This window comes from Tachyglossus aculeatus, chromosome 7 (genome assembly GCF_015852505.1).
Source record: "Tachyglossus aculeatus isolate mTacAcu1 chromosome 7, mTacAcu1.pri, whole genome shotgun sequence".
NCBI lineage: Eukaryota > Metazoa > Chordata > Mammalia > Monotremata > Tachyglossidae > Tachyglossus > Tachyglossus aculeatus.
Window position 1 is genome coordinate 56165747 of NC_052072.1, and position 1153433 is coordinate 57319179.

At 42.3% G+C, this 1153433-nt stretch overlaps 3 protein-coding genes and 8 non-coding genes across 16 annotated transcripts; 8 read left to right on the top strand and 3 right to left on the bottom strand.

Annotated features, from left to right (window-relative positions):
* The first annotated feature begins 6002 nt into the window (after positions 1-6002).
* Positions 6003-48101, top strand: ASB18 (ankyrin repeat and SOCS box containing 18). The gene is made up of 5 exons (XM_038749462.1): positions 6003-6256; positions 16783-17050; positions 36548-37052; positions 44090-44203; positions 46656-48101. Exons 1-5 carry the CDS (start codon positions 6016-6018, stop codon positions 46839-46841), a joined length of 1314 nt encoding a protein of 437 aa, XP_038605390.1. The 5' UTR covers positions 6003-6015; the 3' UTR covers positions 46842-48101.
* Positions 48102-81779: 33678 nt separating this feature from the next.
* Positions 81780-85289, top strand: GBX2 (gastrulation brain homeobox 2). Its single transcript, XM_038749515.1, has 2 exons — positions 81780-82375; positions 83999-85289. The coding sequence occupies exons 1-2, from the start codon at positions 81865-81867 to the stop codon at positions 84520-84522; spliced, it is 1035 nt and encodes a 344-aa protein (XP_038605443.1). The 5' UTR covers positions 81780-81864; the 3' UTR covers positions 84523-85289.
* A 24566-nt stretch (positions 85290-109855) lies between these two features.
* LOC119931009 lies at positions 109856-109993 on the bottom strand. The gene has a single exon (XR_005451879.1). It is a non-coding gene; the product is annotated as a small nucleolar RNA SNORA7 (small nucleolar RNA).
* Positions 109994-126403: 16410 nt separating this feature from the next.
* AGAP1 (ArfGAP with GTPase domain, ankyrin repeat and PH domain 1) lies at positions 126404-904059 on the bottom strand. Of its 6 annotated transcripts, XM_038749184.1 has the most exons (20): positions 903880-904059; positions 608752-608810; positions 591040-591127; positions 590378-590389; positions 556084-556169; positions 555319-555460; positions 546830-546964; positions 485249-485376; positions 481423-481578; positions 470220-470312; positions 382343-382447; positions 357900-358068; positions 327659-327820; positions 280470-280631; positions 240087-240164; positions 224432-224586; positions 221473-221563; positions 215639-215861; positions 135839-136094; positions 126404-131578 (listed from the first exon to the last, which is right to left on the bottom strand). In XM_038749184.1, exons 1-20 carry the CDS (start codon positions 904040-904042, stop codon positions 131375-131377), a joined length of 2667 nt encoding a protein of 888 aa, XP_038605112.1. In that variant the 5' UTR covers positions 904043-904059; the 3' UTR covers positions 126404-131374. The 6 variants fall into 6 exon arrangements, with proteins under 6 accessions (XP_038605112.1, XP_038605113.1, XP_038605117.1 ...); XM_038749185.1 differs by lacking the exon at positions 590378-590389; XM_038749189.1 differs by lacking the exon at positions 327659-327820.
* LOC119931070 lies at positions 425063-425200 on the top strand. The gene has a single exon (XR_005451936.1). It is a non-coding gene; the product is annotated as a small nucleolar RNA SNORA7 (small nucleolar RNA).
* Positions 604304-604441, top strand: LOC119931178. Its single transcript, XR_005452035.1, has one exon. It is a non-coding gene; the product is annotated as a small nucleolar RNA SNORA7 (small nucleolar RNA).
* LOC119931154 lies at positions 646953-647090 on the top strand. The gene has a single exon (XR_005452011.1). It is a non-coding gene; the product is annotated as a small nucleolar RNA SNORA7 (small nucleolar RNA).
* Positions 714373-714479, bottom strand: LOC119931204. The gene has a single exon (XR_005452060.1). It is a non-coding gene; the product is annotated as a U6 spliceosomal RNA (small nuclear RNA).
* On the top strand, positions 785926-786063 carry LOC119931122. Its single transcript, XR_005451983.1, has one exon. It is a non-coding gene; the product is annotated as a small nucleolar RNA SNORA7 (small nucleolar RNA).
* An 86468-nt stretch (positions 904060-990527) lies between the features above and the next one.
* LOC119931049 lies at positions 990528-990665 on the top strand. The gene has a single exon (XR_005451917.1). It is a non-coding gene; the product is annotated as a small nucleolar RNA SNORA7 (small nucleolar RNA).
* Positions 990666-1135050: 144385 nt separating this feature from the next.
* LOC119931029 lies at positions 1135051-1135189 on the top strand. The gene has a single exon (XR_005451898.1). It is a non-coding gene; the product is annotated as a small nucleolar RNA SNORA7 (small nucleolar RNA).
* The last annotated feature ends 18244 nt before the right edge of the window (positions 1135190-1153433 follow it).

Sequence of the window (1153433 nt, forward strand, 5' to 3'; positions counted from 1 at the left end):
CAATGCCTGGCACATTTTAAGCACTTAAATACCATTTAAAAAATCCATGAAATTCCTCTGGAGTGGCCATGTCTTTCCTCCAGTTTTCCCAGTTACAATAGGTACATTTACAATAGAAAATGCCACACTAGTTCTAATCCTGCCCGGATTGAGTCTAACATTAAGGTCTTAATTAATGTTAGTGGGGTTTGACCCAGGTAAGAGAGATCTGCCCAGGCAAAATGTTTAACATTACCCTGACCTGGCCCAAGAGCCTGACTGATCATGAAGAAATGGTGGTCCAAATCCCAATTAGAAAAATAAAAATATCAAGCTAGATTTAATGGTTGCTCTAACCCACCCAAACCTGACAGCCTGGGCTCATTTTATAACTTTCAGACAAGGTTTCCATGAAGCATCCTAAGAAAGAACAGTTGCAACAGAACCTGTAGAAAGATCTGTTTTAGGTCAGGAAAGAACCACTTCAAGCTTACATACTTTGGAAGTAGACAGACTAGTTTTGCTACATGTGCCACTTGTGCATACACGGCCATCTGCCAGAAGCTATTTTTACAAGCACAAAAGACACCGTTGATTTTCCCAGGAGTACCTGCCGCTGGCACTGTGACTGAGGACTGTTTACAAATAGCACTGAAAGTTAAAATTAGTGTTGACCAAGACACAAAACAGCTCCTCAACAGCCTCCCTTCTCTGAGCTAGGGCTTGCTTCACTTATCAAGATTCTCAGAATTTCCCAACAGACAGGCACACAGATAGGCTTCCCTTCAGGGGATCATCATCCCAAGATATATTCTAAAAGGCTGAAAAACTACAAGTGATCCCCCATCCAAACAATTCAACAGGGTACTGGGGTCCCTAGAGTGTCTTCCCGGAAGTGTCCCTTTATTACTCTTCCCGTCTCTTCCTCTCTCCCCTTCTCTCTCTCTCTCATACATACACACACACACACTCTCTCTCTCTCTCTCTCCCCCCAACCCCCCACCCCCATCCCCAGTAATCACCTGGCTCCCCTGCAGTCAGATGCCATTAAGGGGAATAGGCACCCTAACATTTCTTGCACTGTTTATGGCCCAAATCCCCAATCTGAGGAGTTGTCTTCTGTCTTTTGAGTGGTAATGTTTCTCCCCTTCTAGCAAGCCCAGCAGTTCTGCCAACTGGAAATGATTGAAAACAAGCCTCCCGCCAAGTCAAATTATTACCTGAGGTCTCCTGCTAAGAGAGATGGCTAACAAAGTTCACAGAAAAGTTGAACTTGCCTGTATTTGGCTTTAAGGCAGAACTTGGATGGGGATAAAGGGAAGGAAGAGTCAATCTCAAGAGCATTATTTACTATCTAAAATTCAACTCAACTGATCTGCCCTTGCTGTACTGAACCTTAGCAGCCAGACTGTTGAAGGTCCAGTGTTCCTGGGGCTAAAAATAAATAGGCAATTTCCTTTAAAAATAACAAGAACAGCTCAACCATTTAGCATTTGCAGACTCTGGTATTCCCCCACTCACTCCACCTGAGGGGATAAACTTCAGGGTTCAAGACAACAATCATGTTCAATTTGTAGAAATGCCTCTGCTTACTTCTTTACCCAGGGTTCCAGGTTTTTGGTCAAGCGAACTGAGACTTAGTTCTCTCAGGTCTTCTATGCTTCTTTTCATGACTAATCCTTGGAACAGGGGCTGAGGAAGAGGGAGAATGTGAGAGACAAAAGTCCTTTTGAGACTAAAGGCTAAGCAGGGAGGTGACACTGCTTTGATGTCAGATTAAGTGTGGTCAGGATGACAGTATCACCATATACCCCAAGCTCTGGAGTTGGGTAAATCCAGAGTTATAAGCTCCTTGAGGGCATGGGCCAGATCCTTTTTTAAAATGGCATTTGTTAAGTGCTTACAATGGACCAGACACTGTACTAAGCTCTGGGGTAGATATAAACTAATCTGGTTGGACACAGTCCATATCCCACACTGGGCTCACACTAGTAATCCCCATTTTACAGATGAGGTAACTGAGGCATAGAGAAATAAAGTGACTCATCCAAGGTCACAGAGCAGACAAGCGGTGGAGTCAGTATTAGAACCCAGATCCTTGATTCCCAGGTCTGTTTTCTATCCACTAGACCAACCTGCTTCTATTGTACTCTCATCCAAGTATCTGTCTAATGCCTGTCAGTCTCCCCTCTGGTCTGTAAATTCGGTGTGAGCAGGGAGCATGTCTGCCAATTCTGTTATAGCATATTATCCCAAGGCCTTAATACAATACTCTGCACATGGTAAGTTCTCAGTAAATGTGACTGATTTCCAGGTTCTGTGTATGATGCTCATAATAGTTGCTCAGTAAGTATTACTGACTGACTGAACACAGGGTCCAGTAAAAGAGGGAGAGGTGGGGCCAAGATAAGAATGGGGGCTCTAAGAACGGAAGTAGTCAACAGCAAAAAGCGCATGTTGACTGATGGGTTCACATTTCTGTTCATTCTTTAAGTTACCTTTACTATGCAAGAGGAGGTAGGATCAGAAATCAGAAATTACAAACAGTAGTCCTTCAAACGCAGTCATAATATACCATTCATTAGGAAGAACATCAAAATAACGGGGAAAAAAATCCTCCTAAATGCTTCTCATATAAATCCTCCTCAGTATTTGTGACTTTTTTGATGTAAAAAGAGTTGAATAATTTGAGTGAAAAAACAGAGAGCAACATGTTTTGTAAAGGATGTGCTGCATCAACAAAGTTATTCTGAGAAGGAGTTGGTTTTCTTTCCACTGGGGCGAAGGGAGAAGTCCTTAAAGTATGTTTAAGTAGTAGTAAAGGTATTTATAGAGCACCCACTGGGTGCAGTGCTCTTTTCTAAGCACTTGGGCAAGGAGATTCCTGCCATCAAGGGACTTACATTTTAGTGGATAGACAAATAAAAATATTTACAAATGAGATAATCAGGATAAATTATCTGTACAACTATCATGCATTCAAAAGTGCCACCAAAAGGTAAAAAAAATAAGTACTAGAAATGTGGTTACCCATCCACCTGCATATCAAATATAAACTCCTTTCCACTGACTTTGAAGCATTCAATCACCTTGCCCCGTCCTATCTTATGTCACTCACTTCCTATTACCATCCAGCACTTTTACTTCACTTCTAACACCAACCTGCTCTCTGTATCTCAATCTCAACTATCTAGCTGCCAATCCTTTGTCCACATCCTACCCTTGGCCTGGAACTCCCTCCCCGTTCATATTCATTCATATTTATTGAGCACTCACTATGTTCAAAGCACTGTACTAAGCTCTTTGGAGAGTACAGTACAACAATAATCAGACATATTCCCTGCCCACAATAGGCTTACAGGTGAGGGGGAGGCAGACAAAATAAATAAATTAGATAATAATGTGCCAGGCACTGTAATAAATGCTGGGGTGGACACAAGCAAATTGGGTTGGACATAGTCCCTATCCCATATAGGGCTCACAGTCTTAATCCTCATTTTACAGATGATGTAACAAGGCCCAGAGAAGTAAGGTGACATGCCCAAGGCCACACAGCAGATAATTGGCAGAGCCAGAATTAGAACCCCTGACCTTCTGACTCCCAGGCCCGTGCTCTATCCACTATACCATACTGCTTCTCCATATGTACATTAGTGCTGTAGCACTGGGAAGGGGAAAGAACAAAGGGAGAAAGTCAGGGCAACACAGAAGGGATTAGGGGGCTCAGTCAGGGAAGGTCTCTTGATGAAGCTTTCAATAACACTTTGAAAAGGGGGAGAGAAATTGTCCGTCAGATTTGAGAAGGGAGGGTGTCCCAGGCCAGAGGCAGGATGTGGGCCAGGGATTGGCAGTGAGATAGATGAGACTGAGGCACAGTGAGAAGGTTAGCATTAGGAGTGAAATGTGCGGGCTGGGTTGTAATAGAAGAGTAGCAAGGTGAGGTAGGAGGGGACGAAGTGATTGAGAGCTTTAAAGCCAATGTGAGGCCTTTTTGTTTGATGAAGAGGTGGATGGGCAACCACTGGAGTTTTGGATTTTGTTTTTTTTTTGAGGAGTGGGGTGACTTATCCTAAACATTTTTATAGAAAAATGATCCGGGCAGCAGAGTGAAGTAAGGACTGGAGTGGGGAGAGGCAGGAAGCTGGGAGGTCAGCAAGGAGGATGATGCAGTAATCCAGGTGGGACAGAAAGAGTGATTGTATATTAATACAAACTGCGGTAGCAGTTTGGATGGAGTGGAAAGGGTGGATTTTAGTAATGTTTTGAAGGTGGGACCGAAAGCATTAAGTGATGGGTTGAATATGTGTGCTGAAAGAGAGAGGAGTCAAGGATAATGCCAAGATTATAGGCTTGTGAGACAGGAAGGATGGTGCTGCTGTCTACAGTGATGGGAAAATCATATCAGACTTTCACTCTTCCCAACTTCAGAGCCTTATTAAAAAATCACATTTCCTCCAAGAGATCTTCCCCAACTAAGCCCTCACTTCTCATTAAGAGAAGCAGCATGGCTCAGTGGAAAGAGCATGGGCTTTGGAATCAGAGGTCCTGGGTTCAAATCCCTGCTCTGCAAATTATCAGAGGTGTGACTTTGAACAAGTCACTTCACTTCTCTGTGCCTCAGTTCCCTCATCTGTAAAATGGGGATTAAGACTGTGAGCCCCCCGTGGGACAACCTGATCACCTTGTAACCTCCCAATGCTTAGAACAGTGCTTTGCACATAGTAAGTGCTTAATAAATGCCATCATTATTTCCCCTTAATCCCTCTCCCTAATAATAATAACAAAAAATGGTATTTGTTATAAATCAATAAATACAATTGATTGTTCCTAGTTTCTCAACCTCCCCTAAATGCAGAGTAGCAAGCTCTCGGTCTACCTCCCACTGGCCTTGTACAGGACCCTTGGAGACTACTGTAGTCCTTAGTGAGAAATGTTGTTTTTAGCTCCCCTTTAAGGAAGACCCAAAATAAGAAAGCAAATACATGTCTCATCAAGATGAAGAACTGAACACAATATAGGTAGGCCCTGGTTCTGCACCAGTCTTGTGCAAATTCTACTCAGACAAAAGATCAGAGTTCAACTAAAAACACCTTTAGGTGGAAAGAGTTTAAAGTACTTAGAAGGTTAACTGCTTCTGCAGCATGGCCTAGCAGATAGAGCTCGGGTTGGGGAGTCAGAAGGTCATGGGTTCTAATCCCAGCTCCGCCACTTTTCTGCTGTGTGACCTTAGGCAAGACATTTCACTTCTCTTTGCCTCAGTTACCTCATCTGTAAAATGGGGATTAAGACTGAGCCTGTTGTGGGAAAGGGACTGTGTCCAATCCAATTTGCTTGTATTCCCCGCCCAGCAGTTAATACAGTGCCTGGTGCACAGTAAGCAATTCACAAATACCACAATCATCATCATCATATTTTCCATATTTATTTTTTTAGTGGTATTTGTGAAGCACTTACTATGTGCCAGGCACTGTTCTAAGCCCTGGAGTAGATACAAATTAATCATGTTGGACGCAGTCCATATCCCATATGGATCTCAGTTTTAATCTCCATTTTATGGATGAGGTAACTGAGGCACAGAGAAATGAAGTGACTTGCCCAAGGTTCCACGGCATACAAGTGGTGGACTGGGATTAGAACTCAGGTCCTTCTAACTCCCAGGCCCGTGCTCTATCCACTAGGCCACACCAAAGTCAAATAAAACCATAATTATTCATTCCTAAACTGTCCATCTGATCAGGGGTGACAGTTAATACTAATGTCTGGGCACAGTTAGCATTTAAATACATGAATAGGAGTGGATAGTTATTGTATATGTGTAGGCACATGTTTGCAGGGTAGTGGCTAATCTTTCTGAAACTGAATCCAGACCTCCACATGACCCAATCATATCAGGGAACTATTATCATCATCTGACCCCAGTGGAGTTATAAATATCAGCACAATAGAGCCCTAACTGTGAGGTGACAGTAGGAGCAATTCAGCATCAGACCTCCTTTCCCTCCCAGAATGATCTTTCCCTGAAAGATACTGGAGCCAATGGACCGGCTGCTGGAGCCAGCAAAAGGGAAGCTTAAGATCTCCCAGAAGATGGAAGAAGGGAACACATTAACAGCGTGGGCTCCAGCAGACAAGTACTACACTGCTTTGGTTACCGGGGACCTGGGTCAGCTTCAAGCTCTGACTGCCAAATATTATGAAGATGTCAATGTGGTTTTTGAGATCAATAAGAATGAGATGGAATGGCAGGTGAAATCCTCAGTCACTTTTGGACTGTCAGGTACTTTTGCTTTTAAAGACCCAGTTAGTGATGAGCTACTAATACAATTTACAGTAAAGCTGTGTAACAGCACTTTATTTACTAGAAATCTATAGCCACTGCCATTTCTGATATTCCCCAACCAAGAGCAATTTTTGTTGATTGATCCCTTGTGAGGAGATACTATCCAATTATCTCCTCAAAAATCTCCAGTGGCTACCAATCAATCTGCGCATCAGGCAGAAACTCCTCACCCTGGGCTTCAAGGCTCTCCATCTCCTCGCCCCCTCCTACCTCACCTCCCTTCTCTCCTTCTACTGCCCAGCCTGCAACCTCCGCTCCTCCACCGCTAATCTCCTCACTTCACCTCGTTCTCGCCTATCCCGCCGTCGACCCCCGGCCCACGTCATCCCCCGGGCCTGGAATGCCCTCCCTCTGCCCATCCGCCAAGCTAGCTCTCTTCCTCCCTTCAAGGCCCTGCTGAGAGCTCACCTCCTCCAGGAGGCCTTCCCAGACTGAGCCCCTTCCTTCCTCTCCCCCTCGTCCCCCTCTCCATCCCCCCATCTTACCTCCTTCCCTTCCCCACAGCACCTGTATATATGTATATATGGTTGTACATATTTATTACTCTATTTATTTATTTATTTATTTATTTTACTTGTACATTTCTATCCTATTTATTTTATTTTGTTGGTATGTTTGGTTCGGTTCTCTGTCTCCCCCTTTTAGACTGTGAGCCCACTGTTGGGTAGGGACTGTCTCTATGTGTTGCCAATTTGTACTTCCCAAGTGCTTAGTACAGTGCTCTGCACATAGTAAGCGCTCAATAAATACGATTGATTGATTGATAGGAGCAGTTTAAAACAATCAGACTGTGGTCAGAGAACATGTCTACCAACTCTCTAGCATTGTACTCTCAAGTGCTTGGTGGAGTGTTCTGCACACAGTAAGTACTGAATAACTACCACTGACTGACATGTCAGAGTTCTCCCATTGGCAAGGAGAGATGTGATTCCCCAGGGACATTTAGAATAACAGTTCCCTCTAGAATCTCAGTAGGGCTGCCCAGAACAAGAAATCCAATAGCAAGATGATGTCCTACTCTGACTAGCAGATGAGTCTCCTTCTAACAACAGCTCCAGCATTGGTGATGGGTTGGGATTTCCAATCAATGGTATTCACTGAGGACTTACTATGTGTACTGCACTGTTCTAAGGGCTTAGCACTGTGGGGCTACATCCCGCTAAATGCCTGAAATTATGCATGGCCAGAATTCAACCAATCATTGCATTCCTTCTCAATCACTGCATTCCTTCTCCCCACCAAATGGTGTCCTTGGGCTAACAGACGTCTGTAAGGACTGCATTTTTCATTTTGGTAGCCCTATGTGATTACGCAAAAACCCCTGAGAAGCCCTTACTAAAGGTATCTGAAATTTTGAGTCAAATGGCAGCTCTTACACCTAGATAATTTAATTTTTACTGTAAAGGACATAGGGAAGCTCTGAAACATAGAAAAGGATCCCCCAAAAAGATGCATTTGCTTGCTGTGCATGCCTATTGAAATGCAAATATTCCTTGCAAGAAATCAATCATTTATTGAGCATCTACTGTCTGCAGAGCACTTTACTAAGTGCTTGGAAGAGTAAAATACAACAGAGTTGGTAGAGTCATTCTCTGTCCATAAGGAACTTACAGGCTAGAGGGGAAGACAGACATTAATATAAATAAATTTCAGATATGTACCTGTTTGGGGTCTGAGGGTGGGATGGATAAGAGGAAACAAATCCAAGTGCAAGAAAATGACTAGATGGAGCAAAAATACAGTTTGTATTTTTTTTAAGTGAAGGTATAGCTGCTGGGTTTTATTCTCTTAAAGAGTAAAAATGTTAAATCCCTATTAGGGTTATACCAGACCCCCAACAAACTCATGAACTCTTGATGTCATGATAATCTAGGATTATCAAGGGGTTTACTTAGGAACCCAACCACCAAAGCAGGCACTCATGATTCCACCCAAAGCAAATCTGCTAAGTAGCATCAGGAAAGAGACACACTGAAACCAGATGGAAGGCAAAGGGAAACAGAAAGGACCATTTTAAAATGTTGGCTTCAGTCTGGAGTATGTTTCAGTACCATCTCACTGCCAGACTCCCAGAACCAAAAGATCCATGAAAGGCAGCATGTTGCAGGCACAGTTGTATGTTAATTTAAAGTAAGAGCCCAATGTATTTCCCTGTTACTATGTCTCATGTCATGTAAGCTAACAATGCAAGCCGATGACTAGGGAGTCATAAACAAGCTAGGACATGTTGCTCTGTATGGATGACCATGGTCTAAGAAATTATTTTGTTTGTATATGCTGGCCACAGCAGGTTGTGGGTGCTGAACAAGTTTAAAAACCCTATGTATTAAACATATAGGCTTCAAATCAATAGCCTTTATTGAGTACCAACAGTATCCAGAGCACTTTAAGTGTTTGGCAAGGTACAAAAGTTAGAAGACATATACCCTGCCCTCAAGGAGCTCTAGCAGGGGAGACAGACATTTAAATTACAAACTGGAGGAAGTGATGAAGATTTTAAGGTATGGGCCCAAGGACTACAGGGGTTGTGGTAACAATGTTTAGGTGGTGTGAAAGGACTGAAGTGACTCCTGGAAAATGAAAACAGAAGAGAGATTGTAGATTATTTGGATTAGGCTTTCTGAAGAAGATGTGGCCTGCTGAAGATGAATGAAGGAGGCATAGAAATTTGGTTGACTTTAGAGGAATGAAGTCTGCAAGCTAGAGTGTAGTGGGAGAAGAGTGGATAAGTAGTAGAGTGGATTCCCTGCCCACTAGGCTATAAACTTGTTGTGGGCAGGGAATGTACCTGTTATTTTGCACTTTCCCAAGCACTTAGTACAGCTCACTATTATTGACTGACTAGGAGACAACTGACTGAGTACTATGAAGCCATTAGTCCGGAGTTTCCACTTGAGGAGAGGGATGGGCAAGCCTTGGGGATTTTGAGTGGAGAGTCATTGCAGTCATTGCATTTTTTGAGGAAAAAATGATCTGGGCCTCCAAGTGAAGTCTAGACTGGAAAGGGGAGACAATAATAATAATAATGAGGGTATTTGTTAAGTACTCACTATGTGCCAAGCACTGTTCTAAGCGCTGGGGTACACACAAGGTAATCAGGTTGTCCCATGTGGGGCTCACAGTCTTAATTCCCATTTTACAGATGAGGTAACTGAGGCACAGAGAAGTTAAGTGGCTTGCCCAAAGTCACACAGCTGACAAGTGGCAGAGTCAGGATTGGAACCCACGACCTCTGACTCCCAAGCCCAGGCTCTTGTCACTAAGCCACGCTGCTTCTCACTGAAAGCTGAGATACCAGTGGGGAAGCTGATGCAGTAATCAAGACATGATACTACTAGTACCTGTACCACCATGAACTCCTCTCAGGGTTGTACCTGGAGAGTCTCCAGTACTCTACTAATCTCAGTTACAGGAGTGAGAGTCAAGCAGAGGCCTACCCATTCCATTCCTAGCCTAGGCAGTGACTAGTTAGTGGAAGGCAATCTGGTACAAGTCAAAACTCATCCACACTGAGCAGCAGCAGCAGCATGGGAGAGGGTCAAGGGCAGGGACTCGAGTTCACTGCATGGAAGGTGGCAATGGTAAACCACTTCCGTATTTTTACCAAGAAAATTCTATGGGTAAACTACCAGAGTGATTGCAGATGGAGAGAGGGGCATTCTGGGAGAGATGTGTCCATGATGTTGCTAAGGGTCGGAAATGACTCGATGGCATAAGACAAGACAAGGACCACCATGATGTCCATTTGGATGGAAAGAAAGATAGATTCTGGAAATGTTATGGAGGAATAACCTATAGGGTTTGGTAACAGACTGAATATGGAGAGGAGTGGGGAGATAAATTTGAAGGAGAAGTAGGAGTCAATCAATCAGTGGTATTTAATGAATGCTTACTGTGTGCAGAGCACTGTACTAAGCCCTTGGGAAAGTACCCTTTAAGCACTTGATATTCACCCCAACCTCATCCCCACAGCACTTATGTACATATCCATAAATTATTTTGCCTGTCTCCCCACTAGGCTGTAAAGCTTCTTGTGAGCAAGGAACCTGACTACCAACTGTTATACTGTACTCTCCCAAATGCTTAGTACAGTTCTCCGCACACAGTAAGCACTCACATATCACTGCTTGATACAATACAGCAGAGTTGGAAAACAAGATCTCTGACCACAAGAAGCTTACAGGATAATACAATTGTTGGTTTAGGAGACAAGGGGACACTGGTGGTGGTGTCAATTGTAATGGGAGAAGAATATTTGAAATGGAAGAGGAGAAATTGGGGGTTCATTTATTGAGTTTGAAATGCCAGTGGGACCTCCAGGTAGAGATATCCTGGAAGAAAGGGGAAATGTAAGATTTTATGGGAGGAGGGTGGTCAGGGCCACAGGGAAGTACCAGGGTTATCTACATAGAGTAGTAGTTTGAAGTCATAGGTGTGGATGAGCTCCCTAGGAAGTGAGTGCAAATTTAGTAGAGAAGGGGACACAAAACAGAACCTGGAGGGACCACCCTGTCCCAATATACATTACAAACACACACACACAGGCAGAGGAAGAGGTAACAAAAGAGAGTGAAACAAATGGGCCAGAGAAGTAAGAGGAGAATGAGAAGAGCACTGGGTCTGAAGAACTGTTAAGGGAGTGGTCCACAGTGTTGAAGGCAGCCAGGAGCTTAAGAAGAATGAGGACAAAACAGTGTCCATTAGATCTGGCAAAAAGGATCATTGGTAACCTTGGAAGAAGAGGTCTCTGGAATTAAAGAGGTGAAAATTGGATTGAAGGAGTTGGGAGGGATCAGTAAGGGAGTTTGAGAGGAATCAGTGGCAGTGGGTTTAAACAACCCTATTTAGGAGTTAGGAAAAGAAAGGAAAGGAAAAAGGAAATGGGAGGGAAAGAGAGAGAGAGTGAGAGAGACACACACACACACACACACACACACACACACACACACACACACACACACACACACCTGGATTGTGCCGAGCAGTCCAGAGAATGTCTTTATGTCTTTCTCGTCTTTTCTTATGCTGTCATCTCGGACCTATAGTGACACCATGGACACAACTCTTTCAGGACACCCCACCTCCACCTGCAATTGTTCTGTAGCGTAACCCAGTTTTATTGGTAAAAATACAGAAGTGGTTTACCATTGCCTCCTTCCCTGCAGTAAACTTAAGTCTCCACCCTCAACTCTTTCCCATCCCGCTGCTGCTCAGCACAGGTGAGTTTTGACTTGTAGCAGATTACCTTCCATTTGCTAGCCACTGACCAAGCCAGGAATGGAATGGGAATAATAATAATAGTAATAATAATAGCATTTATTAAGTGTTTTCTATGTGCAAAGCACTGTTCTAAGCGCTGGGGAAGTTACAAGGTGATCAGGTTGTCCCACTGGGGGCTCACAGTCCTAATCCCCATTTTACAGATGAGGCAACTGAGGCACAGAGAAGTTAAGCGACTTGCCCAAAGTCACACAGCTGACAAGTGGCGGAGCTGGAATTTGAACCCATGACCTCTGACTCCAAAGCCTGTGCTCTTTCCACAGAGCCACACTGCTTCTCATAAGTACTGTGGGACTGAGGGAAAGGCGAATAAAGGGGGCAAAAGTCAATGCAAAGGTGATGCAGAAGTGAGTAGGAGAAGAGGAAATGAGGGCTCAGTCAAGGAAGACTTCTTGGAAGAGATGTGCTTTTAATAAGGTTTGGAAAGGGGTTTCGAAAGTGGGGAGAGTGATCTTCTGTTGAGTATAAAGAGGGAGGGAGTTCCAGGCCAGAGATGGACCATGGGTAAGACGTCGACGGCGAGATAGATGAGTTGGAAATACAAGGAGTAGGTTGGAAATAAAGGAGGGAAGTGTGCAGACTGGGTTGTAGTGGGAAATCATGTAGGTGAAGTAGGAAGGGGCAAGGGATTAAATGCTTTAAAGCTAATGGCAAGGAGATTCTATCTAATGTGGAGGTGATGGGCACTCACTGGAGGTTCTTGAGGAATGGGGAAACGTGGACTGAAAGTTTTGGTAGAAAAATGATTTGGGCATGGAGTGAAGCATGGACTGGAGTGGGGAGAGACAGGCAGCACTGTAACAGGGTAAACCCTCCAACTAATGGGTGGGAAGCCTGTTCAAAGCAGTAGCAGTAGAGAAGCAGCATGGCCTAGTGGTCAGAGCACGGGCCTGGGAGTCAGAAGGACCTGGCAAATAGTAAGCACTTAAATACATTATGATTAACAACTTGCTAGCAGTGGGCGGGCGAGTGCCAGGAGCCACAGTCCATGGCTTCACTGATCCCCACCCCCACCCCACCAGTCCTGTTCCAAAAGGTTTGGGTGAGTGATCCAAGGTCGACCCCCCCACCCCGCAAGGAGCCTACAGCAGAATGGCACTCTAAATCAGTTCCAGGAAGTTCGATCCACACTGGTCTTCCCAGGCCTAAGCCACCACCCTCCCAGTGCCCTGCACAAATTGCCTCAGAGTCCGGTGCCAGGCTCTCTCCCCATTGTCCTTGTAATGTAGCCCCCTCACCCACTTAAATAATAAGAATTATGGGATATGTTAAGCACTTACTATGTGCCAGGCACTGTACTAAGCACTGGGGTGGATAAAGCAAATCGAGTTGGACAGTGTCTGTCCCTCATGGGGCTCAGTCATAATCCCCATTTCACAGATGAGACAACTTGAGGCCCAAGTGAAGTGACTTGTCCAGGGTCACGCAGTAGACATGTAGGAGAGTCAGGATTAGAACCCATGACCTACTGATTCCCAGGCCCAGGCTCTGTCCACTATGTCTTGCTGCTTTAGCCCTGGCCGCTGAGGGGGGAGCCACTCAAAGCCAGCCCCCCATCCCTAGGGGCTCCAATCCATTCTTCCTGTTAAAACATTCTGTCCCACAGCTCCTACCCTCACCCCACCCCTCCCTGCCATAAGTCTCCCTGCGAGAAGACCTGTCTTTTGCCATTTTTCACTTGCGCAGTGATGCAGGGGGTCAGAGAGCCATATATTTTTAGCTGTGCTTATACAGTAGCTCAGAATTAATGATCCTCCCACAAACACTGCTCTAACTCAAGTCTACAGAAGCCTTTTCCATTATCTCCTTGCAACAAATAGACGAAAAAAGGAAGTTGAGTTTGAAATCTACATGTTTTATGGGTGGAGAGCATGAGGGGAAGAGAGACAGAAAAGCAGAGAGACAGATGGAGAGAGACTGAGAAACAGGCAGGGAGAGAAAGACGACAAAAGAGGAGGCAGGAGCTGACGTTAGGGTTTCGTTCAAGACTATCATGTTGGTTGGGGCTGTGTTTCTGGGACGTGACTTTAGGGATGGCCTGCTCTCAGGGCCAGTTCCTATGTAGCTTCTGAGTAAAGTGGCCATCAACAGCCCTCATGGCTACCAGGCAGTTGCATGTCCCTCAAGGGAAATCCAGAACTCTCTCAGACATAAAGTCTTTCCCCTTGTAATAATGGGAGTTTCTCCCATGCCTCTTCTCCCTCCTTTTCTTCCCCCATCTCCTTTTCCCCCTCCTCACTCTCTCTCTTCTTCCTACTTTTGCTATCATATAATAGTGATGATGTTGAGGAGCAAAAGAAATGTAACGGGAAGAGGAAGCAAGGGAGGAAGGAGAGAGGAAAGAGGAAGGAGAGAGAGGGAGGAGGAGGAAAAACGGGAGAGGGAGAAGAGATGGGAGAAAAAAGAGGGAGAGAAGGAAGATGGAGAGGTAGGAGAAAAAGGAAGGAGAGAGGGAAAGGGGGAGAGAGGGAGAGAGGGAGTATGTCTGCTTGACTCTCCATCCTGTAGTCGAGGCTGGTGGAGTACTGGACACTCTCCAGGTGCGAATCTGAGAGGGGTATGTCTTTCTTAGGATAGTGGAAACAAGCGTTTCAATCAATCGTATTTATTGAGTGCTTACTTAGCACTTAGCACTGTACTAAGCGCTTGGGAAGTACAAGTTGGCAACATACAGAGACAGTCCCTACCCAACAGTGGGCTCACAGTCTAGAAGGTGGGCGGGGGGGGGGGGAGGGGGGGAGTCTTGAAGGGGGTTTGTATGAAAACAGAACAAGAAGCCTATATCCACATGACCTTAAGAAACTGACAGTTTAATGACAGTACTGGAGATCAAGTGAACTGAATGGAGTTTGCACATTACATGCATGACTCATCTCCCTGTCCACTCCTAACATACACATTTGTGATGTGAAGGGGGGAAAAATGCTAAAATTAACCTACCTTAGTGTAAAGAACCAGCTGCTAAAGTATGAACAAAATCCCTTAGTCCAAAGGCTGATTTTTTTCCTTTCTGCTTTGCCTTCTCCACTTTTCTCCTTTTCTAAAGTAGACCTGGATTTCAGATGGTTTAGGACTTTTGATAACCTAAGATACTTTAACCCAAAAGCAGAAATTATATTGGGAAAGCTCTTATTTAAGGGCAGATAGGTAGCACTCTACCACCAAGTATTTTTAGCCTATTAGACATTAAAGATATAACTGCCAGTTAAAAAAAAAACCAAAAAATCACATATCTTGGGAAGAAAATAGTTATAGGGGAGGGGCTTCAGGAGGCAAAAGGGACTACTGGGGAGATAATGAAATTTGATCTCAAAATGTATGGAGAGGAAAGTGGGAAAAGTTCAATGATACATCCCCTCCTGTCTCCTACATTCATATAAATATAAACATACATACATAAACACACATTTACCCCCAACCATCACTAGCACAGGGCGGTTTTGAGTCACTTAGCATCTGACTCCTTTTGGTGAACTGAGGGCAGCTTGGCCTAGAGAAAAGAGCAAGGGACAGGGAGGCACAAGACTTGGGTTCTAACCCCAGTTAAGCCAACGGTCTGCTGAGTGTGATCTTGGACAAGTAAGTCACTTAGTGTCTCTGGGCCTCCATTTCCTCATCTGTAAAATGGAGATAAGATACCTTCTCTCTCTACATCTTTAATCGTGAGCTCAATGCTGGACAGAAACTGCTTCTCATCTGATAATCTTGTATTTATCCCAGAGCTTGCTCCATAGAAAGCACTTAAATACCATAACTGATGCCAGGATGTACTTCTGGAAAAAATGAGGCTTATTGATCTCAATTCAACCAATCCCTTGCATCAGCGCTTAGTACAGTGCTCTGCACACAGTAAGTGCTCAATAGACTGATCATAGACTCCTAATGGAAGAACAGAGTACAGCAGGTGCTGTAAACATTACCAATTAGGCAAAATGATGAAGTCCTCGGAATACCAATTCTCTTTCCAAATAAACAAACACCCTGAAATCCCAACACCAACCCAACTGACTCAACAGAAGACTTTCCCCAGATATACCTCTCTTAGCCATCCACTGTAACAGTATCTTTCATGGCCTTGTAGTCTAAGGCTCTCCTAAAGATGCATGTGTGATGTCCTAAGGCCTGGAATGGTTCTCAACAGGTTAGGAACCAGTGGCTCATGCAGGTGGGTAATTAATGAGGGGCTTTTCAAAAGTCTCAGCATGGGCTCTGGGAAAGAAGGTGTCCTGTGAATAGAGAATCCTTTACAGCTCATTACAGCCAAGAAATCGATTCTTCCATCATTATAAGAAGGCATTCCTGCCATGTGAAATCCTGCCTCTTGATGTGTATTCACTAGGGAATTTCTCCCCCCTGTTTCCACCATTGCACGGAGCTGCTAACAACCTTCAACAGGCCTTTTGAAACCTCCAAAGTTTTCAGAGAGGTAAAAATGTATAGCACCTGCTCCATTTTATTCAGTGAAAGAGCAACCCTACACATACAAAAAAAAAAAAAAACCCTAAAAGGGTAGAGAAATAAACCAGAATTGTGTTAAATGTGGAACACACATCAAAGCTTTTTTTAAGACTCAGATATTTTCTGTAAGACTCAACTTTCTCTAAACCCTTCCCCTCCTCCCCCCACAAACACCTTAAAAATGTTGGGTCACTTGGTTTTGTTTTCTATTGTGTTCTCTCCTCCTGTGGCTGGATGGAGCTCGAAAGGGCAAGGCTTACTGTGGGGTTTCAAGGCAGTGTGCCCATAGCCCACTGCAGGTTTTGTTCTCCTCTTGCCATCTAAGCCAACCACTTACTTCAGGCCTGTGGTAGTGCTTCCCCGCACCCTGCCCCTCACTTAGCTTTCTGCACCAGGGCCTTACTTATCCCTGCTCGATTTACAATGCCTTGCTGCCTTCACACTTTCCCTCACCCCTCTTATCTAAACTCTTCATCCCTCCCTACAGCCCAATCTGTCCTGAGCCCCTCTCTACCACTGCCCCGAGAGCATTATCCCAAAGCTTTCTCTTTCCCTCATTCATTCATTCAATCGTATTTATTGAGTGCTTACTGTGTGCAGAGCACTGTACTAAATGCTTGGGAAGTACAAGTCATATAGAAACCCCTCGACAATTCCCCTCATGATCATCCTCTCCTTCCCACACATCAGGCCTCAATATATCCTCTTCACGTTCTCCCCCTCAGGCCTGTGGTCCCTGGAGTACAAGAGGGAGCTCACGAATCCCCTGTGCATCGCTGCGAGCCACGGTCATACGGATTGCGTGAGGCACCTGCTCCATGAGCATGCCGACGCTGACGCCACCCCAGGCGGTACGAGCGCCCTGCACGAGGCCTGCCAGGCAGGTCACACAGACTGCACTCAGCTGCTGCTGGACCACCAGGCCAATCCCAGCCTGCTGAGCTACGAGGGCTTCGCGCCCCTGCATCTATGCCGCTCCCACAACACCCTTGGGTAAGGAGGAGGCTGCTGCCAACTGACAGCCCCACTAGGCCAGAGGCCACTGAGAGAATCCAGGAGCCCCTTGTGTTGAGTTTAAGATGAGCTTTCTGTTGGCCTACCTCGTCATCCCTGCCAATTATAACAACAATAGGAGTGGTATTTGTTAAAATGCTCACTATGTGCCAAGCACTGCACTAAGCCCTGTGGTAAATTCAAGATAATCAGGTCCAAAAGTCCCTATCTCACAAGGTGCTCACAGTCGAAGTAGGAGGGAAGCAGCTCTGAAACTCCATTTCACAGATAAGGAAACTCACTTATAAAGGGAGTTCATTGTGGGCAGGGAATGTGTCTGATGTTATACTGTACTGTCACGAGCGCTTAGTACAGTGGTTTACACACAGTAAGTATTCAATAAATATGATTATTAATAATAATAATAATAATAGTATATGGGCCATTTTACTCACCTTAGAGGAGGACCTGTCCTGGGGGAGATTTTTCTCTCCCTGACAAATTAGCAAAATATGTCACAATAAACCTTCCACTGTTTCATAAAATCAACCTGCCTGTGAACAGCACGCACCTACCCCTGCCCAAGCCACCTCATCCATCCTCTGCTTCTGGCTGAGTTTAATTAGAGCTTGATTGCGAGAGAAGGGGGGAAAGAAAGAAGCCAAACTGAGGTAATGAGCTGAATGATCACAGGCCTAAATAAAACAATGTTTGAATAATGCTAAAAGGCCACTGACAAGGGTTGAGGCTTAAAAATTAGGATTTTTAATGGTAATTTTATGCAAAATAATTGTCACAGTGGGATATAAATGGTTAGCTCCTTGGGGCAGGGGCAGGAGTTTCTATCTCTCTTCAGGCTTTCCCTACTTCTTTCCAGTCCCCACAAGCAATATGCAAAGAGTGTCAGTGCAAGTGTAACAATGGCCCAAAGGCTTTCTCAGTGCCAGGGTTAAGCCTAGAGATTTCTTCAGGTAAAGATCTGTTGGCCAGATCCAAAAATTGCAGCAAATAAAAGGGCAGAACGCGTTCATTCACTCACTAGTATTTGAACCCTGTAGTAAGGGCTTAAGAGTCTGCAGAGTGATAAATATGGACCCTGTCAATCAGTGGCATTTATTGAGCACTTACTCTATGCAGAGCACTGTACTAAGCACAGCCCAGTAGAGTTGGTAGACTTGATTCCTGATTAAAAGGAGCTTACAGTCTACAAGGGGAGACAGATATTAAATTACATTCCAGACAGGGAATGTAGTAGAGTATAAAGACGTGTACAATGAGTGCTGTGAAGCTGAGGAACCAAAACTGTTAAGGAGTACCCAACCAAGTGCATAGTCGATGCAGAGGGGAGGACAGATGGGTGAAAATGATAGTGATAGTGAAAATGATAAATAGTGAAAATCCAAAATATCCCAGCTCTCTGAAATGCAGTTATTAATAGGCTCAGCCAAATAAAATTACCAAAGAATTAATAAAATGAACGATGTTATTTTTCCTGTTTCCACTTGCCCTCACTTGAATTAAATGGAGTTCTTCAGGGAGCTGTGATCAGTAAAATGAGTGGATTTTTATCCCAAAATAAAAGCAGCATGGCCTAGCAGAAAGAGCCCAGGCCTGAGAGTCAGAGGAACTGGGTTCTAATCCCAGCACCACCACTTGTCTGCTCTGTGACCTTCGGCAAGTCACTTCACTTATTTATGCTTCAATTACCTTATCTGCAAATGGGGATTAAATCCTACTCCCTCAGTCTGTTACTTCTATATGGGACAGTGATTGTGTCCAACTTGATTAACTTGTATCTATGCCAGAGCTTAGTATAGTGCTTGCATGTAAATGCTTAACAAGTACCATTAAAAATAAAGCTCTAAGCTCAATGTGGGCAGGAAACATGTCTACCTACTCAATTATATTGTACTCTTCCAAGCGCTTAGTTCAGTACTGAGTGTAGAAGCAGCATGGCTTAGTGGAAAGAGCACGGGCTTGGGAGTCAGAGGTTGTGGGTTCTAATCCCAGCTCTGCCACTTGTCAGCTGTGTGACTTTGGGCAAGTCACGTAACTTCTCTGGGCCTCAGTTTACCCCATATGTAAAATGGGGAATAAGACTGTGAGCCCCATGTGGGACAACCTGATGACCTTGTATCTACCCTAGGGCTTAGAACAGTGCTTGGCACATAGTAAGTGCTTAGTACCAACATTATTATTATTATCGCTCTGTGCACAGTAAGCACTTGATAAGCAATTGATAGATAAAACTCCTTTCATCCTCTTGTCATTACAATTCTCCATCCCCCTCCCCACCTGCATACACACGTTCAATGTATTGCAATAATAGCAAACATATGCAAAAAATTCATATGCCTTTTCTTCCTCTGGTCCCAGCCTTGGCCCATCTCCTCAGTCTAGCTTATCCGACCTTCCCAGCATTCCCTGCCCACCATGTGTTTCTAGAGGACCCTGCCAACTTTATCTTCCCTGATGGCATTGGCTCAACCTCAATCAGCCCAGCCTACACCTTCTCCTCAGCAGCCCCGGCCTGCTTCTATTTCCACACCCACTAACAATAACAACCTTAGTTTATGTGGAGGGCTTTTATTCCTAAAGCATTCTCATGTTACTTATCTGATTTTTGCGCTCATAGCAACCTGTGAAGTAATGTGAATGGAGCACTGGACTGAGTGCCTGTTGACTAAAAGCAGTGTCCTGGGCACTTGGGGAATACACAATAGACGAGCCACAGATCCTACCCACAAGGAGGTTTGATGGCATCCGGCCCCAGCACTGCCTCAACCCACCCAACCAACTTTGAGCCATCCCCATTCTGCTGCCTTCCTGCTCACACCCAGAGTAATATGTTTTATATCTTTTTAACTAATCAGGACCCACATCACTTCAATAGAGGGGCTGATTGAGTACATAATAATAATAATAATAATGATGGCATTTATTAAGAGCTTACACTGTTCTAAGCGCTGGGGAGGTTACAAGGTGATCAGGTTGTCCCACCTGGGGCACAGAGAAATTAAATGACTTGCCCAAAGTTACACAGCTGACAATTGGCAGAGCTAGCATTTGAACCCATGACCTCTGACTCCAAAGCCCATGTTCTTTCCACTAAGCCATGCTGCTTCTCTGACATGAGACATGAGTTTTGAGAATAATAATAATAATACTAATAATAATGGTATCTGTTAAGCATTACTAAGTGCCAAGCACTGAACTAAGTGCTGGGGAGGATACAAGCAAATCAGGTTGGACACAGTCCCTGTCCCATGTGGGGCTCACAGTCTCAACCCCCATTTTACAGATGAGGTAACAGGCACAAAGAAGTGAAGTGACTTGCCCAAAGTCACAGAGCAGACAAGTGGTGAAGCTGGAATTAGAACCCATAACCTTCTGACTCCCAGGCTCATGCTCTCTCCACTACACCAGGTTGCTTCCCAGCCCTGCCAATTGCCTATATGTGATCTTAGGCAAGTTCCTTAACTTTTGTGCCTCAGTTTCCTCATCTGCAAAATGGGGATTAAATACCTGTTCTCCCTCCCCTGTAGAACATGTACCCCATGTGAGAAAAAGGACTGTAACATAATTATCTCATCTCTACCTCAGCTCTTAGTACAGTGTTTAGCACATTGTAAACACTTATAATTATTAATCAGTGAGATGAAAGTAGCTGTCTCCAACAACCTCCTGAGATAAATTTTGAACTCATTCATTTACTCAAGCATAAAATTTAGTTTAGAAATATTCATTTTCCTTATTTCTCATACTGGTCCTGAGGACATACAACAGGAATTGAAAATGAAGAGAAAAATGGTTCTGGACCTTCTATTCCAACCCAACTGCCTCCCTCCTCCCACATCTAGCTAGGCGACGATTCACACGTTTTCTTCATTTATTCAATCGTATTTGAGCGCTTACTGTGTGCACAGCACTGTACTAAGCGCTTGGGAAGTACAAGTTGGCAACATATAGAGACGGTCCCTACCCAACAGTGGGCTCACAGTCTAGAAGCGGGAGACAGGGAATAAAACCAAACATATTAACAAAATAAAATAAATAGAATAAACATGTACAAATAAAATAGAGTAATAAATGCATACAAACATATATACATACATACAGGTGCTGTGGGGAGGGGAAGGAGGTAAGGCAGGTGGATGGAGAGGGGAAGGAGGGGGAGAGGAAGGAGGGGGCTCAGTCTGGGAAGGCCTCCTGGAGGAGGTGACCTCTCAGTAGGGCTTTGAAGGGAGGAAGAGAACTAGCTTGGCGGATGTGCGTAGGGAGGGAATTCCAGGCCAGGGGGATGACGTGGGCCAGGGGTCGACGGCGGGACAGGCGAGAACGAGGCACAGTGAGGAGATTAGCGGCAGAGGAGCGGAGGGTGCAGGCTGGGCTGTAGAAGGAGAGAAGGGAGGTGAGGTAGGAGGGGGCGAGATGATGGAGAGCCTTGAAGCCGAGGGTGAGGAGTTTTTGCCTGATAATTTAAGACACTAAGAAGAAGCTGTAGGGAGCAATTCACCACCATACCAAATTTGAACTTTGTATTAGTCACCACTAAATTTCCCTCATCTGATTAATTCAAAGCATCTTTCCAACCACTCACCTTGAATTGATATCTATAATGCTCCTGTAAGGAGGCCTTAGCATGCTCATTTTGCAAATAGAAGAAATGAAGCCAAATCAAACTAAGAGGCTCTGGGAAAGCATCTTTTGCCCTGCTCATCAGACCATATCCATCCTTAAGGACAGTATTTACAAATCTGTATTAAGATAAAAACCACTTGCCTTTAACATCACAAAATAAGATGAGCAAGTTTGTCATTGATAGATGGTCACCACACATAGAAAATAAAATCAAAGACAAAAACTATTACTCAGCACAGATAACCACGTTTTTCCTGCACACTAAAGAACAAATGGGCTTCAGCTGAAGGGTGCACAAACAGCAAAGGATTTATTGAGAGAATCCATATTTCTTTCACAGTTGGTGTCACCATATTGAGCTGACCCTAAAACACTCTCCACAGAGATGACCGGATACATTAGTAGGGCTAATTCTAGATCCATGAACATGTTACTTCCAAGTGTTCAGACCCATTAAGTCTATTTCCTCCTTGACGCAGAGGGCAGGACTTGTGGACCAGTTCCACACAGCCAGCCTACAATTACCACAGGAGTCCAGAAAATGGGCTGAAACTGCCCTGTGCTGCCACCTCCTGGTCACTTCCCAGAGTGACCAAAACAGAAATGACCCTTACAATTCACTGGCTCAAGAAGACCACTTACATTTTTGGTAATCTCTCAGTGTGTCTACATTTAGTCATAGGGAAGGCCTGTGCTCATGCGAAAACATGTCAAATCATTAATTATTAGCACCCCAAATTAGGTAAATAAACCAAATAGTTGAAGCAGAGGCTGCAAGTCCCATTCAGTGACCAATAATAATGATATGCATCAAGCATTGTGCTAAGTGTTGGGTGAATACAAAATAATCTAAAACAGTTCTTGTCCTACATGGAGTTCTGAATCTAAGACTTGGGAAGAGCAGGTACCTTATCCTATATTTTACAGATGGGTAAACAAGGGCAGAGAGAGGTTGTCACTTGTCCAAAGTTGCACCCATCCAGTAGGCCAGTGGCAGAACTGAGATTAGAATCCAGGTCTCAAATTCCCACTGTTATATTCCTTCCTCCCCATACTGCGTCCCCATTAACCCCAAAGTCAACCAAAAGGAAGCAGAGAGCCTTCAAAAGGGGCAGATTGGCATATATTGGTGATGGGTTCTAACCCTGGCTCCACCATTTGTCTGCTGTGTGACCTTGGGCAAGTAGCTTCACTTCTCTGGGCCTCAGTTACCTAATCTGTAAAATGTGGGTTGAGACTGAGTCCCACATGGGACAGGGACTGAGTCCAACATGATTTGCTTGTATCCACCCAGAGCTTAGTACAGTGTCTGGCATATAGTAAGCGCTTAACAAATGCCATAATTATTATTATTGTATACATGAAGCACTGCAAATAGATATTAAAAGAGTTGTGATGGACAACCTAATTTTAAAGACATAGTTTCATTTGGGTTCTGCAGTAATACAGGAATGACTCCAAAGAAAGAAGACTTAGGGTCATGTGAGGCTGAATCTAATAATGACCTTTTGCCATCATCAAGGCCAGAACCAAGAAATCTATTAGTCTGGGTTTATGATAGTAGCAGAGAAACAGCATGGCCTAGTGGCTAGATCATGGGCCTGGGAGTCAATAGGACCTGGGTTTTAATCCCAGCTCTGCCACTTGTCTGCTGTGTGACCTTGGGCAAGTCACTTCACTTCTCTGTGCCTCAGTTCCCTCATCTGTAAAATTGGGGATTAAGACTTGAGCACTATGCTGGACAGGGACTGTGTCCAACCTGATTAGCTTGTATCTACAGTGTCTGGCACATAGTAAATGCTTCAAAATTACCACAAATTAATATTAGCCAGTCAACAGGGAGCTCCGCTGAAATGAGCACCATGGCAAGAAGCAAACTATCTGAAAAACAAGGGGAGGAGTGGTTGGCGGAGAAAAAAAAAAAAAATCAAGCAGCTTGTGTCATCAGATCAGTTTGCCAAGACTTATACATAGAATCACTAAACTTCAATCTCCATGTCTGACTGAAGTCACAGAACACAAACTTGAGCAAAGCTTACTGCAATGAAACTAGCTCTACCTACTCAAGGAATTGCAAAGCACACGTTTCAGAAACTTGGAAAGGCCTTCCACCTCCAGTTAATCATTCTTTTGACAGGAACAGCCCTGGACTTTCTCTAGTAAGAAGAGGGGAAGTGCTAACTGACATCTCCCTATGCAATTTTTCTTCCCATTTGAAGTTTCATGATCATCGAGATTTACAATAATTTTCATTAGAGTTGGTAGTGACTTGGGAGGAAGGTGAATATGCTTAAGCTTATTTTACTGATCCAAAAACTGACACCCAGCGACCACAAATTATTTCTTTCTGGATTGGTAATGGGACCAAAAATCAGGGAAGCAGCATGGCCTAATGGAAAGAGCCCTGGCTTGGAAATTAGAGGACCTGGGTTCTAATCCTGACTCTACCACTTGCCTGCTGTAACAACTTGGGCCAGTCACTTTACTTCTCTGTGCCTCAATTCCCTCATCTGTAGAATGGGATTAAGACTGTGAGCCCCATGTGGGAAATGGACTGTGTCTGACCTGTGTTCAAACTTTAGGATGAAAGAACTGGCATGAGCCCAGTGCACTCCTTATCCATGAGCAGAGAGCTTGGAGCCAACTGCCACTGCTGCTAAACTAAAGCTTCTCATCATCATCATCATCATCATCAATCGTATTTATTGAGCGCTTACTATGTGCAGAGCACTGTACTAAGCGCTTGGGAAGTACAAATTGGCAACATATAGACAGTCCCTACCCAACAGTGGGTTCACAGTCTAAAAGGGGGAGACAGAGAACAAAACCAAACATACTAACAAAATAAAATAGGATAGATATGTACAAGTAAAATAAATAGAGTAATATGTACAAACATATATACATATATACAGGTGCTGTGGGGAAGGGAAGGAGGTAAAATGGGGGGGATGGAGAGGGGGTTGAGGGGGAGAGGAAGGAAGGGGCTCAGTCTGGGAAGGCCTCCTGGAGGAGGTGAGCTCTCAGCAGGGCCTTGAAGGGAGGAAGAGAGCTAGCTTGGCAGATGGGCAGAGGGAGGGCATTCCAGGCCAGGGGGATGACGTGGGCCGGGGGTCAATGGCGGGACAGGCGAGAACGAGGTACGGTGAGGAGATTAGCGGCGGAGGAGCGGAGGGTGCGGGCTGGGCTGTAGAAGGAGAGAAGGGTGGTGAGGTAGGAGGGGGCGAGGTGATGGAGAGCCTTGAAGCCCAGGGTGAGGAGTTTCTGATGCGCAGATTGATTGGTAGCCACTGGAGATTTTTGAGAAGGGGAGTAATATGCCCAGAGCGTTTCTGGACAAAGATAATCCGGGCAGCAGCATGAAGTATGGATTGAAGTGGAGAGAGACACGAGGATGAGAGATCAGAGAGAAGGCTGGTGCAGTAGTCCAGACGGGATAGGATGAGAGCTTGAATGAGCAGGGTAGCAGTTTGGATGGAGAGGAAAGGGCGGATCTTGGCAATGTTGCGGAGCTGAGACCGGCAGGTTTTGGTGACGGCTTGGATGTGAGGGGTGAATGAGAGAGCGGAGTCGAGGATGACACCAAGGTTGCGGGCTTGTGAGACGGGAAGGATGGTAGTGCCATCAACAGAGATGGGAAAGTCAGGGAGAGGACAAGGTTTGGGAGGGAAGACAAGGAGTTCAGTCTTCGACATGTTGAGCTTTAGGTGGCGGGCAGACATCCAGATGGAGATGTCCTGAAGGCAGGAGGAGATGCGAGCCCGGAGGGAGGGGGAGAGAGCAGGGGCAGAGATGTAGATCTGGGTGTCATCAGCGTAGAGATGATAGTTGAAGCCGTTCATCAAGTTCATCAAGTCTGAACTTCGCTCAGTTACCTCATCTGCAAAATGTAAAATGGGGATGAAGACTGTGTGCCCCCTGTGGGATAGGGACTATGTCCAGGCTCAGTAGAAAGAGCACTGGCTTTGGAGTCAGAGGTCATGGGTTCAAATCCCAGCTCAGCCAATTTTCAGCTGTGTGACTTTGGGCAAGTCTCTTAATTTCTCTGTACCTCAGTTACGTCATCTGTAAAATGGGGATTAAGACTGTGAGCCCCCCATGGGACAACCTGATCACCTTGTAACCTCCCCAGTGCTTAGAACAGTGCTTTGCACATAGTAAGTGCTTAATGAATGCCATCATTATTATTATTATTGTATTCCCTCACCACTGCTTAGTACAGTGCCTGGCACATAGTAAGCACTTAAATACCACAATTATCCCTCTAGATTGTATGCTCGTTGTGTCAGGGAGCATGTTTACCAACTCTGTTCTATTACATTCACCCAAGTGTTTAGTACACTGTTCTGCACAGTAAGCACTCAAATATCATTCATGATGACCCAATAACTAGCTTTACATCCCATTCAAGTGTTCCCAAAACCCACCCCAAAGGTACACAAATACCAGCTACTGGTGCTCCCCTCACCAATTCCAGTACCCTCCACTACATGTAACTTTTCCATCCTTAGTTAATTCCTTCATTTATTTTGGCACCTCCTCTCATTGTGAGGGGCTAGCTACCAAGAAGCCTAAATTGAAATGAATGCAAAAATAGGATTGAAACGTATCTCCCTCAAAAGCAGATTGATACGATTATCAGACCTTTGGGGAAAAGGGGCATCCAGTCTCCCCCTCACTGCAGTAGTGGGGAGGTACTTAAATGTCTGTCAATTGATTTTAAAATTATCATACTAAAAGGGCAAACACAAACAGGCCCAGTAAGGCTTTGAAAGGCACTTTTTAAAATGTCCTGTCTACTCTGTTTTTGAGCCCAGGTAGGAATAGTTTGTGTGTGGCCCCTGCCTTCGTACCTTCTTCTGACAGATCTCGCTGCTCTAACACCAATCTACCATCCCAGCTAGCTCTTCTGGACTTCCTCTCCAGACCCCCAGAGGCCCACTGAATTGCCCCTGCCCTCAAGATGCTCTCATTAGCTAGAGACGTGGTCTGGGATAAGATTAGAAAGCTGACTGGACCCGAGTTATCTTGAGGACCATATTGCTTTCTTATTACCAACCTAGGGCAAAGGTGAGGGGGATGGCAACTATATATGTCAAATAGATTCTCATTAGTCCAGGAGAATAAGGTCATGGGTTCTAATCCCAGCTCCACCATTTGTCTGCTGTGTGGCCTTGGGCAAGTCACTTCACTTCTCTATGCTTCAGTTACCTCACCTGCAAAATGGGAATCGAGACTGTGAACCTCACATGGGACAGGGACTGTATTCACCCCAATTTACGTGTATACAACCCAGCACTTAATACAGTTCCTGGCAGATAGTAAGTGCTTAACAAATACTACAATTAATACTGTTATATGTATGCCCTCATTCAATTTCTCTACCTTGCAGCCTGCCATTTGTTTCTCATTAGCACCTTCACCAGATTGGGGAGTAGGGAGGAGAGGAAAAGGCAAAAGAGAAAACACCCCAGTCACGTAAATCATCTTAAATATATAGCTATATGGCATGTAGGCATAGGTATGAGATCTCACTGAAGCTTGCCTTAACTTATTTGCATCCCTGACAAGTTAAAACAGAAAAAGATTTCCAGCCTGTGGTTCCAAATTTCAGTCAGAAGCTAACTGTTCAGCGGCTAAGTTCCAAGCCCTTGAATATCAGCATCTATAATGGAAAATGCTGACAGACGCTTAACTCCAGCAACACCACTGGGCACCGCTACAATAACTTAGCCAACTACCTTGAAGGATCAAAAATTAATAGACATGTCAGGCAGGGTGTAAGGCTTCGACCACTGCTTTTCAACTGTAAAGACTTTAGAAAAGTTAGACACTGAGGAGGTCAAGCTTTTGGTAACATAAACATAACCCTTTGATTAGGAAAGACTACTTTCCTCCTGCATTTTTTTTAAGTACAAGTAGTAGATTTTAGGTCATCCTTAATTTTTCCCTGACAATAGAGAGTGGGTCATTGACCTACATACAGCTCTATTTTATTTTTCTAACTCTTGATAACAATGGCCTGAACACCTATCTGCCACGTTCTTCTATATCCCCATATAGTCGGCAATTCACCATGGGGGCAGGACTTAAAACCTTTGAGCCTCTGAGTGACTAGGATAAAAAAAATTATCTGGGCTTCCTTCCAACCATTGAGCTTCAGAATTCAGGAGAATTCAACACACACAAAAAAAGGGATATCAGAGCTTTAATCTAGAAGCTTTTTGAAGAGATTTAAAAAAAAAAAAGTTCCAGTAAAGTTCAGTCTTACCTTCTTCACTTTAGGAGCCACGCATGCCAACTTCGTCCTATTTAGTGGAGAGTTCCTCTCCTTGACCTCTTTTTTTTACAGCAGAGATAATTAACATGGTGAGGTGAGAGGAGTCTAAATTCACTACACTTTTTCTTTTCCACTAAGGCTCGTGTGATTAGAATAAAGATGGGGTGATGTCACTTTTCCAGTTATTCTAATAAACATTATCTTTGTGTCTCTTCTTAACAGTGTCAACAGTACTAGCAGCCATAGCTCAGGTTATGAAAGTACTACAGTTATCTTTTCAAAATTATAAGCAATTCCTTCCTAGTCCAGATCCAGTTGGAAAAAATTTGGGGTAGCATTTAACCATGAATTGATTCTATGGGACTAAGGAGGTGAATTATAGTTTATGAAAGTACAGATGTAGCCTAGTCTTAACCTGGGCAGAGACAAGATAAATCAGTATTTCCCAGCCCTAACTCTTTAGGTCTGAGCTTCCACATTAGTGAAATAAAGTAACTACTTATCAAACTGACTTGGGGCAGGGAGAAATATTTGCTAAATGGAGGGTGTGTCAAATATAAATCAATGCTAAGGAGATTCCTGAAAAAGTAAATGACTTTGCATTTAAACAGTAAATGAACATGTCCCCATTAGATTCCATCCTGCTCTATTTCCAAAGGATATTTTGGGGTAAAAGGGATGTTAAAAAAAAAAAACAGGATCGGGGTGGTAAGAAGAGGGAAGGAGTGACTTTGTGAAGCTCTAAGTGCATTTTTTTCTTTCTTCATCTTCTAAGAAAAAATAAAGCAGTCAGGAAATTTTAGAATGAGGTGACTGCCACTACAGAAGAGGAATAAAGGTCAAAGGGAGAGGAGCTCTTAAAAATGGGTTCCTGCTTTCATTTAAATGCCATCTGCAAATTTTTAGGGGAGTTACCAAGCCCAGTGGCTAGCAACAACATGAGAACACAAGCAAGGCCATTACTGGGCCAGGTTAATGGTCTGTGCAGCCTGAGGTCCTATCTGACAGGGGCTTTGAAAGATATTTGGAGGAACAGGGATGAAGAATGTTGTCAGACACCCACCTTCATGTTTTGGAATGGATTATCTCATGTTTGTCATTTTTCCCCCCACCTTCAATAAACTAGCAACTGATATAAAAATATTTCCCCATCTTGGAACCACAAACTAGCTTAAACTTTAACTATGCTGGGCTTGATGCATATCCTGCTAGGATTTTTCCTAAAACAGTAAAAATGCTGAACCACAGCATAATATTTAATTTAAAGGTCAATGTATTTGTAGTTTCTTATACCTTTCCAAATCTATTCCTGCCCTCACCACCCTATCATGCCAATCATAGGTTATCTGTTCTTTCACATCAACAATTTCAGATAACTTTTTTCATGTTTTAATTCAAATCCTTTCCAAGTGAAAGAAAAATTACACACATTTGTGTAATTAAAAGGTAGGGAGGGGTAACAAGAAAAAAAGAAAAAAAAAATGTGAGGGAATCCAACCTGAAGAGCAAACCGAAAGTGTAATTTATCCTACCAAATATCCATGGGGTTATCATAAACCATTCCTCTCCACCTTCAAACCCAACTCCGGGAACAAAGGGCTAAGGGAGGACTACATAGCTTAAAAAATAAATAAATAAATACTCCCCCATAGGGAGACATAGAAAGACATCTAGAATTACGCCCAGGCAAGGTCCCATTATCCAAAACCCTGCAGTTAACCCAAAACTTTCCACATTTCACTTGAAACTCTCCCAATCTTTATCGCACACACTCTAAAATCTTTCAGCAAGTCACTGGAAGCCAGACAGTTGTACTCCCCTTTTCATGAACTACAAAATATGACATTGTTTTGTCACCATATCACTTCTGCAACTGTAACAACTTCAAGGATAAAAAGTAGCAGTAATATTGATTCAATTAGACTGGCTTATCACATTCATTTACTTACACTGAAAAATACTGATGAGACCTGTTTATCTTTAATGCCCTTCTGTTTGTCAAAAGAGATTTGGAGCTGCAAACATCATACTGGGAAGACAGAAGACATCATCCTTGCTGTCCAAGGATTTGACACAGTGTTTTGTTCGGCACTTCTTGCTTAAAATATTTCCAGGATATTCCAACAGTGGGACTGGTAAACTGAATTGCTTTCTGGAAGGACTTATTACAATGTGCCTCCTGACATATGAGAAGCATTAGAGAAGCAGCGTGGCTTAGTGGAAAGAACATGAGCTTGGGAGTTGGAGGTCATGGGTTCTAATCCCAGCTCTGCCACTTGTCAGCTGTGTGACCTTGGGCAAGTCACTTAACTTCTCTGTGCCTTAGTTAACTCATCTGTAAAATGGGGATGAAGACTGTGAGCCCCACGTGGGACAACCTGATGACCTTCTATCTACACCAGCACTTAGAACAGTGCTTGGCACATAGTAAACACTTAAATACTAACATTATTATTATGAGTTTTTGCCACCTCCAGGAATAGAGTCAAGTTGGTAAAGATGGTCATCTAGAAGGGCCCCATAATGGCAGCTATCCACCCCTCAAGTCTCTGTTCTGAATCCCCTTCTTATCTAAATTTAAGCTCACTCCCTGGAGAGATCATCCACATGATTGATTCAGCTACCACCTGTATGTGGATGACTCCCAAATCTACCTTGCTAGCTCTGACCTCTCTCCTCCTCTACAATCTCACATCTTCTCCTGACTCTTAACATCTCCAAAGGATTGTCTCACCAATACCTCAATATGTCTAAAAAGAAACTCATCTACACTCTCGAGTCATCTCCTCCACTTCACTTTCCCACCACTTAACGTCATCTTCCCTGCCGCTGAAACCCTTAGCTTTGGCATTATCCTTGTCTCCCTCCTTTCTTTTAACTCTCATATTCGTTCTATCACCAAATCCCCTCAAGTTATTCTACATTGCCAGAATCCATCCAAATGGCCACCATGCTGGTCCAACCACTTATATGCCAGTTTGACTGGTGCCTAAGCCTCTTCACTGAACTCCCTACTTCTGATCTCTCCTCTCTCCAGTCCATTCTCCATGCTGTTTCCCATATCATTTTTCCTCTCTGTATACACCTCCACATGTCTCAAAAACTGCCAGTGATTACTCATTCCTCTCTGAATTAAAGTAGAAACTCCTGACCACTGGCTCCAAGTACTCCATCAGTTTTTTCCCCTCCTGCTTATCCATTCTTCTCCCACTACACTTCAGTTCACTCTTCTGTTCCTCTCAAGCTAACCTACTCATTGCAGTTCATTCTTGTCTCTCCCACCACTTGCTGCTTGCTCATGCCCACCCCTTGCCTGGAACTCCCTCTCCCTTCATATTTGATAAACCACATCTCTGACCAACTCTGGCACTCCATTTCCTGCTAATAATAGGACTACCAAAACTATAATACTGTACTCTGCTAAGCTTTTAGTGCAGTGCTCAATAAATACCACTGATGATAAAATCACATCTACTCCACGAGGTCTTCCATGCCTAATATCTCACCTGCCACCCTATATCTCCTCTTCAAATATCAACTGCCATTTTTATGGTATTTGTTAATTACTTACTATGTGTCAAGAACTGTTCTAAGCACTGGCGCAGATACAAGTTAATCAGGTTGAATACAGTCCCTGTCACTCATGAGATTCACAGTCTAAGTAGAAGGAACATCAGATTTTGAATCTCTGTTTTAAAAGTTGAGGAAACTAAGGCACAAAGAAGTTAAGTGACTTTCCCAAGGACACACAGCAGATAGTTGGCAGAGCTGGGACTAGAACCTAGGACCTCTGACTCCCAGGGCCATGGTCTTTCCAAAAGGCCAAGCTTCACCTCTGAGTGTAATGTCCTTGAGGGAAGGGATCATATCTATTAATGCTGTTGTACTTTGCCAAATGCTTAGAACAGTACTCTGCACACAGGCAAGCACTGATTCCTCCAAGCATTCAATTGCCCCATGGGAGACTGAACACTGGAATGAATGGCAACTTGTCTAATGATGCTTCTTACACTCAACCCCAGTTCTTTCCTTAAAGGTCTTATTTATGCAATTTATTTTCACCTTTGAAACCATTACATATCCAGCTCCAGCAGTTCGTGTACTTCAGAGGAGGACATAGTCTTAAGGCTATATCAAGTCTATGGCAATTTCCAGCAACCTCTGTAAGTGGCAATCATAGGTGTTACTGTCATTCTCTCACACTATGGCTGCCTCAGTCACATTACACTATCTTGACCATAGTCTTGCAGGAAGGAAGTGGAAAAGAATGGGCATGTAGACTGGAAAAAGAGTAGGGTACATGGGGATGCACGTGGGCTCTGCCCACAAAGAAGCATGTGACTTTTGCTGAGCCTCTAGGAAGGGCCATATGGTCCTACATTTCAATCACCTCTCTATACGAAAAGCAGCATGGCTCAGTGGAAAGAACATGGGCTTTGGAGTCAGAGTTTATGGGTTCAAATCCCAGCTCCACCAATTGTCAGCTGTGTGACTTTGGGCAAGTCACTTAACTTCTCTGTGCCTCAGTTACCTCATCTGTAAAATGAGGATTAAGACTGTGAGTCCCCCGTGGGACACCCTGATTACCTTGTAACCTCCCCAGCGCTTAGAACAGTGCTTTGCACATAGCAAGCACTTAATAAATGCGATTATTATTATATATCAAAGTGGCCTCCTTATTTTTGTAAACATAGGACCACACTGCTGACATTCAGACCCAATAAACTCTTTCAAGCATCTTTGCCTTTAGTTCCCCAGATTGTATCTGTGTAATTTAGTATTTTCTTCACCAGATAAATCTTCCTGCACAGTATGAAAAACTAGATCCTTTTGACCCTCCCAAATCCCATCATCTTGGCCCAGACAAGTGGTCCATAAATCCTAAAAAAGCCTAAAATTAGTCAGAGAGTTGAGCAGCTATAGTACCTTGCCCAATTTGGCAAGTTACGTTAACTGTCCCTCACCACCTTTCTAGGTCTTTTTCACCCATGAGGTTTAAACAAACAAACAAACAAAAAAAAAAAAACACACCCAACAATCCCTTTCTCCCTGTAGAAAACCCCTAAGACCACCAGAGGGTAAGGGAAGCAGCATAGCTTAGTGGATAAAGCAAAGGCATGGGAGTCAGAGGGACCTGGGTTCTAATCCTGACTCTGCCACATGTCTGTGTGACCTTGGGCAAAGCACTTCACTTCTCTGGGCCTAATTTGCCTCATCTGTGAAATTGGGATTAAGAGTGAAAGCCCCATGTGGGACAGGGACTGTATCCAGCCTAATTAGCTTGAATCTCCCCCAGTGCTTGGCACATAGTAAATGCTTAATAAGTACCATAATAATTACTATTGTTAGGTAGCCTGAAACCAGAACAGAGATTAAGTACTGCTGGTATTATGAATGTCGGTTAACCTCATAATTTTTCCATGCCTAGTAGTGAATCCAAAATTGCTATAAGAGGTCTTCTTCCAAGGTGGTATAATTGCCTTTACTTGGCCTGAATAAGGAAAAAAGGAATGGCAGGCAGAGAGGTTGAAAAGCAATGAAGTAATTTGTCATGTTGTTTCCAAACAAAGCCAGCTAAACCAATATGGTATCTACTTAATCCTAGATTTTACGGGCTGGACAAATAGTCACTTTGACATTTTCAGATGGGAGAGATAGCCTCAGTTCCCAACAGCTTCAGCTTATACGTAGGCTGGACTTCACTGCCTTCTGCCTGTCTCATAGGATAGCATGAAGCCTGCTCACAGGCCCTTGCCCCAAGGCAGAGGTGCCAAGAAGAAGCTGGGTCACCCAGACGGTAGGCCACAGACATCAGGTGACATCTTCCCCAAAGGAAGTCCTCCACCATGTCAACTCTGCCACATATACTCCCCGACACTTGTTCTTATTGCTAACATGCTAATCAGGTTAATGGAAGGCAACAGAGAGGCTTCAGACTTCAGTGGGGGAGGGGAAACCTTGAAGCTTAACTACCACTCTTCTATTTTATATTTTTTTAATTCAGGGGAAACACCCTGATTGGACAAACTTCGATGTTTTGGATTATCGTGTCTTGATGAGAAATAGAAGGCACTTCCAGGCAGTGAAATCAGTAGTTTAGTCTGATCACACTCCAGCAAGATATCAGCATTCTTTATGCCTGTGCACTTTCCAAAGAGGTTGAGGTGTAGTTTTTTAAAATAATAATAATAATAAATGTTGAGGACTGGTAACTTTCTCTTGTTGCAAGGCAGCTGCAAAAGCACCATTCTTCCCTACTGAAAGGAACACTGGGGTTTATTGATAGTACAAAACACAGTGACAGATCTCCAGCAGATAAGGAAAAAAAAAATCTAAATCCAGATCTTTAATTCCCTCTCTTCTTTAAAAGAAGCAAACCAAAAACTCTATGGCTAAGATTTGCATTCTCTTCCTGGCTAATGATTGCCCTGAGAACCAGTACCATAGACTTCAAACAACATCAATATTTGCAAGGATCTTTTAGCTACTATGACTGACTTTCCCAGTCAGAATAACATTGAAAAATAAATGTATGGTCCCACTTTGAAAAACAAAATTAAAGCATTTTAAAGTAAATATATTGTAAGCTCACTGTGGGTAGAAAATGTATCTACCAACTCAGTTGTGTTGTACTCCCCCAAGTGCTTAATATAGTGCTCTGTCCACAGTAAGTACAATTGATTTTTTTTGGCCTCAATCATTGAGACCCAGTTGAGCTAAGAATAAAAAGGAACAGAGGAAAAACTGAAACAAGCATCAGCATCCAGGTTAAAACATCCTCTAGGCTGTAAGCTCATTGTGGGCAGGGAATGTGTCTGTTTATTGTTATGTTGACTCTCTCAAGCACTTAGTACAGTGTTTTGCACACAGTAAGTGCTCAATGGATTAAATGAATTTTAGGTAGCACAGACATACTTAAATTGTGAAAAATGGTATTTTATAAACAACCTAAAACCCAGTCTGTGAAAAGTTTTTTTTAAAACCAATTTTTCCAATAAAATTAAATAGTTAAAACTTCATTTCAAAGTATCTCCAAGTCAGTGTCACCATGCTTATAGCTACAACCTCGCTTCAAATGCTATGCCCCTTCCCCCACCCAAAAAACACATTATGTAGTAAACTTAAAAGTAGCAGTCAGTGGAAAACTTGTGATTACAACCAAATTTTTCAGGTCTCTCCTACAAGTAGAGAACTAAAGCTTTCTTTCAAAAGTGTCAGACTATGTGGGTACAGCTTCACCTCAAAATGACAGATAACCCTGAGGCTAAGAGGCCTATATATAGGTCACCAGCATTAAATGGCCATATAGTAGTCTTGTTAGGAGCCTAGTGTGGCCTTACCTAATCAAGGACTCTGTGCCTTTATCCCTAAAGCAAATTGGCAGCCACCATGATGCCGGATGGCCTTTGAGGACATCTCCCAGTGAGTCCATGTCAGTTCAAATGAGCAATGAACAAAGTCCATCTAAAATAACCCAAAATTGTGACTGAACAAGGACAGTGGTTGTTCGTCCCCTCCCCGGGTAGCAACTTGTTAAATTCGATGTTATCCCAAGAATATCAGAAGCGTCTGCAAATGAGAAGCTTGGAAGTCAGGATAATCCATGCCAAAACCCTCAAGAAATCCCAAGGAGACTTCTGGTTAGCACTGGAGGTTTTGAAACATAATCCAAATCATAGCATTTTGGTCATTCAACTCCTGTAGCTATTTAAAAAAAAAAATGTTCAAATGTCAATTCTTAACTTCATTGCCACCTTATTTCTTATTCCAGTTCTTATTTCCAGTCCTCTCTAAATACCATAGTATATATTTCTGGTATAAATTTTAAATCCAGAAGTATTAGTAATGTCTTCCCATATATTGACTTTTGAGCTTAGAAAATGATTTAATAGTAAGTCATAGTCCTAATCTCATTTATTTTTTAAATCAACTTAAAATAGTGATATTTGTTAAGTGCTTACTATTAATAGTATTTATTAAATGCTTACTGTGTGCAGAACACTGTTCTGTTTGGATGAGTACAATATAACAGACATAATATGCACCAACCACTATACTGAGCAGTGCAATAAGGGTACAGGTTCCATCCCAAATGGGGCCCAGATTCTAAGTGGGAAAGGGAGTAAATATTTAATTCTCTGTATCAACAGATGTAGAAACTGAGGTAGAGAGAAGTTGTGACTTTTTAATGGTATTTATTAAGTGCTTACTATGTGCCAAGATAATCAGGTTAGATAGCCCCTGTCCCCAGTAGAAAGTGCTCAGTCTGAGAAATTTGCTCAATGTCACACAACAGGGAAGTGGTGGAGACAGGATTAGAATCCAGGTGCCCTGACTCCCAGGCCTGTGCTCTTTCCACTAGGCCACACTGCTTGTATTATACAGGTGACATGTTAGTCTTCACCATTGTTTTTAAGTGTGTGTGCTCTTCCAGGATGAGGGCTACAGGTAAGAAGTGAAGGCAGGGAGTTGTGAAGAATAAGTAGTGGGCCAACCTCTACAAGGAAAATCTCACACACACACACACACACACACACTCACTCACTCTAGATGATGTCCCTATTTTTCCTTCACAGATGTGCCAGGATCCTGGTGAAATATGGTGCTTTAGTAGACCAACCAAGCGAGGAGTCTCAGGAAACACCACTCCACACAGCAGCTGAGCATGGCCTCCCTGATCATGTGCACCTGTACCTGAAGAATGGGGCAAGTGTGGACCCCAAGAATAGTCATAAAGAGACACCACTCAGTGTGGCCTGTGGGCAAGCCAAAAAGCTGGAGGACCAAGCTCGCTATTTACAGGTGTGCAAGTTACTGCTGCTCTATGGGGCAGATGTAAATAGCAGGGATGAAGAGGAGAAGAGCCCACTCCACAAGGCCAGCAAAAATGCCAACCATGGCTTGGTACAACTCCTGCTTAGGAACAAAGCTGACATCAATGCCATAGACTACAACGGAGCCTCCCCCATGGCTTGTGTCTTACAGAGCGCCTCCTTCAAGAGAGAGCTCAAGCCCCATCAGACAGTACAAATGCTCCTCAACTATGGTTCCCAGAAGATCTGGCCTGCAGCTTTTGAGAAGGTACAACAGGGGAAGTCTTTGAGGTGGATTAACTTTTATTTTAGCTGTGCTTGGTAGCTAGAAAATGAACAGAGCACCCGAGGAGAATTTAAGGGAGTACTGAGCCATGTTAGATTCATTTCATTTGATCAAACTGTTTCAACTGCAGAACTAGGGGACCAGGTCTTTGCTAACAAAAATTGGACTAGTAAGCTCCTTGTGAGCAGGGAATGTGTCTACCAACTCTGTTGTACCCTCCCGCATGCTTAATACAGTGTGCTCTATAAACAGGATTAACTGATGACTTATGATAGCCCAAGAAACATAAAACACATTCTCTTTTCAGATCCAGTCGAATTGGGCTGGTACCCTATTGTGAGGTTATTAAATTTCTCAGATGTAAAAACTTCACTTTCCTTGTAGACAATTACAATCTTCAGGCAAGTCTTGCACTTGGGTTCTTTGGATAGTATACGTTGGTTAAGTGGCTTTAACTAAGGAGGGAATTATTGGCCCAGGACAAATCCTGAACCAAGTTAGAAATCTCAAGTCTCTTGCGTAGCTCTGCCATTTTATACCCCTCATCACTTCATCTTCTGAGACTGGAAAATGGACCCATGGCTCACTTGATCTTCCTCATGGGGATTTGAGATCCCCATGAATTGAGCCAAATCCCTTCATGCAATGTTCTCTGAAGGTCCTAGAGGTAGACATATCTATAGCAAGAAGAGACACAGGTAGATGATAGCTGATCTATGACAAGGATGCAATTTCTAAAAATGAAAAAAGTGGGGAAGTTTCCCAGTTATGATAGCTTTGATTTCCACTTTTACCTGTGTATATAACCGTCATGAATGCAAGGGAATTGGCATTCTCTCTAGTAACGTTGTGAAGCAATATGATCTCCAAATTTTAGGAGGCATGTGACCATTACCCGGGCCCTTCTGTAAATTAAGACTGGTGGGACACCAGCATTTCACTCGGTATAGTCTGAGTCTGCAGCCAGACAAGAATATAAAAGCTCAATTGGGGCATCAGCACAAAGCATCGCTCACCAAGACATACCACGCTTCACTTAGCCTCCACAGGTCTCCTTTGCTTTAGCCCAGCCTCAAAGTCAGTCAGTCGTATTCACTGAGCACTTAGTGTGCAGAGCACTGTACTTGGGAGAGTACAATAGAACAACATAAGACATTCCCTGCCCACAATAAGCGTACACTCTAGCGAGGAGAGAGACAATAAAAAGTTACAGGTTATGTACGGAAGTGCTGTGGGGCTGGAGGGGGGGGATGAGTAAAGGCAGCAAGTCAGAGTGACACATAAGGGAGTGGGAAAAGAGGAAAAGAGGACTTAGGGAAGGCCCCTTGGAGGAGGTGTGCCTTCAATAAGGCTTTGAAGGGGGACAGAAGAGGGAGTCAATTACTGTCTCAGGGGGGTGGATTTCTGACCCTTGGCCTCGACTCTTCATCTCAAGCATGGGTTGTGTGATAATCCAGTTCAGGCAGAGATGCAGGTGTCATTGCAACAGGGCCTCCCAACTCTCTGACTCAGATTTGAACACTGTCCCAGTGGCAGTGAGGGTGTGAATATCACTTCAGTCCCATGGGGGCTGAGAAGCAGCTCGACCTAATGGAAAAAGCACAGGCCTGGGAGTCAGTGCACCTGGGTCTGTTCTTGAAAGAACCAGAGACAGAGGCCATGGGGACCACAATCCCCTGGTTTGCCCTGACCAAACGCAAAGACCTGAGTTTAGTGGCCAGTGTAATAGCAACTGGCAATTTTGAATACTCTAAACCACCGTGCACAGCCCCAGATGATGCAATATGCTTGAGCTGCATTCCACCCCTCCCAGGATCCCTGACAGGATTCCAAGAAGTCAGGACTCACCAGGTCAAAAAATAAATAAAAGGCATAGTAGCAGCCAGTTTCCATAGCCCTTCCAGACATGACACCACAGCACACTAAAGAATCCCCATGTCGCTCATGCCACAAAGGATACACCGTGAACAGGATTCAGGCTCCGTAGCAGGGCATGCACAGAGGAACAATAGAACATGCTGTCCGTGGGCAACAACCATACTTTAAATAGATTTAAAGAGACACCCACAGCGCTCAGAATTACCGAGGCAAAGGTTTCACAGCCAGCTTTTGACATAAATCACAGCCTCCCCATCCCCAGACAAAGGCGAGATCACTGTGGCATGAGGACATTAAACAACCATTGGAGCAACTCGTAGTGTTCTACTGGCAAAAATCAAAGTGGTGTCACCAATTCTGCAGACGAGCACGTCAATGGTGCCAGGTCTCTCTGCCTGGGTGACCACTTACTAGTTAATTCTAGATGCCAGGGTGGAGCTGCAGAAGGTGCAGGTGGCACACCACTGCAGCAGGGCTGGTGCAGGCCCCTCAGAGGCATGGGATATTGCACTAGTCACAGAAAATTCGCCAGGTCCCAAAGTGTGTGGGGGGAGAATAAAAACAGGGTTACCACTGAAAAGGGGCTACCCCTGTTTATACCAAGAGGAGTATTGAACTTAGGAGACAGTTACAAAGTTTCCTTATATATTTTGAGTCTCGGCTTTCATTCCTCTTAGCTGGAGTGGTAGGACAGAACTGGACCCACAGACAGACACACACTTGCATCTTTGAGCCTTTTCCATCGGGAGCTACTTGGAATCAAATGCATAGGTCTCCTGGATTTTTTTATGGTATTTGTTAAGCACTTATTATGGGTCAAGAACTGGGTTGCATTGCTCCCCATGATCTAACATCACCCACTTTGACTCCAAAATCACTTCCCAGTTGCAGTCAACTTCTCATTCAGGATGCAACTGCCATTTCCCTTTGGTTCTTTTTCCCCCTCCCACTTTAAGTCATCACAGAGAGGGAACAGGTGTGAGGTTATTTCTGTAGATCAGTTTACCAGGAAAAAATAAAAACTTTGGGGAATTCCAACCACCTGGAGCATGGAAGCAGTGGAGACTCTTAAGGTCTATCCAAATCCTTGACCTAAACTCACATTTTATATCCTGGGTGGGGTCTGAAAAAAAATGTGAATTAAAAAAAAAGTGATCTTCAAAGTAGAATCGGATGCCTAAAAGGGAGGGTGAGACTAGGAAAAGGTTAAGTGGGCTATAGCAAAGATGAAGTTGTGGTTATCAGGATGCCCTGATTCTCTCGGATGTGTGAGGAAGAGGAGAAGTGTGCAAACCACAAACATCAAGCTCCTGTTTTTCTTGTTTTATTCCTCCATCCACATACAAAGCAATGTGCCTGTGTGATTTTTTCCCCTTAATTTTCTTTCCACCGCCTCATTAGCCGATGAGAGTGTGTGTGGACGCTAATGACATCAGCGTGTCAGAATAATGTGGCAGCAGCTTCTCAGCAGCTAGCAACGAGGCAGTGAAAATTTTAAAACTATGTCGGCATAAAAATAATGAAGGCAGCCAGCTGCCTGGAAAATATAAGGGGTTCAGTGCTGCAGGATCGGGAGTGGGGGAAAGTGTGTGTGTGAGATATGGATAGAGGTAGGGTGTGTTTGTGCTGTGTAGAGGTAGGGTGCCCCAGGCGGGTGGGGGGGGGGGAGGGGGGGAGAGAGAGGGCGAGGGAGAGGGATAGAGGTAGGGTGCCCCAGAGAGGTGAAACAGTGGAGACAGAAAATGAATTCCTGAAGACAGGCAATAAGACGTCATAGTCAGCAGAACCAGAAAAAAGAAAAGCCAAAGTATGTTTTGCTTCATATGGATTTATTGTCATCGGGGAACACAACTGTTCAATAGGAATTCTGAACAGCATGAGGTCATTTAGAAATATTTAGGGTTTTTTTTTGAGAGAGAGCAAGAGGATCAGTATGGGAGATGGAGAGGTCCTTTGGGCAAGGGACAGAACACAGCTCATGGGGTCTGAGAAGGCTCAGTGCCTCCTACAAAGCATTGACTGTTTCAGCGCTAGTTTCCACAGATGTTCCAATATAAAAGAAAAAAAACTCATGTTGCCTGGTATATTACCTGAAGATGAAGATATTGTTTCTTACAATGTTGACCTCTCCTCTTTAGAGAAAAAGACAGCTTTGCCAGGTTCCCTTTGCTAATGTATGGATGAAATTTTAAGTTGTCAACGATATGAATGCTGTTGGTGGGGTGGTGAGTTCTGAAAACTCGGCCATGACCCTGCTCTATAGCTGTGGACCCGGAATTCCATAAACATCTGGTAATGAGAGGGCCAAAATGTGTTCTTTTTTGTCCTCAAAAGCAAAGGCCATGTACCTTGCAATTCTGAGAAGAATGGGGCAATTTGATTAGGGAAGTTATGATCCTTTCTTTCAAATGATCTCCAAATAACTTGGCTGAGAAGGTTGATGACGAAAGAAAAAAAGCTGCAGAAATGGGAGTTTGAACTCAGTCCCTCTAGTGATGTGTCAATTGTTTAATTCACCAAATTAGATAGAAAGCTCAAATGCTTAGCACCCATTAGACCTCAGAGTATAGAGGTTTCAGCAATGTTTAGTTGCTGGATGTAAGTCACACACATTTATTTATCCAGAGAAGTAACATGGCCTAGCAAAAGGAGCATGAGCTTGGGAGTCAAGAGACCTGGGTTCTGAACTCAGCTCTGCCACTTGCCTGCTGTGTGACCTCAGGCAAGTCACTCAGATGAAAGAACAGGCACAGAGAAATTAAATGGGGATTAAATACAGTTCTCCTTCCTCCTTAGACTGTCAGCCCTATACAGGACAAGGATTGTGTTTGACCTAATTTTCTTATATCTACCCAAGGATTTGGCACATAGTAAGGGATTAACAAATACCAAAGTTGTTATTATAAACAGAAAGTGCCTTCCAGTGCTTACTGTGGGCAATGTAAACCAAATGTAAAGGTTAAATTACATTTATTTACCAAATGCCTAGAAAATTGAAACAAACAAATCACCCAATAAGTTGTCCCTTTCATTGCTTTGTTAAAAATTCACTGGACAAGGATGGGTCTTCCCAATCTTTTAAAAGGCACCAAACCTACCATAGGCGTTCCGATACATTAAGTGATGTAAACGATTCCAGAGAGATCTTTTTAAGGCACCAATCAATAATATTAACTGAATGTCTATGTGCACATAACAATAAGTACAACTATTAATAATATTTGTGTGTCAAGAACTATACTAAACATTGGGGCAGGTGTAATATAAGGTCAGACAGTACCTATCCTATATGGGGCAAGAGGGAACAGATATTCAAACCCCATTTTAGAGATGAGGAAACAGACACAGAGAAGTCAAGGGACTTGCCTAAGGTTACACAGCATCTAAGTGTCATTCATTCAGTCATATTTATTGAGCACTTACTGTATGCAGAGCAATGTATTAAGCGCTTGGGAAGTACAAGTTGGCAACATATAGAGACAGTCCCTACGCAACAACGGGCTCACAGTCTAGAAGGGGGAGACAGAAAACAAAACATGTGGACAGGCGTCATCAGAATAAATAGAAATAAAGCTAGATGCACATCATTAACAAAATAAATAGAATAGTAAATATGTACAAGTAAAATAGAGTAATAAATCTGTACAAACATATATACAGGTGCTGTGGGAATGGGGAGGAGGAGAGGAGTGGCAGAGCAGGGTTTAGAAACCAAGTCCTCTGACTCCCAAGCCTGTGCTCTGGATCTTACTCCCTAGTGGAGAACATTACAATACATTATAGATAGAAGTAATAGAGAGTATAAAGATATGTACATAAGTGTTAAAGGACAGGGAATGAGGTGGCAAGTACCCAAGTTCTTAGGTGATATTGAAGTGTCAGTTGGCAGGGACAAAGTGTGGAAGGGTAAGTTTAATCAGGGAAGGTCTTTTGGAGGAAATGTGATTTCAGAAGGGTCTTGAAAAATGGAGACCAAGAGTGGTGTGCCAGATGTGAAGGGGGAAGAGAGTTACAGGCAGAGGGAGAGAGGATTAAGAAATAAGTTGGTGCCCATCCACCCCTGTAGAAAAAAAAAAAAACAAAACTCTTTACCATCAGCTTCAAAGCAGTCGGTTTGCCCCCTCCTACTGTACCTCACTGATCTACTACAACCCAGGCTGCATACTTTGATCCTCTAATGCCAACCCACTCACTGTAGCTCAATCTCATCTATCTTGCCACTGACCTCTCACCCATGTCCTGCCTCTGTCCTGGAAAGCCCTCCTTCTTCACAGCCAATTACTCTCCCCACTTTCAAAGCCTTATTGAAGGCACATCTCCCCCAAGAGGCCTTTCCTAATTAAGCCCTTATTTCCTCTTCTCCCATTCCCTTCTGTGCCACCCGGATTTGCTCCCTTTATTCACCCTTCCCTTAGGCCCAAAGCACTTGTGTACATATCCATAATTTAAATTGTCTGTCTCCCTCTCTAGACTGTAAGCTTGTTTTGGGAAGAAAATGTGTGTGTTATATTGTTGCATTGTACCCCCAAGCACTTAGTACAATGCTCTACAAAGTAAGTGCTCAATAAAAGAGATTGATTGGCATGACATGAAACAGTGAGTAGATTAGTTTGAGGGGGACTGACCATGCAAGCTGGAGTATAGTGCAAGAGGCACAAGGATAAGTGGGGGGGGGGGGGGGGGGGGGGAAGAGAGAGAGAGAGAGAGAGAGAGAGAGAATGAGAATTAAAAAGTCTAGAGTTTCTGCTCCAGAGAGGAATGAGCAACCATGGAAAGCTTTTAAAGAATGGGCAGATATGAACAAAGTGACTTAGAAAAAGTGTTCCAGAAAACAGAAGTGAAGAGGTTGGAGATTAGCAAGGAGGCAGATGTAATAAATATTCAAACCAGGAGATAAGTGCCCTGACAACAGTGGCAACTGTTTGGATGGAGAGCAAAGGGTGGACTCCAGAAATACCATGGAGAAAGAACCAACAGGATTTGTCAACAAGCTGAATACAAAGGGAGTAAATGTTACAAGCTCGAAGGATACTGGTGGTATTAACCATGATGGGAAATGTTGGATGGAGGAGAGGATTCAAAAGGACTGGTCCCCCAATACAGTCCAGTTAAACCAGACTCTTGAATTCTTTCACAACTAGGTGCTGAAGTTGTGTGCCTCTACACCAGAGGTCATTGAAATCCTATTCAATTCCTACTCTCAAAACTGTGTGTCAGAGAAATGGAGAGAGGCCATTCCTAAAGAAATATTTCAGGTAAGCTGAGCCAGGACCCTCCACAATCTATTTAACAGTCTCCTCTGTCCCCTGCCATCCAGCCCAGTTTTTACCTCTGCGCATAACTGTTCTGGGGTAAAATTATCCCAGCAATGAAGGTATTTCAGAAAAATGGGGCACACATGATTCAGAGCCCATTGACTGCCATTGTCCAAAGCCCACTGAGTTGCCAGCTGGACTTGAATCTTCATGAAACATTTTACAGGATATAAATTCCAAAAAATGAAATAAGATATGAATAATCCTATGAGAATGGAAGGGGAGGAGGGATGTGTGTTATATGCTTTTCCTTTCTCACCTTCTTCAACCAGTTTACCAGAAATTCTTCTTCAGGCTCGTAACATTGTCAAAGTAAATGAAGGTCAGATAATCTTATTTCATCAATGAAGAAATAAAGTCACAGAGAAGTAGTGACTTTACTCCGTGTCCTACAGTAAATTATGCAGAGAGCCTGTTCATTACTCTGGGGCAGAAAATGCTACCTGGCAGCATTTAATAAAACAGTGCACAGCTTATAAATGGGGTGATTTCACTCCTTCAATGTGTAACCCTTCGAAAGCTTAAAATTTACATGACATTGGTGGGAAAAGATTCACTCTTTCCCTCCTGCTAGTTCACCATCTTATCCATCTCCACTTGTAAGCTTGTTGTGGGCAGGGAATGTGTTTGCTTATTGTTATATCATACTCTCCCAAGTGCTTAGTACAGTGCTCTGCACCCAGTAAGCACTTCATAAATACGACTGAATAAATGAAATGCATGTTGTAGTGACAGGGAGTAGCCTCTTGCAAGCTGAGATGGAATACAGTGCCTGGCACATAGTAAAAACTTAACTTGTACCATTAAAAAAAAAAAAACCCAAGTCCCTTAAACAGACTCAGAAGACCATCATTGCAACAGGCTCCAGGGTAGAGGTTATCATGAGGTGAAGAGAACTGTTCACTTTGGCTTACCTCTCTATTTCAGCAGTCTCCTCAGAAACTTCCTCTGCACTACACCACAGAGAAGGAAACCAATATTCTTCCATGAGCTTTATTTGTATAAAGAATTCCATGGTCAAAATGCAATTAGATCTGGTCATTAAAATGTGAACTTGTCCTCTACAGATAAGACTGTCCCCCCAACCTCCCCATTCCTCACCCCTAATAATCAGACTACCTACTTTAAGAAAAGTGAAGCTATCAGACATGATTGCCCTAAAATCTCCCCTGCTCCACTTCAGTCCCTCCCTCCTTCTACCTCTTCAAGTCTCCCACTCTTCCCAGCAGTATCTCAAAGAGACCTCCTGCCTTCTCTCAAAAATCACCCCTCTCCACCTATGCATCTGATCCCATCCCTTCACACATTATTAAAATACTTACCCTCTCCTTTCTTCCATCACTGACCACCATCTTCAACTGTTCACTTTCCAATGGCTTCTTCCCACCCAAGCCCTGACCTCCTCCTGACTTTCCCATCACCGTAGACAGCACTACAGTTCTTCCAGTCTCACAAGCCTGTGACCTTGGCATTATCCTTGACTCTTCTTTCTCATTCAACCCACATATTCATCACTAAATTCTGTCAGTTCAACCTTCAAAACCTTACTAAAATCCTCCCTTTCCTCTGTATCCAAACTACTGCCATATTAATCCAAACACTTATCCTATCCCACCTTGATTTTTGCATCAGCCTCCTTCCTGACCTCCCTGCTTCTCCCCACTCTGGCCCATACTTCACTCTGTTTCCCAGATGATTTTTCTATATAAACATTAAGGACATGTTTCTCCACTCCTCAAGAACCTCCAGTTATTGCCCATTCACATCTGCTTTTAAGCACAATCACTTTGCCCCCTTATATTTCATCTCATTACTCTCCTACTACAATCCAGTCTGCACACTTCACTCCTCCAATGCTAACTTATTCACTGTACCTCGACCTCATGTCTCTTGCCTACATCCTGCCTCTAGCCTGGAATGCCCTCCTTTTCACATCCAATAGACAATTACTTTCCCTACCTTATTGAAGGCACATCTCCTCCAAGAGGCCTTCCCTGACTAAACCGTCACTCCCTCTTTTCACCACCCCTTTATGTCACCCTGACTTGCTCCCTTTATTCACCACCCACACCCCACAGCACTTATGTACATTACCATAATTTATTTATATCAATGTCTGCCTCCCCCCTCTAGACAGTAAGTTCATTTTGAGCAAGAACTGTGTCTATCATATTGTTGTACTCTTCCAGGCACTTAGTACAATGCCCTGTGCACTGTAAATGCTTAATAAATACAATTGAATGCTTAGAATTTATACCATCACTTTGATACAGCTGCACCCCCAGTACCAATTTGTCAGTGTCAGGGAAGAAAGTTGTCATTATTGAAGTCATTCTGCTCTCATGAATACTGTTTGCTAAGTGTGCTTAGATAAATTTACTCTTCTTTTCAGATGCACCTGTCTTTTTACCAGTCATTGTTTATGCTGTCCTGTACCACGCGAGGTCTACAACATTTATGCCGATGTGCCATTCGGAAACAGCTTGGTAGTAAATGCTACGATCTGATCCCTCTGTTACCAGTGCCTAAGTCTCTCCAAAGCTTCCTGCTATTGGAGCCAAAGGGGATAGTGTTTTGAAGAGTCACCAGAAATGAGTATATTTAACACTTTCCAAATAGAGCTAAAAAGCATGCCTTAGTCTTCATGGCTAAGACTTTATTCCCCCTATTCCTTAGATTTTGTATATTGTGGTGTCTCCCAAACCAAAGTTAGCAGATGAAGCAGTAAGGAAACACTACACCAGTTGTCATTCAGAAAAAACCTAATCTAAAAACCCTAAAGACAGTGTGATTCCTGGATGGATCAGACTTCAACAGTAAAGGAACTTCCAAGAACAAAACAAACACAATCCCTTAAAGTGATCCCAATATTAAAGCTAGGTTCTAAAACACTCAACTCACCCAATTATCACTGAAGCCGATCCAAGACTCAGTTCCAAGAACATGAAGACACACTGCTGGGTCCTACAGTGGCTGATCTCAGCCCACTACTGAGACCTCCACCTTATTGACTGTTTCTCCTTTTCTAGCCAAGCATTTACACCCACCTCATTCTACCACACTACTCTTAACAAAAAAATCTTGAATGTCTGCTGACTCCTTAGTGCCCCCAGCTGCTCATTAAATTCTCAATAGAATCAAGACTTTCATTAAGAACACCTGATTACTCTGCCTGCAGCAAGATTAGAACCACATGCTTCAAATTTCCCCTGAACAAGCCAGGTCTAGAAGACCTGAGACCTGTTTTAACTTCCCACCACCCAATTTCTGAGAGACTTCGGATTCTTCCAAATGTGTTTCAGCTTCTTCACTCTGGGTTGGTTGTCAGTGTTAAAGACAAGTGGACCTTCTCCAATGTCAGTATGGCATCAGACCAATGTCTCATCCAACACAGGATTCAATCTCCAACAAGGGCACTGTTTGGTGCCAGCGCATGGCTTATTCCTAGGGAGTCACAGATCAAAGAGGCCCTCCCAGGGTTACATTGTTTCCACCAATTGGTGTTTCCAGGCTGAGGCTTGTCCCTGGCTTATATTCCTGAATTCCAGGGGTGTTCAAGAGACAAAAACTGCCCTAAAGTAAAGCAGGGCTGGAGCAAGTCAGTCAGGGTAAGGCTCAGTCTAGAGGAATGAGCCATCATTCAAGCAATCAATCAATCAATCAGTGGTAATCACTGTACTTCATGCCCCTGTAGGAAGGGAAGAAAGAATATGAGTAGTGCTGCACAAGCCATTAGCACTCCAATCAATTCCTTTGCAGAGATTCTCACTGAAGCTCATCAGTCAATCAATCAATAGCCCTTATTGAGGTCTTACTATATGCAGAGTACTGTACTAAGTGCTTGGGAAAATAAAATAGAGTTGGTAGATGTGATCCCTGCCCATAAGGAGTTTACAGTCTACAGAACTCCGCACTACTGTCCCCTCTTCACTCTTCCCCATCTGAAACAGAGGAGCTGTTTGGTCCCTCTCTGTTGGGTTTCCCCAGATAGGCAATTCCACCCCTGGTGCAAGGAGGCAGTGTGGCCTAAAGGAAAGAGTACAGGTCTTAGAGTCAGAGGACCTTGATTCTAATCTCTGCTCTGCCAATTGCTTGCTGTGTGACCTTGGGCAGTTCAGTTGACCTCCCTGTGCCTCAGTTTCCTCACTAAAAAATGGGGATTCAATAGCTGTTCTCCTTCCTACTTAAACTGCAAGCCTCATGCAGGATAGGGACTATGTCTGACCTAATTGACCTGTACCTACCCCAGCACTTAGAACAGTGTTTTCTAACACATAACACATAATTAGTACTTAACAAATACCACTGAAAAGAAAAAGGAGGAGGAGAGAGGCCCTAAAGTGAGGACCTAGGCCAGGGGCTCTCAGTCCCCCTGTGGAAGGGACAGCCCTATTTTTTTATTATTATTATTAGTATTATTACTAATCATATTTATTGAGCTCTTACTGTGTGTAAAGCACTGTACTAAGTGCTTGGGAGAGTACAATATAACATCAAACTGAGCCCGTTGTTGGGTAGGGACCGTCTCTATATGTTGCCAACTTGTACTTCCCAAGTGCTTAGTACAGTGCTCTGCACACAGTAAGCGCTCAATAAATAAGATTGAATGAATTCCCTGCCCACAACAAGCTCACAGTCTAGAGGGGGAGACAGACACTAATATAAATAAATAAATACATAAATACATAAATAAATAAATACATAAATACATAAATAAATAAATAAATAAATAACAGATATACACATATATGCCCTGGGGAAGGGAGAGAGAATGACTGAAGGAGCAAGTATGAGTGGCACAGAAGGGAATGGGAGAAGAGAAGAGGGCTCACTTAGCGCTTCCTGGAGGAAATGTGGCTTCAATAAGGCTTTGAAGTGGCCCAGGATCAGGACACTGCTGTGTTCTCCTTGGCCAAAAATGAGTCCTTTACGTAAAAAATGTCCCTCCTTGTCGATCACATCAGCCTCCTCACTGACCTTCCTGCCTTCTATGTCTCCCCACTCCATTCCGAACTTCACACCACTGACCAGTTCAGTTTTCTAAAAAATGTGCTGTCCTTGTCTCTCCACGCTTCAATATGCTACTTCTCTACCCATCTAGAGAAGCAGTGTGGCTCAGTGGAAAGAGCACGGGCTTGGGAGACAGAGGTCATGGGTTCTAATCCCAGCTCCGCCACTTGTCAGCTGTGTGACTTTGGGCAAGTCACTTAACTTCTCTGTGCCTCAATTCCCTCATCTGTAAAATGGGGATTAAGATTGTGAGCCCCATGTGGGACAACCTGATCACCTTGTATCCACCCAACGCTTAGAACAGTGCTTTGCACACAGTACGCGCTTAACAAATACCATCATCATTATTATTATTACTCATTTGATGCACATGATTGGCATGGATGAGGGAGTGTATGTGACTATGCAAACCACTTCCTCTTTCAAAACAAGAAAATATCATTCATTCATTCATTCAATCGTATTTATTGAGCACTTATTGTGTGCAGAGCACTGTACTAAGTGCTTGGGAAGTACAAGTCGGCAACATATAGAGACAGTTCCTACCCAACAACGGGCTCACAGTCTAGAAGGGGGAGACAGACAACAAAACAAAAGATGTAGACAGGTGTCAAAATCATCAGAATAAATAGAATTATAGCTAAATGCACATCATTAACAAAATAAATAGAATAATAAATATGTACAAGTAAAATAGAGTAATAAATCTGTACAAATATATACAAGTTCTGTAGGTAGGGGGAGGAGGTAGGACGGGGGGATGGGGAGGAGGGGAAAAAGGGGGCTCAGTCTGGGAAGGCCCCCTGGAGGAGGTGAGCTCTCAGTAGGGCTTTGAAGGGAGGAAGAGAACTAGTTCGGCAGATGTGTGGAAGGAGGGCATTCCAGGCCAGGGGAAGGGCATGGGCTGGGGGTCGACGGCGGGACAGGCAACAACAAGGTACATTGAGGAGGTTAGCGGCAGAGGAGCGGAGGGTGCGGGCTGGGCTGTAGAAGGAGAGAAGGGAGGTGAGGTAGGAGGGAGTGAGGTGATGGAGAGCCTTGAAGCCGAGAGTGAGGAGTTTTTGCTTGATTCATAGGTTGACAGGCAACCACTGGAGATTTTTGAGGAGGGGAGTGACGTGCCCAGAGCATTTCTGTACAAAGATAATCTGGGCAGCAGAGTGAAATATAGACTGAAGCGGGGAGAGACAAGAGGATGGGAGATCAGAGAGGAGACTGATGCAGTAATCCAGTCGGGATACGATGAGAGATTGAACCAGCAAGGTAGCGGTTTGGATGGAGAGGAAAGGGTGGATCTTGGTGATGCTGTGGAGGTGAGACTGGCAGGTTTTGGTGATAGATTGGATGTGTGGGGTGAATGAGAGAGCGGAGTCGAGGATGACACCAAAGTTGCAGGCTTGTGAGACGGGAAGGATGTTAGTGCCGTCTACAATGACAGGAAAGTCAGAGAGGGGACAAGGTTTGGGAGGGAAGATAAGGAGTTCAGTCTTGGACATACTGAGTTTTAAATGGAGCTGTCCTTAAGGCAGGAGGAGATACAAGCTTGGAGGGAGGGAGGGAGAGAGCAGGGGAGGAGATGTAGATTTGGGTGTCATCAGCGTAGAGATGATAGTTGAAGCTGTGGGAGCGAATGAGTTCACCAAGGGAGTGCATGTAGATAGAGAGCAGAAAGGGACCACGAACTGACCCTTGAGGAACCCCTAAAGTAAGGGGATGGGAAGGGGAGGAGGAGCCCGCAAAGGAGACTGAGAATGAATGGCCGAAGAGATAAGAAGAGAACCAGGAGAGGATGGAGTCTATGAAGCCAAGTTTGGATAGCATGTTGAGGAGAAGGGGGTGATCCACAGTGTCAAAGGCAGCTGAGAGGTCGAGGAGGATTAGGATAAACTTCCTTTCTTTTTATGAGGTAGCCTTTAGCAGTCTTTAGATTGGAAGGGCCCAGAAACCCAATTTATTCAGAGTATTTTGAGTCAGAATTGTAGACCATCTGTGTTGGCCTTTATGGACAATTCGCATGTTGGCATCTAACACTGAAGCAGAAGCATACTAAAGTATCAATGTGAACTGGAGATGGGAATTGGGAAATTTTGCTATCTGCAACCAGCTGAGCTTCAAGGAAGATGTAGACTCCATTCTCCCACATTCTAGTCCCAACTTCCCCCAGTTCTCTCCACAGTCATTTCAGTCTATTCACCTTGTTCCATCGGAGCCATTTTCCCTTCACCATTTTTGGTTTCTTCAGTGAGACTGGGGGAGGGGGGTAGAGAGCTGACGGACCCCTCCAGCCTCTGGCAGGGTGTCTCCACTGACCACTCTGGAAACAGCAGTGTGGCTTCTTCTGAAAGCTCACATATCTAGAAACCACCACAAAAATCAAATGTATATTCTCACATGATGCAAAAGCTGGAGATACAGAAGAAAGTTGTCACTTCTATTCTAAGATCCAGCTACTTGTAAGTATACCCACCCTCTTTCTAGGTCTTAAGAATCAGGACACATAGAATAAAGCACCTGTACAGCTTTCTGGTGGCCTTAATTTCTGCTGAATGCCTAGGCTACCACATTTTTGGCATTCATGATATGGTGAACAGCAATCTTCCTGATTAAATAACAAATTTTACAAAAATAGCTTGAGAAGACTTACCTCCCCATCAACTGACCACCTGGAGCAATAGGCAAAAAAAAAAGGAACAAATCAGGAGAAATAATTAGGTCTTAATCTTATAACTGTTGATTGTTGAAATATGCTAGATGATGGTTTGAGGGAGTGACTACTATTTGAAATGGGAAATTCTGCAGTTAAGGTATCATATACTCCTTCCTTTTGTCATTAATTCATATGCACCTGAGAGTCTTTCTTTGGCTAAGACTGCCCTTGCTTAAAGGTCCCTTTTGTTTTTTGGTTTAATTCATACTGGAATATCTAAATAAATTATGTCCTATTGCTTCTGAATTTGAATTGAAAGACTGAAGGTATCCACTCAAATGTAATTTGTTGATCATGAAACTAATTCATGGATGCCTAAAAATGTAAACAAGGAAACTTTCTATTTTGTGTGTCTTTATCAATGATGGAATGTCTTGGGAAAAACAGCTGCACTTGACTGGAAAAGGGTCTATATGAGATGGCAATTGTAAAATTCCCATTATGTTAACATTTCACTATTTTACCTTTTCTGGTAAAGTTTGCCAAATTGTTTTGCTAAAACTGTATATTGTCATCTCTCATTTCCCCACATTTTCCTACCCTCTTTCTGATTAAAGGAATATTGTCCAAAAACAAATAATTAAAGGTTTGGAAAATGGATCGATGATTTAAAGATGGAAAAGTCAAGAAGCACCACAATTCTCGACTTGCTTTCAAAAGGATTCATTCTCAGCATGCAACTGCTCAATTGAAAGCCTTTAAAAACATTCTCAGCCCAGGGGAGGGGTCATGTACCAGCAACAGGGGACTAAATACAGGGGGTTCAGAAAAGATCTGCCACAGGCCCTAGAATACAGTACAGCCCAGCTCCTCCCTGTGAACGTTTGATCCTTCTGAAATGCAAGATCAAAGGTGATTTGATGTGGCAAGGAGAATTCAGACTTTTTTGTGTTTAAAATTATAACCTCAACGTTGCTTGTGTGGTTTCTTTTTGTAAGGGAAGCTTGCTTTGAGATACATTGTAAACCCTATGCCACTTGGTTGAATATGGTATTGAGGTGCTCACTGTCTGCTGAGTAATGTGCTAAGCTCTAGAATAGATAAAAAATAAACAATTCAGATACAGCCCCTGTCTCCCAAGAGACTCAAAATCTAAATTTAGGTCTACTTCAGTATATATCATTGATTGACTGATTGACGGCAGGCATAAATAGGAATGGTCATCAGAGGGAGCTACTGAAAGCACAAAATTCAGAAATATGGAAAATTGCTTGGGAAAAGTGTTCTTGGAGGTGGGAAGCCTTAGTAGCCTGGCTGCTTCAGGCCATGATCCTGCAAAAAGAAACTTCATTCAAGGTTGCACATTTTTAAGATTGTCACAGGTACGTGAATCTAAGCAGCCTGGCTCAGTGGAAAAATCACGGGCTTTGGAGTCAGAGGTCATGGGTTCAAGTCCTGACTCCGCCAACTGTCAACTGTGTGACTTTGGGCAAGTCACTTAACTTCTCTGTGCCTCAATTCCCTCATCTGTAAAATGGGGATTAAGACTGTGAGCTCCACGTGGGACAACCTGATCACCTTGGATCCCCCCAGGGCTTAGAACAGTGCTTTGCACATAGTAAGCACTTAACAAATACCATCATCATTATTATTAAACGTCCCACATTCACAGAATAAGTAAATCCATAAATGGGGACAATCCCAAGATGAATGCCCTACTGTTAAAGTTTTTACAAGAAACATATGCTTACAATTAGACTAGGTACCATATATTGGCCTTCTACAATTTTTAAAAAATGAAAATTGGGCCACCACAACGTGTGTGTTATGAGAAGAAATAATAACAACAATTAATAATACTCAACATGTTCTTCATCTTTTAAGTGCTTTCCAAGGATTAACTGATAAAAGTCATGTACAGTTTATGTTTACTCACACTGGTTTCAAGGACATATTATTCCACAGACAAATTTAAGCAAAACTATAACGATATCGTGGACCGAAGAAGCCGATTCCACTCAATATACTTCATTGTCTGTTCTGGGTTCATCTGGTTGTCTTTATCATTAGATTTAAGTGTATTTTGTGGATTCCTAGAGACATTGACAAAAAAATCTAGGATTTGTCTTGTGTGAAAATATATATATTTTTAATCTTCCTATAAATTGATTCAGATGAATTTTTTTCTTCCGGATGGCAGGAGGAGTTAATTTCATTTTCCCTGTGTCCTGAAGGTGGCGCCATATACACAACAGTCTTTCCCTTGCCGACTGTATCACCTGCTTCTACCCAGAGTTAAAGGAGTGCGGGAGGAAAGAGATTTTTTTTCTCTGTAAATACGGAATATATGTATGTATATATATAACCCGAGGAATCATATCTTGCTAAATTGGGATATAATTGTTGTGCCGCCAATAAGGAACGATTCAGTATGTAAAATATTGATTTTCGGATTGTGTTTTCCTTTCTTTGTATCAATCATACACTTTTATAGGTTATGGGTTTATAAATAAATGTAATTTTAAGTTACCACTTTTTGTTATGATGCCATAATGATAGCAGAGTTGGCAGTCAGTTGTTAAAAGTGCTCTTTAACAAAATTATCCATTTCACACTGGAGTGTAACTACATAGGTTCCCAGTAGCATCTTATCTACAAGAGTAGCATTGCAATGTTTCTGCAGTCTTAACAGGCTTTCCTTAATCACTCCAATAAAAAGGAGACTTCTTTGTAATGTAATTTGTAAGCAATAAACATGATTGAAAACGCAGTATTTGCTGTCGCCTATGTTTAATGCGGGGCTTTAATTCGGTGTGTAATTATTCACTTGGTCGGCTGTTTTCCTTCTAGATTTTGTTTCCCCTGTTCTGAACAAACTAAGTTTCCAGAATCCTGGGGAATGAACAATTCGATATCTCTATCCAAGCTGCGGGTTCTATTGCAGATATGGGGGGGGGGGGGGTTATCAGCTAAAGACAGGAGGTCACATTAACTCATAATACAGAGACACATAAAAAAGCGATTATGACTACTAAACAGAACACAGTAGGCTCCTAGTTAACACAATGAGATTTCTAGGAAGTGATGCATAAATTCTTCCAAAATGACACATTTTTCACGTTTCATTCCAATTAAATTACTGAGGCAGCTAACACAGACACGAACACAAAATATATTGGGCAAAATGAGGATTTTCTCGCTTTAACTATATCGTGGTGCAAGTGGGATTTTTTTATGGGAGGCTGTTAATATTAAGCTATTATTTTTTGGCCCTTCTGGAGAAAACGTCTTAAACCTTTGGAAGCTCTAGCACATCCCCGGGAAGGCTAATCCCTTCATTTTATTTGTGTTTGTTCATAACACACATTATCCTCCCGGTTTCCTTGGCTTTAGATGTTTGGGGGAAACAGCTCCAAAGGGCGGGACGAGAGGGACCCAAAACGCCTCGTTCACAAAGACTCCGATAATATTTATACTTTTTTTGTGGCCATGAATTCAAAGGGAAACCCCGCGTTATTTTTTACCCCCCGCCCCCCGTAACTGAAGCAAGTCGATGAACTGGGAAGCTGCGACAGCTGCAGGGCAACCCCGGGCATAAAAGGCGAGAAGAGGGCACCTCGGTCCCTGGGGTTCAGGCCGCTGGCCACTCCAAACGAAGGCCCTTTGGGTCTGTAAGCAGTGCTGGGGTAGCAGCATGGGGATCGCAGAGAATTGGTGCAGGAGAGGGTGGGAGGGAGATGGATTCGCACAATAGCCTCCCCCCTTCCCCATCCCACCCCCATCTGACATCCTTCCTCCCCCGGGGGCCTTTGCTTGGGGCCTGGACAGAGACACATAACGAGGCGGTGCAAGTCCTGGATTTCCACTTGGCTGCCCTCTCTAGTCCGGATCTGGGTGGTTTAGGAAACCTCTTGGTTTTGGAAATGGCCCCTGGGGTGATACGGTCAGGGTGAGGACCCCCCTCCCCCCCCAAAAAAAATCAGCCTGGACGATAGAGAGAACGGGGGTAGTCATGGCTCGTTCATCAGCAGCCCCTGCAGCGGTGACCCTCCCGTTAGCCCAGATCGGATTTCCAGAACGACACCGGGTCCGGGGGGTGGAATTAGCTCTCCGTCAAGATTTGGGGGAGTAGGGGGAGAAGAGTGTCTTAAAAATCAAATTATTTGAGGAGTTTCCTTTCAACAAAAAAGCAGCCACCTCACGTAGTCGGTTCAAAAAGCACTGGGTTTGTCGCAAACAGGACGGAGGCAACTGCTCTCAAAAGCAATACAAATCAGAAATGAGATTTTGAAGCCCTAATGAACCTGATTGCAGGAACATTTATAATCCCCCATGGCTTTCAAAGAAATCAGATCGAATCAGAAGATACGGGGAAAGGGAGTGTTTACAGGCTGGAGATTGGGGAGTGCTGCAGTATTAGTAAAGATGCTGTTCTTGTATTGATGTCTAAAATGATGGATAATGGGAGAATGGCAAATATACTATTTGTCTAATGGCTCTGCAATTAAATTCCCCTGTAAATGACCCATGCCTCATTTCATCCTAATCTATGGAATTTTGATTGAATTCGTCAGCTCTAATTGAAAAATACTGCACTTTAATGTCTGCATTGCAGATTCAGGACTATAGTGGTTTTAATGAGACACTGCCCCTCTGACCTGGGAGAATTTTAGACTTTTATTCGGGATTTAAAGCCGGTAGATTTCTCATCTGAACTCGGTGATTCTCTATCGAATATGCATGTATGTGCATACGCCCTCCCAGGAATATTCACACAGACGTAGATCTGAGCGCTTACTCTCCATGCACATAAATGCAGGCCCCCCAAAATGCACATTTTTTGATGGGGTGGGGGCTCGAGGTACAGGCCCGAATGGGTCCCTGAATGCGCTGAATTCTGCTTTACTTTACTTCCTCTGGGAAAGGAATCGTCACGGGCAATCAGAAATGCGAATTCTTGGATATTTCCGGGTGTGATCTCAGTTGAGTACGCACACCAGGGTTTTGAGATCGCCTCTCATTTCTCCACCACCTTCGTCCCGATTCCAACTGCTTTTTGTTTTTTGTTTTTTTTTTCTCCTTGACATAAGCAAAACCCTAGACTTACAAGGGAGCAGGCTGAATAAAGCCAAGCCCAAAACCTCGGACACAATAGGTGGGGGTTGTGGGAAAGGAAGACCAACCCACTGAAAATAGGTGCACTAAACACAACGTATTCTATATGCAAATACGCCGGCGAAGCAATCTCTGAGAAATTAGCTACTTGCTGAAGCATATTTACTAGATTGAAATGAGTTAAAGAGAAACATTCTAAGTACGTGCAAACGAGTTAATTGGGCCACATGAACTGAGGATGTTTGCTCCTTTACACACACACACACACACACACACACACGCACGCCCACCCCTCCCCTCCCCGTTCCAACAGAGCAAACATTCCATTCTAAGGGGTCCAAACCAACGTTTAGGAAAAGAGGAGTTCCCAGATTCATCTGAATGTGGAATTGGCGACTGCAGGCGGGAGTCTCGGGTGTGACAGGAAGGTGCCTTTGGCCCAATATGTTAGTTTTTTGGAAGCCCGAAAGCAGCTGGGGATAAAGCTCCGGGCGGGCACGGCTAGGAGGAGGAGAAGCTCGTCCCTCCCACATCCCCATCCTTCCCTCCTCTTCCGGGCTCCCGCTGTAGCTCGCCCTTTACGGGCACTGCAATCAGATGCCCCTTCTTTACAACCAGACCACCACCACCCTCCAAGTGGGCTAGGAAAATAACGGCAGGCCCAACTACAAGGAAGTGCACCGCGATTTGGGGAGACAGAAGGCCGCAAACGTTTGCTTTCAACCCAACTTTTTTTTTTAAAAGGAGGGGAATGGGGGAATGTGGTTTCCAGCCCTAGCAGACATTTCTTGTCCCCATTCTCTCTCAGATCCAAGAACTCTGCACTGGCTTGTCATGGCCTAAGTAGGAAATATGCTGAAATGCAGTGCAAATATTTCACGGTAAGAGTGTTGTTCCCAACTGGATTTTGCAGCAGAAGCTTCACCTTCAGAGATTATTCTACATGGGGTAAATCTGACACCAGCACCAACATCCAGTCTTTGGGAGGCTATCCACAAACTGTCGGTGGACCCACAACTCTGGCTTGCCAGCAACCTCCAAATCCACAAATCCCCCTGACTGGCCATGGGCCCTGGTGCTCTTCCACCTACCTGTTCTGTGCTTTTGGCCCACTGATGTGGGACCTCAAAATCATTCTCAGGGTCCAGGCTACCTGTGGATGACCAACAGATTGGGAGGAAAGAGGGAGAGGAAGGAGGAAGGGACATGGTCACCAACACTAGAGGGGCAGTGTGGCCTTGCTGAGAGAGCACAGGCCTGGGAGTCAGAAGGACCTGGGTTCTAATCCCACCGCTACCATTTGTCTGCTGCTGTGTCCCTGGAAAAGTCACTTAACTTCTCTGAACCTCAGTGACCTCATCTGTAAAATGAGGATTAAGACTGTGGGCCCCATGTGGGACAGGGACTGTGTCCAACTGATTACTTTGCATCTACCCCAGACTTTAGAACAGTGCCTAGCACATAATAGGTGCTTAACAAATACCATAAAAAATTGTGACAATGTCATTATAAAGACTTTCTGCCAATCAAAGTATACACACACACACAATATATATATATATATATATATATATATATATATATATATATATATATATATATATTTACCATGGAGTGACTGCTTTGTGAATTTGACTGGAAGATCCTCACAGGTCCTTCACCTCCTCCATTGCACTCTCCCAAATTATTTACCTGGACAGTGAATGAAAAGACCAAAGTTTGAGTGACATATCTTGCAGATCCTGCAATATAAAAACTGCCCCTTGCTGCATTGGTTGCCCACAGTCCCCAGGACCATATCTTATTTTCCTTCATTAATTCCTGATTTGTCTTCTGCTGCCATCTCCCAACTGTGCACTGCTTTCCTATGGTATTTGAGGTGTAACTCTGGTGTATATTTAAAGCATTTCTTCTACCCACCTTGTTGGTAATTTCTCCTTTTCAGTTCACTGTAGAGCACCTGTACAAAGCCTTCATCCAGTCTCCTCCAGTGTTTCATCTAGGAAAGGTATGATACCAAAATCATGTGAGCAAAGGGAATATTTAGTTTTAGAATCAATTTTTAAATTACTAGGACCAGCAAGCTGCCAAGTGAAGGCAGAGCTTTATGTGCTTTTTAATTAGCCTTTTGTCTTAAGACCAATAAGAGTTTAGTATGAGGAAGTATTAGAGAAGCAGGACTTAATGCTGCTAAAATGCTCTATAATTCATTCATTTATTCAACACCATTTAATTTTAAAAATCTCAGAATTCCCAGTAGTCTAATACAAATCCTAACAATAAAATATTTACTCTCATTATATATTTTACTCGGGGATCCAAAATACTTTAAAAGCATTGCAGTTCATTCCCCCATCGCTCCCTTCTTTTGAGGTAGAAATCCAACCTCTCTCTCCCTTCTCGCCACCCCACCCCTCCCTATCTTGCTGATGGGGAAACTGAGGTTTACCAAAATCAATCATATTTATTGAGCACTTACTGTGTGCAGAGCACTATACTAAGCACTTGGTAGAGTTCAATATAACGGAGTTCATAGCCACATTCCCTGCCCACAATGGTGATGTGACTTGAGAAAGGTGACCACATTATTCTGCAGGCCCAAGAATTAATGTCAGGCCTTCTGAAAGCCTACACAGTGCTCTAGGCAATTAAAAATGAAATGAAATGAAAACTGGTGAAAAAAATCCTCAAAGGAATGTGAGGCAAGTTGTTATACATAATGAGTGCACTCCTCCCATTACTGGGTTTAAGGCCTGATTGGAATTGAAATGGGAATCCCAGCTCCAATATCTTCTTTAAAAAAAAAAGAAATAGAAGGAAGGCAGAGATCTGGGTACCAGCGACTGTACGCAAGGGGAGGAGAATGCTTCCTAAATGGATCTCCCAACAGTGAGGTTGGAGGTGAGGAGAGGGAAAGGGAATCATTGCTGAGGATGAAGAAACTGGAGGTGTTAAACCTCTCAGGGTGGGAAGTGCGAACACAAACAAAAGTATTAAAAAAGGTTAACACTTCTGAAGGCATAATTAATCTTAATGTTAGCGGCTCATTAAGGTAAATGGGAAATTTTCACACCTTCATATATTCTTATTTGGGTTCAGGACTAAACTGCTTGCTTCAGATTCTGCTAGAGAAATATTGCCCTTTGGATCAACAGTACATATTATGCGCAGAACATGCATTAAGGAACACACAAAACAGTAAAAGTCTTAAAGGGGTTTACAATCTAATGGAAAAGGTAGTAGACACAAACTAGCATAATAAACATGTTAAATGGGACAGAATAGAGATAAATTATAGGCCGAAAGAAAAAACTAACTAGTTAACATATAAAATAACATGCTGAAATGGAGGGGAAAGGGAAGGTGAACCAGGGACTGCTTTCTGGAGGAATTTGTCTTTTTGGGACATTAAAAGCAGAGAAGGACATAGTTTGGTGACGGTGAGGGGTGAGGATGAATATATTATAATCTGAAAACTGAAAGAGCTGGAAAAAAGGTGCCAGGTTTTTCCAGTGGAGACTGGAAAATCCACATGTGACATGTCATCAAGAGGCAAAGAGAATAGTCAAGTGGACAAAAACCTTATTTGCATGGATGCCTGCCACTGATTTCAGACTGTTGATTAAATATAACAACTTTGGGCATTTTGCAAATAACCAAAGGCTGTGCAAAATCCTGGGATACTAGAGTCCTAGATTACACTTTCAGGGACTGGGTTTCTGGATTAATCATCTCTCATTGGTGATGGTCTTTGTGTTATCACTAGAGGGTAGAGTTGGGGCAGGATCAGAGGTGATGCTTGTCCCCAATCTCCTCTGGCTATGGAAAAGTGGAGAAAGTAGAGCTTCCAAGTCTCCCAGCCTAGGGGTAGTTCTGCCATGCCTGTGACTTCCGGGATGAAGCAGTTTGGGAATAAATCAAAAGAATCAGGTCCTCATCCCAACTCTTCCACTGAATTGTTATATGGCCTTGGGCAAAGCACTTAACCTCTTGGTTCCTCAATCCACTGATTAGTAAACTCCTAGAGGACAGGGATTGTTTCCCAACTCTATTGTATAGTATACTCCCAAGCATTTAGTACAGTGCTCTACATAGAATAAGCAAGCACTCGATAAATACCACTGATTGATTGATTGATTCCTCCAACTGTAAAGTAGCAATAAGATACCTGTTCTCCCTACCCCTAAGACTAAGAGCCTCGTGTGAGACAGGAATTGTTTGATCTGTTAATTTTATTTATATCCCAGTGATTTAGCACCTGACAAGTACCTAATAAATATCATCAATAATTATGAGAAGGGAGCAAGACTTATTTTGACTCATGCAATGTAAAACTGATCATGACAATAATTAGGTCTAAAACATATCATACTCCATCTGTAGGAATAGGTGGCTGGTATCCCTCGTTAATTTACACCAAATTCTGCACAGATTAGACTCACCTCCTTGTATTCAGGGGTGTTTTTTTGTTTCGTTATTGTTATTTTTTACAATTGGGCAAGTTGAGCAATCACCCCATGCCTGCCTCCTCAAGAGGGGCTCTTTCCGGTCAGGGGACTCCTTCCTGAAAGGGCCCCCCTAATCTCACTCTGTCCCTAATTTAACGGTCAATAAATAACAAGCCCAACAATGAAAAGATCTTGTCTCTGAAGAGCTATGGATTAGCATATTTTGACCTGGGTGGGACCTCCTGAGTTTCATCTGAACCTTTAACGATCTGAGTGCACATCTATTCTACTAGACTATGCTTAACCCGTACTGCCTTCAATACTTGGATGTTTAGCATTTGCTGCATCGGGAAGACATGGTTTCCAATTACCATCAATAGGAATGCTTCTATTTTGTCCTATACTAGGACAAAATAATTTTGATAAGGGTAGGGAGGTGAGGGAAGTGGAGGAAAGTGATATAAAACCCAAATGGAATCCAGTTTCCCTAAAAGTCATAAAGGTCACAAGGATTCTGTTTTATGGTATTTCTAAAAACAGTGAAGACATGCAACACATGCAAGCACTCCTACTTCTAGATTAGGCAGTATCTTAATTTTACACATTTCTCCACACAGGCATATAACTATCATGGAGCCAACTATGGTATAGCTAAAACAGGACCTTGAGGTATGAGAGGCCTCATTTTTTAAGATAGGGATTCAACTACAGTAGCAGTCTTCGATCCTTAAAAGGCTCTGGGTGGACATTTTTATGGCATTTGTTAAGTACTTACTATGTGCCAGGCACTGTACTATGCGCAGGGGTAAATACAAGCTAGTCATGTTGCACATGTCCCACCTGGGGTTCCCAGTCTTAATCCACATTCTATGGATGAGGTGACAGACAAGTGGCAGTGTTGGGATTAGAACCCATGTCCTTCTGACTCACAGGCCTGTGCTTTATCCACTAGGCTTTGATGCTTCTTCTTTTTCAGAAGGAAATTCTCCAGCATGGTTCTAAAAGCTCCCAGACTCCCAGGCTTGCAGGTTGGAGCATCACTTTGGGAGGTCTTAACTTTCCCTGCCCATGCTTGTACCCCAAGATTTAAAGTCTCTCTGTAGCTGTAGGTTTGCCTCCCTTCCTACCCCCTCACTCTTTTGTGCAGGGTGCTGGCGGGGAGAGTGTCTCAATGCAGAACTTTGCCCTGGGGCCCATGCAGAAGAGAGAGCTCATTAAGTTTAAAACATAAATCATAAGGGTGTTCACCTTTCATGCAGATGGCAGGATTTTCATCATCATTTTTCTAATTACAAAAGGTTAGAGAAAATTAAGACTTCTTTCTGTCCCAGGGTTTGATCCTCTAAGGAAGTCATAAGGCTACATTTGTGGTACCCAATCATTTCTGGGGCCGCTCACTACAAACACGAGGTGCAATGGGAGCAAACAGAAAGGCAAAGGAGCTTTTAGCCTACGCTGTGATTTTCAGCCATTGCAGGGAATACCAGAAAATGAATGGGGCTTAGTTTCTTCTATTCAGCAAGGAGCAAACTTTAGTTTTAGCAAATGTGTCTACCGGAAAATCTCCCAGCAGGCCAGTCAGCCATCTATCTCATCAAGAAGGAGTAAAATGAGAAAAAGAAAAAAAAGTTAGGTTACCTTACCATGCACTGGGGATTAAACTATGCTACTTTCTGAGGGAAGGAGAAGTGATCACTTTGCCAGCATGTAAACTGCTAAGTTCCTCCTGGAGACTTCAAACAGGGAGTTGGGTGGTGGTGAGTGCTCTCTCCAGTCAGACCTCACCATCTGTCTCTTTGGATAGATTTCACTCGGTTGAGTCCCAGATTCCCACTGTCCATCTAAAATCAGGAGTCTTTCTCTGCATTTTTATCTAAGTGGAAACGGAGACGATTTGCAGTCCTTCCTATTTCCTTCTGGTTTCCGCCTAAGACTTATCTTTTCCCCGACTTTGAGGGTTGTTTGTTATTTTTGCTGCTCCTGAGATCGGGTTTTTTGTTTTGTTTTTTGAGGGGAGTCGGAGGGAGGCGGCTAAGGCTAAGAGGTTTTCTAAATTTACCTTTTAATTAGTGGGTTTGGGGAATGGGGCGGTGTTTAACCCCTTCAGGAGCATCTGCTTCCCCTATCTGGGTTACGAGAAAGACGATTAACTCGAAGGCCTTCTAAATGTCTCCGATAGTCAAAAATGCAAGATGGTCCCTGGAGAAATCATCCCTTGATGTGCGGACCAAAGTGGTTGACGTTCTCATTGGATATGGCAGAAATAGCGCCACTTCTGTCTTACAGATGAAGTCTCCAGTGAGCCGGATTTTAAAAAGCCCGAGCCATTCTTTCCCAAAATACCCGGGAGTTTTCGTTCACAGGATGGGCCCTCCTGGTTCTGCTCAGCTCCGGGGCATCCTTTGCTGGGGGGCCTCGTCCTCCTGAGAAGCTGCATGGCACAGTGGATAGAGCTCGGACCTGGGAGGCAGAAGGTCATGGGTTCTAATCCAGACTCCACCACTTACTTGCTGTGCGACCTTGGACACGTCACTTCACTTGGTTTCAGTTCCCTCCTGTGGAAAATGGGGATTGAGACTGTGAGCCCCACGTGGGACAGGAACTATGTCCAACCTGATTGGCTTAGATCTACCCCAGCGCTTAGAACAGTGCTTGGCACATAATAAGCGCTTAACAACTACCATTGTGGAAAGAGCACGGGCTTGAGAGGCAGAGGTCATGGGTTCTAATCTCAGTTCTGCCACTTGTCTGCTATGTGAGCTCGGGCAAGTCACTTAACTTCTCCGGGCCTCAGTTACCTCTACTGTAAAATGGGGTTTAAGACTGTGAGCCCCATGTGGGACAACCTGATCACCTTGTAACCTCCCCACCGCTTAGAGCAGTTCTTTGCACATATAGTAAGCACTTAATAAATGCCATCATCATTATTATTATGTGGGACAACCTGATTACCTTGAATCTACCCCAGTGCTTAGAATAGTGCTTGGCACATAGTAAGCGCTTAACAAATGCCATTATTATTATTAGTATCATTATTATTATTCCTGTGTCCATTCCCTCTCTGCTGCCTCCCTCGGTGTTTCTCTGTAGATTATCCCGGCCGTTCGGTCCCGGTTTGGGGCTTCTGCTGGTCCTTGGGCGTCCCGGCCTCTGCTCCCTTGCCCCTGGCTCTTGCAGCCTGGTCCCTTCCTCCTGGCTCCCGGGCCTGGCCCTGGGCGAGGAGAGCCTGGGGTTGGCACGGCCGGGCTGGGAGCCAAAATTGGAGTCGGTCCGGAGCCCGTGAGGTGGCAGCGGGTCACCAGGGCCAAGTGGTTTCGTGGGGTGGGGAGGCGCAGGTCTTCTGTGCCGGGAAAATCCTCCCGTGGGAAAAGCGTGCTTTCTAATAATAATGATAGCACTTGTTAAGCGCTTACTATGTGCGAAGCACTGTTCTAAACGCTGATGGGAAACAAGGTGATAAGGTCCCACGTGGGCTCACAGTCTTAATCCCCATTTTACAGATGAGGTAACTGAGGCCCAAAGAAGTGAAGTGACTTGCCCAAAGTCACACAGCTGACAGGTGGTGGAGCCGGGATTAGAACCCATGACCTCTGCCTCCCAAACCCGTGCTCTTTCCACTGAGCCACGCTGCTTCTAAACGGGTGGAGCCGGGGGCGCTGGTTTGAGAGGCGGAGACCCTTCCACCACGCCCCCTCCCGCAGCCTCGGGCGGCCCGGCTAATCTGGCCGGAGGCCACGGGGGAAGGAACATCTTCCCGCCCTGAAGAGCCCTCGCAAAGGCGCTTCTCCTCGCCCGGGCGCGCTGCGGGGCCGGACTGTGCGCGCACGATGCGCGCCCGGCTTGGGTTCAGGAACCCGAACTCCAATGTGAGCTGGCTCTGCAAAGGAAGCGGCTGCCCGAGGCCCGAAATGCCCTCCCCGCAAGGCCCTCCCCACAATACCCTCCCTCCCTGCAATCCCCTCCCTCCTTGCAATGCCCTCCCTGTAGTGCCTTCCTCCTTAGTCCGTGCCCCTGCACCTCCACCGCCCCTCCCCGCTGCCTGTGCCCGCACCTCCACCTTCCCCTACCGCTCAGTTCATGCCGGGCACCTTCTCCCACCCCCCGCAGCCCATGCCACAGTAGCTCTAACACCTCCCCCCACGCCCGACCAGCTCGCAGCAAGCAGCCCCTGGCCCCACTGACGCCCGCCGCGCCCCCCCAGCTCCTCCCCCTTCCCCAGATCTCACCCTTTCAGCCCCGCTGACGGCCCAGGACCTGATTTCAGGGCCCTGGAAGTGATTAGCATCTCTATGATCTCCACACACAATGCGCTGGGAGAGGCAGATAAAAGTGAAGCTACTGTTTTTTAGGCTCTTTTAAATTCCGCGTTAGATCGGGGGCTGGGAGGGGTGGCAGCCTCGGAGAACGGATTTGGGTGACCCTTCGGGGCCGGGAGATAAGGCCCTGCCCGGAGAAGCCATCTCGGGCCTGCCCACCTCCCAATCCTCGGGGCTCTCAGTTTCCTCATCGGTAAAATGGAGATCAACACTGTGAGCCCCTTGCGGGACAGGGACTTTATCCAATCCAATTATCTTGTAGTAAAACCTTAACAAATACCATAATTATTATTATTAGTCCCCAAAGCACTTAATGTACATATCTATAATTGTATGTATCCCTTTGCTCTCCCCCACCTCACCCCAAAGCAATTATGTACATATCTGTAATTTTATTTATTTGTATCGATGTTTGTCTCCCCCCCTCTAGACTATGAGCTCGTTATGGGCAGGGAATGTCACTGTTTATTGCTATATTGTACTTTCCCAAGCGGTTAGTACAGTGCTCTGCACACAGTAAGTGCTCAATAAACACGATTGAATGACTACCTGGACACTAGGACAAGGGCAGGTGAGTTTAGTTTGCAGGTCATTCTCTGCAAAGTCCCCCCTCACCCCACCCAGGCTGTATCTGCCCAACCCAGCTGGGACAGTTTCCCTCCTCAGTGGTTGGAGTTTGATAGTATCCTTGTTCCTCAACTCTGGAGTGGAACAATGTACCTGAAGGCTGGACCTCTGACCTACTCCTGATGGGCCTCGAGGAGATGGAGATCAGCTCTAGCCCCTGAGCCTCGGTGCCCGATGGGCCAGCCAATATGATTTGCATATGGCCCACACAGGCTGTTTGGCCGGGATAGTAGGCACAGGATTCTGGGGGCAGGATGCTAGGAACAGATTGCTTTCAAACACACCCATGTATCCCCTATTCGAAATTTTTTTTTAAAATCCCTTGACCCACACAGGACTCTTAAGTTATTGTCACGTCAATCTTGGACCTTCACTTTAAACTGCTTAAACTAGTTATTTACACCTACTGTCTCCACTTTCTCTCCTCTGATTCTCTCCTTGACTCCCTGAAACCCACTTCCACCCACTCCACTCCATGAAAACTGGCTGACCTCTCTTGACGAATCAAATGGCTCAAATAGCCTCTACTCAATCCTTATCCTTCTTCACCTCTCAGCTGCCTTTGACACTGAGCACTATACCCTCTTCCCCTGGAAACACCTTCTAACCTAGGCTTCGCTGACCCTGTCCTCTCCTGGTTCCCCTCCTATCTGACTGGAGGCTCCTTCTTAGGTTATTTGCAGGTTCCTCCCCTTCCTCCCATCACCTAACTATGAGAATCTCTCAAGTCTCAGTTCTGGGACCCCTTCTATTCTCCTTCTACACCCACTCCCTTGGAGAACTCATTTATTCCCATGACTTCAACTACCATCTCTAAGCAGTTGATTTCTAAATCGATCTCCCCAGCCATTACTTTCTTTCTTTTCTGCAGTTTCACATATCTTTCTATTTTAAGGTATTTCCACCTGGATGTCCTGCCATGACCTCAAAATTAACATGTCCAAAACAGAACTCTTCATCTTCCCATCCAAATTCCGTCATCCCCAAAACTTTCCCATCACATCATCTTACAAGCCTCTAATATTGTCATTATCCTCAACTCATCTTTCATGCAACCCACACGTTCAGTCTCTCACCAAATCCTTTAAGTTCTATCTTCACAACATCTCTAGAATCCACCCCTTCCTCTCCACCCAAACTACTACCATGCTGATCCGAGCAATTGTCCTGTCCTGTCTTGACTAAATACATCAGCCTCTCATTCGCCTCCCTGCTTCCTGTCACTCCCCTCTCTATTTCCACACTTTGTTCTGCTGTCTGAATCATTTTTCTAAAATCAGTCATCTACCCACTTCTCAAATACCACCAATAGTTGCCCATTCATCAGTTTTAAGGCCACTCAATTGTCAACCAATCAATAAATGGTATTTATTGAGCACTTACTGTGTACAGAGCACTGTACTTACCATTTAGGAAAGTACAATGCAACAGAGTTAGTAGACACTACCCCTGCCCACAAGGAGTTTACAGTCTATAGGAGGAAACAGACAATGAAGTAGATTAGGGATAGAGGGGAATAGTGGAGTATAAAAACATCATCAGGCAGGGGTGAGTATCCAAGTGCTTTAGGGATACATAGCTGAATTCCTATCACAGAGGTGAGGGCAAATAGGGGAAATAAAGGGCTTAGTCTGGAAAGGTCTTTTGGAGGAGATGTGATTTTAGGAGGATCTTAAAGGTGATGATAGTGGAGGCTGTAGAATATGAAGGAGGGGGAAGTTCAAGGCTCAAGGGAGAATGTGAGCAAGGATGGCAAGATAGATGAGATTTAGAAATGGAGAGTAGGTTGGTGTTAGAGTAGAGGAGTGTGTAGATTGGATTATAGTAGATCAATGAGGTTAGGTAGGAGGGATTAAGTTGATTGAATGCACTGAAGCCAATGATAAGGAGTTTCTGTTTGATGCAGAGATGGATGGGCAAACAATGGAGGTATTTGAGAAATGGGATGATATGGACTGAATGGTTTTTCAGAAAAATGATCCGGGCTGTGTAGTGAAGAATAAACTGGAGAGGGGAGAGAAAGGATGCAGGGAGATAAGTTCAGGTTAGGAAATGTGTGACTGTAGAGGTTAGGGCTGGAGGGGAATATTTGGGAATCACATATGTAGAGATGGTATTTAAAGCCACAGGAGCAGATGAATTCTCCAAAAGAGTGGGTGTAGATCAAGAATAAAAGGGAACCCAGAACTGAACCCTGAGGGACTCCCACAGTTAGGGCAGGGTGACAGGAGGAGAGGCAGAGGGGGAACCTGTGAAAGATTCTGAGAAGGAGAGGTCAGGGAGATAGAAGAAGAACAAGGAGAGGATAGTGTCGGTGAAGCCAACGTGGGATGATGTTTCCAGGAGAAGGAGGTGGTCCACAGTGTCAAAGGCAGCAGAAAGGTCGAGAAGGATTAGGATGGAATAGAGGTCATTGGATTTGGCAAGAAGGTCATTGGTGACCTTAAGGAAGAATGATTCTATGGAGTGGAGGAGTCAGAAGCTAGTTTGCAGGTGGAGAAGGAGAGAGTTGGAGGAAAGGAAATGAAGGCAATGAGTGTAGAGAACTCTCAAGGAGTTTAGAGAGGTTTGGTAGGTGAGAGATGGGGCAATAACTTGAAGGTCAATTGAGGATCTTTTTTTGGAATGGGGGATACATGAGCCTGGTAATAATAATAATAATGATAATAATAATAATGGCATTTATTAAGCACTTACTATGTGCAAAGCACTGTTCTAAGCACTGGGGAGGTTACAAGGTGATCAGATTGCCCCACAGGAGGCTCACAGTCTTAATCCCCATTTTACAGATGAGGTAACTGAGGCACAGAGAAATTAAGTGACTTGCCCAAAGTCACACAGCTGACAGTTGGCGGAGCAGGGATTTGAACCCGTGACCTCTGACTCCAAAGCCCGGGCTCTTTCCACTGAGCCACGCTGTGGGGAAGAAGCCATTGGAGAGTAAGAGGTTGAAGATGGAGGTTAAGGAGGGAAAATGAGAGTAGACAGTTGCTTTGATGAGATGGAAAGGGATAGAATCAGATGCAGAGGAGGAGGGTATAGAATTTGAGAGAGGCAGGACATCTCTTGAAATACTATTTGGAAAGATGGGAGAGTCAAAGAGGGGGAAGGGGGAGAAAGGGCCTGGAGAGGAGCAGGAGAGATTTTAGGGAGACTAAGCCTAATGGTTTCAATTTTATTGATGAAGTGTGTGGCCAGGTTATTAGGAGCAAGAGATTCATTCATTCAATCATATTTATTGAGTGCTTACTGTGTGCAGAGCACTGTACTAAGCGCTTGGGAAGTACAAATAGGCAACATGTAGAGATGATCCCTACCCAATAATGGGCTCACAGTCCAGAAGGGGAAAACAGACAACAAAACAAAACAAGTTGACAGGTGTCAATGCCATCATAATAAATATCATTATAGCTATATACACATCATTAATAAAATAGAGTAATAAATCTGTACAAATATATACAAGTGCTGTGGGGAAGGGAAGGGGGTAGGGCAGAGGAAGGGGCGGATGATGGGGAGGAGGAGGAGAGGAAAAAGGGGGGGGCTCATTCTGGGAAGGCTTCCTGGAGGAGGTGGCTTTGAAGGGAGAAAGAGAGCTAGCTTGGCGGATGTATGGAGGGAGGGCATTCCAGGCCAGAGTTAGGATGTGGGCCAGGGGTTGACAGTGGGACAGGCGGGAACAAGGCACAGTGAGGTTAGCGGCAGAGGAGCAGAGTGTGTGTGCTGGGCTGTAGGAGAGAAGGGAGGTGAGGTGGCAGGGGGCGAGGTGATGGAGAGCCTTGAAGCTGAGAGTGAGGAGTTTTTGCTTGATTCGAAGGTTGACAGGCAACCACTGGAGATTTTTGAGGAAAGGAGTGACATGTCCAGAGCATTTCTGTACAAAGATAATCTGGGCAGCAGAGTGAAGTATAGATTGAAGCGGGGAGAAACAGGAGGATGGGAGACCAGAGAGGAAGCTGATCAATCAATCAATGAATCGTATTTATTGAGCGCTTACTGTGTGCAGAGCACTGTACTAAGCACTTGGGAAGTACAAGTTGGCAACATGTAGAGACAGTCCCTACCCAACAGTGGGCTCACAGTCTAGAAGGGGTAGACAGAGAACAAAACCAAACATATTAACAAAATAAAATAAATAGAACAGATATGTACAAGTAAAATAAATAGAGTAATGAATATGTACAAACATATATACATATATACAGGTGCTGTGGGGAAGGGAAGGAGGTAAAGCAGAGGATTGGAGAGGGGGACAAGGGGGAGAGAAAGGAGGGGTCTCAGTCTGGGAAGGCCTCCTGGAGGAGGTGAGCTCTCAATAGGGCCTTGAAGGGAGGAAGAGAGATAGCTTGGTGGATGGGCAGAGGGAGGGCATTCCAGGCCAGGGGGATGACGTGGGCCGGGGGTCGACGCAGGACAGGCGAGAACGAGGCACGGTGAGGAGATTAGCGGCAGAGGAGTGGAGGGTGCGGGCTGGGCTGTAGAAGGAGAGAAGGGAGGTGAGGTAGGAGGGGGCGAGGTGATGGAGAGCCTTGAAGCCGAGGGTGAGGAGTTTCTGCCTGATGCACAGATTGATTGGTAGCCACTGGAGATTTTTGAGGAGGGGAGTAATATGCCCAGAGTGTTTCTGGACAAAGACAATCCGGGCAGCAGCATGAAGTATGGATTGAAGTGGGGAGAGACACGAGTTTGGGAGATCAGAGAGAAGGCTGATGCAGTAGTCCAGACGGGATAGGATGAGAGCTTGAACGAACAGGGTAGCGGTTTGGATGGAGAGGAAAGGGCGGATCTTGGCAATGTTGCAGAGCTGAGACCGGCAGGTTTTGGTGACGGCTTGGATGTGAAGGGTGAATGAGAGAGCGGAGTCGAGGCTGACACCAAGGTTGCGGGCTTGTGAGACGGTAAAGATGGTAGTGCCGTCAACAGTGATGGGAAAGTCAGGGAGAGGACAGGGTTTGGGAGGGAAGACAAGGAGTTCAGTCTTGGACATGTTGAGTTTTAGGTGGCGGGCAGACATCCAGATGGAGATGTCCTGAAGGCAGGAGGAGATGTGAGCCTGGAGAGACGGGGAGAGAGCCGGGGCAGAGATGTAGATTTGGGTGTCATCAGCGTAGAGATGATAATTGAAGCCCTGGGAGCGAATGAGGTCACCAAGGGAGTGAGTGTAGATCGAGAACAGAGGGGGACCAAGAACCAAACCTTGATGAACCCCTACAGTAAGGGGATGAGAGGGGGAGGAGGAGCCTGCAAAAGGGACTGAGAATGAACGACCAGAGAGATAAGAGGAGAACCAGGATAGGACGGAGTCGATGAAGCCAAGGTTGGATAACATGTTGAGGAGAAGGGGGTGGTCCACAGTGTCGAAGGCAGCTGAGAGGTCGAGGAGGATTAGGATAGAGTATGAGCCATTGGATTTGGCAAGCAGGAGGTCATTGGTGACCTTTGAGAGGGCAGTTTCCGTGGAATGTAGGGGACGGAAGCCAGACTGGAGGGGGTCAAGGAGAGAGTAGGTGTTGAGGAATTCGAGGCAGCGCGTGTAGACGACTCATTCAAGGAGTTTGGAAAGGAATGGTAGGAGGGATATGGTGCGATAACTAGAAGGTGAGGTGGGGTCAAGAGAGGTTTTTTTAGGATGGGAGAGACATGGACATGTTTAAAGGCAGAGGGGAAGGAACCAGTGGAGAGTGAGTGGTTGAAGATGGAAGTTCAGGAGGGGAGAAGGGATGGAATAATCCTGATGCAGTAATCCAATTGGGATAGGATGAGAGATTGAACCAGCAAGGTAGCGGTTTGGAGGGATAGGAAAGGGCGGATCTTGGTGATGTTGTGGAGGTGAGACCAGCAGGTTTTGGTGATGGATTGGATGTGTGGGGTGAATGAAAGAGCTGAGTCAAGGATAACATCAAGGTTGCGGGCTTGTGAGATAGGAAGGATGGTAGTGCCATCCACAGTGACGGGAAACTCAGTGATAGGACAGGGTTTGGGAGGGAAGATAAGGAGTTCTGTTTTGGACATGTTAAGCTTGAGGTGACTGGAGGACATCCAGATGGAGATGTCCTGAAGGCAGGAGGAGATACTAGCCTGGACAAAGGGAGAGAAAACAGGGGTGGAGATGTAGATTTGGATGTCATCAGTGTAGAGATGATAGTTGAAACTGTGGGAGCGAAGGAGTTCACCAGGGGAGTGAGTATAGATGGAGAATAGAAGAGGACCAAGAACTGACCCTTGAGGAACCCCTACAGTAAGGGGATGGGAGGGGGAGGAGGAGCCCGTGAAGGAGACTGAGAATGAACGGCCAGAGAGATAAGAGGAGAACCAGGAGAGGATTGAGTCTGTGAAGCCAAGGTTGGATAGCGTGTTGAGGAGAAGGGGGTGGACCACAGTGTCGAAGGCAGCTGAGAGGTCGAGGAAGATTAGGATAGATCGAGGAGGATTAGGACAGGAAGAGATGGAGGGTTTGAAGAGGGAGTTGAAAGTCTGAAACAGCTGTCCTGACCAATGAACATTGGAGTCAATCAAGAAGCAGCATAGCCTAATGGAAAGATCACAGGCCTAGGAGTCAGAAGGACCTATGTCCTAATCCCGACTCCACTTTCTATGTGACTTTGGGCAAGTCACTTAACTTCTCTGTGCCTCAGTTTCCCCAACTATCAAATGAGGATTCAATATCTATTGTCCTTCCTACTTCAACTGTGAGCCCCATGTGGACAGGAGCTGTGTCCAACCTTATTATCTTGTATCCATCCCAGCACTTTTTACAATGCTGGGCACACAGTAAATGCGAACCAAATACCATCATTGTTATTGTGTATTACCTTACCTAGCTAATCTGCTACTATAACCCAACCCACATACTTTGCTCCTCTAATGACAACCTAATCTCTGTATCTTGCTCTCATCTGTCCAACAGCTGAGCATTTGCCTATGTCCTCCATCTTTCTTGGAACTCCCTTTCCCATAATTTCCTTTCATTGACAGACCAATCAATCAATCAACAAAATTTATTGAGAACTTACTATGTGCCAAGCACTGAACTAAGGGCTTGGGAGAACACAATACAAGAGAATTAGCAGACACGTTCCCTTCCCACAATAAGCTTACAGTCTAGAGGGACAGTCCATCTTCAAATTCCTATGAAAATCATAACTCCACCAAGAGACTTTCCCTGACCAATCCCTTATTTTCCCACTGTATTTTCTGCACCCTCTGCATCACTTTGACACTCACAACAGCCTCAGCACCACAGCACATGATAATAATAACAGTAATAATAATAACAATAATGGTATTTGTTAAGCACTTACATTGTGTCAACCTAATGTAAGGGTAGATACAAGTGTAGAAACAAGCTAATCGGGTTGGACACAGTCCCTGCCCCGTATAGGGTTCACAGTCTTAATCCCCATTTTACAGATGAGGTAACTGAGGCATAAAGAAGTTAAATGACTAACCCAAGGTCATTCAGCAGGCCAATGGCAGAGCTGGGATTTGACCCCAGGTCCTTCTGAATCCCAGCCCATTCTCTATCCATTAGGCCATGCTGCTTTCTTATATTCATTCATTCATTCAATCATATTTATTGAGTGCTTACTGTGTGCAGAGCACTGTCCTAAGGGCTTGGAAAGTACAAGTTGGCAACATATAGAGACGGTCCCTACCCAACAGCGGGTTTACCGTCTAGAAGGGGGAGACAGACAACAAAACAAAACATATTAACAAAATAAAATAAATAGAATAAATATGTACAAGTAAAAGTAATAGAGTAATAAATATATACAAACATATATACATATATATAGGTGCTGTGGGGACAGGAAGAAGGTAAGGTGGGGGGATGGGGAGGGGGAAAAGGGGGAGAGAAAGGAGGGGGCTCAGTCTGGGAAGGCCTCCTGGAGGAGGTGAGCTCTCAGTAGGGCTTTGAAGGGAGTAAGAGAGCTAGCCTGGCGGATGTGCTGGGGGAGGGCATTCCAGGCCGGGGGAGGACGTGGGCCGGGGGTTGACGGTGGGACAGGCAAAAACAAGGCACAGTGAGGAGGTTAGCGGCCAAGGAGCAGAGGGTGCAGGCTGGGCTGTAGAAGGACAGAAGGGAGGTGAGGTTGGGGGGGCAAGGTGATGGAGAGCCTTGAAGCCGAGAGTGAGGAGTTTTTGCCTGATGCGTAGGTTGATTGGTAGTCACTGGAGATTTTTCAGAAAATCACCTCCGTATTTTTACCAAGAAAACTCTAGGGATACACTATCAGAATGATTGTAGATGGAGGTGGGGTGTTGTGGGAGAGATGTATCCATGGTGTCGCTGTGGGTGGGAGATGAATCGACAACTTAAGACAAGATGAGTAGAAAGAACATGGGACTGCAAGTTAGGTGATGTCTCCAGGTTGTACTCCCAGTTCCATCTCTGGCCTACTGTGTGACCTCGGGCAAGTCACTTTAGCTCTCTGGGCTTCAGTTCCTCATCTTGGAACAAGTGGAAAACCCTCTTCCAGGGGACCATTTGGCTGATGGCTGCCTCTCAACCATTCTGCCACTGTGGTCTGATGTTGAGTTTGAGGAAGGAAAGTTGAAGACAGGAGCTAGGATGCTATTGGGTCCCAGTAGCAGCTCAGCATCTCTTCCTCCTCCTCTACCCATCACTGTGGGGTTTTCCAACTGAGAGCTTTTTTCCATATTTTTAAGGTTGATGATTTTTGTGTTGACAGAACTGCATCATGAAGGTCTTATATGTACACAAATCCTTCTAGTACTCCATTTCCCCTATCTGCAATTTATTTCAGTATGTCTTTCCAACTAGACTGTAGCTCCTTGTGGGTAGGGATTGTGTCTACCTACCCTATTGTATTGTACTCTTCTGAGTGTTTAGTATAGTGCTCTGCACACAATAAATGTTCAATACATACCATTGACTGATTGATGCATTGATGAAGGTTGGAATGGTAGACGCAGGCTGCTGTGGCTGGAATGGTAGTCACAGACTGCTGAGGTCAGGATGGTAGACACAGGCTGCTGGGTAAGGGTGGTAGTAGACATAGGCTACTGGGCCCTGATGCTGCTGAGATCAAGATAGTAGAGATGGGCTGCTGGTCTGGGATGGAAGATACAGGCTGCTTGATCCAGATGGAAGCCACAGGCTGCTGGGCTGGGATGGTAGGCACAGGGAGCTGGGCCAGGATGGTGTACAAAGGACACTGGGCCGGATTTGGTAGACATAGGCTTCAGGTGCTGGAATGGTAAGTAAAGGCTGAGAAGGCTGGGATGGGTAGACATAAGCTGTTGAGGCTGGGATTGGTAGACTCAGGTTGCTGGACCAAGATGGAAGACACAGGTTGCAGAGATAAGCATGGTAGACAGAGGCTGCTGGGCCTGGGGGGTCGCTCTGGGTTGGCTTCAGGGTTCACAGCCTGAACTCTCCCCAAGTCCTCTCCCTGCATCCTCTTTGCCTGCTCAAAATAGCACCACTGCACAGAGAAGTTTCTGCCTCATGTTCCAATGAACCCGAAGATCTGGGAGGGATCGAAGGCCTGTACTGATCAATCAATCGATTGATTGATTGATTTTCCCCTTCAAGTATCACAGCAATATAGTTCTTTTCATGCTTCCCTCTGGAGCAGCATGGAGACAGCACAGCAGAAGGGCAAAAGAGAAGCAGCATGACGTAGTGGCCAGAGCACGGTCCTGGGAGTCAGAAGGTTGTGGGTTCTAATCTCAATTCTGCCGCTTGTCTGCTGTGTGGCCTTTGGCAAGTCACTTCACTTCTCTGGGCCTGTTAACTCATCTGTAAAATGGGGATTGAGACTGTGAGCCCCACGTAGGACAGGGACTGTGACCAACCCAATTTGCTTGTAGCCACCCCAGCGCTTAATACAGTGCCTGGCACAAGATAGGCCATGATTATTATTATTACCCCTCCGCCCCCTGACCTCCCTTTCCGTCATCAGCCCCGTAGGCTGCAGCTCACAACTCCACCCCAACCATTAGGGACAAAGCAAGGCAGAGCAATCCGGGCTGCAAAGTGAGGGATGACGGTGGTCCTCTCCCCTCCTCACACCAGGAAAGGCGGGTCGGTCACGGCCTAAACGGGAGCTGAGAACCCGCCCCGGGAAAAGCAATCTCTCCGGAAAGCGGAGCTGGGAGAAAGAGTGGGCCTAGCTGCTGGGGACGTCCGGCAACCCCCAGAGCCCCCAGCCTTGGGCAAGCCATCCAAGTCTTGGGACCTTCTGGGGAGGGGCAGCCCAGCCGGGACAGGCTTCCACCGGCGGGCAGAGGATGGGCTGGGGTGGGCTTGAGCTTGGGCTGGGAGCCTGGGAAGCCAGCCTCGTTTTGAAGGATCATATCACATGGACCTGGCGGGGGGTTTAAACTCCCTAAAGGAAACGCCCCTGGAACCTCTCTTGCTCCTCCCCCCTCCCTCCCCCTTCAAAAAACCAGCAAAGCAAAACTTTCTGCACAGAGGTTTCATTCCCCCCTCCCCACCTCCCCCCAAGAGTATTTATTTTCCAGGCTCTTAAGAAGAATTGCTGCCTGCTTTTTCCCTGCCCTAGTAGCAGCATAAAGGAAGGAAGACTTTTATTTTATCAACCACTTGATCTTTGCTTGGGAAACTCTATTAATTGAATGGGTTTGCCTTTTTTTTTTGGCCAGTCCCCTTTATCATTATTTATGGACTTTAAATTGTTTAAAGTTCCCTTGACGTTCAATTTACAAGTTTGGGGACTTTTTTTTGTTCTGCCTTTTGTCCTGGAGAAAGACATCGTGTTGGAAGTGCTTTGAAAAGCCAAACATGAGAGGCTGGCAGTGAAAGGGGAGCAGTCGAGAACCCTTTTAATTCGGCCCTGTTAGTGAATGGCTCTTTTACATAATTGCAGGAGCTATTTCAAAGCCAAGCCAGGGGCTGACTTCACTTAGAACCACATGGAGTCTATTTTGGGCTTTCAGATAAAAAAAAAGAGGCCTGAATATAATAGTTTAAAAAGCGAAGGCTTCAATGCTTTTGCTACTTGCAAATTGGTGTGTCTGATGGGGAATTTTACACAAGCACCCCTTTGTGGGTCCATTTTGGACTCGGGAGGGACTGTTCTAGGTTAGCTGGATGTGAATGGCAATTACCCTTCCATAAATAAAACCCATCCCAAGCTATTTCCCAAACTATTGCCAGTAGCAAGAGCTGCGGTAATGACCGAGTGATCGGACCACTAAAAAGCACTATAAGTAAAAAAAGGGAGGCGTTTTCCGAAAAACCAACCTGTCCCAGGACCGACCTGCAGCGCCAGAGGGACAGCCGAGATTCAGGCCGGGGCAATCCAGGGAGCAAGAGGCCCAGAAAGTTTTCCAAGCACCGATTCGAGGTAGCAGCAGCAACCTGGAGGGGCGTTCAATCCGGGAGCTCCCTGAATCCCGGTGAAATACAGAAGCACATTAGACAAGGGACGAATCCGTACATCTTACTGTTTTGCGTGCACTCGGTCTTAACGGCAATAGATGACGTTAAAGGCAACTTTAACGTGAATATGTTTTCTGCCTGTAAGGGCTAACTTACCTCATAGTCCTTACACCGGAATGCAAATACAGGCTGTAACCTCTAAGCAGTCAAACGGCGTGGAGACAACTTAATTACCATTAGTTTTCCAGGCGCTTGAGCTGCTGAATGGGACTGGATACGATGTGGAGGTCAGAAACGTCACCAAGACCTTATTCCCGATAAACTTGGGCCAGTTAGTTCGCTGACCAGATTAACCTCTTTAGAATGTGAATCCGAGAGTATTTTTTGAAGTGGTCGCCAGTTTTCCTGCGCTGATTTTTCTCCCTCCTCTTCTTCCAGACTTTCTGAGTATGACGGAGAAGGGGTGTGAACTGAGGAATTAAATTACTAGAGGAATTATCAAAGACCTCTTGATTTGAATTAATACAACTAGGTAGGTAGGTAAGTGCAGACAGGTAGGTAGGTGTGTTAAAAGAAATGAGAGAGAGAGGAGGGAGGGCGAGAGATAGATGATAGATTGATAAAAAGATAAGCAATGCACCTGTCGCACACTCTCCATAAATCTCTTCAAGGAGCAGAATAAAAATTGTAAAGGTTTTTATTGCAGACCCCACGCTTTAAACACATTGCAGCTGGATTAAGGTGTCTAGAATCTATCTTGTTAATCACCGCAAAAACACAAGGATACTTTTATGGCATGTACAGTCGTTTTCTAAGCAGTTAAACATTAGATGAAAAATATTACTCTTGCACTCAAGAAAAAGCACACTAGTAAATAAAATTCATATTGATGAGACCACTCTGAACTCACTAATAAAAGAAGATTAGTGCTATAACCCCTGCAGTCAATACTTTCAATGGCAATTTATAGATGTAAATAATGTACCATCAAATTATTTCAAGGGTAGACATAATTCAATAGACCCAGATCTTCCTCGTGGAGTCGAAATGTAGAATTTATACCAAAATTATCATGGACATTCCGATCTCTTCAAGAGCTATCTCGTTTTGCAAATTCCAAGAACAATCTTTTTTTTTGCCGGGAATCAGCAAATTGCAAAAGGCTCTCTCTCTCTCTCTCTCTCTCTCTCTCTCTCTCTCTCTCTCTCTGTGTGTGTGTGTACGCGTGCGTGTGTGTCTATGTGTGTGTGCGCGCACGTTTGTGTGTGAGTGTATGTATGTATGCACACAATAGCTATGTGCAATCTCAGGAAAATTAGTAGGAAACGGAATGATCGCAAGTGGTAAAAGGAAAAAGAGGCCAAGATTCAGAAACAGAAATCAAATAAGGTGAGCAGAAAGTCCACGACTCCAAAAAAATTCTATACAACAACAAGACTTTGAATGAATGGATTTCGGTCACAATCTCCTGATGGGCTGGGATGATTGAGTTGTTTCTGATTCAGTTAGTGTTTTTTCTTGTGTATCGAACACATTTATATTTTGGAGAGAGCGGGTGGAAGTCAGAGATGACATCCATCTGCCTCTTTTTTCCCCCTTCTGGCACCTAGGGGAGCACCTCCCTCTGATTCTGTCCCCACAAAGACTGAAGCTGCAGTCAGCAACCTTAATGGCTTCCCTCCAGATATCCTGGTCCGTACGCTGAGGAAACGTTTTTATTCCTAGGGGATGCTGGTGATGAGGGGAGGGGAAGGGGCTGAGAATGGTGACATCAAGTTTTCTAAACGCTCTAAGGCACTAAAGACAGATCAGACCTTCGACTTTGTCCACATGATCTCGTTTGATGTGAAGTGTTTCTCCTGGACGGCTTCTCCATATGGACGACTAAAATATTCCCCATTGTGCCTTAGGGTTTCGACAGAACGAGCAGGAAGAAGGGTTTCCAAAGTATTGTGTTCATGAATTCATAAATATCGATTTGTCTTTATTTTCCAATTAAACGTGCTTTGAAGGAGAGCCATCCACCATTTCCTGATCTCGTTTGTGAGCCTCTTTTATTTTAAAAGAGATTGCCCTGCGCTTTGTAACTAACTTCCCGGGGATTTTGTTCACACGAAACAGTTGAAATAAGTTAAAGTCGGTCCCCAGGAGATGTTTGAATGGCTATGTATGGACTCGCGTCTCTTCCCCGCTTCACAATCTAATGGAATTGTTCTAGTCTTTACAATGACTTTTTAAAAAAATAAATAAATCGGGTGGGGGAGAGATATTTCGGATGTCTTCGCGCTTTCAGACCAAAAACGCAAGGCGAACTCGCTCAACTTTATTCTTTTCAGGCAGCCAACCTGGTCTGCTGAAACCTCAAAATAGTTCTTGGTGTCTTCACCAAGTGGCTTCGCTGTAGCCAGAGCTTCGTCTACGTTAGGAGCGTGCAGAATTAGCGCCTGTTTACAAAACGGAATTTTCCTCTAAACCTCTCCAAGGCGCGCTCCAACACCACAGCAATGTAGCGCCGGATAATCCGGAGGCACTGCACCTCGCGGCTTGGTGCCGAGGATGAAGCAAAGGTAAAGACCCACTTTATTTATTATTCAGAACGATCGTGGAGGCCTCTCTTCGGGGTGCGGGGGCGAAGAGGGCACGGAAGGGTTAGGGTGAACAACGTCAGAAGGGAAAATGAAAATCACTCCCATAAGTGTGTGACTCGGGAAGAAAGACCCACAGTTCCTCTCCCCATCGACAGAAAAGGAACCCATCAGCCAACAGCGCCTTTGCCCATGCCGAAACACGCTGCTTCCCCTCATAGGGTTGACCAACGCACGGGGGGGGGGGGCGGGGAGTGGGGGGGAGAAACACCTAGAGAAAAATACCTCCGAATCCGATTCCGAGCACGTGAATCCTCCAATCTGTCACAGCGGGGACAGGCTAATTAAGAAATCATCCCGATACTGGATCTGCCTATCTGTGGAGACCGCGGGAAGTCTTTGAGGGCCGGGGGGAGGGGAGAGAAGAAAGCTCGCCCCGGGATTGCATGCTAAGGGAGCTGCTTTTTGATGTGCTTTTCCTCCCGAATGGAATGAAGTGCATCTGTGTGTCCCCCACCCCCTTTTCCCTTTCAGCCCCACCCCCCGCCTAAAGCTGGCGGGGAAGAGCCGGCCCTTGGAAGTGCTAATGGGGGTTTCACAAGTTCTCGGCGGCCCGGGCTGCGGGAGCTGTTTTGTCTCCCCCCCCCCCCTCCCCGCCTTCGGGATTCCTCCCGGGCGCTCTCTGGGCTCCCGGGTCGGTGCGGGCGGCCCGCTCGGCGAAGGGGCCGGGGGGGGGGCGGGGCGGGGCCCCGAGCGGCCGGCCGGCCGGCCGGCCGGCCTCCCTCCCTCCCGCCGGCCAATGGGGAGAGGCGCGGGCTGCCACGTGACCCGGGCGAGGTTCGGGAGCTGGCAAAATGTGAATGAGAACGAAGAGCGCGATTTAAAGGGGCTGGCGGCACCCGGGAGAGCGAGCCTCGGCCAGCCCAGCGCGGGAGCCCCGACCGCTCCGGGACCTTACAGCGGCGGGGGGCTCCGGGACCCCGGCTCTGGCCGCCGTGCTGCTGCAGGACGAGGAGGAGGAGGAGGAGGAGAAACGGGGGAAGCCGGCCGGAGGAGCGGATCCCTGCTGACCCTTGGCGCTTCTGACCCCCTTCCTCTCCCCCGGCCCCTCCCCGCAGACGAAGGCCCGGCCGGAATCGGGAGACCTTGAGGGGCGGCCGGGGGACTCTTTTCGATGCCTCTTCGCAGCCCCACCAAATCCCCGTGGCTTTAACCCTCGCCTCACCTCTGGCCTCCCGGACCCCCGCCTCCCCCCCATCAATGGACAAGCCGCAGGATTGAAGGGTGGTGGTGATTTGGGGTCGACACCCCCACCCCTCCCGCCCCGGACTTCATTCTCTCTTTCTCTCTGTCTCTCTCCTTTTCTTCTCCTCCTCCCCAGCAGGAAGGGCTTTCGCCGCCTTGGGCCAGAATTTAATTTTGTTTTGTGGGTTTCTTTCCTTTTTTTTTTTTTTCCTGGCATTTACACCACCAAGAGCTTATATGAGTGCAGCCTTTCAGTCATCCCTAATGATGATGCAGCGCCCCTTGGGAAGCAGCACCGCCTTCAGCATAGACTCTCTGATAGGCAGCCCTCCCCAGCCCAGCCCGGGCCACTTCGTCTACACCGGCTACCCCATGTTCATGCCTTACCGGCCGGTGGTCTTACCCCCTCCTCCCCCTCCCCCGCCCACGCTCCCGCAGGCCTCCCTGCAACCGGCCCTGCCCCCGTCCCACCCCCACCACCAGATCCCCAGCCTGCCCACCGGCTTCTGCTCCAGCCTGGCTCAAGGCATGGCCCTCACCTCCACCCTAATGGCCACCCTGCCCAGCAGCTTCTCAGCTTCCCCCCAGCACCAGGAGACGGCACGGAAGTTTGCGCCTCAAGCCCTGCAGGGAAACTTCGACAAGGCGGAGGGGATCCAGCCGGAGACCGAGGACGGGAAGTCCTTCCTGGGCAAGGAGAGCTCCCTGCTGTCCTTCTCGGCCTCCGAGGCCATGCAAGCCTCCCTCGGTGAGTCCGGCCAGGGGGGCCGCCGCCCTCGCCCCCTTCCGAAATGCGGGCCCGGGCCCGGGCCCGGGAAGGGGAGGGCTGCGGAAGCAAGGGGACAGCAGGGCAGGGAGACAAGGGGACGGCAGGGCAGGGGGGGGCAAGGAGACAGCAGGGCAGGGGGCCAAGGAGACAGGAGGGCAGGGGGGCAAGGGGAGGAGGAAGTGATGTGTACGCCTTGACCCTACAGGGATGGCCCCAGTAAGCTTTCTCTGATGCTAACTGCCCTGCGGATGTCGCTGCCCCGGGGGGGCAAGAGTCGCTGGAACTGAGGTCAAAGAGGCTCCAGCCTCCCCAGCGCTGACAGTCCTCCCCAGCTCATCCTGTGATGTCTGTCCTCCTCAGTTCTGCCAGTCCTCCTCGGCTCCCCCACTCCTCCCTGGCTCTGCCACTCCTCTCCGGGCCTCCCGCGGCTCTGCCACTCCTCTCCGGGCCTCCCCCGACTCTGTCACTTCTCCCCTGGCTCTGCCAGTCCTCCTCGGGCCTCCCCCGGCTCTGCCACTCCTCCCCCAGCTCTGCCAGCCCTCCTCAGCTCTGCAACTTCTCTCCGGGCCTCCCTCAGCTCTGTCCGTCCTCCCCCTCGCCCAGCAACCCTGCCCACCCACCCTCCCGGCCCCGTCTGGCGCTCCCCCTGAGGTGGAACCGGCGGGCAGACGAGCCCGGGCCGGAAAGGGCAGCCGGGCTCCCAGCGGGGCATTTAAACCGGTGCAGCGCGCCGAGGGAGGTCATTGCGCGCCCGGCTGCGGACAGCTGAATTGGGCCATATATCTGTCACCGCCGGCTGGGGCTGGGGCTGGGGGCCGCTGGCCGCGGGAAACTGGGCTTCCCATTTCGTTCCGGAGGGGCCGAGGGTAGATTAACCCAAAGGAGGAGGGGGAGGGAGAGAGAGCCCGCGGGCAGGCTCCCAGCTTGGCCCAACATCCTTACCAGCGCCCAAGAGCAATTACCCCCTTGAACATCTGGAGACTGGGCAGGCCTTGATCGAAGGAGGGAGAGTTTCCTACGTTTTCCCAAGAAAACGGAAATGCCCTCCTTTGGACCGTTAGACCAAATAACCTTAGTGGGCAGGAAAAGCCCATCACTCGCGCTTTCGGGCTCCCCCTTCCTCCCCCCCCCCCCCCGGCCCTCTCACCCCGACCCCTTTCATCTGGAAAGGAATAACGTCAGGCTGCCCTCGGAGAGGCCGGTCCGGGGGCAGATGGTCAGCCAGAGAGAGCAGGGAGTTCTTCCTCCATCCCAACCTCTTCACCTCCCGCCCCGTGCCATCCCTCCGGTCCCTTCTGTCGCCGGAGGCTCCTGGAGCCGGGATCGGGAGATGGGAGAAGGGGCCGGAGCGTTTGGGAGGAGGAGAGAACCTCACCGAGGAAGCCGGTCCTTCCAGGGTCCCCTTCCCGTCATATAGTGCTACCTATCTGCTGGTGGGCGCTCCTGGGGCAGGTCGATACCAGAGGGTTCGTCCGATCAATCGATCGATCAATCAATCACCTAAACGAAAAATCAACGTGGGAAAGTCGAATGGGGAAAGGGCACTGGTCCCTCGTGGGCGGACCGTAATCCAATAACGCCCGTTTGGTTTGGCTTTTCCAGTCGGGGCTGTCAGGGTCCCCGGGAAAGACGATGCCAAAGGGGAAGACGACTCGAAGGGCAAAGAGGAAAGCTTCTCCATGGACAGCGACCTCGACTACAGCTCGGACGACAACATCCCGGGCCCAGCCGGCCACAAGGAGGAAGACCCGGGCGCCGCGCTGGAGGAGAGCGCCCAGAGCGTGCCCAGCGCCGGGGCCACCACGTCCACCGGCAAGAACCGGCGGCGGCGGACGGCCTTCACCAGCGAGCAGCTGCTCGAGCTGGAAAAGGAGTTTCACTGCAAAAAGTACCTGTCCTTGACGGAGCGGTCCCAGATCGCCCACGCCCTCAAACTCAGCGAAGTGCAGGTTAAAATCTGGTTCCAGAACCGCAGGGCCAAGTGGAAACGCGTGAAGGCCGGCAACGCCAACTCCAAGACAGGGGAGCCCTCCAGGAACCCCAAGATCGTCGTGCCCATCCCAGTCCACGTCAGCAGATTTGCCATCAGAAGTCAACACCAGCAGCTGGAGCAAGCGAGACCCTGAGTGGCCTCCGGGCGCTCAAGACCCAGACACCTTCACCGACACAAAGATTAAGTAGAGAGACAAGGAAAAAGAAGGTCTACGGCCTTTCTCCGAATCAAGTGTGAAAAATTAAAGAAACTGAAACCTGAACTTTGACATTTCAAGTAAACCGAGAATACAGTCCTTGAAAAAAAAAACTACTTTTGAAGGGGGAAAAAAATCAAACCTGAAGAGAGACACTAAAATATTTATTATACTATCTTACTTTGTATATATATAGCTATATATACTGGATCTCAGCTGCAGTATTTTGACTGTTGGGGGACCAAATACCCAATGACATGAACGTCTGACATTCCAGAAGGGAAAAAAGAACCACACACACACACACACACACACACACACACACACACGAACACAGCAAAAACCTGAAATGCATAATAACCACCTTCCAATTTTTGTTTCTTACTCTTTCCAAAGGTAAAATGAAACAAAAAAGTGAACGTTTGACTTTTTTTGTGGTTTTGTTTTGTTTGTTTTCTTTTGCCTTCTTTGGGTTGGCTGAGAGGCAAGACATCTGAGAGCCCTCCTTGGTAACTGGGTTCGTGCTTGGCTTTCTCTCCGTTGGGTGGCTTCTTCTGAACAAGCCGTGTCTAAAGCTCCGTCTCTGTCTATGGTGTTTTAATTTATTTCAATGTAGCTTTTCGCCTCTATAAGTTATGAAGTTGAAAACGAACTCAGTCTTGTGAATAATAAAAAGAAAAGAAAAGAAAAAGGACAACAGACCTGCTAAATCTGTACAGAATCTGAATCTTCTTGTGGGATGGCGGGTTTGTAGCTGTGGGTTCCTCCTTGAAATGGTTAGAAAAATATATTCTAGGTATGTGACCTGTAGCTCTTTAAGGCAGGTTGTTGGTGGAAGTGGGACACTTCAGAGTCTTTCAAAGTTGATCTGGAGGGAAAGAGTTTCTCTCCGCCAGAAGGGTGATTTTCGGAAATAGATTCTAATCACAAAACCTTCCAGCCACCACCCGATCCTTGATGAAGGGGGAGGGAAGGAGGACATGGTGGGGGATGGTGGGAGGGTGAAGAGAGAAGAGTAAAAGGTTCAGCGAGGCAATGGTTGTCCGAGAAAATTGGGGGTTTAATGGAGCTACATCCAATTGAGAAATTTCAAGGCGAAACACCCTCATAAAACACATCCTACCACACGCGTCCGCGCACCCCCAACCCTCAACCCGAGTAGGCCTTTCAAAGCAGCCAGGGCTGAAAAGTCCATAAATTATCGGCTCGGATTTAACTTCCGACAGAAGCATAAATGAAACAGCCTGAGTCTGTCTGTACTAAGGGCTGCAAATAGTTTCTAACCGAAGGCAATTCGGCCCCTGGGCCCCCCGGATGGAGCGTTATAAAGGAGATTCCAGCCAAACTACCCTACCTTCTCTCCCCTACCTCCTGGAGCGCTCCCCCACCCCCCGCCCCACAATTCGTTTGCTGTGGCCTCCTTTTTACCTTTGGGAAAAATCAGGGTTATGGATCCAGAAAAGTTATACCAAAAAACCCTGACTGTTTACGTGTTTGTTTGTTTTGGAGGGTTTTGTTGTTGCTGTTGTTTTGTTTTTAAGGGGAGCCCTTCAGTTGTTTTCTAAACTTCCAATTCATGCCTCCCTTCCCACCTTCCCCTTTCCCCCGTATTCTCTTTTGGAGAAGTCGGGGTTTGCCAGTTGAGAGTTTGCGGCAAAAGATAAAGGGCTGAGTTCCTCCCGCAACTGGTTAGAGACATTCGGTCTCGTGAAATGGGAGGGCCGGTTTTTATCCCCAGATCTTGGTCTACATCTCTGCTTCTGCCTTGCTCCACGCCCATCTGAACGACTTCTTGGGATGATGTGGCTTCTTCCCCATCCTCGCCCCCTCCCCGCGCCCTGCCACGCCGGCCAGCTTGTTAGCTAAGAATCAGTACCGGACAAGCAACATTATTCAGTTAGTGCAAGGCGCAGGGATCTCTCAACTTGAGAACATTAAACAGTTCAACGCAAGCCAAAGTCCGGCCCTTTGCCCAGTGCACCGGGGATGGGGAACGGGAGAGAGACGACGATTTTAAAATGTATGTTTGCACCTGAACAGAGCTAGGAGATGAGATATATCTATCTCTGTAGATATATCTACTATATATAGCTATATGTATATAATACAGTTGATGTGTTCATATCTATCTATATGTATATCAAATCAGCAATTTTTAAGGAAAAAATCTAGATAATAATAGAAATCTGATTTTTTAAAGAGAAAAAATATGCATAAGGGATTAGGAATCGAAACAATTAAGAAGAGGTGTAAGTAGTAGTTTCGAAGGCAGCTAAAGTGTTTCCAAGTTTAAGCTCTAGACCGTGAATGAAGTGTTGCAGGTCAATACCAATATGGACATAATTTATATCAGTTATACTTCATCTTTTTATTTAATATTGGAGCTGACTTGCATGAGAATCAGGTGAAAAAGAGGTTTTGTGGTGAGACTAGTTACCAGGTTTTCACTTCTAGACTACTCTAAAAGCTAAATGTCACAAGTAAGTAGCCTGATCAAAATTGATCTTTTTTAGACCACGGGCTTTATAATTTATAATGATTGATAAGCGACCTAGGCATATTAAAAAGGATTTATAAAATGCAACAGGACATTTTCACATGCACCGTTAATCTAATCAGGGTAATGAGGAGAAATCTTTTTTTTTTGTTGTTTATTTTTTTTATTTTTTATTTTTGCAGAACTACCGAGCCTATGGCATTATCATCAACTTGCAGTGCCCATATATCTACATAGATGTTTAGTTTATGAGGCTATAGATACAATTTCGTTCCCTCTTTATGTTTTCAGAATTGTGTTGTTACTGATTTGATAAACGTTCTAATCACTGTCTCTATCCGCATAAAGATATTGAGAGAATAAACTGCTTATGATTTTGGCTTATTACATAGGTTCGTGCATTTATTTAGCAGTTTAGGCTAAATCGTGGTGGATTTTAATTATAAATTCACTGAGTTAGTACACTTATCTGTGCATGATAGTGTCAATCTAGGTAGGTGGATAGATGTAAATGGTTCAGGAAGAAACATGTTCATTTGTGGGGAAATGGTAGGGAAATTTAGCACATGGATTATATATTCATTTTAGCTTTAGACAGGTTCTTGCCACCCAAACATGGCTACGTTTATGTAATACTCACTCTTCGATTTTGTAACGTGCCTAGAGCTCTTCGGAGGGAAAGGGCCATAAACATGCAAAATGCATAATAGTAATGCATACTAAATACTGAACCAAGAGCTGGCTTTGCTTGACTTCAGAGGACCCCTCCTCCCCTCCCCTTTTCCCCATCTCCCCCTCCCCCAAACTCTCTCTCTCTCTCTCTCTCTCACACACACACACACACACTTCATTGTAACAAGTGTAAAAACACTAACGAGGATAAGCACCTCGGACTGACCCGTGATTCAGAAAGTTTAAGAATGAGAATATATTTAGAGCGTTTTGAGAATTTTCACAACAGAAACTTGGTTTTCATATTTTTTGTTTTTTAGTGGATGACCTTTAATACTCAGATGAAGTTTTCGATCCTTTTTTTTTTTTTTTTTTTTTTTTTGCTTTCTCTTAGGTTTCCGAGGAACCCGACTGACAGGTACATCCGTAAGTGTCTGAGGAAAAGGCCAAATCACTTAGAGCTTTGCTCTGATCAGATTTCTTAGAGGCGGCCTTGAGTTGGAGGACTCTCTACCTTGACCTCCCCAGGATCACAAACCCAGCTCTCTCTTTAAGCTCCAGGAAAGTCCATAGACGAGAGCCCCCCCCCCCCACACTTTTTTTTTAAATTTTAAGCAAAGAATAGCTTCTGCTCGACCTATACCTTTCCCGACAGGAGTGAAGTGAGGAAAGCATAGCATAGAAAGGGGATGAATGGGAAGAATATGAGATGCACAGTAGAACAGAATAGCTAGCAGAATGGTATTTATTAGATAGAGAAGGGGAGAGAGGGAGAGTGGAAGAGAGAGACAGACAGAGAAAGAAAGACTTGAAGTGCCCTGAAGTGGAGGCCACAGAGACAGGGAGAGGAGAAAGATAGAAGATAAACAAGTGAGGGAGTTTGATGGCTGTCATCATCACCATCATCATGGCTTTCATTTGGCTGCCTAATGAGTCAGATCACAGGCAGAGAGAAAAATTGTCAATCGCCTAGGCTCTAATGAATTTTTTTGCAAATTGTAATCAAGCCAGGCCGTCTCAGCTGGCTGATTAATGAGACCCACGAGGCCTGGCCAGCACCTCAGCTTTTTATTCCATCCCGTCCTCCCTGCACTAAATTAACAGCAACTTGTCTGAGCTTCAAATTAACTCCCAATGATTAATTCTGATGGGGGACTGAAGAATAGCTCGTTCTAATAGGCACTGGCCTGTGATGCTGTTGGAAATTAATACACTTCCCCTTTGGCTGCCGGCTTTAATCCAAGGTTGGGTTTTGACATCACTATATTTGTTGTTACAATAAATTCCACTTACATCTGCAGATCAAATAATTACAATGACTCGGTAACAACACAAATCTGGACCCAAGCTTCCAACTTGGGCTGTGAATCCGCAGACCTGGGCTCTCACCATCTTCTTAGTATCTGTCTGGCCCACAACAAGAAGACAGAAAGGGACAAGGAAAGCTATCAAAGCTATTACCTGGACTACTGCCCTTTCTAACAAGGGCTTCGGAACGGAAGCCGTTTTTCTCCCAGGTACAAGTGTGCTAGGAGAAACACAAGGGATGGGAGAGACCGTGCAAACTAAAGCTAGTAAATAGGGGATCCGATTTTCTTTGCAAAACATTAACCCCTCAGGGACCCAAACCCCTAAGGATCGTGAATACATCCACTACGACCTCGATCTCCTTTCTGACCATGATTTTCCTTTTTCCTGCTTGCGTACTTCTAAAAAAGGTAGCTACTTCCATAAAGGAAAATAATATTCGACTTGAGGGTCGAGGGAATGGCGAGCAGTATTTCCTCGTGGGAAATGGAGTTGAATGGATCCACCCTACTGCAAAGATTGTGGTTTGTTTCGAAATAGCTTGGATCTGAACCGTACAAACATCCTCATTCCCCGTTCTCACTTTCTGCTTCCATCGCTTTCTGCCGCTGGTGGTGCTGAAACTCGTGTTTCACAGACACTATGTGTTATGTGTTTACCGGGAGAGACACATAACCATTTTCTTGCCCCTCCAAACACATTTTTCAATGACCGCTTCTCCTCCAGAATCGGGGGGGGGGGGGGCCGCAGTAGGGGGTGGAGTGTGTGTGTGTCTATAGGGGGTGGGGGTCACCTATAGATTTCCCACTGGCATGTGTTACCCCGTTGTTTTTATGGCAGGGACGATCATTATTACGTTTGTATTATTGTAAACTCATCACGCTATTCCTGCCTTGCACGTAATTTACCAGCACACATATGTCTCTGGGGTAAACACATCTGTTCCAAGGAGCTCGGCTGCTTTCCTTGTCAGAGGGTCAGACCTCTCTCCCACCTTGTTTCTGTTTGTATTGACTTAATTGGTTTAATTATTTCAGCTGTGACTGGCAATCCTCGGCGTCGTGTCTCCTTAACCGCCACCCCACACACTCACCCTCCCGTCCCAGGGGTCTCTGCCGGGATCTCTTGCGGGGAGGGGGGCGGCCGAGCAGCCAGAAAGATACAAGGGGCTCTTTGTGCTCCAGGATGGAGGAGATGAAAGGCGGCTCGGTTCGTTTTCCACCACGATGGGACCCTCCCCTCTCCTCCTTCTCTTTCGCTTCCTCCAAGAGGGTTTTTTTTTTTCTTACTCCGGAGGGATTGTCCTCGCAGGCCCGAGGAGAAGGACGAGCCCGGCACTATGGAGAGGAGAAGCCAGGGCCGGGTGCGCATCTCTCTGAGATGGGATCTGGATAATAATAATAATAATCATGTTGGTATTTGTTAAGCGCTTACTATGAGCCAAGCACTGTTCTAAGCGCTGAGGTAGATACAAGGTAAACAGGTTGTCCCACGTAGGACTCATAGTCTTCATCCCCATTTTACAGAGGAGGTAACTGAGGCACAGAGAAGTTAAGTGACTTGCCCAAGGTCAGTGGGCTCGGGCCAGTCAGGGTGACACCTGTCTACATGTTTTGTTCTGTTGTCTGTCTCCCCCTTCTAGACTGTGAGCCCGTTGTTGGGTAGGGACCGTCTCTAATATTGCCGACTTGTATTTCCCAAGCGCTTAGTACAGTGCTCTGCACACAGAAAGCGCTCAATAAATACTATTGAATGAATGAATGAATGAATGGACCAGAAGGACCACACTCTCCATCGCCTACAACCGGGATGAGAGCAGGGACTTTGCTTCTCATTTCCGTGCCCGGCCAGCTCAATCTTCCAGCCCCTTCGCTGGACCGGGCATCTTGCCCTGCCAGCACCCTGGAGAGAAGGGGAAAATTCCCTGGCCCCGCCCTCCCCACAGCCCCCAACCCCGAAACCCGATCCAGCAGGAATAATTAATTACAGCCATCTCGACTATTACAACGCTGTCATTTGTTGAAAACCCTTTCAACACATTCCTGTGAAGTGGGCAGGGAGGGCAGGGGTTATTATGCCCCTTTCATAAATGAGGAAACTGAAGCAACAGAGAGGTTAAGTGACTGGGTTGAAGTGGCACAGCTAGTCAAAGCCAGAATCTGGGTCTCCTGGCTCTCGGACCCATGCTCTTCCCATTAGCTGGGGGGCGGGAAGGATGTTGGAACGGATGGATTGGGTTCAGTACAAGCAGCATTTTGCAAATCTTTTGGCAAAGAAGAAACCCCAAATAGTATCTTTTTGTACACTGGAAAGACACCTACTTAATCTGAAGCAATGCAGCACACAGCACTCTTCCTTCCGTCTTCCCCTTGCCACCACACCCCCCCGCCCCGCCACCTTATATTTTCTATATGACAAGACGTGTAGGAAGCAGAAACAAGAAGTATTAATCTTCATATTAAGCCCTTATGGTGTAAACAAGAGAAATCGAGCGGGGTAACTGAACATGAATGCAAATCACACTGTCACAGTAATAAAGCACCTGAAACCCTGACACACAAAAGCAACACCATATGTATGAAGACAACCTGTATGAATTATAAATTACATCATAAAAATTGATGGCCTTATTTTAACCGTTCAGAAATAAGGAATCTACCTCGATAGTCACCTTCATTGGCTTGGTTAAAGGTCACCCTGTTTTCAAGGTTTGCTACAGATTATACCAAAAAAAGCCTTCTAAAACTTTCAATTTGGGGTTCTGCCCGCTTCAAGAAAAAAGACCTGCCGCCTCTGTCCAGCACGAGATACTCGAATGGGGCGTTCATCACAGTGTGATGATGAAGGATCTAGACCTCTATCGCAATGAGACCTGACTTTGGCCTATTAACTGTTGAAGCCTCATAGGCCCAGTCGGGTTTTCGGGCCCCCTAGTGGTTTTAGCAGGAGGTGGTGTTCGTCCACGAATGAATTCAGGTTTCCCGGGCTTCGGGATGCACCAACAGGTTTCAACTCCCACGGATGCAGGGGAAGGGCCATCTCTGACGGGACGGCGGCCAGCGACAATCTCCTGGCCCTGCTGTCCGCCAACGAAGGTCTGCCATCGACTAGGATGGGGGCGGAGGGAAGAGAGGGAAGCTTATCCATGGCCAGGTAGTCTAAAGACCGACAAGCTGAGCAACCGAACCCGAGTGTAGGGTTAAAAAGGGACAGGGAGTGAGCAAAGCAGCGTTGCCTGGTGGAACTAGCACCAGCCTGGGCATCAGAGGACCTGGGTTCTACTCTCAACTCTGTCACTTACTGGCTGTGTGACCTTGGGCGAGTCATTTCATTTCTCTGGGCCTCAGTTTTCCTTTCCGGTAAAATGGAGGTTAAGTACCTGTTCCTCCCCTCCTTAATCAATTGTATTTATTGAGAACTTGCTGTATGCTGAGCACTGTCCTTAGAGCGTGAGTCCCTTATGGGACTGCGATTGCGCTCAGCCACATTATCTTGAATCTATACCCATGCTTAATACAGAGCTTGATACATACTAAGAAGTTCAATCAATACCTCAATTATTATTACCCCTAATTCTGGCTTGACCAAGCCGGTATGTTCAAGACCAGAAAGCAAGCATGTAAGTCCCCGCTTGGCCATCACAGACACCCTGTCCCCACTTGGGCCAAAGGAGACTATTAATGAGAAGCAGCATGGCCTAGTGGATAAAGCATGGACCTAGGAGTCAGAAGGACCTGGGCTCTAATCCTAACTCTGTCACTTGCCTGCTGTGTGACCTTGGGCAAGTCACTTCACTTCTCTGGTCCTCAGTGGTCTCAGCTGTATAATGGGGATTAATTCCATAAGCCCCATGTGGGATAGGGACTGTGTCCAATCTGATTAGTTTGTATCTACCCCAGTGCTAGTATGATGCCTGATAATAAGTCCTTAACAAATGTCATTAAGGAAAAAAGACAAAGAATTGCTCTATGATTTGCCTTTCCTGTTCCACAGAAAGGGCCTGCAAGGAGATAGTGGCCAGGGGAATCCTGCTGCTACTTTAGTCCCCCTGCCCCCCACAAACCAAGTCTCCCTTCCATGCCCGACCCACTGGGGTGGGTGATGGAGGGGGGGGCAGTGAGGAATAGGAGAAGCAGTGTGGCCTAGTGGAAAGGGCACGGATCTGGGAGTCAGAGGCCCTGGGTTCCACTTCCAACTCCACCACCTGTCTGCTGTGTGACCTAGAGCAAGTCACTTAACTTCTCTGTACCTCAGTTACCTCATCTGTAAAATGGAGATTAAATCCTACTCCCTCCTACTTTGACTGTGAGCCCCACATGGGTCAGGGATCATGTCCAACCTGAATACCTTCTATCTAGCCCAGAGATTAGTACAAGTGCTTGGCAAATGGTAAGAACTTATCAAAGACCATAATTTTATAGGGGATGAGCGGGGGAGGGCCCACTTGGGTTTTCCAAGGGGATGGTACCCCGACTCTTCCTGGACTTTGGGCTGCCGAGGCCCGTTATCACTGCGCACATGTGCATCCTACTGCACGACTTTTTGTTTTTTAAACGACCTCTGGCTGTTGAGTTGTGATTGGATGGCTCATGGTGTCTTGAGTGGGAACCTCGGCCTGGCCAAGGATAAAATGTTCCCACACGCATTGCACAGGGTCTGAACGCCCCCGAAAAGGCCGCCTGGCCGGAGCGAAGAGTCGAGGAAGAGGAGAGGGGGGAGGAGGAGAAAGTGTAGAGGGGGAGAGACGAGGGAGCCTTCTAAATCTCCAAACATTGCCTACTTGGGATTTTCATATGGCCACTGAGGGAGACTCTCTCTTATGTTAAACAGCTCTCTTCGAGTTAAAATGTATTTGCTTTGCAAATCCGGACTATGACGATACCGGGCTCAGGAAGGAGGAAGAAGGGGCGGGGGCAAATTCCTCCTCTTCCCCGCCCCAGTGCTGCGCTTTGAAAAAGTGCAATTCGGCCCTGGAAGCTGGGAAGCCTCACGCAAAGGCAAACGGGGCATCAGAAAAAGCCTCCAGGTCCGCGGTTTCTCTTTTTCCCCGCTGTGTCTCGGCCATAGAGAACTCTAATCTATTTATTTCAAGCCACTTTATCTCCTTTCCCGCCTTTGTCATGCCCCTAGCCCCGGCTTTGTGGTATGGCCGCTCAGCTCTTTAAAAGCCCCTTCCCCTCTAGTTTGGGGTCTCCTTGGCTGCCTGAATGACAATGGATAAAACAGGATTACACTGACCTGATCCTATTAAACTCTTCTAATCGATCTGCTGTTGACCTCCCTCCAGCTCGTTCTGCAAATTTACTTAACACACTCCCCCTCGGCCTATCCTCCTCCTCCTCTTCTTCATCCTTCTTCTCTTCCTCCTCCTCCTTCTCCTTTTCCTTCTCTTCCTCCTCCTCCTCATTCTCCTCCTTTTCCTCCTTTTCTTCTTCTTCCTTCTCCTTCTTTCTCTCTTCCCCTCCCTTTCCTTTCTTCTCCACTCTCGCTGGACTGCCCCCATGGGGCCAGTGTGAAGGACTCGGAATGTCCACAGAACCATCAATCCAAGAAGACCTTCTTAATTCAGAAGGGGAGCATCAAACTTTCTGATGGACGTAGAGTGATTAGGCCTCAGGAGGCTATCTCTCTCTTTCTCTCTTTCTTGCTCTCTATTGCCTTCAGTAATGGATGCGTTCCAAAGTCAATTTCAGAGACAGCAGATGGACAAGTCCATCTAGAGCAGGTTGAAGGAATCTGATAGTCTTAGTCTTTTAAAGTCAGCAACAGTCTTCACTTAAGAAATCACCTCAACCTACTGTTCTCACTGAAGTGATTAGGCCAGTACCAGGGTACAACAATAATTGCAAAGCGCATTGCAGTATTCCCCCTTTCAATATGCCTTTTAAAATCCACCTGAATTGCCACCAATGAGATTGGTTCAATTGAATATAAGGCAATGGATTATGGTAATGGATTTACCCCTTTTTGATATGACCAGGCATTCTTGCATCATATGATGGAATTTAGTTATCTCCTTAGTTATTCCCAGAAGCCTCCACAGTCATAAATCAATCCATCAATCAGTGGAATTTCTTGAGTACTTACAGTGTGCAGAGCACTGTACTTGGCACTTGGGAGAGTACAATACAGCAGAGTTGATAGAAATGTTCCCTGTCCACAAGGCGCCCACTGTCTAGAGGGGGAGACAGACATTAAAATTAATTACAGATATGAATGATCAATGAATGGTATTTATTTAACCCTTACTGTGATAAGGGCTTGGGAAAGTACAGTACAACAAAGTTAGAAGTAATCCCTGCCCACAAGAAGCTTACAGTCAAAGGAATATGTACATTAGTAATGTGGGGCTGAGGGTGGGGTGAATATCAAGAGTAGAGGTTTGAGTGCCTAGGTGACACAGAAAGGAGAGGAAGTCGGGGAAATAAGGGTTTAGTTCATTCATTCGTTCATTCAATCCTATTTATTGAGTGCTTACTATGTGCAGAGCATTGTACTAAGTGCTTGGGAGAGTACAATATAACAATAGACAGACACATTCCCTGTCCACAATAAGCTTACAGTCTAGAGGGGGAGACAGACATTAATATAAATAAATAAATTACAGCTATATACATAAATACTGTGGGGCTGGGAGGGGGGATGAATAAAAGGAGCAAGTCAGGGCGATGTAGAAGGGAGTGGGAGAAGAGGAAAGGAGGACCTCTCAGAGGAGCTGTGCCTTCAATAAGGTTTTGAAGGGGAGGAGAGTAATTGTAGGATTTGAGGAGGGAGGGTGTTCCAGGTCAAAGGCAGGATGTAGGCTAGGGGTCGGTAGTGATTGAAAGAATGAATTAATGAATTAGGCGAGATTGAGGTACAGTGAGAAGGTTGGCATTAGAAGAATGAAGTGTGCAGTCTGGCTTGTAGAAGGAGAACAGCAAGGTGAGGTCGGAGGGAGAAAGGTGATTGAGTGCTTTAAAGCCAACCATGAGGAGTTTTTGTTTGATGTGGATGTGGATGGGCAATCACTGGAGTTTCTTGTGGTGGTGGGGAAACATGTCCTGAACATTTTTGTAGAATAATGATCTGGGCAGCAGTTTAGTTGAGGAAGTTCTCTTGGAGGAGACATGAAGTCTTTCATTTGTTCCACCAAATGATCATTTATGCTCAGGGAGATATGGCATTGTTACAACACAGGTCCATACTAATTACTAAATGTTTCTTCTGTTTGTTCATTTCTTGCAGTGTGTGCTCATCCATGTCTGGATTGCAGATAAGTTTCAAGCCATTTGGCTGGGTTTTGCAGTGTACTCTCTGGGTCACATGAAATTGCAACCTCATACAGGGATGCTGCCAGCCACTGCAGCCTTCAAGTTGGATTCCAGTTAGGAGTACCCAATCAGTAATCAATCAATCAGATTTATAGAGTGCTTACTGTGTGCAGGGCACTGTACTAAGCACTTGGGAGTACAATCAAACAGTATAACAGACACATTCCATGCCTAAAATGAGCTTACAGTATGGGTGGTAACACATCTGGAAGCCTCAGAATATTATTCAAGTTTGCAAAGTACTGGCTGCTTTGGGGCTTAGGTGGGGTAACTTTCCCAAATCTCACCTCCAGGACTGAGTTTTGGAGCCGTTGTTTCCAGATGTTCTGCACCAGACTCGATGACTTGGGGTTTCTGCTCACTTCATCTGCCTCTAAAACCAGCTCTTCCTTACATTCTGCAGAGGAAGAAAAATATGGCCTTAGTCTGTCAATAACATTTATTGAGCGCTTATTGTGTGCAGAGCACTGTACTAAGTACTTGGGAGAGTACAATAGAGCAATATAACAGGCACATTCCCTGCCCACAATGAGCTTACAGATTAGAGGGGGAGAAAAACAAATACAAATAAATGAATTATAGATATGTACATAGGTGCTGTGGGGCTGGAAGGGGAATGAATAAAGGGAGCAAGTCAGGGTGACTCAAAGGGACTGGGAGAAAAAGAGTGGAGGACTTCATCAGGGAAGTCTTAGCTCTCTCCAATCAGCCCAGCCTATTTCTCTCAACACTTTCTCTATTTCATTCATTCATTCATTTCATTCAATCATTTACTGAGCGCTTACTGTGTGTGCAGAGCACTGTACTAAGCACTTGGGACGTAAAAGTTGGCAACGTATAGAGACGGTCCCTACCCAACAGCGGGCTCACAGTCTAGAAGGGGGAGACAGACAACAAAACAAAGCATATTAAGAAAATAAAATAAATAGAATAAATATGTACAAGTAAAATAGAGTAATAAATATGTACAAACATATATACATATATACAGGTGCTGTGGGGAGGGGAAGAAGGTAAGGTGGAGGGATGGGGAGGGGGAGGAGGGGGAGAGGAAGGAGGGGTCTCAGTCTGGGAAGGCCTCCTGGAGGAGGTGAGCTCTCAGTAAGGCTTTGAAGGGAGGAAGAGAGCTAGCTTGGCGGATGTGCAGAGGGAGGGCATTCCAGGCCAAGGGGAGGACCTGGGCTGGGGGTCGACGGTGGGACAGGCGAGAACGAGGCACAGTGAGGAGATTAGTGGCAGAAGAGCAGAGGGTGTGGGCTGGGCTGTAGAAGGAAAGAAGGGAGGTGAGGTAGGAGGGGGCGAAGTGATGGAGAGCCTTGAAGCCGAGAGTGAGGAGTTTTTGCCTGATGCGTAGGTTTATTGGTAGCCACTGGCGATTTTTGTGGCTAACAGTACATAAAGCTTCTGCGAAGAGGCTTCACCAGTAGCGTGTAAGCTTCTTGTGTACAGGAAATGTGTTTCAGGCTACTGAGGTTCCCTCTGCAGATACCATTACTACTACTACTACTACTACTACTACTGTGGAGAATGTCCCAATGGCCCCTGTAGACCCTGATCTAGAACATCAAAATGTGGGGGAAGCAATTTTTCAGAAGAAGCCAAAGAAGTAGTCAAGTCAGCTAAGTAATTCTAAAGCCTAGGAAACCTCATAGGCTAGAGAAGCAGAATGGCTTAGTGGCAAGAGCCTGGGCTTGGGAGTCAGAGGACTTGGGTTCTAATCCCAGCTCTGCCACTTGTCTACTGTGTGACCTTGGGCAAGCCACTTAACTTCTCTGTGCCTCAGTTAACATCTGTAAAATGGGGATAAAGACTGTGAGCCCTACATGGGACAACCCGATTACCTTATATCTACCCCAGTGCTTAGAACAGTGCTTGGCACATAGTAAACGCTTAACAAATACCATAATAATAATTATTATTATTACTAGACCGTGAGCTGAAAGGAATTTCTTGTGACTTGAATACCCCTTCACCCCTCCTTTCTCCTAATGGTGTCTTCAAGAGGGTGTGCTTCCAGGAGGTGGGAGGCACCATACGGTCAGAGAAAGGGATCCTGGGGAGATGGCTTGCCAGCCAAGGTTTCTGGGCAGAATAGTAAGGTCTGGAAGGAGCATTAAAGGGGCTGGAGTTGTTTACCCAGGAGAAGTAAAGTTTTTCTTTATTTGATGTTAAGGCTGAACAGAAACTTTCCCTTGCTACATCTCCCTGGAAATGAGATGAAGCCTCAGTGTGAGGGATGGGAGTCAGACTTAGAGGGTGGGGTGTGTACTGCCTGACCCTGAAGTGTGGGGGAAATTCTGGGGCAGGTATGGAGGCTCCTTTTGAGAAAAACCAACCCCTGGAGAGAGAGTTGCTTGGCTGGGACCCGCCAGGAGGCAGGGTGGATGAAATGACCTTTGGAGCTACTTGAGGGGTCAGAAATAGTGATCTCCTGACTCCAGTTCTCAATCGACCCCCTTCCTGCCCCTTCTCCCCATCAGCCCTGTATACTGAGGAGTGAAGAGAAGAGGTAATAGAAGGGAAGAGGTAGCCTTCACTTCTGGGGACTGCAGAAATTCATGGGGGAAGGTTTATGCTAAGCCATTACATAGGAATACTGTCCTTTCCTCTTCTGGTGGCAAGACCTGCCATCATAGGGGACTTGGGGGAGAGCCAGTTGGACACTGTCCTTGCCACATCCTTGATTGAAAGGTTGCAAAACTTACTCTCTTGATGCACAAATGCTCCCTCTCCATCAAACTCAAGATCATAACTTTGGCATTATCCTTGACTTTTTCCTCTCTTCCAACCCCCATAGTCAGTGTGCTAATTCTTCATCCACATCTCCACAATTCACCCCTTCCTCCTCATCTAAACTGCCATCATGCTGGTCCAGGCACTTGTCATGTTCCTACTTGATTACAGCATCAGCCTCCTCACAGGTCATCCTGCCTCTAGCCTCTCCCCTCTCCAATCCTTACTTTATTGTTCAGATCATTTCTGGATGATTGTATTCTCTCCTGCCCTATATCCTGAAGTTTTGGAGGACTTTTTCTCCCCAGGATTCTGTGATTCTGTCCTTGTTTTGTTGAACTGTTGATGTTTAATATTTAATTTATCTTAATATTCTTTCCCTGAGACCCTGTCTTCCATTCCCTCTCCCCTTAGACTGTGAGCCCCCTGGATCTTTTTTCTGTACTTAATATAGAGTACCCTGAACACTGTAAGTGCTTAACAACTGTCACAGCACACAAGCAAGAAACAATACAAAGTAGTTATATATATTTTTTACCTTGCAATTTGTTCCCTACAAACTATACTGGCATATACAGTAGCAATAGGACAGGATTCCCTGTATGACCGCAGGGGCCTGGAAACGATCTTGCCTCTGGAGTGTGCAGTAGTGTATGTGAGAAAAAGCAACACTTAAAAAAAAAAAAAAAGATTGATGGGCGAAAGATGTTGAGTGAACCTCAGTATAAAAAACTAGCTAAAGAAAAAAGGGATAAAGATGCTATAATTTAAAAACTAAGAGGCAACAATAGGCTTAAGGCGTATATTTGACAAACTGCTAAATTCACTCCAGTTTAGAGTGGAATGGGAGGGTGGAAAGCTGAAAGAGGTTTAGGTAACATCCCTCTCAATTCCCAGTGCTGAAAATGCAGACAGTATTTCTTGAATATTAGGAAGAGTGTGGAGACAAATGAATAGAAAAAGAAAAATGTTGCACTGTGGAGTAGATGTAGCTCTTTAACCTCAACTATAGGCTACTCTCTCTCTCTCTCTCTCTCTCTCTCTCTTCCCCTCCGCCCCCCCCACTCCTTTCAGATTTTCAGTGGGAGCTACCTCCACACTCAGGGCTGGCTTCAGGCATTAAGCAAGGGAGGTACCACCTTAGGATGAGCCATCAGAGAAGGTTGAGGGAAGATAAGTGCTCATTCATTCGTTTGTATTTATTGAGTGCTTACAATGTGCACAGCACTGTACTAAGCACTTGGAAAGTACAATTACTCAGCTTCTCTTCACCTACTGCAAGCAACTCCTGTATTAGTAAGGACCTGGGAAGGCAACCCAGGTCCTCCTCGCTGGCAGGGATTGTCTACTAACTGTTGCATTGTACTTTCCCAAGTGCTTAGTACTGTGTTCTGCCCACAGTAAGCACGCATCTCCTCCTGCCTTCAGGACATCTCCATCTGGATGTCCGCCCGCCACCTAAAGCTCAACATGTCGAAGACTGAGCTCCTTGTCTTCCCTCCCAAACCTTGTCCTCTCCCTGACTTTCCCATCTCTGTTGATGGCACTACCATCCTTCCCGTCTCACAAGCCCGCAACCTTGATGTCATCCTCGACTCCGCTCTCTCATTCACCCCTCACATCCAAGCCGTCACCAAAACCTGCCGGTCTCAGCTCCGCAACATTGCCAAGATCCGCCCTTTCCTCTCCATCCAAACTGCTACCCTGCTCATTCAAGCTCTCATCCTATCCCGTCTGGACTACTGCACCAGCCTTCTCTCTGATCTCCCATCCTCGTGTCTCTCTCCACTTCAATCCATACTTCATGCTGCTGCCCGGATTATCTTTGTCCAGAAACGCTCTGGGCATATTACTCCCCTCCTCAAAAATCTCCAGTGGCTACCAATCAATCTGCGCATCAGGCAGAAACTCCTCACCCTGGGCTTCAAGGCTCTCCATCACCTCGCCCCCTCCTACCTCACCTCCCTTCTCTCCTTCTACTGCCCAGCCCGCAACCTCCGCTCCTCCACCGCTAATCTCCTCACTGTACCTCGTTCTTGCCTGTCCCGCCGTCGACCCCTGGCCCACGTCATCCCCCGGGCCTGGAATGCCCTCCCTCTGCCCCTCCGCCAAGCTAGCTCTCTTCCTCCCTTCAAGGCCCTATTGAGAGCTCACCTCCTCCAGGAGGCCTTCCCAGACTGAGCCCCTTCCTTCCTCTCCCCCTCGTCCCCCTCTCCATCCCCCCATCTTACCTCCTTCCCTTCCCCACAGCACCTGGATATATGTATATATGGTTGTACATATTTATTACTCTATTTTTATTTATTTATTTTACTTGTACATTTCTATCCTATTTATTTTATTTTGTTGGTATGTTTGGTTCTGTTCTCTGTCTCCCCCTTTTAGACTGTGAGCCCACTGTTGGGTAGGGACTGTCTCTATGTGTTGCCAATTTGTACTTCCCAAGCGCTTAGTACAGTGCTCTGCACATAGTAAGTGCTCAATAAATACGATTGATTGATTGATTGATTGATTGATTGGTTGCTTGATCTAGAACAAGGGGGAACTCCCCTTTAAGGATGCCTCGGAAAATCAAATTATTAATCGTATTTACTGAGCACTTACTAGGTGCACAGCACTGTACTAAGCACTTAGAACTATACTGAGTGCTTGCACTATACTTGCACTGAAAATCACTCTAGTGGACTCAGATGTGTTTTCCCAGAATGGTGCATAGTGACATCATACGGATGTGGAAAGGGAATTGGATTTGCTGCTTCTTATTGTGCTGTTTAGGCTAATCTAATTCATCTCGAGTGTGACTGAACTAGATAACACCACCCAGTTATTTATCAGGGAATCAGCAGTGCTCCTGGAAGACAGAGACTGAACATAGAACCCCAAACCCAGGAGACTTGGGTGCTAGTCTTAGCTCTGCCTCTGAACTGCTTTGTGGACCTGAGCAAGTCAACCTTTCTGCATCTCATTTTACTCACTTGTGCCTTTCTCTACCTCACAGGGATGTGGTAAGGATGAAAGGAGATAATGGATATGGAACCTGGGTGAAGTAGTTTAACAGCCATCTGCATACAGCACAGTGTTCACAGGGACTTGGTAGCTCTAGAGCAGGATTGGGTGCAGGGGCCCTCCAGAGAATCACCCTAGGTTTAGGAGGGCTCAGATGAAGTTCCACAAAATGGTGCATATGACATGATAGGGAATGGGAGGGAGTAGTGAATTCCTCGGGGAAGCTAAATGTTTGAAACCAACCTTGGTGTGGAATGAGTTTGATTATGTCTCTCAGTCCAATGCTTGTGTTGAAGGGCCCCAAGCAAACGAGCATTTCACAGCCCTGGGCCAAGAGAGGTAAAGGTGAAGGTAGAACTCCCTGCCTCTCCGTAAACCACCCCCTACCAAAACTGGATGTGGGACTCAGCATCTTACATCGCCCTGGTCTGGAGCTGGGGATGACGTTCTTTAGAGTAGAACTAGTGGGATGGAAAACACTTTTGTATTTTAGGGTTTTGAAATATTTCACACACATTCACCACCAGTGCCCCCTCCATACCACAAGGCCCAGGAAATTACATCTGGTCCATTTTACAGTGGGGAAAGAGAAGCAAGAGCTTGTCCACATTCACAGTGGAAGGCAGGGGGCAGGGTAGGATTAGAATTTAAGCCTCTGCTCACCCCCCACCCCACCCAACCTCCCCCACTAAACTCACATTTACCTTGGAAGTTTAACATCTCAGCTGGCCAATGGCAAAATTTCTCCTTCAACAGCAGCTTCCTTTGTGTTAGCAAAAAGATGAATGACAGCAGAGGAATCTGGGCAAGGAGATTTTAGTCCCTTCAGTAATAATAATAATAATAATATTGGTATTTGTTAAGCGCTTACTATGTGCCAAGCACTGTTCTAAGCACTGGGGTAGATACAAGGTCATCAGTTTGTCCCATGAGGGGCTCACAGTCTTCATCCCCATTTTACAGATGAGGTAACTGAGGCCCAGAGAAGTGAAGTGACTTGCCCAAGGTCTCACAACTGACAAGTGGTGGAGCCAGGATTAGAACCCACGACCTCTGATTCCTAAACCCGGGCTCTTTCCTCTAAGCCACGTTGCTTCTCAAATATAACAACGATGGCATTCATTGAGCATTTACTACGTGCCCAGCACTGTTCTTAAGCACTAGGGTAGATACAGGGTCATCAGGTTGTTCCCCATGGGGCTCACAGTCTTCATCCCCATTTTACTGACAATGTCACTGAGGCCCAGAGAAGCGACATGACTTGCACAAGGTCACATAGCAGATAAGTGGCAAAGCCAGGATTAGAACCCACAACCTTTGACTCCTTAGCCCGGGCTATTTCCACTGATCCATGCTGCTTCAGTAGTGATCAAGCCGTAGGATCAATAAATTGATCAATGATACTGCTTAAGTGCTTTGCACAGAGCACTCTACTAAGCACTTGGGAGAGTACAGCATAGTTGATAGGATCCCCATCCTATTTTTGAGAGTATAATAAGACCATCTATTTGTTTTTTTTATAGCACCTTATCAGGTTTAAGTATCTTAAGCTACAAGAGGCCCGATATCCCCCTAAGATCCTTTTCTTGGTTTCTATCTACTTTCCAGCTGTGACAGTTTGTCTCCCTTCTAGACTGTAAGTGCATTGTGGGCAGGGAATGTGTCTGTTTATTGTTATATTTTACTCTCCCAAGCATTTAGTACAATGCTCTGCACACAGTAAACACTCAATAAATATGATTGAATATGATCAAATGAATGTATTACTTGGATTTCCATAAGCCAAGAGCAGGATAGATTCTTGTGACTACTTTTCTGGGATGGTATCCTTAGCCTCTGGATGACAGAATCCTATATGCTTTCCCTTCTTCATTTGAGTTCAAACCTTGGAAGCATTTAAGTATTCACTTCTCTTTCCCCTTCCATCATACTTATGGTGCCTATCTTTAGTCTCAATTGCTTCCCCTTCCTGTAATTTATTTTAATGACTGTCTCCTTTGCTAGACTGTAAACTCTTGGAGGGCAGGAATCCTGTCCACTTTACTGTACTCTCCTAAGCACTTAGTTCAGTGCTTTGCACACAGTATGTGTTCAATAAATATGATTGATTGATTGAAAGGCATGTAAAAAGAGACCATTTAGCCCTTTCCCTCCTGCTGACCAAGAAAGATGGTCATTTACCCTATTCCTAAAGATTGCAGTTGCTTATTTGGGTTTAATCACCTATATTGTCAGGAAGTTGTTTCTTATGCCTATACTATCTCTTGCTGCACTTTAATACTCTGATTCTGATTCTGCTCTTGCGGACACAGAGAATAGAGGGGCTTTGTTCTTGCCAAATTAGCCTTTCAAATATACAATGGAAGTGATCAATACACCCACCCCTCAACCTCAACCTCCTTTATTCTAAGCAGTTTTAACTCCTGATATGATTGCATTGTAGCAGTTTTGCTGCATATTTTCTTTTATTTCATGATTCCCTGATCATTACACGGTTTCTTCTCCATATAATAATAATGATGGTATTTGTTAAGCGCTTACTATGTGCCAAGCACTGTTCTAAGCGCCAGTAGATATAAGGTTATCAGGTTGTCCCACATGGGGCTCACAGTCTTAAATCCCCATTTTACAGATGAGGTAACTGAGGCACAGAAAAGTTAAATGACTTGTTCAAAGTCACACAGCTGGTAAGTGGCAGAGCTGGGATTAGAACCCACGACCTCTGACTCCCAAGCTTGTGCTCTTTCCACTAAGCCACGCCGCTTCTCCAATTAAGTAAGCAATGCAAAGATGCTTTGGGGGTAATTGTAATATATATATATATATATATATACATGTAATATATATGAATAATGAATATAACACTATTCAACAACCTAGCTTCAGAGATAAGTGGTAAAGTTATTTATAGATCAATGTGAACCTTTTGCATATTATAAGAAAAAATGGATATTCAAAATATTGTCTTTTCTCCTAAAAATATTTGGTACCTGATAAGATCCAGCTGGAAAAATCATTAGTGATTTTACTTTAATGCAGTAAAGTACTCATTTACAAATGATGCGTAAATTCTTAATGCCACCATTCATGTCATTAATATTATCAAAGTCATAATTTTAAAAAAATATATGTAATCATTGACTTTTTTAGCCCCATCTTATTGATCATTTTTAACAGGCATTTCAATAGTTCCATGACGACCGCTAGTATTTTTTTCCAATAATTTTCATATTTCAACATTTCCAAAGCTATGATAAGTTACTGTGAAAGAATGATAATAGCCCATCTTTAAAAGGGAAATTGTTAATTTGGGATTTATAAAGGACTTTCCTTAATGAATAATAGTTGAGACCAATCTGTCTTCCCGCCTCATTTTGCAAAGTAACATTTGTAAAGTAAGGCGATTCCAATTACTCCCTCTAATTACTCTCTCCATTCAAAAGACAGTTTCATGGCTAATCGGGATAGAAATGGGTATACTTTCTCTCCAAAATCCAAATTTTTGCTTTTTAGCATTTGGTAGAAAAATAGAAAACAGAAATAGAACCCACTTCCTGGTCCCTCCCCTCTCCTCCCAAATTTCAGGCCTAAATGGAAAGGTGAGTTAAGAGTTCTAGCTATAAACTCTAGCAAAGCATTCATCACCTGGGATTAATGATATATTATATCAATTAATGTTAGGCGGCAAGTATTATAATCATCAATTTTATAGGTAAGGAATACCATAAGGCTGAGAAAACAGAAATATCTTATACCAAGGCTTGAAGACCATCAAATTTGGGTACTGTTGGTGCACTGTGGATACTTCCCACAGGACACCTTACCCAGGCCTCTTCTGAGGACCAGGTCCCCTCAATTTATCTAATTTATTATATCTTTTCTTTGAGCAGGGCTTGGAGGAGAGGATAGAAAAAGGGAAAAGTGCAGCTTGATTGTAAGCTCTTCAGTGGCAGAGATCATGTCTACCAACTCTATTGTACTGTACTCTCCCAAATGCTTAGTACAGTGCATGGCAGTCACTAAGTACTTAATAAATACCATGGATTGATTAATCCAAGCAAATCATTTCAATTGGAGCAATTCGGCAGTAGGCACTGAATGACCTAAGTGGGAGTAGGGTTGTGTCAGGCCTCTCTGTACTGTAAACAAGTGGGATTAGAACTGCTTAATACTACTAAAAAATTGCTTAATACTACTAAAAAATCCTTGCCAAGAGGTACATTGCCACTACTGCATCCCTTGGAGAACTCCAGAGTCTCTTGCAAGTAAAATAAGAGTTAGAGTTGGACTGGCTTCAAAATTCTTCCTGGAAATTTCTGGGAAGAGTGTTTGACGAGTGGCAGTTCCTTTACTTTTGTCTGCAATACCATTAACTTAATCAATCAATGGTATTTATTGAGAACTTACTGTGTGCAGACCACTGTACTAAGTGCTTGGGAGAATATGATACAAGAGAGTAGCAGCATGACTTGTTGGATAGACCATGGGCCTGGGAGTCAGAAGGTCATGGGTTCTAATCCTGGCTCTGCCATATTCATTCATTCATTCAATTGTATTTATTAAGCACTTACTATGTGCAAAGCATTGTACTAAGTGCTTGGAAAAGTATAATACAACAATAAACAGTGACATTCCCTGACCACAGTCTAGATTAGGGGAGACAGACATCAATACACATAAATAAAATTACAGCTATATACAAAAGTACTGTGGGGCTGGCAAGAGGGGGGAAGAGCAAAAGAAGCAAGTCAGGGTGATGCAGAAAGGAGTGGGAGATGAGGAAAAGTGGGGCTTAATCTGGACAGGCCCTTTGGAGGAGATGTGTCTTCAATACTGCTTTGTAGTCGGGGAGAGTAATTGTCTGTTGGATTTGAAGAGGGAGGGCATTCCAGGCCAGAGGCAGGACATGGGCAGGGGTCGGCGGCAAGACAGGCAAGATCAAGGCACAGTGAGAAGGTTAGCACCAGAGGAGCGAAGTATGCGGACTGGGTTGTAGAATGAGAGAAGTGAGGTGAGGTAGGAGGGGGCAAGGTGAAGGACTGCTTTAAAACCAATGGTGAGAACTTTTTATTTGATATGGAGGTAGATCAGCAACCACTGGAGGTTTTTGAGGAGTGGGGTGACATGTTCCGAACGTTTTTGTAGAAAGATGATTCAGGCAGTGGAGTGAAGTATGGACTGTAGTGGGGAGAGACAGGAGGTTGGGAAGTCAGAAAGGAGGCTGATGCAGTAATCTAGGTGGGATAGGTTGAGTTATTATATTAACATGGTAGCAGTTTGGATGGAGAGGAAAGGGTGCACTTGTCTGTTGTGTGATCTTTGGCAAATCACTTCACTTCTCTGTGCCTCAGTTACCTCATCTGTAAAATGGGGATTGAGATTGTGAGCTGCACATGGGACAGGGACTGTGTCCAACCCAATTTGCTTGTATCCACCGCAGCGTCTAGTACAGTGCCTGGCACATAGTAAGTGCTTAACCAATACAAAAATTATCATTATTATTATTGTTATTATGAGCTTACAGTTTAGTGGGGGAGACAGACATTAAAATAAATCACAGGTAGAAGAAGCAGCATACTATAAGGATAGAGAGATGTGTTGTGGATCTAGGGTGGGGTGCATATCGAAGTCCTTAAGGGGTACAGAGCCAAGTACATAGGTAACATAGAACCAAGGGTGAATAAGGTGGGGAAATAAGGGTTAGTCAGGGAAGTAATCTTGGATGAGATGTGATTTTAGCAAGGCTTTGAGGATGGGGCAGGTGGTCTGTCGGATATGAAGGGGGAGTCAGAATATTAGGAATTCTAGATATTTCCATGAGGCTCTAGGAACCAAAAGCTGCCCACCCAAGCCCAGTCTGGAGCTGGCCTACCAGGATTTTCTCAGCAACTCCGTAGGTCAGTTCAGTCCTAGCTGGAGTTTCTAAGGGCTCAATTCTTCAGACCTTTGTCTCTGCTATGCAATGGGTGAGGCCAAGAGCCCAGCAATCATCTTGCCTCAGTAACAGAAAGCTGGACTTGGAATTCTTATCTCAAAATCCCATCTGACATAGGAATTTATGCTGCACTCTCCCACACTTTCCCTCTTGTGTCTTTACTAAACTGGAAACCAGGATTGAAACAGCAGGATCAGGAAGCCAATTGCCAAATCTCCTGGATGGCCTGTTGAAGGCCCTTAAGGACTCCAGTATTCTCAGGTTACCTGACCAGAGGGTGGGACAGAGAGAGAGGAGAGAGAGAGGAGAGAGAGAGAGAGAATGAGAAAATAGAGGGACAGGAGAGAAAGGGAAAAAGAAAAAAGACAGTGCTAGTGGTGAGTAGTGGTTATTGCTGGCTGTTGGTGATTTCTCTCTGAGGAATTCCTCCAGACAAGTCCCACACTGAGCCTTTTCTTTAAACTGAGTTCTCTACTGCATTTTTCAAGAGAAGCACTGAAGCTCCTGGAAAATAAGCAAGAGAAATTTCACTTACTGAATGAGCTTCAGCAGGAGCACAGGTTTCAGGTTTCTACGCTGGGATCCAAAGAGGGAACTCTTCATTATACTGTAAACACCTGATCATCTGTAGTCTCCTTAGCACTCAGTACTGTGGCAGCCACATAGTGGATTCTCAAATCTGTTTGTGGGATGTTGGCGTAGTGTCTTCTAGTTTCACCCACAAGAAACATCTCCCCCTTGCTGTCCTGGCAACGGGCCTGCTTCTCTTCAGCTTTCCTGGATTCTGTATCTTGTCTTTTCCAGGTCAAATTCTGAAATCTGAGACATTTGCCAAGTCAGTGGCTATTGCAATGCACCACTCAAGCAGCTAGTGAGCAAAACTATGAAGGTCGCTCCTTCAAACTCTTTGTGGGCAGGGATTGTGTCTAGCAACTCTACTCTCATTCATTCATTCAATTGTATTTATTGAGTGCTTACTATGTGCAAAGCACTGTTCTTAGCACTGGGGAGAGTGTAATATAACAACAGACATATTCCTGCCTACAATGAGCTCACAGTCTGGACGGGGAGAGGGACATTAATATAAATAAATAAATAAATTACAGATATATACATATGTGCTGGGGGGATGGGAGGGAGGATGAATGAAGGAACAAATAAGAGTGGTGCAGAAGGGAGTGGGAGAAGAGGAGAGGAGGGCTTAGTCAGGGAAGGTTTCTTGGAGGAGATGTGCCTTCAATGAGGCTTTGAAGTGGGGGAGAGAAATTATCTGTCTGATATGAGAAGGGGGCATGTTCCAGGCCAGAGGTAGAATGTGGGTGAGGGGGTCAGCAGCACACTTAGTGCACTACTCTGTACACAGAAAATGCTCAATAAATACCACTGATTGATTGAATGATTAGATTCCTGATCAAACCCATCCTCCATCCCTCTTTGGCAAGAGACTTCCGTCCATCAATCATATTTATTGAGCACTTACTGTGTGCAGAGCACTGTACTAAGCATTTGAAGAGTATAATATAACAATAAAACAGATACATTCCCTGTTCACAACTAGCTTACAGTCTAGAGGGGGTCTTGTTTTGTCTTATGCCGTCGAGTCGTCTCTGACCCATAGAGACATCATGGACACATCTCTCCCAGAACACCCCACCTTTATCTGCAATCTTTCTGGTTGTGGATCCATAGAGTTTTCTGGGTAAAAATACAGAAGTGGTTTACCTTTCTCTCCTTCTGCGCAGTCAACTTGAGTTTCCACACTTGACTCTCTCCCATGCTGCTGCTGCTCAGCACAGTTGAGTTTTAACTTGTAGCAGAATGCCTTCCACTCGCTAGCCATGGCCCAAGCTAGGAATGGAATAGGTAGGCCTCTGCTTGATTGTCCCTCCCATAGTCGATACTGGTAGAGTACTGGAAACTCTCCAGGTGCAACCCTGAGAGGGGATCTAGATGAGGAGACAGACAGTCATATAAATAAATTAAATTACAGATATGTACATAAGTGCTTTGGGGTTGGGAGGGAGGATGAATAAAGAGAGCAAGTCAGGGTGGATAAGAAGGCAGTTGAAAAGAAAAAGAGGGCTTAATCAGGGAAGGTCTCTTGGAGGAGATGTGCCTTCAATAAGGCTTTGAACGGTGGGGAGAGGAGTCGGGGAGAGTAATTGCCTGTTGAATATGAGGAGGAAGGGCATTCCAGGCCAGAGGCAGGATGTGGGAACTCCAGGGCCAATAGCCAGGACAATGGCCAATACAGTCCATCGTGGGGCCTGGTCATAAAGGAAATAAGGTTAGAGTCATCATGGAGCTGAGACAATTGGGTGCATTAAGATCAGTGACAAGGAATCAGTAGCATGTCCACACCTGCAAGAAATGGAGATTTGAAGGAGCAGTAGAGTTTTTCCTTCCTGGCTGCTTGAGAGCTAGGAGAAGTTTATGTTCTCTAATTTCTATTTTCCTGAACAAAATTAGCATGTCACAACTGCTCCCATTCTACTTCCAGTTGATACCTACAACACTCTCATATGGCAATGAAAATCCTATCTGTGTTTTAGGCTCTTGGATCCAATAATAATAATAATAATTATGATGGCATTTGTTAAGTGCTTACTATGTGCAAAACACTGTTCTAAGCGCTGGGGGGGATACAAGGTGATCAGGTTGTCCAACGTTGGGCTCACACTCTTAATCCCCATTTTACAGATGAGGTAACTGAGGCACAGAGAAGTTAAGTGACTTGCCCAAGGTTACACAGCTGACATTTGGTGGAGCCGGGATTTGAACCCACGACCTCTGACTCCCAAGCCCGTGCTCTTTCCACTGAGCCATGCTGCTTCTCCAAGAACTGGTATCACCAAGGATTTAGCAAGCCCAGCAGAATGGAGACTTCATTTTTCTCTATATGGTTTGGCACTTTCTTACTGGGCTACAACATCAATATATTCTGCCAAATTTTCTCTCTCTGCCCCTAATTTAAAGCTTTTTTGGCACTTTGTGCACTGTGTGGCAGCTGCTGGTAAAGGCAAAAGCTATACGTTTGTCTGGACAGCACCATATTTTGTCTGGACTCATCATGGCTTGATCGAGCCTCTCTTCAGAGAGACTTGGAAGGACAAAACCTCCAGTTATGGAAAAACCCAAGACAGAGATGAAATGGCTGCAAATGTAGGCACAATCTTGTGGAAATCCTGTTGTTGGAAACCTGTAGATTGTTTTGTTTATTCCCCCTGCTTTCGACTTTCTCATTTATTCATTCAATCATATTTATTGAGTGCCTACTGTGTGCTGAGCACTGTACTAAATGCTTGGAAGAGTACAACAATAAACAAATTCCCAGCCCACAACAAGCTTAAAGTCTAGGGGCTTGGGGGTTTCTCCTCTCCCACATCCTGCCTCTAGCCTGGAATGCCCTACCTCTTCATATCCAATGGACAATTTTACTCTCCCCTTATTTTACTCTTACTGAAGGAACAGCTCCTTGGAGAGGCCTTCTCTGACTAAACCCTTCTTTCCTCTTCTCCCACTCCCTTCTGCATCGCCCTGACTCGCTCTTATTCATCCCCCTCCCAGTCCTGTAGCAACTATGTACGTATCTGTAATATTATTTATCTATATTAATGTCTGTCTCCTCCTCTAGACTGTAAGCTTATTGTGGGCACAGAATGTGTCTTGTTATATTGTTCTATTGTACTCTCCCAAGTGCTTAGTATAGCGCTCTGCAAACAGTAAGTGCTTAATAAATACAATTGACTGACTGACTGACAAACTGACTCTCCATAGGTGCCTCCCACCCCTGGGGTTGCTTCAGGGTTTTTAGAGGATCTCTGTCTGCTGAGTCCATATTGAGGACCCTTGACATTACCTCTCTGTGTCCTCTATGGGGTCTGCCATCGCCAGGTGAGATGTCATCTGGGGAATGGGAAAGGTCTGGAGGTGGAGACGGCGTGCCCTCCCTCCACCCTCAATCCCACTGTCTATTTTGCAGAGGAGTAGTAGTTGTACTAATAGTATTTACTAAGCACTTAACATGAGCAAAACACTGTACTAAGCCCTCAGAAAGAGGTACCCAGATGAGATATGGAGACAGTCCCTGACCTCGATGGAGCTCACAGTCTAAGAATAACTTTGGGAGGAAGCTCGTGACAGATATGTAAGGAAAGACGAACAAAAATATAAACGGCAAGGATGATGATAAACACGAAAGGAGCAGCAGGATTTCAGGCTCTTTACGGCTATTAAGGCAGTGACCTCAATGTTCTAAAGGTTGAGAAGGGCTCAGGCTGTCGGTGTCAGAGTCCTTCCTGGGCTGGAGCAGGGGTCCTGGTGGAACTGAGGCACAGAGAAGTAAAGTGACTTGCCCAAGGTCATACATAAGACATATGGCGGAGCTGGAATTAGAACCCAGGTCCTTCTGACTCTCAGGCCCATGCTTTATACACTAGGCCACATGGCTTATTTCTTAATGATGTTCATCCTGTTCTTAGCTGAGCCAGGGACTAATTTTCCAGATATCCTGGAAGTCCAGATCCCAGAAAGAGGCACCAGTCCTTCCATTCTATCTGAATGCAAGGTCTTACTCTCCGGAATTATTAAAAAAACCCAACTTTACAAAATTTAGATCGATCAATAAATCAATGGTATTTATTGAGTGCTTACTATGTGCAGAGCACTTTACTAAAGTGCTTGGGAGAGTACAACACAAAAGAATTAGCTATGTTCCCTGCCCACAATGAGTTTAAAGTCCAGATGGTCACATCCCCTTCTCACACATATACTATTTTAGGTAGCAATACCAAGAAATATTTCAAAAACAGAATTTTAAAACCTGGGAGAGTTGACATGAGTTTCATCCAGACCAGCTCATGGCTCAGGTACCTGAGCAATGCAGAAAGCTCTCCAGACAGTTGGTTGAATTGCAAATTTAGCCTTCACATCTGGCAGACTACTCTCCCCATTCATTCATTCATTCATTCATATTTATTGAGCGCTTACTGTGTGCAGAGCACTGTACTAAGCACTTGGGAAGTCCAAGTCGGCAACATCTAGAGACGGTCCCTACCCAACAATGGGCTCACAGTCTAGAAGGGGGAGACAGACAATAAAACATGTGGACAACGTGTCACATGTCAACAGGTGCAAGTTGTCCGAATAAATAGAACGGACATGTGGCAGAGGCGGGATTAGAACCCAGCTCCTTCCGACTCCCAGTCCTGAGCTCTATCCACTAAGCTGCCCTGCTCCTCTGCAAAGGGGCCCTCTCTTGTGACCCTGCCCTCCAACTCATCCGGAATCTGGCTCCCACGATCCCCTCCACCTCCGCCCACCCCTCGCAGTCTTTTGCAGCTGTTCCTCTCCTCCGTCTTGCCCTCCTCGCGGGGAGTCCGGCTTCAGTGGTACATGGAATTGAGGTGAGGGGGAGCTTCTCTGGGGCCGGGAAGGGGCATGGCCGGGCATCTACAGGACTCCGTCCGCCGACTGCAGCAGTCCTGAACTCGGGAATGTCCTTGGATTTATGGCGTGGAGCGTCAGCCAACCCCAGAGAGGAACCAGAAATGACGGACACACCGCCTCTGATAGCGGGGCTCTGACCGCCAGCCTCCTGGGCGCTGGGGTCTAAATAATAACAATAATGATTGTGCTACTTGTTAAGCTCTCACTGCGTGCCAGGCACTGTAATAACAATAATAATAATAATGATGGCATTTATTAAGCGCTTACTTTGTGCAAAGCACCAAGTGCTGGGGAGGTTACAAGGTGATCAGGTTGTCCCACGGGGGGCTCACAGTCTTCATCCCCATTCTGTTCTAAGCACTGGGGTAGACACAAGATGGGGATCACGGTTTTAATCCCCACTTTAACGATAACTGCAGTATTTGCTAAGTGCTTATAATATGTCAGGCACTGTAATGAGTGCTGGGGTGGATACAAGCAACTCAGGTTGGACACAGTCCCTGTCCCACAATAATAATAATAATAATAATAATAATAATAATAATAATAATAATAATAATAATAATAACGGCATTTGTTAAGTGCTTACTATGTGCAAAGCACTGTTTTAAGCACTGGGGAGGATACAAGGTGATCAGGTCGTCCCACGTAGGGCTCACAGTCTTGATCCCCATTTTACAGATGAGGAAACTGAGGCCCAGAGGTGTGAAGTGACTTACCCAAGGCCGCACAGCAGACAAGCGGCAGAGATTAGAACCCCGGTCCTCGGACTCCCGGGCCTGTGCTCTTTCATTTATTCAATCAATCGTATTTATTGAGCGCTTACTGTGTGCAGAGCACTGTACTAAGTGCTTGGGAAGTACAAGTTGGCAACATGAAGAGATGGTCCCTACCCAACAACAGGCTCACAGTCTAGAAGGGGGAGACGGACAACAAAACAAAACATGTGGACAGGTGTCAAATCGTCAGAACAACTTTCCACCAGACTACGTCTGTCCCGAAGCTACTGTGGGAGAATGGGGTGTGCGCTCCAGTAGGAGCGGAGTGGGGGCTTTCAGCAAAGCGCGCCGAGACCCCCTCCCCAGCCTCTAGCTGCCTGATGCCCCTGTAGCTGGTCCCGGGCCTGCTCAAGGAAAAGATGGCGGGGCGGGCAAACCTCTCGTCACACGAGCAAGAGGCTCGGGGGGAAAACCACAGCCCCTCTCCGGCCCAAATGCCCCCTCGCCAGCCCCCAGCGAGCTCCTCACAATATTCAAAAACCTTCTGAAATCACATCTCCTCCAGGAGGCCTTCCATGATTAATCTCTCATCATCTCACCTTATTTCCCTCTCTACTCCCAGCCCAGCACTTTCATGTGTGACCCCCATACTTCCTCCAGTGGCACTTACATATGTATCTTTAAACTCTGTTGCTTCCCCCCTCCTTGTAATTTATTTTTGTGTGTCTCTTTCCCCACTAGATTCCTTGAAGGCAGGAAGTGTGTTTATTAGCTCGATCATACTCTCCCAACTGTTTAGTACAGTGCTCTGCACAAAGAAAGCACTCTATAAATATCAACAATTGATTGACTGGACCAGAAGTGCAAAAATCTCAGTGGCTGTTCAGTTCTAGAGGAGTACCAGGCCATGAGCTTGGAGAGGTCACACTAAATAGACAATGTGGGTGGTACTGAAACAAAACTTACCAAAGGCACATCTCCTCCAAGCAGCCTTCCCCGACTAAGCCCCACCTTTCCTTTTCTCCAACTCCCTTCTGCGTCACCCTGACTTGCTCCCCTTGCTTTTCTCCCCTCCCAGCCCCACACCACTTATGTACATATCCGTAATTTATTTGTTTTGTTGTCTGTCTCTCCCACTTAGTACAGTGCTCTACACACAGTAAGCACTCAATGAATATGATCAAATGAATGATTGTAAGCTCGTTGTGGGAAGGGAATGTGTTTGTTTACTGTTGTATTCTACTCTCCCAAGAGTTTACCACAGTGCTCTACACACAGCAAGCGCTAAATAAATACGATTGAATGAATGAATCAATGAACTTTCCTCCTTGACCAACCTGTCCTGAAATAGGGTCAATCATTCTTCAGGGGGTGTGAACCTGTGAAGGTTCTTAGGTGAGATTTTAGAAATCTAAGATACTGTGGTCAGCTAGGACATTTCCTCCAATCTACTTGTACTAGACCTACCTTCCCTTGTTATCAGATATTTATGCTACATTATCCACATACCTGCAAATACTTGTGATGGTTATTGGTGGGTTTAAATCTAAACACAGGGTTAATTGGGTCATGGGGATAGTTTGATGGCCAGCCGGTCTAGGTAATGGAGTAGGTGTCTCTCTTTTTTTTTTTTTACCAGAAAAGCCGTGGTTAGCTAATTCAATCCCATTTTTAGAGCATTTACTGTGTGTAAAGCACTGTACTAAGCACTTTGAAAGTACAATGCAGCAATAAAGAGAGACAACCCCTGCCCACAATGTGATAAGGCTTATGTTGTGGCTTTCCACTTATCCAATTCCCTTCTATGTAGCCTTTGCACCCTTTGCACCTTTTACTCACCCCTCCCTTAGTTCCATAGCACTCACATACATATCCACAATTATTTTGTTATTTATTTATATTAATGTCCGTAGCCCGCTCTAAACTGTAAGCTTGGAAATGTGTCTACCAACTCTGTTATGCTGTACTCTCCCAAGCACGTAGTGCAGTGCACCGTACAGAGTAAATGCTCAATAAATACAATTGATTGATAAGATGCAACAGTTCCTTTACCCAAAAGATCTTTCTTGAAATCTGCCATAGAGACTGTTTTTGGGTCTTCCTGAAGGGGCTCATTGGATCCTGAATAAATTTGTGGCATCTAAAGCCTTATGAAATGATTTTTTAAGGCAAGAAGTCACTTCTGTACCATCTGTGAAGTGAAGCAATTAAACATACATCAGTGGGATGAATAAAGAAGCAGCATAGCCTAGTGGATAAAGCATAGGCCTGGGAGTCAGAAAGACCTGGGTTCTAATTCCGGCTCCACCACGTGTATGTTGTGTGACCTTGGGCAAGTCGCTCAACTTCTTTGTGCCTCAGCTACCACACGGGTAAACCGGGGATTAAGACTGTGAGTCCCATGTGGGACAGGGACTGTGTCCAACCGGATTTGCTTCTACCTCCTCCGGCACTTAGTACAGTGCCTGGCACATAGTAAGTACTTAACAAGCACTACAATTATTATTATTATTGGGCTATTTCATTCCATTACTTTTTTCTTTTCCTGGAGATGCTTGGAGATAAATCCACTGCTGCTGAAGAATGATACAATGGCTGCCTCTGCACTCCGAACTTCTTCAGGTGGCAGAGCTCTTTGTTGACAGGGAAAGTGTCTGTTTATCATTATAGTGCACTCCTCCAAGCGCTAGTACTGTGCTTTGCACACAATGAACACTTAATAAATACGATTGAATGAATGAATGATGAATGAATGAAAGCAACTGAGCATGAGGTGATGATTTGGTGCATGTTTTGCAAACTGGTGCCACATGAAGAATCTCCAGGACGCACAGCCAGTAGCTCTGCAAGCAACTGTTCCCTTGTTGTTACTGCCAGGGCTTCCGTCTTGTGTTCTTTCCGTTCTTCCGCTCCTGGGTGTTTCCTTCCTGCTGTGGTTCACGGGACCAATTCTGGTTTAAAATATAAACACATCTTGAAAACCCAGAGGGCTGGAGATTGGTCAATATCACACACAAATAAATACGCAGTAATTGTCAGCCGGGTCTTTGTGTGTCAGGTGCAGTTATTGTGGCCACATTTATTGGCCAGTTAACAGCATTACTTGACTTTAGTAGTGGTAAATTGCCGCTGAATAGGTAATCACAATGTGTCACTGTGAAAATGTGATTTGAACTTTTATTACTTTACATTTAGTGAATTCCTCAGAAGGAAATGCACTAGCCAAATCAATCCCACACTACTCGAAAGGTTTAGGGCCCGTCTCTGGTTGAATAGCATTGCTTTTCTTGATCCCACTAGGATTTTAAAGTTCCCACTTCCTGATAAATCAAAACAGCCAAAGAAAAATGTGCCAGAAATGGAAGGGTCAAACTCAAATCCTCCCTGGGGGGCACTCACTATTTCCTGGGTCTGAGTTTCCTTGACAGCCTGGAGGCATGTGTTAAACTCGGAATTTTAGTTTTAATTCCTAGAGCCTGAGGGAAGGGAATTATTCCCTTTCCATACCCTTAGCCTCGCTTAGCTTTCACTTGTCATCTTTGTTTTTTCCCTCCTTCACATCAGGAATGTGGTTTATTTTAGCAGAAGGGGTTCACTACAAAGGCAGAGGGGCAAGCAGACAGAAAGACAAGGAAGCTGGACACAAAACCCCATTTTCCCATTGAGACACTATTTTGGAAAACTAGGTTTTTCAATCAGTTGGAACTAAGTCAATAGGCTCTTAAACTACAGGTTATTCAGCCAACAACAAATTGTCCCAGTACACAAATCCCAGGGTTCCACTGGAAACAAGACAGTTGAAGTCCAAATAACAATTCCATATTTACATCTGTATGTCAGCTGTTGGATGCCAGTCCTCTAGACTGTAAGCTCATCCTCTAGACTGTACACTCATCATCTAGATTCTATGATGGTCCTCTAGACTGTAAACTCATTTTGGGCAGGGAACATGTCCACCAAATCTGTTTTATTGTACTCTCCCAAAGTGTTTAGTACAGTGCCTTGCACCAGTAAAAGCTAATAAATATGACTGATTGATCCTTCCATATTGCCACCTCATTGTGTGTAGGGAACTTGTCTACCAACTCTGTTTTATGTATGCTCTCAAGAACGTAGTACAGTGCTCTGCATATAGTAAATGCTCAATAAATATGATTGATTGATTGATTGAATGGTGGTTCCATGGATGACCACGAAATCCTAAGTAACTTTACCAAAAGGAACAATATTAATCACACCTGGTACATAATAATAATGATAATTATAATAAATATGGTATTTGTTAAGCACTTACTATGTGCCAGGCACTGTACTACGTGCTGGAGTGGATACAGCAAATTGGGTTGGAGGGCTCATAGTCTTAATCCCCATTTTACAGTTGAGGTAACTGAGGCACAGAGAAGTCAAGTGACATACCCAAGGCCACACAGCAGGCCAGTGGAGGAGCCGGGATTAGGACTCATGACCTTCTGACTGCCAGGCCCATTCTCCATCTACTACACCATTCCTCAGGAAGTGCAAAGCAATTTAAAGAGAACTGATTTGATTATTTTAACCTGTTTGCCAGAAAGGTGGCAGTGATGGAGTCTCCCATTGGGAACAGTGGATGAGCGGGATGCACCCACCTACCCAACAGTATCTCAAGGAATCTCTTGCCTTCTCAATATCTATCCCCTCCACCTGTACCTCCAACCCCATCATTCCCACCTTGATAAAACTTCCCCTTCCCCTCCTCCCTCCCCGATGGCCATCTTTAACCATTCACTTTCCAATGTCTCCTTCCACACTGCTTTCAAATCTGCCTGTGTATCGCTTATTACAATATCCCCCACTTGACCCCAAGGTGCCCTGCAGTTATCGTTCCATCTCCCCCTACCATTTCTCTTCAAATTCCCTGAGTAAATTGTCTACACTTGCTTCTTCCACTTCCTTTCCTCAAACTCTCTTCTTGAACCCCTGCAATCCAGCTCCCCCCCCTTCCATGGAAATGGCCCTAAGATCACCCATGACCTCCTTCTTGCCGAATCCAATGGGCTCTACTCCATCCTAATCTCCCTTGACCTCTAAACTGCCTTTGACACTGTGGACCACTCCCTTCTCCTGGAAACACCATCTAACATTGGCTTCACTGACACTGTCCTCTCCTGGTTCTCCTCCTACCACTCTGGTCACTTCTCGGTTTCATTCATTGGTTCCTCCTTTGCCACCCACCCTCTAACTATGGAGGTCTCTCAAGGCTTAGGTCTGGGTCTCCTCTTGTTCTCCATCAGCATACTCTTCCTTGAAGAACTCATTCACACCCACAGCTTCCACTACCTTCTATACACAAATGATTCCCGAATCTACACTGATCCAAGCACTTATATCAAGCCTTGATTACTGCATCGGCCTCCTTGCTGATCTCCCTATCCAGTTCACTATTCTGCCCAGATCATTTTCTAAAAAATAATTCAGTCCACATCTCCCCACTCCTCAAGAATCTCTGGTGGTTGCCCATCTATCTACACATTAAATAGAACCTCCTTACCATTGGCTATAAAGCACATTTACTGTGTGCAGAGAACTACACTAAGTGCTTGGGAGAGTATATTAGGAGCTAAAGATATGATCATTGCCCTCAAGGGTCTTGCAGTATCATGGGAGGAGACCTGTTGATTTCCTACCAAATGATGGTAAAATCCATTCTCTAAAAAGAAAAAAAAATTCTCGAGGACAAAAATAATGGTCAGAGAAGGTAATCCTTTTGTAAGAAACAGTGTCACTAATGGGCAACTATTGCCCCAACAAACACTGGATGTAGAATAATCCAGTTTGTTGGGAGTCCTAAGTAATTATATAAAAAATGGATACTATCAGAGTATTACAGATTCCCTATGACTTAGGACATCAGACCAACAATTTGAGACCTATGATCCTTGATGATGTCACAATACCTTCAAGTTATTTTAAGGACTTTTATCTTTCACTTGAGAATTTGCAAATATTTCAAATATGCACAATTGTGAAAGGAATATAAAAAAAGGAAATCATGTCTGCAGCCTTCAAAGAGGGAGAACTTCCACTGAACTTCAGCAGCATTCTTAAATTCAGCAAGAGGATTTAGAGCAGAGGCCAAGAAAAGGGTAAGATTTTTCTGAGGAAAGGAAGTGGAAGAAGACTGGGGGTCATGGTGGACTAGAAGCCGAATCTGAGTTGGCAGTATAGTTTTAGTATTAAAGAACCGACTTGGTACAGGAATTCAGCAACTAGGAAAGAGCTGAGAGCAATCTATCTGCTAGACTCTTCCCTTATCACACTTTCAGCTTAGTTCTGGTTCCAAACTTAAAAATAATGTAGAGGAACAAGCGGCCTCTGGTAAAATGGATAAAAATGAATAAATGAGACCAATATGTTTTTGTTCAACCAGGAGAAAAAAAGGCTGAGGTGAATTCATAAATTCTTCAAGTCTCCAAAAGGGTTTGTTTGTGGGGAAGATGGATACCAGTTCTTCCAAAAGGAAGTGTTTGCTTCTTGTTTTCTTTGTGACTTTCGGCAAGTCACTTAGCTTCTTTATGCCTCAGCTTCCTCATCTGAAAAATTGGGATTCAATACCAACTTTCCTCTGCCCTTAGACTATTAGCCCAATGTAGGACAGAGACTGTGTCCAATCATCAGTACTTAGTACAGTGTTTGACAAATAGTAAACACTTAAATGCCACAGTTACTAACAAAGATTTCGGCTGACATGAGGGAGGACTTTATGACCACCTGGGTGGTAAAACCAGGCCAGATATTTGGGTCTCCACCCTTGGAAGGCTTTCAGACATCCTCGTGTCCTGGATGGTTATCATTCACCAAGGCAGGGGCAGGATCAGATTGTTCCCTAGCGCACTCTTTTTTTGTCTGGTTGTTTTTATTATATTTGTTAAGCACTTACTATGTGCCAGGCATTGTACTAAATGCTGGGGTAGATACAAGCTAATCAGGTTGGGCAGTCTTAATCCCAACTTTACAGGTGAGGTAACTGAAGCACAGAGAGGTTTGGTGACTTGCCCAAGGTCACACAGTAGACAAGTGGCAGAGGCCAGATTAGAATCCAGGTCCTTCTGACTCTTAGGCCTGTGCACTTTCCACTGGACCACACTGCTTCTCTTCTAGCTCCTTGATCCTGTGATCCCAGCTCTATATGTCTGCGAACAATAAAACTCCTCTCCCTTCCCCAGAATTAGTCTCCCATTCTAAGGCTGAGGTATATGGATCCAGGTGTATCTCATCTTATCCTGTGATGCTTTGTACTGTTGGTCTGGGCCACAGTTTACAGGTACAGAAATTGAGCTGGAAGTGCAAGATCTGGAATCTGATGCTTAAGAGGGCTTTGGCAGAGCATGGCCTCCAATGACTGAATTTAGTAAGCCAAACCCATGCCTACCCAACCCGGAGAGTGATATTCAAAGATCATTGGCCTTTTCTTGCCTCTTCCAGCCACATCGGGGAACATGTAAAGACCGGTATAATATTAGCACAAAGTTTAAAAGACTGCAAGTAATTTTATTAAGAAAATTTTTATGCTCATAAAATGTTTTAGAAAATATTTCTCTTCCAACAATCTGAAGCTCTAAAGCTGGAATACTGGATTGCAGTGGATGTGGAAGATTTGTTTTTTCCTATGACAGCAGTAACTTCCTGAAGCTGGAAATGTTTTCCAGATAAGGCAGTGTCTCTCTGCCATAGCTGTGGAAGTGGTTACTGATCAAAATAATTCATTTCCAGGAGTGTACTAAGGTGGCAAGTTCCAAAATTAGAACCCTCTCTCTGTCCCTTATGAATATAACTTCTCTGGTGAAAAGGAAACAAAGGATCCTATATTAAAACATTTTAGAGTGTGTCTGTGTGTGAGAAAGAAAGATAAGGAAACCCATCTACCACCTCTGTTGTACTGCACTCTCCCAAGCACTTAGTACAGTTCTCTGCACCCAGTAAAGGTTCAATAAATACCACTGATGACAGGAAAAGAGAGTGGGAGAGAGAAGGAGATAAAAGACAGATGTGGGTCCATCATTTGCCCTGTGTTGCTTTCTTTTCCCAGGACCCAAATGATTCTGCACACAAGACTCCTGGCTGTCACACCCAGAAAGTGTGAAATCATCCTGAAATTTACTTTCCAGCCTAATGCAAACTGCCCAATGCTCATGAGGTGAAATGTTAGGGCTCCAAATCATTTGGGCATGGGAGTCCAAGACCTTTCAGAGATACATCCAACTCCCTCCAGTGTGGGAACATAAGGGAAAGCAGCTCTCACCTATGTCCTTTCAATTGATCATATTTTTCAATCCATCAGTTGTATTATTGAGTCCTTTCTGGTCTGTTCCCTGCTGGAAAATATTATTATTATTATTATAATCATTAATATTACCACGAAATATCAACACCAGCAATTATTACCACCAATATTATTATTAATAACACCAATATTATTATTAATAACAACAGCAGTAACAATTTTTAGCACTATGTGCCAAGCACTGTGCTAAGCACTGGGGTAGATACAAAATGATCAAATTGGGCACAGTCCCTGTCCCACACTGGGTTTCCAGTCTAAGGGGGAGGGAGAACAGACATTCAATCCTCACTTCAGAGATGAGGCACAGAGAAGTTAAGTGATTTGCCCAAGGTCACACAGCAGGCCAACAGTGAAATCAGGATTAGACTCTGGTTCTCCTCCCTCTCAGTCCCACACTCTTTCCACTAGGCTATGAATACCATCAAGCGCTTCTCCATTTCTGTCCCCGGTAAGAAACTCCCCAATCTGCCATCCCCCAAAAACCCCACAGAGGCAGGACAGATATATTTTCTTTTCTTTATTAGAAAGAGACTTATACAATATAGCAGTCTCTCTCTCTGCATTACTTTACAACTTTTTCTTTCTTTTCTTGCTCAGAATACTGTACAGCTGACACACACACACAAAAAAAAACCCAAGGGAAGAAAAACATAATACAAACTGGCATACTGAATCAAAACAAGATCATAGGAAATAACAAGCAGAGTGAAATGTCTGTCAATGGTTTTAATTACATACAAACAATATAAATAAAGCATCATTAAGTCATTGTAAAACATAAACTTGCTGAATGAGGTAACAGAAAAACAACCAAAAAACAATTTTTTTTAATAATTTCCACATTGCTTTTTCATCATTTATACATTACTATTTACAGAAACTGAAAATCTTGCTATAAAGTCTGTTGTGTGCTAGGCAATTCCTGCCACAGCCCAAGAATACATCTCAGGCATCATCATTCACCCACTCCCTTTCCTCCCTTAAGAAATGTCCCATTGCTACAACATACAAATGAATGAGATCAGCAGAATGGGAACAAACAAATGAAAAAGTGGAGTTGGATGGTGGATGGGTATGAAACTACAAATTCAGAATGGATGTTCTAGAGACCGATGGTCTTTACAACGGAAAGGCTCTTCTTCCCCAGGCTGGTTGCGCTCAGTGATACCATCCCTCTGAAATGCCCCTGGAATGGGTGCTAGGGTGAAAGCAGTAAGTGGTTCAGATCCCATTTGGTTTTTCGGGCTCGTGGGCTCCACACCAAACTGGGGAACAGGGGAGACTGGACCGGTTCAACCCTGGTGCAATGGAACAACTGCCCTGGGCTCTGTGGGTACTGGTGTTGGGCTGAGCAGCTCCTGGAAGTTCCTCTATTTCCATCTCTTTATTCTAATTGGTTAATAGCCAAAAAGCCACTTGGAGACAGAGAAGAGAGCGACTCTTTAGCATGGATCCAATTAGAGTGAGGAGATGGAAAGCAACTTCTGCTCCCTCAAACCTCCTTGCCACTTCCCCTCTCAAGTTAGCTCCTGAGGGGCCTTAGGGTGGGCCCTGCCTGGTCCTCCGACACTTCTCAATCCGGAATTTGGGAAGGGAGGTGATCATGACTCTCTGCAAGTGAGTATGTAAAACAGAGGGCACTTCCTGGGATTATAACAAGGGAACTGCTCTCTTACAACTTACCAGAAAGCTGCAGTCCACCCTGTTCCCTCCTGAGTTGCCACCCTCCATAATCAGTGGAGAACCAGCCGCCTCTCCAGTAAGGATGGACCCTCAGAGCCCCAGTGGCTTTTCTCACCTTCATACAATAACACAAGTCTCTCTAAGCCTCTCCAGGTGTCAGACAAAATCATGGGGAAACAAAAATCCCTGCACATTCATGCTAACATCCCAGTACATTCAATCTATGTTAACACTCAAAAAATAACAATTTACCAGTTTTTATCCACTATTCAATTAATCAGAGGTCCTTCCACTTCCACAAAAGAGATGGCTGTGCTTTAAGAGGACTTTAATTGCTTCTCCCTGTGGGTTAGTATCGGACACACTGATGGCTGTTTTCTGAAGGCCTGAAATCATTCAGATCACCAAACATATAGGGCGAGAGGGAACACTAGTGATGCTTTTCATATCTTTGAGGAAGTATGTCTTTTCAGCTCAAGGTGCAGATTCAAAAAACCCCAAACCTCAAGCAGTTTCTCTCTGTGCCTTTCATATCCAATGAGTAGCTAGTGCCCTTCACCTCATCAGCTTGGTTTTCATGCCCCTCCACCAGTTTTGATAAAAACTGATGCCAATAAACATGGATTAGGGTAAGCAAGGCAGGAGAGTTAATTTTCCTAGACTAACCGCTATTACTCAGGGTCTTTTTGCACCCTTAGTCTACACCTCAGTCCCCTCCTCTTCCCTCCCCCGCACCCCAAATAACCCCCAACACACACACACACACACACACACACACACACACACAAAAAAAAAAAAAAAAAAAAACCAAAAACAAACAAACAAAAAAAACACTCTCTCTTCCACAATTCACTGACCGGAATGTAAGAAGGAAGACAGGGAAGGACCGACTGAATGCACTACTAGCCTGGCCACCACTTGAGAATTTTTATACACCTTCCACTAAGGGTATTTCTGAACATTTCTATGTACAAACATTAAACAAGAGGCAGTAGGACCTAACATTTTCTTCATTATCCAGAAAACATGACCACTAAACCTTATCAAGGCAATCAGGTTCTCTCAGAATCAGCTTCTAATTGTGCCATTTCTTTTCCTTTCCCATGGATTTCCTATTTGTTCTTGAACTGCTAAGCTTCCCATCCTTCCAAGTTCTTGACAATATATGATTCGGCTCTGTATAACCCTAAAACCGGTTTATGCTGGGCTCTGCCCAACCAATGGCCTAATATTGAAACCTGGGTGGTTTGCTTACGGGATTTTAAATAAAGGGACCCTAAAGATTTTTTATACTTTCGCCTCCTACTCCAATATCTTGCTCATCTGCATCTCCCAGACCACATATAATTATGGGATTGTTCTAAGTAGAATATGAATATTTTTAGTTCATGTCTCATTTGATTCAGCCCTCAAATTATTGGCTACCACCAGGTTAGGCCAAGATTGAGAAAACTAATTGTGGACAGTATTACGAATGCTCTTATCAATGGACCTTGATCGATACCTTGCAAGTTTGATTCCAATTCTGGTACAATATAGTCTTTAGTCCCAGAGAAGCCCTGATCAGTGTTTAGAGTTTTTCTAAACAAGCTGCAAAACTGCCCCAAAAGTACCTTAAAATACTGAACCTTCAATCTTCATTGCTTGCCTGTCTGTTCACACAACTGCACCTGCTGGGTTTATTCATTTAAGCTCATTTTCCATGAATGGGACCGACAGAAAATAAAAGAGAATGGGCCCTCACAAACTCAGGTCAATGTTATCACCTGAGAGAAAAGTTTCTATTATTTCAATGACTTTTTTGGTTTTTAATGAATTCTGCTGTAGAAATGTTTAAAATTTAAACAATTTTACTTTCTTTCTCCTGGGGAGGTAGGGTATAAAAGGAGCCTACAAAACACACTTTCAAAGTCAAAATTGGTCATGGAAATTAAGAGCTAGGGTTCCTATGGTTTTTGGGCAAAAAGAACTGTAACCTGAAAGTCTTTCCAGAAGAGCCTACAGAAACAAATTCTCACTAACCTAAGGATCTGAACTTTGGTTACAAACAAAAGAATAAAGCGATGGCCTAGGGAAATTTAGAGGCCTGACAAAAATTAAGGCATCCAAAGGCTCACAAGTCAATCAATCAATCAATCAATCGTATTTATTGAGTGCTTACTGTGTGCAGAGCACTGTACTAAGTGCTTGGGAAGTACAAGTTGGCAACATATAGAGACACTCCCTACCCAACAGTGGGCTCACAGTCTAAAAGTCCCCATATTTCAAGGACAAACTTTACTCTATTGTGAGGTGAAAATGTTTTGTTCCAAAGATGATCTAGATGATCATCAGAAATTTTATTCTTTTTATTTTTCCCCTGGAGACAGAGATGCAACTAAGTTTGGTAGGAGGTTTTCAAGTTGTTTCTTTCTCTCATCTCTCAGAAGATAAAAGTGGCAGATGATACTTTTCTGGCCCTGATGAAAATGATCTCAGTACACTGCATTCTTTCTTTGGGGACCACATTGATTATATCTGTCTAAAACCTGGTCTCACATTTCCACCAAGTCTCCTGCAACTGAAACTCTGCCTTCCTAGAAAGCAGCATCATTTGGGTAATAGGCAGCAAGGGAGGAAAACCACATCCAACTGGGAAAAAACAAATCATGGGTCAATTACCGGAGCTGCAGAGCTCACCTTTCTCTACCTCGACTCTTTCTGTTCAGTAGTTAACCTGCTCCCTCCTGAAAAAAAAACTAGCTACTGAATTGATGGCTCTGGGTTTGAAACTTACTAAGGGATCCTGTAATGGCTTCCCAAAGAAAGAAAAGTGCCAAATTCCAATTTGAAAAGTAAATACTGGCCTAGATCACTCAATGAGGAAAAAGCAAATGCACAAGATCTTTTACCTTTTCAACCTTAATTTGTGGGAAAGGTAAGAAATCAGAGAGGGTAGAGACCAGTTACATTAGAGTTGGCTAGAAGAAACAGATATAGAAATCATATATATATACATACATATATACTATATACTATATGTATATAGTATTTGGGGATAGGAGGAAAGCTGGAGATTTATGTCTTCTCTACATTTCTCCTGGTATTTCTTATTAACTTCTTTTCAATTTTTTAATTTGCTCATAACATGCTTGATAGGTGTAAACACAAAGGCAGGTGGGCTCTGGAGAAACTCACTTCAAGAGGAGCTAACAGCAACAGCGAGGAATCGAGAGAGGCACAAAGCTGAATTAGTTGTAAGCTATTGCGCATATCAACCATACCCACAAAGTCTGGGTTTCAAATGCATTCTTACTCCTTTGGAGACCCTGCAGTCAGAATGACAAAGTTTTCTCTTACACAATTACCGCCAGCTTCTTTCACTTAGCAAGATCTCCTCTTCCCTACCAGAGAGGTGGTGGGTTTGTCCTTTCCTTTTTAGATATAACTAAGATGGTTCTCAGGACGTGGACTCCTGCAACAAATCCAACACTCACATCTCTGAGGTGAAATGAAAACTTGTCAGCTCCTCCTCTACTTCCACATCCAGCAATCTCCCTATCCTCTCAAATAACTACCGACTCTGGTGAATTTACTGGAATCAAATGACTAAACTAGCAACGGGTCAAGATTGTTCAGTACATTTCCTCCCATGGCTCAATTCTTTCAGGACATCATTTTAAACGGATATGACCTCTGCATTGTCTTTCTACAGCATGTGAATGTTGAAATGGGTGTTTTACTGGGAGATGGAATACTAGATCTATTCACAAGAGAGTCATTAGAAACAAAACTCAACTCCTGGCACCAAAAGAGAGGGACAGAGAAAGGCAGAGTATTGTTAGGTCTCTCTAAACCTATTGGAGTTTCCTACTCATTAGTTTTGTAATCTATCCATTCCAAGATTCCACTTTTTTCTCTGTTTACCCTCCTTCAGAGGGTAATAAAGACACAACAATTTCTGGGTCAAGGAGGCTAGGAACTAGCGGCAAGGCCAGACCACCGGTTTTCTCTCTACTTGCAGATAAAACCTGCTGTCTGCAAAAATCCATTCAATTAACCATTAACATGACCAAGGTCAAATAACACTTGCCTAAGCATAACTACCACTGTTCTGCAGATTTCAAGATCAAATTCAGGAAGCGGGTCTTTTTTTTTGGCGGGGGGGGGGGGGATTCTTTTTCAGAAAATTCTGTTTCATGTTTTTCTGTTTGCTCCTTGTTGAATCTTTCCTAGAGTAGGCTGTGCTAGATCATGACACCCCAAGTTGTAGCTGGTTGCCCCATCTCCTTACTCTTAAACAACACAGATCAGCCATGAAATTACCATTTAAAATCCGTCTCATCCACCGCCAAACACTGAATATTTCCATGCCTGAGCCAGATACGCATGTCTCTTGCTGCTTTTGTGCTACACAACATTAAAATAGGAATGGTCAGCTCTGGGAATAAAGACACTCCGATTTTGTAAGTGCCAACATACAGCTGCTTAGAATTGACATAGCCTTTTAAAGAGAGACTCTTTGAAACAGACTCATGGACTGAAGTTATTTGAGAGATGTGAGCTCAGGAATCCAGGCTTCCTCTCTGTGTACATCAGCAAATTTAATGCAGCATAAAGTGTACATCTCCTGGCCTTAGTCAAAGGGAGTATGGTGGCTTATGGTTTTGGTAGAAGAAATGTGGAACTCAGTCTGTGGTCTTGGCAGGCTAAATGAAAAAAGAAACCCTTTTGGAAAATTATGCAACACACATTAATATATTCATACTCCCAGAAATGCTCAACGCAACCCTAATAAGGAATGACTCTTTCTTCACAGGGACGATTTTGCGTTAAGTAGACTAATGGGACAAAAAATAATTTAGGATTTTTCATTTTACCATTTCAGAGTACACTTTACAAAGGCTACTTTAGGAGTGTGTGGAAGCATAAATGACAGTTACTGGATTGGATCTTAAAATAATTTAAAAAAATACAATGAAAGTCTTTTCCATTCATATTTAAAGTAAGTGTCCCACAACAAATCCTGGACCTAGGCTACTAGTGGAAGAAGAATGCAAAGCCTCATCAGGGTGCTCAAAATTGCATACTTCACACATTTTCCCTGGATTGCTTGGAATTTTGATAATTTCTCTGGACCACCCACCCACCTCCCTTTATTATTTAAAGGTGAAGATTTTATTTGAAATGGTGGTCCACTTAAAATTCCATTCCATCTTCTCTTTATTCCTTTTATATTTTATTTAATTAAAAAAAGGAAAGGGAGAAAAAATAGCCGCAGTTCTGCAACACCGAAATCCTGTGAAATATAGGAATGTGAGCAAACAATTTTTTAAAATTACATGCCAAATGCACCTAATTTTGCATAATTGTTTTTGTTCTCTAATAAAGACAAGGAGCCCATGACCCCAACTTGTTCTATGCTTCATACAAACAATCTCCTCTTATGGTTGAAGCCCTGATGATATGTTTTGCTGAGCTGGATTTCCCACTTTATGAAAGATGACAGAAGACATCATCAGCTGAATAGTTTTGAATGTCAAACCACATATTGAAATGGGCAACATATTGGCCACCATCCTCATTCTTTCCACCAGGCAGTTGGATCTGCAGAATAGCCAGTGAGGCAGTGCAATCATGGCCTATCTTTGCAAAGCACATAGGGTTAGTTTTAGGTTCATTTTTTGTTCACCTTGTGGCCCTTTGTGTGTAGCATCTAAAATATGCTTGCACTGCCTAAAGAAACACATCTTCCCCTTTCCTTTTCTAACATGCCTCAGTACCCTTTTTTTGGAATCGAAGTGTGTCACCATCTTATTCTGATATGTTTTTTCAAGATGTACCTCAAATAATGTGGAAAGTGTTTGCCGCTGGGAAGCTTTTCCATGTACAAAGATCTGTAACCTTCTGATCCCAACTTCTTTGACATTATTAGTCCACAACCAATGCAGTTTATAAATTAACAAAGGTGTCATTTGTCTGTACAAAAGTCAATGCATATTTATGAACTTTTAAAAATTCAAACAGATTTTACACATATCTCATCTAAAGACACAATACAAAATCTGTATAACTTAGGCAATGCAGCACAAAAATGACCAAAAATTCAACACATTCACCTTGGCAAAATGACAGAACATATCTCTTGTGGCTGAAAAAAGGAGCCTTTTATTCATTTATTTACTTTACTAAATGTACTTGAAATGTTATTGTTAGCAGTATTCATTATTCCTTTTCTGTAGTTCATAGTTACTCTTATTTATTTTTTCCATTTTGTTGTTACACCAAGGAGACTGCAGTCAAATAACACTCAGCAACTGGTTTTCCCTCTTTGGACTGAAAAATTAAACAGATACTAAATTATGACAGTGAATTTAGAAAGGAGGCTCCAAGGGCTCGAAAGAACATGTCTGAGATAATATGATGCTTCTAAGAATATTGCAATCACATCCAAGCAATCACCGAAGCGTGCCGCGTAACTACCTCCTCAGCTAATATGCTTTTTTCTCCGTGATGACTAATCATGTTCTATTAAACAGCGGTAATGCTGGAAGAACTCAACTATACAAGTGTAATGAAGCCAGTATTCTCCCTGGACAGATTAGCTACAACTGATTTGACACATACCATCATAGGAGCTTCAAACCTGACAAACTCTGTGCTTGCTTCTGATTTATGCCGTCAAGCTCTTCGGAGAAGAGAATGAAGCCAAAGTGTTCTGTTTGGTAGAGGTGAAATGTACTGATGTGCTTAACTGCCAGTTAAGGAAAGTTACCATTTCTCTTTCTTCTCCTCTACCCGCATCCCCCCGTCCCTCCCCCGACACTTGTAGAGCTCCCAGCTCCAGGTGACCAGGCAAATGGTCCCATATGTGCGAAAATCAGAATGTGGGACCTCTCCATTCCCCCCACCTCCCCACCCCCTTTCAGTGTTAATCATACGGGATCTTTAGAAAGATGAAGGGATTCTGCAACTCTATCTCCTCCGCTTCCTCATCTCTTCACAATTGTCCATAGTGGCGACTCTATTCTGCTTGGTGGGGAGGGCTGAGGGGAGAGAGAGGTGGGGAGGGAGGCCAGGGAGGTGACATGAGACTCACAAGTTGCAACAGCAAAGAGAAATGGAGCAATGCGGCCGCCGATTTTATTTGCGTCAGCCAGTCGGTGATCCCACTGCTCAGATGATGGTGGGCATCCGTCCACTGCTGTTGTTTCTGTTATTGTTCTTCCTGGACAGGTTGGGAGTTGCCATGAGGGCAAAACGCTCATCAGGACAGCCATATTGCAGGAGAATGTCAATGCACTCTTGACTTGTGGCTTGCCTGGCGTAGGCCAGAGCTGTGTTTCCGTGGGCATCGCGGGCCATGACGTCGACACCATACTGTGGAGACAACACACTCCTTTTACAAAGAATGGAATCAAAAACGCTAGAGACCTGGCAGAGCTGGAGTGAGGGTAAGGAACTAAACTTTAAAATAATAATAATAGTGATAATAATGATATTTGTTAAGTGCTTACTATGTGCCAAGCACTGTTTTAAGCACCAGGGCAGATACAAGGTAATCAGGTTGGACACAGTCCCTGTCCCACATGGGGCTCACAGTCTTAATCCCCAATTTACAGATGAGGTAACTGAGGCACAGAGAAGTGAAGTGACTTGCCCAAGGTCACACAACAGACAGGTGGCAAAGCTGAGACTAGAACTCATGCCCTCTGATTCCCAGGCCTGTGCTCTTCCTATTAGGCAAGTGGGCAGGGAACCTGTCTATCAACTCTGCTATATTTACTCCAAGCGCTTAGTACAGTGCTCTGCACATAGTAAACACTCAATAAATATGATTGATGGCAGTTAGCTCCATGACCACACCTAGGTCAAGAATGTAAAACTCTCTCCCAATGACCCTAGTCAATGGCCACTAGATTGTTAGCTTCTTGAGGACTGGGATCATGCCTACCAACTCTTTTGCACTGAACTCTCCCAAGTGCTCTGCATATAATAAGTGCTGGTATTTGTTAACTGATTACTATGTGCCAGACACTGTACTAAGTGCTGGGGTAGATACAAGCTAATCAGGTTGGACACAGTCCATTTCCCAAGTGGGGTCCACAGTCTTAATTCCCATTTTCCAGATGAGGTTACTGAGGTACAGAGAAGTTAAATGACTTGCCTGAAGTCACACAGCAGACAAGTGGTAGATCTGAAATTAGAACCCAGGTCCTTCTGACTCTGGTGCTCTATCCATGATGCTTCTCAGTACCACTGATTGGAATTGGGAGATGTCAGGAATCCAGGTTCTTGAATAAAGGAAGCTTGAACACACCGTACAGTTTTTCCATATCAGCAAAGAGCATTTCACATAGTAATTCTAGAATTAGGTTCCTAATTTTTAAAATGGAAAAAAAAATCTTTCCATTCCTCAGGCTCTGCCTAAACAGATCTCCTGGGGAGGTGAGCTCCTTGAGGGCAGGGATCTTGTCTTTAATTTCCAGAGTACTCACCCAAGCACCTTATATGGTGCATCCAATAGGTACATAGTCAGTTTGATTTAATCAAATTGAGTATCTGCTGGATGGAAAAATGGTGGCTGATGCGAGACCCCAAGGGGCAGTGTTTGGGCACTGTTACACTGGGAACCACAGCTGATCTTTCTGGTGAAATCATGCCATGGATCCCGCAGCTGGAGAACTGATTTGCTGCACTCAGGCCAATTAGTTTGGAGTGATTTTCTCCAGGCCCCAGTTTTTAGGGCCCAAAATGGGCTGGGGTGAGCTGCCTTGAGTCAGGTAGGAGACTGTGAGATGCATGAAATGGCACTGCTGCATCTTCTCCTTCCCTCCAGCTCTCTCAATCTGAATCCCCAGAGCGCACCCAATCCAGTCCTGCTCTGGGACACTGGCATTCTTGTTCTGGTGATGATAGTGGGCCAACCTCAACTGCTGCTGTTGGAGATTAGTGGCAACCACTCGGGACTGAAACCTTCTAGCTAAACAGGAATGCTATTCCTTTTTTTTTTTAATGGTATATGTTAAGTGCTTATTATGTGCTAGGTACTGTTACTAAGCACTGGGGTAGACAAAAGCTAATCAGGTTGGACAAAATAATGGTATATGTTAAGTGCTTATTATGTGCTAGGCACTGTTACTAAGCACTGGGGTAGACAAAAGCTAATCAGGTTGGACAAAATCCATGTCCCACATGGGGCTCACACTCTTAATCCCCATTTTACAGATGAGGTAACTGAAGCACAGAGAAGTCAAGTGACTTGCCCAAGGTTACAAAACAGATAAGTGGCAGATCTGGGATTAGAACCCAGGTCCTTCTGACTCCCAGGCTTGTGCTCTATCCCCTAAGCCACACTGCTTCTCAGTTATTCAGTCAGTAGGGCAATGAGTCTTGTCAAAGCTGCTCTCAGGCATCACACCGGGAACTCTTTTTTATGGTATTTATTAAGCATGTACTATGTGCCAGGAACTCTACTAAGCGCTGAGGCACTGTACTAAGCACTATTCCTTCTGGACCACTGGATTTGGGTAGCATGGTCTGATTCCTGGCATATTCTCCTGATGCTTGTCCTGGAACGTGTCAATATGGACTTGAAAATAATAACAATTGGCTAAATCACAAACTCTTGACTAAACCAAGCCAAGCCAGAAAGATCATTTCTGAAATTTCAGAGATGGATTAATGATTATACTTAGTACAGTGCTCTGCACACAGTAAGCGCTCAATAAATACAATTGAATGAATGAATGAATGAGTAATAATTATGGCATTTGTTAAGTATTTACTATGTGCTACTCACTGGATTATTTCTGACTTCTCTGAATGACAAAAAAGGCCTAGATATTTTGATTATGGGAAGCTTGGCCTACATTTTTGTCATTATTCTCATGAGTCAAAAAAAAATTAATGATGGAATTTTTTAAAAAAACAAAATAAGAGAAATTGGATTGGGACCTGAAATGCATCTTTGTCAGACAGCCCGGGAGAGAAAAGGTTTGGCTCCAGAGATGAAGTTTTAGGAAGCTGATAGCAGTAAAAACTGGCATTAACGAAAACTGCTTTTCAACTTTTAACTTGAGCACGCCTCATTAGCTGCCTCTTCCCCTTTAACATTCCTCTTTTAGTGTCCGGCACTTTCGAGCCAGAGGCTCCAGGATTCATTAGGAAGGCAGGGCTAGCATTTAAAGTAGACTACGAATTTCAGATTTCATATTGGTTAGAAGAGGGGAGGGCAATGGGTGTTTAGCTACCCACAAAAATGTGGCTGATGGATTTTTACCATTTTATAGGAAAGAAACAATAATTTTTGGGGAGCTGAAGATTTTAGGTATCTCCTCGTCTCTCTAGCCCCCCCATTACATATCTCTCTGTCATCTGTCTATCTTCAGCTTTCTTCCCCCTTCTAGCTGTATGAAAGTTTAGGCAGATGGAAAGGGGCAGGGAAAAGGTTGAGGAGCAGGAGAGGGGAAGGGCAGAAAAGGAAGAATAATAATAACTGTGTTATTTGTTAAGTGTTTACTATGTACCAAGCACTGTTCTTAGCGCTGGAGTAGATACAAGGTAATCAGTTTGGACATAGTCTCTTGTCCCACATGGGGCTCACAATCTTGATCCCCATTTTACAGATGCTCAGGCATCAGAGTGGCTCAGAGAAATTAAGTGACTTGCCCAAAGTCACAAGCAGAAATGTGGCAGATTCTGGATTAGAACCCATGTCCTGTGACTCCCAGGCCTGTGCTCTTTCCACTAGGCCATGGTGCTTCTCAAGGTCAGGGGGCAGAGAGGTGTAAGGTGGGAAAAGGTGAAAGGGGCGGGGGGAAAGGCAAAGTGGGGAAAGGGGAGTAAGGAGAGAGAAGTGTGGCAAAAGAGCAAAAGGCACAAGTCACTTTTCTTTGCTTCTGCATTGGCCCGGTTGTGACCCAGCTCAGGATGGTATTTGTTAATGATGGTATTTGTTAAGTGCTTACTATGTGCCAGGCAGTGTACTAAGCACTGGGGTGGATACAAGCAAATCAAATTGGACACAGTTTCGGTCCCATGTGGGGTTCACAGTCTCAATCCCCACTTAACAGATGAGGTAACTGAGGCCCAGAGAAGTGAAGTGACTTTTCCAAGGTCACAGAGCAGCCAAGTGGCAGAGTTAGGATTAGAACCCATTACCTTCTGAATCCCAGGCCCGTGCTCTATTCACTATGCCATGTTGCTTCTCAGGGCTGCTTGTATCTTTATTACCTCCAGTGGAATCCTTGGGTGAACTGCCACATCCAGGGCTGAATTGTTGTCAGAGACACCAGGCGGTAACAGTGGCAACCTGGCCCCAAAAGGGCCACTTCACCCAGGTATATGGTGGCAATCTGGTCACTGCCCAACCAGCATCGGTTATCGCTGGGACTGTGAATTCTAGACACTGTTTTTCAGAACCTTCTAGGCTTCTCTGAGCCTTCAGCAGGTCACACCCTCTCTCCCCATGAGCTCTGTTCACTTTGTTCTCAGCTCTGGGTTCAGGCCACCTCTGCTGCTCAGTTCAGGTTTCTTGCTTCGCTTCTCTCCCTCTTCCTGCCACCAGTCAGGAGTGTGGTGGAGGGTTGTCAATTACACGTGTGGTGCTTCCCAAAGTCACCTCCAAGGGGCACTTACCCAAATTAAGAGTTGAACTAAGACAACGTTCCCCTTTCGGCAGGCCAAATGGAGAGCGGTACGCCCGTCCGCCTCTCCGCAGGTCTCGTTCACTTCTTCCCGGGAGCCGTGGGCGAGGAGCAGGATGACCGTCCGTAAATCTTCATCGGCAGTGGCTCTCAGCAGGTGCTGGCCCAGGGACAGGTCCATGCAGGGCAGTGGGGCGAGGAAGAGCTTCTGTTCATACTTTGCCCGGATCCAACGTTCTTTTTCTTCCCTGAAAAAAAAATCAGAAATGGCTCATTCAAAATGGTCTCAGTATCTCAGAGGAAGTGCCATAAAAGTTAATGTTGATAAATCTCAACTCATGGGTGACAGGGGGTCCTTTGCTGATGAGGAGATCAGGGTTCAAATGGCATCCATGTTCTACACCAGGATTAAAGGGCATTAAATGGAGGTAATTCATTTGGATTCATCATCTGGGTGGGCTCACCCAATGCAATGCTTCATGCTACTTCCGAGGATTCACCATGGGACTGGGAGGCAGAGGACCTGGATTCTAATCCTGGCTCTGCCACTTGTTTGCTGTGTTGGCTTTTCTGTACCTTAGTTTCCTCATCTGCAAAATGCTGTTCTCCCTCCCAATTAATCTGTAAGCTCCATGTGGGACCTGATTAGCTTGTATCTACCCTAGCACTCAGTACAGTGCTTGGCACGTAGTAGGTGCTGAATATATACCACAATTATTATTATTATTATTGTTATTGCTGCATTAGTGACACCAAAATATACCTTGTAAGAGAAGCAATAGAGGATTTTGGGCCAACTCAGAAATGCCCAATGTGGTGGCTGGGCATAGTTTTCTCTGAGTGCTCAGAGTTCCCTAGGATTATAGCCTTTATGAGACCAAGAGCAATACACAGTCCTCGAACTGCTCTCATTAGGTCCAATAGAGGAGTATCTTATACTGCCCAAAGGGTTGTGGAATCCTTACTGAGTGCTCCAGGCTGCGAAACAGCTCAGATGTTGGGCATGCTACTCCCCTCCTCAAAAATCTCCAGTGGCTACCAGTCAACCTATGCATCAAGCAAAAACTCCTCACTCTTGGCTTCAAGGCTGTCCATCACCTCGCCCCCTCCTACCTCACCTCCCTTCTCTCCTTCTTCAGCCCAGCCTGCACCCTCTGCTCCTCTGCCTCTAACCTCCTCACTGTGCCTCGTTCTTGCCTGTCCTGCCATCGACCCCTGGCCCACGTCCTCCCCCTAGCCTGGAATGCCCTCCCTCCGCACATCCGCAAAGCTGGCTCTCTTCCTCCCTTCAAAGCCCTACTGAGAGCTCACCTCCTCCAGGAGGCCTTCCCAGACTGAGCCCCCTCCTTCCTCTCCTCCTCCCCATCCCCCCAGTCCTACCTCCTTTCCCTCCCCACAGCACCTGTATATATGTTTGTACAGATTTATTAATTTATTTTACTTGTATATATTTACTATTTTATTTATTTTGTTAATGATGTGCATCTAGCTTTACTTCTATTTATTCTGATGACTTGACACCTGTCCACATGTTTTGTTTTGTTGTCTGTCTCCCCCTTCTAGACTGTGAGCCCGTTGTTGAGTAGGGACCGTCTCCATATGTTGCCAACTTGTACTTCCCAAGCGCTTAGTACAGTGCTCTGCACACAGTAAGCATTCAATAAATACGACTGAATGAATGAATGGGAAATCCAAGCACTGCAGGACCACATTCATGCCTGTGATCTCAGACCACTACAGGGTTTCAGGACGGGCCACGCAGAGATGCATGGTTCCCACTAATACTAGTGAGGCAGTCATGACCTGTCTAGGCCCCTCTAGGCTTAGTTTACTGCATCAACTACACTTGGGGACTACAATTCTTTGAACCCACCATAATAATTCATTCATTCATTCATCCGTATTTATTGAGCGATTAACAAATCATTCATTCATTCAATCGTATTTATTTGAGCGCTGTGTGCAGAGCACTGTACTAAGTGTTTGGGAAGTACAAGTTGGCAACACATAGAGATGGTCCCTACCCAACAGCAGGCTCACAATCTAGAAGGGGGAGACAGCCAACAAAACAAAACATATTATCAAAGTAAATAGAATAGTAAATATGTACAAGTAAAGTAGAGTAATAAATCTGTACAAACATATATACAGGTGCTGTGGAGAGGGGAAGGAGGTAGGGCGGAGGGGTGGGGGGAGAGGAAGGAGGGGGCTCAGTCTGGGAAGGCGTCCTGGAGGAGGTGAACTCTCAGTAGGGCCTTGAAGGGAGGAAGAGAGCTAGCTTGGCAGATGTGCAGAGGGAGGGTGCTCCAGGCCAAGGGGAGGACGTGGGCCAGGGGTCGATCGCGGGACAGGTGAGAACGAGGCACAGTGAGGAGCTTAGCGGCCTAGGAGCACAGGGCGTGGGCTGGGCTGTAGAAGGAAAGAAGGGAGGTGAGGTAGGAGGGGGCGAGGTGATGGAGAGCCTTGAGTGAGGAGTTTTTGCCTGATGTGTAGGTTGACTGGTAGCCACTGGAGATTTTTGAGGAGGGGAGTAACGTGCCCAGAACGTTTCTGCACAAAGATGATCTGGGCAGCAGCGTGAAGTATAGATTGAAGTGGGGAGAGACAGGAGGATGGGAGATCAGAGAGGAGGCTGATGCAGTAATCCAGTCGGGATAGGATGAGAGATTGAACCAGCAAGGTAGCGGTTTGGATGGAGAGGAAAGGGCGAACCTTGATGATGTTGCGGAGGTGAGACCTGCAGTTTTTGGTGATGGATTGGATGTGAGGGGTGAACAAGAGAGCAGAGTCGAGAATGAAAATACACTGCATTATATGCCTTTGTGTGGGCAGTTGCATATTGTCACTGTGGGTATACTTTAGTTAAATGCCCTTCAAAAGCTTACAATCTAAAAGATATAAAGCTGTTGGTAAAAATCCTGGTTCTGTTCACCAGAATTATACCCCAAATCTGTGGAGTGCTTTCATTTTTCCAAAGTACTTTCACCCAAGTCATTTGATTTTAGCCTCACCAGAGCCCAGTGAGGAAGGGAGAGACAGGTGGTATTCACCCCATTTTACAGATGAAGAAATCGAGGCATAAGGAGGTTAAATGACTTGCCTTGAGATCACTCAACAGGCCAAGGGCAGATGTGGGACTAGAACCCACATCTTCTAACTCCCAGATCCAGGCCTTCCTGTCTCTTATGGGAGTGAGAGTGGCCATTTCTTTGCTACATCTCTAGCTGGGCGGTGACATCGTTGTTTCACCTCCCACAACATTTTGGGCCACTCCCAGCCTGCCGATCCCAGGTCTCTGACAAGACCTGGAGCTTCTGAGCCCTGTTAGCCTTCAAAGCCCTCTCGAACTCCATTCCACTTGCTCCCCCTGACCAAATGAATCATTCCTATTTGCCCCCGGGCTTGCATTGAAAATGGTGCCCTCTGTGTTTGCGACCAATGAGATCCCAGAAAATTCCTGTTGGGGCCCCCGGGGTGAAGAGGTGGCAGGGGCTGAACAGCAGGGGATAAAAATGTTTTTAGTTGTGGCATTAGAGAAGGCCAGGTGTCCGTTGAGGAAGTCTGCCCTTTCTGAGATCCATCAAAGGAGAAAGGTGCTTTGGGTGACTGAATGAAACCTGTTTCCTCCTTGCCAAAATGCATTGTACAAGCACCACTCAATTTCTCCAGGCTCAACTTCCCCACCGAGTGGCCCCAGAGACCCTGACTTCCTTCCCCTGAAGAATAAAACAGAATGAGGTCCACATTTTCTGAAGAACAATGGCAGATCTTACAAGAAGTCCTTCCTCTTGAGGATGTCCACCAACTACAAAGTGGCACTGGAGGTATGGATCACTCAAATTCATAACTTCCCTTTAGGTCAGGAGTGTTTCTTGGGAGATCAGAGTATTGGATGCAAATCATATCCAGGATTTGGGAAGAAAACTCATTAGTGATGACATTTTTTTTTCCTCTGGAGTACAAAAAGAAGGACTCTGTTTACACCTTTTAGCCATGTTTACACTACCCCTAGTAATCTAGTGTCAGGTTAGCCCTAATCTGTTTTCAAATACTTAGGTAAACAACTTCTTCCAAGAGTAAATCTGGATTAGTTTTGCATCACTTCCTGGTACATGCAGTGTGACCCTATGGTAACCTCTCTGACCCCTTTCGCACAAAGATTTCCAGGTCAAATGTTTCACTACACTGAGGAATGACATTTTAGAAGAGGCAGTAGACAATGTGCAAATGCAAGTAATTTTTCACACTAAACACAAACCAGAAGTAGCAAGCATCAAGAAAATCCCTCTGGCCACTTGAGCCAGAAACTGCCTTTAAAAACAATGAACATGGTGCAATTAAAACATTTGATTTATATGATCGTAAAGCTTCAATTAAAATGAAGCACATCACAAGAAAATTCAAAGTTCAAATTATGAAAATTACAAGTTTAAATTACTGTTGCATCTTTTAAGGACAGGAAAACAAAAACCCAAACAGAACAAATGGGAAATTAATCAATGGACTGTAAACCCTTGAGTCTTATTTCTCTATGTCCTAGTTGATGGTTACTTGTTACTGCAAAAAAAAAAAATGAGCAAGTCAAAATTTACAAACAGGGACTACGTTTCCTATCAAGGCTGAATTTACTTACAACATTTCTAGATCCCTGAGCAAGATTACAATGATAAGAACAGACCCATTCAGAGCTCTTTTATGTATCCATACAAGTGCATCCACAGGGATGGTGAACCTTTAGAGTTCAGTATCTGGAGGTCAGTCAGTGTCTCCCCGCCCCCGCCATCATTTACTCAAATATAAGACAAAAATGACTCTCAGACTGGAAGCCCAAACACACTCCAACTGCTGACATGTTTGGACATTTGATAAACACTGTGTGGGGTTTTCTATGTTTTTTTTTTTTCCAAAAAGGGAGTATTCTTTGTATTTTTTTACAGCAGGAGTTCTGGCAGTAAATACTCATTATTCAATACTCACTATTAAAAGGACTTGGTAAGTGCCCAGATTATTTGAAAAGGGGTCCACCACATTGTACTTTTGTAGAACAAAAACTGTGCTAAATGCCCTTGGGATGCACACTAAGCTGAAAGATAAAAAAACAAAACTTCTCTACAAATATCTTGTCCAAAGCTTTGGCAAAAAGGCAGCAGTGGAAGCATGAAATACCATTTCTTTCCTTCTTCCTCTCCAAACACCAACTTGGTTCCTTCCCTGCAGACTCCATCGACTCAAAGTTGCTCTGGCAGTTCTATTCAAGCAGGGACATCTATTATCTTAGGTAACCATGGTTCTGACTGAAGTTGTTTGTGGTTCAGAGAAACCAGAAGCTTTAAATAAACATTTCTATTTTATTCACAACCCAGCAATGGGTAGAGTTTTTTTCAGTTGGGTTTCTAGGAGATGAGATCAGCTTCTGTCAGCTGTAGCTCCTTCAAACAATTGATGCCCAGTTGAAAATTTTTCACAATAGCTCTAAGCTTTTAATGAATTCCCTCACTGCTGATCCAGCAACTATGTTCATTGATTATATTGAAGTGCAAACAAATTTCTCAAACTTCTGGTTGAAATAAATTAAAAATAGAGTATTTTCTATGGAAAATTAAAATGTATTAGTAAATCATGTACTTTTTCCACAAATAGGAAGTATATTTTCACCATCATTCAATGTAGAAATATTAAAGGATAATTGACTGCTTGCATTTAATTCAAAATACCAATCTCAGGGGAGATAAGGAAAAAAGGCTTGTTTGCCATTACAACTATAGTGGGAGGTAAGATTCTCCCTCCTCCTCTTTCTGGTAATCATGTACCACCAACCCCCATCCTTGGATCACCTCCACAGTCTGCTTTTCTAGATTACTGCCACAGAATGTTGTTGGACGAAATCCAGACTGACTTCGGCCACTTTAAATTCATCCTAGCTTGCTACAATTCAGACTTCTCTTCTGCTCAGCAACACTCACTTTCCTCTCTCACTGACTCCCAAGCCCACAGCATGAAGTACCTTTTCACACCTTCCTGAAGTTCTCAGTTCCCTCACCTCCCCATCTGTAACCCCTGATGACCTTACCAACCACTTTGTATGCAAAATAAGACCCCATTAATGTGAACTCCTCCAAGCCCTACCCTTGCCTGTCTCTATTTTTTCCATGCCAACCTACGAACTGAACCTTATTCTTGACTTCTTCCTCTATCCCACTGCTCACACTGTTTCCCTGATTTGGAACTCTTCCCCTCCCTACATAAGAGAGACCATAGCTCTCCCCATTTCCAAATCCCTCTAAAAATTCCATCTTCCCCAATAAGCTCTCCCAGTTTCAGTTTCCAGCTGCCGTAGCTGCATCATCCCTCTGGCACTTATGAACTTTTTTAGACCCTCCTTATCATACACATATATGAGTAGGTGTGTGTGCTCTCTTTATTTTGACTACATTAGTAGTAAATAGTTTTATGTTTGGCTCCTCTAGTAGATTACAAGCTCCTATTTTGGCAGGGAATGTGTCACTTCATTATTCTGTACTTCCCAAATGCCTGGCACAGTGCACCTCACCTACTTCCACATTCTCTTTTTCCTCCTTCCCTGCTGCTTCTCCAGAAGTTTCCTGAATGTTCTTAAAATCTACCCCATCCACCTCCGACCAGGATCCCATCACCTTTAATGTCTAAAAACTCTCGCTGTCACCTTCCTTTCCTCCCCTACTACCACCTTCTTCCTCTCACTCTCCATTGGCTATTCCCCTAAGCTTTCATATATGCTCAAGTTCTTCCTATACATGCACGCTCTATGATCCAACATGGTTACATTACTTGTAAATATGGCTGCATTGAGGGGTAAATTTGTCCAAAGACTTGTATGCAATTTGTTCTATTCTGGTGCAGAATCAGTCCTTATGTGATGGGAGAAGACTACACAAATATAAACTGTGATCCCATTGTACCCCTTCCTCCCTTCATCTCACTCCACCTTATTATTTTATCTGTTGTTTGACTTACTAGATTGTACACTCCTAAAGGGCAGGAAATGCATCTTCTATTATATACTATCCTTTGATTCTCCTGAATGAAATATTCTTGCCACCATCACTGAATCAAAGGGTTCTTCTGCTTGGATCTTCCACAGGCACCCAATATGTCCCATATATAGTTCCCAAATTCTGCCATTTTCCCCTTCACAGCATCTTCAAAGTCTGCCTATTCCTCTCCAAAATACCACCATACGGGTCCAAGTACTACAAATACTAATCATATAGTAATAATAATAATGATGGCATTTATTAAGTGCTTACTATTTACAAAGCACTGTTCTAAACGCTGGGGAGGTTACAAGGTGATCAGGTTGTCCCACGGGGAGCTCACTGTCTTAATCCCCATTTTACAGATGAGGTAACCGAGGCACAGAGAAGTTAAGTGACTTGCCCGAAGTCACACAGCTCACAATTGGACATATCCTGTCTTGACACCTGCATCTGCCTCCTTATATCAGGCTGCTTCCAATCTCTTAAATCCAAACTCTGCTGCCCAGATCATTTTTCTAAACTATTGTTTTGTGGATGTCTTCTCCACTCCTCAAAATCATCCATTGGTTGCTCATTCCTCTTTTGTACTGAGCAGAAACTCCTGATCATTAGCTTTATGGCACTGAAAAAGCATATGTATTTTTCCTGGCATAAGCATTTAATAAATTTAATAAATATTCTTCTTCTTCCTCCTCCTCCTATTAATTTAAATATTAAGGTTCCATGGCTTGAAGTATAGAAACTTCGCTGGAGTGACTTCTTGATACTACATTTGGAAAGATGGCTGTTCCCAAAGGAGTATTGGTCTCTAAGACACTTTTGGACAGCCATCTCTGATTTGGCAAAGGATGCTGGAGCTGATATGACTTGTGTGAGCAGAAGTCCCTTGGTACACTCTGATCATATTTACTGAGTGCTCACTGGGTGCAGAGGACTGTATTAAATTCTTGGGAGAGTACAATATAATAGATTTGGTAGATGGGCTCCCTGCTTAATGGGATTGTGTTGGCAGCATGTTCTGTTTGCTCAGTTCCCAAGCACTTAGTACAGTGTTCTGCACATCGTTGATGCTCAACAAATACTACTGATTCTCATGAAAGAAAAATAAAATATCAAGTGTAGTTTTCAGACCTTACACTGCTCTGTAAACAACAACAGTAATAATAATAATGGCCTTTTTAAGCACTTACTATATGCAAAACACTGTACTAAGCACTGGGGTATATATAATACATGCAGATAAGACACAATGCCTATGTTCTGGCCACTCAAGTCTTTGTCACTTTGCCAAGATGTTGCCAATGCAAATCCAGCCTCCTGACCCAATCTCTTTTCTGGGTGAATAATTCAAAAGGAAATTATTAAAATTAAACTATTAAAACTCTCAAAACTCTATAAAGGGGCACTTTTTTCTTTCTGTCTGAGAGACTGTTTGGCTAAATCTGCTTCATTCTGGAAGTCATGAGACTGTGACATAAATATGATCATTGTTACTTTGATGCCCCAATTTGACTTCTGGGAGCCACAGCTTGTCTTCTTTGGGCCTTTCATTTTCCCCAAGGAAAGCCTGCCCAAGAGCAGAGTTGTCAGCAGTAGATCACTTAACCTCATTCCAATCCCCTGGAGGACCACTGTTCACATCCCCTGTTAGCTAATGAGCTAAAAAATGAATTATTGGAGCGGTCAGCAATAAGCAGAAAGAGGAGGCACAGCGCTTCATTTCAGCCCTGTGCTGACATACCTTTAAATAAATCAAGTGAATAAGAGTCAGAGGAAATGAGAGAGTGAGCAACTAATCAGGAGAAAGACACTGAACCAATCCCTAAAAATAAAAGAAAATGGAACAATTGTAGAACTGCTAGTAAATATTGCTTTTCTCTTCTTGTTGAGCAGCATTAAACCTTTCCAGGGACAACCTCTTTCTAGATTTGAAAAAGGACAAAGGAATTTTCATAATATGCCCCTGCAAATGCTGCTTGCAAGTGTAGTCAATGTGTTTACTCTGTCAGCCAGATATATTAGCATACTTTTTTCTGGTTCAGAAAACAGGCTAAAACCAGCCTCCTGGAGATGTTACACACGATACGGTTGGAGCTTAGGTAATTCACCAGACCTGGGAAAACTAACTTTCTTCCAAAGCACAATTGATTGAGAAGGACAAAACCATCCTGCTTCACCTGACCTTGATGGCTAGTAATATGGTACTCCAAAATCGACTCCCAGGGTGACATTTTATTTAAAACTCATGGACTCAGTGAATGCCCAATTGTGCCCTAACAGACCTACAGAAAATTGGATCAGATAAGCACCAATTTGTTTTGGTTTATGATGATGAAAATAATTCTAATGCCAATTAATAATACGAATCCCATGGTGCTTAAACTACTTCCTTTCCCTCAGGTTACTTCCACATATATTACTGCATGATTCCTTGCATATTTTTAATTTTAAAATTTAGGAACACAATATTCAAATAAGATAGGTAGATTCAGATACTGTCATCTCCATTTTAGCCTGAGAAGCAGTGTGGCCCAGTGGAAAGAGCACAAGCCTGGGAGTCAGGGGACCTGGGTTCTTATCCAGGCTCTGCCACTTGCCTGCTGTGTGACCTTAGGCAAGTCACATAACTTCTCTATGCCTCAATTTCCTCATCTGTAAACCGGGGATTAAATACCTGTTCTCCCGCTGACTTAGACTGTGAAACCCCTGTGGGTTTTGCCCAACTTGTTTATCTTTAACCTACCCCAGTACTTAGTACAGTGCTTAGCATATACCACAATTATTATTATTACCTGTGACAAAACTAAAACCTAGAAAAGCTCAGGGTCAAATCAATAAAGTATTTATTGAGGGCCTACTGTGTGCACAGCAATGTACTTGGGAGACTACAAAAGAATTAGCAAACAAGGAGCTTAAAATCTAGTTGGATAGGCAGACTAAAATAAACTACAGGATAGTGTTTAAGTTGTAGGTTAAATGGTTATAACTTTGGTACGATAAACATTTACTATGTGACATATTCTGTGCTAAGTACTGGGGTAGATACAGGATAATCAGTTTGGATACTGTGACTGGGCTCACTTAGACTGTGATAGGGCTCACAGTCTAAGGGGGAGGGAGCACAGGTACCTACCCCCATTTTACAGATGAGGAAACTGAGGCACAGAAAAATTAAGTGATTTACTCAAGGTTACACAGCAGGCAAGTGGCAGGACTGGGATGACAACCCAGGTCTCCTGACCCTCAGTCGTGTTCTTTTTCACCTACATCATGATATGTAAGACCTGCACATACGGACTGTGGGCACTGTGAGTTCATAAATGCTTAGATGGCACAGAAGAGTTGAAGTAGCAGTTGTGGGAGGATACAAATCTGAGAAGATTAGATATTAATTAGGAAAGGTCTTCTGGAGAAAACACGATTTCAGGACAGTTCTGAAGATGGGGAGAGTTGTGGGGTGTTATACTGAAGGGAAAGGGAGTCCCAGGCAGGAAGAAAGGCATGGGAAAGAGGCCAGAGGTGAGAGAGACAAGAATAAGGCACACTGCATAGACAAGCTTGAGAGGGTTGAAGAGCATGAGCTAGAGTGAAGTGGGAGATGACAGTGGATTATTTAGCCTTCAATTTACTTTTTCTTGGAATTAGTACTTTGAATTGTGAAAAAGTTAGATATTTTAGATCTTTTGTTTCCATCCTTTCCCAGAAAGGAAGCCTAGACTTTGAACACTGTTGACTTACAAGAAAGGTATTACTGGTGTTTAGAATAAGGAAGGTAAGCAGAACCCTCAACAAGTATTAGGTAAAGCGTTTCACTTCATTTTGAGTGTCTTTTTCCAGTGCTGAAACTCCCAAACTTTTCAGTTTGAGGAAACATGCAGGGGGCGAAGACCCCACTGGGCTGCCTATTTTTGACCACCCCTCTCTTCTTGTCTCACTTTCGTCTTGCTTAGGGGAAGCAGCATGGTGTAGTGGATAGAGCATGGGCCTGGGAATCAGAGGTCATGGGTTCTAATCCTGGCTCCACCAATTGTCCGCTGTGTGGCCCAGGGCAAGTCACTTGACTTCTCTGTTCCTCAGTTACTTCATCTGTAAAATGGGGATTGAGACTGTGAGCCCCATGCAGGACAGGGACTGTGTTCCATCCAATTTGCTTGTATCCTTTCCAGTGTTTAGTACACTGCCTGGCACATAGTAAGTGCTTATCAAATACCAAAATTATTAAACATGCCACTTTTAGCATGGAACATGTGAGAGCTACCCCCTTCTCTCCCACCCCAAATAATGTCGAACTAGCCTCAGGGTTTGTATTCTTGGCTGAGGTTGAATTGTATGTGCCATCCTTTTCTATGTTCCTGGAGGCTAGCCTTAATGATAAAATGTCAGTCAAATAAAGTGGCTATTGCATTTTAGAATTCTCCCAGTCCTCTGCTGTAAATTTAGGGCACATTTTACGGGGACATCTGATTGGGTGAACAAAATCATTTTTTGTAAGAAAATAATCAGCCCCACTGTCCGCCTCCTTTGCTCTTAAGCTCGAGCTGCCGAATGCTGCTGGCGAAAGTCTAAACACCATGCCAACCTCGTTCACTTCAAGTTTATCCTTTCCTGCCTTAACTCAGCCCTCTCCTCTGCCAGACAAAACTATTTCTCCTCCCTTATTGACACCCATGCCCATCATCCCCATCAGCTCATCCGTACATTCAACTCCCTTCTCAGGCCACCGGTTTCTCCCCCTCCTCCTTCCCTCACCCCCAACGATCTGGCCTCCTACTTCATTAATAAAATTAAATCCATCAGGTCTGACCTCCCCAAAGTCACTCCCCCGCCTTCTCCAACCCCCCAGCTCTCAACACTCTCAGCTACTCTCCCATCCTTCCCAGCAGTATCCTCAGAGGAGCTCTCCTCCATCCTCTCAAGTGCTACTCTGGCCACCTGTTCTTCTGACCCCATTCACTCTCATCTCATGAAATCTCTCGCTCCATCCCTTCTCCCTTCCTTAACTTCCATCTTCAACCTCTCACTCTCCACTGGTTCCTTCCCCTCTGCCTTCAAACATGCCCATGTCTCTCCCATCCTAAAGAAACCCTCTCTTGACCCCACCTCACCTTCTAGTTATTGCCCATCTCCCTCCTACCATTCCTTTCCAAACTCCTTGAACAAGTCGTCTACACGCGCTGCCTCGAATTCCTCAACACCAACTCTCTCCTCAACCCCCTCCAGTCTGGCTTCCGTCCCCTACATTCCACGGAAACTGCCCTCTCAAAGGTCACCAATGACCTCCTGCTAGCCAAATGCAAGGGCTCATACTCTATCCTAATCCTCCTCGACCTCTCAGCTGCCTTCGACACTGTGGACCACCCCCTTCTCCTCAACACGCTATCCAACCTTGGCTTCACAGACTCCGTCCTCTCCTGGTTCTCCTCTTATCTCTCCGGTCGTTCATTCTCAGTCTCTTTTGCAGGCTCCTCCTCCTCCTCCCATCCCCTTACTGTAGGAGTTTATCAAGGTTCGGTTCTTGGTCCCCTTCAGTTCTCGATCTACACTCACTCCCTTGGTGACCTCATTTGCTCTCACAGCTTCAACTATCATCTCTACGCTGATGACACCCAAATCTACATCTCTGCCCCTGCTCTCTCCCCCTCCCTCCAGGCTCGCATCTCCTCCTGCCTTCAGGACATCTCCATCTGGATGTCTGCCCGCCACCTAAAACTCAACATGTCCAAGACTGAACTCCTTGTCTTCCCTCCCAAACCCTGCCCTCTCCCTGACTTTCCCATCACTGTTGACGGCACTACCATCCTTCCCGTCTCACAAGCCCGCAACCTTGGTGTCATCTTCGACTCCGCTCTCTCCTTCACCTCTCACATCCAAGCCATCACCAAAACCTGCCGGTCTCAGCTCCGCAACATTGCCAAGATCCGCCCTTTCCTCTCCATCCAAACACTACCCTGCTAGTTCAAGCTCTCATCCTATCCTGTCTGGACTACTGCATCAGCCTTCTCTCTGATCTCACATCCTCGTGTCTTTCCCCACTTCAATCCATACTTCATGCTGCTGCCTGGATTGTCTTTGTCCAGAAACGCTCTGGGCATGTTACTCCCCTCCTCAAAAATCTCCAGTGGCTACCAGTTAATCTGCACATCAGGCAGAAACTCCTCACCCTCGGCTTCAAGGCTGTCCATCACCTCGCTCTCTCCTACCTCACCTCCCTTCTCTCCTTCTACAGCCCAGCCCACACCCTCCACTCCTCTGCTGCTAATCTCCTCACCGTGCCTCGTTTTCGCCTGTGTCCCGCCGTCGACCCCTGGCCCACATCATCCCCCTGGCCTGGAATGCCCTCCCTCTGCCCATCCGCCAAGCTAGCTCTCTTCCTCCCTTCAAGGCCCTACTGAGAGCTCATCTCCTCCAGGAGGCCTTCCCAGACTGAGCCCCCTCCTTCCTCTCCCCCTCTTCACCCTCTCCATCCCCCCCGTGTTACCTCCTTCCTTTCCCCACAGCACTTGTATATATGTATATATGTTTGTACATATTTATTACTCTATTTATTTATTTATTTTACTTGTACATATCTATTCTATTTATTTTACTTTGTTAATATGTTTGGTTTTGTTCTCTGTCTCCCCCTTCTAGACTGTGAGCCCACTGTTGGGTAGGGACTGTCTCTATATGTTGCCAACTTGTACTTCCCAAGTGCTTAGTACAGTGCTCTGCACACAGTAAGCGCTCAATAAATATGATTGATTGATTGATTGATTGAGGTTAAAGGAGGGGAGGGCAATCTGGCTGTCAACCAGAACAGTGTGGGGGAATCCCTGTCCGAGGGGGTCCCCAGCTGAGACCAGCACTAACTGCTGCTGAGATTTCGATGAAGGGGGAGACAGCCCCTCATTGCCGCTACATCTGTGTAGTGGAAGGTGGGCCATGATCAACAAAGCACCAGACGTGAGAGAGCAGCTGGCTTTTTGTGTAGGAATCGATCACTACTAATCGGGAGAGGAAAAATGGGATTCACCATCAAAGCTGATCTGAGTTTTGTTCTCTTATAACTGGTGTGATCGAGTGAAGTTTACAGAATCCCACAGAGTCACTTTTGCACATAACTGCCTCTTTCCCCATTTACAGCAATATGGCCTAGTGGAAAGCACATGAGACTGGGAGTCAGAGAACACAGGTTCTAATTCTGGCTCTGCCAGTGGCTGCTCTGTGACCTCGGGGGAGTTGCTTTGCTTCTCTATACCTCAGTTTCCTCATCTGTAAAACCGGAATTTAATGCCCGTTCTCCCTCCCTTACTCCCTTACATGTGGGACAGGGATTGTATTTGACCTGATTAACTTGTACCTATCCCAGTACTTAGAATGGTACTTGATACTTAGGAAGCACTTAAATATGATAACAGTAATAATAATAATATTAGCAATAATAAGAAGGAGGGAGAGAGAACAAATTGAGTGTCTTAAAGCCAATGGTCTGGAGTTTCTGCTTGATGAGGAGGGAAACGGGTAACCATTTCAGGTCAAAGTCTTCACAAAGAAAGGACAGACACACTAGGGTATTTGTTCATTCACACATTCATTTGTTCATTCAGTAATATTTGAGTACCTACTGTTTGCTGAGCATTGTACTCAGTTCTAAGGGAATACAATATTCAATATCAAGGCTCCCACATGAGGTTAAGGAAATTAACAAATAATTTACTTGACAAAACACCATCATTTTCTTGACTTCTGGACCAAGAGGATCACCTTCCTATGTGTAAATTGTGAAAATTGGGCACTTTGGGACCAAAAAAAAAAAAAACCCACAGAAAAAAGTATAGCTCTTCATTTTCACCTAATTATGTTTGCTTTATATGGCAGCCTAATTACTTTATTCAAATTACTTCATCCTACATAAATACATTGCATAATCAACCTAAGTCAATCATTATGTTGATCTGGAAATTTAAATATTGAAAGAGAATGGTGATAAAGAGGGATTATAGTTATTTTAAAAATAGCCAACTTTGCTTTAGACAATTACTCTGTGTCAAAATTGCAACCACGATTGGCTTGTTTTCAATTCTGAAATATGGAAGGCAGTCAAATTCTCTGCTCTGTGGCACCCTGTTAATTCCCATAGACTAATCACTGGATTGGGCTCTACTTTTCCTTTTCTTTATGGTATTTCTTAAGTGCCGACAATGTGCTAGGCACGGTTCTCAGCGCTGGTATAGACACAAGCTAATCTAGCTAACACAGGCTTTCCATCCTAATCTTCTTTTTTACAAGGTAACCAGGGTACATAAAAGCTCAGGTGAAAAAAGTAAAATTAAATGGTATGACTGAGATGCATGAATTTGATTTGAAAAATCAATCAGTAAATAACATTTATTGAGTACTTATGCACTTACTTCGCGCAGAGCACTGTACAAACCAGGCACCAGGGCCATGGCAGTCAGCCTCCTAAATTGAACCAGTGTGGCCTAATGGAAAGAGCACTGGCCTGGCAGTCAGAGGACCTGGGTTCATTCATTCATTCATTCAATAGTATTTATTGAGCGCTTACTGTGTGCAAAGCACAGTACCAAACGCTTGGGAAAGTGCAATACAACATTAAACACTGACATTCCCTGCCCACAGCAAGCTCACAGCCTAGAGTGGGGGAGACAGACATCAATATAAATAAATAAAATTACAGTTATGTACATAATAGTAATAACAATAATGATGGCATTTGTTAAGCACTTACTATGTGCAAAGCACTGTTCTAAGCACTGGGGAGGATAAAAGGTGATCAGTTGTCCCACCTGGGGCTCACTGTCTTCATCCCCATTTTACAGATGAGGTAACTGAGCCACAGAGAAGTTAAGTGACTTGCCCAAAGTTACACAGCTGACAAATGGCGGAGCAGGGATTTGAACTCATGACCTCTGACTCCCAAGCCTGTGCTCTTTCCACTGAGCCATACATAAGTGCTTTGGAGCTGGGAGGGAGAAAGGGCAAAGAGATAAATAAAATTACAGATATGTACATAAGTGGTTTGGAGTTCTAATCCTGGTTCTGTCACGTCTGCTGTGTGACCTTGGGCAAGGCACTTAACTTCACTATGCCTCAGTTACCTCATTTGTAAAATAGGGATTAAACTGTGAGCCCCAAATGGGAGATGGATTGTGTCCAATCTGATTAGCTTGTAACACCCCAATGCTTAGTACAGTGTCTAGTATATAGTAAATGCTAACAAATACCATAAAAAGAAGAGAACCAGAGATAAAGTGAATTGGTCTAGGTGGGGTGAGGGTGGTAGGTGAGGGTCTCCTCTGCTACCGGTGGACAGAAAGTAAGTAGTGTCCATTTAAGATTCATGGCTATTTGTTGGAATTTCATATAGTCCTCTAGACTGCAAATTCAATATAGGCAGGGATAGTGTGTGTTAATTCTACTGTACTCTCCCAAGCATTTAGTACAGTGCTCTGCAAATAGTAAGTGCTTAATAAATACCACTGATTGATTGAATGTCTAAGGTTTACTAGATGAATGGGCAACTTCCTTTATTGCCAAGGCATTTCATAGAGAGGAGAGTAGATATCCTGTTCTCCAGTAGTTGCCACCATTCTGTCACTGCCAGGACTTGTCCAGGGCCACTTGTCTGCCCATCCTGCAGTCTTGCGTTGGTCCTTTTGAGCCACATGCCATCCCCTCCCCACCATCCCCTACCAGTGTGCCTCTAACTTAAGCAGGGTATAGTTGTAGTGGCAGGGAGTGGGGAGAACAGACCTACAACAAAGGTGGGGGCCAAGAAGTAGTGCAGTAATAAGGTAGAAGAGGCATGGATAGTGATGGAGTACCTGAATTGCTACCCAGAGGTGAGTGTGTTAGTCATAATCACTGGGAAGAGCATGCTTTGGCACATGGAGTGCTGTAACTCCACATGCCTGCTAAGGGTCACGTCTTGGAAAAGACAGGGCAGAGTTGAAACAGAGGTGGGCAGCCATGATCAGGTGGTTGGAGCAACTTCTGAATAAGGGAAGGCCCAAAAGATTAGGAATCATGCTAAATCTCTTTCTTGCCAAATCCAACGCCCTCTATTCCACCACCTTTGAAACAGTTGACCAATTCCTACTGGAAAAATAATCCATCCCTGGCTTCACTGACACTGTCCTCCCCTGGTTCTCCTCTCTCTTTCTGGCAGCTCATTCTCAGTCCCTTTCACAGGCTCCTCCTCTCTCTCCCCCCTCTGCCCCCCAAACTACGGGAGTTCCGCAAGTCTCAAGTTAGGGTCCCCTTCTATTCTCTGTCTACACCCACTCCCTAGGAGAACTCATTCACTGGCTTCAATGCAGATGATTCCCAAATCTACATTACCAGCCCTGATCTTTCTCCTCTGCAGTACCACATTTCCTCCTGCCTCCAGGAAATCTTTACTTGGATGTCCCACTGACATCTCAAACTTAATATATCCAAAAACAGGACTCTTCACCTTTCCACCAAAATCCTGTCCTCTTCCTGACATCCCCATCACTGTAGAGAGCACCACTATCCTACCTGTCTCACAAGCTCGTAACCATAGCATTATTCTTAACTCATCTCTGTCATTCAATACACAAATTCAATGTCACCAAATTCTGTCGGTTCAACCTTCACAACATCACTAAAATATGCCCTTTCCTCTCCATCTAATTGCTACCATGTCAATACAAGTACCTACCCTATCCTTGATTTGACTTCTGCATCAGCCTCCTTGCTGACCTCTCTGCCTCCTGTCTCCCTACTTCAGTTCATACTTCACTCTGCTGCTTGGACTGTTTTTCTACAAAACCATTCAGTCCATGTTTCCCCACTCCTTAAAAAGCTCCATTGGTTGCCCATCTATCTCCCCATCAAAACATAAATTCCTTACCATTGGCATTAAAGCTCTCAATCACTTTGCCCCCTCATACTTTACCTCTCTGACACTACTAAAACACAGCCCATATACATCACTCCTCTAATGCCTATCTACTCACTGTACCTCGAGCTTATCTATCTTGCCATCAACCCCTTGTCCACACCCTCCCTCTGGCCTGTAACACCCTCCCCCATCATATCCAACATATCATATCCAACATCTGATCACTCTCCCCACCTTCGAAACCTTATTTACAGCACATCTCCTCCAGGAGGCCTCCCCCAACTAAGCTCTCATTTGGTCTTCTCCCACTCTCTTCAGTGTCACCTTTGCACTTGCACTTTATTCACCCCAATCTTAATCCCAAAGTGTTTATGTAAATATCCATAATTTATCTATGTTAATGTCTGTCTCCCCCCTCAAGACTGTAAGCTAGTTTTGGGCAGGGAACGTATCTACCAACTCTGTTATATTAGAGTACTTAGTACTCTAAGCACTTGGTAGAGTGTTCTACACACAGTTAAGTACTCAATAAATATGTTTGAATGATTGATCTTCAATCTGGAAAGATGCAGACAGAATGGACATGATTGAAATCTACAGAATCTTGAAAGGTGTGGGCACGATGACGTGTGGACACAAGATTATTGCTCACCAGATCCTACACCACCAGGATACGAGGCAGTCAATGAACCCAGGAAGTGATAGGTTCAGAACAAACACATGCAAATGCTACTCACAGTGGCTGGGGTGCATTTGGAAATTGCTAATCCAGGAAGTAGTACGATTCAAAAATACCAGCAAGTTATCATTCTTTCATTTATTCAATCGTATTCATTGAGCACTTACTATGTGCAGAGCACTGTACTAAGTGCTTGGGAGAGTACGATACAACAATAAACAGACACATTCCCTGCCCACAACGAGCTTACAGTCTAGAGGTGGGGAGATAGAAGTTAATATAAATAAGTATAGTACAAATATGTAAATAAGTGCTATGGGGCTGGGAGGGAGGAAGAACAAAGGGAGCAAGTCAGGGCAATACAGAAGGAAGTGGGAAAAGAAGAAAGGGGGGCTTAGTCAGGGAAGGCCTCCTGAAGGAGATATGCCTTCAATAAGGCTTGGCGTTGGGGGGGGTTGAGAGGTCCATTTCATATGACAAACAGGAAAATTAGGGATGTAGAGAGAAAAGTGATAGGAATTTTAGACAGTTTGGATGCCAAAGGTGGCAACCATCACATGGGTAGTGCCACCACTGAGGGTGATGGAGCACTGGGCTGGATGGTCCACTGGTTTGACCTAGGAATGGTGATGCTTATTGATACCTGGCATACTATGTTAATTTTGGGGACAAATGTGTCATGCCACTGCAAAGGAGCTTTGGGCTGGGGGAACAGCAGATTTAAGCACAGCAGAGCAATCAGTGCTAACCTTCACATGCACAGTCTGTTTTGGCTGTGTGCCTCACACCATGGCCTGAAGCGCCTCTCAAAGAAACTGAAAGGAAACAACCCAAGGCTCATTTGGCATTTTCAAATGACTCTGTCATTGCAATTTCAATTAACCATTTGCAAACCTTTTTCAGTTGACGGGCAATAAGATGTTGAGTGAATTGCCAACTTGTACTTCCTAATCAATCAATCAATCGTATTTATTGAGCGCTTACTGTGTGCAGAGCACTGTACTAAGCGCTTGGGAAGTACAAGTTGGCAACATTTAGAGACGGTCCCTACCCAACAGTGGGCTCACAGTCTAGAAGGGGGAGACAGAGAACAAAACAGAACATATTAACAAAATAAAATAAATAGAATAGATATGTACAAGTAAAATAAATAAATAAATAGAGTAATAAATACGTACAAACATATGTGCTGTGGGGAAGGGAAGGAGGTAAGGCAGGGCGGATGGAGAGGGTGAGGAGGGGGAGAGGAAGGAGGGGGCTCCATCTGGGAAGGCCTCCTGGAGGAGGTGAGCTCTCAGTAGGGCCTTGAAGGGAGGAAGAGAGCTAGCTTGGCGGATGTGGGGAGGGAGGGCATTCCAGGACAGGGGGATGATGTGGGCCGGGGGTCGACGGCGGGACAGGCGAGAATGAGGCACGGTGAGGAGATCAGCGGCAGAGGAGTGGAGGGTGCGGGCTGGGCTGTAGAAGGAGAGAAGGGAGGTGAGGTAGGAGGGGGCGAGGTGATGGAAAGCCTTGAAGCCGAGGGTGAGGAATTTCTGCCTGATGCATAGGTTGATTGGTAGCCACTGGAGATTTTTGAGGAGGGGAGTAACATGCCCAGAGCCTTTCTGGACAAAGACAATCCGGGCAGCGGTGTGAAGTATGGATTGAAGTGGGGAGAGACAAGAGGATGGGAGATCAGAGAGGAGGCTGATACAGTAGTCCAGACGGGATAGGATGAGAGCTTGAACGAGCAGGGTAGCGGTTTGGATGGAGAGGAAAGGGCGGATCTTGGCAATGTTGGCAATTCCAAGCACTTAGTACAGTGCTCTGCACACAGTAAGCCCTCAATAAATACAATTGAATGAATGAATGAATTTGATAATCTATTTCCTCAAAACCAGATCTCTGCAAGAAGAGAACAAGTGATCTTAGAGTGATTTAAGCGCTTAGTACAGTGCTCTGCACATAGTAAGCGCTCAATAAATACAATTGAATGAATGAATGATTTTTGTCTTTGCATCTCTGTGATTTGACAGAATACTATTTACCCTGATAGCATCAGAGGCAAATTTCTGATTTTGTTGGGTTCAGGAAGAAATTTTTTAGGAAAAGGCTGAGGATATTAATAATTTGGTTCCCCAAAAGGAAGTTATTTACAAGTATCAAAAGCTACTAAAACCTGACTTTCTAATGTATCTCCCTAGGAGTTCCAGGATTCAAGTCACCAGTTCTATTTAGCTTAGCCTCAACAAGACTGCAACTGAATTTCAACTAAAAGCCAACCACTCATCCTTACTGCCCTTCCTGATTTGCTGAAGGCCAGAGACTCATGTCTTTATGCTTACCCATGTATTTCTTTTCCAGGGCTTAGTATGGTGTTTTGCACATAGTAAGCCCTTACTAAATACTATTAGTACTACTAACACTACTATTGCTATACTTACGCTGATGAGAATGGAAGTTTGTATCCCTTTCCCTCTCCCATGCATGCATCATCTGCTATTCTGTGGACCATCCCATTCCTTTCTGCTGCCACGTCAACTCAGAGGTGAGGCAGTAGTAATAATAGTTTTTAATTGTTTATTACCATGTGCACCATCATACCCTTCAGATCTTCTTTGCCTGGTCTGTGTCATGTAAGTGCCACCTGGTAAGATTATCACCCCATTTAAGTTTGACCACACTAGGCTTTCATTTAAAGGCTTGGCCAAAAGACCTTGAAGAAGTATTGCTACCATATAAACTAGACTAGACTGTAAGCTTCTTGTGGAGGGGGAAATGTATCCACCAACTCTGTTGTGCTTAGTGCTGTGCAATGCACATAGTAAGCATGCATACCACTGATTGATTGATATAAACACATAATCACTTATGATGTTCAAAGAGATCACTCTGCCAAACAATATTTTAAAGGAAAAACAAACTTTTCTTTCATCCCATTTTGAAATACCTTGTTTCCACAGAGTAATACAGACTTAATTTTTTCCCTTATATTTTGAATTTCCTGGCAGAGAGGGAAGATGAGAGAAAAAGAGGCAGAGAGAGAGAGTGACCGAGAGAGGGAGAGGGAGATATAAAATGAGGCAGAATGAGAGAGAGAGAGAGTGAGAGTGATATTAGTCGAGGAGGAAGTTGGGGAAGATGCACCCGGTTTTAATTGTAATTGGAGAGGACGGAGAAAGACAGAAAGAGAGGGAGAAGGAGAGAGAAGAAAAGGCTAGCAGCAAGGAATTTCCAAAGTGTCTTCCTGAGGCAAGCAAAGCAGGAACTGGGAGGGGAGGCATGGAAGAGGAGCCTGGAACAATGTGCTGAGAAAACAGAAGAGGCTTCCTCTCTCTGCAGGAGAAGACCAACTCTATTGCAAAGTAAGTGCTTAGCAGTTGACTGCTTTCTCACATGCATGCCTTCTCTCTAAGGCTGCGTTGCTAAGGGGGCAGGAGTGTAGTTCTACTGGGGTGCGGGCTCCTGGCAAACAAGGGGACCACGGACAGCAAACAAAGACTGATGGGTATTTATTCCTTAATTACTGAAAGCTTTCAGGAAATGGCCACTGTTAGTCCCGCATGCCGAGCAAAGGAGTTGAGGCACAAGGATTTATGCTCACCGGGGCAAAGAAGAAATAAATATCCCAGTGGCTTCTGATCAATATTATTTGTGTTTTGCCAACCTGCAGGGTGTTTTATGAGCCTTAAAGAACAGAAAAGAATCATTATCAATTAAATAAAGTCAACTTATTAGGCTGATTATCACTCCCATGTTATAGTTGAACACCCCAGGCAGACAGAGTGGGGAAATTCAGCAAATCTGTGGGCAGGACAGCAACTAAGTGAACAGCTTTAACTGCCGCTGCAACAAGAGCCATGAGCTCAGGTACTCCTTGTTGCAAGAAACATTGCTAAGAAGAGCTTTTAGTCATATTTGCACTGCTCAGTGCAAACACGCTAAGGGTTTGGCTCTAGGGAAGAGATTTGAATAAGGATGGAGCTCAATTATGTGGTGATCTGCAGCTTGGTTCAATTCTAATGCTTCTATTATAGATGGGTCCTCAGGTTTGAGACCTCCGCTGCCCTTTGCAGTTTTTCTACTCTTTGCTCTAATAGCCGCTAGCATATGCATTAGAGAGCATATGATACCTGCCAGTTCAAAATGTTCTTCTACAGATAGTTCTTGTCTATTCAGAGTGCTCTGATTAATGCGTGACAATAAAAGTCAAAATGTGCTTTAAACTTTCAGGACCTTTCCTTTAAATACTACTCCAGTAGTAGTAGTAGTAGCCATCATCGAGATAGTGACAGTAATACTCTCCACAATATCACTGTGAGTTTGATAAGGGCAGCATTTCTATGGGAAACTGAGGTAAAGAGGTCAAACATCAAAGCTGTAGTTTGAGTCAGGGGTCAACCCAGGCATGGAATACAAGAAGTTCAATTTCCAGTTCGATACCGCTTGACAAACACATTACAGTCTTTTTCGCCTTTCACCTTGAAAGTTTTCAAATCTGTTTCTGATTTTGATGAATGGCTCTCGAACAACAAAACCATTTTGGAAGGACTGCTGACTCAGTATCCTTTTGGATTTGGGAAAGCTCCTCCAATCAGCCTAGCTGGACGTCACTTAGGCTTACAATCTCTGCACTGCTCACACTCATCATGATTCAGTCTGTAACTGAGCCTCCACGCCCATGGCAACCTGAAGGCTCAATGCAGAGGTCAGTCAGTCAATCAATCAGTCGTATTTATTGAGCACTTACTGTGTTCAGAGCACTGTACTATGTGCTTGGTTGAGTATCCTATAACAATATAACAGATACATTCCCCGCCTACAATGGGCTTACAGTCTAGAGAACTACAGTCTTCAGTCTAGAGGGCAAGTCCCTTCAGCCTCTTGGAGGAATCATGCCTGTGGTATCCCCCTCAAGACGGTAAGCTCGTCAAGGGCCGAGAATGTGTCCACCAACTCTGTTATATTGTACTCTTCTAAGTGCTAAGTACAGTGCTCTGCACACGATAAGCACTCAATAAATACCATTGACTGATTGATCCTGTCCCCCCAACTGTAAAGTGAGAGCACAGTGCAGCTGCCTATCCAATTATCAATTTCATATGTCCTTTAACTAGGATGAAAAAGCTACCATTACTAACAGGGGCTGTTTTTCCAGGCACAGAAATGTTATTCATCTTGCCAAGAGACAAACAGTTAAGGAAACACAACTGTTTAAACCTGGTACCTGACTGGTTAACTATTGCTGTAGCAGTATGATGTCATCCTGGTATTCTAGCACCTAGTACAGTGCTTGGCACACAGTAAGTGCTTAATGAATACCATTATTATTCCCAGGGGTCGTTGTGTCCCTTGTTTCCTTTGGCTTGGGCCTTGGTGATTGGTGAACTTAGCTAGAAAGTCTACAGTCTCCTACACCCAGCTTTTTATTTAGCTAACCTTCTTTTCTATCTTAAATCATAGGTTTCTTGAGAGGGCCTTTATCAGTTGATTCTGTGGGTTCCCCAAGGGCTTAGGGCAGAAGTCCGCAAACTCTAGATACTCAATAAATACCAAGGTCCTACTTCCAGAGGCCTATTCAGTAGTGGCCCAGTCTCCTCACTGCCTCTCTTCCCCTGGGGATGGAGGAGGAAGGGTAATAATAATAATTTGGTAATTACTTATTATTATTATTATTATTATGGCACTTGTTAAGTGCTTATTATGTGCCAAGCACTGCTCTAAGCATTGGGGCAGATACAAGTTAATTAGGTTCAGACACAATCCCTGTCCCACATGGGGCTCACACTCTTTATCCCCATTTTACAGATGAGGTAACTGAGGCCCAGAGAAGTGAAGTGACTTGATCAAGGTCACACGGCAGACAAGTGGTAGAGCCAGGATTAGAACCCATGTCCTTCTGGCTCCCAGGCCTGTGTTCTATCCCTTAAGCCACACTACTGCTTGGGCCCAGTCCTGTCCTGATATAGAGCTGGAAAAGAGCATCTCTGAGAGTGGGGGGTGGTGATAGGGCTTGAGTCCACTCTCCAGCAGTCCTGAGGGGCCCCCGAGGTCAAAATGAATCAAACTGAACCTTCAAGCCCACACCAGAGCAGACTCAAACCACACCTGATCAGGAACCTCTGGGTTGGGGATGGTCTGGGACCAGATCAATACCTTCAGGGCTGGGCAGACGATGAAGGAAAGGATAGGGAAAGGATGGCTGTGACTCTGTCTGACCTATCTTGTATCTGCCCCAGTGCTTGTAAAATGCTCGGCACCTAGCAAGTGCTTAACAAATACCATAATTATTATGATTTGAACTTTTCATAGGTGCCATTGCAATAGGAGCAATTCTCCCCTGGGACACCAGCCCTACCTTTCTTGCCCTGGTTTATTTGCATCTTGCTGGGGGTGCTGCCCTTGTTGGGCCTCTGAAATATGGTCGGAAGGAGAGTCACTGACTACCGACAATCCCATGGAGGCTAGAAGGACCAAATGCTTTTTGCTTCTCAGAGTCACTTGCTACCTTGAAATGACTTGAATTTTCCAGTTAATCTTTTGAAAACATCATGATAAGATCAGAAGCAGTGTGGCTTAGTGGATAGGGCATGGGCCTGCAAGTCAGAAGGATAAAATGCTTTTTGCTTCTCAGAGTCATTTGCTACCTTGAAATGACTTGAATTTTCCAGTTAATCTTTTGAAAACATCATGATAAGATCAGAAGCAGTGTGGCTTAGTGGATAGGGCATGGGCCTGCAAGTCAGAAGGACCTGGGTTCCGGCTCCACCACCTGTCTGCTGTGTGACCTTGGGCACGTCACAACTTCTCTGGGGCTCAGTTACCTCATCTATAGAATGGGGATTAAGACTGTGAGCCACATGTGGACCAGGGTCTGTGTCCAACCTGATTAACTTGTATCTACCCCATTGCTTAGAACAGTACTTGCCACATAGTAAGCACTTAACAAGTACCATAATTATTATTGCTATTATTATTATGATATTTTGTAATAGTGAGGTATCACTGTTCACCACCTCATCAGGTCAGAACTGCTATTGGATCCATGATGGTGGGATTTCAAACCATCAATCAATCAATGATATTCATGGAGTGCTTACTGTGCACCGAGCAACTGTAGTACTAAGAGTTTGGCAAAGTACAATACAATAGAGTTGGAATCTCCAGAGTTGAGTCATATTAATAAGGTGTCTGGTGACTTATATGTCTACATACTGGGGATCAGCAGCATGGCCTTGTGGTAAGAGCACAGGATTGGCAGTCAGAGAATGCGGGTTCTAATCCCAGCTCCGCCACTTGCCTGCTATGTGACCTTGGGCAAGTCACTTAACGTCTCTGTGCCTCAGTTACCTCATCTGTAAAATGGGGATTAAGAGTGTGAGCCCCACGTGGGATAACCTGATACTCTGTATCTACCCCAATGCTTAGAACAGTGCTTGGCATGTAGTAAGCGTTTAACAAATGCCATAGTAATAATAATAATAATTATTATTACCTAGAGAAAGTAGAGTCTGCTGTATGTCAAGGCTGGGAGAGAAATTGAAAGATTTCAAGGTTCATTTTGAATAAACAGCATGATAAGGAAATCAATCACCCTAGTTAAGCTCTACATTTGTTACAGAAGACATAGCATTACCCCCATAGATTAGCCCCAGGGCCTCAATATATGAATCCAGTGAATTTTAGGATAAATGGTACTATGCATGTATAACTTTACTTATCAAGATACATCTATTATGCAAATCACAAATTGCATTGAGTTATTTCTTAAATGCACACCAATTCAAATTTAAAATTTAACATAAATTATTTAGTGGTCCTTCACTCCATTTATTTTTTCGGCAAAGAGCTGCTTTTCTCATCAAGACCTTCAGAATGACCAAAAATGTGGAAATGCTGCTGACAGAATCATAACTAATAACATTTATAAGGATTTTATTAATTTTAGCTTGCAAACTTTCTCCCTTCTACCACAGATAATGAAAAACTAAGAATCTCTTTGGAGGGGTATGTTTCTCTCCAAATGATTTCCTGGCAACTCAATGTGGGAACAAAGTTAAGCTTAGGAAGACTGCACTTGACTCTCCCTTACTTTAAGAAGGTATTAAGTTAATCACTGAGTAGCTGCAAGAGGTCCATATGTGTGTCAAAACATTTAAATCACCACCATGTACATGCGTACATGGCAGAAACATATGAAGAAAAAAATCAAGCTCATTACCTGTTGAAAATAGCCTTCCTTTTCCCAATCCAAATCACAAGGAAGTTCACCTAGACATGCCTATCTATACTTTACATGTGGAAAGAATATGAAAAAAGAATTGAGAGCATAACTCTCAATAAATCTCTGCCAGGTGAGAGAGACAGAGAGGTAGTCAAGTGAGGTCCACATAGATTCAGTGTAATGTGGCATATAACAGGGATGTACATCAGTGAAGGGCTCCACAGCAGTCTCTACAGCAGTGCGACTATCACACTGCATTAAGGCTACCATAACAGTTGCTGATGTGATCTGCTTTGGAACATATTGCATCATAAACAGATGAGGGAAGAGAAATGGACCTTTTCCTCTGCTTGTAATACTGTAAAATGGATAAAGATACTCGCTGTAAGTGCATCAATGCTGCCTAAGTAACTGCGAACACCAGCCACGAACAATGAATCTTCTGAGGAACGAGGGTAGAGGAACTGAAAGGAGGCAGTCAGCTTCTCTGTAGTTGTGAACTCAGAGGGCAAGGTTAGAAAAAGCAGGAAGCTACTGAGTGGACAGCTTCAATGAGACGGTAGGGGTGAGGGGAGAGTGGGTATATGTAGAAAAAACAAAAACCCTTCAAATTTCTTGAGAAAGTTAAATTCTTATTAATGTTAACTTTTCACACAATATGCTCTAAAACCAAATTGCTGGTGCCAGTGACAAATTTATTCTGCTTTGATTCATGGACTTCTTAAGTTTCCTTTTCATTAATTTTGCTGGTGGAAAAGTCAGATCAGTATTCATTCATTCATTCAATCATATTTATTGAGTGCTTACTGTGTGCAGAGCAGTTGTTCTAGTTTGGTAAAACTCAAGATTTTTTTTCTTTTTAAAGAAAATCAAACTACCCAAGAAATAGTATCCAGTCTGACTAGTTAGCATTCAAAGATTTCCATCTGTTTTAGAACACAGAATCTTCTGTTATATTTTGGGTCTTTACAAAAACTATACCTGTTTTCTTTGAGACCTGAATTTGACTTTGCTGCTGTCAACTTAAGGATCTGAAATGTGCATATTTCTAGTGGGTTTTGGAGGTCCTGTGTTCCCAGGTTTGTTCTATTTAAATGGAAAAGTGGAATGCAAGGTGACCCTAGGTCAAACATCACCTTTGACTCAGCTCACTGAGGTTGGGGCAGGGGTAGCAGAGGGGGGAGGGGAAGAAGGGATCCTTGAGCATATATTTGAGCACAGCAACAATATGGCTCTGGAAAAAATATGCCGACACAAATATGGGACATAATTATGGATGTGTAACATTACACAAAAATTAGTTTAGGGCTTGCTACTGTTCAGTAAGACATGAAAAACAATCCACTATAAAGTTCAAAAGAAGACAAGCACCTGATTAATGGTGAGAGATGAATGAGTGAGAAACGGTTATTTTAGAAGAACTAGATAATAATAGATGGGAATGTGAGACTCCTGTCAAAACTGGATGGCGGTTTTCCATTCAGATAAAGTAATGTTTGTTTATAACACATTTTAGCCTTCTCTCTGCAGCTTCTCCATGGCACATTTGGAAATTATTTAAAAAGATAAAATGCCTCTAATCTGTTACCAATTAGAAGAAACATGTGAATATTATTTTCTAATTTGTGACTCTTGAGTGTGTGTCTCAAAACCAAAGAGAAGTAATTGAAATAATTATGTCTGCTCCTGAATATTTCTATTATGCTCTTGAAATAAGAGGGTGGGTACATCCTCTTTGCATGATCTGCCCGAGGGCTGAATGTATCAATAAGTACATCAAAGCCCTGAACATGAACTGCCACAAAATTGTAATTTCTACAAAGTGCAGACATTGGCTCCTGGCATCTGGAGCCCAGAGGCTGCCAAACTGATTAGTGAGCTCCTAATGGTCTTTGTGAAGAACTTGAGAACGGTGGGAGGGAGGAGAGAGTGTAAGGAAGAATAGAAAGTTTCACCATAAACACATACTCTTTCCCTCAACAACTCCTGCCAGAGTCCCTTATTTTCAACAGAACTATTGATGTACATGGCATAATCTTGATTTATACTAGAAGCAATGGAGATTAAAAAAATCCAGATAGAGTATGACTTGAGTGACTAACTCCTGAAAATTGGTAATTTCGTGGTGGTTAACAGTAGAACATCCACCAATGAGAATGGAAGGCACATTAATAAATTTATAGTGCGTTATATGCCAATTAGACCCCTTCAGCCATTCAAAATGTGGAGTCCCTCTCAGGTTATCATTCCATGAATGTTCTCGTTAGCGCCGTTAGCTCTGTGATTCAATTTTACATTTCTATTTGTGAAAAATAGCATTCTAATATTGTGCTGGAATCAATTTGTGCAATAGTGAAATAATGGGGACTTTTTCATTCAGGTGGCCTTTTCTCACATCTTCTACATGACTCCTTTTGTACTTCTATGTAAATAATAATTTCTGAATACAGCATTAATTCTGCACAGAACAGATTTATTACAGGCTTCATAACTGGGTGTTTCACCACCACTCACAAACCATCCATGAATCTCTTGGCTAAATGACATCAGTCTACTTAATCATGCACCACACAATATTCTATCAATACAAAGAATACCATTAGTACTGCCTTTCCTTATCATATGCCTGTCACAGAGTACCACTCTCTTCATAACTCCTTGCTTGGCACTAAGTACCAGTGTAAACACAATTAAAATTAAACTTGTAATTTCCGATGTAATCCACAACTCTAGCTATGGCAACCAATTTATCTAGTCAACTTGAAATCTACTGTACCTAAGTCTAAACAAATTCTGTTCTTCTATCCTGTGATTTTTATGTTGGTACTTGGTCCTTGCTTTTAGTACTTATTCACTGAAGCAATTTAACCTACTTCTCATCAGGATAAATTAACCCTATTTGGGGGCTTCTTTCCCCATCCCTGGCCCCCTTCCACCACCTCACAAAGAATGGGTCTCTAAAAGCTTTTGGGGTCCTGAGGCAGCTTAGCAAACTCCTGCCTCAAATGATATGCAAGTGCCCTTAGACATGAATATAACTGTGGTAGGTACTACATAGTTTCAACCTGAATACATTTGGTCCCTGCCTCCAAGAAGTTGACTAATAATCAATCAATCAATCAATGGCATTTATTGAGAGCTTGTAGTGAGCAGAGCTCTGTACTAAGCGGTTGGGAAAATTAATGACAATAGAGTTGCTAGACACAATACCTGCCCCAAAGGAGTTTACAGGGGGATACAGACACTGAAAAAGATATGGATAATGGAAATGGTAGAGTATGAGAATATTACATTAGTACTGTGAGGCTGAAGGCACCAAAGTGCTTAAGGAGTAAGCAAACAAGTACATAGGTGATGCAGAGGAGAGAGCAGATGGGGAAACGAAGGGCTTAATCAGGGAAGACTTATAGGAGGAGATGAGATTCAACAAAGGTTTTGAATAACAACAACTACAATAATGATAATGATTTGTGTCCAATACCCACTATGGGTCAGCCACTGTATTAAGCACTGAGGTCAGATACAAGATAATCAGGTCAGATGCAGTCCCTGTCCCACATGGGGCTCACAGTATTTAATCCCCATTAAACAGATGAGGAAACTATGGCAGAGAAAAGTTAAGGGATTTGCCCAAGGTCACACAGCAGGCAAGTGGCAGAGCCAGGATCACAATCCAGGTCCTCTGACTCCCCGCTCCACCTCACCCTCCCCGACCCTTTCCGCTAATCCAAACAGACAACAGCACTGGGTCACGGACAAGTGGAGAGATGTAATTATAAGGACTGATTAATTTTTGAAAGATAACATTTAGAGTAGTGCAAACAAATAACATGGTCAATAGTAATAAATTGTAAATAATCTAAGTCAGATTTTTGTACCATATCCAGGTACAAGTTAAAGGTAGATATTCTTTACACTCTGTGAAATACCACATGGAGGCCATGTACAGTTTGAGGTCTTCAATTCCAGAGGCATTAAAATGGTTTCAGGGGAAATGGAATTAGTATTTGGTGAGGCCAATATTTATGCGCTTCCTTTTTTTTTTCTTCATGAGCCTTTCTAATTTCCATCATAAAATCAAGTTCCAAATTCAAATGTCTTGTGAATTTGCCTTTCAAAATGACATGGCTGCTGGCACTGAAATATTCCTCCAATCTCGTATGTTCTTGTTGGTGACACTAGGACTTGTTCACATGTTCATATGTTCTAGCAGGAATCCTGAAAATTTCTACCAAATTTTGCTTGCCAAAATTTAAATTTGGTCTATTTTTTTTTTTCTTTGATTGTAACATATGCAAGTCCAAAGATCTCTGTAGGTCTTCACAAAAGTGATTATCATTTTTGTAAAGGATAGAAACTTCATTCAACCACCGGATGGGACTCGTCTCTCTCCCCTGGGGTCGGTCCTGTCAGTTTCACTGTGGGGAACTTTGCCCAGCCAATTTTTATGGTGAACCTACTCTGTGGCTAAATAGAAGAAGTTCTCCCAAATGATTAACATTGGAGAGTTCGTACGAATAAACCAGTGTGATTAGAGCTTATAGGTATCTTAATACGTACATGCACAGTTATTCATTTAGTTAATATTTATTGGTGCTCACTGAACAACCACAGCACAGTTGCCCAGTCTGCAGGGATGACCTACTGTGCTAGGGGTATAGACCATATCACATATCACTTATCTGCCTGTGATTTCAGAGACCAAAGGTGGCCAAAACACAAGTCTTCCCTTCATGCAAAATCTGGCTACCTTCCTTCTACCTTTAAGAAAACGACATTGCCTTGAGGACTGAAATCGTTGCTAATAATAATAGTAATGGTGGCATTTATTAAGCACTTACTATGTGCAAAGCACTGTTCTAAGTGCTGGGGAGGTTACAAGGTGATCAGATTGTCCCATGTGGGCTCACAGTCTTAATTCCTATTTTACAGATGAGGTAAATGAGGCATAGAGAAGTTAAGTGACTTGCCCAAAGTCACACAGCTGACAATTGGCAAAGTGGGATTTGAACCCATGACCTCTGACTCCAAAGTCCATGCTCTTTTCACTGAGCCATGCAGCTAGGACTCAGAATCTTCCACTCTGAAGGTAACAGACAAAAGTTTTCATAAATCACTGATGACTAGCACATATTCTCAATGAGTAGGCTGTAAGATAATTTCTAGACTGTAAACTCGTTGTGGGCAGGGACTGTATCTACTAACTCTGTTGAGTATTTAGTACCGTGTTTTGCACAGAGTACACTCTCACTAAAAACCATTGACTGATAGAGGTTTTGCAAACCTCAGGAAAATTTTCCATTCTGCTGGAATTCTTGGCATAAAAGGGAAATGAGATTGGATTAGTGTCTCACCCACGGAGTCCAGTCTTGCCAATACAACTCTGGGAGAACGTTTCCTGGTCAATTACTATGGTGAACCTTTTCTTATAGATAAATGGAAGAGGGTCTTTCTTAAACGGTCACCCATAAAAAGCACCAAATTAAATAAATAAAAAACCCCAACATGGCTTGAACCAATAAGCACATCATATTATTATTTAGTTATTATTTAATAAGTGCTTCCAGTAATTGGGATGGCTGGTGAGGGTAGGGGTACATAGAAGGAGGGGATGCGAATGATTAAACCTCATAAAACTATGAAAATTACTACAGAATGATTTATGTGAAAACATACACATAATAAATCTAAAATGAGACTTGACTTTTTCCTTTCTGTTGCTTAGGTGTTCCAGATTTTTTAAGCAGCTTTGGATTTTTTCCCCCTCTCTTTGGGAAACAAACAAAAAAGCCCCTTTATTTTGCCAGATATCCTCCACGTAAACAGAGGTCACAGAACGTCTCAAACTGAGGTTGCCACCTCTCCATCTTATTCCCATGTAACCTTCTAAATAACGTTGGAATGTACCCTGTCCCCTGATGGGCTCCGTAATGAGAACCAACTGTCAATCACAGCTCCATTAGTGTGGACCGACTTTCACTTCCTGAAACAATTTATTGGATTCCCAGAAGCAAATGGGCCTTCTTCCTTTTCAGCTCTGTTTTTAGGGAGCTATTCAGAAGGAGTGTGTGTCCCTTCTGTTCCTGCTGAGCCGCCTTTGTTTCCTTCGTTTACTCATGAAAACAGTTTCCTGAGTTTACCCACTTCTTCTGTCCTGGGCCTGCCGAGTGTTTGCTAAAACTTTTTTTTCCCTCCTCCACTGTTCAGTTCACCGGTGCTATACAAAACTCACCAGCTGTTTCCAGCTATTGAACCAAGGAGAAGTGAATTTTATTGTTAACCCCTTATAGACAGAGTTACTGGCTGGGGAAGGAAGAAGGGAAGATTAAATTCAGGAAAAGAACTAAAAAAAAATGTTTGGTATGATCATGCAGAAGACACCCATCGCAGCTCTCCTCAGCTAAAAACCCAACCAGACTGAATGATGTGTTCCCACTTTGCTTCTCCAATATCTTTTACTTTCCTTGTCTTTAATTTTAAAATTTCATCCAGCACTACATAAAAGTTTACCAACTTGGCACCTGAAACATTTTTGCAATCTGAAATATACTGTTCTTATAGGATTTGTTTTACAATTCATGCTTTATTATAAAAGAGACATTAATATGATTAAAAATGAGCCCGTATCAAATTCAGCTCCAAAGGAATTGGAATGGTCAGTGCATCCTTCTGCTTCAGAACAACCCACTGAATAAAGAAGGGCTCAATATTTTATGAAACAATATTTCATCTTTTAGCACGGGGTCTGAAGGAATAAAATACACAGCCCAAGGGCCCCTGTGCATGAACAGAATGCACTTTGAGTATAAATCAGTTTAACTTTTAGCCTGGGAAAAAAGAATGAAACAAGACGATAGTCATGTCTATCCTTCTGTAAGTCTCAAGTCAATAGTAAATTGGGGGACTCGTTAGTGCTGCTGCAGAGATCCAATCAGGATGAAATTATGCAGTCATGTAAGAAATAATATCTATTAGGCTAATTTAATCAAGGAATACTTTACAGATGAATTAGAATGCAGAATCCAATTATTTCAAACATTCGGACTGTCAGCGCCTGTGTTTTTTAAGCACGGGGAGGAGAAGAGAGGGAAGATTAGGGAACCTTTTTAAAATGCAGTGAATGTAGTGTACTCATATCAGATAACAGTGACTGTAACAGCAGAGAACTGACAACTGCAATCAGGGCTTTACCTTGATCACATTCAGACTGGCCTAATCACCTACCCATTCTGCTCAGTCATAGTGTATGTTGGTCCAGACTTGGATTTACTATTCAGGGACTAGAGACTGTCATCTCCACTTGGGAGCCTCTACAATCTTCCCTAAGTGACTCTTAGACACCTTTTAAAATTCCTAGCCCTCTTTCCTAATGTGGTTCTTGATACATTTCTTTTCACTTGGAACTTCAATAGTACAAAATGGGTCCTGCGTGGACGACTGGGAAAAATTCAGAAAAGGAAAAAAGACAATATAATAACCCCTTTCTTTGCTTCAGTGGCTTTTCTGCCTGGCTCACTGGACATCCTCCAAGTAGAGCTGATGTTTGGTTGGGTTGCTGGCTTGGAAGGTGACAATGGTATTAAAGCAATAAGAATTGAATAGGGAAAGCCAGGTGATTGAGACTTTTGTCCAGGGCAAGATGTGAGAGTTAAGTATCAATCCAGCAAATAGCAATCATCTGAAAAACCCTACTAGAAATTATGTTACATTGACAGTAATTCAACTTTAATAATCATACATTAAGTAGATGCTGAGCGGGAGACAGAACATTTTCCTAAAACTGATTCTAAATATCCTAAATTCTGATCCAGACTCTGCCCCTTGACTGCTGTGGGGCCTTGGACAGGTCACTTGGCTTCTCTGTGCCTCCATTTTCTCACCTGCAAAATGGGGATTAACTTCCTTTTCTCCCTCCTACTTAGACTGTGGGCCCCATGAGGGACAAGGACTGTGCCCGACATGATTGACTTGTATTTGCACCATTACTTAATATAGTGCTGGGAACACGGTAAGGGTTTAACAAATGTCACATTTACTACCAGTGTAACTTAGTGCCCTGGGCTGGCAACCAGACATATGCCCACTCATAAAGGGACTAGCAAGAGCATAGCCCAGAAGCTGGGTACACAGCCCTAATGATTCCAAGGGAGGCAGCATGCTGTTTCCTGCAGGCAGATGGGAGGCATCTACACCCTGGGCTCATTTTCTCCTCTTGCCCTAACATCTCTGCCCCAAAGAGACTCCCTATACTTTCCCTCAGGACTGGTTCCCTTCAGCCTATTAACTGCTAAGCCCTCAATCTTTCCTCATGGGGCATGTCAGGGACAGGCAGTTATGTGCCAACTCGTGGGTGGTGACTCAGTTTATCAGTGGTCCATCCGGATCAGCATTCTGCCTCTGATAGAGGCAACAGGATGCTCAATCTAACAGATGGACCATTATTCTAGGGCAGTACTGGTATCTCTCACTGTCTCCTAAGTGGTCTAAAAAAATCTACAGTACGATTTTGAAATGTTTAGAAGCCCCCCCAGAATACCTTTCTCCCTTTCCTTCTGTGGAATGGGGGCAGTGTGGTCCCAGCCAATGGGGATGGATTTGAGTAAACTACTTCTTCTGGGAATAAGACTGTATTTTGGTTTTATGGTATTTCAGTGCAATTTCATTTCTGGGAAAGAGCCAGGACATCCAGGCCAGAAATCTGCCTCTGTCGGGGACCTAAGATGCTTGCAGGAAGCATAAGTTGGCTGCCCTCTGGGACAGGGATCCTGGAAGACACTTCAGTCTGGATTCTGTTTATTTCCTAGTTTCTCTAGATTGTGAGCTCTTTAATAATGATAATAATGGTGATGATGGTATTTGTTAAGCATTTACTATGTGTCAAGCACTGTTCTAAGTGCTGGGATAGATACAAGATAATCAGGTTGGACACAGTCCCTGTCCCACAGTAGGGGTCACAGTCTTAATCCCTATTTTACAGATGAGGTAATTGAGGCAGAGAGAAGTTAAATGACTTGCCCAAGGTCATACAGCAGACAGCAGAGCCAGGATTAGAACCCAGGTCCTTCTGACTCCGGGGCCCATGCTCTATCCACAAGGACATGCTGCTCCTTGTGGGCAGGGAATGTGCATACCAACTCTACTGCACTGCATTCTACCAAGTGCTTAGTTCTGTACTCTGAACACAGTAAGCACTCAATAAATACCACTGATTGAATGATAAACCTGACAATGCATGTTGTATAGCTAATTTTGTGATTCAAAGATCCAGAGACAAAATCTGTGTATTATCTAGGCAGAAGACAAGCCATTTAGAAAACTCTGGGTTAAGGAAAAATCTTTGCAGTTCATATTCAGTCTGCTCAAGGAAGGATATGTCTGCATCAATTGGGTGAATTTTTAATCCACTTTTTAAATATGGCTTTACTGCAAAAAGGAAATGAGTAGAGCGGCCTGTTTTTGTGAATATTGTTTTTTCAATCCAATGAAGACTGGACATTCCCTTAGGTGAGAACTTGAAATTACCCTCTTCCCCCTTCCCCAATCTGGTGGTTTCCTTCATTTCGCCGGGTACCTTGTTCTCCCTTGGGAAGCCCCAGGGGATGTGCCATGTGTTTGGGTGATGCTATAGTAACCATTGGGCTCCTTCACACTGAACAAACCACCTCCATTCCAGGAAGCCAACCGCTAAGGCTGACAATGCACTAGGAGTCATTAAGCAATTTCTCAATACCAGTTACACCCTTACAGGAACTTAGGGGGCTTTTCAGACTTTATGAATTTTATGGTAGGGTGGGTACTTCCTGCCTAGCTGCAAACACATCAGATACTGCAACATCCTTCCCTGTACCCTTCTTCCTGCAAACTCTTTTCCCATCTGGCACAACCCTTTCCAGCTCCAACTTCTATCCCCATTTAACCCCTTCCTTTCAATCATCTCCCATGGTGAAGTCCTTTTCCCACTCACACCTATCTCCAGTTAGTTGAGATGAAACGTGGTCTAGAAGCCATGAGAGGACATTATACTGGAAGTTTGATGATCTCCTAAAAAGCATCTGGACATCTGTTTTTCCACAGGTACATATTTTTTTTTTTTTTGGAAACTAGATCTTTCTTAAGTGCCATACAGTTTTTCAATGAAAAAGTTCAACTTGAATAAATTGGATTATTTTTAGAACAGAAACTACAGTTTAACTGAATTATGTTTCCACATAGATTAAGGCAAACCACCCCAAATTTTAGTTGCTTATTTTTATAGTGGTCTCAGATAAAATTAGCTGTCATGTTCAATTTCTGAACTTTAGATCCCCTCTCCTGCTACCTGCAAAATGAAACATTAAAGGCCTATCTACAGCCTAAATAAGCTTCTTTTTTCTGAGCTATGGAATATGACATGCGTTTTGACAAGAAATATGATGCATTTAACTTCCTGAAAGTAGACGGGTTCCTCTAAACAAAGATAGCTGTAGAAGGTCTTTTAGTTCTTAGGTTCTAAAAATGAGATAAACACTCCAATCTTTTCCCATGGTACCTTTGAAGCCACACCAGTAATGTGAGATACACACATACATATATATATATATATATGTATATAATTATATCTGCATATCAACAAACACACATAAACACACCCTGTAATACTGAATTATTAAATTTTTCAATTAATTCCAAATTACTGAATTTCCCCTTCTAGACTATAAGCTCATTCTGGGAAGGGAATATAATTGTTATATTGTTATAATATACTCTCCCAAGTGCTTAGTACAGTGCTCTGCACATAATAAGCTCTAAATAAATACAATTGACTGACTGAATTCTACATTAGCTACAAACATCATTTGGAAGCACAAAGTCAGGCTAGTTTGGAAAATTAGCAAACATAGCTGAACAATATATTCCTCTTGTAAATTCTTCAATCTAATAGAGTGAATACAAGGTAGTCTAATACAAGGTAAATCCGCAACTTCCTTAGTATATGAGTACAATGAATGGGTGTCACCACAGATAAGTTGTTTGGTCCTGATGTGTCTTTTGGGAATAGCCTTCCTTTCTAGAGGGACTATCGTAATGTATCACTACCTCTAATCTGGCCTGGATGCTTAGGAAAAGCCAGCCCTCCCTTAGAGATCAAGTGGGCAGCAGCCGCTTAACAGGAACTGGTCTGTGAGCTACCGCCACATGCCTAATTAATGACCCTGCTGGTCGCAGCTGGAAGAGCTGAGCTGGGGGTGATTAATTAAATTAGCTGGCAGAGGAAATTACAGTGGAAAAGCCAAAGTTTGATTGCTCCATAATTAACCGCAGTGCAAATAATATCTGCATCTATAACTTCCAGCGATGAGATCAGAAGCCAATTGAATTTGGCACTGATTGAAGCTGTAAATATCCTGTGGTGAAGAATGATAGGTTTGTTCTGAAGGGAAAACTTGCAGAAATGGACATCTAGTCGATGGGATCAGGGGAGAAAGGACACAAGAGAAAAACAGCTTGAAAGCTCTCTTCTACTTTATTGGTATATTTTTCCACCGGTTAACTGCAGTCCTTTCCCCCTCCCCATTTCCTTGCTTTGCTTTTTGATTTACGGTAACGGTTAAAAGGAAAATCAGAAAGGCAGAATTGAAGCCAACGGTTGCTTTGTTGTGATGAATGTTCAGCCCCTTAATTTAACTTTATTTTTTCTCTGGGAGTTGGTCATCCCCACTTTCCAAACTCACAACTGTGATTTAGGGTCCTGCTCCCTTCTAATCCAGCAGTAAAATTTATACTTGATATGACTTCAGATCAATCACCTCAATTGTAAGATGGCTTAGAACATCCTAAATTACGGGGACTCAGTGTACTTTTTTATGACTAATAATATAATTTTTTCCTTTGCCTGTTAGGTTCTATCATTTCTTCAAATATGGTCTTTATAAAAAAAATACATAATTGCCCTACCAGCAATATAGCAGGCTTAAAGTTGAGGGTAAGAAAAAGTTTTTCTGACCGCATTAAGTACAACTATCTCACAACTAGTGACTCCAGATGGGACTCAATAAATCCAATGGAAATAGCGATGCATACTTAGCCAAGTGTTGACCAAAAATTATAGTACTTGTGCTTAATAAAGCTTTTACACCCAAAATCAAAACACGATTGAATGAATGAAGGGCTTTCAAGATGGGTAGAGCTGTGCTTTGACAGATATGAATGAGGAGGAGGGAGTTCTGGCAGAATCAAGACCTATTCTAAAATACTGGGAAATACTTGGGTAGTTAGGGGAGAAATAGTATATCAAAGTGTACTGACAAAGGTATACGATGATGAAACTATACTTTTATTTTTAAAGATCCTTTATAAATTAGCTCAAGCTCCAAAAACATCCCAATGAAAAGATCCTTTGGAAACTAATTTTATCATAGGATTTAAAATTATTCATAATAAATGTCATTACTAGGCCAAAGGAATGGACCCTCTTTCCCAGTCCACTGTCTCTGACAAAGGCAGCAGGGTTATCAACATCAACAGTGTTTACTGAGCATCTATTTCGTGCAGAAAACTATATTAAGCACTTGGGAGAGTACAAAAGAGTTAGACAACATAATCTCTGCCCTCAGGGAATTTACAGCATATCAGGGGAAAATGTATACAAGATTCCAGATACGGGGAGTAATAGACTATATATGATTGTACATGTTCCACAAGAGGTGTGTAATGTGCAAAAGTGTCATGGGAAGTATGAGGTACTAGTTAGGGGATACAAGGTGCGAAGATTAGAAATTTCCTGGAGAAGGCTACCTGGAGGAGATGAAATCTCTGGAGAAGAAAGACATTAATACAAATAAGCATTTATCGACACTAAAACTCTAAGTTTCAAGAAACTCATAAGGTGATTGTTTTGAAATGAGAAATGAGAAACCAGTGGATGGAGCAGAATAGTCAACCATGCATTGGATAAAGAGGTAAAAGGTACACCGGTCAGGGGGACGAAATTACAGTAATCTGGACATGAGATGAATGGAGTTTCAACTAGGCATGGTGGTGGGAGTACATCCTTGAGATGCTCTAGAGGGGGGAAAACAGAGATATTTGACTAAGAGAGGATATTCAGAAAGTCTGCATTAAAGATTCTCCAGAGTGTAAATTCGTAACTGCCAACTTTGTTATATTGTACTATTCCAAGCACTTAATACAGTTTTCTGTACATAGTAAATGCTCAGTCAATAAGATTGATAGGCAAAATATTTCATATGCAATTTTGTGGCTAAGAGTAACTTTCAAAGCAAAATATTTTTATTTTGTGGAATTCCTCCTAAGTGGTCTATTGCTATTCTACATGTTCAAAGCTTATACTACCCTATTCGCGTATGGCACAGTGGATAGAGCATGGGCCGGGGAGTCAGAGGTCTTGAGTTCTGATACTGGCTCCGCCGCTTGTCTACTCTGTGACCTTGGGCAAGTCACTTTGCTTCTCTGGGCCTCAGTTCCCTCATCTGTTAAGTAGGGATTCAGACTGTGAGCCCCACATAGGACAGGGACTATGTCCAACCTGATTTGCTTGTAACTACCCCAGCGCTTAGTACAGTGCCTGGGACATAGCAAGTGCTTAACAAATGCCATAATTATTCCCCCTCTAAACTGTGAGCCCATTGTGAGCGGGGATTGTCTCTGTTGATGAACTGTACTTTCCAAGTGCTTAGTACAGTGCTCTGCACACAGTACGTGCTCAATAAATATGATTGAATGAATGAATGAATGAATGAAGGACTTAGTACAGTGCTCTGCACACAGTACGTGCTCAATAAATATGATCGAATGAATGAATGAAGGGCTTCCAAGATGGGTAGAGCTTTGCTTTGTCAGGTATTAAAGAGGAGGAGGGAGTTCTGGGCATAGGAAAAGGTGTGAACAAGAAATACGGGGCAGGAGGGGTGAGAATAAAACAGTCGGTTAGTTTAAGAGGGATGGAACTTGAGACTTGGGGGGGGTAAATAAATTATAATAAGGATGGCGTCTGTCAAGTGCTTACTATGTTTCAAGCACTGTTCTAAGTGTTGGGGTAGATACAGGCTAATCAGGTTGGACACAGTCCTTGTTTCACATAGGGCACGCAGTCTTAATCCCCATTTTTCAGATTACATAATTGAGGCACAGAGAAGTTAAGTGACTTGCCTAAGGTCACACAGCAGACAAGTGGCAGAGCTGGTATTAGAACCCAGGTCTTTCTGACTCCCAGGCCTATGTCCTATCCACTACACCATGCTGAGAGTGTAAGGTGGATAAGGAGTTAGGAGAGGGCTAATTTAATGCTTTGAAGTCCACATTCAGGAGTTTCGTCTTGGGCTGTAAGCTCCTTGTAAGTAGGGAATGTGTCTTCCTAGGACTTAATACAATGCTCTGCACAAAGTAAGTACTCAACCACGGATTGAATGATTGACTGATTTCTGTTTGATAATGGAGACAAAAGGCCACCATTGGAGGTTTTAAAGAATGAGGAAACATATGGAGTATGATGTTTTAGGAAGAAATGGTCCAGGCAGCAGAGTGAAGTATGGTCAGGAGAGGAAGTCAGGGAGATCAACAAGGAGGCTGATACAGTAGTCAAGTCAGGATATTATAAATGTCTGGATTAGCATGGTGGGTATTTGGATGGAGAGGAAGGGGACTTGGAATATTGTTGCCAATAGGATTTGGCAACATTCTCTATATGGGAGTTGAAAGAGAGGGAGGTGTTAAGGATAATGCCAAGGTGGCAGATTTGAGAAGGAAAGGATGGTGTGGTGGTGACTGTGATGGGAAAATGGGTAGGAAGGGACTAGTAGTAGTAGTAATAGTAGCAACAGCAGCAGCATCATTTAATGAGTGCCCATTTGGTGTGATGCACTGTACTAGGTTGCTTGGGAAGGTCAGAATAAAGAAGTGAATTGAGGGAGACAACATAAAAGGAGCGGATTTGTTAGGGAATCCATTAATCAATCAGTGGTGTTTTTTATGCACTTACTGTACTAAATGCTTGGGAGAGCACGATACAACAGAGTTAGTAGACACGTTCCTTTGCTCACAAGGAGCTTACAGCCAAGAGGGAGAGACACACATTAAAATAAATTATGGGTATGTACATAAGTGCTGTGGAGAAATGAGAAGTTCAGGTTTGGACATACTGAGTATGTGGTACTGGCAGATGTAGATTTGTTCTGGAGGCTGAAGGAAACATGAGACTGCTGAGAAGGAAAGAAATTAGGGCTTTAGAAGTGGTAGTTGAAGCCATGGGAGCAGATAAGATACCCAAGGAAATAAGTGTAAATTGAGAAGAGGACCCAGATAACTACCTACAGGGACACCCATAAACAGAGGGTCGGAGGCACAGATAAAGAGCCAGTGAAAGAGACTGAGACACAGTAGCCAGAGAGGTAAAAGGAAAAGCAGGAAAAAACGATGAAAAACCAGGTTTAGACCATCTTTCCAGAAGAAGAGAGTAGTCCACGGTATCAAAGGCAGCCTAGTATCTACATGGATTAGATCCTAATTTTGTCCATCTCATTTGGCAAGAAGGTGGTCATTGATACCCTGGGAGAGAGCAGTCTTGATGGAGTGAAGGGGGTGGAAGTTAAATTGTGGAGGTTCGTAAAGTCAGTTGGAGGAGAGGAAGTAGAGGCAGTGAGTGTTGGGCAGGAATGGGAGAAAAGGGATGGGGCAATAGCTGGATAGGGCAGTGGCATCCAGAGAAGGTTTTTTAGGAGAGGGGAGACATGGGCATGTATGAAAGCAGAGGGGAAGTAGGTAAGTGAATATGGTTGCCAGGAAGGGAAAAGAGTGGGCAGAAGTGTTTTTAGAAGGGAGAATGAGTTGAAAGAGGAGGTGGAGGGGGTCAATTTTGAAAGCAGATGGAAGTTTTCCTCCTAAAAGAGTTAAAATGGATCAGAGAATGGATGTGGAGGGAAGGGGGAGCTGGTTGATAAGGAGAAATTTGGGGGTTTCATGCCTGATGGCATGAAAATTCCTACTGGGATTCAAGATGCTTGAAGATCCACGTGATGGTTGCTCCCTCAACATCCACTCTAATACTTAGAAACTTATCAACTAACATCCCTAACTTTTCCCTTTACACTGTAAATTTTGCATCTAGCAACCCAGTGTAGATACACAGTCCATGAATTTATCCAAACTCTGCTGAATATTTTTGGCTTGCACAACTTCTTGTAATAATGAGCCCCACATGCTTATCACCTGTTGGGCAAAGAAGTGTTTTCTTGTACCTTCTTGCTTCACTGAGTGTGTCTTTTCCCTGGTGTTGGGAAATATGATGAATGACAGTTTGTTCTGTCCACAACTATCACAGTTTTTGGCTACTGCCACACTAGCCCAGTGATTTAAGAGAATGGTTAACTGTGACTCCAGTATCTAAGATCTCTGGCCTAAATCATGATTGATGGTTCAGAGCCCATCATTACGTAGTTGTAATTTGGGTTATTTCTCTCTAAGTACATTACTTTGCACTAATGCATATTGGAGCTCATCTGCCATTTTAAAACTTTATGAAGTCTTCTTTCAATTTATCCCCATCTGCATGGCATTTCACTAGCCAGAAGGGTTTAGGACATCTGCAAAATAGGAGATTTCACTTCACACCTGCTCTTTCAGAATACTGGTGAAGATGTCACACAAAATCCATCCTAGCCCTGGTACCTGAGGGGCCAATTAATCAATCTTACTAATTGGTAGGCTGTGCAGGGCATTGTACTAAGCACTTGGGAGAGTAAAGTAGCATTAATAGACATGATCCCTGCCCTCAGGTGTTTACAATGTAGCAGAAATCCAAGTGGTTGTATAACGCCATCCAACATTTCTTATCACTGTCCTATTCATTCATTCATTCAATCATATTTACTGAGCGCTTACTATGTGCCGAGCACTGTACCAAGTGCTTGGAAAGTACAATTTGGCAACAGATGGAGACAATCCCTACCCAACAACGGGCTCACAGTTTAGAAGGGAGAGACAGACAACAAAACAAAACAAGGAGACAGGCATCCTGTTTCTTACTCTTGGGCCAGTTTTCTTTTTTTAAAATCCACCACAAAACATCACTCCTATGTATTTAGTTTTTGAAAAAGCTTTTTTGGGGAATTTATCAAAGGCGTTTTGAAAATCTAAATGCATATCTATTGGTTTCCCTCAATCTACATTTTGTTGACTTCTTCAAAGAACTTCAAAGACATCATTTTCCTTTACAGATACATGCTTTCCATAAGAGGTTGGGTTTTTTAATGGGTTCACTAGTCCTAAGCTTAATTATAGATTCTTCTATTTTGCCAGATATACAAATGTGATTCACCAGTCAAAATTTTTTATGGTATTTCTTAAGCGCTTACTATGTGCCAGGCACTGTACTACATGCTGGGGTGGACACAAGCAAATCGGGTTGCACACAGTCCCTGTCCCACATGGTGCTCACAATCGTAATCCCCATTTTACATATGAAGGAACTGAGGCCCAGAAAAGTAAAGTGACTTGCCTAAGTTCACACAACAGACAAGTAAATACGATTGAATGAATGAATGAAGTGGCACAGCTGCGATGAGAACCCAGGTCCTCCCGATTCTCAGGTTCATACTCTATCCACTAGGTTATGCTGCTTCTCCCAGGATCAGCTTTGTAAACCTTTTTGTAGTTTTTCAGGCTGCCTAATTTCTTGTTTGCCCCTTACCTGCCAATCTTTATCGAATTACCTGTTCTCTTTCAGGTGAACTTCCTACTTTTGAAAAAATGAGCTTTCACCCTCTGATCTTCTTTAAAGCTTTAACTCTGCTAGTCAAGTCATGTTGTGTCTGTTTAGTTGCCTGGTTTCTGGGTTTTGTTCTGTGGCACACTTTTTACTAGGGCTTCTGAAATGGCACTTTTACCAGCCTCCAGGTTTCATGGATCTTATTTTTTAAGCTATACCAGCATTCCAATCAATCAATAAATGGTATTTATTGAGTGCTTACTATGTGCAGAGCACTGTACTAAATGCTTGGGAGAGTACAACAGAATTTTCAGACAAGTTCCCTGCCATTACGAGCTCACAGTCTAGATGGAGAGACAGACATTAATATGAATAAGTCATTTATAAGATGTAATTTGAAGGTGTGTACCTAAGTGCTGTGGGATTGGGGGTGGGTAGAATATCAAATGTGCACAGGTCACAGATCCAAGCACATAGACAACATGGAACGAAGAGCTAGCCAGGCAAAAGAGGGCTTAATTGGGGAAGGCATCTTGGAGGAGATGCAACCTCAGGAGGACTTGCTTTTCAAGTTCTAGCATTATCTTTGAGCTGTCAATCATTACAAGTTTAATTATTAAAGGTAAAAGGTAGGGATATTAGATGGCATAAGTATAGATGTCGTCATTGTTAGAAATAGAATGTTGGTGTGCCTGGATTCAGGATTGGTAGCACTAGTGTTCTTAAGTTTCTACCACTGGAAGAGGGAAATGTAAATATAAAGAAAATGATGAATAAGTGAGGAGAGGAAGAGTAAGAAAAACAGAGTTAACAATTGTTATTATACATTCTCATTTTCTTGTCAGTGCCATTTTCTAACCCATTTATGTAATTTACTAAAAAAGGTCCATTCAGAGAAAAAGAGATTAAAGATTAGTCCCTGGAAATAATTTCAGAAATGGTAAGAAATTAAATTCTGTGCAGACTTACAGTTTAGTCTAATTGGGCTAGGAATGGGAAATAACTTAAATTATCACTTTAACAATCTACCAATCAATCAATCAATCAATCATATTTATTGAGCACTTACTGTGTGCAGAGCACTGTACTAAGCACTTGGGAAGTACAAGTTGGCAACATATAGAGACAGTCCCTACCCAACAGTGGGCTCACAGTCTAAACAGGGGAGACAGAGAACAAAATGTACAGGTAAAATAAATAAATAAATAAATAGAGTAATAAATATGTACAAACATATTTACATATATACACCCTACCAAGGGTGTGGGACCTGCCTATCCCTGTCCCTTTAAGAAGCAGTATGGCCTAGTGGTAGAGCACGAGTCTGGAAGTCAGAAGGCCTGAATTCTAATCCCAGAACCACCACTTGTCCACTGTGTGACCTCGGACAAGTCAATTATCTTCTCTGTGCCTCAGTTTCCTCACCTGTAAAATGGGAATTCAATCCTACTCCCTCCTACCTAGTCTGTGAGTCCCAGATCGGAAAAGGAGTGTGTGCAAATGGAAAACCTTATATCTACCACAGTGCTTAGAACAGTGCTGGGCACATAATAAGCACTTAAATGCCATAATTATTATTATTGATTATTAAGGATTCCTGTGCTCTGTGTGGGGTGTGAGAAAAAGTACAGAACATGAATGGTAGGGAACCAGGGGCGTGTTGGCACTGTCTGTGCTGGCAGGCCTTGTTTTCTTGGTTTCATTTTTCCCTTCAATCCTGACTCTGCAATTCTGGGAAGTGAGTCAGTCAGTCAATCATATTTATTGAGCACTTACTGTGTACAGAATACTCTACTATGCGCTTGGGAGAGTACAAAATGACAATATAACACACATATTCCCTTCCACAACAAGCTTAGAGCCTAGAGGGGAGGACAGAGAGGGGCCTGTTGAGTTCTATGTATCTATGTAAGAGAAGGTGGTGGCGAAGAGAAACTTGTAGCCTAGGCTGCTTCTGTTTCCATAGCTCTGGTGAGAAACACAGAAGAGATGGCTTAAATTGTCAGGTGTGGCAGGGAACTGCAGGGAAATTGTAGATGTTTAGGTCTATCTCCACCTCTTCTGTCTGCACCTATTGTTTGAGGTGATTGGCTGAGGGGTGAGAAGGTCTCTGTGAAGATTGTGGAGCGAACTGGATTGTACTGGGAGTAGAAGAGCATGCTCAGATGAAATATAATCTCTGAGTCAGTCTAGTGGCAGCCAAATATTCTCTAATTGGCTTTGTTAACACTCAGCCAATCTAACAAATGATGCTTAGTCTAGTTTCTGAGCGAGGAGAAGAACATGCTTCCATATAAGAATAATAGTACTTTGCCTTGGGGACGTTCTCTCCAGTGTGTTGATTCAATCCTGGGATACATCAGTTAAACCTGGCTTAAGAACAAGAGCAACTTTATAAATCTAATTAAATATTTTGTAACAAAATATTTCAAAATGACAGGTGCCTTTTTGTGGGACCTAATTTTTGATACCTAATATGTAGGCTATAGCAGGGATTGCTTAAGTAATGCAATTAACTATTGTTACAGCTATTGTAATGCCCTGTAGGTTCATCCTTGGCTTAATTTTTGGCACAACATTTGCTATTTGGAATGAGATGATCCTACATTACAAAGGAACTTAGGCTAGTAGACTTTGAAATTTCTTCAGCCCTAATCTTTTTCTGGCTTGTCTTTAAGTTCAGTGGGTAGGAAGCATTGTCTGAATTGGGGTCTTCTATAGCACCGAGCAGATGAGAGTGAAATAAATAAAGTATTATAAGGAAGTTCATGGATATCCTGCCCATCTCCCATATAACATGTGTTTCAGTTTGATGCCGCATGATAAGATCATTTCCCTATAATTTTCCTGGAAATTGTAATGACACACAGTTCAAGCCTTAAAGACCCACCACTGCTGGTTGTGGAAATCAAACAAGTGTTTCTTGTTGTTTTTTTAAAAAAAGGGTTTCCACATCCATTTTAGGCTTTGGCTGTGTGCCATCATAACAACAAAAAGAATTATACGAAAATTATTCCATTCCTTGATACTGAAAAAGACACATTTTATTTTTAAGAGTTCTTTCTGACTACCATCTGAGATGATTTCAAAGCCCTACTGAGAGCTCACCTCCTCCAGGAGGCCTTCCCAGACTGAGCCCCCTTTTTCCTCTCCCCCTCTCCCCCTCCCCATTCCCCAGGCCCTACCTTCTTCCCCTCCCACAGCACCTGTATATACGTTTGTACAGATTTATTACTCTATTTATTTTACTTGTACATATTTACTATTCTATTTATTTTGTTAAAGATGTGCATCTAGATTCTTGTAGCCATCATCTACCGCTCCCCGGCCCCACCTCCAACTTCTTTAAAGATTTTGACCCCTTCCTCACCTTCCTTCTCTCCTTTTCCATGCCCACTCTGATCCTCAGAGACTTCAACATCCACATGGATATCCCTGGTGACTCCTCTGCTGCCCGCCTTCTATCTCTCCTTGACGCAGCCAACCTCTTGCTCTACCCCACCTCGCCCACTCACCAACTTGGTCATACCCTCGACCTCATCATCTCCTACCGCTGCAATGTGTCCACCCTCACCAACTCTGAAATCCCTCTCTCTGATCATAATCTTCTCACCTGCCTCCTCACTCACACTCCTTTCCCCTGTAAATCCATATTACTCCCTCACAGAGATCTCTGCTCTCTTGACCCCATCCATCTTTCTGAGCACCTCACACCCCACCTCGCCTCCCTCTCCTCTCTACCCAATCTTGATGATCAGATTACTGCTCTCAACTCTGCCCTTTCTACTCAGCTAGATTCACTTGCTCCCCTTTCCCTTCGCCGCTCTCGTACCCCTAACCCACAGCCTTGGATCACTGCCACTGTCCGCCTCCTTTGCTCTTATGCTCGAGCTGCCGAACGCTGCTGGCGAAAGTCTAAACACCATGCCAACCTCGTTCACTTGAAGTTTATCCTTTCCTGCCTTAACTCAGCCCTCTCCTCCGCCAGACAAAACTATTTCTCCTCCCTTATTGACACCCATGCCCTTCCTCCCCTCAGCTCTTCCGTACATTCAACTCCCTTCTCAGGCCCCCAGTTCCTCCCCCTCCTCCTTCCCTCCCCGCAACGATCTGGCCTCCTACTTCATTAATAAAATTAAATCCATCAGGTCTGACCTCCCCAAAGTCACTCCCCCACCTTCTCCAACCCCCCGGCTCTCAACACTCTCTGCTACTCTCCCATCCTTCCCAGCAGTATCCTCAGAGGAGCTCTCCTCCCTCCTCTCAAGTGCTACTCCGGCCACCTGTTCTTCTGACCCCATTCCCTCTCATCTCATGAAATCTCTCACTCCGTCCCTTCTCCCCTCCTTAACTTCCATCTTCAACCTCTCACTCTCCATTGGTTCCTTCCCCTCTGCCTTCAAACATGCCCATGTCTCCCCCATCCTAAAAAAACCCTCTCTTGACCCCACCTCACCTTCTAGTTATTGCCCCATCTCCCTCCTACCATTCCTTTCCAAACACCTTGAACGAGTCGTCTACATGCGCTGCCTCGGATTCCTCAACACCAACTCTCTCCTCGATCCCCTCCAGTCTGGCTTCCGTCCCCTACATTCCACGGAAACTGCCCTCTCAAAGGTCACCAATTACCTCCTGCTTGCCAAATCCAACGGCTCATACTCTATCCTAATCCTCCTCGATCTCTCAGCTGCCTTCGACACTGTGGACCACCCCCTTCTACTCAACACGCTATCTGACCTTGGCTTCACAGACTCCGGCCTCTCCTGCTTCTCCTCTTATCTCTCTGGTCGTTCATTCTCAGTCTCTTTTGCAGGCTCCTCCTCCCCTTCCCATCCCCTTACTGTAGGGGTTCATCAAGGTTCGGTTCTTGGTCCCCTTCTGTTCTCGATCTACACTCACTCCCTTGGTGACCTCATTCGCTCCCACGGTTTCAACTATCATCTCTACGCTGATGACACTCAAATCTACATCTCTGCCCCTGCTCTCTCCCCCTCCCTCCAGGCTCGCATCTCCTCCTGCCTTCAGGACATCTCCATCTGGATGTCTGCCCGCCACCTAAAACTCAACATGTCCAAGACTGAACTCCTTGTCTTCCCTCCCAAACCCTGCCCTCTCCCTGACTTTCCCATCACTGTTGACGGCACTACCATCCTTCCCGTCTCACAAGCCTGCAACCTTGGTGTCATCCTCGACTCCGCTCTCTCATTCACCCCTCACATCCAAGCCTCACATCCAAGCCGTCACCAAAACCTGCCGGTCTCAGCTCCACAACATTGCCAAGATCTGCCCTTTCCTTTCCATCCAAACCGCTACCCTGCTCGTTCAAGCTCTTATCCTATCCCATCTGGACTACTGTATCAGCCTCCTCTCCGATCTCCCATCCTCTTGTCTCTCCCCACTTCAATCCATACTTCACGCCGCTGCCCGGATTGTCTTTGTCCAGAAATGCTCTGGGCATGTTACTCCCCTCCTCAAAAATCTCCAGTGGCTACCAATCAACCTATGCATCAGGCAGAAACTCCTCACCCTCGGCTTCAAGGCTGTCCATCACTTCGCCCCCGCCTACCTCACCTCCCTTCTCTCCTTCTACAGCCCACCCTCCGCTCCTCTGCCACTAATCTCCTCACTGTGCCTCGTTCTCGCCTGTCCCGCTATCGACCCCCAGCCCACATCATCCCCCTGGCCTGGAATGTCCTCTCTCACCACATCTGCCAAGCTAGCTCTCTTCCTCCCTTCAAGGCCCTACTGACAGCTCACGTCCTCCAGGAGGTCTTCCCAGACTGAGCCCCCTCCTTCCTCTCCCCCTCTTCACCCTCTCCATCCCCCCCGCCTTACCTCCTTCCCTTCCCCACAGCACCTGTATATATGTATACATGTTTGTACGTATTTATTACTCTATTTATTTATTTATTTTACTTGTACATATCTATTCTATTTATTTTATTTAGTTACTATGTTCTGTTTTGTTCTCTGTCTCCCCCTTCTAGACTGTGAGCCCACTGTTGAGTAAGGACCATCTCTGTATTTTGCCAACTTGTACTTCCCAAGCGTTTAGTACAGTGCTCTGCACACAGTAAGCACCCAATAAATACGATTGATTGATTGATTGACTTATTGATCTAGCTTTACTTCTATTTATTCTGACAACGACACATGTCCACATGTTTTGTTTTGTTGTCTGTCATCCCCTTCTAGACTGTGAGCCCGTTGTTGGGTAGGGACCACCTAAAATGGCACAGATGGACTCTGTGCTCTGCACACAGTAAGCGTTCAATAAATACTATTGAATGAATGAATGAATTTCAGTTATTTTCTCGCATTTTCCTTTGTCTTTTTTTAAAAAAAGAGTCCATCTGTGCCATTTTAGGTGGTAGCAGCCATAACTTGTTGATTTGAGTAAGCGCTCAATAAATACTATTGAATGAATGAATGAATAACATGTCAAATATCTAGGTGCCCAGTTAGGGAATGCTCCTTTTCCCCCAATGAAAAGCTTCTTTTATTCATGGAACTCTCATTTCATATTACTGCAGTCCTTTCCCCTTTCTTACGGCTGAGGGCTTTTAATGGTGGTTATAAGGAGAAAAAAAACACATGAAAAGACTTGCAAGTAGTCTAGAGGGGAGAGGTTGTGTGTGGAGCAAAAGCAAATAAAGATCTGTCGCCCCATACCTCAATCAACTGTGCTCTTGGTGGTTTAGTTTGAAAAATGCAGCGCTGACCACTCAGAGAGGACCCTGCTAGGGGTACTGTGGAGAGTCATGGAGAAAAATGGGGAAGGGGTAGAGGTGGAAGGGAAGCGAGGTGGGAGGAAATTAGGGATGGTCCCAGGGAAGGAGAAATGGAAAAGATGTCACCTGGGAGGAATAGGAGACGAAGCTCTCCTTTAAGAACTTTGACTCTCGTATTGGGAATATCTGAGTTGGGGATGGGCCAAGAGGGCAGTGATGGAGCACAGGAGGAATGCACTGATTCAACATACTCCAGGGATGCCCATTCTCCGGTGGAGGGGTGGGGAGGGCAGAAACATTTATCATTTAACTCCTGGATCTGGATCTTTAGATCGGGATCCAGGAGAGGAAAGAGCTTTCTCTCACTGTATTATATGATTCCATACAACAGAATCACTGACAATGAACTTCATTTATCCCCCAAAAAACCATGCAGGTTAATTTCCTACTAACTTTGGTAGGAAAGTAATTAAATACCTCAGGTTGAAAATTCAGTTCTGATTATGATAATGTACTGGCAATTGTCTATCTCAACATTCTGCTGTACTGAGTACATTAAGTGGCAAAAAAAAGCTACACCACTACTACCTTCGAGGACTACTACCTGCTCACATTCTAGTGGGCAGGGGACCAGTCTACCCATTCTGTTATACTGTACTCTCCCAAGGACATAGTACAGTGCTCTGCACACAATAAGCGCTCAATAAATATGATTGATTGATTGGTAAGTACATCCTCATGGGCTTGGTGATTCTTGGTGTTACTGTGGGAAAAGGCCCTGAGAAACTAGAAGTAGCTGGGGACTTAAAGGTCCCGGGTCCTGCTCAAATGTAACAGAAATAAGGGTGTTAATGCAGAATGCCAGCTTCACCGAAGGATGTAAGGCTTCACCTAAAGCCAGGTTTGCCAAGAAAAATGTAAGGTGAAAAACCAGAACTGCAAAGAGGATGTACAGCAGAGGTCCAGATATAAGATGAAAACTTGGCTTCTAGACTTTAAGCTTGTAGTGGGCAGGGTGTATGTCTACCAACTCTGCCATGTTGTTCTCTTCCACGCACTTAGTACAATGTTCTGCACACAGTAAGCATCAATAAATACGACTGATCGATAAGCCAGGGTTGTGAAATAGGTGAAAGGTCAGCTGCTGTGGAACAGATATTGACCATCAGAAGAAAGCAAGTCGCTGAGTCAGGAGGCATAGGAGTAAGGGTGCATTGCAAATCTCCAGTTGAAACCAGTTGATGGGGATCCCATGGAGAGGCTAAGAATCAATGAAGTGGGGTGGCGACTAACTACACTTGAAGCTTCCTGCTTCTCCATGTCTTTGGGAAGAACAGGAGAAACTTCTTGGAAAAATCCACATGAACTACACTGCTGTGGAAGAGGTGACCGAGGGTTAGGTGCATATAAATGATAAAATCATTTAACCTGCATTGTCTTCTTATCTGTTGGGGGTCAGGTTTAGAAGCTCCCTGAGGAGTCCAAAGTTGGGGACCACAGCAATAAAGCCTATATTTGCTTAAAATAGTGTGGCCCTGGCTTTGGGGGTGACATGGTGGGGGGAGGGATAGTTTGGAAGGGTGGGGAGGATGCAGTGGATGAGATATCATGGGAGTGGGGGTTACCAGGCCAGGAGGAGGGGAGGTTTTCCATAATACTTGGAGTCCTAACGCAATTTCAGATTCCAAGTTCCTTGAGGGGAAGGGTCATATCTACCAGTGCTATGTATTGTACTCTCCCAAGCAATAGTACAATGCTCTTCACACAGTAAGCACTCAATAAATAACACTGATTGATGGTTGAAAATCTCCTTTATCTTTATTCTGTTTAACCTCCCAGGAACTAAAAGTAACACTTTTATTCCTTTCATCCTAAGTGGATATTCTTTAGGTCATAAAGCTGTTAACAACCACTTAGGTTTGGCCAATCTTCAGACAGTGCAGCACACTCTATGGCCCAGTTCTCTGTCCTTTTAGTTATTTTTAAATATATACGCTTGGAAATAAGAACCAATTTGAGACAGCTTTTGGTACTAAAGTTATCGTTGCCTTCCTATTCAAACACAGCAATGCTTATGACTTAACTGCTTTTGTATTTTTTTTAAGTGAGAATGAAAAGACAAATGCAGATAAAAATTATGATACCCAGGTATGTGTCTTAATTTTCCTACAGTGAAATTTTATTTAGGCTATTACTCAGTAAAATGAAATGGATTCTTCTAGTATTTAACAATGAGCTTGAGATAGCTGAGTTTATTAACTTTTGAAAATCAACTGCACCTAAGACCCTGTAAAAAATGATCATTAACTTCCTTACATGCATAATCTGTATTAACATTGCAGGGTCTCTATATTACAGACTGACACAATGATAAACCCTAATAACTCTGAAAAAACCATTAGGATGCACTAAGTAGATAAAGTATTTTTCATTCATATAGTATCGTCTACCCACATGGATTCCCACAAACCATATATGGGAGGAAATGTGTCTGTTCAGTGTTATACTGCTCGACCAAGCGCTTCGTACAGTGCTTTGCACACAGTAAGCACTCAATAAATAAGACTAAATGAATGAATGAATGAGCAATGCCACAGAGTTACAGAACTTTAAAGTGTGGGAAGCAGCATAGCGTAGTGGATAGATCATGGGCCTGGGAGTGAGAAGGTCATGGGTTCTAAATCCTGACTCATCCACTTTTCTGTTGTGTGACCTTGGGCAAGTCACTTTACTTCTCTGAGCTTCAGTTTCCTCATCTGTAAAATAGGGATTGAGACTGTGAGCCCCATGTGGGACAGGGACTGTGCACAACCCAATTTGCTTGTATCCACCCCAGCACTTAGTGCCTGGCACACAGTAAGCACTTAACAAATACCAGAATTGTATATAGACCACTGGGACCAAAAAGTGGAAGTATGGCAAACTTCTAATGAAAGATGTCTCAGGCTTTTAATGAGAGAGGACTGTGTAAAAAATTGCCTTTAGTTCAGAATCACATATTTTCTGTCCCTGATCCTATTTCTAGGATTTCTAGATGAGTCTCAGACTACAGCAGAAACATTTTCATGTAGTTGGAAAATCACTTCAATCTAACAATATTCTTTCCATGGAGATGGTAGCGAATTTTGCTTCATTACAACTTTTGAAAATAAAGTGTTTAAATCTGGCAGTGTTGATGGCACAGAAATGTTACAGTAATTTTTCACAACCTGCAAAACTCAGTCAGTTGGGATGTTTAAAGGTGGCAAATGTAGAAATAATCTTGAATTCTCCAACCTACTGTACCTCTTGTATTAAACAGATACTACCTACTACATGCGTTTGCAAAGTATGCTGAGATTCAGTACAAAACAGAAATATGTTTTCCCCAGTTAGACTGTAAGTTCCCCATGGACAGAGGAATATGTCTCTTCTATTCCTTTTCATTTCCCCAAACACTTCACAGTGAATTGCAACCAGTGGGTGCTCATTAAATACTCTTCTACTGCTACTGCTGTTCAGTTTGGTTAATACTCACAAGATACGCAGCAGTGAATTTTGTTGTTTTTTTAAATAATATTTGTGAAGTGCTATATGCCAGGCACTATATTAAGCACAGTGGTAGATACAAGTTGATCGGGTTTGACACAGTCCTGGTCCAAAATAGGGATCACACTCTTAGTAGATGAGATAACCGAGGCACAGAGAAGTTAAGTGACTTGCCCAAGGCTACATGGCAGACAAGTGGCAGAGCTGAGATTAGAACCTAGGTCCTTCTGATTCTCAGATCTGTGCTCTATCCATTAGGCCCTGCTGCTTCTCATCAGGTTCAACTAAGAACATGGCTTGAACTTAGAAACTGCCTTTATTCAAAATAACTCTAAGACAATTGCAAACATTACCCAAATAAAATTTTCATCTAGGTTATGACAGGTACAGAAAATTTCTAAGCTAAAACTCCTGTTAAGATTCAGCTATGCCTTTGCCAAATTCACACACTTTAGGACTAACATCATCATCATCATCATCAATCGTATTTATTGAGCGCTTACTATGTGCAGAGCACTGTACTAAGCGCTTGGGAAGTACAAATTGGCAACATATAGAGACAGTCCCTACCCAACAGTGGGCTCACAGCCTAAAAGGGGGAGACAGAGAACAAAACCAAACATACTAACAAAATAAAATAGAATAGATATGTACAAGTAAAATAAATAAATAAATAAATAAATAGAGTAATAAATATGTACAAACATATATACATATATACAGGTGCTGTGGGGAAGGGAAGGAGGTAAGATGGGGGGGATGGAGAGGGGGACGGCGGGGAGAGGAAGGAAGGGGCTCAGTCTGGGAAGGCCTCCTGGAGGAGGTGAGCTCTCAGCAGGGCCTTGAAGGGAGGAAGAGAGCTAGCTTGGCGGATGGGCAGAGGGAGGGCATTCCAGGCCCGGGGGATGACATGGGCCGGGGGTCAATGGCGGGACAGGCGAGAACGAGGTACGGTGAGGAGATTAGCGGCGGAGGAGCGGAGGGTGCGGGCTGGGCTGTAGAAGGAGAGAAGGGAGGTGAGGTAGGAGGGGGCGAGGTGATGGAGAGCCTTGAAGCCCAGGGTGAGGAGTTTCTGCCTGATATCCCATTCCTCTTTCCCTGTATCTCCACACATCCTATCTTCAGTTTTTGAAAGTCAGTCTCCCAAACCTGGCCATTATTATAGAATAGTTCACAGTTGGAGCACCCCAAAATTACCAAGATTTTACTGTCACCATCCAATGGGTGAAAACTCTTCAAATCAACCTTGTTTTAAAGATGATATTTATCAAACCAAAATGAAATATTTATTTAAAACAGTTTTTGTTTCCTTAAATAGCATGAAAGTAAACTGCATTTATATTCTCTTGGTTGTGAAAGATTTTATTCCTCTGAATGCACAAGGGAGTCTTTGTTTCAAAGGACTGAAACCACACGCCATTGACTTTTCTCATTTTATTATTTTTGAAAGAATAGGAATATTCTCCCACCACTCTGGTCCTCTGACTCCCATCAAGATGCCTTTCAGACATGCAGTTTTGTAAGTGAAAATCATTATGAAGATGAAAATTTTGTATACAAAATCAAGAATGTTGACTTAAGATCTTTTCCAAAAGGCCTGGCCCAGTACAGTTAAAGCTCAATCATCTAAACTGTTTGGATCTGAAGCTAGTCCAGATATTAGAACAGCCAGATACGTTAATGTAGTTTTTTTTAACTCTACTCTTCCTTTTCAAAGAACTCTGAGTCCAGTCCAGCATCATGTGGGGGACCCAGAAATCTGGGCAGGTTTGATATAACATATGTCAGGAGTCATTTTCTGATACTGGGTTTTCACGGACGTTGTCATTCACGGACACTGAGATCAGTGCTTATCTTTTATTAGGGATTCCATCAGTAATGACAACAATAATGATAACAGTATTTGTTAAGCACTTACTATGCGCCAGATACTGTATTAAATGTTGGAATAGATATTCTCTGTTACACGTGAAGCTCACACACTAAGTAGAGAAGCAACAAGATGTATGGGATAGAGCACGGGCCTGGGAGTCAGAAAGTCATGGGTTCTAGTCCTGAATCTGCCTAATAATAATCAATAATAATAATAATAATAATAATAATAATAACAGTGGTATTTGTTAATTGCTTAGTATGTGCCAGGAACTGTACTAAGCACTGCAGTAGATACCAGCAAATCGGGTTGGACACAGTCCCTGTCCCACATAAGGCTCACAGCCTCAATCCCCATTTTACAGATGAAGTAACTGAGGCACAGAGGAGTGAAGTGACTTGCCAAAGATCACATGGCAGAGATATGGCGGAGTCAGGATTAGAACCCATAACCTTCTGACTCCCAGGCCCATGCTCTATCCACTATGCCATGACTTGTTTGCTGGGTGACTCTGAGCAAGTCACTTCACTTCTCTGGGCAACAGTTACCTCATATGTAAAATGAGGACTGAGACTCTGAGCCCCATGTGGGACAGGGACTACTGTGTTGAACACAATTTGCTTGCAGCCACCCCAGCTCTTAGTACAGTGATGGCACATAGTAAGTGCTTAACAAATGCTACAATTCTTATTAGTATGTAGGAAGGAAAACTGGTATTGAACCCCAATTTAGAGATGAGGAAACTGAGGCACAAAGGAGTTAAGTCAGTTGCCCAAAGGTACATAGCAGGTGAGTGGCAGAGCTGGGACTGAAACCTAGGTTCTCTGCCTCCCAGGAATGTACCTTTTCTCAGTAGGTCACACTACTTCTCAGGCATAGTTTAGTTCACGTATTCTTCCAATATCACACATTTTATCTTTGCTTCCTAAGTCTAGGTAACTGAGATTTCTAGGAATAGGGAGTCCTGATGTGGGACTTAATGGTAATTTGCAGTGGAATCATTCTGAAGGGTAAAACTGTTTGCTGGAAGGGTAAAACTGTTTGCTGGAATTTGAACCTAGAGTTCAGGAAATCAGAAACACTCCAATTAGCAGCTAAAGCTTAGTTCCTTGCCACCTCTATCGTAAAAGTTCAAAAAAGAGGGTGGACTCTGTGCCATCTCCCAAGAAATCAAGATTGATTGAGAGGGAAGTTTGGGAGATTTTAATTTATCCTAATGATTGGTAGAGACCATTTTTCTCTACTTTGAAGGGTTATTTTGTTCTATAAGTGATCAGAGAACAGACAGATTGCTTATTATGAGGAAGTACTATTACCATGATTATTCTTGGTAACTACTGACATTTCTCCATTTCCTTCAACTAAGTACAGTGCTTTGCACACAATAAGTGCTCAATAAATACAAATGAATGAATACGCTGATGTTAAGTCTGGCATGGTAAAAGAAAATAAATCCAGAAGACCCCAATCTATCAATCATTGGTACTTACTGAGTACTCACTGAATGCAGAGAACTGTACTAGGCATTTGGGAGAGGAGACTAGAAGCTAAATATACAATACCCTGCTCTCAGGGATCTTACAAACTAATGGGGGAGACAGGAAGATGTAAACTGTGTACAACAGTAAAAATATGAGGATTATCAAGGGTATAATATAATGGTAATAACACAAATATGCCTGGATGAAAGAGCTAAATACATATACCAGGGGTTGAGGTGGGAAAATCAAGAGGGAGGCAAAATTAGCTGGAACCTAGATTAGTGGGTGAAAAGAGCAGCTATGTACTAAAGGAGAAGCTGTAGAAGAGTTCTGAAGCTAGTGATAGGGAGATTTTACTTCAGCTGAAAGGTAACGGACAGTCATTTGAGATTTTTGACCATTCGAAAGACATGTGCCAATACAGCTCTAATGAGTTGATCCATTTGAATAAGATGCTGGGAGAAAATTTTATGCTTAAAATAGAATAAAGTGTGAGAAGGCAGTAGCATGTGGCTTCAACTCTGAAACAAAGACTCCTTTGTGTACTGAGGAATAAAATATTTTACAATAAAGAGAATACAATTGACGTTTATTTTTCATGCCACTTGAAACAAAAACTGTTTCAAATAAATATTTTATTTTTAAAAAATCATTGGTTTGATAATATAGGTAATTCTGAAGGGGATTGAATGTAAAATTCCATGGAATTATACTTTTTCCCCATCTGGTTCCTTACTTCTCTCTCCTTTCAAAAATCTCCACTTATTTTAATTGAAACTTTGGACTTATTGTCCCAAGAAGAGTTAAAGAGATCTCAGATAAGAAATCATACTGCCCACCCTTACAGCCACCACCCTGATCTCAGGCCCCTTACATCTCGGCTAGACCGCTACCATATCAACCTCCTTTCTGGTCTCTCTGGTCTTTCTGGTCTCCTCCCTCTCCAGTCCATACTTCATTCTGCTACCCATATCACTTCTGTAAAATGCTGTTCTGCACACGTCCCTCCACTTCCTCAAAACTTCCAATTCTGTCTACTCTGCTCCATATCAAGCAGAAATTCTCGACCATTGGTTTGAAGGTATTGCTACTGGCACTCTCCTTCTTACTTGTTAATCAATCAATGGCATTTATTGAATGCTTAGTGTGGGAAGAGCACTATACTAAGCACTTGGAAAAGTAATGATAATAATGACGGTATTTGTTAAGTGCTTACTATGTGCCAAGCACTGTTCTATGTGCTAGAAGTACAATTACTCTCTTTCTTGCACTATAACCCACAGTTGATACTGTTGTCTCCAGATAACTTTCGCACTTTGCCTCCTTCTAGACTCTCCGGCTCTGCCTCCCTGCTCACTCCCTTCCCCCTACCTGGAATGCCCTCTCCTTTCAAATCTGCCAGACAACAGCTTTCACTATCTTCACAGCCCTGCTGGAAACTCATTTCCTCCAGCAGGCAATCCCCGAAAATGTTCCATCTCCCCAGATCATATACCTCTATCAGGTGCCCTTTGCACTTATGTATATTCCTATCTTAGATAAACTTACACATATCTTTCCACACTTTTGCTAGGAAAAGCAGCATCCTTTATGAATGGCTCAAGTCTGTCAGTCATTTCCCCACCCATTAGACTTCCCCAAGGGGCTTAAGGGATGGGTCTCGTGATCCCAGTAAATATGGGACTACATACATAGGCTGCTGATACAAACTGGTGTAGCCAGGTGAATTCCAGATTTTGCGGGTTGTCCCAGATAGTTGGAAATAAGCCATGCTTACAGGCCTCCTGCCTCTGTGTATCAGATGGCCCCCTCTTCTGCTTGCATCCAATTAAGTGGGACAGATGACTGAACTGATTATTGTTCTTATTATTATGGTATTTGTTAAGCACTTACTATGTGCCAAGCACTGTTCTAAGCTCTGGGGAAGATACAAGGTAGTCAGGTTGTCTCAGGTGGGGCTTAAACTCCATTATCCAGATGAGGTAACTGAGGCCCACAGAAGTGAAGTGACTTGGCCAGGGTCACACAGCAGATGGAGTCGGAATTAGAACCCATAACATCTGACTCCCAGGCCTGTGCTCTATCTACTATGCCATGCTGCTTCCTGGGGGAAAATATTTTCACTTTCATTTCTTGGAGTTGCCAGGTGGTTCAGGGTACCTTCACCTTATGCATTTGCAGTCTCCCAAATCAAAGGACCGGGGGCCTCGCCAACTACAGAAAAGGTTGGATTTCTCACTCCAAACCTCCTATCTGCTCTCTTCCCCTTCTACTCCCCACCCACTTCTCTCTTCGTTCTCCCCAGGATAATTTTCTAACTGTACTCCCTTCTCAATTTTCCTGCCTTCATCCTCTCCTCACACTCCCCCCCCACCAGCCCCTGGCTTACATTCAGAATGGCTAGAGAAATACCAAAGCACTGATATTTATCTGGATTAATTTAACACAAATGGACACAGTGAGATAGAAAGGTTTTTACTCAATCTTAGAAATGGCTTCTTTTCCAACTATTGTATAGAATAATGAGAATTCCATTGTATTTCCATATAAAAAATATTGAATATGGATCCCACTGGCCCCTCTTCCAGGTCAGGTATTTATAATGCACTCAGAGAAAATGATCTTTCTCCCTCTATTTCTCTTTGCTCTTCCCCATTCATGACTCACCCTTTCCCCTCTTCTGTGAAATATTCACTGTAACTTGGCATCAAAAAAGAACAACTCCAAACCCCCTACTCCTGCAATAAAGCTTCTTGGTTTGCAAATAGGCAGTCAACTCGGTGATAATATGTACAGCATTCCAACTAGCAGCTTCGGGGAAGGCTAAAGAAAGTTTGTGGTGTAAGAGAGATGACTTTTTATTTTATTTTCCCGCAGGCTTTTTTTTTTAAACCGATACACTCCAGACAAAACTTAGTCAGCCAGGGATTTACAGTGAACCATCTAATAATTCTTTTATATCCACCTCAGGCACATTTGTTTCTCATGAAAACACTTTAACCAGAAACTTGGCCGGCCATTCATTCATTCATTCATTCAATTGTATTTATTGAGCGCTTACTGTGAGCACTGTACTAAGCGCTTGGGAAGTACAAGTCAGCAACATATAGAGACGATCCCTACCCAACAATGAGCTCCAGCCCCAGGAGGTGAAGGGTGGAAGGCTAGTCCCTGAGTGATCCCCTTGCTTTTGGGGAGAAGCCTGAGCTTAAGACAAGGGGTGGTGCAGGGGTTTGGGATGCATTAGATAAGGATAACTGAGATTTCTGACAAAGGAAGAAATGGAGGGCTTTAGAACCTGGAGGATGCTTAATGGGGGTCTGGGCACTCCTAAAGTGACTCTGGGTGTTATTTTGGCCAGGATTTGGGCTGAGAGTCCCTGGACATGTGCCAGGGACACAGCACATCTGCTTCTCCTCCCTACATACCTTCTCCCAATCTTTGTTTCCTGGCAAATGGGGCAAACTTGCTCCTGGTGTCATTCCCTTGGCACACAAAGAAAAAAAGGCTGGAACCTCAGGTTGTTGAATGGGTAAAGGCAGTGAAAGGGGAGGGGAGAGAATTTCCCTGCAGTGACTCACTGTAATGTTGGGTGGGGCTTACAAACTTCAGACTAAGTCAATTAGCGAATGATGAATCTCCAGATTTTAGATACTGTGGACATCTGGAAACAGAGACTCACCAATATCCAGTTTAAGCCACAGTTGTATCTTTTAAGAACATAAGACTTCTGGAAACACTTTACCTTGTAGTCTTCCCTGGCATGAGCTCCACGAAACTCTTTGCGAGCTTCAGCACCATAAATAGTTTGCAGACCACAAAGCATGATACGCTGCAGTTCTAGCATCTCCACCAAATTCGTATTCCACACCATTTCTGAACACCACAACAAAAATGTTCAAAAAGGTAGTCTATATCCAGAGAAACTCCCTGGAAATGGATTCTTGAGGACCAATTAAGAGGCAAAGGTAATCAAAACAAAATAATAATAATAATAATGATGGTATTTGTTAAGCGCTTACTATGTGCCAAGCACTTTTCCAAGCACTGGAGGGAATAAAAGGTAATCAGGTTGTCCCACATGGGGCTAACAGTCTTAATCCCCATTTTACAGATGAGTACCTCACACGCAGAGAAGTTAAGTGCCTTGCCCATAGTCTCAAAGCAGACAAGCGGCGGAGTTGGGATTAGAACCCATGACCTCTGATTCCTAAACCCGTACTCTTTCCATTAAGCCACACTGCCTCTCAAAAGAATACTAAGTGTGCACTAACTATTCTGGAGCTTTGGAGTCCTTCTCCAAAACTTCTGAAAAGCAAGTGAGGACAACAATAATAATTATTATTATTGATAATTACGGTATTTGTTAAGCACTTACTATGTGACAAGCCCTGATCTAAGCACTGGGGGAAGATACAGGTTAATCAGGTCTGACATAGTCCCTGTCCCACAAGAAGCTCGCAGTCTAAGTAGGAGGGATAACAGTTAATGAAGCCTCATTTTACAGTTGAGGAAACTGAGGCACAGAGAGTTGCCCAAGATCACAAAGAACAATAAGTTACAGAGCCTGGATTAGAACCCAGGTCCTCTGATTTCCAGGCCCAGGCTTTTTCTACTAGGATATGCTGCTTCTCGCCATGTGATACACTCCAGCAAAGCACCCAGTCAGTCCCTGATTAAAGGAAATTATTTCAAATGGAAATAAGAGAAACAATGATAGCAAATGGTTAACTAGGGAAATGGTCACTCTTTCTAATTTTGGAGCCAGTGGACAGGGCATCATGGGTCAAAGTAGGAGTTGGGATACAATGACAGTGGAGGAAAGCAGAATGGAATTTCAGTTTAAGGGTGCAAGCACAGGGTTTTCCACCATGAACACGAGCATCCTTAGATACATGCCCAGTTATGCTACAATGTGGAGGTTGCAGTCTTACAGAACTCTGGGCTAAAGAAAGAATACAGTCTGGTATTCTTGACATCCAACTCCATATATAGGTACACAAACATTTCTTTTGACCCTGCATCACATTGTAACTAAACTGGTTCACACTGTCAGACAAGTATTTCCTAATTCCCTCATGGTGGAGACAAAACATGTGCTATGACACAGCAGTAGTACTTGGAGAGGACTAGGGTGGGAATGGCAACAAAGGTTTTGGCAATGGCAGCAGCAGCAACTGCTCTTAAAAATGTGCAAACTTCAGAGAACCCAGAAAGAAATGGAACAGAGGCACCTGGGGTTGGTAAGAAGATAAACCACTCCTCTTGCAACTAACTCCGCGGAGTTTATGTTTCAAGGGCTGTGGGACCAAGTGTTGTGTTCCTGGCAGAGATATGAATTCTGGGAGTGGCAGCGGGATCAATTTCTCTTTTCACCTGTTTCAACTGCTGCCCCTCCACTCCTTGACTCTAGCTCTGGAGTGTAATCCTTGGTGTGTAGTAAGGGGAGGAAGGTAGGTGCAGGTGATGGGGAGGTTTTTAAAGCGGGGAGCCATGGGAACATGGACACAGTCAAAGATGGATTAATGTAATTTATTATTATTGTATTATTTCATATAATAACATATGTCTCCTCCTCTAGACTGGGTAAGGAATGTGTCTATTTATTGTTATATTGTACTTTTCCCAGCACTTAGCACGGTACTCTGCACACAGTAAGTGCTCAATAAATACGAGTGATTGACTGACTAACTGCAGGGGCTCTAGGGGCTCAAGCCCAAGGCCACAGGTTCAAAAGAGCCCACTGGGATTCAGGAGCCCTGCCTTTGACATTACATTACTGCTAGGGGGAAATCGTGAGCTGCCACAACTGGGCATGTTTCCACCATTACCTTCCACCTTCAATTACCATCTAGAACCACGGTCGGCTGCTGTTACCATCTTCTACACCCATGATGCTTCTGCAACCCTGAGCACCCATATTGCCACCCATGCTATGACTCAGAGTGCCACTTCCTCCCTTCCCTCTCCCTTATCTCACTGATTTCCTACTACTACCCAGCCCACACACTTCACTTCTCTAATGTCAGCCTTCTCACTGTGCCTTGATCACATCTATCTCTCTGCCAACCTCTCGCCCAGGTCCTGCCTCTGGCCTGGAACACCCTCCCTCTTCATATCTGACAATGACTCTTCCCATCTTCAAAGCCTTATTGAAGGTACATGTCCTCCAAGAGGTCTTCCCCGACCAAGCCCTCGTTTCTTCTTCTCCCACTTCCCTCTGGACTGCCCCATTGCTAACCTTTTCACTGTACCTGGATCTCATTTATCTTGCCATCAATCTCTCACCCACGTCCTCCCTCTGGCCTGGAATTCCCTTCCTCTACAAATCTGTCAGACAATTACTTCCCCCCACTTCAATGTCTTATTGAAAGCACATCTCCTCCAAGAGGTCTTCCCTAAGTCCCCTTTTCCTCTTCTCCCACTCCCTTCTGCATCACCCTGACGTGCTCCCTTTATTCATCCCCTCCCAGCCCCACAGCACTTATGTACACATCTGTAATTTAGTTATTCACATTTATGTCTGTCTGCCCCTCTAGACTGTAAGTTCACTGTGGGTAGGGAATGTGACTGTTCATTGTTATATTGTACTCTCCCAAGTGCTCAGTACAGTGCTCTACATGCAGTAAGCACTCAGTAAATATGATTGAAGTTGCCCTTGCATTTGAATTTGCTACCTTTATTCACTCCTCCCTCAGCCCTACTTTTAAATAATTTAAATTTATTTAAATTAATGCCTTTCTCCCTCTCTAGACCATAAGCTTGTTGTGGTCAGGGAACCTGTCTACCTACTCTGTTAGACTGTACTTGCCCAAACACTTAATACAGGCCTTCCCAGAATGAGCCCCCCTCTTTTTTCCCCTGCTCCACCCCCCATCGCCCCCACTCCCTCCCTCTGCCCTACCCTTTTCCCCAACCCACAACACTTGTGTGTATTTGTACATATTTATTACTCTATTTTATTAATGATGTGCATATAATTCTATTTATCTATTCTGATGGTACTGACACTTGTCTACTTGTTTTGTTTTATTGTGTGTCTCCCCCTTCTAGACTGTGAGCCTGTTGTTGGGTAGGGACTGTCTCTATCTGTTGCCAAATTGTACTTTCCAAGAGCTTAGTACAGTGCTCTGCACATAGTAAGCGCTCAATAAATACGATTGAATGAATGACTGAAGTACAGTGCTCTGCACACAGTAAGTGCTCAAAAAATGTGACTGATTGACTGATTCCCTCCCCTGTCCCTATCACAGCTCATTCTACTGCGGTTAAAGTAGTTGGAGCCTTGGAGGAGGGCGTCTGTGCTCTTCAGAAAGGCTCTGTAGCTGGGGAGATCTGGAGTCTGGAGGAGCTGAAGTGAGGAGGAGTTACAGTGTGGATAGAGAGGTATGTGGTGTGAACACACGCATCATGCAGTGGTGTGTAGTGGGTCACATGGGGGCCTCTCGTGACAGTTGAGTCCTGAGCTCAAACGTACATAAACATGGCTCTGGGCAGGGTTTCTAAAGAAGTTTAAAAAACCTCTGGCACAAGGGATAAAGATGCTCCCTGTTCCTATTGAAAGAAAATGCTTTTGTCATATCAGGATACTGCAGACTAATTGTGCCAACTTCAAAAGACTTGGTCTCATTTACTCTTCTTTCAGTGGAAAGAGGATGGTGCGAAGCTCACATACATTCAAGGACACAACTTTCCTAAGTTTCAGCAACCAGAACTTCAAAGAGTTTTGCAGGTACAGGAATACCATGGTTTTGATTAGGTACCAACTATGCCACTTTGGTTTTGTTGTCTATCCCTTTCCTGATGCTGCCTTTTTGACTGCTGCTAAACAGTGAATAGACGATACAAAAGACCAACAGTGACTCAGATTTATTTCCTGAGGTGTGATTAATAGCTCAGAGCCTATCAACCTGCTCATTTTTCTTGAGACCATGGTCACACCTAGGAATTTAAGGCTAAGAGTTTTCAGTTTAGCTCAAAGACACCAATTTCCTGGGGTTAAAATGGAAGATGACTGGGACAAAGCCATTCAAACCTCAGAGCTTTTTTTGATCCATTCTCTACTTGGATGTGCTGAAACCTGAGGGTTTTTGAATAGGGTCTGAACACATCCAAGTATCATGTCAGAGCTGGAGCAGGGTGGGCTCAGAAAGACTTGAGTTCCAGTTCTTCAGGTCTCAGCTTACATTCTCTGGGGTCTGCTTGTCTCTTCTAAGCCTCATATTGTGGGTTCAACTTTTACTGGACAAAAATATCATGAAAATTTATGGTTGTCTAGGCAGCCTCAGCCTGTCAGGGGACTTGATGTTAGGATCTGATCATGCTGAGGCTTATTCTCCTGAAACATTTGACTGTTAAATTGGTAAAGCAAAAAAACCTTTGAACCTGACAGTTGTTCATCAGGCTTTCAGCTAATCTTTTCATAGTTCTGCTCTAGATTACTTTCTCTGTATTTCTCGCCTTCTCTGGTTTGTACTTTAACATTTCTGCTCAAGATAGGAAGTTTTCTGGCATGAAACACCAGTTGTTGAGGAGCAAAATTAGACTAGTACGGGATGTTGGCCTGGGGAAAATCAATAATCCTCAGAAATGCCACAAAAGGTTCAATTCCTATACTCCCTTGTTTTGTGAAATGTTAAAAATGCAAAAAACCCCACCTAAACTCCAAAATTTTGTAGCTGATGCTGTATACATGACTACAAAGAGTTACAAACCAAATCAAAACAAAGCTTTATCTAGCACACAGTAAATGCTCAAAAAATACCATTGCTTGACTGACTGATATCTATTAGAGATGGAAGAAGGGGCAAAATGACATGAGTTTGAACAGAGAAAAATAGTTTTGCATTCATTTATGAGTATGAGAGAGAATTGATAAACAAATCAATTAATCAATAGTATTTATTGAGTGCCTTACATAATTGTGTGGGGCTGGGATGAGTATCAAAGTGCTTAAGGAGTACACAGCCAAATGCTTAGCTGATGCAGAGGGGAGGGCAGAGAGGGGAAATAAGAGCTTAGTCAGGGAAGGCCTCTTGGAAGAGATGAAAATTTAGGAGGATTTGTAGATATGAAGGGGGAGAGTTCCAGGCTAGAAGGAGGCAAGGGGGTGGTTGTGAGATAGATGCGATCGAGGTACAGTGAGTAGATTGGCAGTAGAGGAGCAGATTGTGCGTGCTGGGTTATAGTAAATCAGAGAGTTAGGAGGGGAAGATCTGACTGAGTGCCTTAAAGCTGATGTTACAGTTCACTAGTTGTTTCAGGTGTTTAACTCCTTCCTCAAATCCCCTGTACCCCTGCCCATATCCATCTCTTGCTCCCAGTGACCTGGCCATGTAGCTTATTGATAAAATTAAAGCCGTCAAGTGTTACTTTCCTAAAACCTTCCCTGCTCCTCTCCAGTCCTTCCCAACTCCTGCCCCTTCTTCAAATCTCCTATCTTTCCCAGCAGTACCTCAAGAGGAGATCTCACACATCCTCTCAAAATCTACTCCTTTAACCTACTCCTCCAAATTCATCCCTTCACATCTTATCAAAACACTTGCCCCCACCCTTATTCCCTTCATAATCAACTTCTACTGTTCATCCTCCAATGGCTTCTTCCCTACTGCTTTCAAACATGGACACCTCTCCCCTATCTTGAAAAAAATCCCTCCCTTGACTTCTTGGCTCCCTCCAGTTATTTCCCCATCTCCAACTTCGACCCCCTTCTAGTTTGGCTTCCCCCTCCCTTTACTCCACAGAAACTACCCTCTCAAAGGTCACCAATGATCTACTTCCTGCCATATAACACAGCTTTGACGCCATCCTAACCCTCGACTTTTCAGCTGCCTTCAACACTGTGGACCACCCCCTTTTCCCGTAAACATTATCTAACCTTGACTTCACTGACACCATCCTCTCCTGGTTCTCCTGCTATCTCCCTGCTATTCTCAGTCTCATGGAGTCTCCCGCTGCCTCTCACCCTCTAACTGTGGGAGTCCCTCATGGTTCAGTTCTGGGTCTATACCTATTCCTTTGGAGAACTCATTCACTGCCATGACTTCAACTACCATCACTACACAGATAATTCCCTAATCTATTTCTCAAATCCTGATTTCTCTCCTTTTCTGCATTCTTATATTTTCTCCTGCCTTCAGGGCATTTCTACTTCAAATTACACACATCCAAAACATAAGTCCTCATATTCCCACCAAAACCTGTCTTCCCCCTGCCTTTCTCATCATTGCAGACAGGACCACCATCCTTGACTCACAAGCCCATAATCATGGCATCATCTTCAGTTTACCTTTCAACCACATATTCAATCTGTCACCAAATCCTGTTAGTTCTGCCTTCACTACACCTGTCCTTTACTCTCCATCCAAACTGCTACCATGTTAATTCAAACACTTGTCCTCTCCTGCTTTGATTACTTCCCACCTCCTGTCTCTCCCAACACCAGTCATTCTTCACTGGGCTGCCTGGATCATTTTTCAAAAAAAAAAAAAGTTCAGTCCAAGTTTCCCCACCTCAAGAACTTCCAGTGGTTGCCCACTGACCTTCACATGAAACAAAAACTCCTCATTGGCTTTAAAACACTCAATCACCTTCACCCCACTAATCTTATCTTGTTGATTTCCTATAATTCAGCACACTCACTTCACTCCTCTAACACAAACCAACTCACTGTTTCTCAGTCTCATTTATCTCACTGTTGAGGATTTGCTCACATCCTGCCTCTGGCCTGAAACTCCCTCCACCTTCCCATCTAATAGATGATCACTCTCCCCACCTTAGAAGACTTATTAAAATCACATCTTCCTTCAAGAGCCTTCCCTGACTAAGCCCTCATTTCCCCTACTTCCTCTCTCTTCTGCATCACCCTTGTACTTAGATTTGTACTCTTTATTCATCCCACCCTCAGCTCCATAGCACTTATGTACATATCTGTAATTCATTTTAATATCCCCCAGACCGTAAGCTCATTATGGGCAGGGAACGTGTCTACTAATTCTGTTGTATTGTACTCTCCCAAGCACTTAGTTCAGTGCTCTGCACATAGTAAGGACTCAATAAATACCACTGATTGATGTCTGTCTACCCCTTTAAACTGAGAGCTCGTTGTGGGCAAGAAGCATGTCTACCAAATCTGTTACCATCTCTGTTCTGCTCTATTATTACAACTCAGTACAGGATAAATGTTTCACCTGATACTGACAGTGGGAATCAGAAGACCTGGGTTCTAATCCCGGTTCTGCCACCTGTGTGCTCTATGACCTTGAGAAAGTCACTTAACTGCTCCTTGCTTCAGTTTCCTTATCTGTAAAATGGGGTTTAAATTCCCACTCTCTGCTACTCAGACTTTGAGCCCCTTGTGGGAAAAAAATGATGGCATTTGTTAAGCGCTTACTATGCGCCAAGCACTGTTCTAAACACTGTGGGGGGATACAAGGTTATCAGATTGTCCCACGTGGGGCTCACAGTCTTTATTCCCATTTTCCAGATGAGGTAACTGAGGCCCAGAGAAGTGAAGTGAGTTGTCCAAAGTCACACAGCTGACAAGTGGCGGAGTCAGAATTAGAACCCATGATCTCTGACTCCCAAGCCCATGCTCTTTCCACTGAACCATGCTGCTTCTCTGTGAGCCACGCTGCTCTTTATTATCTTGTATCTACCCCAGGGCTAGTTCAGTGCTTGGAACAGAGTAAGAGCGTAACAAGTACTGCAATGATTATTATTGCTAGTACTACTGATAATGGAACCCCTCTCTGAACTCCTTGAAAAAAATAGCAATATTTAACATGTGGCCTAAGTAAATCTTAATGTTTCCCTTAGTAAATACAGCCTCTATAAATTGTTGGAGAGGTAGTGTTGGAGCTGTTTGGAATCTGAATGGCCCCTGTTATCTATTTTTCTAGTCCAGAACATTTTCCTTTCTTTTATATTTTTTTCTGACTCCACGACACTCCTACCTGGATGTCCCAATCAATCAATCATATTTATTAAGTGCTAATTGTGTACTGAGGACTGCATTAAGCCCTTGGGAGAGTACAATATAACAGAGTACGTAGACACATTCCCAGCCCACAAGGAGCTTACTAGCATATTCAGCCTGTCACCAAATCCTCCCGGTTCTATGTTCACAATATCTCTAAGATCTCTAGACTCCCTTCCTCTTCATTCATTCATTCATTCATATTTATTGAGCGCTTACTGTGTGCAGAGCACTGTATTAAGCACTTTGGAAGTACAAGTTTGCAACATATAGAGACGGTCCCTACCCAACAGCGGGTTCACATGCAACCTGTTACGATGCTTGTCCAAGTGCTTATCATAAGCTGTCTCAATTACTGCATCAGTCTTCTCACTGACTTCCCTGCCTCCCATTCCCCATTTGAATCCACACTGCTAGTTTGTCTGAATCATCTTTCAAAAAAACTGTACTGTGCACATCATTTCACTCCTCAAAAGCCTCCAATAGTTGCCCATCTGTCCCTGCATCAAACGGAAACTCCTTACTCTCAGCTTTAGGGCACTTAATCAGCTTTCCCCCTGCTACCAGACCTTGCTAATTTCCTACTACAACCCAATCCACACACTTCATTCCTCTAATGCCAACCTGTTCACTGTACCTCAATATTGTCGGCTCTCCAAAGATTCCTTGACCACATCCTTTCATTGGCCTTTCAGACCCCATTCCCTCTCATCTCATGAAATCTCTCGCTCCATCCCTTCTCCCCTCCTTAACTTCCACCTTCAACCGCTCACTCTCCATTGGGTCCTTCCCCTCTGCCTTCAAACATGCCCATGTCTCTCCCATCCTAAAAAAACCCTCTCCTGACCCCACCTCACCTTCTAGTTATCGTTCCATATCCCTCCTACCATTCCTTTCCAAACTCCTTGAACGAGTTGTCTACACACGCTGCCTCGAATTCCTCAACACCAACTCTCTCCTCGACCCCCTCCAGTTTGGCTTCCGTCCACTACATTCCATGGAAACTGCCCTCTCAAAGGTCACCAATGACCTCCTGCTTGCTAAATCCAACGGCTCCTACTCTATCCTAATCCTCCTCGACCTCTCAGCTGCCATCGACACTGTGGACCACCCCCTTCTCCTTAACACACTATCTGACCTTGGCTTCACAGACTCTGTCCTCTCCTGGTTCTCCTCTTATCTCTCCGATAGTTCATTCTCAGTCTCTTTTGCAGGCTCCTCCTCCCCCCTCCCATCCCCTTACTGTGGGGGCTCCCCAAGGTTCAGTGCTTGGTCCCCTTCTGTTCTCGATCTACACTCACTCCCTTGGTGACCTCATTCGCTCTCACAGCTTCAACTATCATCTCTACACTGATGACACCCAGATCTACATCTCTGCCCCTGCTCTCTCCCCCTCTCTCCAGGCTCGCATCTCCTCCTGCCTTCAGGACATCTCCATCTGGATGTCTGCCCGCCACCTAAAACTCAATATGTCCAAGACTGAACTCCTTGTCTTCCCTCCTAAACCCTGCCCTCTCCATAACTTTCCCATCTCTGTTGACAGCACTACCATCCTTCCCGTCTCACAAGCCCGCAACCTTGGTGTCATCCTCGACTCCGCTCTCTCATTCACCCCTCACATCCAAGCCATCACCAAAACCTGCCGGTCTCAGCTCTGCAACATTGCCAAGATCTGCCCTTTCCTCTCCATCCAAACCGCTACCCTGCTCGTTCAAGCTCTCATCCTATCCCGTCTGGACTACTGCATCAGCCTTCTCTCTGATCTCCCATCCTCGTGTCTCTCCCCACTTCAACCCATACTTCATGCTGCTGCCTGGATTGTCTTTGTCCAGAAACGCTCTGGGCATGTTACTCCCCTCCTCAAAAATCTCCAGTGGCTACCAATCAATCTGCGCATCAGGCAGAAACTCCTCAACCTCGGCTTCAAGGCTCTCCATCACCTTGCCCCCTCCTACCTCACCTCCCTTCTCTCCTTCTACAGCCCAGCCCGCACCCTCCGCTCCTCTGCCGCTAATCTCCTCACCGTGCCTCGTTCTCGCCTGTCCCGCCATCGACCCCCAGCCCACGTCATCCCCCGGGCCTGGAATGCCCTCCCTCTGCCCATCCGCCAAGCTAGCTCTCTTCCTCCCTTCAAGGCCCTACTGAGAGCTCACCTCCTCCAGGAGGCCTTCCCAGACTGAGCCCCTTCCTTCCTCTCCCCCTCATCCCCCTCTCCAGCCTCCCCATCTTACCTCCTTCCCTTCCCCACAGCACCTGTATATATGTATGTATGTTTGTACATATTTACTACTCTATTTATTTATCTTACTTGTACATATCTATTTTATTTATTTTATTTTGTTAGTATGTTTGGTTTTGTTCTCTGTCTCCCCCTTCTAGACTGTGAGCCCGCTATTGGGTAGGGACTGTCTCTATATGTTGCCGACTTGTACTTCCCAAGCGCTTAGTACAGTGCTCTGCACACAGTAAGCGCTCAATAAATACGATTGATTGATTGATTGGCCTGGAATTCCCTCCCTCTTCATATCTGACAGACTACCACTCTTCCCTCTTTAAAATCCTACTAGACTCATACCTCTTCCAAGAAGACTTCCCTAACTCATTTCCCCATTCTATTAGCTCTTCACTGTCCAAGCATTTAGTTCGGTACCCCTTAAGTACTTTGATACTCACCACACCCCCACAGCCCTTAAGTACATATCCCTATACTCTGTTGCTTCTCCCAATTGTAATTTATTTTAATGTCTGTCACTCCCACTAGATTGTAAATTCCTTGAGGGCAGGCATCATGTCTACCAATTCTAATGTATCTTACTCTCCCAAGAGCTTAGAAGAGTGCTCTTCACGCAGTTAAAGCTCAATACAGACCATGGATTGATTGATGTTGTGCCAACTATCAACTGTTAACTGTAGTATTCTTTTTAAGACGATGTAAATGTACTTCAAATTTGTACATTACACTAATTGGCTTACTGTTTAGAGTGGAATACTTCTGATCCAGGCACCCAGTAAGGGCAATCACATTTAGTGATGTGTTAATGAGGATGGTTCAGTCAGAAAGTGGCACTAAGTGAGTTATGACTCTCACAGTTTGATTCAAAGTCTCCCCGCGAAGAGAAGTTGCTAAAATAGCTTAAGTAAAATCTGAAGTCCCCTAGCAGCTGTTTGGTTTGCATAACCACAGATGTATAAACTTTATTGGTAGTAAATGTCATCCCTGCACACAAACCGCATGTCTACAAACCCCACAGGCACATCTTAGTTTGTTACTGCTATCACAGAGGATCACATTTCCCGACGAGACGTGAAAACTGAAATAGAAAACGTCAACAAACTCTGGCTGCAGTGAGACGGAGGCATGCCCGCTGACAAGCGTGCCACAATGACAGAAATTTACTTTGAGGTCTAATTAGTGGCACTGTCATTTTCGGGCGCTCCTGCCAATTAATTAAGTCTGTCAAATAGAAAAACAGCAGCATTCACATGATAATTTATATAGGGAGAGACGAGCACATCACAGCCACTGCTGCGGCCAACAAAATCCCCCCTTGGAGCATTTAATAGAGAAAGGACGAAAAAGGAAAAAAAAAGAGGAGCGAAAGAAAATAAAATAAAAGGAAAGTAGAAAGGCAAAGGGAAGAGACAGAAAGTTAAACTGTCCTTGTTATAATTGTTAACTCTGATCGCTCTAGTAGAAGATGGTCTGATTAAAACTCCAACCGAGCCCCTAGCTCGCTTAAATCTCAGAGTCCGGAATGATAGAATCAGAGGAGTTTATTCATACCATTAAGCCCCAGAGAACTTAATTGAAAGAAGAGCATAGCCCGGACCTTGACAAGCGGGAGGTCACAGTAATTGCTGCCGGACATATTTAACATTAAGATAATCAGGCCATTAATTACCCTTTGGATCATTAAATCAGCCAGTTGCAAAATGAAATTTCTGCCTCTATTACTCACTTGAGAGACCACAGGGGTGGCTTTTAATTTATCAGTGAGCTGGAGATACAAAGGACCAGGATGGGGGAGGGAGGAAAAAGATGGGTGGGGGCTGCTTCGGCAGAGGCAGGGATATCAATCCGCCATGCTTGGTGATCGTGGCAAATTAACAAGGTAAGATAACCTCGGCTTCTAAAGGCAGAAGCTGGGGGTATGTAAATAGATGAGGGCAGACAGGGAGATCAGAGCCTGCACACCACTTAGCAGGATAATAAAGGAAATCATCCTTGATTATCAGTGCTAATTTGGACACTGCCGGTAGCTTGTTATGCGTGTTCTGAGTAGCATTTAATTAATTCAATTGCTTGTTAATGAGGGAAGTGACATGTGGGGAGCAGATGCCACCCAACTGCAGATGGGCTCTGGCCAGCCCATCACAGCAAAGCCTTTTTTTTTTTTTAAAAAAAGAAAAAAACCCCGACGGATCCTTCCCCCTGCAACACACACTCAAAAAAAAAATTATAAAAAAGAAAAGGTGTCAAGCTTGGAAGAATATTCAAAAGGGACAAAACACTGACCTCACCAGGCCAAGAATTGGTACGAAATAATAAGACCGGACAATTCTGTGGCTTTAGAATTGCCAATGTTCCCTGAGGTCACGTTTGTCACAGTGCATCCTTATGCCAGAAATTTGAGACTAAGATTACTATACCATCATTTTATGATCAAACTGAACAAGACAAAGAAATGTTGAAGTGACACTGCTTTTAATATTTCAGAGTAAACTGTAGGGATCCAATTATTTCCAGTTTTGATACATTTCCCCTTTATCAATATCTCCATGTGCATAAATAAGATGAAAGTAGTGTTCAGAAATCAAAAGAGACTGAACTAACATCATTGGAACAAACCTATTTCATCTGGAAGTCAGCTGACGGCTTTCCCCACACAGATTCTTGGTACCAGGGGACCAAATCATCCTATCTGGAGCGACACATTCTTTACAGGCTACAGAGAAGTAGGGAGTTTAGACAGTAGGGGGAATGTAACATTATAAAAAAGGGAGAAAATGCTAAAAATGGAAAAGAAGTCTATTACCTGTATTGAGCCACATAGTGTTGTCCTGAAATCGGCAAACTCAGATCACTCAGGAGATCAAAGGGGCTGCCAATTGCCTTCAAAGCCTCCTGAGAAGATCCTTGGACAAAATTTCAAAATTTCAAGTATTGTACAGTCCTTGCCTGCCATGTTTTCCTTGATTTCTTCTACGAACCTATTCAGACCACCTGGACTGAAATGCAGATTGGAACAATGGCCCCGGACCATGTAACCAAAAAATTCCTTTGGATTCGGATTCAGGGCCATAGCTGAGGGTGCAACGTAGACAAGTGTGCGTCTAGTCCAAAATGTAAAGAAAACCTTTGAAACTTGAATAGAAGCTTCCTCCTGATATGTTGAGAAACCTTTTACATATGAGCAATGAAAAAAAAAAACCAAAATCTGACAAATGTTTGGCAGCAACAGCCACTACACCAACTCTGACCAGACGGCTGTTGGTGTGACCTCCAATGCAACAATCCAAGCTAGCATATGGCACTAGGGGGCGATGCAGAAAATACGCATAGTATTTGGCAGAAGGAGAAATCAGACATGGCAGGAATTTACTGAATTACTTCAAACCAGCTGTGGAAAATCCCAAACCACGACCAACACTTTTCACAAAGGCACTAAAAATGAAAACCAGTTTACTCGTATAACTTTTCCTTATTCTATACACAGCCTCTCTGATTCCCAAACTGGTAAACTGCCTTCCAAAACACCAAAGTTTTAGACCTCAGTAATTCAGTTTTTCTTTCCGTGCTACTATTCATTCATTCATTCAATCGTATTTATTGAGAGCTTACTGTGTGCAGAGCACTGTACTAAGCTCTTGGGAAGTACAAGTTGGCAACATATAGAGACGGTCCCTACCCAACAACGGGTATCTCAGCCCCACTTCAGTATTACCATTTAAAATCAATATTTTAAATGTGTGCTTAAATGGTATCAATAGCAATTAGAGAGGAAAATTCTGATTTCACCCCAGATGCAGTTAATTGTTGTAACATTGATCTACTCTAATTTGACTTCTCACTCCAAATTAAACCTACATTACTGAGGGAAGGAGGCAAAGTATACCCCTCCAACAATAAATTTAATATTGAATACCTTGAAAAAAATGGCAGTTCCTGCAGGATCCATACTAAAAGATTTTTTTCTTTTTTTTTCTTCCTGAGAGTAATTAAAAGATGCTTTTCTTGACTAATGATTCTCCAGTTTAGAAATGGAAAGTCAATACTCCTTCAGCTGCAGTCAGCTTCAATTTGTCACAATAGAAGTTTGAACGGCAGTTTTCAGGGCTGTTGGTAATTGCTGGAACCAATTAGAAGTCTCTAAAGTTGACCACAAGCCAGCTGGTCAGAATTTTCAGTTTTTCTGATCCTTTCAACTTTCTGCTGGGGTTGAACTGACTGGTGTTTATCTGACATGACTGTTTCTTGTTTCTCCCTCTGGAAGAGAGAAGCTTTTCCCCTCCATGTTTTTCTGTGGAACCCAAATCCCTTCTGGAGTGTTAGTCCTGCTTTGGAAATTATTGCTTCAGTCTCTTTATTTGGAATGCTTTGGGGAGGCAACGCGTGGTTTCTTAACTTCTCAGAAGAATACAAAATGTCTCGGGCTTTCCATGCCAGGGAGTAAAAGACAAAGCAGAAAGACTGAGATATTTTAGGCTTCACTTCATTTAGACTGTAAGCTCATTGTGAGCAGGGAATGAACATGTCTACCAACTCTGCTATACTGTTACATTGTACTCTCCCAAGCTCTAAGTATAGTGCTCTGCACACAGTAAGCACTCAATATGACTTGACTGAAGAACAATTTCATCCTTCAACAATGTGCTATTAGGGCACAGTCAAGAAAGTTCTCTAAACTTTCCCTCTTGATTGCTTTAGAGCTTTTATTATCTAGATCCCTCTCCCTACACGGGGAGCTATCAAAACCTAAACCAACTCTCATCAAATTATTCTAAAACTATAGCCAGGGCTTTCTGATATATTTTTGCTTGAGGCCACTGAGGTCAACCAGGATAGAGCATGGGCCTGGATGTCAGAAGGACCTGGGTTCTAATCCCAGCTCTACCACTTGTCTGCTGTGTAACTTTGGCCAAGCCACTTAACTTCTCTGGCATCAGTTACCCCATCTGTAATATAGGGATTAAGATTGTGAGCCCTTTGTTGGACAGGGACTGTGTTCAAACTGATTAGTTTGTATCTACCTCAGCGCAGTGCTTAGTGCAATGCTTGGCAAACAGTAATCACAAAGCAAATATCATTAAAAATATAATAATGACATTTATTTATTCATTCATTCAATTGTATTTATTGAGTGCTTACTGTGTACAGAGCACTGTACTAAGCGCTTGGGAAAATACAGAACAACAATAAACAGTGACATTTCCTGCCCAGAACAAGCTCACAGTCTAGATTCCTGAGTGCTGTATGCAGAACAGTATACACAGCTCTTGGGAGGGTGCAATAAAGTTTAAGAGAAACAATCCCTACTCTCAAAAAGCTTGTCATCTGGTAGATGAAGTACACACTACAATAAATTACAGGTAAGAGGAAGCAAAAGAGTTTAAAGATAGGTACCTAAGTGCTTTGGGTGGAAGGGAAAGGGTGAGTACCTAATTGCTTACGGTGTGAAAAATGGGGGAGCTCATTAGCACATTATTATTCTGAATGACTCCTTAAAATAATGATAATGATAATAATAGTGATAATAATAATAATAATTGTGGTAATTGTTACTATGTGCCAAGCAGTGTACTAAGCACTGAGGTAGATACAAGGTCATCAGGTCCCACATGGGGCTCACAGTCTAAGAAGGAAGAAGCACAGATATTGAATCCCCATTTGCAGATGAGGGAAACTGAGGCACAGAGAAGGTGCAGACAAGTGGCCAAACCGGGATTAGAACCCAGGTCCTACCGACTCCCAGGCCCATTTTCTATGCATTAGGCAGCACTGCTTTCCTAAAATTTGTAAGGCTTTATGTAGGAACTTATTTTACTAAATACTACCACAGTAAAACCTTAAGGAAATTAATTTAAAAACACAAATATTCCTATAAATATTAGCACAAAACCACAATGAAGCTATGAATACCAAATATACAGTGGAACCTAATCTGTGATCACATCAGCATCCTTGAAGAAAAATAATATTTGGAAGTTTACATATTTAAATGTTTTTACATAATTATACACAAGGGAAGTATTTCTGTAGTCACATTTGATGAAGGTTCAGGACAGTATAGATGATGGTGTAATCATACACACACAGGAAATTTATGTAACAAATAGAATATGGGTGAAGAGGATACATTTGAAAATAAATCATAGTTGGGATATTAATATCCCATCTATAGGATATGAATTTAAATAGTTCACGCCTTAATTAAAACAGAGTAATTTTTATTTTCTAATAAGTATAGAAAGACTAATTGTGCAAAATAAGTCAATTATTTAAAAAGTTTTACCGTCATAAATTACATTTGCTAATAAAACAATTTGTTTCCTATTTCAAACCTATATACATATATATGCATGTTTACACACACATATAAAATCCCTAGACTGTGCAGCATTCCTTATGAAATTAAAATCTGTGTTAAAATATGAATTGATGTCTTAAAATCAGAAAGTTGGTTTCTCCTCTTTACCCTTGACACTACATTTACATATGTATAACTATATTATAAAAGTGAGCATATGGAAATGACATTTAAAAAAAACATCAAAGTTTGCTTTATGGACAATCATCATTTCTCTTGCTCTTTCTCTCTTTTCTCCCTCATCAATTCCCCTTTCTTGGCCCCCTCTGCTATTCCCCCTTTCCCTTCGCTCTTCCTTTCCCCCTCTTTTTCCTCTCTCCCTTCGCTTGCCTAGCCTCCTTTTCCCCGCCCTCCAGGGGAGGATTCACCCTAGTGCAATGAAGGAACTGCTTTGCCACCCCATTTATCCAGGTTGTTGATTTTGCTGTTGGGTTGGGCTCACAAGTTCTTTTCCACCCTGAGGCCGTTCTCCTACTTTGTTCTCAGTTCATGCTGTGTTCCAGTGCTCTGAAGGCTCTGGAGTGCAGCTCTGCCTCAAAACCTGGTAGGAGAACTGTGGTATGGTGGAAGCATAGGAACTGTTGCTCTTCAGATATATCCTTTTCATCTCCTTTCCTTCCCTAGTGCTCTAGTCTGGCCTTAATCTGGCCCTGCCCTATTTGCTTTGACACATACTCATTGCAAAAGGTATAATTTATACATAACTTCACTCTTTAAATTGAACAGTAGGTGCTACCACAAATTGATCTTTGTGGTAAAAAAACAAAGGCAATAAATCGCATTGCACTATTCCAGTCGACAACAGAAACTTAATGTTTCCTTTTCATAAGGTCCTGACATTAACTACATGCTCCTATATATCGTATCAGGAAATCCGATTCTCACATCAGGAACCCATAGTTAATTACAATAATCTATTGAGAAGTTTAGTGATTGGCCAATTCATCAAAAGAAAAACAATGAAAAAAATAAAAAAGGTAAAAACCCAAGGAGGCTTGAATCAGAGCATAAACTGAGAGAGATTTGAATTCTCAGTTTTTTGGATAGAAAACAGGGACCCAGATCTACCAAACTGTAGTATTTAAACGAAGAATTCTAAGTTGCCAAAACAAATCAGAGCCCATGTGCATTCCAAAATTATCTACCTTGTGGAGTCCAAAGAAGGTTTCATTCTTCCCTGGATGCTCTCTTCCCAGATGCTGTTTGCTAACTCATTTCCAATGGACGACATCACCTTGATGAGCTCAATGGGCCAGTCATCTAGGTCAAGCGACCGGACGCGAGAAAGGTGGGTGCCGAGGTTCCGGTGTATCCCTGAGCATTCAATACACATAAGGGCTCCCAGGTTCAAACTTGCCCAGTTGGGGTCTGAGAAAGAAAAACACAGGAATAAAACTGTTGAACTGACATGTGGCTAGTGTCATGTGGTTTTCCTCCCTAGAAATAAACACTACAAAGTAAATTCTGAACACAATGAGATTTCTCTTTCAGGATCTATTGCCTACTAAACAGGCTGGAAATATTCTAGCATTATTTAATTGAAAAGAGAACAAGGTTTAGTTATAATGTTACGGAATTTTGTTCCTTCCAAGACAGCATGCTGTGAGGCACCACATGAGTTTCCTTGAATTTTAAGCATGCTTGTTTGAATAATAAATTTCCTTTATTTCTCTCATACCATTTAAGATTCAACGAATAATGGGGGTTGTTTGAAAGTAACTGTACATCCCAATTCTCCCCCTCACAGTGAAATGATTTAATAGGAAGTTCTTGAGTAACTCCCAAGGACTATTCATTGTGTATTATGTACACATCAGTAAATTATTTATTTATATTAATGTCTGTCTCTCTCTCTCTCTCTCTCTCTCTCTCTCTCTCGACTGTAAGCTCATTGTGGGCAGGGAACATGTCTACCGAATCTGTTGTACTTTACTCTCCCAAGCTGTTGGTATAGTGCTTTGCATATAGTAAGTGCTCAATAAATACCACGGATTGATTGATTGATCTGGGCTAATATTTTTCTTACACATTTTATCAGAGAAAGCATGTAAGATCATTATGGGCAGGGAACATGCCTGCTAATTCTGTTGCATTGTACTTTCCCAAGCAACTAGTACAGTGCTTTGAGCACAGTAAGTGCTCAGTGGATACGATCGATTGATTAGCTTTAAAGTACTTCTGTGATAAAAATCATGAATGAAAGCCAACTATGTATCTCCTACACATCAAAATCAGGACCATCAAAACTCTTGTGTTTCCACTTCCTGTTAAAAATCAACTAGGCAACAATGAACATTTTTTTTTTGATTCAGCATTCAAAGCAATGAAGCTCCATAAAGACCAGCCAATCAAGAAGCTTTGGGTATGAGTAAATGCTTCAGTGCTGCTGGGATTGTAGGTAATTTGGGTGTCTGAGATTACACTTCCTAATTCCTCAGTAGCCAAAAGGCCATGGAAATGTCACCCAATTCCTTCTGTTGTTAAAGTATTACAAATGGCTTATTTGAGTCTCAGAGTCAGTCTCTGAACGGGATATATCCTCTGACAATCTCTGTTCAACTAGCTAGGGCAGATGCCACCTCTATGGTTTAAACTGGTAAGAAATAGAGAAAAAAAAACATCTCCAGTGAAGAGTTCAAGATGTCAAACTGTGACTTCCCTACAAAAAACAATTTAGGCTTAATAATTGGGAGAATATTCAGAAGGAAATGTCCAAACAAATCTAAGTCCATTTTTCTACCCATGCCAGGGTAAAAAAGCCTGAAGTTGGACATAATTTGTGCACTCACTGAAAAAAAAAAAGTATGCTCCTTTTGACTTTTAGGCTAACATCTGTTTCATAGGGGAAAAAAATATCTCTTGGTGTCTTCCACACCAGCGGATAGCTTCTGAAGCTCAACCCACTTTACAGACTGTTTTGACACTGACACATGTCCACCATTCAAATCTCTGAAACCTTCATCATTACCCCTTATTTCCTCTTCTCCTACTCCCCACTGCATCACTCGCACTTAGATCTGCAATCTTTATGCACCCCTCCTTCAGCCCCACAGCACTTATGTACATTTCCATAATTTATTAATTTATATTAATGTCTATATCCCCCTATAGACTTTAAACTTGTTGGGGTCAAGGAATGTGTTTACTAACTGTTAGACTGTACGCTCCCAAGAGCTTAGTACAGTGCTCTGCACACCGTAAGTGCTCAATAAATACGATGGATTGATTGAGGGCCAGCAAACATATACAAAGTCGCTTGTACAATGTAATGACTATGAACTACTGGCAGGAACACAGCAGTGCTGCCCAATTAAAATAAATCTACAGAAAATACAGCTATTAATTACTTGTAATGGGAGAAAGATAAAATATAACCAATGATTTTCTTTGGTAATGCAGATATCAGGGATGTTATTCAATCCTCCTAGGGAGAAGTATCTGCCAATGATGCCCTGATGGAGAAAAGTTACAAAAATATCAGGGACTTAACAGTCAGAATGCATTGGCAAAGACACATCAGATTATGGCCCAAATTAGAGTTCAATAGAATTGAAGAAGTGTCCAGTTGTCTACAGAGCTATATGACTGTAGCTCCTTACACAGTCATGCTTAAAATTAAGTTCCAAGACAGTACTGAAAAAAACTTTTACTTCTGAGCAAAGAAAGCCTGGTGTACCACACTGAAGTCATCACCCTTACTACACACTTTCCCCCCCCGATTTCTGCTGGTCTACCCTCTCAATTCCCCCTACTGCTTTCAAGCTTTTTTCCCCCCATTTTCCTACAGCTCCCATGTATATCCCACTGTGATCCCTGCTCCACTTTCCTCCTCCTCCTCATCAATGGTATTTATTGAGTGCTTACAATGTGCAGAGCACCCTATTAAGCACTTGGGAGAGTACAATACAATGAGTTGGCAGACACATTCTCTTCCCACAACAAATTTACAATCTAGAGGAAGCTCATGGTCCCTCCCTGCCAGACATTTTTTAAACCATGTTTTGTAGTTGCCTGCTGTTGCCTTGTCTTGCGGTTCCTATTTCAGAGACCCTCACAGCCCCAGGAATGGGGATAGCTGGCTTGGGGGGAGGAGGGGGGGAAGAGTCTGAGAGGGAACTGCTGCTGCTCTTCCCTTTCTTTACCTTGACCAGTCCTTGTCTCCATGGCTTTGGGGATACCAGAAAAAGGAGCATGAAACAAAGTTTTAAAAAACAAAATCAAGGTAAAAAGCTATGCGAGATGATTTTAGCCTGGTGCAAGAAAATGGTAGGGAAACAGACTGTGATCTCCACGTGGGACAGGGACCATGTCCAATCCTATTTGCTTGTATCCACCCCAATCAATCAATCAATCGTATTTATTGAGCGCTTACTATGTGCAGAGCACTGTACTAAGCGCTTGGGAAGTACAAATTGGCAACACATAGAGACAGTCCCTACCCAACAGTGGGCTCACAGTCTAAAAGGGGGAGACAGAGAACAGAACCAAACATACCAACAAAATAAAATAAATAGGATAGAAATGTACAAGTAAAATAAATAAATAAATAAATAAATAGAGTAATAAATATGTACAACCATATATACATATATATGTATATATAATGTATATATATATACACATATATATATATATGTATATATATACTAAGCACCCCAGTGCTTAGTACAGTGCCTGGCACACAGTAAGTGCTTAAAAAATACCACAGTTATTATTATTGTTAGTGGAAATGCATGGGTGTTAAGGGGGAAGGTGAATGGGACCTGTACGGTAATAAGGAAAAAAGTGACAGAGAGTTTGGAATTATATGGTTGTCACCTGGGGACAACTGCATGGGATGACAGGACAAATTTACTTCATCTAGAAGTACAAGTTGCTACGCTTTCTTGCAACCTGAAAACAATGATGTCTTAGGAGGCAGTAAGCCATCCAGCTACAAAATGATGGTAATGTGATACAACTTTGCTAAGTGGTCCAAATGAGACTGATGCTGCTGAAAAGGAACTGAAGGTGGGGCAATCACAGCCCACATGGTAGAAAAAATATTTTGAAGATATACATTTAGTAGTAACTCAAATAGTGCAACAGAACATTGATTCCTAGGCTGACAGCCCTGCATGGATGAAATAACCAGAAATGGGCTTATGTTTTAAGAAGTCAACGGGGGTATCAAATTTTCATTTTGAGTGTGGGATCACACTTGGGAGGAACTCCCAGGGGACAGGGGTTCTGGTGGGTTGGAAATGGGGAAAACTGAGAGACACACAGGGCTGGAGAGGTAGTCATACAGATAAGCACAAAATCCAGGGCCTAGGAGGAGGGCATGAGGAGAAACATATGCCTACACACACACGGTTCAGATTGCCCATTCCCTACTGAGGCTGGGGGAAGGGGAGTATACCCTTTTCTGCAAAGGCTGGGGCCAGCATGTCCCAGAGTTCCTGCACCTCGTTCTGGCCCTAGACAGGAGAGAACCAAGGTCCACACAGTTCTGTCATGGTTCCAGCTTTGGGTTGGTCCCTCCATTTCAACTCAATGAGAGTACTGGCTTCCACTACCCTCTGACCTCAGTACCCCCGAGATCATGATACTCAGTGACACCAGCTGGTGTAAAATATCTAAGAAAAGATTTATTTGTGCTCATTTTGAAATGTGCTGGTTGTTACACTATCATCTTTGAAGTCTCACCTTCACCCCTAGTTAAAGTTTCACAATCAACAGGGGTATCTTTGACCATAGAGGAGAACTATTTATATTTTTTGTGGTGACTGGAAACTCAAGAAAAAATGAGAGGATTAATGATTTCCAGTTTTAGAAGGGGCCCTCCTTGCAACAGAAAGAACAAAATGACAGTGTGCCAAGAAAAAAGGTTTTTTTTCCCCCAGTGGCAGTGGAGAAACAATTATGGATGTTCCCCCCAGGGTATGTACCTGCTTTAGATTTTATGGGTCTAAAAATGCATGCTCTCTAAAAAGAATATTTGCTCTTTTAGAAAAACATCTGAACCGTATTCATTCTTTTTTATATTCTTTCACTTCCCGAAGATCTTCTTAAACTATTTTAAAAAAATTTATATAAAAAAATCTTAAGGAAAATCTAGAAATGTTCAAGTTCTGAATTTTTGTACTTTGCTCTCAAATGATTAGAGATGAAATAAGTGGTAAAGCCTAAAATCAGCAGGCTCTTGTACTGTGATGACAATTTACTAAGTTGGAGAGCTAGCTCTCTGATGCCTACGAAAGCAAAATAATAATAATAAAAATAATAGTTTTGGTATTTGTTAAGCACTTACTATGTGTCAGGTATTGTACCAAGCACTGGGGTAATGACAAGGTAATCAGGTTTCTGTCCCTCACAGGGCTCACATTTTTAATCAATCCCCATTTTACAGATAAGGTAACTGAGGCATAGGAAAGTTAGGTGACTTACCCAAGAATACACAAGAGACAAGTAGCAGATCCAGCACTAGAACCCAGGTCCTGTGACTCCTTGGTCCACGCTCTATCCAGTAGGCCACTTATCAATGAAAGTGACCCTAAAATTTATTTTGTGCACTTCCAACAACACTAGATATTTTATTTTTTATTTTTTCATTAATTAACTTTTTCATTAACTTTTCTGACAACATTGGGAACCCACTTTTAGGATGACAACTATTTGTTTCGAAGGAAGAAATGAACCACAAAACAATCTTCTTAAGTCTCTATCAAAAGGAAAAAAAATGTGATTTTTCATTCCACATGAGAAGTGGAAGAAAAAAAACAACAGGATTAATGCCATCTAATATACAGTACCACTGAATTGCAAAAAATCTATCCAGACAAATTCCTTGAAGAAGAATGAACTTGAAAAGGGTGGGAAATACAGCAGGAAGGTGAGAATTATTACAGATGATCACATACCCTTGAACCAAAAAGCACATGGGACATTTTACAAACCCAAGTAGAACACGCCTCCTGGAGAAATTGACTAAACTTACTTTGTGTCTCACAATCCACACAGTGAGAATTTCCTCTGATGTTTCTTATTGACTGTAGGGCCACGGCTTCATTCTGGCTTGTCAGTCGGGACTGCGTATTACACATACACATATACACATAAAAAACGAAAAACAACCTGTAAGATTTAAGATCCCCCAAAATGTCTTATAACACAACAGATAACACAAGTGTCAGCTATTTGAGTGGGAAGGAGGGGCGGGGAAGTCACACTTGGGGAATGAACACAAACAAGGAATTTGATGTGGTTGTTGTGTCTTGGGTAAACAATCCCTTGGTATCTTAAAGACTATCCACAGTGCACTTGACAACAGTACACCCCATTCCATCTACATTGTTGACTTCTTTTCTACAGCTTCTAGCATAAAATATAGACATATTGTACACTGAAAAATGCTGATTTTCACTGCAGGTTGAACCCCAGCTTTGCTCTGATGATGTCACTGCCTATCCAGAAGTACTTGGTGACTCCTAATTGATATTCATATCAAATTAAAACTTCTAGCTTTGGGCCTTCAGCAAGTTGGCCTCTCCCTGCTTTCAGCTCTTATTAATTACATTCTTTCTGGTGATCATGAATATCGCCACCTTAAAATCTCTGCTAAAGATCAATTCCTCCATGAAGACTTCTTAGACTAAACACATTATTCTGGTAACAATTTTGCTGTTGGGAGGTACTCTGTAAAATATGTTTGTGAATTCTGTCATGTGTGTTCTCATGGTAATTCTCTGAATAGTGTATTACCAGCTGTATATGGTAGTCTACTTGTGTTCAGTCGGCTTCCATTAATAGGTTGTAAACTCTCCATGATCAAGACTGTGCCTTTCACTTCCTTTAAATTGCCTTCAGTTCCAACATAGCACTAAGCACACCATGAACATTCAGCTGATATTGTAGAGGGGGTGACTTTGTAATTTTCCAAAATTATATTATTTTCTGTATATAGGACTTGTGATGAGGAAGAGGAAGGGTTGCCTACTGAATACAGCATGGGCCTGGGAGTCAGAAGACCTGGTTTCTAATCCCCATCCTTGCCTGCTTGCCCGCTGTTTGATCCTGGGTAAATCATTTAACATCTCTGTGCCTGTTACCTAATCTATAAAATTGGGACAAAAATACCTGTTTTCTCTATTTCCTTGACACTGAATCTCATGTGGAACAGGGCCTTTATCTGATCTGCTTGTATTATATGCACCCCAGTGCTTAGCACAGTATTGTGCATATATTAAGTGCTTAACAAATTATCACTGTTATTTAGAATGAGAAGAAAATGAAGTCATTTCTCTTTTAATCCATAGATCAGGGTTGAATCAGGTGGCTACAGTGATAATCCCTTCATCATGCCCTGCCATTTGACTCCAATTTTCACTCTGAAATCCACCCCTTTGAGACTCCATAATTCATTTTAGGTTTAACTCCTGTAGTCCAGAAGTGTTTCCTCAGCAAATACTATAAAATAATTGGAAATAGATACAAAGACGGTTTGAGTATCTGACTGTTAGATCTTTTTGCAGTAATTTGAACACCTTTCAGGTAATCTTCGATCCAACTGCAAGAACCCGTCACATGAAAGTAGCCATCTGATAAGTACTCTGAAGAAATCTGAATTCTTACATGAGTCTTTTCAACATTAATTCCTGTTCTACCAATGCAGTATTTTTCCCCCTTTTTTAAAAATGAAAAGTCCTTAAGTCAACCTTATTTATCCTTGTGTTTTAAATTTCTACCCTGGCAGCTGATGTACCTGGGTTTTCTTCCCCCCCTTTGGTCTGAGTGCACCGAAGTATGTGATTTACTTAAATCAAATTCCATAGAAATAAAGGGTAGTGATTTTTTCCACCTTGGGTATGAAATGTCTTTAAAAAGGAGAAGCAAATTACATTATGATAATAATTACTGTAGTCTGGTTTACCCAGGATAAAGAGGTAATAAAATAAGACACTCTGTCTTTCTGAAAGATAGGTTCCCTTCTTAATGACAAAGCAGAACATAAATCATAGTACACGCTTCTTTAAATAAGTGCAAAATGAATCCACAGGTCTATGGGCAATATCTTTCCTCTTAGTTTCAAATTAATATCTGTTTGGAAATCCAAGAGTTCAATGAAGTGATGGGACAGACTTTAAAAGGCACGTGCTGAGGGTTGAAAGAATTGGAGCAATTTGATTTACATGATTTTTTTTGTCATTCCGAGGAGCCATTACCTCCAACTGCAAATGAGGGAGGAAAATCTAGAATATGTCATAGAAGCATCGTTCAGGGAAATGGGTTAGCTTACACTAGTTGAAAAACTGCAAAATGATTAGAGCTAATTGATGGAATAGAAACTACCCCAAGCTTCACAAAACACCTTTTTAGAATGAACAATAATTGGTCTTTTAAAAATTAGTTTGTGCCACATGTGTGAACCTGATTTTTTATTATGCAACAGGAATGTTTTAATTAAACATACTACATTATGGAATTCTGAGTATGTGACTACATAACCTATTAATAGTAAAAGAGAAAACAATTGGGCATTGATTTTCTGTATATCTGTATAGTCTCTTGACTTTTCCCTGACTACATTCTGTCCACAAGAGTGAAATTATTTGCCAAAGAAATATGAGACAGCAGAAGTCACAGTGTCAAAGAAACTGGCTCTCCATTCTCAAAGATCAATTTCTTGTGTCCAAAATTTGAAGATTAAAAATGTTCCAAATTGCCAACTTCAACATTACAGAAACCCAAGATGCAGACTAGAATATACACGATTCACAGAAAACTATTGGAGATATCATGTTTTCAAGGCTTTCAATTATTTGGCTGCTTGTCCTGAAAGAATAATTGGGCCCAGCCATCAATATGAATTTTTTTTTCTGTGCATTACTCTGGATTTTGATTTTGCTTTAATGATCAACAGCCCTTGATTTCCTTTAACCACATGCTGGGGGTCTTACCTTATTCTTGCTGCTCTCACATGACTGTAAACTGGCCAGGATCTGACTTTCTATGGCTTGTACCCATGCATCTCTCTCTTCATATGTGGTAGCTTCAAAGTGCCATGTCTGGCCAGTGAGGGACACAATGATAAACTCAAAGTTTTCTTCTTGTTCTGAAACATAGAGTGGTGGGGATGAAGAGTTTAGCTTTAATGAAACAGCAACCCCCTCTGCCAGTCCTCTAGCATAAAAGTGCCTTTCACTTCAATAGAATCTGCATGGTGCTACAGGCAAACATAAGACTGACAACTGCAGTAGCTGAGATCTAAATCCAAATACCTCCAAATACTCAAGATTTGGTTCCTCAAATCAGCATGTTTTTGCTGTATTTCAGTAAATGCTCAAAAAAAAACAAAAAGAAAAAGAAAAGAATCTTGTGATTTAACTGTATCAAAACCTGCTGACGCACCTAGGAAAATAACATGTATTGCTTGGCATCCATTTTTGTGGAAGTAAAATTAAAATTAATGATGCAAAATCTCATGAATAGTTTTAATTATTCTATAAGTACCTATATTCACACATACAGGCAAATATACACATGTATATATAGACACACTAGTAAATGTCTACATGAATCATGATGCTTGATAAAAATATGAACAATGCTATTATTTTCACAGATTCTGAAAAACATTCATTCATTCAATCATATTTAATGAGTGCTTACTGTGTGCAGAGCACTGTACTAAGTACTTGGGAAGTACAAGTTGGCAACATATAGAGACGGCCCCTACCCAACAGCGGGCTCACAGTCTCGAAGGGGGAAACAGAGAACAAAACAAAACATATTAACAAAATAAAATAAATAGAATAAATATGTACAAATAAATAAATAAATAAATAAATAGAGTAATAAATACGTACAAACATATATAAATATATACAGGTGCTGTGGGGAGGGGAAGGAGGTAAGGCGGGGGGGTGGGGAGGGGGAGGAGAGGGAGAGGAAGGAGGGCGCTCAGTCTGGGAAGGCCTCCTGGAGGAGGTGAGCTCTCAGCAGGGCCTTGAAGGGAGGAAGAGAGCTAGCTAGGCGGATGTGCGGAGGGAGGGCATTCCAGGCCAGGGGGATGATGTGAGCCGGGGGTCGACGGCGGGACAGGCGAAAACGAGGCACGGTGAGGAGATTAGCGGCAGAGGAGCGGAGGGTGCGGGCTGGGCTGTAGAAGGAGAGAAGGGAGGTGAGGTAGGAGGGGGTGAGGTGATGGAGAGCCTTGAAGCCGAGGGTGAGGAGTTTTTGCCTGATGCGTAGGTTGATTGGTAGCCACTGGAGATTTTTGAGGAGGGGAGTAACAAGCCCAGAGTATTTCTGGACAAAGACAATCCGGGCAGCGGTGTTAAGTATGGATTGAAGTGGGGAGAGACAGGAGGATGGGAGATCGGAGAGGAGGCTGATACAGTAATCCAGACAGGATAGGATGAGAGCTTGAACGAGCAGGGTAGCGGTTTGGATGGAGAGGAAAGGGCGGCTCTTGGCAATGTTGCTGAGGTGAGTATGTAGTATAAGCTAATGCATATTTTCTTTACCAGTGAGTCATTTTTGTGATGGTAAAGCACTGTTTTAGCAGTAATAACTACTTGGTCACAGTTCACTACATAGTACTCAACTGAAGCCAGTACATAATCCTATAGTGTAGGAGAGTATGCAGGCAATCTGTTTTCTTAAGCTAGCAGTTCTCCTCCTTAATATGTATATTATTAAAGTTTCCTTTCTCCCAGTGTTATTTTATTTCTCCATTCTGAACCTATCATCTGTTCTCCCACTGATTATCTACTGGCATAGGACATGAGCCAAGAACTCTTTGCATGGTACTCTTTTAAAACAAAGAAACAACCTTGAGTGAAAGAACAGAGTTATATGGAATTAACAGAGAATAAAATAAGCTGATATGATAGAAGAAACATTTTCCGGACATCAACATTAGCGTGTAAAGGGATTTGAAATGAGAAAGGTTCCAAATATACTTGGTTAAGCCCATGTGGAAAGTGGGGTCTCATGGAACTATCTCTGGAATTTTAGAAATGTCACTTTCAGCTTCTGCATGCAATTTTGAAACATAAACTCTTTATGGGCAGGGAATGTGTTTGCTGATTCTGATGTATTGTAGTCTCCCAAGAGGTTAGTACAGTACTTTAGACATAGTCGAAGTGCTCAATAGATACCACGGATTGATATTCAAATAACTGATCTTCAGATACCAGCCTATATTAAAGTAAGAATGATGGTGCCCTTCAATTTTATGTCCCTATAAACTTCACACTGCACTTGGAATGCTTATCCTCTATTGAGAGATCCAAAGAGAAGAGTTTTCACTGTTAAACCACTTGAATGCAACCTCTTTGCCTTTTTGGCTAGATTTGTGTGAGGAGAAGGAAGACCATTCTACACCATACCATCCTTTACCATGAAGGAAAATGCCTCACTGAATGACTCCATGACTCCCTGGGAGACTGGCACTACCATCCTTCCAATCTCACAAGCCCGCAACCTTGGTGTCATCCTTGACTCCGCTCTCTCATTGACCCCACACATCCAATCCATCACCAAAACCTGCCAGTCTCACCTTCACAACATCGCCAAGATCTGCCCTTTCCTCTCCATCCAAACTGCTACCTTGTTGGTTCAATCTCTCATCCTATCCCGACTGGATTACTGCATCAGCCTCCTTTCTGATCTCCCATCTTCCTGTCTCTCCCCACTTCAGTCTATACTTCACTTCACAAATTATCTTTCTACAGAAACACTCTGGGCATGTCACTCCCCTCCTCAAAAATCTCCAGTGGTTGCCTATCAACCTTCGCATGAAACAAAAACTCCTCACTATTGGCTTCAAAGCTCTCCATCACCTTGTCCCCTCCTACCTCACCTCCCTTCTCTCCTTCTACAGCCCAGCCTGCACACTCTGCTCCTCTGCTGCTAACCTCTTCACTGTGCCTCATTCTTGCCTGTCCCACCATCAACCCCTGGCCTATGTCCTATCTCTGGCCTGGAATGCCCTCCCTCCACACATCTGCCAAACTAGCTCTCTTCTTCCCTTCAAAGCCCTACTGAGAGCTCACCTCCTCCAGGAGGCCTTCCCAGACTGAGCCCCCCCTTTTCCTCTGCTCCTCCTCCCCTCCCCATCACCCTCACTCCCTCCCTCTGCCCTACTCCCTTCCCCTCCCCATAACACTTGTGTATATTTGTACACAGTTATTATCCTATTTTATTAATGATGTGTACACATCTATAATTCTATTTATCTATTTTGATAGTTTTGATGCCTGTCTACTTGTTTTGTTTTGTTGTCTGTCTCCCCCTTCTAGACTGTGAGCCCACTGTTGGGTAGGGATTGTCTCTGTTGCCGAACTGTACTTTCCAAGTGCTTAGTATAGTGCTCTGCACACAGTAAGTGCTCAATAAATACGATTGAATGAATGAGCATAAAATGACTTCAGTTTACCAATACAGTACCACACCTCTAGCTCTCCTCCTCATCTAAGAATAAGTGCTTTCTATGTGACAGAAACTGCACTTCAGTGCTGGAGCAGATCAAGTCCCACATGGGGCTCACTGTCTAAGTAGGAGGGAGAACAGAGAGTGAATCCCCATTTTGCAGATGAGGGAACTGAGGCACAGAGATATTAAGCAACTTGTTGTAGGTTTCACAGCATGTAAATGGCACAGCTGTAATTGAACCTAGATCCTCTGACATCCAGGACCATGCTCTTTCCACTAGGCCACGCTGCTTCACAGAGTGTCAATAACAACCCAAGTCATGATACAAGTGGATTATTAGGAAAAATAATAATAATTGTGGTATTTGTTAAGCACTTACTATATGCCAGGCACTATGCTCAGCACTGGGATAGATACAAGATAATTAGGTTGGACACAGTCCCTCTCCCACATGGCACTCACAGTCTTTATCAAACCTTGCCCCATGACTTCAGTTAAGCCTTTCAACCAGGATGCAACAGTAGTTTTCTAACTTCCTCCAAGAGTTTTTAGGATTTGGGGTTTCACAAACTCTCCTGCAGGGCTCATAAATAAAGTCAGGTCTCCAAAATCCAGATATGTTACACAGCATGGAATGAAAAGACAAAAAGGTTTCTGTAAGGCAATTTGGGTGAGAAATCATTCACCATAATGATGAATATTCAGGTTATAAGTGGATATATACTAAATCTGCAGGAATCAGAACACACTGAGCCTTTTTTAATGGTATTTGTTAAGCACTTACTATGTGCCATGCACTGTACTGAAAGCTGGGGTGGGTACAAGATAAGCAGCTTGGACACAGTCCATGTCCCATAAGGGATTCACAGTCTTCACCCCCAGTTTACAGATGAGGTAACTGAAACAGAGAGGTTAAGTGACTTGATCAAGATCACAGGGCAGACAAGTGGTGGAGCTGGGATTAGAACCCAGACCCTTTGACTCTGAGGCCCGAGATCTATCCACTGTGCCATGCTGCTTCTCACAGAGTTTTTCTGTGGAAAAGTGAAAGTGGCAATTGAGCTTGGCCCCCCAGTAATTGCTTCTTGTATGTGGGATCTGCATATCAGCAATCAGCTGTGATCTTTAAATGGTTTTTCTGGGGCTGGGCAGTAATCTGTATTTTACATTGCAATTATTGACTGGGATGTCATAATGTGTGCATTTTAAATGGTAGAACTGTGTAATTTATGGCCTGGATGCCCCAGTTCTGGGCATTCCAACTTTGAAAAACTCCAGTTCTTGTGATGTCCAGCTCCAATCCATGTATTTCATGCAAAAGTAAATTATCTTAGTTAACTAAAAGGTAACGTAGGAAAGAACTAGATAATTCATTGTTAAGGCACAAGGACAACTCAATAATTTATGGACAGAACGTCACAACTGTGGAGTAAGACTTCTAATGGACAAGTTCACACTGTGTGAAGTGTGTGAAAGTCAACCATGCACATAACCTCTCCCTCTGATCAGAATTTAATAAGAATTCTTGTGAAAATTTTTTTTACAACCATCAGTCTCTCAGTTAGGTGTCCTCAAAACCTACCTAACCCCACATCTTTTTGAGAATCATTTGAGTCAGAATTCTGCACTGCCCAACATTCAGGTTAAAACAAAAGAAACACTGCAATTGCTTCTCAGGCACAAATCACTCAAGTTCCACTCCTAAGAACACTGAAATTCCTTTTTTTCCCCATTTGCTGGAATAGTCTTCAAATATTCAGAGCTTCCATTAACTTCCAGCTAAAGACAAAGCATTTCAAAAGCAAAAGACATTACTTCTCCAACCTTTCTTTTGTGGATTTTATCTACTTAGGGCATAAGATAATCATTTCAATGAAGAAAGCATAGATTGATTGCTTCCCTTACCCCCTTATCCTTGTACCTCAAAAAGCAAAACTCAGTGTTAACAACTCAAGAAGTAAAGTTTCCAAATTTAAAGAATAATTATTAACTTTATTATGACTGACACATTATTATCAGCCTATCCCCTCAAATATATCTCAACAAAATGTTTTAAGATGAAATCATCAGCTGTTAAAAATATTCCATTACTTTTTCATAAGCTCTCAGCTGTTGGTGGAGGAAATGGTCTTCTTTAGTAATATGTGAAGATATGATTTTTGAAAGAAGCAAGCAGCCTGTAGAACAATGCAGACTTCATTATATACTGGCACTCACCAAAACCACAGCACTCAAGTTGCTACCTCGAGGAAATCTGAACTCTCTGGCATCACTAGAGTAGTATAGATTTGGAGCACTGAATGAGAATAGTTCTAAATAAGGTAAAAACATCGAGGCTAAATTTTTCTTGGGCACTCATTTGTGTGGGTTGTGTTGAGAACCTATACATTTTTCTAGACTGGTAGTCTGACACAATATAGCCTAAGAATTGGAAACAAAAAGTTTTGAGAAATTTATTATTACTAATATGTAATAAGTACTAATAAGTAGTAAGACAAACATATGGGTAGTAATAGAGGGGTGGTCAGTAATTTCTGAATCATATACTATATTTTGGAGAAATCTCTAAAAATCCAAAGGATTCAATCAATCAAACAATGGTATTTATTGAGCACTTGGTAGAGTACAATACCACTGAGTAAGTAAACAATCCCTGCCCTCAAAAGGCTTAAAATCTAATGCTGGGGGTAGAGGGAGGCAGTGGGGAAAGGGAGGCGGAGATTAAAATAAATTACATGTAGGAGAAACAACCAGATATAAGGATAAGTGTTCATACGGGATGTGGGGACAGGGTAGGAGTGAGTATCTAAATGCTTAGGGGATGAGGACTCAAGTGTGCAGGTGATTCAGTAGGGAAGGAATATAAAAGGCTTGTCCTAAGACTAAAAAAACCAGAAGAGGTGGTCCCTTCACTACATAAGGTAGATATTAATGTCTGAAGTTGGATATAACTTTAACCAGCTGTTGCTACATCAGCCAGTGGATGAGTAGACTATTTATTACTGTGGTTGGAGATTCTAAGATTGAGGACAATATTTTTCTAAGTGGCAAGTTTCTACATCTGGGGAAGGAAAACAATCCAATTTATGTCTGGTTAGAAGTTATCCTGGGGTACTGTTTTGGGATCTCTGTGTGGACCTTTGAATACTTTTGAATTAAATGTTAAAATGTTTTAGTTAAAAAAAAATTCCCTCTGTCCACCTCATCCTTGTCTACTCTTTCAAGACCGCAAGGAAATCTCATCAAACTCTCAGATAAGCCATATCTATTTCTGGCTCAAAATCCTTGTTACCGGAACTAATCAGCATATTATAAATTTATTTATCAATACATTTTGAATCCAGGTAATGACTGTAAAATAGATTTTTCATTAGTTTTATTTGTGATACTATATTTGAACTATATTTGAACAAACTATTTGAGAGCAAACAAATGTATTTATTTAGGTACTTACTTTAGCAAAGTCTGCAGGTGCTCACAGCTGAAAATAATCAGTAATAAATTAAAGTGTCAGTTAATCCCCCTTGGTTCCCTACTAATTTCTTCGATCCTGTGTGCAAAACAGTATATGTCTGGGGTCAGGAACCTATGGCTCATGACCCACATCTGGCTCTTCTTGGCATCAAATGTGGCTCTGAGCAAAGGCAGCCTCCACCCCTACCCTTCCCAGACACGACATCATGAGGGTCATGCCATTAGCTTTGTCTGCATGGAAAGAAACTATGCAGAAAGCTGGGCAAGACGTTACAAGGGCCACATGCCCCTTTGAGCTTATAAAGGACTGAGGTGGAACCAAGATCGTGGCTCCATGCCTTGCTAGATTGCACAGTGAATTCGTGGCTCAGTGGAAACAGCACGGGCTTTGGAGTCAGAGGTCAGGGGTTCAAATCCTGGCTCCACCAATTGTCAGCTGTGTGACTTTGGGCAAGTCACTTAACTTCTCTGTGCCTCAGTTACCTCATCTGCAAAATGGGGATTAAGACTGTGAGCCCCCCATGGGACAACCTGATCACCTTGTAACCTCCCCAGTGCTTAGAAGAGTGCTTTGCACATAGTAAGCACTTAACAAATGCCATCATTATTATTATCACTATTATTATTATTATTATTAACTCTTGGCCCTTCCAACCCCACACTCGTGGCACGTGGTGGGGGCACTGAGTTGGGCCAGCTTAGGTGGGCAGGGAAGGAGACTGCTCACCCCTTGATGTGGATGGGGGCTAACAGCAGCCTCATGCTGGGTATTGGGTACCATGCAGGCCAACAGCAGTCACAGAAGGGCTGCATGTTGGGCAGGAAAGTAATACTAATAATAATTGTGGTATTTGCTAAATGCTTACTATGTTCCACGCACTGTTCTAAGCACTGGGGTAGATACAATATAATCAGGTTGGACACAGCCTCTGTCCAACATAGGGCTTACTGTCTCAATCCTCATTTTACAGATGAGGAAATTGAGAGCTAGAGAAGTCAAGTGACTTGCCCAAAGTCACGCAGAAGACAAGTGGTGGAGCTGGAATTAGAACCCAGGTCCTTCTGACTCCCAGGCTTGTGCTCTATCCACTAAGCCATGCTGCTTCGCATAAAGTGAAGGGTAAGAGGAGGGTTTTGCTCCTGTACCAGGTGCCATGAGAACTTACTGCAGGCTCCCATGTGTGTCAAGTCTCAGGGCAGTTGGGCAGTAGTGAGGAAAGAAAAAAAAAACTCTGTCTGCCTGTCTGTCTCTCCCCTGCCAATCTTACCAAGTCCTCTCACCCCTAGCTTCTGGTGGCACTAATGTTAATGGAGAATAAACTATCCCACAGGTTGAGCAGGAGAAGTGGCAGGAGCAGGGCCAAAGCTGCAGACTGCCACCTCTCGCCTCTGCTCCCAGCTTTGGCATGTTCAGGCAGCAGTGTGATCAGAACTGACCCACAAATGTCCACCTCCCTTCTTCCCTCCCACCTCTGTAGAACTGTGGGCAAGGGCTAGCCTGCAGTATCCCTGGCCCTCTCTCCCACACCAATCTTTCTTTTTCCCTCCTCATCCTCTCTCTTCTTCTCCTTCCACTCCTCTGTCCCATATCTGTTGGCAGCCGTGACCGTTGCAAACATGACGCAACCATGTGGCACAATGATTTCATCACACAGCGTAGTGTATTATATTATGCATCATGTTGGGGGCCATAAATTGTATAGTTTTCCATGCATCAACTGCTCAAAGGTTTTCATTAGTTTTGGCTCTTCTGTTCCAAAAGGCTGCTGACCCCAGCTCTGGGTGAGTGCTGGATATGTAGAATTTAGAAAGTATTTCACTGTTGCACCACTATTTTCAGAAAGTCTTGAATTCTCTACAAATATTCATTGAAAGAAAATACTTTCATTTTCAAATACGTGTGACTGAAGGACTTCATGTGTACATTTCTATAGGTTACTCAGCACCCACACAATACATTCTCCCCATTAGACCCGTTTTTGGATTATGGTCCTGCCATTCAGAATGTGTTCCTCAACCACAGTAACACTCCACAGAACTGTTTGTTTTGTTTGGAGGTAGGGAGGACAGAGAAGAAAGACTTGGATGCTTACTAGCCTCAAAAAGCTCTTCTGAGAATATTCTAGAGATAAAATTTAGTTTTTCACCCTATGACAATTTAACCCAGATTGCTTTTAGATGAGTAGGTTCCATCATATTTTATAGTGGCAACACAATGGCTTTTTGGTGTTCAGTAATGAGATGAAAAGTGATCATGATATGCACAATTATTGGCGAGCGAAACCGATTAGTCAGAGAGGTGGAGCTGAAATTTCTCCTTCAATGGCTTCTTTTCTTAAAATAAAATGAAAGAAGTATTGAATGGAGATTATGGGTGATAACTAATAAAAAATACAACTGTGGACAAATGCTAGGATGTTATTATCTTACTATTATCTTCTAATTTAAAAACCAGAAGCCAAAATATATTACATATTATCCTGTCCTTTTCATGTGACACCTAAATGCCTGAAAAATGCCCATTTTTAACCTTAAAAATCCTTTAAAAAAGTCTAACCTAATAATGTGCACGGATCTTAAATACCCATCACATACCCACACAGCAAAATATCACACAAAAAACCCTAAATTGCTCATTGTTTCACAGGGCAATACTATAGGCTAAGCTGTTTAATAAAATTTTGTGATTGGGCTCACAGGGATTTGAACAGTTTTCTATGTTTAACAGTTATTCATAGAAAGGTCCACTATAATAGCATTTTAGCACCATGAACCTGTCGAAATCAACCTGCCCAATTACTCCAAACTACATTAATAACACCGGATATTACACTAATTGTGTCCAGTTTCTATGCAGACGAGGTCCCAAGGGGCCAATTTTGCATCCTCAGGGGCAAGAAACTCAGCCATCAAACTGATTTCACAAGGAATCCCTTCTCATTACACAAGTCCGGGCTGTCAAACTTTTTTTTTTTAAAGGTTAATGGGCCAATCAGTCATCAATTATTTCTATGGAAACTAGCAGGCAAAGGGTTAAAGTGCTAAAAAGCAGCTGCAACCATATAACATTTGGAAGTTACCATCAACAGAAGACATCTGAAGAAAATGCACTTCTGGGGGTGGGGAACGCTGGGAAAAAGAGACCTCCACGTACACTCATGACCCAATGGAACTAGCCCAGGCCAGACTCCAAGCGTGGGATATTTTTTCAAAGGTCAAACATCATCCAGGTTCCTCCCTCTAAACAATCATGCAATGCTGCTAGACCCTGGGATGAAAATGCTTGTGTAACCTGTGTGATTATGTAATATATTCATCAACCCATTTGACTCACTGAATATTTCAGTGCTTAGAACAGTGCTTGGCACACAGTAGGCACTTAATATATACCATTATTATTATTATTACTGACACTGTGTTCAACTGGACTTTCTCCAGTTGAACACAGGACTTTCTCCTTTCAGCTCCGTTTAAGCACATCAGGTAAATTCAGTAAAAGAAAATGACTCATCTGGCGGTGGCGTTAGAAAACTCAAAAGGCAAAAGTCAGATCAACGTATTTATCACCAGCAAAGAGGAGGTCAGGTGGAGATGCTCAATATATAACCCTTCCCCTACCATCCCTTAGTCATTGTGAAAAAGATCCCCACAGATCCAGGACTTCAAGCCCACCAGCACCCAAATCATTTAGCAGCCCAGATATAATGGAAAAGTGAAATTATCAGGGTTCCTGGTGAAAGAAATGACCAATTTGTGCAATCTCTTTAAGTGTCATAAAAGAAGGATTTGAGTTTAGGAGCTCTTGTAAGAGAATCTTTCAGGTTTCCTCTTGGCTCCTTAGTAAACTAACCCAGTACCGTGACTGTTCTGATATACCATCTCAAGAAATATAGTGCCCCTTGATATTCCTTCACCATAAGCATATTTTGGAAATAGGTAATGTAGATACATGGCTCAAATATTTCACCAAAATTTACAAGTGAGTCTCAGTAGGATGAAAACCTCAGGTGTGCATTACGCATTCAAAAATGGTTCTAAATCTAAACCTGTGTAATGGATTGTTAGTAAACCTCTTTTATTACATAGTCTGTTCCACCCTTTTTCATAAAACTATCCACCTGAAGGTCAACATGCTGAAATAGTTTCCAGGAGACAGTACACTTCTCACAAAACTAGACCAATTTTCATAACAGTGTTCAGGTGAGATTGCAAAAGTTACTATCACTACAAAAAAGGAAACATCCTTCATGGTTACACACACAAACACTTATGTCCTTACATGCTGAAAATTACTAATTTTGGACAATGCTAGTAGTTTATCATAGTAATCACAACACCACTTTGATAAGGCCTCAAGCATTGTGGGCAGGGAACATGTCTTTTGTTTTACTGTACTCTCTCAAGTGCTTAGTGCAGTGCTTTGCACAAGGTAATGCTCAATAAATATGAATGAGTGAATGATAGTGCCTAGAAAAGGGGACATATTAGGAATTTTCACTATTAAATATTGTACTAATGTGAGTGGATCCTGTAGTGGGAGAGAGTCACAAATGTGGCTTATATTTACCAAAATGTGCTCTCAATTGCTGGCTCATTAGTTTGAATGCCTTGTTTTTAGAAACTGCATTTGGAAGTTTTACTTTCTAAACAGTGGGGTGCCACACATTCCTAAACCAAGTAAAGCCTCCAAAATAAACTCTCCAAAAAACCTAAATGATTGGATTCTGACATTACGAACACCTCAGAAGGGTAGAAGACAAATGTGTGTGTATCTTCACATTATGCTGTTTCTGTCCTCTACCTCCTCATTAAAGCTTAAATTCTCCTGAAGTTGCTCAGGCAGAAGGGGGTGTAAGATCAAGCCCTCGCTTGTGAAGGGTGAGAGAAAAATCACAAAGATCTGTTATAATTTGTTTAGGTAATAGATAATCCTCGGTATCATAACTATTTGTCACAGTGTAATTTATCTTCATAATTTTCAAGATAAGTATGTTTATTAGCTGTCCCTATTAAGGAAATATATTTGTGCCACGTCCCACTGGGAAACTCTCTCCTAATACTTCTCTCTTTTCTAAACCGAATGTGTAAAACTAATTAGTCTGGAAATTCAACATCAACAGGACAATGCAGCTTTGCACATTGGTTGTAATGTAGTTGCCCACAGATTTTTTTTTTCTCCTAAAGAGCCCACCAATTGACAATAGTGACCGAAGAAATCTTGTTAGGCCATTTTACTCCTTAAAGAAAAAGAATAAAGGAAAAATTTAACCAATAACCTTATTTCCATTAATGAATCTGACTGAGTTTGTAAGTCCCTTATTCGGCAAGAACCGGTGCCAAAATGATTTGAAATTACTTGATATTCACTCTCAGTTCCCCCATCACAAGATACTCATCTTATCTTTGCCCTCTTGATGCTTTAAAAGAACATTAAATAGGATCATGTAACTTTTCACAGTTCTAAAGTTTGAGAGAGATGTGGAAGGTAAAATGAAAGCTCATTTAAATACATATGTGTATATGTAGGGATATAATATGCGATTAGATGCATAGACAGAGATAAGGCATTTTCATTCCACAGCCCTATTTTCAAATTTTTATAATTTCAAGCACCTTTAGGAATGAAATTGATCTCACTTGGGTTAAGAACTAGATTTTCAAAGTTTGCCTAAAAACTTAAGCCTCTTTAGATTTTAGAAGGAAGAAAAAAAGATCATGCATGGGTTAACAGATATATTTGCAACTAAATGTTTACAATAAAGATATTTTAGAGTTGGTTTATATTTACTCAATATCACTTGGTTTTAGTTGATGATATTTCAAAAGAAATAGATTGTTGAAGTTTGAATTACAACATCCTGAAAACATAAAGCAAGTTAATTTAGCTCTAGGGCATAAAATCTAACGCAGGTGCTCAAAACATTCACCCAGGCATATTTGCTCGAAACAGCTGCATTTGAGATCAACTTAATACACACATTAGAGAAGAGAAGCATTAAACCTTCCAGTTCAAACTGAAACACCATGGAGAAAACAATATGCACCTCAGTAAGAATATTATTTGAACCGGGGCTATTTTCTAAAGGGAATATTTCTCAAGAACAATCCATCTGTCAATTGACCATTCGAACAATCCAGTTCAACTGGCTCAAGGTGGGTGGTTAGATTGGCGTAGTATGTCCAGGTCTTGGCTTCAGGGTCTCTGTGGTCCCTTGGGGGGTGTCCGAGGTGGGAGTCCCTGCCTGTGCCTTCTCAGGGGACTTTGGTCTGTTGGTTCCTGACTGCCTCCTCTGCCTTTTCTTATTTCTCTTCCTCTCTCCAGTTTGCTTCCCTCTCTCCTCTTTCCCTACTTTCCTTTCTCACTTTCCTTCTTCTTTCCTTTCCCCTCCCTCTTTTTCCTTCCTTCTTTTCTTTCCCTTCCCCTCCCCCTCTTTTCCTTCCTTTCTTTCCCATTCCCATTGGCAGAAGCAGTTATTTGAAGCTGCTTTGAAGCAGCCACATGACACGATAACATCACTATATTGGGCTGGTTGCATAGTGAAGTAATGATGTCATGTGGGGATGCCATAAAATCCAGAGCTCTTCAGTGTAAGTTTAAGATCAGGATTAGTTTAATTAATTCATTCACTGACAAACTGGTTTAAATTTCATAGACTACAACACAGATCTGATGGAATAACTACTACAAGAGTTATCTCTACGGTCTTTAAGGAACACTATTTTTGATTAGCTAACTTCTATAAATGATAATTTCTGCTGCAAATCTCAAATTCTAGAAGGAGCAGGCTAGAGAGCCATGTGTTATTCCATGCTTAACGAATCTAGAACTTCCAGAAAGACTTTCCATATAGAACATTCAAATTTCAAAAACAACTACTATCATGGTGTAAAAGGTCAATTATTTGATTTTTCTATTTTCCTATATCTGGGTCTCTGTACTTGACCTCTGAAAACAATGTTTTGACTTTTTTTTGAGAATAAATTCAAACTTGCATTTTATAATTCATGAGTTCCAAATGAACAGAGGTATGAATATCATTCAGGCAATCAATTAAAGGTATTTATTGAGCACTTGCTATGTGCAGTGCTATGTACTAAGCTATGTGCTTGCTATGTGCTATTTACTAAGCACTTGGGAGAGTACAAAACAACAGAATTAGCGGGCACACTCTCTGCCCGCAGCAAGCTTCCTTATATACAGGTAACAAGAAGAAAAAAGGGGGAAGGTAGGACGGTTTTGGTCAGGATACAGGCAAGGGGAGTCATTCACTAATCATATTTGAAAAACTGTTCAATGTATTTAAATGGTTTTGGCAATGCAACTACTTGATATTTAACCAAACTATTGCATTCTGCCTTATTTTCCATTTTATCCTTAAATAAATATTTTGGGAAATGAACTTAAGAGGTTTCGAGTTTGGTTGTTACTTTTAAAAGGTGACAATTTCACAAGAAGGACCTATTCAAGATTAGAATAAAAAATGGCTCCTTAACAAGACACAGTAAAAATGCACTTTTGTTTCCCAAATGCATTTTATCTGGCACGGAGAGTGGGCGTTCGGTGGCAATACAGTAATAACTGTGTTAAAAAAAAGATGGTGATATAAATCACCAAAGGTTAATGATCAGGATGTGAACAGAGGGACTTGTTTACAGAAATAGCATGCAATTTAAAATTTACAAGAGATTTAATGCCACTGCTTGGCAATCGCTAAAATCAACAGCCCAGAAAACAGTGACATTAAGAAAAATATTACAGTTATAATCACTCCAAAATAAGTCAATTAGTGTTAGGGCATGCGCTCGCGATTACTTGACCCATTTGGTTTGCACTTAAGTGAAAAAAATTTCTCCCTATTATACCAAGATCATTGGATTGTGACCTATTTTGCATTCCATATTTTGTACACTATCCCCTCATACATGCTGTGTGAGTTGGTGGTGGCGTTTTTTCCTTGCCTGGCATCCAAGTAATTCTGACCCTTGACATTTGTAATAATAAAAAAAAGCACTTTATAATTGTGTTGTTCAAATGAAGGTGGGGGAAAAATTCAATCTGCTATTATACAAAAGCCATGATGGCTGTCTTCAGTGAAAAAAGCAATGTAAGTCAATTTGTGAACTTTGGCACCGGGTGACCTTTAGAAACACAACAATATACAGAATTTACAAGCAAGAGTAGCACATGCAAATGACCCAACTCTGTCTCGCCTTTGGATTAGAGCTGCAAAGAGCATTATGAAGAACGCTTTCACAAAACAAATTAAGACTGTTACTTAAATGTCACGGCACACTATTGTATTTGGCTACAGATCATTACACCTGATACTAACACTTTTAAAAACTGTAATAACTTGGGAAATATTACATTGAGTGCCCACATGTATAAAGGGAAGGGTGGGGGGGAGAGAGGGGAGAGAGAGAGAGATGAAAATAGGTTTCTGAAGTAATTTAAACATCACCACTCTACGACCAGAGGGAAAGGTCAAAATTTAAGTAAGCTGAAAGGAACATGAATGGCAAAACAAAATGCACAAACAAAAAGATGAAAAGACCACAAGAATGACTCTGCAAACACAAGATGAAAGCATGCAAGCTTTGGGCAAATCTGATTTCCATGTCTGCATTGGAAAGAAATAGGAGGCAAAAGCGACAGTGCTGGAAAAGGCAGGTAAAAGGGTGGAGGTATTTATTTGTTACCTTCGGTGTTGGTACTGCTGCTGCTGTATATATTTCGCAGGCTACCAACACGGTTTAGTTTCCAAGCTTTGCGTTTGGCTGCATCCCGAGAGCAGAAGGGGAAGAGAAAAAAAAAAAGACAAAAGGAAAAAAAAAGGAAAGAAAAAAATGAAAAGGGGAGAAAAATGTCAACGTAGCATGTGAAGTAATATTCAAGCATAAGGCTGTAGTATTGTGAAGCAGCTATGAACAAAAGTAGTCACTCCACTCTGAAAAACAGAGCACCTCAAATTATCCTGCGCAACTGAACTCCTCTCTTTCATTTTCAATTTCAAAGGACACATTTAAGTATTTAGCATATAAGATGGGCCAAGAGAAATGTGTTTAAAAATCAGAATCACACACACTGGAAAAGCTAGAAAAGGAACAAAGAATTTGCATGCACTAGTCTTCTTGTTCTTTTGATGTACTATTCCATGACATTGCAACCACTGCTCTGAAGCCCTATTCCATGAGCTCTCTGGACCAAAAGATCTCCACTGGCGGAAGAGTTAGCCATAACCATAAACATCAAAACACGACAAGACCTTTAATTTGGCAAATGATACAATTAGTTCCAGATAACCTAAAGAGCCTTCACAGTACTTCAAGTTTACAACACGCAGCAAAGTGAGTACTTGGCCTTCTAAGTGCTACTCCTGCACAAACATTATTTTTCATACTGGTCAGTGGGAAAACTGAGATTCCTGTTGGGAAACAAACATTTTTCTGGTTTATAGCAAAGGTCCCAGTGTCACTTGACTACAACTGCAATGAACCTTTAGGGTTCTATTTTCTTTCGCATTCCCAAGGGATTTATGCTCTTAAAATCCTGTTAGCATTAATAGCAAATAGCCACTTAAATCCCCGCTTGCAGAACACTTGGAAAATGAATCACTATCTTTTTCCCCCTGGTAGAGTAGTTAACACAAGAGTAAAATATCAACTCAAGGATAATGGAAAGGGAAATGTTCTATTTAACCAAACAATATCCACTGCCTGGACAGCAGCAGTTAAATGCCGCTTTCATAGTATTTCAATATTTCCCAACTGTCACCTAAAAGGATCACTTTTGGGATGAGGTATTCACCAAATAAATAACTACTTCCAGATTAGCCATTCAAATGGGGCAAAAAGAATAGACTTCTAACACCTATGGCCAAGGCAAATTTAACTTTAAGGTCACTCTTCCCTTCAGATGTCATAAGAAGGTGAGATGATTCTAGATGGTAAACTTTTTCTCTGGACTGTAAGCTCCCAAGGGGCAGGGAAAACTTGTCTTCCAACTCTGTTGTATAGTACTCTCCCAAGTGCTCAGTACACTGCTCCCCGCTTCAGTCTATACTTCACTCGGCTTCCCGGATTATCTTTCTATAGAAATGATCTGGGCATGTCACCCCCCCACCACCAAAAACCTCCAGTGGTTGCCTATCAACCTCTGCATGAAGCAAAAACTCCTCACTATTGGCTTCAAAGCTCTCCAACACCTTGCCCCCTCCTACCACACCTCCCTTCTCTCTTTTTACAGCCGAGCCCGCACACTCCGCTCCTCTGCGGCTAACCTCCTCACTGTGCCTCGTTCTTGCCTGTCCTACCTCTGGCCTGGAATGCCCTCCCTCCACAAATCCGCCAAACTAGCTCTCTTCCCCCCTTCAAAGCCCTACTGAGGGCTCACCTCCTCCAGGAGGCTTTCCCAGACTGAGCTCCCCTTTTCCTCTGCTCCTCCTCCCCTCCCCACTGCCCCTTCTCCCTCCCTCTGCTCTATCCCCTTCCCTGCCCCACAGCACTTGTGTATATTTGTACATATTTATTCTATTTATTTTATTAATGATGTGTATGTATCTATAATTCTATTTATTTTGAGGCTATTGATGCTTGTTTTGTTTTGTTGTCTGTCACCCCCTTCTAGACTGTGAGCTTGTTGTGGGGTAGGGATTGTCTCTACCTGTTGCCGAATTGTACTTTCCAAGTGCTTAATACAGTACTCTGCACACAGTAAGTGCTCAATAAATATGAATGAATGAATGCTCTACACACAGTAAGTGCTCAATAAATATGACTGGTGATTGATTAGATGAGATTTCTCAAAAACTTGAAAGAGTGTAGTATACTATTTAGCCAAGAGAGGACAAGAGAGAACAGAACAGTTCTATAAAAATAAATGCTAAAATATGGAAGAGCAGGCTCCATCTGCCTTTATTATTGGGCCTGTCCTGTATGAAACAGGTATTACCATTAACTCACTTGATACAGGCTAATTTGTGTCCTTGGATAATATATTTTAGTTGCTGAATGGAATTTTAAATATTTCTGCACACCTGGCAGCCTTTGAATTTGGAAAAATCCATTAGCTAAATGGATACAATAAATAAATGAAATATACAATATATCATACCCACAACAGTCTATTATGTGATTACAGGTTGTTCATTTTATATTACTAAGGAAAGGCAAATCTCTATAATCTGTTCATTCACTGAAGTTTTCCTATTACCAACCAACAATTATATTCTGGAAAATAAAATCAATTGTATTTACTGGGCGCTAATTATGTGCAGAGTATTGTTCAAAGCACTTGGCAGAGTACAATATAACCGAGTTGGCAGACACATTCCCTGTCCACAACAAACTAAATGACCTAATTAGAATTTGGAAATTTATTCTAATAGATGTGTGCGGTGACAATCAAAATTCCTTCATCCACACCCGCTGCATATTTTTCTTGGATTTAATTTTAATTTAATTTCTAGAACCAGTAACACAACTCTCTCTCCAACACACACACACACAACACAAACGTGCCCTACTCTCTTTGAAACACACATCATGCCCTACTTGAGCTCCTTATCTAATAGAAGTAATTTAAGTTACTGCTTATTCAGTAAAAACATAAGCCCATCCTATAGCTTCCAAACGAACTCCCAAGTGAAAGTATGTCCCGATGCAAAAACACCATCATACTGAGAGGACACAAGCATGTTTTTATTTGTCAACTATATTTTGCTAAGTTTCAAATCATGGCTTCACCTTGATAAATAAAAAATAGTACCAGTTTCTACCTGTGATTAAAAATGCAAAGAAAATAGGCTTTCCATATACATTTGGGCCTGAGCTCTGTGCCATTTTCAGAAAACTCAAAAGAAAAGAAAAGAAAAATTGGACCCTCTCTATTAAGATCCAGTAAAATCTGTTTTAGAAATAGTAAATGAAAATTTATATCACCAAAATCATTTCAGTTTGCAGCTCTCAGCATGCTAATTTACTGTATTTTTAACACTATTGTATTTTTGACGCATTTTACAAGTCCTAAAAAGTAACAAAACCTAAGGAGGCTCAATTCCCTGGCTTAAAACTTACCTGTTTGGAGAACATTTACATATAAATAGGCAAAGTCTAAGCTTAGTACCCCTGTGAAGGGGAGGAAATCTCCAGTATGCAAAGCCTCTTTCCCACTCTGTTTTATGTCTTTCATTTTTCATACTCCAATCTCACATTAGAGTATGGATGTATAAGCAGGAAGTGAACTTGCAGCCTGGTTTTCTATTAACCTATTGATGAAATAATCAATTTTAATGTGTAAAATGTCAAGCCTTTTTCTTCTTTTTAAACAAATGGATGCTCCCTGGCTGATACTCAGGTCCTGATACATGTGTTGTCTCCTACAGCATCGATTGGTCTAAACCCACTTTTTTAGGGGCTACTCTATTCAAAAAAACAACATTATCACCTACAAGTTTTGGATTTTACCAAATGTGGCAGCCTCAGTTTGACTGACAGGGTCATACGACCTGTACCACTTCAAAATTGATATAATTATTAAAGGCGGTGGCCAGGATTAGGTTTAATTACTAATGCAGGTTTGCTATTGTTGTACTCAGACAGCTAATTCAGTTGAGGGTATGGGCTCAGATATGCTTCCTCTTACACTTCAATGTTTGCTACCTTAATTTGGAAGGAAAACTCAGTTTTTTTCCACTCAAGGTTACGTTTTGTTCCAAACACAGGGAACATATTTTTGGCATGTATTTCCTAAAAAGTTAGATGATTCCCTTTATAGAAATTCATTTTATTTCAAACTCATAATGAAGACAAAATTAATTTTTTATTCACCTCAACTGAACTACTCTCTCATATTGATATACATTAATCTTTATTATTGGGTTTTCATAAAGCTACATGTTTTTCCATGGAAACAACTCCAATTAAAAAGCGTATATGAATCGACCCCTATAAAGCCAATATACATATTCACATCCATGTAATGAATAATTTTATACCTGATACAAACTAATTAACAGTCAGAATTAAATGGCTAGTATTACACTCCTATCATTTAGACTGCAAATTAAATGGTGCTTTCTGAATCCCAATCATAAGTCATCTTTTGTACTGTAGCTTGGCGATGCTACACTACTGTGTGCTATTAACAACACAGCATTATCCCAGTTAATGGCTTCATAATATGAGCCAACACTACATTATCTCTACATCTTTAGTTGAACACAAGTTATATTTCACCTTTTTTCAAATGAGTATATAATGAGAGAACACTTACTTGAATTTCAAAGCTTTTTTATAAAAAAACCCCCCAAATTTCGAACCTTTATTATACCACTGGGGCATGCTTTCTAAGAAGGGATTACTTGTTTTATTTTGTTGTCTATTTGTTTTATTTTGTTGTCTATCTCCCCCTTCTAGACTGTGAGCCTGTTGTTGCGTAGGGACTGTCTCTATATGTTGCCAACTTGTACTTCCCAAGCGCTTAGTGCAGTGCTCTGCACAGAGTAAGCACTCAATAAATACGATTGAGTGAATGAATGAATGATTAAAAGGTTCTTAAAATGACAAAGTTATCAATGCAGTTCTTTTTTTAAAAAATTTCCTTTACTACTGGATTGCCTTTGAGTGGGTCAAAGCTAAATACTTTACAATCAATCCATCATCAATGATATTCATAGAAATTCATTACTCCAGGCAAGTGAATCCAGCATACTGACTAATCTATATGGAGGATGACAATTAAGCTTACCAACAGTATTTAGGATACTTAATGTTACAATGATCTATGTTATCGATTGTCTTTGGTCTTTCGGGGAGAGAAAAAATTGTTTGACATCAATAGAGAGGCCAAAATGTACGTGACCTAAGCTTTGACATCATTTAACAGATTTCTGTCAGATTTTTCTAAAGTGCAAAGACACAAACCCATATTTTGCAAGTCATTAAAATGTTTCAACCTTCCATGTAGACTGTTTTAAGACACTAATTTAGAGTTCATTGTGCCAGAAAATAGGTAGATGCTATTTTCACCCTTCCCCAAGAGACTTCTATTACTGTAAATTCATTCTCCGAGATCAACTACCTACTCTTCAATGGGAAGATACCTAATTTGCAGGTAAGTGTGAGGGATCTGACACACTGTCACTGTTCCATTTCTAACCAATCAACTCTGAAATCCCACTTTCTGACCACAGCCTCTTAACCTGCCTTTTCACACTCCTGAAGATATTTCCTCTCTCTAGACCCAATCCATTTATCCCAGTCCAGGGGGACTGGGAACCTATGGATCATGATCTAGTATGGCTCCTGCTGATTCCAGATGCAACTTTCCAGCATAGGTGCTCACTCTGGGACTGGATTCAGCACCATGAGGACAACATCATCAACTCTCTTTTACTTCTTTCAGGGTGGAATGAGATAGCCCTCTCCACTCCTCTGAACTGGAAGGAGGCCAAGAGTAAAGATGGTGGCGCCACTCCTTGGCTCCTGCTATCGGTCTGTGGTCCTGGCCTGGGCAGTGGTGGGATCCCAACATCCACTTCAGATGGCAGAGCAAGCAGAAGTTGCTCTTGTCTTCCCATCCTCACTGCCGGCCCCCTTGCAAACATCAGCTGGGCTGAGACAGGCTAGTCAAACTGGGAGAGGAATGCCCTCTGGGCACTGGAGGGTTCCGCACATAGGTGGTGGCAGTGGATAGTGGCACACTGGACAGGAAGCAAGAAGAATGCCCTGCTTTGGTGCAAACGCAGTGAGCTTCCTTCTCTGCAGGGACAGGAAGGGTTCCTGTGACAACTGGTCTATGTGCTAGAGGAGGAGATTCAAACCCCTTCCCCACACTGAGCTCCTCATCTTCCCTCCCAAATCCTCTTCTCCAACAAACTTTTCCATCACAGTTGACACCCACAGTCTTCAAGTCCCCAAGGACTGCAACTTTGGCATTATCCTTCAATCCTTCCTCTATTTTATTATTACTACTACTAACAATGGTATTTGTTAAATACCTCAAAAATCTCCAGTGGCTACCAATCAATCTGCGCATCAGGCAGAAACTCCTCACCCTTGGCTTCAAGGCTCTCCATCACATTGTCCCCTCCTACCTCACCTCCCTTCTCTCCTTCTACAGCCCAGCCCACACCCTCCACTCCTCTGCCGCTAATCTCCTCACCGTGCCTCGTTCTCGCCTGTCCCGCTGTCAACCCCTGGCCCACGTCATCCCCCTGGCCTGGAATGCCCTCCCTCCCAACATCCGCCAAGCTAGCTCTCTTCCTCCCTTCAAGGCCCTACTGAGAGCTCACCTCCTCCAGGAGGCCTTCCCAGACCGAGCCCCCTTCTTCCTCTCCCCCTCGTCCCCTTCTCCATCCCCCCCATCTTACCTCTTTCCCTTCCCCACAGCACCTGTATATATGTATGTACATATTTATTACTCTATTTATTTATTTATTTATTTTACTTGTACAGCTCTATTCTATTTATTTTATTTTGTTAATATGTTTGGTTTTGTTCTCTGTCTCCCCCTTCTAGACTGTGAGCCCACTGTTGGGTAGGGATTGTCTCTATATGCTGCCAACTTGTACTTCCCAAGTGCTTAGTACAGTGCTCTGCATACGGTAAACACTCAATAAATACGATTGATTGATTGATTGTTAAGCGCTTACTATGTGCCAAGCACTCTTCTAAGTGCTGCAGTAGATACAAGATTATCAGGTTGTCCCACGTGGGGCTCACAATCTCAATCCCCATTTTACAGATGAGATAACTGAGGCACAGAGAAGTTAAATAACTTGCCCAAAGTCACACAGCTGACAAGTGGCGGAGCCGGGATTAGAGCCTATGACCTCTGACTTCCAAGCCCGTGCCCTTTTCACTAGGCCATGCTGCTTCTCTATTTAGTACCATATTTCATTTGTTGGCAAATCATGTGAGTTTATCCTCCCAACACTTCCAGGATTGGGTCTGTCCCCTCTCTCCAAATGACTACCACATAGGTCCAGGAACTTGCCATATCCTGACTTGACTACAGCATCAGCACCCTCTGGTCTTCCCGCCTCCACATGCCCCTCTCCAATCCATATTTCACTCGGTTGCCCCATCATTTTTCTTAAGCACTGTTCTTCCCAGTCTTTAAAGCCACTAATGGTTTCCCATTCCTTCTGCATCAAGCAGGAACTCCTGACCAAAAGCTTTAAGGAACTCAATCATCTCTCTCCTTCCAGCTTATTCATGCTCTTCTCCTGCTCACACTCTTCATTCCGCTCATTAACCTACTTACTTGTTGTGGGTCACGTTCACCTTTCCTACCTTTAGCCACTTACTCACACCTTTCCCACTTCCTGGAATTCTCTCCCACTTCAAATTTGACAGACCTCAGCTCTCCTCTTCAAAGTCTGTTTGAATCAATCAATCGTGTTTATTGAGCATTAACTGTATGATGAGCACTACACTAGGTGGTTGAGAGAAAATAATACAGTAGAGTTGGTAAACACACTCCCTGCCCACAGAGAGCTAGCTCACAGTCTAGAGTGGAAGACATACATCAAAATGAATCACATCAGTCTTTGCTGCTTAATATCTAAATCTCCTTAGTTTATATCCATCCAATTGCCACTTCAGCACTCCTCTAGACTGTTAGGTCATTGTGGGCAAGGAATGTGTCTACCAACTCTGTTATATTGCATTCTCCAGAGCGCGTAGTACAGTGCTGTACATCCAGGAGATGCTCAAAAAATACAATAGATTGATTCTGTGCCACCTATGCACTGGTGTCATCACAACCACTCAGAGCCCTTATGTGCATACCTTGCATATACTACTTAAGCATTAATTCAAGCAGAAGTTCCAACTTTTCATTCTGAGGACAGGGGTGAAAATGTGGCAGTGATAGAGAAGGGATATGGACTGGAAGGGGACAGGCATCAAAGAGCTGATAAGGTGAAAAGTCACCATTTTGGACTTTTCATCCTTGACTGGAAACTCTCAGAGCTGAGATAAGCAAGTCTGGATGTCTACCTCAAAAACTGAGGGGATGACAATCCCAATATACCCATGGAGTGGTCATGTACAATTTTTTGTCCATATCCCCTTGTATTTTTTTCCTGCTATCTATAAATTACTTTAGTGTCTGCCACCTCTGATTAGACTGTAAACTCCTTAAGGCAGAAGCAATGCCTATTTATACTATTATACTTCCCCATGTACAAAGTACAGTGCTCTACACTCAGTCAGTGCTCAAGAAATACTATTGATGGACTGATGTTTCTTTCTTGGGTTACCTTCCTTAGCAATAATTTTAAAGTAAAACAAGTTGAAATAAATATTTATTTACAAGCATGATTTTAAGAGATTGCTATTGCTTGGCATTTAATGATGAATTCACCATCCACATTAACGCACTATGAACAATATTTTCAACTCCTCATAATTATTAACAGAAAATCTCCCTTAAAAGAAAGGGAAAGAAAGAGAGTGTGTGTATACATGTGTGTACGTCTGTGTGCACATGCACAAACAAAATAAAGGTCTTTTGCAAAATTAGAGTAACTGGAAATCTTTTAAACTTAATGGCTCTCAATTATGGTCATCACCTTATTTTTTCAGGCTACATCTGTGACCATTCTACTACGAAAAGCTTTTAGATTTGATTGTTAAATAGGAATTTCAGGTATCGTACTTGTCCTAAATTCATTTTTAGGTGGATATTGTTTCATTTGAAAGCCTGAAAACTATTCCCAGAAAGCACATCTCCCATAGTTAGAGCTTGCTGATGAAATTTTGATATGTAAAATATAAATGTACATTAGTCTTTTATAGTTTCAAAAACACTTCGGTAAGGTCCTAAAAACACTTCGGTAAGGTCCTAAAATCTTCTTCCCTCACAGTACCAAGAAACTACAGACTTATTAACATCACCTCTGGTTGCCATCTGACGGAGTTCTTTGTTGATTAGATAAATAGTCCTCAGATAGCTGATTAAAAAATGATGTAGCCGTTAGGTTGTGTGTCCAAGCCTTGTCAGCCATGTTGGATGTTAAAGTGTGCATGAATTACATCCCTGGAGTGTGCTGAACAGTGCTGATTAAATGAGGCACGCCACAGCCCTCAGCATCAATTATCAGAAATAATAGGATCTTTTCACCTATACTGGAGGAAGGGGGTTGGGTTGAAGATAGTGTGCCACTCATTTCTAAGAATGTCTAATCTCCAACACAAAATAAATAACCCTGTCCTTTCACAGAAGGGAATTCAAACTTGTGCTTCTTAAAACAAAAAGAAAAAAAATTAGGATGATAACCTTGATAATATGATATAAAAAGATGAGAATGCACCCAGTCCATAACACTTATGTATTTTAAAAATAGAAAACTCCTTTGAAAAACCCATGAAGGCACCAATTTTACAGAGATGCAAGCCTGTATGTTACAGGAATATTTTAAGATGACCCATGCTCTGCGACATTTCACATAAAGACAATCCCACAGACACCTCTATAGGAGGCGATGGATTCCACTGTTGTTTTGTGTCACTTCCACTGTAGAATGCTCTGCATCCCATGATCTTTTGTCAGTGGTGATTTCATTGTGAAGCTGCAGATTGGGGATTTCTCTTTTGTGTTGGCCATTTGAACACATATTTGCTCAACAAGACTGTGTAAATGTTCTATTCTCTTATAATAGGAGCAGGTTTTATTATAAGTTGCAACCCAGAAGATTCTTACACTCTATGAACTTGTTACTTCAACTGTGAAGGGGCTTGACACAATGCTCTTTTTCTGGAGAATAACATAGAGAAGTAGTAATGTTGAAACACCTACTAAGTGGCCTTTGAAAGGATTAAAAAAAAACAACTCAAGGCCAGGAAACATAGGATACACCTCCAGAAAGTAATATAACTTGTTGCATCAGTTTCTGATTCTTCAAAAACATTAAGAGAAAGAGCCCATACACTTTTCTTCTATAAATTTAACTCAAAACCTAAACAATCCTTAATTATGTCACATGATTTCGGTTTCCAATAAACCATCACAGTTAACTCAATAGCAAATAAGATTTCAACACTAGAGGCTTCATTAAACCTCATAAACAAGTTTGCAAATTGCCATAGGGTTCTCTTTAAAAGGCTAATGTGGATCTGCACAGGAAATATCATTAACCCCAGTCAAGAGCTAAAATAAAAGCCAAGCAAAACCTCCAGGACACATCATAAAACTAGAAGTCTCAGGTACAATAGTTGGATTTTTTTTTTTCTGGGGGTGGGGGAGGGTAAGGGGGGCAGAAAGGAAGTAAATGGGGCTATCAGGAGAACATACTGAGGACCAGAGGCTTGACTCTCCTATACACTAACGCTATGCATTTGGAAAGAACTGTGCCATTAACAAAATGGGACTCCAAATGTTTATACAGTAGATCAAAATTCCACTTTTCTAAAATTCATGGAGACCCAAAATATACAGTCCAAGGAAGGGGAGTAAGCTATACATTTTTTAAGGGCAAGTGTCTCCAATTTTCACTTAGAGTGACTGAGGATAGTACTAATGTTTTGCAAAAAAGAAGCATTTAAAAACCAGAGTTATTCATATAAGGTACGGTATAAGTTTATGTCATGTTCATTCAGATCACAATCTGCGGCTATTCTATTTAAGCAACCAAAAGAGCCAAACCTTGTCCATTGTGTGGTCCCCGGGAATAAGCATTTTTGATCTTATACTAATACTTTCCTTCAAATTTGAAATTCATATTTTTCAGTTTGATACATATTCAAATACTGATTCATAAATATCAACAAAGGCTACATATGCAGCATCCTTTCAGGCTGGATCTTACAGTTTTGTCTTACATGAGACTAACAGTGGGTTGCTTAAGAAGTCAGGAAATCAGTATTCACTGAGCTTGGCTCAACTGCTAGCCCGCTGAATGAGCTTGGATAAATTCAAAAGTTTCCCTGTATTGGTTGCATAACTGTAATGAGGTAAGAGTTTCCTTTCAGGGACATATTTTCAGATTCTTAGATGGAGGCTAGTTTACGATGATATTCATTAAGCCCTGTATGATTAGGCACTTAATGGTTACTTAAAATAAAAAAACCCTAAATACCACCCATTCAAAAAAGGCAATAATTAATGTTAATAAAAAAGAATATCCATGTATGCCTTGCATACATGCCTAACTGGGCAAGTCTTATTCTTAATCCCTAGGTGTGCTGCCAAAATATCTAAATCTTTTAACCAACATATTACAACCATCCAAGACTCACTGAGGAAGAATAAATGTTAATTGGAAACATTTTTATTTTTTTATTCAATGTTATAATATGCCTTTGTAGAAAATTGAATCTTTTATACACAGGGAAAAAATATTTTTCAACAACTCAGAAAAAATGGTCTTCTAATAAAAGCTTCAAATTGGACTATCGTATTTCAAAGGCAGTGGCCAGTTCAAGCAGCTAATCAAAGGTATAATTATTTAATGACTACTACTCAGGCTAACAGGGCCATAATTGGTTGGCTGTGATCATTGGACCACCAGCTTCAAAACTGAAAAAGAAGAACCTTTCTTGAAGCACTTGAAGTACAGATCTCTAAAGATTAGTTTCTATAACTGGGAATCCACCACATGGCAAAATGATATTAAGAGTATAATTAGTCAATAACATTTCCTCTATCTGTGGCCATTTTGATCAGAAAATATTTATTAAATCACCTTTCCTAATGTTTTAAGATTTTGCACATTTCAAACGGAAATCTCAAATATGGTTAACCCTATTTTATGGATAGAGAAACCATACACAGGCTCTGGGTGTGCAATTCTTGCTGACTGAATGACAAAAGATGGGTTTAGCAAAATGTATTCAAGAATCCCCAAAGACCCTTCAGCATTCACTCTCCATAATTCTATATATGGTGCTTGTCTTAAATTGTATGTTATACTTTCTGTATATTCCTTAAAGTGCTTCATACATTCATGATGGTGAGGAGGAGGACAGTGATGGTGTAAGGATATGTTTGATAACAATGATAATCGTGGTATTTGTTAAGTGTTTACTATGTGTCAAGCACTGTTCTAAACACTGGGGAAGATATGAGATAATCAGATCAGACACAGTCCCTGTTCCATCTAGGGCTCACAAGTAAAAGGGAGAACAGATATTGAATCCCCATTTTACAGATGAGGCAAATGAGACACAAAGAAGCGATCTGCCCAAGGTCGCACAGCAGAAACGTGGTGGAGCTGGGATTAGAACCAAGGTCCTCTGACTCCCAGGCCCAGCAGAAACATGGTGGAGCTGGGATTAGGACCAGGTCCTCTGACATCCAGGCCCAACCTCTTTCACTTGGGCCACATATGTATAAGTGGTATATGTATATGTATATAAGAGTTGTGAGGCTATGAGTGGGGTGAATATCAAGTGCTTAAGGCTTATTAAATCCCATGCTCAGTAACATTTGTGAGGCACTTAGCAGCTTTTAAACAGAGAAGCAGTGTGGCTCAGTGGAAAAGAGCATGGGTTTTGGAGTCAGAGGTCATGCGTTCAAATCCTGGCTCTGCCAATTATCAGCTGTGTGACTTTGGGCAAGTCACTTAACTTCTCTGTGCCTCAGTTCCCTCATCTGTAAAATGGGGATTAAGATTGTGAGCTCCCCATGGGACAACCTGATCACCTTGTAACCTCCCCAGCGCTTAGAACAGTGCTTTGCACATAGTAAGCACTTAATAAATGCCATCATTATTATTATTATTAAAGAATTAACCAAGCCCTCTATTACCCTAAGTTCTATGAAACAAATGCAGTTTTAAAAATTTGGATATAAATGAATTATTATTTTCCTTAATTTTATTTTAATAATTGTCACATTAATTCATAATTTACTTGGGCGATGTGAAACATTACTTAGCTAGACTGCTTTTCTAAATCATTTCAATATGTTATTTATTCTAATCACCAACTTTGATCAACAAAGAATAATGGGAAGTATTAGTTCATCAGTAATGGTACACACATTTCATATTTTAAAAGGCTGAGTCATCAATATCGAGTAATAACATCTATTTGTTGATGGCCTTCTCTGCTAGTTAAATTAAAAAAATACGTATTTTCTAGATGTTATTTTTCGAGTGGAATATATTGAAAAATTACTCTCATTGTTTCTCAATGTTTTCCATTTATTTTTTTCTTTTCTGGACTTATGCAATTGCCAAGGTAGCCTCTGGACTTCCTGCAACTGTGGATTTCCTACTCCAAATCTGAACAATATCCCATGCTAACTCTTAAATGGATGCTCAATCTTGCAATTGGTAGAGATTTAGAAGACAAATGCTTAATGACTTCCATGGAATTTAACTTCCACTCCTTAGCTAATCTGCTGGGACAAAGACATCACTCCTCTTCAAAAAATTATGCTGCTGCTCTGCAGTTCTTTCAACCACCCCCCAAACAACTCCTACTGAGGGAAATCCATCTGTGGCAACGCATCTAAATGAAAAATATCTCAAGTGAAAGGATCATGATGGTTTCAATGCAATCTTCAGTTGGTAATGTTTTCACTGTACTATGCATAATGCGATATAATTCACAACTGAGATAGCTTTTCTTAACAGAAAGATGAAAATAATAAAATATCAGGAAGTCAGAAATCAGTAACAGGAGAAAGGAAGAATGAAACTGTCTGGGGCATACCGTCAGAAACAAAGAGGACGAATACTCAAGGGTCTGAGTCATAAGGGCCTATTTTGTTGTTCAAACACCAAACTGACTTTCTTCGAAGAGAAAACGCTTACTCGCTTAATCCATAGAGAACCACTACTTTTCTGGCATGATGGATTTATTCTGGTTTTGGACCATCAGTTTCATCTATGGATAGGGTGCTTGCAATCTTGCCTGTTATAGGCTGATAAACAAGGGACATTTACATCCATTATCAAAGATGCACTGTTCAGTATTTTCTCTTTCTTTCCGTAAAATGCAGCCACACATTGTAGATAGTAGAGGCGCTACTTTCATGGCAAAAGTTACAGGACAATGAAAAGAGATACTTGCAGAGTAATTTCAGTACTGGGTAAACTTCAATTGTACTTAATTTTCAGGACCCTAACAATAGTCATTTTCTCATGGGAATATTTTATACTAGAATAAAGTAACCCCACTGGGTGAAGAAATTATTCAAATATACTATGATAAAAGCAGCCTGACATAGTGGATAGAGCCCGGGCCTGGGAGTCACAAGGTTATGGGTTCTAAGCCTGACTCTGCCACTTGAGCAAGTCACTTCACTTCTCTGGGCCTCCATTCCCTCATCTGTACAATGGGGAATAAGACTGTGAACCCCATGTGGGACAACCTGATTACCTTGTATCTATTTCAGTGCTTAGAACGGTGCTTGGCACAGAGTAAGAGCTTAACAAATACCATTATTATTGTTATTATTATTATTATTATTATTATTATTATTATTATTACCCTCATCTGTAAAATGGGGACTGAGACCGTGTGTCCCATGTGGGACAGGGACTGTGTCCAACCCGATTTGCTTGTATCTATCCCAGGACTTAGTATAGTGCCCAGCACATGGTAAGCACTTAACAAATGCCATAATTATTACTATTATTAGAATCTTGATTCTCTGAGTGGATCACAAATGAGCCCAAACTGGAGAAACAAAGAGCCATAAGGTCCTTTCTTAGGCCCAACAGAACATCCTGATGAAAAATTACCCAGTGAAAAATTAAAACATGATTCCAACTGTATTCACCTCTGTGCCCTCCAGACGTATTCTCTCGAAATGATAGTAATTTGAAAAGTGTAATAAGGGGATATCTCCTTAGCAGGCTCTTCTCTGCTTCCCATCAACTGAAGGTGTCCTTCAGGGCTCTTCTGGGGCCTCTTCTCACTTTACACTTACTCTCTTTGAGAGTTCATCTGCTCCCAAGACTTCAACTTTCACCTCTCTATGAAAGATTCCCAAATATATTTTGCTAGCCCTGCCCTCTCCTCTGAAACCTCGTATTTTCTCCTGCCTCCAGGAGATCTTTATGCATATTTCCCACCTGCACCTTAAGCTCAATGTGTCTGAGACTGGACTCCTCTGCTATTCTCCCAAATCATCTCTTATGGATAATTTATCCATTTAGGTGACAATACCACCATCTTCCCTGTTTCTGAGGACCACAACCTTAGCAATTATTCTTGACTCCTCCCTCTCTTTCACGCCACAAATTCATTCTGGCCCCAAGTCCTGTCAGTTTTTCCTCTACATTTCTGCCCCTCCCATCTAAATGACCACTAGCTGGTGCATTTGCTTGCCTGTTGGGCTACTGCATCTGTCTCCTTGTTAATCTTCCTGCCTCCAATCTTACTCCTCTCCAGTTTGCACTTCACTGTGTTGCCCAGATCATTTTAGTGCTTGGCACTTGGTAAGCACTTAACAAATGCCATCATCATTATTATTATTTTTAAATGCCTTCTGCACATCTCTCCACTCCTCAAAAACTTCCAGTGGTTGTTTACTCATACCTCTCTGAATCCAAGAGAAACTCCTGACCAATGGCTTTATGGCACTCAATCAGTTCTCTCCTTCCTACGCAAACCAGCTCTTCTTCTAAACCCCAGGTTGCACTCTTCTCTTGCTTGCCTATTCTCTATGCCTCATTCCTGTCTCTAATAATAATGACACTATGGAATTTGTTAATCATTGAGGCATTTATTAATAATTATAGTATTTATTAAGTGCTTACTATGTGTCAAGTGCTGTACTAAGTGCTGGGCATACCAGATAAAGTCCCTGTCGCTCTGCACACAGTAAGTGCTCAATAAATAGGATTGAATGAATGTCTCACATGGGGCTCACAGTGTAAGGGGAAGGGGTGTGAGGAAATCTCATCTTATCCCCATTGTACAGATGAGAAAATTGAGGTACCAAAATGTGAAAGGACTTGCCTAGGGTTGCACAGCAAGCAAATGGTGGACCCTGGACTAGAACCCAGGTCTGCAGAATTTCAGTTTAATGCTCTTTCCACTATGCAGGATATGCTGTCTCTCTCATTGCTGACCTCTTGATCACCTTTTCCCCTCCACTTGGAATTCCATCTCCCTTCTAATTCAACAGATCACCACTTTCAAAGCTCTTCTGAAATCAAATCTACTCCAGGAGGTCTTCCCAATTAACTTCCTAATACCCTGCTATTGGCCAGTTAAGCTCTTCTGTGCCACCTAAACTATTTAAATTCTCACAACCTCCCACAATACTTTTGTACAAAACTTAAAGACTCAATCACTAACGCATATACATATCTAGACTGTGACCCCATTGTTGGGTAGGGACCGTCTCTATATGTTGCCGACTTGTACTTCCCAAGCGCTTAGTACAGTACAGTAATTTGTAATTCCCAAGCGCTTAGCACACAGTAGGCACTCAATAAATTTGATTGATTGAATGAATGAATATCTCCTTTCCCTTTTTTCTCCTACATGCAATTTATTCATGTCTATCTCCTCTGCCGGACTGCAAGTTCCTTGAAGCCAGGGAATCATGCCTACTATTTCTACTGCAATCTCTCAAGCACTTAGTTCAGTGCTTTGTACACAGCAGGTGCTCAGTAAATACTATTATTTATTGATTGATATAGCATTTGTACCACAGCCACTCTTCAGGGCTCTGTGTTTACGTACTGAGGAACGCCACGCCCTGATTTGCAAGCATCAAGGCCTGTAGACTATCACTCCTTGTGAGCAGGGAATGGTATTTACAAACTCTGTTATATCATACTTTCCTAAGCGCTTAGTACAGTGCTCTGCATATAATAAGTGCTCAAAAAATATGACCAACTGATTGATTGAGAAGAGGAGTAATGTAGAGAGGTCACTCATCCATTTTCATACCAGACTGCCTTGTTTTCAACTGGTCTAGGACCAGATGTCCTAATACCTGATAATTGGAAGCTCCTAATTTCCATCTGCCTTGGCTGCTGCTCACTGGTCCCACGGCCTGGAAGAGGCAGGTGTGTTAGCAGAGACCTGGGAAGGGAATGGGAAGGCTCTGGAGTAGGTTGGGGGGCCAGGGAGAAATATAACTCGGTTACATCATACTCTCCCAAGCACTTAGTACAGTGCTCTGCACAGAGTAGGCACTCAATAAATATGATTGAATGAAAATGCTCTAGGTTCTGGTGGAAATCCCCCAAATAATGTGACATCATCATGTTACACTTTTCATTGTGGCCAAGGAATGTGTCTGTTTATCATAGCATTGTGCTCTTCCAAGTGCTTAGTACAGTACTCTGCACAAAGTAAGTGCTCAATAAAGATGATTAAATAACAATGAATTCTGTGGCATTTGTTAAGTATTTACTATGTGCTACCACTGTACTATGCCACTGTACTCCCCCTTTAGACTGTAAGCTTGCTGTGGGACAGGACTGTATCTGTCATATTGTTATATCATACTCTCCCAAGCTAAGTACAGTGGTCTGTACACAATAAGCACTCAATAAATACGACTGACTGACTAACTACTTGCTGGAGTAGATACAAGATAATCAAGTCGCACGCGGAGCTACAGTTTAAGCAGAAGGGAAAGCAGGTATTGAATACCCTTATTCAATATTCAGTGCTTAGAACAGTGCTTGGCACATAGTAAGTGCTTAACAAATGCCATTAAAAAATACCCATCTTACAGATGAGGGGACTGAGGCACAGAGAAATGAAGTGATTTGCTCAAGGTCACAAAGCAGGTAAGTGGTAGAGCTGGAATTAGAACCCAGGTTGCCTGACTCCCAGGTCCGTGCTTTTTCCACAATGCTATACTGTTTCGCGCATAACACGCATAATGACACACGTACCTGAGTGTCCGTAACCCCAAAGCCCTGGCACTAGCCACCTGGCACCAGATTATTGCCCCAATTGGCAGCTGTCGGGGAATAACTTTATGAGCTAGACTCCTCACTCACTCCAGGCCTTGGCTCTGACCCAAGATCTTTCAAGTGAGGTTGAAATGGACTTAAGTTGGGTCTTGCTGACCCATTAGCATTTCATTAATTCATTCATTCGATCTTAATTATTGAGCTCTATGCGCAGAGCACCGTACTAAGTGCTTGGGAGAGTACAATATAACAACAGTACAACTATAAACAGATAATTTCCTGCCCACAATGAGCTTACCGTCTAGAGGGTTACAGTGTAGAACCTGCAGTCTAAATAGTCTAGCATTTGTGGACTGAATGCCATTCCCATATCTTGTCCCACTTCTTCTTCCGACCACAAATTTCCCATTCCCTTTCTACACTCATGCTCCAAATGAGAAGTCAGCACTTACATCTGACACCTGCAATTCCACAGGGATGGCAAAGATAACACCCAGGATATTGAGTCGACACATGTTCTTAACTAGTGGTCACAAAAGCAGAACCAAAGGGAAAGAACAGGAGAAGAAATGCAGAACCAGGATAAAATAAGAGAATGTTCAGAAAGTTTTTATAGTTAAATGAACGTTAAATGATAAATAAAAAAACAAGATAAGAATGACAAAAACTTCTTTGTGGAGAAAATGGCTTCATTTAACTTTGGAACACTACTGCTTCAAGCAAAAAATAAAATTAAATGGGGTTTAAATAAAAAAAACCCCTTCAAATATTGTTAGTAAATCCTCAAAAGTATAAGTTCATTTCTATTTGAATGTTTTTTTCTGACACAACTGATGTTGTGAGGGGCTGAATACTGAGTGGTTCTGCATTTCCTGGATACCCCATCCACGCTGTTTCTTTGTTTTCAATACACATCAGATCAGAAAATTCCACTGTAAAGAAAATGACTTAATAAATTAAGCATTTTGTCTAACAGAATTTAACACAGATGTGTTAAATACTTCATACTTCATTTTTGGTACATTCAGTTAGTAGTAGAAATGTTTTCTATGAGAGGATTTTACCTAAAAAATGACTTAAAAAACCTGCTTTATCTTCCCTGCTTTATTGGTAAAATAAACAAGGAGATATCTGCCATTCACCAGTGAACATGCCAGGTTGGTTCACAAACTAACTGTGTCAATCAGTGGTACTTGTGGAGTGCTTAATCAATCGTATTTATTTAGCGCTTACAGTGTGCAGAACACTGTTCTAAGCATTTGGGAAAGTACAATATAACATATTTGGTATACCTGTCCCCTGCTCATAAGTAGCTTACACTGTATGCACAGCACCATACTAAGCACTTGGGAGAGTAGAATACGACAGAGTTGGTAGACATGTTTCCTGTCCACCAAGTGTCCTATCTGTAAAATAGACAGAATTTTAACTCTTTCATTAGGACAGGTGAATGGACTGAATTGTCAGCTGTCCTATGGATAAGTGGTTGTTTCTTAGTTTACTGCCTTGTGCTATGTTTCCAGAAAGATCTTGCAAAAGGAGTACAGAATTGTCCTGTATTTTCGCTAGTCCTACCCGCTCCACAGGAGCACAGAACAAGTTAAGCCAGACTGCAGCTGTTGTCCACCCTATGAAAACTGGGAAGAGGGGAGGAGAGAAAAGGAAGAATGGGAGCTGAAATAAGAGATGGAAATACTCGAAGATCCTCGAATGAAAGGCACAGTGAAAGACCCAAACACAATATCTATGCATAATTACTATATTCATAACTGATTTCAGAGTTAACTGTATGACAAAACACAACCGTCTTAAAATTATGAGCCTCGGGTCTAAGCTTTATTATCTTTAATCTTTCAGCAAGCGTTAAGTAATTGACTAGCAAATTCAACTGCATTTCATCTGGACAGATGGGTATTAAAACTTCCTTTTACATCAGATGCTAGTGTCAAACAGTTTCCCTGCTAGCAAAAGATCTGAGTTGTTAACTACTAAATGGCTAAATGACAATGGCTGTTACTAATCGCTTATTGAATAATGAAACTGACACAACTGATAAAAGGTTTCAATCCCGGAAAAAAATGATTTATAGTATTTCACTTTACTGGCACTGTTATTTGTGTGACAAATGGTTGGAAAGACACCAGTTAATCTCTGCACACCTCTGAGTCTGATACAGCGGCTTCTGCTAGAACATCCGAATAATCAAGAACTGCTAACAATACAGCTATGATGTTGTGAGGGGCTGAATACGGGTATTTTATCAAGGCTGATCTCCAAATCAATTTGCACAATGGATTTTTTTTTTCTTGGTGAGTGGGGGTGGGGAGATGGGAATGAGAGACAAAGACAAGGAGTATTGTAAAAACTATAAAAATTATAAGCCACAGCCAGCAGTTAAGGTAGCTAGGCCACAGTCCTGAAACCCAGAAATGAAACCATCAATACAACCGAGTCATTAATGACTTTCAGAAAGCTCTGTGTATAGTTTATAGATTTCCATGATAGCAAAATCTGAACTGCAGCATCATATAAGCCTGTCAAGGTTGTTTGTTATGTTGTTGTGTAATATTATATTTCCTGCTGTGTGCAGTGAATTCTATTTTTCCTGGGAGCCAGAAGAAGGATATAGCCTCTTTCGAGCTATTAGGAAATGATTTTTTTTTGAGAAATGAATGAAACTTTATATTTATAAGCAACAAACCAAAAATCACTTGATCTGTATGGTACTGTATGGAATGTCTCATTCTACTGCCTGTGAAAGTCAAATCGATTCTACAAAGCTGTTCTTTCAAGAGCAGGAACTGCATAGTCTATGGATACTGGCAAAGGACTCTACGACATATTTTCTCCCCATTCGGACAAAGCCCCCAGATTGAGTGCACACTAGCTAATGTGTGGAAAATTAAAAAGCAGCATACTGAAATCTGTACTACTGGGCAGTCAACAATTTGGTTTCAATAATGTAGTCACCCATCCTAAAATAAGGGAGTTGCATCTGTGAAGAAGCAAGTGTAAAGAAGAAATTATGCTAGAGAACTCATGCCTTGACTGACAGCACCGACATGTGCATAACCACTTCTTCTGGCCCAATCCAGACACCTTACCTGATTAAACTGTCTTTTTCTTTTCTGCCACTCCCTTCTGCGTCACCCTGACTTTCTCCCTTTATTCATCCCCCGTCCTGTCCCCACAGCATTTATGTACATATCCATAATTTATTTATTTGTAGCAATGTCTGTCTCCCCCTCTAGACTTTAAGCTCACTGTGGGCAGGGATTGTGTCCGTTATACTGTTGTCCTATACTCTCCCAAGCACTTGGTACAGTGCTCTGCACATAGAAAATGCTCAATAAATACGATTGATTGCTTATCTACCCCAGATGTTGGTACAGTGCTTGGCACATAGTAAGTGTTAACAAATGCCATTTAAAAAAATAGTCAAACTATATAATAAATGCACATTAGAAGTTTTAAATTCCCTAACAATGATTTACATATATTTTACATACCCCACGGCTCATGGTTTTCAGTATGACAAATCAAATTAGGAAGTTTATTTAGGAAAAATGTACATAAGGTACATAAAGAACTAGCCACTGATTCAATAAGTGGTTCAAAGTTTCAAACCGAGACAATTCCTAAAATAGTCAAGATGGCACTGGCTGAACAGACTTAAGAAAATAAACTATAAAGCTTAAAAAAAGGGGAGAAAGATAATTTTCACTTAAGAGAAATACTAAGAGATAATGTGAATGATAATTGATACATACAGCCGCTCTGCTAGCCTGGATCCATGAAGCTGGTCTGAGCTAATTTCTGTAGTTCCAAAATCTGGAAGTATAAATGTGCCTTTATTACTGCATTGCCCTCCTTGTTGACTTCCTTCTCTCTCCACACTTCAGCCCTTACTTCACTCAACAGCCCAGCTGATTTTTCTAAAAAAAATTTCAGTCCATTTCTCTCCATTCCTCAAGAACCCCCAGTAGTTGCTCACCCAACTCCACATCAAAAAGAGAATCCTTACCATTGGCCTCCCCAATTAAACCCTCATTTCCCCTACACCCTTTCCCTTCTGTGTCCCCCAAACACTTCGATCTGTACCCTTCAAGCACTTGATATTCACCCCATCCTTAGCCCCACGGCACTTATGTATATATCTATAATCTATTTATATCAATGTCTGTTTCTCCCCAGACTTGTAAACTCCTGATGGGCAGGGACTGCATCTACTAACTCTGTTGCACTGTACTCTCTGAAATGCTTAGCACAGTGCTCAGCACAAAGTAAGCACTCAAAAATATAATTGACTAATTTAAAACACTCAATATGCTCACACCCACCCCCCTTCTTTTGCTGATTTTCCACTACAATTCAGCTTGCATGCTTTACTCCTTTAACACCAAACTACTAAGTGTACTTCATTCTTGTCCATCTCACCACCAATCCCTTGACCAAGTCCTCCCTCTGGCCTGGAACTCCTTCCCACTTCATATATGAGAGATCCCCATTCTTCCCAGTTTTAAAGACTCATTAAAATCACATGTCCTCCAAGAGGCCTTCCCTAAGCCCTCATTTCCCCTATTCCCTTCTGCATTGCCTTTGCACTTCGATGTGTACTATTTTAGCACTTGATATTCACTCCACCCTCAGTCCCAAAGGAGTTATGTACATATACATGATTTATTTTAATGTCTGTTTCCCCATATAGACTGTAAGTTCCTTTTGGGCAGGGAACATTTCCATCAGCTCTGTTGTCCTGAACTCTTTCAAGTGCTTAGTACAGTGCTCCGAACCCAGTAAAGAGTTCAATAAATATCATTAACTGATATTTTGCTTTTTTTCCCCTTAGTGCTCCATTTTCACAGGGAATCAAAGGTTGGTACAACATATTTACCAAGGTGATTCTTTAGGCAGAAACATTAGAAACCCTATCATGACATTTTGCTGAATTTTTGGCGACAGAAGCAATATTTACATGCATGGGCATCTTGCCTTAATTTGGCCTGACAGCAGTAGTTTGGGATTCTCTTCCCCGTACAAAGGCATCTGAAAGGCATCTGGGAAGTCAAGAACCATGCCCCCCATCAGCCATGAAAAAAGTTCATAGTAGGCAAACAAAGAACAATATGAAACTACAAATGTTCAGGAGTTCTAGAAGTATGAACTATGTTTTAGTTTGCGGCTATCACAACTAAACAGATTCTGTTCAAGTTTCAGGCTCAAAAGAACAGTCTCTTTTAAAGGTTAAATCTTGGATCCTTCAACCTTGACTCTATCCCTTTAAATTTTTTAGATTAACTATGGAGTCAGATTATGACAAATTATGGTACCTGATGATATGTAACAAGAACATTTTCCTAAATCAAAGCCTTTAGAAGGAATAAAATGCTTAAAAGAATATTTCAGCAGAAAAGAAACTTTTTCCTCTTCATTATTATAAAGGATTGCTGAGAGTGAAATGCCTTAATTACCCATGAAGCAAGAAAGGCTTATCCAGTGATTGCCTTCATTTAGGAAGTCTTGGAGACCAGAAAACTCGGTATGAAATGTTCATGCATCTTCCCTATTGTTAAAAAGTGGTTGATGCCTCCTTCAAACCTTTGAAAATTATCCTATTCAAAAAGAAATTGGTTTGGAACCTTTTTTGTACATTCGCCTCTTTCATTCTTTATCACTGAGACTGTATGCATGAAAACAGAATCTTTGTGTTTTCAGAATTTGTAGCTGCATGCATTCCTAAGATCAAAAAGTCTCAGGATTCATATTCACCTCTGTTGTGGAAATAATTGTGTGGCTGCAACTACCGGAATATGATATGATATGATATTTGGAAAACTGTTTAACTCAGTACACTCTTCAGTAAGTAATTGGAGGAATGAGACAGGCAAGTATACTAACTTGTCATGAATAACAGTTTGAAATGTATCCTAAACAATTAGAAAATAAACATACAGACTACCTAAAAATCCTTACTCTGTGATTTCAGTTGACTCTTATAAATCAACAAAGAGAAATGTGCATTTATGTTTGCATTTTCTTTTATGAATGCTCAACTTCTTAGTGTTCACAATACCTCCAAATTAACCACTATCAGTCCTGCCTCACACTCTACTTGTGGTAATCTACAAAGTTGCTACTTGAACTGCCCACTGCTTTCATATGTGATTTTTTTAAATGGTATTTGTTAAGCACTTACTATGTGCCAGGCACTGTACTAAGCTCTGGAATACACACGAGATAACCAGGTTGGACACAATCCATACCCCAAATGGGGCTCACAACCTTAATCCCCACTTTATAGATGAGGTAACTGAGGAACGGAGAAATTAATTGACTTGCCCAAGGTCACAGAGCTGAGAAATGGCAGAGCCAGGATTAGAACCCAAGTTCTTAAAAGCCTGTGCTCTTTCCATTAGGCCATGCTGTTTTTATTAGGCCACACTAGTTTTACTAGGCCATACTGCTTCTTTTGCCAGATGAGACCTTCTCTCCACAAAGAAATTCACCTGTGGTATTCCAAACTTTCCAAAATTTTCTTGGGTGGCTTTATAAACATCAGATCGAATAACTTACATCTTCGAATTTCTATTCCTGATGCTAAAAATCTTCATATTTCCATGATTTACTTGATCTTGTCATTCCCTTTCTTTAAAATTCCTGGAAAAAGTTTTATGCTACATGAAAACATAAAATGGAAACTTTTTCTTCACAAGACAATAACATTTACTGATAAAAAACTAGGAAGTGAGAAGTAAAATACAGGTGGTAACTAGCTCCACAATTAGACCAATTTTCCTAAACTCATTTGTGTATCTTGGTTAGTGAAACAAACTTCCCATATTTCTTTAAGGGGTAAACTTGGTGGCAGGTTGAAAGAATGTCAGAGAACCCATTCACATTTTAATAGCATCATTAAGGTTATAAGCTTGATGTGGGCAGGGAATGTGTCTACCAACTCTGTTATACTGAACTCTCCCAAGCGCCTAGTTGGATGCTCTGAACACAGTAAGCCCTCAATAAAGGCAATTGATTGATTGATAATATCAGTGCATTTTGCTTGCTAGTATATTGTGTTGCAATTTAGCATGGAAGAAGTGAAGATCACCAAGCTGAGGTCATGCAGACTGGACACTTTATTTCAGTGAGATCACTTCTTCTTGTCTGCTTCCCATTTTGCCTGGTGATTTCCCTAACAGAGAGCTGTTGCTCAAAGATGCTACCACCTCTGACTTTTCCCTCTCTCTATGTCACCCCGCCTGCCTGGATCTGCAGGATCGTCCTGAGTCCCCATAATGGCAGCACTGGGAAATGGAAATGGCTGATATACTGTATGGACACCAACAGACATGCTAACATCAGGTGCCCCCTGAGATAAAACTCTGGATCATAGCTCCAAAAGCAATTGTTTTGTCAGTCAGCCAATCATATTTATTAAATGCTTACTCTGTGCAGAGCACTATACTAAGCACTTGGGAGAATACGTCTGCAGAACACAATCACCATAATAATAACAATAATGATGGTATCTGTTAAGTGCTTACTATGTGCCAAGCACTGTTCTAAGTGCTGGGGCAGATACAAGGTTATCACGTAAGGCTCAAAGTCTTAATCCCCATTTTACAGATGAGGTAACTGAGGCACAGAGAAGTTAAGTGACTTGCCCAAAGTCACACAGTTGACAAGTGGTGGAACCAGGATTCGAACCCATGACCTCCGACTTTCAAGCCCATGCTCTTTCCACTAAGCCATGCTGCTTTTCCATGTGGCCCTGGGCTTATTCAGATAGAAAATACATTTTTGACAGGAAAATGAACTACCCAAATTTCACTCAACCTGTTCAAATTTGGTCCTGAAAGGTCCCAAGTCCTGTGACATCCCAGTTTTCCATTTTGTGGTTTCTATTTAAAAAAAAAATCCCCTGAACAGTCTAGGTACATCTAGGACTATCTTGGCTGACTCAGATATATGACTAACTTCCCAATAACTCCGAAACAACTTGTGTTCTCTTCTTTATTTTAAAATAAGTCTAGTGTTTGTGATGAGTATATGTCTGGGCAGAACTGGAAATAGTTTAGGTAGACTGGAAAGGGAGATTTCTTCTACAAAAAAAAAAAAGATCCTCTGGAAGATTCAGCTATATTGACTTTTTAATATGGGATTAAATGTGATAAAATAATTTACCTTTAATTAGCTATTGTTTTTGTTTAGGACCTATTTTGTGCTAAGCACTCTGGTAGATACAAGACAATCTGGTCAGACACATCCCTGACACAGGGTTTACATTCTAAGAGGTAGGGAGGACAAGGATCTTATCTGCATCTTACAGTTGAGGAAGACTGTGGCCTATAGAGGTTAAGTTACTTGCCCAAAGCCACCCATCAGGCCGGTGGCAGACTGGGCATTAGGACCTGGGTCTCCTGACTTCCATCCCATGCTCATTTAACCAGGCAACACTGTGTTCACTTTATTTTCTAACTGAAAATATTGGCTAAATCTAAAATTTTGAAAGCAAGCCACTTTCTTTTGAATCATAGAGAATCATCATCATCAATGGCATTTATTGAATGTACTGTGTTAGAGCACTGTACTAAGTGCTTGGGAGAGGACAATACAACAGAGATGGTAGACAAGTTCCCTGCTCACTATGAGCTACAGTCTAGGGGGAGAGTCACACATTAATATGAACAAATAATTTGTAGATATGTACCTAAGGGCTTTGGGACTGAGGGTGGGGTGACTATCAAATGCCCTAAGGTCACAGATCCAGAACAATTTTAGGACCTCAAAAAAAGTCAATGGTCCACAAAACTTTTACAAAACAATATTACTTTGCAAATCCAAGCTCTTTGTTTCCTGGTTTCTCCAATGATCCCAACTGGAAAGAAGAATTACATATGTATGCAGAAATTTAGAAATGCCTACTTAAAAGCACTAGCATCTATCAACTTATTCGTGCATTCCGAGAACATCACTGGAATCAAATGTCACCACTTACATTCCTTAATATATATGTGCTAAAATGTATCTTTTTTTTTTTACTGACGGGGGCATATGATCTCATCTGCACTCTGAATCTTACAAGCAGGAAGATACAGTTCATTTTGTAATGGGATTGCCCATTGGAACAGAAGGCAGACAGTGGTTTTAAGAAAAAGAATTGGTGCATTTAAATTCCCCTGACTTTCATCTGGTTAGGGTTCACTGCCTAAAAGGCACGTTTTAAATAAGGCTGAGATGAGGCTCCCAAAACAATGTATTCCAAATTGTATTCTACATCCACAATCTCGCCAAGACCGTAAGGTCCTTGTGGACAGGCATCATGAGTGCTAGTTGTACTGTAGTCTCCCAAAGGCTTAGTACAGTGCTCTGTATACAGAAGACACTTAAATAAATATTTTTGTTTGGTTGGCCTATGATTATTTTGGAAGGATGGGGACATGTCACTTTACCCAAAAGTGCTCAAATTGAAAAATTTTACCCCAGGTCCTCGATGGTGACAATACCTGCCTCCCCTTCCCCTTTCAACATTTTCGTCAACATTTTAATCAATTATAAAGACATATGATAAATGTATGAAAGTTTGATTATTAGATTTTATACAAGATAATCCTTTGGAACAATTATAACAAGAAAGCGGGGGAATTCAAATTTACAGTGGAAAGCGTATCAAATGAAACTATTTGTTCCATGATTTCCCCAAATTATGTGCTCAATCTTAAAAAGCGATCACGTACAATTAACCTTCGGAAGAAGCCATGCTTAGAAAATATGTGGCCTTTGCCCAATCCCAGAGGTATGTTAACCAATAAACATCTCAACAGTTTGGAGGTTAAACTGGATTAATTTCAAAAACCTGAAAATTGATGCAGTCTAATTTAGCATGTGCTCAACATGTGTGCTCAGTACCAACTAAAATGAAATATCTTAAATATTATCAAATGTTACATCATTAAATATAAATTAGATGGAAACAAGGGAAGACTAAAAATTGACTAGGAGTTCAGACACTCTAAATGGCTAATATGTCCATTTTTCACCTGAAGCCCTCTCCAATGCAGTTTTGCTATTAAGCAAAACCTAAAGAAAGGTAATCAATTCCAACTAAAAAGCACTTATCCTGGAACGACTGTGTGTAAGGCACTTCAAAACCCTGGCTGGCTGCCAAAATCCAGACAACAGCTATCAATGTTTCTGACTATCACAGGAGCACAAGGGGCCATGCATAATTGACTAGAAGATGGGCTAAAACTGTGCCCAATCAGTGTGTGATCAAAAACGCGTGGAATATTCAGCGCCACTTGATTACATGGAGGCACGTCCTTTCACTCTCCTCATGAAATCTCTTCAAGGTCCAGAGTACTGTAATAAGATCATTACTGTCAAGCGGTACGAATCGCAGGCAATGAGTCTTGGGATAGGAAGTCATACTTCACAAGCTCCTCTGGTCTCTCTCTCTCTCTCTCTCTCTCTCTCTCTCTCTCTCTCTCTCTCTTTGTATTTTACTGCATGTAGAGGCAGCAAGGCGATGAGGTGACAGATAATGATCATATCACTGTGTGGCAACTAGAAAGGCACTTTTAAGAAAAAGCAGAGAGAAATCAGCTTAAGAGAAACTCAAACATTTTTCTTTTGCTTTTTTTTCCATGAAAAATTAAATGGAATTAAACTGTGTGCAGTATTGTCTTTTCATGAACTTGGACTTAATGTCAATGAATTTAATCATTTGATAAATTTCATACTATAGAAGATCTGATTATGCCACAGACAAATGGCCAATTTTCTCCATTTCCCATGTACAAAAGAAGTCTTTATTAAAGGTTTTTTTGGGGGGAGAGGGAGAAGGGGGAAATAGAGTAAATGACAGGGTCTGCTCAAGTTTTTAACTACATATTTTATTTTGTGCCATATTCTTATTATGTAGTCCTAGTATACAGTTCTGTAAGGAGAAAGTGATAGGAGTTTAAAAAGGTAACAAGGAGTGAATGACCAGATTACTAAATTAACAATCCCAAATGCTCAACAATAGATTATCTATGGAGAGTTGAGTACACTGGTAAATCTGACAGCCAATTTAAGGCACAGAGACCATTACAATTTAGATCAACAATGCAGGCCTTAAATGAAAATCATCATTTGTCTGAAATTATCCAACATCCATATTCTGAATATCCTGTTTTAATGAGCCCATAGTCCATATCAATATCCAAATTTTGTTCACTCTAAAGTTGATCTGAAAAAATGTGAACAGACCAAAGAAAATGGAAGTTTTTTTGGGGGGATTTTACTACCTCGCCTCAAAAAAGATGGCTATTCTGATGTTTATTTTCATTGAAAGATGGAAGTATGTCCTCTCAACAGTAGTCCATGTTCTTTTCCCACACGGCATCAGAGGTTAGTGATTTGCATCTAGTTCAGTGTTCAGTTCTTACAAGAATCTTAAACCAAATCTGCATAGCAATGTCCTTTTCTTGGCTACTCATGCCCTACGAGAGGCCTAAGGAACATGGGGCAGATTAAATCAACGGAATCAAAATTTATTCCCACTGAGTTCCTTATTAGAGATTCCCTCTCTTCAAAGCTTAGGGAAAAAGGATTACAGAAACACTTAGGACAGAGAGGTTATGGGCAGAGGTGGACCTTCAACAACCAGGACAGGAAAAAATTGGCCACACCAATGCAAGGAGGATGGAAAGAGACATTGATGAGCTACTGCCTCTGAGTGAAGAACTTTTGTTGAGCTTGGCAAGTTTCCATTAACTCTATTCCTTGGAAACAAAGCAATAAAATTGAAACATAAAAATCAACCCCACATGGACTTAAAAGGGGCACTACATAATTAGTATCTGAATTTAGGGATTGGTGACAACATCTACAATAGGTTCGGCTAGAAAATCTGTCTAATTAGGGAGACAATACGCATGAAATGGCAGTAACAAAAGCCAAAGGTTTGCAAGTCTGTACCTGGATTTCTATTTTTTCCATATGCTTAACTACTTTCCCACAGAACAGATAGTAAACTCTCTAAGGGCAGGGGTCATGTGTACTTACTCTATTGTAATCTCCCAAGTACCTTGTACAGTGCTCTACACACAGTAAATACCCAATAAAAACCACTGATTGACTTTATCCTTTAATCCAAGAACAGCAAGCCTCCTTAGAAACATAATAAAGCAGTGTTTGATTTCTTTACAGTTTGGACTAGATAAATGGGCACAGTCAAGCCAGTGAGTATGTTCTCAATATATTCTAAAATAAATCTCTTCATTTACTTGGTTTGAGTTTGAATATGGATCTATCAAAGATATGATTACAGATGCCCTGATATACCCTAGGTATATACACAATATGCAAAATATGAATATATGGGTATCAAGAATTTAGGAAAACCAAATGCTTTCCAGGTGGAAATTTTGAACCGAATATATCTAATTATATAACTGGAATTCCAGGCTTAAAAAAAACCAAAACATAAACAAACAAAAAACAGGTCACTCATTTTTCTCCCCTTTTTAAGTTTTTCTTGTTTTCTTTTTCCTCTTTTTAAAAATAGAAGTATATTATCTGAACAGATTAGAACTGAGGATCCTTCCTATAATAGCACTAACAATAATGATAATAACATTTGTTCAATGCTTACTATGTGCCAAGCTGTCTAATAAACTCTGAGGTAGATACAATATAATCAGGTCATACATAGCATAATATAATCAGATCACACATAGTATAATCAGGTCACACATAGTATAATCAGGCCAGACAGTTAATATAACAGATAATAAGACATTGGATTATTAGGACCTCACCTTTCAGATGAGTAGAAAGAACAATAAACTAAACAGAAATTGATAGCTGATCTTCTCCTCCAAGTCTTGTGCCACATAGTTCAAATAGGGAGTTCAATCTTGTTTTTCAGCTATGTTAGAAGATTACAGATTCTTACACTCTCTTTTAGTCACCGTTAGCTCAGTTATTTTGATTTAGTACCTACCCCCTTACTTAATTCTTAACAAAAATTTTATTTCCATCAGGGCTCAAAAGTCTTATCTTATTTTTCCATCCAATCATTAGGGATACTGTTGTCCCTAAGCAGGCAGTATGGTTGTGATAGATGTCTTCACTCTATGTTCAGAGCAACAAGCAATCATAAGGATTTTTCCTTTTCCTGAACCCTATATGAAAAACTGATCTTTGAGTCTGACCATTAAGCTTACTCTAGTGATCTGATGCATTAGAAATTGTGAACTCCAGACAGGGCGAACCCCAGTGAAGCAGTATGGACTAGTGGATACAGCACAGGTCTTGGAGTCAGATGACCTGGGTTCTAATCCTGGCTCAGCCACTCATCTGCCATGTGACCTTGGCCAGATCACTTCATCTCTCTGGGCCTCAGTTACTTCATCTGTAAAATGGGGATTAAGACGGTGAGCCCCAAATGGAACATGGACTATGTCCAAACTGAATAACTTGTATCTACCCCAGCAATTAGTACAGTGCCTGGCACGTAGTAAGCACTTAACAAATACCATTAAAAAAAATTAAGGAAAAACTTATGTATAGTTTGGTCCCCAATCTGCACTAATTAGAAAGAGTCTACACAACCAATTATTGCAATACATGCTAAAATATTTCAATTTGGCTTTTACAGGTGATCACTCATTTATTTGTTCTAAAACTTTCAACCCCAAACACAAAACAAAAATCCAAGAAAGCAATATATAAAAAGGTAAATGCACGCTGCCCTGGGCTTTTACTTAATATGTGCACTGTATATTGTATTAACCCATTTATTAATCCAAAAAAGAAGAAAAAATGAACATTATCAATGCAGTAAGGTACCTAAGAATATAGCCAATTCTTAGGTACCTTACTGCATTGATATGTACATTTTTTCTGATTAACAAAAGAAACAAATCAACTTCTGGATCACAAAGTATAATCCCCAAATTGCATGACCACCATCACAAATGAATGATTTATAAACTACTTCAAGGCTCAACTGCTTATTAATGGTTACTTCTTAAAAACACTGAGAATGATCAAAAACTTAATACTAAGCTCTTAGAGTGTGAGGTTTCCTCTAAAAGAATATATTAAATATTTCACATAACTAGTCAAGAGTAAGGTCACTCATAAAGGCCATTAAGAGATGCAGGAGGTTTCTTTCTCTTATTTTTGCCACCTTTAGCATATAATCAGCAGTTCCAACAACCAATTCAGAATTTTTTTACAATCAGCATTAAGTGGTTACCCTCCTAAACTGTAAGCTTGTTGTGGGCAGAGAATGTCTCTGTTTATTGTTGTATTGTACTCTCCCAAGAGCTCAGTACAGTGCTCTGCAAACAGTAAGTCGTCACTAAATACGATTGAATACATGAATGACTGAATATTGGCAATATGGATGTCCTTAGGAGTAAACTGATGCCTTCCACCTGTCTATTAAATATGTTACATGCACACCTCCAGCTATGCTCTCCCCCATAAAGTTGTAGACCAGGCAATTTTAAAATAAATGAAGTAAAATGAGTCCTAAAATAGCTAATATATTTAGTAGAAATGGAAAGAAATCAGTATTCTGCAAAGTCTGCAACTTTGGACGCAACTAATCCCAGTTCCACCACTTTCCTATTGTGTGACCTTGGACAAGTCACTGAAATTATCCGGGTCTCAGTTCCCTAATTTGCAAAATGGAGATTCAAAATCTGTTCTCCCTTCTATTGAAACTATGAGCCCATGTGGCACCATATTATCTTCTATCTACCCCAGGGCATAGTACAGTGCCTGGCACATACTAAGCATTTAAGAAATGCCGCTATAATTAATCAATCCATCAAGAATGCTAAACCATCACTTACTACTGACTAAAACTATTGGCAATCTTTCCCTAATGTTAACAGAAGGACAGGCATTATGAGATTCCTATTGGAAGAAAATTTGTAGCAAGATGGACATCTTGGGCTATGTCTAGGCAATTCCAAAAATTAACGGGAAAATCGAAGAATGCATCAGTAGCAAAATGACAATATGAGAAGCCAAAATTAAGACCCAAGGTAATACAACTAAGTTCAAAAGTTTGTTCATATTGGTATTTGAATATTCAACTACTCAATAAAGACAATTGAGTTTTTGGATTTAAAAATTCTGCTAAATGGTAATGTTTACTAGCTCGGTATAGGATGGCATATCCTTCAGATCAAAATGCGGCTATCCAAATACATGAATATGCTCTCCTATACCCTTAGACATTTGACACTCACTCCACCCTCAACCCCACAGAATTTATGTGCATATATTTAAATTATATACTATAAATTACTTATATTAATGTCTGTCTCCACCTCTAGGCTGTAAACTCATTGTAGGCAGGGAACATGCCTGCTAACTCTTGTATTGTACTCTCCCAAGGACTTAGTACAGTGTTCTACACATAGGAACTGCTCAATAAATATGACTGATTAATGTATTTTTTCAGAATTTCAGAAAAATAGAACAATGGAGTTTAGCAAAGTTCTGGGTTCAGAGGGCTCCATCAACTGTCAAAACTTCATTTCCCATTGAAAGAATCAAATCTTTCTCTGACTTTCAGCAAGAAAATTACTTAAGTTCTCTAGGCTTCATCTTTTACACCTGCAAAAGGGAAATGGGTCCCACTTTTCAGGAATATTTTGAGGATTAGATGATTAATCACATTCTGGCTCTAGGTACTAAGGGAGGTGTTCTAACTCTTCCAAATCCCTAGAGTAGCATTTTAGGGGGCTCCAGGCACTCAAACACAGAATACATTTCAGGTATATTTATTTGAGGGCCATGCCCCAGGTATGAAAGCCAGACAACTCCAAACTGAGAAAATAAAAACAGCTGGAAAGTTTATTCCCATCATCAATACCCTCTAAGGAAAAAACAGGAATATATAATCTATCCCTTAAAATTTAAAATTTACTAAAGGCCGGTGCTTTTCAAATGTTTTGACACAAACTTCTCTTTAACCTATATATCTATCCCAATTTGTGAGCAGTTCAAGTGCCAAAAATACTTTGATAAATTCCCTTCAAGATGATAATAATAATCAATAATAATGGTAATGATAATGATATTATAAAGCATTTACTATGTGACAAGCACTGTACTAAGCACTGGGGTAGATGTGATATAATGTGATCAAATACAGTCCTTCTGCCACATGAGGCTCAAAGTTTAAGGGGGAGAGAGATTGGGTATTTAATCCCCAGTGAATGCAGATGAGGAAACTGAGGCTCAGAGAAGTTAAGTGACTTTCCCAAGGTTACACAGCAGGCACTTAAGAGTCTGAATTAGAACCCAGGTCTTGTGACTTTCAGTCCTGGATTCTTTTCATTAGGTTGCATTGCTTCAAAAAAGCATTATCAATGACAGGACTTAGCGTTTTAAAACTGGCACCCATTTAAGTATTCTACTCACATACTTCATCTTAAATATAAAACAAAAAATATTTTAGGAAGCAAAAGGTTAAAGTTAGGATAGCAAATAATGATATCAGAATATATTATTGAGGTACTATTTTAAAATGTATAATACTGCAACATGTTTTTTGTATTAATGTCAATAACTACAAATACCATGGTTTATGAGTCTATATTACACACCTTTTTTGAGTGTTTTCCTCTATCATTCTGTGTTATGGAACATTTTAAGTGATTTTCATGAAAACAAAGTTCACAAAAGTAAATGTCTATTCCTTTAAAAAGTTCACACATGAAGACATTTGAAATTGATGTTACAATATAAGGTACGCAGTGCACTATTTTATTTACTTGATAAGCAGAAATTTTCATGACTTTTAAAAAACTGGGTGGCCAACTTCAACTGCTGGAACAATGTTAGAATTCTGAATTCTATACAAATGATATCTAATTTTGTGGCTGGATATTAGAAATACCCATATCTCAAAACTCACAGTGATAGAAAAGTTAATTTTTATTTTTAATATCACATTATTTTTGTACGACGTTCTGGAATTCAGTTACTTTTTCACTCAGGGATTCATTGACTATCAATCTCATTTATGCAATTTTCCAGAATTTCCTATCAGCTCCCCATTTTACCTCAATCTCTGTTTTAAGATCAGGAAATGGGACAATTGCATGTTTTTAAATTTGGGATTGGCAGGAATTTTAAATCTCTAAAATAAGTGCTGCTCCTGCCTTGATTTACCAGTCACCAGGCAGCAGTATTTCAGAAGCAAAGACCCATACCAACTAAAGCTAAATGCTACTAAATGACTGATTTTTGTGTTTACATTGTCTTTTGGCAACATTTCAAACATTTTACTCTTACTCCATTTCCTTTTTCTTTTCATTTCCTGGTGAATAATGACATTCTACTGCAATTCAATGAATTTTGTGTATGAAATATCAGCGTTACCAGAAGTGACAAATTTTGGCAATAATCTCTTAACCATTAATACTGCTGAAGTATTTTTAACTGTTCAAACAAATATGAATGTCAAAATGAAAAGTTATCTGCAAGTACATAGTGCAACTCTACAATACTAATGTGGAAGGAGACTTTGGTTGGTATCCTTTGCTAAAATCAAGTATTTTGAATGTCACCTCCTCAAGAATCCATTCCTTCTTGCACTGAATAAATCAATCACATTTATGGAGCATTTGCTTCGTGCAGAGCACTGTACTAAGCACTTTGGAGAGCACAATTCAACAGTGGTGGCAGACACATTCCCTGCCCATACGCTTGTCCATCAACCAGGTAGAGAGATAAACCATTAGATTTGTTGAACTGAACAGAGCCTCTGCAAACATGGCTTATTGAAGAGTCTTTTTTCTCCATCCGTGCCTTATCCCTGCAATGACTGGACACTGTTTCAATTGTGAAAGAAACAGACGGCTTAAGGAGGTCGAAACAGATGCCAAAATGCTGTCAGTGAGCATGAACCCAGCCTGGGCAAGACAAAGTGATTTGGTATTGAAAATTAGCAAAGTCAACTATTTCTAATACTTCGAATCATGACACCTCCAGAGGACTTCCCAGCTGCTGCTTGCAAGGAGAAGGATCAAGCATCTAATTAGTGACATCATTTTAAAATCCAGACCTATAAATAAGAATTCAAAAACAGAGGCCCTTCTGAGGAGCAAATATCAATCAATTGTATTTACTGAGCGCTTATTATGTGCAGACCACTGTACTAAGAGTTTGGGAGAGCACAATGCAACAGAATTAGCAGACACGTTCCTGGCCCAGGATGAGCTCACAATCTAGAGGGGCAAGCATTACACTTCCTATAGCACAAGAAGTGCCCAGGCAGCCAGGGCACGTGCCAAGGCAGAGGAGCAAGGATCAGGTCAAGACAGAAACAAGAAAATATAATCTTGCTCGGGTTCTGGATCTCCTGCAGGTGTGGGGATCTGAATTCCTGGGCTCAGTCTGGTTTGGCACAAAGCAGAACTAGATTACCACTTAGTCAGGCAATCAAATATATTTATTGAGTGCTTACTGTGTGCAGAACACTGTACGAAGCACTTGGAGAGTACATTCTAAGAATAAACAGGCACATTCCCTGCCCACAACAAGCTTACAGTCAAGAAGAGGGTCCTCCCCTACCCCCACCACGCTCTGGTCCTGTTTTTTTGTCCTTCCATACCATTTCAGATGGAAGCAAACTTCTAGGCATTTCTGGTTCAGCACCATGCACTTTCGGTTGGTAAAAGCTGTGGGTTGGGTTTGGGGTCCAGTACCGTACCAGGCCTAAACAGGGGTCACAGAAGATGAGGCTCTACCCCAATTTTCCAGCCCATCCATAGATGCCTCCTTCCTTAGGCTTCTTTTGTAGGCTTTCTCAGCCCGAGGTGTTATTTGGTCTCCTGTTTACCCATCAACAGCCTCTGTTACACACAAACTTCCAGATTCTGGAAGATGTGATAGGGCTCAAAATTACCGGAGAACATTCGTGACTCATCAAGACCGTATTTTAGTTAGTTCCACAAGGACACACTGAATGTCTTGAAAAGCCATAGGTCAATCTACTGCTTTACATAATAAATTCAGTGATGTATCTTTTGCCCTTTTCCCTTAATCATCACTGACCTGATCACCTATCAATCAAGTTAATATCAGAGTTCAATGTAAAGTTTGAAATGTTTCAAAACAAATTAAAACCCCCAACATAAATTTTGGTTGAAGTTCCTTCTATTATAAACTCATAGGAGATGATTTATAATTAGAAAAAGTGAAAAGCAATACAGAACTACAAACATTTTTCATACCTATGGAAACCAGGAAATTTTTCATTAATTCTCAGCATATGCCTCTCCCATTCATCCAATTTATTTGCTAATATTTAATAATATGGGAATTGTCACTTTAATAATTAGTGTGGATGACTGCTATGAAGAACAGTTGAATGCTTTCTCGATGAAACATACTTATTTGTCTAGATCAATCATGCTGATATTTCTAATTTGGGCACATATAATTGTAAGGCTTTTTTTTGGGTGCATTTCAATCACCTCCACCAATATTATTTAATTCTTGGCATTGTTCTGATTGCATTTATGCACTGTTCTTTCCAAAAGATGCAAGCAAAATATACATTTAAAAATCACTTTATGAAGAAGAGTTCTGAGTTCTGGGATTTCTAATTGAAGCTTCTTCAGGGTGACCTGGTTGTTTGCCTTTGGGCAAGTCTAGTTTAGGGCAACATATTCTGCACTATTTTGCTTGACAAACAGGAGAAGAGCCACTTCTTTCAAAAGTTTTTCAGGTGCGTGTGCTGAAGGCAAAGGAAGGGAGATATCACATTGAATATATAGAGAATTACAAAGGACATTTTCCTAAAGCGGAAAAAAATATCTCCAAACTAGAAAGCAAACAGAAAAGATAGATCCTTTTATCTGACCTGCTAGGGAGGAACACATATTCAACTTCTTGGAATTCACTAGTCTGAAGGAAGTCTTGTGCAGCAGTTGTGATTTGCTGATGCTTGATAGAATGATTGTCGACTTCCGATTCTCACCAGTCTGGGAGTGGTAGTGCTGACACTTCATCAGCAAACTCCCTCCAAAATGTTGCCAGGGATAAAGATGAATGATTTTACCTATATGCCCCTTCCAGTGGCTGAGGAATGCACTTGAGAGAGGATCACTGTGCACGGGGATATGTCTTTTTTATGGTACTGGCTGACTATGTGCCAGGCACTGTTCTAAGCTACAGGGTAGATACAAGCTGATCAGTTTGGTCACAGTCCATGCTTCACAAGGGGCTCACAGTCTTTATTCCCATTTTACAGATGAGGAAACTGAGGCACAGATAAATTTTCTTGTCTAAGATCACACAACAGACAAGTGGCAGAGCTAGAATTAGAACCCAGGGCCCCTGACTCCCAGGCCCATGCTTTTTCCACTAGGCCACAATCTTTCCTGCCCTTCCATCTGCAGGTGCCCTCCCCTTGTTGACATCTATTTTGGAAGGCTGACTCCAGGCTAATCAGAACAATGGGAACTATACCAGCTGAGAGTATGATGGAGCACAGAGTAACATACTTCTAACATTGTTAGATTTATGGGGAAAGGCAGCAGAATTTACTTCAGTTGGATTGGTCTGAGGAGCAGCTTAGCCCAGTGAAGGAACTTGGACCCAGGAGTCAGGAAAACTGGGTCTAATCCCAGCTCTGGCTACTTGCCTTTTGTGTGATCTTGGGCAAGTCACTTTACTTCTCTGTGCCTCAGTTTTCTTATAAAATGCCAGTTGTTCTTCCCTCTTAGACTGTGAGATACATGTGGGACAGACACAGAATCTGGTCGGTTTATACGGTATCTACTCCAGAATTTAGTACAGTGCTTGGGACATAGTAAGAGTTTAACGAATACCACAATAATTATAATTATTGCTCTCTCAGAGTTAGAATAATATGTGTTCGATGGAGAGTAAGATGATCTGAGTCCTTCTGTCATTCTCCCTTCTTTTCTTTCCCTCCTATTTTTCAAGAGGTGAAGCTAGAAAGCTGTTGTCACTACTCTTTACATGATAAATTATAGCCTTAAGAAGATGTTGATCAGTTATTTTTTTTAAATTGGACCAAGTGAAATATTCATACTTCTACAGCATTTAACATTTTTCCCAGCATTTCAAATGTTGCTTGATACTGTATAAGTAGGCTCATTTCACCCTCTATTTCACCCTCATTAGTACACTCCCCTACCCACATATGCTGCTGCTTATGATGAGAAAATAATAATGACAATACTACTACTAATAATAATAGTATTTGTTAAGCTTACTATTTGCAAATACTCCACTAAGTGCTGGAATAGGTACAAGACAGTCCCTGCCCCACAGGGGGCTTACAGTCTAAACAGGAGGGAGTAGGAGTTAATCCCCATTTTACAGATGAGAAAACAGAGGCACAGAGAAGTGCGGTGATTCACCCAGGGTTACATAGCAGAAAAATGGTGGAGCAGGTCCTCTGACTCATAGGCCCAAGCTCTATCCACTATGCCATGCTGTTTGAAAAGAAAAATCAAAACGCTGAAATTTACCTAAAAACGTTCTGCAGGAAACCTCAATTTAGGGTTCAGAGAATGGAAAGAAATGAACGGGCACAACAGTAGACAAAAATATACAACTGGATCAATAATGGGAAGGATTGGAAAAAACATAGATACCCCTGGTAACACTGATATTAACATCCGAAAATGTCCACTGTGCACCTAAAGACAATTCTAAGGTAGCCCCTTTAATGGCCTTATTTTATCAGCTTTATGGACAACAGTTAACTCTGAGAAAATCTCCCATTAATAAAACATTGCAGGCACCATACGCATCAGAGCATGTGACTATATTAAAGTATGGTAAATGGTTGGTTGTGTGGTTGGTGAGATAGTGTAGTTGGGAGATAAATAACGCTGGGTCTTGCTAAAGACTTTGACAAAGCCTGGGATGAGGCACCGGAAAGAAAAGTAAATATTTGTTCTATTAGATGATGATGCCTAATGTTTACTAAAGCCCTACAGAGATTTTTTTTACTCATATTTAACATTTTGGCGCACTTCACCCTTTAATGAGACATAATTTTGTTATTATGAAAGAATGAAAAGACTAAAGAAGCTAGCTTGAAAACAGAAGCCCTATGAGATTAATGAGGTCGTATTCTGACACTGTTTCTTAGTGTGTAATTTTAGAAATTACCAAAAAAAAGGAAAATGAATGAACATAATTCAAGCTTTCATGTCAATTACTTTAGGAGAAGCTTTACCTTCAGCTGTGCCTGAGATACCATCAGCTTTAAAATTGCTAGTGCTTTTCTTCCTGCGATGCTTCTTTCTGTTTGCATGAGGAGATGGAGGAGGATCAAGTTTGGGGCTGGTGGTACTTGATATACTTGGACTAGAGCACACAGAATCTCCCAAACCTGTATCTGCAATTAAAACAAAGACAAATAAAGAAAATTAATAAAGCTACAATAGTAAGCACAGAAAAATTTCTCCAACAGTGGCCAATATCTCATTTTTTAAAATCTGGCATGAAAATCATCCAGTATCAGAGCTACAAAGGTTATCAACACATGCTAATGATTTTTTCCCTCTGATTCTATCGTGTCACCTACTGAGAGAAAGCTATGATTATTTTCAATCAATTAATAATCAATCCATGAATGGTATTTTTTAATACCATTTGTTAAGTGCTTACTATGTACAAGGCAATGCACTAAGTGTTAGAGTGGATACAAGCTAATAATATTAATAATGGTATTAGTTAAGCACTTAACTCTGTGCCAGGCACTGTATTAAATGCTGGGGTGGATGCAAGCCGATAGGTTTGGACACAGTCCCAGTCCCACCTGGGGCTCACAGTCTCAATCCCCATTTTACAGATGAGGTAACTTAGGCTCAGAGAAGTGAAGTGACTTACCCAAGGTCACACAGCAGACAAGTGGCAGAGCTGGAATTAGAACTCACGACCTTCTGACTCCAAGGTCCAGGCTCTATCCACTATTCCATGCTCCTTGCATGCTGGACCCAGGCCATGTCCCACATGGGGCTCACAGTTTTAATTCCCATTTTTCAGATGAAGTAATTGAGGCAGAGGGAAGTTAACTGACTTGTCCAAGATCACACAGTAGACAAGTGGAAGAGGTGAGATAGAACCCAGGTCCTCTGACTCCCAGGCCCGTGCTGTATCCACTAAGCTATTCTACTTCTATTATTTACTTATTGAGCCTTTACTGCATACAGAGAACTGTACTAAGCACTTGGGAGAGTATAATGCAACAGAGTTGATAAACACATTTCCTGCCCATAATAGTATTTATTGAGTACCTACTGTGTCAGAGAACTATGCTTTTTACTTTACTCCAAGGCTAAAGAGGATATTAACTCCTCTGCGGCATGGAATTGGGGAACTAATTAAGAAAATGTATGCTTGCTCCTTGAAAACTGCCATTTTAGTAGTTACTTTGATGCAACTATTAAGATGAATGCCACAGAGCGATGTTGACTGTAAAACCAGTTATAAATGGGTTAGCAACCATAATTTATTATTATGGTATGGGTCATAGTAATAGTACGCCTGATTTTGCAACATAAGCAGTGAGGAATCATTTCATTTGATTCCATTTTCTGTGGACTTTGTAGGCTGCTCTTTTGTATTTAGCCAATAACTGGCTCCAGATGCCAGGTAGAGTATTCTGTCCTTTCTTGCTACCATAAAACCGATCTTGGATTTGCATTCTCTGTCCCATTGTTCATCACTTTGAGCTGGTTTGCATCAATTTAGAGAATCCCGAAGTGAGACTGAAAAATTAGGAAGGTATTTAATCAATCACTAGAAAAAATATTTCACAAAAGAACCAAAAAGTGACCCCTTCCATGGTTTTTTGGGGTGCTGAATCAGAGTACCCCTGGTTCTAGGGCCACTATTCAATCTTTTATAGCCTTAGGGGCCAGGTACTCTCTTTCGCCCATCAGAGGCTCATGCATTTCATTCTCTCTCATCAAGTACTCATCACATGCAGGAGAAGTGTGTTAATTAGATTGGAGATGGTAGGACAATCCTCCACCATCATCCTTAGCAATGATACTTATTGAGCACTTACTATGGGCAGAACACTATACTAAGCACTTGGAAGAGTACAATTCCACCAAGTTGGTAAACACATTCCCTTTCCACAATGAGCTTGCAAGCTAGAGGGGGAGATGGACTTTGATATAAGTAAATAATTGATAGATATGTGCATAAGTGCTGTGATGGTGGAGGACGGGGTCCTCCAAGCCAATGAGTGGGTCAATCTGTGGACAAGTGCACTGATGAGGGAGGAGCTATGGGAGAGAGTTAGGACCCAAGCCTCAGCCCTCCCCCTCCTCCTCCTCCCCGCCTTTTAAAGCAACTTCTAATCTCTAGGACTTCTAGTCCTCTAGTCGGTCAGTTAATCATATATATTGAGTGCTTACTGTGTGCACAGCAATGTATTAAGCGCTTGGGAGAGTACAATATAACAACAATAATATGCATTCCCTGCCCACAGTGAGCTTAGAGTGTAGACTTTAAGCTCCTTGTGGGTATAATGTATCTACCAATGCTGTTATATTGCACTCTCCAAGCACTTAGTACAGTGCTCTGCACAAAGTAAATACCCAATATAAATGAATGATTGTTTGATTGCCTTCACAGACTCACTGATGGGTAGAAGAGACTGGTGGAACAATAATAATAATAATAATAATAACAGTGTTTTTTATGGTATTTGTTAAGCGCTATGTGCCAAGCTATGCGCTGGGTTAGATTCAAGCTAATCAGGATGGACACAGTCCCTGTTCCACATGAAGCTCACAGTCTTAATCCCCATTTTACAGATGAGAGAACTGAGGCACAGAGAAGTTAAGTGACTTGCACAAGGTCACACAGCAGTTTTGCCAGGGACACAGAAAGCAAGGGGAAGAGGCAGGATTAGAAATCAGGTCTTCTGACTCCCAGACACATGCTATTTCCACTAGACCACGTGGCTTCTAGATGTTTCTATGGATATATTATCACCCAAGTAATAACACAATCACTAGTCACTATTCTGATGTGCATATGAAGCCATGTTAGCTTGCTCTTGAAAAACTAAATCTAACCATTTGGCTTTTTTTTCTTTCTTTCCAACAATAATCAAGGCAGGAAGGGCCAGAAATTTTGTTCTGCTTTGTTTTGTTGGGTTTTCTTTTCTTTTCTTTTGTGCACTCCAGTAGTTTGGGGAATTTTAACTCTTGCTGAAGCTTTGACCTTGGACTATTCAAGAAAAATTCTAAAGGGTTCTGGAGCTGCTCAAATTCAAAAAGGAAGTACTTGGAATTAACTCATTCATTCAATTGTATTGAGCATTTACTGTGTGCAAAGAGCACTGCACTGGAAGAGGCACAATTATTGTTTTGGTATTTGTTAAGTGCCAAAGTACTGTTTTCAGTGCTGGGGTCAACAAGTCACTTAGGTCAGACACAATCCCTGTCCCACTTGAGGCTCACAGTCTAAGAAGGGGGGGAGAACAGCCACTAAATCCCCATTTTTCAGATGAAGAAATTGCAGCACAGAGAAGTAATGTGACTTGCCCAAGGTCACACAGCAGGCAACTGGCAGAGATGGGAGCACCATGTCATCCCCCGGGCCTGGAATGCCCTCCCTCTGCCCATCCGCCAAGCTAGCTCTCTTCCTCCCTTCAAGGCCCTGCTGAGAGCTCACCTCCTCCAGGAGGCCTTCCCAGACTGAGCCCCTTCTTTTCTCTCCCCCTCGTCCCCCTCTCCATCCCCCCGTCTTACCTCCTTCCCTTCCCCACAGCACCTGTATATATGTATATATGGTTGTACATATTTATTACTCTATTTATTTATTTATTTATTTATTTTACTTGTACATTTCTATCCTACTCATTTTACTTTGTTGGTATGTTTGGTTCTGTTCTCTGTCTCCCCCTTTTAGACTGTGAGCCCACTGTTGGGTAGGGACTGTCTCTATGTGATGCCAATTTGTACTTCCCAAGCGCTTAGTACAGTGCTCTGCACATAGTAAGCGCTCAATAAATACGATTGATTGATTGATTGATTGATGGGATTAGAACCCAGATCCTCTAATTCCCAGGACTAAGCTCTTTCCACTGCTCCTTAGCACCATTAGAGTGATTATTCTTATTTCCTTCTGATGCACAGCTTGAACGAACTTGCGGATGGTCTTTGTTGAACCTGAGCAGCTCCAAATTAGTTTTGTTATTACATTCATAAAAAGGAGAAACTAGAGGAAGGAGATTCAATTGTGTCCTCTCGAGTCATCATGCCCCAACTAAAAATTCTTATATGGACCACAAGAGCAATCAAAGACACCTTTACTTCAAGTACAATCTAATACTATATTTCACTCTTAGCCAATTGCCCAGCTAGCAGTAAGTACATTATTTTTACTCTGTGAATTGCATTATTTTGATAAACAAGTTCATTCAGCTATGTGACAAAGTTAAGATTGTGATATGGGTTGACACTTGACCTACATCCAACCATATATAAAATAATGTGTGGTATTGTCCAAAGTGCAATTGAGTTAAACAGATTAGGAAATGCTCCTGATGTCATGGATGTTGTCTTTGTCGGATGCTGTGAAAAAGAACAAACATCGGCCAGAAAAAGAATGTCTGTGACTATTTTATGCAAGTGGGTGGCATTTTAGGCCTGGTCTTCTCTCAGCTGGAAGCCAATTTTAAATGTATTTTTAGATTGCGCATCAATGTTTGAATCGCTTGAACAAAAAGACATATTCCTCAACTCTATGGGGGTTACTTAAACTTGAACAATATTTTTTAATTTCATTAATTACTGTACTCACCCAGGTTCCAGGAATTTAAAATAATCTTTTGTGGGAATTATTTAAAACTGGGTGGAGCTTTTGACCTAGCTTCTTTGAAAGATTCCTTCTACCACGCTTCTAGTGGATGAGTATTGAAGATTTAATTTACTGCCATATGCCTAGACAATATATAGCCTTTCCATATAGTGACCTATTTTCTTGGGTCAAGCTACTTTGCAGTGAATGAAGACCAAGAGAATAACCTTCTCTTCCCCCTCCTCCCCACAAACAGGAGTGCTGAATTTCAAGCTAACAGGATGTTGAGCTTCTGGGTGAGCTTATTAATGTCCCTGGGCCTTGTTATGAGACCACATTTCACGAGAGAAGTTGTTTAACATTCTCCTAGTTTAAAATATGAGCAATCTAAATGGACCAGGCTTACACGCTGTGCTTTCCGATTTCTGACTACTTCTGTTGCCTGACAAGGTATTCCTTAAATTGAAAAGAGGGTTCCTGAAAGCCCAGCTTCAGAAAACTGTAAATGAGTTCCAGCTTCAACCCACTGAATGCAATTTCATACTACTGACTGAATACAAATAATGTATTTTATTTTGTATCAATTACTGGGTGTGCGCCAACAGCCAACCACTATAGATATTGTTAAATATGGGCAGGAGGGAAAAGAAAAAAGGCACGCCAAATTAAAAAAGCAAGCGCCTCATTACTCCACATCGAAACCAGCTTTGACAGAAGCACAAGAACTCATAAGACACGTTTCACTGAGTTGGGATGGGCTATGTGGCAGCTATCCTGTGCATTCAATGTCAGCCATTAGTTCTTCCCAATCGGGCATCAATGTTCAATGCACACCCAAAAAAATATATAATACTAGTAATAATAATAACAATCTGCAGACTCTCCGAGCTTCAATACTTGAAGTATGAGTCAAAGAAGCAGTTTCACTTTTCACTCGGGAAGCTGACAAGCATGACTAGAGGGGGAATAAAATAACATTCAGTTCGCATAAATATCAAGCAGGCTGCTTGAGACTGATGGGCCAGGAATGTATTCTTAGCCATCATTCTGGCAGACAGGCCCAAGGACACTCATAACTTATTTTACAATCATTTAGTTTTAGCTCAAGTGGAAAACGTGACAACTTATCTCTGCTGACAAGATGCCATATCGAACCTTACAATTAACTCTCCCCCGATTATCTGCCCAGCCCATCATTAGCTGGGTCATTTTTGATGGCCTGTGGAAGGCAGTGCTCCCTCATGGTGGCTATCGCTTTCACGGAGGTGGTGGATGACACTCCACCTCCAGTAAGATCATTTTTACCTGTATGCATCTAAATGTTTAAAAATGTTGCCACAAGAAATTTCCCTCCACTTTGGTGGGATCACGGGATTATTCTTTCAGGATTCACAGATATGAACTATCCTCTTGGTTACTGCCATGCTGGTTCCTGCTCCTTCCTATGTTCCCCCAATCATCTTGCTGCTCTCCTACCACAACCCAGCCCACAAACCTCTCTCCTCTAATGCTAACCTTCTCACTGTGCCTCGATCTCACCTACCTCACTGCCGACCCCTCTTCCACATCCTGCTTCTGGCCTGGAGTGCCCTTCATTTGCAAACCCTATAGACAATTACTCTCCCCCTCTTCACAGCTTTATTAAAAGCACAGCTCCTCCAAGAGGCCAACTAAGCCCCCTCAACCCCGACTCCCTTCTGCATTGCTCTGACTCGCTCTTTGTTCTTCCCCTCCTCAGCCCCACAGCACTTATGTACATATCTGTAATTTGTTTATTTGTATTGATGTCTTTCTCCCTGATCTAGAATGTGAGGTCACTGTGGGCAGGGAATGGGTCTGTTGTTGTACTGTGCTCTCCCAAATGCTTAGTATGGTGCTCTGCACTCAGCACTCAAATACAACTGAATGAATCAATTAATTCCCTGGGGTCCCATGTAGATCCAAACATGTATCAACTAGGTGGAACCAGGATCCATTTTGGTGATGCACCTATATATTTAGGGAGGTGGAAGCCTTCTTGTAGGGGACTAACAAACAGTTGTTTCTCTTGGTTCACAAGGCTGGGTCAAGAGAATGCAGTTAGTGTCTTCTGCCTATTCCACAGGATGGGGTACAGATAAATGCTCAGGAGTTGGACTTCCCAAGACAACTCAATCCATGCATCTTCTAACAAACAAATTTACCTACAAATATAGCTGAAGGTACACATTTATATGTGGACGCATACACACATGCTGTGCCTTGCAGACAGCCAATCTCTGTTCCACTTTTTGAAGAATGAACTTTGGAAGTGTGCAAGAGATTTAATTTCTAAGTAGTAATCACCAATAAAACAATCTTTTGGGGACTAAAATGCTACAAAATAATCAGATCGATGGCATTTTCAGATATCACATATGCAATTTTTAAAAAGCCATTTCTAGGCTGAGACATTCCAAGAGTTGTCAAGGCTATGCATTTGTAATAGGTAAGAAAAATTACTGCTTCATTTTAAACATACTTTTTGAGTTCTGTTATTTTTAAAATCAAAGAGAGACACATGGCACAAAGGATGAATTCATTTTGGGACAAGTGACTAGTGGCCTCATCCTTCCTAACAGGACGGAGCAGACATGCCTTCCCAATCTCACCCCTTTTAAAATTCCATCCAGGCGAGGTTGGAGCAGAAGATGACATTGCAGACTTCTCTGCATGGCAGAACCCTGCACAGGATTGAGTGAGCTTAATGTAGCTATCAGATTAACTTATGATCCAGAATACTTTCTAGGCAGTGGTGACCAGGCCATTTCATTCTCATTTACTAAATTTTAAAACCTTGACAGAAAATGTGTCACAATGATCCATGTTTATCTTTATTTTACTTGCATTATTTAGCAATTTTTTTTGCAATTTTCCATTGGATTTTTCAAGTGGAATTAGATTTTTGGAACCATAGCACTCTCTGGGGCATCTTTTTTTCTCTGAAGGCTGGGGTCTGATTAGTTTGGGGTTAGATTTTTCTTAACGAAGCAAAAAGACATGGTGATACTACAAGGGCAGAATCTGTGAAAACACTCAATTAACAAAGCAGTAGCATCAACAGAATTAGAATCATCAGCTTTAGCAGATGAAGAAATTGCACAGATGAAAACCCCCCAGCAGTAATAGGCTTTAACGTCCTCAGTAAAAAATGTTTGCTGTCAACTGAAAATATACAAATTCAAAAACAGGGTATTTAATAACTTTTTTAAGTTTCTGAGGTGGTGCAGTGAAGAAGAGATGAATGAAAGAATCCTAAAAACAGTCATAGTGGTTCAAATCTAATAGTAATAAAACACAGTAGTTCGCTTCTTCACTACTGAGCTAAAACAGATATCAACTAGAGATGAAGAAAAAGTGCTCTGAAGGGCATATTTCTGCCTCACTTTCACAATCCATAGCTGAGGAACTGTGAAAACAAGAAGAGCCCTACCTCTTTCCTTTTAAGAAAAGCACTAATTTGTTTTCTCACCCAATTCAGTACAAAGTTAAAGCGTAAAGATAAAACATAAACCACAATCAATGGGATTCTCTTGCCATAATGCCTTGATTAGGTTAAAAAGCAAAACCTGTCTGCGTTTTCTTTATCGGTGGTGAGACAGACAATAACAACAACAACAACAATAATAATAATAATAATAATGATACTTCTGGTATTTTTGCCAAGGACTGTACTATGCGCTGGTGTAGGTGCAAGATATTGAGGTAGGACACAGCCACTGTCCCACCTGGGGCTGAGTCTATGTAGTCACAGAATTCAAAGGATCTGGAAGCTGGAGTTGGAATAAACCTCTGAGCCACAGGCATACTCTGCTAGATCAACAGGTTACAAACACTACCTAGTCTTTGAAGCAATTGTTCAGGAACAGCTGAATGCAGCTGATCATGGTCTTGAAATACAAATCCAAGAAGACATATACACAAATGATTATGAATCGTTTTTCACAGATAATGTCCAAGAATCTGACCAAAAATCTGAGGTAAATTGAAGTCATACATCAGGCTACACTGGGAATTTTAACACATAGCTAAAGATCTTCATCAGCAACACAGAACTTCATGCTGTCCACAAAATTCACTACCAAAGCAGTACACCACCTAAAGATGCACAAATAATGCAGAAAAAAGCTTCAAGAGACTAGGACACATGGCTTTTTCCAGATGGAGAAGCAGCACAGTTTAGTGGATAGAGCATGGGCCTGGGAGTGAGAAGGACCTTGGTTTTAATCCCGACTCTGCCACGTGTCTGCTGTGTGACCTCTGGCAAGTCACTTCACTTCACCTCAATTATCTCATCTGTTAAGTGGGGATTAAGACTGTGAGCCCCATGTGGGACAGGGACTGTGTCCAACCTGATTAACCTGTATCTACCCCATTGCTTAGAATGATGTTTGGCACGTGGAAAATGCTTAACAAGTAGAGAAGCAGTGTGGCTCAGTGGAAAGAGCATGGGCTTTGGAATCTGAGGTCATGGGTTCAAATCCCAGCTCCGCCACTTGTCAGCTGTGTGGCTTTGGGCAAGTCACTTAACTTCTCTGGGCCTCAGTTACCTCATCTGTAAAATGGGGATTAGGACTGTGAGCCCCCCATGGGACAACCTGATCACCTTGTAACCTCCCCAATGCTTAGAACAGTGCTTTGCACATAGTAAATGCTTAATAAATGCCATCATCATTATTATTATTAAGTACCATAACTATTATTATTATTATTAGATGGATTACCAAATTTTGGTGTCAGAAGGACTTTAAGCTCCATACAAGCTGAAGGTGAATAAAGTTGAAGTGCTGTCCAGATTTTGGAGCAGTTACAACAGGGTCACCTAAGAACCCCAGTAAATATCAAAAGATTACGAACAACTATCAATCAATCACTTTTATTAAGTGTTTACTATGAGCAGAGCATGGTACTAAGTGCTTGGGAGAATACAACATAACAGAGTTGGAAAACCTGCTCCCTGCCCATAATGAGTTTATAACCTATGGGGGGAGACAGACATTAATATAAATAATATTATTAGTAATAAGCAACATAAATAATTCAAACAACAAGGACCCTGAATGCATTCATCTTACCAGAACTAAAGCAATATTCATGGCAAACAACTTTACTAGATGGAAGAACGCTGAGAGAATGGGCAAAAACAGGATACACAAGCAGTTGCTGTGTAGAAACTAAAAGAAGGGCAGAATATGAGAAGCAGTTAGGGCCTAGGAGATGCAGTGAGGCTTAAAGGATAGAGCACAGGTCTAGGAGTCAGAGAGACCTGGGTTCTAATTCTGACTCCACCACTTGTCAGTTGTGTGCCCTTGGGCAAGTCAATTCACTTCTCTGGACCTCGGTTACCTCATCTGTAAAATTGGGGATTAAGACTATGTCCAACCTGAGTATCTTGTACTTTTCCTAGTCTTAGTACAGTGCCTGGCACATAGTAGGCCCTTAACAAACACCATGAAGAAAAAAAGAACAAATGATTCTCTAGGGGGTATAAATGATCTCAACTGATGCAATATATTAATGGACTATTGGAAAATCATCACAGGAGATCATTCGTCTCCATCACCTCGCCCCCTCCTACCTCACCTCCCTTCTCTCCTTCTACAGCCCAGTCCGCACCCTCCGCTCTTCCACCGCTGATCTCCTCACCGTACCTCGCTCTCGCCTGTCCCGCCATCGACCCCCAGCCCACATCATCCCCCGGGCCCTCCCTCTGCCCATCCGCCAAGCTAGCTCTCTTCCTCCCTTCAAGGCCCTGCTGAGAGCTCACCTCCTCCAGGAGGCCTTCCCAGACTGAGCCCCTTCCTTCCTCTCCCCCTCGTCCCCCTCTCCATCCCCCCCATCTTACCTCCTTCCCTTCCCCACAGCACCTGTATATATGTATATATGTTTGTACATATTTTTTACTCTATTTATTTATTTATTTTATTTGTACATATCTATTCTATTTATTTTATTTTGTTAGTATGCTTGGTTTTGTTCTCTGTCTCCCCCTTTTAGACTGTGAGCCCACTGTTGGGTAGGGACTGTCTCTATATGTTGCCAATTTGTACTTCCCAAGCGCTTAGTACAGTGCTCTGCACATAGTAAGTGCTCAATAAATACGATTGATGATGATGATGAGTAGTTCTTCTTCAGTGAAGGCTATGTAAAGAACACAATACCAAGTGGCAGCTTTAAAAAGTGAGACAGACCCTGAGTGAGGAAAATACATCTGAGCAGTAAGGAACTACCTTTATGTGCACACAGCATGAAAGACAGTGACAGTTATACATTAGCCTTTCTACCCTCATGCGTTGTGGGTGGGATCTCACTGTCAGTAGAATCACCTTAGGAATGGAAGGACTACATTTCATTTGTACATAGAAAGCCAAAGATAGAATAACAGTCATAAAGGCTGAGGATGATTATATTGAATTCTATGATCATGAAAGGAAACACACGTGCATACATTCACACACACACACACACACACACACATGCACACACATACATATTCATTTTTACATTATATACCAGTAGTTCCTCACAAAAAGCAGACACCATGTTACTGGTTTTGAACCTCAACAATTTACTTTTTAACACCAAATGTTGTGAGTATGCACTGATTAAGCACTGCATTGTGTACCACTTACTTTTGATACTCATCCCAGCCCCACCTATGCACATATCTTTATACTCTACTATTTCTCTTGTCCATAATTTATTTTAATGTTTGTCTCCTGTTGTGGACTGTAAGCTCCCTATGGGCAGGGATCGCATCTATCACCTCTGTTGAACTGTACTGTCCCAAGCACTTAGTACAGTGCTCTGCATACAGTAAGTGCTCAGTATATACTGACTGACTGACTGATCAGTGATTGACTGGATGAGAAATCATTTGGAAGCCTTGGCAATGGTGTGGTACTATGCTGTTACCCACAGTATTTCCTTCTAATGGACTTTACAAGCCCCACTTGTAAGTGATTTCTCAGCTCTTGGCATCTTCCCATTCCTCCAGACTATCAGCAGGTTGGTCCTATGCTGCTACTACTACTACTACTACTAATAACAACAAGAACAATATTCTATAATTCTATGATGATAATAACATCATCATTATTATTGATGATGATAATAATAACTGTGATATTTTTAAATGCTTAGTATGTGCCAGGTACTGTACTATGCACTGGGGTGGATACAAGCAAATCAGGTTGGACACAGTCCTTGTCCCACATGGGGCTCACAGTCTCAATCCTCATTTTACAGATGAGGTAACTGAGACAGAAAGAAGTGAAGTGACTTGCCCAAGGTCATACAGCAGACAAGTAGCGGAGCTGGGATTAGAAGTCAGGTCTTTCTGATTCCCAGTCCTGTGCTCTATTCACTAGGCCATGCTGCTTCTCAACTCAAGAGGTTGCTGCATCTGTTTCCCTTCTCCTTCAGCTTTGTATCCCTGTATTTCTTATTAATACAAAATCTCACAAAAGGTAGTTTCACTAAAAACATACTCTCAAGAACTCATTTGTCAGTACTGTACATGAATGACTAAATAGAGCTATATGTTATATTTTAGCAAAACATCGTTACAATAAAAGTACTTGAGAAATGTTTAATTTATGAGCAAATTTGCACAGGAATCAAATGTACACTCATATTCCCATAGGGTGGGCTGCAGGGATAGTACAATATTATCAATTTATAAAGTAAGGCTATTTTCATCATAGAAGTTGACTCCCAATCTGTTAGAAATAAATAAATGAGATTCGTCCTGTGGAGAGGATGTGAGACTTTAATTATCAGCCGACAGGAGTTAAATAAGAACTCCTTGATATTATAATAAAGTCAAGGAACACGTTAACAATTAAAGTTGATCAACTAATATATAACAAACAGGCAGCTAATTGCTTCGTGCCAGGAACACAAAGGTAATATATGTTTAGAGTCCAAAAAAGGGAAGTAAAGAGAGAGATGTCAACTGTGTAGTTTTAATATGAGGCAGGAATCACAAAAGTTCTAGCACGTTAGGGAACTATGGGTTCCAAAGATAACTGCATGACAAATATAAATGATCTGAAATATATTTTTGTAAACATATATACTCATATATCCTTCATGTCATCATATTTACCTTCACAACAACTCTACCATAGACTTTAAGGCACTCAATCAGATCACCTCCTCCTACCTCACTTTGCTGATTCCCTACTACAACCCAACCAACCCACACAATTTGCTTCTCGAATACCAAACTAGTCTCTGTACCTTGATTTCATCTACTGCTTATTTTTTAATGGTACTTCTTGAGCACTTACTATATGCCAGGCACTGTACTGTGTGCTGGGTCAGATACAAGTTAATCGGGTTGGACACAGTCCATATCTCATGCGGGGCCCAAAGTCTTAAACCCCATTTTACAGATGAGGTAACTGAGGCACAGAGAAGTTAGGTGACTTACCCAAGGTCACAAGGCAGACAAGTACCGGCGCTTGGATTAGAACCCAGGTCCTCTGACTGGGACCCTTGCTCTTCTCACTAAATCATGCTGCTTCTTACCTTCTATCTTGTCGATCTCTTGCTCATACCCTCCCTCTCTCTTCATATCCCACAGACCATCAATCTCCCTAAGCTCAAAACCCTCCTAAAATCACATCTCTTCCAAGAGACCTTCCCTGAGCAAGCCCTCACTTCCTCTCCCCACTGCCTTTGTGCTTGGATCTGTACCCTTTAAACACTTGATATCAACCCACTCTCAGCCCCAGCCATTTCCTCTATCTGTAATGTATTTTCATATCTATCTTCCCTTCTATACTGTAAGCTCCTTGTGGTCAGGGATCATGTCTACCAACTCTATTAAGTGGTACTTTCCTAAATGCTTAGTACGTTGCTCTGCACACAGTAAGGACTCTATAAATACCAGTGATTGATTATTTGATTGATCCTACAATGCTGGGTTTATTTTTTTCTTCCATTTTAATCAATCAATCGTATTTATTGAGCGCTTACTGTGTGCAGAGCACTGTACTAAGTGCTTGGGAAGTACAAGGTGGCAACATATAGAGACAGTCCCTACCCAACAGTAGGTTCACAGTCTAGAAGGGGGAGACAGAGAACAAAACCAAACATATTAACAAAATAACATAAATGGAATAGATATGTACAAGTAAAATAAATAGAGTAATAAATAAATAAGGGAATGAGGTAAGACGGGGGGATGGAGAAGGGGATGAGGGGGAGAGGAAGGAGGGAGCTCAGTCTGGGAAGGCCTCCTGGAGGAGGTGAGCTCTCAGCAGGGCCTTGAAGGGAGGAAGAGAGCTAGCTTGGCGGATGTTGGGAGGGAGGGCATTCCAGGCCAGGGGGATGACGTGGGCCGGGGGTCGACAGCGGGACAGGCGAGAACGAGGCACAGTGAGGAGATTAGCAGCAGAGAAGTGCAGGGTGCGGGCTGGGCTGGAGAAGGAGAGAAGGGAGGTGAGGTAGGAGGGGGCGAGGTGATGGAGAGCCTTGAAGCTCAGGGTGAGGAGTTTCTGCCTGATGCGCAGATTGATTGGTAACCACTGGAGATTTTTGAGGAGGGGAGTAACATTCCAGAGCGTTTCTGGACAAAGACAATCTGGGCAGCAGCATGAAGTATGGACTGAAGTGGGGAGAGACACAAGGATGGGAGATCAGAGTGAAGGCTGATGCAGTAGTCCATACGGGATAGGATGAGAGCTTGAATGAGCAGGGTAGCGGTATGGATGGAGAGGAAAGGGCGGATCTTGGCAATGTTGCGGAGCTGAGACCGGCAGGCTTTGGTGACGGCTTGGATGTGAGGGGTGAAGGAGAGAGCGGAGTCGAGGATGACACCAAGATTGCGGGCTTGTCAGACGGGAAGGATGGTAGTGCCATCAACAGTGATGGGAAAGTCAGGGAGAGGGCAGGGTTTGGGAGGGAAGACAAGGAGTTCAGTCTTGGACATGTTGAGTTTTAGGTGGTGGGCAGACATCCAGATGGAGATGTCCTGAAGGCAGGAGGAGATGCGAGCCTGGAGAGAGGGGGAGAGAGCAGGGGCAGAGATGTAGATTTGGGTGTCATCAGCGTAGAGATGATAGTTGAAGCCGTGGGAGCGAATGAGGTCACCAAGGGAGAGAGTGTAGATCGAGAACAGAAGGGGACCAAGAACTGAACCTTGGGGAACCCCCACAGTAAGGGGATTGGCGGGGGAGAAGAAGCCTGCAAAAGAGACTGAGAATGAACGACCGGAGAGATAAGAGGAAAACCAGGAGAGGACGGAGTCTGTGAAGCCAAGGTTGGATAGCGTGTTGAGGAGAAGGGGGTGGTCCACAGTGTCGAAGGCAGCTGAGCGGTCGAGGAGGATTAGGATAGAGTATGAGCCATTGGATTTGGCAAGCAGGAGGTCACTGGTGACCTTTGAGAGGGCAGTTTCCGTGGAATGTAGGGGACGGAAGCCAGACTGGAGGGGGTCGAGGAGAGAGTTGGTGTTGAGGAATTCGAGGCAGCATGTGTAGACAACTCGTTCAAGGAGTTTGGAAAGGAATGGTAGGAGGGATATGGGGCGATAACTAGAAGGTGAGGTGGGGTCAAGAACAAGGCACAGTGCATAGGTTAGCTTGAGGGGAATGATGTGTGTGAGCTCGGGTGTAGTAGGAGAGACGGGATATGTAGTGCGGAAGAGAGCTAACATATTGTCTTAAAACTGATGATCAGAAGTTTCTACTTAATGAGGGGAGGAATAGGGCAATCCCTTGAAGGTTTTCGAGGAGTAGGATGAAGTGCATCAGAATGACATTTTAGAAAAATGATCCAGGCAGTGGAGTGAAGGATGGGCTGGAGAGAGGAGAGAACGGCAATAGGAATATCAGTGAGAAGGCTGATGCTGTCATCTCGTTGGGGCAGGACAAGTGCCTGGATGTAAATTTTACCAATTTCTCAGACAGACTGATTCAAGAAACAAACTTCTGTTCATGAAGGGTTTCGAGTCCTCTAGAGAAAAATACTACATACTGGTGAAGATACAATAATATTTCAATTATGTTTTCTTTTAAAGTTTGGATTCCTGCTGGATACACCATTTATACTTCTGCTATAATCCCAAGTACCATGCAAATTAAAAAAAAACACAAACCACTCAAACAATTTCTTTGGCATAGAACCCCAAATCAGGGGTGGTGTGACATTTATTTTTTGCTACTTCAGGGATTTAGCCATTTAGAAGGGCCGAATGATAATTTCAAATTTCTGAATACCCCAATATAAACAAATTCACTGCTCTTAAATAAACTGGAAATCCAGTTCTATCTTGCCCCAGCCCAAAGATTATGAAATTGGATACTTCTTTGAACGTTATTGGCCTTGGTTGTGGGTCACACACAACAATCATTCAGTTCCCTAATGGTATCAGTTGCATCAAATGAAGGGGCTAGAAACTTGAAAGGACTGGCTTTTCAATCCACAGGAAATACCCTTCCTTTCTGCCACACCTGTGCCCTAACAATTGCCAGGTTGTGAAGAGGGACTGGATCAGATTCAGCAAACAGATCTCCTTCACTCCTTGAACTGTACACAAGATGAAGAAGCTTTGAAGTGTAGGAATCCAGAAGTAACATATACATGGTGACCTTGCACCCACAGCTCTGTGATCTAGACTGGAAAGATGGCCAGGCTGCACTAAGTGGGCTGGATGTCACAATTAATTTCCCAATTTTAATTGGAGCTGGTTATTGATTAAACTTGAAAGAGCAGAAATATCAAGCACTGCTTTGTTTAACACACAGACCGGAGAGGATTTTCTTCCGACAGATACGTTGATATGAAGGTGTAAGAATACTTAAATATTTACACCCATAAATATATAGCCATTGTCCACAGAGACATATTACAGCTGTGCACATTCCTTGCATAGTGCACCACACAGATTTTGGTTAAATGGTAAACATATAAAGTATCCCAACTTCCCAAACCAGAAATATCCTGGGAAACAGAAACAGCTGACTTTCTTCACAGCTACTGCTGAGAGTGCATCCATCTCTCCTGCTGTTTATGAATTTCGCGAACATGCTGTTAATGACTAATGACTCCAGCACAAGTTTTACAGTGTTTTTAATGTGAAGATAAACTTTCTCCACACCTCCATAAAGGGTAAATGTTACAATAGAGTCCAGTATCTAAGAAGAGGAAACAGGAGACTAGTGTTAGAGCATCAGTTACTCTAAATGAATGACTTAAACATTTATGATGAAACTAGCAAAATTATTAAAAAGGCTGCAGTAAGGTGTGTGGAAATCAGTGGAATCTGACATGTGAGAGTTTGTTACATCCACAGACCCTTCACTTCTGACAAACTACTACTAATATGGAAAATCAAAACCGTTCTAACAGCTTTTACGCTGACAGATGTCAAGTGTCCATTGTTTGAGCTACAAAGACACCATAGTTTTCTTTCTTTCTGGAGATATGTTTGCCAGATGATACTTATAAAATAAGGAAAGTGGCAAAGTACTGGTGTTTCTTGAATTGCAATGACCCTGGGGTTATTACTTTGTGATATTCTCTTGAAAGTCTGTGTAGGGAAGTGACAGTATTCAGAAGCAATCCTGGGAAGAAAAAGTTAATTTGGTTCTATTAAAAAAATGTGAAATTTCTTTAGGGTTACAGGAAGAACCACTTTTAATTTGATGAGAAAACAATGGCTGTGTTTGCTTAGGGAAATCTAGTGGTAGGTTGAAAACATCAGAGTCAACATTTCCTCTTGTGATTCCTGTCAGCTTTGAAATGTAACTCCTCACTGCAGGGTTCCAAAGTATTAGGGGGTGAGTTGGACCAATCAGAGAGCTGTCCCCACATCTGTGTATCAATCTGTGGCTTAGTGGAAAAAGCCCAGGCTTGGGAGTCAGAGGTAGTGGGTTCTAATCCCGGCTCTGCCACTTTTCTGCTGTGTGACCCTGGGCAAGTCACTTAACTTCTTTGTGCCTCAATTACCTCATCTGTAAAATGGAGATTGACTGTGAGCCCCATGTGGAACAACCTGATTACCTTGTATCTACCCCAGCACTTAGAACAGTGCTTAGCACATAGTAAGTGCTTAACAAATTCCATTATTATTATTACATGCAGAGCCCTGTACTGAGTGCTTGGAAGAGCACAATATAACAGAATTAGCAGACATGTTCCCTGTCTACAATGAGTTTACAGTCTAGAGGGGGAGACATTAATATGAATAAGTAACATAATATACAATTTAGACAGTACCTAAGAGCTGTGGGGTTGGGGATCTTCCAGAGCCTTTAATGAATGGCCCTGGAGTCCATATGATCAATCACTGCTTCCCTGCCCCCTCCCTGCCAGGCTCCCATACTGCTGCCTGATAGTTCTGACATCCCCAAAGTGGGGTCTTTTAGACTGTAAACTCATTATGGGCAGGGAATGTGTCTGTTTATTGTTGCATTGTACTCTCTCAAGTGCATAGTACAGTGCTCTGCACACAGTAAGTGCTCAATAAATACAACTGAATGAATGAGTGAATCTGGGATAAGGCGGAAGATGCTGCCTGATGTTGAAGTGCTGAGGTCAAGATCTCAGGGAGGAGGGGAAAAGGGGACAACATCTTATCTCTAAGGCTCAACCTTTACAAACATTTGCCTGGGGGCTAATTTCTAGAATGCTTTCTGCAGATCTGGGCAAAATATTGCCACAAATAGACCTATCTACCCATTCAGTGTTACCGAATTACTGAGAAGCAGTGTTGTCTAGTAGAAAGAGCCCAGACTTGGGAGTCAAAGGGCCTGGGTTCTAATCCTGATGCCATTTGTCTGCTGAGTAATCTTGGGCAAGTCACTTCACTTCTCTGGGCCTCATTTATCTCATCTATTAAATGAGCCAGGGACTGAGTCCAACCCAATCATCTTGTATTTACCATAGTACATAGCATTTGCACCCAGCACAAATGCTTAACAAATACCACAATTATTATTATTTTTATTACTATTTCTAAACAAGCCAAATGATCAACTGTTTTACATAGCATATGCGTTCTGCTTGGGCCACTGAGGAGGAAGGACCATGTCCAATTTCTCACCTGCCTATTATTTCAATCAATCAATCACATTTACTGAGCGCTTAATATGTGTACAACATTGTACTACATGCTTGGGAAGCTACAATATAACAGAGTTGGTAGGCACATTCCCTGACCACAACAAGCTCTCTACCCATGAGGGACACGCTTCCTGGCACTTAGTACAGGACTCTGCACACAGTACACACTTAAAACCAAATATACTACTACTACTATTACTACTACTATTAGGAGAGATAGAATAGGATGTTCAACAATCGCTTAATGTTAGCACTAACAACAAATCCATACCTGAAAGTAACTGCAGAGAGCAGAAACTCAGGCCAGGGGTAAGAAAGCAAGTTAATAGAAACTGAAGCACTCAAAGTACTAGCTTTATGCTACAGATGCCTGTTTTAATTATTGGTGTGACTATTAGCCCCCTCTTTCCTCCCCCCCCATCACCCCTGCCCTTCCTCCTTTCCCTCCCCACAGCACCTGTATATATGTTTGTACATATTTATTATTCTATTTATTTTATTTGTACATATTTACTATTCTACTTATTTTGTTAATGATGTGCATCTAGCTTTACTTCTATTTATTCTGATGACTTGACACCTGTCAACATGTTTTGTTTTGTTGTCTGTCTCTCCCTTCTAGACTGTGAACCTGTTGTTGGATAGGGACCGTCTCTATATGTTGCCAACTTGTACTTCCCAAGCACTTAGTACAATGCTCTGCACACAGTAAGCGCTCAATAAATACAATTGAATGAATATTATAATTCTTAACTATTAATATCCTTATGCATGGACAGTGATGGCGGTCATTTCATAGCTGGAAGGCATATATCAACTTACTTTGAATAATTATCCTCAACTAATATATAAATGGGATCAGCAACAAATAAAACCCCTCAGAACAAAAGAACATGTAATAAATAGGAGACAGGCTGGGGAGCCTAAGTGCTGTCTCTTGCCAAGAAAGAGGTGCCAGGATTAGGAGATTTCTTGACATCTTCTTCCTCATACTTCACCATACTGCCTATCTTCAGTGTTACTCTTTTTATTTTTTATGGCACTTGTTAAGTGCTTATTATGTGCCAGGTACGGTAAAACGTTTTGGGGTAAAAACAAGTAATCAGGATTGGACAAAGTTCATGTCCCAGATGTGGCTCACAGTCTTAATGCCCATTTTACAGATGAGGTAACGACCTAGGTTCTTCTGACTCCCAGGCCTGTGCTTTATCCTTTATTCCATGCTGCTTCTTGAGATCAGCAGAAACCAATAAAAGGCAAGAAAAGTTTTAGGGAATGGCAAAGGGCAAATGGTGTGCTATAATTTTAAGAAAAAAGGGCAAACAAGGGAATGTTCTCATTTTATCATGTTATCCATTGGTTATATTTGACTACTGTGTTAGCCTCCTCGCTGACCTCCTCCCTGCCTTCTGTCTCTCCCCACTCCTCCTTACTTCACTCTGCTGCCCAGGTCATTTTTCTAAGACAAAATTTAGTCCACGACTCTCCATTCCTCCCCATTCCTCAAGAACCTCCAGTGGTTGCCCATCTACCTCTGTGTGAAACAGAAACTCCCTACCATTGTCTTTAAAGCACTCAATCAGCTCTCCCCAACTACCTAAGGAAAGGAAATGTCAGCCATGTAAATGCAGAATTAATTCAGCCCCCTACATTTCAGAAGCTTTCCTTGAACAATTGTATTGGCCTCTTTCATACACATCATTAATTAACAATATTTATTTAGTGATTACTATGTACCAAGCCCTGTGGTAGACCCTAGATAATGAGCCCAGACATAGTTCCTGTCCTATCTTCTAGACTGTGAGCCCGCTGTTGGTTAGGGACCGTCTCTATGTGTTGCCAACTTGTACTTCCCAAGCGCTAAGCGCTCAATAAATACGAATGAATGAATGAATGAATGAATACCTTACCTCTGTGAATTATTAGTACAACCCAGCCTGTGCACTTCGCTCCTTTAATGCCACTCTACTCACCATAACTCGAAATAATCTAAATTTTCGCCAACTCATTGCCCACATGCTCCCTCTGGACGGGACTGGACTATTTTTTAGAAAAATGACCCAGGCAATAAACTGAAGTATTGGAAAGGAATGGGGAGAGACAGAAGGCAGGGAGGTCAGTGAAGAGGCTGATGCCGTAGTCAAGGCAGGCTATTATGGGGTCTTGGATCTGTGTGGTAGCAGTTTATTGGAGAGGAAAGGGTATAATCTAGAGATGTTGTGAAGGTAGAACAGGATTTCATGACATACTGAATGAGTGGGTTGAATGACAGAGATAAATTGAGGATAATACTAAAATTATCCTCTTGTGAGATAGAGTGGTGGGTGATAAGAAATAGTACTTACTAAGTACTTAGTAGATAGGGAACACCCAAGTTAAGCAATGGGATAAATACAGTGTAAGCAGATTAATTAGACCTGTCCCTGTACACAAATGGCTCACTCTTGGTTGGGGATTGTTTGATATAGAAAAGAGAGACATTAGATGAGATTTAGTAACTGCTTTAAAGCATTTAAAGGTTTACCTGAAAATGATGCTAAGCTGCTCTAGACTGTAAGCTTGTTGTGGGCAGGGAATGTGTCTGTTATATTGTTATATTGTACTTTCCCTGGAGCTTAGTACAATGCTCTGCACACAGTAAGCGCTCTATATAAATAACTGACTGACTGCTCATGTCCATAAGAGGATATTAGCTTAAATTAAAACAGGGGGGATTTGGGTTTGAAAAATTTCCTGACTGGCAGGGGGATATACCCTGGGAATCTCCATTTCTGGAGATGTTAAAGAAACAGCCACTGCCTGATTCATCTAGTCAACACTTACTTCCCTTTAGGAACAGGACTGGACCAGTGGTAGTAGCAGTAATGGTGTCTACTGAGTGATTACTGGTGTCAAGCACCCAATGGTTGGGAAAGTACAACAGAAGCATGAGACATAATTCTTACTCATGAGAATCTAACACTTTAGACTGTAAGCTCCTTATGGGTAGGGAATGTGTCCACTAATTCTGTTGTATTGTGCTCTCCCAAGTGCTTAATGATCCGTACATAGTAAGTACATAGTAAATACCACTGTATTTACTATCATCTGTATTTAATATCATCTGTACATAGTAAGTGCTTGATAAATACCACTGATTGATATTATAACAAGGGAAACAGGCACTAAAATATTTACAAATACGGTCTCTAGAGTTCTATGATTCCTTGGTGAATGAATCAATCAATCCTATTTATTGAGCACTTACTGTACACAGAGCACTATACTGAGTGCTTGGGAGAGTGCAATATAGCTGTAGACATGATCCCTGCCCTCATATTAATTGTATTTTGATGATTTTCTTGAGCCCTTAAACTCATTCTTTCATTTTCTGTGAGTTTCAACTCTAAAATGAACTTAAAAAAAATATGAGAAAATACTAGGCCTATTTTAACCTCACATTATAGCCAGTAGTTTAAAAAATAGCAATAGCTACAAGGAAACTAAAATCTAACCTGGGGTAGACATCTGCCTCAGTCAGTCAATCAATGGTATTTATTGAGTGCCTACTGTTTGCAGAGCACTGTACCAAGAGCTTGGGAGAGTACAATACAGTTGGTAGGCAGGATCCCTGCTCTCAAGGAACTTAGTCTAGTGGGGAGACAAACACTAAAGTAAATTACAGGTAGGGCAAAACAACAGAATAATAGTTTAAATACATAAATGCTGTGTTGGGGTGGGAGAGGCATAATTATCAAAGATTTTAGGGGTATGGATTTAAGGGCATAGGTGACACTGGAGGGAAGGAAAATATGGTGGGGAGATAAGAAATTAGTCAGGGAAGGCTCCTTGCAGCAGATATTATTTTAGTAAGGCTTTAAAGGAGAGTGGCGATCTGTTGGCTATGAGTTGGAGGGAGTTCCAGGCATAATAAGAACAATTCCAGCCCTTCTCCACTTCACCAATTTTCTCAAACGCCCTGCTCTTTCTTCTTGGAATTTTGATGCTGATGGCACATATTCTGTGAGGTTGTTTTTTCCAGGTCTAGGATATCACCAGTTTTGCAATGGTTTTGCACTATTTTCTTCTCCACACAAATACAAACACTGGTCAATCAGGAGTGTGGGTAGAGAAAGGAGTGGGCTTGCGGAGAGACACCACTTTTTAATTCCAAGAATCACGCTCTGCGAGATACTAATGTTGCCTCTTTCCATTTTTCCCCAAGCAGAATCTCCACAGCCCCCTGGGGCTGGAGGTAGGGTCAGCTACAAATGCAGCTGCCAAGCACAAAGAACAGTAAAATGGACCTCCTGCTGCTGGTTGATCATCAAAGGCTTTTTCAGCCCCATCCTTACTCCTAACTGCTGCCTTTCACCCCCTAGAGGGAGGTTAAAAGAAGTAACTACCTACCAGCCTCCACCACAAGGATGATTTGAAACTCGACTCTCTTCTGCTGGTGATACTGCCTGCGGCAATTCCTCACAAATAGATTATTTTCCTCTTCTTTCTCTTCCTTATCCCTGCTGAATGTTCCCAATAAAATCCACAGCTTGAATGTTCTTCCTCCTAATTTGATTGTGTTCATACCCCTGTAGTCCCTTGCCAATAATGCCTCCATCGCTGACACCTTGTGGAACACTCCCAAATAGGAAACCACCAGCCTGATGGGGCAGAGGTTCAAGAGAGCACTTCCCCTTGACAGACTCAGTAGTGTTCTGCCCTGAGATTAGCTTTTAACTTTCCATTTTTCCATTAGGTGCTTGAAATATAATTCTCAAACTCCCTTTTCCTGTTTCCCACTTGCATATATAATTAATCTAAAGCTAGATGTTACTCTGGTCACCAGACAGAAAATACTTTCTTCTACAAAACAGATGGAAGCTATCTCTACTCATCATCATCATCATCAATCGTATTTATTGAGCGCTTACTATGTGCAGAGCACTGTACTAAGCGCTTGGGAAGTACAAATTGGCAACATATAGAGACAGTCCCTACCCAGCAGTGGGCTCACAGTCTAAAAGGGAGAGACAGAGAACAAAACCAAACGTACTAACAAAATAAAATAAATAGAATAGATATGTACAAATAAAATAAATAGAGTAACAAATATGTACAAACATAGATATATACAGGTGCTGTGGGGAAGGGAAGGAGGTAAGATGGGGGGGATGGAGAGGGGGACGAGGGGGAGAGGAAGGAAGGGGCTCAGTCTGCGAGCCTACTCCTCCCCTCTTTGTGAATTCTATGCAGTTTCCTATATTCTAGGTGTCTACTTAGTTTTAGATAGCCTCAATTGCTCTTTGGGTGCACTTGTTTTTCTCCTGTTATGTCTTGTGTATCTCAAACTCTTGTGTATTTCAGACTGATGGTGGTCACTATCATTTCTTTTTTAAGCCACACATGGCTGAACTCCCGGCACCCAAAATTCTTCAATTTCCCTTCCCTGATGGCTACATTTATCCCAAGATAAAATTTTCATCCTCATTAGTCATTATTTATCAAGCATATTAGAAATTTGACCTATCCTTGGTCTGCCAACACCAAGGTAACGAACCATTGTCTACCAGCACTTCAGTCAACATTTCCATTCGTTGAGAGCTGTTTTCAGGTAAGAACTGTGACCACCATTTTCTTGCCTGCACCTAGGGAGATCTCTCGGTGCCCCTTCTCACCATCACTCACATACTCTCCACTTGAGCAAGTAAGTCAGTGCTGCCACCCACTCCTCCACGCCCAGCTGCTTTGAGCCACCCCTTACATCCTGAGGCACTCTGAGAGTTATCTGAAGCAGAGTGGAGCAGAGGCGAAAGTCAGAGCTGCAGTCAGAACAGAGCTAAAGAATCAATGACAGTTATTTATTTACTCATTCATTTACTTGTTTATGAAATTTGTTACATGCTTACTATGTGCTGGGCACTGTACTAAGTGCTAGAGTAGATATAAGATAATCAGGGAGGGCACGGCACTTTTGAGAGCTTAACTGTTTGCTGAGTACTGTATTCAGTGCTTGGGAGAGTATAATACAACAGAGTTGGTGGACCCATCTCCACAAAGAGCTTACAGTTCTAGAGGGGGAAAGAGTCATTAAAATGAATTATACAAACTTACCTAAGTGCTGTGGGGTGAATATCAAATGCTTAATAGATACAGAACCAAGTGCACAGGATGCAGAAAGGAGAAGGAGTAGGGAAAATGAAGTTTTGGGGAAGGCCTCTTGGAGGAGAGGTAATAATAATAATAATTGTGGTATTTGCTAAGCACTTACTGTGTGCCAGACACTGTACTAAGCACTGGTGTGGGTACAAGCAAATCGGGTTGGAAACGGTCCCCATCCCAAATGGGGCTCACAGTCTCAATCCCCATTAAGCGCTTAGTACAGTGCTCTGCACACAGTAAGTGCTCAATAAATCTGATTGAATTTTACAGAAGAGGGAACTGAGGCCCATAGAGGTGAAGTGACTTGCCCAAGGTCACATAGCAGACATGTGAAGGAGCCAGGATTAGAACCCACAACCTTGTGACTCCCAGGCCTATCTCTATCCAATACGCCATGCTGCTTGGTGTGTTGTATATGAAGAGGGAGGGAGTTCCAGGATGAAGGAAGGATGTGAGTAAGTTTACTCTGCCCCAATCTTGTCGATCTCAGTGCTGACCCCTTCCCTACATCCTCTCCCTAGCCTGGAACTCCCTCAATCTCCGTATATGTCAGACCACCACTCTCCTCATCTTCAAAGCATTATTTAGGTCGCATATCCTCCAAAAGGCCTTCCCCAATTAAGCCCTCTTTTCCCCGGCTCCCTCTCCCTTCTGTGTCGTCTGAGTACTTGTATCTGTGATCTTTGTGCATTTGAGGTTCACCCTCCCTGCACAATCCCACAGTACTCATGTCCATATCTCTACATTGTATAAATTATCTATTTATATTTTCTGTCTACCCCTCCAGACTGTAAGCTCACTGTGGGCAGGGAAGGTGCCTGCCTACCCTATTGTATCGTACTTTTCCAAGCGCTTTGTACAGTGGTCTGCCCTTAATAAATGCTCAATAAGTCCCAGTGATGATGATGATGATGATGGGTTGGCACCCACCACCACTCCCAGAATTTCTGGCATTGCACACCCACAGCCTCTGCTTCTGAACAATTCAACAAATCTTACCATCCTTGGCTAGTGCATGGACAGGAGACACATTGACGATCTATGCAGACTCAAGACAACCTATTCTCCCTACACTGGAAGTAAAATCAGGCTTTATGCTTTGATACGGTTCATCTGTCCTGTTCTACTTCTCAACTCAGATTTCACACTTTGCAGTATCATCTCCTTACCACTTCAGTGTTAACCTTGACCCTGAACTTCAATTCTTTTCCCAAATTTCCTCTGTCCAATTTTTCCTATTCACTACCTCTGAAATATTGCCCATATATGATCCTGCCTTGACCCACTAGCATTGACATTTTTATTCAACTCATCTCCTCTTTAGGTTTCCACAAACTTTTTATGGCTTCCCATTGAAATATATGTTAGAAGGCTGAATTTTTACAGTTTCAAAGACACATACTCCTCATCTCCATTCATATTTTCATATTTAGTTAAAAAAACCTTTTTTCTTTTTGTTTATAACAACTCTCAATAAGGCCTTCACAATTTTACATCAATTTTCTCTTTTAAGTCTTCCAGTCTTCAAGGGTTTAGTCCTGTCCCTTTAAAAACAAAACAAAACAAAACAAAAAAACACAAAACCCACCCAGAATCAATCTGACTGCTGGTGGAAGCTGCCTTTTCTGCAAATCTGAAAGAACATAAAACTGCTTTACGTTTATCTCCTACAAAATTTAAAAAGGCTAATTTCTCTGCCATTCCTTAATTTATATTTTTATTCCAACTTTCAAAACATTCTGAGACATGGTGAGGGCATGCTCATTTAAAAAGTGGCCATTCAAATAGTTAAGTTTTTTTTTTTTCAAAATCTAAACCTTAAACTAAAATAGGGGGTCTACTTTCTTCAAATAAGAAGTCTACTGTGAAATATTTCTATGGTAAACTCTACCTTCAAGCTTGTTTTATTTCAGGCAGGCAGGTGTAGGTAAGGGCAGACTCCCAGAGGTGGCCAGATAAGAGGTGCTTTTGTTTGCAAGGTAAACACAGTATGAAAATTTAGTTTTGTGTAGCAAGTAGTGCTTATCTGGTAAAGTTAGCAGGAAAAGAAACATCTTAAGAAGGGATTTCAAAATTACTGGAAAACCTCTTTAATTTTTCTTTCCAATTGCCAATCAGTGTTATTGACTTCCTCTAATCACTTGAGATCTCTAAGGATTTGGTTTCAAAAGCAGCATTTGGTTTCAGAAGCATTGTTGCCTAGAGGAAAGAGCACAGGACTGGGAGTCAGAGGACCTGGGTTCTAATCTCAGTTCTGGCATTTACTTCCTATGTGACCCTGGCCAAGTCACTTGACTTCTCTGTGCCTCAGTTTCCTCAACTGTAAAATAGGGATTAACCACATAATAATAATAACAATAATAATAATAATGATGATGATGGTATTTGTTAAGCACTTACTATGTGTCAAGCATTGTTCTAAGCACTGGGCTAGATACAAGCTACTCGGACACAGTCCCTGTCCCACATGAGGTTCACAGTCTTAATCTCCATTTTACAGATGAGGTAACTGAGGCACAGAGAAGTTAAGTGACTTGTCCAAGGTCACACAAGCAACACCAGTTCTCCCTCCTACTAATACTGTGAGCCCTGTGTGGGAAGGGGGTGTGACCAAGCTGATTGACTTGTATTTACCCCAGAGTTTAGAACAGTGTTTGACACTTAATAAATGCTTAACAAAAGCTATAATAATACAATTCTTTTTAAAATGTCCTCTATAATCCTTAATAGTCCATCACTGTAATTGTGGAATGCATTCAGATACACAAAAGAGTTGGATGCTAACTTAATAAGCCAAACCTGAATCCCTGACATGTTATTTCAAAATAATGACATTTTCAAAACAGGTGGCCAGGACTGTATGGTGCAGCCTTGCAAATCTCATCTGGTGGAACTAACGTAAGGTTATTTCCTGAGCCTGCCACAGCTCTCTGATTGATTGAGCCTTGACATGCCTCTCAAATTCCAATTCTGCTACTGCACTCCAACAGGCAAAGATGCAAGCTGATACAGATGATTAGAAAAGGTCTACGCGTGCTCAACAGATTGTTGTCAAATGGAGGTGAAAAAGTAGGACACATTAAGGTTGATTTCAAATGTTCTCAGGAACACTTCTTTGGGGATACGATGAACTCATCAGCATTACAATAAAAGGGAGAGAAAACTCAGAGAGGATAGTTGATGGCTTAAAAGTGAACTGCAAACCTTTAGATTAGAAACAGTTAAAATAATTTTTACATGACTACGAAGATATTGGTACAGTAGCTCCTAGGTCTTAGCTCAGAATCCGTATTTGTTTAGTTAGATAGAGGATCCACAAATTACATGAAATACCAGTATTATTAACACTAGCTAACATGTAAGTGTAAAAGGACACATCTCTGCAAGGAAAAAAAAAATAAATCTGAGCTCAGTAACTAAGTACAAAGAGTGGGAGAAGAACCAGAGTTCAGTGCTTCCTAATGAAATTCTTCGGTACTGTAAGCTTATACATGCTGCATGGTGTTAATATTATCCTTGACTTGATTTTCAATATGTTTAAGTGAAATGTTAATGTTTTCATGTAAAAAGTGCCCATTTAAAGAAAATGATGGAGTAGATCCCTAATTCCTTCAAATATAATTATAAGTTACAAAGCTCAATTTGGGAATTATAAAAGCATCAATTAAAAGTGCATTTTAAAATCAAATTTATTAAACATGCTTCTTAATATAAAACAGCAGAATTTTAAAGTCACTTTAAATAGCCATCTGTTTTCTTATAAGATATTAAAAATTTTATCATCTGTATAATTAATATTAATATCTCTTTCTCTTACTAATCTTGTATGTCAGATAATAAAGCAAGGAAATAATGGACATAATGGAAACATCTCCATAAAAGAAGGCAAAGAATTTATAAAATGGCTTGAAAACACCCAAATGCTTTAGGAAACATGGAAAGATTTCTTCTCTTGTTCCTCTGGCTATCTGACGCATAGTGGGGTCCCATCAGAACAGATTTCTCAGCTTGGAAATTGTCTGCTACAAGATCTTTTCTCATCTGTTTTTTTGCCTAAATTCCTTGGCTCCTTAATCTTTCCCTCTCACTTTAAGTATCTTCCAGGATTCCTAACAGTAAAAATAGTAGCTTAGCCTCTGAAACTGACTCTTCTTTCTATTATCATCACATTTGACAAGTAGGTTAGAGGGGGAGGGGCTAATGGGAAACTTACTTTATTGCTTTCCCAGTTAAGCAGCAGCGTGGCTCAGTGGAAGGAGCCTGGGCTTGGGAGTCAGAGGTCATGGGCTCTAATCTGGGCTCCGCCACTTGTCAGCTGTGTGACTTTGGGCAAGTCACTTAACTTCTCTGGGCCTCAGTTACCTCATTTGTTAAATGGGGATTAAGACTGTGAGCCCCACATGGGACAACCTGATCCTGATCACATTGTATCCCCCCAGAGCTTAGAACAGTGCTTTGCACATTGTAAGCGCTTAACAAAACCATCATTATTATTATTATTAGGTAACCTGATGGGAAAATTATAGTGAAGAGCTTCAGGCTACTGGTCTAAAAGATACAAACATTTGCGGTTACAATGATGATAAAAAATCCTAAACCTTTAAAACATACTTTGACATGTACAAATATATATATTGAGATGTTCAGATATTGCAATACCTAATTATTGGAGCAGATATTTACTTGCCTCAGATGAGATTTTAATTTCCCTGTAGCTCTTGCTATTTTTAAAAAACTACTGGCTGTAATTTGAATTTGGGGGCGGGTGGGTGGGGGCTGATACTACTTTACATTTTTAGAAGTTCATCTTACAGTTGAAACTCTTAAAGAAAATGAAATAATGAATTTAAGAAGGGCTCATAAAATCAAGGAAATACACGGAATATGCAAAGATAAATACTGTAATTTTAGAAGGTAATGTAAATCACTTTCAATCCACTAAATATTAAAAAGTAATGAATCATAGGCTCTACAAATATCATGTGTTTCCATCCTCATAGCATGGAGTGCTTTTGTAACTACTGTGAAGCTTTCACATGTGCTGTAGAAATTGTTACAGTCTTCACTGGGAAAGAAATGTGGTCTGTAGCCACAGAACAGAATACACACGGTTCTACCATAGCACATGGTACTACATGGTTTGACTAGAATGCAGTTAGGGAATGTTGCCCAACAATGCAAACCTGTTTAGTTTTCCTTAGGATAGGATTTTGCCAAAGTGCAACCCCTGTGTTTTAGGGGTCATATTCTCTTAGACTGTGAGTCCCATATGGGATGGGGACAGGCTTATCTTGCAGAACGGTGCTTGGCATGTAGTAAGCAGTTAAATACCACAATTATTATTATAGGAGAACTGGGGTTACCTCTCTTTAGCCCCCATAACAGCATACCCCGCCAATATACATCTTTGTTAAGTGAGACACTCATGCCTGCTGAAGCAAATACTGGAGTCTTCCTGACTATGGAAGCATAAAAGCCACTGTAGAAAGTGGGGAGACCACCAATCTCCCCTGCTTCAAAGCCTTATTAAGGTCACCTCTCCACCAAGAGGCCTTCCCCAACTAAGCCCTCTTTTCCCCAGCTGCCTCTCCCTTCCGCGTCATCTATGCACTTAGTTCTATGACCTCTGGGCATTTGATATTCCCCCCTCCCTCAATCTCGCAACACTCATATACATATCTATACATTATATATTGTAAATTATTTATTTATATAACCTGTCTCCCCCTCTAGGCTGTAAGCTTGTTGCGGGTGGGGAACATGTCTACCAACTCTGTTGTACTGTATCCTCCCAAGTGCTCAGTACATAAATCTGCACATAGTAGGCGCTCATGATGACGATGATAAAAAGAAACCAGTGATGGGATATACACATCAAACTAATAAGCATGGACAAGCAGTGGTAGGCTACCCAAACAGGAAAGATTCAGTGATAAGCTGATCACTACTAAACAAAGGACCTGAACTCATTACAAAGATTTGACCGCATTCATTTTGCCATGGCAACATAAGAGTACAGACAGAACCACCATCTTCCCTAACAAAGAGAGAATCTTGTATACCTAGCTAAAGCATTATAATTATCTTCCACCACAAAGGAATAGGACCTGTGAAACCAGCCCAAACTGGTCAAAATGCAAAGGCAGAACCTTAGCTGTGAATGCTGAAGAAATAATTTCTACAGTCTCAGCCATGAAAATTGGTAGAGCAACTAGATCTGATAGACTTTCTGCAGAAATCTTCACACAAGGCTAGCCCATAACCTAAAGACATTTATATCAGCTCTTCTTTAACATACGGAGCACTGAGGAAATGCAAAAGGACTTCGAAGATCCCACCATAATCACTATCTTCAAAAAAAGAAAGGGAAAAAACTGACTAGTCAGTCAATCATATTTATGGAGCACTTACTGTGTGCAGAGCACTATACTCCAGTGCTTAGAACAGTGCCTGACACATAGTAAGCACTTAAACACCATAATTACGGAGCTTACGGCCTATAGGGGGGAGAAAGATAACCAGGACTTTTCCCAGGTTTCCAGTGCCCGATTGAGTCTAAGCAGAATTTTTCTAAAAGACTACTGAAGAACAAGGTAAATCCTGTTCTACCTTAATTGCATTGTGACTTCAGACCAAAATAGCACTTAGCAGATATGATCTGGAAGGATGAGGGATACAGCAAAAGCACTGACAGCAACACTCAGACTTCTCCATTCTTTTCAGAGACCTTACGAAAGCAATTGGTACTATCAACAGACCAAGGCTCTGGCAATTGCTCAGTAAATTAAACTGTTCTGAGAAATTCACCAGGGTTCTTTAGGCTACCCCAGAAGGAATGTTCACTTGAGACAGAGTTGAAGGTGCCCTCTGTTTGACCATAATCCCAGCACCATCATACTGAAGCAGGGAACGTGTTTATCAATTCCTTTGTTTTGTACTGCTTAGTACAGTGCTTTGCATACAGTAAGTGCTCAATGAATAACATTGACTGACTGAATGATTGACTACGTTAGTCCAAACTCATTCAACCTAGTCTTTGCTGTTTTGCTTGAGGATCTGGAAGCTAAAATTGGAACAAACTTTGGATTCACTGGGAAACACTTGAAAAATGATGCATTTATTGAGCATCTACAGAATTTTTTAAAATGGTACCGGTTGAGTGCTTACTATGTACCAGGCACTGTAGTAAGTGCTGGGGTAGATACTGAGGGAGCCCATGTCCCACGTGGGGCTCACAATCTTAATCCTCATTTTACATATGAGGTAACTGAGACACAGAGAAGTTAAGTGACTTGCCCGAAGTCACACAGCAGACAAGTGGCAGAGCTGGGATTAGAACCCAGGTCCTTCAAACTCCCAGGCCATAAGCACAGCATTGTACTAAGTGGTTGGGGGAGTGCAGCAAAATTAGTAGACATAATCCCTGCTTTCAAGGAGTTTACACTGTAATGGAACAGTTTAGACATGAAAATGAATTACAGATAGGAGGAAGTAATTGAGAATAGAGCTGCCAGAGAAAATGTGATAACTTAAAGTACTTAGGTAGAAAGGAAATGCTGTAGTGGCAAAATAGAGGATAGAAGATGGTGAGTTTTGAAATTAACCAGGGAAGACTTCCTGGAGGAGATGTGGTCAGCCTAAAAGAATCATTAAAAGTCTCTGAGACACTAGTACACTAACTATACGTAGAGGACAATGTTTGAGATATCTGCACATATGGATGATATGAGCCGCTTGGCAGCTGCAGTACAACTCTAGAGACTGATGATAAATCAGAAGAAAATTGATGTTATGTACCAGTCTACTCTGGGAAATCATACATGAACCAAAGCAATCCTACACATGGCTGATGTTTTAGTGACTATGTTCTATCTAATTTTCTTGTACCTACTCAAATTCTTAGCTCTGTGATTTAAGCAGATAGAAAAGCTTATATACAGTAACATTAAAGATCTTAATCAAATATCCAGAGCTTAAGAATATCACTGAAATCTATTAATAACAATACACGGGCAGATAAGGTAGATCACAACAATGAAAAAGGTCATCACAGTTTTGGCAAATTGCAGGGAATATGTCTGTTTATTGTTGTAATGAACTTTCCCAAGTGCTTAGTACAGTGCTCTGCACACAGTAAGCACTCAATAAATAATAATTGAATGAATGACATCTAGCTAGTTGAAGGTTTATTCAGCTGTGGTGGCTGTAAGATTTTCACAGATTACAATTACACATCCAGATTCTCGAGCAGTTCCATCAGGGGCTCCTATAACCTCATTCAAATAAACTGGCAGTTCAAGATTATGAACGATGATGTCCTACACTGTATTCACTTTACCAGCACTGAAACAATGCACCCAACAACATAACTTCACTGGGTGGGGCATGTGTTGAATACGAATGAGAGAGAGCAGCATAATAATAATAATAATAATTACTATTATTATTATTGTGGTATTTGTTAAGCACTTACTATGTGCCAAGCACTGCTCTAAGTGCTGGGGTAGATACAGGGTAATCAGGTTGTCCCACGTGGGGCTCACACTTTTAATCCCCATTTTACAGATGAGGTAACTGAGGCACAGAGAAGTTAAGTGACTTGCCCAAGGTCACACAGCAGACAAGTGGTGGAGGAGGAATTAGAACCCACATCCATTCATTCATTCATTCATTCGTATTTAGTGAATGCTTACTGTGTGCAGAGCACTGTACTAAGCACTTGGAAAGTAGAATTCAGCAACAAATAGAGATATTCCCTGCCCACAGTCGGTTCACAGTCCAGAAGGGGCAGTCAGACATCAAAACAAGTAAACAGGCATCAATGGCACCAATGTAACTAAACACAATTATAGATATAAACACATCATTAAAATAAATAGAATTATAAATTTGTACATATAGACACACAAGTGCTGTGGGGCGGGGAGGGGGCAGAGCAGAGGGAGCGGGTGGGGGCAATGGGGAGGGGAGGGAGAGCAGAGGGAAAGGGGGCTTATTCTGGGAATGCCTCCTGGAGGAGGTGAGCTCTGACTCCCAAGCTAGTGCTCTTTCCACTAAGCCACGTTGGTCCCCATTTTACATATGAGGTAACCGAGGCACAGAGAAGTGAAGTGATTTATCCAAGATCACACAGCAACCAAGTGGCAGAGCTGAGATTAGAAACCATGTCTTTCTGAGTCCCAGGCCCATGCTCTATCCACTATACCATGCTGCTTCCTGTGGGTTCTGTCCACTCCCCAGGAGAGCAGATGGCTCAGGCTGGGCCCTGGACCGTCCCACTGCCAACTTCTACATGAATGGATAAGGGGAACCCACAAGTTGGGAGGATCGAATAAACAACTTAAAGAGAGCAAAGTATATTCTCAAACTATGAGACAGGAGTGGACAGTTGGAGTCTATTGCAGCAGGACCACTAACCTGGAGAACAATAATTCATGAGCAAAAAATTCATGAGGAGACAGGCTCAAAAAGAGAGAAAGGCAGGACAAGCTCTTCTCTGTTTACAACTTCCGCTTCACACTTTGTGGTTCACCTGTTTCCCACGACCATTCCCTATGCCCAGGGCATCAAAAAGAGAGCCACTAGGAAGACAGGCCCTATACTGGCTCTGCCACTTACCTACTGTGCGACCTTGGGCAAATCACTTAATTTCTGTGCCTCAGTTCTCTCACCTGCAAAATGGGGATTCAATACCTGTTCTCCCTCCTCCTTGGATTGGGAGCCCCATGTGGGACCTGATTATCTTGTATCTGCTCCAGCACATAGTACAGTGATTGGCATATTGTAATAATAACAATTATTATGGTACATTGTTAAGCACTTACTATGTGCCAGACACTCTACTAAGCACTGAGGTGGATACAAGCAACTTGGGTTGGACACAGTCCCTGTCCCATGTGAGGCTCACAGTCTCAATTCCTATTTTTCAGATAAGGTAACTGAGTCACAGAGAAGTGAAGTGACTTGCCCAAGGTCACACAGCAGACAGGTGGCAGAGTGGGGATTAGAACCCACGACCTTCTGACTCCAGGTCCGTGCTCTATCCACTACACCATGCTACTTCATATAGTAAGCACTTAACAAATACCACAGTTATCATTATTATTATTAAAATGTTATTAGGCAAACACATTTGTCCAAGGAGATTCATTTATGTTCACACAATGAGAAAGAGAGTGTCGATCCCATGTCACTGGTCTGTATGGATAGAGCCTCTGCATCAGTGTCCTCTTTGAAAAGGTTTTGATTCCTATATTTTGGATAGTAAAATGTAGCTTGGCTAGCATCTACACAGATATTTTAGTAGATACTGGGGTGCCTACCAAATCGGTAGTGCTTTCCCAAGTGCTTAGTTCAGAGCTCCACACACAGTAAACTGAGAAGCAGCGTGGTCTAGTGGAAAGAACATAGGCTTGGGAGTCAGAGGACCTGAGTTCTAATTCCAGCTCCACCACCTGTCTGCTGTGTGACCTCAGGCAAGCCACTTAACTTCTCTTTACCTTAGTTACCTCATCTGTAAAATGGGAATTAAGATTGTGATCCCCACTTGGGACAACCTGATTACCTTGTATCTACCCCAGCTCTTGGAACTGTGCTTGGCACATAGTAAGTGCTTAACAGATACTATAATTATTATTATTATTAAGTGCTCAATAAAGATCATTGATTGTGGTTTCTTGCATAACCTCTTAATTACATATGATTAGGGTAATCTGTTTCCATTATCTTGAAAAACTGAAACCTGGCTGGAGACAATCTTTGACTGGCACTATAACCTTTCATGGAAGCAAATGAGTATGGGAAATTCTATAAGGTGAAGGTTCAACTGAGAGAGCAAACCATCTTCAATGTCCAGATCAAAACCTAGAGAACAACTTCCCACTAAACTGTTGCTGGGCCATACATGCAACTCCAATGATGTAAACTGGAAGCCAGACAGTGGCTCCCCTGCTGGCTTGAGGGCAGGAACCCTCGCCCTGCAATCCCCGGAAGACAGTTTGGCAGCCATCTAACCAGGGAAGGGTAGTGGAGTTATTCATTCATTCACCCATATTTATTGAGCGCTTACTGTGTGCACTGTACTAAGCGCTTGGGAAGTACAAATCGGCAGCATATAGAGATGGTCCCTACCCAACAATGGGCTCACAGTCTAGAGTTATTGAGCAGACATAGGATCAAGCTTGAAGATTAAGCTTGAAGGTGTTCAATGGGCCTGCAGAATAAGTTTATCCTAATGCAAAATAATGCCAACAACATAAGGAACAGCAAGACCTAGAGGCTAAAGCACAGGCCTTGGAGTCAAAAGGACCTGGGTTCTAATCCCAGCTCTTTCAGCTGTCTGCTACGTGACCTTGGGAAAGGCACTTCACTTTTCTGAGCCTCGGTTCCCTCATCTGTAAAATGGGGAGTAAGACTGTGAGCCCTATGTAGGGCAGGGACTGTTTCCAAGCCAATTATCATGTATCCACCCCAATGTTTAGAAAAGTGCCTGGCACAAAGTAGGTGCTTAACAAATACCACTGTTATTATTATTATATGGAAGGACAAGGACTCTTCACTCATTCATTCATTCAATCATATTTATTGAGCACTTACTGTGTGCAAAGCACTATAATAAGCACTTGGGAGAGTACAATATAACAAGAGACACATTCTCTGCCCACAATAAGTTTACAGTCTAGAGATGAGCTTACTCTTGTCTTAGATCATTCAGCTTATTGATCACAAACATTAACATGTGATTTAACGGATGGCAGAATGTGCCCTAAGGACTGGATGAACACAAACAGCAGGGAAGCAAAGCCCCTTCTTTTCATTTCAAAGTAACAAAACAAGTCATGGTTGTGGTATTTATACTTGTCACTAACAATGTATACTTGTCACAGACCTATAGGGTGATCTGATGAAGGGCAATCTGATAGACAAAGGTTGAACAGACACACTGAAGCAGGCAATGTTGACACTGATGGCTGGGTAAGGACAGTGGGAAACAGACTGGGTTGGAGTACAGCCAACCCATGGCCTAGCGGCAAGAGCACGGGCTTGGGAGTCAGAGGTAGTGGCTTCTAATCCCGGTAGCGCCACTTGTATGCTGTGTGACCTTGGGAAAGTCACTTAACTTCTCTGTGCCTCAGTTACCTCATTTGTAAAATGGGGACTGAGACTGTGAATCCCACGTGGGACAATCTGATTACCCTGTATTTACTCTAGTGCTTATAACAGTGCTTGGCACATAGTATGCTCTTAACAAATACCATATTTTTTTTTTACAGCAATCAGAGATGGGATGGTGACATTTGGGCAATAACATGAAAACCTGGAGTCCTGGTGACAGGAGACCACCAACCAATCTCTCCCCCGATCAAAAAAAAAAAAATAACCTGGCAATTCGGTCGATAAGTTATCGCTAGAGTCACTTTCAGAGCAGACTCTAGATGCAACTGACAGAGAAAGAAACCCTCAGGTGGGCTTCTTATCTTCTACCCTAGCCCTGCCTGGTCAGCCATATTGGCATTTTCAAGAGAGAACAGTATCAATACTATTAACTTCAGACACCAAAGAAAACAATTCAGATTCTTTAAGAGGGAGTGATAGGCATACAATGGATCCTGCCTTAAAGGGAAATATGACTACTAAATGCTTACAAATTATTTCCCAGAGGGCATGAGACCATTCCAAGTCATAGATAACACTTTTAGACAAAATTACCTATAGAGAAAATGATTAATCAAAAAACCCAACTCAGTCTTCCAATAGGATGCAAGGAAGTCCTCAGCCAATAGTTGCTGCAGAGGTAATTGTTCTAAATCTATCAGTAAAGCTAAGCTGCTCCTTCATTGACTGCATACACCAATTTCTTTCACACGGGATTATAAGTTGATGTTCATGGTCTCCCTACTGCCATTAGGGTGATAAACAGTTTAAACTACATCAGAATGTGACATGTAGATCAATTCTGGGTCCATAAAGAATCTACACAGAGGTTCCAGGACAGGGATTTACTGCTACCAGGTTTTATTCTTACTGCTAAAATTACTTCTGTCAAACACTTACGAGTATAAGAAAAAAATGTAAAAAAAATAATTTTTCATGTAGTCCTAGAATAGCCTTTTTAAATGTAGAGGCCTAAAGATGAATATGTTTCTGCATTTAAAAAATTATGCTGAGCAGCATGTGGTACTTAGCTAAACAGTGATCCAATCCCCTGCATTTGTTCACTATCCGGTAGACAGCGATTTGAAACACTGAACTATGCTGTCTAGATTTTCTCTAAGGGCAAACACAGGCCTCATGTTACCGATGCCAAATCATATTAGACATTTAATTTTAAACCTCAGGTAGTTAAATGTAAAACCTTACAACAGTAATAGTCATAAAGCAGTGGGGCATTCCATTTCACAGAATGGATTTTTCTATTTTTTCCCCTTTAATTTAACCAGCACCTCCTGTTTTGTGGCTCTGCCCACTACAAAGTAATTTATCTAATTAGGAGATGCTCACTGCTGCTTAAAAGACAGAAGCTCCAGGACACCTAAAGGTCTAGATCAGAACACTTTGAAAAGTTCTCAAGAGCCACACAAAGTATTAATTTAATGTGAAAAAAGGGGTAGAGAAAAATTGAATCCCAATATGTTATTTTTTCTACAATAAAAGCATGTGACAACAAGCAGGCATATTCACCAGAACATTGGCATTTGAATTCCAAAAGCTGCTTAGTTTCTCCCCATCCCTGCTGCTTTCACAGTGTTATCTTTTTATGGCTCTCAAATCCAAAATCCTTTACTGGGAAAAAAGCTAAAATTAAAAAGGGTTTTTCATCTGTCAACTGTAACCTTAAAAAAGGATTGCATGAACAGAGTGACCAAGCATACACAGATAACACTTCATCATATTTGGACCTCCTCAGCTATCGTTTTTTTTAGCATACTGCTACATGTTTATGTTCAGGATGGGCTGAAATCTGGCCATGAATACAATCTCTTCAAGTTGCACACCACGCCACAGGCCCTAGAAATCATTCAAATGTGTCAAAATCCAGAAACTTAGAATTGGGTACAATCTGGATACTTCAACATTGTGAATGTCCTCCGGGCCACTTACATCCCAGCCTGATAAAAATGAATTAGACTTCCTTCTCCATATTAATTTGGAAGGTAATTTATAATCTAAAACCCATGCCAACAGAAGAAGGGACTCATGGAGGATCTGGATAGAACTGAGATACTTAAGTTAGTATCTAGTAGTATCTAGTATCTAGTCCTCAAAAATCTCCAGTGGCTACCAATCAATCTGCGCATCAGGCAGAAACTCCTCACCCTCGGCTTCAAGGCTCTCCATCATCTCGCCCCCTCCTACCTTACCTCCCTTCTCTCCTTCTACAGCCCACCCCGCACCCTCCGCTCCTCTACCGCTAATCTCCTCACCGTACCTCGTTCTCGCCTGTCCCGCCATCGACCCCCGGCCCACGTCCTCCCCCGGGCCTGGAATGCCCTCCCTCTGCCCAACCACCAAGCTCGCTCTCTTCCTCCCTTCAAGGCCCTACTGAGAGCTCACCTCCTCCAGGAGGCCTTCCCAGACTGAGCCCCTTCCTTCCTCTCCCCCTCGTCCCCGTCTCCATGCCCCCCATCTTACCTCCTTCCCTTCCCCACAGCACCTGTATATATGTATATATGTTTGTACGTATTTATTACTCTATTTATTTATTTAGTTTACTTGTACATATCTATTCTATTTATTTTATTTTGTTAGTATGTTTGGTTTTGTTCTCTGTCTCCCCCTTTTAGACTGTGAGCCCACTGTTGGGTAGGGACTGTCTCTATATGTTGCCAACTTGTACTTCCCAAGCGCTTAGTACAGTGCTTTGCACACAGTAAGCACTCAATAAATATGATTGATTGATTGATCTAGTAACCTGGTTTTCTCTTTGTATGTCTTGAAACAACAACTCTGGGAAAGAAAGCTAATATGACTTACCAATTCCAGTTCTATCATTTGACCTCCCTTTATCTGTGCCTTTGTCACACTTCAAACCCACCCTTTGCTCCAATAAAACTGGCCTTCTGCCTCCCCCAGCCACCTTGTCCTTCCTCTCTTCTAGTTCCAAATCAATCAATGGATCAATCAATCAATAGCATTTGAGTGCTTACCATGTGCAGAGCACTGTATTAAGCACTTGGGAGAGTACAGCATAAAAATACAACTGACACAATCCCTGTCCACAGTGAGCTTGCAGTCTAGAGGGGGAGACAGACATTAATATAAATAAATTATGGATATGTACATAAGTGTCCTGGGACTGGGAGGGAGCTGTTGGTGAATAAAGGGAGCAAGTCAGAGTGATGCAGAAGGGAGTGGGAAAAGAGGAAATGAGGACTTAGTCACGGAAGGACTCTTGGAATTGCGCCTTCAATAAGGCTTTGATGGAAGGGAGAGTAACTGTCTGTTGGATACGAAAAGGGAGGGCATTCCAGGCCAGAAGAAGGAAGTGGGCATGAGGTCAGTGACACGACAGATGAGACTGAGGTAGAGTGAGTATGCTGGCATTAGAGGAGCAAAGTGTGTGGGCTGGGTTGTAGTAGGAAAGAAATGAGATGAGGTAGGCGGAGGCAGGGTGACTGAGAGCTTTAAAATTTATGGTAAGGGGTTTCTGTTTGATGCGGAGGTGGATGGGCACCCACTGGAAGTTCGGGCAACCACTGGAAGTTCTTGAGGAGTGGGGAAACAGAATGAACATTTCTGTAGTAAAATGATCTAGACAGCAGAGTTAAGTACAGACTGAAGTGGGGAGAGACGGGGGCAGGGAGGTCAGAAAAGAGGTTTATACAGTAATTTAGGCAGGATAAAATAATGATAGTAATAACGATGGTATTTGTTAAGCACTTACTATGTGCCAAGCACTGTTCTAAGCGCTGAAAATGCTCGGATTAACATGGAAGCAGTTGGATGGCGAGGAAAGGGAGTATTTTAGCACTGTTGAGAAGGTTAAACTGACAGGATTCAGTGATGATTGAATATGTTGGTTAATTGAGAGACAGGAGTCAAGGATAACACCAAGGTTATGGGCTTGTGAGATAGGGAGGATGGAGATGCTGTCTACAGTGATGGGAAAGCCAAGGAGAGGGTGGAAAGATAAGGAGTTCTGTTTTGATGTATTTAAGTTTGAAATGATGGCAGGACAACCAAGTAGAGATGTTTTAAAGGAAGGTGGGAATGCGAGACTGCAGAGAGGGAGAGAGATCAGGGCTCGAGTGTTTTTTGATTTGGGTATCATCTGCATAGAGGTGGTAGCTGAAGCCAAGGGAGCGAATGTGTTCTCCAAGGGAGTCAGTGTAGATGGAGAATAGAAGGGGACCCAGAACTGAACCACGAGGGACACTCACAGTTAGGGGATGGGAGAAAGAGGAGGAGTCTGTGAAAGAGACTGGGAATGAGTGGCCAGAAAGATAGGAGGAGAACCAGGACAGCACACTGTCACTGAAGCTGGGGTTGGATAATGTTTCCAGGAGAAGAGGAAGGATGGCAGACAGTGTTGATGGCTGCTGAGAGGGCTAGGAAGATTAGAATGGAGTAGAGGCTGTTGGATTTGGCAAGAACGAGATCATTTGTGACTTTTGAGGTGGCAGTTTCTGTGGAACAAAAGGGACCCAAGGAGAGAATTGGAGAGGAACTTGAGAGAGCAGGTGTAAACAACGTGCTTAAGGAGTTTGGAGAGTAATGGTAGGAGGAAGATGGGGATGGGAGATAACTGGATGGAGGCATGGGGTCAAGGGAGGGGTTTTTTTAGAAGGGAAACACGAACATGTTTAAAAGCAGTGGGGAAGAAGCCACTGGAGAGCGAACAGTTGAAGATGGCAAGTGTTTTAATAAGGTGTGAAGGGATGGGTTGGATGCACAGGTGGAGGGGGTGGATTTTGAAAGAAGGCAGGAGATCTGCTCTTGAGATACTCCTGGGAAGTATGGGAGACTTCAAGAAGGGGCAGGAGGAGCAAAAGACTGGAGACAAGCAGGGGAGATTTTAGAAAGATCATGCCTGATTGTTTAAATTTTCTCAGGAAAGTAGGTAGCCAGGTCATTAGGGGCAAGGGATGGGGGAGGTCGGGGTACAAGGCGATTGAGGGAGTTAAACATCTGGAACAACTGGTGAGGGCAATGGGCATGGGTGTCAGTAAGTCAATAAGCAGAGGTCCAGGCTGCCCCAAATGCTCTTAATCCTCACCTCATTCTTTTCTCAAGATAGAGAGATTGGCCTGATTAATTCGCCCCTCCTAGCAATCAATCAATGGTATTTACTGAACCCTTAATGTGAGCAGGGTAGGAGCAACCCCCTCCTACCCATTCAGTCCAGCTGAAAACTTCTAAAAGACTCTTGTTTCCAAACACACTTCTGAAATCACTGTCATTATCTGTCCACTGACATCACCTGCCTTTCTGTAAACACCAAGGGAAAAGATAACAAATTTTAAATATATACCCCTAGGCGATTTCTACAGTGCACTCTGAGGGAGCTTAAAGATCTGCCATCTTGACTCCTGAGGTTTTGACATCTGAAAAACATGAATTTAATCTACTCCAGAATAGCACAGTATTTGGCATACAGTAAGTGTTGAACATACTAATGATAATAATGAAACTACCCACACAAATTCCCTATCCATGATACCTCGTTTTAGAGATGTGTAACCCGAATAGGAAAGTTTAAGTACTGAAAAGATTTCAGTACAGTGAAACTCATCTAGGAGACCACCACTATTACAGAGGCTAGATTAAAAATAAAAATGGGCTTTAGTCATTAAATGAGTAAGTACCTATAATTGAAGCCTACCTTTAATTAGTCAATCAAGACCACTTTGGTTTGAATACCAATAAATCTACTGACTTCGCTTAAGTATTTGGGAGAGTACAATAGATAGAAGACACAATCTAATTGGGGAAAGGAAGACACACAGGATTTATAAATAGCAGGAGCAGTATGAGCAAAAGTTTGGAAAAATGAGTAAGTGAATAAGTAGCAAATGCATAAGTAGAACACATAAATGGATATACTAATAAACACACAGGGTAACAGTACATATGGACGTACTAATGGTGGCTGCTGTGATGACAATCTGTAGTGATGAAAATTAATCAGGGAATGCTTACTGGAGGTGATGGAACTTCAGGAAGTTTTGAAGATGGGGAGGGCTGTTGTCTGGTGGATTTGAAGGGAGAGGGAATTCCAGATAAGGGGAAAAGCATGAGGAAGTAGTTGGGGTGAGAGCCTCAATAGTGAGACAAGGTAAGAAGGTTCGGTTGGTAGAAACCAAGAGAGTGAGTTGGGGAGCTCTGGGTGAAGACAGAAGATATGTAAAAAGGAGAGAGTTAATCATGAGCTTTGAAGCCAAGTCAGGAGTTTTTGCTTGATACCAAAAGAGACGGGTAGTCGTCTGAAGTTACCGGTCTCAAATTATGCTTTAGAAAGATAAGTTGGGCAGTTGAGTGCAGTATAGACTGAAGACAGGAGTGGGTGAAGGCAGAGAGACCAGTGAGGAGGCTGATGCAGTAGTCAAGTTGGGATGCACTGACAGCTTGAACCAGAGTGTTGGCTATTTTGGAAGAGAGAAAGGGTCAGGTCTGGGGAGGTTTAAAAACAGGCAGAATTTACTGACACATTGAATCTGTGAGTTAAAAGGCACCAAGGAGAAGATGAGAAGCCCAAGATAATATCTTCTGGAATAGGAAGGATGGCAGTATTGCTGTCTGAAGGAAAATTAAGAAGAAGAATGGGTTTAGGAGGAAAGATGAGGCGCTCAGTATTAATAACCCTGAATTTAAGATGCCAGTGGGATAGTCAGGTGGAGAGGATCTAGAGGTAAGAGAACATGCAAGTCTGAAGAACAGGTGAGAATCTGAGGCTACTGAGGTAGATCTGGTAGTCATCCATACAGAGGCGATAGCTGAAGCCAGGTGAGCAAATGACCTACCTGAGAGAATATAACAGGAGATGAGTACGGAATTCAAAGCAAAACCTTGTGAGCCACTCAATTTGGGGTGAGGCAAAAGAAGAGGTAACAAAGAGGACCGAAATGAAGAGTCCAGAAAGGCAGGCGGAGACCCAGGGAGGTGCCTTGTCAGTGAAACCAAGGTTGGATAGAGTTTCCAGGAGAAGCCTGTGGTTAGCAATGTCAAGAGCAGCCAAGAAGCTAAGAAGGTTTAAGACAGAGTATATCCCACTAGATTACTAAAATGGCTAAGATTATTAGAGTTCTTTACCAGCATAGTTGCAGTGGAAGGGGGTAAAAAAACACCCTGGTCTCCCTAGCCATGCTTTTTTGTTCTAAAATCACTGCGTACAGCTAGTTATTTCATTAGAACATCTCTAGCATCAAAACTGTCACAATGAGGAAGAGATTCTTCCTCTAAATCACAAGAAAAGGCCAAACCAGAATTTCCCTTTCATAAGCAGACAATTCTCTTCACAAATAGAAAACTGCTAAGAACACAACTTTCAAAGAAATGAATGCTAGGACTGAAAATCTGGCATCACTTTTGAAAAAGTCTAAAATACATGAACTGTTTATCCCTTTGTTTTTAATGGTATTTTTGAGGGCTTACTATGTATCCTTGAAAAATAGTCAACTCCGCCTTAAGTGCTTTCATTACATATGGTGGACAGAATTACATAATTAGAGAACATTCTTTCTACTACAGGTATCCATCTGGATTGGATTAAAATGCAGTGTGGTGTTGGGAAGGAATGGCTGTGTGCAAGGGCATAACATTGTTCAAGGCACAGGTACTAACTATAACATTTGAATTGTCTTTAACATATGGTTCATCAAAGAATCAAACACCTGCATTATAGGAGGACTGCCTATGTCTGTAAAGAAGATCCATGTACAAAAAATGCTTGGTGTTCAGTGAAACTCCTTGCAGAGGGAGGTTTAAAACAGAAGACTTCACGATCATATAAAAATCAGTATCTACCTACCTGGGAAGTACCATGGTGGAGTGGATAGAGCATGGGCCTGGGAGTCAAGAGGTCATGGGTTCTAATCCTGGCTCTGCCTCTTGTCTGGTGTGTGACCTTGGGCAAGTCACTTAACTTTTTTGGGCCTCAGTGACCTCATCTGTAAAATGGGGATTGAAACTGTGAGCCCCACTTGGGATAGGGACTATGTCTAACACAATTTGTTTGTATCTACCCCAGTGCTTAGTACATTGACAGACACATAATAAGCACTTAATAAATACCACAATTATTATTATTATTATTATTATTAGTAGTAGTAGTAGTAGTAGTAGTAGTAGTAGTAGTAGTAGTAGTAGTTGTAGTAAGAGTAGTAATAATTTTCTCCCTTAGGGAAAATGCTTTGTTTATGTACCTATTTGTAGGTATTGAACTTTGCAGTGCCCACATCCACAGCCCAGAGGCTGGGTGTTTCTGGGATAGGTAGTCCTGCTCTGGGTGAGCCCAGCTCTGTCTTTTCCAGAGTTTAGATTACCCCATTGTGGCTAAATCAATTCCAAGGATCCAGGGAAACAGAGTAGGTTACAATGTAAATCCAAGACCTACACCTCCTGTGAAAATCCCCTACCTTCAAATCCTTGCTCCTATATGTATGTGTTGCCACTCCCTTCTCTCCCTTTCAATTTTAGTTTGTGAGTCCCCTGCTCTCAAGAGACAGAGAACATATCCAATTCCCAGCTATGTATTCTTTCCCAGAGTGTAGTACAGTGCTCTGCACACAGTAAGCACTTTTTATGGTATATGTGTCAGGCACTGTACTAAGCACTAGGTTAGATACAAGATAATTGGGTTGGACACAGTCCCTACTCCCCATAAGACTCACTGTCATAATTCCCATTTTAGAGATGAGGTAACTGAGGTGCCTTGCCCAAGGTCACACAGCACACAAGGGGCAGAACCAGGATTATTCATTCATTCATTCAATCGTATTTATTGAGCGCTTACTGTGTGCAAAGCAGTTTACCCACGCTCTCTGAATCCCAGGCCCGTGCTCCTCCTACTACACCACTCTGCTTCCTTCCCTCTCAAACGTGATGGCAGGGTAGATATCTGCTACACTGCATGTAACACTCACCCATAACCGTTTCCTTTCTTAAGTCTGGTATTGGTTAAGCACTTACTATGTGTTGAACACTGTTCTAAGAGCTGGAGAAGGTACAAGTTAATTAGGTCGGTCATGGTCCCTGTCCCATATGGGGCTCACAGTCTAAGTAGGAGGAAGAACAGGTATCCTTTTTTTACAGTTGAGGAAACTGAGGCATGGAGAAATTATGTGACTGGCCCAAGATTGCACACCAAGCAACTGGTATACCCGATATTAGAACCCAGGGGACTCTGACTCCCAAAGCCTGCTCTCTCCACTGGGGCACGCTGCTCCTATACCAAGGGAGCACTAAATCCAAAACCACTACAATTAGAGCGCAAGAAGAATGCACTAATAAGATGGAATGTGATGGGGCCTCATGAGGATGAATATATTTTCTTGAGGAATGATACACCTCCTAAACTTGACTTCAAGAATAGCTGGAGGATGCCTTCTAAGCAGATATGGGCATTCCTGGCCAAACAGATATTCCCAGCCTGAGAGCCTTCCAAGTGGATGCTGGGGCATGGATTAGAAAGAACACTCTCTGCAAAGGATTCCCGGATAAAAGATTTTCTAGGAAAATGGAATTTACCCTCCTTAGACTATCCATTCATCTTCACTTCTCAAGTCCTGAAGTTTTCATTTTATTTCTTTTATGTAATATTGGGGCTTTTATTGGGGGAGTCATCTTTTTATTTTCATCTAGTTTTCAAATATCTTCTAGGGGAGTTTTTCTTTTTTTTTTTAGTACAGAACTAATATTTTTGCAGTTGTATTTCTGGCTACTGGGGCTGGCGTAAAGAGCAAATGTAGTGCTGCAGCAGGTGGTAAGCCTACAGGGAAGACCCAATGCTGAAATGTTTTAATTAGTACAAATTAGGCCAAAAATCCTCTCTAAAATCCTGTTTGATAGTTCCTATCCAACAGTGAGAGTTCCTTTAAATACTGGTGAATGGTCCTCAGATACATGCCAAAGGCAAAGCATGTATTAACATTGCACTACTAGGTTTCATTATTCATATAACAGTACAAATGAAAGAGCATGTTCATGAAGCATATTTACTCCTTAAGAACTGTTCCTGAGTTAATTTTACTGAATTGCTAAGACTCCCAGATATTCAGAAAGAAAATCTATGTCCTGAGAAGGCCTACAGTTAGGCTAGAGAAATCCTAGCATTCACAATGGTAGCAGTTCTCCTGAGACACTGGAGCCTGAATGAGCACCCAGCCTCACCTCAACGTGCTAAAGGTCTGTAGTGAAAGAGTCCTCTCTTACCACTGCTGATGCCAGAATTTGCAATGACTGTGGCCTCGCTCCACTGGTCAGCGCTGGAGACGGAGTAAGAGCGTTGATGCATGCCATCAGGGCGACTGTTGAAGGAGACTAGGCTGATGCCACTTGCCATCTGAGACACAGACGTACTAGTAGTAACATTCCCTAGAAATAAACAAGTAATATGAACACCACGTATTACATTACCACAGAATATAACAGATTTGTTCTGAGGATGAACCTACAATCACTAGCAACATTGGTTTTATCACCATACAATGCCAACAATGCCCTCTGTCAGGAAGAGACCACTGCCTTTAAAAATATAAACTCTTTAAGCATAAATAAACCACATGCCTCTAGCCTTTGAAAGCATGCACAAGTAGCTAAAACGACCCCTCTACAAGCAAGTACAATGGTAAAACCCCCTATAACCTTAAAGAGTGAAACTAACCGAAATACAAACTCTCAATCCTACAAACACGAAAGTGAATTCAAAGACATTTTCACTGCCAATCAAGATCAAACTCTTTGAATAGCCACCAACTAAACTATCACCACAAGAGCAATTATCCATCCCTATCACTAACTCTGCTTCACCACCAATCTTAGAGACCACCTTTTCATGCAAACACAACACAAAACTGTTTTGGCCCTTTGACAGCCTGATTTATCATTAGCTCCAATCAAGCAACACTTTCAGGAACTAGAAGAATGGTGACCATTAAAATACAAAACTTTAAAAATTAGGAAATTTCAAATAATTATAGCACTTTCAAAAAATAATCTTATTAAACTTTTAGTGATTAGATCAAGACGCTGGTGATAAGAATTAGAGGAATATCAACATTGAACAAATAGTTACAAAACATAATTGCAATACTAAAGAAGCTGAATAAATCAGAAGCATTTCATTCATTCATTCAATCGTATTTATTGAGCGCTTGCTGTGTGCAGAGCACTGTACTAAGTGCTTGGGAAGTACAAATTGGCAACATATAGAGACGGTCCCTATTCAACAATGGGCTCACAGGTTGTTCTCGGCATGGATTCCCGTTCTTTGATGACATTATACCAATAGGGTGTTTTCTGGTTCATTCATTCATTCATTCAATCGTATTTATTGAGTGCTTACTGTGTGCAGAGCACTGTACTAAGCGCTTGGGAAGTACAAGTTGGCAACATATAGAGTCGGTCCCTACCCAACAGTGGGCTCACAGTCTAGTAGGGGGAGACAGACAACAAAACAAAACATATTGACAAAATAAAATAAATAGAATAGTAAATATGTACAAGTAAAATAGAGTAATAAATATATACAAACATATATACAGGTCCTGTGGGGAGGGGAAGGAGGTAAGGCGGGGGCTCAGTCTGGGAAGGCCTCCTGGAGGAGGTGAGCTCTCAGTAGGGCTTTGAAGGGAAGAACAGAGCTAGCTTGGCAGATGTGCGGGGGGAGGGAATTCCAGGCCAGGAAATTTCACTAGTTTCACTGCTAGTTTTTGTTGACGGGAAAAAAATCTAGGATGTAGGTAACTTGGACATGTTGAATTGTAGGGCCGACCATATTAATGCTGGGAATATACAGAAATCTACAGGACAGGAACCAAAACTGATCTGATTATCTTGCATCTACCCCTTAGCTTAGCACAGTGTTTGGCACTTCAATCAATCAACCATTCAATTTATTAACAATACTAAGTGCTCACTTTCTAAAGAACATTATACTAAGTGCGTGGAAGAGAACTCTAGAGTTAGCAGACACAACCCCTGCTCTCAAGGAGCTTCCAGTCTAGTGGGGTAGACACATACTAAAATAAATTACTGGCGGGGAACACAATAGGAATATGAGGATATATACATTAGAGCTCTGGTATGAGAATTACATGAGACACAACCCCTGCTCTCAAGGAGCTTCCAGTCTAGTGGGGTAGACACATACTAAAATAAATTACTGGCGGGGAACACAATAGGAATATGAGGATATATACATTAGAGCTCTGGTATGAGAATTAGCCAAGTGCTTAGGTGACATGGAAATGCTGAAGGGAGGGAGAAAAGTTTGGGGAGAGGGGGATAAATCGGGGAAAGCCTCCTGGAGATGTGATTTCAGAACGGCCTTGAAGATGGAGAAAGCAGTGGGCTAACAGATATGAAGGAGAGGAAGTTCCAGGCCAAAGGAGAGAGGTGAATATGAAGTAGGTGGGCAAATGAGCCGAGAACAGGGCACAGATGTTTAGGTTGGCTTGATGGGAGCAAAGTGTTTAGGATGAGTTGTAGTGGGACAGAAGTGAGGATAAGATGGGGAGGAGAAAGCCATCAATGTTTCAGGAGTCCCTGCCTGATGTGGAGAGGAATAGACAACCACTGGGAGTTTTTGAGAAGTGGGAAGACATGCACAGAACAATATACATGTTTTAAGAAGTGTTTCCATTATTATCTTTGGATAACCAACAAAACCTAGTCAATGGATAAATTAAGAAAATTCATATGGTTTTCAAATGGAAAGATTTGCTACTAGAAATTGATTCACCCATTTTATATATAAAAGTTCATCACCTCAGAACTTGGATACCCAAAAAATAAGGACAAGTGGAATCCTTGTAACTTGCATTCAAGAAAATACAACCCACTTCAGTTTCCAATGCTAACGGATGCTCCTCTGGAGAGTCCTTAAGGTGGTAGCTCCACTACACTAGTATTTTAAGAAATGAACATGAATTCTTTAATTGCTTAATCTTTGCAAAAGCTCATTACAGGAAATATCTCAACATCAAAAACTTCCTTCTCTGATAGAACAAAAGCATTCTTTACCCTAATTTATTTCAGTTAAACCAACCTTTAAGACTTGAGCAGAGCATTTGTTTAATGTATAATGGCATTGACAAATAATGAATGATTAACTTTTATGGTCAATTTAACAATAACTACAAAATCTTCAACAAACTTGATTTGCATTGAGCTTTGATGAAGCATTATTCTGAGTTACAGATTTGTACTTCAGCTGAAGTAGGGGAAAAAAGTGTGTTATCCGAAAAATACAGTACTGAATTCCCCAGAGGAATTTGTCTTTATAGAGTAAAGTGATTAACTTTGAAGATAACCCAGTGACACAAATCACTAGTCAGACACCATGGAATCAGCCAAACTATTCACTAGAAATCCCATACAGGTGCATGAATATTAAAATCTAAGAGAGACCTAGTTAATAAAAATAATAAATAATGATTAATAAAAATACTTAATGGGAGGACTAGGGAATACAATAGTTCACGTTCCCAAGCAAAAATTAAAATAATCTGCATAAAAGAGGACTGAATTTTAGAAATATGAAGCAGCAAACTTCAACTCAAACCCACTCAACCAGATGCATAGCAATCGTGGGGCCTAGTTTACAAAGGAAATGTTTCACAAATCCTTTTGTTGACGGCCTTAACCAACTTCAACCACCTCATCATGGTGGAATTTACTGGGCACAAAGCACTGTACTAACTGCTTGGAAGGGTACAACAGAAGAAAGATTTACAATCACTGCCCTCCAGGAGGCAACAATCTAGTAGGGAGAACAAATGAAAAGCAGATACATGTCGGAGGAGCTGAGGAAGAACAGTATCTATCAATCATATTTACTGAACACTTACTGTGTGCAGAACAGTGAACTAAATGCTGGGAGAGCAATGATAATATTGATAATAATAACTGTGGTATTCGTTAAGCACTTCCTATGTGTCAAGCACTGTACTAAGCATTGAGTAGGTACAAGATTATCAACTTCCACATGAGGCTCACAGTCTAGGTAGGATGGAAAATAGACATTGAACCCCCCACTTTGCAGATACGGGAATTTAGGCACAGAGAAGTAACACAAGGTCACACAGCAGACAAGTGGTGGAACCAAGGAAGATTAGAACCCAGGCCCTCTGAGTTCCAGGCCCAGGCTTTTTCCACTAGGCCATGCTGCTTCTCAATATAATAGAGTTGATAACATGTTCCTTGCCCACAAGGAGCTAATACGTATCACAACAAACGTCTTAAAATCTTAAAGCTGAAGTTCTGCTTGTTCAAATTTGATGCTTTTGAGAATACAATGAATTGAGATCCAGAAGATCCAGAAGAAAAGTTAATCGCCTCTATTTGCTTCAAAAGAACAATGACTGCATTGACTGATTTTTTTGAAAGCCTGCATATTTGACTTTTGTGAAGTTCAGCACGGATGGTGTCATATTTCTAAACATCAAATAAGCTCACAAAAATCTACCCTACACTTCAGATGGGAAGCAAGCTTGATAAAAGTACATCTACACACACACACACACACACACACACACACACACACACAATACACACACTTAACTTTCAAAGATTACCTACCCCAGTTCTTAGTACAGTGCTTGACACATAGTAAGAGCTTAACAAATACCACAATTACTATTCTTATTGTCATTGGGAAGCAATAAGAAGCAGTGTGGCTCAGTGGAAACAGCATGGGCTTTGGAGTCAGAGGTCATGGGTTCAAATCCTGGCTCCGCCAATTGTCAGCTAAGTGACTTGCCCGAAGTCACACAACTTCTCTGTGCCTCAGTTACCTCATCTGTAAAATGGGGATGAAGACTGTGAGCCCCCGTGGGACAACCTGATCACCCTGTAACCTCCCCAGCGCTTAGAACAGTGCCTTGCACACAGTAAGTGCTTATTAAATGCCATTATCATCTTCATCACTGGGGCAGCTGCTCATTCTCTGAGGTGAAAGACGGTGACTTCTCCTGGAGATGAATTCCTGCCTTAATATAGCAGCACATAATTATATATTATAATCTCAAACAATGTGGAATAGTAATGGACTGGGTTAGGAGAAAACTGACCCTAGACTGGCCAACCACAGCACAGCAATCAAGAAAAGAGGATTTCTGTCTTCGCACAAGATTTGATAGCAATAGACAGGTTAGCAGTGACAGGTGTTGCAAGTGGCATAAATAGATCAATGCCACAAGGGGCTGTCTTTACAAACACATACTGGGGTACCTTGGTCCCCAACGGCCACAATGCATAAAATTCCTAATTGCTGGCATAGCTCAGGATACACGAGTCTTGTCCGGTGTTATGTACAGATGCTGCAGAAAAGTCTATCCCCTCCCTGCCCTTTTCTCCATGTGTCCCACCTTTGCCATATCACTTTCCAGTCAGTGACTTGAAACTACCCTTTCTTGGCTTCTGAACAGAGACGCCAAAGTAGCCAGACTCTGTTTTCCAGGAAAGAAAGGAGAAAAGGAGGTGTGAGCGGGATGGGGGTGGGTGCTGAGAACGTGGGAACTGTGTCACACTGAACTGGCAGGGAGCCCTTGCCTTTATGTCCCATCTCAGGGCTATTCGTCCCTTGGCCAAAGTGGAGAAACATCCCATTCAGTTGCTCCCTGTCACCCTTCCATCTGTAGGCATGAGACACACAAAACTCATTCTCCAGCCTATGTTTCTAAAAAAAAAAATAAATTGATATTTGTGAAGTGCTTCTTATGTGCCAGGCATTGTACAAAGTGCTAGGGAAGATACAAGCTAATCAGGCTGGACACAGTACATGTCCCGCATGAGACTCACAGTCTTAATCCACATGCGGCAGCATGGTGTAGTGGTTAGGGCCCAGGTCTGGGAGTCAGAAGGTCATGTGTTCTAATCCCAGCTTTGCCACTTACCTGCTATGTGACCTTGGGTAATTCGATTCCCTTCTCTGTGCCTCAGATACCTCATCTGTAAAATGGGGCTTGAGATTTTGAGCTCCACATGGGACAGGGACTGTGTTCAACCTGCTTTGCTTGTATCCACCCCAGTGCTTAGTACAGTCCCTGGCACATAATAAGCACTTAGAAAATACCATCATTATTATTTTATAAATGAAGCAATCTTATTTATTGAGCACTTTCTATATGCAGAGCACTGTACTAAGCAATTGGAGGCTACATTACAATAGACTTAGCTGACATGTTCCCTGCCCATAATGGTAACAAGTACAGAGAAGTTAAGTGATTTGCCCAAAGTCCCAAAGTGGACAAGTGGCAGAGTGGGATCGGAACTCAGGACCTCTGACTCCCAGGCCTGTGCCCTTTCCATTCATTCATTCAATCGTATTTATTGAGTACTTACTGTGTGCAGAGCACTGTACTAAATGCTTGGGAAGTACAAATCAGCAACATGTAGAGATGGTCCCTACCCAACAACGGGCTCACAGTGTAGAAGGAGAAGACAGCCAAGCTGTTCTCCCTTAGACTGTGAGCCCCATGTGGGACAGGGACTGTGTCTCACCTGATTACCTTACACCTACAACAGTGCTTGGTACAGTGTCTGGCACTTAAATAACACAATTATCATTACTTTTTCTAGAGGTCACAAGCACTGGGGAGGCAGCCCAGAAGGCAGGGTCAAAGATCCAGTCATGCTCCTGAGCCCACCAGGGAGCAGAGAGACCATCTTTGAGAAGCAGCATAGCTTCGTGGATAAAGCACGGGCCTGGGAGTCAGAAGAACCTGGGTTCTAAACCTGATTCTGTTACATGTCTGGCGTGAGACCTTGGGCAAGTCACTTCACTTCTCTGTGCCTCAGTTACCTCATCTAGAAAATGGGGATTAAGAGTGTGAGCCCCATGTGGGACAGGGACTATGTTCAACCTGATTAGTTTATATATACCCCAGTGTTTAGAACAGTGCTTGGCACATAGTAACCACTTAACAAGGGCCATAATTATTATTGTTGTTGTTATTATTATTAAGGGCTGCCAGCGAAAAGACAAGTGAGAGCCATTTCCTTGGAATAGCAACTGAAGGACTAGGCTGCTGCCAGACCATAGGGGCCATCAGGAACATCAGACATGGAAAATTCCCACAGATGAAAATCTGAGGAATGAAGGAGAAGAGTCACCAGGAGGAATCAGTCTGGACACTTGTGTTTGAGGAAAGTGGCCTTCTTTGGAACTGATTCCAGAAAGAGCATGGGCTTTGGAATCAGAGGTCACTGACTCAAATCCCGACTCCACCAATTGTCAGCTGTGTGACTTTGGGCAAGTCATTTAACTTCTCTGGGCCTCAGTTACCTCATCTGTAAAATGGGGATTAAGACTGTGAGCCCCCCGTGGGACAACCTGATCACCTTGTAACTTCCCCAGCGCTTAGGACAGTGCTGTGCATATAGTAAGCGCTTAATAAAATGTCATTATTATTAGGCATATTTGAATTTGAAATGTTTAGTTTGAAATTCAGTTGGGTGATAAAGATTTTTAGCCTGTTAGCTCATTGTGGGCATGGAATGAGTCTGTTATATTGCTATATTGTACTCTCTCAAGCACTTTGTTGAGTGCTTACTATGTGCAGAGCACTCTCTCAAGCCCTTAAGAGAGTGCTCTGCACATAGTAAGCACTCAACAAATACGACTGATTGACAAGTTTGTCGGGCTGCAGCTTCTGAGATGTTTTTAAGCCATCATCCCAAAAGGGAAGATGTGTTGTCTTTTTAATTTAGAATGTTCCTGAGGCTCTGAAGTTCTGAAAGGCCAAGATGACATAGATGTGAGGTCCTGGAATTTAAATGATAATTTCCTTGATGGAAGATGAGATGCCTCGTGAGGGCTGGGTGGATGGGGAAGTAGAGTCTGGATTATCTCCATCCAGAGTGCATAGCCCAGTTCCTGGGCCACCAGAGACCCCATTTGATAATTTGTAAGACCATTGCTTCACTAAAGCAGAAGCAGTGTGGCTTAGTGGAAAGATCATGGGCCCGGGAATCAGAATCAGGGCTCTAATCTTGGCTTTGCCCCTTGCTGCTTTGTGACCTAGTGTGAGTCACTTAATTTCTCTGTGCTTCAGTTGTCTCAATGTGTGGCCTAGTGAACAGATCCCAGGCCTGGGAGACAGAAGGGCCTGGGTTCTAATCACAGATCTACCACTGGTCTGGGGTATGATCTTGGGCAAGTCACTTAACATTCTGGGCCTCAGTTCCCTCATCTGCAAAATAGGGATTAAGACTGTGAGTCCCATCTGGGACATGTACTCTGTCCAACCTGATTAGCTTGTATCTGCTCCAGTGCTTAGCACAGTGACTGGCACAGAGAAAGTGCTTGCCAAATACCACAATTATCATTAAAATGGGGATAAAATAAATACCTGCTCTCCCTCCCTTTTAGACACTGTGTCCCAAGTGAGACAAGTATTGCTTCCGACCTGATTATCGTGTACTGGGCGCTTAGTACACTGATTGGTACATTGCAAGTGCTTAATAAATACCACACTATTATTCTTATTAATAATAATGATGGTATTTGTTAAGCACTTACTATGTGCCCAGCACTGTTCTAAGCTCTTATAAGATCAAGAGCCCACTCCTGTTCTGGTTCTGGAGGGCCTGAAATGGGTAGAGTGATTCCATAATGCAAAGTTCATCAAATGCCCACTTAACTACCCCCCTTCTATGAGGTCTCATTGTTTTCCTTAGTAGGGAGCTTCTTCTTCTCCAGTTTAAAACTGGTTGGAACATGGGCAGGTTAACAGGACCCAAAAGCTGGTGTCAGGAATTTCACCAGACGAATCCACAGCAGGAAATGAAACAATTGCCAGAAATGCAAAGTTCACTGAAAAGTGGCTAAACCTGCAATACAATTCTACCCCTTAGAGGAGGGTGATTACAGTGTGAAGAGGTCTATGAAAGGATTTGTGTCAAGGTCTTACAAGCAAGAACTTGCCGTACTAGGCATCTGTCTCTCCCTCTGATTTTATTCAAGTATGACTGCATTAATATGAAATACATGGTCAACTACCTGGTCCATTCTAGGTTCTGAAAGAGTGCTGCTTCAAATACATCATGTACGCATCAGCTGGCTGCTTAAGTTGATTAGCAGGGGGCAGTTAAATTACTATGCTAATCCATGTATTCGCAGCACCATTTCCTTGATATGGATATGTGTATATGCTTACTGGGAAGCCTTGATTAGTTCAAGCTTCAATGTGTCAAAGGCTCCAGATTCTTTCCAAAGAATAATTTTAGCTGTACTTATATTCCTAAAGTGTGAGAGCTGATTTGAAAAGGTACTTACCTCTACCATATGCTATTTTTCTTTAAACAATTTGCATTTCAAAGTGACTATGGCATTTATAGCTGAATGAATATCAGTATGTTGCCAGAACTGATCTCAAATGAGCAAAAAAGATGCAGGTTTCCTATTGAACAAAAATGTTTTCATCTACCAAAATGACATCAAAGGCCGAATTTCCCTTTCTAGCTGTACATAGGCTTATTACTTTTGAAATGGCCTTTTCTGATATTTTACATAGCCTGATATGATGCAGTTGTCAGGGACCTTTAGTAGAGTTTCATAAACAATTATTATTATTGGGCTCAGAATTGTTCATGACATTTTCAAAGTTTAGTTAATCATAGAAATTTTCTCTAAATTATGATCATAAAAGACGAAAAAAGTAATTGTTTCATTTATTGAAAAAATAAAACTGGAAAAAGGTGGCAATGGAGAGTATTAGAGGCCCAAACCATATAGGTTTGCACATGATGGAATGACATGAAATTGGTGGCATTTTGTTTTGAAAGAATTGCTTTAAAGGTCTATAAAAGGCACTTTAAATACCGCCTGCAACGCTAGGCCCACAAACCCCATGTATCATGTATCAACCAGGTTTTCTCTTTGCATAGCCAAACCGAAAAACTATCACTCCCAATAAGTCAGAACGTTTTTAAATATGCCATATATTGCTGTCCTAGTCTTTTCCAATAGCAGATAACATTACTTCCAGTTGAAAACACTAATAAAACTGTTACCATTATTCTTTTGTTTGTTAATTTGCAGGGAAATATATGAGTCACAGTCTATATTTTTCATCTAGAAACTCTATTCTGCAGACTATAATGCTGTTTCTTATCCTTCCCCATTTACACTCTTCAAAAACATAGGAAATGATTCTGAAAACTCAAGCCTCCTAATACTGCTTCAGTGGGGAAAATGAAAGACTTGCTATATGGAACCATTACTGGCCAGCACATAATTTTAATGGATTTGTCATCTCAACTAAGCTTTCACCATCTGTTCTATCCTCTAATTACAAATGAAAAATGAATATAATTCATAACTCCACCATAAAAGAGTGGGGTTCATTTGTGTTATCTTCATTCACTAAAGCTCATTCATTGATGGTGATTTGCTTTTTTCTTAGCAAACAGAATTTCATCAGAAAGGGTGTTGTTTTTTTCCCTCAGGGCACACTCAAAACATTTTTTTTAATACAAAATCTGAGATCCAGGTATCAGTGCCTTTGCACAACAATCTGATGTCCAGTGTTTTTCCAGAAAGAGAAGTTCTTATACTGAAGGCTGGAAGAGGAAAAGTGGCCACCGTACACAATGGATGCCTATTACACCCTACCAGGTGTTTTCTAGCGGCACATTTAATGCACACAGAATGCACTCTAAAAATGGAAAATTACCCTCTCAAATACTAGTAGAGTGACATCTGAAGGGAACATGAAGGGAAGCAGGAATTCCCAATGGCTGGAACAAGTTAAAATGTCACAGAAATAAATACTATAGTATACCTTTTTATACACAGACTTACCCCACAATAGAAAAGGGTTATGATTCTTGAAAATATGGTTGTATTGTGAATGGCTGCATTATGGGGTATGTTTTCCCATACACTTAACTGTTATTAGTAGGTTATGTTCCAAAACTTTGGAAAAGTGATATAAAATTACTTTATGAGCTATATATTGTCATATTAAACACTGCCAAATTACTTTTTAAGCTTGTCAGAGTAATTCTAAATATAATTCCAAAGCACTAACTAAATTATTGATGCTATGATTATGAGTCTTTCCTGAACAGTGGAAGAGTTTGTTATCCTGTGATTGCGGTAGTGGATTTTCAATTTTAGTGAAGAATTTGTCCACAATAGACTGAAATGTAGCCTTCTTTCCTCTTTCTAAGCAAACTCCTTCTAAACACCTCTGCCCACCTTTGAAATCTTCTCTCCATCATGGTCATCTTCAATTACATTTATAAATTAATCTGCTTTATTAAGAATGGCTGCAAGACTTTCTAATCCCAAAATTTTAGCTGGTGATGGTGCAACCATAAATACTTCTTCATCTTGCAGTGATGCATTGGATGGTTGAAGGTCAATGAGGTACTAAGCCAACAGCCCCCCTGAATGAGATTTAACTGTGGTCAGGAAACATGTCTACCAACTCTGTACTATCCCAAACATGTAGTACAGTGCTCTGCACACAGTGAGCACTCAATAAATATGACTGATTGATTAATTTACCACAAGTGTAGATGTGGCCGAAAAGGTGGTTGTGAGGTCAGTAATCTAGTCTACATTAACCTCACAATATGCTGTGATGTATTCCTCAAAAATGTGGATGTACTTGAAAGCAGCATGGCCTAGTAGAAAAAGCATAAGGCCTGGGAATCAGAAGCACCTGGGTTCTAATTTCAGCTCTGCCACTTGTCTGCTGTGTGATGTTGGGCAAGTCACTACATTTCCCTGTGACTCAGTTCCCTCATCTGTAAAATGGGGATTAAGACAGTGCGCCCCATGTGGGACAGGGACTGTGTCCAACCTGATTTGCTTGTATTTACCCCAGTGCTTAGAACAGTGCCTGGCACATAGTAAAGTGTTTAACAAATACCACTATTATTATTATCATTATTTGGTAACTGTTTACTAAGTGCCAGGCATTGTATTAAGTGCTGGATGTAGTATATCAGTGGCTACATTATGGAGTACATTTCCCCTTGGACAGAGATGCCATTCGTTAGGTTCCATTCCAACACTTGATGACCAAGTCTTACTGTCTGCTCCAGTTTTTCTGTGCCACAATGACAGGATAACCAATTTGAAGATTGACTGGCAGCAAGAGAGTGCCCACAGCATGCCTTGGAAGACTAAAGACAAGTTGGTTAGACTCATAATGAACTTTGGTAGAACCACCACCATTACTGGATAGAGTCCCTGCATGTAAGGGGTCTCAGGAAGACCACCTTATCACAAGCAAGCCTCACTATTTTTATACCTACCAAAGGGAGAGGGTGTGAAGTGCAGAAACAGGCCGTGTCCTTACCCGCATGGGGCTGATGAGAGTGTGTGCAGGGAAAGGGGAATGGCTGGAGAGTTGGGGGGATAAGCAGGAGTAGGAGGAGTGATTGGACCAGGGAGGAGTTGTCTTGTGGGGGAAGGAAGGTGTACATGAAGAGCAACAGAGGCCTGTGGAGCTTCTCTACTTCAACACTGGGTGGGCGGCAGTTGTGACAACCTAGTATGGTGTTGGGGGCTAGTAGTGAACAGAAGAAGCTAATGTTGGTGAACAGTGGGATTAAAGTCTGGTGTACTTGTGTATTTGGCTGGTGGTGGTGTCACTTGATTTAGTGGTCAGTAGTTTTTAACAGAGAGAGTGTGGTAACACGGATGAGCAAATATTACATTCTAAATCCTTCTCTGCTACACCCCGCCTCTCACTTATTCCCTCTCCCTGTTTCTGGGGGCTTTTCTGCTCGCTGAACCTGACCCCATCTTTTCCTGTCTCCCTACCCACCTGCTCTAGTATTTTTATGCTCTTTTGCCCCACACCTCCTCACCCCAAAGTGCGCATGGGAAAGGGGAGGGGAGTGAAGGAACAGCACAACAGCCCTGGCAGCCATGCCCACAGAAACAGCTGTTGCACCCACTCTGCCCCCATCTCCACTCCCACAGCTGAGGCTGGGAAGGAGAGGAGGTGCTGCAATTGGGACCGAGGGGGCACCACACCAGACCCAACAGCAGTGGGAGGGGCCCAGTGCTAAACCTGGCCCAGGGCTGGGAGAAGTATATCTGATCTGGATTTGGCTTTTGGCTGCAGTGGCAGTGGCTCAAGAGGCCAGAGGCTGAGTGAGGGGCAAGGCTCTCACATGAAGCAGCGAGGCCTAGTAGACAGAGCATGGGCAGAGGACCTGGGTTCTAATCCCGGCTCTGCCAGGTGTCACTTCATTTCTCTATGCCTCACTTACCTCATCTGTAAAATGAGGACACCTGGACCATTCCCTGGACATCCGGCCCTGAGCTAGGCTGGACTGTAGACCGGAAGCTCCTGGTGGGCAGGAATCACGTCTACCTTCTCTGCTTCATTGGACGCTCCCAGGCACTTTATATAGTGGTCTGAACCCATTCATTCATTCATTCATTCATTCATTCATTCATTCACTCAGTCATATCTGTTGAGTGCTGACTGTGTGCAGGGCACTGGACTAAGCGCCTGGGAAGGGACAATAGAACAAAGGAGTAGCAGCGGTGGCCTAGTGGTTAGATCATGGGCCTCAGAGTCAGAAGGACCTGGGTTCTAATCCCAGCTCTGCGACTTATCTGCTGTGACCTTGGGCAAGCCACTTCTCTGTGCCTCAGTTCCCTTATCTAAAAAATGAGGACTAAAACTCTAAGCCCTATAACGGACAGGGACTGTGTCCAACCCACTTATCTTGTATCTACCCCAGTGCTTAGAACAGTGCCTGGCATACAGTAAATGGTTAACAAATACCATTATTGTTATTATTATTAATAATAATAACAGTAAAACAGAAGCAGTGTGGCTTAGTAGACAGAGCATGGGCCTGGGAGTCAGAGGGAACCAGTCAGTCAAAATGACGTGGGTTCTAATTCCAGCTCTGCCACATGTCTGCTGTGTGATCTTGGGCAAGTCACTTTACTTCTCTAGGTCTCAGTTACCTCATCTGTAAAATGGGGATAAGAGTGTGATAGTGGGATAGGGACTATGTCCAACCTGATTAAATTGTATCTACCCCAGTGCTAGAAGAGTGCTTGGCACATAGTAAGTGCATAACAAGTACTACATTATTATTATTATTAGTAGTAGTATTGGGATTAAGACTGTAAGACCCAGGTAGGACACGGACCGTGTCCAACCTGATTAGCTTGTATTTACCGCAGAGCTTAGAAAAGTGTTTGACAAATAGTACGTCCTTAACAAATACATTATTATTATTATTATTATTATTATTATGAAGCTTAGACCAAACTGAACAGTTAACAGGGCAGTTGTAGTATCCAATCTTCCCTGATAAGTGTCTGGTTCTGCCTCAGAAATTTCATGCGATTTTTTTTGAGCAGTTTCATCACTAACCAATGTTCATAACAGTGCCCAGCACTTAGAACAGTGCTTTGCACATAGTAAGTGCTTAATAAATGCCATTATTATTATTATTATTATTATTATTATTATTATTATAAGAGAGAATCACCAACGGGCCTTTGGGATAGTGTGAATACACTGACACTGAAGCTATGTCTTTTGCTTTGGTAGCGTGTGCTCACAACCCAAATGAGCAGAAGAAACAGGTTTTTACAGACTCAATGGAATACACACCCATGGATGCTACTTCGCTCTGATCTGCAGGGAAAACAGAGTAACTGACAGACCAACTTGGTGTATGGCGATATGAAAGACTCTCTTAGAAAGATCATATTTCAGGAAGATTATAATTCCAAGAGACAAAATTTTAAATGGTGCTAGACCCTGCAGGTTGAAAATGATGACTTTTCATTTGAGCAGGGTGGAAGGGGTTGTCAGAACAGCATAAATCTTTACATCCCCACCCACCCACACTGATAAAATGTCAACAGTAATGTGACCTTTAAACACCCCCTCCTCTTCCTCTCCCTCTCCCCACACCCTCACACATATTGGTGTTGCATGCTAATCTGAAATTTGGGAATGTGGAAATTACTAAATGATAAAAACTGATTTGAACCCAATAAGACTGTTCAAGAAAAGCATTCCAGGAGCATAAAACATGCTGGAATGGCAGCGAAAACATGTTCTGATTGGTGTTGGCGCGGGACCAATATGAATGAATCCGGGAACATAATCAAAGGTAGCTCAACCCATGTCGTGTCTACTGGGACTTCACAGCTACAGTGGGGGGCTGCTTCAACCACAAAATCTGCCGTGGGAGCAGCCCCCAATGGCATTTTGTGGCAAACATGAAGTCTTTTGGAACTGTTACGCTATTTAACTGTGACGCTATTTAAGGAGGGAGCATGATGACGAAGGTTCAGGTATTTTCGGTTTGATGGCATCTCACTAGTGAGTCCAAACTCTCCGTCATTCACGATGTGGGGTACCTTTGAGGGCATGAGGCTTTGAGTTAGGTGGCACCCAAAACATTATCTCAGAAATATGTGAGAGCACGCTTTTAGAGATGTTCCCTCCTGGAAGGAAGATAAAAATCAGTGTTCTGACCATCTGTCATCTTTAATTACGTTTTTCTTTTCAATTTCCATCAGTAGAGATTCAGGCAGCACTAGTATAGAAAATTTTACTAAGCAATCTAGAGGACTTTTGAAAGAAGCAAAAAATATGATCTCTGCCTGGGAGCACATCCAATCCAAGGCTGAAGATAGCATAAAGTGAATCTGTCAGTCCAGTGGCAGAAATATTTTTAAAAAGTGGTGCCACTAAAGCACTCAAGTTGTACACTTCCTGCAGGCACTTGGGTGACAGTTCTAGTGCTCGGCCAACATCCACCTGTGCTGGATTTTTAATTGCCCTGGCGAATGCAATCCTTTTGTTGTAGAGCCTGAGAACTAGCCATCACTGTCCTCTCTAGGAAGAGCTGCTTCCCAGCTGTGGATGAAGTAACTTACAATTGAAAGTATTTATCTTAAAATGGTCTTAAAACTGTAATTTTTAAATCAGCTGGGTGCCTTCAAGTTGCGGCACATTGCAGATCTTACCGGGGCGGCGCTTCGATCTAATAACTAAACCGGAACCTCTCATCCACGCTTCAGAAAAATAAATTATATAAGCAAAGTTCAAACAGGGGAAAATTAATGGGCAACCGAAGGAGAAATGGGGCAAAAAGTAACTTGATCATATTCAAAATAGCAACACACCTTTCCTCAAACAGTGAAGGAAACAATCGTTGACATGCATAAACTCACTCAGGGTATCAAGCAGGCTCCAGAGTTATTAAAATGTTTTCTAGACCATTTGAAAGTAAACAAAGAAAAACTTTGTTTCTGAGACAACAATGGATATAGTTTTGATGTTGCATTTTTTTTTTATAGATGTATACAGATATTACCACTGGAACAGCAGCTTAGTGAATGCATGTCTGCAGTGTGAGCAGTTTTGATAAACAGCCTCTGCGGGCCACACAACGGGGATAATGTATCCTTAAGTACTGCCAATGAGCTGCCATTCTGCACAGCCAATTACTTCTGTGCGTCCGTCACTCAAAGGAAAAATGACTGAGCCCATTAGATCAAACCTTTGTCACTGTTCCTAATGCACTCTTAGGCCTCATTAATCTGAGGAAGCAGCAACACAGCCGCCGGTGCCTCATTGCCTCCCCCACAACAGGACCACGTGAAGCCTCTCATCTCTCCCCCAAGTGCACAACGTTAATCAAGCTCTCCTTATTACCCCAGTCCCTGTCACGGCGGAGAGCGCTCTCTCTCTTAAATGCTCTCATTATGGCCCATCTTTAGAGCTGGCTGAGTGGAGAGAGAGAGAGAGAGAGAGAGAGAGAGAGAGAGAGAGAGAGAGAGAGAGAGAGAGAGAGAGAGAGAGAAAGAGAAAGAGAAAGAGAGAGAGAAAGGAGAGGAAAAAGCAAGTCCGATCACATTAATATTCATGACAATAATTAGTATTCTAGGTCACTGAATATTCATGCTATTAGTTTGGTTTTTTATGGGTTTGCTGGATGTCCTGATTGCTGGAGTGTGGAGGAAAACAGCATGGCTGGGACTTTAGATGTCAACGGCAGTTCAATACTCAAAACACATTTGAGAATTTTTTTTCCCCCTTTTGGTAAATCAGCTTCAACCCTCCTGATGGCTTTCATATTTTTAAACCACTGGGAAACCAGAGGGGGCAGAAAAAAAGACCGACAGCTTTTCACAAAGGATTGAGCCTCAAGCGGTTAGAACAAGAACACATACAACGGCCAAAGCTCAACAGGACTGTATCATTGGGACAGGATAAATCTGTGATCTGAGAGCAGGACATCATAACTAAGTGCTAAGGAGAACACAGGAATCAAAGTCACAGTTAGAGAGAGATCACTGCAGTCTGATGAGTAATGATATCATGCGGTCTGAAAGCTACATTTGGGTCTATGAAAGTTTAGGTCGCTATTTCTAATATATGCCTTGCTAATTGTCATTTTGTCTATGGAGAGCACGTGAAGCAAATTCTTAATCATTTACTTTGGCTTCCAATGCACACCGACCCTGCTAATAAATGCAAAAGAATGGCATGAGGATTTTTCATCTCCACTCTAAACCCTTGCTTTTCTCCCCCTTCTGCCTGCAGTGAATGCTCATGTTCATTCTCCTAATAGTGCTGGGGACAAATTGTCGTGAATGAACTGCAGTCTGACCTTGAAGGATCACCCTCTAGTGGGATGACAGGGTAATCTCTAAGGTAATTAATACTTGGCTTTTGTATATATGAGTGTAGTCTGACAAAACTGGCTCTAAAATAAAATTGATTTTAGGGTAGGTTTGTGTTGGACTACCAGAAGGGAGAGCAGCCACTGCAATCCTTTACCCCTGAGTCCTCTCCAGATACTAGATTTCCAAAAAGAGAATCTGGTGATTAAGAATGAAATTGATGCAAGTCAAACACACCACTGTGGGTTCAAATTCTGGCAGAAACTATTACACAGTGGTGCTGAAGCCCAGAAACATATTAGTTTATACCAAAATCAGTAATGGCGATTTTACTTGCCCACATTTTATCTGGAACACAGAATCTCCCGGAATACATTCCATCAATTAGATGCTGCTACTGAAGTCATTTTATTGGAGAAGATTTCTTTGGAGCTACAATTTGGTCAAATTTTGATAATTTCCTATCTCTTGCCTTCCTAATTAGAACATTAAACTTAAGATGTGTCTTAAAAGATGTGCTTACAACTAAGTGATTTATTTCCATTTTATTTTATAACTGTTACTTGCTCACTTATCTTCTGGGTTGAAAAGAATACAATGATCTAACAGCTTTACTCAGTGTATTTAAAATGAGCAAGATATAAAGTTTGGCAATAGTAGACAAAGGATCTTCTCGAGTTACTGAACCATGTGATAACTTTTACCCCTTGGTTTTGTTTTCTAATGAATGCTGCAAAACTACCTTAAAGATAATTACTAACCAATTTACTACTGGCTATTGTAATGCAATACATGGAAGCTTTCCGAGTTAAAAGATGACAGGATTCTAAAGTTCCTTCATTTCTGTTTTACAAGGTTGTGCCTTCATATTTTAAAAGGTAAAATGGTTTCTATTGGAATTAAGAACTGAAATTTAAAAGTACACAAAAATCTGGGAAAAATTGGTTTGTTAACTATTGGAGATTGCCTTTGCAATTAAATAAGTTACTTTAAAGTGGAAATGCATTGAAAATGTATGAAACAGAACTATCATTTAAAGACTATTAAAACAGACTATCAGTATTTATTACTAGCAGGCGTAAAATACCCTAAAGAAAATGAATAATAGTTTTAAACCAGCAACACCACTGAAAGCTTTATAGCACTAATTTGGTGACCTTGTTATATACTCTAATGGTAAAACCATTTTTTTATGCTAAGTCGTCCAATCCATCCATACTTCATTCAATCGTATTTACTGAGCACTTACTGTGTGCAGAGCATGGGAAATATTTTCAATAGATCAATTTCTTGATCTGGATCTCTGTTAATAGAGACACATACATTTTTGCTGGCAATGACAGTGAATTTCTGTGGGTGGCTAGGTGTGGTAGATAGATATGAGTGCAATTTTCTTCCTGAGTCTACCTATGGAACCAAAAACATTGTTGATGTGGAGAGGCGACTAAATTTAGAAAATGAATGAGGCCAATGTTGAAGCCCTCGGATGAATTATTGTCCAATAACGACCTCATAGAATTTTAGGCAGTCCTAAAATTTTAATGGAGAAGATTTCTTTAGGCACTATTGCAAGATGCCAAAACATATGAACAAGTTTTGTTTTCTTCCCCACCACATAAAACTTTGGGAGAAACAGCATGGCCTAATGGATACAGCATGAGCCTTGGAGTCGGAAAGACCTAGGTTCTAATCCCGGCTCTGTCACTTGTCTGCTGTATGACCTTGGGCAAATCACTTCACTTCTCTGTGCTTCAGCTACCTCATCTGGAAAATGGGGATTAAAACTGTGAGCTCCATGTGGGATGTGGACTGTGTCCAACCTGATTATCATGTATCTACCTTTAAACAGTGCCTGGCACATAGTAAGTTCTTAGCAAATACCTTAAGAACAAACAAACAAACAAAAATCCAGAACAAGCTTCTAGTTCTGTAGCCTCCTACAAAAACTAAATTTCATATCACAATTCCCAATTTAATACTGCAAATCTATGCTTTTAATTACATCAGTAAAAAACTATAGTTTGGTGATATTAATCACTGTATAATCCTGGAACAGATATCAATTTATAATATGTAAATCTACGAAAGCTAAACATCCTCATCGTCCCAATCTATCCACATTTTCAAAGAACACAATCCAGTTGCATCGCGGATTATGCCCACATACAATTATTTTTAGATTTTGAGGCATCAGATTTTGTTGTGTCATCTGAAATTTGAGGTCATTTTGGTTTGGGAGCAATATAGTATTTGGTAGATGCTATTTTTGAAAAAAAATCAAGTAGAAGAATTCAGATCTGATTTTGAGATTAAAAATTAAAAAGTAATTCAATTGAAATGAATTTATGAAAATCGAGAGCATTTGTTTTCACAAAAAAGTCCAAGTCACTAAAAAGGCGCAATTTTGGTTCTACATATATTCAGCATCCCAGACTTAATTGGGTCATATATTTTTAGGAGAACAATGACTTCACATTAAAGAGCTGCAATTACCAAGTTATTATTTAGATGACAAAGAACTATATCACCTTTAAATTTTTTTATACTATTCAAGATAAAGTACCTGTCCTCCAGATACCCAACATATATTTAAAATGATCAAGGTGGAATCCTATTCTTAGAAATGACACTGAGAATTTTTCACTTTAAAAAACTGTTTTCTTTGGATCTCACACAATGTATGCACGTATTGAAGTGTTCATTCTTTGGAGATGCACTATTTCTTCTGGGTACTAATACATTTCTTCACTAGAGAGTTAGAGCACCATAGTCAATAGAAAATTTGCACACCCTTAGAGTGCCTGGGTATTCTTTTCTTTCCTTCCAGACAGCCTTAACAGGTCTTCACATAGGAAAGAGACTATGCATCTGATATCACTTTCCCAATGAAACCCACTGTAATCACAAAGGATCTTCATGTTTTCTAATTTGCCTCTTTCTAGAGTCTCCCATTTGTTCTTCATTGCTATTCAATGGAAAACCCTCAAAAATCAATAGATTGTTCCAATTTCTCTGTTTCCATAATATTTAGCTCAGTTTTATTGGTCTTTTGAATGTATTTCTCTGAACAATTTAAAAAAAATGGTATTTATCAAGTGCTTACTATGTGTCAAGCACTTTTCTAAGAACTGGGGAAGATATACGTCTACCTGGTTGGACACAGTTCCTATCCCACATGGGGAACACAGTGTCTCTAGTCTTCTTTCTTTATAGGATACCCCCATTTTCGTCAGAAAGAAGTGAAAACTTTCAGTGTAACCATTTTGGTACTAGGAGGGTTAAGAGATGCCCCATTGACCATTCTGTGATTAACATTCAAGTTTTCACTAGAGCTGAATCCAGAGAGTGCAATGGCAGAATCACAGCAAAAAGGACCAAATAGTTAAAGGCCTGCAAAAGATTTCGATGTACTTATTAATTATCAGAGAGATGCACATTTATACAATATACCTAAACTCTGACCGCCTGACCAAGAACGTGCCAAAAACTCTGCTCTTGAGATTTTCAACCACATACTTATCAAATTCTACTTTTATATTCACATCCCCTTTCTTTCTTTGGCTTTTTAAACAATGTTGAAAGAGAGAAAAATCCAGTTAATTTCCCCATCCTGAATAAATTGGATTTATGGTTTACTAAGCATCTTTATCCCAGTAGGTAGAAGGAAGAAAAGTAGCTTATTTGTTGAGATGTTGAGTCTTTCGGGTCAGTAGGACACCTCAATTCACTGGAAGAAGCAATTTACCAGGTGTACCCTATTGGCCTGCAAGAGCTAATGCACTTCCAGAAAGCAATTTAGACTTTCCTTACCAACAGGATCAAGCTCAGTGCTTATACTTTACATAGTAATGAAAATGCTGATGGCTTGTGGTACTTAACTCAGCAAGATTGAGCAATGACATGAAGAGCCTGCACCTATGAACATAAATGTACACAATGTCTCCTTGTGAGCAATGAGCAAAAGGTATTTCTCTTCTCACTTGCTTAAAGTTTCTTTGGTTCTGGAGCCTGAGGTGTACTGTACTTCCCTGGAAGAAATAAAACATCAGGCCCATCTCTCAATTCTCTCATGTACTTAACTGAGTGGTACTGTCAACACACTAGGAGCTGTGATCAGTTCATGGAAAGATTCTGAGCTACCACCTTTTCTCAAGATACTCCAGTGCTTAGAACAGTGCTTTGCACATAGTAAGTGCTTAACAAATGCCATCATCATCATCATCATCATCATCATCAAGGTACTCCTAATGCATAGTATCACAGTTCTATCCCTCTCTCCATCAACCACTTCGTTTTTCATCCCTTTTCTATGATGAGCTTTTTTATGGTATTTGATAAGTGCTTACTACATAATAATAATGATAATAATAATAATAATAATAATGGCATTTATTAAGTGCATAATGGCATTTATTAAGCGCTTACTATGTGCAAAGCACTGTTCTAAGTGCTGGGGAGGTTACAAGGTGATCAAGTTGTCCCATGGGGGGCTCACAGTCTTAATCCCCATTTTACAGATGAGGTAACCGAGGCAAAGAGAAGTTAAGCGATTTACCCAAAGTCACACAGCTGGCAATTGGCAGGGCCGGGATTTGAACCCCTGACCTCTGACTCCAAAGCCCGTGCTCTTTCCACTGAGCCATGCTGCTTCACTAAGAGCTGGGGTAGATATAAGATAATTAGGTTGGACACAGTCCCTGTCTCATATCGAGGTTCAGAGTATTAATTCCCATTTTGCAGCTGAGGAGATTGAGGCACAGAGAAGTTAATGATAATGATAATTATGGCATTTGTTAAGTGCTTACTATGTGCTGAGCACTGTTCTAAGCGCTGGGGTAGATACATGATAATCAGGTTGTCCCACGTGACACTCACAGTTTAATCCCCATTTTACATCTCAGGTAACTGACACACAGAGAAGTTAAGTGGCTCGCCCAAGGTCACACAGCAGACAAATGGCAGAGCCGGAATTAGAACCCACGCCCTCTGACTCCCAAACCCGTGCTCTTTCCACTGAGCCATGCTGCTTCTCAGAGAAGCAGAGAAGTTAAGTGACTTGCCCAAGGTCCATAGCAGACAAGTGGCCAAGTCAGAATTAGATGCCAAGTCCTCTGACTATCAGGCCTATACTCTTTCCACTAGACTATACTGGTTCTCAGGAATGTCAATTTTTTCTTTGCATCTCTAAACTACATGGAATCCTGAGTACCATAAGCATGGCTGTACCCAGGTAAATTGCATCTGTAGCAGTTTATTCCTTATTCCCACCTTTTCCCCACCTTCCTTGTTTACATACAGTTATGCTATTTGTTAAGTACTTACTATATGTCAAACACTGTACTGAGCACTGGGGATGATACAGGATAATCAGGGACCACATTGGGCTCAAAGTCTAAGAAGCAGGAGAACAGGTACTGTGAATCCCCATTTTACAGATGAGGGAACTGAAGCACACAGAAGTGAAATGACTTGCCTAAGGTCATACAGCAGTAAGAGGCAGACCTTGGGACATTTGCTACTCACCCCACCCCCAACCCCACAGCACTTATGTACATATTTTTAAATTATATATTATTTATTAATATTAATATCTGACTCTATCTCTGTACTGTAAGATCATTATGGACCAGGAACATGACTGCTGATTTTGTTGTGCTCTCCCAAGCACTTAGTACAGTGCTCTGCACATTGTAAGCACTCAATAAATATGACTGATTGATTGACAGAGGTGGGATTAGAATCCAGGTCCTCTGACTCCCAAGCCAGGGCTCTTTCCACTAGGTTATGCTGTTTCCCCATACATTTGGTGAAGCAGCTTTATCTAGTCATAGTGTATATACATAGAGAGAAATATATATGTATATATATATCTACACATACATACATACACTATTCAGTGTATAAATACAAATACAATGTGTGCTTTCACTATGCTTTTTGAATAGAATGCTACTGTGGAATAAAGAAATATTCTTCTGACAGTACGTATTATCTGTAGTGAACACAATGTCCTGTCAGTAGGAAAGGCTGGATGCAGTCCAGGTCAAGGTGTAAGCACTAAAACATATATTTTTCTTAACAAAAATTTCTTCAAGAATGGAACTCCTGTTTTAGAAGAGACCTAACTGTACATCTCCCATCAAAACGTATGCTCCTTGAGGGCAGGGACTGTGTTTACTTACTCTACTATACTCTCTGAAGACTGCTTGCACAAAGTAAGTGTTTAGAGAAGTAGCATGGCTCCGTGGAAAGAGCGCGGGCTTTGGAATCAGAGGTCACGGACTCAAATCCCGGCTCCGCCAATTGTCAGCTGTGTGACTTTCGGCAAGGCACTTAACTTCTCTGGGCCTCAGTTACCTCATCTGTAAAATGGGGATGAAGACTGTGAGCCCCCCGTGGGACAACCTGATCACCTTGTAACATCCCCAGCGCTTAGAACAATGCTTTGCACATAGTAAGCGCTTAATAAATGCCATTTTAAAAAAACCGAACACCATTGATTGACTGATCTAAAATTTCATTTCTCAGTTGAGAACCTACAGAGGTGGAGGAAGAGAAGGAGTGAAGGGGTGCAAAAATGTTAAGGTGAATGTGAAGGCCTCTCCCTTGGGTGCTCACTTTTGTCTCTCGTGCATAAGCTTGTTTCCAGTTCAGATCGCCCTGCCTCTCACATTTTTGTTTCATTACTGTTGTCAAATAGTTTTGGAAATAAAATACCCTGAGAAAGAGCACAAGGGAAATGCTTATATTTAACCTACACTGCATCAGAATATGTGTAATCGGATAATATGTTTGATAAATTTTAAAGTGAATTTTTCAAAGGATTTAAAAAAAACAACAAACATTTGGTTTTAGAGTTATGGTATTGTCTTTTTGGTTGTTGAAAACCAAAGAGTTCAATGGGACTTCTGGGTTGAGGAGATGGAATTGACTACAATGCAGCATGGCCTAGTGGATAAAGCATGGGCCTGGAACTAAGAAGGTCATGGGTTCTAATCCCGGCTCCACCACATGTCTGCTATGTGACCTTGGGCAAGTCACTTCACTTCTCTGTGCTTCAGTTACCTCATTTCTAAAATGGGGATTGAGACTGTGAACCCCATGTGGGACAGGGACTGTTTCCATCCCTACTTGCTTGTACCCCCACAGAGCTTAGTACAGTGCCTGGTACTTAGTAAGTACTTAACAAATACCATTATTAATATTAATAATAATAATAACCAAATATAATTCCAAAGATCACTCTAGTAAATTGATGGGGCTCAAAGCTAAGGTTATTTGACAACATGAAATGCAGCTTAGAGAAGCTCAAAAGTTGTGCTTTATTACATGACTTCTCATTTACACAATTTATCTCTGCCTCTATGACTTAGATACCCAGCTTTTCAGGAACCATGGACCTTCCTCCATTTCTCTCCATGCGAACCAGACTCCTGCCCATTACTTAACGGAGGAGAAATGAAATTGCTCATCATGATTTTGGCAATGTATACCTCTCCTGTTGTACTTCACACAATAAGGAAATACTGACTTCCCATCAGAAGGCCAAAAATGAACAGAAGTAGGCAGTAAGGAAAATGGCCAGATGCCAGCTTAGATAAATTACATCGAGGGAAAGTCACCCGGGGCCACCCCCATATGCTAACACTATGGGCCTCACATTTTAACTGAGGTCATGATATTCTGAATGACCTTGTGGTAATCTCTTTCTGGTACACTTGGTACAAAGCATGTCCACATCAAGAGACTTAAATGGCTCTGGACAATATTTTCCTTCCAGGTGAATTACAACTATGATCTGTCTTGATGAATCTCTTTCACCTGCATGAAGAGGATGAGAGCAAAATAATCTACAGACTAAATTGTCTAAGACTAATTTTCTTTTTTTGGGGGATGGATAAAGTGCTACAAAAATACAAATTTGTTTTCTAACAAATTCAATCAATCATATTTGATGAGCGCTTACTGTGTGCAGAGCACTGTACTAAGTGCTTGGGAGAATACAATACAATAACAGAAGATCCGTTCCCCACCAAAATGAGCGTCCTGTTTACATTTATTGTTCCCCAGTAAGTGAGACAAATATTTTGGTATATAAGAAAAGGGTATGGATTTAATTAGTCTTTAAATATGTAGAGTAATTATATAAGTGATGTTGTTTATCATTACCTAAATGATGTTGTTGAACAACATTATAAAAGTGATGTTAAACATTATTCTCTGACTCCACTGGGGCTACTGAGATACTTAGGTGACATGTAATTTCATACTAGTAAATGTGTGGGATGCTGGAGTGAGGTACTGATGGAAAATGTGGCGGACTGGTATTTCTTGAGCATCTACTGTATACAGAGGACTTTACTACATGTGGAAGAGTGCAACAGAAACAAAACACATGTTTCTTGATCTCAAGGAGATTATAATCCATTTGTTGGGAGTAACTAAATGCAAAACTGTTTAAGGGTAAGGGAATGGATTAGATTGCCTTTTACAGCCCCCAAAATTCCAAGTGGCTATTACATATTTCCTTAGTGACTCACACCCTCTTGAAATATAATGAGAAAAACATACATGATTAAATTGTGAACTGGTCAAAATTTCATATTTTTCAAAAATGGCAAGAGTATGCTAACTCTTCTGGTAAAATGTTATTATTCTTTGTTATTCTTGATCTATTTCTCCCTTTTCAAATTAATATCTTTATCATTGGAAACTATCTTGAGAGGCATTCATTAACTAATAGTTGTGGTATCCTAAGGCTGTTACTGCTATAAGAGTGTGCTAAATTCCCAAGTAATAGTGACTTAGTGGTTGATAAATTGAAAATTACTCAGCTAAAAGCTCCTTCTGACAATATAATAAGAATTTCTTCTTAGCAAAATTCTCTTTCTTCATCATTATCATGAATCTTGTAAATCTTTTTTCCATAACATTTCATGGTTTGGCTTTTTTCTTTTTTATCCCCCAAACCCTACTCTCTTGGTTCAAGCTCTTGTCATCTTCTTACTAGACTACCTCAATGGCCTCATCACTGGTCATGTGAACTCAAACTCTCCCATCTTCAATTAGGTTCAACACTCTAATTCATCACTGAACACACAACTCCCTCTTCTTCAAAAACCTTCAATGGCTACCCAACTCCCTCTGCATCAAGTAAAAACCCCCGGCCGTTAGCTACAAGACTGTGCTCCAACTATCTCCTTCTTACACACACCCAGTATTTCTACCATGCTTGGGTGTTGCAAAACCCCAAATCAAGGAACTCTTACATTGTAGTTCTCATTGTGTCTTAAGCTGTGAGCTTAGGCACAATTGCTTCTTCTGACACCATACTGCACTGTATCCAAACAGACTTCCACAATCGGAAGTAGGTTCCCTAATAGCATTCTAACCAAAATGCATAATGAAAACATGAATTGTATCAGAACTGAGTCTATCAGCTCTTTTCACCTGCTATGTGCCTGTATGCATTCTTCACCCCTCCCCAGCAAACCTTCTTACTATAGAGGAGAAAGACACCCAAAATCAGATACAGGTAGGAGGAAGCAATAAAGTATAAAAATATGTACATTAAGTGTTTAGGGGAGGGAAGGGTACATGCTTAGGTGATGAGGAAGTGCTAAAGTGTTAGTTTAGGGAGAAACAGGGTGGGGAGGTAAGAGACTAATCAGAGGGCCACTTGGAGATGTGATTTTACAAGGGCTTCGATGATGGGGAGAGGAATGATCTGCTGGACATGAAGGAGGGAAGGGGTTTCAGGCAGAAGGGAGGCGTGAGCAAGAGATCATTGGCAGGGAAGATGAGAATGAGGCACAGTGAGTACGTAAGTTGGCTAGAGGAATGAAGTGTGCCAGCAGGGGACAGAGGGAGAGGGAGGGAGGGAAGAGAAATAGGTGAGTAGAGAGCTGATTGCCTTAAAGCCAATGGTCAGGAGTTCCCGTTTGATAAAAAGGATGGATTAAAATTGGAGGTTTTTCAGGAGTGGAAGATCAATCAAAGGTATTTATTGGGCACATAATGTATGCAGAGCACTATACTAAGTACTTGAGGAATACAGTACAACAGAATTGGTAGAAACGTTCTCTGCCCACATGAGCTTATGCTCCAGAGGCGAAGACAAGCATTAATACACATGAATAAACTACAGATATATATATATATATAAGGGCTTTGGGGCTGAGGGTGGAGTGACTATCAGATGCTTAAGATGTATGCAGAAGAATGTTTTAGATCCAGGCAGCAAAGAGAAGACTAGACTAGAGAGGACACAGACTGAAGGCAGGGAGACCAGCGAGGGAGTTGATAATAATAATACTGTTGGTATTTGTTAAGTGCTTACTATGTGCCAAGCACTGTTCTAAGTGCTGGGATACATACAAGGTATGTAGGTTGTCCCAAGTGGGGCTCACAGTCTTAATTCCTATTTTACAAATGAGGTAACTGAGCCCCAGAGAAGTTAAGTGACTTGCCCAAGGTCACACAGCTGACAAGTGCCAGAGCTGGGATTAGAACCCATGACCTCTGACTCCCAATCCCGGGCTCTTTCCACAAAGCCATGCTGCTTCTCTAATGCAGTAGTCAAGTCAGAAAATGACAAGTACCTGGAAAAATGGGGTGGGAGCTTAAATGGAGAAGAAGGGGCAGGTTCTGGAGACACTGCAGAGGAAAATCAGACAGGATTTGGAGAAAGACTGAATCAATCTCTCTCTCTCTCTTTCTCTCTCTCTCTCTCTCACACACACACACACACTTTCCTTTAATAGCTAAGGATTATTTTAAAAAGAGTTTTTTCCCCAATTCAATGGGATTATTAGATAGTTCATATTTGGAATAAGGTTGGAAAAAAATCAATAAATTGGAATTACAGAATGGAGCTCAGACCTGAGGTGAAAGAATACGTGCTATAGAAACCTCCACTGAATACTGGTGGGGACTTTTTAAAGTATTCATTTTAAAGTAATCATTTAGGGTGAAAAGGGACTCAGTCACAGAAATGAAAAGCAAACTGACACAAATCCCTGCCAAGCAAAAAGTTGTAAAGTGTTTTGAAGGATCAAAGCTGTGCAATCTGAATGCTGTAGACCAGAAAAGGGAGGCAAAGTAAGGCCCCCTCCCCAATGAACACACATTACAGGAAATAAATCTGTAGGTTTAGAGACCACGTGGCTAGAAATGTCAAGCAATAGCATTGTTATGAGTGAATTTCAATGATGTTCAACCTGATCCTCTTTCCCACTCCAAGTCCAGAATTTCCTCCTCATTATTTCTCAGGGCTCTGATGACTCATCAATCAATCAATCAATAGCATTTATTGAGTACTTATGTACAGAGCATTGAACTAAGTGTTTGGGAGAGTACGACACCACAGAATTAGAAACATGCTTCCTGCCCATAACAAGCTTACAGTCTAGGAGGAGCTTACAGTCTAAAGGGGGCGCTCATGGGAGAGGTCCTTCCTTTGGAACGAATTCCTTATTTCCTCAGCCACCTGATCAGAGGATCCATGGAAGATGACCTTCAGGGGCAGTGGCCCTCATCTCACTAAGCTCCAACTGAACCATTGTAGCTGAGTTTCTGATTTAGAACTGAAAAAACTATGCACCCAGGTTGGGGGTGATGGGGACATACCTCTTCCAGGGTAACATCGGCCAGGGGGCTGCTCCCGAGATAAATCTGACCAGAGGCTGGGCCAAAGGAACAGGAGGGGAGGTCAAGTCCAAATTTCCAAAGGAAAGAAATTACTTGATTCTAGAATCCAGAGGCAAGCATGGTTAAAATCCAAACCAGGTGGGGAGGGGCGGCAAAGGGAAGAACAGTGATGCTGAGTTGGGAAGATCCATGTAAACATCCTGCAGGGCTCTGGTTGCTATGTCCAAGGGTTAGAATGCTGTGATTCCTAAAGCTACTGCTGTTGGGAATGTGGGCACCCTGGAAATAACTTTACCAATAGGTTAAGGATTCTTTTGCCCTGGATGACATACACGGGCCTTCAACCACACTATTTTGCCCCTACTGTATTATTAGAGGTGCATCCAACTCATAGAAATCTACAAGGTGGGCCTCACTAGTTTTGGCTGCCATGTAGCTGATCCTCTGTGCTAAATGATCTATACCCACAATGCTCTGGGAAATGCAATGACAATGGGTAGCAGCATTTTTTTTTAAATCTTGCCAAGAAAAGTTGAGAGACTACTGTTCACTAGATTCTCATGTGTGTTTGAGTCAGAAAATATTTTTAAAATATCAATTTCTTTTAAAGGAAACAGTCGATTAGGCTAAATGATTTGCACTAATTGTTCCTGAATGCAACACAAACATTCAATAGGAAAGATTTTTCCCTGAAGAACCACAGACCATACTATAACTGTAGAATTTTTATTTTAATGGCTAAAGAAAGTCTAGTAGTTCATGTCTCTGTACATTGATAAGCCATTCAAGTATGGAAGGCCAGAAGATTATCATCACCAAATAATGATCTTTGACCAATTACTTGGAACCCATACTTCAGACTCTATGCCAATCCTCGGCATCCTCAATCCTCAATAAATTATTTTTTCTTTTCTACCCTAATGCAATGTACTTTCCAGTAGTATGATTCAATTTATACCTTCAAGACAAAATGCCAGTTAAATTAAGACTCCATTTGTGCTCACTTGGCTGCTTCCACCTTATCAAAGAAGAGCTCTCTCAAAAATCACCAAATGAAGTGTGTTTTTTCCATTTCACATCTCTTTCATGTCCAGAGACAGGTTGCGTAAAGGAAGACAACTTTCCTTGGTAATAATAGGTGTCAACCACGGTGGGTTATCTTACCTGTATTTGGTGAGATATGTAAACTGCTCATGTCTTTGGACAGGCCATTGGTTTTCGGGCTGGAGATAGGGGCACAGGCTGAAGTTGCTCGAGGTGGCCTCTTTCCCGGGACTTTCACAGTGGTTCTTAGAAGGTCAATCTCTTTTCCATGAACATTCTGCATATAATCCTGTTTGAAAAAAGAAAAAAAAAAAGGTCAGGATGGCTTGAAAAGTTAACCTTTATTTAAGGAACACTGAGCTCTCTAAGGCTGGTGATTCATTCATTCATTCATTTAATAACAACTGAGTGCCTAATGTGTGCAAAGCCCTATACTAAGTGTTGGGAAAAATACATAGATGAAAATCACCCAGTACTGGGTTTCCGGAAAGTTACCAATCTAGAAAAAAGGGATAGGAGGGGTGTGGGGAGGGAATGTGGAGAAGGAAGAGGCTGGCAATGGACACATAAGGAAAGAAGGAACAATAAAATATACAAACGCCATAAAAAGGCAAGAGCAATGATAAATACAATTGTATTAGGAACAGCAAAAATAACAATTGATTAGCTTTACGGCATTCAATCAGCTCTTCCCCTGACTACCCTACCTGGCTGATCTCCTACAACAACCCCATCTGTACACTCCAGTACTCTAACACCATCCTGCTTCCTGTACATCAGTCTCATCTATCCTGCCACTGCCTTTTTCCCCACATCTTCTCTGTGGTCTGGAATATCTTTCCCTTTAGATCAAGTGCTTAGTACAGTGCTCTGCACACGGTAAGTGCTCAACAAATACGACTGAATGAATGAATGAATCCAACAGTCTACCACACTCCCCATCTTGAAGCTCTCTGGAAATCACATCTCCAAGAGGCCTTCCCTAAGTCCTCATTTCCCTTACTCCTTCTCCCTTCAATAAATATCACTGATTGATTGACTGATTGATTGAATGGGTAAGGTAGGGTGGAGCGGGAAGTTGGGGAGTTAACTGATTTGCCCAAGGTCACACAGTGGGCATGTGGCAGAACCAAGATTAGAACCCAGTTCCTCCAACTCCCAGGCCCGTGCTCTTTCTACTAGGCCATGCTGCTTTCCTATTTATGGAAGAACTGAGAGTTCCTATAGCTAATACAAGGCAAAATGGGAAAAGACAGAACAGATGGATATACAATAAGGCAAAAAACAAGGTCTATGAATTATCCTCCTGGCTTCTACTACTGACTCATGGAGAAACCCAAGACAAATTCCTTAAACTATATTAAGGCAAACAACTTAAGATCAATCAATCTATCAATCAATCATATTTATTGAGCGCTTACTGTGTGCAGAGCACTGTACTGAGCACTTGGGAAGTACAAGTTGGCAACATATAGAGACAGTCCCTACCCAACAGTGGGCTCACAGTCTAGAAGGGGGAGACAGAGAACAAAACCAAACATATTAACAAAATGAAATAAATAGAATAGATATGTACAAGTAAAATAAATAAATAAATAAATAGAGTAATAAGTATGTACAAACATATATACATATATACAGGTGCTGTGGGGAAGGGAAGGAGGTAAGACGGGGGGGATGGAGAGGGGGATGAGGGGGAGAGGAAGGAGGGGGCTCAGTCTGGGAAGGCCTCCTGGAGGAGGTGAGCTCTCAGTAGGGCCTTGAAGGAAGGAAGAGAGCTAGCTTGGCGGATGGGCAGAGGGAGGGCATTCAAGGCCTGGGGGATGACGTGGGCCGGGGGTCGATGGCGGGACAGGCGAGAACGAGGCACTGTGAGGAGATTAGCAGCAGAGGAGCGGAGGGTGTGGGCTGGGCTGTAGAAGGAGAGAAGGGAGTGAGGTAGGAGAGGGTGAGGTGATGGAGAGCCTTGAAGCCGAGGGTGAGGAGTTTCTGCCTGATGCGCAGATTGATTGGTAGCCACTGGAGATTTTTGAGGAGGGGAGTAACATGCCCAGAGCGTTTCTGGACAAAGACAATCCGGGCAGCAGCATGAAGTATGGATTGAAGTGGGGAGAGACACGAGGATGGGAGATCAGAGAGAAGGCTGATGTAGTAGTCCAGACGGGATAGGATGAGAGCTTGAACGAGCAGGGTAGCGGTTTGGATGGAGAGGAAAGGGTGGATCTTGGCAATGTTGCGGAGCTGAGATCGGCAGGTTTTGGTGACAGCTTGGATGTGAGGGGTGAAGGAGAGAGCGGAGTCGAGGATGACACCAAGGTTGCAGGCTTGTGAGACGGGAAGGATGGTAGTGCCATCAACAGTGATGGGAAAGTCAGGGAGAAGGCAGGGTTTGGGAGGGAAGACAAGGAGTTCAGTCTTGGACATGAGTTTTAGGTGGCGGGCAGACATCCAGATGGAGATGTCCTGAAGGCAGGAGGAGATGCGAGCCTGGAGGGAGGGGGAGAGAGCAGGGGCAGAGATGTAGATTTGGGTGTCATCAGCGTAGAGATGATAGTTGAAGCCGTGGGAGCGAATGAGGTCACCAAGGGAGTGAGTGTAGATCGAGAACAGAAGGGGACCAAGAACTGAACCTTGGGGAACCCCCACAGTAAGGGGATGGGAGGGGGAGGAGGAGCCTGCAAAAGAGACTGAGAATGAACGACGGGAAAGATAAGAGGAGAACCAGGAGAGGACGGAGTCTGTGAAGCCAAGGTTGGATAGTGTTTTAAGGAGAAGGGGGTGGTCCACAGTGTTGATAGCAGCTGAGAGGTCGAGGAGGATTAGGATAGAGATAAGATCATTTCTACTCATGCTCTACCTGTCTTGGATACTTCCCGAAGTGGAGACTATTTGCAAATAATTGAGAGGTGACTGCACTCATAACTTGGGAAGTAACGCATATATTTATACTTCATGAAATTATAAAGGACTTAATTACTTAATGAGGGCCCAGAAAAAATTTGCACCAGGCCTGTGGCTTTTAATTTTGTCTTTCACTTAGAGTCCCCCTCTGTACTTAATCAGGGTCCTATTTTGAACCCCTGTTCTCACTGTGACCAGAATTTAGAAACAGGGAAGGGGCAAGCTCGGAAATTCAAGAGAATCTTGGGCATTCGGGTAGCCTGCTTTAACACACAATGATTTACGCTTCCCAAAAAGATTGACTGGAAAACAGACTACCAGGTCACAAATCCCTCCAACTCCAAATTTTGTTCTGGATAGACCAGATGACAATAAATCACACCTTGGAGCCCAAATAGACAGAACACCTTGCTGCTGGACCACTTTTGCCTGGTACTACAAGAGAAGAAAAGCAATGCTTTTCGGGTTAGAGCAGGGGCCTTTCTGGGATCAGTGCTCCATATGATGCTCCTTCTTACTTATGCTGTTCCTTCTTATGGTACGTATTAAGTGCTTACTATGTGCCAGACACTGTATTAAGCGCTGGGATAAATACAAGCTAATCAGGTTGGACACACTCCCTGACACGTCGGGCTCAGATTCTTAATCCCCATTTTACAGATGAGGTAACTGAGGCCCAGGGAAGCGAAGTGACTGCCCAAGGTCACTAAGCAGACAAGTGACAGAGCCAGGATTGGGACCCAAGTATTTCTGATTCCCAGGTCTGTGTTCTATATATACTCCTCTGATAACAACCTTCTTACTGTATCTCAGTTTTATCTCTCTCACAGCCTCCCTCCCTGACATATCCAACAGACCACCACAATCCCCTACTTCAAAGCTCTACTAAAATCACACCTCCTCCAAGAAGCCATCCCTGACCTATTCATTCATTCAGTCAGTCGTATTTATTGAGCACTTTCTAACCTTTCCTACTGTGTCAGTAATGCACTTGAGTCTGAACCCTGCAATCCACCCCCACCCCATTCCAAAATTTAAGCACATATCCCGATCCTAACTGCTTTCTCATTTCTGCAATTTATTTTAATGTCTGCCTCCCCTAGTAGATTGTAAACTCTAGAGCATTGATAATAATAATAATAATAATAATAACAATGGTATTTGTTAAGCGCTTATTATGTGCCAGGCACTGTACTAAGCACTGGGGTGGATACACAGTCCCTGTCCCACATGGGGCTCACAGTCTTACCTCCCTTCTCACAGGTATGGTAACTGAGGCACAGAGAAGTTAAGTGACTTGCTCATGGTCACACAGCAGACAAGTGGCAACTTGTCTACTATCTCTGTGGTACTCTTCCACATGTTTAGTACAGCACTTTGCACACAAAAAGCACTCCAGTACTACTGACTGAGTGACCATCCCTTCCAAAAACTGTTAACTTACATATAGATTTAACTATTCCATTGGCTATTGATTCCTGTGTTTTAGATGGCCACATTGTTCTGTGGCTTATTTTCTATATTCTATTTCTATATGCTTTAAATGAATCAATGGAATTTACTGAGCACTTACAGCAAGCAGAGCACTACAAAGCACTTGGGGGAGTACAACATCATAGAGTTGGTAGACACGTTGCTTGCACATAATGAGCTTACAATTGCGAGGAGGGAACAGATATTAATATAAATAAATAAATTGTGGATATGTACATAAGTACTGAGAGGCTGAGGCTGGGGTGAATAAGGGCTGCAAATCCTACCCTTCTAGAGCATGAGCCTCTTGTGGGGCAAGAAACGTGAACAAATTTTCTTATTTAATAAAACATATCAGCTAAATTTAGTATCGTGCTCAACACACAACACTCAATAAATACCATCATTACTTCTACTGTGGCAATTCTTACGTAGATCTCCCATACAAAATTTGAAGGTACGCTTTGTCACACATGACAGAATTCATACTTAACCTATTTTTCTCATTTAAAATAGTCAAAACAGACTCCAGTGGCCTTTCAAAATATCAACTTGCTCTAACTTTCTTTTTTAATACCAATTCTTAACAAATTAAAATACAATAACAGGAGTGTAATTGAGCATTTATTGCTTATGGGCTCTAAAATGAGGCTAATCAAATAGTAACTAAACCTCAGCATGTGCTCTTTTAATAGACATGTTTTAACATACAATAAGTACAATATTTTATTTAAATTTGTTATTGAAATGTACCAAATGTTTGTTCATTTGAGAGTTAAGCATGTTAAGAGAATGGTGCTATTTTTAACCCTAAATATACCAAGCAGGAAACTTTCTTGAATGACGATTAATTGATTTAGTTTGGAAATAATTTCAAAAGGCCAAAGGTAAAGGCCACTTATTCAAGAGACTATAGCAAGCATTACTGTGCCTCTCACATTAGTAAAGATTTAGTCACTGCACTTCTGGAAGCCCATCGTCATAATGGGTACACGATGCAAAGGTGTTTTGTCATCTTCTGGAATTGATATAACCTAGAATGTCTAAGTATTTTCCCACAGGGTGACGAGCATCAGACTTCCTTTTAGACAGAAGACAGCTAAACCTATTTCCTTCCTTCGGACCACAGAGGGATCTAATTCACTACCACCACGTGGAAGAGTCACTTTAAAGGCCATTGGGTAGTCTGATCCGATTAGGACTGATGAAGGGTCTAAAGGCAACAGCAAGCTTGATTTTCATATGCAAATAGCATGGATACAATACAACTCTCCTCCAGGTTAGTTGCAGAAAATGCTGATCCGAGGAAAAAGGGGGGAAAATCCCTTTAACAAGGCATGAGGGTAATTCAAAGCCAAGCACTTTTAAACAGCATTTAACAAGTCCCTAGAGTCCACTCAACATAAGGCCACCCCAGAAGTGCTATCTCCTGCCCCTCAACAGCTTGAAAAAGTAGTAATTGCGAACCTATTTGCATTTTTCTTCTCAAGTTGTTCATGTTCATCACTCACAATTTTTTTTTTAAGTTGTAGGCAGTAGAGCAGAGGGAACCCTCGAGCGCGTTGGTAACAAGATAGCAGGGCTTCTCAAACCCCGCACCCCTACACCCTGGCTCCTGCACCTTTGCCTTCGCTTGTTTTTTACATTTCACTCCTAATTATGTTGCATCTATTGCAGTACACTTAATTAGCTGCATTAATGTGATTTCTTTTCACATAGTCAAGCAATTAAGGGCTATGATTGAGTTTCATTCAATTAGCCTCAACAAACATGCTAATTGATGTCCCAGATGCAAATGAAGTGCAATGAGAGAAACCTGCTAGCAATTGAGAGTTGTGTCAGAAACCCATAGCTTTCAGCTTGCTGACAAAAGCACAGCTTAACATGGCTACAACCTTCTGCGGCGCTGCCCTTGGAGAGGGAAGATAAGCCATTAGTGCCTCAGTGTACCAAATAGATCCCTCTACGAAGAATTAATTGATTCATCGCTGCTCGATGTTGTCTTAAAATCTCATTGTCATCTGTGTTACCAGCACAGCAAATTAACAAATGCATATCATTTCACTCCAGGAAGGATGGTGAGGCAGTAGACACTGCCTAAAAAATATTTCATAAATCCACCAAAATAAAATATACAAGTTTTGCTAGATCTGATGGAGGAGAGCAACACATACACCTGATCTTCATGTCAGGAAATACTAACTTCGTAATGACCTACAGTTATTAGTAACTCACAACTTCATCTTAGTCAGCTTTGGGGCACTTTGGCACTTGCAGTTAAACCTAGAATACAACATTCAATCAATAAACCCTAAAAGTATTCTCCTTATATTGATTCTCATTGCCTTTCAATCAGAAGTTGCTGATAGCATTCTGGCCAAAGAGAGCTTTGCTGATGTGCTCGTTCGGCTACTCAAAGAGCAAAATCCTTAAGGTTAAATAAAATGCTTAAAATGTGATTATCATATCAATTTAGCTAGATGGACTAAAATGTTATTTGGCAATGCTAGCATAAATTAATAGGCCAAGTTGTTGCAAATAATTTTAAATTATGCAACCACTTATTACCTATAGTACTTGTTCATTAAGATTAAGAAACAAAACCCATTTGTAGAATTAAATTAGAGGAAATTATTTCAACAAATTATAATGGTCCTGTCAGTGCAAAATTTCGTTTAATGTCAAAGAGGCTGTAAATCTAGGTATGATTTTTTGCAGTCTAAATATTTGCACTTTAAAAGCTATGGTGTGGTTCCTCTCTGTGTAGGCAACACCACTGTTTACAGTTTGGTGAGGGGCATAAGAACTACGGCAATAAGCCCTCACACACATTTGACCTTGGTGAAGTATAAATTTATCAGGTTGGACACAGTCTCTGTTGTATATGTAACTCACAGTCTAAGTAGGAGGAAGCAGGGTTTAATCCCCATTTTGCAGTTGAGGAAACTGAGGCACACAAGTTAAGTGACTTGACCAAGGTCACACAGCAAGCAATTGCAGAACCAGGATTAGAAACCAGGTCCTGTGAGTCCCGGGGGGGGTGGGGGGGAGGGGGAGGAGGAGGAGGAGGAAGGAGGAGGAGGAGGAGGAAGAAGAAGAAGAAGAAGAATTCTGGTATTTGTTAAGTGCTTACTGTGTGCCAGACACTGTACTAAGCATTGGGGTGGATACAAGCAAATCGGGTTGGACACAATCATTCATTCATACATTCATTCAAACATGCTTATTGAGTGCTTACTTTGTGCAGAACACTGTACTAAGCACTTGGAAGGCACAATTCACCAATAAAGAGAAACAATCCCTGCCCACACCAGGCTCACCCCTGTCATTCATTCATTCATTCATGCAATCATATTTATTCCCATGTGGGGCTCACAGTCTCAATCCTCATTTTACAGATGAGGTAACTGAGGCCAAGAGAAGTGAAGTGACTTGCCCAAAGTTATACAGCAAACAAGTGACAGAGTCCGCATTAGAACCCACAACCTTCTGACTCCCAAGCTTGTGTTCTATCCACTAAGCCATGCTTATAGGGTAGACTGTGCTTGGTGCTTGGGAAGTACAGAATAAAGAAGTGACATATTTCCTGCCCATAAACTCCATAGGGAGTTTATACTCTTCTGAAACTGACTGGCTTAAACATGTTAACTATAAAAGTAGTTAAAATGAATAATTGGATGTACAATTGAATAAACATATATAGAGGAGTGCTGACGATGGATACAAATAAGTATGTATGTGCTAGAGTTGGCTGATGGGTTTCATATCCTGAATTAAAGATAAGCACAAAGAAAGTATGAGAAGAACCTCAAGAGAAAACTATTTGTCATCACATTAAAAACTGCATTTTATTCTTCATATTAACATCCATGAGGTCACAAACAGAACTGATGTATTTACTAGATTACAGAGGATCTTTCTGCAAAGACCTGAAATGAACATCAACAGGATTAAATTCATAAATCAGTGCTAAATCTTAAATATCATAAATCTAAATCTTAAATAAAAAATTAAAAAGTAGACTGTATAAGAAGAGTGTGAAAAAGCCAAGAAATTTTGATTAAAATATACCCACTGGGCTGGATTTTGTATTCAATCAATCATACTTATTGAGCACTTATAATCACAAACATACATACTTTACGCACTTTCTCTTCTTACCCATGGATCATAATCAAGACAGTGAGCAGAAAAGTTTGGGAGACCTCTTTAATAAGAGGTTTTCATTTTTCAATAAAAAAATGATATTTCAAGTGCACAGTATCTATTTCCATTATTATCACCCTCTACTATCACCTGCAATTTTATCACCCATTAAAGTGAAGTATAACTCATAGGTGTGGCCAATATATGGAAAACTCAAATTGAGTGGCCACAAGTGGCAGGTCTGAAATCTAGATAAAGCCCCTTTGGGGACAAAATGTGGTATTTTGTCATTTTTTAATATTAAGTGTCCGATTTGCCAACTGTCAGAAATGGTTTTCACAAACAGCATGAAACGAAATGGAGTTTAACAAGTTTTTACTGATGTTATTTTATGTAATGTCAGGTGGCAATTGGTCAACAATTGGTCCCCTAGCTAGGTGATGCTAGCAAACAGGGGTAAACTTGGGTGGGTGCGGGGACTGTGTGGAAAGAGTTGGGAGCAACTAGAAATTGTCTAGAAACCACACACATCCATCCCCATTCTCCACTCTACCTGGGTGGAAGATGATATTTATGTGAAATTGCCCACAATAGGACCCAGGGTAGAACAGAATCATTCCTGGCTTGGCTGCTAACTTTCCCAGATTTTTAAGCACTGGACTTCTAATTTTTTCAAAAATTTTTAAATCTGGGAAAGACCTCCCTGTATTGCCATTTTTCCCCTTAAAAACATTTCTTTTCCTGAAAGCAGACTTCTACCTTCTCCCATTCTTTAATTTACCGGGAAGCAGGTTTTATCTATAAGTGTGTACTGCTTAACTCTTCAGTTGCTTTCATTCCCAGTCTCCCTAGACTGTGAGCCCCAACAACGGGTACGGACCGTCGCTATATGTTGCCAACTTGTACTTCCCAAGCGCTTAGTACAATGCTCTGCACACAGTGAGTGCTCAATAAATACGATTGAATGAATGAATGAATGAATGAATGAATGAATGAAAGCTTTGGAGAATGCCAGCACCTGCCCGGGTGAACTTGAACATTCTCTTCTTCCCCCTCCTCAGGGGCTCATACTGAGAGTGGTAGTTTCCTGCCTAACCAGGATATTGGGAGAACATCTCTCTCTGAAAGACATTCTGACATTCCTTGGAGATTGGGGGGAGATGAAAGAAGATATCACATTTGAGGGAACAAATCTGACTTAGTAAGCCACGAGGGGTGAGCCTGCAAAGCTATTGTTTGATGTTCAGCAACGACTGCTTCAAATAATTTGAGTTCGGGAGAATGCTAAAGCCCTTACTTTTTTTGTGGGTAGGTGGCAGTCAGACATTTTTATTGCAAAACAGCGTCTGGAAAAGATGCAAAACCAAATTGCTAAACTGCAGAGAGAAAAAATAAGGGGGAAACAACAAAAGGCCCCCTTCCCTTTGCTTATTGAGTTCAAAGGCATAACATGCAGCACCCTGCAGCAAATGGGAAGCTACACTAATTTTAAAGCCATAAAACGCTATAAAGTGCCCTGCGGGGCAGGACTACACTGAAGCTAGTTGCACCTAAATAAGACATGGTTCATTTACTTCGCAGCTTAGCCTAATGTAATCATCAGCGGATTTCTAGCCTAGAGTTGTAACAGGCAAATAGCCGATACTGCGGAGGCGACACTCCCAGCCATTGAGGGGGCCTCAGCTAGATTGCTGTTGATTAGAAAATTTTTCAGTTTTGACAAGCACTTAATGAACATAAATCGCACCTTGATTGGTTTCCATTTGGGGCCACTGGCACACCTGAGAAGAAACAACAATCTTCAACTCCCACCTCCCCCTTCCTCAAAAAGACCAGAGCAATGAGTGAGCAATCACGATACAAGCAGGAGAAGAAAATATTTATAAAATACAATCATGGAATTCAATCTCTTGGTAGACTGAAAGACTGTTTCCTCATTTATCCCCAATATTCACTCTTTCTCATACAGCGTGTCCTCTGTCACTACTTATTATCAAACAGTAAAGTGAAAGCTTTTCACTAATTCCCTCCCCTAAACCTGCATAATGATTTTTGGCAATCTAATGTTCATAGGACTAAAGTGTAAACCTAATTACTCAGAAATTACTATAGACAATTTAAATCCCTGATTAGTATGAATAAAAAGGTCATCTTGACCCTTTTCAAAGTTAGGAGTGCAATCCATAAATCCCAAATGAAAAGCAAAGAGATCTCGCTAGACTTAAACAGCTACATATATTCCAACGCATAGAATGGAATAATTTAACCAGTAGTCAATTCTCTGATAGTGTAGGGGACTACATTCTGGATGTACACTTCCATGTTAAGGTATTCTCTCCCTGAAGTTCTCTCATTACGTTTTATGATAGGCACATGGGGACAAATGTTTCTACTGACACCACATTGTGTTTTAACCAGATAGGTGCATGTTGTTAGAAGAACATTCCCAATACTGCTGTGGTGTTCCAACAAAATACACGGTGTAAACATGTGCTATGACAGCACTGACAGCCTTCAGAAGGGTTATACAAGTAAATATGTCCAATAAAGGCAGTTCTCAACAATATGTGACATTTAATTTTTCATCCATTTTCATGCACATTTGAAGTTAGCGTACCCTATCCCACCATAAAACCCTCTGTTCTCTCTATTGCACATGAGAGAAAGGCGATCAGGAAAATATTCTCATTCAAGTGGAAGTCAGAAAAGTCTGGTGAAGGCATGATAAGACACATTACATTTAGGATTAGAGTTTTCAATGGCACAAATTTAAGGGCAAGAGTAATGTCCAGTAGAGTAAATGTGGTTCTGTTTGGAATATACTTTGCTATATACCACTGAACTAGGACTAAAATTACTGACCACCTTTTGATAGATATTATCCACGGCAGACAAAGGATAAAACTTTCCCCCAGGATGCAGTTGAGGGTTTTGCGATGGCTCCAGCGATCATGGCTGAATCAGATCCCCAAACAGGATAAACAAAATCGGAATTTGACATAGACACAAATGGGAAAAGTCCACAACAGAAGATGCTAAAATCAGGATTAGCAGGGTGATAGTAATAGCCACTGCTGTTTAAGACTGTCATGGCCAAGCTCAAGATTTGATTAACACAAGTCAACTGGTCAGACCATGTGGCCTGCCTGAAGGCTATGCCTGGGGAAAAAGGCTTTGAAACATAGCTTAGCCTAAGATAACCCACAACTTAACATGATGGCCACATGCATCTGCTCTAAGTTCCTTTTGACTGTGCGCATGACTCAGAGAGAAATACAGTTTTTGCATGCAAACCTCTTTTGGTGGGTCTGGGGGAACAGGAAGGCAGGATCTCACAGCCAACCAGAAGCTTCCCTTCACTCTGCCCTCAGGAGAACTCAGTTCTGCCCCAGGAGGGGTGGGGCTTCTCCCACTACTTAACAAAGGAGCCAGTACTCCTTTAATATTCCAAATGACACGTGTGTGTGTGTGTGTGTGTGTGCGCGCGCGCATGTGTGTGTGTGTGTGTGTGTGTGAGAGAGAGAGAGAGAGAGAGAGAGAGAGAGAGAGAGTTGGGGTGGGGGTGGGGGTTGACAATCTGGCCATCTGCTGGGCCTTGTGACACTGCTACCTAACAATTGTGTAATTGCAAGGGGAAGGACTATTTTCTGTCAGAGGAGCGCTTAGAGATTCTCAGTTGGCGATGCCCCACCTAGCTGAGTCTATGCTTTCAAGAGTCTTGCAATAGGAGAGACAGCCTAGGTCAGTGGGGAATCAATCAATCAATCACGTTTATTGAGCACTTCCTATGTGCACAGCACTGTAATAAGCGATTGGAAAAGTTAGCAGACACACAGAATTAGCACATTCCCCACCCTTAACAGGGGAAGATCTACCCATTCTCCTGAGGGAAATGAGCACTTTTTCTTCAAGGTCTTTGTGCAAGACCTTGGGCAAGGTGACTCTGGCAAGTCACTTAACTTGTCTATGCCCAAGTTACCTCATCTGTAAAATGGGGATTAAGACTGTGAGCCCCATGTGGGACATGGACTGTGTCCAGCCTGAATACTTTGCATCTACCCCAGCACTTAGAACAATTCCTGGCACATGGTAGGTGCTTAAAAAATACCACAGAAAAAAGGTCGGTGATTATGGGACTAGCCAGACATGCCTACAACAGTGGTGACTAGTAGTCATATTATAATCATAATGATGTTATTTAATAAGTAATTCCTCTGGGCCAGGCACTGTGCTAAATGCTGAGACAGAAACAAGGGCATCAGCTTGGACACAGTCCATCCCACATGGGGCTCACAGCCTAAAAGGGAGGAAGAACAGGTATTTTATCCCCATTTGACAGATGAGGAAACTAAGGCACAGGTAGTTAAGTGACATGCCCAAGGTCACTGAGCATGCGTGCTCAGTGACCACACAAGTGGTGGAGCGGGACTAGGACCTGGTTCTGACTGCCAAACCTGCACTCTCTCCACTAATCCACTGTGCCACCCACCATACTGTCCTAGGGCACGGGGGGGGGGGGGGGGCGGGGGAAGAGAGAGAGAGAGAGAGAGAGAGAGAGAGAGAGAGCGCTATAGTCAAGAAGGAGGATGTCTGCATGGAGATGTGACCTCCACTTGATGTGTCGGGCTTATCATTAAGCCTAAGGGAAACCTGTAAATTTCCAGGGCCATGGAGCTGAAGCAGGACAGCACAAGAAGCTTTCATATGTGCACAAGAAACTTATGAAATGATGCAGAACTGGAACATCATTAGACAACCTAAGAATACATGCTGGGGTGTGAGCTATCCCTCAGAATTGAGAGGCTATGTTGAATTTACTTGAAAAATAAAGAGGATGATCATAAACCACAAGGTGCTCTCATTAATTCAGTTGCAATTTTGCCAACCATCACCATCACCATCCTACCATCACCAAACAATGAATCAGTGATATTTATTGAGTGTCTACTGTACACTGAGCACTCAACTAAGCACTTGGGAGAGTACAATACACTTTTTTATTTTTATAGTATGTTAACCTTTTTCTGTGTGTCAAGCGCTGTTTTTAGTGCTGGGGTAGATACAAGTTAACCAGCTCTGTCACAGTCCCTGTCCCACATGGGGCTCACAGTCTAAGTAGGAGGGAGAGCAGGTACTGAATCCCCATTTTTACAGTTGATGAAACTGAGGCACAGAGAAGTTAAGTGACTAGTCTAAGGTCACACAACAAGCAATTGGAGGAACTGAAATTATAGCCCAGATTAGAAAGAATTATAATTTATTTTACTTGTACATATTTACTATTCTATTTATTTTGTTAATGATGTGCATCTAGCTTTACTTCTATTTATTCTGATGACTTGACACCTGTCCACATGTTTTGTTTTGTTGTCTGTCTCCCCCTTCTATACTGTGAGCCCGTTGTTGGGTAGGGACCGTCCCTAGGTGCTGCCAACTTGTACTTCCCAAGTGCTTAGTACAGTGCTCTACACACAGTAAGCACTCAATAAATACGATTGATTGAATGAATGAATGAACCCAAGTTCTCTGACTCCCAGGCCTGTGCTCTTTCCACTAGGCCACACCGATTCTCATTAATATTTATGTAAAATTTCTAACAGGTGAATCAAGTTGGTCCCTCCATAAATATAGTTTCTAGACTATAAGCTCATGTGGGAAGGGAGTTCATCTTCCAGGTGTTATACTCTCCCATGGGCTTAGTGCAGTGTTCTGAACATAGTAAATGCTCAATAAGTACGATTGACTGGGATAGATACAAGATGGTGAATGACATATTACATTAACATAAACAGTATTTCCTCTACACAGTTTCCCTTGTGTCATTTTAGGGTACTTTTCCAGATCATTTTAAGGTTTGGCCCATTTAGTACTGCTGAGAGATCAACCCAAGTGGGACATGAGTCTCAGTCTCTTTTGCAGGCTCCTCCTCCCCCTCCCATCCTTTTACTGTGGGGGTTCCCCAAGGTTCAGTGCTTGGTCCCCTTCTGTTCTCGATTTACACGCACTCCCTTGGTGACCTCATTCGCTCCCACGGCTTCAACTATCATCTCTACGCTGATGACACCCAGATCTACATCTCTGCCCCTGCTCTCTCCCCCTCTCTCCAGGCTCGCATCTCCTCCTGCCTTCAGGACATCTCCATCTGGATGTCTGCCCGCAACCTAAGGCTCAACATGTCGAAGACTGAACTCCTTGTCTTCCCTCCCAAACCTTGCCCTCTCCCTCACTTTCCCATCTCTGTTGACGGCACTACCATCCTTCCCGTCTCACAAGCCCGCAACCTTGGTGTCATCCTCGACTCCGCTCTCTCATTCACCCCTCACATCCAAGCCGTCACCAAAACCTGCCGGTCTCAGCTCCGCAACATTGCCAAGATCTGCCCTTTCCTCTCCATCCATACCGCTACCCTGCTCATTCAAGCTCTCATCCTATCCTGTCTGGACTACTGCATCAGCCTTCTCTCTGATCTCCCATCCTCGTGTCTCTCCCCACTTCAATCCATACTTCATGCTGCTGCCCGGATTATTTTTGTCCAGAAACATTCTGGGCATATTACTCCCCTCCTCAAAAGTCTCCATTGGCTACCAATCAATCTGCGCATCAGGCAGAAACTCCTCACCCTCGGCTTCAAGGCTCTCCATCACCTCGCCCTCTCCTACCTCACCTCCTTTCTCTCCTTCTACAGCCCACCCCGCACCCTCCGCTCCTCTGCTGCTAATCTCCTCACCGTGCCTCGTTCTCACCTGTCCCACCATCGACCCCGGGCCCACGTCATCCCCCTGGCCTGGAATGCCCTCCCTCTGCCCATCCGCCAAGCTAGCTCTCTTCCTCCCTTCAAGGCCCTACTGAGAGCTCACCTCCTCCAGGAGGCCTTCCCAGACTGAGCCCCTTCCTTCCTCTCCCTCTCGTCCCCCTCTCCATCCCCCCATCTTACCTCCTTCCCTTCCCCACAGCACCTGTATATATGTATATATGTTTGTACATATTTATTACTCTATTAATTTATTTATTTATTTTACTTGTACATATCTATTCTATTTACTTTATTTTGTTAGTATGTTTGGTTTTGTCTCCTCCTTTTAGACTGTGAGCCCACTGTTGGGTAGGGACTGTCTCTATATGTTGCCAATTTGTACTTCCCAAGCACTTAGTACAGTGCTCTGCACACAGTAAGCACTCAATAAATACGATTGATGATGATGATGATGAGCTGTCACCAAAACCTGCCAGTCTCAGCTCCGCAACATTGCCAAGATCCGCCCATTCCTCTCCATCCAAACCGTTATCCTGCTCGTTCAAGCTCTCATCCTATCCTGTCTGGACTACTGCATCAGCCTCCTCTCTGATCTCCCATTCTCGTGTCTCTCCCCACTTCAATCCATACTTCATGCTGCTGCCCGGATTGTCTTTGTCCAGAAACGCTTTAGGCATTTTACTCCCCTCCTCAAAAATCTCCAGTGGCTACTAATCAATCTGCGCATCAGGCAGAAACTCCTCACCCTGGGCTTCAACGCTTTCCATCACCTCGCCCCCTCCTACCTCACCTCCCTTCTCTCCTTCTACAGCCCAGCCCACACCCTCTGCTCCTCTGCTGCTAATCTCTTCATCGTGCCTCGTTCTCGCCTGTCCCGCCGTCGACCCCCGGCCCACGTCATCCCCCGGGCCTGGAATGCCCTCCCTCTGCCCATCCGCCAAGCTAGCTCTCTTCCTCCCTTCAAGGCCCTACTGAGAGCTCACCTCCTCCAGGAGGCCTTTCCAGACTGAGCCCCTTCCTTCCTCTCCTCCTCGTCCCCCTCTCCATCCTCCCCATCTTACCTCCTTCCCTTCCCCACAGCACCTGTACATATGTATATATGTTTGTACATATTTATTACTCTATTTATTTATTTATTTATTTTATTTGTGCATATCTATTCTATTTATTTTATTTTGTTAGTATGTTTGGTTTTGTTCTCTGTTTCCCCCTTTTAGACTGTGAGCCCACTGTTGGGTAGGGACTGTCTCTATATGTTGCCAACTTGTACTTCCCAAGTGCTTAGTACAGTGCTCTGCACACTGTAAACGCTCAATAAATACAATTGATTGATTGATTGATTGATTGATGAGATGCTGCAGGATAATTGCTCTTCTTGAATATAAATTCTTCTGTGTTTGGTATGTCAGTTGGGGATTTTAGCCCAAGCTTGAATGTTGCCCCAACAGCAGCAGAAGTGCAATATTTGTGGTTGATGCCTGAGGAATTAGCAGCCTTGAGCAAAATGAAGAGAGTTTGCAAGTGTCTTCCGAAGTTAACAAATCATAAATGGTATTTATTGAGTGCTTACTGTATGCAGCACTTAGTAGATTACAATAAATGTGTTCAGCTTCCTCTTTAAATTAGCCTCTCTGAACTCTTCAAACATCCACTTGAGAGGGTCAAGAATGGGTTCATACCCTAATAAACAGTAGTTGAAACCCAGGCTTACCCTGAAATACCACTACTGTCTGAGAGCTGCCTTTTAGGAAGGGTATAACAGAGATGGAGTGGAAGCAGAAAAGGGCAACCAAGATAATCAGGGAGAGGAAGAGGCTTAAATATGAGAAGAGACTGAAAAGATTAGGACTTTTCAAGTCTGGAAAGATAAAGTCTGAGGAACAAGGATTGAAATTTTCAAAATTATGAAAGAAATGTAAAGGGAGGAGGAGATCAAATTGTGGTTCACCAAATTCCACAGCAGGGGAAAAAGCATCCACTGAAGCTTGAAGGTGGTAAGAAGTAGAGGGAAAAATAAGCAGCCAAATCCTTGAATGGTTTGTTTATTCTCACTGCTTCTAATTCCTCTCTTCCAAACCCCTCCTCGACAATCTAGCTTCCACCCACTCCACTACAGTGAAACTGCTCTCTCTAAGGTCACCGGTGATTTCTTCTTCACTAAATCTTTTGGACTCTATTCCATTCTAAACCTTTGACCTCCCTGCTGCCACTGACACTGTGAACTCCTCCCTTCAAATGGTAACACGACCTAACCTTGGTTTCTCTGACCGTTCTTTCCTGGTTCTCCCCTCTGGCAGCTCTTTCTCAATCTCTTTCATGGGCTCCTCCTCTGCCTCCTATTCCCTAACTATGGGGGTTTGAGGCTCAGTTCTGGGATCCTTTATGTTCTCTTTTTACATTCATTCCCTTGGGAAAATCATCAGTTTTCATGGCTTCAACTCCCATCTCATATCAGGTGACTCCCATATTTACTTCACAAGCCCTGACCTTTCTCCTCCTCTGAAATTTCACATTTCCTCCTGCTTCCATGACAGCTTTCCATGGATGATCTACTGGCATTCAAACCTCAACATGTCCAAAACTGAACTCCCCACCTTTCCACCCAAAAGCTGGCCTCCTCCCAACTTTCCCATGACTGCTGATACCACCACCTTTCTTCCCATCTCTTAAGCCCACAGACTAGGCATTATCCTTGAATTCAATTTCTCTTTCAATCCTCAAATTCAGTCAGTCCCCAAATCCTGTCCACTGTTTCTTTGCTACATCTTGCGGTATTTATTATGAGCTTTCTATGGGCTATACACTGGAATAGGTACAGGACAGGGCAGTTGCATTGAGAAGAAAAACTCTTTTCATAATTGAACACATTAGACTTCTTGTGTAAAGTTTTATCAATCAATCAAATTTATTGAGCACATACTGTGTGCAGAACAGTGCACTAAATGTTTGGCAGACTACAATATAACAAGAGTTGGTAGACATGTTCCCTACTAACAAGGAGCTTAAAATCTAGAGGGGAAGAATACTAATGAGCATATTGAATAAGCTTTCAAGACCATTTTGAAAAAAAAAGAAAAGGGTCTTGCATCTGGTTTGTGAGTTTAGGGCATTTTATTGTCCAAAATGAAACTGCCAAGGAAAAATATCAATGTAACTCTTTCTGAGAAACCTCTTGTTTTGCAAAATGATCTCCTTCTGGCCAAATCCAACAGCCTCTACTCCACTCTAATCCTCCTTGATCTCTCAGCTGCCTTCGACACTGTTGACCACCCCTTTCTCCTAAAAACGTTACCCAACATTGGCTTCATTGCCAATGTCCTCTCCTCATTCTTCGTCTCTTCTGAGGGCTCTTTCTCTGACTCCCACCTACTAACTGTGGGAGTCCTTTACGGCTCAGTTCTGAGTCTCCTTCTATTCTCCATCTACACCCACTCCCTTGGAGAGCTCATTTGCTCCCATGGCTTTATCTGCCACCTCTGTGTGGATGATTCTCAAGTCTACAACTCCAGCCCTGATCTCTTTCCCTCTCTGCAGTCTCATATTCCCTCCTGCCTTCAAGGCATCTCTACTTGGAGGTCCTGCCAACACCTCAAACTTAGTATGCCCAAAGCAGGACTCCTTATCTTCCCACCCAAATCCTGTCCTCCCCCAAATTTCCCTGTCACTTTAGACATTACCACCATCCTTGTAGTCTCACAAGCCCAAAACATCTTGGCATTACCCTTGACTCATTTCTCTCATTCAACTCAAATATTCAATCTGTCATTAAATTCTGTTGGTGCACTCTTCACAATATCGCTAAAATCAGCCCTTTCCTCTCCATCCAAACTGCTACCATGTTAACCTAATAATTTATCCTATCCTGCCTTGATTACTGTATCATTCTCCTTGCTGCCTTCCCTGCCGCCTGTCTCTCCCCACTCCAGTCCATACTACACTATTCTGCCTGGATCATCTTTCTACAGAAAAAGCACTTTTAAATTTAAAGCACTCAATCACCTTGCCCCCACCTACCTTACCTCGCTGCTCTCTTACCATAGACCAGCCCATACACTGTGCTCCTCTAATGCCAACCTACTCACTGTACCTTGAGCTCATCTGTTTCACCACTGATCTACCCACATCCTGCCTTTGGTCTGGAACACCCTCCTTCTTCATATTCGACAGTCAATTACTCTCCCCACCTTCAAAGCTTTATTAACGGCACATCTCCCCCAACAGGCCTTCTCTGACTAAGCCTCTTCTCCCACTTTCTTCTGCATTACCCTGCCGTTGGATTTGCTCCCTTTATCCACCCTTCCCTCAGTCCTGTAGCGCTAATGTACCTATCCATAATTTATTTATTAATATTAATGTCTGTCTCAATCTAGACTGTAAGCTCGTTGAAGACAGGGGACATATACCAACTCTGTTACATTGTACTCTCCCAAGTGCTTAGTGCAATGCTCTGCACACAGTACGTACTCAATAAATGTTGCCAACCTGTACTTCCCAAGCGCTTAGTACAGTGCTTTGCACACAGTAAGCGCTCAATACGATTGATTGATTGATTGAATGAAATAGCCACAATGTCACTTGAAATAATCAATTCAAAAGCCACTGTAACATGTTAGAAAGCTCAAACAAAAACTGATGTTCTATATACCAAACACAGGGATCTGTGCTGGGAAGAACACATATAGGAAGTTGGGGATCAAAACACAAATGATACCCAATTAACCGGGAAGACGTGATTGGATCTAGGACCCACTCAAGTCACAGGAAGATTATGTAGGATATCTATTCAATACCTCTTCACTAACATCACTAAAATACAAGAGACACTTGGGGTAATTCTTATAGATGCCTTTAGGGAGTCCAGTGCACAAATCTGTGTCAGCCAGAATTTCAACTATGCACTCAATGACTGTGCAGTAGACACACAAGATGAATAGGTAGCTGTATTGAACTGTGAAGCCCTGAGGTCGAAGTTCTTTCTCATTATGCCCTCTGTTTTTCCATCAAGGTGCTTCCTAAGGCACAAATTTCAATCCCTGTTAGAGAAAGCTGTGAATTCTTTGAACTGGCTGTCGTGACTGAGCCCACCTTGATTGCGGTTAACCAAACATCCATTAAAAACCTATAGGAAATTAATTTATTTGACAGTTTTCAAAGTGACACCAACTTGCGTTTTATAAGATAATGGACACATTGCTAGTCTTTCAGTAGCCATCAAACAAATATAGCTCCGAAGTACCTGTGCAAAGAAACAGGCACTGGTCAGTCAATATGGGGAAGGAGTGTGGCCTAGTGGAAAGAGTATGGGCCTGGGAGTCAGAGGACCTGGGTTCTAATCCCAGCTCCACCACTTGTAGGTGGTGTGACCTTGGACAAGTCACATAATGATAATAATAATAATACTTATGGAATTTGTTAAGTGCTTACTATATGCCGGGCACTGTACTAAGAAGTGGCATGGTTTAGTGGAAGGAGCACTAAACCAGAGGACATGGGTTCTAATCCCTGTTCCACCACTTGCCTGCTGTGTGAGCTTGGGCAAGTTACTTAACTTCTCTGTGCCTCAGTTACCTCACCTGTAAAATGGGGATTAAGATGTGAGCTACATGTGGGACAACCTGATTACTTTGTATCTACTCTGGTGCTTAGAACAGTGCTTGGCACATAGTAAGCGCTTAATACCATAATCATTATCATTACTAAATGCTGAGGTGGATACAATCAATCAATGAATCATATTTATTGAGCGCTTACTGTGTGCAGAGCACTGTACTAAGCACTTGGGAAGTACAAGTTGGCAACAGCAACAGTACAAGCAAATCGGGTTGGACACAGTCCCCATCCCAGCTCACAATCTCAATCCCCATTTTACAGATGAGGTAACTGAGGCCCAGAGAAGTGAAGTGACTTGCCTAAGGTCACACAGCAGACAAGTGGCAGTGTTGGGATTAGAACCCATGACCAGACTCCCAGGCCTCTGTGTTATCCACTACGCCATGCTGCTTCTCTGCACTTCTCTGTGCCTGAGTTACCTTATCTGTAATATGGGGTTTAAGACAGCGAGCTCTACATGGGCATGGACTGTGTCCAACCTGATTATCCTGTATCTACCCCTGTGCTTAGCACAGTGCCTGGCACACAGTAAGTGCTCAACAAATACCACTGAAAAAAATACACTACCTCGACCTGGAGATATCAAGATTCCATATTTGCAGATATTTAACTGATTACAATAAAACCAATCTATTGTCTATCTAATTGTTGATCTATTTAAATAAGCCTATAGAAAAGCTGTTGAACAGTGATGGGTCTTGAGGAGGGCCAATTGCATCAGATCTATTCCACCAAAACCTTCTCCATTAGGACAGGAATTGAGTCCTCTATCTCTAATGTATTTTCCCAGCTGGTAGCAACATGTTCTGCTTGAACTAGGCATTTAATAAATACTACTGATTAACTAATTTAACTGGCTCCATAGTCCATGACTAGGGTCCCTGGGACCACCAAATTCTCCTATCTTCAATCTTTTTTTTTTAAAAAAAGGCTTTATTCCCAGAATATCTAGATCAAAAGCTCCACCTTCACACTCTATTATTCCTAGGTGCTGAATGAGATAAAAATTTCTGATTTTCTTCCTTTCCCCAGAAATAGTTCTGCCTCTCCTATTGCTCCTTTCTCCTTGGAACTTTGATCGTAATACCCCTATGATTCAGCATTACTAAAATTGTCCAACAGTTAAGTTAGTCTCTTGTGTACAGGTTTAAAAGAACAAAGCACCAGATCTATTTTTCTACTCTAAATCAAATTTCTAAATTAAATTTCTGAATTAAAAACTTTAAATGGAAATTGGTTTGGCAATAATTCAGAAATACACTTTGATAACAAATGGCAAACCTCATTCAAATTTATTTCCAAAGAGGCATGATCATTGAACTAGGGGTTTAAAACAAGAAGAATTTTAAATAAGAATGTTGATGACTATTATATTTCATCCACTACTACCATTTATATCATATTTCTTCTTAACATTACTACCATTTTTTTTTGTTTAAATAGGAGCTTGCTTCTGCATATTATAAAGTATTTTGGGGATGCCATCAGACAACATAATAGTATCCCTGAATCAGCTATTTTAAAGCACCATCAAGAATTACAAAGGTTGAAGAAATGAATTTATTATTCTTTTTGCCATCCTACATAGAAGGAAAGTTTAAGAGAGATTACAAAATATTCTACTCACTCCTGCTATAACTTTTTCTAGAAATGAAGAATCAGAAACAAATATGCTATCCCATTCTTGGAGTATAATAAATATCTTACAGCCTGACAGTTCCTGAACAAGAGATGAGAATTGAGTTTTTGCTCATTCTCTCTTTATAAGAAGAACGATAAGAGTTATGAGAGAGGAGAAGTAAATGGGAATAAACAAAAGAGGACTTAATGCTATACAGTACTTTCCAAGCGCTTAGTACAGTGCTCTGCACACAGTAAGTGCTCAATAAATATGATTGAATGAATGAATGAATACAGTGGGTGGGAACATTCTCCCCCAAACCTCCCCTTGTAGACTGTAAAATCATTGTGGACAGGGAACATATCTACCACCTCTGTTGTACTGTACTCTGCCAAGCACTTAGTTTAATGCTCTACACATAATAATAATAATAATAATAATAATAATAATGGCATTTATTAAGCGCTTACTATGTGCAAAGCACTGTTCTAAGCACTGGGGAGGTTGCGAGGTGATCAGGTTATCCCAAAGGGGGCTCACAGTCTTAATCCCCAGTTTACAGAGAAGGTAACTGAGGCATAGAGAAGTTAAGTGACTTGCCCAAAGTCACACAGCTGACAATTGACAGAGCCGGTATTTGAACCTATGACCTCTGACTCCAAAGCCCGTGCTCTTTCCATCAATTCATTCATTCATTCAATCGTATTTATTGAGTGTTTACTGTGTGCAGAGCACTGTACTAAGCACTTGGGAAGTACAAGGTGGCAACATATAGAGACGGTCCCTACCCAACAGCAGGCTCACAGTCTAGAAGGGGGAGACAGACAAAAAAAAAACAACATATTAACAAAATAAAATAAATAGAATAAATATGTACAAATAAAATAAATAGAGTAATAAATACGTACAAACATATATACATATATACAGGTGCTGTGGGGAGGGGAAGGAGGTAAGGCGGGGAGATGGGGAGGGGGAGGACAGGGAGAGGAAGGAGGGGGTTCAGTCTGGGAAGGCCTCCTGGAGGAGGTGAGCTCTCAGTAGGTCTTTGAAGGGAGGAAGAGAGCTAGCTTGGCGGATGTGCAGAGGGAGGGCATTCCAGGCCAGGGGGAGGACGTGGGCCGGGGGTCGACGGCGGGTCAGGTGAGAATGAGGTACAGTGAGGAGGTTAGCGGCAGAGGAGCAGAGGGTGCAGGCAGGGCTGTAGAAGGAGAGAAGGGAGGTGAGGTAGGAGGGGGCGATGTGATGGAGAGCCTTGAAGGCGAGGTTGAGGAGTTTTAAGACCCTTAAGAATCAGTCAATACCATTGACTGATTGAAAAACTCTAAAGGTAACATGAGTCAGTCTATACTACCATAAAGATCACTTCTTTAGGGTCAAGATTTCAGTTTTGAAATATCTATTTTAGGTGTAGGCAAGAAAGACAGCCCTGACTTCAGGAAACTGTAGCATGATGGGCCTACAATGTGATGGGCAGAGCAATCCCCACTTCTGGAAAAGTGCCTTAGCTATCAAGGGTGCAGGGAGGGCAGGAGGGAACAATGGCTGCAACGAAAGGCAACTCAAGTTAGTCTTCTCCAGCCGTCTCCATCAATCAATGGTACTTATTCAGTGTTTACTGCATGCAGAGCATTGTTCTCAGTGCTTGGGAGAGAACAATATAATAGAGTTTAGACACAATACCTCTTTTTAAATGGTTTCTGGGCCAGTGATTGGTGGGTCCCTATACTATTTAACTGCTTGGGAGAGCACAATATAATAGAGTTGGTAGACATAATCCCTCTTCTTAAAGATTTTCTGGGCCAGTGACTGGTGGGCCCTGGTACTATAGTATGCTTTCCTCATACTCATGAGGAGTGCTTCTAGTACAGGAAAAGCAACCACAATAATTGGAATACTTTATTCCCTTTGATTTTAAGCAAAATGGCACCAAGGAAAGGTTTTAACTTAGGCAAGCATCTGCAAATGACATTTTCGCTTCAAAGATAAGAAATACATTTTTGGTGGTTAAGATAAGAGGTCTGATGTCTGCAGGCTGCAACAAGAGAGCACACTTACATGTAAACTTGGATGGTAAGTCAGTACTCCATTGTCACATAGGGTCACATACTTCTTTTTCCACTCCTTATTCAACGATTTGCCACTTCGCTTCAGCAGCATACCCTAGGAACAAGAAAATGTGACTGTTTAGAAAAGAATGATGATTGGAATAGGAGGACAGATTAAGAAAACATTTTGATTATATCTAAGATTCCACTCTTTCCCCCCTCCACCTGTCATTTCAAAATTGAAAGTATATGGAAAACCTTTTAGAACACGGGGATGGCAGTGATATGTGGATCAAGGATGGCCTGCTGCTGGTGGTGAGAAGCTTGAGAACTATTTCCTCCTGTACTGATGTTCAGTTGCTTTCTTTTCATTCATTCGTTCATTCATTCAATCGTATTTATGAAGCACTTACTGTGTGTCAAAGTACTGTACTAAGCATTTGGGAGAGTACAATATAACAACAAACAGACATATTCCTGCTGAAAACAAGCTCACAGTCTAGATGACTGTTGTTGGATTCCTGCTTAGAATGAATGTACCTATTGATTTCTTTTTCTACGTGTCTGTTGCAAAACTTGCCTCTTCCCCCTTACTTTTGGATTGTGAACCCCTGTGGGCTAGGGATTCTCCTGTCTGAACAACCACTTTCACATCTCTCCCCAGTGCCCAAGGCAGGCTCTGTACAAAGTCAATGCTTAACAAATGAAATGAACAGTAATAATGGTAATAATGACAATGTAAGAAAACCTATTTGTAAAATCACAAATTCCTAATTTTAGTTTACATCAGTGAAATGGTTTGGTTTCATATTTCTTCCTGTAAATTTAGTGTTGTGAAACACTTTAGAATTATTATTACCAACACCATTTATTATATGATTACACATACGAAAAACTGTACAGACACTGGAGTAAATCCAGGAACAGCAACAAACACATGATTCCTAACTCACATGAGACTCATAATCTAAGATAGAGACAGGACAAATAAATGGGATATTATTTGAGTAAGCTAAAATGTATGAATCCAAAATGTTAAAATTGAAATACATACGGAAAACAGTACTTGGGAGGGAGAAGTCCATAGGCACTTCACTATGACATAAACAGTCCTTGGTGAAAAAATTCCCAAACCCTTCTCAACTATCTACATAGGGAAGACAGGTCTGGCTACTATGGAGTTAGATGGGAAGAGGGAGATGGCCCTAATCATCAGATACTACTCATAGATCCAAGGGTCCAAAGTAGCTTGGAATTTAAACTTGTAAGCTAAAAGAAACTCTTCAAAGAGGCACCAATGAAATTATCTGGACAAGGATTTCTTTTTATCTTAAACTTCTCCTTCTGGGAAATATCGAAGTACTTACAATTCAGGTATCCATGGCATAATTTAGACCTCAGTGTGTTAGACTTCAGCAAAACAAGCAACTCCATAGATAAACATTCCACCAAAATTGTGTCTACAACTGGTTTACTGCAAACTGCTCAGAAACCTGAAAAGGCCACCGAACCGGGTGGTTTAGCTGGGATGGTAGCAACTCCCAAGACCTTTGCATATTTGTTTAAAATTGTTGGAATTATCTATATGAGACACAGCATGGCTCAGTGGAAAGAGCACGGGCTTTGGAGTCAGAGGTCATGGGTTCAAATCCCGGCTCTGCCAACTGTCAGCTGTGTGACCTTGGGCAAGTCAATTAACTTCTCTGTGCCTCAGTTACCTCATCTGTAAAATGGAGATTAAAACTGTAAGCCCCCCATGGGACAACCTGATCACCTTGTAACTTCCCCAGTGCTTAAAACGGTGCTTTGCACATAGTAAGCACTTAACAAATACTATCAGTATTATTACTATTATTGTTGTTATACAAGTCTAGGACTCTCCTGCATAAAACATGACCTGATGCCTTATCACATCAATTTAAATTAAACTCTAGTGGAGATTTATCTTGTCAAGGGAGCATAAGAAGTTTTCAGAAGACCACTTTCACATAATAAAATGGACTGGCATAACAGGAATGGGAATATATACTATTAACTTTTTAAAAATATCAAATATTTCTATCCAATGTGAGTTCTGAGCTTTGAGCCTTTATATTTGTATCATACTCCATACTAAAGTAACTTCTGCTACATTTTTCCAGCAGCTAACATGGATCAATTCTTAACAACAGTTCAGGAAAAAGGTCAGTTATAAGCCAAGGAAAAACTAGACTACGGGATTAGAACCCATTGCTCAAATATTTCTTGTTTTTCCTCAAGCATCAAATGCTAAATCTCAATTTGCAATCCTTAACCTCACTATATAGTGATTTATACCAATTTAGGCAACTTTGTGTTGGCATTCTCAAAACAAGACAGGTGTTCTAATTTCAGCTTTGCACTTGTCTCTGTGACCTAGGGAAATTAACTTTTTTTGGCCCTTACTTTATACATTAGCAGAGACTACATGGAACAGAGACTGTGTCTGATCTGGTTGCACTGTAACTACCCCAACATCTACCACAACGCTTGGCCCAGTGAGTGTTTAACAAATAATGCAATTATCATATTATCATTATGATACTTAATCATGCTTTTCAGCCTTCATCTATGTATATGTTCATTTATTTATTTGTTTTTCTTAACCATTATGCACTCATCGGTTTAAAGCTATGGTATCCCCTAATTGACTATAAACACCTAGAGAGAAAGAATCAAGCCTTCTGCTCTTTTGTATGCCCACCAAGCCCTTAATTCAGTGCCCTGAACATAATAGATGCTTAATAAATACTGCTGATTCTGATGATTTCCTGGACATACTCCTTAGATGGAAGCCAAAAAGTCCATCATTTATGGCAAAAGGGTTAAAATTAAATTTTGAAATACTGCAGGAACTGATGTGGAAAATGACTTCATGACAGTTTGGGAGGTGAAATTTGCTCTGAGTTCTGGGAGTTGTCTCTTTCTAAGAGTTATTATTTCAAACTTAAAGACCCTTCTTGGAGAAAGAACTTTAATATGGTAATACTTCATTCAGCCCATATGGAACAATCTAAAATACACCACTAAAAATTCTTTAGAGATACAATTCAAATTTTAAAAAGGGAAATTAGGAATTTCATAATCAAGAGGTCAATTTATGGTTGCAATGTACTATTCACATATTGCAATTGATTTGGATGAAGAAGCTTGGGAAAAACTACAACCCCTAAACGCTGACATCAGAATCTCAGGTCAAGTACAATTAACTCTTTGGAGAATTCAGTAGTTTCTTAAAATCTGTCTTTTGCTATTCAAATCATCTTAAAATTTCTCTTCAAGGAGAGTAATCCTTCTTGTAATTGTTATCTTTCTTCTGAAGTTGTCTCGAAACACTGAATGGCCTGGGCTTTACTCTAACTTTACAGCCTTTCTTCTGAGTTCCTAAAGCTGCTTTGTCACACTGCTCACATCCATTCTCTTCACATCTGCCACCCATATTAGCTCAGCCTCCTGGTAGATCTTCCTACCTCCAGTCTCTTCCCTGGACAGTCCATACTCTGCTGCCTGGATCACTTTTATAAAATGTCATTTTGTTCACATCTTCCCAATCTTCAAAAATCTCAATTGGTTGAGGCCCACTCCTCTCTGCACCCAACAGGAACTCTTAACAACTCAATCAATGGTATTTACTGAGCACTGTTGTTTGCAGGGCACTGTATACGGTGGTTCTGTGTGCAGAGCACTGCACTAAGCACTTGGGAGAGTACAACATAACAGAGTTGGTAAACATGGTTCCCTTCCCTCTAGGAGACCAGAGACTAGAGGGAGAGTTAGACACTAAATAAATATGCAAATTACAGATATTCATTCAACGGTGTTTACTGAGTACTTACTATGTGCAGGGCACTGTACTAAGCGCTTAGCAGTGGGGCTGAGGCTGGGGTGAATATCAAGAACTTAAAGGGTACAGATCCAAGTGCATAGGTAACACAGAAGGGAGAGTAAATAGGGACAAACATGGCTTAATCGGGGAAGGGCTTTCAGAGATGTGACTTTAATAAGGCTTTGAAGGTGAAGAGGGTGGTGGTCAAAGGGATATAAAGTGAGGAGGGAGCTCCAGGCTGGAAGGAGGACATGGGCAAGGGGTCGGCAGTGAGATAGATGAGACTGAGGTTCAGTGAGTAAGTTGGTGTTAGGGTAACGAACTGTATGGACTGGGTTGTAGTAGGAAATCACCAAGGTAAGGTAGGAGGGGACAAGATGATTGAGTGCTTTGAATCTGAAAGTAATGAGCTTCTATTTGATGTGGAGGTGGATGGGTAACCACTGGAAGTTGTTGAGGAGTGGGGAGATGTGGACTGAACTTGTTTTAGAAAATAATAATGATATCACTAATAATGGTGGTGTCGAGTAAGCACTTACTTAGTGCCAAGCACTGTACTAAGCACTGGGGTAGATAAAAGAAATTGGGTCAAAGTCCCCATCGTACCTGGGGGTCACAGTCTAAGGAGGAAGGGAAAACAGTTATTTTAGCTCCATTCTTACAGATGAGCAAACTGAGGCCCAGATAACTTAAGTGACTTGCCCAAGAATACACACCAAGACACTGGCAACGCCGGAATTAGAACCTAGTCCTTTGACTCCCAGGCCCATGCTCTTTCCATTAGTCCACACTGTCTCCAAAACAATGACCTGGGCAGTAGAGTGTATGGACTGGAGAAGGGAGAGACAGAAGGGAGGGAGGTCAGCAAGGAGGCTGATGCAGTAGTTAAGGCAGGATAGGATACATTCTTAGATCAGTGTAGTAGCACATTGGATGGAGAGGGAGGGCAGATTTCAGCAGTATTGTGAAGGAAGAACCGACATGATTTGGTGACAGATTGAATATTTGGGTTGAATGCCAGAGATGAGTTGAGGATGATGCAAGGTTAGAGCTTGTGAGATAAGGAGGATAGTGGTGTTGTCTACTCTGATAGGAATGCGAGAGGGAAGACAGGGTGTGGGTGGGAAGATGAGTCCTGGTTAGGACATGTTCAGAGATACTGGTGGGACATCCAAGGAGAGATATCCTGAAGTCAGGAGGAAATACTAGACTGCAGAGAAGACAGTCAGGACTGGATTGATAGCTTTGGGAATCATCCTTGTAGATGATAGTTGCAGACATGGGAGCAAATGAGTTTCCCAAGGCCATGGGTGTAGATGGAGAATAGAAGAGGAGCCAGTACTGAGCCCTGAGGGGCTCCCACAGTGATGGGGTGGGAAGCAGAGGATAAGCTCACAAAAAAGACTGAGAATGAGCTACCAGAGAACTAGAAGAAACAGGAGAGGACAGTGTCAGTGAAGCCAAGGTTGGATGTTTCCAGGAGACGGGGTGGTCCACAGTGCTGTAGGCAGCTGCAAGGCCAAGTAGGATTAGACTGTCAGATTTGGCAAAAAAAGGATTACTGGATAACAGGATACTTTACAGAGGTCAGTTTCTGTGGACTGAAGGGGGCACAAGTCAGTCAATCGTATTTATTGAGCGCTTACTGTATGCAGAGCACCATACTAAGCACTTGGGAAGAGTACAATATAACAGACCCATTCCCTTCCCACAGCAAGGTTGCAGTCTAGAGGAAAAGGAGAAAGAAGAGAAGAACCTAGCCCTATTAATCCCTCTGGCTTTTCTGATATGAAGGGAACTTATTGGGACAATTTGGTCTGGGCATCTTTACTTCTTGAGGCATTTCTAAGTACTCATTTTTCTGTTTGACTTCAATACACCTACAAGCTTGACCTGTCCCAAACTGGAAGCTCCTATTAGTTCCCAAATTGTGTTTACCTTACTTTGTTCAGCAACTAACATATTGCCATACTCATGAGGGCATTTGATAATAGGTGGTACTGATGCTGAAGCTGATAGGAAAGTCAACTTCCATGCCATGAGAGGAGAAAACGATGCGACACACCATAATTTTTGCCCTCTCTATAATTCTCAGTTGCAATAGGGTGAGGTGAATGGGCTAACTTAAACAAGGGGAAGGAGAAGGATTAATTAATGATCACAACTTCATTTTAACTATGCAATACATATGGAGATGCAAATTACTTCAAATATGCAATAATCCCAAGGCAGAAACACTATGCAAAAGTGTTTAGAGTTAGAGAAAGGCAGAAGACATTAACCAACACAAGAGAAAAGAGAGAGGAAGTGTGTGTACATGGATAGAGACTGACACCTTGGAAGGTATAACTTTTATCAGCTTCTTATTACTATTTCTTCTACAACATCCACAGCAATTTTACAAATCAAAGATGAGTTTTTGCTGTTCCTGGTAAACACACAAAAAGCTGTTTCACTGACATGCACAATTATTAGAGCCTTGGAAAGACTACAAATCCACCAAATAAACTCAACATAATTTTTAAGTTAAAAAGAGAGTGTACTATTCTAACATCATTTTCGTATACTAAATGTTTTAAATGGGGTCTACAAGTTAACAAAAGAAGTACTTTAAAAATATTGTCAATTGCATCCTTCCTCTGAAAATTATAAACAACCCATCAAAAATATTAAATGTTTAAATGTGTTTTGTCTTTATGGTATTTGCATAATCTGTAGCTTCTCCATTCAATTTTTTTTTCACAATATCATTTAATGTTTTCATTCAGTTCCCATTTTAATAAGCACCATTACAAACTTTTTAATTTAAAGAACATGCACAAAATGGGCAGTCTATTTGTTCCTGTATTAATCTTAGTTTCAATATCTAGACTATCATTTTGGATTACTAAATATAGAGTCCATTAAATATGAATACATTAAAATAGAGTTTATTGCATAGACAAATCATTTAACTGGTCTCAGTCTTTCAAATGCTTTGCATGGATCAGTTCATGCTTTTGTTTATCAACGCACAGTATTTTGACACAGTACGCCTTCAAGTCCTGTAGACAGTAAGCTCCTTGTGGACAGGCACAATATTCATTCTTTCAATGGTATTTATTGAGTGCTTACTGCGTGCAGAGCACTGTACTATGTGCTTGAAAAGTACAGCCTAGCAACAGCTAGAGATAATCCCTACTCAACAGCGGGCTCACAGTCTAGATGGGGGGAGACAGACAACAAAACAAAACAAGTAGACAGGCATCAACAGGATCATTATGGCATCAATAGGATCAATATAAATAAGTAGAATTATAGATATACACAGTATCTAACAACTCTGTTGTAGTGTATTCCCCTAACTGTTTAGTACAGTAAGTGCTCAATAAACACCACTGATTGACTGTGCTTTATTTAAGAAAACAAACATTTTAGAATGACCCAAGAGAACTGTAGGAGGTATTTATTATTTAATTCATTGGAAGTTACTGAACACTTACTTTATGCAGAGCATTGTATTACATACTTGGCAACATACAATAGATGTAAGAGTCAATTCACACGCAACTAGTCTAAGCCTATAAAGAAATCATTTGTTTTTTCATAAGGCACATAATGATTGGTCTGAACTTCAGAAAAGACATCCAGTAAAATCTTCATATTACTTTTGTTTGTAAGGCTGAGTTTCACCTTCAAGATTTTTCTGATATAACATCTTTCATTTGTATATCAGAATTGTCTGAAGTGGGGGAGATGGAAAGGAAAGGAGAAGACGGTTCTTCACAGTAATTTGCATTCAGCATTCAAAACTAAATCTCCCACTCCAATAGTTGACTGTCACCTAGTTATTTCAATGCCCAACAAGTCTGCTGGTGGCTTTAATGAGTGACCTCCCTAGCAAAAAACATCTTGGACTCAGTGTGTGCACTTCTTGCTTTTGCTCAAGGAACTTTTTCTGTGGTGGAGTCAAATGGTTGAACTGTCTGTTGCAATCTCTTTATTAGTAATGTGTATTCTGGGGCTAGTCCCAGGAGGTCAATGCATGCCAAAAGCAATGTTAAGTGTACAAGCTTTAAATAACTTACAAAGTTAATGTAATGAATGTAAGTGTTATCTGAAATCCATCACTCAGTGGCTTGCTGTAGCCTCAAGCTGTGATAAAACACCGCTCATAAATTTATATTAAAACTCTGTTCAATAGCAATTATTTACCAACAAAGATTTATTGATTGCATTTGCTGTTAGAGATTGGGGGCCCTAACTGAGCCAATCAGCTGTTGTTGTTGAGTTCTGAGGCACCAAGTGAAGCTCTAGCCTGCTATCAGGCTCAGCATCCAGATCATTACATTGACAGTGGAAACGGTTAATGACAAAGCTCCCATGTGGGTGTCTGCTGCTCAAGAGACAAGGGGCTGCTTGGTCAGGAGAACGGTGTATATGTTCTAGAAAACCAGTTGGTTCAAAGATCTGGCTATCAACAATAAAATCAACTATCCACCTTTTCTCTCGAGGCAACAATTCTTATCTGCTTTTGCAGCTTTGAAATGCTATACATTCGTTTGACAGGAAGTGTAGGAAAACCCAACTGTGATTGAGTGTGGTGGTATAAATAGAATTATGCTACTGCACTGAAGGTTATGCCAGCAGCTGCCTAATTACCAAAGAAAATGGTTTAGGAATGGGTTGCCGGTTTAGAATTGTTTAGAGTTCCTTTTAAAGTGAACTTTGAGTAGCTCTTTGATTCACATAGAATATTTTAGCCTACTATACCCAAAGAACCCCAAATGTATTATAACCAGCACAAATAGTATACATGAATCTTCCAATGCCTAAGCTACTTCTTGGAATGGTTAGGGAAGTTTCAAAGATTTAATGCTCCAATGCAATAATTTACTGCATCCCTCTTGTGGCAATCTCGGCTCTGCTACTTGCCAGTTGTGCAAACTTGTGCAAATCATTTAACTTCTCTGCACCTCAATTTCCTCCACTGTAAAATGGGGATCAAAACTTGTTCTCCCTCCTACTTAGACTGTGAGCTCCATGTGGGACAGGGACTTTATCTGACCTGATTAACTTGTTTTTAACTCCAGCATTTAGCACAGTGGTTGACACACAGAAATCATGCAGAAAATACCATAAAAAACCCCTGACAATTCCAGGAAGGTTAGACACTAGGAGAATAGTAATCAGTACAGTTCAGTAGCCCATTTTCCCATGGGCTAATGGTTTCCATGAACTGAATTCAGGACACTTAACTATTGGCAAGTTTGTTATTGTAAAATTAGCTTTGAAAACTATCAGTGCATGTATAGTTTCCTAAAAAATGCTACAGAGTACCTACATTTGTAACTATTTTTATACAAATGTAGTAGATCAGAGTTGCCACGCTACACATATTACAGTCAAACATTCATTCAATCAATAATAGTAATAATAATAATAATGATGGCATTTGTTAAGCGCTTACTATGTGCAAAGCAGTATTCTAAGTGCTGGGAGGATACAAGGTGATCAGGTTGTCCCACGTGGGGCTCACAGTCTTAATCCCCATTTTCCAGATGAGGTAACTGAGGCACAGAGAAGTTAAGTGACTTGCCCAAAGTCACACAGCTGACAAGTTGCGGAGTCAGGATTAGAACCCATGACCTCTGACTCCCAAGCTCATGCTCTTTCCACTGAGCTACACTGCTTCTTGAGAGAGTGGACTGCACAGCATTGTACTAAGAGCTTGGGAAAGTAAACAGAATTAATAGATATGATCCCTACCCTCACAAAGTTTGCCATCTAACAGGGGAGACAGAAGGAAGCGATACTCTATAAACATATGAACCATAAACTATTCTGGGAATTGTAAGATCATAAGTGACATATGATTAGGTGACATAGTAGTGTTGAAATGGAATCAAGGGATATGATGTGGAGATTAGAAATCAATCAGGAAAGGCTTCCTGGAGGAGATATGATTTCAGACAGGCTTTGAAGATAGAGAGAGCAGAGGTGTCTTGGAAGTGAAGGGGAAAGGAATTCCATATAGATAGAAGGGCATGAGCAATAGGTGGCAGTGGGAGAGACAAGAATGAGACACAGTGAGTGGTAAAAAAAAGTCCTTAAAATTAATGCCAAGATGATTTGCAGGAAAAAAAGTAAATCAGAAAATGTAGTGTGTGTGTGTGTGTGTGTGTGTGTGTGTTCAATAACTGTTATGAGACCTATGGGCTGGGCAATATAGGAGAAACAGGAAAGTAGTCTTCCTCTAATCAAACTGCACCAATCAATAACATTCCCCTTACATAACCATCTTTACTGGGGAAACTGGGAAAAAAAAAACGGATTCCAAATTCCACATAGCTTACTGTCTATTTACTATCTGAAAGGTGGAGAAATCCAGATACATGAGTCTGGGTTCTAGGGTAGGATCTTTCCATTGGAAAAATTATCTTTAAAAAAGAGTTATATAGAACAGCTATTATTGGTGAAAAAGTGGAATGGTAGAAGGAAAATAGTAGGCTTTCCAGTTCCGTGGACCAGGACTGACCAGGCTTCCTATTATTTTTACTTCAACTAAGTAATGAGATTTAACTGAAGAGCTAGTATTCTTTCCGATTACCTACTGCACAGCCATTTATGAGGAAAATGCAGTAGAAAGTACTATTTGATAGATTACTGAAAATCATCACCTTCAGATACTACACAGAATGAGTTTTAAGAAATGTGAATGGCTCCAAAAAGCAGTTAAGATAATAATAATATTAATGATGATGTTAATACTAATACATAATAACATTTGTTAAGTGCTTACTATGTGTCAAACGTTGTATTAAGCTCTGGAATAAATGCAGATAATCAGGGTGGACAAAGTCCTGATCCTGCAACAGGTTCACAGTCTAAGATTGGGAATCATAATCAAGGATGGAACTCCTTGAACAATTTAAAGTACTTTACAGTGTCTCCTTAATAAGTTTGCACTAACTTTCACAATGCAAGTAGCCAGGACTCCACCTAAGACTTTCTGGGGATAAGCATGGAAATAATTCAATCAATCAATAGTAGTTCTTGAGTGTTTACTGTGCATACTACTCAAAGTGGTTGCATACAACAGAAACAAAAAAATATATATTCCTGCTCACATTGAAGTGTAACCTAGCAGGGAAGAAAGACATAAAATAACATACAAATAGGAGGAAAAAGTGCTCAGGTAGTACAGAGTATGTAAAATGATATGTACAAAAGTGCAACTTCTTTTTCTTAAGAAGTCTGAGTGCAAAAGTGCTTGAGGGAAGGATGTAGGAAAGATGTACTGGGGAAAAGAAAAATTTATTTTGGAAAACCTCTTGGAGTTGGTTGGATTTCAGAAGAGTTTGGAAGATGGAGAGAAATGTGGTCTGATAGATTTGATATGATTAGACTAGGCTGTGAACTCCTAATAAGCAGGGAACGTGACTACCAATCCTGTTATACTGTACTCTCCCAAGTGCTCTGCATACATTAAGTGCTCAAAAATACAGTTGAGTAACTGACTAATTGGATGATGTTTCAGATGGGAGGAATAATAAAAATAATAATAATGATTACGGTATTTATTAAGTGCTTACTAATTGTTCTAAGTTCTGGGGTAGATACAAGCTAAATAGATTGGACACAGTCCCTTTCCCACATGGAGCTCACAGACTTAATCCCCATTTTACAAATGAGGGAACTGAAGCTCAGAGAAGGTAAGTGACTTGCCCAAGGTCACACACCAAACTAGTGGTGGAGCCGGAATTAGAACCCAGGTCTATCTATGTTGCCAACTTGTACTTGCCAAGAGCTTAGTACAGCACTCTGCTCACAGTCAGCGCTCAATAAATACGACTGAACGAATAAAAGGTCTTTCTCACTCTGAGACCCATGCTCTCTATCTACTAGCTCATGCTGTTTTCTTAGGCAATCTTGCACACATAAGGAAGGCATGAGCTATGGGTTGAAGGCTGAAAAGCTGAGAATGAGGCACAGGCAAAGGTGAGAAGGCCACCTTTTCTCATTCTGTTTTTCTGTCTTCCATTTTGCTTCTCACCTTCAAACTCTGAAGGCACTCATTTAAACCTCATAAAACTTCTCAACTGTGAGCTTGTTGTGGGCAGGGGGACTGTCTGCTAATTCTGTTTGTATTGTACTCTACCAAGTGCTAAGTACAATGGTCTGACAATAAGTGCTCAAAAAATGATTGATTGATTGATTGACAAAATTTTAAAAGATTGAAGTTGATTGTCAAGGATAAGGCCTAACATATATAGAGCAATAATTTCCAAAGAGAATGCATAATTATCAATAATAATTTTTTACTGATTTCAAATTTAAGTTTTCAAATTCATCTGTGAAAGCTATCCAGTTAAATATGTTGTACATAATTATTACTCCTAAAGTTTCATATATTAATAGTAGGATAAATCTATCAAAGTAATAATTTACCTGTATATAATAATAATGGCATTTGTTAAGTGCTTACTATGTGCAAAGCACTGTTCTAAGCACTGGGGGGATACAAGGTGATCAGGTTGCCCCAAGTGGGGCTCACAGTCTTAATCCCCATTTTACAGATGAGGGAACTGAGGCACAGAGAAGTTAAGTGACTTGCCTAAAGTCACACAGCTGACAAGTGGCGGAACTGGGATTAGAACCCATGACCTCTGACTCTCAAGCCCGTGCTCTTTCCACTGAGCCATGCTGCTTCTCTGGATATGTTTTCACACATATAACACATGAATAGCCACCAATAACACAGGGTTCTAGATTTATAAAATATAACCATATAAGATTGAAGATGTCCTAGTATAGACCATTACCTTTCTGTTCCCTTCCACTACCTCCTCCCCATTAGCAACTACTTCCTCCTGGGTTCTAGGGTAGGATCTTTCCATTGGAAAAATTATCTTTAAAAAAGAGCACTTCCTCCGAAGTGCTTAATCTGAAGTAGGAAAATGTAAACCCATCAACAGACAGTAAGAGGCTGCAGTTCACTGTATGGGTAATGCCTGTGCTTGAGAGCTCAAAGATAGTTTCTGAGCTCAGAGCAGAGACAGAAAAAACCACATCTGTTGAGCCTTGCCCTAGTTTGAAATAAGCACAAAGGAAAGTTTGGGCATTCAAATGGAGCTAGTGCTGTAACAGGTCACTTGCGGTATGCTGAGGGGTGGTATACTGGTGTCCGTGTCCATGTCCTTGTGTGTCTGTGTGTGTGTGTGTTTGTGCACGCTTGCACGTGTTTGTGTGCATGTGTGTGAATCAAGGTAGTCCTAAAGGAAAAACCATAGAGTGGATCTTCCTAAATATTATGATGGACATCCAGGAGGGCAACTACCACACTTCTTCCAAGCATCCTACTGCTGTCAGAGACAGAATACTGGGCTGAATGGATCATTGATCTGAAGAAGTAATGGGAGTGCTTACATTCTTGAATCCACTTTATAGTTCTTCATGTGAAAAGCATTTTTAAAGAACATCTTCCAGAAGATGCTAGAGAGAAAAAATAACTAGAAGAGATAAAGTAGCAAACAGATCATAAAGTGGCAGAGGAGGGTTTTCTACTCAAAAGATTAAAAATCCCTTCTTTCTTTTAAATCTGCAGTGAAATGGGGTTTATCCTGCTACTTTCTCCCATTGGTTCTACATAGATTAACTAATAATTGGATAATGCTCTGAAAATACAGGGTATTCAGTCATTACACACCCATTTCCACAACCCATTCCATCAAGAAAATGCTAATGTGAAGCAAGCTGGATTAAAAGAAATGTATACGTTAACCATAAATGCTGTTGTATAAGGACAGGGATGATAATTATACCCTTCATGCCATTGTTTCTAGATCAATAACAAGGTTCTATTACAACACTAATGCAAAGTCTCTTGTTTTCATTTTTCAGTGAATCATCATACTGATGAACGTACATAACTAGTTCAAATGAATTAACATTACTTTTGACAACTTCAATTGTTCCTAATCCATAAATTCCCAATGAACATTCTAGTTTGAAAAATTATGTTAAAAAACAAAAACTCCAGAAAAACTACTGTGCTCAATTCCTAGTCATTCATTTATTCATTCATTCATTCAATAGTATTTATTGAGCACTTACTGTGTGCAGAACACTGTACGAAGCACTTGGGAAGTACAAGTTGGTAACATATAGAGACGGTCCCTACCCAACAATGGGCTCACAGTCTAGAAGGGGGAGACAGACAATGAAACAAAACATATTAACAAAATAAAATAAACAGAATAGTAAATATGTACAAGTAAAATAAACAGAGTAATAAATCTGTACAAACATATACACAGGTGCTGTGGGGAGGGGAAGGAGGTTCAAAAAGGTAAAAATATTGGTTTGAATAATCCATGTCAAATTACTTATTTCACCCAGAATTTTTCCTTAAAAGTTCTGTTTTACAGGAATTTGTGCTCTTTTCAGAATTGTTCCCTCCTACAGTGACAGAGATAACTTCCTAGTTCACACACAATCCTGGCAGATTCTTATGATAAAACTATTAAGTGCTGACGAGCGAACTGAAAAACACTCCAAAGAAATTCTGCCCTAAGTCCAGGAATTATGAGAAGCAGTGTGGCTCAGTGGAAAGAGCACGGGCTTTGGAGTTAGAAGTCATAGGTTCAAATCCTGGCTCCGCCAACTGTCAGCTGTGTGACTTTGGGCAAGAACCTTAACTTCTCTGGGCCTCAGTTACCTCATCTGGAAAATGGGGATTAAAACTGTGAGCCACCCATGGGACAATCTGATACCTTGTAACCTCCCCAGAGCTTAAAACAGTGCTTTGCACATAGTAAGCACTTAACAAATACCATTATTATTATTATTAGTATAACAGCGCTGTAGAATGACAAGACTCCAATTCATTATCCCACATGTCTTTAAAGGCATAGAAATACTGAACCCAATTCTACCAGTAACTAAGTTTTCTTCTTGGCATTAAGGCACTTTGGGAGAAGAATGAACTCTTGCAATCACTAGAAATGCAACAATCTTGTGAATGACAGCAACCACACCACAAGAAAAATTTTATTACACTCACACTGTAAAACATGGTTACGATAATTATTTAGAATAAAGGACCACTTACGTCTCTCTTGGTATCTATCTGCCTGTCTGTGTCTAGATAGATAGACATAGCAGTTTTAACAGATCAACTCTGTCCACCTGCTACTCCTACACAATGTATCCCAGATTCCCCACTTCCTTCACACCGAAATAGCTACCACAGTAGTAGCAGCCCTGGTCCAATTATGGCTAGGCTATTATATCACTTCTTTGCTGATTTCATTGATTCCAGCTATTAATCAATGGCTCTATTAATCAATCAATGGTAATCAATCAATGGTATTTATTGAGAACTTACTATAAGCCAAGCACTGCACTAAGCGCTTGACAGAGTACAGTACTTCAGAATTAGTAGACATGAATAATCTTCTTGAAGTACCATGCGGCACACTATCTCTCCACGCCTCAAGACTCTCCAGTGATGGGCTGCTTTTGTTGTCCCTCCTCATCGAGCAAAAATTCCTCAAAATTCGCTTGAAGGTTTCCCACTAGCACCCTCTGATCTCTTCACCCACTACTTCGCAACTCGCCCTCTATGTTCCTCCCAAGCTCACCTTCTAACTGAACCTCACTCTCAACTCTCCTACCTCCTTTCTTTTGCTTGTGCTGCTCCCCCAGCTTGGAACTAACTCCCTCCCCCAAATTGACAGATCAAATCCCTCCCCAAATTCAAAGCCCTCCTGAAAGTGTACCTCTTCCAGCAAGCCTTCCCTGATTAATGCACAGCACCCCACATCACATAAACCCACTAGCCAACTCTAGGGCTACCGAATCTACCCCAGCAAATACAGCAGTCTGTGCAAATCACTCTAGGGGGAACTGGACTAAGCACTTGGTACAACAGAGTTGGGTAAACACAATTCCTGCCTGCAAGGAGTTTATAATCTTGAATTCAAGATCTCAGTATTGTATTTACAGACTTCTTCATATTCAAGATCACTAATAAGTTCTTTTAAAAAGTAATAACTTGCCATGTAAAATAGAAACATTGTATAAATGGAAAAGAATATTTTATTAGCATTCAAAGCAATAAAATAATAAAAAAGCAGGACTTGACAATCATTCACACTACATTTTCAAAGATTTTCTAATTTGTTGAAAACTTTTTTCCCAATTGCTCTTGGATGAAATCACTAATGGCATTTATGTCTAGAAGTGCCTACAGTGCTAAATATGTACCGGATGATTGGACTGATACTTCATAAAATTTGCGTTTCATTGCCAATATAGTACTAGATGGCTCAGGCGTGGAATTTTGAGCCCCTTTCCCACCATATGAAAAGGGATGAGTTCCACTTTTTGCAAGGGGTGGGGGGAGAGGGGGAGTCGGGTGAGGGGTTTGGTTTTTTTGGCAGGGTAGCAGGTTTGGGATACAGTGGTGAAGTCACAGGTGAAAGCTGCTCCCGCTCCCCCTCTTTTTCTGCTCCTTCTGCTGCTTCTCTGCCCTGGTCACTTCTGTGCATTATCTCGCAAGGTGTTTCAGCAAGCTGGAAACCCAATAAGGGGGCAGGGGTGTCATTCTTGACACCCCCTGGGAAGAGTCGGTGGCAGCTAGGACCCCAAAATCAATCAATCAATCAATCGTATTTATTGAGCGCTTACTATGTGCAGAGCACTGTACTAAGCGCTTGGGAAGTACAAATTGGCAACACATAGAGACAGTCCCTACCCAACAGTGGGCTCACAGTCTAAAAGGGGGAGACAGAGAACAGAACCAAACATACCAACAAAATAAAATGAATAGGATAGAAATGTACAAGTAAAATAAATAAATAAATAAATAAATAAATAAATAGAGTAATAAATATGTACAACCATATATACATATATACAGGTGCTGTGGGGAAGGGAAGGAGGTAAGATGGAGGGATGGAGAGGGGGACGAGGGGGAGAGGAAGGAAGGGGCTCAGTCTGGGAAGGCCTCCTGGAGGAGGTGAGCTCTCAGCAGGGCCTTGAAGGGAGGAAGAGAGCTAGCTTGGCGGAGGGGCAGAGGGAGGGCATTCCAGGCCCAGGGGATGACGTGGGCTGGGGGTCGACGGCGGGACAGGCGAGAACGAGGAACAGTGAGGAGATTAGCGGTGGAGGAGCGGAGGTTGCGGGCTGAGCAGTAGAAGGAGAGAAGGGAGGTGAGGTAGGAGGGGGCGAGGTGATGGACAGCCTTGAAGCCCAGGGTGAGGAGTTTCTGCCTGATGCGCAGATTGATTGGTAGCCACTGGAGATTCTTGAGGATATGGCAGTGATTCGGCCTCAGCAAGGAATAAAATAAAAAGGAGGAGAAGGGTCTTTGGAGGTGAGCAATAGGAGAGGGATGACTTGGGGCAGTGTTTCTATGCCTGTGTCTTTCTAGGTGTCAGGGACCTATAGTTGTCACTGGGAATGCATGACAGCCTGAGGCTGAGTGTGGGAGTGTATATGTGTGTGGAGGAGAAAATGGGATGAAGCCCCAGGAGTATGAGACATTCCACATAACCAGTGTGTGTGTCCCTCTGTCGTCTTTGACCATTGTCTTTCTCTTCATTTCTGTATCTTCTCTATGCCTTCTCTGACTTCAACAATACGAGTAATTGGCAGATACCACTGAATCTGACTCAGAGACCAATACTATCCGAAACCAACTTTAATCACCCAAACAGCATCTTCTGTTATCAGAGGTTTGTCCACTTTATATTTAAGTACAGGAAGAAAGTTAGTCTAAACCAAAAAACCTAGCAGAAAAATACTGCCACTTAGGGTAAATCAGTGTGAAGTGAAATCTACACAAATGAATAGGTTAAATAGCAATATCAGGTTATGAGGGATGTAAATGCCCAGCTTTGAAGATGAGGTTGAGTGTCAACAGCTGGTTTGAAGAAAGAATGTAGAAAGTGAAATAGTTTTATTTATGAAAGAATGCAATTAAAATTAAGCATATGACAATCACTATTATGCAGTAATATAATCTGTAATATGCTATGTTTCCCAGTTTCCTCCCTTTCGAAAACCTTTAGAAAATTCATAAAAAATGAGGATCAGATTTCAGGGAATTTTTTTGTTTAGGGAGAGAATGATGACAGAAAATAATAATAATAATAATAATAATTTTGTTATTCTCAAAAAGCAAATTCTAACTTTCTATCTGGTAAAAAGTGTTTCCATAGAAACATCAGTTAGAATGCTTAATACAAGCTTTTTCATAGTAATGCTTGCCATCATATTCCTCTCCTGGAGAACCTCTGATTTCACAAATGGATGCTTTTTCCATATTGCTCTTTCCAGGGGATGGGGATGAGGATGGTGGCGGGGTGGGGGGAGGGGGAGGGGTTGGGAGGAGGGAGAGGGAGGAAACGACGCAATGGAGAGACAGGATCTTTAACCAGTTCCCTTGTGGCCCCCTCCTTTTTTGTTGGTAATATTTCTGTCATTCTGCCAGGGTGTACGGTACAGAGGGTTACACTTTAATTGAGCTGTCAGCATCTCCAACAATCCTCTAAAGCCTCGATTATGCACGGCAGGGTTAGTGACACACTTGTTATTGTGGATGCCCTATTTGCTAAACCCAATCCCCCCATCACAGGTCACAGAACCCAGGCGACCTTCCTGTCATTAGCTGCGTTTATTCCTACCTCACTGCTGTGAAAATCACACAAGTGAAGGCTTCAAAGCCCTTGCCAGGACTGAATTCGACCAGGAGCTAATCACCCACAAATCCAGCTCAAATGGCAATAATTGGCTAAACTGCTCACCTCTCCAGAGCTCGGCAGTAATTTGGGATAATAAAGAAAAGAATTATTCGGCTAACTGCCCTGAAATGTATGCCTTGTGACCGACACACTTCACATTTTAATAATGATGGACACAGAATCCAATTTAATAGAGCATCCCCTGAATAACAAACCTAAGAATATTGATAGGAAAATGTAGTCTATGTGGGTGCATTTTTTTCATGTGAGTTACAGATCATATTCAATCTGTTTGTACTTCATGTTAAGTTTGGGGACCATGATGGTCAAACAGAGCTAGTCTCATCAACTCATAACTAGGATGGGGATTTATTTTAAATCAAAAAAATCCTGCTCTCACAAATGAAAAATCATTTACTCTTGGTATGCTTAGCTTTCAAAAAACTATTACTGTTTTTTTCTTTCACTGCTGCCACTTCTGAATTTTCTAATTACTGATAACATCTCCTGATCATCTTGTGCGTTTTTTTTTTCACACTATCCCTTTCTGTACCAGCACCCCAGACCGCAATATCTACCCTCACGTCTGGGTAACAACACGAATGCTGGCTCCCCTCCAACACTGACCATCACCGAGGGACTTATTGAGCTGGCTCAGTGGTGCAAAGATGCTCAATCACTTTTCCCGCTGCCAATGGGTTTGACTCCCACCCAAAACCTCCCCTAAGGCCAACAATTATAAGCAAAATCAACAATAGCTTTCAATGGCCTAGAAATGCACCATTTGCAGTCACAAAAAGAATTTTAGTTCGGGCGTGCGAATTAAACCAAGGCCCTTGTTGTGATGGCAGATAATCTTGAGTCTGACAATTCAGTCCAATGTCAGGCCAGAGTGTCAACAGATACTATAAGGCTTCATACTATGATTGCACAACAGGAAATACATGTTGGTGTGAAAAAAATGAATTTTATGCAATGCTTATTGGCATCTTAAGGAATGGTCCCTTAAGAAAACAAACAAAAACAGCTAATTAATGTTACCTTTTATTGGTATGTAACCTAAATAAACCATAATTCCATTTTAGGAACAGGCAGTGCATGCAGCTGCAACTGTCAACCACACACAATTGAAATGTTAAGTTCTGCTAGTTACAGCTGCGACAACTTGTGCCGGTATCTGTACTTATGTGTGGAAATAAAGGTTGCGTCAAGAAAATAGTCATAAAGGAAACCAAAAAATTCTAAGGGTAAAGCTGAGGTGGGGGTAGAGTATAGAAGAAGGAGACAGGGTTGCATTGTCTTATATTATCAAGTATTGCAAAATTCAAGATTTTAGTAAAAAAAAACGTGTGAATGGATGTGTACTCATACTCAATTACACAGTTATGGAGACCATGAAAAAATGCATATGCATACCCTGTACAATAAATTTCAAAAATTCCATTTGCCATGATATTACTGTTTTGTTTTACAATACACAGATATAAAACAGGAACACCATTTGAACTTTCCTGGCAAACATGACCCAATTATTGCTGCCTTGGAGAGATGGATTTAAGATTAAGCCCATCAACCCCCTGTTTGGAACTCATAAGCCCTTCATATTTAGACAGTAAGCTCTCCCTTTAGAATATGTCTTCTTCTATGGGTAGGGAATGTGGCTACCAAATCCATTATTATGTCCTCTCCCAAGTGCTTAGTACAGTAGTCTAAGTAGTTGAAGAAGCAGCCTGACAGTGGAAAGAGCACGGGCTTGGGAGTCAGAGGTCATGGGTTACCTCATCTGTAAAATGGAGATTAAGCTGTGACACCCCCCCCCTTCGGCCCCCACGAGGGACAACCTGATTACCTTGTATCTACCCCATCACTTACAACAGTGCCTGACACGTAGTAAGTGCTTAACAAATACCATCATTATTATTATTATGATTATTCTGTACACAGTAAGCACTCAATAAATGCCACTGATTATACTGATTGATTAATCTGACATACCACCCCCTCCCCCTATTTTATCCCTCTAGACTTTAGGTTTGTCCCTCTAGATTGTACGCTTGTTGTGGTCAGGGAATGTGCCATTTCTTGTTTGTACTCTCCAAGCACTTAGTACAGTGCTCTGCATACAGTAAGCATTCCATAAATATGAATGGATTGATGGATTATCTCCTCCCAGAAGCCTTCCCTGACTAATCTCTTATCTCCCCACTCTATTTGCTTTCCCTTCTTTGTCATCTATGTCCTGGATCTTTTTTCCATAAACACTTTAACACTCACCCTACCCTTTGTAGCACTTATGCACATATCCTTACAGTTTGCTGCTTCCACTAACTGCAATTTTTTAAAAATGTCTGTCTCCTCCACTAAACTGTAAGCCTCTTAAGGGCAGAGATCATGTCTAACAACCTTATCCTACTGTACTTCCCCATGTACATAGTAGATTGCTCTGTACACAGTAAGTGCTCAAAAAATACCATTGACTGATTGGTGGTATGCCAACAATAAAACTGTGTTTGGTTTAACTTAACTATTAACGAATCTTTCTAGTGAAGACAGTGGTCTACATATCACACATACGATCAGTGAATTGATGTTCCTTTGGATGATGTTTGCAGAGTGTTTCAACTGGTGATTTATTTTTTATTTTTTGCCACTGAGACCAACTGTTAAATAACTGCATTAAACTCTGTGCAAATAAGCATGTGAGTTTGTAATAGTACTAAACAGTCAAGTACTTTGCTATACCTGATGTCTTTATGTGTTTTTGTTAGAAATTCCCCTGAGGAATTTATCAGGTATCAATTATCTGGCATTACTACAAAGTATTTGCAATAACTTTTGGTAGATGCTCCTCCCCCAAATCTTCAAGTTACATTATTCCTATATTATATATGTGAAATCTGAGATGCTTAAAAAATTATGAGTCAGGTATACACATAAAAGTATTTAAGCCCTCTGTTTTTTTAATTCTTTGCTTCTTTCAGCACATCACAATGTTTTGCTGCATTTCTCTTCTACTATAATTCAAGAAATTAGAAAGCTTCAAAGTGAAGAAGGTTTTGCTCTTTGCCTCAGGTAATGACATACAGCACCTACAACAGTGTCACATAACTGGGAAGTGATTATTAGATGTGCTAGAGTTCAATATTTCTCAAATTGTGTTATTTCCTCTCTCATTTTATTGAAAAGTTAAATGGGACTGAAGTCTTATCTTCTAGCAAGCTGGGCACTGGGACCGTTGGCCTTATTCTTCTCTTCAAGTAGCCCTTGTTTCACTTGGAAGCTCAGGCCAACTGAAGGGTGGTCTCATTCATTCATTCATTCAATCGTATTTATTGAGCGCTTACTGTGTGCAGAGCACTGTATTAAGCACTTGGCAACATAGAGAGACGGTCCCTACCTTACAGATCGCCCGAGCAATCGCTCGATGGCATTTACCAAGGGCTCACTATGGGCGGGGCACTGAACGATGCAGCTGCGGCCAAGTTGCGTGGCAAAACCGAGGGGGTTGAAGTCCGGCGAGCAGGCTAGTGACGGAGGAGCCAAGCACGTGGATTGGGTCGGAGAAGGACGTCAGTGAAGGAAGATGGGACGGGGGGCGAGCTGATGGGAGTGCTTCAAAGCCATCACTCCATCTTGCTGCTAAGCTCTCATCCATGTCTGCCTCTGGCCGGGAACGCCCTCCCTCTCCGTATCTGACAGTTACCGAAGGCGCGTCTTCCCTCCCTAGTATGGGGTTCACAATACTAATGCCCATTTTTCAGATAAGGTAACTGAGGCACAGAGAAGTAACTTGCCCAAGGTCACACAGATAAGGGGTGCAGGCAGTATTAAAACGCAGGTCCTTCTGATTCTAAGGCCCATGCTCTACCTACCAGGCTATGCTGCTCCCCAAAATTTGCTTGCAAGTATAAGCAACATGGTAGGAGAAGCAAGGCTGAACCCTCTTCCTGGGTCGCCAGTGATGCCATCTGCCAATGACATCAAGAGGCACATGGGTTTCACAGGGCAGCAGCATAACAATGTCATACTGGGTAACGTAATGTCACAAAGGGAAGCAACATGGCCTAGTAGAAAGACCTCAGGCCTAGAAGTCAATAGACCTGGGTTTCTAATCCCGGCTCTACTAATGGCTTACTGGGTGATCTTGGGCAAGTCATTTAAGTTTTTCGTGATTCAGTTTCTTCAACTGCAAAATGGGGATTCTCCCTCCCATAGACTGTGAGCCCCAAGTGGGACACAAACTGTGTCCCTACCTGATTCACTTGTATCTATCCCAATGCTTGACACACAGTAAGTGCTTAACAAGTACAACAATGATGATAACAAAAACTGTAATAATAATAATAATAATAATAATGACAATGTTACACTGCATTTTGTGGAGGTCCACCTAAACCTAGGGGTGATCCCTGACACTTCATTTGCTCCAGAGTTATTATGATCTCTTTCCAGAGACATGGACACAGGTACTGCTTCCAAGCTTGGGGGCCCAGTGGGAGATTAGGTGCTTCAAATAAGAAAATAATAATAATAATAATAATAAAATACCAAGTAAAAGTAGCATGGCTTAGTGGAAAGAGCACGGGTTTGGGAGTCAGAGGACATGGGTTCTAATCCCAGCTCTGCCACTTGCCTGCTGTGTGACCTTGGAGAAGTCACTTAACTTCTCTGGGCCTCAATTACCTCATCTGTAAAAGGGGGATTGAAAATGTGAGCCCCACCTGGGACAACCTAATCGCACTCTATCTATCCCAGTGCTTAGAATAGTACTTGGCACAAAGTAAGCGCTTAACAAATACCATAATTACTATTATTACTATTATTATTTGAACAGGAAGATGACAGAGTAGCTGAAAAACAGATGAATGACCACCTCAACCAATAAACACATTGACCCAATTTCAAGCAGGCATCTTTTGCTGTCATATCGTGAAACAAAGTTCTATTTTGGGGTGTAAAAAGTCCATTTTAGTATCAGTATCACAGCCTTACCCCTGTGCCAGAGAAGCACAATTGCTTTCTACCAGAGGCTATTTCAACCAGCATAAATACCCTTTGTGTTTGGCACTCATCAATAGAATCGGTGTTATCACTCTGTATGCATGCATTGCCTGGTGGGGGCTACCACTCTTGTAACACAAAGATACCAGAGACTGAGGGGGGTGGATGTTATTTGAGGAATGGCTTCATTTTGAATGTACTTTCTTCCTAATAAAAAAGGTAAATGCCTACAATGTCTTCAACCACAGAATGAACAGTTTCAATTTCTTAAATGTCTCTTTCAATAAAGAGCCAGAATTAAACCATAGTTTTAAATTGGGCCACAAATATGAAATTTTATGTATTGCAAAAGTCTGGCTGAAAATTCTAGGAACTGCCAAACAGTGCGATCCCATACAAAATTCAAATAGATGAATGACTTCATTTAGGAATTTTTAGTCAAATACCCCTAAGATACTAATAGCCTTCCTGTAGGAGCAAATGAAGTGTGATTTAACAAATCCTTTGACTCAACCCATAAAAAAAATTATAACAACATGCAACCACACAAACGTGGATGTTAATCAGGTCAATTTAACAATAAAACACTGCAAATACTCTGTCAGCAAGTTAAAAATGGCCCTGTTTTTTCAATATAAGAATCACTTAGTACATACTATATATAAAGTATTGTATTTCATGCCCCATTTGCTGTAACAGATATTAGAGGGTTCAGTCATCAAGTAATAACTGACTCCTGGTTTGGTGCAATATACGGGAGCCCTTTGAGGTGCGAAAACAGCCTTTGGGTTTACTTGTCTGAAGCTGGTTCGGATTGGCCTGCATTTTGTGTTTGTTTTCATTCCTGTCAGAAGATATTAAATCATTTCATCTAGATTTAGTAACTCTAAAAGCTTCAAAGAACACAGTTTTCTGTTAAAAAAATTACATGCAACTACTTAAAACATCATTTAAGATGCTCATTATTTTTAACACACTTTAAAATTACTCAATCAGTAGCTATATCTTTTGAATTCAAAATAGTATTAAGAAAAAATGGAGTTAACATTGTTTATTGTATTTTTTAATATTCTATGAACTTTTATCAATAGTGTGTTTAGAATACTCAGTAGTCAACTTAAGTGGAAACAAAATAATTAGCAAAACAGGTATAACAGGAACAATTTGAAAGTGTTTATATGATGTCTATTTCCAATTTTAAACATCTCGAATGCTGCCCTTAAGTCCTATCTATTTAACATAGGCTATGCAACAATGGCAGTTTCCATCCAGGTTTATCCTTCAAAATAAATTGAATCCTTTACCTCACTCTTAGGAATCATGTTCATTTTTGAAGCTTTAAATCACCATTTAGTTTGTGTTGTATTAGTCTAGGGGAAGAATTGGTGACAGGGACAGACAAGATTTTTAACCTCTAGATGCAAATATAAATCCAGTCCTGGTCAGAAGAGCCCGTTGTTAGGCAGGGACCGTCTCTATATGTTGCTGACTTGTACTTCCCAAGCGCTTAGTACAGTGCTCTGCACAGAGTAAGCACTCAATAAATATGATTGAATGAATGAATGAATGAATGAAAACGATTGCTTGACAGTTATTTGGCACTAGGTCACTAACTACAGACTATCCTTGGATGTCTGGGCAACAGCACCAAAAGAGACAAGGGTTGAACTGACCTAGAAATGAAACTTCCTAAACACAGAGGGTGTGAGGGGGTACACAGTCATATGATCAGCTCGCTGCCCTGTCCCTTTGTAGTGCACATTATGGAACATAGGTCCCCAGAGCTATTTTATCAATGATATTTTTTAAGCACTTTCCATGTGTCAAGCACCGTTCCAAGCCCTGGGGTAAATACCAGATAACCACGTTGACACAGTCCCTGCCCCACACATTGGGGCTCACAGACTAAGTCTGATGGAGAAAGATTTAACCCCATTTTACAGATGAGTAACTAAGGAACAGAGAAGCTACCTGACTGGTCCAAGGTTACCCAGCAGAAAAGTGGCAGAGCCAGGATTAGAACTCAGGTCCTCTGACTCCCAGGGCCGTGCTCTTTCCACTAGGCCACACTGTTAAGAAAATGAATTAAATGTGTCCAGCAGATAATGGTAATTCTAGATATTTCTTGACAATTTCACATCACTAAAAGGAACAGGTCAATCCCCGCGCCTAAATAAATTCTGCCCTTCCAGCATCTTTAAAGGTGTGGACTCAACTACAGTGGAATAAAAACCATGGAATAATCTTGATTAGTTGTGCCTTTCTGAAAGGAGTCAGATATCATAAACAACATATTTACCGAGAGAGATTCATATCTGAAGTTCGGCGACCACCAGAGTTTAAAAACAAAAACAAAATTCAAAGAACAAAACCTTGATTTCCAAGTCCAGCATTTTCTGATTGGGAATGGAGAGGAAGAAATAAAGTGAAATGGTTTCAGGCTGCACATTGCTATTTGTTAACAAAAAAACCCTAATGGGACCATGAAGCAAATTTATGTCAAGGCTACTGTGCTCTTACTGGCAACTCACCTTATAAACACAACATGAATAGTGCATCTACTATTTTATTTTACCCTTGTATTAAATTCATTTACATGGCTAGCAATGAACGAGCATCTTTTTAACCTCTTTCTAACTTTTTAGGGAAGCAGAATGTGTTAGAAAAAGAAAAAATATATAAATAAAAATGCAAGGTACCCAGAGTGCAGCTAATGGGATTTGACGCTGGCTTTAATTTTAATGAAGAAAGTTGCCAGTAGCAACAAAACTGTCAGCAGCAGCCAAGCACCATTAATAAAGACCCAGACAACATTAGTGGCACGGCAACAGTACAAAAGGTTCCCCCCGCTTCATGCTGTGCTAAATTGGCTGCCCAATTTTTCTTAAGTGTCCATACTATTTAGAAGACAATTTATTAATTTTTGCCATTCATTGTCAGTTGACAGGCCATCATTTTGCATCCCGAATTTTAGACGAAAACTAATTGAAAAGACTGGCAGTATTTATGAGGGGTATTATTTGTCAATTACAGCTATAGATGATACTTTGTCCCACCAACTTTGACGCCTCTACTCTCGGGTGGGTCAGGCAGTTGCTTTTTTGGCATTGTGGTGTAGGCATTTAATAGGACTGAGCACCAAAAACCCATTACCTAATCAATTGCTCAAGGATATGGAGAGACAGCCCACATTCATGCTGCAATGATCCAAAATAACATTAGGAGAAAAAGGGACATATATAACACCGTCAAAAGAGGAAAAACTAATCACTTCTTGGAAAGGTTTTTGAGGTGTACAGTAGATCTTAGGTATACTTTTTTAAATGATATTTGTTGTGATTACTACGTGTCAAAAGCTGTTATAAGTGTGACCTTGAGCAAATCGCTTAACTTTCCATGCCTCAGTTACCACATCTGTAAAATGGGGATTAAATCCTTCTTCCAACTGAGACTGTGAGTTCCCTGTGGAACAGGAGCTGTGTCCAACCTGATAAACTTGTACCTACCCCAGCAGCATGGCCTAGTGGCAAGAGCATGGGCTTGGGAGTCAGAGGCCGTCGGTTCTAATCCCAGCTCCACCACTTGTCTGCTGGCTGCCCTTGGGCAAGTCACTTAACTTCTCTGTGCCTCAGTTACCTCATCTGTAATATGGGGATTAAGACTGTGAGCCCCACGTGGGACAACCTGAGTACCTTGTATCTTCCCCCGTGCTAAGAACAATGCTTGGCACATAGTAAGTGCTTAACAAATACCATTATTATTATTATTACATTATTATTAGAACTGTGCTTGACATGTAGAGAAGAAGCATGGTGTAGTGAATAGAGCTCGGACTTGGGAACACAGGCTTGGGAGTCTGCCACTTGTCTGCTGTGTGACCTTGGGTAAGTCACTTCACTTCAGTGTGCCTAAATTACCTCATCTGTAAAATGGGGATTGAGACGGTGAGCCCTTCGTGGGACAGGGACTGTGTCCAACCCGATTTGCTTGTAGCCTCCCCAGGGCTTAGTAAAATGCCTGGCACTCAGTAAGTGCTTAATGAAATACGATCATTATTACTACTCTGGTAAGCACTTATAGAATACTGTAAAAACGGCTGGGGTAGATACAAGTAGATACAAATGGGGCTCACAGTCTAATAATTTTCCACAATAAACTCACCAATTTATGAGGTTATAGTTGCGAAAGCTCCAATATAGTCAGTGTTTGGGTTCTGAATACATTTTCACAATGCCATTTACAGAGTACGCTAGTGAAGAATCAGGGGCTGTTCTCTCTACAGTGCAACCCTGCTCTGGGTATAACATGATCTTTGCCAGCACAAGTCAACCTGGGTCTGATGTCAATATAGGCACGAGAATCATAAAGTGATTATTCCACTATACAAATTCTTCAAAAACAAAACTACCACATTATAGCAGAACACAACCAATGGCAGTCAAAAAAAAAAGACTTCTGCTCTCCCGCTTGCTTCGTCTGAAATCAACAAAAAGATCTACAGTTATGACATACATAATGCTGAGGAAGCTGAGAAATAGAAAAACGCAAGTATATTTCTTGAAGCATTACTTCATTTTAACAAATGATTCAGAAGTCCTAGATTTTTAAAAATGGTTTGTAGCAGAATAGTATTTTTCTTACAAATGAAAGAAAAATTAAATGAATTAAAATTTTATACCCTCAACTTCTGTTTCTTCACTGCTCTGATAGTAAAAAGGGGACTTGCTAAAGATTGCTTTTATAGAGTGAATTACAATCAATTTGAATCCACAGAAAGTTAATGAATATAATGACTAAAATTACTAAAACTACAATACTCAAGTGGAATCCTGCAAAGCTACAACCTGTAGCTTGATACCTTTCAAGTTCTGTGCCAGCACAATTTAAAATGCTTTAAACATTAGAAACAACGCTTTCACCATGGGCTTTAAAGCACTCAGTCACTCAAACCCTCCTATCTTACCTCACTGATTTACTACAGCCCAGCCTGCACACTTTGCTCCACTAGCACCAGCTTGCTCACTATGTCTTGATCTCATTTATCTCACTGCCATTCCCTTTGCCACATCTTCCATACTTCATGCTGCTGCCCGGATCATCTTTGTGCAGAAATGCTCTGGGCATGTTACCCTCCTTCTCAAAAATCTCCAGTGGCTGCCTGTCAACCTATGCATCAAGCAAAAACTCCTCACTCTCGGCTTCAAGGCTCTCCATCACCTCACCCTCTCCTACCTCACCTCCCTTCTCTCCTTCTACAGCCCAGCCTGCACCCTCTGCTCCTCTGCCTCTAACCTCCTCACTGTACCTCGTTCTCATCTGTCCCACCGTCAACCCCTGACCCACGTCCTTCCCCTGGCCTGGAATGCCCTCCCTCCACACATCCGCCAAGATAGCTCTCTTCCTCCCTTCAAAGCCCTACTGAGAGCTCACCTCCTCCAAGAGGCCTTCCCAGACTGAGCCCCTTTTTTCCTCTCCTCCTCCCCATCGCCCCCGCCCTACCTCCTTCCCCTCCCCACAGCACCTGTACATGTTTGTACAGATTTATTACTCTATTTATTTTACTTGTACATATTTACTATTCTACTTATTTTGTTAATGATGTGCATTTAGCTTTAATTCTATTTGTTCTGACGACTTGACACCTGTCCACATGTTTTGTTTTGTTGTCTGTCTCCCCCTTCTAAACTGTGAGCCCGTTGTTGGGTAGGGACCGTCTCTATATGTTGCCAACTTGTACTTCCCAAGCGCTTAGTACCATGCTCTGCACACAGTAAGTGCTAAATACTATTGAATGAATGAATGAATTTGCTGGGAAATGTAGTCCAGCTCTTTCCCTACAGTTACTTAGCTCCTCTTTCATCAAGATGTTCGACTAGCTGTTTTGAAAGGCAATGTAGCCCAGGAGTAATTAATCAATTGGTGGCATTTATTGAATGCTTACTGTATGCAGAGCACTGTACTAAGCACTTGGGAGAATAAAATAAAACAGAGTTGGTAGACACAAGAATAGTCAAACAGAGCTATTCCTCCACGTTGCTTGGCCCTAGAAAGGGACAGAGGTGGAGCTGAGATGCTAGCTGTTAAGAGTGGTCCTTCTTACTCTCACCGAGTTCTGGGACTAAGTTGAGAGACTCCTGTTGCCCCTGTCTCCAGAGACCATGAAGACCAGCCATGGGCAAGGTCTGTGCCCGCTAATTCTATTGTACAGCACTCTCCTAAGTGCTTGGTACTGTGCTCTGCACAGAGAAAGAGCTCAGTAAACACTGCTGATTGACTGATCCAATCTGCCTCACCTCTGAGGCACTGCACAGGTCACAGATGATATGTCTGAATTTCACCTAGTGATTACAAAACTAAACCCCAAAATAAGCCTCCCTAAGTTCATTGCAAAACTCAGGCTCACACAACTTTCAAAAACTCCCAAGAAAAATATTTGCAAATATGAAGTGGAGTAATATATATGATGCAATGATTTAATGGTTTAATTTTCCTATTTCTCCGGTGGTACCAATACTCACTGATAAATATTAAGCAATATTGTGGAAAAACAACATTTCTAAAATATAAAATATTCACATAAATGTTTGCCTGATTGTTTAAAGTGCATTTCATATTAGTGTTACCTTTCTACAACATCTGAAAATGTACTTTGCTGATTGACTTTGATTAATGACACTTAAATGTCCTCTCCTGTCATCCTGTTAATTTAACCATACAGTACTCAATTTACCAATGTTTAAAACTTAGGGGAAATTTAATGTCCTAGCCTTCAGTGAAAAGTGTTGTGAGAAGTCATTCAATGCTTTGGATTAAAACATTGGAATCATTAGATGGGTTTTGGAATGACTTCATATAAGTTTTGTAACTTCTCTCTTCCTCAGTTTCTCATCATAAAACAGGGCAGATAGAATCTATTACAATAGGATGACTGGAGATTTAGGTAGGATTAGCCTGTATAATGCCTTATGGTCTTCCGGGATAGTGCAAATAAAGAGAAGATTGCTACACAACATCAAAAAACCAAAAATGGCTGAAGGCATTGCAGGTCACTGAAGTGAAAATTTAGCTAGGCATTAGACATGAATGATGTGGAGGGAACTTCTGGCCATGTACAAGATTTGTCCTGTGCACGCATACGCGCGTGCAAACACGCGCACGCACACACACACACCCCATCCAACAAACCTCACCATCAATAGTACCTCTGAACCCCAATGAGAGCTATAAGAGAAAGAGTATGATGACAAAAATCAATAAGGAACTACAAGATGAACAAATGTCAAGAAAGGCAGTGGTGTTATTTCTGCCTTCAGACAAAATTTATTATTTTTCTCAATCTTTTTTTGACTACAAAAACACAGAAGAGCAAAACCAGATCCCCAATACTATGCTATTTAAAGGTGAGTGAAAAAAGATTTCTGGAAATGCATGAATCAATTTTAAGAATGCTATTTTTCCTCTATTGATTACAATTAATGAGTTATCACTGCTTGATCTGATAAAAGTAGCATAAACATTTAAGTGGAAAATTTGGCCCCATTCAGAATTCAAAGGTGTCTCACTAGAAAACATAGCTTAAGAATCAACTATATTGGGGTAGTGATTCCGAAGGGTCCTAAACCATGATGAAAACCACATCCCAGTTTCCAGGGCTGGAGGAAGGGGAAGAAAAGGAATAAGAGGCCCCAACCTCCAAGGACTTGCTGCTTCCTGGCAGTGACCCTGGCCCACATAACAATGTGAACTGGGGTCCACAAAGACCCCACTCTTCAGAGAATGTACCAAATCATTGCAACTCTATCTAGGTTCCATACTGAGCTCCAGTTTTTTCTGCTACTTACTCAGTGATACTTTTTATTACTTCAGAGTTAGGTACTGCTGTCCAAGCTAAATCAATTTCTCCTATCAATGAGCAGAACAGATTGTAAGGGTTTTCAAGAGACTGTAAGCTTCTTGACAGCAGCAATCCTGTCTACCAATTCTGTTGTACTCTCCCAAGCACTTAGTACAATGCTCTGCACATAGTAAGGGCTCAATAAATAGCCCTGATTGATTGGTAGGAGAACCCACAAAACAATAATTCTTGAAGTGTGATTTGAGAGGGACTCCCTTTGGCTCTAAGCCCTTCCCCTTGGGTTACGGACCCTTGAAGATATTTTGATCTATTTGTACCTTATTTTAATGTCTGTTTCCCTTATCATAATAAAATAACAATAATAATAATTGTGGTATGCCTTAATCCCCATTTTACAAAGGAGGTAACAGACACAGAGAAGTGAAGTGATTTGCCCAAGGTCACAGAGCAGACAAGTAGCAGAGGTCCTTATGGACCTGGATTGTGTCTGCCAACTCTCTCCCAAGTAGGTAATACAGTTCTCTGTACACAGTAATCACTCAATAAGTACCACTGATCAACTGATTGATGCAAAATGTTGTATTTGCAAGTGGTTACAAACTGGTGGCAGGCACCATTCCTTTCCCTCTCTCTCCCAGAGGTGACAAAATTGTCACCCAGAGCACAAGGAATACCCCAGTGGAGATCCACTCTGTCAAAAAGGCCTTTCAGCTGAAGGGCTTGAAAAACCAGTGTGTTAAATCATAACGAGCAATCAGAACAGCACAATCAGGATAGCCACCTTCTGACTCAAATAAGGTTTTGCTGGCTGTAAAACTGTATTCCTGAATGAGAATGTAGTTCAGGGAAAAAAAAAATCTCTTGCATGGTTGCATGGTTCGCCCCATCACCGCTACTATCTTACTCTCTTGGTTCTCTCTTGGGCCCTCTCCGTTCTCTGCTCATCCCGCCCCCTTCTGACGTGCTGGTACAAGTTGGGTGGCTTGGGGAATGCACACTGCTCAGACACCAATAGTTAAGAAGTGGAGGATATGTGTCTGATTTGTATCTAAAACAGTGGTGATGGTCTGTGCTGAGCCATCCACACTCGCTCGCCTGGTTCCCCATGCCCTTCAGAAGTGGTATGACAGACTGCAACTAGAGGGATCATGTCTTCTAACCTCTATTGTACTCTCCCATCCAATTTGTACAGTACTCGGTACACAGTAGGTGCTCAATAAATACTCCTGATTTATTCAATATAAGGGAAATGTCATTTAGAACTAGTGAAGGAATGGAAAAGAAAGAATTAAAAACCCACTCGGCACCACATCAGTCAGGAGAACCACACTTCCTCAAAAGCCCCCCTTTTTGGGAAAAGGCAGTTTACTACCTTCCCATTTATACTTTTTTATGGTATTTGCTTACTATGTGCTAGGCACTGTTCTAAGCGCTGTGTCCCACACATCCTTGCACTTGAAAGTGGTTTCCTGTTGTCCCAGCAGGTTACAGGAATACTCATAGACTTTCCACAGTGCCAAGAAAATGCTCATTCTGAGCTTCCCCCCTGCATGCCCTTCATGCTGCTTGGGGAAGAAACTTGGGCTCCCATACCTACAGCTTGACTTGGAGACGGAGCACTTACAGAAGGGCTTCCCACAGTTCTCTTCACTGATGCTAGCATCTCTCTCACAGGGTGGAAGCTTCAATCAGACAACTTGTTTGCAATGGTTTGAGGAGAAGCAGAGTGGCCCAGTGGATAGAGCACGGACCTGGGAGTCAGAAGGACTTGGGTTCTAATCTCGGCTCTGCCAGTTGTCTGCTGGGTGACCTTGGGCGGTCACGTAACATCTCTGTGCCTCAGTTCCCTCATCTGCAAAATGGGAATTAAGACTGAGAGCCCCATGTGGAACAGGGACTGTGTCCAACCCAATTTGCTTGTATATACCTCAGTGTTTTATACAGTGCCTGGCACATAGTAAGCACTTAACATATACCACCATTATTATTATTTTGTTGTCCTGTTTTGATCCCCTCCATTTCTAGGGTGAACAGAACCTTCACAGGGCAGCAATAATTCTAGCAGAGAAGGACCAGGGATGGCTTCAGGCTCCCAGCCAATTATTCTTCCTGAAACAATGCTGATGATCCATACTGGTTTACCAGTTGGTATCAGTGGACAATTCAGATCATCAGACACCCCCAGCAAATGTTCTTCCTCGGGGCTCTGGCTAAATCTGATGACAAATTGTATAAAGTCAATTAATCTGACAACAGAAACACTTGAAGCTTCTAGAAACCAAAATTACTCTGACTAAAACGCCAATCATTGTTAAAAAGTCACTGAGGACAAAGCAAAAAATATTATTTAGCATTTTCCAAACTCTTGGATAATTATACAAATGGATATTTTAGAAATTTTGTTTGCTCTTTTTGACAATTTGTCATGCAATCCCTCAGACTATTCCTGGAAACTCCTGATCTTGCATCTATTGGAACAAAGATTGAATTTTTTTAAACTCCCAATTTAGTTACATAATTTTGCTGCACCCAAAACTAAAACAGCATCCAATACCCCCGTAACAAAAAAACTCAGAATGGACTGAGAAGGCTTCTCCAAGAAAACCAACTCAAGGACTCTTCCAGCTCACTGCTCCTTTACTATGTAATGAGCCAGTTTGTGCTATGAAGTGAAATACATCTCATTACAGTCATCAGACCTAGTAAAATGAGAAGAAGCATCTTATTAGTCTGATTCCATTTTCAATATAAATCAAGAGTACAGCATACAGGGTTCTGGCTTCTGATTCAAAAAAAAAGGATAGTCAGAGACAAAGATAGAATAAATAATCCGGCTACCATCTGGTGGGATTATCCAATCATCATACATCACAGATGAGACATGTTGGATGAACCTTTAGGAAGGAACATCTAACTAGACTGTAAGCTCATTAAGGGCAGGGAATGTGTCTGTCAATTCTGTTGTACTGTACAATACCAAGCACTTAGTACAGTGCTCTAAACATAGCACTCAAGAAATGCCACTGATTGATAAAACCTAGCCCTTTCATGTTAGGAAGTGCAATTACAATTATTTGTGGCTCCCTTCTAGAATAAAGGGAGAAAGAGCAGGCAGATCATAGGGCAGTCAATATGATGAATTCTGGAGGTTGGCCTTTTTCTCCATTTCTAATTCGGGGACCAGAAACAGATTTGTTTCTGAAAACTGAACACCAGCCAATATATCTTCCTAAAATCGACAGGGTCCCACAAACCTGTAAACACAATGACAAAGCTATTTTTCGCCATTAACAAAGCAAAACGGTAGTAGTTTCCTCCAAGACCCTAAAGTATCTAAATTGGGCTCATCACATTGGCTGACAGAATCATTTTGATTTTTTTTTCTTTTTTAAATCTCTAAAATTTTCATCCACACTGTTCAATCAACAACGTATGAGATAAGGTCTCCAAAAGATGTGGGTCTAGAAATCTCATTTATTTTCTGGGTATTGTTACAGTGAATTGCTCCGCTGAAGAAATTAAGAGTTCCTTTGTGAGAAGCCCAAGTTTCTTGGGAAACGCTCCATTTTTCCTACATCTACCTTTTTAACCTCTTTGTTGGAAAGTGTCAGCAGTTTATCAGGACTTCAGCCAAGTGACTAACAAACAGACACCGCTCTGCAAGCTATCGGTGGTCCAATCTAGAGTTCACCTCTACGTTAACTCCTACTGCTAATTCATCATCCCACCAGCAGACAGCTAGGCTGATTGTGAGCCTTATAGCACAATGAGGGTCTCGGCTGACCACCAAAATCAACCAGATGGGGGAGGTGCTGATGGGGACAGGCCTGAGATAAGTGCAGGCTGTCAGGGCAAGGACAAAGAAGGGCAGACCCTGGGGAGAGAAAGGAGATAAAAAAAATCTCGACAACTGCTTTATCTGATGAGGGTTATGGCTAATTAATTATAAACTCAATTACCTAACCCTTACTTCAGCAGTCTCTATTCATTAAGAGATAAAACTTGACTGACTGGTAACTTTCTCTTACACACATGCGTACGCAGCATGCTTACTCCAAATTTGCACCCTCTAACACACAATTTCTTAAAAAAGATCTCCAAAGGCATTCATACCTGTCAACTTTTTCCTCACAGGATGGAACCTTTCTCTTTTTTTCCCTTTTTCCCACCCAAAGCACCCTCCGTCGCACAATGGGAGGGCATTCCCCCCATGCTGGGTACTGGCATTTTAAAGCAAAAACCAGACATTAAACAATAGACATTATATACATCAAAGCTCCCTCTCACAGCTGAGCTTCTACCTTCATAAGCTTCTGTTCGCTTCAGAATTCTAAATGGAGCTTTTAATTCGGAAAACGAAAAGTCTGATATTCCACTGCAGTAGATGTTACTTGAAAAGTTTTGAAAAGAGTCACCCCAGAATGGACAACCAGGCACACAGGCCTTTCATTCAGTCTGGGATTAACTCTTAATTCATGTTAGCGCCTTGCCTTGTCTCAAGTTCCAGCTGCCGTGGCTTTCACATTAGCTCAACACACCCATTACATCCCAGTGAGTCTTCCGATGAAGGTTTCTGGGTTTTTTTTTTTGTTGTTAGGGGAGTATTCTTTTTAAGACAGCAAGTGTCCGAAAGGGATAAAGTGTGGCAAGAATCAACAGAAAGCAACTGTAGAATTGGGGGTGGAGGCAGGCTCCTTGTGCAGAGTGCATGATACATACAGAAAAAGTAAAAGAACCCATTCCCTGTCCTCTACAGATTTACAATTTTATGGGGAAGACAAATAGACACAAAATGACAAATGAACTGCATTTGAAAAAAAAAGAAAGAGAAGGGATGCCTGTGGCATCCTCCATCTTTTTCTCAAACTCCTAAAATCTGGGCCAAATCCTACTTCTTCACTAGTCTTTCATATCAATCAATAAATGGTATTGAGAGCTTATTATGTGCAAAGCATGATACTAATTGCTGGGAGAGCACAGTACAACAGAATTAGCAGACGCAGTCCCTGCCCCTAAGGAGGTCACAGTCTGGCTCTGGAATTTATTCTGTCCTTCTGATTCATTCTGCATTAGGGCCTTATCAGATTGTTTGGCAAATTAAAAAAAAATACCCCAAAACCCAAGCACTTAAAAAACAAAACAAAACCCAAAACAACCTTAACAATGAAGAGGATTTAGCCATTAATCTTTATTTTGATTCCTATACTGCTTTTAAATTCCACCCCCCCACCCCAAGTGTATGTAAGCTGATGGATGGAGAATATGTCTTGTGTTAATGTTTCATTTTCCAAAGCACTCAGTACATAACACAGTGTTTAATAGCTTAGTACAGTGCTCTGCATAAAGTAAGTGCTCAATAAATATAATTGAATGAATGTTCTCTAAATACCATTATCTCTATGGCTTTCTACTCAAAGACCCAGAATTAACAAGAGTTCAATTATTTTTCTATGACTAATAAAAATCATGCTTTCTCTACCTTATGTTCACATGTTCCCCTCCTTCTACCCCCATTTTCCCTCACCACTGCTAAGGACTTCAAGTACACATCAGAGTAAAGCAGTGTAAAGGAGCCTGAGAAGTAGTGTGGCCTATTGGATAAACCACAGAGTCAGAAGGACCAAAATTCTTCTAATCCTGGCACTAACATTTGTCTGCTGAGCGACCCTGGGCAAGTCACTTAACTTCTCTATGCCTGTTACCTCACCTGTAAAAGAGGAATTAATTACGTGAGATCCATGTGGGACATGGACTGTGTCCAACCTGATTAGCTTGAATCTACCCTAGAACAGTATTTGGCACATAGTAAGTGCTTAACAAATACCATAAAAAGTAAAGGAAAGGTATCTGTTAGACATATCATATGAGCAAGGGCAACAAAACTTATTACTAATGTGTATACACACACAGTCTCTCGTGTCACACACTCCATGTCAGGTATCCTCAGTTTCAATTCTAATTCAATATATTTCTGGTAGTTCTCGAAGTCTGTGTTTTAAAACATTTTCCACTGTGAAATTTCCTTTAATCCTCTGTTTTAATTTTCTTTAAAACCTTCCCACACGGGTATATCAGAAGCATTTTGAGAAAGGACCCAAATTTAAAAGGCATACTTTGAAACCTCCCTTACTAACCTGGTGTCCTACTTTCAGGAAACAGGGGGTGGGGCCATTGCTACTTTTCGGCAGAGCTCCTGGCAACCCATGGTGCTGGTGCGGGGCGGGGGGGGGGGGGGGGGGAGAGGGAGAGGGAGAGGGAGAGAGGGAGAGAGAGAGAGAGAGAGAGAGAGAGAGAGAGAGAGAGAGAGAGAGAGAGAGAGAGAGAGAGAGAGAGACACACACACACTGGGGGTGGGGGGGGGGTGGAGAGAGAGAGAGCAAGATGTTTCCCGCCCCTATTTCCATCAGGAGGGGACTCCTGTGGTAATGGGAACTGTCATTTGCTAAATTAATTAAAAAATGGCACTGACAGAGCCCCAAGCCTTGCTGCCAAGATGGCTGCCAGTTGCAGCGAGCCCTCTATGGAAGTTCTGTACTTCCAAGCCCTCAGCGGGCACACTGAATCATGCCCTTGCCTTTTGTGGGCTCCATCTCTGTCCCCCACAACCCATCCTTTGTGTACCCCTGCTTCCTCATTCCCAAGGCTGCTTCTCTGTTACCAAGCTTCTGAAATCTGATTTCCGTAGCTAACCACTGTTTTAGGCACCCACACTTATACAGCCTGCCTGGATACCATTCTGGCTACCACATTATGCAATTTTGAGTAACCACAGATTACCATGCCTGTGCCACATGCTACCTGTCATTTCAAGCTGACTGCACTCTCACTCACTACCTCCCCACCTCTTGTTCTTCTATCAGGAGTTTGGCAGCATTGAACACGGGGCATACAAAAACAGTGAACATTAAACAGTAACAATGCATATACCTGAATTTATGGGAATTGTGACCTGAAAACTCTTAACATTAATTCTTTTGGGTTTTTCTTGTAACTTTAACTGCTGGTTTAAACAAACCTTAATAATAATAATAATAAGGTATTTGTTAAGTGCTTACTATGTGCCAAGCGCTGTTCTAAGCACTGGGGTAATCAGGTTGGACACAGTCCCTGTCCCACATGGGGGTCACAATCTTAATCCCCATTTTACAGATGAGGTAACTGAGGCACAGAGAAGTGGTTTGCACAATATGTAACAGAATTGGTAGTCATATTCACCACCCACAAGGAGCTTACAGTCTAGAGGGAAAACAGAAGTTGCCTTTATTATTGTTATTGTTATTATTATAATTATTATAGTATTTGTTAAATGCTTACTATGTATCAAGCACTGTAGATACAACTAATCAGGTCAGACAGTCTGTCTTATATGGAGCACATGATCAAAGTATGGAGAAGGACAGGCACTGAATCCTCATTTTGCAGATGAGGAAACTGAGGCACAGAGAATTAAATGACTTGCCCAAATTGCCCAGGTAACTGGCATAGCAGCTATTAGAACCTAGGTCTTCTGACTCTCAAGCCTAAGCCTTTCCTCTAGGCCATGCTATTCCTGCCTTTAAACAGCAAGGCAATGGCAAGAGACAATTCACGTACATAAATTCAGCACTACACCATAAATCCAAGATGAATTCTGCAATATTAAAAAAAATTATTTACAAAACAGGGTTATGTTATCTACATTTTTAGCTTCTATTTAGTACCCAAATAGTTCAAGGTGTAGTTTTATGTCTTCCTCTGAAGCCTTAGACTGAAAATCCATGTAAGAGAAGGCTTTATTGATTATTAAAGCAGCGTGGCTCAGTGGAAAGAGCCCGAGCTTTGGAGTCAGAGGTCATGGGTTCAAATCCCGGCTCCACCAATTGGCCGCTGTGTGGCTTTGGGCGAGTCACTTCACTTCTCTGGGCCTCAGTTCCCTCATCTGTAAAATGGGGATTAAGACTGTGAGCCCCCCGTGGGACAACCTGATCACCTTGTGACCTCCCCAGCGCTTAGAACAGTGCTTTGCACATAGTAAGCGCTTAATAAATACCATTATTATTATTATTATTATTATTATTATTAAAGACTGGGATATATTGTACAGGTTCCTGTAGATATAGTCTTCTAACTTGAAATGATACATTTCTTTTAAAGTAACTCAATACCAATAACGTGCATTTTTAATGGTATCTTTTAAGCACCTTCTATGTGCCAGGCAGGGTACTAAGTACGGGGGTAGATACAAGCTCATCAGGTGGGTCAAAGTCCATGTCCCACAAGGGCTCAGTCTTAATCCCCATTTTCCAGATGAGTTAATTGACATGCAGAGAAGTTAAGTGTCTTCCCCAAGGTCACTCAGCAGACAAGTGTAAGATCTTTATGGATAGGGAACGTTTCTGCTTAGTTCAGTGTCTGCTTATAGTAAGTGCTCAGAAAATAACATTGATTGACTTAAGTGGCAGAGGCCAACATTAGAACCCAGGTCCTTCTAACCTTTCATTACTGGCGTGTTCCTGATGCAGTCACTACTCCTCCTTGCTATCACTGATACCTGGGTCTCCCCAGGTGACACAGTCTCTCCTGACGTGCTCTCTCTAGAGGGGATCTTGTCTTCTCCCACTCCCCGGACTCACTGGGAAAGGGAGAGGAGTTGGTTTCATTCTTGCTCCCCAATACCGCTTTCACACCATCCCACGTCCTCCATCCCTCTCTTTCCCTTCCTTTGACCACTCACTCCAATTACTAGTCATGGTCATCTACTGCTACCCCCAAGCCTCACCCCCAACTTTTGGAAACATTTTGATGCCTTTCTCACACATCTTCTGTCTCCATTCCTACTTTGATTCTTGGGGACTTCAATATCCATGTGGATATCCCTGACAATCCTTCCAATGTCCACCTCTCTCCCTCCTCTATTCCAGTGACCTCCTGCTCCACCTCACCTCACACACTCACCAGCTTGGGCACAAGATCTTATTATTTCTAGTCACTGTACAACCTCTACCACCACAATTCTGATATTCTTCCAAAAGACCCAACCTCCTCACCTGCTCTCTTTCCCATATACCTACTCCTCACAAATCTGTCCTTTCCGTCAAATTCTTTTGACTTTCTCCAATACTATACAGCCAACCTACCCCATTTGGTTTCCATGTCCAAACCATTTTCTCCTGATGCACAAATCAACCCACTCAACACCACCCTCTCCACTGAATTCCCACGATCCCCTGTTCCTCTGCCAGTCTCATACCACTAACCCACAACCCTGGATCACCTCCACAATATGCTTCCTCTGCTCCTGTGTCCTGTGCAGAGCACTGGTGGAGGAAATCCAGACATTTCTCAGACTCTGCCCACCTAAAATTCATTCTTATCTTCTAAAATTCAGCCCTCTCCACTGCCCGACAACAATACTTCTCCTTCCTAATTCACTCCTATGTCCACTGCCCCCACCAACTGTTCCAGACATGTAATTCCCTCCTCAAAATTCCCTTCTCCCTTATCCCCCTGCCCCTACCACCTCTTTCCCCTAATGACCTGACCACATACTTCATCAACAAAATTGAAACCATTAGGCATGATCTCCCTAAAATCTCTCCTACTCCTCTCCAAACCCCACCTCCTCCTCCACCCTCTTTGACTTTCCCTATATTTCCTGCAGTAACACAAGATTAAATCTCTCACCTCTACTCTAAATCTACACCCTCCATCTGAAACCCATGCCTTCATACCTATTTAAAACACTCCCTCCTTGACTACCATTTTCAACTGTTCACTTTCTAATAGCTTCTTTCCCACTGTTTTCAAACATGCTTATTCATTCCCTAACCTACAGAAAGCCTCCCTTGACCTCATGGCTTCCTCCAGTTATTGCCTCATCTCCCTCCTAACATTTCTCTCCAAACTTCTTAAATGAGTTGCTTACACTTGCTGTCTCCACTTCCTCTCCTCCAATTCTCTCCTAGATCCCCTCCCATCTGGTTTCTGCCCCCATCACTCCACAGAAAGTGTCTTAAAGTAACAAATAATCTTCTCGCCAAATTGGATGGCCCCTACTCTATCCTAATCCTCCTAGACCTCTACACCACCTTCAACCCTGTAGACCAACCCCTACTCCTTGAAATTTTACCCAACCTTGGATTCACTCATTCATTCATTCAATCGTATTGATTGAGCACTTACTCTTGGTTCTCCTCCTATCTCTCTGACAGCTCCTTCTAAGGCTCCTTTGCTGACTCTTATTCTGTCTCCTACCTTCTGACAGTAGACGGTCTCTCAAGTCTCAGTTCTTGGTCCTCTTCTATTCTTCATCTACTCCCACTCCCTTGCTCCCATGGCTTCAATTAGCATATATACACACACACAAATGATTCCCAAATAAACACCTCTGGGCCTGACCTCTCTCCTTCCCTGAAATCTCAGATTTTCTCCTGTCTTCAGGACATATTTACTTTGATGTTCTGCTGACATCTCAAATTAAACATGTCCCAAAATGAACTCTTTATCTTGCCACCCAAACCCTGTCCCCTGTCTTTTCCGTCATTGTAGACACCACTATCCTCCTTATCTCAGAAGCCCGCAACCTTGACATTGTCCTCGACTCATCTCCCTCATTCCACCCACATATTCAATCTGTCACCAAATCCTGTCGGATCTGCCTTCACAAAATTGCTAAAATCTGCCCTTTCCTCTCCATCTAAACTGCTACCATGCTGATCCCAGCACTTATCCTATCCTGTCTTGACTACTGCATCTACCTCCTTGCTGACCTCCCAACCTCCTGACTCTCCCCACTATAGTCCATACTTCACTCTGCTGCCTGGATCATTTATCAACAAAAACGTTCAGTCCATGTCTCCCCACTTCTCAAGAACCTCCAACAGCTGCCCATTCACCTCTGCAACAAACATAAAGTCCTTACCATTGGCTTTAAAGCACTCAATCAACTCTCCCCCTCCTACCTCACCAATCTCCTACTACAGCCCAACCCACACACTCTGCTTCTCTAGTGCCAGCTTACTCACTATGCCCTGATCTCATCTATCTCACCACTGACTCCCTTCCCATTTTACCTCCCTAGCCTGGAACTCACACCCCCTCCAAATATGCTGGACCACCACTCTCTCCACTTTCAAAACATTACTCAGGTCACGTCTCCTCTAAGAGGCCTTTCTTGATTAAGCTCTCCTTTCACCAGCTTGCTCTTCCTTCTGTGATGACTCTGCACTTGGATCTGTGACGTTTGGATATTTTATATTTACCCCACTCCCAACCCCAGAGTACTTATGCATGTATCTTTATATTATATACCACTTATTTATTTCCCTCTCAGGGTCACACCTGGAGAGTTTCCAGTACTCTACCAGTCTCAACTATGGGAGGGAGAGTCAAGCAGAGGCATAGCCATTCCACTCTTAGCTTGGGCAGTGGTTAGCGAGTGGAAGACAATCTGCTACAAGTCAAAATGTACCTGTGCTGGGCAGCAGTGTGGCATGGGAGAGAGTTGAGAGTGGAGACTCAAGTTTACTGTGTGGAAAGAGGCAATGGCAAACCACTTCTGCATTTTTAGCAAGAAAACTCTATAGATACACTGCCAGAACGATTGCTGATGGAGATGGGGTATTCTGGGAGAGATGTGTCCATGGCATCACTACGGGTCGGAGACTATTCGATAGCATACAACAAGACAAGCCTTATTTATTCATATTCATGTTTGTCTCCCTTTCTAGACTGTAAGCTTATTATGGGTATTATGGGTAAGCTTATTCACATGTCAGTGAATTCTGTTGTATTGTACTCTCCCAAGTACTTACTATTATGCTCTGCACACAACAAGCACTCAATAAATACCAATGACTGACTGACTGATTCCCAGGCCCATGCTCTACCCCATTAGGCCACGCTGGTTCTATAAGTGTGTTTTATATCAAAAGTGCCACATATAATTTTACATACAAAAAACCCACTGGAAAAAATGTTTCTGTTAAAGTTACATCTAATAATCATTTACAGGAAGACTGGCAGGAGAGCAAATAATCAAAGTTAGGTAGCTTCATCCCTTGGTTGGAAATCGTCACTCCATCAATAGAAAGTCAGGAATGGCTTTATACCAACTGTAGAAACTCTGTTGAATACCTATTCAAACTTTTAAAATAGACATTTGAAACATTCTTGGCACCTTGGAAATAGTCCTTAAAATTGAAAAATAAAAGTTACCTTAAAGTGTTTAAAAATAGAAAGTGGTGTTCAAACACTAAAAATAGTACAGGCTTTTCTTCGAAGTGATAATATTTGCTCATCATAATCACTACACCAGAACACAATACATTTGGTAAAGTGAATAAACAATCATCAACCTGCCGTTATTAGGAATTTTCTGCTTTCTCGTGGCGTGTAATGAAATTCGGGTTGAGATACTTTGAAGAGTAGTACCAATTGATTGCCTGACTAATGGCATTTTTACAATAGCAGGTGAAAAAACAAGTCGTATATTTCCGCTGCCATGTGGTGAACTGAAAGGGGGCGCACGCAAGCCTGGATGGCAACAGTATTTCATATTTGTTAAGCACTTACTAGGTGCAAGGCACTGTACTAAGCGCTGGGGTGAATACAATCAAACCGGGGTGGACACAGTCCCTGACCTGCAGGGGACTCACAGTCTTCATCCCCATTTTACAGATGCGGTAACAGGCACAGAGAAGTGAAGTAATTTGCCCAAGGTTACACAGCAGAGAAGTGTCAGAGCCTGGATTATTCATTCATTCATTCAATTGTATTTATTGGGTGCTTACTGTGTGCACAGCACTGTACTAAGCGCTTGGGAAATACAAGTTGGCAACATATAGAGACAGTCCCTACCCAACAATGGGCTCACAAGTCTAGAGGATTAGAACCCAGGACCTTCTGACTCCTAGGCCTGTGCTCTATCCTCTAGGCCCTGCTGTTTCAGAATAAATGACTTAAAGACATGGAATAGCACAGACTAAATCAATGTGAAATTGCAGTAGACTACTGGGTGATTACTGTGGCAGACATAAGGGCCTGGGGAACAGATTTCAGAAGAGAGGTTGTTTTCCTTCAGATGAGGGTCTGCAAATATGAAGACACTAAGAGGGAGTCTAAAAATAGAGACAAGCCTGGAATGGGGCAAACACAGGGGCCCTTGCTAGAAAGGGAGGCACAAACTCACCAGAACAAAACCCAGCAAGCACTACAGACATATACACCACCAGATAGCTGCCCAGGATTACCAGCTAATAAATCTGTAAGTGGGGTCCCTGGGTGCAGCAGTAGTAGTAACAGTATTTATTAAGCACTTACTGAGTGCAGAGCACTGTACTAAGCACTTGGAGTAAATTCACAGTTGAGAACTAGACATAGTTCCTGTCCCTTGTGGGACTCACAGCCAACATAACACAACAAACTCAAGAAATTAATGTGCAAAGTGCCAAACGCTAAAATATATATTGGAGTTGGCAAAACACTAGTAATAGTGAAATTTACACACAAAAGGAATGTCTGTAATTGGTCAAAGATGCTCCTATGGGATCTGACCTATAATAATAATAACAATGATGGTATTTGTTAAGCGCTTACTATGTGCCGAGCACTGTTCTAAGTGCTGGGGGGGGGGATACAAAGTTATCAGGTTGTCCCACGTGGGGCTCACAATCTTAATTCCCATTTTACTGATGAGGGAACTGAGGCACTGAGAAGTGAAGCGACTTGCCCACAGTCCCACAGCTAAGTGGCAGAGCCGTGTTGGGTAGGTACCATCTCTATAGGTTGCCAACTTGTACTTCCCAAGCGCTTAGTACAGTGCTCTGCACATAGTAAGTGCTCAATAAATACGATTGAATGAATGAATGAATTAGAACCCATGATCTCTGACTCCCAAGCCCGGGCTCTTTCCACTGAGCCATGCTGCTTCACTAGTGGTAGCCCGGCCTAGCCCACCTAGAGGCCTGAGTCCCCGTTTGATACAGCAAAAATAGAACCTATACAGGTAGAATCTTTGCCACAAGGATTAAAACCATTTCTGAAGTTAAAAAAAAAAAGAAGACATCAGTCCTAGCCCTGATATATCCTTCAGGACAGGGCACAGTATCAACCTTGGGGAAAATAAGACCATTACACAGATCACCCAACTCAGACACAGGATATTCAGGGACCTCACTGAAATAAGAAATCAATATTCTTGAGACTATGGATACATTTTAACTTTATTTTGTGGGGGACTGGATTCTGAAAGTCTCCCTCCACTCTCTCCCTTTACCAGGTTCCTGTCTTTATGCAGCCTCATTCCGTGGATCCTTATTCTTCCCAACCCCACTCTCTCCCACACTCACAGGCACAAGGTGAGTAGCAGAACACTTGCCCCTGTTAGTCACCTCGAGCCCGTGGGGCTGAATAAGTTTGAATATTTTACATATTTCTCCTACACTACAGTGACCATGGACAGCTCCCCCATTGCAGGCAGCTGCTCACTTTCTCTTTTAATTTGAAAATATCACGGCATATACAATTGGAAAAAGTGTGATTCAATCCATGGGAGTGTTGGGGGGGGGGGTACATAAAGCTATGATGAGAGAAGGAAACATGGAATGAGGAAGAAGGGAAGTAGGAGGGATTGAAGAGAAAGAGGGGGAGAGACCAGTGTTCGACTGAAGAAGTATTATGAATTTGCAAAATTTTCTCTAAATAAGGGGTGGTTACAAGTAGCCAGAACTAGGAATTCTGAGGTTGATCTCTGGTCAAATTTCATGAACATTCAGATCACAATCCCCAGATTTTAACTAATAACACATTCTTTATGCTCTAGATACCAGAGCATGGAAATCACCCACATTTTTTCACAAAGTATACCAACTGACTTCATAATCATCGATGGTATTTACTAAGCACTTTCTGTGTGCAGAGCACTGTACTAAGTACTTGGGAGAGTACAATACGACAGAACTGTTAGACACGTTCCCTACCCACAATGTACTTACAGCATAGAGGGAAAGGCAGGTATTAGTATAAATAACGTATAATGTTTACTTTATACATATGTGATTTTTGATTGGAAGAATGGGGATGAAAAATTCCATGTCCTATATGCAATTTGAACTTAGTCTTTCAGAAATTTCAGCCTATCCATGGATATCTTTCTTGATAATTTCTAATTTTTAAGAAGAAAATTGGCATTTCCAGGAAAGGACCAAAAATTTATATTATTTCAACTTTCTGGGAAAACAGGTGACACTTCACATTTAAAAATAGAGGCGACTGGGACCACAACAATCTAAGGACACACCATCACCGAACCCCACTCCTAAAAAAACTCACATCCTTTTCATCTTTGGAAATTTAATATTAATGTGATTACAGCAAATCATTATGAAATGCAGGAATTGCTTTTTAAAATGATGTAAAAATAAAAATATCAATATCTTCAGATGTGTTGTCAGAACAAAGTAGTTCATTAAAGTCACATCTGCACTTATAATCAGCCCTTATTGGCCAATAGAGGAGACATTTGCAACTTTTCCCAGGAAATTATATTCTAAATCCTTCATGAGGTGGACCTTGTCCTTTCCTGAGGAAACTTGATAGCGGTCTTTAGTATTCACTGGCATAATTAGGACCGCAGTTAATTTCATTAAATTCTCTTGCTGCTAAATGAAGCAGATTATGAGACATCTTTTATTGCAAGGCGTGAAATTACAGCCTGTCAGCTGCCAATGGTAGAGTAAAACTAATGAATTACAGGGTAAATAACACCAGAATTAACCAGCCAATTTAACATAGCACAGAACACAGTCATTTTTACTTAGAGCTTTAACAAACAACACGGCCAGGATACCTGCTTAGCTCAGATGAGAAAGGGAAATGCTTCAAGGGCTTTAAAGACACTGAACATGGTAGAGGTAGAGAGCTAAGAGAGGGGAAACTTGGTGTTTCTGAATATTGGAAGGCTGGATAATATCACTGATTTAAAAAAAAGAAAAAGAAAAAACTTCAAGGCATTAGGATAGTAAGGAAATATGCTTTAGGACAGGAAATGGAAGTCTCTGTGTGTTGTCCGTCAGTTTATATGGACACCCACTTATGCCAGTAAATATTAAGGTATGTACTATTAGAAAATTCATTAAAGCAAGGATTTAAAAACGACATGTTTCTCAGAACGAGCATGCTCACGACAGCTAACAATGTTGAATGTGCACATATTTTCACATATTGCCTATATCTAACATGCCGGGTCTAGTCATTTAATATAAAATATCAGAAACCACTAAATTCCCTTCCTGACAAGCATTTAATGAAATAGTATTATTGCAAATTACTTTCCTTTTCAAGCATATTGGTTCAATCATATCTTCATTTAAGAAAGCAATGAAACTACCTTCCTGAAATTTATTTTGTTTTCTAAGAAAAATAAAAAAATAGCTCTCCAACTACTTCTGTAAACCATCAAACCCTCTAGGTTTGGAATACTTCTTTGTGTGCCTGAGGTGGACACTGGTAAATGGTGAGTTCTATAGTGTATGCTTTTACTATCCCTTGGATAGAATACTTTTGAGGAATTGGGGATATTCTTCTGACCCCATGAGAGAACCCAATGGGGTACAGGAAGAAGCATTCACGGGCACATAAATTGCAAGGCATTGGCAGGCATGTAATGTGATTTCCCTAACAAGAGATTCTTCAAGAACACAACTTCCATACTGAAGGAGAGCTGATAACTACCAGAAGAAGAGGCTGGCTGTTCGGTTCAACGTTCAGTTTAGAAGAATCGGAGTAAAGAGTTTTATAAAAAATACAAAGCATATAGAAGCCAGAAATTCATAGCCAAGATGACCCTAAATACATATTTTTATGGAGACAAAATCGTCTTCCAGGAGGGTAAGAAGTCACACAGTGAGAACAAGGTACTACTATTAACTCTGATGTTAGCAGAAGGTAAGATATATTCACACCTGGGATGATACTGGTGGAAACATGATCGGGTGTGGCTGATAATCAGAAATCATTGTCCTTTTGAGAAAACAGTTTAATCATTTTTCTCTTAGAAACTGCATTGGTGTAATCTTAAACTTGAACACACCTTAGAGTACCTTCTTAGGAAACAATTTGCTTGGCCTCAGAAAACATAATTTCAGTTTTATGATTTTTTTACACTGAAAAGATGGTTGAAACCCATAAGGATAATTTAATCCATTACCCTGTTTTTAAACGGATCTGCAGGGACCATCCCTGACCAATGCACGTATTCACACATTGAATACAATACATACGACTGAATGAATGATTGAATACGTTTTCATCACTTGCCCTACACATGACATGATGGAAGAATTAGGAACTTCTTCCCATAGCCCAAGTGCTTTACCACGATTCACAGGTTTATGTGAATAGATATGATGTGATGCAATGGTTGTGTGCCTTTGTTGGTGTTGGTCAAAGAACAATGTTGCTATGTTTCTCAGCCTCTGCCTGTCTGGTACTTTGGAATGGCAAAGGTGTAAAGTACTGACAACCCACCCTTCTCCCCAGCTTCAAAACCTTGTTAAAATTGAACTTCCTCCAAAAGGCCTTCCCTCATTCATTCATTCAATTGTATTTATTGAGCGCTTACTGTGTGCACAGCACTGTACTAAGTGCTTGGGAAGTACAAGTCGGCAACATATAGAGACGGTCCCTACCCAACAACGGGCTCACAGTCCAGAAGGGGGAGACAGACAAAACAAAACATGTAGACAGGTGTCAAAATTGTCAGAACAAATAGAATTAAAGCTATATGCACATCATTAACAAAATAAAGAGTAGTAAATATGTACAAAATACAGTAAAAAATCTGTACAAATATATACAAGTGCTGTGGGGAGGGGAAGGATGTAGGGCGGGGGGGTGGGGAGGAGGAGAGGAAAAAGGGGGCTTAGTCTGGGAAGGCCTCCTGGAGGAGGTGAGCTCTCAGTAGGGCTTTGAAGTGAGGAAGAGAGCTAGCTTGGCAGATGTGTGGAGGGAGGGCATTCCAGGCCAGGGGAAGGACATGGGCCGGGGGTCAACGGCAGACAGGTGAGAATGAGGCACAGTGAGGAGGTTAGTGGAAGAGGAGCGGAGGGTGCGGGCTGGGCTGTAGAAGGAGAGAAGGGAGGTGAGGTAGGAGGGGGCGAGGTGATGGAAAGCCTTGAAGCCGAGAGTGAGGAGTTTTTGCTTGATTACTAATCGCTCACCACCTTGAACCTATTTTTCCACTTTACGCCACCTATGCACTGAAGTCTGTAGCCCCTAAGCACTTAATCACTCCTTCTTTATAGCATTATTCTTAATCCTAGTATCCTTATTCCATGTAATAATAACTATGGTATTTAGTAGGTGCTCATATGTACCAAGAACTGTTCTAAGTGCTCCTCAAATGCTGCTGCATCCCCAACCTGTAATTTATTTTAATGTCCATTTCCCCTGCTAAACTCCACGCTCCTGGAGTGCAACATCCACCTATTCTACTGTACACTCTCCCAAGTTCTTCATACAATGCTCAGCATACAATAAATGCTTGATAAATGCTACTGATTGATTGGTGGGTAATGATAACAAAATAATTTTCATTTGCTTTTACCTGCATTGAATCAAAGAGCATCGTAACAAAATTCTCTTAAAACATGATGTTCCTTCATTAATTAATCAATATTTATTGAGCATTTATTGTGTGCAGAACACTGTACTAAGCACTTGGGAAAGTACAATACAACAGAGTTGGTAGGCATAATCCTGCCCACAAGGAATTTACAGTCTGCCAGGAAAGACAGTGAAAGAAAGACAGACAGTCTTTTAGACTGTGAGCCCACTGTTGGGTAGGGACTGTCTCTATGTGATGCCAATTTGTACTTCCCAAGCGCTTAGTACAGTGCTCTGCACATAGTAAGCGCTCAATAAATACGATTGATTGATTGATTGATTGAAAGGCAGACCTTAAAATAAGACTGGAACCCCCCTTTGAGAAAACTCTCCACATCTTATTCTTAGAAGTCTCTCCTAGTAGCACTTCCCCGCGTTTTCAACAACTTTCTCCACAACAATCAACAAAGAAAACTCTACACTGATTGTGGCCATACAAACCTAGGAAATTTCAAGTCTTCAGTTAATAAGTGCTACAACAGAGAAGAAGTGTGGCTTAGTGGAACGACTGTGGGCCTGGGAGTCAGAGGACCTGGTTTCTGTTTGTCTGCTGCATGACCTTGAGCAAGTCACTTCACTTCTCCATGCCTCAGTTCCCTCATCTGCAAAATGGGAATTCAATATCTGTTTTCCCTCCAAGTTGGACCGAGTCCCATGCGGGACCTGAATATCTCACATCTACTCCAGTGCTCAGTACAGTGCTTTCACATAAACACTTAACAAATACCATTATTATTACTATGATGATGATGATAAAATGAGAGAAACTAATTCAACCAGAACAGAATCTCCATTTTACAGCTGAGAAAACTGAGGCATAGAGAGTTGTGTAACTTGCCCAGGATCACACAGCTAGGCAAATGGCAGTGCCAGAATTAGAACCCAGGTCCACAACTCCCAGGCCTGTGCTCTTTTCACTAAGTCATGCTGGTTCACATACCATGCTGCTTAGGAGTCTTCCCTGAAGGCAACAATAGTGGGTTGTATAAATTCAGAACTATTTCATTAAATTTCCTATAGAAATCACAGGCATATATTCCTTAAACCAGCACCACTTGGAGCACTACAATGGCATGCTGAGAGATTCATCAACCCTCACTCGCCTGACCTTCACCAGTTTGTGAGTGGAAGTCCCCTCTTGCAGTCTTGTTTTGGGGATCCAATTTTGAACTTTTGCCATCTGTGAAAATCCATCTCTACATGAAACCAATTTGATGCTATATGCATCAAAAGCAGAACATATGAGAAAAAGTAACAGAAATGTGCTGTCTGTTTCTAAGATGCTTAGATTTAAACTAAACAATGGATAGGCTCTGTAGATCAGCTGCTCAGCTTCTGACTGTATCAATTTTTGTCTGGCATCACACTCTATCTTCATTTGTCTCAATCTTCTTTGAGAATCAGGAAGGCGTAATGGAAAGAACACTGCCCTGGGAATCAGAGGAGCTGGATTCTAATCCCAGCTATGCCACTAGCTGACTGTGTGACCTTGGGCAATTCAGTCCACTTCTTCATGCCTCAGTTTCCTAATCTGCAAAATAGTGATTAAATTCCTGTTCTCCCACTCTAGACTGAGAGCCCCAAGTGGGGCAGGGGCTGTGCATGACCTGATTAACTTGTATCTATCCCAATGCTTAGTTCAGTGCTTAGCACACAGTAAGTGCTTAAGAAATACCATTTTTATTATTGCAAATTGTCACCTTGAAATAAAAAATTGAGCAACTTCTTAGGGTTTTGGTATGAGACTTTCATCACATACCAACTCTACCAACAAAATGAACTCCCAAATATTTAAATCTGTATCTATATGGAGTATAATATGCCATTTATCTGAAAAAAGGACCCTATACATGTACACTAAGATAACTGTGGTATTTGTTCAGCACCTACTATGTGCCAGGCACGGTACTAAGTGCTAGGGTAAATACAAGCAAATTGGGTTGGACACAGTCCCTTGTCCCGCATGGGGTTTATAGTCTTAATCCCCATTTTGCATATGAGGGAACTGAGGCACAGAGAAGTGAAGTGACTTCCCCAAGGTCACACAGCAGACAAGTGGCAGAGTTGGGATCAGAATCCAGGTCCTTCTGACTTCCAGGCCCGTCTCATGCACAGATTATGTATAAATCTTACTCATCATTACATCCAGCCAACATAAGGAAATCAATTCCTTCCCACCCACAACCGTCTTGTGCACTTCCATTCCTGCTTTTCCATACCAGGTGGTTTTTCAGCCACCCCATCCTTAACTCTTTCCATAATTTCCCACTCTGCCACTACCCCCTCGATGTGCTCCAGTATCAGGATACATTTTTAAACTTGAGATACAAGTAGCACTGCAAACTACCTTAGGTTACATGGACTCCTGTTGCAGCTGAAACCTGTAGGAGCCTGAGCCACTACAACCAGCCTTAGAAATTGCCACTGTTGCCACTCAAAAGCCACAGACTGAGTCCGGATTGAGGATGCTCTGTGCCCTGCCCTGTGCCTGGTCTATCAACAAAATGTGCCAAGCACCTACTGAGTCCTCTCTTGCCGCAGTTACATCCCATGTGGCACCAACCCCACTTATTTTTCTTTTAAATGGTATTTGTTAAGTGCTTATTAGGCTACAAATACAGCCAGGCACTAAACCAAGCGCTGGGGTGGATACAAGTTTATTCATTCATTCAACTGTATTTATTGAGCACTTACTGTGTGCAGAGCACAGTCCCTTTCCAACATGAGGCTCACAGTCTTAGCCCTCATTTTACAGATGAGGTAACTGAGCACAGAGAAATGAAGTGACTTGCCCAAGGTCACACAGTAGACAAGGGAAAGAGCGGGGATTAGAATCCGGTTCCTTCTGATTTCCAGGCCCGTGCTCTATCCACTAGGTCTTGCTGATTCTGGGTCTACCTCTCGCTTGTAGTCCCAACTCGTCTTCCCAGTGCCAGCTTTGGGAATGGTGACCAACTGGATCTGGCTGGGGCAGGACTTGGGTACGGCTGCTGCCCTTCCACTCTCAGTGTTCCTCCTATTCCTGGTTGTGGCTGGGAGGTGGGGAGGAGCAGGGGATAGAGCTAGCTTCACTGACAGCAATGGCAGTTGCTATCAATCTATCAATGGTATTTATTGAGTGCTTTCTATTTGCAAAGCACTGTAGTAAGTGGTTAGGAGAGTACATTACAATAGGATTAGCAGACACGATTGCTGCCCATAACAAATTTAGAGTCTACAGTTAGAATTCCTAGGAATAAGATTTAAAAAATTAATACAGTACTAGAGCAGGTGGCTTAGGGAGATGGTGTGGGGAGAGGGGGCAGGGCAGGAAACCCATAAGTATAGATGAAGAAGAAGAGGAGAATGGAGTGGAGAGATATAGAGTACAATTTTTACTTACCCGAAGGTGGCCAGTCATCATTTCAAGACTGGTTCCAGAACAGAACCTATCTCACTGCGTGTACACCTATGAGTCAGGGTACCCCATGACATGGTTTTGATGTGTTCCTTGAAAGCATGACTGCACTGTAAATGGCAGCATCATGGGGTACACCTGTAAATCAACTGAAAAAAAATAAAAATATAGTCCCCAAAATAAATACTATTCCACATTGTCTGTGCATCTGGGTCTGAGATGGGCATATGATATTTGCCCCACCCTCAACCCTATAGCATTTATGTACATATCTTAAAATTATATATTATAAATAATTTATTTATATTAATGTCTGTCTCCACCCTAGACTGTAAGCTCTTTGTGGGCAGGGAACGTGTCTGGCAACTCTTTTATATTGTACCCTCCCAAGCACTTAGTACAGTACTCTGCACATAGTAAGTGCTCAAAAAATATCACTGATTGACTGAAACAGCTTCTCAACTAATACCATTGTTATACACCCAGTTTTTTAATGACTGTTTAGGATAGAAAGCTGCTAGTGTATTAATGAAAGTTCTTTTGACAATGCACATCTACTTGGATAGAATGCAACTGAGATATAGGAAGTAATCTTCTTGTGGGCAGGGAACAACATGTCTACCAACTCTGTTTTGCTGAACTCTCCTAAATGTACAGTGTTCTGCACATAGTAAGCACTCAATAAATAACACTGATTGATTGTATCTAATCTGCTCTGCTACTTAACTGATTTGTGACCTTGGACAAATGACAACTTCACTGTGCATCAGTTTCCTCATCTGTAAAGAGGGGACTCAACATTTGCTCTCTCTTTCTCTCTCTCTCTCTCCCCCCCCGCATCCCTCTCTCCTTTTTAGACAGTGAGCTCTGTGTGAGAAAAGGACTGTGTCCAAACTGATTATCTTGTATCTAACTTAGTTCTTAGTATAGTGCTTGGCACATAGCGCTAAGCAAATACCACATTACACATTATAATGTGCGTTTGAGTTTTCCTTAATTCATCAATAACAAAATCCCCACATTGTACCTATGGGAGAACTGAGACAATTCAGTTTTTCAATGTGAAAGACTGACCTACTTATGAAGAGTCGCAATTACGTGGCCTGCAATTCATCTTTTAAACAGATGTCCATGACTAGGTTAGCAAATAACTTTGTTTTAATTTTGGTCTGTCTTTGACATTCAAAGGAGGAAAATTAAAGGATGCATCTTCACAAGTACAGTCAAAAGTAGATATTTAGGTGGATAGATTGAACAGTTTATTTTCTTTCAAAATTAAGAGGAGCAAATATTTACACGAGGCACTGAGCACAAGAACTTCAAAGCCAATTCTTGCTTAATCCTTTCTATTGCCTACATGTAGTGTTACATAACAGAAATCAGAGGTAGCAAACATAAATGGTGCTGCCATCTTCATAAATCTGAGAATGTTCCAACACAGAACACAATATCACTCTTGGACAAAATTTAACAGAGCAGTAGTGGAGAAAGACGATTCCTTCTTTAGCCTGAAACATACTAACAGCTATGACAGCATACATATATGAATTTAAAAGGTGGAACCCATCACTCAACAGTAGAAACCAGGTCTCTGAAGAACTGAATGGAAACATTTAACTTCTGAAGGAGTGTTAACTTATGTGATTACACCTTCTCTTCAAAAGTTTTGGGTAAACATCTAGCATACATTTAGGTGGAAAAATTATTTTGCTCATAAATAATTTTGGGTTTTAATTTTCCCCTTTTCTGCTTATGTCGTTTCCCTTCACTGAATTTCTCATTTTAAAAGAAGTAGATATATTCTTTATAAGTTCCCTTCACTATGCTATTCATATGCTACACACTGGTAATCAAAGCTAAATTTTTTCTGTTAAATAATAGTTTATAAATGAGAATACATTTTCTTTATGCAATCAATGAATATTTCTTTTTTTTCTTATGAATTTGAGATACTATTTTAGCAACAGTTACCCAGAAATGGTCTTTGTTATGTATTTTTCTTTGCTTTTAGTTGTCATCTATAATCTTATTTCCAAAGATCTTGACTCTTATCACCCACCTTTCAAAGTGCAGAAAAGTACTGTTTCTGCATGTAAAATTTCAGACTTGCCTATTTTCACTAATAATTCATCATATGCTCCCCAGCACTATCTTCCATTCACATCTAAGTAATACTAATTTTATATCATAAAATGACTAGTTCATGATGCTGTTCAATGGTTGTTTTTTTAAAAGAATTGCAAAATTCCTTCTTGTGATATCCTAAAGAAGTTCCAAGACCAAGTATATGACTCTTCCCTCAAGTACTCTGCAAACAGTAAGTGCTCAATAAATACAATTGATTGATTGATTTTCTAAAAATTGCCTCAGACATTTCACTTATTTCTCAGGATGAGTCATTCAGGAATAGTTCAGTGTAAGTACTTTTTAACCAGTAGTAAGTAGGTGACAGGACAACGCTTCCTAAGAAGCAGGCATTTTTGCATACCACAAGACTCTGGAAGTAATTTTCTCCACTGGATGAATATTCCTTTTTTTTTTTTAAACTCCTAGAGCGATGCAGCAGGTGACCTTTTGTGGTTCTCTTTCTTCACCATCTGTATTGCTTTAATTGGACTATTAAATATAGCTTTTGATCAGTGTACTTTAACAAAAGGATTAAGGTAACAGGATATTTATCACAATATTTATGGCATCAAAAGTTTGTTTCTTTCAAACACAGGCTAAAGGGCTTTCAATGCTTGCTGTTCAGTTTACTCTTTTGATTGCTTTGCCACTATGTAAATCAATTTGTTAATGTTCCTTACAAAATGCATGAGCCAGTTATACTGACAAACACACAAAGCTCATTCGTAATTAGCAGTTAATTAGTAAGAAGGAACAGATGCTGTTAGAGTTTCAGCAGGCGAACAGGTTCTGTAAACAATGCTTATAAATCTAAATGAATTTATTAACCACAATGCAACTGTCAACATTTTGTTGGCAACCAGACAAAATATGGCGGAATCCCCAAAACATCTTTACAATGTATTAATAATCATTGTGTCAACCGAAGTCTGGCAAGCAATCTGACTTGCTAACTGTCATCAGCATTCTACTTAATCTTGTTTTATAAATCACTGATTTTCAACCCAATTCCCTGGAAATTGTGTCTGATAAAGGATGCTGGCAATTCATATTGTAATGTATTGCAAAGTTTCTCTCTGCTACAGATGTAAGAATGAAACAAAAAATTGTTGGTCTTAAGGGAATTGTTATAATTCTGTTTCATGATTGTTATGGGAGGCTCACTACTAGGAAATCATCTATCAATCTTGCCCATTATTCATTCATTCACTCATATTTATTGAGCTCTTACTGTGTGCAGAGCACAGTACTAAGCACTTGGGAAGTACAAGTTGGTAACATATAGAGATGGTCCCTACCCAATAGCAGGCTCATAGTCTAGAAGGGGGAGACAGACAACAAAGCAACACATATTAGCAAAAAAAATAAATAGAATAGTAAATATGTACAAGTAAAATAGAGTAATAAATCTGTACAGACATATATACAGGTGCTGTGGGGAGGGGAAGAAGGTAGGGCGGGGGGGATGGGGAGGGGGAGCAGGGGGAGAGGAAGGAGGGAGCTCAGTCTGGGAAGGACTCCTGGAGGAGGTGAGCTCTCAGTAGGGCTTTGAAGGGAGGAAGAGAGCTAGCTTGGCGGATGTGCGGAGGGAGGGCATTCCAGGCTAGGGGGATGACGTGGGCCGAGGGTTGACAGCAGGACAGGCGAGAACGAGGCACAGTGAGGAAGTTAGTGGCAGAGGAGCAGAGGGTGTGGGCTGGGCTGTAGAAGGAAAGAAGGGAGGTGAGGTAGGAGGGTGCGAGGTGATGGAAAGCCTTGAAGCCAAGAGTGAGGAGTTTTTGCCTGATGCGTAGGTTGATTGGTAGCCACTGGAGATTTTTGAGGAGGGGCATACGATGCCCAGAGCGTTTCTGCACAAAGAAGATCTGGGCAGCAGCATGAAGTATAGATTGAAGTGGGGAGAGACAGGAGGATGGGAGATCAGAGAGGAGGCTGATGCAGTAATCCAGTCAGGATAGGATGAGAGATGGAACGAGCAGGGTAGCGGTTTGGATGGAGAGGAAAGGGCGGATCTCAGCGATGTTGCGGAGGTGAGATCGGCAGGTTTTGGTGACGGATTGGATGTGAGGGGTGAACAAGAGAGCAGAGTCGAGGATGACACCAAGGTTGCGGGCTTGTGAGACGGGAAGGATGGCACTGCTGTCAACAGTGATGGGAAAGTCAGGGAGAGGGCAGGGTTTGAGAGGGAAGGTAAGGAGTTCAGTCTTGGACATACTGAGTTTTAGATGGCGGGCAGACATCCAGATGGAGATGTCTTGAAGGCAGGAGGAGACACAAGCCTGAAGGGAGGGAGTGAGAGCAGGGGCAGAGATGTAGATTTGGGTGTCATCAGCGTAGAGATGATAGTTGAAGTCATGGGAGCAAATGAGTTCACCAAGGGAGTGAGTGTAGACAGAGAACAGAAGGGGACCAAGAACTGACCCTTGAGGAACCCCTACAGTAAGGTGATGGGAGGGGGAGGAGGAGCCCACAAAAGAGACTGAGAATGAATGGCTGGAGAGATAAGAGGAGAACCAGGAGAGGACACAGTCTGTGAAGCCAAGGTTGGATAGTGTGATGAGGAGAAGGGGGTGGTCCACAGTGTTGAAGGCAGCTGAGAGGTCGAGGAGGATTAGGATAGAGTAGGAGCCGTTGGATTTGGCAAGCAGGAGGTCATTGGTGACCTCTGAGAGGGCAGTTTCGGTGGAATGTAGGGGACGGAAGCCAGATTGGAGGGGGTGAAGGCGAGAGCTGGCGTTGAGGAAGTCGAGGTAGCGGGTATAGATGACTTGTTCAAGGAGTTTGGAAAGGAATGGTAGGAGGGAGATACGGTGATAACTAGAAGGGGAGGTGGGGTCAAGAAAGGGTTTGTTTAAGATGGGGGAGACGTGAGCATGTTTGAAGGCAGAGGGGAAGGAACCAGTGGCAAGTGAGCGGTTGAAGATGGAAGTTAAGGAGGGGAGGAGGGACGGAGTCAGAGATTTCATGATGAGAGGGAATGGGGTCGGAAGCACAGATGGCCGGAGTAGCACTTGAGAGGAAGTAACTTCCATTAGGAAGTAACTAACTAAAGTAACTAAAAGTCAAGTAATATACAACTTTGGATCACATTCTCTTTATTCTGTATGTAGTAAAATTTTATGCTTGCCTAAATAATATATGTAAGGAATCAATCAATAGTATTGATTGCTTACTCTGTGTCTATCATTGTAGAGAGCACTTATGAGAGTACAATATAGTTAGTAGACAAGATTCCTACCCTCAAAGGTCTTACAATCCAATAAATATATGATTTTAATACAAGAGAAACCAATATCTCTATTTAGTTAGCTACACTTCATCCCAAGCCTTAATTTGTAGCACACCATCTAATGTGGAATACTAGAGAATACCAGATTTTTAAAGACAAGTCATCTCAGTTTTAAATCCAAGTTACATAATAGGACACTACTGTAAAGCAAACAAACCTTTTCAACACAAAAGTCATTCCTAGTAACGTCCTTTTCTATTTAAAATGTTGGTTTTTCTAATGGTTTACTGTTTTATTTTCTCCCTCTACCATTTTCTACTGTTTTCTACCATTTTAAGGATATGTCCTTTAAAGTATTCTCCTAAAGTGTTCACCTGTGAAGCAGCATGGCTCAGTGGAAAGAGCATGGGCTTTGGAGTCAGAGGTCATGGGTTCAAATCCTGGCTCCACCAATTGTCAGCTGTGTGACTTTGGGCAAGTCACTTAACTTCTCTGTGTCTCAGTTCCCTCATCTGTAAAATGGGGATTAAGACTGTGATCCCCACGTGGGACAAACTGATCACCTTGTATCCCCCCAATGCTTAAAACAGTGCTTTGCACATAGTAAGCACTTAACAAATACCATTGTTATTATTATAAAGTACAAAAATGGTATACAAGTTGAAGTTGGGGCTTCTGTGCCTTTACAATGTGAACAGAAAAAAAAATCACAATTTATTGAGTGCTTACTATGTGCAGGGCACAGTACTAAGCAGTAAGAAAGTACTGAGTTTTTAGTATTTAGAATTAAGAAAAAAGTGCCTACGTAAGGAAGAATGATATAGGATAGGTTAGTTCATTCTATGTTAGTCCCCTGGACCTTCTCATCTCTTGCCATATGAAGCCCAAGGAACCTTGGAAATATCCAACAATAGAAACTTTCTTCCATTCTAAGGAATCTTAGTTTCAGATCTGTCCAAGTAGCAGTAATGAAGAGCACCACACCAAGAGGGCACAGAAGTGCAATTGGATTCGCTTTTGCACTTAGATTTGTTCCTTTTTTCACCTCTCCCTCAGCCCCACATCACTTATGTGCAAATCCATAATATGTAATTTATTTATATTAATGTCTGTCTCCCTTTCAGGTTGTAAGCTCAATCTGGGCAGGGGACGAGTCAACCAACTCTTTTGATCTGTACTCTCCCAAATGCTTAGTAGAGTGCTCGGTACACCATAAGTGCTCAATAAATACCACTGATTACTTGATGTAGCAGAGAACTAGCTTGGAGGAACATGGGGAACACTGGGAAGGCAGCAATTTCACTGGAAAGACTCTGAAGCCTGACTGCAGCTGGTGGTAGGATAAGGTAAGCGTGGCACTGCCGGAAATTCTTTCAAGTTTCTTCAGGTGGTGAGAAGGCAAATTCACCATTGAGGCTCTGCCGGAAGGGATGCAGACAGGAGAGTTTTCATTCATTTACTCAATCATATTTATTGAGCACTTAGTGTGTGCCGAGCACTGTACTAAGCACGTGGGAGAGTCAGGACATGTCCCACCCTAAAGACTGCTCTCTGGTAAAATGCCCAAGGTGATACCCACCACAGCACAAGTTGGGGAAACATTCAGGCTGCAAAAGTGGCTACTTATGAATCCAATTTGTACTTCCCAAGCACTTAGTATACTGCTCTGCACACAGTAAGCACTCAATACGATTGAATGAATGAATGAACCTGGAAAAAACTCTATTCTACTACCACTAACCACCCAGTTCTTCCTCTTTTTGGTGCAAAGACACATATGACTTTCATCTCTGTAAACCCTGTCACTTTGGATTAAACCCTTAGGGCTTATTTTAAACATAATAAACATAAAAATTAATACTAGATAATTGGAAAAGCCAATGTTATTTTTATCCATCAGCAATAACCTATCACATAAGCCATTTCACCCACTCAGAATGCTCTCCCATCAAATCTCCTCTCAAGATCACTCACACCTTCACCCCTCTAGACTGTAAACTCATTGTGGGCAGGGAATATGTCTGTTATATTGTACTCTCCCAAGCACTTAGTACAGTGCCCTGCACACAGTAAGCACTCAATATATTTGACAGACTGATTAACCTTTGTAAAGTCTTCCCACACTACCACCAGTTGAACAATTATTTTGCATGCTCCCTCAGCCCATGCCTATCCAGTAGAAGTTCTTACAAGTTTATATGTTTCGATTGCTATATTTACAATTCTAGCATTTCTTATTAAACTGTGAACTTCTCAAAATCAGCAACATTGTTTTCTGTTTCCTTTGCCTCTCCCAATAATAATAATAATTATGGTATTTGCTAAGCGCTTACTACGTACCAAGCACTGTTCTAAGCACTGGGGTAGATACAAGGCCATCAGGTTGCCCCACTTGGGGCTCACAGTTTTAATCCACATTTTACAGATGAGGTAACTGAGGCACAGAGAAGTTAAGTGATTTGCCCAAAGTCACAAAGCTGACAAGCGGCAGAGTTGGGATCAGAACCCATGGCCTCTGACTCCCAAGCCCGTGCTCTTTCCACTAAGCCATGCTGCTTCTAATAAATATCATACATGATACTCTATATTTAACGGGTGCTCTAAAATTATTTTTGTTGTTCCTTGGGATTTGAGTTGGTGGATATCAAATACAGTAATTCCTGAAAATAACTGCTGGAGATTCTACTTTCAGGGCATCAGCCCTGAAAGATCTTAGTAACATAAACAAATCGACCTAAAATGGGCTGGCCAAAAAATATCGGTAGGTTGAAGAGGGCTCTGGATAAATTCATGGATGAAAGGCCCAAAATGAGTTAGTTGAAGGAAAGATGAGGAGGTAGAAAGGGAAAATTAGGGGTCATAGTCCACTTCTAGCCATGAATACGGACATTCAGGAGTACAGCCACCCCACTTCAGCCTCCAAACATCTTGTTGCACAGAAACCAACTACTGACTGGATGGATCACTGATCTGACAAATATCATCATCATTTGTGTTCTTATATCTGATCTTTTGGGAGATTAAATAAAAAACTTGACTTTCTCTTGAATTTATCCACAGCATGTTATTAATAAAAGGCAGAGTGACATTGGATGAGTCTAACTCTTTTGCTAAAGTCTTTTTACAAGAGAAATCCTGGCAGGGAAAATTGTGATTTGTAATATAAGCCAAGCCACTATGCTTATATAATTACCAAAAGAAGGTAAAATCTAGGCAACAAAAGGGATCGAGTGCAGATCTTGTTTGTGCATGATAAAATGAGTGATTTGTTACCAAATTAATAAAGCAAACTACCAGTCACTAAATCCCCATGAAGGGAAGGCTGACGTTTCCTAAAAGATGAATCTGGAACGAAGCCCAAAGGTACATCTGGTGTAGTGCTACATATGGCATGGCATCCGGTTCAATACCAGATACCTTCGGCAAAATCAAAACAAAGTTAAGTAACTCTGTGTCATGTCTAAATGAGGCTTTATGGTTTTGAATGGAATAGATTTATCAGCTTGATTGGTGTATACACACACACATACACAGTGATTGTTTACCAAATTTATTAGTGAAGCAACAGAAGATATCTTGCCCAATACTCAGAACTGAGAATGCTACATAGCCTGGGGCCCTCATAGACAGGAGCTCAAAATTTCAAAATACTGCCTTTCTCCCCAGCAATGCCTCTGTCATTGTTAATACAACTACTCAACAGGCATTTAGAACATATAGAAAAATGCTCTGTGCAGTGGGTGCTCAATAAATAACACTGAATTAAATGAACTTCACATTTTTTAAGAGATCCTTATAAAAATGAAAAAACGTCAGAGAAAACTTATTGATTTGCAATTTTTAAAACTACTTTACCAAATAGGAGGAATTGGTCCCCCAAAATTTTGAAGTTTCTCTATTACCTTAAGAATGCACGTAAATGAAGTGGAATTGGCAATTTTTGGGAAACCGAAGATTTATGTTTGGATTTCTTGACATACGAAAAAAAGATTATTCTACTGTCCAATTAATCTGACCAAAATTGTACACTTAAAATTGAGGAAAATATTTTTTCAATTCTGTACTCATGGGTTATTATATATAATATGCACTGTGCTGTCTGGCAGTCAATCAATCAATTTACTGAGTTCCTTCTTTCAGCCGCTTTCAACACTGTGGACCAGCCCCTTTGCTTGGAAACATTATCCAAACTTGGCATCACTGACACTGTCCTTTCCTGGTTCTCCTTCTATGTCTCTGGCCACTCTTTCTCAGTTTCTTTCAAGGGCTCCTCCTCTCCCACCCACCCTCTAATTGTGGGAGTCCCTCAAGGCTCAATTCTGAGTCCCCTTCTATTCTCCATCTACACCCACTCTCTTGGAGAACTCATTTGCTCCCATGGCTTCAACTACCATCTCTATGCAGATGATCCCCAAATCTACATCTCCAGCCCTGATCTCGCTCCCTCTCTGCAGTCACACATTTCCTAAAGCCTTCAGGACAACTCTATAAACTTATTGTGGGCAGGAAATGTGTCTGCTTATTGTATTCTATTCTTCCAAGCGCTTAGTAAGTGTTCTGCACACAATAAGTGTTCAATAAATGATTGAATGAATCAATGTCCGACCACCACCTCGAACTTAACATGTCCAAAGAAGAACGAACTCTTTATCTTCCCACTCATACCTTGTCCTCCCCATTATTTTCCCATTACTATAAACACCACCACTATCCTCCCTGTCTAACAAACCCTTAACACCTTGGTGTTATCCTTGACCCTTCTCTCCCTTTCAACTCACAAATTCTATCTGTCACCAAATCTGGTCAGTTCAACCTTCATAACACTGCTAAAATCTGCCTTTTTCTCCATCCAAACTGTTACCATGTTAATCCGAACATTTATCCTAACCCACCTTGATTACTGCATCAAGTCTCCTTGCTGAACTCTCTGCCTCCTTCCTCTCCCCATTCCAGTCAATACTTCACTCTGTTGCCTGGTTCAATACTGGAAAATCCGTTCAGTCCCCATCTCTCACATCAAAAAATTCCAAAAGTTGCCCATCCACCTCAGAATCAAAAAGAAACTCCTTACCATTGGCTTTAAGGTATTCAATCAGCTCTCCCCTCCTAACTTACCTCACTGATATCCTACTACAACCCAACCCACATACTTCATTCCTCTAATGCCAACGTACTCACTCTACCCCAATACCGTAGATCTTTCTGCTGACCCCTGGCTTATGTCCTTCTTCTGGCCTGGTAATCCCTTCCCTTTTCTATCCAACAGACCACCACTTCCCCAGCTTCAAAGCCATGCTAAAATCACATCTCCCATGAAAGGCCTTCTTTCCTAAGTCCTCATTTCCCCAACTCCCTCTCCCTTCTATGTCGCTTATGCACCTGCATCTGTAACCTTGGAGCAGTTGATATCCACTCCACCCTCAGCCCCACAGCACTTATCTACATAGCCATAATTTATTTTAATGTCTCTCATCCCCTCTAGACTGTAAAGGTTTCTGTGGGCAGGGACCATGTCTACCAACTCTATCATTTTGTACTCTTCCAAGTGTTTAGTACAGTGTTCTGCACAAAGTGCTTAATAAATACCACTGTTTGATTGATTGGTTGTCTGATTGAATTAAGGACTTGGGAAGTACAAAGGAAATGTTAGACATGTTACCTGACCAAAAGGAGCTTGCATTCTAATGGGAAAGACAGAAAAATGTGGCTCAGTAAAAGAGCACGGGCTTTGGAGTCAGAGGTCACGGGTTCAAATTCCGTCTCCACCAACTGTCAGCTGTGTGACTTTGGGCAAGTCACTTAACTTCTCTGTGCCTCAGTTACCTCATCTGTAAAATGGGGATTAAGACTGTGAGCCCCCCTTGGGACAACCTGATCACTTGTAACCTCCCCAGCACTTAGAACAGTGCTTTGCACATAGTAAGCACTTAATAAATGCCATAATTATTATTATTATTATTAAAAACATTCATATGCACTGGAAAGAGAATAAATAAAATTGATGTTCAACTAAATATGCATTCAAACACAAGTTCTGAAGATGAGCACAAATAAATGCCTAAGTTCAAGAGGTGGCTGAAGGGTTGATAAGATTCATGGTACTGATAATTAGTCAGGGAAGGTAGGTGGAATTGTAGAAGGGTTCTGAAGATGGAGAGCATTGAGATCTGGTCGATTTGAGAGGGAAGTTTCAGGCCCTGGATGCAGCATGAAGAAGGGGATGGAGATGGGCAAAATGAAAGCTGGATATGACCAAATCTCAGCTCTGCCACTTGTCTGCTCTGTGACTTTGGGGAAGTCACTTCACTTCTCTGGGCCTAGTTACCTCATCTGTAAAATGGGGATTGAGATTTTGAGCCCCATGTGGAGGCCTTCCCAGACTGAGCCCCCTCATTCCCCTCCCCACAGCACATGTATATATATATATATATATATATATATATATATATATATATATATATATATATATTTGTATGTATGTATATGTTTGTACATATTTATTACTCTATTTATTTATTTTACTTGTACATATTTATTCTATTTATTTTATTTGGTTTATATGTTTTGTTTTGTTGTCTGTCTCCCCCTTCTAGACGGTGAGCCCACTGTTGGGTACGGACCGTCTCTATATGTTGCAAACTTGTACTTCCCAAGCACTTAGTACAGTGCTCTGCACACAGTAAGTGCTCAATACGATTGAATGAATGAATGAACATGGACCGTGTCCAACCTGATTTGCTTGTATCCACTCCAGCACTTAGTTCAGTGCCCAGCAAATAATAAGCACTTAATATTATTATTATTATTATTAGTGGGTTGGGGGTGAGCAAAGAGTACGAGCAGGGGATTAGTGCTGACAAAATGTGACTGTTATATTGTTAAACTGTACTCTCCAATGTGCTTAGTACTGAGCTCTGTGCTCAATAACTATGACATTGACTTTATTGACAGAGCTGATGAAGAGTGCAAGTTAGGGAGCCTCTAAGCCAATGGTAAGGAGTCCTTGTTTGATGTGGCCAGGGATGGGTAACCATTGGATGCTCTTGAGGAATGGGGAGATTTTTCTGAGTGATGTTTCAGGACCCTGCCTGCATAGAAAGGTTATGTCAAGCACAATAAAACAGACCCCATGATAGTGACAGCAATTCCGACTTTTCCAGAGATAAGAGTTGGCAATTTCAAAGTTTCCTATCTTAATATTTTAATAAGAGATTTTCTTCTTTGTTTAAAGGCAAGCAACAGAAAAAAAGAAAGCTAGAAAGTAGCGAGCAACTCTTGATAGGTCCTGCCTGGCTTTCCAAGTTCATTTTGATACTCCATTTACACTGTAAGAAACTGAACTCATTTTCTTATTATACCATTCCAGTGGCATTTTGCATTTTTTCTTAAATGGTTGTTTCAGGTGGCTATTCCTGCTGAATTGGAAATGCTAAGGAGAGATTGCTATGCATCAGGTCCACTAAATCAGTGCCTTTGTTAAGAATCAAAAACTAATATGAAGGAGGCTGTCACTTGAAATTCAGGTAATTTTCTACCCTGAGAGAAACCCAAAAACAACAGTTCCCAAGATCTGATTAACTGTGTCTACCCCAGTGCTTAGAACAGTGCTTGCCACACATTAAGCACTTAACAAATAAAAGAATAACAATAATAATAAACAATTGAAGTGCACAGGTTGTCTTGATTAGTGTATGTAAGACTCCAACAATGAGGAAAAAAAAACACTGCCACATTTAAATTAAATTAAACATTATTCTGAGCAGGTATACATGGCTAGAGCTACCCCTCTGATGTAAGGGCACATTTGATCTAATTAGAAAAAATATATCAAGTGCTCTGGGAATAGTCACTGTTAAGTGAATGCAACAACAAAAAGAGAAAAAAAAGACCATGCAGACCGGAGGGAATTACCAAATCAATTAACAACTAATTCAGGAACTAATTTCTGGATTGCCTCTTAGCACAAAACTGTATCTTTAATTTCTCCTGCAATAAGCATCACCATGATAGTACTAACACACACTGACGCTTTAAATGAGTTTACAACTATCTCTTTTTGATTGGCTATATAACATTATTTCTTCACAGTTCAATGGAACTGTAGCCAAGTGCTTTGAAATATTTAATTATACTGGTAGCAACAACCGGTTAACAATTTACAAGACCCATAGTGAATACAGTACATTTTAAAGAACTAGTAATCAACTAATTAAAAATGTGAATTCTGCATACTCTAAGTATAAACAACTGTAGTCCAATTCAGTTAGATGACTCTTGCATTAAGAATAATGACAAGCACCAGGCTTTTATGTGGTGGTGGTGAAGTCTCAGTGTGGATTTCTTGGTGGTGTAAAACAGAAAGGCTGAATGCATCCACCGAAAATTTTGTATCTTTGGGATGCCCTTGAGGGCTTAAGTTCTAATACAGCTCACCAGTCAATCAATCAATTGCACTTGAGTGCTTACTGTGTGCAAAGCACTGTAATAAGTGCTTGGGACTGTACAATATAACAGAGTTGGTAGAAATATTCCTTGCCCACAGTGAGCTTAGAGTCTATAGAATGGACCTGAAGTTCGCTCCTGAAGCATTAAGGGGAAATCCTTCCTGCTGCCTTTTCTCCACCTGGCTTGTGCCCACGTGAATGTAACCCTGGTGCATTCTGGAGGCTTGAGTTGGAGGGTCCTTATATACTTGCTGATTTGTCTTTCCCACAATGTCAATGAAAGCAAAATCAAGAGCAGGCATCCAGCTTTGAAACATCATTAGCTATTTCTCTACCATATCCAGATCTTTACCAGATTTGCATTTACCAACTCTGTTATAATATACTTTCCCAAGCATTTAATGTAGTATGGTGCACACAGTAAGTGCTCAGTAAATTCCACTGACTGATATCCTGCCTGCCAAATTAGAACAGGGCGAGATTGCTTGATAAGGGCAGGGAACGTGTTCATTAAATCTGTTGGTAATGCACAAACCCAAGCACCTAGTACAGTGCTCTGCACATAGTAAGTGTTCAATAAATACCATTGATTGATTGATTGATTACAATGGGCAAGGCAGAAAGGGGGCTTCAAAATCCAATCAGTAATATGCTGAGGAAAGAGTTGGAAATTTGCAACCTGGAAAAGAAAAGAGGCAATATATTTTGGAGGATAGAAAATGGTAAGGGGGGAAGAAAGGGTGAAGTACTGGGAGACACAGGATATTTTTCAAGCCCAACTAATTAATTAAAATAAAACACAATGTAGGAGGGGACTCAACACTTCTTCCTGTCTCTGGTCAGAAAGTAAAAATTACTTAGAGAACATGTCTGAGAGGGACTCAATCAATTTAAAATTAGTGAAGTGGGATGAAATGACCTAGTGGATAGCGAATGGGCCTGGGAGTCCAAGACTGGGTTCTAAACCTGGGTTTGTCATTTTCATTCAGTTGTATTTATTGAGTGCTTACTGTTTGCAGTGTACTGTACTAAGCATTTGGGAGAGTACAACATAACAATGAACAGACACACTCCTTGCCCCTAACAAGCTTACAGTCTACAGCGGGAGACAGACATTTATATAAATAAATTACAGATATGTACATACATGCTGTGGGGCTGGGAGGGGAGATGAATATTGGGAGCAAGTCAGGGAGGCTACTGTGTGATCTTGGGCACATCACTTCACTTCTCTGTGCCTCAGTTCCCTCACCCAAAGTGGGGATTAAGACTTTGAACCCCATGTGGGACATGGACTGCGCCCATCCAAGATTAACCTTTATCTGTCCCAGAGTTTAATACAGTGCCTGGTACTTAGAAAAGTGCTTAACAAATGCAATTTAAAAAAAATAGAAAGAAGAGAGGAAAGAAACCAAAGTGGAAACACTGGAGTCAGTACTACCTCTAAGCAAGAGAAAACAATCAGGCTTTGGAAAATGCCATGATGTTAGCAGCATTCCTGATGATTCTAAATGAAATTTAGCTTCAAAAAGGTAATAGCTGATGAGAACCAACCTCTGTAGCCTAAACTTCAGATTGTGATGCTTATCTTCACATACTAAAGACTCACTGCAAAACAAAGAGGGGGACACACAAGGAAATAATGAAACTGGGCAGTTTCTTTTCATCTCCTTTGGGTTACTGTATTTTGGGTAATTCATATTATTACTCAATAGTTATAATAATGATAATAATTGTATTTTTGTTTAGTACTTACTATGTGTCAAACACTGTACTAAGTGTTGGGGTAGATGCAACATAATTAGGTTGCACACAGCCCTAATCCCACTTCTTTTTCTGAGTACCTCAAGTCTCACTGCATCTCCCTTCACCAGAATGTCTAGTTGCTTGCACCTGAAATCAAGATTCATCCAAGGGCAATGAAATAAAGGAAATATTCCTTTATTAAACCGTTAGAGTGGTATTAGCTGAGAAACTAGTTTAAGGTAGGCACAATCACCAGAGGGGGGAAAAAAAAGATATGTGAAAACGATGTCTTTGCTGTATTTGTTCCTGACATAACTCTATATTTCCAAACCCTCGTGCTCCACTAGACCTGTGATGAAAGCCTGCACTGAATCAGGCTGCAGTGGGATCAATTCTGCAGTTAGCAAATATTCTAAATCTTAAAACTGTGGGTTTAACACCCAGAGAAATCTCCATGGGCAAAAGTAAAACTGCAAATCTTGGGCAAGGGGCATCCTTTTGACTAAGTTTCTTCTATGCCTTCCTTTGTTTCCTTTCAGAGAAGCAGTGTGGCTCAGTGGGAAGAGCATGGGCTTGGGTTCTAATCTTGGCTCTGCCACTTGTCACCTGTGTGACTTTGGGCAAGTCACTTAACTTCTCTGTGCCTCAGTTACCTCATCTGTAAATTGGTAATTAAGACTGTGAGCCCCACGTGGGACAACCTGATTACCTTGTATCCCCCCAGCGCTTAGAACAGTGCTTGGCACATAGTAAGTGCTTAAATACCATTATTATTATTATTTGTTGTATTATTATAGCTTAGTTTGGGAAGAAGAGAGAAATTTCTGGGACTATCCCTTGTAGTTTGCTGGCTAAATTGTGGATTTATGAAACTGATTCTATCCTATGCTATTTGTGGTGGCAAAAGGCAGATATCCAAGCATGTATCAAGGCATTTTTAACTAAGAATCTGAGCCAACGGATGGAAAAAATACTAAAATTCATTTTAACAGCTGTAATATGAATATTCTTTAATTATCTTCTAGATTTTCCTCTATATTTTATTTGGGCTTTCCCTTCCCTAAATTTGTCTGTTATTACATACAGTTCATTTATTTACTTTTTAGGCTTAAGATATATGACTTTCAAATGTTACAATTAAATTAATTTTTTAAATCTATTAATTAATAGATAAGAAAGCAACAAGAAATCCTTTTTTTTTTTTTTTGTTTGGGATGTTGTATAGTAAATCTTTTTCTTGATGACACAAATTTGAGAATATCATCCTGGGATTTTCCACTATATATCCCTAAGCCCTACATATTTTTCCTCTCTAAAAAAGTTTCCTCTGTTGTATTCATTTGCACATACTAAAATTAGGAGCAGACTCCTCTGACAATGCCTTTCTTTCAAAACATTAAACTAGGCCACAAAACACTTACATAGCTCTCAATAAACATAAGAAATTTTGATCCTAAAAGAACTTCAAACATTTAGACTCAAAATTTACCTACCTGGGCTTTACCTTTCTGGTAAATAAGTATCACCCTTGAGAAGCAGTATGGACTAGTGGAAAGAGTATGGGCCTGGAAGTCAGAGGACCTGGGTTTTCATTCATTCATTCATTCATTCATTCAATCGTATTATTGAGCGCTTACTGTGTGCAGAGCACTATACTAAGCACTTGGGAAGTACAAGTTGGCAACATATAGAGACGGTCCCTACCCAATAGTGGGCTCACAGTCTAGAAGGGGGAGACAGAGAAGAAAACATATTAACAAAATAAAATAAATAGAATAAATATGTACAAATAAAATAGAGTAATAAATACATATATACATATATACAGGTGCTGTGGGGAGAGGAAGGAGTTAAGGCAGGGGGGGATGAGGAGGGGGAGGAGGGGGAGAGGAAGGAGGGGGCTCAGTCTGGGAAGGTTTTAATCCTGGTTCCACCACTTGTCTGCTGTGTGATCTTGGGCAAGTCACTTAACTTCTCTGTGCCTCAGTTACCTCATCAGTAAACATGGGGCTTTAGGACTGTGAGCCTCACTTGGGATTTGAGTAGATTAGCTTGTATCTACTCCAGTGGTTAGTACAGTGCCTGGCAAATAGTAAGCATTTAACAAACACCACTAAAAATTGTCATGAGAGGTATTAAAAAATAGTTATGAGCAGCCATATTTTCTAAAACATAAACTAAGCTGCACAAAAGCATCTGATAATCTATTTTCTCAGCACTTTTAGGATCAAAGAATTGTGCAAATATGAAGACAACAACCAAGTCAGTAAAAGAAAGATTAAATGAAATCAGTGGAAATATGAAAATGTGCTTGGTGCATTACAAGGCTCCAGAACCAACTTGACAAAATTCTGAGATGGAACGTGCATGTCTTAAATGTTTTTGATGATTTTTAAAAGAAAGACTCAGATTGAAAAGGCCAAGTTCAAGGTCCAAGAGTAGAGGAGATCATATTACAGAGCACGTTGGCTGTCTCAGTTTAAAGCAATTGAGGATAAACTATCAGAAAAACAAGAATGAAATTAAGCTTGTAAGAGAAGATTGGTTTTAACAGATAATAAAGGGCATCTCATAAGGCAGGGAGGACTTTCTTTTTTGAATGAATTAATGAAAAGAAATTAAAGTTTGCAGTTGGGTCAATTTATGTGTACAGGTTTAACTTCAGGGGTTTATACAGTTCCAAGCCCCTGTGGTACAAAGAAAGAACTGTCTCAATAAAAGACTCACTCCTGCACCATACATGTGTACCAGTATTCAACATTTCCTAGAAAACCACCATTTAATGGCAGCAGAGTTCAAGGCAATGAAAAGAGGTTTCACAGGGTTTGTATGTGTTGAGGGAGAAGAGGTGGCTTTTCTTCGGGGTTTATCAGTTACTACCCTGCCCAATTACACTTTACCCACCCTCTGGCTTATTTCTTATTCATTCAATCCCAACCAGATGTTCTGCTGCTGCCTTGCATACCAGTCTCTGTGGGTCATCAATTTCTGAAACCAGTGGTACTTCAGAATGCAAGTGGTATCAGCTTGTGCCTGACTTTTCAGCAACAGAGGCCCCAGTTTGATGTTAGTGGACACTGTGAACCCCCCTTCTAGACTGTGAGCCGTTGTTGGGTAGGGACCCTCTCTATATGTTGCTGACTTCTTAGTACAGTGCTCTGCACACAGTAAGTGCTCAATAAATACGACAATGAATGAATGAATTTCCAAAGTGAAATTACATTTAATTATATTGCAAACGTGTTCCTTGGGGACTTGGAAGAAGGGATCTGCTTTCAGGTGTTATTTGTAACTACAAAAGAAGGATTTATGTCTATCCCTCAGGAGTATTTATTCCTATATGCTTTTAAAAGGTTGGTTGTATGGAGAGTCAGAGGGTTCTAATCCTGGTTCTGCCACTTGTCTGCTGTGTGACCTTAGGCAAGCCAGTTAACTTCTCTGAGCCTCAGTTCCCTCATCTGTACAATGGGGATTAAGACTGTGAGTCTTATGTCAGACAACCTGATTACTGTGTATCTACCCCACTGCTTAGAACAATGCTTGGCACATAGTAAGAGCTTAACAAACACCATAGTAATAATAATAATAATGATAATAATTTGAATCTAGAGACAGGGATGCAACTTTTTTATGGTATTAGTTAAGTGCTTACTATATGCCAAACACTATTTAAAGTACTGGGGTAATAACTAGTTAATTACATTAGACACAGTCCCTGTCCTGCATGGGGCTCAGAGTCTAAGTAGCAGTGTGGCTTAGTGGAGAGAGCATGGGCCTGGGAGTCTGAAGGACCTGGGCTCTAATTCCAGCTCTGCCAGTTATCGGCTGTGTGACCTTGGGCAAATCACTTCACTTCTCTGGGCCTCAGTTACCTCATCTGTAAAATGGGGATTAAGACTGTGAGCCCCATGTGGGACAACCTTGATTACCTTGTTTCCCCCCAGTGCTTAGAACAGTGCTTGGCACATAGTAAGCACTTAACAAATACCAAAATTATTATTATTATTATCATTACCAATAAGGGAGAACGCATATGTAATCCCTATTTTACAGTTGAAGAAACTGAAGCTGAGAGATGCTAAGTGACTTTTCCAAGATCAAACAGCAAGAAATTGGCAGAACCTGGATTAGGACCCAGGCCCTCTAACTCCCAGGTCTATGCTCTTTCCTTGATTCAACTTGATTCAACAATCCTTGCTTAGTCTGATCTAGCTTCTCTTTCAACATGATCTAGTTCATACATCATCACTTCCATAATGGCTCACTCGATGGAAATGTTTTCTTTGTATTACAAATGTTGCTGACCATCACGTGCCTTTCATAAGAGTTTCTCCTCTACTTTCTTAAATTTTGTGGATTTAGAACATAATTATATATTCTCAAAATGTGCTAGGAAAACATCTTTTGCTTTGGGCAATCCTGGGTGATGGGACTGACCTTTGCCTGCAGGACTCAGTGCTATTTTGTTAGAGATTTTAATGAAATCATACTGATCTATGGGATGAGTTTGTTTCAAAACTTATTGGAAGGAGAAGCAGCATAAACTAGTGGATAAAGCATTAGCCTCGGAGTTAGAAGGTCATGGGTTCTAATTCCGACTGCCACTTTAATGTTGTGTGACCTCGGGCAAGTCACTTCACTTTTATGTACCTCAGTTCCCTCACCTGTAAAATGGAAATTAAGACTGTGAGCCCCAAGTAGGACAGGGACAGTGTCCAACTGACAGGCTTGTATCCACCCCAGTGCTTAGAACAGTGCCTGGCACATAGTAAACATTTAATAAATACCATAAAAAAACAGGAAAAATATACCTTGGCCTTACAGAAATGTTTAGAAGGTCAATTAGCTGAGATGTGTATTCGACAGGCAATTGAGGTTGAAACAATATTCTTTAAAAATTTATGAAGGGAAGATACACCGTTGACTCCACTGGTTCCAGCAACCCTGTATCCTGCAAGGTGGACACCACCTACTGTGTCTGTGATAGGCTCAGAGCTACTTAGGAGCCCTGCAAGAGGAAAGTGGACACTTTGGCCATTTTAGCCCCTTCCCCCACTCTCTTCACTGAAACAGCATCTGGGCAAGTTTCACAAAATTGGTAAAAAGTCTGCTAGAGCAAATAATTGTCCATTTTTGACTTAGGGTTGTCCTAATAATGATAATACTAATTGTGGCAGTTTGTTAAGTACTTACTAATGTTCCAAGCACTGTGCTAAGTGCTGAGGTACTTTCAATATATTCAGATCAGACACAGTTCTATGTCTGTAGGATAGGGAATAGAAATTTAATCCTCATTTTACAAAGGAAATTGAGGCAAAGAGAAGTTAGGTTACTTGCCCAAGCTCAAAAAAATAGGCAAGTGGTGGAGTTGGAACTCAAACTGAGGTTTCTCACTCCAACCCAATCTCACCAAAATGCTTGACAATGAGAGTCAGACATGGAAAGCAAAGAGGGTTTTTTTTATTTTGAGTTGCCTATAAACAGAAATATTATTTATGCCTGACAATCCATTAATGACATTGCAAGCTCTTTGAGAACAAAGGCTCTGCCTTTGCTACTAATATACAGTACCAAGCACTTAGTAGAATGCTCTGCAAATTGTAAGCATTTTAAAAATTCATTCATTCATTCAACTGCATTTATTGAGCGCTCCCTGTGTGTCCTCATTTCTTTTGGATCTGCCCCTTTCTCTTCCAACCAAATGGCCAATAGGGAGTAGCTTTTATCATATCCTGACTAGATTTCTTTCAGCCAGCCTGCTGGTTTCTCCATCTCCTCTACTCAGTCTTTACTAAGGAGACTAAGCCCCCTATTCCTCAGCTCCCCCTCCCTTCTTCGTCACCCTGACTCACTCCCTGTGCTCTACATCCTGCCCCACAGCACTTATGTATATATCTATAATTCTACTTATTTATATTAATGTCTGTTTACCTATTTTGATGTCTGTCTCCCCACTTTTAGACTGTAAGCCTGGTGTGGGCAGAGACTATCTCTATCTCTATTACTGAATTGTAACTTTCCAAGCATTTAGTTCAGTGTTCTGCACCCAGTAAGCGCTCAATAAATATGACTGAATGAATACTATGCTCTGATGCCCAGATCATCTTTCTAAAAGCAGTGTGAGAAGCAGCATGGCTTAGTGGAAAAAGCATGGACTTGGGAGTCAGAGGTCATGGGTTCTAATCCTGCCTCCGCCACTCATCAGCTGTGTGACTTTGGGCAAGGCACTTGACTTCTCTGTGCCTCAGATAATTCATCTGTAAAATGGGGATTAAGACTGTGAGCCCCAAGTGGGACAACCTGATTACCTTGTATCTCCCAAAGCACTTAGTACAATGCTCGGCACACAGTAAGCATTTAACAAATACCATCATCATTATTATTATTATTAAAATGCAGTTTTGAGCACATATCTCTCCAGCCCTCAAAAATCTCCAATGGTCACCCATTTCCCTTTACACTAGGGATAAACCTGAACCCACTGGATTCAAGATTCTCCACCAACATGTTCACTCTTGCATTGCTACACAAATCACTTACTCCTTCCCAGCTTGGGCACATTACTACCTTTCTCAGTGTGCCTCACTCTCGCCTCTCCCTCACTGGATCTGTTCTCATATCTCGCCTCCAGCCTCGAACTCCCCCTATTAGCCCGCAATTCCCCAGCCCTTCTGAAATGCCTGCAGCACTTTCTGATTGCATTCTACCAACCCAGGTCATAATATGTGCCAAACACTGTACTAAGCGCTGGGGGGGATACAAGCAAATAGGGTTGGATGCAGTCCCTGTCCCATGTGGGACTCACAGTCCTAATCCCCATTTTACAGATGAGGTAACTGAGGCATAGAAAAGTGAAGTGACTTACCCAAGGCCACACAGGAGACAAGTGGCAGAGCTGAGATTAGAACCCATGATCTTCTGATTTCCAGTCCTGTGCTCTATCAACTAGGCCATACTGCTTCCCATGTAATCTCAACATCCACCTTAATGCTTATCCCTTAGCAATCAATCAATCGTATTTATTGAGCGCTTACTGTGTGCAGAGCACTGTACTAAGCAATTGGGAAGTACAAGTTGGCAACATATAGAGATGGTCCCTACCCAACAGTGGGCTCACAGTCTAGAAGGGGGAGACAGAGAACAAAACCAAACATATTAACAAAATAAAATAAGTAGAATAGATATGAACAAGTAAAATAAATAGAGTAATAAATATGTACAAACATATATACATATATACAGGTGCTGTGGGGAAGGGAAGGAGGTAAGACGGGGGAATGGAGAGGGGGGCGAGGGGGAGAGGAAGGAGGGGGCTCAGTCTGGGAAGGCCTCCTCGAGGAGGTGAGCTCTCAGTAGGGCCTTGAAGGGAGGAAGAGAGCTAGCTTGGTGGATGGGCAGAGGGAGGGCACTCCAGGCCCGGGGGATGACGTGGGCTGGGGATGACAGCGGGACAGGCGAGAACGAGGTACGGTGAGGAGATTAGCAGCAGAGGAGCGGGGAGTGTGGGCTGGGCTGTAGAAGGAGAGAAGGGAGGTGAGGTAGGAGGGGGTGAGGTGATAGAGAGCCTTGAAGCCGAGGGAGAGGAGTTTCTGCCTGATGCACAGATTGATTGGTAGCCACTGGAGATTTCTGAGGAGGGGAGTAACATGCCCAGAGCGTTTCTGGACAAAGACAATCCGGGCAGCAGCATGAAGTATGGATTGAAGTGGGGAGAGACACGAGGATGGGAGATCAGAGAGAAGGCTGATGCAGTAGTCCAGATGGGATAGGATGAGAGCTTGAACGAGCAGGGTAGCGGTTTGGATGGAGAGGAAAGGGCGGATCTTGGCAATGTTGCGGAGCTGAGACCGGCAGGTTTTTGTGATGGCTTGGATGTGAGGGGTGAAGGAGAGAGCGGAGTCGAGGATGACACCAAGGTTGCAGGCTTGTGAGACGGGAAGGATGGTAGTGCCGTCAACAGTGATGGGAAAGTCAGGGAGAGGGCAGGGTTTGGGAGGGAAGACAAGGAGTTCAGTCTTGGACATGTTGAGTTTTAGGTGGCGGGCAGACATCCAGATAGAGATGTCCTGAAGGCAGGAGGAGATGCGAGCCTGGAGGGAGGGGGAGAGAGCAGGGACAGAGATGTAGATTCGGGTATCATCAGCATAGAGATGATAGTTGAAGCCGTGGGAGTGAATGAGATCACCAAGGGAGTGAGTGTAGATCGAGAACAGAAGGGGACCAAGAACTGAACCTTGGGGAACCCCCACAGTAAGGGGATGGGAGGGGGAGGAGGAGCCTGCAAAAGAGACTGAGAATGAACGACCGGAGAGATAAGAGGAGAACCAGGAGAGGACGGAGTAGCACGAATACATGTAGCCACTCACAAAGAATACATATATTCATTCCCTTATTTCTTCTCTTATCCATCTTTCCTAATTGTTACTAGTCCAACTGCATCACACTCTCACTATCACATCATCACCTACTTAGATTGGTATAGTATTCATCTATGGGTAGAAAGGACAAAAACATATAAATGTGTAGCCAAATGTTTGGATCAGTTTTTCTAATGTAAAAAAATCTCTCAACTAGTAAAGTTAAAGCAGACAATAAGCCCACTTGACCCATTAAATTAAATTAATACATGTAAATTGCCTGATCCTTTGGTGAATCTGGTTGAGTAAAATTTTCTCTGGGAGTTATTTACCCAAGTGAAGTGAATTTACTTGCAAGAATGCCAGAGTATAAGTTAGTAAATTACTTTCTTCTAGAGAACTAAATGACACCCTGATGCCCTACAAGTTTATTTGCCACATGGGTGAACAACATATTCCCAAAGCTCACCATGCCTCCCATAGGTTTATCCTAGTACAGTAAATATGAACCCTGACAGTAATTGTACCTGCATTTATTTAGCCCCTTTCTCTAAGCAGCAAAGTGCTTCACAGACATCATAATTCATTCTCAAACGTTTCTGTGAGGAAAAGTGTGGTTTCTTCTCTTACTCTCACAAAATTCAGACCAAATTTCAGATAATCTTGAATCTGGCTCTCTCTGTGAAAGCTGATCACAGGCGAAATAGCTGTGAATCGTGTCAAACTTTCAGGCAATTTAAAAAGAACAGTATTAGATTGTCCTTCTTCAGGTGGGGTCATACAGTAGAACCCCTTCGCCCCACCCCAATGCTGATCCCAGGGACCAAACAACAGAGATTAATAGCCTTCAGCAGGATGGATGCAAGGATTAACTCCAGTGGCTTCCTTTCACCAGACAATTGCCTCTTTTTTTTTCCTCAACTAAGAACCCAAATCATGTGATACTTCAAAATGGTTCACAAGCCCAATGGCTAAGCCTAGAGCGAGCCCTGCACTCACATTAGCTCTTTATTCGGCAACTTGAGGGCCTTTCTTTTTTTAACCTCGGGTCTTCGACAAGCTGCTTCAACTATTGTTCTGCCTGGTTTAGAAATATTATTGCTGGAGTAGCCTAAACACTCAGGTTCAACACCAAAAATAATAATTGAAGGTAAAACACCAAAATAGGAAAAAAAAAACCTAAGGCACTGAGTTCCTTGGATCCCCACAGACTTTTCAAAGAACGACAGGACCTGTTGAAGTGACTAGGAGAGGGCATGTTCAGCCCCTGGGCACTAATTATTAACTAAACTGTACCTGTTAAGGTACAAAGCCACCACATGCTCTAGTTTGGCCCCACAAGTAAAAACAGTCACATTTCCTAACCCGGCAGGCTCTAATGGGAGCAGAAACCCCCTCAGTTCACTGTCATCACCAGCACAACTCATTGACAATACTGAAACCATCAAGCATGATATTCTCCAAATGTCTCTTTGACCGCCCCAGTCCCTACCCATTCATATTTCCCCATTCAGTCTCTTATCAATTAATCATATTTACTGAGTGCTTACTGTGTCCAGAGCACTGTACTAAGCATTTGGGAGAGTACAATACAACAATATAAAAGGCACATTTACAGACTAGAGGGGAATACAGAAAGTAATATAAATAAGTAAATTACAGGGTGACACAGAAGGGAGTAGGAGAAAAGGAAATGAAAGCTTAAGGCCTCTTGGAGGAGATGCACCTTCAATAAGGCATTCAAGTGGGGGAGAGTAATTGCCTATCGGATATGAAGAGGGAGGACATTCCACACCAGAAGCAGGACATGGGCGAGAGGTCAGGGGTGAGATTGGCGAGATCGAGATACAGTGAGTAGGTTGCCATTAGAGGAGCAAAATGTGTGGGCTGGGTTGTAGTAGGAGAGTATCAAGGTGAGGTAGTTCTGTTTGATGCCCAGCTCTCCCATCTCCTCTCAAAATCTACCTCGTCCACCTGCAACTCCCACCCCATTGCTTGGCCTTTTTAAAGCATCTGCATCCACCTTTATTCCCTCCCTGACCACTAATAATAATAATAATAATAATAATAATAATGGCATTTGTTAAATGCTTACTATGAGTGAAGCACTGTTCTAAGTGCTGGGGTGGATACGAGGTGATCAGATTGTCCCACGCAGGCCTCAAGGTCTTAATCGCCATTTTATAGATGAGGTAACTGAGGCACAGAGAAGTTAAGTTACTAGCCCAAAGTCACACAGCTGACAACTGGCAGAGCTGGGATTAGAACCCATGTCCTCTGACTCCCAAGCCTGTACTCTTTCCACTGAGCCAAGCTGCTGAGCCACTGAGCCACCATCTTAACCACTCACTCTCTACAGGCTTTACCCTCTATTCTGCTCCACAGTACTTATGCATTTATCCTTATACTTGGTTGCCCCCTCTACCTGTAATTTATTTTAATATCTGTCTCCCCAACTATATGGTAAACTCCTTGAAGATGGGATTGTGCCAACCAACCCTATTGTATTGCACTTGCCCAACCACGTAATTACCCTGCACATACATAAGTACTTAATAAATACCACTGATTGGTTGGCATCACAGCAAATGAAAATGTATTTTCCTCTCTTTCTGTTACACGCATGAGCGTGTACACACACACACACACACACACACGCACCCCCCACCCCCCCCGCAACCCCCCTTAGAAAATTTCCCCCTGGCGTCGACAACTGTGACAGGTTCTTCAGTCACCCTTTCCAAATGGACCCACTTAAAAGGTATGGCCCTGAAAAGATTCTGTTCTCAATGGATCACTTTGTAGTTGTTTCCATATTCAAACTTCTGTATGTGACCTTGGAAGGGTCAACAGCTCTATCCACTTCTTTTTAGTTGCCCTCTCCCATTTTCCTACCCTTATTATTCTTCAATGATTCCATAGGTCTATTATGTCCCTGGATGAAGAAGCCCACTTGATGGTCTGCTAACATCCCTTCAGGAAAAAAACACCCTAACAATTTGCCTGAAGGGTGTGTTGCCCAACAATGGCATGAAAACAGATGAGGTTAAGCAGCGTCTGTTATGGCAGTGGGTGCATGGAGCCCTTGGGCTCAGACTGCATCCTTACCCTTGCAATGTCTGCTGCTGGTCACATGAGAACTGGGCGAGAGAGTGTGGATGACTCAGCATAAACCATCACCATCATTAGAAAAGCAACTTAAACAAATATTCTGCTGATTGAGGGATGACACTTTCCTCTTTTCAGATATATTCGCAAGCAAGGATATAGGATCAATATCAGTAGGATCATCTCTGAAAATGAAAGACAGCTTTACATATTTATCTACCTAAACTAGATTTGATACCTCATAATTTGAAAATGTGTTGCACCTTTTTGTAAAAAAAAGAAACCAGGATAAAATTAGAATGGTATTGTAATATTTTACTCACTCAGATATTCATCTTTTGAAATGACAAACCTGACTTTTTAAAAAACATACTAGGAAATACACAGGAATTTGGGTGTTTGGGTTCTTTTTTTCTTTTGTCAAATACAAATGTTCACCCTTTCAATCCACTGCTCCAAGATTCTGACCTCTAATAGGGAAAACCGAAACCTTGATTCTCAGATAGTGAATAAAAGCAAAGTCAAGGTTACATTTTAGCCAACTCCATAGTACGAGCAGCAATGTTGAAGTATGAAGCATTTATGATTAGCACAGGTAGAGCCAATGCCTGTACTTATGGATATATATCTGTACTCAAATCTAGAGAGGGGGAAAAAAATGAAAAAGAAAGAAAAGAGCACACAGCTGCCATCCCCAAAACAGACCTCCCATCTGCCACCCACAATTTGCATGTCACCTTCTCCTGGCTCATTTGTACTTCATTAACTGCCATTGACTTAACAAGATTTATGCAAATGACACCATAGGAGCTCGCTAACTCCCACTGCAATCAAGTGATTATGTATGTACAATTCTCCACAGCAATGAAAAATTAATACATGACAAGCCCACTCACCGCTGAGCTGAAACTCTTGCTTTTATTTTCCTTGTTTTGCGGGGTTTTTTTTTTTACAGTTTTATTTGACTCAGTCCTACTGACAAAGGTTTAGCAGTTAGTAGGATCACTCTCCACCTCCACCAAAATACCCAGCCTGACCAAGATTAAAAATGCATTCAAAAAATATAAGCGATAGTCTTCATCAGAAATAATAAGAAAAATGGCTTCACTATCACAGTTATTTTTAATTATTCAGCTAGCCCACATGATACTGGGCTTGAAGCTCGCAACAAATGAGTTGTTTCAGAGGACTAGACATTTGAAACCATCTACCCACAAGCTAGGCCAATAGAGAGGGATACTTAAGTCGTAGCAGCAGAGTGGGGCTCTAAGATTGCACCACTTTATCCATACACTTCCTGGTCTATGCTCTGTCCCATCCTCTAGATCCTTTTCAAATCCCCACAGAGAAGCAGCGTGGCTTAGTGGAAAGAGCCCAGGCTTAGGAGTCAGAGGTCGTGGGTTCTAATCCCATCTCTGACACTTGTCAGCTGTGTGACTTTGGGCAAATCACTTCACTTCTCAGTGTTTCAGTTACCTCATCTGTAAAATGGGGATTGAGACTGTGAGCCCCATGTGGGACAACCTGATTACCTTGTATCTGCCCCAGCGCTTAGAACAGTGCTCGGCACATAGTAAGCACTTAATAAATGCTATTATTGTTATTATTATTATTATTATTACTGGAAAACATTCCATATTTATATACCTGAACAAGATGTGATACTTAATAATCTGAAAATATGTTTCACCTTTTGGTAAAAAAAAAAACACCCAGGATATATTTTTAACATAATTTTAAATATTTTACTCACTCAGATAGTTTATCTTTTTAAATGACAAACCTGGACATCATCATAGACGATGCCCAGGTGATCTACAAATCTCGGCTGGAATCAACTTTGCACCAGCTGCTCTCGGGTGTTAATAATCGTCCTATATCATGATTAAATGAGAGGGAGTTGGGAATAGTAGTAAGTGTTATCAAAGACTAAGGCATTGGATTCATTCTATGTAACATAGCACCTCGCCCTTTGGCCAGGGTGCTGCTATGCTAATAGATTTAAATTAAGGGGAAAAAGTGAACAAAGATTGGATAATGGTGAACAAGGGCTTAACAGGAATCCTAAAAATAGCTGGATAACAAGGGTGGTGAAAACCACAGTGGCTAAGGGAGCAGCTACTTTGGTAACCACCTGCTGATCTCGGCTACTATGGCAGCCTCTGCATTTGGCTGCAGCCCTGTTGTTTAAAAATGGGTTTTCATTCCATCAATGAGTGGTATTTAACGAATGCTTACTGTGGACAGAGCACTATACTAAATACAACAAAATGTACAGACATGATCCCTGCCCTCAAAGAGTTTAAAATCTAGTTGGGGAGACAGACAGAATGGAAGAGGAATAGGGACAGGAGATGCAGGCTAGTCGCAGGTGACACAGAAGGGTTTTGAACATAAAACTCTTGCAGATCCTTCACAATGTGTTTCATCCCTGCCTTTCTACTTTCCTGTTGCACCCACTGCCTCAGTGGGAATGTGGCAGGCAGGGAGGAGAGATTATGAGTGGCACTGCATAATCCATTAACCCAATAATCAATTCCTTTGGACAGATTATCGGTCCTGAAATCTTAACTGTGCTGAGGCTTACCCATCTTTCAGAATGGGAGATTTATCACCATACAATGATTATTGTTTCTAATCAGAATGTTGGAAATAAAATAATATTTTTGGAGGTGGATAATCTGGTGTTTCATTAAAATGCAACAAATTTGATTCCAAAACATTCTAACAGATAAGGTTATAGTATTGCTGCCTCTAATTTTATTTGCCTATTCAAATCACTAAAATAAAAGCAATTAAACATTGCAAAATCATGTTCTTTTGAAGCTAAAATAGCATTTTGAACAGTTACCTATCTACCTAACCCTCTGGCTGGATTCCTTTTAAATATTCTAAAAACTCTCAGAGAAAGTTAAATTCCCTAATACACTGATCTGAACTGGACACCTTGATCATAACATGGATAGCTGGAATCCCAAGATAAATGTGGGTCAATGAATATTTCCTAATATTGCCTCATAGTCCTTACTCAAATGTGAATTCTTCAGGTCTTTTGGAGGTAAAGTTGACATGGAATATATTCCACCATCCATAGGTATGACTAAGAAATTTGGCCTCTTACTATAGAAGGGCTTCGAGCTTCACTGATATTATTTTGAACATTCATAGCCAACAGCCTACCAAAGGCTGAATAATACTCATTTTACACCTGATGGTCTATTCCATCCCTACTTATATTGGAAATCTAGTCTCTAAAAATAATCTAACTGCATAAATTAGCTCTATCTATACATTTCGTGTTGGTCTTTCAATTAAATGGTAGCCTTTCAGTGCCCACATTTATAGTGCATTTTCAATGCCAACAAATATTTTCACTAGGTTAAATACAAGAAAATAATTAAGGCACCAAATTGGATTTTACATTTAAAATATACAATACTAATTGTACAGTACTAATAAATAGGCAGAGAGAGAGAGAGAATAAAGGAGTTAGGTTTTTTGTTGTTTTATAGAAATACATACAACATGGCTTGATATAGCCTTACACCATGAGGCACTAACTATATAAATTGCCCTGTTCCATAATAAATAAATCATCAATAATAATGTAACTAAAAACAAATTATCTTTACAAAATTCTAATTATCTAATTACCCAACGCTCCCGGATAAAATAAATCATGGAACTACCCACTACAGCCTCCATGACTTTTCATCACTGACTGACTCTTCAGTCGAACTGATCTATACGCACTGCTTCGAATTCCTCAACAACAACACTCTCCTCGACCCCCTCCAGTCTGGCTTCCGTCCCCTACATTCCACGGAAACTGCCCTCTCAAAGGTCACCAATGACCTCCTGCTTGCCAAATCCAACGGCTCATACTCTGTCCTAGTCCTCCTCGACCTCTCAGCTGCCTTCGACACTGTGGACCACCCCCTTCTCCTCAACACGCTATCTGACCTTGGCTTCACAGACTCCGTCTTCTCCTGGTTCTCCTCATCTCTCCAGTCATTCATTCTCAGTCTCTTTTGCAGGCTCCTCCTCCCCCTCCCATCCCCTTACTGTGGGGGTTCCCCAAGGTTCAGTGCTTGGTCCCCTTCTGTTCTCGATCTACACTCACTCCCTTGGTGACCTCATTCGCTCCCACGGCTTCAACTATCATCTCTATGCTGTTGACACCCAGATCTACATCTCTGCCCCTGCTCTCTCCCGGCTCGCATCTCCTCCTGCCTTCAGGACATCTCCATCTGGATGTCTGCCCGCCACCTAAAACTCAACATGTCCAAGACTGAACTCCTTGTCTTCCCTCCCAAACCCTGCCCTCTCCCTGACTTTCCCATCTCTGTTGACGGCACTACCATCCTTCCCGTCTCACAAGCCCGCAACCTTGGTGTCATCCTCGACTCCGCTCTCTCATTCACCCCTCACATCCAAGCCGCCACCAAAACCTGCCGGTCTCAGCTCCGCAACATTGCCAAGATCCGCCCTTTCCTCTCCATCCATACTGCTATCCTGCTCGTTCAAGCTCTCATCCTATCCCGTCTGGACTACTGCATCAGCTTTCTCTCTGATCTCCCATCCTCATGTCTCTCCCCACTTCAATCCACACTTCATGCTGCTGCCCGGATTGTCTTTGTCCAGAAACACTCTGGGCATGTTACTACCCTCCTCAGAAATCTCCAGTGGCTACCAATCAATCTGCGCATCAGGCAGAAACTCCTCACCCTGGGCTTCAAGGCTCTCCATCACCTCGCCCCCTCCTACCTCACCTCCCTTCTCTCCTTCTACAGCCCACCCCGCACCCTCCGCTCCTCTGCCGCTAATCTCCTCACCGTACCTCGTTCTCGCCATCGACCCCCGGCCCACGTCATCCCCCGGGCCTGGAATGCCCTCCCTCTGCCCATCCGCCAAGCTAGCTCTCTTCCTCCCTTCAAGGCCCTACTGAGAGCTCACCTCCTCCAGGAGGCCTTCTCAGACTGAGCCCCTTCCTTCTTCTCCCCCTTGTCCCCCTCTCCATCCCCCCCATCTTACCTCCTTCCCTTCCCCACAGCACCTGTATATATGTTTATATGTTTGTACATATTTATTACTCTATTTATTTATTTATTTATTTTACTTGTACATATCTATTCTATTTATTTTATTTTGTTACTATGTTTGGTTTTGTTCTCTGTCTCCCCCTTTTAGACTGTGAGCCCACTGTTGGGTAGGGACTGTCTCTATATATTGCCAACTTGTACTTCCCAAGCACTTAGTACAGTGCTCTGCACACAGTAAGCGCTCAATAAATACGATTGATGATGATGATGATGATTTTGATTTCTGGAATTTTGAAGGATTTTTTTTTAGACATTTGCCCTTTAATTATTTTTATTTAAATAATCTGTCACCAATCCATTATCACCAATCCATTAATAGTGACACCAATCAATCAATCAATCGTATTTACTGAGCGCTTACTGTGTGCAGAGCACTGTACTAAGCGCTTGGGAAGTACAAGTTGGCAACATATAGAGACAGTCCCTACCTAACAGTGGGCTCTCAGTCTAAAAGGGGGAGACAGAGAACAAAACCATCTTGGTGCAAGTGTATACTTAAGCCATGCAAAGAAAGACCAAAAACAAAAAGTGTGGGTTTATGTTCAAGAAAAAAAAACATACAAAAACCCCAAAACAAACAAAAAAACCCCATCACTTCCCTTGGACCCAAAAATTCAACTTATCAAAAAGGAGCTTTTAGATTTTGGGTTGTTAAGTCTTTTGCCCCAAACTGAGGGAAAACTAGTTTTTTTCCTGGCATACAAATTCACATACATATATCAGAGGAGTCTATTTTGGAATTTCTCAAATGTGTGATGTTTTGAAAGTATCAGCATTTTAACGCCATCTTCACATTTCTATGTTTTTGGTCCTTAGTCTCCTATGGCCTTCCCTCAGTTCTGTACAGAGTATCTGTTGAAACTTCAGTGGCCATCTAGGTTCTTGCAAGTGAACATGCCCCTTTTATTTTGACTATTCTTTTCAGTCAATTTCATATTTTGCATTTGGTTCTCCTAGGCGGTGCTGTTGGCAAAGAGAATAACATTTATAATCCTCGCTCATTTACATACACAGCCTTCTTGCATGAAATAGAATTCTTTACTTATCCACACTCCCAATTCTGCTAAAAGAATGCTAAAACAAGAACTGATTGAATAATCTCTTGACTAAATTAGATGAACTGGCAAATGAGGAGCAGTATACTCTAGTCCATTAAGGATTGCTGAAAATATTTTCTAGAAGGGATATTAAAAGTAAGCAAGAATGAACAGAAATTCATATCAGAATTAACTGTACAATGAAAAGACTGGGGAATAACCTTCAAGATTAGAAAAAGGAAAATAAGAGACATAAGGAAAAAAGAGGTGCAGATAAATGATACACTACAAATGGTCATTTTTAACAAATCGCACTGAGGATTATCTTCAAAAAGGTTACTTTTCTCCTAAAATATAATATCATGGCAATCTGAAGTACTTTACATCTGTATCTCCCTGGTAAAATTCTGTGGGATAGTATCTCATATCAAATTGCAATCTACAATTTCACCTGAGAAATAGTTTGCATATGTGCATGTAATTTCATAGACAGTTTCAAGACTAATGAAATCATATTCTAGGCTAGTAACACAGGCCAAAACAAATCCTTGAATTCAAGTCCTGTTGTGTAATGAGGAAGTTTAATTAAGGCCACACACTACAGCTGTAAATGTTCTCTTATATAATAAGGTCTAAATGAAACTGAACCTAATCAAAGTTACAATTCCTTCATTAGCAAATTACAAACAAGAGCGCACAGCTGACACACTGGCTATGATTATCACAACTAATTGCCTCGTTGTTACAAACCAGCCTGAAACAGTGTTCAGATGTCCGTCTGCAATAGCAAATTAGGGCCACATCAGGCTATTTCTGCGATCACAAGGGGCTCTTATACAGCGATCTGATTTACCCCTGTCGACTGGCAGCAAACGGCCCAATCAAAGCACTTTCTACAAAGGCAAGCTTTGAAGCCAGCTCAGCCTAGAAACATGCTCCATATGCAGGCCGGCAGACTGCACTTCATTAGGCTTGTTGTCACATTTTCCCTCTTCTTATTCTAATGATCCTATTTTAATACACATAGGAACCTCTCCTAATTGATGTCAAGTGAGTGACTTCCACATTCATCACCAGAGCACATCAAACAAATCTTGGCTCACGAGCCCAGTATCATAGAGTTTAAGACCTGAGGTGTGTCTCCAACTACAGGGTAGGGGGGAAAAAAAAGTGTGTGTGTGTGTGTGTGTGTGTGTGTGTGTGTGTGTGTGTGTGCGTGTGCACATCTGTTTGTGTGTGTGTTTTTGAGGTGGCCAGAAAGCTGCATACCTGTTTAATTGGTATTGCACGACCGCTTCCAATGCTATCGGCTCGACTCTCCAGACCTTTCTTCTCTTTGTCTGGGTCGCTCCCCTTCCGAGACTGCAGAGCAAAAAGAAAGTTCACATTCCGTTAAGTGCTGTGTTTCACAGAGAAGGGCTAAGCCTATTTCAACACTTTCTGAAATCAGACGTTTGAAGGAATCAACATCTTAAAAAAGATTTCCGACAACTTGATCATCACCATCACATGCTTTCAAATATATTTTCCGATACTTTGGTCCCTCATTATACAATTAGCTTTTCATTTTTCATAATGCTCAAAATTCAATTACTAGAAACCAATGGACCATATATGAAAGTAACGCCCAACAGGAAAACACATTTCTAAAGCTTTGGCTAATAGCTTCAAGGGAGAAAGAGGCTTCTAGCTTTATGTTTGGAAAACCTACTATATATATGTATATATTTAATTAATATCTGAATGGTTTTAAAACTCTATTAGCGACTCAGTTGTGCAATTTAATGGTACACCCTTGATTACTACCAAGGCTCTTTTTTTAATGCTTTTGGATGGTTATGAAGCAGCAACCTCAATGTCAGGCTCAACCCTCATCCTTTAAAATTGAAAAAAAAGAGGGAAATATTTGTAAGACAAAGTATGAGTACTTGTGGAAGACTCCAAAGCTGTATTTGAGAGAAAAAGAGAGAGAGGGAGAGAGATTTTTATGTATCTGCAGTGGTTCTCTATATGTTACGTTCTCTGAGTGAAATTCAAGAGGCATCTTGCCAACCCCTGTTAACAGGACAGAAGGTTGCACATTTTTAATACAGTGGGGCCATGAAATCAACACAGACTTTACTTAAAGGAAAATTTAAGAAATATCAAAGTGCCAAGTCCCCATCTTTTATGGCATAAGAATGTGTGAGCACGATGATTTTCTGACAGATTTATTTTATTATGAGAGAAAGATCTGAGACTCGTCCTCCTTAATAACTGCGCTGACAAGTGACAACTTCACTCCATTACTTTTCAATGGGAACATTACTCATGCAATATTGAAAATGGGGAAACATTTTCATGTGCTTTTCAAATCTCAGATGATATATGAAATGAATATACTTGTGGTGTCCAGGGCCGCAATAGAAAAGCTAATGAGACCCTGGTTTTTAGAGATGGGAAATGCAGCAGCTGATTTTCAGTACTCTTTAAGGGTCAGGATGTGAATGGCTACACTGAAAACCTGGAGCTGATTGGAGGAGGCTTAGAATCACAGGAACAGTCAACCCCCAGGCCCACAAGCTCTTTGTCAGAGCTGGGGCAGAGGACAAAGCAGGTGGTCGGTCCCAAAACAGCTGCCCTGGGGAAAAATGAAAATTCAGGACAGAGGAATTTTAAGGAGCATAATTATTCAGCAAGGCATCCGGGCTCCTCCAGGTTGTGTTCCAGAGTACCTGTGCAAACAAGTTTGCATGACTGAAGACTTAAGAATGCTATATCAGGGAATAACTGAAAGACACAGAAAAAGCAAACAGGGGAAGGCTTGAAGATCTGTTTGTAGCTATTAAAATCTGGATAAGGTTACAATAACAGTCATACTCATTTTTTATATTAAACTTTGTAGAGACATCCATCTGGGCCTGGTTTTTTTTCATTTGTAGCCTCCTGAGCAGGTTCAGAAATACACAGAAACTCTTTTGACAATATAATTGTTCCATGTCTGTTATAATGATGGCATTTATTAAGCGCTTACTATGTGCAAAGCACTGTTCTAAGCACTGGAAGTCTGTTTTGCCAAATACTGGTTTACTCTACCTCCATAATATCATAAATTCGATCTCAAAAGTACTTATTCTACATTTAATGTGTTTAGAGCAATCATATTTACTGGGTGCTTACTCTGCACAGAACACTTTACAAAGTATAAGCAAAAGAGTACAACAGAATTAGTAGATATCACTCCTGCCCTTAAGAAGAATACCATCTAGCAGGGGAGACAGACTTTAATTAATAATACAGGAAGAAATAGAATATAAGAACACGTATACAAGTGCTATGAGGCATGTGAGTCTAATGCTTAGATGGCACAGAGGTGCTGAAATGGCAGTAGCAGGGATAGAAAATGTGATTTCAGAAGCACTGGGAAGACTGGAAAAGCAGGGGTCTGTCATGTGAAAAGATGGACATGGAAGGGAGCAAGGACATGAGCAAGAGGTTGGTGGCTGGAAAAATGGGACTGAGGCCAAGTGAAAAGCGTAGTTTGAGAGGTGGGGTGGAGCAGGAGAAGGGTGGATAAGTAAGAGAGAGAGGGATGACTGAGTGCTTTAAGGCCAACGGTCAAGATTTTCAGCTTGATGTGAAGGGGAATGGGCCACCACTTCTCACTTTTGTGGAGCAGGGACACTTGTGCAGAACAATACTATAGAAAAATGAGTGAAGCACTAAAACGAAGGATGATCTGGAGAGGGGTGTGAATGGAGGCATGGAGGTTAGTTAGGAGGTTGATGCAGTCAACAGGGGTGGATATAAAAAAACAACTGTGCTACATATTTGAAGATGGAATTTCTAATGGTGATCCTCAATCGACCAATCAATCATATTTATTGAAGGCCTACTGTGTGCAGAACACTATACTAAGCACTTGGGAGAATTCAATACAAGAGAGTAGATAAATGTGTTCCCTGACCAAAGAAAGTTTACAGTTTACGTGAGCAGGTGTGGCTAAAAAGATCTAAGCATGCCTGGCCCTCCAATTCATGCTGCATGAAAGTGAAGCATGTTCTTTGTCATGCTGATGCAGTCATCACTTCTAAGAAGTGCTGTATTTCTTGAACCTACTTACTGATCTTCTGATCTTCCCAAGACATTGCTCAAATCCTCAGAGTTGTAGACCAGGTCAATTTGTAGGCAACTGTTGCTTCCAACAGTTAACTACTATATTCAGTCAAGGACTTTTAACTCATATCTAAAAAGTCATATGGTACCTGGCACATGGAACTACTGAAGACATAGTTATCCTACTTATCCTTATCATAGACACTGAGGGAATTCAGCAGAAACGGAAACAACCCTAAAATGATCTTTTAAACATTTTTCAATCAAGGATGAGACCCTATAGGGAACCTGCCAAGATGAGAAAGCATGGCTTTCACTAACTTTTGAAAAAGTCCCTACTATATTGAAAGTCAAAACAAATGGTTATTCAACTGGATATTATGCCATACTTGAGGAAATCTTCAAGCAAGTAGGGGTCTAAATCCTTAAGGGTATTTGCATGGACTATTTCTTGACAGAAGGTCACACCTCCTACAAGAGGTCTTCCCTGATTAAGCTCTTTCCCCTGACTCCCTCTCCCTTCTGTTTCGTCACTGCACTTGGCTCTGTACCCTTTGGGCAATTGATATCGATCCCCCCCTCAACCCCACAGCACTTATGCACATATCCATAATTTATTTAAATTCATGTCTGTCTCCCCCCTCTAAACTGTAAGCTCATTGTGGGCAGGGAAAGTGTCTACCAATTCTATTGTACTATAGTTATACTCTCCCAAATGCTTAGTACAGTGCTCCACACACAGTATGTGCTCAATAAATATCATTGATTGATATGGAGTACTAGAGAAATGTCACTGGACCCAAAGATACATCTAATTATGATCATCTTCAAGAAAACATCCTAGCCTAATGGACAGAGCATGGGCCTGGGAATTGGGAAGGACCTGGGCTCTAGACCTGGCTTCATGACTTGTCTGCTGTGAGATCTTGGTCAAGACACTTAACTTCCCTGTGCCTCAGTTACCTCATCTGTAAAACGGGGATTAATACTGTGAGCCCCATTTGGGACATGGACTGTATCCAACCTGATTACCTTGTAAGTAGTTTAACAAATACCATTTAAAAAAACCCCAAAACCCTACTACAGAAACTACTGTAGAAACTCAATCTCTCTTTTTTCCACTGCCTGGGGGATTTCCTGGTGATAGCTTTCATAAATAGCAGTTACAAAATATCATTATCATTGGGTAGGGACTGTCTCTATATGTAGCCAACTTGTACTTCCCAAGCGCTTAATACAGTGCTCTGCACACAGTAAGCGCTCAATAAATATGATTGATGATGATGATGATGATGGTATTTGTTCAGCATTTATTATGTTCCACGCCATGTCCTAAGTGCAGGGGTAGATACAGGGTAATCAGTTTGGACACAGTCCCTGTCCCACATGAGGCTCACAGTTTTAATCCCCATTTTACAGATGAGGTAACAGGCATAAAGAATAACAATAATAATAATAATAATGATGATAATTATAGCATTTATTAAGTGCTCACTATGTGCCAGGCACTGTACTAAGTGCTGGGGTAGACACAAGCAAACTGAGTTGGACACAGTTCCTGTCCCATGTGGGGCTCACAGTCTCATCCTCTAACGCTAACTTCATTTTAAAGATGGGGTAACTGAGGCAAAGAGAAGTTAAGTGACTTGCCCAAGGACAAACAGCCGACAAGTGGAGGAGCTGGAATGACAAGTCAGTACCTTCTGGCTCCCTGGCCTGTGCTCTATCCACTACGCCATACTGCTTCTCTTAGACATGTGACAGAGTAGAGATTAGAACCCAGTTTGGAGTTTTTTCCATTAGGCCACACTGCTTCCCATGTAATGAGGTTTTAAGTAACAGCAGAGCAGAAAGGTTTTTGCAGCACTACTGATACAGGAAATGTGCAAAACACACCACCAAGACTTCTCTACCAGAAGCAGCATGGGCTGTTGGAACAGGCCTGAGAGTCAAGGATCAGGGTTCTAATCCTAGCTTTGACACTTGCCCATCTACATAACCTTGGGTAAGTCACTTAACTTCTCTGGGCCTAAGTTTTGTCAGATGTAAAATGGGGATTCTCTCCTACATAGACTGCGATCCCCAGCTGGGACCTGATTTTCTTGTATCTTCCCCAGTAGTCTTTGATACACCATAAGCACTTAACAAATATCACAACTATTATTATTACATCTGACACCTTATACAACTATTTGACACCATTCACAAACCAGGGCTCTAGATACTATGAAGCAAATTTAATGGCCCTGAAAAAGCTTAGTGCCAGGCACTGTACTAAGCGCTGAAGATTTGGGGTGTTCTGAGATGGGTGAGGTCACACTGTGAGAGTTGAAGGTCAAATGCCTGACCCATTCCCCATCACAATAACTATGTAGAAGATTTAGTCCTATTCAACCTATTCTAGACTGCCATGCATAAGAACACACTTGGGGATCAAGAAGCTGCCCTCAGAAGATGCTTCCAAACTACTCTGAAAATTTTATATTCATCAGGCTATGAGCAACACTGAAAAAATACTGTCATGCGGGGCTTCCAGTGAGACTGTCATATTTTTCTGAAAGACCAGAGGGAACAAATACATGTAATTCATTCCTACTCAAATGCACAATGAGATCATTGACAATAAGCTAACATTCATAGTGTAAGAGAGTTGGGCCAAGCCCCATTTTATCTTGGCATAATTCGATCAGAAATTTATCAGTAGTTAATGAGGCACTGATATCAGAATGCAGATCATTTAAAAATAAATGTATGTCAGTCCAGTATAAGGGAGGCAATACAGAATAGTAGAAATTGCCTGGGTTGTGGTTCCAGCTGAGCCCACAGGCCTGCTGTGTATTCATGGGTAAATCTTGATCTCTCTGTGTCTCAGTTTCCTCATCTGTAAAATGGAGTTAAGATACCTGCTCTCCTTCTTTAGATTGCAAGTTCCATGAGGAACAGGATAATTAGACAATAGGATTCTAATATAATGATATAACTGGATAATAATCACAATAATGACAATAATTTTATTACAATATCTCTTAGGCATCCTAGAGAATGATGTGCATAAATGATGTTAAGACGATCCAGAAACTACACCACTGATGTCTTATTCATTTTACCCTCTCATCAATATTAATCAATCAATTGTATTTATTGAGCACTTGCTGTGTGCAGAACACTGTACTAAGCACTTGGGAGAGTACAATAAAACAACATAACAGAGTCAGTAGACACACTCCTTTTTAAGACCAAAACTCGGACCTTATAAATAATTTCTGACGATCCAAACAATAGGTTTGAGAGGATAAGGGAGGATACACAGATTTACAAAAAAATCAAAAGCCGCTGTATATAGTAAGTCAAAATTTGCATGGGCAATATGTTCACAGGAACCTCTGTTACTCAGTTTTTGAAAATACACATATACCCACCCTGGAAAAATCACATAAATTACTGAAGGCTCAATTTAATAATCTCATTATATACTCAGATTGCACAGAATTCTCATTTTTACTGCGTGTTTTGGATATAATGTAACAGGAAGAATTATGCAAAGTTCCTCCAGCACATGTCTGGACACAGCATGGCACACTGCTAGAAGAAATGGTTGGCTCCCACATACAGCACTAGATGCATGATATTATAACGCAGGATTCTGTAAAGCAGGATCTGAATGAAAAAAAAAAAACCCATGATGGAGTGAAAGAACTAAGGGGGTAGCAACTTTCGATGAGCTGGGTTCCTGTTCTAGCTTCTGGATTTTTATAATTGCTAAAGGGTTTTAGTGTCTAACTGGTTTCATTTATTTGTTCTGGTCTCATACCAAAGTGATGCAATTTTCCTGGAGATCTGTTTGCTTTAACAGAAACTACAATTAAGTGCAATTCCATAGTGACATTAACTACCTTACATTTGTAACTGCTCTGAATAATGCTCAGACAATGTGTGTGACTCCACACTGGAAACAACAGAGTTGCAGCAGAGATGTTGACTGCTGAGAAGCAATTGTAGCTGACAGACAAATTCGGAGTACTGCGTAAAAAGACAGGGGGGCTCGTTCTATGATAAGACATTGCCCAGACCTTGAAATCAAGATGCTAACAGCAATGGGGTATACAAAAGTAGGACCTACTAATAGATATTGATAGAAAGAAACACAGGTCATTATGAGCTTGACTTTGCAGCCCACTTTTACATATTGGTAGCCACAGTGTCAGCAGCGTAATCTTCAAATTTTTAGAAGGTAGGGTTATTCCTGTCAGAATGACTTCACAGAAATATGACAATGATGTTAATCCATAATATGGGGACTAAATCTCACCTTAATAGATGACAAAATTCCAACAAAAAAAGCAAATTTTAGGGGGAACAAGCTTATGATTTTCTGTGGGGGTATTTTGGTACAACTTTACCATGTCTAAGAGAGGATGAGGAAGAGATGGGTAGCAGCCTGAATTTAGGATGGACTGCCAGCTTAATGCCAGTTATCTCTGCTCCCAAGATTTTATACATTAAAAATATATATTTTCTTCCATCCTTGCTGCAGAATACATTTCCTTCATGCATACCTTTAGCATGACAAATTAAGACTTTTCCCATTCTGTTTTAAATATATACACACATTCCACTGACCGATTCTACGTCTCTGAGATAGATTTCTCTAATAATTCTATTATACTCTCCCAAGCTTAGTGCAGTGTTCTGAACAGAGCAGGAGCTCAATAAATACGACTGACTGACACAGCCACACATACACCCCTTCAGTTACTTTACACTTGATACTATTTCTGCGATATATTTTTCCTGCACATTTTATGACATTTTACAATTCACTGATAAAATTTGTATTTTTTAAAAAAATCTGAACTTCAATAGTCTAGGCTGAACAGGTTTGTCTATTTTAATGTTCTCTAAAACTAAGGAAGTACAAAGAAATGGCCAGATAGATGACAGGTGGTAATAAAAACCAGATAATTCAATCTTAAATGAAAACTAGTATGATTATGCTTACAATATTTCTTGATTCATGCTGTGTTTTAAATGGAAGAGGACTTGATGTTATTTGTTTACTATTTAAGCTATCTTAACTAATGACGTATTTTCATCTAATAGCATTCTAATTTAATAATTGCTCTCTGAATGAATTTTTATTCATGAAGATTTTGCTTTCCACATTCTAAAATCAGTGGAGTTTCTAAATGTATAGATTTTTTTAAATTGCAGCCAGTACCTGATTTCCAATCTCTAACACCTAAAACTACAATCCCAAGTAATTTACAGGTATATATATATATATATATATATATATAGATCTATATCTATCTATCTATCTATATACACATTTAAGAATGGGATCTGGCTGGAAAGAATTCCTATATTTGGCTAAAACTATCCTCAGCTGTGACCATTTCAAAATCAATTTGCCTGATTTCAGTTCCTTGGATAAGACTGACATCTAGTGGAGCTAATATTTTGCAAGATCTTCTAAGTTTAACCCTCCATACATCATCGCTATCAATTTTGCTCAATGTCAAATGATAATAGCCAACAGTTTGGCACTGCTTGGGATCTTAAAAAGCCATTTAGGGTTTTTTTTAATTAAATACCTTAATGCAAATCCATTACAGTTTTAGCTATGTGCATTACATCAGTAGTGTGCACTTTGTAATAGCCTTGCTGTTGGTCCAGAGCAAGGGACACTGGAATTAGGAGACGGAGGTTCTAATCCTAGATCTCCCAGTAGCTAATATGGGTGAACACCAAACATGCACTTCCAAATGTGCTGCACCCCTGCCCACCTCCTTGCTTGTTGCACTCTGTGCCTCCTCTGAGGAACAAGCCTAGCACATGACAGGGCAAGTGGAGCCGGACAAGCCAATAACACTATAATTTTTCTGCACAGATTTTCAATTCTGACATCTCAGGGTCGAGACTCATCATCAATCGTATTTACTGAGCGCTTACTATGTGCAGAGCACTGTACTAAGCGCTTGGGAAGTACAAATTGGCAACATATAGAGACAGTCCCTACCCAACAGTGGACAGCCAACCTTCCTGATGAGAGACTCCATCCAAATGCACGAGGTAATCATATTAAACTCGGGAAGTATGCAGAATAAAATTTCTTAAGGAGTGTTGTTATGTAAATATATGAAAAAGACACTTGAATTGAACAGTGAATGAAACACAATTCACCATTAGTCAATTAATGGTTTTTATGGATTATTTACTGTGTGCAGAGCACTGTACTAGGCACCTTGAGACAGTAAAATAAAAGAGTTGGTAGATGTGACCTCTACTCACAGCGAGTTTGCAGTACAGAGTACACAAGAGCTGAGGGGTTGGGAGTTTGTAGTTTACAAAATAAACAGATATATCTTAGGATTCATTCATTCATTCAATTGCATTTATTGAGCACTTACTGTGTGCAGAGTGCTGTACTAAACACTTGCTTCTATCCAACATGAGGACCACCCAGTGATAAGACCTGAATGTTTTGGTGACTTTTTTTTTAATGCCATTTGTTCATTCATTCATTCAATCGTATTTATTGAGTGCTTACTGTGTGCAAAGCACTGTACTAAGCGCTTGGGAAGTACAAGTTGGCAACATATAGAGATGGTCCCTACCCAACAATGGGCTCACAGTCTAGAAGGGGGAGACAGACAACAAAACAAAATGTGTGGACAGGTGTCAAGTCATCAGAATAAATAGAAATAAAGCTAGATGCACAGCATTAACAAAATAAATAGAATAGTAAATATGTACAAGTAAAATAAATAGAGTAATAAATCTATACAAACATATATACAGGTGCTGTTGGGAGGGGAAGGAGGTAGGGCAGGGGGGATGGGGAGGGGGAGAGGAAAAAGGGGGCTCAGTCTGGGAAGGCCTCCTGGAGGAGGTGAGCTCTCAGTAGGGCTTTGAAAGGAGGAAGAGAGCTGGATTGGCGGATGTGTGGAGGAAGGGCATTCCAGGTCAAGGGGAAGACGTGGGCCAGGAGTCGATGGCGGGACAGGCGAGAACGAGGTACAGTGAGGAGGTTAGCATCAGAGGAGTGGAGGGTGCGGTCTGGGCTGTAGAAGGAGAGAAGGGAGGTGAGGTAGGAGGGGGCGAGGTGATGGAGAGCCTTGAAGCCGACAGTGAGGAGTTTTTGCTTGATGCGTTGGTTGACTGGCAGCCACTGGAGATTTTTGAGGAGGGGAGTAACATGGCAGAGCGTTTCTGCACAAAGATGATCCGGGCAGCAGTGTGAAGTACAGACTGAAGTGGGGAGAGACAAGGCACTGTACTAAGTGTTGGGGTAGATATAAACTAATCAGGTTGGACACAGTCCATGTCCCACATGGGCCTCACAGTCTTAATCCCCATTTTAAAGACTCAGGCACAGAGAAGTGAAATGACTTGTCCAAGGTCACACAGAAGACATGTGGTGGTATCAGAACTCAGGACCTTCTGACTCCCAGAACCAGGCCTCAACCCATCTGGCTTTTATTATATTATATTTTATTTTTTTATTTTATTTTATTTTTATTTTTATTTCTGACTAAGTTTACTGCTTGATATACTCATTGGCTAAGCCTGAATAGCGCTATCTAACAAGGGACTTGGGTCTTATAATATGATGGAAGTTTCCCTTACAGGACACAGACTTCCCTCATTCACTTAATTAAGGGAAGAGGTCTAAAACTTTGCATCCAAATTCCAAAAGGGGTATGCGCTGCAAGTAACACTACATCTGCATTAGCTCTGGCTAATAAAAGTGCTTCAAAGTTCCACTAATTAATATTTCTAATTAATTATCACACTCTTAATTGTTTTTTTTTTGTGGGCAACCAATGTATAATAAGAATGGGTGGGGTTGGGGAATTAAACGTAAATCAAAGCACACCTAAGCCACACTAAGAAACTTCCCATTACTTAATTTTCTAGCCTAAGGCAACTTTGAGAAAATGGATTTGGATGGCCTTGAAATTCCTAGTATCTTCATATTACTAGAAAGCAAGATATTTAAAGGAAAAGGTTAAGGAAGTTAGATGATTCTTCTCTAATGATAAAGTCAGAGGCCAAGGACAGTAACCCTCATCCTGTTACTTATTTGTACTCTCCCAAGCCCTTAGTGCAGTGCTCTGCACCCAATAACTGCTCAATAAATACTCCTGATTGATTGATTGATTCATGCATCCCTTAGTGAACTGCTGGAGATCGAACACTGGGCTTGATGGCCCATGGATCTGAACTATATGCTTAGTACAGTGCTCTGACCGCAGTAAGCACTCAATAAATACTACTGACTGCTTAACTGCTCTAAATCAGATGGACAATGAAATAAAATAGCAATTTGTTTTAAACATATTCGATGCCCTCAAGAATACAAGACGTAACTTACCGTGAAAAGGTTGGACCGGCGTTTGGACTGCTTTCGGACGGGTGTGGGGGTATTGGCAGTTGGAGGAACATCAATTCGAAGCTCCTTCTGGCTGGTGCTTGGGGTGGACGGGACGGAGGAGGAATAGTCACTTAAACTTCCACCTCCGTTACTTGTCTGTAACAATGAAAATTTGTTTTTATCATAGTGTCCTGAGTCCAAGGGACCTTCCTTATCCAATTTAAAGATTCATCATTTGTAAGCAATGGTTCTTTCAAGAAAACATATAGGGCAAAGAGATTGTGTTTCTTAGGGGATGCTTAGCACTACTATTTTGGGATAACATATTTCAATTATTTTCAGGTGGGAAGATGGTTAATGAACAAAATGGTTAGGAAAGTTGGGAAAAATCATTTCCAAACTAATGCCACTGAATGAGTTGGAGATATTAAGAGTCAAAGCTTATTTTGCATTTCCCCCACACTTTCAGCTGTTCGTTTAACCATGCTGAACATTAAAACATGCAAACACACTTTGGAAAGGTCTGGAGTTTCACACTATAAAGTACTAAATCTCCTTCACAGAGCCTACTCATTCTCCTCAATTTTCAAGGCTCTAAACCTGGTTCCCACTTTGGCTCTTTCAAGTCCCCCTAACACCAGAAGGGGAATTATGGGGTTTGTCCCCTTTCTGACCCTATCATGTCATACTGGGCATGCTTAGTACCCAGAGACAGGTTAGGTGTCAAGGTGGAAGTTTCCCTTCTGTGAATGGAAGCTCAATGGGGAGCTTGTCCAATCAATCAATCAATCAATTGTATTTATTGAGCGCTTACTGTGTGCGGAGCACTGTACTAAGCGCTTGGGAAGTACAAGTTGCCAACATATAGAGACAGTCCCTACCCAACAGTGGGATCACAGTTTAAAAGGGGGAGACAGAGAACAAACCAAACATACTAACAAAATAAAATAAATAGAATAGATATGTACAAGTGAAATAAATAAATAAATAAATAAATAAATAGAGTAATAAATATGTACAAACATATATACATATATACAGGTGCTGTGGGGAAGGGAAGGAGGTAAGATGGGGGGATGGCGAGGGGGACGAGGGGGAGAGGAAGGAAGGGGCTCAGTCTGGGAAGGCCTCCTGGAGGAGGTGAGCTCTCAGTAGGGCCTTGAAGGGAGGAAGAGAGCTAGCTTGGTGGATGGGCAGAGGGAGGGCATTCCAGGCCCAGGGGATGACGTGGGCTGGGGGTCGATGGCGGGACAGGCGAGAACGAGGTACAGTGAGGAGATTAGCGGCAGAGGAGCAGAGGGTGGGGGGTGGGCTGTAGAAGGAGAGAAGGGAGGTGAGGTAGGAGGGGGCGAGGATATGGAGAGCCCTGAAGCCCAGGGTGAGGAGTTTCTGCCTGATGCGCAGATTGACTGGTAGCCACTGGAGATTTTTGAGGAGGGGAGTAACATGCCCAGAGCATTTCTGGACAAAGACAATCCACGCAGCAGCATGAAGTGGGGAGAGACATGAGGATGGGAGATTAGAGAGAAGGCTGACACAGCAGTCCAGACGGGATAGGATAAGAGCTTGAACGAGCAGGGTAGTGGTATGGATGGAGAGGAAAGGGTGGATCTTGGCAATGTTGCGGAGCCCAATTGCCCAATCATTTTCCTACTCCAAGTTTCTACTGACTCCTCCTGTTTCTACCCCGCAGATGACCCACCCAACCCAGTCTTCTTCCTGTTGGTCTCCTCCTTTACCCAGTCTCCTGTCAGGATTGTCTACACCATCCTGGGACCACTGCCATTGTGACAGGTTAAAAGCAGAGGTGCCTGGGTAACCAGCCGGGAAGGGACTAACCAGCTACACACCACAGCTCCTAAAGCAGCAGAAGCAGCAGCATGGTTTAGTGGGAAGAGCACGGGCTTGAAAGTGAGAGGTCATGGGTTCTATTCCTGGCTCCACTGCTTGTCAGCTGGGTGACTTTGGACAAGTCACTTCACTTCTCTTAGCCTCAGTTAACTCACCTGTAAAATGGGGATTAAGACCGTGAACCCCACATGGGACAACCTGATTTCCTTGTATCTACCCCAGCGCTTAGAACAGTGCTTGACACATAGTAAGTGCTTAACAAATGACATTATCATCATTATTATTACTATTATTAAAGCAGAAGGCAGGGTAGAAAGGGCATAGGCCGCTTTAAGCATCCAGCCCTGTCTATTCCATGTTCTCCAAAAAAAAATTACCTGGAAATACCATTCTCACACATTTGTAGGGCCAAGCTCATATGCATGTTTACATAGAGGATTGAAGGCTGCCAAAGTGGGAAAAAAATTACATCAAATTTAGAAAAATAACAAAGGGTAAATTGCCACAGGTTCAGAAAACGGTAAAATAATCCATCAGCTGTTATGGGTATCTTTTTTGCGAGGGGGTTGGGAAGAAGTGAGTTTATCAATAAAAATGTCTACCTTGACAAGGACACAGAGAAATTCAGACTCAAGGCTCATTTTATGCTAAAATAAAATTTCATTTCATAATCATGAAAAGTTGGCAATTTTATTCTTGAGACAATTCAAATAATGCCTAGGCTCTACTGAATATTAGAAAATAATAAAAATAGAAACTATATACACACACACACACACACACACATACTGCTATACAAGGTATATATTATTCAATACTACCTGAGACAAAAGCAATTTGGAATGCTTTAGAATACCTCCCTTGATCAGAACAATGACATTATATTGGACTTAACTTTCACTGAACCTGTTGCACTCCACAGGCTTCCCTGTGGAATTGAATCTAGGGGATTTTTGATCGAGGTCTAAAGAAATTCCTGTGGTAATTTCTATGTAAATGGTAGAACCTCATATCTAATATTTAAATTGAAATGCAAAATCTAAATCATTTTACATTTAGAGTGCACAATCAACATACTACAAACACATCTAGACTTAGAGAAGCAGCATGGCCTAGTGGATAGAGTACAGGGCCAAGGAGTCTGAAGGTCATGGGTTCTAATCCTAGCTCCGCCACTTGTCTGCTGTGTGACCACTGGCAGGTCAATTCACTTCTCTGGGCCTCAGTTACCTCATCTGTAAAATGGAGATTAAGACTGTGAGCCCCATGTGGGACAGGGACTGTGTCCAACTCAATTATCCAGTATCTACCCCAGCACTCAGAACAGTGCCTGGCACATAGTAAGTGCTTAACAAATACCAGAATTATTAATTATTATTACTGGTTCTGGTTCCAAAGAATCCAACTTGAGTGATTTTCTGGCAGACTTAGTCTGCGCTCGACTCAGTTTGCTTTTAAGTAAATAATTCAACAACCATGTAGTTACATCACACTGAGTGAAAGGTTCCAATATAGCACATGGGAGACGGTAATTGTAATAACTATAATTGAATGTGGATGCCAAATTTAACCTTAACATGCAAGAACCACAGCAATTAGTCGACTACTGTGTGGTGTCTTGAGCGGACCCGAACCAAGGCCAAAATAAGTTAAACAACAACAAAGGTAGCAGGATATATACCCTGCTTCTATAACAACTGCTGCCGTCATGCCTGCATGACACATAATATAACCAGCATGAAGAAAGGAAGCATTAAAGTAAATGCCCAATAAAAAAAAATAAGTTTGCTACAGTAGTGTCTTAAAGCAATGTTGAAGCAATTACCATCACGCTGTTATTTACTACAGGGATTAGAAAAAGCAACAAACTCATAAGCAACTTACAAAGAATGTTTGGACTGGAACTTTTAACTCAGTTCCTATGTCCAACACATTTTTCATCTCAAGGATTAAAAAAAAAGTTTCCATTCCATACCTGGCTTATATGCACAGCAGATACTTGAGCTGAACACACAGATGAGTGACTAGGAGAGTTTGGTAATGACTTGCAGGGCCCTATTGAAAGCTGCTGCTTCTTCCTCATTGCTACAATCTTCTGGGCAACTTAGGGAAACAGAAAGAATGAGAAAAATGAATACAAAATGCAAACTACATATTCTAAATATGATGCAATTGAACAAGGTCCATTTGAATCAAAGTGTAGTATTCCTGATTTTCAAATGAATTATTCTAAAGGATGATCAACAATAGAAGATAGAGGAATCGAGAGATCAAAATTCTTTTTTATTTTAACGTTCTGTGCCTAAATATTTTGATGGTTTATCCTAGTCAGTTGGTACTGCAAAAAGTGCAGACACCATCTAGAATGTTAAGTATGAAAGCTTTACTGATAAATGACTTAAAAGGCAATACAAAATGGCTTTGGACACATAGTCTTCATACCATAAAGTAGTGTAAACAACCCTATTAACATGAGGATATAAATCTTAGTTCCACTTAGTATATAGAAACCCATTTTCCTTACACTTTTACACAACCCAAAATCCATACAGTCTTCACTACTCCTGCAGTACAGGATACATGGTACAATGAGGAAAGTTATAATGCAAAAGAAGCTTGCAATTAGCTATCCTTTCCCACACCAGTAGTTGTCATTGAAGGAGAGTAACTAATTTTTACTTCATTTTACATATCACTGAAGACCTTATGTAATTAAATTCAATGGTTTTTCAATGCCCATATTGCTCAGATATTGTAAAAATGAAGATTTAGCCAGTTCTCTCATAGAAGTGGGCTTTCATAGTTGTTTTGGATAGAACACTGTTGGTGAATTTGGTAACTCTTTTCCCAAAATATGAATCTCTCTGGATGGAATGGCATTCATTATCAGAAGTAATAATGCATGCATGTGCATGGTGCAGGTTGTGTGAACATTACAACACAGTTCCTTAACGTACTGCATGCCGAGAAGGTAAGTCCCATGTTATGAAAACTGACTCAACTTATACAAATACTATTTACATATTTTCCACCCAATCTATTGTAACAAGAGATATTGTTGCACAGTGTTTTCATGCACTTTCTTTCAAAGAGGAAACTGGTCTGCCTACAGTTGTTTTTTTTTTTTCTATAAAATGAATGATAGCATTACCATGACTTAGTGAAAATACAATATACGAGAATTCTCATATTAAAAATGGCTCATATATATGAAACTCCAGCTTCATTAGTTACAATCCTCTTCCAGTAGGCCTCTTATCATCCTGAAAGGATGATATAAATTAATTTATCTTCTTGCAGAGTATTGATCATAACTTTCATCAGCTAATCAGGTTTAAATTACAGAGGAATATCGTAGCACTTCGTCATTTCAGAACCACTGGCTTATTGATCTGAGGTCTTCAAAGACATATACTAGAAAATTTTAGAAACCATTATGAGATTGCTGATTGCAAACTAAGGTATGACACTAACAGCTGAAAAATATTTGTATTCCATATGTCTCAAAACACTTAAGACTGAAAGTACATTAAATATCATGATATATCAATGCCAGTTTTCTTGGTTTCTTCTGAGGATAGAGATAAAAAGATTCTTGATTGTCTTTAAAAACAATCGAAGACTTAGAATCATCATTTAGCTCAATGATTGTCTTGACTTTCATTTTTAAAAGTTCATTACACATATTAAAAGTTAAGGTTGTTTTTTTTTTTAGAAGCTTTACCTCTGTCTTGAGGATTTGAGAATTGGAAGTTGTTTGAAAATCAAGTAATTTAATGTAAAGAGGCCTTATTTCAGGGAACTCCAGAATAAAAAAAACTCCCTCCCATTGGGAAGGAGGAACAAGGGAATGGAGTGGATAGAGCATGGGTCTGGGAGTCAGAAGGTCGTGGGTTCTAATCCCAGCTCTGCCACTTGTCTGATGTGTGACCTTGGGCAAGTCACTTCACTTCTCTGGGCCACAGTTACCTCATATGTAAAATGGGGATTGAGACTGTGAGCTCCATGTGGGACAGGGACTGGGTCCAACTCGATTTGCTCATATTCCTCCCAGTGCTTAGTACAGTACCTGGCACACAGTAAGCGCTTAACAAATGCCACAATTATTATTATTATTATTATGAACATCACCTTCAGCGGAGAGTCATTCAGATAAGGCAGACTGTAAATGAATATGTTAATGCCTAGAAATGTGGATCTCTTTTCACTCAAAAATTTTCATTCATGTTTTTCTTTTACCCATGCTACTGCTACCTAAAAACAAATGCACTTAAAGTAAAGGAGTCAAATTTTATATAAGTAGGCAAATTATTCATACTGTTTTCTGACTATAAGATATAGTTTCTTTAACTGAACAGTAGCTAAAAATATCCCATTACAGTAAAATTCAAGAAATAAGAATAAATTAATCAAGCAATCAACAGTATATATTGAGCACTTACTTTTTACAGAGTACGGTATTAAGAGCTTGGGAGTATATCAGAGTTAATAGAGACAATCCCTGCCCTTGAGATCTTACAATCTAGTTGGAGAAATAGCCACTAAAATACATTACCAGGTAGGTTTGAGAGTCATCTGTCCGGAGATGGCAATTGGAGCAGTGAGTGTGGATAAACTCCCTATAGGAGAGGATGCAAACTGAGAATAGAAGGGGATCCAGACTGAAAAACCAACTAAAGCAACTAAATGTCAAATAATATGCACATTTAGATCATATTCTCTATATTTTATGTGGTGATTGTAATGGTCATCTAAGTGATACAGGCTATCAACAGTATTAATAAGCACTTACTGTGTGCAGAGGATTATACTATATGCTATGGAGAGTACTATAATATATACATATATATATACATATATATACACATACACACATATACTACATAGTATACATAGTATACTTATATACTGTATATATAAGTAGACATGATCCCTTACTCTTAAGGGGCTCACAATCTGGCTTACAAGTTCCTAGTACATGGCTCTGTATTCACGGGTCCTCAAGAAATGCTGCTGCTGCTGATCATGAAATGTGAAAAAAAGTTGTATCTTACATTCCTTAAGGTTACAAAAAAATACACTTTTTTTTATGAACTGGGTTTAACCACACTCTAGTTTCCAAGTTCACTGTGGATAGGCAATATGGCTACCAATTCTGTACTTTCCCAAATGCTTAGTGAAGTGCTATGCACACCTAAGCACTCAATAAATACGATTGATTACTACACATTTTCTCTCTCTCTCTCTATTCCCCTTCCCCTCCCTCCCTATAGACTGTAAGCTCTTTGCAGGCGGGTAATATGTCTATCAACGGTTGTATTTCATAAAGCACTTAGTTCAGTGCTCTAGGGACACTGAGTTCTCGATACCATTGATCTCGCTCTTTCACTCTCCATCCCTCACTCCCCCCCCCCCGCCCCCCCGACCCCCACCTCAAATGACCACTGGGAAAGGAAGAACAAGCTGTCACTGAACAGTGATGGAAGAGGCACCCAGGATATGGTGAGAGTGAGAATCCACAGCAGAACTGCAGCTGCTGACGGTAGTTTCACCTATCGGTCTGCAGTCAAGCAGAAGCGGGGAAAGAATTGGCAGGTGGGGGAAGGTGGGGAGGTGGAGATAGAAAGCTTCTTTTTTCTTCTCCAAAAATGCCTTCCTTTCTTTGGAGAACAAATAAGCCAAGGTTTCACCGCTTTTCCCAGCACAGCTCTCCATCAAGAAGGCTGCCATGAGGAAGCAAAACAGGGAAGAGGTTTTCCAGTAGTTAGTTTTTCCAAAAGTCTATAAATCCCCAGGGTGAGGAGATTCATGAGCCCAAAGTGGCTCTGCTTGTTCATTCATTCATTTAATCATATTTATTGACTGCTTACTGTGTGCACAGCCCTGTACTAAGCGCTTGGAAAGTACAATTCAGCAATAGAGACAATCCCTCCCCACACCGAGCTCTTTTCAATACTGCTAATAATAATTATTTATGAGCAAAGGATATATTTATCTTAATAGAGAAATTGAAACAGAGATCGCTTACTAATAACATTATAAGAGGGATTTACTTTAAAAGAAGTCTCATTTTCTCATTGAAGTTTCTTTTAAAATCCATGGTACAATATATAGTTAGTACAGAAGATCCAAAAAGATTCCAAAGTTTTCAGGAATAGATCACCTACAGCAAAAATCCACATATAGAGGCAAAAAAAGGTCAGCAATTTAGATAATTTATTTTCAGAGAAGCAACATGGTATAGGGAAACAAGCTTTGTACTGGGAATCAAGAGACCTAGGGTGTCTGTCCCACTGGCCCCCACTCCACAGATTCATGGGGGTCATGATTCCCCTAGGCTTGGCAACAAGAGGTGATACCATTAAATTCACCTGCAGTCCCTTTGGCACAAATGGGGAGGCGGGAGAAGTGAGATCTCTGCAGCGCTAAAAGGAGCTGGGAAGAGACTGGAGTTTCCATAGTGCATGGAAGGCTCAGATCCTCTCAGTGAAAATTGGGTGGGGTCTCCACCACCTTAGCCTGCAACTGGTATGGCTGGAGTCTCAGTGGCCCTGCATCTACATTATGCCTATTGCGAGATGGGATGTTTGGGGTCCCCAAGGGGGTGTGATAGGGCAAGGATTAGGCAAGCGGAGGATGGCTCTGGGGCAGGGTGATGGGAACTGCTCACGTCCAGCCCCAGTGCAAGGTGAGGACCACAGGGTAGGAGATGGAAAAGATTGAGGCAGTGCCTCTATGCTGCTACCTTTTACTTTCTCCATTTTTCTCTCTCATTTCTCTTGCTCCCTCTTTCTCTTCTCTCCTCCATTTCTTCTTCCCATCCCCTCCAAGTCCTGCCATAATGTTTCTCAAAGCTCCACCCATAAATTCACCTCCATGACTGATTTGAAAAGTTGGCACACCTGATCTGCCCTCCACTCCATCAGGAGGCAGGTCTTCCTTGCATTGTGAGCAAGCACCTCCCTGCTCCAAACATCATCTTGGCAGAGGCTCTCCTCTGAGTGATACTGCTCATACAGTAATGGTAAAGGTTGGAAAGGGTGGGAGTGTTTTAATTTCTATGACCATTATAGGTCTATATCTCAATTTTGTATGTGGAAAATTGAAGTCAGCTTTTCCCCTAAAATATTCTGTGACCATTTATGCCATGTGGGAGATAATACTATTTCCTTTTGTTTGCTACTTGAGATTTCCTGAAGGAATATTGCCCAATAAACTGGAAAAAAAAACATGGCCTGGAAAAATTTCTCTGAAAGCTTTGGTTTTTGGCACCTTAATTTTGTTTCCCTGTTAATATTAAAAATAAAACATTTCAGTTATTTCAAAAAAGATACAGCTGTGGGATGTCCTTCACAAACCAATATCTTCTTTAAGATACAGTAAATGTATGATAAACAGAAGAGAGGCCATTTTGAGTAAAATTCATTATAATCTTAGTTCACTATAATCTTAGGTTGATCATTTAAAACCAGAAACTAAAAGATGAACATCTTTCAATTACAGAAATGAAAAACAAATTACATTGTGGTTATGCTTAACTTTTAAAACACAATGAAAGGGCCTATGTTTCCATGTAGTTTCATCATAAAGAAAAACGTCTTGAATATCATCGAAAGAAGCTACCTGGGAAATGGAAGAGTCTCCATCATTGGAGATTAGGGAAAAAGAGTCCCCTAAATCTGTTCTGTTCATCTCCCTGGCAACACTTCCTAGGCTCCTTTCAAAGTGTTCTCAAATGCATAATGAGCAAGCACATACTTTCACCATTTTAGACAGTTTCAAGAAGTAGCTAATGAGGTCTAATAGCCTCTGAAGCTAGCACATTCAAACTTCCTTTATTCCATTTAGCATGCAGGGAGTTCTGGAGTTAAAAGGTGACGGTCCAGCAGGACTGCAATCTCTGTATAAAAGCTGGGGAGAAGGGAATGTCTCATAGTGCCAGGACTGACATTTTGTGAGGTAAAACCAAGTGGGTTTGGATTGCGTTGTTGAAATGGGACAGACATATTTCCAAAATGTCAGGCAGTGTGAGACAGGGAAGCAAGAGAATGATTCTGCCAGGGGCCTGAGTATTGAAATAGTTTTGCTCCATCATTCAAAGTTAAAATACACTTTGAAATCCCCTGAACTTATGTCATCTGGAACTGCTATTTCTACATATATGAGGGAGGTTTTGGGGGTTGATGTTTCATCCATGGAAGCCTCCCCCACTCACAGCTCTGCCCCTGGTTTACCCTCTGGCTCTAAGAATTAGGTTGCTACCTCTACTCCTTCCCACCATTACTATTAAAACCTTAATATTTTAATTAGTGGTCTTCTGATCAGAGATGCTAATTGAAATTATACTCTCCTAATAATATCAGATTCTAATAAGAACACAACTAGAGAGTCCTTGTTCCACCCCACATCTGTATTTTGAATAAGATCAACCCAAATGAACAGGTGCCAATTAAACGTCATTATTAAAAATGTCCTTAATTAACTTGAATAGTACCAATAATATAGCCTTGTAGAGCAGCAGCATGGACTAGTGGAAAGAGCATGGGGCTGGAAGTCAAGAATCTGGGTTCTAATCCTGGCTCTGTCACTTGCCTGCTGTGTGATCTTGGGCAAGCCACAACTTCTCTGGGCCTCAGCTTCCTCATCTGTAAAATGGGGATTAAATTCTACTCCCTCCTACTTAGAATGTGAGACCCAAATAGGACAGGGACTATGTCCAACCTGATTATCTTGTATCTATCCCAGTGCTTAGTACAAGGCTTAGCACATAGTAAGTGCTTAACAAATACCACAATTACTGTAGCATACATGCTGTACATAGATAGGCCCTTCTACTGATTTCTTGTTTGTTCCAGTTACTACAGGTTCAAGATGTTCATCACCATCATCACCATCAATAGTACTTATTGAGTGCCTGTGTACAGAACACTGTACTAAGTGCTTGGGAGAGCATCAGAAGATATGATCTTTGAATTCAAATTCAAGTAGGAACCTCTTGGCACCCTAATATTCTGAATTTGAGACTAATTCATTTTCCATTTGATAATGGACTGGCCTTTTTTGAAAATTCTAATTAAACCAATCACTTATTCTAAAATCATTCTATTTTGCTTAACCAGCTCTGTCCCCAGGGCTCCTGATAGTGAAACATTACTAAATTCCATGTTATCTCTGAGGATGTTCATCAAATGATTCAGGTCTCTCAGTGTAAAGGGTACATTTTTTGTATTTCCTATCCATAAGTTTCTCTAGCCATTAGATGTATAATTTAATGAAGGTTATCTGATTAAAAATACAAAACAAGGAAAAATTGTGATCAATTCATACCTCGGGCTGATCCTCAACAACTCTATCATTCCAGAAGGCTGAGTTACTACATGGATTCAGGCAACTGGTTCTAGAGACCACCAAGGATATGTATGGCCTCAGTGGCATCTAATTACTATATGTGTGGGGAGGGTGGATGGGGGGAGAGAGGAAGGTCTCAGTGGTATTTGTTAATAATTGTGGTATTTGTTAAGTGCTTACTATGTAACAGGCACTGTACTAAGCACTAGGGTGGATACAAGCAAGTAGGGTGGGAAAAGCCCCTCTCCCAAATGGGGCTCCCAATTTTATACAAGAGTAACTGAGGCACATAGAAGTTGACTTGTCCAAGGTCACACAGCAGGCAAGTGGCAGAGTCATCATTAGAACTCATGTCCTGCTGACTCCCAAGCCTGTGCTCTATCTACTATGCCACTGTGTTTCAAACCTAGACCTTCTCTATCCTCCAAGTTTCAGAGCCTCAAGACTATAAGCTCATTGTGGGAAAGAATATTTCTAACAACTCTTTCATTGTTATACTGCACCCTCCCAAGCACTTATCACAGTACTCTGCACACAGTAAGCACTCAATAAATACCACTGATTGACTGAACTCAGGACAGTTCCTAGACCCATTTCCACTCCAGTAAAGTCCTCTAAATTCAATGCCAGTACAGCAGACCACACAAGGCAGCTACTGCATGGCACTGATTCCCCAGTACCATCCTCTTCTGACCCTTTCAATCGGAGGGCTTACTGTGTGCAGAGAACTGTACAAAATGCTTGGGAGAGTACAATATGACAGAGCAGAGTTGATCGAACATTGCCTGCCCACAAGAGCTGCTTATAGTTACGAATTGCTGCAACATTCAGATCAGACTGTAGGACTACCATCGATGATGAAATAAAGAAATGGGTAAAGTGGATCGGTGGATGCTGTCAGACCCCAGCTGAGTAGAGGGAAGGAAGGAAGAATGGAAGGACAGTACAAGGAAGATTAAAAAAAACCTCTCATAAAATATTCATAATCAATCATACTTGGATTATGGCTAATGTTTTGGTCATCATTTGATGAAATACTTTTAAAAATATTTTCATGAGACTATTTCTATTGTATTCCCTCCTGTTCACAAACAATATCAGGTTAAAATAAACTCCCATACCAGCCTCTCACATTGTCAATAGTATACCCTGCAAATAATGGGGATTTTGCTTTTTTTCTTGATGGAGTAGATTCACTGCCCTGACTACTTAGGATTTTATGATTTTTTGGTTAATTCAGTCTAGATAAATATGTTCTAATTCCAAAGTCCAATTTTTTTTCTTATTTGTTAGAAAAATCCAACATTTTTGTCTGGATTCTTAGAGATTGAACACTTAGTGCTGAGCTTTTCTGGTCAACTGTTAGGGTATGGAAGAGTAAACACCAAAAAACTAACATTAAGATCATCCTGATTTATCAAAGAGAAAAAGTGCTCTTCCAAGCACTATATCACCTTGTCCCCTCCTACCTCGCCTCGCTACTTTCCTACTACAATTCAGCCCGCATACATTGCTCCTCTAATGCTAACCTACCCACTGTATCTCAATATCGTTTATCTTGCCGCTGACCTCTCACCCACGTTCTGCTTCTAGCCTGGAATACCCTCCGTTTTCATATCTGACAATTACTCTCTCCGCTTCAAAGTCTTATTGAAGGCACAACTCCTCCAAGAGGCCTTCCCTGACTAAGCCCCCTTTTCCTTCAACTCTCTTCTGTTTCTCCCTGACTTGCTCCCTTTATTCATCCCCGCTCCCAGCCCCACAACACTTATGTACATATCTGTAATTTATTTATTTATATTAATGTCTGTCTCCTCCTCTAGACTGTAAGCTCACTGTGGGCAGGGAATGTGCCTGTTATACTGTAACACTGTAGTCTCCCAAGCATTCAGCGCTTAGAACAGTGCTTCACACATAGTAAGTGTTTAACAAATGCCATCATTATGTAGTACAGTGTTCTGCACACAGTAAGTGCTGAATAAATACAACTGCTTGATTGATTGGAGATGACTCACCAATGTCACAATTCCTGTCAGGGAGGAATTTCAGGCTACCTGTCCCCAAGACCAAAATCAATGCCCCAGAATTAACTACATCTTTACTGTGTTCCGTATTTGAGCTAATCACTATTGGAAACACTGTTGCCAGAGCAACTGATCTCAGAGAGTTGTCTTTCATTGGTTCAAAAGACTGTTTATGAGTTAGCCTCTTGTGCAGCATTACATTTCTTCAGGGGGAGCAGCTGTTGCTCTAAAAATCTAATTAATAAAGCTGCATTTGACAGAGAGACATGCAAGTCAAACTCCTGGGATCCCCCCGCCCAGCCCCCAAAATTACAAAGGTTCCACAAAGAGCTACAGATTCCATACTGGCATTATCCAGTGTTTCCAATGATAGTCTGTTACATGGAACAATACACTACTTGGGGAGAAGTGTGGTATTAACATACATCATTCCAGAAATTTAGCTTTTAAGAGAATTAACATCAGATTATGGGATGACTTTCTAACTGCCAGAAAGGTCGCCCACATTAAATATCATGGCCATCTTTACCCCAATGAGTTGATTAGAAATCTCATTATCTACTCCTTTCTGATTTTCTTCAATACTACTGACATAATGAGACTAGAGTGCAGGTGTATCAGGCCTGTTAAAAATCCCTTTGATTTAGGAGGTTATCATTGTCATTGTAGAAATCTACTTCCTTTTTACCTTGACTTTCTCATCTGAGACCTGAATAGCATCATACTGACAATGGAAAATATGCCTCAGTTTCTTCAGCACAATTTACCAATATGCTTGTGTACTCATACGGGTCAAGTAAAAAAATCACGTTTGATGAGAAAGAGGGGCAATGAGAGGAGTCAACAAATAAAGCAATGTAAACAAAAAACAGTTCCACCAAATACAGACATGAGTCATGAGCCTGGTAATTTTGTTCTTCCTGGTGAACAGTCCTCATTTGAAAGAGACTTGGGCTTGGGCTTGGGAGGCCATGGGCTTGGGCTTGGGAGGCTTGGGAGGAAAGAGGCTTGGGACTCAGAGGCCATGGGTTCAAATCCCAGCTCTGCTGCTTGTCAGTTGTGTGACTTTGGGCAAGTCACTTAACTTCTCTGTGCCTTAGTTACCTCATCTGTAAAATGGGGATTCAGATTGTGAGCCCCACATGGGACAACCTGATCACTTTGCATCCTCCCCAGTGCTTAGAACACTGCTCTGCACTTAGTAAGCGCTTAACAAACACCAAAATTATTATTATTATTATTTATGAAATCAGTTGGAAGTATACAAAACTATCTAAAGTATCTGCACATGTCCAAGGTTTCTTTGCTGCCTCGGGTTGTTGGAAAGAATACAGAACAAACTGTATATGGAATATTCAATCATTGAAGAAATTGAAGAAACTACCTCTTCAAAGAATGGAAGAGCCTTAATTTTGGAAGACATGATTTGAAAGAAACTTAGAACCCTTTCCAGAGAACTGATTGAAAGATTCAGAGCTGATTGTCATAAAGTAGGTCAAAATCTCCTTCCTTGTAGTGAAGGACTAATAAGGAACTAGCCAGTATTATTAAATACAGTAAGATTTGACAAGCTTAAAATGGTTAAAGGGGTGGGGTATGACAAATTGTTTAAAATTAAGTACTAAGAGTGAGAAAGACAGAGTGCGAGCAAAAGCAAGATTTCAGAGTGAAAGACCCCTTCCACGAATGACAGCAAACATGTTGACTGTGGCAATATGAAGGTGCCACTACTGTGATTTTATCCTAAGGTGTGGCTTTAAAGACTTACGCCTGGCCTCCAGTAGCAGTGCTTATATAAAATTGACAATTGGTACAGTGCACTTTTGCTAACCTCAATCCTCAAAAAGTACAGCCTGAGTTAGGAGACAAATCACAGGACTAAGTCTCAAATGGTGGAGGCTACTTTAAGCAGGGAACCTTGTCTGGTCAACTGGGATTCAGTCTAAGTAGGAGGGAGAAGAGGTCATGAATCCCCATTTTGCAGAGAACTGAGGCACAGAGAAATTAAGTGACTTGCCCAAGATCACACAGCAGGCAACTGGCAGAGTCAGAATTTGAGCCCAGATCCTCTGACTGCCAGGCTTGTGCTCCAGGCCATGCTGCTTTCCATGTGGGAAAAAGAGGTTGGCAAAGAAAGGAAGGAAACCAATACAAGTAACTGCACTAAACCCACAGCATGAAACAGCAAAACCTGGTGTTTCAGAAAATCATCGAGCTGGTGATCAAAGGTGCCCATCTCAGATAAGAATATCCAATTTGAATTAATAGATCAACTCTGAGCTGATTGCCTCTTCCTATTTGAATTACAGATAAGTCTCTGAGCCTGGTTTCAATTATTATCACCATTTAAATAATAGCCCATGTTTACCATAATTAACTGTTAAAAAAAATGCAGTTGCAATTACACATTTTATAATCCCCATTTTAACTAGAACAGATAATAAAATTAACACTTTTATGAAAAAAATTCAAATATGAATTTGTGTTTACAGTGATCGATGAGACTACTTTCAAAAGAACCAATTTAAACCCAATCACTTCATCTGTAACCTTCTAAAAGGACCATATTGTTAATTCTTTGCTTTTAAAATACTTAAGGCAAAACACCAACCACAATCTCGAGGTGCAGACATATCATGTCATCCCAAAATGTAAGTCATTATGAGATGCAGTCTGAATCATTGTCGCCATCCCCAAGGTCCAGCTGGCATTCTGGATTGTGGGCTTTCCGTGCCTCGCTCAGGAGTCACTCATCTTCCTTTAACTTCTGCCCAACAACTTTTATATCCTGAAAGCTATTGTATTAGCCTCCTTTCGCACCTCCCTGCCTTCAGCCTCTCCAGTCCATAGTTTACTCTGCTGCCCCAGTCACTTTGTTAAAATGGCATTTTGCATGTGATTCCTCACCTCTCAAAACCCTTAACAGTGTTTCTCCATTCCTCGCTGCATCAAGCAGACTCTCCTGACCTTTGGCTTTAACTCAGTCAATCTGTTCTCTCCCTCCACTCATCCTCCATCCTCTCCCACTACATTTCATTTTACATATTTCCCTCCACTCAGCCAACCTACTCACTGTGCCTCATTCCTGTCTCTCTTGCTCACACCCTCCCTTCTGCCTGGAACTCCTTCCTTCTTCACATAAGGCAGACTACTGTTCTCTTCAAGGCCCTTCTGAAATCATATCTCCTCTAGGAAGCTTTCCCTGATTAAGCTCTCATATCCCCTCTCTGTTGGCATTTCTGTGTCAGCCCTGTAGCCTTTATGAAACTGTTACTCCTTCTACATGTAAATTATTTTAGTGTCTGCTTTCTCATTAGATTCTAAGATCCTTGAGGTCAGAGGTCATCTATAACAGCTCTACTGCATTTCCCGAAAGGGCTTAGTACAGTGCTCTGCACACAAGGAGGGACTAGACAATGAAAGTTCAGTGACACTGTTTATTTCTCCAGGTGTATGTGTCCTTGGGGTGCTGGCTTCAGTGTTAATGTATATGTATGCATTTAGAAGGGCCCCTCTTTCATCCCTTTGTCTAACTTCCTTATCTCCTACCTTTCCTTCCTCTCCAAACATGTTCAGGCCATTGGCTCTGTCCCTACAAGAGGCATGTCCTGCTGACTTGGAAAAAAAACTTTATCACTTTAGAGGTATGACTTTAATAAGCTCGTGGTAAAGTGTAAACAGTGCTCCACATTCAGGAAACGGACACCTATAAAACACTAACCATTGATGTCCACAAACTACAATGGGTTAACTGTGAAAGCACATCTCTCACTAGAAGTTGCCTTTAATCCACTTGAAATCTATTTTCATGACTTGCCAGAAAACACAACAATCACAATCTCAAAAATTTCCAGGTAAGTACTTAGAGTTTGAAACTCAAAATCAATAATGTGCCTTTGGCATCAACCAAGGGTGAAACTAATTATATACGTATCATCAGCATCCAATTCATTCAATCATATTTATTGAGCGCTGTGTGCACAGCACTGTATTAACCACTTGGGAAGTACACATTGGCAACATATAGAGACGGTCCCTACCCCACAGCAGGCTCACAGTCTAGAAGGTGTCTAGATGATGATCACAGTCTCACAGTCTAGATGATCCAATATCATCAGTATCACGCTTGGGTCAAATGAAAGTTCCTGATCCCAAAGAATGGCCCATGACTCATAAGTGGATCACAGTTGACAGGAGAAAAACTTGACTTAGATTTCACTACTGAAACTTCCAAGTATTTTCTGAAATAATAACGATTGCATTTTTCATCTGAGATTCAGTTCTTGTCTGTATTCTTTTTTATCTCATTTTAAAACAAATTTATCTTCATTTATGTCGCAATTATCTCTTAGGGCTGTTAATTTGCTGGAAATGAAGCTATTGTTTAATTGCTTCTATTAATCGGGGAATTTAAATGCCGACTGTAATAAACAGTTACCTTCAGGATGGAACAAAGTCAAGGCTGCTAGATTTCATTTTTAGAATAGTGGAAACCTCTAGTACAATCTGATACAAAAATATGAAAGGAGATTAAAAGTTCTTGTTTCAGTCAAAATCAGGGTAAACTGGTGTTTATGACCTTTATGCCCAACTCAGGATTCCTTTGAGCTACTGGGGGATGGGAGGGGGAAAATTTATTCCCTCTCCCCTAAAGAGAGCAACTTCCATTGACAGGTGTCTGAATCACAATAGAGTACTCACCTCTCCAAGCCCTTAGTAATGTATTAGTACCCATCCCTCCAAAAATATATATTTGTGCAAAAATATAATTCATAGTGGGAGGTTAATGGCAGACTCCATCAACAATGGGATGAACAGGATACTTTCATTCATTTGCCAATCGAAAAAGCTAGAAGTCTTCTGTAACTCAAGTCTGTGTTTACTGTCCAGATAGGTTTAAGTATTCCCCTCTTCATTTGAAGTTGAAGGTATTAAGCATCTAATTGTGTTTACAGATCTTAGGTTTCCACCTGAAATATTTACCAAACACAGTCCTTTGGATAACAGGAAGACTGAGACAATGTAGTAAGTTGACAATTCGACATGCATTAGGTGTGGGTATTGCTTTTGATTCTGACCATGATGGAAGGTTTCTCTAGTCTATCACTAGTAAAAATGTCTACAGTTGTTACCTCAAGGGAAAACACATGTGAAAACCTACCAACTGAACTTCAAAGTAATTACTATTGCCCTGTTTTGGGCTGAATAATCTTTCTTAAGGATGTTACATCCTTACCACATACACCACACTTAAAACAAGGAAAACAAGGATTTATTTTCCACAGCCGGCTTCTCCATTATTTCCTTTTCCAAAGTTACAAGGCAGAGCTAACGATCAGCTTTTCAGGATCAGCCACCTATGATTCCTAATGCTCACTCTCGTCTAGTCCCTCGTTCCAAAATATTCCTGGAGGCTAGTTCGTGTGTGTTCATTTTCATTCTCTATCTCCGTCTGCCCCCTATGCCCCCCCGCCCCAAGAGCTTCTTTCGTTCAAGAAGACAATCCCCAAACAGAACTTAAAACAATATTAAATGGACTGGCAGTCCTTCACCTCTTTCTAGCTACATGCACATATAGGTTTCAAACTTTCCTTCTTTAGCCTCTCTTTAGAATACAAAGAACAGATGGAGTTACAGTTCTTACCTTCTCTCACTGCCCTTCTTCTTTGAAGATGATGCTATTGCCAGTGAGACCCAAATTGCTGGGGTGGCAGAAACAGCCAAGATTAACTGAGACTCTTTTGAACCAGTGTGCATTTAAATAATTTTGATATTTGTTACGCACTTACTATGTGCCAAGCACTGTACAAAGCGCTGGGGTACATACAAGATCATCCAGTCCCACATGGGGCTCACAGTCTAAGTACAAGGGAGAAGAGATATTGAATCCCCATTTTGCAGAGAAGTCAAATGAACTGCCCAAGGTCACACAGCAGGTAAGTGACAGAGCTAGGACTAGAACCCCGTTCTGTGTTCTTTCCCACTACACAACACTGCTTTAGAAACTCTTGTTTGCTGCACTAATACATTTACCACTGGCAGGCACCTATTTCTGCTTTCAAATCTTTCTACCTTCCTTTATTCGCAAAGCCTTGTGCTTAAGGAGAGCAACGTTTCTTTCTCCACTAAACTGTAAGCTCTCTGAGGGCAGGGACCATGTCTACAAACTCATTGTATTGTAACCCTCCAAGCACTTAGTACAGTATGGTAAGCACTCAATAAATGCCACTGATTAATGCCCTGAGTTACGTCAGTTTACTTGCAACTATATCAAATTTTTTTGATTTTGTGCTACATCAGGATTGTCAAAGGTTTGTTCTGTTCTCCCTTTTGTGTGATCTCTTATTTCAGTTCACCAAACAGGAGCTCCTTGGTAGTGGAAAGAGCACCTGCCTGGGAATCAGGAGACCTGGGTTCTAATCCTGACTGCCACTTGCCTACTATGTGACCCTGGACAAGTTACATCACTGCTCTGTGTCTCCCTCAGTTTTCCCATGTGTATAATGGGGATTCCAATACCTGTTCCCCCTCCTAAGAGACTGCAAGGCCCGTGGATGAGACGGGCTGTGTCTGTCCTAATTATGTTTTATCTACCCCGGTATTTAGCACATAGTAAGAACTTAATGAATATTACAATTATTAGTATTATTGCCCAATCTCTTCATGTCCCTCCCATAAAAATTGTTACTGTGACCACTGCCTTACTGTTGGCGAGATGACTGGCTTAGATGACTGGTTTCCAGGACCTTATTGTTGTTGATGATGCCCTGTCATTAGATACCCAGTAAGGCTCTCGGAAAACCATGGTCAAACAGGTTGAGAAGCCATGAGTAAGATTTCATGCCAAAGAATTGGTGACACACCAAATTCACTGTTGTAGACTTATCATTTTATACACCATTGTGTTCTCACTCTACCCATCTCCCAAACGGCTCACTGGCCTTTTTGATTTGGCATTTTAAAATAATGGTATTTGTTATGCATTTACTATGTGACAGGCACTGTTCTAAGTGCTGGGGTAGATACAAAGTAATCAGGTTGGACACAGTCCCTGTGCCATGAGGTTCAGTTTATCACCATTTTAGAGATGAGGTAACTGAGGCACAGAGAAGTGAAGTGATTTGCCCAAGCAGACAAGTGGCAGAGGCAGGACTAGAACCCAAGTCCTTCTCACTCCCAGACTTGTGCTCCATCTGGTAGGCAATACTGCTTTTCTAATTCTTTGTCAATCATGAAATATTATATGGTGTGCTACTTTAAAGACAGACTTGCCAAGGAAAATCCTTGGCTATGTGTTAATTTCCCAGGTGCAGTTTGGTACTAGGTTTTTGGCAAGCTCATCATCACACAATAAATCTGTGCTGACTTTACAAATAAATTGATTGTTATAACTATGGCATCGTGTTTATTATTACTATTATTACTACTACTACTACTAATAATAATAATGGTATTTGTTAAGCTCTTACTATGGGCAAGGTACTGTACTAAGCGCTGGGGTGGAATTAAGCTAATCAAGTTTAAGTGCATCCCAAGCTCAGTTATCAGGATACAGCAGCTTCTGGTTGACCACCTCAAAGATTTTTGAGGATGCTCAGGGCCTGAAGGGTTGGAATAGTTTCTTAGTGAATTTGGAAGTGTATTATGTTTCTGCAGCCAGGGTCTTCCTCATATAGTCTACCACGGCAATAAAGCATACTTTGAACCATCAATTAATCAGTAAATGGTATTTACTGAGTACTTACTGTGTGCAGAGCACTGTACTAAGCACTTGGGAGAGTATAGGACAGTATCTCCCATCATGTCCTGCCTCACTCCAGTGGAGCGGGGAAAGGATCTGGTAGGGCATCTTTATTATATTTATTAGCAATAATAATAAGTATTTGTTACATGCTTACTATGTGCCATACATGCTAATAAGCACTAGAGTAGAAACAAGATAATCAGGTTGGACCCGATCCATGTCCTACAAGGGGATCACTGACTTAATCCCTATTTTACAGATGAGATAACTGAAGCACAGGGGGATGAAGTGACTTGTCCAAGGTTATACAACAGACCAGTGGCAGAGATGGGCTTGGAACCCAGGTCCTTCTGACTCCCAGGCCCGTGCTCTATACACTAGGCAACACTGCTTCTTCACCTCTGACCTTGCCTGAACAGAATGAAAGAGGCCAGAATGGCTTTCGGCAGATAGCAAAACAGGGTGCGACAGCAACAGGGCATCAAAATCCATATCGTGCTGTAGGTCTATATAGCTGTTGTAATGTCCACCCTCCCATGTCTGTGAGACCTGGAACTACTATAGCAATCACATCTTGTGGGGAAACTTGTAAAGCAGTTTCCCCAGTGCCATCTATGAACCATATCCAACCCTGAAAAGGCAGGACATGATGACCAAAGATGAAGTCCTGGACCTCAGTTAGTTCACCAACATCAAACCAATGCTCATAATAACACACCTCCCTGTGATAATGGATAACAGCAGGTACCTAAATAGTTACTGTGTGATGCATTAAAAGGACACATGCAAGCCATGAGAACAGAATAAGTAACATAAAGAAACAGTGTAGCATAATCTCAAATGATATGACCAGGAGAGGACCAGAAGGAAATCGCTCAAACAGACTAGCCTGGTGAGCAGCTAGTCATCTCTATGCTGATGACACCCAAATCTACATCTCTGCCCCTGCTCTCTCCCCCTCCCTCCAGGCTCACATCTCCTCCTGCCTTCAGGACATCTCCATCTGGATGTCTGCCCGCCACCTAAAACTCAACATGTCCAAGACTGAACTCCTTGTCTTCCCTCCCAAACCCTGCCCTCTCCCTGACTTTCCCATCACTGTTGACGGCACTACCATCCTTCCCGTCTCACAAGCCCGCAACTTTGGTGTCATCCTTGACTCCGCTCTCTCGTTCACCCCTCACATCCAAGCCGTCACCAAAACCTGCCGGTCTCAGCTCCACAACAATGCCAAGATCCGCCCTTTCCTCTCCATCCAAACCGCTACCCTGCTCGTTCAAGCTCTCATCCTATCCCGTCTGGACTACTGTATCAGCCTCCTCTCCGATCTCCCATCCTCCTGTCTCTCCCCACTTCAATCCATACTTCCCACTGCTGCCTGGATTGTCTCTGTCCAGAAATGCTCTGGGCATGTTACTCCCCTACTCAAAAATCTCCAGTGTTTACCAATCAGCCTACGCATCAGGCAGAAACTCCTCACCCTCGGCTTCAAGGCTCTCCATCACCTTGCACCCTCCTACCTCACCTCCCTTCTCTCCTTCTACAGCCCAGCCCACACCCTCCGCTCATCTGCCGCTAATCTCCTCACCGTGCCTCGTTCTCGCCTGTCCTGCCATCGACCCCCAGCCCACATCATCCCCCTGGCCTGGAATGCCCTCCATCCCAACATACGCCAGGCTAGCTCTCTTCCTCCCTTCAAAGCCCTACTGAGAGCTCACCTCCTCCAGGAGGCCTTCCCAGACTGAGCCCCCTCCTTCCTCTCCCCCTCGTCCCCCTCTCCATCGCCCCCGCCTTGCCTCCTTCCCTTCCCCACAGCACCTGTATATATGTATATATGATTGTACATATTTATTACCCTATTTATTTATTTATTTTACTTGTACATATCTATTCTATTTATTTTATTTTGTTAATATGTTTGGTTTTGTTCTGTCTCCCCCTTCTAGACTGTGAGCCCACTGTTGGGTAGGGACCGTCTCTATATGTTGCCAACTTGTACTTCCCAAGCGCTTAGTACAGTGCTCTGCACACAGTAAGCGCTCAATAAATATGATTGATTGATTGATTGATTGATCAGCAGGTGTCATATCTACCAAATATTGTACTTTCCAAAATGCTTAGTACAATGTTCTATACACAATATGGACTCAAATGTCATTCTCTTATTAATACAGCTGTCAATATGCTAATAGGCAACAGTGTAGAAAGGACCAATCTCCTCATAAATGTAACAAGGAAGGGATTTTCAGGGATATTTGCACGACTTTGATAAATCTGACTATACAAGTACACACACACATGCACACACACACCTAATCCTATGTGTAGTATGAGTAGTATGATGGACAAGAATAAAGGTCCTATTTGAGAGGACCTTTATGTAAGTTTTATATTTTTAAATTTTATTTCTTTTTCCATGTATCATTCTTAAAATTCTCTCCACAATTACAATTCTGTGATTCTTGAAATTCTCAAATTTCAAATATTAACATAGAGATTTTCATTTTTAGTTTTGATTTTAGTCTTTTCAAAGGATTTTTACTGTCTAGTGCTCCATACGACCACTAGGTAACCATACGTTGGCACTATTCAATTTTCATTTCAATATCACTCACAACTCTGCTTTATCATGGCAAAAAGAGGAAAAGGTAATATAAATAAGGTTTTACTTGGCAAAGAATTTGGTTAATACACAAAACAGATATTTAAAAGGCTTAATTGCCAGTCTAAATCTAGTCTACAGTTAGAAAAATGATTAACCTCTTATATTCACTTATTCCCAAGGATGGTGCAAATCAGAACCCCCCAAGAAGAAGTGGGAATGTTCCAATAAATTGGCAATACAATTTGGATGGAGGCAGGAATATAAAAGAAAAATGATTTTAACAAAGAGGGGAGAAATGAGCCTATCAGTTCTTCTCAACTTATCAAGCTGTCAGAGTATCCTGGCAGAAAGCTGAATGATCCCTTCATTCTGGCAATGCACTCTTTCTCCAATGACAAAAACATTTCTAAAGTCTAAAATCCTTTGAAAAGACTAAAATCAAAACTCAAATGAAAATCTCTACATGAGTATTTGGAATTTATGAATTTCACGTATTACAGAAATGTAAATGTGAAGAGGATTCAAGAATATAGGGGGAAAAAGAAATAATATTAAAAAATATAAAACAAAGAAACAAAAACATTCCAGAGAAGAGGCAGAAGCATTTAAAGGGGAAAATAATCCAGAGAGAATGCAGAGTAAAACTATGAAGAGATTAAAGGTTCTAACAGATTCAAATTTAAAATGTGTAAATAAAAGACACAAAAGCTTTAATAATAATTTGAAATTACAGTCTTAGAGAAAGACAATTAAGTACTAAAATTGATTTTTTTTTCATGAATACAATTTGATGAATGGGCTTTACACAATTTGTTTATTTTATATGTACCCAGAGGGGGAAAAAAAATCTAAACACTTCCCAAATGCCTCTGTCATGGAATTACAGAACTGGAAGGGATCTCCAAAGATCTTTTGTTCCACCTCCCCATTTCTAGCCAGGTAAATAACTAAATTATTCAAGTCATATGGAGAAAGGATCAGTTCTTTCTTAACAACCTCCATAATGGAAACTGTAAAACCTTCCTCAGCAGTCTCTTCTAATATGAAATCACCCTCATACCAATCAATAGTAATTCATTCATTCATTCATTCAATCATATTTATTAAGCGCTTACTGTGTGCAGAGCACTGTACTAAGCGCTTGGGAAGTACAAGTTGGCAACATATAGAGACGGTCCCTACCCAACAGCGGGCTCACGGTCTAGAAGGGGGAGACAGACAAAACAAAACATAATTAACAAAATGAAATAAATAGAATAAATATGTACAAATAAAATAGAGTAAGAAATACGTACAAACATATATACATATATACAGGTCCTGTGGAGAGGGGAAGGAGGTAAGGCAGAGGGGATGGGGAGGGGGAGGAGGAGGAGAGGAAGGAGGGGGCTCAGTCTGGGAAGGCCTCCTGGAGGAGGTGAGCTCTCAGTAGGGCTTTGAAGGGAGGAAGAGAGCTAGCTTGGCGGATGTGCGGAGGGAGGGCATTCCAGGCCAGGGGGATGACGTGGGCCGGGGGTCAACGGCGGGACTGGTGAGAACTGAGGCACAGTGAGGAGATTAGTGGCAGAGGGGCGGAGAGTGTGGGCTGGGCTGTAGAAGGAGATAAGGGAGGTGAGGTAGGAGGGGATGAGGTGATGGAGAGCCTTGAAGCCGAGGATGAGGAGTTTTTGCCTGATAATATTTGTTGAGTACTTTTCCTGTGCAGATCACTGTACTAAGCCCTCAGGAGACTACAACAGACTTAGCAGATCTGATCCCTTCCCTCGGGGAGCTTACAATCTAGTATGAGGAGACAGACACTAACAAATTGCAGGTAAGTGAAGCTACAATGTATAAAGGCATGCTTCAATCAAAATAATGTATGGAGTGCTTATTTATGGAGTGCTTACTGGGTGCAGAGTACTATACTAAGCTTTGGGAGAGTGCAATATAACAGAGTTGGTTTAGAGTCAGGGGAAGGATTGGGTTTGGGAGGAAAAGTGCATTGTTATATAGTCAGGAAATTCTTCCTCACATACAAACCCAAGTCTCTCTGGCTCCTACATAAGCTCACATTATGCTCTAACATAGCTTCGATGGGTAAAGAAGGCAACTAATTAACAACATCTCCATGAAAACATTTGAAAAATCAGAGATATTATATCCTAACACTCTTTTAAAAAAAGCCAACCTAATTTTTTTTAACAATTTCTCACAGGAACAATTTTGCATCCCCTTAATCAAATTTGTTGCTCTTCTCTGAGCTGTCTTCAGCTTCTCTACATTCTTTTTCAAGGATTGAAACCCAACATGCACACAATACTCTAAAATGGTTCTGGCCAGGGAAGAATATAACAGAATGATTACTCAAACTCTCACAAGTCATAATCCTATTGCTATATCCCAGAATCATTTTGTTTTGTTTTTTACTTCCATTTCATTGCTCAATGAATCATTGGTATATATTGAGACCTCACTGTGTACAGAGCACTTTACTAAGTGGTTTAAAGAGTACAGTACAATAGAGTTGGCAGACATGATCCCTGCCCACAAGGAGCTTAAAGTCTAGAAGGGAAGACAGGCATTAAAATAAATTACAGATAGGAGAAATAGCAGAATATGAAGATATATACATAAGCGCTCTGGAGCTGGGGAGTGGTGTGAGTTTTTAAGATGCTTAAGGGGTAGCTCATATGTAGGATCTAACCAACTACAATTCCCTGGATCTCTTCTGCTGTCCTTGTGCTCAATCAGTTATTCGCTATTCTGTATGTGTTGTTGGTGTTTGTCCCTAAATGTCCTACTCTTGTACACATCTCTATTCAATTTCATCCTATTTTATTGGACCATCTTTCCAATTTGTCTAAATCACTTGGAATTTGATTTGCTTCTTCCAAAGGGTTATTTAAGCTGGTCCAACTGTCTCATCTTAACATCTGTGTACATGCTTTTTATTCCTTTGCCTGGGTGACAAATAATGTTATTGAATAGAACTGTCCTACATCCTTACTTGTGAAGCATAATTCATCCCAGCAGTATAATGCTAAATCACTGATAACAACCCTGAGGTGAGATCCTCAAGCCAGGTATGCATGCACTTTTTTTAATGGCATTTATTAATGCTTACTATGTGCCAGGCACTTTAGTAATCACCAAGGTAGATATGAGATAATCGGGTTGTACACAGTCTCTGTTCCACACAGAGCTCACAATCTTAATCCCCATTTTACAGATGAAATAACTGAGGCATAGAGAAGTGACTTGCCCAAGGTCACACAGCAGACAGGTGGTGGAATTGGGATTAGACCCAGGTCCTCTAACTCCCAGGCCCGTGCTCCTTCCACTAGGCCATGCCACTTCTCTAACAATACTTTGGCCAAGACTCTCCCAGCTTGCTAAGACGATGTCATGTTCGTTGGAATCAAAAGCCCACTATCCACATGCGCAAGGAAAAATGATTGATGTAATCTATGAATCTGGCCTGTCATTATTAAGTAACAAGGTCACAGACCTAGTGGAAGGACAAAACCCCCCACCATTCTGGGAGGACACAGCCTTCTCTGACAACAGTGAAGAAGCTTTCCCCTCCCCCATGCCCCCCATCCTTACCCTAGGGCTAAGTCCTTCTGAGGGCAGAGCAAAGGGAAATCACACAGTTGGAGCTTCTTCCTGGCTGTCAAGTGTCTGCCTGTTTCTTATTATAAGTTACTTATTCATTTATATCAATGTCTGTCTCCACCTCTATACTGTAAGCTCATTAACGGGCAGAGAATGTGTCTGCCAATTCTGTTGTATTGCACTCTCCCAAACGCTTAATACAGTGTTCTGCAGATAGTAAGCACTCACTAAATACCTAGGAATTACAGGAATCCCAGCATGAAGAGATCATCATGCAGTAAATCTAACCCTCTCTATATAAACTATACCTGGGAAATAAGAGAAACCAGCAGGTAAATTTGGTCATTACCTTAGTTTGGTGGTTATTTTAGACTAAAGCGTATTTCCCAGCCTTTTTCCCAAATCCTGGATTTGCCTTCTAATCAAATCCTTAACTTAGGCCTGACAGTCTTAAAACCTCAGTGCTGTAAAATTACCCTGCAAGACTTGACTTCAAAATTTCCCGTTATGATCTTTCCTGTTTATGGAACTAATTAAATCCCAACTGATCTTGTATGATTTAGGAATCCGATTCAACCATGGTGACTGAGGCCTCCCCAGAACTCTCATTTGAATCCTGGATGGAATCCTTTACTCCATATCTGTCCTTAATCATCCTAAATACAGGATATCTGATTTTGATCTTCACTTAGGTTTACACGCCAGTCTCAATTGAGAGCTCTTGAAGAGAACGCCTCAGTGAAGTCTTAATAATATCATTAAGGAGGTTGAATTTACCTGGCACAATTTGTTCTTTACAAAAATATGCTAATCACGCTCTACTTGGTTACTCTCAACGTCCCCATTCCCTTCTATATGTGCTTCCCTAACATTTACAAGAAAGAGACCTAAACTCCTGAAATGTCAGTACCTAGACTTAAACTAGACAAAATTTCCATTTTGTTGTCTTAGGTAAACAATAACAAAAAAAGGAAGGATGTTTTGATTTTCACCTGGGATAATTATTACTGAGAAAATTCCATCTCTCCCCCAGAGCTGGGCTAATGAACCCACAACAATTCCAGCAATTTCAATCCTAGGACCCTCTTAAGCAGTGACATTGACACACAAGTTGAATTATACAACGCATTGTGGTGCAATTAGGAAGAAGGATGAGATGACAAAACAGATTTTCACTTGTTTCTCAACAGGGCTTTGTGCATTAAGTCATTGCAATGCTTGGCCCACCTCCCATCAATTATTATTTAACAAGGACTGCAATCCAGAGATCCACTTTCTTGAAAACATAAGAATTCTGCTGGCTGTAAATGAATCCCTACGGTGCGCATAAGTATGAGGAATTGCATTAAGAAAATCCAAAAAAATGTACTGTTTTGGAAAATACTTCAGAATCCTTCCCCAAAACCCATAATTCCACATGTGAAATGAAGGTCATATGCTACTGGTGGTAGTAATTACAGTATTTATTAATAAGCACTTACTATGTGCAAAACACTGTGCTAACAACTGGGAAAAATACATGGGTTAGAATTACAAATGGTCCTTCCCATCAAGGAGCTCATAATTTAATGATAAGCAACGGGATGAGGGCGTTGGTGACACAAACATAAAGAAAGATACATCTGCTATTTATAATCCACCCAAGTGGATCAAGATACTGGAAACTCAAAGCGTTAAGTATATAGCTTAGGGAGACTTTTCATAGGGTTATTTTTTAAAGAAATTAAGTTTATCAATTGCTACTGTAATTACTTGTAGCACCTCAAGTAATTAAGAGAGATCTAAATCTAATTTTATTTACATTTAGAATACCTGAGGTCATCACTGATCAAGATTTCATGCTCTGACTAATAACATTTAAGTGTTAATTAGAGTTAAGGAGAGAATACTGATTGATTTTGAATTTGTAATCTACTGCAATTTCCTATCAGTGATAATGTCAATGCACTCAATTTCTGTTGCACTGCTAGAGTTTTCACGAATTACTGAAAGACTGAATAAACACACTCTGTGGAATCCTTCCTGGAAATTTCTTTAAGCTTACTTAAATTGTGGCTTCTAACTATATTGACCATACTATTTGGAGTGTGCTAAATTTCATATGAAACAGAGAACTCTTGCTTCTCAGCATGAACATTGAATGATACCTGCAGTTACATTTTCAAGTGCTTAGCACAGCACTCTGCACACAGTAAGTGCTTAGTGAATACAACTGATTAAATTCTGGGATTGTTTCCATTCATTCAGCCATATGAATCATCTTCACATTACAGTTTGATCATTTTGGTCTCATAAAACCATAAAGTGAAAGAGACTTTCAAAGTCATATCCAGTCTTCTCAAAAAGACTGTCCTTAAATCACCTGAGAAAAAGTAGTTTACACTAATCTTGAAAAAAATCTAGATTATCTAACCTCCCTTTACCATATTTCCAAACTCTCATTATTTTAGATTCATAAAGTGAGCAAATGAAAGGGAAAGAAACCCCAAGTGAGGCTGCCCTCTATTTTCAAAGAGGATGCTACTGAAGGTGAACTCTAGTCACAGAGCTCCATTCTGAACCGTGTCCAAAGAAGTGTTGCCATTTGACACTTCTGGGATCCGTGTTTTGGCATCCTGTCTGCTCAAGAAAAGAAGCTCTATGTGGACTGTCTTTTTTGTTTTTTTGTTTTGTTTTGACAGTACTTGTTAAGTGCTTACTCTGCACCAGGCACTGTAATAAGCACTGGGGTAGAGACAAGCTAATCAGGTTGGATTCAGTCCATGCCCCACGCGGGGCTCACTGTCTTCATCCCCATTATACAGATGAGGTAACAAACACAGGCAAGTTAAGTGACTTGCCCAAGGTCACAGCAGACAAGTGATGGAGTCAGAATTAGAACCCAGGTCATTTAATTCATTCATTCAATCATATTTATTGAACACTGTACTAAGCACTTTGGAGAGTTCAATATAACAATAAACGGACACATTCCTGTCCATGCTCTAACCACTAGACCACGCTGTTGTTATACAAAACAAGCAGTGTGGCCTTATGGAAAGATCATGGTCCTGGGAGTCAGAGGGTCTGGGCTTTAAACCTGACTCTGCTGTGTGGCCTTGGGCAAAGTCACTTAGCTTCTCTTTGCCTCAGTTTCCTCAACTGTACAATGGGGATTCAAAACCTGTTCTCCCTCCTAGACTGGGACCCTGATGTGGGACAGGGACTGGTAAATTTGTATCTACACCAGTGCTCAGAACAGTGGTTGACATGTGGTAAGCAGTTTACAAAACCCATTGAAAACAACAACAGAAAAAACAAAACAAAACAAAAAAAACCATGAGACTGGGCTTTATTATCTCTTTCAAATGATCTAAGGTTTGTTTTTCTGTCTTCCATACCTGCAGATGATCCGTTTCAGTTCCCCAAATCATACTATCATCACAGTATAGTGGAAAACCCACAGATCTGGAAGTCAAGGAACTGGGTACTAGTAGTCCAAACCCTGACACTGTCCAGCTGGGTGTCCTCTGGCTAGCTACTATTACGTCTCTGCGCTGCAGTTTCCTCATCTGTAAAATCGGACAAAATATCTTTCTTTTTCCTACCTCTTGGGGATGCTGCATGGACAAAACTCTAATAGTTGACATGAAAGCACGCTGGAAAGTTAAAGCACCCTACAAAATTCCAGGTACCACCCATTCTACTCATATGCCCCACCCAGTACAGCTATGCTGGGATTCATTCAATTGTATTTACTGAGGGTTTACTGTGTGCAAAGCACAGTGCTAAGCGCTTGGGAGAGCATGATACAACAACAGACACATACCCTGCTCACAATGAGCTCACAGTCTAGAGGATGAGAATTATTTCTGTGCTAGTGAGGTGAACACACTACTGGAATTCACTGTTGATAATAATCATAATAATTATAATAAGTGTGGTATTTGTTAAGCACTTACTATGTGCCAGCCCCTGTTCTAAATTCTGGGGCACATACAAGCTAATCATGTTGGACAAAGTCCCTCTTAGGGCTCACAGTCTTAATCACCATTTTACAGATGAGGAAACTGAGGCACAGAGAAGTTAAGTGACTTGCCCATGGACACACAGCAGATTGCCAGCCATTTTATGAGTAGAAATATTATGCTTTCATGACAACAAAACAACGAGTTAAAGTCCCCCTCTACACAGTAAGCAGCCCCTCTAGACTGTAAACTCCTTGCAGGTGGGGAATGTGTGAAACAACTCTGTTTCACTGGACTACCCTAAGTGCTTAGGTCAGCGCTCTGCACATAGCAAATACTCAAAAAATATCAGTGATTGATTGAACATTAATATTCATTCAATCTTATAGAAGCAGCGTGGCTCAATGGAAAGAGCATGGGCTTGGGAGTCAGAGGTCATGGGTTCAAATCCCGGCTCCACCAATTGTCAGCTGTGTGACTTTGGGCAAGTCACAACTTCTCTGTGCCTCAGTTATATCATCTGTAAAATGGGGATTAAGACTGTGAACCCCACGTGGGGCAACCTGATTACCTTGTACCCACCTCCAGCACCTAGAACAGTGCTTTGCACATAGTAAGCGCTTAACAAATGCCATCATTATTATTATCATATTTATTGAGTGTTTACTGTGTGCAGAGCACTGTATTAAGCACCTGGGAGAGTATACTATAACAATAAACAGACACAGTCCCTACCCACACTGAGCTTAATAGGAAGCCAGGTGTGCCTTTTTTCTAGATTTGGGAGGCCCAGCCCTTTACAAAGTTTGAATTGCTCTGCACATTTTAAGATTGACTTGAAACTTGAGGTCTCATTTTGTCCAAATGCTGTCAATCTCTCAAAGGACATGCAGGCCTTCTTGTTTCAGTTTCTACTTAATTTCTACTTCTTAGTCCATCCATGCATGGTATTGTGATAATTTTACAATTCTGATGTAACCTTGGTTACATCTAATTAATCCTAAATTTCCTTGGCAAAGTTCTAGTCTCTTGTTGGTGTTTTAGGATTTGGCAAGGCCTAGAAATAGTAATTCATTCATTTATTCATTCAACCATATTCATTGAGCACTTACTGTGTGCAACACACTGTACTAAGCACTTGGGAGAGTACAATATAACAACAGATACATTCTAGCCTCCTGTTGGTTTCTTGATTCTGTCATGCTGCAAAGATCATATCTGCTGTCCTGCAATTCAATCACTGCAATTAGGATTGTGTGGCAATGAAAAAGGTAGGTAACCTGGAAGTTGCCAAAGCCAACTCTCTCACTTCATTCCTTGAAGAAATGGGTTATGGTGATATCTGGTCCCTGTAGCTTTTCTCCTGCCCTCCACAGATTTGAGAAAAGTCAGAGCAGGCAATTAAGCATTAGGTCCCTCTCTTATTTGTAGATTTTTGAAGGACTGTCATCAGATTCAGGTACTTTGCTGTGTTTCACGGCTTTGACTGAGGTAGTGATTTCCTCACAAATTAAAGTTAAGTTCTTGCCTTCACATTTTTAGCATTTGTCTATGCTCCATTGAGTGGCATGCTGGCGGGTGGAAGATGTGTCAGAAATACACTGTTGGCTGGCCATCTCTGAATGAATGAATATGGCCTTCTTAAGTACTGTCACCCTACCATGTACGAAATTGGATTGAGGTCTGTATGTCCTTTAGGAGACTGACAGCATTTGGACAAAATGGGGCAGCAACATGGCCTAGTGGATAAAGCAAGGGCCTGGGAATCAGAAGGGCCTGGGTTCTAGTCCTGGCTCCACCACTTGTCTGTTGTTGACCTTGGGCAAGTCACTCCTCTGGACTTCAGTTACCTCATCTGTAAAATGGGGATTGAGACAAGTAGGGCATGGACTGTATCCAAATTGATTGTATTTACCACAGCACTTAGAACAGTGCCTGGCACATAGTAAGCACTTAAATACCATTAAAAAAAAATCAACTATCCAGGATAGTTCCTGGTCAGCCGGACACTGACCCTGGTTTGTTTCAGGGGTGTTTTTTTAACTCTCTATTAGTATGATTCTTATGCTGTATATACAATTACTCTCCACCACCTTCAATGTCTCATTGAAGATATATCTCCTCCAAAAGGTCTTCCCAGACTAAGCTCCACTTTTCCTCATCTCTCACTCCCTTCTGTGTTGCCTTGACTTGCTCCATATATCTTCCTGCCCATCTCAGCCCCAAATATATGTATATATGTAAAATTTTAGTTTACTGTATTGATGTCTGTCTAACCCCTCTAGACTGTGAGCTCATTGTGGGCAAGAAATGTCACTGTTTATTGCTGTACTGTACTTTCCCAAGTGCTTAATACTATATTCCGCATACAGTAAGTGATTCATAAATATGAATGAATGAAATCCAGTGAAAAGACTCTGATACAAAACCAAGATATTTGGATTTTTTTTTGCATCTAGGCTGATGGGAGGGAGTAATGGTGGATTTCGACTGGTTGACATGCATGTAGCAAATAGAATGAACACAGGTTTTGTTCAGATCATGAATTAAAAGAGGTAGAGTCACAAACAGTGGTGAAGGATTCATTCATTCAATCATATTTATTGAGCGCTTACTGTGTGCAGAGCACTGTACTAAGCACTTGGGAAGTACAAGTTGGCAACATATAGAGACGGTCCCTAAAGGGGCACCTGTAAATTAAAAAACAGTATTTACATAAGTGCAATGTCTACTCTCAGGGGCAATGTTAAAAGTGGAAGATGGATAGCTATAAAATATATATAATAAATACACAGGTTTACACATAGAGACTGTAAACCTGTTTTAGTGAGGGAATGTGTCTGTTACACTGTACTCTTCCAAGTGCTTAGTAAAATCAACAAATACATTTGACTGAATGAATGATAATATACATAAACATGTTTATACTTATATATATGCACATACATGCAGAGTTATGTTCAACATGACCAGGCACATAAAGCCATAGATGATCATCATCTGGTTTCAAAGAATATGCTACTGGTGATGAAAAATTTTCAGTGTGTGTGACTGTGACTGGTAAAACCAATGAATGACCAACAACACTTCCCACATAATGTGCGTGTAAACTTACTTCTCACTCACTATGGCATTTCTTACCCAGAGTGCTTCCAGCCATTATTTCTCACTTCTTGATTTCTTGGAAGTCTCTATTGTGGAAGGGTCGCCCTGACTTTGGTTCTGTCTCCCCCTCTAGACTGTAAGCTCATTGGGCAGGGAATGTGTCTGTTTATTGTGGCATTGTACTCTCCCACACGCTTAGAACAGTGCTGCACACACAGGAAGTGCTCAGTAAATACGATTGAAGGAATGACTGAATGAATGAAAGGCTGCTCTGTCTTCTAAGGCTCTCCCAAAGGTCCTCAGCTCAGCTACAATTTTTGAGGCAATGTTTCACTGTATGCTTAAAAACCTTTCTTCCATTTACCCTTATTATATGGTTTTCCCGTTTCAGGATAAATTGTCAACCCCTGTTGTCCATGAAATTCCACACTAAAGATGATCAATGAAAGATATCAAGGCAAGAAGTTTGGTGATGCAACTCAAAAGGGAGCAATGCACTCAAAGAACAAACCAATAATCTGGGGGTTGTTCCTTGTTGAGCTGCTTTGCTATACACACGTGTACAGCTTCTGACTGCCCAAATACATGAAACTCGGGGAACTGTCTTGAACTATTTGCTTACTTCAGCATACGTTCACCCAGCCTCAATGTTACATCCAATCACTGCTGGAAAATCAATTCCCACCCTCTTCCTCCTTCCCTTACTCTGTCCCATTCCCATACCCTAAACTCACTCCCCTCTCTAATATATATTGTTCTTTCAACTTTCAATCACAGCCAACAGCTATTGCTGCTGCCAATACTGCCCACACACCCCTCCATTTCCCCAGCTTAGAGCCCTGTCTCACCTTCTCAGCCAAAGCCAAGGGTAACAGCATCAGGGATTAATTAATTGTGGTATTGTTAAGCACTATGTGCCAGGCACTGTACTAAGCACTGGCATAGATACAAGCACATCAGGTTGGAGAAAGTCCCTGTCCCACATGGGGTTCACAGTCTTTGTCCCCATTTTACAGATGAGGTAACTGAGGCCCAGAGAAGTAAAGTGCCTTGCCTAAGGTCATACAGCAGATGTATTGTTCTTTCCCAAGTGCTTAGTACATTGCTCTGCACAGGGTAAGCACTTAATAATTATGACTGAATGAACTGAATGAAAGTGGCAGAGCCAGAATGAGAACCCATGACCTTCTGACTCCCAGGCTCATGCTCTACTACAAACATTTTTTCAAGAAGCATGACCCAATTAGATCATGGAGTACTCCTGTGTACTATTTATACAACTGATTATTTCCACCTGATAAGAATTAGATGGAGAAGCATCTAAATACAGAGGATTTAAAGTTGTGCAATTTCTTGCCCCGAGAGTTCTAAACATGTCAGAACAGCAAGAAATGAAGGTAATGCCCCCTCTCTTTTCCTTGAGCTTGTGCAGTCCCAAGAAAATCCTCAAATTCACAGACTCAATCCAAATTAGTTAGAAGGATAGTCCAAGAGGGAATACTCCTTTCTGTTTGTGGGAGAGCTTAACTGCCTTCTAGCAAACCTGGCAGCTTCTTATACAGATAGGAAAAGTTTAGACTTGTATGGTGAATGATGAATCTCAGAAATCAAAATATTTTTCACCAACTGGAAACAGGGGAGGCCTTCCTAGTTCTACTAAAGCCAAACTGTTCATTTGTGCTTTTTGACCTTTATAAAGTACTTAATTGCCATAAAACAATCAATTTGGCATAGTGAAGACACCATATAACATTTATAATAAATCTTACAAAACATAGAAGGCCTCCTGCACTTTAATCATTTGCTAACAGTTACAATAAGATTGTATTAAAAATTTAAACTGCCCTACTTAATGCAATTTACCTTCAAACACCATTTCCAGAGAATGAAGCCAAATGATATAAATGTCGAATACTTGATCAGATTTATTACAAGAAAGAATATTTTTCTCGATACAGAACTGACGAGTGAAGGCTAATGACTTTAGTTTTATTACTTTTTAAACACTTAATGGGAAGATTCAGACATTTTCACAAGACTAAGCATCAAGGAGAATGGTACATTTTACAAATTGACAAGCAGGAGGAAAGAAGCATGGTATTTCTTTGAAGATGACCAAATTCGATAGGTTACACTTAAGGTTTAAGACAAAGACCAATGACAACGATTGAGTGGGCAGCTACTTACATGACTAGTGAATGTGTGTTCTTTTTAAAAATGCAAATTCTGCATAATTTCATGTCAGACTTTTAACAGGGAAAAGAAATCATTACTAGAGACTTTTGTTATGAATATTCACACTGAATTTAAAAATCATTTTTAAAGCACCATGGTCACTTTTTATTGCATATATTTATAACTAACATCCATGGGGAAGTTATAGATCATACAATAATTGCACCAGCATAATTACCCAGGCACTGAAAAGTGTCAACAATTACTACCACCAACCATTACTGCAACATGAAAACTCTTTGAAAACATTAGAAAACCAATCTAAAAGTTTTGCTTTACTTGAAATCTGTTTTTTCCAACTTAAACACAACTGTGAGGTCTCTGGTTTCAATTAATGTCTATGTAGCTCTTCTATCACTCATCAGGAGCTGTAAATTTTCGGTATTTTTCATTAGCTACACCATTCCCTGCTTAAATATAAACATACCTTCCCACAGTATTGGAAATTATTGGACACAAGCAGCTCTACCTTCCATTGGAAGTGGCATGAATGATTTGAGCAAATCTGTAGAGCACATGGCAGGGATTTATCTGATTTACCTTCTGCATTAAACTCTCTCTCTCTCTCTTTCTCTCTCTCCTCTTCCTTCCTCCCCCCACACCAACCCACCAAGAATCACACTGGCAGCAATCTCTGTGTTTGCTTTTGGGGCTTAAAACTAGTAATGACCCGTCTTTATTAATATTACAAAGTTTTATGTGCAAAATCCAATTTTCTGTTCAAAAATATTTGCTGCTGCATCTGCCGATGATATCTTTTGCAGTTACCTGCAGCTATTCATTTTTTTAAAACCGAGATTCCCCACAATTATTATTTTAAAGCTAAAAAGCATTCTCAGAGAGAATTTTTAAAAGGAACCCCTTCAGACAGATGCTGAGGAGTTCTGCAAGCAGCGGGAGCCTGTTTGAAGGTGTGATGCATCAAGTCAAGGAGGACTACTGTCCTTGGAACATTGCTGTGTCTCTACTTCTAAACTGCTTTCGAGGTAGAAATTGGCACCATTATCAAAATTCTATAAAATCAGCACTCTACCCTAGCCCCACTCCCAGTCAAACAGTAGACAGTCTTATACTATTCTAAATTACTTGCTCCTTTGAGTAGTTTTTCACTAGCTACCTGATTGAGAGTACTATATTGGAAAACAGAAACCCAGCAAGGAGCTAGAGTATGCCCAATATCTGAGTCTGCATGTTATGGGCTATTTTTATAAAGTAAACAACAGATAAAAAATTTAACAAATTAGATCCAGATTACAACCCTTAACACCCAAATTTTCTATCCTCCCTTTCATTTCTAGAAAATGAGGGAAATCATCAAAGCATTAACCACACTTCTTTTCAATTCTGTTTTTGAAACAGCAAAATGACCACACTACCCAACTACAATTTCCAGTTTCTATCTTAGCCGCTTTATGCTTAATTTAATTAATTGTGTCTTTCAAATTAAAATTGATGTAGCACATTAACTTGTTTCATCATTAAAAGGCATGGTCTATACGCTGCTGCTTCTTTCACCTAAAGAAAATGATTTGCACAGAATTTGAGGGGAGTTCAATTTTAGTGGGCGGCATCAATTGTAGCTGAAGGTGTGACTGTACTGCCATCTGGTGGACAAGATTCGGATAAAATTCCCAAATCTGTGCAGTTGGCCTTAGTGTCAACTCATGGCATAAGCCGAAACTTTTGAGGAAGTCTCTACTGCAATGCACCTGATTCTGTTGTCATCCCCGCACAAAGCTACAGGCAAGAAGGGTCTCTAAAACTTACTCAACAACGGCTTTTCCTAATTGTGGTATTTGCTAAGCAATTTCTATGTGCTGAGCACTGTACTAAACACTGGGGTATATATAAGATAATCAAGCCGGACACAGTCCCTGTCCCACATGGGGCTCACAGCCCCAGGGAGGGAGAACAGGTATCGAATCCCCATTCCGCAGATGAGGAAAGTGAAGCACAGAGAAGTTAGGTGACTTGCCCATGGTCCCAGAGTGGTAGAGCTGGGATTAGAACCAGACCCTCTAACTCCCAGGTGTATGCTCTCTTTCCACTAGGCTGCACTGCTTCTCAGCTTTTCTTCAAAATGTGGGACTGAAGAAATATCACAAAATATCAAAGTTGCCATAATCACTTCTTCAAGAAGAAATACGAGAAAACGGACTGGGAAAGTAATACTTGAGGTAAGCTCCTAGTTCTCCATTGCTGGCAAAAGTCTAGTCAGACCACTCCTGGACTGACAATAAATAGACATTAGGAACTTAGCCTGTGAACTCCATGTGGGACAGAGTCTGTGTCCACCCTGGTTACCTTGCATCTACCCCAGGGCTTAGAACAGTGCTTGGTACATAATCAATCAATAGTATTTATTGATCGCTTACTATGTGCCGAGCACCATGCTAAGTACTTGGGAGAGTACAACAGAATTAGTAGACATGTTCCCTGCATCATCATCATCATCATCAATCATATTTATTGAGCACTTACTATGTGCAGAGCACTGTACTAAGCGCTTGGGAAGTACAAATCGGCAACATATAGAGACAGTCCCTACCCAACAGTGGGCTCTCAGTCTAAAAGGGGGAGACGGGGAACAAAACCAAACATACTAACAAAATAAAATAAATAGAATAGATATGTACAAGCAAAATAAATAAATAAATGAGTAATAAATATACATATATACAGGTGCTGTGGGAAGGGAAGGATTGTATTATTGTATTATTATTACAATACAACAATAAACGGACACATTCCCTGCCTACAAGGAGAATCTTCCAGCCGCAGGAGCCAATTACCTCACAGGGTGTCCAAGCTGATTAGCTGGCATTTACCCCAGTGCTGGGCACATAGTAAGCGCCTAAATGCCCCGGCACTTAATGTACATCCCTTTAAACCGATATTGAGCTTACAGTCTAGAAGGGGAGACAGACATTTATAGGAATAAATAATTTATATCACGTAAAGATATGTACCCAAGTGCTGTGGGGCTGGGGATGGAGTGAATATCAGATGCCCAAAGGTCACAGATCCAAATGTATAGATGACATAGAAAGAAGAGCAAGCTGGGGAAAAGAGGGCTTAATTGAGGAAAGTCTCTTGGAGGAGATGTGATCTTAATAACATTTTGATGGCAGTGTTAGTGGAGGTCTGGCTTATACAGGAACGGGGGAGGAGAGAGTTCCAGCCTAGGGGGAGGACATGGAAAAGGGGTCAGTGACAAGATAGATGAGTTGGGGGCACAGTGAGTATGCTAGCACTAAAGGAGTGGAGTAAGAGCTTAACAGACACCATAACAAAAACAAACAAAAAACAAAACAAAAAACCAAAAAAGTCTTATCTGCTTCATGATACAATTCAGTCCCAAAGAGACCCAGCAGACACAAGACCCAGAACAGTAAATTCAGAAAAAAAAAATGCTACCAAGATCTCAACATTGTATTTGGAGGTGTATAACAATCACTTGAAATCTCCACTGGACCAAGGATTTGGTCACTTGAAAAAAAAAAAATTGTTGTTCTAAAAAGTTTGAAAAATCCTAAATCCAGATATCAGCATGGCAGGTTACATCAGGTTCTGCCCCTTTCTTTATTAGCCTCAAGGTTAAGCAGGGCAGTCCTAATCAACTTACTCTAAGCTTTCTTGCCTGCAGAAGTGACAGAGATCCTGAAAGCTGGAATAGGAATACACTAAGCTCATTGTGGGCAGGGAATGTGTCTGTTTATTGTTATATTATACTCTCCCAAGAGCTTAGTAGAGTGCTCTGCAGACAGTAAGCACTCAATAAATATTTTTTTTTCCAGGGCACCTGCCTATGTGCTCCAGATGAATACACTGGCAGGCAATCAATCAATGATATTGAGTGCATATCGTGTATGGAACACAGTACTAAGCCTTCGGGAGTAATAACAATAATAGTAATAACAACTGTGGTATTTGTCAAGCAGTGACTATGTGCCAGGCACTGTACTAAGTGCTGGGGTGGATATAAGCAAACTGGGTTGGACACAGTCTCTGTCCCATTTGGGCTCACAGTCTCAATCCCCATTTTACAAATGAGGTAAATGAAGTACAGAGAAATGAAGTGACTTGCCCAAGGTTACACAGCAGTGGAGAAGTCAGGATTAGAACCCATGACTTTCTGAGTCCCAGGCCTATGCTCTATCCACTACACCATGCTGCTCAGAGTAAGTAGATATGATCCTGCCCTCAAGGATGAGTCATCCTGTCCTACTGTCCTCCCAACCAGAATATAGGTGCGGGCTGGGATGGGACATGTCTGGGAGAGGGGAGGACCAGGAGAAGGAAAGAGAAGGGGAGAAAATGGAAGAGTAGAGGCTGCCCCAGGATATGCTGGAGCACAGTCTTGGCCATTTCTTATCCTATGCATACGGATGGTCGATCAATCAATCAATCAATCAATGGTATTTCATTCGTTCATTCAATCATATTTATTGAGCGCTTACTGTGTGCACAGCACTGTACTAAGCGCTTGGAAAGTAGAATTAGTCAACAGATAGAGACAGTCCCTACCCAACAATGGTCTCACAGTCTAGAAGAGGGAGACAGACAACAAAACAAAACAAGTAGATAGGTGTCAATACCGTCAAAACAGGTTAATAGAATTATAGAAATGTACACATCATTAATAAAATAAATAGAATAAGAAATGTGTACAAATATACACAAGTGCTGTGGGGAAGGGAAGGGGGAAGGGCAGAGGGAGGGAGTGAGGGGGTGGGGAGGGGAGGAGGAGCAGAGAAAAAAGGGGGGCTCATTCTGGGAAGGCCTTCTGGAGAAGGCATGCTCTCAGTAGGGCTTTGAAGGGAGGAAGAGAGCTAGTTTGGCAGATGTGTGGAGGGAGGGCATTCCAGGCCAGAGGTAGGACGTGGGTCAGGGGTCGACTGCGGGACAGGCGAGAATGAGGCACAGTGAGGAGGTCAGCGGCAGAGGATCGAAGTGTGTGGGCTGGGCTGTAGAAGGAGAGAAGGGAGGTGAGGTAGAAAGGGGCAAGGTGATGGAGAGCTCTGAAGCCAACAGTGAGGAGTTTTTGCTTCATGCGAAGGTTGACAGGCAACCACTGGAGATTTTTGAGGAGGGGAATTACATGCTCAGAGTGTTTCTGTAGAAAAATAATCCGGACAGCAGAGTGAAGTATAGACTGAAGGGGGAGAGACAGGAGGATGGGAAATCAGAAAGGAGGCTGATGCAGTAATCCAGCTGGGATAAGATGAGAGACTGCACCAACAAGGTGGCAGTCTGGATGGAGGAAAGGACGGATCTTGGCAATGTTGTGAAGGTGAAAACGGCAGGTTTTGGTGACAGATTGTATGTGGGGTGAATGAGAGCGTAGAGTCAAGGATGACACCAAGGTTACGGGCTTGTGTGAGGGGAAGGATGGTAGTGCCGTCCACAGTGATAGGAAAGTCAGGGAGAGGACAGGGTTTGGGAGTGAAGATAAGGAGCTCAGTCTTGGACATGTTGAGTTTTAGGTGGAAGACGGACTGAAGGCAGGAGGAGATATGAGCCTGGAGGGAGGGAGAGAGAACAGGGGTGGAGATGTAGATTTGGGTGCCATCTGTGTAGAGATGGTAGTTGAAGCCGTGGGAGCAAATGAGTTCACCAAGGGAGTGAGTACAGATGGAGAACAGAAGGGGACCGAGAACTGACCCTAGAGGAACCCCTACAGCAAGGGGATGGGAGGGGGAGGAGGAGCCCAGGAAGGAGACTGAGAATGTAAGTCCAGAGAGATAAGAGCAGAACCAGGAGAGAACGGAGTCCTTGAAGCCAAGGTTGGATAATGTGTTGAGGAGAAGGGGATGGTCCACAGCGTCAAAGGCAGTTGAGAGGTCAAGGAAGATTAAGATAGAGTAGGAGCCATTGGATTTGGAAATTTGGAATATTTACTGAGCACTTACTCTGTGCAGAGCACTGTGTAAGCATTTTGGACAGTACAATACAATAACAATTAGTGGACATGTTCTCTGCCCATATTGCGCTTACATGTTGGGGCTCTTTAGTTTTTTCACTCATCACGGCTCCAGCTGACCTGGCCAGAATCCCACCCTTATCAGCATCCAGACACCTTGTCTAGGAGGCCTTTGCTGACTAAGATCCAGATTCCCAATTCAGTCCACCCAACAACTATTCTCAGTACTTCGTCATTTCCTCACAGATTCATTTATACTTATTCACCTATTCTTCCATATTTATCTCTTTGCACATTTTGCTATTAACTGCCATAGCATCTACATATGGCTTGTGTCTCGGTCCCACCTCCCCACAAATAGACTGTAAACTAGGTCTTGGAGAAGCAGCGTGGCTTTGTGGAAAGAGCACGGGCTTGGGAGTCAGAGGTCATGGGTTCTAATCCCAGCTCTGCCACTTGTAATAGCATTTATTAAGCGCTTACTATGTGCAAAGCACTGTTCTAAGTGCTGGGGAGGTTACAAGGTGATCAGGTTGTCCCATGGGGGCTCACAGTCTTAATCCCCATTTTACAGATGAGGTAACTGAGGCATACAGAAGTTGAGCAACTTGCCCAAAGTCACACAGCTGACAATTGGCAGAGTTGGGATTTGAACCCATGACCTCTGACTCCAAAGCCCGTGCTCTTCCCACAAAGCCACGCTGCTTCTCTTATCAGTTGTGTGACTCTGGGCAAGTTACTTAACTTCTCTGTGCCTCAGTTACCTCATCTGTAAAATGTGGATTAAGTCTGTGAGCCCCACATGGGACAACCTGATTTCCTTGTATTTACCCCAGTGCTTAGAACAGTGGTTGGCACACAGTAAGTGCTTAACAAATACCATCATTACTGTAAACTCCTTGCAGGTAGATTCATCTCTCTCTCTCTCTCCTTCTCTCTTGTTTATGGGATTTATTCAGCGCTTACTATGTCTCAAGTACCATTTTAAATGCTAGGGTAGATACAAGTCAACCATGTCAAACAGATTCCCTATCCCACATGGGATTCACAGTCTAAGCAGGAGAGAGAACAGATACTGCCTCCCCATTTTACAGTTGAGAAAACTGAGGCACAGATAAATTAAAAGACTTGCCCAAGGTCACACAGTAACAAGTGTCAGAGACAGGATTAAAACCCAGGTCCTCTGATTCCCAGGCCCATGCTTTTTCCACTAGTCCATGCTGCTTCCCTACTCAACTGTACTCTCCCAAGTGTATATCTGTGCAATGCTCTGCACAAAGTTTCCTTTAATATTACTGGTATTTGTTAAGCACTTACTAGGTGCCAAACAGTGTATGAAGCATTCGAGTAGAAACAAGATAATCAGGTTCCACATGGGGCTCACAGAATAAGAAAAATGCAGAACAGAATCCCTATTTTGCAGATGAGGGAACTGAGGCACGGAGAAGTTGATGACTTGCCCAAGATCACATAGCAGACAAGCGGTGGAGCTGGGAGACGAACCCAGTCCTCTGAATGAATGCCAGGTCTGTGTTCTTTCCATTAGGCCATGCCGCTTCTTCCTTTGATGGTTGCCCACCTCTTCCCACATCAAACATCTTCAGGGGTCTGCACCAGGTCTCTCCACCTTACTTTTCATCTCTTCTCACCCATCACTTGCCTGCGCCGCCTCTTCACTCTTCCCAAACCCATCACCACTGGACAGGACCAGGTCTTCTCTTTGCCTGTCAGTGTTTGCCTTGCACACACTGGCCATAAATTCTGGAACTCCCAACCCCCTCAGATCCAACAGATCTTAGCCCTCGCCCCACCCCCACTTTCAAAGCCCTCCTACAGATCCTACTTCCAACAAGACTTTCCAGACTCTTTATCAGCACAACGACTCTTACCAACCCTGCAGTCACTTCTCCCACTTACGTCTCTATTCCCACTCTCACCACTTGTGTATATATGTAGAATCGACTCAGCATTCAATTGTACGTATTCTGATTCCGCTACTTGTGAATAGTTCTACATCTGTTCTTTCCAGGAAGCTTACACTTTGTAGGAGTGTAAGCTCCTAATGGCCAGGGAATGTCTCATGTTCCTGATGTTCTTCTCAACTGCTTAGTACAATGCGCCACACTCAGTATTCCTACTGCTGATGCTCAAGAAGAGATTAAGCCACAAGTCACACTACTTGGGACACTGGCACCACGATTAATCTTGGATCTATTTTTCACTTTCACTGAATTTGGAAAGGTGACTGAGCCCCATGGTCTCAGCCCTACACAAGTTTCTGCTGAGCCACTGGACAGGAAATATCAGACTCGGATATGCTACCGGTTAGAGCATGCTCACACTTTCTGACACTAAAGAGTCCAGGTGATATGCTTGGATCCCCCCCTGAAGTCAAAAATAATAACTAGCTACCTCCTCAACTGCAGTTGGAGTGAAACTCCTTGAGGTCAGGGTCAATGTCTTTTAATTCTCTGGTCCCTACAGAGTGTCAAAATGATTCTCACTCATCCACACCACACTAACACACCCCTCCACCAGTAGTGTCATTTTCAAACATAAGGCAAGTCTATGTACGTTCCCTATCTCTTTACATTCTGTACATGGTATGCTCAATAAATTTCATGATTATCACTAGGAAGCCACTGGTCCTCTTCAATTAAGGGGATTTTCATTCATTCATTCAATCTATCTACTGAGTGCTTACTGTGTACAGAGCACTGTACTAAGGGCTTGGAAAGTACAATGAGGCTCCTTTTACACTTTCAAAAATAAAGCCAGACCAAATTTCATGAATATCTCCATGAAGAAAATTGGTAAAGGTGAGAGGATGCACAGGAAGCCACAGATGGTTTTTTACAGCTTCACTAATGACAAGGTAAACTGAGCTGGTGCTAATGGCATGGTAAGCTGAAAAAGGAACTACTCTAAGAGAACTTACTTATAACACCTAAAAGACAGATGCTTCAGAATATTTACTAAAATGTAGCTACGCAAACTAGACTGACTCAATTACTCTGATGAAATTGCTCTCGGAGGGTTTCAAATGGCCTAGTAAAAAGAGTGCTGGGCTGGAAATCTGAGGAAAAATATTTATTCTCCACAACTCAACTGCAAGCACAAGAGGAGAAGCAGCATGGCCTAGTGGAAAGAGCATGGGAGTCAGAAGGACCAGGGTTCTAATCCCAGCTTCGCCACTTTTCTGCTATGTGACACTGTGCAAGCCTGTGCCTCAGTTACCTCATTGGTTAAATGGAGATTAATACTGTGAGCCCCATGTGGAATATGCACTTTGTCCTCTTTATCATGTATCTGCCCCAGCACTTAGTACAGTACCTTGGACATAGTGTAAGTGCCTAACAATTACCATTTAAACAAAAAAAAGAGGAAGTCATTTAAAAGTTTTGCCTTGATTTGCCAATATGCAAACTGGGAATAGGAATAACCTACTTTATCTTATTTTTTATTCTGTTTTAAACAACCTCACAGCAATGCTAAGAACTAGGTAAAATTTTACAGGAAAACCCACGGCACTTTAAACGCCTCAAGAAAAATGACCCATGATCAGTACCTCTATGACATAATATAGTTCATTATCATCATCATCATCAATGGTATTTATTGAGCACTTACTATGTGCAGAGCACTATACTAAGCACTTGAGAGACAACAACAGAGTCGGTAGGCACATTTCCCACCCAAGGTGAGCTTGTTGTCTTGAGAGGGAGACAGATTAATAGGAATACAATACAAATACATACATCATTTTTAATATATAGTTTATAAATATGTACACAAGTGCTCTGTAGTGATCAATATGCCTTTGCTTCACAGAGACAGCTTTTCCCAGTGGAGCAGGTATAGATTAGGTAGGAAGGCCCTTCTAAAAGACAGATTATCAGAAGAAAGAAAAATGATTTTGCCATGATCAAGAGATTTAAACTCTCACCACTTAAAGTAGGCTACACTCTGGTTAAGTAAGCCCCTTTAGAAACTTATGTAACCTCCTGGTCAGATCCAACAGCTTTTATTTCAACATCATTAGGAATAGCAAGAGCTGGGCAAGAGGTCTATCAACTACTATTAAAAGCAAACTGTATTCTTTATTCTAACGGTTGGATTTGTCCCCTGCAATTGAGGGTCCAGAAACTTTCATTCCGTTGAAGTAAATCTTGATCAGCAAAGTTAAGTAATCAGGAAGCAATTTGCAGCAAGGGACAGTTGAGAATTCATCTCTCTTTTCTGTCTTATCCCCTGGTCCAATCGGGAGTTATGGCATTGAAAGCTGATCATGTGGATGACCCCTTTCAAATTGACAGTGTGTTTCAACTAAGTTAGACAAACCCTTTAAAATCAGGGTGTCTAACGGTCTTACACAGATTACCGCAGGAACTCAAAATCAAGACTGAACACAGCCTATAAACTACTCATGGGGACAGTGGATTCGGAATAGAAGAGGATATTTCAAAACTGGTATTTTAGCTAATATCCTGAATCAGAGTCTTATTCTTAAACATTATAATTAAAATGGTTATTAAGAGGCTAGCAATTATCTAAGCTACAGCAGAACTCTGATTTCAATTGCAGATTTCAAATGAACTTTATGTTCTCAGAGTAGAAAACAGATGCAATCACAAAATGATCACCAACAGTTTAAGATAGTCTGAGATAGACCCAATGCAGGAAGAAGCACGCTTCACATGAGGTGTGTAGCACAAACGATTATTTTAATTTTCTTGGAAAGCAATGTAGATTCTGTGGAAAATTTCTGAGTTTTTCATGTGTCAACTTTACTGATTCATATGAGCCCACTGCATTTCTTCTATATTACGATGGCTGTTAGATTGCTGGAAAATTACTAAAAAAAGGTTAGGACAATTCAAGGAAAAATAGGGAAATCAGCTTTTTATGAGTCAAGGGGAGATTGAAAGAACAATCTCTAGAATATGGGACTGATGTGGTAAAGAGTTTGATGAAAAATCAGTTGATTATAGGTTGATGATGTACTGTATGTTCCCAAGCGTGAAGTATAGTTCTCTAATCAATCAAATGCTGTCGATAATGAGATTTTTTTTTTTCCAGAAAGGTCCACCACGAATGGTCCACCTTGTTCAGGAGTGTGTACACATCTCCCACTGTAATAATCTCTTTATCCTAGGAGTGTTAATCATATAGGCCATTTTGGGTGGGAGGAAATTTGAATCAGGGCCTTTGTGAATTTGAAGATTTGTTTATGAAAACTATCAGGGGAGCATTTTAAAGTACTGAAAACAGACGTTTATTAGGTCAGGAGGAACACCTGCCAAATGATAGATTATATATTGTTTTGAATGAAATAAGAACAGTTCTGCTATTACTAGAATTTGCCATAAACTACTCATAATTGTAGTCATTTCTTATGAGAGCCAACTAATTCCAGGCAACTTTAACAAAGTAAGTCATAACAACAGAGTTTGACCACATGCTTAAAGTGAGGCAGCTTTTGCATATGTCATCAGTTGAAGGAACCACTTACTACGCTCCAAAGGAAACTCATTGGCCCTTTCTCTTTCTTCATTCCCAACCCACAGAGATTTGGTAAAGAGAGTGTAAAGGTGATCCAAAGATTAAAACAAAACAAAAAAGCCAATGGCAGAAATCCTTAATGCTGGTATTTATTCTTTGATCTCAAGAAACCACTGGAAGGCCCATGATGTTCTGTAATTGAAAGGGTACAGTTCATCCATTCTCAAGACTGCAAGCTCACTGAGGGCAGGGAATGTGTCAGTTTATTGTTCTATTGTACTCTCCCAAGGGCTTAGTACAGTGCTCTGCACACAGTAAGCACTCAATAAATATGAACGAATGAGATGGGAAGGGTTTTCCCATGATCTTCACTATTTTAAGGGCCACATCGATGTATTAGTAGTTATACTAACTACTTACAATATAACTTGGAAATAGCATTTTTTAATCTTTCCTAGACCTTACCAATGTCAGAAAGGAACCCAAATTCCCACCAGCAGCTCTATACTCAGCCAAGGACCTTTTGCCACTTAATCATCATCATCAACGTTTATTTATTGAGTGCTCACTGTGCACAGAGTACTGTATTAAGTGCTTGGCAGAGTACAATACAACCAAGTTGGCAGACATGTTCCCTGGCAACAATCCTTCCATTCATTAAAACACTGATATTTTTACAGAAATACTATACATTTTTCCCCAACCATTTTTCACACATTTTTGGTTACTGCCAAAATAAACTCACAGGGAAAAAAAATTAATAAAATAAAACCAAAAATGAAGGGCCACAGACATGCTTCAGTAGCTACCTACTTCAAGAATAAAGGTGAAAGATCTGAATCTAGAACTACCAAGGTCACTTCACTGCTTTGGGTTATGTGCAACATGCTAACCGGAATCCCTCTTCATAGACATACTGAACAAAGTGTACACTGCGCATTACCTAACTCACAATGTGGACTTAATCCAAAATGCAACACAGCATCTAGGATCTAGGCAGCATAACAGATTGTGCAAGAAATAACAACAAGATCTCCAAACTGTTTTCAGGCAATCAATCAATCAATCAATGGAATTTTTTAAACACTTATTTTGTGTAGAGCACTGTACTAAATTATTGGAACTCTTCGAGTAAATAGACATAACCCCAGCTAGTAGTTTTCATAGCCCTTATACAAAAACATTTGCTATCATCAATAGACTAGGCTCTGACAAGTACTACTCACATTTGGTTGCCCTGAGGTGCTGGGGTAGATACAAGTTAATCAGGTTGGACACAGTCTCTATGCCACATGGGGCTCACACTCTAAATCCCCATTTTACAGATGAGGTAACTGAGGCACAGAGAAATGAAGTGACTTGCCCAAGGCCACACAGGAGACAAATGGCGGAGCCGGAATTAGAACCCATGACCTTCTGACTCCTAGGCCCATGCTGTATCCACTAAGCCATGCTTTTTAGGCATCTCCAAGACAACACAGTCATGTCACAGTTGAAGATGCTTTGTTTGACCTTTGGCCTGACAACCATGGAGTAGAGCAAGGTTATGAGAAAGGTCTGGTGCTATTTAACATTCTTTGCCACCATTTTTGAGTATGCAACAAGGTATCTGGAGTCAGGATGCTCTTCCACACCACTGGGGAAGCCTTCCAAGCCACCGGAAAAGCCTTCCAACTCAATTTAAGTCTGAATAATCACGTGGAAAATGCTCTGGGCTGATAACCATGCAAGTGAGGCACTGTGACGCTTGGTGGAGTTCCCTGTGCTAAATCCTGGCAAAAAAAAAAAAGCCCTGGGAGTCACTCAGGAGTACCCAGAACCCTTTTGGCTTCTGCTGGGTTGTAAACCCCTACAGTTTTCTCTTTCTGAGTCATTTCTTGCCTAGCCAGCAGCAAGTCCTGCACCCCCTCATTTGATGTCATGACTCCCGAATCTCAAGCTACGCATTTCCCCGAAGACAAAGGAGCTAAGAAACTCATAGAGAAAGTGTTTCCATCAGGTTCCTAGATTCCTGGAGAAACAGTGTTGCCTAGTGCGTAGAGCATGGGCTTGGGAGTCAGAAGGACCTGTGTTCTAATTTCAGCTCTGCCACGTATCTGCTATGTAACCTTGGGAATGTCACTTATCTTCTCTGTGCCTCAGTTACCTGATCTGTTAAAAGAGGATTAAGACTATGAGTCCCATGTGGGACAGGGACTGTGTTCAACCTTATTTGCCTGTATCCACCCCAGTGCTTAGAACAGTGCCTGTCACACAGTAAATGTTTAACAAATATTACTACTATTATTCATGTTTTCCTGGTATCTGGAGCTTCTCCTCCAACCTATACCACATGCAGACACCTGTACACGTGGCTCTGTATCCTTTAAGCACTTGATATTCACCCACCCTCGGCCCCACAGCACTTATCTACAAATCTGTATTTTAATGTCTACCTCCCCTTCTAGTTCCATGAGGGAAAGGAACATCCCTACCACTCTGTTGTATTGTACTTTCCCCAGAGCTTAGTACAGTGTTCAATCATATTTATTGAGCGCTTACTGTGTGCAGAGCACTGTACTACTACTTCAACACAGTAAACGTTCAATAAATAACACTGATTGATGAAATGATTCTGACCCCGAAATTTTAAGGAGCCCCGTCCCCAACAACTTGGCCCCAACTTAGTTCTTCCCAATCCTTCCCTCTGGCTGAGTTGAAGTCGAGAAGATGAAAGCCTTTAATACCAGATCCAGTTAACCTTCCCTCAGGATGAGGTACTATGGATGGACCTCCTCCTAATTTCCTTCTCCCCCTCCTGAGTGTGAGACTAGTTGGAGTGACCATAGAAAGCACACTCACAATACAATAAGCAATTGACTATGAATTGCTTCACAGAATCAGCAGAGACTAACAAAATGTCTGAAAAAAACTAAGATCATCCAGCCAGAACCTCAGAAACCCTCCACAACTGAGGATTTTTTAACAGCAACACAAAACGTAATGTCACTGAGTTCTGTTACCTTTGCAGTTCATTAGCCAACAATGCAGGGATACACAAAGAAAACAAGAACAGGTGGGTAGGAAAAAATAGAAAAGAGAAAGGAATAGGGGCTGAAGAGAAAGAAAAGAAAAGGATGAGAAAAAAGAAAATCAAGGCTAGGGGAGCAAATTTAAAAAAAATGAGAGGAAAAAAGAGAAACTGAAACGGGAAGGTAACAAAATTAACCCAGAACAGCAGCAGAGGGGAAGAAAAAGAAATCACAGCAAAACAGGGCATGTAAAAGGAAAATACACTGCAAGTAGAAATTAAAAATAGTAAAGAAAAGGCCACTTTCATTGAAGTGTCATAGTGTTCTGAAAGAAGTTATACACTTTCAAAAAGAAAACATTTCACTTTGTGCTCAGTGGTAATGCCAGTTTTATAACAGTTCACTTCCCAGTTTTGCAAATCAAAGAAATAAACAGTTATACCCAATTTACAGAAGAAGACATTAAGGTAGAAAACAGATTAAATGGCAGCAAATTCCAGGAAAGATACATTTCATTTATTTTTCTTTCCCAAATCAGCACTCACAGTCTGATAGAAATCAGATCCGCTCAATATCCAGACCTGGGGTCATAGCTAGGAACTTTAAGGATAGCAAATTTAGTTTCCAGTTTTGCACTCACTGCTAGTTCTTCCAAACAAATTAGTTCGGTGCTTTTTTTTCAAAAATGATTTTCTTTTTTCAAAAGTTCTCAGAATTAATCCATCAATTCTGATTTATACAGCAATAACAGATTTTCTACATCTTGATTTTCTCCTTGGTTCTGATTAACTGTAAATGCCACATAGGGAAGAGTGAAAGTGTGGATTTCTAAGCTATAAATGTGCACAATTTCACCTTTTTCTTCCTGCTTCCCCCACTCTTAATGAGTTAAACTTTTTGACTTTTAGATCCATGTACTGCTGATCCAGTAACTTCAAATATTTTATGGAGTGTATCTTATTGCAGGTTTAAATGGTCTCTTAAACCAGTGTGTTAGTTTTATTATGTCTGTATCCTCAGCGGTGACAGCAAAAGGAAAAATAGCTGAATGAGAAGGATCATCAGAAATGGCTACAATGCCCCCTAGTGACTACTTTCTAAATTTCAAAATACTACTCTCGTCTTTCTTTGCATAGTCTTCATTCATATCCTTGGAGGTTTTTCAGAGAGACACTAATTATAGTATCTATATTTACTTTTAGTGGAAAAAATATTGTGTGATTCAGAAGTTTTTCGTTAAATTTGGACTATATGATCTTCACACATCAGTAAATGAATTCCAATAATATTTAATCAATAGTATTTGTTGAGACCTCTCTGCGTGTACAGCACTGTACCACACATTTATAGTTCATATTATTATTTGAGATGAAAAAATTATAAAAAGTGAGATGTGACAGTAGTGAATGAGCTAGGGTAAGATTCAATATTTTAAGGTGTTAATTAAAAATGAATGCTATCTATTGGACAGAGGGTCAGAAAGAATAGGATGGAGGAAGCTAAGCTATAAATACAGACATTATTATGATTACACTTTACTACGACAGGGAGCAGATGACTCGATATTTAGAGATTCTCCCTTACCTGGAGTTGTGTTAATGAAGTAGGATTTAAGAGACCATTCCTAACTTGGACAGGATCTCAGCTCTCCCTATAATATAGGTCATACCCAGAGAACAAAGATCCCAGGGATGGAGCCTGAGCATCACTTATGTGCCAAAACTGACCACTCACAGCTAACTGCAAAATTGGGGGGAAGGACAATGGGGCCAGTGCAGTCCAATGGAAAATGGAATATCATCATCATCATCATCAATCATATTTATTGAGCGCTTACTATGTGCAGAGCACTGTACTAAGCGCTTGGGAAGTACAAATTGGCAACATATAGAGACAGTCCCTACCCAACAGTGGGCTCACAGTCTAAAAGGGGGAGACAGAGAACAAAACCAAACATACTAACAAAATAAAATAAATAGAATAGATATGTACAAGTAAAATAAATAAATAAATAGAGTAATAAATATGTACAAACATATATACAGGTGCTGTGGGGAAGGGAAGGAGGTAAGATGGGGGGGATGGAGAGGGGGACGAGGGGGAGAGGAAGGAAGGGGCTCAGTCTGGGAAGGCCTCCTGGAGGAGGTGAGCTTTCAGCAGGGCCTTGAAGGGAGGAAGAGAGCTAGCTTGGCGAATGTTGGGAGGGAGGGCATTCCAGGCCCGGGGGATGACGTGGGCTGGGGGGCGATGGCGGGACAGGCGAGAACGAGGTATGGTGAGGAGATTAGCGGCGGAGGAGCGGAGGGTGCGGGCTGGGCTGTAGAAGGAGAGAAGGGAGGTGAGGTAGGAGGGGGCGAGGTGATGGAGAGCCTTGAAGCCCAGGGTGAGGAGTTTCTGCCTGATGCGCAGATTGATTGGTAATAGAGAAGCAGCATGGCCTAGTGCACAGAGCCTGGGCCTGGGAGTCCGTAGGACCTGGGTTCTAAACCTGGCTCCTCCACATATCCGCTGTGTGACCTTGGGAGAATCATTTCACTTCTCTTTGCCTCAGTTACCTCCTCTATAAAATGGGGATTAAGACTGTGAGTCCCATGTGGGCCATGGACTGTGTCCAACCTTCTTAGCTTGTATCTAACCTATCTAACCCCAGGGCTTAGTACACAGCCTGCTATATAGTAAGCACTTAAACACCATTTTATAAAGAAGGTGGACCCTGGTAGCAGATAATTATAGGATAGCAGAAGCCCTTCTTGTTCATGCTGACCCACCTCCCTCCTTCCCCTGGCCAATCTCTTCTGGTCCATCTTCTGGCACAAAGATATAAATAAATGCATATGGGTACCTGCTTCGCCACATAAATACTCAGGGAAAATAGACACATATGGACATCCATGAATACGTACATGAAATACATCCCCTCAACCAGGGAAACAGAGATATATAGACATCCTTGTACAATGGAATCATTAACTAGACCCTCAAAATATAGGCAGAGACAGACAGAAAACAGCCAGAAAAAAATGAGGCACAAAGGTCTTAAAAGATGGACATATTCAATAAGGAACCAGGAATCTATGTATATATGTTTGTACATATTTACTACTCTATTTATTTATTTTACTTGTACATATCTATTCTATTTATTTTATTTTGTTAGTATGTTTGGTTTTGTTCTCCGTCTCCCCCTTTTAGATTGTGAGCCCACTGTTGGGTAGGGACTGTCTCTATATGTTGCCAACTTGTACTTCCCAAGCGCTTAGTACAGTGCTCTGCACACAGTAAGCGCTCAATAAATACGATTGATTGATTGATTGATTGAATCAGAGGGTAGGAGAAGACATAATAAGAGAGGAAGAGGGAGTGGAAGATTGGGGAATCCCTGGGAGAAGAAGATCAAGATGGGAAAGAAATGAACCCGAGAAGGAAAAAAAACAACAACAAATGAGCCTGAAATACACACACACACACACACACACACACACACACACACACACACACACACACACACACACACACACACTCTCTTTCTCTCTCTCTCTGTCCCATGGGGGGCTTACAGTCTAAATCCCCATTTTACAGATGAGGTAACTGGCACAGAGAAGTGAAGTGACTTGCTCAAAGTCACACAGCTGACAGTTGGTGGAGCCGGGATTTGAACTCCACTTGGGAGTAGCAACATGGGATAGAGTCGAGGGCAGAGAATCAAGTTTACTGTGCAGAAGGTGGCAATGGTAAAGCATTTATATGTTTACCAAGAAAATTCTATGGATACATCACCAGAATGACTGTAGACAGAGATGGGGCGTTCGGGGAGACATGTGTCCATGGCGTCGCTATGGGTTGGAGACGACTCGACGGCTTAAGATAAGACAAAATACTAAATAACTTGTTCTTTACCTTGGCTCTTCAGCCAAACTTCACACTACAAGTTGAGCTTCTTTTAAGGGCTACTTCAGGACATGGCTAAAGTTTGCTTCCCTTCCATTAGAGTGACTAATCCCTTAGAGAATATAAATCAGTGGAAGATGATTTACTAATTCAGGTCTGTTTTTCAAAGACATAAAAATTCAAGCCAGAAAAGGGTATACATATTTCATGGTTTCCACCTAACACTTCAAATGATTGGCAGAGCACACAGATGAAACTCTGATATGAAAGACACCTTTAAATAACATTGTGGAAAAACATTTCTGTAATTAGTTCATATTTAATACTATAAGCTCAACACCTGAGCCCAGGCAAGAGGAGGTCCCAAAGTTAAACACACACACACACACACACATTCACTCTCCCTCTCTGAAGGTCTTTAATTTATAAATATAATTGCCAACATTTTTAAAGCTAAAATGAGTTTCAAAATCATTTTTTATTCTTTTCTGGTGTGTGCACTGAACTGTAGTTCCCAACAAAGACATTAGCCTTATGATGACTCTATCCATTGTAACTGGGATAATGAAAGCATACAGAAAGACTCCACTCAAGTGATGACATTCCTAGGATCTGCTTTATACTCTACTGGAACCAAAACTGGAGAGTGAACCAGCACTTCAGCAAATCCAAGAACCTTCCACAATTCAGAACCTAAGGCTTCAACTACCATTTCTACATGAGTGATTCCCAAATCTACCTCTCCACCCCTGACATCTCTCATTTTCTTCAGGTTCACGTTTCCTCCTGCCTTCAGGACATCTCTACTTGGATGTCCTGATGTCCTGCCAAAACCTCAAATTTAGCATGCCCATAAGAGACCACTTCATTGTCCCACCCAAACCCTGTCCTTCCCAGTAACTTTCCTACCACCACCACCCTCCCCATCTCATAAGCCTGTGAATTTGGCATTATCATTGACTCATCTGTCTCCTTAAACCTACACATTCAATACTAAAATCCTGTTGATTCTACCTTTACATTTCTGGAATCTGCCCTTTCCTCTCCTACCCAACTGCCACAATGCTGATCCAAACACTTATTACCCACCTTAGCTACTACCTCAGCTTGCTTGCCCATTTCCCTGCATCCTGTCTCTCCCCTCTCCAGTCCATATTTCACTCTACTGCCAAGATCATTTTTCTGAAAAAAGTTCAATTCCTCATTCCCCACACCTCAAAAACCTCCAATGTTTGCCATCTGCCTTCACATCCAACAGAAACTCCTTACCATCAGCTTTAGGGCAATAAGCTCTTTCTCATCCCTCCTTCCTCAACTCCCTGATCTGCTACAATCCAACCTATAAACTTGGCTCTTCTAATGCCAATCTATTCTCCAAACCAGTCTCCTCTACCCCATTGTTGATCCTTTGCCCAAGGTCTTTCCTTGGGCCTGGAACTCCTTTCTCCTTCGTATCCAACAGTCAACCTCTCTCCTCACTTCAAAACCCTGCTAAAATTACATCTCCTCTAAGGACCCCCCATTTCCCATATTATCCCTGACTTCTGCATCATCTATTCACTAGGCTCTATACCCCTTAAGCACTTTGATACTCATCCTATCCTTTTAATCTACTATTTCCCTTAACTGCAATTTATTTTATCTTCCCTTCTAGACTGTAACTTTCTTGAGGGCAGGGATCATGTCTACAAACTCAATTGTACTGTATTCTCCCCAGCTTTTAGTACAGTGCTCTGCACAGCAAGCACTCAAATACTATCAACTGATTTTATGCCACTCAACATAACAGTGAGCTCTGAAAGCTGACGCTGATACTTTGCTGATTTGCTGTTGGGAAAAATTCAAGGCTCAATTAGTTTTGAAGAAAAATGTTCAATTCCATTCCAATAAAATCCAAATAAATTCAATCTTTTAAAAGGGCTTTGGGTCTTGAGGAAAAACATGGTTTGGACAGACATGAGTAAGAACAAGGTTTTTAAAATACCCAGTTATACAGCTTCAAATCAACTTCAGTGAAAATGGAAAATATGAGGGTTGTAGATATCAGACTTCAAATCAAATTCTAAATTTACCCCTACATGAAAAGTATACTCCGTATTACTATGGCAACTCTAAGAAGCTTGCACTTTCCCAATATTACCCACAACTAATACGACAGTTCTATAGGGAGGAGGAGTAACTAGGAAAAAAATCACTTTGAAAAAAATGAGAACACAGAAAACCATGTAGCTATGAACACATCATAAACAAAAATAAAAGCAATTTTTATGCATTAAAGGCACATCAAACTAAATCAAGCTCGCTAAAATCATTAGCGAGGCAACCTGAGGCAAGACTACTCATGATGAAATTGGCCAGACAGGAGATATTAAAATAATCTTTTCAGTACTGTTAATAATTACTTATGAGTAAAGGATATATTTATCTTAATAGAGAAATTGAAACAGAGATCACTTGCTAATAACATTATAAAAGAGATTTACTTTAAAAGAAGTTCCTTTTTTCAGAAATGGACAAATTGAAGCTTCTTTTAAAATACATATTACAGTATATACAGTAAGTACAGAAGATCCAAAAAGATTCCAAAGTTTTCAGGAATAGGTCAGCTACAGCAAAATTCCACATCTAGAGGTGAAAAAAGGTCAGTGATTTAGATAATTTTTTATCTGCTATTACCATCATCAGTGAAGCAGCACGGTCTAGTGAAACAAGCTTTGAACTGGGAATCAGGAGACCTGGGTTCTAATCCCAGCTCCACCTCTTACCTGCTGTGTGACCTTATATAAATCACTTAGCTTCTCTGGGCCTCAGTTCCTTCATCTGTGAATTGGGGATAAAATACCTCCTGTTCTTCCTCCCCTTAAAACTGTGAGCCCTATGTGGGACACAGACTATGACTGATCTGACTGCATTTTAGCTACCCTAGCAATTAGCACAGTACTGTGCACACAGTAAGCACTTAAATACCTCCATTATCATTATAAACTTTATCATTACTACCACCTCTTCATATACTGGAAATTTGGGAGAACAAAGTACACTCTTTCAAGTATCTCTTTCTGGATACTTGTAACAACAATAACAATGATGGCATTTATTAAGCGCTTACTATGTGCAAAGCACTTTTCTAAGCGCTGGGGAGGTTAAAAGGTGATCAGGTTGTCCCACCTGGGGCTCACAGTCTTAATCCCCATTTTACAGATGAGGTAACTGAGGCACAGAGAAGTTAAGTGACTTGCCCAAAGTCAAACAGCTGACAAGTGGCCGAGCTGGGATTTGAACCCATGACCTCTGACTCCAAAAGCCCGTGCTCTTTCCACTAAGCCACACTTGTACTACTTTCAAGGTAGATGGGGAGCAAAAGGCATTCTTTTTTTCTATTCCACTTTCATTTTTTGGTTATTGTGGAACAAATTCTCCCACTGTCACTGATTCTGGCTCCCAAAGAGAGCTCCTCAACAAGGTGAATGCAATATGTTATTAACTCAAATAATGAGTTAATAACTCAGTATCTCCAACCATTTCCAACTAAAGATATAAAGTATCATTATTATTGCATCATTTTGGAGAAAGCAACTACAGACTCAAATTACCACACAATTATGAACAGCTCATGGTCCAATTCAGACAACTTTGGTTAAACATATTATTACTGTTCCAATTATTGCTATTATCAATAATAACGATGGTGATGATAATAGCAAAAACAACAACTCTGACAGAAAAATGGTGATAATAATTGTGACATTTGTTAAGTGCTTATTTTGTGCCAGGCACTGTACTAAGCAAAGGTGTAAATACAAGATAATCAGGTCAGACAGTCCCTTGCTGAACATGGGGTTCAGTGTCAAAGTAATAGGGAAAACAGGTATTGAATCCCCTTTCAGAGATGAGGCAAGGGACACAGAGAGGAGTTAAGTGACAGGCCCAGGAGCATACAGTAGGCAAATGGTAGAGCCAAGATTAGAATCCAAATCCTTTGACTCCCAGGTCCAATGCTCTTTGAGTTAGGAGAGAAGTAAACTGATTTAAGTATCCACAGTCTTTAGCGTTTCCAAAGCCCAAACTCACCTAAACAAAAATGTTAACGTTTTAAATTAATTTGGATTTAAATTCAAGAGATTTTAGGTTCTTACCCTCTTTCCCCTACGAATAGGAAAAAACATCAATTATGTTGAAAGCCAATGCTGATAAAGGAGTTAGATACGTGAATTTTGTCACATATTACAGGCAACCAAAAAGAATAGTTCAAAGAACCGAAGATTCCAAAGGAAATCCTAGAAGGTTATTTAGCAAAATGATGACTTAAGGCATGCAATTATTTTGAGTAACACTGAAACCGGTCTCAATATTGTAATTCCTGTTCATGTTTCTCCTTTAATTAGGATGACAGTCATAAAAATGGCAGTACAAAAACATTTCGATTTTTATACGTGTTGTCTAGGAGGTGCTGGAAATCATGCTAATTTTTGATGAAAATTTGTAGTATGTGATAAATACATTTAGAAATTCAAATTAAAACTCATCTAATATGAACTATACAGCCATGTTCTAATATGAATGTCATGAAAGGCTCATGTAGGCTACATTAAGCTGAAATGCCATGCTACTTTCATAAAGCTTTTCCCAACACATTACAAGCCACCATAATGGCAAAGTGTCCGCATTTAGTAAGAGGGTTATGCAGTTGGGGAGTAATAACAGGAACACGTGGAAGGCATGGAAAATTAGGGTCTGATCAGCAGAAGCATTAAGAACAGAAAGTTTGGATGCACTAAAGTGGAATATAGCTTTTCATGGTTGAAGCTTCAAAGAATGAAAATGATTAATCTATTCTATATTAGCACAGCAATGCAATCCCTCTGTTTACTCCTCTGAGCATATGCAAGTGTAAATGCATACTCCAAGGACAGTGCCCTGGAACCAGTACGCCCTCAATAAATACTACTGGTTGGCATATACATGCTTGACAGTTTGTTCCTGCACTGATTTTGCTCCTCCAGGATCAAAACATGCAAAAGACTTTCTCCTTCAAAAAGAAAAAAAAAAACCCACCAAAAAACCTCCCCAACCCTCACTTACTTTTTTTAGTGGCATTTGTTAAGCGCTTACTCTGTGTGAAACACTGTTCTAAGTGCTGGGGTAAATACAAGTTAATCAGATCAGACAGTCCCTGTCCAGCATGAGGCTCACAGGAGGGAGAACAGGTATCTCCATTTTACAGTTGAAGAAACTGAGGCACAGAGAAATTCAGTGACTTGCCCAGGGTCAAACAGCAAGCAATTGGCAGAGTCAGGATTAGAACCCAGGCCCTTCTGGCTCTCAGGCACGGGCTCTCTCCGCTAGGCCACACTGCTTCTCACTTCCTCAAATGATGAACTGTCTCCATCAGCAATGAACACCCTCTAAAATCCAACAAAGCATATTAACTGTGGGATCCAAAAGAAAGTTAAAACATGAAATGATAGTGAAAAAAAAAAAAGAAATGTGGCTGGTAGCAGAACAAACTGTAAGATGTGAGCAGTATAAGAAAGAAAAAAAGGAATTACGGAGAAAACAGAAATCACTTAGAAAACAGTATGGCCTAGTGTATAAAGCATGGGCCTGGGAGCCAGAAGATCTGGGTTCTAATCCCAGCTCTACCACTCGCCTGCTGTGTGACCTTGAGCAAGTCACTTGTCTGTGCCTCAGTCTGTTCAACCACAAAATGGAGATTCAATGCCTTTTCACCCTCCTTCATTATGGAACAAAGATGGTATCTAACCTGATTAATTTGTATCTACCCCAGCAATGCAAACAGTGCTGAACAATAGCAAGCACTTAACAAACACGATAAAAAAATTACAATGAAACAAGCAGACAAGTAACTGTCTGAGGGCATGGTGACCACCGAGGTATGGTAAGAAGATAGGTGAGAAAAGTAGAAAAAATAAGTAGAATACTAAAGCTTACAAGCAGCTGAGGGGAGAAGACAGGTTATACACAGAAGGATAAATTAGAAATAAAAAAGAAGTATCTGAAGTGTAAGGCAGCAGAGAGGAAGACTAAACTGGAGGGTGACATAAATTACACTGCTACGTTCCGAATAAGATGATTTCAAGGACTGTATAAATCCACAAAAAGGGCAACATTTTAAATCTCAAACAAAGTGATTTAGAACCACTTTAAGATGAACCAACTGGTAGCTTTAAAAAGGAACTGGGGAAGAACACTAATAACTAGGCTTCATTTAAAGTCCTGAAAAACTCACCCAGGAAACCAGAGTCTAATGCAATAGCATAAAATGGCAGAAATGCCTTCTCAATATTGACTAATTCATTTCAAATACGATACAAATAACATTACTGAATATGGATAAGTGAAAGAATAGAAGAATTTCAAGTTTCTTTGCAGATCACTAATAACAATATCAAGATTGGAAAATATTGCAGGAATTTAATAGAAATTTTAGAGTTGCCACTAGGGGGAACCCAAAGACAAGGTTAAGACAAAAGAAACCATACTAGCCATCCCCAAAATTCGTTTTGTGTCATTTAAAAATAACACAGTGTGCTTCCTATATTTTTCAAGTACTGGATGAATTCTGCACCCAAAACTGAAGGCAGGTTTTTGATCACTTACAACACAATTTATCATAGTACATTGGATCCTTAGGATACAAAAGTCTGAGGGAGTCCATGAGCCTCTTACTATTTATTAAGAATAAAACATGCATATTCGTTCTCCCAACACCAATTCCCATACTAAATTTGAATTTCAACTTAATATGAATAGGCCCGAGGCATCTGTTTTGAAGTTCACTACCACGGTATTTCACATGGGACCAAAATATTTATTTTCTGAGTAAATTCCAGGAGGATATTTCATTCTGACTTCTAGATTTTAATTGTCTGTTCAAAAAATTAAAAAAGACAACCTCACTCAAGAGGTACACAGTAAATGTTAGGGAATCCACATGATCATTTTCATGGTTTTCCCCTCCCTCATCACTGTCTGAGAACGTCAGAGCCTGAGGCTGTGCACATTCTTAATAGCCAATCAATCCAAACAATGCCATTTATTGAGCATTATTATGTGCCAAGCAAGGAGACTACACAAAATACAGTTAGTATACATTCATTCATTCAATCGTATTTATTGAGCGCTTATTGTGTGTAGAGCACTGTACTAAGCGCTTGGGAAGTACAAGTTGGCAACATATAGAGACAGTCCCTACCCAACAGTGGGCTCACAGTCTAGAAGGGGAGACAGAGAACAAAACAAAACACGTTAACAAAATAAAATAAATAAAATAAATATGCACAAATAAAATAGAGTAATAGAGTAATAAATAGAGTAATAAATAAATAAATAGAGTAATAAATAAATAAATAGAGTAATAAATAAATAGAGTAATAGCATCCTCCGGTCTAGGATCAGTCAATGATATTTATTAATCGTCTCCCTCTCTCCACCTTGAAAGCCCTAAAATCATCTCTCTTCCAAAAACCTTCCCTGACTAGGCCCTCATTTCTCCAATCTATTCACCCTCCCCTTCAGCATCATATGCATTTGGGACCGTGCTCTCTATAGACTTTGATACTTACTCCGGCCCCACAACAGGATGTAAATATTGTTGTACTCATTCATTCAATCGCATTTGAGTGCTCACTGTGTGCAGAGCACTGTAATAAGCGCTTAATTAATGTATTATGCTGTTTTCCCTACCTGTAACATATCTTAATGTCTGTCTCTCCTCTAGGGCAGGCAATAAGTACAGTGCTCTGCACACAGTAAACAATAAATACGACTAAATGAATTAATAAGTAGCATGGCCAAGTGGATAGAGCACAGGCCTGCGAGTCTGGACATGAGTTCTAATCCTGACTCCACCACCTGTCTGCAGTATGACCTTGGGCAAATTATTTAACTTCTCTGTGCCTCGGTTACCTCATCTGTAAAGTGGGAATTAATATCCTGAGCCCCATGTGGGACATGGACTGTGTCCAACTTAATTACTTTGGATCTACGTCAATCAATCCTATTTATTAAGCACTTACTGTATGCAAGGCACTGTACTAAGCACTTGGGAGAATACCACACAACAATAAGACAGACACATTCCCTGCCTACTATGAGCTTACAGTCTAGAGGGGGAAGCATACATTCATAGAAATAAATATAATACAGATATATACATAAATGCTGTGGGGCTGGGAGAGGGGGGCCGTGAATAAAGGCAGTGAGTCAGAGCAGCTCAGGAGGGAATGGAAAAAGAGGAAATGAAAGCTTAGTAATAACAAAAATGATGATGGCATTTATTAAGCACTTACTATGTGCACAGTACTGTTCTAAGCACTGGGGAGATTACAAGGTGACTATGTGCCAAGCACTTTTTAAGCACTGACAAGGTGATCAGGTTTTCCCCCGTCCCCCGTCCCCTGTGGGACAACCTGATCACCTTGTAACCTCCCCAGCACTTAGAACAGTGCTTTGCACATAGTAAGCACTTAATAAATAATAAGTAAAGAGAAGCAGCGTGGCTCATTGGAAAGAGGCCAGGCTTTAGAGTCGGAGGTCATGGGTTCAAATCCCGGCTCCGCCCATTGTCAGCTGTGTGATTTTGGGCAAGTCACTTAACTTCTCTGTACCTCAGTTACCTCATTATACCTGTTCTCCAGGACTTCCATCAGGCAGCAGCAGGCCCTAGTGGAAAGAGACTAGACCTGGCAGTCAGAGGACTGGGATTCTAATCCCAGCTCTGCCACCTGCCTGCTGTGTGACCTTGGGAAAGTCACTTAACTTTTCTGTGCCTCAGCCTGTTCTGCTTGCTACTTAAACTGTGAGCCCCGGGTGGAACAAGGATTAAGTCGGACCCGATTAACTTGTATCTACACTAGTGCTTAGAACAGTGCTTGACATATAGTAAGAGCCTAACAAATACCACAAAAGCAAAAAAGGAACTTACAATGTGAGCATCTGTTTCTCAAATTGATACCGGGTGTTTCCAGAGCTTTGCCAGGGGATTTTGGAGACCAAAGGTGATAGGGCAGACTAGTGTGGAACATTGTGGCCAAGAGGAAGGAGCACTGGCCAAAAGGAAGGAGCACAGACCTAAGTCACAGTACCTGGGCTCTACCTTGGCTCCACCACTTACCCTTTTTATGACCTTGGGCAAATCCCTTAACTTATCTGTGTCTTAGTTTCCTTATCTGCAAAATGTTCTCCCCTATACTTAAACTGTGAGCCTCATGTGAGATACGGATTGTATCCAACCTGATTATCCCACACTTACCCTAGCACTTGGTATGATGCTTGGCACATAGTGAAACTTTCACCAAGCATCACAAATATTATTATGATTACTACTACAACACTTCACTAACTGAGGAGAAGCAGCATGGCTCAATGGAAAGAGCACGGGCTTTGGAGTCAGAGGTTACGGGTTCAAATCCCAGCTCCGCCAATTGTCAGCTGTGTGACATTGGGCAAGTCACTCAACTTCTCTGTGCCTCAGTTACCTCATCTGTAAAGTGGGGATTAGGACTGTGAGCCCCCCATGGGACAACCTGATCACCTTGTAACCTTCCCAGTGCTTAGAACAGTGCTTTGCACATAGTAAGCGCTTAATAAATGCCATAAAGAAGTTGCAAGATGGAGGGATTTTTTTTGTTGGGAAAAGAGCAGACTGTCCTCCTTTCTGAGCAAGATGCACAGTAAGCTACGAGGAAGCTACAAAAAAAATGGGCTGGAGTGGAGAAAAATAAAAAATAATATAAGGAATGACCCTGAAAGGCTTCCTTGGAATAAACCATTTCTTCCCAAAGTAGCCAGTGATTTCTCCCTCATTAAAGTATTACTTCAACTGCACACAATTCCTAACATGTAGAAATGGAATACTGAGCAGTCAAATTAGTACAACAAGAGGGATTGAGGCTGAAAAACAACTAACTGCCTTGTTAAGTTCAGGAACAAAATACACTGAGAGCTCTAAACTATTCAAAGAGCTCATAAAATCTCTTTCTACTGGTTAGGACAGATACCAATCAGTTTCAGATAGTTTCAAAGCAGCCTGGTCATTAATGTGAAAGACAAAATGCATGACCTCTGGAGTCTAAGTACTAATAAAAAAGTCAGGGTTGCCACTTTGGGAAAACTTAAAATCACTAATGATGCTTCTCTTGTATTTGAACTTATCTTTTTCTTGCTCTCCAGTTAGCTCCTGCAGTTCTCATTCTGTCCAACCCTGTACCAACCTATCCACACTGGGCTCTTCCTCCCTTAACAATTCTGACATTTCAGCCTATCTCTCCTTATCCTATCATCACCATTTCTGAGAACTGTGGTAGATTCACAACTGACAAGCCACCATGCAGAACAATAGGACTTCATGCAACTCAGCTCATGCTGAGGTACTCAACTCATTTAACTTAGGATATACCATGGCCATAAACATACTTAATTATCTTCAATTTCCAAAGGATTAGAACCCAGTCTTCATAGGGAAACACTCCAAAAGAGGACCTTTTTTTATACCCCTAGGGGTTTTTTTGACAGTGGAAGCCAGAATGAGACCAAAGGGTAGATTTTGAATTTTCCTAGATTTCTCAACATACCAAAAAATTATCAACGTATAATCAATCTTTACCATCTTGGAAGACCCTCTCCACGTTCAGTCCATATGTAGCACAGGTCTCGTAATAAGTGCATCTCTTCAAATCATTGGACAACTTCCTTGCTCTTGCATCATCAATAACCCGTGGATTATTGGAACTTATGGCATCTGAGAGGAGAAAAAATAAGAGTTCAATAGAACCATTATTAACTCTTAATTTTTTTTTCCATTACTTGATAATCTAGCCAAAACCTCTCCAAAACCCATTTCACCTACAGCTCCTTTACAGGTAAGGATTTCTTTAAGCCTACTATTTACGAAAAGCAATATTTCACTGTAGCTCAAGATTGTAAGCTAGACTGAAAGCTCATTGTGGGAAGGGAATGTGTCTGTTTATTGTTCCACTATACTCTCCCAAGCACTTAGTACAGTGATCTGCATACAGTAATCTTTCAAGAAATACGACTGAATTGATTTAAAAGACCATCATGACTCCTCGAAGCTGAGGATAACAGTACTGTCAAAAATTATATTTCTTGAGAATAAGGCCCAAAATAGATAATTTTGGATCTGACTTCTAAAACAGGCTTGAAGAGATAAAAATATGTACCCTCCTACAACCTCCTCTATTCTGTCAAGATGGAAGCGAATAGATGAATGTGGCAAAATGACATAATGGCAAGCAATCATATACAGATATACACTAATACTTCAGTAGCTCTAAGTAAAAATATGGCAGTAGGAGAATTAGGCAAAAGTGCAAGTGCTTAGAATGGTGCTTGGCACATAGTGAGTGCTTAACAAATACCATTATTATCAATATTATAATGTGGCCATTTTAATCCTTGGATCTGAGTTTAACAGCACCTAAGTGACAAGAAAGAATATTTTCTGATTCCCATCCATATCTACATGTTATATGTGTCCCTTCAGGAACCAATATGTGCCATATAAAATATCAAAGATGGATATTAATTTGTTCCTACTAACATTTCTCTTGATTAGTTCCTGTACCATCTCAATACATGGATTGCTCTGCATATGGGAAAAAAAAGTTTTGAATGGGGAAATTCAATTGGCTAAAAGATGGAAACAACACATACCCTCAAAAAAATGTATTTCCTTACAAATGTTCTTTTCCACCAACCACACACACCTTTACCGGTAATGTTCATATTCATGGTTATTTCTTATTTATGCTTTAAGGCACCATTCATTATTTGGGAAAAATTAGAGTCTTAATGGTACAGTATTAACAATACGATTTACAAGTTTCTCAAATACCTTTACATTTTTCAAAATATCAAAACAGAAGATTTCTTTGGCTCTATAATTAGGAACTAGAAAGAAGATAAATCTATGGTTTTTAAGGAACAGCTGTGATTCAGGTGGAATGTTGTCAGGGAATCAATCAATCAATCAATCAATCGTATTTATTGAGCACTTACTGTGTGCAGAGCACTGTACTAAGCGCTTGGGAAGTACAAGCTGGCAACATATAGAAACGGTCCCTACCCAACAGCGGGCTCACAGTCTAGAAGGGGGAGACGAACGACAAAACAAAACATATTAACAAAATAAAATGAATAGAATAAAGCGGCCATGCTGACCAGAAATGAGAGACCAACCCTCTACCCGCTTAAATCCACAAGCAAAAGTTAACCACTCTCCTTGAGAAGCAGCACGGCTCAATGGAAAGAGCACAGGCTTTGGAGTCAGGGGTGTGGGTTCGAATCCTGCTCCGCTACATAATAATAATAATAATAATGGCATTTATTAAGTGCTTACTATGTGCAAAGCACTGTTCCAAGCGCTGGGAAGTAAATGTATCCTTACACTTTTCTCACTAAAAGACAAAGATATGCCCTCATTCTCAACCTTGAATTACAGGACAAAGGAGAGTGAATGGGGGCATGTAGATGGCTCAAGGCAGTTCATCACCACTACTGGAAAAATGAAATCAAGAGCATGTACTCTATCCCAAACAAGGATCTTATAAAGCAACTCGCTGTTTGCTGAAAAAGGAACAATGGTAATACTTCGGGCATTGAGATAGCTCTATTTTGTGTCAGCCCACATGGGAAAATAATTATTAAGGCTGCCCCCCAAATGCTTGCCCCACTCCATTCATTCATTCAATTGTATTTACTGAGCGCTTACTGTGTGTACAGCACTGTACTGAGTGCTTGGGAGAGTACAGTACAATAAACAAACATATTCCCTGCCCATAATGAGCTTACAGTCTAGCAGGGGGGAGACATACATCAATACAAATAAATTACAGATATGTACATAAGTGCTGTGGGACTGGGAAGGGGAAGAACAATTGTATTTATTGAGCTCTTACTGTGTGAAGAGCACTGTACTAAGCGCTTGGGAGAGTACAATAGGCAGATTCCCTGCCCACAATGGGCTTACAGTCTATAGGGGGAGATGCATTAATATAAATAAATAAATTGCAGGTATGTACATAAGTGCTATGGGGCTAATCTTGGCTTCACTGACACTGTCCTCTCCTGGTTATCCTCCTATCTCTATGACTACTCAATAGCAGCCTCTTTCACAGGCTCCTCCTCTGTTTCTGCTCTCCTCTCCTCTGCTCCACCCCTTAACTGTGGGAGTCCCTCAGGGCTCAGTTCTGGGTCCCCTTCTAGTCTCCATTTTCAATTACTCCATTGGAGAACTCTCATTCACTCTCCTGGCTTATCTCTTTGTGGATGACTCCCAAATTTACATCTCCAGCCTGGATCTCTCTCCTTCTCTGTAGTCTCGCATTTCCTCCTGTCTTCAGGACCCCTTTACTTGGATGTCCCACCAACACTTCAAACTTAACGTGTCCAAAACAGAACTCCACATCTTCCCACGCAAACCATGATCTCCCTCTGATTTACCAATCACCGCAGACAGTACCACCATCCTCCCTGTGTCACATGCCTATAACCTTGGTGTTATTCTCCTCTAATCTCTCTCATTCAACCTACACATCAATCTCTCACCAAATCCTTTTGGTTAAACCTTCACAAAATCTCTAAAATCTACTCTATCTTCTCCATCCAAACTGATACTACACTTATCCTATCCAACCTTGCCTACTGCATCAGTCTCCTTGCTGATCTCCCTGCTTAATTTCCCTCCCCTCTCCAGTCCATAATTCACTCTGCTGACTAGATCATTTTTCTAAAAAAAGAAAAAAAAAAGGCCCCATTCAGTCTATATTTCCCCATATCTCAAATACCTCCTGTGGTTGCCCATCTACCACCACATCAAACAGAAACTCTGTACCACAGGCTTTAAACAACTCAATCACTTGACTCCTTCCTATCTTACCTCTGCTCTGCTTTCCTACTACAACCCAGACCATGCACTTTGCTTCTCTAACACCAACCGTCTTATTCTACCTCAATCTAATCTGTCGTGCCATTGACCCCTTCCTCCCATCCTCCCTCTGGCCTGGAAGGCCCTCCCCTTTCATATCCAACAGACCACCATGCTCCCCACTTTCAGAGTCTTATTAAAATATCATGTTCCCCAGGAGGCTCTCCCAGTCTAAACCCTCATTTCCCTTATTCTCTCTCCCTTTTGAGTCACTCTTGCACCTGAATTTGTATTTTTTAAACATTTAGTATTCACCCCAACCTCAGCCACAGGACTCATGTATATGGCCATAATTTATTTTAGTATCTGTCTCCCTCTCTTAACTACAAGCTCCTTGTGGGCAGGGAGCATGTCTACCAACTCAGTTATGTTATACTCTCCCAAGCAATTAGTACAGTGTCCTGCACACAGTAAGTGCTCAATAAATGCCATTGATTGATTGATAGTTGAAAGGACTTCTGAAGGAAAAAGCGTGGCTTAGAGGACAGATCATGGGTCTGGAAGCCTGAGAGCATGGGCTGGGGAGTCAGAGGTCATGGGTTCTAACCCTGGCTCTGCCACTTATCAGCTGTGTGTCTTTGGGCAAGTCACTTAACAAAGCACGTGGGCAGGGTTGTAGAGGAGACTAGTAAGGTGAAGTAAGAGGGGGCAAGGTGGTAGAGTGCCCACTTACTAAACACAAGTTTGATGAAATTTGATTTTGGGGGGGCTTGAAACAATACAGGGCCTGTAAATCATCACCATATTTATTCATTATTTTATTATTTTATTTGTTTAGCGCTATGTGCCAGGCACTATACTAAGCACTGGGGTGGATACTAGCAAATCAGGTTAGACACAATCTCTATCCCACGTGGGGCTCATAGTCACAATCCCCATTTTACAGATGAGGTAACTGAGGCACAGAGAAGTGAAACGACTTGCCCTGTTTCACACAGCAGACAAGTGGTGGAGCCAGGATGAGAACACAGGCCAGAAAGACTTAGCATGATGCTACTAAGAGCAGTCATTCACAAACAAGTGGCCTTTGTTGCAAGCAAGTTACTTAGATAGAGATTATCAATACCGGAGAGTTAAACCACGTGACCTCTTAAAGAACAGCTGATGGAGACAGGCATTGGATGCACTCAATAAATATAACCCTGAATCAGCATAATTTTTTTTTGATTTTCCAAAAAAACCTTATCAATAATCTCATTTTATCCTGACAAATTACTATGTGAGGGATGTTTTATTATCCCCATCTTGCTAATGAGGAAACTGAGGCTCAGAAAAATTACTTGTTTGAGGTCAAACAACAGGCTAGTGGAATATTGGACTTTGGATGAGATTTCCTGGGTTCAGACTTCTCTTTTAGAGCAATGTAAATAGGGGGTGGTATTTTGGTTTTCTAAGTTTTTGTGTTGCTTTTAATTGGGTCCCAGGCAATCCTTTTAATATATTCTCCAATTGCCAAATTGTCCCCTCTATCTATGCTTTGAAAAAATTATCTGGTGCTTAGAACACTTCAAATCTTTATTTTTTCTTTCCTCCACTTAAAAATCTACTGCTATTCTTCTTCATTCACAAGACTGATCCTTTCGAACTAGAGATAGGGAGTGGTAGGCTAGTAGTTGTCTCCAGACCTCATTTTAATCGCGTATCTTAAAGAAGCATCAAGGCCTGTAAATCAGAGGACCTGGGTTCTAATCCCAGCTTCACCAATAGCCTGCTGTGTGACCTTGGGCAAATCATTTAACTTCCCTTTGCCTCAGTTTTCTCATCTGTAAAATGGGAATTAAATCTTCTTCCCTCTTGCTTATACTAAGAGCTCCATTTGGGACGGGGACTGTGTCCAATATGATTATCTACCTCAGTGCTCAGTATAGCGTTTGGCATAAACACTTAACAGGTGCCATAATTACCATAATCATTATGAGACTGTAAGCTCATTGTTGGCAGGGAGAGTGTCTACCAACTCAGCTGTACTGTACACTCCCAAGCACTTAGTAGTAATAATAACAATACTAATAATAATATACTACTAATAATAATCATCTTGGTATTTGTTAAGCACTTACTATGTGCCAAGCACTGTTCTAAGCGCTGGGGTAGATACAAGGTCATCAGGTTGTCCCACGTGGGGCTCACAGTCTTAATCCCCATTTTACAGATGAGGTAACAGGCACAAGGAAGTGCCTCTGTACACAGTAAGCGCTTAATAAATACCATTAACTGATCAGCTGTTCCACTTCCCCCTCCCAAAGACCCCAAATGCCATGAATCAGTGAAGTGAGGAGGCTGTTAGCTAAAGCTTTCCCTACAATCTGTAGAGATCTGTTAAGCACAAAACACAAGGCATATATGTTAACCAGCTAGCAAGAAAGAGAGTTAATATTCACTCCGCTGGCCTCTCTGGAATGTAAATCCCACAGTAGTAAGACTACTTTCTTCATGTCCATTGCACAGCACCTAGTTTTTCTGTTGTTGTATTGTTTTTAGTGGTACTTGTTAAGCGCTTACTACGTGCCAAGCACTGCACTAAGCTCTAGGGTAGATATGAGATAATTATGTTGGATACAGTCCATGTGCTACATGGGGCTAATGGTATTAATCCCCATTTGATGGATGATGTAACTGAGGCACAGAGAAGTTAAGTAACTTGTCCAAGGTCACACAACAGACAGGTGGTGGAGCTGGGATTAGAACCGAGGTCCTTCTGACTCAGGCCTGTGTTCTATCCACTAGGCCGAGCTACTTCTCAGTTCGATAAACAGTAATCAATGTTGATGCCCCCAGTTGATTTCTGAGTTTGTCATGGCCTTATATTGAACTGAGGATGATAGGGGAATGACAAGGGAAGAAGGGGCTCATAAATACCCAAAAGCCAAGTCAAAACTTAGTTTAAGGCAACAACAATAATTTTTGTTGGAATAAAATAGAAACCAGAATACATGTGAAACTCTCTTTCTTGCACTAAGCTCATAAAAATAATGCTAGGTGGACATATACTTCAAAGTGGGCTAATTTTATGGACACTGCAAAGATAATTACAATTTAACTGAAAATAGGTGTCAATATGAAATCTGTTGATATACATTATTACTCTGCTATCCACAGGTTCTCTATTGATATCCCAACTACTGTGTACTTCATCTAAATGAAGTCCCAATTAATATAAAGAAACTTTTTATTGGGCATACTAAATGAGCCTCCAGTTTCAATCCTTCCTATAATTCTGCATTACAATGACACTTGGAATGTACTATCTCTAGATCACTCCTAACTGCAAAAATTAGCTTCACCCTGGATGTTTTCTGTTCAGCCACAAGAGGGTGCTTATAGTACTAATGTAAAAGATAGGGACAGATATATTTTATATATGTATATGTACACACACACATACACTTCTTTATTTGTCCATACCTGTTTTTGCACACAAAAAATCTTTTAAAATTTAAAGAATAGAACAGAAGATGAGATAATGTGTACAGGACTTCACTCTCATTAAATATGGGCAAAAAATGTTCAGTATCCCCCACGAAAATCCCAATCTCTTATTTGAACCCTTTGAACTTGTGTTTTATTTAAAAAAATACAAGGCATAACTAATGAATAATTTTCTACTTCCATGATTGCATCCCCAATGCCACCCACCAGTATAATTATGCTCCCCACAAAATAAACTTTCAGCTGAAGTTCCCTTTTATAATAATAATGATCGTATTTGTTAAAGCACTTACTATGTGTCAAGCACTGTTCCAACAGCTGGGGTAGATACAAGGTTATCAAGTTGGACACAGTCCCTGTCCCACATGGTGCTCACAGTCTTAATCCCATTTTACAGATAAGATAACTGAGGTATAGAGAAGTTAAGTGACTTGCACAAAATCAAACAGCCAACAAGTGGTGGAACCAAGATGAGAACCCAAGTCTAATTTTTAGTTGGGCTTATTTTTAGTTTCTTCTCTGCACATTTACTAGAAATTCTGATCTTTAAAATCTTGAGAAATTTGAGAATTTCTTTTTAAACCACGTATGTCAAAACATAAAAGAAGAGCAATAAATAGTTTTACTTTAAGCGAGAATTTCTATATATGACATAGAAATATATTTCTATTATATAGAAATATTAATTATATATGATGTACATTTATATATTCTATAAATTTATAGAAATTCTCACAAAGTAAAACTAATGCTCTTCCTTTACGCTCACACCTTTTGTGATATGATTGTTTTAAAGCTACAAATTAAGATTTCAATTGTATTTATTGAGTTCTGTGTGCAGAGCTCCGTACTAAGTGCTTGGCAGAGTATAGCACAACAATATAACAAACACATTCCCTGCCCACAGATCTGGGATTGCAAATCCATACCTCAAAAATCAGTATTTCTAAAGAATGTGCTGAGAAGAAACTATATATAGTATATGTGTGTGTGTGTATATATATAGTTTCTCTGCATGTGCGCGCACACACACACACACAGTTTCTTCTTGGCACATTTATATATATATATTTGCATAAATGCTTTTCTTAGACCATGAGTCTCAGGTGGGACACTAGTAGAACTGATTACCTTAGCTACCCCAGTGCTTAGCATATAGTAAACTACCTCATATATATTATAATTTTCATCTGTCCTGTAATTATTTTGTGTCAGAGCAAATTATTCTGCTCCATCTCAAAGGGGAAAGGAAGGTTGCATCCATTTTAAAGCCAGCCATTGTCTTAATGGTGAAGATAAATTCCCAAGGCATGATGCAAAGCACTCTGTTCTGTATTCTCTAAGGGACCTTTGTTCTGTTACTGAAAAGCAAAATGTCAGAATACCAGCTATCCCTAGATGCAACAGAATAATTTTCCGTGAACATCCTTTTTTTAGTCTGTGCCAAAAGAACTCCTATCAGCTCTTTTAACCAAGCATATTTCTAAATTGGTGCTCTGTGTTTTCAACCACGCTGGCCACATGGCTTTCTTCAGAGATTAAAAAGAGGAAATAGATGGATTTGTATGTCATAGCATTCACAATAACATCTGTGAAGTCTTCAGTAGAGTTCCATTCTTTCAGGATGGCTTCAGCTGGCTCAGCAAAAAACTGAAGCTGAAACTAACCACTCAGCAGCTGTTACCTGTAAGAAAATGTGTCCTCAGGATATCACTCACCCTGGGTTCCCACTAGTACCATTGGGATTTCACTAGTGTTGCGATAGTTGGCCATCCGACTATAGTAGTGGTAAACCGTCTGGAAGCTAATTTCATCCTCCAAGCTGAAGACAAATATCACAGCATCCACCCACATAGCAAACTGAAGAGAAACGAGTGGGAAGAAAGCAAAAGATCCAGTGAGACAGAAGTGGGCACGAAGCAACAGAAGCCATGAGAATTAACATGTGTAAATGTTGTGGGAAGGGAACTTGTCTACCAACTCTCTTATACTCTACACTTCCAAGCACTTAGTACAATGCTCAGTGAACATAACTGAATACAATCCCATCAGGAAATGGAATACATTTATGGCCAGAGACTGCATATGATGCATATGTTTCAATAATTAATCTTTTTATTTAATTAACTTGGCTTGTGGACAGATACGAGATCTCTACTGCTGATTCAACAATACACTTTACCGGTTGGAAGCCCGTTGAAAGCCAAGGGTCCTGCCTAATTCTTACCCATATACTCTTTTACTGTGCTTAGTACAGTGCTTCGCACACAGACAACCCTTAAAACTACTACTGCACTGCTAAACTGAATGTAATACTTGATAAGTGATCAGTACAAATATATCTTTATAGACTGTGAAGCTTGTGAGGAGCAGGGATGCCATTTGATCTTATTACCTTGTATCTACCTCAATCATAGCATTTACTGAGAGCTTAATGTAAAAATGGTGATGACGATGATGTCAGGGCTAGCTGCAATGCTTACCTGTGCCTCTGGAGGGCCCCCTTCATCTCGAATCAACAACAAATAGCTCTGTCCATCAACAACTATCTCTTTCTTGAATCTCCCACCTGTCACACACATACAAAAAAACTTGTTATAAAAAATAAATACCACACAAGATAAAGAACATAGGATTCACTTGTGGAAAAATATAATTTAAACATTAACTAGAGTAAATCTGAATATTGATCATGAACAGATTTTTTTTTGGCCTTTTATCCACTAGGCACTGTTATAAGCAGTTTCAGAAGCCAGAATTAAATGTTCCATTTTGAAAATCAATAAGTCTTCTTACTTGGAACCAGTTGTTTCCTCTCTGTCACACGTAACTGTTCTTACAATAAATAAAAAATTAGAGGGTATCAGCAGGATGATTTGAATTGCTGGTGGCATGAAATATCTTGAGGCATCATAAATCCTACTGTTTGGCACCCATTACTAGAGTGGCTTTTCTTACTGGGCTATATCATCCATACATCAAGAAATAAAACTGCAGAGGACCCACATTTTTCCACAAGAGAAGCCCAATTCTTGAAAGGAAACACAGAACATTATGAGAATGGTATTTCTGTTTACACAGTTAACAATTAGAAGGATGCTGTCATACTACACACATGTTAGACAAAAACTACTATGATGGCTTCAAGGTAGCTATTTAGACATAGTAAATTATGAGCCACGAACTGTGCAACTTCCTAAAAAGAGGATTCTTGGACTAATCCGAGTAAGAGATAATATTAAAATGAGGACCCCTTATTGGGACACCAGGACAAGTCTAGATCTTCAAAATTTTAAGACTGAGGCATGAGGAAGAGACAGTCAGTGCTCGTGAACTCCACAGGATTTCTACGGCACAAGAGTTTTGCTGCGTGTCGTCTGGACAGTCGCTGATCAAATTCAGGCCATCTACAGCAAATCCAATCTGACGCTTTGGCTGATTTCTCTTCCCTGGTGAGGGAGAGGCATTTCATGCTTCTTAGTGTTTTCCCCACCTGACCCGGGAGAATAACAAATTAGTTCAGTGTTTCTGAGGTGACTGGGACAAATCTGAGATCAGACAATGAGGGCTGGTGAAACCCTTAGGTAAGAGCCATTCTTCCTTGTTTACAAAAGTGAAAGGAGTCTTTTCTCCCTAACTACAGCACCCAAGTCCTCAACCTCTCAGTTCCTAATGCCTTTCAATGAACTCACACTCTAAACTCAGTCCAGATAACAGCACAAAGGCTATGGTGTTCACAGCTATCTGGCAAGACTAAACATTCCCACCTTTCCTTTTAAAAAGCATACGATCATTCATCATCATCAATAAGAACGCTCCATAACTTGGCTCCTTGATTGAAAAGAATGCTGTTGAATAAAAAATATCTATAACCCATAGGTAAACTACTAGCAGACTTAAAATGCACAATGCTACCTCAATGAAGTCAATGTTTTCTCAATCGAATCAAGGGTAACAGGGAGAGCCTTGGTCCCTGGAATCAATTCTTGCAAAGCAAATGATATTTGCTTCTTATTGTTTTCCCGATGATGACACTTTGATTGCAACTTTTGCCCAGGTTAAGTTTGGAAGTGTTCATTGTGGAGAACTGAGTGTTCTTTACAGATGAACAGACAGTCCCTGGGGAAACCATCCTTTCACTTGTCAACATATCAGTTAGTTCATAAGACTAGAACATAGCCTTCCTCTACCCTTATTCATTAAATCTAAGTCAGGGCCACCAGCAGAGTGCTGGGAAAAACAATTTTGCTGCTGTTTTCTTCCCTTAGAATGCACATGTGTATACTATCAGAATTGCTGCAGTTATCTCCCTTGAGAAGCTGATTCAGACTTTTTCTGTAAAGATGGGAAAGGATCTTTAATGAATACCTAGCCCTACTTTTTCCCAAATGAGTATGTGTGTTATAAAGTAATAAATCTGGTCTGAGTTTAGTGTACCTTGAAATTTCTCCTAATCCCACTTATTTCTACTGTAGAAAGAAAAACACCAAAGCAGGCAACTTCTGAATAATGCTAATGAAATTAATTCCTTAGAAAAAGAACCCCAACACCGCCCCCCCCCACACACACACAAAAAAAAAACCCCTCAAACTAGGCCAGCTACTGAATCTCCCTCATGAAGAAAAGCCACTGTCTTTTTTGCCTTATAAAAGAGACTATCTCAATGCACTAAACCTCTAGTGTATTGTCAACACCCGGCCTTGACAGATCAAGTTACACTTTCCAAATCAGGACCACAAAGGAATAACTGGAGACTGAAAACAAGATAATTGTGTACTTAGGTTTATATATATATTCACTGTTCAATCAAATAATGATGCCTTTGGAGTTCCAATCTGCATAAACTTCCTAATTTACTGGCTTCTTGGATGTGAAAAACTGGATAGTCACTTTTGTTTGATATCTATAGCGGGTACCAGCTAAAGATCATGGCCATTTTGGTAAAATCTAGGGAAATAAAGTATCACAACCGTTTTGTAAAACAATTCTCTCTGCCTGAAACAATTTTCTGGGTTGGTATCTTGAAGATACTTATATTTTGTCTGCATAGTGATACATACAAGCATTTTTCAATGCGACCAGAGGAATAAAAGAAAAATAAATTATGTGACTTTGTTCAAAAGTCCATTTTTCCAAACCCAAAGGGAAATGATATTTTTATAGCTAAAGTTAGGGGTGATTTCAGGCATATCATCAAGTCAAGAAAAACCAAAAACCACCCAAAGCACAATTCCTCACAGTAGCTCAGAACTCCCACAAACAATCCACTTACAGACCTGAAAAATGCAAACATAACCTGTATGGACTTTTCAGTCTTCAAAGCTAAGGCAACTATGTCCTCCCCATCGTCCCAGAGGATTATTGCAGAGGAAAGTAAGGGTTAAGGCAACGACCCGTCTTTGGCTTGTGATGCCTCAGGGTTCAGCTAATTAGTTCCTCCTGATCCAAACAATTTGGCTTTTGAGGAGAAGAAAATAGGGCTGGCTTTGAGACTCTACAACATTCCCATTAGTTCCCAGAACAAATCAACCAGGAGATGGGAGAGTAACAAAGTGAGGGAAGAAAGAAAAGGGGAGCAGGATTTGGATTCAGAATCAACAACTAGGATGATTAACTTTAGGTTTCTGCTTGTTGGGGAAGCCTCGATGGATACTGAACGAGCCAAAAGGAGTTCTGGGTAAGCCAATTCACTCACATTCATTCATTCATTCATTCATTCATTCAATCGTATTTATTGAGTGCTTACTCTGTGCAGAACACTGTATTAAGCGCTTGGGAAGAACAAGAACTTTCACAAAGGAAAGTGAGTCGTCCGTGTGGTCGTCTCACTGTTCCAGAGGGCCCCATCTTCAGCTGACCTTTAGGCTGGCCTATAAATTCAGCGTCCATGGTTTTGGGTCACATCCACTCTACTAAGACGGTGAACCCCATATGGGACCCATTTATCTTGTTTATACCCTAGTTATACCCTACCTTGGCACATAACAAGCACTTAACAAATAGTACAATAGAATCAGAATGCCAGAGTCTCTGATGTTCCCTATCACAGCGTATTCAAGTTCATTCCTTTGTCTACATCGGCAAAAGATGGCAACACAATTTGGTAAAGGGAAGAGAAAAATTTGCAATAAACGTTTTCCAAGTAAGTTATTACAATAAACATTTTCCAAATACTTCAGTGTTTGGCTCATCCTTCTGTGAGTAGTAATCACAGCAAGTTTCACTGTCCAAAATTCATCACCAGAAGGGAGAAAAATTTCATGAAAACACTTAAGGTCTCAACTACAGATATGAGAAAATCCAAGGGTTTGTATGACTAGACCCAAACCACTCTCTATCTCTCTGGGTTCCATTTGAAGGCTAAGGTAACTGGATCAAGAAGTGGGTAGAATTTTCAGTTATATTTTAGCTTTATTTTCAAAAAGAAAGCCATCTGAGAATCATTAATGCATAGAAAAATCTTGGACACAGGAACTGATATTGATCGGACTGGTAAATCATTTCGAAATTGACTTGCAACGACCACAGAAGAGGGTCACACATCAATGAGATTTGAAACTAACTGTTCTAAGTTGCAAGTAAGAAATCTAAATCTCTTGTGTCCAAGTGCTGCTTCTTGATAACACACCTGAAGTAGAGCTATCCTGTACATGGGTTCCTCAGAAAGACCATCTGAAAGAACCTGGAAACAGGTTTTTCTTTGGGACTTACAGTGAGGGGAAAATAAATCTCTGTCCCTGATCAGGTTGATTAGGCAAGACTGGTTTCCTTCACAGATATTCTGACTACAGAGATGAGTAGAATTATTTCTGTTAGTTTGGTAAGATTTTAGCTTGTTTCTTTGAAACTGACTCCCAATTTTTTTTTTCAAATTTCATTTCCGACCATTTCCGACCAATTTTGAAATTTTATGATGAAGCAACAATTGATTGATCTATTGTGAAATGCCTCAAGCTTGATATTAATTCCCACTATCTTCGGGCTCAGGGAATTACCAGTGGGAGCAATTATCCAGAAGCCTTTGGGATGTTACTCAAGAAGTGAAAACCTGGCAATGGCTGCAGATACACTGAAAATGGGCTGTGTGGTTTCTTTGAAGGCACATCATTTTTCATGTTCATGACTGTGTCCATGTGACAGGGGTATTTCTAATTTTAGTAGTCTATCAATTGGTCAACAACACTTACTGAGCACTTACTGTGTGCAGAGCACTGTATTAAGTGCTTGGGAGAGTACAACACAACAGAGTTGGTAGGCATACTCCCTGCCCACAAGGAGCTTAAAGTCTAGAGGATACTCAGAGCCTCTAATTCCTTCTTTGGTCATTCCATCTCTGAACTCTGAGCTTTACCTGTTTTCTGATATGCCTGCTTCCCGATTATCTGATGACTACGTTTGCTTAAAAAACACTTTCAAGTATTGAACACAAGATGCTTCCTTTTGGCATTGATCATTTTTGAGAAGCACTACAGTGAAGTGCAAGAAAAGTACTGAGGTCACCCCAAACCCCTTCAGGCTAAAGCAACATATGATGCTGAAGCAGATACCTTTAAATGTGAATCTCTTATAAATAATGGATTGTAAACTGGAATGTAAATTACTTGGGGACAGTAACTGAGTCTACCAACCCTACTGTATTGTACTTTCCAAGTGTTTAGTACAGTGCTCTGCACACAGTATAATTGATTTACTGTACTTGCTAGCATAAAGACGTTTTAATTTTATTAATAAATCACTCCATGCTATTTATTCAGCACTTACTGTGTGTAAACTACTAACTACTTAGGATTGTACAATACAATAGAGTTGGTAAACATGTTCCTTGCTCATATGGAGTTTACAGTCTTAGATTCATTCATTCATTCAATTGTATTTATTGAGCGCTTACTGTGTTGCAGAGCACTGTACTAAGTACCTGGGAAGTGCAAGTTGGCAACATATAGAGACGGTCCCTACCCAACAACGGGCTCACAGTCTAGAAGGGGGAGACGGACAACAAAACAAAACATATTAACAAAATAAAATAAATAGAATAGTAAATATGTACAAGTAAAATAAATAGAGTAATAAATCTGTACAAACATATATACAGGTGCTGTGGGGAGCGGAAGGAGGTAGGGCGGGGGGGTGGGGAGGGGGAGAGGAAGGAGGGGGCTCACTCTGGGAAGGCCTCCTGGAGGAGGTGAGCTCTCAGTAGGGCTTTGAAGGGAGGAAGAGAGCTAGCTTGGCAGATGTGCACAGGGAGGGCATTCCAGGCCAGGGGGAGGACGTGGGCCGGGGGTCGACGGTGGGACAGGCCAGAACGAGGCACAGTGAAGAGGTTAGTGGCAGAGGAGCGGAGGGTGTGGGCTGGGCCGTAGAAGGAGAGAAGGGAGGTGAGGTAGGAGGGGGCGAGGTGATGGAGAGCCTTGAAGCCAAGAGTGCGGAGTTTCTACCTGATGCGTAGCTTAATTTGTAGCCACTGGAGATTTTTGAGGAGGGGAGTAACGTGCCCGGGGTGTTTCGGCACAGAGATGATCCAAGCAGCAGCGTGAAGTATAGACTGAAGTGGGGAGAGACAGGAGGATGGGAGATAGGAGGCTGATGCAGTAATCCAGACGGGATAGGATGAGAGATTGAACCAGCAGGGTAGCGGTTTGGATGGAGAGGAAAGAGCGGATCTTGGTGATGTTGCGGAGGTGAGACTGGCAGTTTTTGGTGATGGATTGAATGTGAGGGGTGAACGAGAGAGCGGAGTCGAGGATGACACAAAGGTTGTCAACTTGTGAGATGGGAAGGATGGTAGTGCCATAAACAGTGATGGGAATGTCAGGGAGAGGGCAGGGTTTGGGAGGGAAGCTAAGGAGTTCAGTCTTGGACATACTGAGTTTTAGATGGCGGGCAGACAACCAGATGGAGATATCTTGAAGGCACGAGGAGACACGAGCCTGAAGGGAGGGAGAGAGAGCAGGGGCAGAGATGTAGATTTGGGTGTCATCAGCGTAGAGATGATAGTTGAAGCCGTGGGAGCGAATGAGGTCACCAAGGGAGTGAGTGTAGATAGAGAACATAAGGGGACCAAGAACTGACCCTTGAGGAACCCCTACAGTGATGGGATGGGAGGGGGAGGAGGAGCCCGCAAAAGAGACTGAAAATGAACAGCCAGAGAGATGAGGAGAACCAGGAGAGGACAGAGTCTGTGATGCCAAGGTTGGATAGCACGTTGAGGAGAAGGGGGTGGTCCACAGTGTCGAAGGCAGCTGAGAAATCGAGGAGGATTAGGATAGAGTAGGAGCCACTGGATTTGGCAAGCATGAGGTCACTGGTGACCTTTGAGAGGGCAGTTTTGGTGGAATGGACGGGATGGAAGCCAGATGGGGAGATTATTTAGACAATCCTGGTAAAGCCAATTTCTGGGATCCTGGATTGAGCAAAGGAAGCACTTATGTAAATATCTCTATCCTCCGTTACTTCCCCCATCTGTAATTTATTTTAGTGTGTTTCTCCAACTAGATTGTAAGCCTCTTGTGGACAGGGATTGTATCTACCAACTCTATTGCATGTTCTCTAGCGCTTACTATAGTGCTCCACACCCTGTAGCTGCTCAATAAATACCACAGACTGACTGACTGATAAAGAGGGAAGTAAGACCCCTGGAGACCAAACTGTAGGAGGCTAAACAGCTGTTGATAGAGGCAGGGCCAGATTGCCCTTTAAAACCTCCTCCACCAATTTTCCCGGATGAGGTGTTTATTCTTTGACTACAGGATTGACATGGATTGATCCCTGTGTGGATGTTCTTCCACCTCTTTCAGAGGTATTCTGTGAATTCCTCAATAGATGAAAAAACTTTTTCCTTTTCTTTTTTAATAGTATCTGTTCAGCGCTTAGTACATGCCAGGCACTTTACTAAGCCTGGGGTAGATACAAGCTAATTACAAAACTCAAATACAAGTACAGATAATAATAATAATAATAATAATAATAATAATAATAATAATAATAATGGTATTTGTTAAGCGCTTACTATGTACAAAGCACTGTTCTAAGCGTTGGGGGGATACAATAATAATAATAATGATGATGGCATTTATTAAGTGCTTACTATGTGCAAAGCACTGTTCTAAGCGCTGAGGAAGTTACAAGGTGATCAGGTTGTCCCATGGGGGGCTCACAGTCTTAATCCCCATTTTACAGATGAGGTTACTGAGGCCCAGAGAAGTTAAGTGACTTGCCCAAAGTCACACAGCTGACAATTGGCGGAGCCGGCATTTGATTAAAAAATTACAATACTCCTTATCTTCTGATCCAAATCCTGTCCTCCCCTTGACTTTTCCAATACTGTAGACAGCACCACCATCTCCCGTCTTGTAAACCTGTAACTTTGGCGTTATCCTTGACTCATCTTCCTCATTCAACCCAAATATTCAATTTATCATGAAAATCTACCCTCTCCTCTCCATTGAAACTTGTACCATATTAATTCACGCACATATTATAGACCCCCATAATTACTGCATCAGCCTCCTGTCTCTCTCCACTCTAGTCCATACTGCACTCTCCTGTCTGAATCATTTTTCTAAAAAAAGGTTTAGACCATGGTGCCCCACTCCTCAAGAACGTATAACAGATATCCATCCATCTTTGCATCAAACAGAAACTCCTTGCCATCGGCTTTAAAGCACTCAATCACCTTGCCGTCTCCTACCTTACCTCATTGCTCTCCTACCACAGCCCAAAAAGTAAACTTCATTCTACTGCCAAACTATACACTGTACTTCGATCTCATCTATCTCACTACCAACCTCTTGCCCACAACCTTTCTCTGGCCTGAAATTCCCTCCCTCTTGATATCTGACAGACATTCATTCTCCCCACCTTCAAAACCTTATTAAAACCACATTTCCTCCAAGACGCCTTCTCCAACGAAGTCCCCATTTCCTCTTCTCCCACCCACTTCTCTGTCACCTTTGCACTTGGATTTGCACACTTTATTCACCTCTCCCTCAACCCCACAGCATTTATGTATCTATCCAAAATTTATTCATTTATATTAAGATCTGTGTCCTCCTAGCTAGTTCATTCATTCATTCAACAGTATTTACTGGGCACTACTGTGTGCAGAGCACTGTACTAAGTGCTTGGGAAGTACAAGTTGTCAACATATAGAGACGATCCCTACCCAGCAACAGGCTCACAGTCTAGTTGTGGGCAGGGAACATGTCTACCTACTCTGTTACACTGTACTCTCCCAAGCACTTAGTACAGTGCTCTGCACACAGTAAGTACTCAATATTTATGATTGATTGACTGGCTGACACTGTCCATATCCCACACTGGGCTTCCAGCATTAATTCCCATTTTACACATGAGGTAACTGAGGCACAGAGAAGTTAAGTGACTTGCCCAAAATCACACAGCTATAGCTTAGCAAAGTGGAAAGATCATGGGCTTGGGAGTCAGAGGACCTGGGTTCTAATCCCAGCTCTGCCAAGGGCTTGCTTTATGACCTTGGGCAGGTCACTTAACTGCTCTGTGCCTCACTTTCCTCAACTGTAAAATGGGGATTAAATACCTGGTCTCCCTCCTACTTAAAGAGTGAACCCCATGTGGGACAAGGACTGGGTCCGACCTAATTAACTTGTACCTACCATGGAGCTTATAACAGAGTTTGACACAAAGTCACCACTTAACATAAACAAATACAATTTAAAAAAAAGGTGGAGCCAGGATTAGAATCTAGGTCCTTCTGAGCCCCATGCACAGGCTCTATCCACTAGGCCATGCTGTTTCTCACTAGGCCACTTCCCAGTTTCATTCCAAAAAGTTTCCAAACACTGGGTTTTATAGACTCTTTTACCTTGGGTCACTTCCTTTCACTTTCATGATAATAGCAGACTTCTAGAAAACTCTCATACTCCATGGATTTATACGTCAGGATCAAGGAGAAGGGCATTTTCCATACAGGTTCCTATTTAACCAACTATAGTCAATAGAGCTTGAGAACCCAATTAAGTGACTTGATTTTTGGTATTAAACTATGCTTCCAGATTTCTAAAAAGTCTTCCTGCTTAATATGCTATAAACAATACCAACAATCGTTGAATCAAACCTGCAGGAGAAGCTCACCTAAGCACATATTACTAACCACTTGACAGTATAAGAAACATCTTATGGGTTTACAATGAGCATTAAATGTATACAGCAGATAATCCTCAGATCAACGTACAATCAACTATTTTCAATGGAGCAGTAGAGCTGAATGCATAGGTATACGAATAAAAAACCCTATCATGACTTCTCACTCCCTTTGAAATCCACCAGATTACAGCTCTTCTCAGCTTCAAAGCCCTCCTTAAATCTCAGCTCCAAGAGGCACTCCCTGATTAATTTTCTTCTTTCCAGATTGCATTATCCCAACAGGCACCACAATCAATGGAATTTATTAAGCACTTATTATGTGCAGAGAACTGTACTACTACTACTTCTACTAATTGTGTATTTGTTAAGTGCTCACTGTGTCTCTGGCACTGAATTAAGTGCTGGGGTGGAAATAGGCAAATCAGGGTAGACACAGTCCCTGCCCCACATGGGGCTTACAGACTTAATCCCCATTTTACAGGTAAAGAAACTGATGCACAGAGAAGTGAAGTAACTTGCCCAAGGTCACACAGCAGACAAGTGACAGAGATGGGATTAGAACCCACGACCTTATGACTCACCAGGCCCATGCTCTAACCACTATACCATGCTGCTTCCCAGTAATAGTTGTGGTTTTTGTTAAGTGCTTACTATGTGCCAGGCACTATACTAACTGCTGAGGTGAATACAAGCAAATCAGGTTGAACACAGTCCCATATGGGGCTCACAAATTTAGTACTAAGAGCTTGGGAGCGAAAACACAACAGAATTAGCAGTCACGGTCCCTGCCCACAACGAGCTTAGGTATTCATAGCTACTTCTACCACTTATGAACACGTGATTTATGCACTCTACTTTTGCACCTACTTGTTCACTTACTCATCTTTCCATTCTCTTGTCTTTTTTCTTTTCTAGTGTAAAATCCTTACGGGCATCCTATACTATCCTCTAGACTGCAGGCTCCTAGTGGACAGGGAATATGTCTACCAATTCTGTTGCACTGTACTCCCCTAAGGACTTAGTACAGTGCTCTGCACACAGTAAGCATCAATAAATATCACTGATTGATTGAGCTGCAGAGAATATGTCTTTTGGTTCTGTTGAACATTCCCAAGACCTTGATAAAGTGTGTTGCAGTAAGTAGTCCATAAATACCATTACTACTCCTAATAAATGTAAATGATTTTTGCAAATGATTAGATTGTAAACTCCTTTGGGGCAGAGATCCTTTCTTTTATTTCTATTACACTTGCCTGAATAATCTTTCATTTCTATTAACACTTGCCCGAGTAACATGCTCTTGCTTCAGTAGTAAAAGCACAGGTTCTGTTCAGGATCAGGAGGCCTGGATCCAGTTGTGGTTCTACAAGTACAGAATGATGTGGGGGGCTAGGTCATCTGTGGGGAAGTTTAGTGACTAGAGAGAGAGAGAATAGGCCCAAGTAGGAATCCTGAAAAATAGCTGGCTAATTGGGGCATCAAAGGCCACAACACTACCAAGGCAACCACTTGGTGGGTTCTGGTTCCATGGCACAGTACTTGACACGATACTATGACCTTTAACCTGGGACCTGGATATGAATATACCTATGTGTGCACTTTGCAACATGCTGTGTCCCTGCTCGGTTCCTTACTAGCTTGACGTACTTCATGTCCTAGTGAATACCCAATTTGCGTGGGTGAGAGAATGCAACGTAAAGCTACCCAAACCACTCTCAATAAAATAAATCAATACCTTAGTACTGCTTCTGAGTCCTGAAGCCTCAGGAATAGTGGTCATTAACAGGCATCTCCACTATCCTTATCACTCTCCCAAATGCTTAATACTCTACCCTATCCACATAGCAGACACTCAAAAAAATACTAGAGACACAGTGATAGGTGGACTGTGGTGCCATTATGGTATTGAGTTTCAACCCATCTTGAGGGCCTTCGGAGAACTTATGCTATCTAAATTTCCATGAGGCTAATATGTGGGCTTACTACAAATATGTACCACACTTAGTTTCTTGAGCAGTTTCATCCAGAAAAGGCCCTATTAAATATCAATTGATAAAGCAGAAAATCAAGGTCTCAGAACAGGGTCAGTCTTTCAGAATTGAAACAGTTGCACCAGGTGGGACATGAAGAGAGTAAACGCTAACAGGAAAACTAGCACCTGGGGACTGGTGAGTCAAAAGTGTGAAAATGAAAGACAGGCTTTAATAAAGCATGATCTCAGGAGAGAGGGCACAGTAATGAACTGCTGGAAAATAAATGAGGCAAATGGGCTATTTTAGTGCACAGCAATTAGGATAGGAACACAGGTTCTGGGAAGTTTGTGATAGCAAGAGACAGAATAGAAAAATCAATCAATAGTATTTATTAAAAACCTACTTTGCACAGAGCATTGAATTAAGCAATGGGGAAAGTACAAGTGAGAACACAAGCTCTGAGTTTAAAGTGTCAAACCATTCTAACACTAATCTAATACAAATACAAGTTTAGTACAATATAACAGGTGAGAGAGACACTTATGACTGTTAGGAGAGACAGATAATAGAAAAATGAATATGTATTAAAAGGTAGAGTCTATCAACTTTATTGTACTCTCCCAAAGATGGTGCACTGAACAGAGTACATGCTCAGTTTGTACTCCTGATTTAAAGATTGATTACAGTTCATAAATCGATTTGTATGTAAGTGCTGTGGGCAGCTGTGGGCACCTAAAGTGCTGAGGTAATAATGACTGGGAAGAGGTGACCTGGGAAGCACAAGATGAATTGGAGAATGCCTATCGGAGAGGTGGGGTTTCATGAAGAATTAAGCTCCCTCTAGACTGTAAGCTTGTTGTGGGCAGCAGGGAATGTGTTTATTGTTATAGTGTATTCTCCCAAGCGCTTAGTACCGTGTTCTGCACACTGTAAGCACTCAATATAAGTGACTGACAGACAAAGATGGGAAAGGCTGGGATCTGGAGGATTTAGAAGGGGACGGACTTCAGGATGGGGGAAAGACATAACAAGAGACCGTAGGCAAGACAGGGACAAGAAGGGACTGTTAGGCATTTCATTTGGGAACATACTGAGTGCAGGCTAGGTAGGCTTGAAGCTCACCCAGGGTCTCACACCTAACATCATTATCACAGCTTGGACATTTCCACTTTTGAAGGAAGATATTACTGAAATATAACTGGATGCTTCAGTAACACTTGCTTATGTTAAACCTAATGAGTACCTCCATTTTCAACTACAAAAGACAAGCTCTAATACTGTCTGGAAAATATACATATTCATGATTTTTTTCAGGTTTGTTCTTTTCCACCAACTGTATTTTAACAGTCAATTAAATAGTCAGTTCAAGAAAATTTGTACCTATCAGATGATGACTACACCAAAAAAAATGAAGATAATTTAGTGTAGTGATTTAGTGCAATTGAATAATAACAGTAATTTAAAAAGCTAGGATCCTAAATCTAAATACACCAGAAATCCTTTGTGAGATTACCACAGGCCAGCCATTTGTTTGCCATATATCAAAGTTAACCCAATTATGAAGTTAAAAGGAAAGTTAGGATTTCACTTGATACGTGTACAATTGCATGAACACTATCACCAGTTTTGTCGGAGTAGGTTTAACTAGATATGTTAATAAAGTGACCTAGGAAATGGGAAAGAAAATCATATTCATTCAAATAGAATTTGGGGAAAATTACACTGCCTGATTTTTCAGATTAATACATTTAACATGATTTCAATTAGAGCTTCATGATAATTGAGGAAAGAATAACTTCTGCTTTTGAATGTGTTTTTTTTACTCAAAACCATAACAAAACAAAGCAAAAACAATTCTGAGGGAGCTTCCTCCTCTCTAATGCCTTTTTTGAAACTTACATACCACTTGAGGAACTGAGAATTTGACCAAAGAAAACACTGTTCAATGATTTCCTTTATTGTCAATATCAGACATATTTTATATAAAATTAGCTTAATGGACAATATTCACTACAAGGCTTTTTAACTGCTGCCAAATATTTTGTGGCAAAGCAAGTATTTATATATGGGCTTTAAGTTTGGGCTTTGCACACAGTAGGTTTTGTTAAATACTGTTTCTACAACTACTACTACTACAATATCTCAAATGTGGACTGATAAATTCCAGAACTCAAAATAGAATATTATTAATTTTCCCTTCAAGGAGAAAAGCATATTATATATCAAAAAATATTACTTGGGGAATTATTCAAAGACTTTACTTCAGAAGCCAGATGGCCCTACAGGAATCCTTTACCAAGATGAATACTCCAAATCCCTCAACAAAAATAAAAATTTGCTTTAGAGATTCCACTGTTGTACAATTGCCTATTTCCAGAAAACCATAACTTTCACAGTCATCAAAAAAAAAATCACTCAAATAATATCACTAATACTGGTCCAATTTAAAAAAAATACTTTGGGGTCAGAACAGATCAGCATCTATGATATTTGTGCAGGAACAAAAGAGGAACATATGAGGGGGAGTAAAAAATAATTTGTATGTCCCTCTTCAAACCACAAACTGGAGTGCAAGAAGGAAAGATGGCTATTTCTTCAGGGGTGTGGAAATATCCTAAACCAAAATCCAATTAAAAATATACACAGGAGCATCTGAAAATAGGAGAAAAAGAGAGAGAAATTGGAGTGGAGACTGCATGTGATGGGCTAACATACTCAAAGCAAAATCAAAAGAGAGCACAACAGGCACCAGAAAATGGGACAAGTGGTGCTTAGGTGGAACAATTGCTCAAAAACGGAAAAAGTGCAAAGAGAAACCCCAGAGGAATAGCGAGGGAATGGTGGGGGCTTAGATTGCTGAACAGCTGCAGCCCTAAGAAAGTGGAAGCTACAATGGACAAAAAAGGGGAGACCAGAGGAAGGGAGAGGGAGAGAGACACACACATAGAGACACAGATACAGCCCACTGATGAAATAGGGAACCAGTGGAGACAGACAAGCAGGATATAAGGTAGAAAGGGAAAAATAAATCAAAAAATCAAGGGTATTTATTGAATGCCTACTGTATCCTAAGCACTTTGGGGTGCACAATGCAATGAATTTGGTAGACACGATCCCTGGCCGCAAGGAGCTTACAAGTTAGTGAGGGTAATGGCCAAAGGAAAAAACAAAAAGAGGTCCTACGAAACCCCTTTAGTTAAAAATAATATGTGGCCTGACACAACCTAAACTATCCTATTTGGTGTTTTGCTCATGACAATACATTTGGAGTTGTCTCCACCTGACTTTCTAAGCAATTTCATGAAAACCAAACTGAGCAGTAATGAAACAGTAAGTCTTGATGATTGTCTGGAAGATTGGGGAATAATTCACCTCCAGGAAAAAGAATGACTAAGCTTCCTCTAGGACAGAGGTGTTAACTAAAGGTGACATCAGATGGTAAGAGACCTCAATAAAGGCAGTCTAAACTAGAGATCAGATTGGCTATATATTACTCATATGTTTCCACAGCTTTGGGATATTTAGGGAATCTTGAGGGGATCACCAAGGGGAAAAAAGTTCATATAAAGATTTGATGATGGTTGCCTTCAAAGGAAATTTAATTATAAATACAAAGAAACCAAACTAACCCCGTCCACCCCCTGACATTCCAATCACTGCACACAGCACCACCATCCTCCCCGTCTCACAGGTTCATAACCTTGGTGGTGTTCTTGACTCATCTCTCTCATTCCATCCGAATAGTAAATCTGTCACCAAGTGTGTCAGTTCAACCTTCACAACATTGCTAAAACCCATCTCTTCCTCTCCATCTAAACTGCTATGTTGATCAATCAATTTATTGAGCGCTTACTGTGTGCAGAGCACTGTACTAAGCACTAGGGAAGTACAAGTTGGCAACATATAGAGACGGTCCCTAGCCAACAGTGGGCTCACAGTCTAGAAGGGGGGAGACAGAAAACAAAACAAAACATATTAACAAAATAAAATAAATAGAATAGATATGTACAAGTAAAATAAATAAATGGAGTAATAAATACATACAAACATATATACATATAGAGGTGCTGTGGGGAAGGGAAAGAGGTAAGGCGGGGGGATGGGGAGGGGGAGGAAGGGGAGAGGAAGGAGGGGGCTCAGTCTGGAAAGGCCTCCTGGAGGAGGTGAGCTCTCAGTAGGGCCCTGAAGGGAGGAAGAGAGCTAGCTTGGCGGATGGGCAGAGGGAGGGCATTCCAGGCCAGGGGGATGACGCGGGCCAGGGGTCGATGGCGGGATAGGCGAGAACAAGGCACGGTGAGGAGATTAGCGGTAGAGGAGCGGAGGGTGCGGGCTGGACTGTAGAAGGAGAGAAGGGAGGTGAGGTAGGAGGGGGCGAGGTGATGGACAGCCTTGAAGCCGAGGGTGAGGAGTTTCTGCCTGATGCGTAGGTTGACTGGTAGCCACTGGAGATTTTTGAGGAGGGGAGTAACATGCCCAGAGCATTTCTGGACAAAGACAATCCGGGCAGCAGCATGAAGTATGGCTTGAAATGGGGAGAGAAACGAGGATGGGAGATCGGAAAGGAGGCTGATACAGTAGTCCAGACGGGATAGGATGAGAGCTTGAACGAGCAGGGTAGCGGTTTGGATGGAGAGGAAAGGGTGGATCTTGGCAATGTTGCGGAGCTAAGACGGGCAGGTTTTGGTGACGGCTTGAATGTGAGGGGTGAATGAGAGAGCGGAGTCGAGGATGACACCAAGGTTGCGGGCTTGTGAGACGGGAAGGATGGTAGTGCCGTCAACAGTGATGGGAAAGTCAGGGTGAGGGCAGGGTTTGGGAGGGAAGACAAGGAGTTCAGTCTTGGACATGTTGAGTTTAGGTGGTGGGCAGACATCCAGATGGAGATGTCCTGAAGGCAGGAGGAGATGCGAGCCTGGAGGGAGCGAGAGAGTGCAGTGGCAGAGATGTAGATTTGGGTGTCATCAGCATAGAGATGATAGTTGAAGCCGTGGGAGCGAATGAAGTCACCAAGGGAGTGAGTGTCGATCAAGAACAAAAGGGGACAGTAAGGGGATGGGAGGGGGTGTTCAATAAACCCATTGATAGACTGACTGAAAGCATTTTTAATTGGGTACTACAGAAACAAAACCCTTTTTGGTATTTTTAGAAATCTCTGGCAAGTGCAAAGTGAGAAGATTATCAAGAGTCACAGTTCAAGTGTTTCTCAGGAATGCAGTTAACAATAATGATGGTATTTGTTAAGCACTTACTATATGCCAAGCACCGTTCTAAGCCCTGAAATAGATAGATAGATAGATACAAGGTATCTGAGTAGTTTTGAGTATTTGAATATGCAAACCAATTAGAAGATAGTGGTGAAGTCAAGAAATAGAGTTCAGTGCTCTTTTCCTGGCACAGTGCCTAAAGCAAAGTTTATTTAAGAGATAAGTTGTTAGGGTCAGATGAAAAAGGGAGGCTAGAAGCTCTGAAAGCCGTACAAAACTGAAAATCTTCCCATGATAATATTCTGGCAATGAAGATGTGAGAATATGTGGGAAACCATTCCCCATGAAAGGCAAAAATGTCAAAAACAATCTCGGTCTTCTGAGAAATGAGTGCCATCAAGACAGGCAAAGTTATTGCGGGATGGAAAATAATCCTAACGGGTGGGCTGAAATGGAAATATTACTGTTGTAAAGAAAAGATCCCCTGACACTGGCTACTGCAAATACTAATATACCTACTCAGAAAGAGTGACTAGCCCATGCCTTATGTTTAGCATTTCTTTTCCCTTCTCTGAACAAAAGACAATTTAAATATAAAACACGCTAGAGAAGCAGCATGGCCTAGGGGAAAGAGCATGGGCCTGGGAATCAGAGGACCTAGGTCCACCACTTGTCTGCTGTGTGACCTTGGGCAAGTCGCTTAACTTCTCTGTGTCTCAGTATCCTTATCTGTAAAAATGGGGATTAATTCTGATTCCCTGCTACCTTCACTGGGAGATCCATGTGGGACAGGGAAGATGTCCAACCGCTAATGTTTTTACCCCAGTGGTTGAACAGTGCTTAGAATACAGTAAGAATTTAAGTACCACAATAATAATACTAATAATCCTTATTATTATCAATTACATTTCTAAATTTTGACATATTTATATGTAAAAGGAAACAAAGAAAATGTTCAAACTATTACTTATACTGAAATAGACAAGGTCAAGGAGAGAGAGAAGAGCTAGTCATATGTTCCCTTTCAGAGGTGTTGCTATATTAAGACATCCCTCCACTTGAGGTTCTGTGGGGTTTCAATATATTTCTACCATTCATAAAGGGCAGTGGAAAGTAAGCTACTGAAAACACAATCTACCAATTAATCAGTGGTATTTATTGAGCACTTACTGCATCCAGAGCACTGTACTAAGTTCTTGGGAGAGTACAACAGAGTTGGTAGACACATTCCCTACCCACAATAAACTGGGGTATTTGTCAAGCACTTATTAAGTGCCAAGCATTATGCTCAGTCCTGGAACAGGTACAGTCTGTTCCACATAGGACTCACACTAAAAACTTACCAGATCCCTTCCTGGAATGAAAGTGCCCTTAAAAATACTGAATTTCTCAATGAGGATAAAATCACATACTTTAAGGGAAAACCTCTGGCCAAGAGAAATGGGACTTCATTTTCACCTGGCCAAAATGCTATTAATTCACCACTTCCATCACCTTTACCAAGAGTGTAGTTATTCCCAGTATTTTACTGCAGTCCTTCTAGACTGTAAGCTCTTGTGGGCAGGGTACATGTCTACCAACTCTGATATAACTGTACTCTCCCAATACAGTACAGTACTTAGTGCAGTGCTCTGCACATAGTAAGCACTCAATAAATACCATTGATTGATTAACTATAGTCCATATCCTTTTCGACTTTGCATGAAAAAACTGTGGCTTTGCTTAAATTTTGTTAGTTGATCAATATGAAACAGAAATGAAACTTTGGGAGCAACCATTTTTATTTCCTTAACTGTTGAATGGTAGTTTCTAAAAAAAAAAATAGGAAGTGAAACCTTTTCCTTTCTTTCCCTTTCAGGAATGCAAAGTTTAGGGTCTTGCCATACCAAAAATCCATCTATATTTCCATGCAATTGTAATGATCCTTGGGCAGTATTTCTACTCTGATGACACTGCAAAATTTCCAACATACATTCAAACTTTAGAAAATCCTATTATAAGTCTAGATGGTAACTTCTGTTGACTCTGCTGTTCAGCCTGGGAAAGAGGAGGCACAAGTAGATTTAAAAGGTTGTCAAAAGCTACACTGCTCTGCATTTTGCAGAAAAGAGAATAACTCTATTCCTTCATTTTAACCAACTGCATGGGCACATTCTCATTTCCTTGGGCAAAGTGAAAGAGTGTAACATGTTTAAAAGAATGAATGAATAACAATACCTTATAAGTATAAGCAGCCATGTTGCTACTATCACTAATAAAAACTGTGATATTGGTTAAGCACTGATGGTTAAATGACAAGCACTGCACTGGGGTAGATAGACAATATCAGGTCACCCATGAAGTTCACAGTAGAAGTAGGTGGGATAACAGGTATTTTGTCCCCATTTTTGTAGATGTGGAAACAGGAACAGGGAAGTTAAGTCACCTGCAAGGACCAATTGATGTCTGTTTATTTTTATTGATGTCTGTCTTTCCCCTCTAGACTTTGACCTCACTGTGGGCAGGGATTTTCACTGTTTACTGTTGTACTGTACCTTCCCAAGTGCTTAGTAAGTGCTCTTCACACAGTAGGCGCTTAAAAAATATGACTGGCTGAATGAATGAAATTAGAGCCAAAATTAGAACCCAGTCTCCTGACTCCCAGACCTGTGCTGTTGTCATTACGGCACACTGCTTCTGACAATCTTAGGTTATATAGTATCTTCCTTTCAGGAATTTAAATGGACCTGGAGATAAAATTTTCAAAACCTGTTGAACAGGATTGAAAGAACCATAAGGACAAACTATTATCATCATTTTAATGAATCAATAAATGGTATTTTTTGCATACTGACTAGGACAGACATCAATATAAATCAGTAATTTATAATATATAATTTAAAAATAGGGATATAAGTGATATGGGGCTAAAGGTGGGGTGAATATCAAATGTCAAAAGATCACAGATGCAAGTGCATAGTTGACGCAGAAAGGAGAAGGAGCTGAGGAAAAGAGAGTTTAATTGGGGAAGGCCAGATGTAACATTAGTGATGCTTTAAAGGTAAAGAGAGTGGAGGTCTGGTATATATGGAGGAGGAGAGAGTTCCAGGCAAGGGGAAGGATGTGAGAAAGGAGTCAAAGATAAGTTAGTTAAGATTGGGGCACAGTAAGCAAGCTGGCCCTAGAGGGGGAAAGTGTGCAGGCTGGGCTGTTAACAGATCAGTAAGGTCGGGTAGGAGAGGCGAGCTGATTGATTGCTTTAAAGCCAATGGTAAGGATTTTTGTTTGATAAAGAAAATAGGTCAGCTTTCCTTGTTCGAGATCACAGAGTCTGACGGTAAGAGAACAACCACCTGTCTTCTGTGTGATGCGACACATCAACCAAGGTGAAATGCATGGTTCATGGACCCCTTGGATTTTCTGGATACAATCTTCTCACTTGTGGTGGGAAAACAAAGATGGTGCACCTGATAAAACCTCAGGTCACCCTGAAGGACATTCTGTTAATCAACGGAGGGCTTTCTGCTAACCTGTTAAATTGGGAGGCAGTGTGGTCTAGTGGAAAAAAAACAGGACTGGGAGTCAGAAGGACCTGGGTTCTAATTCAGGCTCTGCCACTTGTCTACTCTGTGACCTTGGACAAGTCATTTCCATTCATTCATTCAATCGTATTTATTGAGTGCTTACTGTGTGCAGAGCACTGTACTAAGCACTTGGGAAGTACAAGTTGGCAACATATAGAGACGGTCCCTACCCAACAATGGGCTCACAGTCTAGAAGGGGGAGACAGACAACAAAACAAAACATGTGGACAGGTGTCAAGTCATCAGAACAAACAGAACTAAAGCTAAATGTACACCATTAACAAAATAAATTGAATAGTAAATATGTACAAGTAAAATAGAGTAATAAATCTGTACAAACATATATACAGGTGCTGTGGGAAGGGGAATAAGGTAGGGCGGGGGGGGATGGGGAGGAGGAGAGGAAAAAGGGGGCTCAGTCTGGGAAGGCCCCTTGGAAGAGATGAGCTCTCAGAGGAACTTTGAAGGGAGGAAGAGAGCTAGCTTGGCAGATATGTGGAGGGAGGGCATTCCAGGCCAGGGGGAGGACGTGGGCCGGGGGTCGACGGCAGGACAGGCGAGAACGAGGTACGGTGAGGAGGTTCACTTCTCTGTGCCTCCGTTACCTCATCTGTAAAATGGGGATTAAGACTGTGAGCACAATGTGGGACAGGGACTATGTCCAACCCAATTACCTTCTTATATAGCCCAGTGCTTAGTATAGTGCCTGGCACATGGTACACGTTTAACAAACACCACAATTATTGTGGTTATTATTATTATTAATCAAGATTCGGAAACTCTTGAATATACAGAGGACACCAAAGAATCAGCCAAATGGCAGGAAACACATTCCTGACCTTTCCCAGTCTCTCCCCCAACCTCCCACCCCCTCAGCACAATCCAAGTTAGCAAACACAAGTGCTCAGAGGGCTCGAGAACCCATTGAAATATCATGCAATTTTTTAGGAAATATTAAAAAGGATAAGAACAAAGGCAGAAGAGAGAAAATGGAAAACCTGTGAAGCTGAATCTGAAGGGAACCGCAATAATTTAGTTATTTTTCTTTCTTTGTATGCATGAACTTCAAGTCCCATCCTTGCCTCCTTGATGTTCTGACACTCTCACATCCTCTTTCTGCTTCTCCAGCTGCAGACTCAAAAGGGAGTCTCCTGCCTGCTCTCAAAATCTACCCTGCCCACCTCTACCCTGGGACCACCCCCTCTTACCTTTTAAAAACTTCTGCTCCCACGTTAGTCCCCTCCCTTCCTGAACTCTCTCTCTCTCTCCCCCACCACTGGCTCTTTTCCTCATGACTTAAAAGTCCCTTTCAGAATAAAAAGTCCTTCTCTGGATCCCACTGCCCCCTCACATTCTTCTTCAAATGCCGTCAAGTCATTTCTGACCCGTAGCGACTCCAAGGACACTCCCTCTTCAGAACATCCTATCTTCTATCAGAGTTGTTCTGGTATGTGTATCCATAGATCAGCTAATCCCCCTGCATTAGTGCCCCCACTTGGCTGTTTCTATTTCTGACTTCACTTTACCCACACTGACTTCACTTCCTCCCCAACTCTTTTCTTGATCCACTACAACCAGGTTTTTGCCCCGAGGCAACTCCTCCAAATAATAACAGTAATGATGGCATTTATTAAGCATTTTGTGCCAAGCACTGTTCTAAGCTCTTTACAGATAAGTCTAATGGTCTCTACTTTGTCCTACTCCTCCTTCATCTCTCGGTTGCCTTCCACAGTGTTACTCACTCCCTTCTCCTAGAAACCCTCTTGGTTTTGCAACAGAGTACCTACCTGGCTCCCCCCGTTCCTCTCTGAATGGTCCTCTTCAGTTTCATTCACTGGCTCTTCTTCCAAATCTCATTTCCCCCACTGTCAGCGTCCCTCACATTTATGTTCTGGCTCACTTGATTTTCTCACTCTAGACTGACTCACTGAGCCAAGTGTCACACACTCATATGACCTCAGCTCTACGCGGAGGATCCCCAAAACTATCTCACTAGCAGTACAGTGGAATATGCTGCAACTCTACTTCAGTATAGGGAAAAGGCCTAGAAGCAGCATGGCCTAGTGGATTGAGCACGGGCCTGGGAGTCAGAAGGACTTGGGTTCTAATTCTGGCTTTGCCACTTGTCTGCTGTGTGAACTTGGGCAAATCATTTCACTTCTCTGTGCCTCAGTTACCTCATCTGTAAAATGGGGATTAAGACTGTGAGCCCCAGTGGGACAGGAACTGTGTCCAATCTGAATAGCTTATATCTAGCCCAGTGCTTAGAACAGTGCTTGATACATAGTGCTTAACAAATACCATCACCATCATTCTTATTAATAATGATAACAATTATTATTATTATTATTATTATTATTAATTGGACTGTGTCTAACCCAAATGGTGGTATTCACCCGAGTGCTTAGTAATACTACTAATAATAATAATGATGGCATTTATTAAGCACTTACTATGTGCAAGGCACTGTTCTAAGCGCTGGGGGGATACAAGGTCATCAGGTTGTCCCACATGGGGCTTACAGTCTTCATCCCCATTTTACAGATGAAGTAACTGAGGCACAGAGAAGTTAAGTGACTTGCCCAAAGTCACACAGCTGACAAGTGGCAGAGGCTGGCAGTGTCTGGCACATACCAAGTGCTCAAATACCACAATTAGAAACATTTTGGTTATGAGAATTATTTGGCTCCTGGCCCCACTGCTAGCAGGTCGAGTTGCAAGCTGGACTCTTCTTCAGGGGGCGGGGGACCAGGCTACTGTTGGGGGCTGGGTCAACAACAGATTAAGCTCATTCAGGGAAGGGAACATGTCTGCTGATTCTGTTACACTGTACTCTCCCAAGCTGTTAGTACAGTGCTCTGCACATAGTAAGTGCTCAACAAATACCACTGATTGATTGATTCACAGATCCTCCCCTTGGAGACCCCTCAGGAAGTGAGCAGTAGCCAGGATGGGGGTTTTGGAAAGTTGACGGCAATGTAGCTCAAACCAGCCCCACTGCACTTATGTCTATATCTGTAATTTATTTATATTAATGTCTGTCTCCACTCTAAACTGAAAGCTAGTTGTGGGCAGGAAACATGTCTGTTATTGTTGTACTGTGCTCTCCCAAGCACTTAGTACAGTGCTCTGCATACAGTAAGCGCTCAATAAATACAAATGAATGATTGACTGACACGGAGCACCTCCCCAGCATGGCCTAGCCTAGCCAGAACAACCTCTCAGCTGTCACCTCCCCATCCAACCAGGTAACCATTCCTGCTCCCTCCAGCCTACCCTGGTTTCTCACATCAAAAATTGAAGGCTTCCTGCTCACTTCCTTCCTCCTACTTTCTCAGCACCATCACCACCAAGGTGTTCCAAGGAAGAGGACGGAGACCTCAGAGACCATACCCCCATAGTAACGTACTTTGGGTAGGAAAGGGAAGGGGGGAAAAGAGGGTTTATGTCTCCTGTTCAACAGGTAGAGAATTTGGTGGAAAGCACCTCTGACCTCCCCATTACATCATCATATTACACTGTGTGCCCGGAGTCACATGTATGACATCATAAGCATACCAATAAGAAATCTTTCCAAGTTTCAGTACTGCAGAAGCAGCGTGGTTCAGTGGATAGAGCACGGGCTTGGGAGCCAGAGGTCATTCACTTGTCACTCTGTCACACTGTCGCTCTGCCACTTGTCATTCATTCATTCATTCAATTGTATTTATTGAGCACTTACTGTGTGCAGAGCACTGTACTAAGCGCTTGGGAAGTACAAGTTGGCAACATATAGTGACGGTCCCTACCCAACAGTGGGCTCACAGTCTAGAAGGGGGAGACAAAGAACAAAACAAAACATATTAACAAAATAAAATAAATAGAATATGTACAAATAAAATAGAGTAATAAATACATACAAACATATATACACGTATACAGGTGCTGTGGGGAGGGGAAGGAGGTAAGGTGGGGGGATGGGGAGGAGGAGGAGGGGGAGAGGAAGGAGGCGGCTCAGTCTTGGAAGGCCTCCTGGAGGAGGTGAGCTTTCAGTAGGGCCTTGAAGGGAGGAAGAGAGTTAGCTTGGCGGATGTGCGGAGGGAGGGCATTCCAGGCCAGGAGGATGACGTGGGCCGGGAGTCGACGGCGGGACAGGCAAGAATGAGGCACTTGTCAGCTGTGTGACTTTGGGCAAGTCACTTAACTTCACTGGGCGTCAGTTACCTCATCTGTAAAATGGGGATTAAGACTGTAAGTCCCAAGAGGGACAACTTGATCACCTTGTATCCCCCCCAGCACTTAGAACAGTGCTTTGCACATAGTAAGCACTTAACAAATGCCATCATTATTATTATTATTCTCCAAACCCCAATCTCTCTCCAGCGAAATAATCACATATTTCTTCTTGTTTCAAGACTAGCTCCACATGGATTTTCTACCAGGAACTTCACTTGAAGCTGTCTGAAATGCAACTCCTCACCTTTGCTCTTTTACATACTCCTCCTGCTAACAATACCACTGACAGTAACATTTTCCATTGACAACACCATTATCCTCCCTGGTGTGTCTTTTTTTATTGTATTTTTTAATGGTATTTTCTCAGGTGGCAGAACCGTAATCAGAAACCAGGTCCTCTGACTCCCAGGCCCATGCTCTTTCCCCTGGGCCAGTCCGTTTCTCCCTGTTGCAGAAGCCTGGAACTCTGGTGCCATTTTTTGGCTATTCTCTTATCTTTTAATCCTCACATTCCTCCTACTGCTATATCCTGCTGGTTCTTTATCCACAAGATTTGTCAGACCCAAACAGCGTCCTGGCAGGTTCAATTTCTCATCTCTCTGGATTATATTACTGAATTAGTCTCTTCATTGGTTTGCCTCCCACTCCGACTTCTCCTCTCTTCAATCTATACTACACTCTGCGGCCCAGACCAGCTTCCTATTCATTCATTCAATAGTATTTATTGAGCACTTACTGTGTGCAGAGCACTGTACTAAGTGCTTGGAAAACACATTCAGCAACAGAGACAATCCCTGCTCACAAGAGGCTCACAGTCTAGAGGGGGAACAATTATGGCATTTGTTAAGTACTTGCTATGCATGTAAGCTGTTGTGTGAAGGGAATGAGTCTGTTTATTGTCGTATTGTACTTTCCCAAATGCTTAGTACTGTGGTCTGCACATAGTAAGTGCACAATAAATATGACAATTAATTTAGAACTATACCTTCTAAGCACTTGACAGTCACCTCACCCTCAGCCCCACAGCATTTATATACATATCTCTAAATCATTTTAAGTCTGTCTCCCCAACTAGACTGTAAAGCTCCTTATGGGAAGGACATGTCTACAAAATCTTTTGTATTGTACTCTCTCAAGCACTTAGAACAGTCCTCTGCACAGCATAAGCACTCAAGCTGACTGTGGGGATAGAACATCTACCAACTTTGTTGTATCGTATTCTCTCAGTGCTTAGTACAGTGCTCCACACACAGTAAGTGCTCAATAAATATAATTGATTGAAATATCATTAATTGATTCCTACAATTTCACTCTGCTCACTCCTCTCCCCTCCTCAAAGACCTCCAACAGCTACTTATTTTCCTCTGCATGAAGTAAAAACTCCTGATTGGTTTCAGGTCTCTCATCTATCTGCCCTCTTCACTCTACTCCCCAAGGCTACATTCTAGACTCTTTCTAAACAAACGTGTTCACTGATCTTGGCTCTCATCTCTCCTGCCTCTGCTCAATTACTCATGCCTAACCTCTTCCTGGAGATTCCTCCCCCTCCAAATCTTTCAAGACCACAGCTCTCCCCCTCTTCTAAACCCTCCTGGAATCCAATCTCCTCCAGAAGGCATTCTAGAATTAATCTATAAAATCTCTATATTATATTAATCTTTATATTACATCATCCCAATTATTTCCTCTGTACTTTATGTACACACATTCACCTAAAGCACTTAAGTACATAGTGATTTGAATATTCCTCTGGTTAAGCACTTTTTTATTCTCATCCATTTTTTCATGTTTTTCCTAACTAAATCTTTTTATGCCTGCCTCTTCTCAGAGTCTGTATGCTCCTCGAGGGCAGAGATGATGCCTTCTTTCTTCTATTATATTATCTTATGCCTCTTGTACAGTGGTATCTGCAATATATTTAAATTAATGTCTGTGTCCCAGTCTAGACTGTAAGCTCGCTGTGGGCAGGGAAAGTGCTTGTTATATTGTTATAGTGTACTCTCTCAAGCACTTAGTACAGTGCTCTGCAAACAGTAAGTGCTCAATAAATACAACTGACTGACTGGTCTGCACAGAGTGATTAATTACTTTACAACCATATTTCAACTTGAGTTTGGGGGAGAATGTCTTTTTACTGTAGGGAATTACACTTTTGTTATGTTTCCAACACCCTCTTAAGGTGAATTTAATAATTATTTTTCAAAGCATCAACATTCACACTCTGTGTGTAGATTGCAAGTTCCTTGAGGTCAGGGATAATGTCTACTAACAACAATAATAATAATTGTAGTATTTTTTTAAGCACTTATTATGTGTCGAGCACTGTAGTAAGCCCTGTAGATACAAGATCATCACATCCCACATGAGGCTCTCAGGCAGACAAAATGTGGCACATAACTGAAGAAGTAAATTCTGCAGTTAAATACTCTAGGCACCTAGAGCAATAGCTAGCACTCTTGTTCCATGCAGGTTGAGTCCCCTTTATATGGAATTGACTTTGAAATTTTATATTTCCTTAAGTTGTTTAAGCAGTGTGCCCTAGTGAAAACAGCACGGACCTGAAAGTCACAGGATGTGGGTGCAAATCCCGGCTCTGCTACTTGTCTGCTATGGAATCTTGGACAAGTCACAACTTCTGGGCCTCAGTTTCTTCATCTGTAAAATGGACTTTTTACAGATGGCAAAGTGGACTTTTTACAGAAGCAGTATGGCATAGGGGAAAGAGAAGAGGCCTGGGAGTCAGAAGGTCATGGGTTCTAATCCAACTTGCACTCCCCAAGCGCTTAGTACAGTGCTCTTTCACAGTAAGTGCTCAATAAATACAATTGAATGAATGAGTAATCCTGCCTCCACCACTTGTCTACTGGGTGACCTTGGGCAAGTCACTTCTCTGGGCTTCAGGAACTTCATCTGTAAAATGGGGATTGAGACTGTGAACCCCATATGGGTCAGGAACCATGTCCAACTCGAATAGATTGTATCTGCCCCAGTGCCATGCATAAAGAGAGCACTTAACAAATACTATAATTATTATTTAAATCATATTCTCTTGTATTTAGACTTTGAGGCCCGATATGGGACAAGGGAATGTGCCCAACCCAGTTATCTTGTAACTACTCCAGCTCTTAATACTCTGAGTGCTTGGTAAACAATAAGCTATTAACAAGTGCTATAATTATTATTAATGGTAATAGCAACCTAAGGATGATTTCACACCAAAGGTGAAATATTCTTGGAAACCGATTGATATTTGTAAGATGCTCTATCTGAAGGAAGTTGTACTTTGAAGGGCAGGCCATATTTTGCACTGCTTGAATCAAACTATGTGGCCCTGTGGATAATGCTATGACTTCAGTAAAATACAATATGAAGAAATCCATTATCAACTATTAATAAACTAAGTCAGTTTGCTTCCCAAGGTCCACAGTGACTTTTGGTCTGTTGCGATAGTGAACTCAAAGTAACCCAACCACTTTGGGGCATTAACTTTTAGGCTAGATCTAAAATCCAGGTATAGGAAACAGCTGTGGGTTTTTGTGGTGGTGTTTTTGTTTGGGTTAGTGTAAAGTTGTATAAACTAGTCATAATGCCTGCTGATATCTATCAATATCAATACTGCACTTTGTTTCTTGTTTAGGTTACTGTTAAGTTGTGTACACTAGTCATAATGCCTGCTGGTATTTGTCAATATCCATACTGCATTTTGTTTTTTGTTTGAGTTAGTTTAACGATGTGTAAACTAGTCATAATGCCTGTTTACATTTGTCAATATCAATAGTGCATTAGCTGCCAGACTACACTGCACTTGGGGAACAATTCTTTGGGACAGGTTTACACTCCTTTCACCCCACATGTTGAGAGGTACAGAACCTTGCCAACTCCCCAGGGCCATCAACGGGCTCACCAGCCTGGGTCATTCACTGAGTGACAGAGAACCAGCTCCAGAAAATGGTGTCCCTTATTTCATTGAAACTTGGGAACAGTACTTTTGTACTGTACTCTCCCAAGTGCTTAGTGCAGTTCTCTGCACACAGTAAGTGCTCAATGATACCACTGATTGATTGATCTAAGTACAAAAGAAAACTTCAGAGTCAAGTGAGAGGAATCCAGTAATTTATACAACAAAAAGTGAACATTTTTGCTCTGCAAATAAATCCCCTACGTACTACTATACAAATAAAACCTGGGATGGCACAAAGTGAATAGCTCGACCAGTCAAAATGCACAAAAAAAAGGGACAGGAAGTAATTGACATTCCAAGAGCAATTTAAGTGCACAGTACACAATTATACAGGAATACAGAAAAAAAACATTAAGACCTTCCTACTCAGAGCAAAAAATGGAATGGTATCTTTAGCTAAGTACATCCTTGCTGTAACCGAGAATCAATACTGAACTACGGTTTATTTTCTATGTTACTTTTCTGGAGAAAATGAGGCATCAGTGCCTTGGTGACGGACCAATCAAAATTACTACCAGCAAAGAACCATAAAATAGCTGTGATGCAGAAAACAGACAAGCAGCATGGCCGAGTGCATGGGCCTGTGAGTCAGAAGGACGTGGGCTCTATTCCTGGATCTGCCCTTGTCTGCTGTGTGACACTGAGGAAGTCACTTCACTTCTCTGTTCACCAATCAAATTTATTGAGCACTTACTGTGTGCAGAGCACTGTACTACGCGCTTGGGAGTTACCTCATCTGTTAAATGAGTGTTAAGATTGTGAGCTCCATGATAGATATGGACTGTGCCCAATCTGATGTTTGAATCTATTACACCACTTAGTACAGTGCCTGGCACATAATAAGCACTTAACATATACCATAAAAGGGGCAGGGGAGGATTCCAGTTGCCTTGGATAGGTTTTTTCCAGTTCTGAAAGCTACTCATTAAGGAAAGGAGAAATGTAATTCCCAGTTAAGCCCATTTCCCAAGGGAAAAGGAATTTCTTTGTCTTAACTGGAGTAGTGAAGGTCACATTGAATCTAATCTAATCGATTTGCAGCACTTAAATATTGGCTGTGGTTTAAACACATGCTGTGGGAGGAGCTGTTCCTTAAGTCTCTCCTGCCTTTACTGTGGAAAAAAATAACCAGACAGTCCCAACAAGTCCTCTGAATTTAATTGGTTTCCTATTGGCTTCATGTTGGCAAAGCATCTGTGCATGCCTGCCCGCCCAGGCAACACCACCACCTCCCCATCCTGTTCTTCCCTTCTATCTCACTTGCAATATAAAAGCTATTTTACCTCAGCATACAAGAGGAAGGAGATGGAAATGAAGGAATTCAAACCCATTATCTAAAGACATTTCTTTTGTTGCCATCAAGGACATATTTTCTGCATTCATGGGAATTTGCTAATTTCACAGAAAAACACATCCAGCAATAATACTTAAAATCTTTCCCACTTCACAATCATTTATTTTAAGTTATGGTTGTAAATCTGTCTTCCCTTTCATCATATATTAGCTATGACTTTTCTGTAACACAGGAACAGCCCTCAACCAAAACCCAGTAACTCTTGAGTCTTAGGGATAGCATGAGTTTGGTTAAAAACCTTCTTGGTCAATCAGAGCTTGAGGACCTCATCCCCTCTAGTCCAACCCAAGTCTTCCCAAAAAGGCAAAAAAAAAGCTCATTCTCACACTCAGACACTACTCACCACACCAGTCTCCTGGATCCAAAAGAGAAAAAATGAAGATAAAATATCTTGACCAATTTCATTCATTCATTTCATTCAATTGCATTTATTAAGCGCTTACTGTGTGCAGACCACTGTACTAAGCGCTTGGGAAGTGGCAATTTATTTTGTTCTTATCTTTGCAATGTGGTCCACATTGCACACAGTAGTCTCGAAGAAGAGAGGGCATACAGTTTGTCATGCAGTCTCCTCTGAGCTACCTGGGTCTCAGTGAACCTTTGCAAATATTAAGCCACACATTTAGAATGAAGAATTGAGGAGAAAAAGTGCCAAAGGCAAGAGTGACTGAAGATTCTTCAAGCAGAAAGTCACTGGAAAGGCTCAAAGCAGCACTGAAGCATCTGTGAAGGTGGAGTGGCATTTAAATGAGAATATATTCATTCATTCAATCATATTTATTGAGCGCTTACTGTGTGCAGAGCACTGTACTAAGCGCTTGTGTCCAACCTGATCAGCTTGCATCTACCCTGGCACTTAGTACAGTACCTGGAACACAGTAAGCATTTAACAAATACCAAAAAACAAAACAAAAAAGTGCACTCCAGAAGAGCAAGTACATGAGTAGAATAGGGGAGGGAGATTCTGGATGTCAACTGATTGGATCACTTAAGGTCTAGTGGCCACACTTAGTGTAAGAGATCATTATATATCTGCTAGGAGAGTATCCACAACAGAATGCAAGAATAGAAGAAAAATAAGGAGCACTACAGATGAGTCATTCATGATATCTGTTGCATTCAAGATCCCCAGATAATTAACATGGGCCTACTCATTCTCTAAAACATGGCAGCCTTCAGTGAACACTCAGTTCTTCCACAGCACATGTTTTCATTGCATAATTTCAACAGGACACTTATGGAATCCCAGAATCTTCCTACAATGTGAATCAGACTGGATAGAAAAGCAGTGTGTCCTAGTGGCTAGGGAAAAGACCTGGAAGTCAGAAGGACCTGGGTTCTAATCTGGGCTCCACCCCTAGTTGGCTGTGTGACCTTGGGCAAGTCACTTGAAATATCTGGGCCTCATCTGTAAAATGGGGATTAAACTGTGAGCCCCATGTGGAACATGGACTGTGTCCAACCTGATCAGCTTGCATCTACCCCGGCACTTAGTACAGTACCTGGAACACAATAAGCATTTAACAAATACCAAAAAACAAAACAAAACAAAAAAGTGCACTCCAGAAGAGCAAGTACATGAGTAGAATAGGGGAGGGAGATTCTGGATGTCAACTGATTGGATCACTTAAGGTCTAGTGGCCACACTTAGCGTAAGAGATCATTATACTCTAACCACCACAAAACACGGTATTTGAACAATGATATCACCTCCACAACTTGAATGAATGAAGAGACTTTGCTCTGGGTTACTCTAAGGGTTCGACTCTCAGATGGAGAGGAAGGCTTGTTATGCACAAAGCTTCAAAATTACATGCGGGGAGAGGAAGGATGGAACTGGAGGAATCCAGGCTTAGTATGGTGAGTTTCAAGAGAGGAGCTATCTTGAGGCAAGAGGAGAACCTGAAATGATTCATTTAAAATAGCTGTACTTTCTCACATAAATGGGTGGAGGAGGGAGGAATACAATCGCGGTGAGACTTTTTTAAGAGGAATTACAGCTTCAGTTCTCTTTACTACTGCTGTTGCCAAAGGAAGACTTTAAAACCTGATCACATTCTGATCACATGAGGAAAGAGAAATATGATGGTGGCAGTTGTGGCAAACTAAGGCAGGCAGGCACGAGTAAAGGGGGAAGAGGGAGAAAACTCTGTCTTCTCCTCCATTCACCCACTCCTCTCTACTCCCCAAAAGTTGTGGAACATTGGTAGGAGAGTTTCCCTTGCTACCAGCCTTGCAGACACACTTCCTGTGAGTTAAACAATTTATTCCCAATTTACAGATTGATAAAATTGTGTGCTTACACTTTTATTAAACAATGTATATTTAATAAAAATGTAACTACACAACTTTATATATATATATATATATATATATATATTTGTTAAGTGAACTTGAACAACCTAATGAGGTTTTTGTTTTCATTGGTCCTTTGAATTGTATTTGTTTGTTTGTTTTACGGTACTTGTTAAGCACATAATATGCATCAAACACTATTCTAAGTGCTGGGGTAGGTACAAGGCAATTAAGTCAGACACAGTCCCTATCCTGCCATGGGACTCATATTCTGAAGTGGGAGAAAGATAAGGTATTGAATCCCCATTTTACAGCTGAGGAAACTGAGGCACAGAGAAGTTAAGTGACTTGCCCAAGGTCACACAGCAAGCAACTGGCAGAGCTGGGATTACAACCCAGGTCTTCTGACTCCCAAACCCGAGCTCTTTCCATTAGGCCACACTGCTTCCCTTTAAACAAAAAACAGCATGGCCTAGTGGAAAGAGCATAGGCAGGGCTCCTAATCACGGCTCAGGAACTTGTCTGCTTTGGGAAAGTCACTTAAATAACCGTGCCTCTCTTTTCTCTTCTGTAAAACGGGGATTAAATACCTGTTCTCCTACTTGAACTGTGAGCCCTATGTAGGACAGGGTCTGTGTGCAATGCGATTAACTTCTATCTACCCCAGCACTTAGCACAGTACTTGGCATGTTTTAAGTGCTTAACAAATACCACCATTATTATTAGTATTATTGAATGCTGCTCTTGGCATATAATACCCCTGAATGGACAACACTGTAAAACTGAACTAATTTGCAACCCTACCCACACTCTCATCCAAACACCAGTACTTCCTCAACATTATTCTGGACACATTTACAGGGTATAATTCAACTGTGTGAGGCTGAATACCAAACAATTTCCTAGATAGTAGTGATCCCTGCCAACCAAGTTACAAGGACACTTCATGCAGGGTAAGCAAATCCCAAGTTCCCAAAATAAAAAGGCCAAGCACTGTGGGCTCCACAAGAGGAGAAAATGGCAGAAACAAAAACCTTCATAAGATAAAATGAAGTCAATTAGAGTAGCTAATTCTATACAAGCATGGCATGTTCATTTAGGGAGATGATGCTACACAACCTAGTATCAGGGTTACTTCCATTACTGTTATTTTATATACAACTAGGTGAACTGTGATTCCAAATTACTCCCACCTGTCCCATTATATAATGAAGCATATTATCTAAAAGGCTCATACCTTATATTTAACTGGAAAAAAAGTGACACTACCCCCATTCAAGTAAAATCTATCTCTTATTAATAGCTTAAATGCCACCTTGAGATACTGTATGCATGGGCTACCTAAAGTCAAATAAAATAGCTAGGAGTCCAATCCTTGCAATCAGAGAATCCATCTGCATAAATAATCATGGTCAAAAGGGAGAATGTCAGTAAAATTAAATCTAAAACACAAAGAAAAACATATTTTACTTTCAAGGGGCAAATATAGCAGGATCACCTTCAGAGCACGAGGCAGTTGGAAAAAAACAACTGAGGGAGAAAGATAGTCAACCCCTTTCTCTTCTAAGATTTCAGACCCATTTAGCTATTTATCTGAATATTTTCCTCATGGCTAGTGATCAAGTTGCTCAATGAACCTCATCGGTCTCTTCCTTAGTTCCTCTAGCATTCAACTCTGGATTTTGTTCCCTAAACTACACCCATCAAAATAAGTAACAGTGATTTGGCAAAGGCAACATTTCTCCCTGTGCCTGAAGTGACCAAATCTTGGCACTCAAAGCAAAATTGCTACAACTGTAAACCAAAGTCCATCATGGCTATGAACTAAGAATGTTCTGAGTTAATACAGTGCCCATGACAAAAAGTTAAAGACTGGAAACAGGTGTTACAGGAGACATACACTACTGCTAAAACAACATCTAAGGGACAAAACAGAGTGAGATGTACTGAAGCTTAGAAAAAATAAGGAAAATAAAAACAAATTAGATGAAACACAGAACGAGGAGTGGGGTGGAAAAACTCTACGGTACAAAAGCTGTTTCTCCTCTCTTCAAAACAAGACAAGCGCTGCCATGAAGAGAAGTATAGTTACCTGCATCCATATCTGCAAAGAATGGAACAGCCAGTAAGAAAAAGAAGGAACCAGAAATTCAGTGTCTCAGAATTGGACTTAACACTATACGGAGAGTAATAAAATTAAGAAAATATTTTTAGTGAATGGTATACCTTGATTATGTGCTTCTTAGTGCTGGTAAAAATGATCAACTAAATTTCCAAGTAAAAGACAAATCAATGTCTGGGAACCCATAAACCGAGGTATTAAAGGCAAATTGCCAAAAAATAAAAAACAAGGTTGCATCTCAAAAATGCTAATTAAAATAAATAACAACACCTGCTCACTGGAAAGTTGGTAATGCCTCTACATAAAAAAGAGTTGGCTCCTAATCAAACAGAGCGTTGTGATTACAGAAAATTTTCCACATGAATAAATATTTAATGAAAAAGCAATTCAAAGCGCTAAACTATAAAAGAAATGTACTCAACTGAAATCCTGGACTCAACCTATCTTCTGTATTCCAAATGCCAGAGGAAGTATGTTGTGCTGGCTACATATTTATGGTGAAAGTTCCAGGTACACTTTTATTTTTACTTACTTTTTCCACATGATAATAAAAAAACAATGGCTAAAGTTGTAATAAATGAAAGCCAGGAAATGAAAATGACACGCTCAAAGCAGTTTTCCCAGCTGCTTACCTTCTGGTGACTCCTCTTGGACATAGGTGCCTGTCAGGTACCGATGTACCAGAGCCGACTTGCCGCTAGCTAAATTACCCACAATTCCCTGAAATAAAGAAAATGGAAATTATTTATATGTAACAGCACTTGATTTGGAATTTCCCAAATATCGCCCCCTCCTTCCTCTCCCCCTCATCCCCCTCCTCTCCCATTGCCCCCTCCTTCCTCTCCCCCTCATCCCCCTTTCCATCCCCCCGTCGTACCTCCTCCCCTTCCCCACAGCACCTGTATATATGTATATATGTTTGTACATATATATTACTCTATTTATTTATTTTACTTGTACATATCTATTCTATTTATTTTATTTTGTTAATATGTTTGGTTTTGTTCTCTGTCTACCCCTTCTAGACTGTGAGCCCACTGTTGGGTAGGGACTGTCTCTATATGTTGCCAACTTGTACTTCCCAAGCGCTTAGTACAGTGGTCTGCACACAGTAAGCACTCAATAAATATGATTGATTGATTGATTGATTTTTGAAATATACACATTTTCAAGCCAATTGTTACTGCTTCTATTTTGAAATATGGTCATATGGATCATCCAGCAGTTTATCTACCCTAGCTCTTTTCAACAGGCACTTCCCTAGAGGATTAAATGTCATTCATTCTGATTAAACAAACCACCATGCCTGCTAGTTAATGAAATAGGTTAAACAGAATGCTTACCCATAATCTGAAAATTATTGTGAAAATGTTTGCAGATCTTTAAGACACATACAGGGCTGTGCTGGTAAATATACTGTTCTAGAATTTGCTCAGCAAATACAACTACATTACAGTCTCTATGTTCAAAAAATACAAAATCAGAGGGAAGAAAGAAAAACTAAACTTCTTAAATGTCCTCTCTTCTCTTACTCTGACATTGTTAAGCAAAGGTAGAAGAGTAAATCTTTTGTACCTACTAGATAGGCTGTCCTAGCAATCACCTTTTGGCTCTAAAAATATGTATAAATTTAAGATTTGGGGCCATAGAGAAACTGACAAACTATGAGGGTAATGAAACTGTCACTTCATTCTTTGGCTGAGCTAGCCAGCCCAGCTGGGTGGTATGTAAAGCAAGAACGGGCAGTAATTCAACAATTCACAGAAAGTTGTATTTTCAGAAATACATCACCCAACTATAAAATTACCAGATAAAATAGTGATGGAATATATAGATATTAACTCCAGAGGTGTGCCCATGCATAAACATACACAATAAAGCATACAGATGGACCACTGGAAACATTTCATTTGTAAAATGTAAAGAAAAGACTAAGTCCTAGTAATTGGTAAATTTTAGATTCATGCTCCTCAAGAAAAACTTCAGAAAGACCTTGTTGTATACTGGTTCTTTTCTCACTGCTTTTCATAAGCACCTATTTTAAAGGGTTTTTTGTTTGTTTCCTTGTTTTATTTTATGATATTATGTGCTTTCAATGTGCCAGGCACTGTACTAAGCACTAGGGTAGATACCAGATAATCGGTTGGATATGGTCCCTGTCTCACACAGGGTTCACAGTCATAATCTCCATTTTACAAATGAGGTAACAGGCACATAGAAGCTAAGTGACTTGCCCAAGGTCACACAGTGAGCACGTGGCAGAGCCAGCATTAGACCCCAGTTGCTCTGACTCCCAAGTCCGTGCTCTTTCCGTTACGTTACACTGCTTCTCATTACAGGTTAGAGACAATGGCAAGGATTCTGGAAATTAAGCCCTCCCCAGTTTTTTTCTGCAAAACTAACTGAATTTTAGTAGAATTGAAAAAAAACAAACCCAAAACCACAACCTCAGTCTAAATGGAAGACCATATAATACTTCTGATCTCTGAATTTAATCGCAAAATTCAAAAAGGGAAAGAGATAAAGTTTTTCTGAAAGTTTGAGACTCTTGTTTGGCCCTGATCTATAAAAATCTCCTTGGGAAGCTCTTGGGTAGCATTTGGTATTTGCAGACAGTCCAAACTCCAACCCTATTTAACTAATGTAAACTGTTCCACTTTATATAGGCTCCTTTTTTTAACTGCTTTGTCACAGAATGATGGCATTTCCAGGGCAAGGGCCGCTTACAGTAGCTTAAGCAAAGGATTGAGGAAAGAGACCAAGCCACTCTGCCAACTACACGACACTGGGCATTCACCACAACCTTTGCATATAAGAGTAGCATGGCCTGGTAAGTAAAGTGTGGACCTGAAAGTCAGAGGACCTGGGTTCTAATCCCAGCTCTGCCACTTTGACTGTTGGCAAGTCACTTAGCTTCTCAGTGCCTCATGTTCCTCACATTCAACACACGGGTTGAATGACCATCTGTTCTCCCTCCCTCTTAAAACTCTGAACCCCATGTGGGACAGGGATTGTTTCCAATCTATCTTCTATCTACCCCAGCACTTAGTACTGTGCTTGGCACAGAGTAAGCACTTAAATACCACAATTATTATTACTATTATTATTATTCCTAACTGTTTAGATACGATTGTTGGGATTAACAATTATCTTGGAGAACTATAAGCTGCAAAACCTTTTAATGTAATTGGCAACAATACATATGGTATTCATGGGTGCATCTGCTAAAGCATTCTACCAACTAGGTCACACAGATAATAAGAATACTGTTCAATGCTGTCGATCAGTCAGAGTAAAGAAATAATTTCTAGAATTAGTAGCAAGCCACAACAAATCCCTCAAATAGTCCGTTAACTATTCAAATGGCAACAGAATCCTAACAAGGTAGATCAACAATACACATAATTTATGTCAACAAAACATTTTACCCATACACATGAAACTTTTTAAGTGAAGGAAGATTACCTATAAAATTTATGAAATGAGAAAAAGGACTTGATACTTTTGTGCCTAAATCCTGAATACAAACAGAAACCAATACTTCTGTCCATTTTTTCCATTTCTGAAAGGCTGTAAAATTAATTCATCTTCCCTCTCTTTCAATATAATCCAAAGTCTTGGTTATTCAGTATTATCAGACCTCATCTTAAAAATCACAGAACAGGAAATAGCATTGTTTTGGTTCAAGGCAAAGTTATTAAACAATTCTTAATTAAGAGTACAGGCCTGGGAGTCAGAGGACCTGGGTTCTATAAACCTGCTAAGTGACTTTGCACAAATCACTTAATTTCTCTGAGCCTCAGTTTCCTCAGCTGGAAAATTGTATTTAATACCTAATTTTTCTCCTATTTAGATGGTAAGCCCCATGTAAGATACAATCTGAGTTTGATCTGATTATCAAGTATCTATCTCACAGCTTAATATAGTGCTGGTTTTTAATGGTGTGGCTTACTGTTGGGTAGGGACCGTCTCTATATGTTGCCAACTTGTACTTCCCAAGCGCTTAGTACAGTGCTCTGCACACAGTAAGCGCTCAATAAATACGATTGATTGATTGATTGATGTGCCAGTCACTGTACTAAGCACTGGGGCAGGCACAGGCTAATCAGGATGGACACAGCCCATGTCCCACATGGGGCTTACCATCTTAATCCCCACTTTAAAGACGAGGTAACAAGCACAGAGAAGTTAAAATAGTCTTAATCCCCATTTTAAAGATGACGTAACTGAGGTAAAAGTTAAAAGTAAAAGTTAAGTGACTTATTAATAATCATAATAATAATAATGGTATTTGTTTAGCAGTTACTATGTGCCAAGCACTGTTTTGAGAGCTGGAGTAGATAAAAGGTAATCAGTTGTCCCACTTGAGGATCACAGTCTTAATCCCCATTTTTCAGACAAGGTAACTGATGCACAGAAATTAAGTGGCTTGTCCAAGGTCACACAGCAGACAAGTGGCAGATCTGAGATTTGCCCAAGGTCACACAGCAGATAAGTGGTGGAGTCAGAATCAGAACCCAGGTCTTTCTGAATCATACACTAGAGGAGAAGGGATTACCTATAGATCAGCCAGAACTTCAATTTTGGCCTCTGCCTGTGCTGGCCCGGCATTGAACAGGAAGTACATTGGCCTGAGCTTCAGGTGGCCATGACACAATGCCTTCCCTGAATAAGTTTACTCCATTTCCTGTTTGCCAGGCTCATTTCCTGTTCAGTTGGGCTTTGATTCAAAAGAGAAGGCTGCAAGGGATAAGGGAGCTGTCCTAACTTGGCCCAAGGCCAGTCTAGTTGGCAGGGTTATGTGCAAGGCTCTGCTCCAAATAGTCCTAATTATCATAGCATCAACAATGTAAACCCAAATGGATAAAAATCAGACAAGACAAAGCATGGCACATCTTGATTTCTTTGGGAATGATATTTTAATATAAGTCTACTTCACAGAGGGGATATTTAAATAAGGATGAACTGGCATAGTGCTAACAATACGCTGGAGTTAACTTCCCTTCTCTCTCACTTGACAGTGATGTGAAAAATATCTGATGGGTTGTGAAAGAGTAAATGCAGCCAGAAGAAAAAAATAGCTCCTTTGTTCATTACCAATACCTATTTTATATCTGATATAGTGCTAACGAAAGCCACTTAATTCTGAAATTTGGGGGGAAAGAATCCAGCTTTAGTAAATGCACGTGTGGCTTTCAATAAATACACACACACTTTCAGTAAGACATACAACTCAAAAATGTGAAGGCAATATAAGATTACTACTCAAAGCAAAGAAAACAACCCCTGGATATTCATTTTCTTCAATGAAGGCCAACATAACCTTTGTTATCTCAGAAGGTAATAGAGAGAGCATATGTCTGCCAGGATAAGACAATTGCTATCAGCTTTATAGCAGCACCATTTGCTTCTATGGCTCTGAATCAAAGAGAAGCCATCGACGCAAAGTGTGTGTTCAGACTGGAAACAATGACAGTCTGATGGATAAACAAAGGCTGTCACAAAAAGAAACGCTCACACAAAAGCCTCCTCACAGACTCAAGTTGCAAAATTTACCATAAGCTAGCAGTAAAACTGTCTTAAAAATGAAGGTCCAATGAAGAAGCATGGCTGCTGAAGAATAACTCTATTCTGAGCAGGGAAGATCTAATATTCCTGATAAAAGCATATGTCATTTCTATGAAATAAGACACAGTTTAGGGATTTTAATAAATAATTTGGTCTTCTCAAGAACACGGAAAAGAGATGAGGAAGTGAGGGTATCATTCCGTTTCAGTTTAGAAAACAATAAATTTTTAAGTTACAGTGATTGTTCAACTTTCAGTTGTCTAAATTGAAACTGCAAGTGTCATTCTAAATTAAGTAATCAGGGAAATATTTTGACATCTACCAGGAATTTCTGCTCTATACTGTACGCTCACTGTAGGCAGGGAATGTGTCCGTTTATTGTTGTATTGTACTCTCCCAAGCGCTTAGTACACTGCTATGCACAGAGTAAGTGCTCAACAAATATGATCGAATGAATATCTGGATAAAAGAGTCAAGCCATGAAACTCTTTCTGGGCAAGGAATGTCTACCAACTTGGCTGTATTGTACACTCCTGAGCACTTAGTACAGTGCTCTGCACACAGTAAGCACTTAATTAAAAGTGACTGATTGACTGAAGAATTGTGTAGGTCCTGTATCAGTTTGCTGAATCATTCAATTTTCTAAAAATACTATAAAGAGGATAGGTCTTGCAGTCAAAGGACCAGAGTAGTCTAATCTTAGCTCCTGTCACTAGCCTACTGTGACCTTGTGCAAGTGCCCTCTCTGGGACTCAGTTTCCACATCTGTAAAATGAGCATCACATACATGCTAGCTCTTTCATTTTGAGCTCTGGATGGAACCGGGACTGCTTCAGACCTATCTTATAGGTGCTCCAGCACTTAGCTCATAGTATGTCCTTAATAAATTCCAAAACTATTATCTCTCTACTCTTCAAAAACCTCCAAGTACGCTGAGTGGAATGAGAAGTTGCTACACCATAGAGCCTCATGAGTAAATTCCAAGTCACTTCCATTTCTGCATCAAACAGAAATGGAAGCATCCTCCCCCTGACTTTCCCATCATTGCACAGAGCACCACCATCCTCCCTGTCATGCAAGTCCATACCTTTGGCCTTATCCCCGATTCATCTCTCTCATTCATTCCACATATTCCCTACCCTGCAAGGTCATTGTGGGCAGGGAACAAGTCTGCCAACTCTGTTATACTGTACTCTCCCAAGTGCTTAGTACAGCGTTCTGCACAGGGTAAGCACTCAATAAATACGACTGATTGACATTCAATCTGTCACTGTCGGTTTAACTTTCACAACATCACTAAAATCCTCCCTTCCCTCTCCACACAAACTGCTACCATCTTAATCCCAGCATTTATCCTAACCCACCTTGGTTACTCAATCAGCCTCCTTGCTGATCTCCCTGCCTCCTGTCTCTCCACAAGTCAGTCTATACTTCACTCTGCTGGCCAGATAATTTTTCTACAAAAATATTAAGGCCATGTTTCCCCACTCCTCAAGAAGCTCCTGTGGTTGTCCATCCAACTCCATATCAGACAGAAACTCCTAACCATTGACTTTAAAATCACTCAATCGCTTTGCCCCCTCCTACCTTACCTCACTACTGTCCTACTACAACCCAGCCCGCATACTTTGTTCCTCTAATGCTAACTTACTTGCTACTTACTAAACTGTATCCCAATCTCATCTATCTTGCTGCCAACCCCACATCCTGCCTCTGGCTGGGAACTCCTTCCTCCTTTATGACAGTTGATCATTCTCCCCACCTTCAAAGCCTTATTAAAAGCACATCTTCAGTCAGCCTTCCCTGACTAAGCCTCATTTCCTCTTCTTCCACTCCCTTCTGCATAACCCTCGAACTTGGATTTGCCTTCCTTATTCACCCGACTTTCAGTCCCACAGCACTTCAGCGTGGCTTAATGGAAAGAGCACGGGCATGAGAGTCAGAGGTCATGGGTTCAAATCCCAGCTCTGCCAATTGTCAGCTGTGTGTCATTGGGCAAGTCACTTAACTTCTCTGTGCCTCAGTTCCCTCATCTGGAAAATGGGGATTAAGACTGTGAGCCCCACGTGGGACAACCTGATCACCTTATATCCTCCCCAGCGCTTAAAACAGTGCTTTGCACATAGTAAGTGCTTAACAAATGCCATCATTATTATTACATATCAATAATTCATTTATTTATATTAATGTCTACCTCCCCCTGTAGATTGTAAGGTGGCTGTGGGAAGAGAATGTGTCTACCTACTCTGATATAATGTATCAATCATATTGATAGAGTGTTTACTGTATGCAGAGCACTGTACTAAGTGCTTGGGAGAGTACAAAAGAGTATATATAGAGATACATTAATTCTCTTGTCATTGGCCTCATTTCCAACCTCTTCCCCTTTTTGTCCACACTACTGCACAGATAACCTTTCTGAAATGTTACTCAATGATTTCTCCAAGCCTCAAAAACATCCAATGGCTGTGCAATTCCCTCCACATCAAAACAAAACCACCTACCTAAATATTTCAAGTCTCCTAACCAGCTTTCTCTGTCTTCAGTTTTTTTAAGACTGAAGGACATGAACTGCATCTAATTCCCACCTGTTTATTCTTTCCCAACACTCCAGCTCCCCGCTCCCTACCTCCCCTTGCTAATTTCCCACTACAACCCAGGACAACCACTTCATTCCTCGAATGGCAACCTAACCTTGTCTATCTCATGACCAAACCTTTGCTCACATCCCGCTTTTGAACTGGGACTCCCTCACCCCACATTCTCTCTTCGGCCTGCAACTCCCTTCCACTTCATATCCAGCAGTCCACCAATCCCTACATCTTCAAAGTCCTACTAAAATCACAGCTCCTCCATGAAGCTTTCCCTGATTAACTCATTTCCCCCACTCTATTCACCCTCCCTTCAGCTTAGCCTATGCACATGGGTCTATACCACTTAAGTACTTTGATATTCACCCCACCCCAGGTCCACAGCAGTTAAGTACATAGCCTCAAACCATGATGTTTCCCTTATCTGTGATTCATTTTAATGTCTCTTTCTGCCAACAGACTCTCAAGCTCCTTAAGGGCAGTTTAAGGGCATATCTTGCCATGTTGCTTCTCACTAGTATATCAATATATCAGCTCTCTTTACCCACTACTCCCTTGCTTGTACCTTTTGCTCTTTCCAACCTCACCTTCAAATAGCATCCCACTCTCCCTCATGTTGTTCCCGTGACCTAGAACTCAAAGCCCTCTTAAAATCCTAAATTCTCCAGAAAGCCCTCCCCTTCCGTGAGTCATATCAATCCAACAGCCACTCCTAATGTGTGTACCTAATCCCATCCTCAGCACTTGAGTTCCTACATACACTCAATTGGACCTGCAATTATTGATTCTAATATTTCATCTTGACATATTTTTTAAATCCCTTTTGAATCCTTGATCTTCCTGCTGCTCCTACTTTTCGTAAATCTTGGGCAAGAAATGTTTTTTTTTTGCTTTTGTTGCACTTTCCTTAGAATTTAGTACTGTTTACTGCACAAAGTAGGCATTCGATGAATGCCATTATCTCTACTTATACTTTGCTCCTTTCTATTCTTCGAACTACTAGTAAAAAACTGCACCAGTCTCCCCCAGCTAGATGGTAAACTCACTAAAGGCAAGGAGTCATGTCTTCAACTTTATACTCTTGCAAATGCTTAATATAGTACTCTGCAATTAATCAATGGTATCTGAGAGCTATGTGCAGAGCACTGTACTAAGTGCTTGGGAAAAGTACATACAGTTGGTAGACATGATCCCTGACCTCAGGGACCTTAGAGTTGAGCAGGGAAGATATTAAAATAATTCCCAAGTAAGGGAAACCACCAACTAGAAAGATATTCATTCATTCATATTTATTGAGTGCCTACTGCATGTACAGCACTGTACTAAGCACTTGGGAGGGTACAGTACAACAATAAAATTCCCTGCCCACAATGAACTTACAGTCTGGGGGGGGGGGGGGGGGGGGAGACAGACATTAATATAAATAAATAAATTATAGATATGTACTGAAGAGCTGTGGGGCTTGGAGGGGGGAGAGCCAAAGGGAGCAAGTCAGGGTGATGCAGAAGGGAGTGGGAGAGGAGGAAAGGGCAGCTTAGTTAGGGAAGGCCTGATAAATGTATGTACAAAAGTGCTTCCGAAATGGGACAAAATGTGAGGGTCATGTAGTAAGGAGGGAAAAGGGTGTGGGGGCAGGGGAGGGTGTTAGGGTCAGATGGGAGGGAAGGCTTCCAGGAGGCGATGATATTTCAATAGGGCTTTGGAGTTAATTTCTATTAATGCCTCTCAGTTCATAATGCTATAATCCTTTGAATTAGGCTCAAAGGAATACAAGACTGGGAAGCAGCATGGCCCTGTGGAAAGATCCCAGACCTGTGAGTCAGGGCAAATGGGATCTAATCCCACCTTTGCTACTTTCCCACTGTGTGACCCTGGGAAAGTCACTTAACTTCTCTGTGCCTCACTTTCCTCCTATCTAAAATGGGGGCTCAATACCTGGTTTATCTCCCCCTTAGACTCTAAGACCTATGTGGAAGAGGGACAAGGTCTGACCTGATTATCATGCATCTATCCCAGTGGTTAGTACACTGTAAGTGCTTAACAAATACCACAATTATTACTTTATTGTTAGGCAGACAAATGTGAGATTGGTCTCTCAATGTTAATTAAATGTTAATTAATACTGATGCTTCCTAGTTTAAAATGTTATATTCCTTTGAATTAGATTCAAAGAAATATAAGTTTGAGGAGCATAGCCTAGTGGAAAGAGCATGGGCCTGAGAGTCAGAGGACCTGGGTCCTAATCCCAGCTCTGCCAAATACTTGCTGTGTGACCATGGGCAAGTCACTCAACTTCTCCAAGCCTCAGTTCTCCTTTTCTCATTCCAACTTAGACTGGGAGCCCCATGCAGGACAGGGAGTGTGGACAACCTAATTATCTTGTATATACCCCAGCACCTAGAACAGTGCTTGACACATAGTAAGCATTTAATAAATGCCATTTAATAATAATGACAATAATAATAATAATAACTAGGATCCAAACTGGAGAAGGTGAAACGTCAGAGTGGCTTATACTATCCATTGGCCCTCTGAATTACATTCTCAGAAATTCTGCTTGGGACATGGGTATAGGTAAATAAATCTTATTTATCTTATATATCTTATTTATGTATCTCATTTATCTTATAAATCTTATTTATCTCTAGGCTGTGAGTTCATTATGGGCAGGGAATGTGTCTGTTATATTGCTATATTGTGCTCTGCTCAATAAATACGATTGATTGATTTAATCATAAACCACACTAAGTGATTCCTCCTATGCCCCTGCCCCTCATCCACTGATCTAGTCATCTGTTGTCCAATACAGATCAGGAAGGAGGAGTGGCAAACAAAAAAAACCCATTCTCACCAGGCTAAAATACCATTCTAATTAGAGAGAGGTCATGTGATTTCTCTCTTCCCTGTCATCCAGCTCTTGAATGCTTTTTCATGTTAGCAACCTGGATACCCTAAGGGCATGATTATGCAAAACATGGGCAAGAAAGCTTAGATGGTCAGACATGTGTGAAACCTAAGGAAGAGAAGGATCGAAAATGAGATAACTTTGGGTCAAAATGAGATAACTGTGGTTATTCCAGTAGGAGGGAGGGTGGGTCAAGCAGCAACATTAACGTCTGTCTTCCCCTCTAGACTGTAAGCTCGTTGTGGGCAGGGAACGTGTCTGTTACAATGTTATAGTATACTCTCTGAAACGCTTAGCACAGTGTTCTGCACACAGCAAACGCTCAATAATAATTATGGTACTTGTTAAGCACCTACTATATGCCGAACACTGTTCTGAGCACTGGGTAGATACAAGTAAAGCAGGTTGGACACAGTCACGGTCCCACATGGAGCACACACTGTGAATTCCCATTTTACAGATGAGGTAACTGAGGCCCAGAGAAATGAAGTGACTTGCCCAAGGTCACACAGCAGACATGTGGTGGAGCTGGGATTAGAACCCAAGTCCTCCTGACTCCCAGATCTGTGCTCTAGTCGCTAAGCCATACCACAGCTAGCTTAGTGGGGGTCCTGGTAAGGGCACGAGTTCCCCTCAGAGGCCTGGGTTCGGGCTTCCCCCAGGAGATCCAGATATTGTGGAGTCAGGAAAGTAGGAAGCTACGGCAGACAAACTCAGACCCCAGCTGGAGTGGTTTGCAGAGGAGGGGGATGGGGGTTTGTGGTCTCCCCAACCCCTCAACCGAGCCACTCACAGTTCCACAGCCCACTCTGAATCGGGGTTTCTGCCGTTTCTGTATCCCCTGTTGCCCTTGACCTTTTTGGAAATATAGTCCCGGCCGCCTCACCAATGTGCAAAACAACTAAACTGAAGGCAGAGCCCTGGTCTTAAGCCCTCTAAACTGGTGCCCATGATGTTGCTGAAGAGGGTGGGAAGGAGAACCCACACAGCCCAAACCTAATCCAGTTCGGCTTTGCGGGGCTTGTCCAGTAGTGATGGGCCCAGGGCAACCAAGGCTGTGGGTGACATAGGGGCTGAACAAGACAATCCAGAAGAAGTGATCTTCTTATTAAGACTAAAAACCAATTTCACAACTTTTTTCCCCTTCAAAATAAATTCCAAGAATTACACCAAGTAGTAATAATAATGAATAATTATGGTATTTGTTAAGCACTTACTATGTGCCAGGCACTGTATTAAGCACTGGGATGGATGCAAGCACGTCGGGTTGGACACAGTCCCTGTCCCACATGGGGCTCACAGTATTGATCCCCATTTTACAGACAAGGTAACTGAGGTATAGAGAAGTGAAGTGACTTGTCAAGGTCACATAGCAGACAAGTGGCAGAGCTAGGATTAAAACCCATGACCTTCTGATTCCTAGGCCTGTGCTCTACCCACTATGCTACGCTGCTTCTCTATGAGGTGACAATTTCAACTGGGACCTTATTCTTCCACCGTTGAGCAAGTATCTTTTCACTTAACAGTGGACCCTTTTCTATAAGTAATTTTGGAAAAACACTCTTCATCAGAACCCACTGGACCAAGCTCAGAGGATGGCACTCAGCGTGCCACTGGCAGCTCGAACCACTTGGGGCAGAGAAGAATCCTTCCTGGCTAATAGAGGCAGCCTGCTGAGTTCACCATGGTGCCTCTCATCAATCAATGACATTTGTTCAGCACTTATTATGGGAGGAGCACTATAACTAAGCACTTGGGAGAGTACCATACAACAGAATTAGAAGACATTCCCAGAGCACAAGCAGCTTACAGTTAAGGGCCATTCTCCAAATCACTAAAGAATGATCCCTCTTGGGCCAGAATCACTGGGGTTTTAATTTGAAACTCTATGAAAGACTGAGGGTCACTTCAGAAAACCAGCACGGCCCACTGGAAAGAGCATGGGCTTGGGAGTCAGAGGAACTAGTAATAATAATAATAATAATAACAATAACAATCCTATTTCTTAAGCACTATGTGCCAAGCACTGTACTAATCACTGGGGTACATACAAAATAATCAGGTTGGACACAGTCCCTGTCCCACATGGGGCTGACAGTGTAAGTGGGAGATAGAAGACGTATTCAACATGTATATATTTGTACACATGTATTACTCTATTTTACTTTTACATATTTACTACTCTATTTTATTAATGATGTGCATATTGAGAAGCAGCATGGCTCACTGGAAAGAGCACGGGCTTTGGAGTCAGAGTTCATGGGTTCAAATCCTGGCCCCGCCAATTGTCAGCTGTGTGACACTGGGCAAGACACTTAACTTCTCTGTGCCTCAGTTACCTCATCTGTAAAATGGGGGTTAAGACTGAGTCCCACGTGGGACAACCTGATCACCTTGTAACTTCCCCAGCGCTTAGAACAGTGCTTTGCACATAGTAAGCATTTAATAAATGCCATTACTATTATTATTAGCTATAATTCTATTTATTCTGACGGCTTTGACACCTGTCTACATGTTTTGTTTTGTTGTCTGTCTCCCCCTTCTAGACTGTGAGCCCGTTGTTGGGTAGGGACCGTCTCTATATGTTACCAACTTGTACTTCCCAAGCGCTAAGTACAGTGCTCTGCACACAGTAAGCACTCAATAAATACGACAATGAATAAACAGTCTGCTTGCCTGCTTTGGAACCTTGGGCACAAGGTGCCTCTGTGCCTCAATTTCCCCAACTGTAAAATGGAGATAAAATACCTGTTCTATCTCCCTCAGATTGTGACCCTCATGTAGGACAGAGACAGTGCCTGACCTGATTATCTTGTATCTACCCCAAGTCTTCACCTCTCAGGGTCACACCTAGAGAGTTTCCAGTACTCTACCAGTCTTTGCTACAGGAGGAAGAGTCAAGCAGAGGCATACCTATTCCATTCTTAGCTTGGGTAGTGGCTAGCGAATGGAAGGCAATCGGCTACAAGTCAAAACTCACCCATGCTGGGCAGCAGCAGCATGGCAGAGAGTCGAGGGCAGAGACTCGAGTTTACTGCATGGAAGGCATCAATAGTAAACCACTTCCGTATTTTTACCAAGAAAACTCTATGGATACACTACCAGAACAATTGCAGATGGAGAGAGGGGCTCTCTGGGAGAGATGTGTCCATAGTGTCGCTATGAGTCGGAAATGACTCGATGGCATAAGACACGACCCCAAGTCTTAGTAAAATGCTTGGCATGTAATTTGTTTTAAATACAATTTTATTAGTAGCAGTAGTATTGTTACATTATTAGAGGACGTGGTGAGGAATTGCAGAGTGACTTACTTTGCCTATTTACAACTAAGTCAATAGGAGTCCAAGTCATAATAATGACAGTAACTGTGGTATATTATGTGCTTACTATGTGTCGAGATCTCCACTAAGCACTGGGGTAAATACAAGACAATCAGGACAGACACAATCCCTCTGTACACCCAAGTGTTTTCATCAAGCAAAATGAGCCATTTTAAAAACCAGGAAGTGAATTCTGTACAAACTCTTCTGGATTTCCAATGCTAAGCTGTACCATGTAGAAAAACTGAGTTTAGATGCACAATTCAGTGGAAATTTTTGAGATGACCACAAGAGCTAATTTTCCTCAAATTATGGAGTGGGACAAGTATCTCCCTATTTTCACTGCATACTTCAACACACTGTAATCCTTAAGAGCCTCAAATACAGTGCCTTGACTTTTTATCTTTTTAAATTCACCAAAATCCTACACATTTCACAGTGCATGATCAAGCTTCCATTTAATTTTTTTTCTACAGTCTTGAGGGAAATACCCAATTGTATGGATACAAGTTATTCCACATGAAGTGTCAGCTTAAAACAGCATCCTGAAAATTGGTTTAACAACTTGGACGATTATTAAAAAAAAATGAGATAAAGCTGTTCGTACATTGAAACCTTATAGGCCATCCTCCTTGTGTCAATTACAAAGAAAATTCTCAGTAATGTTTTGGAGCCATAGAACATACTTATAAATCATCATCATCATTTGTATTTATTGAGTGCTTACTGTGCACAGAGCACTCTAACAGCTTGGTAGAGTACAATACAACAGAGTTGGCAGACATGTTCCTTGCCCATAACGAGTTTACAGTCAGGAGGAAAAAGCCAACAAAGTGAAAACCTTAACATTAATTGGTAGGTTTTGTGTAATGAATTTAGAATAAAAGTCCCAAGAGCCAGTTTCCTTTAAATTGGAGACGAATCAGATTCCAAATTTTTGGGATTTGATTCTATAACAACTGGGGTACTTGTTAGTCCTGTGCTAAGAGCTAGGAAAGATATAACATGAACAGGTCAGACACAGTCTCTATCCCCACAAGGGGCTTAACCCAATGTCTACTCTCCAAATCCTTTCCTAAAATTAAGGCTAAAACTGGGAAAACATTTTCTCCTCTAATGTTTTTCTTATTTTCACTTCCAAAATGATCAATTCAGCATATTCGTGTGATGAAAGAACTCCCATCATTAGAACTGACATCTGATTGACAATATGATACTGCTAAAACCCAATTAGCATTTTTAATCAGTTGCATGAAAAAAGCATGAAGTGTATGAGCACTACAATGAAGTAGCTTTTCCCATAGAAAATATGTAAAGAGCATTTAGGCATTCCCAAGATCCTAAGTATTGACCAACACTAATGCAGTACTTAATAACAACATGTTATCTTTTACATCCTATTCATCAGAAGGAAGAGGTTTGGGAATACCATTTTGCTCTCTGAAATAATAATAATAATGATAATATTTATTTATTTAGTGATTACTATGTGCCAAGCAGTGGGGTAAATACAATAAAATCACATTAGGTGCAGTCCCTGTCTCCCATGGGGGCTCACGGTCTAATTGGGAGGGAAAAAAGGTACTGATTCCCCATTTTATAGGTGAGGAAACTGAGGCACAGGAAAGCTAAGGGACTTGCCCAAGATGACACAGCAGTCAAGTGGCAGCACTTCCAGGACCTTGCTCCTTCCACCAGATCAAGCTGATGAAATGACTACTACTGCCTGCATCTGCCCTTCTCTGATACCCCTGCTATTTTCTGGCTCCGGCCTATCCAGTTTGCATAGAACAATTGTTAATTTTTTCTTGTTGTTACTTTTTTTGTGTCCTTTTCTGTATTTGTTCTTTATTTTTCCCTATCAAGTGGAAAAGGTGCCTTCCAACCCTTATTAAGTCAATCTGAATATATTTCACCACAGTGTAGCAAATGAGTGAGGGCACAGTAGCATCTCTGAACCACAGACAACTCTACTACTCCTATGCCTTTCAACAAAACAGAACCTGATGCTCTACCATGATCTCCGCTTAATAGATCTGTTGTCCTCAAATAATACTAAATTGAAATAGCATCTAGTCCCTCTAATTCAGGTCAACCACTAGATTTTAAAAGGAAGGAAAGTAAAGGGCTAAGCCAAGGTAAACTGTGCAGCTTTTATCTTTGAGTTCTCCCTACCAATGGCAGGGACCGTATCCAATTCCCACCTGTGTATTATCTCCCAGTGCTTAGTATAGGGCTCTGAACACAATAAACACTTAATAATTACTATTACTACTCTCTCCAAGTGAAAACGTTTTCATAACAATCACAAAAGAAGAGCTTAAAGGAGAGAGTCATTATGGGGTAGTGCCTTACCTTGGAGGTTTCAGTTATTTCTGCTTGTCAGAAATCATTTTCTGGGCAATTTTTCTATTCCCATTCTGAACAGAGTCTCTTAGTAACTGGCACCCCTAATCAGTTTTTGTTTACTTCTTGTATCCCTTTGTTCTGCTTTGATGCAAAATCCTCACCAGAAAAACAGGATTTGTTAAAGTTCAGACTAACACAGAAAACCTAAATCAAGCAACGTGGCCTTAACATTGTTTTGCATACCTACAGGAATAACAGGCCGCTTTGATGCTTAATCAACTGCTTTAGTAGTGAGCATTTGCTAAGCAATTAAAACAAAAACTGAAACACGTTTTTGTCTGAGTTGAAAAGAAACCCAATAGCCCAAAGTATGTATTTTTAAATTTAAAAAGAGGGAATCCAGCCCCTACCTATATATTGGAGGGGATGTCAGCCTCTAAAACTTAACTTTTTCTCCCAACAGCATGATCTATTTATTCAACACAGGCCTAGGTTCAGTCATAAGCACTGGTCTCCCCTGGGGCCCAACTCAGCGCTGCACAGGGTCTGGACAAATTTCACAGCTGACCTGCCGCTGACGTACCCAGCCCAGCTTCCCCTCCACCTCCAGAACCATCCTCTGCCCGCTCTAGGTTGGTGCTGTCAGGGAACACATCCCTGCCACCCTGCAAAAACCTTCACGCTGCCACCCAGCCGGGCTGAAAGACCCTTGGAAGGGCCGTTCAGTTTCCAAGGCAGACTCTTGGCCTGCCTATCTGAGGTCTAGGGGGCCAGATCTCTGGCTGAGATTGGTTTCTACAGCAGACCTAATAAATATTACCTTATCCTCATGCTAACAGGCTCATGGCATAGGTGCCAAAGGCAACTAACAAGGGCTACAATTGGAAACAAAGATTCAACTTGAAGTTGAAACAGATGAAAACTTCTAGGGGCACTAAGGATAGCGGACTCAAGATATATGACCCACCCGTCTTTCATCTAATAATAATGGTATTTGCTAAGCACATACTATGTGCCAAACACTGTACCAAGCACTAGGGTAGATACAAAATACTCGGGTTTGACACAGTCCCAGTCCAACATGGGACTCACGTCAATGGAGGATGGGGAACAGATACTGAATCCCTATTTTACAGATGAGGAAACTGAAGCACAAAGAAGTGGAGTGGCTTGTCTAAGGTCATCCATCAGGAAAATGGGAGAGCCAGGATTCGATTCTCAGGTCCTCTGACTCCCAGGCCAGTGTTCTTTCTCATCACATTTCTCTCTCCCAACTACCCCAGGGCTCCAGGGAGCTGAAGAGAGTGGTGCTCAGCCTGCCACCTCTGGATGGTGCCTGATGAAAGAGCAGAGTGATAGCACCACCGATCATGGGAACTCAGCAGCCCTTTAGCTACATGCAGCTAGGTGCAGGGAAGACTTTCTCTAATCTATCAGCCGTGCTGGGAATAACAGTCATCCTCGTTTTCTTCAGGAGGCAAGCAGGTTTGGCTTTCCTCTTTCCCCTGTGAGGGGCTGCCCTGCTTTGCCCTTCCCAACACGAGTGGAGGGAGGGGAGAATCAGAGGCAAAATATAAAAAATCAACACATACTCAGGTATCAATTACTCACCACTTTCAGCTCTGGTACTGATCGACTTAGGGTCCATTCTTGACTGTTTACAAAAGCATCTGTAAAAAGGAGAAAGAGAAGGAATAGTGTTAGAGAACTTGACTTCCCATAAGTAGCATCTACTTCCTCTGCTCCATTTCACCTGCCCAGCTGGACATAACATTGGCCAGGAGCACCTGCCATCAAGAACATAAGATGCATAACGTCTCTAGACTGTAAGCTTCTCGTGATCAGGGAACAGGTCTACCAACTCTGTTATATTATACTCTCCCAAGCACTTAATACAGTGCTCTACACACAGTGGGCACTCAATAATAATTGATTGATTGATTGATTAAGCTAGACGTATGGCCCTTGGATGTTTTTGGAGGAAGATAACCCAGACTATCTGGATGATCTAGAATTGCCTAAAAGAGTCCAAAACCCTAATTAACTCAGAGCATGTGGCCTGTCTTCTGAAATATGAGGAAACAAGAGCCATCCCTGAAACCTATCCGGCTGGGGATTCTTTTTACTGCTCTCTAAAGAAAGTTTAACAAATTAGTATGTAACACCAAAGAGTTTTCAAAAGTTACTGTTTTACCAAGAAGTCAAATATGTTCCATCAAAATAACTTGCCTTGTATGTCTAAGTTTTTTCAATAAAAACTAAGTTATTTCTTTCACAATCAGATGTCCCAGAAACAAATCCACAAAGAAAGAAAGCCTCTGGAAACCAAACTAAATGGTGTTTTTGTGGCTGTCACGAGTTGTTCCCAATTCAGACTAACAATCGGAGGCAAGCACAGGATTATGTTATATCAAAGAGTCGGCACTCCTGGAGGCTTTCCATCTTTAGTTTTGATTGGGAGTCCAGGATTTAGGAGAAAAAACATCAAAATGGTTCTCATCCAATCACGGCATTGTCAAATTATCTTTCCTATGCCAACACTGAGTTACACAGTCTCATCGTGTTCCCCAGTTGTCACACAAAGTCATTCCTATTTGGAATTAACACTGAATGCTTTCAGGTCTTGTTAATCATAGCGGGGCCATGGTTCTGCAGGCAAAGAAGGAAAATTAGAACCTCTCTTACTTCTACAGGTCTTTTAATGTTGCTGAGCCTTTGTGTACAGAGCACTGTATTAAGTGCTAGAGAAAGCATACTATAACAGAATTTATAGACACATTTCCTTCCAAAAGTGATCTCTTGTGGATTTAATCTCACTGCTGAATATCCCCTTTGAACCAAACAAGTGAAACCACACAAGCTCATTGTGGGACTGGAAAGTGTTTACTAACTCTGTTCTAGTGTACTCTCCCAAACGTTTGGTACAGTGGTGAGCACACAGTAAGCGCTAGATAAAACAACTGATTAACAATTTACAGGCCTATGTTAAAAAGATCTTACAAGTAACTAAAATACAAAACAGATTGCTTTCATAAATAATAGTGATAATATTGATGGCATTTGTTAAGTGCTTACTATGTGCCAAGCACTGTTCTAAGTGCTGCGGGGTGGGGGGGGGGGGGATACAAGACAATGAGGTTGTCCCACATGGGGCTCACAGTCTTAATCCCCATTTTACAGATGAGGTAAATGAGGCCCAGAGAAGTTAAGTGACTTGCCCAAAGTCACACAGCAGACAAGTGGCAGAGTCGGGATAGAACCCATGACCTCTGACAACTAAGCCTGGGCTCTTTCCACTGAGAGATGCTGCTTCTCATCATCTCATCATCTCTCCAGTGGCTACCAATCAATCTGCGCATCAGGCAGAAACTCCTCACCCTCGGCTTCAAGGCTCTCCATCACCTCGCCCCCTCCTACCTCACCTCCCTTCTCTCCTTCTACAGCCCACCCCGCAACCTCCGCTCCTCAGCCGCTAATCTCCTCACCTTGCCTCGTTCTCACCTGTCCCACCATCGACCCCTGGCCCACGTCATCCCCGGGCCTGGAATGCCCTCCCTCTGCCCATCCGCCAAGCTAGCTCTCTTCCTCCCTTCAAGGCCCTACTGAGAGCTCAACTCCTCCAGGAGGCCTTCCCAGACTGAGCCCCTTCCTTCCTCTCCCCCTCCTCCCCCTCTCCATCCCCCCCATCTTACCTCCTTCCCTTCCCCACAGCACCTGTATATATGTATATATGTTTGCACATATTTATTTTACTTGTACATATCTATTCTATTTATTTTATTTTGTTAGTATGTTTGGTTTTGTTCTCCGTCTCCCCCTTTTAGACTGTGAGCCCACTGTTGGGTAGGGACTGTCTCTGTATGTTGCCAACTTGTACTTCCCAAGCGCTTAGTACAGTGCTCTGCACACAGTAAGCGCTCAATAAATACGACTGATTGATTGATTGATCTCTTATTAAAGCAAACACTAGACTGGGTTCACTAAGGCTCTAGACAATAAACTCCCTCTAGGACATAAGCTTGTTATAGGCAGGGAATGTGTCTATTATGTTGTACTCTCACAAGCGCTAAGTACAGTGCTCTGCACATAGTAAGCACTTGACAAATCCAATTGATTATTTGAAGAAACTGTGGTTGAGGACTATAACGTACATTACAAAGAACCACTTATTCTACTCACAGAAAATATGTATTTATAGCTGCTAAAATATCAACCCAGCTGGAAAATATACAAGTCTGGTAGATGACTTACCCCACACACCATCAAACATGAAGCTATCTACCTGCACCTAGTGCCATTTTTAGGTGGTTTTTGTGGTTTCATAATGAACAATATGACTGAATTTACAAGGAAAAAGAGGAAAATGTAAAATAAAGATTTTTTTTAAGAGCTACGGATATCACAAAACACATTTAAGAGCAAAGGTTTACACATCTCATTGGCCTTTCAGTGCAGCAGTTTCCACCACCTTCTATGGCCCAATGCAACACTCCCCATAACAGTGGTTTTATGATAGACTGTAAGCTCCTTGTGGACATGGAATGTGCCTGTTTATTGTAATACTGTATTCTCCCAAGTGCTTAGTACAGTGCTTTCACACAGTAAGTGCTCAATAAATATGACAACGAATGACTGATATTTCCTCATCTCTAAACTTGCTTTTTGTGTCATCTACAATCCTTCCCCCACCATACTTTACATTCAATATTCAACTGTGCTACAATAACTGAATGGGATATTTTTAAATGTGTTTTGTCACGTCTAAAAAAAATACAGCAGGATTTCTTAACTTTTAAAAAGTTTAAAATCTCAAGTGGTTACTTAGGCTGGAGCTGCAATTTGTTGGTAACAGTCCCTAGCTAGACAGTTTTCTCAACCATGGCTCCTTAATATGTCAAAGCAAAACAAAAGCTCCCGGAGCCAACTTAAAATATATTCAAAATTAGCTGTTCCTGGGTCTAAATAGTAACATTTGAATTTCCAAAAGCCATTTCAATTCTAATCTTCTTTACTGTCACCCTAACCCAGGAGTATTTCTCTTCCCAGCTGGTAATATTTGGTTATTTGTCTGATTTTACACCATGTTACCTGGTTCTCAGCTGGTCTGCCCCCAGGACGGTAATGACATGGTACTGGACGTCTTTATACCATATATTTGTATTTTTAAGTCCCAGCCTCCCTCTGTTTTCACTCTTGCTACTAAATTCCATGACTTGGAAGTGGCACCTCTTCTCTAAAAGATGAGAGGAAAATGCAATGGCTTTGGAGCAAGTGGAGGGGTCAGCAGTGTGCCTGGAGACCCGCAATAGGTTTAGCTGACCTCAGATGGACAGCATTTTGCAACACATGCAGTGTCATGTTAGTCTCAATGTTTGGGATCTGCAAGGACTGCCCAACACCACACTGGCTGGACCAGGCCTCTCTCCCATGGTCTCTCCCCAGCTCAGTCTATCTCACAAATAACCACATATATCAATTTTCCCAACTGTTTCCAAGTATCCCATGTCCATTCCCAACAGCTCCTGATTGCTTCCTGAATAAAACAAGCACTTATTTTTGAAAACACAAGACTTGTCTGCTGTGTGACCTCTGGCAAGTCATTTCACATCTCGATGCCTCAGTTACCTCATCTGCAAAATGGGGATTAAGACTGTGAACCCCATATGGACATGGCCTGTGTCCAACCTGATTTCCTTGTTATCTATCCCTGTGCCTAGTACAATGTCTGGCACAAAGTAAGTACTTAACAAACGTCATTAAAAAAACACTTGACCATCAGCTTTGATGTTTTCCATTAACTAGCTCGGTCATCTAACTCTCCACTGCTCTCTTCTGTTTCTGCTCCACCAGACCAACCCTTCTATCCTCAGCTTGCCACGATCCTCTTGCCTCTGATTCACTGCTAGCTCATTTTGGGCAGGGAATGTGTCTGTTTATGGTCATATTGTACTCTCCCAAGCGGTTAGTACAGTGCTCTGCACAAATAAGTGCTCAATATATATGATTCAATGAAATGACCATCCTGGGGTGGAGTGCCCTACTTTAGTTTTCCCAAACAAGATTCCCTCTCTTGTTTCCGACCCCTTCTAGAAAGCCAACTCTTGGAGGCATTTGCCAATTAATCCCCCTAGTCTTCCATTCATGCCATCCCCTCAATCCTTCTGACTTTTTAAGCACATATGCATTTATTTGTCATAATCACCATTCCCAATGATTTATTAACTCTCTACAATATGCACTGAATTAGGCAGTAGGAAAATATTTTGAAATTAAACCCTGGATTTCAAGCAGGGTGTAAAAACACATGCAGAGAAGAAATTCAACTCTCTAAAATTAAGTCCATATGTAATACAGAATAATATGTAATAAAGTGCATCAGAAGCAGTTCAGTTCCAATTTGTCCACAGTCCACTTGCTCAAAGATTTAAATTTTCCACGACATTTGAAAGAAATATGAATGCTGCATGATGAGCTTCTTGTTGCCCCCTTTGGAACCACAACTTCTCTAGCTTCCTTTAGGGCAGTCATTATATCCACTGAATTGCCAGAGGAGGATCCCATGGGGGTGACCCCAAGGTACCTTCAAGAGTTACCATAGCAACTGGCTCACTGAGTTGCCGGCAATCAGCATATTTTGTTATCCAAAATAGTGGAGTATCTGAATTGATCTCAGCCCTGTAGAAGCATGTTGCATTTTGTTATTGTACACTGGCACTGCAATTAGCAGGCGAAGAAAATCAATGCCCTTTGGGATGAGAATCCTACCTGCTTCCATTGATCATCGCTGTCACTTTCCACCTTTCCACTTTCCATCTCATCCCCAAATCCAGCCACCTCTCTCTAGATGACTCTCACCTCTGTTCCCACCACTTAAGGCTTCCACGCATGGCACCCTACCACTTCCTATAATTACAATTGCTAAAGGGGAGGAGAGTTTGGATGGCTTGGCAAGTCCCAGGAATCAAATACCCTCCTAAGGGTTTTCCCCGCTGCCATTATATTTGATTTAAAAAGTGCCTCCCAACTCTGTTGTGGGAGCGGGTCAAGAAGGGTTTCTGCTTACCCAAGAAACTCTCAGAGCTGGAGGATTTTTAACTTGGGGAGCCCTTGTGTCTAAGCTTCCCCTCTGGACTGTATGTTGGGGGCACAGAATGTGTGGACAGGGTAAGTGTCTGTTTATTTGCTATATTGTACGCTCCCAAGCGCTTAGTATGGTGTTCTGCATAAAGTATTCATTAAATATGATTGATGTACTGATATATACTCTTATATTGTACTCTCCCAAGTGCTTAGTACAGTGCTTTGCACTTAGTAAGCGCTCAATAAGTAAGATTGACATACTGTTACATTGTTCTCTGCACACAGTAAGTGCTCAATAAGTACAATGGATGGACTGACTTTGTCTCCAAGTCTTGAGAGAGTAACCCTTGGGAACTTGAGTTCTACTCCACTCCCCACCTAATAACAAAGGACAAAGTAATTACAGAACATGGTTTAATAAGTTACAGTAGCTCAAAATAGTTAACCTTCCTATAAAGAGCAGACATAAAATAACTGAACAGAATTGCCACTTCCCATTATAAAAGTTCATCTACTTCAAGGAACAACCTCTCCTCCCAAACCAAGGAACCCCACTCCCGTACTTTCCTTGGGTGGTCCTTGGTTCGCCCATCCGCCAGCCTGCAGCTTCAATACTCTGACTCTCCGACTGAGAAAAGGGAACCGCTGGCCTCCTATCTGCAGATATCTGACACTTCACATTTCTATTTAAACGTTCTTTCTCCTTATCTCTCAACCCTGCCTTCACCCAAATCCTCCTCTAGATTGGTTCTTCTCTGTCACAATGCAGTTTCTGTTGTTGCCAGAAGTTTTCTTGAAGGAGATAACCAAGGCAACCTGAAAGGACCAGCCCTGTAAATAGGCCCTATATAACTTTTACTATTTAAGCCATGGTGCTTAATAACTTCCAGTGTCTCCTTACCTGTCTGCCTAAACTGGGTCACTATGTTTCCCAACTCTGACTTTTACTGTCTCTTTTAGGACTGCATTTATAGAATGATGCAACCATCATCACCTTCATCCCCAAATAAACTGGCTACAATGTGTCAAGCCCTGAATCAGGTACTGAGGAAAAGAAAGCAGACATAATCCTAACCCAAACACACGCGCGCGCACACACACACACACACACACACACACACTCTCTCTCTCTCTCTCTCCCCCCACACACACACCCCCCTCCAACTACCAAAACCTGACAAAGTCCACCACAGCAGAAAGAGTGCAGGCTTGGGGGTCAGAGGAAACGGGTTCTAATCCTGGCCTCCCCACTTGTCTGCTGTGTGACCTTGGTCAAGCCACTTAACTTTTCTGTGCCTCATTTACCTCATCAGTAAAATAGGGACTAAGACTGTGAGCCCCACGTGGGACAACTTGATTACCGTGTACCTACCCCAGCACTTAGAACAGTGCTTAGCACATAGTAAGAGCTTAACAAATACCATTACTATTATTATTATTAAACTGCCAAGGCACCTCTAAAAACATTCCAATAGTTAGCCTGCTATTCAGAGCCAATGTATCTGCCCAGGATCCCAGGGATCAAATTTTTCCACCAGTCTAGGTTGGCTACAAGATCAGCTTATGATTGTGCCCCCTAAGAAAGGGAGGATCTGGGGAAAAACACAGTACCTCTGCTCCACACCCTTCCTGTCCCAGGATCCCCTGTTCTGGACTGCATAGCTCCATCCCACCCAGTGCCCCCACTCCACTCCACCAGAGTACACAGGGTCCAATCAGGTGGTGTAGCCTCTAGACTCTAAGCTCATTGTGGGCAGGGACTATGACTCTTTATTGTTATAGTGTACTCTCCCAAGGGCTTAGTACAGTGCTCTGCACATGGTAAGTAATCAATAAATATAACTGACTGACTGCAGCCATTTCCACTATCAATTCAGATCCTAGACTTCCCCCACCTCCAGCAACCATTCCAGCTTCAGTCTAGCCACACTAAACCTCAGGTGCTACTCAAACCACAGCCCCAAGCTGGACAAACCTGAACACGCAAATTTTAAATCTTCTAAACCATTCCAGGCAAAAGCAGGGATATATTCTTATTCCACATAGGGAAATCGTTCTTACTCCACACAGGCAGGCATACATTCTGGAACACAGAGGTCCTCACAGTATTCAGAAATCTCCTACTGCCTCATTATGTGATATTCATTGACTTACCGAGGTTAACTGCTTCTCACTTTCCTCCATAAATTAGGAGAGTAATGCGCTGCTTGCTTTAAGGCAATGCAAGACACAATGTTGGGCTCTGAGAACTTAAATGAATCAGACATGTATCAAAACAATTGTATTCACATTGCATCACACTTTTCCATCAAAATATTGATTTTCTTTCTCTCAAAAAAGTCTAACAGCATCTTGAACAAGGAGCATAATCCACAAGATGACATGATGTACTTTAAAGTGCTTATTTCTAGAGCACAAATATGCACACATAAGCAGCATAGTCTAGTGGAAAGAGCACAGGCCTGAAAGTCAGGGAACCAGGGTTCTAAACCCAGCTCTGCCAATTGCTTACTATGTGACCTTAGGCAAGTCACTTACCTTCTCTTTGCTTCTGTCCCTCAAATGAAAATGTGGATTAAATACCTGTTCTCTCTCCTACTTAGACTGTGAGCACCACCTTGGATAGGGACTGTGTCCCAAATAATTAATTTGTACCTACCCCAGAGATTAGAACAGTGTTTGACAGATCTTAAGTGCTTAACAAATACTATTAAAAAAGAAAAAAAAAAACTTAAATGATCCAAGAATGCAGCTTTTTACGAATGGCAAAATGAATATAATTCATTCATTCATTCAATCGTATTTATTGAGCGCTTACTGTATGCAGAGAACTGTACTAAGCGCTTGGGAAGTATAAGTTGGCAACATATAGAGACGGTCCCTACCCAACAGCGGTCTCACAGTCTAGAAGGGGGAGACAGACAACAAAACATAACATATTAACAAAATAAAATAAATAGAATAGTAAATATGTACAAGTAAAATAAATAGAGTAATAAATCTGTACAAACATATATACAGGTGCTGTGGGGAGGGGAAGGAGGTAGGGTGGGGGGGGATGGGGAGGGGGAGAGGAACGAGGGGGCTCAGTCTGGGAAGGCCTCCTGGAGGAGGTGAGCTCTCAGTAGGGCTTTGAAGGGAGGAAGAGAGATAGCTTGGCAGATGTGCGGAAGGAGGGTGACTACCAGTCAACCTTCGCATAAGGCAAAACCTCTTCACCCTCAGCTTAAAGGCTCTCCATCACCTCGCCCGCTCCTACCTCACCTCCCTTAACTTCTCCAGCCCAGCCCGCACCCTCCGCTCCTCTGCTGCTAATCTCCTCAATGTGCCTCGTTCTCGCCTATCCCGCTGTCAACCCCCGGCCCACATCCTCCTCCTGGCCTGGAATGCCCTCCCTCCGCACATCCGCCAAGCTAGCTCTCTTCTTCCCTTCAAAGCCCTACTGAGAGATCACCTCCTCCAGGCCTTCCCAGACTGAGCCCCCTCCTTCCTTTACCCCTACTCCCCCTCCCCATCCCCCCCGCCTTACCTCCTTCCCCTCACCACAGCACCGGTATATATGTATATATGTTTGTACATATTTGTTACTCTATTTACTTATTTTACTTGTACATATTTATTCTATTTATTTTATTTGGTCTATATGTTTTGTTTTGTTTTCTGTCTCCCCCTTCTAGACTGTGAGCCTGCTGTTGGGTAGGGACCATCTCTATATGTTACCAACTTGTACTTCCCAAGCGCTTAGTACAGTGCTCTGCACACAGTAAGGGCTCATTCATTCGATTGAATGAATGAATGAGGGCACTTCAGGCCAGGGGGAGGACATAGGCCGGGGGTCGACGGCGGGACAGGCGAGAACGAGGCACGAGAATGATATAATCATCCCCTGCATGTCAAAACCAATGGTCAAACTAGTATGAGGAGGACATCACTAGACATAAAACCAAGAGTAATGGCCCTTATTAATTCTGAACAAAGATCTATTAGGGGTAGCATTCCACCTCCTTCAGGGACAACAGACCTCTAGTCCACATCCTGCCTCTGGCCTGGACTGCCTTCCCTCCTCATATCTGACAGATAATTACTCCACCTCCTTCAAAGCCTTACAGAAGGCACATGTTCTCCAGGAGGACTTCCATAACTGAGCCCTCTTTTCCCTTGTCCCACTCCAATCTGCATCGATCTGACTTACTCCCTTTATTCACGGCCCCTCCCAGCCCCACAGCACTTATGCATATCTGTAATTTATTCATATTAATGTCTGTCTCCCCCTCCAGACTGTAAGCTCGTTGTGGGAAGGGAATGTGTGTTTACTGTTGTATTGTACTCTCCCCAACACTTGGTACAATGCTCACACAGTAAGCGCTCAATAAATATAATTGACTGACTGAATGGATGCTTAGGGGAATTTATCCTCCTTGACTTCCCTCCTAACATCTAACATCTAAGAATGGACCATCTAACATGCCTACCTTTTCCCCTCTTGATCCCCGTTTCTCTTATAATCTATCATGGAACACTCTCCATAAATTGATCCCAGCCCTTGTTGAATCTACTGGACATTTTAGTGGAGGAGAGAGCAACCTAAAAATCCCATAGGGAGTCCTGAGATTCTGAACACACTGATCTCTACTCAAGGTCCCAGTTTCCAAAAGCTCCCCTTGAAGTAAGAATAAGAACTTGTTCAAACTACTTTTTCACTAATCATATAACTCTCTATGGTTGCCACCCAAGGCCAATAGAAGCCTAATTCAGAATTCATGGACATTCTAGTGTTTCTAAAGGAATAGAACAATAGGCTGATCCAAATAGCTTTTAATAGTTCAGGTCTCATTTCTAACTCCAGTATTGTTTCAGAAGTCCAGCAAACTCCTGGGACATTTGTAAGCAATATAAAACCCATGGGAGGATAATTAACAATTTACTTTCTTTCCTACCAGATGCACTGAAATTAGTGGACTGGGCCAACCACAAAATGAGAGGCATAGAGAAGCATAAAGGGTGTATGGGATCCTGTTGGAAAGTTAAGGCAGCTGTGGCAGGGACGCAGGAAAAGGTCACAAGTGCAAGGGAGCTGGCGGGAGTCTGAGACAAAAGGACTGGAAGGGCATGGGGACCTGAGGGAAGGCAGACTCTATTGGGTTGGCCCAGCTCAGCAGGCAGCCAAATTCCCTCTCCCAATCACCATAGGGAGACTGTTTTTTGACGTTTTGTCTGGGCCTCTGTTCAGCCCAGTGCAGCTTCTAAGGAGAGACTGGCTGGTCAGAAACTCGCGAGGCCTGCCACGAACTGGAACTATTCACCCCCATTCTTCCAATCAAAAGTCACATATCTAGAAATTATATAAATTATTTATAGTAATGTCTGCTTCCCCCTCTAGACTGTAAGCTCACTGGGGGCAGGAACTGTGTCTACCAGCTCTGTTGTACTCTCCCAATTGCTTAGTACCATGCTTTGTACATGGTAAACCCTCAATAAATACCATTGACGATGATGATAAGGAGGAATAATTGCACTGCTGTAGTCTAGAGAAAATGTACTAGAATTAGCTTTGAAATGGCTATTGGAAATGTTACTTCTATATTTTTCAACAGGTTATCAAAGTCAAAGTTGAAGCCACGGTTTCATTACACTGGTTCAGGAAGGACTTAAGCTGCTTTGGATTTTTATCTGGTGTAGGTTATCATGGGTCATTTCTAAAGTGGATTAAGGATATATTTAAATAGCTTTCACTAGTAACACACTACCACTTATGAGCCACTGCAAAGGATCCTCTTGCAATGATACTTACAGAGAGAGAAAATCTTAATGAGGTCCAAGATGCAGAAAAATATGCCAAAAAATGTGCTTCCAAAGAGTCAAGTTTTTTAGACTGGAACATGCAGCTGAAGAGGTAGAATGCAGGGACAGTCAGGAAGGGAAAGCAACAGTAGAGATAACAGGGTCCAAATACAAGAAAAATGCATGCAAGAAAATTAAAGGCAGAGAAACTCGATGAAAGAAAGAAATGAGAAGGAAAAACAAAAACTTGCTGAATTAGAGAGTGAATGTGGGCCATGAAAAGTACTCCTCCAGTTTTCCAGGCCATAATAGTTACCTAGATAAGTAACCAAGAGAAATTCAGAAATGACAACACCCAGTGTTACAAGAAACACCCATTGTAAAGTTGGGTTGTGAAACAGGAAGGTATACTCTAAGTCAGAATCCTATATCTTAACTCACAGGGCAAACAGGGAAAAATGACACTTGCTTACATTTAAACAATCAAGGCCATCAAATATAAAGGTGAGAGAAGTTACAGTAAAATAAGCCTTAAAGAAATCTAAACTGTGATAGGTATGATGACAGCTAAATGAGGCAAAACTTCCAAGTAATGTGCAAAGAGTCACCTAAAGTTATTAATGTTTACTGCCACAAATGATTTGCAAATAGCAATTTAATAGTAATAGCAATAACACATTGGAAAGCAAGAGTCACCTAAAAGTTATGTTTACTGCCATAAATTACTTGTGAAAAATATCAATTTAATATTAGGTGAGGTCAAAGCACCCTGTGGCTAGAGACTAACCAATCTGTGTGCACCCTCAGTTTTTAAAATCTTGGGAAGGCCACCACTACAACAGTAACTGTGAGTTAACTGCTGTGGCTGCTTGTCTCCACTGTAAGGAGCCTGAGGCCAGGATGCTCCTGTCTTATTTATTTTCCACATCCTCGTCTTTTATATGTTTGTTTCATCTTTCCTTATATAGCTGTCACCAACTCCCTCACCTCCTAATTCTTAGACTGTGAGAACCTTGGGGTCCAGGTACTGTGGTCGCTAGCCAGTCGCTGTACTTCTTTCCTATGTTTATGTTGCCAACTTGTACTTCCCAAGCGCTTAGTACAGTGCTCTGCACACGGTAAGCGCTCAATAAATACGAGATTGATTGATTTCCTAGTACGATGTTTTGCACACAACAGAGACTTAATAAAGATGATTACTAGTACATTTCTTTCATGACAGAGGCTATACTAAAGTCAAGGAAAATTAGGTTTAAGGGACTCTCACAGTAAAAGAACAACAAAATGGAGGCAACAGTTGTGAATCTGAAGGTAAAACTGTGCCATGAACAGGAAACGGAACATAGCAGTCTTGCATACCTTCTGAAATCCAACAGACAGACATATACTTTCTTCCATGTCCAAGGAGGATGATCTCCAGAGGTGGTGGCTCAATCCACTACCTTTCCCACTGACACTCTCACAGCTGCCCCCTCCGCAACCTTCAGTCCTAGTCAATGTTCTGTGTGACAGGCCCAGTTCTTGCCACAGCTATCGGATTTTGTGGGTGGGGGCTAAAGGAGTGAAGCTGCATGGCTGAGATGAATGTGAAGTGGTGGGTTGAAGGGCAAACTACTCCTGCTTCTGCCTCTCTAACCTCAGACACAGCAGAATCCCACTAATTACACACACACACACACACACACACACACACACACACACACACACACACAAACACACATACATTAATGAATGGTTTTGGTTTAGCTAGTTTGAAAGACCCTCTTACTTAAAGCCTGATTTAAAAAAATGCAGAAGTCCGATACTAAAAGCATAGGGGAATTTATGTTTTCAACTCCTAAGGGTCACAGATTTACTCATAATTCTAATTATGAGCTATTTCAATACAACCCCCAGAATAGTCTCTCTACTACTCAGGGTAGTACAGGAAAATTTTGGCAGGTTACCAAAAATCACAGATAATGAACTATATGATGATTGGGTGACAATTCCTAGAATTCATTTCCATTTGCAATCCAGATTAAAATACACATTTATAATGTAGAAGTGTAGAAATCAACATTCAGGCAAATTATTTTTAAATGTTTACCACTCGGTAAAGAAATTGCAATCACTGTTCATTAGCAATATGAGTATTAGACAGAAGACACTTTCAGGTATTCTCTAAATAATCCACAAAAGTAGCCCAATAGGTCACAGATGGGAGACTCGGGAATCAATTTTCAAAACATATGGCCTTGAAGTTTACCTCTTTTTCTTGGCTGTATAAGTCATGTGATGAAAGATATGATCAGCTCAAACAATGGCTAAAAGATGAGTAAAGTGAGAAAGAAAAAGAGCAGCACTGCCTAGAAAATAATATAAAAAAATTCCACCCCTGAAAATCCAAAGTTGGTAGAACAAATCCATTTTACATACAGACACACACAGATACTTTCAGCTATGCCATAATATATAATGCACAGTTTATCCAAGGTTACCCAGTAGACAAGTGGTAGAGCCACAATTAGAACCCAGGTTCTCTGATTCCCAAACCCAAGCTCTTTCCACAAGGCCAAGCTGTTCCTACTTACAGACTTATTCCCACCATGTCTGCTTTATTTCTCATCTCTCTAGCTGTAAATATTTTATGTTTTCCTCCTGTTTGTATGTAAGCTCCTTGTGGGTAAGGAAAATATCACCTTGCTATTCTGCACTTTCTAAGGACCTAGCGCAGCGCTCAGTGATGCTTCTCCTACTATGCTATGTCAATCAAATAATCAATAGCATTTATTGAGTGCTTAATATGTGAAGAGTACAGTACAAAAGAGTTGGTAGACATTCCAAGCCACATTGAGCACACAGCTACAGGGAGAGACAGATATTACTGTAAATAAATTATGGATATGTACATAAGTGCTCCGGAGCTGATGAAGGGAATGTATAAAGAGTGAAAACCCAAGTGCAAGGGTGACAAAGAAGGGTGAGAGAAGAGGGAAATGAGGGCTTAGTCAGGGAAGACCTGAAGGACATTCAGATGGAAATTAAAATGGATAATACACTTTTTCAAATGACTTCAAAGAATAAGTATGTGCACATTTCTTACCCCACAATTTTACAGTGGTCACTTTTTTGTGCGGTGTTTTTTTTTTATAATTGTTAAGCGCTTACTATGTGTCAAACACTATTTTAAGCACTGGGGTGGGTACAAATTAATTAGGTTGGAGACAGTCCTCGTCCCACATGAGCCTCACAGTCTAAGTAGGAAGGAGAATCGGTACTTAACAGATGAGGTAACTGAGGCAAAAGGAAGTTAAGGGACTTGCCAAGGTCACAGAGCAAGCAATCTGCAGAGCTGGGATTAGAGCATCGATCCTCTTACTCCCTGACCCACAAAGCACTTACTCTGCATCAAGCACTGTTCCAAACACTGGAATACGTACAAATCAATCGGGTTAGACACAGTCCCTGTCGCACAAAGGGCTCAGAGTCTAAATTTTTAAGCATTTAAATTTCAACAATATGTACTCCTCTTCAATGGCAAATTATTTGTCTGAATGTCTAATGAATTGCCTATTTTAACCTGTAAGAGAGCACAAAGGCCTTCTAAATGTTGCATTTACAAGGCCATGCCAAGAAGCAACACACTGTGAGAACTGATCGAACTGACTACATGTCTTGATATCCAATTCTGTTAATCTAGATATCCCCATTTCAACTTCTCAGATATCTGATATTTTCCGAACCCTATTTTGTGTCTTATTGGGTCTCAAATACCTGAACTGTTTTGGCCTTAACGTACATTTAAATAAGGTCTTTGTACCTCGTGCTTACTTCTAACTGATTTTGAGGCAAACAAGCCAAAATGTCTCCCCAGAGGGAATGAGAGTAAGTAGTGTTAAGGCTTTCAAGAGCAAGCACAAAAAGACTTGAATCTTTGATGAGTCTTAGAAAGCATCTCAAAAGCCTGCCCCTGGGTGTCCCAAAGTCTCCTTCCCTACTCTTTTCCAGACAAGCAACTAAAAAGAAATCAAGGGATTTGTTTCAGAGCAAAGTCCCACAACGCAGGAAAGCAACTGCTTTCTGAAACACGAGAGAAATGTAAAAACGGGGCAAACTCTGTGGCAGACATTCTATTCCTGCAAGTCCCTGCTTCTTCTTCCCCTCCCCCCCGCCCAAAGCTTCTATGTATACATTACTTAGCATGATAAAGAAGGGGTTTTGAACTTCCTTATGAAATCTGAATATGGAAGGAGATGGATGGATGAAAACAGAACTTGAAGACTACCTGTACTCATATCTGTAAAAAAGAAATAGAACCATTTGTTTAGTTCATTTTTTATTTCATTTATTTTTATCTTGTTTTTTTTTCCCTCAGTTTGTTCCTTTGAGAAAATTTCTCAGTCATTAGAAATGTCATATATTCCTTGCATGCCTGCTGAGACTAACTGAAGGATAATTTCTGCGTTAACATGCAATTAAGTAATTCTGTCTGATACATGAGAGCTAATATGTTACTTAGAGTTTCTAAATTTTGGACAAAATCCCTTTATCATATTTGAAAAGGCAAAATGTCTTTGAATTTGAGGCATTTAGCTCATGGCCCAAGGGAGTCAGGGAGTATGATTCCTATACAATTCCCTAAGAGCAGACTGAAGCGGAAATCCAAACAAACAAGGTGCAGATCCCTTTGTGTAATCATCTTCCTTTCTTCACATCAGAGTTTAGACAAATTGATATCCTTAGAGGTGGAGGGAATATTAGTGACAAAAACTGAAGCCCAACACAGAATCCAGTACCTGCTGTTGAAGGCTGCATTGGAAATACATTTTTTTCTTTCTTCCTAACACTCTAAAAATCTATGATAATTCTCTGCTCCCTCCCATTTTCGAGTAATGCAAAGCAGCAGCAATGAGAATCCAAGCATTGCCTTGAGATAGGCTTTTGCAGCTCCCAATTAGCTTGCCTCTTGAGTAGCTAAAAATTCATAGCTCTTGGCATTTTCCTCCAAACTGTCACCATTTATTCCAACTCAGAACATGAAATAACTGAAGAAAAGACTAACGTTACACACTGAACTAGCCTAATTTTTATGTATTCTGGTTCTAGCTGTGCATAATCAAATTGTGGTAAGACCCACCAATGAAATTTTCAATTACTTCATAGTTTAATTAATTTCTGCTTTCCTGGGGATGGTAGGTTATAATGTTACCTTAAGAGTTTAAATTCTTTCATTTCTGTCCACAGATGATCAATGTTCTACTGTACGGTGACAAGCAGAATATCCAATTCATTTTTAATTATAAAACGTAGGAATCTATTAGAAAAATAATCAATTCCCATTAGCTTGTTTAAGGACGTTTGATAATGGAACAATTTTTGAAAAAAGAAGCTGCCAGTTCTTCAACAAGAGTTAAATTACTATGGAAACCAGTAATAGATTTTCACGTAAGATTTTGTAAAATGCCCAGGAAAAGATACAATGCCTAACTTCCCAAACAACAACGTGAAACGCAAAAGCAGTTTTCATCCTTTATAACTGCAATGTTGCTTAAAAACAGGAGTCTTCTTTACAGAAAGCAGATGATACTATTGTTTTCTGTGGTAATATAGTCAATAAACATAATAGTTACTTTTCCCACCTCAGCCAATTTGTACTTTGGAGATTGGCAATTTCAGAAATGAATTTTCACAGCACAACCCAGAATGAAAGCTGTTAATATCGCACATTGCTCTATTTAAACAGTTTTTATTTGTTCTAAGACACGATTGCTTTTCCAACACGTGTCAGAAAATCATAGGGAAACAGGCAGATGGACCTGAATTTTTGGCTTTAAAAGACTACAAGCAAGAACCTCAAGTCTAAAATGAAAGTTGGGTGGAATAGCTGCTCTGAATTTTGGAGAGCAAATTAAAAATGAATTATTTAAAACATTAGACTTTTTTTCTCTGAGATCTAGATAACGAGAAACCTCTCACACATAGGACAACATAAACTTAGCACGCTATCTCAGATCTATAGAAGTGATAATGCTGAAATATCAAAAGTAAATGTAGTCTACTTTCAATTCTTCTGAGGCTGATTTTTCCGTTGAGTGAATTCTTTACATTAACACTCTTTTTCTTCCTCTTTCTTCTATATGCCCACCTTCTGGCCATGAAATTGTTATGAGGCCCAATTTTTCACTTTTTATATGAGGGTCGTTGAAGAAGACAGGGCTTTGATGGGTGGAGGTAAAAAGAGGCAGGATATAGAGCGACATAGCCAGAGATATAGTCTGAGCCAGATACCAAAGCAAGAGAGATCAAAGAAGTCAAAGTGTGTGTGGTGTGTGTGTGTTTGAGAAAATCTGACAGAGAGAGAGGTGGGGGGAAGGAGAGAGGGGAGAGAGAGGAGAGGGAGAGGAGGGAGGGGGGACACAGGGAGAGAGAGGGGGACAGAGGGAGAGAGAGACAGAGAGCGCAGGAATGCACAAGGGAGCACCAAGGAGTGTGTGTGTGTGTGGTGGAATTGGGGAAGAGGCTAAGAAGACATAAGTAGAGTGGCAAGCCAAGTCCATAAAGCCCCAACAACGGGGAAAGAGCCACTGTCAGGGCTGGGATGAGCCAGGATGACTGTGGCACAATCCAACTTTGGGGTCACTCTCCATCCAGCAAGAAAGGAAGGGAAGCCTGTCCAATCTTCAACCGCTCACTTTCTAAGTTCCTTCCCCACTGCTTTCAAACATGCCCATATATCCTCTATCCTTAAAAACCCCTCCTTTGACCCTATATCAGCCTCCAGTTACCATCCCTCCCCAAAATCCCTGAGCGAGGTGTCTATAGATGCTGCCTCCACTTACTCTCCTTCAATTTTCTTCTCATCCCCATGCAATCATCAATGACCTCCTTCTTGCCAAGTCCAATAGCTTCTACCCTATTCTATTCCTCTTGAATCTCTTTCCTACCTCTGACACTATGGACTATCCCACACCTCAGAAACGTCCAACGGCTGCCCACCCACTTGCACATCAAACAGAAACCCCTTACCACACTTTTAACACACTAAATCTGCTCTCTCCCTCTTATCTTACCTCACTGATTTTATACTGCAATCCAAACTGCACAATTCATTCTAAAACCAACCTATTTGTTTTCTTCAATTTTGCCTGTCTCGTTATGGACCCCATGACCCCCATCTTCCCTCTGGCCTGGACCTTCCTCCGCTTCCATATCTGACAGATCACCACTCTCCTCATCTTCGGAGCCCTCCTAAAAATCACATCTCCTCCAGGAGGCCTTCCATGACTAAGTTATCAACTCGCCCTCCCCTCTGGGTCACCTATGCACTAGGATCTATACGTTTGGAGTCCTTAATATTCACCCCACCCTCAGACCCAGAGAACTTATGCATACATCCGTACACTCCGCTATTTTCCCTATCTGTATTTTATTTTTATGTCCGTCTCATCCTATAGACTGCAAGCTCCTTGTGGAAAGAATCATGTCCATCAACTCCACTGTAATGGACTTTCCCAAGCACTCAATACAGTGCTTTGCAAATAGTAAGCACTCAAATACCACTGAATGAATGATGATGTTGTGGGTAGGGATTCGTGTGTCACGAAAAGGTAGGTAGATAGCGGCAAATGATTTCTGAAATTGGAGAGGGGTCAAAAGATCAGAGGTCTCTAGGGGAACAGGTCATATTCGTGGGAGGGGGTGGAAGAGAAGGCAGGGGAGAAGGATGTTGTTAGAGAGTGGAATTTTGGAGCTGGTGAGGTCAGAGATTATATAGTGATGAGAGAAGATGAGAAATAAAAAAACTGTGGGAATGAAGTAAACAGCTAGGAGTGGGAATCACCACCCTCTAGGCCATAAACTCACTGTGGGCAATGAATGTATCTACCAAATCTGTCATACTGTACTCCCCCAAATGTTAGTACAGTGCTCTAAGACCACCCAGTAAATTCTCAATAAATATGATTGACTTTTCTCCCCTGCCTCCTAGTTCTCTCTCTCCCACTCCTCTCCAATTCCCCGCCAACACTGCCCCAATATCTCCTCGCACCTCTTGGCTCATTATTAATTACATTAGAGGAGATCAACCTTCAGTTACTACTGTTGCCCAGGTTTGCTTGTCTACATTATCCCTTTTGTTGATGACAGTTTTCACTATATTAGAAATGAAAAAAGCAATGGATACAAGAAAACGTGTGCAAGTCAGCAATCATAAGGCTAATTCTATTGTAAAATATTACCATAACCCACTAAATAACCAAAACCCTGATTCCCCTTTAACCAGTTATCCTTCGCAATACACAAAAGAAAACCACAATATAAGGCCATTTCATGAGGATGAAAACTACACTTCCTTTCTTTCCAGTGCCTAATGTTTGAAAATTCTAATACATAAAATCAAATTTTCCCCTCTTACCAGAAGCCAAAAAGTCATAACAATCTAAGTATTTGATTCACTCACCAGTACGTATTCTGGCTAATTCCTGAAACCTCTTTGGCAAAAGAACAAAATAATAGGGCATTTGGGGGATGAAATGTGTCAATAAGAACAAGCCTTTTAAAAAGATGCAAGAGTATACTACATTCTATAATAGTTTATAAATGTGCTTTGTAATCATCCCATTACAGTACTTTGTTCTCTTTTCAACGGTTCAGTAGCATAGCCTCAAGAAGAAGGAATAATGCTTATTAAGCAGCAGCAGAGCAGAAATTTAGAGCAGGCTTGGGCTAAAATAAATCACCCAAATGCAACTCCATCTTTCCTACATTAAACATGCCATCAATCTTACTAGCTTGCTCTCCCCCCAAGAGGGGATGTGACCCCTTATTTGTTCTCTTAAATTATCAACCAGATGCCTGGCTTGCAACCACAATTATACCTGGTTTATGAGGCCTTATTGCTCCATCAATCTTTCCATTCAGTATTGACCGGTTAAAGCCACTTCATATTGCATTGCACATACAAACACAGTTTGAACTGCAGAAAAAAATGAGCCAGAAATAGCAGGTGAATGGTAACCATATTTATTTAGCAATAATATTGGTTATGTCTCAAAGGAAAATTCACATTGCCTATTTCAAGGTTTCTTTTAAAACCACAATGCACATTTTGCCACAGATCAAAGGGAATATGCTTCCAGTGCCAGAAAACCACAGACATTTTATCTTTCTATCTTGTTTCAAAGAAAAATTATTGTTAAAATTATGAATTAAAACATTCAATCGCCTCCTGAAGTGTCTGGTTCTCAATAAAAAAGGAGCATATGCAAATATTTCATTTCTAGGCTGAAAAAAATGAGGATGTGTTAAAAACGTTATTAATCGCTATAAAGACACATAGCCACCACTGTAAATAGTTAAGAAGATAATAATGTGGGGACTACTCTATAAGGTTTATTATAACATTAAATATATCATCATAAATGACCTATATAAGGGGCATTCGTTTTCAAAAATGGTGCAGAGTTGTAGCCGAAAGTCTGTTGCACAAACTAATCTATTCCACATTATGAGTACATAAACATAAATTTTTGTTACACTACTGTATTTGTTCCACACAGGATCTAATTCCGTTTCCAAAACCCTCTGGATACCTCAGTCCTCAGAAAGCGTCTTCTCAAGAAGAATAACTCCTCTCCAGCTTGCTGGCTCCATGCTGACCTATCTACTTCACTGGCCTGCCATAAGTCCACCACCATGTCACACTGTTTGATGAGACTGTTTTACTGTGTCTTTAAAATGTTTGTTCTGTCCCCCCTGCTTGAATGTGCTTGATTTCAAGTCATCACACGACAGATGCTTGGGAATCCTGCTATCGTACATTTTCCCCACTTTTTCAGCCTAGCAAGGCAGGATTGCAGAGAGCAATGAATCATTGCTGGTGAGTTTATTGCATTCCAAGATCCTGTTTTAAGTAATTGCACCCTGCCACCTTATGGTAAGCACAGCTCATAGGTGACCCTGATGAAACTGCTCAGAAAGCTGTACGTGTCCGCTCTCAGTAAGAAGGTTGCACGTCTCTACAGATTTAAAGACCTTCAAACTGGACAAAGGTCAAAGACTCATCACTACAGTATCTCCCTAAACCCATTTTAGCCTTTAAATTCACTTTTCAACATCTTTCTATGTTAGTGTACTATCTAGGGAAGGGAATTCATTTACAGTTTTAGGTCCTGAATTTCCAACATAAACTGTTGGCTATGAATATGATTTCTTGGGAATAGTTTGAAGCAAAATCTCAAGTTCATATGCACACTTATCAGACCACACAACTTTGCCAACTCTGAATACTCATGTATGCACTTATGTACATATCTGTAATTCATTTATATTAATGGCTGTCTCCTGCTCAAGACTGTGAACTCATTGTGCACAAGGAATGTGTCTGTTTTTGTATTGTACTCTCCCAAGTTCTTAGTACCTTGCTTTGCACACAATAAGCGCTCAATAAATACGACTGAATAAATGGAACATGTCTACCAACTCTGTTATACTGTACTCTCCCAAGCGCTTAATACAGTGCTCTGCACACAGTAAGTGCTCAATAAGTATGACTGACTGATTGATAATCAACAAATCTTTTAGGGTTTATGCCTCAAGAACACAACTATCAGCATACAAAAGTTCCTGAATGATTACCTTAAATGCTTATTAATAAGCTCATAAGTTACTGAATTGGAGTTTTTTGTTTGTTGTTTCAGTTTTTTTTTTTAATGGTACTTGTTAAGTGCTTAAATATGTGCCAGGCACTGTACTAAGCTCTGGGATAGTGGATCAGAAGTCAGTGCTGACTCTTGCTTCCATTATTGAAACCTCAAATATGGTGGCTTATAATAGATCCAACCAAATTGGACCTATTATCAGATACTGCTGCTTGGTGATGGGAAGGATGGTGAGGGTCAGGTGGTGAACCTTCATCTTGGACTTGCTGACCATGAAGTAGGAATGTCATTGTGTAGTGGGTTAAGGATATTTGTGAACGTAGGGCAGCCAGATTTACTTATCACACCAAATGCTCAATAAATACTTCAACTCATCAGCTGTCAGAGCTCAAGTCTGTTGATGGCATAAAATCTTTTAATAATTCTGTATTTTAGTCTAAAGCTACTTGAAGATTCAAGTAATTCACAGCTGACTGCATTCTTCAGGAGTCTGTCAGGAAGGAGCAGCATGGCCTAGTAGAAAGAGCACGGACTTGGATGTCAGATGACCTGGGTTCTAATCCTAACTCTGCCACTTACCTGCTGTGTGACCTTGGGCAACTCATTTAACTTATCTCTGCCTTGATTACCTCATCTACAAAACAGGGATTCAATACCTGATCTTCCTCTGACTTAAACTGTGAACTCCATGTGGGACCTGATTATCTTGTATCAACCACAGTTCTTAGTTCAGCACTTGGCATAGGGTAAGCATTTAACAAATACCACAATTACTATTATTATCATTATTAACAATTCTGATTAGAATCATGGACAGTGACATGTCTGTTATTTTCCACAGTCACCTTTCTCATTTTCCTTCTTGAGGTTGTTTTCTATAGTAGCATCTTGGAAATTCTGTGGCATTTTCTCAGTGCTTAAAAGCTCATACAAACATTTGAGAATTCATTCCCTTTTATTTGTACATTTCTGCAGAAATGCCAATATATCCAGGTGTTTTACTATTCCTCCTGGCTTTAGGTAGTGGCTTACGGTGTTTGATAGTCTTGGTCACATGTAGATTGTAGCCAAAGGCCTATGAGCACCCAGGATGTCTCCATTAGAGGAAGCAAACTGGGAGAGAAAAGCTTTACTGACTGGGGTGGAATTCTATTGTAATATTAGAAGGAAGCATAGGATGACTCTGACATTTCAGATGCAGGTGGAATGTGGATCAAACAATATTGGAAGTAGGAACTTAAGTAGGAACTTAAGTAGGAACCCAAGAATGTGTCTGAAAACAAATGCTCTAAATTGGGTCTGAAATTTTATGACAGACCCATCACCCATAGAGTAGACCTTCTGCTGTATGTTAAACTTAATAAGAAGACATACATATGGAAAATGAACCTAGTAGATATCACTCCAAGATTTTTGGCAATTACAGAACTGCCAAAGAATCAGAGTGCTGCCAATGGTGTAGGATTTATGCAGCCTCCTCACCTCTAGACTGTAAACCCATTGTGGGCGGGGAACGAACCTACCAACTCCATTATATTGTACTTGCCCAAGCGCTTTGTATAGTACTCTGCACACATTAAACACTCAATAAATGTGATTGATTGATCGATCGCCTACCTTGATGCACAGTTACACATGAAACCATCATGGCCGATGTGAAAGTGCATTTTTGTTTGTAAAATCTTCCTGAGAAACATTCCATCAGCAGCCACCCTAACACATTCTGATGTTGAATTCACTTCACTGTTTAGCAAGCTTCCTTCTATCTAACATGATTCCCTCTATGTTGCACCAAACTACCACTTCCTCTTTCTGTGTGAATCAGGAACCCTGAAAAGCAGATTCATCAAGACAAGTCAAAAATCACATCTCCTTCCTCTAGACTATAAGCTCTGTGATGGCAGGGTGCATGTCAATCAACCTCATTACATTGTACTCTCCCATGTGCTTAGAACAGTGCTCTGCACACAATAAATAGCCAATAAATACCACTGATTGTTTAATAAAAAAAGGAATTTAGCCCAAGCCAACCAATACTGGTTCGGCCACTTCATTCACAATGGTGCAGTTCACGTTGTTGATACAGTCACTATGATGCTGATTTTTTGCTGGCAGGAAACATATCTACCAACTTTGGTGTATCGTACTCTCCCAAGCATTTAGTACAGTTCTCTGCACACAGTAAGCGCTCAATAAATAATAATAATGATGGTATTTGTTAAGCACTTACTATGTGCCAAGCACTGTTCTAAGCACTGAGGTAGATACAAGGTAATCAGGTTGTCCCCGTGGGGCTCACAGTCTTGATCCCCATTTTACAGATGAGGGAACTGAGGCACAGAGAAGTTAAGTGACTGGCCCAAAGTCACACAGATAATGCGGTGGGGCTGGGATTAGAACTCACGACCTCCGACTCCCAAGCCCACACTATTTCCACTAAGCCACGCTGCTTCTCAATTACGCTGATTGACTGATTGATTCCAGGTGGAGAGACAAGAGAACTGGAACAACATCACAGCCAATTCCCTTGGCCAAACGGATGAAAGGCTGCCTGAATGCAAGGCAACTCATTCTGTTAAACCAAAGAAGGATGGCTGTACTCAGCGCCTAAGGGAATGGGTTTCTTTAGAACAAATTTCCCTTAAGAGTAAGTTTCCCGGATTCTTTATAGCCACATTTTAATAAAATATTGCTTATATAGAACAGAGGCATACCAAAGTCCCAATACAAAGTCTCCTTTGATCGAAATTTGGTTTACATAATATATGCATGCTGGTGCTAAGGAAACATCTTTCATTCACATTCAATTCCAGGCTAAAATGCTTGTTTGGGAGCACTGCTCTTCAGTTGCAATAAAAATAACATGTTTTAAAGAAAAGCTCGCCCAGATCAGTTCATTGACTTTCTACAACATATCTATGGACAGTAGAAGTACACCATATTGATACATTCAAAATCCTCAGGTTGAGAGAAATATTGGATTTCTGCCTTCCAAATTAGCAACCAGATGAGACAAGCCAGTTAAGGACGTTACAGTTTCCCTAAGGGAGGGTTGGGGGAAAAGGAGCCTCCCGCACATTAGCTTAAATAGATTTTTCATAAACAAGTTTGCAGACAGTGCCTAGGCAACTGGCAGCAATTTCATGGTGCCACTACCAGTTTTACAGTTACGTTACATAATTAAAATAAATGATGTACATCAAGTTGCAATTAAATTTCCAGCCAATCATCCTTTTCAAAATGGGAGCTATATTTCTGGCATTTGACACAATTTTATGTTCTTCTCTTTCATTCATTCATTCAATTGCATTTATTGGGCTCTTACTGTGTTCAGAACACTGTACTAAGCACTTGGGAGAGTACAATATTACCATAAACAGACCTTTCCTGCTGCAACGAGCTTCTCTGCATTCTCCCATTCCTAGCCTCACACCAGGGAGGAGCCAGGGTAATTCAGAATGAAAACCCAGAGATGGATTTTTATTCCTAGCCTAGCTGTACTCACTAACTTGCTCTAATACTTAAAGTCACTTAAACTTCCAGCCTAGTTTCTTATTTAATATTTACAGAGCACAGTAATTCTTGAAAGAGAAAGCATTAGAAATTCCTTAAACTATCACTCTCTCCCAAATAGGAATGATTGCTAGTATGACGTTATGCAATGAATCAATCAATGGGATTTGTTGAAGGTTTACTACGTTCAGAGCACCGTTCTAAGTCCTTGAGAGAGTACAAAAGAGTTGGTAGACATGATCCCTGTCCTCAAGGAGCTCAGTGTGTATAGATAACTACGTGTTTTTACATGAAATATATTAATTCGGTACCGACTCTTTAAAACCAAGGGAAACAACACATTTATTCTTGCCTACAAATAGGTTTTTGTATGTTAGCATTCCCACCTGTACCTGAAGTACCTGAAGCTGTAATCTGGTGGATAGCTGGTTGACTGTCAGACACTAAACATGATGGTGAGACAAGTGATGGAGGTGGATTGAGGTCTCCACCTTGCCAGAGCTTGGACAGACAGAAGGAGAGAAGTGGAGAAAGGGAAGAAAGAAAGAGTGTGCGGGGAGGAGTTGAAAAGGTGCGAGAAAGGAAAGAGGGAAGGTTGGAATCCTGGTGATACGGAGACAAATGATCTTGTTCACAAGGCTGTGAACAAGGACCGCTCAGAGACCAACCCTCATTTCTCCTATTATCTGGGAATGATGGTCATTTAGGGCCTCTCGTTTGGCTGATTGCGAGCACAAGAAATCTCTCCTTGACGCTGCCAACCTCTTCCTCCACCCCACCTCACCCACTCACCAACTTGGTCATACCCTCGACCTCATCATCTCCTACTGCTGCACTGTGTCCACCCTCACCAACTCTGTGATCCCTCTCTCTGATCATAATCTTCTCACCTGCCTCCTCACTCACACTCCTTTCCCCTGTAAATCCGTATTACTCCCTCACAGAGATCTCCGCTCTCTGGACCCCACCCATCTTTCGGAGCGCCTCACACCCCACCTCGCCGCCCTCTCCTCTCTACCCAGTCTTGATGATCAGATTACTGCTCTCAACTCTACCCTTTCTACTCATCTAGACTCGCTCGCTCCCCTTTCCCTTCGCCGCTCTCGCACCACTAACCCACAGCCCTGGATCACTGCCACTGTCCGCCTCCTTCGCTCTTATGCTCGAGCTGCCGAACGCTGCTGGCGAAAGTCTAAACACCATGCCAACCTCGTTCACTTCAAGTTTATCCTTTCCTGCCTTAACTCAGCCCTCTCTTCTGCCAGACAAAACTATTTCTCCTCCCTTATTGACACCCATGCCCATCACCCCCGCCAGCTCTTCTGTACATTCAACTCCCTTCTCAGGCCCCCGGTTCCTCCCCCTCCTCCTTCCCTCACCCCCAACGATCTGGCCTCCTACTTCATTAACAAAATTAAATCCATCAGGTCCGACCTCCCCAAAGTCTCTTCCCCCCTTTCTCCAACCCCCCGGCTCTCAACACTCTCTGCTACTCTCCCATCCTTCCCAGCGGTATCCTCAGAGGAACTCTCCTCCCTCCTCTCAAGTGCTACTCCGGCCACCTGTGCTTCTGACCCCATTCCCTCTCATCTTATGAAATCTCTCGCTCCATCCCTTCTCCCCTCCTTAACTTCCATCTTCAACCGCTCACTCTCCACTGGTTCCTTCCCCTCTGCCTTCAAACATGCCCATGTCTCTCCCATCCTAAAAAAAACCCTCTCTTGACCCCACCTCACCTTCTAGTTATCGTCCCATATCCCTCCTACCATTCCTTTCCAAACTCCTTGAACGAGTTGTCTACACGCGCTGCCTAGAATTCCTCAACAACAACTCTCTCCTCGACCCCCTCCAGTCTGGCTTCCGTCCCCTTCATTCCACGGAAACTGCGCTCTCAAAGGTCACCAATGACCTCCTGCTTGCCAAATCCAACGGCTCATACTCGGTCCTAATCCTCCTCGACCTCTCAGCTGCCTTTGACACTGTGGACCACCCCCTTCTCCTCAACACGTTATCTGACCTTGGCTTCACAGACTCCGTCCTCTCCTGGTTCTCCTCTTATCTCTCCGGTCGTTCTTTCTCAGTCTCTTTTGCAGCTCCTCCTCCCCCTCCCATCCTCTTACTGTGGGGGTTCCCCAAGGTTCAGTGCTTGGTCCCCTTCTGTTCTCAATATACACTCACTCCCTTGGTGACCTCATTCGCTCCCACGGCTTCAACTATCATCTCTATGCTGATGACACCCAGATCTACATCTCTGCCCCTGCTCTCTCCCCCTCCCTCCAGGCTCGCATCTCCTCCTGCCTTCAGGACATCTCCATCTGGATGTCCGCCCGCCACCTAAAGCTCAACATGTCGAAGACTGAGCTCCTTGTCTTCCCTCCCAAACCTTGTCCTCTCCCTGACTTTCCCATCTCTGTCGACGGCACTACCATCCTTCCCGTCTCACAAGCCCGCAACCTTGGTGTCATCCTCGACTCCGCTCTCTCATTCACCCCTCACATCCAAGCCGTCACCAAAACCTGCCGGTCTCAGCTCCGCAACATTGCCAAGATCCGCCCTTTCCTCTCCATCCAAACCGCTACCCTGCTCATTCAAGCTCTCATCCTATCCCGTCTGGACTACTGCACTAGCCTTCTCTCTGATCTCCCATCCTCGTGTCTCTCTCCACTTCAATCCATACTTCATGCTGCTGCCCGGATTATCTTTGTCCAGAAACGCTCTGGACATATTACTCCCTTCCTCAAAAACCTCCAATGGCTACCGATCAATCTGCGCATCAGGCAGAAACTCCTCACCCTGGGCTTCAAGGCTCTCCATCACCTCGCCCCCTCCTACCTCACCTCCCTTCTCTCCTTCTACTGCCCAGCCCGCACCCTCCGCTCCTCCACCACTAATCTCCTCACTGTACCTCGCTCTCGCCTGTCCCGCCATCGACCCCCCGGCCCATGTCATCCCCCGGGCCTGGAATGCCCTCCCTCTGCCCATCCGCCAAGCTAGCTCTCTTCCTCCCTTCAAGGCCCTGCTGAGAGCTCACCTCCTCCAGGAGGCCTTCCCAGACTGAGCCCCTTCTTTCCTCTCCCCCTCGTCCCCCTCTCCATCCCCCCGTCTTACCTCCTTCCCTTCCCCACAGCACCTGTATATATGTATATATGGTTGTACATATTTATTACTCTATTTATTTATTTATTTATTTATTTTGCTTGTACATTTCTATCCTACTTATTTTATTTTGTTGGTATGTTTGGTTCTGTTCTCTGTCTCCCCCTTTTAGACTGTGAGCCCACTGTTGGGTAGGGACTGTCTCTATGTGATGCCAATTTGTACTTCCCAAGCGCTTAGTACAGTGCTCTGCACATAGTAAGCGCTCAATAAATACGATTGATTGATTGATTGATTGATTGATTTTTTAGCAGCATTTATCTAAGACTGGAATTGGCAAATCAGAGTCTTACTGGTATATAAGAAGTGCAAATAGGCCTAAACAATGAATTCAATCATTTCTATCATTTCTAGATTATCTTCTGTTTCACCAACCATTAGCTTTATCTTCTATTTATCTGTTTCTCAATAGAGAGACCCGGTTGAAAAGATTTTACATTTATTAAATTGCACAAATAGTTGAAGCAAAGTGCTGTTTTTCAGAAAATGACAAGAAATTGAAAAAACTCAAACCCACGTGAAGAAATACAATACTAAACCTCTTACAGATCTGTAAATATTAGCTAAACGCAGTCACGTCTATCTAAGAATGTTGGGAATTTCTATTAAATAGGCCTAAATGACAGAAGGGATGTAAATAAATGCCATTCTAACACATGGTATTTGCAAGAGCCTTTCTAGGTTCTATGAGCAAACACCAGTTTCTTTGTTTGCCATTCTATGCTTGGCCCATCACACCTTAGGTCAATTTGTTTCCAGCTTGAATGGCTTCTATTTGGCAGAACATGTAACAGTCAAGTGGCAAATCCTATGGATGGTCACCTGTTTGACACCTGTGTGAATCCTGCAGTGCTGCTTCTGGCTGGACTCTGTAGGTGGCTACTGTTTGAAATGAATGTGTCTTGAGGATAAAAAATGCTAATTATTCTCATTATTATTAATAACAATAATAATAATGGTGGCATTTGTTCAGTGCTTACTATGTTTCAGGCACTGTACTAAGTGCTGGGGTAGATACGAGGTAATTGTGTTGGACACAGTCTCTGTCCGACATGGGGATCACAGTCTCAATCCCCATTTTACAGATGAGGTTAACTGAGGCCCAGAGAAGTGAAGTGACTTGCCCAAGGTCATACAGCAGGTAAGTGTTGGAGCCAGCAATAGAACCCATGATCTTCTGACTCTTAAGCCCGTGCAGTATCCATCACTCCATGCTGCTTCCCTAAGAAAAAGCAGCAGCTATTCCTCAGAGTCAAGCCTACCTGTATCCTGTTACAGTAGTTTATTGTAAATGGTTCACTTTCTCTTCTCAGAAGCTGATGTGCAATTTAGCGTCTTTGAATAATATTGCAATAGTATTGCAACAAACTACAGTAGCTCATAATTCTGCAAAGAAGGAATTATTAATGCTTATTTTAAGCATTAGGCCTCCTGGAACTGCCACTTCTTTGATTAGATGAGCACAGTCTTCAGTTAGATGAGCTTGAGTCCTGAGGAACTGACTACAATACTAGCTATTCGCACTATGTCTTCCCTTACTGTGAACTTCCTCTTCATTCTATCAATTTTATTTATTGAGCGCTTACTGCATGCAAATCACCGCACTAAGCTCTTGGGAAAGTATAACAAATAACAGACACATTTCCCTGCCCACAAGCAGCCCACAACCTTCTGGGGCAAGGAGTGCAATGAGCAAGTAGGTGGTCAGGGTTGCAGCACAAAACCAGATTCAGGCAAAAGTGTTTCATGTGCAAGACCATTTATGATACAATTAATTTATTCATTCAATCACATTTATTGAGCACTTACTGTGTGCACAGCACTATACTAAGCACTTGAGAGAGCACTATATAACAATACACAGACATATTCCCTCTGCACAGCGAGCTTAGAGTCTAGAGGATGAGCTAAGTGCCCACACTGCAGAACCCTAGTGATATCTAGTTATCTATAGATATAGATATATCTATATCTACCTACTCCCTTCAAAGCCCTACTGAGAGCTCACCTCCTCCAGGAGGCCTTCCCAGACTGTGCCCCCTCCTTCCTCTCCCCCTTCTCCCCCTTGCCACCCCCCCGCCTTACCTCCTTCCCTTCCCCACAGCACCTGTATATATGTATATGTTTGTACATATTTATTACTCTATTTATTTTACTTGTACATATTTATTCTATTTATTTTATTTTGTTAATATGTTTTGTTTCGTTGTCTGTCTCCCCCTTCTAGACTGTGAGCCCACTGTTCGGTAGGGACCGTCTCTACATGTTGCCAACTTGCATTTCCCAGGCACTTAGTACAGTGCTCCGCACACAGTAAGCGCTCAATAAGTACGATTGAATGAATGAATGTATATATTATTATTATTATATAGTATAGTGCATATATATACTATATATAGTGTGTATATATATAGTATAAGTATTGTTATATATAATATATAATAATAATAATAATAATAATAATACAGTTCTAGAACTGAAAGCTTCAGTGGTCACGGGAGAGTTCCACAGAAAGCTGAGCAACAACTACCCTGCCCGAATTTCAGCCAGGTCAGCTTTGACCAGGATGAAGATGTGCATGACTACATAAGAGGTTAGGGAATGCTACATACCAAGGAACGGGAATGGATCAGCAACTAAGTTAAAAATAAAAATGGTCTTTATAGAAGAAAGAAGCCAGGGTGGTTACAGAAACTACACAGATCTGGCACGGGACATGGAAAGAAGGGGTTCATTCATTCATTCATTCAATCGTATTTATTGAGCACTTACTGTGTTGAATTGAGCACTTACTGTACTGAGTGCTTGAAAAGTACAATTCGTCAACAGAGACAATCCCTACCCAACAAGTCTAGAAGGGGTAGACAGACAACAAAACAAAACAAGTAGACAGGCTTCAGTAGCATCAAAATAGATAAATAGAATTATAGATATATACACATCATTAATAAAATAGAGTAATAAATATGTAAAAATAAACACAAGTGCTGTGGGCAGGGAAGGGGATAGTGCAGAGGGAGGGAGTAGGGGCAATGGGGAGGGGAGGAGGAGCAGAGGAAAAGGGGGCTCAGTTTGGGAAGGCCTCCTGGAGGAGGTGAGCTCTCAGTAGGGTTTGAAGAGGGGAAGAGAGCTAGTTTGGCAGATGTGAGAAGGTTGCAAGGAGACATAGAAGGTAGGGAAATGACTGGATTGGAACAGGAAGACACGATTCTATGAGCAGGGAGGGCGGGCAGTGAATGGAGAGAGCTGGCATACTAGCAGCGCAATCTGCAAAAGCGGGAAGCCAGGGACAAATCAGTTCAATGAAAAGGCCAGCCTGACGCAGAACCCGGAACAGGAATGGTTATTTCCTTCCAATTTGCTGATGATAAGCAGATTTCTCATATGGGAGATAACAAAATATGATACAAGGTGTGCATTCCAGCAAATATTTTAAATAAAACTAGTTTGTAAAAAAAAACCCAAAACAATACTACAAATAAAAAATGTTTTTTCTCCCTAAAATGAAAACATTAGTGATAGTAGGAATTACATGCCATTTATATTTAATCCCAAGGGCTGCAAGGTAAGCAGGATTAAAGTAACATTCTTTGAAATAACATGATCTTGTGCCTGTGGGAAATGATGTTCTGGAAATAGTTCACAGTATGGAGCTGAAAGTTATTTTTAAAAGTATCACCATTTCTCCATTTTCCTCCAGGAGTAGAGTATGAAACACCAGTGTATTCCTTTGTTATCATGTACAAATCAAGTTTGCCTCTCAATGCACTGTCACATTAACTGTGGGGTCTAAGGCCATTTCAGATGCTGCCTTTTGATGGAGCAATCTTTCCCTAGCTTCCACACTAAGAGCCAAACCACTTTTAATTACTATATTCAAGATGGATCCTCCCTCTGATGTTCCTACCCAAGGTCTTATACCCATGCCCCCGGTAAGAGGCTTTGCTTCATCGTGTCTTCAAAAACATTTCTTCCACCTTCCTGTTTGTGGTTCCCCATTTGTCTCATTGTAGAGTAGCAGCTGAGGAAGCCTATTATAAGAATAGTACTTGTGGTGTTTGTGAAACAGCATGCCCTAGTGGAACGAACATGGGCCTGGGAATCAGAGGACCTGATCCTAATCCTGGCTCCACCACGTACCTGTTGTGTGACCTTGGGCAAGTCACTTCACTTCTCGGTGCCTCAGTTTCCTCATCTGCAAAATGGGGATTCAAAACCTGATCTCCCCTCTACTTGGAATGTGAGCACCATGTGGGACCTGATTACCTTGTACTTATCCCAGTGCTTAATAGAGTGCTTGGTTATTATTATTATTATCACTATTATTACTATGTGTTTAACTATGTGGCTAGCACTGTATTAAACACTGAGGTGGATACAAGATAATCATATCCTCTAGACTGTAAGTTAGTGGACTGACTATATGCAGAGACTCGGTATTTTAAGATTCCAGTACCATCATCTGAGTTGAGTGGGGTTCATCAGTGACACCAATGAAACTGCCCTAGAAGTCAGACTGTGGTCCTTGTACAATTCTGTATTTTGGGAAGCAGCATAGCTCAGTGGAAAGAGACCGGGCTTGGGAGTCAGAGGTCATGGGTTCTAATCCTAGCTCCTCCACTTGTCGGCTGTGTGACTCTGGGAAAGTCACTTAACTTCTCTGTGCCTCAGTTTCCTCATCTGCAAAATGGGGATGAAGACGGAGCCCCAAGTGGGACAACCTTGATTACCTTGTATCCCCCCAGAGCTTAGAACAGTGCTTGGCACATAGTAAGCCCTTAACAAATACCAACATTATTATTATTATTATCATTATGTGCAAGGAAGATAAGGTTTGCTGTTCCCCACTGTAGCCTAAAGCCATAGTTCAATTCCAAGAGCCAAGTGAATGACCCTAGCCTCGAATGGCTAATGGGGAACATTCAACGACCGTAAGCAAGAAGAAACACCAAGTCTTCATCCAGGTTGCACAGATGCTGAACTTCTCCCCACCCCTTTCCTTACTTCTTATCCTCTTTACCCAGCACTCTCCTTCTGCTATTTTACCACACATACCTTCTGAACCCTATGTCCCACTCTGAATCTAATTTTCACCCATGTATTCTTTTCCAGTATGATGTTCTACACAGAGTAACTGTTTAATAACTGCTGTAACTACTACTATTGGTCTTTCCATCTCTTCCTCCCTTTGGGTTTACCGATCCACTTAATGTGTTCCTTCACTCTACGTCTCTCTGTGTCCCTTCACGGTGCCTTTCACCAGTTTCCTTCACAGCATTTTCTCCCTTTCCCAGTCCCTGTAATCCTTGTTGTTGAGTCTCTCTCCTATTTATGACCCCACAACTCCTCCTCAATCTTCTCCTCCTAAACCCTGTTTCCTCCCTATCCTTCTCTCTTTCTCTTCCCTTTTTTCAAGCTTGCCTCCACCTCTCCCTTCTCTTTTGCCCTGGCTTGCGTAGTATTTCCAGAAGTTGCCAGAGTGTTTCCTCCCTCTGCCCAGAGCCCACACTAAATTGTTCCTCTCCCAGAAGCAAAATCAGGTGGGGGGAAAAGCAGGAGGGGCCTGGGAATTCAACTAGGCTGATGGGTAGGGAGGGGGAACTCTCCAAGATACAATCTGCTACTTATGCTTTGAGGAGTTTATTTTGCACAGTCTTCATAAAAATTCTCCTCCTTCGGTATCATTTCTCCTTGTACTTCTGATGCCCCCCACATCTGTTTTTGTCATGACTTTTCAAGCTCTCTATTTGCCTTTCTAGTAAAATTTCTTCTTAAGATTTTTCCTCTCAGAATTTGGGTTAGACCTCCCGATGTTTCCTGCTACTCAAGGGTGCTATTTTCCAATTACCCTATTTCTTTCTGTCCACGTGGCATCAATATGTTAATGATGGCAGGTTCCTTTCATGGTCAGTGGAGCCAACTCTCTGATGTTTCTAGGCATCCTACAGGCAATGTGGGAGGAGAGGTGGGGGAAGAAAGGGGAGGAGAGGTGGGGGAAGAAAGGGGAGGAGTGGGGCATGTAAGCCCCTCCCTGCCGCCTTCCAGCCTTCTCTCCCTTGGCACAGCACGAGGGCACTATGTTCACAAGCTTCAACTCAGGAATGCCTGGAGAGAGTTCTTGATGTTACACCATCAGCACAGACAGGATCCAGGAAAAGTGAGGCAGTGGAAAACTTAGGCATGTTCTCTGGGCTGTGTCCCAACAGAGAAGCTGCCTTCCCAGACAAATCCTCAGTTCCTAAGGCAGAGTCGCAGTTCCTTACTTGAACCCAGATGGTGCTGAACCCAAAAGGCCACTCGCTAGGTCCTCCTTCCCCAAGACCTAAGTAATACAGTGGCTCAGTCACCTGTGTCACATGGAAACACGGCTGGCAGAATGCTGCTCGCCCCCCTGGCTGTGCCACCCAAACTGCATCCAGGCCAGGGAACTGAAGACCATGAGCACAGTCACCATGGGGTCAGAGCAATGCTCCATCCAGCCCACTAATCTGACTCCAGCTGTGACAATATGATGCTCTCCTTTCGAGACATTCATCATTAACTCAAATAAACTCACCCTGGCCCTACTATCCAAGAATCTATCAATAATCCTTCTTGAGCTTTCTAACTTCCCTTTCCTCCCTATTCACCAGGCCCAAATGCTAGCTGAGCTGCACTCAAATCAACAGGGACCCCAATGGTTGATTTGAATGGATTTAAAGATAGGGATTCATGGAGGGAGGATGCAAGATAAATTCCCAAACCACAGGAACCTAATTCATCACCCCACACCCAAGACTCAACTGTGCCTGTTCCTGAATCACAATCCAGTGGGGTCTGTGGTACTTCTGTAAGAACCAAGAGTTCTTTTTTGCATTTCTCTTAAAAGTAAATTGCCCCAGTGGAAGGGGAAACACAAATCTAAGTCTCCATCCCTCTGTTTTCTTTCAAACTAATTATTCCTCAAGAATTTACCACCAAGTATTCAATATTTCTTTTTAAAAAGAAAAATAATCTTGGAAAAGTTGCCAGATAAGAGCAGAAGACAGAGGAATGTCTGTAAATAAACAAACTGACTAGTAGATGAGGTGGAAAGAATGGCCCATTCCTAGAATTGCTTAACAGGAGAGAAACTAAGCATATCAGGGAAACAGATGAACTCTGAAGTCAATTCATCAAATAAAGGGGAGGTCAGTGGATGCAAGAGAGCTTTCCACTTATCTTTGTTTACTTACCCCACCAACATTTTGGAGAAGTTGATACACTAGCAGAGAAGACTACCGCGCCCTATTTCAAAAATTCATTGTTTTAAAAATAAAATGGTCACAGTTTTCTTCCCAAACAAGAGAGCTTGGACATTTCTAATCCCCTGTTTTCTGATTGGAAATTCAGTCCTTCCAGTCACCACATGGTTGCAACCACTATATATTCTCTTTATTTATTTCATCCTTCCCCCAATACCAGGATTCGGCTTGTTCTCAGAATAGGCTCATCAGGATCACAACCCAAACATTTTATGCGCTCTCAAAAGAAAAGCAATAAGAATCATGGTATTTGTTAAGTGCTACTATGGCAAGAGCACTGTGTTAACTTTGAGGTAGATCCAGATGAGCAGAGTGGACACAGTCCCTGTGCTGGGAATATGGGGCACGTAGCCTAAGTGAAGTTACTTTAACCTCCTCAAAAATCTTCCGTGGTTGCCTGTCAACCTTCTTATCAAGCAAAAACTCCTCACTATTGACTTCAAAGCTCTCCATCACCTCGTGCCCTTCTACCTCACTTCCCTTCTCTTCTTCTACAGCCCAGCCCACACACTCTGTTCCTCGGGTGCTAACCTCCTCTATGTGCCTCGTTCTCACCTGTCCCGCTGTCGGCACCTGGCCCACGTCCTACCTCTGGCCTGGAATGCTCTCCCTCCTCACATCTGCCAAACTAGCACACTTCCCCCCTTCAAAGCCTGACTAAAACCTCACCTCCTCCAGGAGGCCTTCCCAGACTGAGCCCCCCTTTTCCTCTGCTCCTCCTCCCCTCCCCATCACCCAGACTCCCTCCCTCTGCTCTACCCCTCCCCACCTCACAGCACTTGTGCATGTATGTACATTTATTATTCTATTTATTTTATTAATTATGTGTATCTGCCTATAATTCTATTTATTTACATTGATGTGATTGATGCCTGTCTACTTGTTTTTGTTTTGTTGTCTGTCTCCCCTCTTCTGGACTGTGGGCCCATTGCTGGGTAGGGATTGTCTCTACTTGTTGCCATATTGTAGTTTCCAAGTGCTTAGTACAGTGCTCTGCACACAGTAAGCACTCAATAAATAAGACAATGAATTAATTAACCAAAATGGAGGCAGAGGGAATGGGAGAGATGATGCAGACATCAGATTCCTGCTCCACCACCTCGGGTAAGCCTCAGGTTTGCTGTACCACACATCTTCAAGTCACCCTTACGTGCCCTGTTAGATGGGGAAGCACGGCCCCTTGCCCAATCTGACCACAAGCCCTGCTCTGCATTTCCAACTGCCTTCCATTCACTACCCTGACCTTTCCTGGGCACCTAGAATCTACACAAGCAGAAACTGGTCTGTCTCTGAAGAGATGGAAGAGGCCTCAGAAGGGCATATCAGTCAACTGTATTTATTGAGCACTTACTGTGTAAAGAGTACTGTACTAAGCACTTGGGAGACTGTGAACACTTTGTTGGGTAGGGACCGTCTCTATATGTTGCCAATTTGTACTTCCCAAGTGCTTAGTACAGTGTTCTGAACACAGTAAGCACCTAATAAATACGATTGAATGAATGAATGAATACAACAGAACAATATGACAGACACATTCTCTGCCCACAAAGAACTTACAGTCTAGAGGGGGAGAGAGAAATTATCATAAATAATGTCCCTATGTCCTTATTTGCTGTGGGGCTGAGGGGGGCATGAATAGAGGGAGCATGTCAGGGTGATGCAGAAGAAAGTGGAAGAAAAGGAAGAGGGCTTAGTCAAGGGAGGCCTCTTGAAAGAGATGGGCCTTCAACAAGGCAATAAGGCATGTGACCCAACCCATGCTGAGAGAGCTGAGGGAAGCGTAGCACCAATCGTGAAATCCCAGAGTCTACTGCAGCTCCCAGAACAACAGGGGCAGTCACTTCAATGACGCTTTTCCAATGTTCCCTGTTCCCCTGGGTTGCTTTCACAATCTCCTATTCTTTTCAGGGTTATCTCAGAAGTAGACACCATGTTTTCCTTCCCCTTCCAGAAGTGTTCTACAGGTCCAAAATACAAGACACTTTAGCCACAGTAGATCTGTTGCAACAGAAACCTCCACAGAGTTGTTCCATTCACACATATTTTTTCAGTTCTTTAAAATATGAACTTGAAGAAAACTATATGATTTTTAGAAGAAAAGTGTGAAGCGCTGTCCCTCAAATACTAACCACCGGCAAATTTCATTTTGCACTAGACTTTTAAAACATCATTATTCCTTTGAGAACAACTAAAGGTTTAATCATCTGCATAATAATGGAATCATTGACTAATGCTTAAGACTCCTTACTTAGAATTTGATTCTTAAAATATACTTCACTACACGCAAATGAAAGTGTTTTATGTAAACTCAAGGGAAATATATACATTTTTTTTAGGGGGGATGGGGATGGCATCTGTTCTCCTCTCAGGGTCGCATCTGGAGAGTTTCCAGTACTCTACCAGTCTCAACTATGGGAGAGAGAGTCAAGCAGAGGCAGATCCATTCTATTCCTAGCTTTGGCAGTGGCTAGCGAGTAGAAAGCAATCTGCTAAAAACTGTGCTCGGCAGCAGTAGCATGGGATAGAGTTGAAGGCAGAGACTCAAGTTTACTGCACGGTAGGAGGCAATGGTAAACCACTTCCGTATTTTAACCAGGAAAACTTTATGGCTACACTATCAATCAATCAATCAATCGTATTTATTGAGCGCTTACTATGTGCAGAGCACTGTACTAAGCGCTTGGGAAGTACAAATTGGCATCACATAGAGACAGTCCCTACCCAACAGTGGGCTCACAGTTTAAAAGGGGGAGACAGAGAACAGAACCAAACATACCAACAAAATAAAATAAGTAGGATAGAAATGTACAAGTAAAATAAATAAATAAATAAATAGAGTAATAAATATGTACAACCATATATACATATATACAGGTGCTGTGGGGAAGGGAAGGAGGCAAGACGGGGGGATGGAGAGGGGGACGAGGGGGAGAGAAAAGAAGGGGCTCAGTCTGGGAAGGCCTCCTGGAGGAGGTGAGCTCTCAGCAGGGCCTTGAAGGGAGGAAGAGAGCTAGCTTGGCGGATGGGCAGAGGGAGGGCATTCCAGGCCCGGGGGATGACGTGGGCCGGGGGTCGATGGCGGGACAGGCGAGAGCGAGGTACAGTGAGGAGATTAGTGGTGGAGGAGCGGAGGGTGAGGGCTGGGCAGTAGAAGGAGAGAAGGGAGGTGAGGTAGGAGGGGGCGAGGTGATGGAGAGCCTTGAAGCCCAGGGTGAGGAGTTTCTGCCTGATGCGCAGATTGATCGGTAGCCATTGGAGGTTTTTGAGGAGGGGAGTAATATGTCCAGAGCGTTTCTGGACAAAGATAATCCGGGCAGCAGCATGAAGTATGGATTGAAGTGGAGAGAGACACGAGGATGGGAGATCAGAGAGAAGGCTAGTGCAGTAGTCCAGACGGGATAGGATGAGAGCTTGAATGAGCAGGGTAGCGGTTTGGATGGAGAGGAAATTACACTACCAGAACGTCTGCAGATAGAGGTGGGGCGTTCTGGGAGAGATGTGTCAATGGCATCACTATACGTTGGTGACAACTCGACAGCATAAGACAAGATATTTGTTAGATGTCCCCTAGCACGTTAGGCACTGTACAAAGTGCTGGGGTAGATATAATCAAATTGGACACAGACCATATCTCATATGGGACTCACAGTCAATCTCCATTTTACAGACGAGGTAACTGAGGCACAAAAGTTAAAAGACTTGCCCAAGGTCACGGAACCCAGGTCATTCTGACTCCCAGGCTTCAAAAATAAGCTCCTCAAAATGAGGGGGGTGTTGTGAATCATCATATTGTGGGATAAGTTTTCTCATGGAGTCAAATGTAAATTGCTACTTTCCAGTTCTTGATGTGACAACCAAGTCCTACAGGGAATTTAAAGGTACAGCACAGATCGCTCCCAGCCTTCCCTCCCCCACTGACCCAACAAAACATTGTATGGAAGACACAGCCTTGTTCTTCTAGCTCCAGATTACAAATCCTGTAACCCTTGGAATACCTGATTTATTCTTTCCTAAATTTTAGAGTCAACCAATTTTGGGTGTTGTAATGTTGGCATTATCCTTGCCATTTTGACACAGGTTAATCCCATCTTTCTTCTCCCCGCCACCACGCCCCCAACATCACTGCAGCCATTGTTTTTTTAGTAATACACCTGCCATCTCACTAATGCAAAAGCCGGAAATTACAATATTTTCACTACATATCAAAAAAGAGCCAATGAATGGTATTTATTGAGCGCTTACTATATGCAGAGCACTGTACTAAGCACCTGGGAGAAAACAATGCAGTAGAATTAGCACATATGGTCCCTTCCCATAACTTGTCCTACAGTATCTTGTGGCACAGTCTATCATACATCTCATGCTTACACTAGAATCAGAATGGGATGAATCTTTTCCAGCAAGTGTCTTGCAGTCCGTGAGGCAAGAGGACAGTCACCAATAAACCCTCATCCCCACCCCCTCACACCAGCTTTAGCTAAATCACAAAGGGCAGAAAATACACATGAGGGTTGTGAAAAGTCAGACCCACAACAACATTCATCCTGCCACTCTGTCCTCAGGGTGACCTCTGATGGGTTGGTGGACAAAGTGGCCAGACTCCAGGAGATTAAACCAGCAAAGTTCATTCACTGGAATCAAGGCTGGACCCATTCAGTCAATCAATAGTACTTATTGATCACCCACTGTGTACCAGAGCACTGAAATAAGCACTTGGGAGAGTACAACATAGAATACAGACATGATCCCTCACAGCTAAAATGTAGAAAACGAGGCAGACACTTTAGCAAATTATTGATGGGAATAAGTAATTGCAGAAAATATTTGCTTAAGTGCTAGGTGGGAGGTATTCTCATCTGTAAAATGGAGATAAAATGGCTGCCCTCCCTCCCTCTCCAACTGTGAGCATTGTTTGAGACAGAGACTGTGTCTGATATGATTATCTTATATCTACCCACAAGGTTTAGCAATGGGCTTGGCACTGAGTAGATGCTTAATCCCTCTTCCGCCTCTGATTCCCCTACCTAAAACTCCCCTGCCTTTAAGATCCACCAGACCACAGTTCTCTCCATCTTCAAAGCCCTCCTAAAAGACCACCTTCTCCAAGAAGCCTTCCCTGATTAAGTCCCATCATCCCAAGGTAAATTCTGCAACAGCCAACATGAGAAGTGTATTTGCTCCTCACTTGCATACATTTCAACCACCCTCAGCAACTATTTAAATAAACTCATTCCAAGGACTGAGGTCTAAATTGAGTCTATTATTTGTGTGTCTGTTTTCCCCATTATGCTGTAAGCTCCTTAATACTATTAATAATACCATTAATTGCTGCTAATACCATTTATTCATTTCACTTATTCTGAAAAGAGTAAGAACTCCTCTACTTTTGGTTCCCACGCAGATCCAGAAATGCAAAGGGTCAAATCAGCAATCTGATGCCGGATGAACAGACTAGCTATGCCTCCACAGGTAAAGAAAAGGCAACATAAGCACAATTCCTACAGGTCAGAGGCTTTCAGATCTATGTAACAGACACCAGAACACAAACACAGATACCCAAAGGTTGCTGTCTGTCCCCAAAGTACAATCAATTCTTAAAGAGCTCATTTGTGTAAATATAGGCTTTTTAGTACCATAATGTGACAGGGAATATATCTAATTTCCACCTGTGTATTCTTTCCCAATGCTTAATACAGTCCTCTGCACATAGCAAGCACAGTAAGCACTTAGAAAAAAAACCTTTTACTACTACTATACTAATAGTAATAATAATAATAATAATAATTTTCTAGACTATAAGCCTGTTGTGGGCAGGGAATGTGTTTACCAACTGTTATATTGTACTCTCCCAAGCACTTAGTACAATGTTCTGCACACAGTAACTGCTCAATATGATTGGTATTTATTAAGCACTTTCTATGTGCCAAGAACTGGACTAAACACTGGGACAAAAACAAGGTAATTAGATAAGACACTGTCATGATCACACAGCAGATTACAGCTGTGGGTTGCTTCGCCAGTTATTCAAACCTTTAATAGTTTGTTTTTAGGATTGAAAATTGGTTACACCTGGTATGTTTCTTGTCACTGCAGACTAAACTGGAAAGGCACATTTGGGAACAGATGCTTCAGTTTCACTTTCTGCTGCAGAGTCAGTTTTATTTTGTCCCAGAAGAGAAATGACCAGTTTAGTTATAGACCTTAAATTGACTGCACAATGCTATGATAGTTAGACATCAAAGCCATAATACCACACAATGCTATTTCCCCTTTGTGGGATAAAAATAGAAACCAATGGCTGGTAGCTAAACCTATTAGCAGACAAGCACATAAGACCCAGGCGTTCAAAATCACACACAAATGTCTTCTAGAAAACTTCTCATTTACCAGCCCTAGTGAGCAAACAATGTTTGAGAAATTAAGGTCCAGGAAAAGTGACAGCTGTTCAGAGATCAAGATACCAAAACCCCAGTAAAAGGATAGAACTGGGCTGCTTTCTGGCACGCATGATCATCATTATCATTATCCTCAGCCAATACAACTGCAACGATCATTTCAAGCCTCTTCCCCATACATAAATGTCATCAGAATAAGAGGCACGTGAGAGCCCTGAGATTGGTCTTTTTTATGTTTTCCATTTTCTTTCTGGTGGAGGTGTTGTGGGGGAAGTGAAAGCAGGGAAAACCCTCTAATCCTTCCAAGGGTTGTCTCTGCCTGACTGCTTGATTGCATTTTCTGCATTCAAAACAGGAAGGATCCATGCCATCTTTGGCTCCCTAGACAACCGAGGAGAGCCTCAATTTCGTCTCATTTCTTACACTAAACACCAGGGGACCGGGCGGGGGCGTGGGGTAGCAGAAGGTCTGGCTATCCGCCTGCAGGGAAACCAAACAAAGAGGCATCTTGGCCCTGTGTGCCTCCCATACAGACACACCTTGAGGAGTCAAAAGCTCAGGAATTTCAAGTTAAGGAGAATGCTGAGTCTCACGCTTAACAGCCCTTGTGAGAGTAAAGGACAGAGGCTCTGCACAGCACTCTGTGAGGGGCTCTATTCTGTGAACAACACAAAAGGCAGTTCTACCTAGATGGATCACAGAGCTCATGAATTCACTGGGAAGACCAAAAGCTTTCTCCTTCCCAGCTGGCCTTTTATCTCCACAAAGACTAGTCAATAACCCAAATAACTTTGGTCTTCCTTATATACAAAATAAATCCTTTTCACTTTTCCATGCTCCCTTTTCATGTGCATATTGATCTGATTTAAAATAGTCAATGGACAGCTTTCTTGGAAATGGAAAGCTGATAGGGAATCGATACAAACAATAATTTGCATTTTACGCCCAGACTGTCCCCAGAAAAAGTCAACAAGGGATCAAAAATAAAAGATGTTATAAGAGTACAGTACACACACACACACACACACACACACAAACTACTCAAGCAAAAGAAAGAATTGGCAATTTAAATGAAATTGATTATAAACCGACACTTAAGAATGTCAGGGCTCCTGATTTATTTGGTGCTATGTGTAGCAGCAGAAAACCTGAAGGGAAATTTGATTACCTGCCTCTGTAGACACGCCTGGTGTCAACAAATGAGGGAAGAAAAATGAAAACTTCAAAAAGCAGTAGAAAAAAAGTAATTCATAAACCCCCATGAAGTAGAACTGCTAGTAAATCCTTGCTGTGCCTTATCAAGTAGTACTAAGTCTGGGCTAATAATACACACACACAAAAAAAGTCAACTGATCATTTCTACAGGCAAGAACATATATTTTTCTTTCAAAACAAGCCACTCGTTTCTGGATTTAAAAATCAAATTACAAACTTTCAGTTTATTGAATGCAGAAGAGGCATTTATCAAATCTAGCCTCATTCATTCAATCATATTTATTGAGAGCTTACTGTGTGCAAAGCACTGTACTTGGAAAGTACAATTCAGCAATAAAGAGACAAACCCTGCCCACACCAGGCTTACAGTCTAGAAGGGGGGAGAGAGACATCAAAGCAAGTAAGCAGGCATCAATATAAATGGAATTTTAGATATATACATATCAAAACAACTAAACAGGCATTAATAAAAAATAAATAGAATTGTAGATATGTACACATATGCACAAGTGCTGTAGGGGGAGGGGGAGAGCAAAGGGAGCGGGTCGGGGCGACGTGGAGGGACGTGGAGGGACGGGGGAGCTGAGGAAAAGGGGGGGCTTATTCCAGGAAGGCCTCTTGGAGGAGGAGAGCCTCCAAGGGAGGGCTTTGAAGAGGGGAAGTGTGATTGACGGATTTGAAGAGGGAGAGCATTCCAGGCCAGAGGTAGGCCGTAGGACATGGGTCAGGGGTCGACGCGAGACAGGAGAGAACGAGGCACAGTGAGGTTAGCACCAGACCCAATCCCACACAGGGCTCAACAGTCAAAGAGGAAGGGAGAAAAAACTGGTTTTTATCCCCATTTCACAGACAAGGAAGCTGAAGCACAGAAATTAAATGACCTGCCAAGGTAAGTGAGAGGTCATCAATCTACCATATGTATTTACTGAACACACATGTGCAGAGAAATATACTTGGAGAGCAAAATAAAATTAGTAGATATGATTTCTTCCCTCAAGGAGTTCATGATCTAGTGAGGGAAACAGTCACTAAAATATATAGAGAAGCATTTTGGCTTAGTGGAAAGAACACTTGCCTAGGAGTCAGAAGGATCTGGGTTCTAATCCCAGTTCTGCCATTTGTTTGCTTTCTGTCCTTGGGCAAGGCAAGTAACTTAACCATGCCTCAGTTCCTTCATCTGCAAAATGGGGATCACTTAAACTGTGATCTCTATGTAGGAGCGGTTAGTTTGTATCTACTCCAGCACTTAGTACAGTGCTTGGCACATAGTAAGCACCTATATACCACAATTATGCATTATTATTATTAATTATTATTATAGAGTATTTATGATATGAACACAAGTCCTAAAATTTTTAAGCAGTGCTGATACAGCAATTGCAGGAATATAGAAAGACTAGAAATTAACTAGGGAAGGCTTCCTAAAGCAAATGTGATTTCAATCATAAAAACTGTGGTATTTTTAAAGTGCTTACTATGTGTTAAGCATTGTACTCAGCACAATGCTCTGTAGCAGAGATACGATAATGAGGTCGGACACAGCTCCTACCCCACATAGAACTTCTTGTCTAAGTAGGAGAGAGAACAGGTATATTTTATCCCCATTTTATAGATGAGAAAACTGAAGCCTAGAAGTTAAGTGACTTGTCTAAAGTCACACAGGAGGTAAGTAGCAGAATTAGGAATTTTTAAAAATGTTTTTTGTTAAGAGCTTACTATGTGCCAGGCACTGCACTAAGCACCAGGATTGAGACAAGTATGTGCTTTTTTTTTTCATTTTCCCTGAGCTTTCCATACAATTGAGCTTAAAGGATTTTGCTTTTTTGGTCATAGCTATGCTAGATAATTCATAATATTATGTCTCCAACAATGGCAGTGAAATACAGCGGCGAGGGGCAGGACCAGTGGGCTGTAGCTCTAGCTGTTGTGATGATTTTGACACCTGTCTACATGTTTTGTTTTGTTGTCTGTCTCCCCCTTCTAGACTGTGAGCCCATTGTTGGGTAAGGACAGTATCTGTTGCCAACTTGTACTTCCCAAGTGCTTAGCCCAGTGCTCTGCACACAGTAAGCGCTCAATAAATACGATTGAATGGATGAATGAATGAAATATCATTATGGATGCCCTCCTTTATAATGTTTTAATGCCTAGGAAACCCCCTAAAATACCTTCTTGTATCTGCTGACACTTTGGGGCTACAGTTACTCCAAACCCCGGACAGAGGGTTCCCAATTTCACACTCAATCAATAGCATTTAGCCAACACTGACTATGTGTAGAGCACTATAGTAAGCACATAAGAGAGAACAATAGAGTAAATAGTAATGATGTATTCATTCATTCAGTCCTATTCATTGAGTGTTTACTGTGTGCAGAGCACAGTACTAAGTGCTTGGAAAGTGCAATTCAACAATAAAGACAATCCCTGCCCATAACAGGCTTACAGTCCCCTGCCTTCATGGAGTTTACAATCTTGCGGGGGGAAAAAGACACTTGAGTAGACTGTGAGCCCGTTATTGGGTAGGGACCGTCTCTATGTGTTCCCGATTTGTACTTCCCAAGCACTTAGTACAGTGCTCTGGACATAGTAAGCGCTCAATATGACTGAATGACTGACTGAATGAATAAATTACAGATAGGAGGAAGTAACAGAACATACGAGACATATATATGTGCTACAGGCGGCTGTGAGTTAAAAAAATAAGAAATCAACTTCAAATCAATATTCAATTTGTAACCGAAATACAATTCTGAGACTAAGATAAATGCTGTAACATGTTGCCTTAAAGGACTTCCCTAGGAACAGGAACATAAATGGGAGAATACTTCTTTTAACCAGGGCTGAGTAGCTGTTAGATTTGGGAAGTGACCTACCCATCAAGATAACCCAGAAGGAGAGTGACAGAACCAGATTTCACGGCAGGACCCTCCAGAGACAGTGCTCTGATGCCTCATGCTGACACCTGTGGGTGTCATAACCAGAAGAGCTGTCTGGGACAGCTGCTGGCTCCAGGAAAGTTGCCTACGGATGAGTTTGGAAATAACTGTGTTATTTGTTAAGTACTCACCATATACCAAAAACTGTACTAAACGCCGGGGTAGATAGAAGATAATCAGGTCAGACATAGCCTCTGTCCCACATGGGGTTCACAAAAAGTCCAGAACGGGTCTGCTAATTCTGTTGTACTGTACTCTCTCAAATGCTTAGTATAGTGCTCTACAAATGGTAAGCGCTCAGTAAATAACAATGATTTATCAATTTTTCCGTGGCTCATGGGTAAGACATTCTGCTTCTCCCTCTCCCCTGAGACGGGATAAACAATTATCATGTAATCTCAAGCAAAAGAAGAAAAAAACAGAACCGTGGAATTAGGAGTTTTTCCTAATTGCCCCCTTCAACTCTACCCCCTACATTTGTCTGAGTGCTGCCATGAAGAATGATTTTAAATGTGCAGATGTGTGCAAAATAAATGTTCAAAAATTACCGTGACCTGCAGTTTCCTCACATGCAGTAATATGGAGGATTTTACCAATATGTAAGTAGAGCATGCAGTCCACCACCTGTCCAAAACACTCAACAACAAAAGCCAAAGATTCAGGATGATTCACTACCACATGAACATTTAATAATGCTCAACTACTTCACCATGACAGCCACCGTGACAACAGCATTGGTTCACTTTCAGCTTCAGGCCCTGCAATGAAAGGCTACAATCCAAATTGACTTTTTACCCACCCTTGGAAAATAACTATAGTTTACTAAGCACCTCTCCAGTGTGAATTTCCAAAATGCAAATAGGACAGCAATCTTACCTTTTGGGAAGGCACTCTTGCACAAATCTTACAACTGTACCAAAGTGAGAATCCTAACGCTTTTCACCAGTTTACATCCAGCATGAAGAGATACCCTCCATCTTGCTTCCAATAGTCACTGAGGGAATTATGGTGTTGTCACAGTTATACCTTCTACTTTAACAATGACACCTCCCCCAGAAAAATCAATCATATTTATTGAGTGCTTTCTGTGTGCCAAGCACTGTAGTAAGCACTTGGAGTATAAAATATATTTACTATAATAGACATATTCCCTGCCCACAACAAGCTTATATTGCAAGGATCCTGAGGGCTCAAATCAATCAAAGGTTTCAAATTCTGGTTCAAAAGCCAGACTGTTCAACCAATAACTTGGAAACTGAGACTTTCCTTGATTCCCCCCTCTGCCCCCTTCATGATACCTCCCACCCCCAAGCCTCTCCACTCCCATCCTCAGGGATGGTGAATGAAAGTTACTCTTTTTAAGGCATGAAATCACTGACCCCCACCCAGTCCCACAAGGCATCTACAGGTTTTAATAGGAGCTTGTTTGCTCAGATAGTAAATTCATTCCATATAACCTTAACTCTGATGACTAAATTCAGCTCCTAGAAAACATAGCATAGACTTAAGTTCGTTTCCAGCTCGGAATGATATAGGTCATTAGATGCACTCAAAGTAATCTTATCCTTCTTATGTACACCTCTGGCTTCCAGCCTATGGTCAATTATGGTTTCTATTTATACTGGGAGGCTAGATCTTGCTATCTTAGATGGCTACATCACAGTAGCTTTCTCCAGAAGCTTGATACGAACAATAAGAAGCAGAAGTTGTCAACTGCAAATGTTGCAGCAATGTTCAACTCAACATTGCCCCTTAGATTTGTTTTACCAGGGCTTGGAATTTTGTTATTAGGTTATTTTTTATATCCATAGTATGTAGCACTTAAACAAGAAGCACTTAGTGCAGTGCTCTGCATACAGTGCAATCTCCATAAATACCACTGATGAAATACTAACAGTTAATTTTGGAGAAGTGACTACCAGAATCCCCCTCTCAAGATTGCATCTGGTGAGTTTCTGGTACTCTACCAGTCTCGGCTATGGGAAGGAGAGTCAAGGAGAGGCATACCTATTCCATTCCTAGCTTAGGCAGTGACTAGAGAGTGGAAGGCAATCTGCCTCAAGTCAAAACTCACCTATGCTGGGTGGTGGCAGCAGCATCAGAGAGTTGAGGATGGAGACTCAAGTTTACTGTGTGGAAGAAAGCAATGGTAAACCACTTCCGTATTTTAACCAAGATAATTCTATGAATACACTACCAGAACCATTGTAGATGGAGGTGGGGACATTGTGGGAGAGATGTGTCCATGGAGTCGCTATGGGTCGGAGACGACAACAGCATGAAAGGAATACCAGAATAATTATTAGTGCCAACAAATTCACCCTACACACTGCACTTTCTAAGTTAAGATACATACAGACTAGGCGCTTTGAAAACGTATCTTTTGATATAAAAAAGCCTATGCTAGAATTATAGGATCAAAAAGTGTGCATTTGGACTATATACCCTAGTTCTGTGGAAAAGCCCAAAGAACAATTTTAAGGCAATGTTAGGGCTCAGACCACGTTTGGTTTGCAAAACGAAAAATTATTTGACATAAATCAGAATGCAAATGAATGCCAAAATCTACAAAGCGATTTCCTCAAGAAAAAAACAGAAACCCACAGAAAATGAATCAAAATCATTGCATTTTCAGATATTCAGCATTTCTGACTTTCCAAGGGAAATACTGGAGCAGCAGCATGGCCTAGTGAAAAGAGCAAGGGCCTAGGAGTGAGAACATGGGTTCTAATCCCAGCTCTGTCACTTGTCTGTTGTGTGACTTCGAACACATCACTTAACTTCTCTGTGCCTCAGTTATCTCACCTGAAAATGGGGATTAAGCTTGTGAGCGCCATGTGAGACATGGACTGATTAGCTTGTGCCTGGCAAAAAGTAGATGTGAAACATATACCAAAAAAAACTCCACTGTTTTAAAAACACATCAAACCACAGTCCCAGAGGAGGAAGAAACAATACAATCAACTGATGGAAAATGGGCACTGAATACAAGCAGGAATTCCACAGGAACCAGGGGGATGGCCATCTCAATGTAACTAAAAATCTGACATCAGTCACACATTTGATTTTTCTTTATTCTTTGGAAAATGTGGAGGATATGCTACAGAAAAATTCATCCTGCATCTTAAAGACACTTCTGAGTCTAAGATAATTGTAGTCACATTCTGATTCCACGTATATATTCAGGAACCTAAAAGGGAGAATGGGGAAATGTTTCCTGCAGCACCATGAAACAGCTGCTTCACCTGGAAACTGTCTTAGCCTGTCAAGGTGATCCAGGAGAAAGAGAATGACAGAATCAGTTATCAAGGGGATAATGATTCAAGACCTTGCCCGAGGCACTGCAGTGCTGCTGTACACTTACACCTTGGGGTGCCCATACCCAGAAGGGCTGACTTGGGCAGCTGCAGGCTCCAGAAAGACCACTTTCCGGCCCATTTGAGGGGAAGAGACCTGGGGCTGCTAGGGCAGGACAAAGTGGAGAAGGAAGGGCTGACTTATTCTACTGGTGATTGGGGGGGGAGGGGTAAAGGGGCACTCTACTCCTGCTCCTGGGATTTGCTTTGGGAAACAACATGATGGCAACAGGGAAGAGAAGCAGTGTGACAGTGGATAGAGCATAGGCTTGGGTAGTCAGAGGACCTGGGTTCTAATTCTGACTCTGCCACTTATCTGCTGTGTGATCTTGGGCAAGTCACTTAACTACTCTGTGCCTCAGTTACTTCAGCTGTTAAAACTGTAAGCGCCACATTGGATGTGGATTGTGTCCTGATTAGCCTATATTTACCCCATTGTTTAGTACAGTGCCTGGCACCTAGAGAAGCAGCGTAACCTAATGGAAGGAGGACGGCCTGGGAGTCAGAGGACCTGGGTTCTAATAGTGAGCCGGCTCCACCATTTGCCTGCTGTGGGACTTTGGCAAGTCACTTAACTTCTCTGTGCTTCAGTTACCTCATCTGTAAAATTGGGGATTAAGACTATGAGCCCCACGTGGGACAGGACTAGCCTCTATCTATACTAACACTTAGTACAGTGCCTGGTACATTAGGAAGTGTTTAACAAACACCTTAAAAAGAGTGCTTAACAAATACCATTAAAAAAAACAAGGGGCAGATGAGAAGAGCTGAGCAGTAGCAGCAACATGGCAAAGAGAACAAACTTTATGCTATAAGACTGTTAAGTTCCTTGTGGGCAGGAGACAAGTCTACCAAATCTGTTATATTGAACTATCCCAAGAGTTGAGTAGAGAGCTCTGCACACAGTAAGTTCTCAATAAACGAGACTGATTATACACTCAAGTGACCCCTTCAGTAACAACTCTGATGAAGTAACCTGGGCGAGTGAAAGCTTCTCCCCCCTCTCCTCTCAAATTACTTAGACTCCCACTTCTCCTGATGCTGGGTAGAACCCCAGTCCTAATTCTCCAGAATGACCCTGGGAGGCACCCACCCCAGAAAGACACCACGGTGTTGCTCAGAATTCTGACAATGAAAAACTGATACCAGAAGGACGATTGCACTTGGCTTCTGCAAACCTCAAGACTTTGCTGCCCACACGGTCACTGCAGCCTCCTGAGTCAATCAGTCAATCATATTTATTAAGTGCTTCTCTGTACAGGGGACTAATTCTAAGAGCTTGGCAGAGTACAATATAGCAAGAGTACGATATAACAATAAACTGACACATTCCCTGACCATAGTAAACAAGTCTACAGTTACCCTTTTATCTGGAGGGTGGGTCCTTATGAATCATTTAACTTCCCATGCATTTCCAACCTATATTTTTACTTCCCAGGCAGGAAGTCAGTATAAAGAGAAGCAGCCTGGTCTAGTGGAAAGACCTGGGAATTGGAAGACCTTGGTTCTAATCCTGGCTTTGCCACTGTCAGCTGTGTGATCTTGGGCAAGTCACTTCTCTCTGTGCCTCAGTTACCTCATCTATACAATGGGGATTTAATCGTTCTCCCTCCAATTTATACTATGAGCCCTATGTGGGACATATATGGTATTCAACCTGATTTTCCTGTACCTAATCCAGCACTTAGGGTACTGCTTGCCACATAGTAAGTGCATAAGTAATACCATTAAAAAATAAAAGATTGCTTCCTACTTATCTGACAGGAAGCAATTATGTAAACCCTGGGCACCAACTATCTTTCACCCAGTATGACCTGAGTTAGTACTGTCTATCCTGAGAGTGACGGTAGCAAGAGGACTGTTCGTGGAAGGTTAAGGGCTGTTTGCTGAAACGCTCCCAGTCGTGTTGAAAGAAATCCATGGAATGGCTCTCACTGAAGTAGTGAAAAGGTGCTGGGAAGATGAGGCTCTTTTAAAAAGTTTTACATGAATGAAAATACACATATATCAAATGAAATGAATATATCACTCACTGATCCATAAGACTCCCTACTACGTTCAGACATAAATGCCTCCTACCCACTAAACATAATCTTTAAAGTTCAGCAAGTTCAGGCTGTTGGAGTGTCCAAATCCTCCTAATTTTGGCAACATTTTGCATGGTCCTAGTTTACACTATGAATGTAAGCTCCTTGTGGGCAGGTAATGCATCTAATGCTTCATTTGTTCTTTCCCAAACACTTAATATGGTACACTGCACCCAATGGACATTCAATAAATAACTTTGCTAATACTACTATCACATTCATTCATTCAATCGTATTTATTGAGTGCTTACCGTGTGCAGGGCACTGTACTAAGCGCTTGGGAAGTACAAGTTGGCAACATATAGAGAGTCCCTACCCAACAATGGGCTCACAGTATAGAAGGGGGAGACAGACAACAAAACAAAGCATGTGAACAGGTGTCAAGTCATCAGAATAAACAGAAATAAAGCTAGACGCACATCATTAACAAAGTAAATAGAATAGTAAATATTTACAAATAATATAAATAGATTACAAACATATATACAAACATGTATACAGGTGCTGTGGGGAGGGGAAGGAGGTAGGGCGGGGGGGATGGAGAGGAGGAGAGGAAAATGGGGGCTCAGTCTGGGAAGGCCTCTTGGGGTGAGCTCTCAGTAGGGCTTTGAAGAGAGGAAGAGAGCTAGCTTGGTGGATGTGCAGAGGGAGGGCATTCCAGGCCAGGGAGAGGACGTGGGCCGAGGGTCGACGGCAGGACAGGTAAGAACGAGTTACAGTGAGGAGGATAGCGGCAGAGGAGTGGAGGGTGCAGGCTGGGCTGTAGAAGGACAGAAGGGAGGTGAGGTAGGAGGGGGTGAGGTGATGGGAGAGCCTTGAAGCCGAGAATGAGGAATTTTTGCTTGATGCGTAGGTTGACGGGTAGCCACTGGAGATTTTTGAGGGGAGTAACATGCCCAGAGCGTTTCTGCACAAAGATGATCCGGGCAGCATGAAGTATAGACTGAAGTGAGGAGACACAGGAGGATGGGAGATCACAGAGGAGGCTGATGCAGTCGTCGGGATTGGATGAGAGATTGAACCAGCGGGGTTGCGGTTTGGATGGAGAGGAAAGAGCGGATCTTGGCGATGTTGCAGTGGTGAGACCAGCAGGTTTTGGTGACGGATTTGATGTGAGGGGTGAACGAGACAACGGAGTCGAGGATGATGATGATGATGATGGCATTTGTTAAGCGCTTACTATGTGCAAAGCACCGTTCTAAGCGCTGGGGGGATACAAGGTGATCAGGCTGTCCCACGCGGGGCTCACAGTCTTAATCCCCATTTTACAGATGAGGGAACTGAGGCCCAGAGAAGTGAAGTGACTTCCCCAAGGTCACAAAGCAGTCATGTGGCAGAAGCGGGATTCAAACCCATGACCTCTGAATCCAAAGCCCGGGCTCTTCCCACTGAGCCACGCTGCTTCAACGTTGCAGGCTTGTGAGATGGGAAGGATGGTAGTGCCATCTACAGTGATGGGAAAGTCAGGGAGAGGGCAGGGTTTGGGAGGGAAGATAAGGAGTTCAGTCTTGGACATATTGAGTTTTAGGTGGCGGGCAGACATCCAGATGGAGATGTCATGAAGACAGGAGGAGACCCGAGCCTGAAGGGAGGGAGAGAGAGCAGGGGCAGAGATGTAGATTTGAGTGTCATTAGCATAGAGATGATAGTTGAAGCCATGGGAGTGAATGAGTTCACCAAGGGAGTAAGTGTAGATAGAAAACAGAAGGGGACCAAGAACTGACCTTTGAAGGACCCCTAAAGTAAGGGGATGGGAGGGGAAGGAGGAGCCCGCAAAGGAGACTGAGAATGACTGGCCGGAGAGATAAGAGGAGAACCAGGAGAGGATGGAGTCTGTGAAGCCAAGGTTGGAAAGCGTGTTGAGGAGAAGGGGGTGGCATCTCTATAGCTACAAGAAGTAAATCAAAGCCTGCAGTTTATGCTGTCTTCTAAAGAGGCTAAACTGAGTCTCCTTGGCATAATGGTTTTAAAGGGTCTTCGTTAATAGGCTCACTAGATGTCAAGGTGATCCTCCTTCAATGGAAGACAAATGGATCCCTTTGGCTGCTCCTGAGGAAAGGAGCATACATATGCCTATGCGCCAGTTCCAGGTTGCTTTGTCATCTACAGGATCTCCATGATTCTCTCATTGTGCCAGACAAGAGAATAGATGGCTAGAAAAAACATTCTTTAAAAAGACTGCTAAATTACAGTCTTGAGTTTCCTCTCAACAAAAGTGAGAGATGGATTAGATGTGCCCCAATCATTTTTTTAAACCAATTAATCATTACTCGTGCTTACTTGTACAGTGCACTGTACTAAGTGCTTCGGAGAGTACAATATAACAGAGTTGGTAGACATGTTCCCTCAAGGGGCTCAGAGTGTACAGGAGGAGCAACATTTATTAATACATTAAACTCTTAAGTAACCTAGATTGTGAGAAAGACATAAACTGGGAAATACCATTTCCAAGTAACATAGCCCTCAACATTTTTCCTCTTGTCAAATCAGTGTTACGTTAAAAATTCTAAGGCAATTTTAGCCTAAATCAAAGGTGAAAAAAAAATTCTGGCACCTGGTGCCATCACTAAATAATGCAGACACTAAGCCCTTCCCTTCTAATTCAGACAGTGGCCTTAATACCAGCTCAGGTCTTAATCATCTGGTATATCAACACAGCTGGTATCTGCTTTGTCTCTGATATAAAACTGCCCCAATAAGGGGGAAAAAAGTATAAAGAAGGAATCTCTCCCCATTTTATAACACGTAAAATCATATTAACTCTAAGAGTCAAATGCTTATAATTTATTCTGAAAACACCTAGTATGCATTCATTCATTCAATCAATCATATTTAATGAGCGCTTACTGTGTGCAAAGCACTGTATGAAGTGCTTGGGAGAGTACAATGTAACAGTAAACAGACACATTCCCTGCCCATAATGAGCTTACAGTCTAGAGGGAGAGACAGACATTAATATAAATAAATCACCAATAAGTACATAAGTATTGGAGAAACATGTTGCCAGAAATTAGTCATGTCTCACATGTGATAACTACACAGGAATAACTACTTTGGAAAATAAATGCAGCATCTTATAAAGCATCTCTAATCATGCAATGATTTTATCCTTTTTCCACCTAATCAATCAATGCAATTTATTAAGCGCTTACTGTATGCAAGGATATGCTATTTGATATCAGCGCTATAGAGAAGCTAGCTCTGGTGCAAACTAATGTGAAACTTTGAAGACATTCTGTTCTGTTGTTTCTCCAAGACCCCTGACCAGGAGCGAATAACTAGTAAGTCTTCCAAAGATAGACACACACTCACTCACAAAAACACCTGAAACTGGGAATTGTTTAAAATGCCAGGAATTTAGCATTAATCCTCACTTTCAGATTCCTTTGGCTCACAACATATCCTACTTCAGATTCTCATTAAAAAAGTCACTTTTTCCTGACAAGAGATCAATCAATGAATGGTATTTATTGAGAACTTAGTGCATGGAGAACACTGTATTAAGTCCTTGGGAGAGGTCAAACCAATGGAATTGATAAACTTGATAGACACAAGCGCTAACAATTTAGTGGGGGAACCAGATAAATTAAATTTCAGAGAGGGGAAATGGCAGCATGTAAGGACATGTACATAAGAGCTTTGGGGCTGGGTTGGGGTGAAGAGCATATCTTTAAGGAACAAGAAATCTGTTCTAGGAAAAAAAAACTCCCTAAAACCTCAAAACGATTCACACTGAAGATTCCAGCAAAGGCTTAACCATTTTGGCTGACCTTAACTACCTCTTTCTTCTTCTAGACTGTGAGCCCACTGTTGGGTAGGGACAGTCTCTATATGTTGCCAACTTGTACTTCCCAAGCGCTTAGTACAGTGCTCTGCACACAGTAAGCACTCAATAAATACGATTGATTGATTCTTCAAAAGCTTGAGCTTGAATTCCACGAGACTTCTAGATATTGTATCAAATACAAGTCAATGTTAATATATTCATTAGGAATCCCACTTACGTAAGAAGACTGTGGCTTAATGGAAAGAGCACGGGCTTGGGAGTCGGAGGATGTGGGTTCTACTCCCGGCTCCTCCACTTGTCTGCTGTGTGACTTTGGTCAAATCACTTAACTTCTCCATCTGTAAAATGGGGATTAGGACTGTGAGCCTCACGTGGGACAACCTGATTACCTTGTGCTTAGAACAGTGCTTTGCACATAGTAAGTGCTTAACAAATGCCACTATTATTATTTTTATTAACAACCAGGAGAATGAAGGGAAAATGTTCAATAACATCAAAAAAATCAGCAGCATGGCTTAGTGGAAAGAGTCTGGGTTTGGGAGTCAGAGGTCGTGGGTTCTAATCCCAGCTCTGCCACTTAGCAGCTGGGTGACTTTGGGCAAGTCACTTCACTTCTCTGTGCCTCAGTTACCTCATCTAAAAAATGGGGATTAAGACTGTGAGCCCCAGGTGGGACAACCTGATGACCTTGTATCTACCCCAGTGCTTAGAACAGTGCTTGGCACATAGTAATAATAATGGCATTTGTTAATCGCTTACTCTGTGCCAAGCACTGTTCTAAACACTGGGGAGGATACAAGGTGATCAGGTTGTCCCACATGTGGCTCACAGTCTTCATCCCCATTTTACAGATGAGGTAACAGGCACAGATAACTTAAGTGACTTGTGTGTGGCCTTGGGCAAGTCACTTCACTTGTCTGGGCCTCAGTTACCCCATCTGTAAAATGGGGGTTAAGACTCCAAGCCTCAGAGGGACAGGGACTGTGTCCAACCCAATTAGCTTGTATCCACCCCAGTGCTTAGTACAGTGCTTGGCACATAGTAAGTGCTTAACAAGTACCAAAATTATTATCATTACAGTGCTCTGTACACAGTAAGTACTCAATAAATACGATTGACTGACTGAATGGGGAGATGTGGACTGGATTTTTTCCAAGGAGACATCCTGTCTCTGGACTGGAACTGTCTCCCCTCCCCCATATGCCAGACCACCACCACCCCCCCACCCCCCCACCCCCACTACCTCCTCAAAGCCTTATAAAGGTCACATCTCCTTCAAGAAGCCTACCTTATTTAGGCTTTCTTTTTCCCAACTCCCTCTCCATTCTTCATTGCCTACACACTTGGATCTGTGCCCTTCAGGCACTTGATAGTCATGCCACCCTCTGCCCCCTCAGCATCTTTATACATATAAATATAAATATAAATATATGGATGTATTTTTAATGCCTGTCTACCCCTCCTAGGGGGCATGGAACATGTCTACCAACTCTATTACATTGAACTCCCCCAAACGCCTAGCACAGTGCTCTGCATACAATAAGCGCTCCTTAAATACTGATTGATTGATGTACAGAAAACCTAGGGACCATTAGATATTTCTCTCAACTGGTGGAATACAAATAAAGTTAGTCTTGAAATATGCCCAAAACCAGTTGCCCACAAAGCTCATCAGACTTAGCTAACCTCATGAAAACCAGACTAATTCAATAAATGAAAATGGGGGGTGGGAGAGAAATTCCAACTGTAAAATAGGGATTAATTGCCTATTCCCCCTCCTACTTAGACTGTGAGCCCCATGTGGGACAGGGACTGCATCTGACCTAATTCACTTGTACCTATCCCACCACGTAGAACAGTTTCTGACACAGAGAAAGTGTTACACAAATACCAGGAAAAAAAAAACAACAACCTTAGATTAAGGGGGCAGTGAGGACTTGAGAAATCATTGTTAAATACACGTGTGTGTGTGTGTGTGTGTGTGTGTGTGTGTACACACACATAGCTCTAAATTACTGCATAAATTCCTTTTGGGCAGGGAATACATCTCATGCACCTGTTGTACTTTTCACAGGGCAGCACAGAGATACTCCATCTATGCCACTACTACTACCACTATAACAAGCTTGTCATTATTTTTGACTTACCAACAACCCAGCAAATCTGAGGGGAAACTGAGGCAATTTTCTTTTGCAGTCATTTCTCAAAATGAAAAAAGAGTTCCATCTGAGAAATGGACTTTGTAGAGGTTAAGTACCATACAATCATCACTCTAAACTGCACCATAAAACCCTCTGACATTCCAGGCATTTCAAAGGAGGAAAGAAGCTTTATCTATGCGAAAGGAAAAGTTTTCTGTTGTGGTTACCGAAATCTTCAAAACAAAATGAAACGTCAAATTCTGGAAGGATTTTCTACAATCTCCAAAGACTTCTTTCATCATTTCACACCTTACTCCTACAAATTCCACCATGTCATTGTGATTAGTGGCACGTACTTCAAGATATTTCTCCATCCAAAAATATTACACTGTGACTCGGTTAGGTCACAATACCTCGGATAGGAACTATTGCCAATTGCCTAACCCTAAGAAAAAGCCTCTCCCCTTCCTCCTCTCCCAACTAACCTGCACCCACCGCTGAATAGGTTTATCACTCGAGCCCTCTAATGACCGTCAATCATTTCTATAAAAGGCGGCATACCAAACCAACTATGCTTTACAACTTGTAAGAACAGGTACTACAGTAGGATATTTTTATTCTAAACAACTGACTGTGCATTACTTCACCTACCTCTTCTGAGAGGTACTTGTTTGCAGTCTTAGCAGCTAATTACTGTTTTCCTTTCAGGTCTATGTTTATCAACATGTAAGAATATTATTAACCAGAGAAGTGGGACCCGATGATTTGGCGTTCAGCTGAACCCATTTAATTGGTGGCGGTAGTATTTTGCTTCATGTAACTATTTTAACAAGACAAAGCAGTCCCGTGCCATTCCCTGGTAGAGGCGGGTGCGTCTGTGTAAATCTTTACGGGACTGGCCGAGTGGGGGGTGGGGCCATGTCATTAGAGTTTCCTCATTACATCTCAAGTCCGTCCTCTGACAAATAGGATGATCCTCGAGTTTGCACATCGGTTGGCAACCAAATGTATTTTGGGCGACGGTCGCACGAAAAGGCTCCCCCCACGAACCAAGGAGCTATAATGGCCTTCCTCAGAATCCTGTCCAGGGTGCCAAGTGGCTTAAAGCCTAACCTACTATGCAGGTACCCTTTGCATCTACCACAGCGGCTGACCAACTCCTTCACGGGGCCGAAAAGGAAGCTCTGAAAAGGCAAATGATACACTATATATACAGTATATATATATAATTCTTATATATACACACTTAAGCAGCATGGCATGGTGTAGTGGATAGAGCCCAGGCCTGGGAGTCAGAAGGTCATGGGTTCTAATCCCAACTCAACCACTTGTCTGCTGTGACCTTGGGCAAGTCGCTTCACTTCTCTGGGCCTCAGTGACCTCACCTGTAAAATGGGGATGGAGACTGTGACAGATGGGACAGGGACCGCGTCCAACTCGATTTGCTTGTATCCACCCCACCGCTTAGTACAGTGCCTGGCCCATAGTAAGCGCCTAAGAAACACCATCATCATCATTCCTGAGAAAACCACCTTATTTCTGAAACCCAACAGTGAGGCTTCCTTGCCCCTTCCCGACCCACCCCACCCCCGCAAGCCTTCCGACCTCCACGTGAGCTCGCTGTAGGCAGGGGGGCGTGTCTGCAACGCCATTGCACGGACTCTCCCAAGCACTCAGTACAGTGCCCGGCACGTAGTGAGCGCTGCAAAAATGCCATCGATGATGACGACGATGAAAACGCCCCAAGAGAGGGGCGGGGGGGGGGGGCAGTGCTGTGCATCCAGTAAGCGCTCAATAAATACGACTGAATTAATTGGAGATACAGCTTGGCTTAGTGGAAAGAGCACGGGCTTGGGAGTCAGAGGTTCTAATCCTGGCTCCACCACTTATCAGCAGTGTGACCTTAGGCAAGTCACAACTTCTCTGGGCCTCGGTTCCCTTATCTGCAAAATGGGGATTAAGACTGTGAGCCCCACGTGGGACAACGTAATTACCTTGTATCTCCCCCAGCGTTTAGAACAGTGCTTGGCACATAGTAAGCGCTTAACAAGTACCATCATCATCATCACCATCAATGACAGCGGCCCACCGGCGATGGTCGGATGGAGGACTCTCCCAAGCACTCAGTGCAAAGCCTAGCACGTAGTGAGCGCTGCAAAAATGCCATCGATGACGATGATGAAAACGCCCCAGGAGAAGGGCAGTGCAGGTGCAGAGTCCGGACTTAGTGCAGTTCTGTGCACCCAATAAGCGCTCAATAAATAGGACTGAATGAATGACAGCGACCGCCCAGGGGTGGTCGGATGGAGGACTCTCCCAAGCACTCACTACAGTGCCCGGCACATAGTGAGCGCTGCAAAAATGCCATCGATGATGCTGATGATGAAAATGCCCCAAGAGAGGCCCGACGGGGGGGGTGGGGGGGGGGGGCGCAGAGTCCGGGCGTTGGGCACCCGATATGCGCTCAATAAATAGGACTGAATGAATGACAGGGGCCCACCGGGGGTGGTCGGATGGAGGGGGGGCGTCCGAGCTGGACGGCCGGGGTCCGCCCCCCCCGCCCCCTCCGGCCACAGCGCCCGACCTTTCCGGGGGGATCCGGGGATGCTCTCGCTGCTGGACCGCACGTCGGGGGCGGGCCGCTTGAGGCTGCTGAAGTAGCCGCGGGGGCGAGAGAAGCTGCTGCGGGGCGAGGCGGGGCCGGCGTCCCTGCGGGCGAAGATGCCGCTGAAGAAGCGGAGCAGCCGGTGGTCGGAGGCAGGGCCGCCCCCCGCCGTGGGACCGCCGGCCCGGGCCCGCTCCAGCCGCTGAAGGTCGCTGTTATCCAGGGTGCGGTTCTTGCTCTTGCTCCGCTCCCAGCGCTCCAGGTCCGACAGGGATTCGGTTTTGCTGAGCACCTCGCCCACGTCCAAGGTGTTGCGCTTCTCCGGGGGCGGCGGCGGCGGCGTTGGGGCGGGGGCCGCGGGCCCTCGGGGCGGAGAGCCCGGGGGCTCGGGCCCTGCCCCGGCCCCATCCCGCCCGGACGCGGCGGTCAGGCAGCCCGAGCTGCCGTGGTGCCGGTCCCGGCTGAGCGCCGGGGCTCCGCGTGGCTCCCCGCCAGCCCAATGCCTGAAGCTGAAGCTCCTCCGCAGCGGGCCGGGCGGCCTGCCCGGGGGGCTGCTGCCTGGGCTGGGGCTGGCGGGCAGGCCCCTCGGCTCCCCTTCGAGGACGCCCTGCGCCGCATCAGCCGCACGCTCCCCGGGCCGCGCCGCCTCTTCGGCCCGGCCCCGATCCCAGGGGGGCGGGCCCCCGGCGAGGGCGGGCCGCGGGGCCGCCCGCCGGGCCACCTGGAGCCGGCCCAGCTCCAGCTGGCCGGTACTGCGGGTCCTGAAGTTGCGGAAGCCACGGGGGCTGGGGACGCGGTCCTGTCCCTCCTCGTCGTCGTCGTCATGGTAACGCTGTCGGCGGTCCTCCATCCCCTCCCCGTCCTCCCCGTCCCGGCGGTGGTGGTAGTGGTCGTCCTCCTCCCGGAGCAGCAGCAACCCGGGTCCTTCGCGGGGCGGCCGGAGCGGCAGCCTCTCTTTCTTGACCAGCGTCACGGAGATGCGGTAGACCGTCTTCCTCTGCGGGGCGCCCCGCTGCATCAGCCCGTCCGGAGCCCCCGCCGCCCCGGCCCCCGGCCCCGCCACCGCGGGCTCGCCGGCCCCGTCCAGGAGGTACATGGCGGGCTCCCCGCTCTCCGACGGCCGCCGCGGCGGCGGGGCGGCCCGGACCCGCCCTCCCTCACACCGCAGCATCCAGCGGAGGCATCTCGAGCCCCGACGCTCCGGATCCACGCAGAGCGACGGCCGGGAAAATAATAATTACAATGATAATAGACTGGAGGAGGCGGGAAGGAGGAGGATCCCAATCGGTTCCGGTGTCAGAAATTCCCGCGTGGGACCGCCAGCCCTGGTCTCCAAACGTGGGCAATGTTCCAGCTTCTCTCTGGATCCCCGCACCGCCGATCCTCCAGCTGCTGCTGCTGCTTCTCTCCGGCTTCCCGCACCGCCGATCCTCCAGCTGCTGCTCCTCCTCTCCGGCTTCCCGCACCGCCGATCCTCCAGCTGCTGCTTCTCTCCGCCTTCCCGCACCGCCGATCCTCCAGCTGCTGCTTCTCTCCGCCTTCCCGCACCGCCGATCCTACTACTGCTGCTGCTGCGGGACTCCACGCCCGTGGACCCCCATCTCCGCCCGCCCGGCCCGTGCACGCTCAGAAACACGGAGCCCCCAGCCAGATCATCGACATCCAGTTAAAAAAGAAACCCCACAAAACCCCCAAACCCCGGCCAGAGATTACATGCATTTTCCTGTAGCTCCACACTGCATCGCCCGGAGAGACGGGAGGAGGAGGAGGAGGGGGGAGGAGGAGGGAGGCTCCAGGCTTGAGAAAAGGCTCAGCAGCGACTTCGGCGGCCGTTTCATTGTTTACTGCGGACTGCACGTTTGCATTGCTTGTCCGCTCCCCCCCCCCCCTTTTTTTTTTTTTTGCACAGTTAAATCCGATTATGTCCCCGTCCCTCTTTCATTTGGAGGGAGTTGGGATGGTATTTATTCCTGGCGGAGGCGGCCTGTCCCCGATCTGGTGGAGGGGGAAGGGTGGGCTGGGGACTTGAAGGGGACGGGGAGGTGCAGAATGAAAATGCCCGCTGCTGCCAGTGGCGGAGGGTCGGAGTAATCCGAGCTGCAGACAAACATCCTCTCCGCGGGCAAGGCGATCAGCGCGCACGGTGCCCCAACATCAGGAAAGAGCTATTCCACGGCGAGCGAGCAGGCGGGGGCCGCAGCCAAACCTCGGACCGGATTCCGCGGCCGCTTCTCCGAGGACCGAACCTCTCGACCCCCCAGAGCTGCTCCGAACGGCAGCGTCGCCAGCCTACAGCCGCTTCACTCCGGAGCCGGCTTTCTGCTCACAGGCTCTGCAACAGCGACCCACACTCCAGCCCTCCTGATTGCTAAACGAACGCCCCGAACTACACAGCTGGCCTAAAGATCTGGGGGCTGTATAAGACCGTTGTTGGGTAGGGACCGTCTCTTGATGTCGCCGATTTGTAATAATAATGATGGCATTGGTTAAGCGCTTACTATGTGCAAAGCACTGTTCTAAGCGCTGGAGGGGGATACAAGGTGATCAGGTTGTCCCACGTGGGGCTCACAGTCTTAATCCCCATTTTCCCCATGAGATAACTTAGGCACAGAGAAGGTAAGTGATTTCCCCAAGGTCACACATCTGACAATTGATGGAGCTGCATTTGAACCCATGACTTCTGACTCCCAAGCCCATGCCCTTTCCATTGAGCCACGTTGTACCTTCCATGCGCTTAGTACAGTCCTTTGCACACAGGAAGCACTCAATAAATACCATTGAATGAAGACATACATTTTCGAGCGTGGTATTAGTTTTTAAAAAAATCCGGTTTGCTTTCCCAAATGCCTTGGGTTTTAGTGTTCTCCATGACGAGTCACGTAAATGAAGCAAATCTATATGGTTATGGTTTCTTTGCTGATGCGGCTCCTTGACTGTATCTGCAGAGGACTAAATGAACACAACTTCCCAACAACCTGTGGACATTCCTAACGTGGTTTACAGCAACCGTGCTTAATTGAGAGTATCAAACTCTGGTGCCAAGACTAAACACAGTGAAGCGCCAAATTATCTGCAGATTGACATGGACAGGAAGTCCTGGAATGACATTTCCTGATGTCTCCCACTACCCAACTACTTATAGCCATCCTGCAACAACAATAATTGTGGTATCTGTTTACTAAACATTTACTATGGACCGAATGCCTGGCTAAATACTGGGTTAGCTACAATACAACGAGATCAGATGCAATACCTTTCCTATTTGGAGGCTCTCAAAGGAGACCGGGTATGTGATCCCCAAATTCCCAATGAAGAAACTGAGGCACAATTGCCCAAGGCATTCACTACTTCAGAAGACTTTTCTTCAGTGACAGAAAATGGTCCCTAAAATATTTCAATGAACTGTCAAAGGACCTAATGTTCCAACTTTTAACTCTGGTGTATTGTAATCACCCAAATGCAGTGCACACAGTTAATACCACTGATCAATTGCTTGGACTTACTTGAGTTTGGGAAAAGGTCCAAAACACTTGACACCAACTAGGAATTGGAGTGCTATATCCGTCTACTGCCTTTGTTCATTTACTATCTTTATCTGCCCACATACATCCGTAGTGAGCCCACAGACAACCTCTCTGCTGACCTCAAAATAGCTCTACGGAAAGTCTCATCCAGACCTCCTTAGGATGCTGGACAAGAACAAATTTTAAAAGCTTAGTTTAGTGATTTTAGATGTAAAGATATGAGCTCCTTAGTAGAATCTTTCAAAAGAAAAAAAATTGACTTTTCCCAACTGCACAAGATCAAGGTGGCTTCCCTAACTCAAACAGACGTACGTGCTTCCCATGTTTAAATGCTTAAACGTACAGTGCACTGCACACAGTAAGCACTCGTAGACAGGGAACCTGTCTACCAACTGTCAGACTACACTCTCCTAGTACTTAGTACAGTGCTTTGCACACAGTAAATGCACAAGGAATACAATTGATTGATCAATAAATACCATTTAATGATTGATTAAAGACATATTAATGGTCTACTCTGCTTCAAATCAACTTGAGGGATATTTTGGCTGGCAAGCCAATAATAGAACACAATTGCCTAGTGAAAATTCTTTAATATTTTTCTTCCCCACCAGAACCTCCACTTTAGTAGGATTCGTGATACCATTTGGAGATGGAGTCAGAAGACTTCCAGAGCTTTTGAAGTCTGTTGCATCATAAAGCTAAATCCTGAAAACAGGATTAAGGGAGCCCCCCCCCCCCCACACACACCCACACCCACCCCCAAACAGGATAAGCAGAAGGAACCACAGATTGGTATCCACCAATGTCAAGAAGTAGCAATGCTGAAGAACGAAATCAAGAGATCAATTAACCTGGGACATAGCTGGAAGAAATATGAGCATTAAGAGCATTACTTAGACTGTGAGCCCAATGTGGGAAGCAGGGATTGAGTACAATGTGATGATCTTGTTTCTACCTCAGAGCTTTGTAAAGTGCTTAGCACACAGTAGGCACCTATCAAATGCCAAAATTATGAATAAGGAAAGGACGCACCTAGGGCCCCATGTTGACCAAGAAGACCGACGTGGCATAGACCATACCTCATCTTTAAAGCAGTGTTGCTGGTCCCTTGGTGACCTCCCTTGGTGACCTCATTCGCTCCCACGGCCTCAACTATCATCTCTACGCTGATGACACCCAAATCTACATCTCTGCCCCTGCTCTCTCCCGCTCCCTCCAGGCTCGCATCTCCTCCTGCCTTCAGGACATCTCCATCTGGATGTCTGCCCGCCACCTAAAACTCAACATGTCCAAGACTGAACTCTTTGTCTTCCCTCCCAAACCCTGCCCTCTCCCCGACTTTCCCATCACCGTTGACGGCCCTACCATCCTTCCCATCTCACAAGCCCGCAAGCTTGGTGTCATCCTCGACTCTGCTCTCTTGTTCACCCCTCACACCCAAGCTGTCACCAAATCCGCCGGTCTCAGCTCCGCAACATTGCCAAGATCCGCCCTTTCCTCTCCATCCAAACCACTACCCTGCTCGTTCAAGCTCTCATCCTATCCCGTCTGGACTACTGTATCAGCCTCCTCTCCGATCTCCCATCCTTTTGTCTCTCCCCACTTCAATCCATACTTCACGCCGCTGCCCGGATTGTCTTTGTCCAGAAACGCTCTGAGCATGTTACTCCCCTCCTCAAAAATCTCCAGTGGCTACCAATCAACCTACGCATCAGGAAGAAACTCCTCACCCTCAGCTTCAAGGCTCTCCATCACCTCACCCCCTCCTACCTCACCTCCCATCTCTCCTTCTACAGCCCAGCCTGCACCCTCCGCTTCTCTGCCGCTAATCTCCTCACTGTGCCTCGTTCTCGCCTGTCCCGCCGTCGACCCCTGGCCACGTCATCCCCCTGGCCTGGAATGCCCTCCCTCCCCACATGCGCCAAGCTAGCTCTCTTCCTCCCTTCAAGGCCCTACTGAGAGCTCACCTCCTCCAGGAGGCCTTCCCAGACTGAACCCCCTCCTTCCTCTTCCCCTCCTCCCCCTCTCCATCCCCCCGGCCTTACCTCCTTCCCTTCCCCACAGCACCTGTATATATGATTGTACATATTTATTACTCTATTTTACTTGTGCATATCTATTCTATTTATTTTATTTTGTTAATATGTTTGGTTTTGTTCTCTGTCTCCCCCTTCTAGACTGTGAACCCACTGTTGGGTAGGGACCGTCTCTATATGTTGCCAACTTGTACTTCCCAAGCACTCAGTACAGTGCTCTGCACACAGTAAGCACTCAATACATACAATTGATTGATTGATTGATTGACCAAAGTGGGCAGCATGGATCTTGCTGGGCCCCAATGGAGGTCTATGGGAATGGATACCACGTGATGCCACTATTTTGCTCCTTTTGAACAAAGGTGCAGCGCAGCCAATAAAGCAGCAACAAGCTCTCCAAGCAGTGGTCACAGACAAAATAAAACACTGTCATCCTATGAACCCAGTGTGGAAAGCGGGGCTAGTCATTCAGTGGTAAGACAAAGGTAAACCACTAGCCAAGTCATTTTTTTAAATATGGAAGGGGGTGGTTGGTGTGCTTATCTTGGCAGGCTTTTAAGAAACATTTCTGATTATAACCACATTTTCAACTCACCTCACTGTCCCCACATTTAAGCAATTGCCACAAACACAAAACAAAAAATCACTAAAGAAACTTTAGCAACAATCGCTTTGGCAAAGACGAAATGCCTGAACAGAATAAAACAGGCTAGCAGTTTCTTGAAGGTTTTCTGGAAAAGTCACTGAAATGAGAAGGTTAGAACTGATGTACTGGGATGGTACACCAGTGGTTTTAAAAGGTGCATATTCTAAATTGGACTCAACCTCTCTCCTACACTGAATTCTGCTTGACTCTGCCATATTTCCTTGCAACTTAGAAATAGAATGAGCTCCTTACTTCCCTCCAAAGCCCTGTCCTCTTCCTGACTTTCCCATCACTGTGGACAGCACTACCACCTTTCCCATCTCACAAGCCCGCAACCCTGGTGTCAACCTTGACTCCGCTTTCTCATTCACCCCTCACATCCAAGTCGTCACCAAAACCTGCCAGTCTCAGCTCCACAACATTGCCAAGAGCCGCCCTTTCCTCTCCATCCAAACCACTACCCTGCTCGTTCAAGCTCTCATCCTATCCCATCTGGACTACTGCATCAGCCTTCTCTCTGATCTCCCGTCCTCATGTCTCTCCCCACTTCAATCCATACTTCATGCTGCTGCCCAGATCATCTTTCTACAGAAATCTTCAGGGCCTGTCACTCCTCTCCTCAAAAATTTCCAGTGGTTGCCTGTCCTGATACTTCCGTATCAAGCAAAAACTCCTCAGTATTGGCTTCAAAGCTCTCCATTACCTTGCCTCTCCTATTTCACCTCCCCTTCTCTCCTCCACCTCCCCTTCTCTTCTTCTCCATCCCAGCCCGTACATTCCACTCCTCTGGTGCTAACCTTCTCACTGTGCCTCATTCTCACCTGTCCCGCCGTCGACCCCTGACCCACGTCCTTCCTCTGGCCTGGAATGCCCTCCCTTCTCAAATCTGTCAATCACACCTCCCCCTTTCAGAGCCCTACTGAAGGCTCACCTCCTCCAAGAGGTCTTCCCAGACTAAGCCCCCCTTTTCCTCCCCATCGCCCTGACTCGCTCCCTTTGCTTTAACCCACCTCCCCATCCCACAGCACTTGTGTATATCTGTATATATCTATAATTCTATTTATTTATGTTAATGCCTGCTTACTTGTTTTGCTATGTATATATCTATAATTCTTTTATACTGATGCCTGTTTACTTGTTTTGATCTCCCCCTTTCTAGACTGTACGCCTGTTGTGGGCAGGGATTGTCTCTAATGCTGAACTGTACTTTCCAAGTGCTTAGAACAGTGCTCTGCACACAGTGAGCACTCAATAAATATGATAATGCCTGTTTACTTGTTTTGATCTCCCCCCATCTAGACTGTAAGCCTGCTGTGGGCAGGGACTGTTTCTAATGCTGAATTGTACTTTCTAAGTGCTTAGTACAGTGCTCTGCACACCGTGAGCACTCAATAAAGATGACAATGAATGAATATGAATTATTGAAAATACAATTCTCTGGACACAATAAATGCTCAATAAATACCATTGATTGATTTAAAATATACTGGAATAACCTTTTATGGCACACTATGCACAAGACTTTTTCATACCTGCAGCCAAACACCTACAGAGGTCTGATTACAAGAATAGCTGTTGGATGAAAAGTGCTCTGCATTACAAGAGCAGCCCTTTAAAAACAACCCCATGGGTAGTTGTAATGCTTCCAGTAATGGAATTCTACAGTACAATTCTGAAATCCATACCATTTCTCAAACTGGAAAAATCTGTTGAAAATAGAAAACACTCACAGCCCCTACTAGCGTCATTGATCACCTGGGGATTCAGTCACAATCCACCCTAATTTCCTATCTATTCAACTATTTAAACTTAACTAGCTGAGGCATACATAGGGTATTATATATGTAATGCCACAGTAAGAAAATATTTTCCAGACCACAAAATATGTAAATGCAACATTTTAATCTACCAATTAGAGGACTGTACCTTCTGAAAGAATCCACACCACAGTTTCCATAAGACTGTAAAATGATTGTAGACTTCTCACTATGGAGTAGAATAATCCGTTTTTATCCACCTTATATGACACATTCACCACAGAAACAATTGCAAGCAAAATGTTCACAAGCACCTTTAAGGGGTTTGTCCCTTTCAGGAAAATGATCTTATTTTTTTCCACACATAGCTCCATAATTTTGCTTATGAGATAAATACTAAAAAAAGGGCAATCTGGCCTCTTTTATCATTTCCACTTCCACCCCTTGCTAATAAAAATGGACTGCTCCAATGCAAAGAATGGCACACATGCTATCACTCACTGTAAACATTTAATTACACCTTTAGAGAAGTGAAAGACAGGTTCTCCTTTAAAATCCCTGCTCAAAGCAGTTGCATTTAACCAGTTTCAATTCCACATGAGCTCTGCTTCTTACATTTGATATAACCTCTAGGCCAATTTCAGTGAAATGACATTATCTGGAAGCATTGAGGATATAATAAACCCATGTTCCCAGGGCCAATAAATCTAATCTTAAGGAGACCATAAAATGTGGGTGGGTCTACCAGGGATGAAAATCAACTAGTCTCCCAGGTTCAATTTTTTTATGTAAATCCTAATAAATGGATTTTTTTTTAAATGGTATCTGCTAAGCGCTTACTATGTGCTAGGCACTGTTCTAAGCACTGGGGTAGATATAAGATAATCAGGTTGGATGCAATCCCTGTCCCATGTGGGGCTCACAGTCTTAACTCCATTTTACAGTTGAGGTCACCAAGGCACAGAGAAGTGAAGTGACTGGCCCAAGGTCACACAGCAGGCAAATGGTGGAGCCAGGACTAGAACCCAGATCCTTCTGACTCCCAGGCCCATGCACTATCCACTAGGCCACAGTGCCAGTGGAAGGGTGGTTCTACTCTAGGCCTGGAAGATGGCTCCACCCTTCAATTGGCCTTTCCACCAGTCTTGCACCACTAATAATAATAATAATGGTATTTCTTAAGCACGTACTACATATCAAGTACTGTTCTAAGCACTAGGGTAGATACAAGCTAATTAGGTTGGTCATAGTCCCTTTCCCACATGGGGCTCCCAGTCTTAATCCCCATTCTACAGCTGAGGTAACTGAGGCCCAGAAAAGTGAACAGATTCACCCAAGGTCACACAGCAGACAAGTGGAGGAGCCGGGATTAGAACCCCAGGTGCTTCCTGCACTCCAGGGCCCAGAGCAGTGTAGCTTCCAGGTGGGAGCCCCACGGTGTCTGAGGACCAAGTGCTCTCCTGCAGCAGTGTGAGGAAGCTTCTGAGGGTCCCTACAGACCTTGGGGTTCCTCAACTGGTGCAGTCCCTGGCTTGAAAAGAACCCAGCACTCGTTGTCCCCTACCCCTAGCCTTGATGAGTAACATTGGATAGACGCAATAAAATCAGCAAAACATTTTCCAGACCAAAGAAAGGCCCCAATTTTCCCCCTTTTCATAGCAAAAGTCCAAGTGAAGCAACAATTTAGATGAGGAATTCATTCACCTTGACTGCTAGCCCAGTAAAACCGGGTCACAGAAGATGAAAGCTACGACTTCAATAGGCACTATACCCTTCTCTGCCAGAGTAGTCCTTTGACTACTCTGACTGACCTCAAAGATGAAAGCAGCCAAACAAGCTATGGGCGTGTATACCCTTCATTCCTCATACAACAGAGGTGTGATGAAGTACAAGAGTACAGGCAGACCCCAATCTACCATGCCCATGACACCCAGAGAATGGAAACCCAGCCATTATTGTCCAATTTATTGATAATCCAATGCAGTGCTGCAAGATCCACTGTACACTCAGATGATGAAATTATGATCTCTCCACGACTACCTAAAATTTTGGAATTACGAAGTCTTGCACCAATTTTTAAAGTAACCAAGTTAAATTGATTAAAATAATTGAAAGAGACCCTTGATGGGGAGAGGCATTTAAAGGTGTGAAAAGGTGTTTAGAAAGAGTTGGCCTGTCATGAGATATTTTATGAAGACAAGAACGTTGCAGTTCAAACTAAATTGAACAAGTTCTTCACTGAAGTTGTAAACCAGTCAGGAGAACAAAAACTCTTGCTTTGGCAGCCTCCTGCAAAGATTCATAACCACAGTACAACCTCTAATTTAGTGAATGTTGTGATATTATGCCTTGAATTACTTTACCAGCAGCATGGCCTAGTGGAAGGAACATGGGCCTGAGAGTCACAGGACCCAGGTTCTAATTTCAGCTCTGCCGCCTGGAACATTTTTATAGAAAAATGTTCTGTGCAGCAGAGTGAAGTATGGACTAGAGTGGTGAGAGACAGCAGGCTGGGAGGTCAGCAAGAATGCTGCTGCAGTAATCCAGGCGGGTTAGGATGAGTGACTGTATTAATTTGGTAGCAGTTTGGATAGAGAGGAAAAGATGGATTTTAGCTGTGCTGTGAAGATGGGACCAAAAGGATTTAGTGATGGATTGAATATGTGGCTTAAATGACAGAAAGGAGGCGAAGATAACGCAAGGGTTATGGGCTTGTGAGACAGAAAGGATGGTGGTGCTGTCTACAATGATGGGAAAGTCAGGGGAAGACAGATTTTAGGTGGGAAGATAAGGAGCTCTGTTTTGGACATGTTGAGTTTGAGGTGACAGAAGGACATTCCAGTGCTTAGAACAGTGCTGTGCACATAGTAAGCGCTTAATAAATGCCATTATTATTATTATTATTATTATCCAAGTACAGATGTCTTGAAGTCACAAGGAGATGCGAGGCTGGAGAGAGGGAGAGAGATCAGAGCTGAAGATGTAGATTTGGGGGTCATCCTCATAGAGGATGATAAGCAGAGGATTGAGAAGCAGTGTGGCTTAATGGCAAGAGCCCGGGCTTGGGAGCCAGAGGATGTGGGTTCTAATCCTGCTCTGCCACTTGTCTGCTGTGTGACCTTGGGCAAGTCACTTAACTTCTCCAGGCCTCAGTTACCTCATCTGTAAAATGGGGATGAAGACTGAGAGTCCCACGTAGGACAACCTGATTACCTTGTATCTACCCCAGGGCTTAGAACAGTCCTTGGCACATAGCAAGCGCTTAACAAATACCAACATTATTATTATTATTATAGAGGTGGTAGTTGAAGCCATGGGAGCAAATGAATTCTTCAAAGGAGTGGGTGTAGATGGAGAATAGAAGGGGACATAGAACTGAACCTTGAGGGAGCCCCAAAGTTTAGGGGTGGGAGGCAGAGGAGGAGCCTGTGACGGAAACTGAGAATGAGTGGCCAGACAGATATGAGGAGAACCAGGAGAGGACAGTCAGTGAAGCCAAGGTTGGTTAATGTTTCCAGAAGAGAAAGGGGTGGTCCACAGTGTTGAAGGCAGCTGAGAGGTTGAGAGGGATTAAGATGGAGTAGAAACTGTTGGATTTAGCAAGAAGAAGATCACTGGTGACCTCTGAGAGGGCAGTTTCTGTGTAGTGTTCTCTTCTCCAATGTATTCCAGCATTGCACACTGATTTATAATGACAAACAGTGGGTGGAAAGCAGTGTCTTTTATCTCTAGATAGAAAAGGAGATTGGAGTTTCATTTCATTTTATAACAACAGAACTGCTTCTGGTAACCTAATTTTCCCCTTTTACAAAAGGATCTAATACAAGATACAGGTACTTGGGAGAGATAGCTGGCCCCAGAATTTAACCTTTAGCATTATTTATCTTCTGAAAGCTATAAAATATTAAGTTAGCAATTTGCAGGCTAATAAAAGAACAGAAATGATTCTGTCATTCGCAGTGTCTAAGAAATATAGATGTGGTAGGTTGATGTTTTTTAAACCCTGAAAGTTTAAATTTCGCTTTTGACAGAAGATGTAAGCATATACAGTAGAAAAGCAGAATAGGACTGCCCCCTTTTGAAGTGGTAATTTAGAAAAAAATATTCATACTAGAAATAAGCTATAGAATATATTGTTGAGAAAATAATTGCACCCACCACACATTTCCTATTTTGTACTATGTTGCTGTGTATTCAGGAAAAAGAAATAGCTGTAAAGTGTAAATAAGTAATGGTTTTTGGTGCATTTTAGCTAACAACTCATAAATATATAGGAATCTCACCTAATAAATTCCAGCTGTACTGTGAGGTGATATGCAGTTATCAAATGCCTCCATTGGGACAAACTGAGCTTCACGAGTCCAGTCTAGGTAAGTCAGGCAACAGCATTTTGCTTCGGCTTTTGTTTAATTCCCAGTTAAATCAAGGCTGCGCAGTCATAGGTGTCAATAAATTTACTGTAGAAGAGTTGCTTGCTTTCCTGGTCAATTTATATTAAGAAAATCTGCATAATGATCTTTTAGAAGTCCCAGTTTTGATAACAGCATCTGACTAATAATCATATCCACGGCTTGAGAGAGCAAATATCCAACATCTGACCAACATCCAAAAGGAAAGAATGCCAATTTTGCCTCAGCAAGACAGGTTCTACTAGGTACCTTAATTCCCAGACAGGTCAGTTAGATTAGAGTAGTCTTTCAATTACCGATCCTGCAAACTTCAGCCTTACCTGCCTGCAGCTATGCTTCAATCAGGTGTAAAATTATTTCCTACCTTTGGAGGGACTTTGATGTTTTCAGCGAGTTCCTCACCTTAACTTCTACTGTAAAGCACAGGTATGTTCGAGGAAGGTGTTGGTAGGGAACAGTGAAATCAACACCAAGATGAAATAAACTGTGAAAGTGGTTTGGGGTATGCCAAGTTCACCTACAGTTCACTCTATATCTGACACTGACCATTTCTTCAGAAAGGGTCATGCTAAACCCGGACAGGCTTGTGTGTGTCCCTAATGCTGCTCTCAGGGGTCTACCCTAAACATGACTGATAACGCCCATTAATGGGAGAAATGGCCCTAGCTGCAGCAATACATTTCCCTTCAAATAACTGAAAAAATAGAATACATCCAACAGAGTGCATAGTGCATCTTTGCTAAATCTAGTTCCTTCTTTTTTCCAGCTACACCCTCTCCCTTGGAGAACTCATTTGCTCTCACAACTTCAACTACCATATCTATGTGGATGATTCCCAAATGTACCTCTCTCCTCTACAGTCTCTCATTTCCCCCTGCCTTCAGTACATCTCAACTTGGATGTTCCACCAACACTTTAAACTTAACATGTCCAAAATGGAACTCCTCATCTTCCCACCCAAATCCTGTCCTCCCCTGACTTTTCTGTCACTGCAGACCACCTTACCAAAGTCCCTGTCTTACAAGCCCATAACCAAATCCTTGACTCATCTCTCCCAATCAGCTGGCATATTTAGCCTGTAACAAAATCCTGTCATTTCTCCCTTCACAACATCTCTAGAATCTGTTCTTTCCTCTCCATCCAAACTGCTGCCATGCTGATCCAAGCTCTTACCATTCTCTGCCTTAACTATTGCATAAGCCTCCTCGCTGACCTCCCTGCCTCCTCTCTCTCTCTCTCCGGTCCATTCTTCACTTAACTTCCCAGATCATTTTTCTGAAAAAACATTTGGTCCATGTTTCCCCACTACTCAAAAACCTCCATTGGTTATCCATTCACCTCCATGTTAAACATAAAGGCTTTACCATAGACTTCAAGGCACCCTGACAGCTCCCTCCCTCTTACCTCACCTCTCTGATCTACTACAACCCAATCCACACTCTTCCCTCCCTTAACACCAACTTACTCTCTCTACCCCAATTTTGCTTTTCTTGCTGCTGATCCTTTTACCAAGTTCCTCCTCTGGCTGAAATTCCTTCCCCTTTCATATATAACACAGCTCCACCCTCCCCACCTTCAAAATCCTCCTAAATGACACAGCTCCACCCTCCCCACCTTCAGAATCCTACTGAAATCATATTTCCAAAACGTCTTCCCTGACTAAATTCTCATTTCCCCTACCAGCCCCTCCCTATGTTGCCTATGCACTCAGATGTGTACCCCTTAGAGATACTCCAGTCCCACAACACTTATGTACATATCCTTATACTATATTTCCCCTATCTGTAATTAATTTTAATGTCTGTCTCCCCCTATAGACTGTAAGCTCCTTCGTAGGCAGGGATCACGTTTACTCTGTTGTTCTTTTCCAACTCCAGGGAATGTGTCTGTTTACTGGTACATTGTACTCTCCCAAGTGCTTAGTACAATGCTCTGCACACAGTAAGTGCTCAGTAAATACAGTTGAATGAATGAACTCCATTATACTTTCCCAAGTGTTTAGTATAGTTCTCTACACACAGTAAGTGTACAGTAAATATCATGGATAAGTATCTGATAAATGTTTAGTATTGACAGCTTTAAATCAATCAGTATTATTGATTGATAATAATCAATTATTATTACTAGAGCACCCACTCTATTTGAGCACACTGCAAAGAGCTTGAGAGAATAGCAGTAGAAGACACTATTCCTGCCCTCAGGGAACTATAGTCTAATAGATTCAATCACTCCTTTCCTGTATGCTGTTCAGGAGTCCAGTTTGCCTGTGGCAAAAATGATCCCAGTTTTCATTTGGGGTGCAGCATTGTCTACAGCTATGGTTTATTTTTTCCTTAGAGCATTTCCTCACTCCATCTTACTTGAGATTTTCCACTTTCAGCTTACTGCACAGCATCTACTTGGATATCCTGCTGTCATCCATTCTCTAAATGTATCTCTGCCCAGCACAGTTATTTTGCTTTAAGCAGAGCATCAGGAAAAGAGACTGACCTGGTTGTTTGTGATCCTGCTCTGTAATTTGATGTTGAACATGCCATGTGAGTTACCCTGATGGAACAGCCCAAATCTTCAGATGGGACAGCAGGGTAAATCCAGATCTCCCAGCTAGAAAGCAGTTAGAAAAGCACAGCAGCCCTGTAGACCATTAATTTGATTTAGAGCCTGATAATGATGCTGTTGCCACATTGTTTGAATGAGCTGGTCTTTTTGATTCAATTTAGGCAGCCAGTCCTCCTTACTTAGATTTTCTTACAAGTCCTCTGCTTCTGAGCCAGTTGGCACCATTTATGAACCTACTTTTCTTTGCACGTGACCATGATTTTCCCCCATCCCTTTTTATTTTTGATTCCTCCTGTTTTTTCCATGAAATGTAGGACAGCTTATCACTGTTGTCAAGCAAACAGAACTTCTGAATCAGTGTGGTGACTTGTTTCAGGAAGTGCTTGCATATTCAAACACAGTTCAATGATACAGAAATGTATGGGTGTTCAAAAATCTCCAGTGGTTGCCTATCAACCTTCGGATCAAGGAAAAACTCCTCACTCTCGGCTTCAAGGCTCTCCATCACCTCACCCCCTCCTACCTCACCTCCTTTCTCTCCTTCTACAGCCCAGCCCGCACACGTCCCTCCTCAGCCACTAACCGCCTCACTGTGCCTCGCTTCACACCTGTCCCACTGTTGACCCCTGACCCACATCCCACCTCTGGCCTGGAATGCCCTCCCTCCACACATCCACCAAACTAGCTCTCTTCCTCCCTTCAAAGCCCTACCGAGAGCTCACCTCCTCCAAGATGCCTTCCCAGACTGAGCCCCCCTTTTTTCCTCTCCTCCTCCTCTTCCCATCGCCCTACCTTCCCTGTCCTACCCCTCCCTGCAGCACTTGTATATATTTGCACATATTTATTACTCTGTGCATATTAATTACTCTATTTTATTTGTACATATTTATCACTATTTATTTTATTAATGAGGTGTATATAGCCATAATTCTATTTATTCTGATGGTATTGATGCCCATTGTTGGGCAGGGACCATCTCTATATGTTGCCAATTTGTACTTCCCAAGCACTCAGTACAGTGCTCTGCACACAATAAGTGCTCAATAAATACGACTGAATGAATATTCCCATAAATCCACTTGAAACCTCAGGGACAGATCTGAAACCATCTACTCTAGTTCAGAATTGAGTCTCTGATTATGGCAATGAGATGCAGCAAGAAGCAGCATGATCTAATGGACAGAGTACAGCCCTGGAAGTCAGAGGAACTGGGTTCTTTTCCTGGCCCTGTAGCTTGCCTGCTGCATGACCCTATGCAAGTCACTTTACTTATCTGTGCTTCAGTTTTATCTGTTAATTGGGGGTTCAATACCTGTTCTCCTACTTAAGAAGGTGAGCCCTGGGTGGGACAGGGATACTATGATCAACCTGATTACCTTGTACCAAGTCGAGCACTTAGTACAGTGCTGGTCAAATAGTAAGCACTTAAATATTATCATTATTATTATTATGTTTGGATAAATTGTAATGGTTACTTTCCTTCAGCCATCCTCATGATTATGGAGGTACCATCAATTTAGTCATGGTATTTATTGAGCATTTACTGTGGGCAAAGTGCCCTCATGAATCTTACAGCCATTTAAATCCCTAACTTTGCTTCTAGATATCTAATATGGGCCTCTTTGGGGTTTATCCATAGCTCCTGATATTTTTAGCTTGGTAAGAAATTCCATGTGATAAGCAATTCATTTTTGGTGGTCTGCTGTTTTCAGATTGTAAAAGGAAATCACCTTGGCTCTAGGAGTTTACAGATAATGGAATAGGCTGTTGAATGGTGCTTAGTGACTTGCTCAAGATCACTCAGTGGTAGACAACAGATAAGAACTCGAAGTCTAGGAGTTAACCATCTTTTGCTTAACCCACTAAACATTTTGGTTTCCCACAAGAAGAGTGCAATTACCTCATCTGAGAGGTTCTCAGCCTTCTCACCCTGAAACATGTCTGAGAATGGAAGTATTAGGGAAACTGTTGGTGGGTGTGATTATGCACCTGATTTGCAAAGTTTCTTCAAAAAGGTGCTGGGTAAGGGTGAAGTGTAGGTGCCTGCCTTCAGAAGAGCAGGTGAAACCTATTACAATAAAATTCCCCATATGGCACAGGTGTCTCCAATCCCTGACAGATGTGCATGGGAAGTAATTTTGTTGATCATGTTAGTGTATTAGCATGAAAGGAATAGTACAGATACTGAACCTTTTTTTTTCTTCAAACTAAGTCACTTGATTGCTTGCATAATTGATGGTCTGTGATTCACTGCAGCACCTTTACCCCTTTTTCCCTTCCCTTTTATTCCCCTTCATAGGCTGTGTTTCACAATATGACTTAGTGGAGAGAGCATGGGTCTGGGAGTCAGACGACCTGGGTTCTAATTCCAGCTCTGTTACATGTCTTCTGGGTGACCTTGTGTAAGTCACTTAACTTCTCTGTGCCTCAGTTACCTCATCTGTAAAATGACTTGCCAAAAGTCACACAGCTGATAAGCTGCAGAGCCAGGATTAGAACCCATGACCTTTGACTCCCAAGCCCATGATTTATCCACTAAGCCACACTTCTTCCTTCAGAGGTCCTTTTCAACTATCAATGGCATTTATTCAGCACTTACTGTGTGCAGAACACTGTACTAATTGCTTGGGAAAGTATAACATAACTGCTATGGTAGACATGCTCCCTGCTCACAAGGAGCTTATAATCAAGAGAGGAAGACAGACACTAAAATAAATTATGGCCATATACATGAGTCCTGTGGCTGAGGGTGGGGTCCTGTGGCTGAGGGTGGGGTGAATACTAAGTGTTTAAAGAATACAAATTCAGGGGGCAAGGGTGACTCAAAAGGGAGAGAGAATAAGGGAAATGAGGGTTTAGACTGGGAGTGCCTCCTGGGGAAGATAATATTTTAATAAGGCACTGAAAGTGGGGAGCATGGTGGTCTTTTGGATATGAAAGGGGAGGGCCTTCCAGGCCAGAGGGAGGGTGGGAGGAAGGGGTCAATGGGACAACAGATTAGATTGAGGTAGAATAAGAAGGTTGGTGTTAGAGAAGCAAAGTGCATGGGCTGGGTTGTAGTAGGAAAGCAGAGGTAAGATAGGAAGGAGTCAAGTGATCAAGTTATTTAAAGCCTATGGTAAGGAGTTTCTGTTTGATCTGGTGGTAGATGGGCAATCACTGGAGGTATTTGAGGTATGGGGAAATATGGACTGAATGGGGCTTTTTTTTTTTTTTTTTTTAGAAAAATGATCTAGGCAGCAGAGTAAATTATGGACACTGGAGAGGGGAGAGAAAGTAAGCAGGGAGATCAGCAAGGAGACTGGTGCAGCAGTCAAGGTTGGATAGGATAAGTGTTGGATGGAGAAGGAAGAGCAGATCTTAGAGATTTTGTGAAGGTTTAACCAGAAGGATTTGGTGAGAGATTGATGTGTAGGTTGAATGAGAGAGATTAGAGGAGAATAACACCAAGGTTATAGGCTTGTGACACAGGGAGCATGGTGGTACTGTCTACGGTGATTGGTAAATCAATCAATCAATCAATCGTATTTATTGTGCGCTTACTGTGTGCAGAGCACTGTACTAAGTGCTTGGGAAGTACAAGTTGGCAACATATAGAGACAGTCCCTACCCAACAGTGGGCTGATGTGGAGTTCTGTTTTGGACACGTTAAGTTTGAAGTGTTGGTGGGACATCCAAGTAAAGGTGTCCAGAAGACAGGAGGAAATGTGAGACTACAGAGAAGGAGAAAGATCCAGGCTGGAGATATAAATTTGGGAGTCATCCACAACGAAATGGTAGTTAAAGCCGGGAGAGTGAATGAGAGTTCTCCAATGGAGTAATTGAAAATGGAGACTAGAAGGGGACGCAGAACTGAGCCCTGAGGGACTCCCACAGTTAAGGGGTGGGAAGCAGAGAAGAAGCACACTAAAGAGGCTGATAATGAGTGGTCATAGAGATAGGACGATAATCAAGAGAGGACAGTGTCAGTGAAGCCAAGATTAGCCCCACAGCACTTATGTACATACTTGTAATTTATTTATTTATATTACTGCGTCTCCCCCTATACACTATAAGCTCATTGTGGGCAGGGAATCTACCTGTTTATTGTTGTACTGTACTCTCCCAAGCGCTTAGTACAGTGCTCTTCACACAGTAAGAGCTCAATAAATATGACTGAATGAATGAATCATGTTTCCAAAAGAAGGGGCAGGGGGGATCCATAGTGCTGAAGACAGCTGAGCAGTTGAAGAGGATTAGGATGGAGTAAAGGTTGTTGGATTTGGCAAGGAGAAGGACACTGGTGACCTTTGAGAAGGATGTTTCTGTGGAGTGAAGGGGGCAGAAGCCAGTTTGGAAGGGATTAGGGAGAAAATTGGAGAGGAGGAAGAAGAGGCAGAGTGTGTAGATAACTTGCTCAAAGAGTTCGGAGAGAAATGGTAGGAGGGAGATGGGGCGATAACTGAAGGGAGCTACAGTGCCAAGGCAGGGTTTTTTTTTTGGACAGGGAAAAACATGAGAATGTTTGAAAGCAGAGGAGAAGAAGCCATTGGAAAGTGAACATATGAAGAGGGAAGGCAGGGAGGAAAGAAGAGAGAGGGCAAATGTCCCAATAAGTTGTGTCTCCCATCCTCCTGTCTCTCCCTGCTTCAGTCTATACTTCTTTCTGCTGCCTGGATTATCTTTGTACAGAAATGCCCTGGGCATGTCACTCCCCTCCTCAAAAATCTCCAGTGGTTGGTTGTCAACCTCTGTCTGAGTCAAGCAAAAACTCCTCACTCTTGGGCTTCAAGGCTCTCCATCACCTCGCCCCCTCCTACCTCACCCCCCTTCTCTCCTTCTACAGCCCAGGCCGCACACATCACTCCTCTGTCCCTAACCTCCTCACTGTGCCTCGTTCTCGCCTGTCCCATCGTCGACCCCTGACCCAAGTCCTTCCTCTGGCCTGAAATGCCCTCCATCCACACATCCGCCAAACTAGCTCTCTTCCTCCCTTCAAAGCCCTACTGAGAGCTCACCTCCAGGAGGCCTTCCCTGACTGAGCCCTTTTTCTTCTCCTCCTCCTCCCCATTGCCCCCCTCCCTCCGCCCTACCCCAACCCCGCCCAACAGCACTTGTACATATTTGTACATATTTATTACTATATATTATTTGTATATATTTACTGTATTTATTTTATTAATGATGTGTATACAGCTACAATTCCATTTATTCTGATGGTATTGACACCTATCTACTTGTTTTTTTTTTTTTTGTCTGTATCCCCCCTTCTAGACTGTCAGCCCGTTGTTGGTTAGGGGCCATCTCTATATGTTGCCGATTTGTACTTCACAAGCACTTAGTACAGTGCTCTGCACACAGTAAGTGCTCAATAAATATGATTGAATGAGTGAATGAATGAATGAATAGATAGGGTTGGGGGCCCAGGTGCAGAGGGTAGGCTTCCGGAGGAATTGACTATCAATGAATACATGAGCAGATTCTACAATCTTGCAGGAAACTTGCATAAACTCCTCCTATATGGGCAAGAAGAAACCCTAGAAAAAAGCTCTATCGTCCGACTCAGGGCAGAGACAAAACTAAAATGAATCTTCTACTTGAAAAATTACAGAAGTAGGTTGGCCAAATCTGGTATCTCCTTTTCCTCTGCGATATACAAATGCCTGGAACCTGGCCAAGAGTGGATTTTGACACTAATAGAAAAAGGTCAATTGAACATTATGCAGGAATTAGAAATCAAAACACCAATGATTCCACTATCAGCTGTCACTGATTGGCTATATTAAGACCTAATAATTAAGCAGCTGGTCCTTGGTGCACATCACTTGGACTTTCTTGGGCGATTTGCTGTTTCTGAAATAGGTGACTCTGGTTGGCTTTCCAAACATTTATCCACAGCTTCAGTTGGCCATCTCATTCATACTGTCTCAGCTGTAAATAACTACAAGGCTATAAACACAACAGGCAATTCTTGCTATACATCTTCACTATTAACTTTTGCAAAACTTAGCCAAAGGGAAGGAAGGGGATGGAAGAGAGGCAGTGATGGAAGTTGTAGGATTAGGCAGTGATCTTGTATTTGGGGTTATAAGTAAAATGATGCGAAACCAAAGAAAATTCTAAAATTCCTTACCCACACTTTTTTCTTCTAATTTTGGGCCTTTCAAGCTTAGAGAGATAGTCCTTCGTATTCAAATATGATAAGTGAGGTCATACCCTTGTGTGTGGGTTTGGTTGATAAGCCCTGTGCCACTTGACACTCCATTCCCCACCACTGGCATGTCAAAATTGTTCTGTGCTACGCAGTCACATTTGCCACCAGAAAACCCAAAACCTCATCTTGGAAGAGGGTTTGGGAAAGAGAAATGGTAATTTCCTGTGAACACAGCATCATTCCATTTCTGTCCTCATCTTTCTGGAGCCATATGATCAGCACATTAACTGTTCATCTTTTTGCCTCTTATCAGCAAGAACTAGCCCAGCCATAATCACACATTCAGCTCTGAGAAAGGACAACTGGTATGCGGCATCATTGACTGTTCTCAGCTTAGGAGGCAACCATAACCCGGAAAGAGAAAATACTCTTTCAGAATGACTAAGTCTAACCAGTGATGATTGGGCTACAAAACTTCAGTCTTAGCTCTTATACCAAAGCGACTCTGGAAAGAGAGATATCAACATCAGAGGAAAAAATAATGAATGATTTTCAAAATGAAGAAAAGTTAGAGAAAAATGCTTTTCGTGAATGTTTAACTTACCTCCTCAAGACTTTCATGACTTTGATCAGAAAGAAATGTGCAGATATGTTTGAAAATTCAACTGTAGTAATAACTCCCATCATCTAGTCCAGAGTACTAATAATGAACACAAAGACTTGAAAGCAATAAAGGAGAGCCATATTTTTCTAGTAATCAGCTTACTATTGATATTTAGTTCTTTAAAAACCTATCATACTGTGGATTTAATAAAGCCTTTCTTCAGAAGGGCTCAACACACTTAATCCACACACTGAGACTACTAAGCAAGTTGTTCAGCATTTAGTGCATAGCCTTATTAGTGAATATGATGAAGTCCCTAAAATCAATTTTAGTTCAACGTCTGAGGCTCTCTGGCCTTAAAATCAATCAGGATCTCATATATTTGAAGCTGCAGTTAAGTTAAGGAGCAATTAAGTGCATCTTTGTCTAAAACAAATGGAGGAAAGTCCACTTTTATTTTTACCTTGAGAGACTAGAGGAAACCATAAAGGTTATATTCAAATATATGTCTTAGCATTTGCTTATTAGAGTACACTTAGTGAAATCTTTTTCATCTTTCATCATAATCATGTGTTGCTAAGTTCCTTATGGGCAGGGATCATATCTACTTACACTATTGTACTTTCCCACATGCTTAGTACAGTACCCTGCCAGAGTATGCACTCAATAAATACCCTTCGTTGTTTGGTATCATGAAGTTTCCAAATATAGTTAGGTTCATTTAATTCCAAATGCAAATTCAGCAACTGATGCTAATGAACATCATTTTTTGAAAATAAATTTTTAATAAAGGGTCCCTGGCATGGAATGAAATTTTTCCCACCTTTCACGATATCTTACTTACTGGTTTTAATGACTTTGTAAATCACCAAGATCAATAATAAAGATCATGACTAAAAATGGACCATATATTGACCTCACTATGTTTAATAAAGATGCCTGTGAAACAACTTTCTTACTAAATACAAGAAATTACCTGCTCACAAGGATTTTTACAAGCCCATGAGAAATGCCCAGTACAAGCACTTTGTACAGTGTTTTGCACATAGTAAGCACTCAATAAATACGACTGAATGAATGAAGTGCCCAGTCAGTAAAATAAATGGAAGTAGCAAGGTCTGATGCCAGCAATGCTTTTGCCAGTCTACTTTTAGGTCACATCTGATTTCTGGGAATGAATACACCACAAATAAGTACTAGGCTTAATTTTTAATCCAAGATTTGCTGGAGATCGAGCAAGCAGCAGTAGCATCATGATGTTCCAGACCCATAAATGCATCAGTTAAGCCCAGAAGAACCAGGGCCATAAAATCCCATCTCCAAAAGCACCAGACTCAGCCCTGATACTACTAGAGCACTGCAGTCAAAACACTGACAAACATCTTTGAATCTGAGAAAAACTTAAGACTGTGTAAGCCTCAATTGCTTAAGGATATAACTGACCTGAGGATATTATTTCACTAAATACCTCCTTGCCTCCTATCTCTCCCACTCCAGTCCAACTACACTCTGCTGCCTGGATTTTTTTTTAAACTGTACAGTCCATGTTTCCCTACTCCTAAAGGACCTCCAGTGGTTGCCTATTCACCTCTGCATAAAACAGAAACTCCTTACCATTGGCTTTAAAGCACTCAATCACATTGCTGCTCCAATCTTATTTTGCTTATTTCCTATTAAAACCAAGTCAGCACACTTTGTTGCTCTAAAACCACCCTACTCACTCTATCTCAATTTTTTTTTAAATGGTATTTGGCTTACTATATGTCAGGTACCATAGTAAGTGCTATGGTAGATACAAACTATTCAGGTTGAACAGTCCTTGTCTCACATGAGGCTCACAGTCTGAATCCCCATTTAACGAATGAAGGAACTGAAGCATAGAATAGTTAAATGACTTGCCCAAGGTCACACAGACATGTGGCAAAGCCAGGATTAGAATCCAGGTCCTCTGACTCCCAGGCCCAAGCTCTCTCCACTGGGCCACGCTGCTTCTCAGCATCTAGATCTCGTCTATCTCGCCACTGACGCTTCACTCAATGTCCTCCCTTTGGCCTAGAACTCCCTCCTGCTTCATAACTGACAGACCACCCCTCTTCCCACCTTTAAAACCCTATTAAAATCACATCTCCTCCTTAAGACCTGCCCTTATTAAGACCTCATTTCCCCTACTCCCTCTCCCTTCTGCATCAACTTTGCACTTGTATTTGTACCCTTTATTCACCCCACGATCAGCCCTATCTGTAATATTCATCATTTATTTTCATGTCTGTCTCCCCCTCTAGACTCTAAGCTCTTTGTCGGTAGTGAAAATGTCTATCAATTCAACTCTGTTATATTGTACTCGATCAAGCAGTTAGTATAGTGTTCTCCTCAATAAATATGATGGATTGATTGATTGACTCTAAGCAAATACTTTTTTCCCCAAGGTAATGTCCCAGTATGCATGAATAAGACATTCTTCCAGGGAAAGGTATTTCACATAGGAGCATTTTAATAAAAAACTGCTTATGGTTACATTAAACATGTGGAATTCAAACAAATGAATAATCATGCCAGGACTGATCTCAGAGTCTATTTCCCTGAACTTCTGCAGTAATACTTTAGAGGCAATATAATAATAATGATGGTATTTGTTAAGTGCGCACTTTGTGCCAAGCACTGTTCTATACAAAACACAATTTTAAATTTACTTCTACCCAAGATAAAAGCACAACCAAAGCTTGCAAAGGATTCAGAGGTGATGCCAGTGGCTCTTTTTTTCTGTCAAAAAAGGTCCTAAGGACTCTCCAAAGTGTTCAGTACAGTTCTTTGCTCTAAGTAGGGGCTCAATAAATATCACTGACTGATTAATTGATTGATCCTACAACACTCATTTACAGGTTAAAGTATGACTGTGAGACTAAAGGTAAAGTAATAGTCTACAACAGCGTTTGCCCAGAATCCTTGGACCTAGGGCTCTGAACAGCTAATAATAATAATAATAATTGTGGTATCTGTTAAGCAGTTAAGCAGTTACTATGTGCTAGGCACTGTTCTAAGTGTTGGGGTAGATACAAGATAATCAGGTTGGACACAGTCTCTGTCCCATATGGGGCTCACAGTCTTAATCCCCATTTTTCAAATGAGCGAACTGAGGCACAGAGAAGTGAGGTGACTTGCCAGGATCACACAGCAGACAAGTGGCACAGCTAGGATTAGAACCCAGGTCCTTCTAACTCCGAAGCCTGTGCTCTATCCACTAGACCATACTGCTTCCCTTAATAATTGTAGCATTTGTTAAGCACTTACTATGTGCCAGATACTGTAGTAAGCACTGGGGTGAATACAAGCAAATTGGGGTGGACACAGTCCCTGTCCCACATGGCTCACAGTCTAAAATCCCCATTTTACAGCTGAGGGAACAGAGGCACAAAGAAGTGAAGTAACTTGCCCAAGGTCACACAGCAGACAAGTGCCAGAGCTGGGATTAGAAACCAAGTCCTTGTAACTCCCTGGTTCCACCCATTAGGCCATGACACTATCTGATGGCCCCTGAGGCAGAGCAGCTATTTAACACATTTCCTCCCTCCACCTTTTGTTCTCTGAACAGGGTTTTCATTCATTCATTCAGACATATTTATTGAGTGCTTACTGTATGCTGAGCACTGTACTAAGCGCTTGGGAAATACAAATCGGCAAAACACAGAGGTGGTCCCTACCCAACAATGGGATCACAATCTAGAAGGGGGAGACAGACACAACACAAGTAGACAGGCGTCAATACCATCAGAATACATACAATTATAGCAATGTACACATCATTAATAGAGTAATAAATGTGTACAAATATACACAAGTGCTGTGGGGAGGAGAAAAGGGTAGGATAGAGGGAGGGCGCGACGGAGAGGGGAGGAAAAAAGGGGGAGCTCAGTTAAGGAAGGCCTCCTGGAGGAGGTAAGCTCTCAGTAGGGATTTGAAGGGAGGCCGAGGGCTAGTGTGGCAGATGTGTGGAGGGAGGGCATTCCAGGCCAGGGATAGTACGTGGGCCAGGAGTTGATGGCGGGACAGGCGAGAATGAGGCAAGATGAGGAGGTTAGCGGCAATGGAGCCAAGTGTGCGGGCTGGGATGAAGAAGGAGAGAAGGGAGGTGAGGTAGGAAGGGGCGAGGTGATGGAGAGCTTTGAAGTCGAGTGTGAGGAGTTTTTGGTTGATTCGAAGGTTGACAGACAACCACTGGAGATTTTTAAGGAGGGGAGTGACATGCCCAGAGTGTATCTGTACAAAGATAATCTGGGCAGCCGAGGGTTTTCTCTCCTCTTCTCCTCTCCTCCAGTGCCCTACATGTTGACTGCTAAGTATTCAGCACAGACTCAATCACTTTTGCCAACAAAATCGTTCAGGAAAAACAAAAAGTTGTAGTTGTTACCTTGAATTGTTTCCTAACTTTCAAAGGTACTATTGACGTTCTCTTAAGATTACTTAGAGTGAAATTCAGGGCAAGATTTTCTAGGGGAACTTCACACCTAGTTTTTTGCACATTCTTAACTTACACATCAAGGAAAATATATATATTTTCAAATTTTAATTCAAAATCTGCAATAAACAAAAAATAAGCAGTTTAACGGTAGAACAAATGAGTGTAAATGATCCAAGACAAATACTGTCAGTGTCATCCTAGAATTCTGTCCCTAATCCAAATACAATTCAATCAGTGAAGTAGATTCAACTATGAGTAATTTTCACAATGCAAATCGGCTCTGTTAAACCCATTATGACTTTGTACTGAAACAAACATTTCTTTGAACAAACAACAACAATGGATTGAGCTGGAACCAGTAACTGAGTTATAACTCAGAAATTATTGTACTTCATTCGTGGAGTGATTTCAGAGACTCAGTAGGGCTGCCCTACACAGTCAAAGGGGACAGAGAAGCAGCATGACTCAGTAGAAAGAGCATGGGCTTTGGAGTCAGAAGTCATGGGTTCAAATCCCAGCTCTGCCACTAGTCAGCTGTGTGACTTTGGGCAAGTCGCTTAACTTCTCCTTAGTTACCTCATCTGTAAAATGGGGATGAAATCTGCAAGCCCCATGTGGGACAAACTGATCACCTTGTAACCTCCCCAGTGCTTAGAATAGTGCTTTGCACATAGTAAGCGCTTAATAAATGCCATCATTATTATTATTTACTGATGTGTGTGCCTGGTTGATAGAACTGATATGTGCCCGAGGAGCCATACCACAGTAAGCACAAAAAAATGTCTTCATTCTTCAGGCACTTGACATGGAACTGTCCTGACAGTTTGGATGTCAACCTTTCCATGTACTGGATGTCTCGTAAGTATGAGTTTAGACTACTTCAATGGTCAATCCAGCACCTGGCGCTGCACACAACAATATTGCAGATTCTCCAGTCACACAAGAATGGTTTAGAGTCACAAGTTTTGGTGAAGACATGATATGTTCTTTTTATTTTCATGATGGTAAACAGTGTTGGTAATTACAATGTGGTATTTGAGACATCCAATAAGAAGGAGGTCAACATTATTTGTTAACTTTGTAACCCTTCATGGGTCAAGGATTTCTAGTCAAAACCCAAACAGCTCAACCTCCTAGCCCCCCACCCACAAGAAATCTCATCCATGCAGCACTGAAATCCCCCATGACGAGTGTCTTGGCAGACTCTGAAACTGTTATCATGAGCGTGTCCTGATCCTTATAAATTTTTTCTTTCAGTTAGAGGGATACAGACCTGATGTTAACAGCAAATCCCTTGTATTTGGGGGACGTCACAGGTTCAGTCATTTCTTTCTTGTATTTTGGAGGCTGAGACTTTGGCTATCAAATTGTTCACCTAACTCTTAAGAGACACCAATCTGAATTTAAAAGACCACCTCTAAACACATATCCGGTATCACATTTCCTCTGAAACGTCCGTAAGGCTTACTGCCAGGATCCAAAGCATAGTAGTCAAATTTATGAATATTTACAGGAGATACTACAGACTGTATGAAAATAAAATCTGTTATGGACATAAGAATTATGAGAGGGGGAAAAAAACCTATAAAGTTAAAGCCTTACCACATTTTCCTGTCAATAGCAGGACACTGATAAAATCATCTTGTCAATAGAGAGCTGGCCCAAAGGAAAATTTAATTTTCAACCATATTTTCTTTTTGTGGACAAACAATTGAGGAAAGAGTGCTGCTCAACGTTTTGCACTGGTGGGAATATGGGATGATTTCTGTCCAGGACTGGGGCAATCAATCAATCGTATTTATTGAGCGCTTACTATGTGCAGAGCACTGTACTAAGCGCTTGGGAAGTACAAATTGGCAACACATAGAGACAGTCCCTACCCAACAGTGGGCTCACAGTCTAAAAGAGGGAGACAGAGAACAGAACCCAACATACCAACAAAATAAAATAAATAGGATAGAAATGTACAAGTAAAATAAATAAATAAATAGAGTAATAAATATGTACAACCATATATACATATATACAGGTGCTGTGGGGAAGGGAAGGAGGTAAGATGGGGGGATGGAGAGGGGGACGAGGGGGAGAGGAAGGAAGGGGCTCAGTCTGGGAAGGCCTCCTGGAGGAGGTGAGCTCTCAGCAGGGCCTTGAAGGGAGGAAGAGAGCTAGCTTGGCGGAGGGGCAGAGGGAGGGCATTCCAGGCCCGGGGGATGACGTGGGCCGGGGGTCGACGGCGGGACAGGCGAGAACGAGGTACAGTGAGGAGATTAGCGGTGGAGGAGCGGAGGTTGCGGGCTGGGCAGTAGAAGGAGAGAAGGGAGGTGAGGTAGGAGGGGGCGAGGTGATGGAGAGCCTTGAAGCCCAGGGTGAGGAGTTTCTGCCTGATGCGCAGATTGATTGGTAGCCACTGGAGATTTTTGAGGAGGGGAGTAATATGCCCAGAGCGTTTCTGGACAAAGATAATCCGGGCAGCAGCATGAAGTATGGATTGAAGTGGAGAGAGACACGAGGATGGGAGATCAGAGAGAAGGCTGGTGCAGTAGTCCAGACGGGATAGGACGAGAGCTTGAATGAGCAGGGTAGCGGTTTGGATGGAGAGGAAAGGGCGGATCTTGGCAATGTTGCGGAGCTGAGACCGGCAGGTTTTGGTGACGGCTTGGATGTGAGGGGTGAATGAGAGAGCGGAGTCGAGGATGACACCAAGGTTGCGGGCTTGTGAGACGGGAAGGATGGTAGTGCCATCCTCAGAGATGCCACAGAGATGGGAAAGTCAGGGAGAGGACAAGGTTTGGGAGGGAAGACAAGGAGCTCAGTCTTCGACATGTTGAGCTTTAGGTGGCAGGTGGACATCCAGATAGAGATGTTCTGAAGGCAGGAGGAGATGCAAGCCTGGAGGGAGGGGGAGAGAGCAGGGGCAGAGATGTAGACCTGGGTGTCATCAGCGTAGAGATGATAGTTGAAGCCGTGGGAGCGAATGAGGTCACCAAGGGAGTGAGTGTAGATTGAGAACAGAAGGGGACCAAGCACTGAACCTTGGGGAACCCCCACAGTAAGAGGATGGGAGGGGGTGGAGGAGCCTGCAAAAGAGACTGAGAAAGAACGACCGGAGAGATAAGAGGAGAACCAGGAGAGGACGGAGTCTGTGAAGCCAAGATCAGATAGCGTGTTGAGGAGAAGGGGGTGGTGCACAGTGTCAAAGGCAGCTGAGAGGTCGAGGAGGATTAGGACAGAATATGAGCCGTTGGATTTGGCAAGCAGGAGGTCATTGGTGACCTTTGAGAGGGCAGTTTCCGTGGAATGAAGGGGACGGAAGCCAGACTGGAGGGGGTCGAGGAGAGAGTTGTTGTTGAGGAATTCTAGGCAGCGCGTGTAGACAACTCGTTCAAGGAGTTTGGAAAGGAATGGTAGGAGGGATATGGGACGATAACTAGAAGGTGAGGTGGGGTCAAGAGAGGGTTTTTTTAGGATGGGAGAGACATGGGCATGTTTGAAGGCAGAGGGGAAGGAACCAGTGGAGAGTGAGCGGTTGAAGATGGAAGTTAAGGAGGAGAGAAGGGATGGAGCGAGAGATTTCATAAGATGAGAGGGAATGGGGTCAGAAGCACAGGTGGCCGGAGTAGCACTTGAGAGGAGGGAGGAGAGTTCCTCTGAGGATACCGCTGGGAAGGATGGGAGAGTAGCAGAGAGTGTTGAGAGCCGGGGGGATGGAGAAAGGGGGGAAGAGACTTTGGGGAGGTCGGACCTGATGGATTTAATTTTGTTAATGAAGTAGGAGGCCAGATCGTTGGGGGTGAGGGAAGGAGGAGGGGGAGGAACCGGGGGCCTGAGAAGGGAGTTGAATGTACAGAACAGCTGGCGGGGGTTATGGGCATGGGTGTCAATAAGGGAGGAGAAATAGTTTTGTCTGGCAGAAGAGAGGGCTGAGTTAAGGCAGGAAAGGATAAACTTGAAGTGAACGAGGTTGGCATGGTGTTTAGACTTTCGCCAGCAGCGTTCGGCAGCTCGAGCATAAGAGCGAAGGAGGCGGACAGTGGCAGTGATCCAGGGCTGTGGGTTAGTGGTGCGAGAGCGGCGAAGGGAAAGGGGAGCGAGTGAGTCTAGCTGAGTGGAAAGGGTAGAGTTGAGAGCAGTAATCTGATCATCAAGACTGGGTAGAGAGGAGAGGGCGGCGAGGTGGGGTGTGAGGCGCTCCGAAAGATGGGTGGGGTCCAGAGAGCGGAGATCTCTGTGAGGGAGTAATACGGATTTACAGGGGAAAGGAGTGTGAGTGAGGAGGCAGGTGAGAAGATTATGATCAGAGAGAGGGATTACAGAGTTGGTGAGGGTGGACACAGTGCAGCAGTAGGAGATGATGAGGTCAAGGGTATGACCAAGTTGGTGAGTGGGTGAGGTGGGGTGGAGGAAGAGGTGGAGGAAGAGGTGGAGGAAGGGGCAAATATAGCTTAATTTGAATTTACTACACCAATGGTGTCATTAGGGTTCATGGGGCCCTGGGCCAAGAGAGTCCTTTTGGGCTTCTCACAGGCTTCATTTGGGTAACAACAAGCAAGCTTGTCATTGTCCATTTCCATTTCACTTTGATCTGTATAAAGTTTCGAATGAGGTGAAAAGAGAAATAGGTTTTTAAAAATTAAGCTCTATTCCAGGTCATTGCCTGTAATTCATACAGTCCAGAATATTGATCTGCTTTGTCCTTCCAGAAAACCACTACCAATCCCAGTAATTTCAAGATTTAATTGTATGCCCATAGTCATTTTGAGACACAGCACCTCACTTAGACATGGTGCCCAACTCATTCTGTTGAGTCAACAAACCTATCAAAATGGTAGCTAGGAAAAGTCTTCTTAGTCTCATTCTGTCAACATGTGATGTACAATATTTAACAAAACTATTTTTTCTAATGTACAATTGGAAAATTCATTTCTTTGGTTTTGCAGTTGCAGTTCCAAGGCTAAGCAATCCCAGCTGTCCAGGAAATACCATTGCAATGAACACATTATTGAACATGGAAGAATCAATCGAGACTCCTGTCAAAGGTTTCCCATGCTGTGAACAGGCCAGAAATCCAAACAGCACATAAAATGTACTCTTATAAAATGAAACCCTTTTCAACCTTCTTTTGTTGCCTTATCATTTTACAAATTGATACAAAAAAACTCAAGAATGCAGATACAAATCTCATGAATTAAGAACAAGAGGATCAGGATCACTTCGCTAGATCTATTCTATTTATTTTATTTTGTTAATATGTTTTGTTTTGTTCTCTGTCTCCCCCTTCTAGGCTGTGAGCCCACTATTGGGTAGGGACCGTCTCTATACGTTGCCAACTTGTACTTCCCAAGCGCTTAGTACAGTGCTCAGCACACAGTAAGTGCTCAATAAATACGATTGATTGATTGATTGATAGATATCTAAAACATTCCATTAAAAAAAAATTAACTCCATCAAACTCCCTTCAATGCTCCAAATGATCCTTATCTTTAAATAACTATCAGGAACTCCCTTATCTCTAAATACTTCATGGGACCTTTTAATTCATCCAATAAACTGTAAACAGACAATAATACGATAATTGGGCTGGAATGGACTTGAAATTCATCTCCTCATTCCCTCACTTCCATTCACAGCTGCAGTTTACCTAAAAATCTTATTCTATCTGCCCTATTGTAAAGCACCTCTAAATTTCCCTTGCTGGGACCCAATCTCATCTGTTTTCTTTTGTGTCTATTTAATAGACAATGAATGGCTACATTCCAAATAACCCCTCACATATCTGGTGGCCATTACTGAGTCACCCTCAGCCCTTTCTTCCCCTATATGACAGAGAATCAGTTTCTTTAACTTTTCCTCAAAAATGTGGTTTTCCAATTCTTTAATACTTCTCTTTGCCCTCCTCTGAAGCTTCTCCAAAACGCAAACCATGAATTTCCCTTCTCCCTCAGATTTTGTAGAAGTCTTTCATTCATTCATTCAATCATTTAGCGCTTGGGAAGTACAAGTCGGCAACATATAGAGACGGTCCCTACCCAACAATGGGTTCACAGTCTAGAAGGGGGATCACCATCTTAAATCAAAATTGCAGTGTCTCTAAGTTCTGTGGGAATTTAAGCCATGTGAGGCAACTTTAATTTTTTTTTGTGGTTTCCCCAGCATTCACCATGATTATTATCCTAATTGTCACTCTTACCCATGGTGTGGAATTTTGACATGTGAGATTATGAGGTTTATAGAAATCAAACAGAATGTACTGCTCTTTAAAATAGGCAGTGAAAATGATTCTATTTATTCTAGATCTTTTCAAGAAAATGAATACACTAATATGAAAGCCATGTGAGATGAAAGCTCACAGGGACATGAATTTAGTATAAATTTTAAGCATTTCCTTGAAATTTTAACTTGTGAAAAAAACCCAGAGGAGAATATTTAAAGGGCTTTTTTTAAAGCTCTTTTGGATTGCACAATGTACTGCTTTATCAATTACTCTTTGGGAGCCCTTAAGCCTTCTCTACATCACTTCTGAACCAAGATAAGTTACAGCTCCATAAGCTTACTTCCAACTAAACCTTCAGTATGATGTACTATATATTAAAGCTCTGGAAATAATGTCACTAACTTGGAAGAGAAATTCAAGAACATATTTTCAAGTAAAACTTATTTCTCAATAAATAAAAAGGGAGGGGAAATACAGAAAGCATGCCATAACAGAAAAGCTTACATATTTGAGGAAGAGCTTAGCAGGCATCAGTGGTTTCACATGTTCTTATTTTAATCTTAAATCATGATAGCCTGGACATGTCAGAGACCCCAACTGGTAGTTACTGAAAATGAGGGGGAATGCTCCGATTTTCTGCAGTTCATCTGTCTTCTCAATCATTCTTTTCAGAAATAGCTACCCAACTATCTTTGCAAATATGTTCTCAGAGTAAAAGAAGAAAGATACCTGGGCACAAACTAGCTGGGAAAGATGTTCAAAAGACTTGGTATTTTCAAAATAGAGTTGTACAAATTATATAAGTATTTCAAAAATGGAAAGTCAGGCAGCTTAGCTGGAGAAGAGTTTTGTGTTGAAGGCATTTTTCTTGAGGGAAAGTTGCAACAGCTTAAAATTGAAGCTTAACTCTAAGCAGTACAGAGGAACGTGATTCCATTTCTTGCGCCAATCTGCATCTCAATTTAAGTCCATAAACACTAACTGAAGACACACCTAAATGTCTACCAAAACACTTTTCCCCTGTGACACCAAAAACACTCTCCCCAATCCACTGTATTTTCATTTCTTCAAGTTGTCTGATTTTCATCTTTCAAATATCATGAACATTGCTTCTAATAGGTTATTTTAAGAAACAACTTCAAGTATCATGGAGTTCATTTCAATTTTCAAAATATGGTATTTTAGATATAGCCCTCATAAATAAAGGCTGCAGAGAAAAGAGCATACAGAGTCCTTTCATTACCAAAGAATACTTAAAGTTGCCAAGTGTCAGAAAGTGTCAGGACAGTAGTCTAGGGCTACATGGTGAGGGATTAAGGAAGAGCCGGAGAGATTTCCTCCTCTGAACATTTCTCAGTCACTAAATTCAACAAAAACCAGGCCTGTGAAACAGCCATCCTGTTTTCCAAGGCATGAGGAGAATATGAAAATCTGGCAAACAGCCTGCCATGCATCCTTTAAATACAGTCCTGCCTGTTACTGATCCTCACCACCTACCCTTAATGATTCACCTATGCCCTGTTCTTTAACATCAGAATAAATTGAGCTAACTCTCGTGACATATTACTAAGGAGTTTTCATTTGGTTAGATGCACGGCTTTGATGCTTTCCAGAATAAAGGGACCACAATACATGAGGCCATCTTATTCCAGTATGGAGGAACTTACGTGAGGTCACCTTAAAATATGATTTTAAAGTTCTATTTAAATATCCAGCATGATTTTCTGGATATTTAGCTAATGGAGATTTAATTATAGCATAATGCTATGGAGCACTGAATACAGAATTACTATCCATCTTCCAGGAAATTATGCATTGCTATTCCTAGAACTGCTAGTCAAAGTACTTCTCTGAAAACATAAGGAAGAAGTGGTTTAGTAAAACCTACAATGAGAATATTCTCACTGTCCTAGCAATGTTTGGAGGGTGAGTTACTATTGCCAAGAACTCTGAATTCTTTGGCAGAAAGCTGCTACACTAAAAGCTCATTATTCTGCCTTTAATCTACATTAAAGATATCTTCAAAGGAGGGAAAGTACATCCAAGGGTAGACCCGAATATTCTGTAGTACAAATTTAGTCTTCACCTGTGCCTGGCACTCTTCAGAATAAATTAGTCTTGAATGGTGCCCCTCAAGAGTCAGGATCTAACACTCATGACACTGTCTTGAAAAAAAAAGAAGCCAAAATGACATATCAACAATTCCATGTATAAATTAATCAAGCCTAAGAACAAATTATATTAAGACTATAAGGTTGTTACACGTGAATATTGTGGGACAGTGAAAGACTGGGGGGCTGGATCTATCATTCCTGAATCCACTTAGTGAAAAAATACCCTATGGAGAAAATGGGATTTTCTAATAGTCTCTGAAGAAGGCAAGGAGGGAATAGGATTGAGAGAATTCTAGAGCTGGGGAGCTACATTTGAGGGAGAGGCTAGAGTCTCACGGTGAAGAGACGGATGAATAAAGTATCAAAGATGGTAACAAAGATGAGAAGAGAAAAACAGAAAGCAGGAGCTACATCAGGGTGAAGCAATGATGTAGCTGAAGCGGTAGGTAAGAAAACTAATTTTGATAGCTGGGTGAAGGCTAGAATGAAGGGAGCCACCTGAGAGACAAAGAAGAGGTTATGAATGGGGCATGACCAATAAGAGCACTAAGGAGAGGGGCAAAAGGAATGAGCGATGTGTGACAGGGAATGCCCTGTTCACCTTGTCTGGTTGCAAGAGTACAGTGCAACAATTCCATTCTGTTTGCTTGTGACACAAGTTGTATGTTTGATAGGCCACTCAAGATCTTTCCAAAACAAAAATATCCTGCATCATTGCTACTAAGATGCCAATGTTATATCCCTCTACTCTCCTAATTATTAGTCTTTATAATTTTCTAATTGCCCTTATTTTTTGTCAGTACAGTAGTCTTGGGCTACACAGTGAGGGATTTGGAACATGTGAGGCAACTTTAATTGTTCTTTGTGGTTCCCCCACAATTCACCATGATTATCCTAATTGTCACTCTTCCCCTATAGTGTGGAATTTTGTCACAGACTTACTGTTTTCATTTTCCTTAATAGTCTGATTTGAAGACCCAAAACAGAATTTCAGTTCTGGGGTGCAGCCATCATTTCCTGTCTTTTCCCCCATTCCTAATCTATTTTAATGTCTGTCTCCCCATGTAGACTGTAAGCTCCCTCTGGGTACAGATTGCATCAACCAACTCTACTGCATTGTACTTTTCCAAGTACTCAGTACAGTGCTCCGCACACAGTAAACGCTCAAGAAATATCATTGATTGATTGATGCTGTATTCCTGATATGTGGTCCCCGAGAGGAATGCAACATTCAGCAAATACATTTACTCCGGAGAGATGGGGGCTTAAAGACTGAAGATTTGGAGGTTTCCTGAGGCTGTGGTCCCTGGAGTGTTGAGTAAAGCCTGAGTGATACTCCTGGGATCCAATAGAACATCCTTACATTTAATTGTATAAATTGTGCTCCTGGAGGGCTCCCAGCACCAATCAGTGTCATGGTTTCTGAGTGGAGACACCTCTATGGCAGTAGCCTTAAATCCATCCTGCTGAAGAGGATAAAGACAAGTGCTATAATTATTTTCAGGAGTGACTAAGAAAACACTGTTTTTCCACAGAGGAATAACTTGTCCTTTTTTATTTATGGTATTTATTAAGCGCTTAATATATGCCAGACAGTATACTAAGCACTGGATTAAACACAAGCCCCACTTTAGGACACAGCTGGACACAGTCCATGTCCCACAAGGGGTTAACAGTCAATCCCCATTTCAGAGATAAGGTAACTGAGGCCCAGGGAAGTTAAGCCCAAGGTAACACAGCAGACAAGCAGTGGATTAGAACCCAGATCTTCTGACTCCGAGGCCTGTGCTTTTTTCACTAAGCCATGTTGCTTCCCACATCATGACTTTACCAATACAGAGTACCAGTAGTCCTGACCGCTTCCTATGATAACTCCTATGTCTTTGGAGTAATTAGATGGTCCTGTTATTTAAAAAAATCTAAGCAATGCTTCTAAATTCCACAATAAGATACTGCTTTGTAGTCATAAATTATTAGTGAGACTTCAAGAACAATTGGCCAGCAGTGCTACATATGCAATTTAACTGTACTCTCCACAAGTACTCTGAATTGACAACTATTAAGGCTTTAGACAATTTATGTCTGTCTCTCTCTGCTGTTGACCACAAACTCTAGAACTGTAAACTCATCATGGGTGGGGAACATGTCCACCAACTCTGTTGTACTGTCCACCAACTCTGTCGTACTGTACTCTCCCAAGTGCTCTGCATCCAGTAAGTGCTCAATAAATATCATTGACTGATAAACTCCTTGAGGGCAGGGGCAATGTCTTTTGCTTTTGCCTTTACTGTCATCTCCCAAGTGCCTAAGGCTCTGCACATGGTAGGTATTCAAATCCCACTGAACAAATCTATAACTAGGATGAATCCAACAGTAAGACCAAAATCTTCACATATGGGAGTGGGGGGAGAGTGGGGGGCAGGGTGCGTATGATGATAATTTACCTAAAAATGCCAAAAAGTTGTTACATACTTTTCTTTCAAATGCTATGAGATTTTTGTTTTCCAGGTAAGATTAACAGTCCTGTGCTGTAACCCTGACAAATAGTGATTCTAAGAATATCCGTGCATCTCCAGTTGCAATGCAGCAGGCTTCTGCCCCTAGTTGTTTTCCTTTAAAATTCATTGGGGAGGTACAGGAAACAGTATTTGGATGGGGGATGGACCGGGGCCAGGGGAAGGGGGGTTGGGTGCAATCTTTCCAAAGGAAGCTTTTAACAAGGCTAGTCTTTGAGGCCAATGTATGGGACACAATGGGCAACAGTCCTGGACTCATTAATCTCATGTTTATAGGGTGCTGCACAACCACAATTGGCAGAATTGAATTTAGAAGACTTTTATTTAAATTTCCTCTGGACAAAACTGAGATTTTAATGTTCCTTCACCTATACTGAAGCACCCACAGACTGAATATATAAGACATACCGCCTTCTATCTAGCAGCTTATTCAGAGGCAAGGACTTTATGCAAAGACAGTAGGGTTCCCTAAATGCTGTTTAAGTTTGTATGTGATGCCTCCCAAAATCCTAACAGTCATTACTTTGGTAGGGAGCCCTTAAGAAATATCCTCTACAAGTTGCACCTAGAGCCCATATTGGGGCAAAGTTGCCAACTGAGTTACTTAGATTGTGAGCCTCTCAAGGGATAGGGACCATATCTAATTCCCAGCTGTGCATTCTCCCTCAGCACTTACTACATAGTACATGCTTAATAAATACTATTTCAACTCATTAAAATATTGCCGGGTTCTCCAACATTCCAGAGATCTTTCCTACGGTTATTAAGCTTCTTTTCTGTAAGCCAAAGTTTAGCTTAAATGGAGGGAGAAATCTTTTTTGCCATTTAGATCCCATCAGTGATCACTCCTTTCATGATGATCATGGGTACGGCTGACTGTGTGAGTACTTTTGGTTCAAACCTCAAGGTGCTCCTTTTCTTCTATGGCAAAATGATCTCTTCTGTCTGTTTATTCATTCACTCTTTCAAACGTATTTACTGATTGCTTACTGTTTGCAGAGCACTGTACCAAGCACTTGGGAGAGTACAGTGCAACAATAAACAGACACATTCCCTGCCCACAGTGAGCTTCCAATCTAGAGGCAGGGAGAAAGAATAAATTACAGATATGTACATAAATTCTGTGGGGTTGCAGGGGGGAGAACAAAGTTTATTGTTGTATTGCATTATCCAAAGTGCTAAGTACAGTGCTCTGCACAAAGTACACTCTCAATAAATACGACTGACTGAATGAAAGTGGTCTCATTGCATTTACAATCTGGCAAGTAATCACACTGTGAAGAAGCGTAATCTAAATCATTGCATTTGCATTTAATATCGAGAGTCGCACCTATGGTCTACCCATGTAAAGTATTTTCAACAAATTAAGCTATCAATCAATGCTATTTATTGAGGACTTATTAGGTGCACAGCACTGTACTAACTACCCGAGAGAGTACAATGTGGCAGAATTAGCAGACACATTCCCTGTCAGTATATGACTACAAAGAACTTTACTTACCTTGACTGAAAAAAAACATGAAAGTGGGCACAAATCCCTTAAGGTTCTCTGACCAAATTCTACTTAGACTGGTCACCTGTCAATTCACCTGTCACTGGATAGTTTTCCCCTGGGTTCAGACAATATCGGCTGGCACTTTCAATAATCATTAGGTCACTACTTCATCTCTAATGAAGAACACAACAGTTAACTCTTTACAGTCTGGATTTTCTTGCTCAATGTAAAATTCAACTAGCTTGCCTCAAATGGGAGCAAATCATTTAACCAAGGATTCCCCTGATCACTATCCTTCTATTACTTCATTCTGCAAACTACTGGAATGCATAGGGACAAACACATGCAGAGGACTAAGTTTTCCAGAAATGCCTACCCTCATTGGAAAGTGTTACACTGGGAGGAAGATTCCATATACGGCATCTTCTCCTCCTTGCTCTTCTTCTGCATTATCTAAACAAAAGCAAAAGGAATTTTCCCTCCTATCTTTTCTCTCCTGCTCCCAACTATTACAGCTCTTTCCATCTGTCTGGAGCACGAGAGACTCAAATGTAACCATTGCATATTCAAGTGTACAAAGTGTATCTTTTATAATTCCAAAGGAATACCAGTTGTACAATTATATGGGAATCTAATTCTTTTTCATTACTGAAAAATAACCCATAGACTCTTGGCATCCACATAAATGTGGAATTAGTAGAGTAACATGTTTCATAATAGACCTGTGTCATCCGTTTCCCATCTGTTTTCCTCCATGAGATTAGACTCCCATGAACTTCCTCTGAGGATAGCCTAGGAGTCCAAGCATGTGTGCTGGCTCTAACATTTATTTGTGATATTAATGTAAGAGGTCATTTAGGGTTTTCTTGTCTTCATAACAATATGTATTCCTATAACATCACCTCACTTCTAGATTTCTACAAAAATAACAAGCAAAACATTACCCTTGACTATGCCCAGTAAAGCCCCAGGCATTGGTTAATAGTAGTAGTAGTAATAGTAGAGCAGAGCACTGTAGTCAGTTCTGAGAAAAAAAATACTCAGGTGGGAATTATACACGTTTGCTGATACTTGGTCAGCTTAGCTGGGAATTAGCTGTTAGGATCCCAGGAGAGAGGCTATATGGGAGACGGAAACCCATGTAACTTTTGGAGTTGGACCAGAGTCAGAAAGGTGAAAGAATGAGGTGGGATTGAATTACAATCATCAAAAAGGGCTAGTAGTGGTACTTACTGAACCCAAGTGTGAAGGTCTGAGTAGCCCCAGCAGTAGTAGCTGTTGCATGGAGCAACACAACAACATCCCAGCATCTGAATCAAGGAGAGAATCCGAAGTAAAGCAGGCTGGATGGTAAATCCTATCCTGATCAACCTCATGTGGACTGCAAGTTGTGATAAGGGGCCAATAAACTGGAATCTGAATATGTTTCTGCCCCACCAATTAATGCTTACAAACTGAAGCAATGGATACCATTAAAAATCCTTGAAACAGTTATCCAGGAACTGTTATATGATGATGATTGTACCCTGGAAGCACAAACACAAGCAGACACACAGATAATTAGACAATAAGCCCATGTGGGGTACAGACTGTCTCTTCTACATACACCTGGATCTCCCCCAACACTTAGTACAGCACTTGGCACACAAGTAAGCATTTAACAAATAATCTGATGATGATGATGGTATTTCTTAAGTGCTTATTATGTGTCAAGCATTGTTCTAAACACTGGGGTAGATACAATCTAGTCAGTTTGGGCACAGCTCCTGTCCCTCCTGTCTCTCCCTCCCTCATGTCCCTCATGACTAACCTGATGAGGACAATCATTATAACTATGAACAGCTTCCAGAGTCACTGGCACTGTGAACTGACAATAAATCCCATCTCAGATTGTGAACCAATCTGAATCTCTGAAACCTTACTCAACAGACTTTCACTGGCAGAACCCTGATAAATCTGTCAACAAATTATACTACCTGAAGGGAATACAATCTAGTATGGCACTCTAACAGACTAGTAGAATAGTGACTATAGACCAGTATTTCACCTGAGAGAAGTGCAGGAGGTGATGACAATGAGTCACAAGTTTCATCCCAAACAAAAAAAGTCTCCAAAACTGGAGTTGGATGAGTAGTTTCCAACTTTCTATAGGGCAGGAGACCTAGACCTAATCAACCTCCTGCAGGGGACACATTTGACTCGAAAAGCCTGATTGGCATCACATGTGAACATAAAGGGCATGACAAACTCACCACAAAGTAGGCCCTGCACCAGTATTACAGGCTTGCTCATAGTGACCTAATTTTGTTGGCAGGCAGCTTTGTAGCATGGATGGCAAAAGGATATGAAGAAGCTGTTTGGTGCTTAACTAAAATGGGGTATTTGCAACCACAAAAAGAAGATAAACATTTGAAAAGCAATGACATGGAGCCACAGATGATAAGACACAACTGCATCAGACAGGCCAATAGAGGCTGGGACAAGCAGGAAAGAGGTTGTTCTCTGTAACTAGAGAGAGACTTTGGGTAGGCCAAGGGAGATTTAGAAATCAAGAGGTGTTGCAAGAGGCCAATGGACCAGCACAACAAAAACAATCTTCATGTCTGGGGTAAAATAGAGTGTCATTTTCAGCTAAACTCATGGGTATAAACAGGATCTTGAGAGGCAGCATGGCTTAGTGGAAAGAGCACAGGTTTGGGAGATAGAGGTTGTGGGTTTTAATCTCAGCTCCACCACTTGAAGCATCATGGCTCAGAAAAGAGCCCGGGCTTGGGAGTCAGAGGTCATGGGTTCTAATCCCACCACTTGTCGCTGTGTGACTTTGGGCAAGTCACTTAACTTCTCTGTGCCTCAGTTACCTCATCTGTAAAATGGGAATTACGACTGTGAGCCCCACTTAGGACAACCCGATAACCTTATATCTACCCCAATTGGCATACGGTAGGCGCTTAACCTATACCATTATTATTATTAGCTTGCTCCCAGAAGCTGGATGTTAAAACACAACTGACAGCTATATATACATACCTACAGAAACTACTTGAAATAGCCCAAGGGCATTTTGAAGCTGAATTTTCCTTTCATTAAAATGATGCATATTCCATCATTTTTAGAGCTTGTTGAAAGATCAAATTTAAGTTTTGAAGGAAATTTAACCACTTCACCAGATTACAATACACTTCTAATTGTGGTGTTTTAAATGATAGCATATAAGTCTGTGGCAAAAAGAGGTAAAACTGCTGCACATAAATATACACCTTGCTTGCTCTGACAAGGAAATTAATGTAACTGATTTTGCTACATTACTGGAATATTTGTTTCATTTCTTAAAAGCAAACTTATAGTCTATTTCACTTGCACACATATACAAAGCTCAGAGTCCCATTCAACTTTTTGCTACTTCCTGAAAGAAAAAGACCTCAAAAAAGAATGTACTTTGACCAAATACATTATGGCTGACTTGGAATGCTTCAACTACTTAGTATTACTTAGAGACAATACTTCTGAAACTTACAAGGTCAAATATTTTTACTAATCATTATCCAAAGCACACCCACATTGGATCACTTGAGTTCTCTGCATATTTATGAAAATCTTCATACGTCAAATTGGCAAATCAGTATTTATAACTACCCCAAAATATATCGTAAAGTTTGGCTACAAGAAATTCAAGTATTTTAAATAAGGTTATCTGAACTCCTGGTCAGTCCTGAGAAAAAAAAATGCCTGAAGCTATACTCAAATCTCTATTGTTTAAAGTTACAGTTCTAAGAAGTACCTAATTACTGTTAATAAGAAAAGAAATGCTACAGAATTGATGTAGAGAAGCAGCATGGCTTAGTGAAAAGAGCACGGGCTTGGGAGTCAGAAATTGTGGGTTCTAATCCAGGCTCTGCCACTAATCAGCTTTATGACTTAGGGCAAGTCACTTGACTTCTCTGTGCCTCAGTTCCCTCATCTGGAAAATGGGGATGAAGACTGTGAGCCCCGTGTGGGACAACCTGATTTCCTTGTATCTACCCCAGTGCTTAGAACAGTGCTCAGCACACAGTAAGCGCTTAACAAATGCCATTATTAGTATTATTATGTAACTTAAGTTGGCTTTAAAATTTCCCAATGCTATATAATTGGTATCCATGCCACACACATTTCACTTTTTCACACTAAAGTTACCTCTTCCAATAAATTTGTCTCAAATGAAGTCAGAAATTTTCCAAATTATGGTGATTGCAATTAACTTCCTGATTACTTACTAAATTTCTGAAAATAGTGATTGAAGAGAAATGAGTTGTCTCAAGCTAAGAACTTGCAATGTTAATGATTATTCAAAATGTTCAAACCATCTCCCAAACTTGGTGGCAGAATGGGTCACAAAATCTAAAATGGCTGCATATATTCTAAGTTATCCACTACATATCTCATCAAGTTGGAACAGGTTGGGAATAATTAAAGATAAATAATATGGGCTGTAATTAAAGAAGTATACAACCACTGAGAGTAGAAAATTTTCTGCACTCTATTGGCAGATATTAAAACATTTTTACGCATAACAGTAAGAAGAGGAAGAGCAATGTGATCTTGCTATATATCAACTATCAACAGCATTTTATGTTTATCTCAAATACCAAGTTTTCATTTTTTAAGTTTCCAAAGATAGTTTCTAGTGTTGCTACAGAAAAAAATAAACACTTCAAAACATGAGTGAGCATCAAAGCCTAAGAAGTGGGCAAGGAGAAAACTGTCATCAAGGCTTCTATAATGGTAGGGTTACTGCTCATTTCATGACAGAAATTCCAAGATGAGGAAAACAGCAGAAGCTAGACAGTGTCCCATGGTACTCTACATTTTCCCCACCTCTAATTTTTCTGGAAAATGAAGTTCTAAAAACTCAGCCCTCTAAGAACAGCATAGCTATCAACATATGAGTCTTAGAATTCCCTCTTGCTTTTGCTTTCCTTCTTCCAGATTCCATATTCTCCTACTCTATGTTCAACACCATCTTAGAAATAGCTCTGAATGGACTTCAAGGGAATGAGTTAAGCTTTATTTAAAATTTGCCTATATTGTATAAACAAATTGATATTATCAATACACAGTGTTTTGCTGCCAAGTTCAAGAAAAGTAAACATAATACCATAGAAATACTCTCTAGGATCAAAACAATGCTCCATCCAGAACAGCATTCTGTCTTACAGTCTTCCCTCTAAACTCTAAGCTCGTTGTGGTCAAGGAATGTGCCTCTTATGTTGTTAGAATACACTCTCCCAAGCAGTTAATACAGTGTTCTGCACACAGTAAGCACTTAATGGATACGATCGACTGAGTGACTTCAAACACGACAATAGGATGCACGAGACAGAACTGTGCCGCATCTGATAATTTATTATCTACCCAACTCTCAGAACAGAGTTTGACTTAAAGTGCTTAAAAAAAATCATTATGATTGGATAGTTGCCACCATTATCATCAATCGTACTTATGGACTATGAGCAGAGCACTATACTAAGCACTTGGGAGAGCACAACACAACAGAATTGGCAGACATGTCCCCTCCCCCAACAACCAGATCTTTCTAACACACAGATTAATTAAGCATATACCATGATGGCCTTGAACACTTAAAATGACTGCATTTCAAATTCCCTTGGAAACTCCACCTTCCAGTTCAATCAGCCAAATTTCTAGGATTTATTTGCATTTCCAACAATCCTTTTGGATCATGACAGCTCAAAGCACACACAATGGTGATGTTCATCATATTGTGGATTGTTTTGCAAAATGTATCGAGCACTGAATATGAGATATCAACTTAAAGACCAATTTTTCACATTCCAAGCAATCCTGAACTTGTGAACTTTCCACCATTCAAAATTCAAGAAAATTTATTCATGCCTGTTGAAAATAAAAGACCTTACATGTTTTGGAGAGGGATTAAGGCCTGAGACCCTGTACCAAGTGTAAACATTAAAGGGTAAAATAATACCTTCTGATTTACTTGCATAATTTTGAATTTTATGGTTAATACAATTTTGAAAATATCAAGATCACGGAGGCTACAGTGGTAACTGCCTACAGCAGGGAATTACTCTGCTAGCCGGGAATATGTCTGTTTATTGTTCTATTGTACTCTCCTAAGTACAACAGAACTCAATAAATATGATTGAATGAATGAATTTAACAAAGATTCTTTCTCACATTCACTCCAACTTAAGAGCCTCTTGTCCACTTTCCTTCTGGGTTTCTCCTTTATCAAGTGGGACAGGAAGATGAAGTTCCTTGACTGTCTATCAACTTCAAGTGCTGAAGTGTCTTGGTGAGCAGGCAGACGGGGAAGTACAGGTACAAAACCTGTTTGGTTCCAAATGCACAAGTAGGAGGTCTACGGGAAACACAACTTCCAGCTCAGACTTCATGGATGGCCGAGCCACGAGTAAGAACTTCTTCCAGTTTCCGAGGGGCTCCCCTTGCCCTTTCTGGGGTCCTCTAGGCTGCAAGTTCATTATGGGCAGGGAACGTGTCTGGTAAATCTGATGCATTGCACTGTCCCAAGCTCTTAGTGCAGCCAGTCAGCCAATCATACTTATTATGTGCTTTCTGCGCACGAAACATTCATTCATTCATTCAATCGTATTTATTGAGCAATTACCATGTGCAGAGCACTGTACTAAGCGCTTGGGAAGTACAAGTTGGCAACATATAGAGACAGTCCCTACCCAACAACGGGCTCACAGTCTAGAAGGGGAAGACAGACAACAAAACAAAACAGGTGGACAGGTGTCAAGTCAGCAGAATAGAAAACTATGGAACGCTTCACGAATTTGCGTGTCATCCTTGCGCAGGGGCCATGCTAATCTTCTCTATATCGTTCCAATTTTAGTATATGTGCTGCTGAAGCAAGCGCAAAACACTGTACTAAACGCTTGGGAGAGTACACCAGAACAATAAACAGACATTCTCTGCCCACAATGAGCTTGCGGTCTAGAAGGGGAGACAGACGTTAATATAAATAAGTGCTGGGGGTTGGGAGGGGGATGAATAAAGGGAGTAAGTCAGGGTGATGCAGAGGAGAGTTGGAGAAGAAAAAAAGGATTAGAGAAGGCCTCTTGACTCTGCACATAGTAAGCACTCAATAAATACCACTGATTGATCCTAGAGGAAAATATCTTTGGGCCTAGGACTCACTGGCCTTTAGGGCTAGTCCTTCTGTTTTCCTTCTGCCCTTGAATGCTCTTGTTGAAATTTTCCCTTCCTTCTTTCTACCTTCAAAGTACAGTAGGAGCTACGCAGGGTTGCGCTCAGTTATTCCAGAAGCTTCTAGTCTTAAAATAAATCCAACATGTCAAGAGATTTGAAATAAGAATTCATTACTTAGCCCCCTACTTACATATAATAATAATAATAATAATGGTATTTGTTAAGCGCTTACTATGTGCCAAGCACTGTTCTAAGCGCTGGGAGGGGGGGTATACAAGGTGATCAGGTTGTCCCACGGGGGGCTGACAGTCTTCATCCCCATTTTACAGATGAGGGAACTGAGGCCCAGAGAAGTGAAGTGACTTGCCCAAAGTCACACAGTTGATAAGTGGCAGAGCTGGGATTAGAACCCATGACCACTGACTCCCAAGCCCGAGCTCTTGCCACTGAGCCATAAGGGCTTACAACGGATTTCTCTGAAATACCCTGATGTAGGCATCCCAATAAATTCAAATGAATGGGGGCTAAAGGAATCAATCCAGGAGATTTAATTTAGTTCATAATTCTTTCCATTTTCATATCAACACAAATGTCACCATCACGTTTAAAACTCTGAACACAAGGGTTCATGCAGTCAAACAAAATGAAACAGCTGCAACTGGTGGAACAGAATTCCCTTTCTTACATACATATTTATCTCTGGGAGAGGAAAACAGTTTCACGGCTTTTAGAGTAAGGAACCTGAAAAAGCACATTCCTTGTAATCAGTCTAGAAAACAGCCTTGTGGGCACAAAAGGGTCAGCAATGCAAGAGGCGTGTAAGAGATTCAACTGAGAGTGCATCATCCAACAATGACATTTACCAAAGGGCTGTCTGAATGCAGTTCTGAAATGTAGGAAGCCTTGCACCAAAATACCATTTCTTTTCTAATTACAAGTTTCTCTAAAATTCAGCCGACACAACCTATATTTAGAAACTCTTCGTATTCCTCAGAGCTTCATAATCTTAAAATTAGATTTCAGCAGGTGAAACTAAGCAGAATTACGGTATCTGTTCATTCATTCATTCAATCATATTTATTGAGTGCTTACTATGAGCAGACAACAGTACTAAGCACTTGGGAAGTACAATTGGCAACATATAGAGATGGTCCTACCTAACAACGGGCTCACAGTCTAGATAAGTTGATTCCTCCTCCTCCTCCTCTCTGAAATGCCATTCTGAAAACGTTGTGTTGGAAGTTTCAAACTCTTTCTCACTCCTCAACATACTAGATGTAGTGGTGGATACCATCTCTTGTATAATTTATGCAACACAACTATTTGATGGATTAGAGCGAAGCATAGAACAAGTCCTTTGAGGGGAAAGAGATTAATATGCTAAAGGTTAAGGAGAGCTTGTTTTAAAAGAACAGAAATCCACAGCTGCTAAATACATTTTACAAATAGATACAAGGGAACATCAAGAAAATTATTTCTTTCCAACCTCTTCAGCCCACAGAATTTCCCACCACCCTCCCTCTCCAAGCATGAAGATGATGAATCTGTTTTTCTTCATTAGACATGCTTATGAAAGTACTTCTTTGCACTTTCATACCAGTGCCCTTGAAAATCTGCATCTAAGCAGCTTTACAGAGGTGGTGGAAAAATGGGTGACAAATAATTGAAAATCACATAAACAACTGAGGTCAGTTTCTATCTGCTCAGATTTTTCATTTCCATCGTTTTAAATTAGTTGATTTAATGAGGTCTTCAGGATGTTAACAGAATATGGTAGATAAGTAAACAAGCTGGAAGTGCCACTGTTTACTGATATTCCCTGAAGAAAAGCTGACCTGTCTGTATAAGAAAAATCACTGTTTTGGTACTGGGGGGCGACCAGGTGGGGAGTCTTGATGAGTCAGGAAGCTGATTAAAGATCTGAGAGGGCAATAAACTGAAAGCCTTTTTCAACAGACTCAGCCTTTGAACTGTTCAATGCTCTCCCTCCCCCCACCCCAACTCCTCGCTGTTGAGTGGCAGAGATGTGCCATCTTTTCTGGCTTGCAGCTACAAGGTCATTAAGCTTAGCTTTTCCTAGCATCAGAGAACCTAGACAGATTCATGGAGATACCAGTTCAATTCAATTCAAGGGCAGGAAATGGTATCCTGTAATAGAAGTTTATAACACAATTTCTTCACCATCTGTAAACCCAGTGGGAATGAAACTGAGCTATTTATTTACTCAAGCATTTTCTCCCTGTAACTCAGAATTTCCATTTCCGATGGGAAACTGTGAAGCTTGGTAGACCAAAAGTAGGAGGCAATAGGTTAAAATCTTTCAAAGCACAGTAACATCATTCAGGTCATTACAAAGGTTATGTAGATACAAATATGGATCAGCTTGGCATTGTCTGATTATTGCCAGTTTGGAAACTACTACAGAATTGTTCAATGGAACTGTATCCAACGGCTGCTCTCCTTAACAACTGGTAATGACCGAGGCAATAATGAAGCCAGATTTACAGTATCCCATTTATAGGTGTCAAAATCAATCCAATACAGGTGCACCACCCAATGCAACCAAGTGTTTCTTGAAAATGCAGTTGGATCTTTGTGCCAGCTAAGTACAATGGTAATTACTGAGAACTTACTGTGTGCAGAGCATTGCTCTAGCATCTGGGAGAGTGCAACAGAAGGGAGTTGGTAGGCAGGTTCCCAGCTCTTGCTGTTGGGTGAATGTTCCCTAATTTCTTAGCCTCATGGCAGAACTGAGCTAATTAAGAAAGAACATGTGGAAGCTAGGGAATGCTAGAATTCCATATTGGGTCATGCTACTTGGAAAGACAGCATTAATGACTGCTCCAATGGTTACCAATGGGCCAGCTGACACACCCCAACCTATCACTCTAATAACTATCATGGAGCTATTGTACACAGATCTCTTCAATCAGATTTACGGAGCACTTGTGTGCAGGGCACTGTACTAAGCATTTGGGAGAATACAACAGAATAGGGTTGGTAAATACACTCCCAGCTCTTGATGTTGGGTGAACAAAAGCAGCATGGTCTAGTGGATATAGCATGTGCTTGGGAGTTAGAAGGTCATGGGTTCTAATCCCAGCTCCTCCACCTATCTACTGTGTGACTGTGGGCAAGTCACAACTTCTCTGTGCTTCAGTTTCCTCATCTGTAAAATGGGGATTAAGACCTTGAGCCCCGTGTGGGACAGGGACTGTGTCCAACCCAAATATCTTGAATCCACCCCAGGACTTTAAACAGTGCTTGGCACATAGTAAGCACTTAACAGATACCATAATTGTCATTATTATTATTATTATTATTTGTATCCACCCCAGGACTTTAAACAGTGCCTGGCACATAGTAAGCACTTAAAAGATACCATAATTGTCATTATTATTATTATCATCATTATTATTAATTACTTAACAGTACGTTATCCAAAACCAAGGGCTGGGAATAGCCCACAGGGTGGAGACTGTGAGAGGCCCCAGGCTGGGCCCGATTCCATGATGCTCAACCCAGTTAAAGCACACATCATGAGAGAACTGAGCTTATTAAGAACATCTGGAAACTAGGGAATGCTAGAATTCCATACTGGGCCATACTACTTGAAGAGACTACTACTTAGAGAGGCCTGGTGAGTAGAACAGAGTCCTGGAAGTCAGAAGGACCTAGGTTCTAATCCTGGCTCTGCCACTTGTCTGCTGTGTGACCTTGGGCAAATCACTTCATTTCTCTGTGTCTCATTTACCTCATCTGTAAAATGGGGATTAAGACTGTGAGCCTTGTGTGGGATAGGGTCTGTGCCCAACCCGATGACCTTGTATCTACTATAGCGTTTAGTACAATGCCTAGCACATAGTAAGCACTTAACTACCACTTCACTTCTCTGGGCCTCAATTACCTCATCTGTAAAATGGGGATTAAGAGTGTGAGCCCCATGTGGGACGTGGACTGTGTCCAACCTGATTACCTTGTTTCTACCCCAGCGCTTAGAACAGCGCCTGGCACATACTAAATGCTTAACAAACACCATAAAAAAAGAGAGCCAGCATCATGACTGCTCCCATGGTTACCAGTGGTCCAGCTAACACCTCCCAACCTTTCACTTTAATAGCCCATTATGGAGCTATTATACATGGATCTCTTTAATCAATCACTTAATGAATGCTTGCTTTTTGCAGAGCACTGTATGAACAGCTTGGGAGAATATAACAAAGCGGAAAAACACATTCCCTGCCCACAAAGAGGTTACCGCCTCTTACACTCGCTCAAGTCTTCTAACATTTTCCTTTTGTAGTCCCGACTTCTTTAATGAGCAAGGCACTTCAGACCCATTCATCTTTCCAAACCCTTGGATATTTACTTGCACAACTTCCTAGATTAACCAACTGCATTTGCTTCCTACCTAGAGTCTCTGCAAAGTTCATTTTACTTCAAACAAAAAATTCAAGTTTTCTTAAGAAAATACAAACAAGTTATGACTACTCTCTAGGTTCAAAGATGACGATGAGGCTGCAACCATTGCGAGAATCTGGCTGAAAAGATCCAAGGTTGGCTAACAGACACAAAGAACCATCATTCTTTACTTTGCAGATTAATTTGCAGACCATCTGGGGGCTAAACGGGTGTGAAGCTAGGCTGTAAATGCCCTTTGGACAGGCATCACCTCTACCAACTCATCCTCGCATCTCCTCCTGCCTTCAGAACATCTCCATCTGGATGTCTGCCCGCCACTAAAACTCAACATGTCCAAGACTAAACTCCTTGTCTTCCCTCCCAAACTCTGCTCTCTCCCTGACTTTCCCATCTCTGTTGACGGCACTACCATCCTTCCTGTCTCACAAGCCCGCAACCTTGGTGTCATCCTCGACTCCGCTCTCTCATTCACCCCTCACATCCAAGCCGTCACCAAAACCTGCCGGTTTCAGCTCCGCAACATTGCCAAGGTCCGCCCTTTCCTCTCCATCCATACCGCTACCCTGCTCATTCAAGCTCTCATCCTATCCCGTCTGGACTACTGCATCAGCCTTCTCTCTGATCTCCCATCCTCGTCTCTCTCCCCACTTCAATCCATACTTCATGCTGCTGCCCGGATTATCTTGGTCCAGAAGCGCTCTGGGCATATTACTCCCCTCCTCAAAAATCTCCAGTGGCTACCAATCAATCTGTGCATCAGGCAGAAACTCCTCACCCTGGGCTTCAAGGCTATCACCTCGCCCCCGCCTACCTCACCTCCCTTCTCTCCTTCTACAGCCAACCCCACACCCTCTGCTCCTCTGCTGCTAATTTCCTCACCGTACCTCGTTCTCGCCTGTCCCGCCTTCGACCCCCAGCCCACGTCATCCCCCGGGCCTGGAATGCCCTCCCTCTGCCCCTCCGCCAAGCTAGCTCTCTTCCTCCCTTCAAGGCCCTACTGAGAGCTCACCTCCTCCAGGAGGCCTTCCCAGACTGAGCCCCTTCCTTCCTCTCCCCCTCGTCCCCCCTCCATCCCCCCATCTTGCCTCCTTCCCTTCCCCACAGCACCTGTATATATGTATATATATTTGTACATATTTATTACTCTATTTATTTATTTTACTTGTACATATCTATTCTATTTATTTTATTTTGTTGGTATGTTTGGTTTTGTTCTCTGTCTCCCCCTTTTAGACTGTGAGCCCACTGTTGGGTAGGGACGGTCTCTATATGTTGCCAACTTGTACTTCCCAAGCGCTTAGTACAGTGCTCTGCACACAGTAAGCGCTCAATACGATTGATGATGATGATGATGATGAACTCCTACAACTCTGCTGTATCGTACTCTCCCAAGTGCTTAATGCAGTGCACACAGTAAGCTCTCAATAAATATGATTGATTGATTATAAGCCAATGAAGAAAAGACTTAAAAGCAGTAGTGCCAAGGTACCTTATTCCCGTGTTCCCAGATGTGCCATTTGAGAACAGAAACTGAAAATCAAGCAGCTCCAGTGGCAATGCCTCCGGAAAACTTCCCTCTGTCCCTTCTTTCTGTCAATTACACTGCTCTGTACATTGTGTAATTTATTTATATTAATAATGTCTGTCTGCCGCTCTACACTGTAAGCTCATTAAGGGCAGGGATTGTGTCTGTTTACTGTTATACTGTACTCTCCCAAGCTCTCAGTATAGTGCTCTGCACACAGTAAGTGCTCAATAAATACAACTGACTGACTGACTAATGCTTCAGAAAACTGCTTGCTTTTCAGGATGGTGGCTCCACACTGTTCTTCAGCTCTCATTCATTTAGCAAGGGGCCTAAAATCTTCCTAATCTTCCTTTATAGCACAATTACTACAATGCTTTGGCCTCTAGGTTATCTAGCCAAAATTTGCCAAGTGGTTAATGAATGATATTGCTTTTTGCTACGATTCTGAATGGCTATGGTACGGGTGAAATTCATTCTGCAAAGTAACACATCTCTGCAAAACTAACAGCAGCAGTGTTGCCAGTGGAAAGAGCACCAAGGAACTGGGAGTCAAAGGATCTGGGTTCTAATCCCAGATTTGCCACTTGTTTTTTGTCACAAACTTCTCTGTGTCTCAGTTACCTCATCTGTAAAATGGGGATTCAAAACCTATTCTCCCTCCTACTTAGATTGTGAGTCCCATATGGGTCAGGGATTGTATCCAACCTGATTAACTTGTATCTATCCCAGAGCTTAGTACAATGCTTGGCAAATAGTAAATGCTTAACAAGTACCATGGTTAATTAGTTAACAGTAACTGCTAACTTCCTCTAAAATGTCACTCAAAGCCTAGTATTGATGAAGCTGAGGGGGTTAAAACATACTCACAGATGTAAAGGAGTCACTCTATTCAAAGCTGAGAAGCATCATGGCCTAGGGGATAGAGCATGGGCCTGGGAGTCAGAAGGACCTAGTTCTATTCCTGGCTCCATCACTTGTCTGCTGGATGACCTTGGGCAAGTCATTTACCTTCTCTGAGCCTCAGCTACCTCATCTGTAAATCATCTGCCTCCATTTCCCTCTAGACCACAAGCTCATTGTGGGCAGGGAACATGTCCACCACTCCTGTTATACTGTCACCAAATCCTGTCGGTTCCACCTAAACATCGCTAAAATCCACACTTTCCTCTCCATCCAACTGCTATCAAGTTAATACAATCACTCACCCTATCCCGCCTAGATTACTGCATCAACCTCCTTGCTGACCTCCCAATCTCCTGCCTTTCCCCTCTCCAGTGCATACTTCACTCTGCTGCCTGGATCATCTTCCTTCAGAAATGTTCAGGATATATCACCCCGCTCCTCAAAAATCTCCAGTGGTTGCCTATCTACCTCTATAATACACAAAAAACCCCTCACCATTGGCTTTAAAGCACTCCAACATCTCGCGCCCCCTCCTACCTGATCTCACTTCTCTTCTGCAACACAGCCCACATACTTTGCTCCTCTGGTGCTAACTTTCTTACTGTCCCTCAGTCTTGCTTGTCTCACCGCTGAACCCTGGCCCACATCCTGCCTCTGGCCTGGAATGCCCTTCCTCCTCAAATCCAACAGACAATTACCCCCACCGCAGCCCTTCAAAGTCTTACTGAAGGCCCATCTCCTCCAAGAGGCCTTCCCAGACTAAGCCCCACTTTTCCTCAACTCCCACTCCCTTCTGTGTCGCCCTGACTTGCTCCCTTTGTTCTTCCCCCTCCTCCCAGCCCCAAAGCACTTATGTATTTATCTGTAATTTTATTATATTGGTATATGTTCATTTGTATTGATGTCTGTCTCTCCCCCTCCCCTCCACCCAGACTATGAGCTCATTGTGGGCAGGGATTGTCACTGTTTTATTGTAGTATTGTACTTTCCCCAAGAACTTAGAATAGTGCTCTGCACACAGTAAGTGCTCAATAAATACAACTGAATGAATGAATACTCTCACAGGCACTTATTAAAGCATGATTTGGGAAATCTACTGACAATAGCTCGCTATAGAGCACTCAACTAAGCGCCTGGAAGAATACAATACAGTTGGTAGTACAAAGCATTTACAAAGCATTATATAAAATAAGCACTGCAAGCTTCTCAGAAGGTAGGGAAATACATGAGCTAGGTTTGAGTTGAAGAGATTTTTTTCCACCATTAAAATGACATTTTTCTTGTAGGCCAACTTCCTTATGTTGAGAACACAGACTCTGAAGCTCGCAATACAACCAATTTTATCTACTTGCCTCAAAGCTTAAGTACAGCCCTGGAAAGAGGAACTCACAAGGAAGCATCTGGAAATACTCACTAGCTGCTAATGAAAAGAAACCACGATGTGGGAAGGTAGCTTTCATAAGCGAATGCCTCCACACAACTTCATATTGGTGGATTATCTATAAGCTCTTCCAGCCCTAAATTTCTAATTTCTTCTATAGAACTCACTGGGATGGGACAACCAAGAAGAGAATGCATATGGATGTTTCTAAAGGCAGTAGAACTCTCAAGACTTTGCATAAATGAGAGGAAAAACTTCACTGATGTAGTATGTCCATCCATCCAAAATACCACGATCCATCCAGGGCCCCCATTGTCAATTAGCAGATGTTCTGGAGTTACTCTGTGGTGATCAAGAATTCAAAAAAGTTGGAGGGAATGTGGCTTAGTCGAGTGTAGAAAGCAAAGCCATTCAACTGTTTTTTTATTCCAAAGGGATGCCTTCTTCTTGTGGTTCCCATTTATTTATAAGTGCCCAGTAAAAGGAAGATCCTGGCAAAAGGTCTCTGGTTGTTGGCATTAAGAGTAGGTCATGGAAGAGCACATTACAGCTCAAAAGGTCACAGAAATGGTAATGCAGAAACCATTGTACGACTTCAAAATCTCCTCTTGTTTGCAAAACTGGGTCAGGATGATGTGAGCTCATCCTCTCTGATGGGTTGTGGAAGCCCAGACACGGAATCAGAATCTGGAAATCTGGAGCATCTATTTCAAGCAAAATCAACTTGAACTCACTTAAAAGAAGACCATCAACAACACCACTAGTGAGCCAGACTGATGGGCCCTGCAGCTAAGGATCTGACACTGAGAATGGTACCAAAGTTTGGTGGTAGCAACTAGGTGATAGTTGCCCACTTTTTTGTTCCATGGTATTTGGTAAGTGCTTACTAAGTGCTGGGGTAGATAAAAGCTTATATTGTACACAGCCCAAATAATGACAATAATAATAATAATGATGAGAATAATTTTAGTATTTGTTAAGCACTTACTAAATGCTGGCACTACACTGAGTTCTGGGGTGGATACAAGTAAATCAGGTTGGACACAGTTCCCTGTCTCATGTGGGGCTCACAGTTTCAATCCCCATTTCACAGATGAGGTAACTGAGGCACAGAGAAGTGAAGTGACTTGCCCAAGGTCACACAACAGAGAAATGGTGGAGCCAGGATGAGAACCCATGACCTCCTGGCTCAGTCTTAATCCCCATTTTGCAGATGAGGTAACTGAGACATAGAAAAGTGAAGTGACTTGCCCAAGGCCACACAGCACACAATAATAACAATAATAACTAGGGCATTTGTTAAGTGCTTAGTATGTGCCAAGTACTGTACTAAGTGATGGGGTAGGTACAAGATAATCGAGTTGGGCACAGTCCCTGTCCCACATAGGACTCTCTGTCTTAATCCCCATTTTACAGATGAGGTAACTGAGGCACAGAGATGTGAAGTGACTCGCCCAGGATCACACAGCAGACAAGTGGTAGAGCTGGGATTTGAACCCATGACCTCTGACTCCAAAGCCTGTGCTATTTCCACTGAACCACGCTTGATAATAATAATGATAATCATATTTGTTAAGTGCTTACTATGTGCAAGGCACTGTTCTAAGCACTGGGGGGATACAAGGTGATCAGGCTGTCCCACTTGGGGCTCATAATCTTAATCCCCATTTTACAGATGAGGTAACTGAGGCACAGAGAAGTTAAGTGACTTGCCCAAAGTCACACGGCCGGTAAGAGCCAAAACCGGGATTAGAACCCATGACCTCTAACTCCCAAGCCCATGCTCTTTCCACTGAGCCACACTGCTTGATCTAGTGGGCATGAAGCGGAAAGAGGTTTGAAGCTGGAGGATCAACATGAGTAAGGGTTAAAAGTCAAGAGAGACAAGAGCCAGACAACAAGTGAGTTAGCTTGAGAGCAATTTAGAGTGGAAGAGTGCGAGCTGGGGCGCAGTGGGAGGGAGGAATGGAAAACTAGGAGGGAAAGAGCTGTTGAGTGACAAAGCCAATGGCGAGGAACTACTGCTTGATGCAGAAAAGAATGATTAACCATTAGAAGTATTTAAGGAGTGGGAAGATGTGTGAAGAATGACATTTTAGAAAAAGTACCCAGGCAGCAGGGGACATAAGCTAGGAGGGACTACGGAGGTGGAAGAGATGTAAGAGGTCTTTAGCCCCTACAGTCCTTATGAGGAAGACATGATACACTATCCACCAGCCTTGGGTCAAACACTTTCCCCAGGCCCTTCTCTTGCTCCAAACAAACTCCTCACTCTCGGCTTCAAGGCTCTCCATCACCTCGCCCCCTCCTACCTCACCTCCCTTCTCTCCTACAGCCCAGCCTGTGCCCTCCGCTCCTCTGCCCCTACCTCCTCACTGTGCCTCGTTCTTGCCTATCCCGCTGTCGACCCCTGGCCCACGTCCTCCCCCTGGCCTGGAATGCCCTCCCTCCACACATCCACCAAGCTAGCTCTCTTCCTCCCTTCAAAGCCCTACTGAAAGCTCACCTCCTCCAGGAGGCCTTCTCAGACTGAGCCCCCTTTTTCCTCTCCCCCTCCCCATCCCCCCGCCATACCTCCTACCCCTCCCCACAGCACCTGTATATATGTTTGTACAGATTTATTACCCTATTTATTTTACTTGTACATATTTACTATTCTATTTATTTTGTCAATGATGTGCATCTAGCTTTACTTCTATTTACTCTGATGACTTGACACCTGACCACATGTTTTGTTTTGTTGTCTGTCCCCACCTTCTAGACTGTGAGCCCGTTATTCGGTAGGGACTATCTGTCTCTATATGTTGCTAACTTGTACTTCCCAAGCGCTTAGTACAGTGCTCTGCACACAGTAAGCGCTCAATAAATACGATCGAATGAATGAATGAAGAATCAATTACAGCTAAACGGAAGGGCCATTCATTATTAATAATAATAATAATAATAATAACAGTGGTATTTGTTAAGCATTTACTATGTACTGGACACCGTACCAAGTGCTGTGGGGATACAAGCAAATTGGGTTGGATGAGGTCCCTTTCCAGTCTTCATCCCCATTTTACCAATGAGGTAACAGGCACAGAGAAGTGAAGTCACTTGCTCAAAATCACTCAGCAGAGAAGCTGTGTTAGACTAAGCAAATACACATTTCAAAAGAAAGGGAAACTAAGTTTTACCACTCACCATACAATTAGTCCTGAACGAAATATTTGCTGTGTAAATTGCCAAACATTTTAATATTCATTTTTAAAATAGCATTTTCTACATTCCCATATAAAACAGGATAATTAAAATGGCAGGAAAATGGACACTGCCACAGCATGATGTGGTGGATAGAGCACAGACCTGGGAGTCGGAAGGTCATGGGTTCTAATCCCAACTCTGCCACTTGTCTGCTGTGCGATCTTGGGCAAGTCACTTCACTTCTCTGTGCCTCAATTACCTCATCTGTAAAAATGGGAATTGAGATGGTGAGCCCCAAATGGGACAGGGACTCTATTTGCCTGTATTCACCCCAGCACTTAGTACAGTGCCTGTCACACAGTACATGCTTAACAAATCCCATCATTATTATATTATTATTATTACCCCAAAGACATCCATGTTTAATTAGAAAAAACTTTTAAATCGGAAAACAGAATCTTTTTTTAAGCCTCTAGTCGAGAAGAGAACTTATATTGATCATGGCTATAACTCCATGATCTGCATGTTTCAAAATAAGCAATTCAGAATTATAATTAGAATTGGACAATTTAATGCCATTTGATAGAACACCTAATTTAGTTGATTGTGAAATAATTCCACAAAGCTAAGCAAGTGATACAACAGAAAAAAAATAAAAAAAAACACTTTCAACCCATTTTTTATTGGATTAGCAAAAATACTTATGTTTTTCAGATCCCTGAAGTCTTCTCTCTGTGACTACCTTCTGATTCGGTTACCAACATTTTGCATTTGCACGAGGAGGAGCCAGGTCATTGGTTCTCTCATAATATTTTTCTGACAGCTCCCCCAAATAGTCTCCTGTCACGGTTCATGTTTAGCAGAAAATGTGTTCGCAATATGTTCCAACTCTGTCCTTCATTCAAAGGAGTACTCTTTTGTTTTGCCACCATGCTGTTGGCTGTCATTTTGTGTTCATGTATTATGCAGACCCAACACAGAGCTGGAACAAGTACACATGTGTCATTTCAAATAATTAAGGGAATGCCTAGCAGAGGCTGTGTCAGGAGAAGCAGTTGCCATGGCGGCAACTGCCATCAAAGGGAGCCTCGTGCTGCAGGAAGAGGAAAAGCTTGACTTCAATGGCCTTGTTATTACCTGAAAGATGTTAATGAGAATCAATCAATTAATTAGTCATATTTGAGTGCTTACCATGTTCAGAGCACTGTATTTCATGCTTGGGAGAGTACAACACCACAACATTCATTCAATCATTCAACTGCATGTATTGAGCGCTTACTGTATGCAGAGCACTGTCCTAATCAATCGTATTTATTGAGCACTTACTTACTGTGTACTGTGTGCTTACTGTGTGCACTGTCCTAAGTGCTTGGAAGCGTACAACAGAGTTGGCAGACATGTTCCCTGCCCAGTCCAAAGAACTGTAAACCTCTACAAGGTCTAATAATAGTAATAATAATAATGATAACAACAATAATTGTGGGATTTGTTAAGCACCTATTATGTGCCTGGCACTGTACTATGCGCTAGGGTAATCGGGTTGAACACAATCCATGTCCACATAGGACTCATAGTTTCCATTTTTCAGATGAGGTAACTAAGGCACAGAGAAGTGAAGTGACTTGCCCAAGGTCACACAGCAGACAGATCAAGGCACAAATCTAATGTCATTGCCCAAAGCTTCTATAGCATTCCTTATTTACAAAGAATTATCTAATTAACATAGGACCATTGATTTGGCATTCAGAACTACATGATTTCTGGCACAAAATGCAGGGAAAAACCCGAAGAAAGCAAAGTGCAACCCAGTATATGCTTTTAAGCAATACATCATTTTGATTGATCAACTACCTGTTGAGTATTCTCCTTCATTTCCCCTTGTAACATACACATGTCATTTTCTTTTCTTAATTCATACTATCAGAGATTGTCTTCCTTCAGCCAAAAGGGCTTCCGAGCTAAAATTTTCCTAGCTCCAACATTCACCATCTCCACCTTGGCAAGGATTCAAAGATAATGCTCAAACCACAGAGACAGTCCAAGAAAAACAATTTCCTTTTCACAGCGGCTAGTGTGAACCCCAATACTGAGTCATCTCAGGAGGGAATATCAAAATTAGTAACTGAAATATCCCTTAGGAGAAAACTATTTTTCTACCTCTGCCTTGGGGAATTGATGTTGCAATGCAAGGAGCTGTAAACATTGATGAAAGACACCTTCACTAAACGATCTTTAAAAGGACAAAACTAAAGTCAACTAAAGGACACCATGCTTTTTGTTACCCAAGTCTGACTCTCAATCCATGCTACATACAGTGTATAAAATCTTAAGAATACTCATAATTACCCAGATAGTTGGCATACTAGGTTGTGAACTCTTACTGCCTTCAGCTAAGGTCTCAAAAGGAAATGCAGACAGAAGAGGTAAAGACAGTACAGAAACTGCCCAAATTGTCTTCAAAGATAATTGTAAAAAACTTTCCAGTTTTGTAACAATTTTTTTCAACTTCAAGTTCATATTCAAGTTCATTTTTTTCTTCTAAAACTACACTCTGTTTCTCTTATTCAGACAAGTGAAAAACAAATCTGGAAAATATGCATCACTTCATTCTGTCATCAGAGACACGGGGTCACAAGTCAAAAACTGATTTCTAGGGCTCAGAAATTAATTTATCTTCAGTTTCCCCCTCAAAAACATGCTATTCTAATAAATAAGGATAATATGGCTCATCTATTATATGACTACTAAAGAAATATAATAATAATAATAATTTTGGTTATGTGTTAAGTGCTTACTATGTGCCAAGTATTGTTCTAAGCGCTGGGGGAGATAGAAGGTCATCAGGTTGTCCCATGTGGGGCTCACAGTCTTCATCCCCATTTGACAGATGAGGGAACTGAGGGCTCAGAGAAGTTAAGTGACTTGCCCGAGGTCACACAGAAGACATGTGGCAGAGTCGGAATTTGAACCCATTATCTCTGACTCCCAAGCCCGGGCTCTTTCCACTGAGCCTCACTACATATTAATATAGATATCGCTATACATAAAAAGTATGAATGGTATACTACATCCTTTCTCTCAACATTTAGGTCTTTAACATATGGGTGCTTTCTATCCCACTTGTGTACATGCTATATTCATTCATTCAATAATATTTATTGAGCACTTACTGTGTGCACAGCACTGTACTTAGCGCTTGGAAAATACACTCAGCAACAAATAGAGAGAATCCCTGCTCACAACAGGCTCACAGTCTAGAGGGGTAACAATTATGGCATTTGTTAAGCACTTGATATGTGCCAGGCACTGTATTAAGCGCTGGGGTGGATACAAGCAAGTCAGGTTGGACATAGTCTCTGTCCCATGTTGGGCACACAGTCTCAATCCCCATTTGACAGATAAGGGAACTGAGGCCCAGAGAAGTGAAGTGACTTGCTCAAGGTCACAGAGCAGATAAATGGCGGAGCTGAGATTAGAACACAAGACCTTCTGACTCCCAGACCTGTGCTCTAGCCACTCTACCATACATGAATAGGGTAGTATAAGCTTTGAACATGTACAATAGCAGTAGACCACTTAGGAGGAATTCCACAAAACAATATTTTTCTTTGAAAGTTACTCAGTCACAAAATTGCATATGCAATATTTTGCCTATCAATCGTATTTATTGTGTGCTTACTGTATGCAGAGGACTGTATTAAGTGCTTGGAAGAGTACAACATAACAAAGTTGGCAGTTATGAGCTTACACTCTGGAAGATCTTTAATGCAAACTTCCCAAATATCCTCTCAATCAAATACCTCTTTCTTTTTCCCCCCTCTAGAGTATCTCAAGGATGTACTCCCACCACCATGCCTAGCTGAAACTCCATTCATCTCACATCCAGATTACCCAGCGCTTAGAACAGTGCTTTGCACATATTAAGCGCTTAACAAATGCCATCATTATATACTATAATTTCATCCCACTGACCGGTGTACCTTTTACTTCTTTAACCAATGCATGGTTGACTATTCTGCTCCTTCCACTAGTTTCTCATTTCCCTCCAATCATTCATTCATTCATTCAATCGTATTTATTGAGCGCTTATTGTGTGCACAGCACTATACTAAGCACTTGGGAAGTACAAGTCGGCATCATATAGAGACGGTCCCTACCAAACAATGGGCTCACAGTCTAGAAGGGGCGGACAGACAACAAAACAAAACATGTAGACAGGTGTCAAAATCGCCAGAACAAATAGAATTAAAGCTATGTGCACATCATTAACAAAATAAATAGACTAGTAAATATGCACAAGTAAAATAAATAGATGAATAAATCTGTACAAATATATACAAATGCTGTGGGGAGGGGAAGAAGGTAGGGCGGGGGGGATGGGGAGGAGGAGAGGAAAAAGGGGGCTCAGTCTGGGAAGGCCTCCTGGGGTGAGCTCTCACTAGGGCTTTGAAGGGAGAAAGAGAGCCGGATGTGTGGAGAGAGGGCATTCCAGGCCAGGGGGAGGATGTGGGCCAGGGGGTCAACAGTGGGACAGGCGAGAACGAGGTACAGTGAGGAGGTTAGCGGCAAATGATTGGAGGGTGCGGGCTGGGCTGTAAAAGGAGAGGAGAGGTGAGGTAGGAGGGGGTGAGGAGATGGAGAGCCTTGAAGCCGAGAGTGAGGAGTTTTTGCTTGATTCGTAAGTTGACAGGTAGCCACTGGAGATTTTTGAGGAAGGAAGTAACATGCCCAGAGCGTTTCTGCACAAAGATAATCTGGGCAGCAGAGTTTAGTATAGACTGAAGTAGGGAGAGGCAGGAGGATGGGAGATCAGAGAGGAGGCTGATGCAGTAATCCAGTTGGGATAGGATGAGAGATTGAACCAGCAAGGTAGTGGTTTGGATGGAGAGGAAAGGGTGGATCTTGGCGATGCTGTGGAGGTGAGACTGGCAGGTTTTGGTGACAGATTGGATGTCTGGGGTGAACAAGAGAGCAGAGTTGAGGATGACACCAAGGCTGCGGGCTTGTGAGATGGGAAGGATGGTAGTGCCGTCTACAGTGACGGGAAAGTCAGGGAGAGGGCACGGTTTGGGAGGGAAGATAAGGAGTTCAGTCTTGGACATACTGAGTTTTAGATGGTGAGCAGACATCCAGAAGGAGATTTCCTGAAGGCAGGAGGAGATATGAGCATGGAGGGAGGGAGAGAGAGCAGGGGCAGAGAAGTAGATTTACAATCACCTTATGAGTTTCTTGAAACAGAGTATTTCTGCCTATATGTACTTATTTATATTATTGTCTGTCTCCCCCTCTAGACTGTAAGCTCACTGTGGGCAGGGAACATGTCTACCAATTCTGTTATATTGTAGTCTCCCAAGTGCTTAGAGTACAGTGTTCTGCACATAGTAAAAACACTTAATAAATATGTTTGAGATACAGCCCGGAATCTGAATCTCTGGAATACCAAAGAATCCAGGTTCTGCTCATGAGGTGGCAACTGGGATCACTTTTGCTGCCACATTTCCAGAGATTCCTGGCTTCAAGGAGTTCTGCTGCTTCTAAACCCTCCAGCAAACTTTGGAGGGGGGGGGGTGGGGGTGGAGGTGTCACTTCTGACCTGAATAATGGAAAACGGGGCATTTGGAGACAACTGCCCCTTCCTACCTGCCTCTCCTGGGATCATATGCTAATGTCTCCCTATATCATCTCTCTCATTCTTTCCCGTGACTTTATTTCCTCCACACTTATTTCCTCCACACTCCCACTGCTCATTTGTCCCCTTCACTCCAGATATGCTTTTTCAGGGCATCTTATACCACTCTGGTAAGTTACCCTTCACCATTCAAACTGCTTAATGAGATAATGTGGGTTAACCTATTTTTTGCTTATTTTTACACACACACACACACACACACACACACACACACACACACACACACACACACACACACTCCCTGCCAAGTGTGTTTGTTTATATTTGCCAATCACAGCACTAAACAAAAATAATGTGATTTGGTTTTTTGGCAAATTTCCATAAATGTTTCTGTCCTTAAAATAGCTTCCTAAATCAACAAGCAGAGGTCACTCTGCAGAATGCACATAAATCTCAAAGGTTTCCATCAGAGGGCAAACCAATTCATTTGGACTGTTTCTGCAGCTGCACTTAACTTTCAACCAGGAAAAAGAAGGTCCATTCCTACAAAAATATCTATGGCTTCGGCAAAGACTGGGGCAAAGTGTTAAGGCCGCACCACACTGCCTGCCAATACATAGCCGTCATCCAGGAAATATGCTGTAATAAATGGACTTGTCCAAAAAAAGTATGATCTGTTTGGCTTCTAAGCTGTTGAAATTCCACATGAGATTACTCAAAAATATGGTTCCTGTCTCCAATTTCATTAATATTTCAGCCTAACCTTCCAGAGAATTAGCAATCAATCAATAGTATTTATTGTGTGCTTAATTAAAAAAACTTTTAACTTCCTACACAACTTTTACAGTGCACAGGTCTGGGAATCACCGGGCTTGGGTCCTTTTTCTGCCTCTGTCACAAGCCTGACAGGGCTAAAAATCCCTCTCTTGGTTAAAAGTGTATAGAGCACAGGCCTGAGAGTCAGAAGCAACCGTATTCCAATCGTGGCTCTGTTATTTACCTGGAGTGTGATCATGCGCAACTCAATTTGTTTCTCTGTGCCTCAGTTACCTCATCTGTAAAATGGGGATTAGGACTGTGAGCCCCATGTGGACTGGGACAGTGTCCAATCTGCTCAACTTGTATCTATCCTAGCGCTTAGTACCGTGCCTGGTACATAGTAAGTGCGTAACAAATGTCACAATTACGAATATTGTTACCTCTAAATGTTGGCTAATAAATCAATGGTTTTTACTGAACTCATACTATGTGCAAATCACTGTTCTAAGCATTTGGGGGAATAAAGCATAACCAAAAATTAGGGAAAGCTGGAGGGGGGGAGGTGGCGTGCGTGTGTGTGTGTATGTGTGTGCATGTGTGTGTGTGTGTGTGTGTGTATTCAAGAGTGTGATCTGTTGGAGGGTACACATTTGAGTAATTTCTGGGACAGCTAGAAGATGAGAGTGGTCTCAATATGGAAAATAAAGAGAGACAGATACGAAGACATAGGCCATGCTGAGAGCTCACCTCCTCCAGGAGGCCTTCCCAGACTGAGCCCCTTCTTTCCTCTCCCCCTCGTCCCCCTCTCCATCCCCCCGTCTTACCTCCTTCCCTTCCCCACAGCACCTGTATATATGTATATATGGTTGTACATATTTATTACTCTATTTATTTATTTTACTTGTACATTTCTATCCTACTTATTTTATTTTGTTGGTATGTTTGGTTCTGTTCTCTGTCTCCCCCTTTTAGACTGTGAGCCCACTGTTGGGTAGGGACTGTCTCTATGTGATGCCAATTTGTACTTCCCAAGCGCTTAGTACAGTGCTCTGCACATAGTAAGCGCTCAATAAATACGATTGATTGATTGATTGATTGAAGACATGAAAGGAGAAAGGGGTGACACAGGGAAAGGGACTGAGACATGAAAAGAGGGTAAGGAATGATGTAGTGGTGGGGGTATTTCCATTTATTAAGTATCCACTGAGTGCTATGCACTGTAGTAAGAGCTTAGGAAGTGCAAAACAAAGAGACACATTCCGTGCCCTCATGGGCAAAACAGGCATGAAAGTATTTCCCTAATAACCTAAGGATATAATTGAAAGTACAATAAACATATACATAGAAAGGTGCTGACTGGCTTCAGGGTCTTTCCAATGAAACTGCTGATTCCCAGTGTTCCCCAAAATAGTTCTTTGCTGTATTAAGTTCCCTCCTGGTGTGGTGCCCTGAAAGTAAGATCTGAAAGTAAGGCTCCTTAGAATGGAGGGAAGTTTCTCCTGGTGGATACTTCTAGGGATCCCTGGGTCCCCTCCTACTTAGACTCACAGCAATATGGCTTACTGGAAAGCATACAGGCCTGGGAGTCAGAGGACTCGACTCCAATCCCAGATTTATTTATTCATTCATTCAATTGTATTTATTGAGTGCTGTGTGCAGAGCACTGTACTAGGCGATTGGGAAGTACAAATCAGCAACATATAGAGACAGTCCCTACCCAACAAGAGGCTTACAGTGTAGAAGGAGGAGACAGACAACAAAACAAGTAGACAGACATCAATACCACCAGAATAAAAAGTATAGCTATATACACATAATTAATAAAATAGAGTAATAAATATGTACAAATTTAAGAGTAATTAATATATGCAAATATACACAAGTGCTGTGGGGAGGGGAAGGGGGTATGTTAGAGGGAGATTGATGGGGAAGGGAGGAGGAGGAGGAGAGGAAAATGGGGGTGGGAGATCGGAACCCAGGTCCTCCCGACTCCAAGCCCCGTGCTTCATTCACTAGGGCATGACACTTTGCAAAAGAGAATCAAAAATTACATTTCAGAAGTATTCCTGAGGCTATATCACAAGAACCACAAGCCTGTGGCTACAGTTTCTTCCCAAATCTTACCAAACACTACATATGAAGGGTATCCTGAGAATAAAAATGATTTTTCTTAGCAACATTTTTCCAGGTATCACTTAAGAATGGACAGGACCTTCATTTTGATCACCTTTCTGAGTACTTTTTTGATGAAATATGAAGAGCACAGTTTATAATTTTTTCCAGATCTTAAGGTCAACATTTTTACTTCAAAACTGGATTCGAAACTGTTCGCTCATTCCTAATTTGTTCATAGGTCAGAGGAGTTCAATGCAGAACTCCTGAGGTGAGGAGATCTGCCACTTGTTTGCTGTGTGACCTTTGGCAATGCACAACTTCTCTGTTTCTACGTTCCCTCATCTGCACAATAGGGATTCAATACATGTTCTTCTTCCTACTTAAAATGTGTGCCCCTTTGGGACCTGATTATCTTATATTTATCATGTTCAATACTTGACACAGAGTAAGTGCCTAACAAATACTGCTATTATTAGTTTTATTAGTAGACTTTGAGCCCCATCTGGAACAGGGACTACTGTATCTGACTTGATGAACCTGCATCTACCTCAGTGCTTAGCACAATGGTTGACAAATAGTAAGCACTTAATATAGTAATAATAATAATAATAATAATAATAATAATGTTAAGTACACAAATGCTAAAGATGACTGATAATGACTTGTGCTAATGGAAAGTAATCAGAAAAAGAGTGTTGGAGGTGGGTGGGCTTTCCACTGGAAGGAGGGGGGATGTGGGGAATTAAGAAGGGAAACAATTGGACAGTAGGAAGATGGAAGACACAGCAAAGGCACAAACCAAAAATAGTGCATTTTTCCCTGCCCTTACCACTTGTGAAACTGTAGTACTTCACATATACTTCTCTTAAACCTAATGTGAATAGCAACAGATATTTAATCTAATCAAGTGAGTTTCCAGGAGTTACCTATTGGAGCAACGAATTTTTTTTTATTTAGTTCCCGTTAGAACTTCAGATTGAAAGCTCCTTCTGAGCAAGAGCTGTGTCATTTCTATCTACTGTACTTTCCCAAGTGCTCAGTACAGTATACTGCACCTTCTGGGCCCTCAAATACAATTACAATGATTACTTGGCATTGACAAGTAAAAAGCATGGGTAACAAATATTGGCTGAATTCAAAAAATCCCTAATTGCTTAACTTCAGTGTTCTACCTACTTGGCATCATTTATTTAGCTAATGCTCTGGGCATGAAAAACATTCTTTACTCCCTAAATACTCATTCTATAGTGTAATGAGAAATTACTTTATTTAAAAGGGTTGAATGGGAAAATATGCACTTAAAAATGATTAAGCCAGTTGAGCCAAGCACTGGTTTTCTCCTAGAGAATTCATAAACAATCAACCCTGTCTGGGTTATCTCTCTAATACCACCAAGTGGCTGGGTTTCACCCTGATGAATTTCAACTTTTGCAATGGAAGCTGTTTTCTGAAATGATAGCTTCAGCTACCTCTGACTGAATTTTTAATCAAATCCATTTTGAACATGCCTCTGAGAAAGTGGAGAGTAAGACAGAAATGCCTTTTTTCCTTGGATTTGAATATCTAAAACTCTTAAAGGGCTAAACAAAACAGCTCAGATTCCTTGTGCCCTTCAACTTCCTACTTGGACTCTTAACCAATAGTATTTACTGAGCATTTACTCTGTGCACAGCACAACACTAAATGCTTGGGAGACCACAAGAAAGGATCTTACAATCCAGTGGGGAAGACGGACACTAAAATAAATTACAGGGAGAGGGAAGCACAGAGTTTAAGGGCCCTGCTAAGAGCTCACCTCCTCCAGGAGGCCTTCCCAGACTGAGCCCCTTCCTTCCTCTCCCCCTCGTCCCCCTCTCCATCCCCCCATTTTACCTCCTTCCCTTCCCCACAGCACCTGTATATATGTATATATGGTTGTACATATTTATTACTCTATTTATTTATTTATTTATTTATTTTACTTGTACATTTCCATCCTATTTATTTTATTTTGTTGGTATGTTTGGTTCTGTTCTCTGTCTCCCCCTTTTAGACTGTGAGCCCACTGTTGGGTAGGGACTGTCTCTATGTGTTGCCAATTTGTACTTCCCAAGCGCTTAGTACAGTGCTCTGCACATAGTAAGCGCTCAATAAATACGATTGATTGGCACTGGGCAAGGAACTGAAAGCAAGGGAAAAGTAATAGCAAAGACAAAATGCAGCTAGGATTAATAACAAAAATGGTGCCAAGTAAACATTTAATATGTGACACGCACTGTACTTAACACAGAGGAAGATGCAGGTTCAACATATCAGAAACAGTCCCCGACCAACCTGGGGCTCACAGTAAGTACAACAAAGGACAGGCATTGCATCTCCATTTTGCAGATGAGGAAACAAGTATGACTTTTCCTCTGCTCCCCCTCCCCTCCCCATCGCCCCAACTCACTCCCTTTGCTCTACACTCCTCCCCGCCCCACAGCACTTATATATATATGTACATATTTATAATTATAATTCTATTTATTTTTATTAATGATGTGCATACATCTATATTTCTATTTATAATGATGCTACTGATGCCTGTTTACTTGTTTTGATGTCTGTCTCTCCCTTTTGAGACTGTGAGCCCGTTGTGGGCAGGGATTGTCTCTGTTGCTGACCTGTATTTCCCAAGTGCTTAGTATAGTGCTCTGCACATAGTAAATGCTCAATAAATACGATTGATTAAATGAATGACTTGCCCAAGTTCATTTAGCAGGCAAGTGGCAAAGTGGGGATTATCATTCAGGTCCTTAGACTCCCAGGCCCTGCCCTATTCACTAGGTCATTTGCTTCTATGAAATCAAAATATTTCAACCAACTCTTCAGAGATATTTATAAGACAAAATAGGACACATCACTCCCAACCCAGCAGGTTGGCTACAGTCTACTCAAATGAAAAAACAAACAAAAACATTCTACTACATTTCCAGATATCCTTGCTGCCGCTAGAGTCTGGCTGGCATTTATATTACTGAACAAGCTGCTAAATGATGAGAAACTTGCCTGTTTGAAATTCACCATGTGGAACGGTTCCTGAGGTTATATGCCGACGTGGAGGAAAAGGGTTTTTGGTATAAAAAGCCATGAAAAGTGGGCCATTCCGCTTTGAAATCTGGGTAATTTGATCTGGTGGCTTTGCTTATCTGGCATTGTAAGTTACTAAAAAGCCAGCTCAATGATCTGCTAGATCTGGATTGGGGAGTCAGTGCCTGTGAATTGGATCTGGCCCATGAGGCAATTTTAGTCGGTCAGTCAGTCAATCGTATTCACTGAGTGCTTACTGTGTGCAGAGCAGCATACTAGGCACTTAGGAGAGTACAATATAACACTATAACGGACACAATCCCTGCCCACTGCAAGCTTACAGTCTAGAGGGGGGAGTTGGTCTTATAAATAAATTACAGATATGCATATAAGGGCTGTGGGGCTGGGATGGGGGATGAATAAAAACAAGGCAGGGTAATGCAGAAGAGGAAAGGAGAAGAGCAAAGGAGAGCTTGGTCACAAAGGCCTCTTGGAGGAGATGTACCTTCAATAAGGTTTTGAAGGGTGGTGAGTAATTATCTGTCAGATAAAATATATATATTCTACACCCATGATGGGGTCCTGGAAGGACACAGCTTTCCAAGGGGTTAAATACTCCTGTCAGTAAACTCTGTCTGGCTCTCCACCAAGTTTGATCACCTAATGATCTAAGTACCCAAAGGACTTTTGAGGATTTGACTGATGACAGTTTACATCCAATTACTTCTTGCTGGATTCCCTGAGGAGGTGTGGACTCAAGGGGGCCCAGTAAGAAGCAGAGCAGGTGAGAAGAGATCCATTCCTGCAGCTATTGTCAACTCCCTAGAATTCCTGCCTCTGCTGGGAGCAAAGCAACAAGAGGACCTGCTGCCTCAGAAAGGATTTAAGGACAGAGGCAGTGGAATAATGAGTTTCCCTCTTCCCTGCTTTGTTGCTGCTCCAGTAAAAATCCCTCCTAGAGAGAGGGAGGATTGACATGAAAGGGGCAGTGCATATGGAAAGAGGCTAGATATGTGGGGTGAACTGGCTGGGAGGAAGGGGGCTTCAGGTAAAACCAGAGACCTCAGGGTTAAAGTTTCCCAAATAGGCTAGAAACGTCTTTTGGCAAAGAGTATCTTTTGATCAAATTTCCAAGGGTGGAAAAAAAAACTCAGAACAGAAGAAGTTTGAAGGTAGAACACTAATCTAATTTCTGATACTAGGTATACCATCTCAGCCTATATAATTTCATTATAAATGCTGCAACCACATGGTAGGAGAGATTAACAGAAGTAATGATTAATAAGGGATGAATTTGGCTAGAATTTCCAATAACAAGACTTCAAATGTTCAGAACTGGCTCAATTCCCATGTGCTGGAAGGATATAGAGCCTCACAGACTTTTGGCACTGAATGACACCTATAAAAACTCACTAAGTAACTAAAATGCTTTTTCATTTGTGGGCTAACACGAACAATGATGTGAAAGGCAACATCATGCCAACCCACAGCCCTTGGGTCTCCAAATTCTGGGAAGAATTCAAACTTCCAGACGATTTGAGAAATCATAACCTCAAAGCAATGTAAATTTGAGTTCTGTGCATGCCACCAAAACAGTTCATGAAGCCCAAGACATGTTAAGAATGAAATTTTAATCAACACAGCCAAAACTGGTGAACTGAACACATGTACCGTGGATCACACCATGTTTCTCCTAAGTAAAATCTTTGTTTTTAGCCTTGATTTGTCACCATTCATTCAACTGTATTTTTTGAGCGCTTACTGTGTGCAGAGCATTGTACTAAGCACCAAAGAACCCTTCTTATTTTGCTCTGGCTCACTACAATAAATGTTTCCTCATAGATAATATTCAGAATATGGAACTAGAGCTATCAAACCACCAAACTAATTTTACAGAAAATGTACATTTATGCATTTTGAGCTTTTCTTTGGAAATAAACTGGTCTTCAATTAGCTTCCAAGACCAGGGGTCATCATTTGGGAATAATTCTCATAATAATAATGGTGGTATTTGTTAAGCGCTTACTATGTGCCAAGCACTGTTCTAAGTGCTGGGGGGGATACAAGGTGATCAAGGTTGTCCCATGTGGGGCTCACAGTCTTAGTCCCCATTTTACAGATGAGGGAACTGAAGCCTAGGGAAGTTAAGTGACTTGCCCAAGGTCACACAGCTGACAAGTGGTGGAGCAGGGATTCAAACCCATGACCTCTGACTCCCAAGCCCGTGCTCTTTCCACTGAGCCACACTGTTTTGGGACTGTCAGAAAAACATATTTCTCAAGGATGGATATTTCAGCTCTCATGCTACACTGATGGATAATCCAGACTTGGTTATTACCTCCTGCCACATCCCCCCCTCCCCCCCACCCTGTCCCCCAGGCCACATAACACACCTCTGGGGGCTTCATGGAAATCCCAGGAGAATGAGCAGGCTAGACTGGGGGCAGATTGGTCTCCAATCAGTCAATGCTATTTATTCATTCATTCATTCAATCGTATTTATTGAGCACTTACTGTGTGCAGAGCACTGTACTAAGCACTTGGGAAGTACAAATCATTAAATCATGGGCTCACAGTCTAGAAGGGGGGAGACAGACAAAAAAGCAAAACAAGTATATAGATGTCAATACCATCAGAATGAATAGAATTATGGCTATATACACATCATTAATAAAATAAATATAGTAAATATGTACAAATCAAACAAATGGAGTAATAAATATGTACAAATATATATAAGTGCTGTGGGGAGGGGAAGGGGGTAGGGCAGAGGGAAGGAGGAGGGCAATGGGGAGGAGGAGGAGGAGAGGAAAAAGGCGGGCTCAGTCTGGGAAGGCCTCCTGGAGGAGATGAGCTCTCAGTAGGGCTTTGAAGGGAGGAAGAGAGCTTATTTGGTGGATGTGTGCAGGGACGGCATTCCAGGCCAGAGGAAGGACGTGGGCCAGGGGTCGATGGCAGGACAGGTGAGAATGAGGCACAGTGAGGAGGTTAGCGGCAGAGGAGTGGAATGTATGGGCTGGGCTGTAGAAGGAGAGAAGAGAGGTGAGATAGGAGGGAGTGAGGTGATGGAAAGCCTTGAAGCCGACAGAGAGGAGTTTTTGCTTGATTCGAGGATTGACAGGCAACCACTGGAGATTTTTGAGGAGGGGAGTAACATGCCCAGAGTGTTCCTGTACAAAGATAATCCGGGCAGCAGAATGAAGCATAGACTGAAACGGGGAGAGACAGGAGGATGGGAGGTCAGAAAGGAGGCTGATGCAGTAATCCAGTCGGGATAGGATGAGAGATTGAACCAGCAAGGCAGTGGTTTGGATAGAGAGGAAAGGGAGGATCTTGGTGATGTTGTGGAAGTGAGACTGGCAGGTTTTGGTGATGGATTGGATATGTGGGGTGAATGAGAGAGCAGAGTCAAGGATGACACCAAGGTTGTGGGCTTGAGAGACGGGAAGGATGGTAGTGCTGTCTACAATGATGGGAAAGTCAGGGAGAGGACAGGATTTGGGAGGGAAGATAAGGAGCTCAGTCTTGGACATGTTGAGTTTTAGATGGCAGGCAGACATCCAGATGGAGATGTCCTGAAAGCAGGAGGGGATACGAGCGTGGAGGGAGGGAGGAAGGGAGGGATCGAGAGAGAACGGGTGGAGATGTAGATTTGGGTGTCATCATCATAGAGACGATAGTTGAAGCCATGGGGGTGAATGAGTTCACCAAGGGAGTGAGTATAGATAGAGAACAGACGGGGACCAAGAACTGACCCTTGAGGAACCCCTACAATAAGGGGAATGGGAGGGGGAGGAGGAGCCCACGAAGAAGACTGAGAACGAATGACTGAGAATGAACTCAGTGCTTATTGAGTGCTTACTGTGTTCAGAGCACTGTACTAAGCACTTGGAAGAGTACATACAACAGAATTGGTAGACTTGTTCCCTGCCAAGAAGCATCCTCGGTCCTTAATGATTGCTTCCGCGGGGTTTCCTCCTGATATCCCATTTGCTCTTGAGACCCTATGCCCCAACCCGTGAGTCCTTCTTCTGTCCGGGAACCCTGATAACTCCAGAATGACCTGAAGAATTAATGGTCAACTTTTCCCTATTCTGCCCCAGCCTGACAATCCCTAGAATCAGAGCAGAGCAGAGCAGTGGACGGGAGGGCAGCTTTTGAGGGGGAAAGGAAGCAAAATGGAAATCTGAGGGAACAGACCCCCAAAACTCACTCTCAGACTCTAGAATCATTAAGTATCAAGAGTTTTCAGTGTTGCTCAACCCCAGCTGGTCTGGAGTGAGGTCAACCTCCATCCAGAAAGGAGACCCACAGATGAGTTGCCTTGTCTTCATGACTCCACATCAATAGTACAACACAGAACCAGGTCTAACTGCAACTAACATCAATCTTTGCAATAGGTGGAGAACAAAGCTGTGGACATTTAGGCCAACGAGGCAAGAGGGATTTACTTCCAGTTTTTAGGGTTTTTTTCCTCAGCCCTGGAAGTCACCTGCTGTAGAAAGGTAACAGCAGACGCCCTGGGTTCCCCTCAGTTTGGGACAAAGTGGGTAGCCAACCACCAAGATGTTATTGATTGGGGATTTGGGAAATATTTCAAATATTTACAGTCATCCTAAATTTGTCACATTCTATAAACTGGGTAAAACATGACATCATGAGAGGTCAGCACAAGTACTAAACTCAGCAAAGGAAACAAGAACAGAATTACAGCATAAACTGAGACTTTCCTAGTTTAAGATGGAGTAACCCAGATCTTATGCTGTTATTTTAACCTAGTTTTTTTTTTGGTGCTTGTGTGTGTTAGATGTGTTCACACATACTAAACTGTGCTTTGAAAAATGTTCTCTTTTTCTGTCTCAACTGTTAAGCCTACACAAGAAGAGTCCAAACTGACTGGTAATGAAGTTGGCTAATACCACTTCAGTTGCCAAAAGTCAAATTAATGTTTCCCTTCTGTATCTCAAATTTAAAAAATGTGTGCCCTGCCCAATCCCACTAGACCTAACTAGTGTGCTCTTTTTTTATATTCACTTAAAAGCTCAAATATGACACACACATTTGTTAATTCAATATGCAACCCTGAGAAAGCCAACAATGGAATTTTACAATTACTTAATGCTTTCTTTAACTTCAAACTCTCTTTAATGAAAGGTTGCCAGAAATCAGAACTACAGAGCTCTCTGGCTGTTGCTAAAATGAAAACACCTCTTTGTTAGGTTTTCTGACAAGGTATCTTAAAGAAGTGGAATTTTGAATACTTGAAATTTCAACTGCAGCTTCTTAAAACAGGGATCTGTGTATTTTTACTTTCTCCTGAAAGAGGGGGTAGGGGTTAGCCCTGAAGCTCAATATGAGCTGAATGTGTTTTCCCCTCCCTTTTGGAAGCAGGTGCATGAGAAGGGATTTTTTTTCCCCTCTTTTAAATGGCCAAAGGAGAGAGGAAAAAATGCATTTGACCCACTTTCAGAAAAACCCAGAGGACTCGCTCATGCCAAGCTTCCTGGAAGAAACAGAATGTGTGCTTACCCTGTGAAATTCAGCTTCTCCGGCACAGCTGACCTGGCTATGTTTTGTAATACTGGCACCACGTTGGCTCTACTTGCTCACAGGAGAGTGGAATGCCAAATGAGTTTCTCATTCATATTTGGAGATAAAATTTGGCCAAAATGTTTGACTGTTTTCTGCCTAAGAATGCCAAAGATTGAGTGCTTGGAAGGAAAACAATTTTCCATATGCGAATACACAAGGAGGATTGTTTAACTTTTTTTTAAAATTTGGAAAACAATGTCAATGGGACTCCGAACAGGATCATTTTTCCATGGATGCAACGAGCTATAATGACAGCTTTTTTTCAAAAAGCTTTAGTAATAAACACTCAAGCATAAATGTTTAATTGAACAGATAAAGGCCTGCTAGTTTTTATGATTCTTTGTATATGTTTATAGCTTGTCACTGGATTATGATGGGTAGACAAGTTGATTTTAAGTATCACCATGGCTTTTAGATTTTAATCCCAAGGCTCTCTCCAAAGCTCCTATCAATCCCTCATCAAAAATAAAACCTGCGGTCAGGTCTCCATATTATAAAGAGAAAGGAAACAAAATATTTCCTCAAATGTATCATCCAGTAACTGCATCCTCATCTCCCTCCATAATGAGGCTGGGAAGCAGTGTGGCCTGGTGGATACACCACAGGCCTGGATGTCAAACAACCTGTCCAGAACAGAACTTTTTATTTTCCCACCCAAACCCTGTCCTCCCTGACTTTCCCACTGCTGTAGATGACACCTCCATCCTTCCTGTCTCACAAGCCTGTAACCTTGGTGTTATGCTTGACTCCTCTCTGTCACTCAACCCACATATTCAATCCATCATTAAATCCTGTTGGTCCCGCCTTCACAACATAGCTACAATTCACCCTTTCCTCTCCATTCAAATCACTACCATGTTAATACAATCACTCATTATATCCCACCTGGATTACTGCATCAACATCTTTACCGACCTCCCAGCCTCGTATCTCTCTCCACTCCAGTCCATACTTCCCTCTGCTGACCGGATCATTTTTCTACAAAAATGTTCAGAATGTCACCCTGCTCCTCAAAAAAATTCCAATGGTTGCCCATCCACCTCCACATCAAACAAAACTCCACTCCTCACCATTGGCTTTAAAGCACTCCACCACATCTTGCCCTCTCCTACCTCACCTCACTTCTCTCCTTCTACAACCCAACCCACATTTCACTCCTCTAATGCTAACCTTCTCATTGTGCCTTCATCTCAACATTGACCCCAGCCCACATCCTGCCTCTGGCCTGGAATGCCCTCCCTCCTTAAATCCGACAATTACTCTTCCCCACTTGAAAGTCTTTTTGAAGGAATATCTCCTCCAAGAGGCCTTGCAGGACTAATCCCCAATTTTTTTCATCTTTGACTCCCTCCAGCGTCACCTTGACTTGTTCCCATTCTCCCAGCCCCACAGCCCTTAATGCATATATCTGCAATTTTATTTATTTGTATTGATGTCTGTCTCTCATCACCTAGATGGTAAGCTAATGGTGGGCAGGGAATCTGACTGTTTATTGTTGTACTGTACTCTCCCAAGAACTTAGTACAGTGCTGTACAGTAAGTGCTCTATAAATACAATTGAAGGAATGAAACTGGAACCGCTGCCACTTGTCTGCTGTGTGAGCTTGGGCAAGTCACTTCACTTTTCTGTGACTCAGTTACCTCATCTGTAAAATGGGGATTAAGATAGTGAGCCTAATGCAGGACATGGACTGTGTCCAACCTGATTATTTTGTACCTCCCCAGTGCTTAGTGCCAGGTACTTAGTAAGTGCTTAATGAATACCATTAAAAAAACAACAACAAAAAACCTCTGTGCCTGTCCCTGGCCATGCTCCATGCATGTGGGCTGGGTATAAAAGCCACTGCTCTGCCTCCTCGGCTTCTCCTCACCTCCAGAGCCCAACAAAACATCTAATGTTTGTCAGCTCACCTCCCTGCGTGCTCTGGCCACACCCTCACTGTGGCTGAGTGAACTGGGGTGCCAGCCATGCTGCCTCCCCGGGGCTCCCCTTCAAAGCCTCATTGAAGGCGTATCTCCTCCAGGAGGGCTTCCCTGATTAAGCCCCTCCTTTCCTCTTCTCCTACTCCCTTCGTGTCACCTTAACTAGAAGCAGCGTGGGACAGCGTATAGAGCACGGGCCTGGGAGTCAGAAGGTCATGGATTCTAATGCCAACTCCTCAACTTGTCTGCTATGTGGCCGTGGGCAAGTCACTTCACTTCCTCTGTGCCTCAGTTACTTCATCTGTAAAATGGGGATTAAGACTGAGCCCTATGCGGGACAGGGACTATATCAAACCTGATTTGCTTATATACACCCCAGTGCTTAGTACAGTGCCTGGCACATAGTAAGTACTTAACAAATATCATAAATATTATCATTATTATTCATTCCCCTTCCTAGCCCCACAGCACCTATGTGCATTTTTAATTTATTTACATTAATATCTGACTCCTCCTCCAGACTGCAAGCTCTTGGTGGCCAGTGAGTATGTCTGTTTGTTGTTATACTGTACTCTCCCAAGTGCTCAGTACAGTGCTCTGCACACAGTAAGCACTCAATACAATTCAATGAGTGAATGACTGCCACTGGCTCCCCTCCACACCATCTAGGAGACCCCATTCTCTCCTGCTTTCTATGACCCTGGAGGGTCATACAACAGCACCTGTAGAAGGAGGCCTCACGCAGCCTTGGGAAAGTTAGTGGCTGCTTAGCCACTGTTTTAGCTACTGAAGGCACATCTCCTCCAAGAGGCCTTCTCTGACTAAGTCCTTCTTTCCTCTTCTCCCACTCCTTTCTATGTCACCTTAACTTGCTCCTTTTATTCATTTCCCCTCTCAGTCGCAGAGCATGCACATGTCTATAATTTTTTTTTATTTACATAATAATAATGGCATTTATTAAGCACTTACTATGTGCAAAGCACTGTTCTAAAGCGCTGGGGAGGTTACAAGGTAATCATGTTGTCCCACAGGGGGCTCACAGTCTTCATTCCCATTTTCCAGATGAGGGAACTGAGGCACAGAGAAGTTAAGTGACTTGCCCAAAGTCACACAGCTGACAATTGGCAGAGTCAGGATGTGAACCCATGATTACATGAATGTCTGTCTCTCCCTCTAGACGGTAATCTCATTGCGGGTGGAGTGTGTGTCTTTCTATTGTTATATCGTACTCTCCCAAGCGCTTATTAGAGTGTACTGCACACAGTAAGAGCTCAATAACCATGACTGACTGACCAAGGCTGCAGGTGGGCCATGGACTCTTCTCCAGAACATCCTGTCTTCTGCTATAATCTGTGACTGCTAATGGTTCTTCCGTTATTATGGGGATGAAGACTGTGAGCCCCATGTGGGACAACCTGATCACCTTGTATCTTCCCCAGTGCTTAGAATAGTGCTTTGCAAATAGTAAGCGCTTAACAAATGCCATTATTATTATTATTATTATTCATTCATTCAATTGTATTTATTGAGCACTTACTGTGTGCAGAGAACTGTACTAAGCGCTTGGCTTTATTATTATTATTCACGAACTCCAGAGTATATTCATGAATGACCAGTCCTATCTACGTTGTTCTTTTCTCTTGCCCGCTCTGGGATGTTTATGCTTTCTGTCCGCTTGCCTGACTCCCCTATTAGACTGTGAGCTCCTGAGGGACTGACTGTTCCTTTCATCGTGTTTTCCCTAACTGCTCACTCAGTGCTCGTTCCAAGAGTTGTCAGCTTGTTGTGGGCAGGGAATGTGTCTGCTTATTGTTCTATTGTACTCTCCCAAGCACTTAGTACAGTGCTCTGCACCCAGTAAGCACTCAATAAACAGTTGAATGAACACACACCTGCTCTCCGGCTTCCCCTGCTGGCAGAGGCACAAGGTGTCTGACGGGTGTTGAACTCACCCTGTACAGATGAGAGAACTGAGGCACAGAAAAGCGAAGTGACTTAATAATAATAATAGTGGCATTTATTAAGTGCTTACTATGTGCAAAGCACCATTCTAAGCGCTGGGGAGGTTACAAGATGATCAGGTTGTCCCAATGGGGGCTCACAGTCTTAATCCCCATTTTACAGATGAGGTAACTGAGGCACAGAGAAGTTAAGTGACTTGCCCAAAGTCACACAGCTGACAATTGGTGGAGCCAGGATTTGAACCTCTGACTCCAAAACCCGTGCTCTTTCCACTGAGCCACGCTGCTTCTCCTATAGGCACAAAGGCACAAAGCAGACAAGTGACAGAGCTAGGACTAGAACCCAGACCCGTGCTCTATCCACTAGACCACACTGCTTCTCTTGAAGCCACCTGCTTGAGAAGAATGAAACATGCAAACCGGGATGCAGGGAGAGAAAAAGAAAGATAAGCTGGAGGGAGAACCCTGATAGAGCCTGGGCCCGGGAGTCAGAAGGACCTGGGTTTTAATCCCGCTCTGCAAAACACACGGCTCTGCTGAAAAATGTGCTATTTGCAAAAACCCTCTCAATTTTCTGTACTCTTTGGTAAGAAAAGGAGTTGGAAACTAGCTCCATAAAAAAAGACTTTCACTCTGCAGTGTAGACTGTATTTCACCTCCTCCAGGAGGCCTTCCCAGACTGAGCCACCTTCTTCCTCTCCCCCTCCTGCCCCTCCCCATCCCCCCGCCTTACCTCCTTCCCCTCCCCACAGCACCTATGTATATATGTTTGTACATATTTATTACTGTTTATTTTATTTGTACATATTTATTCTATTTATTTTATTTCATTAATATGTTTTGTTTTGTTCTCTGTCTCCCCCTTCTAGACTGTGAGCCCATTGTTGGGTAGGGACCGTCTCTATATGTTGCCAACTTGTACTTCCCAAGCGCTTAGTACAGTGCTCTGCACACAGTAAGCCCTCAATAAATACGATTGAATGAATCATGAAAAGCCTGAAATTCCACTCTCCTAGCCACAACTCCCTACTGGCTTCTGTCTTTATTTTGCGAATTACGTATTTACCTACATCTTTTATGCTGTTTTAATGTTCTATTGCCTGCCACTCATTCATTCAATTGTATTTATTGAGTGCTTACTGTGTGTAGAGTACTGTACTAAGTGCTTGGGAAAGTACAATACAACAATACACACACACATTCCTTGCCCACAACGAGCTTACAGTCTAGAGGGATGAGCTTACACTCTAGACATGTCTACCAACCGTTATACTGTACTCTCATTCAATCATATTTAATGAACGCTTACTGTGTGCAGAGCACTGTACTAAGTGCTTAAGCACTCCCAAGCGCCTGCTACAGGGCTCTACATACAGTAAGTGCTCAATAAATACTATTGATTACTCCCACTATGTCCTCTCTCACACCTATATTTATTGACTGTGAGCCCCTCAAGGGACAGGGTTCCTTTCTTATTCCCGTGTTCCTGTGAATACACTTGCAGCACTTAATACAGTGCTTTGCACACAGTAAGTGCTTAGTAAATGCTATTAACCACCACCACTACTACTATTATTGCTACTTGAATTCATCCAAAAGAAATACACCCAGAAGAAGAAATTAAAAGGACGAAAGAATTTGGTCGGAACAAGGTGCTAGTTGTGGGAAATGGGAAATAATATATGCATGATCATGTGTGAATGCCAGACACTGCCATCCATATCTGTTTACTGTTGTGTTGTACTCTCCCACAGGCTTAGAACAGTGCTCTGCACACAGTAAGCGCTTAATAAATACGATTGAATGAAAGAATGAATCACCAGAGGGATTTTGGAGAGACCTGCAGCCAGGGTCCCCCCAACCCTCTTGGGCACGGCCAATGAGTCCCCAAGAAATACCCACTTCCAACTTGAGAAGCACGAACCTTAGTCCATCAGTCAATCATATTTTTTGAGCACTTATTGTATGCAGAGCACTGTACTAAGCACTTGGGAGTGTAGAATATAGCAGTATAACAAACACACCCCCAGCCCACAATGAGCTTACATTCTTACAATGTTTTTGTAAACTTAGTTAAGGGCAATGCCTGCCCAACTACTGCAAAGAAAGTGACACGTGACAACCCAGCATTTGCTCTCATCTCTGAATCAATCAGTGGTATGCATTGAGCACTTACTCTGTGCAGAGCACTGTACTATGTGCTTGGGAAACTGCAACAGAGAAAGTGGACACAAGCCCTGCTCACAAGGAGCTTACAGCCTAATATGACAGCCTCTTCTTTCCAAATATCCTGGCCAAATGGGGGGGTCCCCAATCCACAGAATGTAGTGGGATCAATGTGGCTTCAAAGACAAACTAGAGAGCACAAAATTTCCAACAGAAGCAGATGGGCAGAGATACACAACTGATTGCACAGCAAGGCCATATGCTAATTTACTATTAATTAAAGAAGCCATTCAGGGTTGCTTGAGTAATACACACTAGGGAAGTCTGTACCAATTAAGCATGATCACGAAGGAACAGTTTAAGGTAATTAACAATTTACTTTGGTATTTTTTTCATGCACAACCAGATACCACGGCTTGGTCAAACCTAAAATGGTGATTTTCATTTGTGACACAGTAATCACTAGTTCTCATTGTGGAGAAAAAGCAAATGCTATTTGAGGTCTGACAATGTACTGTTCCCAGTCTTTACTTCATGCTGATATGGTATAGAGCCAATCTCATCTATCAGCTCTCCCAATTACTGTTTCCCATTTGCATGAGCTATCTCTTTCTAATTACAGGCAATACAAATGGAAAGATTTTGATTATGGAGTTTCATACGCGTGCATTACGCATGAGACATCCTATGTTTTCAGTGGTTGTCAGCTCATATTCTCATGAGATGTCTTATCCCCATCAATCACCGGGGGCCAGTATGTTTCAATGTCTAGAGTTATAACTGTAAGGAAATTTCACCAGTTAAACAAAGTTACGTTTCTTATGGACCTTTCCATGGTCTGTGTTCTGTTTAACTGTGTGTTTGTTTTGGTATGTCTGATGTCTTCTCTTAGTACAGTCCTGCCTTCCACTACTATGTTTGCTAATTACATATCAAAAGAAAGGACCAGTGCCCTCTTCCATCTTGATTTTTCATTCATCATAGAGAAGCGGCTGAATGTATTTGATGAGACATGATGTGAAAGGAAGAGAGAGTGAGAGATCACATGCAGGAGTGAATGAACACACAGATTCATGACTCCATCAAAGTATCCACTGAAACCACACTCCAATTGCAAAAGCAGTTAGAAAATGCTCAACTACCATCAAGTCATGACAACAATTTCCCTTAAAATCTTGCACATCTGAGAAAAAAATCTATATGAATTCATTGCCTTTTTCCCAAATCCATGAATCCCAATAGCTCTTAACTAAGTATATGTCAGTTCGAATAACTAGAAAAGCCAAGACCATTTCATAGATCATCTGGAAAGGGGCAGCACTCAAGGCATTGCCCCTGAGATCTCATTACCAGTGCCGAACCCCGAAGCTGACATGAATTATTTACTGCAATCCTGTGCTTTTGATTATGCGCATGCATTATACACAGAAGGTGCATCTGTGCCCCACTTAAAACAGCCACATGGAATGAACACAGTAAAAACTGAGCAAACTCCACACTACCACAGAGAAAATGCATTCAATTAACTAGAGCTTTTATGTTCCGAGGAGATGAGAAGATACAAATTTTGAGATTAAATCTTTATTATTATTATTACTATTAATAATAATAATAATAATAATAATAATTTGTTAAGCGCTTACTATATATGTTTCAAACACTGTTCTAAGTACTGGGGCAGATACAAGTTAATCAGGTTGAACACAGTCTCTGTCGCACATAGGGCTCATAGTCTTCATCCCCATTTTATAGATGAGGTAACAGGCACAAAGAAGTTAAGTGACTTGCCCAAGGTCACACAGCCAACAATTGGCAGAGTCAGGATTAGAACTCAAGTCCTATTGACTCCCAGGCCCATGTTCTATCCACTAGGCCTTTCTGCTTTCTCCTAATTATGCCCATAATCTATATTAAAATTTGTATACCAATCCTTCAAATATGAAAGTTAGGGGTCACAATAATATGTCTATCAACTATAATTTAAAGCACAGTTTTATATTATGAGAAGCAGCATGTCCTAGTGTAAAGGGCACAGGTCTGAGAGTCAGAAGGACCTGGGGTCTAATCCCAGCTGTGATACATGTCTGTTGTGTAACCTTCGGCAAGTCATTTAACCTCTTCAGTTACCTATCTGTAAAATGGGGATGAAAACTGTGAGCCCCATGTGGTACGTGAACTGTGTCCAACCTGATTATCTTGTATCCACCTAAACACTTAGTACAGTGTCTGGCACATAGTAAACACTTAAGAAACACCATAAAAAAGAAAACCCAGAAAAAATCCAAAGTGGTGCTCCTCTAAATAGTAAAATCATAAAGCATAATTCACTTTTAACTAGGTCACAGCTATGAGTTTTGTGCAGCTCACCAATTTTATGTATTTCACTTGCCACATTCATAAATGAGATTTTTAATGGCAAATCTGTTATTAGCTAGGGGGAACAAACAGAGTTTTCCAAAAGACTATGTGTCCTCCTCACTCTCACAATGAGAATTTCAATCTCCCAAAATATTAAATCACAAACTTTTTTTAATACAATTTGAAGATACTATTCCACTTAAAGCTTGCACTTGAGCAGATAGAATCTCTAGTTACAGCTCTATAACTCCCTCTTGTCAGCTGCAAAGTTAGAGATGAATCACTACTCTTAGAAGGAAATGTGGAATGCCACAATAGAACAGATCTCAAAGACAATACATGAAAACAAATTATTCTGTGTAAACAGGTCAAGCAAAATAGATTCTCATCTTATTGTAAACTGGGGAGATAGGTACTGATTGATTTGGAACATTATAATTATACCATTCCAGTTTTAACTTTGAGACTTTTCATTGAGGTTTGGATCATATACCAACCACAAAAGGTTTCCCTTGACATAGAACTTCTATGGCAAAACGCTGCCTTGGCGATCAATCAATCAATAGTATTTATTGAGTGCTTACTGTGTGCAAAGCACTGTACTAAGCGCTTGGGAAGTACAAGTTGGCAACATATAGAGACAGTCCCTACCCAACAGTGGGCTCACAGTCTAAAACACAAACAGATTTCGTATGTCCTAATGCTCAAACACAAGTATAAATTACACCTTATGGGATTTTGGAAACTGGAGCCCAGTTATTAACTGGCTGTATCCAAATTACTACTGTGTTTTTTTTTCCTATTAAGTACACTCACCCTCAAAAAGGAGAAGGAAAATAAATTACACATATTCTTATGCTTATTTTTGACCAGCTGACACTTAAGAAACACTTCCAGTACTTCAAAGAGGGTTAGAGAGATGGCTCGGGAAAATGTTTGCCAACTCTGTTGAATTATACTCTCCCAAAAGATTAGTAGAGTGTTCTGCACACAGTAAGTGCTCAATGCATACAGTTGATTGTGATGATAATTTGTTTAAATCCATCTCCTACTCTCATCACCCTTTCCTGGATCTCCCTGATGGAGATACCGGTGTACTGCGGAATTTCTGAAATGGAGGAAACGTCCTGGAAAATCAGTTCATGAACAACTGAGCTAGATGTCTTGCAGCAACCAGATCTAGGGGCTCAAACTCTTCTACTGAGAATGGGGGTGCAGCACAGGTCAACTGGACCCTGGGTTAACAGGGCTAGAATACTGGACTGATGTGTAAGTGTCCTGACACTTCTCTAAATTTCACCACTGATCTACACGGTCTTGGGAAAAATCCCACTGATCCGGAATCTCAGTTTCTCTTTCTGTGCAAATGAATAAGAATACCAGGGACTATATTCTCATTCAGTTTGGGGCTTTTTTGTGGTATCTGTTTAGTGCTTACTATGTGCCAAGAACTGCACGAAGCACTGAGAGGAGATATGACAATCAGGTTGGACACAACCTTTGTCCCACATGGGGCTCACAGTCTACATCCGCATTTTACAGATGAGGTAACAGGCAAAGAGAAGTTAAGTGACTTCCCCAAGGTTATTCAGCAGATAAGTGGCAGAGCTAGGATTAAAGTCAGGTGCTTCTAAACTCCCAGGCCTTTGCTGCATCCACTAGGCCAAGCTACTTCTCAATTCAGTTGTTGCTAGGATGAATTAACTGAAAAATGCCTTGAAATTCTCAAGAAAATGGGGGCACGACTGACATTCAATCTTTAAGAAATATTTATTATATTTATCAAGCATCCAAGGATTAAGCCTTTATATTTTCTCAAAATAAATTTCAAAAACACATAGTATGAAGGAATCGAATACGGTTGCTATGGCACTAGCGCGGCATGAAGTACAGAAGGAGCCATTCATGCCCCTTCTGTCTCCCTAGTGACTCAGGCAGCTGAGCTAGTCTGCAGGTAGCCCACCCTGCCCCACCTCCGGGATCTCCTGAGGCCTCAATCCTGACCTAGAATGCATCAATGTGTTGCAAAGGACAGGAACCACGGCATGAGCCCTCCACAAACACCAGGATGGCTGTGGTGGCTTCTGTCACTGTGTCCACAGCTGTGACTGTTGGACTCAGAGCTGGCGAGTAGCCCCAGTGACTTATGGCTTTATTTTTTCAGGGGGAGGGAAGGTATTTATCCTCATCTCTTATATTGCTTTACTGTTTTTACTGCTTCAACTTTCCTTATGTGTCTGCCGCCAGTCTCCTAAACCCCTCTGATTCTTAGATTGTGACTTTTTTGAGGGCCAAGAATGGTGTCAAGTCCTTACAAATGAATCTCTTCGTGCCCCTCGGAAACGGGAGGGGAATGCCTCATCATTCTGCTTTGCCCACAGTAGGTGCTTAATAGATATTATTCTGACAAACTTAGAATAATTGCAAAATAGTAACTTAGCATGAAGGGACTTGATAGCCAATTAAAATTTTGCTTCTGAACTCTAACTTGGTCACCGTACAGGAGTCATCAAGTTTAACTGCCGTTGAAAAAAGTCATGAAAAAATTAGATTATGTGCAAATAAACTAGCAGAATATAAAGCCATCTATTAAATCAATTTAAGTATTTTTCTAACTTTTTTGGACACCCAAATCAAGAGTTTCTAAAAATTTCCTCCTCAGTCTGGAAAAGTATAAAATTTTGGCTTCTGTAATTAAAGATAAACAACAAAGGCAAGTGAAAACGACCATTTTTCTATTCCAGCACTAGGCCTGAATTTCCAGCATTCAACTCAGCAGTCCTGCATGTCTTTACCTGCCCAGTCACTGAATATTGAGAAATTATATTATTTTCATTTAAAAAATCATTGCTAGTAAAAAGGTCGAGAATCTGAACCCACTACTGTCTCGCTTGTTTTTATCTCGGCAGTTTTTTTCCTCTAATTTTTACTGAGATGCTTGCCACAGTGCCTTTTTCCAATTTTTGACTGTGCATTTCTTCCCTTTTCCTGAGATCTCTTCTCTCCACCTGCATCCCTCTCTCTCTCTCTAGATCTATATATCTGTATACCTACGTGTACATACATTTACACATGCTCCTGCCTCTGTGCTTTTCTTCATTCCCGCAAATGTCTGTTTCCATTTACTTCCCTTTCGGCTACTTCATTGCTTTGGCACCAATTTAAAGAACTGGATCACACTACGTATGGAACAACACAACTCTTTATATATAACTCAAGGCAAACTGTTTCCAAACCATTCCTGTAACACTTTGAAATGACCAAATCAATCAGTGGTATTTGAGTGTTTACTGCATGCAGTGCTCTGTACTAAGCGCTTGAGAAAGTACAATATAACAGAGTTGGTAGAAATGTTCCCTGCCCACAATGAGCTTAGAGTCTAGAGGGAGAGGCAGATAATATATATAAAAATAACTTATGGATACGCACAAAAGTGCAGTGGGCCTGAGCACAATTAATTCATGCGCAGAATTTACTCACTGCTGCTTCCCTTGATTTTACTCATATTCCTTTTTACTTTATTTTCACATTACTTAAAAAAAACTTTTAGGGGTAAGAAACAGAGAATGTAATTATCATTCAGCTGCCTTCTAAAGAGACAGCTGATATTTATAAAAGCATTTATTGACTTGTTGCACTGACTTGACATTACTGCTTTTCCCAGCATGTCTCACTAAACCCACATTTCTGTGAACCACTCTGAAAAATGTGCTAGGAAGCTATTCCCTACTGGACCTGTCTGGTTATAATAAATTCCACTAATATCAGGGACATGGTGTACAAATTAAATTCCCTGACTTGCAATACTTTGAACCTATCACTCCTGAACAGAACTTCTTTCTTCTTCATCATACATCCTAATTCACTTGGTTATCAACTTTCTTCTCCACATTTCCACCATTGTTTTGAAAGAACTGGAAGCAATCTAGATCTTCTCCCATGCAAATGGTGACTAGAATAAATATAATAGAAGACTCTCTCAAAAGCCATATAAAGTATTAATAAATCAGCCCTTTATTTCTGAAATTGAGGAAAGACTGAGCAAGCTCCCAAAATTTCATTTTTTGAATACTATTAGAAAATATCAAAGTAATCACCAGAACCTATTCATTTATAAATGCAGTACAGCTCAACTAAGGCTTAAATGAATTAACAGCAAGTGAGACCCATGAGGGAATTTAATCCCTTTTCTACTGCTATTAAAATAAGTAACACTACTGTATCAAGAGAATAACATATTGATCCCATATAATCAAGCTTCCATACTTTTGCCAAACTTAAAAATAAGGACAGGACCTCAGTATTTCAGAGAGTTTCAGACTTTTCTGACCCAAGAAAGTATAAGGTTTGAAAGATCTAAGCCAGAAATTGACTTTTGTCAATTAGACCCACTTAAGGAGCAGCATGGCTCAGTGGAAAGAGCCCAGGCTTGGGAGTCAGAGGTCATGGGTTCTAACCTCGACTCTGCCACTGATCGGTTGTGTGACTCTGGGCAAATCACTTAACTTCTCTGTGCCTCAGTTACCTCATCTGTAAAATGGGGATTAAGACTGTGAGCCCCATGTGGGACAACCTGATCACCCGATTGCCTTGTATCCCTCCAGTGCTTAGAACAGTGCTTTGCACATAGTAAGCACTTAATACCATCATTATTATAAGAGCGAGGAGGCACGTCTGTGATTATTTTAACAAATGCTTGGGGTTGATCATTTCTTGTGGTCTCTGGGCACCACTAGACAAGGGTAACTTTTTGCCACGCATTTTAGAGTTTTGCCATAATTGAGCAATTCTGGCTTTGGAGACCTAAATGATTCGAAATATACTGGAACATTAGAGTATACTGAGGTCTTAAGTCAGAAAAGAAAGAAAAATCGACCTTCTTGTATCATCAACCTTTTATTAGACTGTAGCCTCAAGGAATATTCCAGAAAATTAGATGCTTTCATGTTTGTCATGTGTGCTAAGAATCATGTCACATTTTCAAAAAGTGAAAAACATGGGGAACTATACACGTTGAAAACTACAGTGCATTTTTCAATAATGCAAATCAAAACTAAAAGTATCTCTTCACCATATCCACAAAGGAGGCCTAGACACACTTGGGATTTAGAAGCAAAGACTTTCACAAATCCTTCTCTCCCATTTCCCTATGTCAGCTACTTTAGTCCTACCTTCCTCCATTTAAGCAGAAAACACTAAAGTGGTATCTGTCAAAAGCCCTATCTTACCCTACCCAAAGCAAGATGAGAATTTCTCAACTACCTCTAAATTACACTGTTTCACCTAAATAATGGGTTCTCTACAAAAATTTTTCCTGGGGTAGATTTGCTTCAAGCCAGAATATGATTCAACACCTTTTTCAATTCAAGACAGTTAATGGAATAATGGGAAAATTACAGATAACCCTATTGACCAGACAAAGCTTCTCTCAATCAGTGAATCAATCACATTGATACAATCAGTAATCACCATGATTGGTGGACTGAAAAAAATCATATATGACCCTATCAACCACCCAAAGCTTCTCTGAGGGGAGTTGGGGAATTTATGACAACAGGACAGCAATCAATAACATTTATTGATAGCTTACTATGTGCAGAGCACTGTACTAATACTTGGGAGAGTACAACAAAACACAGTTGGTAGACTTGCTCCCTGCTCAGAAGGAGCTTATAGACATGGAAATTATTGACAAGTGAGGTTATAATATTGAACTGCTTTGCAAATTCCAAGTACTTTATAAAGCTATTTACTGATCCCTTTCAGTGTTGTGCAATTAATGTGAAGCCTCCGTTTTAAAAAGAAACTGTTTACCTTTGGCTTTAAAGCACTCAATCACCTTGCCCCCTCCTACCTCACCTCACTACTCTCCTCTACACATCTCTACATTTCAACACATCTCTACTTGGACTGTCCTCCCATCTCCTCCAGCTTAACATGTCCAAAACAGAACTCCTGATCTTCCCATCCAAACCCTGTCCTCCCCACTTTTCCATCACTTTAGACAGCACCACTATCCTTCTTGTCTCACAAGCCTGTAGCCTTGGTGTTACCTTTGACTCCTGTCTCTCATTCAACACACATATTCAATCCATCACCAAATCCTGTGGATCCCACCTTCACAACATTGCTAAAATCCACCCTTTCATCTCTATCGAAACTGCTACCAATTAATACAATCACTCATCCTATCCCGCCTGGATTACTGCATCAGTCTCCTTGCTGGCCTCCCCGCCTCCTGTCTTGGGAGAGTACAATACAACAATAAATGGATACATTCCCTGCCCACAACGAGCTTACGGTCTAGAGGGGGAAATAGACAATATGACTAAATAAATGTATAAATAAATTACAGCTATGTACACAAATGCCATGGGGCTAGGAGCAGGGATGAATAAAGCGAGCAAGTCATATGTGTAATTCATTTATTTATATTAATGTCTGTCGCCTCCTCTACCCTATAAGCTCATTGTGGGTAGGGAATTGTTGTATTGTACTCTCCCAAGTGGTTGGTACAGTTCTCTGCACAGAGTAAGTGCTCAACAAATATGACAATGAATGAATGATTGAATTTTCCCTTTACTCACCAGCCCCAGCCCCACAGCACTTATGTACACATCTGTAATTTATTTACGTTAACGTCTGAGTATCACAAGGGAGACTCTCTCAAATTAGTCCGGCTTTTGTGAGGCTAGATGTGTTCTTTCACAACACAGGATTAGAATGAACACATCAGTATCCTGCCCACCATATCTGGCCACTATCTTGGAGAACTTGTTGAATGTGCAGCTGCAGAAACATCTGGAAAATAATGATCTGTATGGACAGAAACGTGGACTAGAATGCCTATGGGAACACAACAAAGTACCACATACATCCCTCTAAAGCATCTAGTTATGAGATAAAAGGGCCCTTGATCTGGGGGAAGCTTTGGATATGAAAGAACATAATGGAGTTACGCTAGGAAGTTTCAGTGCCACTGTGGAAAATAAGATTTTTTTTCTCTGCAACCACACTTACGTTAAGAGGTTTTGTGAAATGTTTTGTGAAACATTTTGTGGATGATTACATTTCGTGTAAAAACATATAGATAGCTAGGTATAACAATGATAACCATCAGTATATTTCACTAACTCCAAAGCTCCTTAATAGGACATATGGCTGAAATTCAAGATTCAATGACTAAATGTTTGGCTGAGATTAAATGTTGCTAAACAGAAACTGTGTTAGTTGGTTTGGGGAGGAAATATTTAGAATGCATCATTTCTACAGACCTCCCAAATCCTGAACTGGAATGACTCAATTTTTTTTTAAAGTTAGACTCTTTTGTTCAAAACTGTAGTACTATTTTATAAGAATAATTTGGTTATTCTTCAGGGTACCTAGTAATAATAATATTTATTAAGTGCTTATTCTGTACAGTGCTCTATAGTAAGCACTGGGAATGCATGCATAAAGTTGTTTCACTTTCAACAAAATACACACAAAGGGCGGCATCTCCAACAATGCGGTTTCCAAGAAAGACCACAATGGTTACAGTCACTCTGATAAGCTTAGTATGAACAGGGCAGATCATGTGCCGAGAACAGACAATACCAAAATTTCACAGCAGAAGCGAAATGATGCACTAAAGGATGAAAATTTTAGATGACATAGCCAAGAGAAATACCGAAGACATGAAAAGCTGTCAGGAACTGCTAGGCAATAGCAGAGGAAGACATTCTATTTAGGCAGAGTAATGAGAAAAAAGGGAATGGCTAATTACATGCTAAAACCTGAAGCAAAGAGACAGGACTGCAGTGGAAAAGGGCCTGAAGGCAGTGGCTGCTTCCATTATCTAAGGACAGACTAATACAACCAATTAGTGTAGCAAAACCTGCCGGCAACTTTCCAATATTTTCAGCCTAATTCTTAAGTCATTAGTAGTACCATCCTTAAACAATGGATAAGTCAAGAGATGGGTGAAGATCCAAGAAATACCCTTATTCAGTATTGTGAATTTAAGTGAGACAGAGGTACCAAGAGGTTTGCTCCCTTGTGTCATTTGGGGTCTATTTCCTAAACAGTGGGGCTGAGAGGATCCACAGTGTGGCTGAGGGGGATCCTTGTGCTTGAAGCACAAATCTGCAAGGCTTGGAAAACCAAGGAGTTTGGGAGGAAGAGAGGAGAAGGGAAGAGTTAAATCGGAGACTGTGAGCCTGTTGTTGGGTAGAGACCGTCTCTATGCGTTGCCAACTTGTACTTCCCAAGCGCTTAGTACAGTGATCTGCACACAGTAAGTGCTCAATAAATATGACTGAATGAATGAATAAGCCATTATCTGACTCCAGAAAATGGGATAGTCCTAACTAAGGATAATGTAAAACATTAAAAACTAAAACTAAAAAAAAAACTGAATTCAGATAGAAAACCTCCTGAATGGAAAAAGCAGTATATTTTAGGAGGAGCAGTTGCTCTCAATATTGAAAGTTAACACTCTACATAATATTGCAGTATGGATATTAAGGAATTGTGTGCTCAGAAAGTCCTTTAAGAAGCAGAAGCTTTTCTCTCTCCTCTTCAAATTACCTCAACATTTGCATTCCTTTTTATGCTTTGCTCCTCTCTGTCCCTTCCTTACAACTCTGTCCCTTCCTTACAACAGAAGTCTTCACACCGACTTCTGTTACTTTGAAAAAATAAAATGCCTCCTTCCCCACAGATCCCTTCTATTTCTCCTGGGTGGATTTTTACTCATAGACTGATGTTTGGAGATCGATTCCATGTACCTGAATGTATTTGGTACTGATCTCAGGAACTTCAGTGGTTGTGCCAGTGACCAAATTCCACACTATTCTTTTGGATCTCACACTCACCATGCCAGTGTCTCCCAAGTCATGATCTGGTTGTGAGTATCTCTACCATGAGAATGGCTGTTTAGAAAGGCCACAATCCTACTGTCACTGTAGGAGACAGCATACTGGGCTGGACAGATGTTGGTATCACTCAGGAATGCTCTTCCTTATGTTTTTCTGAGGCCACCTACAGAGCTCCAGGAATTCTCTGCAGTCTAACCCTGCCTGTGTGAATGGGATTTAACAGTGAGGCTTAGGATGGAGGTGGCCTTATTCATTTATTCATGCGCATCCTCAGTATTAGTGATAATCATTATAGTATTTGTTAAGTGCTTACAATGTGCCAAGCACTGTTCTAAGTACTGGGGAGTAGATACAAGTTAATCAAGTTGGACACAGTCCCACCCAACATGAGGCTCACACTCTTAATCCCCATTTTACAGATGAGGTAACTGAGGCCCAGAGAAATGAAGCGATTTGTCCAAGGTTACACAGCAGACATATGGCGAAGCTGGGATTAGAACCCAGGTCCTTCTGACTCTCAGGCTCATGCTCTACCCATTAAGCCATGCTGCTTCTCTCCACCCACACTACTTCTCTCCAGTACTTGATCTCAGGCAGCTGAAATGCTAGTAGGACACTAGCAGAGCTCCTGGCTGGGAATTGTTTTGTCAGTGGCAGAGTGAGACCTGGGCCCATGAGATCTTCTGTCTCTCCCTACGAAGCCTCTTCCTTCCTGCAAGGCCTAGAACCAGCACACTGGGCAAGTCTCTTCACTACTCTGAGCATCTGTTACCTTGTCTGTAAAATGGGGATTAAGACTGTGAGCCCCATATGGAACAGGGACTGTGTCCAGCCCAATTTGCTTGTATCTACACCAGCGCTTAGATCAGTGCCTGGCACATACTAAGAGCTTAACAAATGCCATTAAAAAAAATAACGCTGATGGTATTTGAGCTTTCAGCTCATTCACAGAAGCTTCTTTAACCAATTTCCCATGAATACCAAGGGACAAATGAATTATACTTTGCACTCACTAGGCTCTCAAAAAATAACCTTAAACAATTACTGAAAGGAGCAGGACTGGTACATTGCAGACACAGCTCATACTAGCAATCCTTCTTCTCCAAGCCCATGACTCAACAAACGTTGGCCTATTTACCCTTTCCACAAAATGTCCACACTCCTAAGCATTCTGTCTTTGTCTAGGCATGCTGTCGCTGGCTTGCCTGTTTGCTAGTTTTAGTTTGCAGGACATCTCCCAGTATCTTTCTCCCTCCAGCTGCTGGGTCTGTTCTTTCACACAGGATAACCAGCTGTTCAGCTCTGAAGTTTCATTCTGAATGCCAAATAGTCTGGGGTATTTGTTGAGCCCAGCCCAGGCCCCTTCCTAAGTGAGATTGGCATGTAAAAAGACAAAGTCAATGTCAGTTTTGGCTTAACATTCTGATCAGGTAAAGTAGCTGAAACCAAGATGGGACAGGAGTGGTGATGTTGATGAAAATCGTACAAGTAGGCTAAATGAAGGCCCATCTAGAAACATTTTTTGCCCCTTCTGCCCCTTCCTCAAGTCTGCAAAACTGCAAAAACAATGCCAAAAATACCTAAATTATCCAAAGCAGCAAAGAGAAAATGCATTGATTTCTACAAAATAACAGCTGAATCAGCTGGAAGCACATCTTAGAAATATTACCAGGTAGTATAGTTTTGCACTTAAAATTGATAATTGTGCTTAGTAGACAGAAAAAAGGGCAGGAAAATAGAACACAAACAACCCAAACCTTTTTTGTTGCTGACAATTATTTTAACTTACTAAAATTCACATTTTTCGGAAAACTGCTTAAGAAAAGTTTCGTCCAGCACCGAACATTGTAAATATGTTGCCCTCATTTTATCTAGGCTCAAAAGCAATAATAATAATAATAGTACTCAAGTACTTACTATGCACCAAGCACTGTACTAAGCACTGAAGATAGAAGATAATCAAGTCAGTCTCTGTCCCAAATGGGGCTCCAGTCTACTAAAGAAGAATAGTTCATTCATCCCCATTATTACAGTATTTAGAATGTAAGCTCTTTTTATGATATTTGTTAAGCACTTACTATGTGCCAGGCACTTTACTAACCACTGGGGTAGATACAAGCTTATCAGGTTGGACACAGTCCATGTCCCACAGGAGGCTGACAGTAGACAGGCTACAGTGCTTTTCAGCTTGTTGTGGGCAAGAAATGTCTCTACCAAGTCTGTTGTATTGTATTCTGCTGAGCACTTAGTAGAGTGTTCTGTACATGCTAAGCACTCAATAGATACCATTTTTTAGTGGTATTTGCTAAGCGCTTACTATGTGCCAGGCACTGCTCTAAGTGCTAAAGTAGATATAAGGTTATCAGGGTGCACACAGTCCATGTTCCACACGGGACTTATAGTACTACTCCCCATTTTATAGATGAGGTAACTGAGGCACAGAGAAGTGAAGTGACTTGGCCAAGGTCACACAGCAGGTAAGTGGAGGAGTCAGGATTAGAACGCAGGTCCTTTGATTCTGAAGCCCAGGCTTTATTCACTAGGCCAAGCTGTTTGATTGATTTTACAGATAGGAAGCTAAGGAACAGAGAAATTAAGCAACCTACCAAGATCCCACAGCAGGCAAGCGGCAGAGCTGGGATGATGACCCAGGCCCATGCTCCTTCCACTAGGCTGTGCTGTGCTGTTTCCACAATATGCTCCCTGACCTGTCCTTGTACCACCTCTTGAAGCGTGTCTCCTACACAGTCCTTCAAGGGCTCATTACCTTTGTCCCAGCCCAGCCTGCGGCAGGTCAGTTTGGTTGAGTCCAAGGGGATGGGATCCCACCCAGCCCCGCTTCCAGGCAGGCTGCCTTACCTCCTGTGGGAGTGGGAGCCAGTCAGTAAATCATGTTATTGAGTGCTTACTGTGTGTAGAGTGCTTAGGAGAGTACAAAATAACAGAGACATTCCCTCCCACAAAGAGCTTACAGTGCAGATAGGGAAACTGACAATAAGAAGAAATAAAATTACAAATATGTACTTCAGTGCTGTGGGGCTGAGAGGGGGATGAATAACGGGAGTAAGTCAGGGCGACACATAAGGAACTCCAGATGCTTTCATGAGGTTCTGGTGACCCCTGGGCCAAGACAGCTAACAAGTAGTACGGCCTGGGGCACAGGCCTGGGAGTCAGGGCACTTGGGGTCTAATCCCAACTCTACCGCTTGCCTGCTCTGGGTGCTTGGACAAATCACTTGACTCCTCCGTGCCTCAGTTTCCTCTTTCATAAAATGGGGATGAAATGCACGCATGGTGTATGAGCAACTCTGGTAGCTGCTAGAACATTCTGGCCTCAAGAGACAATTTTGGAGACCTGAACACACCACCTAAAAGGTCCGGTGGTGGCCCCTTCAGCCCCAGATGGAGGGGAAGAGAAATGGAGGGAGGGAGGATAGAACACAGGTCAATCTAGCTGGCTGAACAGACAGTGCGCCTGCAGCACTTCGATGCTGGTTTTAAGGAAGGTAACTGTAGCAGGGCCAACAAGCAAAATCCCTCCAAGAATTCTAGTAATAGCAAGGCCACATTTTCCACCTGTGGTGGGGGAAACAATGAGCTCATCTGTTATCATTAAGTTAAACAAAAAACTTTGTTATTTTCACTTTAACCTTTCAACATCATATTAATAGCAGCTTAGCCCATTTGCCACTTTAAATATTTAGTCCACTGACTGACTAGTAGTTGTTTAGATACTTTTACTGAGGAAGACCAAGCTGTTCTTTCATTATTCCCAGACTTGAACCAAGCTTCCCCTAGTTGCACAGAAATTCTCAATATCTCAATTGTTCGGCTTTCCAAAGTAGATTCAGTTGGACTTTACACTATGAGCTCCTTGCGGGCAAGGAATGGATCTACCAACTGTTTTCTACTGTTCTCTCCCAAGTGCTTAGTACAGGGCTCTTCACCCAGTAAGTGCTCAATTACTATGATGGATTGGACTCCCTCATTCTTTACCTCTTTCTCCCTTCTGTGTCCCATTAGTAATAGGAGTATTTATTGAGCTCCCAAATGTTGTGCTGCATGGTAGTAGGTGCCTGGGGAAGATCAGAGTTAGGAAGTGACATGTTCCCTGCCCACAACGAAGTGGGGAGACAAATATAAAGAAATGAATAAGCATATATACTCGACTGCTGAGGTTTGGGTATAAATACATTCATAAGTGATAAATACATTCATAAGTGCTAGGTTTGGCTAATGGGATTATCAATTAATCAGTGGTATTTATTGTGCTTCTATAGGTACCAGGAAATTATTAGGGGAAGGCATGTTGGCGAGGGGATGTTTCCCTAAAATGGAACAAGGCAACAAACTCCCAGTGTGCGTGTACTGCAGGATTCTCCAAGAGGCCCACTTGGGAAGGAGGGGAGTCTGGAGGCCATCTGTCCTCCAACAGGAAGGGGGCTGTCAATCTTCCTGACCCCTGTGGTGCTGCTGAGAGAAGTCTTAACCTGTTCAGGGAAAAGCCAGGTTCACTTGGTCTGCTTAGCCCGTGACATAATTAGACTGGTTTACTGGGGTCGCTATGAATACTTTGGCTGTCTCCTCTGGGCCAACCCCTTCTTGCTGCCGGGAAAACTAGAAGTGAAGGAAAGGATTTACCCCAGGCTGGTTTTCTATAATTTTCTTTGCTTACTCGTAACGATAATGCCTTATCCAGCGGCAACAATTTTTCTTCCATCCCATAGGTTGTGACTGCAAAACTGAGTGAAGGCATCAGATGACTCCTGGAAGAAGTACTTATTAAGCAATGTTATGTGCCATGGACTGTACTAAGCATTTGGGTAGAAACAAGATAATCAGGTTGGACACAGTCCCTGACCCAAATGGGGCTTGCAGTTTAACGGGAGGGAGGATAGGTATTTCATCCATCCTTATTTTACAGTTGAGTTTCAGGTTGGATACAGTCCCTGACCCACAAAAGACTCACAGCCTTCTTAATCCCCATTTTACAGATAAGGTAACTGAAGCACAAAGAAGTAAAGAGACTTGCCCAATGTCACACAGCAGACAAGTGACAGAATGGGGTTAGAACCCAGGTCCCCTGACTCCTGGGCCCATGCTCTTTCCACTAAGCAACTACTTCTTTCAGGAAAGTGAGTCAGCTGTGGAGAAGAGAAATACAAAATACATGTCTGCAGTAGCCACAGGGCTACTGACGGATAACTCCTCATGTCTGAATCATTCAAACAACCCCTGTATTGGAGACACTTCAGCTGATCCACCGGCAGAGAAAGAAATTTGTCTTGAATTACTTGAAAGTACCAAATTCAGTAGTGAATTTGTACATTTGCTTCTATCGGCCTTCACCCTGCTATGTTGTTTGCCTCTCCACTGCAAGACTGCAGCCCTGACATGGTCAGGAAGCATAGCTGCCCTCAAAGCATATCCACAGCTGAAGCACTCATGCCCTCCTCCCCTGAGGCGAGAGAAAGCACAGGTCCCCAGCTTATGCAGATTGAGTGCCTTAAGCTGATTCCTCTCCTACTGAACCATTTCCTTGATTCTCCCAGAGAGTCTAGCAAAGTGGCCAGCATAAAATAAGTGCTTAATAAGCACCATTATCAATAAATTAATCCTGTTCCACCATGACTGTAAGCTCTTGATGGGCAGGAAACATGTCTACCAACTCTTTTGGACTGTAATAATAATAGTAATTATGGTATTTGTTAAGCGCTTTACTAGGTGCCAGGCACTGTACTAAGCGCTGGGGTGAATACAAACAAATTGGGTTGGACACAGTCCCTGTCCCACGTGGAGTTTGCAGTCTTAATCCCCACTTTACAGATCATGTAACTGAGGCACAGAGAAGTGAAGTGACTTGTCCAAGGTCACACAGCAGATGAGTGGTGGAGCAGGACCCATGATGATCTGACTCACAGGCCCTGCTCTTCTACAACACACTGCTTCTCATGGAGTATGTGTACTCTCCCAAGTGCTTACAATAGTGTTCTGCACACAATAAGCACTCAATAAATACCACTGATTGATGACCCTACTAAGATGACCCCGGCCTCTGCGGCTACTGAAGGAGACAGGGATCTTGTAGTTTCTGCCATCTGTCAGTACCAAGGAAGAGGAATCTGCCACCCACATTGTCATCTCACCTGCTGTCCAACCCAGTCCCACACCATGACCTCCATCCTGAGGCTGGCAGGATGATGATGGTAATGGTATTTATTAAGTGCTTGCTATGGGCCAGGCACTGTTCTAAACATTGGGGTGAAAGCTCACCTCCTCCTGGAGGTCTTCCCAGATTGAGCCCCGCTTTTCCTCTGCTCTTCCTTCCCTCCCCAGTGCCCTACTCCCTCCCTCTGCTCTACCCCCCGCCCCACAGCACTTGTGCATATATATGTACATAATTATTATTCTATTTCTTTCATTAATGATGTGTATACATCTATAAGAAACTCAGGAAAAGGCAGGAGATCTCATGGACCCAGGCCTCACTCTGTCACTGACAAAACAATTCTCAACCAGGAGCTGTGCTGGGGCCTACTAGCATTCCAGCTGCCTGAGATCCAACCCCAATGCATGGGAAAGCAGCCAGGTGCCTTCCGTCACTGATGGGTTTACAAATAGAAATGGATAGGCTAGGGAGGGACCACAAACCCTGGAGAGAGTGCTGCCATTTCTTATCTTAATAGAAAAATATCTAATCTGCCAAAAGTAGCCTAAGACAACCTCCACCTTTTTTTGCAGAATGCTTTCCTAGTCTCATTAAGTTTTTCCTACACTCAGTTTTCCTATAATGCGTGTTTTCACCACATGTTTTGGATAAAACACATTTAGGATATTTGGGAATGTTCTTCTGATAGGCACTGCTAACTGGGTAGAGTGTGCTGTGATGCTGGAAGAAGTACTTTTGTGCATGCAGGCAAGGCACATGTTGTTAGCATGGTGTTCCTTAATTGTGGGGTTTGTTAAAAAATAACTCCCATTTTATAGGCAAGATGAGCACATTAAGAGACGGACCAGAAAAAGACTCATGAAACTCTAGGGTTGGGATATCCATCAGCTTCAAACAAAAATCAAACTGCCAACCTCAAAACTATTTTGCCCACAAACATTACCCAATGTTTTATGACAAAACGTGGTCACTACGGACTAGGCATTGTACTAAACACTTATAAGTAGATCAGACATAGTCCCACAGTAATTAATTTTCACCTCGTTTTCCTTTCCTGGGCTCTCTTCAGCAAGAAAGACAATGTAATTCATTCAATGGTATTTACTGAGTGCTTACTGTGTGCAGAGTATTGTACTTAGCGCTTGGGAGAATACAATATAACAACAGACACATTCCCTGCCCACAACAAGCTTACAGTCTGAGGGTGGGGAGAGGGGTAATTCACTGTGGATCAGCACACTACTTCTGATTTTTATATTTCAGTTAATTAATTGTAGAGATTTGATCTTTAGCACTAGAGGGCTTCTGTGGGAGCACACGAGCAACAGTGGATTTACAAGAAAATAATGCATGACCAACTCTTCCTTTCTATGCCTCGCTCCCTCCATCTGCTGGCAGCAGGTGAAAATTTGTTTCAGTAAAACTAAGGTGAAATGTTTCATGTTTTCAACAGTTCTCATCTAAAATCCAATTTTAAACTGTGTGCACCAATATAAACTCAATTCCACTGGGTTTTAAATTCAGTGTAAATTTAACCCTAAAGTTAATAGGAACGCATGGAATAAAAATGTAAGAAAGACAATGATACCCCTACAGTTTCTGTTTCTGATAACCTTACCCCACATCAACCTCAGACATCTGAGCTTTACGTTCACAAACACATACTCATCAACGGTATTTGAGCACTTAATATGTGCAGAGCACTATACTAAGCGCTTGGGAGAGCAGAATACCACAGACTTAATAGACCCCTTTATGCCACTGTGCATAGTTCAAAATTTCAATGGACCAGCATAAACAATTCAGAGTTAGTGCATGATTCAACTACGTTAGAAATTTGAAAGAATTCAATTTTTCACCTCCAACTGAGGTGAAAAGTCCTTCTTTTCTCTGGGAAGTGATAAAGCGAGCAGCGTTTTTTTTAGAGATGATTAATAAAATCATAAATTTCTGCTTGACCTTACTTGAAAGGAAAGTCAACTTCCTAAGTTTTGGACTCAAATTTGGGAGAAGTGAAGGAGAAATCCGTTTTGAATAGAAGTCAACTTCACGGTTTCACCATAAGTCGATTTCTAGGGCCCCCTCTGCATATAGAACTCTTGATTTAAATTTTCCCGCACACAACAGGAGTTGTTTTAGCAGTAAAGTAAATGATTGCACTGAGCCACCTACGTTCTCCCCCACTTCTCCCAGAGATCAGGCAATATACACCAGCAGACTAATAGAGGTTGTGGTCTATGCAAACACTCCAGTGCCCTTATCTGCTTTTTTTTTTTGCCATTGTTCAGTGGGGCACTTGAGATTTAAAAATCAATGGGATCTTTGCTATCTATGTAAACATGGAATTTTCTGAATTACTACTGAGAAAAATCTCTTGAAAGTGCTTGCTGTATTGGGGAATTGAAGAAATGGGATACTGAAACTTAAAACACTGGGTCAAATGATTGAGAAGACACAAGATTTGGATGTTTCGTTCATTTCAGCTTTAACCCTCCTCCCTTTCACCCACCAAAAAAAAAAAAAAAAAAATCACAAGTGAACAGCTGTCCAGGATAAGCCTCATTTGCAAGAGAAGGTTAATAAGCCAAACTAAAAGAGAAGAGCAAACAGCTAAAGGGCACCCTACCAAACACTCTATGAAAATCAGCAGGGTCCTTTGAAATCACTAGGGTCCTAGGATATCACTAGCATCCTTGGGTCCTTAAAGATTGGTGGGTGTTATTGCAGTACCACAAGATATTATCTTTGAAAAATCCATGAAGGCAGGAGAAATCCTCAAAGATTAGGAATGGGAAAATGAATTGCCCATCTTTATAAAACTTAAAACGAATTCTTGGCTAACTCCAAGCCAGTAAGCTTAATATCAATACCTGTCATCAGAAAAAAACAGTTGACAACACCAAAAGATTTTGGGGAGAAACGAACAACTTTGTATTAGCAAACCGTGCCTGACAAATTTATTTTAGAATGAGACTGCCCAGTTAGGAGAAGCAGTAGTTATAATCTAACTAGATTTCAATTGTATTTTTGATTCCACACCACATAACATCCTCATTTATAAGCTAAGAACGTATGGTCATGACAACAACACTGTTTGCTGATTTGAGAATTACATCCAAAAAGAGGAGAGATCAACAGTTCAGTGAAAGGCTGGGGGGGCGGGGGGGTGATGGGGAGATAAATCTTATCAAGTTGTGCTTTTTTGGAATTTATTGTGGAACCTGTCCTATTCAACCCCATTATTGACTACTTGGAATGGGCTCATCCAATTTGCTCAAACTCTGGAAGTCAAGACAAACATTCAAGGTTGCTAGGAGAAATTGTGAAAAACCAAAAGCCTAGAATTTCCCAATTTCTAAGGTCACCTTAAGTTTCACTTTCAAAAAGTCAGAGAATTGAGTGTGTTTCTATTTCTTCTTTAGGTCTCTCTCCCATGATGCATTTACTTCTCTGAACAACATGATGAGTAGTTAACATGGTATTTTTTTTTTTACAAAGCTCTTGAGCTTTTTTCTTTCACTTCCTGTTTGCACAAGGAAGACAAATGATGTACAGAGTTGGGTCAGTAAACTACGATGTAATTTATGTAAAAGAATCAATAGCGTGGCTCCGTGGAAAGAGCACGGGCTTGGGAGCCAGAGGTCATGGGTTCTAATCCCAACACCACCACTTGTCAGCTGTGTGACTTTGGGCAAATCACTTAACTTCTCTGGGCCTCAGTTACCTCATCTGTAAAATGGGGATTAAGACTGTAAGCCCCACGTGGGACAACCTGATCACCTTGTATCCCCCCCAGTGCTTAGAACAGTGCTTTGCACATAGCGCTTAACAAATGCCATCATAAAAAATAAAAAGAACTTCTGAAATTAGAATGATTAGGACTATCAACTGTGGGTATTTGAGATCAAGGTGTCTTATTTATTAAAAAACACAGTTCATTTAATTGCTAATTTGTTTTTGTTTTTTTTAACTCCAGAAGGCAAAGCAAAGTCTGCCTGCAAACATTGACTGTCTTTTATTAGACCTTGTTTGTTTCTGAATCTGCTATCCAATAAAGTAAAAACCTTTACGTTAACCCCCAAATTGGCTGAAACTGCTCCATTTGGATTCAAATGACAAACAATATGAACTATGTCAACGAGCATTGATAACCAGGCCAAGAAGAGCACGGCAGGATGGTAATGATTTGAGGTCAAGTAAAATATATGTAAATGGGCTCAACCTCAACAGGGCGTCCTCCAGGCACCAGAAACGTAGTTCCCAGACTGAACAACTTTCTGTCTAACCGCCTTTCAGTCATTCCTCCTGGAAGCAAAAATAGGATTTTGTTTCCCCGATTGCTTATTTCAGCTGCAGGCTCAATAATAGTCACTTATCCTTTATGACATTTATAATGAATCCAGTGAAACCAATTCCCCTGATAGCTCAAGAAAGTGTAAAAGCAAAACAAACCATCACGATGTTTTTCTACAAGATGAAACAGATGGGGAAAATTATTCGAGTTACCTGAAGGGGGCAGCATCTTAAAGACTATGCAGAACGATTTAGTTTCAGCCTTTAGTGATAAACATACGTGGACCCCGTTTAATGATCACATAAATTGCACATTTATGATTTAAGCTACCGATCTGAATTTTAAATTTTGCAACCCATGCACTCTCATTCTGTCTCCTCAGTTTATAGAGCTACAAGTTACAAATGTTTCCCTAGTGCATTATGGGGACCATCATTATTCCTCTAGGCTGTAGGCTCCTTATGGGCAGGGAACCTGTCTACTGTTGTACTCTCCCAAGCATTTAGAACGGTGCTCTGAACACAACGCTGTACTTCACTAAATATCACTGATTGATTGGACGAGATCCATTTGCTTTCATTTTTTCAAGTTTCAGGTGACATATCATGTACACATTTTTTTAAATGACATTTGCTAAGCACTTACTATGTTCCAGGAACTGTATTAAGTGCCAAAGTAGATACAAAATAATCAGGTTGGACACAGTTCATGTCCCCAAATGGATCTCACAGTCTTAATCTTCATTTTACAGATGAGTTAACTGAGATACAGAGAAGGTTAAGTTCATTCAATCATTCATTCAATCATATTTATTAAGCACTTATTGTGTGCAGAGCACTGTACTAAGCGCTTGGGAAAGTACAGTAAAACAATAAACTGATAGTCCCTGCTCACAACGAGCTCACAATTTGGGGGGGGGGGGGGAGTGGAAGGACTTGCCCAAGGTCACACAGCAGACAAGCAGCAGGGCTGGGATGAGAGAGCACATCCTCTGACAACCAAGCCCGTGATCGTACATTGGGTGGGGAGGAGGTTATATTGTGCCTTTCCTTGCAGGACCTTACAGGGCTATATACAGATATACCACACACATACACCAAGAATACACAAAGTTGCTCATTTGGGTTCCTAAGAATTGGGCATGGGAAAGCTTAGTGAGTCCTGTAATGAATTACTTCAGTGGATTTTCGTAACGTATAGGCTGCTTTCCTGATCCTTGCTTCCCAGCAAGGCTGCAGGCATGAAGCAGCATATCCTTATTTCATTACTTGTGGAGACCCACTCCTATCATCATCAATAGTATTTATCTATTTTTTTAATTGAGCACTTGCTTTATGCCAATAGTTATTTCAGCACCCCCTACCCACTTTTGAGGTATGAGAACAAGGAAATAGTAGGCTTTCATGGAGGTAGGCACAACCTTTCTCCTCTCTGACACTTGAACTCTCTAATAGTTTTAGAGAAGCTACAGAAGCTAAGGTTAGGGAAATGTATCCATAATGATCACCAAATGTACCATATGGTATTAGTAAAATCATATATAGAATGGAAATTTCTACAAAAACTTGACATACTTTTGAATTATATTCTTTTATTTAAATTGAGCTAATAAGATAAACTCAGTGAAATCCACAGACCTGTGGCAACCCAAAAAGTATGAGTTGATATTATGACTGGATTCAGAATGTAATGTAATGAAAATTTAACTCTGGAGGTAAAATTCTCAAAGCCAATTGTGTCTCTGAAATGAGCTGGGAAAATGAGTCCTTATTGTGATGGAGAATTCCATTACAGGGAACTCAGAAGAGACTGTAAGCTCCCTGTGGGCAGGGAACATGTCTACCAACTCTGTTATACTGTGGTCTCCTAAGTGCTTGTAATAGTGCTCAATAAATGATTGATAATTCCCACCAATCTGCTTAGAAGAAAGGCTAGCACTATCCACCTGTCTCAACACTGTTATTTTTATGGTACTTGTTAAGCACTTACTAGGTGTCAGGCACTGCATTAAATGCCAGGGTAGATACAAAATAATAGAGTTGGACACAGTCTCTGTCCCAAATAGGGCTCCCAGTCTTAACCCCCATTTTACAGATGAGGGAAATGAGGCACAGAGAAGTTAAATGACTTGCCCAAGGTCACACAAGAGATAAGTGGCAGAGCAGTATCAGAGTCTAGGTCCTCTCTCAGGCCAGGGCTATTTCCACTAAGCTTCTCTGCTACTGAAGGTAGCAGGTTGAATTTACATTAGTTACTGCCATGTTGTGTGAACTTTTTTGGTACAGTGGCTACTGTAAGAAATGAAGAGAAAAAATTGTGCTTGCATGTTACATTTGTACAATGGTGATTTATGCCACTTTCAAATAATTATTTTGGCCATTTTTTTCAATTCAGTAGAAAAACAAGGAAGCAGCATCAAGGTGTGAGTGGGAGAGGATCAAAACCAAGAACTGAAAATTTTCCTTAGTGTAAAGGACAAAGGTCAGGCCTTTCTCTCTAAAGAGCAATCTTTAGAGTAGAAACGACTTGGGGTTATTCTCAAGAGAAAAGAGAAGGTAGTAGGCTGAAATAAGGGACATCAACCACGTCTGGACCATGCAGGATTTTTTTTTAAGATACCCTTTCAGGTGAAAGAATTGCCTTTGACTTGAACCTTTATAGAGCAAATTAAAAATTAAGCACCAAAATTATCTCCAATGTAATCCCCAAGCCAGCTAGCATCACCAGGAACTGCATCTGGTTGCATATCCAGTTCACTCCACCACTTGTCCTTCCTCCATCCTGATACCGAAACTCTTAGATCTGCACTCTGCATGCTGGTCAGACAGCATTTGCACTCATGTTCCACTCTGTTTCCCTAACCCATCTCAACCAATCAATCCATGGTATTTATAGTAAGTGCTTATTGGTGCTTACTGTGTGCAAAGCACCGTACTAAGCAATTGGTAGAGTGCAATATAATAATTAATTATGGTATTTAATTATGGCATTTGTTAAGTGCTTACTATGTGCCAAGAAAGTAACAGAGCTGGTAGACAAGTTCCCTGCCCATGACGAGCTTACAGTCTAGAGGAGTTACATCCCTACAACCCACGAGGAGCTCAGGCAGGCAGGCTGGAGGGGGGACAATGTGGAAAAATCCAGCACTGCCAGCTTTCTAACCATCAACTGCATCAGGGAGATGCCCAGACCAGATAGGAGATATAAAAAATGGTACACTCCCTTAAGCAATATGTCCTTTCTTCTATGTCTAAGTTTTCATCCCCATTGCAATGAATTGCTACAAAAAAACTACTACAAGCAAATAAATCCCTGGGCTAACAAACTGCAGTCACAAAGCAGGCATATTCTGTGTCATGGTTTCAGTCTGCTTTTAAATTTGCTTGGAAAACTGCAAAAACAAGTGACAAGCTGACGACTAATCAGAGGAACCCTTGACCAAAAGGGCTACTGTATCACCAGGAAGTATTAAAACATCTTCAGCTACTGTGACATGATAAAGGATGAGACACAGAAATTTTTAAAACCATTTTGAGATTCCATCACACTCATGGTATGATAACCCCTTTCTTTTTCAAGTAGCAAATCCACTGTCATTCCTCCTTCAAAAACCTTTCCTAACAACCACTTGATTTCACCTAATGGTGGCCAAAAAAAATAAAATTCATTCATTCATTCAACTGTATTTACTGAGTGCTTACTGTTTGCAGAGCACTATACTAAGTGCTTGGGAAGTGCAATTCAGCAACAGATAGAGACAACCTCAATGGGCTCACAATCTAGGAATAAGGACTCAACCTCAATATGTATCTTCAGTTACCAAACATTAAATTCTAGCTCATACAGATTCAATTTCACTCCTGCTCTATGTTTTGGTAAATGCATAGAAAAGCTATTTCAGTGGATCAATCAATTTCCTGTACAGGAATAGGCTTGAAGATGTCCCTGCACAACTGTCCCCTTAAAAGAACAAGGCATGCAAGGTGTGAGTTTTTTGGGTACTGCAAAATTATGTCAACTCTGTCAAGTTCCTTTATGTAATATATATGTGTATATATATATATACACAAATATATATTTCTTTTATGTAATATATGTATACAAACATATATTTGTGTGTGTATATATATATATATATAATATTCATATATAAAACATAAATAACTCACGTTATATCAGTCCACATCAGGGTCACAGTCAAGGGCGTACTAAACAAAAATTGTTAAGCATTTGCCTCTGCAGGAAGTGACTTTTCCTCAGAGCACCACAATTATTTGAGGCAAAATTCTGCTCCCCAAAAGTCTCACAAAATGGACTTACCTTTAGCGCATGACTTTGTTGAAAGAGAATGAGAAAACAGAAGAGCATACGTTTATCAAAATTTTCAACAGCCTGCACAAGTAATTATGTGGCTGAAACAGAGGTCCACAGTTGTAGGTATGATTTAACATACTGTTTCCCGCATCCTTTCTCTGGAGATCAAGGAAATGGTAATTCACAAAGCCTTGTTTTCTCCAATCCAAGAGGCACATCCCCTTTTCATAGAGATGGATAATGCTGAAATCCCTAGTAGGAAGAAACAGGCTAGACCCATAAGTCTCTTCTTGAATGACCAATGAAAAAAATTTAAGTTATTCCTTATTCTAGCATCATCCATTTATGATAGAGATTCACCAACCTGTACTTGAAAACTGACCTTGATTTAATGCCATCACATAGTTTTGATGTCATAATATGGGCTTTTCCATCACCATCTTTAAAAAAGAAATGCTATTGGTTAAGCACTATGTGCCAAGCACTGTACTAAATGCTGGTGTAGAAACAAGGTAATCAGTTCAGACGCAGTCCCTGTCACACATAGGGCTCGGTCTTAATCCCCATTTTACAGATGAGGTAACCAAGGCACAGAGAAATTAAGTGACTTGCCCAAAGTCTCACAGCAGAGAAGTGGCAAAACTGGGATTATAATTTAGGTCCTTCTGACTCCCAGACACATGCTCTACCCCATTAGGCCACACCACTTCTCAATAATTCTTCACTAGTGGCAAAAAGGTTACATGGGCAAGAGCTGACACCTGACACTACTTTTAAAAATGGAACTGCTCACCTTCCCTCTCAAGTCCTCTCCTTTAACGACTTTTCCTACCACAGTTACCACCACCACCACCACCACCACCACCACCACCATCCTTACTTGCCGGAAGCCAGCATTACTGCCTCATCCTTGATTCCTTACTTCTTTTCACCCCTCCCATGCCTTATGGTGTTATATACTATTTCTTGTTCCTTCACAGCATCTTCTGGATCCATCCTTCCTCCTCCAACTACACTGCTCCAGGTCCTTGCTATACCGCTACTACTGTGTCAGCCACCTCCTCACCATCCTCCCTGACTCCAGTCTCTCCTCTCTCCTGCTCATGTTTCATTCTCTGAAACTCAATATGTCCAAGACTGAACTCCTTATCTTCCCTCCCAAACCCTGCCCTCTCCCTGACTTTCCCATCACTGTTGATGGCACTACCATCCTTCCTGTCTCACAAGTCCGCAACCTTGGTGTCATCCTCGACTCCGCTCTCTCGTTCACCCCTCACATCCAATCTGCGTCACCAAAAATTGCCAGTCTCACCTCTGCAACATCGCCAAGATCCGCCCTTTCCTCTCCATCCAAACTGCTACCCCGCTGGTTCAATTTCTCATCCTATCCCGACTGGATTATTGCATCAGCCTCCTCTCTGATCTCCCATCCTCCTGTCTCTCTCCACTTCAATCTATACTTCATGCTGCTGCCCGGATCATCTTTGCACAGAAACGCTCTGGGCATGTTACTCCCCTTCTCAAAAATCCCCAGTGGCTACCAATCCACCTACGCATCAGGCAAAAACTCCTCACTCTCGGCTTCAAGGCTCTCCATCACCTCGGCCCCTCCTACCTCACCTCCCTTCTTTCCTTCTACAGCCCAGCCTGCACCCTCCGCTCCTCCGCCGCTAACCTCCTCACTGTGCCTCATTCTCACCTGTCCTGCTGTCGAACCCCAGCCCACATCCTCCCCCGGCCTAGAATGCCTTCCCTCCGCACATCCTCCAAGCTAGCTCTCTTCCTCCCTTCAAAGCCCTACTGAGAGCTCACCTCCTCCAGGAGGCCTTCCCAGACTGAGCCCCCTCCTTCCTCTCCTTCTCCCTCTCTCCATCCCCCCACCTTATCTCCTTCCCATCCCTACAGCACCTGTATATATGTTTGTACATATTTATTACTCTATTTTACTTGTACATATTTACTATTCTATTTATTTTATTTTGTTAATATGTTTTGTTTTGTTGTCTGTCTCCCCCTTCTAGACTGTGAGCCCGCTGTTAGGTAGGGACTGTCTCTATATGTTGACAACTTGTACTTCCCAAGCGCTTAGTACAATGCTCTGCACACAGTAAGCACTCAATAAATACGATTAAATGAACGATTGAATGAATTCTTCAGCTCATCTGGGTAGATAATGTGTCTGCTAATCCTGGTTTAGTGTATACTTCTAGGAGCTTAGTACCTCACTCGGCACATAGTAACCGCTTAAGTACCACTGACTGATTGTTCATCTCCCTAAAATATTGTCCTGCACTTGCCTTTACATTCCTCAAAAGCCTCCAAAGATTTTACTCATTTTCTCAGTGTCAGAGACTTACAGCCCTGCATTATAATAATAATAATGATGGCATTTATTAAGCACTTACTATGTGCCAAGCACTGTTCTAAGCACTGGGGAGGTTACAAGGTGAACAGTTTGTCCCACGGGGGGCTCAAGTCTTCATCCCCATTTTACAGATGAGATAACTGAGGCACAGAGAAGTGAAGTGACTTGCCCAAAGTCACAGCTGACAAGTGGGGGAGCCGGAATTTGAACCCACAACCTCTGACTCCAAAGCCCAAAGCCTATGCTCTTTCCACTGAGCCACACTGCTCTCTTAGTATTGTCCCTCTCAACTCACCACTCTCTTCTCCCACTACACTTCAGCTCACACTCTCCAGGTCTTCCAAACACCCACTCACAGTGCCTAGTTCTCGACTCTCCCACTCTCGGCTCACATACTTTCTCCTGCCTGGACCTCCTTTTGTCTTCAAATTCCACAAACAACAATCAATCACATGAGCAAAGGCATAACTCTTGCCATCTTCAAAAACCTTTCTACTTCCTAGGTAATATTCTCCCTATAAGCATCTCATTATTTTTACTTTCATTATTTTCCATTGCACTTTTGTATGTATTAGTTTACATATTCCATACTACTTCAGCATGTCATTCTCCTACTGGTAAACAATTTAATAAAGGTCTCCCCCACTGGACTATAAGGTCCTTTTGGTCAGTAATTACATTTTCTCTATTGTACGATGTGCTTCACACAATGCTCTGCATACACTAGGTGCTCAATGAATACTATTGACTGACTGATAATTTCTTAAAATCAGAGCAACCCAAACCTCTAAACCAACAGCCAACAGGAATGCTACTTCATTAGAGGGTAGGTGAACATTTTCAAACCCAAAAGGAAAGCATGATGTTTAAAACAAATATTTTCATTACTCTCAGTCTGTGAGTTGTCACACCAAAGATTTCCCCCCTCCCCATCCCCCTTGCCTTACCTCCTTCCACTCTCCACAGCACCTGTATATATGTATATATGTTTGTACGTATTTATTACTCTATTTATTTTATTTGTACATATTTATTCTATTTATTTTATTTTGTTAATATGTTCTGTTTTGTTGTCTGTCTCCCCCTTCTAGACTGTGAGCCCGCCGTTGGGTAGGGACCGTCTCTACATGTTGCCAACTTGTACTTCCCAAGTGCTTAGTACAGTGCTCTGCACACAGTAAGCACTCAATAAATACGACTGAATGAATTATGAATTTCCCCATACCACTGGGTAAAACATTGTGCCTAGGCTAAATTTCAACCCAACTTAGTTGAATTTTCCAACAGTAAGACTGAAATATGCTCCTGAACAACTAGAGACACTGGGATTAAACAAGTCCAATAAAGTTCACACAATCGATGTTCAATTGTTATTTGAGCATTATTTGAGTATACACTAAATAGACCATATTTGGGGGAGGGGGAGTCCTCAAGTGGGGAAAGGCAAGAAAAACAGAGACCTAGAAGACAGAAAGTCAACAGCAGGGCAATAAATCCACATTCAAATATAAATGTTGACATGATATTAGAGCTACAGCAAACAGAATTTTTAATACTTGTAAATTTCCACTCCGTTCCAACTCTACAACACAACGCTTTTAACTTCACTACCCTAGTTTAGGGTAGTGCTCTATTTTAGGGGTGCAGTCATTCACAGGAGCCACAAGGAAATGCAGAAACATTTTTCATTTTTTAAGGTATTTGTTATGGTATTTAAGTGCTTATTATGTGCCAAGCACTGTACTAAGTGCTGGGGTAGATACAAGATAATCAGGTTGGACTTTGTCCCACAAAGTCTCACAATCTTAATCCCTATTTTACAGATGAGGTAACTGAGACACAGAGAAGTGAAGTGACTTGCCCAAAGTCACACATCAGACAAGTGGAAGACCTGGGATCAGAACCCAGGTCCTTCTGGTTCCTGGGTCCATGCTCTAGCCACTATGCCATGTTGCTTCTCAAGGCAGCACACAAAAATAGTGGGGGAGAGGAGAACAGAGTCATCAGAAAGGGTCAACCCATCCAATTTATTTCTGATGAAGTAAAAGTCGGGTACCTCATTGGTAACACTGTTCCTTAGAGAAAACTGGTTTTGACTTTTGTTTTTACTTAGGATGCAGTTTTCAGAAACCAAGAATGTCATAAATTCAAGGACTGCCAGCATAAGTACACACAAGTAGAAACACTTCCTCAGTTGGATGATGTTTTTGGCATAAGGTAACCAGCACTGTCAGTGCCAGGTAAGTGCGGAGAAAAGGTAGGCAATGATGTTCCCTTCCCCCACTGCAGCCAGCTGTTCGATGGGTTTGCAGGGCAGCCTCCCTTCACTCCGCTCCTTTGGGTTCCCTCAGGTTACACTCCCTGCTTCTGCTCCAGAAACCCTCAGGGAACAGTCTGTGGGTGGCAATGACCTTGGATTCCACTGGGGTGGCCAAAATGGAAGAAAGAGTGAACAAGAGGGGTAGTATTTCTCTACACTTATCTCTGGCTGTCACTGGCTTTCTGCCACAGTCACTGCTGCCATGGCTGCTCCTCTAGACTGTAAGGACATTGTGGTCAGGGAATGTGCCTTCCAACTCTTGGTATATTGTACTCTCCCAAGTGATTAATACCTTGTTCCACACACAGTAAGTGTTAAGATGATAAAATATGATTAAATATGATCAATCGATTGATTGTCCCTTTACCCCTCATGGCCATTGTGAGATACCACTAGCCCTCCTTCAGAAGATGGTTATCACCCCACCTAATTTAGGGCTCCTAGTTTTCTTAATATACATTAGCCTTAATGACACATTCAGATAATTATCAGGACAATCTCCAACAAGGGAAATTGGCCAAACTAAGAACCCATCTCCTTGAATCTGTCACTAATTTAAAAATTCACTGGAATTTATTGAATGATAAAGATAGCTCTGTGTTCATCAAGCTTAGGGATGGTACCCATTAGAAAGGGTGACTAATCAGACAAAAGGCAGGAAAAAAAATCCAGAGCAAGACATGGTAGATTATAAACAGGAGGAAGTTTAAAAGGGTCAGGTTCCATGAAACAAAAGGCATTCTCACCAGCATGGCTGATCAGGCTGACTCAGATGATGTAATCTGTTCAACTATTCCCTCTCTAAAGTTCAGAATGGCTTTCTTCAACTACCAGCCAGGGTAGAAGGTGAGAAGCGAAATGTCTTTTCCATTATTACATAGCAGACATTGACCACTCCTATGTAGCAAAGCACTTTTTAACTGCTGATGTTGGTCCTGCTCCACACAGAGGTCACAATCTAAGAGGTGGGGATGACAGCATATCCCTATTTTACAGATGGGGAAACTGAGTTTCAGTGAGGTTAAGTGACTTGCCCATGGTCTCACAACAGGTCAGTAGCGGAACTGGGATTAGAGCCCAGGTCTCCCAACTCCCAGCCCCATGATCTTTCTAGCCTTGCTGCTTCCTTTTCAATTTCAGTGCTACTTGCAATCAAAACCCACCTTAGACGATAGCACAAACACATGCAAATTACAACTTTATCAAATGTGTTCTGTCTTCACACAGGCTGGCCTAGGAGAAGATCTGTTCAGAAGCTCTCCTGGGAGATGAAATCCTGTTCGTCTAAATTTGGGGGAATCCAAGTCAACTGTGCCTGGGCCCTCCACAATTCAAGCCCAGTATACATTATCCTTAACTTTTACCAAAGAGACAGGGCTGACTTCCTTTTTAAATGGATGAGTAGCTAGTGGTAGCAGCAGGAAGGTTAAATACTCACTTAGATATCCTAATGTTTAAACTGCCCTCCCACTGAGAATGAGAAAGAAAATGCTCTTCTTTCCCCTTGTCCCATTCATCCCCTTTCCTACCTCCTCCCCAGCCTTCTTCCCAGTTAATGGTGCCCAGTCAACAGGGTACAGGACAACGGGCCACCACAGGTTCTGGACAATATAGATCTCCTCTCCTGGGCAGAGGAGTGGGTAGAATGGAGAATAGGGAAAAAGTCCTCTAGACTGTAAGCTCACAGTGGGCAGGGACATGTTTACTAACTCTATTGCACTGTACTCTTCCAAGCGCTTAGTACAGTGCTCTGCACATAATAAGCTCTCGATAAATACCTCTGAATGATTACCATTCCAGCCCTAGGGAATTCTCTCCATTTTTTCCCCTGGAACTATGACCTCAAGAAGATTGCATGAGTTCTTTTGCCCATCTCTCCCCCCACCCTCCTTCGCCCCCACCTTCCCTCCCCCCCCCCCCCACACACACACATATACACATACATACAATCTCCTAGGGTGATCCTATAGAGCCCTGGAGTCACCTGATGATTTGGAGGTGAGGCACTCTGGCTGCTGGGTGACCTTCTAGCCCAGTCAGAATGATGAGCCACAAACACTTTTGATTAAACTACCAAACCAGCCACAATGTTAGAGCTATATAATCATTTCAGCATGTGGCTTCCACTTCCTTTCATGTGACTTTGTCAGCACTGAAAGGAGAAATGTTGTGAGGGCAGAGAAGCAGTCAGTTGTAAACACACATTAAACCTAAATTAAAAATCCTGGGCAGGATAAAGAGGAATGAACCAACAAAACCCAGCAGATTTCCCAGGCCACCCCAAACGGGCAATTTTCACTGCACTGTAACCCTGCCATGAAGCAGCCAGTTACTGAGGTAGCTGACCAATGTAGGATCTCAGATGGAGATGCTTACTAGTACAAAGGCAGATTGTTTTTCACTCTGTTGGGACTTTGAGTTCCATTCCCATTTACTTCAATGTTCTGTCAATCATCCTCTAAATCAGCTATCTCTAAGCCCTAGAACTAAAGGAAATTTAGGAAATACGAAGGGTGGAAATAGGAAGGGTAAATGGGTAGGGCATAGAACACTGCTTGATTTACTGTATGCACTTTACAAATACCATTATTATTAAGGGGGAGATGGATGAAATAGGACCTTAAAAAAGGCTTTCAGACTATTCTAATTTATTTTTCCTTCATTACATCACTGTTAGTCATCCAAATTCAGAAAATCCAGTGAACATCCAGAACCCTTCCTTCAAAGAAAATTAAGCACAAACTCTAAATCTGATTTTTTCATTAGGAAAAGAAGGAGATTTCCAAGCATGGAAAGAAAGGAAAAAGTAATAATTTGGGCACTTGGAGCATATGTGCTAATTTTTCAAAAACATACAAAGAAAAAAAAACAAGGAATTCCTATAGGATAAAAATGAATGGCAAAGAAATAATCACCTGAGCTACTACATAAATGGAGAAATGATTTCTATTCATTACTATATAATAAACAATTTAAAGGCAAATATTTAAAGGTGTTGACTGATCAGTTACTATGGGGCAGGTACCGTGCTAAGTCTTGAGGTAAGTAATTCAGACATGGTGTCTATCTTGTGATAGGGTCATAATCTAAATAACGAAAAATTGGCATGTTGACAAAGAAGCATTATGAATAATATCAATTAAACTGACCAAAATATCAACGTTAAAAGAATTACCTGCCGCACTGGCAAAAATCAATGTTAACTATTACAATATTCAACCTTCAGAAGTTAAAAATATATTGAGAGTAGCAGCATGCCCAGTGGTTAGAGCATGATCCTGGGAATCAGAAGGACCTGGGTTCTAATCCTGGCTCTGCCACTTGTCTGCTGTGTGACCATGGGCAAGTCACTTAAGTTCTCTGTGCCTCATCAGTTAACTCATCTTTAAAATGCGGATTAAGACTGTGAGCCCGATATGGGACATGGACTGTGTCTGAACTTATTACCTTGTTTCTACACCAGCACTTAGAACTGTGCCTGGTATATAGTAAGTTCTTAACAAATACCATGAAAAAAAAAAAACTGAACTCAAACTTTTAAATTAATACTGATCATTAGACACTGGAAAGTGGCACGATTAATGATCACATTCACAGTAATAAAGAACATAAGGCAGCACAGAGATGAGATTCCTTACTAGAGAAGGAGTATGATAGTGTAGTAATTGTAGTAGTAGTAATGAAATTTATTGAGCATCACCTGAGTGTAATACCTTGCACTAAATGCTTGGGAAACCTGATCAGAGTCTAAATTAAAGTCAAAATCGAATTCTTGGAAAAAAGGAAAACCTACTCCCAATACTTATTATTCCTGAAAAATAATGATAAGGAGGGGCATTGTTAATAATGGGAGTGGTGAAATAACCTATTAAGGACTCAATAAACTCCAATGGTCACAATCAGGGAAAGATCAGTAAAGAGAGGCTTAGACTAAGAAGGTATCCTACATATATTTTTTGAAGGTAGAAAAAGCCTTCTGCTCATACCCAAAACCCCAAAACTAGTAACTAATCAGTACTCTAGAATGACACTGCATAATAACGGGATACAGTTTAGCAGAATTAAACTATTTATTAATGTGACAAGCATCTTTTTTTCAGAGGACCCTTCAAACTAATAGAATGTAAAAGAAGCTTTGACAAAAGGGACTGTAATTCAAGCTGTAATTAACTTGATAGACTTGGGATGTGCTAGCAATTTACTAAGTCATTCAAACATTTTTGAGAATAGACGTGAAATATTTAAAGCAACTGTGGAGGACAACAGGATAACATTCTTGAACGCTTAAGTGCATGTACTTCTGGCAAAGTGTTTTGCTAGAATGTAAGTTGTGTTTCAAGTGAAGGGCTTTCACTAGTTTCAATACAATAACTGTTGACTTTACAGTTGCTTCTGCCTGGGCCTGGAACCTCAGATTTAGATAAGCCAGAAGCAGAACTCTCCTATATTCCCATAACATCGGCTTACCTTGTTGTTGCTTTCCTGCTTTCTCTTTGTGTGTGTTGTGGCAGGGGTGGGGGGGGGAGAGACATGGATTTGGGAGTCTTTATCAATCAATCAATCATATTTATTGAGAAGCAGCGTGGCTCAGTGGAAAGAGCGCGGGCTTTGGAGTCAGAGGTCATGGGTTCGAATCCCGGATCTGCCACATGTCTGTTGTGTGACCTTGGGCAAGTCACTTAACTTCTCTGAGCCTCAGTTACCTCATCTGTAAAATGGGGATTAAGACTGTGAGCCCCACGTGGGACAACTTAATCACCTTGTATCCCCCCAGTGCTTAGAACAGTGCTTTGCACAGAGTAAGCGCTTAACAAATGCCATCATCATCATTTATTGAGCGCTTCCTGTGTGCAGAGCACTGTACTAAGTGCTTGGGAAGTACAAGTTGGCAACATATAGAGATGGTCCCTACGCAACAGTGGGCTCACAGTCTAGAAGGGGGAGACAGAGAACAAAACCAAACATATTAACAAAATAAAATAGAATAGATATGTACAAGTAAAATAGAGTAATAAATATGTACAAACATATATACATATATACAGGTGCTGTGGGGAACAGAAGGAGGTAAGGCGGGGGGGATGGAGAGGGGGAGGAAATGCAATTACTGAAAATGCAAGCACTTTTTATATAAACAGTGATAATGATATAAGAACTAATTATATCCTATGTAAAACTAATCGGGGCATAAGGAGAGTGATAATAATAATAATGGCATTTGTTAAGTGTTCACTATGCGCCAAGCACTGTTCTAAGCACTGGGGGGGATACAAGGTGATCAGGTTGTCCCAAGTGGGGCTCACAGTTTTAATCCCCTTTTTACAGATGAGGGAACTGAGGCCAGAGAAGTGAAATGACTTGCCCAAAGTCACACAGCTGACAAGTGGCAGAGCCGGGATTAGAACCCATGACATCTGACTCCCACCCGGGCTCTTTCCACTGAGCCACGCTGCTTCCTGATAGTTCAGGAAAGCTATATTTCCAATGATTTTGTACATAGTTAAATTAACAAAATTATACTGTTATTTTAAAATGCATTTGGCTACTTTGTGAAATACGTATCTGTTATGAGAGTTGTGTAGCTTGGATTACAAAAAATTTGGGCGGGGGGAGGGTCAGAGGGGGTGCTGCTTCTATATGGCTCTCAGAAACAGTGGCTGAATTAAGAGTAGAATCATGGGCTAGAGTTTATAAAAGTCTGTCATCCATACATCATTTTTCCTGAGGTGCAGACTGCATATTTAAGAGTCACTGTTCATCAAGCCCAGTGGGATGGTTCCCCATCAATTAAACCAACAATGTCCTTCACAACAATCCACTAACTGTTGCCACCACCCTGCAATACACTGGCCCTACTCCTGCCTCCCCATCTCAGGATTGCACCTGGAGAATTTCCAGTACTCTGCCAGTTTTGGCTACAAGAGGGAGAGCCAAGCAGAAGCATACCCATTCCACTCCTAGCTTGGTCACTGGCTAGCGAGTGGAAGGCAATCGGCTACAAGTCAAAACTCACCTGTGCTGGGCAGCATTCATTTATTCGATCATATTTATTGAGCGAGTACTGTGTGCAGAGCACTGTACTAAGCGCTTGGGAAGTACAAGTTAGCAACATATAGAGACGGTCCCTACCCAATAATGGGCTCAGTCTAGAAGGGGGAGACAGACAACAAAACAAAATATGTGGACAGGTGTCAAAGTTGTCAGAACAGACAGAATTAAAGCTATAGGCACACAATTAACAAAATAAATAGAATAGTAAATATGTACAAGTAAAATAGAGTACTAAATCTATATACAAGTGCAGGGGATGGGGAGGAAAGGAAAAAGGGGACTCTGGAAAGGCCTCTTGGAGGAGGTGAGCTCTCAGCAGGGCTTTGAAGGGAGGAAGAGCGCTAGATTGGCGGATGGGTGGAGGGAGGGCATTCCAGGCCAAGGGAAGGACATGGGCTGGGGGTCGATGGCGGGACAGGCGAGAACGAGGTACAGAGAGGAGGTTAGCGGCAGAGGAGCGGAGGGTGTGGGCTGTGCTGTAGAAGGAGAGAAGGGAGGTGAGGTAGGAGGGGACGAGGTGATGGAGAGCCTTGAAGCCAAGTGGCAGCAGTGGCATGGAAGAGAGTCAACGATGGAGACTCCAGTTTACTGCGTGGAAGAAGGCACTGGTAAACCACTTGTGTATTTTTAGCAAGAAAACTCAGTGGATACACTACCAGAACGACTGCAGTTGGAGGTGGGGCGTTCTGGGAGAGATGTGCCCATGGAGCCGCTATGGGTAAGAAACAACTTGACAGCATAAGACAAGGCAAGACTCCTGCCTCACCTATGCACTTGGATTTGTACCCTTTTAGCACTTGACAGTCACCCTACCCTCACCTCCAGAGCAAGGAGCATGGCTTAGTGGAAAGAGCATGGGCTTGGGAGTCAGCAGATGTGGGTTCTAATCCTACCTCTGCCACTTGTCTGCTGTGTCGAGCCACTTAGCTTCTCTGTGCCTCAGTTAACTCATCTGTAAATTGGGATTAAGACTGTGAGCCTGGAACAGTGCTTGGCACAGAGTAAGCACTTAAATACCATTATTATTATTATTACTACATCTTTAGATCCTTCTAATAATAATAATGATGATGGCATTTATTAAGCGCTTACTATGTGCAAAGCACTGTTCTAAGCACTGGGGAGGTTACAAGGTGATCAGGTTGTCCCACGGAGGACTCACAGTCTTAATCCCCATTTTACAGATGAGGTAACTGAGGCACAGAGAAGTTAAGTGGCGCGCAAAGTCACACAGCTGACAACTGGTGGAGGCAGGATTTGAATCCCTGACCTCTGACTCCAAAGCCCGTGCTCTTTCCACTGAGCCACGGTGCTTCTCCCCTCTGCCTTCTCCTCCTACACCCAGTTCCTACTTCAGCCTGTTCACTCTACCTTGTTCTCATCTCTTTAACGTAGACTCTGAGTCCCAGGTGGGTCAGGGTCTTTGTCCAACCTAATTTGTATCCACCCCAGTGCTCAGTAATTAGAATAGTGCCTGACACATAGGTAGCACTTAAAAAATACAATAATAATAATAATACTGTCATTTCCCCTAATTGAAATTTCTCTTAGTGTCTTATTATGTTTTCCTCCTGTCTTGACTGTAAGCTCCTTTTGGACAAGAATCGTCTATCAACTCTATTGTATTGTACTTTCCCAAGTGTTTAGTACAGTGCTCTGCACATAGATAAGCATTCAATAAATACCACTGATTGATTCTAACAGACAATGCTGTCAATACATTATCAATAATAATAATAGTGCCCCTTTCCTCTGTCAGAAATAATAGTGCCAAGAACATACTAAGTGTTGGGGTAGATACAGGACAATGAGTTATAGTGCCTTCCCCACATATGGCTCACAGTTGAAGTGGGAGGGAGAACAGGTAATGAACCCCCATTTTACAAATGAGGGAACTGTGGCACCGAGAAGTGAAGCGACTTATCTAAGGTTACACAGCAGGTAAGTTGTAGAAGCAATATAAGGCTGCCAGGCCATGATCTTTCTACTAGGCCACGCTGTTTTATTGTTTGCCAGATTTCAAGTGGTTAGGGTTCCTGTTAACTACACAACTTGGGTTTAAAGAATGTGATGAGATGCTTTCCCGAATGCTGAGGTGAGATCCTGGGAGCCTGTTAGAATGACCATCTGCATTACATAGAGTTATCTCTCACTTGCTCCAATTAGATAAAAAATTATAGCCACTTTAAATATCTACTTCCTCAACAAAAGTCTGTGTTGGTTCTTAAAATCTCCTAATTAGCATCTGGTATGCTATCTAGCTGAGTCTATGGCATGAGGCCAATGCAGGAACTAGAAGTTCTGGATTCCTACATGTATTGTCTCCCAACAATCACATCCCAGCTGGGTCAATAAACAAACACTTCAAGTCCCTGGCAAAATCAGCCAGGGCTTCCTGTTTGTGTGAGCTTCCATTTAAACTAGCCTGAATTGCAATCTGCTCTAAAATGTCCATTACTGATAATCTGCAAGCATTTTTATCGCAAAAAGCCTTATCAACTGGAATTCCACCAGTCACTGTCCTCTGGCATTTTGTTATATACATATATACATTATGTTATATATGCATTCTTCTGTGCCTTCATATTTTCCCGTACTTATGTTTTATGTTTACAGAGAACATTTCTGGTTACCAATATAACAGGCACCATAATTTGATCATTTACCGATACTCAAATTCCACTTATTTCTCTGAAGTGGGTCATGGTAACTTGGCTCGTTGGAAAAATCAAGTATGGCATAGTCTTCATTATCTGACATCCAAAAAGTGGGCTCTCCAGCCATCCCAGGGCACTTTCTGAGCCTGGGTGAGCTCCTCAGCCTCCAGGACCAGTTTCCGAGACTTCAGGATCCAACACTATCTTCCTTACCAGCTCCATGACTTCCAGGCTCTGGAAATGAGTATGAACCCCAAATCTGACAGATCATGCTCTTCCCATGTTCAAGTCCATCCTGAAATTCCACCTCCTCCACCAAGTCTTCCCTAATTCCCAACACTCTAAACCGTATATATCCATCAGCCAACTCTACCACTGATGAAATTAATTATACCCACCACCAGCACTCATGCATATATTTATTCAATGCTGGATTCTGACTACTAGTGGATAGATCCAGGGTCTTAGAGTCAGAAGGACCTGGGTTCTAATCCCAGCTCCTCCACTTGTCTGCTGTGTGAATTTAGGCAAACCACTTCCCTAACTGTGCCTCAGTTACCTCATCTGTAAAATGGAGATTCTCCCCCTTCTAGACTGTGAGCCTGTTGGTGGGTAGGGACCGTCTCTATATGTTGCCAACTCGTACTTCCCAAGCCCTTAGTACAGTGCTCTGCACACAGTAAGCGCTCAAAAAATGATTGAATGAATGAATGACTGCTAGTCCCACATGGGACATGGACTGTGTACAACCTGATAACCTGTGTGACTCTGCTGTCAGAAAGTACGAATTGTGGGCAAGGAATGTGTCAGTTCTTTATTTACTACTTTCAGAGCCCCTAGTACTGTGCCCCACACCAAGAGGTACTTAAGGCTGTCTCTTACATTTTACTCTTAACTTGTATCAGCACTTGAGTGAATGCAATAGAACAGACAGTAGATGAATTAACTTCCCCATGTTTCTCCTCTTCTCTCACAGGGCACAGTGACTGGCATGAGGCACTCTGCTCCGTTTTTACGCGTCTCCTCTTCTTACCCCCACACACGCCCTATCATTGCTTGCCATTATGTACTTGCTCCTCAAAGATCAGAGTGGGCAAATAATGCAGTGGAGGCAATTATGCAAGGAAATATGGTATATTTTCAGCCTGCACAACTCAGAGGCAACAAATTCCATATTTACCATCTACTCGGTGAAGACGTTTGCTTTTGCTTGTTGTGAACCTGCCACTTTCATGCTTCAATAGGTGCCCCTTTGCCCTGGTATTGTGGGATTTGGTGAAGAGTAATTAGCTGCTTATCCTGTCCACACCCTTAAGAGTTCTATGAACGTCAAGTGTGTCTTTTCATAAACAGGAGTGCTGAGACTATATTCCTTCAGAAGCTGTATCGTGATGATTCTTGTTGCTGTTCCCCATACCTTGTCTAGCTCTTTTATGTCTTTCCTAAGCACAGAATTTCAAGAACAGTCACACCACGTTATCTTTATAAAGCAACAAAATGATGCCTTTGACTTTCTTTCATAGGCCTTATCTAGTAATTCTCTAGAGAAAGTTTTGAAAATTATTTGCCCAAATTGCCATCTTTTGTTTCCAGATTATAAGACTGACTAAAATGGTACTCTCAGAAAAGGGAGACAAAATTGAACCTACTGTGCTTTGCTTTATGGGAAAGGAAGATCCTATTGTTCCTGACTACTTTGTTCTTGTGAGTTCAGAAATAACATGAACTCACATTTGAATTCAACTGCTAGTTCCTTTCTCTTCAGATACTTCTGAAATAAAATTTGCATGTACATTTTAATCCATTTAAATTTCTTATTTTCTGTTGGTATTTAAATGTGACCCATGTCATCTGGAGGCCACCAATAAAAATATGCATTTCCAACATCAAAATACAAAGCTCTTCCACCTGCACACCAAGATATGGAAAAGAAACACTAATGCCACTGGAATTTACATTACTGAACAGCAACAAAATCAAATTATAATGTCACAACTGCCAATCAGTGTTATTTACTAGGCACTTACTGTGTGCAGGGTACTTTACTAAGCACTTGGGGTTGTAAAATAGAGTTGGTAGACCTGATCGCTAAACAAAAGCAGCTTGCAGTCTAGAGTGGGAGACAGGCATTAAAATAAATCACAGATTGAGGAAATGGCAGAGTGTATGGATAAATATACCTAAGTGCTGTGGAGCTGAGGTGAATAACAGGTGCTTAAGAGATACATATCTGAATGCTTATGCTAGTAGAAGTGAGGGTGGGTAGGGAAAATGAATTCATCAGGAAAGACCTCTTGTAGGAGATGTGACTTTAGGAGGGTTTTGAAGGTGGTGAGATAGATGAGATAGAGGTAGAGTGGGTAGGTTGGTGTTAGAAGAGTGAGCGATGTGGGATGTGTGGTAGAATGTGATAAGCAAGATAAGGTAGGAGGGGTAGAGTTGATTGAGTTCCTTAAAGCAGACAGTAAGGAGTGTCTGGTGGATGTGGAGGTGGGTGGGCAACCATTGGAGGTTTTTGAAGAATGAGGAGATACGCTCCGGATTTTTTTTTAAATGATATGGGCAGCAGAGTTAAGTATGGATTTGAGTGGGGACAGAGGAGTGAGGGAGGTCAGCTAGTAGGATTTGGTGAAGAGTAATTACCTGTTTATCTTGTCCACACCCTTAAGAGTTCCCTAAAGGTCAAGTGCAGTAATCAGGGCTGGACATGATAAACATTTAAATCAGCATGGTAGCAGTTTGGATGGAGAGGAAATGGCAGATTCTCAAGATGTGAAGGTAATTGTCACTGAATGTCTGTGTGAGGGTAGATAAATCCTATCTCATTCAGAGACAGGTGGCACAACACTCACCTTCTTCCACTTCCCCCAAAAAGATTTTGCTAAAGCCACGGTGAAAATACTGTATATCTGTATTGTGAAAATAATGCAATCAATGTTAGTGCAACGGACTACAGTGGCCATCTGGTGTGCCACTTGCAGATGTTAAAATAAAGTATGCTCTAGGCCGTGTTTACCTGGAATTCAGAAAACAGGGAATCTTACCTCTACCTCTTGCTCTTTGCACTCACTTTAAGTGATTCATTAATTGTCATACCAATGCTGTAAAATGGGGCTGTTTCAATATAGAATTGAAAAGCGGTTTTCTCTCCCAAGTGCTTAGTGCAGCATCTGGCATATAGAAAGGGCTTAACAAATACTATTAAAAGAAAAAGAGATGGAAACTGAGAAAATCGGAAGGGTGTTTTGTGATTCTCATTATGTTGGATACTGACATTAACTCTAGGACATGTCCAAATTATAATAGGCTTCGACAATAAGCATGTGCAATGTTTGGCTCCCAGCAACTACTACTAAAAAAAGCTGCCAAATTGCTTGGCTCACTCAATCACCTCAGTTGCTTCACATCTAAAAGCTTTCTGGGTGCTTAGAAATGCTCATACTATGGTAATAAAATTCACAAGTTATATCCTTAAGGGGCATCATTTACAAATCGGGCATTCTAAGAGGTTTGAGAGAGAGGAAGGATGTCTGCTGTTGGTCCAATCAATCAAACGTATTTATTAAGCACTTAGTATGTACACAGCACTGTACTAACCGCTTGGGAGAATACAACATAACAGAATTAGTGGACATGTTCCCTCCCCATAATGAGCTAACAGTGGAAAGAGCACTGCTCTGGAAATCCGGAGACATGGGTTCTAGTCCCAGTTCTGTCTAGCGTTGGCTAAAGTAGGTAAAGACCACACAGGCACTTCATAATGAACTGCATCCCTCATTTATTTACTTCTTGCCTACTGGACCCCAGCAGGAGCATGACAAAGGAATTAGAGCATTGTGGGCAGGGGATGTGTCTGTTATATTGTTACAATGCCCTCTCCCAAGCGCTTAGTACAATGCTCTGTACACAGTAAGTGCTCAATAAATATGACTGAGTACTGTACAATACTAGAACTAGACAATACTGCAAGGCTTTATCGGGGAAGGCCTCTTGGAGAAGATATGACCTTAGTAATGCTTTCAAGGTGGAGAGAGTGGTGGTCTGGTGGATCTGGAGGGGGAGGGAGTTCCAGGCTATAGGGGGATGACCTGAGATAGCAGAAAATGATAGATGACAGGGTTAATGTTGTAGTTTTGAGAATGAACTCTCAAATTCATTGAGATTTGAAAGACAGTGAGTTTAGACTGAGAATAGAAGGAAACCCAGAATTGAGCCTCAAGGCTCAGTTAGGTAGAAGGCAGCGGAAGAGCTGGCCGAAGAGACTGAGAAGGAACAGCCAAAGAGGTTAAGAGGACTTGGGGAAGACTTTGTTAGAAAAAACAATAATAATAATAATAATGATGGCATTTGTTAAGCACTTACTATGTGCCAAGCACTGTTCTAAGTGCAGGTGGGGGGGGGGGGGGAATACAAGGTAATCATGTTGTCCCACATGGGGCTGACAGTCACACAGCTGAAAAATGGCAAAGCCGGCATTAGAACCCACGACCTCTGACTCCCAAGCCCGTGCTCTTTCCACTGAGCCACACAGCTTCTCTAAGGGAGTGGGGAGTGGCAGTGGCAGTCAAGAGATCAAGGAGCATTGGGAAAGAGGAGAGTCTACTAGACAAACAGAAGGAAGTTATTGGAGACCTTGGAGAAGGCAGTATTAGTAGAGTGAAGGTCAAAAGCATTGTGGACTAGGGGAGAGAGAGCAGGCCTGGAAGTCAGAGGACCTGGGTTCTAATTCCAGATCTGCCACTTGTCTACTGCATGACCCGGGGCAAGACACCCCAAGCCTCAATAACCTCCAGTGGTTGCCCAGTCATCCAGTCACTAAACAGAAACTCCTTATCATCGGCATTTAAGCACTCAATAACCTTGCCCCCTTCTACCTCACCTCTCTGCTCTCCTATTACAACCCAGCCCATACACTTTGGTCCTCTAATGCTAACCTTCTCACTATACCTTGAGCTCATCTACCTCACCAATAACATCTTGCCCATATCCTGCCTCTGGCCTGGAACATCCTCCCTCTTCATATCCGACAGACAATTACTATCCTCTCCCCCACCCACCAATTCCCACTTCAAAGCCTTATTAAAGGCACATCTTCTCTAAGAGGCCTTCCCTAAGTCCTCTCTTCCTTTTCTTCCACTCCCTTCTGCAGTACCCTAACTTGCTCCCTTTATTCATCCCCTCTTTGGGCCCCAAAGCACTTATGTACATACCTGTAATTTTGTTTATATATATTGTCTGTCTCCCTCTATAGACTGTTAGCTAGGTGTGGGCAGGGAATGTGCCCATTACACTGTTATACAGTAATCTCCTAAATGCTTAGTACAATGTTCTGCACACAGTAAGCCCTCAATAAATATGACTGACTGACAACTGCTGTATGCCTCAGTTTCCTCATCTGTAAAATGGGAATTAAGAATGTGGGCCCCACATGGAACCTGAATTATGTCCAATTTGATCAGTTTGTATCTATCCCAGCACTTAGTACAATGTTTAACACAGAAGCACTCCCACTGAAATGTGCTTACAAAGGGGATAGCTCCACACTGATGTTGGGATTTTCATAACACTTTGATGAACTCAGGAATGGGAGCAGGTGGGAAAGTTTGACTGAAGGCCAGGGCTCCATTCTGGGGTGTTACTATGTAAAATAAGTAATGTTGGCACCTTCAAATACATGATTTTAAACACAAGGAGCAGGCAAGAGCTTAGTTCACTGAGAATTAGGAAAGTTTTAGGTTTCTTCAAAAGCACAGGGACCTTCCAGAAAAATTACAGGCCTGGGAGTCAGAGGACCTTAGTTCTAATCTCAGCTTTGTCATTTACCTGTTATGTGACCCTGAGCAAGTCACTTAACTTCTCTCTGCCTCAGCTTTCTCATCTGTAAAATGGGGATTCAATACCTGTTTCTCTCCCATTTGGCCTGTGAGGCCCATGAGAGACAGGGACTGTGTCTCGCCTGATTATCTTGAATCTACCTCAGTGCTTAGTATAGTACTTTGGCACATTATAACCATTAACAAATATTGTCACTTTCAAGAAGGAAGTTGGAGGAGAGAAAGTGGAGGCAATGAGTATGAGTGTGTTTGAAAAGGGAAGAAGCATAGCCTAGTGGCTAGAGCACAGGCCTGGGAAGTCAGAAGGACCTGGGTTCTAATCCTGACTCTGACAACTGTCTACTATGTGGCCTTGAGCAAGTCACTTAATGTCTGTGCCTCAGTTCCCTCATCTGTAAAACTGGGATTAATATTGTGAGCCCCATGTTGGACAGGGACTGTGTCCAACCTGATTACCTTGTAGCTTCCCCAGCGCTTAATGCAGTGCCTGGCACCTAGTAAGTGCTTAATAATACCATTAAAAATTTGCAAGAGGGAGACTGAGTGGTAGTTGGATGATACAGTGGATCAAGATAATGTTTCTGTTAGAATGGGGTGGTATGTGTACGTTTGAAAGTAGATGGGTAGGAGTCAGAGTATAAACAGTTGAAGATGAAGGTCAGGGAGGGAAGAAAATCAGATCAGCATCTCGAAACTAATTAAGAGGACAGGATTACTTTGAGGCAATTAGAAACAAAAACTAAAATAAACTTAAAAGGGATAAAAGTGCTGAAAAAATCTGTAACCCACCAAAGGTATGAATAACAATGAAAAACGCATCTTTTTCCCTGTTTTTTCTGTACAAGGGTAGCATTGTAGTCACTCAACTATGATGTTCTTAGCGATGAGCATGGAAGATATCTAACCAGAAACCTATTGTATAAAGGTTGATGACTTAAGCAGGGCATGTTTTCAGGAGAAACACTTTGCTATCCCACCAAATAATGACATGCTGATTGTTCAACATTATATTTAATATTAGGAAAAACTGTACTTACAACTGTGAGAAAATGGTCAAAATAAGGCATCCTCATTTCCACCCAGGGAATCAAATTCCAGCAAATGTCAGGCCCTTCAACTCCACAAAATTGAGCAGGCAGTCAAAGAAGGGCCAGAAAAAATGAATACGCTTTTTTGATTGCTAAGATCTGGTTGGGGGGGGGGGGAGGACTGCTTATATGAAAAATATTAAATTTCCATGATTCTATTTCCACTGTTGCCGATTTGTACTTCCGAAGCACTTAGTACAGTGCTCTGCACACAGTAAGCGCTCAATAAATTCAACTGAATGAATTTCCAAGAAGTCTTTGGAGCTTTTCTGACTTGCCCTTTGCAGTTCATTCTTTTCTACCTCATAGGATCTGGGGGTCGGGCAAAGGAGGAAATTCATGGGAATTGGTAAGTAAACTAATTTTCTTAAAGCAACTTGACAGAAAAAAAACTCTAATGGGGACGCCTGACATTCCTAATTAAGTCTCTAAAAAGCTTCCGCCCTTTAAAAAAAAGGCAACCAGCATTCATTATATCTTCAAACCTAAATAAATTCAAGCATTCCTGACACTTAATCAGTAATCATTTAGGAGTCACCAACAGACAAAAAAAAAAATTGGGAGATGCCCTATCATTTTTATCCCAATAAACATTCAGGGTAAGTTTTGAATTGGTCAGCTTCCTCTGAGTTACCTTCCAAATTCTATTGATTCAAAGGAAATGTCAGAGACTTTCTATGTCTGCTCCCCATTCTCTGCAATATGACCCTTTCTAAACAGCCCTATTGAGTCCATTTTTTTAATGGTACAAAAGCAATCTATCAAGGCCTAAGCCTTGCAGCCATGAGCCTTTTGTGTTGTTCTGAAAGAGCGATTAAATTTCAGGAATAGCCAGCCTACACTCTACCCTGGGAGGAGGGGAGGATGAGGGAAGGCAAGGAGGGGGAAAAAAAAGTCTCTACTGTAGTATGTGAATGTCCTTTTTGTTTATTAGATGTATCATGTATAATTGTGCTTTGGACGTACAATGTAAACTCTTCACTGGGTAAAAATGCAGAATGTTTTACCCTGCTAGGAGTTTCTGGTTTCATAAAGATAAATTGTAAGTTCTACCCTAAGGGAGCAAGATTTTCACATCAGAACTATCTTAAGTGATTACAGTATAAAGCTTTGGGCTTCCAGGAGCAGTTATAAATAAATAATAATAATGGTATTTGTTAAGCGCTTACTATGTGCAAAGCACTGTTCTAGGTGATGGGGAGGATAGAAGGTGATCAGGTTGTCCCACATGGGGTTCACAGTCTTAATCCCCATTTTACAGATGAGGTAACAGGCACAGAGAATTTAAGTGACTTGCCCAAAGTCACACAGATGACAAGCAGCATGAGCAGAACCCATGACCTCTGACTCCCAAGCCCGTGCTCTTTCCACTGAGCCACGCTGCTTCTCATAATCTTGGTAATTATTAAGAAACTAACTTGAGTACAGGATTTGCTAGTAGAACAAATACTCTTTCTAGAAGGTACAGCATATCCTACTGTGGGAAGTTACAGATAAGTATAAAATATATTTTGGAATTAACTCTGCAAAAAAAGGCCAGAGGTAAAGGGCAGTGCACCAGCTGCCCAAGTATTAAAACACAAGTTACATCAAATCTAAATTCTAGAAGGGAAATTTAAGACATTTTCTAGGCAACGTATCAATATAGTATGGAAATTAGCACGTGTCAAAGGCCTAAGTGGAATCAGTCACCATTCTGTTTTATTCTGTTTGGTATTCCCAAGAATTTGGTGGGATGTTTGATTTCAAAGGGGAGTATGGGGAAGGAGAAGGCATTAGAAAATAAGGGCTGGGAGTGGCTGTATGGGATTTTGGTGGACCAGAGCAATTCTGTTTACTTGCAAGGCTGTATTTTTCTGTTACTAATTTAAATGGTAATTCCAAATTGGGTTAGAAAACACCTTCACTGGAATGATATAGAGCTAGACTTTTTCTTTAGTAAAAGACATGATATTAACACCTTTCAAAGGTGTTACTACATTGTGAACCACAATTTTCTGTTAAATAGGTGTTATTTTCTCCGCTGTTCAAAGTGTAAATTTAAAATATCCCCTCCAAAACACACACATACCCCTATCCTTCACATGGAAACATCAGTACAAAACAGGCAAACATTCCTTTACTTCCCCTTTCCTTTGGAGAACGAATCAGATGTTTGGTGCTTAGACACCTGGAAGAGTCTACCTAAAACAATTTCATCCTTTCTAGTCCCTTTCCTTGGAAAAAGTCCAAACAGAGGGATCAGGGGGTTTGACCCCAGCCCAAATTCAGCTCAGAGCATCCCACAGCAACATGGTCTTCTGCGGGTCCTCAGGCTGCCCCAGAGAATTCTAATTCGATCGTTGATATTTACTGAATGTCTGTTGTGTGCAGGATGCTGGATGAAACGCTCAGCAGAGTACACTACAACAGAGTTGGGAGACACATTCCCTACCCTCAAAGAGCTTCTAGTCGAGACATGGGACATTTTAAAGGTGGGACAGCAGTTCTCTCGGTTAGGGATGCCTGTTTAAACACCAGCTCAGGATTCTGTGAAAATAAGTGAAGGGGTGGGGGTGGGAGAGATGAGGGAAGAAGAGAAGGGGCAGGGCAATTGTCCAGGGCCTCACATTGGAAAGAAGTCACATTTTACCTCCCCGTTGCTCCCAATTTGGGGAGAATGGGGATGAGCCAATGAGTAGCAGTAATACTATTTATTAAGTGCTCACTGTGCACAGGACACTGTATTATATCCTGGGAAACAATGCACTGGTGCAAAAAGAATCAGCATGGCCCATGGGATACAGCACAGGCCTGGGAGTCATAAGGATCATGGTTCTAATCCCAACTCTGCCACTTGTCTGCTGTATGACGTTGGCCTAGTCCCTTCACCTCTCTGTGCCTACGTTACCTCATCTATAAAACAGGGATTAAGGATGCGAGATCCACGTGGGACAGTGACTGTGTCCAACCTGTCAACTTTTTATCTACCCCAGCTCCTAGTACGGTGCCTGGCAGAAAGTAAGCACTTTAACTAAGACCATTAAAAAAAGAAAAAGAAAAGAGTGTCACAACACACACCAATACTCAAATTAGGCTCCAAATTCAGGGCACACCCATAGCCACAGCAAACACTCCCTTTAGACTGTAAACTCCTTGGGGGAGGAAATACGTGTGTTATATTGTTCCACTGTACTCTCCCTGGTGCTTAGTACAGAGTTCTGCACAACGTAAGTGCTCAATAAATATGGTTGATTGATTGGAGTTCTGTGGAGACCTCCTGCTCTGGGCACACAAAGGAGAGGTTACCAAGGGTGCTTTTATTCATTTATTTACATTAATGTCAGTTTCCCCCTCTAGACTGTGAGCTCCTTTTGGGCAGGGAATGTATCTGTTTAATATTATTATTATATTGTACTCTCTGAAGTGCTCAGTACAGTGATTTGCATGGAGTAAGTGCTCAATAAATATGGTTGAATGAGATAATGAATGCTTTTCTTGCAGGGATGGAGGAGTCCGAGAGCATGCAGGAGCACCTTTTACAGCTCGGCCCAGCAGGCCCGAAGCATGTCAGGAACAGGGAACCTCAGTGGCGGAAGGGAAGGCTGCAGTTACCATGGTGCTTTTCTCAGCAGCGAAGGAGGAGGATAAATCTTGTGTGGATCACTTGGGAATAAAAGATCCCACCCAGGGTAACAAGGAGTGGAGCAACTAGACTAGCAAGAATTTCCCCTTTCATTCCCCTCTCCCTCAGCCTCCAGCCCTGGAAGACCATTTGGGGAGGAAACAAGGGCAGGATGTCTCAGCCTGGGGCCTCTACTTGCCTAATGCCAGCCTGGTCTGCCCTCACACCCCTAAAAAACCATGCCCTATATAGTAAGCTACCGGTACTCTCTCAGCTTGTTATCACCTGTAATCAATGGCTATAAATTTTTTAAACATCAGATAAGGGGCTTGAAATAGACTTAGGCAAGAACCATCTGGCTTTAAAAATGAAAAGCAAACAGTGGAAGTAACTTTTTGGTCTTATCAGCAGTTAGAATTCAAACCAGAGGGCTTTCTCTTTCTACCATAGCCCTACCCCCTCCATGATCTCCTGTTCATCAGTAACATCCGGATAGGTGAGACGTGTGAGCTTCAGCATCCTAAACCTTTTTAAAAAAAAAAATAGTACTTGTTAAGCACTAATTGCCAGACACTGTACAAAGTGCTGGGGTAGATACAAGATCACCAGGTCAGACACAGTCCAGGTCCCACAGGGGGCTCACAACTTTAATCCCCATTTTACAATGAGGTAACTGAGGCAAAGAGAAGTTAAGTGACATGCCCAAGGTCACACAGCAGACATGTGATGGAGCTGGGATAAGAACCCAGGTCCTCTGATTCCCAAGTCCATATTAGTTTCCTTAGGCTGTGCTGCTTCTCGTGGCCTAATGTCTGTCTCCCCCACTAGACTATAAGCTCCTTGATATCAGGGGTTATGTCTACCACCTCCCGAGAGCTTAGTATAGTGCTCTGCACATAACAAGAGCACTCAATAAATACTACTGATCAACTGATTGATTGCCAATCTCCTGGAACAGTGCTTTTTCACTGTAAATGGTCATCTTGGTTTATTTATTCACTACTTAGAGAAGGGTTTCACCTGCCCTCACTATTTTAGTATTACACCAGAAGACATTTAATAATAATAATGGCATTTATTAAGTGTTTACTATGGGCAAAGCACTGTTCTAAGGACGGGGGAGGTTACAAGATGATCAAGTTGTCCCACGGGGGGCTCACAGTCTTAATCCCCCGTTTTACAGATGAGGTAACTGGGAAGTACCTAGTACTGGCAGTACTGGTAATGGTAACTGGCACAGAGAGGTTAAGCAACTTGCCCAAAGTCACACAGCTGACAATTGGCAGAGCCGGGATTTGAACCCATGACCTGGCTCCAAAGCCCACCCTCTTTCCACGGAGCCATGCTGCTTCTCTGCATTTCTTCCACCAGCAAGAACTGATTATTACTTAATACTTGTTCAGACTTCATTTTCAATTTTATATTTTCTTCCCAATGCCCTCCCTGTAGTCTAGGTGATGCTTGAGTTATTTTTTTTCAGAATCTTCACATTTTCAACATAGAATCATCAAACCCCTGTGACTTTTGGCACAAGCTATATGGGCTTGTTTGCTAGGTCCTTTTCTCCCCAAAATAGCAGTTCTGGGTCATAAAGTGCCTCAAGGTATAGCAATATCTTCTAAATAAAAACATGACACTTTGGAAGATTGATTCATAAGCTCAATATTCATCATTATGAGATCTTCCTTCCCCAAAGCGGACTATTGCTTCTCATCCTAAAGGTGAGAAACTAGTTCCTTAAAAGAGAAGGGTAGAGGCACCATACAATGAATGACACAGCCACTTCCCAGAAGTGGGACCCTCACTGCATCACCTGACTTCCTAATTCCAGGATTTTAGAGGCATAATAAGGATGATGATAACAACAATGCTGGTATCTGTTAAACACAGTGTTCCATTCATTCGTATTTATTGAGCACTTACTGTGCGCAGAGCACTGTACTAAGCGCTTGGGAAGTACAAGTTGGCAACATATAGAGACGGTCCCTACACAACAACGGGCTCACAGTCTAGGAGGGGGAGACAGACAACAAAACAAAACATATTAACAAAATAAAATAAATAGAATAGAAGCAGGGAAAGCCAAAGGGAAGAAGAGATGAAAGAGAATGATGAAGAGAAGCAGCACGGCCTGCCAAGCTTTGTCCTAAGCACTGGAATTGATACAAGATAATTAGGTCAGACACAGTCCCTGTCCCACACAGGGCTCACAGTCTAAAAGGGAGGGAGAATGGATACTGAATTTCCATTTTACAGATGAAGAAACTGAGGCCCAGAGAAACTAAGTGACTTGTCCAAGATCACATAGCAAGTAAGTGACAGAGCCAGGATTAGAACCCAGGTTTTCTGACTCTCAGGCCAGTGGTCTTTCCACTAGGCCGGGCTGCATGAACAATATTTGTGCACTTGGCTCCAAACCAATAGAGAGCTCATCTGGTTTACTCCTTAGGGCAAGCCATGCTCAATACTAGTCTCAAAAATAGAGCTTGTGCATCATACAACCACTACTCAAAGACAACTCAGACTCACAGATGAACCTGTTTCAAATAAAAAACTCAAGGCTCCGCTACCACATAAAGTTGCATGCAATTATTTGTTCCTCTTTCATCTAACTGTGCTGCAGCTTCTTTTTTCTGCCTTCCCTTGAACAAGTGGTTTGTGGTAAGGCAGCCTGATTTTGTACCTGTGACCCTGGTGCTCTGAATCTACTACTGCATTTACAACTAGCATATTAAAGAATGGCTCCATCTGCTTGGCCTTTAAATTGAATTAATCTCTGGGCTTTATTTATCTTTATATGAAGTGATTTAATTCTGGGGTGAGAATATGAGCTCATGAAATATGAAAAGCTCTGCAGAGGTTTGCAGCCATTAGCAAAGCTTTTTGCCAAGAAACAAAAGTGGGTGTTCTTTGCTTTTAGCACTTGCATTTTTTTTTATCCAACACCTAGAGAGATTAGGACACGTGAGTCTAATAACCTCATCCTCCATTTCCTACCACATATGAACCATCTTATAAAATGGATATGGAAATTGTGTCCAGAAAGGCAAGCAAGAAGGAAGAGAAGCAGCATGGCTCAGTGGAAAGAGCCCGGGCTTGGAAGTCAGAGGTCATGGGTTCTAATCCCAACTCCGCTGCTTGGCAGCTGTGTGACTTTGGGCAAGTCACTTAACTTCTCTGTGTCTCAGTTACTTCATCTGTAAAATAGGGATTAAGACTGTGAGCCCCACGTGGGACAACCTGATTACCTTCTATCCTCCACAGTGCTTAGAACAGTGCCTTACAGACAGTAAGCGCTTAAAAAAGGCCATCATTATCCAGTGTTTAGAACAGTGCTTCACACATAGTAAGTGCTTAACAAATACCATCATAATTTTTATTATTTTCTAATTCTACTTGTATCCAGTTTTAAACCATATCTTATATATGATCTGATAATTCTGAAACATAACAAATGGACTATCTACAAAGGTGTCAACTTTCAAGAAGTAATAATAATAATGACGATATTTTATAAGCACTTTGTTTTCCAAGCACTGTGCTAAGTGCTGAGCTGGACAAAAAGATAATTTTAAAGGAGTATGGGAAGTCTTTTTGTGGACCTCAACCAGAACAAAGGAGCACACGGTCCATTCCTCTTAAGAGTCAGATCTTTCACTCTGGTGCAGATTCCACCTCTGCACTCTTCTCCCTCATGGCCATCAATCAATGGTATTTACTGAGCATGTATTGTGTGTAGAGCACTGTAACAAGCACTTGCTAAAGTACAATACAACAGAGTTGGTAGACATGTTTCCTTCCAAAAAGGACCTTCAGTCTAGAGGGGGAAAGAGACATTAAAACAGATCACAGATATATACATATGTTCTATGGCGCTGAGGATGGAGTGAACATTAAATGCTTAAAGAGTACAGATCCAAATGCATAGGTGATGCTGAAGGGAGAGGGAGTAGAGGAAATGAGGGCTTAGTTGGGAAAGTCCTTTTGGAGATGTGATTTTAATAAGGCACTGAAGGTGAGGAGAGTGGTGGTCTGCTGTATTTGAAGTGGGAGGATGCTCCAGGCCAGAGGGAGGATACAGGTATAGAATCGGCAGTGAGATAGATGAGACTGAGGTACGGGTGAGCAGATTGGCATTAAAGAAATGAAGTGAATGAGCTGGGTTGCAGTAGGAAATCAACAAGGTAAGATAGGAGGGTGAGAGTCAAATTCACAAAATGTAGAAATGAGGGCAGAAGGGCTGGGGAAATGAGGGGTTAGTCAAGAAAGGCCTCTTGGAGGATACGTGATTTTAGGAGGGCTTGGAAGATTTCTCATTCCCCTTAACTCAGTGCATGGCTCTTTGGGAGCAAAAGGACTAACATTAGTTGGAAGATGGCAATTAGGCCAGGGCAGCCCCACTTTGCAGGCATGTAGCTCAGTGGTCAAGTGCAGGCTTTGTGTACAGGGAGCCCCAGACTGAGCCCTCTTTTTCCTCTCCTCCTCCCCATCGCCCCCACCCTACCTCCTTCCCCTCCCCACAGCACTTGTATATATTTGTTACAAGTTAATATATTTATTACTCTATTTTACTTGTACATATTTACTATTCTATTTATTTTGCTAATGATGTGTATATAGCTATAATTCTATTTGTTCTGACAACTTTGACACCTGTCTACATGTTTTGTTTTGTTGTCTGTCTCCCCCTTCTAGACTGTGAGCCTGTTGTTGGGTAGGGACCGTCTCTATATGTTGCCAACTTGTACTTCCTAAGCGCTTAGTACAGTGCTCTGCACACAGTAAGTACTCAATAAATACGATTGAATGAATGAATGAATATATGAGGCCCCCTGTAGCTGGACCCCACTGTCTCTAGTTTTTGGTTTTCCTTCAAGGACTGTAAGCTCACTGTGGGCAGGAAATGTTTATCAACTCTGCTATATTGTATTCTCCCAACTGCTTAATACAGTCCTCTGCACAGTAAGAGCTCAATAATTAAGACTGACTGCTTTGCCCCCACATCCCACCACAGAGGCAGGGAAGATGGTGAGGAATAAAGGGGCAAGAAGGAGCAATCCAATTGCTCAAAGTGACTTAGGTTGAGGCCAGATGCAAGGTCTTGAAGATACCCTGAAAACAAGGAGCATCCACAGACCCAGAGAACACACCATGGGGTACAGGGAAAGGGCTGGGGTGCAGAGTGCTAAACCTCCATCCCAGTCCCTTCCGTATGGGCAGGAGTTTTACTAAACTTTATTCACCCTTTATTCACCCCTCCCCCCCACCCCACAGCACTTATGTACAAACCTGCAATTTATTTATTTAACATCTGTATCCCCCTACAGACTGTGAGCTCATTTTGGGCAGGGAACGTGTTTACCAACTCTGTTGTACTGTACTCTCCCAAGCGCTTAGTAGAGTACTCTGAACACAGTAAGAGCTCAATAAATATGACTGATTAAACAAAAGGGGAAAAGGGCATTAATAATCATAATAATACCAGTTTCTGTTAAGCATTTCCTAGGTGCCAAAAACCGTACTAAGCACTGGGGTAGATACAAGATAACCATTGTAAAGAATGTCCAAGAATGCCAAGAAGCAGTGTGGTCCAATGGGTAGAGCAGGAGGTTGGGAGTCAGAAGGATCTGGTTCTAATCCCAGCTCCACAACCTGTCTGTGGAGTAACCTTGGGCAAGTACCTTAACTTCTCTGGGCCCCAGTTACCTCATCTGCAAAATGTGAATGATGACCGTGAGCCTATGTGGGACACAGACTGTGTCCAGCCTGGTTAACTTGTATCGATCCCAATATTTAGGACAGTGCACATTGCAGGTGCTTAAAAAATACTATAAAAAACAAATCTGAATTTTCCAAAGGAAGCCCGGAAGGTGAAATCAGTACTCAAGTTTATTTTGTATTCATCAATGAGAGCCTTTAATCAAAAAGGCTGTGATATTAATTTCAAACTTGCAAAAGTGCTCATCATGCAATGAAATCAGCAGCATTTAGAAAAGCATTTTTCACTCATCTGTTACCAGGAGAGATACAGGAGGAATTACCTATATACACGGACAGTGTGCAAAGCTACCAATGGAAGTAAATCCAGTTGGATCAGAAATGGGGTGCAGAACCCTGGGAATAGGTGAATAGTGAGAGCTGAGTACCCTGTTACCCCAACTTACCTCCTGGAAACTAAAGTGAATGTGCCTGTTTATTGTTGCATCATACTCTCCCAAGTGCTTAGAACAGTGCTCTGTACATAATAAACGCTCAATAGATATGATTAAATGAAGTCCCCTCTTCTTCTGTCAATCATATATATTGAGTATTTAGCGTGTACAAAACGCTTGGGAGGTACAATATAACAATCTAACTGACACATTCCCTGCCCACAGCCAAGCATGGCTTGTTTAAAGAAAATTTAAATAGCTCAATTTTTAAACCAGATTTGATGGTTCTAATTACCTTTTCCTGGAGGAAAAGGTTCTTCCCTGTGGAATTAAACTTTTGGGTTGTATTAAGTTAAACTGAAAGGTATTTCCTGTGATTGCTCCCAGGCAAACAGAAATCAAACACAAGGACCTAGTAACAGCAGACTTTTGCCTCTACATTTTTTAAGTGTTCTCTTTCTACAGCAGCACCATAATCACATGCCAGATTCTTATAATTCTGTTTTCCAGTTATACACTCAATTCCCTCAGGCAAGAGCATGTTATCAAGAAACCTCCTGCTAAGGAAAAGGTTGATCTGTAGGACTGGTTGAGCTCTCTATTTGGAAATAACGTTGTGTTTGTTTCCCCTTATTAGAATGTAAGCTCCTGGTGGGGCTGGGACTGTCATTTCATTTTTCTGTATTTCCCAAGTGCCTAGAACAGTGTATCACCTAAAAAGGGTGCTCAGTAAATGCCACCAATAGCATTTATTGAACACTTCACTTTATTTAAGGAACACCTTTTAATACATAACTCAAGAAAAACTTTCTCCAAACCATTCCTGTAATCACTCTGAAATTACCAATCAACCAATGGAATTTATCAAGCGCTTACTGAGTACAGGGCACTGTACTAAGCACTTGGGAGAATACAACAGAACTGGTAAGCATGCTTTCTGCCCACGAGGAGCTAACCATCTAAAAAGGGAGACAGAAAAAGGAAATAGATTATGGATATGTACATCAGTGCTGTGGAGCAAATATCAAGTGCTTAAAGTTGCAGACCCAAGTGCACAGGCAAGCAGAAGAATGAGGGAATAAGGGAAAATATGCTTCAATCAGAAAAGGCCTCTACTAAACACTGTGTTGCTTTCCCGTAGCTGTTTCCGCATGCCACCCAGGTACAGCTTTTCTAAGCATCTCAGTCTTCCTCTGAATCCGGCATCCTTCTCCTACCTACCCCTTCATGTCTGGAGCACTTGGACTATCCTCATGTACTGCTGCACATCCCCCTCCTCCCAACCTCCCCCCAACCAACTCCAGCCCTCACCCGAGCACTCCCAATACCTTGATTCTTTTAAAGACAGGACTTATACCATTGATGAACTTCTGATTGGCACATATTGGGTTCCCATTCCATGACTTCGCCTTCACGTGGATAGAAATCTCCCTGGAACGCTCTAAGAGTCAGTCAATCATATTTATTGAATGCTTATTGTGTACAGAGCACTGTACCAAGCACTTGGGAGAGTACACTGTAACAGACATGTCCCCTGCCCACAGTGAGCTTACAGTCCAGAAGGGGAGAAAGACATTAATATGAATTACAGATATGTTCATAAGAGCTGTGGGGCTGGGAAGGGGGTGGTGAGTAAAGGCAGCAAGTCAGGGACTGGGAAATGAGAAAAAGTGGGGCTTAATCTTGGAAGGCCGCATGGCGGAGATATATCTAATATGGCTTTTTTTTGGGGTGGGGGGAGTAACTGTCTGTCAAATATGAGGAGGAAGGGCACTCCAGGCCAGAGGCAGGATGTGGACGAGAAGTCGGCGGCAAGATAGATGATATCGAGGTATGGTGAGAAGGTTAGCATTAGACAAATGAAGTGTGTGGGCTGGGTTGTAGTAGGAGAGAAGCAAGGTGAGGTAGGAGGGAGCAAGGTGATTGACTGCTTTAATGCCTATGGTAACAAGCTCCTGTTTGATGAGGATGTGGATGGGCAACAATTGGAGGTTCTTGCAAAATGGGGAAACATGGACTGAATTTTTTTTGTAGAAAAACAATCCGGGCACCAGAGTGAAGTATAGACTGGAGTGGGGCAAGACAGGAAACTGGGTGGTCAGTAAGCAGGTTGATACAGTAATCAAGGGAGGATAGGATAGGCAATGTGATCATTTTGCCTTTTAACATCCCTCCAAACATTTCTGTCAAGTCCATTTTTGTCCTAGCTCACAGAAGGGTGATATATTATTGGTGTCATCTGGCACTTTCTGCATATCTTAAAGAAGGCTGTGACAAAGGACACACGGCAACCCCTCTGTACCCTATGAGCTCCCTTAACCTTGCAGCTCTTATAAAACCAGCAACTACTCCCTCTGTCAATCCATCATATATATTGAGTGCTTACTGTGTGCAGAGTGCTGTTCTAAGCACTTAGAAGAGTACTTAGAGGCCTTCCCAGACTGAGCCCCCCTTTCCCTGTGCTCCTCCTCCCTCCCCATTGCCATTACTCCTTCCCTTTGCTCTACCCCCTTCCCCGCCCCACTGCACTTGTGTATATTTGTACAAATTTATTACTCTATTTTATTAATATGTATATAGCTGTAATTCTATTTATCTATTTTGATGCATTGATGCCTGTCTACTTGTTTTATTTTGTTGTCTGTCGAGACTGTGAGCCCACTGTTGGGTAGGGACTGTCTCTATGTGTTGCCAATTTGTACTTCCCAAGCGCTTAGTACAGTGCTCTGCACATAGTAAGCACTCAATAAATACGATTGATTGATTGATTGATTGATTGTTGCCGAACTGTACTTTCCAAGTGCTTAGTACAGTGCTCTGCACACACTAAGCACTCAATAAATATGATTGAATATAGTATAACAGAGTTAGTACTCATGTTCCCTGCCCACACAGAGCTCTCAGTCATCACAGCAATTTTAATTTTAAGTGTGTTACTACCCACATTCTAGACTGTGAGCCCACTGTTGGGTAGGGACTGTCTCTGTATGTTGCCAACTTGTACTTCCCAAGCGCTTAGTACAGTGCTCTGCACACAGTAAGTGCTCAATAAATACGATTGATTGATTGATTACCCACAGCCATAATCTCCTTTAACCGGATAACTCCTTCTTCTGCAAAATAGTTTTCTTGCCTTCTGTGTGACCTTAGGCAAGTCATTTAACTTCTCTGTGCCTCCATTTCTTCATCCAGAAAATGAAGATTAAATACCTGCTCTCCCTGCCCTTTATACTGTGAGCCCCATTTGCTGTAGGGGTTGGGTCCAATACTATTATCTTGAATCTACCCCAGGGTTTAGCTCAATGTTTGGCATCCAATACATGCTTAACTGGAATTATTACTATTTCCTTTTACCTCCAAATTTCATTTTTCTCCCAAACTTTCTTTTCTTGCCCTTAAATTCTTCTGCACCATTATTTCAATCCTCCTTGTGGATTATAAAATGCCTTCACACAAAATCACCAGCTCTTCACCTAGGAATGCTTTCCTCAAATTATTCTCTCATTTGGATTTGTTGCCCGACATTTTCTCCCCATCTGTCACCTTTAAGGCCCCTAACTACTTCTTCCTCAAACATAGCTGAAACTTTAGCAGTAGCTGCAGCTTGTGTCTACATCCAAGTTCATTACCAACCCTTTTCTGGGCAATCAAATGCCATCCTACATCTATCAAAGTAACTCAAGCTAAAGTGCTGTTTGACTGTAGTAACTCTGGCAGATTTTCACCAATGGAGAGAATACCCACAGCAAAAAGGTGTGGTTGGAAAGAGAAAGAAGAAATGATGAATTACGAGTATTACTATAATAATAGTGGTCTTTGTTAAGAGTTAACTACAGCCATGCACTGTGTTAAGAGCTGGGGTAGACACAATCAGGTTGGACACAGCCTCTGTCCCACATGGGGCTCACAGTCTTAGTATGAGGGAGAACAAGTACTGAATCCCCATTTAACAGTTGAGGAAACTGAGACCTAGAGAAGTAACATGACGTACACAAGGCTATATAGCAGCAAGAGGCAGAGTAGGGATTACAACCAAAGTCCCCTTGACTCCCAAGCCTGTGCTCTTTCCACTAGGCCACGCTCTTCAGCGGAAGAGCAGGGACTAGGAATTCCAAGAAATGGTCCTGCATGAAATATGTGGTGCCAAATAACTGAACCTATCCAATAGAACAACGCTGCCAACATGGAAAATTTCACAAGATCAGCAGGGAAGCAGTTACCCATATGGGTGGGAATACAGGGTCATAAATGGACAAGTCCTGGCTTGTGCAGGTCATTATCACAGAAGCTGTACTCATCCAATTACAACTACTTTGGGAATGCAGTATTTGTGAACGAGAGGTTCCCCAAGGGAAGCATTTGATTGAGAACCTATGAGAGCCACAGCACTTATGTACATACCTGTAATTTATGTATATTAATAAGTACCTCCCCCTCTAGACTCATTGTGGGGCAGGAAATGCCTCTGTCCTATTGTTATATTGTCTCCCAAATGCTTAGTAGAGTGTTCTTTGCACAGTAAGTGTTCAATAAATACAACTGACTGAAAGCAGGTGGCTGGACATGAACCTGAACAGAATACTTTAAAGTCCACCCCTACTTGAAAAATGTGTATGTTCGAGGACCAGATACCCTGAAGGATTAAGTGGCCTCTCCAGATGATGTGATCACCGGTGCAGATATATCACGCAGAAGGGGTAAAAGCAGGAAAAGATGACATGTAGAAGAGGAAGACACACCTCGGAAATTATTGAAGCTCATACCCCAGCCACCCTGTCCCCAACTTGGCCCTCTCACGGAGACACTTTGCCCAAAGTGACAGCTAAGCATTCTCTGGACTTCCTCAATCTTATGCTTCTCCTTCTCCTCTTTTTCTTCTTCCCTGGTTCACCTCTGCACTCTCAGTCTTACCCCTGCATCTTCATCCACTCCCCAGGCCCAGCAGAGATGAGGTCTAAAAGGAAACTGGTTCCTCTCTCCCAGTCGCAGCAGAGGAGAAAGAAGGGGCAGCCAAGTGCAGGCTGACACAGAATCAGGATACCTGGGTGAGAGGTGAGAAGGAGCTCTCGGCAGCAGCTTCGGGCCAGGGGAAATTAATCAATCAATGGGATTTATGGTACCTGTACTTGTTAAGCACTTCCTATGTGCCAGGCACTGTTCTAAATGCTGGGGTAGGAATGAAGTAATCAGGTTGGACACAGTCCCTGTCCCACGTGGGGGGCACAGCCTTAATTCCCATTTTACATATGAGATAAAGATACAGAGAAATTAAGTGATTTACCCAAGGTTAAACAGCAGACAAGTGGTGGACCTGGGATTAGAACTCTGGTCCTTCTGATTTCCAAGCCTGTGCTCTTTCCACTAGGCCATGCTGCTTCACCATGCACTTACTGTGTGCAGAGTACTGTACTAAGCACTTGGGAGAGTAAAAGTTTTTTCTGTTGTGTTTTTTTGTTTGTTTTTTGTATTTAAGCACTTTACTAAGAGCTGGGGTAGAAACAAAATAATGGGGCTGGACACAGTCCCTGACCCACATAGGGCTCACAGTCTTAATCCTCAGTTTACAGATGTGGTAACTGAGGCACAGTGAAGTGGAATGACTTGCATGTTCCCTGCCCACACTGAACAGAACAGAACCCACATTGAAAGGAAGCTGCTTCTGGGATAAAGGGGCAGAAGTGTAATGGTCATCTACATTAATTAGCAGCAAGTAGGACACATGGAGGAGGGCCCTTGCTGGGAAATTGGCTTTCCTGAGCCCAGGAAGGGCCACCTAATCTACCTGAGATCCTTACGCTAAGGATGACCCAAGACCAATTTCCTTGGTTGTGGGTTGTCGGACCAAGCCAGATCTTCCTCGAGGTCCCTGGAAATCAGACAGCAGTAAGACATTTTGCTTCCCTCTAATTATTACACAGGCAGAGCTTGCTGAGGCAACTGCTCAAGGCTACGGAATAACTTCTCTTTGCCATGGCGCCAACCTGAATCCAACCATTACATCACCCAGGAGACCACCAAAACCATCTACAATCATTAATCAGAATCATTGTCCTTCTCTCTTCAGGCACCCTGACACAATTCCTGATAAAGCAACAGACTAAGTTTTCTTCCTCTTGGTGTTATAATTTAAGATCTCTCTGACCCCTGGAGAGCAAAATGAATGCAAGACCTCGAAATATTTCATCATAGAGACAGATATTCCACTAACAGTGCCTGGTTCTCTGCTCCTGCTATTACACATCTGTTCAGTTGTGGAGTATTATCTGGGCAGTTCTATGCATTCTCTCTAACAAATTCTGTGAATAAACATTTAACCACTGTTTGCCTGGTATCATCTTGCACCATTTTAATCTTTTCACTATTTCAATATTATATGTCAGATGCGCACTCACAAGAGAGTCCCAAATTGCTGTTTTCACTAAAGTAAGCACTTTTCAATCTAATGAAACTCTGGGTTTGTCAAACAAATAAAGGATGCATGTTTTGCTTTGAGCTGCAGAGAGATGTTTTGACTGGATCATGTTACATGTAGTAATTATCAGCCCTTGCACCACCCTTTCAGTGCAATCAATCAACCAACTGCATTTGTTGAGCTCTTACTATGTGCAGAGCACTGTACTAAGCTCTTGGAAAGTACAAGTTGGCAACATATAGAGACAGTCCCTACCCAACAGTGGGCTCACAGTTTAGAAGGGGGAGACAGAGAACAAAACAAAACATATTAACAAAATAAAATAAATAGAATAGATATGTACAAGTAAAATAAATAGAGTACTAATACGTACAAACATATATACATATATACAGGTGCTGTGGGGAAGGGAAGGAGGTAAGGCTGGGGGGTGGAGAGGGGGAGAGGAAGGAGGGGGCTCAGTCTGGGAAGGCCTCCTGGAGGAGGTGAGCTCTCAGTAGGGCCTTGAAGGGAAGAAGAGAGCTAGCTTGGCGGATGTGGGGAGGGAGGGCATTCCAGGCCAGGGGGATGACGTGGGCCGGGGATCGACGGCAGGACAGGCGAGAACGAGGCACAGTGAGGAGATGAGCGGCAGAGGAGCGGAGGGTGTGGGCTGGGCTGTAGAAGGAGAGAAGGGAGGTGAGGTAGGAGGGGGCAAGGTGATGGAGAGCCTTGAAGCCGAGGGTGAGGAGTTTCCGCCTGATGCGCAGGTTTATTGGAGATTTTTGAGGAGGGGAGAAACATGCCCAGAGCGTTTCTGGACAAAGACAATCTGGGCAGTGGCGTGAAGTATGGATTGAAGTGGGGAGAGACAAGACGATGGGAGATCGGAGAGGAGGCTGATGCAGTAGTCCAGACGAGACAGGATGAGAGCTTGAACGAGCAGGGTAGTGGTTTGGATGGAGAGGAAAGGGCGGATCTTGGCAATGTTGTGGAGCTGAGACCGGCAGGTTTTGGAGACGGCTTGGATGTGAGGGGTGAACGAGAGAGCGGAGTCGAGGATGACACCAAGGTTGTGGGCCTGTGAGACGGGATGGATGGCAGTGCCATCAACAGCGATGGGAAAGTCAGGGAGAGGGCAGGGTTTGGGAGGGAAGACAAGGAGTTCAGTCTTGGACATGTTGAGTTTTAGGTGGCGGGCAGATATCCAGATGGAGATGTCCTGAAGGCAGGAGGAGATGTGAGCCTGGAGGGAGGGGGAGAGAGCAGGGGCAGAGATGTAGATCTGGGTGTCATCAGCATAGAGATGATAGTTGAAGCCGTGGGAGCAAATGAGGTCACCAAGGGAGTGAGTGTAGATCGAGAACAGAAGGGGACCAAGAACTGAACCTTGAGGAACCCCTACAGTAAGGGGATGGGAGGGGGAGGAGGAGCCTGCAAAAGAGACTGAGAATGAATGACCGGAGAGATAAGAGGAGAACCAGGAGAGGACGGGGTCTGTGAAGCCAAGGTTGGATAGCGTGTTGAGGAGAAGGGGGTGGTCCACAGTGTCGAAGGCAGCTGAGAGGTCGAGGAGAATTTGGATAGAGTATGAGCCGTTGGATTTGGCAAGCAGGAGGTCATTGGTGACCTTTGAGAGGGCAGCTTCCGTGGAATGTAGGGGACGATAGCCAGACTGGAGGGGGTCGAGGAGAGAGTTGGTGTTGAGGAATTCGAGGCAACGTGTGTAGACGACTCGTTCAAGGAGTTTGGAAAGGAATGGTAGGAGGGAGATGGGGCGATAACTAGAAAGTGAGGTGGGTCAAGAGAGGGTTTTTTTAGGATGGGAGAGACATGGGCATGTTTGAAGGCAGAGGGGAAGGAACCAGTGGAGAGTGAGCAGTTGAAGATGGAAGTTAAGGAGGGGAGAGGGGACGGAGCGAGAGATTTCATGAGATGAGAGGGAATGGGGTCAGAAGCACAGGTGGCCGGAGTAGCACTTGAGAGGAGGGAGGAGAGCTCCTCTGAGGATACTGCTGGGAAGGATGAGGGTGTAATGAGGGTGCTAGAAGCCTCTAGGTTCATTACCTCCCTGTATTATTATCAAGATCATCATCATCAATGGCATTTATTAAGCACTTACTATGTGCAGAGCACTGTACTAAGTGCTTATGAATTTTGGTTAGATTTCTCCAAAAAACCTATCACATGCTCTTATGCAATCATGAAGCCCTGGGGGGAGAAGTAGTGTTGCCTACTGGAAAGAGCACAGGTCTGGAAATCTGAGGTCCCGGGTTCTAATGCCAGCCCTGTAACTTCCCTACTTTGTGATCATGGATAAGTCAGTTAACTTCTCTGTGTCTTAGTCTCCTCATCTTTTAAATGGGAATTGAGTACCAATTCTCCCTCCTACTTAGAATGTGAGCCACAGGAGAGAAAGGGAATGTGTCAGACCAGATTCATTTGTAATCTACTCCAGTGCTTAGTTCAGTGCTTGGCACATAGTAACCTCTTAGCAATCAATGGTATTTACTGAGCGCTATGTGCAGATCACTGTAGTATGCGCTTGGGAGAGTACAATACTACAGAGTTTAGCAGGCATGTTCCTTGCCCATAACAAGCCTATAGACTAGAGGGTGAGACAGACATTAAGATAAATAAGTAATTTATCATATATAATTTAAAGATCTGTACATAAGTGAGGTCCAATTTAACCTCCAGACTTCAACCCAATGTTGCTGCACCCTCCCTGTTCCTGCAATTAGATGCAAGTGTGGTGAGGGACCTTAGTCAGATCATAGCATAATTAATCAAGCCAAGTTTTTGAGCACTTTGCACAGAACACTGAATGAGGCACTTGGGAGAGTACAATATGACAGAGTTGATACACTTGTCTACACACAAGGAGCCTTCATTCATTAAAGCATATTTATTGAGCATTTACTGTGTGCAGAGCATTGTACTAAACACTTGGGATGATGTTCTCAAGTCTAAAGACAGATCCGGTCTTGGTCCTTGAATTGTGAACAGTACACACTCAAGGTACTGGTCTTGCTTTAAGGTTATTATCCAAAGGCGAACTCCTCTGCCACAAAAATCCCATTCTCCCATGGACTGTGTTATACCAAACTTGAAAACCAATTCAGCAGAATGTGCAGACTGGTCATTTTACATACTTGCAACGAGAGCTTCATGAATGTAATGGATTCCAGGAAACTTGTTTCGGGGAGGGAGAGGGAGGAGAGGAGAGACAGGGGAGCCACCACTTTCCGTAAAGTCCTTAAGGACATTTTCCATGAAACTACTGCCCTAGGAAAATCCACATGGAAAATTTCTGAGATCACTTTAAATATCAAATCTACCCACAGAAATACCATTCCATCTGCCCCATCTTCACACCTAGAAACGATGGGGAAGTTGACACTAAGGCAAATATCTGTTCAGAAACAATGTAGCAGGTAAAGATATGCAAACAAGTACAGAAGTGTACATACTCGTGAAAACACATCCCAGAATTATGAAGAAAATGCATTCCTTATTTTGCCTTATTCAGGTATGTAAAATCCAAAATTTAATCAATCAATTAATGATTTTGAGTATAAAGCACTGTTCTAAGTGTTTGGAAGAGTACAATAATAGCAAGACACATGTTTCCTCTCTTCAGGACACTTACAAGCTAATGAGGGAGTCAGACAAAAATTAATTAAAAATAGTGGGCGTACGAAGAACATGGATATAATAGGTAGTAGTTCAAATATGTCAGGCTAAAATTACTGAATAAATAACTAAATACAGGAATCATGTTAAGGATCGGAAACTCAGGGGCTACAAAGGCTCCTGTATGGTTGACATATCTAAAGATCTGCAAATTAATTGGGGAAAGCTTCCTTAGGGAAATATATAATCCATGAGTATGAAGAAATGGAATTTTAAGTAATTGTGAAATTTGGCAAATCAAAATATTCCTACTATCAGCAGTGAAACACATGAGGTCAGTAACTAAGATCAGTTAACTGCTAATCAGTTAACTGCTAATCATTGGGGGATTTACACCAGAAAAGAAAATCAGTCTGCAGTTTCACCTAAACCTACAAACACTGTGCCTGCCCTTTTGTCACCCCTCATGAGTTTGTTCATGAGTCCATTTTTTGAATGGAGTGAAGCACTATGTTAGTCTTGAAATGGGCTGAAAGTAACCCATGTGAATTCAAGTAACAAATAACATGCACTAACGCCAACTAGCATGACAGACAACCAGGTCAATATTAACACAGCTGGAAGGCGATGATTTGACATCAGTGTGGAAGACACAGGGTGTCACCCTAACCAGCTGAAATCAGAGAATTATTTAAATGGACTCCACCTCAATGGGATCACTGTATAATTTTCCCATATGGGTCCACAGACTGGATTGAAAGTACTCTGTTCTGGATTAAGGTCAATGGCAGAAAACTAAATGAAATAACCCAAACAATGAGGCTAAAAACTCAACAAGGCCTTGCTTACTAGCACCAACTGTGAGCAGAGCAATGTACTAGGTGTCTAAGTGAATAACATCCCTTTAAAATCGATTCCCTTTCAATGGCATTGAAAATTTTTCAGCCTAATTAGAATGTACCATCTTAGTGGAAATGTCTGGATGCCCTCTTACTCTTTCTTCCAGTCTTTCAAACATTTGCTGCTCAGCAGGAGGAGTAGTGTGGCCTAATGGAAAGTGGCGGGGTCTGGGAATCCAAAGAACTGGATTCTAATCCTAGCTCTGCCATTTACAAGCTGTGTGATCTTGGACAAGTCACGACTTCTCTGTGCCTCAGTTCACCTGCAAAATAGGGATTCAATACCCATTCTCCTTCCTAATTAGACTAAGCCCCATGTGGGACCTGATTAACTTGTATCTACCCCAGTGCTTAGTTCAATGCTTGGCAACAGTAAGCACTTAAATAACACAATTATTATTACCTAGAATTTTGAGAATTTCAGAGCTCACAGCACAGTACCAGGTGGAGACAGGTGATTAAAAGCATGCTTTTCATTATTTCATTCACTACCTCATCATTAATGACCTTTATTGAGCACTTTTGTGGGCAGAGCACTGTAGTAAGCACTTGTAGTAATGCAACAGGGTTTGTAGACACAGTCTCTGCCCACAACAAGTTTACAGTCTATGTATGCTAAGTCGATGTTCTCCTAATGGCAGGCACTATTTTCCCCTTTTCACAAATATGGAAACAGATTCCAAACAATCAAAACCCTCATTCAAGGTCAATTTTCAAGGCCCTGCAGATCTGAACCCAGAGTTCTAGCTTTTCAAACTGCAGGTCTTTGCAACCTTGGAAAAAAAATCAATTCTTGCTTATAAAATTTCAAAACACATCTGCGTTTTAAAAAAGGAATTCTTTATGTGTTAGAGTCAATGATGAAATAGGAGATGAAATTCACCAAGTGGAAAATTAAATTAAAAAAATTCAATGAGGAACCTCTCAACAGAAGAACAAATGAAGTACCATGCTGGATCAGGAGACTGGTCCATTTAGTTCAGTAATCTCCCTCCCAGAGTGGCAATGAAGATCGCCTGGAGAAATCCATTGACAGCTGCCATCCTTCGTAAAAATGTACCCCTAAAGTCACCCTGGATTAATGAGGCTTCTGGATAGGCTACATTGTAGTTACTTAAGCCAAATTAAATCCATTAATTGGCAAGGCTTATAGTCCACCTTAAAGAATGTAGGGCCCAATTATAATCAATCAATTAATCATTGGTATTTATGAGGCATTATTGTGTGTAGAGCACTGGACTCAGCACTTAGGAGAGTACAATATAACAGAGTTGGTAGACAAATTCCCTGCCCACAACGAGCTATAATCATATCCTAAATAGCCAACTGGCAAGGAGAAAGTGCTTCCAATGGTAGCATTGTTTCCCAGTGAGTTCTAGTTTCTCTTTGAAGGAGAAATAAACCCCTTAAGAATTTGATGAGACAGAAGTTAGTAATTCACAATATAAAAAACAGCATAGTGAAAAGAGCAGCCACCTGAGAGTCAGAGTATCCAATTGTAAATCCTGGCTCTGCCACTTGCCCAATATGAGACCTTGGGCCAGGCACTTCACTTCTCTGTGCCTCAGTTTCCTCATCTGTAAAATGGGGGTGAAATTCCTGTTTTCTCACTTCCTTAGACTGCAAGCCCCAGGTGAGAAAGGGAACTGTGTCTGACCCAATTACCATATATAGAGAGATATGTACATTTATCTCTCTATATATACACATATTTACATATACCCTATAACACATACATATATATATAACATATGTTATATATATATATAAAATATATATATACACACACACTCTAGAGCTTAGTACAGTGCTTGGCATATAGTCAATGCTAAACAAATACCACTATTATCGTTATTACTTGGGAACTAAAAATGAAAGCTTTAGTCTTCTTGATCTGTCAGGACACTGGATTAATGAAAGATGATTAAATTTAGCCATTTCTCAAAGCTAGTCTCAGGGCAGCTGTCCCTGCCTTTCAAACCCATGAAGATGAACAGCCTTGGGCGAAAACAAATGGAATTATGCAGCCCACGACAATTTATCAAACAGCCAACAAAGAAAGAACAGCAGCCCAGTTAGTGGGACAAAACCATGAATAATGTTAAGATTTAAAATCATTCCATGGAACAATTCTTCTACCTGTCCTAACACAAAAATGGGTGGAATACGGATAGAGCAAGGTAACAAAAAGCTCTGGCATACAGGACATTGACATAACTTAAAATTTTAATATTTTCTCATACTTGTCAAATATCCTGTGACCATTCTTACACATATGTTTTCAGTTTGAAAGATGAAGCTAAAAATGAGACATAAAGGAGAGTGGCCTAGTGGTAAAAGTGGCCTAGTAGAAAGAGCACAGGCCAGGGAGTCCGAGGATCTGGGTTCTAGTCCCAGCTCTGCCACTGGTCTACTGTGTGACCTCGAGCTAGTCACTTAACTGCTCTGTGCCTCAATTATTTCATTTGTAAAATGGTGATTAAGACTGTAAACCCTATATGGGATAAGGACTGAGTTCAACCTCATTTGCTTCCATCTACCCCAGCCCTTAGTACAGTGCCTGGCACAGAGTAAGCACTTATAAATACCACTAAAAAATAGAGCACAGGATTGGGAGTCGGAAGACCTGGGTTCCTAACTCAAATCACTTGCCTCCTTTGTGATTTTGATTGTCACAATCATTCTTTTCCTCAGTTTCCTCATCTGTAAAATGGTGGCCGGGGGGTGGGTTCTATACTTGTTCTCCCTCCCCTTTAGTGCCTGGGCTAAAAATTTTAACATCACATTGGGTGAAAGAGGCTTTAACAGAAATAAATCACAGCAACTAAGCAGCGCTGTAAAGTATATAGCCTAATGCAAACCTGTTTCTTCTGAAGATTGTCCAGGATAGTGGCAAAGGGGTGATCAGCAGCAAAGTTAATACACAATGAATTATATTTTTTTTTTGTATAGTATTTGTTAAGCACTTACTATACGCCAGGCACTGTACTAGACTGTAAGGTAGATACAAGTTAATCAGATTGGACACATGGGGCTCACGGTCTTAATCCTCATTTTACAGATGAGGTAACTGAGGCACAGAGAAGTGATGTGACTTGCCCAAAGTCACACAGCAGACAAGTGGTGGAGTCAGGGTTAGAAAGTCCTTCTGAATCCCAGGCCCATGCTCTAGACTGTGAGCTCACTGTGGGCAGGGAGCGCTTACAATAGTGCTTGGCACACAGTGAGCACTTAAAAAATGCCATTATTATTATTGTCACTCTTTATTGCTGTATTGTACTTTCCCAAGAGCTTAGTACAGTTCTCTGCATACAGTAAGCACTTAGTGAATACAATTGATTGAATGAATAAATGCTAAGGAGAAACTCATCAGAAATTCTTATACAAAAGTCTAATTTGAGCACCTTAAATTTTAGCCCTGACAAAGTAAAATCAAATGTGTTTTTCAAAAAAAGAACATTGAGCAAATTAAGGCTCTACATGCATGACCATTATGGATCATAATTTTGGGTTTTCCTTTGGTCATTCAGATTTACAGTCCCTGGAATGCTGCCTGGAATCAGGCATATCCAAGTGGTAACCCATTAAATTGTAATGTTTTCTTTTCATGTTAATCAAACCTAAGCTTTGGGACCAAGATATCACTTTGCTGAAAAACCAGTTGGGCAGGAGCAAAAGGTATTTAATGGGGCCCTAAATGTGTATAAATTTAATTGGAGTGGGACAAGAATTTCATGGATTAAGCATGTTTTATGTGTAATATTTAAATTGAATTTGCTCACACTGACACAGTTCTCAAGATTAATATAATAATCCCCTCTCCCTATTTGGTTACCATTGGGGCACTGTGTTCTCAAACCCTTTTATGGCTGGAAAATAGCAGGTATATTACCATAAGATTGAGGGAGAAGTCTAGACCTCAGATCCAGCTGAAATATGTGAATCAATCTATCCATCAATGGTATTCATTGAGTGCTGAATGCATGCAGAGCACTTTAATATGTGGTTGGTAAAGCAGAATAGGATAGCACTGTTAGACATGATGCCTGTCCACAAGGAGTTTACAGTTTAGAACAATAGACAGACATTAAAAAAAATTACAGACAGGGAAAAATGCTGTGTAAGGTTACACACAAGGGCTGTGGGGCTGAGGGTACAGTGAATATCAGGTGCTTAAGAGGTACAGACTCTAGCACACATGGAATGCAGAGGGGGAAAGCAGGGAGAGGAAATGAAAGCTTAGTAAGGGAAGGCCTCTTGGAGGAGATGGTATTTTAGGAGGGCTTGGAAGGGAGGAGAGTGGTAATCTGTCAGATATGATGGGGGAGACAGTTGGAACTTCAGTGGAAAATGGAAGCCAAGAAAATTACTAACTTCCCTGGACAGTTTGGCAACTCCATGATAAATTTTAAGCTTTATCATCCCCCCCCCTAAAAAAAACTATGATTGCATTTTAGCCATCAATAGCATTAGTATTTTCAGTGTTACTGCTAATAATAGATTGGGATACAAAGAAAAGGGTAATATATCTTACAAATAAACCTTAGTGGGCAGTAAGGTAATTCTCTCTCATTTTACATCCAAACACCTCAAACAATCCAATTTCTTTTCAGAGGTTTATTTTTATCCAGTTCAATAAAAAATAAAAACTTCCCAATAATAATAATGGCATTTGTTAAGCGCTTACTATGTGCAAAGCATTCATTCCTGGGTCAGAAGCCAAAATCCAAGGTCAAGAAAGGGTATAATTTAGAATGGTCACCTGGTTGAAGTAGGACCTGGTTGATTCAAAAAATATTCTTTGCCACATTCCCCACACGAGCCACCCCCTCAGCAGTGGTATTTAATTGGCTTTTGGTTGCTGTAATCTACTCAGAATCTGTAAATCTTCATCAGTCACTGGAATCTTATTGATTTTAGTGTTCTACAACCTAGAGTATATTTCTCCCCACTGTTCCCCATCAGGCCTTTCTCAAGGACTATACTTTGGATTAATTCTTGGCATCCAATAGCTCAGAGTGCTGCCCCACAACCAAATACACACAATTTGTAAATTGAACTACAGCTTCTACTTAGGCCCCATCAATTGCAGACTGGCTTCATTCACATGTTTTGCCGCATTATCCAAAGAAAAAATAATCTATTCTGCTTCTCTGACTCCTGCTGAGCCTACAAATCACATTTTGTTCCCTCTACCCTAAAACAAATTCTTATTCTGTATTTATTTCCCAGCTAATGAAGTCATCTGGCCCAAAATAATGAAAGTTAAAGAGCCCCATTAACTTGCTTGTGTACAGTAGCTGATCCAGGGTCTGTTACAGGTTCAATCAACAGTACTTTTTGAGTACTTACTACATGCAGAGGACTGGACTAAGCACTTGGGATACTGCAATATAACAGAGTTGGTACACACGTTCCCTGCTTCCAACAAGTTTATGGTCTGCCAAAAGCAATCCAGCCAGTATTATTTCCAGTGGCATTTGAACACCATCTTGTTTGAGATGCCCTCTGATCACGTGTATGAGCTCACAAAATCTCTCTACTGGGCACTGCTAATTCAGTGTGCAGAAAAAAATCCCGAAAGAGTCAAAGTAAAAATCCAATTTACCACCCACAGCAGTTTACACAAAGGATACAGCAAACCACCATTTCAAATACCCCATTCTCCAAATGCCATAGTTACATAATACATGCAGATAATATCATTGTTATAATTATAATCACTCCTTGATGTAAAATGTGGAAATAATGATATATCCTCAATTAGCCAACCAGTGGAGAGGGGTCCAGACAGGCAAAAAAGGAATCTGTGTCATTACAAATAGCTTTCTTGAAGGTTAAGTGTCGTGTTATATTTTAAGAGACTGGTTTAAGATAACTATGCTCAAGCATCAATACCTTTACAGTCTATTCATTCCCGAAATCCATGTTCAAATACTTTGTTAATCGTTTGCTCCAATTCTTGTTCATGCTGCTTCCATAACGACACCGTTTTAATTCAATTATTCTAAAGGCAATTTGAATGCTCATCATTGTAAAAACCCACAAAGTAAGTAAAAATTAAATGTTGAAAATGTACAACAGGGCAGATTTAAGGGCACGGGGTGAGAGACTGTGTTTAAACATGAACAGAATGCAGCTTTCCTGTGTAAATAGAAGCAACCACCCAACTTCTCATCTATCAGCATTTAAGGAAAAAGGCTTTATATTCCATTTTAAGAATGAAACAGTACTGTATGATACTCTTCAAAATAACATTTCATTTTGCTTTATTCAAGAAGCTCAAATATGCTTTACAAATATTAGCTCTTGTACTTTCCTATTTCTTCAATTTTAAAGAACAAATAGTGTTGTTCACCAGGATGGAGCTACCTTCCTTTAAAGAAAGACTTCTGTGGCCTGGAGGGGAATCTTGAAGAATGCTCTTCTTGCAGGCCTTTGGAGAAAAGTCCTCTGATTGAATGTGAATTGCATTTTCAAACCAACATCAAATATTTCACCCATCACATAATTTTGATGATGATGAAGTTCTTTCTTGAGACCAATAGAAAAACCCTCAGTCAGGATATCAATATCAAGTCAATATCGCTTAGAACTTTGCTGGCACATAGTAAGCACTCAACAAGTACCATTATTATTATTTATTCATTGGCTAGTGTGAGCAGAGCAGGGTACTAGCACTTAGGAGAGTACAACAAAGTTGGAAGACATGATCCCTGCCTTCAAAGAGCTCACAGTCTAGTGATGAAGACTTCAGGAGCAAGAACCGGCATGAAGAAATTGATTATAGGATAATATATGGCACATCACAATTCACACTGTCCTGACCCTGCCAGGCATGTTCCCTCTGAGGAGTGGTTGTCTCCCCACTCCTCAAAAACCTGCAATGGTTGCCAGTCCACCTCCAAATCAAGCAGAAACTCCTATCAGCTTTCAAAGCACTCAATCTGCTTTCCCTCCTACTTTATATGACTGGTTTCTTACAATGCAGCCCACACATTGCTCCTCTAATGCCAACATACTCACTGTACCTCAATCTCGTCTTGCCCATGTCCCCTCTATGGCCTGGAAGTCTCTCCCCACTTCATATACACCAGACCATCACTCTCCTTACCTTCAAAGTCATATTAAAAATCATGTCTTCTCCAAGAGGTCTTTCCAAATTAAACCTTTAATCTCCCAAAACCCTTTCTTAAATTGCCTACCATTTTGAATTACTCCCCTTAAGCAGGTGATATTCATTCCACCTTCAACCCTAGAGCATTTACGTACATATCCACAATTTATTTTAGTGTGTGCCTTCCCCTCTACACGGTCAACTCTTGGTGGGCAGGAAACATATCTACCAAACCTGTTGCACTATGCCCTCCCAAGGGCATAGTACAGTGCTTAGAACAGTGCTTTGCACATAGTAAGTGCTTAATAAATGCCATTATTATTATTATTACAGTGCTCTGCACATAGTAAACACTGATTAAATACTAATTGATTGAGTGCAGCAAGCAAATATGAAGGTGGGGGCAGCACATTGAAATTTATATGGAATTTCGTATTTGTTTTTTACATGCAGTACCTACTTATGGCCAGGGTCACAATAGCACAGGGCCAAAGCTGTCATAAGCCAGCAAGCAGTTGCTCAGTAACTGCTGTGCTCTTTGCCACCCATATTAATTGGCAATTTTTCAAGATTCCTCCTGAGTTTATCCACCCCTCGAAACACCCCAAGGGGTTTGTTGGTTGGAAACACTGCAGACAGTACAGCCTCAAGCAGCAACCTCAGTCTCCTCATTTCCAGAATTGTGCTCCTATCACCGGACCAACAGCAAATCAGATAAAACATAGGGTTCTCTTTCGGGTGTGGCTCTTCTGATTTGCTCATCTCCCTATGGTGGTGGTGGTTTCAGAGTGGGGAGAACATTATCATTCACAGCTACATCCCTTTGGCCACACACCTGCCCCCAATCCCTACTATTTTAAATCTTATTCTGACACAATCCCTCACCTACAGCTGATAGGGCTAGAGTGTGAATAAATCTGAAAGATATTTATTCCTGAGAGAAGTCAGTCTTTAATAACTTTTGATAGCTTTGTAGGCAGCTCATGGGCACATTTGGACAAGACATATTGAAAAAACGGTTGAGAGTAATACTTCAACAGAAGCACATTTTTAGGTTTCCTTGGAGACTGCATCTAAGTTCAGTCAGTCAATTGTATTTATTGAGCCCTTACTGGGTGCAGATCACTGTACTACTTGCTAGATAGCATGGCTCGGTGGAAAGAGCCCGGGTTTTGGAGTTAGAGATCGTGGGTTCGAATGCTGGCTCTGCCACAAGTCTGCTGTGTGACTGTGGGCAAGTCACTTCACTTCTCTGAGCCTCAGTTCCCTCATCTGGAAAATGGGGATGAAGACTGTGAGCCCCCGTGGGACAACCTGATCACCTTGTATCCTCCCCAGCACTTAGAACAGTGCTTTGCACATAGTAAGAGCTTAACAAATGCCATTATTATTATTATTAGATAGATTATAGTAAAACCATAAACAGACTATTCCCTGCCCACAACGAGCTTAGAGTCAAGAGGGGGAGATAGACATTAATATAAATAATTACTGATATGTACATAAATACTGTGGGACTGGGGTGGGGGGATGAATAAAGGGAGCAATTCAGGGTGATTTAGAAGGTGTGGAAGAAAAGGGAAAGAGAGCTTAGTCAGGGAAGGTCTATTGGAGGAGATGTGCCTTCAATAAGACTTTGAAGGAGGGTAGAGTAATTATCATCTGTCAGATAAGAGGAAGGAGGACTTTCCAGGCTAGAGGCTGGATGTGGGTGAGGGGTTTGCAACAAGATAGATGAGATCGAAATACAGTGAGAAGGTTAGCATTAGAAGAGCGATATGTGTGGGCTATGTCATAGTAGGGCAGGAGCAAGATGAGGTAGCAGGGGGCAAGGTGATTGAGTGCTTTAAAGTCAATTGTGAGGAGTTTCTGTTTGAGGGAAGACAGTTTACTTCCTCTGCCCTACACCCTTCATATGCCCAAGAACGAAGTCCCATTCTCCCAGAGAGATAATGGCTCTCACCTTCCTGGGTATATTACAGCCAGGAAGCACCCCACAAAATCCAGTGGAAAGGGTTCTTTATCCAAAGCACTCTAACAACAACAACAACAACAACAATAATAATAATAATAATAATAATAATAATAATAATAATAATGGCATTTATTAAGCGCTATGTGCAAAGCACTGTTCTAAGCGCTGGGGAGGTTACAAGGTGATCAGGTTGTCCCACGGGGGGATCACAGCCTTAATCCCCATTTTACAGATGAGGTAACTGAGGCACAGAGAAGTTAAGTGACTTGCCCAAAGTCACACAGCTGACAAGTGGTGGAGCCAGGATTTGAACCCATGACCTCTGACTCCAAAGCCTGTGCTCTTTCCACTGAGCGACACTGCTTCTCTTTACATCCGCTATCTCGTTTTACCCTCACAGCATCCCTGTGAGGTAAGAAGAGTTAGATACTAGCATCCTCCATTTACAAATGAGGAAACTGAGGCACAAAATGATTAACTGACTTGCTCCTGGTCACACAGTATACTAATGGCTGAACTGGGATTAGAACCTAGGTTTTTTGACTCCCTGAACTGTGCTCTGTCTCCTCGAGACTTCAATGCCTTTTGTTTGAGATAACCTAAGGGAAAATCCTTAGAAATAAAAGATATATAAATGCAAAGTATTAACAGAAAGGATAGTTGCCCAGCCCTCCAAAATGGTTGTTTCATGAAGTTCTCATAATGTGAACTGAACAGTACAATAGACATAAATAACCCTCTAAATTGTACATCATTTTGACAATTATCCAAACTTCAAAAAGTAGGAAATAATTTACACTACGTACCCAAAGATCCAGTCTACCTACCTGTTATTTTGCAAAGATGCACAGCGTGCTTCTCCCCACCCACTCAGCTGGGTTTCTGTAAGCAAGCTTTCAAGTAAAATTTATGAGAACCTTCCCATACTCAGAACAGGCTTTGGTTAGATGCAGTTGCTTGCCTTCACCCAAAGGCAAAAATGGGCCAAAAGGGTCAAATGACTCCTGTCTTGTGTCGTCAATTTTTCCTCCGGCTCAGCACCTCACTTAAGATAACCCAAGCATGAAGATTCAGCAGTGACAAGATAAAAATTTTTCTCATCACTGCCTCTGACAAGCTAAAGGGAAGAGTATACTCCAAACTGGATCCTAATGGAAAAGAGGTGGATGCATTAAAGATCAGATCATCAGGGATTCCTTTGAGATGAAATTCAATTTCTTTTTTCCAAGTGCTTAGTACAGTGTGCTGCACACAATAAGAGCTCAATATATACCACTAATTCATGAACTTTTTCCTTGCCTCTTGGCCTCTCCTGGGGGTGGGGTGTTAGGTTGAGATTTTTACAGTTTTTGAAAGAAAGGGAATCATCAGCTCCTCAAAATGGAACTCATGTTGCCAACGACAACACTGCCCCTTTTCAAAGACTTATTAAACACCCCCTTCCTCCACAAAACTTTCCCTAAATTAGTTTTCCTTCTCTCCAGCTCACTCCTTCACCCACAATGCTCTCTGGTAGCACTATCCTCTCCAGCTCCTTGAGCAGGTTTGAATTTACCTATGGCATTTTGTATATTTTAATTTGCACTACTCTTTAACTTTTCATCTCATCTGGATTGTAAGCTCTTTGATGTCAGACAACTTGCTTTGGCCTTCATTTGTAGATTCCCTCAGAAGGTTGCTCACTGTTGGGCACCTGTTGTCATTAATGATAACTAAGCTGCAACTAAATTAGATTATACTGACTGTACAACCACCTCCTCAACTCAGCAACTGGCTCAATCAATCGATCTGTTGAGTACTTACTGTGTGCAGAGCATTGTACTAAGCACTTGGAAGAGTACAATATAACAAAGTTGGTAGACATGTTCCCTGCCCATAACAAGTCTACATTCTAGAGCTTACAGTCCACAGTTGAGTGTTTAATCTTTTACCTCATTTCTCCATCTGAAAAAATAGCAGTGATAATGCATTTCTCTGCTGTAAAAGGTTACACCTACTCCAATAACCTATTAAGAACACCTTCCAAATAAATACACATTCTCTCCTTCTCTCCACTAACCAAAAGGAGCTGAAGTGAACACAATCAATACCAGTTCAAGCTTCTTGAATAATAGATTACATATCAATCCCACCTTAGAGGACAATGCTTACTTCACCAATGGAGGCTGTAATGAATAAAAACACAAAGGAGCATTCAAGTAACTCCAAAAACTGCACTCTTTTCAAGTACATTTTCTATCATTTCCCAGGTTTCATAAAGCATTCAACTTGAAACAAAACCTAACCAGGCCACACTATTCAGCTGCAGAATTATTTGCTTCAGCAGTAACTCCAGAAGTGGTAGAAGAGGGAAAAAAGAGGAAAATGGAACAGAAGGCAGGGGGAGGAACTAAGGCGGGCTAAACTACAAAATTTCACATTAGTGTTTTTAATTTAATTATTGTGCAGAATTAATGTGGTCTATAACAGATACTTTCATCGCTACTTTTGTATCACTCCCGATCCTCTCCACCAATGTCCTATGCATAACAAATCTTTCTATATTATCAGTTTTTCTCAGAACTTTAAAACAAGTCTATTGCCTAGAACCCTTATTCAGTGAGCTGCAACTCAGCTTACTGTTTGCTGGATAGTCAAGTTATTTTTGGCAAGAAATAATATAAAGCTGCACAAAAACCCCTGCCAACTGGCAACTTGCCTTTGCTGCCTGTGGCTGTGCCACACTTGTAGTTTGCCATAATAATAATAATAATGATGATAATAATAATAGTAATGGTATTTGTTAAGGGCTACATGCCAAGCACTGTTCGAAACACTGAAATACAAGATAATCAGTTTGGATACAGTCCCTGCCTCACATGGGGCTCACAGTCTTAATCCCCATTTTACAGATGAGGTACCTGAGGCAGAGGGAAGTTGTTATTCACCAGCTGGGATTAGAAACCAGGTCCTCTGACTTCCAGAACAGTGCTCTTTCCACTAGGTCAATCTGCTTCCCATGAGACATGACACTGTCCACCCACAAGACATTCTTCCTGATAAGATGGGAAAATATGGTCTTGATCAGACTATTGTGAGGCCAACGCACAATCATCTGGGATTGCCCCTAAAGGGGGCAATGATCCCTAGTAAATCTTAAGAAAAGAATTAAGTGGTACCCACCAAGAGCAGTACTGGAGATGGTCTTGTTCCACTTGATTTCTGAAGTAAGTGAAGGTCATGCTTATCACATTTACACAGACCATGATATTGGCTGAGGTTGTTAATGCTTTGGAAAATTTGAATCTTGTGATTAAGAAAATTGGGAGGGTGTCCTACGAGAACACTATGAAATTCCATAGGGACAAGGGCAAGGTACTATTCCATTTAGGAACCAAAAATCCACCATAAACACCTCAGAAAAGAATCTGAGGGTCATAGTTGGCCAAAAGTAGAGGGAGTCGGCAATGCTACTGGAAAAGTCTTATAAGAAGCTGGACATTGAGCAGACCCTTGGCATGTGTGTGAGTTTAGGTCACTATTAATAAAAGAGGGTGAAGAAACAATAGAAAAAAGGACAAATCGATTAAAGTGACAGAGTAAGAAAAAAGAGTCCTAGGGGGAATTAATGGAAATTAAGTTAAATATGTAAACAGCTCCACATAAATAGCCCACTTGGTGAACTCAATACAAAGAGTCCATTTTGGAGCCTGAATTACCCAGTTTGGCTGCCTACAAATAGATAATTGCCTAATATTCCAATTTACCTGGACCACACAGAGTCAGCCAGAGGCTATCAAAGTCATGGGCCACAGCTGATACAGCTTTTTAGGCTGCCAGATGTTGTTCTCAGTTGGGTGATAAAATAAAACCACACATGTACAAGTAATTCACGCCCATCAAGAGAAGGCCAAATTTGTAGTCAGCAATGAAATGAGCCCGATGAGCAGAGAAAGCAGTTTCACCACAATGTGAACCATAGGATACCCATCCACCCCTGGAACAATCCAAGGAGAATTGGTTGCCACAACCTGGAAAAGACATAAAAGAAGTAGAAACGGGAGAGAAGAAAAATTAAAATCAGAGGAGTGGAACAGTGGCCACTAAAAGACTGATAAAATTAGAACTCCTCAAGTTTCAAAAGAAAATGTTTAAGAAGTCACATCACTGAAGTTAATAAAAATCACAAAAAGTTGTAGACCAAAGCAACAGAATCACTGTTAACCACTATTCACAAAATTAGAGAATGAGAGGTTCCCAACAAAGCTTGAAAGTGGTAGGTTGTTTCATCATGTGAACGCTTCAATGAACATATTCCATGTGGAACCACAGGAAGCTCTTCAGGACAAAAATATCAGTATGTTCAAAAATGGGTAAGATAGGCACAAACACAGGCTATCAGAGGGAAAGTTTAGGGATGCTAGATGGTGTCTTTCTACCCACAAAGATAAAATCAACAATATCACTGTCTGGCAAAATACCGAATTAGCTGGACAGTTGATCTGACCCAATATGACATTTCTTATATTAATGTCAGTATATTTCAGACACTGATGACTTAAAATCCCACTGATACTAGAAATACAGGAATTAAACTTCCCATGCTAGTCATAGCACTGGCCTGAAAATATTCTAGCACCAATATTGCAAGTACTAAATTGATCATTTTACATGGAAATAAAAGACACTGAGTGACAAAGAACTATGTATCTATGGAAGATGAAGATTTTATCTGACCAATATTAAACTGACATTCATTTTAACTACTATAAAACTGACTTCCTTAATCCAAGGATGCATGCACACAGTCTCACTCTAGTTCCATTCCAGTTCCAGCTAGATAATTGCCATAACAACATATGCCAGCTCTTCAGTTGTGTTAATCTTAACTGCTGCTTTGTAAATCCTTCTGCTGCTTGGAAAACGAATATAAAACAAACTGGTATAACCTGCACAAAGAACAAGAGCCAGGCCAAGTTTTGTTTTGGGCAAACTTGGCCTTTTCTTTCCACTGGTCTACCCTGGCCTCACCCCCATCCTGTTCCAAAGAGACCCCTTTAGTAGAGAGGTGGCAGGTTCTAGTGAAAAAGAGTATTATACTGGAAGTTAAGAACCTCAACTCCTTTTTCCAACATCATCTGCTTCCAAGAGAGGCACTTCACTGAAAATTTAATTGAGGCACTGAAAAAATAACCACTGCACTGTCCGTAAGAAAATTCTCTTCATGTGATCAATCAATGGTATTTACTGAGTGTTTACTATTTGTTTACTGTTCTAAGCACTTGGGAAAGTTCAATACTACAGAACTGGTTGACATGATCCCTGCCCACAGTGAGCTTATAGTCTACAGAGGGAGACAGATATTAAAATAGATTACAGATAAGGAAAAAGTGGGGTGTAAGAATATTAACACAGGTATTATGGGGCTGGGGGATCAAAGTGCTTAGGGGGATATTCCTTGTCTCATATACACACATCTATAAACACATCAATTGCTTTATCTTTACAAAATTCCTTAAATAGACCAAGTTTCAAGAGGACATAAACTTAGTTCTCCTCTAATGTGATGATTGTGTTCTTGCAAAACTAGGGCTCTAATACCCATTTCTGTCAATATGCACTTAGGCTACTTTTCTTGGCACCAAAGTGCTCCGTATCCAAACAGGTCCGCACTGTCAGAAGGCACACTCTCTAGTTTCTTAACAGTGTTCAAGCCACAATGCATGGAGGAAATATGCTACAGCAGAAATGAGTAAGTGCATCACGGGGTCTTCTACAAGACTATCAGTGCAGTTCAAAAGCATGGCAAGCAGGGAGAAGGAATCTACAGAGTCCCAGATAGTCAACTTATAGCCATTTTAAAGGACTTCACTTGATTGACTCTCATTCCCAAGGAATTCTGGAAAATGTACGTCTTTTGTTTGCGACGAAATGTAGCTACTGGGTTGGCTCCTTACTTTCTCTCATTCTCTGGGCCTCAGCAGAAGACCAAATATTACCACAACCACTTCCATAGGCCACCTTTCCATAGGCCTCCTTGGGCTCTGAAAAGCCTCTCTCCACCTTCCAGTCTTCACATGACCACTGAGAAGCCAGTTGTCGGAAACTGTGAGGACTCATGGAACCGTGAAGACTGGGGTAGTCAGAGCAGCCATGTGTTCTTGCCTACCCAGAAGCCTCTTGGGGTCCCAAACATCCTTCCTCCAACACCCCAAGTCATCTTGGGAGCCTACAGAAATATTAGAATGTTGCAGGGGTTGAGATACTCAAACCAAGAACTGCACCTGAATCTAAGCTCCCTGTGCGTAGGGAACTTGTCCACCAACCATTATATATTGTACTCTCCCAAGTGCATAGTACAGTGTTCTGCACACAGTAAGTGCTCAAATATGACTATCACAACTGCCCCATCTAAGCCCTGTTTATTCATTCATACACCTTTCTATTGCTCTTGCTTTTAAAGCCCATTTTCTCAGTGCTACAACTTATTGTCCCCTCTCTACAACTGATTTTTCTTTTCTGCCTGTTCTCCCCAACAGAGACTGTGATCCCCTTGTGAGCCAGGGACCAAGTCTGATTTTGCTTATTTTGTATTTATCCCAGGACCTACGTAGTACAGTGCTTAGCACAAAGCAAGCATTCAATACTTTTGTTTTCTTTTAAACTATTCAAGGGGTAACATGTCATGCACACTGAAGTGTGTGTTTAAGGACTACGAGTGAGAATTTTTCACACTGTATTGTCTAGTCTTCTTGGCTGAACTTTACTTCTTCTAGCGTTCAAACATTTTGCTAGGCATATTACCCTATTATCCTGTTGGGTGAATAAGCAACCAGAGGAACATTAACACTCTCAGGCCAGTGAGTAAGACAGGGGCATCCCTGAAGCCTTAATTCTTTAAATGGTATCATAGTGACCTGAAAGAGTTAATGTGCATCCTAAAAAATCTAAGCTTCTTAAGAGATTCTTGCCAACAAGATCCGATAACTAACCTAAGAATTAAATACCTACGGATGTACAAGTGGCATATACTATGCAAGGTCCTTACAACAGAGCTTGAAGTTCTGAGATAATAAAAAAATAATAATTTGATAATATTAATCCACTTAACCTCCACCTTATCTGGAGACACTGAACTGCATAATAAGATTTTCTCTATGACAATTTTGGCAGTATGGAGTAAATATATTCATCCTTATTTTAAAGGTTGAGGAAATGTGATATGGTAATTGAGCTTTAGGCATATAGAAAATAATGTGAATGTAATCAGTCACTTATTGAGCACTTACTGTGTGCAGAGCACTGTATTAAGCACTTGGGAGAATTCAATATAACAGAGTTGGTAGACATACTTCCTTCCCACAACAAGTTTGCAGTCTAGAGGATGAGCTTGTAGAGATGATTTCTCCTCACAGTCTGGAGCGTTAACCACTAAACCTGTTTGTCCTGGTTTCTTTGGGTGGGTTGGGGGGTTCGTATTTGTTACACACATATGTGCTAAGCACTGTATTAAATGACTTGCAGTATTAATCTCCATTTTACAGATGAAGCAACTGAGGCAAGGAGAAGTTTATGACTTGACGAAGGTCACACACCCAGATCCTTCTGACTTCCAGCTCCATGTTCTATCTACTGCCATATGTGGTGAAAATCTCATAAAAAGCATCAAGTCATGTTCAACTTTTTGAATGTCTGTGAGCCCTGTTTAGTGGGACCTTCAAAACCTTTGGAGTGTATCCAACTCCCTCTATGGAAGGGAAAATCTGGCTTCCTAGCCACTTCAAACAATAAAAAGCAACTTTCTGGTGTTGTTTAAATGAGGTTTCAGGTGTTCTCATGTAATTTGAATATGGTTAAAGTACAACCACTGTGAAATAATGTAAATACAAGGATTCAAGCAATTTGACATATGGAATTTTGAGAATCTGTAAATTCTAAATTAAGAATCATAAATATTTACCTTGCCTTCTCTTTGAGGGAAGGACATCAGGTCCCTGGGCAATAATCCCAGAAGCTCCACCTCACAGAACCAGGATTTCAGGCTATTTCTTAGTTTCAAAGCCTTCCTTAAATCTACTATGGTTCAGGTGGTAAAAGGTACTAAAAACACTAAGAACAATGAAAACTCAGGGATGGCAATAGCTCACACAACTCCTAGCTTTGAAGATCCAGTTGTATTTAGCATTTAAAATGTGGTTGGTAGCTAAGGAATCACCATGGCTGAAAGCAAACTAACTTGAAAACCATGAGTGGTGGAGTTCTGACACTGATGTCTGCTCCTGATGCTTCATCTCTAGATACAGCCAAGGATACCTCTGACAGCAGGTGGGTCAGGATGGAAACAGGAAAGCACTGCCAATTCTAGAACAGAGAATTCTGAGATAACCCAAGAGGTAGCTGCATTCCCAGGATAAGAAAAAAAGTTAAAGTAACTAGAATTTATAGTTATAGTTATAACTATATTTATATATATTATATTATATATATTTATATATATTATATAACTATAATTTATAGTTGTATTTATGTCTTTTTCTTAAGAGAAACCTTTCGAGACATCTATTTTTTTAATCAAGGAATACCTGAATGTTTTCCCGGGAGAAGGCCGAGTTGCACAGGCGAGAATCAGCCCATGGATAAAAAGGAGAAAAGCAGAGTCGCTAATGAGGAATGTAATAATTCATGAATAATTGCTGCATGTGTAATTAAAACTTTACAACAACATAAGATTGGAAATTGCCCTATCCATATCTAAAAGAAAAAACTAATTTCCTTCATTAAATCTACTCTGTACCATTTGCTCTTAAACCATGAACTTTAATGACTCTAATTTATTCATGCCCATCAACTATCACACCGGTTGAGTAACAGGCTGTTGGCCCTGTCCCTCCCACAGAGATGCAACCAGCACTGTGCTAATGGAGCTTCTGTTGCTTTGTGGCAGGTGGCAAGAGGTCACCACATTTTCCATGGGGTGGCCGATGTGGAAGGCAGAAAGGAGGGGCTGCAGTAAAAATTTCAATACAGCAAGTGGCTGTACTCACGGAGATGTGCAGACCCATTTCTCCCCCTCCCTTACTCAGGTGCCATCCCACCAGAGCCCTCCCCAAGACAGACAGACAGACAGACAGACAGACACACACACACACACACACAACACAAACACCTGTCATTGTTCAAATTATAATAATAATAGTTATAATGTTAATTTTGGTATTTGTTATGCATTTACTATGCGCCAAGCACTCTATTAAGCACTGGGGTAGATACAAGATAATTGGGTTGGACAAAGTCCCTGTCCCACAGGGGGCTCACAGTCCTAATTCCCATTTTACAGATGAGGGTACTGAGGCACAGAGAAGTTAAGTGACTTCCCCAAGGTCACACAGCAGACAAGGGGCAGTGCCAGAATTACAACCCAGGTCTTCTGACTCCCAGACCCATAATTACACAATCTCCGAGTGTTGGAGGTAAAGAATTTTCAACATTCACCACAGTCCCTGACAGATAATTACAGATACAGGCCGGATGTGGGGCGAATTGCAGTCAGACCAAAGAGCATTTCCTGGTCTAGACCTGCACCGCAGGCCTGGGTACACACTAGCCTGTCTCCAGAAGGCATGGGAGAAAAAAGGGACTGTATGTCAAGCCATCCTCCTACATTTTCACTTCAGCAGATCCCTGATATGGGCTTGCTAAGCTTCTCGAGGGCGGGGATCACATCTACCATCTCAGTTGTATTGTACTTTCCCACTGACTAATAGGAGTATAGTAATAGTACTTATTAGACACTCTGCAGAGGACTTTACTAAGCGCTGGGGAGAATTAGATATGACCCTTGACCTATTGCCACAATTAGGGGAATCAAAGTAACTTGAACCATTATATGGAGAAGGTTGTTACTGCCTTTTTAAAACCATCGCTGCTCAGGAATGCATTACAGTCTAAAATATTATCTCAATTGTATAACCTGGAAGAGCAAGCAACTTTACAATTTAGCTGAATGTCCTGAAGGATATCAAAAGCATGTAAAGTTTATTTTGGGGAATTTAAAATGTCACAAAAGGCTTTCCTGGTCTTTGGAGAGGCACTGTAACAACATTTCTGATTGTGGTAACAAGTCTTCTGATTGTTAAATAGGTGTTTGTTTCAGCCCACGTGACTACATATTTTCTGTATATTGACTTCCACCTGCCTCTTTGGTGAAATTGAAAAAATGAGGGTGTATATTTACCACAGAGGCTTGCACTGATAAAATGAACGTATTTCCTCTCCTGTAGAGTGAGGAAGCTCATAAAACCATGGGATTTTTTTAAACAGCTAGAAAAAGATAATACCCAAAATAATAATGATGGCATTTGTTAAGTGCTTACTATGTGTTAAGCACTGTTCAAAGTGCTGGGGTAGATACAAGATCATCAGGTTGAACACAGTCCCTGTCCCACAGTCTTAGTTCCCATTTTACAGTTAACTGAGGAACAGAGAAGTTAAGTGACTTGCTCAAGGCACACAGCAGAGCCAAAATGTGAAAGTGATGTTAGTGGTTTCTTTGTACTAAAATGTCTAATAAGGCTCAAAGAAAAGAAATACCTTACTTTAAAGAGATTTAGGCCTTCTCAGGCCTCATTTCCAAAGGGCACTTTTAAAAAATTAAAGAGGTTTGCCCTGAGTGCTAAGTAATCACTGACAGCATTTTCTTGCTCTCCTCTGGCTTCTACTTTGTAACAAAGCACTGAATACCTAATGTAGAGTAAGAATATTTTGGTAAATGGGATTCCTTTCAACCTGATCCTTAATATGAAAATCTGGGTCAAATACTGGAATAATTATGTATGCAAGTATGCTGAAAAAACTGAATAAAATGGTTCCTGTTAATACCTTATAACACCAAGTCTACTGCAATTTCTTTGCAACCTTCCAGTGTTAAATGAAGGCAGAAGCAGCCCACATTTAGTAAGGTTTTCTTGTTATGATCCAGTTTGTGTCTTCCATACAAACTAAATAGCTTTTTTTTATGAATGATATGAACTACAGGGTGCTCAAAAGAAAAATTAATGCAAACATATATGAATATTCACACTGTCAAAGCAATTATATATTTAAATACCTTACAGCTGTTTCTTCATTGACAAAGTAAATATTACATTCCACAGAACATATTAGTTTCTAAACAAGCAAGAAAGAAGTTTATGCTTTTTCCTTTCTACCAGGTCCCAAAGAATGGCACTGAGGAAGAAGATAACCTAGTAAATAATATAAAACTAAAACTACAGGAGGAAAACGAAAAACTGAGAAAAGAGGTGAAAGTAAGACTACCTAGTTCATCAGTCAATTATTCATTTACTGAGCGCTTACTGTGTGCAGAGCACAAAGCACTTGGGAAAGTACAACATAACGGAGTTGGTAAATACATTCCCTGCCCACAACAAGCTCACACTAGTGCTATCCAAAATCTATGACAACTGGAGTCTCTCCCAAAGTTTGAGTAGCCTAACCACTTCAACGCAATGGGGAGATTATTTTTCAATAAGTCAGTGAATTTTCCAGTGCTTCTGGCAGCATATTAATGCTCACACCTTTTTCCCAGAATTTTCATAAGTAATCTTTCTTTTCCAGCTTAGAAACAGCCATTACAAAATTAATGCTCTGCTTAGATTCAAGAAAGCTTTCAAAGGTTATTAAAAATAATATTTACCTTTCATACTTACTTGAAAAGCAGATATTGAAAATGTAGAAATATGAATGCTCTCATTAGACTCAAGTAGCTCTTGTACATTGATTCCTATAACACTAATGAGTGAGATTTAATCGTGCTAATGTTTTGATAATCATCCCTGTAAAATAGCAAGTATGGCTCAGTAGGCCAAGAAATAAATCCAGAATTAGAGATCACGGTCCTCATCTCAGCTGAACCGCCTATTTTTTAATTTGAAAAAATTTTTCTGTTCAGGAGTTCAACATCCTATAAAATAGGTATAGCTACTGCTGGGCTTATTTGTGAGAAAACAGTACTGCACCTATTAGAAGTAAAAGTGTAGTTTATAAATTCTTATTACAATGGGAATAAACTATGGTGAGGATTAAGGATTGAACAGGATCCTCTCAATCCTTTTTTTTTATATTCGTTAGGTGCTTACTGTGTGCCAGGCACAGTACTAAGTGTTGAGGTAGGTACAAGTTAATCATTTTGGACACAGTCCATGTCCCACCTGGGACTCACAGTCTTAAACCCCATTTTACAGCTGAGCTAACTGAGGCATGGAGAAGTTAAGTGACTTGTCCAGGGTCACACAGCAGACAAGTGGCTGGGCACATTAGAACCCAGGTCCTTCTGACTCCCAGGCCTGTAACTGTGCTCTATCCACTAGAACACACTGTTTCTCAATCTGTTGGTAATTTTTTGTGGTAGCATGGTACTTCCACTCCGAATGTCTTCCCAAATTTTCCAGCATGGCAACAAGTCAGGAGAAGACATTAAACACTGAAAATACCAACAAAGTGTTCTCTTGCTGGAATCTTCCCAAAACCACATATGGGCAAAAAGAAGGGAGCACCCTTCCAGAAGGCAAGTTTACTCCAAATTGTTCCCAGAGGATCTTTGAAATCCTGAAATACGAAGACCATGACTCATTTTGGAAAGAGACATAGGTACATTACAAATATTTAGAGGGTATTTGAAGTATCAACAAGATTAATTCACGGTGCTAGGACCAAGCCCATCAGGAACTATGATGGTGCTGGCAACCCAGCTGAAAGCTGTGATATTTGCTGCCAATCATCTTTGCTTCATTTTTTCTAAGAGTTCCAACCTGCCTAGCGTACGCTCTACTAGTACCATTAGGGTTCATGAAGGAGGGAAGTGTACATGGAAGGTAAGGGCCTCCAAAAGTGGAAAACCAGGTGAGAATGTCCTGGTCAGTCAAACAGGTAAACAAAGTTAGACTCCTTTGTACAAAAGCATGGGCGAAAAATCAGAAAATTCCCTGCTTCAGGGTCCTATGTAAAAGTTATTGCCCAAAGGGGCCTAATGGAAAGAGCCTAGTCCTGGGAGTCAGATGACCAAGGTTCTAATCCTGGCTCTGCCACTTGTCTGCTGCGTGATTTTGGGAAAGTCATTTCACTTCTCTGGGTCTCAGTTACCTCACCTGTAAAATGAAGATTAAATTCTCCTCCTTCTGACAAACTGCAAGTACTATGATGAACAGGGACTGTGTCCAACCTATCTACTCCAGCACTTAGTACAGTTCTTTACACATAACCGTTTAACAAATACCCTTTAAAAAAAGCAACCTTATCTACAGAGTTCTTTCTGTCATTTAGATGCAAAGTAGAGAGAAACAAAATATGTAGATTAAAAAAGAAGCCTCCCTATTTCCTTTACTTGAAATACAATGTCACACAGAAAGCCCTTAATTCAGTCTCAAATTTTGGGGTTATATCACTCATTCACTCAGTCATATTTAATTGAGTGTTTACTGTATGCAAAGCACTGTACTAAGTGCTTGGGAGAGAACACTATACAAACACATTCCCTACTCACAATGAGCATGTCCTAATTTGAAGATTTTCTACATTCCTATTTAATTATGCAACCGCTTGGATGACAACACTGATCTTATACTTTGCAAGACAACATCAACTTTCATCCAGCACCTGAGCTTTAAGATCCTGAGGATCTCTACCTGATAAGGGAAAAGTTTTTAGGGGAGTTAGAAGCAGAGAAAGGATATAAAGGCCTAGTTTTATCTTATTCTGTGGCATATTAATACCAGCAGGTGATCACGTTGGAATCTCCCCTGACAAGAGGGCAAAAATGAAACAGATCACTGCATTCTGAACTTGGTCAAGACTTTACCACAAAGGAACAAAGCAACCTCTTCGTCTAAGACAAATTGTACACCAAAGTCAACATTAATAGGAAGGGAGGTTTCCATGCTTAATAAACTGGAAATTCAAGTTTGACAATTAGTGTGGGGGAGGGCCATATTCACTTACTGCACTTCTAGCATATCGAAGAGCTTTGGCAAGAACGAAAAAATTCAGACAGGTGAAAAAGCTTCTGAGGGAAAGGGGTAAATTTCCTACAAATAATCACAGGTACATAGAGGTCCACCTTTGCCTGCAAATATAGGTCGAAAGCCACCTGCTAGAGAGGAGTCTTTGATGGCAAGTGGTACCTATACCTAAAGATACCTAAAGAGGCAAGTGGTGATAGGACCTCACATCCATTGCAATCAATCAACTTCAGTGTTCAGAGTTGGAAATGTAATCCTTTATGCTCCATATTGTTGATTATACCCAAAAATACATCCTTAAGCAGAGAACCTCAAGAGACCCGTCAGCAATTAACCGTAAAGCCTGCGAAGGAAGAAAGGCAAGTTCCCAGGTTCTACTTCCTGTTCAGTTTTCAGGATATCTGGCTTGACCCCACATTTTGGCTTCCAGTTACAAAGTATGAAGGAAAAGTAAAAGGCCAATCTTTCACAAAATTGGGGATCTTGCCCCAATTAGAACATGCTTTATTTCCATCACACATTAGTCAAACTCTCTGAAAATAAGTGAAAGATAAAATGCTCTGGCAGGGGCGACAGAACCCTAAACAACTGTGTTGCCTTTGAATATGGCATGGGGCTCTGCACAAAGTGGTTAAAATACTGTTGAATTCTGAAGATAGTCATTTATAGGCAATGGGGCTATGGGATTTTATGGGATACCAGACACAGCTATGCATCCCAAGTAAATTCCCAGCATGCATAGAATCAGCATGGGTTAGTGGAAATAGCTAGGAGTCACAAGCCTGGATTCTAATCCTTACTCTGTTACTTGCCTTCTCTGTGTCCCTGACAGGTCATTTAGCTTCTTTGAGCCTACATTTCTTCATCTGTAACATAGAGATTACTTGTTCCTCCTCCACCCTAAAAAGTGAGCCCCTGTGGGACAGGTCTATCAGTCAATTGTATTTAATGAACTCTGTGTGCGAAGCACTGTACTAAGCACTTGAAAGAGTGCAAAATAACAGATTTGGTAGACATATTCCCTTCCCACAAGAAGCTTACAGTTAGGAGGAGACAGACATTAAAATAAATTACAGATATATACATAAGTGCTGTGCGGGAGGCAGACATTAACAGTTACTATGGATATGTAAGTAAATGTGGTGGGGCAAATAAAGGTACAAATCCAAGTGCAAGGGTGACAAAAGGGGAGTAGGGAAAATGAGGGCTTAGACCGGGAAGGCCTTCTGGAGATGTGATCTTAAAAAGGCTTTGAAGATGGGAAGATTGATCACCTAGAGTGGGAGGGAGTTCCAGGCCAGAGGCAGGGCATGGGTGAGGGGTGAACGGTAAGACATACATGATCGAGGTACCATGAATAGGTTGGCATTAGCAGAGTGAAGTGTTTGGGCTGGGTTGTATGGGAGATCAAAGAGGTACGGTAGGAGGGGGCAAGGTGATTGAGTATTTTAAAGCCTGTGCTAAGGAGTTTCTGTTTGATGTGGAGGTAGATGAAGAATGGAGAAACATGGGCTGAAATTTTTTTTTTTTTAGAAAAATGATCCAGGCAGCAGAGTCAAGTATGGACTGAAGTAGGGAGAGACAGGAGGCAGGAAGGTCAGAGACGAGGCAGATGCAGTAGTCAAGGTGGGATATAACAAGTGCTTAGATCAGCATAGTAGCAGCTTGGATGGAGAGGAAAGGATAGACTTCAGCAGTGTTGTGAAGGGTGAACCAAAAAGATTTGGTGACAGACTGAAAATGTGGGATGAATGAGAGTTATGAGTCAAGGTTAATGCCATGGTTATGGGCTTGGGAGATAGGGAATAGGGTGGTGCTGTCTACAATGGTGGGATATTTTATATTTAGTTCAGCACTTACCTCAAAACTTGGCAGAGTAAGCACTTAATTAAACCTCAATTATTAACAATGTAGGGAACAAAGCACTGGCTACCTAAGCTGAGCATACCAACTGAACCATTTGCTTATTTTAAAACTGTGCGGACAACCTACCATAAAAGATTGCAATGGTCAAACCTACATTCAACGATCTAAACTAGCCTCAATTTTCAGTTAGGTCAGATAACTCCTCACTACTGGCTGTAAAGCTCTCCATCACCTTGCCCCCTCCTACCACACCTCCTTTCTCTCCTTCTACATCCCAGCCCACACTCCACTCCTCTGGGGCTAATCTTCTCACTGTGCCTCGATCTCACCTGTCTCGCTGCTGACCCCTGGCCCATATCCTACCTCTAGCCTGGAATGTCCCCTCCCTCCTCAAATGTGACAATCACTCTCCAGCACTTCAAAGCCCTACTAAAGGTGCACTTTCTCCAAGAGGCCTGCCCTGACTCACTCCCTTTGCTCTTCCCCCCTACCCCAACACAGCACTTATGTATATATGCATATATCTATAATTTTATTTACATGGATGCCTGTTTACTTGCATTGATGTGGATCTCCCTGCCTAGACTGTGAGCCCGTTGTGGGCAGGGATTTTCTCTCTTTATTTCTGTATTGTACTTTCCAAACACTAAGTACAATGCTCTCCACACAGTAAGTGCTCAATAAATATGATTGACTGAATTAATCACTGGCTTTCGACTAATTCCTCCATCTGTTAACTATATTTCTTGCCAGATTGCATAGTAACAGGCAACCATCATTTAAAATGGTGGGGCTTTTGAGGGGCAGTGAATGTGCAGGGTATGTTCAGACGTAAAGCTTTCCCTGGTTACTGTTTCATGTAATTTGAAACCCAGTACATATTCATATGTTCTACTGTCAATCAATGGTATTTATTGAGTGCTTACTATTGTTTTCACAATTATTCTGGGTACATCTCTTTTTAAAGCATCTCACCCTACAAGAATGCTACATTAATCAATGGTATCTATTGAAGGTTTACTATGTTCACAGCTCTGTACTAAGTGATTGGGAGAGTATAATACAATGGAGTTGACAGATCCATTCCCCACCCACAACAAAGTTACAGTCTAGAGAGGACACAGCACAATACCTTTGTCTCATTCAGGTAAGAACATTCACGGCTTGCCTCATATAAGGGTAAACACCCATTTAATGATTACCAGAGAAAGAAAGTGGTTGCTGTATTAAATGACACAGACTTTAGAATTCACCTAGGTGAATGCTTTGATAAAAGTATTCTTCCTTTTCTTTCAATCTGGTAGAAGCAAAAATTGAATAGCAAAAGAAGGAAAGGGATGGAATAGAGCATTTCTGGTGTTGAATCTGACCTCTGGCAAAAAGTGAATAGAGTAATTCTGATGAAATGCCCAATGAAATAAAATAAGAATAATACTGGTTTACTGCTAAACATCTATTATGTGCCAAGCACTGTACTAAGTGCCAGGGTAGATACAAGGTAGTCAGGTCAAACACAGAACCTGTCCCACATGGAACTCTCAGTCTCAGGGGGAGGGAGAACAAGTATTTAATTCCCATTTTACAGATGTTAGAAGTCTTATTACACGAATAGCTTGTGATGGGTTAACTTTGTTAGTGCAGGTATAAGACTGGCTTGTAGCTCTAAACCTCTCTAGCAAACAAATTTAATCCTTCTGGGGGAAATCACCGTTTTACATGTTCTGCCTCCATCTTGAGATGACCTGTTGCTAAAAGTATCTTTTGAAACTATCCTCTCATGCCCACAACTTTTCCCCAATTCAATTAATGGTATTTATTAAAGCTTACTATGTGCAGAGCACTGTGTATAATTTAACAGAGATGGGATACCTGTTCCCAGGCCACAAGGGACTTTTAAAGCACCAACTTATAGCCTGATGGACTTTAAAACCCACTACTGGAATTCAAACATGAACTGAACTAAAATTTAGTTGAAAATGAGAATTAAGCAGTTCAGATGCGGTAAATAAGATAGCCAGGTTGCTCAGGGAGCAAAGAAATAAGCTAACCAGGGGAAGGTCCAGTGTCTTAAAATTGCTGCTCTGATGGGTCAGCCTACGTTTTTTTTAGTGGAATTTGTTAGGTGCTTTTAGGTGCCAGACACTGTTACTAAGCTAATCAGGTTGGACACAGTTTATGTCCCACATGGGTCTCATAGTCTAAATCCCCATTTTACAGATGAAGTCACTGAGGCACAGAGAAGTTAAGTAATTTGGCCAAGGTCACGAAACAGACAAGTGGCAGAGCTGGAACTAAAACCTAAGTCCTTCTCTCACTTCCAGGCCCATATTCTATCCACTAGGCAACCTTGCTTTAAAACCAGGAGGCAGGAGAACATAATGTAGGGTCAACTATCAAGAAATACTTAAAGGAACATACTTAAAGAGAAGCAGCATGGCTTAGTGGAAAGTGCCCGGGCTTGGGAATCAGAGGTCTTGGGTTCTAATCCCAGCTCCACCACTTATCAGTTGTGTGACTTTGGACAAGTCACTAAACTTCTCTGTGCCTCAGTTACCTCATCCGTAAAATGGGTATTAAGACTGTGAGCCCCATGTGGGACACCCTGATAACCCTGCATCTACCACAGTGCATCGCACATAGTAAGCACTTAACTAATTCCGTCATTATTATTATTACTTGCAAAGCTGTTCCAGACAATGCTACTTCACCTACAATGTTTATTTTAATTATTAAATTGGGGTTCTGCTCCTCAATTTGGGGTTTTGATGGGTTTTCCACTTCGAGAAATAGATCACTGAAATTCCTTAAATGGGCATAAAAAGCCATGGCCCTGCACATGTTAAAGGAACTCATTTAATCTACCTAGAAATTGATAGACAATTAACAGAATATTTTACCAAAACTGGATATTATTTCCTGGTGTGGAAACTAAGGTGTAAGCTAGCTAATGAGATTAGCAATATGATGAAGTTTCATTTCTTTTCTTCAATATGGACAGACTTTGACAAGCACAGGCCTGTTGTTCTCAGCCATATTAGCTGAGGAATAAAAAGTAAATGGCAAAATGCAAATCTTACTAAATTTTAACACAACCCTAATCAAACAGCCCCAGTCAACATTCCATTTATAACCTGGGGAAATATAATATTAACTTTAATTGTAGTAGCAATTAGGCCTCATCCTTTCTCCTGTACATAATTAATCAATCAATCAATCGTGTTTATTGAGCACTTACTGTATGCAGAGCACTGTACTAAGCACTTGGGAAGTACAAGTTGGCAACATATAGAGACAGTCCCTACCCAACAGTGGGCTCACAGTCTAGAAGGGGGAGACAGAGAACAAAACAAAACATATTGACAAAATAAAATAAATAGAATAGATATGTACAAGTAAAATAAATAGAGTAATAAATATGTACAAACATATATATATATATATACACATATATACAAGTGCTGTGGGGAAGGGAAGGGGGTAAGGCGGGGGGATGGAGAAGGGGAGGAGGGGGAGAGGAAGGAGGGGGCTCAGTCTGGGAAGGCCTCCTGGAGGAGGTGAGCTCTCAGTAGGGCCTTGAAGGGAGGAAGAAAGCTAGCTTGGCGGATGTGGGGAGGGAGGGCATTCCAGGCCACGGGGATGACGTGGGCCGGGGGTCGACGACAGGGCAGGCGAGAACGAGGCACGGTGAGGAGATTAGCTGCAGAGGAGCGGAGGGTGCAGGCTGGGTTGTAGAAGGAGAGAAGGGAGGTGAGGTAGGAGGGGGCGAGGTGATGGAGAGCCTTGAAGCGAAGGGTGAGGAGTTTCTGCCTGATGCGCAGATTGATTGGTAGCCACTGGAGATTTTTGAGGAGGGGAGTAACATGCCCAGAGCGTTTCTGGACAAAGATAATCCGGGCAGCGGCATGAAGTATGGATGGAAGTGGGGAGAGACGCGAGGATGGGAGATCATAGTGGAGGCTGATGCAGTAGTCCAGACGGGACAGGATGAGAGCTTGAACAAGCAAGGTAGCGGTTTGGATGGAGAGGAAAGGGCGGATCTTGGCAATGTTGCAGAGCTGACACCGGCAGGTTTTGGTGACGGCTTGGATGTGAGCGGTGAATGAGAGAGCGGAGTCAAGGATGACACCAAGTTTGCGGGCTTGTGAGACGGGAAGGAAGGTAGTGCCGTCAACAGTGATGGGAAAGTCAGGGAGAGGGCAGGGTTTGGGAGGGAAGACAAGGAGTTTAGTCTTGGACATGTTGAGTTTTAGGTGGCGGGCACACATCCAGATGGAGATGTTCTGAAGGCAGCAGGAGATGAGAGCCTGGAGAGAGCGGGAGAGAGAGCAGGGGCAGAGATGTAGATTTGGGTGTCATCAGCGTAGAGATGATAGTTGAAGCCGTAGGAGCGAATGAGGCCACCAAGGGGAGTGAGTGTAGATCGAGAACAGAAGGGGACCAAGAACTGAACCTTGGGGAACCCCCACAGTAAGGGGATTGGGAGGGGGAGGAGGAGCCTGAAAAAGAGACTGAGAATGAATGACCGGAGAGATAAGAGGAGAACCAGGAGAGGACGGAGTCTGTGAAGCCAAGGCTGGATAGCGTGTTGAGGAGAAGGGGGTGGTCCACAGTGTCCAAGGCAGCTGAGAGGTCGAGGAGGATTAGGATAGATATGAGCCGTTGGATTTGGCAAGCAGGAGGTCATTGGTGACCTTTGAGAGGGCAGTTTCCATGGAATGTAGGGGACGGTAGCCAGACTGGAGGGGGTCGAGGAGAGAGTTGGTGTTGAGGAATTCGAGGCAGTGCGTGTAGACAACTCGTTCAAGGAGTTTGGAAAGGAATGGTAGGAGGGAGATGGGGCGATAACTAGAAGGTGAGGTGGGGTCAAGAGAGGGTTTTTTTAGGATGGGAGAGACATGGGCATGTTTGAAGGCAGAGGGGAAGGAACCAGTGGAGAGTGAGCAGTTGAAGATGGAAGTTAAGGAGGGGAGAAGGGACGGAGTGAGAGATTTCATGAAATGAGAGGGAACGGGGTCAGAAGCACAGGTGGCCGGAGTAGCACTTGAGAGGAGGGAGGAGAGCTCCTCTGAGGATACTGCTGGGAAGGATGGGAGAGTAGCAGAGAGTGTTGACAGCCGGGGGGTTGGAGAAGTGGGGGGGTGACTTTGGGGAGGTCGGACCTGATGGATTTAATTTTATTAATGAAGTCGGAGGCCAGATCGTTGGGGGTGAGGGAAGGAGGAGGGGGAAGAACCGGGGGCCTGAGAAGGGAGTTGAATGTACGGAAGAGCTGACGGGGATGATGGGCATGGGTGTCAATAAGGGAGGAGAAATAGTTTTGTCAGGGAGAGAAGAGGGCTGAGTTAAGGCAGGAAAGGATACACTTGAAGTGAACGAGGCTGGAATGGTGTTTAGACTTTCGCTAGCAGTGTTCGGCAGCTCAAGCATAAGAGCGAAGGAGGCGGACAGTGGCAGTGATCCAGGGCTGTGGGTTAGTGGCACGAGAGCAGCAAAGGGAAAGGGGAGCGAGTGAGTCTAGCTGAGTAGAAAGGGTAGAGTTGAGAGCAGTAATCTGATCATCAAGACTGGGTAGAGAGGAGAGGGTGGCGAGGTGGGGTGTGAGGCACTCAGAAAGATGGATGGGGTCAAGAGAGCAGAGATCTCTGTGAGAGAGTAATATGGATTTACAGGGGAAAGGAGTGTGAGTGAGGAGGCAGGTGAGAAGATTATGATCAGAGAGAGGGATTTCAGAGTTGGTGAGGGTGGACACAGTGCAGCGGTAGGAGATGATGAGGTCGAGGGTATGACCAAGTTGGTGAGTGGGTGAGGTGGGGTGGAGCAAGAGGTAGGCAGCGTCGAGAAGAGATAGAAGGCGGGCGGCACAGGAATCATCAGGGATATCCATGTGGATGTTGAAGTCTCCGAGGATCAGAGTGGGCATGGAAAAGGAGAGAAGGAAGGTGAGGAAGGGGTCAAAATCATTAAAGAAGTTGGAGGGGGAGCCGGGGGGGGGGGGGGCAGTAGATGACGGCTACAAGAATCTGGAGGGGGTGGTAGAGGCGAATAATGTGGGCTTCAAAGGAAGGGAAGAAGGAAAGGGAAGGAGGAGGAGGGATAGTGCGAAAGCGACACTGTGGGGCGAGAAGGAAACCGACACCTCCTCCTTTTCCGGTGAGTCTGGGGGAGTGGGAGAAGAAGAGGCCTCCACTGGAGAGAGCAGAAGAAGAGACCGTGTCGTCCAGAGACAGCCATGTTTCAGTTAGGGTGAAGAGGAGTAGAGAGCTGGAAAGGAATAGGTCCAGGATGAAAGGGATCTTACTTAAAACAGAGCAGGGGTTCCAGAGGCCACACTTGGCAGTAGCTGTCGAGGGAGAGGAGGGAGGGGGAAGGGTGTGAGGGGTAGGGAGGGTTTGGATTGGGATGAATTGGCGGGGGCCTAGGTGGGGAGAGTGGGAAGAGGGGTGGCGATGGGAAAGGAGAACTGGGATGAGGTGGGGACGGGGAGGAGGGGAGGGAGAGGGCTGGGAGGGAGGAGTGGAGGATTGGCCCTGGTACAGAGGGATCTTTGGTACGGGGTGAGGGGGAGTGGTCTTGCTAGGGGAGAGAGAGGGAGGGAAAAAGCTGGGTGGGAGTGGGGAAGGGAAAGGTGAGGAATGGGAATGGCAGTTGGGAGCAAGAGAACTGAAAGTTCATGGTGAGGTCTGCAGGGCGAGTGACAGTACAGCAGGAGGTTAACAATTGAGATGCAGAAGCGATAAAACAGTAGCAATGATATAAATAGGTGATGGCATCACAGGGGGTAGTTAACGATTAACATGCTATGGCAATAATAAAATTGGCAGATAATGATGCCACAGAGAGCAGATACAAAGTATCATGTGCTGGAGTAGGGTGGACCTGTTAAGGGGGTCAGGGAGCAGAGATACTTGGGGAGAGGAGTGAACAGCCAACTAGCATGGGAGGGCTGAGTAGGTGCGAATGAGTTTGTCGTTAATGTAACTTGGTGCTAACAAGGGCCTTTTTCCCGGCGGGGTGGGGGGGGGGGGAGAGTCAGTCAGGGCCGGACGCTTAAATGGGGGGGTGGGTGGAAGCAGGGGCTCTCAGAGGAGAGGAGCCTTCCGGGAGCAGCAAGGCCGCGCGGTGTGATGGCGGGTGGGCCTTTCGGGAACGGAGTCCCGGGCGTCTATGGCGGCGCTCTGAGGAGAGGATCCTTCCGGGAGCAGCAAGGCCGCGTGGTGTGATGGCGGGCGGGCCTCTCGGGAACGGAGTCCCGAGCATCTATGGCAGCGCTCTGAGGAGAGGATCCCTAATTATCCTGTAAGACTGCCAGCAGTCTACAACATACCTACATTTGCTCCAGGTATTTCTCTTCTCAAAGAATTCAGCCTTTAGCTAATCTGGGGGGAGCACTAGTCACACACTAAAATCACTCTATGATGACGATGATGCTAAGTCAACAACATTAATGAACACTTACTCTATGCAAAGCACAATACTAAGCACTTGGGAGAGTGGTGCTAAGAACAGTGCTTTGCACATAGTAAGCGCTTAACAAATGCCATCATCATCATCATACAATAAAAGGAGGGGTCTTGATCCTTGCCCTCAAGGAGCTTACATATTAATGGTCTTTTGAAAGCAAACTGGTTATTTGGTCCAATATTTATCTCATTTGAAGAGTTATTTGTTATCTTTCTCCCTCAAAAATCACAAAAACCCTTTGGGAGTGAAGTGGATTTATGAGGACTGAAGATGTAGAAATCCTATTCCAGTGAGCTTTTTCTGACTTAGGACTACATGTTCCAATATCCTTTGGGAATGGGAACCTCCTGGAAGTTCTTGAATCTGACCAATAGGGGTCATAGAAAAGCTCATGTTCTCCTTCTCGTGTCCTGCCTCTCTGATGTGATTTGCCTTTCAAACTTCTAAGTCCAGCCATAAACAGAGGCCAAAGAAAATTTTCTCCAGGCTAAGGGAAGGCAAGGGACACTGCCTAACCAAGCCAAGTGAAAGTGATTCCTACACAATATGAAAAATGTGTTGGTTCCTATCCACCTACCTTGCTGTAAATTAACTGTCACCTAGAAAACAGTTGAGAAAGGCAAACATCAAAGGCCTTCAGACTCCCCTTGGAAACCATATGATAAAAGAAACATTGTACTATAATATTTTGTTTACTTTAAAGAAAGCAGTCAAGTTAACTTTTCCCATATTTTAGTATTCAAAGTCCTATCTGACAAGGTAAACATTTTATGTTCCTCTGAAAACTGAAGACTGATTAGTTAATAATGATATTAATGTCCTGCACTTTGAAACAATGTACAGTGTAAACGAACAGATGATCCCAGGATGAGCAAAAGTAGAGCATTCGATTAGTTTCTACAAGTCAGAAACATCTATTATTTCTTTGCTGTGTTCAAGCTATGGTTCAGACATTTTGGAATCAATGTATTGAGCACTTACTACGTGCAGAGGACTATATTGAGCACTTGTGAAAGTACAATGCAACAGAAGTAGCAGATACATTCCCTGCCCATAATGAGCTTGCAGTATAGAATCCTAGCATTTTATCTTTCTCAGAACAAAGAATCAAAAAAGGAAGGTCTTTTAAACCTGTATCGATATGCCTCCTAAATTTCCATACCTTGGAAGTACCGAAAACGAACAAGTGACCTGTAGCCACATACAAAACACATTTTAATTCAGGCAGTGTGTCTGCTTGCTGTATATACTCTCCCAAGAGCTTAGTACAGTGGTTTGCACACAGCAAGCACTGAATAAATATGATTGAATGAATTCAGGTGCAATAAGACTTTAGAAATGGCCCTTTGAGTTCAACATCCCACAAAACCAGCTTTGTTGTTGGCAGGAGCATGGAATTTTAAATACAAATGGCTTCCACCTGATCAAAAGAGTAAAATACCAGTAACTATATTTGCTAAAGTCAGAGGAAGTCAAACATCCCTGCTGTCCCTCCTTGTTTATTCAATACCTTTAATCCTGAAAATCTCCCTCAGGAATGCCCACAAGCCAGGAGACAAAAGGGAATACGTATTTACCCTAAAATACCCCCACCCTGTGGAGAGGAGAGCCCCTTTAGAATGCAAATCTCTTAACCCCCACTCCATTACTCAATTCAGCACAAATCACTACAAGCAGAACTCACTACTAGTAGGCAAAATCTCAACACTCATTTCCAGAAGACAGAGAAGGGAGGAAATGGTGGGCAGGGCAGAGGGAATTTACAGAAATACTACCACAATAACGAGAGGCAAGGGAACTCCAAATTTATTAAACAGAGCCAAACCATCTCCAGTTAAAAACTCACTTCTATATGCCTACTCAACAGCTCTCTTGCTACACAATTTTAACACTCTCCCACTCCCTCCTCCAGCTTTCTTATCTGTCCCTGGAACCATTTTTCCCCCAGACACAAGATTTTTTTGTTTAATCAGCATTCAAAGAAAGCAGTTTCGACTCTTGACAGATATGTGTCCAATCAATTGAACATTACACAATGTCCTTCCACATAATCCTGTTCCACACTTTATGGCTCTTGCAGCTTACTGTATTTTCCATATATTCACTTATTCACGTTGAAATATAAGTTCCTTTAAAAGGTGGAAAAAAGCCTTTTCAATATAAAACAGAAGTATATGTCAAAGAGCAGATGTTAGAGAGGAAAAAGCTTTAACTGAAACATATTACTCATCTCCTTCTGCAGTAGTTCACTACCTTCTATGCTCTTTGAGGAATTCTTCTCCTGCTATAGCATTTCTTATTACCTACAGTGAAGAATAGAAAAAGGGAAGAGGATAAAGGGAATGCTTCTCTTCAATGTTTTTTTTTAATCCAAAATATGAAGTTACAGCCGATTCATTCTAAACCTTAGCAGAAAAAAGGTAGTCAGGTTCTAATATAAGATAGTCACATTGAACATAATGAAGGTCACACAAAGTAATTTCTGAACCTTATTCAATATGCTACTTCAAGTACAGCATTTCACTCTAACTCAATTTGCCATTATAGTTCTGTCTGGAAGTGCTTTCACACACATGAAAGTAGCAGTTTAAGATGAAATTGGACACGCTACCTAAGATATGTGATAGTACCCTTTCCACTAATCAACACTGGCTTTTTAGCAGGGGAGAAGAAACCAGATCTGGTCCCATTGCCAAACTGGCCTCTGCTCTACACCCATTTCACATGCAAATTAGTTGAAGATACCAAAAGCTGTTTTCAATTTGATGTTGCCTTTTGCTCAACCACAGGTCACCTGATTGGCCACAAGGTGTGTGATCTTACAGGACATGAAACAGGGAAAGTGAAGGTCAAAGAAAACCGGTGGAGAAACCTTGTTCGTATGGGTCCTTGTGCCCCGATGTTTGTTCACCTAGGCAATGATCTCATCTTGGATTGCCTTCTTCAAAATAATAATACTACGAAGAAGACAGGGATGCCTTCTTTAAAAAAGATTGTAATTCACCTCCACCTCTCCTGGGGTTTCCTTTATAAAAATGTGAAAATCACATGAACCTACAAAGGATTAAGAGCACTGGAGAGTAAACTTATCCCATTTTTAAAGCACCATGAGTCAAATTAAAAATATAAAGATAACAGAAACACCTCTTTAGTCTTGGGGCTGCAATCAATGGATGAGTTTGAGAAAACAGGACAGTTTGCTGGCAAATTATCGCCTCTCCTCTCTCCACCAATCTTCTAATCAATCAATCAATCGTATTTATTGAGCGCTTACTGTGTGCAGAACACTGTACTAAGCGCTGGGGAAGTACAAGTTGGCAACATATAGAGACAGTCCCTACCCAACAGTGGGCTCACAGTCAAGAAGGGGGAGACAGAGAACAAAACCAAACATATTAACAAAATAGAATAGATATGTACAAGCAAAATAAATAGACTAATAAATATGTACAAACATATATACATATATACAGGTGCTGTGGGGAAGGGAAGGAGGCAAGGTAGGGGAGTGGAGAGGGGGAGAAGGGGGAGAGGAAGGAGGGGCTCAGTCTGGGAAGGCCTCCTGGAGGAGGTGAGTTGTCAGTAGGGCCTTGTAGGGAGGAAGAGAGCTAGCTTAGCGGATGTTGGGAGGGAGGGCATTCCAGGCCAGGGGGATGACATGGGCCGGGGGTCAACGGCGGGACAGGCGAGAATGAGGCACGGTGAGGAGATTAGCGGCAGAGGAGCGGAGGGTGCAGGCTGGGTTGTAGAAGGAGAGAAGGGAGGTGAGGTAGGAGGGGGCGAGGTGATGGAGAGCCTTGAAGCGAAGGGTGAGGAGTTTCTGCCTGATGCGCAGATTGATTGGTAGTCACTGGAGATTTTTGAGGAGGGGAGTAACATGCCCAGAGCATTTCTGGACAAAGACAATCCGGGCAGCAGCATGAAGTATGGATTGAAGTGGGGAGAGACACGAGGATGGGAGATCAGAGAGAAGGCTGATGCAGTAGTCCAGACGGGATACGATGAGAGCCTGAATGAGCAGGGTAGCGGTTTGGATGGAGAGGAAAGGGTGGATCTTGGCAATGTTGCGGAGCTAGTGCTGACTGTGGGTGGCAGAGAAATGAGAAAGTCCCATCATTCCCAGCACTGTATAGGGAGGACAAAGGTGGGTCAATAGGGAAGAAACAAGGCCTTTTGGAAAAGCTGTCATTTCACTCTCTCCTACGCATTCAGACCTCAGAAATCCAAGTTTTCCAACTTCCAATTCTTGTACTGCCATGGATTATGTTCTGTTGATAGTCCTTCCCCTTAACTGGAGTTAAAGGCGTAGAGCGAGAGAAAAAGAGCTGCACTTTGTGTTCGAGATAATGTTATTTATGGGGAAATCCTACACCTGCAGGAGTGTGGCTGCAGAGACCAATTCAGAACCCAAAGTCTTCAGCATTGTATGCATGTAGACAGAAATACATACAGATATGCACAAAAGTGCTGTGGGGCTGAGGGAGGGGTGAATAAAGGGAGCAAATCAGGGTGACACAAAAGGCAATGGAAAAAAGAGTGAATGGGGAAGCAGCACAGAATAGTGGATAGAACACAGGCCTGGATGTCAGAAGGACCTGGGTTTTAATCCGGGTTCGGCCCCTTGTCTGCTGTATGACCTTGGACAAGTCACTTCACGTCTCTATGCCTCACTTACCTCTTCTGTAAAATGAAGATTAAGACTGTAAACCCCATGTAGGGCAGGGACTGTGTCCAAACCAATTTCCTTGCACCGACCCCAGCTCTTAGTACAGTTCCCAGCTCACAGTAAGTGCCTAACAAATACCATAATAATAATAATTATTATTATTATTAAATGAGGGCTTACTCAGGGAAATCCTTTTGGAGAAGATGTGATTTCAATAAGGCTTTGAAGGTGGACAGAGTAATTGTACTTCTGATAGGAAAAGGGACGGCATGCCAGGTCACAGGCAGAATGTGGGTGAGAGGTCAGTAGCAAGACAGACGAGACTGAGGTACAGAGAGTAGGTCGATATTAGAGGAGCTTAGTGAGTGAGCTGGTTTGTAATAGGAGAGCAGTGAGGTAAGGTAGGAGGGAGCAAGGTGATTGTATGCTTCGAAGCCCATGGTTTGATGCAGAGATAGATGGACAACCACTGGAGGTTCTTGGGGAGTAGGGAAACATGGACTGACTGTTTTTGCGGAAAAATGATCCAAGCAGCAGTCAGGTGTGGACTGGAGTGGGAAAGGACATGAGGCAGGGAGATCAGCAAGGAGGCTGATACAGTAATCAAGAAGGGGGAAGATAAATGCTTGGATTAAGATGGTAGCAGTTTGGATGGAGAGGAAAGGGCCCATTTTAGCAATGTTCTGAAGGTTGAACTGACAGGATTTAGAGACAGATTGAATATATGGGTTGAATGAGAGAGAAATTCAAGGACACCAAAGTTATGGGTTTGAGAGAAAGGAAGAATAATAGCGCTGTCCACAGTGATAGGAAAATCACGGGGAGGATTTGGGTAGGAAGATAAGGAGTTCTGTTTTGGACATGTTAAGTTTGAGATGTCAGTGGCTCTAAGTTTAGTTGGCTCCAAAACTTGGGGTCTGCTCTGCACAGCACCCTCATGCTACTTTTTTTAAAAATGGTATTCATTAAGCACTTACTATGTGCCAGGCACTGTACTAAGCCCTGGGGCAGATACAAGATAATTGGGTTAGGTAAGGTCCCCATCCCCAATAGGGCTCACAGTCTTAATCCCCGTTTTACAGATGAGGTAACAGGTACAGAGAAGTGAAGTGACTTAACCAAGGTCACATAGCAGACAAGTGGCAGAGCAGAGATTAGGACCCAAGTCCTACAGACTTCCAGGCTCTATCTACTATGCCACTCTGCTTCTCTGCTACCAGTCCATCTTCTAGCAAACAATCAGTGGTACTTATTAAATACTTACTGTATACAGAGCACTGTATACAGTACTTGGGAGAGTACAGTCCATTAGAGGTGCTAGACATGACCTCTGCTCTCAAGAATTTTATAATCCAGTGGGGTAGGTGGGCATTAAAAACAATTATAGTTAGGGCAAGAGGCTGAAAATAAGGACATTTACATAAAAGCTGTAGATGTGGGTGGGTTGATAATAGTGTAATTAACCCAGCTATTCCATCCTAACTGTAACTGCAGCTGAAGCACACAGAGTGTACAGGACCACTTCTTCTGTGCTAGAATCTATTTAGTGACAGGCTTCACTCATTCTGCTTCTAGAATTGTGGATCGCCTTCTCCTGGGAACACTAATCTTGGCTTCACTGACACTGTCCTCTCCTAGTTCTCCTCTTTCTCTGCCTGTTTCCTTCTCTATCTCTTTTGCAGGCTCCTTCCCTGCTTCCCATCCCCTAAAGTAGGGAGTGCCTCAAGGTTCAGTTCTGGATCCCCTTCTATTTTCCATCTACACCTGCTTCCTTGGAGAACTTATTCACCCCCACAGCTTCAACTATTATCTACATTGAGGCAGCATGGCATAGTAGACAGACCACGCGCCTGGGAGTCAGAAGGACCTAATCCCGGCTCTGCCACTTGTCTGCTTTGTGACCTTGGACAAGTTACTTTATTTCTCTGTGCCTCAGGGACCTTATCCATAAAGCAGGGATATACTGTGAGCCTCATATGGGACAGGGACCACCTCCAACCCGATTTGCTTGTAACTATTCCAGTGTGTAGTACTGTGCTTGGCACACAGTAAGTATTTAACAGATACTACAGTTCTGGATGATTCTCAACTCTATCTCTACTCTTTAGTCTTGCATTTCCTCCTGCCTTCAGGGTTTCTCCACTGGGATGTTCCAACTTAACATATCTGAAACACAACTGCTCTTCTTCTGAACCAAATCCTGTCCTCTATATTTTTCCCATAGCTATAGGCAACACCACTATCCTCCATCTCACAAGCCACAAACTCAGCATTATCCTTGGTTCATCCCTCTTATTCAACCTCCATATTCAAGTCTGTCACCAATCCCATGGGCTCTATCTTTCACCACATTTCTAGAATCCAGTCCATTTGAAATGCTACTCTGCTGATCCAGGCACTCATTTCCTGCCTGACTACTGCATCAGTGTCCTCACTGACCTCCCATATACTCTCACCCCTCTCCAATCCACACTTCACTCTGCTGCCCAGATCATTTTTTCTGAAAAGCCATTCAGTCCTTATTTGACCACTCTTTCAATGGCTGTCCATTCACCTCCACATCAAACTCCTTGCCATCGGCTTTAAGGCTTGTTGAGGGCAGGGAATGTATCTACTATCTCTGTTGTGCTGTACTCTCCCAAGTGCTTAGCACAGCACTCTGCACATGGCAAGTGCTCAATAAATATCATTGATGATGATGAATCACCTCTCCTAACCTCACTGATCTCCTACTACAATCTGGCCCTTATGCTTTGCTCTTCTAATGTCAAACTACTCTCTGTACCTCAGAATCATCTATCTCTTCACCCACCCCTTGCCAACATCCTCTCTTTGGCCTGGAGCACCCATCTCCTTCATATCTGGCAGACCAAGACTCTCCCTACCTTCAAAGCCATTCTAAAATCACATCTCCTCCAAGGAGCTTGCCTCAACTAAAACCGCATAGTACACAGGGTAACTATTTGCTCTCCCTTCTGCACTGACTATGGACTTTAAGCACTTGATATTCACCCAGCATGAGCTTCTTAGCATTCATGTACATATCTTTATAACTTGCCACTTCCCTATATGCAATTTATGTCAACATCTGTCTTTCCCACTCTAGACTGTAAGCTCTTTTTGGCCAGGGAATGTGTCTGTTATACTGTGCTCTCCCAAGTCTTTAGTACAGTTTTCTGCATACAGTAAACTCTCAGTAAATACCACTGATTAGCATAGCATCACCCTCCTGTGCCCTTTCTTTGGGAATACAAATCTTTTAGTAGTAGGATCTTAAGACTTGGAGGTAAACCTGTATGTCCTCTTCAGTGTCATTTTCCCTTCAACCTCAAATGGACAGAAAAACCTTCACAAGAAATTTGCAGCTCCTCATTTTTCTCCTTTTTCCCCACCTGGGCTCTCAACCAACTGTGCCCCACTAGTTTTTTCCTTCTGCCTCCAAACTTGAAACTCATTAGCCACTTCCACCCAAACACAAAATAACCTTCTACAATCTTAGCACAGTGGGGAAAATCAGACTGCTTTTAATAATTAGGGTTTGAACACCCATCAGAAGAGTGCCAGGATATAGACTGCAATGATTAATGGAACTGTTAAAGGCTGACCTTGATCACAAGGTGCAGTTCCCAAAATGTGCCCTTTGTAGAAATTAGAAAGAAACAAAGGGGACCTCATCATCCACTTACGCTTTTCACTGTTGAACAGTGCAACCTTCTATGTCTGTAATGTCCATAAATACAGCTGATCATACAGTTTGCACTCAATTTTTAATAAAATTCAAAGTGCAAAAGATGCCCATTTTATTCTGTTCATTGTTATTTTGAAGAATTCATGTTGGGGCTCTATCTCAAAATCGCATCACCTTCAGCACTTCCTGCTTTGTGGTACTGATGTTTTTCCACTAGGCCAACAAAGGAAAACTGACTGTTCAACGAACAAATGAAGAGTTAGCACCAGCACTGTCATCCCCACTAGAATTCTACAAATGGTTTTTAAAGGTGCTTAGTACAGTGCTCTGTACATAGGAAAAACTTAATAAATAGTAACAACTGATTACAATTCAAAGCCACGCATTTGTATTCCATTGTCTGATATTCTTTTATAGATAACTATTAATTATCCCATACTATACTGTCTAATAAAAACAGATACTTTCCTAAAATATGGCATCAAACATTATGGAACTACTGAAGATGAGGTCAGTTTATGCAATCAAGCTTTCTTGCTTGTTACTATAATGATAATTATGTAATATTAGTTGGATTTCCTCTCAGCCAGTTTTTTTTTGTGTGTAGCTTTACTAAGTGGGTTTGGGTGTTTGTTTTTCCTTGACTACTCAAATTCCTTATCCTTACAATTTTGCTGTTTGCTCCTACATAGTAAACTTTTATTTATAAATGGCTACTATTTTAAAAAATCCCATCTGAACCCAAGAGTAGCATAGCTATAAATATTTTAAAGTGCTTTTTGGTACATCAGTAATAGTTTCAGATACTACATGTAAGCATAGATGAATGGCCTCATAATATGACATTTCTGGAGATTTGGGCTTACTGCAAGATGTCTTTCTGGTGATCACAAACATGTCCTTCTCTCCATCCAAGTGAATCATAAGAATATAAAGTACTTCAGCCTTGACTGAGTCAGATAAATGATCCATCCTGCCCAAGGGTCACAGAATGCTTGGACACAATGCGCTATGGTGATCCTTCTTGACAACAAATGTATATTATTATTAGCAATAATAATAATAATAATAACAATTGTGGTATTTGTTAAGCACTTACTATGTGCCAGGCACTGTTCTAAGCACTGGAGTAGATACAAACCAATCAGCTTGGACAGACACCCTGTCCTATTACAGATGAGATAACTGAGGCAGATAAGATAACTGAGCACAGAGAATTGAAATGACCTGCCCAAGGTCAAATAGCAGTTACAGGGCAGATCTGGGATTTAATGGTTAAGGATGCAATAATAATAATGATGATGGTATTTGTTAAGCGCTTACTATGTGCCAAGCACTATTCTAAGCGCTGGGGTAGATGCAAACTAATCAGGTTGGACAAAGTCCATGTCCCACATGGGGCTCATAGTCTTAATTCCCATTTTAACTGTGGCCCAGAGAAGTCAAGTGACTTGCCCAAAGCCACACAGCAAAGAAGTGGTGGAACCAGAATGAGAACCCAGGTCCTTCTGATTCCTGTGCTCTTTCCACTAGGCCATGCAACTTCCACAGTTAACTCACTGTGGACCTCTTGTCAATGAATTCATTCATTCATTCAATCGTATTTATTGAGCACTTACTGTGTGCACAGCACTGTACTAAGCGCTTGGGAAGTACAAGTTGGCAACATAAAGAGATGGCCCCTAACCAACAATGGGCTCACAGTCAAGAAGGGGGAGACAGACAACAAAATATGTAGACAGGTGTCAAAATCATCAGAACAAATAGAATTATATGTACAACATTAACAGAATAAATAGAACAGTAAATATGTACAAGTAAAATAAATAGAAGTAATAAATCTGTACAAATATATGCACGTGCTGTGGGAAGGGGAAGGAGGTGGGGGGGATGAGGAGGAGAAGAGGAAAGGGGGGGCTCAGTCTGGGAAGGCCTCCTGGAGGAGGTGAGCTCAGTAGGGCTTTGAAGGGAGGAAGAGAGCTAGCTTGGCAGATGTGTGGAGGGAGGGCATTCCAGGCCAGGGGAAGGACGTGGGCCAGGGTCAAGGGCGGGACAGGCGAGAATGAGGCGCAGTGAGGAGGTTAGCTGCAGAGGAACGGAGGGTGCGGGCTGGGCTGTAGAAGGAGAGAAGGGAGGTGAGGTAATGGAGAGCCTTGAAGCCGAGAGTGAGGAGTTTTTGATTGATTTGTAGGTTGACAGGCAACCGCTGGCGATTTTTGAGAAGGGGAGTGACATGCCCAGAGCATTTCTGTACAAAGATAATCCGGGCAGCATTTTATTGAGCACTAAGTGCTTGGAAAGTACAATTCAGCAACAAATAGAGACAATCCCACCCCAACAGTGGGCTCACAGTCTAGAAGTGGGGAGACAGACAACAAAACAAAACACACACTTGGATTCTGTTAGAAATCCAAGTGCAAGCACTACAGCAGTGGGAGTGGGAGAAGAGGCAATGAGGGCTGATATGGAAAGGCCCAACTCCTATTTTGTTGCAGGGGCAGTAACTGTTCAGTGTAACTCTACACTGTGTAGAGTTACACACACTGTGGTCAGGGAACACACCTACCAACTCTGTTATAAAGTACTCCACTTAGTACAGGGCTTTGCACATAATAAGCACTCAATTAACACTATGAATTGACTTAATTACAAGATGTGTAAACAAAATAGAAAGTTTACCAATTAAACAAGTGTCTTAGGAAAAGGGGAGAGGGAAGGTGAAGACATGTTTTTTCTTCTACTGTTAATATTTAACAAGAAATATCACATCACACCAATAACGAATAGCTGATCCTACTGCACTTTGGGTACATTCTGCTCACAGGCACAAGGGTAATTAAGGAGAACACAGAGGTCTAGAATTATCTGTCCTTTCTGGTGATTTTTTCTTTACTCCTAACTTTATTGTGCTCATCTACCCAAACCCAGATCAGGGCATTTTTTAAAATCCACTGCACTCTGCAGCTTGCATTGCAAATACTTTAGGGGAACTCGAGACAATATTTTCAAATGAAAATTCTCAGACCCCACGGGGCACGTGGTATAACTTCTGTCACTACATGAAATATATGGCACAATGAGATTTTTACTATTTAAATCATTCTTACAGCAATTTGAAAAGTTAAGTAAAGACTATATCTAAATGACAGTGGATACTAAACCCAGAACCATTCCACGAGGTTTCTTATTCAGCTCAGTCTGCTGCTCCATAAAAATATTATTAGCACATCAGCACATCCAAGCGTTACTCATCTGTGTACTGAGCATTTCAAAGTACACACACCAGGTTAGACTGTGTGGTGAGCTCTTCCCAAGGGCTGGAAGCAGCATGGTGTAGTGGACAGAGTGTGCTTCTGGGAGTCAGAAGGTCATGGGTTCTAATCCTGGCTCTGACATTTGTCTGCTGTGTGGCCCTGGGCAAATCCTTTCACTTCGCTGTTGCCTCAGTTACCTCATCTGTAAAATGGGTATTGAGACTGTGAGCCCCATGTGGGAAAGGGACTGTGCCTAACCCAATTTGCTTGTATCCACCCCAACACTTTGTACAGTGCCTGGCACACAGTAAGCGCTTAACAAATACTACAATTATTATTACCCTTTAGTTGCCTTGAAACAGTGATGATTTCACCTGTCCAGGTAGGCAGTCCTGCATCCTAATCTCACCTGGGCTCCTCAGTCAATAAATGAATGATTAGTATTTACTGAGTGCTTATCTGCATAGAACACTGTACAAAGCATGGAAGAATACAATCAAGTTACTAGACATGATCCCTACTTAGCGAAGAGAGAACAGCTCTGGGCTTTTGCAGGCTCCTCCTCCCCCTCCCATTCTCTCACTGTGGGGGTTCCCCAAGGTTCAGTGCTTGGTCCCCTTCTGTTCTCGATCTACACGCACTCCCTTGGTGACCTCATTCGCTCCCACGGCTTCAACTATCATCTCTACGCTGATGACACCCAGATCTACATCTCTGCCCCTGCTCTCTCCCCCTCTCTCCAGGCTCGCATCTCCTCCTGCCTTCAGGACATCTCCATTTGGATGTCTGCCCGCCACCTAAAGCTCAACATGTCGAACACTGAACTCCTTGTCTTCCCTCCCAAACCTTGCCCTCTCCCTGACTTTCCCATCTCTGTTGACGGCACTACCATACTTCCCATCTCACAAGCCCGCAACCTTGGTGTCATCCTCGACTCCGCTCTCTCATTCACCCCTCACATCCAAGCCGTCACCAAAACCTGCCGGTCTCAGCTCCACAACATTGCCAAGATCCGCCCTTTCCTCTCCATCCCAACCGCTACCCTGCTCATTCAAGCTCTCATCCTATCCCGTCTGGACTACTGCATCAGCCTTCTCTCTGATCTCCCATTCTCGTGTCTCTCTCCACTTCAATCCATACTTCATGCTGCTGCCCGGATTATCTTTGTCCAGAAACGCTCTGGGCATATCACTCCCCTCCTCAAAAATCTCCAGTGGCTACCAATCAATCTGCACATCAGGCAGAAACTCCTCACCCTCGGCTTCAAGGCTCTCCATCACCTCGCCCCCTCCTACCTCACCTCCCTTCTCTCCTTCTACAGCCCAGTCCACACCCTCCGCTCCTCCACCGTTGATCTCCTCACCGTACCTCGCTCTCGCCTGTCCCGCCATCAACCCCCGGCCCACGTCATCCCCCGGGCCTGGAATGCCCTCCCTCTGCCCATCCGCCAAGCTAGCTCTCTTCCTCCCTTCAAGGCCCTGCTGAGAGCTCACCTCCTCCAGGAGGCCTTCCCAGATTGAGCCCCTTCCTTCCTCTCCCCCTCGTCCCCCTCTCCATCCCCCCCCATCTTACCTCCTTCCCTTCCCCACAGCACCTGTATATATGTATATATGTTTGTACATATTTATTACTCTATTTATTTATTTATTTTATTTGCACATATCTATTCTATTTATTTTATTTTGTTAGTATGTTTGGTTTTGTTCTCTGTCTCCCCCTTTTAGACTGTGAGCCCACTGTTGGGTAGGGACTGTCTCTATATGTTGCCAATTTGTACTTCCCAAGCGCTTAGTACAGTGCTCTGCACATAGTAAGCGCTCAATAAATACGATTGATGATGATGATGACCTAAATACTAAACCCACCTCTGCCCTTTACCTGATGTGTGACCTTGGGCAGATCACTTGACTTCTCTGAACATCGGTTTTTCATCTCTAAAAGGGGGATTCAATCTCTACTCTAGCTCTCTCTCTCTCCTACTTTACATTGTGAGTCCCATGTGGGACAAGGACTATGTCCAACCTGATAACCTTGTACCTACACTAGACATTAACTTGTATCTACCCCAGTAATTGCAGAAGTGTTTGGCACATAGTAAGCATCTAAATTCTACTACTACTATTATGATGATGCTTACAAATTAGAGGGGAGAAAGATGGTAAAGTAAATTACAGGTAGGGTTTAGCAGTTGACTCCTACCAGGAAACTCCCAATTTTTCAGTGGATATTTTTTGTGGTGAGACTGCCCCAAGAAAATGAAATGTGTTAGGGTACCACAGAAGCTCTGCTCTTGTTCTCCCTAAGCAAAATGGAAGGTGGGTGTGGACAATGATCAGGTGAACAACACACCTTTAATAATTAATAATCATCATCCTACTTGTTAAGTGCTTACTATGTGCCAAGCACTGTTCTAAGTGCTGGGGTAGATACAAGTTAATGAGGTTGGACAAAGTCCCTTTCCTACATGGGGCTCATAGTATAAGTAGGACAGAGTAGGATTTAATCCCTATTTTACAGAGGGTGTAACTGACGCACAGAAAAGTTAAGTGACTTGCCCAACATCACATAGTGGACATGTGGCAGGGCTGTTCCCATGCTCTTTCCACTAGGCCACAGTGCTTCTCTTTCACATTTGGAGAAATGGGTAGCCAACTAAGAATCTATTGCTAATGGGAACTCAGCAAATGTGCCACCTCACACCGCCTCAACATTACCAGCACCGATTTCCGCCTCCCAAATATTACACACCCAAGGTCTCCAACAGTCTCAGCAGGCAGGAAGTGAAAGATCACCGCAGCGTGAGACCAGTGGAATATACTATCAGGTCACATGATCCAAACTTAAGCTATCAATACTACCACTGTAATGAATAGCAAAATCCAAACAAATGAGAGGAATAAACAGAACAACAAAAATTATTCTTCAGAATGCACACATGTTCCTACCACCTGATCATTTAAGGAAATAAAATCCTCAAAGACCACTAGCCTGCCATGTCTCATATCTAATAAGGTTTTGCCAGCCATAAGAAAATGATCAATTTATCAATTTTTTGTTCATTTCATTTGGCATTGGCCTAAGCCACATGAATGGCAAATATGATCATTCTGCCAGAAACTAGAATGAAAGAACAGTCATGGGTTTGTACCTTCATACATCAGTTCAGTGGTGATGTATTGATTTAATTATTGTTGGGTTCAATCAATTGAAATTCACTGGCTCAAGTTTTTCACCAAAGATTGTGATATGAAATTAAAATAATGTGAATGATTGCCAAATGCTTTCCTGAAGAAGCTGGGGTCAAGGTTTGCTACCTAAAAGTCATCTTGCATTAAAGTTTCACAGTCTACTGGCAAGGCAGACCTGATGCTTTAGGCTTCGGCATTTGTCTAGGCTCTAGGATCTGTGACCTTTGGACATTTGCCATTCATCCCACTCTAAGTCCCACAGTACTTATGTACATAATTCAAAATTACATATTACAACTGTAAGCTCGCTGTCCCGTCAGGGTTGCACCTGGAGAGTTTCCAGTACTCTACCAGTCTCAGTTACAGAAGCGAGAGTCAAGCAGAGGCCAACCCACTCCATTCCTATCTTGGGCAGTGGCTAGAAAGTGGAAGGCAATCTGCTACAAGTCAAAACTCACCCGTGTTGGGTGGCAGCAGCATGGAAGAGAGTCGAGGGTGGAGACTCGAGTTTACTGCACAGAAGGCATCACTGGTAAACTACTTTCATATTTTTACCAAGAAAACTCTATGGATACACTACCAGAACAATTGCAGGTGGAGAGCGAGGCGTTCTGGGAGAGATGTGTCCATGGTGTCGCTACGTGTCGGAAACGTCTCCACAGCATATGACGAGACAAGCTTATTGTGGGAGGAGAATGTATCAGTTATTTTTTATTCTCCCAAGCGCTTAGTGCAGTGCTCTGCACAAAGTAAGCACTCAAATCAAATATGGATTGACTGTGAGACAAGTAATAGTGTCAGGATCCAGAAATACAAAAAACCCTCAAATACGCCACTTGAAAGATAACTTAGAGAAGCAGTGTGGCTCAGTGGAAAGAGCATGGGCTTTGGAGTCAGAGGTCGTGGGTTTGAATCCCGGCTCCGCCACATGTCTGTTGTGTGACCTTGGGAAAGTCACATAACTTCTTGGAGCCTCAGTTACCTCATATGTAAAATGGGGATGATGACTGTGAGCCTCACGTGGGACAACCTGATCACCTTGTAACCCCCCAGCGCTTAGAACAGTGCTTTGCACACAGTAAGCGCTTAACAAATGCCATTATTATTATTATTATTATAACTTTGAAAACACACTTCACTCTTGGAAATGATCACATTTTTATTCACAAAGCATCACCTCCTGCTTTCAATGTATCTACAATTTAACAGAAACCGTTCATGAAATCACCTCCAATCATATCTCAGTTTTGCTCTGAAAACCTTTAATGACTTCTAGAGAGTATTTAAAAGATACAGAACTTTATCAGTGGTCACTGGATTTCCATTAGTCTAAAAAACAAAGGCAAATTAGAACCTGTTTATTCAAATGCTGCAGTGCAGTAGAGGAGTTGATTTGTCTTTTTATGAATGACAATGGGAGAGCTTTCTTTCAAAGGGCATTTTAAATTATTTTTGCCATGAGGGGATGGTAAGGGACACAAGATGATAAATGCCATCTGAAATATAAACAGATTTGCTTGTGCAAACCATCATGAGCAAAACCTATTCAAGTGCACGTCCTGCTGGCAGCTGGACATCTCTCCCTCCCTTACCAAGTGTCAATAACCATCACCCAAGTGGCCAGGATCCAGGAAAGGTGCACAAGTAGATTTTCATGGGCATAATGAGCAAGAGTTTCTCTCACAAAGACACTTCCACTCAACTGCAGCCTCATCAGCAGCAGCAGCATCATCTTCGAGCACAGATCCAAGGAACAAGCTGGAATGTAGCTTTCCAACAGCTATTCTATTGAATTATTTTTTTAAAAAAACCTCAAATGTAAGGGAACTTATCTTCTACCAACAATTAATCTACTCTCCTGGGCATCTCTGGTGATTCAACACACACATAAATTTTTGCAGCATTTTCCCTCACAGAGAACATTTTTATTTTTCCTAAGCCTCCTGGTTGCCCTCAGCAGGGATGGAAAGCAGTTAAGTGATCTGCTGAACCCTTACAACTTTTCAAACACTGGAAGACAAGTATTTGCATCAGCAGCAGCGTATTTTCAAAACACTGTGGTCACAGCACTGTGCTCCAGGATACAGATTTATAATGCAGCTGCAGAATGGCTCCAGTGATCATTTTGCTGCAACTGCAAACCAGGCCAGGATTATGTTTAAATATTATCCCAGTCCATCATTGCTTCTTCTTTGCCATGGGAAAAATATAGTATCTAACATGATGCATCCCAGTGCTTTAAGCTACTAGTCCTATAAAATTATCTGGCTTTGCTGTTGAGGAATTTACCCAATATTAAACTTGCATCTCAGCTTAGTATGAAAGCCTGCCTCCCAAACAGCTACTATGGGAAAAAAATAATTTACCTGGATAAAATCGAAGTACTTTCACCTAGTAAGTAGGTCATCTTTCAAAATATGAGAATGTAGATTGAAAAGGGAAGGGGACCCTGGAGAGGGCCCCCAAAAGATACCACTGTTAGGGCAGCGGAGGAAGAACCACTCAATCATATTTATTGAGCGCTTCCTGTGTGCAGAGCACTATACTAAGCATTTGGGAGAGTAAAACAATATAGTAGACACAGTCTCAGTGAAATCATTCATATGTATTAACTGCTTAATGGTGAAGATCACTTCACTAAGCACTAGCAACAGTAACAATAATAATTATGGTATTTGTTAAGCGCTTACTATGTGCCAAGCACTGTACAATATAACAAAGCTATTTGTGGGTTCTAATCCCGGATCTGCCACTTGTCAGCTGTGTGACTTTGGGCAAGTCACTTAATTTCTCTATGCCTCAGTTACCTCATCTGTAAAATGGGGATTAAGCCTGTGAGCCCCACGGGGGACAACCTGATTACACTGTATCTACCCCAGTGCTTAGAACAGTGCTTGGCACCTAGTAGGCACTTAAATACCATCATTTATTTTATTTTTAGATATTTTCATCATCATCATCAATCATATTTATTGAGCACTTACTGTGTGCAGAGCACTGTACTAAGCGCTTGGGAAGTACAATTTGGCAACATATAGAGACAGTCCCTACCCAATAGTGGGCTCACAGTCTAAAAGGGGGAGACAGAGAACAAAACCAAACATACTAACAATACTTTCCCTGCCCACAACAAGCTTACAGTCTAGAGGGTGAGTCAGACATTAGTAAAAATAAATTACAGAAATTACAGTGAAAGAGACTGCAAAGGAATTAAAAGGAGTACCAGGAGAGAGCTGTGTCTTTCCATTTCCCTTGTATTCTTCCAATCGCTATACCATGATCTGAACACTGTAGGCACTCAATACTATTGGGCGAGTGACTGATTAGTGGGCTGTTTCAAAATTATTCTCTTGATTTAATCAGCTTGAATAACTTGTAAAAATCAAAAAGGCTCTTTATTTCTGACATAAATCCTTCATTTTCTAATTCTTCATTTTCTTCATTTCTAATCCAGCACTTAGAATAGTGCTTAGCACATAGTAAGCACTTAAATACCATTATTATTATTATTATTTTCATGCCAGTGTTAAAGGGATTATCAGAAACTAATCTTTTTGGGGCAGGACTTTGTGAAAGCTGAAGCATAAAGCATACCTAGAACACTAAATGGGTTACCGCAATGGGAAACTAGGAGTAAGTGGTCATTCTGAACCATCTACAAACCTTTTGCCAATTCCATCTGGCAATACCTATTTATTCTCTGATAACAAATCTCTAAAATTTCAAAATATTAATTTGACTGTTTCCTTTATCTGGTGAGGGTTCTTTATCCTCTGTTTGACCCTTCTCAAAGTTTCTAAATAATTTTCATATGGACCTCATTTAAAAGACACTGCTTGTCTTCATTATGGGGTAAATCTCCCTCATTTATAGAAGAGCCCATTTTCACTGGTTTCATCCAGAAGAAAAAAGCACAACACTTAGTATGGCCAACATGCACAGCAGAAGTTGCTGACTAGGAGAGATATTTACATACACAATGGAAGCAATTGTTGATTTTGCAGTCATTCTCATCACCGACACATACATAAATATGGATTAAATCTCGTTATCCATTGAATCAAGGCCTGCAGGCCTCAATGTTTCGGTGCATGTGTGTGTGTAGATACTCAGAGTGACATTTTTATGCATATACATATACTCATACATACACACACACACACACACACACACACACACACACACACACACACACAAAAACAGATTACTGTTCTGAGCCCAGTAAATGGATGATTTTAAAAAATGGCTTTACTGTCAATAACTGCTATGGTCAGCCCATAATTTACATAAAATTAATTCAAACTTTCCTTTTTCCTTCAACTTTTCGAAACAGGGTCTCCTCAGGACCTTTCTGAGAGCATGTAATTGAGTTTACTAAAAGTCCTGTCCACCACTACCACATGCCTACCTCTGTCTCTAGTCATTTAAAACTGGGGATTTTAATCTGATCTTTTACAGCAGCTCTGCAAGTTCTGAATCTACCTGAACAGACATCATGAATGAATCTTGCTTCTAAAGAACTTTCAGGATCCACCAGTAGAATAGATTAAAGAGGTGCCTCACAAATGTTCTAAGGCAAGCTAGAAGCAGATGAACTCTATCAATCCTTTTAGAGTCATGGCAGAAACTGCTTAGATTGCCATGGAACGTGTCCTCTGGGTACCATAAGGGCTCTTAATGGAAGACTCAATCTTTGGCATTACTTGCACCGGTGATGTTACAAATTGAACTGTGAAGACATGAATACTTCAAGTTATCTCAATAGATGCAGTGCATTTCTAAGCATTAGTATGTGTGTGCGGGGGAGGTGGGGGTCGGGTTTGGGGTGGGTGGGAATGATTTTGCTTTCCATTAGAAAATACATGGTGATAGAACACACTTCAGCAGTATTTACTGGGTCCCTAATTGTGCCCAGAACACTGTACTAGGTACTTAGGCGCACAATCAAATAAAGAAAAGGAAAGAGCAGTTGTCCTTAAGTTTACAATTTAGTAGAAAAATGGACAATTATATGATAGTTTTGAAAGAAAATACATATGAATAATAAAGGCAGGCGAGTGAACAAATCCCTAACAAATAAATGATAAAATGCTGAAGAGGAACAATGGGATGGGATGCTCTTGAGGGGAGTTTAACATTTCTGACAAATACTGCAAAAGCATTCTAATTTTACTTCTCTTAAATGCAATTAAGTTATTAATAATTGAGCATTAATCATTATGTAATGAATATTTCTTATTCATTATTAATTGATTAATCATTACCTAAGAAGCAGCGTGGCATAGTGGATACTACAAGGCCCTGGGAGTCAAGGGGACTTTGGTTCTAATACAAGCTCCACCATTTATCTGCTGTGCGACCTTGGGCAAATTATCATAGTCTAGTGGACAGAACACAGGCCTGAAGGTCCTGGGTTCTAATCCTGCTCCGCTACATGTCTGCTGTGTGACCTTGGGCAATTAAATTAACTTCCCTGGGGCTCAGTTACTTCACCTGCAAAATGGGGACTAAGACTGTGAGCCCCAATCAGGTGGATTGTGTCCACCTTTCCCGAGGTGACCCTTGGGTACCGGCCATATCAGGGTCAAAAGCTATTTCGTGACCACCTGAACCAGCAGGCGGAACTCGGAAGTGAGGGTGGGATACCACCCCCACGACCAAATCTGCTAGATTGACAGCCCAAAGTGGGAATACAGAAGGTGTCCCTCGCCCTCGTGCCAATCAAATTAGGTATGGAGGAGGGGGGAGGGCAGAGATTGGATAGACTGAGGCCAGAAGCTGGAATGGCCTATGGGCACAGGCAATAAATACCTGTCGCCTCTGACCTTCGGGGTCAGAACACCAGGACACGCAGCAGCAGCAGCCCATTTGTCTCTCCCTGCCCAGAAGGCCAGATGCCCGCTCTACATCCAGAGCCAACACACTGAGGCAAGGGCCGTGGGACGGGTGAGTGTCTCGTGGGTGGGACCCAGGTACCCCACTGCTGATGGGAATCATGAATGGATTCCTCCCATGTAGGGAGAGCACATTGTGAGAGCTAGCCGCCCACCACATGTGCGGGTAATGTAATGAATTCTTCCCATGTAGGAAAGTAAGTGGATTCTTCCCGAGTGGGAAGTGCACATGGGTGAGAGCTAGCCGCCTCACCCATGTGCAATTAACGTATGATTGTGTTCCTCCCATGTAGGGAAGCTCTAATATTGCTAATTGATTATATTCCTCCCGAAAGGGAAGTTCAATCCATTGCACCTAAACAATTACATAAATTCAATTCGCCTCGCGGAATAAATTTTATACAAACTCAGGCTTTCCATCCCCGGCCCCTCTTTCTCTCTCTCGTCTCGCCGATCACTGAACGAACCCGTCCCCAGATGACGGGTGACACCACCCTGATTAACCTGTATCTATCCCAGCATTTAGAACAGTGCTTGGCACATAATAAGCACTTAAAAAGTCCTGCTGAATTATCATTTTTTAACCTTAAGGGCAGGGTGAGTCCTGGATGATGTGATTCCAAATTATAATTTCAAAGTGTAACTACCCTCCAAAACTAGGCACCAGTAAACCAAATTTATTCCCTGTGGACTGTCGCCTGCATCACACCAATATCAGGGACTTGACTTTTTGTCTCACAGGAACACAGAATGAAGCGGCAAAAAGGCGCTAGCCAAAAAAACACATTCTTTTCTGAGAGAATCTACACTGTGCAAGAGTTGTGGGAGCACTTTAACCAAACCTTAACCTTTTTCTTTTAAGAAAAAAAGAAACATTTCAGCCCAAAACTTGAATATCTATTGCAGTGGCTGAGAAATAAATCCAAGGGAGAGATTGGAGAAGCCTAAGCACTGCAGTGCTACCACACTATCCAGCAGATGTCATACTATTTATGTGGTTTGGATTTTTGATCCACTAAAATGAACGTGTCATATTATCTTACTTGACAAAAATACGCTTTTTTTCCTGAGTGCAAAGACATAAGCCAGACCAAATAACTTGTATGAGAAAAGTGAATGAAGGAAAACACATTATTCTTGGGGCTCACTGTGATACTACTTTTAATGCCCTCTCCATCACACACCCTATGAGGCAGGTAAAGGCTAATAAGAAGAGAAAAGGGAGACACTAATGGGCCCGGTAGGAATTAAGTTAATACCCTATGATCAAAGAAAGGAAAATATTACCTCAGAATTACTGTGGGCAAGAAATTCACAGTATTGCCAAAATACTGAAAAACTGCTACTGAAAACTGCTTGTTGTTTACAAAGCATCTTTCACTATGGCACTGGAGAATTTGATAAGAGTTTTGGACATTATTGGGACAGAAGCCATTTAGCATGTCCCAATTATTTTTTGTATATGAAAAGTCAGATGACAAAAATCTTCCCCACTTATTGTCATCTCACTCAGATCTCTTTTAAAACATGTTATTTTTTAAGAAGGCAAGGTTAATTAAGATTCAATGTCTTGTGCCCAAGGGAATTTGGGGGCATATCATGTAGAAATAAAATAGAGCTACCACACTTTCCAAAATTCAGGTGTATGATGACCCTCTTCATCATGTTCACAGAGTAAAAACATGTTGCAGTTAGTCAGCTCTGAAAGGTTTGTAATTCCTGAAAAAGGTGGATCCAACTAACTGTAAGGGCACTCATAACTCTAGATGTAAATAAGGCAAGGGAATATTGAAACTCTAATGCAGGGGTGGGGGGGAGAGAGTGAGAGTGAGAGAGAAAGAGAATAAAACTGAAGCCCTCAGGGGAGCAATATCTGATAGAATTCAAATCTAAAATGTGTCAGCTACTCACAGGAGGTTTAAAATAAGGGCATATTTACATTTGCAAATGGTTATGTTTGGAATTCTCTGCTTTAAGTATATACTTTATAAAATGTATAGACTATTGCACCAACTTAAACCTCTTATTTTTCTTATTTTCTTCAGTAAAAATGTAATTGATTCATAGATTTGGGGAGAGAACCTGGGGAGAAGAAAATGAATAGGAAAAGGCTACCAACAGGAAGTAGGATTTCAGGATTCAAAAGATTAATAATAACGATAATGACGGCATTTATTAAGTGCTTACTATGTGCAAAGCACTGTTCTAAGTGCTGGGGAGGTTACAAGGAGATCAGGTTGTACCACGGGGGGGGGGGGGGGGGGGGGGCTCACAGTCTTAATCCCTATTTTACAGATGAGGTAACAGGCACAGAGAAGTTAACTGACTTGCCCCAAGTCATACTGTTGACAATTGGTGGAACCGGGTTTGAACCAATGACCTCTGACTCCAAAGCCCGTGCTATTTCCACTGAGCCATGCTTGATCTAGTAGGCATAAAGGGGAAAGAGGTCTGAAGCTGGAGGATCAACATGAGTAAGGGTTAAAAGCCAAGAGAGACAAGAGCCAGATAACAAGTGAGTTAGCTTGAGAGCAATGAAGAGTGGAAGAGTGTGAGCTGGGGTGCAGTGGGAGGGAGGAATGGAAAACTAGGAGGGAAAGAGCTGTTGAGTGCCTTAAAGCCAATGTGAGGAACTACTGCTTGATGCAGAAAAGAATGATCAACCACTAGAAGTATTCAGGAGTGGGAAGATGTGTGAAGAATGAAGTTTTAGAAAAAGTACCCAGGCAGCAGGGTACATGAGCTAGGATGGACTACAGAGGTGGAAGAGATGTAAGAAGCCTTTAGCCCCTACAGTCCTCGTGAGGAAGACATGATCCACTATCCACCAGCCTTGGGTCAAACACTTTCCCCAAGCCCTTCTCTTGCTCCAAACAAGACTCAATTACAGCCAAACGGAAGGGCCATTCATTATTATCATTAATAATAATGGTATTTAAGCATTTACTATGTGCTGGATACTCCACTAAGCACTGGGGGGATACAAGCAAATTGGGTTGGACGAGGTCCCTGTCCCACATGGGGCTCACAGTCTTCATCCCAATTTTACCAATGAGGTAACTGAGGTACAGAGAAGTGAAGTGACTTGCCCAAAATCCCAGAGCAGAGAAGTGGTGGAGCCAGGATTAGAAGGCAGGTGCTTCTGACTCCCAGGCCCGTGCTTTATCCACTAGTCCACACTGCTTTTCTTCTGCTTGGCTACAGATGGGTTCCCCTGAATTGAGATTCTTGAACTTTTGAAGCCACCCAGCACTGACCAGCATTCCAAAGCCTGCCCCTGATACTACTACTACCTCCAGCCCCAACATCCTGGAAGTGGGTATGAGATATTACTCATGTATGGCTAGGCCTAATATTGTATTGGAGTCATGTGTGCCCTGTCACAGTGCTCCTCTTTCCCCCAGAATTGGTCCAAACATCAGGGCCAGTCTTACTTATTGAGTGCTTACTGTGTGCAGAGCACTGGACTAAGTGCTTGGGAGAATACAACATAGCAATAAATTGACACATTCCTGTACTGGTCCAAATAATAATAATAATGATGGCATTTATTAAGCTCTTACTATATGCCAAGCACTGTTCTAGGCGCTGGGGTACATGAAAACTAATCAGGTTGGACAAAGTCCATGTCCCACATGGGGCTTCACAGTCCTAATTCCAATTTTACAGATGAGGCAACTGAGGCCCAGAGAAGTCAAGTGACTGGCCCAAAGTCACACAGCAAACAAGTGACAGAGCCAGTTATGACAATTAGGACCATGTCCAGGCCTGGCGTCATAGTTCCTTACACCCTGATGCTGTAACAACTTATTGCCCTGCAAGGTATTTTCAGTTACCAAATAATTATTGTAGTTCCTACTCACTATTAAGAATTTCAAAAGCCAGAATGTCTGTTAATTTATTCACTCAATTGTACTGAGTGCTTATTGTGTGTGAAGCATTGTACTAAGCGCTTGGGAAAGTACAACAGACACATTTCTGCCCACAACGAGCTCACAGTATAGAGGGGCAGACAGACATTAATATGAATGAATGGATGGATGAATGAATAAATAAATAAATAAATAAATAAATAAATAAATAAATAAATAATGAATAAAAGTTACTGATAATACACATATGTGCTGTGGGGATGGGAGGGAGGGAGAATGAATGAAGGAGCAACTAAGAGCAGTGCAGAAGGGAGTGGGAGGAGAGATAAGATTACTGCTCTCAACTCTACCCTTTCTACTCAGCTAGACTCACTCGCTCCCCTTTCCCTTCGCCGCTCTCGCACCACTAACCCACAGCCCTGGATCACTGCCACTGTCCGCCTCCTTCGCTCTTATGCTCGAGCTGCTGAACACTGCTGGCGAAAGTCTAAACACCACGTCAACCTCGTTCAGTTCAAGTTTATCCTTTCCTGCCTTAACTCAGCCCTCTCCTCTGCCAGACAAAACTATGACACCCATGCCCATCACCCCCACCAGCTCTTCCGTACACTCAACTCCCTTCTCAGGCCCCCGGTTCCTCCCCCTCCTCCTTCCCTCACCCCCAACGATCTGGCCTCCTACTCCATTAACAAAATTAAATCCATCAGGTCCGACCTCCCCAAAGTCTCTTCCCCCCTTTCTCCATCCCCCCGGCTCTCAACACTCTCTGCTACTCTCCCATCCTTCCCAGCAGTGTCCTCAGAGGAGCTCTCCTCCCTCCTCTCAAGTGCTACTCCGGCCACCTGTGCTTCTGACCCCATTCCCTCTCATCTCATGAAATCTCTCGCTCCATCCCTTCTCCCCTCCTTAACTTCCATCTTCAACCGCTCACTCTCCACTGGTTCCTTCCCCTCTGCCTTCAAACATGCCCATGTCTCTCCCATCCTAAAAAAACCCTCTCTTGACCCCACCTCACCTTCTAGTTATCGTCCCATATCCCTCCTACCATTCCTTTCCAAACTCCTTGAACGAGTTGTCTACACTCGCTGCCTAGAATTCCTCAATAACAACTCTCTCCTCGACCCCCTCCAGTCTGGCTTCCGTCCACTACATTCCACGGAAACTGCCCTCTCAAAGGTCACCAATGACCTCCTGCTTGCCAAATCCAACGGCTCCTACTCTGTCCTAATCCTCCTCGACCTCTCAGCTGCCTTTGACACTGTGGACCACCCCCTTCTTCTCAACACGCTATCTGACCTTGGCTTCACAGACTCCGTCCTCTCCTGGTTCTCCTCTTACCTCTCCGGTCGTTCTTTCTCAGTCTCTTTTGCAGGCTCCTCCTCCCCCTCCCATTCTCTCACTGTGGGGGTTCCCCAAGGTTAAGTGCTTGGTCCCCTTCTGTTCTCGATCTACACGCACTCCCTTGGTGACCTCATTCGCTCCCACGGCTTCAACTATCATCTCTACGCTGATGACACCCAGATCTACAACTCTGCCCCTGCTCTCTCCCCCTCTCTCCAGGCTCGCATCTCCTCCTGCCTTCAGGACATCTCCATTTGGATGTCTGCCCGCCACCTAAAGCTCAACATGTCGAAGACTGAACTCCTTGTCTTCCCTCCCAAACCTTGCCCTCTCCCTGACTTTCCCATCTCTGTTGACGGCACTACCATACTTCCCGTCTCACAAGCCCGCAACCTTGGTGTCATCCTCGACTCCGCTCTCTCATTCACCCCTCACATCCAAGCCGTCACCAAAACCTGCCGGTCTCAGCTCCACAACATTGCCAAGATCCGCCCTTTCCTCTCCATCCCAACTGCTACCCTGCTTATTCAAGCTCTCATCCTATCCCGTCTGGACTACTGCATCAGCCTTCTCTCTGATCTCCCATCCTCATGTCTCTCTCCACTCCAATCCATACTTCATGCTGCTGCCGAGATTATCTTTGTCCAGAAACGCTCTGGGCATATCACTCCCCTCCTCAAAAATCTCCAGTGGCTACCAATCAATCTGTGCATCAGGCAGAAACTCCTCACCCTGGGCTTCAAGGCTCTCCATCACCTCGCCCCCTCCTACCTCACCTCCCTTCTCTCCTTCTACAGCCCAGTCTGGACCCTCCGCTCCTCCACCGCTGATCTCCTCACCGTACCTCGCTCTCGCCTGTCCCGCCATCGACCCCCGGCCCACGTCATCCCCCGGGCCTGGAATGCCCTCCCTCTGCCCATCTGCCAAGCTAGCTCTCTTCCTCCCTTCAAGGCCCTGCTGAGAGCTCACCTCCTCCAGGAGGCCTTCCCAGATTGAGCCCCTTCCTTCCTCTCCCCCTCGTCCCCCTCTCCATCCCCCCCCATCTTACCTCCTTCCCTTCCCCACAGCACCTGTATATATATGTATATATGTTTGTACATATTTTTTTTTACTCTATTTATTTATTTATTTATTTTATTTGTACATATCTATTCTATTTATTTTATTTTGTTAGTATGTTTGGTTTTGTTCTTTGCCTCCCCCTTTTAGACTGTGAGCCCACTGTTGGGTAGGGACTGCCTCTATATGTTGCCAATTTGTACTTCCCAAGCGCTTAGTACAGTGCTCTGCACATAGTAAGCGCTCAATAAATACGATTGATGATGATGATGTTGAGAGGAGGGCTTGGTTAGGGAAGGCTTCTTTGAAGAGATGTGCCTGGTCTGTTAGTAGCACTTTCTCCCCTATTTCCAGGTCAATCTGTTCCTTGCTGAATACTAAGAGGAAAACAGCAAACTCTACAACTTGCCTAACATTATCATCTTTAAGTTATACCTGTCGATATAGAAGATGTATATAACTGCATTTTATATCCTCTTAAGTAATGACTTTACAAACCAAATCAAAAGCATACATAGACCAAAAAGAGCAACCTTGGGAAGCCATCTCTTTATTTAAGAATAACCTTGACATAAAAGGTTCCAATGCCAAACATCAGTAACCACATGAATTTTCCAAATCTGAAATACAAAATCATCTAAATTTCTCATACAAATCCTACTTGGATATTTTCCTGAGTTTTAACTTGCTATAGTTAGCTACTGCATATGTTTGTTTATATAAATATAAACAGGCATGCTTGCTACATACACACTCAAAGAAATACCAGGAAAAAATGTATACAACGACTGCTAATATGAAACATCCTTATATAACCTCAGGGATTATCAGGCTAGCATTTAGAACCTTCAAAGCCTGCACAATTATTTGTTGTGTCAGGAGCGTTCAAAAATTCTCAACATGACGTTTTTTAATTAAGAATTGAAATGGGTATTTGAAAACAAACCCCCAGAAATGGCAGAGAAGAAAAACATGAAGAAGAGCAAAAATTTAGATGAGTTAAAATCAATAATGACAAAATCCTTTTGGATTTCAAAGTTCCTGCTCTCACCTCACTCTTCACCTTATATGTGATCGTATAACACATTATGGTTTATGGGAAGTTCAATCATTCATGTGATCATATTTATTGAGCACCTATGTGCAAAACACTATATTAAGTACTTGGGAGAGTACAATATAACAAACACGTTCCCTGACCACAAGGAAACTACAGGTCTAAAGGAGACAGGCATTAATATGAATAAATAAAAATAAAAAATAAAAATGTTTGGGGCAGACCAAAAAAGGGGTGGATACTACCTCTTACCAATCAGTCAAAGGTACTCACTATTTTTAATGGTATTTGTTAAGCACTTACTAAGTGCCATGCACTGTACTAGGCTCTGGGGTAGGTACAAGCTAATCAGGTTGTACACACTTCATTACCCACATGGGGTTCATATTTTTAATCCCCATTTAAAGATGAGGTAAATGAGGCACAGAGAAGCTAAGTGACTTGTCCAAGGTCCCTCAGCAGAAAAGTGGCCAAACCAGGATTAGAATCTAGGTCTTCTGACAAGCGGTTCCATTCTCTTTCCAATAGGCCACACGGCTTCTCCAAGCAGGGCTTAATGTGGGCAGAGTAGGTAGGAGGGAGAGATCTGTGTAAGTACCTTAAAGCCGAAGGTAAGGAGCTTTGTTTGATGTGGAGGTGGATGGGCAATCACTGGCAGAGATTTGGACTGAATGGTGTTTCTGAAAAAATGACCTGGGCAGCAGAGTGAAATATGTACCAGAGGGGGAGAGATAAGATGCAGGGAGGTCAATGATGAGGCTGATGCAGTAATCAAGCTGAAAATCATGAGAGCTTGGATGAGCATGGTAGCAGTCTGAATGAAGAGGGGAGGGTGGATTCTAGAGATGTGAAGGTAGAACCAACAAGACTGAATGTGTGGATTTAATGGCAAGGAATGAGACTGTTTATTGTTATACTGTACTCTCCAAAGCACTTAGTTTAGTGTTTTGCACACAGTAAGCACTCAAAAAATACAACTGAATGAATGAAAGATGAGTCGAGGATAAATCTAAGGTTCCAGGCTTGAGAAGCATGGATAATGGTGGTGCTGTGTACAGTGATGGGAAAGTCACAGGGAGGCCAGTTTTGTGGGGGGGAAGATGAAGTCTTCTATACTGGACGTGGAGTTTGGGGTATCAACATTACATCCAAGTAGTGATGTCCTGGAGACAAGAAGAAATTTGAAACTGCAGTATGGAGAGAGGTCAGAGCAAGAGCGAAAGATGATCATCCACACAGAGTTGGTAGTTGAAGCCATGGGGTGAATGAGTTCTCCTAAGAGAGTGGGTGTAAATGGAGACTAGAAGGGGACCTAGAACTGACCCTTGAGGCATCCCCTACAGTTAGAGGGTGGGAGGTAGAGAAGGAGCCTGCAAAAGACACTGAGAAGGAGCGGTCAGATAGAAAAAAAACAGGAGAGGACAGTTCCGATGAAGCCAAGGCTGGATAATATTTCTAAAAGAAAGTGGTGGTCCCAGTGTGGAAGGCAACAGAAAGGTAGAGAAAAATTAGGATGGAGTAGAGACAACTGGATTTGGCAAGAAGGAGGTAACTGGTGACCTTAAAAACAACTGTTTCCATGGAGTGGATGGCAGCAGAAGCAAGATTGCAGGGGGTCAAGGAGATAATTGGAATAGAGGAAGGGGAGGAAGCAACTGTAGCCAACTCACTCAAAGTGTTTAGAAAGTAATGGTAAGAGGGAGATGGGGTGATATGCTTAGGGCGAGACGGAGAGAGCCATGGGGGTCAAGGGAGGGGTTTTTTTTAGGATAGAGGATACATGGGCATGTTTAGAAGCAGTGGGGAAGGAGCCATTGGAAAGTGAGTGGTTGAAGATGGCAGTCAGGGAGGAAAGAAAGGAGAGGAAGAATTTGAAAGAAGGTGGGAGATATCCTTCTTGAAATACTGCTAGGAAGTAGGGGAGAGTCCAAAAGTGGGCAGGAATTCTGGAGGAGGAGAGAAGAGGAAATTTTAGGGCAACCACACCTGATGGTTTAATTTTATCAACAAAGTGGCCAGGTCAGTAGGGGCACACGATGGGGATGGAGAGATGGGTTAGGAGTCTGAGGAGGGAGTTAAATGTCCAAAACATCTGGAGCGAACAATGGGCACAGCAGTTAATAAAGATGGAGAAGTACTGTTGCTGGACAAATGAGAGGGCAAAATTAAAGCAGGTGAGCAATCACCCAAGCACTCTGTACAGTCCTGTACACACAGGAAGCATTAAATAAAAATGACTGATTGACTACCAGTACGGATAACTAAAGCCTATTCTCCTTAAACCGAGGAGATCGGTTTCTAAGTCTGGAGAACCAGAATTAGGTTCTTTCACAAAAAAATGCTGTAGAGCTGATAACTTTATCATCCTTAAACCTTTACTATATACATCAATTTAGTACGTCAGAGAGAGTAACCTACTAAAAACTTGGGAGGAAAGAAAGGAGAGAGAAAGATTTAGCATTTAAATCTTAGTTTTCTACTTCTGTGCAGTAAATTTTTTATTTCCACTAATTATAGTCCCCTTCAAATAAAGGCCTCCTAAACCACCTTAAATGAAGAGATGCAAGCTACGAAAAACATTTCCAAATCTAGACTGAATGTGCAATGTGGCAGTGCATCAGAAGTTCTGCAATAAATTTTAAAGGTCATTCATCAGGTCTCTAATAAATAGGAGTAGGACTAATTCCTTGAATATACAGTGATGAACCAAGACTTGAGACATGTTAGAAAACAATACCGCAATATGCATGGGACAACGTACAAACTTGTCTGATACTCCACATGAAAGTGAAAAATCATAGTTGATGAGCCAACTCAGTAGTGGGAGGTGGAGAGCACTGAAAAAGGACCACAAAACAAAACAGACAAGCCTCAGACTCAGTACACCAGCCAAAGAGAACCTGAGGAGTGGTAATAGGGTTTGATGGATGATTGAAACCAATATTTTTTTAAAAGCTGTGTTGCATGCAGTAGTATCATTCAGTTCTAGTGGTCTACAGCCCTTAAAAATCACTTAGCCCAAAGCATGATCAAGCTTCATCCATTCTCATTAAAAACAGCTACTATGTAACAGACACAATAACATTACTTCCTCCCCTGAAACTCGTCTGTAACTAATACTGGAGTCAAATGACCCTCTACAGAGCAATTTTGGCAATCAGAATCCACAATGCCAAACCACAAATAACTGTTCCAAAAATCACCACAAAATATATAAACGTTGAACAGATCTTTTCAGCAAGTTCACTTTCCCTTGATCACCTAAGATTGTTCAGAATAATCCTCATTTTACTACTGACACATTTTTCTTTTTGCTCTTTCAAGGACACGTGAAACACTTAAATTTTTTTGGGACATGCTAATCTTCATAATTTCCTGGAGAAGATGGAAGAGGGCAGATATTATTACTCACATATTGCAGTGAAGGAAACAAAAGCCTGCAGCGGTTAAGTGGAGGGCCAGTGGTCACAAGGTGAACCGGTAGAAACCCTGACAATAGAACCACTATTGCCCATTTTTTTAATGGTATTTGCTAAGCACTTACAATATGCTCTGCAGTGTGCTAAGCACTGGGTTAGATACAAGCTAATCAGGTGGGACACAGTCGATGCCCCATAGGGGCCTCAGAGTTTTAATCCCCATTTTACAGATGAGGTAATTGAGGCTCAGAGAAGTGAAGTGACTCACCCAAGTTCACAAGGCAGACAAGTGTCAGAACCAGGATTAGAACCTAGGTCCTCCTGACTCTCAGGCCTGGGCTCTACCTACTGGACCACACTGCTTCTCTCTCCACTCCAATGGTATTTCACCAGACGACACTGCCGAGAACCTTACTACACACACGAGGTGGTTTGGGATCCTCCTCTTCCCTTGCCAGGGAAACACGCACATCTCATTCTTTCCTCCCCACAGCCTCCAACACCACAATCACAAAACAGAATCGAAGATCCAAACCAGTTAGATCCAAACCAGTTTCAGCCCTGTCACTGCATCCTATTATTATTAGGAAAAATGTTGTATAAATCTCTAGATTACATTCCCTGAAAATATCACGTGGGATAAAATACTAAAAATCCTGAGGAAGCTCTCCTTGGTGAGCCATGAGACACACTCTTCAATAAGCGATATGGGGCATGAACCCGATGAAAGAGATTCTCTCCCTTTATCATGGCCTCGCTTCCAGGCATTGAGCTTCTATGAGTCAGGGGCTCCAGAAGAGAATTTACCCACTCCTCATCAGCAGTAAAATTTATTGAGTGCTTATCATGTGCGGAGCATTGCACTAAGCTCTTACAACAGAATTGGCAGTCACCTTCCATGCCTACAGGGGGAGGAAGACATTAATATAAATAAATACTTTTATAATATATAATTTAAAGAGATGTATGTAAAGGCTGTGGGGCTGAATGTGGGACACATATCAAATGCCCAAAGTGCGTAGCTCAAAATGCAAAGACGACACATTCATTCATTCAATTGTATTGAATAAGCGCTTACTGTGTGCAAAGCACTTGGGAGAGTACGATACAACAATAAACAGACACAGGTGAGGGGGCAGGGGAAAAGACGGCTTAATAGAGGAAGGCCTCTTGGAGGAGATGTAGCCTTAACAATGACCTAAAGTTAGGAAAAGTATTGCTTTGGCATATATTTGAGGGGTCGGGGAAGGACATGGGAAAAGGATCCTCTGCTCTCCTTCCAAACCAGTTGTATGTTATCCACTTTTATCCCCATCAGTATTACTGACTGCCACTGGGTGAAAAGCACTGTACTAGTCAAGAGAATGGTCATTCATTCAATCATATTTATTGAGTGCTTACTGTGTGCAGAGCACTGTACTAAGCATTTGGAAATTACAATTCAGCAACAGAGAGAGACAATCCCTGCCCACACCAGGCTCACTGTCTAGAAGCGGGGAGACAGAGATCAAAACAAGTAAACAGGCATCAATATAAGTAAATAGAATTATAGATATAGGCACATCAAAACAAGTAAACAGGCATTAATATACATAGAATTATAGATATGAACATAAATATACAAGTGCTGTGGGGCGGGGAGGGTAAAGCTAGACTTCTTCTAGACTGTGAGCCTACTGCGGGCAGGGATTGCCTCTATTTGTAGCTGAATTGTATTTCCTAAGCACTTAGTACAGTGCTCTAAACACAGTGATTACTCAATAAATACAATTGAATGAATGGAGCAAAGGGAGTGAGTTGGGGCCATGGGGAGGGGAGGGGGAGCTGAGGAATAGGGGGGCGGTCCAGTCACCAGGTTCATCGCAATAGTTTAAGTGGCTTTGCAGCCCATGTTAGGTGAAGTACCAAGAGCTACGTTGGTAGCATTCCCCTTTCCCCTCTGATCCCAGTTCCGTGCTAATGTACAAGTTCCAAATTATCAGCACATTTTCTCCTCCTGCTCTCAACTTTATTCTCATTGCTCAGCCAGCTGTGAAGAAGTCATGCCTTCTGTCACCGACTAATGGGCACTGAGTGCCCTCCAGGGATGTAATGTTTCACTAGGTACTAAGGTCTACCAGTCTAGAGGGCTTAGGAGAAAGGCTGCCTGCCAACCATGATGGGGGAGAATATTCCTGCCAACCATGCTTCTGGCTAAGAATGGTGCAAAGGCCTTAGAGTGAAAGAAAGACAAGGGAGAGAGGGTCAGATTCAGGGCAATAAAGAGGAATGGGGAAACTCATTCCCCTCAAATCTTGAATAATTCCTTTTCATGCTAGTACCCCCAGAAGCCAGAAAATGCAAATGAAGAGAACCAACAAGTGATAAAATAAATATTTGAAAAAAAAGGATAATTACTCAGTGTTTGGATATTGAGATCTATTACTCATACATTTTATACATGATGCACTAACGGCTCACTCTGCCTTGGAATGCAAGTTCCTAAAAGGAAAGGACCAGGTCATGTGCATTTTCTGAACAGCTCTTTATGAGGGCTCAATAAATATTCAACACGACCACCCGCATGGCCACCGGTCAGAACACTGGCATTATAGATACAACACTGCAATGGGAGACAGGATGTCCATTCTCCTTCTCCTTCCATGACTGACCCCTCTTTGACCCTCAGGCAAATCCTTTAGATTATCCCTATATCAATTCCTCCCTATTATCCTAACGACCAGTTCGGAGACAATTAACTTCCAGATATGAGAAAATTAACATCTTGCTAAGCACATCTATTTTTACAATGGGGCATAATTCAGATGGCTTCAATTTAAAAGATATCCTTTCCACTGGGATTAAAAGGGCACATTTATTCAACAATCATTTTAAAAGGCAAGTTGGAAACTTTCCTCTTTGCAACCTGCTATTGCAGACAACTAACCTGCCAACTAACCTGTATTCCTTTGCAGGCAAAACTACTCAGCAAACTGATCCAAGAGACCAAATTGAAACACTGCTATAAAAGTTAACTGCTGTTTTTCTCAAGCAGAAAAGAGTGTTTCTGAAGAAACATCTGAAGAAACATCAAGAAAAAAAATCCAGAGAAAATTCCAGACATTAATGATTTTTTCAAGTGTGAACTATTAAACGGAATAAACTCTTACTTTTATGCAAAAGTCTGATTCACAAGTAGAAAAATAACAGGGACATGGCACACAAAAACAAATTACCTTCTACTTATAAAATATTCATCTTTGTCAGCATCCTATTTTCCTTCATAAAGTGCCAAGAATTTTTAAAAATGTTTCTACCCTCTTTTCTCAAACTCAAAATAATGTCAGCCTTTTAAAAAGTTCCAAACAGTTATTCAATAAGTTGAAGCTGTTACCGCCTACCTCAAAAATCAAGGGGGAAATATGTTATTCCTGCCATTAACCACTTTCGTAAGGCACAGAGAAATAAAATCCCAATCCAAGTCATTTAAATTGTGTAATGCATTTCAGGCCATATGGTATCATCCAGCTCAATTTCTCTCTATATATACTATGCCTTCTTGTGTATTGGAAATAATTTCCTAAGGCTGTCTAATCACACAAATCATGTGTCATCATCATGATGCTGACCTTTATTATTAATCAGTTTGGGGCACAGGTTTATTACAAATATAATGAATTATTATCTGTAGCAAAGTCCTTCTCACTTAAACTGTGAGCCCCCAACACACACACACACACACACACACACACGTCTAATCCCTACCTGCATACTCTCTCCCAAAGCTTATTACAGTGCCCTGCACACAGTAAGCTCTTAATAAAGACTATTATTAATAATAATGGTATTTGTTAAGTACTTACTTATTTTCCAAGCACTGTTAAATACTATTACTACTAGCACTTAAGTGCCTGAGTGCTCCATTCACTGCTTTTCTTTAGAAAATTTTGAAGTGCTTCAGATTTAAAATCCTAGTTATTCTCATATCTTGTGCCCCATTATCTACCTCCACAACATTTCTGCAATCCACTCTGCTCTCCATCCAAACTACTACTACACTGATCCAAGCACTTATCATAACAGCCTTCTCACTGACCCCTCTGCCATCTGTTTCTCCCCACTCCAGTTCAAACTTCATTCTGCTGCCCAGATCATTTTCCTAAAAAAAAAAAAGTCCACATTTCCATACTCGTCAAGAAACTCCAGTGGTTTCCCAACCACCTCTGCAACAAAACAAACTCCTTATTACTGGCTTTAAAGCTCTCCAATGGCAAACCCCCTCGTATTTTACCACAATCATATTTATTGATCACTTACTGTGTGCGGAGCACTGTACTAAGTGCTAGGGAGGGTACAATGTAACAGTTATAGAACACATTCCCTGCCCATAATGAGCTTACCTTACCGATTTCCTACTACAACCCAACGCGCACATTTTGCTCCTCTCAACGCCAACCTACACCATACCTCAATCTCATCTATCTAGCCACTGCCCCCTTGCCCACATCCTCCCTCTTGCCTGGACCTCCTTCCCTCTTCATATGTGGCAGACTACCACTCTCCCCTCCTCCTAAGCTTAATTTTTAAAAATCATCTCTCTTCCAAAAGACCTTCCCCAACTAAACCCTCATCTCCCCTTCTCCCTTCTGTGTTGTCTATGAACTTGGATCTCTACCCCTTAAGCACTTTATTTTCACCCTTCCCTCAGCCCCCTTGATATGGATTGGCTCAACATCCTTCACTGGTGTTGTTCAAGTACTGAAGACAAAAGCTAATTTACAGATCACTTGTACCCCCATACTCAAATATGCCTTCTTCGCCCTTACCAAATAACTCAGCTCTGGTAGTATGGAGATGCAACTTCAGAGTCCCAGAGCCAGTTACAGATTTCCTCTAATATAGATACAGCCTTGATAACTTTCCCACATTCCTGAGAGTGGCAGGGTGGCACAGTTTCATCATCTAGATCATATACTTCAGTAATGCAACATTATACAAAATAAAGTTTGCTAGAGCCTAAATTCAGGAATGAGCTCTGGATGTACAAAGGGCAGGAAAAAGTTTTATTCAAGTGTAAAGTGTCTAATGTACCTAAAACCCCAGGATTTCTGCCCCAGCTATAAACAGGTAAGCATAGCCCCCAGGTCTCTATTTTACATCAAACATTCAGAGGGAATAATCAAGCATTAGCTTTGAATTGTGGGCTCTTGATTAGTTCCTCAGCCAGATTAATTCTAGCTCCTGATCCACCCAGAACCATAGGAACTTCCCCAGATATGTAGGTAGCCAGGCCTGCCTACAGTTGGGAATTCCCTCCATAAAGTTAACCCAATTTACCCCACCAGGTATTTCTTTCCACCTCTGGGTAGGGACTGTCTCTATATGTTGCCAACTTGTACTTCCCAAGCGCTTAGTACAGTGTTCTGCGCACAGTAAGCACTCAATAAATACAATTGATTGATTGATTGATTGCGTGAGACTGAACTTCTCTCTCTCTCCCCCCACCCACCCCCCCATCATCTGAATCAGGTCAGGTTAATCCTTCCCCACCACTGAGACCTTTGCTGGGTGGAGGAGGGGCGTGTTTATCCCAAACGCATGACTGTGCCAGAGGTCAGGTCTGTCTCAAATAATGGATTGCGGGCAAATCAGCAGCAGTTGGACTTTGAGAAGGAGGAGTGGAGCTTAGGGAGCAGAAGAAGTCATGTGGCCTAATGGAAAGCGCATGGGTCTGGGTGTCCGAAGGACCTGAGTTCTAATCTCGGCTCAGGCCCCAGTACACCATGTGATTTTGGGCAAGTCACTAAATTTTTCAGTGTATCAGAACCTCAACTACAAAATGGAGATTAATACCATGAGCCCCATGTAGGCCATGGACTGTGTCCAACCTGATCAGCTTGTATCTACCCCAGGGCTTAGTAAAGTGCATGGCACATTGTAAGCACTTAACAAATGCCATTAAAAACACAACAAAAAAACTGCAGTACTTCCTGCTCCTTCAGCCACTCCCCCTGGCTCTCTGGATAAGCCTGCCAACTCAATTTTTCCACAGTGAAGCTGCTCCCAGAAATCAAACAGACCCCCTGAAGTATCTCTGCCTTGTTTCTCTAGATCCTAGGTCTGGCCAAGTCAGAGGGAACTGGAAAGGGTGGTCGCCTTCACTAGATCCCTGTCCTCCCTTTCTCCTGGGGCCTTGTGTCTGGACATGTCACAGGAGATGTTGGGAGAGTCCCTGCCCTATGGCAGCTCACTGGCCAGCAATGACTCCCAGATTCCCCCCTCATGTCATCTCTCAGTCAATGGTATTCATTAAGCAACATGGCTCAGTGGAAAGAGCCCGGGCTTGGGAGCCAGAGGTCATGGGTTCTAATTCCAGCTCTGCCACCTGTCAGCTGTGTGACTTTGGGCAAGTCACTTAACTTCTCTGGGCCTCAGTTACCTCATCTGTAAAATGGGTATTAAGACTGTGAGCCCCCCATGGGACAACCTGATCACCTTGTTTCCCCCCCCCAGCACGTAGAACAGTGCTTTGCACATAGTAAGTGCTTAACAAATGCCACTATTATTATTAAGCACTTACTGTACTGTATTGCACTGTACAAAGCACTTCAGAGAGTACAACAGATTTGGTAGACAACACACTGCCTGCCCTCAGGGAGCTGACAATCTACTCGCCCCAAACCTTGCTCAGGAGGCTTTGCCACCCCCAGAGCTATGCGATCTGGGCTCAAGTTGGTGAAAGATAAGTGTTTCTTCCTTCTCTTCACCTTCTTAATGAGTGTGGGGATTACATCTTCTCACAACCACCTTCACGCTCCCCACTGTGGGGAGGACCCAAGATCACCACTCTTCCCCTCCTTTTGATTTCCCAGACTAAGAAATCCCCTATCCCATAGGATGATGCTGTTCCAGGTGCACGACCAGCTTGTTCAAGTGTCTGTCGATTTTGGAATGATTCAGAATCCATCACAATGAACTCTGAATATAAAATAATTCAAAGCAGAAAGGGAGCAATAAAACTACTGAATTGTTCTTCTAGAAAAATACACTTTGAGTTATTTTTGTTTATTTTCCTGAATAAGTTTCTTCAATCTTCCTCCCCCAATTAAAATTCTTGGTTACAAAGAAAACAAAACCTGGGCTTGGGTGGGCTTGTTAACCTTTAAAAACAAAGACTGAAAACTCTTTAGTTTTGTTCTCTTCAGAGCCCTTAGTGTTGAGGTTTATATTACAGAAGGATTATTTGCTAATTGGGAGGCCAAACTCAAGCCTTCCAAACAATGCATAGCTGTCCTTTTGCACAAAGCACCCACTCCATACCCTATTTGTTCATGTGGGGGGAAAAAATACTTTTACGATGAAAAATCTAATTTTTTAAATGTCAGTAATCTTAAAATACAGAAAGCACATTCCAAAATACATTTGCAAATCTGGGGTCCTCATTAAGACTGGCATTTGGGAACACTGCAGGTACATTAATGCCACAGAGCAGCTCTCATGCCCAGCACCCTGGATACTTCTTTGAAGATAATTTTTCAGGAGAAAATTTTGTTTTGGGCCTGGATGTATTTCATGCCAACCTACTGAAATCAATTGGTCATATTTAATGAGTGCTTACTTTGTGCAAAACACTGTACTAAGCATTTGGGAGAGTACACTATAACAGAGTTGGTAGACATGTTCCCTGCCCACTAGGAGCTCACAGTCTACAGGGCTGTGGAGACTGCTTGGAGACAAGATTAACATTTTTGAAGCCACAAACTACTAGGTCAAACTTCCAGCTCATCCCGGAAACTATACTGTTAGCACATTTGCCTGGTTGGAAAAACCACATTGTATCCTTGTCTCTCCTCCAAGACCCTTCCCACACTCAAGAGCTGTACTGGGAAACACAAAAAACAGTAGGTCCACATCTACCATTTGGAAGGCCTGGGGACCTTTCTGAAGACACACTGTGCCTCCAAGACACAATCTCTCTACAAAATTACCCCACTGACAGAGAGAAATTAAATTATTTTATGTCTCCCATGCTCAACTGTGTTAAAACATTAGTATTACTACTACTACTAACTGGCTTATGTGCTAAACACTGGGGTAGATCTAACACAATCAGATCAAACAGAGTTCCCATCTCAAGTGGACTCCCAGTCTAAGGGGAAAGGAGAGCAGGTACTAAATCAAATTTCCCACAGCTAGTGAGTTAACCAGTTAATGATATCATTAACACCAGGTAGAATCCATGAAATTTTCTCACCTTCTCATTGGTTTACCCAATGCAGATTCAGCTAGAGCTTTAAAAAAACTGCTAGAGTTACCGGGGTGGGAAACCCACACAAAAAGTATCACCTTACTATATGCCAGAAAATACACAAAACCAATGGGTTTTGAAGACAGAGTGATAGAAGCTATACCTATAACTTAAAGTTGATGTAAACTTGAGGTGATGAAATGGATGCCCAAATGAATTCACTAATAAGTCCTCCTACATTCATTTATATGAGACAAGTGTTTTCTAAGTGACCCCAAAGGCACATTAGCATAATTAAAAACAACCTAAAATATTAGGCAAAAAGAACAACATTCTGTTCCATCAGCCTTTTCCTGCCTCAAAGTTATCAAATTTTTCAGTACAGGATACACTAAGTCGAAATGAGAGAGGCAAGAATAAATATTACTAGAAATGATGTGTAAATAAAAGCTTGTTGGGACTTTGCGTCACCCCCCGCCCCCCCCACCCCAGAAAAGCAGGCATAATAATAGTCCCTGTAAACATGAAATTTGAAGCTGAGGGATAAAGTGGAATTCAATCTTATGTATCAAGTGCTTACTGTGTACAAAAAAATGGAATATAGTGTTGGGGGGGGTTGTTTGTTTTTTGCTTTGTTTTAATATTTGGACTATCAGAACAAAAAGCTCAGGACCCTAGTCTTGATTTTGGCTTCTAGAGCACCAGTGTCATTCCTGCATCACACCAATGGCTCTTCCCTCCCACAGTTCTCAGAGGAACTACACTATGGTTCCCTCCTGGCCATTCATTCTCACAGTTATGAACGAACAATCTAAATTCCCCAATTTTCTTCTGAGGCCTGAAAAGAAAAGACTCCACATGATGTAGGAAGGAAAAATTTTTACCAGAGATCCTGCAGGACAGAAAGATAGGGTCAGCTGACTGGAGTCCAGATAAGGTTCCAGTTGGAAGGAAAATGGGCCCACTTCCTGGACACTTCCTCTAGATTGTAAACTCACTATAGCCAAGGAACATGTCTCCTGAACTCTCCCAAATACTTAGAACAGTGCTCTGCAAACAGAAAGCACTCAATAAATAAGATGGATTGACGGGGGGGGGGGGGGGCTCTCCTTGGCCTTAGCCGGCAGAGAGGCTAGAAATTATCCAGAAACCTGAAGCACTCACTCCACAATTTGATCAGAGGATAACGAACTTACTTTCAGAGAAAAAATGATTGTTTTTTCTACTTTCCTACTGAGAAGCAGCATAGCCTAATGGACAGAGCATTGGCCTAGGTGCCAGAGGGACCTGAGTTCTAATCCTCACTCTGCCATGTGCCTGCTGCTTGACCTTGGGCAAGTCACCTAACTTCTCTGGGTCTCCGTTACTTCATCTGTAAAATGGGGATTAAGACTGTGAACACCATGTGGGAAAGGAACTGTGTCTAGCCTGATTAGCTTGTATCTACCCCAGGACTCAGAACAGTGCTTGACATACCATCAATATCATTATTACTACTACTGTCTCACACCAACCCGGTCTAAGAGAAGCAGTGTGGTATAGTGGAAAGAGCCTGGGCTTGGGAGTCAGAAATAGTGGGTTCTAATCCCGGCTTCACCACTGACCAGCTGTGTGACTTTGGTCAATTGACTTCTCTGTGCCTCAGTTCCCTCATCTGTAAAACAGGATTAAGACTGTGAACCCCACGTGGGACAACCTGATTAACTTGTATTTACCTTACTGCTTAGAACAGTGCTCGGCACAGAGTAAGTGCTTAACAAATGCCATTATTATTAGTAGTAGTAGTAGTAGTAGTATTACAATTAAGGGGACAGTCCTGAACAATGCCAGAGGTAAGGAGGAATCACTCATGCCTGCAGAAGCCTTGTGAGATCCAGTTATGTCCCTCCGATCTTTCTTGAGATTAGGAGTGTGTCTGGGACAGAAAGCAGTGAGGAGGCCACATCAATCTGGCCACAAGGTCGGGGGGCGGGGCGTTCAGGGAATGAATGGACCTGAACCTCTGGACCCAGATCCTCAAATGTGTGTGGATAACCAAAGCCGCTAAATAACAAACCAGTCCCCTGAACCCACTCAGCTCCAAATCCACAACTTCAAGCCTGGACAAGAAGCTGGACTGAACCCTGTGGGTGAAAGAGCAGCACGGACAGCTGTTCCTCCTACTGTATTTTCTGCTTTGTCACACTACTCTGTCCTTCTTATCCTCAAGAAAGAGCCCAAGGATTCCAAAACACTTAAAAGACTCAAATCAATAGACTGTCTGCTCACTGTAACAGAAGGATTCCAGGTCTCCCAGGCCACCTTCCAATGAAGCTGGCACCAAAGAATTATTGATGGTTACTGACCTGAACAAGTGATATTTTCATTTTGAGGCAAACATTGCTTTCAAAAAAATCAGGAAAGCAAAATTGTTTCAGCAACAGCTAAATTGTGAGCTACACCGAAATCTTAAAAGTCAGCCTATATTTCCACCTCCCAGGAATCACCATAATCTCAGGACTCAAGAGTCACCCACTTGAAATTCCACTTAATCTTGAATACTAATATGGATTCCACACAAACATAAATGTCAAAACTTCCCAAGCATACATACAGATGGTAGTTGCACTGAAATGGCCAGAAATTTCCAGATCCTATCATTGTAGATGGAAAGTCCTTACTTACCCAGATCAGAGGTTTTTAATAAGATTGAACAAGCAAACTGGATGCACTATTTTGCATCCAGTTTACAGGTGGTACATTTTGACTCTGATGCTTTTCCTATTCCCAATAAATGCTAAACAAACTGTATTATCAAAGAAATATCTCCAATTTTCTAAAGGTTGAAGATATACAACCTGGGAGGCAAACTTCATTGCCCAGGTAGATTAAGGGTTAAATATGGGCTTACAGTTCAGTGTATTTCTATGTAGGTAATACATCTTTTTTGTTATGTTTTCATTTTGCACTCAGTACTTCAATACGGTTTTTAGAAACTGCAACCTTGTAAAATCTAGCTCCACAAACCACAAAGAAAACTTGTTCCTATAGCAAAGAAATTCAACTAACATTTCCTTGAAACTCCAAGAGTTTGACTTCAGAAAATTGTGTGCAACAACAACACCACCATGGAAAGAAAACTACATGGCGGAAAAAAAGCCACACAGGAAATGGACAGTGTCTTTAATAATTCAACTTGGGCACCAAGGATCCCTGCACTAGGATCCTTTTACAAGAAACTGAGATTACATAATCTTTCCCCTCCATCCAACTACCATGCTGAGCCAAGCACTTAAATCCTGACAACTTCTGTATCAACCTCTTCACTGACCTGCCTACCTCCTGTCCTGTCTGTACTTCACCCTGCTGCCTGAATCTAAACAAAGTTCAGCCCACATCTCCGCACTCCTCAAGAAACCTCCAATCATTGCTCATAATAACAGAAACTCCTTACCACCAGCTTTAAGATACTCAGTCAGCTTTCTACTTCCTATCTAAACTCTCTGATTTCCTATTATAACCCACCCTGAACACTTTGGTTTTCTTTCAACCTACCCATTGTGCCTTGGTCTCGTCTACCTCACCGACCCCTTTCCAGACAGTGTGGCCTAGTGGAAAGAGTACGAGTCTGGGAGTCAGAAAATGTGAGTTCTAATTCCGTCTCTGCCACCTGTCCGTGTGACTTGGGCAAGACTCTAAAATTATCTATGTGTCAGTTACCTCATCTGTAAAAAGTGGGTAAGGACTGAGCCCTACATGGGACGGGAACTGTGTCCAACCCGATTACCTTGTATCTACCCCAGTGCTTAGAACAGTGTCGGGCACATAGTAAGTACTTAAATACCCTTCATTCATTCATTCATTCAATCACATTTATTGAGCACTTACTGTGTGCAGAGCACTGTATTAAGTGTTTGGAGAGTACAATTCGGCAACAAAGAGACAATCCCTACCCAACAATGGGCTCACAGTCTAGAAAGGGGGAGACAGACAATGAAACAAAGCAAAACAAGTAGACAGTAGACAGGCATGCCCCACAGCATCAACATAAATAGAATTATAGATACAGATATATCATTAACAAAATAAATAGGATAATAAATATGTACATATATACACAAGTGCTGAGGGGCAGGGAGGGGGTAGGGCAGAGGGAGGGGGTTGGGGCAATGGGGAGGGGAGGGGGAGCAGAAGAAAAGGGGGGCTCAGTCTGGGAAGGCCTCCTGGAGGAGGTAAGCTTTCAGAAGGGTTTTTAAGGGGGGGAATGTGCTAGTTTGGTGGATGTGAGGAGGGAGGGCATTCCAGGCCAGAAGTAGGACGTGGGCCAGAGGAGTGGAGTGTGCGGGCTGGGATGTAGAAGGAGAGAAGGGAGGTGAGGTAAGAGAGGGCAAGGTGATACCACAATTAGTATTATTATTATATGCTCTCTATGGCCTGGAACTCCCTCTCCCTTTATATATGTCAGTCCAACACACTCCCCACCTTCAAACTCCTCCTAAAATCACATATCTTCCACAAGGTCTTCCCTAAGACCTCGTTTCCCCTCCTCTACCTTCTGTGCCACCTATGCATTTGGATTGTACTTCTTAAGCACTTGATATTCATTCCACCCATAGCACTGATGTACATCATCATCAATCGTATTTATTGAGCACTTACTATGTGCAGAGCACTGTACTAAGCGCTTGGGAAGTACAAATTGGCAACATATAGAGACAGTCCCTACCCAACAGTGGGCTCACAGTCTAAAAGGGGGAGACAAAACCAAACATACTAACAAAATAAAATAAATAGAATAGATATGTACAAGTAAAATAAATAGAGTAATAAATATGTACAAGCATATATACATATATACAGGTGATATACATATATACAGGTGTCCACCAGTGTCCTTCCCAGATTGAGCCCCCTTTTTCCTCTCCTCCTGCCCATTCCCCCGCCCTACTTCCTTCCCCTCCCCACAGCACCTGTATATATGTTTGTACAGATTTATTACTCCATTTTACTTGTACATATTTACTATTCTATTTATTTTGTTAATGATGTGCATCTAGCTTTACTTCTGTTTATTCTGATCACTTGACACCTGTCCACATGTCTTGTTTTATTGTCTGTCTCCCCCTTCTAGACTGTGAGCCCATTGTTGGGTAGGGACTGTCTCTATATGTTGCCAACTTGTACTTCCAAAGCGCTTAGTACAGTGCTCTGCACACAGTAAGCACTCAATACGATTGAATGAATGATTGAATATCTTGCCATTTCCCATTGACTGATTTCCCTTATCTGTATTTATTTCAATGGCTGTCTCCTTTTCTGGACTGTAAACTGCTCATGGGCAGCAAATAGGTGTACCATCACTCTCCCAAGTACTTGATACAGTGCTTTGCATGCATAAGCATTCATTAAATACCACTGATTGATTAACCTAAATTTGGATCTCCAAAGGCACTAGTAAGAGAAACCAACTGATGATTTGATATTGTCTTTCCCGTCTTTTGAATACTGAAGCACTACAGTGAGGTTGGAGCATCTCAGTCCATATTTTGTTTTGTTATTTGTTAAGTGCTTACTAGGTGACAGGCACTGTACAAAGCACTGGGGTAAACAAGCTAATCAGGCTGGACATGGTCCATGTCCCACATGGGGCTCACAGTCATAACCCTTGCTTTACAGATCAGGTAACTGAGGCACAGAAAGGTCAAGTGACTTGCCCAAGGTTACATAGTAGACAGGTGGCAGAGCCCAAATTAGAACCCTGGTCCTTCTGACTCCCAAGCCTGTGCTCTACCCACTGGGACAGGGATAACATATGATTGCTTAAGCTTAAACTTTGTCTGGATTTCGGAAACTTTTCAGTTTCATATAAATGACCATCCCTTGCACAAGTTCCTCCTCTACTAGTTATGGTGGTTGGAACAGCCAAGCAGAGAAATAGATGCCAATTCAGACTCACTGTCCTTCAATTTCTAGATATAGAATAAGGGTGAAAGATGGAAGGGAAAGAAAAGGATTTCCCCATCCAAGTGCAGAATGAAAGTTTTAAAGAAATTGTGACAGGATATATATTTGTTAGGATTTCTTAAGATTGTGAGACACACACCCGCCGCCAAGATTCATTCATTCATTCAATCATATTTATTGAGCACTTACTGTGTGCAGAGCACTGTACTAAGCGCTTGGGAAGTACAAGTTGGCAACACAGAGATGGTCCCTACCCAACAGCGGGCTCACAGTCTAGAAGATAGGACAGGAACTATGTCTGGGCTCATTATCTGGGGTCTACCACAGTGCTTGGTACATATTAATCACTAAATAAATATTGTTAATTAATGATGTGTATGAAAGAGGCCAATACAATTGTTCAAGGAAAGCTTTTGAAATGTAGGGGGCTGAATTAATTCTGCATTTACATGGCTGACATTTCCTTTCCTTAACACTGGCCTCCACTTTCAGTTTTTCGGACTGAACTCTCAACTGAAAATCCCTCCCCCAAGGCAGCCATTCTTCTGAAAAGCAGAGGCATAGATTTTCCCCTTCTCACTGTGGTCTCCAGCTCTGTGAATGAGTGTGGTCACTTGATGGGGTGAAGCAGTCCCTGATCCAATGCAGGCTGAAGGCATTTGCTGACCTGGTAGAAATGAACTCCACAACTACTGACTTGTGTCCAAGATGCCCAGTAAAACTCCTCTTCACTTTGTCTTCATTTCTTTTGAAATCCACTACAGCATTATTTGTGTTTTCCACCCATTATCACCCAACTAGATCTACAAACGTACTGATAATCTATATTGTTTTTCTAAAACAGTGAACCTTCCAGAGTTAAACAATATACAAAGTATGTCCCTCAGACTACAATTTGTCAGATAAAAAGACATAGATACATATCTCTATCTTCTGTGTGGTAGATGTCCTCTTACAGCACACTTCTTGTGGGGTTGGTGGTGAACTGAGATTCTGCGTGCTCCAACCCTCCAGATGAGGAACGCCACTGCGCATTACTGAAAGCAGAACTGCTTTGTCTCTGGTGCACTGATGATTTTCTTTTTTTTTTTTTTTATAACTTCCTCTTAGCAGGCACAATGGCTGAACGGCACAATACACACCTGGAACATCAATTATTTGTCCCACACACCATCCCCTAGATAGGTCAGTCCTGCCCCAGTATTCCATGCAAGAAGCTTGTCTCTCAGCTGACCCCCAATATTCTAGGCAAGGAGGCTACCTCAGCCCACCAGCAGTGGTTCTGGTGAACTGGAAATGAGTAATTTTGAGAAGACAAAAGCAAAGTGAAAGACAGCAAATAAACTGACCCTTGAACAGCAACAGACTCTCACCAGATAAGGGGCCACCTGGCCTGGGGGAGACTTATATCCACTTTGCAGAAAGCAAACAGCTGGCATTAAAAATAGAGATAATTCTTTAGAAAAATCAGAGCTAAAAGAAAAATATAGAAGGTGGAGAATGAGTTGTGATTCTGAGCTTGCTTCCTTCTCTTTGACAACTATGCTGAGGAGACTTATGCTCTCTACTAAAATGAATGCAAGATATGATCAAACTGCCAACATATTAAAAGCCTACAACATTTGATGACTGCAACTTAGTACATGTACTTTTTCCAGCACTTTCTAAACTTCCAGGAGTTTAATTCTCCATTTGCATCCCATTACCCAACATTGCATGGTAAACCTCTCCTAAAATCATGAGACTTGTTTGTTGATGCTAAAATTGAAACAATGACTTTTTTTTTTTAGTACAGCAGCTTGAACACATAATAGGTGCACTGTTATCACTGCTTACAGACACACACAAAAATCTCCAACAACAAAAAATAGGGTAGGAAGCCGAGGGACTCTCAACTGAACACTCCCTGGAAAATTTAAAAAATTCTCATAACAAAAAGGCTAACTGAAAACACTAGGGTAACATCAACATTTCAGGGCAGCGATGAATTCCCCAGTTCTTATTTGATTAAAACAACCATAGGCTAAACCAGTCAGCAGGTGATAAAAAGAAAAGGTTAGGATCACTGAGTGACCCTTAATAATAACAACCCTTTCTCAGAAACTTCTTGAAGCCACAGGCATTGATGCAGGAATTAAAAAAAAACCAAAAACCACAAAAGCTATAGTGAATCTGTCAACTGAAAATCAAAATGCATAAACTATAACTCAGTCCGATGTGCCAGAGCTTTGCATTTTTCAGTTTCCCTTATCCAAAATAATGGGTATAGTATCTGTGCAGCACTCAGCATGAACCATATCCACTGAAGATTTGAAAATCATCATTATTCAGTTCACCTGATCTTGCTGAATACTGACATTTCAGAAATCCAAGAACATAAATAATTTGTTAACACGGCTGGGAATTGATTTAGAATTCATCTCCCAAACAATGAAAAGATTAAAATGCTTCCCACTCTGTTTTACTACTACTTCACTAATTACAAGCAGATTGCACAAGCCATTCCATTAATTAGAGGAAGGACTGTCTATATAAAACTGTCGTACAAATACTGGAATCTGGAAAGTCCACAGTCAGCTTACTGTAACAGAAAGAGTGCTAAATTTGTAATTTATCTTTAAATCCACAAAGCCTCCCCTGTTAAAAACACAACTACAAATTGGCTCCCCCATATCGCAGAATGACCACTGGCTGTCAGTGACGGTTAGAACTGATTAAAGGTGATCAACACAACAAACAGTAGAATCCCACTGAAGCTCCTTCCTAGGCTCAGAGTCCACCACTACCCTGATCTATGGAAAACTTCAAGACCCTTTAGTTTTGGTTATTAAAATCTTCCATTTGTGATTTCTTTTGACCAAACATGTCACATCCCCTTTCTTTCCATTCAATCCCAAGTCTGTTCCACAGCCCCAGCATTTGGAGAAGGTAGTCTAGTTTGAGAGGAACTCTGGACTGGAGATTTACATGTTACTGCTTCTTCATCTTCCTACTCCCTAGCATTCTGTGAGGAAGTCATTTGCATCATTCCCCTTCAGGTTTTCTCTGTGTAAACATAAATGATAATTTCTGTACTATTTGTCAAATGCTTACTATGCGCCAAACACTTTTCTAAGCTCTGGGGGTAGATGCAAGAGAATCAGGTCAGAAACAGTCCCACATAGAAAGGGGACATATAAAGTCACCATTTTACAGATGAGGAAACTGAGGCACGGAGAAGACAAGTGACTTGCCCAAGGACACGGCAGTCAAGTGGTAAAGCCAGGATTAGAACCCAGGTCCTCTGACTTCCAGGCCTGGTGGCTCTTTCCACTAGGTCACGCTGTTTGCCCCAAAAATAGTTCAGATCAATCATTTGCTTATTGTGCACACAGCACTGCATTCAGCCCGTGGGAGAGCATAATATAACAGAGTTTAGTAGTCACATTCTCTGCCCACAATGAGCTCAGAGAGGGAGACAGACATTAATAGAAATAAACTACGAATATGTACATAAGTGCTGTGGGGCTGAGGGAGGGGTGAATAAAGAGAGCAAATCCAAGTGCAAGTTGGGAACTAGTCAGGACATATAAAAACCTCTTCTCAAGTACCAATTCAAAAAAGAATTAGAATCAAAAAGAGTAGACTTAACGTCTTTAATTTCTCAGATGAAGGTGCTGAGTTAAAAGTTAAAAGATTGCGAGGCAAAGGCCAAGTTCATGTCCCATAACTTGACATGAAATAACACATTGTATTCATTCCCATTTTCAAAAGCATTCAGAAACAGGTCAACAAAGCCTGCATTAAAAAAAGCAAGAGAAAATCACAGAGTAAGGTACTGTACATACTTGCTTAAAGCAAAAAGATATAGGTTTTTTAGCTTTCTATATAAACAGAATCAGCTTAAAATGCCTAGGTTAAGCAAGCAGTGATATCACAGCAGCAGGTACTCTTTTGCAATGCTTCTACAATTGCCATAGCTTGTTTTTTCAGCCCTGAGTCACTTCCTGTAGACTCCTTTAGCATCTCTTTGAGTCTTCCAAGAGCATGGATTCATTTTTAAAAGGGCTCAGAGTCTTAAAAAAAAATACTTGGAAAAAATGAGTGACCTTTCAAAAGACTGCAATTAATGGAACGGCCTGACCAAAGCATAACTGAAAAAAAAAAAAGGGGGACAAAATAACTCACAGGACCAATTTTCCACCAGTACAAAAGTTTAAATCCCAATGTAACTTGTTTCCAATTGGAAAAGAATCCTCCATCTATTCACGGCTACTGCAGAAAGTCCATATTCCCCACAAGCTTAGGTAGGATTCGATTTCACACCCAAACATATGTGACATGGGATTTAGATTTATACAAACCCATTATATTTGGAAATGTTCAGGTCTATATAGTCCACTGCTGTTATTTACAAGTTTCAAGATTTCGGTAGCGTTGTAGCTTTCTTACCAATTGCTGGATGAAGAAATCTCAAGATAGAGCTATCTGAACAAAATATCAACTCTGCAGTCAAAATCTGGCCGCAGGATAATACACTGCAAAGTGGTAGTTTGTAGGGAGACTATTTTGAACCAGAGACAGGAAAGTTGGTGATTTGTTTTCTTATTTCAGGAAAAAAATACATACCACAAACATCCATCATACAGAAGCTCCAGTAATGTAGAAGGGACTGTCCAGCACACTCCAGGTGGAATCTAGAACATTAGTATGTGTTCAGAGGGGGAAATTTTGCAAATTACAGTCTCAAATTACCAGGGGGAGGGGGAGGGGAGAGAGGGAGAGTGTGTTGATGCTGGGGGTATACAGTGACTTCTCAAGGTCGTGATGCAATCAGTAATACGTAGATATTGCACATATGAAAATAAAACTTATGAATATCTTGAAATAAGTTCATACTAATAATTCTTGCACCATAAATCATTCTGAATAAAGCTGCTTCTGTAGTTTGGAATAGAACAAGTAGTTGTCATTCAAATCACATTTTGTTGCTATGCAAGATGAGAAAATACTTAGCTCATACAAAAGAATTATATGAAGAGAATGATCACGATATAGCCAATAGGAATTGTCACTTTCTCGTTTACCTCCAAGGTCAATAGCACCAACTAAAAATGAACTTTTTCTAAAGCACCACAGAGAAGTAGACATGGTGATAAGAGAGAAGTGAATCACCATCCATATGCATTGTTTTTAGGAATAGCTTCCAACACTACTTCTTGAAAATACTGATGCTTCATTCCTACTAGCAGGAACGTGCCAGTTTCAAAAGAAATGGAGCAAACATCAAATTTGCTCAAAGGAAAACCCCTGAGCAGAATGAAATGTCCTTGGAAGGCTCTTACAGGTACTTTGCTGTGCGATACATTAAAACATATTGTTTTTTTCTTTTAGTGACAATAATCTAAACATCAAAGTCCTCACTCCTGCCACAAAAATCTCCATGGGACATTGCTTTGAAATATGTTCTAGGAAGAACAGAATTACCTAAAACCCTTATTTGCAAACAGTACTATTCATCCTGTCTCATTTCAGAATATCAGGGATATATTAAATTCGCTAATATAGGCTTCACTGCCGGGAATGTTAAGATGGAAGTCATCTGAAAAGTGGGATGGCTTGGATGCCGGTGTTCCAGGACTGACAAGGTATGTGGATTTACAAGGTCAGTACCAGTTGTCCATCCATTTCAGTACATGCCTCTCCTATGAGGACCTGCTGAGGGTTCGCAGAATCCTTTGTCTCTCCTCTGGCAGAGCTAGTGTGCCCATCTCCCTCCTAGAGTGGGCATGCTAAGGGAGGATGGGAGGGAAGGGTTGGGACTTCAGCAGGCAGAGGATTCTGCCCATCTCAGCCTGATCTAGGGGCTTCCACCTTTTGGAAAATACATTCTCATGTGTATAAGGATGATCACTAAAAATTCACAGAGAAGATAAATGAGATTACCATTGCAACACTTTAGAATGTGAGTTCCAACTGCCTCTTGCCTGTTCGGTGCAACCCACACTTTCTCATATCCACATAACTCCCTCTTTCCTGTTCACCTTCAATCCTATCCCTCCCAACCTTAAAACCATAGCTCAAGGCTCATCACCTCCTAGAGACTTTCCCCAATTAACTCCACCATCTCCAACTCTACTACCACCACAATCTAAGTCTCACCATTCCTCCCCACCCTCAACTTAGTCTGTATTTGAATTACAGAGTATTATTTTCCTCTTTTCGATAATTCTCTCCAAACATTTTCTTCTGCTGTTCAACATTTCAAAACCATCAGCATAACTAATTTTGAATAAATCAAAAGCAAAAATGGATGTCAGCATAACTTATTTCCAAATTTTTTAGTGATTCTAACAGTAATAATGACAACATTTGCAGTATTTGTTAAGCACTTACTAAATGCCAACAGTTGGGGTAGATACAAACCAATCAGATCAGACTCAGTACCATCCCAGTGGGGCACTCAGTCTAAGGTGGGGGGGAGAACAGGCACTGAATTCCCATTAGAGAGATGAGGAAATAGACACAGAGAAGTTAAGTGACTTGCCCAAGGTCACATAGTAAACAAGTGGGCAAAACTGTGATTGGGACCCAGGTCTCCTGACTCCCGGGTCTGTGCTCTTTCCACTAGTTAAGTACTTTCTGGAACTTTCTAAGACTCGCCAAGTTCCCCAGAACCGGCTGGGGGGGGAGGAAGCAAATATCTGCTTCTTTTGTATGAGGAAAAAACTGATTAACCATATGAGCAAAATTAAAACTGAGGAGGCTTCAATACCTCAAAATTTCATCCTGAAAAGCTTTCAAATTGACGCACAAAAACCTGGGGCCAGAATGGCGAACACTTTTGCCATCCTCACAACTGGACTGAAGACAAATTGATTACATCATTTTGCTGATGGGCAATAAGCCAAGCTTTCACTTTAAGAGATGATACAAAGGACTGTCTCACAGATCACTTCATCTAGTTCCCTGACTCACCATCCAACTGTCCTTCCATAGAAACACGGTGCTCTCAGAATTGCTAGCTCATCACCAGTTCCTACTTTTGAAGCTCACTCTTTCCCCCACTTTTAAGAGTCACCTCAGTCTCTTGTGGGGGCAGCCAAATGGAGATATGAGAATGGAAAATTAATATTAGCGCAAAAATCAATTCTTCGGCTATAAAAGGATGGGCCTCGGATTTAACCTTCCCTCTGGTTCAGCAGATTAATGGAAAGTGGGTGCAGTACTGCAAGCTTCCTCTAACGTAAGCTCTTGTTAGAGGGACTAATAGGCCCTCACTTCTCCCAGGAATCGAGAGGCATCTTATGTTATCCAGTCAACATGACGTACGTCTTTCTCAGGGCAGATGTTGTACATCAGAAAGTGGCATTTCCCAGCACTTTAACCCCTCACCAGAGAACAGGCAGAGTGCGAGAACAGAACAACTAAAAATAACAATAAAAAAGCTGTTGTGCATTACTGAAAGAAGGCAACCAACTGGCATGTGCAAGTATTCTTTGCTTAAAAAAAAAAGGCCCAAGAAGAGCAGCTTCCCTCACGATTGGCAAAAAAAAAAAAACCCAAAACAAAACAATGAAAACAGTCACTGAGGTTCCAGGTAATTGAGGAGCAAGAATGCATCTCCCAGTTATTTGTAAAACACGTGGGTTCCGACGGCCAAACAATTCCCTGGGTTTCCCTTATCAGGCTAATATCCACCACCTGGAGAGAATCCTCTAAATTGTTCAAACTTAATCAAGGGGGAAAAACCACATCCATTTCTTCAATGGCATGAGACAATCGGTTGTTTACAAAACACTTCTGGTTAAGTGGATTGTTCAGATTACCCAAGCCAAAACATACCTGATCAAAGAGCAACATGGTTTCGGCTGAGATAACTACAGACAATGAGGGTGAACTTTAACTTGAATTCTTCCACCTGGGGTCGGGAATGATTCTCAGGCCAAGGCCCACCACGGGGAAGGGCAAGGAAAGCAGTGAAAGTGATCTGGCCGATCAGTACCCTGCATTCGACCTAGGCCATTACACAACTTTTGGGGCAAATTGCCTTAAATCCTTAGCCGCATTACTGTACTGCTGAAACAAATTAGAAGACTAATCTTGACTGGCTGAGCAGTAAGCTAATTTCTACAACTAAATTACAGTTCTATCGGTTCAACTTGCACCTCTCATCTGCTTGGGTGAGAGAATGCCAGACCTTCCTAGGCTTCTATGCAACGTACGTGCCACACATCAATTATTCTGTTTCTAAAGACTCCCCCCTTTCCCCGCATCCGGGGTTCTTCCTAATACAGGTTGTGAATGTCGGCTTTCAATAGTGGTCTGTTGCAAGCCAAACTTTTCGATCATCTCTTATAATTTCGAATACTGAAACTTCTTGCATCGGATTTAAGACCACCGGACCAAAGAGAAACTTCTACCTTCCCGACCCCCCTGAGGGCAGGGATTGTCTCTATCTGGTGCTGAATTGTTGTTTGTAAGCGCTTAGTACAGTGTTCCACACAGACTAAAGGTTCAGGCAGGGCTTGTCTCTATCTGGTGCTGAATTGTAGTTTGCAAGCACTTTGTACAGTGCTCCGCACAGACAAAAGGTTCATTAAATAGGATTGAATGAACAGTCCCCAAATGAGCCTGGGCATGTGTTCATCTCGGCACCGGGGCCTTCGCCCTGGGCCGGCCGCCCCCAAAAGTAGCAGCCTAGAACAACTTCTGCCCAGTAGCGAGTCGTTATCCCCCCAACTCATTCATCTTTTCCGAAGTCAGAGCTCACGACCCATCAACAGGCCCTGACAATCCCCTACCCGTCCTGCTTCCTTTCCCCGCTATCCCTGGCAGGGGAAAGGAAGACCCCCAGCGCTCAATCAATCGTATTTATTGAGCGCTTACTGTGTGCAGAGCACTGTACTAAGCGCTTGGGAAGTACAAGTTGCTCAACCTCGAGGTGACCGAGCCAGACCTCCCCCCAGCATCCAGAGTCTGGAGAGGCCCACTGAGGTTTCCTCCCACGTAATAATAATAATAGCATTAGTTAAGCGCTTACTATGTGCAAAGCACTGTTCTTAACGGTAGGGTAGACACAAGATAATAAGGGTGTCTCACGTGGGGCTCGCAGGCTTCACCCCCATTTTGCAGATGTAACTGAGGCCCAGTGAAGTGAGCCAAAGTCACACAGCTGACAAGTGAGTCCGTTTTTGGGTAGAAGCCGTCTCTATATGCTGCCGATTTGTACTTTCCAAGCGCTTAGTCCAGTGTTCAGCACGCAGTAATTGTTCAATAAATACGACTGACTGAATGAAAGTGGAGGAGGCGAGATTAGAACCCACGCCCTCCGACTCCCAAGAAGCCCGGGTTCTTCCCACCGAGCCACGCTGCTTCTCCAAAGGAGCGACTGCAGCCCCCCGGGGCTGGGCGCCACCCGCTGCGGGGCACGCACCGTGGTGCCCACTCCGCTGGGGTGCCCGCCCCTCCCCCGGCCTGGGCGCCGAGACCCGGCCTCCTCCTTACCCTCGATGGCGATGACATGCTCGCGGATCTGGTTCTGCAGCACGGGCTCCTCCACCCGCTCGAGCAGCTCGTAGATGGAGTAGATGTTGGGATGCACCGACTCGAAGCGCTGGATCTCGGCCCGGATGGCAGCCGAGTTGGCCAGCTGCTGCTGATAGTTCATATTGCAGCAGCTCCTCCGCCCGCGCCCGGGCCCCGCGCCGCCAGCCCGGCTCCGCCCGGCGCTCCCGGCGGGCACCCCGGGAGAGGGGGCGGGAGGGCAGGAGATCCGCGGGCGGGGAGGGGCGGGCACCGGAGGGGGGACGAGAGCGGGATCGGCGACGGAACGATGCCAGGGGCAGGAGGGGGAGCGGGCTGGGTCCTCGGCCCCGAGCGCCACTAACACCGGGCGCACCGAACGAGGAGGAAGCTCAGTGCATCGCTGGGCAGAGGCTGGTTGGAGGGGTCAGCAGCCGATCGGGAGGGGGGCGAGGGGAATCGGGGTAATCCTGGGGGTCAGCCGACGGTTCGGGGGTGGAGGGGGGGGTCACCGGCTGGCCCGGGGTGGGGGCGCCTCGGCGGATAATCCAGGGGTCAGCGGCCGGTCCTGGTGGTGGGGGGGGGGGTGTCAGCGGCCGGTCCTGGGGGATGCAGCCCCCATGGAGGGGGCAGGGAGACAGGAGGCGCAGCAGCCTCTGAACTCCCTGGCAGCTGGCTGGGCCCCGGCAGCCCCCCGGGGGGGGTCGGCTCTCCCCCGGGCCCCCCGCCGCAGCCAAGCCCGATCCCGCTAGGCAGTTCCCCGCCGAGCAGCCATGTAAAGGCCGGCCGCGGTGGGCCGGGGCCCTCCGGCTCTCCGGCACGGCCGATCGCCGGACCGGGGGAGGGAGAAACGGCGGCGGCGGAGCTGGCGCGCTCCCTGTCCGCCTCCTGCCCGCTCCCGGCGAGCCCGGGCCGCCCCCGCCCCCTGCAGCCGGGGCTGCAACACCGGCACCAGCTGCAGCAGCAGAAGCGGCAACGACGCCACCCCCACTCTCTGCCTCTCCCTCCCGCTCCGGCTGCTGCCGCTGCTGCTGCTCGTGCTCCGGCTCCCGCCGCTCCTCCTCCTGCCGCCCCGCTGCGTCCTCCCCCCGCTCTTCCCAACAGGCCGGATCCCAAGGAATTCGGGAGGAGCCTGGCCCGCCGCTCCTTCCCCTGTGCTTCATGGGAGTCGTAGTCCTGCAGGCCCCCTCCTGGACGCCCGGACGCCTCGCTCCCTCCCTCTTCCCTCCCGGCCCGGATCCGCCGGGAGGCGCCTGCCCGCCACCCCGACTTTAGGGGACCCCCGAATCCGACGTGCATCGCCGGCCCGGCGAGGGGGGACGCTTTCCCCAACTTTTTGGGAAAAAAAACCAACCGACCCAACTTCGTTAGCTCTTAAATTGGTGGATAGGACAAACTGAACCAAACCGGGATGCAGCGGACCATCAAAACGAAGCATCCGTCATCCCTGCATTGCTTCAAGCGTATTTATTAGGCGCCTATTGTGTACAGAGCACGGTACTAAGCTCTTGGAAAATACAGTTCAACAACAGACAATCCCTACCCAACAACGAGCCGTCTGACCTCAGATGACTGTAGTGGATAGAGCACGGACCTGGGAATCAGAGGGTCATGGGTTCTAATCCTGGCCGCGCCACTTGTCTGCTGGGTGACCTTGGGCAACTCACTTCACTTCTCCGGCCTCAGTCCCCTCATCTGGAAAATGGCGATTGAGACTGTGAGCCCCACGTGGGACAGGGACTGTGTCCAACCTATGTTTGTACCCACCCCAGTGTCCAGTGCCCAACACCATAGTAAGCGCTTAAGAAATATCAAAATCATCATTCCTCCACAAGGGACCGATCAATCAGTCGTATTTACTGAGCACTTACTGTGTGCTGAATAGTACGCTAAGCACTTGGGAGAGTATACTACAACAGAGTTGGTAGGCACGTTCTATACTCACAACAAACTTACAGCCTAGAGTGGAGGAAAGTAGGATCAAAGCGTTGGGTGCACAGGAGGAACCAATCAACAAGTTTTTTCTCCTTGTCAGTTTCAAATCCGGGCCACCATTAGGCAGAATACTTCCCCTTTTAGACTGTGAGCCCTCTGTTGGGTAGGGACTGTCTCTGTATGTTGCCAACTTGCACTTCCGAAGTGCTTAGTACAGTGCTCTGCACACAGTAAGCGCTCAATAAATACGATTGATGATGATGATGATGATGGTAAGAAGGAAGTAGTAGGAAAATGATCCTGACGAGGGAAGTGGGGCTCTCAACCTCTCCTCTTTTCCCACACAGTTTCCCCTTCTCCACACTGGAGTTGCAGCTCAGAAAATAACTTAGAGGTTTATGAGTTTGGGTGGGTAGGGGAAAAAGGGGTGGTCAGGACGCCAATTGAAGGGGCATGTCGCTTTCCCATCCTTATAGATGACACCACCATCCTTCCTGTCTCACAAGCCTGTATCCTTGGCATTATCCTCAACTACTCTCTCTCAATGGACCCGTATATTCAAAAGTTTCAAAAGCTGATCAGTACCCTGCATTCGACCTAGGCCATTACACAACTTTTGAAACATATTCAGTCCATCACTAAACCCTGTCAGTCCCATCTTCACAACATCTTTAAAATCCGTCCTTTCCTCTCTATCCAAAAGTGTTGTGCTACCAAGTTAATACAATCACTAATTCTATCCCACCTGGATTACTGTATCAGCCTCCTTGCTGACCTCCCTGCCTCCTGTTTCTCCCTAGTCCAGTTCATCTTTCACCCTGCTGCCCGGATCATCTATCAACAGAAACACTTAGGACGTGTATCCCCACTCCTCAAGAAACTCCAGTGGTTGCACATCCACCTCCACATCAAACAAAAACTCCTCACCATTGGCTTTAAAGTGCTGGATCACCTTGCCTCCTTCTTACATCACCCACCTACACTCCAATTAAAATCCAACTCACACAATTTGCTCCTCTAATGCTAATGCTAACCTTCTCAATGTGCCTTGATCTCGTCTGTCACCGCTGATCCCTTGCCCATGTCCTGCCTCTGGCCTGGAACGCCTTCCCTCCTCAAATCCGATATAAAATTACTTTCCCCCCATTCAAAGCTTTATTGAAGGCACATCTCTTCCCTGAAGGTCTTCCCTAACTAAGCCCCCCTTTCCTCTTCTCCCACTCCCTCCTGCATTGCTCTTTCTCATTCCCTTTATTCATTCATTCATTGCTCTGTCTCATTCCCTTTATTTATTCATTCTCCCCTGGCAGCCCCACGGCACCCATGTACACCCATATAATGTATTTATATTCATGTCTGCCTTTCCCCCTCTAGACTGTAGGTTTGTTGTGGGCAGAGAATGTGTCTGTTTATTGTTGTATGTGTACTCTCCCAAACTCTTAGTACAGTGCTCTGCACACAGTAAGCGCTCAAAAATTCAGTTGAATGAAAGAATTCATTCAGAATTGTCTGTTTCACTTTCTTTGACTCTAAAATGGGGATTCTCCTTTCCTCCCTCCCATCTAGTCTGTTGAGCCTCATTCTGTTTCAGAGGTGATCTCAGCATTATAAAAGTTGAGAAAGCCTCAGCCTGACACTGATTGAGTCCTTCCCTGAGCTGAATAGAGCCTAGGGGTGGGAGTCAGAAGGACCTGGGTTCTAATCCCAGCTCTGCCACTTGTCTACTGTGTGGTCTTGGGCAAGTCATTTAATTTATCTGTGCCTCACTTAGCTCATCTGTAAAATGGGGATTAAAATAGCGAGCCCCATGTGGGCTAGGAATGTGTCCAACCCGATTATCTTCTATCTAACCCGGTGCTTAGTACAGTGCCTGGCACATAGTGAGCGCTTAACATATGCTATTATTATTATTATTTTTGGAGTCTTTTGAGGAGTAGGGACATGTGCACAGAATGACATTTTAGAAAAATGAGTCAGCAAGCAGAGGGAAGTATGGTGAATTGGAGAGGGGAGAGACTGGAGGCAGGGAGATCAGAGATCAGGCTGACTCAGGAGGCAGGCTGAGTTTGGACAACTGTCTGGACCAATATGGTGACCATTTGAGTGGAGAGCAAGGGGGATATCCTGGAAATGTTGTGGAGAAAAATCCTAACAGATTTGGCAAGAGAGTGAATATGGGGGTTGAAAGGTAGATTCAAAGATAATGCCAAGATTACAGATTTGAGATGGGGAGGGCAGTGGTATTGTTTACTGTGATGATAAAATAAAACAGGGGAGAGGATTTGGGAGGGAAGATGATTTCAAATTTAGACACACTGAACTTCAGGTATCAGTGAGACATCCACGTAGAGATATCTTAAAGGCAAAGCAAGATTGCAGAGATTGAGAATAGTCAAGCCTAGAGAGAAGACACACCAGTGAAAGGAGACCAAGAAAGATTGGTCAGAGATGTAAGAAAACCAAGATAGGACTGTGGCAGAAAATCAAGGAGAAGGGATGGTCCATCATATCAGTGGAAGCCAAGAAGTCAAGAGGGATAGGAAGAGAGTAGAGTCCACTAGTTTGGTGAGATGGCAACGAGAGGACCTCAGAGATGATTGCTGCAGTGGAGTGAAGGAGTTAAAGAGGTAGAATCAGAATTGTAGAGCGTCAAGAAGGGAGTTGGAGGTGAGAAAGTGAAGGCAGCAGTATATACAACCCATTCAAAGAGTTTGGATAAGAATGGTGGAGGGAGATGGGCCAGTAGGTAAATGGTGCCGTGAGGTCTTGAGGTTTTTTTAACATAGGGGAGGCATGGGGTTGCGCTTGTTGTGGGCAGGGAATGTGTCTGCTTATTTTTGTATTGTAGTTTCTGAAGTGCTTAGTGCAGTGCTTTTCACACAGTAAGTGCTCAATTAATATGAAAGAATGATTTAAAGTGAAAAAAACACTAGAATGAATAGTTGAGAAGGGCAGTCAAGGAAGGAAGAAAGAAGATCTCAATAGCAGCTAGCACCACTAGGCCCCTTCCATTTCATGATGATGGAGTCTTCCACTGAAAATAATGGGTGAGTTACAGTTCTGAGGCTTCAGGACCAAGATCAATCAATCAGTCACTGAGCACATACTGTGTGCAAAGAACTGTACTAAGTGCTTGTGAGGGCACAATTTAACAATGTAGCAGAGTTGATAGACACATTCCCTGACCACAATGAGCTAACAGCCTAGAAGGGGAGACAGACATTAATATAAGTAAATCTATTATGGATATGTGCACAAGTGCTTGTGGGGCTGAGGGGGAAGTTAATAAAGGGAGGAAATTAGGGTGACACAGAAGGGAGTGGGAGAAGAGGAAATGAGGACTTAGAGAAGGCCTCTTGGAGGAGATGTGCCTTAAATAAGGCTTTGAAAGTGGGAAGAGTAATTGACTGTCAGATATGAAGAGGGAGGGCATTCCAGGCCAGAAGCAAGTTGTGCATGAGAGGTCAGCAGCGAGTTACATGTGACTGAGGTACAAGGTTGGCCTTAGAGGAGCAAAGCATTCGGGTTGGGTTGTAGTAGGAGAGCAGCAATGTGAGGTAGAAGGGGGCAAGATGATTGAGTGCTTTGATGGTAAAGAATTTCTGTTGGATGCGGAGGTGGGTGGGTTACCACTGGAGGCTTTTGAGAAGTGGGGGAACATGTGTTGAATGTTTCTGTAGAAAAATGATCCAGGCAGCAAAGTATAGACTGGAGGAGGGAGAGATAGGAGGTGGGGAGGTCTGCAAGGATGCTGATATAGTAATCAAAGCAGGATAGGATTGGTGCTTGGACTAATGAGGTAGTATTCTTTCATTTATTCATTCAGTCATATTTATTGAGTTCTGTGTGCAGAACACTGTACTAAGCACTTGAAAATTGCAATTCAGCAACAGAGACAATCTCTGCCCACAATGGGCTCACAGTCTAGAATTGAGGAAATAGATATCAAAATAAGTAAACAGGCATCAATATAAATCAATAGAATTATGGATCCTTATACATCATCAATAAAATCAATAGAATTACAAATTTATACATATATACACACAAGTGCTGTGGGGCGGGGAGGGGGGTACAGCAGAGGGAGCAAGTGAGGGCGATGGGGAGGGGTAGTAGTTTGGATGGAGAGGAAAGGGTGGATTTTAGCAATGTTGTGAAGGTTGAAATGACAGGATTTAGTGAGAGGTTGAATATGTGGGTTGAATGAGAGAGTTGGTCAAAAACAGCACCAAAGGTTAGGGGCTTGTGAGACAGGAAGGATGGTGGTGCTGTCCACAGTGATGAGAAAATCAGGGGAGGGACAGGTTTTGGGTGGGAAGATAATTGTGTTTCAGACATGTTAAATTTGAGGTGACGGGAGGATGTCCAAGTAGCGGTGTCTTGAAGGCAGGAGACTGCCTCTGCAGAGAGGCAGACTGCAGAGAGGAAGAGAGGCCATTTTTTTCATCCATTCAGTTGTATTTATTGAGTGCCTACTGTGTGCAGAACACTGTACTAAGCACTTGGAAAGTACAATACAGCAATAAAGGGAGATGGTCCCTTCATAACGGGCTCACAGTCTAAAGAGGGGGAGATTTTAGGGAGATCATGCCTGATAGTGTCAATTTTCTCAATAAAGTAAGTGGTCAGGTCATTAGGGACAAGAGATAGGGGAGGCCAAAGGAGGGGGTTTGAGGAGCAAGTTAAACTTCTTGAACAACTTGTGAGGGCAATTTATAGGGGTGCCATTAAGGATGGAGAAGTCATTTTTCTGGTCAGAATTAAAGCACAGAAGGATGAACCCGAGGTGGATGAGGTCATCCTAATATCTGTGCCTCATGCACAGGAGTAAAGGAAGCAGACTATGGAGGTGATCTAAGACTCTACACAGAGGAATCACATCTCCTTCAAGAGGCCTTCCCTGACTAAGCCCTCATTTCCCATTTCCCTCTACGTCATCTATGGGCTTTGCTGTGTACCCCTTCAGTACTTTAATACTCACCCCAACAACAGCGTTTATGTCTATGCCTTTATACTCTACATTTTCCCCCTTCTCATGTTTTTTAATGTCTATCTTCCCTTGTAGACTGTAAGCTCCTTGTGGGGGGGTGATTGCATCTTCCAACTCTGGTGTATTGTAATTTCTTAAGTGTTTAGTTCAGTGCTTTACACCTAGTTAGTGCTCAATAAATACCACTCATTGATAGGTTAATTATAGTAATAATGGTTTGCATTGGTGCCTTTCTCTCATCTCTTCCAGTCACATTTCATTCATTCATTCATTCAATCATATTTATTGAGTGCTTACTGTGTGCAGAGCACTGTACTAAGCGCTCCAGGTCACAGAGTACAAGCAAATAGACATACAGAGACTCACACACCACGAAGTACACTGAAGACGTGGGTTTTTTTATATGTGTAGGACTCATTTTATGGTCAAAGTGACCACAGCATAATGCCAGTGTTGTGCATTAGTGCCATAACCAAACAGGCCATTGCCTTGGTAGCTGCTGTAGTCTTTGCTGCCCACATTAGCCAGCTATTTTTCAAGAGTCCTGTGGGCCTTCCCACCTTACAGAGCATCCTCAGTGGTTCTTTGATCAGAAAAGTTCACCTTTGAGAGTGTAGCCCCATCAGCCATTTCCCCACCCACAGAGATGGGACCAAAACCCAGATCTCTTGATTCCCAGAGGTGTAGCATTTCCTCTGGACCAAGAGCAGAGCTCAGCTTTTTCATAAGTCCTCACTGACTATGATCAGAATGATTTAGTTTAATTTAGCTTTGGGGAGGCAGTGATGGAGGAAAGAGGGAAGAGTCCATTATCTTGCAAAAAGTAGGGGAGGAGAAAACAACCTACGTGGACACCCAGTGAATTCATTCGTAAAAAATGATAACTGTGGTATTTGTTAAGCACTTACTGTCTGCCAGGCAATGTTCTAAGCACTAGAATAGATACAAGCTAATCATGTCACACAGTCCATGTCTCACAAAGGGCCGACAGTTTCAATCTCCATTTTACAAATGAGGTAATTGAGGCGCAAAGAAGTTAAATGACCTTTCCAAGGTCACACAACCAACAATCGGAAGAGCTGGGACTAGAACCCCAGACCTTCTGCCTCCCATGCCCACTAGGCCATGCTGCTTTTCTCCTTGAACGAGACCCCATTTCTACTAAGTTGAAAACCCACAACTGCAGAAGAGAGGAAGAAGCAGGGACATGAGAATCAATCACAAAATGACCCTTAGATCCCTAGAACCAAGGAGAAGCTCCTCCTCCCCTCCCTATCACCCCTACTCCCTCCCTCTGCTCTACCCCCTTCCCTGCACCATAGCATGTGTATATTTGTACATATTTATTATTCTATTTATTTTATTAATGATGTATATATATCTATAATTCTATTTTGATGCTATTGATGCCTACTTGTTTTGTTTCATTGTCTGTCTCCCCCTTCTAGACTGTGAGCCCATTTTTGGGTAGGGATTGTCCCTGTTGCCAAATTGTACTGTCCAAGTGCTTAGTACAATGCTCTGCACACAGTAAGCTCTCAATAAATATGATTGAATGAATGAATGAATCATTTGTGACTATACTGTTATTCTTTTTCCTTTTGCACAATTAGTAGTTTATGTATGCTTGTCTTCCCTTTAGATTGTATGTGCCTCCAGGGAAGGTATCATGCCTTTAGCTAATTTTGTATGTTCATTCATTCACTCATTCATTCATTCATTCAATCATATATATTGAGGGCTTACTGTATGTAAAGCACTGTAGTAAGCGCTTGGAAAGTACAATTCCCTTGCCACCTAAGGCAGTGCTCTGCACACAGTAGGTGCTCAGTCACTCTTGCTGATGCAAGTGCAGACTCCCATAGTCCTATTGCCAGCAGACACTGTCTTGAACTCATAGGGTTAAGTTGTAACTGGACAGTTCTTTGGGAATGAAAATGTAAGTTGTTCATCATCTTCTACTTCTTGGAGCACTCCTGAGCTGAGACCGTTGGCAGTGTTGGTGGGGCTAGGCAGGGTCAAAAACTGGAACTCTGATCCAGAACAGGAAGGAAAGGCCTTTCCCATCTTTACACCTGGAATCCCACCCAAGCCAACACTCTACTATAGAGTAGAATCTCACACAATCTAGAAGTCTGGGGTCTAAATTGACCCAGTCAGGCTTTGGTAGTTATGAACTGGTCTGAAAGTGAATCCGAGTCAGACTGGGAGTAATTCTGTGGGTGTCCTGGAGGCTTCTGGGAAATTTGATCATATGGGAACTTGCAAACATGCTAGCACCTTTGCCAGCAGACTAATCTCATGACCTGCTGATTCACTAGAAGCAGAGCGGAAGGGAGGCTAGAGGAGAAGATCATGTCTGAACCTGAGCCAGCCCTATCTAATTCGATATTACAATTACAATTCCATAGGGATGTGGTGGGAGGGATTAGGGAAGGATGGAGCAACGAGGACCAATGAGAGAACAGAATAATAATAATGATGATGATGGCATTTATTAAGCGCTTACTATGTGCAAAGCACTGTTCTAAGTGCTGGGGAGGTTACAAAGTGATCAGGTTGTTCCACGGGGGGCTCACAGTCTTAATCCCCATTTTACACATGAGGGAACTGAGGCCCAGAGAAGCTAAGTGACTTGCCCAAACTCACACAGCTGACAGTTGGTGAAGCTGGGATTTGAACCCATGACCTCTGACTCCAAAGCCTGTGCCCTTTCCACGGAGCCATGCTGCTTCTCTAATACCATGCACAATGAGCAGCTAGGTTCTTGGGAATCTAGGCCAAGTCTAAATAAGTCTAGAGAAGCAATGTTGCCTAGTGGAAAGTGCACAGATCTGGAAGTCAGAAGTACCTGGGCCCTAATCCTGGCTCTGCCATTTGTCTGCTGTGTGACCTTGAGCAAGTCACTTAACTTCTTTGTGCCTCAATTCCCCCAGAATAATAATAATAATAATGATGGCATTTACTAAGCACTTACTATGTGCAAAGCACTGTTCTAAGCACTGGGGAGGTTACAAGGTGATCAGGTTGCCCACGTGGGGCTCACAGTCTTAATCCCCATTTTACAGATGAGGTAACTGAGGCCCAGAGAAGTTAAGTGACTTGCCCAAAGTCACACAGCTGACAATTGGCAGAGCTGGGATTTGAACCCATGACTTCTGAGTCCAAAGCCTGGGCTCTTTCCACTGAGCCACACTGCTTCTCTGTAAAATGGGGATTAAGACTGTGAGCCCTATGTGGAACAGGGATTATGTCCAACTCGATTAGCTTGTATCTGTCTCAGCACTTAGAACAGTGCCTGGCTTATAGTAAGTGCTTAACAAATGCCACAGTTATTATTATTATTCATTATCATTAGCCAGGAGGCAGAGTCCAGGGAGAAGCTGACAATAGCAGGAACTTTATCGTAGAGACTCAATGTGAAATTGGGCCTTACCTCTACTCCCTACTGCAGTTGATGAACATTCAACAAATGTTATCTCTCCTACCACCATTTATTTTCCCCACTAGAAAACAAATGCAAAAGGAAATTTGAAAGTCATCCTACCCACTGTTGGGTAGGGACTGTCTCTATATGTTGCCAACTTGTACTTCCCAAGCGCTTAGTACAGTGCTCTGCACACAGTAAGCGCTCAATAAATACGATTGATTGATCCTAGCTTAAACTGCTTCCTTCTGATTGACAGAGGAGGGCGGGAAGATAAGGACAAGGCCAGTGATGAGGCCAAGATGTAGTGTAAGTTTTCATGATCCTCACATTGCAAGACCCAAGATATGCAGAGCCACTTGTCTCATAGTAAAGCTAACCCCACAAGAACAAAATCAAGTCAAAAATGGTGAGAGTTTAGATCATGCAATTTGAGGATTTAAACAGGAATACAATAGGACACTTCTGTTGGGTAGTGATGTCTAAAGTTACTAAATATAGTTACAACATTTTCAATACAGCAAAGAGTAGTAGGTCAATTTTGTCATGGAACAAAAATATTTGTGATGTCAAACACTGAAGAGCATGCGAGATGGTGCTGGCAACAGAGACTAGAGAGAAAAACAATAAGGAAATTCCAATGTTGTTTTCCTGATAGGAGTTCAACAACACAATAATTTATCCCTAGAAGGAAATTCCTGGGAAGAACATCCTTGCAGTTGTTTTTCCTACTTCTACAAATCCCAATTTACCCTTAAAACGCCTAATGCAAAGCTGATTTAGGGACGTTAACTGTCAGTTGCCTTTGGAAAAGAATCAGGCCTATGCACGTGTGTGTTAGCAGGAGTTACATAATTCAATAATTTCCAGTGTTTTTAAAACCATAGTTTATAGGCGGTTATGACCTAGCCATGCAAATCACTGCTTTCCCCATGAGTTGAATGAATAGATTTATATTAATTCCAGGTTTATGGTATCCTTCCCTAGTAAACTGAAAGATTAATTTGCTTACAAGCATTATGTTAACTGATTAAAATGTGTGTTCTATGCACATAGCCTTTGCTGATGAACAAATTAGACACAGAGAAATCAGATGCAAATTAGTAGTTTACATACACTATGCAAATTATATAATCTCTCCTTTCTACATAATGTGAAAATCTTAAAAAGCTTCAGAGAATTAAAAAGAAACATTAATCTAATAGTCCCTATAATTTTTTTCTTCCTTACCACAGCAGTGTCTGCAGTTGACTAATTATTTAGATTCCACTGTAGAAGATCATCTACAAAACTTTGTCATGTTATTGGAAAACTGATGAATCAATTGTAAGATTTGGGAAACCATGTTTTCTCATGGAACTTTGCTCTTGGACATTTTGTTTTGGTTTTAGGAGCACTTATTATTTAAACAACTGTAACAATATTGGCATCTCGTGATCTTTTCTCTTAGGTACACTTAGAGTTTCTTTTGTTGGTTTTTTTGTTGAATTTTAATGAAATTTGTTAACACTTACTTTGTTCCAGGCACTGTACTAAATGTTGGGGTAGATGCAAGATAATCAGTTTGGACACAGTCCCTGTCCCACCTTTTTCTCATTCTACAGATGAGGTAACTGAGGCACAGAGAAGTTAAGTGACTTGTTCAAGGTCACACAGCAGAAAAGAGTCAGAGCTGAGGTTACAACCCAGGTCCTCTGACTCCCAGACCCAGGCTCCTCCTACTCGGCCATGTAGATATCTTTTGAGATGTTGCTATAAAGAAAGAAAATACTGGGTATCCATCAGCCAATCTTGTACTTTAAGCACTTATTTTGTACTAAGCTCTTGGAGAAGAAGAGTCAACAATCTAACAAGGGAGACAGACACATTACCGAGTGGAAGAAGAAGAGAATAAAGAGAAGGCTATTGGGATGAATAAGTGCTTCATTATAGTAGAGTAATAATAATAATAATGATGATGGTATTTGTTAAGTGCTTACTATGTGCCGAGCACTGTTCTAAGCATGTTCTAAGCATGTTCTAAGAGTATGTATATCAATGTGTTCAAAAGCAGTATGGGTAAGTTTGGAGGAAATACAGAGTGGTTGTTTGGGGGCTATGATCTGGAAAGAAGATAAATGGATCTGCAAAATAAGACTTTTGATTTATAAAATATTTGGGATTAAACTTCTTAAAGATTCAAAATACCAAAAATAAATGATATTTTACATTAAATGTCTTTAAAAAGTAGTATTTTTACCTGAGGCTGAGAATCTGTACTACTAACAATTCCTAAAGGAAAACTCTGAAGAAATTACAGAATTGAAAGCCCAACTTGAATACAAATGCCATTATAATGACACTTTTATATCATCTTTTATCTGGGGATCTTGAAGAACTTCATAACATCCAATTACTATTCCCAAGTGTCTTCCCTGAGGCCAGGGAGCGAATGGTATAGTGAAATACAGTACCCTGATTTCTTTGCTTCCAGACTTTAATACAAATCTTTACACCAGACAGTTTCTTATAGATTTACTATCCATTTCTAACTTTTATTGGAAGGTCATATTATATCTGGAAATAAAGATCACAAACCTGCTCCCTCAGATGTAAACAGAATGCATTTTTCATGCACTGGACTGTAAAAATTTTGCCCTAGAATCAAAGTAAACAATCACCTTCTGATTATCTTTATAAAACTATTTTAAAACCATTTGATTCTCTGGTCACATTATTTTTTTTAATGAAACCAATTCTACCTTCTCACAACTTTAATTGAACTTTAGGAGGACAAAGAAATATCACATGACAAGTAGTGATTTTTCAAGTCTATCAAGAATGGCTTTAAGGACTGAGCACTTTGCTTGTTATTTTTAGCCAAAAGTGTTTTTTGAAGCAACCGAAATAGACATTATTTTTAAAAACAGACTGATTTTCATCAAGACATGAACAGATAATTTCCCATTTGACAGAAGACTTTTAAAAAAATTCCTTCAAGCCCAAATTGCAAAAGTTGTAAACAAGTACTTATTTATGGGAGGTATTGAACTCAAATTTCTAACTAACTCTCCCTCTTCCTTTCATCCATTCACTTACGTATACAAAACACTGTACTAAGTGCTTGGTGAGAGTACGATATGACAATAAACAGACACATCCCCTGCTCACAGTGAGTTCCTCTTCATCCCCATTGGTCTTCTCTAAAGATAATGGTACAGTACCTTGAATCAATGAAGTACTAGCTTTTTTTCAAAGTGCTTTCACACTGGTTATCAATCAATTGTATTTATTGAGCACTTACTATGTGCAAGGCACTGTACTAAGCATGGCGTAGTAGATAGAGCATGGGCCTGGGAGTCAGAAAGTCATGGGTTCCAATCCCAGTTTCATCACTTGTCTGCAGTGTGACCTTGGGCAAGTCACTTCATTTCGCTGGGCTGCAGTTACCTCTGTAAAATGGGGATTGAGACTGTGAACCCCATGTGGGAAAAGGACTGTGTCCAGTCCAATTTACTTGTATCCACCCCAGTGCTTAGTACAGTGCCTGGCACATCATAAGCACTTTAACAAATACCATAATTATTATCACTAAGCACTTTGTACAATATGGTACAATATAGCATTATTCAGTATAACTGTATACAGTACAATCTAAATTATTCCATCTTACCCTCAAACCATTCTTGTGAAGTAAGGAGAGGCAGGAATTAATATCCCTCTTTTACAGATGAGGAAACTGGGGCACAGAAAGAGTAAGTGATTTGCCCAAAGTCACTTCATAGGCCGGTGACAGAGCTGGTGACAAAAGACCCAATTTTCTTCAAGCATTGATTATGCATCACCCTGACTTGCTCCCTTGGCTCTTCCCACCCCTTCCCGCCCCACAACACTTATGTGTATACCTGTAATTTTATTTATTTATATTGATGTTTGTTTACTTGTATTAATGTCTGTCTATCCCCTCTAGACTGTGAGCTCAATGAGGGCAGGGATTGTCTCTCTTTATTGGTACCTTGTACTTTCCCAAGCGCTTAGTATAGTGCTCTGCACACAGTAAGCATTCAATAAATATGATTGAATGAATGAATGAATGGGACTAGAATCCAGGTTTTTGGGATTTCCCCACCACTCTGCCTAACATTGTAGCTTCCATTTCTACCCATATGTTGGCACCACTTTCCAGGCATAGTACAGAATAGACTCCTTCATCAGATCATTATTGGGCAAAGCAAATCCTCATTTTACAGTGGAGGACTATATCACATCACTTCCATCCTACCTTTTCTAAGGAGTAAGATATCAAGTGTGAAACCCAGATAGTCCCTAAACAATGCTTATTGTTCTGTGCCAGACTCTCTCCAGATTTTACAAAGTGACACCTCCTGCTCAGAACTCCCAGAAGGCTCTATTTTAGAGGATAAAATAGTATATGCAATGCCTTCTCTGAGTCTAATCTAAACTATCACAGCAGACCCTCACAGCCTCCACCCTTCCTCCATCATCTATGCACCTGTGCTCACCTTTTGTTAATAGAAACTTCTGTGTAAGAAAGACTGGGCCTAGATCAACACCATTTATTCTCTTCATCTCTATTGCTAGCAAGGATTTACTCAACACAGAGTCCCTGGGCTTGTTACCACTGACAACATTTCTCGCTATTAAATCAGCCTCTGAGTCAGAGCTGAGTGCTACAACAAGGTCTCCCATAGATTTTAGCAATGAGACACCCCAGGCATTTTTAAATTGTACTTGTGGTTTTAGAGCTTCCAGTACTCCAATATCAAACATATTCATCTTCATGATAATTGTGATGTTTATTAAAAGCTTACTATGCACAATGCACTGTATTAAAGCCTGGGTTAGAAATAAGATAATCAGGTTAGGCCTAAACCCTGGCCCATCTGGGGGCTCACAGTTTTATGGGCTAAATGCATTTAATCCCCATTTTACAGATGAGGGTACTGAGGCCTAGAGAATCATAATAGTAATAATGACATTTGTCAAACACTGTTCAAAGTGCTGGGGTAGATACAAGCTAATTAGGTTGGACACAGTTCCTGTTCCACAAGGGGCTCACAATCTTAATCCCCATTTTACAGATGAGGTAACTGAGGCAGAGAGTAATTAAGTGACTGGCACCAGGTCACTCAGCAGACAAGTGGCTGAGGTGGAATTAGAACTCAGATCCTTCTGACTCTGAGGCCCATACCCTACCCACTAGACCATGCTCAAGGTGTCTTAGCAGGCAAGTGGTGGAAACGGGACTTGAACCCAGGCCTCCCAATTCCCAGGCCTATACTCTTTCCACCAGGTAACCCTGCTGGTGGAACTATAACTTCATTTTCAGACCCATTCTATCTAGTCAAATTGCAAGGTGTGGTACCCAGTTAGCAACACAGCAGCTACTAACTTTCCACTGTCAAAATCAGCCCATGTGTGAGAAAGAAATTGCACAGGTGGCAGTTGGAGAATGAAAAGGAGGAATAAGTCACCTGTGATTTATGAAGAGGCAGTGTGACCTAGTGGAAAGAATTTCAGGCTGGAAAATTTCAGAGTGGCTCCTAGCCTGGCCACTAGCCTTCTGTGTGACCTTGGATGAGTCACTTAATCACTATGGATCAGTTTCCCCATCTGTAAAGCCAGCATTGATTGTGAAGCCTATATAGGACAAGAATTGGGTCTGGTCTGATTATCTTGAACTTAACCTGGCAGTTAACACAGTGTTTGGAACAGAGTAGGTGCTTGATAAATATAATAATAATAATAACAGTAAATATCCCCACCACTCTAAATCCCCTACTCACCTCCTTAGTAATAATTATGGTATTTATTAAGTACTTACTATGTACCAAGCACACTACTAAGCCCTGGGGTAGATAAAGAGGTTATCCGGTTGGACATGGTCTCTCCCTATCCCTCATGGGGCTCACAGTCTAAGCACTTAGTACAGTTCTGTGCACACAGGCAGCACTCAGTAAATGTGACTAAGTAAGATGAAGTAGGATTTAATCTCCATTTTATAGATGAGGAAGCTAAGTAGAAGAGAAGTTAAGTGATTTGCCCAAGTTCACACAGCAGGTAGATGACAGAGCTGGGAGTAGGACCCAGGTACTCCGACTTCCAGGCCCATGCTCTTTCCACTAGACCATGTGGCAACCTGAATAGTCATTCATTCATTCATTCAATCATACTTATTGAGCACTTACTGTGTGCAGAGCACTATACTAAGCACTTATTATCCAACTGTTAGCTTGGGTGATATCAGAAAGGGAGAGAGATGTGTGACCAGTGCAGCAGGGAAGGAGGAGGTCCAAGATACCACTCATGTTAATGCCCTTTTTGTACTTTCCCCTCCCCTGTCACTCGTGTTGCTTTCCCCAAATGTGGCAGCAAGTAAAATTAGCCAAGGCATGGGGGCAGGTGCATCAGAATAATCTCAAACCATGGGTAAACTGTATGGACTCTAGCCATGCAATGGGGGAAACGGCTGAAAATAATGAAAAGCTCAACATCAAATAGGTAGTACTGGGCCTTTTATCAAAAAACCCAGGATTTCTAAATGTTTAAGGAAGACAATTTAAATGGCCTCCTGAAGTGCATTCATTCAAGCTATGTGGGAAATAGTGTGCAGCTCGAGTCAGTTTATAATTTAGCTCCTGGTGGGTTTTCTTTGGCTGAAAGAGAAAAGAGCAGGGTAATTACATCACTTCCAGTTTAGACTGTTCATGAGTTGGGCTGTCATTGCACATGGAAGTTAGGCAGTGTGGGCTCCTATGGTAACTGATGATGGTGATGTCTTCCCTCAGGAAGGATGGATAAACTTCAGTCTTGAACCTCAGAACCTGCACAGAGGAGTCGATTATAGTGCCAGTGGCTTGCACAGCGCCATTTGCATTCTCTCCTTCCTGCTAGTCACGGTCCCACTACCTAGAGTGCAGACATGAAACATCTGTGTCCCCTGCTCTGCAAAGTGTGCATGTATGTGTGTGTGTGTGTGTTGATGGGGGGGGGGGGGGAGGGTCAATATACAAGACCAGTTGATTGACTGATTAATTGACCGGAGGAAGTCTGCAGGGAGAGAAATATCCTTGCTAAAAGAATTAACAGAAATTGTGCTTCCAGGAAAAAAAAGGCCTTCAAATTCAAAAAAAGAATGAGAAAAAGGAGCCACTTCAGGCTTTTTAATGTGCTGTTCCTTTTCAGACCACATAGATATGCTGTTCTTGAGTATATGAACAGGCAGTGACTAGGATCACATGAGAATTTAACTTATTACTTGTCTTTTATTGGAAAATAAAGCCTTCTAAGTGTAGTGTGAAACAAAAACATCTTTCTGAAACATCCACTATAAAATCTTGCATTTGTTAAGCAACTGGCAAATAGAAAAGTCACCCTACAAATCAAAAGATGATTTTCCTAGGAGCTCATACTAGATTCTGAAAGCCAACCAAGATCTTTCTGTATCTTATTGCACTACAAAAAACAACTATTCTGTATTGAAACTTAGGTGTCAAATTTGTCAGTACTCTACTAACTAAGGCCCTCCTTTATACGGGAAGCAACATGGGAAGCATCATGGCCTAGTGGAATGAGCATAAGCCTGGGAGTTAGGAGACCTGGGTTCTCATCCCAGCTCTGTTTCTGGACAAACTTCCAGTTCTGTTAAGTCCTTCCTAAGAGGAGGCCACCCAAGTTGAACACAGTATTCCAGGTTTGGGCATGGTTTTCTTCCTGTTTTTCAAAACTTTCTGGATGGATGCTAGCATTTTGATGACCCTATTGAATTTTGTCACACACCAAGCTAACAGTTTGAAGCAAGTCATCAAACTCTGAGATCTTATAGCACTAGTGTTGATTATTGTTCTCTAGGTGCAATACTTTGTACTTTATACTATTCTCACTGAAATTCACCTGTCACTTTTGTGCCCCGTCATTCAGTTTTTTGAGAGCTTTCTGCACTTCATTCCCACTAGCAGCAGTAGGGAAGCAGGATGTACAAGTGAGAGGAGCACAGGGCTTGGAGTACCAACTCTGCCAATGGCCCACAGTGTGACTTTGGGAAAGCCTTGAGCACTTAACTGTGTGTGCAGAGTATTGTACTAACCACTGGAGAGAGTAGGATTAGATTATGCCTGCCCACAAGGAATTGAATACCTTTAAGCTTCAGTTTCTTCTTCCAAAAAATGAGGATAAGATAGGTTGTAAGCCTTGGGTGAGACAGGGTCCATGTCTAGTCTTATAATCTGGAATCTACTCCAGGACTTAGCACATAGTAGGGGCTTATCATCAGCCCAACATTTCATACACAGACACATAATGTACTGATGTTGCACCATACAATCCCCCTGTAGAATTTTAGGGGGATTAATGGCAAAACTTTGATACTTTGCTATGGAGATGGATGGGCAACCACTGGAGATTTTTGAGGTGGGGTGTGACATGTCCTGAACGTTTCTGTAGAAAGATGATGTGGGCAACGGAGTGAAGTATGGACTGGAAAGGGGTGAGGCAAGAGGTTGGGAGGTCAGCAAGGAGGCTGATGCATTAATGCAGGGGGGATAGGATGAGTGATTGTATAAATGTGGTAGTAGTTTGGATGGTGAGGAAAGGGTGGATTTTAGTGATGTTGTGAAGGTGGGACTGGCAGGATTTGGTAATGGATTGAATGTGTAGGTTAATGAGAAAAAGAAGCCAAGGATAATGCCAAGATTATGGCCTCGTGAGATGGGAAAGATGGTGGTGCTGTCTACAGTAATGGGAAAGTCAGGGAGAGGACAGGGTTTGGGTGGGAGGATAAGGGGCTCTGTTTAGGCCATGTTAAGCATCCAAGTAGAGATGTCTTGAAGGCAGGAGGAGATTCAAGCCTGGAAAGAGGTAGAGAGATCAGGGAGGAGATGTAGTTTTGGGTATCATCTGGATAGAAATGGTAGTTGAAGCCATGGGAGCAAATGAGTTCTGCAAGGGAATGAGGGTAGATGGAGAATATAAGAAGACCTAGAACTGAATCCTAAGTGACCCCCACAGTTAGGGAGTGGGAGGCAGAGGAGGAGCCCATGAAGGGGACTGAGAATGGATGGCCAAAGAAATAAGAAGATAAATCATAGAGAGCAGAGTCGGTGAAGCCAAGGTTGGATAATGTTTCCAGGAGAAGGGAGTGATCTGCAATGTCGAAGGCAGTTGAGAGGTTGAGGAGGATTAGGATGGAGTAGGAGCCCTTGGATTTGGCAAGAAGGAGATCAGTGGTGACCTTTGAGAGGGTGTTTTCTGTGGAGTGAAGGGGACAGAAGCCAGATACAAAGGGGCTCAGGAGAGGATTAGAGGAGAGGAATTTAAGATGATGTAGACACTCAAGGAGTTTGGAGAGGAATGGTAGGAGGGAGATGGGGCGATACCTGGGGGGAGCCATGGGGTCAAGGGAGGGGTTTATTTAGGATTGGAGAGACATGGGCAAGTTTGTAGACAGTGGGGAAGAACCCATTAGAGAGTGAATGGTTGAAGATGGCTGTTAGGGAGGGAAAGAGGAAGTGGGGGCGGGGGCAAGAGTATTTATGGGGTGAGAAGGAATGGGGTCTATGTGCATGTGGAGGGAGTGGCATATGAATGGAGGCAGGAGATTTCTGGAGATACTGTCAGGAAGGATGGGAAAGTTGAAGAGGGGTCCAGAAATGGGAAGGGCTGAGAAGGGGCAGGGGCAATTTTGGGAGTTTACACCTGATGGTGTTAATTTTCTTAATAAAGCAAATGGCCAGGTTATTGGGGTCAAGGGATGGGGGAGGCAGGGGGACAGGGTGCTTGAGGAGGAAGTTTAATGTTTCGAACAGTTGGCAAAGGCATTGGGCATGGGTGTCAATAAAGGAAGAGAAATAGTATTCAACCTCTCCCCCCTCTAATTCATACTACCTAATGCTGCATGGATCATCGTTCTGAAGCATTGCTTTTTCCACACTCTTTTTATGGTATGTGCTTACTTTGTACCAGACATTGTACTAAGCACTAGAGAAGATACAAGCTAATCAGGTTGGACACAGTCTATGTCCCACACTGGGCTCAAAGTGTTAATCCCCATTTTACAGATGAGGTAACTGAGGCACTGAGAAGCTAAGTGACGTCACACAGCAGACAAATGGTGGAGCTGGGATTAGAACCTAGGTTCTTCTGACTCCCAGGCCCACATACTACCCTCTAGACTTCTTCTCTCTCCTCATTACCCTCCACTGGCTTCCTGTGCCTCTATGCATCAAACAATATCTCCTCACACTTAGCTTCAAAGTTCTCTTCCACCTGGCCCCACCCTACATATAAGCTTTCCTCCCCAACTCTCTTCCCCAACTTGCTGTCTTCATTCCTCCCAAGCCAACCCTCTAGCAACCCAACCTGCACACTTTGCTCCTCTAACACCTAGAGAAGCAGTGTGGCTCAGTGGAAAGATCACAGGCTTGGAAGTCAGCGATCATGAGTTCTAATCCCAGCTCTGCTATTTGTCAGCTATGTGACTTTGGGCAAGTCATTTCACTTCTCTGTGCCTCAGTTCCCTCATCTGTAAATTGGGGATTAAGACTGTGAGCCCCACTTGGGACAACCTGATTACCTTGTATCCCCCCCAGCACTTCGAACAGTGCTTGGCACATAGTAAGTGCTTAACGAATACCATCATTATTATTATTATTACCTATTCTCTGAATCCAGATCTTGTCTATCCCAACACCAACTCTTTGCCTTCATCCACCCTCTGGTTTGGAACTCCTTTGCCCTTCCTATTCAACAGCTACCTCACTTCCTTCCTGCAAAGTCCTACCTATCTCCTCTGAGAGGCTTTCTCCAGTTGAGCCCTCTTTTCCCCTAACCATCATCCCCTCTGCATCAACTATGCACTTGGTTGTCTACTTAAGCACTTCGATACTCACCCCAGCTCCACAGCCAGCTGTAGGCTCCCTCTAGATTGTAAGCTCACTGTGGGCAGGGAGTGCATCTGCTAACTCTGTTGCATTGTATTCTCCCAAGCACTAACTACAGTCCTCTGCAATAGTAAACACTCAACAAATATCACTGATTGATTGATTGATATACTTTTACTCTTCTAGACTGTAAACTCATTGTGGGCAGGGGCCGCGCCTGCTATATTAGTATATTGCACTCTCCCAAGAGCTTAGTACAGAGTTCTGCACACAGTAAGTGCTCAATAAATACAATTGACTATTTCCCCTAATTTATTTTAATGTCAACCTCCCCCTATAGACTGCAAATTGTAGCAGGGATTGAGTTTACCAACTCTATTGTATTGCACTTGCCCCAAGGGTACAATACAGCCCCTATAGGACTGTAAACTCACTGAGGGCAGGGAATGTTTCTGTCCACATCTGTCGACGGTGGGAAAGGCGAGAACGAGGCACGGTGAGGAGATTAGCGGCAGAGGAGTGGAGGGTGTGGGCTGGGCTGTAGAAGGAGAGAAGGGAGGTGAGGTAGGAGGGGGCGAGGTGATGGACAGCCTTGAAGCCGAGGGTGAGGAGCTTCTGCCTGATGCGTAGGTTGATTGGTAGCCACTGGAGATTTTTGAGGAGGGGAGTAACATGCCCAGAGCGTTTCTGGACAAAGACAATCCGGGCAGCGGCGTGAAGTATGGATTGAAGTGGGGAGAGACAGGATGATGGGAGATCGGAGAGGAGGCTGATACAGTAATCCAGACGGGATAAGATGAGAGCTTGAATGAAGAGGGCAGCGGTTTAGATGGAGAGGAAAGGGCAGATCTTGGCAATGTTGCAGAGCTGAGACCAGCAGGTTTTGATGACAGCTTGGATGTGAGGGGTGAACGAGAGAGCAGAGTCAAGGAGGACACCAAGTTGGAGGGCTTGTGAGACGGGAAGGATGGTAGTGCCGTCAACAATGATGGGAAAGTCAGGGAGAGGGCAGGGTTTGGGAGGGAAGACAAGGAGTTCAATCTTGGACATGTTGAGTTTTAGGCAGGCAGACATCCAGATGGAGATGTCCTGAAGGCAGGAGGAGATGTGAGCCTGGAGGGAGGGAGAGAGAGCAGGGGCAGAGATGTAGATTTGGGTGTCATCAGCATAGAGATGATAGTTGAAGCTGCGGGAGTGAATGAGGTCACCAAGGGAGTGAGTGTAGATCGAGAACAGAAGGGGACCAAGAACTGAACCTTGAGGAACCCCTACAGTAAGGGGATGGGAGGGGGAGGAGGTGCCTGCAAAAGAGACAGTGCTTGTGCTTGTACTTGTGCTTGCTCAATTATAGTTTCAATTTTTCTTATGTTCATCTCATCTACTAGAAGGTAAGTTTCTTGTGGGCAGCGAATGTCTTCATTTCATACTTCCCAAGAACAGTGCTTTGCACATAGTAAGTGCCTAACAAATGCCATCATTATTATTATTATTATGTAGGAGAGGGAACCATACCAATTGTACACTCACTAAATGCTACCATTTCTACTACTACTTACTACTACCACTATTACTATGACCCCTAACCCTACTACTGGTTGTAGTAGTTGACATTACGATCTCCTCTGTGGGCCCATTATCTTGTAGTCATAGTTTGAATTATTTTTCCGAGGTACATTATCTTGCACTTGTGCTGCAACACATCTGACATTTTTTCTGTTGGCTCTCTCAGCTTTTTGAGATCTTTCATCATGACATTTCACCATGCAAAAGAGCTTAATATTATCAGTGAAACTGAAGACTTCACTGCAAGTTCCCTCTTCAGGTGAGTCAATCAATCGATCATATTTAGAACACTGGACTAAACATTTGATTACAAAAGAGTTAATAGGCACTATCCCTACCCTGAAGTTTACATCCTAATAGGGGAGAAGATACTGAAATAACTTACAGATGAAGGGGAAGAAGGAAGAGTGAATATTTAGGTGAGTGAGAGGTGGTGTAAGCCAATATTCATTCATTCATTCAACTGTATTTATTGAGTGCTTACTGTGTACAAAGCACTGTACTAAGTGCTTGGGAGAGCACAATATAACAGTATGTACAGTGGCAGTTGTTTTTAAGTTGGCTCAGAAGTGCTAAGGTGGTAGTTGAAGGGATATAACTTGGGAATAGGAGAAATGAATTTGGGAAGGTCTCCTGGAAGAGGTGAAATTTCAGAAGGACTTTTATGAGAGAGGTGTGATCTAGTGGATATGAATAAAGCTTATCTTTGTTCCAATCCCTGGCAACACACAATTTAAACTTCTTCTTTCTGAAAAGTAACTTTACCCCACCCTACGTTTTTTCTATTTTAATCAGTTTTCTATCCATAACTAAACATTCCCTCCAATTCCATGTTTACTCAGAATAAAAAATAAACTTTTGATGGGAAATTTTTGACAACAGTCTTTTGAAAACTTTAATATACATTATGTCCACTGGGGCTTCCTGGCTCTAGCTACATGCATATTTACTTCTTCACAGAACCCCATCAGATTAATGAAGTTTGATTTGCCCTTAGAGAAACCACATCATATTTCCCCCAGCAAGTTGTATTTGTCAACAAATCAATCAATCAATCAAAGGCATTTACTGAATATTTACTATGTACAGAATACTCTATTAAGTGCTTGGAAGAGTAAAATACAATAGAATTAATAAATTCATAGGTTCACAGTAGCCTAGGAGCTAAGCTATTTGGATAGTTCTATTATTTCTTTAAATTTATGAAGATTACTAAATCCTATTTTCAATTCCTCCACCACATTTTCCTATTTTTACCATTTTCATTTCACAAATGTATCTATTCGTTTGCTACCTTTTCAAAGTCAATATATCTAAGACCAAACTTGCCTTGTTTCTTGCTCCAGCTTTTCCTCAACAACAACACCCATCCTGTTTCCAAGCTGACAGCCTGGGTTTATCTTTTTTTCCCAGGCACTAAGATGATGGGATATATACTTCCCTCAGAACTCTGAATTTTCTGTCAGTTCTCATGGAATATTCCACTTCCTTAAACTTCTTTATGTAAGCTCTCATCATGCTCTGTGCTGTAACTCCAAATTTCATAGTGTTCTTTCCTCACTATATCCCCTGCCAAGTCTCCTGCTTTTCCATTAACATAGTTTCATCTTCTTTGGGCTCAAAAAATATACGGATCTTGTGCAGACTTGACCACTGTCTAAATAGACTGTCTCAGAGGCCTAGTTTAAGTCAAGGGAAGATCTATAATTCCTTTTTAACCTTAAGACTTTTCCTTTTTATCAAAAAGTGAGATCTAGCATTAGGATTAGCCTTAGGATCATTGCACATTATTTTACTGAACAGAAGGGTGTTCAAAAATTGTTTTTCAAAAGACAGAAGGGAAATGAGTTAGTTTGTATACTGTTCCAGGAACAGAATGGTGGGGAAACAAGTATAGAAGGTGAAGCAAGAGATAGAGTGGTGATTTGTGGAAATCTGGGCCCCATGAAGGTAACAACTTTTTGGGTGAAAGGTAGTAGAGAAATAGACGACCTGCGGAATTTTAGAGAGGTTTGGAAACGAAGGGGAGAATCTGGTTGTGATGTCAAAGGATGGACAACCAAGGAGGAAATTAAAAACAGGGAAGGTTTCTCATCACAAGCAGAAGGGGTTTGACATAGGCAAGACTTTTGTGGCTGGAATTCCGACAGCCCAAACATCCTCAACCCTTTCAGCATTTATTTGGTAAACAAATTTACTCTTAATCCATAAAACATGAGTCTGGGAGTCAGAGGACCTGGGTTGTGATTCCGGCTCTGCCAGTTGCCTGCTGTGTGACCTTGAACAAATCATTAATTTCTCTATGCCTCAATTTCCTCAGTTGTAAAGTGCATATTCAATACCCATCTTCCCTCGAACTTAGACTCAGTCCCACAAAGGATAGGGACTGAATCCAGCCTGATTAACTTGTATCTACCTCAGTGCTTAGAACAGTATTTGCCACATGATAAGTGCTTAACAAATATGATTAAAAATAATTTGAGCTCCTGCTAGATTAAAGCCTGATATCATCAAACAAGAGTGTTTTACACTAGAAAGGAAGGAAATATAATAAGGATAATAATAATAATAATAATAACAATAATAATAATAATAATAATTGTGGTATTTGTTAAATGCTTACAACGTGCCAGGCACTATACTCTAACTATATGGGATAGATACAAGATAGACAGGACCCATGTGAGGCTTCCAGTCTAAGTAGGAAGGATAACAGTTATTGAATCCCCATTTTGCAGATAAGAGAATTGGGGCAAAGGGAAGCTAAGTGACTTGTCCAAGATCACACAGCAGGTACGTGGCAGAGCTCAAAAGAGGGATCAAGCCTTTTCTTAGTGAGCCCTGGGAAGATACCTATTCAGGGCCACACTGTGAGTATGGATACTGGGAGAGTGGCAGCCAGCAGGATCGCCCAAGGAAAAGCAGCGTGGGCTAGTGGATAGAGCATGGGTCTGAGATTCAAAGGACCTGTGTTCTAAAATTTCTAGACTGTAAGCCCATTGTTGGGTAGGGACTGTCTCTATATGTTGCCTAATTGTACTTTCCAAGTGCTTAGTACAGTAAGCTCTCAATGAATACGATTGAATGAATGAATGAATGAATGAATAATCCTGACTTTGCCACTTGTCCTTTAAGAACACTTAACTTCTCTGTGCCTTAGTTACCTCATCTGCAAAATGGGGATCAAGACTGTGAGAGGGACTGTGGGACCGTGTCCAACCTAATTATCTAATATCTTTCCCAGTGCTTAGTACAGTGTCTGGCACATAGTAAGCACTTAACAAATACCATAAAAAATGAGATAATAGAGGTTCTGGATATACAGCAGGCAACATTTTTCCAAATGCTTAGTACAGTGCTCTGCACCCAGTAAATGTTCAATAAATACCATTGTTTGATGAGAGATTTCAAGGGTAAAAGGATCTGGAGTTTGAAGTTAATTCTGAGGCAAAATATGTTCAGATACCTGCTTCCAACAGCAACTGTTTCTTGGCAGGAATTCAGGAAGATTTTGGTTTTCCACATATTGATCAACTAAATAACTCACTAGAATGAGAAATGGACACAAGGTTTTTGGGTACAATAAAAGACATCTCTGAATAGTGGACAGGATTTTGTGCAGAAACTTTGTGGTGGAGAGTCACTCTATAAAATGATCAAACAAAATTAAATTCAAAGTCTTCCTGGAGATGGAAAGAAAAAAAGAATCTACATAGGAATATTAATTTTATGAAAGGAAACAGAGATAAAATATGAAAGTTAGAAAACTGCTGAAAAATAACTAAAAAACATTAGTTTATTGATTACCTGCATGACTAGCTGGCTTAGTGATTAAAGGTCACCCTTTTGAAAATACAAAATCCACCCTGGTAAGGAGGATAGGAATGCTCCATATAAACAGCAGCAACCTGGAAATTCATGGGACAAAAAGGAATATGAGCACTACGTGAAACAGCATGGCTTAGTGAATGGAACATGGGCTTGGGAGTCAGAAGACCTGGGTTCTAATTCTGACTCCACCACATACCTGTTGTGCAACCTCAGGCAAGTCACTTAACTTCTATGTGCTTTAGTTACCTCATCTGTAAAATGGGGATTAAGATTGTGAGTGCAATTTTTAAAAAATCATATTTATTGAGCGCTTACTCTGTGCAAAGCACTGAACTAAACCCTTGGGAGAGTACAAAATAACATCAAACACATTCCTTGGCCACAGTGAGCTTACAGTCTAGAGGTGCAATGTGGGACAGGGATGCAACATGGGGCAGGAACTGTGTCCAACCCAATTTGCTCACATCCACCCCTGTCCTTAGAACATTGCCTGGCACCTAGTAGTGCTTAAAAAAAACCCCATGGTTATTATTATTACAATGGCTGGCACAAAATAAGTGCTTAACAAATACCATAAAAAAGGCCCAAAGTTAATAATAAAGAATTCACTCATTCAATTGTGAGCTTCTTATGGGCAGGGTTCATAACTATCACTTCTACTAAGTGCTTCTCAAGCTCCTAGTTCTGTCACCTAGTTAATGCTCAGGAAATTCTGGTGATGATGACCTTTCAAATATGTTAAAAGCAGGAAGACTACTAAGGAATCTCTGGGGCCCTTTGATTATAATAGCATAAAAAGTCCATTCAGAGTTGAAAAGGAGATAGTTGTTAATATCAATGGACACTTTAGCTCAGTCTTTAAACAAGGAATATATTAGAATGTTCCCACTCCTCAGTGATATCCTCCTAAGTGTTCTGATGGGATTCAGGGGGGAAGTTGAAGAACACCTTAATAATAATGATGATGATATTTATTGAATGCTTACTATGTGCCAAACACTGTGTTAAGCACTGGAAAAGATACGAGATAATCCTAACAGAGACAATTCCTCTGGCCTATTAGAAAGAGCATTCATTCATATTTATTGAGCGCTTACTGTGTGCAGAGCACTGTACTAAGTGCTTGGGAAGTACAAATCGGCAACATATAGAGGCAGTCCCTACACAACAATGGGCTCACAGTCTAGAAGGGGGAAACAGACAACAAAACAAAACAAGCACAAACCTGGGAGTGAGAGGATCTAGTTCTAATCCTAGCTCTGTCACTCAACGGCTTTGTGAACTTAGGCAAGTAACTTCACATTTCTATGCCTCAGTTTCCTCATCTGTAAAATGGGGATTCAATACCCATTCTCCTTCAATTAATCAATTAATCAATGGTATTCATTGAGCACTTACACTGTGTGCAGGGCATTGTACTAAGCACCTGTGAGAGTAAAATACAAGAGGTGGTAGATACATTTCCTGCCCCAGCAAGCTTGCAGTCTAGAGAGACTTAGCTTCCTACCTAGATTGTGAGCCCCATGTAGGGCAGGGACTGTTTCCAACTTGGTTGACTTTTATCAAACCCAGTGTTTAGAACAGAGTTTGATACATAGTAAGCACCTAACAAATTCCATAATCATCATCATCCCAGTGCAAGGCTTCCAGTCCAAGAGGAAGGAAGAACCAGGTATCTCATTCCCTTTTTATAAATGAGGGACTGAGGCCCAGAAAAGTTAAGTGACTTGCATAAGGTCACCCAGAAAGTGAGTGGCAGCACTAGGACTAGACACTGGGGCTCCTGCCTGTAGTCCCGTGTTCTTTCCACTAGGCTACATTGTCTTTGGCCATCAGCAGATCACTAACATATCTCCCATATATTGAAAGGGGCCCCCAAATGACCTTGGAAATTCTGGACTGGTGAATCTCGCTTATGTAAGCTGGCAAAATTGCAGAAAATATAATTCAATTTGCCATCAGTTAGGAAAAATTACAGCTTTTTGGAGGAGAGATAAAATGATTACCTTAAGAAGAAATCTTGCTTCATTAATCCACTGTGCTATGAAAGGGTCAGTTAGCAGGTGGCTTGAGATAAACAATTGGGATATTATTCTTAGAGTTTTCAAAACATCTCTAACAGAAGTCTTCCTCAAAGGCTTAAAAAAATCTCTTGAGCACCATGGTACTGGAGAGAAGTGAGTAAAGTTAATGAATGATTAAAAGATAGAAAACAAAAGGTTGGGATAAGTGGCCACTTTTCAGCAAGAAGCGTAAACTGAGAACAGTTCTAAGACAAGTTATAGTTAATGTTCCCATAAATGACTTTCCAAGCTTGTGGATGACACTAAACTCTTCTGACATTAAACGCTATGCAGTTGAGACCAAATTTGGAAAGATGTCATCTACTGAGTAGGCAGAAAAGTGGCAGATGAGCTTCAGTGTGAGCAAGTGCAATCAATCAATTGTATTAATTGATCCTTTACTGTGTGCAGAGCACTGTACTAAATGTTTGGGAGAGTGCAAAACAATAGAGTTGGTAGGCATGATCCCTGCCCACAAAGAGCTTGCAGTAAAATGGGGGAGAATGCCTTAAATGAGGGCACATCTTCTACACGAAAGCCTTCCAGTACTAAGCCCTTTTTTCCCACTCCCTTCGACGTCACTCTGTATTCACCCACCCCAACCTCAGGCCCACAGCATTTATGTACATACCTGTAATTTATTCATATTAAGGTCTGTCTTTCCTTATAAACTGTAGGCTCATTTTGGGCAGGGAACATGTCTGTTATTTTGTTACATTGTACTTTCCCAAGCTCTTAATACAGTGCTCTGCACACAGTAAGTGCTCAATAAATAGGCTTGATTGATTGATATTAAAATAAATTTGCATTTGGGAAGTAGAAGAGTATAAGGGCATGGACATAGGTGGTATGGGACTGGGGGTGGAGGAGTATCAAAGTGTTTAAAGGGTCTTGTCTTATGTTGTCGAGTCATCTCCAACCCATAGCGGCACCACGGCTACATCTCTCCCAGAACATCCCACCTTCAACTGCAATCGTTCTGGTAGTGTATCCATGGAGTTTTCTTGGTAAAACTACAGAAGTGTTTTACCATTGCCTCCTTCTGTGTTGCAAACTTGAGTCTCCACCCTCGACTCTCTCCCAAGCCTCTGTTGCCTAGCACAGGTGAGTTTTGACTTGTAGAGGATTGTCTTCCACTCACTAGCCACTGCCCAATCTAGGAATGGAATGGATATGCCTCCGCTTGACTCTCCCTCCCATAGTCGAGATTGGTAGAGTACTGGAAACTCTTCAGGAGCGACCCTGAGGGGGGTTTAAAGGGTACAGACCCAAATATATAGGTGGTGTAGAAGAGAGGATGAATAAGGTGGAGAAAAGAGAAGTTAGTCAGGGAAGGCTAATTGGAGGAGATATTTTAGTAGGGCTTTGAAGATGGAGAGAGTGGTGGACTGTTGAATATGGAATGGGAAGCAATTCCAGGCTAGAGGGAAGATGTGAGCAAGTCATTGATTGTGAGAGAGACAAGATCAAGGCACAGTGAGTGGATTAGTGTTAGAGGATCAAAGTGTGAGGGCTGAGTTTTAGAAGATTAGTGAGATAAGGTAGGAGGAAGATTACTGATTGAGTGTCTTAAGGGCAATGGTAAGAAATTTATGTATGATACATAGATGGATGAACAACTATTGAAAGGTTTTTGAGGAGTGGCAAGACATTCATAGAATATTTTTTAGAAAAATGATCCAGGCAGAGGAGAAAAGTATGGACTGGAGTGGGGAGAGACTGGAGGCAGAGAGATCAGGGAGGAGGCTTGATGCAGGTTTTCGGACCCTTGGCTGTAGGTCACAATTCAGGGAAAAGTTCTTGAAATGCTGTCAGATGTAATAAAAATTGTGGTATTGGTTAAGCTCTTACTATGTTCCAAGCACTGTTCAAAGCACTGGGGTAGGTACAAGATGATTAGGTTGGACACAGGCCCTGTCCCACATGGGGCTGGCAGTCTTAATCCCTATTTTACAGATGAGGGAATGGAGGCACAGAGAAGTTAAGTGACTTGCACAAGATCACACAGCACACATGTAGCGGAGCTGGGATTAGAACCTGGGACCTACTGACTCTCAGGTCCATGCCTTTCCACTAGGTCATGCTGCTTTTCTGTATTGAAGAGGATGCCTGCAAAATATTGAGGAGAGCCCTTATTTCTGGATTTTTTTTCCATTTTAGAGTTTTTGTGTTAAATGCTTTTTATCGCCATCATCATCAGTATTTTTTGAGTACCTTCTATATGTTTCCAATCTACTGAGAGGAGATTATACATGAATTTACTCTTTCATCAAACCCTTCTCATTAAAAACTTTTGTTTAAAAAGTGTGGGGCTGCCTTGCTTTCAAAGAATACAAACTATGCACTGTCAGAACACAAAGCTGTAAAAGTGCTCAAGACCGCTTTTTGAATTCTGTCCCAAAAGAGTATTTGATATTTCCTTGGCCTTGGGCTCTAAAACATTTCAATCAGGGCCTGATTGTTATCAATTGATCAGTCAATTAATCAAAGTATCAGTGGAACGAAATCCTGCCCGCAAGGAGTTCACAATTAGCTTTGTCAAATACACTGGCTTAAGTGTACAGTAGCAGCCAAAAAGGTCATCAAAATCCTGATCATTGTCAGGAAGGGTTCTGCAAACAATTGTCAAAAACCACAATTATTACTGTTATTATTATTATTGTTATCAGAAATAACATTGTTTGGCTCTTGCATTACACCATGAGGGGAAAGGGAATAACTGAAGGTATACTTTTGGTCTCTAAGGACATCCTAGCTATGAGTTTGGAGTGAGGTTGTGGGCATCATAGTATTGGAACTCTGATCTGGGCTGGCCCCTCCCCACTGGCCCTCCCTCTGGCATCCCTGTCGCTGATCTGGCTGCGGGGTGGAGGAAGAGAGAATGAACTGTTTAATCAATGGGGAAAGGAGGAAGCCCCCATGCCATGGTTGTAGGATAGGGGCGAGGCTTAGTGGATAGACGATGGGCCTGGGAGTCAACAGGTCATGGGTTCTAAACTCAGCTCCACCACATGTCTGCTGTGTGATCTTGGGCAAGTCACTTAAATTCTCTGTGCCTCCATTCCCTCATCAGTAAAATGGGGATTAAGACACTCAGACACGTGGAACAGGGACTGTGTCCAACCTAATTATCTGGTATCTACCCCAGCACTTAGAACAGTGTTTGGCACATAGAAAGTGTTTAACAAGAACCATTATTACCATTATTATTATTAGGGGTAGGTGGGTATTTCAACCATCATGTACTAGGCCCAAGAATAAAATGTCCCAGCCCAAGGCTCTTAATCTTCACTGGCTGACAGCAGGTCTAGTATGAAGATAACAGTCCTTCCTTTGTCAGTCAATCTGTGGTATTTATTGAGTGCTTTCTGCGTGTGGATCATTGTACTAAGCACTTGGAAGGGTATGTAGAGTTGTAGAGTTGTAGACATAATCCCCGTGGGAAGTGTCTTCCTACTTCTCCACTAAAACTAGTATAGTGTAGAATTGGGACTCCATTCTAGACTTTAATAAAGTAGTCTTCTCTCAGGCACAAACCGTTACTGCCACTGGGATTAGAATGTGTGCATGTTTTTACATCAAACCTATTATGTTTTATTGTCAGCCCTACTGGCAGGAGCCATGGCTTTAACTAATTAAAAAGGGACCAAAGGCTAAAATGATGGACACATAATAGAAATATAATAAATCACTGTGCCCTTTTCTTGTAAGGGACGGCTAGTTTTCACTAAACTACAAAGGAACCACTAATGCAAACATTTTACTCCACATTCCATTTGGATTAAGGGTTTTTGTTAGAGAAAGCAAGCAGGAGAACATGAAACAAAGATGCTCATTTTCACAGGGGCAGAGGTAGCAGAGTTTGGTACTTTAGTTACGAGTGGGGAAAAGCCGTGGTATCAAAAACTAGGATTCTGTAGTATGCCGGAAACAAATGAAACTAAATCAACTGAGCTTGGAAAGAGCTGTCTTTTGAAAGTGAAAACACCTTCAAAGCTATTTCCTTCAGGCATTCTTTTTATATCCTCTTTGAAAATCCATTTAACACTGACAACCACATTTCCGATAATTGGCACAAGCAGTTTGTTGAAGCGACACTGCAGCCCCATGGTTTGAGGATATAGTTTGGGATACTTTTGGAAACAAAGGCCTAACTCTCAACTTTATTGGGATTTCTGAAAAGATTGGCAAAAAATACATTAAAAACAAAATTTACCAAATCTCTGCCACTTGACTGCTATGTGACCATGGGCACGTTACTTAACTTCTCTGTACCTCAGTTCCCTCATCTGTAAAATGGGGTTTAAATACCTGTAACCCCTCTCCCTTATAATGTTAGCCCCATGTGGGACAGGGACTTTGTCCAAACTGATTATCTTGTATTTACCCCAGCTCTTAGACAGTCCCTGGCACAGAGTAAGTGCTAAGCAATGCCACAGTTATTACTGTTTTTATCATTATCATTATTATCTACCATTTTAACCATCTATATAAAAGGCATATTAATATAAAATTTAGAATGCAGGTACACCTATCAATCAATCATACATATTAAGCTCTTACTATGTGCAGAGTGCTTGGGAGAATACAACAGAATTAGCAGACATGTTCCATGCCCATAACAAACCTACAGTCTTGAGGATACACCTTGTGATTCACCATCATCAACAACAGCATTAATATATCATAAATTGTTTATATTAATGCCTCCCCCTCTGTAATGAGGGCAGGGAATATTTCTACTAACTTTGTTGTACTGTTGCACTCTCTCAGATGCTTAGTACAGCACTCTGCACTTAGTAAGCACTCAATAAATACCACTGATGATTAATCAAGGCCAACAATAGGCATTACACTGTACTGGGTATGTGGGGAGCATGTAGTAGAAGAACAAGATGCAATCTCTGTCTGTAAGGAGCCTACATTCAGAGGTATTGATACTTTTGAAAGAAAATACTACCTATTTTCGTGGGAGGCCTGAGAAACTGGCTTGAAAAAAAGTCATTTTGGCTCTTGTTGCCTGCGTTGTCTATTATCTTTGATATGTTGTTTTTGCACTTTTATTTTTTCATATGTCCACTGACAGTTCTCCACCTCCTCTTCTTAGATTATAAGCTCCTTTTGAGGCCAGGGACCATGTCTACTTCTTAACTGTATTTTTTCCCCAGTGCTCTGGACACCATTAAGTGCTGCATGAATGTTACTGAGTTAATATGTGACCTTCATGTAGCTTGTCTGTCTCTACTAGACTTTTAAGCATATTTGTATCATTAAATTCCCTCCCTCTCCTACTACAATCCAGCCTTCACACTTAGCTCCTCTAATGCTAACCATCTCACTATGCACCTTGATCTCATCTATTTTGCCACCAACCTCTTGTCCATGTCCTGCCTCTGGCCTGGAACCCCTTCCTCCTCATAACTGACAATCACTCTCCTCTGTTTCAAACCTTAATGAAGGCACATCTTCTCAAAGAGGCCTTCCCTGTTTAAGCCCTCTCTTCCTTTTCTTCCACTCTCTTCTCTTTCTTCCTGACTTACTCCCTTTAATCATCCCCCTTCCCAAACCCACAGCACTTGTGTACATATTTGTAATTTACTTATTTATATTAATGTCTATCTCCCCCTCTAGACTGTAAGCTTTTGGTGGACAGGGAATGTGTCTGTTATACTATTACATTGTACTCTTCTGTGTGCTTATTAAGTGCTTAGTGCATGCCGTAAGCGCTCAATAAATATGATTGACTGACTGACTGCCTCCCTGACTCCTATTACTTTACATCTTAACCTGTTCATGTTGGTGGAATCTGTGCCCTGTTAATTTTACCCCACAGGTCTATCAATATGACTGACTCCCCTTGAAGTCCTTGGTATATTTGTGTGAAGAAGAGACAGGCAGGGATGTGGAAGAATTAGCATGGAGAACCAATACTTTCTCTTCAGACTTGGTAAGAAGTACAAAGAAATGGAATTTCAACAGAGCACCATTTATATTCCCACTACTGAATTCCCTCTCCTCACAGGATGCCCCCAGGCTGTAGAAAGCTTCTCAGTAGTTCTCTCTATGGATCGAGTGACTCTACTTATTCCTTGACATCATTTCCTGAAGCGAGCAACAAGCATTGGTCTTTTGTGCATAATTTTGGAGACCTGGCCATTACGTTTTGTATTCTCCCTTGACTAGCCCAGGTTTCTAAGTGACCTATTTCTGTTCAGTAAACTGGGGCTTAAGGAGTCCTGGGAATGGCCCCAGCTGTTTAAGCCTGGCTACTCCTTCAGGAATAATTAACTGTGGTGCAGAAGTTATCTCTGTCAATGTAACAAGAAACCAATAAAGATTACTGACTATTAGTGCTGGAGAGCTATTATTTGCCTTCTAGGACAGCAGTTCTGCAAACATATGTCTCAAGTTGAAAAATTGGATATTCAGATGAAAGAGTGTAGATTTTCCCTTGCTCAAGAAATGAGACCTGCAATTCCTTTGTTCTGATTGGCCAGGGTCATTTTCCCGATTAACCCCTTCTTTTCATAGTAAGTCTGGCAAATGAGATATAAAGTCCCAGGCCTTTTCAGGACCTGATGAGGAAAGTTTTACCACTTGATTTTCTTGGAGAAAAGCCCAGCTAAACAACAGCAGGCATGAGATAATATTGCTCCTATGCTTATAAAAGATTAGTAAACACCAAACTACCAAGGAAAAGTCACCCTAATGTAGAATAACATTTGAGTATTTTAATATCAAAGCTACTCAGTCTTTCTTCCTTTTTAAAAGATAGATACATGGCTTTTTCCCATAGGAAAACATGAAAATGGAGCTTCAGTAGCTGTTATTGGGGAAAGTGAAAAGCTGAAATGTATCCCATAGTTACCATCAAAAATAAAAGAGTGAGCACCTATGCTGGGAAAAGATAAATGGAGCAATCTGTCATCTCAAAAGAGCAGCCTGGTCCTGTTTACTGCCATTCAGCTGTTTGGAGTCTTTAAATTTTGGTTTCCGGGACCAATATTATTGAGGGATTTTTTTCCCGTTTCTCCTCATTCATTCATTCATTCAATTGTATTTATTGAGAGTTTACTGTGTGTAGAGCACTGTATTAAGCGCTTGGGAAGTACCAGTTGGCAACATATAGAGAGAGTCCCTACCCAACAGTGGGGTCACAGTCTAGAAGGGGGAGACAGACAACAAAAAAAAACATATTAACAAAATAAAATAAATAGAATAAATATATGCAAGTAAAATAGAGTAATAAATCTGTACAAACATATGTACATATATATAGGTGCTGTGGGGAGGGGAAGGAGGTAAGGTGGGAGGCATGGGGAGGGTGAGGAGGGGGAGAGGAAGGAGGACGCTCAGTCTGGGAAGGCCTCCTGGAGGAGGTGAGCTCTCAGTAGGGTTTTGAACGGAGGAAGAGAGCTAGCTTGACGGATGTGCGGAGGGAGGGCATTCTAGGCCAGGGGGAGGATGTGGGCCAGGGGTTGACGGCGGGACAGGCGAGAATGAGGCACAGTGAGGAGGTTAGCAGCAGAGGAGCAGAGGGTCTGGGCTGGGCTGTAGAAGGAAAGAAGGGAGGTGAGGTAGGAGGGGGTGAGGTGATGGAGAGCCTTGAAGCCGAGAGTGAGGAGTTTTTGCCTGATGCGTAGGTTGATTGGTAGCCACTGGAGATTTTTGAGGAGGGGAGTAACATGCCCAGAGCATTTCTGCACAAAGACGATCCAGGCAGCAGCGTGAAGTATAGACTGAAGTGGGTAGAGACAGGAGGATGGGAGATCAGAGAGGAGGCTGCTGCAGTAATCCAGTCGGGATAGGATCAGACTTAGCTTTGCATCACCCCACATGGATCCACAGTGATTCTGGAACCTGGAAATTGATGTTTCTGGAAGCTTTTTTTTTTTTAGAAAAAGAATTACCAGATAAATCTGTTCAATCTCTTCAGGCAAAGAGCAACATATTGCCTTTTCTTAAATAATACCATATGCTACCATGATTCTGAATTTTAGAAATAAAATCTTGTTTCAAAATACACAGATGAAGAATAAACCCAGTTTTTTTAGTTTTTCAAAAGACTAATGGAAAGATTTTTCTTTGTGTTCAATTGTCTCTTGGTACAAGAAGATTTCATAGAAAAACTTTCATTGCTTCCTTCAGTGATGATGCCAGATAGGCCAATGGGAGGAAGCTGGAACTGTGGCTATTGGTGAACACTTCTTTGTTGAGAAAATGGATCTTTCTGAGTAATTCTAGTGGGGCTCAAAGTCTAACTAGGAGGTAGTAGGATTTAATCTCCATTTTACAGATGAAGAAACTGAGGCCCAAAGAAGTGAAGTGGCTTTCCCAAGGTCACCCAGCAGACAAATACAGAGGCAGGATTGGAACCCACATCTTCTGACACTTGTTCTTTCCACCAGGCCACACTGCTTCCAATGTTTGAATGGTTGAAGAGCTCTGCTGTTCTCTGGCTCATCCTCAGACTTGAACATGCATACAAAACTACACTTTGAACCTCTTTAAGCATCATAGAGCAAGCAGGAGTCGTGGGCAAAGTTCAACTTTGAACAATCCATGCAACCCTTCCAGATTCAAAATCACATCAGTAGTTACACCATCCTGAGCAGGAATTTGAGTCAGTGATTATGTTCTTACTCTTTAATTATCACCATTATCATCAAAATCTATTGATTGCTTACTGTGTGCACAGCATTGTCTATTAGTAAGCTCCTTGAAGGCACGGATTGAGTTTTTAACTGCATTATACTCTTTCAAGCCAAAAGCATAGTCCTCAATGAATAGTACTGAGTTTTGATTATGCTAGGTTCTTGGACGCTATAACAAAATTAGGCGACTGTATCCATGCTCAAGCTGCATCCCCTTTCTCCCTGCCCTCCTACTGGAGAATTTTATAAAGTCTGAAGAACTAATAAAAGCAGGAAGGTAGTGGAAACATATAATATACCAGGTAAGGGAGATGTTGTTTCTAACCTTCACATATCTAGAATCCACCCTTTCCTCTCCATCCAAACTGCAGCCATATGATCCATAATTCAAGCATTTATCCAATCCCATCTTGATTACTGCACCAGCCTCCTCACTGACCTCCCTGCCTCCTGTCTTGCCCCACTCTAGTCTTTACTTTACTCTGCTGACCAGATCATTTTTTCTAAAATGATAATTCGGTTCACATCTCCCTGGTCCTCAAAAACCTCCAACCACCTCCACGCCAAACAGAGACTCCTTATCATCGGCTTTAAGGCACTCAATCAGCTCTCCCCATCCAGTCTTATTTTGCTGATTTCCTACTATGACCCAGCCACACTTTGCTCCTCTAATGCCAACTTATTCAGTGTACATCAGTCACATCTACCGTACCACCCATCCCTTGCCCAAGTCCTTCCACTGGCCTGGAGCTCCCTCCCCCTCTTAGTGCTTAGAACAGTGCTCCAGTGCTTAGAACAGTGCCTCAGTGCTTAGAACAATGATTTGCACATAGTAAGTGCTTAACAAATACCATCATATATATATACGTATATATATATGTGTGTATATATATATATATATACATACAGACTACCACTTTCCTCACCATCAAAGCATTATTAAAATCACATCTCAAGAGTTCTTTTCCACCTAAGCCCTCCTTTATGTACTTGATATTCACCCCTCCCACAGACCTATAGTATTTATGTACATATCCTTATAGCTGGACATTTCCTGTATGTGTACTGATTTCACTATCTGTCTCCCTGTCTTGACTGTAAGCTCTTTGTGGGCAGGGATCATGTCTACCAACTCTATTGCATTTCACTTCCCCAAACACTTAGTACAGCGCTCTGCATTCATTCATTCATTCAATTGTATTTGTTGAATGCTTACTGTGTGCAGAGCACTGTACTAAGCACTTGGGAAGTACAAATCAAGATGGTCCCTACCCAACAACGGACTCACAGTCTAGAAGGGGGAGACAGACAACAGAACAAAACAAGTAGACAGGCATAAAATAAGTGCTCAGTAAATAACACTGATTGAATGGAAGATGGAGACTCTTCCAAGCAGTTAGTAATGAATCCATGTTTACAAGGTAACTAAAGAAGGCACGGTGACTTCTTTCTTCTGAAAAGGGTCCGTGGATATGGTGGATATGGATATAGTTTCAGGAAACAAATTTTTAAGAATTAATGATTGTATTTCTTCAGGGATAGAATGATGAATTAAGAGAGGACTCATTGGCCAAGTTAGCAGTAGAGTAATGACACCATTTGCCTTCATTGTACAAATGAGCAAACTGAGGCACAGAGAAGTGAAGTAGCTTGCCCAACATCAAACGGCAGACCTGTGGCAGAAGTTGGATTAGACCCCAGGTCCTTCTGACACCCAGGCCCCTGCTCTGTCACTATGACTTACCACTTTCCCATTTCCTCCTTTCCTACTCTCTTCTCTAATTGCCCTGATTTCCCCCCTTTACTCATCCCTCCCTCAGGCCTACAGCACTTTTGTACATATCAATTTTTTTATTTTTTATTTATTAATTTTTTTAATGTTTGTTTCCCCCTCTAGAGTGTGATCTCATGTGGCAGAGAATGTGTCTGTTTATCATTATATTGTACTCTCCCTAGCACTTAGTACAGTGCACTGCACACAGTAAGTGCTCAATAAATATAATTGACTATTTGAAAAAGGTTACAAGAATTCTACAGACTCCAAGTTTCTGCTGATGGTTCTAATGACCTCTGCCTTGCTATCTAAATTTAATTTAATTTAAAGAGAAACAGCGTGGCTCAGTGGAAAGAGCACGGGCTTTGGAGTCAGAGGTTGTGGGTTCAAATCCCAGCTCCACCAAGTGTCAGCTGTATGACTTTAGGCAAGTCACTTAACTTCTCTGGGCCTCAGTTCTCTCATCTGTAAAATGGGGATTAAGACTGTGAGTCCCCCGTGGGACAACCTGATCACCTTGTAACCTCCCCAGCGCTTAGAACAGTGCTTTGCACATAGTAAGCACATAATAAATGCCATCACTACTTCTATTTTTTGTTGCCTTGATCAAACCTTCAGATATTATTTCTGATTGATTTAGTAGTCAGCCTGATTAAGATCTACTGCCCAGGATTCTTTCTCTCTTAATGTTAAAAATGGGCAGCTGGAGCCCATCAGTGAAAAGAAAAGGCTTTTGGAGTTTGAAGGAGGGGAGGCTTTGTTCTGTTAAATGAAACAATTTTCTTTAAAATATGAAATAAAATATCAATCAATCAATCATATTTATTGAGTGCTTACTGTGTGAAGAGCACTGTACTAAGCACTTGGGAAGTACAAGTTGGCAACATATAGAGACGGTCCCTACCCAACAGTGGGCTCACAATCTAGAACAGGGAGACAGAGAACAAAACCAAACATACTAACAAAATAAAATAAATAGAATAGATATGTACAAGTAAAATAAATAAATAAATAGAGTAATAAATATGTACAATCATATATACATATATACAGGCCCACGTCATCCCCCGGGCCTGGAATGCCCTCCCTCTGCCCATCCGCCAAGCTAGCTCTCTTCCTCCCTTCAAGGCCCTGCTGAGAGCTCACCTCCTCCAGGAAGCCTTCCCAGACTGAGCCCCTTCCTTCCTCTCCCCCTCGTCCCCCTCTCCATCCCCCCCATCTTACCTCCTTCCCTTCCCCACAGCACCTGTATATATGTATATATGTTTGTACATTTTTTTTACTCTATTTATTTATTTATTTTATTTGTACATATCTATTCTATTTATTTTATTTTGTTAGTATGTTTGGTTTTGTTCTCTGTCTCCCCCTTTTAGACTGTGAGCCCACTGTTGGGTAGGGACTGTCTCTATATGTTGCCAATTTGTACTTCCCAAGCGCTTAGTACAGTGCTCTGCACACAGTAAGCGCTCAATAAATACGATTGATGATGATGATGATGATATACAGGTGCTGTGGGGAAGGGAAGGAGGCAAGATGGGGGGTGATGGAGAGGGGGATGAGGGGGAGAGGAAGGAGGGGGCTCAGCCTGGGAAGGTTGAAATAAAATATGAAATGAAATATGAAATAAAATTAATAATAACAATAGTGGCATTTGTTAAGTGCTTACTATGTGCCAGGCACTGTAATAAGGGCTGGGGGTGGGGAGAAATACAAGCAAATCAGGTTGCACACAGACCCTGTCCCATATAGCGCTCACAGTCTTAATCTGTAAAATGGGGATTGAGACTGTGAGCCCCACATGGGACAAGGACTGTGACCAGCCCGATTTTCTTGTTTCTACCCCAGCACTTAGTACAGTTCCTGGATCGTAGTAAGTGCTTGACAAATTCCATAATTATTATGAATCCCCATTTTAAAGATGTGTTAACTGAGGCACAGAAAAGTGAAGTGATTTGCCCAAGGTCACACAACAGACAAGGGGCAGAGCAAGGACTAGAACCTATGATCTTCTCTCAGGCCTGAGTCAGGCTCTATCCACTAGGCCATGTTGCTTAGTCACACCACTGGCATATCCATTCAACATTCTGTCTCCAGCAATGGCAACAATGAACACTTGGAGGAGCACTGTGAGGCTTGCTCTCCTTGACATCCAGCTTCATTGTTTCACATCACACATATATCGCACACCTACCTCCTCTAGTAATCTACTGTAAACCTCTTGTTCTCAAATGCATTTTGATCCCATGATTGTTTACAGCCTATACAACTCCCCGTGAAAACGGATTCCATAAACTTGCCACCTGCTCAGTGAGAAAGATTTCCCTATTGTTTATTTAAAAGCACCACCTTCAAACTTCGATTGGTCATTCCTGACCATGGTGTGGTAGCGTTTGGTGAATAAAAGGATGTTCCACCCAAAACTTCAAACCTCTTCCTTTGTCATTCCAGCCTGAAGAATCTTCATTATTTGGCGTATTCTTTCATGAAAATATCTCCATCCCTTGATCATTTTAGTAGTCTGTCTCCATCTCCAATTTTTTGTCCTTCCTAAATGCAACAACCAGTACTGCACATAATATTCCAGATTCAGACATACTATGGTTTCATGAGAAGCAGCTTGGTCTAATGAATAGAGCATGGTCCTGGGAGTCAGAAGGACCTGGGTTCTAATCTTGACTCTGCCACTTGTCTGCAGTGTAACCTTGGGCAAGTCACTTCACTTCTCTGTGCCTCAGTTACCTCATCTGTAAAATGAAGATTGACTGAACCCCATGGGGACAGGGACTCTGTCCAACCTATTTGCTTGTATCCACCCCAGTTCTTAGTACAGTACCTAGAACATAGTAAGTGATTAACAAATACTATACAAATAACAAATACAATAATAATAATTATTATTATAATGGTTTTATGGGGTGCAAATGTATGTTTATATTTGTTTTTTATCCCCTTTCTAACCAACACTAACCTTTCTGCACCAGGGGAAAGACCGAAAAGAACAGAAATAATTTCATCCAACTGTTCCAGCCTCCTTTCTTACTAGTCTCTCCCAAAATGGCCATCCAGGATGGAGCTAGACTCCTTCTCATTCTTCCCCAATATGCCTGGCCTAACATTGCAGGGCTAGTGGGAGGTGGAAATGTCTAATGTTTACCCTATCTTTCAAGAGGGCATGTTTGCATCATGGAGACTGAAGTGGGCTGTGAAATAGTGAAGGACTCCAGAATCACAAATCTAGGCCAACAGCGAGATCTTGGCTGAGACTGATTTGGTGCTGAAGGCTGAATTTGTCCAGGGGTGGTTTATTCAGAAGGGGATTTTTCAACTGGAAAATTTATTTAGAAAATTATGCTGGCTTCTGTGCAGCGTCGAACACATCTTTGCAAATTAGCATAAAGTCAGTGATCAGCAAAAGAGGTGGGATTTTCAGAGATGAACTCTCTAATAGGCTTAATAATAATAATATTAGTATTTCTTAAGCACTTACTATGTGCCAAGCACTGTTCTAAGTACTGGGGTAGATACAAGGTCATCAGATTGTCCCATGTGGCACTCACAGTCCTAACTCCCATTTTACAGATGAGGTAACTGAGGACGAGAGAAGTTAAGTGGTTTGCCCAAGGTCACATGGCAGACAAGTGAGGGAGCCGGGATTAGAACCCATGTCCTCGGACTCCCAAGCCCGTGTTCTTTCCACTAAGTCACACTGCTTCTTTATCTGATAGACCCAATCATCATAGGTTTCTTTCAAGTCTGGAAATCAGAATCTCATTGATAATTCAAGTATTCAAGTGATAAATCAAATGATAATGAAGCAGCGTCGCTCAGTGGAAAGAGCATGGGCTTTGGAGTCAGAGGTCATGGGTTCAAATTCTTGCTCTGCCAATTGTCAGCTGTGTGAAACGCTCTGGGCATATTACTCCCCTCCTCAAAAATCTCCAGTGGCTACCAATCAATGTGCGCATCAGGCAGAAACTCCTCACCCTGGGCTTCACGGCTGTCCATCACCTCGCCCCCTCCTACCTCACCTCCCTTCTCTCCTTCTACAGCCCAGCCCGCACCCTCCGCTCCTCTGCCGCTAATCTCCTCACCGTACCTCGTTCTCGCCTGTCCCGCCATCGACCCCCGGCCCACGTCATCCCCCGGGCCTGGAATGCCCTCCCTCTTCCCATCCGCCAAGATAGCTCTCTTCCTCCCTTCAAGGCCCTGCTGAGAGCTCACCTCCTCCAGGAGGCCTTCCCAGACTGAGCCCCTTCCTTCCTCTCCCCCTCGTCCCCCTCTTCATCCCCCCTTCTTACCTCCTTCCCTTCCCCACAGCACCTGTATATATGTATATATGTTTGTACATACTTATTACTCTATTTATTTATTTATTTTACTTGTACATATCTATTCTATTTATTTTATTTTGTTAGTATGTTTGGTTTTGTTCTCTGTCTCCCCCTTTTAGACTGTGAGCCCACTGTTGGTAGGGACTGTATATGTTGCCAATTTGTACTTCCCAAGCGCTTAGTACAGTGCTCTGCACATAGTAAGCGCTCAATAAATACGATTGATGATGATGATGATGACCTGCCACAAACCGCGTGGCCCCCGCTGCTCCCGGAAGGATCCTCTCCTCAGAGCGCCCCCATAGACGCCCCCTGCTTCCCCCCCCACACACACACACACTTAAGCGACCTTCCTTAAAGTGCCCCCCAGCCCCCCATTCCCGGACCGGACCTGACAGACTCTCCCCGCCCCCCTCCCCCGGGGAAAAAGGCCCTTGTTATCACCAAGTCACATTAACGACAACCTCATTCGCACCTACTCAGACCTTCCATGCTAGTTGGCTGTTCACTCCTCTCCCCAGGTATCTCTGCTCCCTGACCCCCTTAACAGGTCCACACTACTCCAGCACATAATAGTTTGCATCTCGCCTGTCCCGACGTCGACCCCCGGCCCACGTCATCCCCCTGGCCTGGAATGCCCTCCCTCTGCCCATCTGCCAAGCTAGCTCTCTTCCTCCCTTCAAGGCCCTGCTGAGAGCTCACCTTCTCCAGGAGGCCTTCCTAGACTGAGCCCCCTCCTTCCTCTCCCCCTCGTCCCCCTCTTCATCCCCCCGTTTTACCTCCTTCCCTTCCCCACAGCACCTGTATATATGTATATATGTTTGTACATATTTATTACTCTATTTATTTATTTTACTTGTACATATCTATTCTATTTTATTTTGTTAATATGTTTGGTTTTGTTCTCTGTCTCCCCCTTCTAGACTGTGAGCCCACTGTTGGGTAGGGACTGTCTCTACATGTTGCCAACTTGTACTTCCCAAGCGCTTAGTACAGTGCTCTGCACACAGTAAGCGCTCAATAAATACGATTGATTGATTGATTGATTGACCTCAGCTATAAACTAGTGGGATTTTACCTTTTAGATATGGTTCAAAATTAAACCTTTCTCCATAAACTGATTTCTCAATCTCATTGATAATTCAAGTATTCAAGTGATAATTCAAATGATAATGAAGCAGCGTCGCTCAGTGGAAAGAGCATGGGCTTTGGAGTCAGAGGTCATGGGTTCAAATTCTGGCTCTGCCAATTGTCAGCTGTGTGACTTTGGGCAAGTAACTTAACTTCTCTATGCCTCAGTTACCTCATATGTAAAATGGGGATTAAGACTGTGAGCCCCACGTGGGACAACCTAATCACCTTGTATCCCTCCAGCACTTAGAACAGTGCTTTGCACATAGTAAGTGCTTAATAAATGCCATCATTATTATTCAAGTATCACAGTAAAAAACTGTTTCCCCAGCAAAGATTTCTAAGATTGAACTGGAATGAATTTTGAGAGGTCCTAAAACCTATCCCTCTATTTCCAGGTACGGCTGCAAATCCACTGTGATCTGTTTTAACCTTAGTCCTTTCAGAGATCAGTTACAATACAGTACGCAAGCTCTTCATTCTGTGCAAAATTTTTTTCTCTGGTAAATTTGTCTCTACCTCTAACCCCCACCTCTTTCTCTTTCTCTGTCTCCCTTTTCCTCTCCCATACCCCTCCTTCCTTCTCCCTATCTTTCCCTCATATCTCTCTCTCCCTCATTTGCTGTTACTCCCCTCCCTTTTTGTTTTCTTCCCTCACCTTAAAGAATACTATGAGGGTAAAGAACACAATATATGTGAAATTTTGAAGTCTGTTAAAGCAATACATAAGAGATGATGCCTGATATATGAATAATATAAAATCCAAGCACAGTATTAGTGCTTAGTCTAAAAGAACACCATGGTCCTAAGGGTCAAAATTATTAGAGATTTAAGTTATCAATCGATTAATCAATGGTAATCATTGAGCACTTACTCTGTGCAGAACACTGTTGTGCCCATTGTTGGGTAGGGATTACCTCTATCTGTTGCCCAATTGTACTTTCCAAGCACTTAGTACAGTGCTCTGCACACAGTAAACACTCAATAAATATGATTGAATGAGTAAATGAACAGAGTTCATTTAGCATTTTCATTACCGAAACTACAATCTTTTTATGTATAATTCTTATAGTTTGTTTATTTGAAATGATAATGAGATTACAAAGAATGGGAGCCTAAAATGGGCATTAATAATGAGCATTTAATAAGTTGATCCCTGGATATGATTTAACTTCAACCAGCCTTCCACAGAAAGGTCTGTGTAGCACAAAGTAACTAATAATGTCAACTTGGCTTAGTGTGTAATATTTTTGGCAGGAGCTGCCTGGTTTGTATTTCTATGGAGACTGTGTCTAACCTTTCATTTGTTACTTGGAAAAGATCAACTTTGGATATTCTTAAAAATGCAAATTGATGATGATAATATCATTGTTTTACCAGGTGTTAAGTTGTCACGTTATAGAAGTGGCTTGCCCTTATTATACACTGTGTATAGGGCTGTGCTGAGAGTATGATGAATTGGGCTTTGGCCACAGATCTATTTCCTGAGGTTTGGGAGGCAATGGAGAAAGGTTGGTGGGGGTTGGGGAGCTGGGGGAATGAGAGAGGCAGTCATGGCATCCATTGCTCTGCTGCCACTGCCCAGGTCAAACTAATTCCTTGGAGCAAGCTGAGACAATTTTCAGGATTCTAGGTGTTGAGCAGGCCTTTGGACTTGTGGAAGGAGCATGGGCTTGGGAATCTGGGGACCTGGGTTCTAATCCCTATTCCACCACTTGCCTGCCACTTGACCTTGGGTAAGTCATGTAACTTCTCAGTTTCATCAATTGTAAATGGGGATTAAATGCCTGTTCATTCATTCATTCATTCAATTGTATTTATTGAATGCTTACTGTGTGCAGAGCACTGTACTAAGCCCTTGGGAAGTACAAGTTGGAAAAATATAGAGACGGTCCCTACCCAACAACAGGCTCACAATCTAGAACTGTGAACTCCATGTGGGACAGGGACTATATCTGATCAGATTGTCTTATAGCTTCCCTGAATTTAGTAATGTGCTTGACACAGTATAACTACTTAACAAATACAGTTTACTATTTTTAAATAGACTAATTCTGTGAGATGCAAATAATGAACTTCAGAAGGAATCAGCTTCCCAAACCTACAGATATTCTACACACAACTAAAACCATCTCTGCCCTCCAGCCTTTCCAAGTGTTTCTACCTGCTGTAACCCATCTCCACAGCTTCCTAAATTTCTACAGCCCTTCTAGGAAGCAGATTCTCAATCCCCTGAAAGCAGTGAAAAGTGGTCCCATTGGGAACTCAAATGAATGGCTTTTCTGAACTGTTCTGCTCCCTACTCTGTGACAAAAGGAGATGCTCATATGGGGAATTAGAAGGCCTGGGGTTTTAATCCTGGCTCTGTCACTTGTCTGCTGTGTGACTGTGACCTTGGGCAAGTCACTTCATTTGTCTGTGCCTCAGTTACCTCATCCGTAACTCCCCAATACTTAGAACAGCGCTTCACACATAGTAAGTGCTTAACAAATGCCATTATTATTATTATTATTATCATTATTATCAACCGTTATATTGTACTCTTCCAAGAGATTAGTACAGTGCTCTGCACACAGTAAGTGCTCAATAATTGATTGATTGATTGATTGATTGATTAGAGAGGCCATGGTTCCTATTGAAGAAGCCTTTACCAAGCCTCAGACAGTCAATCATATTTATTGAGTACTTACTAGGTGCAGAGCACTGGACTAAGCACTTGGGAGAATACAAAAGAACAATAAGCAGACACATTTCCTGTCCACAACAATCTTACAATCTAGAGGGGTGCAGGGACTTATGCTAGGCTGAGTCTGCCCTGGTATTGCAAGGCATGCCACTAAATGTCCTCAGTCTTCTTGACCAGGCCTGGTGTACCCAAGTGAGTAGTGTTGGCAGACACACAAATCTGGTCTGCGGTCAACACTTGCCCACTCTTTTCCTGTTATTAATAATAATAAAAAACAATAACAATAATGGTATTTGTTAAGCACTTACAATATACCAAGAGGTGGGGTGGATACAAGCAATTTGAGTTGGACACAGTCCGTGTCCTGTGCGAGGCTCACAGTCTCAATCCCCATTTGTCTCTCTGGGATAACTAGTCCCAGAGAAGTGAAGTGACTTGCCAAGATCACACAGCAGACAAGTGGCAGAGCTGGGATTAGAACTCATGAACTTCTGACTCCCAGGACTGTGTTCTATCCACTATACCATGCTACTTCTCACTAAGCCATGATGCTTCTCTTTCCTTTGTCCCAGGGCTCCTGTAGCTTTCCAGGCCAGGAAGATTAGACCAGATGGCAGGCAAATGTCTGATTGACTTCTACTGAAATACAACCTTGTTGCTGTTATCACTGCTGCTGCTGACCCCTCTGGGGCCTGTTGGGAAAAGAGAGAAAGGAACCAGAGGGAATAGGCTGTAGAAAAAAGTCAGGCTACTGGTGAAAGGCACCCCTCTCTCCTAATAATAATAATCATCCAATACTAAATCCCGTTGGTCCCACCTCCACACCATTGTTGAAATCCTCCCGTTCCTCTCCATCCAAACCGCTACCACATTAGTACAATCAAGCATCCTATCCTTCCTGGATTACTGCTTCAGGCTCCTTGCTGACCTCCCAGCCTCCTGTCTCTCCCCACTCCAGCCATATTTCATTTTGCTGCCCAGATCATTTTTTCTACAAAAATGTTCAGGACGTTTTTTCCCCACTCCTCAAAAAATTCCAGTGGTTGCCCATCCACCTCTGCATCAAACAAAAACTCCTCACCATTGGCTTTAAAGCAATCAAGATGATTGCGAGATGCCCCCTCCTACTTCCTCTTACTACTCTCCTACCACAACCCAGCCCGCACCCTTTGCTCTTCTAATGCTAACCTTTTCACTGTGCCTCAATCTCACCTATAATAATAATAATGATGGTATTTGTTAAGTGCTTACTATGTGCAAAGCACCATTCTAAGCGCTGGGGGTAAACAAGGTGATCAGGTTGGCCCATGTGGGACTCACAATCTTTATCCCCATTTTACAGGTGAGGTAACTGAGGCACAGAGAAGTTAAGTGACTTGCCCAAAGTCACACAGCCGATAAGTGGCGGAGCCGGGATTCCCATGACCTCTGACTCCCAAGCCCGTGCACTTTCCACTGAGCCATGCCGATCCCTTGCCCATATCCTGCCTCTGCCCTGGAACACCTTCCCTCCTCAAATCAGACAATTACTCTCCCCGGATTCAAGGTCTTATTGAAGGCACATCTCCTTCAGGAGGCCTGCCCTGATTAAGCCCTCCCTTTCCTCTTCTCCCACTCCCTTGAGAGTCTCCCTGACTTGCTTGCTCCCTTTGTTCTTCCCCTGCTCCCAGCCCTGGAGCACTTGTGCACATAACTACAATGTATTTATTTGTATTGATGTCTGTTTCCCCCTTTTAGACTGTAAGCTCATTGTGGGCAGGGAATGTGTCTGTTTATTTTTTATTGTACTTTCCCAAGCACTTAGTAGAGTGCTCTGCACACAATAAGCACTCAGTAAATATGATTGAATAAATGATCACTGTGACCTGTGTTAGGCACTTACTATTTGCCAACCACTGGGGTAGATACAAGATAATCAGGATGGACACAATCCCTGTCCCATCTGGGGCTTACAGTCTAAAGGGGGAGGGAGATCAGGTATAGTATCCCCATTTTACAGATGAGGAAACTTGGACACCTGAAAATGAAGGCAAGTGGTAGGGTCAGGATTAGAACCCATTCCTCTGACTCTGAAGGCTGCACCTTTTACACTAAGCTGCACTGCTTCTTCCTGGCCTGCCTTGATGCCAAAGAACACATGTGAAGCATCCAAGAGACTAGATGCAAGCAGGCTTAATACTCTCCAGGGACAAAATGTCCATGAGGCCAAAAGAGATTACTATTTTTCAAATCCTGAAAGATTTATACATTTGAGAGGAAAATAAAATAATTTGCACAATGTACATGCAAGATGCACAGTATAATGAAATTCCTAGCAGAGACTCAGATGGTGTTTCATTCATTCATTCAATCATATTTATTGAGTGCTTACTGTGTGCACAGCACTGTACTAAGCACTTGGGAAGTATAAGTCGGCAACATAGACAGTCCCTACCCAACAATGGGCTCACAGTCTAGAAGGGGGAGAAAGACAACAAAATATGTAGACAGGTGTCAAAATCATTAGAACAAATAGAATTATAGCTATATGTACAACATTAACAGAATAAATAAAATAGTAAATATGTACAAGTAAAATAAATAGAGTAATAAATCTGTACAAATATATGAATGTGCTGTGAGAAGGGGAAGGAGGTGTGGGGGGTGAGGAGGAGAAAAGGAAAAGGGGGGCTCAGTCTGGGAAGGCCTCCTGGAGGAGGTGAGCTCAGTAGGGCTTTGAAGGGAGGAAGAGAGCTAGCTTGGCGGATGTGTGGAGGGAGGGCATTCCAGGCCAGGGGAAGGACGTGGGCCGGGGTCGACGGCGGGACAGGTGAGAATGAGGCGCAGAGGAGCAGAGGGTGTGGGCTGGGCTGTAGAAGGAGAGAAGGGAGGTGAGGTGATGGAGAGCCTTGAAGCCGAGAGTGAGGAGTTTTTGATTGATTTGTAGGTTGACAGGCAACCGCTGGAGATTTTTGAGAAGGGGAGTGACATGCCCAGAGTGTTTCTGTACAAAGATAATCCGGGCAGCATCTTACTGAGTGCTTACTGTGTGCAGAGCACTGAACTAAGCACTTGGAAAGTACAATTCAGCAAAAAATAGAGACAATCCCACCCCAACAGTGGGCTCACAGTCTAGAAGTGGGGAGACAGACAACAAAACAAAACACACACTTGGATTCTGTTAGAAATCCAAGTGCAAGCACTACAGCAGTGGGAGTGGGAGAAGAGGAAATGAGGGCTGATATGGAAAGGCCCAACTCCTATTTTGTTGCAGGGGCAGTAACTGTTCAATGTAACTCTACACACATTGTGGTCAGGGAACACACCCAGCAACTCTGTTATAAAGTACTCCACTTAGTACAGTGCTTTGAACATAATAAGTGCTCAATTAACACTATGAATTGACTTAATTACAAGATGTGTAAACAAAATAGAAAGTTTACCAATTAAACAAGTGTCTTAGGAAAAGAGGAGAGGGAAGGTGAAGACAGATGTCTTTCTTCTACTGTTAATATTTAACAAGAAATATCACATCACACCAATAATGAATAGCTGATCCTACTGCACTTTGGATACATTGTGCTCGTAGGCACAAGGGTAATTAAGGAGAACACAGAGGTCTAGAATTATCTGTCCTTTCTGGTGATTTTTTCTTTAATCCTAACTTTATTGTGCTTATCTACCCAAACCTAGATCAGGGCATTTTTTAAAAGCAACTGCACTCTGCAGCTTGCATTGCAAATACTTTAGGGGAACTTGAGACAATATTTTCAAATGAAAATTCTCAGACCCCGCAGGGCACGTGGTATAATTTCTGTCACTGCATGAAATATATGGCACAATAAGATTTTTACTATTTAAATCATTCTTACCGCATTTGAAAAGTTAAGTAAAGACTATATCCAAATGACAGTGGATATTAAACCCAGAACCATTCCACAAGGTTTCTTATTCAACTCAGTCTGCTGCTCCATAAAAATATTATTAGCATATCAGCACATCCAAGCGTTACTCATCTGTATACTGAGCTTTTCAAAGTACACACACCAGGTTAGACAGTGGGGTGAGCTCTTCCCAAGGGCTGGAAGCAGCATGGTGTCGTGGATAGAGTATGTTTCTGGGAGTCAGAAGGTCATGGGTTCTAATCCTGGCTCTGACATTTGTCTGTTGTGTGGCCCTGGGCAAGTACTTTCACTTCACTGTTGCCTCAGTTACCTCATCTGTAAAATGGGTATTGGGACTGTGAGCCTCATGTAGGAAAGGGACTGTGCCCAACCCAGTTTGCTTGTGTTTAATGTATGAATTTCAATGACAGCTTAATACAGGATAGCTTTGCACAAATTACCTGGAAATCACTTACATTTTTTCTTCTATGGCATTTGTTAAGCACGTAGGTGCCCAACACTGTTGGATGCAGTCCATGTACCACAGGGAGCTCACAGTCTTAATCCCCATTTTACAGATGAGGTAACTGAGGTAAATTTCCCAAGAACTTTTCCAGAAAGCACAGGAAATCCAACACTCACCCCCTGCCCATTCATCAGTAAAGTTACTCTTTTAAAGTCAAAAAGGCTGGAATACTCGAGTGATTATTGGCCTAGAGTAGTTCTTGACCACCCCACAGGTGAAGGGAAAAAAACCTATTGGTCCTATGAGTGTCAGTCAGGAGGCAGGGGAGAGTGTTTGGAATTGTGGATTCCTTCAGCACCAAGTAGCACAAGGAGACAATTGGCTTACTCTATGTTTATAGGAAGGTGACAACCTAAATCTTTTCCCTCTCACTGATGAACATTTTTAAGTTTAATGAACGGTTGCTGGGCACTACTACTATATTGTGGAAGGTAACTGAAAAAATATGAACACTTGAAATGGTTTTTCTTCATAAGAGTTCCAGGAGCTTTACAAATACGAAGTACAAGTAGAGAAACATCACTATTCAAACTTATTGGAGAAGAGAAGGAACTCTGAGCTCTATAGTAGGCCTAGTGCCTGAGTAACTATAAAAATGACAAATAAATATAGGGATCATAAAAGGATTGGGATCAATTCAGGAGAGAGAGGTCGGTTTTGTCTTTTCTTATGCCATTGAGTCATCTCCGACCCATAGTAACGCCATGGACACATCTCTCCCAGAGCACCCCACCTCAATCTGCAGTTGTTCTGGTAGTGTATTCCTAGAGTTTTCTTGATAAAAATACAGAAGTGGTTTACCATTGCCTCTTTCTGCACAGTCAAATTGAGTCTCGACCCTCAACTCTCTCGCATGCCCAGCAAAGGTGAGTTTTGACTTGTAGCAGATTGCCTTCCACTTGCTAGCCACCACCCAAGTAAGGGATGGAATGAGTATGCCTCTGCTTGACTCTCCCACCTGTAGTTGAGACTGGTCAACTCTCCAAGTGTGACCTAGAGATGGGAGAGAGGTCAGTAGTGGATACAAATGGCACACCCAAAATCAATATCCAAGATATCAAAGAGTGTCCGGTGTCGTTGAGGGTGGTTGTTGAGGAGTCCACCACCATAATCAGTCAACCGTATTTATTGAGCTCTTACTGTATGTAGAACATCATCATCATCATCAATCGTATTTATTGAGCGCTTACTATGTGCAGAGCACTGTACTAAGCGCTTGGGAAGTACAAATTTGCAACATATAGAGACAGTCCCTACCCAACAGTGGGCTCACAGTCTAAAAGGGGGAGACAGAGAACAAAACCAAACATACTAACAAAATAAAATAAATAGAATAGATATGTACAAGTAAAATAAATAAATAAATAAATAGAGTAATAAATATGTACAAACATATATACATATATACAGGTGCTGTGGGGAAGGGAAGGAGGTAAGATGGGGGGATGGAGAGGGGGACAAGGGGGAGAGGAAGGAAGGGGCTCAGTCTGGGAAGGCCTCCTGGAGGAGGTGAGCTCTCAGCAGGGTCTTGAAGGGAGGAAGAGAGCTAGCTTGGCGGATGGGCAGAGGGAGGGCATTCCAGGCCCGGGGGATGACGTGGGCCGGGGGTCGATGGCGGGACAGGCGAGAGCGAGGTACGGTGAGGAGGTTAGCGGCAGAGGAGCGGAGGGTGCGAGCTGGGCTGTAGAAGGGGAGAAGGGAGGTGAGGTAGGAGGGGGCGAGGTGATGGAGAGCCTTGAAGCCCAGGGTGAGGAGTTTCTGCCTGATGCGCAGATTGATTGGTAGCCACTGGAGATTTTTGAGGAGGGGAGTAATATGCCCAGAGCGTTTCTGGACAAAGATAATCTGGGCAGCAGCATGAAGTATGGATTAAAGTGGAGAGAGACATGAGGATGGGAGATCAGAGAGAAGGCTGATGCAGTAGTCCAGACGGGATAGGATGAGAGATTGAATGAGCAGGGTAGCGGTATGGATGGAGAGGAAAGGGCGGATCTTGGCAATGTTGTGGAGCTGAGACCGGCCGGTTTTGGTCACGGCTTGGATGTGAGGGGTGAATGAGAGAGCGGAGTCGAGGATGACACCAAGGTTGCGGGCTTGTGAGACGGGAAGGATGGTAGTGCCGTCAACAGAGATGGGAAAGTCAGGGAGAGGGCAAGGTTTGGGAGGGAAGACAAGGAGTTCAGTCTTCGACATGTTGAGCTTTAGGTGGCGGGCAGACATCCAAATGGAGATGTCCTGAAGGCAGGAGGAGATGCGAGCCTGGAGAGAGGGGGAGAGAGCAGGGGCAGAGATGTAGACCTGGGTGTCATCAGCGTAGAGATGATAGTTGAAGCCGTGGGAGCGAATGAGGTCACCAAGGGAGTGCGTGTAGATCGAGAACAGAAGGGGACCAAGCACTGAACCTTGGGGAACCCCCACAGTAAGAGGATGGGAGGGGGAGGAGAAGCCTGCAAAACAGACTGAGAAAGAACGACCGGAGAGGTAAGAGGAGAACCAGGAGAGGACAGAGTCTGTGAAGCCAAGGTCAGATAGCGTGTTGAGAAGAAGGGGGTGGTCCACAGTGTCAAAGGCAGCTGAGAGGTCGAGGAGGATTAGGACAGAGTATGAGCCATTGGATTTGGCAAGCAGGAGGTCATTGGTGAGCTTTGAGAGGGAGCTTGGGATAGTACAATATAACAAAATAACTGACACATTCCCTGCCTACAGTGAGCTTACAGTCTAGGAGGGAGACAGACATTAAGATAAATATTTATTTATTTTCAGCTTCAGCTCATTATAGGCAGGGAACATGTCTACTAATTCTGTTGCCTTGTACTCTCCCAAGTTCTTAGTACAGTGCTCTGCACATAGTGCTTAATAAATATGATTTATTGATTGATTCACCCAAGAAACTGCAGAGAGAAGAGACCATTGGCATGATCCAAGATTAATGTGGATTTTTTTATGTTTGTTAGGCTAAAAGATCATTTTTCCCAACCCCAAGATGCAGGGAGGCTTGTTATAGACACAGAGGAAAAGGGGAAACAACAAAAAAGAGGAAAACAACCTAAAAGGGAAAAGACAGGAATACATTTCCTAGGAGTTTCCACACATATATCAATGGTATTTATTCACTTTATGTAGAACACTGTACTAAGTGTTAAGGAGAGTAAATACAATAGAGTTGGTAGACATGATCCCTGCCCTCAAGAAGATGCCATTGTGAAGAGGAAATAGAAACTGAAAAAATATAGTTTGGGGAAGCAGTTGCACATAGCAATACATGCATTAAGTGTTGTGAGGTTAGGGTGTTTACCTAAGCGCTTAGGTAGTGGGACTGGGTGTGTGGGTGAGGCAGTAAGGAAGGAAAATAGGATGGGGATATAAAAGGTTAGTTAGGGAAGCCCTCCTGGGGGAGTTGTTATTTCAGTAGGGCTTCACAGATGGGAAGAGCGCTAGTCTGCCTGAAATGAAGGGGAGGCAGTTCCATGCAGGAGGGAGAAGCATCATGTTCTACTGGATAGAGCATGGACCAGGGGGTCAGGAGGTACTAGGTTCTAGTCGTGGCTCTGCCACTTTTCTGCTGCCTGACCTTGGGCAAGTTACTTCTCCGTGCCTCAGTGACCTCATCTGTACAGTGGGGATTAAGACTAGCCCTGTGTGAGACAAGGACTGTGTCCAACTCGATTAGCTTGTATCTACCCCAGAGTACCATGCCTAGCACATAATAAATGCCTAACAAATACCATAAAAAATGCCTGAGCCAGGAGTCATTAGCAAGGTAGAGGTGATCAGGGGATAGTGAATAGGTTGGGGTTTGAGAAGCATAATGTGCCAGCTGGGTTATAATGAGAGAGGAGTGAGTTTAAATCTCATCCTCCTCACCACTCAGACAGAACTGGCCAGAATCCAATAGTCACAACAGCCTCTGCAAGGAGAATCCGAAACCTAGTGTTCTGAAGTATCCATGGTACTGCTTTTCCTCAACTCCCTGCCAGACAGACAGACAGAGTGAGAGGGCAGTGTTCAGGGGAAAGGAGGGTGCAGGGGGTCTTCTGGGAGGAGGGGCTAACACTTCTGCATTGAAGGGGAGGGTAGGCTGCTGCTTGCCTCACCCCACTGGTCTCATTGGTTCTTTCCAAGTGTTTAGTATGGGGCATTGTACCTAGTGGGTGATCAGTAAATACTATTACTACTACTACTAATGCACTAGTAATGCTCTACTTACACTATGACTACTCACCCTGGGCTAGCTCATCCACTCAATTAATCAATCAATCATATTTATTGAGCACTTACTATGTGCCGAGCACTGTACTAAATGCTTGGGAAACTACAGTGTTACAGAGGTAGTAGACACCTTCCCTGCTCACATTGAGTTCACACTAGAGGGGGAGACAGACGTTAGTATCAATAAATAAATTACAGATATGAATGTAAGTGCTGTAATGGTGAGGGAGGGGTAAATAAAGGATGCAAATCCAAGAGTAAAGGTGATGCAGAAGGGAGTGGAAGCAGAGGAAATGAGGGTTTAGTCAGGGAAGGCGTCTTGGAAGAGCCACTCTCATGACTTCAGCTTCCATGTCTAGATGGATGACTCCTAAATCTAACTTGCCAGCCCCGATCTCGCTCTTTTGCAATCTCACATCTCCTCCTGCCTTCAGGACATGTCTACATGGATGCCCTGGCACCACCTCAAACACAGCATGTCCAAAACTGAACTCTTCACCTTCCTTCCCACTCCCTCTCCCCCACCTTACTTTACCAGCAGAGTCGACAAGATTCCTCTCCTCTATCCCATTAATTAAATACGATTGAGAAGCAGTGTGGCTCAGTGGAAAGAGCCCGGGCTTTGGAGTCGGAAGTCGTGGGTTCAAATCCCACTCTGCCACTTGTTAGCTGTGTGACTTTGGGCAAGTCACTTAACTTCTCTGTGCCTCAGTTCCCTCATCTGTAAAATGGGGGTGAAGACTGTGAGCCCCATGTGGGACAACCTGATCACCGTGTAACCTCCCCAGTGCTTAGAACAGCGCTTTGCACTTAGTAAGTGCTTAATAAATGCCATCATAATTATTATTATTACTATTGAATGAATCTCTAAAGCCAGTAGCTTGACATGATTTCCTGTATTCATTTCCTGTAAACTGGGCATAGCAGTTTAACTTTCCACGCCAGTAAGGTGGTAGTGGTGGGGAGGGTGCTAGAGTGGCACTTAGGCTTCCAGCTGGCGTCTCTTGCAACCCATCTCCCTATCTGCCTATATGATGTGGTTATCACCCAGGTAAGGCTCAGTTAGGCCCTGTTATGCTGCATGAGAGGCCATCCTAGCAAGGGAAAGTCCACAAATAGGCATTGAATGGCTCACAAATCTTTAATTTGCGAGTGCCTTGGGATTTCCTAACAACATTTTTACGAATTGGAGGAAAATGCTTTTCTATGGCCATTGATTGGTGTCATCATCTGAAGCAGCAGCAAGTAAGCTAGGCTGTAACCTAATTGTGAGCAGGGAATGTGTCTACCAACTCTGTTGTACTGTCCCAAGCATTTACTATTGTGCTCTGCACACAGTAATCTCTCGATAAATATGATTGACTCAGTGACTGACAAGTATACATATAATGGCTCCTCTGACTGTGACAAGCAGTTATTTGCCTTTAGGCCAATAACTCCCTCCACATATTTGCTTCTTTTATGTCTTATGTTGAAAGTCCAATGGTGCTGCCACAGAAATCTTCTTGTGATGTGTTCTCTGTCAAAGCTGCTTTTCTGTTACTAGAGGCCATTTTTTTTAAAAAAGTTGTTTGTTAAGCACTTACTATGTGCCAGGTACTGTACTAAGTCCTGAGGTAGATAGAAGTTAATCAGGTTGGACACAGTCCATGTCCCACATGGGGCTCAGAGTAGTAATCCCCATTTTATAGATGAGGTAACGGAGGCACAGAGAAGTTACGTGACTTGCCCATGGTCACACAGCAGACAAGGGGCAAAGTCAGGATTAGAACCCAGGTCCTTCTGACTCCCAGGCCTGGGGTTTTTCCATTATGCCCCACTGTTTCTGTTGTGGTTGTTATGGTTATGACATCCAGGTCACTGCTGACATCCAGGACCTTCCATGGGGTCTAATCAATCAATCAATCAATCAATTGTTTTTATTGAGTGCTTACTGTGTGCAGAGCACTGTACTAGCGCTTGGGAAGTACAAGTTGGCAACATATAGAGATGGTCTCTACCCAACAGTGGGCTCACAGTCTAGAAGGGGGAGACAGAGAACAAAACAAAACATATTAACAAAATAAAATGAATAGAATAGATATGTACAAATAAAATAAATAAATAGAGCAATAAATACGTACAAACATATATACATATATACAGGTGTTGTGGGGAAGGGAAGGAGGTAAGGCGGGAGGGATGGAGAGGGGGAGGAGGGGGAAAGGAAGGAGGGGGCTCAGTCTGGGAAGGCCTCCTGGAGGAGGTGAGCTCTCAGTAGGGCCGTGAATGTGGGGAGGGAGGGAATTCCAGGCCAGGGGGATGACGTGGACTGGGGGTCGATGGCAGGACAGGCGAGAACGAGGCACGGTGAGGAGATTAGCGGCAGAGGAGTGAGGGTGCAGGCTGGGCTGTAGAAGGAGGGAAGGGAGGTGAGGTAGGAGGGGGCGAGGTGACGGAGAGCCTTGAAGCCAAGGGTAAGGAGTTTCTGCCTGATGCGTAGGTTGATTGGTAGCCACTGGAGATTTTTGAGGAGGGGAGTAACATGCCCAGAGCATTTCTGGACAAAGACAATCCAGGCAGTGGCGTGAAGTATGGATTGAAGTGGGGAGAGACAAGAGGATGGGAGATCGGAGAGGAGGCCGATACAGTAGTCCAGACGGGATAGGATGAGAGCTTGAACGAGCAGGGTAGCGGTTTGGATGGAGAGGAAAGGGAGCTGAGACCGGCAGGTTTTGGTGATGGCTTGGATGTGAGGGGTGAACAAGAGAGCGAAGTCGAGGATGACACCGAGGTTGCAGGCTTGTGAGACGGGAAGGTTGGTAGTGCCATCAACAGTGATGGGAAAATCAGGGAGAGGGCAGGGTTTGGGAGGGAAGACAAGGAGTTCAGTCTTGGACATGTTGAGTTTTAGGTGGCAGTTATATGATCATACTAGAGCAGCAACACCCACCAAAAGCAGCATGGCTTAGTGGAAAGTGCATGGGCTTGGGAGTCAGAGGTCATGGGTTCTAATCGCAGCTCCGCCACTAATCAGCTGTATGACTTTGGGTAAGTCATTTAACTTCTCTGTGCCTCAGTTACCTCATCTGTAAAATGGGGAATAAGACTGTGAGCCCCATGTGGGACAACCTGATTAGCTTGTATTTACCTTGGTGCTTAGAACAGTGTTTGACACATAGTAAATGCTTAACAAATATCATTATTATTATTATTATTATACCTCTTATAGAAACACAAAAAGACACTGTGAGTGGTTTATTACTACAGGACAGGGAGGGAAAGGGAAAGAGAGAGAGAGAGAGGAGAGAGTGTGTGGTATGTGTTTATGTGTGTATGGAGAAGAACTGACACTAACATTTAACCTCTACCCATTCACAAAAACAAGTGGGGAACATTTCTGAAAAATCTGTTGTACAATTAAAAGTGAAATAACATTTCAAACCAGATTTCCTACTCTCTCTGTTCATGAGCCAATACATTTCCTATAGCAAGTTCAGACAAACTCCTTTTATGTGGCTTGGATTGAATTTCCTTCTTTTTTTGAATGTAGTGAAAAGATAAATCAACAGGAAGAGTTACGTGTCCAAGCCTTTCTGCTTGTTGGATTTGTAGATTGCAAACACCTTGAGGGCAAGGACTTCCATCTGTTTTTTATTGTATCTTCCCCATCCTATAATATTCTACTCACAGTGGATACTTAAATAGTATAACTTCCTATAACAAGTTATATAGTCAAAAGCTGTCAAACTCTTTGGGTTCATTAACTTAAACTAGACAGTGCTATCTCAACCTACAAACTCAGAAATGTGTAGTAGCAGCAGGATTAAGCAGTCACTTGGAATTTGCTTATAGAGAACACACACACAGATACACACCTGCATGCATGCATACACACACACACACTCTCAGAAATGCTAACATGTCCTTTATAATGTTTTTGCTTGCTCATTTCTCTAAAAGCCACACACATAAGAACCTCTTTTTTTATGGTATTTGTTGAGTGTTTACTGTGTTCCAGGCATTATCCTAAGCACTGAGTTAGATACAAGATCCTCTCCCTGACTTTCCCGTCACTGTGGATGGCACTACCATCCTTCTTGTCTCTCAAGCCCGCAACCTTGCTGTCGTCCTTGACTCCACTCTCTCATTCACCCCACACATCCAATTTGTTACCAAAACCTGTCGGTCTCACGTGCACAACATCGCCAAGATCCACCCAAACCACTATCTTGTTGGTACAATCTCTCATTCTATCCCAACTGGATTTCTGCATCAACATCCTTTCTGATCTCCCAACCTCCTGCCTCTCCCCGCTTCAGCCTATACTTCACTCTGCTGCCCAGATTAACTTTCTACAGAAAGGCTCTGGTCATGTCACCCCCCGCCTCAAAAATCTCCAGGTGTTCCCTATCAACCTTCACATGCAACAAAAACTCCTCACTATTGGCTTCAAAGCTCTCCATAACCCTGCCCCATCCTACCTCACCTCCCTTCTCTCCTTCTACAACGCAGCCCACACACTCCACTCCTCTGCTGCTAACCTCCTCACTTTGCCTCATTCTCACCTGTCCCGCCGTCGACTCCTGGCCCACATTTTACCTCTGGCCTAGAATACCCTTCCTCTTCACATCCGCCAAACTAGTTCTCTTCCCCGCTTCAAAACCCTACTGAGAGCTCACCTCCTTCAGGAGGCCTTCCCCAACTGATCCCCTCTTTTCCTCTGCTCCTCCTCCCCTCCCCATTGCCCCTACTCCCTCCCTCTGCTCTACCCCCTTCCCCAACCCACAGCACTTACGTATATTTGTACATATTTATTTTTCTATACATTTTTATCAATGATATGTATCTATCTATAATTCTATTTATCTATTTTGATGCTACTGATACATGTCTACTTGTTTTGTTTTGTTGTCTGTCTCCCCCTTCTAGACTGTGAGCCCATTATTGGGTAGGGATTGTCTTTGTTGCTGAATTGTACTCTCCAAGAGCTTAGTACAGTGCTCTGCACACAGTAAGCACTCAATAAATATGATTGAATGAATGAATGAATGAATAAATGAGTTGGTCACAGTCCCTGTTCGACATAGGTAACTCAGTCTTAAACCCCATTTTTCAGACTAGATAACTGTAACCCAGAGATATTAAGTGTCTTGACCAAGGTCACATAGAAAGTAAGTGGTGCAGCTGGGATTAGAACCCAGATCCTCCGACTCCCAGGCCTGTGCTCTTTCCACTAGGTCATGCTGCTTCTCAATATGCATACACTTCTCGTGATGCATACATATTCCACATATAGGCTTTTAGACTGTGAGCCCACTGTTGGGTAGGGACTGTCTCTATATGTTGCCAACTTGTACTTCCCAAGCGCTTAGTACAGTGCTCTGCAAACAGTAAGTGCTCAATAAATACAATTGATTGATTGATGTAATGAGTAGTCCTTCACTAATGCTGACAGGTGCATTTATGAGAGCTTGTTATTAGCAAAATTAGTATCACTGAACTGTTGTATTGCAGGAAAATAAAGCATTGTACTCCAAACTCCCCTTTGCTCTGTACACATATACGTATATCCATGCTTTCAAAAGAGCTTTTTTAAAGCACTTTTTTTTTACAGTACGTTATATTGTATCACAAATATAATTGCTTGGAAAAAACACATAATTCAAATACCCTGCCTTGCAGGTAGGTTTTTTCAAGGAATAGAGGCAGTGTAAGACACTACAGTTGAGAGTCCTTCTAATGCCACTGAAAGTCATAGTACTCATGGCTATGATATTACAATACCTGTAAACATTCTTTAAGAAGCATGGTGTAGTGGATAGAGGATGGGCCTGGGAGTCAAAGTTATGGGTTCTAATCCCGGTTCCACCATTTGTCCACTGGAAGGCCTTAGGCAAGCCACTTCACTTCTCTGGGCCTCAGTTACCTCATCTATAAAATGGGGATCAAGACTGTGAGCCTCACGTGTGTCCAACCCAATTTGCCTGCACCCACCCAAGCACTTAGTACAGTGTCTGGCACATAGTAAGCGCTTAACAAATATCATAATTATTATTATTATTAACATTTCTGTCCTTTAAGTTCACTTTCAGGACCTCTTCAAAACTTTACTGAAGACATATCTCCTCCTCTTCCTCCCTCATGGTTTAACCCCTCTTTTCCTCTTCCCTCTGCAACGCCCTGACTTTCTCCCTTTCTCCCTTTATTCTTTCCCCCTTCTAGCCCCACAGCACTTATTTATATGTCTGTAATTGTATTTATTTATAGTATTGTCTGTCTTCCTCTCTAGACTGTAAGCGCTTTGTGGGCAGGGAATGTGTCAGTTTATTGTTATATTGTAATCTCCCAAGTGCTTAATACAGTGCTCTGCACACAGTATGTGCTCAATAAATACAAATGAATGAATACAAGTTCATTAGGTTGGACATAGTCCCTGTCCCATATGGGGCTCACACTCTAAGTTGGACTTAGACCTTTTGTGGACAGTTCCTCTGCTGCAGGTACTGGATCTCTCAGATCCTCTTTCTTCTCTCTGGAACTTTCCCTCTTAAAGCCGTGCTAGTTCCAACACTATTTTCAAGGACAGGCGATTTGACTTTGTTTGAATACCCTATCAATTAGCTATTGAGGATTGAGTCATTCATTCAATCTTATTTATTGAGTGCTTACTGTGTACAGAGCACTGTACTAAGCACTTGGGAGAGTACAATTCAACAATAAACCACACACATTTCCTGCTCACAGTCTAGGACAGGAGAGACAGACATTAATATAAATAAATAAATTACAGATATGTACCTAAGTGTCATGGGGCTGGGAGAGGGGAAGAACAAAGGGAGCAAGTCAGGGTCATGCAGAAAGGAGTGGGAGAAAAGGAAAGGAGTTGTGCCTTCAATAAGGCCTTGAATCATGGGAGAGTAATTGTCTGATGGATTGGAAGAGGGAGGGTGTTCCAGATCAGAGGCAGGTCATGAGTGAGGGATTGGTGTCAATATAGCTGAGGTCGAGGCACAGTGAGAAGGGTAGTATTAGAGGAGTGAAGTGTGTGGCCTGGGTTGTAGTAGGAGAGTAGCCAGGTGATGTAGGAGGGGGCAAAGTGACTGAATACTTTAAAGACAAAGTTGAGGAGATTTTGTCTGATGCAGAGGTGAATGGACAACCACTGGGGTTTTTTGAGGAGTGGGGAGACATGCCCTGAACATTTCTGTTGAAAAGTGATCCTGGCAGCATAGTGAAGTATGGACTGGAGTAGGGAGTGACAGGGAGCTGGGAGGTCAGCAAGGAGACTGATGCAGTAATCCAGATGGGATCGGATGAGTGACTGTATTAACATAGTAGCAGTTTGGATGGAGAGGAAAGGGTGATTTAGTGATGTTGTGAGAAGGTGACCCTGTCCTTAAGACCTAGAGAAGCAAAGTCTCAAACGATGTGATTATAGGAGCAAGATGGTCAACTGGATAGAGCACAGGCCTGAAAGTCAGAAGGACCTAGGTTCTAATCCTGGCTGTGGCACTTATCTGCTGTATGACCTTATTCAAGTCACTTCACTTTTCTATGCCTCAGTTACCTCCTCTGTAAAATGTGGATTAAGACTGTGAACCCTCTGCGGGACAGGGACTGTGTCCAATCTGATTACCTTATACTTACTCTAGCCCTTAGTACAATGCCTGGTGCTTATTAAGCACTTAACAAAAACCACAATTATTATTATTATATAATAGTGGAATGTTGGCTATCCACTGTGGTGAAGAAATCAGCAAAGGCTTCACTGAGATTGAGATTCCAAGAGGCAGACTTGAAAACAGGAACAGACTCTGTCTGGGGTAAACCCACTAACTCAACAAGGAATTATTCTTAAATGCAAACATTCTGGCAGGGTGCATCAATCATCAATCAATTGGTCAATGGATTTTATTGAGTTCTCACTGTGTGCAGAGCACTGGAGTAAGTGCTTGGGAGAGGACAATATTAAAGAGTTGGTGGAAACATTCCGTACCCACAAGAAGCTCAGTCTAGAGGTTGTGTGTTCTTTTCAGTTAAACTCACAGATGTGGATAAAATCTTACTGCCCTTAGTATTATCTTTGAAAACCAAGAAAAGTCCTAAATGTATATGGTATTTATATATGCCATACAGATAATTATGGAGTTTCCTACTGACAATGACAGATGTGTGTTGAACCTTGGACTTTAGTACTGAGAGTTGGAAGACAGGGATCATTCATTCATTCATTCAATCGTCATGTCTACTAATTCCACTGGATTGTAATAATTATGATAATGGTATTTGTTAAGAGCTTACTATGTGCCATGCTCTGTTCAAAGTGCTGGGGTAGATACAAGGTTATAAATTTGAACACTTTGCTGATCCTGCAAGGGGCTCCCAGTCTAGGTAGGGCAGAGTGATATTTAATCCTCATTTTACAGACATGGAAACTGAGGCACAGAGAAGTTAAATGATGATGATGATAGTATTTGTTAAGCACTTACTATGTGCCAAGCACTGTTCTAAGCACTGGGGGAGATACAAGCTAATCAGGTTGTTCCATGTTCCATGTTCCTCACAGTCTTAATCCCCATTGTACAGATGAGGTTACGGAGGCACACAGAAGTGAAGTGACTTGCCCAAGGTCACACAGCTGACAAGTGGTGGAGCCGGGATTAGAACCCATGACCTCTGACTCCCAAGACCGGGCTCTTTCCACTGAGCCACACTGCTTCAAGGTCACACAGCAGAGAAGTGGCAGAGCTGGGATTAGAAACAAGGTCCTCTGTCTCCCACAACATGCTCTTTTCACTAGACCACACTGCTTCTCACTGTACCTTCCCAAGAGCTTAGTACAGTGCTCTGCACACAGTAGGCATTCACTAAATACTATTGATTGGTTAATCTGCAAGCAGTAAGTGCTAAGTAAACACCATGGGGCATGGAGTGAAGTGCATTTGTAGGGACTCATTGTGAAGTTTCATGCATGGATTTTTTTTCATACAAGAACCATTTTTAGGCAAAGAAACCAGAACACTGTGACACTGCTGTGCCATGGCAACCAAGGTATAACCTGGTTCCCTTGGTAGCTGGCTGTAATCTTCATTGTCCATATCAGCCAGCTACTTTTCAGAATTCCTCTGCAGACAACAGTATTTTTATCCAGTTATATTTATGTAGCATGGTTCTGGCCTAAACCTATAGCTCATTGTTGGGTAGGACTGTCTCTATATGTTGCTGACTTGTACTTCCTACGTGCTTAGTACAGTACTCTGCCCACAGTAAGCACTCAATAAATATGATTGAATGAATGAATGGAATGGTGAACTCCAAGAAAGACACAGAAAAAATTTGTCTTCATTTGCACCCGTGGGATATGAGTTCCCCAACAAAAGGAGGAGGAATTAAATTCATTATTGCCTGAAGGAAATAGGTTCTGTCAGGATCACCGGTCACTCCCAGCCTGAAGGAAATATGTTCTATCAGTACCACTGGTCACTCCCACCCTATAGTCTTCCTTTGGGTCTAGGAAGGTTCGCTTTGTAAATGCAAGGTGCTTAAAATTGAATTATTTTCAATTTCCCCAGAAGAACCAAGGGTAAGGATTAGACCAGATGGAATAAAAATGCAAGCCTCTCTCCCAGAGAGGGACCTGTTAATGATAGACCTCATTTAGGGCACTAAAAAGAGGGTACTATAAATAGACTATGCCATATTCCTGGGTTAGACCGAGAAGGCCTGAAGAGAATTACAGGTGCTTCTATATGAACAATGAGGAAATAATGTAGTAACTCAAATGATTTGGGAATGATTTATTCCTCTTTATAACCATCCCAATTGGTCATGCTCCTGGGGCATTTCCCAAACTTGCTAATGAAAAATACAAATAATGATATTAATTGTTCTGGTGATATTTGTGAAGTGCTTACTATGTTCAAAGCACTGGACTAAACCCTGGGGAAGATGTAGTTTAATCAGATTAGATGCAGTCCCTGTCTCACAGGGCTCATAGTTGAAGGAGGAAGAATAACAGGCATTTAATCCCCATTTTACAGATGAAGAAACTGAGGCAAAGAGAAGTTAAGTGATTTGCTCAAGGTCACACTTCAGGCAAGTGGTGGAGCTAGGATTAGAACACAGGATTCCTTACTCCCATTCTTAATGCTCTGTCCATTACCGCTTTTCAACTCTATTGTGCAGACATGGGGGCTAGAGCCTACTAGAGTATCCAGACCATAGAGTGAGCAGTCAGAATGTTTTAAAGAAGTGTATAGATTTAGAAGTCAAATATTAATTGAGGTGAAACATCACTGAAGGAGTACCTGTATGAGAGGGAGTACTGCTGTTTGTATTCTGAGATGAGCCTCTGAGGTGGAGTTTCCTTATGTGTGAGAGGGTGGCTGAATATTCTGATGCATGACTGGCAATCTTTTCCTCATTGTGCACATGTAAAGAAAGTCTTTGCTGGCTGGACTGATGGATGTCCCATAGTTTAAGGTTGGGTTTCACCGGGTTCTATTTTTTTTCTTAATATATAATCAAAACTGTAGTTGCCACTTGAAATAAACTACTGGAATGCCTGGCTCCTCAAGGGTTTTCATAGTACAGAGGTGTGGATAAGACAGCAATTCAATGTTGTTGTTTAACTCAAATCTATATTTTTCCACTGGAATTTATGGAAAATAAAGTTTTCTGCCTTATTTCAAGAGTAGTTTACAGGCAAAAGGGTCAAATTCATTCATTCATTCAATCATATTTATTGAGAGCTTACTGTGTGCAGAGCACTGTACTAAGCACTTGGGAAGTACAAGTTGATGTTTTGTTTTTTTTTAAAAAATTATTTTATTGTATGTGTTAAGGGCTTATTATGTCCCAGGCACTGTACTAAGCACTGGGGTAGATACAAAATAATCAGGTTGGACACAGTCCCTGTTCCATAGGGGGCTTACAATAATAATTCCCATTTTACAGAAGAGGTAACTGAGGCACAGAGAAGTCAAGTGAGTTGTACAAGGTCCCCCAGCAGACAAGTGGAGGAGCCAGGCTTAGAACCCAGGTCCCCTAACTTCCTGCTATGCTCTTTCCACTAGGCCACACTGCTTCCTTGCTGCTGTTCACTCATTAACCATCTATTGAAAACAATCTGTCAGAGTTACTGTTGATAACACTGTTTTGAGAAATTGATGATGTGGGCTTGGAGGAAATAATTTGAATGCCTGACTAAGAAATCTACATTCACTGGAAATCCAACATTTAGGGAGAAAATAAAGAATTTTTTTTCCCATTCTGTCAAGAGAAGGGCTTTTCTTGCTGTTCTAAACATCAGCCCCACTCCTTTTTCTTTCTTTAAACTGCAGCTCTAAGTTCACCTACATGAATCTCCAGAGCCAGGACAATACAGTGGTCAAAAAACTTGACCAAGCAGTCAGATGCAGAACAGAATGAATTGGTGGGCAATATTCTTTAAAAGCAAGACTGATTTTGGCTGACAAAATGTTTTTGCAAAATTTTGTCCTCAAAGTGGTCTGTCTTTCTATAATTAGGAGAGGTTGCCAGCCCAAATGGTTCATTAGTGCCTAATCAAAGCAGCCAAAACAAGCAGTTGTCTGGTGTGAACTCCTACCCCTGTCTCTGAGTGGGACTTAGGATTGGCAAGTGGCTCAAGGGAGCCACGCCTGACTGACAGCTGTCAATGGGCTAGATGTAGTGGTGAATATTCTGACAGCCTGAAGATGGTTCAGAAAAGCAGAACAATATTCTCAGAGTCCCCAGACCACCTCCTCCTCCTCCTTTTATTTCCCCCTCCCACCTCTCCTTCCTCCTCCTCCTTCTCCCCTACCTCCTTCCCCCTTCCTTCTTCTCCTCCTCCTCCTCCTCCTTCTCCTTTTTCTCCTTCCTTTTCTCCTCCTCCCCCACTTCCTCTTTCTCCTCCCCCTCTTCCTCTTTCTCCTCACTGTCATCTTTGTCCTCCTCCTCCTCCTCCTCTACTCAGGTGCCAGTGTTCACACTGTCTTTAAACCAGGGGAATTAAGATCAGGGTTTGGAGTCAGGGTATCAAAGAGGTTCATATCTTAGTTAAAAAAAATATTCAGAGTAGGACTACAAATTTTTGTCCACGTGCTTTGACAAGAAAGCTGTGCTTTCCTTTGGGAGATTAAAAAAAACACTAAGAAAAAGGTTGCATCTCATCTTTAGATCACTCTGACAACTTCTTATATTTGCATACCAAGGTCAGAGAAATAAAGTGCCCTGCTCTGCACATTTTTAACCATAAGTCAGCCTTCGTACATTCAGATGTGCTGGTAGCTCCTGTGAATGGGCTTGGGAGGTAATAAGATTTGCTGAACTAAAGAGTTGTAGAACACGAGGTCAAAATATCTTTGCAGGTTGAAGCCTAAAATAAATGTGTTTATTTCTGAAAATTGGTGAGCCTCATTGCTCACCTCACTTAAGAGATCAGAAAAGAAACATATGAACATAAATTGTTGCTGCTTGATCCCCTCTGCTTAAAGGGACACATTTGTCTCATCCATGCCTGAAATTCAAATGTATTTTTATTTGGAAAGAAACTCCAGGTAAGACCAGGCAGTGTGGGCTAGTGGAAAGAGCACTGGCCTGGGAATCAGGAGATCTGGATTCTAATCCTGGTTCTGTCACTTGCTTGCTGTGTGATTTCAGCAAGTCACTTAGCTTTTTGGTGCTTCAGTGTCCTCATCTGTAAAATGTGGATGAAAGTACCTATTCTCTCTCCCTTTTAAACTGTAAGCCCCATGTGGGAGTGGATCTGATCTGATTTTTTTAAAATGGTATTTATTTGTTAAGTGCTTACTGTGCATCAAACACTGTTCTAAACACTAATAATAATGATGGCATTTGTAAAGCACTTACTCTGTGCCAAGCACTGTTCTAAGTGCTGGGGGGTGGGCAGTTACAAGGTAATCAGATTGTCCCACACTGGGCTCACAGTCTTCATCCCCATTTTATAGATGAGGTAACTGAAGCCCAGACAAGTTAAGTGACCTGTCAGGGTCATGCTGGTTACATCTGTGGGAGGGACAGAGCCAACTGTACAATGAACATCATCATTTTTGTTACCCTCTCATGGGAAAAAGAGGCTCTTCAGCTTGTTTTATAGTTGATGGACATGAATTACCTAGGGTTATTAAATTGCAGGCATTTAGAGCAAATGGAACAAAGTAGATTTTGTAAAGAAAAATTGTTTTTCATTTTTAGATATGCACAGGGCTATTTCCTATCTGATGTTGCTGTAGGATTTTAAACATGCAACAATGAATTACTACATTCCTCATTAGTGACTCTGCATTTCTCCTTTTCATTCATGGGTTTGTACTTGCCTGTGCAAACTCAGCCTAATCCTGGGAGAACAAATTCAGGCATCCCTCAGTAACAAAATGGATAAAAGTCTTGAAAAGTTTGTCAAGAAAAAAATCTGTATGAGGATGTATGAATCACTATGCGTATAATTCCCAAATCTGTATCTCCAGCCCTCATTTCTCTTCTTCCCTGCAATTCTCCTGCCTTTTAGGACATCTCTACCTATACTAAGCCCTTGAAAGAGAACAGTACAACAAAATTGGTAGACTTATTCCCTGACCAAAAGGAGTTTACAATCTTGATCCTTTATCCTCCTAGAGTTTTGGTATTAAGTCACTTGGATAGTTTGATGCTACTTTATGATTCATTGGTTATGTCCCTAGTCAAATTTTTGTGCTGATCAAAGCAATGGCGATGTCTGAAGATAACAGATAACCTTTAGGTATCACTGTTGAAAATGAAAAGGTTCCACTCTTTTGATCTTTTGTGCAGCTGGACCACCCTTCCCTTATTTAGTATGTGGAATATTGTGTAGGTTACAAGCTGATGTACGACACACTTGTTGAACTTTTAACAATAGCCCAGATTGGGAGTCACAAGGACAACCAATCAATCTATGGTATTTATTGGGCCCTTACTATGTGCAGAGCACTGTACTAAGTGCTTTAGAGTGTACAATGCAACAAAATTAGCAATCATGTTCCCTGCTTGTAATAAGCTTGCAGTCTACAGGGAGCTTACAGAGGAGAAAAAGAAACAAACCCACATTCTGGCAGGTGAATGAACTAGTTCAAGAATCCTAGCAAATTCATGGAAGAGTAGTTTATCGCATAGTGGAGCACTTTTTTGGATAAGCCTATTTCTCTCTCCATTCTCTCTCCCCAAAACAAATTTTACAGCTGAAAGGCCGAGCAAGGCCACTGACTAATTTGGAACTGTGCTCATCAAAGTGCTACATTTGCGAGACTCCTGAAGCTTATGGAAGAATCGGCATTCAAATGTGTGTAGATTTTACTGGAAAGCTATGTATGCATTTGAAAGTTGCTTGGACAAGCCCCACACAATTAACAGTATCTTTCATGTGCTAATTAGGGAAGCCAAGGCCACCAAACAAATGGTAAGAGGCTGTCAGTTGTGCTAGGATATTGGAAGTAAGAAATGAGGACCACAGGGAGCCAAAAAGATCTTGGTGATGGATATGACAGCTGGGAAAATATGCAGGCAAGATCTTCGGTGACTAAAGACCAATGGTAGACATCTACAGAAAATCACTTGGGGATTTTGAAACTTCATTAGCGTGGAGATAATTGCTATTGAAAGAGGAGGAAGAAATTTAAGCGTCTTTTAGTTTCTTTCATCACCCGTCTGTCAGTTGAGAACCTGCCTCCATCCCAGTGGCAGGCAAATGTGCCAGCAGTAGTCATGTAGGCAAAATATGTAGGAAAGCTCATGAACTTATGAAACAGCCATTGCTATCTCTAAGGCACCTCATCTATTTTTGGATACATCTTTCTAATGTGTGAGTGACTGGTTACAGATTTTTAAGACCATAATGATCACAGGAGCCATCTGTTTGGGGAAAAATAAAGTATGAAGGCCAGAGGAAGTGCCTGATAACATGCCAAACTTCCTAGGGAAGAAGAAATAATGAGGAATCTGAATCCTGTGGTGCTGTGGGGTTACCTCTTGCTTTAGGATTTCCTTCTGGGCTGCGGCAGTGGGTTCCAAAGGACTTTCCAAAGGGCATGGTGTGAGAGAGAGGTTTAGTCCTGGTTGCCTCCACTAGGGCAGGGTGAGGGCCAGGAGAACCTGAGCTCCCAAGCTTGTCTTTAGTCCACTGAAGTACTTGGGGCTTGGAACGGGTTCTTGGAAGCCTCTCCAGCCCACCATCGCAGCACTGAGGCAGCCCCAGTGGGCCCCAGGATTCAGGGGATCAGGCTGAAGAATCTACTGGCAGAGTAACTCAACTAAATGCTAATTTCAACATTTCCTCGTACTTTTGCCTGAACATCAACTTCCATTTATACAGTGTTTAATGCTGGTGACTTATCCTGTTCCCTGTCAGCCTCTAAGCACTAGATTATTTCTTCATGAAGTGAAAGTGTCTGACATTCTTCTAACTCAAACATAATGCAAATCCAGTCTCATGCTACAGTTTCCTCTGTGATTAATAATTGTACTAGTATTAGTTTTCAATGAGCTCACTAGATGTGATACTCTGTACTAAAGCTCTTGGGAGATACGAAACAAAGAAGTGACATGTTCCTCGCCCACAAGAAGTTTCCACTCTAATGGGAAAGACAGACATAAAAATGTTTACAATGAAGTAGTAAATAGATAGATGGATAGATAGATAGATAGATAGATAGATAGGTAGATAGATAGATACATGAACATATATATGTGCTGAGGATAAGTATAAGTATGTTCATAAATACTGGTGAGTCAGGGAAGCCTTAGTGGAGGAGGTGAGATAAAAGGATGAAGAGAAAGATCCGAACAGCTGTATGGCTAATGCAAATCTACTCCGTTATTCATAGAAATGTATATGGGGCAATCTAGAGTTGGCAGGATCTCTATATTCTTGGGTTTGTCATTGGATTCATTGCCTGATTCTGCCCCACTTTCCTGGAATAGGTGAGAATGTCACACAGAAGCAGCATGGCTTAGTGGTTAGAGGCATCACAGTCTAAGATCACAGGGACTGGGGTCATTTGAGCACAGTTCAGTGAGGAAAGATTAAAATGATAAATGTAACAAAACAAGTTAGAAAATAAAAACACTAAAAACAATGAGCTGTAGTGGACAGAGCACGGGCCTGGGAGTCAGAAGCATCTGGGTTCTAATCCTGGCTCTATCACATTACTGCTGTATAACCTTGGGCAAATCACTTAACTTCTCTGGGCCTCAGTTACCTCATTTGTAAAATGGGGATTAAGACTGGGAGCCCCATTTGGGACAGGGGTTGTGTCCAACCTGATTAACTGGTATCTACCGTGCTCTCGATCCCATCCATCTCTCTCAGCGCATCACACCCCACCTCGCCTCCCTATCCTTTTTACCCACTCTTGATGACCAAATTACTGCTCTCAACTCCACCCTCTCTACTCAACTCAATTCACTCGCTCCCCTTTCCCTTCTTCGCTCTTACACCACTAACCCACAGCCTTGGATCACTGCCACTGTCCGCCTCCTTCACTCTTATGCTCAAGCTGCTGAACGCTGCTGGCGAAAGTCTAAACACCAAGCCAACCTTGTTCATTTTAAATTTATCCTTTCCTGCCTTAATTCTGCCCTCTCCTCTGCCAGGCAAAACTATTTTTCTTCCCTTATTGACACCTATGCTCATCACCCCCATCAGCTGTTCTGGACATTTAACGCCCTCCTCAGGCCTCCTGTTCCTCCCCCTCCTCCATCCCTCACCCCCAACGACCTGGCCACCTACTTCATTAGTAAAATTAACACCATCAGGTCTGAGCTCCCCAAAGTTACCCCTCCCCCTTCTCCATCTCCCCTGCTTTCAACCCTCTCCTCTACTTTCCCAACATTCCCAGCAGTATCTTCAGATGAGATTCTCCTCCCTCCTCTCAAGTGCCACCCCATCCACCTGTGCTTTGGACCCCATTCCCTCTCATCTTATAAAAACTCTCACCCCTTCCCTCCTCCCCTCCTTAACTTCCATCTTCAACCGCTCACTCTCCACTGGTTCCTTCCCCTCCACCTTCAAACATGCCCATGTCTCCCCCATCCTAAAAAAACCCCTCTCTTGACCCCACTGCCCCTTCTAGTTATCACCCTATCTCCTTCCTACCCTTTCTTTCCAAACTCCTAGAACAAGTTGTCTACACTCGTTGCCTCGAATTCCTCAACTCCAACTCTCTCCTTGACCCCCTCCAATCTGGCTTCTGTCCCCAACACTCCACCGAAACCACTCTCTCAACAGTCACCAATGACTTTCTTGCCAAATCCAATGACTCTTAGTCTATCCTAATCCTCCTCAATCTCTCAGCTGCCTTCAACACTGTGGACCATCACCTACTCCTTAACACACTATCCAACCTTGGCTTCACAGAGTCTGTCTTCTCCTGTCTCTCTCAATCTCTCTGGCTGTTCATTCTCAGTCTCCTTCATGGGCTTCTCTTCTCCCTCCCATCCCCTTACTTTAGGGCTTCCTCAAGGGTCACTTTTTGGTCCCCTTCTGTTCTTCATCTATACTCATTCCCTTGGTGAACTCATTCGCTCCCATGGCTTCAGGACGTCTCCATCTGGATGTCTGCCCGCCATCTAAAACTCAACATGTCCAAGACTGAGCTCCTCATCTTCCCGCCCAAACCCTGTCCTCTCCCTGACTTTCCCATCACTGTGGATGGCACCAATCAATCAATCAATCATATTTATTGAGCACTTACTGTGTGCAGAGCACTGTACTAAGCGCTTGGGAAGTACAAGTTGGCAACATATAGAGACAGTCCCTACCCAACAGTGGGCTCACAGTCTAGAAGGGGGACACAGAGAACAAAACCAAACATATTAACAAAATAGAATAGATGTGTACAAGTAAAATAAATAAATGAATAAATAGAGTAATAAATATGTACAAACATATATACATATATACAGGTGTTGTGGGGAAGGGAAGGAGGTAAGATGGTGGGGATGGAGGGGGGGACGAGGGGGAGAGGAAGGAGGGGTCTCAGTCTGGGAAGGCCTCCTGGAGGAGGTGAGCTCTCAGTAGGGCCTTGAAGGGAGGAAGAGAGCAAGCTTGGCGGATGTTGAGAGGGAGGGCATTCCAGGCCATGGGGATGACGTGGGCCAGGAGTCAATGGCAGAACAGGCGAGAACGAGGCACGGTGAGGAAATTAGCGGCAGAGGAGCGAAGAGTGCGGGCTGGGCTGTAGAAGGAGAGAAGGGAGGTGAGGTAGGAGGGGGCAAGGTGATGGAGAGCCTTGAAGCCGAGGGTGAGGAGTTTCTGCCTGATGCGCAGATTGATTGGTAGCCACTGGAGATATTTGAGGAGGGGAGTAACATGCCCAGAGCGTTTCTGGACAAAGACAATCCGGGCAGCGGCGTGAAGTATGGATTGAAGTGGGGAGAGACAAGAGGATGGGAGATCGGAGAGGAGGCTGATGCAGTAGTCCAGACGGAATAGGATGAGAGCTTGAACGAGCAGGGTAGTGGTTTGGATGGAGAGGAAAGGAACCACCACCCTTCCCGTCTCACAAGCCCGTAACCTTGCTGTCATCCTTAACTCTGCTCTCTCATTCACCCCATACAACCAATCCGTCACCAAAACCTTCTGGTCTCAACTGCACAACATCGCCAAAATAGATCCTTTCCTCTCCATCCAAACCGCTACCTTGTTGGTACAATCTCTCATCCTATCTCGACAGTAATCAACAGCCTTTCTGATCTCCCAACTTCCTGTCTCTCCCCACTTCAGTCTATACTTCACTCTGCTGCCCAGATAAACTTTCTACAGAAACACTTTGGGCATGTCACCCCCCTCCTTAAAAATCTCCAGTGGTTGCCTATCAACCTTCACATGCAAAAAAAACTCCTCACTATTGGCTTCAAAGCTCTCCATCACCTTGCCCCCTTCTACCTCACCTCCCTTCTCTCCTTCTACAGCCTAGCCCGCACACTCCTCTCCTCTGCTGCTAAGCTCCTCCCTGTGCCTCATTCTTGCCTGTCCCGCCATCAACCCCTGGCCCATGTCTTACCTCTGGCCTGGAATGCCCTCCCTCTACACATCCACCAAACTAGCTCTCTTCCTCCCTTCAGAACCCTACTGAGAGCTCACCTTCCCCAGGAGGCCTTCCCAGCCTGAGCTCTCCCTCTTCCTCTCCTCCTCCTCCCCTTCCCATTGCCCCCCCATCTGCCCTACCCCCTTCCCTTCCCCACAGCACTTGTGTTTATTTGTACATATTTATTACTCTTTTATTAATGATGTGTATATAGTTATAATTCTATTTATTCTGATGGAATTGACACCTGTCTACTTGTTTTGTTGTCTCCCCCTTCTAGACTGTGAGCCCGTTGTTACGTAGGGGCTGTCCCTATATGTTGCCTATTTGTACTTCCCAAGTGCTTAGTAAAGTGCTCTGCACACAGGAAGCACTCAATATATATGATTGAATGAAAGAATGAATCTACCCCAGTGCTTAGAACAGTATGTGGCAAATAGTAAGGGTTTAACAAGTACCGCAGTTATTACTATTAATTATTATATTTGGGTTACAGAAATCCCAGGAGCAGAGGAAGGGTGAAACCTGTGTGTGTGTGTGTGTGTGTGTGTGTGTGTGTGTGTCCTTATTTTCTAACTTGTTTTGCTGTATTTATCATTTCCATATTTCCTCAAAGGACTGTGCCCATCTGACCCCAGTGATCTTAGACTGGGATGCCCTGTGTACCAGAGACACCGACAGAATTAACATCCTTGTGTCTTTTCACAACACTTGTTCAGAGCAGTACTCTGTACACAGTAAGTACTTAATAAATTCCATTGAATGGACAAGTGAATATATGATATTAGACTCGTGTGGCTCCTTCTTCAAAGAGACGTGAAGCTTTCCAGCAATTATATTTAGGTGTGGAGTTCCTGCAAAGACTGTGTTTTTGGGTCACCTTCAGATTATCCTCTGGCAACTTACTTTGCCAATGCTGCCTCGTTATATTCAGCAGTGCCTCCCTCACTAACAATGCTCTGCTTAGCTGTGTTATGTCTCCAACATGGCATCAATCTGTAGACCAAACTGAAGAGCAGTTGGAATGTCCAACTTCCACAATGGCTGAAGATATATCAGAGTTAACCACATCTAACTTCTTGACAAGTACTACCAGTACCACATGTAGCTCATATTGAACATCAAATGACAGAGAAGAGCCGAATGATTTCCCAGAACAAGAATCAGTCCACCAGTTTCAAATCAATGCTTATCACATCCCACTTTCTCTGGGCAGGTCAGGGGAGGAGAGTATACCAAGGAGGAGACCTGGAAACACTTTTGTATGGTGAGCCAAGTAGATGAACCACCAATGGAAAGGACAGAGAAAATATTTTAGTGACACACTACCTCAGGTGAGGTGGTCTAGCTGAGGGCAACTGGGAGACAAAAATAGCAGTTAAGGCTGCTGTGTACTATGTAGAAAGGAAGTACTCTTTTAGAACAAAGGTCTTAGAAGACTGTGAACTCAAAAGACAGAATTAAAATCAGTTCCAGTACTTCTGGTTAGAATGTGACTGTAGCAAAGGTATATTGAGGCTAGGTTTTAAAGCAGCCTGTGATTTGTGGTTTCACATCACAGACTGTGAGGCGGTTTAAACCACAGAGGCACTTACCTTTCCATGGGCACAGTGTAGAAGGGTTTTTCACCATATCAGAAACACTCCCACTTATGGTAATATTCTTTTCAAAGTTGAAAGTACAGTTCCAGATTTTTATAAGTTGTCTTTGGCAATTTTAGAAAAATATACTATGCTATGAAACAGAGACTCTCTGTCTCACAAACCCATAACCTTGGCGTTATCCTTGACTCATCTCTGTTGTTGGTTCTATCTTTACAACATCTCTAAAATCTGCCCTTTCTTCTCCATCCAAGCAGTCACTATGGCGATCCAAGCATTAAACCTATCCCACCTTGACTACTAAATGGGTTTCCTTGCTGACCTCCCTGCCTCCTCTCCCTCTCCACTCCAGTCCAGACCTCATTCTGCCGCTTGGATTACATTTCTAAAACATTGTTCAGTCCATGTTTCCCCACTCCTCAAGAACCTTCAGCAGTTTGCCCATTCTCCTCTGCATCATATGCTAACTCCTTCGCTTTGGCTTTTAAGCACTCAGTCACCTTGTCCCTTCTTATTTTACCTCGCTGAATTCCTATATAACCCAGCATGTCTACTCTGCTCCTATAACATCAACCTACTCACTGTACCACAGTGTCATCCATCTCTCTGTAACTCCCTGTCTACATCCTGCCTCTGGTCTGGAATTTCCTCCCCCTTCACACCTGACAGACTACAATGCTCCACACCTTCAAGATCTTATTAAAATCGCATCTCCTACGAAAGGCCATCCACAACTAAGCCCTCACCTCTTCTATTCTCTCTCTCTTCTGTGTTGCCCTGACATGTGGCTTTGTACCCTGTAAGCACATGATATTCACTCTACCTTCAGCCCCACAGCTCTTACGTATTGATCTGTAATTTATTTTTAAGTCTGTCTCCTCTAAACTGTAAGCTCCTTGTGGACAGGGAACATGTGTACCAGCTCTGTTATATTGTTCTCTCCCAAGATCTTTGTATAATGCTTTGCAGACAGTAAGCACTCAATAAATGCAACTGATTGATTGATTAATTGATTGAGGCAGTCCTGGCAAAATTGGTCAACCTACCTGGCCCCAGCCCTAATTGCACTTGCTCATAACTCAGTCAATCACATTTATTGAGCGCTGTGGGCGCAGCACTGTATTAATCACTTGGGAGAGTACAATATAACAATCTAACAGACACATTCTCTGCCTCAGAAGAGCTTACACTCTAGAGGGGGAGACAGATATTACTATGAATAAATAAATTACATAAAAATATGGAATGCTTCACAGATTTGCATGTCATGCTTTGATTTCCACATCTGCTCTAGGGTAGGCTCAGTTCGGGTCTGACAACATTCTGGGAAATTCAGCATGGAAAACCCAAAATGCTTGAGGACTTTAACCTCACACGTTCCCTCTTTCTTTACATCTTCTACCAGTCTCTGAGAGGGAGGGAATGGTGTATATAAGCTAAGGTTGGTGTCTGGATGTCCCAGTTTTCAATAAGAGTGCTGTCATGTGGTCCTCAGCCTCTTGCTGTAGATTTTGAACTCATTTGGTTTAAAAGTATATTCAGAGCTGTCTTCACAAGCACTATTCCTATGAGAAGCCATATTATTGAGTTTCCAGGGGCTGCAGCTTGATTTCTTTTAAGCCCTGGTTAAATTAGCTACGGCTAATTTACATTCCCGGGTTAGAGGTTAAAAAGTTTGAACTTCAGGAGACATGGTTCCCTCTAGGTTACTCCAAATTAATGAGTGCCAAATAAATGGAAGAAAATAAAATGAAAATAACCAAATTGGCCAGGACTAGTATTAGTTCCCCCAGAGTGAGCAGAAATCTATATACATATTTATGGATAAATATCTCTATCCTATGAACTTTTGAGGAGGTCAGTGAAAGGAAAAAACATTTGTGTAAAGAGGGAAAATGTTTATGTAATTACTTGCAAGATTGAGTTTAAATAGGACCTGATGCAGAGATGTTCAATAATGCTGTTGATTATAATATTTACGATGATGTTGAATGAGTGGAATGCTCTTTATTTATGTTGGCCATCTAAATAAATGGAGGGAGCCACATTCTATGTGACACATAGAAAGAGGAGCAACCTGAAGTTCTGATCAGGATTTTCAGATCCGTCTTTAACTGCTGACTTATCAGTCAATCAATCAGTGGTATTTATTGAACATTTATTGCATGCAGAACACTACTGAGTGGAAGAGTACAATACAATATAATTGGTAGATGTGATCCCTGCCAACAGAGAGCTTTCAGTCTCTGTGGGGAAACAGAGTTGAGGTCCAGGTATCATTAGAGGGTTAACTTGGAAGTGCCAGTTGAGGTGGATGAAAATGGATAAGTTAAAGGAATGAGGAAAACAGTTGGTAGAGAAGCTTAAAGCCATTGGTTAGAAGTTTCACTATGAGATCCTCAAGGTACAAGATCTATGTCTAATTCCCACTTGTATACTCTTGCCCAGTGCTTAGTACAGTATTTTGCATTCAGTAAACACTTAATAATTAAGCACTTTATAAATACTATTAGTAATGTTTTATGGGAAGAGAAATGGGCAGTCATTGGAGATTTTTGCTGGAGGAAGTTATCTATTCTGACTATTGTCTTCAGAAGATGATCCAGGTAGCCGGTTTGTAGGACAAACTTAAAGCAGAGAAGTTTGAGGCAGGGAGACCAGTAAAGATATTGATGAAGGCTTCTTGAACCACGACTATGGTAAGGATGAAGATGAAAGGGTGGATCCATGAAATATTATGTGCAGTAAGAACAAAAGGATTTACCATAATAATCAAAATAATAGTGGTGTTTATTAAGTGCTTACTATGTGCCTAGCACCATTCTAAGCCCTGGGGCAGATAAAAGAGTCCAACTTTGAAAAGTCAAAGATGACATCAAAGTTGTAAGCTTCTAGATCAAGATGTCAACTGGGATGGGGAAGTTAGGAGGAAGACAAGTGGATGTAGAAGATGAAGAGTTTAGCTCTTGCTATATTGGGTTTCAGAAGCTAACTTATTCAAGAAGATAATAATAGTAATAATAATAATGATATTGTTATAATCATTATTATTATTGAGCACTTACTGTGTCCTAAGCCCTGTTCAAAGTGCTGGGTAAAGTTAATCAGATTGGACACAGTCACTGTCCCACAGTATAAATAGGCAGGAATAGGATTTAATCCTCATTCTCAGAAGAGGTAACTGAGGCATTGAGAAGTTAATGATTTGCCCAAGGTCACGCAGGAAACAAGTTATTACTAAGTGGTTGGAAACATTTAACAGAAGCAGAAGACATGCTCCCTGCCCACAAGGAACTCCCACTCTAGGAGAGATAAAGATTATGTGTTTGGCACAGTAATCTTATCAGCAATTTGTCCAACAGACAATTACTCTCCATCACCTCAAAGCCTTATTGAAGGCACATCTCCTCCAAGAGGCCTTCCTTGACTAAGCCCCCCTTTACTCTTCTCCCACTCCCTTCTGCATTGCCCTTACTCGCTCCCTTTGTTCATACCCCCTCCCAGCCCTACAGAACTCATGTACATACCTGTAATTTATTTATTTCTATTAGTGTCTGTCTCCCCCTCTAGACTGTAAGCTTGTTTTGGGCAGGGAATATGTCTGTTTATTGTTATATTGTACTCTTCCAAGTACTTAGTACAGTTCTCTGTACACAGTAAGCCCTCAATAGATACGATTGAATGAATAAATGAATGAACTTCCCTTTCCTACCCTGATTTTTCCAACCCTGGTTATGCTGGAAAAGTTTGGCTGGCAGGGTGTACACTTATGAGTAACTAGGTTTTTCCGTGGATGTCCAGGCGTGCCCTGTCCCATCTATTTAATGATATTTGTTAAGTGTTTACTATATGCCAAACATTGTACTAAACTCTGAGGTAGATACATTACAACTAGGTTGGATATAGTCCCTGTCCCTCATCAGGCTCACAGTCTAAGTAAGAGGGAGACAGGTATTTAATCTTCATTTTACAGATGAGGAAACTGAAGCCTAGAAAGCAAGTGACTTGCTCAAGGTCACACAGAAAACAAGTGGCAGAGCAGGGATTAGAACCCAGGTCCGCTGGTGCCCAGGTCTATGCTCTTTCCACTAGGTTATGCTGCTTCTCATTTCAAATTGGCATCACTGGCTCTCCCACTGCAAGGGTCAGGAGGATTAATGAGGTCTATTCAACTCATGCTCAGTGGCAGGGGAAATGGGGTGGTTGGCCAGGCAGAAAAAACGGGGGAACCTAGGTCTCGGGCATGAAGGGTCCCCCTTCTTGGGGTAAGGATGTGACCACAGGGAGGCAGAGGCAGCAGAGTGCTGTTTGGCTCTGTGAGCCAAGCACGCTGCACATGGAGGTGGTGGGTGGAGGTGGGGAAGAGGGTCAGCCATGGCTCTGGTCAGAACAGGTAGGACACATTATAAAGGTATGGAGTAATTTTTTATTTACAGTGCACCAAACTAGCAGTACTAAAGATAGAAAATGTATTTTTACTACTGTAGGTTCCTTAATTACTAAATATTATCATGTGCAGTGCAGGTGTAGCTGCTTGCTTTTGGCCATTGGATATCTTCTCAATTTGTGTGTCCAATGCACAGAGTCCTTTTAGCCATTCTTCCCATAAGCCTTTGTTCTTCCCCACCACAGTTCAGCAAGCCACCAGTGCTTTCAAGAACCCAGCACAAATGGCTGAGAGAGAAGTCTGTCTGTAGAAAATCTGAAGCTTTGCCTGCAGCAGGGAGAACAGGTATTTAATCTCCATTTTACAGTTTTGAGACATTAAGCGACTTGTCCAAGATCAAACAGCTGGTAATTCCCCTTCTATACTGCAAGCTCAGTGGGCAGGGAATGTGTTTGCTAATTCTGTTTCGTTGTATTCTCCCAAGAACTTAGTTCAGTACTCTGCACTTAGTAAATGCATTGAATTGGCAGAGCCAGGATTAGAATCCAGATACTCTGAGTCCCAGGCCTGTGCTCTTTCCACTAGGCCATGCTGCTTTTCCTGTCTCTTCTACCCCTTTCCCTCCCATTCCTTCCTTACACCCACCCCAACCCCACTCCCCTTTGCTTGGCCCCATGCCTGCCCTCATTTGCCAACTATAAGAAATGGGCACACTCCCAAATTGCCCTGGCCTAGAGACTGCTCAGAACTGGGACTGAGGTCAGCACCCATTTCTGCTGCCATGATGGGCTCCAGATCCGGTTGAACAGGGAGGGAATGGAGGGGAAACAGGCAGAGACCCACTTCACTACTTGAGCCCAGGGCTAGGACATTCTTCTGCATTTAAAACATTAAACTGGAGGGCAGAGCACCATATGGATCGCTTAAAAAATAATTACACTTATTAGAGTTCAAATCCTCACAGTAATGTCTGACAGTGGAAATTTAATTCAATTTCTGAAGTTTTCTGGGATACATTAAAGCTCTAAAACTTGTCTCCTAGCTGGAACTTGGTAATACTTGAGAACACAAGAACGTAAACCCATCAGCAATGCCATTCCTGGTGGGACCAACAACTCATCCAGACCAGAATGATTCCTGCCCTGGCAGGGGCAACAGATTGCTCGGAAGAAGAGTGGGATGGTAGCCTACCCACCCTCACGGTTTGGATGAACCTTACCTTGGCTATCTATGTTCCTTAGTTTCCCTCTACCAACCCATCATGGCTCACTCATCCATAAATTTTCAAATCTCTCAAATGCACTGGTACTTTGGGCTGAGAGAACCCATTCCAAAGGTGTAATGTTAGCAATAATAATAATAATTATGATTGTGGTATTTGTTCAGCGCTTACTATGTGCCAGGTGCTGGGGTGGATACAAGAAAATCAGGTTGGAGACAGTCCTTGTCCCACATGGGGCTCACAATCTCAATCCTCATTTTACAGATGAGGTAACTGAGGCACAGAGAAGTGAAGTGACTTGCCCAAGGTCACACAGCAGACAAGGGGTGGAGCCAGGATTAGAACCCCTGCCCTTGTGATTCCCAGGCTCGTGCTCTATTCACTACACCATGTGGCAACCTCAGTTATGGATATCACCCTAATCTTTTATTTTGGAACACTTCTGATACTGACATCACAGCTCCAAAAGCTTGACCCCAGCAGAAACCTCAGAATTTATTACTGAAATGGGAAATGTCATCCCCACACACAGTGCAAGAAAGGCTTTGTAGCCTGAACATTTTCATACTGCAGTGCTTGGCAACCCCATAGAATCTTTTGATTTCTCAAGCTTAAGTTGACTCAGTTTAAGAGGAAATTTACTGCATTTAACATATAATTATAGCATCATAGGAACAAGGCTATAGTTCAGGTAGAGATGTCATTCTGGTGCTATTCTGAGCTCCAATTTTCATCACTTAAAAACTTTCTTTCCAATTTACCTTTCGGCTTTGTATTTCTCAAATTTGCTCTTCTATAACCCAGCAGTTGTTTTGGGGGCTTTGGGTAAGAAGGGAACCAGGGGACAAAGTGTTAGAAATAGTCACTTGGCTAATTGAGTTTCCTAATGCAAAACCAGTATAAACTTAAAACGGATGCTCCATCGTTATTGTAACTGAGAAATCCAGCGCTTAGTACAGTGCCTAGCAGAGAATAAAATAGGGATTGAGAGTGTGAGTCCCCATGGGACACAAGGACTGTGTCCAAACTGATTTGCTTGTAAATTATAAAGCTTTTCAAGGCCTTGGACTGTGTTTTCTACTTCTTTCTGTCTCCACAAGAATATCAAACATATGTAATATAGTATTCTACAAGCAGTAGGGACTCAATGCGCTGATGAAGCAGACTGTTAAGCAGATTGTTAACCCTTCACCATAAATACACTATGTAAAGAGAGATATGCATATAATTATAATAATATATAATATAATAATATTATTAAATTATTAATATAATTAAATATAATATAATTACATGGTTACAAGTCAAAGTCTGCCTTGTTAGAGCAGAAGGGATTCAAAGCACTGGATTGGGGTAGAGCCTTGAACTCAAGTTTCTTAATTTCCAGAGCAGTGCTTCTACCACTGGACTAACACATATGCGTACATATAAACACATGCATACACATAGATACAGATGCATCTATATGTGTTTACCTCACCCATCCCAGCCACTCATAGAATGATACTTCCAACAGAGCTCCGCTTTGAAAAAAATCCTCACCTTTCACTTTGACTCCTTTCAACCCAGCAAGCCCCAGACTAAGCATCACCCAAACACAATGTGTATGTATGATCTGAGCCCCACACACAGAGAAAGCATCAGTTATTTTACGTGCATATATCCACTCCCCACAACAAGAGGAAGACTGTATCTGAAAGCCAAAGAGCAGCCATGTTTCATTTTTGATTTAGCAGCTGAGCACATTTGATAGACTATTAATTTTTTCTACAAAAAGAAATCCGGTTCCTAAATCTCACAACACTGGTGATCTTGTTAATGAAAAGCACCAGCAGCACTCTGCTTGTAACAGCCAAATGAAACTGTTCTCACACTGCCCTCCTGGACAGAAGTCCTCTTTAAAATCCTATTTTCCCCCTTTTAAGTTAATTATGTCTCAGTGTCCGTTATCCTTCTCTGATTGCAACTGTCACAGCTGACAACACTGCCTGTCATTAAACCTCCATACTGCTGTTTGCATATTTTAAAATTCATTTCCCTCTGCCATATGGTTGTCAGGGGGATTTACCCTCTAGTCCCACTGAGGATTTCAGTTCAACTGAGGCCCATGGACTGCATAGATATGCAAACTTCATTTCTTGGACCACACACACTAACATATCTTTCCCACTGAGAAAGCAGAAGTCCAAGAGTCTGAATAGTCTCCCTTCCACACAGCATGTGTAACTGAAGACAGCAGATGTCAGGCTGAGGGAAGAAGGTTGTAATATTTCGGCTTCTTTGAGCAAAGAGGAAATTGTCAAAATGGAAGCAGTCCAGAATTCAACCTCCAATAACACACAGACGGGGAACTGGGTTTGGGGGAGCGGGAAGATAAAAATGGGGAGCATGGGAATTAGCCAGATGTTACCTTCGAGAAAACTTTTTGAATTCTGAGAGTTGCCATATGATTCCTCTAGGTTCTCTACAACTGTCTTTTTCTCTTCTAAGGTATTATTAGAGTGTGGCACAGATGGAAATAGCACTGTGCTAGCTAGCAACTGTGAGATTCCTCCGTCACATCAGGGGCGTGAGCTGAGACACTTCATTTCACTTGAACTTTCCCCCTGGGAGACACATGCCACTGATATGACCCTCACGCTTGGCAAAACCCTTCACCATGTGGGGGTTTGCAAGGGCTTCTTTCTCTCTCAGCTGGCAGTGAATTTATAGCTGTGGAGAGAAGGAAGGTCGTCATGTCAGAGTGTGATTTGTTGCATGAGCCTACAGTCTCACTGAGGCTATTTATTTTTCTATGACACCTGTCCATTTAAAGATTAAAATCCCAAGGATGCTTGAGAGGCGTAACACATTTCAACCTATTGTAAGAAAAAAAACCCTCCTAATTCAAAGGCAGTCTGTGATGAATTTTTTTTGTGTGCACATAGAAGAACAGCTTGTGGGTGGATAGATATAAGCATGCATTTCCAAATATTCACAGTACAGATAATATAAATTTATATCCACCAATAAATACACTATGTAGAGAGAGATACAGGTGGATAATTACATGCATATCCACATAAGGACATGAGATGTACTTAATTTATATACCACCTCCTCTGCCTACTCCCTATACTTAACTCTAACCATCCCATTGATAGATTCAGCCTTCTAGACCATTTGTGGGCAAAGGAGAACAGTCTGGAACTGCCCCCTTTCCTCTGTGTCCACCATTATGCCACCCAGCTGTCACTGCCAGTAAGCTTCCAAAGTTCATAATGTTCTTCCCAAGCGCTTAGTACGGTACTCTGCACACAGTGAGCGCTCCATAAATACAGTTGAATGAATGAATGAATGAATGAATGAATGACCCCTGGCCCACGTCCTCCCCCTGGCCTGGAATGCCCTCCATCCGCAAATCCGCCAAGCTAGCTCCCTTCCTCCCTTCAAAGCCCTACTGAGAGCTCACCTCCTCCAGGAGGCCTTCCCAGACTGAGCCCCCTCCTTCCTCTCCCCCTCCCCATCCCCCCGGCAGTACCTCTTTCCCCTCCCCACAGCACCGGTATATATGTTTGTACAGATTTATTACTCTATTTATTTTACTTGTACATATTTATTCTATTCTATTTATTTTATTTTGTTAATATGTTTTGTTTTGTTGTCTGTCTCCCCCTTCTAGACTGTGAGCCTGTTGTTGGGTAGGGACCGTCTCTATATGTTGCCCACTTGTACTTCCCAAGCACTTCGTACAGTGCTCTGCGCACAGTAAGCGCTCAATAAATATGATTGAATGAATGAATGAATGAATGAGTGAATGATGGGAGATTTCACTCAGAGGAAAGTCTGTCTTTATTACACTGCCATTTGCCTTTGGTCTTTCCCTTGTTCTATTTGCTTGTCATAATTAATGGAGAGTCTGGAGTTAGTATTTGCTCCTGCAAGGTAGCAAGAGCTAAAGTATATAGTTATAATAGTAATAATATACAATAATATAATATGATAATAATAATGATAATAGTATATAAAGACTTATCTCCCCCAATCTGGCTCAGACTTTACCACAGTGAATCAGAAGCAGGGGAGTGATGTTAGTCGATAAGTTAATCAGTGGGTTTTACTGAGCGCTTACGGCATACAGAGCACTGTAAAGCACCATGGCCTAGTGGAACCTGGGTTCTAACCCTGATACGACCTTATACCTGTTGGGTGATCTTGGGCAAGTCACTCAACTTCTCTGCACCTCAGTTTCCTCAACTGTAAAACGGGGATTCAATACCTGTCCTCCCTCTCACTTAGTCTGTGAGCCCCATATGGATCAGGGACTGTGTCCAACCTGATTACCTTTTATCTACCCCAGTGCTTAGAACAAGTGCCTGACACATAGTAAGTACTGAACAAACAACATTATCAGCATCATGTCCTAATTGCTTGGGAGAGTACAATAAATAGACATGATCCCTGTCCTCTTGAAGTTTACATTCCAGTGGGGCAGGCAGATGCTGAAATAAATTACAGGTAGGGGAAGCAACCACCTTTCAGGGTTGCACCTGGAGAGTTTCCAGTACTCTACCAATCTTGGCTATGGGAGGGCGAGTCAAGCAGAGGTATACCCATTTCATTCCTAGCTTGGCCAGTGGCTAGTGAATGGAAGGCAATCTGCTACAAGTCAAAACTCACCCATGCTGAGCAGCAGCGGCATGGGAGAGAGTCGAGGGCAGAGATTCGAGTTTACTGCATGGAAGGAGGCATTGGTAAACCCCTTCCATATTTTTACAAAGAAAACTCTATGGATATACTGCCAGAATGATTGCAATTGGAGAGTGGGTTGTTCTGGGAGAGATGTGTCCCTGGTGTCACTATGGGTTGAAAATGACTCTATGGCACAAGAGAAGACAAGGGGAAGCAACTATTAGAGTAGGTGCATGAGCAGTGTGGCCATGAGGGTGGGATGAGTATCTAAATGTTTAGGGAGTACGGATTCAAGTGAGGGAGTGATGCAGTAGGGAGGGAAAATAGGATAGGGAGATGAGAGATTAGTGTGGGAAAGCTTAGTCACCGGGATAGGTCATCAGAGGTGAAGGTCTGAAAAGGAACACTTAGTGTGTCTCATGTAGTGGGTAGTTTCAGCTGGAACCTGAAAATAGTTGGTTACCATGAGGGTGAAGACCACAGTGGCTCCTTAGGCAACTGCCAATTGGTCTGTGGCCTGACAACACAATTAATCAATCACATGAGCCCTGTGCTTCGGTCTCCTAGGCTGTAAACTGGTGTCCTAAGGAAAATTCTCACATGCCCTTTTCAATGTACTGCAGCCTCACTGGCCTTAATCAATGAAGATGACGTTGATGGTATTTGTTAAGCACTACTATATGCCAAGCACTGTTCTATGTGCTGGGGTAGACACAAGGTATTTAAGTTGTCCCACGTGGGGCTCACGGTTTTAAACCTTATTTTACAGATGAGGTAAATGAGGCACAGAGAAGTTATGTGACTTGACCAAAGTCACACAGCTGATAAGTGGCGGAGCCAGAATTAGAACCCAAAACCTCCAACTTCCAAGCCTGGGCTCTTTCCAATCAATCAATCAATCAATCAATCGATTGTATTTACTGAGCACTTACTCTGTGCAGAGCACTGTTCTAAGCTGTTGCACTCTGTATTCCAGTGGAACCATAACTGGCAGGAGAGCTCATTGTGGACAGGGAATGTGTCTGTTATATTGTACTCTCCTAAGTGCTTAGTACAGTGCTTTGTACATAGTAAATGCTCAATAAATATGATTTGACGGACTGGCCCTACACACTCCATGAACAATAGAATCCATTCCTTTAAAGAGGTTCTTGGTCCCAAAATCTTCTTGAGTGAACCAAGGCTCATTTATAATCTGTGAAGAGAGATGCCACGATCAAATAAGACAGAAAGTGTATGTGGGTATTACTAAATTCACACACACAACTTGCTGCTCAGTGCAGTCATTTCCACAGTGAAGACTGTAGGATAGAGTTGACCGAGGCTGGTTTTATGATGGGGTGAAACTGAGAAGCTGCATCACCTAATGGAAAGAACACAGGCCTGGGGGTCAGAAGAACTGGGCTCTAATCTTGGTTTTGCCAGTTACCTCATCTGTAAAATGGAGATTAACACATATGGGACACGGACTGTGTCCAACCTGATTATCTTGTATCTACCCCAGTGCTTAGTATAGTGCCTGACATAATACTAATAATAACTGTGGCATTTGTTAAGCACTTACTATGAATCAGGCACTGAACTGAGCACCAGGATAGATACAAAAAAATCTGGTTGGACACAGTCCCCGATCCACATGGAGCTCACAGTCTCAAACCCTATTTTACAGATGAGGTAACTGAGGCACAGAGAAGTAAAGTGACTTGCCCAAAGTTACACAGCAGACAAGTGGCAGAACTGGGATTAGAACATGTGACCTGATTCTCAGGCCCATGCTCTATCCACTATTCCATGCTGTGTCTCATATAGTAAGCACTTAACAAATACCATTAAAAAAAAGCCCCACAGTGTTGCTTGGACATTCGAGCACTGGGGATCGGTTGGAGGATAGGAGAGGACTGATTTTGTTTGGGAGGGTAGAGACAGTGGAGGGATAACTAACAGAGGTGGTATCGTGCCACCTATATTTAGGGCAGGGGTGAATTCATTCATTCATTCAATTCCATTTATTGAATGCTTATTGTATGCAAAGTGCACAGCACTATACAAAGCCCTTGGGAACGTACACTATAACAGCACAGTCTTGCCCACAACAAGCTCACAGTTTAGAGGAGGAGACAGAAATTAATATAAATAATGCATGAGTACATCAACTACTATTCCTGCCCTTGATATCCCTATCACCCTGTTGTGTTGTTGATGCTTCAATGAGGTTTCCTAAATCAGCATTAGTCACTTTCTCCTCTCTTCCCTTTCCTTTTGGCCCCAGTGTTAGTGTCTGTGTCTCAAAGGAACAGATTAGATAATCCTTTTTAGGTCCTTTTGAACTCTATGAATTTAAAGTAACTTGGAAGAAGCCAATCCTGTTCCAATGAAGTTCACTCCATTAGACAGTAAGACTTCGGCTTTTTCCTTTAGTAACCCCTTTGCCCATTATAAAATGTTCTGTCTAGTGTGGGTTCTCAGGAAATGCTATTGACTAATAATAAAATACTGTCTCCTCTTGATCTCTTCTCTGCTGCCACTGACCTTTTACTCAGCCCTCTCTCCTGCCAGAAATTACCCTCTCCCCTAGCCTCATATTTGACAAAACACCATCTTCTCCAACTTCAAACACATCTCTCCTCCAGTCTCCTCCCTGACTAATCTCTCATCTCCCAATCCTCTTCTCTCTCTCTTCTGTGTCACCTATGAACCAGGGTCCATACCTCCTAAACATTTTGATACTTACCTTCCGCCCCCCCGCACCAGTCCCATAGCACTTTTACTAAGGTTGCTTTCCCTATTTTTAATTTAATTCCTGCCTCTCTGGTTAGTAGTTAAACTCCTTGAGCATGGGGTTCCTGTCTACCAACTCTGTTGTGCTCTCCCAAGCACTTACTACATTGCTATACATACAGTAAGAGCACAATAAATCTCACTAATTGATTAATTGATCTCTTGTCTGTACCTAATGCTCCTTGCCCCAATTCATTCACCCCATCAATCAATCAATATCTATAAGCATAGATATAAATACATAAGTGCTAAGGATGGCTGTTAAATTGATGCAAAGTATTTCTCTGCATATAAAAACTTTAAATGCTCTAGTCACTTTATGATATCTGCCTCCCCCCATAAAATGAAATGCATTACCAGGTGAGGGAGCCTATGTAGGTAAACGACTCTGAGTTCAACATTCCTGACTGCATATTAACAAGACAGCTAACTCTGAAAGGTCAGCATTTTGTGCCCTCAGCCCAAGACCACATTAAAATAACTGCTTCATTGATTCTTTTCCCTCATCTTCCTCTATCATTTCACTCTCCTCTTCTATTCCTCCCATCCATCCATCATCCATCCCTCCATCTATCATCTAGCCATCATATTTCCATCATCCTTCCATCCACCCATCCTTCCCTCTCTAAAGCTCACGTCTCTCTTTTTCCCCTCCTCTCCCTCTTTCTCTCATTGCCTCCTCCCCCCTTTCCTCTCACTCCTTCTCTTTCTCTGTTTTCCCTATCAATTTCTGAGGCAAATTTGGTAACCGCAGACCTCTAAAGCAGAGTCACTTCTTCCCTGGCAGGTCTATCTGATTCATTCCTTTCAATAGAGGCAATTTGCCTCAGTGATGTTCTTTCCTAATTCAGATTATGTCAGTCTAAAGCAATGCTATTATTAGCATTATGGTCTCTTTTAACATGTCCTGTTTAAGGAGAGAGAAGACAACGGTGATGTGATCATTTCATCCAACACTGTGCAAACCGATACTTGTCTGTATGTCTGATAAGGGCAGGGACATGGTGGCAGCTATGATGAGGTTATGGCTTCCCCAGTGAAAGGGTTTCTCTAATTTCTGACTGAAGATCACATATAACCCTTTGTAGTTTTAACCTGCATCTCTTTAATCACACAGCTGGAGTTCTCTTGGTTTCCATGCTCCTCAATCATGCATCCAATAGGAGATTCAATACTTTTCCAACATGACGTACAAAGGTAACTGAACAGAGTATTTTTCTCTGATTTTTAAGTTTTTTTTAAACCCATGGACCATTAATCTGAGAATGCAGATATTTTCAGTCAGGCCATACCCATATAGGGAAGCTTTGAGGAAGAGTCCTGCCTTTTCTGATGGGATTTGAGAGGCCAGCTTGTCCTGTCATTTATGGTGATGCTATAAGGACATTGGTGAAAGGACTCAGGGGCATTGGATAAATTGTGACAAGCCTGTGGTTTGAAGAGTGTACCTTTAGGGCAGGAACCATTCATGTGTGTTTGTGCCATTTCAGACCCATATCATTCCACAGGAATATTGTAACAGCCACCCAACTTCTACTTCAGCAGAAGTAAAATGATTGTGTCTAACTCCCGGATGCCTCATCTGACAATTAGGTAACCCCATTCTCTCTCCATTTGGCTACCCTATCAGGGACACCCTGCAGTAAAGGAGATCTATTGATATAGTCAATATAAACTGCAGGGAGTTCATTTTGTTAACATACTGATAGGATTTTGGAGCATATTTCACAACACCAGTTTTATTTCCAAGGAGTAGATTATTACATTGTGACATCAACTGTTTTGGTTCAAGCACATAGTTTTCACATCCTGACTCTGGCCTGGAGCTCCCTCCCTCTTCATATCCAACAGACCACCCACTCTACCCACCTTCAAAGCCTTATTAAAATCACAACTCCTCCAAGTGGCCTTCCCTAAGCCCTCATTTCTTCTACTCTCCCTTCCTTCTGTGTCACACTTGCACTTGGTTTTGAAACTTTTATTCACCTCACCCTCAGTCCCACAGCACTTATGTACACAATTTATAATTTATGTTATGCTATGTTAATGTCCGTCTCCCCCTCTATCAATCAATCAGTGATATTTATTGAATGCTTACTATGTGTAAAGCACTGGAATAAGTGTGTGAGCGAGTACAATACAACAGAGTTGGCAGACATGTTCCCTGCTCACAATAAACTTACAGTCTGGAGAGGGAGACAGACATTAATATAAATAATTTATAATATATAATTATAGATATGTACATAAGTGCTGTGGAGTTGAGGGTGGGGTAAATATCAAATGTTCTAAGGCCACAGATCCCTCTAGACTGAAAGCTCTTTGACTTGCAGGGAACATGACTACCAATTCTGTTGTAATGTATTCACCCAATCAGTACAATGCTCTGCAGATAGTAAGTACTCAACTGATTGATTGATTCAAATCATCCTAAAATCACATCACTGGAGGTTCTTGCAAAATGAGGAAACATGGACTGAATGGTTTTTCTTGTAGAAAAATAATCCGGGCACCGGAGTGGTGTATGGACTGGAATGGGGAGAAACAGGAGGTAGGGAGGTCAGTAAGGAAGCTGATACAGTAACCCCAGTGGGATAGGATAAATGCTTGGCTAAACATGATAGCAGTTTGGATGGAGAGGAAAGGGTGGATTTTAGCAGTGTTGTAAAGGTTCAACTGACACGATTTAGTGATATGTGAGTTTGAATGAAAGATGAGTCAAAAATAACGCCAAGTTTATGGGCTTGTGAGACAGGAAGGTTGGTGTGCATTGATCACATGACACCTCCCTTGGTGGAAGACTCTGGGTGGGTACCCCTACTTGTCTTTCACATCTCTAGACTGACAGCTCATTTTAGGAAGGGAAGCAACGTGGCTTAGTGGAAAGAGCATGGGCTCAGGAGGCAGAGGTCAGGGGTTCTAATTCTGCCTTCTCCACTCATCTGCTATGTGACCGTGGGCAAGTCACTTTGCTTCTCTGTGCTTTAGTTACCTCATCTGTAAAATAGGGATCAAGACTGTGAGCTCCACGTGGGACAACCTGATTACCTTGAATCTACCATAGCATTTAGAACAGCTCTTGGCACACAGTAAGCGCTTAATGAAAACCATCATCACTATTATTATTATTATTAATGTGTCTACCAACTCTGCTGTATTGTTATATTGTACTCTCCCAAGTGCTTAGTACAGTGTTCTGCACAGAGTAAGCCCTCAATAAGCATGGCTGATTGATTCCTCCCTTGTCCCTCCTCCCCACTTTCTCCAGTCCTGCTCCTGAAAACTGATTCTGCCTCCTCAAGGCAGGCAGAGTTGTCTGTAATTTTGCTGCTCCCCTTTTTCATTAGACATGTTCAGCCTTCTATTCCAATAAAAATGGCTAGGGTTTCCTTTGGTTCATTTAGCACTAATTCAAAGGGGCAAGCTGTATCCAAAAGGACCATGTCTAAGTAGCTGTCAGAATGGGTTTCTCATTGTAACTTTGTGGGAATTGGATTATAGAATTCATTCAGGCTATGTTTGTGCTATGGTCCTTTTTTGCCTTTCTCATCCCTATACTCGGAAAAGGCTGAATAACTTCCAGGCAGTCTCAATTGAGCCTTTATTATTTAGATGTAATTTGGAGCCAAAGTTTGGATTTGTCAGTGTGGGGTGGTGGTGAACAGCATATTTCCAGGAGGCTACAAGCCCAGGTCTCTGCCAACTAATTTTTGGGAAGCCCAGGTCTCTGGCAACTAATTTTTGGGAAGCCCAGTTCTCTGCCAACTAATTTTTTGGGGGTGCAGTTTTTGCTGTGATCAATAAGTTGCTTTGCCTTTGAAGAGCCCTGAGTCCTTGTAAACCGAGTAAACAACTTGCATGATGAACATTTCACCTGTCAACAGAGAAAAAATAATGGGAGAGCAATAGGTGAATGAGAGCCCAGGAGAACAACCTAAACATGAGGGAATTATTACTCAGAAGAAAGGGAGCCAGTGACTCTGCCTTCACATAATAGGAGGTAATCCCAATCATTTAATGTTTTTCTCTCACATAGTCCAAGAGGAGCGCTGATACTTTGACAGAAAGTGGGGGAGGGGCTTGTATTGGGCTGCTTCTCCTACAGTCAATCAATCATACTAGTTGAATGCTTATTGTGTGCAAGGTACTGTACTAAAACACTTGCACCTAAACTCCTTTCTTTCATTCATTCATTCATTCATTCATTCAATTATCTATTATCTATTGAGCGCTTACCGTGTGCAGAGCACTGTACTAAGTGCTTCCTCTAGCTCAGTTCCAGACCATACTCTATACCTGAATTATTTTTCTTCAACTCAAACCCAGAATGTTGGTTCAGAGCCTGGCCACTGAATGAGCAAATGAGGACAACTGCTGTCATCATCACCCCTGGAGTGTCCTGATGTTCCATGACATGATGGATCTTTTCTATTTGTAAGTTTTTCCCATAGCACTGAGCTACAAAATTGTATCAAAGCACCATGGCCTAGTGACAAACACACAAGATTGGGAGTCAGGAGACCTGGGTTCTAATCCTGGCTCTGCCATTTGTTCTGTTGACTTTTCTGAACCTCTTCTGTATGTTTTCCTCTTCTGTAAAATGGGGATATAATACCTGTTCTTCCTCCCACGTAGACTGTGAGTCTCATGTGGCAGAGGAAATATATGATCTGATTGAATTGTATCTTGACAATAGTCAGTATTTAGTAGATACCACTAATATTAAATTCATCAGGCACAGACCTTAGATGATCCAGATTTTACTTTGGTGAGACAGACAATTTTATGGCACCTTTTCTACCCCCTCTATCTTTTGGGAAGCCCTGCATTCTAAACTTGGGCTGCCTGCACACTGGGGGTATTACCAAACACCAGTGGCACCACTTCAGGAATTAAGGGATTGAGCTGCGTACTTTGCCGGTACTTTGAATCCTACAGGTACACCACCTCCCAGGAACTGCTGTCTCTCCTAAAAGGTTAGTCAGTCCTATTAGCCTTTGGATGTTTAATGCTAGTACAGTCCCTAGAACTGTTCATTTCCCAGGAGGCAACTAGGTTGACAGGCTCCCACTGACTCCTGGAGTGTGTAAAGATGAAGATCTCCCAGGCAGTAAGGTAGAAATATCTCAATTGTCCTCTATCAAAGGCCAGAGAGTGAATGAATAAAAGCAAAAATCTTCTGGCTTCTAGGGCAGTAGACTCTTCATCTCACTTCAAGAGCTTTTTCTTCTTGGGAATAAAGGCAGAACCATGCCATTCACTTTGCCACCATTGCAGGAGAGCCACAGACTTGTACTCCCTCTCTCTTTTGCACTCGCTTTCTCTGTCTCTCTTTCTCTCTCTGTCTGTCTCTTTCACACACACATACACACACACACACACACCAAAGCAAGAAAGAGAGAGAGAGAGAGAGAGAGAGAGAGAGAGAGAGAGCCGAGGTAGATATGGGTTAATCAGGTCAGACATAGTCCCTGTCCAACGTGGGTCTCATAAGTGGGAAGAATAGTGTGGTGGCTAATAATAATTATGGCGTCTGTTAAGCATTTACTATTTGCCAAGCATTGTACTAAGTGCTGGGGTAGATACAACCTAATTGGGTTGGACACAGTCCCTGCCCCATATGGGGCTCACAGTCTAATTGCCTTGGAATCAGAAGTGAGCTCAAGCTGACTGCAATGGGCCCAAACCTCCCTTCTGGGAGTCACAGTCACTTATATGCAACAGGCCTGCTGGGGTCAACTAGAGTCTTGGTCAGATAGGAGTCCCTGCAGCCTTCGGGGCAGTGGTACAACATATGTGGCAGAACAACTCAGAAATGAGGGCCTAGGCTGAGAAGCAGCATGGCCTAGTGGAAAAAAACATGGGCCTAAGAGTCAGAGGAACTTGATTCCAATCCTGGAAGCCACTTTCCTGCTTTGTGACCTTGGGAGAGTCACTTACTTTTCCTGTGCCTCAATGTGTCATCTTCAAAACTGGGGATTAAATACCTGTTCTCCCTTTCTCTTAGGCTGTGAACCCAATGTGGTACAGGGACTGTGTCTGGTCTGATTATCTGGTATGAACCCCAGCACTTAGTTCAGTGCTTAACCAAAGCCATTCTTATTCTTATTCACTGAAAGCTCATTGTGGGTGGGGAACGTGTCTGCTATGTTGTTATAATGTACTCTCCCAAGCTCTTAGTATAGTGCTCTGCACAAAGTAAGCACTCAATAAACACAATTGATTATTATATGATAAAAAATAATAATTATTATCATAATACTGTTTCAGATTCAGGGATGGACAGGGGCAACACAGAATTATTATTCTCCCAAAACCACAACCTCAGGATATTGTAGCTTGAGGGTGGAGATTCAAAACAAAGAAAAGGAAATGTGTGCATTCTGTATAGGGTCAGGTTTTAGAACTGCTCCTGCAGAAATTTGTGTAGGTTCAAGTGAGATCTAGGTGACTGGTTCTCAGTGGATTGCTAGAGGTTAACTAAGGGATTTGGGAGGGCAAGCCCCTAACCAGGAAGGTGAAAATATATCATGACAACCATTCTTGAGAATCAGCATGGCCTACTGGAAAGAGCAAAGGCCTAGGACCTGGGTTCTAATCCTGGTTCTTCCAACTGCTTGCTTTGTGACCTTAGGCAAGTCACAACTTCTATGTGCCTCAGTTTCCTTAACTGTAAAATGGGGATTCAATACCTGTTCTCCTTCCCACTTAGATCGTGAGCCCCATGAGAAACAGGGACTGTTTCTGACCTATTTAACTTGTACCTACCCCAGGGCTTAGAACAATGTTTGATACGTAGTAAACACTTAACAAATACCATTTTAAAAAAATAGTCATCATTTCCTCTGAGTGTCCTGTACCCAATGTTAGGAAGAAAACCTGGGTTAGTTTGACCCAACAATGGTATTATAATAACAATAATCATTAGGGTATTTGTTAAGCTATGTGCCAGGCATTGTACTAAGCATTGGGTTGGATACAATCAAACTGGGTTGAACATAGTCCCTGTCCAACCTGGGGCTCATAGTCTCAAACCCCATTTTACAGATGAGGTAACTGTGGCCCAGAGAATTTACGTGACTTGTCCAAGGTCACAGAGCAGACAAGTTGGGGAGCCAAGATTAGAACCCATGAACTCCTGACTCCCAAGCCCGTGCTTTAATCACTATGCCATGCTGCTTCTAAATTATCTCTGATTTTATAATTTTATGAGTCAGTACTGGTTTGTCTTGGAGCCAGCTGGTTCTGCTCATTTCATTCATTCATTCATTCATTCACTTAATTATATTTACTGAGCGTTTACTGTGTGCAAAGCACTGTACTAAGTTCTTGGGAGAGTACAATATAACAACAAACACATTCCTGCCCACACGAACCCACAGTCTAGAGGGGGAGACAGACATTAATATAAATAAATGAATTACAGATATATACATATGTGCTTTGGGGATGATGCAGATCTGGGCTAATCCAGGGTGGGACTAGGTCCTGGGTTGCCTGTGCTGTTCTCTACCCTGCAATGTGACAGTCAGACTTAGTTTGCCGTTTCAAAATATATTCTCTGAATCGTGTAAATAGACTCCACAGCACCCTCCATCATTGCAAGGCATGTTCTCCTTTGAAATCACACATAGTGAATTGACTGGTTATCTGAAGTGAGAAACTTTTCTTTATATGTCCTGATAACTATATGTCCTGATAACCTGCTGCATGTAAGGCACCCTATTTTGACTGATCTTTCAAAAAATTATGTGTTGTTGTAGTAGTAGTAATAGTAGTAGTAGTATTCATTCATTCATTCAATCGTATTTCTTGGGCACTTACTGTGTACAGAGCACTGTTCTAAGCGCTTAGTAATAGTTATAGTAGTGGGAAGGAGCGGAGACTAGTGGAAGAGCACAGGGCTGGAACTCACAGTACCTGGGTTCTAATGCTGTCTCTGCCATACATCTGCTGTGTGACCTTGGACAAATCACTTCACTTCTCTCTGTGCCTCAGTTCCCTCATCTGTAAAATGGGGATTAAGACTGTGACCCTCCTGTAAAATGGGGATTGGGACAGGGACTATGTCCAACCTGATTATCTTGTATCTACCCTAGTGCTTAGAACAGTGCTTGGCACACAGTAAACAATTAACAAATAACACAGTTATTATTATCATTATTATTAGTAGTAGTTGTGGTGGTCGCAGTTAGGGGTAGTATTCTTCAGGAGACTTGGATTCTAACCCCAGATCCTCCACTTACCTGCTGGGTAAGCTTGGAGAAGCAATGTAACCCACTGGAAAGAGGTTGGATCTGGGGATCAGGGGACCTAAGTTCTAAGCTTGGCTCTGCCACGTTCTTGCTGTGTGACCTTGGGCAAGTCACTTAACTTATCTGTGCTGCAGTTTCCTTTTCTATAAAATGGGGATTAAGTTCCTGATCTCGTTCCCTCTTAGATTGTGAGCCCCAAGTGTGTCCTACCAAATTCCGTTATTACTGTTAGTATTATTTTATGCAGGCTAATTAGTTTATCTATACCTCAGTTTCTTCATATGTCAGGAAGAGGCTGAGATACCTGTTCTTCTTCCCCTTTAGATTGTGAGCTCTACGTGGGATGGGGACGATCTGCTTGATCTTCGGTCTGATCTGATTATAATCAATTTACTCCAGGACTTAGTACATTGCTGGCACATAGTAAGAGCTTAACAAATGCCACAGTCACCATTGTTAGTTGTAGTAATAATAGGAGTAAAAGTAATAGTAGTAGTAAAATTAATAGTAAAGTAGTAGTAGTAATAGTAACAGTAGTAGTAGCTTCTATTGAGCATTAACTATACTAAATGCTCAGGTAGCACAAAACAAGCAGTGGAACATTCCCCATCCATAAGGAGCTTATTCTCCAGAGGGGAGGAGGAAGGCAGAAAGGGAAACTTTTGCTGCTGCTTCTGAGTTAGTAGGTGCAGCTATTGGAGACATTGTTCATAGAAGGGTAGCTAGATTCACGTTACATTAATGTCAGTGTGAATTACACATTTTTAATTGTTCATTCAGAAGAGTCCCCCTAGTGCAAGGCACCACTAATGAGAAAGAGATGCTTGACAAACCGGTTTTCAAAAATGGTCCTTAATTGCAGCAATTATAAAGAACACTGGATGTGTGATCCCACCAGATAAGGGAGTGAATTACTCTCATTCTGGAGGAGAATTCACTTTTTTAAGCCATCAGGAAGTTCTGCTATACAGTGGAGTTAGAAGTATACCTGAGCTAAATTTATAATCGGACCCATTAAGTTACACTAGGTCCTCTAAGCGTCAAATGAAATTGCACAATAATAATCACATCAATATTTGCTTGAAAGCGTATGCAACCAAATGGCCAGAAGAAAAAAAAAAGAAAAGAGTGGATGAGGAGAGCTATTTAAAAAAAAAACCCAGTCTGCAATTTAGGAGTGATTCTAATTGGCAAATTAAAACTCAGTCAAACAAAAATGGATTCTGGTGTTTTTCCTTTCCCAGAATCAAATCTCCTTTGAATTTTCATCTCTACAGTCTCTAAGATGCTACAGGCCAAAGTTAACTACTAGCTGTCTCTGCGTTTGTGTTCACTGTTTCTGAGTACCGCAGAGTTTTCTAATGGCTTTGTTTCACAGTTGCATGCTGGCTCATATTACTTGACTTATGGCCCTGGTCTATTCTTATCTTCTAGTGCTGCTACAGAGCAGTTTCTAACAATAACTTCTTAAAAAATGTTTTCACACACACATCATATGGCACTCCTTTTTAGAAAATCTGGGAAACCATATTTTGTAAAGCCTATATGATGGAGCACTCTATCCATTAACAATGGAGCCTGGATTTGGCATATCTTCATTTTTTGATTCTCACAGCACCTCTATCATTACAGGACATGGTATCATTCTTTGAATCACACAGAGTAAATATTTTGTTTATCTAATCTGAGAAATTTCTCTTTATGTGTTTTGATGTCCTATGTCTTGATGGGCAATCTGGGCTATTCTGCTCAGGAAGGGTTTTCATATGAGTCTTTTCTTAACCTCAGCAATTTAGTGGTTGCTGATCCACTTTTATCCCCTCTTAGGGCTCATTTCCAGTGTAAATGGCTTCAGCCATTCTGATAGAATTGGGTTAGTTTTTAGGACCAGAATTTCAGGCAGTCCTTGGACCCATGACCTATGCAGTTTCTGAAAACAATCTTAAAAAGTAATTCATAACCATTTTCTCATAGGAACAAAAATGGGGAACTGATCTGTGAACCACAGTAATTAGATACCCTATTTTTACTAAAGTACCCCTGAATGGCTTATTCAATCAATTGTAGGTGAGTACTCTAGATGCACTAATGTCTTTATATTGAACCAGAGAGATTTCATGATAAGGTAACCTCCTTTTACTTAATCAGAAGTTAAATGGATGTATTGACACTTCTGGGTGGCTCGGATCAGGTAGCTCCTTCCACTGTGACTCTCATTCCCCCCATTTCTTCCCACTCTCTTCACACTTTCCCTCCGTTTCTTCTCCCCCCAGCCATCACTGCTTTAAAAACTATTTCCCTATTTTCCTGTGGCTCCTGTTTTCCCTGGATGGCCACCAGCTATGATCCCAGTTTACTAGCAACATAAAGGAGGCTAGTGAATAAACCTAAAACTGATGCATCATAAATCTGAAGCAGGGTTCAGGTTTAAGAACATTGCAACAGCCATTTGTCATAATGAGCAAAGACTGCCCATAATGAACATAGATACCTTTCATCCATTCTTCATAACTTAAATAATTTAAAACCTTACCCCCACCCTTGTGTTTTTGTGTTTCATTTATTAATTTTGGTTTTAAAGCACAAAAATTGGCGCTGACAATTTGGGCTCATTTTGTTATCAAAGTGTGTCTCCTCTAATTTAGAGTGCAAGGAATGTAAGGGAGGGATCATGTTTGATATTTCTTTTGTATGTTCTCCAAGCAAGCAGAAGCTCAGCCAGAGTAGGCATTCAATCAATACTATTGCTATGAATACTCACTAGGCTGAAACACTCTAAATTATAAAGACTAAAATTTTCATTTTGTCTTTGTGTTTATTTAGTGACCACAAAGCGATGTTGGAAAGTGGAAATTAGAAGCCAGAATCATTTCATAAATCCTTCCATTGACATGCTTAATAATCCAGAACAAAGAGGAATTCCATGAACACAATAGGAAGAGTAATTACAGTTCTTGCTCTCTACCTCTAAAGGATGTTCAGAATTCAAACAGGAGGAAGTCCAAGTAGTTTTAGGTTTTAAGATGACTTGTGAGTTAAAAAAGGAAACATGAACAGGTATTGTAGTTATTCTTAAATACCTCCTGGTTCATTATTCTTATTTGCTCCCACTCAATCAAATTTCAAGGGCTAGATGGTCATGGGGGGAGGGTCTAATCAAGTAAGCACTTGATACATTTTTCTGCACCCAATAAGCGCTCAATAAATAACACTAAGTGATGACAGAGAATACATAGGGACTAGCCATCTGAAGGCTTCCATTAAGAATTAATTAACCTCCACGCAGCTGGCCAGAGAAACTCTCATCCTCTGAGTCAACAAAATGCCAGGCCACTGCTATTGGTCTTAGGGCTCTCAGGCTTAGAACAGTGCTTTGCACATAGTAAGCACTTAATAAATGCCATCATTATTATTTTGTTTAACACCATCATGGGTTAGAACTAGAATAGGGTGGGGCTCGAATTATTTTTCCTTACTTCTTTTTTTCCAGCGATGTCCAGACCACCTTACTGGCCACTGGGCATCTGCCTGTACAAGTTTGGGGCAGTCTGACTCTGGCTCCAGTAACAAAGAGGTCAATGACAGTTTAAGTATGAGACTTAGAAAGAAAATTCCATGTGGCTCTTAGCGAAAGGCAGCGTGATCCAGTAGTAGAACAGACTCTGGGAAGAGACAGAGACTCTTCATGAATACCTGGAGAGTCAATGGTATTTTGTGAATACTTACAGTGTGCAGAGATCTGTACTAATCACTTAGGTGAGTACAATACAACAGAGTTGGTAGACACATTCCCTGCCCACCAGGAGTCTACACTCTATAGGAGGAACTTACAGTTTAGAAGGGGAGCTTGTAGTCTAGATGGGGAATTTACAGTCTAGAGAGTTAGTGGCCCTCTGTATCTGAAGGTGACGCTACTGATGACGAGATCATATTCTCGCGTGAGGGTGTAACTGCAAAGAATGATGTGTGACTAAGCAACCATTCTGTACTGTGGGCACATAAAGGTTGACCTACGCAATGCTCACCCATTTGCTGTGCCTGTTGTGGTTTGTGAATGTGCCTTTTAATCTCTGAGATTTCCTGAGCTTTGCCTCAAACGGAGTGACCCCTTTCAATCAAAAAATCAGTGAATGTGCAGAGCACAATACTGAATGCTTGGGAGAGCCTTCTTTTCCCCGGCTCCCTCTCCCTTCTGTGTCATCTATGCACTTTTACCTGTGACCTTTGGACAATTGACATTCATCCCACCCTCAAGCCCAAAGCACTTATGTACATATCCATAATTTATTTATTAATATTAATGCCTGTCTCCCCCTCTAGATTATAAACTCATTGTGGGCAGGGAATGTGACTCCCAGCTCTGTCATGTTGTACTCTCCCAAGGACTGAGTGCAGTGCTTTGTACATAGCAAGTGCTCAATAGATCAGATTGACTAATTGACTGATGAAGAAGAAGGAGGGACTTGGGCAGTGTTATGGAGGAAAAACAGGGAGGATTTAGCGCTGGACAGAATGTGAGAGGTGGAAGATAGCAAAAAAATCGAGGATGATTCATTCATTCAATCATATTTATTGAGTGCTTACTGTGTGCAGAGCACTGTACTAAGCGCTTGGAAAGTACAATTTGGCAACAAATAGAGACAGTCCCTACCCAACAACGGGCTCACGGTTGTGAGCTTCTCTGGACAGGGAAGGCAGTTGGTGGAATAAGAAAATTACTTCAACTCACTGAGCTACAAGCAGTGTTGAAAATCCTTTATTCATTCATTCAATCATATTTATTGAGTGCTTACTGTGTGCAGAGCACTGTACTAAGTGCTTGGAAAGTACAATTTGGCAACAAATAGAGACAGTCCCTACCCAACAACGGACTCATGGTTGTGAGCTTCTCCGGACAGGGAAGGTAGTGGTGGAGTAAGGAAATTATTTCAACTCACTGAGCTACAAGCAGTGTTGAAAATCCTTTAGACCATGATCCAGGAGCTCCTGCCGCCTGCTTACAACTATGGTCAGACATACTGATTGATTGATACCAATGATCATGAGCCGCATTGTCAGCAAAGGTGTATCCATGAGGTAACCTCCCAGACAGTGAGAGACAGGGATATTTGAATTAACTGATCATTCAATCAATCTATCAATCAGTGGTATTTATTGAGTGTTAACTGTTTGCAGAACACTGTATTAAATGCTTGGGAGAGCACTGAGAAGCAGCATGACCTAGTGGAAAGAGCACAGGCCTGGGAGTCAGAGGACCTGAGTTCCAATCCTGACTCTGCCATGTGTCTGCTGTGTGACCTTGGGCAAGTCACATAACTTCTCTGTGCTTCAGTTATCTCATCTATAAAATGGGGATTAAATCCTAACCCCTCCTACTTAGACTGTGAGCCTCGTGTGGGACACTGACTACATCCAACCTGATTAACTTGTATCTACCCAGTGCTTAGAACAGTGTTTGGCCCATAGCAAGCACTTGACAAATACCATAATTATTATTACAATACAACAGAGGTGGTAGACACATTCCCTGCCCAAAAGAAGCTTACAGTCTGGAGCGGGGGGAGAGAAACAGACATTAATATAAACAATATATATATATATATATATATATATATAAATATAAATAATTTATAGAAATGTACATAAGTGCTGTGGCACTGAGGGTAGGGTGAATAACAAGTTTCCAAAGGGTATAGATCCAAGTGCCTAGACAATGCAGAAGGGAGAGAGAGTAGGGGAAAAGAGGTTTTAACCAGGGAAGGCAGATTTAAAGAAGAAATGAAATTCTGAATAGATTAGAGAAGTTGGGAGAATTATTCTTGTCTCTCTTGGAGGGATAAGCTTCTATACATTCATTCAATCGTATTTATTGAGCAGTTACTGTGTGCAGATCACTGTCTGGACCTTGGAATTTTAGTTTAGAAAATATCCAGATATTATCTGCCTGTTCCACAGTACCCAAATCTCACCTCTTCCCACTCCTAGACTTAGTCCTCATGGGCATAGCAGGTATTTTACTCCTTATCCTTTTTAAATCTTTTGAGAAACTGAACCAGTGATCTGCTTCCAGTCTGGTTGCCGCAATTTGAGATTTGCAGGTTTCTGATTTAAAATGATTATATCGAAAAAAGGAAATGTATTTTACTTTGAGTAGGAAACATTACTAGCAATTTTGTTGAGCCTAGCTTTTATCACTTGCCCCTGTAATACTTTCCTAAAGAATGACTAGTAAAAACAGTTATCCCATATCTATTATCTTTTACAGAAATGAAGAAATTTTTTACAGTGCAGGCCTTAAGATATTGCTTTGGTTTTTCCTTCAATCCTCATGTTCCTTTATCTTATGACAATAACTAATCTCTAAGTGTGTCTATTATCAGGTAGAGCTGACATCTTCCCCAAAAGCTCATAGTAATGCTATCTGTTTCAGTGACAAACTGGCAGTCAATTTTCCTTGGGAAGATAGTTTACAGAGTATTTTTTTGACATAATTCTGCCCCTTTTTTTTTCTGAGCTGTCTCCGTCACTCCAATCCACTTTATAAATTTGAAGGGATATATCATTCTGGCACCTTCTCAGCATGCCAAATCCTTCAACACTTTTCAAATCTTGGCACAAGCATCCATTTCAAGAGACCCTTTTCCTATAGTGGGTCTGTTACTTCATTCTCTTGATTTTTATTTCCCAGCGCTCCTCAACTCAATCTTTGTCCTCCTGCCTCCTCTCAATCCATAAAATTCTGTGTCTCCTCCTATGTTACCACCTCTTTATGTTGAACTAGAAGAAAGCTGAGCTCCTTCGCCTCTCCTACCACCTTTCCTCTTATCCTCCTCCTCTTGATCACTGTATGGCGTAGAACCGTTTCCTTTCATATTAACATGACCTTTGGGTGACAGCTTTGAATCTTCCTCCCCTCATATTTGTACTTTCAACATTCCCCAACAGCCCATCCATTACATCTCTGGTCTATTTTATCCTTTTTGCTCATCCTCAGGCCAAATTTTGAGTCTTTTTCCTTTGGAATACTGCAGCTGGATTGTTTTAGTCCCCCTCTGTCTCTGTCGGTCAGTACAAATTGCTTCATTTAGTGGCATCTCAAAATTATCCGACTGCTCCTCTTCACCCTACACATCAAATTCAAACTGCCCCTCCCTGGCTTCAAAGTATTGTAGCGGCAGAATTTCATTCAACATGCATTATCTTTCCTCCACTGTTCATGCTTTACAGTATTCAAACTCTGCCAAGTGCCTCTCGGCTATTAGGCAATCCTCTTCTCAATGGAGAGGTCGGTCATTCCATTTTGTCCTGGATGGGTACAGTTTTCAGCTGGTCTGTCCCCTGGATGACCATCTATCTGGTATTTTTATATAATCAATCAATTGTATTTACTGAGCATTTGCTGTGTGCAGAGCACTGTACTAAATGTTTGGGAGAAGGAGAGACAGACACTATTGTAAATATTCCTGGCTCTGCCATTTGTCTGTTGTGTGACCTTGGGCAAGTCACTTCATATCTCAGTACCTCAGTTACCTCATCTGTAAAATGGGGATTAGGACTGTGAGCCCTATGTGGGACAGGGATTGCGTCCAACCTGATTAACTTGTAACTACACCAGCACTTAGTACAGTGCCTGGCACATAGTAAGCCCTTCACAAATATCATGAAAAAAAATGTGCTATACCTTCACCTAGTAGCTTTCTTCTCCTACCTCATCCCAGCTCATGCTCTTTGTCTAAAACCAGGGGTCTGTAGTCTTTTCATGAGGAGGAGCCATATGGAATGAGTTGTTCATGCCAATCATACACAATTTACTCAGAAGAGTGTGTGAGAGGAGAAGAGATAAGAAAACGGGGGAGAGACGAAGAGAGAGAACTAGAGAGATAAAAGAAGAGAGCAGTAAAAAGAGAGGAGAGAAAAGGTGAATCCACTCACCTGCTTATCTTCCTGCTCCTCCTCCTGCCCTGCCACTGCTGCAGCCATTCTAAATCTGACTACCACGGGGAGAGGAATGTGTCTACCAATTCTGTTATAGCATAATCTCTCAAGTGCTTAGTACAGTGCTTTGCACACAGTAAGCACTCAAAAAATACAATTGATTGATTGATTCTCCTCTAAGGTGCTGAAGCTAGGAACAGAGGCTTTTCTTGCCCTCTGCCTGGAGTGCAGTTCACCCTTGATGCAAAGACCCCTTTCAGAGCACTTTTGTCCCTCTGCATAGCATGCCAATTGACCATTGCTGCACCAGCCCATATAGGTAATGAAGCTTGGGGTAGGGGCTGTTCTCTCCCCCTGCCCCTGCACTTCCCTGCTCAGCACGCAGCTCACCATAGGGGAGGGAAGAGGAGAAAGCAGTTCCAGTCTGCCCTGACACTCAGTCAAGACAGTGGATAATTTCTTGGCAGAAATATGGCCCACATTCACATCTGGCTGGCAGAGACCAGGGAGTGGAGTCTCCACCTTGATTGACCTCTCAGATCTTTCTGTTCCACTGGAGTAGTAAGGGAAAGGTATTTTCTTCCTGGAAATCTGCGAGGAGAAGGTATTGGTGTTGCCCACATCATGGGGGGTGGGGGTCTATGCTGGAGAGTTACTTACTCTCTTATCCAATCACTGATCCTATCCTGCCTTGACTGCTGCATCAGACTCTTTGCTGACCTCCATGCTTCTTGTCTCTTCCCACTCCAGTCCACACTTCATTCTGATGCCTGGATCATTTTTCCAAAAATCCACATCATCCCACTCCTCAAAAACCCATCCACCTGTGCATCAAAAAGAAACTGCTTCCCATCACCTTTAATACTCAGAGTCAGATCTTGCCCGCCTATATTACCTCACTGATTTCCTACTATGACCCAGCCTTCACATTTTATTTCTCTAATGCCAACCTACTCTTTGAACCTCGCTCTCATCTATATTGCAGCTAACCTTTTGCCCACATCCTCCCTCTGTCGTGGAACTCTGTCCCTCTTTATATCTGACAGACCACTATTCTCTCCACCTTCAAAACCCTAATAAAATTACATCTCCTCCAGGAGGTCTTCTCTGACTTAGCCCACATTTTCACTATAAGCATTCCCATCCACATCACCTAAGCACTCAGCTTTGTACCCATAAGCACTTGTTCTTCACCCCACCCTGAGCCTAACAGCACTTATGTCCAAACACTTATACTCTGTCATTTCCCCTATCTGTAGTTTATTTGTTGCCCAATGTTTTAAGTGTGGACCTGGGAATCAGAATGTCATGCCTTCTAATCCCTCCTTTGCCACTGGTCTGCTATGCCTCAGTTAACTCATTTGTAAAATGGGGATTAAGACTGTGAGCCCCATGTAGGACAGAGACTGAGTCCAACCTGATTACCTTGAATCAACCCCAACACTTAGAACAGTGCTTGGCACACAGTAAGTGCTTAGCAAATATGATTATTATTATCTTTATTATTATAGTGTCTGTTTCCCCCTCTAGACTGCAAGCTCCTCATGGGCAGAGATCATGTCTACCAATACTATTGTATTGTACTTTCCCAAGCACTTAGTTCAGTGCTTTGCGCACAGTGAGCACTCAAAAATATCATTGATTAATTTCCCCCCCACTGGTAGGTGGTAGGTGGAAGGAAAGACCAGAAGCAATGGGAAGAATGAATCCATCCATAGATTCTCTGTCTTTATCTCTTCCAAAGGTGGGTTTGTTGTCTCCAAAGAAAGGAGTCGGGAACCTTGGGGAGGCTCTTCCATTCATTCGTTCATTCATTCATTCATTCAAGCATATTTATTGAGCACTTACTGTGTGCAGAGCACAGTACTAAGCACAGATAGCCAGAGGGCTAAGAGTGGGTTGGAGCTACCCAGAAGTCACAAATTGCCATGGACACTCTGAGTGTTTCCTAGTTAAAGCCTCAGTTACAGCCCTGGAAGAAAATCCTGTTCTTTGGTGGGTCTAGACTTTATTCTCTGGTGTGCGCTCCTAACAGATCACAACGGAAAGGAGGCTGGCTCTAGTTTTCCCTGTAGATTTTTCTTATGTCACCAATCTCTTCAGACTGGGGGTTTTCATTCACTCATTCAACCATATATACTGAGCAATTACTTTGTGCAAAGCACTGTACTAAGTGCTTGGGTGAGTACAATATAACAACAAACAGACACATTCCCTACCCAAACGAGCTTACAGTCTAGAGGGGGAAACACACTAGAGCTATGTGTAAATATTGTGTACTTGTTTTCCTCTTTATTATTTCCTATTCTTTCCAAACAATTTCAGTCTTTTACATAACTTTCCCACATTGGATTATGTGAGAGGGAAAGGGGGAGAGGGAGAGGGAGAGGGAGAGAGGGAGGGAGGGAGGGAGAGAGAGAGAGAGAGAGAGAGAGAGAGAGAGAGAGAGAGAGAGAGAGAGAGAGAGAGAGAGAGAGAGAGAGAGAGAGTGTGTGTGTGTGTGTGTTTTCTGGGAACATTGAAAATTCTCTTTAGTTTCTGGGTCTAGGTGAAAGGTAAAGCACCAGTATTCTCTGAAAACAGATTAGAGAATAAAGCCTTGGTATTCTGACAAATATGATCTACCTGAATAAAATCAGCTTTCAGAGGCTTAAAGTAGTATTGCTATTATTGTCTGTCAACGTTTTTCATTTTAGATGCTGCAGTTTCATGGCCTAACTTGCTTGTTTCTGTGGAGAGATCCTGTTGCCTCCAAATGCTGCTCTTTGGAGGAGTCTTGGATTCTCTGAAATTATTAGTTAACTCCACAGTATGTCAACTTTGTCTTGGAAATTTGGCAACAGCCGCTAGGTTAACAGTTTATTGGATCTCATATACAATGCAAGATTTGGGTAGACTTCTATGTTATTATCAGAAATCTTTACTTTTGGTTTAAAAACTATAAAATGCTTCTTATATTAGTAGGTAAGGAGGGAATCTTATTGTTGATCAAAGACAAAGGAAGAAAACGAAAGTAGAATTCTTCTTACCTTATTATGGTATTTGTTAAGCGCTTACTATGTGCCAGCACTGTACTCAGTGCTGAGGTAGAGTCAAGCTAATTAAGTTGAAGTCCCACGTGGTGCTGACAATCTTAATCCCCATTTTACAGATGAGGTAACAGACACAGAGAAGTTAAATGACTTCCCCAGGGTCACACAGCAGACAAATGCCAGAACTGGGTTAAGACCCAGGTCCTCTGGCTCCTTCCACTAGACCATGCTATTTCTCTTTTCTAAGATGTACCATTTTGGGAACTGCTAGGTCACAAAGAAATGGAAAAGAACACAGCATCATCAGCAGTGAATATGAGGGGCAGCAGTATTTTCTAAAATCAACGGGATTATTCAGAGGCTATAGTTGTTAGATTATTCTGATGATGTTTTAAGGACATGGTAATATAATACCTATTATTCTGTCTCCCTTCGAAAGTGATTTCCTTACATGCAAAATAATATGTGGTTAAGCTATAAAGATTATCTAGTAGGTTTCTGACGATTGCATTTCAATCCTCTTTTTTACCCATTCTGCATCATCTATTCACTGATTTGAAGCTGAATGAGAATTGAGAAAGGGTGCCTAGAGCCTGTTTAAAGCTTCGAGTACATTGATAGTGTTAAGAGAAGGGATTTTTAACCTGGGCATTTAAATATCTAAGTACACAAAATACATTTTTTTTCCACAAAGCATATTGTGCGTTTCATGTCGATTTTCTATTCTGCAATACTCAGAGCTTATGAGGTGTCATGTGACAAAAGGCTATGTCAGATACCAAATGTACTCCCTGGGTTGGTGCCCAGGAAATGAAGTTGGCACAACGCCTTCTATCTGCAAAGAGCAACTGAGAAGCTATTATGTAAGCATGTGTGGCGTGTGTTCCATGCACTATGTGATGAAATACTCCTCTCATCTCCATAAAGAATTTGAATGCATGAACTGTATCTGGAAGTGATTACAGTGATCCCGTTTGTCAGAAAAGAATAATGCAGAATGACCAACTGAAGGTTGAACTCCTTGTGCCTTCCTGCACTGTGGTCTTGAAGGTTTACATTAGCAGACACATTTATTTAATATTCCATCCCAAAGCAGCTGATGCCTCATGAAAATTCTGAGCCACATTCTACCTTCATGTCCCAGAGCTTCTAGAGTGTGTTTCTTTCATCTTTAATTTGAGAAAGAAAAAAGGATCCATATTTCCTGCCTCTATATCTGCTCCCACTCCTTATTCCTTTACCTGAGGTGATGGCCTTTCCTTTGACGAGCATAATCATTCCCACATCAACCAGGAGTGGTGACGCTACAATATTTTGATTCCAGAAGCAAGTCATGAATAGGAAACAGGAAGCTGGCTGTGCTCTCTACAGGATCCCAAATTTAACTTTAATGCAAATGCCACTGATAAGGAGTAATCCTAACCCAGAGAGAAAATATATGAACTATAAATACATTTCTCTTCAAAAATTGTTTTCAGCAAACATCAGTAAGGCAGATGTTTGAGAGCAAGCATTCAGGGAATGCATGAGAAGGAAACACAATCAACTTGATTGTAGGACTGTGTGTTTCCTGGACCTCTGGACTGTAGCTTGCTGTGGCCAGGGAACCTGTCTTCCAACTGTTGTACTGCACTCTTCCAAGAGCTTAGTACAGTGTTGTGCACACAGTAAACATCCAATAAATACCACTGATGATGATGATGATATGGGGAGGGTTCAAAGAACATCCTCTTGCCTTGGGAAAGAGTAAGATAAATGTGCAGGTTATAAAATCGTGGCTGTGCCACTTATCTGCTATGTGACTTTGGGCAAGTTATTTCACTTCTCCTTGCCTCAGTTTCCTCACCTGAAAACTGGGGATTAAGACTGTGAGCCCCATGTGGGACAAAGACTGTGTCCAACCTACCCTGTATCTACCCACTGCTTAGTATTGTATCTGGCACACAGTAAGTGTTTAACAAATATCATTAAAAAAAAAAGCTGAGCTCCCAACTGGGAGTGGAAGATATCTGAAGAGTCCTGTTAGGCTCCAGGGATGGGCTTACTTAAAAAGGAGGGGCAGAGGCAGTGGGCAGAACCTCTGGAATCCTGGTTGGGCAGGCTTCTTTGTTCCACCTCCACCCCAGCCATATTTCCCTTTCTGGGCTGTGGGCCAAGGCCTAAAGGCAAGTGTGATGACTGTGCTCTGCGCTACCACACCTGTGTACTTGAGTGCGAGGGAGGATGGATTTTCCTCATTTATCTCTCATGTAAACATGCGCTGGCCATTCTGGCATACATTTCACCAGGCCCACCCAGATTATAGAGCTTAGTAGATGCGTTGCGCTCTCTGTGCATACTGTCTCTTTTTGTGAACAGTCAAACCTCATTAATCAATCCAAATGGCTCAAGATTTATCAGATTTGCAAATGGGGGGTTGTGGTTTGGAGTCATCTTTAACAGAGTTGGGGCATACAGGCTTATATGCATGTGGCAAGAGCAACAGATTACAAACTGCTAGTATGTATTTATTTTCCTAAAGTGCTTTCATTAATGCTGATCTTCTCTGGGCTGGGGGTGGTTCTAATATGCTACCTAATCTCATCACGTTTTGTAAGCTCAGCATGCCTTTCTGATGTTTCCAACAGCACGTTTTCTTGTGTGATGTCAAAACTCACATCTTATTAATATAACTTTAAATAGCATTACAGCTCCATGAAAAAAATTGACATTGCAAGTTCATTCACCTCTGTGATTTTTTTTTGTCAGCACTGCCAAACTCTTGAAAAATTCATATAATGCTGTTGTAGAAGAATTTGCAGTGGAAGACTCAAGGATTGTCAAGTAGGTTCTTATGGAAAGAAGGCACCACTGATGGTGAAATTTATTTGCGGGTGTGTGTGCACAGAGGGTGGGAGTTTGTGGCTGAAAGTCAGTGTGGGAGCTCACAATCCCAACCACAGCATAAATACACACAAAGACCATCCTCTGTTGTGCTAGTGTATTTACTGTTTTCATCACCTGGCTGTTTTCACTTTGCCTCTTTATTCAATTTTCCTTCATCTCCTCAGCTAGCCCTCTCACTCCAGCCTTCTGGCACCTGCTGCCAGATAAAGAGCCTTCTCCACACCTCACCCACCACCAAGAACCTCGCCCACCCCTGCTTCTCCAGCCAGGAGAGTGAGGAAGCAGCGGCAGCCTGTGTCCTCAACTTTCAGGTAACTTGGGCAGCAGCATGGCCTGGTGGCTAGAGCCCGGGCCTGGGAGTCATAAGGACCTGGGTTCGAATCCCAGTTCCACCACTTGTCTGCTATGTTATCCAAGGTGAGTCGCTTTAACTTTTCTATGTCTCAGTTAATTTATCAGTAAATGGGGATTAAGACTGTGAGGCCCATGTCTCTGTGAGACATGGACTGTGTCCAACTTGATTAGCTTGTATCTTCCCAGTACTTATTACAGTGTCTGACTCACTGTAAGCACTCAACAAATACCATAAATTAAAAAAAAACCTGGTGGTGGTTTCTATGATAGAGATTGTAGCCACACCTGAGGCCACTGGACTCAAACTGTAAGGGGCTCCAAATTCTAATCCTCCTGCCACATGGCCTGGCTTAGTGGCAAGAGGCCGGGTTTGGGAGTCAGAGTTCATGGGTTCTAATCCCACCTCTGCCATTTGTCAGCTTTGGGCAAGTCACTTCACTTCTCTGTGCCTCAGTTACCTCATCTGTAAAATGGGGATTAAGACTGTGAGCCCCACCTGGGACAACCTGATTACCTTGTATCTACCCAGCACTTAGAACAGTGCTTTGCACATACTAAGTGCTTAACAAGTGCTATCATTATTATTATTATTATGGCCTATCGTTTTTGTTTTATTTACCATTACCCTTGTCTCTTATATTGTTTTTGTAGGTTTATTGGTCCCTTCTTCCCTTCCTTATTTTTAGATTGTGTTCACCTTAGTCAGAAGGACCTGTGTTCTAATCCCAGCTCTACCACTTGTCTGCTGCGTGACCTTGGCCAAATCACTTAACTTCTCTGTGCCTCAGTTCCCTCATCTGTAAAATGTGGATTAAAAGTATGATTTCTGTGTGGGATAGGGACTGTGTCCAACCAGATTACCGTGTATCAAACCCCAGCACTTAATACAGTGCCTGGCACATAGTAAGCGCCTAACAAATATCACTGTTGTGGTTATTATTATTATTACAATTATTATTATTATTATTGCCAGACTTCAGGCATAACTACCATCTCCATGGTAATGGAGCAGAGCACTGGGGAAAACACAGAGATGGTAGTTATGCCTGAAGTCTGGCAATAATAATAATTGTAATAATAATAATAACCGCAACTGTGATTCCATGGAATTGCTATGAATCCAATGACTCGATGGCACTTAATAATAATAATAATAATGTGAAGATGGGGAGAGTGGTGGTATATGGGGCTGAGGGTGGGGTGAGTATCAAGTGCTTAAAAGGTAAAGATCCAAGTGCAAAGGGGATGCAGCAGGGAGAGGAAGTAGGGGAAAAGAGGCAGAGTTAAGATATGATTCTAATAAGACTTTGAAAGTGGAAATAATGATAATAATAGCATTTATTAAGCACTTACTATGCGCAAAGTACTGTTCTAAGTGCTGGGAAGGTTACAAGGTGATCAGACTGCCCCACGTAGGGCTCACAGTCTTCATCCCCATTTTACAGATGAGGTAACCAAGGCACAGAAAAATTAAGTGACTTGCCCAAAGTCACACAGCTGACAATTGGTGGAGCTGGGGTTTGAACCCATGACCTCTGATTCCAAAGCCCGGGGTCTTTCCACTGAGCCAAGCTGCTGGTCTATTGCATAAAGAAGGGGAGGGTGTTCCCGGCCAAAGGGATTGGTGGCAAGATAGATGAGACTGAGGTACAGTATGTATACTGGAGTTAGAAGAGTGGAGGAGTGAGGTCGGGTTGTAGGGCCAAGTTGATTGAGGGCTTTAAAGCTCATGGTAGAGGGTTTCTGTTTGATGCAGAGGTGGATGGTCAACCACTGGAGATTCTTGAGGAGTGGGGAGATGGGGACTGAATGCTTTTAGAAAAATGATCCAGGCACCAGAATAAAGTTTGGAATGGGGAGAGACAGGAGGCAGGGAGGTCAGTGAAGAGGCTGATGAACTAGTCAAGGTAGGGTAGGATAAGTGTCTGGATCAGCAAATAGCAGTTTGGATGGAGAGCAATGGTGGATTTTAGTGATGTTGTGAAGGTAGACCCAACAGGATTTGGTGGTAGAGTGAATATATAAATTGAATGAGGGGGAAGAGTTGAGGCTAATGCCAAGGTTACAGGCTAGTGATATAGGGAGGGTAATGAGTACGTCCTGTGAGAAGTGCTCATACACCAGGAGAAAAGTATGTCCTACAATGAGCAGTTGAGTTGTTTCTGCAGAAGGGATGATGGCTTGCATTGAATCATTCACATCCTCTTGTCCAGTCAATCAATCATTGTAATTTATTGAGTGCTTGCTGCGTGCAAAACATTGTATTAAGCACTTTGGAGAGTATAGTTCAACAGGGTTGATGGACACATTCCCTGTCCACAAGGTCCAGTCTCTCTGCACCCAAGAGCAGGCATTATCAGGGGGACTTTTGGTATTAATAATGATAATTGTGATATTTGATTAGAATTTACTCTATTCAAAGCATGGTAATAAGTGTTGAGGTAGGTACATGATATTCAGGATGGATACAGTCCCTGTCCCTCATGGGGTTCACAGTGGTAACTAGGAGGGAGAGCATTTACTGAATCCTGATTCTGTAGATGAAGGAACTGAGGACCAGGAAATTGACAGATCTACGCTCACACTGCTGTCAAGTGGCAGGGCTAGGATTAGAACCCAAGTCCTCTGACTCCCCAGTCCTTGCTCCTTCTGCTAGGCCACGCTTGTTCTCAGCATAACAGGAAGTACTGCATTACTCTGGTGCTCTGTTTATATCTGTCAATAATAATAATGCTATTTGTCAAGTGCTTGCTGTGTGCAAAGCACACGTAGTAGATACAAGATAATCAGGTTGGACACAGTCCCTGTCTCACATGGAGCACATAGTCCTTATCCTCGTTTTACAGATGAGGTACCAGAGACATAGAGAAGTTAACTGACTTGCCCAAGGTCACATGGCAGACAAGTGGTGGAGCCAAGATTGGAAACTTGGATGTAGGATATGCTGAAAGAGAAAGAGGAAAAGAGGTAAGAGAAAGGAAGGGGAGTGGGAAAACTGAAAAAGCAGCTTTGGTTGAGCTCCCAGTATAGCTATTGTCAGAAGACAGACTCAAATCAAACAGACAAGACAGAAGGAAAATCAGCTGTCCGCATGTGCTCTGTAAGCAAAAATCAGAATGTCTTTCTGCTGCATCAACACTAATGGGCGACAAGTACCTATTTTAAAATATTTATAACCTTGAGAAGTGAGGGAGTCAAGCAAAGATTAGAATTATGGGAGGGGGATGCATGAGAATAATAATTCAGAAAAGCATCTAGCCACTTATGGGTGAATTGGACTGATAGACATATTAATTGTTTGCAGGCAATAACATCGGGGAAGCAGCGCAGTCTAGGCAAAGGAGCATGGACCAGGGAGTCAGAGGACTTGGTTCTTATCCCGGCTCTGCCATTTAATAATAATAATAGTGGCATTTATTAAGTGCTTACTATGTGCAAAGCACTTTACTAAGTACTGGGGAGGTTACAAGGTGATCAGGTTGTCCCATGGGGGGCTCACAGTCTTAATCCCCATTTTACAGTGAGGTAACTGAGGCACAGAGAAGTTACGTGACTTGCCCAAAGTCACACAGCTGACAATTGGTGGAGCTGGGATTTGAACCCATGACCTCTGACTTCAAAGCCCATGCTCTTTCCACTGAGCCATGCTGCCTCTCCAGCGTATTTCTCCATTTGCCTCGATATATGACCTTGGGCAATCACTTAACGTCTCTATGCTTCAGTTCCCTCATCTGCAAAGTGAGGATTCAAAGTCTTTTCTCCCTGCTACTTAGACTTTGAGCACCATGTGGGACCCAAGTATCTTGCATCTTCCCCAGCAGGCACATGGCCTAGGGGGAGTCAAAGGACCTGAGTTCTAATTCGGACTCTGCCATATGTCTACTGGGTGATTTTGGACAAGTTGCTTAACTTCTCTGTGCCTCGGTTCCCTCAACTGTAAAATGGGGCTTAAGACTGTGAGCCCCCTGTGGGATAGTGACTGTGTCCAACCTGATTATCTTGTATCTATCCCAGTGCTTAGCACATAGTAAGTGCTTAATAAATACCACAATCATAATCAGAAGTATTATTACTACTATTATGCTTGGTACATAGCAAACACTTAACCAAAATACAACAATTATGATATGGGAAGGAGAAACAAATGATTTAACTGAAAAGTCTTCATGTCAATAAGTGAGGGATGACAGATTCTGGACTTTTTTGCCTAGTGCTGAGGAGTCTCAGTGTCCAAGGCAGAGGCTATTTTATTCACTGAGGTATGAGAGAAAAGCACAGAATGTATCTCCCCATAACCTGCTTTGCTAATCTTTCAGTCCAAACCCCCAGTGTGAGATAGTTGACATTGTTGCTTGCCTGACAGCATGCTCCTGCTGCCTTGACCACCTGTTTAATAGTTACTTCTCAAAATACACAGGCTAGAACCTTCATTTTCATTCATTCGTTCCTTCAATTCTATTTATTGAGCGCTTACTGTGTGAAAAGCACTGTATTAAGTGCTTGGGAGAGTACAAGATAACAATAAAAAGACACATTACCTGCCCACAACGAGCTTCCAAAGAACAGTCCAAAAGAACAGAGTTGGTAGACATGTTTCCTGCCCTGGCAATGAGTCCAGGTGTTCCTCTTTGATGTTCTGACCACCAGGAATGGAAAATAAGGGTGGGCTGTTCCTTTTAGCATGATGAGCTGAGTAGCACTAAAGACTCTTTTGAATGTTTTCCTGGCTGGCTCTCTATGTCTTTCAAAAAACTGGCTATTACTCTACAAGTTTCAAAACATTAAAGCACTCATTCCTCACAAGAGCCCCATGAGAAGGTCAATGGTATTGTCCTCTCCATTTGAAACCCAGAAACACTGTGATCTGGAAGGATTACATGACTCCCAAGACATCCTCAGGGGAGCAGGATTTATATTAGTCAAGAAAGATGATATAATAATAATAATAATAATAATAATAATAATAATAATAATTTTGGTACTTGTTAAGTGCTTACTATGCGCAAAGCACTGTTCTAAGTGCTGGGGAGGATACAGGGTGATCAGGTTGTCCCACGGGGGGCTCACAGTCTTCATCCCCATTTTACAGATGAGGGAACTGAGGCACAGGGAAGTTAAGTGACTTGCCCAAAGTCACACAGCTGGCAAGCGGCAGAGCCAGAATTTGAACCCATGACCTCTGACTCCCAAGCCCATGCTCTTTCCACAGAGCCATGCTGCTTCTCTATTATCTCTTATCTCTTGATTATCTCTTCAAGGGCGGGAGTGGGTCTTACACTTCTTCTCTATAGTCCCTCAATGCCCAGTGCTGTGCTCCCACATGATAAGTGTTCAGTCACTACTGTTGGTGATAAATAATGACGGCATTTGTGGAACGCTTATGTATCAAACACCTTATTAAACACTGGGGTAAATAACAAGACAATCAGGTTGGACTATCCTCGTCCCACATGGGGCTAAAAGTCTAAGTGGGAGAACAAGTACTGAATTTCCATATTACAGAAGAGGAAGCAATCATATTTACTGAGTGCTTCCTATTTACTATATGCACAACACTGTAGTAAGTGCTTGGAAGAGTTCAATCCAACAGTGTTGGAAAACATGTTCCCTGCCCCAAACTGAGGCACAAAGAAGTTAAGTGACTTGCCCAAGATCACATATCAGGGACATGCTGGAGCCAGAGTTAGAACCTAGATACTCTAACTCCCAGCCTCATGCTCTTTCCACTAGTTTTCAGTGTTTCATGACAGAGATAGAAAGTTGTCCTCCAAAGTCTCTCCCATTTTATTTCAGAATATGGAAAACCAGGCAGCTGAGGTATGTCCAAGATTGAGAATCTGATAAAGGGATTTAACAACCCAGGAGGTATCAGATGCCCCTTGCTTAGTCAGAGGGAAAACAGTTGAAATGTTTGGTCCTCTTGGAAACTTTCATAGTCTAAAAAAACCCAGCTGTATTCCATTTGAATAAACATAAATATGCCAAGCAGGTTTTGGAGCCAGTGACAAGGGAGGTTTGCACTACCATTTAGCCCGAGATCTAGTATTTTCCTGGTTGTATTTGCATGTTACACAAATGAAATTAAGGAAAGGAAAAAATAGGAAGTTGACAGACAGCTGGTATGAGTGAGCCTCTGCTAGTAATGGGGAGAAGTGAAGACAGACTTAACCCGATGGGGAAAACAGAATCCTGCCTCACTACTCAAGATAGGAATCTATGTGACCTAATGAAACTAGCACAAGCTCAGGAATTAGAGGGCCTGGGTTGTAATCCCAGCTCTGCCAATTACCTTGGTATGTGACCTTGGTTAAGTCCCTTCGCTTCTCTTTGCCTCAGTTCCCTCATCTGAAAAATGGGGATTCAATACCTGAGCTCCCTCTTACTCAAGCTTGACCTAAGTATCTTGTAATTACCCCCAGCATTTAGTACAGTGCTCAGCATATAGAAAGCACTTAATACCATAATTATCATTATTATTATTAGGTCTCAATTTAATTCCTTAAGAAAGCTGTTGACTGGTATTGTTTCGAGGAATAAAGAATGAAAATGAAGCACCTTAATATAGTCATCACCATCCCCAGGCAACACTTAGTTTCATCTGTTCTAGTATTCTTTTTGACAATGACGCTAATATGCTTAGATGAGAACAGTGGAGTGGTGGGCCTCTTTGATGTCTATTTTAAGGTTTAAGATGCACCATCTAAGTCTGTCAATCAGTTGTATTTATTGAGCACTTACTGTGTGCAGAGCACTGCACTAAGTTCTTGGGAGAGTACAATACAACATAATAATAACTGGGGTATTTCTTAAGCATTTATTATGTACCAGGCACTGTACTAAGCTCTGAAGTAGATACAAGCAAATCAGGTTGAGTCCTTGTCCCACATGGGGCTCACAGTCTCAATCCCCATTTTATAGATGAGATAATCGAGGCATAGAGAAGTGAAACGACTTGCCCAAACCACAAGGCAGACAAGGCAGACAAATTGGCGGAGTCGGGATTAGAGCTCATGACCTTCTGACACCCAGGCCCATGCTATATCCACTACTTCATTCTGAGTTGGTAGATAAGTTCTGTTCCCACAAAGAGCTTAAAATCTAGAGGACACCTCTAACCTTTCCCTCTATATCCCTATCTTTCCCTCTTAAAGGGAGGAAGAGAAGCACAACTGGACGTGTGAGGCTGACAGTCAGGAATTCAGGGTTCTAATCCCATTTTTGTCATTGTATTGCTGCGTGGCCTTGAACATGTCACTATTTGTGCCTCAGGTTCCTCATATGATTATCTTGTATCTACCCCAGTGCTGGTCATATAGGAAACATTTAATAAATACCATCCCTAACAACCCATTAAGGACTTCTCGTCCACAAAGTAATCCAAGCTCCTCTGGAACCAACTGATATTTTCAACTGGCACAATCTCCTGGGGAATGAATTCCAAATTCATTCATTCATTCATTCAATTGCATTTATTGAGCACTTACTGTGTGCAGAGCACTGTACTAAGCACTTGGGAAGTACAAGTTGGCAACATATAGAGATGGTCCCTACCCAACAGTGGGCTCACAGTCTAGAAGGGGGAGACAGACAACAAAACAAAACATATTAACAAAATAAAATATATAGAATAAATATGTACAAGTAAAATAGAGTAATAAATATGTACAAACATATATACATATATACAAGTGCTGTGGGGAGGGGAAGGAGGTAAGGCGGGGGGATGGGGAGGGGAGAAGGGGGAGAGGAAGGAGGGGGCTCAGTCTGGGAGGTCTCCTGGAGGAGGTGAGCTCTCAGTAGGGCTCTGAAGGGAGGAAGAGAGCTAGCTTGGTGGATGTGTGGAGGGAGGGCATTCTAGGCCAGGGGGAGGATGTGGACCGAGGGTTGACGGCGGGACAGGCGAGAATGAGGCACAGTGAGGAGGTTAGCGGCAGAGGAGTGGAAGGTGCGGGCTGGGCTGTAGAAGGACAGAAGGGAGGTGAGGTAGGAGGGGGCGAGGTGATGGAGAGCCTTGAAGCCAAGAGTGAGGAGTTTTTGCCTGATGCGTAGGTTGATTGGTAGCCACTGGAGATTTTTGAGGAGGGGAGTAACATGCCCAGAGCATTTCTGCACAAAGACGAACCAGGCAGCGGCATGAAGTATAAAGTGGGGAGAGACAGGAGGATGGGAGATCAGAGAGGAGGCTGATGCAGTAATCCAGTCGGGATAGAATGAGAGATTGAATGAGCAGGGTAGCAGATTGGATGGAGAGGAAAGGGCAGATCTTGGCTATGTTGCGGAAGTGAGACCATCAGATTTTGGTGATGGATTGGATGTGAGGGGTGAACTAGAGAGCAGAGTCAAGGATGACACCAAGGTTGCGGGCTTGTGAGATGGGAAGGATGGTAGTGCCGTCAACAGTGATGGGAAAGTCAGGGAGAGGGCAGGGTTTGGGAGGGAAGATAAGGAGTTCAATCTTGGACATGTATCTGAGAAGCACCATGGTCTAGGGGATAGAGCATGGGCCTGGGAGTCAGAAGGACCTGAGTTCTAATCCTGGCTCCACTACATGCCTGCTGTGTGACCTTGGGCAAGTCATTTAACTTCTCTGTGCCTCAGTTACCTCATATGTAAAATGGGCATAAAGACTGTGAGCCCCATGTGGGCCATGGACTGTGTCCAACCTGATTATCTTCTATCTACCTCATCACTTCATGCAGTGCTTGGCACATAGTAAGCACTTAACAAATACCATAAAAAACTATACCCCAATTAACATTTAAAATGAGGATACAGTGAGTGAGCTTTCAGTCACATGGCCCACTGAGTGTAAGGAGATGGCAACTACTGGTTACCAGGGCTGGATTAATAGAGGGGTTTTACATGGCTGAACTCCAGGGGCCTCGGGCTTGGGGGGCCCCCCCAAACCCCATTAATTCAATTCATTCAATCATATTTATTGAGCACTTACTCTGTGCAGAGCACTTGGGAAGTTCAAGTCGGCAACATATAGAGACGGTCCCTACCCAACAACGGGCTCAGAGTCTAGAAGACTGTGACAAAACATGTCCACCCCAATGTGGACCCCTCCTATGTGAGCTTCTATGCCTGCCAAAAAATGACCTTAAGGGTGGCTGGGAAGAACATCCTTTTCCCCCAATCATTCCCCCTCCCATGGGAGAGCTCCTCAGCTCCTACAGCTCAGGCCTGCTGTTAGGGACAGTGTGCAGGAGGTGTGTGTGGGACCAACAGCCCATGCTCACTAGCTTCCAGGATCAGCTTTGGAAAGTTGGGAAGCCCTGCAGGGAAAGAAGTGGAAGTAGAGCATTTTCTCTTCCCTTCCCTGCCCCAAATCCTTGGCTACAAGGAAGTCAAACTGCTTACTAATTGCCAAGCACTGGGGTAGATGGAAGATATTCAGGTCAGATATAACCCTGTTCCTCTAGGGGCTCACAGACTAAAGGGGAGGGAGAACAGATATTTAATCCTCATTTTACCAATTAGGAAACCAAGGCACAGAGAAGGTAAGTGATGGCACAGAGAAGGTAAGTGACTCTCTCAATGTCACACAGCATGGAATTGGCGGAGCCAGGATTAGAACCTAGATTCATTCAATCATATTTATTAAGTGCTCACTGGGTGCACAACATTATACTAAGTGCTTGGAAAGTAAAATTCAGCAACAAATAGTGACGGTCCCAGCCCACAATGGGCTCACAGTCTAGAAGTGGGGAGATACACATTGAAACAAGTAAACAGGCAAATTGACAGATCCTTTGACTCCCAGGCCTATGCTCTTTCCACTAGTACTCACTGCTGACCCCTGTTCTAGGGTAATAATAATAATAATAATAATAATGGCATTTATTAAGCACTTACTATGTGCAAAGCACTGTTTTAAGCACTGGAGAGGTTACAAGGTAATCAGGTTGTCCCACTGGGGGCTCACATTTAATCCCCATTTTCCAGATGAGGTAACTGAGGCACAGAGAAGTTGTGACTTGCCCAAAGTCACACAGCTGACAAGTGGCGGAGCCGGGATTTCAACCCATGACCTCTGACTCCAAAGCCCGGGCTCTTTCCACTGAGCCATGCTGCTTCTCATGGACTGGAATGGAATGGGTAATGGAATCTTGATTTACTAATCAAATTCAGCTTGTTTACCTGTCTTATTTACATTTTCAGAGAAGTATGGGCCCAAACTATGACAAAAAAAAAAAATAACTGTATTTGGCTTTAGATGACACCTGGTCTTTCAAATGAAGCCTGAAGAAATTTCCAATTTCAAATGTGTTTCCCTGAAGCCGTTTTTCCTTACTCTCCGCTGTCTTCCAATAGCAAGCACTTCCCACTTCCTTATCCTTTGTCCCGAAATAACATTTTCTTCATGGAGTAGAAAGGATGTCAAAGACAAGTCAGAATGAGAATTTGTCAGGTGGTGACTCTTTTAGAGCAGTCATGAGCTTCTTGTATGAAATCTTCCCTCAGCAAGCCAGACCACTGTGGCTTGAAGCAAAGTTCTAAGGACATATTTTATATGGCACAACAGAGCCCCATATTAAGAAGCTAGCACCTATGCTTCTTATTCAGATTATTTATTTTCCAGAACATATGCTTGCTCTAATATAGATATTGCCCTGATTGTCATTTCAAATGTGCTAGTTCAGCCATGCCCATTTCAATCTGCTCCTGTGCACGTGAAAGGAAACATCCACTTCCCCAAGCTGGAATTACAATTGAACATCCAGAATTCTCGGACATCCTTGATAGAAATTTCAAGTAAGAAGGCCAGGACTGAAAAGGGAAATCATAAATTAGACCTTCACTTGATCTGAAACAAAAAAAGGGGTCTCCATACTGCTAACCCTCAGTTAACCAGTTCATTATAATATTGTTCCTCTTCTCTTCACCATTTTCTGTTTAGTAATTTGCCTTTCAACCATATCACTTAATAATAATAATTGTGGTATTTGTTTAGTGCTTACTATGTGCCAGGCACTATATTAAGCACTGGGGTAGATACAAGCAAATCAGGTTGGACACAGTCTCTGTCCCACATGGTGCTCATAGTTTTAATCCCCACTTTATAAATGAGGTAACTGAGGTCCAGAGGAGTTAAGTGAACTGCTCAATATCACACAGCAGGCAGGTGGTTGAGCTGGATCTATAACCCAGATCTTCTGACTCCCAGGCCAGTGCTCTTTCCAATAGTTCACATTTCTCAACAGCTCACCAACCAAAGACTGGCCAGGGGAAGGTGAAAAATCAAACCATCCTATTCTGCCACTTTTTAGAGGTCTGTTAGCAGAAATGGCTGTGGTGTTTTTCTTTCATCCTTACCCACCATCACTATTGAAATCTACAAATAACTGTACTGAATGCAGTCACCAATCAGTCACATTTATTGAGGGCTGTGTGTTCAATACTGTACTAAGCACTTGGGAGAGAACATTATAAGAAACTTGGTAGACACCTCTGTCCACAAGAAGCTTATACTCTAGCTAACAAGTTTGCTTTGCCTAAAGAAAAGAGATTTCGTTCATTCTTTCATTCATTTAGTGACTCAATAGTATTTCTCAAGCTTCCTCCTGTGTTCAGAGCTCTGCTCTAGGATCTTTGGGTAGTACAATAAAACTAGAAGGCCTGGCCCCTGCCCTGGAGAAGCTTCTGATCTAATTGCATGACTCCAGGCTATAAAGAGCCAGTTTTTTAAATTCACATATGTCCTCTCCACTTTTTATCCTGAATATCCAGACAAGTTTTTTTTGTTTTTAATGGAATTTGATAAGTGATTTACTATGTGCCAGGCACTCTACTAAGTGCTAGAGTAGAGACAAGATAATCAGGCTAAACACAGTCCATCTCTCACATGGGGTTTACATTCCTAATCCCGGTTTTATAGATAATTTTGCTTAGACACAGAGATGTTAAGTGACTTGCTTGAGGTCACACAGGAGGTATATGGCAGAGCTGGGATTAGAACTCAGGTCTTCTGATTTACAAGCCCATGTTCTATGCACTAGACCACACTGCTTTTTATCCAGGCCAGATGATGACACATCACAGATTCAGGGGGTAATTATCAACCATACACTTCACCTGGCTAAGTGTCTGTAGGCTCCTTTTGGGACCTAATTATAGGTGAAATATGAAGGGAAAGCATGTGCTTTGGTAAAATTCTTGATAACTGGCCAAGACAATAAAATAATCTATTAACTCAAGCTTTGGAGATCTAACAATCAGAATATATTACAGCTGTCTTTCAGTCTCCTAACAGTTTCACTAGCTTTGTTGGCACGTGAAAATTAGAAAATTTTAGTTTTTGTATCATGTATAAGATTTCTTTTCTAGCAAGATTTAAAAGTACACAATACAATGAAACTGGGCTTGCTTTAAATCACTGTCACGAAAGAAACACCCTTAGCATCAAATGACAGGAGAAGATTATTAAAGAAGTCCTGAAAAGCAGTGAGCTCACCAGAACTGAGACAATACTAAGAGCAACACTGCTTCCCTAGGTGAAAGCAGCAGTGCCTAATGGATATAGCACAAGCCTTGGAGTCAGAGGACATGGGTTCTAATTTTGACTTTGCCACATACCTGCCGTGTGACCTTGGGTAAGTCACTTAGCTTCTTTCTGGCTCGATTATCGTACCTCTAAAATGTTTTATGACACTTTGTTTTATGGTATTTGTTAAGCCTTTACTATGTGTCAAACACTGCTCTAAGTGCTGCAGCAGGTATAAGTCAATTAGGTCAGACACAGTCCCTGTCACACATGGGACTCACAGTCTTAAGTAGGAGGGAGAACAGGTTTTGAATCCCCATTTTACAGCTGAGGAAACTGAGGTAGAGAGAAATTAAGTGACTTGCCCAAGTTCACACAGCAAGCAACTGGCTGAGAAATTGGGAGAGCCGGGATTAGAATCCACAATTTCTGACTCCCAGGCCCATGCTTTGTCCAGTAGACCATACCGCTTCCCTGTTCCACCCATGGGGATTAAGACTGTGCGCCCCATGAGGGTCAAGGACTATGTCCAACTTGATTATCTTCTATCTACCCCAGTGCTTAGTACAGTGCCTGACCCATAGTAAGTTCTTAACAAATACCATTAAAAATAAGTGAGGAGAACAAATGACAGTGATATTCCCAAGCATGTGATTTTTGGTGAACTGAAAGGAGGTACCTTGGGAGAAATAGTGTGGTGCAGCGGAAAGAGTACAGGTTTGGGGGTTAGGAAACCTAGGTTCTACTCCTGGCTTCCTAATTTGCCTGCTGTGTGTTTGTAGGCCAGTCACTTACTTTCTCTGTGCCTCAGTTCCCTCATCAGTAAATTGGGAGTAAGATACCTGTTCCCTCCCACTTAGAATGTGAATCCTGTGTGGGATAGTGACTTTGTGTTACCCTGGTTTATACACCACCTCCCTTCTTTTACCTCTCAACTTCTGAAGTATTTTAATGGACCTAAAAAGTGATTATGGCCCATTTCATTTTAACATTAGATCATGTCAGAGCTAGACAATGGCAGATCTCTAGTATAACAGCATAAGATGCTTGTTGCTGATTAGAATGTGAAAGATAACACTTTGAAAATTCAGTATTTACATGTAAAAAAAGAATTCAACGTTTCTCAATATTGGTACATATTCATATTGCTATTTTATCAGTGCTTTTTCATCCTTGACATCTTCCTAACCCAGTCACTGCTCCTCCTCCTCATTACCAAGATCTGGTTCATTCCAGATTGTGTAGTCTTCCCTGCTGCTTCTCCCAAAGGGGACTCATTTCCTCCTAACCCTGCCAATTCTGAGGGAGAGAGGGAGAAGCTGACCTATCCCTTTTGCACCATTATGCCCCCTCTTCCCACCTCTTTTTCCCCTGATGATGTTGCCAACTACTCAATTTTGATCTTGAAAACCTATTAATGCACTTTATTTCCTATGGGAAAGTAGATTCTGTTTAGTTCTCTTTTGCTTAAAATTCTGTTTTCATGAAAATATGAGTGCTAGCAGTAATATAGCTATGTCACTTGGCTGTGTATATGAACACACATACACAAACACATACACAAAGTGTCCAGATGTCTAAACAGTAAAAATAGTTGTCATAACCAAAGCATTGCTCCCTAATTATTTCAGAGAATATTTTAATGGCTATAAATGCGGGAGCCTAGAACCTTTCTCTAGATAGGCAACTCAACAGAGACCTTAAAGTCACAAGCAACTCTAATTTTCTTATCTGTTTATGACTTTCTCATTTTGATATAGTGGCACCTAAAACTTTACAATGGGGAGAATAATGTAACTAAAGGATCTGATGAACCTTAATTTTTCCTTAATGTGAGATGAAATAAAAAGGAGCTTAATTTTTGTCCTTAAGAAACGTGTGTGTCAAGATAACATAATCACCTCCACTTTGTAAGCCTGGTGTGGGCAGAGATTGTCTCTATTGCTGAATTGTAATTTTCAAGTGCTTAGTACAGTGTTCTGTACACAGTAAGTGCCCAGTAAGTACAATTGAATAAATGAATGAATGAACTAGAATGTGAAGCAATCAAACAAGTTTGACGTTTATAGGAAGGCTTGGTTACGAGCTCTGAAGAGTGTACCAGGCTGGTCTATGCCCACCAAAGTGGAAAGAGCGTGGACTTGGGAGTCAGGGGATCTGGGTTCTAATCCTAGGACTCCTACTTGCCTGCTGGGTGATGTTAGGCAAGTAATAATAATAATGATTGTGGAATTTGTTAAGTGCTTAGTATGTGCCAAGCACTCTAGTAAGTACTGGGGTAGATACAAGATAATCAGGTCCCACGTGAGGCTCACAGCCTAAATAGGAGAGAGAACAGGTATTGAATCCTCATTTTGCAGATGAGAAAACTGAGGCATAGAGAATTTAAGTGACTTGCCCAAGATCACATATCAGATATATGGCAGAGCTGGGATTAGAACCCAGGTCCTCTGACTCCTGGGTCTGTTCTCTTTCCACTAGACAACACTATTTCCCTTAACTTCACTATGCCTCAGTTTTCTTTTCTGTAAAATGGGGGTTCAAAACCTGTTCTCCCCTCTTGACTGGGGGCCCCATGTGAGATAGGGATCATGGGATATTAGCAAACAGTCCAGTGCTTGCACAGAGTGAGTGTTTTACAAATACCACAGTGATTAAAATCCTGTCAGGACTTTGCACCATGTGGCCTGAGTCCCCATGCCAGTGGGATCTCTGGGGATCTATTCAGTACCTGGACCCACTAAACTATAATCAATAAATAGTATTTATTGAGTTCTTACTAGGTTCAGAGCACTGGACTAAGTGCTTGGGTGAGTACAGTACAATAGAGTTCGTCTATTGGGACGATCCCTGTCCACGAAGAGCTTACACTCTAGATGCGAGAGTGCTTTCCTCAGCATTTTGAATGCTGTGTAGGCTACTGCAGTTTGTATTACCATATTGTTAATCATTGCCCCCTCCAAGTATTAGTTATCTACTTAATTAAATATTGTTATTGTGGACTGTACCAAGTGCTGGGTACATACAAGATAACCAGGTTGAACACAGTCCCTGTCCCACATGGGGATCACAGTCTTAATTCCCATTTTAGAGGTGAGAGAAATGAGGCACAGAGAAATTAAGTGACTCACCAAAGGTCACACAGCTGACAAATGGCAGGGCTGGAATTAGAACCTGGGTCCTTCTGACTCCCAGGCCCATGCTGTTTCCACTAGGCCATGCTGCTTCCCTAATTACAATTACGATTGTAATTGCATGCTATCACAATTACTAGTGCTAACATTAGTACATTTTTTAGCAGTGAGAAGCAGCCCCATTAGGCTCTTATTTGGGTGTGAAGGGGCTGTGGTCAGTTTTGCATAAAGCATGTCAAACAGCTAGACTCAAACCGATAGGGGAGTACAGTCCATGAGGGCCCATGTTAATGTGGAAATACAAGTACAAATCTATATTGTCATTCCAGAGCTAAATGCTGACATATAATACTGTTACTTAGGCTGCACATTGACTAATCAATACGATGACAAACAAAGGAAGCAGAAAATCAAATCAAGGTGACCATTCTTGGACAAGCTGGCAAGCAGAATGTGGCAGGAAGGTAGTATTAGGCTCCAGACCAAACTAAAGATCTACAGATTCATAGTGCTGTCCCACCTTCTCTGCAGTTGTGGGACCAGACCTCCCAAAGACATCACATCCTATTCCTTGAGCAGTTCTTTATCAGGGTTACTTAAAGGCACACTCAACGTCAGATAGCAAGATGGAATCACAAACTAAGTCCTGGAACAAATTTAAGTCTTCTAATGTTGAAATTTTGCTCACTTTCAATAGAGCTACACTGAATAAGTTCAATAAGAGCTCAATAAGTTATTGAGCACTTACCATGTGCAGAACACTGTACTAAGCATTTGGGAGAGTACACTGTAACAGTATAACAGACATATTCCTGCCCACAGCCAGTGGGGAAAAGAGAAAAAGAGGGCTTAGGGAAGGCCTCTTGGAGGAGATGAGCCTTTAATAAGGCTTTGAATCCAAACAGCTACCTTGCTGGTTCAATATCATCCTAACCCAACTGGATTACTGCATCAGCCTCCTCTCTGATCTCCCATCCTCCTGTGTCTCCCCACTTCAGTCTATACTTCAAGCTGCTGCCCGGATCATCTTTGTGCAGAAACGCTCTGGGCATGTTACTTCCCTCCTCAAAAATCTCCAGTGGCTACCAGTCAACCTATGCATCAAGAGAAAACTCCTCACTCTAGGCTTCAAGGCTCTCCATCACCTTTCCCCCTCCTACCTCACCTCACTTCTCTCCTTCTACAGCCCAGCCTGCACCCTCCGCTCCTCTGCCACTAACCTCCTCACTGTACCTCATTCTCGCCTGTCCTGCCATCGAACCCTGGCCCACGTCCTCCCCCTGGCCTGGAATGCTCTCCCTCCCCACAACCACCAAGCTAACTCTCTTCCTCCCTTCAAAGCCCTACTGAGAACTCACCTCCTCCAGGAGGCCTTCCCAGCCTGAGCCCCCTTTTTCCTCTCTTCCTCCCCATCCCCCCCGCCCTACCTTCTTCCCCTCCCCACTGCACCTATATATATGTTTGTACAGATTTATTACTCTATTTTACTTGTAAATATTTACTATTCTATTTATTTTGTTAATTATGTTTATGTTTCTTGTTCTCCTTATGAATTTACATTTGTCCTCTAATCTCATAAGATAGTAAGGGGTGGAACCTTCCCAAAGGCAAGAACCATGCCTTCTTCCTACTCCAAAATACCTACTACAGTGCTTTGCTTTCATCCAGCATTCAGTAACTTCTAAAGAATGACGGACCAACAACAGGCTCTTAAGTAATCTTTTCTTCCACATAATCCTAATGCTATGTTCTCATTACATAGTTTTCAGACAAGATTCTAGGGTAAAAGCGAGATGAGAAAGTGAGAAATATTTTGCATTATAATATTAATAAAGGCATACAATGCATTGAAACAAAGCTCTCCTTTATGCATTTTTGCGTTTGAATTTTGTGACTAAGTCCATCCATTTTTCCATCCATTTTTTTTTCTTCCTTCTAGATTGGATGTTCCCATCTTGCAGTGCCAAAGAGACTAGACACTGCCAATGGATTGCAGATGATGTTGTTTTGTCCAAATACATAATACTGATGCAATCATCTTCTCTTGGTGAATAGGGCTTTCATATTGTTCCAGGGTCTTAAAGAGGGACTTTTCCTTCTGAGAACATTTGAACAAAGAGAACATTTATAAGTTCAGTCTTTGCCTTTCTCATGGTACTGCATCATTCTTTTCTAATGGTTTCTGGTATGAAGAGATAATTCTGGATTTGTGACATCAGTAATTTGCTACGGAAATGATTCTGATATCACAGAACCAGAATTCTTCCTTCTCTGTAGCAGAAGGAGAGGTTCAAGCAGAAATAGCTGCTGGAAATCTTAAAGATGGCAGAGATGGAGATTCCTTTCTGCTCCTTCTGGGCCTCCACGCCCTCATTAAGAGGAAGAAAGAACTGCCTACACTTGAGGAAGAAACAGAATGTCAATCAGATGACTGGGCATCACAGGACTGAAAGCCCCAAGAAGGAGGAGGTTTTGGTGATTGGAGACTTTCTCCACTGTAACAAGTATTATTATCAGACCAGTATAGATTTAGGCCTTCTATATGCTGGGCACTGGGGAATATGTAAAAGGAATAAAAGACAATTTCTGCTCTCATGGGAGAGAAAGCTTCTGATGAGATGCTGCAATTCAGGGTAAGTCAATACATATACATTGTATCTAGTAAGAGAGTGTGTGTGAGAAAGAGAGTGAGCATGCTTGGGTTTGAAGATGATACTATTGACTATGAGACTTCATCACTGTGTGTGGGTGCCTTAACAAGACTAATATAATTGATACTCCCATCCATATCATATGCAAATTGATTGCCCTGGTGCATTTTCTTGATGGCACCTAGAATTGCTTTCTCTTCAGTCTCATAATCTTCCCCCCCACCAAGCCTCTGCTCCAGGACAAGTGCCCCATTTCTGGTAGCTGTTTGCAAAGTTCACCTGTCTTCTGTGGCTACTGCCTAACTCTCCATTGCTGTGGATAGTGCCCCACACATAGTAAGCACTCATTAAATACCACTGAAGAGGATGATGATTCTGTGTCACATGGCTTGAGGCTTTGCTTCACTGTGTTTTTATAAACATTTCTTCTGCCCACATTTTCCATAATGACCTCATTTCACATTCCCATAAAGCAGTAATTTGTGTGTTCTGCTGTCATCCAGTGAAGGCCTCATGGGGCAAACATTGCTCCCAAGATGGTGGTTTGACTGCATTCCTGGACTTCTTTGTTTGTGATCTTGCCTTGCCATTTAATGTGAAGTATTGTGTGTAGGGGGCATTGGAGCATCAGCTTCAGGAATCAAAGGTGGTGTCACCCAGCTCTCAGGGCTGCAAACAAAGATGGGCACCATAATTGCCCAGTACATCTTACATTGGCTTTGACTCTTGATATCATGTTGATATCATGCCCCATTTTTTAAGGTTCCCTAAAGACACACTAGCCTCGTTTATTTGGTGTTTTATTACCATTTCTGTCAAAGCTTGCATCATTGGACAAGGCACAGCCCAGATAATTGAATTCAGAAATGATAAACATGAATGAATAAATAAATGCAAAAACAGAACACTGCAAGAATAGTGAGGTAGCTAAAGGGATGGAAAGTCAGGAAAGGTGGAGGGATGATCGAGGGGTATTTCTTGGAGAAGATGACATTTTAGAAGGTCTTGGAATGAAAAACCTGCCATACCTGATAGGGGAAGGTATTCCAGGTAGGAGATGCCAACAGAGGTGGCCAAAGCACAGTCTGCCAGTTGGACTATGCCTGAGAGATGTGATGCCTACAGTAGTCCAAATTAAGATGTCACCGAGAGATTGGCAGGCTCATCGAGTTTTGTATCTATGGGAGACTACATTATACTGCCCATCATTAATGTCTTTATCTCCCTCTAGACTCTAAGCTCCTTGGGGGCAAGGAATGTGTCTAGTCTATCAAGTCTATTGTATTGTCCTCTCCAAAGCACTTTAGTGCAGTGCTTTACATACAATTAGTGCTTAACAAATACAACTGATTAAATGATTAAACAGCATGACCTAGTAGATAGAGCACAGTCCTGGGAGTTAGAAAGACCTGGGTTCAAATCCCTGTTCCACTGCTTGTCTGCTGTCTGACCTCGGGCAAGTCACTTAATTCTCTGTGCATCAGTTAACTCATCTGTAAAATGGGGATGAAGACTGAATCCCATTGTGGGACAGCATCTGTGTCCAACTTGATTAGCTTTTATCTAACCCAGTGCTTAGAACAGATCTTGACACATGGTAAGTGTTTAACAAATATCATTATTATTAGTATTATTGTATCAGATGTGCCTACAAAGCTGGGACTACCCAGTCCAAGTGACCTCCTTCTACCATCCAGTTCCCAGAGCCACCTCCTTGGAGAATGGCTCAACCACTAGAGATCCTCCTTCTCCCAAGAGAAGGGTCAGCCTATGTTGTAGCAGAAACGGGGTAGAAGCCAAGTCTTGAGGCCCTGGTTTTTACTCTCCATCCAATGATTCCAAAGTCAACCATTCTATATCCCAAGGAAACTGATTTGGGGAAGGAGGAAGGTGGTGATATGAGAAGGCACCAGCCCATAAGCCTCTTCCTGGTTCCAGGCCCAGGAGGCCAAATCATTGGTAGTTCCTTCCTTCCTGACTCTGAAGGAACTGAGTAAATTAAGCTGGGTACCCTGATTTGAGCTGCTGTATGAGTGGGTCTCTACATCCCATGGTGGAGGGCAGGAGAGGAAGGGAAGTCTTCAGCCCCCAGGCCCTCCCCAGGCACTGGGGGGCTTTAGTGGGGAAGGAGTTCATTAGCATGGCATAGTGAATAGAGCACAGGCCTGGGAGTCAGAAGGTTGTAGGTTCTATTCCCAGCTCCGCCACCTGTTTGCTGAATGAACTTGTGCAAATTACTTCAATTCTCCATGCCTCTGTAACCTCATCTGGAAAATAGGGATTGAAATGGTGAACCACATACAGGATAGGGACTGTGTCCAACCCAATTTGCATGTATCTACCCCAGGGTTTAGTGAAGTGCCTGGTATACAGTAAATGCTTAAGAAATACCGTAATTATTAATTTGTGGCAGAGTTTGTATGGGCCATGCTAGCCTCACTTTGATTTGTAATTCATTGCCCTGGTTCAGTGTTCTGTGCAAAGTAAGGACTCAACAAATACCAATAACTGATTGACTGGCATTTCTGGGCTTGCCAGTTCATCGTTCTGATACTCTCCATTATAGATTTGTACATCTTCAACATTCCTACAATACTACATGAATAGACTGATAATTTAAATTAATGCATTAAATCAATAATAGGCATCTTAATTGCCACTGCATCCCTTTCAGTAATACCACCACAAATTCAGTCACTGGAAATGTAAAATGTAGAATTATGTAAATACTGGATTGCTGGTTCACCCATTCAGTACGCGTTAAATCAGTCATATTTATTGAGTGTTTACTGTTCATTCATTCAATTGCATTTATTGAACACTTACTGTGTGCAGAGCACTGTACTAAACCTTTGGGAGAGCACAACAAAACAATGTAACAGACACATTCCTGACCATAATGAGCTTACAGTCTAGAGGGGGAGAAAGACATTACTATAAATGAATACATTACAGGTATGTTCATAAGTTCTGTGGGACTGGGGGCAGGGGTGGTGAATAAAGAGAGCAAGTCAGGGTGATGCAGAAGGGAGTGGGAAAAGTTTGGATCTCCCAGGTACACAGTCCTGGCCAAAATCACTCCCAGCAATTTACAGGCTCTCAAGTTCAGTTAAGGACCAGACTTCTTTCCTGTATTCTATTTATTTTGTTAATGATGTGCATTTAGCTTTAATTCTATTTGTTCTGACAACTTGACACCTGTCTACATGTTTTGTTTTGTTGTCTGTCTCCCCCTTCTATACTGTGAGCCCGTTGTTGGGTAGGGACCATCTCTATATATTGTCAACTTGTACTTCCCAAGTGCTTAGTACAGTGCTCTGCACACTGTAAGCACTCAATGAATATGATTGAATGAATGAATGAATGAAAGGAGAGGGGTACAAATTCACCGACAGAACCTACGTGATCCATCTATTTTCTGCCCTCTAAGCATGGCCTCACTTTAATTCATATACATTAAGGACTTTTTTTTTTACTCCATACTTTCCTACACCATGGTATATGGTGTAAAACTCATTTGAGTTTTGCATCTGTGGTTTGAGCTGTCGCTGTACAACCCCTAACACCATTCTATTGTTCAGTCGAGTACAGCTCACTTGCTTCATAAAATATTAACAATAGCCTAGATAACCACGTAATACTAGGATTCATTTCCATCAGAAGACATCCTGTGGGTGGATAAGTGCTCTGTCATTCCAATCTCAAGACCTTCTTACATCTAGTGGGCATCTGAGGGAATCATAAACAACAGTAAAAATTTGAGACTGACAATCCTACAATTTGTGACTGTTTTATGGGAAACCATGTCAAATCCAGTCAATAGCTAGGGAAATGAAAAAATGCAAGAACAATAAAACTACAACCTTAACGCCAAATTAGAGTCTTGAAACTGCAAAATTCAAAAAAATGAATATTTCATCTAGAACTGGAGAGTAGGTGGGAAAGGAGAGAAACACAGTTTCCAATAACAGCTACGGGAATAGTAATCTCTAAGACTGAATTTTATTTCAAGTGTGGCTGAAATGTTGGTTGAAATATTGTGCAGAACTGGAAAACATGAAAATACTGTGATTAATCTACATGCTTAGTAAAGTAGATTTGCTTTCAAAAATGGCAGATACCAAGACCTTTAGATAACTTTTAACATTATAACTTGATTTTGGGCGGGAAGCCAAGAAGGGGGAAAATGTAAGTCATTATTCTCAGTTTGACTGGGTAAAAACTGAAGCCTGGAGAGGTTTAGTGTTTTTCTTAAGGTGACAGAGATGAGTAAAACCCAGATATCCTAATGAGTTGAGCTGTTCTTTTATTAGACTATTTTGACTCCTATATATTATGGGCCCACTGAGCCTAGACCTCAGAGTATTTCTAAGCGGGGATTCTTCCTCAAGCCTGCCCTGAGGCTCTGCCAGGGCTAATCTATCCTGTCTAACCACGATCTTCGTCAACTGAACATATCTATGTTTTTGTAAATCAGAGTTATTATTATTACCAAAAATGATAATAATAATAATTATGGTACTGTGTGCCAAGTACTGTTAAGTGCTGGGGTAGATACAAGTTAAGTTGGACACAGTCCCGGTCCCACGTGAAGCTCACACTCTTAATCCCCATGTTACAGATGAGGAAACTGAGGCCCAGAGAAGTGAAGTGGCTTGCCCTAAGTCACACAGCAGACATGTGGCGGAGCTGAGATTAGAACCCAGGTCCTTCTGACTCCCAGGCCGCTGCTTTATCCACTAAGCCATGCTGCTTTTCAAATAGAATTTGTTAAGCTCATATCATGTTCCAAGCACTGTACTAAGCTCAAGGGTAGATACAAGATAATCAGGTCCCACTTGGGGCTCACAGCCTAAGTATGAGGGAGAATTCCCAATCAATCAATCAATCATATTTATTGAGCGCTTACTGTGTGCAGAGCACTGTACTAAGTGCTTGGGAAGTACAAGTTGGCAACATATAGAGACAGTCCCTACCCAACAGTGGGCTCACAGTCTTAAAGGGGGAGACAGAGAACAAAACCAAACATACTAACAAAATAAAATAAATAGAATAGATATGTACAAGTAAAATAAATAAATAAATAAATATTTCCCACCTTTCTATTCAACTTCATGGAAGATTCCCAAGCTATAGAGTTACTGAACATTACAAGCCAGTCAAAGGAAGTGTGCCTGGTGGAAAGCCACACTAGTTATTGTTATTATTAGGATCATTATTATTATCATTATTATTAATAATAATTCTCATTGCTGTCGGTGCCTAACATAGGTTTGCCTCTGACAGATCTGGATGAGAGGGAAAATTTTCCAGAACATTCCATGCTCCTGCCCTGTGCATGTAGGGCTAACAGACATGAACCAGTATCCTCATCATCTGTAAAATGGGGTTGATACCTGTTCTCCCTCCAACTTAGACAATGAACCTCAGGTGGATAGAGACTGTGGCCAACCTGATTAATTGGTATTTATCTCAGCACTCAGCTCATAGCAAGGTTTTACAAGTATAATAATCACTATTATTATTATTACTACTTCTACTTTTCACTTACCATGTTCAAAGCACAGTACTAAACTCACTCTGGGAAAGTATACACAGGAGAGAATTAAATTGGGTTCCTGGCGCTAAGGGGACTTACAATCCAAGAATGAAGGAGAAGGGAACCTGAGACAGATGCAGGAGAAATAGAAATGATTAAAACACCAAAGATGAGGACAGGCATAAATAATAATAAAAAATCTGTCTAGTGCTATTTAGGTAGAAGAGCAGAGTTTTGGGCTTCTTGCAGCTCACAACTCCAACACTCTTAGCCTCAGTAACCACCACAGCTGTGCTCTTCCCATAGTTCCACATTTTAGTGAGGGGTCAAGCGGTCACCTTAGTGGACCTGAGAGTAAAGAGACCTTGATTCGAGTCCTAGCTCTGCAAACAAACTGTTTTTTGACCCTGGAATTTCCCCGAGAGTTCATTCCAGTCCAGGGAAAACTGCTCATAAGTAATTAAATTCCCTATATTTTACAATGCATTTGAGATGACATAGGTCTACATCACCAATTTTACAGAAAACATGCTGCATCTCAAACAGATTTTGAAACATCATTGAGCCACCCATCTGTCCCATGTGCTAAAAACACCCGGATTTCAAAATGGAGGGCGAAAGTCTCATCCTGGATCACAGACAGATAAATGGATCCAATTCTAACACAAACCTTTGCAATCCTGGCAAAAGATTGGAAAAAGGAAAATGGAGCCAAATGAATGACCTGTACAATGCAAAGTGGATCCAGAGCCACCCAAATCATCAACTTTTCTAATGCGCCTCCCCAAATCAGGATAAGGAGCAGGAAAGAGACAAAATATAAAATAATAATTTTAAAATGCCTACTATGTACCAAGCACTATGTAGACACTGGGGTAGCTACAAGATAATCAGGTCCCACATGGTACTCAAAGTCTATGTAGGAGAGAGAACAGGCATTGAATCCACATTTTGCAGATGAGGGAAATGAGGCACAGAAGAGCAAAGTGACTTGCCCAAGGTCAAACATCATGTAAGTGGTGGAGCCAAGATTAGAACACACCACGTCCTCTGACTCTCAGGCCTGTTCTCTTTCCACTAGGACACACTGCTTCCCATAATGTCTCATATAATGCCTCTGTGTTGTGTGGCATATGAAAAGAAGTGGCTAACCCCCTGAAAAGGTGGGATTAATGAGGCTATACCCTTCAATCATGCATATTGGATTATACAAGTCTAAGCCTCTGTTTCAGACATGGCATCTGGAGCGAGGTCAGAGGTCAGTGAGAAGGGTAAGAAGGCTGGGAAAGGAGTTGACTCCCAGGTTTAGGAGTGACAATTGCTGATTAACATGAGCCTATGATTTAGCTGGCATCCTCACAACTATATCAATTTCAGAGTTCTTACTGCCCTGGATCTGTACAGAGAAGATTCATAGACAGAATGAAGGTACTTCTCTCATGTCATTCTCCATTCTCGGGTCTCGCTTTGTTTGGGGAAACTTGTCTGCTCTGGACAGATTGGCAAGAGCAGCAAAGGGAGCCTACTTAGGTGAAGGTAGTAGGATGCTGTCTTGTGGGAGAGCCTCCCAGCATAGTTAGAGTCACCTCCCACACTCATCATCTCATTTCCCCATCGTTTATGTGTGTGTGAGTGCAGCAGGGATAAAGCACACAGAAAGCTGCTATAGCCATGGCCATCTGGTGGCTCCTAGATAATGCTCCAAACAAAATGTTCCCCATGAGAATGGATTGCTATAGTTACATGCAATCTGCTGCATAAATGCAGCTGCTTTTTGCTGCATCCATTTCAGCGTGGACATTTCCTTATATGCTGTCTGAGGGATGTTTTGCTATTTTTCTTCAAAATTTTTGGAGGTGGGGGTCTGATTATTGTTGTCAGGAAAAAAATGTTGCTCTTTTTCCCTTTCTGTCTTTCTTTTCCTTCCTCTTCTTTCTGCTAGCAAACTCACTCTTCCTTTTAGCCTGTATCTCTGATCACTTCTGCTGCTCTGCCTTCATTCCTGAAAGACTGTGTGTGCATGTGTTTTTGTTTGTGTAGAGAAAGATCACTTTTAGCAGATGGCCACCTTGACATGCAGGAACCCACTACATTCATTGTCATCAATGGTATTTATTGAGCTGTACTGTACTAAGTGCTTGGGAGAGTACAATATAAAAGAGTTGGCAGACACATTCCCTGCCCACACAAGAAGGAGGCAGAGAAGTGTTCACTGGTGCAGTGGAGGCTGGGGGCAGGAGGGGGAGGGGGACTCCCCCAATATACATCCTGCCATGACACTGGTGGGGCAGCCTCCTTGATTTATGAACATTCAAGCATTTTTAGAGACTTTCAGAATATGACAAATTTTAGCTTGTTTTAACAGACGGTCTTTTTATGGTATTTGTTAAACACTTACTATGTGCCAGGCACTGTCCTAAGTACTAGGATGGATACAGGGTTGTCTGGTTGGTTACAGTCTCTGTCCCACATGGGCCTCACAGTCTTAATCCTCCAACCTTATTGACTCCCATGCCCACTGCCCTCACCAGTTGTTTCGGGGGTGGTGGTGGTGGTGGTAGTGTGTGTGTGTGTGTGTGTGTGTGTGTGTGTGTGTGTGTGTGTGTGCGCGCGTGTGCTTTAGTTCTCCAACCTTGTGTGTGTGTGTGTGTGTGTGTGTGTGTGCGCGCTCGCTTTACTTCTCCAACCTTATTGACTCCCATGCCCACTGCCCTCACCAGTTGTTTCAGGTGTTTAGTTCCCTCCTCAAACCCCCTGTCCTACCACCTCCCCCACCTCTTATCCCTAATAACCAGGCCACCTACTTTATTGAGAAAGTTGAAACCATCAGGTGTGATCTTCCCAAAATCTCTCCTGCTCAGCTCCGGTCCCTCCCTCCTCCTCCTGCTCCTTCTTCTACTTTCCCATCTTTCCCAGCAGTATTTCAAGAGAAGATCTCCTGCCTTCTCTCAAAATACACCCCGTCCACCTGCAAACCTGACTCCATCCCTTCACATCTTATCAAGTGCTTGCTTCTTCCCTTCTCCCCTCCCTGACTGCCATTTTCAACTGTTCACTCTCCAGTCACTTTTTCCCCATTGCTTTCAGTAATGCTCATGTCTTCCCTAACCTAAAAAAATCCTTCCCTTGATCATGTCTTCCTCCAGTTATGGCCCTATTTCCCTCCTACTATTCCTCTCCAAACTCTGAGTGAGTTATCTACACTCTCTGTCTCCAGTTCCTCTCTTCCAATTTTCTCCTTGACCCCCTACAATATGGCTTTGGCCTCCTTCATGCCATAGGAACTGTCTTCTCAAAGGTCATCAGTGATCTCCTTCTTGCCAGATCCAACGGCCTCTACTTCATCCTAATCCTCCTTGACCTTGCAGCTTCCTTCAACACTGTTGACCACCTCTTCTCCTGGAAATATTATCCAACCTTGGTTTTGCTGACACTTTCTTCTCCTGGTTCTCCTCGTAGCTTTCTGGCTGCTTCTTCTCAGTCTCTTTCACGAACTCCTCCTCTGCCTGCCCCACTGTGAGGGTCCCTCAAGGTGTAGTTCAGAGTCCCCTTCTATTCTCCATTTATATCCACTCCCTTGGAGAACTCATTCACTGCCATGGCTTCGATTATCATCTCTACCAGAATGATTCCCAAATGTACAACTCCAGCCCTGATCTTTCTCCTTCTCTGCAGTCTTTCATTTTCTCCTGCCTTCAAAACATCTCTACTTGGATGTCCCACTGCCTCCTCAAACTTAGCATATCCAAAACAGAACTCATCCTCTGATAATAATAATAATTGTGGTATCTGTTAAGCACTTACTATGTACCAAGCACTTCTGCCCTCTCACTGACTTTCCCTTCACTATAGGAAGCACCACTATCTTTACTTTCTCATAACCCCATAAGCTTGGTGTTATCCTTTACTCAAATCTCTCTTGCAAGCCACACAGTCAATCTGTCCACACATCCAGCCTTTACAACCATGGCTAAAATTCACACTTTCCTCTCCATCCAAACTGCTACGACATTAATCCAAACACTAACCCTACTCCCCAACCCCACTTGATTGCTGCAACAGCTTCCTAGCTGACCTCCCTGCTGTCTGTCTCTCCCCACTCCTGTTCATATTTCACTCTGCTGACAGGATCATATTTCTACAAAAACGTTCAGTTCATGTTTCCCCACTTCTCAAGAACCTCCTGTGGTTTCCCATCCACCTCGGCATCAAACAGAAACACCTTATTATAGGCTTTAAAGCACTCAGTCACCTTGCCCCCTTCTACTTTTACCCCCTGATTTCCTACTACAACCCAGTCCACACATTTTGCTCCTCTAATGCCAACCTACTCCCTCTACCTCGATCTCATCTATCATGTGCCACTGGCCTCTCGCCAACATCCTGCCTCTGGCTTCCAACACCCTTCCTTTTCATATTCAACAGAGGGTCACTCTCTCCATCTTCAAAGCCTTATTGAAATATCTTCTCCAAGAGGCCTTCCTTGACTAAGCCATTTCCTCTTCTTCCACTCCATTCTGTGTCACCTTTGCACTTGGATTTGCACCCTTTATTCACCCCTTCCTCATCCCCTTAACATGTATGTACGTATCCATCAAATTAATAGTTTATATATTAATGCCTGTATTCCCCTCTAGACTGCAAGCTCATTGTGGACAGGGAACATGTCTACCAACCCTGTTCTACTGTACTCTCCCAAAGGCTTAGTAGAGTAAACTGCCCACAGTAAGTACTCAATAGATAATAAGAGTATGAGAGTATGTGGTATTTGTTAGGCCCTTACTGTGTGCCAGGCACTATTCTAAGCGCTGGGGTAGATACGAGCTAATCAGTTTGAACACAGTCCATTTCCCACATGCGCCTCCCATTATACAGATGAGGTAACTGAGGCACAGAGAAGTTAAATGACTTGCCCAAGATCACATAGCAGACAAGTGGTGGAGCTGGGACTAGAATCTAGAACCTGACTCCCAGGCCCATGCATTAACCACTTCTTGTCTTGTGCTTTGACCCATAGCGACTCCATGGAAACATCTCTCCTAGAATGCCGCGCTCTCCAGCTGCAGTCATTCTGAGAGTATATCCATAGAGTTTTCTTGATAAAAATATGGATGTGGTTTACCATTGCCTTCTTTCATGAGGTAAACTTGAGTCTCTGCCCTCGACTCTCTCCCATGCTGCTGCTGCTGCTGCCCAGCACCGGTAAGTTTCGACTTGAAGCAGATCGTTTTCCACTTGCTAGCCACTGCTTAAGCTAGGAATGGAATAGCTATGCCTCTGCTTGACTCTCCCTCCTAGAGTCAAGACTGGTAGAGTATTGGAAACCTCTCCAGGTGTGCTCCTGAGAAGGGTGCTCTAACCACTATACCATGCTGATTCTCCAATTGATTGAGTGTGTATGTGTGTATGATGAGGACTCACACCATCAGTCTAGGTGTCAAAGCACAGGCCATGCATTGGCTTCTTCTCTTCCCCGATGTGGGTATGAGGAGGATTTTGAAGACAGCTTGGAGAGTGTGTTGAGAGTGAGGTTATTTGAGATTCTGGTTTCTTGGTGTAGCCAAGCTCGGTCAGGAAGCCTGGATATGGGATGTCTTTTGCCCCGCTTTCCCCCTCCCTGAGGTGGGTGGATGTGGAAGCTTCAAGCAGCATGGAATGGTGGATAGAGCACAGGCCTGTGTTCTAATCCCAGCTCCACCACTTGTCTGTGGCGTGATCTTGGACAAGTTGCTTCACTTCTCTGTGCCTCAGTTATCTCATCTCATCTTATCTCATGGGTGGGTTGGATGATGATTGCAATATCTGACTCTTGGCTGGGATACAGCCAGAATGTCTTCAGTCTGGATATTAAGCCATCTTCTGGGAACCAGCTCTCTGGGGTCCTGGGACATAGCCTCCCTTTCCCACCCCCAGCACAGAATCCTGCACATACTGTTAAACAACAAGACTGTAGGAAACAGTCAGTCCAAACCACATTAAGTATACAGGTCCAACTGAGGTAATAGACCATGGGCAGAATTTTTAAATTAGTATATTTCCTAAATTGTGACCCAAATGCCTTTAGGAGAGTCCATCAGATGGAGACCTTTTAGAATAATGCAAGGATCAAATAGCAACAACCCAGCCCAGGAGTCCCTGAAAGCCTGTTCTGGGCACGGCTGAAGCTACTTCCAGGAATTGACAACTCTGCTACTGAACCAACCCCACTCAACTCATACAACCTTTCATAGGGGATTTCCAACTGGGAACACCAGAGAATATGGACTTGGCACTGGATGTTACTTGGGGATGGTATCTTGCCTCTGTGGGTCATCTTGGCTCACACATTTGAACTGATTTAACCTAGTATTGTAAGTAGTTTTAAAAGGATCTCTCTATGGCAGACATGGCCTTGAGATACCTCAGTGTCTTCCCTTCTGGGGAAGCAGTGTGGACTAGTGGACAGAGCACCTGCCTGGGAATCAGAGGACCTGGGTTCTAATGAGAGCTCCACTACACGTCTGATCTGTCATCTTGGCCAGGTCACTAAACTTTTCCCTGCCTCAGTTGCCTCATCTGCAAAATGGAGATTCAATTCCTGTTCCGCAGCCTACTTAGACTGTGAGCTCCATGGGGGACCTGATTATTTTGTATCTACTTCAGCATTTAGTGCAGTGCTTGGCATTTGGTAAGCGCTTAACAAAACCACAATTAAAAACCACATTTCACTTACTGCACTGAACCAAGCAATCACAGGAAAATGGCAGACCTCTATGGGAGCTAGAACGAAGTGACTGTGTTTTTTAGAGTGCAAACCAAGTTGAGGGAGGGGCTTTCAGGGAGTCGGGGACTTGGGGAAGAAGACATGAGAGACATACTAGAGGGAAAGCCAGTCAGAAACTGAGATATGGACACAGAGAGAAAAGCAGAGATATAGAAATATGCAGAGAGAAAGAGGCAGAGATTTAGCAGTTCAGTCATGGGGAACTCTCCTCCAACTTTCTTAACTATTTTGATCCCCACTACCCTTTTCTTTTAAATTATATTTGTTAAGTGTTTACTAGGTGCCAGGCACTGTATTAAGTGCTGGGGTGGATACAAGCAAATCAGGTTGGACACAGTCCCTGTCCCACATGGGGCTCACAGTCTCAATCCCCATTTTACAGATGAGGCAAGTGAAGCACAAAGTGAAGTGACTTGTCCAAGGTCACACGGCAGACAAGTAGTGGAGCCAGAATTAGAACCCAGGTCTGTCTGGCTCCCAGGCCTGTGCTCTATCCAGTGGGCAATGCTGCTTCACATCAACACTTAAATCTGCCCTTTTCTCTCCAGCCCCAGATCCAAGTACTTATATCATTCATTCATTCATTCGTATTTATTGAGCGTTTAGCGTTACTGTGTGCAAAGCACCATACTAAGCACTTAGCACTATGAGCGTTTACTGTGTGCAAAGCACCATACTAAGCACTTAGCACTATGAGCACTTACTGTGTTCAAAGAACTGTACTAAGCACTGTCCTACCTTGACTACTGCATCAGTCCACTGGTTGACTTCCTGCCTCCTGTTTCCTGCAACTCCAGCCTTTACTTCACTCTACTGCCCAGATCCTTTTTCTAATAAAATGTTCAGTCACAACTCCCCACTCCTCAGAATCCTCCAGTGGTTGTCCTTACACCCCTGCATCAACAAGAAACTCTTTACCAGTGGCTTTGAGATACTCAATCAACTCCCTCCTATCTTACCTTGCTCATTTCCTACCCTAACCCAGCCCACATACTTCACTCCTCCAGAGCCAACCTACTCACTGTATCTTAATTCTGTCTGCCTAGCTGTAAACCTTGTCCTGCCTCTGACCTGAAACTCCCAACCTCCTTCATAAATGATAGATCACCACCCTCCGTATTTTCAAGCCCTTATTAAAATAACATTTTTTCTGAGTCCTTCCCTGATTAATCCTTCTTTTCCCCTACTTCCTCTTCCTTCTGCGTTGCCCATGCATTTGGGATCTCTACCTTTTAAGCACTCCATATGCATCCCACCTTCAGCCCCAGAATATTTATGTACATATTTGTAATGTATTTTATGTTCAGACTCTCCCCTCTAGACTGTAAGCCCCTTGTGAGCAACTCTGTTGCACTGTACTCTCCCAAGCATGTAGTACAGGGTCTGTACACAGTAAGTGCTAAGTAAATACCGATTGATTGATAGCCTCTTCTAATTTGTGAGGTGATAACTAACTGCTTTGTGACCATAGAAAATCTCTCACATAAGAAACCAAACTCTCCCTCCAATTTCGGTAGAGAGGAGGATTTTCACCCTTAACTAGAGAGATGAAATTGATCAAGGCCAAACTGCTTTTGCACAGAACTCCAGGAGGGAAATGAAACTCAAACACTGTCTGCGGCAATGCGGAAAACCTGTGCAAAAGAAAGCAACCTTACTTCTGAGACAGGCAGCATTCTGAGACAGGCAGCATGAATGAGAAGAACCTGTGGGAATCTGTCTAGAGCAGCCAGCCGAAGGATGTTGGTTGAAAACATAATTAGGTCTCCTTCAGCACCTTTGACACAAATTCTTAAATTGTTACTCTTTGCCATGGTATATGAATGGAAATGTTCTCACAGGGACCTGGACAGTATTACCAAGACCCCAGCAGCGAGGCTGGAAAGGAATTCAGACTGCACTTGTGAGATCCTGGTCTTCATTTTTAATCACTGTCTGCATATGAAAAGCTCTAGACTGGAAGCTGTTGGAAAGCAGGATCTGAGCTTCCCATTTCCTCTGTTATTCCCCACTGGGTTCAGAACAGAGGGGACCAATAGTAAACGTTGGTGACTGAGAGGTCTGTATCTCTAAAAGCTGTCTCTAAAAATAACCTCTCCTTATTTTTACAGTAGTCCTTTGTGAAAAACAGCTTTTGTAGTGTCAACTTGTGCAACTTAATGGTCAATAAACCTAGATTATACTCAGGCAAATACTGAGGGAGATTCACATGGGAACAGTTTAAAGAAATAAAAAAAATCAAAAGAAAATGCAAAAGAAATGACAGAGCGTGGAATTATGTCCAAACACAATATACACTTGAGTTGCAAAGTGAGTGGGACTGTGGATGAAACAAGGATATTGGAAATGTAAGATGTTTGTGTTGTGTGTGTGTGTGTGTGTGTGTATGTGTGTATACGTGCTTGTATACTTTCTGAAAATTGTGTTTGCATTATAATAGAGAATGGTATTGTGGTGTACAGCAGCCCTTAGAGCAACCTATGGACATTAAAAAGCATGCATGAAATCCTTTAAATCAACCTCCGTGTTGATAATGTCATTAATAATAATAATGGCATTTATTAAGCACTTACTAAGTGCAAAGCACTGTTCTAAGCGCTGGGGGGAATACAAGGTAATCAGGTTGTCCCACGTGGGGCTCACAGTCTTCATCCTCATTTTACAGATGAGGTAACTGAGGCCCAGAGAAGTTAAGTGACTTGCCCAAAGTCACACAGCTGACAAGTGGTGGGGCTGGGATTTGAACCAATGACCTCTGACCTTCAGCCAATCAATCAATCAATGGTACTTATTGAACACTTAAGAATACAATACAGAACAGTAAACAGGTTCTTTTTCCACAGTGAGCTCAACTTCCATTGACTCAAGCCCTTTCACTTCTAGCTACTCCCCTCCACTGTCACTTACAAGCACTAACACATGCTTGATCAAATCATCTCAAAACAATCCCACATCTCTAGCCTCATCAACTCTGACAACACTTTAGGACACAGTTTTCTAATCTGCCACCTCACCCTCAACCTTGCCCCTAAAATTCAGTCCTCACCCCCTACCATCATCTTTTTAATTTTAAACCTGCTCCAAGTATCCCAATCTATCTCATCCCTCCTAAATTTCCAGCCAGATCTCCCAAGCCCAGTTTCAAAAATACTCTCTCAACTTTGCTCAACCTTCCACTCTTTTGCCTCCCTATCAGCACCAACCCTCACCTTTGTATTAATTATGGTAGTTGTTAAGTGCTTACTATGTGCCAAGCACTGTTCTAAGCGCTGGGGCAAATACAAGTTAATTAGGTCAGACACAGTCCCTTTACCACATGGGACTCACACTCTTACTCCCGTTTTACAGATGAGGTAACTGAGGCACAGAGAAGTGAAATGCCCCACATAGCAGAGTCAGAATTAGAACCCAGGTCCTTCTGACTTCAAGCCCATGCTCTATCTACTAAGCTGTGTGGCTTAATAATAATAATAATAATGGCATTTATTAAGCACTTACTATGTGCAAAGCACTGTTCTAAGCACTGGGGAGGTTACAAGGTGATCAGATTGTCCCATGGGGGGCTCACAGTCTTAATCCCCATTTTACAGATGAGGTAACTGAGGCACAGAGAAGTTAAGTGACTTGCCCAAAGTCACACAGCTGACAGTTGGCGGAGCCAGAATTTGAACCCATGACCTCTGACTCCAAAGCCCGTGCTCTTTCCACTGAGCCATATGGGTTCTCTGTGGCTTAGTGGATAATCACCAGTATAGCCTATTTCTTCTTTTGTACCCATTTAGCTGAACACAGCTGCCAGAAGTCCAGACTTCTGCCATTACAAATTATTAACTGTAATAATAATAGTAGTAATGGTTTTTATTAAGTGCTTACTATGTGCCAAGCACTGTACCAAATTCTGGGGTAGATAAAATAATCAGGTCCCACAAGGGACTTGCAGTCTAAGTAGGAGGGAGGACAGGTATTGTACTCCCTTTCTGCAGATGAGGGAATTGAGACAAAGAGAAGTTGTTTCTTGCCCAAAGTCAAATAGAAGTTGCACTGCAGAGCCGGGATTAGAACCCAGGTCCTCTGACTCCCAGACCCACGCTCCTTCCACTAGGGCATGCTGTTTCCAAACTTGTTATAATTCAGTTCTATTTTCTGCTCAACAACTCCAGGATTCCTCCCTCATTGACTCCCACACCTGTAGCCCTCACCAACTTTTCCAAATGTTCACTTCCCTTCCAAAGCCCCTAGTCTCCCTTCCTCCACCTTGGACACCTTCAACTTGACTCCTTGCTGTCTTTCAACTCTCACATTCAGCCTACTTCCAAATCCTGATAGTCCTTACTTCATCACATCCTCTCCTTCCTCTCCACCCAAACTGCTATTACTCTAGGACAAGCTCTGGTCAACACAGCTCTACTATTGCCACAGCCTCTGCACTGGTATTCCTGCTTCTAGCCTCTCACTGCTCCACTCTGTGGAGAATTGAATGGACCATTTTCCTAATGTGTCATTTAACCCCAATCTCTCCTCACCTCAATTCCCTACACTGCCTGTGTCTCTCAGCATCAAACAAAAATTCCTCACAATTAGCTTCAAGGTCCACCATCAATTTGTCCTACTCTACCCAGATTTTTCCCTTCCAACTCAATCATTTCATTTTCCTTAAACTAACTTTCTACCTCTACCTTACTCTCAATTCTCCTACCTCCCTCCTCTTGCTCATGTTCTTAGTCTTGGAACTCCCTCCTTCCTCAATCCAAAAGATCCGAGATCTCTCCATATTCAAAGCCTCCTTAAAATCTATCTCCTCCAATAAGAACTTCTCTCAATAACTCCCAGCATACCAAGTCATAGGAACCTATTATCATTTCTAGAACTTATGTACTTAGTCATACCTATCCTCAGTACTTTTGTATATGGACTTATTTAATAGTCCATTCAATTATTTACTGGTTTCACTCTTTGTGTCTTTTTCCACTTTAGAGTATAAGTTCCTTGTATTCTGGGCAATTATCACTTCTTTTTGGTGTACTTCCCAAGTTCTGTGCATTACACCCAAGATGTCCCAAATAAAAGGGGTGAAGGCAGGAGCATATTAGTGTGGTCTATTGGAAAGATCACAAACTGTGGAGTCAGAAGACCTGGATTCTAATGCTGACTCTACTACTTGCCTATGTATTGAAACTTCTTTTTACAGTTGAGGACCTTCTCTATGCCTCAGTTTCCTCAACTGTAAAAAGAAGATTCAATACCTGTTCTCTCTCCCTCTTAGGTCTGTGAGCCCCATATGGGACAGGTTCCATAGCCAAGCTGATTATCTTGTATTTACCCCAGTGCTTAGTACATCACTTGGCACATATTAAGTACTTTACATATGTACTTTTTGTCATTGCTTCATGCCATTATTTTTTTACTGGAACAAGAGTTCCCATAAGCTGATTTTGCTAAAAATGAGCTCTATTAAGAATGCATCTTTTGACATTAAAGAGAGTCTTCTGTAGAGGTCTAAAGAGCCTGCATAGTCTAATTTATTCTCAGAGAAGCCAGGAAATAAGTATGGGCAGCTGTTTCTTGTTCCCTGTCAGAGAAGTGGGAAGCATGAGATGAAATGACTCACTGCATTAGCGATGGGGTCGGGATATAAGCTCAGATCTCTTGCTTTCTAGCCAGTGACAGTATTTTCTCTAGATTTTTGACTAGCTCAACTTTTAAAGTGACTCACTTTCCTCCTGTGATTTCATCACCAACCTTTCCAAGACACCAGTTATCTGTTTGGCCTAGGTTTTGCTGCTCTTTGGAAAAGCAGCCCATCTGCAGGGTTGTGTGAGTTTCAACAGCTGGTTTGGTGAGAAACCCAATGGAATGCTTCCTCTTTGCATTGTATAAAAAGTTTATAAATAGATGAAACGAGTTGTTAGCTGGTAACTGTCCAATTAAGACAGATTCCCATATGGGGGAGGGGAGAACTCTTCCTACAGAAAAGGCCAAGAAGAGTTTCTTGTATGGGACAATTTACGATACTTTTGAGAAGTATTTTAAATGGGCAAGAATTGAAGAAGAGGGAGAGGGCAGAAGGAGTACAAGGATGTAATTGAAAGGTGTAATAAGGGAAAAAAGCTTTAGGATTTGGTAATACTCTAACAACACCCACGTTTCTTGGGTATAGTAAAACAGAGTTACTCAAGTGTTAGAGTGCCTAATAAGGAATCCAGTTTGTTGGTTTTTTTTTTTTTAAAAAAACAACAACCTAGAAGAGGCTCTGAGGTGGTTCACAGGAAAACTAATTTACTCTGTTTCCATGGAAGACTCAGTTTCTTCTGTGAAGCCATTTTTTTTTAATGGATCTCACAAATTTGAAAAACTCCTGCTAATCCAATTTCCAGTTCTCAGTCAGTGCCAAAAAGCAGTCTTGCACTGGGGACCGGTGAAATCTAATCCTTTCAAAAGTGCAGTATATTTCAGCAGAGGGTCCATTCTCTGATCAAATCTCATTTTGCAAAGGCTTGAACACAGCTTTCAATGGCTCGCTTTCCATAGGATACTACTATTTAAGAATTGAATCTCTCTTACTGTTGTGCCCTTTCTCTTCTAACGGGCATTCTAGCCTGGTTTCACTTGTCAATTTGTTCCTGGATAGAAACCAGTGTTTTAAATAATCTGAAAACATGCACAGTATCGGATTAGTGCCATCTACAAAGCAGTCATTGTTAATTGAAGTCAGTTGTCTGATGCCAGCTGTTGAATTAAGGGGGAAATGTTAGGATACTTTAGAGAGGAATCAGTAGGCCACTAGGGTTTTTCAAGTGAACTGACAGACACATGATAAGGAAAAATAGTTTTCTGAATTGAAACTGGAGCTGTTGAGATTATCTTCATGAAACAAAAGTGGGAGAAAGTTGAAAGTAACCTGTTTGACAGGGTTGTAGAAAATGCAGTTTAGGGTTCTCCTAGAAAATGAATGCTTAGATTATAAACTAATGTCATACTCTTTCTCAGGCCAAACACAGCTGAGGCCATTGTTTTCTGGACTATTAAATAATAATTATTTCAGAAGCTTCCTTAAAAAAAAAAAAGAAAGGCTCGTACCAGAAACAGCACTTTTGCTATGACTGATTTCTTTCCATTATCCTCATCTACAAATGAGCTGTAGGTTTCAAAATCCAATTTTTCAGCTTCTATTCAATCAATATTTGCATAATCAAAAAAGCTCTGGATGATTCCAGAAAAAGCTTTTTAGAATTTTCAGGAATGAAAGTGCTCTGGTCTAGACATATATTATCATTAGTATTAGCAATATTATAACTACAGAGCACTTAGTAGTTTAAGTAGTTTAAAGTGCCCATTAGAAAAGCAGCATAGCCCAGGGGAAAGAGCATGGGGCTGGGAATCAGAGGACTTGGGTTCTGATCCCAACTCTGCCACCAGACTGCTGTGTGACCTTGTACAAGTTATTTAACTTCACTGTGCCTCAGTTTCCTCAACTGTAAAATGGGGTCAAATTGCCTGTAGTCTCTCCCTGCTAAACTGCAAGTAGACAGTGCCACCATCCTCCCCATCTCACAAGCCCATAACTTTGGCATTATCCTTGACTCATCTCTCTCATTCAATCCACATATTCAATCTGTCATTACATTCTGTTGGTTCAGCCTTCACGGCATCACTAAAATCTGCCCTTCCTTCCCCATCCAAACTACTACCGTGTTGATCCAGGCACTTATCCTATCCCGCCTTGATTACTGCATCAGCCTCCTTGATAACCTCCCTGCCGCCTGTCTCTCCCTACTCCAGTCCCCAGCACTTTACTCTGCTGCCTGGGTCATTTTTCTACAAACTTCTTCAGCCTATGTGTCCCCACTCCTCAAGAAACTCCAGTGGTTGTCCAACCACCTATGCCTCAAACAGAAGCCCCTTATCATGGACTTTAAAGGAACCGATCAGTCAATCGGTATTTATTAAGAGCTTACTATGTGCTGAACATTGTACTAAGTGCTTGGGAGAGTACAATGCAACAGAATTAGCAGATATGTTCCCTGTCCATAACGAGCTTATGGTCTCAAGAGGGAGACAGACATGAATATAAATAAATAAGCAAATTATATTCATGTCTGTCCCCTTCTAGATTATAAACACTCAATCACCTTTCCTCCCTGGTTTCCTACAAACACCCAGCCCACACACTTCGCCCCTCTGTTACTTATTCACTCACCTAACACCTACTCATAGGAACTCCATCTCGTCTATCTCACTGCCAACCCCTCGCCCACGCTTGCCTCTGGCCAGGAACTTCCCTCCCTCTTCAGATCCAACAGAGGATCACTCTCCCCACCTACAAAGCCTTATTGAAAGCATAACTCCTCCAAGAGGCCTTCCCTGACTAAGCCCTCATTTCCTTTTATCCCTTCCTTCTGTGTCATCCCTGCATTTGGATTTGCACCCTTTATTTGCTCCTCCCTCAGCCCCACAACACTTATGTACATATCCATAATTTGTTTATATGAATGTCTGTCTCCCCCTCTACACTGTAAGCTTGTGGACAGGGAATATGTCTACCAACTCCACAGTATTGTACTCTCCCAAGCATTTAGAACAGTGCTCTGTACTCCATAAATATCATTGAGTGATTGATTGATTGAGCCCCACATGGGATGGGGACTGTACCCAACCTGAGAATCTGGTATCTACCATAGTCCTTAGTACAGTGTTTGGCACATAGTAAGCACTTCACAAATACCACTATGATAATAATAGTTTCTAAGATTCCTAGGCATCTATGAGATAATGTATAGCTCAAATACCAGAAGATCGGTGAGCCATATAGGGTGTGAGCTCTCTTCTGGACCGCAAGAACACATCTCTGCAGTAGAAAAGGGCATAAGTATACCAGTGTCAATTGTGGTGCCACAAATTCAGGAAACAGGACTTGGATCATCACCCAAATAAATCCAGAGCAGAATAATCAGGGAAACCATAAAAATGGAAAAGAAGAGAAATGGTAAATGCTTTGTTAAGCATTAACTTTCTGTCAAGCACTGTTCCAAGCACTGGGGTAGATACAAGCTAATCAGGTTGCACACAGTCCCTGTCCCACATGGGGCTCACACTCTTAATCCTCATTTTACAGATGAGATAACTGAGGCACAGAGAAGTGAAGTGACTCGCCCAAGGTCACACAGCAGACAAGTGACAGAACCCAAATCCTTCTGACTGACTCCCAGGTCCATTCTCTATACGTTAGGCCATGACAAGAGAAGATAGCCAGAGGTTCTCAGTGAGTTCTGAACCACGAGGGCTTTAACAAAATTAACTTGGAATTTATCCTAGGGACTCATCTTAAAAGCTTAAACTATAAGCCTTCCACCTCATACCAGTTGTGAACATTTAACTAAGAACGCATCAGAACAAAGAGCTATAGAGTTCCCTTGCACTTAACAAGTAAACACAGGTAAGTTGTGTGGCCTAGTGGAAAGAGCACTGGCCTTGGAGTCAGGGGACCTGGGTTCTAATCCAGTCTCTGCTACTGTCTGCTGTGTGACCATGGACAAGTCACTTCACTTCTGTATGCCTCAGTTACCTCATCTGTAAAATGGGGATTAAATCCTACTCCCTCCTGCTTAGACACTGAACCCCATGTGGGAAAAGGACTCTGTCCAACCTGATTCTCTTTTAACTACCCCAGTGCTTAGTACAATGCTAGGGACATGGAAAGAACTTAGCAAGTACCATTAAAATAACACTAAAACAAAATAATCAAAAACCCAATCTCTGAATTCCAGATGTCTAGACCATAAGCTTGTTATGGGCAGGGAATGTGTCTGCTAATTCTGATGTATTGTGCTCTCCCAAGCACTTAGTACAGTGCTCTGCACATAGTAAGCACTCAATAAATACCACTGATTGATTGATCTAAGCAAGCATCAGCATTTTGCAGATAGCAGTATTGCACAGACAAGCATTTTTTAAATGGTATTTGTTAAGCTCTTACTTTGAGCCAGGCATTGTACTAAGCGCTGGGGTTGATAAAAGCTAATCAGGTTGGACACAGTTTATGTCCCACATGGGGCTCCGTCTAAATCCCCACTTAATAGATGAGAGAACTGAGGCATAGAGAAGCAACTTGGACTTCCCAAGCGCTTAATACAGTGCTCTGCACACAGTAAGCGCTCAATAAATACGATTGAATGAATGACACATCTACCCCCTTCTAGACTGTGAGCCCACCGTTGGGTAGGGACCGTCTCTAGATGCTGCCAACTTGTACTTCCCAAGCGCTTAGTACAGTGCTCTGCACACAGTAAGTGCTCAATAAATACGATTGAATGAATGAATGAATTCTGAAGATGCCTAGTGACAACTTGGTTAAACATTTTTGGAAGCATCTCAACAAAGTACAACCGGCAGGCAGAAAATATGAAGTCTTTTTGTCTATTACTGGTCATGAATATCCACCAACAGCATATATCAATCAATCAGTGGTATTCATGGAGAGCTTACTATGTTCAGAACATTTCATTCATTCAATCGTATTTATTGAGCGCTTACTACGTGCAGAGCATTGTACTAAGTGCTTGGAAAGTACAATTCGGCAACAGATAGAGGCACTCCCTACCCAACAATGGCTCACAGTCTAGAAGGGGAGAGAGAGAAAACAAAACAAAACAAGTAGACAGACATCAATAACATCAATATAAATAAATAGAATTATAGATATAGATACATCATAAATAAAATAAATAGAATAATAAATATGTACATGCATACACAACTAAATATGACTGAATGAATAAAACTTCCCTCTTTACAATGCTATACTGAGGCTTACTCTCCATTAACTCTGCTACCACAATGCATCAATCTCCACTCACATTAACAGTATGAAACTGGTAACTTTGATTCAGACTTCTTGTTTGAACATTCTTAAGTGCATCATAATTCCTATTAAAAAGAGACAGTAACTAGAACATAAACTGTAGAATCACTTTCAAATCAAATTAATAAACTCTGTGTATCCCAAGGTAAAAAGCAATTACCCTGAACTGAAATGGCTGTTTCTGAAACTCCATTACACGTTTTGTTTCCTGTCATTGAGGACCATTAGCTAATGCTTCCAGACCACTGACAAATATTTTTTCTTCTATCGAATACTTCAAACAGCATTTCAACCCATCTTTCAGGAAACTGAGGACCAATGATTGGAGTTCCCCTTGCTAAGGCAGAGCCCTGATTTACTGGGCTTGCAATCTTGAAGGTGATGGATGACTTATTCAATTGTATTTACTGAGTGCTTACTGTGTGAAAAGCAGTGTACCAAACACTTTGGAGAGTACAGTATAACAATAAACAGACACATTCCCTGCCCACAACGAGTTTACAGTCTAGAGGACAACTTATGATCTTAAAGAAAGCACAACTTGATCTCCATTTACATGAACACTTTCCTGTGAGTATCTAAATGTGAAAAATATTTTGTTAGAGGAAAACAGGAGTCATCTGAAAATTATTTGGGATTTATGATGCTGGTGGGGTACCAATCATGTTTATTGAGTGCTTTCTGTGTGCAGAGCACTGTATTAAGTGATTGGAAGAGCTCACTATAGTTTAGTATTAGGAGGATTAGAGGAAGCAGGTGAAGAATTATAATTATGTGTTCTCAGGTAAATGTCGGGCTTATAGGCATGGAGTGGGAAGTAATCTTACTGTGTTGGACTGTGATTAGTATATTCAAGGAATAAATGGCTGTAATTACTGTATTATTACCTAATAGGGCTAAGGTGAAGTTAGATTAGGAGAATAGAGTTTCTAGACAAGTTACCTGCCCACAAGGAGCTTACTGACTAGATCTTACGGTCTACCACTGATTTATTTATCAGAGAATGTGAAACTGCATTTTGTTCATCCTCTGGGCCCCATTCATGAAATGAACTGTTACTTTAGCACTCAGTTTAACACGTGACCTTTTACCTGCAAATATTATTTTTCCTGAGATGGTAAGCTGCTAGTTCTAGGTCATGAGAACTAACTGCTGATTTAGAGATTGATTATTTGCTCAGGTCAGCCAAGGCTTTGCCATCATTGTAGCCTCAAGTCTAATGTTCTCCATTCTAGAATTTATCCTGGAGAAGAACAAAAGTAATTTCTTAGGGTAGTAAAAGCCTTGATTAATTATTTAAAAATTGCTAAGTGCAACGCAAATATTACTGAGCATGGAGCTTGATAGTCAATCCACCCACTGGGTTTACAGCACTTATATCTATAGTTTTATATTTTGCCATTTCTCCTATACCTTCCCCAATTAAGCCCTCTTTTCCCCTACTCCCTTTCCCTTCTGTATTACCAATCCACTTGGACCTATATCATTTAAGCTCTTGATAACGCACACCACAACAGTTATGCACCTACCCATAAAATATTTATTTATATTAATTTTGGTCTCTCCCCCTCAAACTGTAAGCTCCTCGTGGGCAAGGAACATGTCTACCAACCTGTTGAATTGTATTCTCTCAAGTGCATGGTACGGTGATCTACATAAAATAAGACTCAATAAATACCATTGACCAATTGATTGTAATGTCTGTCTTCCTTTCTAGACTGTAAGATCCTTTAGGGTGGTGATTGTGTCTACCAACTCTATTATACTGTACTCTCCTAAGTGTGTAGTACAGTGTTCTGCACCCCATAAGTACTCGATACCATTGATTGATAAGGATGATTTTTCAGTTCTTTAATGGTATATAATGGGCAAGGTGCTGGTAATATTCTGAAAGTTTTCCTTAATAACAAAAAGGGTAAGTTTTTAACCACTGAGTGACAGAATAAAGCTAGCATATTCACCTGCAGTGTATGTTGGTTGAGTGTAGGATATTTGTCTTTAATGGCAATTAGCCTGACCAAAACCGGAAGGACATGTAATTTGCTTATTCTAATTGTTCATCTTTAGAATGGGTTAAATGTTGAGTTTATTTTCTAATTATCTCATCCCATTATCTAAATATGTTACAACACCTCTTTTTCCTTGAGTGTGCTATAGGAGAAGGTATGTATGTTGTGTGTCTGTGATGATATAGCCATCTCACACCTCAGTAATCCTGGATTAGGAACTGATTTATTTTGTAAGTGATACACTAAGCAGCAGTTATCTGCTTATGTCAAGCACTGTTCTAAGCACTGGGATAGATACAAGCTAGCCAGGTTGGACACAGTCCCTATCCCACATCGGGCTCACAGTCTTAATCCCCATTTTACAGATGAGGTGACAGACCCAGGGAAGTTTAGTGGCTTGGCCAAGGTCACACAGCAGACAAGTGGTGGAGCTGGGATTAGAACTCAGGTCCTCTTGACTCCCAGGCCCATGCTCTATCCACAAGGCCATGCTACTTCTCAAGTAGATGAGGAGGCACAAAGGGATAGTCTGACCCAGAATTCCAGACTGCAAGCCCAGGATGATATTGCCCAGAGTGGCCTGGGGAGAGAAGATTATAATTGTGGCATTTAATAATAATAATTAATAATAATTATGGTGCTTATTAAGTGCTTACTATTGCCAGGCACTGTGCTAAGAGCTGGGCTGGATTCAAGCATATTAGGTTAGACACAGTTCCTGTCCCACATGGGGCTCAGTGTTATTCTCCATTTTACAGATGAGAGAACTGAGGCCCAGAACAATGAAGTGACTTGCCCAAGATCACACAGCAGACATATGGCAGAGCCAGGGTTAGAAACCAGGTCCTTCTGAATCCCAGGCCCTTGCTCTATCCACTAAGCCACACCATCAAGCACTTATGTGCCAAGCACTGTACTAACAAATGGGGTAAATACTAGATAATCAGGTCCCATATGAGGCTCACAGTCTAAGTACGAAGGATAATGGTCATTGAGTCCCCATTTTGCAGATGAGGAACAGAGAAGTTAAGTGACCTCCCCCAAATCACACAGCAGGTAAGTGGTGGAGCCAGGATTGTAACCCAAGGCTTCTGACCCATAGGTCCATTCTCTTTCAACTAAGCCATGCTGCTTCCCATGTAGATGGTTATGTAAGTGGTTCTTAATAAGGCTTTGAAGATGTGGAGGGTGATTATCTGTTGGATATGAAGAAAGAGGGAGTTCCAAGACAGAGGCAGGGCATTGGTGAGGGGTCAGCAGTGAGATAGATAATAATAATAATATAAAATGCATAATATATATAATGTATTATATATGCATGTATAATTTGTATATAATGTATAATGATATATAATATATAATAATACCTTAATGTAGTATTTGTTGAGCACTTACACTGCACTAAACTCTGAGGTGGATACAAGCAGATTGGGTTGGACACAGTTCCCGTCCCATGTGGGGCTCACAATCTCAATCCCCATTTTACAGATGAGGTAACAGGCACAGAGAAGTAAAGGGCCTTGCCAAAGATCACACAGCAGACAAGTGGCAGAGCCAGGATTAGATGAGTTTGGCATTACAGGAACAAGAGTGAATGCTCTAGGTTGTAGGAGGAAATTAGTGAGGTAAGACTGTGAGCCCGTTGTTGGATAGTGACTGTTTCTATATGTTGCTGTTTTGTTCTTCCCAAACGCTTAGTATAGTGCTCTGCACACAATAAGTGCTCAATAAATATGATTGAATGAATGAATAGAAGGGAGCAAGGTGATTGAATTGCATGGCCTAATGGAAAGAGTACAGTCCTGGGAGTCAGAGGACCTGGATCCTAATCCTGGCTTCACCACTTGTCTTCTGTGTGACCTTGAGCAAGTCACAACTCCTCTATGCCTTAGTTCTCTCATTTGCAAATGGGGTTACAATATCTATACATATTTGCTACGTACATGTCTCTAAATTATTTACTTATATTAATGTCTGTCTCACCCTCTAAAACTGTATACTTGCTGTGCATAGGGAACACGTCTACCAACTTTGTTTACTGTACTCTCCAAAGCACTTAGTACAGTGCTCTGCACACAGTAAGCAATAAATAAATACCACTAATGGACTGATTGATTTTCATTCATTCATTCAATTGTCTTTATTGAGCACATTGTGTGCAGAGCACTGTACAAAGCCCTCTTTGACTGTAAATCCCATGTGGAACCTGATTATTTTGTATCCATCTTAGGGTTTATTGCACTGCTTGATACATAGTAAGTGCTTAACAAATATTATTATTATTGTCATCATTTGCTTTAAATAATAATGGCATTTATTAAGTGCTTACTATGTGCAAAGCACTGTTCTAAGCACTGGGGAGGTTACAAGGTGATCAGGTTGTCCCATGGGGGCTCACAGTCTTAATCCCCATTTTACAAATGAAGTAACTTAGGCCCAGAGAAGTTAAGTAACTTGCCCAAAGTCACACAGCTAACAATTGGTGAAGTAGGGATTAGAACCCATGACCCCTGACTCCAAAGCCCATGCTTTAAAGGCAATAGTAAGAAGTTTCTGTTTGATGTGGAGGTGAATGGGAAACCGCTGGGGGTTCTTGAGGAGTAGGGAGACATGGACAGAACGTTTTTCTAGAAAAATGTTCCAGGCAGTACAGTGAAATATGGACTGGAGTCAGGAAAGACAGGAGGTAGAGCAGTCAACAAGGAGGCTGATTCAGTAGTCAAAATAGAATAGGATAGGATTAAATTCTTGGATTAACATGGTAGCAGTTTGTATGGAGAGGAAAGGGCAGATTTTAGCCATGTTGTGAAGATAGAACTGACAGTATTTGGTGACACTGAATATGTGGGTTGACAGAGAGATGAGTCGATGATTAATCAATCAGTCAGGCACATTTATTGAGTGCTTACTGTGTGCAGAGCACTGTACTAAGCGCTTTGGAGAGTACAATATAACAGACATATTCCTGACCACAACAAGCTTACACTCTTGAGAAGCAGAGGGTATCTTTCTGCTCTCCATTACTGTCAAGGTCAGTTAATCAGTTAACATTTACTGAGCTGTTACTCTGTGTAGAGAACTGTACTAAGCACTTAGGAGAGTACAGCAGAATTGGAAGACTTGATCCCTGCCCTCAAGTAGCTTACATTCTAGGAGGGGAGACAGACAGTAAAATGAATTACAAGTAGGGAGAAGCAACCAAGTTTAAAGGTAAGTCCATAAATTCTATGGGGTTGGGGAACCAGAAGCCAACCAGAGCAGATCCTGAAAATAGTATTAACTGTATGTTCCTGTAATTCTATAGAATTATAGATAGATATTATAGAATTACTGATATTCTATAGACTATCAAAGCTAGAATGACACCCATGCCTTCTGAATCCTGAACCAGCTGTGTGTGTGTGTGTGTGTGTGTGTGTATGCATGTATCTATTTCAGTGCTAAGCAGAGTGCTACTATAAATGCTGTTATCAATTAATGACCTAAGCAAGCTGGATTATCCATTTTTTGTTCATTCTATCAAATGGGATCATGTCTATCCCTACTGCCCTCCCAGTGATTTGTGTGAGAAGTGTTTGGAATGTGTTTTGGGTAATTTTAAAGGGTTATTGTATAATCTCAAATTTTTTCAGGCTCCAAAGAGCTTCTTGCTCTTTGTGTGTGTGTATGCAGAACATTGTGACATTGTGAGGTTCTAATAATTTCTCAATAGTTTAAAATGTCAGTGTAACCCAATCACTAGAACTATTGCATTCCAAAAAAATAAGCAACCTCAAAATTTCTAAGGGAAACAACAGTCTTCAAACTGTAATGGATAAATAGCACAGTTGATCTTATATTAATTTTGTATCCACTGGCATATCAGTGAGAAATCTTGCATTAACAAATTAATTTCTGAGACTATAATTATTTTTTAAAGAGCCTGGTTGTGCTCCTGGAAATTTCTGACTTAAAAACAACAAAAGACAAGAATCTAGCTTTAACTTCGAAACTTTATCCATCTTTCTCATCTATTCTGCCTCAATATATGCAGTGACAAATCAATTCATTCAATCGTATTTATTGAGCTCTGTGTGCCAAGCACTGTACTAAGTACTTGATAGAGTGTAGCAATATAACACACAGACACATTCCCTGCTCTCAGTGAGCTGCCAGTCTAGAGGGGGAGAACTGTTTATTGTTTTGGGAAAGAGGACAGAGAAATGGCACACAACATAAATGAGCATCAGTACCTCAATTCTGTCACAGTGAGTCCTTTCTCCTGTGAGCATCAGGTAGGACTTAATAAAGGGTTGAAAGGGAGACCTTTGCTGACTAAGCCCTCATTTCCCCAATCTCTCTCCCTTCTGCACCCTTACACTTGGATTTGTATCCTTTAAGCACTTGGTATTCACCCCAACCTGAGGCCACAGTGCTTATGTAAGAATAATTAATAACTGTGCTATTTTTTTGTGTTATGTGCAGAGCACTGTACCAAGTGCCAGAGTAATTACATGATAATAAAGTCCCAAGTGGGGCTCACAGCCTAAGTAGAAGGGAGAACAGGTAATGAATCCCCATTTTGCAGATGAGGGAACTGAGGCACAGAGACACTGAGTGACTTGCCCAAGGTTACATAGCAGATGCATGGCAGAGCTGGGATTCCAACCCAGGTCCTCTGATTCCCAGGCTCATGCTCTTTCCACTAGGCAATGCTGCTTCTGTACATATCTGCAATTTATTTTAATGCCTGCATCCACCTCTATTAAGGACTGTAAACTCCTTATGGGGAGGGAACACATTTCTAACTTTGGTATATTGTACTCTCCCAAGCACTTAGTATGTTACTCTGCACACAGTAAGAACTCAATAAGTATGATTGATTGATTGATTGATTGAAGGTGCCTGCAATGTGATAAAGCACAGTTCATTCAGTCGTATTTATTGAGTGGTTACTCTGTGCAGAATATTGTACTAAGTGCTTGGGAAAGTATAATACAACAATAAACAGACACATTGCTTGCCCACAACGCACTTACGGCCTAAAGGATGGACGCTATTGCTGCCTAGGGTAATAGGGGTGGAGGAAGATGGAGGGAGGTTGTGGGGAGGAGGGGACGGGACACTCAGGCCAAGGAAGTTTTAACTTTTTCCATAAGAGACCCAGGTGGGAACTGGCTGGCTATATCAAATCCTGTTCACCACATAAACCCTGCTCAGCTCATCACTCTCATGGTAAGGGTGTAGCTCACTGTGGGCAGGGAATGTGTCTGTTTATTGTACTCCCCCAAGTGCTTAGTACAAATCTTTCTATGCTCATGGAGCTGTGTGGCAGTAGAATGGAGGACTTGGCCGGCCGGGCCTGGGAGGTAGAGGTGGTGCCCTCCTCTGCTTCTTTCCACCTCTGTGCCAGGACTAGTGGCAGTGAAGTGGCAAACTACTAGCTACTGATGTAAAGAGCTGAGGCTGTCCACTCTCCTGCTATGGGATGCTCAGTCCAAACTGGTGTCCCTCTGGCACAGGACCTAGGGCAATGGTCATCTGATTCCATTCATTCATTCAATCGTATTTATTGGGTGCTTACTGTATGCAGAGCACTGTACTAAGCATTTGGAAAGTACAATTCAGTAAAAACTGTATTCAGCAACAATTCCATGCCTTTCCCCCACCCCCATTAAATGGCCCCCACATATACCTCCTCCCTTGTTGTCCCTCCCTGGTCTCCCTGACTTCCTCCTTATCTCCACCTTGCCATCAACTCCTTTCCACACTTTTCCTCCTCAACATTTAGGCATTAGGTGATTTAATAATAATAATAATAATTGTGGGGCTTAAGCTCTCACTATGTGCCAAGTAGAGTACTAAGTAGTGGGTTAGATAGGGAAGAAGCATCATCTGGTGGCTAGAGCACGGACCTGGGAATCAGAAGGACTTAGTTTCTAATTCCAGCTCTGCCACTTGTCTGCTGTGTGACCTTGGGCAAGTCACTTCATTTCTCCATGCCTCAGTTACCTCATTTGTAAAATGGGGATTAAGACTGAGCCCTAACTGGGATGTGGACGGTGTCCAATCTTATTAGCCGGTATCTACCTCAGCACTTAAAACTGTGCTTGACACATAACAAGTGCTTAACAAATACCGTCATGCCTAAGGTCACACAGCAGGCATAGGGGCAGAGCTGGAAATAGACTCCCAGGTCCATGCTCTTTCAACTAAGCCATGCTGTAGTGATTTGCCCCTTCAGGAAATTCGATTTTCAGAATAATTTCAAGTACTTCCCTAGCAGTTTGCTTCTCATTCTGAGAGGCCAATTAACAGTGAAGACATCTATGAAAACTGGTTACAGACCACAAATGTGTCAGTATGTTCAAGGGGATTTGTCTAATCATTTTGAACAGCAAAAATACGAATTAATCCTGAACTTGCAGAATCAATCAATCAATCGTATTTATTGAGCGCTTACTATGTGCAGAGCACTGTACTAAGCGCTTGGGAAGTACAAATTGGCATCACAATAGAAAGGACAGATATCACTTCCCTTCCTTTGCACCTGCACACCACACAAGGACGCAAGCACAGAGGAAATGGGCTTGATATAGCCTTCCTCAGTGATTTATTCAGGTCTGTGCCAGCCCAAGTTTATTGGATTCCAGGAGCTTGTCTCACTGGATTGCAGCAATATATGTTTCCTTTGAAGGGCCATGAGAGACAGGCTCTGAATTACCACAGAATCAGAGCTCCTCAATTAGAAGCCATTTGGGATCTTAAGCAGTAAACTGAAACAGGAAACTGAAGACTTTCATGCTTTGCAAACCTCACCCTGCTCTTTTCTGGCTTTGGAATAGCCAGATAATTTAACCCCAGAACTTCTGGCCAGGATGCCGTTTGCCTCTCCATTCAGTACTGAGTCACAACTTCTCTGTGATTCTGCTCTCTGAGAGGGATCCAAGGTTAATTTACAGCCAACAGGGTCTGCTATGGCTCCTTGTTTACATAAAGGCTGGACATTCAAGGACCCTTTCTGAATTGAGAGGAATCCCTGCAGCCCTGACAACTTCCCTTTTGGCTTGTCCAGCCCAAAAGACATGCTAAATTTGGACTGTAACACTGCCAGTGTGATCCAAAAGTGACTAACAACAACGTATGACCAGAATCATCAGGACCAACTTTCTGCTAATACAGTAAATACAGTTTTCCCTCCCAAATTGCTAAGGTTAAATGGTGTTGCCTAGTGGAAAAAGATTGGGCCTGGGAGTCAAAGGACCTGGGTTCTAGTGCCAACTCTGCCACTCATTGGTCCATTGTATTTACTGAGTGCTTACTGTGTGCAGAGCACTTAGGAGAGTACAGTATAACAATAAACCAACACATTCCCTGCCCACAATGAGCTTCACTTGTCTGCTGAATGACCTTGGCCAAGTCACTTAACTTCTCTGAGTCTCAGTTACCGCATCTATAAAATGTGGATTAAGAATGTGATCCCATGTGGGTCATGGACTGTGTTCTGATTAGCTTTTTATCTACCCCAATGGTTAGTACAATACCTGGCACATAGTAAGAGTTTAACGTACACTGTTAAAAAAAAGGCTCAGCTTATAAGACTCCCCACAGTCAGCAAAACCATGCTTGCAACCCCAAAGGCTCTTGGGTAAATGAGCCTGATGGGCCTCCTAGCTCCAGGAACCTCATTTTTCTTAATGTTCTCCTGAATACTGGACTGAAGGATTTACCTCAGCTACTGCATATGGTTCAGGTGGTCACTACATGCGACACTTTGTGGCCCAACAGTTCTATTGGTTTTTCCAAGGGCACCCTTCTTCTTGTGCTTTTCCAGGATCGCTGGATTGCGGTTCAGGAATCCACAGTCAAGGGCAAAGAGATTTGATCTAAGAAGCAGAGCCCTGTGACTGGATCTTAATCAAGTGGAACACAATGCAATTCAAATATTGGGAAGAGGAGTGCTAGTGGGGATGGCAGACGGTGATTGATGGATGGACCAGCTGTGTGGCCTAGTGGATAGAGCACAGGCCTGGGATCAAAAGACCTGGGTTTTAATCCTGGCTTCATTACATGTCTGCTGTGTGGGCTGGGGCAAGCAATTTCACTTCTCTGTGCCTCAGTTACATCATCTGTAAAATGGAGATTAAGACTATGAGCCCCATGTGGAACATGGACTGTCTCCAATCTGATTAGCTTCTGTTTACCCCAGGGCTTAGTAAAGTGCCTGATGATTTAATTATTAGTAAATAGCATTAAAAAAAGTCAGAGGATCTGGGTTTGAATTCTGGCTCATCCACTTGCCTGTTGTGTGAACTTGGGGTGGTCATTTCACTTCTCTATGCCTTAGTCTCCTTATCTGTAAATTATACATTCAGTACCTGTTCTCCCTCCTATTTAGACTCTGAGCCTCATGTGGACAGGGACTCTGTTGATCTTGGCACATCCTAAACACTTAACAGAGACTACTGTTATCATTAACAACAATGATTAGTCAAAGCCATGTACCTTGGAAGCTGCTTGGCAAAACTGCAGTTGATGAGGGAAACCCATATAAAAAGCACATTTGGCCTTAAGAAGCCTACATTCTAAAATGCACCAGGCAAACATGAAATGTTTCTTTTATTGCATATTGATTGTTCATGGGGTGGAAAAGGTCTGGAAAAAGGATGAGAAGAGTTTGTTGGGAGAGAAGAGTTTGTTGGGAGAGAAGAGTTTAAGGGAGAAAGGAAGAGAGAATACACTTTTGGTAGTAGCACTAGAGACAAGAAATAGGGAAACATGACAGGCCTATTCTGCTCCTCTCACTGAGTAAAGAATATCCTCTTCCATTTCCTCCTGAATTCCCTGCTGGAATCACATTACTCATATCCAAAGCACAGCTCTAGGTGAACTCTTAGTCATACTTTTTTTTATGGTATTTGTTAAATGCTTGCTATGTGCCAGAAACTGTACTAAACACTGGGGTAGATATAAGATAATCAGCTTGGACACAGTCCATGTCCCCACTAGGGGCTCATGGCCTTAATCTCCATTTTATAGATGAGGTAACTGAGGACCAGAAAAGTTAAGCAAATTGCCCAAGGTCGCAAAGCAGAAGCAGCATGGCCTAGTCGATGGAGCACGGAACTGGGAGTCAAAAGGACATATGTTCTAATCCCAGCTCTGCCACTTGTCTGCTGTGTGACCTTGGACAAGTCACTTCACTTCTCTGTGCCTCAGAAACTTTACCTGCAAAATGGAGATTAAGGCGGTGAGCCCAATGTGGGACACCCCACTTTGGTTGTATCCACTCCAGTGCTTAGTACAGTGTCTGGCACATAGTAAAGCACTTAAATACCACAGTTATTCATTGTTATTATTAAATGACAGAGTTGGGATTGAAACCAAGGTTGGTTTGACTCTCGGGCCTGAGTTCTACCCACTAGCCCACACTGCTTCTCAATCTGTTGGGAGACACTGCAGAGACAGCAGCTGAGACTCACTGGGTTCTTTCCTGGTTCTTCCACCTGCTTTGTCCTTTGTTGACTTACCCATAGTGGACTGCTCCAAACAGGTTGACTACGATCCATTCCCCAAAACCTAGACAAGAAAGTGGGGTTCATCACTGATCATTCAAATTTTAATTCTAAGGCTGGCATTCCTTTTTATGGTACTTGCTAGGAGCTTATTATATAATAATAATAATTGTGGTATTTGCTAAGCACTTACTATGTTTCAGGTACTGTATTAAGCACTCGGGTGAATACAAGCCAATCAGATTAGACAGCATCCCTGTCTTGTGTGGGGTTCACAGTCTTAATCCCCATTTTACAGATGAGATTTCTAAGGCACATAAAAGTAAAGTGACTTGGCCAGGGTCACACAGCAGACAAGTGGCAGAGCCAGGATTAGAACCCAGGTCCTTCTAACTTCCAGGCCTGTGCTCTATTCACTAGGTTATGTAGCACAGTACAAGTGCTGGGGTAGAAAGAGAATGACAATCCTTGTCCCCCTAACACATTGGCTATTTTTCAGCCCACATTCCACCATACTCCAAAGCTCACTTTCTCATTGTACTTGGCTTTTTCAGCTCCATCCTTAATACATACCATTGATTTATTCATTTTTTTCCTTTTAATGGCATTTGTTAAGCACTTGCTATATGCCAGGCACTGTTCTAAGCACTCGGGGTAGATATAAGCTAATCAGGTTGGTCACAATCCATGACCCACACAGTGCTCGTGGCCTTAATCCTCATTTTAAAGATGAGGTAACTGAGGCCAAGAGAAATTAAGCCTAAGGTCAAATGCAGACAAGTGGGAGAGCTGTGATTAGAACCCAGGTCCTTCTGACTCCCAGGCCTGTTCTCAAACCACTAGACCACACTGTTTATCTCTCTGCTGATTGATTGATTGATGGATCTTCTGGTTCACACTGTTCTCTCTGCACTCACTCCTCCTGTAAGTATCCTGGAGCTGCTGCTAGACCACAGCTCTTTCCCCATCTTCAAAGCTCTCCTAAAATCCCTCCACCAGGAACAATTTTCTTTACGAATTTTCATCTCCCAAGGTCAAATCATAGGATAACCACCATTACCATTGTGTATTTATACCCACCCTCTGAACTTATGTATACAAATACATTCCCTTCTACATTCAATCATTTATTCTGCTCTTTCATTCTGACACATGCACTTTATTCCCAATTTTATTCTCAATCTGCCTCCTTTTCCCCTTATATGTAAACAATTTTTGCCTGTTTCACACTTCAGATAGTAAGTTTCTTAAATACCAGGAGCTTGTGTTTTACTTTTGTTATGATCAGTTAGTTATGGTATTTATTAGGCACTTACTATGTGCCAAGCATTAGGACAAACAATCTAGTTGGGAATAGGGACATAAAGGCAACCATAATGATACACTATGTTAGTCTTTCTGGGTTATTAAAAGCTTGTGAAGGCCATCTTAGAGCAGGTGGTTCCCTGCTGTTCTGGGGGATAATAATGAAGGTATTTGTTAAGAACTTACTATGTGTGAAGCACTGTTCTAAGCTCTGGGGGGGATACAAGGAGATCAGGTTGTCCCACGTGGGGCTCACAGTCCTAATGCCCATTTTACAGATGAGGTAACTGAGGCACAGAGAAGGGGGCAGTGGCAGACCCCAGCTCAGTCCCTGTCCACCTTTGGTCATTCAGAGGAGGCTGGAGTACCAGTCTTCCTAATGTTCTAAAAGATGAAAAAGCCTCATGCTACCCCTTTGTCAGCCCTCAATTCCACTGGAGAAGGGGATTCATTCATTCATTCTATCATATTTATGGAGCACTGTACTAAGTGCTTGGGAAGTACAGTTCAGGAACAAAGAGAGACACTCCTTGCCCACAATGGGCTCACAGTCTAGAAAAGGGGATGCTGGGAGCACAGATGATGTGGAGACTGGCAGTCTTGTTCTGGGGTTGGGGGGCTGTGGAACTCCACTGCTGAGGGAGCAGGCCAGCCACAAGCTGTTACTGCATCCCCCTACTGCCCCCCGACACTCAGAGAGAGCTATACTCTCCCAAGGACCTAGTAAACTCACTTAGCACTCAGTAGACTCCCAAGCACTTAGTATAGTGATCTGTCCATAGTAAGTGCTCAATAAATACCACTGATCAATTGATTCTTCTTTATTCTTTTCTTTGTGGATTTGTTAAGTGCTTGATATGTGTCAAACACAATTCTAAGTGCTGGGGTAGGTAGAATATAATTGGGTTGGGTACAGTCCCTGTCCCAAATGGGGTTCACAGTCTAAGTAGGAGGGAGAAGAGCTTACAGCTGAGAAAACTGAGGCACAGAGAAGCAAACTGGCTTGCCCAACATCACACAGCAAGCAATTGGCAGAGCTGAATTAGAATCCAGGTCTTTCTGATGCCCAGGCCCATGCTTTCTCCATTAGGCCATGCTGCTTCTTGAATTATTGCACCTCTCTAATAATGATGGTATAAATGCTTACTATGTGCCAGGTATTGTACTAAATGCTGAGGTGGATATGAACAAATTGAGTTGGAAATAGACCCTGTCCCATGTGGGGCTCCCAGTTTCAATCCCTATTTTACAGATGAGGTAACTGAGGCATAGGAAAGTGAAAGGACTTGTCCAAGGTCACACAGAAGATAAGTCGTGGAGCCGGCATTAGAATCCATGACCTTCTGACTCCTAGGCCTGTGCTTATCACCACATCATGCGGCTTCTAGTTATACTATACTCCCCCAAGTGCTTAGTACAGTGCTTTGCACACAGTAAGTGCTCAATAAATATGATTGAATGAATGGAGACCATTGATTGGTTGATTGCTCAGCTCATCTCTTGCAGATCAGTCAGTAGTAGTGGCATTTATTGAGTGCCCTGTTTGTGTGGTAAATTGTACTAGGCCCTCAGAAAGTACAAAATAGTGAATGAACACATTTCTTTCCTACAAAGAGCTTTTGGGATTCTTTGCTAGAAGGTCATTCCTGTTACACTGGGTTGGGGCTGATTCTAGGTCAGAGGACATACATTTGTCTTTCTGCTGCCTCTCACATAATACTTTTTTTTTAAAGATCCCAGCTTCCTTCCTACACATCTCCACTTCTTTCTAAGTTTCTGGATTTCAATACATTTTTCTTTCAGTGTGCCATATGGGTAGTCAGAAGTCACTAGATGCAATAGAGACAGCTTGAATTTTGTAGGCATTCCAGGATGTAAGTACAAACAGAAATGTTTTCATTTCTTTTATGAAATGATGCCGTGTGAACACTGTGTTCCCGAATCGAAGGTTGATCCCATGTGTATTTTAACCCAAAGATGCTGCCTCTTTTCTTCCTAGTTCAAGGTTCTGAAGGATACCCTTCTCCCTGCAGTTCTGGTGCAACCTGGAAAACCTCCAGTTATTTCTCTCCAATGGTACCCTTAAAAGGGTGAATTCTACCTGTTCCTCGTAACGAAACCATATGGTTAGAACGCTCTGTTCAATATGGTCCATTAGGTGAAGCTCATACAAAAAAAGTGTGGCCTAAAACTCAATAGAATTTACTTTCCAAGAGAAAAACAATTGCTTCTGTCTGTTTTCTTTGTGTAATCATTTTTCATTTGTAAAGGGACAGATTGATTAACTCTACCTGCAAATTTATAATAAGAGAAGCTGCATGGCCTAGTGGAAAGTGTACAGGCCTGTGAGTCAGAGGACTTGGGTTCTAATTCTGGTGCCACCACTTGTCTGCTGTGTGACCTTGTAATTTTTTTGTGCCTCAGTTTCCTCATCTGTAAAATTGGGATTAAATCCTACCCCCTCCTACTTAGACTGTGAGGCCCAGGTGGGGCAGGAACTGTGCCTTGTATCTACCCAACACTTGGCACACAGTAAGATCTTAACAATAACATAAAAGTATATGCAAGCCATTACTGGAAAATTTTGAAATGCTTAGTCCAGTTTTAAATATATAATCCTCTCAGAATAAATCAATATCATTTATTAAATGCTTACTGTGTGCAGAGCATCATCATCATCAGGGGTATTTATTGAGTGCTTAGTATGGGTAGAGCATTGTAACAAGTGCTTGGGAAAATACAGTAGAGTTAGTAGAGGTGATCCCTGCCCCCAAGGAGCTTATAAACTAGTAGGAGAGTTTAGACACTGGAACACATTAAAGGTAGGGGGAGGCAGTAAACTATAGATACATAAATGCTCTGAGTTGGACGTGGTGAATAGTTTTAAGTGATGCAGAAGTACAGCCAGAAAAGGCTGTAAGGGATAAAATAGTACATGAAGATGAGAGCTTAATCAGGAAAAGCTTCCTGGAGGAGATGTGATTTTAATAGGGCCATGAACATGGGGAGGAGCAGGATGGCCCAGTGGAAAGAACATGGGCTTGAGAGAGAGGACCTGGGTTCTCATTCAGGTTCTGCCACTTCCCTGCTGTAGGACCTTGGGCAAGTCATTTAACTTCTCTGTACTTCAGCTTCCTTTCTCCTTCTTAAACCATGAGCCCCATGTAATAATAATAATAGTAATATTAAAAATGATAATTTTTGTATTTGATAAGTGCTTACTATATACCAGGCACAGTTCTAAGTGCTGGGGTAGATACGAGCTAATCAGATTGGGCACAGTCATTGTCCCACATAGGGATCAAGTTTTAATCCCCATTTTACGGATGAGGGAACTGAGACAGAGAAGTTTAGTGACTTGGCCAAGGTCACACAGCAGACAAATGGCAGAGCTGGGATTAGAACCCAGGTGCTTCTGACTCCCAGGCCATGCTCCTCTCCATGTGGAACAGGGACTGTGCGTAACCTCATTATCTTGTGCCTACTCCACAGCCTAAAAAATTATTTAGTACATAGTAAGTGCTTAACAAATACCATTATCATTACTATTACCATTATTATTATTATTATTATCTGTTGGTTGTGAAGCAAGAGAAAGTTCCAGTGGAAGGGAGAGCATGACTATTATCTGTCTGCCCCTTCTAGACTGTGAGCCTGTTGTTGGGTAGGGACCATCTCTATATGTTGCCAACTTGTACTTCCCAAGCACTTAGTACAGTGCTCTGCACACAGTAAGCACTCAGTAAATACAATTGAATGAATGAATGAGCAAGAGGCCAGATGTGAGAGAAACAAGAACAAGGCACAATGAGTAGTTTGGTATAAGAGGAGCAATATGTGAGGCTTTGGGTGTAGAGGGAGACAAGGGATAATAAATAGTGAGGGGAGAGAGCTGATTGAGTGCTCCAAAGCCAATGATCAGGCGTTTCTGCTTGATAAGGAGAGGAATAAGAAACCACTGGGAGTTTTTGAAGTGTGGGGAGGTGTGCACAAAATATAGATGTGCACAGTCTATTCGTCACTCTGCTGCCCAGATTATCTTTCTAAAAAAACGTTCTGGGCATGTCACTCTCCTCAGAAATCTCCAGTGGTTACCCATCAACCTCCATATCAAGCAAAAACTCCTCACTATTGGCTTCAAAGCTCTCCATCACCTTATCCCCTCCTACCTCACCTCCCTACTCTCCTACATCTCAGCCCTCCTACTCCACTCCTCTGGTGCTAACCTCATTGTGCCTCGTTCTTGCCTGACCTGCTGTCAACCCCTGACCCAAATCCTACCTCTGGCCTGGAATGCCCTCCCTTCTCAAATCTGCCAAATAATCACACTTCTCCCCCTTTAAAGCCCTACTGAAGGCTCACCCCCTCCAAGAGGCTTTCCCAGACTAAACTTCCCTTTTCCTCAGCTCCTCCTACCCTCCTTAATGCTCCAACTCACTCCCTTTGCTCTGCCTCATTCATTCATTCAATCGTACTTATTGAGCGCTTACTGTGTGCAGAGCACTGTACTAAGTGCTTGGGAAGTACAAGTCAGCAACATATAGAGACGGTCCCTACCCAACAACGGGCTCACAGTCTAGAAGGGGAGACAGACAACAAAACAAAACAAAGCATGAGGTCAGGTGTCAAGTCATCAGAATAAATAGAAGTAAAGCTAGAAGCACATCGACAAAATAAATAGGAAATATGTACAAGTAAAATAAATAGAGTAATAAATCTGTGCAAACATATATACAGGTGCTGTGGGGAGGGGAAGGAGGTAGGGTGGGGGGGATGGGGAGGAGGAGAGGAAAAAGGGGGCTCAGTCTGGGAAGGCCTCTTGCAGGAGGTGAGCTCTCAATAGGGCTTTGAAGGGAGGAAGAGCGCTAGTTTGGCGGATGTGTGGAGGGAGGGCATTCCAGGCCTCCCCTCCCAACAGCACTTGTGTATGTATGTACATATCTATTTTTCTATTTATTTATATTAATGCATGCTTACATGTTTTGATATATACCTATAATTCTATTTATTATTGATGCCTGTTTACTTGTTTTGATGACTGTCTTCCCCCCTCGCCCTCAGACTGTAAGCTCGTGGGCAGGGATTGTTTCTATTGCTCAATTGTACTTTCCAAGTGCTTAGTACAGTGCTCTGCACAGTAAGCACTCAAATACAATTGAATGAACGAATGAATGAATGAAAATGAAGTTGAAGAAAAATGATCTGGGCAGCAGAGTGAAGGGAGAAACAGTATGGCTGAGTGGCCATGTGACTGGCCTGTGAAGCAGGCCAACATCCAACATTCCCAGCATCGGCCTGGGAATCAGAAGGACTGGGGTTTTAATCCCAGCTCTGCCATGTGCCTGCAGTGTGACCTTGGGCAAATCACTTAACTTCTCTGTGCCTCAGTTACCTCATCTGTAAAATGGGGATTAAGACCACGAACCCCATGTGGAACAGGAACTGTGTCCAACCTGATTTTCTCATATCTACCCCAGACCTTAGAACAGTGCTTGGCACATAATAAACACCTAACAAATACCATAAAAAGAAGGATGGACTGTTGAAGGGGAGAGACTGGAAACAAGGAGGGCTGGAGAAGGTAATTTCATGTGAACTCTGTAAGATTGAAATGTAATGATCCCTCGAATGGTTTCAGGTTCCGAGTGTTTAAGGCTGCGTTCCCCTTATGGGAGAAAAATGGAGTAACAATCCTCTAATGTTACATACTGATTCTCAACTTTGGCAACAAGTCCTGGAATTATAGGTCCAGGAAAAGGAAAAAGAAAAGGAGAAGGGGAAGAAAAGAAATAAAAGGAAAGAGAAGAAAGTATTAATCAAATGAAAGAAACCACGGAAGATTCCAGAAGATAAATATCATTATCTGGGGTTACTACATATTTGTGAAGACTAATACTACCGTATATGGATCCATCACTTAGATTAATAGGTGCGATTAGTGTAAAGGGGCAAAAAAGAAGCTTCCTTTGTTTGACTAAGGTTATTGGCTTTAATTAACAGCATTATTAAGAACTCAACAGCACTCTTGATTAGGTTACATGGTTGAATACTCCCAAGCATTCTTCTAAGCTCTCCCACACAGAATACAAATTGCCCAGGCGACCATTTTCGGCTGGCTATTGTAACTCTTGACTGGTACAGAATTCAGTTAAGCAGGAAGCCTAGAAATACCATGTTTTAGACAGCAAAAGAAGGGCTATGACAACCGCTGCCTCCTGGTACTCACTTGACACACCAACTCCCAACCTCAAGGGAATACAAGAGGTGTGGAATCACCTGAGAAGGCTCTCCACAGCCTCTGGGATTTTATTATTTTCAGATAGCAAATTGCTCTAATTCCCAGCCAGAAACTCAATAGCCCAACTGTGCTGTGACCAAACTCACAGCGTGAATCTGTATGAACAACGCTAACCCTACCCCTACCACACAACAAAGGCATTAATGTTGCAGAGAAATAGCAGTGACTTAGTGGGCCAAGGAGATCTGGCTTCATTCATTTATTCATTCATTCAGTCATATTTATTGAGTTCTTTCTGGGTGCAGAGCACTGTACTAAGCACTTGGGAGAGTACAGTACAACAATAAACACATTCCCGCTCACAGCAAGTCTGAAGTCTAGATGGGGGAAGACCATCATTAATATAAACTATAGATATGTACACAGTGCTGTGGGGCTGGGAGTGGGGGATGAACAAAGGAAGGTTCAGAAGGGAGTGGGAGAAGAGGAAAGAGGGGTTTAGTCAGGGAAGACCTCTCGGAGGAGATGTGAATTCAATAAGGCTTGAAGCAGGGAGAGAGTAATTGCCTGTTGGACTGGAGAAGGGAGGGCATTCCAGGTCAGAGGCAGCATATAGGAGAGGGAATGGTGGCAAGATAAATGAGATTGAGACACAGTGAGAAGGTTAGCATTAGAGGAACAAAGTGTGTGGGCTGGGTTGAAGTAGGAGAGTAGCAAGGTGAAATAGGAGGGGACAAGATAATTGAGTGCTTTAAAGGCAATAGTGAGGAGTTTTTATTGGATGCAGAGGTGAATGATCAACAACGGGAGTGGGTTTTTTTGTTTTGTTTTTTTTTTTTTTTTTTAGGAGTGGGGAAATACTTCCTGAATGTTTCTGTAGAAAAATGATCCAGTCAGCAGAGGGAAGTATAGACTGGAGTGGGAGAGACAGGAGGCTGGGAGGTAAGCAAAGAGCCTGGTGCAGTAATCCAGGTGGAATAGGATGAGTGACTGTATTAACATGGTATCAGTTTGGATGGAAAGGAAAGGAAAGATTTTAGCTATGTTGTGAAGGTGGGACTGACAGGATTTAGTGATGGATTGAATATGTGGATTGAATGAGAGAAAGGAGTCAAGGATAATACCAAGGTTATGGGCTTGTGAAACAGGAAGGATGGTGGTGCTGTCTACTGTGATGGAAAAAGTCAGTGGGAGGACAGGGTTTGGGTGGGAAAATAAGGAATTCTGTTTTGGACACTTTAAGCCTGAGGTGATGGAAGAACACCCAAGTAGAGGTGTCTTGAAGGCAGGAGGAAATGTTAGATGGCTGAGAGGGTGAGAGATCAGGGGAGGAGATGTAGATTTGGGTATCATCTGCATAATAGTAATGATATTTGTTAAGTAATTACTATGTGCCAAGCACTGTTCTAAGCGCTGGGGTAGATACAAGGTAATCAGGTTGTCCCAGATGGTGCTCACAATCTTAATCCCATTTTACAGATGAGGCAAATGAGGCACAGAGAAGTTAAGTGACTTGCCCAAAGTCACATTGCTGACAAGTGGCAGAGCCAAAATTAGAACCCATGACCTCTGACTCCCAAGCCCGTGCTCTTTCTACTAAGCCACACTGCTTCTAGAATTGATAGCTGAAGCCATGGGAGTTAATGAGTTCTCCAAGGCAGTGGGTGTAGATGGAGAATAGAATGGGACCCAGAACTAAACCTTGAGGATCCCCCATAGTTAGGGGATGGGAGGGGAAGGAGGAGCCCACGAAGAAGCCTGAGAATGAACAGCCAGAGAGATAAGAGGAGAACCAGGAGAGGACAGAGTCAGTGAAGCCAAGGTTGGATAATGTTTCCAGGAGAAGGGAGTGGTCAACAGTGTCAAAGACAGGTGTGGGGTAGAAGAGGATTAGGATGGAGTAGAGGCCATTGGATTTGGCAAGATGATCATTGGTGACCTTTGAGAGGGCCATTTCTGTGAAGTGAAGAGGATAGAAGCTGGATTGGAGGGGGTCAAGGAGACAATTGGAGGAGAGGAATTTGAGACAGTGGGTGTAGACAACTTGCTCAAGGAGTTTGGAGAGAAATGAGACACTGTAGACCACCCCCTTCTCCTCAACACGCTATCCAACCTTGGCTTCACAGACTCCGTCCTCTCCTGGTTCCCCTCATCTCTCTGGCCGTTCATTCTCAGTCTCCTTTGCGGGCTCCTCCTCCCCCCTCCCATCCCCTTACTGTAGGGGTTCCTCAAGGGTCAGTTCTTAGTCCCCTTCTGTTCTCTATCTACACTCACTACCTTGGTGACCTCATTCACTCCCAGTGCTTCAACTATCATCTCTACGCTGATGACACCCAAATCTACATCTCTGCCCCTGCTCTCTCTCCCTCCCTTCAGGCTCGGGTCTCCTCCTGCCTTCAGGACATCACCATTTGGATGTCTGCCCGCCATCTAAAACTCAATATGTCCAAGACTTAACTCCTTATCTTCTCTCCCAAACCCTGTCCTCTCCCTGACTTTTCTGTCACTGTAGATGACACTACCATCCTTCCCGTCTCACAAGCCTGCAACCTTGGTGTCATCCTCGACTCTGCCCTCTCATTCACCCCCATATCCAATCCATCACTGAAACCTGCTGGTCTCACCTCTGCAACATCGCCAAGATCTGCCCTTTCCTCTCCATCCAAACCACTACCATGCTGGTTCAATCTCTCATCCTATCTCGACTGGATTACTGCGTCAGCCTCCTTTCTGATCTCCCATCCTCCTGTCTCTCCCCACTTCAATCTATACTTCACGCTGCTGCCCGGATCATCTTTGTGCAGAAACACTCTGGGCATGTTACTCCCCTCCTCAAAAATCTCCAGTGGCTACCAGTCAACCTATGCATCAAGCAAAAACTCCTCACTCTCAGCTTCCAGGCTCTCCATCACCTCACCCCCTCCTACCTCACCTCCCTTCTCTCCTTCTACGGCCCAGCCCGCACCTCCACTCCTCTGCTGCTAAACTCCTCAGTGCCTCGTTCTTGCCTGTCCTGCCGTCGACCCCTGGCCCACGTTCTCCCTCTGGCCTGGAATGCCCTCCCTCCGCACTTTCTCCAAGCTAGCTCTCTTCCTCCCTTCAAAGCCCTGAGAGCTCACCTCCTCCAGGAGGCCTTCCCAGACTGAGCCCCCTTTTTCCTCTCCCGCTCCCCATCCCCCGCCCTACCTCCTTCCCTCCCCATCTCCCCGCCCTACCTCTTTCCCCTCCCCACAGCACCTGTATATGTTTGTACAGATTTATTACTCTGTTTTACTTGTACATATTTACTATTCTATTTATTTTGTCAATGATGTGCATCTAGCTTTACTTCTACTTATTCCTCACCCTTGGCTTCAAGGCTGTCCATCACCTCGCCCCCTCCTACCTCACCTCCCTTCTCTCCTTCTACAGCCCAGCCTGCACCCTCCGCTCCTCTGCCGCTAATCTCCTCACCATGCCTCGTTCTCGCCTGTCCCGCTGCCGACCCCCAGCCCACGTCATCCCCCTGGCCTGGAATGCCCTCCCTCCGCACATCCGCCAAGCTAGCTCTCTTCCTCCCTTCAAGGCCCTACTGAGAGCTCACCTCCTCCAGGAGGCCTTCCCAGACTGAGCCCCCTCCTTCCTCTCCCCCTCATCCCCCCTCCATCCCCCGTCTTACCTCCTTCCCTTTCCCACAGAACCTGTATATATGTTTGTACATATTTATTACTCTATTTATTTTACTTGTACATATCTATTCTATTTATTTTATTTTGTTAATATGTTTTGTTTTGTTCTCTGTCTCCCCCTTCTAGACTGTGAGCCCACTGTTGGGTAGGGACTGTCTCTATATGTTGCCAACTTGTACTTCCCAAGCGCTTAGTACAGTGCTCTGCACACAGTAAGCACTCAATGAATACGAATGATTGATTGTTCTGATGACTTGACACCTGATCACATGTTTTGTTTTGTTGTCTGTCTCCCCCTTCTAGACTGTAAGCCCATTGTTGGTTAGGGATCGTCTCTATATGTTGCCAACTTGTACTTCCCAAGTGCTAAAACACAGTAAGTGCTCAATAAATACGATTGAATGAATGAATGAATGAGACAGGGTGATAACTGGAGGAAGCTGTGAGGTCAACGGAGGGTTTTTTTTTAGGATATGGGAGAGATGGGCATGTTTGAAAGTAGTGGAGAAGCAGCCATTGGAGAGCAAACAGTTGAAGATGCTGTTAGGGAGGGAGGAAGGCACTGGGCAAGTGTTTTGATAAGGTGCAAAAGACTGGGTAAGATGCACAGGTGGAGGGTGATAATTTTGAGAGGAAGCAGGAGATCTCCTCTAGCGATACTGCTGGGAAAGATGGGAGAATTGAAGAGGGTGTCACAATGCTGGCTCTGCCCCTTGCCTCCTGCGTGACCTTAGATAAGTCATTTAACTGCTCTGCATCTCAGTTTCTACATCTGTATTTCCACATCTTGCATTTTACCCCAGCTTTTAGCATGCAGTAAGCATTTTACAAATACCACCACTAGAAACAGGGTGGTCTAGTGGAAAGAGTATGAGCCTGGGAGTCAGAGGACCTGGGCTTTGATCCCTGCTCTGCCATGTGTCTGCTCTGTGGCTTTGAGCAAATCACTTAATTTATCTGTGCCTCAGTAATCTCCTCTGTAAAATGGGGATTAAATCCTCCTCCTTCTCAACTATGTGCCCCATGAGGGACTGCACCTGACCTGATTAACTTGTTTCTACCCCAGTGCTTGGCACACAGAAAGCACTCAAATACCATTATTACTATTATTATTGTTATTATTATTATTAGTAGTAGTAGTAGTAGAGGGGTCAGTTCAGGAAGACTCATTCAATCATATTGAGTGCTTACTGTGTGCAGAACACTGTATTAAGTGCTTGAAAAGTACAGTTCAGCAACAAATAGAGACAATCCCTACCCAACAATAGGCTCTCAGTCTAGAAAGTGGGGAGACAGAAGACAAAACAAAAAAACAGTAGACAGGTATCAATAACATCAATATAAATAAATAGAATTATAGATATATACATATCATTAATAAAATAAATAGAATGATAACTATGTACATGTATACACAAGTGCTGTGGGGCAGGGCGGGGGGTAGAGCAGAGGGAGGGAGTAGGGGTGATGGGGAGGGCAGGAGGAGCAGAGGAAAAGGAGGGCTCAGCCTGGGAAGGCCTCCTGGAGGAGGTGATCTTTCAATAGGGCTTTGAAGGGGGGGAAGGGTGCTAGTTTGGCAGATATGAGGAGAGACTGCATTCCAGGCCAGAGGTAGGAGGATTGTCATTTGGGATTTACTGGGACCACCTGAAGCTGCCACGATATGGGAAAATAACTCACCTTGGATGAACACTTTTTTTTTTGATGGTATATGTTAAGCACTTATTATGTTCCAAGCACTGTACTAAGCTCTGGGATAGATACAAGCTAATCAGGTTGGACATAGTTCCTGTCCCTCATTGTACAGTTGAGGGAATTGAGGCCCAAAGAAGTTAAATGACTTGCCCAAGGTCATACCACAGACAAGTGGCAGAGTCAGCATTAGAACCCAGTTCCTTCTGACTCCCAGGCCTGTGCTCTATCCACTAGGCAATGCTACTTCCTCATGGGAGATCACTTCCAGCAATGAATATCAAGGGCAGGACTTGGTGAGGCCCACCTTTTTGCTGTCTCTCCTATATATAAGTGTCACCTTGTTTCAGGGTCACTGCCTTTAAACACTCAGTGAGCAAGTACTGGGAACACTGTACTTACCAAACAATGCCAGATGGACATGGATCCATTGCAACTGTCCTGGGCACACTGGTTCAGTGAGAAGCAGCATGGCCTAGTAGAAATAACATGAGTCTGGGAGTCAAAGAACCTGGGTTCTAATCTCAGTTCCATTACTTGTCTGCTCTGTGACTTTGGGCAAGTCACAACTTTTGTGCCTCAGTTACCTAATCTTTAAATGGGGATTTAGAATGTGTGCCCCATGTGGGACATGGACTGTATCCAACCTGATTATCTTGTATCTACTTCAGTGCTTAGTACAATGCCTAGCAAATAATAATGATAATAATAATAATTATTATTATTATTGTACTTGGTAAGTGCTTACTATGTGCCAAGCACAGTTACAAGCACTGGGGTAGATCCAATCTAATCAGGTTGGACACAGTCCCTGTCCCACATGGGCTCACAGTCTCAATCCCAATTTTACAGATGAGGTAACTGAGACAAAAAGAAGTAAAGTGACTTGCCCAAGGTCACAGCAGACAAGTGGCAGAGCTGGGATTAGAACCCATGACCTTCTGACTCCAAGGCCTGTGCTCTATTCACTGCACCATGCTACTTCTCTAGTAAATGCTAAACAAAATACCATTAAAAAAAGAGGCTTGTTTATTTTGCATTTCCTCTCCTCCCCAACTTCCAGGGCAAAGATTGCAACCTTCACATTCCTTTCAACTTCCCCAGAACTTACTATAGGGACTAACAGGGTACTGAATGAATATTTCATGATTCTGGTGAAAGGCATGTTTCAGATGGGCAGAGGTGAGTGCCACTTAAAATATTGAAACCTTTCTGGTCCTGTGCCAGGAAAAAAAAAAAAATCAGGCAATCTTAAGCACTCGTATTTTTGCTCAAGTCTTGACAACACATAAAGTTGTTCATTCATTCATTCAATCATATTTATTGAGCGCTTACTGTGTGCAGAGCACTTGTGTTCTTCTAAAGCAGGAGTTTTATGAAAACCTATGTGTAAAAAAAGGTAAATGTAGTATAAAAAATGCAGAATTTAAAGTGGGAAGTCAAGGGAGAGGCCAGAATTCTTGCAGTGGTCAGGGAAACTAGGGGTTGAGTAGTACCTGTTTTGCTATTTGCCTGAGAACTTTATTAGGTGATGGTTAATAGGGTATCATTACGTATGTCATGATGTATGTTTGTCTCTGATCTTCCTTTATAGAATGGGGGTACAGCCAGAACACCTGTAGCCAAATGTTCATTCTTCCTTATCAGTATTATACTTGTGATTTTTCTTTCCAAATATCAGTGATTTTACATCTTAGGTATTTCTCAACTAAACCTTACCATTTATTCAGTTTGTGAAAAAGCATTTCCTTTTCTTATCTTGAACCTATCACCTTCAAGCTCCATTGGGTGTGCCTCAATTTCCTCATCTGTAAAATGGGGATAAGATGCCTGCTTTTTTTACTACTTAGATGGTGGACCCCGTGAAGGACAGGGATTATCTGATACAGCATCTCCAGTCCTGGGCACGTATTAAGATCTTAACAAATACTACAATTTTTAAAAAATTACTGGCATGGTGAGATTTGGTAAGCAACACTTCACTGCACTCTAGACTGTAAGCTCATTATGGGCAGGGAATGTGACTGCTAATTCTCTTGGATTGTACTCTCCCAAGGGTTTAGAACATAGATAACACACAATAAATACCATTGATTGATTAACATTTCTCTGCTGGCCTTTTCACATCTTCACAATTTTGTGAATTTCAATCCCATTCCCAGTTAGTCTTTATCTTTCCAGACTGGAGAGTCATGACATTTTCATTCACTCCCCATTCAGTTGCTCTCTAGCCCCCTGACTATCTTGGTTACCCTTCTCTATTCCTTTTTCAATCTTTCAGTTGCCACTTGGAATAGAAAACTTCCACTTTGCTTTTCAGCTGTGTGTTAAATACCTTTCCCAAGAGGTGACTGTCATCAAGTGCCAGAGAATCAGGCAGCTACCGGCCTAGCAACTGTAATACTTGACATGTGTACCTAACAGATCCCTGTAGGATTGAGTCCAACCTTAAGTCTCTCAGTTCATTTCCTTTAGGAAGTGCTCAGAATGGAGCTATTTCTGCTTTTTAAAGAGTGGGCAGCCAGCCACATTCCAAATTTGAATTTCAGTGTCCCCTCCAACACGCTTCCAGTCTAGACATCCCTTACTCTCCTAACATTCATTCATTCAATCAATCATATTTATTGAGTGCTTACTGTGTGCAGAGCACAGCATTAAGCATCTGAAAAGTATAATTTGGTAACACATAGAGATGGTCCCTACCCAACAACGGGCTCACAGTTTAGAAGGGGGAGACAGACAACAAAACAAAACAAGTAGACAGGTGTCAATACCATCAGAATAAATAGAATTATAGCTATGATACATTATACCATTATGTCATACTGCACATGCCACATTTCGCGTGGCATGATTGGATTTTATTGGCTTTTCCTTCCTATCTAGAGAAGCAGCATGGCTCAGTGGAAAGAGCACGAGCTTTGGAGTCAGGGATCATGGGATCGAATCCTGACTCTGCCAATTAATAATAATAATAATGACATTTATTAAGTGCTTCTTATGTGCAAAGCACTGTTCTAACACTGGGGAGATTACAAGGTGATCAGGTTGTCCCACTGTGGGCTCACAGTCTTAATCCCCATTTTGCAGATGAGGTAACTGAGGCACAGAGATGTGAAGTGACTTGCCCAAAGTCACACACCTGACAATTGGCAGAGCTGGGAGTTGAACCCATGACCTCTGACTCCAAAGCTCGTGCTCTTTCCACTGAGCCACGCTGCTTCTCTATTTGTCAGCTGTGTGACTTTGGGCAAGTCACTTAACTTCTCTGTGCCTCAGTTCCCTCATCTGTAAAATGGGTATTAAGACTGTGAGCCCCCTGTGGGACAACCTGATCTCCTTGTAACCTCCCCAGCACTTAGAACAGTGCTTTGCATTCATTCATTCATGCGTTCAATCGTATTTATTGAGCACTTACTGTGTGCAGAGCACTGTACTAAGCGCTTGGGAAGTACAAGTTGGCAACATATAGAGACAGTCCCTACCCAATAGTGGTCTCACAGTCTAGAAGGGGGAGACAAAGAACAAAAAAAACCATATTAACAAAATAAAATAAATAGAATAAATATGTACAAATAATATAAATAAATAGAGTAATAAATATGTACAAACATATATACATATATACAGGTGCTGTGGGGAGGGGAATGAGGTAAGGCGGGGGGATGGGGAGGGGGAGGAGGGGAAGAGGAAGGAGGGGGCTCAGTCTGGGAAGGCCTCCTGGAGGAGGTGAGCTCTCAGTAGGGCTTTGAAGGGAGGGAGAGAGCTAGCTTGGTGGACGTGTGGAGGGAGGGCATTCCAGGCCAGGGGGATGACGTGGGCCAGGGGTCGACAGCAGGACAGGCGAGAACGAGGCACAGTGAGGAGATTAGCGGCAGAGGAGCGGAGGGTGCGGGCTGGGCTGTAGAAGGAGAGAAGGGAGGGGAGGCAGGAGGGGGCGAGGTGATGGGGAGCCTTGAAGCTGAGGGTGAGGAGTTTTTGCCTCATGCGTAGGTTGATTGGTAGCCACTGGAGATTTTTGAGGAGGGGAGTAACATGCCCAGAGCATTTCTGCACAAAGACGATCCGGGCAGCGGCGTGAAGTATGGATTGAAGTGGGGAGAGACAGGTGGGTGGGAGATAGGAGAGGAGGCTGATGCAGTAATCCTGACAGGATAGTAAGAGCTTGAATGAGCAGGGTAGTGGTTTGGATGGAGAGGAAAGGGCAGATCTTGGCAATGTTACGGAGGTGAGACCAGCAGGTTTTGGTAACGGATTGGATCTGAGGGGTGAACGAGAAAGCGGAGTCGAGGATGACACCAAGATTGTGGGCTTGTGAGACAGGAAGGATGGTAGTGCCATCAACAGTGATGGGAAAGTCAGGGAGAGGGCAGGGTTTGGGAGGGAAGACAAGGAGTTGAGTCCTGGACATGTTGAGTTTTAGATGGTGGGCAGACATCCAGATGGAGATGTCCTGAAGGCAGGAGGAGATGTGAGCCTGGAGGGAGGGAGAGAGAGCAGGGTCAAAGATGTAGATGTGGGTGTCATCACTGTAGAGGTGATAGTTGAAGCCATGGGAGCGAATGAGTTCACCAAGGGAGTGAGTGTAGATCAAGAACAGAAGGGAGCCAAGAACTGACCCTTGAGGAACCCTTACAGTAAGGGGATGGGAGGGGGAGGAGGAGCCCGCAAAAGAGATTGAGAATGAATGGCCGGAGAGATAAGAGAAGAACCAGGAGAGGACAGAGTCTGTGAAGCCAAGTTGGATAGCGTGTTGAGGAGAAGGGGGTGGTCCACAGTGTCAAAGGCAGCTGAGAGGTAGAGGAGGATTAGGATAGAGTATGAGCCATTGGATTTGGCAAGCAGGAGGTCATTGATGACCTTTGAGAGGGCAGTTTCCGTGGAATGTAGGGGACGGAAGCCAGACTGGAGGGGAGTCGAGGAGAGAGTTGGCATTGAGGAATTTGAGGCAGTGTGTGTAGAGGACTCGTTCAAGGAGTTTGGAAAGGAATTGTAGGAGGGAGATAGGGCAATAACTAGAAGGTGAGGTGGGGTCAAGAGAGGGTTTTTTTAGGATGGGAGAGACGTGGGCATGTTTGAAGGCAGAGGGGAAGAAACCAGTGGAGAGTGAGCGGTTGAAGATGGAAGTTAAAGAGGGGAGAAGGGACAGAGTGAGAGATTTCATAAGATGAGAGGGAATGGTGTCAGAAGCACAGGTGGCCGGAGTAGCACTTGAGAGGAGGGAGGAGATCTCCTCTGAGGATACTTCTGGGAAGGGTGGGAGAGTAGCGGAGAGCATTGAGAGCCGGGGGGTTGGACAAGTGGGGGGAGTGGCTTTGGGGAGGTCAGACATGATGGATTTAATTTTATTAATGAAGTAGGAGGCCAGATCATTGAAGGTGAGGGAAGGAGGAGGGGGAGGAACCGGAGACCTGAGAAGGGAGTTGAACGCAATTTGCACATAGTAAGTGCTTAATAAATGTCATTATTATTATTATGTCAATCTACCAAACTAACAGCAATGTGGCCTAGGGGAAAGAGCCCAGGTCTGGAAGTTGAGCATGTGAGTTCTAATCCCAGGGCTCTGCCCCGTGCCTGCTGTATAACCTGGGGCAAGTCACTTAACTTCTCCACGCTTCAGTTTACTCCTCTGTAAAATGGGGATTTAATACCTGTTAGACCATGATTCCTATGTGTGACAGGGACTATCTCGATTCTGATTATCTTATGTCATCATCATCATCATCAATGGTATTTATTGAGCACTTACTGTGTGCAGAGTGCTGTACTAAATACTTAGGTGAGTAAAATCCAAAAGAATTGGCAGACACGTTCCTTGCCCACAAGAAGCTCATCTACCTCAACACTTAGTACAGTGCCTTGCATATAGTATAAGTGCTTAGCAAATATCCCAATTATTAATTCATTCAGTCATATTTACTGAGTGCTTACTGTATGCAGAACACTGTATTAAGCACTTGGGAGAGTACAAAGTAACAATAAACAAACATTCTCTGCCCACAATGAGCTTACAGTCTTTAGGGAGAAAAACATTAATATAAATAAATTACAGAAATTAACTCCCCAAAGATCAGGCACCTTGTGTTAAGTGCAGTGTGATTAGTGCCAGCAGAAGTAGGATTTTTTTGTATGATCGAGATCAATAAAACTACAAATCACAGCTGATGATGAGTGAACAGGAAGGAACTCCAGAAAAAATATTTGGTCACTAACTTGTCAAATAAAATGTTCTTCACATGACATTTAATCCTCAGAACAGTCTCTGAATGCAATTGATCACAGCACTGAGCACCATTTATGAAAAATATGAGACTGGATGAGGAATCACAGTACTGCAATCCTTTTTCAGTAGGGTTGGGAGTTGGGAGTCCTGAGTTTGAGTTCTGATCCCATCACTGACTCTGATTGATTACTTGCAATTAAACAAGTTTTCAATCCATTTTGAAACATAACCTGAATGAAATCAGTTGGGATTTATGACACAACCTTGGGTACTTAAGGAAATGGTGGAACGTGTTGCTGGTCAACAAGCCATCATTTCTGAGAATTCAAGGAGACAAGGAAATACCTTGGGATCTCCTGACCTTCCTGTGTCCAAAACCCTCCAAAAATCCCACTTGCTCCAATCAGCCAATCCTGGTTGATGCTCCAAATGCTGAGCTGTATCAAGCCAACAACCACAATGCATATTCCTGTTCTCAGCACATGTATACGTGTGTGTGTGTGTATAATTGTACACTCAGCTACTATTCTGATTATTTTGTAAATAGTTTTATGCCTGCCTTGAGAGTGTTAGTTCTGTGTGGACAGAAAACACGTCATATGCTTCTGTTATACTTTACCAAGCACCTTACATAATGGTTGCTTAATAAATACCATTACTACTACTACAACTAGCATTGCTAATACTACTACCATTACTACTGCTATTACTTCTACTCCTATTACTATCGTTACTATTACCCCCACCACCACCATTACTACTACTACTATTATTACTTCCGCTCCTCCTCTTCCTCCTCCTCCTCCTAATGTAGTTCTATTGGTCCAGTGAAATGAGCACACCTCTGGGAATCAATAAATCAGGGTTTGAATCCCAGCTCTGCAAATAAGGGAATGCCTACTAGGATCTACACTCTCTGAGGTGAAGCTTTCCGACTGAAAAACTTCCCGGTTGTTTCATGAGATAGACTGTCCCAGCAGAAATCCTTGAAGAAATGTGACTAAAATGGGATCAATCACATTTGAGAGCTTCCTGTCTGCAGAAAACAGACTGTAAACTCTGTGGGCAGGAAATGTGTCCGTTTATAGTTATATTGTGTTCTCTCAAGCACATAGTACAGTGCTCTGCACATAATAAGTGCTCAATAAATATGATTGACTAAGTGCATGGGAAAGTATAATACAGCAGAGTTGGTAAACACGTTTCCTGCCCAGGAAGAGCTTATAGTCTAGAGGAATATGAGAATACAGAGGTTAGTAGGGCGACCAGAGCAACCATCTTTTGAGATATGCCATTACGGCACAGCAGTGGAATCCTGCTGTGGTCATTTTGGCCATTAATGGGTTCTTATGTACCTTTGCGGGCATGCACTCCACAATGTGTTTCACCTCTGTCCATTTGCTCATTTGTTATGCTGTGTGTCTCAGCGGAAAACTGACTGGCAGGGACAAGAGAGTGTGAGATAGCAAACCGTTGCCACTATAATCAGTTCCTTTGTGAAGGTTCTCAGGAACGAGACTAATTTATCATTCTCACTGACAGACTCCATCATCACCAGTTATCATCACCACTACCATCCTCCTCCTCTAAACTGTAAGCTCATCTTAGGCAGGGAACATGACTAACTCTGTTGTATTATAATTTCCCAAGTGCTTAGCACAATGTCCTGTGCATAGAAAACACTCAAATACCACTGATTAATCACCATCATCCATTATACTTCCTCAAGGATCAGTCCTGGGGTTAGTTACATTCAAGATACTTATTGATGCCTGGATAGGGAAATCAGAAACACACTTGATACATTTCAGATGTTAATTCACTTTCATTCATTCAATCATATTTATTGAGCACTTACTGTTTGCAAAGCACTGTATTAAAGCACTTGGGAGAGTACAATATAACAATAAACTGACATTCCCTGCTGCATTGAGCTCACAGTCTGGAGTGGGAGTCAGACAGTGATATATAATCAATCGTATTTATTGAGCACTTACTGTGTGCAGAGCACTGTACTAAGCGCTTGGGAAGTACAAGTTGGCAACATATAGAGACAGTCCCTACCCAACAGTGGGCTTACAGTGATACAAATATATACATAAATTATAGATCTATACATAAGTGTTAAGGGGCTGGGAAGAGGGTGAATGAAGGGAGCAGATCAGGATGATGCAGAAGAGAGTGGGAGAAGAGGAGGGGAGGGCTTAGTCAAGTAATGCTTCTTGGAGGAGATATGCCTTCAATAGAGTTTTGAAGGAGTGGAGAGCAATTGCCTGTCTGATATGAGGAGGGAGAGCATTCCAGGACAGAGGGAGCAGACCATAGAAAACATGTAAGGATACAGGTTGGAGAAAAGAAGACCAGGAAGTATTATGGCAGAAAAAAAATGGAGATTAAAGCTGAAGCAATGGAATTTAAAAAAACAACTCCCCTCTTCCCAGCAAAATATAATACTAGCCTTATATCAACTGAGTCTGACAAGTGAGAGTTGGAGAGAGATCCTTCCACCATATTCTGCAGGTATATGAGAATAGTGAGACTCATTTGGCCATCTTAAAAAGGATGGAAACTGGCAAAAGTCTCAAGAAGAGTGACAAAAATAGTTTACAGCTGGAAAGTAGATCCTATGAGAAAAATAATAATTAATTACGGTTTAGCCTGAAGAGGAGATGACAGAGTCCAGGAGTCAGAGGACACGGGGTCTAATCCTGGCTCTGCCACTTGTCTACTGTGTGACCTTAGGCAAGTCACTTCATTTCTCTGTGCCTCAGTTACCTCATCTGTAAAATGGGGATTAAGACCGTGAGCCCCACGGGGGACACCCAGATTACCTTGTATCTACTCCAGCGCTTAGAACAGTGCTTGGCACATAGTAAGCACTTAACAAATACCATAATTATTATTAGAGAAGTGTGGCTTAGTGGAAAGAGCGCAGGCTTGGGAGTCAGAGGATGTGTGTTCTAATTCTGCCTCCACCACTTGTCTGCTGTGTGACCTTGGGCAAGTCACTTAACTTCTCTGTGCCTCAGTTACCTCATCTGTAAAATGGGGATTAAAAATGTGAGCCCTATGTGGGTCAACCTGATTGCCCTGTATCTACCCAGCACTTAGAACGGTGCTTGGAACATAGTAAATGCTTAATACCATCATCATTATTATTATAACTGTCTTTAAATATATGGAACTATTTCCCATTTGCATAGAAAATTGAAAAAAGTATTTCATTTGTTGATATTGGTGATAATCAACCTTATTTTAAGACCGAAGAAGAAAAGCCACTGAATTTGACAATCAGAATAAGGCTCAATGGAGTTAGCTGAGGTGTTAGTTTTATGAGACAGATATCTGTCCTTGGTTTAGTTATTCATCTGTCGGAGGCCTCTGTATGTCTATTATTAGATTATTACCGGGCTCTAAAATTCCATCAGTGCATTAAGCAGGGTGAACATGTCTGAGCTTGACTGAAATCCTAAATGGCGTGTGGCCAGTGCGACAGTAGGCCCTCAGTTTTCTGTATTCAAAAGTTTGTGTGCTCACTTTGAGCAGCAGCTTTATGAAACTGAGGCAAATGGCTACAAATGACAAACATGACAGTGTACTAAAAGACAGTTTTGGGGAGGGCTCCAGGAAGTAGAAACATGCTGCCCATCAACACCCATGAGGAAAATTCCCTTTTGAATGTGGAGGACACACACCTATACATATGTACACAAACACACATTCTCATACAGAGCACTTGTTTAGTAACAGTGTGTTCATTCTATGGATTCACTACTGGAGGAGCTTTAGTTGCTATGGGAACAGGTGTGTTGAAATTTGTCTTCTCTCCACCTCATCTTCAAGGAAAATACTGCACAAATACACTTTTGCATGCACCTCAAAACTCTACTGACAAGTCCTTTTCGTCACAAAGACATCTTTAAAATTGCATGTTCTTTAAGCTAACACACCCCATGCTAAAGAAAGATTCCCAAGACTAATAACTAATGTTCTGTATTCCACAGGGACTCAAGATGGGAAAGGCAGATATGTGTTTGGAAGGAGCCCTGGTGATATTCAGGTAGCATGTGGAACTCGGTTTTCTTTCCTCGCTACTCTATTTCCTTAAGGACAAGTTCAGGCCTAAAGTAGTCTACAGACCAGATCTCCCAGTGAATGAGTGAAGCCTTAAGGAGACTGCTTGTGCAGATTCATTCATTCAATCATATTTATTAAGCACTTACTGTGTGCAGAACACTGTAGGAAACGCTTGGGATACCCCTGTCTAGGTTACAGGGAGTTAGAGAAAGACCTGTAATTTTTTTTTAAATGGTACTCATTAAGCACTTACAATGTGTCAAACACTGTTCTTAGAGCTGGGGTAGATACAAGTGAATTAGATTGGACAGAGTCCCTGTCCTGCATGGGCTCACAGTTTAAGTAGGAGAATGGGAGTACTGAGGCAAGGAGAAGTTAACTGACTTACCCAAGGTCACACAGCAGACAAGTGGCAAACTGGGATTAGAACCCAGGTCCTCTGACTCCCAGGCCTGTGCTCTTTCCATTAGGCCATGCTGTTTCTGGGGGAAGTTTCCACACAAGTTTTTATGCTGACAGTAAGATTAGCTGAGGTATATCCCAATTTCAAAAGCACAGAGAGCAGGTTAAGCTGTAAATTAATTGTGGGCAGGAAACATGACTACCAACTCTGTTATGTTATACTCTCCCAAGTGCTTAATATGATGCTCTGCACACATTAAATGCTCAATAAATATGACTGATTGATGTTGACTCTGCCACATCTGTGTGGCAGAGTGAAAAGAATTGATTTGGATTCTGACTGGGCAAGACTTTTATATACCATTTCCCTGTGATAATTCAAATGACCAAGATGCCATTGACACAATCTAAGATAAACTTGTACGGATTCAACTCTAATGAGGATCATATGCCTTGTTATGGCTTGTGTTCATAAATATGATTGAGCTTTTAAATCAGAGCTTTACTTCCTTACATTCACATAATGTAATGGAGAAGAATTTCATGCTGATAACATCAATGCAATAACATTTTCAAGAAAAACATCCTGTATGGCTAGCAAACCAAACACACACTGTGTAAAATAAGGTTAATTTAATAATATTAGACAGATTCATTCATTCAATCATATTTATTAAGCGCTTATTGTGTGCAGAACACTGTACTAAGCACTTGGGATGTACAAGTCGGCAACATATAGAGGTGGTCCCTACCCAACAAAGGGCTCACAGTTTAGAAGGAGGAGACAGACAACAAAACATGTAGCCAGGTGTCAAAACCATCAGAGTAAATTAAAAAAAATATATATATATATATATATATATACACATACACACACACATATTTTACTCTGTCCTACTAAATGAGCAGGATTTTACTAATCCAATGAAGGCTCAGCAACTTCACTCCGGGATGTCCCTGTAATGCATATTCTTCTCCTCCTCCCCATCCCCCCTCCACCTGGCTCTACCCCCCTTCCCCTCCCCGCAGCACTTACATATATTTGTATAGATTTATTACTCTATTTTACTTGTACATATTTACTACTCTATTTTGTTAATGATGTGCATATGGCAGCAATTCTATTTATTCTGTTATTCTGATGGTTTTGACACCTATCTACATATTTTGTTTTGTTGTCTGTCTCCCCCTTCTAGACTGTGGGCCAGTTGTTGGGTAGGGACCGTGTCTATATGTTGCCGACCTGTACTTCCCAAGTGCTTAGTACAGTGCTCTGCAAACAGTAAGCACTCAATAAATATGATTGAATGAATATTAACATTGCTTAGCAAAGGGACTCTAATGGAAACCTAACGACTTCTCTAATGGAGTAGGGAGCAAATTGTGGAAGCTATCTCAGAAGAAAAAATATTGGAGAGAATAGCTCACTTTCAATCAATCATATTTATTGACTATGTACTACATGCAGAACACTATACCAAGAGCTTGGGAGAGGACAACATAACAGAATTAGTAGACAAATTTCTTGGCAGTTGTACCTTATCTCTCTTTCGAAAAAAAAAATAGAAGCTGTTCTTCCTCCCTCCCAGTGCTGAAACCAAGAAATTCCCATGAAAAAATGGTGTGACTGATTGTCTCACCCATCTCATTTTCCTTTCCATTCACTAGTGTTGAGAAATTGGGGTAGGTAGCAGACATATCACCCCTATCCACTTCCTGGAAGGCATTTGTCTCCATTTTGGCCTGATTATCTGGAGAAAATATATTTAAAGGAGCAATTTCTCCAGCTCCATTTCCTAGATATCTTGTTTTTTCCATGTTTGGTTTGGAATCAACTGTGAGGATCACCTTTTGCTCATAATAATAATAATTATGGTATTAAGCATTATTATGGTACGTGCCAGGCACCGTACTAAGTGCTGGGGGGGAATGCAAATCGTGTTGGACACAGTCCCTGTTCCACGTGGGCTCACAGCCTCGATCCTCATTTTACAGATGAAGAAACCGAGGCACAGAGAAGTGAAGTGACTTGCCCAAGGTCACATAGCAGACAAGTGGTGGAGCCGGGATTAGAACCCTTGACCTACTGACTCCCAGGCCCATGCTCTATCCACTATGCCATGCCACTTCTAATAATAATTATGTTATTTGTTAAGTGCTTACTATGTGCCAGGCACTGAACTAAGCACTGGAGTGGATACAAGCAAATCGAGTTGAACAAAGTCCCTGTCTCATGTGGGACTCACATTCTCAATTCCCATTTCACAGATGAGGTAACTGAGGCACAGAGAAGTAAAGTGACTTGCCAAATGTCACACAGTGGACAAGTGTCTGAGTGGGATTAGAACCCATGACCTTCTGACTTCCAGGCCCAGGTTCCTTGAAAAGACTCAATCAATGTTATTTATTGAGCATTGACTGTGTGCAGAGTACTGCACTAAGGGCTTGGGAGAATCCAATATAACAGTTGGTAAAAATGTTCCCTACACACAAGGAGCTCTCACTCTAGACTCCCAGGAGAGGGTATAATGAGTAGAAATGAATCTTCTCCATGTCCATGTTTTGAGTACAAAGATTTGGTCAGGTTTTCAGGCAGTGAGCCTGTTCGTTTCTACGAACTCTGAGATTCTGATGTACACAGGCTGAGGAGGTTCTAGGGGTGAGAAAGTGAGATGGATCAGAGTGTCAGAATCCTTGAAATGGAAGGTGCCAGATTGGCCTAGCCGCACTGGGGCTCTCAAGCCATCCCAGAAATTTTGGTATGAGTGTGGCATTCTCCAGAGGCTTGTAATTCTGGGAAACAGCATTAGAGAGAAAAATGTTAGCTATGTATTCCTGTAAGAAGTTGGCAGCAGGGTTTCCTGTCATAGTTTGGGAATTTTGCACTATATAGATGGCACAAATTCCCTTTTCCCTCCCTCTTTCTTCTCCCAGCACTCATTCCCCAAGCAAAATAAACTCTGCTAGTTGGATCCCTTTTAGCCTGTGGCAGTCTACAGAGCAAAACATTTTTTCAATTTATGCTCTTTGAAGGGGTCTTTAATTGGAGTCTAAACTGGAATTTTGTTTTGGTGTGGAGTATAATTCAGAAATTAGATGAATACAAACTTACCCTTCCCTATTTTTACTCTGGGGCTGACTCAGATCAGAATCTCCTTGCCTCACCTAGGCAAGGAGAAGTTTCTTGGAACATTGGGACCCCCCCCCCCCCCCCCCCCCCCCCCCCCCCCCCCCTTTGAGTGTAGTTTGAGTTTCAGGAAACTTGACCGTGAGAGTTAAATCCACATTTGGAGAGGTCTGTCGGAGACTGCATTCCATGCCCATTTTCAATAATCAGATTAACATTGAATTTAAACAACGCTAATCCTTACATGCCAAAAAATCACTAATCCTTCTCACTCCTTACCAAGCCTTCCCACCCAAACTTCCACTTCAGTTTCCCATTATGTCCCCTGTCCCCAAGACCCTCAGCATGCCAGTTGCTCACCAGAATCTTCCCTCAATATATGAAGTGAGGCTCATAGGGGCAGGGTCTGGGACTTTCTGAGGCACCTCTGGGAAGGTCAGGATGGGGAGATTGGTGTTGCGGCACTTGGCTCACTGAGAAAAACTATGTTAAAAGCATGTGAAGATGGAGCTGTGAGAGGGCATAGTCGAGGTTTGCAAAAACATGAAAGGTGTGCACATGGCCAACACAATTACTTCCCAAACCTACAACACGGGGGGCAATACTAGAGTTTGGATGGGTGTGAGTTCACAACAAACAAAAGGAAATCCGTTTTCACCTAGCAGTTGGTAAACACATAGGATTTGTGCTCACAGGAAATTGTGCATCTGATATGCACATCAGGAGATTCAAATGGGGTTTGTGTACACTTATGGATCAATAGACCACAGTAAGTTGAAAAAGGGAAGAGTAGAGACATACAGAGGAAAGTTAATGATGTTAAATGGTCCATTTCCACTCATTACAGGTGGCTGCCAAGCAGAACAACAATCACACTCTTCCTCTAAGCACCACGTTGATGGATGGACACAGCAGTGACCATGTTGTTGACCACAGGGCCTAATGCTCATAAAGTAGCACCAACTACCTTTCCACCATTACTGTCTTGAGATTCTGCCAAATGGATGGATCTTGTTTATTGGAATTGATATAGGTGCAACTCACATGTAGGCTGACCTTTCCGGTGCTATTAAGAAAGGCACTGCACAATGAGAAAATGCAAAAGATAGTTTTAGAACACTGAATGACAGATGCTGAGGTTTGTTGAGAGTGAAGAGGGAACGATAGGTTTAGCACTATCATGTCTTCAATACAGTGCCTGCAGTCTGAGGTTACATAACTTTTATCTTGCAGCTCAACAGTTTCCACATTGTTTCCTGGGAAACAGACAGTTGGCTTAGGGGCAGTGCTGGGTGACTGTAATGGAAGCAGTTTCCTGAATACGTACTATTGGCTTAGTTTATTTAATTGTAGAGCACAGGCAAGCGGTGAATACCACACTTTCAAAATACTATAGTTTAGAGTCTGCCCCTCCACCCCAGGAGCTAATGTTCTCACTGATTTTAGCATTTTAAGCACTTGCTTTATAACAATAACAACAATAATTGTGGTATTTGTTAAGTCCACCACTGTACTAAGCACTGGGGGAGGTACAAGATAATCTGATTGGACACAGTACACATCCCACATGGAGCTCACAGTCTTAATCCCCATTTTACAGATGAAGAAGCTGAGGCACAGAGAAGCTAAGTGGCTTGTCCAAGGTCACACAGCAGACAAGTGGTGGAGCAGGGATTAGAATCCAGAGTTCTATCTGGAGTGGGGAAAGCAGGAAAGCCAAGTTCACCCACCCATTTGTATTTGCTTTCTATTAAAAAAAAAACCCACAAAAAATGAATCCAGGTTTTTTTTTTCCTTTTCCCAAATGGGTCCATGACTAGTAACAGACCCCGATGTCCAGATGTGGCTCACACAGGGGCAGGCACCAGGTTGGGGTCAGATTGCATCATGTGTCATGTCAGGGGGAGGCGGCACCCTGTCAGAGGGTAGTTCAACCCCTTTGCCTTGGGAATGATAAAACTTATTGTATCCTGAGACAAATCCTTAAGGCAACCAAATGCCTCTTAGGCAAAACACACCATCACATTCATTCATTCGTATTTATTGAGCGCTTACTATGTGCAGCACACTGTACTAAGCGCTTGGGAAGTACAAGTCAGTAGCCCAGTGGATATTTGAATTGCATAATTTTACCCTTTTGGAATGAGTAGCTCCTTCTGAACTAGATACCTAGACTTGGCCTTACAGAGTCCTGTCATTCTGGGAGGATGGCTTTTTCCAATCTCCTGATTCAAGGGACAAAAGAAAGTAATAATAATAATAGTACTTGTTAAGCACTTACTATATGACAAGCACTATTCTAAGTACTGAGGTAGATACGAGTTAATTAGGTTGAACACAGTCCCTGCCCCATGTTGGCCTGACACTCAATCCTCATTTTTTTTTTTTACAAATGGGGTAACTGAGGCACAGAGAAATTATATGACTTGCCCAAGGACACCCAGTAGGCAAGTGGTGGAGTTAGGATTAGAACCCATGACCTTCTGACTCCCAGGCCTGTGCTTTATCCACTATACCATGCTGCTTCACCAGACCCAGTTGAGAAATCCTTTTCCCCAGGCCTTTGTGTTTGCCAGTACGGAAGCAGCCTTCAAAGGGTTAAATACTTTAAAATGAGCAAGTGCGAATTATACCCTTGCTGACTTTGCAAGTGGGTCTTCCTTGACAGTCTGAGCAATAAAGGGTTGGTTATGCTGACATTAAGGGATGCATGTAAAATTATGAGCTAATTCTCTCAAGCTACTTATTAATGGTTAATCAGATGCGACTCCAAAGAGTTTATAGAATCAATAATATCAGTGTCAGGATTAGGGTTAGTCCCAAAGCTGTTATAGAAATCCACAAACAATTTAAAACAAGTGAGTATGAGGCATAAAGGACCAATTCAAGGATGCCACAGCAAAAATAGTAACAATGTTTCCAAAACAAGGAAATATTTGTGGTCTCAGGGAAAAAAAAAAGAAAGAATGTTCAGAATTTTACTTTATCTAATCGTAATTCTGTCATTAGCATCTTGTTCATTTCCAAAAAGTCTGATTTGCATTAAGAGGTTGAGATGTTGGGAGGTGACAATCTTTGGAGATAACCTGATTTTTAATTCTTTGTAGGAGCAGAACATCCTTAGAATTCTCATGCCTTTTTTCTCCCTTGAGAGATTCCCGCATTTTCCCAGGGAAACTTCATTTGTTTTAGAAAAGTGAGATAGTTGTAAGCTATGATTTCTTTGACTAGAAGTTAACAAGTAAATACTAAGATCCTAGTATCCCATTCTGCATGGTTATTACTTAATATTTTTTTAGTGCCCCACATCAAAGTTCTCAAGGTCCTTTGTAAATGTTAACTCCTTAATCTTCATTCCATGTCCACAAGGCAAGCAGATACTATTATTCTCATTTTTACACAAAAGAAACACAGTTCCTGATTTGGAGTGTGATTCTGAGTAAAGCACGGACCATCACTTTCTCATCTTACTTTTGTGTGATTTAGAAATACTGTGGAGAAGCAACATAGCCTAGTGGATAGAGGACAAACCTGGCAGTCAGACTGACCTGAATTCTAATTCTCAGAATGACCTGGGTTCTAATTCCAGCTCTGCCACTTGTCTGTTATGTGATCTTGGGCAATTTACTTAATTTCTCTGGGCCTCAGCCACCTCATCTATAAAATGAGAATTAAGAGTGTGAGCCTCAAGTGGGATGGGAACTGTGTTTAACCTGAAAGACTTGTATCTACCCCAGTGCTTAGAACAGAGCTTAGCACATAGTAAGTGCTTAACAAGTCTCGTCTTTTACTGCCAGGTCATCTCCAATCCATAGTGATTCTATGGACACATCTCTCCCAGAACATCACTCCTACATCTGCAATAATTCTGGTAGTGTATCCATAGAGTTTTCTTGGTTAAAATCCAGAAGTGGTTTTACCATCGCCTTCTTCCATGCAGTAAACTTGAGTCTCTGCCCTCAACTTTCTCCTTTGCCTCTGCTGCCCAGTACAGGTGAGTTTTGACACAGCAGATTGCCTTCCACTCACTAGTCACTGCCCCTGCTAAGAAAGGCATGGATATGCCTCAGCTTGACTCTCCCTCCTGTACTTGTGACTGGTAGAATCTGGAAAACTCTCCAGAGGTGGTCTTGAGAGGGGGCTAAACAAGTATCATAATGATTATTTTTAAAGCTGTGAGTCCCTTGTGAGATATGGACTGTGTTCAACCTGATGAGCTTGTATCTATACCAGAGCTTAGTATGGTGTCTGGCACACAGTAAGCACTTAATAGATACCATGAAAAATGGATACTATTGAGCAGCTTGATAGAAAAACAATGAGATTTATTTTTGGGGTGGGAGAGAAGTGAAATTCAGAGAAGAGAAATTGAAGTGAAGACTTTTTCACTTTTCAGAGAAGTGAAATGACTTGCTCAAGGTCACACAGCAAACAAGGGTTGGAGCTGGGATTAGAATCCCGGCCTGTGGGTCCTAGGCCTGACTCCTAGGCCTGTGCTCTATCCACTAGGTCATACTACTTTTGTCATGAATGATGATTCTGGGGTAGGAACCACCGGTTCACTTTGCACAAGAGAGAGATCCTTCAGGGTTGGGATAAAAACATACCCAGCTTGGCTTTGAAGGCTTTCATGGTTCTGCTTTGTGGAAAGTATTCTTTTCACAGTTACATATTGCAGCCCCTCAAGTGCAAAGCTAAAGATGCATGAGTACAATACTTAATAATAATAATAATTGTTGTATTTGTTAAACACTTACTTGGTGTCAAGCACTGCACTTAGTACTGTGCGGTGGGGCGGGGGGGGGGGGGTACAAGCAAATTGGGCTAGATACAGTCCATGTCCCACATGGGGCTCAAAGTCTTAATCCCCATTTTACAGATGAAGTAACAGGCACAGAGAAGTGAAATGACTTGCTCAAAGTCACACAGCAAATGAGTGTTGGACCTGGGATTAGAACCCAGGCCTGTGGGTCCTAGGCCTGACTCCTAGGCCTGTGCTCTATCCACTAGGTCATACTACTTCTGTCATGAATGATGATTCTGCGGTAGGAACCACTGGCTCACTTTGCACAAGAGAGAGATCCTTCAGGGTTGGAAAGAGCAGGAAAGGCTCCTTAAAGTCTCCCAAGGCTCTTACAAAAACCTAGTTGATCAGGTGGAAGGGGCTAGAAATAAATGTCCCTTAAAATATAGACCATTCCTGAGACTGATCTTCCAGTAGACCCAAAAAGGTTCACATTTTTATTTGCCTCCATATAGGAGGATGGGTAAGGGAGCGGTGCTTAAATAGAAGTAAAGATAGATATGTGAGCTGGGGCTACTGGGTAATGTAGTCTACCAGACACTACAAGCTAGGAGGGTCAGGGCTGCCCTGGTCTTCTATACCCAAATCTACCTCTAGCTCCTCTGGTCCTCCCCTGACAGTCTTGGGCTTTCCTTTACCATCATGGGCAACATAAAACAGTTATTGATTCCAGACATAACTGCCCTGCCCCTCAAAACTTTACCAGTGGCACCTCTCCCCACAAAAAAAACCCCAAAACCCCCACAAACTTTCCTGTACTTCTTCAATTCATCCCAATATTCCTCCAACCAGTGATATTTGTTGAGCACTATCTGGGTGCAGAACACTGCACTAAGTACTTGGGAGAGTACAGTAGTGTAGGTAGACACAGTCTCTGTTCTCAAGGAGCTTAAGAGTCTAGCTGGGGAGACAGACAATAAAATAAATTACAGCTAGGGGAACCAACTATATTCCCCATTCCTAAGCCAAAATAACAATTTCTCCTCTGCCGTCTCACTCTATCCAGGGATCTGACTCCTAAAACCTACTGCATTTAAGGATCTATACATCATTTTTTGAAGCATCTCATGGCTCTGGAAGTGAAATTTTTAAGAGAATCCCTTTACTCTGCTGTCAGCCAGTAGTGACAAGCACCAGTTTGTCATTTTGCCCCTTTCTTCAAAGGCAATAAGCCATGTGCACAGGAGCAGCTGCATTAATTTTGAGGGCTTGGGACAGAAACCACCAGATTCGGGACTTTTGTAGGGATAGGAGTGTGGTTTCTATGGACACTAGCACCGAAAGACACAGAAAAGGTAGAGTCCTAAGGGACTCTAAAAATCAGTTTCTAGAAAAAGTAGTCAGTGTTTTCTTTTTTATGGTATTTGTTAAGCACTTATGTGGCAGACACTGTACTAAGCACTGGGGTATATATATAGGCTAATTAGATTGGACACAGCCCATGACCTACATGGGGCTCAGTTGTAGATGAGGTAACTGAGGCTCAGATAAATGAAGTGCTATATATATATATAGCCTCATATATATATGCTTTATACACATATATATATATATATAATGTGCTATGGAATATGCAAGTTCAAAAGTGCTAAATCAATCATCAGTGGCATTTATTGAGTATTACTATGTGCAGAGCACTGTAGTAAGTGTTTTGTCTCCTAAGAGAGTACAATATAACAGAGTTGGTAGACATTTCCTGCCCACAGTGAGCTAATGTTCTTTTCCAGAATGTTAAATTATATAGCACTATTTGTCCATGGCATTTCAGTTCATTTTTATAACTGACATTTGTATTGTGTTTTTATTGCAGTTATCTTGAAATGTTCTTGTTTTTAAGAATTAGGCCACCTTTCTATTCTGAGTGTTGCTGCCAGTGATATTGATTTAGTGGTGCAGTGTGCAGTCTCCCAAGGGCTGAATTGGCTTTTGGAAAGTCAATAGCAATATGCAGAATATCATAGAGGAATTGAAAGAAACTGAGACCATTTTTTTCTATTTGCTGTAGATAATGATAACAACAAATTGCATTTCACACACCCCCATTGACAAATTGTAATCTAAGCTATTCTGATATGTTTATCTCCCATGTTTAACTCCAAATGCCTAATGATAGCTTGACTTGAAAAAAAAACGAAAAAACAAAAAAAAGGGAACTTGGAAAGGGCTTAGAAATTCATACTAAAACCCCCCTGAAACCAATATTAACGGGTGTCCCTTGAAACAGTTTTGTTCTAAGAATTCATTTGAAATTTTTTTTTACTTTAAAGAAAAATTGCATGTGTCAAGGCATTTTACTTCACTCATTTCCCAAAAAAATACTTTTAGAAGCTTTAGGCAGTGAAATGGATACGCAAATATTCATATAATTAGGAGATGGAAATCTTCAAGGTTCTTGTGTGGCACAGATGGTGATTACTGAAGAGAAAAGGAAAGGTTACAAGAGTGGGAATTTCTGATTTGACAAACAAAACCAAAAAATGAAAACGCCCTTCTGGATTGAGACAAGCAGCATTTTTGCTTGTGAGGCACAGTGGGAATAGAATGGAAAGACTCAATTTCCATTTCTTTTCCATATGAATCAGTCTTCCCAGTTGCAGAGACTGAATGAAGGATTCCGGGAGCTTGGACTATTAGTTGAATTCCCTCCTAGGCTTACTTGAGAACTCAAAGAGAGATTAGCAGCAGGGGTCTTTATGGTTAATGTGATTAAAAATTATTTAGCTGGAACCCTAAGAATTTCATTATTCTCCACTGTATTTTCCAGGGGTCTTGTCAGATCAGTAGAATGAACAATAAGACGCCTACCTCAGGACAGCCTATACATGTTTAATTTGAACAGCTGCAAGAAAAATCCAATGTAATATACATAATATAATTCACAGGAGGCTTTGCTACATCCAAAAGCTCAACTTGTTGGGGTTTTAGATGTGCCATTTTGTGTGCTTTTGGAGGTGAACTTAACACTGTTAATGAGCCTCAGAAGCTATTTTGAAACAGGAGAGGTGAAGTAAGGATGGTTTAAACACTGTTGACATACTGTGGCTTTAAAAATCAAGCCAGGTCTCCATCCATTTAGATGTGTTTAGAGCTTTGTGATGTTGTTTTGAAAAAAAAAATAGTGAATTATTTTTCCTTAATAACAGTCTCAGGAACCAGTCCTCCTAGCTAGAGAACATGAATTTTCAAACCATCATTCTCCAATTTCTTTTAATGGTATTTGTTAAGTGCTTATTATGTGTCAAGCAATGCTCTAAGCACAGAGGTAGATACAAGTTAATCATCCTGGATACAGTCCCTATCCCACATAGGGCTCACAACCGAGTAAGAGGGAAAACAGGTATTGAATACCCATTTTGCAGTTGAGGAAACTGAGGGACAGATGAGTGACTTGCCCAAGGTCATACAACAGACAAGTGAAGGAGCTGGGATTAGAACTCAGGTCCTCTGGCTCCCAGTGACTCAGGCTCTCTGCTTCTTCCACTGAGCTTGGAAGAGTGTCATATAGTAGGCTTGACCCAAAAGTGAGAGTTAGAGGTGAAAAGATTTCCTTTGGTTGCCACCCATCCCAAGAGATATGGCCACAGGAGAGGTTGCTGTTGAAAAATATCTCCACAACAATAGTCTAATTACTAAGGCATTATTCTTCACCTGGTAACTGCTACCAAGCAACTTCACAGTATTGTTGCTATGTTCTCTTATTCACTCATGTATGGTTGAAGTGAAGCAGGAAGACTTCTCAAAGCCACAAATTAAGGTCGACAACTAATACAATTAAAAAGGAGTATGGAAAGTGTTTTCATTCTTTAGCCCCCAAAACATCTGCAACTCATAAACATGGCCCAGGAAACACTTTTGGTTGGCAAGCAGTTGGCAGTGTAGACAATGTTTCTGAAAGCCAGAGGATTTCAATTGTATTACCAATTACATCTGACACAGCAGGTTCATTTTTCTTTTTTCTTCTTCTTTCCTCTTCATTTGCTTGTGCAAACCAACCATTTTTAATTATGTTCTAAATTGAGGACTACTTGCTGGTTTCAGAACATGAAAACTCATCTTTCTGAATTTTGTTCCTGCTGTTAAATAAGCTCTCATGATGTCAATCAATCTTGGCCAGTGGAATTTTTGCTCACTACTGACTTGCATTATTCAGTTAGAACCTTTTATCTAAGAATTATAAACACTTTTACCTGATATTGGGTTGATATTTTTCTCCAGATTTCAAAGTCAGAGAGGGAGAAAGACAGTGTGAAATGTTGAATTCAGAATCAGTGACTTTTTTCCAAATTTAGGTACACTGAGGCTTTCTGTACTTGCTCCTGCCAATAACCCTGAGTTTGAACATGTTTACCAAAGCACTCTTCTATCTCTGAACTATGGTTGACCTTAGTGGCTTTGGGAAAGAAAATACAATTTAAAATACCCCATTTTATGGAGAGTGAAAAAATTTTGGTTCTAGTTGCCCCAATTTCTGATATTCTGGACTTCAGTATCAATATTAGTATCAACAGTATTTGCTAGGGGGTCCCAACAGGGGCATTACTGGAAGGGATGAAAGAGTATGAGTGGGATTGTGCAAACCACCACTGGTAGTAGTAAGAGCATTTATTAATTTATTCAATCATATTTACTGAGCTCAAAGCACTGTACTTGAAAGAATTCAATATAAACATCAGACACATTCCCTGCCCACAATGAATTCACATTCTAGAGGGGGTTTACTCTGTACACCACACTGTACTAAGCACTGGAAGAGAAAATTCAGGTGGGAATTAGACACCGTCCTTGTCCTCCATGAGGCTCACAGTCTAAAAGGAAGTAGCAAGGCCTAATGGAAAGATCATGGGTCTGGGAGTCAGAGGACACGGGTCCTAATCCCAGCTCTGCCCCCTGTCTGCTGTGTGACCTTGGGCAAGTCACTTAATTTCTCCTGTGCCTCAGTTATCTCCTCTGTAAAATGGGGATTAAAACCATGAGCCCTTCATGGGTCAAGGACTGTGTCTGACCCGATTTGCTTGTATCTATCCCAGTGCTTAGAACAATGCTTGGCACATAGTAAATGCTTAATAAATACCACAATTATTACTATTACTTTTAAAAGCAATTGCACTATAATCAATTTCTCATAGAGATTGTCAATCCTGACTTTGGGACCAAGGCTCACCCATCATTCCCAAAGGAGAATCCATCATTGAGGAAAGGGTACTTTTTTTAGTACAGTGCTCTATATCCAGTTGGTGTTTAATAAATACTATCAATTCATTACTTGATTTTGCTCACAGTTTAAGGAGGTAGATAGTGGATATAAATTGGTCAGCAAATAATAGTTAAGAATAATAATAATCATTGTGATATTTATTAGGCTTTTATATGCTAAGCTTATCCCTAGACTGCAAGCTCATTGTGGGCAGGGAACTATCTACCTACTCAGTTGTACTGTACTTTCCCTAATGCTTAGTACAATATTCTGCACAAGGTAAGCATTGAGTAAATAAAACCAACAGACTAAACCCTGGGATAGATATAAGATGAATAGGTCAGACACAGTCCTTAGGGAAGAACAGTGCTTTGCACATAATAAGCACTTAATAAATGCCATTATTATTATTAATAAGCATGGAGTAGTGGATGGAGCATGGGCCTGGGAGTCAGCAGGATGTGGGTTCTAATCCTAGCTCCGCCACTTTTATTCAGCCTTATTTATTGAACACATACTGTGTGGGAAATTACAGTATAACAATAAACAGACACAGTGTTTACTGTGTGACCTTAGGCAATTCACAACTTCTCTGTGCCTCAGTTACTTCATCTATAAAGTGGGGATTAAGATTGTGAGCCTAGTGTGGGACAGAGACTGTGTCCAACACAATTACCTTGTATCTACCCTAGTATAGTGCCTGGCACATAGTAAGCTCTTAAATATGGCAATTATTATTATTATTATATGGGGCTCCAGTCTAAGTAGGACTGACATTTAATCCAAATTTTATAGATGAGGGAACTGAGGAACAGAGAATTTACGTGACGGTGACAAGTCACAGAGCAGGAAGTGGCAGAGCTGGTGTTAGAAACCAAGCCCTCTAACTCTCAGGCCTGTGCTCTTTGTACTCGAAGGGAATAAATAAATCAGTAACAAATAAACAGCTAAATCTATGTGTTCCAAGGTGCTGAGAAAATGGCAAAAACTGGAATGTGGGAGGGATTTATTCTGGAGGATATGGCCTATTAGAAGAGCTTTGGAAAGGGAAGAGATGTGATTTGGCAAAGCTAAGTTGGGGTGGGGAGGAGGTATTCCAGGATGTTTGCAAAGTAATTCAGAAATTCTTGAAGTCAGTCACTACAGTGCCTGAAAAGAGTTCTTAGGTGTGTTAGTTGTTGAAGTTCATAAGTGATCAAGACAGAAAATGAAAAAAGCCACCCAGGAAGGGAGCTCAGGATGATTAAGTGCCACTTTGTCAACAGCACCTCCAACAAAGCAGAACTCGCAGAAAGGCTAGTGGGTGTGCTGGTTTTCTGGTTAGAACACCACAAGACCTGACATCATGTTCGATCCCTTAACTTCTATTTCCACTGGAATAGGACTGGGAGTAGGGGAAGGAGAGGGGGACCAGAAAGCGAGGGGGATTGACTCCTCTTTGCAGGCCATCCCAATCCTCTCACTCCCCGTATGCCATTCCTTCCTGCCCAGTCGCTGGACAGTCAGAAGTTCACTCCTATTAATGAGGTGCACCGAAAGCATCTATTCTAGAGAGGAGATCCAGAAGGCTCTAAAAAAAATCAAGAGAGGAATGGATCAAAGAAAAATGAAGTAGCTAAGCAAATAATTGGGAATGAGAGGAGACAAAGCAAACTAAAACATCCAGAAGCTGAGGAAAAAAAGCAAAGGTCAAAAAATCAGAAGAAAAGGGAAGACAAAATATTGAAGATGAACAGAATGATTCCATGCGTTTTTCTTCTCTGGTTTCCCTCTGTCTTTACCTTTCCAAAGGAACCCTATTATACTTGCAATTTTTCATTCAAACCACTTCTCTCCCCACCTTCAAAGCCTTATTAAAATCGAGTCTCCTCCCAGAGGCTTTCCCCAATTATTCTCTCTTTTCCTCTACTTCCTCTCCCTTCTGCATAATCTATGCACTTGGATCTATACCCTTGAGCACTTGTTAATTACCCCATCCTCAGGCCTACAGCACTTAAGTACAGATCCTAATTTATTTATATAACAACATTTAAGTACATATCCATAATTTATTTATATAACAGTATGTTTCCCCGACTCTAAACTCCATGTGCACAGGAGTCTACCAACTCTGTTGCATTGTATTCTCCCAAGTCTTTTCCTACAGAGCTCTACACATAGTAAACACTGAATAAATACAACTGATAGAGTGATTGATTGATAATATCAATAACAGCCATGACTGATACTTTTGTGTCTCCTTTAAACTCATTCTCCTGGTAAACAATACCTCCTCTGTGTTGGAGAGTTCTCTAGCCTTTGCATTCTCCAAACCACATCTTCTCCCCTGTGCTGACACCCCGCTGAGTACTAAACTAATTAGGCAGCATTCCACCCTGTCCCAATAAGCTTCAGATCAAAAAGAAGCTAAGGTGTTAAAAACAAAACAATGGTTCCAAGGTCATAAAAGTTATCTGGAATCTCACATTGACCAATCCATTGAGAGTGTTGCAAGTGGCTTCTGAAATGAGTGGGATAGTTTCTCTTTTGAAATAAAGGAAAATTGTTCAGTCAAGTGCAGAACAGTGAATTCTCCTCAAGTGCCCAATGCTAATGCTGATAATTTATTAGAATGCCATTTCTCACTCTCCATTACAGTAAGGAAGACAAACTTTTAAAAAGTCCCCAGTTGGTAAAACCACACTAGGTGTAATCCCAGGTGACAGGCCTGCTTAATTTCCTCATTCTAGACTCGACAGCATAAAACAAGATGCTGTAAGAGATTTCATTTTATTTTATTATTTATTTACATCAATGTCTGCCTCCCCCTATAGACTGCAAGCTTGTTGTGAGCAGGTAATGTGTCTGTCACAGTATACTTCCGCAAGCGCTTAGTACAGAGCTCTGCACACAATCAGACCTCAATGAATACAAATGATTGACTATATAATATTATAAAGACAAGGAGTAAGTGGCAGTATCCTGAGCCTTGATAAAGGCTGACTTCATGATATGTACAATTTATTTTCCCTGAGTTAGGCTCCATGACTCGGAGTATAACTTTACAAGTGACTTGTAACTTTTCTAGGTATTGAGTTGAATGTAAGTGGTAAATACACACAAAAATAGTAGTGATCTTTTGGGACATAAAGTGATGTAATTTATGTATATTAATGTCTGTCTCCACCTCTAGACTGTAAGCTGGTTGTGGGCAGGGAATGTGTCATTTTATTGTTGTATTGTACTCTCCCAAGCACTTAGTACAGTGGTCTGCACACAGTAAGCACTCAATATGATTGAAAGAATGAAATGAATCTTCTAGAAAAAAAAACCTTTGATACATGAACCAGAAATATGCAGATTGAACTGTATGTGTTGTTTTCAGATTTTTCTTCTAAATTGTGGTTTAATTAAGTGCATTTTCCCTTCATTATTTCAATTAAGGGCAGCAAGGATTGAGCAGAATTATTTTATCAAGGAGTCATCAAGGATCAGGGAAACTGCAACAAGGAGGGATGCAGTGTGGAAATGGGACAGGAACAAATGAAATAATTCATTTCTAAGTAAAGATACAGTATAAATCTAGGCAGTTATTGACAAAACCAAAACATGTCTTTTTTTTTAACATTCATCATTTACCAGGACACAACTTTCTTTTTAATGTATGTGGCACCGAGTTTAGAGTCTGTTAAAGAATCTGTGTGCCCTACTAGAAAGTGCCCAGATCTGGGAGTCAGAGAATCTGACTTCTAATCCTAGCTCTGCCTCTTTCTTGCTTTGTGACCTTGGGCAAGTCAATTAACTGATCTATGCTTCAGTTCCTTCACCTGTAAAATGGGACTGAAATACCTGTTCTCCCTCTCACTCGGACTCTGAGCGGCATGCAGGACAGGGACTGTGTCGGACCTGATTATCTTAAATCTATCCCAGTCTTAGCTTGGCATATAGTGAGTGCTTAAATACTTCAATCATGTTGTTGCTTTTTAGTAGAAATGGTAGCTGGGAATCAAATACTGTACTTTGGAAGAATACTGGATTTAAAAAAAAGACTTTTGAGGTTCCATCCAGTAATGACTTGCCCAAGGTCAGACAGCAAACATGTGGCAGAAAGGGGATTAGAACCTGGGTCCTTCTGACTCTTAGGTCTATGCTCTATTGACGTTGCTTTTAAGTGCTGGAATGGGTACAAGATACTCAGGTTGGACACAGCCATATATGGCTCACAGTTTAAATTGGAGGGAGAAGGAGGTGCACTTCCTAATTTAAGTTAGGAAGCCACTTTGATTTGCTAAATGATTTCACAATATGAATGGAAAAGAAAGAAGAATCAGATAACAGAAACAAATAACTTTAAGCTCTTAATACAGTGCTCTGCCCAAAATAAGTACTCAATGCAGATGATTTATGAATTAATTCTCGGTGCCTCAGTTATCTTATCTTTAAAAAAGGAATTAAACCCTTCTCCCTCCAATTTAAACTGTGAGCCATATATGGCTGTGTCTAACCCGAGTATCTTGTACCCATTCCAGCACTTGAAAGCAACGTCAATAGAGCACAGACCTAAGAGTCAGAAGGACCCAGGTTCTAATCCTCTTTCTGCCACATGTCTGCTGTCTGACCTTGGGCAAGTCAGTTCACTTCCCTATGCCTCACTTACCTCATCTGTAAAATGGGGATTAATGTAAGCTCCATGTGGGACATGAACTGTTTCCAACCTTGTATCTACCCCAGTGCTTAGGAGACAAGCAGCATGGCTTAGTAGCAAGAGCAAGAGCTTGGGAATCAGAGGACATGGGTTCTAATCCCTGCTCTGTCACTTGTCTGCTGCGTGACCTTGGGCAAGCCACTTAACTTCTCTGTGCCTATTACCTCATCTGTAAAATGGGGATTAAGACTGTGAGCCCCACGTGAGACAACCTGATTACCTCATATCTACTGCATGGCTTAGAACAGTGCTTGGCACACAGTAAGCACTTAAATACTATGTTTATTATTACAATGCCCTGCAGTTAGTAAGTGCTTAACAAATACCATAAAAAACAGTGCTTGACACATAGTAAGCACTTAAATACAATATTCTTTTTTTAAAGTAGTTATTTGCAGTATTGTGTAATTATTTAAGGAGTGCTGGGATGTGCTGAAATAAAAAAAAAAAAAAGATGTCCAGAAGTAAGAGTGAGTTGGACCTGACTCACAGGCCCACACAAATCTTGGTCCCCAAAACCATAAGGTGTGCCTTGTGCGATTCATTCAATCGTATTTGAGTGCTTACTGTGCTCAGAGCACTGTATTAAGTGCTTGAGCACTATACTAAGCGCTTGAATCTGGCCATCTTCAGTTGTCCCTCCAGCATCCTGCAGTCATCCTGTCCCTGTCCTAAATGGTCTCTGGGCTGCTGGGACTATACCACATGTAGCTCCTTGTCCACAACCCTATAATATTATACTTGTCTACCAACCCTGTCATACTATACTCCTCCAAGTGCTTAGTACAGTGCTCTGCACTCAGTAAGTGCTCAATAAATACTATTGATTGATAGAAAGTTAGTGCATTTTCATTTTATTGGCTGAGGAAGGAAGAAAGAAGAGGAATGGGGGAACACCAGTGCTGTTTCAGGAAATGTAGCTGGGCAACACTTGCTTAAATGTAAAATTGCCAGTTATCCCTGGGTTTGTCTTCTACTTCAGACTGTGAGGTTCTTGTGTGCAGATATTCCTTAGTTCAATTCTTCCTTGTTTATTCCCCAGTCCCTGGCACATCACCCATCTTGAAGGTTCACAATAAGTATTAGTTTTGATGAGGATTATTTCAAATTACAAGGTTATCTTCATGGTAGATGAGAATTCTAAGTCCCTGTGGAATGATTTGAGGCTTTTGGAATGGGGTTTTAAGACTCCTGAGACAGCTCATGACAAAAAATTGATTAATTCAACACTATGAAGGTTGTATAAGCCTAAACATCTACAGATATTTTTTTCTAGTATTTGTTGTATGCTTATTATGTATAAACAAGTACAGTTTAAGTGCTGGTGTAGATACAGGTTAATCAGGTCAGGCACAGTTCCTGTTCCACCTGGGGCTCACAGTCTAAATAAGGTATGGAGTCCCTATTTTTAACAGTTGAGGAAACTGAGATACAAAGAAGAAGTGACTTACCTAAAGTCACACAATAGATAAGCAGCAGAGGTGGAATTAGAATTCAGGTCTTCAAACTCTCAGGCCCATAGTCATTCCACTAGGTCACATTATTTTCACAAGAATTAGCTGTGAGTCAGATGGCAGGGGACCACATTTCCCCAGAAGCCCCCAATTCCTGGACCAAATCAGTGAATGGATATGAAATTTGAATTAAAAAATGCAACCAAAAAGCAAAAATGTGCTTACCTTGCTTACTGTCTGTTCCCTGCTGCTTGGGATTGACTCCTAAGAGGTAAGTTTCTTCCTTTGGTTTCTAGACCCTCATCTCAAGCCCCATCTCCACTTCCTCTGTGAGTACCCACTAATAGGATTATGACGGTACCACAAGAAGCTCTGAAGCAATTTTAAAGCAGCCGTATGGGTTAGGAAGTCCCAACCCCCATCTCCTATATAGACAACAAATGGCCACTTCCCCACCATAGCTACTAAGACATTGGGCAAAGCCAGGTGAAGTCACTAAGATTAATTCCTTGCTAATGACTCGAGATAAATAGTTGACTTGCAGAAACCTGTTTACTGCACCACCGACACCTGACAGCACTTCATGACTCAGGTGTAATCAATTGTATTTATTGAACCCTTACTGTGTGCAGAGCTCTGTACTAAGTGGTTGGGAGAGTATAATATAACAATATAACAGAAATTCCCTGCACACAGCAAGCTTACCATCTAGAGCGGGAGGGAGACATTAATATAAATAAATGAATTACAGATATGTACATAAGCGTTGTGGGGCTGGGAGGAAGAATGAATAAAGGGAGCAAGTCAAGGCGATGCAGAAGGAGGTGGAAGGGAAGGAGAAGATGGCTTAGGGAGGGCCTTTTGGAGATGTGCCTTCAATAAGATTTTAAAGGTGAGGAGAGTAATTGTCTGTCACAGATGAAGAGGGAGAGAGTTCCTGGTCAGAGGCAGGATATGGGCAAGAAGTCAGTGGTGAGATAGACAGAATCGAGGTACAGTGAGAAAGTTAGCATTAGAAGAGCAAAGTCTGTGGGCTGCATTGTAGTAGGAGTGTAGCAAGGTGGGTAGAAGGGGGAGAGGTGATCCAGTGACTTAAAGCTGATGGTAGGGAGTTTCTGTTGAGGAGGTGGATGGGCAACCATTGGAGGTTCTCGAGGAGTGGGGAAACATGGAATGAACATTTTTGTAGAAAATTTATCGGGGCAGCAGACTGAAGTATGGTCTGGATTAGAAAGAGACAGGAGGCAGGGAGGTCAGCAAGTAAGCTGATAGAGTAACCCGGGCTGGACAGGATAAAGTTAAAGTGAGTTTCATGTTAAGTTAAGGAACATACCATGGAACACATGGTGGGATGCCAAAGCATAAGAGATCTAAAGAAAGGCAGATAGATCACCATGAAACCGAGAGTTTCACACATCATTAAAGCTCTTGTACAGGTCATCCCAATACCTCTGAAGGAAGATAATGTCAGTCTTATCACAGAAAGCGAGAGCATCCTGAAGCAATAGGGACAACATGTTGATATTTTCTTCAACTCAGCTATTGCAGCAGTCAGAGCTAGGAACCATGGAAAATTCCTTGACCTGACGACATTATCCACTGAGATCTAGAAACAAGGAGACATGCTGCTCAAGCAGTTACACTTGCTCTTCCTAAGTATTTATAACAAATGAATGGATAGAGTATGGGCCTGGGAGTCAGAAGGTCATGGGTTCTAATTCCATCTCCACCACATGTCTACTGGGTAACCTTGGGCAAGTGACTTCACTTCTCTGGGCCTCAATTACCTCATCTGCAAAATGAGGATTAAGAGTGTGAGCCCTATGTAGGACAGGGACTGTGTCCACCCTGACTACCTTGTATCTACCCCAGTGCTTAGGACAGTGCTTGGCATGTAGTAAGTACTTAACAACTACCATAATTATTACATGAAGGGAGATACCATGGGAATTCAAAAGAATGCCACTATCATCACTAGTGTCAAGAAGGAAGAGAAAGATTCGATTACGGCCATTTTTGAGAAATATTTCATTATTCTCCACTACAGCTGGGTTACTCCTGGAATAGCTTATGAATAAAACTATCAATCAATCCATTGTATTTATTGAGCACTTATTGTGTGCAGAGCACAGTGCTAAGTACTTACGTTTCTACAGAGTTGGTAGACGTTCTCTGCCCACAAAGAGCTCACTCCCGGGATCCATCGTGACTTCAGGAATGTGTCTGTTTATCGTTGTTTTGTAATCTCCCAAGTGCTTAGTACAGTGCTCTGCATACAGTAAATACTCAATAAATGTGATTTAATGAATGACTGAATAAATGAATGACTTCAGATCACAGCATGGTAGAATGCCATAATCTTTGCAGCACCTCAGAAACAGAAAATGTCAAGGAATTAGCACCACAACTTTGAGATGAATTCCATAGACCTTGTAAAAGTGTTAGGCACCATCAGTACATCTGGGTTCTGGGAATTGCCCCTACACCTTAGCCCTCATTTCCCCTACTCTCTCTCCCTTCTGCATCACTCTTGCACTTGGATTTGTACCTTTTAACCACTTGATATTTTTTAATGGTATTTGTTAAGTGCCTACTATGTGCCAGGTGCTGTACTAATCACTGGGTAGATAATAATAATAATAATAATAATATTCATTCATTCATTCAATCATATTTATTCATTCAATCGTATTTATTGAGTGCTCACTGTGTGCAGAACACTGTACTAAGCACATGGGAAGTACAAGTTGGCAACATATAGAGACTATCCCTACCCAACAGCGGGCTCACAGTCTATAAGGGGGAGACAAGACAACAAACAAAACACATTAACAAAATAAAATAAATAGAATAGTAAATATGTACAAGTAAAATAGAGTAATAAATACATAGAGTAATAAATTCACGCTAACTGTGTGCAGAGCACAGTACTAAGTGCTTGGAAAGTATAAGTCGGCAACATATAGACACGGTCCCCACCTAACAACCGGCTCCTGCCTTCAGGACATCTCCATCTGGATGTCTGCCCGCCATCTAAAACTCAACATGTCCAAGACTCAAATCCTTGTCTTCCCTCACAAACGCTGCCCTCTCCCTGACTTTTCCATCACTGTTGATGGCACTACCATCCTTCCTGTCTCACAAGCCTGCAAACTTGATGTCATCCTCGACTCTGCTCTCTCATTCACCCCTCACATCCAATCCATCACCAAAACCAGCCGGTCTCACCTCTGCAACATTGTCAAGATCTGCCCTTTCCTCTCCATCCAAACCGCTACCCTGCTCATTCAAGCTCTCATCCTATCGTGTCTGGGTTACTGCTTCAGCCTCCTCTCTGATCTCCCATCCTCCTGTCTCTCCCCACTTCAATCCATACTTCACGCCGCTGCCCAGATGGTCTTTGTGCAGAAACACTCTGGGCATGTTACTCCCCTCCTCAAAAATCTCCAGTAGCTACCAATCAACCTACGCATCAGGCATAAACTCCTCATCCTCGGCTTCAATTCTCTCCATCACCTTGGCCCCTCCTACCTCACCTCCCTTCTCTCCTTTTACAGCCCAGCCCACACCCTCCACTCCTCTGCCACTAATCTCCTCACTGTGGCTCGTTCTCGCCTGTCCCATCGTCAACCCCCTGCCCATGTCATCCCCCTGGCCTGGAACACCCTCCCTCCGCACATCCGCCAAGTTAGCTCTCTTCCTCCCTTCAAAACCCTACTGAAAGCTCACCTCCTCCAGGAGGCCTTCCCAGACTGAGCCCCCTCCTTCCTCTCCCCCTTCTCCCCCTCCCCATCCCCCCTTACCTCCTTCCTCTCCCCCTCCTCCCCCTTCCCATCTCCCCTTACCTCCTTCCCCTCCCCACAGCTCCTGAATATATGTATATATGTTTGTACATATTTATTACTCTATTTATTTATTTATTTTATTTGTGCATATTTATTCTATTTAGTTTATTTTGTTAATATGTTTTGTTTTGTTCTCTGTCTCCCCCTTCTAGACTGTGAGCCTACTGTTGGGTAGGGACCGTCTCTATATGTTGCCAACTTGTACTTCCTAAGCACTTAGTACAGTGCTCTGCACACAGTAAGTGCTCAATAAATATGATTGAATGAATGAATGAACCAGCTTACAGTCTAGAAGGGGGAGACAGACAACAAAACAAAACATGTGGACAGGTGTCAAAATCGTCAGAACAAATAGAATTAAAGCTGCACTGGGAAGACATGCAAACAACCAAAAATCTGTATTGATAACCCTGAGCTAAATACTGTCTCAGAATTTTGTTACCAGTCACACTGACCAATTATGCAGCAGTAGACATGGAAGAAATTATATTACTAATAATAAATAATTATTATTATTATGGTATTTGTTAAGTGCTTACTATGCGCCAGGCACTCCACTAAATGCTGGGGTGGATACAAGCTAATCAGGTCAGACACAGTCCCAGTCATTCATTCATTCATGCATTCAATCATATTTATTGAAAGCTTACTGTGTTTAGAGCATTGTATTAAGTGCTTGGGAGAGCATAATACAAAAGTAAATGGACACTTTCCCTGCCCACAACAAGCTTACAGTAATTGGTCTTCCCTTTTAGAGTGTAAACTCCTTGTGGCCAGGGAGTTCTTGTCTTGTGGCATTTCTTTGGTACTTCCCAAGTACCTAGCATATACCAGTGCACCCAATGGGCTCTCAGTAAATTAATTATTTAATTCAATCGTATTTATTAAGTGTTCACTGTGTACAAAGCACTGTACTAAGTGCTTGGGAATAACACAGTAAATAACAATCCCACACTACTGGGGAGGCTTGTGAACCCAGCTCAGGACAGCCAAGATGGGAGGGGAAGGCACCTCTGGGGCTTTGCCCTGCCCCTGCAGCTCCAAAATCTATTTGACAATCAATCCTGGGTAGTTGCTTCTGATTGGCAGGGGACAAGACAGAAAGATGGTATGGCATTCTGAGCTGGACAGGAGCTCTGGACCCCTGCTGCCCACCCTCCCCGGGCCTGGGGGTGGGGAGAGAAGATTCAGTGCCACCCATGTGCCAGCACTAGCCGTGCCCACATGCAGATGAGGTAACTGAGGCAAAGAAAAGTTAAGTGACGTGCCCAAGGTCACACCACAGACAAGGGGTGTAACCAGGATTAGAACCCACGTCCTGTGACTCCCATGCCTGTGTTGTTTCCACCATACTGCTTCTCAGCATGGAAGAGAATACCATCATTATTATTTAGAGAAGCAGCGTGACTCAGTGGAAAGAGCCCGGGCTTTGGAGTCAGAGATCATAGGTTCGAATCCCAGCTCTGCCACATGTCTGCTGTGTGACCTTGGGTAAGTCACTTAACTTCTCTGAGCCTCAGTTCCCTCATCTGTAAAATGGGGGTGAAGACTGTGAGCCCCACGTGGGACAACCTCATTACCTTGTTTCCCCTCCCCAGCGCTTAGAACAGTGCTTTGCACATAGTAAGTGCTTTACAAATGCTATTATTATTATTATTATTATTATTATAAGAGGAAAAGTAGGAACTCAAATCAAGAAGAAAGGGCAGCACATCCTTCAGGAGACTTGCGCAGTATGGTGGCAGTGTGGTACCAGGCCCCAGAACAAACTAAAGGTCTACAAGTTGGAATGTTAACCAACTTTTCCTCTCCAGCCAAACTGCTACCACATTAACACAGTCACTCATGCTATCCTGCCTGGATTATTACAACAGCCTCCTTACTGACTTCCCAGCCTCCTGTCTCTCCCCACTCCAGTTCAGGCTTCACTCTGCTGCCCAGGTCATTTTTCTAAACAACATTCAGGGAACATCATCCCTCTCCTCAAAAAACTTGAGTGGTTGACCATCCACCTCTGCATCAAACATAAACACCTCACCATTGGCTTTAGAAGGAGAAACACAGTGACTGGAGAAGCAGCGTGATTTAGTGGAAAGAGCCCGGGCTTGGTGTGGGTTCTAATCCCAGCTCTGCCACTTAGCTATGTGACTTTGGGAAAGTCATTTAACTTCTCTATGCCTAAGTTACCTCATCTGTAAAATGGGGATTAAGACTGTGAGCCCCAAGTGGGACAACCTGATCACCTTGTAACCTCCCCAGCGCTTAGAACAGTGCTTTGCACATAGTAAGCGCTTAATAAATGCTATCATTAATTATTACTACATCCCAGTCCACACACTTCACTTCTCTAATGCTAACCTTCTCACTGTACCTCAATCTCATCTATCTCACCACTGACCTCTCATCCACAGCCTCTGGCCTGGAACACCCTCCTTTCTCAAATCCAACAGACATACTCTCCCCCACGTTCAAAGCCTTATTCATTCATTCATTCAATCATATTTATTGAGCGCTTGATTTATTGAGTACTGTACTCAATATTTATTGAGTACAGTGCAGAGCACTGTACTAAGCGCTTGGGAAGTACAAGTTGGCAACATATAGAGATGGTCCCTACCCAACAGTGGGCTCACAGTCTAGAAGGGGGAGACAGATAACAAAACAAAACATATTAACAAAATAAAATAAATAGAATATGTAAATATGTACAAGTAAAATAAATAGAGTAATAAATCTGTACAAACATATATACAGGTGCTGTGGGGAGGGGAAGGAGGTAGGGCGGGGGGATAGGGAGAGGGAGAGGAAGGAGGGGGCTCAGTCTGGAAGACCTCCTGGAGGAGGTGAGCTCTCAGTAGGGCTTTGAAGGGAAGAAGAGAGCTAGCTTGGCAGATGTGCAGAGGGAGGGCATTCCAGGCCAGGGGGAGGATGTGGGCCGGGGGTCGACAGCGGGATAGGCGAGAAAGAGGCACAGTGAGGAGGTTAGCGGCAGGTGGCGTGGAGAATGCGGGCTGGGCTGTAGAAGGAAAGAAAAGAGGTGAGGTAGGAGGGGGCGAGGTGATGGAGAACCTTGAAGCCAAGAGTGAGGAGTTTTTGCTTGATGCGTAGGTTGACTAGTAGCCACGAGATTTTTGAGGAGGGGAGTAACATGCCCAGAGTGTTTCTGCACAAAGATGATCCGGGCAGCAGTGTGAAGTATAGATTGAAGTAGGGAGAGACAGGAGGATGGGAGATCTGAGAGGAGGCTGATGCAGTAATCCAGTCAGGACAGGATGAGAGCTTGAACCAGCAGGGTAGCAGTTTGGATGGAGAGGAAAGAGAAGATCTTGGTGATGTTGCAGAGGTGAGAATGGCAGTTTTTGGTGATGGATTGGATGTGAGGGGTGAATGAGAGAGCCGAGTCGAGGATGACACCAAGGTTGTGGGCTTGTGAGACAGGAAGGATGGTAGTGCCGTCAACAGCGATGGGAAAGTCCGGGAGAGGGCAGGGTTTAGGAGGGAAGATAAGGAGTTGAGTCTTGGACATATTGAGTTTTAGATGGTGGGCAGACATCCAGATGGAGATGTCTTGAAGGCAGGAGGAGACACGAGCCTGGAGGGAGGGAGAGAGAGCAGGGGCAGAGATGTAGATTTGGGTGTCATCAGCATAGAGATGATTGTTGAAGCCGTGGGAGCAAATGAGTTCACCAAGGGAGTAGATAGAGAACAGAAGGGGACCAAGAACTGACCCTTGAGGAACCCCTACAGTAAGGGGATGGGAGGGGGAGGAGGAGCCTGCAAAAGAGACTGAGAATGAACGGCCAGAGAGATAAGAGGAGAACCAGGAGATGACAGAGTCTGTGAAGCCAAGGTTGGATAGCATGTTGAGGAGAAGGGGGTGGTCTGCAGTGTCGAAGGCAGCTGAGAGGTCAAGGAGGATTAGGATAGAGTGGGAGCCATTGGATTTGGCAAGCAGGAGGTCATTGGTGACCTTTGAAAGGGCAGTTTCGGTGGAATGTAGGGGACGGAAGCCGGATTGGAGGGGGTTGAGGAGAGAGTTGGCATTGAGGAATTCGAGGCAGTGGGTGTAGGTGACTTGTTTGAGGAGTTTGGAAAGGAATGGTAGGAGGGAGATAGGGTGATAACTAGAAGGGGAGGTGGGGTCAAGAGAGGGTTTTTTTTAGGATGGGGGAGACGTGGGCATGTTTGAAGGCAGAGGGGAAGGAACCAGTGGAGAGTGAGCGGTTGAAGATGGAAGTTCAGGAGGTGAGGAGGGACTGGGTGAGAGATTTCATAAAATGAGAGGGAATGGACCTCCAGAAGGTCTTCCCTGACTAGGTCCCCACTTTCCTCTTCTCTCACTCCCTTCTGCATCACCCTGACTTGCTCCCTCTGCTTTTCCTCCTTCCCAGTCCTACTTACTCATGTACATGTCTTTAATTTATATATATATATATATTAATGTCTGTCTCCCCCCACACTAGACTGTAAGCTTGTTATGGGCAGGGAAAGTGTCTGTTCATTGTTATATTGTACTCTTCCAAGTGCTTAGTACAGTACTCTGCACCCAGTAAGTGTTCAATAAATATGATTGAATGAATGAATGAATGAACAAAACTTCTCTATGGCTTTGAGACCTGGACTATCTGCAGACACTATGTCTGACTCTTTGAACGGTGCAAATGGATAATCCCTGCCTGCACCCAACATCAAATGGCAAGACTGGATCACAAATGACAGAGCACTAGAACTAAATCAGTCCCTTAGCATTGAATCTGTTTCCCTCAACCCAGATGCATTAGTTGAGACATAGTAAATACCATTGATTGATTAATTGATTGATGCTAGAAGAATGGATGGCAGCAGTATCCCCAAACAGCTGCTGTAGAGTGAGGAGAAATAAAATAAAATAAAAGGAGAAAAAATGTTTTAAAATACAGTTAAACAAACTCACCAGCAATGCTGCATCTCAGATGAACACTGGGACTCAGCTGCTGCACCTAAACCAAAATAGTGCAAAATTAAGAAAGGAATGGCTCCTTTTGAGGAAAAGCTGTGAAAGAATTGTGAGACAAGGAAGCAAAAAAGAAAACATTGTCAGACACAAAAAAAAGAAAAACATGTTCCAAAAAAGGGCCATCTGTGTATTTTCATAGTGTGGTCAATACTATGGGTCCTGCATTTTTTTTTAGATATGCATGTTCCCATCCAAGCACTAAGGACAACTCTATAAGTATGTACGGGAAATGCTTACTGTTCTTGCTTTCCAGATGAGTGGTATAGTTTCATAGATACCTAGTGACTGTTTTCTGCAATTTAGGATGGACGTAATTGCTACTCAGTAGACAAAATCAGATAGCATTTTATACTGTTTGTGGGCTAATAACCATTCTTCCCTGTATACAGATCTTTTTACATGGTACATGCATTCTGTTAAACAAAAGAGCAGCATACTAAGTGGATAGAGCCCGGCCTGAGAGTCAGAAGGACCTGGGTTCTCACCCTGGCACTGCCACTTGTCTGCTATGTGATCTTGGACAAACCATTTCACTTCTCTGAACCTGTTACCTTATCTGTAAAGTGGGGATGAAGACTGTGAGCCCCATGTGGGGCAGGGGCTGTGTCCAACCTGATTTGCTTGTATCCACTCCAGCTCCTAGTACAGTGCCTGGCACATAGAAAGCACTTAATAAATACCATACTTATTGGTATTATAAAAGGGCAAAAATACACCAAAAGGGTATTTACACACTAAAAGGTCTCTACCATTTCTCCATTTTAATATTTGACCTCAAAATTTCCATGACTTTTATTTGGGGGTGTGTGCCAGCTTCCAGCATACATTTCAACTATACTGTGACAGTCTGCGTTTGCCAGTCATGTCACATGCTGAAGCACGGGAGAAGAAGCTGTACAGAAGAGAAGCTTTGATCGTTAAAGTAGTAATGAGGTAGAGGAAACATATTTCTTTGAACATGATCCTAACTTTCCACTCTGTGATCAATCATCATTCTTTTGGGGATATTCTCATTCTTTTTTATGGCATTTAAGTGCTTACTATGTGCCGGGTAATAATAATAATAATAATAATAATGATAATAATAATAATAATAATAATTGTATTTGTTAAGCACTTACTATGGGCCAGGCACTGTACTAAGTGCTAGGGTGGATACAAGCAAATTGGGTAGGACACAGTCCCTGTCACATGTGGAGCTCACAATCTCAATCCCCATTTTACAGATGAGGTAATAGGCACAGAATAGTGAAGTGACTTGCCCAAGATCACACAGCAGATGAACAGTGGAGCTGGGGTTAGAATCCATGACCTTCTGACTCCCAGGGCCATGCTCTATCCACTACACCACTCTGCTTAAGCAGCTGAGATAGATACAAGTTTGTCAGGTTGGACACAGCCCCTGTCCCATGTGGGGCTCACAGTCTTAATCCCCATTTTACAGATGAGGTAACTGAAGCACAGAGAAGTTAAGTGACTTGCCCAAGGTCACACAGCAGGTATTTGGTGAAGCTGGGATTAGAACCCAGGTCCTTCTGACTCCAAGCCCATGCTCTATCCAGTAGGCCACACTATTTCTCATTTCTCTTAAATTCATCTGTTGTCCAATTTGGATTGTTAGGCCACTGTCTCATTTCATTTTTTCTATAGATCCTGGGTCACCATACAATAATGAAAATACCAATTAGGACAGTTATGCAAATCCCACACAACATACTGAAAATTAGATTTTATCAGGAGTCTAAGTTCTCAACATATGTTCCCAAAGTTTTATGTTTCTGAGATGCTGTCATTAAATTATATTTCTCTATTAAATTTCTTAAAATTTCCCCAATTTACCATGTTAGACCTTTTTTATTCATCCCTCCAATACTTGTGTCCCTCTCTGCTTCATAACGGTAAGTAAGAACCCAGAATGAGTATCTCCTAAAGGAGGCTCTTAAACAAAACTAGTGTGAGTGCAACTGGAAACTAAAGGATGTTCAGTTAACTTGGTACCCCATTCCAACGATTCAAAATGAGTATTTGACTGGACAAGCCAAGCTCAAGAAGAAAATCTGGAGGAGTTTCCATCCCACCGGGAAAGATATTTAAGGAGAAGTATACTGAGCTTAATAAGGGGTTGATGAGTTCATGAACAATGAGCTTATGAAAAGATGGGTAAGAGTAATGTTCAATGCAGCTGGGAAAATAATTTGTTTCTTGAAGAGAGGAAACCCAATGCATACACCTATCCAGGGGCTAAGTGGGGAGGTGTAGCAGAGTGACTTGTAAAAGTCTCTGTAGTCCTCACATTTGGATGATTAATTGTCCTTGGGAAGAGTTTTATCTCAGAGGGCTTTACATGTTCCCAAAACAAATCAGGAGAGTTGGAAAGAAAGTGTAATGGAAGAATAAAAAAAATTCATAACTGAAAACTAAGATGCTAAAGAATATTTTGGACATCTGGAAAATATTAGCATGCTCAGAAAAAAAATATTGGGAGCATGGGAATGGACCTAGGTAGTGAAGATAAATATAAAACAGCTAAATGAAAAGATGTTAATTATGGAAATAGATGCAGCCAAGAGAAGAAAAACAAACTGGAAAACACCTGCAGAGGAATGAGAGCTGCAAAATGGAAATGCGGGGAAACCAACTGGATGCTCCTCTAGTATATTTAGGAGGCTCTGCAGAGAACAGCCCCTGAAAATGCTCTGGGTTAAATTTTGGACCGAGGAAGACCATCCTAGGATTTATTTCTGACATTCCCCGCCCACACAAGCTTACAGTTTAGAGGGAAGAGAGTGGCGAAAAAATAACTCCCCCTTCTAGACTGTGAGCCCATTGTTGAGTAGGGACTGTCTGTATATGTTGCCAACTTGTACTTCCCAAGCACTGTCCCTGCCAACGATAGAGTGGTGGCAATATAGGAGGGTGGTGGCAATATAGGAGGGTGGTGGCAGCAGCCGCGGCAGCAGACAAGTGGGTGAGGGGAAGGCGGGGCTCATGCCCTTCTACCATCTTGTTCACTGCTGCTCTTCTTTAGTTTTCGATGCCATGTCTACAGGCAACTTGCCGAACATCAAAGGTTGGCTGCAGTAGGGAGCCTGGCAGGTGAGGACAGGTAGCAGGGGGAAGGCTAAGCTGTATTGGTCAGTACTCCTCGTCTTCCATGGCTGCTGCCACTGCCAATCAATGCTGCCAAGGAAATGGCACTGCTGCTGCCATCCCATCTGGCAGTATGGCCTTATGGGTTTTACCAGCCATAATTTGCAAGGTGGATCAAAGCCAAAATTCCCTAGCTCTCCCGCTTCCCCCAGGCCATTTGGTCTCTTTACAGCTGTCCTCTAGAACTGCTATGGAGCTTCCATTAACAGAATTCCATTGTAACTCTAGGAATGGGGTGGTGGATTCAGATTCTTCCACTGACAGCTTTATGCCAACTGGGGCTGGCTGACTAGGGAAACAAATTAGGAGATAACATTTTCTGACTGGCCCTCATCATTTTTTAAAATCATCTGAGTAGGTGGATTTCAATGAAACACGAGGAGAGGTCTTTTATTACTACATTTGTAAAGTTTATCAGAATCTACTGAATAACTGGTGCCATGAAAATTTGATGTCTTTTCTCTAGTAGTTTTTATCTGATTCCAAATTATTTGGCCCTAATGAGTACATTCAGAATGCAATCTGAATGTGAGATGTAAGGAACAACACAATGGGGAAGACCACTGGGATATCCAGCCCAGGGTTCTTTTGTTCTGTTTCCATCAGTGACAACAGGATGTTTGAGGAAGCCATGTGATGATTGCCCAATTGCCATTTTTTGTTATAGTTGGACCATCTCACATCCCTAACTTTTTCCTCTATATCCCTAACTTTCCCTTTATGGGCTGACTTTTATTCCCTAAATTTATCCAAAACTCTCTTAAACATACAGAAATGTGTAATAATTTGCTATAAACTCATAGTAGGACTATCTGATAGCTTAGAGAAAAGTCTTATTTTGAACCAACTACCAAGGTAACGATTCTTAGATTTGGCTAACGGGAATATCATTTTTTACGTTTAGAGGAAAATGAAGTTGAATTCAAGTGCCAGGCCAGTGAATAATCTGTGGGAAGCTCATGTCCTAACAGATGACCTTCAAGTGTAAACTGGTGAAATATCAGAATAAAAAAGATAAATCTGATGAAGAAATGTGAGGTCCTACTGATTTAAGTCACTTCATACTGCCATTACTTAACAGAAATCATAAAGGAAGTTATTCTGAATTTCCTCAGTGTTTAGAATGGGCCTTTTGATATTTTGATTGATAACTTGTTTAAATCATTTGAGTGAGGAAATACCTATAAAGCCAGTCAATTAGGGGAAAACCTTGATCAGTTACTTCCCTACTGAAGGTTGATTCTGAATATATTATTCTAAAGTTTTAGTTAAAGCTGCAGAATCAAGGGCAGAAAAATGAAATTTTAAAGAATGTAAATCATTAATTGGTCAATGCAGGCAGGTTTTAAAAGCACATGTGACTTCACCTAAGATTTAAATAGATCAATATTCTTCTTCTTCTATTTCCTCATCTCCCACTCCCTTCTGTGTTTGCCCTTGAACATGAATTTACATCCTTTATTCACCCCTCCCTCAGCCCCATATCACTTATGTTCATGTCTGTAATTTTTTATTTATATTAATATCTGTATCCCACTCTAGACTGTCAGCTTACTGTAGGCAGGGAATGTTTCTATCAACTCAGTTATATTGTACTCTCCCAAGCACTGAATACAGTGCTCTGTACGTGGTAAGCACTGAATACATTTGATTGATTGGTTGATATTCATGTATAATGATAATATAGAAAGATAACTCCACCATATACATAAAAATGAACTTTTGGTCCACCTGAATTGGTTTGAGGTGGAAGTAACATAATGTTTTAAAGACTGAGGTTTAACATTGCTAACTGAAGATTCAAAAGTACTGGAGCATACAAGAATGTAAAGATTTCTTTCTCCATTTAGAGAAGAGAGGGAAAAAGAAATGGACAGACACGGGAAAAGAGGACAATTATCTATAAATGTGGAGAACGTGGGTGGGGCAAGCTGAAGAATAGGGGGGTGGTAGTAAGGGGAAGAGCTCCCCTAAAGTACTGAGGATGCTGAGTCCCTCCCCTATGTGCTCTTGATCCTACCCTGGTCCCCTCCTGTGGCAGCCAGCAGGAAGGAGGGGAAACCCACCTCAGGCCCCGATCAATACCCCATCGCCCCCAGGCCCTGCCACATCTCAGATGTGACCCCTGTCAGTGGTCAGGAGAAAGGGAATGTGGGCCTAATAATAATGGCACTTCTTAAGGGCCTATTATGAGTCAAGCACTGTTTTAAGCCTTGGAGTAGATAGAAGTTAATCAAATTGGACACAGTCCCTGTCCCACTTGGGGCTCATAGTCTAAAAGGGGGGAAAGAGGTGTGACTTCTCATTTTCCAGATGAGGAAACGGAGGCATAGAGAAATTAAGTGACTTGCCCAAGGTCACACAGCAGACACATGGCAGAGCCAGGATTAGAACTCAGTTCATCTAACTGCCAGGTCCATGCTCTTTCCACTAGGCCACAGTGTTTCTCTTCATAAATGACAGGAGCAGAGCAGCTTGAGAATATTAGCCCTAGGTATTACCTCTGCCAATGCCTGGAGTACATAAAATGACATAAAAGAAGGACACAAGGTGGGAGATGGCTTGTGAACTTAACTTGGGTCTCAAAATAGCCAGATAATAAATCACTGAATTCAAAACAAATATTGTCAAAACATTTTAGATCCAAACTTCTTAACAACACCAGAAATCAAATTAGCCCCCTGAAAATACCAGTTTTATTTGAAAAATCATGGTAGACATGGTCACAAGCCTTATCTTGTTTCTTTTGTAGATTTTTTTAACAACATGGGAAAATTAAATAACTTTAGTTACTCTGTTTTCAGTACTTTGTCATGGAAATTATTAACAACCAAATAAGCTTCCTTATATAGAAGTGTTGTTATAGAATGGGACATGGGAAACAGTTAATCAATCAACTGTGTTAATTGAGCACTTACTGTGTGAAAGCACTATACTAAGTACTTGGGCAAGTACAGTGTAACAATATAGCAAACAAATCCCCTGCCCACAATAAGCTTACAGTATAGAGGGGAAAACCTAATTATCTCTTAATGGGAGACACAGTGCATGTTATTCTCTGTGGTTCCTTGTCATTCATTCAAATTCATTGAGTGCTTAAGGTGTGAAAAGCACCATACTAAGCACTTGGGAGAGTACAATGTAATAATAAGCATCTGTAATTACTGGCTGCTAAACTTACAGGGTCTTCAAGTGAACTGGCTCCCATTTAATAAATATATTTATATCTGACCAGGCTTCTCCTCTCAGCATTGGACCCAAACATAAAGAAATGAAAGCCATTAATAAAAATTATGGTCAGTCAGTCACTCAGTCAATCATATTTATTGAGTGCTTACTGTGGGCAGAGCATGGTACTAACCACTTGGAAGAGTACAATACAATCATAATCAGGCCCATTCTCTGCCCACAATGAGCTCACAGTCCAGAGAAGCAGCATGATGTAGTGGATAGAGCATGGGCCTGAGAGTCAGAAGGCCATGGGTCCCACATGGGTCCGATATGGGACTCGCAGCCCAAATAGGAGGGAATAGATTTAATCCCTGTTAGAAGAATGCTTGGTACATTATAAGCGTTTAACAAATACCACAGTTATTATCCAGATTGCATAGTGACAAAATTCAGTGTTGGGGAACTGACTGTGCGAAACAGACAGGATGTGGTCAAGACTCAGTGCCTCAGCTAATCTATGATGAGGTTATGTAATTTACTTAGGTGTGAGCAGAAGTCCCCAGCTTCGTTGGGGAAAGATTTGCTTAAGTTCCTGTGGAATTTTTAGCAAAAGCAGGTAAGGGCCATCATTGACTGGGAAAAATAATTTTGTATGTAAGAGATGCTTTTGCTGCTCCAGTAGTTTCTTCTCTTATTCTGTGTTCTTCAGTTCAAATATGTTTGTGTTCAGAAGTTTTTGCTGCCCCGGGACACATTTGCCTAACTCTTTGCTTTGCTTAGAACAGTGCTTGGCACATAGTAAGTGCAGCACAATGCAGTGTATAGAGCATGGGCCTGGGAGTCAGAAGGTCATGGGTTCTAATTCTGACTCTGACACTTGTCTGCTGTGTGGCCTTGGGCAAGTCACTTCATTTCTCTGGACCTCAGTTTCCTCATTTGTAAAATAGGGATCAAGACTGTGAGCCCCATGTGGGTCAGGGACTGTGTCCAACCCAATTTGCTTGTATCCACCTCATTGCTTAGTACAGTGCCTGGCACATAGAAAGCACTTAATAAATGTCACAATTATTATCATTATTTTTGCTTTGGTTAGTAATGATGATGGTATTTATGAAGCCTGTACTATGCGCTAAGCATTGGGCTAAGCGTGGAGTAGAGACAAAATAACCAGATCGGACAGAGTCCCTATCCAACACAGGGCTCACAGTCTAAAAGGGAGGGAGAACAGATATTGAATCACCATTTTGCATGTGAGGAAACCGAGCCACAGAGAGGTTCAGTAACTTGCCCACACAGCAGGCAAGTGGCACGGTTGGGACTGGAATCTGGGTCTTTCTGCTTCCAGTGATGTGCTCATCTGTTTTTTCTGATGTGCTCGCCTAACTCTTTCCTCTCCAAATCTTACATCCCTTGGGTCAAGCAGCATAAAGAGGTCTGTGTCCTGCTGCTCTCCACCCCCCACCTTAAGGAGCCATGGGGATGGGATCCCATTGTATTCCCCCTTGGAAAGCAAAATGTCTCTCCCAGCCAACAGCTACAAACCTTAGTTCTTATTCCCTTGACTGGGTACAGGAATTTCCCACTATGCCTGAGGGAGATATATATGGTAGAATATGATTGAATACAATTAATATGATTGAATGAATGGAGCGGGTCTGCTGGATTAGTCTATCAAGCAGTTGCATTTATTGAGTGTTTTCAGTGTGCACAGAGCTGTACTAAGCACTTGGGAGAGTACAGTATAGCAGAATCGGTTGGAGAATGAGAATGGCTTAAGGGATAATTATCTAGACTGAAAGATCCTCTGGACTTTAAGCTTGTTATGGGCAAGGAACATATTTGTTAATTCTGTTATATTGTACTCACCCAAGTGCTTAGTACAGTACTCTGCACATAGTAATCACTCAATAAAATGATTGATTGGTTGAGAGAGCATGGGTCTGGGAGTCAGAAGGACCTTGGTTCTATTCCCTGCTCTGCCACTTGTCTGCTGTGTGGCCTTGGTTAAAGCACTTCACTTCTCTGGGTCTCAGTTCCCTCATCTGTAAAATGGGAATTAAGACTGAGCCCCATGTGGGACAGGGACTGTGTCCAATCTGATTTGCTTGTAATGCACTCCAGCGCTTAGTATTGTGCCTGGGATCTAGTAAGCACTTAACAGATACCAAAATTATTATTATTATTATTATTATTAGTTAGTAGACAAGTTTCCTGCCCACAGTGATCTTCCAGTCTAGAGCCCAGGGTAGCTGGGTACCTGCAGAGGGGTGTGCTGCATGGGCGTGGGTTAAGCTCAGGCTTACTGTTCTGGAATCACATGTGGTGGACCTCGGCCCAGAAGTCCTCCTGGCAATGAAACTCTCTTTCAGGTCTCCTCTGCCCCATTGTCCTCTCAGCATCCTCACCTTCCTTCCTTTTTCCCTCTCCTTCCTCCTCCCAATCAGGCTCAGCAGCTGTGGAAGCACCCATGATTGCTGCAGAAAATCAGCAGATGGCTTAGTTGAAGGAGAATCAGTGCACCTCAGTAGAAAGAGTATGACCCTTGTCCTTTAGAGGACTTGGGCTCTAATCCCCTCTCTGTCTGCTGTGTGATCTTGGAGAAGTGATTTAATTTCTCTGTGCTTCAGTTTCTCCATCTGTAAAATGGTGATTAGATGCCTGTTCTTACTTATATTTGGATTGTGAATCCCCTGAGGAAAAGAGACTACATCTGGGTCTAATTGTCTCGCAGCTACTCTAGTGCTTAGTACAGTGCTTGGCACATACGAAGTGCTTAACAATACCAGTTATCTTTATTATTGGTGCCAGCAGGTAACTGGAACAGCTATTTCCCCCTTCTCCTCATCTCATTCCATGTCTCCTCCCCCAAACCCTTAAATCATTATTTAAGCCTAGCGTTACCTAGTATTACCTAGAATATTCTGGTGTAAAAGTCATGCATTCAGTTACTTTAAGGGGCGGGATTGTATGTCCAAAATTTGGTAACTGTAGGCAATTGGGAAATAGGACCTGATTATCTTTTATCTACCCCAGAACTTAGTAGAGTGCTTGGCCCATAAGAAGTGCTTCTCAAAAACCACAAGAGAAGCAGCATGGCTTATTGGATAGAGCACGGGCCTGGGAATCAGAAGGACCTGGGTTCTAATGCCGCCTCCAACACGTCTGCTGTGTGACCTTGGACAAGTCACTTCACTTCTGTGGGCCTCAGTTATCTTATCTGTAAAATAGGGATTAAGAGTGTGAGACCCAGGTGGGTCAGGAACTGTGTCCAACCTGATTAACTTTTATTTACCTTGGTGCTTAGAACAGTGCTTGGCACATAATAAGCACTTAGCAAGAACCATAATTGCTATTATTATTACAGTTTTACAAAGCTAACTGGTTTGGAGTCTATGAACACGGGTAACCAAGGACATTTCAGTGAATGGAGTTCAGTTCTTCAGGTCTAGTAAGGGAAGAAAAGAGAAAGGAGAGGGAAGAAAGTTGGGAGGTAACATCCAGCGCTGCTGAACGCAGACTAGTGGCCTATAGAAACGATTTTACAGAATCCACATTTGCATTAATTATACTCATTCACTAAGAACATATTCACCAGTCAACATTAGGGAGGTTTGCTAATACTTTTCATTTCTATGATGCATGGAAGAACTATTTCCCATTCTATGCTCATTATAGATTTAACTGTCAACGCTCTGGGCATGTCACTCCCCTCCTCAAAAATCTCCAGTGGCTACCAATCAATCTGCGCATCAAGCAAAAACTCCTCACTCTTGGCTTCAAGGCTCTCCATCACCTCGCCCCCTCCTACCTCACCTCCCTTCTCTCCTTCTACAGCCCACCCCACACCCTCCGCTCCTCTGCCGCTAATCTCCTCACCGTGCCTCATTCTTGCCTGTCCCGCCATCGATCCCTGGCCTACATCATCCCCCGGGCCTGGAATGCCCTCCCTCTGCCCATCCGCCAAGCTAGCTCTCTTCCTCCCTTCAAGGCCCTACTGAGAGCTCACCTCCTCCAGGAGGCCTTCCCAGACTGAGCCCCTTCCTTCCTCTCCCCCTCGTCCCCCTCTCCATCCCCCCATCTTACCTCCTTCCCTTCCCCACAGCACCTGTATATATGTATGTATGTTTGTACATATTTATTACTCTATTATTTATTTATTTATTTATTTATCTTACTTGAACATATCTATTCTATTTATTTTATTTTGTTAGTATGTTTGGTTTCGTTCTCTGTCTCCCCCTTCTAGACTGTGAGCCCGCTGTGGGGTAGGGACTGTCTCTATATGTTGCCGACTTGTACTTCCCAAGTACTTAGTACAGTGCTCTGCACACAGTAAGCGCTCAATAAATACGATTGATTGATTGATTGATTGACTCATACCGTGGTGGGCTTTATAATAATTTTGGTATTTAAGCGCTTACTTTGTTCCAAGCACTGTACTAAGCACTGGGTAAATATAATCAGTTACCACATGGGGCTCATAGTCAACACTGAATTCTACTATCCAATAGAGAATAGTGGACTTAGAATGTGACAGGTGATTAACCACTCAATATTGAGCTCTAAACAAAGAGAATTTGTAGAACATTCATGAACATCTGCCTCTTTCACAGTGCCTGAACCATAAATGGAGAGAGCAACAGATTTTCTTGTGCTTTCCTTGTTAGAACGTTAGTTCATTATGGTAGTTAGGTTGTGTCATGTGGGAACTATTTCCGTCTAGAACAATATAAGGCTGCTTTCCGAATGGCAGGGGATGGGATCAAAGTGCACAAGGGTCACAAGCTTGTCAACAGCATCCCTGTCACTTCTGACAAAATAAGTAATAATAATAATAATAATAATAATAATAATGGCATTTGTTAATCGCTTACTATGTGCAAAGCACAGTTCTAAGCACTGGGGGGGGGGAATACAAGGTGATCACGTTGTCTCACGTGGGGCTCACAGTCTTAATCCCCATTTTACAGATGAGGGAACTGAGGCTCAGAGAATAATAATAATAATAATGATGGCATTTATTAAGCACTTACTATGTGCAAAGCACTGTTCTAAGCACTGGGGTAGATACAAGGTAATCAAGTTGTCCTGCATGGGGCTCACAGACTTAATCCCCATTTTCCAGATGAGGTCACTGAGGCCCAGAGCAGCGAAGTGACTTATCCAAAGTCACATGGCTGACAAGCGGCGGAGGCGGAATTTGAACCCATGACCTCTGACTCCCCAGCCCGGGCTATTTCCACTGAGCCATGCTGCTTCTCTGATAGAGTTAATAGACATGATCCCTGCCCACAAGGAGCTTGCAGTCTCGGGGGAGGAGGGAGACACACATTAAAAGAAGTCATGGGATATGTACATAAATGCTCTGGGGCTGAGGGTGGGGGGACTATCAGGGGCTTAAGGGGAACAGATCCAAGTGCTTAGATGATGCATAATCAATCAATCAATCGTATTTATTGAGTGCTTACTGTGTGCAGAGCACTGTACTAAGCGCTTGGGAAGTACAAGTTGGCAACATATAGAGACACTCCCTACCCAACAGTGGGCTCACAGTCTAGAAGAAGAAGTCCAGAAGCCAGCCGAGGCCCTGTAGAAATGAAGTGGAGAGGGTGGTGCCACAGAAATAAACAGGAAGCTGTTGGCCTGTCAGGGCAAGATTTAGAACAGCATTGCTGTGCATGGCTTGAGAATGAGATTACTGTTTACTAGGGTACAGGGCTGACTCATGCTTTCCATCACTTTCTCTTGTTTGATTTCTGATGTTTCACCCTCCAGGCTGTTGAGTCTTTTTCTCTAATGGGAGGTCTCTGACAGCCTCTATTTCCAGTTATTCTCTGAGAGTTGTCAAGGAGTCCCGTAATTTGTCACCTGAGAACTGATCCTCTGAGAACCTTATCTCCCTCCCAGAGACTCTGACACAGGCTCGTCCTCATCATCTCATGCAGGGGATTCAAGGACCCTTGCGTCTTCTCAGAAGAGAGGTCTGGGGTTCAAAACAATGCATTTTCCCTATTTTCTAGTTTGCTCTTTGGCATATCTGGTTCACAAATGTATTGGCTTAGTGTGCCAAAGGGAAAACACAATTATCCTTACTAGGCGGGATGAGGATTTGGCCCCGTGCCTAGTTTAACCTCCAGTGACGATATTCTTTTTTCCTGAGAGGGTCTCCTGGACAGTATTCCCTCCACTCTTGTTCTGCAAAGCAGGGATGGACTAGAAACTCACCTCTGGGAGAACTGGGTGGACTCAGTGCTTTTTTTAAAAATGGAATTTATTAAGCACTTACTATGTGCAAAGCACTGTTCTAAGTGCTGGGGAGTTTACAAGGTGATCAGGTTGTCCCACAGGGAGCTCCTGCTTTGTAGGATTTAGGGTTAAACTCTTCTGTCTTTCCACCATGTTAAGGATGCTGGCCATAGACTGCAAGCTCATTTTGGGCTGGGAACGTGTCTACCAAGTCTAATAATATTACTAATAATTGCAATATTTATTAAGCACTGACTATATGCCAGACACTGTACTAAGCATTGGGAAGAATACAAGCAAATCAGGACAGATACAGTCCCTATTCCTGCATGAGGCTCATAGTGTTAATCCCCATTTTACAGTCGAGGTAACTGAGGCATAGACTGTCACAGGCACTTAGTATAGTGCTTTGCACACAGTAAAAGCTCAAGAAATATGATTGATCTGCCCTTCACTCTCCCCAGCTCAGATCTCCCAGCCTCCATTCAATCAAGTTCTGTTTTAGAAATTGTAGCAGTAGTAGTAGTAATTGTGTGCTCAATAAATGCTGTTACTACTGCTATTACTATTACACTGCCTTGTTTTCCTCCGTATATACCATCATCTAATATTTTCAGTCATATATCTTTGATACAGAAACTATGGAATCAAAGCAATGGAGCATCTTTTTATCATTATTATTATTATACTGGTTAAGCACCTACTAAATGTCAAGCACTGTTCCAAGCACTGAGGTGGATACAAGTTAATCAGGTTAGACATAGTTCCTATTTCATATGTGACTTTCAGTTTAAGTAGCGAGGAAAACAAACAGCTTTTGAATCCTTGTTTTACAGATGAGAAAATTTAGGCCCAGAGATATGAAGTGACTTACCCAAGTCACACAGAAGGTAAGTTGCAAAAATGTGGTTAGAACCCACGTCCTCTGACTTCCAGGTCGGTGCTCTTTCCACTAGTCCATGCTGCTGCTCTTTTCTTCATCATGGGCAGTTCATCAACCACTAGAAACATTCTGGCTTTCTTTTGACCCCACTACTAAAATTACATTCCAAGTGAAGCAAAATGAATATTAATTTCTGTGATAGATCAGAAGGAGAAGTAGCATGACCTGGTGGAAAGATCCTGAGCCTGCGAGTTGGAAGGACTTGGGTTTCTAGTCCCCACTCCACCACTTGTCTCTTGTGTGACATTGGATGTCATTTAACTACTCTATGCCTCAGCTTCTTCATCTGCAAAACGGGGATTCAATACCTGTTCTCCCTCCTACATAGACTTTGAGCCCCATGTCGGACTTGATTACAATGTGTAACAAATATCACAATTATTGTTACTTTGGAACAGGAACAGAAGATTCCCTAGTGGAGTGAATAACTATGGAGGTCAGTAAAGTGAGGAGGGGTGTAACTCCTGAGGTAAGAAACAATGCTAATGAGGAAAGGTCTTTTATAAAGAGAACAGAAGAAGAAAGTTCATGGGTTCCTGGACTACTGGAAGACGTTTGAAGGTCAGAAAGAGAGGGTAAATTTCTGTTATGAAACTGAAAGACAGGTGGTGGAATGGGATCAAAATCCAGGTCCTCTGGACTCCCAATCCTGTTCTCTATCCATTAGGTGACACTCCTTCTCATGATACCACAGAGTTGGCAGACTCTGTGTTTCCTGACCACAACAAGCTTACAGTCGAGAGTGGGATACAAATGTTAATAAAAATAAATACTTTGCTAATAACCCAGAAGGTCTGTCCCTCATTTCAATATTTGGTTATGCAATATTTGGCTCGTTCTCCTGAAAGGTCTGGTCCATTACTACAAGAAACTCCAGGAAAGGGTCCTAAACAATTTTGGCAATTCCCTTTCTGGTCCAGAGGGCCAGAATCTTACTCATAATGATTTTGTGAGTCACTGAGGTGCCCATCCTTCCTTAGGATCGCTCCTGGAGAGTTTCTAGGACTCTACCAGTCTCGGCTAGGGGAAGGAGAGTCAAGCAGAGGTATACCCATTCTATTCCTAGCTTGGACAGTGGCTAGAAAGTAGAAGGCAATCTGCTGCAAGTCAAAACTCACCTGTACTGGCAAGTAGTGGCATAAGAGACAGTCAAGGGTGGGGACTCAAGTTTATTGTGTGGAAGAAGGCAATGGTAAACCATTTCTGTATTTTTACCAAGAAAACTCTATGGATACACAACCAGAATGATTGGTAGAACAGATGGAGGTGGGGTGTTCTGGGAGAGATGTGTCCATGGAATTGCTATGGGTTGGAAATGACTCAACAGCATAGGACAAGACATAAGGTGCCCATAGAATTGTAGGCTTTGTGAATTAGGCTCATATGGGGCTCTTTAAGGGGGAAGAGAAAGGGGAATCACTGGGAGGTCCCAGCCCTAGAAGCTCCCCTGCAGCCAGGAAAAGGGTCGAGTGGAAAAAATCAGTTGATTTGTGGTATTTAGTGAGTGCTTGCTGGGTACAATAATAATATCAATCAATCAATCAATCGTATTTATTGAGCGCTTACTGTGTGCAGAGCACTGTACTAAGTGCTTGGGAAGTACAAGTTGGCAACATATAGAGACAGTCCCTACCCAACAGTGGGCTCACAGTCTAAAAGGGGGAGACAGAAAACAAAACCAAACATACTAACAAAATAAAATAAATACAATAGATATGTACAAGGAAAATAAATAAATAGAGTAATAAATATTTGTTTACTATATGCCAGGCATTGTTCTAGCTCAAGACTGTCAGGCCTTCCCAGACTGAGCCCCCCTTTTCCTCTCCTCCTCCCCATCCCCCGTGCCCTACCTCCTTCCCCTCCCCACAGCATCTGTATATATAATAATGATGGTATTTATTAAGCGCTTACTATGTGCAAAACACTGTTCTAAGTACTGGGGAGGTTACAAGGTGATCAGGTTGTTCCAAGTGGGGCTCACAGTCTTAACCCCCATTTTACAGATGAGGTAAGTGAGGCACAGAGAAGTTAAGTGACTTGCCCAAAGTCACACAGGTGACAATTGGTGGAGCCAGGATTTGAACCCATGAACTCTGACTCCAAAGCCCGGGCTCTTTCTACTGAGCCATGCTGCTTCTCCATGTTTGTATAGATTTATTATCATCATCATCATCATCAATCGTATTTATTGAGCGCTTACTATGTGCAGAGCACTGTACTAAACACTTGGGAAGTACAAATTGGCAACATATAGAGACAGTCCCTACCCAACAGTGGGCTCACAGTCTAAAAGGGGGAGACAGAGAACAAAACCAAACATACTAACAAAATAAAATAAATAGAATAGATATGTTCAAGTAAGATAAATAAATAAATAGAGTAATAAATATGTACAAACATATATACATATATACAGGTGCTGTGGGGAAGGGAAGGAGGTAAGATGGGGGGATGGAGAGGGGGACGAGGGGGAGAGGAAGGAAGGGGCTCAGTCTGGGAAGGCCTCCTGGAGGAGGTGAGCTCTCAGCAGGGCCTTGAAGGGAGGAAGAGAGCTAGCTTGGCGGATGGGCAGAGGGAGGGCATTCCAGGCCCGGGGGATGACGTGGGCCGGGGGTCGATGGCGGGACAGGCGAGAGCGAGGTACGGTGAGGAGATTAGTGGCGGAGGAGCGAAGGGTGCGGGCTGGGCTGTAGAAGGAGAGAAGGGAGGTGAGGTAGGAGGGGGCGAGGTGATGGAGAGCCTTGAAGCCGAGGGTGAGGAGTTTCTGCCTGATGCGCAGATTGATTGGTAGCCACTGGAGATTTTTGAGGAGGGGAGTAATATGCCCAGAGCGTTTCTGGACAAAGATAATCCGGGCAGCAGCATGAAGTATGGATTGAAGTGGAGAGAGACATGAGGATGGGAGATCAGAGAGAAGGCTGATGCAGTAGTCCAGACGGGATAGGATGAGAGCTTGAATGAGCAGGGTAGCGGTTGGGATGGAGAGGAAAGGGCGGATCTTGGCAATGTTGCGGAGCTGAGACCGGCAGGTTTTGGTGACGGCTTGGATGTGAGGGGTGAATGAGAGAGCGGAGTCGAGGATGACACCAAGGTTGCGGGCTTGTGAGACGGGAAGGATGGTAGTGCCGTCAACAGAGATGGGAAAGTCAGGGAGAGGGCAAGGTTTGGGAGGGAAGACAAGGAAGACAAGACAAGAAGACATTTCTCTATTCATTTTACTTGTACATATTTACTATTCTCTTTATTTTGTTAATGATGTGCATTTAGCTTTAATTCTATTTGTTCAGATGACTTGACACCTGTCCACATGCTTTGTTTTGTTGTCTGTCTACCTCTTCTAGACTGTGAGCCTGTTGTTGGGTAGGGACCGTCTCTGTATGTTGCCAACTTGTATTTCCCAAGTGCTTAGTACAGTGCTTTGTAAACAGTAAGTGCTCAATAAATACAATTGAATGAATGAATGGACACATTCTCTGTCCCACAAAGGCTCACAATCTTAGTCCTATTTTACAGATGAGGGAACTGATGAACAACTTACCCAAGGTTACCCAGCAGACATGTGGCAGAGTTGGAATTAGAATCTAGGTCCTTCTGACTACCAGGCCTGTGCTTTATCCCTTAAGCCACATTGCAGAGCACTAAGGATCTGGGAGGGTGCAATAGAATTAGTAGACTCACAGGGAAAACACAAGAGAAAACATACCACAGCTTTGTCCCTGTTTCCAGGCCTACTTTCCCTTCCAGACCCCAGCATGGCCTGTGGATTCATCATTTCCTCCTCCTTGGCTATCCAACTGGGCTGGCTGCCTCACACTTCTCCCTTGCCCTGACTAATGATAATAATAATAATAATAATGGTATTTATTAAGCGCTTACTATGTGCAAAGCACTGTTCTAAGCGCTGGGGAGGTTACAAGGTGATCAGGCTGTCCCAAGGGGTGCTCACAGTCTTAATCCCCATTTTACAAATGAGGTAACTGAGGCACAGAGAAGTTAAGTGACTTACCCAAAGCCACACAGACAATTGGCAGAGCTAGGATTTGAACCCATGACCTCTGTCTCCAAAGCCCGTGCTCTTTCCACTGAGCTGCGTTGCTTCTCGACCATCCTAGGTTATGGCATGGTAACTGGGGACTGGTGGCACAGAGAAGATCGGATGGGCTTCCTCAGAGCAGGAGGGCTTCCTTAGAGCAGGATTTGTACTTCCCAAGCACTTCGTACAGTGCTCTTTACACAGTAAGCACTCAATAAATAGAATTGAATGAATGAATGAAGGAATGACTGTGACAGAGAAGGAGGAGACTGTGAGATTTGAGGAACCAAAGTGATTTAATTTTTCCAGGGAGATTTGAGGAATCAAAGTGATTTTATTTTTCCACTGCACTGCTGATATTGGCTCTAAGCCAGGAGATGAGGCATAAGAGCAAGAATCATTTAACCTGTGTCCCACATATCTCATACAAGCCCAGTGGATTTTCCCACCATTGGCAACCCCTAGAGATAAGGAGAGGACCAGTTGCCCCATTGAGCAGAATGCGTGTTCCTTGAGGACAGGAAATGAGTTTTACTTCTGCTATTTTGTCCCAACTGTTTAGTTTAGGATTCTAGACACAATGAATACTTAGTAGATACCAATGACTGATTTATTGAATGATGGTAATGAAATTCCCTACACACCTGACGTTACCCTTGTGACACCTCCCTCTGTACTGCAAAAAACCACCCTCAAGGCCATAAAAAGAAAATCAATTCAATTTTACACACACACACACACACACATATACATGCACACACATAAAAAATAAAAAGAAGTATCACCACGCACACACTCACTAAAACACGTGAAAACCTAGTACTTAGTCCCAATTCTAGCTGTTGGAACTATGCCATCAGTGGTGAAAGTGCCTAACCAAAGAATCATCTAGAACATTCTGTCAGGTGCATAGGCACAGCAGGAGCTAAGCCCTCCTCTCCTCTTCTCCCACTCCCTTCTGCATCGCCCTGACTTCTTCCTTTTGCTTTCCCCCCCAACTCCCAGCTCCACAGCACTTATGTATGTATCTGTAATTTTATTTGTTTGCATTGATGCCTGTTTACTTGTATTGATGTCTGTCTCCTCCCCTCCCCAGACTGTGAACTCACTGTGGGCAAGGATTGTCATTCTTTATTGTATTGTACCCTCCCAAGTGCTTAGTACAGTGCTCTGCACACAGTAAGCACTTAATAAATATGACTGACTGACTGAATGAATGAACCCTAAAAAATAGCTCGCTAAGGTGGGAGGCAAAGATCCGCCGCAGGAAGCTCCTGCCAGATTACAGGGCTAGGGCACATCGTTGGAATTATGTTACATTCACCTTGGCTATAAGTGGATCCTTCACTTACACAAGTGCTTAGTACAGTGCTCTGCACATAGTAAGTGCTCAATAAATATGATTGAATGAATTAAACCAAGATGTTTGGTGCCCTTATCAAAGTGCTGCAGCCCTGCCCACTTATTTGCTCATGCACTCCATATCCCAGGGGGAACATAATTGGCAGAGATGAGAGAGTGCAAGTAGTGTTGTGCAAACCTTTAGCACTATACCCCATTCCAACCAATTCATTTCCTACAGAAGACTCCATCACCCAAGTAAACACAAACCAAAAAACACACATGCCCAGAGATAATAATAATAATAATAATAATAATAATAATAATGGTATTTGTTAAGCACTTACTATGTTCCAAGCACTGTTCTAAGCCCTGGGGTAGAAACAAGGTCATCAGGTTGTCCCACATGGGGCTCACAGTCTTAATCCCCATTTTACAAATGAGGTAACTGAAGCACAGAGAAATTAAGTGACTTGCCCAAAGTCACAAAGCTAACAAGTGGCGGAGCCAGGATCACACAGGCACACACACACACACACACACACACACACACACACACACACACACACACACGCACGCACGCACACACGCACACATATACAGAGCTCCCAAACCCAAACTATCTATTAGACCCATAAATGCCAAAATAAACCACCAGCACAGGCATAGATTATTGCCAGCTAACAGTAAAGCTGCTGTATTCTCTAGTGGCCACTTCGTTTGAACCAAATTAGACACCACCTTTCCCAGGTTCTACAGCTGACCTGGGAGAACTGCTAAACTGTTGGCTTGGCAGAAATGTTAAAAAAAATATTTACCAGACCAAGTTTTCTAACTCTTGGGTCAACTATTCTGGGTTCCATTTTGAATGGATGAGTGACTGACTGAATGACATTGCTGGGTGTCACTTCTACTTTCAAAGAAGTAGTTCTAGGAATGTTCCTATATTTGACCTATTCACCTAACTCCTAAATGTACTTACCTCTGTGCTATGTAGTCTCATAAATTCAGGATTCAAATTGCCATTAAATGGAAGGTTAATGATTCTTTTCTCTCCATGTTTGAAAAACATATGTGTGTATGTGTGTTTGTGTGTGTGTGTGTGTGTGGTTTGTGTGTGTGTGCACACGCACACTCATGGGAACAGTCTGTATCTGTGAGCGCTATCCTTCACTTCCCGTAGGGATTATTTTCACTCAATCAGAGATTTAGTCTTTTCTGGGATGGGTTTATAAATGGAACAATTTATCCTTCCTCCTTCCATCTTTTGGCTGAAACCCATGCTGTGTCACATGTGTTCCTACTGAGGGTTTTGTGGTTTTTGGGAGAAGAAGAAGAAGACTGCCATTCTGATTTCCTCTTTTGAAAACCCGATATTATCTTCTTGTCAGCTGGCATTCAGTGAAAGTTGCCTCGTGAAAGTGGCTGCCTGAAATCTTTCATACCAGGGCCCAGAAATGTCACTGTGGGCTTTAGGCTGAAAGCCCTAGCTGAAAGATCCATCACAGAGATCCAGCAGATCATCTTGTTGATATGGATAAGCTCCATATTTGACTGTGATGTTGGCTTTATCACCATCAGAAATTAGATGATTCCCCACTCTTCTTCCATTACTTCTTGTTGTGGGAACAGCTGTTTGGAGGCAAAATTGTGGTTAATTTAAGCACAACTAAGGGAATCATCAAGGTAGGGCAATCTGAGCACAACCCTCAATCTAGTGGAGCAGAACTGGTTAGTCCATTTTCACCCACTCCTCTAGAACTCCCAGTGGATGCCCAACCACCTCCATAGCAACAAAACTCTCAATCACCTTACTCTTTCTACCTTACCTCCCTGATTTCCTACTACAATCCAGCTGGCACACTTTATGCCACTAATGCCAAGCTACTCACTGTACCTCAATCTCATCTATCTTGCTGCTGACCGAATCCTTTCTGTAGTCTGGAACACTCTCCCTCTTCATATCTGCCAGACACTCACTCTCCCCACCTTCAAAACCTTATTAAAAACACATCTCCTCCAGAAGCCTTCCTGGACTAAGCTGTCATTTCCTCTTTTCCCACTCCCTTCTGCTTCACCCTTGCACAAGGTTTGCACCTTTTATTTACCCATCCCCCAGACCATAGTACTTATGTACATAGCCATAATTTAATTTATTTATTTATATGAATGTGTGTCTCCTCCTCTAGGCTGAAATCTCAGGTGGGGTGGTGGTTGTTGTTTTTTGTTTTTTAGTGGTATTTGTTAAGTACTTACTCTGTGCGAGGCACTATACTAAGCGCTGGGGTAGATAAAAGCTAATTGGGTTGGACACAGTCCATATCCCACATAGGGCTAAAAATCAATCTCTGAGACACAGAGAAATTAAGAGACCTGCCCAAGGTTACACAGCATACAGGTGGCAGAGCCAGTATTAGAACCCAGGTCCTTCTGCTTCCCAGGCTCAGGCTCTATCCATTATCCACTAGGCCCCACTGTTTCTCTGAGGCCATACTGTTTCTGTCATTGTGGACAGGGAATATGCCTACCAACTCTGTTATATTATACTCTTCCAAGTGCTTAGTACAGTGCTCTGCACACAGTAAGTGCTCAATAAATATGATTGATTGATGGATTAATTGAATTCCATTGCCAAAAAAGCCATCCCCTGCTTCCACATTAATAAAAGAACTTTTCCTTATCCCCACCTTGATAACTGTACAGCCTCCTTGCTGACCTCTCTGCCTCCTGTCTCTCCCCATTCCAGGTCATACTTTACTCTGCTACCTGGGTCATTTTTCTACAGAAACATTCAGTCCATTTTTCGCCCCTCCTCAGAAACCTTCAGTGGTTGCCCATCCACTTCCACATCAAACAAAAACTCCTTACCATCAACTTTAAAGCACTCAATCACCTTGCCCCTCCTACCTCACCTAGCTAATCTCCTGCTACAACATTCTGCTCCTCTAATGCTGACCTTCTCATTGTACCTCCTTCTCATCTATCTTGCTGCCGAACTTTCATCTATATCCTGCCTCTGGCCTGGAACACCTTCCCTCTTCATATCTGACAGAAAATTACTCTTCCTCCCCTTCAAAACCTTATTGAAGTCACATCTCCTTCAAGAGGCCTTCCCTAAGCCCTCATTTCCTTTTCTTCCACCCCCTTCCACATCTCTGATTTGCTCTCTTTATTCATCCCCAGCCCCAGCCCCAGCCCCACAGCCCTTGTGTACATATCAGGAATTTATTGATATTAGTTTCTGTCTCCCCATCTAGACTGCAAGTTCACTGTGGGAAGGGAATGTGTCTGTTATATTGTACTCTCCCAAGCACTTAGTACCTTGCTCTGCATACAGTAGGAGCTCAATAAATAAGATTTGACTGCCCTTCCCCTCAACCATATGCCAGGATAGTGTGAAGGACTCCACTTAGGCTCACACCCTGACACCCAAATGGTCCATTTGAGATTGGGCGGGTATGTGTGTGAGAAACCCTCGGATTCGGAGCCCTGATCCTAACCAAGGCCATGACTACAAAAGCTGTAATGACTGGAATTATCTGGAGTCGAAGCTCAGAATTGAGGCAAGATCGAATGGATTGTCATGCTATATATAAAATTTGGGGTATTCAAAATGTATATCTGGGGAATACTGAAGGGAGCATGAGGAGTGGGTGGGACAGTTGGTTTTTTTAATGGTATTCATTAAGTACTTACTCTGTGCGGAACACTTTATTAAGTACTGGGGTAATTACAAGAAGCAGCATGGCATAGTGAATAGAGCATGGGCTTGGGAGTCAGAAGATCATGGCTTCTAATCCTGGCTCTACCACCTGTCTGCTGTAAGGCTTTGGTCATGTCACTTCACTTTGTGCCTCAGTTATCTCATTTGTAAAACGGGAATTGAGATTGTGAGCCCCTTGTGAGATAGGGACTGTGTCCACCCAGATTTGCTTGTATCCACTCCAGCGCTTAGTATAGTGCCTGGCACATAGAAAGCACTTAACAAATAATAATAATAATGGTATTTGTTATGTGCTTACTAGGTGTCAAGCATTGTTCTAAACACTGGATTAGATACAAGCTTATCAGGTTGACCCACGTGGGACTCACAGTTTTACAGATTTTACAGATGAGGTAACTGAGGCACAGAGAAGTTAAATGACTTTCCCAAAGTCACACAGCTGACAAATGGTGGAACTGGGATTAGAACCCACAACTTCTGACTCCCAAGGCTGTACTCTTTCTACTAAACCACGCTGTTTCTTTACTATAATACCATATAATAATTATACCCTAATAATAATAATACAAAAATAATAAGCAGGTTGGATTCAGTGTCTGTCCCACTTGGGGCTCCCTGTAGGAGGGAGTAGGATTTAATCCCTATTTTAGAGGTGAGGAAACTAAGGCACAGAGAAATTAAGTAATTTGCCTGAGGTCATATAGCAGATGAGAAGTGGGGCTAGGATTAGAAATCTCGTCCTCTGACTCCTACCTAGGCCTGTGCTCTTTCCACTAGGCAATGCCGCTTCCAGTTAGTAATGAGCAGTACACAGCATGGAATAAAATACATGGAGGATGGTGGTAGGACAATAAAACCACAACACGAATAGATAATCCCACTATCTCCAAGAACAATATTGAAAATATTGCAGACACACCATAGGGACATAGAGAAGCAGTATCGCCTGATGGATAGATCATGGGCCTTAGTATTAGAAAGCCCTGGGTTCTAATCCCAGCTCCACCACTTGTCTGTTATGTGACCTCAGGAAAGTCACTTAACTTTGCTGTGCCTCAGTTACCTCATCTGTAAAATGGGGATTAAGATTGTGAGCCCCATGTGGGACATGGACTGTGTCCAACCTGATTAGTTTGTATCTACTCCAGCGCTTAATACAGTGTCTGGTACATGGTAAGCATTGAACACATACCATTAAAAAAAAAGGAATTCTTCAGACTATCCAGAGTGACATTCATTCATTCATTCAATCATATTTATTGAGCAGAGCACTGTACTAAGTGCTTGGAAAGTACAATTTGACAATAGAGACAATCCCTGCCCACACCAGGTTTACCTGGGTTTACAGTCCAGAAGGGGGGAGACAGACATCAAAACAAGTAAACAGATATCAATATAAATAAATATAATTATAGATATGTCAGAGGTGAGGAAACCAACCTTTGGGAGGAGAAACCAGGGAGGGGCAAGGGATGTTACAGGGGTAAAAGAGGGATCCTTGCTCTGTGGGCCAGGATCTGTGGACATTACACCAAGATAAGGTGAACCAGTTAACTGCATTTCAATGGGCCTCTTGCCATGTAATTTCAGTCTTGGATTGGTAACAATAATAATGATGGTATTTGTTAAGTGTTTACTACATGTCAAGCCCTGTTCTAAGCACTGGGGTAGATACAAACTAATCAGTTTGGACATAGTCCCTGTCCCACATAGGGTTCACAGGATTAATCCCTCCCATTCACAGTAAATGCTCAATAAAGATGACTGAATGGATGAATTTTACAGATGAGGTAATTGAGGCACAGAGAAGTTAAGTGGCTTGCTCAAAGTCACACAGCAGGCAAGTAGTGGAGCTGGAATTAGAACCCAGGTTTTTCTGATTCCCAGGCCCATGCTTTATCCACTAGGCCATGCTGCTTCTCTCTTGGAAACTATACCAGGGCAATGGGTGGGTTCTTTCCTTTTTGAGAGGGGATTCTCTTACAGGATCCCTGAAATTCATTCAATCGTATTTATCAAGTGCTTACTGTGTGCAGAGCACTGTACTAAGCGTTTGGGAAGTACAATTCGGCAAGAGATAGAGACAATCCCTACCCAACAACGGGCTCACAGTCTGGAAATGTTATCCAAGGGAGGTGATTGTCAGCAAGCTTGTCATAGGCAGGGAATGTATCTTGTTTATTGTTATATTATATTCTCCTAAGAACTTAGTACAGCAATTTTCACAGAGTAAACACACAATAAATATGATCAAATGAATGAATGAGTGACCATTAACCCGCTAGGCTTATGAAAATTTTCAAGAATAATCAAGGAAATTAATTTCGGTACTTATTGTTTCTTTATTACCATTCTTGGTTGAGTAGTAGTGTATCTTCCAAAGTGACAGCGAATTTCATTGAAGGAGCTCTAATGACCTATTACTTTCAAAGAAAAATCAATCAACAGTACTTATTGAGCACTTACTGTGTGTAGAGCATAGTACTTAGCACTTGAGAAATAGAGTTGGTAGGAATAATCTCTGCCCACAGGAGTTTACAGTCAAGAAGGGGAGACAGACATTAAAATAAATTAAAGATAGGGGAAATGGGAGAAAATAAGGATGTTTACAGAAGTGCCATGGAGCTGAGGATGGGGTAAATATCAAGTGCTTGAAGGGTACAGATCCAAGTGCGTAGGCGAAGCAGAAAGGAGGGGAAATGAGAGCTTAGTCAGAGAAGGCAACTTTGAGCCCTAAATTGAGGATGTTTGGAGAGTTTGGGGATTTCTGCTGATGAAGCTTAGAGCTATGCCATGTAGTGCTAATCATAATGAAAAGGTCTAAGCCAAAGCATCAGACAGTCATTTTACCTATGCTGGGCAGCAGCAGCTTGGGAAAGAGTCAAAGACAAACGATAAGTGATCAAAACATTGATCAAAAACAATGGCAGTGACTCAAGTTTCTACTGTGCCAAAGAAGGCAATGATAAACCACTTCCGTATCTTTATTAAGGAAACTCTATTGGCTACACATACCAGAAAGACCCTATGACAGAAGATGGGGAAGTTCTGAAGAGGACTGTTTGTCCATGGAGTCTCTGTGGCTTGGAAATGACTTGGCAGCATTTGAAGAAGACAGCTAGTTTGCACAAATATATTGGAATGATGTGACTGGAAGAAATAGAGACATCATGGAAGTAGAAAATGAATTTCATCTGTCATGATTATCCTGACTGTGAACCCCATGTGGGACAGGGACTGTGACTAGTCCGATTTGCTTGTATCTACCTTAGTGTTTAATACAGTGCCTGGCACATAGTAAGCACTTAAAAAATACCACAGTTATTGTCTCTGGGATGGGGCAGAAATCCCCAAACTCCCCAAACATCCTCAATTTAGGGCTCAAAGTTGCCTTCTCTGACTAAGCTCTCATTTCCCCTATTTGCCCTCCTTTCTGCTTCGCCTACACACTTGGATCTGTACCCTTTAAGCACTTGATATTTACCCCACCCTCAACCCCACAGCACTTCTGTAAACATCCTTATTCTCTCCCATTTCCCCTGTCTTTAATTTATTTTAATGTCTGTCTCCCCTTCTAGACTGTAAACTCCTGTGGGCAGAGATTGTGCTTACCAACTCTATTTCTCAAGTGCTTTAATACCGTGTCCTGCACAAAGTGAGTACTTAATAAATATTATTGATTGATTTTTCTGTGAAAGTAATAGATCTCTAGAGCTCCTTCCAATGAGGAAACTAGACCCATCTCACCCCAGAGGGGAGAGAGCAAACATTTAAAGTGGATTCCAAGCTCAGGGAGGGATAAATGCTTTAATCCTCTTTGAATTCAGCTGGCTATCCTTTCAGGGTTAAATGTTTTCCAGCAGCGAAAACCTCATGCCTACTGTGTGCAAAGTACGAAGTAAAAATATGCAAGGGAGAATTAGTGAAAATACACAAGAAGTAGCATGGTAAAGTGGATAGAGCATGGGACTGGGAACCAGAAGGACCTGGGTTCTAATGCCGGCCCCACCACTTGTCTGCTGTTTGACCTTGGGCAAATCACTTAAGTTCTCTCTGCCTCAGTTACCTCATCTTTAAAATGGGGATTAAGTTTGTGATCCCCATGTGGGACATGGACTGTGTCTAACCTGATTAGCTTGTACCTATCCCCAGCACTCCTCTCTCAGGGTCGCACCTAGAGAGTTTCCAGTACTCTATCAGTTTTGACTAGAGGAGGAAGAGTCAAGCATAGGCATATCCATTCCATTCCTAGCTCGGGCAGCGGCTAGTGAGTGGAAGGCAATCTGCTACAACTCAAAACTCACCTGTGCTGGGTAGCCCCTCTCATCCTTGGCCTCTCTTCTGTCTCCCTTATTCTTCATTCCTCCCCATTTCAAATTTGAAAGACCACCACTCTCCTCACCTTTAAAGCCTTATTAAAGTCAGTCGCCTCCAAGATGTCTTCTCTGATTAAGCCTTCATTTCCCCTACTCCCTCTCCCTTCTGCATCACCTAAGCACTTGGATTTGTACCCTTTAAGCACTTGATATTGACCCTAACCTCAGTTCCACTGCACTTATGTACATATCTGTAATTAATTTTGCATCTGTTTCCTCATCCGGACAGCAAGCTCCTTGTGGGCAAAGACCCTGTCTACCAACTCTGCTGAGCTCTGCTTTCCCAGAGCTTAGTACAGTGCGCTTCTCTCAGTACATGCAAATACCACTGATTGACTGATTTCCCATCTTCCCTTTTTCCTTTATTTCCTTCCTCTTTCCTTTGTCCCTCTCCTGTTTCCTTTCCTTCTCTCCCCCATCTTTTCTCCCTGGCCCTGCTCCTTGGAGACTTTACCTTTACCCTTCCTAAAGAGGCAAAAAAAATGTGGTCATTAGACAGAGAAGCAGCATGGCCTGGTGATAGACCACGGGCCTAGGAGTCAGAAGGACCAGGGTTCTAATTTCAGCTCTGCCTCTTGTCTGCTGGGTGACCTTGGGCAAATCACTTCACTTCTCTAGGCCTCAGTTACCTCATCTGTAAAATGGAGATTGAGATTGTGAACCCTATGTGGGACGCGGACTGTGTCCAACCCGATTAGCTTGTATCTACCCCAGAACTTACCACAGTGTCTGGCACAAATTAAGAGCTTAACAAATACCATTGTTATTATTATTATTATTCTTTCTTAAACTTCATAATGATAATGATGGGGATAATGAAGCACTAACCATGCCAAAAAAAAATGCTAACAGTTGGGATAGAAACAAGATAATCCAGAGTGAACAGAATCCCTATCCCACATGGGGCTCACAGTAAAAGAGGCAGAACAAGTATGTTACCCCAATTTTATAGACAAAGAAAAGTGACTTGACCAAGGTCACACAACAGGTAACTAGTGGAGTTGGAAGCAGAACCCGGATCTCCTGACTCCCAATCCCTTGCTCTTCCTACTAGGCCATGTTGTTCCTATAGAACTTCAAGTCTGCTGTGCCGGAAAGAGAGACACTCTACAGTTCTAGACTTTGAGATGATCCTGCACACAGTAAGTGCTCAATAAATGCAATTGAATGAATGACTGAATGACCCATCAGCATCATCAGCAGGGCTACCAACTTTGTGGGCAAGTAATGTTTGGGTAGGCCAAAATAGCAACACTCCATCATATTATCCCTCACCATCAGGTACAGAAATCTATACAAAATAATTTTGTTTGCTTTCCCATTCCCCTATCAGTAATTCATTTTAATGACCACCTCTTCTAGACTGTGAGCTCCTTGAGGGCAGGGATCATGTCTACCAACTCTACTGTATTATTCACTCCCTAATGATTTATTGAGTATTTATTGGGTATTTATTGAGCCCACACTGGGTGCAGAGCATTGCATTGAGCATCTGCTGTTTGCAGAGCCCTGTACTAGGTGTTTGAGCACAATCTAAGAGAGTATGTTAGACTCATTCTCTGCCCACAAGGAGCTTACGGTCTGGAGGAATCCCAGCTCTGACATTTGTCCTCTGTGTGACCCTGTGCCTCAGGTACTTCATCTGTCAAATGGGGATTAAGACTGTCCAAGTGGGGACAAAGATTGTCCAAGAAACTAAGAAGAGGTTTACCTGAAAGGAAAGGGTCAGGGCAAAAAAGTAGCATGGTGTAGTGGATAGAGCACGGGCCTGGAAGTCAGAAGGTCATGAGTTCTAGTCCCGGCTCTGCCACTTGTCTGCTGTGTGGTCTTGGGTAAGTCATTTCATTTCTCTGTGCCTCAGTTACCTCATCTGTAAAGTGGTGATGAAGACTGTGAGCCCTATATGAGACAGGAAAGATGTCCAACCCAATTTTCTCATATTCACCCCAGTGCTTAGTACAGTGCCTGGCCCATAGTAAGCACTGAACGAACACCATAATAATAATTGTTACTATTATTTAGTACTTGGGAGAGTATGATATGACAATAAACAGACACATTCCCTGCCCACAACAAGCTTACAGTTTAAAGGGGGAGACAGGCAGTAATATAAATAAATAAATTACTGATATGCACATAAGTGCTGTGAGAATGGGTTGGGGGATGAATAAAGGGAACAAGTCAGGGCAGCAGAAAAGGGAGTAGGAGAAGAGGAAAGGAAGGCTTAGTCAGGGAAGGCCTCTTAGAGGAGACGTGCCTTTAATAAGGCTTTGAAGAGGGGAATTCACCGACTGATCAAATTCCCTGATATCCTTGAACTCTAACCCACTGGTCACTAAACATCACTCTCATTTGTGTTCTCTTTTCAAGGAAGGAATCAGGTGTAACATTTCTGCATTTCTCTTTTCATTAGGTTTTATCCCAGCCACCCAGATGGTTCCTACAGCTCTGATTAACCAACTGTGCTTCCAACACTTCCAAATGTAGGCACTACCAAGAACGTCAAATGTTAACAAGTCCCAGTATTTTATGTCTCCATTTTGCTTTAGAAAAATCAAAGAGGGCTGTAAGTCTTAGCTGACAGATTTTCCTGGTAGATCTTGAAAACCTACTTCAAGGTATTATCTCTCTTCATTTAATTGAGGTTAAATGGCTTTCTTAATGCCCCATAATCAGTTGCAGAAATTGGAACTATGCTTAGGGATCGTGATCCTGTTTCCTCCCTGGTTTAGGATAACAGCCTGAGGGATTGCACTTTGCTAACTTTGTCCAACTTCGAAATGGGTGACCTGTTGGTTTTTGACATTAAAGATGCAAGGATCAGGTTTGGCTTTTTTGCCCTGGTTTGGGAAAGCTCTTTATTTGTCACATTATTCCATTCAAGCTAGTAACTTAGGTTCTGCATCTTGAAAACTGTCAAAGTACTATTTCAGAAGGGCATATGCTATGGATTCTGCTTCACCTTTGAGGATAAAAAGGGATGACTGTGTCAGCTATTTATAGCCCACACCTCTGTCAAGAACCGGGAGGATTCTTTTTTCACATTCTTTAAAGAAAACTCTAATTAGATGCTTTGCTCAGATATCAACTAGTTTGGTTCCCTCCAAGAGCTAACTAATGAATGGATTCTTAATAGTGCCTCAAAATTAAGATAAAACTTAAATAGTTGGCCCCTTAGTTTAGTTATACAGTCACAGTCTAATTTTCTTTTCACTGAGGAAGTGGTCCTACCACACAGAGACTTCACAATCATCTGCTCTGGAATGCCTAATTAATGCTCTACTTTTGAAAGATCTGTAGATTAAACAGTGTGGCCTAGTGGATAGAGCATGGGCCCGGGAGTCAGAAGGACCTGAATCCTAAGAACAGTGCTTTGCACATAGTAAGCACTTAACAAATACCATCATCATCATCATCATCCTAATCCTGGATTTGCCACTTGTCTCCTGTGTGACCTCAGGCAAGTCACTTAACTTCTCTGCGCCTCAGTTACCTCATCTGTTAAACAGGGATTGAGACTGCAAGCCCCATGTGTGACAAGGACTGTGTCCAACCCGATTATCTTGTATCTACCCCAGCGCCTAGTATAGTGCCTAGCACATAGAAAGCACTTAACAAATACCATAAATAAAAAAGTTATATTTCATATTTGAAGATGATGATGGTGAGAGTGTTGTAATTTACGGAGGTAGGTCTGGCTGAGAAGACAATGTCCTTCCCACACTGGACACATGAGAAGATAAGCTCCTGATTGACAGCTGCTTGCATACCTCACCACTGATTATGGCTTTGCCTCACATGCTTCATGAAACCTTTGTCCAAAAAATCCTCTTGTCTGTGGTTGCTGCATGCTAAGAGGCTACTTATATCAGGTAGCTGCTCTTTTTGGCTCTTCAACTCTAACCTCTTGCTACATCCCATTTCTGCCACTCACTAGGGTCGAAATATGTTTAAATCTAATCCTCTCAACAGTTTTACTGTGAGCCTGTTGTTGGGTAGGGACCATCTCTATATGTTGCCAACTTGTACTTCCCAAGTGCTTAGTACAGTGCTCTGCACACGGTAAGTGCTCAGTAAATGCGATTGAATGAATGAATGAACTCTATCTTCAACAACTCTGATTTACCTCTTTCCAAGTTCAATCTTCTAACCTGCATCCTCATTCTCATCCCCTCTTCCTTGAATTCTATCTTCACACTCCATCACAACCTCTGAAATCTAAACCCACTGCACCAATCCCAGGCTTTCTCACCCACATTGGAGTCTCTCAGAGCCCTCCTATTCCAAGATACCAAAGCATACACCTTCAACTCGTCTTTCTCCACTAATCTCAAACTCTACTATCCCCCATCCCATCATTCTTGCACTACCAGCTTCCAGCCCTGAATCATCACCACCTTCAGCTTCCTCCCATCCTGTGCCTTGTCCAAGTTTCCCAGCCATTCGAGGTTGGCCAATGCAATAGCTCTGTAAATGTACATTTTGATGTAGAACATCATGGATCCCATACTCTGTGAAAGACATGCTGGTTTTCTCTATATTTTGCCTATTTTTTGACTATTAAAACATCACTGGACAGTGCACTAACCATTTGAACATTTTCAGTTTTGAATTCTTGGTGAAAATATAAATATTTGCAGTACCTACTGATAAAGGTTGTTTAAAGACCTTGGTCTTCTTGAGACTTATCAGTCAATAGCCCTTGCCTGACTCTAAAGTGCCCTGACATTTGCACATGTGACCTAGTGGAAAGAATATGGGCTTGAGATTCAGAAGTCCTAATCCCAGCTCTGCCACTTACCTGTTGGGTGATCTTGGGCAAGTCATTTAAATTCTTGGTGCCTCAGTTTCCTCATCTGTAAAATAGGGATTCAATACCTGTTCTTCCTCCTGCCTAGACTATGGGCCCCAGGGTTTGTGTCCAACTGGGTTGTCTTGTATCAATGCCAGTGCTTAGTATAGTGGTTGACATATAGTAAGCACTTAGCAAATATCACAATTATTATTATTATAGTTATTGACAACTGGAAGTTCTTGGTTTTCTATACCAAGGAATTTGAAAATGCTCCTATCTTTTTGGAGTTGGCAGAGTTTCCTGGAGTACATGACATGTACATTCTCCCAAGTATTTAGTACACTGCACTGAACACAGTAAGAGCTCAATAAATATGACTGACTGATTGGATAGGGTGAATATGGAAAACTAGGGTTATCCAATGAAGCCTGTAACTAAAAAAACCCAAAAAAATGTTTCACAGAGTGGTTAAGTAGATAATTCTTTTCTTTTCATTTATTTTTTTTTATCAGGGAAAGTGGTTTTAGCCACAAACATTAATAGATACAGGAGGTTCTTAAATAAATGGATGAGAGGTCTAAAGTGAATTAATGGAGATAAATCTAGGATCTAGAAGGAGAAACAGTAGAAGGTTAGATAGTGTATCTCTATTCATTTAGATGAATGGTTCTTCCAGACCTCCTCTGACTATTGCTGAAGATGGAATACTGGGCTAGATGGACTACTGACCTGACCCACTAAAGACATTTTTACATAGCCTTGGGTTATAAGTGCAATAACAATAATAATAATAATAATGGTATTTGTCAAACACTTTCTATGTGCCAGGCATTTTTCTAAGTGCTGCAGTATATACAAGATAGATTGGACACAGTCACTGTCCCGCACAGGGCTCACAGTCTTAATCCCCATTTTACAGATGAGGGAACTGAGGACCAGAGAATTTAAGTGACTTGTCCAAGGTCATATAGCAGACAAGTGGCACAGAGGGATTAGAACCCATGACCTTCTGCATCCCTGGCCCAAGTTCTATCCACTAGGCAATAAGTGGAAATAGGTATTACAAATGACCACTATTCT

Coding starts and splice junctions, on each gene's coding strand:
- ASB18 (XM_038749462.1), top strand. CDS start 6,016: ATGGACCGGCTGCTGGAGCCAGCAAAAGGGAAGCTTAAGATCTCCCAG. Junction 6,257..16,782: donor AGTCACTTTTGGACTGTCAG/GTACTTTTGCTT, acceptor TCTCCCCCTCAG/GCCTGTGGTCCCTGGAGTAC. Junction 37,053..44,089: donor GGCCTGCAGCTTTTGAGAAG/GTACAACAGGGG, acceptor TTTCACAACTAG/GTGCTGAAGTTGTGTGCCTC.
- GBX2 (XM_038749515.1), top strand. CDS start 81,865: ATGAGTGCAGCCTTTCAGTCATCCCTAATGATGATGCAGCGCCCCTTG. Junction 82,376..83,998: donor GGCCATGCAAGCCTCCCTCG/GTGAGTCCGGCC, acceptor TGGCTTTTCCAG/TCGGGGCTGTCAGGGTCCCC.
- AGAP1 (XM_038749184.1), bottom strand. CDS start 904,042: ATGAACTATCAGCAGCAGCTGGCCAACTCGGCTGCCATCCGGGCCGAG. Junction 382,448..470,219: donor GTGCAATACCAATTAAACAG/GTATGCAGCTTT, acceptor TCTTGTTCCTAG/GGTATGCTGCTGAAGCGAAG. Junction 224,587..240,086: donor CAGCAGTACCAACACCGAAG/GTAACAAATAAA, acceptor TCTATGTTTCAG/AACAAGAAGAAAACTTTGAG.